Below are 1153433 nucleotides of genomic sequence, written 5' to 3' on the forward strand. Positions count from 1 at the left end.
AATGCATAGCTAATTCAAATTAGTTTGGGTTTTTTTCTCGGGTCTTTCTCGATGGAAACTTTATTCCTCCCATAACAGTCTTCACATTAAAATTTTCTTCCTGAAGTTTATTCAGCTCCTGTTGTATGTATGTTACCCAAACTGCTATTGTGCACATCCTCTAAGATCTGAGGCAGCCAAAAGTGGTTTCCTGTCCAATTAAATTTAGTATTTTGCCTATACGTCTCAAGTGAAAGATTGAAGCTATGTGTAAAAATTAGTCATAAGTACCATGTTCTAGTTTGTTCATCAGTGGATGGCACAGCCTTTCCTTTATCCTACTCATCCAAAGTTAATCAAAAAGAAAATGTTTAAATTAGGCTGGGTTTCAAAATGAATAATGTATACATTTTTTTCTGGCAGAAAATATGGAATAGTGAAAATCTAACCCTTTTTCTAGCCTGAACAAAAGTGAAAGGTAATCCAATCAAATGAATAGAAATGACACAGAGGAGCATTACACTCATATTAGAGATGCTTTGAATCTTGTTATTCATGCTCTGTTGTTGGCAGACGGCTTAATGTATTAAAACAGGCAAGAGAGCTTTGCAGGCCGTATGGCTTCATAGGAGTCCAAATGGAGACGGTTCAGGCAGTAGCTCATTGTAGTTTGGGGACTGACTGAGAGAAGAAAATGACTCTGTGTCACACTGAATTAGCAAAGTACCAGTGCAATGCATAGACAAAGCTTAATGACAAACATTGTGCTGGCAGACTGAACGCTGGCTAACTTGTACAAAGCGTACAATACCTTTCCATTCTTTGGACTACATACTGTATAGGAGACATACATCTTTTTAACAAAGTCAGGCAGACTCAAAAAGAAGACAATAGTTACAAAAGCAAGGGGTATTGAAAGAGAGGAGAAAATTTGTTGTTGGGCTATTCCACTCACATTGTGGATTTCATATATAGTGGTCCAAACTTCTGCTCTGATGTACTTCCTGGATTTCTGTGTCAATGTATAAAAAAATAATTTCTACATCTCTGTCCATAAGATAATAACAGATTATGTTACTGAGCCCTTTTAGAAAGCTTTTGGCTGTTTCTCAATGCCAGCCATATTTTGGACCGGAGCGTATGGGAAAAACAAGTCCCCCCCACCCCTTTCCCCCGCTCATTTACGGAAAATTAATTCTCCTTCTTGCAGTCAGCCTGCTTTAATCATATTCAACAGTGGGGTCCTCTTCTTCAGAGTTCAAGCAAATTAATAGAGTTGGGGTCTCAAATTCTTTTCCTACGGCCTCGCCTTGATGCCGCCAGTGGAAAAATGTTCCTAATAGACTTGCTTCCCCAGTCTGCTGTGGCCACTTTTTGCTTCATGTTGTACGAAGTAGGCTTAAACCAGCTGGGGATTCCCGGCACAGAATTCCCCCATGGAGGTGGAATCTTCATGGGCATTGAGCGAGGGGACACAGTGTAGCTGCCTCCTACACCCGCTGCCCACCCCCACTCACCATAAGGGGAAGAATGGGGTATATCAGAGGTGGGGCTAGAGGGTTATTGGGGATGGGAGCAGGGGTAGCAGAGCTGAGCTGTACAATGCCTGACTCTCTGATGGGCTGAGGTACTTTACAGCAGCAGTGCCAACACCAAAAGTTAGTGCCTGGGCCTGGGCCAGGCAGTTGGAGTCAATATCTTGTGACCACCACCACTCTGTCTGGATTTAAAGGAGAATGAGGGCCAATAGTTCTCTTAAAAATGCATATCAAGGGCTGGAGGCAGTGTATACTCCATCGTGATGATTATTTCAGCTAACTAGCCAGATTCTGAGATACATCATCTACCAGAATAAGGCCTGATGTGTCAGTCTGTTCTCCAGAGTATTGAATCAAGAAATTGTAGAAATGTAGGGCTGGAAGGGACCTCAAGAAGTCATCTAATCTGTCCCCCAGTGCAGAGACAGGACCAAGTATAACTGGGCCATCACTGTCTTGTTTGTCTAACCCCTTCTTAAAGCCTCCAGTGATGAGGATTCCACAACACCTCTTCCAGTGCTTAACTAACCTTATAGATAGAGAGCTTTTCTTAATATCTAACCTGAATCTCCCATGCTGCAGATTAATCCAATTACTTCTTTTCCTACCTGAAGAACAATTGATGACAACCTCTTTAAAACAGCTTTTAACATATTTGAAGACTGTTATTAGGTTCCTCCACCCCTCAGACTTCTTTTCTCAAGAATAACATGCTCAGTGTTTTTAAACTTTCCTCATAGGTCGTGTTTTCTAAGCCTTTTACTATTTTTGTTGCTCTCATCTGGATTCTTTTCAATTTGTCCACATGATTTTTTAAAGTGTGGTGCCCAAAACTGGACCCAATACTCCAACAGAGGCCTTACTTATGACAAGTAGAGCAGAACAATTACTTCCTTTGTCTTATGCATGACATTCTTGTTAATACACTCCAGAATATTTGCCTTTTTTGCAACTGCATCACATTATTCGCTCATATACAATTTGTGATCCACTATAACTTTTTCAGCAGTCTACTGCCTAGTCAGTTATTCCCCATTTTTTGGTTGTGCTTTGTCCTCTTCACTTATCTTTATTGAATTTAATCTTGTTGATATAAATCAGACCAGTTCTCCAATTCATCAAGGTCGTTTTGAATTCTAATCCTGTTCTCTAGAGTGCTTGCAACCCCTCCCAGCTTGGCATCATTCGCACATTTTATCAGTGTACTTTCCACTCTATTGTCCAAGTCATTAATGAAAATACTGAATAGTACCAAACTCAAGAAACACCTCTGCAGGACCCCAGTAGATATACCCTCCAACTTTGATAGTGAAACTTTGATAACCACTCTTTCAGTCTGGTTTTTCAACCAGCTGTGTAGACCATATTTTCCTAGTTTGCTTATGAGAATGTCATGTGGGACTATTTCAACACGTACTGTTTCCCCCCTACCCATTAGGCCAGTAATCCTGTCAAGGAAGTTAATTAGATTGACAAATTATATTTGTTCTTGACAGATCCATGTTGACTATTATTTGCCACCCTATTATCCTCTAAGTTCTTATAAATTGATTGATTAATAATTTGCTCCAGTATCGTTCCAGGTATTGAAGCTGGTCTGAAATTTTCTCGGTCCAGTTTGTTCCTCTTTTTAGGATAGGTACTATGTTTGCCCTTCTTCAGTCCTGTGGGACCTCACCTGTCCTCCAGGACTCAGTTCTCAGAGATAATTGCTAATGGTTCAGAGATTGGTTCAGCTTGTTTTTAAGTACCCTACAGTGAATTTTGTGAGACATGGAGGAAGGCTACTAATGGAGTTGTTCAGGGATCGGTCTTGGGACAATTCTTATTCAATATTTTATTAAAAGCTTGGGACGAAAAGTAGGAGGGTGCCAGTGAAATTGATGATACAAAGTTGAGAGGCATCTTAAGTACAGAGGAGGATCAGAATATTATTCAGGAAGATCTGGATGACCCTGAAGACTGGAATTGCAGCAATGGGATGAAATTCAAAAGTATGAAATAGAAGGGCATGCATTTAGGTTCTAATAATAAGAATTTCTGCTGCAAGCTGGGGGCTGATCAGCTGGAAGCATCAGATGAGAGAGACCTAGATCTGTGGGTTGATTACAGGATGTCTATAAGCCACTAATGTGATGCAGCTATGAAGAAGGCAACTGCAATAGTAGGAAGCATTGGGTGAGGCATTTCCAGTAGAGATAGAGAAGTATCAATGCCATTGTACAAGGCAGTAGTAGGACCTCATTTGGAATACTTTTACAATTCTGCTCACCCACATTCAAGAAAGATGAATTCACACTGGAACAGGAGCAGAGAAGAGTAGCCGGATGATCAAGGGACTGGAGGGTGAACCTTACGAGAGTAGACTGGAAAAGCTTGTTGTGTTTAGTCTAGCAAAAAGAAGGCTGAGAGGAATATGATTGCTCTCTATACATACATTGGTGGGTGAAGGGGGAGAAATATCAGGGAGGGTGAAGAGCTGTTTAGGACAATGTTGGCAAAAGAACAAATGGATATAAACTGGCCACGAACAAATTCAGTCTGGAAATTAGAAGGTTTTTAAGCATCAGCGGGGTGAGTTTCTGGAACAACCTCCCAATGGGGGTGTGGAGGAAAACAACTTAGTTAGTTTCAAGAGAGAGCTGGACAAAATTCTGAGTGTAATTGTACGATGGAGTTGCTTATGATGGTAGGACGCAGGGCTCAGCAGCCCAGGGGCTTACTTCCAGGTTGTTTTATGTTACTAACAGCTCATGCTTCAGGTTTTCAGCCAGCCACCTGAGGGGTCAGGAAGGGATTCCTTTTCCCCCACCACACACAATGTATTCTAGGAGGGTTTTTTATCCCCTTCCTCTGGAACATCAGGGATGGCCATAGCTGGAGATGGGATGTTCGGCGGATAGAGCCAGGGCTCCGAAGTGGCACTGAGATTTCTCTCTCACACACACACGTGCCTGACTGGCTGGTTGTAGCTGACATGCACAGACTGATCGCCATATATGGAGTAGGAAAGGAATTTTCCCTCAGGTCAGACTGTCAGTGACCTTGGGTTCTTTTTGCCTTTTCTGTAGGAGGTGGATGTGGGTCACTTGACATAATTGTCTGGGTATATCTCACTTAATCATTCTCCTCCCCCCCCTCATTCCAGTGTCCTCAGGCTCTGCTGCATCTCAATGTAACAATATGAAAGTTCTAGCAGATGCTGGAGAGAACTGTTTGGAAGGGACACCTCTTATATAAGTGTATGGGAAGCCATAGGGTGAAGAAGGCATTTTGCAAGCATCCATAATGAAGCTGGAGTTTGTCAATTCACCTTGTGTCAGACTGAGACCTTATATTGCAGATGATCCAGACTCAACGAAGCATAAAACATTCGGCCCCTTCTATTCTCTGCTGTGGCACATAATAGTCTAATCTCCTGTGGGCTGTGATACTTTGATCTAATTTCTGTTGTTGGATTTATAGTACAGGTGCTGGGTGGTATTGGTGGCCTGTGATATACAGGAGGTCAATATATTGGGTGGTCCCTTCTGGCCTTAAACTCTATGACTATGACTTGAATACATATCATTTCACAAAATATTTTTCACCTGTTCTTTCCCTAGTCTGGCTTGTGTTTCTTTTCCCTTGTTGTTAATGTTACTTGGGTTAAGCATCTGGATGTAATTTACTTTTTTTGCTGAAGACAAGCAATATAGGGATTAAACATGTCAGTCTTCTTGATGTTGTCCGTAATTAGCTCTCCTTCCTTGCAACCTCAGAGACATTAGCAGATTTGATTGAGACAGACTGACCGTATGAATTCTGTGGGTTGTTGCCTCAGATGTATGGGGAGATGTCAGCAAACCTGTAAAGTGCTTGTAACCATTATGGCTTATTGCTAAAAGCAGCAAAGTCAGCAGCCTGTAAATTGGCCATTCAGCAGTCTCAGCTTGACCAAGGCAGGAGGGGAGGGAGTTTTGGGTACCACAGAAAGGGCAGCTTGACTCCGGGTCCTTCCTGATAAGAATTGTGTTGAAATTGCTGATACATACATTTTAGAAGAGTAGGATGTGCCCCAGGAATGCCTATTGGGGCCTCAAGGCTGCAAACTCTGGAAAAACCCACACCTGGTTAATCAATAATCAGAAGGAACCTCTTGCTTGACCATTGAAACTGCTTACTTAACAAATTTTCTTTAAGGGACATGTGATTCTATTACTTATGTGTAAATAAGGGGGCAAAGTTTGACGTAATTGGACTCTTCTGGACTCTCCCTCTGGAAACTTCTTGCAGTCCCCACCGGCAGACGGAAGATTTGGCTACTGAAAGCCTGCCGCTGCGTCACTCGAGAGCCACTCTCAGCTTCATTAATTATCAAGGGTTGGGGGTGTTTTACTAGCCTTTTGCGGATGTGTGTAAGTGCTTGAGACTAAGTAAAGTTTAGCTTTAAGTGAAAGCTCTCTTGTGTTGGTTGTCCTGTTTGTGCCAGCCATCTATCAGTCTGACGTCTGGGTCTCCCCTGATTTATTGCCTGACACCACCTCGCACAGAGTAAAAGTTACCAAGAGTTTTGGGTTGAAAGAACCCTGGGTAACACAGATGGCTCAAGTCTTTACACAGATATCGCACTATGATACAATCAGAGTGCCACCTAAAACGGAAATATTATTAGGCAGTATATATTTGTTCATGGCTTTCTTCTCCGTAAGTAGAAGCCAAGGTATATTATAACAAGGGGACTTCCAAACACCAAACTTTTGTTTTATGCTCAGCTTCTAGTGACAAATAAAGTCAAATGATTTGAATAATTGCTTAATCTTTGAATAGTTTTGATATTTAACTGTTTTGACATCTCCTTTTTTCTATGCCTTATCCATGCTTCTGCAACACCAATCATTGTCTTACCCTGCCCTCAGCCAAAGCGAATCCTTCCTCTTCTCCAGTCTTTCCCTAGTCAATCATCACTCCCCATATTGAACCCCAATTAACTCTCTCCCAGTAGATTTCGTGCTCTCTAATTCTTTGTGATCCCCCAGAATAAAAACTTCTTGTATTTGCTGATGAAATTCCATGACGGTGCATTTGTCCACTGAGGCTGAGACCCCTGACCAAAGGAAAGTGCTCTTTAAGGATTACTATAGAAATCCCTGCTATAGTAAAATCTTTTCTGAAACCTTATATGAAGCCTTAGGGGTAAAGATAAAGAGGGAAGGTGTACATTGCACCTTGGAGGTCCCTTGTCCTTAAATTATGGGACAGAGTGAAGTAGAATAGTCATTAGTTAACTAGTAAACCACTTGATATTGCATATCTCTACAATGTCACCTGTTGTTTACATCTCTAAAATAAACAGTCCAAGTCATTTTTAGTCCTTTATTTGATAAGCCTTCAGAAATCTCCTACTGTAGTAGCTCTTTTCTGAATTCAGCAATGTCCTTCTGAGAATGCAGTAACACAATAAACTAAACTAGAGACAAGATTCAGAGCACTGACAGAATCATTTATACAAGGCCACTTTGATATTTTCTGTGTTATTTTCTATCCCATTTATACTGCAACCTATTATCCTTCAGCTTGTCCTCCTTAAGTCTTCATCACCAGCCAGTGCTCCCTTCCTTGGCAAAAATACCATACATGATTCTGCCCTGGGGACAACCAGTTAGAAAACCACATTTTTTATTATCAGCCCCTTATCTTCACTAGTTCCTTGTTCAAAATCATTACCTGTCAATCCATGCCCTCCGCATAAAATCATTCTAAATCAATCAGTACTTCATGTAGATAAATCATGACTCCATTTCTGCACTCCTTACTCCAGCAAAACTTCTAGTAGATTCACTGGGAATTTTGCATGAGTAAGAAGCACCCCAAACCCTAAGTACCTTGTTCACACACACATTCTTACAGGTGTGCCAAGGGTTTTGAAAGAACGGAGTCTGTGCCCAGTTCTGGTTTTCCCTAGGGGAGGGCTTCCTGAATGTTGAAGAGGCTGTGTTGTTAGCTCTCCCACTTTGATTGTAGGGGTGAAAATGCTGAATTTTAACAAAGAGGAAATTTCTCCAAAATGTTCAGTAGTTATTGACATTAAGTAGATCTAAATTAAAACAAAAAAACAAAACAGAGACTTGTAAACTATCTGACTAAAATCCCTTCTCTCTGTTGCTCTGCTTTTGCTCTCTTGTCCATTATGAAGGCATCATTTCACTCATTTTCCCCTCATTGTCTTTGTATCATCTTGTGAGGACTAGTGTCTTATTATATTTGAAAATGGAAATAAATTATACATGAGTTCACCTTTTCTTGCTATTTTTTATATTTCAGAGAATTCAGTATTGATTAAAAGCGCTTTTTACTGTGAAGTGAGCTAGAAGCATATGTATTTTTGTAACTTATCAACAGGTGTATTTTTTTTTCATTTTACTTGACGTTAGGCAGGCAACACTAAAGATGCCCCAGTTATCCTAATAATTCCACTACCTAGCTTTAGAAAAAAATTAAAATTCAGCTTTCTCTCTTATATAGAAGTAATTCACACACATACATTCTGCTTTTTAAAGTGATTATTTATTTACATATATTTGAGTAAAAAATCTGGTTCCAAAACACCAGAAAAAAATGTTTAAAAATAATGATCATAGTTATGTTGCACTTTTCATCTGAGGATTTCAAAATGCTTTACCAAAGTTAATTACATAAATTTCACAAACCAATCGTGTGATATGTCGGTGTTGTTGTTTTATACTGAGACACACAAAGTCTCCATGACTTTCCCAATTTCACACATTTAGTTGGAATATTGAGGATGGATTTCAGTAATTCTGAACCCTATTCTAACCATGAGACAAACAGCCTTAATACACAGCTCTTATAAACAGTAAAATACTCCTGGAACATGTGTATAATATATAGAAAATGATCAATACATAAGTAATAATGTAGATCCTTCTATCACTTTAATCACTTGAAAATGTGCATACATACAAATATATTAAACAGTAACTAGGGAGATAGTTCAATAAACATGTCAGCTCTGCTTCTGCACTGTGATGGCCAGTGGAAAATCAATTTCTGCTTTGTAGATGCCAGGTACATCTTGAACAGGGAACTTGGTGATTCCCACTAAAGAGTGAAAAAAGTGAGAGAGATGTCAAGGGAAAATATATTTTTAGATGAAAAATCAATTTTATTCATTTCAATTCCTCATTTTATGAATTTCATTACATCCAGTTCCATTTTAAAAATCCACTCTCTCAAATATAGCCAGTAATTGGTAAATGAAAGTTCAACTGGATTTAATAATTCATTCAGCTGGCCCTTCAAATATTTCAAATTTTCTTCAATAAAATATAATAAAATTATGGAAGAAGATAGCATTAGTCTGGGTGAATTTAAACTCTTGTGTGAAAAGAATTTACTGAAGAAAAATTCATTCTCCATCTCTGTACATTACATAAACTCACATACTAAACTAATTCACTAAATACCCGTACCAGAACAAAGCAATTTACACTCATACAGTGCAATAGATACTTTTAGTCCAGGTGCTGATGATGATCAACTCCTCTGTCGGAATAACATACATCACAGCTCAACTTCGTACAGGGAGAATGCTACTGATTTCAGACATCAGACATGCCCCACAGCTTGGACATCACTAATTGTCTTGATTTTTACAATTGAATATATTGGAGCATTGGCTTTTTTGCAGTAGGTTTAATATGGCATTAATTCTTGACATTAACTATACTTTATCCTCCTAGTAATGAATTTTCATGCCTTTCACATTTGTAGTGGGATCTGTTCAGGGTGTTCTTTTGGAACACACAAACTCAAGATTGCTGCAAATGCTGGTTGCCCAGTGGGGTGGTCTATCCAGAGGAATTGTTGGTGGCCCACTGCACAAAGACAGGTTTTAAAATGCAGCTGTGCAGCAGAAGGCTGCAGAACTTCTCAGGGATAGATTGGGTTTTTAATAAGGGGGAGAGGAGCCTCACCTATGTAAATTCCCTGCCTCCTGCATGCTAAAAATACACGTGCCGGGTCTGGCACTCTTTTACATTATACCCTTCCCTCTGCAAGAACTCAGGCAATCTCTGGTATTTCTTAAAGCCCTACTGTCTGAAATAACCTTTCCACATAGCAGCCTGATGGTGAAGGGACTGAATACTTCCTGTTCTGTTTGTGTCAGGGGAAACATGGTAAAATTCTAATTCTGAGTCTACAAGGGGAAAGACTTCCTTGTATCCAGTCAAGTACACACAATCCTGGTAGGGAGTTTGCCTCTGAAGATCTGTGGAGGCATTGTCTTCTTCCGTCACTATTTTAGTGGGGTAAGATAGGTAGGCCCTCTTCATATCCTTTTCAGATGGCTGTTAGAGTCACTCCTTAAGTCATATAGCCCCTTTTGAATGACTTCCCTGGATGACTGAAAAGGAGGAAATGGAACTGTTCCCTCAACAACTCCATATGTTTCCTCCCCCTATTTTCATGATCCCAATTACCAACAGAATGGGCAGAATATACAGCTTTCCCCACCAACCATGGGACAGACTTTCATTGTCACAGCATATTTGAACCAATATTATGTAGCTGTTCTTCAGGGGTACTTGTCTGCAGCTGTACAGACCAAAAGGAATGAGAGGTGAATTATGCTTTAGATGCTTGTTATTTCACTCTTTTTTTCTGTAGTTCTGAGTAGATGCCTAATTTATTCTGAGATTTGGCTGACTGTCTTACATATTAAGAGGTATTATAATTCACGATTGGGGAGGCTAATTATGAGTTTCCATTTCTAAAGGAGATGACACATTTTTCCTATTCATTTTCTGAATTTATTTTATTTTACATGTGATTTGCCATCTGCTCCCACAGCAAAGAAGTGTAAAGATGAAAAATTTTAAAAAAGTATAATCAGGAAAATATTGTTTTTGATGATAAATCATATGATGTTTAATAAAATCAAGATGAGAAAAATCATCCTATTATGGGCCACTGCAATTCATCTGCTACCTAGGCAATCATAACTTGCTCTGTGTAAAATCAAACATCCTGATCTTGCAAACATTACACATGCTCTGTATTTGTTCTCTAGTGATTATTTTTTTGTTATTCCATCTTTCTACCCTTTGGATTGAGAGCTCTTTGGGGCAGGAATAATGTACAACACGCAGGAACCTAGAAAAGAGGTCAACAGACCTGCTTGGCCACATTTGTAAAAAGAAGGTAAAATTGAATTCCAATGACAGTGAGGAAAATGTTGAGAATTAGGTCTGGTGGAAGCATAAGTGGATAGTGGATTTGGAATTTATTTACTGGGACAGGTGGAGGTTCTGTTGGGAGGAGGAGTCTTGTACCAAACTGATGTGGTTGGGGGGACGAAGGCTCATCTGGCTTGATTGGAGGGAGAGAGAATTCTGACTAAAGAGTTCTAGGTAGGGCTCAGCTAAATATTGAATTTCTAAAAAGTGCTTCCAAATCTTTTAAGGTTTGACCATTACTTAAAGATGTTGGTAGAAGTCTGGTGTCACTTCCTATATTATGAAGCCTGGAAAATGTGAGTTACAAGTGATGCAGGAAGAAAACAGCTGTTTGACAGTAACCTGTCATCTTAGATCAGAAAGCTTCAGAATAAAGCCAGTATATCACAAAGAAATGTGGCACATAGGAGACTGCCCGTTGTTTTAGTGGGAGCTCTCTGTATGGCAGGTTTTAGGTGATTAGCAGTGTTCTAAAATTCCTCTTGGCTAGGGTGAGTAAAATATAATTTGCATTTTCATTATCTTCAATTAAGAAGGCAAAGGACAGATAAATAGCTTTCTGTCTGCGTTGGTAAACTTTCATAGCAATTTGGCAAGGCTGGTTCCAGGATTTCAACATTAATACAAGAAAAAATAATTAAATATTAAGAGTATAGCATAGTAGACATGCTTGTGGACAAGAATCCTAAAAGCACATTTTCCCAACATACTTATTCAACTGACTCAAATACAAGGAATGATCTGAAAGTCTTTGCACAGAATTATGCAGTGGAGACACACTGCCACACCACCAGCAAGTGTTCCACAGTCTAATAGTTTGAGAACCACTCCATTGCTCTTTCTGAAGGACGGCCAGACTAACCCTTTGAGTTTTCGCACACGCCTTCTTTTTGGGCCAATTTCCTCGTTTTATTTAGTCTAGTTTAGTATTATTAGAGATGACTTTCAGTACTGTCTACAAGAAATAGTTTAGCTTATTCCTGTATTATTTCATTTAGGAATGTGCCAATTTGCTACTAAATATTACATCTAAACAGTTTCCTTTAATAGTTGGGAATCTTTGTCATATAAAAGTTCAAACACTCTATGAAAAAATCCAATGGCCAGTTGAATTATTCTGAGGATGATAGCCTAAAAATATCACAGATGAATTGTTCATATCCTCCTTGACTTTCATATAATGCATCTGAAAAACTGCTTACTATACCTGTTCTGACTAATATTGAACTGATCTGAACTGATATTGAACTGATATTGGTTAAAGCAGATCACTAGTTTGACTCTCCGGAGGGATTTTTGAGATATATCAATGTTAAGGAATTAATTCATGTTGGAAGACATTCTAACTATGTAAGTGATAAGCATTATTTATTATTACTATTATTTATTATTCATTATATATTATGAAAGGCTGTTTTCCCCCAAATATAGATGTTGGTCACAGGATCTATATGTTGTTGATCCATTCCAAATTGTAAGGCATAGAAATGTCAGTGATTTGTTACATTTTGAAAAAAATCTAATCCACCTACTTCTAGAAGGATGCTCATCGGTTGTAGGTGCTTTGGTAGTGTTTGAACTGATTCTGGGCTCGAGAGGCCAGATTATTATTTCATTTTGCTTGGGGTAAATCTGGAATGACTCCAGTGGTGACAATGGAATTACTCCAGATTTCCATCCATGTAACTGAGGTTAGGAATCTGTCTTCAGGTCTGTATTTGTTGCTGTGGTGTATGTAACTTTGAAATGGTGGTGTAGGGGGGACTGATTCTTTACTGCTTTATACTTTGTGTAGTCATTTACATGTGCTACCACCAGCATGAGAGACTGGAGGATTCTGATTTGGTAGCAGATTTACACCTACTTTACACAGGTATAAAGGACTGCAAGGCAAAGATGATTCTGGTCCAGTATATTTAAAAGGGAGGGTGGGGGGGTGTGTGTGATTGCTGATCATGGTGAATATTGTTCACGAACCAGTACATATGAAATGTAAATACCCCCATTCTATTTCTACTTGAAGGTAATTCCTCTCAGATTTTGATAGTGCTCAAGAAGTAAGCACCATGGAGTTTACTCTTCCATCTTTTCATGTGTGTGCGCTCTCTTTTATTGCTTTCATATCTCTGTTGGAAATGTGTTTTACACTAACTGCATGAAAGCTCTGAATTGAAATTCACCAATACATTAGAACAACTCTATTTTGATTTTGTTTCCTCAACAGCCTTATTTTGCTATACATTTCATATACTCTCCTATCTTCATCAAATCAGAACCCTCCATATCCTTATTAATAGCCATATTACCTCTTGTAATTTTTATTTTTACCAGAAAACTACATCTTTTTTTTTTTAAACTCTCTCACACCACTTTGGTTTTTATGGAATGTCATCCTCATTACCAGAATTTTTATGTTACTCCCATATTCAAAGATATTAAAAAGATAACATGTTGGAATAACTTTAATTTACAGTTAAAGTGCAGCTCACGGAGCCTCCCTCCCATTCTCCACCTACCATACTTGGGTAGGGGAGACGCTCAGAGCTTCTGCCTTGCAGTGGGGTGCTGGGGTAGGGGCTTCTGCCCAGTGGGAAGGGAGTCTCGGGACTTCAGCCCTGTGGGGCATGCTTGCCAGGCTTGGGGCTTCAGCAGGAGCAGGGCTGAAACACAAGCCCCTGCAGGTGCGCCCCGGCTCTCGAATTTTTGAAGTTTGTTGTATTCAGCTCGGCAGGTCAGTAAGTTTGGCCACCCCCGACATAGTGAGAATTGTGAGGATTCCCTTCCTAACATAGTTTCCAGGAAACTCCGGAGACTTCCCTGGCTGAATACTGCCTTAGGCCATGGGGTCATGCTTGCGCCTCAGATTAGTGAAGAGCCACATGAAATGACAAACCCTTAATCTTACCTCACTTTTTTAGTGACTGAAATTCTGTGAATGCGAATAATGGTAGGAAGCATTTTGCTCCAAATTACAATTCTCTAGGGGTGCAACTGATGTCAGAGAGCAGCACTTAGACATCGAAACACCACCAATTGCAATTTCAAGTAAATATGGTGCAGAAATGGAAACCAGTGTTTTTAGGGACCCTGAGCACCTTCATTTCATGCTGAATTCATTGGCATTGTGGGTGCTCAGCACTTCTCTAAATCAACCCCCCTAAAAGTCTGGCCCTTTGTACATTTCATCACCCAGGACAGATATTGTTTATGAAGTTAGGCTTATTTTAGAAATGCAAAGTGCTTCACCTTACCAGAACTGCATTGTCACAAAAATCTTTTCATAGTGTGGTTCTATACTATTCCATTCCATATAGGTTATCATACAGTGCTCATCACCATAGTGTATGAGTACCTTCCGTTGAGCACATCCATCATTTGTGTTTTGTTGTTTCATCCTCTTTCCTGGGAGAAGCATGTGCAGTGGAGTGTCTTGTTTGGTAGGGTTTTGTTTGTTTTTAAATATGCATGTAACTGTGTATTTATATTAGAGGAGTAAGGTCAAAGAAATGTGCCTTGCACTTGTAGTAGAAGATGGCAAGGTTTGTCATGGTCCTTTGTTCTGGAAAAGTTAATTCCACAATCTTGGAGCAGCCCTTGAAAAAGTTCTCTCACCTGCACAGATTAGATTTATCTTTATTGTAGAGAGTTCTATTGTGCCAGAGGCACACATTAAAGTCGTATTTCAACATTTTAAAATAGTCTTACCTCAGTGCTAGCTCGCCCACCAGAATTTTTAACTACTTGTATCATTATTACTCCTAGGATCTCAAAGTGATTTTCAAATGTTAATCAATTTATCCTTACCACATCTGAAAGGTAAATATTGTTATCCCCTTTTTATAGATGGAGAAACTACGGTACAAATATTCAGAGACTTATCTAAAGAAACTCGGTAATCTAATATCAGAGCTTGGACAATGGAACTCAGAGCTCTGATCTCAGGCATATACTCAGATTATGCATCCTTAAAAATATATCTATTTTAATAATATAGATATTGTAATTAGTGTATTTATCTAGTTACCTTGATTCTTATTAAGATATACTGGGTGTCAGTTTTCTTGGGATCCTATGGAATGAAAGACTATTTTAAATTTAACAAACAGCCCATCATGGGTCAAACGAAAATATTTTTTAAATCTGCATCTTCTTTGGGCTTCTTCATCTCTATCCAAGTTTCAGCTTCTCCAAAACTGCATTATATGTACTATAAAAGGTAAATCCCTTTTACCAAATCAGAAAATGTGAGTTTATCAGACATCATATTAATTAACAGGCTGTGATGTGGGAAGGCGGGAGGGAGAGAGGAGTATCAGTAACATCCTGTCAAAATAAATCTTATTGTTATGGCAGGTGTCACCAGGTGTCACCATTACACATAGTCTTCAGAGTCTTATCCATAATGAGCAAATGTTTAGTTGTGGAGCGATATTCTGTGGTATTGCCAGTTTTGGTTATGCAAACTTCTGGGAAAAGGGAGCTGTGTGAGCAGCAGGAGAATTTGCTCTCTACTTTGGTCTCTAATTGAGACAGAATTGCATGGGAAGGGATCATTGGTGTTGGGCTAAGATTCCTGAAAGAAGATTGTCTGCATGCTGTTTGTGGCTATCTCTATTCCAGGACTGGTATGTATGTGTAAATAAAACAAGTTACATTTAGAATTATACTCACTCTGTATCACTGTGTTCTCCTCCACTGGGAAGCTGCCCCGTAATGCCCCAGAGATGTGCTACCACTCGGCAGAGGGGCAACAATATATTTAGGTAGAGTGGATACACTTAGCCCTCCATCTTGCAAACACTTATGCAGATGAACCACATTGTTAATGCAAGGTTTCTTATATCATAAGAGATGGAAATATTGCTTAAAACAGTGGTCCGTATGAAAGTAGAACAAAAGGTTGTAATTTTGAACGCTAAGAAACATTTGAAGTCTAGAAAACCTGCCTTCTGGTGAGAGAGAAAAGAAGCTCAATCTAGTTAGTTTATCCAAGAAAAGGCTGAGGGGATGATTACAGTCTATAAGTACTTACAAGGGAGAAGATTTCTGACCTAGAGGTCTCTTTAATCTAGCAGACCAAGATCTACAATATTCAATAGCTGGAAGATGAAGATAGACAAAAACAGACTGAAAATAAGGTGCAAATTTTTAATGGTGAGGGTTCTCAACCACTGGAATAACTTACCTAGGGATGTGATAAATTCTCCATCCTGTGGAGTCTTTGACTCAAGATATGATGTCTTTCTAACAAATCCTAAATAAACACTTTAGCTCAGCCCAAAGTTATGGGCTTGATGTAAGCATTACTGGGTGAAATTCTATGTCTTGTGTTATGCAGCAGGTCACACTAAATGATCATAATGCTATGTTCTGTCCTTAAGATCTCTGAAGATAAGACAAAAAGAAAACAAAAATTACATCTCAGTGGTTATAGATTAATTGGAAGCTGGGGCCTTCAGACTGATTGAGATTGCCCCTGGCACTTGAAGAGGTATGAGAAGGCAACAGAAGGGAGAGAAAGAGAGAGAGAGAGACAGACACACACACACACACACAGTCCCAATCCTTTCCTGAGCTTCCCTAGGGCCCGTGCAGCTGCACACTGTACCCTACTGAGGGCTGTACCTAAATGGCACAATCCAGTCCACTGTCATACTGTATGCAATCACCTGTTCCTCTGAGAGTCAGACTTTATGGAGGTGAATTAAAGATGTGCCTGTCTGCTTTTATGGATTTACAAGATTTTTTTAGGGTTCCATTAATGGCTATTTTACATATAGTATTGCATAATCATGCTAAAAGCAGGCAGATGGTCTTTTGATGCAGTAGCTAGTTATCTCCACTACAGTTTATTCCATAACTTTTGTGGGATTGGTGTGTTTAAAAGTATGCAGTGGACTTGGTAATGCTTTAAGTTTGAACGGCTGAATCAATTGCATGGTACTGCTGTAGCACTGCCTGTTCATTCAGAGTATTTATTTATATGGGTGGTAATTTTCATTATAATACAACAGGGGAAACCAGATCCTCAGCTGTTATCGATTTAAGATACATTGATATAAGGCACTCTTAGTCCATAATAAGGGGCTCCAGACAAAGGGGTTGTTCTGATTTAACTAAATCAGTTTCTAAACTGATTTGGTTAAACTGATACAAATCTCTTGGGTGAATAAGGCCTAGGCCACCCATTATTTAGCACATCTGTTTTTAGTATATTAAGTATGCATTAACTCAGGGTTTTGGTGTGCTGAGGGAATGCAATTTGGATTACAGTTTAAATTCAGAACATCAATATTAAAAACTCATCCACAGCAGGGACGTCTCAATCCTGCAGTCGTTTACTTACTACCACGTGCTCTGCTTACTGAAGTGAATAACCCCATTGACTTTTCATGAGACTTGTCACAGTGTTAAACCTTTGCAAGACTAGACCCTAAAGTTGGACCATTTCAAATTGGTCACAATTAACACCACTTGATAGACAGGAATAGTTAATGCAGTAGTTACTTAGATTATTTTAAGGTCAGGCTTGACAAAGCCCTGGGCTGGGATGATTTAGTTGGGGATTGGTCCTGCTTTGAGCAGGGGGTTGGACTAGATGAGCTCCTGAGGTCCCTTCCAACCCTGATATTCTATGAATGTTTCCATGAGTCTTTAGAATATCTCCACTTAATTTGTGTTTTACATAAACAATAGGCATTTTGGACGGGTATAAATATAAAAGCCTTTAAAAAGGTGATGAAACATTGATTAACAGATTAACAGGAGGAAAATAGAGGTAGTTGTTCAAACAGAAACTTCTAGGAAAAAGGGTTGTCTTCAAAGTTTCCACCCAAGTTTTTAAACAAATGCTCCAAACCTGGGGATTGGAATAATCAAAGGGATGTAATCATTTTTATTATGTGAGATGAGGCCAGCCAGAAATCAGTTTGGCCTCCATAATAGTCAAGACTGAATGAGAGGATTTTTTTCAAGTGCTTTGTTTGGCTTGTTCAGTGAAAAGCTGTGTTGAATTTTTGCTTTCTTCTGACTCAGGTTTTTAGGAAACACTGCTGCTTGACAGTCACAAAGGTGCACTACTTCACATTGGCCTTTTCAAGTATGAATACCCTAATCAAACTCTTCCCAGGTTTTAAAGCTTTATATATGAATATTTATTTATCTTGTAGTGTACACATTTTTTTTTAATTACAGGCTTTTTAGATTAGAGTTTGTCTCTAACGAGGTTGATAAGTAATGTGTTGGGTTTTTTTCATTTTTGCAAGGGGTTGCAAATGAGACTTTATTTTGCCAAGTTGATAGGTTATGTCAAAAGCAGAAAACTAAGGAGGAAATCAAAGTTATTACACCTTGATCACGGGCTAAGATTGGCCTATATTTTAATTCTTTATATTCTGTGATTTCAGTAGTACTAGAAATATACTAAAGTGGCTTTTCCCTACGTTTTTCCTACAGAAATCAAACTAATACATCATTTTTTCTATTAATATCACATTTACCTAAGACATATGACAGCTAATCCAAGGAGGTTCAAATGTGGATCAAGGTTTTCTGACATGTTTCAATATGAGGTGTGCAGCATGTGCACAATCAGTATGTAAAAGAAATGAGTTCCTACATGCTGTAAAACTTGCCCTAAGGACCATCCCCAATCGTGAAACCTTAGTCAGCAACTACCACTTAATTTAGCCTCCAGGCTTCCAGCAGTTTTCTGCTTGGATTGACTTTTAGTTGAACGTCATCTCTACTAGGCAACCATGTTTTGCCAGGCTCGGGAGTGGTTACTTGAGACAGGCTGTTATATAAATATTCCAGCACCCTGGCCCTGATTCAGCAAAGTGTGTAAGCACTTGCTCTGCTTTAAGTGCATCCTTAAATCCATCCCTATTCAGCAAGGCGCTTAGGTATGTGCTTAATTAACTATAATGATTACAGCACAGGCAGACCCATGAAAGTTCTTGTCTATGAAAATCATGGTTTCAGCTCGTCATCAGACAATGCAGCATGAGACATCATGTCATTCTTTTCAGGAAGGTAATGGATGTTATCACGCGTCCGACCAAGTGGTCATCATTGTTGGTTCAGACACCAACCCATTTTTTTATTGTATGAAAAAAACCCAAATTTACTCATCCTCGTTATTGCAGCCAAGATTTAGAAATATATTTTCCCCTCAAAGCATAAACCAACATTTGAATGGTATAGTGTGTCACACATCTGGTGTGAGGGTGATTTGTAATATTTACAGAGACAAACTATAGTCAACTGTCTAAAAATATAGGAAGCAAAACCAAGTGGAAAATCTAATAACCAGGCACAGTGACTGGATTACATGAAAACCGTACTGGTGTTTTGCACATTGCCTAACAGTTATCTGGTTTCAGTCAGTTTATATAATAATCTAATATCTACTAACGCTGTTAATGAAGTTTTTTGGATGATATTTTTAAAAGTAAGTAATATAAAAACATACTATGATTTCTGCCCATAAGAGAGAAATTGTAATTAAACCATATTGTACTGGGTCCAATCTTGGTGGTTCAGGCCCACCTCTACGTTATCAATGTAAATGCTTCCTTTCTTCAAACACAGGACAAAATAACCTTTGAGCTTTAAGCTCATGGATAGGAACTTTGTAGCAAAACTTGGTTAGCTCGCTTTCAATTTATCTTAGTTTTTGTAGGAAAATGCTCACTCTTTGGAGCCCTGGGAGGGCAGTTAGACATGAAGGGGTTAATAGGGCAGAGTCTGTGCAGCGGGAGCCAGTCATTGGTATGGATAGGAGAGGGTTAGCTAAAGAATATTGGTGTAGCAGGAGCTGGATGTGCTTGGATTAATAGATCATTAGTGCAGCTGTGCAGGCCATAACAGGGTTACTGTGAATGCATGCATTCTATGTGTGAGCATCTAGTTTAGCTGGACACAAGAGGGGACCAGAAGTGTATGTTGGCCTATGGCCCAGTGATGGGTTAATCCAGCCCTACCCATGATGTGTAACAGGCTGCGTGGAGATGTTGGTAAGGAGAGGACAGAGATAATAAGGTGCTCTGTGGGGAGGAGATGGAAGAGAGACAAGTGCAGGATGGGCCGAAGAGGGAAAAGTGACAGTTGTGAGCTGCTCCCTCACCCAAATTGCCAGGCTGCCATTTCTGCATGAAGCTGGTGCAGTTTTAATTCATTTCTTTGTGTAAAGATAAATTCAGGGCTGTTCAATAGTCCAGATAGAATGTTGGAGGGGTTATTTTACTTGGGAACACATTTCATCATCTGCATTACTTTGCTGCACATTTCTGTGATATTTCAGGAGACATTGAGAGGAATTATTTGTGTGTGTACTTTGTGTCATTTGTTGTTGGCTCTCAGCTTTGGTGCTCAGCTGTTGGTGATGTAGAAAATTAATTAACAGTATTTTCAGCCCAGGCATTATGATAATAACAGATTTGGGGATGTGCCATCACCATCCGCCTGGCTCAGTAGACCATACAATCAATTGGTACTTTCTCCTTTGAATAGCCACATCATTGGCCTTCATATTTCGTGTTTTGATATTTTAGCATTGGCCTTGCGATGGGCAAGGCATAGGGGGATACAGCTGACTTTCATGAACTGAGGCAATCTGTTTGAAATATAGCCGGAAGAAAGGGAAAGGAGGGAAAACTTTCTTTGGTGGGAGCAATCCCTATTACAGTGGCATTCTTTGTACCCTCTAGCAAACAGGAAGGAAGGAGTCAAATCAGTATTAGCCAGCCAGAGTGTGGGACCTTAAACCACAAATTCCTACCTATATTTGGTCTACCACTGGTGAAGAACTACAGTAGCTACCATATTATGTCCAGGAGGAATGTGGTCCTCCAGCACCCTCTCAAAACCAGAGCCATAACACCAAGATAGAAGGGACAGATATACAAAGACTTGAAATGAGACCTTGTGCAGCAGAGGCTTTGTTAGGGGATCTAATTGAAGAGAGGAAGAATTTGCTTCACATTTAAATTTCCTCAAAGTCCATGGAGCATTTGCAAATCAGAATTTGGATTTGGGCCCCTTCCCACCACAAACCGGAGCCGGGTTTTACGTAACAGCAATATTGATTATTTTACAATGCAGTGTCCAAAGCAGGCTTGGAGGTACTATACCAACCAAATAGCAAGACACCCTTTCCTGAGCAGCTTACAAGCTGAAATTAGACAAAGCACATTAAGGGAGTAACACGTTGAGGGGGAAGAGCTACAATTACAATAGGTGGCAATTCGCTTTGGCTATACACAGTACATAAAATTTTCTATCAAAGACATTGTTCCATATGTTAATGGCTAGAATTATAGGGCCAGACCATCAGCAGGTTTAAATATGTACTCCACTGAAGTCAAAGAGGGGTATATGCTTTACAGCAGCCAATGATCTGGCCCCAGAGTTTTTTGTGAGGAGCATGCTGTAGTGAAATGGATGATTACGAGAGGTTAAAAAATATGGAGTGAAGAGAAATGGAGAGGGACAGGGAGGCAGAGATGCAGTGAAGCTATTTGGGTGGGAGGAAAGGAGTTGGACAAGATGAGGTTCATGATCAATACATGCAAATGAGGCTGAAAGTAGTGTGGGGAGGGGATCACAGGCTCATAGGGGGCCACCCTGGAAGTGTTCAGGGCCCAGTAGGGGAGAGCCCAGCTGAGCAGAGGAAGTCTTACTGGGGTCCAAATCAAATGTTGTTGCTGTGTTTTAATTATGTTAGAAGAATGGGCTAAACTAGCCCTATAGGAATAGCCTAGTATTGCTTGTCAAACCAAAATTTCAGTCCTCGAATCACTTCATATACTCATAGAAATGTAGGCCTGGAAGGGACCTTGATAGGTCACCTAGTCCAGTCTCCTGCCCTGAGGCAGGACTAAGTATTATCCTCACTTTGCCTTGTGGCAATCCTGAAAGGAGTTTACAGACTAGCACACGTTGTAATAATTTTTGCCTGCAGTGTTGGAGCTAGAATCCCAGTCTCTCTCTTGACAGTAAAGGACAAACTGACTGATGGGATTCAGTTGTGTTTAAAAATGTAGGAGGTTGTGAAAGCGAATACGTTCCAAATGTATGGGACTTCAGCGGCTGTTGTGTAAATAGGCAGCCTGCTGTGGCAGCTAGAATCTTAACATTTGAATATTTACTGCCTGGATCATATATTCAAGCCCTACTGCACTCCCGCTCATTCTCTTCCCCCCACCCCCGGAGGCATGCCTTTAGTTTAAAGTGCTTTTAAATATGTAATTGTATGGTGTGAAGTTTGTTACTGAATATGAAAGCATGGTATAAAAATCACAAAAAATTAGGTTAGCAGCAGCAGAGGTGGGGCCTGATCCTGCATTGCTTGGGCAATTCTGAATAATGGCCACGAGAGTTCTGCAAAGAACGCAGGATCAGGCCTTTAGGGCTTCTAATAGAAATTAATAGAGGTAATGGAAAACACTGTATATTAATTGATTTGAGATGGCTACAAGGTGCTATGGAAGTCTCCAGCATTGCAGCTCAACCATTGCTGTAAAAATTCCAGGGACAATTTATACTCTAGGAGGAATGGTCTGGAATCAGGAACTCTTTCATGACAGAGACAATATAGGGTTACACTACGGCTAATCCTTATGTGGGCTCCCAGGTGAGGGAAGAAAGGGAGTAAAGAACTCCTCTTTCCATTGCTTCCCTGAGTTGTGTGAGGTCTACCCAGAACTCCCTCCAGAGCCGTCAGAGGAGTGTCGACCTGATACTGAAAATCTTCCTCAAAGACATGTGGTCCCACAAATTGGCTGAGGAGGGGTAGAGAATAGGCCGAGTCATGGCTATTTCTTTGTCCCCTCATCTGTGCACCAGCAAGCAGAGCAGGCCAGCTATGTAAAGGGGAGTATGCTGCACCTCTGAAAGAGGGGAGGCAGTTTACTTCCCCCCAGCAGGGATTTCCAGGTAACAGTTTGCCTCTCTGAGACAAGCTGCCTTCAGTGTGGCCACTTGAGTGGTGCAGTGCCACACCCACTTCCCACCCTACCTCAGTGCTGGAGGGGCACAGTCTACCCACAGACTCTGAGCCACAGGGATATTTTCAGCTGTGTAAAATCATGTCTCACCTTCTGTTACATGACTGATACCAAAAGGGCAAATGCCCTCTCACAGTGTAGGCCAGATTGACAGAGGTACATAAGACGCCAGAAGAGGTGTGGTCCATGTATGACAGGGCACCTCTGAAATCTCCTACCTATTTAAAGTCAATCATTTTTGCCAATGGAGAAAAAAAATAGACATTTCGAAGCCTATAAATTAGAGATTATTAAAAAATGCACAAGTCATGCAATTTGTCTCCTGCAAATGTGGGAGGGCCCTTTACAAGAACATTTTCTAGCAAGCTGGAGTCTGGAATAGAACTCAGATCTTTGGAGGCCCAGTCCACAAGGCCATCTTTCCTCTGTTAATTTCTCTGCTGTAGAAATTCAGAGACTTTTTAAATAGCAAAAGTATACATACATTTTCGGTCAGTTTATGTTTTGGTACACTTAGACGAGAACACTTCTTGGGGCTAAGATTAGCATTGTACCCATCACAAAAGTTTATGTATTCAAAAATCACTTCAGTTCTTCTAGCCCCCTCCCAAGATCCACACACTCTTCATCAGTCAGTCAAATTTTGTTACTTTCACAAATAAAATGTTGCTTTAAAAAATAACACATGAAAACAAAGTATGAACCATTTTATATCCTGTAAGGGAGCAACAAAGACGTAGGTCATCTGGACATTTTCTATTTGATTTTTTTAATTAATATGTAATCACTTTACCAGTGTTCTCTTAAATCACACTTTATTGGACAATTTCCGAAGAAGATTACATTTTTATTATAGTAGTTTTATTCTATTGTACAGCAGCACCATGACGGCTTTAATGGGTAACAGCTATTATAGAGCTAAAGGGTGGCATATAAATAAAACTATTGTTGTCGTCATAATTGGGGCGTAATATATACTTGGATCTATTCACAATGACTTTTCCATGTTAATGGGTGAAGAATGCTAAGAAGCATGGGATTTAGGCTCTTAAATCGGGAGTTGCAACAGCAAACGCAGCACCGCCTAAGCACCTTTAAAATCTGGGCCCAAGGGCTTTTTCCCATGTAATTGTAATAGGATGTTATTCAATGAGGGCTTGGGAGGAAAAAAAAGTCATTTTAACCCTATGGCTTCTCCACAGCCATCCCTTTGTCTTACTTGTTTTACTCATACCTAACCAAAAAACCATTAAATAGAATCAACATTTGCTAAAAATTGGAGTTATATGCTTTTCTTACTATAAGGTTAAATTGCCATATCGCAGATATCACTGTGAGGACACTATTGGCAAGTGCAAACTTTTTATTGGCAGCCCCTGTGTCTGGACTTGGCGCTATTAAGCAGTGTCTATTACCTAGGAAGATTATACTTAGCAAAATTATACATAGATTCCAAGGCCAGCATGGACCATTAAGACATCTAGTCTGACCTCCTGTGTAACATAGGCCATAGAACTTCCCCAAAACAATTCCTAGAGCAGATCTTTTAGAAAAACATCTCATCTTGATTAAAAAATTGTCCGTGATGGAGATTCTACCACAAGCCTTAGTAAATTGTTGCAATGGTTAATTACCCTCACTGTCAAAAACGTATGCCTTATTTCCAGTCTGGTAGAGGACCAAGGGAACATGTAGCTCACAGATACAGTTAGGCATTAACTTATTAAAATACAGGTACAGCTATGGCAGGCATAATGTTTATTTGGTTTTCAAAACTACTAGAACTGTCGGATCAGGATATAGAGGAGATCCCGCTTCTCCTTCACGCTGTAACCTGGGAGTCACTGTTGCAAAGGGGACAGGAAGGATCATACTATTCTCAGGGTAGTTTGTTTGCTGTCTGTAACTTTGCATAGTTAATAGGAGTGCCAAACCATTTACCTCAAATGACAGGGAATATGATCAATACAGTATCCTTCCGTGATTCTCTGGTGAACCATGTATTCTTTCTTGCTTTTCTGTAAACTGGATGTAAAGAGACTCCTGACACCACAGTGTGGTGTGCAGTGTTGTTGTAGCCATGTTGGGTTCTAGGATATTAGAGACAAGGTGGGAGAGGAAATATCGTTTAGTGGATCAGTTTCTGTTGGGGCGAGAGACAAGTGTCCCGCTCACACAGAGCTCTTCTTCCAGAGTCTCCACTGAGTACTGTTAGGGTCCTGAACTGAGGAGATTTTTTAAAATTAGACATTAGGATTTTGTTATATGAAACATTATGTACTTGTGTTGCTCTTTCTTTAAGGAAACTAGTTTTGATGAGGTATTGCAGACAAATATAAAGTCTATGCTACCAGAACACATTCTCATGGGGTGGAGCGGGGCTGATCAATAGACAGTGTCTTAATGTCATATTAATGTTCACCTTTTGCACCAGTGAGTTTTTTTGTATATGAAGAAAACAAAACAAATGATAACAAACCTAAGTGTTAGACTTTAATTTATCTAGCTACTGGCCCCCACAACCATATGTACAGCCAAGACGATATTTTAAACTGTAAGGTTGTGCACCAAGGTTAAGTACAAGCCTCCAGTAATGAAAGGAGGTGTGACAGCATGGAATTTTACTGTTCACAGCTGATAAAGACTTCAAATAATTTCTAAAGCTTATTTAAACCTCATAAAACATTGTTGGATAAACACACCTTTCTTAAATTCTACAATAGCGGACCCAGACAAAGTAGCTAGAACAAGAAGACATTTAAAAGAGCTACAGAAATTTTAAACTGACATAGGATACCAGCACAGGGACAAATAATTGGCACCTTTCCCAACTCAGGCTTGTCTTCACTGCAAGAGTTAGTGTAAGTTACTGCACTCAAGCTAGCCTGGCTTGCATGAAAGTGACCACCACTGTGAAACAGCACTTGAGTGATACGTAGTGAAACTCGCCTGCACATCCCCTTTGCATTAATAGCTGGTGGTTCAGAAACATTCCAGTTCCCGCACCCACCCACCTAGCTCAGGTTTAAAGTACCACTTTCTTCCAGCTTGAATTTTTTGTTTGTGGACAGGAGTCAGATTAGTGACACACCCGAGTTATACCTTGAGCCCTATACTACAAACTTATGTTGGTATAACTACATTTTTTTGTCTCTGAAATCACTGTTTCACTTCTACCTCTTTTGCTCTTCCTATGCCCTGATCTATACCACAAACGTTTGGCAGTATAACTGTGGATTTTACACATCCCTGAGCGACGTAGTTATACCAAACTAATCCCTGGTGTAGACAGCACTAGGTTGGGAGAGCGTCTCCCAGCAGTGTAGGTACTCCACCTCCCTGAGAGGCAGTAGCTATGTTGATAGGAGAAGCCCTCCTGCCTACACTGGTGGTTAGATCGGTATAACTACATTGCTCAGGGGTTGACTTTTCCACATCCGTGAGCAATGTAGTGACACCAACATAAGTTTGTAGGGTAGACCAAGCCCTAAGACGAGTAAAAGAGGTAGAGGGAAAACTGATTTCGAGACAAAGAACGCAGAGGAATTGTGTTTATTAGCAATGGCTCACTGTGTTTAGGGAGGAATGAAATCATTGGGAAAATTTACAGAGTAAAGTATTACGCGGCCTAAGCAGGCAGACTGTGGCTTTTTCTAATTAAAAATATTAAACACTGAAGGAAACCATGACAACACCTGTGAAGACTGAAACAGGCAAATTATTTGTTAAAGAAAAATATCACTGGATTCACAGAACTGGATTATGCACGCTTCCTTTTGTACCATGTGCTTAAAAAATGAAAAATTCCATCTACGTCGTATAGTCTGTATTATTTCATTGAATTTTAAAAGAAAGCTGTTTGAGTAATGACAGAGCTTGTTTGTTAACTGCTTCACTTATTCAACAATAGGCACAGGTCAGATGGAAAGCATCAGAGACCCTGAGCTGTGCAAGCCCTGGAAAGCTGCAGATGTTGGCTCTATGACAGTTCAGCTTTCAAAGGAAATGATGACCTGCTATTTAGTGGCACCAAACAAAAACCAAAGCCATCCAAACACAATGGCTGGGTGTTCTGAGTGATGACAAAACTGATGCGCTGAGCTAACAAATAATAGTCACAAATGTATGTGGGGGTGTGGGAGAAACACCACCTCTTCTGATTGCTGGTTGGTTAAGAGTGAGGCCTTCTGTCACATTAAAAAAAAAAATTGAATCTTACTGTGCCGGTCCTTCACAGTGACTGGAGGTGATAAACCTTTGCCCATATTCCCCCCCATCCCACACATTTTTTTAAACTTTGAGACTGACTTCTCATTTTCCAGCCAGGAAGAAAGTGATGTCTATTGGGCTAGGTCTTATATAAAACTTTTCTTTGGCTGGTTAATATTCTGTAAGCAGAGGAAGGACATGCCCCTGATCTTGGTGGATGCACTGAGCATACATTTAATTTTTGATGATTTGTACATCTTTAAATATGTAAACTACAGCTGGGATATGTTAATGTTGCTTCTTGTCAGTATTATATGTTATTTCACTGAAGGATTTCCACTGCACCTTGCTGACACTGGTGAGATAGAAAAGAAGATGCAGTAGTAGCCTGAGATTTGAGAGGCCGGGTTTCAGTTCCTTGCTGTGTCACTCTTGCTAGATGTTTGTGTACAGTGCTTAGCACAATGGGCCCCAAGTCTTGTTTGGGCCATCTAGGTACCTCCTGTAATATACATATAATATATTTACAGCAAGCTAAATGGGTCAGAGCTTGCCTTCTGAATTTCTGCAGGGGTGCCCCAAAAGTAAGCTTTGACATTTGGATTCAGAAGATCTGAATCAAAATACCCTGGGCTGCGGTTTGGTTCCAGATATACTGTAATTTGCTATATTTTCACACAGATTTCAACTTGTATCAAATGATTTACAGAAATATTCAGCCAATGTCCGTTTTATCATCGTATGTCTTCTTTCAGAGGCCATCAGTGTTATTTTATAATAGCGGTGTCAGATATAGATAACTGATGTTATAAAAGAATGGAGAATACAAATGCAGGCAGAGTTGTTAAGCAATGAGATGGTGGTTTAATAATAGTCACTCTGTGGAACTGTAACTTACATCAAATAAAGCACATAGATTAAAAACTCATCTCTTTTTGGTACTTGCAGTCTATAAATATACCTGCCAATCTTTTCTCCATGATGCTCTTCTTATTAAGCATGTGTGGGCACACTGCCTGTGTATTTTAAAAGTAAAGCATACCAGCAAACATGGACTTAGACACTATGGTGGACGAAAATAAGCAGTGAAAACATACTCTTTTCTTAAAACTCCTTTTCTTCAAATATTCTTGGATTGGTAGGGTTGCAAGAGCATAGAAAGGGCCAGATGGTGAATGGCTACAATGCAGGTATGCAAATTGGGAGGACATGAGGGGTTTTTTTTTGGTCTCCCTTCCCACACTCCAGAGGTATCATCCAGCATTTCAAGTACAAGGACTGATCCCTGCTAGTGTTTCTGCAGGCTCTAGTTACTGCAAATGGGTGGAGGGAGGAGAAGCAACAGTGCACTTTCCTAACGGGTGGTGGTGTGGCAGTCCTTTTGGCTTTTGAGGCACAGTGCCTTGCAGAGCTTCTGCTAGAGCCTCCAACATGAGCTGGGGTTGTAGGTACAATCTGGCCCTAAGGTTTCAACATCTGTTTTCACTAACAATAAGAGTGTTTTTAATCTGAAGCTAAGTTGCCAGGTTTCCCATTAGAACTTTTTTTTTTTTGTAAACTCACTTTCATGCTACCATCTCAGGCCATGCTTTTAATTTCAGTGTGGTATGTAGTTGTGAGAGCGATATGTATAAAGTGACTCAACATCTGTTCTACATGTGACTAGTACTGGAGACTTTAATCAGGACACACAAAATCTGAGAAATCCTCTTTGGGGTGTGCCACATGCTTTTTATTATTAATGTGATTCCTGAAGTCATGATTAATTACAAACATCTGATACCAAAGTGACCCATAACAAATGCATGCCTCAAAGAGCCTAAAGGCTTTATTGAAAGGACAATGCGGATGACTCTGTGACACCCCCCGCCCCCCGGTGGTAGATGCACAAACTTAACCTTGTACAGTTCTGCTCTCAGGGGCTGGAAGAGAACCTGAAATACCAGTTGGAGGTTTGAGTTCCAAAATGCAAAACTCCACAAAGAATGTCCAATACAGCTGACCCCCTTCTCGCTAGAACTACAAGGAATGGCAGGTGCCCATTCACCTTGCTAAGTGCTATGGGCTGCTCTCCACACCATTAAATGCTTTGAGGGGGTGAAGAGGCAAGCTTGTGCCAGCCTCCCCATACCTCTTTCATCTCTGTAGCCACCTGGGCCCAGATTCTCAAAGATATTTAGCCACCTTCCTCATGTGAGTTAGGCACCTAAATACCTTTGAGAATCTGGGCCTAAGTAACTAATCTGAGAGACAACAAACCTCATTATCCCTAGTAACTGTTTGCTAGAGTACTAATGGGGGTGCTTAGCAAACACCCTTGGGGTTATGATGTGTCATGACCCTGAGCTTAGTTACAAGATGGCTTCAGAAGGTGGGGGGAATATTTTCCCTGACCATCCTCCCCTATGGGGGAAAGGAACTGGCTCATCCTGTTCTCTGTAACATTTTAATAAAGTGTGGATAGGCAGCAGACATAGTGTTTGGCTTCCGGAAAAATCTGCTTGAGGAAGAAGCAGCGATCTTATTCATCATGAAGGTGTGGAATGAGAGGGGATTCCTAGGCAGACACTAACACACAGCGACGGGAGGAGGTGGACCACCAATCCTTTTAGCCAAAGGTGTTTTAGCTAAGTACTGATGCCTAGGACATAGGGTGAGGCATGTGGATGACTGGGCAGGAAGGGAAGCTCCTGGCTATGTAGCTGTATGACTCACTTCAGCTCATGGTCACAAATTCATTGTGAACATAGGCTAAGATTTGCATTTGCTTGAAAATAGTTTATTTCACTCAATGTTTTATAGGAATAAGGTGATAATTTTAACAATTAACACCATTTTTAGCTTCATGGCATACTTTGAAATAAAGTAATTTAGCAAGCTGGCTACAACTAATTTAGTTGTGCTGTTTGGTGCCATGGACACGTAGTTTAATCCACTGCAGTTATCTTGCAAAGACTGGTTTCAGAGGAACAGCTGTGTTAGTCTGTATTCGCAAAAAGAAAAGGAGTACTTGTGGCACCAGTTAGTCTCTAAGGTGCCACAAGTACTCCTTTTCTTCTTGCAAAGACTGATATTTATAGGGTACTTCCTGAACATTTACACCTCTCCTTGATGTCAGGACCAGTCATATGTTTCTTTGTATCATTTTTACCATTATTTCTTTTCTTTCTTTTAACAAAATAATCTAAAATAATTTTGTTATTACCTGATTTATTAGGACTTACGAAGATGAGTGACAATCATAGAGCAGGCCAGGAAGCAGAATGTGGATTAATATAAAAGTTTCAAAGAGCTCTTTAAATTTTAGAGTTATTACTATTGCTATAGTTTCATTACAATCAGCTCTATTTTATATTATATTATTACAACCCCCATTGTTACAATCCACCTTTTGTTCTGTCAAATATTTTAAAACTTTTATTCCATTTTTGTTTATACCTAATGTTTATGAAGAAAAATCTTTTAAAATGTCTTTCAATTTAGATAAGTGAATGGGCTAGATCCCTATGTGGTGTAACTCAGTACATTTCCTTTGATTTAGGCCAGCTAAGGAGATGGCCCAATATATCCTACCCATAGAAGCCTGTATGTCATAAAGCGCTCTGAATATAAAACTGTCAGGCCACATTCATCTTTGGTGTAACCCCCACTGTAGTCAAGAGAGTTACACCAGTGATGAAGTTGACTACTTGTGCCTTGCCTTTCAATTACATGAAGGCTAACTCTTGTTATAACACAGCATCCTAACCTATCATTCAAAATGCTCAGCTGCAAAAAAAAAAGGCATTGTAAAGAGTGAGCAATAACATAAGATGATTTTTAAAAGGTTATTTTAAATGGTATACTATTAACTAATCAAATCTGCATTTTAAATATCTGTTTTTAAAGATGAAATACGCTACCGCTAATGTTAAACATACAAAAAGAAGAGCATTTCCAAACATTAGCATACTTCTAGAATTAAACAAGTGGAAAAATAAAGATGCCATATGAGCAGTTGCAAGGTATGAAATGTGCACAGTGGCAGAATAGTAATTTTAGATTATTGCTCTTCCTCTAAATTCACTCATAGCTTGAACAGGATGGATTCTTTTCTTAGCAGAACCTTTTCTGACAGCTGCATAGATTTCCTCTGGCTTCTCTCTTTTAATCAGGGGCTTCTTTTCTGGAGCCTTCATCCTCCACATCACAACAGCATGTCGTGGGCCAGTAGGACTTTGAATTCTGATGATCTTAGTGGAGGCAATATAGGACATCTTCACTGTCTGCACCACAGCATTCATTAAGTTTTTGGCAGCCTGAATTAGTGAAGTGACACTATCCAACTGTAATGAGAAACATTGCTGTTAGCCTAGAAAATCAGTCTGGCTTTAATCACAATTTACACAGGAATAAACAACATTTAAAAAATAAGACTAACATAGTATAACCTGATTTCTTTGTTTCTGCCAGGAATGTTTGGTCATTGTATTCATGTTGTTCCACTACTCAGATTTTACAGCTATAAAGTAATTTGGGATGCTGGAATATAAATGTCTGTGTAAAAATGTTTCTTTTTTAACATGAATTCATGATGGCTGTCTGCAATGTATCATTGCATTTAATATTGATGGTAAGGAGACTACCTTACAGAAGACCAATGAAAGTGCTACATGTTGGTTCCTTACAAACCAGCACTAGACAAAATTCTCCAGTTGTTCCCACGGTATTTCAATGTCTCCCTTGCATGCTCCAGAGAAATGTAGGAATATTGTGACAAGTAAATGTATTCCACAGGAGTATGGTATCTTTTTTTATTTTTTTTAGGATTTTCAAAGGAGACTAAGAGTTAGGTGCACAACTCCCGTTGAAATTCAAAGGGAAATGCATGCCTAATTCCATGAGGTTTATTTAAGAGAGAAAGGCATCATGGTCTGTATAGGAAATAGAAAAGGACTAAGGAGACCTAAGTTCTATTTCCAGCTATGAAGTGTGTCCTTGGGGAAGTCATTTCACTCTTCTAACTCGGCGCCAGATTGGATGTTTTTCTAAAAAATATGCTCTAGTTCAAACATGAATTATTTGGGGGAAGTTCTATGGCCTTGTTCTGCGGGCGGTCAGACTAGATGAGCAGACTCGTCCCTTCATTCTGATATTACTTTCTGAAAATCCCAGCGAAAACAGGTAGAATGTACAGTATAACCCTTATCTTGTTGGCATATGTTGTTAACTCCCTGTATTTAAAGAACTTCTGCCATCCTCATGCAAATTTTAAAGTAAAGGAATCTTTGATGAATACTTGTGGGCACGATAATATAATTATTAAAAATTTGCTAATTAGGACAATCATGTCAGTGCTAACTAGCACATGTACGTGGCTGAGAAGTCCTAGGCTGTGTTGTGTTGCATTGCAGTTGCAAGTCAGGAAAGTTGTTACAGGCCAAACTGGGGGGGACGACACACGTTTCTTGCTCTCTACCTTTTCCCCTGCAGAGCCAACACAGACCCAAGGTCTGTGAAAAACAGGGTGTGCAGAATTCCCTAGTGACCATGGTTGGGCCTTCCATAGCAGATCAGGGCACTTGAGGAGTTGTCCCAACATTCATAAAATACTGGACCAGGAGACATGTCACCTGGTTAGGTGATATGTTTACAATTTCATTTCTTTTTATATGGGAAATAGTTTATAACAGAGCCAGCTAACAGCTGGACAATACCATATTTCATTTTGAGTGTGGTCCCCTTGCTGGTGTTAAAATTCTTTAGTATTTATTTCCCTTTAGTATTTTATTACAGAAAGATTCTTTCTGCCTTCAACTTAAGCTGTCTTTGCTGTTGTCATATTGAAACAGCGCCTTGGTAGGGGATACATATACTGTATAAATCAGATCAGTGACTTGAATGAGTAGCTTTTATCTTCAAGGAAGGAGCCACCATGTTCATATTTAATTGTAAGGCTGACAATTTCAATTTGGAACGGCATCTCCATTTTGAATAACCTAAAGTAAAACTTGCTTTCATTTTTTACCCTCCAATTTACCTGCGTACTTATTATTTTTTAAGTTTGGTTGCTAGTGAGGCAGCATGGCATATTGTGACAGACTCGTTATTGCAGAAACATTTAAGGAATAGAACATTTAACAATGTCCTAGTCAGATTGCCAAAATGGGAATAGCTTGAGTTTGAAAGTAATGCATAACAAGCTGCAAAGGGAAATATTTTATATTTTTCTTCATGACATATTGTGATAGAGGTTGATAGGATGGAGTTTGTTTCAGATTTTTCTTGTGCGTATGTTAGTGATGAGAAAACCTAATAAGGTCTATATAAGAATTTAAAAAAATACACACACACTTGAATGCACATCCTTTCTTCCTGATCAGACACATTTTTCTCCCTTCTCAAACTCCAAATAAAATCTCACCCATGGGGACATTCACCTTTAGTGTGGTCTCTGGTCTGAAGTTCTGTCTGGCTGCTCTATTAAAATTCCTTCAGCAGCAAGGCTTTCCTTGGTCCTTTTGAAATTTGGAGATTTGCCAACATGGATTTTAGCAAACGTAGGAGCCTCCAATCCCTCTCTCCCACGTTTATAGAGGAGAGTGTGTGTGTGTGTATAGGGCTTCGTAACCAAACCTGAATAATGGCTGGGTTCATTTGGGAAATGAATGAACACCTGAATCAGCTGAGCAAGCCCTATAATCACTAATTCATGATTTCTCTGTTTAAAAAAAAGTTTTTCTTCGCATGCTTGTTCATGTCAGCTCCAATCAGGTATGTGCACATGCACACTAGCCGGAAGATTTTTCCCGAGCAGCAACCATAGGATCAGCCTGGGTGCTCCTGGAGTCGTGCCTTCATGGCGCCCATATATAGCCCTGCTGACCCGCCACCCCTCAGTTCCTTCTTATCTCCAGTGACAGTAGCTGGAACTTCCCTTGCTCTTGCTCCGGCAAGTGATTTAGCAGTTCGATTTCTGTTGTCCGCACCGTGTTTATTCAGATTGTGTAGTTTAGTATAGTTAGTTAGTCAGTTGTAAGTTTCATTTAAAGGGGTTTTCCCCCATTTCTCTCCCTTATTTGTTGCCTCTGGGGTATGCCGCGATTCCCAGGCTTCAAGACTTGCAAGGACTGCGCGAAGCGCATGCCAAAAAGTGACCCTCCCACAGCTCTTGTTTACAGTATCTGGGTGAGGGTCACCAAAAAGACCGCTGTAAAATCTGTTGGGAACTCCCAACAAGAACCCTGAAAGAGACAGAGCTGTGGCTTAAAATTCTCTTCATGGAGGTAGCTGCAGTCAGACACTGGTGACTGCAGTCAGACACTGGTGCCGGGGATCCCACCATCAGCATGTCTTCTTCAGCGCGGAGCACGCCAGTGCCCTCTTCAAGAGACCAGGTGCCAAAGAAAGACACAGCCCAAGGACTCCAGGCACCATCATGGAGCATCTCGGGGACACTCCATCCTTTGGCACCGGTCCCAATTGCCAGTGCAGAAGAAGAAGAGGATCGAAAGGGGCTGATCCCCTTTGTCTAGATCCAGACACCAGCCATCAGTGGCATCACAGTCAGGCCACGGCTCTGAGACTTGGAGCGCCAAACCCTTCGGAGAGCCTGCTGCTTCCTTCCACTCCTGAAGCGTTTGAGGCAGCACAGGACCTGCTCAGACTCACAGTGCCATTCTCGCCCCGAGACAGGAGAAGGCATCAGCACTGCAGGCTCCATCCCACACTGTGCTGTTAAAGGCAAAGCCGGCTATGATGTCACGCCGCTCATCGCCTCGGCAACCACAGATGCCAGGGCCTCCATCCAGGGAGCACAGTCAGTCCCTGGGCTCCCGATGCTCCATGTTGAGAGGTGCAGCGCTGCCCTGGTCCTCATATTCCAAGTCGAACTCATACCGCTTTGACTATAGCAGGAGCAGAAGATCAAACTCAAGGCAGCATAGGAGGTCCCGGCTGATGCAGTGGGCCCCTCAATGGCAGAACCCAGCTCAGTGGCCAAGGGGGGTTGGATGGTTTAAGGGTTCTGAGGGGAACAGTCAGGGGGCGGGAAGTGGGAGGGATGGATGGGGCGGGGGCCAGGCTGTTTGGAGAGGCACAGCCTTCCCTTTCCAGTCCTCCATACAGTTTTGCAACCCCAGTGTGGCCCACCCCTGATCTATACACTCACCCACAATCTTACTCTCCGGTGTTGGACGCTGCTAACCAGTGAGAGAGACAAGGTTTCCAGGGCCCTTCCCCCAAGAATAGGGATGCAAAAAAACTGGACCTATTCGGTCAGAAGCTATACACCACAGGAGGACTGCAACTCCAAATTTCCAACCACCAGGCCGTCATCATCAGGAAAGCCTATAATACCTGTTCAGTGGTGGCTAAGTTTACGGAGTTACTTCCCTCGGACTTCCGGGCTGAATTCTCGGCTTTGGTCAAGGAGGGGAGAGTGATCTCCAGGGCATCTCTGCAAGCAGCACTTGATGGGGCAGACACTGCCACTAGAGTCATGGCCATGGGTGTAGCCATGAGAAGGGGCTTGTGGCTCCAGGTCTCCCCTTTGAGGTCCAACAGACCATACAGGACCTGCCTTTCAAGGGTGAAACTCTGTTTTCAGAAAAGACAGACAAAAGGCTAAACAGCCTGAAGAACTCCAGAGCCCCTTCAGGTCCTTGGGCCTCTACACACCTTCCACTCAGCGGAGACACTTCTGGCCGCAGCCCACTCAGAGGTTCAGTCAGCAGAATCGCCAAGATGGCTACAGAAGGCAGAACAGAAACGGCAGAAGAAGGTCACGTCAACATTCTGGCCAGAGCTTGGCACAATCGAAGCCTGCCTTTTGAAGGCCTGGTCAAGGACGGTGTACCACACCTGGAGATGGATCCACCCCACCTTACCTTCTTATCCTGACTCTCTCCTTTCTACCATGCATGGTCCCTTATTACCTCAGACTGATGGGTGCTCCGCTCGGTAGAGAGGGGATACCCCATCCAATTCTGTGCCCTCCCACCCTTCTACTCCCCTTGCCCATTCCTCTTCAGGGACCCTTCTCACGAGCAACTCCTTATCCAGGAGGCGCAATCACCCCTATCTTTAAGGGCAGCGTAGGAGGTTCCTCAGGAGCCAAGGGGAATTTATTCCTGGTATTTCCTAATACCAAAAGTCAAAGGCGGCCTCAGGCCCACCCTGGACCTGCGGGAAATCAACACGCTTATAAAGTAACTCAAGTTCCACATGGTCTCTCTGGCCTCCCCCATTGGATCCAGCAGACCGGTATGCCGCCCTCGACTTGAAGGATGCATACTTTCAGATCACTCAGCCCCACAGGAAGTACCTCAGGTTCATGGTGAACAACACCCACTACCAATTCACAGTTCTCCCATTCGGCCTGTCAGCAGCACCTCGGGTTTTCACCAAGTGCATGGCAGTCATCGCTGCGTTTCTGCACAGGCACCAGGTTCAGGCGTTTCCTTACCTCGATGACTGGCTGATCAAATGGAGGCTCAGGTCAAGTTTATCAGAGCCACCTTCATCAACCTGAGTCTCCTTTTAAATGAAGCAAAGTCCCCTCTGTCCCCCATCCAGAGGATAGTGTTTATAGGGGCAGTATTGGACTTGACCCAGGCCAGGATATATCCCCTGCAAGAGAGGTTTCAGGCCCTGACTGATACCATTCAAGGTCCCGAAGATGGTTTCGATTGTCCCAAGCTCTGGTCAGAAGGTTGATGTGACCTTCTTCTGCCGTTTCTGTTCTGCCTTCTGTAGCCATCTTGGCGGTTCTGCTGACTGGGTGGGCTGCGGCCAGAAGTGTCTCCGCTGAGTGGAAGGCATGTAGAGAATTGTGTTCAAGAAACTAAACTTTCATATTTAAAATAAAACAAAACTGAGATTTCTAGCCCTGCTAAACTTTTAAATGTAAACTGAGTATAAAATACAGTAGTGACTTCCTGAGTCTGCAGACAGCTTGTATCAGCAGCTCAGAGACATGCATCCCACTGCACTGTAAACTCTAGGATCCAAAGATTACAGGTTAAGGGTCAACTCCTCAGCTGGTACATTGGCACAGCATCATTGGCTTCAAGAATTTTGTACACAAATACAAATACCAGAACCTGTGCACCTCCCTGGTGAAGAAGCTAAATATTTAAACTACTATTAAGCCTGTTTAAATTAGTTGCTTTGGTGCATTTGTCACAGCTTAGGGAGACAGAAATCTCCATTGCATTTACTCTGCCATTGGCACCTCAGCACAGGCAACTTAATTTTAGCAGGTTTACTAATATGTCCCTTTAGGATATCAGTGTTATTTGCAGCATCCTAGTGTCAATACTTTGGCTCAGTTTCCCTGAGGCACCTCACACCAATCTGGAAAATATGGAGTCTGAAAACAAAATTAATCATTTTTATCAATTGAACTTCAATGTCATGGAGAGATTTTTTTTAGGGGAGGCTTTATCTAATAAAAGTCAGGCCACAAATTTTACTTCATGCAGTTTGTCTATAGACACAGTAGCTTTTTTTAAAAAAAATATTGTTTAGTGCCCAGAACATGATACAATTTGGTGTAAATGTATTGTTCTACTATGAATGTACTATAATGTACTCAAGACCCATTTTCACTTCGATGCTTTTATCTCTCCCAAATAGAGTCTTCAAGGTCTCATTACATATCAGGGAAAACTGATGAAATGAGACTTGGCATAAACGGAAAATTGATAAAATATTTATTCATCATGCATTCAAGTTCATTTTATTTAGAGACGTAGCTGCACCCTCTTCAGTCTTTTGCAAGTGGATTCTAAAAATTACATATATATTTGTGTGTGTATATGCAAAGGTTGAAATTAGTCTTCACCTGAATACTGGTTTTGTTATTCCTTGTATTAAACACACACCACGTATCATTTTTATATTCCAGTCTCAAAGTATAAATCAGAATACACAAAAAATCATGGAAGGATTTAGGAAGAGCATTGTTTATATTGAAGTCAACAGTGTAAACCTTTACTTTGCTGGTAAGCAATTATCAGTAGTTTGTTTTGGTTACATTGGGACTAGAGATAGGAAAATGATTATTTGATTGCATGGACTTCACACTTAGGTGAAGTAGGGCCAGGTCTGAGGATTAGAGCTAGGAAAATATTTTTGGCTGAAACCTTTGTTTGCTCCCAAAAATGCAGATTCAGATTGACCAAACTATTACGCATATTTGTGTCAATTTCACCAAATTCTTTCAGTCAAAGCCTTCCACCACCCCACAAAAAACCATCAGTGTTTCATGTCAACAATTTTGAAATTAAATGTTTTATTTTTCAGTTTGAAATTACTTTGTTTTGAAATTTAGTTTGATTATATTTTATTTTTGTAAAAGGTTTTAAAAGCTCAAACAAAATGAAATATTCCCTTGTAGGGATGCCAGTAGAAAGTAACACATGCAGACACACATATATACCCCCTGAATTTGTTCAACATTGACCCACTGACCAGTATACTTCAAGCTCACTGAAATGAAACTACTCCCCCCTCATGCACAGACTTCAAGTCCAACAATCAGGTATCAATCCGTATTAAATCTATGATCATATGCACATTATGTTAACAACAAGGAAAGAATTCAGGAACTTTTGTCTAAAAAGCACATGACATCTGCTGTAAACGTCAAAAACCTTTGCAAGTTTGTGCTATTTTGTACACGTGGGATTTATTTTTATTTGGTAAGGAAAGATTTTGAGGAGTTCTGATAACTATCCACCATGTTATAATTTCATTCTCCAAACACAGACACACCCAAGTTCCTCATGAGGATTCGGACTATGCTGTAGATTCACGCTCTGGCTTGCTATGTAGTAACATCCTCTTTAGCCATGGCCTAAGAAATACTGTTAGGGTTCCCTCCCCACTTTGAACTTTAGGGTACAGATGTGGGGACCCGCATGAAAGACGCCCTAATCTTATTTTTACCAGCTTAGGTTAACTTTCCCAAGGCACAAATTTCGCCTTGTCCTTGAACAGTATGCTGCCACCACCAAGTGATTTAGACAAAGAATAGGGAAAGGACCACTTAGAGTTCCTATTTCCCCAAAATATCCCCCCAAGCCCTTACATTCCTTTTCCCGGGCAAGGCTTGAGAATAAACAAGATGAGCACAAACGAGCCTGGGATTTTTAAGACCCAATCAGATTCTTAAAAAAAACAGAACTTTATTAGAAGAACAAAAAAAGATAAGAGAACTCTGTAAGATCAGAATGGAAGATAATCTTACAGGCAGTCAGATTCAAAACATAGAGAATCCCTCTAGGCAAAACCTTAAGTTACAAAAAGACACAAAACCAGGAATACACATTTCCTCCAGCACAGCAAAAACAAAGAAAACCTAACTAGCTAGATGACTTACTAACTTTACAGGAGTTGGAGAGCTTGCATTCTTGATCTGTTGTGATCAAGCTTGTGATACCAGCAAAGGTATCACACAGACAGACAACCCCCCCCCCCCCAGATTTGAAAGTATCTTGTCTCCTCATTGGTCATTTTGGGCCAGGTGCCAGCCAGGTTACTTGAGCTTCTTAACCCTTTACAGGTAAAAGGACTTTACCTCTGGCCAGGAGGGATTTTATACCACTGTATACAGAAAGGTGGTTACCCTTCCCTTTATATTTATGGCAACTGTATATAGTTTTCTGTAGAGAACACTGAAAATATTATGTGCACGTATTACTAGATTATGTTCCTCTTCTTCAAATTGGAAACCTTTATTTTGTTTAATCTTTAATAAAATACATTTTGGGGTTTCGTTTGCCTTGTGAATGGGAATATGCTTCTAATTTTGCAGACAGCTAAAATCTCATTTTTGCTGCAAAGCTTAAGTGTATAAGATTTCTGAATTCCTGTTGTGGTTTGACTGGAACCCTATTTGTTCATAGAGGTAGAAACTAAGAATAGTGAATCAAAAAATCTACTCTTTACTTACTATTTAAAACCTTTCAGAATAAAGGTCAATTGCTATTAATATTGTACAAAAATACAACCACTGGTTCAGTTACAGTGAATACATTGACAGAGGCTATTTTGCTGTGACACACTATCCTAATGAGATTATTTTTTGATAACTAACTTTGGAAGTAATATGAATTCTATGTTGTTATATACAGCACCGAGCACCAGGCTATTTTTAAACTTAAGCTAAAGAAGTATTTAAGTTGTGCTTTCACTTTAACCTTTGCTTTTCAAAAAAAATTGTCCATGTATGTTTGCTGTTGTCAATTGTCCTTTGGGGGTACTGTGGCAAAGGAAGTCATTGATTGATTATGTTTAAAGAGATAAGGTGGGTGAGGTAATATTAACCACAATCTGTAACCCACTAACCACCCTTTTTTGTCCTACAACTACAGGATGTTAACGGGCCACTTCACCTGGAGTTGTCCCTTAGAGTACTACTTACGCTAAACTATCGGTTCAATCATATATTTAGCTGTGACATTCTCAATATGTTTCCAAGACCTGAAGAAGAGCGCTGTGTAGCTTAAAAGCTTGTCTTTCTCTCACCAACAGAAGTTGGTCCAATAAAAGATATTACCTCACCCACCTTGTCTCTAATATCCCGAGACCAACATGGCTACAACAACACTGCAAACAAAAGGGTTTGATTCTGTACCTGTTCAAGTCAATGGGATCCTAAATTCAACGAGAAGATTGGCAGGGAGTGGAGGAGGTTTACAGAAATAATATCTGGTCCTGTTCAACATTTATATGCAACCATTAGGTGAACCGGTCAGCTGACATGGACTCAAATGCCTGCAGTATGAAAACGATACACAGCTCTATCTGTTCTTCCCCACATACAACCACAACAGCCCAGCGCTTGGAAGAGATCAGGACAGAAGAGATGCCGGTAGGCAGAGGCAAGCATTTGGAAGAATTTGCAACCACAGTGCAGTCTCCTTTGATTGAAGGTGAACATCTACAAATGGTCAATTCAGTCCATAGTTTAGGAATACTCTTGGATTCCTCGCTGAAGTTGGGGGGGGGGTCTTATATAGCAAGATTCATGATAATACTTTCTACCATACCTAGCTGATTAGGAGACTCCACCTCATTAAGACTCAGGCCTCAATCATGCATCGCCTCTTGGCTGTACACTTGGCCATGCAACCTTCAGCACTTAGGAAACTCCAGCTAGTACAGAATGCTGGAGCACATCTCACAGGCTTACACATAAAACCCATCCACCACTCTGTATGTTGGCTTCCCATAGAATTTTGAATTGAGTTCACGGTCAAAGTGCTGCATGGGCCAGGCCCAGGATATTTAAAGCTCCAGAATGCAGACTGTGGTCAACAAATATGCTCCTCTGGCACAAAAGAACTCTCAGTAATAAGAGTAAATCTGATCTGTGTGAGACACAGAACTTTCTCTGGGGGCATTCTGAAACTGTGAAATGAATGCCCACAAGAACTAAAGACCATCACAAACTTCCCTCTTGGGGGGTGGAAACACCATGTGACAGATGTGTGGTCATGTCCCATAATGCACTACTAGAAGGCACGCAGATACTATGGTGATGAGTTGTGGTATAAATACCTATATATAACAATAGACAAGCTCAATTTTTCATAATTATTATTAATGGTATCCAGGGTTGTGTGAAACATGATAAAGCCATTTTAAAAGCATGACAAAAAAGACATCTGCTACTTATTCAAAGAAACTCAGCTGAGGGGCTCCAATGACCGGGGAATATGTTGAAGGGAAAGGCAATAAATATGGAGCCAACAATCAGTATATTACTCAACACCTTGGTAAACAAACTTTTTTTTTTTTTTTTGGCCAGTGGGGGAAAGATGGATTGAGACTAGAGTCAAGGGAAGAGCAAGATCCACACCTTAGGTTCCACCACAGAAAGAGGTCTGAGCACTCGTAGATTTAATTTAAGAGAGATTCCTAAACTGCAAGTGATGGCTGAGCACAAATTCCTAACAGGATGAGAGACAAGGTGGGTGAGGTGATATCTTCTATTGGACCAAAGCTATTAGCTCACCCACTTTAATATTTTTCAATACCCATTTTACATGCTTAATTACCACTTTGTCTCAAATGAAAAGTTGCTTCAGAGCATAATCCTACAGGGATGTAAATGAAGGACTAAATATTGACTCAATCAGTGTGTTTCTTTAAATACATGAAATCAGAATCGAAGTGTACAAGAGAACATTATAATCTGTTTTTCTATCAAAGCCATTACTGTGGTATCTGAAGCATCTATGGCAGGCTGCACAGTAGAATGAAAAGTGCTGCAGAGCAGAGAAAGGAAGTGAGGAATAAGCAGAAGCTGTCCACATAAGTGAGACTGTTGAGAAGCTGCACATGTTTAAAATTGGCCTAAAGTCACGACTCTCTAAATCGAGAACAGCAGTAAAACGGAATGACACCTGGAGTCTCCAGAAGTGCCCTCAGCCAAGCCTATCAATTAAACCTACACTGGTACTATGGCATGGTTTTATATTTTATTTTACATATGAACCTTGCAAGATATGCTGAACACAGTATTGTAGCTGTGCTGGTCCCAGGATATTAGAGAGACAACAGAAGTTGGTCCCACTGTGTCTCTCTAAAAGTAGGCTGACGCAAAATTAGGTCAACATAAGCCACCTGGAATTGATCTAGTTGTGCATCTGTCTACACTCAATTTTTTCTCCTGCCAATGTAAGTGCCCTGTTATAGGGGCACAATAACACCACCACCCCAAAGCGGTATTGAGCCACAGTTGATGTACTGAGGTCAACACAACATGCATGCAGGTAGACACTATGTTACTTATATCAACCCTAACTGTCCTCCAGCCCAACACTGATTGCGCTGATTGGACTTGTCATAGAACCTGGAAGTTCCTACCTCTTCAAGCCCAGCAAATTTTTGAAATACCTTTTCCTGATTGTCCAGCTTGGTGAGCGCATTTAGCAGTTCCCCATTGTTGTGCACAATTGCCCAGATGACCAGTCAGGCTACACATGCCAGATGCACACCAGCCTGGAGTAGACAGGAAATATTGGATCTCCTGGGCTGTGGGGAGAAGCAGGTATGAACAGATTGCAGGGGAGATGCAGGAGCATAACAGGGACCAGCATCAGGGCCATGTGAAAGCGAAGGAACTATGTCAGACATCTCAGAAGGCCAGGGAGGCCAACAGTTAACCTGGTGTTGAGCCACAGACCTGCTGCTTTTACTAAGAGACCCCACCAGCACCCCACACACCACCACAGATACTTCAGTGAAGCACAAGCCACAGGCCCCTGGCCTGAACAGTGAGGACCAGGGTGACGTGGGGGACATTAAACCAGGGATAAGCTATGCCAGAACCTGTTTCAGACTTCATTGCTGTCCAGTCAGTCCCAGCAGTCGAGCATGAGTGAACCCAATGCAGGAGACGGATCTTCAGGTAAGTGTGTAAATTTATTTCCCATTACAGTGCAAGAAGAAGTAGCAATACAACTAAAAGAGCTAGCATTTTTATTTGCTTTTCATTCCCTGTAGACTTAGACTAGGTGCAGTGGCGGGCATGCAGACCAGTTTGTTTATGTACCCAGGGCTGTCCCTTGAAGCCTTCTGAGAGATCTCAATGAAACTTGCAAGGAGGTGCTCTGCGATCCACTCCCAAGGGTTTCTGTGGATGGCAGCCTTCCATAGGACACTTTCCAGTGCCAGTCAATGATAACTTCAGCAGGCACCATGGCAGACTAGAAGCATATAGGCCTTCAGGAAGCAGCTGTGCTCTCTCTGCGATTGTTACCCTCAGGAGTGAGAGATCACCATCGCCTGTGGAAAATGGTGCCAGTATTCAGTACCAAACAATTTCTCTCACCCTGGTGGGCCATATTTACCATGACTGGTGCTGAGAGTGGCACCATGCATGAGCAATCCCAAGCAGAAATGCCAATGAGCATGTATTGTTTAAAACTTTAGGGGAGCTTTTCTAATAGCCTTTGTGTTTGGCTGTTCAAATGCAGCAGACAGCTGCTCACCCCAGCAGCAACTTTTCCCCTTTTGCTTCTCAGATATTATGCTGGACACAGCAGACAGCCATAACCATTGGGATATTTTTTCCACAGAGATCCAATCCTGTGAGTAAACAATGCCAGCATTCCTTCAATCTGCCAAACACATATCCAACTGTCATTCTGCACCTGGTAGCTAATCTTTCCTTGGTGCTGTTGAGGTGGCCAGTGTGTGACTTCATGAGCCAGAGGCAGGCTGGGTCCTCCAGGGGTCACTATTGGCATTTCAACATCACCAATGACAAACTACGGGTCAGGAAAGAAAGTTCCTGCTTGTAGCTTTCTGGACAGTCCTGTGTTCTTAGAGATGCAAGCATCGTGCACCTTCCCTGAACAGCCAACAATGATGTTGGTGAGGCATCCCCAGTGATCCCCTAATGCTTGCATAACCATAGAAAATAGCCCTTTCTGTTGCTGTACTCTGTGGAAAGGTGATCTGGTGCCATCTATCACTCCACTGCAGTTCAGGAACCTCGTTGCTGCAAATCCATCCACTCTCTCCTCCACAGAGTCATAGCTCTGCACAGCATGAGACCATTAATGGCGCTGCACACTTGCATAATAACAGCCCCCAGAACAGATTTTCCAATGCCAGAATGATTTCCCACTGACTGGTAGCTACCTGGTGTCGCAAGTTCAGCTCTCTTTTTAATGTCCTTGTGTAACCCACACACCTTCTGGGTGTGGTGTTCTGTCCCATCTAGTGGCACCAAGACCACTTAAAAAGAGAGCTAAAATGAGTCTGCTCTACAGTCTGCGCTACAGTTAACAGCCTGCTGGCTTTTAGCTCCTGTGGTAGAGGCTCATACACTAAGCTCCAGAGGTCCCAGGTTCGATCCCACCCACCGACGACTGGGATCTGTTGGCATTATGCTTGCACTGGAGGGCTGGGATGAGGTTGGCACACAGATCTGGTAATGTGGCCTTGCACATCCAAAAATTCTACAGACAGTGCTCATCATCCCAAACCTGCATTATGATGCAATCCCACAAGTCAGTGCTCATGTCTCAGGCCCAGAAATGGTGCTCCACCATCTGAAGCTGCTCAGTGAATGCCACCACCAACTTTAAATTGGTTCTCACTATGTCCCACAGCAATCTGTCGTGCAAAAAATCAGCATGGTTGACATGGATTTGGTTCTGCTTACAGCTGTCCAAATACCAGAGGATTGCGCGTCCTCTGATTGCAATGATTAGGACAACAGTGTAGAGCAGTGCAGGCTCCATGCTTCTGGGTGAACAGTGAGGAGTGCCATATGGGTTCATGGGATTTCTAAAAAAGGCACAAACATGATGGGATATAGAAGACATTATGGGATGGAGACAGTTGCATGCTGGAAAGTTGAGCCCTTGCTCCCAGTCACCCACGAGTCACTCATTTCTGCCCCACCATTCATTGCCAAAAACTTCCCAAAAATCAGCACACTGGACGGTGGTGGGTTGCACACTCAGATACCTACTCATGGTGGACAACACTGTGCATCGACACAAGCACTCCTGGTGAGCATATACAGCTCCAGTGCAAGGAGCCAAGTATACACATGCACAAATGATATACTATTTGGTAGTGGCTTTATGCTGACGTAATGTGCATCAACCAAAGTTTGTAGCGTAGACATGGCCACAGGAATGTTGGATATGGAGGGGAAGCCCGCGGCATAGGAGAGACCACCTCAAAATACTTACTTGCTCTTTTTTGTTCTGCTGTAAGATGTGCTAGTGAGAGTAATGTACATCTGTCTGTGTTCTCAGATGCCTGAGTAAGTAAGTAATCAAGTATTGATGATACTCTAACATATGAAAGGAATGATGCCAGAACTCCACCACGCTCACCAGCACCTCCTCAGACATAGTATTGCCATAAACTAATATAATCCAACTGTTAGTCTGGTAGGTAAACTGAGGTGTCCTTAGATAAATTATGGAGTGTTGCTGACCATGTCTTCTTTTCCACTTCTCATTCTTAAACAGATTAGCTAGTTCTCAGATGGAAAAAAAATCAAAATAAATAACCCCACTCCAAATAGAGGTCTGACCCCAAAAATGGAGAACAGACAGACTTTCTATCAGGTCTGCTAGGAATTTGGACACTGATGATGATTTTATGTGGAAGGTGCACAGATACTATAGTGATGGGTGGCACTCTAAAACCTTTAGATAAAAGGGCCAAATCCACTAGCCTTAGTGGTTGGGCTGGAAATGGGAAGATGGCTGCAGAGAGTACATCAACCAACAGGCTGAGGTAGCCCTTCACACCCTTCATAGCTTTCACTGCAGGGCATAGAGGCAGAGGATTCATATAGTAGTGGAACTACTGTCCCCACTCCCACAGTTTGTCTCTATGATACTCCCAAATGCAACTTTGGAAGGAAGAAGGACTTTGCTGAGGGGCTGCTCCACCTTGCATGTTTCTCCACCCAGTTCTTTGGCCTCCACCTTGTACAGTAAAACCCTAGCAATTCTAATACCAGGAGGCCCACTTGCAGAGGCAGGATTTGCTTACATTTTTTTTTAACCACTATTAAAAAAAACCCCAGTGCAGTAGCTCAGTTATTTTTTGAACAGTCATTGATTTTGTCTCCCTCTCAATTTATTAACAGCCCTGCTTGCTTTAGAGCCTTCCCCATCTGATGTATTTCAAGTTCTCATATTCCCCTCAAGATGAAATGAGTCCCTGCAGTCACTTTTAAACACTGGATCCAAAGAGTCTCCAGTTACACATACATTGGAATGACTCAAATAAGACAGCAAAGTGGATTTGGTGCTCCGTTTTTACTTGAAAATGATAGTTGAGCACAGCCTGTTTCAAATGCTCTCTCTACCCCAACAATAATAATTGGGGAGGAAATGACAATGGGAAAAATTATTAAGTTTTAAGCTGACACACCACCTGTGCTGTGCCAGGGCATTTTGTACTTTTATACTCTCACAACAGTAAGGACTAGCGATAACCATTAAGTACTGATAAGTATATAGTCCCTTAGGACCAGATCATAAGCCCCTTGAAGAGACTGGAAGTCTTTCCATTGACTTCAGTGAGTTTTGGATCAGGACTTTATTTTGTCAATTTCTCAGGGCCAGGGCTGCTTTTCTTTGTTTTTTGTACAGAGCCAAACACATCTGCGTTTAACAAAATACTTCATGAGTATTTGCAGGGATTTAATCCTTTAGTAGAATAGCAGCTAGGATTTCACTGCCCCTCGCCCTGATGCAGCAAAGCAGGTAGGCACATGCCCTTACTGGCTAGGGATAGATTTATGCATGTAATTAAGTGCTTTGCTGAACCAGGGCTTCTGGGATGTAATACAGCTGCATTCAAATGAACAGGAACAGGATTGAACCTGTTTTTTTCTCTTGGATTCATGAGTTACATTGGGTTTGTTTTTAATATAATTTTTGTTGTTTATTTTGCATTTTAGAATGTTGAGGAAGAACAGCAAGTGGCAATAGAAGGATACCCAATAAATATAGTATTACTTAATATCACTTGATATTTATATTACAACTGTGGGGGGTGGGGGAACTTTCCCGATGAGAGCACCCAGTGAAATGATGGGTAGAGGAGACAAGACCAGAAAAATTAAACAAAAATGCAGAGTTCTATCTTTCAAAGACAGTATTGCTTTGCAAATTGTCACAAATCTATCACTGACCGCAGTATTCAGAACTGCAAATTATGTATTAATTGTGATGTGGCTTAAAGCAACATTTTTTAAAAAAGAAAGAAAGAATGAAAAATAAAACACAGTTTCATTAATTTACAACCTAATTAAAATCCAACATTGCTTTCAAATAAAAAAACTACCACGACATGCAGGATTACATTTCTGCAGTCTCCAAAGATTGAAATATGGTCATCAAATTCTCATCCAATATGACCTTCAACATAAACTACAAAAACTGATCCAATTTAAGGCTTGTCTAAGCAGACAAGAATTCATGTAACCTCTAGTTAAATTATAAAACAAATAAAAACAGCTCAGAGGTCCAGATTTAAAAAACAAAATACTTCAGTCCCTGAAAATTTAACCAGTGCTTTCATGAAGACCACAGAGAAAATCATTGTTGCATTCTAGTAATTATTGGTTGTATACCTTTGTAGTTACGTTCTAATATTTATTTGTTTATATACCTTCAAGCATATGTGAGCATGGAGATATCAGAAAGGAATAAGTATTACTCAGATTAATCATTTCTTTGGGGCAGGGACCACTTTTGTTATGTGTTTGTACAGCACTGCGCACAGGTCCATGACAGATCCCTCCTGCTCTTAGGCACTACCTCAGCACAAATAATAATAGCACAATGAAAAAGGTTGTTTCTTCACTGATGGAATAATTTGAATACTCAGGGTCAGACTATTCTGCTAGGTGAGTTACTCTCTTGCAAGAGGACAGAAAATTCTACTAATTGGTGCTCAAAATCATAGCAATGGCTAATTTGTAGTTATCTACCCTAACCTGATGTCCCCAGGCTAATGCAGATCCAGAAATCTAATTAAGCACCAACTTCCCTTGTTCTCAGGGTTTGGTTTTTTTTTTTACTCTCTTACTCTCACATTGCAACAGCCTGACTAGAACCTCCCCAACCAATTCCTTATGAGCTGGGAAAAACAGCTCCCAAATCAAAAAGTGAAAATATAGAGAGAGATATCCATGGGATGAGAAAGATGCAGCATTGAGTGAACACACATTACCTCAAAATGGGTCTGATTTTCTAAACCAATTTTAGATCAGGGTCTCTCTATTTAAGTTAACTTAGTTACTTCAGTGTAACAGAATGAAGAATCAGGCCAATTGATATCTTTAAAGACACCAGGCCTGATTCTCCACTGCCTTGTATCATCTGTGATATTACACAGTTGTACAACGTGGGTGTAAAATGTTTTCTTTCTGATTTGATAGTATCTTTTACTCACTTTGCTTGGGTATAAATGACAACACAAGATATAAACCAGTGGGAAATAAAATAAGGACCTCAGGACTATGAGACGACATTTCACAAATGCTACAAATTCACTCCAAAATTTAAAATCTATAGTTGTATCTAGCACAGAAAGTATCTTCTGGACTCCTTTTACTTACAGCAGACATGATGAACTCTCCACCGAGATTCTGAATTTCTGCTTTAACTTGACTGCAGATTTTGAGCTGGTGACAATAGAGCTTGATCTGTTCCAGGTAAGCCAATACATCTTGTTTACATGATTGGTCTGGACACTACACATGAAAAAGAATAATGAATAAAACACTTTCTACAAATTCTTAATCACTTCAATTTTCAATTATTAAAGCTTAAGATTTAATCTTTTCTAAACTCTCAGCTCTCCAGCAGAGCATGTTAATGTCCAAACTAGTGAATGTATTTCAAACGTGCATTCAAAATTTAGACCCAGACTTTTATCACATTCATGTTCCCTTTAGGAATGTTCATTGTAATTGCTCTCTAATGTAGTCTTGCTCTCACTGCTCTAAAGTTTGGTTATTTGCTAATTTTGTGAACCTTTTTAAACTCTGCAAACAAAGAGGTGCACAGTAATCCCAAACTTCATTGCATTCACCCATCCTTAATTCAAGACTACTGGAATTGCCTTAGCCATAGTTCTAGCTGAGTAGCTTTCACTAGTGCATGAAATTATTTATTCCTTCAGCACCTAAGAAGCTCTGCATTCATTTTTGCAGTATTACTTACCATTTACTGTGCAAGTTACATGGACTAATAACAATGGAAACCCACATTAATAGATGGTTATACTATAAGTGACTCTAGGTTATGGGCTTTATCCTGATGCCACTCAAGGCAATGACAAAATTCCCATTGACATTGCTGGGAGAAGGAGTAGGTCATAGTTGTGAACAATATCTCATGGTAAATTCTCGGGTTTTTATGGTGATGCTCATACTTTCTATGAAATCTTCTCTTTACTCATGACTTCAGAGGAGTGATGGAGTATACTTTGTGGGAAATCTCTCTCTGATGAAACAGACTATTCACATATGTCAAGGTTCCTTCCCCACTCTGAACTCTAGGGTACAGATGTGGGGACCTGCATGAAAACCCCCTAAGCTTATTTTTACCAGCTTAGGTTAAAACTTCCCCAAGGGACAAACCATTTTACCTTTTGCCCTTGGATTTTATTGCTGCCACCACCAAGCGTCTAACAAATATATATAACAGGGAAAGAGCCCGCTTGGAAACGTCTTCCCCCCCTAAATCCTCCCAAACCCTACACCCCCTTTCCTGGGGAAGGCTTGATAAAAATCCTCACCAATTTGCATAGGTGAACACAGACCCAAACCCTTGGATCTCAAGAACAATGAAAAAGCAATCAGGTTCTTAAAAGAAGAATTTTAATAGAAGAAAAAAAGTAAAAGAATCACCTCTGTAAAATCAGGATGGTAAATACCTTACAGGGTAATCAGATTCAAAACATAGAGAATCCCTCTAGACAAAACCTTAAGTTACAAAAAGACACAAAAACAGAAGTATACATTCCATTCAGCACAGCTTATTTTATCAGCCATTTAAACAAAACAGAATCTAACGCATATCTAGCTAGATTACTTACTAAGTTCTAAGACTCCATTCCTTTTCTGTTCCCGGCAAAAGCATCACACAGACAGAGAGAGCCTTTGTTTCTCCCCCCTCCAGCTTTGAAAGTATCTTGTCTCCTCATTGGTCATTTTGGTCAGGTGCCAGCGAGGTTATCCTAGCTTCTTAACCCTTTACAGGTGAAAGGGTTTTTCCTCTGGCCAGGAGGGATTTAAAGGTATTTACCCTTCCCTTTATATTTATGACAACATAGTATCGGATTCTCATTTACACTAAGGCTACTATTCACTGCTATGGCAGTGTGAAGGGGTTATTGAATCCCGATACACTGCCGGAGCAGTATGAAGTAGCCTTATTGTAAAGGCCAATACAGTCTTTGAGAGATTTGTTTGTAGTTTTTTTTTTTTTACTGTAGATACCATGAAAATATAGTCAGTTTCCTTTGATGGAACAGTGTGTCAATACTAGTATTTTTTTTAAAAAAAGATACACTTCAACCAATTGTGGTAGGCCTGACCTTTTGCTGTTCATGGTATTCTTACTGTTAGAAAATACTGGTGATGTCAGTATCAATAGAACATAAAGGCCCATCCAAGTTTCTGCTGTTGAAGAGAAATGACTCCAGTGTGTCTTCCACAATGATGCATGTTATACACAAAGATCCTTTGATATAAAATCCACAATAGGTAACACTATGAAGGAGCATCAGACTGCTTAATTCATGAGATACCTCGGGGAAAACCCTGGTCCTTCTAAAATCACTGGTACTTTTCCCAGTGAGGCCAGGATTCACTCCACAGGGTTACAGAGCAGAATTTAAAATTCTATTTATGAATTAAAAAACTGCATGTTTGAGATTTAGAAAAAGAAAGCCAGGAACAATCACAAGTTAAAAAAGTGAATCACTGGCTTGTAAACCTGAGAGATTCAGCACTTCCTCCTAGATCTGGGGGAAAAAAAAGAAAAAGCAAATTTGGTACTGCTTTTTGGCCTCAATGCACATTGTAATTAATGAGTTTAACACTGCTATCACAGTACAATGTAGCCAGCTTGTGTAAACATTGTTTATTTCTTTAATTGCAGTTCCATAAAATCTGTCCTTCCAGTCATAAACAGCTGTAAGCATCAGGACTAACTGTATGGATATGAAATATTTTGACTGGAACCATCTATTCAGTCCTCTACAGTTTTTTGTAAAATGACCTGTGATATTTATTTCCACTTGGGCAGATCCCAGAGATGGGCAGATAGGACTTCAGTGTAATCTCTCATTGACTTCAAAGAGCAGTAAAATTGATCATATAAGTCTCCAGTGCAGAGGCAATGGTATTTAAAATCCAATGTATGTTTAAATAGGATGAACAGTGAGTGGCAAAATTTGCAGATGGCACCATATTATTAGGATAGGTAAAATTAGACAAGTATATTGTAAAGTCCAGAGACATAACGAAGCTAGAAAAATGGATAGCATGATATCAGTGTTGACCAATACACATTTGAAGGAATAATTTTAATTACTGATACACATTACTGAGTTCTAAAGTAACTGTAACCACTCTGAAAAAAGGCCTGGATCACTGTGGATAACTTAGCGGAAAGCTCTGCTAAGTGTGCCATGGAGGTCAAATAAAAAAAGGTTATAACATATAACAGGTTAGAAAATACTACTGAGAATATTATAATACCATTATATTATTTGTTAAGACTTCGCCTTGAGTGTTCTGCTTTGCTCACCCCATCTGAAAACAATATATCAAATAGAAAGGTTCCAGAGATAGGCAACATATATGATGAGAAGCATGGAAAACTTCCATATAAGGAAAGATTGGAAACATTAGGTCTGTTCAGTGAGAAGATGAAAAGTTATGGGTATGGTAGAGATCTATACAATAATGAATTTCATGGAGAAGGCCATTAACCTTTTCTCATAATAGAATTAAAAATGGAGTAGCCAGTGAAACAAAGGCAACACATCCAAACGTGACAAATATTTTCCACAACTCAAACCTGTGGAACTCATTACTAAACGATATGATTGAACCAAGAGCTCAATGGCATTCAAAAAATGATGAGACATTTATGTAGATAATCCAAGTTACATTAAACATGATAAAATGATACAAGGGATATAAACCCTCATGCTCAGGGATTAAGTAGCCAATTATTATTAACACATGTTAGAAAGCAAATTCCTTTCTGGGCAGGTTATTCCATTAGGGGTTTCCTACACATCCTTCTGAAGTATCTAGTACTGGCCACTATTACATACCAGACTAGATGGACCAATGGTCTGTTCTAGTATGGTAATTACTATGTTCCTAGCATTTATCGTCCCAGAGAACAACTGCTAGTTACCAGTTTAATTTCTCACACTGAGAAATAAGTTTCAGTTAGATATAGTGGCAAATTACAAATGGGTTGATTAGAGAGACAAGAATAACAGCTCTGTGTAGCTTGAAAGCTTGTCTCTTTCACCAGCAGAAGTTGGTCGAGTAAAATATATTACTTCACCCCCCTTGTCTCTCTAATATCTTGAGAACAACACGGCTACAACAACACTGCAAACAAAAGGGTTTGATTCTGTACCTATTCAAGTCAATGGAATCCTAAATTCAACCAGAAGATTGGCAGGGAGTGGAGGAGGTTTACAGAAATAATATCTGTGTAAGATCCTCCACATGGTTTGAGGATGCATTAGTTGTGAATACAGTGAAACCTATATTGAAAATCAAGGTGAAAAAGTAGTTCCATTAGCTGCTGGCAGAACGGTAACACAAAAGATCAATAAAAGTTATTCTGCAGGAAACTTTGACCATAAGTTTATTGGGTTTTGATTTTACTACTTTACCAAAGAAATAAATGTGACTTCCTTTGCACTTGAACTGAGGTTAGTGATGATTAATGCGATGTATCACAGTAGTAGTTTGCAGTATGTTCTCAGTAGATGTACATACATTCAAAATATTTGTTTAATGTAACATTTAACATTGCTGATTGTCTCTTATTTATCAGATAATCATTTTAAAGAATTTGTTGTTAATCTCATTTTTAGGACAGTTTGTTTATATGCATGTGTGACAGACCCAGACTAGTGGGGTACAGGAGTCTGGTCGAAGGCTTCGAGCAGGGGGTTGGACTAGATGACCTTCTGGGGTCCCTTCCAACCCTTATATTCTATGATTCTATGATTCTATGAAATATACTGGCCACTGGATGAATAGTTTTCTGTTCCCTGAGTGACCAGAGCAGGGGCTGCCCTAGAGCAATCAGGAACCTGCTAGAACCAATTAAGACAGGCACGTCAATTAAGACACCTGAAGCCAATTAAGAACTTACTAGATTCAATTATGGCAGGCAGGCTAATCAGGACACCTGGTTTAAAAAGGACCTCCCATCAGTTAGTGGGGGAGGGGATGCTGCTGGAGGACTGAAGAGTACAAGTGTGATCAGGCTTCAGGAGGAAGATCCTGCAGTGAGGATAAAGAAGGTGCTGGGGGAAGGCGATGGGGAAGTAGCCCAGGGAGTTGTAGCTGTCACACAGCTGACACATGGGACATTGTAGACAGCTGCTATCCACAGGGCCTTGGGCTGAAACCCAGTGTAGAGGGTGGGCCTGAGTTCCCCCCATCCCCCCAATTCCTGACTGGACACAGGAGGAGTTGACCTGGTCTGTGACAAACACCAGAAGGGAAGGTCTGATTTGGAAAAGGGATCTGGCCTGTCCCCGACCCACTAGGTGGGACACAGAGACTGCGGGGATTGTTCTCCGTTTCCCCCATGCTGGTCAGTGATGAGGTTTGCTGAGTGAATGGCAGGTTTGAGCCTCTAGCAGAAGCGGCCAAACTGAGGGCTGCCATGAACCTCTGAGGTGAGCAAATCCGCCAAAAAGTGCAGGACCCACTAAGGCAGAGGAGGAATTTTGTCACTGCGTGGCATATGTATCTTGATGAGGAGATTTCCTAACTATTAATATAATGTTTGGCCTTAATTCTTTGATTTCTAGAGCACAACAATTATTTAAATTTGAATTTTATATAGTATTGTGGGCATCTTCAACGACGACTTTAACCTCTAGCACATTCAATAAAAAAGAGATGTACTGGTTACTCTATGTTGCCATATGACTTTCAGGTCACAAATTAGACAAGTGATTTAGAACAATCTTATGTTAACTAAGTTTGCTAATTATTTCTTTGTGACTAATGTGTTTTTACATTGTTACTCTACTGAGTATGTTCAGAGTTGTTAACCCTGAAACATCTTAATAATAAAAATGGGTTGCAATGTGACTCAATTATGCCAATTGTACAGCACCGTCACATTTATTTAAAAAGAATAAGAGAAAAAGTGTAGTATTAAGTGAGGAACAGTACTACCAAAGGTATTGTTCAGATGGAGAACCTGTAAGATTCACTTAATGTAATTCATGGGAAATTTTTCCAGCTGAAAAACTACATGAACTAAAAGAGTTTCACAATTCTCAATTTTGATTCTCTGAAACTGCATGCAGCCTGAACCAAAATCATTCATTTGAAACTACTGTTCTTTATTAACTGCAAAAGGTCAAAGAGCTACAGCACTGATTCTTCATTACACAGCAATTGCTTATTTCAGCTTCTCTCTCACTTTTGAAGCTAGACAAAGGAAATAAACTAGGGGGTTTGGATACGGAAAACACTATCCTACATTACTGTTGTTCTCTTAACTGCAAAGGCAGTCAGACTAATATATTTGGGCTACAGGAGGATTGTGAATAGCAAAGTGATGTGGTCTAACTAAATGACAACAATAGATGTGATAACAAATAAAAGTGATTTAGTTATTCTCAGTTCAGGCTGCAGCTTTCTGAACTGCATAGGATGTGGTGAATAGAAACATAGTTGGGAGAAATATGTGCTCATAAATTCATGCTAATAACAATATTTTCAACAATTATTTAGTGTGCCAAAGGAGTAGACAGCATTTAGAGCTTTGTTGAAAAGAAAATAGGGAAAACAATTTAATGTTATTTAGAGCTTATTTTTGGTTCAACAGAGGAAAAATCCCTTCCATACACACCTTTTGTTTTGCAGTACATAATTTAATCCTAATTTAAGATCCAGTTTTAAGCTACATATAAAATGATAACATTGTAGGTGAAATTATAAGACAAGTAGTAAAATGGTGGAAAAGAAAGTTATTTCACTGAAGCTTAGTTTTCTGTTATTAAACATCTTGACTGAAAAATAGTTTACAAGTCTTGTCTTTGGATTTGATGTCACATTTTACTCTGCAACATATCTGTGACAGTCATTCTTAAACCCCAATGTACAATTGCTAAAGAGAATCTTGAGAGAAAAAAGGAACCATGCTCTAGCGTAGTGCAGATGGTGAAAGGATGTATATGCTGAAAGAACTTCTGTCAAGACCCGAAAGAGGGATGACTCCTCTACCTTCCCACTTAATTGTTTCTCTGAACACAAGTGCACAAACTAATAATGTATACCTTTTGAAGTGTTTACTTAACTGGAGTCTTGAGAATAATGTGGCATAGGACAAGAAAGATGAACAATCTGCTGCTGTTACATATGTTGTATAATCAGAGGTGAAAGTAAGCTGGTACGGTACTGGCAGAGGGCAGCTTCCCCAGGTCAGCAATTTAAAAGGGCCCTGAGCCCCCAGCCGGAGCCCATGGCCCTTTAAATCTCCGTCAGAGCCTCACGGCTCCCGTCTGCCACTATAGCTACTGCTACCATGAGGTTCCGGTGGTGATTTAAAGAGCCTGGGGCTCCTGGCCGCCACTATCACAGCCAGAGCCCCAGGCCCTTTAAATCACTGCCGGGACCCCGGGGTAGTGGTGGCGATTTAAAGGCCTGGGAATTTAAAGGCTCCGCCCCTTCCGGCTGAAGCCCTGCCCCTTCTGGTTAAGCCCTCTAAACCCCACCCCCCCAGCTCAAGACCCTGGTCCTGCATACCGGTAAGTCCTTTAAGTTACTTTCGCTGCTGCATATAAATAAATAAGAGCCATATGCTACACCATGAAGATACTCAAAACTGAGGGAAAGATGGGTAGTGTGTTAGAAAGTAGAAGAGCAGAGACTCTGGGCCATGTTTGCTTGGACATGTAAGACAGCCACAAAGTTGCTGCTTGATGGCCAGGATGGGGCGGTACTGAGAATCGAATGCCCCAGCTAGATAAGGACTAAGGACTGGCTCCTCCTGTGTGGTACGGTTGCATTACACTGCATTGCTTACTGGCACAATCTAGTCCTAAAGCCTGTTTCACTGGGGAAGATCACCTCAGTGAAGAGGTGGCACACAGCTAATGTAGGGTCTCTGCTTATTCACCTTCCATGCTGCCAGCTCAACAAGGAAAAGGGCACATGGCCTGGACACCTGTGAGCTATGCGGATGCTGGGATGCTTTTTTAAACTATCTGGGTCTGTTGTAATCCATCATAAATTAGAGCAACCCTCATGATGTTCTAACACATCACTTTGGGACAGTCTTGCACAGAGCAGTACCAGGATCAGGGGAATGTAATGGCAAGTTCTCCGTCACTTTTACACATATTTGCTCTGTGTAATTGAATTTTAGGATCTGGCCCTAAAACTTTCCACCAGACTGCCACGTAGTTTGACTCCAGTCCAAACTGCATGAATTCCCCTTTTTCAGCACTGTGCCCTGCAGAGGTGTCATAACAGACACCTGTCCTGGGCAGCCCACAGCACATAGTGGTGATTGCTAAAAGAAAGGGAAGCAAGGCTCGAAGACAGCACAGAGGAGCATCAGTCACATTCTATTTCTTAGAAACCACTGGTCTGAACATTCATGTTACATTCACCTAGTGTGATGTGAACCCTGTCTCGTTAGAATTAGAATGATATATATTCCCTGCGAGTACTCAAACCCCTAAGCACTATTCTTTAGACTAGCGGAGGGCAAAGCTTTGACTATACTGTAGAATATTTGTATAAAAGCCCATATGACTTCAATTGTTTTTGAAGACAATGGGGGGGTCTTCATAAATATGTTTTACCATGCAGCTAAAACTTTGCATTCTGTTTAGTTTAGCAACAGGAGTCGCACTTAGGTTTAGAGAACCAATACATACATTTGGGGGGGATTAAGGAAGGATCTAGAAAATCTGAGACCCAAAGATCCATGGGAGATGTGGTCAGTGCCAGAGAGTGAGGGAGAAAGAATAGGAAAGGCAGATCTAGACATGCTAGGTGTACTTTTGCAAAGTGACCTTTTAGTTGGCTGGATTGAATCTGGGGCTGATTTAATCTTAATACACCTCTGCACCAAACCTTAAATGAAATACCTGGTTAGCAATCTGTCGCGCCAGCACATCCATCCTGGATCCAGACTCTGAAATCATCTTTGCTGCGTTGATCACATCAGATGTATTCTTCAGTGGGCCTCTACCCCTTAAAATGAAACAAAGTTTATTTCATCATATAGCATATAGGAATATAGTTCCCATGAAAAATAGGGAGGGGAAAAAGCTTTAAATAAAACAACTCATTCAGAATTAAAATCAAACCTTATTAGAGGTTCAATCAACATGATTTAATTTATGCCCCACAATCCTGTACTTCATCGCTTCAGCTGGAAGAGGAAGCATTAGAATAGCGTCACACAATATTACTACTTTTGGCCTGGTCAAAACACAATGTATTAGAAAATTTCACCAACAAAATCACCCGAACTAAAACCTTGAGTATATGACATTTCCAACCCAAAGAGGTTGGATTACTTTCAGATAAACATACAAAAGGTGTGGACATTTAGCGAAACCTCAGAATTAGAAATGAGCAAGTACGTGAAAAAATCTGATCATTTTCTAAAATAAAAAAATTGAATTTTCTTTCCCTGTGTTCAAATCACTTTTGCATTCACTTTCCATGAGTATTCAAGTGACTGAGTTCAGTGGAATGGTTGCAAAAGCACTGAATTTTAGGTAAATTTTGAAACAGTAAATGTGGGCATTTGCTCTGGAAACTTAATTCTAAGAATTATGCTTATCCCAATAAGGAAACAGAAACAATATAATATGAAATATGCTCCAGTAAAAACTCACCAATACAGATCAAGTTTCAGATATCAAATACTTTTGGTACTTCAAAAATAATCTACAGACTGACAATTAAACTCACAGATGATTTGAAGAATGATTTCAAATTTGAGACCCTTAAGATGCATGACAGGAATTTGCAAGGAGACTGCATTTTGTTATTATTATTTTATTATAGTGCCTATGAGCACCAGGACCTCGTTCTATGATGTACTAAACAAACACAGAAGAAAAAAGATAATCCCTGCCCCAAAATTAGTTCTTACACATTATTTGGTCAGACATTTTGAGGGTTACTTTTCTGTGAAGAGAAGTGTAATTATAAAGGTTGTGTGAGTTGCGTTTTTAAACTATGTGACCTAAGTGCAAATTGTCCAAAAAAGACAAATTAGTAATAGCAGTAGTACTTAAAGCAGTTATTTGACACCCATCACCAGGATATCTGATCTTTATGTTATATCTCAGCATATTTAATATTGAAATATGGATGTTTCTTCAATTTAAAATAAACCTTATGTACTATTTCTTTATTCTTCACACAAATATCAAAATACACCATACAGAGTACCTAAGTGAAATGCACCTTATCAAAACAGACTTTGCTTTTCTACCAGTTTCATAGAAAGACATTTAATTTCATTGTTATCAAGCATCTATAGAGAACTTAAACATGTACAATGCTAGCTAGGCTTCTTAAAGGCAATGCATTAAATTTTAAAGTCTGCAACACTGGACAAAAGTTACCTTAATAATTGTACTTCAGAGTACAGATAATGGGAATAATATGCCATTTTGCTTAGAGGCACAGTTTTTAGTGTAATGAGCCAAATGAGCCAAACCATTACAGTAATTTTTTTCATTTAGCCTCCAACATACTCATGCAAAAATCATATGCAGTAAAAATACCTAAATAGTGATGATAATATACTGTGACATATAATGATTAATCTTTTACTTGTGTTGTTAATTAAATGCATTGTTTGGCAAAGAACTACTTATTGATCCTTGAACAGAAATCGTATTTTACAAACTACAATTCCTTATTATTCCAAACTATCAAGACAATATCTGAAGAAAGCTACAATTACATAGATTTTTGAATTATTTCCATTGTACTGCTGTACAGAAAGCAATTTTATTATGGAAAAACTATTTAGTGATTTGATTTAAGTTATAAATGAAAAAATGCTGTAATTCAAAGAAAAAACAGAAAACAAGCAAATATGATCCCTTATGTAAAAGTCCCAATAATTTAAACTTTACCTTCATCTTTTAACCTTTATTTGCCTTTCCTGAATTTTCCCTTTGTTTCATGTTTGCACAAGTGGCCATTAAAGGCTATTTCTCCCTCCCGCCCCAAGTTTAGTTTGCTCGTCATTATTTTAGTTATCGTAGGGAAACATGCAGGGGCCACAATCAGGGCCAGTTACTGGGGTCTGTACAAACACAGGAAATCATGGTGTCTCTCCTGAAGAGCTTACAAGCCAATATAAGCTGAAAGATAAAAACTGAATGTAACTAACAGTGGGCGAGGAGGGAGAGCGAGGATAACAGTAGTCAATGACTGTTTCTTCGGCCATGTCTATGTTACCACTTTATGCCGGCAAAATTTATGTCACTCAAGCGGTAGTGTGCTCAGCGCTATGTCAGTGGGAGAGCTTCTTCTGCCTCTCCTGCTGACATAGCTACTGCTGTTTGTTGGAGGTGGTTTAATTCTGTCAATGGGAGAGCTCTCTCCTGTCAGCATAGAGCAGCTACACGAGAGATCTTACAGTGGCGCAGCTGCATCGGTAGAGCTGTGCCCCTGTAAGCTCTATAGTGTAGACGTAGCCTCAGTTTTCTTTGGTAACTGCTCAGAATGTAAATCCACTGCCTCTCTGATCCTAAGGGAGATTGTGTGGAGAGGGGCAGCCATAGATGTATGAATTAGAAATTACCTTCTCTCTCTCTCATCTGTTCTCTCCTAGCATCTTGCTGTTGGGAATAAAGCAGTTCCACCCCAATAAGGCCTTCACTCACTTCTCTGTATCCTCTTACTACAAATGTGGTAGAGATATTTACCTTGACTGTACAAGTCAGCAGGGGAAAGGAAGCAGACGACTGTCCCACTGAGTAGCTAGTGGCAAGTGTTGATATTCCTCTGTACCAACATTCTCTAAGAACTGACATGTCACACTTCTGTGTATTGTGGAGGATGTTAGACATAGTCCATGACCCACAACTGGATTGCGAACCAAATGCTTAGGAATGGAATCCATGAATAAATAGTGACAATGCCAGAAGAAACCAGTGCAAATTGTAATGGGAGGGCACAAAATATTTCAGGCAGCTTTCTACATAGGGAAAAAATAGTTTATTCTACATCTTCTATCTTTGGGTAAATCAAACTTTTTAAAACATAAAATCAGGTTTCATTCCACTGGGAAAACTACATATAGTGGGCTCAGTTTCTGCCCTTTTGTTATCTCATCCATTAAACTCTTAAAAAATATTTGAGGTGTTACCCCTAATACATGAGGTCATCATGGTTTAAGGTGAACTTTTTAGTGTTATAGTGATTGGTGAAACACCCACCTTTTATGTACTCCAATGCACAGTACACTGCATTTTAATAAATGCACCTGTGCAGGTGCTGATTTGACTGGGCTCAAGATGATCTAATGCCAGAATAACTGACTCACAGTGCCACCCTCACCAATTAACTACTTGACACCAGTGAACCACAGTACCTAGGAAGGAAAAGACCTTTTAAATCATCTAATCCATTCCCCAGTAAGTGCAGGTCTCTAACAAGTTTTGAATTTACTAGGGTTTTGTCTGTCTAGTTTTAAAGGGTGACAAACCATTTCCCTTAGAAGATTGTGCCACGGGATAATAAATCTCACTGTCAGGAAGTTTTACCTGATATTTAGCCTACATTTTCTCTCTCAACTTCATTTCATTAGACCAAGTTCTTTTCTTATCCCTTGTACAAACTTAAATAAGGTTTGTCCTTTCTATGGCCAAATTCTGGAACCCTTATGCACTTTATGTTGACCTAGTGAATTCAGTGGGACTACTTGTGGAGAGAGGTACTATCCAAGGTGATAAGGATGGCAGAATCTGATCCTTAGCATTTACACACTTCAAGTATAAAAATCTGTTCTCATATTTTCTCTTATCTCTTAGCTCAACTATACATATTTAACTCTCAGGACCTGTTCCCAAAAACACTAATGCATTTGCATAACTTTACACAAATGAGACATCCCTTTAAAGCCAATGGGACTACTTGTTTGTGGAAATGTAAACCCACACATAATCTGTGCATAATGGGACTGTAATCTTCCTGTGGTGTAACAATATGAGGCCACTGCACAGTGCAAACAGATCCAAATTCCACTTCCTTTTTTGTTATTATATCATATAGACATATATGACCTCTGTATTCACACCTTTCATATTATTGCAATATTTGTATAAAATATGCCTTATGAGGTACCATTTGAATGCTAATACCATGCTAGTTATTAATATTGTAGAATCAATGAGTTAATGTTATATATGAGGTTATGAATTCCCTCTGTATGACATTACTGGAATATGTTTAAGACAAGACAGCCTAGGTCAGAGGTGGGCAAACTATGGCCCCGCGGGATGGCCCTTGAGTTCTCGGCTTGGGAGGCTAGCCCCCGGCCCCTCCCTGCTGTCCTCCCTTCCCCGCAGCCTCAGCTAGCCATGCCACCAGCGCTCTGGGCGACGGGGCTGCGAGCTCCTGCCGGGCAGCATGGCGGCATGGCTGGCTCCAGCCGGGCATGGTAAGAGAGCAGGGGGGTTGGATAAAGGGCAGGAGGTTCCGGGGGGAAGTCAGGGAACAGAGAGCGGGGAACAGGGGGGGGAAGAGGGGGCGGGTTGGATAGGCATGGAAGTCCCAGGGGGCCTGGCAGGGGTTGGGAGTGTGGATAGGGGTCGGGGCAGTCAGGGAGCAGGGGGGGTTGGATAGGGGGTGGGGTCCTGGGAGGGGCGGTTGGGGCAGGGGGTCCTGGGAGGGGGCGGTCAGGGAACAAGGAGCAGGGGGGGTTGGATGGGTGGGGGGCTCTGAGGGGGACAGTCAGGGGCGGGAAGTGGGAGGGGGTGGATAGGGGGCGAGAGCCAGGCTGTTTGGGGAGTCACAGCCTTTGCTACCCGGCTCTCCATATAGTTTTGGAACCCCGCTGTGGCCCTCAGGCCAAAAAGTTTGCCTATCCCTGGCCTAGGTGAAGGTGATAAACAGGTCTGTCCTACAGAAAAGAATGTGAGTTTACCTCAATATACACATTAGCAGTAAACAGAGCTATGGAGCTGAGCCAGCAGAGGTTATCCTGCACCTGACCTCCAGAGACAGAGAATTAACATGGCTCCTGCACCACACAGAACACTGAGTCCTCAGCAGGCCTTCCTGATTTGTAAGAGGGGAACAGAGAGAGAGAGAGAACATCTTTATCTTTCACCTTGGGAGACGGAAAAAAAAAACCCATGCAATTTAAGCTCTGTAATAGGTCCTGGCCAAGCTGGCCAGGAGACTGCGGGTGAGAGAAACCATCTCAAATAAAAGCTGTATCTTGCTATATTAAGTTTTAGACTAAGCTTGTAATAATCTCTATTGTTATTTGTTTTCACTTGTTATTACGTAACCCATGCTGTTTTGTTAATAAATTTGTTTCCTTTTGATTATAAATCACTAGCACTGTGCAAATTCAGTAAAGTGTGTGCTTCTAGAAAGCTAACGGGTTGGAGTGTTTCACTGTCTCTGTAAAGGCAGAGAACCTAACACTTTCTCTGGGAGGCACCGGTCCCTGCAGTAGGATGATTTTTGCAGTGAATTCGGGACTGGAAAGGTCCTAAAGTCAGCCTGGAAGAGGTAACCAGGTTGGGCAAAGCCCTGCTTGTGGGCTGCTGGAAAGCTATTCAGGTCAAAGCTCTGGACCACAGCTACACAGCCACAAGACATCCAGGGTTACAAGGCAGATGGTGACCAAACCCTCAGTGGCCTGGGTGAACCCAAAAATGTCACAGTCACCTGTCCAATTTGCTGGCTACTATCACCTCTAAGTCTCTTCTCACATTAGTGTTTTCCAGGTTTCTCCCTGGCATTTGGATTAGGCTTTTTCCCCCCCTAGGTGTTTTCCACGTGCAATCTCATTTTTCTATTTTCAATCTCTCTAGGTCCCTTTGCATATTTCTCTATCCTCAATTATCTTCAAAATAAGGTCAAAATGTTCCCCTTACCAACTTTATTATGGCATTTACTGCAATTTGCTCCTCCTAGTGATTTCATTGTTCACAGCCTTCCAGTTCCATTACACCACTGGGCCACCCTGCCTCACAGTGTCGGGGCAGGGTTAGAGGGCCAAGATGGTGGGGAGATGCTGCAGTTTAGGACTACACCACAACTTCACAGCCAACAATACACAGTGAATGTCTTATGCTGACTCCTGGCATGGAAAGGCTAACATTTCCTTTTCATTTTAAAAATATGTATAATACTTGTTCACTGTTTGTTGAAAGAAGAAATTACCCTCATAGGCCTGCAGAGATTTACACATTGATTTCAGTGGGACTGCTCAAAGTATGTCTAGTATATATGAGAAAATGTGGTGTAGACAAGAATAGATCTGGGTCCCCAACAACATTTCCGTGGGAGCTGTAGATTTGGTGAGTCACTGTTAACACAAATACAAGTTTCAAAACTAATATGAAGTTTTCTCTTAAGTAGCATAATTCACTCTGAACATCTTTCTGGGAATAGAATATATATGGATTTGGGTTTCCTTTGTTATTTCTTCCAAAGTTTTTGGAATGTCATCTAAAAGTTTACATATTTGTATCTGCAAATCACAAACTCAGTATTATGCATGAAAAGGAGCCATACAAAGTGGCATATAGAAGATCTCTGCTGAAACTTTTGCTTCTTAAAAATAAATTGAATTTCTTTTTTATGGCTATCACTGATGTAAAAGATATTGACCTAAAACATATGAGAAAATAGATAATGTTAACCCTATAAAATGTACTCAGAGAGGAGCCATGAAAATGTATTTTAGGCAGTTCTGAGCAGAAGGCATCCAACGACTTAACACTACTTTCCAAAAATTTTCTTGTCCACTTTCCTGAGGAATATAAGAAGTTTTGTTGACAGACAAATGAAATATCATTAGTGTCTTCATTACCATCATCCTTAGGATAAGAGTGGGTGAATAGATTTTAATGCCTGGGCTGGCACATTTTCATGACAATTATTCAAGGCTATGTTAGCAATAGAGCTGACCAGAAGATGACACTTCCATTTTGCAGCTTCTTTTGAGGTTACAGAATTTGCTTTCCATCACCTGGAGGAGGTGGCAGAGTGAACCTGATACACCATACCCCGGTGGTGAGGGCACTGGCCTGGGATGTAGGAGATCCAGTTTTAAGTCTGTCTGCTTGATTCAGAGTCATCTGGGATGAAAAAAAATTGGTTCAAATTCAGACAGAGAGGAGACCTGAATCTGGCTCACTTACATTGCAGACCAGCATGCTAATATTTCAACCAGCTGTAGTTAGCAATTTATTGTCCAGGTATTTTATCTATACCATTTAATATAGCAGCTCTTATATGCAAAGAGAGCCTTTCCCTTAACTAACACACTTTGGCTTCTTGAAGCTTTCTTGAAAAAGGCAAAACAAATTACATTTTGTTATAATAGTAACACCATTGGGGGCAGAGGGTGTTTTTAATCAGGCTGAGTCTCCAAAAGGCATTTAGGAGACCTCATCAAATCTATCCTATAAGATTTGTGGGATTTGTACAGGTAAGAGATTTTTTTGGGGGAAAAATACAACCAAAACCCCCAAGAAGTATGTTTAGCTTAAGGCAAGAAAATACTAAAAGACAAAAACATTCTGTCACCAGTGGGTGAACGCTTTTCATGAAGTGATCACTCTGTATCTGACCTTTCAGTCCTCATCCTCAAAGGAAGACTGCCTCAAAAGACAAGCCTGGGGCTTATATTCATTACTCCGGTAGACACTAAAAATCATGGACTGAACAAAGATACCGGATTTATGGCTTATTACAACAATCTGTAACCCACTAACCCCCTCTTTTTTGTCCTATTCATGGACCACTCTTCCTTGGATGGTCCCTTACAATATATGCTATCTACTTTTATGCTAAACAATCTTTTCCATCTTGCATTAGCTGTGAGGCTGGGAATACCTTTCCCAGACCTGAAGAAGAGCTCTGTGTGGCTTGAAAACTCATCTCTCCCACCAACAGAAGGTGGTCCAAAAAAAGATATTACTGCACCCACCTAGTCTCTTTAATATCCTGGGACCGACACAGCATATAAAAACAGCCAAGTAAGAGTTTTGATTTTTCCCTTTACACTAAATAGGCAAAAAAAGCCGAATTGACCTATTTATCTGTGTATGGAGAATTCTTCACACAGCTGTAATGTGACTGTGGGCAAAACAATATTAAAATAAAATACAATTTAACAAAAATCCATAACAATAATTAAATCCTTTAATACAACACTGTTTAGTTGATTGCGTATTGCCAAGTACTCTTAGTTAAAGCAATTTTCCTATCAGTGCTATTCTCTATCAATCAGTATAAATTCATATCACAAATGTCACTTTTCTTGTTTGCATAGTAAACACTAGCATTTTAATCTGTTTGAATAATCAAAGTGGTGCTTTCCGTGCCTTCTTGGTTGCAAAGATTTGAACGGCTTCCTGAAGGTCCACAGTCTGGGCCAGCTCATGCTCTATTGAGATGGTTGCAACGCCGACCAGCCACTCCTGTGTCATTGTGGAGCGTAGGTGTGTTTTTATTAACTTCAGCTTGGAGAAGCTGCATTCTCCACTGGCAACTGTTACAGGAAGTGTTAGAAGTATGCACAAAGCAACAAAAGCATTTAGAAAGAGGGTGGTCATCTTATTTGTGCACATATATTCCAGAACAGCCTTTGGAGTTGATCCTGCTGAAATATATCTTGAAAGCGCTTTCAGTTCTCACCTAAATCACTCACATCAATATTGCACATGCCATCATAAGTCAACGCTGTCTCTAGTGCTCTGCATTGCTGGTGTAGGTCTTCTTCAGGTATAGTGAGAGTTTTGGAATATCATACAACATCCCAAATATACTGCTGTGTTCCTTGAGCTGCATGAAACGTTCAACTGACTGTATTGCACAATCTAGCACCTAGTTAAAGAATTCAACTTTGAATTGTTGTTTGGGGTCTCTTATGGGATTATCCCGTGCCTCGTAATCAAAATGTCTTCTTCTTCGGTGACTCTTGTATTCTTGAATGGGTGGGAAAATAGCCTTGTCCAGTTGTTCCATTGCTCCAGATATATCAAGGTCAACACCTTGGAGTCTCTTGCTTACAACATTTATTTCAAACAGTATGTCATGCCACAACACTAAGCCACACAGAAATTTGAAGTTATGTATGTTTCTGGAGATTCCATTTCCCTCTGCCACTGTTCTCCCATGAACAGTTCCTGTCCTAGCACTATCCTCCATAATGGCAACTGTGGCATCATCTATCTTCCCCCTTTGGTGTTTGATAGGGTTTATCGCCTCCACTCGACTTTCCCATTTTGTGGCACTCAGTGGTTTCAGTGCCAGAGAGGATGTTCCCAGATGTTGCTTCAAAATTTGCCATCGATGAGTTGATGCCGAGAAAAATACATAGATGCTTTGAATTATATTAAAAAATTCAGCAGCCTCACTAGAAGCTGATGCTGCATCACTGACCACCAAGTTCAATGAATGAGAACTGCATGGGACAAAAAAAACCTCGAGGGTTTAACTCTCGCATCAGTGTCTGCACTCCTCTGTTCTTTCCTCTCACGTTGGCACCATTATCGTAACCCTGACCTCTCATGTCAGCTATGGCAATTCCCATATCTTCCAGCTTTTTAAGAAGCACATTGGTCATACCAGCTCCTGTAGTATCATCAATGTCAATAAATTCTAGAAAATGCTCTGACACTCACCGTTGTAGGGACATTTTCACTAGGTTCTGTTGTTGTTACAAAATGCACAATTAAAGTCATTTGTTCCATATGGCTGATGTCAGGTGTGCAGTCCAGAAGAACAGAGTAATATCTTGCTGACTTCAGATCTGCCAGAATCTTCTGTTTGACTTTTGTTGCCCATGACTGTATGATCTCATTTTGAATTGTTTTTCCAAGTGTGTACATTTCTTGGGTGGTGACTCTTCTTAGATGCTCCTAGAGTACAGCATCAAACTCAGCCATCAGCTCCACAATTTTAAGGAAGTTCCCATTGTTTGGCACATACAGCTGATCTGAAGCGCCATACAGTGCTAGGTTTTGGGTAGCAAGTATTCTCACAATGGCAATGAGCCTTTTCAGAACATTTTGCCAGTAAAGAGACTCTGATACAATCTTCTTGATGCTGATCATCTGTGGTGGCCTTTAACCTTAGCCTCATCTCAAGCTCTTTCCACCTATGGAATGCTCTCTGGTGATCTGTTGCCTTCTCATGCCAGATTTCTAGCCAGATTTTTCCAGTCCTTTGTTCCTGTGGAACCCAATGTGGTTGGAACATTAGACTGGAAGACTTTGCAATGAAAACAGCATGCAGCATTCTGGGTTTTTGAGTACATAAGCCATGGCCTCTCCACTTTGTGGAGAGTCCACAGTCCTGGATCATCTAGACTTAAGGAACTAAACTCAGCAGCAGCTGTTTCTTGCACCTCCACCACACTTTTCTCTGATCTACACTTTTCTTCAGGAATGTGCACGGTTACATGCATTTGAGATGGAGATATGGATGCTGCAGTAGCTGCCAGGTCACCTGCACTCTGACTAACTGGAAGATCAGCCATCTCCTCACTACTCACAGGTTCTTTGGGGCCAGAAGGCTCACCGTGAACATTCGTGTCTATGCATCTCAGGAGAGCTCCTTCCTGCTTAGATAGGAAAGCTTCCTTTGCTTGCTTTCTTTTTCTGAATGCCGCCCCAGAGGGGCGTTTTCTTCTTTCACTCATGACTGCTGTTCTGTGCCAGCTATAGTGGCTCTCAATACTCAGTTGAAGGGGACAAACAAGCAGATTGGTAGCAGGGCCTGAGTGAGGGAAGATATCAGCGTCTTAAGGGCCTAACTGGCTCCAATTCTTCAGTTGACTGCCTGTTCTTCTCAAGTGGGTTCAGGGAAGCAGCAGGACACAGGAAGCTCCCTGAGAAGCTACTGTTAATCAGTCCAGGCTCCTGGGGGCTGTTAGAGAGGTACATAAGAGGCTCCTCCTCCTCTCTCTCCCTGCAGCTCCTGCTGCTTTCTGTTATTTCTTCTCACCTTTTCTCCTGCCTGCCATGTCTCTTGTGCCCTCCTTCCTCCAGCCCAGTACTCCACCATCTCTGTGCATCTAGAGCAGAGAGAATATATATGCACCAGCAGCAGATACAATTTGGGTCCTAGTGGCGTCCACCCCCAAAGTCTGGCACCTGAGGCAGCTGCCTTAGTTCGCCTCATGGTAAGGCCCAGCCCTGTACCATAGGAGCCTCCTAGGAGCTATTACACTGGTGAGGATAACCAGTGTGCACTGGCCATGATCATTCTCACCTCTAGACTTCCCCTTCTGCCAGGAAGGGCAAGAGCCAGGTGGTATTCCCTTACACAAGGAAATACATTTTAAAACAGATTGGTGCTCCTTTTGTGCCACAAAGATAATTTAGCATTGGGTGTGACCTGGCTCCAAATGTTACAAGATTAAGTAAAGCGAACAACAAACTTTAGATACCTAGACCTGTGGTATCAGTCAGGGATGTTTATGTTTCAGTGGTATCTTCCTAAATAGTTCTAGAACAGGTAAATAGAACTTGTATTTACAACCAGTCCACAGAACTGAAGCTCTGAAGGCTGGAGCTCCTCCTTTCTGTTTTTGTTCCTCTCTATTTCTGATTTTTTAAAAATATTCTGAGGTGGCACCGAGCATTCTCTCTGATGTTTGGATGGCTGGTTCTTGCTCACATGCTGATTGCCACATGTGGGGCTGGGAAAGTATCCTCCCTCCCACCCCCAGGTCAGGTTGGCAGTGACCTTGGGGGGTTTTCACCTTCCTGATCAGAGTGTGGGTATGAGTCACTTGACAGGATTATCTGGGTATTTCTCACTTAATCATTTCCCTGTCACTGTGGGAGCCTTAGGCACTGGTGCACCTTGGTACCTCCTATTCTCTGCCAGTGCAGATTCTAATCTCCTGTGGGCTGTAATACTTTGGTCTAATTTCAATTGTTGGGCTTCGTATACAGGTGCTGGGAGGAGGTGGCAGCCTTTGATATACAGGAGGTCAGAACAGATGATCTGGTGGTCCCTTCCAGCCTTAAACTCTGTAACAATATTTTAAACAACAAATGTGCTGTACTTGGAGAAAGTAGTATTCAGCCTTGATTAAGACATTTTGAAGACAAGGTACTAGAAACAATTTAATTATATTTCAACCCAAAAGAACCACAGCCAAACAAGAAATCAAGTTATATTAACTAGATTTACTAATGTGACAAATCCACTTCAGAAAGTGATGGGAACAAGATGTAAATGATAAAGAAGATATCAGACAAAGAAATAGCCTCTAATGGATTTCATATCCTCTAATTCTTGGGCATAAGGGAAACCAAAGAGGTGGCAATTTCATAATCCAAAAGGAAACACGCACAAACCTGAGTCTGAGATCAGAGGTCTCTAAGGATTAATTCTTCTTAGAGAGGAAACTGGCAATCATGAACTAGAAGATGTGATATGAGGCTAACCACTTGATTCACTAATTGGATGAAAATAGTACAGATAAAGTTATATGCCCAAATAACTGTAATTCTACATTTATGGGCCAGACAGCTGATCTAGCATTTCTGAAATCATAACTTTGATTTATTTTGTATGAGACTAACCACAATCTTGCTAATCAGATGATTATAACAATTGCAAAAAAAGTCAGATTAATTATTTCAGTTTGCTTTTAAATGTGGCGTAGTTCATATAATAAAATCAGAGGTACCTTTCAGACAGACAATTAGATCCCTTTGCCAGTGATTGATTGTACTTAAAAACTGTCATGAAAGAAATGGTTGTCTAGCTAGATCAGGGTTAAAATTCATTAGCCAAAAAAAGGGGGAACGACTGGATCATCCCTGCTAAAATTGACCTGGGCATAGATGAAGACTTTGATTTTGTACTTCAACAAGTAACTACTTTTTATTGGAAAAATAGTCAACTCCTAAATTAAAACAACATAACTGATCTCATTATATATCTGATCTGTTAATTAGGTGGTCAATCAGTCTTGACTTTTATGCTTCCCTTACCACTGTGCACAATGTTCCCTCTAATATTTACATTCATGTGCGGAATGAATTTTGTTAAGTGCATCAATATGGAGATGATGTGTGGCGGGGGTGGAGCCGAGGGGGTCCGAATGTGGGATGGGCTGGGGCAGAGGGTTGGAATGTGTGTTGGGGGGGTGAGGGCTCTGGGGTGGGGCCAGGGATGAGGGGTTTAGGGTGCAGGACAGGGCTCATGGTTAGGGCAGAGGGTTGGGGTGCAGGGGGGTGAGGGCTCTGGCAGTTCAGGCTGCCCCTGGTCTGTGCCAGGGAGAGAGAATTCCCCCCAGTCCTCTCTCACCACAGCAGCTCTGGGGCTGGGGGAGAGGCACCTCTCCCTGCCTGCACAGCCCTTGATAGCCTGCTGCGCAGCTGCACAGCTTAGAGGGAACTCAGACTGTGCAGTGTGTAGGGAAGTGAAATCTGATGAAAAACTGTGATGGGTGGGAAACCATATGGATATGAAATGTGACAATGTGGAGTTTTCCCACTCCACTGTCACCTTTGCAAATATCCATAGGCCAATGGGTCATATTCCATGGTCTTTATTATTAGGGAAATCAGACTAGATCATCATCACACTATACCACTTTAAACGGGGAAATGAAAAGGACCCAGGGAGTTATAGACCAGACAGTCTAACTTCAATACCTGGAAAGATACTGGAACAAATTATTAAACAATAAATTTGTAAGCACCTAGACCAGAGGCTGGCAACCTTTCAGAAATGGTGTGCTGAGTCTTCATTTATTCACTCTAATTTAAAGGTTTCACGTGCCAGTAATACCTTCTAAAAATGTTAAAATGTATCTTTCTAGAAGTCTAATATATAACTAAACTATTATTGTAGGTAAAGTAAATAAGGTTTTTCAAATGTTTAAGAAGATTCATTTAAAATTAAATTAAAATACAGATCTTATCAGTTTAGTGTGATCCTTGCCCTTGCTTTTCCTTGCTGAGTTTTCCAGTGTCTGGCACATATTTGGATACTTTAAGCTGCACACAGGCTTCTAAGTGATCAGTTGTTAACCGGCTCCAGGAGGGACAGAGACACATTTCATGTGTGAAAATACTTGTTCACACAGGTATGTGGATCCAAATGCTGAAAGCATTCCAATGCAATTTTCTTCAGTTAAATTTCACTGGCAGGGACATCCAGCTGGTCAGAACAGAGTCCCCAGGATCTCTCTCGGTAGCTTCAAGTGCACTCCGCAGATCTCCAAATTTTGATGCCCACAATTCTGAGCTTTTTAACTGAATGAGCTGCATTTTGAAATCTTCAACACCCATCCACTGATATACAGACAAATCCAAGTCGCTTCCGTTGAACTTTTCAGGTTTAATTAGAAAAGAAAGCATTGGGCCAAATCACTTGAAATCTGTCAGAAAATTCTGATTCCAGTTCTTGCATGTACATTCTAATCTCAATGTCAAACTCAGTGTGCTGTTCTATGTGGCGGGATAATGATGTAAGCATCAAATCAGGACTTAAAAATATCCCAGTACAGTGGTGCTGGAACAATTTTTAAGGTGGGGGTGCTGAGCTGTGCCCCCTCTTGTCCCTGTCTGCACCCCTCACTGCCCCAGGCTGGGGCCAGTGGGCCACAGCTGGGGGTGGCTGCAGAGCCCTGGGCCGATGGCCAGGACCCCAGGCCAGCAGCGGAGCCCCCGAGACCGGTGGCCGGGACCTGGGCAGTGTGAGTGCCACTGAAAATCTGCTCGTGTGCCGCCTTCGGCACGCATGCCATAGGTTGCCTACCCCTGGCCTAGAGGATAATAAGCCAATAAGAAACTGTCAATATGGATTCATCAAGAACAAATCATGCCAAACCACGTGACTTACTCCTTTGGCAGGAAGAAAAGGAGTACTTGTGGCACCTTAGAGACTAACCAATTTGTTTGAGCATGAGCTTTCGTGAGCTACAGCTCACTTCATCGGATGCATACTGTGGAAACTGCAGAAGACATTATATACACACAGAGACCATGAAACAACACCTCCTCCCACCCCACTGTCCTGCTGGTAATAGCTTATCTAAAGTGATCATCAAGTTGGGCCATTTCCAGCACAAATCCAGGTTTTCTCACCCCCCCCCCACACACAAACTCACTCTCCTGCTGGTAATAGCCCATCCAAAGTGACCACTCTCTTCACAATGTGTATGATAATCAAGGTGGGCCATTTCCTGCACAAATCCAGGTTCTCTCACCCCCCTCCAAAAACCACACACACAAACTCACTCTCCTGCTGGTAATAGCTTATCCAAAGTGACCACTCTCCCTACAATGTGCATGATAATCAAGGTGGGCCATTTCCAGCACAAATCCAGGTTTTCTCACCCTCCCACCCCCATTCACACACAAACTCACTCTTCTGCTGGTAATAGCTCATCCAAACCTATCCTTTGGCAGGGTTACTGGCTATTGGATGGGAGCAAAACTGTAGATATGGTAGATCTTGATTTTAGTAAAGCTTCTGACACAGTCTCATAAGAAGACTGGGGAAAATGTGTTCTAAATTAAGTTACTATAGGTAGGTTCACAACTAAGAGTGTTATCAAAGGTTTGCCATCAAACTGGGAGGATGTAGTGGTGTCCCATAGGGGTCTGACTTGGGTCTGGTACTATTTAATATTTACATTAATGACTTGGATAATGGGGTGGAGAGAATGCTTATAAAATTTGTGTATGACACTGAGCCGTGAGGGATTTCAAGCACTTTGGAGGGCAAGATTAGATTTCAAAAGGACCTTGACAAATTGGAGAACTTGTCTGAAATAAACAAGATGTTATTCAGTACAGACAAGTGAAAAGAACTGCACTTAGGAAGGAAAAAAAATCAAATGCACAAATTTAAAATGGAGGATATCTGGCTAGGCATTAGTACTGCTGAAAAGGATCTGGGGTTATAGTGGATCAAAAATTGAATATGAGCCAACAATGAAATCCAGTTGTGAAAAAGTCTAACATCATTCTGGAGTGTATTAACAGAAATGTCATATGAAAGACATGGGAGGTAACTGTCCCACTTTACTCTGCACCGGTGATACCTGAGCTAGAGTATTGTGTCCAGTTTTGGGAGCCACACTTTAAGAAAGATATGGACAAACTGGAGTGAATCCAGAGGAGAGCAACAAAAAGTTTAGAAAATATGACCTATGAGGAAAATGTAGGAAACAACTGAGGAGGGGACGGGACATGATAATAGTCTTCAAATATGCTAAAGGCTGTTGCACAGAGGATGGTGATCAATTGCTCTCCATTTGCACAGAAGGTTGGACAAGAAGTAATTGGCTTAATCTGCAGCCAGAGAGATTTAAGGTTAGATATTAGGAAAAAAAACTTTCTAACTATAAGGATTGTTAAACTCTGAAAGAGACTTCCAAGGTTTGTTGTGAAATCCCAGTTATTGGAAGTTTTAAGACCAAATTAGACAAAAACCTGTCAGGGAGAGTACATGCAAATTTGGTCCTGCCTCAGCACATGGGGATGAACTACATGACATCTTGAGGTCACTTCCAGCCCCACATTTCTAAGATCATAATGATCACTTCTGAATTCAAAATCTGATATAGAAAAAGTGGCGAGGCTAATTCATAAGGGGTGGAGCTGCACTATGTAGAATGTTCTGTATGCACCATAAGTAGAAAACCACACAGAATAAGAAATTTAGTTAATGCTGTCAGTGCAGATGTAAGAGGCATAAACTGTGATTCCCCTGGGAATAGACTCAGAGTAGCTAAGGGTCATATTTTTTTTTTGTTTTTCTCTACAACCATAAGGGTTACAACTTTATTTATTTTAATGAAATCTGAGATACTTACCTAATCACATACCTTCGCAAGCTGGGACTTGAAGAAAAAAAACAGATATTGTGAGACACATGATAAAATAATGAGAATTGGGAAAACTATGTATTGATCTCATGGGCTAGGGTTACAACTGTGCCAGAAACAGAGCTTGGAGCTTTCTTGTTATTTTGTTCCTATTTTGTTTTTACACCACAGGGGATCTTATGGGCCTATGAATTTCTTGCTTCTCTCTCCTCTTTTTTCAAATAGTGTAACTACAGTCATAATATAAATATTTCACCCACCTCCATTATAATACTCCTTATTTACGTGTGTTTACCTCAGCCAAAGCATACACTCCAGAATGAGTCATAGCATGCAAGTTTTTACTCATCATAGGCTAAGGAGCTAACTCATGAAGTCAAAAGTAGTTTAGTACTTGGGCACGTCAGGAATGGCCTTTCATCTCATATGTTATTGCTGTAGTTGTGACCAGTGGGGGGAGGGGCAAAGAGGAAGTGTCCTAGAACTAAAAGCCCTTTGATTCAAAGAAGAAATCAATCACAGAGCATCTTCTGTGAAGGAACCTCAACTATGGACATCAGCCTTTTTATAACAGAATTTTATACTGAAAATCATTTATACAAATTCTGGGAACCCTTGATAGGTACTTTTAACTGTAAATAAATACATGAAATCCCTCTTTGTTTGAAGGTAATTGCACTCTCTCAAAATCATCCCGCTCAGTTCTAGTAATTCATGTATACATGTTTGTAAATAAAAATGCTATGAAATAAAAATGATTTTACTGAAAAATAGTTATGTAACTAGGCACTGGGAAGGCTGTATGTAGGCTGATGGGATATAGAAATACAAAAATATGACAGCTCAGAGCCTCCTTATAGTGCTCTGCAAATAATTCAGCAACAAGAACCAGTAGTTCTCAGAGCATTGTGACATTAAATTTGACTCTGCCTCATCACTGTAGGATTCACTGGTGCTACTTGTAGATTATTCCAAAACCGCTTTCCAATGTTTTATTTTCCTGACCAGTTCAATTGATAGCAAAACAACAGAACACACACACATGAAATAAAGAAAAATGTGCATTTCTTGGATGTTTCTTTGCCATCAATTCAACTGTGATCAGAGACTCCAAAACTGGTTAAGAAAAGCACCACAGAGACAGCATCAAAATGCAAAGAGACAAGGAAAGAATATATATTAATAAATGTAAAACCCAACATCCAGGAAGAAGAAATAAAAAACAGAGTTACAAAATGGAGGCAGTTGTAACCTAACAGCTACAACTATTACATTAAAGTTACTATATTTTCACTGTGAATTCTCTATTCTTCTAATAGAACTTTTCCATGTAATGAAGCGCTCTATTTGCCTCAGGGAGGGCATGCAATAGCAGGATTGGGAGGTTGGCAAAGTAAGGGGGTCCATAAGGGGCTGCCACCTTAAGAGGCCAGCTGTGACAAAGTTCCTCCTCTGCCTTGGTGAGTCCTGCACTTTTTTGGCGGATTTGTTCACCTCAGAGGTTCATGGCAGCCCTCAGTTTGGCCCCTTCTGCTAGAGGCTCAAACCTGCCATTCACTCAGCTAACCTCATCACTGGCCAGCATAGGGGAAACAGAACAATCCCTGCAGTTTCTGTGTCCCACCTAGTGGGTCAGTGACAGGCCTGATCCCTTTCCAGATTAGACCTTCCCTTCTGGTGTTTCTCACAGACCATAGAATCATAGAATCATAGAATCTCAGAGTTGGAAGGGACCTCAGGAGGTCATCTAGTCCAACCCCCTGCTCAAAGCAGGACCAATCCCCAATTTTTGCCCCAGATCCCAAATGGCCCCCTCAAGGATTGAACTCACAACCCTGGGTTTAGCAGGCCAATGCTCAAACCACTGAGCTATCCCTCCCCCCAGATCAACTCCTCCTGTGCCTGACCAGGGGTTGGAACGGATGGGGGGGAACCCAGGCCCACCCTCTACACTGGGTTCCAGCCCAGGGCCCTGTGGATAGCAGCTGTCTATAATGTTCCCTGTATCAGCTGTGTGACAGCTACAACTCCCTGGGCTACTTCCCCATCGCCTTCCCCCAGCACCTTCTTTATCCTCACTGCAGGATCTTCCTCCTGAAGCCTGATCACACTTGTACTCTTCAGTCCTCCAGCAGCATCCCCTCCCCCACTAACTGATGGGAGGTCCTTTTTAAACCAGGTGTCCTGATTAGCCTGCCTGCCATAATTGAATCTAGTAAGTTCTTAATTGGCTTCAGGTGTCTTAATTGACGTGCCTGTCTTAATTGGTTCTAGCAGGTTCCTGATTGCTCTAGGGCAGCCCCTGCTCTGGTCACTCAGGGAACAGAAAACTATTCATCCAGTGGCCAGTATATTTGCCTTCGACCAGACTCCTGTACCCCACTAGTCTGGGTCTGTCACACAGCCCACATTTTGAAAATGTTGAAAACCACTGCTGTACAGAAAAACAAGTGATCGGCTGTAGATGGAAAATGGAAGTAAACAAAATTAACTTTTCGGAAAGAGTTTAAATTTCAGTCAGTGGAGTCACTACGGGAATTTATCAGTGTACTTTCCTCCTAGATAAAAATGAATTTAGCAATTGTAATGTAGCAAAATCAAACAAACAAATTGCAGGATATGTAATGTAATTAACACATTTTGTAGCAGAAGAACAAGAACTTACAAAAATTTACATTTTGTGTCAGATATGTACCTAGAACATCTGTTATCTCATTGTGACAGGTGTTTATTAATATGGGTATCTAGTCATATTGCTAAGTTGCTAATGGCTCAGTAATTTATCTTCCAAATACTGTATGAGTCTGATTAAAACAATTATCAAAATATTTCAAAAGCATTATTCATTTGCGGATGTATTGCCCATGGGAAAATGCCTTGGCTCTGCACTATTTTATGTTTCAAAGACCAATATAGAAATGTATCATTTCAATGTTTGCAATGAAGCAAGCTTGGTTTAATAGATAACCTGTATCGTAGCATTATTTGGCCACAGAGAGAATGCAAGCATTCTCTAGTGTGGTTGTTAGAACACACATCTATGAGGTGGGAAACCCAGGATCCAGTCCCCGCTATACCAGTGGCTTTTTAAAAAACTCTGTGTCCACAGCGGAACAACTTCATCGGGGAAGACTGATTTGTAACAGGGGTTCTTTGAGATGTGCAGTCTATATCTGTATTCCACTAGGGGTATGCATGTACTCCAGGCACTTGAGACTGGAGGATTCTTTTAAGCAGTGCCCGTTGGTTCATGTCTGTGCCCCTTCCCTCCTTGTGCTCTGTACTAAGATTATAATGGGAGGGGTAGACTGACTGCCTCTCCAGTTCCTTCTCTACCATGAATCCAGCCATGATTCAAAGCAGATGGGAAGGAGGATGGGTCATGGAACACACATACAGTCAAAAAACTCCAGTTACAAAAAGGTAAGTAAGTTTCCTGTATTCTTAGAGTGCTAGTCCCTATGTGTATTCCACTGTAGGTGACTGGTGAGCAGTATTCAGAGAGGAGGTGGGTGCAAGGATTCAAATGGCATAGCTGCTTGTAGAATTGCAGCCCCAACGGATGTGTCAGAAGAAGAGTCTTGGACCAACGCCTAATGTCTTGTGAATGTGTGGAAAGAACTACACGTAGCTGACCTGCAAATGTCAAGCGGGGTACTTATTGAAGTGATGCCACTTAGATCCCTTCTGTAGTTGTAGAGTGAGCCTTAGCCCAAGTAGGGGAGGAAGATGTGCCAACTGATAACAGAAAAGGGTACTGCCAGAGATCCACCTAGAGATTCTCTGAGAGGATATAGCTTGACCTCAGACTTGTTCTGCTATGGCAACAAACAGTCTTGGTAATTTTCTGATCAGTTTCATTCTCTGCAGGAAAATTCCAGTACTCATCGCACTTTGAGGGAGGTGTGAGGCAAAAAACACAGGCAAATGAATTCATTGACTGTATTATGTGGAATTCTGAAACTATTTTAGGAGTGAATTTCAGATGTAGTTGTTGCGAGACTTTGTCCTTATGGAATATTATGTATGGTGGATCAGTTGTCAGGGCCCCAAGTTCACCTATCCTTCTGGCCAAGGTGATGGCAATGAAGAAGGCAAATAATCAAAAGGTTAGACATGGAACAGGTGGCTAACAGTTCAAGGGGTGACTTAGTGAGTGCTGAAAGCATTGAATTAAGGTCCCAGGAAGTGTTGGATTCTTTACTGTTGGAAAGTTTCGGATCCAACCTTTTAAAAACCTGGCTGTTAATGAGTAAGTAAAGATGGAGTACAAAAAACTGTAAGAACGGCCATTCTGGACCAGACCAATGGGCCATCTAATACTGTATCCTGTCTTCCAACAGGGGCCAATATCAGCTGCTTCAGAGAGAATGAACAGAAGAGGCAATCATCAAGTTATCATTCCCCTATAGGCCATTCCCAACTTCTGACAGTCAAAGGTTATTGACACCCAGACCATGGGGTGGCATCATGGGCTGTTTTAGCTAATAGCCATTGATGGACCTATCCTCCACGAGTAACCATCCAATGGTGGGTGACACGTGCTGACTGCATCCAGGTGAACCCCCAGTGAACTGAGAGATAGACCTGTCATCTTGAGAGTAAGAAGATACAATAGTCTAAAATAGTGGGAATATCCACTGTTTCAGGAGATATATGATTTTGCTTGGCCCAGACACAGAGATGTTTCCACTTGGCGAGGTAACATTTTCTGGTCCTTTCTGCTATTCAGAATGGTTTGCATGGCTTGAGAGCAGGAAGGTTCTAGACTTGATGTCCATCCAAATACTAAACTGTCAGATTAAGCACCTCAGGTTGGGATGCTTGACTCTGCCATTCTCTTTGGTAAAGAGATTCAGAAAGGACTGCATGGTGATTGGTGGACTGAATGACATTTGTAGGTAGCTTGGGAACCAGAAGTGTGTGGGCCATTTGTGGGCCATGGGGATGACTTGTACCCTCTTCTGTCAAATCTTCTAAAAAACATGAGATAGTAGCAGAATAGTAGAGAAGGCATAGCTCAAGGGATATGACCAAAGAAGTAGAAACCATCACCTCTGGAGTGCTTTCCTTGAGCTCCATGGGAGCAGTAAATGTTGCATTTTTTCTTTGTCTGGGAGGCAAACAGGTCCCAAGTAGGTCCCCATTGAAACTTCTGTTCACTACTGAATCGTGTAACTCCCACTTGTGATTGATGGTGAAATGTCTACTGAGGCTATATGCCTATGAATTCTGGGTTCCTGGAAAGTACACTGCCGATGTGGTTCTTGATACACCAGTTTCACAAGTTGACCACTTCTATGCACAGGGGCATGGATCCTGCTCCTCCCTGCTTGTTTACATAGAATACAGTTGTTTTATTGTCTGGCATTGGATGAGTTGTAGAGAGGCTTTGCAAGTCTCTCAGACTGCCCAGAATTCTAGAAGATTGATGTGTTTTCTGGTCTCTCAGGGCATCCAAGTGCCCTGCGCTGTGTAACTGTCCATGGGGGCTCCCCAGCCTATTGGGGAGGCATTCGTAATGATCCTCTTCTCAGATATGGAGGATAGGAAAGGAACCCACATACAGATTTGTCCAGAATCTTTCCAAAAAGTTAGTGAGGCCCTCAGCCTGGTGGGAATTGTCACTATAGTATTCATGCTTGGCTTCTTTGCCAAGCATGCAGGAAGCAAAGATGAAGTCTATCAGGTTGCTCATGGTGTGAAATCTTTCCATTGTGAGATAAGCTCTTGCCTTGATGGAGTCTAAGGTTGCATCTATAAATTTTATAGTCTGCATTGGTGTCAGAATAGACTTTCCAAATTCAGAGACTCTTAAGGTTAATAGAATATGAAGCAGCAACAAGGTTGATGCAAATTGTTCTTGACATGTTCTGCCAAGAAGAAGTCAATTGTCTAAAAAATGGTGAAACTGCTTTGTCTGAACTGTGCTGCTACTCCTTTGATGTAGATCCTAAATGTGGCCAAATGGAAGCACTCTGTATGAATACTAGTCAGGATTCACCATAAACCTTAGATGAATATTGATGTAAACTTATATCTTTCATATCAAGAGCTGTGAACTATGTGTTCTTTTCTAGGAATTGTATTATTGATGTCAGTGTAAACACCCAAAATGTTAGTTTGTGAATAAAAACAGTAACACAGGTGAAGAATGGGTCTCCACCCTCCCTTCTGGCTGTACTACTGAATTTCTCTTCCTACCCCACCCCCAAAACCCTCTTCCCCATCCTTCTTCATGGATTAGTCTCATAAGGAGATATTATACACACACACACACACACACATCTCCAGGGACTATTTATGAGAGCATTCACTGCTGTCCTGGTGAGACCCTGACAGAAGGTCCATGGGTCTGAATTCTCTCCTTCTTGAGTCAGACCTTGCAGCAAAAAGTGAACTCCTCGCTGTTTCTGGCTGGTGTCCAGAGCGTGTCCCCCAGCCTGGTTCATCATAGCCTTTTCCATGAGGGGCTTTTTAAGTTGCAACTCCCACACCTGTCACATCCAGCTATGGAAGGAGCAAGAAATACTACACCTGGTGGAGATATACACTTCCCTGAGGTAGTAAAGGCAGGTGGTTGTTACTGATGGAGAAGGAGCAGGGAGAGGAACCACCATTTTTAAAGCTCAGTGTTCTGGTCGTAGTCTGATTCCCATATCGGTATACAGGGGAGGGTCCCCTGGGGTGGAGAACACTAACTACACTCTTTAAACGATTCATACTAGGTATACTATATAGATAAAACTTCGAAAGATTCACAGGTTGAAGACAAGGCTGAAAAGAATGGAGACGATCCAGCCACGGGAGGTTCTGACTCAGGCCATCCACAGTAAGAAGGAACTGGAGAGGTGGTTGGTCTGCCCCACTCCTTATTCACTCAGTATGGAAAACAAGGAGGGCAGGGGTGCAGATGCAGGCCCGACCCATGGACACTACTTGCAAGAATCCTCCATCACAGGCACATGGGGTGCATGTGTACGCACAGTGGAATATACAGAGGGACCAACACTTGAAGAAGAACCAGGGATCTACCTCACTCCAAACGAATATTCTAACCAATGGACTAAAAATTATGAAGGAGGTCTTCTCCTTGTGCTCCCCCTCTCCCCATGTAAACTTGTCTATGGGGCCCAATCTTATAGGCAAGATCTGAGCATGCTTACCAAATGGGCCCACAGGTGAGTTAGGTGAAGGAACACCTAATTCTCCCAGTTTATGCATTGGTCTGGGGCTTAGGTATCCAGATGCCTAGCGTGGGACTGCAGTGCACGTGTGCACAGGCAGAAACACAGACAGCTAGGGAATATTTATTGCAAAAATTTAGGCACAGAGCGAGTTTAGGTATCTGTCCTACGGAGTACTGGGGCAGCTGAACTTGGCTTTTGTTAATTCAGTCAGGCCTGATTCTGGGATTTAGGCACCTAAAGTGGCAGTTAGGCACTTACGTCCTTTTGTGAATCAAGCCCATTGCATCTAGAAATTCTAGTACACTCCCACCATCCTTGTCCTGGGTAAGCCAACTCATCCACTCCTTTTGCTAATGTACAGCCAGTAGGATAAATATAATTATTGGCAGATTTGTTAGCAGATGGACATCAATGTTACAATTTTCCCATACCAGGTGGGCAATGGAGGAGGGAATCATTTTTCTGAAAATACCACTGGAAAAAAATCCAGTAAATAACTCCCCCAAACTCATGAATATTTTATGAAGTGAAATATAAAATATGCAGAGCATCACTCGGCTCTTGCAATTGATTCTTAGCGGGTGGACCTCTGTGCCTGCATGGAGTCAATTGCAGGGTCAATGCCTACGTGATTCATGTTATAAGCACATTTATTATTCAAAAACACAAAGACACTCACTGTCCAGAATGAAAATCATGCAGTTCTCTCAGTAACCACAAGAACACAACAATCAAATCTGCAGTGTAATAAGTAGTGATGTAGACCACTCTTCTGTTGGCCTTAGATACTGATACATTTTTACCAACTCATTTGTGTATTCAGCATCTAAGCTATTAATACATCTATTAAGAAGTATTGCCCAAACTGAATTTACTAAAAGCATGCTCCTGAGATGCTTAGCTGACTAATTTTGAAAATACACCTAAAATAGAATTCTGAATTCATCTGTCCTGCCTGGCTCACATAAGAACCAGACAGATTTTGCGTGCAGAGACTGCTCATTCCTATTCCCTGGTCCTTTAAAGAGGCAAGGAGGAAGCAGAACCATGCTCCTGCACTGTTCCACATAGTGGGAGTGGTGAGCAGGGAGATTTTGCCGTATCCCATAAAGAGACATAATAGTAGGTTTGCTCCCTCAGCTCACCGGGGAGTTCAGGGAACCAGAATACTTCCTGGCATTGCCCACTGGATAGTGATGCTTTATACCAGCAGTTCTCAAACTGTGGCTCAGGCCCCCCAAGTGGGTCTGGACCCTGTTTTAATGTGGCTTAGACTTGCTGGGGCCTGGGACTGAAACCAAAGCCAAGGACTTCAGTCCTGGGCAGCAAGGCTCAGGTTGGGCTTCAGCTTTGGTCACCCGGCCTGAGGCAGTGGGGCTTGGGCTTTGGTCCCCCCACCTGGGGCAGAAGGGCTTCGGTGGGTTCAGGATTTGGTCCTCCCTGCTGTGGTTGTGTAGTAATTTATATTGTCAGAAGGGGGTCACAGTGCAATGAAGTTTGAGAACCCCTGCTCTATGCCATTTTTGAACTCTGTGGCTAGGCCTGAGGGACATGAACTAGTTCACTGACAGCATGGAAACTGCAGTATCTCATATGGCATCACCAGTCTCAGTTTAAAGGTACCTGAGGCTCTCTGAAAGTGTTGTCTTGAAAACCAAATTCAATCTAAATCATCCAGCTGCTTTAGTTTGAAGTAAGACCATTGCAGAGCCGAGAGACTGGTGTTGCCATATTCAGTGACCTTCAGCAAATCTTTTGAGTAATATCAGTGAGAAGTTGTGTGTGTGTGTGTGTGTATATATATATATATATATATATATGCTGAAATTTACTTATGAATACGTCAAGGAGAAGTAATTTTAACCATAGGAAGTCTCAGTGGTAGCATTACTTAAATGGCTGTCTTTTAAAATTACACAGTTTAATATTTTAAAATGCTAGACAAACAGAAGAAAACTAACTTCAGATCACTGGAAAAAGAATACATAATACCAGCATGTAAAAAAACTGTTTTAGACAAGGTCTGAATTGTATCTACCTCAATGTTTCTGCCTCATTTTGTATACATGTATTTGACTTTTCAGTGCTTTGAAAAATAATCTAGTCAAATATATTGTCATTTACAATGTCTAAGTCGCACAGGAAAGCAGACATCCCTCCACCCACATTCCCCATCCCCCCTGCAGGTTTTTATTTTGTGAACTTCAATGTCACTCTGAACTATAAAATATTTATATGAACATAACACATATTTGAGAAGGGAATTTAAAACACTAAAAACATTGGGCTCCAATTTCAGTCTGTGAATGAAAACTCAGTATTGCTGACTGCAAGCATTCAAATATCATGAAATTTCCTTAACTTCATTAGATTTTTTTTAAAAATGGGTTCATCTTCTAGTTTTTGAGCCTGTAGGATTCACATTTTCAAACTTTTATCCACAGCCATGAAAACTAACAACTTATTTATTTTTTAAAACCAAAGGTAAGATTCTCTCACAGTAATGTGATTTCAGGAACTAAGGCTTTAAGTAGAACATGAAACATTTTAAGACTCACAGTAGAACTGCAAGAGCTGGCAGCAGTGAAAGCTTTAAATATTCTAAAAAGCTAAAAGAGAAGTAATGAAAATATCAAGGTTCTTATTGTGTTTATTAGGCAACAATAATAGAATTAGCTTGAAACCTATTGGAAAAGGTGAATTGAGTGGCATCATTAGTTATTTGTTAAGCGGAGTATGGCTACTGATTAGAAATCAGCTGTCTTTGGATGCTGAAAAGAGGGTATTGGGTGGAACTGTATAAGGCTTAGGGGGTTGTTTGTAGAATCTACAGACTTCTGTTTTATATGAAGCTGGTTAGCTCATTTTATAGTCTTCACACTGTTGAATTCACTACTGTCAAGAAACAGATTTCTCCAATCTTGAAACAGGAATTGGATCCAGAGAGAGGCTCTTCTGCTGCAGAATGCCCAGCAGGTGGAAGATTTCTTCCCATACATTTCTGCAGGAGCTCACCCAGTCACTGCTTAGCTGCAGAGATTGTGTACAGGATGTGGGCCTTTTATAGGACAATCTATTGTTTTAGGCTCTCTGCCTGCTGCCTCAGGATGACAATACTGAATCAGTTACATTCATTTCATGTTTGAAAGGTTTTCTTCACAACCATAATTGCTGGTTCCACAGAAACTGGTATGTAAGGCCCCCTTCACAGGGAAAGTTACTTACTTGCCATTAGCACCTGGATTTGTTTCTCTTCGCTATATTGAGATGAGAGAATAAGAAAAGAAGCTTGACACTGACTCTCTGGTGTAGAAGATACTTTGAAATTATCCTTTAGGAGTTGAGAATTAGAGAGCTATCCTTGGGGAATATTCCTGTTAAATATAAGATGCAAAAAAATGCAAGTTGCTGGGCTTGCAATATGCTATTTTTCTACATATTTTTCACCAGTACTAAACTACACTTTATTCTCAGCACTAGAATTACAGCTGCAGTCTGTTTCTTTGGCTGCAGGCTGGACTTACAATTGAAGGGAACTTTCAGAAATAAGTTACTGCTTTGTCAGGCCATACAGTACAGATAACTTGCTGTTCATTTAAGTTGTATAAATCCTTACGGCTGCTAGATCTAAGGTCAATGTTCTATTCCAGGTCTTGAGAATTTCCCTCTTTCCAAATTTATAACCCCACTTTATTGAGGAGGAAAAAAACAGCTTTTATGCCAGTTAAGCAATACCTGAAGGATACATATATTTTTATAATGAAGTCTTCACTGCCTGAGCATTTGTAGGGGCTGTGCTTTGGTTTAGGCTTGGTTTGAAAGGCAACTCTTCCGCATCTGGGACTGTCAATGCAACAGAAGGATTTAGTCAACTGAACACTGCGCAAGCTGACTCTGAAATGGAAACAGTGGAGGTGGACTCTGTAAGAACAAATGTATAAGCGGGAAGGATGGCCTTATGGTAAAAGCACCACTGTGGGACTCAAGTCATCTGGTTCAATTCCTGTCTCTGCTACAAGTTTCCTACGTGACCTTGGAGGCACAAAAAAAGACTAAATGATTTGGCCACTTCCCAGATGTAATATTTGCATAATAGTACTTCCTTTCTCCCACACTTTGTCTGTCTTATCTAATTTAATTGTAAACTCTTCTGGGCAAGGGCTGTCTCTTACTATGTGTTTGTACAGTGCCTAGAATAAGGGGGCCCAGTCTTGGTTGAGGCTTCTAATCACTAAGAGATACTACCTTATATCTGTGAGGTAGGTTTTTAATGACAGGATTTGTTTTTTTTCCACAGGACACTTTAATTCTATGTTGCCTATCTCACCAGTTTCAGAGGGAAAAAAAACATTGACCAATGATTATTCCTATAAATGATAGGTGTGATCTCAAATGTCAAGTGTAACAAAGTTGATGACCTCTAGTTCAAATAGTGCTGACTAACAGAATATTAGTGGTTAAAGATTTCTAGGATAATATATGTCTATGGAACTAATGAGACCCTCCACCTACCATAAACACTGGGGAGATCTTATTTGGATGGATCTCATCTGAGGGTGTGGTAGGGCAAGGGTGCCACTTTTGTTCATCAATCCTCCTAGAGGCCTACACTGGCCCTTCAGAGCTGTGGGCAACAGAGCAGCCAGTTTCCAGCCAAGAATTACTCTCAGAAATAATTTGATAAATTGTTCTGAACAATTGTTTTGGAAAAAAAAATTACAATGTATTTGAAGACCACATGAGAACAGAAGTAGTGAAATTCATCAAAAAATTATTTATTCTCTATTATTCACCCAGGTTTAACTATAATCAGAGATGTGATGCTGATAAACCAAGTGCCAGCTCTGGCCAAGACTGTAGGTGTTAGCTAAAACTGACAAATTCATGGCTAGAAACCCAACCAGCTCACCTGTATGTTAATTTTGTACAATATAGGTATTAGTCTTACAAGAATATATTTAGTATCTAGACTCTATGAAATGCTTGTAAATTGCTGCATGAATTAATCTCACCTGTAATGTTTGTTTTCCATGTTATAAGGAAATATATAAGTTTTGCTTTATAACTTTGAAAATGGTTGTTCTGAACTTGTGAACCCAGGCACCGGGAATTGTCCCCCACCACAGCCCATCCAGGAGGACTCTCAAAAATTAAGTGGGCCATCATAAGACAAAAGCTTTGTGAGTTGCTCCATTCACCTTGCAAAAGGCCTCCTCCAATCTGGCTGAATGATGGAAAAAGGACAAAAAAAATTTTGAAAAAAATGTTCATCTCTCACAGGGCTAGAGAAATTAAACTAAGGCAGAGATCCCTAGGTGTTACCCCGGAATCTGCCTGAAAGACATTTTGAACTGACAGATTACCACATCTCTATCATCTTTAGGAACCATAGATGGTAAATCATTTGTGTGTATATGTTTGCTTGCTTTAACCTGTAAATAGCTCCCATTCCTTTTTCCTAGTTAATAAAACTTTAGATAGTTTATTACAGGATTGGCAACAGGCATTGTCTTTGGTGTAAGACCTAGGGTGCCAACTGATCTGGGGGAAGTGACTTGTCTCTTGGGACTGGAAGCAACCATGAATATTTTGATATTTTTGGGGGTAAGTGACCATTTATCACTAAGTTGAGCTAGCCTAGGTGACAAGATAAACTGGAGAGTCTAAGGGGTTGATCTGTGACTCAGTGTTAAGACTGGTATAGTGATCCAGGAATTCACATTTGTTTCTGGCTTGGTGAAATCTAATTATAGAACATACCACCAGTTTAGGGTGTCTGCCCTGTTTCTGACAGTCTGTCCTGAGGTAGGCAATCACAGCCATGAGCCATTCCAGGCAGACTGACAAGAAGACTAATGCGGCCTTTAGAATTTCACTAACCTTTAAAACAAAATCTTTAAAGAGGATCTCCTGTAAACAGAGTGAACTGAAAGCCAAGAACTGCAATCATTTGCTCTGATGTACACTAAGCATTTGCAAACCTCCCGGGAATGTGAGAGACTATGAATCTTTGGCATTAGGGAAAAACTGAAGAAAAAAATGACTGACTCCTATTCACTCCTATTTGTAGGTACATGTGGAAAATGTTTACTGTATTAGTATTAAAACACATGTTTTTATCATCAGTTATCTATGACCAGCTTAATGAAGCAGTAATACTGATGACGGTCCATATGGCATTAATAAATGCATAAACAAGAAAACAAACAGTTTATGTTTGAGTAAAAAGCAAACTACTCATGAAAATGTCATCTATTTTCTGGTTAGCCAAGAGATTTGATTTTACAGCAGCAATGTTGTACTTAACAGATATCACAGGACCATCCATTACACAACACACCAAATACAGAAGACTTCTCAACCACTGAATTAAGAAGGCTTCTTTCACGGTGAACCACATGCTGCATCAGAGAAATAACTCATCCAATATGCAGAATAACAATTCACTTAGGAAAAGTCCAGACTGAGACTTCAGTTAGGAAAACTGTTTGGAAGATGAAACGTAATTCAGAATGAGTGAACAATGGTTTTCTTAGTTTAGACCTCAGGATATAGTGAAAAGAGTCACTCAAGGAATGAAGAGAAAGAACATTGGGAGTCACTGGAAAAAAGATGGAAGCTGCAGTAGGAGTGGGAAGATCCACAGGACTGCTCAAGAAGTTTCAGGGGAATGGACAGAAACTGGAAAGGGTGTGAGAGTCACCTGAAAATCACAGGGAGTTGCTGGGAAAAAGCATTTATATTAGAGATATAAGGGAGAGGCTAGAAAATATTTATTCAAAAGTTATATTTTGCATGACTTAAGTGGTCTCATAAACAATAGAGCAAATTAGTTTGGTCTGAGGTGATCTCTCTGGGTTGTCCAAGTTTTTGGACAAAGCATATGAGGGGAAAGGTTTTAAATTTATTTCCCCATGAACTTGGGCCGGCACTGAAACACAGAGAATGCTGGTTACATTAGGAAGGGGAAACAGTGTGGGACTATTCTAGTCAAACTGAAGGATCTGATCATGTCTGAAGATACTGCACTCTCTTTCTGACATTGAATCTACACAACCTCAACCCCACTAACTACATTCTCTTCCTTTGCCTGGACCCTTCCCATTCAGGTGCATTGGGGCACATGGAACCTCCCTGAAGCTGTCTGCACACAGGCTCCCCACATCCCCTCTCTCCCAACCATAGAGTGGAACTGTACTATGTTGCTGGATTCGGGGCCTTCTCTGTCCACAGGGGGATTTTCAAAAGCAACTGGGAATTTTGGTTCCCCCAGTTTTGGGTGCCCAACCAGTGATACCTTAAAAGGGTCTTATAATTGGGTGCCACTCTGTGTTGGGAAGAAAAGTCCCCCTTCCCCTTGAGATTAGAGTTGGATTGGATATTGTGTCTTTGCTGTGGGCACCATGCTAGTCGGGTGCGAGGACGGGATTTTTGGTGCTAGGAAGAGTTTTTTCCATAGCTGCCAGCTGGGCCCAGGCACTGCAGTTTTTTTGCCTCCCTCTCAGCAGCGCAGGGGACCCAATGGGTAAGTGAGGCTGTACAATTCGTTTTGTTGCTACTTTCAGGTGCCCGGTGGGGGGCGAGGTGGGGAGTCTGCTTTCCTGATAACTGGAAGCAGATGAGGAGAGAGGATCTCCTGGGGAATGGGGTTGAGGCTCCTAAAGTTGGGAACAGTGGGGAAATAACCTCTCTGACCCACCCTTTTAACCCTCTTGTGAAGGAAGGGTGAAGGGATCCCAGCAACAGTGCTAGGACCAGGTTAAGAGGGGAAGGGGACAGAGGCGGATGGCAGCCTTCAACCAGGTGGTACAGACTACAAAGGAAAGATGACTGCATTGCAAGCGTTATTGCTGGATAGTACCCAGATGTGTTACTTAGTAAAGTCAGCTAAGTCACATTCCTGGTGTCTTGTTTTTCTTCCTGACATGTCCTGGACAATGTAATCTAAGCATATGCTTAAGTGCTTTGCTGAATAGGTATGGTCTTAAACTTATGGCCAAGGATTTTGCTAACTTACTTTGGAGGGAAGAGTTACAAGAGGAAGCATTTTCCCTCTTCTTTAGTTTGTTTCTGTGGGAGGTATGGATTGGCCATTCTTATGAATCATGGCTTGAGCAAAATGAAAAATAGGTCTGGCACTGTGTCCTAAAAGTGGCAATGTTCAGGCCAATTCTGATTTCCTCAGACATGGAATTCCAGAGCTAAGGACATTCCACAAAGAATGCCCTGTCCCTAACTATTTTACCCTTGGACCCATTAACGATGATGCCTCTCTGATCAGAGCTGTCAAAGAGAGGTAGTCTCTAATACAGTTAGGTCATGGCTTATTAAGGCCTTTGAAGATTAGGTTCAAGACCTTGAAATGGATCCAGGGTCCAGCACTGGTGTAAAATATTCTTCACATTCTATCTTACATAATAGGCAGGCTGATAAGTAATAGATTGCTGCACCTGACTCACTAAGATGTGTCAGCAAAACAGCACTGCTTCTCTATGCAGACTACTACAACCTGATATCTTCTGCCATATTTGTTAATGTTTTCAATGATGCAGAAATATACTTAAATTTGATAAACCACCCTACTTAAGAAGATACAAGGGACTGCTCAGGTGAATGTGGCAACAGAGAATTTTAGATTGTGGGTAAGACAAATGAGAATCAGTTATGACACAAGGTTTTTTTTTTTTTTGTTCTTTGTTTTAAACACTTTGACCAGTTACGAATGTAAATTACTCAGAACACTGTATAATTAATTAAAAATAAAGATGTCAAACTGTAGATTCCATTTTTCATTGGTGAAAGAATCTATGGTAGTTAGAAAAAGCAAGGGATTATATCCACAAACCAGACAGATGCAAAGACCAATAACAATGTAGGTATTAATAAACACTTGTGTGTGTGTGTCGGTGTGTATTTAACAATAAAGAGTAAGACTTTTATAACTCAAGTGGCAAATAGGCCTTGCAAGCAAAAAATGATAACTCCACCAGTGAACTTCTTGGTGTTTTGGGGCAATTTATAATCCAATTATGCATTTTATTACAATTAATAGTCTCTCATAGTAGTACTAAAACTTAGGAAACTGTCAGATAAAAAGCTAAACCATAAAATTAATTTTGTTAGAACATGGCATCGTCCTCTCTGTGTCTGAAAAATCTTCTAGTATAGTTCATAAAAGAGGATATCACAAGTTACACATGCCTAGCTATCAATGTACAAGTTACAAATGTACAATAATTAAATTTTCTAGTATTGCAGCTGTATATTTGTTCTTTGAAATGTGTAAGTTATAAAGATCATAAGACTGTTCTTTTCTGCTAACTCAGAATGATTGTTTCTTCTCAGTGTTTTCAGATCAAAATGGCAATTTTTTTTAGAACACGCATCCCAGAGTCTTACATGATTCCTGAAATTCAAGAAGACAGGAAAATTGAAACTAAGTTTAAATCTGTAGAGTATACGATTAGGTCATTTAGTACAACTATGGGATGTTACTAGAGACAAACATTTTGATATTTTTGCCGTTATTCTCACAAGAAACTACTGTTTTTAATCTGATCTGCCTACACAAAGCTGAGCAATCTATGCAAAAATTATTGTAAAGCCATTACATTGGAAATACAATTTCCAGTTGACCATATTTACAAACTTTTTTGTGTTTATCATAAATATTCAAGTTTTACTAGCATGAATTCTTTAAAAAGGTAAGTTTTAATGCCAGTAATCAAATGCTCATATAAATGCTCATATGAGCATTTATATTCTAAATTGTTTAGCTCCATAAGAGACGAGTGAATTTCACATGGTAAACTGTGAATTTTACATATGAATATGCTATTTGCTCTATTGTTGGTTAATAACAAATCATCAACATCAGGAATGGAAATAATGCAATCTGATTTACAGAGCAGGCCTACTTTAATATTAAAGTTAGATTCATATTTAAAGAAAACCAGACGCCTGGCAACTCTAGTGTGATTTCTAAAGTGCACTAACATGCTGTGCTCTACCTTCCCCATATACAATCTGCTGGCACGCTCTAAAAGATACCTAGTTTGTGTAACCTTAGTCCTGCCTTGCAAACTAGATACTTCATAGGATCCTGCTACACTGCATGCTTCTTTCAGCAGTGTGTTGAGTATAGCTCCCCTGGCATGGATAGAAATAGCACTGTAGCCGGTGAGGCGTGGCTTAGGCAAGTAAAGACCCACCTAAAGGGTGCTCTCTTCTCTTCTTGCCCAGGCCATGCCTCTCTGTCTACACATTGCTATTTTTAGCATCCCCACGGCGGGAGCCCTTCCACCACCACAGTGCAAGACTCCAGCAGTGGAGAAAGGCTCTGCCAGCCCCTCATTGCTGGAGCCTTTCCCCACAGCAGGGAAAGACTCTGGCAGGGAGGAGCTGCTGGAGCCTTTCCCTGCTGCCTCCTCTCTGCCAGAGCCTTTCATTGACACATATAGCTACATACCTCAGCGTGGATGCAGCTTGCTTTTCACTGCAGTGTGTAGGTACACATACAGGTATACCAGTGGTATGTAGTGTACACACAGTTTATAGAGCATGCCAACAGGGCTGTATGGGGCAAGTAAAGCACCCCACATCAGAGAGTCTTTGATAAACCCAGGGTTGTGAGTTCAATCCTTGAGGGGACCATTTAGGGATCTGGGGGAAAAATTGGGGATTGGTCCTGCTTTGAGCAAGGGGGCTGGACTAGATGACCTCCTGAGGTCCCTTCAACCCTGATATCCTATGATTCAGAGTCTGACAAATTACAGTCTCTGGTGCACTTTGCTGCCTCAGAAACAAGCCCTTAGTCACAGACCTTCAACAAATAAGTGAGTAGGAAAAGGAAAGAGGTGGAAATAGGAAATGTTTGTTATTTTCTATAGGAAATATTCTGAAAGAAATACTGGTTGCTCCTTTACTGAGATGGAAGGCTTTTAAAAAAATCTTTTTAAAGTGCTTCCATGCATAATATATTGCTCTTTTTTTTTATGTATGCTATTTGTTCACCTGTATACGAACTATTACTCACACATGTCATTATAAGCAGTGTACTTACAATATATGGAAATAGCAAACTCCAAGGGGGTAATTACATAAAATGGAATACATTTTCCTGGCCTTAAATGTATAAACACATTTTCAGAAATGGAATATGCAGCTGTACTAATAATGAGAGACATTTTGTTTCGCAAGTTATACAACTAAGAGGCATTTTGTTTCATAAAAGAAATAGGATTGACGAGCGGCTTTGCACAGTACAGCAGTAAATTAGCAACAACAACATTGTGCAACGGATAATTAAGCATCACAATTTTAAAAGTGAAAAAAAAACATTCTGGACCAATTTTTTAGCAATGGCCTTATTTTCACAGGAGCAATAGAACATCCATATTTTTGCCCTGGCAGTGAAATCAGTGCAAATATAACTACTAAAGGATGGCAGGCTGAAATTCTAGTCTTATGTCTAAAATTTAAGATTTGATTTTTTTGCCCCCTTTTCTTTGTCACTCCATCTCCCAATGACTCCTCTTGAACAGACCTACCTGAAGTACTCTCCTTTTAAGACATTGTTTGCTAACATATCTGCAAGAATGCACCCTCTGTGAAGCTTGCATATGCTTCTTTATTACAGGTTACTCTTTCTGAGAGGTAGAGAAAAATACTTTATAGCCTGGTGATTAAGGCACTCATCTGGGTGGTAGAAGATGTGGATTTATATTTTCTCTCTGTCTGATTCAGCAGAGGGATTTGAATCCATATCTCCTCTACCTCCCAAGTGAACGGCTTAATCACCAGGCTATAGAGTCATTCTTGTTTTCTCTCTCTTTGCCTAATGAATATTTATACCACATGAAACAGCTTCAAAAGGAGAGATTGAGAGCAACCCACCCCAAATTAACCTATAGCCTGGTGACTATGGCGCTCACCTGGCTAAAGGAGATCTGAGTTTAAGCCTCTGCTCCAGAATTAGTATGACCAGATGTCCCTATTTTATGGGGACAGTCCCAATATTTGAGGCTTTTTCTTATATAGGCGCCTATAACACCCCCCCCCACCACCACCCCAATCCTATCCCATCCTGATTTCTCACACTTGCTGTCTGGTCACCCTATCCAGAATGGAGATTCAAACCTGGGTCTCCAGCACCCCAGGCAAGTTCCTGAACCACTGAGATACAGGGGGAAAGAGGCACATGTGGTTTTCTGACCCTGACCTAAAATATACAGGGGAGTCAAATTCATGAATAGCTTCAGGTTGACCAAAACTGCATATTTTGGTAAATAAACTATTCATCTGAAAAATTTCACCTAGCTTTAGTCACATTACAGTATTTAGAGACATCACAGTGTTTCCCAGTGTAGTGACCTTTTATATCACTTTTATATATTTTGTCATCGCAAAATGAGCAGCATGTAGGGGGAAGAAGCAGGCTGGATGTAAAAAGGAGAGCTAAGTACCCAAAAACATCATTATTAGTATAGTAAAGAAAACACTGAATAATATTAAGGATTTTTGACAAAATAATATTGTATAATAGTTTACTAGAGTTTCAACAAGAATTTTTAAAATAAAGGCTGGAGTAGAAATATTAAATGGGAAGGATGACAAGACCTGGCAGAAGCATAGATTATTATGTTTTATTTTATCAAGGGACTAAATTTGACCCATTAAAACTAAACTAAAAATGTACTATTTTTATTTGCAGTTATGTACTTGGAAAGAAATGGAAGGTGCACAAATACACAGAAAGGTTCTTTATTTCAAAATTGTAAAAACATAGCTGTGAATTCTCCACACTTCCAAGAGCAAAGAGGAAGAAGAAAGAATAGGAGAGAGGTTAAATGCATATTACATGTATATAAAATGTACAGACAAATACATATTATTTATATAAATACACATACACACACACACACACACATATATCCAAATTGTGGCTGGGCCAAGTGGGAAAGTTCAAGGAGGGAAATTTAACTTTCTCCAACGTGATTCCTTGCAAAGGGGCCAGACACAATCCCAACGCTTGTTCTCCCTTAATGCAAGGAGTGGTGGAACCTGTCAGAACAGAAGCATTAGACTCTCCAAAAGGTCTGGCTCATGGCTGCCCCCTCGTTCTACACTAGAGAAAATGGCAGAGAGGGTGTAATCCTGTGGTGGTATAGCTCTGCTCTAGCATGAGCTTCCCAGGGCCTCCAGAGCTCCTCACACTAAGTTAGCCAGAATACATATGAGGATTCCCAGTGCTGCATCCTCTGTGGGATGTGGCTAATAAACCATAACATAGCCCATAGATATCCATTTTTGATCTTCCTTCCTAAAAGATGTGAACACAACAGTCCAAAGAAAGGATCAGGAGTGAGGGAAGGGAGAGAAGAGGAATTTGTCCAACATCAGTGAGTTCTTGTTGTATTCTGAATTATGAAAAAGTTAATTGATATCCATTGGTGAAACTGAGGAGATTGCCACAGCCATAAAAGAGTTTTGTTTCATATGATGCAGTCTTTTTTTTTCCCAAAAAATTTTTACAAGGAAGCACAAGGGGCTGGGTAGCTGGGAAAAATGGAGAAAAAGTGCAGAATATAGAGGTTACTAACTGGATTTCGGAAAAAAGGTTTAATAATGGAATTTGGTTAAAGCAAACAGTACTGATGATAAGAAAGGTACACAAAAGAGCATGAGGGATTGAAAGATTGAGGAACGTAAAATGCAGATTCAAAACAAAACAAAGCCAACTTTAGAAATGAACTTACTGATAATAAGCCCCAACAGGTAACCTATGCAACCTAATATAACCACTGAGATTATATCCTTGAATAGTAAACTAGTCCTCTTATGAGTTAAATCCATGTGCTCATGGTAGTTATACATAGATTAGTCATATTCATCCATAGTAGTGTTGCTAAGGAAACAAAATAGGGTTGACTGCATTACTTTTTCTACAGCCGTTCACTCTACTGGTGCATGGCCATTTAACAGGCCTTGTTTATCTGCAAAAAGGCAAACATTTTATGAGATCATATTCATCATCCTTCTCACCTAACCTCCGCATTACGGCATGTCGCTTAGCTGTTGAGACCAAACCTACCTATTCACACATTTCAAGAGGAAATTTTGATTTACAATTCCTTATTGAGAGAGACAAGGGAGGTGCAGCAATATCTTTCATTAGACCGCCTTCTGTTGACGAGAGAGACAAAATTTCAGGCTAGACTGAGCTCTTCAGGTGCGGTAGAGGAGCTCTGTGTCGCTCAAAAACTTGTCTCTCTCACCAACAGAAGTTGGCCTAATAAAAGATATTACCTCATCCCCTCTGTCTCCCCAATATCCTGGCACCAACATGGTTACAACAATACTGTATACAAGACTGAGAGAGACAGATCATAATAAGCAATGGTTACAAAAACTGGGAAAGTAGGAAAAAAGACAGAACTCGGGTTACCAGAATAAGAGTACACAATCACTTTGGTTATTACTGTGTGCTGGCTCATGAGGGTTTCATTACTGAAGCATTCAGAACATAATAGAGCATTCATGGTAGGTACTGGCCAGTGCTTTACAGAGAGAGAACACTACTTGTGCTCCATAATATGGTGTCTATGGAGATCTATCATAAAACCTACCATTCTGGCTTCACTGTGCATGTCAAACTCACCTACATTGCTATAACTATACAGCCTTACAGATTTCTGAATATCTCAGCACCCCAACTGTCTGTGTTTTAAATTATTTTCCCCTGTATTACCTTGCATTTTCCAGGCTGTAACACATTTTGCTATTTTATTCAAATATTTATAATTATGTTAAATCCTTTTCTATTCTTTATCTGCTCTCATTAGTGTTAACAATCCTTTCCAATTTAGTATTGTCTGCACAGCTCTCATCCCAAGCAAATTATAGTTTATTTTTCAAGTATGATATTTTGAATTTGTTATTGTGGATCGAATGCTCTTCTAGAGCATATTACACACACTCTCTCTCTCTCACACACACACTTTCCTTTATCCATTAATTTCATTAAGTAGTCCTTTTATGCGTTAGATGTTTACAGATTTTTGCCAAATAAGATGGGTTTTACAGAAGTGATTTTAACAGAAATGAGACTAGAGGTAAGCGGCTACATCTGGATTAAGGTTAGGGCTGCGGTTAAGATTGGGCATAAAGATGAGCTAGGATTAGGAATTTGGGTTCGGATTAGACTAGGAATAAAATTAAGGTTTACATCTGGGCCAATGTTTGGGCTAGAGTTAGAGTTTGTGCAGAGTTTGTGGTCATGGTAAGAATTAGATTTAGGGTTACCCTAAGGACTATAGTTGCAGTAATGTCTAAGACTAGGATTCTTCAAGAGACAATCTCCCTAGGTTTACTTTTGAACAAACAACAGGCATTGCCTTTTTTTCCAGTCTTTTATACTGGGTCAACCTCAGTATTAACAGCATTTTATTAACAAATTTCAGTTGTCAAGAGTAAATGTGAGATGGGTCATATGGACAGGTTGCAGATATTTATATATCCTTTTAAATTGTTTGTTACATTATTTCAACTAGGAATCCCTACATATATCTTAAGCAAACCTATACACGCAGTTTTTATCTATTCAAATTGTGATGCGGTAAAATTCACCCACCATACTCACCAAACTAAATCAATGGGATTCATACAGTGAACAATGTGGAAGATGGAATCCACTCCTGACCCTCAGGCAGGGCAGGGAAGTGGGCAGCTCTGCAGCCCATCTACAGACACTATTGCAGACTCTGGCATGGAACAACTGCCATGGCACCTATGCAGGCCACATACAGAGGTTCACAGTTACTGGATTGGGTCCTCTAGGGCCCATCCACAAACCCCTCTTTCTTAGGGGTACATGCTCTGCATAGAGAGTGTCACATACACCTTGTACATGGCAGGCTGCAGGTCTGCTACTATCAGGTCAGGCTTCTGTATCAGAGATAGACTGAGTACAGAGCTTCTTTCTCAGAGAGATACTCCAGAGATGTCTTCTATAAGATCCTTTAATGTATTGCCAGGTAAGGCTGAGGTTAGTTTAAATAAGGTATGTTACACATCGCCACCTAGTGGCTGAATACTATAATACAGTTTCAGAGTAGCAGCCGTGTTAGGCTGTATCCGCAAAAAGAAAAGGAGGACTTGTGGCACCTTAGAGACTAACAAATTTATTTGAGCATAAGCTTTCGTGAGCTACAGCATGCATCCGATGAAGTGAGCTGTAGCTCAGGAAAGCTTATGCTTAAATAAATTTGTTAGTCTCTAAGGTGCCACAAGTCCTCCTTTTCATAATACAGTTTAGCATTCCATTGCATCTCCCCCTTTACACTCTACATTCCTACCATTTACAAAACATACACTATCACACGGTCTTTGAATTTCAGAACAGATCAGCCTGTTAAGGGTCTCTGAATCATACCGGTTTCCTAATTACATGATCTGAATGCATCATAACTTGGTCATCTGGCTGACCATTCGTTGCAATGACTCACTGTGATCAGTTTGGAATCTTTGAATTTTCTCCTTCTTCTGCATCTGCAACCTGTAGAGTTTGCTCTGTTGATTGTTGTTTCTGAGGAACAAACTGTAGATGTCTATGGTTTCTGCTGAACTCTCCACTGTTGGTCTCGATCATATATGATCTGGGCACTAAATTCTTGTTATGTACAACAGCTGAAGCTGTCAATCCTTTTTTTCCATCCTCTTTGGCACAAATACAGTCACCAGTTTCTAGACCTGGCAGTTCTCCAACGGAGTGATGTCTGTTGTACAGTGTTCATAAGCTTTTTTTGATTTTTTTATCCGATGTGGCTACTTTCTTCATATGTGGCTACTTTGGAGATAGGTTCCTTTCCAAAGTTGGAATAGCTGCTCTGAGTAGTCTTCCCACCAGGAGTTGTACTGGATTATATCCAGTAGCTGCTATCGGTGTTGATCTGTAGCTCAGAAGAGCAAGGAATGGATCTTCCTCTGGTAGAGTTTTCTTGGCTGTCTGTACAGCTCTCTCAGCCCTTCCATTCACTTGCAAGTAATGTGATTCTGCTAGTAATATGATCAAAAATCATATTTCATTCAGAATGACTCAAATTCTGCTGCAGTGATTTGTGGTCAATTTTCTACCCCCAGTTGTTCTGGAATACCAAAATAGGCAAAAGTGCACTTCAGTTTCTTGTTAAAATTGTGACGTTATGTCTTTCCAGTACATTGTTTCTACATACCTTCAAAAAAATAGTTCACTACGACCAGGTAATGAAGTCTTCTGAATTGGCATAAATCTGCAGTTGGTCTTCTCCAAGGTCTGTCTGATAGAGGTGTTGTTATTAAAGGTTCTTTGTGTTGGTCTGTTAGCTCTGCAGTATTCACATGCAGATACTTTATTGTTTATGTATTTGCTCATCCTGGCCACGATAACAGCTGGTTGGTCTCTTCAGGGCATTCTGTTAATCCTTGATTACCTTCATGGATAAGATTTAGGATTTCTCCTCTCATTTTCTTCAGAATTATGATGCAGTCACCTTTAATCATGATCCTCTTAGTTGTCCATCTACCAGACAGTAGTCTCTTGTCACTACCTCAATGTTCTTTATACACATAGCCCAGCTGACCCTAACATATCTGGGAGATGTTGTGTTCTTCCATTGAAGACCCATATGTTAAAATATTGTCCATGAAAACTACAACTCCATTTGTATTTCTTAACAACTCTGCCATCTTTCTTTGAAAAATTTCAAGTACACTGGTAATCCCAAAAGGTAATCTTCAACAGCAAAATTTCCCAAATAGTGACAAATATAGTCAGTTTAGCACTTTAAAGGAATTTTCCAAATGCACTCAAGGTATCCAGCTTGGAGAATACTGTAACTCCTTTCACTTTGGGGAGGAAGTCATCCAATGTTGGGAGGATACATTTTTCTCTCACAACTGCTTCATTAAGTCTTTTAGATCCATACAGATAAGTATTTTTTTCTATATTTCTTAGTAATTGGTCTCACTGGGGCATACCACGCTATTAGATCAGATATTTTCTCAATGATGCCAATCCTCTCTATTCTCTTTAATCCTGTACCTCTTCATGAAGTAACGGGATAGGAATCCTGCAAAGTGTATGTATACCATACGGTTCAACGTGGTCTCTCTGAAGGTTATTTATACTGGCTCTACTTTCAAAAGTTGAATATCACCAAATATTCCATTGTGTTCTTCCACTTTTTTCAGTAGGCTCATCATGACTGCAACACTGAGGCTGAGAAGAGTGTCGGTCTTTGATCACATACACTTTGTAAACATAGCTTTTGTCTTCATAATCGTGTCTATGTTAAACTGGCTCATGCAGTTCAGAATATCTCTAGGGATAATCATAGAATCATAGGATGAGAAGGGACCTCAAGAGGCCATCTAGTCTGGTCCCCTGCACTCATGACAGGACTGAGTATTATCTAGCCCATCCCTGACAGGTATTTGCCTAACCTGCTCTTAAAAATGTCCAATGATGGAGATTCCACAGTCTCTCCAGGCTGTGTCAAATTATTTCAGCTGTGGGGACAGGGGGGTAGAAGGTGATTGTAAGTCCCTTTGGAGATGACAGGTTGCAGAAACAGAAGGAAAGAAGTAGCAAAGGTTGCAAACAGACGGAACAAAGCAACAAAGGTTGCAGGATCGATCTCATCAACATGCCACTCTTCAATGCCCCCAGAGAACTAATGTTTTGATAGACCTACAGAACGGACAGACCAGAAGCAGTATTTTGCAAGATTTCGAATTGCTGCAAAACTTTATAAGGAAACTGAAGATATACTGGTATCCTCTTTAATTTATGCTATGGGGAAGCAGGCAGAGCAAACCTTTTACCTTTATTGAAGACAGTCACAAAGATGACTATGAAAGAGTTTTGGCTATGTTTGATGCATAATTTATAGCATTCCTCTGAGCACACAATCAGATGCTGGCCTCCCTTAATGCAGTGGAACTCTTGCATGTAGAGCCCCTGTGTCGCTTTCATTCATGGGTGAACTTTCCACGTGGCAAACTGGATTTAAACATTAAGGGTTGGGTCCCCCTAGCCATAGTAATCTTAACCTTGATCCTGCAGGGCTTCCCTTCCCACCTAAAAAGTGAGCCCTGTTTTACTATTATCCCAATCTGAATTCATTAAAAATCAGAGTGTAGTGTTCCCTACTAGCAATACCTCAGTCAAACATATATCCTTTTATTTCAGCAAAAAGAAACTTCTCTTCACACATTGATAAATATCTTCCTGACTGAAAGTCTGCTGGGGGGAAAAACGGATCTCATTTACTCTAAAGCTTTGAAAAGATCAATTAAAAAAAAGAGTAATTTTTCATGGGGCCTTTTTAGCCAACCAGAAGTGAAATTTGAATATTTTTTTCTAGAATGTTATTAAAACTATTGCAGTAGATAGGCCAATTTCTTACTATGTACGGAAAGACAACCAATAGAAGGAAGAAAGCACAATAATGACTGACCTAAATTATGAAATAATGTTCCCCTCAAAAATGAAAGCTATATTATTCCTAGGTTCTCTACAGTGGTTCTAATACACATGTAAAATGATAGGATACGAAAAAGAAACAAACAAAAGAACTTCTGGAGCTCTGTGTGTGTGTGTACACCCACACACCACACCCTTGTGTACACTCACTCTCTCCCCAGGGGGAACATTCTGCCTGCCGGAGGAGAAGCATGTATAACCCACTGGCGAGAATGTGTTATAGGTCTCCCTCTGTGCCGATCCACAGAGGATGCAAGTTGTTAAAGAGGACCCTAATTCAATCCCTGTTCTGTGGAGCCTGGCCATCACATGTACACACTGCTACACTTTTTCATTCCTCACATTTATACCAGTCCTCCCCAGATGTATGTCTGGTTGTGTGTGTGTGTGTGTGTGTATGTGTATCAATCACACACATGAGACTGCCATCCAGTGAGTAATATGCTGCATTTTGTAAAGGGGCATAGCAACAGGCTCACTGCCCCTGACTGTCAGGATCTGCCAGTAGACAAAATGTTTCTTCTGGAGTACATCTCCACACTTCTCCTAATGCAGGTATGTGCTTTAAAAGTACAATTCAACCCTACATCTGGGGACAAGAGAGTGAAAGAAAACAATTATAAAAAGGCATTGAAAAGTCCCTTACCAATTGTCATAACTTTGGAATGGTCAGAATTGTCTGGACTCAAGAAGTGAGTTATTTCCTTATTGGAAGAGAAATGAGTTGACATAGGACATAGAATCAGTAACGTATCCAAGCCTATTTATTTGCAACATATTCAGTTCCCTCAGAATATGGCTTTGAGAAAAAATATTACTTGAAAAAGCAGAGCACATCTGTGAATCAGAATCAAGGCATTGTTCTGAGAGCAAAGGACAGGTTCAGTGTAGCAGTGTTAAGGCCACACCTCCTTCCCTCTGGCAATGTCCCACATTCGGTGCCAGGTGTATGTCAGCTCTTAGTTATCCAAGATGCCTATTGTGGAGAGAGACCATGAGAGGGACAGAGAAAGGGAGAGAGAACGCCAAGAGCATTGGGCCTCGTGCAAAATTTGAGGCCTGAACCAAAGGCTATAAAACAAAGTCAGACCATGTATTAAAGCAAATGCTTACAAGTTCACTGACCAGTATATGAACACGGCAAAGTTGTTGCTAATGCACTAGGCACTAAATATTTACATAAATATATTCCAGCAAGTAGAATATACATCCCAATCTAGTACAAGATAAGATGATTTGACAAAATAATTAATAGGAATGTTTTGCCCAAGATATCAGCCCAAAGGGAGGTAACAAAGATGTCATGAAATACATAAGGTAGTGTATCAGTTGTGTATTCCAGTTGTTTGAGTCAGTCTATAGAGGTCAGGGTACCCTGCCTTAGCCCTTTGTGTGGCCAGAAACTACCACTGCTGACTGAGCCACTCCTTGCCAGGGGGCACTCACGTTAGCGTACCTGTAACCATGGAGCTAGGGTGCTAGGACTGTGCCTCGAGGGCAATAAACCTAGGAAAGTGCCTTTGTCACCAAACCGTGCCAGTGGTCTTTCTTTATGAGTAGCATCCAGGCCTGCTGAATTAACATGCTGCACTATCTACTAATAACATTGGTGCTCCAAGAGCAGAAGCACTGAGCATTACTGCATTACAGCATTACCGAGGCAACAGCCTTCCAGCTTCCAGCACTTAACCACACTGGGTGGTACTATCAAGGTCTGCTAAGCCAGCTATCTGTGCAGAGCTGAACAGAACACTGAAAGAACACATACACACAAACCCACTGACGCACCTCTTATGCAAAGGGAATCCCCAAGTAGCTGTATAAGCTTGATTTCCAGTTGCTTTGCACTGGCAGAGCGGGGCATATGAGCCAGATGGTAGTGGATCTGGCTCAATAACTGCAAATACCTAAATTGCTGTTAATTTGTTTGCTTGTGCTCAGACCTTTTTGGATATAAGAGGTGCATTGTGGGGTGTAGCATGTTTCTTAGTATTTCTGAGAGTCTCTGGAATACAAGTGATTTCTGATCTGGTGCTGTAGTTGTAGGGCCTGAGAATAAAGAAATACTATTTTTTCCACTAAAAATTTTGTTTCCAGTTACTGAACTGCCATCCTTTCAGATTTTAATGTTATCTTTCTGAGTTTTATGCTCCAACTCATTTTCAGTGGTAATGGTTTTTATGGGAATAAGCACCAAAAGAGCAAAATCTGATGATGTTGGACACGCAAGTGTGGCTCACACTGAAATCAATGAGAGCCACACAGAGAAACTGGGAAAAGATCAATCAAGATTAATGGAGCCTATTTCTAAATCCGTTAATTCATGTAGTTTGGTGAGAGAGATGCAGCATGAGAGTTTTTAATTGTGAAAGTGTATGACATATCTCCATCTTTACAGTACATCTTTTTATTTTATAGAAGTGTAATATATCATTATGCAAGATATGCTCATAAAATAAAGTTAAAAAGCATTGAGTTTCAGGAATTCCAAATTATGAAGAATTTGAGAACTGCTGGCATGAGGAAATATAGAAACTGTCTTTCCACAGGAACAAGCTTGGGGCCAGATCCTCAGCTGGTGTAAATTGGTTCAGCTTTGTTGACCCCAGTGAAACTAAATCAAGTTACATCAGGTAAGGATCTAGCCCCTGATGCCTTAAATTTTCCCCTTGCCTTACAGGAAAGGATTGTCTTTTTTTAAAGGAACCCAGTGGTATCTGATGGTATTCACCCCATATAGGGCATGAAGTTCCCAGGAGAAATGGTGGAACATTTGACATATCCACAAGTATTTTATTAATAAACACACATAACAAACAATGAACCTCCCCTTGATATCATTGTGCCTAATGAGCGTTAATATACATATAGTCAATGCAAGACAGAATAGAACTCTAAAACAGAGACTGTTTCATGTAGTAGTGTGACCAGTTACTAACAACACCAGAGAGAAATGCCTACCTTTAAAACTGTCTGCAGTATGGCAGAATGTTTTTATACTATATAATACAGCATAACATATACTGCAAAGAGCTAAGGTAACTCAATGTAAGTAATCAAAAGAAATGTGAAGTTAGATATGTATCAGTCCAAGTGTCTACTTTCTTGTCATTTGCAATGTACAGTACATGTTGTATGCATGTCTGCTGTGTACTGTATGTTTGACAGCATGCTATGGTACACGTTGCAAAAGACTAGAGAACTTAAATTACTTTAGGTCAGTTTATTCCTTTCACTGAAAGCAAGCAAGCAAGAAAGAAAAGAAGTTAAAATGCTAAGAGGATCAACTGAATCAACATCCCTGAGTGAAATGTGGGAAAAAATAAATCAAAATGAGGACAGAGATAGGCATCATGTTTTTTCTTTCAAGGATAAACAGAGTGCAAAACTTTGAACATCCCTTCTGGTGTTTCAGCTTTTCACATCTAATTCTTTAAACCTCCATTATATCAGCTTTGCCAATTAGTTTTATAAAGATTTTGTCACCTGCCATTGTAAACTCCTAGTATTTCTCATTTTACCAACGTGACAACTGCCCCTAACACTTATAAATATTGAAGATCATTTTCTGCATAATTACCTTGTGAAGTCTGTCATCTCCATCATAATCACACACATCCTCTTAGCCAAAACTATGATGTCATTGCTGGTGTCATCCCATATTTCAATCTCTGCATCAAGCTTCCTTTTGACTTTCTTGAAGTCAGCCACTTGCTCAGCTATCTTTTCTTTTTCAGCCTCTGGCAGCTGAGTCATCTTAGCCTGAAACATAAGATAATTTGATTTGCAAAATGCACGTCTGTTTCTAAGAGTAATTTCTTTTTGGCAAAATCACTGGACATTACTAAATATATGTTTTAAATATACATGGGCCCGAACCAACACCTCCAATCTGAACACCTTTCAATTTCATAACTGGGCCTTATCTCTAGAACAATATGAAGTGAAATTCTGAAATGTAATACTCCTGAATTTTGAGTAGATCCAAATCAAATTCATGCTTTGAAGTTCAAGTCCATCTCCAATACTCACCTTCTAACCAAAGATGACGCCTCTTATTTTTTAATGGTAATCATCAATTGTCTTTGGAACTTTTCTGCAGGGATTCTAACAATGGGAAAAGTCAACCTCCATTCTATGGTCAGTTCTCATCTCCATTAAGAAATTCATGATGAGAAGCATATCAGAATCGCCAGTCAGCTCAAATAACAAAACTCTGAGCGCAAGCTACATCTAAAAGGACTAAAATATTAATTATTGTACCTATGAGAATAATAGTAAAAAAAAACCCATCAAACCCACATATGCAAAACTCTGAAGATGCTGATGTCTTCTTGAATATGAAGGTGATCTGGGTGAATGCAGAAACAAATTGCTAATCATTCTTGTAAATAAAGCCCACTATTCTGCTTTGCCCTAGTTTGTGGCCCTTTTTACTCATTTTTTCTGCAAACTTTTACGCAAATGATTTTTTCTTTACCAGAATATTCAAACACAAAAGCATCCTGAATACCAACATATAGCGCCCTGCCAAATTCACAGCCATGAAAAACATGTCACAGATTGTGAAATCTGGTCTCCACCCATAAAATCTGGTCTTTTCTGTGCTTTTACCTTATACTATACAGATTTCACGGGGGGGGGGGAGGGGGCAAAGAGACCAGCGTTTCTCAAATTGGGGTTCCTGACCCAAAAGGGAGTTGCAGGGGGGTCGCAAAGTTATTTTAGGGGGGTCACGGTATTGCCACCCTTACTTCTGTGGTGCCTTGAGAGATGGATGACCAGAGAGCGTCGGCTATTGGCCAGGCACCCAGATCAGAAGGCAGCGCCCTGTCAGCAGCAGCACAGAAGTAACTGTGGCAATACCATGCCATGCCACCCTTGCTGCTGCCTTCAGAGCTAGACAGCCAGAGAGTGGCGACTTCTGACTGAGGGCCCAGCTCTGCAGGCAGCAGCGCAGAAGTAAAGGTGGCAACACCATACTGTGCCATCCTTATTTCTGCACTATTGCTGGCGGTGGCTCTGCCTTCGGAACTGGGCTTCCAGCCAGCAGCCACCGCTCTCCCCTGCCCAGCTCTGAAGGCAGCACCGCCGCCAGCAACAGCGCAGAAGTAAGGGTAGCAGTACCGCAAGCCCCCCCCCTCCCCCCCCCCATAACCTTGTGACTCCCCGCCCCACTTCCTTTTTGGGTCAGGATCCCTACAACTACAACACTGTGAAATTTAAGATTTAAATAGCTGAAATCATGAAATTTATGATTTTTTAAATCCTATGACCATGACATTAACCAAAATGGACCGTGAATTTGGTAGGGCGCTACTAATATATATCTATGATTGTATTCACACCAGAAATGCACTTGCAGCTATTTTGAAAGCTATTTGTGGTTCAAAGCTGGACAGGGCCCTGTAAAACTGAGTAGGAGGAAGCTCTACTGTTCAATTCTTCCCCCCCCCCCCATTTAACTGGTTCTGCCACCAGAATTTCTTCTCACTGAGAGAGAACGTGTGCACATGCTACCGTATGTATGTACTGTGCCCTGGAGTCAAGCAATGACAAGACAGGTCAGGAATACTCATCTGACCAAATTAACTATTTTTGCTCTTGTAGGCTTCGTTTCCATCCTTAGTTTTTGAAAGATGTGGGGACATCCTTTTATACAAAGCAAGGCCCAGCAACTCAAATCTAGAGCCCTGCAAGCAGCAAGAAAAGCAGAAACCACAGCATTGTCATCCTCGTCATACATTGCTACACAAACTAATCAGAAGCCACAAACCATATTACAGGATTCCCTCATAAACTTAGACCAGCGGCAGAAAAGTATCATCATCACAGAGAGCGGAAGTCATAGCTGCCAGTTGCTCCAGGAGCTCTTTTCTGCTTAGCTTCAGTCCCAGTGTGGTTTAGTAACTTAGGCAAGTATGTTGGTCTTTTCAACAGCAAAGTACAGAGGCTCAAGGGAATACAAAGCAATTTTCCACATGCAGCAAAAGAAATGAAGGATGAAGAAATGCATCGGAAAATGGAGATTCTCCCACCCACCCCTTTTGTCGATTATACATGCATACAGAGATGCAGATGAAAAGAATTGTAACATAATTAAGCTCAATAACAATAAAACAGTGGGTAAAGAGAAATAATTATGACATGCTGCCTGGCCCTAGTACCACTTGCCTACTATTGAGACCAATACTCATACTCTATCTCATCCATTATCTTTGTGGTCCTAACACTGGATGAATCCACTTGGAGCTTAGAGACAATGAGGACAAGCCAAAAGTCCTCCAGACTGTTCCAAAAGGAACACTCTCCACAATCTGATCTGCCACATCCTCCTCCGAGAGAAGTACAGTAGCAGGTTTGGATCAGGCCCCTGCAAATGCACACAGCCATCAAGCCAATAAACTTATGCTCCCATTTGTTAATGTCTCTATCTGCCTGAGGAGGTAAGCGGCAATGGCCTCTTTAAATCCTGGGTCCATGAACAAAAAAAAGCCAAAAGTATAATGTCCTTGAGTATGTATTCATCTGAGGCAACACACAGCACTTTTGAGGGCAGTTCTAGACCTTTGTTGTCGTTTGCCCGATCATACCATGCAGAGAGGTCACATTTTTCTCCAATAGAAAGATCAGTGGAATGCACTGGCTAATATTAGAGTCATCGCTGCTGATGAACTCAGGGCAACTGTCAAAGGCCCTCAGAATGTCACAATATTCTTATATGAAATAATGTTGTATGAGAGATGGAAAATATACCACAGTTGCCCATTTTTCAGAGTAGCAGCTGTGTTAGTCTGTATTCGCAAAAAGAAAAGGAGTACTTGTGACACCTTAGAGACCAACAAATTTACCTGAGCATAAGCTTTCGTGAGCTACAGCTCACTTCATCGGATGCAGTTGCCCTTGTTACCTCTGTAGCTAGAGAGCTTAGGCATTGAGACAATCAAATAAAAAATACACACAGAGAGCTGACTGCGCTGACGTGCAATTAGGATTGTGCAAGTACATACAAATTACTGAGTGTGAATGTGACAGGAGAAAAAATGGATAAAAAGCTGCGAGTGAATATGACTTATGTGTCTTTCTTCCGAAATCATGAAGGAGTCCAGTCTTTTAAAATAAGGGATACATATACACAGCAAAATGTAATCCTCTTTCTTGTTGAAAAGAGTAAAAGAAAAGGTTTAAATGTCCTAGAATTCTCCACACTGGCTTGCCACCTGCCATTTCTCTCTCTCTCTCTCCCTAAAATGCTCCCCCACCTTCATCTTAAGAACTGAGATCCAATAATTCATTTAGGCCCTTATCCTATTTAGAAAAATTAATTAATCCGATCAGGATTTTAAAAAAAAAAACAGACACTAGCATGTGACTTAGGTAACCAGATTAATGCCTTGAGCAGCAAATCATAAATATTGCATACTCAAATGAACAGTCTTGGGGCTCTGGCTGGGCAGAGGAATAACCATCATATACTTGATTGCAGGATGGGGCCAGAGTGAGTAGTTCACAAACAATCCATTTAGGGTTGCCAATTTTTGTTGGATGTTTTCCTGGAGGTTTCATCACATGACATCATCTTTAATTAAAGATTAATCTTTAATTCCTGGAGACTCCTGGACAAATCTGGAGTGTTAGCAACCCTAAATCCATTGGCTAGAAGTGTTCCAGACAAAGCATTTAATCAGATACAAACTGAGAATAAATATGTACAAATTACTGTGTGCTGACAATTTGAAAACAGAAAAGGGGGCTAAATGTTGTGAGGGAACCCAGCTGGCAGTTTTAGTCCAGTAGGGTTTATCTTGTAGGATGGGGAAGGTGTCGGGGTATGTTTTTATATCTGGGCCTTTGAGTCTGAACACAAGGGATCTATGTTGATTCCCCATGTTCCTGTATTTAACTTTTACAGTATGGAAAATTCTGAGCATTTTATATATTTAAATGGTGACTTAAATCTTTAAAGGTTTCTTTTGTTCCTGAAGGGATATTAAGGTATGTCCTACAGCCATCACCACACCCAGAAATATAGCGTAAACTCCTTTTAGAGAATTCTCTGGAAAAGGGATTCTTAGATTGCTTGAACTGCCCAATATCCTGTGAGAGAAAGACTGCCACTCCTATAGTTGTTTCATTAAAATAGATCTTGATTTGATTGCATTTGGTTGATTTCATTTTTAACATCTCCTGGTAACGCAGAGTGCTGGCAGTTAGAAGCTTTTAAGGGCTACCCCCCCCCCCCGCCCTTTATGAGCAAGATTGTCAGTTAGCAATCTGCCCCAAGTAACATTCAGCATGTAATTGAACGGGCCCAGGAGCACAGCAGGGAACTGACTGTAACTCAGAGTCACAATGTGACCCCAGGTTCCACCTTGCTTCACAGGGAAAATAACCTACCATGAGTCAGTATCAGAAGTAGATTACCTCCCCTGCCCTGCTGACTCAGCAATACTTGCTGGAGCATTAGGAAGAGGTAAAGCCAAGGACCCGTCCACTTCCCAGCTCCAGAAGGAGGGGGAAGTAGTGGCACTGTGCTATTCCCCCCACTCTTCCCCTGGGTTTCAAGCCAGTGCAAACATTCCAAATGTGTCCAGTGTCACCTGAAAATTAACATCTATGGAATTTGTTAAAAAATATGTAAGGTGAAAAGTTACCTTACTTATGGGGGACTCACAAAAATATTGAAAATGTGCTCCCCACACATATTATTCTAAAATACATTTTAAATAAAAAGTCATTAATCTGATAAATGATGAATATTGGCTGCAAGATCTGAAGTTTGTAGTACCAGAAAACCCCATAAACTGCTATGGATTGCGTCACGAAGTGATTTTTTTTTTCCTTATCAGAAAATACTGCATTTCATTTCCACCAGAAAATGCAGGACAACTTACATCAACTAAATAGGAATAATTTTAACGACTGCTGTCAGAATGAAGGAAACACAAATGCAGACATGGTTCAGTTACCAGTCAGATGAAAAGAAATCTACAGCTATGTTGAGTAAGTTATTTAAAATTGTGCAGATTAGTTTAGCTGGAACAGAAAGCAGGCTTCCTCCAATCTTGAATTCTGGTTATTCTATCCAACTTCAGTGAGTTTTATCCAACTTCAGTAAAAAATTGAATTCAGTACAAAATAGATACCACAGATGCAGACATTTAGAGAGTTCCTCAGTTTTAAAGCCACTGACTCAGACGCTTACATCCCAAACTGGCAATAGATATGGAAGGCAGCTACTATCGGTCTTTCTCACTAGCATAGATCCTTGCTGTTCATAAATCATAGAATCATAGAATATCAGGGTTGGAAGGGACCTCAGGAGGTCATCTAGTCCAACCCCCTGCTCAAAGCAGAACCAATCCCCAATTAAATCATCCCAGCCAGGGCTTTGTCAAGCCTGACCTTAAAAACTTCTAAGGAAGGAGATTCTACCACCTCCCTAGGTAACGCATTCCAGTGTTTCACCACCCTCCTAGTGAAAAAGTTCTTCCTAATATCCAACCTAAACCTCCCCCACTGCAACTTGAGACCATTACTCCTTGTCCTGTCCTCTTCTACCACTGAGAATAGTCTAGAACCATCCTCTCTGGAACCACCTCTCAGTTAGTTGAAAGCAGCTATCAAATCCCCCCTCATTCTTCTCTTCTGCAGACTAAACAATCCCAGTTCCCTCAGCCTCTCCTCATAAGTCATGTGTTCCAGACCCCTAATCATTTTTGTTGCCCTTCACTGGACTCTCTCCAATTTATCCACATCCTTCTTGTAGTGTGGGGCCCAAAACTGGACACAGTACTCCAGATGAGACCTCACCAATGTCAAATAGAGGGGGACGATCACGTCCCTCGATCTGCTCGCTATGCCCCTACTTATACATCCCAAAATGCCATTGGCCTTCTTGGCAACAAGGGCACACTGCTGACTCATATCCAGCTTCTCGTCCACTGTCACCCCTAGGTCCTTTTCCGCAGAACTGCTGCCTAGCCATTCGGTCCCTAGTCTGTAGCTGTGCATTGCGTTCTTCCGTCCTAAGTGCAGGACCTTGCACTTATCCTTATTGAACCTCATCAGATTTCTTTTGGCCCAATCCTCCAATTTGTCTAGGTTCCTCTGTATCCTATCCCTGCCCTCCAGCGTATCTACCACTCCTCCCAGTTTAATATCATCAGCAAATTTGCTGAGGGTGCAATCCACACCATCCTCCAGATCATTTATGAAGATATTGAACAAAACCGGCCCCAGGACTGACCCCTGGGGCACTCCACTTGACACCAGCTGCCAACTAGACATGGAGCAATTGATCACTACCCGTTGAGCCCGACAATCTAGCCAACTTTCTACCCACCTTATAGTGCATTCATCCAGCCCATACTTCTTTAACTTGCTGACAAGAATACTGTGGGAGACCGTGTCAAAAGCTTTGCTAAAGTCAAGAAACAATACATCCACTGCTTTCCCTTCATCCACAGAACCAGTAATCTCATCATAGAAGGCAATTAGATTAGTCAGGCATGACCTTCCCTTGGTGAATCCATGCTGACTGTTCCTGATCACTTTCCTCTCATGTAAGTGCTTCAGCATTGATTCTTTGAGGACCTGCTCCATGATTTTTCCGGGGACTGAGGTGAGGCTGACTGGCCTGTAGTTCCCAGGATCCTCCTTCCTCCCTTTTTTTAAAGATTTAAATCATATAATGTAGCCAGGCATTGGAGTTCTTGACCTCTCAGGGAGTCTCCCTGATGTCTATTCTATAGAATTGGAAACTCTTAACTACAAGTCAAAACAAAAATTTCTGTACTGTCAATTGAGCCAGTATTTTAAATGATAAATTGATTATCAAAGTGTCAATTGGAAATCATTTTTAAAATATACCATATTCAGACCAGAAATTAGATTATCTCCAAAAGATGGGGAAGTGGTACTCTCACCATGCTCTCACTTATAACACTTTGGTTTCTTAATTGTTTTATAAGTTTATGGACTCAGCCCAACACGCCAGGTCTACATTATCACAGCCAAAATGGGAAAATACTCCAGCCATTGGATACAGTATGCATGTTTATCAGGTATAAAAACCATTCCAAGATAAGGAAAGACTGTTGTATGAGTTACCCTTCCCTTCAGGATTAAAGTAACTCAAACACTGATTTTAAAGAGAACAATATGACTTCTGCAGGCTGGCTGGCCTTGATGTGAATAATTTTTGTACTGAATCAGCTGAAAACAGTGAAGGACCAAATAGTCCCATGCATACTGAGAACATCATTACCAAAATGATGTGTTGGATGCCTGCATGCCAAACCCATTACAAAATAATTTCTTTTACATTATTTCTGGGTAAGGTTTTTGCATAGGAATCAGATTCTTGAAAAAAATTACCCTGAAATTCTCTGTGAAATTATTACAGCCAGTCAAAAACTCAAATCAATGAGCTGGACACTCTGGCGTATGCAGGTCATTTTGCATTGCTCCACTGGCACAAAGCACTTTTAAGCATGAATTCAGCTATTAAAAGGGTAGATGAGACACACCATAGATGCTCCCGTGCTCCCTCCCGTGCCTGTGACCAGTACAGAGGGGCATATCCAGCCTAGTCCTGTTATGATCCCTGGCTGCCATAAAGGTTTCTCAGAACCATTGGAAGTCAGCGTAACTGGAGCAGCCTTTAGGTGACTGGACTAATGCCAGGATGACCCAAAGCTTGTGGATACAAAAGGCAGGCTTAAAGCCAATTTTGCATCACTTTCCTAAACTGTACCGAGCACTCCTTCAGCTGCAGCCGAGGATCGAACTCAATATCATCATAGGTTGAAAAAACAAGTGGTTCTTAGACTATTATAAAAATAATTAAAAGAAAAGAATATTGTCCTGGAGGTGTTACTGGAAAGCAAGCAGCAGGACAGGCACTCTACACAGATACCCTGAGGTCCAAGAATCCTTGCAGAACTTTGGCCTCCATGGTTCTGAGGTCATAGATCCCTTTCATCCCACTACTAACCTTCCCTTCTCTCAAAGTGAATGATGTGGTGTAGCTATTGCATAGTCACTCACATTTAAGTAATGGATCTATCTTCTAATAGGGTGACAGTTATTACAAAACTGTGGTTACACTGCAATTACAATATAATTACACTGTGGTTATTCTTGTTTATAACAAATTACCACTAATTCATATAACTGGAAGGTTAAGAAGGTGGCTGAATTACTTATATTATCCTTTTGGTTTTATAAGTAATTCATGTACTTTTGGAATCCACATACATGACGTAGATTTTATTTACACTGTGATTACTCTGTCACACAGTTAATTTTCCTAGTTATATGAATTACTAGCAATTATAGGTTTCATAAAGCATATCCATGGTGTAATTACAGGCACCAAATTAGAAAGTGTAACTGACAATTTTATGTAGTATTTTCAATGTTTGTTTTAAAATGTAAAAAAGCATGAAACTGACCAAATATACAGGCAGATCAAAATCGTGATAAGATCTTTGTAACTGAGGAACTTGGTGTTTGTTTGTGACTGGGGAGCTCTACTAACTGAAAATAATGCAAGAAATTAAATGGAAAGAAAGGAGAGCAAGGGGTAAAGAGGGAAAAGGGATCAAAAGCAGGAGAGTACTGTCCATTTGACATAGCAAATATGTAACTATCATATTTCTTATCTTCTATCAGCTGATGGAGAGGTCTAACACTCCCAGCCCACAGTTTTAATAATGTTTGAGTCTAGGAATGGAGAGCCATGTTTAGCAACCATAAAAAAGAGGAGATTTTAATAGGAGAACCATGAGGTATGATGTTTTGCTTGTGCATTCAGAGTAACGTTTTCCAAGTGGAATATGACAATTTATTCACTGGAACGAAGTGACCAAGGAAAATCATAAAATGCTATCCCGCTGACCTTGATTTTTCTTTAAGCTCTCTGATACTGCACTGAAAACATATGTAGCAACAAACCCAAAATTACATCCACAGCTTTTTAAGTGTGGTGTTGTCAAGGTTCCTCCCCTACTCTGAACTCTAGGGTACAGATGTGGGGACCGAAATGAAAACCTCCTAAGCTTACTTTTACCAGCTTAGGTTAAAACTTCCCCAAGGTAGAAATTAATTTTACCCTTTGTCTTTGGAATATCCACTGCCACCACCAAACTCTAACTGGGTTTACTGGGAAACGTAGTTTGGACATGTCTTACCCCCCAAAATCCTCCCAACCCTTGCACCCCACTTCCTGGGAAAGGTTTGGTAAAAATCCTCACCAATTTGCATAGGTGACCACAGACCCAAACCTTGGATCTGAGAACAATGAAAAAGCATTCAGTTTTCTTACAAGAAGACTTTTAATAGAAACAGAAGTAGACAGAAGTAAAGGAATCACCCCTGTAAAATCAGGATGGTAGAAACCTTACAGGGTAATTAGATTCAAAACATAGAGAATCCCTCTAGGCAAAACCTTAAGTTACAAAAAAGACACACAGACAGAAATAGTCATTCTATTCAGCACAATTCTTTTCTCAGCCATTTAAAGAAATCATAATCTAACACATACCTAGCTAGATTACTTACTAAAGTTCTAAGACTCCATTCCTGGTCAATCCCCAGCAAAAGCAGCATATAGACAGACACACAGACCCTTTGTTTCTCTCCCTCCTCGCAGCTTTTGAAAGTATCTTGTCTCCTCATTGGTCATTTTGGTCAGGTGCCAGCGAGGTTACCTTAAGCTTCTTAACCCTTTACAGGTGAGAGATTTTTCCTCTGGCCAGGAGGGATTTTAAAGGGGTTTACCCTTCCTTATATTTATGACAGGTGTGATTTTGCATCGAGATACAATGTAAAGGTAAATGTGAAATAACGATTTAAATTGAAAATCTGCTGTGATGAAAGTGCAGATTTATTTTGCCCAACAAATGAAAGCAAGTTTTTATTACTTCCATAGCAAGCACAAATAGTTGCAAACTTCTTCACTACAGTAAAAAGATAATGGTGTTAGGAAGTCGAGGGTGGTGATGGGGAACCATCTTGCTCACATTTTGGTTCTTTTACAAAAGAAAATATTTTTTTAAAATAAAACTCAGTTAAATATATTGGTTAGCCTGTTTTTCTGTGATATTTGGGTAACTTCAAAGAGGGTATTATTTGCTGACTTCTGAGAGGTTTAGCCTTATTGTTATCAACCTCATTAGTCATAATACTAGGGATGGGCAAACTGGCATATGACAAATAAAACTAGGCTTTCATTGAATCTGACCATCTTTAAGTTTCAGATCAGTTTGGTGTCATAGATTCACACATTGTATGACTACTTTCCAAAGCCATTGCTTTTCAGGACACAGCGTGTAATCTGTAATTTAATTCATGCAGATCAGAGGACAGCAATTCCATTTTGTGGCAACTTTTGAAGTTTCACAATTTGTTTTCACTCCTCTGTGGAAAAAAACCCAAACCTTTCAAATGTTTTCTCAAAAACATGTGTGTCCATAGCTTAGTGGTTAGGGTGTTGCCCTGGGATGTGGGAGATTCAAGTCCCTGGTCTCCCTGATTCAGAGCAGAGTTTTTTATCCCAGGTCATTCTAGATCATGCATAGCAGGATCTCCCATATCCCAGCCCAGTACCCTAGCCTCTCATCAATAGAGTCAGTCTCTCTCTCTCTCTGATGAAAATTCTGTAGAAAGTGGTTCATCTGTGCAAAACACTTCAGTAAAACCAAATATTTAGGCAAAAATGTTCTAACCAGCTCTAATTGTAAGTTACATTCTTTCTTCCTAGATGTATGACCATAAATTTGGCTGCATTCAAATGTATGTTTTTCAGATATGCACAGCTTACCAAGTACACAGGTATGTATTTGGTAAAGGTTACTAACACAGATATGTGTTTTGTATGCAAGACTCTAGTGAATATTTTTCTGAGCATAGTACACAGTGTGGCAAGGGATTGCTCTTATAACAGATAACAAAAGTCCTGTCCGCTATCTCTTAATTAAAAGTCTTATTTTTTCTAGTATGTGTACAGCCATAAGGTTTTTTGACAAAGAAGTACTACATAGAAATCTGAAGATTCAAGAATTCATAGAAGAAAGAGTACAGAGTGTATTTTCATCGGTTGTAACTAGAGTCAGAGGGGAGGGGTGGTTATTGACTGGGCACTAGGGGAACACAGAACATGGGTAGTTATGCTGGAAGAAAAATGGACAGAGCAGCACACAGCTTTTAATAAAGTTCCCCTTGTTCAACATAATGTGCAGTTAGCTTCACTCTTTGCTAATGAAACATGGTGGCAGAATCTGAGTTTTGAGTTCTTTTAAGTGCAGGAGCTGACAGCATGAGCAATGCAATTTGTTCTGTAGCCTCCCCAGTGGACTTTGCAGGCACAGTCTTAGCCCAGCAATGGACCTGGTAGAAGGAGGAGTTCGAGCTATACACAGACTTGGCCATACAGGAGAACAACAACAGCTGGAAAGTAAAACGGTATTTTTTACTTTACTGGAAACAAGGCACCACCTCACCACTGCCTCAATCCTCACAGCAGTCGTAGGAGACCTGGGGACCTATTGCCTCCCAAAGTGGAATAAAACTATGGAATGAAACATAGTTTTCATTACAGACCACTCCAAAGGGGAGGGGACAGACCCCTGAGACATACTGACTGCTACCTGTAATTCTGGGGACTTGACAGACTCCTTAATTTGGGACGAGGATACTCTGCAGCAGTTAGGATCACCACCTACAGGAGCAGCTGTTCCAGGAAGGTGATCTTGAATTAGACAGATGCTTAGACATGTGGCATGCAGCAGAAGCCTCAAGAGAAAGGATGAAAGTCACAAGAGGCACAACTCCCCCAGAATTATATCCAGTGAGACTACAGCAAAGGAGACAGGTGGTCAGGCTTCCATATCCACAGTAAGATGCATTTAATGTGGGAGCCAGCAAGAGCAGGAAAAGAAGAAGTGCCCCACACTTGGACAGCTTTACAAGGAATGTGGCAAGTTGAACCATTTCCCCTTTGTAAGCATGTTGAGTTTTCTGCTTCTTGCAATATCATCTTAAATATCTATTTTGGGGGTCTTTTTACAGTGACAGAATCTCTCTCAACATGTAATAATTAATTTCCTTTAAAACTCTGTGTCAAAAGTGTTTTGTGTGTTGGAACAAAACTGAATATTTTGACAGTCCCAGAAGATGGGTATGAAGATTGGTACATTCTGAATTCATTTTGCTGGTAATTACTGGAGTGTAAAAAAGTATCTGAATATTAGAGTATTAAAAAAATTGGTGGGGGAAGTATTTTTCCCGTCTCTTTTTAGCTTTCCCCACTTTTTCCATTGCAGAGGTAGACGGAATACAAATGGAGAGAAAGTAGCAGTTTTCCCACTTTTTAAAAAAAATCAAAATTTTTCATTTTGAAATTTCATAGAAAATGAAAAAGCCAAAAATGTCATCATTGACAAAATACTGTTTCTCAATAAAATAACTTAAAATTGAATTTTTTTTTGACCAGCCCTAATGAGTATATTCCACTGAAATTTGGTTTAAATGATGAGGGGAGGGGAAAGAAAAACAACCAATGTGAGAATAACAGAAAGTTTAAAATAAGTAACCATCACAGTATTTTAACCTGAACCTCCTTCATGTCCCTGTGTGTTCATGACATCGATTACGGATTACATTCTTGCACCACTTTACACATTACTTTTTAACTTAGCACACTCTGTTTATCTAATTTTAGCCATCTCCCTTATACTGCCCTGCTAATGTGATTCAGCCCTATCCTGGAGGAGACTTACTTCAGGAGTGAGAAGTTAGTTTAGCTTCCATGCCACCATTGCCCATTCTTTCAACTGCTGAGCTCACCAAGATGGATTCCAGTAAGTGACAACTTTTGTAGTATTTATGATGTAGGCAGGTATCCAGCCACAAAGAATCAGATTGAGGTCACCAAACTCATTTTGCACAGGAAACTGAACAGCTACCACATAATAGTACCCTTTAAAAATGCCAAGCCTGGGCGAGATTTTAAACCCGAAGATGAAAGGCTACATATCACATTGCTAATGCCCTGAGCCATCCAATAACTCCAGTCCCTTCCTTTACTGAAATTATGAGAACATATGAATTATGCAGGGAAATGTGATACTGCTGATGAATCATTGTTCTTGATAGGGATTATTGTGCTCTGTATTAAACATTAAAGCCACTATTAGCAGAAGTACTTAAAATTACAGAAGAAAGTTATTGGCACTATGCCCTGAATTCTTGTCATTATGCTTTCAAGATTCTGTGTTGCTTCTGGCAAAATTAAATTTATGACAGGTTTTTGGGTTTTTTTAATGACTTTTTTTACTTATGAAGATACCAAAATCTTCCCATTAACACAGTTAGGCCAAAAAAAAAAAAAAAAAAGCTCATCTAAATGAAAATAACAATGTATGTTTTATATAAAGAATGTTTTAGATAATTCTTTGTTACCTGAATATGAATAGTTGACATATTTAATGATAAATTGATTTCTATTGTTGCTATTGCTTTGTGTGTCAAAACGTGATGCAAGTACCTTTAGATTTTGTCATTGAATTACACAATGTTTTCTGTTGTTGTCGTCACCATCATCTCTGTTGCATTTGGTAAATGTTTAATGGAATTCTGGTCCAGGTTGGATTTTTTTAAGCTTTTTGTATGAATAAAAATCTTATAAATGCTTGTCTATTTTTCCTTTATTACAGTTACATAATAGTAATTTAAAAGATTAATACAAACTTTAATTTAAAAAGAATGTGTAAACCTTAAATAGGCACAATTCTTTACATTGAATGTAGATCTCACATGTGAAACAAGCTAACAAATAAAAAGTTTATGGATTTTCTCATTCACAATATTGCACACAATGCGTTAACTTTTCATTGGCTCCCAATGGCTGTGCAAACAAAACAAAGGACAAATTCATATAGAGAGACAGGTGGACTCTGGAGCACCCTATCTGAATGCATTCAAGAAGAAAGCAGTGTAAAAGAAACTCTGTGAGACTAAGAGTGGGCATGGAGTTACCTGAGAGAAAGCATAACTTTTGCTTCAGTCTTTTGTAAAATGATTTCTGTGTGCACTGAAACACTGCATTTTTGATGTGAATAAAATCACAATTTTTAAATTAAATTAGGTACTTTTATCTTCCCTAGCTTCTTCATAACAGATGTTTAAATATGAGTGTTCTCTTTGTCATTATATATATGACATAATTAGTCTCAGTATCTGATCATGATGGCATGCATTTCTTCCAAAAAAATGACTGCAAGGCACTGAGAATTTTCATTCAGATAACCATAGATCTATAAGAAGACAACTTTGTGCCTGGTGGACCAGATGCTCATGTGAAATGGACTGGCATAGTTCCATTGACTTCAGTGAAGCTGTACCAATCTACACCAGCTCAGGATCTGGCCCCATGTCTTTCATTCAAGGGTGTAAAATTGTTTTTACAAACATTTAATGGTTATTATTTTCTGTAATTTCTCAAAGATCTTAAAACATTTTACCAAGTTAAATTAAACCTCAGAAAAACCTGTTGAGGTACTTGTGAGTATTGCTCCACTCATTTCACAGATAGGTGAGCGAAGGGAAAGAGGAGTGCAATAACTTTCCAAAGGCCACATAACGAGTCTGTGACAGAGTCAGGAATATAATCCAGAAGTCAATACCCAGTCCCCTGCTCTCAACACTAAACTCCACTCTCTCCTCCTGGTTTCTGAAAGAGTTACAAATAATAACTAATACCATTTATAAGGTCTCCATATCTATCAAGGATGAGAAATGAAAGACACAATTTTGACCTTATTAGAGCTTTTTGCTGTAGTGATGTCTATCCCTACTCTGAATACTCTGCATCGTGCACTGTTTGCTAGTGAATATGCAGCTCAGTCACAGTGGCTGATGTATAGCAGATTTTTTCCTACCCTATTGATTAAATACAACATGATTAATAGAGAAGTGAAATAAGACAGGTAATTTCAAAGGGGCCTGCTTGCTGGTGGAAACACACAGACTGGCATGGAGGAATTTACATAAAATAAATCATTGCTCTCTTGAATGCACAAGTCAAGTCAGGACTGCTGTTATGCTCAAGGACAACTGATTTTGAGACTAATATGTACATATAAAACAAATTCTCAATGTGGAAATATCAGTCAGAAAGAGATCAAAGAGTAAGCAAAAGCTACTCTGAACTCATGTAATGGAGTCCTTATAACGCAATCACTGCACTGTAAACTGTCTTTTAAAGATACAGGTTAGAGATACAGTGTTTGCCAATAGTCTCTGGGTAGGTCTATATTGCAGTTATGGGATGTGATTGCAGCTCCAGTAGACAAACCTGAGCTAGGTTGCTTGGGTGGGCCCCAGAGCAGTGAAACCACAGGAGCCTGTGCATTAGCATGAGCTGTAAAAGCTCGCCTGGGCAATTTACTCATGAGCCTAGCCTGGGCTGGAGCATGAGCTGCTGCAGCTTCACTGCTCTGGGACCCGAGCTAGCTTTAATCTATGTCTACTCAAGTGGCAATCACAGCCTGCAATAGACATACCTTCTGATTTGTAGCTAGGATTAGATATTTGGTTGCTTCTTTCTTATACAGGTAAACATCATGTGTAAGGAGGGTCAATAAACAAAAGATTTTGTGTACTGGTCTTCTCCCCTCTCAGTTCACATTTTTTTCTCCACACCCTTAATTTAGAATAACTGAAGCTTGCTACACAATTTTTGTGACAGTCTTTGTTGTTCCACACTATAGTATAAAGTTTGATTTAATACCACTCCATGGGAGATGGCTTTTGCATTATTTGGGGCATTTGTTTTTAAAAAATGAAAGATATGCTGGAAGGAGTGTGGCAATTTTTCAGAAATTAATGACTAACCCTATAAAGAGACCTACTTCACACCTAGACTCTGTCGGGTCTGAGTGCAGTAACGCATCCCAAACCAATAAACCTCAACTATTTCTCGTATTTGTGACTTATTGACAACAACTGGACGTTTTTAAACATTTATTTAAAAATGCTTATGTCAAGATTTATGTTAGCCTGCGACCTTCAGGGACTGGTCTGAGGTATTTTGTTTGTTTGTTTTGTTAACAGACAAAACATGTGGATAGTATTTTAGAGAACGACCTTGCTTTCCTTAACTACAATAGAATTTTTTAGCTTGTAATAGGGAGGAAGTATGGTAAAAATTTCTAGGCATAATTTAGATTGAAAAGGGCAGCTGTTATATCTTACTTGCCAACTGTATTTATTGAGTAATAACTTTGTAGGAGATAATCTTTCACACAGTAGTTACATTTCTCACACTATGGTTTAAGAATCAATTGATAATTAATTATCGTGTAACTGAACCTGGGGAATTAAGCCATTTTGGTCCCGCAATGTTGCTTTCCAAAAAACAAGCAAAACCATACTATTTAGATGAAGGGCACCTTGTAGTGATTTGCCAAGGGCTACATAATATTGCATGCTGCTGCCCTGATAAAGGATTTGGTCAAACTGAAATTAGCCTTGGTCAGTTAAAAAGCAGAGATTGTTGAGGCTGAAGACCCTGGTGATGGGAGCTGAAGTCACTCCCTAGCGCCTTCGCACCAAACAGAAACTGAAGAGATTTTTAGATCCAGACAGAAAGTATGGCTCGGGGGTGTGCCCGGATGGAACGCCTACTCAAGTGTTATGAAAATTTGTGTTAAGGGGATGAGTTTTCTCTTGCTTCACCCCCCACCCCCCAAAAAAAAAGAAAAAAAGAAAAAAAAGAAAGGTTCAAGATCTTAAAATTTTACTAAAATGAAAATCAATATTTCAAGGGGAGTAAAATCACATTGAACAAACTGGCCAAAATTTTCATGTGTATTTTCCTGAAAAGCTTTTTCTCCAACTTTATCCAGTTCTCTCAATGAGACCTAGGCAAAATGGTACCATTTATTAGGCACTGGTATTCTACTTAGAAAGAAAAAATACATCCAATAACACTGCAATTCTTTTTTAAAAAGTGTCAGTTTAACTTTTTTCACCACAGGCCTAGTAAATACTTTCCTAGATTAACAATAGTTTTCTAATTTTTAAAGGTAGATTTGCAGTCAGTTATCCACTATACCTGAATTAATTCAAACAATTCCTAGTAAATTTGTATGACAACTATGATTATTAACTCTTTATGACTATATTGTGAAACACTTACAGTTGGACTACTTGTGAATGAGAGTAATCTAATCCTTAATTATCATGTTTAAGAGCTTGACTTGACCGCATGCTGCCCCAAAAGTTTATTTTTTAAATTTATTTTTAAAATTATTCATTTATAATTAAAGCTGGTCAAAAACAATGTATTAAAAATTTTGTGGAAAATGCAGTATTTTTTGTTTTGTTTTTTGTTTCATTCAAAATTTTCACTGATTTTTTATGTTTATAAAAAGGCTAAATATTTTTGATTATCAAAAACAAAAAAATAAAAACACTGCTGGAAAATGTAAATTTTCTTGTGAAATCCATTTTTAAATTAAGGAAAGGTTTCATAACTATTTTTACTAGATCTATTTATTATTTCTGTTATAATAGTATTATATTAGTTGTCGAAGAACTTACTCCTTCCTCAGGAAGTAATCCCATTATGCACACATTGGTGCAGCTAAGCCTCTAACCAAGTCCTTTTTGTGCTGCAGGGCTGTTTTTGTTCTATATAGAAGTCATATTTTGGATACAGTGCATCACAAACTTAAAGCACAAATAAAACCGGAATGCCAAAATACATGGTTAACCGAACCTTGGTTAGGCAAACTCAAAGATTATTAAACTTTAGCAAGTTGAATTCTACATAGGTATGTGTTTATGTGTAAGAAGTTGCCTGGCTGGTTTAAATCTTCAAAGGATATTTACAACTTAATCAGGTCTGTCTTTGTTACTTAAATACATATATATTTCAGTTCTAAGTCCCGTGCATATTTTCAAAAATGTATTAAGAGGGCAACAACATTCTGATGATTCACTTCCTGACATAAAATTGCTTCGCAGGAACAGCAATACAATAGGTTAGGGTTTTTTTGTTACCTTCTCCAAACTGCTTTTTATTAAACTAGTCTGATACATACCCTGTCAGTTTTCCCTTCAGTTTGAACACTGGTACGACTGTGTGCATCGTAGTCTTCTTCAAGGTCCGATATATCTTCCAATTCCTCTGGCGTCTAAGAGAAAAGTAGGACAAAAATGATGTTATTCCATTTTATAGTTAGCAACTGTAATATTAGAAAAGCTGTAGCTCACGAAAGCTCATGCTCAAATAAATTGGTTAGTCTCTAAGGTGCCACAAGTACTCCTTTTCTTTTTGCGAATACAGACTAACATGGCTGTTACTCTGAAACCTATCAAAAATATATTAAACCTGTCCTAAGTGTCCACTTAAAAGACCAACAGAGCTGTGCTATTAGTAAATGTTAAAAAAATAGTCTGAAAAAAATTGGATTATATCATAATAGCCATTTTATGGTCGTGGGTTCTATTTTGGAGAAGACATTTAGTAAACTGTCTGTGTTTACATGTATTCTAGTCTGGAATTATTGCTACTAGAAAGAATATATTACAGGGAACCCCTATATGATCAGAGATGGATGAGATTTAGCCAGCATTTTCATTAATAAAAAGTAAAAAATTTAATTTCTCTTCACTTCAAAGAAATATCTATGCCATCCACCCATTGCTACACAAGGAGGAGAGGAATTGCCATACTGGATCAGACCAGTGGCCCATCTAGCCCAGTAACCTGTCAGTAACAGTGTCCACATGAGGTACTTAAGAGGAAGGTAGACTATTGTGAAATAACTTGCCCAAAAAGGAAGTTTCTTCCTAACCCCCCCATCAATTAGTGCTTGGCTTATGCCCAGAAACATCAGGGTTTGTATCATTTATTTTTCTTTTAAAAAAAGTTATTATCCTATCTAATGTAACTCTGAATGTTCTCATTATCTAACTAAATGTCCAACCCCTTTTTGAATCCTATTGAACTTTTGGCCTCAGAGATACCAAGTGCCATGGGTTAATTATGCACTGTGACAAAGAGCATTTCTTTTTATCAGTTTTGAATTTGTTGTCTTTCAGTTTTATTGAATGTCTCCTAGTTACTGCATTATGAGAAAGAGCAAATAGGAGACCTCAATTTGCCATTTCTAGAGGATTCATTTTGTATATCGCTACAGATTCCCTCTTACTCATCTCACCTGTAGTCTAAATAGGCCCAATATTTTAAATTTCTTTTCACTGGGAAGCCTTTTCATGTATCTAAAAATTTTTGTTGCCTATATTTGAACTCCTGTATTTCTACCATATCCTTTTGTAGATGGAGTGGCCAGAACTGAACAGAATATTGCATGTAAGAGTGTAGCTTTGAGTGTGTATATGTGTATATATATATATAAAAATAACATTACCTTTTAATATTTTTTTAAACTATTGGTGGACCCTGAGAAGCAGTTTTTATAGCAGAGATATCCACAATGCACACCCAAGTCTTTTTCCTGAGTGAAAAAGAGTTCATTCTAGCTATGTTACACTCTTAATGGTCACGCTTGCACTAATATCTGAGTACCTCGCAAGCTTTAATTTATTTATCCTCTTAACACACCTGTGAGGTAGGGAAGTATGATTATTCCTATTTTACAGATGGGGAACTGGGGGCACAGACAGGCTAAGTGTCACAGAGGAAGTCTGTAACAGATCTGGAAACTGAACTCAAGTCTCCTGAGTGGCAGGCTAGCACCTCAACCACTGGACCAATCTTCCTCTCATTGTAGAGCCCACCAATGTATATAGGTAATTCAGATTCATCCCTCAGCCAGCAACCACTCAATGGGACAGTAACGCACAGCCCCTCTGTAATGCTGTCATAAATATAAAGGGAAGGGTAAACCCCTTTGAAATCCCTCCTGGCCAGGGGAAAGCTCCTCTCACCTGTAAAGGGTTAAGAAGCTAAAGGTAACCTCGCTGGCACCTGACCAAAATGACCAATGAGGAGACAAGATACTTTCAAAAGCTGGGAGGAGGGAGAGGAACAAAGGGTCTGTCTGTGTGCTGTTCTTGCCAGGGACAGAACAGGAATGGAGTCTTAGAACTTTTAGTAAGTAATCTAGCTAGGTATGTGTTAGATTATGGTTTCTTTAAATGGCTGAGAAAAGCATTGTGCTGAATAGAATAACTATTTCTGTCTGTGTATCTTTTTTGTAACTTAAGGTTTTGCCTAGAGGGGTTCTCTATGTTTTTGAATCTAATTACCCTGTAAGATATCTACCATCCTGATTTTACAGGGGGGATTTCTTTATTTCTATTTACTTCTATTTTTTATTAAAAGTCTTCTTGTAAAAACTGAATGCTTTTTCATTGTTCTCAGATCCAAGGGTTTGGGTCTGTGGTCACCTATGCAAATTGGTGAGGCTTTTTATCCAACATTTCCCAGGAAAGGGGGGGTGCAAGTGTTGGGAGGATTGTTCATTGTTCTTAAGATCCAAGGGTCTGGGTCTGTAGTCACCTAGGCAAATTGGTGAGGCTTTTTTACCAAACCTTGTCCAGGAAGTGGGGTGCAAGGTTTTGGGAAGTATTTTGGGGGGAAAGACGCGTCCAAACAGCTCTTCCCCAGTAACCAGTATTAGTTTGGTGGTGGTAGCGGCCATTCCAAGGATAACGGGTGTAATATTTTGTACCTTGGGGAAGTTTTGACCTAAGCTGGTAAAGATAAGCTTAGGGGGTTTTTTCATGCAGGTCCCCACATCTGTACCCTAGAGTTCAGAGTGGGGGAGGAACCTTGACATGGTGGCAGCGGTGGGATTAACCTGAAATCATTTGAGATCCAGTTGAGATTTTTTGAACTAGAAATACAGATTTTAAAAAGGAATTTTTTTTTTTCTTTGGAAAGAAAGTCCAGAAAGCAGCTTTGAAACTGAAAGCAGCTTGGTTTCTCTCTGCTTTGTGGCCAAGCAGAGACAAAAGGGGATTATCTTGTGAATTGCAGGGTTTTTTTGCCTGGAGGCAGGGTACTTAACTCCTGCAGGGAAATCTTCCAATCCAGAGGGTTTTTTTTCTTTTCTTCCTAAAAGTAAATAGGGGGTGTGTGTTCTACCCATTTGCTTTTTCTTTGGGCTGGGTAAGCAGGTTTCCAAGTAGTTGGAGGTTTTTTGCTTTAATTTGGGCCCAGAGCAGAGACAAGGGAATTGTCTTTTTCTGTAGGCTGACAATCACTATCAGAGAATAGGTATTCTATTGCAGCACAGCAAAATTTTACAGCCAAGTTTTGTTTGTTTATTTCTAAACCTCAGGTGTAAAGTTAGTTAAAAACAGAGAGGTTAGAATGACCAAATCCTCAGCTCAACTACAGCTGGAATTAGCCAAATTTCAGGCTGAGGAAAGACAAAGGGAACATGAAAGACAGATAGAACTCATGCGGCTGGAGAAGGAGGTACAGGAGGCTGCCCACAAGAGGGAAATGGAGGCAAGGAAGCATGTGGAGGAGGAGAAGGAAAAAGAGAGGAAGCATGTGGAGGAGGAGAAGGAAAAAGAGAGGAAGCATGTGGAGGAGGAGAAGGAAAAAGAGAGGAAGCATGTGGAGGAGGTGGAGAGGATAAAGGCCCAGCAGAATATACCAACAAACCCTAGCAATCCTTCTCCAGGTACCACTTCCCATGCCAGAAAGTTCCCCACCTACAAGGCAGGTGATGATACTGAGGCTTTCTTAGAAAACTTTGAAAGGGCCTGCCTTGGGTACAACATCTCTACTGACCAATACATGGTAGAGCTGAGGCCGCAGCTCAGTGGACCCTTAGCTGAGGTGGCAGCTGAAATGCCTAAAGAACACATGAACAAGTATGAACTGTTTAAATCCAAGGCGAGAGTCAGAATGGGGATAACACCCGAGCAGTCTCGTCGGAGGTTCAGAGCCCTAAGGTGGAAACCAGACATGTCATTTACCCGACATGCCTACCACATTGTGAAACATTGGGATGCCTGGATATCAGGAGCAAGTGTTGAATCTCCAGTAAATTTGCCCTTCCTAATGCAAATGGAACAATTCTTAGAGGGTGTTCCTGAGGAAATAGAAAGATACATCCTAGACGGGAAGCCCAAAACTGTAATCGAGGCAGGAGAGATTGGAGCCAGATGGGTGGAGGTGGCAGAGAAGAAGAAAACTGGTTGCAGTTGGAGTGGAGACCAGAAGGGACCACCCCAGACCACACCCTATTACCGGGGGCCGCCCAAAGCCCCACCTACCTCCCAAAGAACCCTCCAGACCCCTTATCGTCCCACCACCCCGTTCTCCAGCAACCCTCCTCGCCCCAGTGACCCATCAGCTGGACGATGTTTTAAATGTAACGAGCTGGGGCATGTAAAGGCCAACTGCCCCAAGAACCCCAACAGATTACAGTTCATTGCACCGGAATCACACCAGAGGTCCACAGGCCCAGATACCTCCCAGATACCCTTGGAGCGGAGGGAAACTGTGAGTGTGGGCGGGAAGAAGGTCACCGCGTGGAGGGACACCGGAGCACAAGTGTCAGCTATCCATGCTTCCTTAGTGGACCCCAATTTAATCAACCCAGAGATCCAAGTGACGATTCAACCCTTCAAGTCCAACTCTTTCAATTTGCCTACAGCCAAGTTGCCTGTCCAGTACAAGGGCTGGTCAGGAATGTGGACTTTTGCAGTCTATGATGATTATCCCATCCCCATGCTGTTGGGGGAAGACTTGGCCAATCATGTGAAGCAGGCCAAGAGGGTGGGAATGGTCACCCGCAGCCAGGCTAAACAAGCCGTGAGGCCTAGCTCTGTTCCGGAAACTTCTATCAGGACCCAGTCAGAGGTGATGGACCCGGACCCCAGGCCAATGTCTGCAACAGCAGTAGTGGATCCAGTCCCAGAGACCCAGACGGAACCAGTCCCAGAACCGGAACCAGCCGAACAACCAACACCAGACCCCGTGTCAGCACTGAATCCAGTACTTGCAACCTCAACAACAGAGGGCCCCACCGAACCTGAACTGGCAGCAGCCGATAACCCGACCCAAGAGGCTCAGCCGGAGCCTGAATCCCAACATAGTGCACCAGCGGAGAGCGGTTCACAGTCAACAGAAACAGCTCCATCCCCTATATCGCTTCCAGAGGGACCAAGCCTAGGTCCACAATCCCATGAGGAACTGATGTCTCCAGCATCAAGGGAACAGTTCCAGACCGAACAGGAAGCAGATGAAAGCCTCCAGAGAGCTTGGACGGCGGCACGGAGCAACCCACCGCCTCTCAGCTCTTCTAATCGATCCAGGTTTGTTATAGAAAGAGGACTTTTATACAAGGAAACTCTTTCTGGTGGACACCAGGAAGACTGGCATCCTCAGAGACAGTTGGTAGTTCCAACTAAATACCGGGCCAAGCTCTTGAGCTTAGCCCACGATCACCCTAGTGGCCATGCTGGGGTGAACAGGACCAAAGACCGTTTGGGTGGATCATTCCACTGGGAGGGAATGGGCAAGGATGTTTCTACCTATGTCCAGTCTTGTGAGGTGTGCCAAAGAGTGGGAAAACCCCAAGACCAGGTCAAAGCCCCTCTCCAGCCACTCCCCATCATTGAAGTTCCATTTCAGCGAGTAGCTGTGGATATTCTGGGTCCTTTTCCGAAAAAGACACCCAGAGGAAAGCAGTACATACTGACTTTCATGGATTTTGCCACCCGATGGCCGGAAGCAGTAGCTCTAAGCAACACCAGGGCTAAAAGTGTGTGCCAGGCACTAGCAGACATTTTTGCCAGGGTAGGTTGGCCCTCCGACATCCTCACAGATGCAGGGACTAATTTCCTGGCAGGAACTATGAAAAACCTTTGGGAAGCTCATGGGGTAAATCACTTGGTTGCCACTCCTTACCATCATCAAACAAATGGCATGGTGGAGAAGTTAAATGGAACTTTGGGGGCCATGATACGTAAATTCGTAAATGAGCACTCCAATGATTGGGACCTAGTGTTGCAGCAGTTGCTCTTTGCCTACAGAGCTGTACCACATCCCAGTTTAGGGTTTTCCCCATTTGAACTTGTATATGGCCGTGAGGTTAAGGGGCCATTGCAGTTGGTGAAGCAGCAATGGGAGGGATTTACACCTTCTCCAGGAACTAACATTCTGGACTTTGTAACCAACCTACAAAACACCCTCCGAACCTCTTTAGCCCTTGCTAGAGAAAACTTACAGGATGCTCAAAAAGAGCAAAAAGCCTGGTATGATAAACATGCCAGAGAGCGTTCCTTCAAAGTAGGAGACCAGGTCATGGTCTTAAGGGCGCTCCAGGCCCATAAAATGGAAGCATCGTGGGAAGGGCCATTCACGGTCCAGGAGCGCCTGGGAGCTGTTAGTTATCTCATAGCATTCCCCACCTCCAACCGAAAGCCTAAGGTGTACCATATTAATTCTCTAAAGCCCTTTTATTCCAGAGAATTAAAGGTTTGTCAGTTTACAGCCCAGGGAGGAGACGACGCTGAGTGGCCTGAAGGTGTTTACTACGAAGGGAAATGTGCTGGTGGTGTGGAAGAGGTGAACCTCTCCATGACCCTTGGGCGTATGCAGCGACAGCAGATCCAGGAGCTGTGCACTAGCTACGCGCCAACGTTCTCAGCCACCCCAGGACTGACTGAACGGGCATACCACTCCATTGACACAGGTAATGCTCACCCAATTAGGGTCCAACCTTACCGGGTGTCTCCTCAAGCTAAAACTGCTATAGAACGGGAGATCCAGGATATGTTACAGATGGGGGTAATCCGCCCCTCTGAAAGTGCATGGGCATCTCCAGTGGTTCTAGTTCCCAAACCAGATGGGGAAATACGTTTTTGCGTGGACTACCGTAAGCTAAATGCTGTAACTCGCCCAGACAACTATCCAATGCCATGCACAGATGAACTATTAGAGAAACTGGGACGGGCCCAGTTCATCTCTACCTTGGACTTAACCAAGGGGTACTGGCAGGTACCGCTAGACGAATCTGCCAAGGAAAGGTCAGCCTTCATCACACATCTCGGGCTGTATGAATTTAATGTACTCCCTTTCGGGCTGCGAAATGCACCCGCCACTTTCCAAAGACTTGTAGATGGTCTCCTAGCGGGATTAGGAGAATATGCAGTCGCCTACCTTGACGACGTGGCCATATTTTCGGATTCCTGGGCAGACCACCTGGAACATCTACAAAAAGTCCTTGAGCGCATAAGGGAGGCAGGACTAACTGTTAAGGCTAAGAAGTGTCAAATAGGCCTAAACAGAGTGACTTACCTTGGACACCAGGTGGGTCAAGGAACTATCAGCCCCCTACAGGCCAAAGTGGATGCTATCCAAAAGTGGCCTGTCCCAAAGTCAAAGAAACAGGTTCAATCCTTCTTAGGCTTGGCTGGTTATTACAGACGATTTGTACCGCACTACAGCCAAATCGCTGCCCCACTGACAGACCTAACCAAAAAGAAACAGCCAAATGCTGTTCAGTGGACCGGAAAGTGTCAGAAGGCCTTTAACAAGCTTAAAGCGACACTCATGTCTGACCCTGTACTAAGGGCCCCAGACTTTGACAAACCGTTCCTAGTAACCACAGATGCGTCCGAGCGTGGTGTGGGAGCAGTTTTAATGCAGAAAGGACCTGATCAAGAATTCCACCCTGTAGTGTTTCTCAGCAAAAAACTGTCTGAGAGGGAAAGCAACTGGTCAGTCACTGAAAAAGAATGTTACGCCATTGTCTACGCTCTGGAAAAGCTACGCCCATATGTTTGGGGACGGCGTTTCCACCTGCAAACCGACCATGCTGCACTGAAGTGGCTTCACACCGTCAAAGAAACTAACAAAAAACTTCTTCGGTGGAGTTTAGCTCTCCAAGATTTTGATTTCGACATCCAACACATCTCAGGAGCTTCTAACAAAGTGGCTGATGCACTCTCCCGTGAAAGTTTCCCAGAATCAACTGGTTAAAATCGTCCTTGAGATGTGGAAAATATTGTTAGTCTTTATGTACTTGGTAGTATATTTAGAGATGCATGTGTCGTATTAACTCTGTTTTCCTAGAGCTCCAGGAAGAAATCCCAGCCAGTGTTTCACCCTAGCTGAGATTTGGGGGGCGTGTCATAAATATAAAGGGAAGGGTAAACCCCTTTGAAATCCCTCCTGGCCAGGGGAAAGCTCCTCTCACCTGTAAAGGGTTAAGAAGCTAAAGGTAACCTCGCTGGCACCTGACCAAAATGACCAATGAGGAGACAAGATACTTTCAAAAGCTGGGAGGAGGGAGAGGAACAAAGGGTCTGTCTGTGTGCTGTTCTTGCCAGGGACAGAACAGGAATGGAGTCTTAGAACTTTTAGTAAGTAATCTAGCTAGGTATGTGTTAGATTATGGTTTCTTTAAATGGCTGAGAAAAGCATTGTGCTGAATAGAATAACTATTTCTGTCTGTGTATCTTTTTTGTAACTTAAGGTTTTGCCTAGAGGGGTTCTCTATGTTTTTGAATCTAATTACCCTGTAAGATATCTACCATCCTGATTTTACAGGGGGGATTTCTTTATTTCTATTTACTTCTATTTTTTATTAAAAGTCTTCTTGTAAAAACTGAATGCTTTTTCATTGTTCTCAGATCCAAGGGTTTGGGTCTGTGGTCACCTATGCAAATTGGTGAGGCTTTTTATCCAACATTTCCCAGGAAAGGGGGGGTGCAAGTGTTGGGAGGATTGTTCATTGTTCTTAAGATCCAAGGGTCTGGGTCTGTAGTCACCTAGGCAAATTGGTGAGGCTTTTTTACCAAACCTTGTCCAGGAAGTGGGGTGCAAGGTTTTGGGAAGTATTTTGGGGGGAAAGACGCGTCCAAACAGCTCTTCCCCAGTAACCAGTATTAGTTTGGTGGTGGTAGCGGCCATTCCAAGGATAACGGGTGTAATATTTTGTACCTTGGGGAAGTTTTGACCTAAGCTGGTAAAGATAAGCTTAGGGGGTTTTTTCATGCAGGTCCCCACATCTGTACCCTAGAGTTCAGAGTGGGGGAGGAACCTTGACAAATGCCAACAAACAGGTTCCGCAGGAGTTACGTGCAGTGAAGAGTAAGTTTAGACTGGGCTATTGGGTAACAAAGCATTTGCTTGCAGAATTATGTGGCTGCACAATTGCTTCTTCCCTGCCCCCTCAGTCGTACACTATGCAAGCACACTCTCCCCTGCCCTGGCTCCTTAAAATGTCACCTCAAAGACTTCCCAAATTGTCTGTAAAACATCAAGCTCTTTTGTACAAAGCAGGGAACTAGAAATCCTCCTCTTGTTCCGTGTGACTCTGCTTCTGTGCTAGTGTTGGAACTAAGGGTGCTGGGAATGCTGCTGCTGCACCCCAGGCTTGAAGTGGTTTCCATCTTTTACAGGGTTTACAGTTTGGTTCAATGGCTCTCAGCACCCCCATTATACAAATTGTTCCAGCACCACTGGCAGTTTACAGCTGTTGTATGTGCTGGGAAAGAATGTGATTTCCCTTCCCTCTCTCCTTTCTCAAAATGCCCCCCAAATTCTCTCCCTGTGTTCTCAATATCCTCACCCCTGAAAATACAGGGGATGCTCAGAACTAGAGTTCTGATTTGGGCCCATCTTTAGTGCAAAAACAGATTGTTCCTGCTCAGAGCTGTCATTTTGTAGAGTGATGTAAAAATCCCAAATTTGGAACTGATTTGGACACATCAGTTTCTGAGCAACAGTAATTACAATGCTCACCTCCACATGGTAGTAGCCATTTTATATATGTCCCAGATCCCTTAAACTCCCACTGTGGCTCTCTCTCTCTCCCTCCACTCAGTCTCCTGCTCTGAAGACCCCTACTTTTCTCCCTTTGTCCTTTTACTCAATCCTTTGTTTACTACCCAGGTAACTCAGGCCATGTGCATAAATCCTGAATTATACCCCAAATAATCCAGCAAATAAAACAATATGGATGTGGCTGCAGAAAAACTCTAAAAAACAAAAAAACAAACGATAAGTTTTGCTGTTTTATGGTACCAGTTCAAAGAAACCGTGTAAGCAAATAAAAACATGAAATTCATGTGATTGTGAAGTGTACAGGATTAGACATTGGCTGTGAAAATGAGCTGGAGAGCACTGTAATTATAGAAAAGAGATTTCTGTTGGTGCACTCCAATTTACATTAATAAAAACAGAGACTCTGGGACAATGCACATTATGTGCATATATCTGGGACATCCACATCTATGGACGATATATCCATTATGAATAGATTAATACAACTATAAGAGTACTTGCCTGAACTAACTCTATAGTTTCAGTCAGAAAGAAATATTGGTATTTTTTGTATGTATAGATCAAGCACTACCCTAAAATTTAATCTTTGTCAGATGCCCAAAATGAACTACACAAAGGAATGAATTTCATCCAATATACAAAATAATGTTTCTAGGAGATAAGTTACCTGGATCTAGTATAGAGTTTGATACCAGTAAATTGCAAGCTTTGGAAAACGTGTCCAGATATAATAATTAAACAATATTCACAGCCTCTATTATGTATGATCAACTGTTCAGGCAAATATGATTGTAAAGCCTACAACATTTAAGACTCTTCATTTGTAAAATAAATAAATAAAATATGAATGGTTACAGTGAGCCAGAACACTCGGAGGATTGGTAATATGTTGTGAAGTCTTTTAGCTTTAGGCCACAGGTTAGACTTCTGTATAAGTTAATAATAACTAAAAGTTGTTACCATCTAAAAGCTGTTTGACAGCCCACAGTGTGAACTAAGTCAGATTCTTAGTGGACATATCTCCGTTCAAGAAAAACCGCCAGCACTAGAATTAGAACTAATTGAGACCCTAGTAGGCAGTCTAGGTAGGGAGGCCAAGAATTGAAGAGCATAAAAAACAAACTACCATTTAGCTCCCCAAAATTACATTGGCTGGATCATAAAGACAGGCAGAAGTCAATCCTAGAGCTGTACGAATAACTGATTTTTTGGTTTGCTGGAAGTTCTGAAAAATTGAAAATAGTTCATTTTCAGTTGATTTGAAACTATATTTTTAATTTGTCTTTGGTGAGTCAAAATGTAAAAAAATAACGTTTTTCATTGAATGAAATGTTTCATTTTCATTTCAAGCTTTTACAAACTTTTTAAATAAAACTGAAGGAAATTTCAAAATGACAAGTTTCAAATGGAAAAATTAAAATGTTTCCATTTCAAAAATGTACAAACAATGGCTTTTTTATTTTTAATGGTTTTTTTTTCCAACCATAACAATGACAAAAAGTGGACATGAATTCAGAAAATGTTATGGTGGATCCAAATCTGCATTTTCTGCCAAAAAAAACCATTTGGCCGAAAATTTTTATCCAGATCAAGTCAGTCCTCATCTAGTTTTAAGGTTCATAACAACCAAACAGGGCTAGAAATAATTCTCCCATTCCAAAATTATGAGACTTGTGTTTCTTCTAGTAAAACACAAGATATTGGACCTTACATTTACTACATTAAGTATAGAAAGCTATTGTAAATAATTTTGAGATTTTTCTAAACATTAGTTATTTTTTTTTCTCCACCTCTGACGACTGTACAATTGGACTCATGGTAGAAAGGCAGCATGGCTTTATAAGTGAAAGAAATAAAAATGTACCTATAAAAATGTTTGAAAGTCAAACATTTCCCAAATAGTTTTTCTGTAAAATATATGGAAATAGCAGAATACTTGGTTGTGTGGTATAACGGTTTTACTGGCATGAACTTGAAATGGTCTCATTACTCACAAGCGAGCTATTTAGATCATCCCAAATGACTTTTAGTAAAGCCTTTAAAACACACCAAACCATCATGTATTCTCTACATGCCACACATTTTACAGAAAGACTATTTCAGAAATATTTGAGAGAGTTTTTCAAAATTTTATGGGTGCTATTTTTCATTTTTCTCTATAGCCAAACTTACTTAGTATCATAAGCCTAAGTGTAGAGGCCTTGGAGGGTGAAGGGTAGAGGAAATGACATTTATTTAAGAAATCTCTAAATAAAATATACCCTGAAAAAGGTTTTCTATATATTATAATATCACACTTCAGATCCATTCAGCACCTTGGGACACATGAGGACGTAGAAGCAAAAGACTGTAATCACTGAAAGGAGAAGGGAAGATTCCTAGCTTTCACAGATTTATAGATACTAAGGTCAGAAGGGACCATTATGATCATCTAGTCCGACTTCCTGCACAACGCAGTCCACAGAATCTCACCCACCCACTCCTGTGAAAAACCTCTCATCTATGTCTGAGCTACTGAAGTCTTCAAATTGTGGTTTAAAGACTTCAAGGAGCAGAGAATCCTCCAGCAAGTGACCCATGCCCCATGCTACAGAGGAAGGCAAAAAACCTCCAGGGCCTCTTCCAATCTGCCCTGGAGGAAAATTCCTTCCCAACACCAAATATGGCAATCAGCTAAATCCTGAGCATATGGGCAAGATTCACCAGCCAGATACCCAGGAAAAGAATTTTCTGTAGTAACTCAGATCCCACTCCATCTAACATCCCATCACAGGCCATTGGGCCTATTTACCATGAATAGTTAAAGATCAATTAATTACCAAAATCACGTTATCCCATCATACCATCTCCTCCATAAACTTATTGAGTTTAATCTTAAAGCCAGATAGGTATTTTGCTCCCACTTCTTCCCTTGGAAGGCTTTCCAAAACTTCACTCCTCTGATGGTTAGAAACCTTCATCTAATTTCAAGTCTAAACGTCCCAATGACCAGTTTATATCCATTTGTTCTTGTGTCCACATTGGTATTGAGCTTAAATAATTCCTCTCCCTCTCCAGTATTTATCCCTCGGATATATTTATAGAGAGCAATCACATCTCCCCTCAACCTTCTTTTAGTTCGGCTAAACAAGCCAAGCTCCTTGAGTCTCCTTTCATAAGACAGGTTTTCCATTCCTCGGATCATCCTAGTAGCCCTTCTCTGTACCTGTTCCAGTTTGAATTCATCCTTCTGAAACATGGGAGACCAGGACTGCACACAGTATTCCAGGTGAGATCTCACCAGTGCCTTGTATAACGGTACTAAAACTTCCTTATCTCTACTGGAAATACCTCGCCTGATGCTTCCCAAGACCGCATTAGCTTTTTTCACAGCCATATCACATTGGCAGCTCATAGTCATCCTATGATCAACCAATACTCCAAGGTCCTTCTCCTCCTCCGTTACTTCTAATTGATGTGTCCCCAGCTTATAACTAAAATTCTTGTTATTAATCCCTAAATGCATAACCTTACACTTCTCACTATTAAATTTCATCCTATTACTATTACTCCAGTTTACAAGGTCATCCAAATCTTCCTGTATGATTTCCTGGTCCTTCTCTAAATTGGCAATACCTCCCAGCTTTGTATCATCCGCAAACTTTATTAGCACACTCCCACTTTTTGTGCCGAGGTCAGTAATAAAAAGATTAAATAAGATTGGTCCCAGAACTGATCCCTGAGGAACTCCACTGGTAACCTCCCTCCAGCCTGACAGTTCACCTTTCAGTAGGACCCGCTGTAGTCTCCCTGTTAACCAATTCCTTATCCACCTTTCAATTTTCATATTGATCCCCATCTTCTCCAATTTAACTAATAATTCCCCATGTGCCACGGTATCAAATGCCTTACTGAAATCTAGGTAAATTAGATCCACTGCGTTTCCTCTGTCTAAAAGATCTGTTACTTTCTCAAAGAAGGAGATCAGGTTGGTTTGGCAAGATCTATCTTTTGTAAAACCATGTTGTATTTTGTCCCAATTACCATTGACCTCAATGTCCTTAACTACTTTCTCCTACAAAAAATTTTCCAAGACCGATAGTTATCCGGATCACTTTTTTTTCCTTTCTTAAAAATAGGAATTATGTTAGCAATTCTCCAACCATACGGTACAACCGCTGAGTTTACAGATTCATTAAAAATTCTTGCTAATGGGCTTGCAATTTCATGTGCCAATTCCTTTAATATTCTTGGATGAAGATTATCTGGGCCCCCCGATTTAGTCCCATTAAGCTGTTTGAGTTTCGCTTCTACCTCAGATATGGTAATATCTACCTCCATATCCTCATTCCCATTTGTCATGCTACCATTATCCCTAAGATCCTCTTTAGCCTTATTAAGACTGAGGCAAAGTATTTGTTTAGATATTGGGCCATGCCTAGATTACCCTTGACCTCCACTCCATCCTCAGTGTTTAGCAGTCCCACTTCTTTCTTTGTTTTCTTCTTATTTATATGGCTGTAGAACCTTTACAATTGGTTTTAATTCCCTTTGCAAGGTCCAACTCTACTTGACTTTTAGCCTGTCTCACTTTATCCCTACATGTTCTGACCTCAACAAGGTAGCTTTCCTTGCTGATCCCTCCCATCTTCCACTCCCTGTATGCTTTCTGCTTTTTCTTAATCACCTCTCTGAGATGCTTGCTCATCCAGCTTGGTCTACAACTCCTGCCTATGATTTTTTTCCCCTTTCTTGGGATGCAGGCTTCCGATAGCTTCTGCAGCTTTGATTTAAAATAATCCCAGGCCTCCTTCTACCTTTAGATCTATAAATTCTTCAGTCCAATCCACTTCCCTAACTAATTTCCTTAATTTTTGAAAGTCAGCCCTTTTGAAATCAAAAACCCTAGTTGCAGATTTATTTTTGTTAATCCTTCCGTTCAGTTTGGTCACTGATAGAATGATAGAAGCTTTGTAACTGGATCCAGCCTCAGGTTCTCTTGTGTGTCTGAGGAACACTGGATGACCCCACTAGCACTGGATTTTGTCCAGGAACCATATTTGTCCTGGCATAAATATCAGCCTTCAGGCTGATCTAATTTATTCTGTCAACAGACCCCAGCAGCCCTTCCAACAGCTGGGATCAGCTGGGCATAAAGATTCACTGGTCCGAGCTCCCTTTTTCATAGCCAAAGGACACACTGTAATAGCTCTGTGCCACTCAAAGATTATTCCTCTGCACAAGCCAGTTCCTCCAGTGTCCAGATCTGATGGGTTTAGGTCTACTTTGCACTGTAGGAGGGGGACCAAGCTGCATCAGTGTCCCAGAGGATCAGTGATTCAGTTTCTAGCAGGTTGTGAGTTATCAGAGCTTAAACTTGTCACTATTCCAGGGATGAATATCTTCCTCTTAGAAAAAGTCTCTGATTTTTGGGGAAAATTCTCTACACATGACAGAAATAGAAGGAAACATTTGTCTGGTAGCCCCCACCCCAATGCAATTTATTACATGGTTTTGTAATTTTTTCATATTGGTTTCACCACCAAATGTTTTGTCTATAACATACATGCACACATACCTACTCACACAAACACACAGTGTGTGCACACATGCATATACAGTCACGTATCTATATCTACAAGATGTGAGATCTGACCATAATCTGACACAGTAGAGCAGTGTTTCCCAAACTTGGGATGCCGCTTGTTCAGGGAAAGCCCCTGGCGGGCTGGGCCGGTTTGTTTACCTACTGCGTCCGCACATTCGGCAGATCGCAGCTCCCACTGGCTGCGATTCACTGCTCCAGGCCAATGGGGGCTACGGGAAGTGGCGGCTGGTACGACTCTTGGGCTTTCCCTTAACAAGCGGCGTTCCAAGTTTGGGAAACACTGCTCTACTGTATTCATTTGGATTTCTATGTAATAAAATTGGACCAAGTGTCTGAACTACATTGTCTGTCTATTTTGTTAGACTGTAAGGAACACAGAGGAGGGACCGGGTCTTCCTCTATGTTTTGGGCACATCAAAAAACAGGGATGGTGTTTAATAAACAACACACAATATTAACGTCCTTATTTCCAACAGTTGAAGTTATGTTTAGGCCATTTAGATGGTGTTGATTTCTCATAGGGAGGGAAATGGGAGATGTCTTCACAGCATTCTTTCCTAAGCCAAAAAATGTCAAGGAGATATATCAGTTTTGCCAAAGTTTTTGTGCGGGCTGGGGAAGAGAGAGAGAGAAAGACTCTTTTACACACAATAGCTTGTGGTTAGGGCACTAGTCTGGGGGAGACTTGGGTACAAGTCCCTTCTCCGCTGAGTCAGAGTGATCTGGAATGAACTGTTTATCAGGCAGATGGGCAGGGACTTGAACCTATGTGCTTGTTCACCTCCCAGACCAATTCCCTAACCATCAAGCCACACGCCTTTCCAAATTTGAAAAAACCTCAAGTTTCAATCCAAAAATGGACATTTTGACACTATTCCATTTTTGCAAAAAGTTTAAAAGGTTTTAGTTTTGTTCCAGTGCAGAAACAAATGTTCAAAATCTTGAAAGTTGCCACGAAATGGAATTGTCGTTCTCCATCAGCTCTACTCAACACCATTAGTCAGCAGCAACTTCTCTTTTTTCCCCAAGCCCATAAGGGGTCAATCAATGTAGTTAACAGCAGAAAAATTGCCCTTCTGTATTCAGTTCTGATTTATGTCACAAACTCTTGTTATGTCAAGACACAAAGTCCATCCCCAGCCAGGTGTCTAGATTTCCAACTGGAGTTTCCGTCTCGGGTTTATGTCCGGATAAAAGACAGTGCTCACAGCCACGTACCACGTGTCAAAAGAACTACTGCCTTTATTACAAGCAGTTGTATGACAATGAACATATGCAAGTATTCTGCCCAAGTATTTTTAGTAGTTTATTTTTTAGTATTTTAGTAATAGGTTTTAAGAGCAGCTTTAATCATGCACTCCGAGTCACCTGTGCCACATGAGATATTCTTGAGTAAGGAAATTCATAAGCATCACTATTTCCAATTTAAGAATTCCTACTTTTTTCTGTGAACAAAATGTTTGGAACAGTTTATAGGAAATGTATTTTCTGAGTTTACACCAATATTTTTCAATATAGAAAGAATAAGTTGCTATTACATTGAGCTAGTCAAACAGTGTTTCAGAAAATAATAAATTTTTCAACCAATTGTAATACCATTGTCATAAACATACAGCTAAGGGTATCATAAAATCCCTCCTTACCCGTAAAGGGTTAAGAAGCTCAGGTAACTTGGTTGGCACCTGACCAAAAGGACCAATAAGGGGAGAAGATACTTTCAAATCTGTGGGGGGAAGGTTTTTGCTTTGTTCTCTTTGTTGGTTCTCTCCGGATCAGCGAGGAATCAGGACAGGGAAAATACATCTCCCAGAGCCCTACTTGAACTTAGCATCTAGATTACAAAAATTGTAAGTAAAGCAAGGAAATGTGTTAGTTTATCTTTTGTTTTAGCTTGTGAATTTTTCCTGTGCTAGAGGGAGGTTTATCTCTGGTTTTTGTAACTTTTAAGTTTTGCCTAGAGGGAAATCCTCTGTGTTTTGAATCTGATTGTCCTGTAAAATTACCTTCCATCCTGATTTTACAGAGGTGCTTCTTTTACTTTTTGCCTTTATAATAAAGTTCTGTTTTTTAAGAATCTGATTGGGTTTTTAGTGTCCTACAAACCCAAGGATCTGGTTTGTGCCCACCTTGTTTATTTTTCAAGCCTCCCCAGGAAAGGGGGTGTAGGCTTTGGGGGATATTTTGTTGGAACAGGAACTCCAAGTGGTCCTTTCCCTGATTCTTTGTCTAAATCACTTGTTGGTGGCAGCATACCTCAGTCCAAGGACAAATAGAGATTTGTGCCTTGGGGAAGTTTTTAGCCTAAACTGGTAGAAATAAGTTTAGGGAGTCTTTCATGCGGGTCCCCACATCTGTACCCTAGAGTTCAGAGTTGGGAGAGAACACTGACAACCATCTTTAACTTTTTGGAGTTTAGAAATTGAAGGTTTAGGTAAATTATAAAAAAAAAACATTTACAGTTGTACAGCTCTCCTATAATATTTTACCCTCAGCAATCAGATTGAGAAACTGCTGAATTTTGACAGTTTATCTGTTAAAATTTTCCATCTATTCCATCAAAGATGCATCCAAAATATGTCCCTGTCTATTTAGGAGTATTATGACAGTATTACTGCTGAAGTGCTGCACAAGTAATAAGAATGCATTTTCCCTTCCAGACTTGAGTAGAATGAGATTACCATTGCATTCTCACTGTTTTTCCTCATGAGACATTTCACCCAGGCTGAAGGCTATAAATTATTATTATATTCATAGCCAAGTCCAGTACTGATGCATTTTACAACTTGCTGACATTATGCTCGCTCTAAGGTGCAACAGTAAGTCAGTCATACCTCACCCAGATGAATTGCGACCCTGAGCTAAGCTTTGGATTCGATTCTATGAAATGAAAGGCCCCTTCTGATGACATATCCCCTATATTTGATTTACTAGTAGCATCTTAGGTAAAATAATGAATACAAATATGTTTGACTTTAGAATTCAGATATATTTGCATACCTTTAGTATTTCCAGGTTATCTTTCTAAAAAACTGATAAATCTGCAACTTTGTTTATTTGGTTTTTAATCCAAGAATACAGAACGAAGAGTTTGGCTGCTTTTTAGCAGTGTTATTCAGGAATTCATTTTAATACACACAAAAAATCCAAACAATTGTCCATTCAGCTTTTTCCAAAAGCATCTATTAAGCCATCAGAACTGTAATAAGGGGCCACAACTAAAAAAAACCCACCAAAAATAAAAGACCAAAAAACCCCAAGGAAATTTAGAGTGAAGGTTAAATTTCAAGGTAGGCATTGTCTTAAATTTGCCATAATGTATAAACAAATAGACACTGTCAAGGTTCCTCCCCCACTCTGAACTCTAGGGTACACATGTGGGGACCTGCATGAAAAACCTCCTAAGCTTATCTTTACCAGCTTAGGTCAAAACTTCCCCAAGGTACAAAATATTCCACCCGTTGTCCTTGGATTGGCCGCTACCACCACCAAACTAATACTGGTTACTGGGGAAGAGCAGTTTGGACGCGTCTTTCCCCCCAAAATACTTCCCAAAACCTTGCACCCCACTTTCTGGACAAGGTTTGGTAAAAAGCCTCACCAATTTGCCTAGGTGACGACAGACCCAGACCCTTGTATCTTAAGAACAATGAACAATCCTCCCAACACTTGCACCCCCCCTTTCCTGGGAAATGTTGGATAAAAAGCCTCACCAATTTGCATAGGTGACCACAGACCCAAACCCTTGGATCTGAGAACAATGAACAAGCATTCAGTTTTCTTACAAGAAGACTTTTAATAAAAATAGAAGTAAATAGAAATAAAGAAATCCCCCCTGTAAAATCAGGATGGTAGATATCTTACAGGGTAATTAGATTCAAAAACATAGAGAACCCCTCTAGGCAAAACCTTAAGTTACAAAAAAGATACACAGACAGAAATAGTTATTCTATTCAGCACAATTCTTTTCTCAGCCATTTAAAGAAATCATAATCTAACACATACCTAGCTAGATTACTTACTAAAAGTTCTAAGACTCCATTCCTGGTCTATCCCCGGCAGAAACCAGCATATAGACAGACACACAGACCCTTTGTTTCTCTCCCTCCTCCCAGCTTTTGAAAGTATCTTGTCTCCTCATTGGTCATTTTGGTCAGGTGCCAGCGAGGTTACCTTTAGCTTCTTAACCCTTTACAGGTGAGAGGAGCTTTCCCCTGGCCAGGAGGGATTTCAAAGGGGTTTACCCTTCCCTTTATATTTATGACAGACACAATGGTGTAACTGAAGGAAGATATATCAGCCTAATATGTAGCTTTGAATTTAGCTATGACCCTCAACTTTAAGCCTTTTTTAAAATTTGTATGTGTGGTTTAATTTTTTCTGGTTTCTTGGTTTCTGCAACTGGAGTCAGAGGACTCGTGTTTCCCAGAAGGACTATTATTGAGGGGATACCAGGAAAACAGGGAATGCAGGGAGTTAGGCTGGAACCAACACAGTCACATGGACTATTACTTGTGAATAAACTTAAAGCTTAGCACAGCAAAAAAAAATTACAAACTTGGTATGCTGTATTAAAAAAAAATGCTCTGTCAATCTGTTTCTTCACTTCTTCAACTTAACCTGTGCTCAGGCTCTCTTTGCTAATCAAACACTCCTTTACAAGTAATTGTTTTTCAAAATAAATGTTAAAATATGGTAGAGTAACAGCTCATTAGGCATCATTGAGCAAGATTCTGATCCCAATTGAACCAGTGCAAATGTGGAGTAACTGCACTGCAATGAATAGGCTTACTCCACAGTTACTCTGATGTCATTAGAATCTGGTCCACTACATTCTACTTTGAAAACACCAATGCAAAGAGACTACTCTAATTTATTTGTTCTATTCTGGATATTTGGTTAAGGGACAGAGTTTAACACATTTAGTCATGTTATGCAGCATCTCACTCCACAAGAGATCCCATTAACCACAGCGGAACTACTCTTGGAGTAAGTTACTGTTCAGTGTGAGTTAATGGTGTCAGAATCTGGCCCTAGACAATCATGTAGGGAACACATATTTGACATATTACTTACCAGCCATTCTTGACTTGCAGCACCACATTTTAAACCTGAATTATATAAATACTTACTGCCAAGCACTGTGTTTATACATAGGTGTGGGAGAAGGAGGAAACACATAGACCATATTTGTCTAAAACTGCTTTAAAACATAGTGATAAAATGTTGGTGAACTACTTCTAATTTATTAAAAGTGGCTATGATAAAAGTCATGATAGATACACAGTGGCAAAATATTAACAGTTAAAGTCAGTTATAAACAGGAAAAGTTAATTTTCTTAGCCATAAAGAAGGGAGGATGATCAAATCCCTTTCACGACACCTCCAAGCAGTGACATCCCCAAGGCTGACAAAATGAAGCAAGAGGTGACAGCTGGAGAGAAAGGCCTGGAGGCAATCCATCACCCACTCTCTTCTAAGCTACGTGGATTTTGTTGGAGGCCTCCTCCTTGCTCCATTTTTCTCCTGTCCATGGGGCTTGTTGGGGCCTCCACTGCATAGAGGTAGTACTAACTCTACATGTCACTTTCCGGTTATTGCAAGAGTTGCGTAGAATTTTTTTTTTCTGCTGAAAATTTTGACTTTTGCTGAAAACCAAAAGTCTGCAACCCAATCTTTTTTGTCCAAAAATTGCTAAAAAACAAAAAATTTCAAGTTACTTGTTTTCTGATGAAAAAAATGAAAAATGTTCAAGGAAACAGATGTTCTGAAAACTTTTATTTAAATTGAAACCCCATTTTTCACTGAAACACATGTTGACAGAACATTTTTAAGTACCCCTAGTTATTCCTTATCAATAATGTACCTCCGCTGTGCCCCTCTTTGCTTCTACCAGCAACACACCATGACAGCTGAGAGACAAACATGTCCAGCTCCTCAAAGGAACCTGACTCCGACTGATTCCAATAGAAATTAGAGTTCCTGAATACCTTTAAAGATCTGGCCCTCAGTGCAAGTCTCCTTTTCCTCCCTGCTGTCTCTGTTTCTTCTCCAGCTGTATTGCACTGAGGGGTACAGCAGGGCCCAGGGAATTTATTAAAAGAAAGTGTGAGGGAAAGAAGAAGAGATGGAGCTCTGAGCAGATAGTTGGAGCTATCCTTCAGAGAAGGAATTGAGGAGGAAATTCTGCCTCTTTCCTGACCCAAATAACAGCGACATTAGGACAAATATATGAATGTCTGTCAGTATCAGTGACACACCTGGCGAATATGGGACTGCATCTAGCTGCCTACAGCTTTGCTATCCACATCTCTAAGCCTTAGAACTCTCCTATGGAACTACTAAACTGGATCAGAAGTGGCTCTCTCCTACACATCATTCAAAGTGCCCAGCAACTCTTTCAGAACCTCCTTCTATGCTACAAAGGACCTAGGAGTCCCTTTTCTTACACCAGCTATTTTTACTCGTTTTCAGCAATACCACTGACCACATTTTTCACTGTGTATAGTTTAGACACACAATTTACCATAAGAAAAAAAATCTACTATACATGATCAGCACATGAGTTTTAGAACTGTCACTTCACAAGCAGTTTCCTCAAGGGCAAGCCATAGCACTTCTCCTGATTCACAACTATTTCCATCCCAAGTTTGACCTTTAAGCACCAGTTCTTCATCAATGGCCTTCATTTGAACAGGCCAACTATACTATATATGTATATGTATATAAAAAAACCAGGAAAAGTGTATTTTCCCCCATCTCAATTTACTTTGCATTATTCTATAATTAAGTGGTTTTCTCTTTCATTTTTCAAAATAATTCGCCTTCGCTCACCACTTTTCCCTGGAAAAAGTTAACGGGTCAAGAGGGAGGGTAACAGCCAGGTTGGAGCACAGAATGGCCTTATGTTCAAGTCTTGAACCCTCTCCTGGATCTAATTCTGCTACAGGTAGAAAATCTATCCTAATCTGGTGCAGATTAATTTAAAAACTTTACAGCATTAATCTGCACTTTTTATATTAAATGGAAAAAAAATAGCCAGTGTGTCATTTTGTAAAAGAACAGCTTTGCAGCGTTTCACCTCCATCATCTACACTATACTGCATGTCTTCTTTGCTGGGCTGACATACTCTTGCTCCATCAAGTAGGAAGCTAATTTAGAAATATGATTCAGAATGAAAATGCTGTTTAGAAGTTTAACACTCATAGTGACAAACCAAATCAGTTGACTTTTAAATTTTTACCAGCAATTACATGAATGGAGAATACTACAGAAATTACAGTGTATTTTCTTTTTTATACTTGCTCCTCCCAAATCATTGCTGAAAAAAATGCAACCAGGCAAGTACCAACTAATTAGGTCCCCAGTTGTGGATTAAAAATGTGAATTCATGAAAAAAAAATCTCTTTGAGAAATATACAAACTACAAAACGTGTATGCATGTGCTTAATTTTATTCACATGAGTAATACTATTGACTTCAATTGAACTACTCATATGAGTAACAGTTAAGCACCTGTGTGCTTGCAGCATTGATGCTTTGATCATAACTGTGACTGAATTCTTGGTTTATAAAATATTTAAGTACCTGATCCTGCATTGCTTAGAGGCAATGGTCCATTGAATAAGGCCCTGTTCTGGACCTCAATAGACCTGGAATCTGTTCCCAGCTCTTGTCACTGATCTGCTGTGTGACTCTGGACAAGTCACTTTGCCTCTCTGTGCCTCTGTTTTCCCCTCCCTACCTTTGTCTGTCTTGTTTATTTAAAGCCTGATTGGCAGAATTGCTGAACACCCATAATTCCAATGGAAATGAATGGGAGCCGCAGTTGCCCATCATACTGAAAATCAAGCCCTTAAATTGTAAGTTCTTCAGAGCATTGTTATCTCTTACTATGTGCTTGCAACTCCTAGCATAATGATTTCCCTGAGATCAGATCAGGTTTTAAATTCCACCACTGGTGAGGCCTATTACTACACCCCAATGAAGAAATCAGCCTGATTTTTCAGTCCACATCTTCTATTTCCTCTCACACGTCAATCAATTCAGCATCCTTTAAATCATTAATAGAGAGCGATTCATTTGGAACGTTTTGGCTAGATGCAAAACAGAGAATTAAAAAAAACCCTCAATTTTTGCAAACATTGTTTGGCCTCTAGAAATCCTTTCCCCCCCCCCCATATGTTTTTACAAGCTCGCATCAAAAGAATTATATCTTTGGGTTATGTGTGATCAAATGATCTAACGCAGGTTGAAAATCTTGATTCCTCATGTGATGTGTTTTATGAAAGGGTAATTTGGACCACATTAGGGAAATTTATCTGAATATCCTTCTTAAAATGTGCTTATTTAGCAAAAATAAATGAGTTTGGTTCATCAGTGAAATGTCTTTTGAAGCATGGCCAGTCACTGACAAAAAGACTTTATTTTTCCTCACCAGTCTCAAATTCCTTGCTAGGCTTTAATTCTGGGTTGTCCATTTTAGCTGGTATAGATTCATTGTCCTTCATTAATACAATGATAATCTCCTCCAACTCTGACAAAGTATTCTCTACATCTTACTCAAAATTCAGTATGTTGACATTTTCCCAAAACAGCTTCAATTCTGTTATCTGTATTTAAAAAGACGATCCGCACTGAATCAAATTTTTCATCTAGTAAATCAGGACTCAGACATACCTTCCTTCTCTGTACAAAACAGATGCTTCATGGGGAGAGCTGGGTGGTGAAGGAAGCAAGATTCCATCCAGATATTTCCAAAGCCCAGAGCATGATTTGAAATCTCTTTTTGCACAGGTCCGTTTCTCTTTAAACATATTACTGTACTTTCTTACCAAGAAGGAATATGTCAGCAAACTCACAATTTCTAGGTAAGTTTAGTGCTCACCCTCACCCCTACCTATCAAAAAAGAGCAAACCACAGTCTGAAGGCCTGATAAACTCTCTACACCAAAAACACATCTTACAGGATATTTATCTATAAAGAGTAACATGTAAGGTGTCTAGAGAAAGCTCATAACTTGTCACGATTCATAATCATTGTGAGATGGATGTACGCTTAATATATATGGAATAATGTATTTATAATGAAAGTGTGATTTATGGAGTTGGAGTAGAAATTAGTCACTAGGAGGTAATGTGTCTGGGTGATGACCCATTCAAGCAAGATGGAGTTGTCACCCCTCCCTAGTAGTTGGCAAGGTTCTTCAAGGTTCTTTTGTCTACCCTTGCCACATCCCAGAGCAGTTAATGAAAAACCATCAAAGACAACTGTCAACAATCAAAACCATTGGAGGTGAAAAGGAATGTTATAGCAGGAAGGAGATTTCCCTGGCTATGAATAAAGACAAAAGACTGTTTTAGTATAACAGTGTAGGGAAAGGCACTCCATATCCATTCACTGAGTAAACTCCTTAAGGATTAGGGTACTTTCATGAACGTTTGGATCCTGATCGTTGTGAAACCAGCTAGTTCTGCAACAGATTGAGGCTTTGGGGTGAAAGCCTATTTTATTAGATAGGAAAAGGTAACTACTGATAAGTGTAGACCCAGGTTCACCTTTCATGATTTTGTTGTGTGTTGTAACCAGTTGTTTCCGTCACTTTCTCTCAATTCTAGTTAAGTCTTTATTCTTTCTTAAATAAACCTACTTTTGTTTTATTAAAAGTGCTCACAAGTGCTGTGTGGTTTACAGGCGTGGTGGTTTAAGGTAAAACTGATAAATTGGGGTACACTACACATTTGGGTTCAGATGATCTGGAATTTCTGTGACTAGCCAGTATGAGTTGATGGATATCACAGAGGAACGATTCAAAGGGACTCAGGGATTGGGGTGCACCTATAGTTCACTTGCAAATCAAAGTTAGGGTTGGCATAGCCCAGAAGAGAGTGCTTGAGTGGCTGAAAGGCTGGTGCTGTCAGGGAGCTGACCCCAGATACCACAAGAAAGACTCCCTTGTGGTGGAGATAGGGGTAACCCGGGCACAGTCCTGGGTGCCCCACAAACTGTTACAACGTACTTTTCTTCTAGTGAGTGCAATTTCCTTTAATTTTAGCTTTAATACCCGCAGTGCCACAACTGTGAGAACAGGTGTGTTCCTTTATAGGTATAATGGCCTGTAGAACAGTGGTTCTCAAAGCCGGTCCGCCACTTGTTCAGGAAAAGCCCCTGGCGTGCTGGACCGGTTTGTTTACCTGCCCTTCCCACAGCCCCCATTGGCTTGGAGCGGCAAACCGCGGCCAGTGGGAGCCGCAATCAGCCAAACCTGCGGATGCGGCAGGTAAACAAACCAGTCCGGTGCGCCAGGGGCTTTCCCTGAACAAGCGGCGGACCGGCTTTGAGAACCACTGCTGTAGAACACTGTACTAAATGCTCTGGCTGAGATTGTTCCAGTAGTTTATACTTTCTGAGCTACACATAAACAGGTTCAGGGACTATTTACTCCCTTGCACAACCAGTATTTTAGGGCCCAGTTCAGTAAAGCACATTCTTAAATTCCTTAAACACATGCTTAAGTGCTTTGCTGAATCAGGGTTTTAGGCTCTCCGAATGTTGTCTGGGTCTATAAAGAGAATACTATCATATTTCTGGTGGATATTCCTGAATTATTTTGAAAATCATGGGGGAGATAATCATCATCATCAGCAATGCTTAAAAACAAGTAGAATTTTATACAGCATATATTTTTACTTGACTACTGTAGCAGACCATGGGCTGCATTCAGCTTAAACCAGCAGAGGAATCTAAGAATAGAATTTCTGTTACTAGGATGCAGCAGCAGCAGTAGCTTCTCTTGTCCGCTGGGATGCAGTGCTGTCAAAAAAGTGGATTGTTTTGGCCAGCAGGGGGCATAGCCAAGAACACAAGGCAACGATCAGGGCAACTTCTGTTGCCTTGACTCCTATGTAGCCCCAATCACAATATAAGCTGCCCTCTCAAGGCAGAAAACCACCAAGGCAGGGCGATTAGCTGGCACAGGGAGGTGGATATTGTGCCTTTCTTTCTGCCACCATGGGTTAATTTAGCCCCACACTGATTCCTACATGTCTTTCACTAGTGCCCGTATAATGTTATTTAAATGCCAATCAGTCAGTTTTGACCTCTGGAACATTCATCATTTAATTAATCAAATTTTAAGCATATTTTGATGTTTGCAAGATAAAACACAAATCATATTATACCCTGCACTAAAACTGAATTAAAATTAAAACCATATAAAAACAACATTAGGCACCAGGAATCAGAAAAAAACGGACATAAAAATTAAGTTGTAAAAATAAGCCTACTCCTGCATTCCCAGTGTATCCTGCATACATCATCAATAAATAACCATTCTTAAAATAGGTGTGAGTTTGTGGGCCTCACACGAGAAGCAATGATATCTTAAACAGGAACAAGATACAAAGACTCATGGAATCTGCTACCACCTTGGGAATGGCTGGCTACTCTGTTACTTACTTTGTTTGTAAAGCTTGTGGACTCATGCCTCCCTCACCAACTTGCATATGATTCTGTCATGTCTTTCAAGGAGTTCCTGCAGAACATTCAGCTGTCCAAAAGTACTTTGGGCACCGATTGTGACAGTCTGACAACTCAATTGTATTTTCCCAGCTGGGTTGCTATTTACCAGTCTGATACCCTAATTTTGTAACTTTTACATAAGTGTCCCAACACCATGAAGGAAGAGCTTATTTCAGCACACAAACGCACAGTGTTTCAAGCCTCCGGGCTTCAAACCGGCTCTTTACCACAAGCCTCTTAAATAAATCCTTTTTAACATAGAGCAGACAAAATTAGCCAGGCAGTCACAAACTCCCCCACAACTATAACATTTTGTTCCATCTATATACAATCTAGTTAAATTATCAACAAGACGAGGTTTCCATGCATGGGTAACACCCACTGCTATCCTTCCCTCATAATCCTATCCTCAACTTTTTCTAATTATTGCTGAGGTACAGACCTCTCAGTTTTAGCACATGTTCTTCACACAAACTAACATTTGCTAATCCTGTATTACTTAGCCTTTTATTATAACTTTATAATTATAGACAGGAATATTTCACTCCTAATTTTTAATGATCAGGAGGGTCCAAGTCATTCAACATGAATCCACCCCCACTTTGTCATTCTGTAACCAATAATTATTTAACTGAGTACTCCATGTCAGCTGCCAGTTCAGGTGGAACTAAACACTCCATTAAGCCCATTACTGGGGAAACCAACATTCATGTCACAAATCCGTAACTTGGCTCTGACACAAGAGACTGATAAGCTTTTATTATCAGAGTAGATTTTCCACATAAAATAATATTTCAAACAGATGAAATCTTAAATTTTCCCATTACAGTCTTTGCTATTTCTGTATGTCAGAGGGACCTCGAGTGGTGAATCTAGCTTTAATAAAACAAAGTCAACCAAAGAAAAGCTTGATTGTTAATTAAAAGTGTTATTCATCCATCCCCAAACTGGAAAGCATATAACCAAAGTCTTTAAAAAAACACAACAGGTTTCACAGGTGGGGTTTCCATATGCAGTCTTTTCCCTGGTTTAGTCACAGCACACGAGGTTTAACTGCTCACAGTTCCAGTACTGTATACTGTTCTCAACTTCCTGGTCAGACTATTCTGATTTTAGTTCATAAGGTAGCAATTCTAGTTCATAAATTTCAGCCTTACCAGCACACATAAAGCTCCCATTTTTTTCATAATGAAAGAATAATGTACTACAATTATATTAATTTAGTTATACTTAAAAGAATGTACAAAAGTTACTATAATTACTGCGCAGCATCCGACGAAGTGGGTATTCACCCACGAAAGCTTATGCTCCAATACGCCTGTTAGTCTATAAGGTGCCCCAGGACTCTTTGCTGCTTTTATAATTACTGTACTTCAGAAAATTGATTCAATTTTATTTGTGAAATTTTTCACAAGCTCATTTTGGATGGTTTCAAATCCTGAAATTTCAGGAAACATGAAATGTCAAAGTTTCTTCCCTTCCCCTCCCATCGCCCTGACATATCAGCTTGGGTAATTCACTTCTGGGGTGCACTTTCTCCTTTGCAAAATTGTTCACTAAGTGCCATGCCAGACATCTTTGGAAGTCTGAGATGGTGAGTGAGAGGAGGAGTAGAGAGACCAAACACAAAAGTGTTATATGGAGAGAGAGAGAAAGAGAGAGCGCACGCAGACAAAAATAGACAAAAAGATAGAAGAATGAATAGCAGTGTGGTAAGCAGACAAGCATGATCCCTAGGATATTGTGACAATTTGGGGAATCTATCTATCTATCTATGTATAATTAATGAATCCTGTTGGAAAGTATGAATGGTCTGTATGTTTAAGTCCTTATGATTATCTTAACTGTATTCTTCCCTCATACTCCTTGTGGTAGGGAGATAAGGAGAGGTGTCTGAGTCTGTCTCTGAGTAGGACAGTCATTAAAGACTATCAACAACTAAACAGATCTTGCCTGAAGAGAATAATGGGATGGATGCATCCTAAGATAAACCAGTTTTCTTCAGCTAGTCTGCATAGAGGTAGGGTTTTAAGGAGTAGAAAATTCCCAGAAGGGGACAAAGATACAAGAGTATGTGTTTCATAAAAACACACACTGAGAAGCTGAGGAGGGACTCAGAGAGGGACAAAAAGGGCGGAGATTTTTTGAGCAAGATAGAACATTTTTGACTGCTGGGCCAATTGGAGCTGACAAACACTGACTGCAGGGGTCAGAGAGGGTCCCTGTGCTGGAGAAATGGAGTTGGGAGCTTGATTGAAATCATGAAAGGACACTGATCTAAATCGCAAAGAATGCTCAAGAGTGCTGAGGAAACTGAGGCAGGGAATGGTATACAGGTGTTTATTGTTTTTCCTGGATCTGTATAAGAACTCTTGAACTATCTAAAGTAAACAGTGATTATTTTAGAAATCTTTCTGCAAAATCTATATCTATTTGACTCCATTATCATGTGTCCCTGAAATGGTAAACCAGAGTGCCCACAAGATTAGAGCTGGTTGGAAATTTTCCAACTGAGTATAAGACCAGAAGTTGGACACAAGCTTCATAGACTGACTAATGCAATTTCTAGCATGATGGCAAGATATCTCAATAGAGGAGATCATGAAAGTCAGTAGCATACCACTGAAGCCAACTGAAGTCCTCATTCAGCAAGGTACTTAAGGATGCATCTAATTTTAAGCAGGTGAATAGTCCCACGGGCTTCCCTGAGACCTCACAATCTCAGTAGTCTTTCGCCAAAGGCAGCTTTAGAATACGGCCTGTGGGAGAGCAGAATAACTTATGCTCCTCTGGTAAAACAGGCATGAAACCTGATCTACCTTCTGACTCCCATAAGTCACACTGATCGGGCAATGTGGGTGAAGCTTGTGCCTACTGCCATTGTTATTCTGTGTGTAAACAGAGAACTTCACAGTCTTTAATTCTGTCACGAACACTGATTTTTTTTAAAATTTGAAACTAAGAAAATATCACTCTGCGGGACAGCAACAGGGATTTGTGCTACGAACTGGGTGAACCTGCATTTTGAATCAAACTATGTACAGTCTGAGAGACATCTTACAGTACTTTTAGTTATGTGGAATTGTGAAGGACACACTGGAGAAGCTCATCTGTAATTCAGTCAATCAAATGGTCAGTGCTGGTACTGATTCCATAGAAAATTGTATCTCCTGTATTTGTGTAGCTTAATACATGACATAGGTCAATGCAATGGCACTTACCAGAAAGAACGAGATAATTCAAGCCAATGAAATAGCAAGTTGAAGGAAGAATATAACATGAAACATCTGAAAACTTGACATGGACCATTTTGTGTGAGTTGTTTAAATACAATTAAACATAAATCGAATAGAAGCAATTATACATTATGTGACTTTGTAAGCATTGTTCTCTATCATTACTTTGTAAAAGCAAAAATAAATTGTTACACAAAATCAAGTAGCACATTGCTAGAGAACACATGCCATCAGCCTGAGAGTACTACTTCAATGACATTTTCCTTTTGAGGTATGCAAGTGTTCTTTTTCTACTAGGACCATAAATTTAAATACAAATTAGAGCTATATAGGAGTTACATTTAATTCTAATTAGATAATGAAAGTCCTGTCAAATAGATGCAAAACCAGGCAATAATCATTATGCTTGTTTTTCATTATTGTAGCATATTGTTAATTTCCTCTCAGAAATATTATTGCTTGAAATTACAGAATGGGATTTACAGTGCTTTAGGTAAAATAAAAATACATACTTTCTTATAGCTGGGAACAGAATAGAAAAATAACTGGTAATAAATTACTGATCCATATAGTAACCTCACTGTTGACAACTTGAAGAGTGATTGTGCAAACAGCATTTGCATTCATGCAAAAGAGTTTTTGTCAGATTTGAATGCAGATCAGAAACCCAGTAAAGTATGAAATAATTCAGTCACGCAGCACCTTAAGTAAAACATAGGTGTAATCATAGATTTGATTGAAAATCATCTTTTCTTACTTTTACAGAATTACCTGTATGCAAAACACAAATTCATTCAGCATTGTTATTAAAAGCTTATTCTGTATTTATTTAATGTCATACATAATCATATATTATAGCAAATTACATACAACAGATACCTGGATAACTTAAGTATCTTGGTCAAGCTGCACTGAATGAAGCAGGGGTACTGTGGAAAAAACAGTATATGTCCATTTAATTAAAGACTTTCTAATAATGCATATGCACAATGGGGCTAAATAAAGATTGCACAGGAACCTCAATTTTGGCATTTCCTAACTTTTTAGTGTTTGACTTTTGCAACCTTAATGTTCTTTTCATATAGGATTTTCTAAATGTAATTTAACTATAGACCGAGACAAGACGAACATGGAGGAGCAGCTTGGACAGAAGTGAAGTCAACTTAGAGTGAAAAGCAAAGTGGTTCTGGGGAGGGATTTAAGGGAGAAGAGTGAGGATGCATGCTGCATTAGAAAAGGGATCTGGTTCCAAATGCAGGGAAAAGCATGAAAAAATGCATGAAAATCAAAATGGTTGGAGAAGAAAAAAGAAATAGTGTGTGAAGAGTGGGCAAAGCACAATGGGGCAATATGAGGAACAAATGGAGATGGTGAAGATGGGAGGTGTGCTGAACTTTACAATAATGAGAAATTTGAACTTTATTTAGAAGTCTCCAGGGAGCCAGTGAAAGGGGTAGAGTGTATGGAGGGGCAAGGAACATAACCAGAGTGGAAGGGGAGGAAGATTATCTTAATGGCCAAACATGAATAGACAGAAGAAAGGGAAAATCAATGAAGAGGAGGCAGGAGGAATTAACAGTATTTCAAGGGAGAGATAGGTACGGCATGAACCAGAATTTTGGCATTGAGGATGGAGACTAGTTTAGAAATATTACAGAGTAAGAAGTAACAAGGTCTACTTAGTGTCTGGATGTAAGGACTGAAGGAAAGGGAGAGTCAAAGACAGCCTCAGGTGGAAGCTTATATAATGAGTTCTCAAAGATGATGGAGAAAGGAGAGAGTTAAGGGGAGTTAGGAGGAAAGCTGCGTTTAGTTTAACCATTTTTAGGTTAGCCATAATTTAAGGAAGCAGTGAGACTTCCATGAGCAAACATTAAAGGGAAGAAAAGATGTGAATCTGAGCAGAAGGGCATGGAAGGAGCAAGTGTTGAGATTCTACCCATCAGACTCCATTTCATTAAGAAAGTATGTTTCTTCCCAAGAATTTATAATGTATTTTGATTACTAAGATGTTTTCTGACTACATGAAGCATCACCTGCACTCGCACCAACTCATGTCTCCTCCCTGGTATTTGGGCTTCTCCCCTGTCCTGTAGCCACTTGCAAGACACCTTAATGGGAGAGGACAGTTCTGTCCATTGGACAGATCATGCATAGAAGTTAGGCCCTCAAAATCCTTACCCTTTTAGCACCTCTCTAGAGGCTGAAAGATTCTCTCCCTCTTCTGAGGCAATGTGTGTGAAATAACTCAATACAACAGTAATCTTCTTAGAATAGAATCAGAATATCAGGGTTGGAAGGGACCTCAGGAGGTCATCTAGTCCAACCCCCTGCTCAAAGCAGGACCAATCCCCAACTAAATCATCCCAGCCAGGGCTTTGTCAAGCCTGACCTTAAAAACTTCTAAGGAAGGAGATTCCACCACCTCCCTAGGTAACTCATTCCAGTGTTTCACCACCCCCCTAGGAAAAAGTTTTTCCTAATATCCAACCTAAACCTCCCCAACTGCAACTTGAGATCATTACTCCTTGTTCTGTCATCAGCTACCACTGAGAACAGTCTAGATCAATCCTCTTTGGAACCCCCTTTCAGGTAGCTGAAAGCAGCTATCAAATCCCCCCTCATTCTTCTCTTCTGCAGACTAAACAATCCCAGTTCCCTCAGCCTCTCCTCATAACTCATGTGTTCCAGTCTCCTAATCGTTTTTGTTGCCCTCCGCTGGACTCTTTCCAATTTTTCCACATCTTCCTGTAATGTGGGGCCCAAAACTGGACACAGTACTCCAGATGAGGCCTCACCAATGTCAAATAAAGGGGAAAGATCACGTCCCTCAATCTGCTGGCAATGCCGCTACATATACATCCCAAAATGCCATTGGCCTTCTTGGCAACAAGGGCACACTGTTGACTCAAAACAACTCACCGTTGTTCTTAAAAACAAAAACAAGAAAATGACAGTGAAACAAAAGAAATGGTTTATATAAGATATTTCATCTGAATGCTCTGCAAAGCCCAGTAGGATAGGTACCCATCAGGTACCAAGAAGAAAAGAAAATCTATACTCCTCTAAAAATCATCTCTATTATCTGATTGTTTTCTAATCAAACCTGACAGCCTTTCCCTGCTGTATCTTCCCTAGCCCTCACCCTATCTACTTATCAAGTCCCAGGTGATAGAGTTCATTAGTGTATCAGTGTGAGGATAAGTAGTATATCAAGACCCAAAACAGATTTGAACTAAAAGAGGATATCTTTTATTCTGGTACCTGTTCACCTACACAAATAATCTGCCTCCATCTGTAAAAACTGAGTTACTACATTGAATTCTTTCCCAGGTATATTGCCTGCATGCTCACGGTCTAACTGATCACCATATTTGGGGTCGGGAAGGAATTTTCCCCCGTGTCAGATTGGCAGAGAGCCTGGGGATTTTCGCCTTCCTCTGCAGCATGAGGCACGGGTCACTTGCAGGTTTAAACTAGTGTAAATTGTTGATTCTCTGTAACTTGAAGTCTTTAAACCATGATTTCAGGACTTCAGTAACACAGCCAGAGGTTGGGATCTATTACAGGAGTGGGTGAGTGAAGTTCTGTGGCCTGCAATGTGCAGGAGGTCAGACTAGATGATCATGGTGGCCTCTTCTGCCCTTAAAATCTATGAGTCTATGAACTTCCTCACTCTTCCCCCACCCCACACCCCACTGAAGCATGCTCAGGACAGTCTTAGGGTTTCTAACAGCTAACCTCACATTGGCCACCAAGAGGCAATAAGTATAACAAAAATACTTACAACATTCCACTCCTCCCCCTTTAAATTATTGGTAATAATTAACTTAAAAATATGATTATAGCAACAAAACAAAACATCCTAACTAAGAGGTTGGGGTAGACTACCCTAATCCTCAGGCCGTCACAGAAAATTATTCTGCCCTCTCGAGTTTGGGAAATCTTCTGGAACAGCTCATTGAAAACACCTGTGTCCCTTGATCAGCAGCAGATGCAGAAGAGCTTTTCTGATAAATGTCTCTGTAAGCTAAACTTCCAAGTCTGCTACAGAGTTGGTACAGGGTCCTAAGCAAGTCCGCTATTTCTGGATATAGCAACTGGGTGGACTAATGACTCCACAACACCTGCTACATCAACAGCCAATTGAGAGTTCTCTATGGATAACTCCTCATGGTACTATAGATTAACCTGATTGCGATGTCTATGAATGTGCCTCTCATCTGGTAACTCAATAACCCGAGAAAGTGGTCATATGAGTGTTACATTGCAATTTGATCACCAGTGAGGGCCAGTGAGGAAATTAAGATCATATACTGCATTACCTACATCTAAAGTTTGTGGTGATGCCTGTACATCATAATTTAACTTTTGTGCTGCCTGATTTTCCCTCTCTTTATCAGCTCCATCAGGGTGTAAAGAGTCCACATGAGTTCTTAGTTTCCTTACCATTAAGAGTTCTGCAGTTGACTTTCCTGTTGTGGCGTGTGGTGTTATGCAATATTGGAAAAGAAGCCTGGCTGGTTTGGCTTCTATGCTACTATATGCCACCTGCTTCATTCCTTCTTTTATGGCTTGCACAGCCCACTCCACAAGGCCATTTGAAGAAGGGTAAAGGTGGTATGTTACAGTTCTCATGTGTTTGATGCTGTTTTTTTCCTGAAACACAGGACCAGTGAACTGGGTACCCCTGTCACTCACCACTGTCTCAGGCAATCCATACATGGAAAATGTAAGGGCAGGGATAGGAGCCAGGGGCTGCTCGGGCCCCCTGCCCAATGCAAGTGGAGGGTCCTCCGCAGCTCTCCACAGCTGCCAGCGTGTCTCTCCTGACCGAGCTCTGGAGGGGAGAGGGTGCCTTGGAGCCTCAGTCTGCCCCCAGTGTAGAGCCCGGCAAATCCACAGATATCCACAGATAATTTTTGCGGATTGCGGATCAGATGCAGATACACATTTGTGTATCCACGCAGGGTTCTACAAACAGACCTTTCAGAGGTTTATGTCTGAATGTATAACCAAATACCTGCCATATAATTAAGAGTGGAACTTCTTTACCCCAAGAACACTAGTAGCCCTTCTTGTTGTAGTTGGGAATAATTTATCTTTCCTTACAGAACTGGTGACCTTGATGTGTAACTCAGATCCATCGGACATTCAGAGGACAAGTACCACTCCCAGCCTATATGGTGAGGCATCACAAATCAGAACTAGTTCTTTCTGGCTAACATAATAAACTTTCTTTGCTTCTGCAAATGCTATTTTTTGTTTTTGACCTCACTGGAATGTGATCTCTTTCTGTAACAGTTTGTGTAATGGGGCCGATACAGATACCATGTTGGATAAAAAATTACCATAATAATTTAGCAGGCCTAAAAGGGATTTCAATTTGAACATAAGAATGGCCATACTGGGTCAGACCAAAGGTACATCTAGCCCAGTATCCTGTCTTCCAACAGTGGCCAATGCCAAGTGCCCCAGAGAGAATTAATAGAACAGGTAATCATCAAGTGATCCATTCCCTGGCGCCCATTCCCAGCTACTGGCAAAAGCTGTCTTTGGACACTGACTTTGGTGGTGCTGTCTCAGTAATGGCCATACCTTCTCTACTGGATGTAAATCAGTCAGATCAATTTTGTGTCCAAGGTAAATTACTTCAGCTGCCTGAAAAATACACTTCTTCCTTTTATGACACATCTGTATCCGCCAATTTTTGCAGTACCCAGTCCAAGTTTTGAAAGTGTTTTTACTCAGATTCTCCTGTAATCAGGATATCATCAAGATATACACAGACATGTGTCATGCCTTGGAATAAATTGTCCATTGCCCTCTAAAAAATATCCAGAACAGCTGACACTACAAATTGGAGGCGTCTGTAACCAACCCCCGCCCTCCCCCCCCCCAAAAAAAAACAACCCACCACAGACTTTGGAAGTCTTGATCATTACATAGCATTTAGATCTATTATCCTGAAGGATTTGGAGGTGCGTATCACTTAAATAAATTTTTGTGAAAGTTTCAGTCCTGGGCAGAAGATACATATCTAACTTGGCTACAGGCTTGACAATGACCTTGTAGTCGATGAATATCCTCATTCCACCATCTGAGTTCAACACTGGAACAATAGAAGCAGCCTAGTCTGAGAACTGGACAAACTCAGTAATACCAGCAGCCTGTAATTAGTCCAGTTCTTGGTCTTCCTTATGGTGCATGGCATAGGGTATGGGCCTTGGCTTAAAGAAACATGGGTTAGCATCTGGATCCATGTAAATTCTGCCAGTGACCCTTTTCAGAGTACCAAGACCTTCCCTGAACAGTTCCGTTTTTCAAGAATTGCTTCTATCCTTAGTGTATAGACATGGTTCATATCTTCCCACTCAAGTTTTAATAGCTTTAACCAGTCTCACCCCATGAGACTGGGGCCATTCCCCTTCACTACTACTAAAGATAAAGCATAGCTTCTGGTACTGGTATCCCACCTCCATGTTGACTGTCTCTTTCACTGGAACTTATTCTCCTGCATCTCTGTGTAACACCACCTTTGCCACTGCCAACTGTGGCTACAACTGGTGATAAGTAGCCTCACTGATTATAGACAGAGAAGCTCTTGAATGAGTCTCCATTATTATTCTTTGTCCATTGCCACATTCCCTCGCAGTCAGTTCTCCTTTTGGCTTCTGCTAGTAATATTAAATGTAGTATATGAGTCCTCAGCTTCTGGCTGCTTTTCTTCCTCTGAAGTCTGGTGAGCCTCTTTCTTGTGACTCACACTTTCCCTTCCATATGTCTGTTTCTTTACAGCATGCATTTGAAAGATGATCTCACTTCCAGCAAACTCAGCACTCCATATCCTTGTATGGGCAGGAGATACGGACATGCTTCTCCCCCCATTTAAAGCAATTGTTGTGTTCTTAAGGAGGTACCTCTGTTTACTTCCTTATTTGCTTGGTGTGGAATGCTGGACAGTTTGTGTATGGTGCCTCGTATTCTTTGGCTGTCTACATGTTGCTTTGTGCTACCCTGTAAATACAAAGCATCATGTGCAGCTATTTCAATGTCTTGTGCTATTTCCAGAGGGTTTTTAAAAAACTAAAGTGGACTCACCAACAGTTGTATCTAAATTCTTTCATCACTGATACCACAGACAAGTCTAACCCATTGCATGGCATTTAATTTAACTCCAAAACAAAATATTTCTGGTACAAAACTGCAATGGACATTCCATATTGGTGGGAAAAAATTTTAAATGTAAAAGGTAGCGCAATCTCTGATGGCATGACGTTATGAGGGTGCGTGACAACTTTAACCAGGATTTGGCACTGGGTTTTTCAGGTGCCACCAAACGACTAATAAAGGGTATGTTTTTGCTGCACAGCTATAGCTCACGAAAGCTCATGCTCAAATAAATTGGTTAGTCTCTAAGGTGCCACAAGTACTCCTTTTCTTTTTGCGAATACAGACTAACACGGCTGTTCCTCTGAAACCAATAATTACAGATTACATCAATAGTTCCCCAAAGGAATCTTGATTAGGAGTAACATCTGAAATAAATGTCACATTCCCTCTCCCCCTCACCCCCCCAAAAAACCCTTCTATTATCCCCTCATTGCCTCACCTTTCTGTCTCCCTGTCCTGTATTTCACAGGCCATTTTGATTTCCCATCCTCAGACCACTCCTCACCAGTTCTGGTGATTGACTTTTTGATTTCCATGTTCATTGTTCCTGGCCATAGGAGTCAGATCATGCTGGATTTATCCAGTTTTTATACTAGTGGTCATAGAGGTAGCATAAATTTATCAGTTTTTCCTTGCTATGAACTATAAATTATTGACAGACCTTAGGCCCTCTTATGTCATATGAAGTTTTAGGGCCCGATCCTCAGTCCTTGTGTACTGGCTTGTCTCTATGGAGCAGTGCAATTTACACCAGCTGAGCACGTGGCCAATAGATTTTATATTTATCAGTTAACAGTGGTCTACTGCCCAAAACTGTGGTTAGAAATATTTAATTTGATAGTATTCCCTGTAAATCTTAAAGTTGATTTTCCCGCATTTCCTTGAAGATATATTTTTCTCCCCCAATTGCAAAGTAATTGTTCTATTTTCCTGTATAAAAACAAGGTATGTAAAGCCTTTTCAAGAAAAAAAACCTTATTTTCCTCTCAAATAGATTTTTGGAACTTTGTATGATGTTTTAAATTGTCTTAGATTAGGATTATACTTACCCTCCATTGCTCTGTTGTAAAATTTCAAACCACAATCTCTTCACTCCAATACATATATGAATATATTATATAAATAGGAACTGATTTGCAATTTGAGTCCATAAGAATCCTCTTGATATTTACAGTTTTTTGGGGTAGCATAGACAGCTCAGACTCAGAAAAAGATCAGAGACACCTGGTCCCCTCAAAAGCTATTTTGCCTGGTTTAATCCCATGATTGAGATAACAAGGGAACTGCTGCATTTTCTTCTATGTGACATTCTTATATTTTTCATCACATTATACTCTACTGCATTATTGTGTCCTGGGGTAACTAAAACTTTGAAAGACTCTGAATTCTGTTATACCATTGTTATTATTAAAGGTCTAGTGTCTATTTTACATGATTGAACCCCAAATCCTAAATAAGACTAATTTAGGCTAGGGTTACTACCTTATATAAACAAACTTCCCCTTCTTCCCTTTAACTACATAGTTTAATATACTTTTTTTAAAAAAATATATCCATTTAAACTGATATAATAATCAGACATATGTATTACAAAAATCAGCTAGGATCTTCAAAGAAGCATTACCTTAAACTCCTTGGAAAACCCCAGCCCTTATGTTTTACAGAAAATAATTCTCATGCTACATAAGAATCAGATATATGAAAGTGACTCTAAAAAGAGAAGGTAAATGAAATAAAGAGGTGAGAAGAAAAGGGGGAAAAAGGAGAGAGGGAAAGGTACAGAGGGTACAAATGTACAGTCCTTGTGTACATTTGTACCCTCTTTACATTTCCCTCTTTCCTTTTTCCCCCCTTTTCTTCTCCCCTCTTTATTTCATTTACCTGTACAACATGTACAACACAGTTATAGCTCCTATGCAGCATTTTAATTATTCTTCCGAGGACACTAACCATATTTATTCACTGAAAGCTAAACTCTGATTTACACAGGTTGCACAGCCCTAGATAGCAACTTCAATTTGCTCTTTCCTTTCCATTTCGGCAGGATGATATTTTTGACAATTAATGCTCTGAAGATTCTTTTTTTCTGGACAGTAGATAAATCCCTTAGTTCTCATCATATCCCAGAATAAATAGAAAAGGAGCACGAGGAATATCACAGACTAAAATCCAATTAAATAAGGTAATAACTACTTGCCAGAAATACTGAACTAACTGGCAAGCCTACAGCTCGGTCTGAGTAAACCATTCTATTCCCCCATTTTTCCAGTTCATTGTTCGTTTTCTAGAATGTAAAATATCAGAAGTTTTTTTGTTGTTGTTGACAAACCACAGCATAAAATGTAACATAGCTTTAATTACATCAGTGCAGAGCCATGTGTGAGTTTTTCTACTTACACAACAGCATAACAGATTGGAAGTATTTTCTGTTTTATAGAGGCACCAGAACAACTCCACACATAATGAAGAAATGCAACATCTGATAGGAGGATACTTTTATTAGGGAAAACCAATTCTTTCATTTGGCTGTTTTCTGTTAGCAGTTGGAAGGCCAAAGGGTGAGTCACCTTGATTCCGCTCAGTGGGGCTTCCTATGAATAACAAGAACACAACAAGGCAACCCTGTGGATGGAGAGGACGCAAGATGTGCGGCATGGCCTTATTAAAGCAGTGGAGTGGGCAAAGGAAAAAGTGTTGCTCCACCCATGGAAACGATGGCTTCTCTTGTTTACAAGAGATGTTTGCACTGGCACAGCTATAGCACCTGACGGCCTGTGACTGAGGAGATAGGGGCCTATTCCCAGGCTAGACAAGGCTTTAGGGACAAGTTGACCCCATTTTAAACAACAAACTACTGTAGTCCTAGAAAAAAGACTCCTATTGTTTTGTTCTGGATTGAAATTACATACAGAACTTCATTGCTGCTCTTTGTTTACTAAATGTTAATTAAACCTGACAGCTATCCTTTCATAAATCTAGTGTAAAGAGATATTAATTAATACCTGGCAAAGCAAGTCTTTGGCACCAGTGAAGCCTATGGCCACAGGGTTGTAGATTTATGGTGGTATCCCCAGACTGTTTTGAGGCTATGCCAGAGGGGATAGACCCACACATGGTGATAAGGCTAACATATGTGCAACCAGGACACGGTTATCTGTCTTTAGTTCATCTGTCCCTTATTAAACAACTTACACCCTGACTATATTATTATTATTATTTATATTACCTTAATGCTTAGGAGCTCTCTTCATGGACCAGTGCTGGGTACTGTACAAAAAGAACAGTGTGATGGGGTGAACTCACCCCGCACAGGATGTAGAAGCCGCCACGTCCCTACCAGGCATGTTCCAGGCGTAGCACCAATATGAGAGGGAGCAGTCCAGCTCAATCTGGGCTGACTGCTGGAGAGGAAAGACACTCCTTGCCGGCTCTGACCCAGGAGCAGTTGGAACCCCAGACCACAGAAGCCAGAGGCGCTGAGACCCAAGCGGATGTCCAGGCACCTGTGGATGCCCCAGTGAGATCTGAGCTACAGGGAGTTGCACCAGCTGAGGAACCCAGAGATCCCAAAGATGCACAGACCACCCCCATGAGTATCATGGTAGGGAGTAGACTGGGAGGCGGGATTAGCCACTGACCTCATGATACTCAGTGTGTTGTGGATGGATCCCTGCTGACTCAGTGGCAGGCCCCTTGCTACTGACAGGACCCTGGGCTGGGAGCCAGTGGAGCATGGAGGGTCCAGGTCCACCTACCCTGGCTGCTCTCCCTCCCCCTGTGGCAGCCTACACACCCCAACTGGCTGCTAGGCCATACAGCCCCGCCCTGGAGGACAACTCTATTGACTTGGGCTGTTAGACCCCCCCTACCCTACAGACACGGGGTATTTCTATTGAATCTGACTGATAGGCCACACTGCCTTACAAAACAGGGTAACTCTATGGACACTGGCTGCTAGGCCCCACTGCCCTATGAACCTCGGATATCTCTATGGGCTCTGGCTGCTAGACCTCACCGTCCTGCAAAGAAGGGTTACCCCACTGACATGGGTCATGAGACTCTACCACCCTGCGGATCAGGGCAACTCTATTGACTTTAGCCCCTAGGTCTCACTGTCTACAGACAGAGGGCAGCTCGAAGGATGGGGTGAACTCACCCTGCACTGGACGGGGTCTTCCCACCCCAGCACAAACAGAAAGACTGTCCCTGCCCCAAAGAGCATAAGCACAGCTCAGTAGCGAGAGAGGCAATATGCTTAGTGGAATAAACATGAGTGAGAGAGCAAAGAACTCAAGCTCTGTATCTGACATTGATTACTGTGACCCTGTTCAGTACACTTTCTGCTTTAGTTTCCTTGTCTTTGTCAGTGGGTTGACAGTTACTCATCTACCTCATAAACATGTTGTGGAAGTAACTAATGAGTTGATCTTTGTAATGTGCTATAGATGTATTAATGTTATCCTTAGGGACAGAGATTATCTTTTGAAACATTTTGAAGTGTTGAAAACACTATGCGTTCACCAGGAGAAGCAACCAGGCTCCACTTCTTCTGCAGCAGAGAAGGCTGGCAGCCAAAGGTTCCTATCCTCAGACTTTTGTCTAAAATCAGTCAGTAAAAATTGGGGGCCCCTCAGAGAACATTACTGCTGGTTATGTGCATAGTGACATGATCACAGTGGACAACAACTGGCTAAGCCTGTGGAGGTGGTATAACAGAAGATCCTAAATGTTTGCAGCCCCATTCTAGAGCACAAAGGCTGGCTGTTTGTCAACTACAGTGTGCCACAGAGATATGGTTTTTTGGGTGGTAACATGAAAGTAGACTTCATATTTTTCTCTATGTGGGTAAACCTTGTCCTATAATACTATGTATGTTCTTTGTAGTTATTCAATCTAATACACAGTATTACAAGGCTTTAATGATCACCACCAGGCATAAGGAAGCATTCTTTCCCCCTTTATTCAGAGTATTCTACAATTGGTTAGATACATTATAATGTCAAAGTACAGGCTAGTTTCTGGAGACAGGATAACAGACTAGGTGGACTTGATGAATCTGATTTAGAATATCATGTTAATATGACTACTGTAATTTCCTAATAACTACTCTATTTGCTATGCTGAGCAACAAGAGGGCCTCAAAAAAACTAATAGCTTAGTTACATCAAAGCAATGGTGCTCTAAAGATGTACTTTCAATGTAATCAATCCATTAGATGTTGTATAATACTCCCTTGCTATACACACACCTTATTTTACTGCTGATATATGGTGCCTTCATTAATACAGAATAATGACGCATCTCTTTTAAAGAACACAGTTCTCGGTTCCAGGGGCATTCAACTAATTAGAAGGATAGCAACTGGTTTGTCAACCACTGAAGAAATCATTTCAAGTAGCCAGCACTTAAAATTACAGTCTTCCTTTTATCATATCCTGTGGATTATATTTTTATTGTCCAAAGGGCTTGTTTCCATGGTTTCTTTTTCTTTTGAACCATTTTCCTTGCTATTACCTATCCTTCTTGATGCTCAGATCTGACTTTGTTAGCTCTATATTCCCACTTGCTCTGTGACTTAAAAGTATGCTTCAAAGGAAACTGCAGTAAAAAGTGGTCATCATGGGGTTAACAGGGTTACCCAGGTAGTAAGGGATGGAGCCATGCTGATCCCTTTACAAAAGAAATATTCAGCTTCCAAATCAGTAAATAGCATGAAAAAAGTACATAGGTGGCCATAACTGTTAAATAATAATTAAATACCCTTACACAGTGCATTAAAGCTTTTTAAAAGGTCTCCCTCTATAAAAAGAAATCCAAATTACTACTATCACTTAGAAAAATTATCTATTTAAACCTTCTTCTTTTCTCCTTGTTTTGCTGGTGGATCAGAGAAGACCCTTACGCTATCGGGATCAGATTCTGCTCTCAGTGTATAATCAAAATAATGCCCCTCGCTACCATGTTGTTGTTCCAGGTCTACACATAATCATATCACATAGTTAATTTCTTTTTCTAATATCATTATAGCTTCGAAGTATATTGTGTAAGCGTGGCGTCATTAATCTGTTATGTGATCTTACAATGTAGTTGTGCTAAAAGCAATATAAAGAGGCCTCTAACCCTCGTAATTATCCCCCAACAAATATACAGTGAGGCAGTCTATGTTTATATTGTATTTTTTAATTTATGGGATAGGTGCCCAGAGCTCTGGATGGGCACCTACAGATGTATTTTAAAATAATAAAAGATAAATAAACTAACTTGGATGCAGATGTCTAGGGAATGGGGGGAGATGGAGACATGGGATCCTAAATTTGTTAGGATCTCTTCTTGAAAAGTTTGGACCTTTTTAAAGAAAGAGTAACAACTGACCTTTATCCATACCACTGTGTTAGCTCTGAGAGCCCCATAGTATATACAGCTAAATGACTGTTGTCAAAAGTCACATTTCGAAAAGAAACAGATGGTGTCTGCATCAGAGAACATGCCTTCCACATTATAGTCAGTGTGGAGCTCAGATGGCACTTCGGTGAAAATCCTCACTCGGTCCTTTTGGACAGATGTCAAGGATCACTGAATTGGTAGCTAATTTTAGCTACCACAGGCAATAGGGAAGATGATCCTGTATTTGAGAAGGATGAACTTTTGTGTTGGGGTGATAACTAGGGTGACCAGGTGTCAGGTTTTCAACGAGAACACCCGGTCGAAAAGGGACCCTGGCGGCTCTGGCCAGCATCGCCGACCGGGACGTTGAAAGTCTGGTCGGCAGTGCTGCAGGTCTAAGGCAGGCTAGTCCCTATCTGTCCTGGCTGGCACTGCTCTGTGCCCTGGAAGCAGCCAGCAGGTCCGGCTCCTAGGCGGGGGGGCCACGGGGCGCCACGTGCTGCCCCCGCCCCAAGTGCCAGCTCCGCACTTCCATTGGCCAGGAACTGGTGCCTGTGGGCGAGAGCGGCGCTTGGAGCCTCCTTGCCTCCCCGCCTAGGACCCGGACCTGCTGACCGCTTCCAGGGCGAACTCAACGTCATTCCAGGACAGGCTGGCAGTCTGCCTTAGCCTCTCCGCTGCGCCGCTGACCGGGAGCCGCACGAGGTAAGCCCACGCCCCAACCCCAGCCCTGAGCCCCTCCAAACCCAGAGCAGCCCACTGCACCACAACCCCTCATACCCGGCCCCACCCCAGAGCTTGCACCTCCAGTCCAGAGCCTTCAGCCACCCTGCATCCTAACCCCCTGTCCCAGCCCAGAGCCCGCTCCCAAACCCTGAACCCCTCATCCGCAGCCCCAGCCCAGAGCCCTCACCCACTCTGCAGTATTATCCAATTTCCAAGTAAGTTGTACAAGTTTAAGTAGTACACAATGGTAAAGTGTATGAGCAGCTTTTTCTGTATACATTATGTTGGTTCAACTGTCTGATCTAGTAACCCCAGAGCTAAGAGACTTAGTGGTAAGCCATATAGTAATTTGCTGTTGCAAAGCCTTTAATTCACAGCCTTGCCTGATGCCTAAGGCTGTATAGCTTGGGCAGGGGACAATGCAGAGTTGCCAGAATGGATAACTGCCCTTTTATACTGTAATGGATACAGTACATAGTTGACTACTTCAGCATTGGTCAATGTATCAGCATTTGAGGTCATTCCCTGTTTTTGTCTATACAAATCCATATAGCTCTTTTTAGAAATAGTTTCCCATTAACAGACTCTCCAAACTAGTAACCTAAGAAGGCTGAGTTAAGATAACATTTTTGAACAGAGGAAAAAAATGAAAATGGATTTCAGAGTTTGTGCTGGTTGTAACCAGCTGTGTGTAAACAGCAAACAAAGGTGGGTGTATTATTTATAGTGTCTTTTATTTGTATGCACTGTGTGAAATAGTCTTCTTACATAAATGTGATAAAGAAATCAGCAGATTTTATAGTTCTATCCTTGACATTCTCCCAAATTGCTTCTTACAATTCTATTTTCACTGTGTTAATAATACAAACACTTAGAATATTTTTCCTTTTCTTTTAGCATTCATGAAATCTAGTGTATGTAGTGACAACTAGTTAACCCATGTTTAATTTTCCCATATGAGAGGACACCTTTTCTGAAGGTTTCAGCAGTAGTCAATCCTACCACACAGAAGAAGCAAATGTAAATCATAAATATTTATTAATCTGAATAAAAAACAATCTGCACACTGATTTTTTTTTTAACTAAATCTGATTGTGTTATTCTTTGGGATTATTTTTGGTAAGCAGCTTGTCACATTAAATTATTGTTCATTGCACAGTATAAATACAGTCTCCCTTATGAGTCCAATAAAGAGTAAAATGATCCCATCACAAACCAACACAGAGACAAGAGTGTGTGGGAGCAAGCAGCTGCCATAGTCATATGGAATGGAGAGACCAGTTTAGAGCACATATTACTTGCATTACATGGCATTGCATTAGTATGTAGGAACTTTAGTCATGGACCAGGACCCCATTGTGCTAGGCACTGTACAGACAAAGAACATACAGATAGTCCCTGCTCCAAAGAGCTTACATTCCAAGTATAAAACCAGAGACAATGGATAGATATATACAGATGGGGGAAGTATTAGGAAACAATGAGACAATATTGGTCACCATGATATAGACAGCAATGTCAGTGCATCAGCTGTCTAATTGTGATGAAGGTTTTTGTAGGCCTCATGGAAAAGGAGAGTTTTATGAAGGGATCTGAAGGAGGATAATGAGGTAACTCTGTATATGTATAGAAGGAGTTCCACTCAAGCATGAAGGGCATCAGGGAAGAAATCATGAAGGTGCTTGTGTGAAAATGTAAAAATTGGGTATTAGAGGCTGGCATCATGGGCTGATTGGAGGTGGGAGATGAAATCTCAATAATGAATCATGATATGTAGGGTGTGGATAGGTTGTGAAGGGCCTTGAAAGTGAGGGATGCAAAGAGAGGGATGATATGATCAAAGTGATAGGCTAGGAGAATGACTGTTGCAGCACTATTCAGCATGGATATGAGCAGGGCAAGCTTGCATTTGTCAAGACATGTCAAGGATGTTGCAGAAATTCAGGCGTGAGATGATGACTGCACAAGAGTTTTAACTGCATAGATGGATAGGAAAAATCAGATCTTTAGAGAGTTATGTAAAAAGGATCAGCAAGATTGAGATACAGCCTGGATGTGAGACTCAAGAGAGAGATCTGAGTTTAAGCTGATGCCCAGGTTACAGGCTCAAGTGACAGGCAGGATGGTGGTATTGTCCACAGTGATTGAAAAAAGAGGAGGCAGGGCAGTGTTTGGAGGCAGGAGAGAGGAGAATCAAGCTCAACATTGCTGAAACAGAGCTCTTAAATCCGATGGCTAGACATCCATGAGGTGACTGAGAAACACAAGCTGAGCTTTTAGTTTGGATGGAAGGAGACTGGTCTGGAGCAGAGATGCAGATCTATGAATTATCAGGATAGAGATGGTAGTTAAATTTGTGTCTGTGGATGAGACTATCCAGAGATAAGATGTACAGGGAGAAGAGAAGGGGATGAAAGACAGCAGCCTGCAGACCCAACCCCCCCTCCCCAATCCTTGAAAGTTGGAGTGAAGATGAGGAGGATCTTTATAAGGATATGCTGAAGGAGCAATTAGAAGAGAACCAGAAGAGGACAGTTGTGGAAGCCAAGGGAGGACAAGATTTCCAGAAGAGCATGACTGATGGTAAGAAAGGAATCTGACAAGCCAAGGAGGATTAGAACATAGTACTGGTTTTGAGCTTTGGCTAGGAAAAAATCATTAGAGACTTTGGTGACAGCCATTTCAGTGGAGTGTTAGGAGCCAAAGCTGGATTGGAGATGGTCTAGGATGGAATTGTAGGAGAGGAACTCCAGATAGTGAGTGTTGACAGCATGTTAATTAGTTTAAAGATGAAAGTGAGACGGAAGATGGGGCAGTGGTTGGAGAAGCAAGCGGGTTTAGTTTATTTTAGTATTGGAGACACTAAAGCATGCTTGTATTGTGAGAAGGACATACAGGAGAGTGAGATTAAGGAGAAGAGATAGATAGGCAATTGAGAGAAGGAAGGAAAGAGATCTGGAGATGGGATAGGGTCACTGAAGCAAGTGGAAGGGGTAGAGGAAGAGAGAAGATAATCTTCTGCTTCTATCACTAGGAAAAAGTTTAGAATTGTAGAAGGGAAAGAGAACACGAGCCTAGGGGAGGAGAAAGGTCATGTTGTATTTTGTCCAATTTTCCCTTTGACGAAAAAGATGAGTTATTATGAAGAAAGAGAAGTGGGGGCTGGTAGAGAGGAAGGTTTGAAGAATGAGTCAAAGGTGTGAAAAGGTGGCCTGGACTGAGGACATGGGATTCAGTTAAGTTGGAGAATAAGAATTGTTTTATCTAGGAAGACTGCAGAAGTGAAGGAGAAGAGAATGAATGTGTAGCAGATGAAGTCAGCTTGATCACAGGATTATTGCTATGCAGCATGTGATCAGAGTGGAGAAAAAGGATGATGAAGAGCCATGGCTGGGAGCTTGCAGTCTGTCCTTGTGATGAGGGACAGGGGGGAAACAGTAGAGGCTGGAGGAGAGATTCAACAAAAATATCAATGGAAGAAAGGCAGGGAGGAGAGAGTTGAGAGCAGATGAGAAATCTTCAGTGCTGATGGACTAGAGTGAAAAAGGTTGAGAGACAGGGCATGAGGGAGGGGATGGATGAGAGATTGTGAAAGAGACCAGTTGATTGTTGGAGAGAGAGAACTCAGCAGAAAGCAACGATCAAAGACCAAGTCATGTGAACAGCCCTTTTGGTAAGTGTGAGAGTTGAACCAGGGTTGCATGTCAAATGAAGACATCAATGCAAGAAAATGTGAAGCTAAGGGGTGAGTGACATTATAAAGGAGAGGATGACAGAGCCAGGAATCAAAATCAGAAAGGAAGCTTAATGGAGAGGAGTTGAAGGACAGTAGATAACATCATGTAGGTGGAGAAGGGGAAAAGTGAAATGCAGTGAATATAACTTATCTGTACATCCATATAAAATCATGTGAGAAAAAAAGTCTGCAATCCAGGTGGCTCCATAGCCCTCTTCCTTCCATGCTCTTGCACAGCTATTTCAACCAATGGACATTACTAAATCATGGTAGACCATGAGGAAACCAAGGCAGGGCCATGGAGTTGAGAACCTCCTCTAAAGGCTGGTAAAAGCAGCAGGTGAGCTGTCTGACAGTGTGGCTGGAAGTGGGGGAGGGTAGTGTTTTTAGTCTTCTTTTTTGGTAAACTGAATACAGAATTGATTAATAGAAGTGTATGATTACAATCCAGTCCGAATAAAAGTAGCATGTAGCTGCACTGCCCAGAAAAAGGGCAAGAACCAGAGCGTGACTCAGTCACTAAAGGCATACTTACAGCATGGGGCACTCTATTCTGGGAAACAGTGATTTGGGTGCTGTGGTGGATAATCTGCTGAGCATGAGCTCCCAGTGCGATGATATGGTCCAAGGGCCTAATGCAGTCCTTGGATCCACTGCTGGAATATTGTGTCCAGTTCTAGTGTTCACAGTTTAAGAAGGATGTTGATAAATTGCACAGGGTTTAAAGAGCCATGATTAAATTATTAGAAAACATGCTTTATAGTGACAGACTCAAGGAACTCAATCTATCAAAGAGAAGGTTACGGGGTTACGATCACAATTTGTAAATATCTATATGGGAAACAAATATTTGGAAGTGGGCTCTTCAAATCCAGCAGAAAAAAAGCATAACAATCCAATGGCTAGAAATTGGAGCTAGACAAACTCAGATGGGAAAAAAAGGTATACATTTTTAACAATGAGGGTAATTAACCATTAGACCAATTTACCAAGGGACCATGGTGGATTCTTCATCACTGGCCACTTTTAAATGATGACTGGATGTTCTTCTAAAAGATATGTTCTGGAACTATTTTAGTGGAGTTCACAGGAGGTCAGACTAGATGACATAAGAAATGCCTGGAATTGATCCTGCAAGGTGCTGAGTAGTCTGGCCCCAATCCAACAAAGCACTTAAGCACAAGAATATTCCCACTGAGTTCAGTGGGGGCTGGATACTCAGCACGTTGTAGCACTGCGCCCACTGTGAATAATGCAGTAAAATTTAGTGCTTGCAAACGCATGTGTAAAGATTTTATTTGACATTTGCATATATTTTAATTCAGTTATGTATTGATTCTGCAAAGATTTACCCATGTGCTCAATGTTATGCTCTGTACATAGTCCTCTTCAGTAAGACTACTCAAAGTGTATAAATTCAGCATATGTGTTTTTCCAGGATCAGGGCTCAAACTTCAGGCGGAAAAACCTACAAAACTAGGATTTCATAAAAGGATCTTCTCTGGTGAACTCTTAATGGAGACTGAAATTATTTCAACCAATTCAACCTGAAATTATTAAAAAAAAAAACAGAACAAAAAAAGCAAAGGGAAAATGTTTCTCAAAATGTAGCCTCCATAGAAATAATGCCCTGTGCTGAATGGAACATGTCACAGGATGGAAAGCAAGCACTGACTGAGGAAATGATGGAGCAAATTCAGTTAGCTGTAATATTTCCAGGACAAAAATTGACACAGTCAAAGTTGGAAAGACCAAACAATATGGAAATAATTCAATGGAGATAAACAGAAAGCACAACAAATAGTGACTGCATACAAAAACTATGGGTCTGATTCTGGAAATACCTCCGAATCAAACTGTGAACTACTTATTCCCACTGGTGAGCAGTTATTTATGTGAGTAGGCCCAATTAAGTCAATGGGACTGGACATATAAGTAGTTACTCTTCACTGGGAGTAAAGGGTTTGCAATCTGGCCCAATGTGAGTATGAAGCACATTCTCATATACTAAAGCATTCTTTAAGAAAAAGATAGATACCATTCTTGAGAGAAGGAGAGATACCAGATGTGCCCCAAGCAATAAAAGTCCCATGGATTCCAACTCCAAAGGCCCGTCAGCTCCTGGTGCTCCCTAACCTGCTTAGACTACATGTTGAAGATTACTCACTTTTTATAGGAAAAAAAATGACAACATGCCACTGAGTTCTAAGCTCAGCAACACAAGCCCAAAGAAATAGTCTGAAAGAGTTCTTAAAAATCTTTGTGAAAGACCAGGTCAACAACTTTTTCCCAAGCCAACCGTCAGGTAATATATAGGGGGAAAGGACTGATCTTCCAGGACCTGAAACTCTTATTTCCTTTGAAGTCTACAAAATAACATGACAATGGTCAGGCTGCTGATGTGCTGAGATCACTGGCTGTCATACTGACAAATATTGTTGCATTATTTCCTTGTACTTCCCATCTGTCTGTATCCATCTGTTTCCTCGTGTCTTCTACTTACATTGTAAGCTCTTTGGGTCCAGGACTGTCTTTTTGTTCTGTCTTTGTATAGCACTTAGCACAATACAGTCCTGATCCATGATTGGGGCTCCTATGTGCTACTGTAATAATATTTATTCATCACGGTATTTGCAACACATGTGCTTTCTTGAGATTAACAATAACTCATCCAAAAGTTCTGGAAGACAGGTTGTGAATATCAGCAAGAGCAAGGTTTATTTACAGAAATATTTGAATAGCTTTCTGCTGTTTTCATGCAGCAATAAAAATAGGGATAACACTACTTATTGACCCAAATGTATATTTAGCTTGTTAGGCCCTTTCCTACAATACAAGGAAAATGTGAAAATAAGTTCTAAATTTTTGTGAAATTCTGTGGAGATAGAATCAATGGATGAGGTATTTAATCACTACACTATGGTGAGATAAATGGACAGTATTAAAGCAGGAGAAAACTATTGACTGATGAAAATTCCATAATTTAGTTAATGTAAAAGTTACTCGGAAAAGGGGAAAGACAGATTAGTGCCTTTTTCGCTTCCTTATGTATAAAGGTCTGGAGGATTCAGATTTTAAAAAGGCAACTTTTTTTTTTTTTGCTTTAAAAATACCAGAAATGCAAAGTCTGGTCTCACCTGCTTTTGCTGGAGAACCAGCTAGGAGTCTCAGAAATGTGAAATGGGATCTCTTAACCCTGGAAGGATCAGAGTTGTTGAAGCTTTAATAAAAAGAGATTTTCTGTTATGCATTATCAAAAATCAAACAAAAATCCCCCACCAAAACCATTTTAAACAGTCTGAATAAAAATCACTTCCCCTCTCAATCAAATTTCATTAGCTTGGTACATGTGATGTCCTAATCCACTAGTTATCTATCTGTAGTGTCTGAAAGGAATGTGGAATTCCAAATGCACAAGAGAAGCAGAAGGAAAAAACTTTTCAAAGATCATAAAAAAAAGCAAAAATGTCAAGCAATTTTTTATTCCCCCTTTACAGGTCACCTTTAAGGCCAGACTAAGCAGAACATTAGAAAAAGTACTGTAGGGAACAATTCCGCACTTCAGATGTGACACACTAGATTACTTAAATCTTTTCTATTCATAATTTCTAGGATACTAAAAATACATTCTGATAGTAATAACATTAATGAACTAATTGCAACTATTCCCAACAAAATACTATAGGACAAAGACCTTTTGTATTTAATTCATTTTTTTGTCCTTTTAACAACCAACTTCTCACATTATATTCCTATGATGGATGACTAGTACTTTGCTGCGAATCAAAAACAGAAAACTGCTGAATTATTTTGACTTTAAAAATATATTGATTTTTAAATTAAAATAGAAGTTAAACAAAATAAATGAGATCTCTTTGTGGTGAGCTAGCACCCTTATTAATTTTAACCAGGCAAACAGAAAGGCTGCTTTTGAAAATGTGTCCCTCCACATCTGTATTTGTATTCTTAATCTTTTCTCCTTGATACCAGACCTCAGATCACTGAAACTACAATGGCATACTAAAATATTTTTTCTAAGTTTTCTTTATCCAAACTTTTTCCTCACATTTTGTTTTATTTTTCCCCAGCTTTAAATTTCAAAGGTTAGTTTCACATCAGCTGTTACCTACAACTGATAATACTTCAAAATACCCAAGATTAAAAGTAAAAATGGTTTACATTCACATGGAAAAATTATTGTACTCATTAAAAATAAATAAATTCTGACAGCTCTTTTACAGCATGGGGGGGTGGAGAACACTGACATTAATTATGGGACGTATCATGGTTTAAGATGCACACACCCATGCAGAGACTTAGAGGGGAGTAGGACTAGGTCCAGGTGCACATTGTTAAGCTTCCACTGAGGAGGTTGAGGCCTGGGAGTTTACTGACACATTGCAAGATATAAGTGATGATAATCTATAGATTACTACCTCCTAAAGCAACTGGGGGAGCAGGGAAAGGTGTCTTGCTAAAGCATGATTCCTTTCCTGCTTCTCTGTTGGCACTGTTACACACTGCCTCTTAGGTAGGGCAGAGTGCAGCAGGACAAGGGATGTTAGCTGTACATCTCTCATTGACTTTAATAGGAGATGTATGGCTAAAACAGCTCAGTGATCAGGATATGCTTTATGCTTCAGGAGGCTTAACAACATTGGCTGCTCTCAGGGAAATTTCCTATAGCACTCCTTAATTCTCATCTGCTGTTCATACCACATGTGAACTACTAAAACAGAATTGTATTGTCTTCTGGAAATCAGCTTTGGGTGCCACTTCACAATTTGTTCAAACTTCTAGACCAAATCTTTTTTCATGATCGAGTTCTCTTTTGAGGCATACGGTATCTGACTCAGTCGATGTTTGTGATATATCTGTGTAACCCCCCTTTCTTCTCTGGGTTACTCAGGAACAGGCAACACTCACCTGAGTGCCTGATGTTGACATTAAAGGAGATCCTGAGTATCCTAATGGTGATGTTGGATAGGTGGGAATCTTCTATCCACACCTCTGCTGCAGTCCCTTTACTCCTAAATGAAGTTAAAATTGGTGGTGCCTTCACCTGGCTGGCCCTTGTACACACTCAGTGGCATGCCTTGGGAACCTCCAGGAATAAGGCCCTTCAGGTAGTAATAATACGAATAATAACCTGTGGTATGGGTCTAACTCAAATACCAATTATAAATAATATACATCCAATATACTTACATTAGAGCTAACACTCATTTATTTAACAATTTAAGAAACCGGGTATAACAGACTAAGATTAAATGTCACTACTAATTTAAATCCACAGGGGCAGTTAAATAAAATCAATTAACAAACATAATATACTAATATAGTAATAAATTAAACTTATGCAACTGGCATTTACACTGCCACCATTCACCACACCCCGCAGTGTACACTCCTCTGGATTTCAGAGGCCTAGACACTTGCTTGCATGGGTGCGCTTGATGATCTGAAGCTGGAGACAGCTCTCCGTTGGCTGTGTGCACCAGTCCAGCCAAGGCAACAAGCCATACAACCCGTCTGAAATTGGAGTTGGCTCCACCAAATGTCAGCAGCTCTGAGGCCTGCTTTGATGGGAAGATCACTAACTCTCCTCAGACTCAGTCTCTCTGCTGTGCCCCTTCCCTTGCAAGTACTTTTCCAAACAATGGTGGGGGTTACTCACAGTTCCCTCACTGCAGGCCCACCTCAGTCAGTTCTAGGCACAGCAATAGTCTATGCTCTGACTTCAATGAAGCCATCAACAGCCTCTGAGGCTCCTTCCTCGATCAAAGCCCTGCAGGCTCTCAGCAGCAGCTTCTGGCTTCCTAGCAGCAGCTCCTGGCATGGGCAGAGCTCCACAGCAGCAATCACACTCCTTTTTCCAGTGCAGTCCATCACCTGCTCTCCCTGCATGAGGAAGTCTCTCCCTCTTTCCCCACGGCATCATGGGAGCTGTAGTCTCGGAGGCTAGATTGCTGCACACAAGGCTTTTCCCCTAGAACACTCCCAATAAAGTTCAGAGGACCCTCTAGTAAAGGGTCCCTACATCTGCTCTTGCTGGTAAGGAGATATAGCAACAATAATTTATATTTCTGGCTTTCTGTAATTGTGCTACTGTTTTTTAACAAGCAGGCTAGAAACTGTTCTTTAAAAGCAGTATATCTCCCCACTGCTGTTTCATGGGAAAGGATTCGATTTTTTCTTCTTCTCAATTGTATAATATTTGCTCTGTTCCTGTTTCAACTGGGATTTAAAATGCCAAATACCCCAGCTAGGCCATGATGAAAATGTATATCACTGTTCTGCAACCTACACAGTTCTCATTCATCTTAAAAGGGCTTCCCCTCCCATCCCCCCACCCCATCTGAAATTCTCCTTATAGAGGTTTTAGGGACATTTTATTGTGTGTTTTAAGAATAAATACAATACTGGATATAAAATTGGAGAAAATGCCTCTCTACAAAATATTTTTTCAATGTTAGTATTTTGCAAATATCATAAACTGTGGGATTTTGTTTTGGTTGTGTTTCATTTCATTAAAGTAGGTAGTAAAGAGTTACATGTGTGTGCTGGAAATATGTTCCTAAAATATGGTCAGACCAAGCAATCTGAGTAGAGCAGATAAACAGGTTTGTCCTAGACAAAGGAATGTAGATTCACCAGTCTGCCAGGGTCAAGCTTTGTAAACCAGAGACAAACAAGATAATCAAACCAACAAAAAGAGATAATTCACAAGAGGATGAAGAAGACAGTATGGAGGATGGGTGAGCTCCCAGAGGATTAGAGAAGGGCAAACATAGTACCTATCTTTAAAAAAGGGGAAAGGAGGACCTAGGGAATTACAGGGAAGTAAATTTAAGTCTGATATCCCAATAGATGGTCGAAAAAATATTAAACAAGAATTTCAAACCTGGAGGATAAGGTGATAAGTAATAGACAACATGGATTTGTCAAGAGCAAATCATGGAAAACCAATCTAACTTTTTTCGTTGAGGGTTACTGGCCTAGTTGATGGGGAAAAAGTAGATATGATGTTTCTGGTCTTTAGTAAGGTTTCTGACAGAGTCCTACATGACATTCTCATAAGCAAACTAGGGAAATATGGTCTAGACGAAACTATTATAAGAGGGTGGGTGCAGAGCTGGTTAAAAAACGATACTCATTCAAAAAGTAATTGTCAATGGTTCACTGTCATACTTGGAGGATGAGACAGAGGTCTGGCTTCGGTCCAATACTAGTCAAGATTTTCATTAAATGACTTGGATGGTGGAGTGGAGAGTATGCTTATAAAATTTGAGGATGATACCAAGCTTGGAAGGGTTGCAAGCATTTTGGAGGAAAGGATTAGAATTAAGAATTATCTTGATAAACTAGAGAATTGGTCTGGAATTGAAATATGACATTCAGTAAAGACAAGTGCAAAGAACTACATGTAGGAAGGAAAAGGCAAATGTACAAATACTAGGCAGCAGTACTGCAGAAAATAATTTGGAGATTATAATGGATTATAAATTAAATATGAGTGATCAGAGTGATGCTGCCACGAGAAAAGGCAAACGTAATTCTGGGATGTATTAGCAGAAGTATCCTATGTAAGACAAGGGAGGTAACTGCTCCACTCTAGATGGCATTGGTCAGGCCTTAAGCTGGAGACTGTGTCCAGTTTTGGGCACCAAGCTTTAGGAAAGCTGTGGACAAACTGGAAAGAGTCTAGAGAAGCACAACAAAAATAAGATGTTCAGAAACATGACTTACAAAGAAAGGTTGAATGAATCGGACATGTTTATTCTAGAGAAGAGAAGGATGTGGGGGGTGGGGACATTAGTCTTCAAATATGTAAAAGGCTGTTATAAAGACAAGACAATCAACTTAATCTGAAGCAGTGGAGATTCGGGTTAAACTAAAAAAAAACAAACCACAACTATCCTTATACTGTACTTAAAAAGTTTTTTTTTTAAGCACTGGAATAGACTTCCAAGGGAGGTTTTTGGATTCTCATCGTTAGACGTTTTAAGAACAGGTTAGACAAACACCTGTCAGGGTTGGTCTATGTATAATCAATCCTACCTTGACACAGAGGAATAAACTGGATTACTTCTTGAGATCTATTCCAACCCCACATTTTTATGATTCTATGGCAGTTAGTGTCCAGTGGAGGACACAATTTAATAAAGGTTTGTATAGACACATACCAATCCATCACACCTATCATTTGTTGTAAAAGTGGTACTCACTGCCTTAGTCCAGTATATAAGAGGTAGTATAATATGAAATCTCTCTTCACCCTCACCATCATAATAGAACATACAGAGACAACTAGCCATGAGACATAAAGGAAGACCAGTCAGAGGAGAAGCCATTAACCTATAAATGAATTCATTGTGATGTGTAGGGGAGAATGTATTGAAGACAGAAGTAAACAAAGTCACTCGGGCTGTGTCTGGTCCCTGCATGGGTTCACAAGGGACGAGTGCACAAGGAGCATATGTGAGGCATTGCTAGTACTGATGTTACTCTCCCAAAAGGGTGGGACTTCACCAGGACTCCTGGAGGCAGTTACCTAAATTCCCCCTCACAATGAGGTCCCTTAACACTTCTCCAGCACAACAAAGAGGGCTTAAATGGCCCTGACAGAATACCTCTGTCATGATGGGGTGAAAGTGTTCTGACTACTTCATTCCATCACCAAATGAGAAGAGAGCAACACAAAATCTAGACTGTTGTGCATACTGAAGGCACAATACCTTCAGAAGCTCATGCTCGGGCAAGAAAACTCTGCACCTCTCCTGCTAGGCACTGTGTCTTAATACTACGACAATTTAGAACATTCTAAGAATTTAAACAGTGATGAAACAAATAATCCAAACACATATGGGATAGATTGTCAGCTGGCGTAAATTGTCATAGCTCCATTGAAGTCAATAGCGATATGACAATTTATACCAGCTGAGGAACTACACCATATAATTTAATATAGAACACCGAAAACTGAAAAATAGAACATTACACATCCGATAAAATGTAATAATTATATTTCTGATGTAGCATTCTGTAAGCTTATTCAAAAATAAATCTATGCAAAGGTTAGTTTCAAATATATTCTGTAGGAGGTTTTTTTTTCATAGAGGATAGAATTCAGGCTTTGAGAGAAAGCCAAGCAACACAGCAGCCAAGGAAACAGAAAAAGAGAGACCAGCAATGCAAAAGCTTACACTAATCACTAACTGGAAAAAAAACAAATGGAAGTATTACATGGGGCTCAGAAAAATGACCTTAAGCTCTATGCCTTGCTAACCCAGTACTATAATAATAATTACAGAATGGAAGCTCTCTTTAATAGCTTTCAGAGTATAAAAGTTTCCAAGTAAACAGATTTCAGAGGAGCAGCCGTGTTAGGCTGTATCCACAAAAAGAAAAGGAGTACTTGTGGCACCTTAGAGACTAACAAATTTATTTGAGCGTAAGCTTTTGTGAGATACAGCTCACTTCATCAGATACATTCAGTGGAAAATACAGTGGGGAGATTTATATACACAGAGAACATGAAACAATGGGTGTTACCATACACACTGTAAGGAGAGTGATCACTTAAGATGAGCTAATACCAGCAGGAGAGCGGGGGACCGGGCTGGGAACCTTTTGTAGTGATAATCAATGTGGGCCATTTCCAGCAGTTGACAAGAACGTCTGAGGAACAGTGGGGGTGAGGGGGGCAGAATAAACATGGGGAAATAGTTTTACTTTGTGTAATGACCCATCCACTCCCAGTCTCTATTCAAGCCTAAGTTAATTGTATCCAGTTTGAAAATTAAATCCAATTCAGCAGTCTCTCGTTGGAGTCTGTTTTTGAAGTCTTTTTGATGTAATATTGTGACTTTTAGGTCTGTAATCGAGTGACCAGAGAGATTGAAGTGTTCTCCGACTGGTTTATGAATGTTATAATTCTTGACATCTGATTTGTGTCCATTTATTCATTTACGTAGAGACTGTCCAGTTTGACCAATGTACATGGCAGAGGGGCATTGCTGGCACATGATGGCATATATCACATTGGTAGATGTGCAGGTGAACGAGCCTCTGATAGTGTGGCTGATGTGATTAGGCCCTATGATGGTGTCTCCTGAATAGATATGTGGACACAGTTGGCAACGGGCTTTGTTGCAAGGATAGGTTTCTGGGTTAGTGGTTCTGTTGTGTGGTATGAGGTTGCTGGTGAGTATTTGCTTCAGGTTGGGGGGCTGTCTGTAAGCAAGGACTGGCCTATCTCCCAAGATCTGTGAGAGTGATGGGTCGTCCTTCAGGATAGGTTGTAGATCCTTGATGATGCATTGGAGAAGTTTTAGTTGGGGGCTGAAGGTGATGGCTAGTGGCGTTCTGTTATTTTCTTTGTTGGGCCTGTCCTGTAGTAGGTGACTTCTGGGTACTCTTCTGGCTCTGTCAGTCTGTTTCTTCACTTCAGCAGGTGGGTACTGTAGTTGTAAGAATGCTTGATAGAGATCTTGTAGGTGTTTGTCTCTGTCTGAGGGGTTGGAGCAAATGCGGTTGTATCGTAGAGGTTGGCTGTAGACAATGGATCGTGTGGTGTGATCTGGGTGAAAGCTGGAGGCATGTAGGTAGGAATAGCGGTCAGTAGGTTTCCGGTATAGGGTGGTGTTTATGTCACCATCGCTTATTAGCACCGTAGTGTCCAGGAAGTGGATCTCTTGTGTGGACTGGTCCAGGCTGAGGTTGATGGTGGGATGGAAATTGTTGAAATCATGGTGGAATTCTTCAAGGGCTTCTTTTCCATGGGTCCAGATGACAAAGATATCATCAATGTAGCGCAAGTAGAGTGGGGCATTAGGGGACGAGAGCTTGAGGAAGCGTTGTTCTAAGTCAGCCATAAAAATGTTGGCATACTGTGGGGCCATGCGGGTACCCATAGCAGTGCCGCTGGTTTGAAGGTATACATTGTCCCCATATGTGAAATAGTTATGGGTAAGGACAAAGTCACAAAGTTCAGCCACCAGGTTTGCCGTGACATTATCGGGGATACTGTTCCTGACGGCTTGTAGTCCATCTTTGTGTGGAATGCTGGTGTAGAGGGCTTCTACATCCATAGTGGCCAGGATGGTGTTTTCAGGAAGATCATCGATGGACTGTAGTTTCCTCAGGAAGTCAGTGGTGTCTCGAAGATAGCTGGGAGTGCTGGTAGCATAGGGCCTGAGGAGGGAGTCTACATGGCCAGACAATCCTGCTGTCAGGGTGCCAATGCCTGAGATGATGGGGCGTCCAGGATTTCCAGGTTTATGGATCTTGTGTAGCAGATAGAATACCCCTGGTCGGGGTTCCAGGGGTGTATCTGTGCGGATTTGTTCTTGTGCTTTTTCAGGGAGTTTCTTGAGCAAATGGTGTAGTTTCTTTTGGTAACCCTCTTTGGGATCAGATGGCTTGTAGAAAGTGGTGTTGGAGAACTGCCTAGCAGCCTCTTGTTCATATTCCAACCTATTCATGATGACGACAGCACCTCCTTTGTCAGCCTTTTTGATTATGATGTCAGAGTTGTTTCTGAGGCTGTCGATGGCATTGTGTTCTGCACGGCTGAGGTAAGGGGGCAAGTGATGCTGCTTTTCCACAATTTCAGCCTGTGCACGTCGGCGGAAGCATTCTATGTCGAAGTCCAGTCTGTTGTTTCAACCTTCAGGAGGAGTCCACCCAGAATCCTTCTTTTTGTAGTGTTGGTAGGAATGTCTCTGTGGATTAGTATGTTGTTCAGAGGTGTGTTGGAAATATTCCTTGAGTCGGAGACTGCTGAATTGGAATTAATTTGCAAACTGGATACAATTAACTTAGGCTTGAATAGAGACTGGGAGTGGATGGGTCATTACACAAAGTAAAACTATTTCCCCATGTTTATTCTGCCCCCCTCACCCCCACTGTTCCTCAGACGTTCTTGTCAACTGCTGGAAATGGCCCACATTGATTATCACTACAAAAGGTTTTCTTCCCCACCGCCCACCGCCTGCTCTCCTGCTGGTATTAGCTCATCTTAAGTGATCACTCTCCTTACAGTGTGTATGATAACACCCATTGTTTCATGTTTTCTGTGTATATAAATCTCCCCACTGTATTTTCCACTGAATGCATCTGATGAAGTGAGCTGTAGCTCACAAAAGCTTATGCTCAAATACATTTGTTAGTCTCTAAGGTGCCACAAGTACTCCTTTTCTTTTTACCAAGTAAACAGAGGTTATTTCTAGGCTTTGGCTGTAAATTTAAAGGACTCAAAATAATGGAAAAGTGTAAAGGGACAGACCAGCTCAGTAGCAGGAAGAAGTTTCTAGAATAAATGTGGCAGCTAGAGATGAAACCATTGTGTTTTTTTGTTGGGAACAATCCATCATACAAAAGCATCAAAGGGACAGTTTTAAGTGAGCAATACACAACACAGCAATATACTAGATCAGACCAAAATGAAGTAAATAACAGGTAGAAAAACTGACAGACAATCCTTAGCTTTACAAGGGAAGTAAACATCTTAAATGTTCTTACTAGAGTTGTCAATTACCCGCAGTTAACTCACGTGATTAACTTGAAAAAATTAATCGCGATTAATCGCACTGTTAAAAAATAAAATACCAATTGACATTTATTAAATATTTTGGGATGTTTTTCTATGTTTTCAAATATATTGATTTCTATTACAACACAGAATACAAAGTGTACAGTGCTCACTTTATATTATTTTATTACAAATATTTGTACTGTAAAAATGATAAAAGAAATAGTATTTTTCAATTAACCTCATACAAGTACTGTAGTGCAATCTTTTTATCCTGATAATGTAACTTACAAATGCATATTTTTTTGTTACATAACTGCTCTCAAAAACAAAACAATGTAAAACTTTAGAGCCTACAAGTCCACTCAGTCCTATTTCTTGTTCAGCCAATCTCTAAGACAAACAAGTTTGCTTACATTTAAAGGAGATGCTGCTGCCTGCTTCTTATTTACAATGTCACCTGAAAGTGAGAACAGCATTTGCATGGCACTTTTGTAGCTGGCGTTGCAAGATATTTACGTGCCAGATATGCTAAATATTCATATGCCCCTTCATGCTTCAGCCACCATTCCAGAGCACATGCTTCCATGCTGATGATGCTCGTTAAAAAATAATGCCTTAGTTAAATTTGTGACTGAACTCCTTGCGGGAGAACTGTATGTCTTCAGCTCTGTTACACATGCATTCTGCCATATATTTCATGTTATAGCAGTCTCAAGTGATGACCCAGCACATGTTCGTTTTAAGAACACTTTTACATCAGATCTGACAAAATGCAAAGAAGATACCAATATGAGATTTCTAAAAGTAGCTACAGGACTCAACCCAAGGTTTAAGAATCAGAAGTGCCTTCCAAAATCTGAGAGGGACCATGTGCGGAGCATACTTTCACAAGTCTTAAAAGAGCAACACTCAGATGCAGAAACTATAGAATCCGAACCACCGAAAAAGCAAATCAACCTTCTGCTGGTGGCATCTGACTCAGATGATGAAAATAAACATACATCGGTCTGCACTGCTTTGGATCATTATCGAGCAGAACCCATCATCAGCATGGATGCATTTCCTATGGAATGGTGGTTGAAGATGAGGGGACATATGAATCTTTAGCGCATCTGGCACATAAATTTGTGATGCTGGCTACAACAGTGCCATGCAAACTCATGTTCTCACTTTCAGGTGACATTGTAAACAAGAAGCAGGCAGCATTATCTCCTATAAATTGTAACCAAATTTGGTTGTCTGAGTGATTGGCTGAAGTAGGACTGAGTGTACTTGTAAACTCTAAAGTTTTACATTGTTTTATTTTTCAATGCAGTTATTTTTTGTACATAATTCTACATTTGTAAATTCAACTTTCATGATAAAGAGATTGCACTACAGTACTTGTATGAGGTGAATTGAAAAATACTATTTCTTTTATTTTTACAGTGCAAATATTTGTAATAAAAATAAATATAAAGGGAGCACTATACACTTTGTATTCTGTATTATAATTGAAACTAATATATTTGAAAACGTAGAAAACATCCAAAATATTTAAATAAATGGTATTCCATTATTGTTTAACAACGCAATTAATTTTTTGAAATCAGTTAACAGCCCTACTTCTTACCCAATTACCGGACTATATGCTTACATAATGTAAAGGCTGGCCAGTATTCCACTGTACTGAAATTAATTATAGAATCTCAGCAGATCCTCAGGTGGCATAATTTCATTGAAGTCAATGGATTTACATCACCAATTTACACCAGCTAAGGATTGGCCATCTGGGCTCAATCTCGACATATCAGGGCATCATCCAGTGCAATAATGTGTCATAACAACTTGATGTTATTAAAGAAGTGGAAAGCATTAAAGAATGTGCTTAGAATAGAGAATACCAATGGCAGGGATTTGATTTATAAATGTCACTCACCGAGCAAGCAATGTAGAGAGTGATAATACTGGTGAGAGAGAGAGAGAGAAAGCTACTACAAAGAGAGGTTACTCAATCTGTGCAGTAACTGTAGTTCTTAGAGATGTGTCCCCCTATGGCTGCTCCGTTTCTGGTGCACATGTGCCCTATGCGCCTGTGACTGGATATTTACATTAGGAGTTGTTAAGAGTATTAGTGTCAATGTAGGATCCAGGCCTGTAGTTTCACCTGAGATAGTACTTCAAGTTCTGCTTGCCTGTTTGGTTTTTGATATATGTACATTTTTACTAATATGTATGAACAAAGGGATTATTACTAAGGACAAAAACAGACACTGTAAATGTTGCTTTTGCCTAAGCCAGATGGGTTTGTTAGTATAATGAGAATAGATCCGTGTTAAAGTGTTACAGGGCAGGGTGGGAGTGTAATATATGAGTGCACACTTGAAGACTGCCTCAACTCCATATTTTAAGGCAAGGTCAAGCAACCAGTTGGGAGGGGCAAGAGGGAATTGGGGGGCGGGGGACGGTAAACTCTAAAAGACCAAAGAAATGCCTGCCCCTGACTGGAGCAAAACCGCACTCCTTACCCCTCCCATGGGGTACAAAAGGGGTGGGAATGAAGATCCCAGCCCTAAGGTCCCCCAAAACGAAATATGACCATAAGTTGTAAGGGGTGGGACTATGGGTGTGCATTTCAGGTATAATTATTCCTGCTGAGGATGAGGGAGTGGGAACACTGGAAAACAAGGCTCTGCGGTGTCACAGTTATGGAACACGGTTGCTGGAAACTAATGCCAATAAACACTGCATTGTCCACACCTCAGACTTCTGGTCTTCTGCTTTCTTTCTGTGTGACAAGAACCAAGGGGGAGGGTTTAGGGAAAGCCCTCTAACAAGCAGCTTCTGTTAGGCTTATGCATGCATTGCTGATATCCTCATGCCCTACACCAAGGCTATAGCAGGCTGCATAGGCAAATGCCCTCAGTTCCTTCTCCACTGCGTTTCAGAAAGGTAGTGGAGCACCAATAGGGGAACACAACTCAAAGAACTACATTTACTGCAGAGGGTGAGTAACCTCTCTCTTCTTCAAGTAGTGTCCCTATGGGTGCTCCACTTCAGGTGATTTCTCCCTCCTCCCTCTCCCCCCAAGCAGTATCCCCGTAAGGAGAAGGGAGTTTTGGCATTGAGTCCAGCACAGAGGAAAGAACTGCATTGTCAACAGCCTAATCAACTCTAGAGGCATCAGCTAAGGAATAGTGCCTGGAGAAGGTATGTATCAAAGACCATGCAGCAGCTCTGCAGATCTCAGATACTGGTATATTTTTAAGTAGAGCCATAAATGTATTTTGACCTTCTCAAGTGAGCTGACATGCCTGCAGGGGCTGGAATGCTGGCAACACTATAATGAGCTTTAGTATACCCCAATATCCATTTTGAAAGTCTTTGGGTAGAAGTAGCAGAGCCTTTAGTTCTGTCTGCAAACAAAACAGGCTAGGAGCATTACAAAATAATTTAGTCCTTGCCTTCCATCTTGATAATGCCCTCCTGACATCTACAATATGGACGGTGATCTCCAGGTTGGAATTATGTGGTTTTTGGAAAGAAAACTAGTAGGTAAGTTATCTGATTCAGAAGACACTTAAGGAAGAAACCTGGGGTGTGGTCATAAGGAAACATTGTCCTTGTAGAATACTGAGAAAGGAGGGTCTGCCATTAAGATCCGAATCTCTCCAACTCTGTGGGCTGATTTAATAGCCATTAAGAAGGCAGTTTTCAGTAAGGAGCAGATAGCCATCAGTGCAAAAGGAAATTTAATGAGACTTTTAATAACCAAATTAAGGTCCCAAACTGGGATGGGGACTTTTACCACTGGTAAGAGATTACCCAGACATTTCATGAACCTTACAGTTGTATGATGAGCAAACAGCAAAAACCCCGTAACAGTGGTAAGAAAAGCTGTTAAGGCAGCCAAATGAACCTTGAGAGAACTAAGTGATAGTCCCATTTTCTTTAGTTGCAGCAGGTATTCCAGAACAAGAGGAACCAAGGCAGGGGGCAGCATTCTGGAATTCACACCACTGACTAACTCATCTCCATCTTTGAAGGTAAGTATTTCTGGTAGAATCTTTTTACCATTTAATAGTATCTGTTGTACCTCTGCAGAATAGACCTACTCTAACCCTGTGAACAATTGAGAAGCCATGCCTGGAGGTTGGAATGCAGCAGTTGACTGGCCCCTTGGTTGGGGAGCTGAGGAGTTACTGAAAGATTTATCATTGGACAAAGAGACAGGCAAAACAGGTAAGGAAGCTATACCTGCCTTGATCACACCAGGGCTATTAGGATAACTCTGGTCTTATCCTGTCTGATTTTGTTTATGACTTTGAGAATCAGAGGCATCAAGGGAAATTAATAAAATAGCTTCTTTGGCCAGGTGAGGAAGAAAGGTCATAATTCCTTGAGACACCAAATTTCCCTTTGAACAGAATAGATGGCATTTTCTATTCATAGCTGTGGCAAAGAGGTCCACTTCTAAAAATCCCCACATCTGAAATAGGCTGACGAGAACCTGGGACTCTAACTCCCATTCATAGTCTTGGGGGAAAGACACCTGCTGAGAGCATTGGCTGTGACATTTTGCCTGCATGAGGGGATACATTGCTGAAATTCTTTTATACATCAGTTCCATAATTTTATTGCTTTGGTGCTGAGGGAAGGGGATCTTGTGCCTCTCTGCCAACTGATATAGAACATGCAGGCCACATTGTCTGTCATGACTTTAATAGACCTGCATTTGATGAGAGGCAGAAAATGAAGGGCAGACATTTCTGACTGCTCTGAGCTCCAACAGGGTGACATGGAGGGTGGATTCTTGGGATGACCATCTACCCTGTCCTGCTAGAGATTTGAGCATAGCACCCCTACCCCATCCTAACAGATGTGACTGTGGTTATGGTTACCACTGGCATTGGTTGGAGGAAGTTGACATCCACCCCTACATTGTGATGAACCTTCCATTGGCCTACTGACTGTCTGACTGGTTGAAGAACTGACACCTGTTTGTCTAGGCTGTGTGTTTGGTGAGTGAACTGATCTGAGCTAGCCAAGGAAACAGCAAAGGTATAATCTTGCATGTTCTCTCACAAAAGGGCAAGCCACCAGGTGACCTAGAAGTTGAATCCAGTTTTGACTGAAGTCTGGGGCATCCCTTGACTAGTTCTGACAAGGTCCAATAGCATGAGGAATCTGCCCATGGGAAGGAAGGGCCTGCGTGCCAAGGAATCCAGGGATGCCCTATAAATTATATGTTCTACATGGGAATCTGTGTGGATTTTCCCACGTTCAACTGAAGACTGAAGAGTCCAAGAACAGAGAAAATGCTTTCTGTGTGGTAGACAACATTTAGAGGCATGACTGACCTTTGAACAAACAATGTTGCGGTACAAGAATACTACAATCACCTGACAATGCTGGTGTGAGGGGGCAACGCTGCTACAGATTGCAGCCCTTGTCGGCGCCCCTCCATGCCTGCTTGAGGCTTGCAGTTGGAGGCAGCAATACCCAAACTACCCCCATGTTAAAAAGGAGGGGCATGCCCCCATCCCACCCAGTTATGGCACTAATGGCCCCCCCTTCTACAAAGGTTTTGGTGACCTTGCCCCGAGCGCTGCCCCTCCCTGGCTCCAGGCCCAGCGCTCGGGGACTAAAGGGGCCTTGAGCTGGCTGCGGGTGGTGGGGGAGACCACAGCACTCCCCTGATCATGGGATGCTGAGCAGTCACCATGCACAAGGCCATCCCTGCAACCCCAATAAAGTGATGATCCCCCATCCCCCATACCATGAAACCCTCATTTCTGCGCTGTCCAGCTCTGCAGGCAGCACCTCCATTAGCAGTAGCACAGAAGTAAGAAAGACAATACCATGACCCCCCTACAATAGCCTTGTGACACCCCCACAACCCTCTTTTGGGTCAGGACGCCCATGGTTATAACACTGGGTTTTCAGATGTAAATATCTGAAACCATGAAATTGACCATTTTTAAAATTCTAGGACTGTGAAATTGACCAAAATAGACCATTAATTTGGTAGGGCTCTAAATATGACCATTGAGGACCATGGGGGGGGGGTTAGCATTCAGGGTTGCTCCCACCAGGGTGATGAGGTCCCTGGACATCTCCCTGTCTCTTCGAGAAAGGGGGATTCACATATGGATACACAGGAAAACCCTGAACAGAGACTGATGATAATGAAACGAGGCCTCCATTGTCCTCTTCTTCCTCTAATGGGGGAAGCTATGAACAAAAAGGAAGGGGATGGTCCTGGAGTTGTATAAAAGAGTCAAGTAGTTCTTGGTAATGAGAGATGCTTGGTACCTTCCAGCAACAGAGCCACATGTACTGTTAGATTTTCCTGTCTATCTGGTACTGAAGGAGCCTTTTGCCTCTATGGTACTGAGCCTCAGTGATGAAGTTTGAGGCTGTTGATCTGGTTGCGGGAGTGAGCTCTTTTTGAGGTGAGTACCTTAAGAGGCAAATTGGGGGTCCTCTTCTTATGATCTTTAGAGGCGGTGTTTAAGACGTCTCCCTTTCTAGGAGACGGTTGCGCTAAAGTCAAAAAGGCACTAGCCCCCCCTCCCGGGACAGATACACTGGGAGTGGGGGGCAGTAGGTGTTCTCCTGGCTCCAAAGCAGGGCAAAGAGAGAGCTCTATCATTAAAAGTCACAGCTTGATTTCCTAGTTCTTCCATGACCTGGAGTTGAGGACTAAACAGAAGTTGCACTTCTGTGGGACGTGCCACTCTCCCAGGCAGCAAACATACTTACAGTGTGTCACTGACTGGGATAGGCTGGAAATCACAGGGGGGATTTCCACCAAGGAAATAACACAATCTTTCAATCATCAGTAATTAACTATTACTGCTAACTAACCTAAGTAGAATGTGTGCGTCTCAACTGCTGGCTGAGTTCAATGCGGACAAGCTAAGCTCCCTGTCAAAGCCAAGATGGTTGTGAGGGCACATTGCCCCACAGCCTGATATATAGCCTTGGTGAGGGGCATGAGGATATCAGCAGTGCATGCACAGACTGAATGGACAGACACTGCTAATGAAAATCTTGGATCAAAGGCACATGGGGCACATGCACACCTGTAGTGGAGCGCCCATAGGAGCATTACTTGAAGAACCATAATATCCAAATGAAATCAAATAAAATATATTTGTGACATTCTATACCTTGGGGGAGTGTCCTGTAACCCCCATATTCCTCATTTATATATAATTGTGATATTGCATAGAAAGCAGGCCATGTGATCTGCTGAAAGTCACTGTTCTATCAAAATATGTATGTCATTAATGCATATGAAATTATGAGAATTGTGTTGCATGGTTGTCACTAAAATATGCTGTGGGTTTGGGAGGTGCCCAGATACTAGCTCTCCAGAGACAATGACAAGGGAGGTAACCAACACACAGGTGGGTGCTCAATAGACATAACCAGCCACTGTCCAGCAAGGGAGTTACAATTCAATGACTCACCTGCAGAAGGCCACATGAGGGGAATTGCTCAACCTTGCCTAGGGACTCAGCAATGTCCACCAGACATGCCCAGACTTGTGTTCTACAAGCACATGGACTAAGGTTATAAAACAGAACACAGTAGCCACATGCTGGGCCTTTCTCCTGCCCCCGCCTATCTTGCAAGCAGTAAAGACACTCAGAAGACTGAAGACTCCAACAGAGGAGACTGGCCCAGGTTTAAGGGACAAACCCATATATTATAAACTACAACTATAAACTACAATATCCAGAAAAACTGCTTAATCTAGATGTTAACCCTATTAGACTGGGTGAGAGTTTAGCGTGCATGCTTATATTTCATTTTATTTTGGTAACTAACTCTGATTTTTTGCCTATCACTTAGATTTTAAGTGATTATATCTTTTGTAGTCAATAAATTTGTTTAACTGTTTATCATTATCAGTGAGTTGGCCTGAAGTGTTTGGTAAGGGTGTTGCTCAGGTTTGCAAAGCCTGGTGTATATCCACTTTTCATTGACAAAGTGGTGAATCAATTACTAAATTTGCACTGCTTGTCTTCAGTGCTGTGGCTATTTTTGGATATCTGATATTGGAACCTTTTTTTTTGTTTTGTCAAATCTGCAGTGAAAGTGTTCTTAAATCAAACAACATATGCTGGGTCGTCATCAGAGCTACAATAACACAAAATATGTGGCAGAATGTAGGAGAAACCATGGATCAGGAGACAATACAATATTCCAAGGAGTACAGCCATAAATGTAATTAAAGCATTTTTTTTAAAAAGCATCATCAGCATGGAAGCATGTCCTCTGGAATGGTGGTCGAAGCATGAAGAGGCATACAAATGTTTAGCATATCTGGCACGTAAATATCTTGCAACGCCAGCTACAAAAGTGCCATGCGAATGCTGTTCTCACTTTCAGGTGACATCCTTGGTGTCACTCCACTAAGTCAACTGAATTAGGGCATGTCTACACTTACCTCCAAAGCAATCGATCCAGCGGGGGTCGATTTATCGCATCTAGTGAAGATGCGATAAATCGACTGCCAAGTGCTCTCCCATCGACTCCGGTACTCCACCGGAGCGAGAAGCATAGGCGGAGTCGACGGGGGAGCGGCAGCAGTCGGCCTACCGTAGTGAAGACACTGCGATAAGTAGATCTAAGTATGTCAACTTCAGCTACGTTATTCACGTAACTGAAGTTGCGTAATTTAGATTGATTCCTCCCCCCCCACCAGTGTAGACCACGTCTTATAAACTAATGACAAGAGTAACTTAAGGCTAGTGAGCCATGTGCACCCTGGTTTAAAAGTACTGGTGAATACCTCCTATTTATGTTGTTCATGCAGCAGTGTCTGTCCTACTCCTCTGTGCTTTCCACACACTTTTGACTTTGTATTTCATATCACCTCTCTCCATTCTCGAGTACAGTCCCTGGCAGCATTCTCTCATCCAGATGGTATCTATGTCACTTTTGTAGATGTTCAAAATATTACATCTTTTGAGTTTCACATCAAACAAAATGGAGCACAGATAACAGGCCAGAATCTGCTCACCTTATTCACAAACAGTTCCATGATCCAAAACTCAACTCTCCGTTTTCACTTTGAACCCATATGCTGTTTTTGAAGAGCCAATGTCCCACTTCATATTCAAGTAAAATCTTAATTCCATATTATGTCTAATCAATAGTTTTAGGCACACTAAAAATAGCCTTAGAATAATGTATTTCAGCATTTGCATCAGCAAAACCAATGCTGTTATACCCAAAAAGAACAATGTGGACAAGTATTTATTTCCAGCAACTGAACAGATGCAGAGCAACTGTGTAACCCTAACAAACTCCTTTAATGATGCCAGATCAGTCCAAGATATATTTTGTTACTCAGAATTCCTTTCTTGACAATACTTAGATTTAAGAGAGTGTTGATCAAATGCACTAGCTAAATGGTCAGATCTACATAACAGAGCCAAAGCCGGTGAGTAGCAAATACAAATAAAATACATTTACAGTTGACTGATTGTATTATTTTAGTTTCATTCCATGTGGCACTGAAAGGTCTAAGAGGTAAAAAAAAATTGTGGTAAAGACCACATGACACATGAATGGACTATGTAACAATGAGCCACCTTGTCCTGACACCATAACACTTGAGGGCTCATTCTAGACTAGTATGGACACCCATTTCTCACCTATGCCTCATTTATAGACACCAACCACCATTTGTGGGTCATCTGAGCACCTTTGGACCAATTATCTCCAGATATTATCATCTCCTCCTCTGAGTTTAGCCTCTGGGCACCGGCCCATATTAGACATGTTGTGGAGCTGCAGTGTCCCAGAGGAGTTCCTGGAGTTCCCAAGCATGAAACAGGAGACTACCCAGTGACCCACTCCTAAAACTGGTGCAATATGCTCTCCTAATTGCCTACAGTTGCCTCTGTTGGCCAGCAGGAAATACAGAGTAGGGTTACATTCCAGCAGCCTACCAACTCAGCCAAACTTCACTCTGCCCTCTTGTTACACCATGAAAGGAAAACAAAACAAAAAAAAAACCCAGCCCTAAATCTTAATGTCAACTCCTACACCTTTAAACATCAATTTAATCTGAAACCACACACACACACTAAAATACGTCAATCATAGGTGCCTTAATTGCATTCTTTTACCATAACATGTTTGGATTTCTTTTAACCGTAACCTCATCTCTGGATTTCCTGGGTTTTGAGGTAATTACAACTTACTTCTTTGTAATGGTTTTTATCCTTACATTACTGATGCCCTCAACCTTAACTCCATTTTAACATAATTGTGTGTCTTGGAACTACTAATATTCATTATTAGTTATTATAGTTTACAGACATTTCAGATATAAATCATAGCTAGCCACCTATTATCAAATGCCAGAACTTTCAGCGTGTCTGTATAGTGCCATAAAGGGGCCACTTTTCTGGCTTTGTACTGTATCCTGAAAGCACTGAAATGATTAGAAGTCTGTTTCCATACTCCACCAAACTAATATCTGTTTTGACTGTTAGACTGGATCCCTTTCTAGAGTGATCAAGTATAGTACGAGTGTCAGGTGAACTTTTTTTGACTGAAAAAACAGATTCAGGTTGGCTGAAACATTTCATTAATCCGTGTCACTTCTGGTTAATTGTTTTGGTCAGAAAAAACACTTGGAAAAAAGTGTTAAAATAGTTCATTTTGATATTTTCCAAATAAAACATTTCAAATTTTTGGGCTAGATGTATGGGGGACTTAGCTCCCATTGATAAAAATGAGGAGGAGGAGGTGCTACTGGCACATATTCTGTCCCCCAATACTTAACAGCCCAGTGATTAGAGCACTCAGCTGAGATACAGGAGACCCAGATTCAAACCCTGTCCCCCCATAGTATAGTGCATTGCTGAACTACTATTTGACAATAAGCTTCTTTCCAGCGTTTTTGAGGCTATACCTGCACGGCTGGAGTGAGTGTTTTATACATCTGAAGTGAAGCTTTAACTTTGAAACACTGAGTTAATAATGGGATCTGGCAGGGTTTTGCAGATAAGAACTACTTTTTAAAATATTCTCTCTCTAATTACATGCTTGAAATGGTTCCTGTGGAGCTGATCTGCAGAGCTTCTGCTTTGATGTTGAAAGGAACTCTGAATTGGTGTCCTTGTTCATTTATATCTTCCAATTATATTTTGATCAACAATTCCTTCCCTCATTTTAGTACTGAAATCCCATGTAATCAGAAGCACGTTGTTCTTTGGCACAATATCAATGAGCTCCTACAGTTTGCTATAGAACACTCTAAATTTCCTCATGTTGGCTGCTATGGTTACTGCAGATGCTTGAATAAGTCAGATTTACTAAAGCTCCTTATAGGTAGACTGAAATAAGCCTGGCATTGAATGGACTGTCTCTCATTAGGAATGCAAACGCATCCTTACCCAAAATAAATGCCATGCTTTACTCTTGGTTTGGCAGCATACACCACTAAATGTTCCTTGGGGAGGGGGAAGTGTCGGCTGTCATTCCAGTGAACCTTTAAAAAGCTTCTCACATCACTCTTTGCATGGTGGAGCTCATGAAGTCGAAAAGTCCAGATGTCCTATTTCATGACAATCTTTTCTTGATCTCCTGAGCTTTTCTTAGGACTTTGTTATTGCTTGCTTACTGGTGACCACTCAAATGCAGTTGAGTCCACTGGTAGTGATGTCTATTTTTCATGTGCACGCACAGACACACTTTGTTATAAAAGGAATTTCATTATAAATGACAGATGTTGTAATAAAAGGACTACAAGTTTACCCTAATTGTGTGCTCAACTCTAAAAAGGGAGTAAATTCATAAGATGTCAGAATAACAAAAAATATCAATAGGAAAAGATGCTAGTGAGAGAGAGAGACAGGCCGAATTATTCCAAACAAAAAGGACTACTGATATAACTTCAGGGACTGTTTTACGATAATGCTTGGTAAACAACAAAAGTGTGGAACCAGAAATCAGAATTCATGTGCTGGAAATTAGACTGATTAGGAGACAAAAATAATGAGAGGATGGACTATTCTACCCAACACTTCGGGTGTTCTTAAAAAGAAAAGATGTTGGTGACGAATTAGCAGCTGTCCGCCAACAATGCCTGCAGTGAGCTTTACCATCCGGGCTGCTACCACCCTGGTCTCTTGCGACTACTCTTCTCTTCTTCATCCTACTCTTGAGAGTAGTCCTGCCCAGTCTGGGCCTGGACACAAATGACACTGTCACCTCCCGCAACTCCAGCTAAATCCCAAATATTACCTGAGATGTGAGATTTCATCTCCCTCCTTCTCTTCTTCTCTGTCTCTTCTTCCGTCCCTCACCTCATGTATTTTCTTTCCTAGCTCTCTCCTTTTGCCTTCTGTTTCATAAGAGTCAGGTTAGTCAGCCCAGACTGGATATTTTGCCACACTGCTGTGAGCCTCTGACTGGAGACTTAGGTGCTGGAACTAGGGGTGCTGCTGTAGCCCCTGGCTTGAAGCGGTTCCCATCGTAACAGGTTTTACAGTTCGGTTCAATGGCTCTTAGCACCTTCACCATAAAAACTGTTCCAGCACCCCTGACTGGAGAGGCAACTACAAGCAATGCCCTAAATAGCCCAATGCCAGTTCAAGTTTGCCAGGTTTTGGAGCGGCTGATAAGACCACTGCTGGAAAAACACAGGCCCAGCATGTGAGGTTGCAATTAAGTGAACATCAGAGACAAAAACTGCTTTATCTATCATTGTTCTTTTCTCGCCCTCTTTTTTGTGTCTTTGTCTTGTTTTGTCTTTTAGGAAACAAGATCAGACTTAACAGCAACTACAGCCACCCCAGCACATCTCAATTGTATCTTCTCCCCACCTCCAAAAAACGGACAGCTATTATCATTTAAGAGACATTACATAAGGGCCTTTTTCCTTCTAAAAACTCTCTCCAACGAAAGGGAACAAGGTTGTTAAAATGAAAGCTTTACTTAGTACTTGACATTTCAAATGTCTTAACTGTTTTTCCTTGGGTTTTTTGTATCTCTAATAAAAGGTTGAAAAGGATTTTTAATGGTGTTTGATATCATACTAAGCAGGCTGAGGACTCTAAACCTCGTTTAAAATGCTTTCATGATGGACAATTTCAGAGTAATGGTAACATCTTTGGCTCTTTTGGCCCATATATTCCATCCAAGTTAATGCAACAGCTACCTTCCAACAGACCTCACCTAAAAATGTCCACTTTGGCCCCATCACCACAAGTGGAGTTAATACAACCATTTCTTCACTTCCACGGTTCTGGTTCTGACCTTTTAGAATTATACTCGTGTCTATTCAAGTAACCCAGAATCAAAGCACCAGCATAGTCTGGAACTATGCAAATCTGGATCTGAACTTTGTGGCAATAGTACCTTATTTAGCTCTAAAGTCTTGTGAATGTTCCTTGGTGTCCCAATTCCTCAATGTTATTAATGAACAGTCAAGGTATGAATGAAGAGACTTACCCGAATCATCATGACTGAACATCTGATGTCATGAATTGTATCATAGACCTTCTTTGAGATGTCCACAAATTGACTGTCATCAAACTTATGCATTGTGTTCCTGATTAAACCCTCCAGTGCAATATTGACTTGAGTATCAAACTCTGGAATCACTGTAAAATTTAAAAAGTTATAATAAATGAAAAAATAAAGAGGGAATCAATTTGTGGAATGAAAACTTTTAAAAATAAAGTTAATACGTGAAAACAATAAAATGACCATCAATGGAAACAATTTTTGTCATTTGTGACTTTGGTGTTTGGGTGACGACAGAGAAGAGAAAGGAGATAGAGAGGGGAGGTGGAAGGAGGTAGTACAGAAATATAGGAAAGGAGAAGACAGAACACCATACCCCAATATTCATTTTTGCACAAAGCACACAGTACAGGCAAACACAAATTAATATCAAACTGACTTGAAGTGAAAAACATTTTAATTAGCTTGGACAAACTGAAAGTATTTCTATTCATTTCATAATATTTCATTTTAATTTTTCCAGTGAAAAACTCAACACATTTTGGCAAAACTGAATTTTCTCCACAGAAAATTTAAATTTTGCAAAAACTGCAATTTTCCATCAAAAACACATTTTTGATGGACAATTCCTGAGCAACTCTATACATAACCTAAGGAATGGGAGACATTCCAACTTTCTGATCCTTCTTCATTCTAGCATCTGAGCAAAACACTCGTTTGGTTGGCTGGTTTTTTGCTTATTCTTTTTCTGAAAATATATATCAATGGAAAGCCAAAGTCCACCTGGGTTACTGAGGTCTGGTCTACACTAGGAGCAGGGATCGATCTAAGTTACGCAACTTCAGCTACGTGAATAACGTAGCTGAAATCGATGTACTTAGCTCCACTCACCGCGGTGTCTTCACTGCGGTAGTCGACAGCTGACGCTCCCCCATCGACTCCGCCTGTGCATCTTGCTCCGGGGGAGTACTGGAGTTGACGGGAGAGCGCTTGGTGGTCAATTTATCGCGTCTAGACTAGAATACCTGTCAATCCTGCAGGTAACATAGACAAGCCCCCAGTGTGTGAAAAGCAACCACTTGAGAGCAACATTGCCTGTGTTTTAACTGCTAAATAATTTGAGGTATATAAGTCCTGAAGTATATGATCAGTCATGACATACCGTGTTGATTGGTAGTGTATATTACTCTGCCTCAGTAATGACTTCATGATCTAACCCCCAACCCCTCATTTTTCATGGGGCTTTCAAAATATGTTAATAGCTATAAAACAGATCTTCAAATCTGCACTTTAATTATAGCAGCCTTGCTGCTTCAGAGATCAATCATGTTCCCAGTGAAGATGATAACTGTTTCCTTATGGCCTGATTTTCAGAAGTAGTGAACACCTGTAGCTCCAAATAAAGTCAGTGGGAGTTGCAAGGCTTAGCCATACCTTAAAATCAGGTCCTTTGTCTACATTTTATAAGGGAATACCAATGACTTCTAAAAACAAGGATGTTCAGAACCTTTTATTCCTGAATTATTTTTAACCTACTGGAAGACTTTGTGTAAAGCATAAATTTCTTCAAATGAATTTTAAGTAAAAGATCAGACAGATTAATTACTCATACAACTTTTTAAGAAACCCTAATCTATACAAGCTATAGTAATGGTGAGTCAATCAGTGTAGCATTCTATGCAGTTTTTCAAGGTTCACATAATAGTGAGTGTGTGAGTGAGTGTGTGAGTGCTTTTAAAACATTGTTATTTCATGCTGTACTTAACTATAGAGTCAAGGATAGTAAGAAAAGATTATGTTTGACCCCTTGATAACAGTGGTAACTCAGCCATTCATAGAAAAGGCAGTCTTAATATTAATCAAATACATGAAAAAACCCTGTCAAACTGACTTTTCACCAAACTTTCTATACAGAGGAATGCCACTCCAAATAAATAAAAACTTTCCTTTCCCACTCCTCACCTTTCTCTGAAACTGACAGCAAGATATGAAGGTGGTTTTCACCAGTGATCAGATTTAATAGTTAACAGGGTGCTAAGCTTTAATTTAACACAACCTCAAACTTGTATTTTTAAAAAAGGAATCTAAATGGCTTGTCATAATTTAAGAACAGAAATTGATAGTTTCAGTTAGCCAAAGTTATACAAAGCTGCTTATGAGTTGGTAAATAAAATAATGGGAAGTAGGGTCGTTTTGAACTAGTCACCAGATACATTGATTATGTGAAGTTCAATACTCAGCTCAGTAACTCAGAACAGAGTAATCTAAAGGTAATGTAAAAGGTTTCAGAGAGCTCCAGGAATTTCTACAATGTTTTCAGGGGCCTGCCTGTGGCAGCATTCCCCTTAGTTACTATATCTGTATCTCCTTGACTGCAGCACCATGGAATCATTTAACTCCCCTTACCTCTGTCTGGTGCATTTTCAATGACTGATAACTGCCTACTACCCATAGCTCAGTTTCAGAAAGAACTTACCTACATTCCTCCAGCTTCCATCCAGGACACATCACACAATCCATTGTCTAAAGCCAAGCCCTAAGATACAACTGTATTTGTTCCAATCCCTCAGACAGAGACAAACACCTACAAGATCTTTATCAAGCATTTTTAAAACTACAGTACCCACCTGGGAAAGTGAGGAAACAGTTTGACAGAGCGAGATGGGTACCCAGAAGTCACCTACTACAGGACAGGCTCAAAAACGAAAATAACACAACACCACTGGCCATCACGTACAGCCCCCAGCTAAAACCGCTCAAGCACATCATCAATGATCTACAACCTATCCTGGAAAATGATCCCCCATGCTCACAGACCTTCGGGGGCAGGCCAGTCCTCGCTTACAGGCAACCCCCCTCAACCTGAAGCAAGTACTCACCAGCAACTACACACCACACCACAGAAACCAATCTCAGTAACAAACCCCGTTGCCTACTCTGGCCCCATATCTACTCTAGCGACACCATCAGAGGACCCAACATCAACAGCTACTCCATCAGGAGCTCATTCACCTGCACATCTACTAATGTGATCATAGAATCATAGAAGATTAGGGTTTGAAGGGACCACAGGAGGTCATCTAATCCAACCCCCTGCTCAAAGCAGGACCAATCCCCAACTAAATCAATATATATATATATATATATATATATATATATGCCATCATGTGCCAGCAATGCCCCTCTGCCATGTACCTTGGCCAAACTGGGAGTCTCTATGTAAAAGAATAAATTGACACAAATCAGACGTCAGGAATGGTAACATATAAAAGCCAATAGGAGAACACTTCTTTCTCCCTGGACATTCAATAACAGATTTAAAAGTAGCCATCCTTCAATAAAAATACTTCAAAAACAGACTTAAAAGAGAAACTGCAGATCTACAATTCATTTGCAAATTTAACATGACTAATTTGGGCTTGAATAGGGACTGGGAGTGGCTGACTCACTACAAAAGCAATTTTCTCTCTCTTGGTATTGACACCTCCTCATCAATTATTGGGAGTGGACCACATCCACCCTGACTGAATTGGCCTTGTCAACACTAGTTCTCTACTTGTAAGGTAACTCCCATCTCTTCATGTGCCAGTATATTTATGCCTGTATCTGTAATTTTCGCTCCATGCATCTGAAGAAGTGGGGTTTTTACCCACGAAAGCTTATGCCCAAATAAATCCGTTAGTCTTTAACGTGCCACTGGACTCCTCATTGTTTTTCTATATCTCAAATACATTTGAGCAAGGACCATGTAATAATGTCTGCTCCATTCCTTTTTTATTTAGCAGTCTAAAAACATGTCAATTCATACATCAATTACTCATTCATTTAGCTGCTATTCACTGAATATGCAAAAGATTTCCCTGTCTAAACAAACCAAATTGCTGAGGTTCCCAGTGACAGTTAAAAAATGGAATCCCAAATATTCTGTATTTTCAGTAAGACTGGAAGTAACAAAGAACAACAAGTGCTAAGTTATATCATGCAATAATGTTAAAATCTAAAAATCCAATGTTGGGACAGATTTTCCTATTTCAGTTTATAAATATACTATAAGATATGAATGAAGTGTATGACAAAAATAGCCAAGTTCATTTATCCATTTAGCCAATACAGTAGTAAACAAAAAGGGGCGAATGAGTATTTCACACTTGACTTCCTTAGACATAGTGCACCTGAAACCCAATCAGACACAACTGATGTCCCAGAAATAGTACCAAAATGCACCGTTAGTTAAACTACATTTTAAACAGGTTTCAGGCTGAAAAATTGCCAGTTGCAAAATTCCCAATTTAAAGCACAGGGCCAGAGAAGTGAAACCTCTAGACAAAAAATTATATTGGTTCCTCTGAAGTCAGCTAGGATGAAAACTGATGGAACTGAGCTAAAGTTGAGCCAAAGTTTTAAAAAAATAAGAGGGAAAAGCTAGACCCACCCCCAAGCAGGCTGATTTACAAAAATATTGAACACCCAGCAGCAACTAATGCAGTGTTATAACCCCCTTTCTGTCAAAATAAATCTTATAAGCATATGCTTTATAGCTTTCAAGGCTAGAAGGGGAGACTGTAACCATTTAGTCTGGCCTTCTGTCTATAAACACAAGCCACAGAACTTCCCCAAAATAATTTCTTTATGCACTAGAGCATAACCGATAAATTTGAGCCTTGTGAGATCTTTAACTAATAATGTGATGGGAGCATTCACAAATTATATAACAGTTGAGGAAACAGCACCATTTTGGTCAGATATATGGACTTTCTTCAGTGCAAGGTGAGTATGCCCAGCACAACCTCAACAGTTTAAGCCCTTAATGACCAAAGAGAGAGTGAAAATGACAAAGCCAGGTTCTTAGGTCTTTGTAATTTATCATCAACAAGCTAAATATCTAGAGAATAATTTCATAGTAAGTTAAATGCAATAGAATGTCCCATATATTGAATTTTGGAGCCATAAGTGGAAAAAAAATATTAACATGATAAATGGTATCTGGAGCATCAGGTTTCTGCATCACTAATGACATGGAGTACTTGTAGCACCTTAGAGACTAACCAATTTATTTGAGCATGAGTGAGCTGTAGCTCACAAAAGCTTATGCTCAAATAAATTGGTTAGTCTCTAAGGTGCTACAAGTACTCCTTTTCTTTTTGCGAATACAGACTAACACGGCTGTTACTCTGAAACTAATGACATGCAAACTCATTTACGAAACTACCATACCAAGCATATTCCTCAGGGTCTTTACCCTTTTAACATTAAGAGAGATGGAAGCAATATTACAGGAACTCAAGAATACCCTCTCTTCTAGAGATACAGAAAACATCTTAAACCAAAGTCCAAACAACAAATCCTGGAACTTTATAATAGTCACCCAAAATCAACTGGACCAGGGGTTTCAAATCTTTAAGAGGATATGATCCCTTATTTGGCGTAAATAAAGATAGCTTCCCTGATGTCTTAAAATAAATTTTGGTTAAGCATCCATTATTGTGCGTATTGTGAACTACTAGTTTCAGTTAAAGAATGATCTGATATTGAAATAAGTAAAATCACTGCACTTGAAGTAAACTCATTTAGAGGGTGGGTTGACAAAATTAATCTATGCTAGGGAGAGAATTACAAGCATAGATATCAAAATAAATTATAATAAAAAGGATGCCACAAAAGTACTGTATGAGTTAAAAGACAGTCCCAGAACAGGTTTCTCTATTAGTGGCTGTCCAAAAGTTTGTCGTCCCCCACAAATACAAAATGGCTTTTCCATTAAAAGGAAACTTTAGTTTAAAAAAAATCAATTTTCATTTAAAATGTTCAGATTTTTATCAGCAAAGTGAAAAAAAAATTCCTTCTACTTGACAAAATGCTGAAAAATTTCTAAAAAAATCACTGATTTTTTTGGGAGGGGGGTGTGATGGTGAGAAAGGAAATAATTTCTTTACTATCACTAGTAACTGTGTTATTACATCTACAGGCCCTCAGGCTACCATCTAATGCCTCTGATTAAAAATATTAAATTCAACTTTGAGTATAACATAGGCATGTGATAAAGCACATGACCTGCACAAATATAAACTGAAAAAAAGTTAATTATTGGGCAAGGCCAACTTCTGTTGGTTGAAGAGAGAAGCTTTAAAGCCACACAGAGCTCTTCTTTGGACCTCAAAAAAGTAACCAGAGTGTCACAGTTAAATACAAGTTGGGACAGATTGTTAAGCATGAGGGGTTAACATATTGTAAGAAACAACTTAAAATGACGTGGCCAATTAACAGGTAACAAATTGTTGTAATGAACCATAAGACCTGCATTTCTGTTAAGAACACAATTTTTAGAGTCTTGCAAAGTTATGGATCAAGAGAAGTTGGTCCAGTAAAAGTCCACCCACCTTGTCTATCTCATATCCTGGGACCAACAGGGCTGCACCACAACTACCAAACAAAATGACTATTAGAGGCATAAATATTGAAAGGAAAAGAATCAGAGCCCAAAGATTCAGACAAAACTGTAGGTGCCTTTTAAGTTCTGATATCACATAATGTTAAAAGGAATGGAAATGAGATACAAAATAAAATGGCCGTACTATATTGGCCATTTAAGGCTGACTGGTGAAGCAGCCACCTGGCTCATGCACTCTCTTTAATTTAGAATGTTCAAGATAATTTAAAATCTATTTCTTGTGCAAATGCAACCTTCAGATAAAGAGAATTTAAAAAGAACTCTTTTGTGCTTTAATAAATAATTATGGCTTTCATTCTCTGTTAAAGAGCCAGTCATTTGAGGGTACCATAGTCAAATGCTGTTGAAGCTAATTGGAAAAGGTTCTTAGAATATACAATTTCAAATGAAAACACTGAAAGCACCACATACGTTTTGAAGAGGACAGAATATAAACAGAATATACATCAAACAATATTCTTTAATGCAGGGGCACTGAAACATGGGAGGGATCAGGGGGCCATGGCTCCATCACTTTTTACTGGCTGTAAGGGCAAGTGACAGGGGGTGGGAGGCAGAGAGGAGCAAGTTGGTGCCGGGGGCTCAGGGAGAAGGGGTAGGGCCATGGTTTGGAAGCCCATGGCTCCCCACTTTTAGGGAGCTTTGGCAGCTCCTCTTTTAAGGGCTCTAAAAACTGTAGTCCCAGATTTCTAATTAATGTCGGTATGCTGAGTTCCTTATCTGATATTTAAATCTTCTGAATATCAGTTTTACTTTCAATGGAAAAAAAACCACTTCAGTATGACTATTCTTGCTATCTATAATGTTTCCATAACATGAATGAAGCCCAAGAGAAATCAATGCATACCCTATTCTAACTACATGTTTCCTAATGGAAAACTGAGATTGATCCAATTGCTGTGGCTATGAGAGAACATAAGAACAGCCATACTGGGTCAGACCAAAGGTCCATCTAGCCCAGTAGCCTGTGTTCTGACAATGGCCAATGTCAGCTGCCCCAGAGGAAATGAACAGAACAGGTAATCATAAAGTGATTCATTCCTTGTCGCTCATTCCCAGCTTCTGGCAAACAGAGGCTAGGGACACCATCCCTGCCCCTCCTGGCTAATAGCCATTGATGGACCTATCCTCCATGAATTTATATAGTTCTTTTTTGAACCCTGTTATAGTCTTGGCCTTCACAACATCCTCTGGTAAAGAGTTCCACAGGTTGACTGTGTGTTCTGTGAAGAAATACCTCATTTCGTTTGTTTTAAATCTGCTGCCTATTTACCTCATTTGGTGACCCCTAGTTCTTGTGTTATGAGGAGTAAACACTTCCTAATTTACTTTCTCCACACCAGTCATGATTTTATAGACACCCCCCTCTCCCCGTTATTCTTCTCTTTTCCAAGCTGAGAGCACCTTCGCATTGTCAGTATATTTTAATCTAGTGTAATTTTTAACAGCAGTATCTACTGTACTAAAGGTTCTGTTACTAATTTGCCATGAGTTTCAAAATATTGAGTTTTATATAAAATCAGGGATCTAAGGTTCAATTTTCTAAACCCAGTTGTAACATTTAATTATGATCCTTGATCATTAAGTCATTTTACATAACAGGAATCTTTCTCCTTACGATGAAAACTCAAGGTATTTTGAGCCAAGCAATAGATTTTAAATCTCAAATTTTTCCATATTCTTTTGCTTTTTAAAATATTTTGAAAAATGAGATTCTAATTTCTCACTCTCTGTTCACTATCCCTTCCAAACCTTTATTGACCTTTGAGGACATGATCCAAAAATCCACTCAAGTCACTGGAAGTCTTACACTGATTTCAATGGGCTTTGAATCAGGCTCCGATTGAGGTTGTATAGTCACCTGTACAGACACTCTTTTCTTAACCTATGTATTATATAATTTTAACATTAGCTTTATTAAATGCCATGTTATTTATAACTCCATAATCTGTATCTTCAAATACCAAGGTTCTATCTTTGTTGCTACTATTTCTTAGATTACATTTTTAAGAGAGGTCTCTGCTCATTGCTCTTTGTTTTTAAATAAAAACGTATCCCTTTAAAACTCTTTATCCCCATAATAAATGAAGATAATAAAGTATTTTCAAATTGTTCACTCAACTCAAGAATTTGATGAGGATGGTGCGGTGTGAGGGGGGCAAGGGAAGGAATTAACAAGTCTATTTTTCCACCTTGTCATCTGTATTAGACTAAGGAACCACTCAGTTCCAACCAAGAGATGACCAGTGCCCTCAGACTCTGCCTTTTGGCTATCCAGATATGCGTTTCAGGAGACACTCCAGATGTTCTTATCTAACTGTAATGGGTGGGTTCAATTTAATCCAATGTAATGGGGAAAGACAGGTCTCATGGGTACTGAGGCTTCTGCTTCGCCTCCTGAGGTAAATGCTCCAGACAGGCAGAAATGCAGCAGCACTATTTATTCTGAGAGCATGTGTAAGTTAAGGCTAGAAAGGTAAGGGAGATATCATTGGTAAAAGACTACGGAATCATAACTTCAGTGGCATCACGCTCTGCAGCATGGCGGGAAAGGGAATTCACTGTCTGCCCCTTCTCCTATCTTCAGGTCCTCTGATAGTATTATCAAAATTTTCACCAATGCTGTCAGAAATGGGTCAAGTTGGGTATCATGCAAAAGCGCTTTCTCCCATTTACACAGTGATACTAAACAAGACAAACCTAGAACAATTATGTAGGTAAAGCCAACAAAATGTTTAAAAATCAACTCTTTGCATACATGCATTTGCTTACTTGAAGGACTGATTTGGATGTGCATGGTATTTCACACATAGCTGGCAGGATCAGTCCATCCTCTAGGATCCACACATGCTAGATAGGGGATGGTAGTTTTGGATATACTTGATCATCCCAGAGCCAGTCCGTTGCTTGATAATTTGCAATCTTGATAGCAGGTATAAACGCACCCCAGGTCAGTGGCAATTTTTCCTGTGTTTGCTTTTTGGAAAACATCAACCAGCCTAGCTTTGCAAGTGTTAATGTTGGCCTTCAAATGGTAAACTCAGCATATGACTCCAGTGCATCTTTGACCTCCTAACTGCCTGTCTCAGCCATTCTGAGCACCTTCAAGGTGGGTCTTGGAGGATGGACTGTTCACACCAGTTATGTCTGAAATACCTACCTTGTATGGAGATAGGACCGTGGCGTACATAGGATCAGCATGACAAAGTGATGGAGTCCTATACAGAGATGGCACTGATGATGGCTTTGATGAATAAATGTTTTCAGTCTTACACGTCAAGGCTAACTTCTCTGGGATTAACCAAGGTAATTTTTTTTTAAATATAAGTAAGGCATTTCTATGTTAAGTATAATTAATTTTGTTTTATTTTTAAACATTTTCTTGAATATTTCTACATAATCGTTCCAGGTTTGTTGGGTTTGATACTATTGTGCTTGGGGAGAAAGGGCTTTTGAATGCTACCCAACTTGGTTAATTTGTGATGACATTGTATTATCAAACTTTCCGCCAACTGGTGGACCTGGAGCTGGGAGCCGGGGAGGGCATCAAGTCCGCCCACCACACTGCAGAGGGGGACACCACTGAAATTAGGATTCTGGAGATTTTAGAAATCAAATGACATGACCCTTATCTTTATATCACTCACTTGCCCGCAGAATGAGGTTTTACTACATTGTGCTCCCAGACTAATTGTTATCATTTATGGTATCTCAAAGAGCTCAATCTTCAAATAGTTCAATCTATTTAACTTAGCAAAGGTTAAGGCGTGACCTGATTACAGCTTAAGTAATAAGTATCTACATGAGGAATAAATATTTAATAATAGACTCTTCAATGTAGCAGAGAAAGGTATAATATGATCCAATGGCTGAAAGTAAGTTGAAGCTAGACAAACTCAGACTGGAAATAAGGTGTAAATGTTTAACGGCAAGTAATTAACCACTGGAACATTTTACCAAATTTTACCAATGGTCCTGGTGGATTCTCCATCACTGACATTTTTTTAAATGGATGCTTTTCAAAAAGGAAGCTCTAGGAATTATTTTGGGGCAGTTCTACAGCCTGTGTTATACAAGAGGTCTGATTAGACCAGAGGTGGGCAAACCTTTTGACTTGAGGGCCACATTGGGTTTCCAAAACTGTATGGAGGGCTGGTTAGGGGCGGCTGTGTCTTCCCAAACAGCCAGGTGTGGCCCTGCCCCTCGCCTCCTACCCAACCTCACTACTTCTTGCCCCCTGATGGCTCCCCCGGGACTCCTGCCCCAACCACCACCCCTGTTCCCTGTCCCATGATGACCCCCCTGGGACCCTGCCCCATCCAACTCCCCTGTTCCCCACCCTCTGACCCCCCAATCCCTGACCACACCCCCAAACTTCCCTGCCCTCTATACAACCCCCCCGCTCTCTGCCCCCTTACTGCGGTGTCTGGAGCACCAGTGGCTGGCGGCGCTACACCTGTGCCACCCAGAGCAGAGGGTCAGGTTGCAGCTCTGCAACTGTGCTGCCTGGCTGCCCAGAGTGTGGCACGGTGTGCTGAGGGAGAGGGCGAACAGCAGGGAAGAGGCTGGGGACTAGCCTCTTGGGGCAGGAGCTCAGGGGCCAGGCAGGAGGGTCCTGCGGGTCGGATGTGGCCCACGGGCCATAGTTTGCCCACCTGTGGACTAGACAATCACAATGGTTTCTTCTGGCCATGGGCTCTACTATTAATTGAATCTCAACTTTTATTATTCTTGTCTTTGTGCTTTCACTTTTCTCTGTTGATATCAGCATTTGGGGTTTGTTTGGTATATATTAAGATAGAATTTTAATTAGTATTTTTAATATCTGCCTCCACTCTGCACGTCAGTAAGATTGACTAGCACTACATTACTGTGGTACTTCCATTCTGGATAACACTTTCCATTACATTACCTCCTTTCAAGTTAGCTGAACTGTTGCAGCTTTCCAGTTCCACCAAAATATTAAAATGTTCATTTTTATTTCAAAAATATTAGTTACTCTTGGTTTATAATCTTGATTTTAGTTTTCCTTGGAGAATTACACTAGCTGTGATTTAAAAAATAAAAGGTCAGCATTTGTTAGTCTTTACATATAGAATGATAACTGAGATGCTACAGTTTTCCCTTTTGTCAGGGCAGAAAATAAGTCTGGTAATTGTGCACTACTAGTCTCCTTTGGGAAATGAATTTTATGAATGCATTCTGTGTATCATCTCATGGTATGTTAAAAGAATAGCCTCCAAAACTAAGAAATCGGCATTGGCCAGCTCATTGGATTTGAAATACAATGGGGGTATTCTGGCACAGACTTGAGCAGCGGGCTATTTATAATGGGGCAGGAGTCCCGAGGGAGCCATCAGGGGGCAAGAAGTAGTGAGGTTGGGTAGGAGGCGGGGGCAGGGCCACACCTGGCTGTTTGGGAAGACACAGCCGCCCCTAACCGGCCCTCCATACAGTTTTGGAAACCCAAATAGTTCATACACCTTCATTAGATGCATTTAAAAATAGACCAAAATAATTATAGAATTAGTGCAGAGGAAGACAACCATGGTATCTTATGCCATTCAGTTCAACCCTGTGCAAGCAGTACTTTCAAACCCTAATCTATGGTTTTTTTGTAACTAGGACACGCAATACAATAAATAAAAAAGGATTAAATAGTTCCTAAATTTTCTTACAGACACTTAATTTCAAGCTTGCTAATATTTATGTAATTAAATGTCACTTAACATTTTATCACACTATGATATCAAACAGCTTGTGAGGACTTACATAAGTAAGGACTAGAAGTTTTCTCATTTTGTGCCTTTGATATCTCTTCTACATCTTAAAATATTATTGTTCATATTTAATCACAGATTCTGTAATAACAAGTGTAACGGTTACCATCAGGAAGGCTGATTAATACTTTTTTTTTGTTTTTTTTAATTGAAGCTGTGAAGGCATAAAATACTTTGCTTCATCTTCATCTGCATTCTTAAACATGGAGCAGAGTGTGACATAAAAGATCACAAAACATCCTGTTGGGGTTTTTCCCCCATTCTTGATAATGTAGAAGAAAAAGAACTATAAATGATTTTTGTTGTATTAATTTAGCATCTCATGCTAAAGTTTCTGTGTATGGAAAGCTTAACCTAACAGAAACAATGAAACTGTGTACAAACAATCAAGGTCACTTGTACTCTTTCGCATGGCAGACAAATTATGCAGCAAGTTCCCCATAGTTATGCAGTAAGACCCAGCAGAGAGAAAGATCACTTTGTACCACCTCTTCCTATTGTTTGCTGCCAAAAACGTCTTCTCTCCTTTTCAGACATACACTAGCCCAACACAGATTATAAACCCTCTGCTCCCCAGACTGTTGTAACTTGTAGGAGATGTAAGATTCCATAATTCCCTAGTATATGTGTGGCAGCAGAAATTGCTTGTGGGGGTGGATGGTGGTAGTTCTCTTGACAGCAGGGCTGTGAAAGGGCTGATTCGCCCCCGCCCCCCAGGGGAAAACAACTCAGTGTTCCTCCCACCAGGTTTTATTAATGTTTATCTTCCCTCCCTTCCCTATTTTTAACTTTTTCCACTCTTAACATAACCTCTGAGAGTTTTTCTTCATACTAAAACCATCATGCTCTAGTTTCACTTTAAATTACAATTTATTCTAAAAAGTCGAGATGTGATGAGAATACCAAGGTTCTTACTATGCCTATTAGGAAGTAATTAGAAAACTACAGAACTACGAGGAAGCCTAGAGAAGATGGGGATGAGAAGAAATGACGATTGGTGAGAGACATAGCTGGCCCTCCTGATTATCACTACAAAAGCTTTTTTTCTTCTGCTGATAATAGCTCACCTTAATTGATCACTCTCGTTATAGTGTGTATGGCAACACCCATTTTTTCATGTTCTCTGTGTATATATATAAAAAACCCACTTTACTGGATGCATGCAGTGGAAAAATATATCTTCCTACTGTATTTTCCACTGCATGCATCCAATGAAGTGGGTTTTAGCCCACGGAAGCTTATGCTCAAATAAATTTGTTAGTCTCTAAGGTGCCACAAGTACTCCTTGTTCTTTTTATCCCAAATCTGTATTTTCAAATTTGTTACATCAAAATCATGCATAGTTTTGAAAGTAAATTCACAGAAGACAGGACATTAAATTCAAAATGTAAAATGTTGTAAGATTTACACTTCAGCCCAACGACTTCAGCATCTTTCAAATCAGTTTGGTCAAAATGTTGTAATTGGCAACATTCCAAAAAAGCATGTAAGTTGGTGATAGCGTTTTGATACACAAGGACTGATGCAAAACAGTGGTAAGCCTCAGTAGTTAGCACACTGAAGATTTGATTATTCTATTCTTGTGTTTTTACTTACAGATTTGTATGCATTTCATTTTAAACAATGACTGCCTTATTATGGTTGAGACATACACATGCTGAGAAGTGAATCACAGAGTATGCACTTTCATTTCAGTTCATAAAACCCTCTTGATATTTCTTTTTATTTTTCCCTTTTTAATGTCCTCCCAGACCCCCAAGAAATAAAGAAAACTTTTCCAGGTGGGGGAAATGATAACATCTCTTTCCTGAGAGTTGAGTCTCTAGGGTCCCCAGAAAGGGGGCTGCAACTGGGAACTCTTAATGTTAAACCTGAGTTCTATGTTTCATTCTATTCTTCAAGCTGCCAGCATTTTCTTTAGACTACTCTAGCCTCCTATGAACCAAGCCAAATAACTAGCCACTTATAAGGAGCAAAAGAGATTTATGCAGGAAGATAACAAAAGAAAGAATTATGCAGCCATTTGCACAGACCTATATCACCAAAAGACTGATCCAATCTCCACTGTAGTGAATAGAAGACTTTCCATTGACATCAATGGGAGCTGAATCAGATCTCTAGTACACATTCATACCTAGAATTCTGTCATGGGCGATATGTAGTTCAGGTAAGTACCATGAATCATTATAACTAAAATCAATTACCTTTCTTTTTGTAACTTTAAACTGATTATGCATTGTTATGTAACCCAGGAAAGGGCTTCACTCTTCTGATGATTGTTAGTGGGATCTTTGAACTTTATGGACAGTCCCTAAACTTTAAAATTGTGTAGCTGCAAGAATAGTCTTTCTATGGAGCAGCCATTTTATTTGATTCACCTGATTCACGGAGAGGATCTGTGAACAGAAAAGAAAACAGCTTCTCATTATGTTGGGGGAGAGGGGAAGAGAGAGAAAAGAAAAGGAAAGGCACAAGCTTGGAACCCAAAGAAACTCTGTGAAACTGGATTGTTTCTAATGAATATTGTGTTATGTCTTGCTTAAGCTAGGGAGCTAAGAATTAACTAGTGGAAAAAAATCCCTAAAGCAGCCAAACTCCTATACGCATTATCACATGTTGTTTATTGTTAATTGTATGTTTAATGTGGTAATTCCTATGAACACTTAAGGGCCAGTATATAAAGATGATTTGATGAGAGTTGAATCATTTTGTTATTTAAAAACAGATATAATGGTAATTGACCATTTTCAACAAAAAAAAATTTGAAATCATATTCAGAGAAATGAAGCTGAAAAAATATGTTAAGGACTTATGTGCCACGCATTATTCTAGCTGTGAAAATTGATTTGGAGGTCAAATATAATTATGCTATAAATACAAGATTGTTGTAGATTTACTGGAATCCTGAATACTTACTGCCACCCTGCACTGTACTGTACAGACTGGGTTTGTTTGGTGTTTAGGGGTTTTGTACCAGGACAGGAAAAAGAGAACACTGCCATCACCAAAGAATGGATCTCGTATCACTTATGCCCATGTGTTACTCCAGGAAGATTGGCTGATCTACCATAGAGACATTTGTCAGATATTACACTGCCCCAACCCTGACCTTTTGAGATAGGACTTTTGGGGCACAGAGACTTGATCTTTTTGCTCCAAATAGTTTGAACCCATTACACACATTTATATGATTATACATATAATCGTATGTAGTCCAGCAGGGGACTGGACTAGATGACTTCTCAAGGTCCCTTCCAGTTCTATGATTCTATGTAATGGGTTCAATGGCTTTAGCATGCAGTCAGGGATGAGGCTCTCTTTGTGCTAGGCACTATAGGAAAATAAAACAAAAATACAGTCCTTGTCCTAAGGAGTGTACAAATTAAGTATGACCTTATAGTCTGAGTACTAGAAGTTTGGATGAGGTTCTTATGTGAATGGAAAATGCTTTGAATAAAATCCGTATATCACTGGATGCTGAAATTCTAATATATTTCATTAAGAGCATCTGTGCAGTCATAGTGCCATTTAACATAACTGTGTATTTCCCCTTCCAACCTGTAACAGGAAAATAGCGGCAGGAAGTTCCAGTCTCACCTATTTCCAACTTAATCAAAGTAGAAAAGGTCAAAAGCTAAAAATATAGGATTCAAAACTGGATCAATCCAACCCATACAACCCTAGACTATTCCAAACACATAAATAGTTTATCCCATAGCAAATAAAGCCTGGGAAATTATGGGGAAAAATGATTTTTTAAAAATTATGAATAGTATAACATAATAAATGGTTTCAGAGTAACAGCCGTGTTAGTCTGTATTCGCAAAAAGAAAAGGAGTACTTGTGGCACCTTAGAGACTAACCAATTTATTTGAGCATAAGCTTTTGTGAGCTACAGCTCACTTCATCGGATGCATACTGTGGAAAGTGTAGAAGATCTTTTTATATTCACACAAAGCATGAAAAAATACCTCCTCCCACCCCACTCTCCTGCTGGTAATACCTTATCTAAAGTGATCACTCTCCTTACAATGTGTATGATAATCAAGTTGGGCCATTTCCAGCACAAATCCAGGGTTTAACAAGAACGTCTGAGGAAGGAGTGGTGGTTTGGAAAACAAGGGGAAATAGGTTACCTTGCATAATGACTTAGCCACTCCCAGTCTCTATTCAAGCCTAAGTTAATTGTATCCAATTTGCAAATGAATTCCAATTCAGCAGTCTCTCGCTGGAGTCTGGATTTGAAGTTTTTCTGTTGTAATATCGCTACTTTCATGTCTGTAATCGTGTGACCAGAGAGATTCAAGTGTTCTCCGACTGGTTTATGAATGTTATAATTCTTGACATCTGATTTGTGTCCATTTATTCTTTTGCGTAGAGAATGTCCAGTTTGACCAATGTACATGGCAGAGGGGCATTGCTGGCACATGATGGCATATATCACACTGGTGGATGTGCAGGTGAACGAGCCTCTGATAGTGTGGCTGATGTGATCAGGCCCTATGATGGTGTCTCCTGAATAGATATGTGGGCACAGTTGGCAATGGGCTTTGTTGCAAGGATAGGTTCCTGGGTTAGTGGTTCTGTTGTGTGGTATGTGGTTGCTGGTGAGTATTTGCTGCAGGTTGGGGGGCTGTCTGTAGGCAAGGACTGGCCTGTCTCCCAAGATTTGTGAGAGTGTTGGGTCATCCTTCAGGATAGGTTGTAGATCCTTAATAATGCGTTGGAGGGGTTTTAGTTGGGGGCTGAAGGTGACGGCTAGTGGCATTCTGTTATTTTCTTTGTTTGGCCTGTCCTGTAGTAGGTGACTTCTGGGAACTCTTCTGGCTCTATCAATCTGTTTCTTCACTTCCGCAGGTGGGTATTGTAGTTGTAAGAATGCTTGATAGAGATCTTGTAGGTGTTTGTCTCTGTCTGAGGGGTTGGAGCAAATGCGGTTGTATTGCAGAGCTTGGCTGTAGACAATGGATCGTGTGGTGTGGAGGCATGTAGGTAGGAATAGCGGTCAGCAGGTTTCTGGTATAGGGTGGTGTTTATGTGACCATCGTTTATTAGCACTGTAGTGTCCAGGAAGTGGATCTCTTGTGTGGACTGGACCAGGCTGAGGTTGATGGTGGGGTGGAAATTGTTGAAATCATGGTGGAATTCCTCAAGGGCTTCTTTTCCATGGGTCCAGATGATGAAGATGTCATCAATATAGCGCAAGTATAGTAGGGGCGTGAGGGGACGAGAGCTGAGGAAGTGTTGTTCTAAGTCAGCCATAAAAATGTTGGCATACTGTGGGGCCATGCGGGTACCCATAACAGTGCCGCTGATTTGAAGGTATACATTGTCCCCAAATGTGAAATAGTTATGGGTGAGGACAAAGTCACAAAGTTCAGCCACCAGTTTGCCGTGACATCATCGGGGATACTGTTCCTGATGACTTGTAGTCCATCTTTGTGTGGAATGTTGGTGTAGAGGGCTTCTACACCATATGCCATCATGTGCCAGCAATGCCCCTCTGCCATGTACATTGGTCAAACTGGACATTCTCTACGCAAAAGAATAAATGGACACAAATCAGATGTCAAGAATTATAACATTCATAAACCAGTCGGAGAACACTTCAATCTCTCTGGTCACACGATTACAGACATGAAAATAGCGATATTACAACAGAAAAACTTCAAATCCAGACTCCAGCGAGAGACTGCTGAATTGGAATTCATTTGCAAATTGGATACAAGTAACTTAGGTTTGAATAGAGACTGGGAGTGGCTAAGTCATTATGCAAGGTAACCTATTTCCCCTTGTTTTCCAACCCCCCCCTTCCTCAGACATTCTTGTTAAACCCTGGATTTGTGCTGGAAATGGCCCACCTTGGTTATCATACACATTGTAAGGAGAGTGGTCACTTTAGATAAGCTATTACCAGCAGGAGAGTGGGTTTGTGGGGGGGAGGGGGGGAGAAAACCTGGATTTGTGCTGGAAATGGCCCAACTTGATTATCATACACATTGTAAGGAGAGTGATCACTTTAGATAAGCTATTACCAGCAGGAGAGTGGGGTGGGGAGAGGTATTTTTTCATGCTTTGTGTGTATAAAAAGATCTTCTACACTTTCCACAGTATGTATCCGATGAAGTGAGCTGTAGCTCACGAAAGCTTATGCTCAAATAAATTGGTTAGTCTCTAAGGTGCCACAAGTACTCCTTTTCTTTATAATAAATGGTGTTAGTTTAGTTATGCCAGATCATCCCATGATTGAACCAACACTCAGACACTATTATTAACATATTTTGGGGATTCTCTGAATCAGTGATATAAAATGTAGAGGTTGTGAGAAAGTAATAACATTTGTAAACAAAAGCAAAAAAATCCTGCACAATTATCTCCTTTAGTTTATGTTTGAAAGATTACGTTTTTAGAGTCTTAGATGGGCTTGATTCAAAGCCTTTCCCTATCAATTTTAACCTTTAAAGAAGCACATAATATATGATGGTTCTGGAAAATTGCAAGATCTTTATTTGCATTTATAAGGATTCAAATGATAAAAACTCTTCTGAGTAACAGGAAAGAGGATTATTGGGTTGCCATAATCCAAGAAAGGATCTTCCTAAAATCTTTGCAGATTATCCTATCTAACAAACTCCTATTTAGGGCCTGACTCTGCTCTCAGACTACATCAGTAGCACTCCAGAGGAGCTCTATTGACTTTTTCCAGCTTTCTGTCAGTGTAGGTGAAAGCAGCATCTGGCCCTTCATAAAAGCCCAATATTTCAATTTCTTTGGATTTTTAGAAATTTCGTAGTAGGCGACATATGGCAAGCTTCTGCTTAGTTTTAAAACAAGAGGATGACGGAGCTGGTTAGTTACAAATGTAAATGTGAAACTAATAGCAAAATCTACACCTAAAAGGAACAAAACCATCAGTGGAGAAACAAAAACTCTCTGGATTTTGTTTCATGAAAAGTCACTCCACATTTTTTGTTTTATTTTAAGGCCAGATTCTCATACTCTTATTCAGAATGAGCGGCAATTTACACTGTGAGTGGACTCATGATTCGAAGAGTGTTGATACATTTAATCAGATTTATACTAAATCATAATGTTTGTTTTAAAAAGACAAAGAACTTAAGAAAAAATTTTGGGGCTAGATCCTCAGATGGTGTACATCAGCCTCACTTTACTGAAGTCAATAGATCTATCCCAGTTTATGCTAGCTGGGGATTTAGTTCCCTGGATTTAAATTAAATTGCCTTGACAAAATACACTGTCAACAATGGGGGTACCTGGAAAACATTTTGCATTATGTTTGTTTGGGGGGAAATTAGTTTTTGCCAGTGTAGTAAATGGCAGTTATTTGGGGCCAAGGATCATACTCTTCCATGCTGAATTTTATAGTAAATCGTTGGTTTAGATATGGATATGTTCTTTTCCTTTTATTTTTAATGTTTGCAGAGGATCATGTTATAATAATATTTGTCACACTGTAATAAGTCTATGCCTTTTTCAGGCAACTCAATGCAACAGATCTCAAAAAAACAGCTACCGTTAACATTGCTAACATGTTGCCTTTCTTTAAAAGCCGAGCCATGGGCCATCTAGGGAATTACACCCAGCATGACTCACTGTGGTTCAGCTGAAAATGAGAGTATCTAATTAAACAGACAAAACTGCGATGTTTGGATAAATGCGCCCTTCCAGGGTCAAACAATCTAAGTTTATGGAAGGAAAAGTGTGCCTCTCTAACCTGCTACAGGTCTCTGAAACTATTAATAAAAGATGAATGGAAACAAAACAGATTATTAAGAAAAATAAGTTGCCACAGGGTTAGGGGCCAAGGTTTGTCATGGATTAAAAAATTGTGATAGGAAAGAGATTTGTAGATAAAAGCATTTCCACTGAGCAGAAAGGAGTGCAGTGTTCCAGAGATCAGCAAGGGTGAAACCTGTTATTTAAAAAGATACTTTTATATTTAAGAATCACCTCAGAATTGAAAGGAGGTGGTATGCCCACTTCCCAGCTGTTCGTCTCAGCTTACATCCATGAGTGCAAATATGCTTCTGTTCACAGAAGCAGCAAGATGCCTGGATATTTAAATTAATATTGTGCTTAACATAGGAACCTTTTAGAAAAGGTAAATAAGATACAGAGGTGGTGGCAGTATTGTAATAAATGTGAGATTGTAATAAACATCAGATCGAGTTAGACACTTTGGGGAACTGGGCAGCACAAAGGTAAATAAGATTTAACTTGTCTGTGTTTAAGGTCATGTGTACTGACAAATATAGTCAAAACATCTCAGATATGTAGAGGAAAAAGATGCAGGAGTTTTCATGGATAGTTCAAATATGATGTGAAGCCAGCATACAGCAGCAATATGAAAAGCAAATAAATAGAATGATGGGGCGCATCTGAAAACATCATAAAAACAAAATATATACGGGCAGATTCTGTGACACTGTGTCTCCTGAGACGTAACACAGAAGCAACATGCCAGGTGGAAAGGAGATGGGGGTGGGGGAGCAGAGGCCTCAAGGTGACTTTAAGTCACCTTTGTGTCCTCTCACTTTTGGACTGCTGCATGAGAGAGTCTCTGGCACAAATCAGAGCCGCTACTTACAACAAACTAAAAATGGCTGTGTAATAGACCAGAAGCTCCACAGAGCTCTGAGCACCATGGACACTGCCTCCTCCGACCTGCCTTCCTCACAGATCTCTTACACTGTGGCCAGCAAGGAGGGTAGTATAGGGTTGATTATGCTGGCCCTATGCTCTTCCTGCACTGGGGAACTCTCCCCTGACCCATGATGGCTCCAGCAATATCACTATGTGTTGCCAAAGCTGCATATACATGACAGAGCAGATACCAGAACTGGCCCTGGAGTGTGTTACATAGATATAATGATCAGTGGTACTTTCTACTTTCATATTTAGTTTTAGTCATGCCATGTAAAGAAATATGTAGTAGGGCAGATTAAAAATGGCCCAGAGAAAGGATATGAAGGTTAAAGGTATGGTAGTACTTGAGCAGGATGGCAGCTTGAAAAACAGTAGTATTTAGCTTGAAAAGAGGGCACCTTTTGTTAGCAGGAAAAAAATTCCTGTCTCATTATCTATGTTATGCTAGAACTCTGTCTCTCATACATTTTGCTCTGTTGTTCATTCTGAACACAAATTTGAACATAAGCTAAATTGCAGCACTCTGAAGGTATTTGTAATCTCTCTTTCCTCACTCAGTCATCAAATAAGATTCAACTGAAGTTGTCCACACCAACCCATAGCAGTTTTACATTACTATAAGTAAATTAAAAGAAAATAGTTAGTTGACAAGTAAATCTTCATTCTGCATAGTTAAAGTCCCTGTTATGTTTTATGTATAACAAAATGTAGGTTTATGTTATGTTTATGTATAACATGTAGGTATGAAGACCTCTGGTTTTTATGCACAGCCCACCTTGTGGAAACTCACTCAGCCAGATATTCCTTCTGGGACTCTTGGGATATTTACACAATATGAGCAAGTAGTTCTTACATCCTTTAAAGGCTGCACTCTTCACTCACCCGACCCTGTGTTTATAGACCTACATAGACCAATTTATTTATATAGCTATTCCTGATGAACTCGGCATTGTGGTCTGATCTGTACTCACCCCATTCCACCCAGGATGGCTAGTACTTGGGTTGGCACTGTTTAACAAGTGGCACTCACCACCAGAGCACCCCTCATGCCAGGACACCATATTGCATGGGTTCTTTTACTCTAGCACCCCTACTGCATGTTCTGGTTCTGTAGCAGTCTGCACCTTCCATGGCCCAGTCCTTCTGCCAGATCACCTTTCAAGTTCATTCCCCTTCTAGGTACAGAAAAGGCCAAATAGAAATAAAGTCTAATGGCCTTTATGCCAGGCCTCTGGCCCCCCTCTGGGACTATTCAGTCTTTCCCTCTTTCAGTCCTGAGGCTTCTACTGTCCACTCTTGCTGGGGAAGGAACCCGGGCCCACCCTCTCCTCTGGCTTCCAGCCCAGGGACCTGGGATAGCCAGCTAAGGGCAGCTCCTTACAATCCCATGCCGCTTCCCTGAGTTGCTCCTACCTTATCCTTGTTCATCAGCATCTCTCACAGGGCTGTGGACTCCACTATACCCACTCTGGGGTTCTGTTTCTTTGTACAGCTTCTTTCTAGCCAGCTACTGAGGCGCTTCCTCCAGGCCCCACGCAGCCTCTAGCAGCAGACCTTCTCTGCCTGAGCTGCTGCCTTTTATGCTAGCTGTTGCTAATTGGCTGCTTAGTCGCAACTGGAAAAGTAATTGCTCCATCTTTTAACTCTTTCCTGGCTCTCACACTGTGGGGTCCGTGGGGTCCATCACACACCTCCCCCATTGAGTCCTGAATATTACAAAGCTGTCAAGCTAAGTAGCCATGTATTCTGCATGGGGTCACAAGACATTGTCCATTAGGCACTAAAAGGTTGCAGTGGCACCATGAAGTTCAAAGGGCCTGTCCCTAAATTTGAAGAGACCCCAAGCAGTGAAGCCACAGTGGCAGCACCAGTGCGGGGGAAGTAGCGGGTCTGAAAAGGACTCAACAGTCTCAGGTCGGGTTTGGGTTGGCTGTGCCTCGTTCAGGTCGGGGTCAGGCTTTAAAAATAGGCCTGAGCAGACCTCTTGCCTGCAGCTTCCATGGCCTCGCCCTCCAGCCAGGTCAGTTTTCAAGTTCAGTCTCCTTCCCGCGATATCAGAAAAGTCTAAGAAAGAAAAACCCTAATGGCCTTTATGCCAGGCCTTTGCCTCTGCCCCCCGGGGGCTATTCAGGCTTTCCCTCTTTTGGTCCCAAGGCTTGTACTGTCCCCTCTTGCTAGGGAAGGGGAAAGGACACAGGCCCACTCTTTCATCTGGCTTTCAGCCCAGGGACCATATGTTTGGCAGCTAAAGGAGATTGTTTACAATCCCATACTCCCATACTGGTTCCCTGAGCTGCTCTGACCATTTCCCAGTTTGTCAGCATCTACCACAGAGCTGGAGATCCGTCTCCTTGTGAGGCTTTTTCTTAGCCCATAATTGAGGACCTTTCTCAGGGCCACTCCTCCATGCCTGCAGCCCTTCTCTTCCTGAGCTTCAGCCTTTTACGCCAGCTGTTGCTAACTGGACCCTTAGGGTAGGTCTTCCCTGTAATTAGAAACTGCAGTTGGCCCGCATCAGCTAACTCAGCCTTGTGGGGCTCGGGCTAAGGGGCAGTTTAACGGCACTGTACACATTTGGGCTTGGGCTGGAGCTCAAGTTCTAGGACCCTGCGAGGTGGGAGGGTCCCAGAACTCGGGCTGCAGCTTGAGTCCAAATGTCTACACGGCAACTAAACAGCCCCTTAGCATGATCCCCAGGATCCCAAGTCAGCTGGCACAGACTAGAGCAGGTTGTCTAGTTGCAGTGTAGACATACCCTTTGTGGCAGCAGGAGGAGTCATTGGTCGGTCTATTAACTCTTTCATGCCTGTCAAAGTGTGAAGCCTATATACCCCAACACTCACAGACAAGGAGTGTTGCATCCAGGGAGTACAAGTACTATAATTGCAGCTGCTACCCTGAGTAGAGTTACAAAGTTAGAAAAGACTCTTTGCACCTTTCTGCCCATTGGCCCCAATTCAGGAAAACGTCGCTAAACTGTGGAGAACATGCTTTGAACTGTTTTCCTGAATAGGGATGGACTTAGGCATGTGCTTAAATGTTTTCTTCAAGCTGGACCTCAGCCTTCATCTATCCCCAAACACATAAACACTCATACAAGTAGTCCACATATTGCACTATATGAAACCTATCGAACCACCCACAAAACATGTTAATTCTCTCAAAATTAACTATAACTCTTCTGTGTAATCACAGTAGTGAAAGTACAAGATAACAGATCAGATGTTGGGGGAGTTTGTGCTTTTAGTTTTATTTTCCACTTTCAATAGCCTCAAATTTCACGAGAACAATAATGTTCCAATATGAAGGTAAGTGAAAGTTAAACAGCTTAGTCCAGACTATTACAGTGGCATTTTCAAAGGCAGTGAAGTCATGGAGCAGAGTTAGGCCAAGGCTAAATGCTTTTGAAAATCCCACAATACAATGTTAATTAGGTAGTTTACTTTACAGTAAGGCTTCAGTCCTCAATCCCAGTGAAGTCAGTGGCAAAACTCCTATTCCTTTCAAAAGGCACGTGAATGGGTCTTAAACATGCAGAGCCTTACTTTACCATAACACATCAGACCCCCATAAATGGCCCTGCTTTACATTTTTCATTATTCATCCATTTGTACTTGCAGTTTCTAATACTATTGTTTATTTCCAAAGGGGAAACATGGCATGTTCTTGATTACCATTTGCATACCAGGACATTCTTTATGAAGTTCATAAAAGACAAAGGCAACAGAATTTAAGAGCAAAAAACCCTGACTTTCATTTTTATTTGGATCCCAGAGAATTCATTTTGACACATCTGCCTGAAGCATATCTTTTGCAAATACAAAAATGGAAAACATTAAGTTCTCCTAAATAAGGTTTCCTACTGGAGGCTGAACTTCTTTGCAAAGCATGGCAAGAAATGAGGCCCGCTGTTCAGCACTATTAAGCAGTGAGTCTCTGCTCTCCTAAACATCAAACATACTGGGCACAGGAGCCAATACTATACTTTAAATGGAGTCTCGATTCTTTTCAGGTGGCTTCATCTTTTCCGGGACTAATTCATAACTGAACTGATTGTTGTTGTTGTTGTTAAAATATATCCAGATTCATTCCTTTGTAGAAGCTATAGGTGGCATAATATTGATTATGCTTGATCCTGCTCCCTTTTGCAGAGCAAGGTGCCAAAAGGCTCAGGAAAAAGATGGAGGCCCTATGGAGCACAGCCATCTTATTCTGGATAGTTAACTGCACCAACCTAATGGCAGTGGGAAATCCTTGCCTAGTATAGAGCCAGATATTGACTCTACAAAACCCCTCTTGGCTTAGGTGACTGTTACAGGTTGGTGCAATTTACAGCAGACCTGAGATTGCTCTAAATCAGCCTCAGAGCTGAACTGGCTCCTCGCTGTCCCCAAAATAGGGAAGATGTGGAAAAGGAAGGTGACATAAAGCTACTTTTTCACCCCAACCTTTAGGTGCCTGACTACAGTTCTGGAAAACCAGAGGACGGAGCCCTCGAAATAAAATATTTCCTCAATTGTAGAAGTAGGTCAGCTAGCTTTCAAGGTTACCCTCAGCCTTTTAAGCTCCAGACCATTAAGTTGAATATCCAGAAGGACAGGTCCTTTCTTCAAGAGATCCTCGTAAATAAAGATTCACCATGGACTAAAGACTGATGCTCTCAACAACTGAAAGAACCCAGGATGCCATAGTTTGTAAAGGATGGCTATGTTCTTCAAGCCTTCCCTTGCTAGAATGGGGAAGTTTGGAAAGGTGTGTGGACATGTGTTTGACCAAAGATAAGAGAAAACTACAGTTCTCCAGGGTTGACTCTTCCAGTGACTGGAGCAAGGCTGTTGAATTTAGTTGTTGCCCCGAGCAGCAACAAGATTATCTTGTGAAAGGAACTACATCTTTGATATATGAATGAATGTTTTTCAAATGATTCTGCAGGTAAAATAGCCCCACAACCATGGAACAAACTCCCACAGGAAATCAAAATGAGTCCAAATAGCATCACTGTTAGTGTGCCTCAAGGCATAGCTTTCTGAACTAACATTAACCCAATCAACTATGGCATAGGAGACCCAGCACAGAAAGAATCAACCACTTAGTGCTGAGAGGGGGATACCTGAAAGGCTCCCAACAGGGGAGAGCCAGGAAAGCCTACAACTGTCTCTGTAACAAAGGCAACAAAAAGGGATTCGGACTGAACCACTTCCTGCATACACGGGGAGTCTCAACTCCAAATTTCTTCAGACTTCTCCCTCCATCTGCTACATTGATTCTCAAGAGCTATTAGTTTTTTCTGGATTGGTGGTTGCTTTGATGTATGAAAAATGAGAATTAAAAATTACTTAAACTGCTTCATATACAGGTTTTGGTGAACACTGATTCCCTTGCTGGTGATGCTATTCAATGGATAAAAACATACATACAGTATAACCCAACTCTGGCTGATATCCACTGTAACTTTAAAAATATACAAATAACATATAAATCTGTTTTAGAGGGTTTGTTTGTTTGTTTGTTTACTTTCTACAGCTGTTTGAAGACCGTGAAAGAACCACCCAAGCTAGGATACCAGATAAAGATATCCTTGTTGCATTTTTTTTAATTCTGCTACAGGTATAAGGTTAAAGGTTGCTAAAGGTAGCAACCCAGAAATGGCAATACTCTTATCAATATAAGTGTGTGTTTGTACATCCAGGAAGCTTCAGCCACATTAAAAATATCAAATTACAATGAAGCACAATATGGAAAAAATATAATATCCTTTTGCTGTCTCTTTAGAGCTTCCAGATTTGGTACATATTCTCAATTAAACTTAAGAAAAGGTTCTATTCAAATCTCTCAAGGGATTTGTGCACACCCTGTAGATCTGCCAACAATAAGGTATTTATTACTCATGTCTGCCTATGGAGAACTACAAAATATCAACTTTGCAGCGCTAATGATCTATTTTAATGGATTTTAAAAGATTTTGTATCTTACTAAATGTGAATTTTGTTCACCTAATGCAATATAAACTTTGCATCTCGCATAGTAAAAGACGTGTTTCCCCTGAGCATTTTATACAATACCTTAAATAGTAAAATACTATTGTTACTACACAGGCCAGCAAAACACCATGGGTTTATCTCTATTTAGGTTAATTAAACACACTGTATTTTATCACCCATTCAAACAGGCAGCATTCTTTGCGGCAACAAGAGATGTAATATTTGCAATATGCCCATAGTCTCTGTACAATATTTAAGCCATATATTAAGTTTACAACATTATATGAGCTAAGCATAAGTTCTTGGCACTGTACTCACTATGCACTAAAATCATCTCGAATTAGTGAAACACTTTTCAAACCATAGCTTCTTGAACTTTTTTGAGACAAACCAACAAAACTCTTCCTTTTGCTAAACTTCAGTGTTGTATGATCAGTTGTCATATGTACATTCCTGGATGGACTATGGAAAGTATATTTGTGTCTGCCACATATTTATTCCCTCAAGGTGCTGAGCTACAGAGGATGCACCTTTAGCTCATTTGACATAAACCTTTGATTTTCGAGCTGAAAGTCATTACATATTATTGTCCTGTTTGATAGCCCTGAATGGCAAGTGGAATCTTGAAAATGACACTGACGAATTCCCTGAGCTGGTCATTTCCAGTATTTTAACATGCAGGTGGGATTTCCCTAGCCAAATGAACATCATTCAGCCAAGTAAGAATTTTTAATTAGTGGCATAAGACTGAAAGCTACTTCCCTGATTTTAGGTAAGTCGCTAATGATTTAGTCGCAGCCCGTGACCTGTACATGACTTATATTAAAAACACCCACGATTAATTCTTGGAGGGGTGCACTGGGGCCACTGTGGGGGGCTTCTGGAGGGAGTGTGCTGATGGAGGGGGGTGCGCCGAGGGCCAGCCCGGGAGTGGTTGAGCAAGGAAACTGGGACCTGCGAGGGAATAGAGGCTGGGAGTCGGTGGGGGCTGAGAAACAGGAGGCTGGCAGGGAAACAGTGAAATCTTCTGAGGCATTACAGGACTGAGGATACCCGGACTGGCCAGACAAGGAGACTGGGACAAGGAACCCAATGTTACGGGAAGCAGTGAGAAGGTAAACAGATTTGACCAGGAGCTGGGTTGTGGAGAGAATTGGGATTGGCTGTGCAGAGACTGGGACAAGGGGCCGGGTTAGGAGGGAGGCTGGGTCAGGGTGCTGGGGAGGAGTGAATACCATCTGGTCTTGGTGACTTATTACTGTTTAATGTATCAAGATGTTCCAAATCATCGCTACAGGCACCTCAATCTGGGTTAGTTAGTCTTTAGTGTGTAATATATATATATATAGTACTCCTTTAATTAAAAAGAATTATCATTAGAAGCAAAATCATTACTAGAGTTCTGATAGGAGTACTAAAACTCAACCACTTACAAATGAATGTTACCTAAGACAACTCAGTGGACATTTGTAGAGTTTGTGCTATTGAGGGCAAAAATAGACCAAAAAATAGACCCTGCAAACAAATTAAGACAAGTATCTGACACCGTCAAACTAATTCCGTTTAAAGACACCACCAGAGGATACTTAGAATCATAGAATATCAGGGTTGGAAGGGACCTCAGGAGGTCATCTAGTCCAACCCCCTGCTCAAAGCAGGACCAATCCCCAATTTTTTCCCCAGATCCCTAAATGGCCCCCTCAAGGATTGAACTCACAACCCTGGGTTTAGCAGACCAATGCTCAAACCACTGAGCTATCCCTCCCCCCCTTCTAGTGTATCATGAGTGGAATCCGTGGATACGCTAGATTTTTGATTTATAAGCATAGGTTTTAAGGTCCAATAGGCATAGGGAAGAAAAAATTTGGAATAATGCATATAATCAGTGAACACTGGAAGGCAACACCTTGCAAATAAATGCTCGGGTAATTAGGTTGGGAGATTTAATGGTAAATTGACAGCTATAATTTGCATTCATAATTAATCAAATCCTTTCCAAAAATACTCTTTGGTTTCATTTCTATTATAGTTAGAAGCTGTCATTAGAAATATTCATGGTTTTGTGTAAACAGTGATGTTCCAGGATGCACACTTGTTGCACATGTGCTGTTACAAATATGTTGGTGCAACAGCTATGAACATTTTTGTAATGAACCCAGGTGAAATTTACCTGTTCTCAGGCATACTTCTGAAACTTGGATATGCCCAAGTTTGTGAAGATGTTTGTGATCCTTTTAGGTAAAAGTAGGCTGAATTTCAGACTAATTCTCTCCCTCTTCATCTTCACAGGGCCAGGAAGGGATTTATTGTTTCAAGTAGAGACCATAGTAGATTCAGCAGTTTCATATACCTTCAGTTCCAAAACACAGTTTAGGCTGAGTGAAACTTTGGAGGAAATGTTGGGAATAGGAAAAACTCACAGGAGATGGCTATAAGTGAGCACAAAGATTAAATGACCCTTTCAGTCCCATAAATATGCCTCTTTTCATAAAGGGCCACATCACCCGCTTGCACAGAAATGTTCACATGGGCAGAGAGAGCAGAACATACAGTTAATCTTGCAGTCTTCTAAAAAGAGTCCCCTGAAAGGTTTTTGCTCACTTGGAGCTGGCTAAGGTGAGGTCTCACATCTCTTATGGAGCCTGGAAATCTAACTATGAGGGACCCCTTAGAATCTGCAGGAGTTGTAATGCCAGTGACCAGTTCCCCCTGAGCCTGAGTAACAGATCTGGTGAGGACTTAACAGGAGTAAGTACCAAAAGCAGCATTTATGCCAGCTAGAATATCCACTGGATGAACAGGGAATGGTAATGTTGTCTAGCAACTACTATACTCTTTCATCTTCACCCCCAAAACCCAGCAAAGCTACTTCCATGTCAAGCCTCAGAGGAAGTCATTTATTAGGTAGCAATGGGGACAGAGATGATGCCATAGATGTGGCATTCCTCTGTTATAGATGGGGAGGGTGAGTTGTGCCTACATAGCATCTGTCTATCTTAGCATCACAGGGCCAGATTTTCAAAAGAACTCAGGGCCACAGTTCCAAATGCTCGGCACCTACAATTGGGCCAGATTTTCAAAAGTGCTCAGTACCCAACAGCTCCCATTGTGATGGTAACAGACAGATTTTCACCCAACATGTTGAGCTCTTTGGAAAATCTGTCCACTTATTTTGGTTGCTACATGGAAATTGAGCCATTCTGAAAATCTGGTTTTGATTATAGGTGCTGGATTCTTTTAAAATCTGAAACTAAGTGAAATAGTGGAAGGGATACTCTTGCCCAATGTTCCCAGCATGCATTTAGCCCACAGAAGACAGATCCCACCCAAGCTGGGAAAACTTCGGAAACAACTTTAATTTTGAAAAAAAATTAGATGCTTTGTTTTCATGAGATACATGTTACAAATGGCAAAAACATAAAGAGACTGAATGGTCTCTGGTAAAACCTAAATTAGGAAAAAAGGTCATTCTAGTTTTTTAGTGCCATGTCCATTACAGTAAATAACTTGCAATAACTGAAATAACAATTTCATCAAGGAAAGGTATGTTTCATGGTAGACTGTTGACATTTAAAGGTAAGCAGGAGAAAAAATACGGTGTGATACACAAAATAAAACACTGAAATTCTTAATTATACTTAAATACCAGTGAAAACGCATCACTGTCAGCTGCAAAACAGATCTCTTCCAAATGGCGCCAGCCAAATATTGAGTATAAACTTAAGATGATTCAAGTAACACTAAATATAAGATCTACTTGTCAATTCTGTACATTTTCTACACCATCTGTGTTGCTGTATATTATCTCCCAAAGTTCATTGCTGTACCTTGTAATATTTATTAAGCAAAGGGAACGAGAAGTCTCCTTAAGGATCTGATGCACAGCACAGTGAAGTCATTCCATTGACTTCCACAGGCTTTGAATCAAGTGCTACATTACGAAGATTGAGAACTAATGTGCATAACAGAAACTTCTCGTAACTGAAATGTCAATATAGATGGACAAACTACAAAGGAAAGAGGGAGAACAGAAGGAAGAGGTGGATGAGCAGCTCTATATAGTAATGGTGTTTACGAAGCAAGGAAGTGAACATCTGAAGTCAGTGGAGAGCTATTAATTTGCTCAGAATTAAGCATGTGCTTGGTTGCTTTGCTGGGCTGGAGTGCTATAGAAACATGGGGACCTTCCTGTTATAAAGAAGATGGTGATCAATTGTTCTCCATGTCTGCTGAAGGTAGGACAAGAACCAATGGGCTTACTCTGCAGCAGGGGAGATTTAGGTGAGATATTAGGGAAAACATACTAACTATAAAGGTAATTTAGTTCTGGAATAGGCTTCCAAGGGACGTTGTAAAATCCCCATCCTTAAAGGTTTCTAAGAAGGGATGGTCTAGGTTTATTTGGTCCTGCCTTGGTGCAGAAGGATGGACTCTCAAGGTCCCTTTCAGTCCTATATGTCTATGATTCCATGCTTCTGTAGAGGGTAGGTCAAGTTTACCACTGAGTATGGGCTTTACAATATTGTTGATGGGTTGTTGTGGTTTTTTAAATTTTATTTCTGTGTAGTTGTTAGAAATGATTAGCTCACAAGATAAAACAAATACTTTCCATTTTTAGAGACCAAGGTCAGTGACAAGTGCTAAATGGTTACAATGAGAGGTCTGCCAATAGATCAGTTAAGTAATGCTAAGCAGGCATAAGTAGCAGAGAAAGACCTTTTTGAAAAGATACCAGATGAAGTTCAGAAAGAAAAGGGTAGAGTGAGGTCAGTAATCAAGGAGTTGTGAACGTTTCTGGAGAACTGTCCCTTCCCTTTGGGGTTGACTCTGATTTGCCCTGCTTAAAAGTAGGGCAGGGATGGAAGTGGCTCCCTGCTGATTTCATAGAGCATTGTCCTCTTGGTTAATTAATATTACAAAGTAGAATCACAATAATACAAGGACTTTCTGTAAATCAGACATTTTACACTAGAGGAGACCCAGAAAATCTACAGTACCCCATTGTTGAGTTATAATTTCAGTAGGACTTTTAGTTAAATTTTTATTCTCTTTCAGTCCAGCCATAATCAACATATCTTCAGAATTTCTGTAACATCCATTGCTGGAGTATCCACGCATGGAAAAAAGAACATTATATCTGCAAATTGATAATCTAAAGAAGACTGTATAGTGGATTGTGCTCTTCCAAGATTCTTGGAAGCTCTGCTTCAGTTTTATTTGGTTAGTTTATTGGTCATCTTGCCTAAAGTTATTGTGGCAAGTTTTAGCAGATAGGTGGGTCTTAAAGCACATTCTAATGAAGGTCAGACTTTGTCTAATTCTAATCACCTGTTAGCGTTTTTCACTGTCAAATTCCCTCAGCAACCTTATTGCCAATTCTTAAAGGCCTCATCCTGTTAACTGCATTGCCCCAAAGAAGCACAAATGTCTTGGTAGGTCATAGATGCGGAAACAAACTCTTAGATATTCCTAAGACTGAGACAAAAGCCTTGAATTGGCACTGGACGTTACTTGGAGCTAATGGAAGGCAGAGAGCATTGGAATGATGTGCTCAGAGTGGCTTATCTTGCTAAAGAGCCAGACTTGTCCTGCGCAATCGGGAGTCTCTGTGTTGTTGCTGCAAAAATGCTGTAGGGACATGAAAGAACTATGAATCACTGAGATTATCTTCAACTGAGAGGGGAGACAACTCCTAGCAAGCTGAAGATGGAAGGCATTTCTTGCCACTGTCACTATATGGTCATCCAAGTTTACTTATGACAGAAGCAGAACCTTAGAACTTCAAACCACTGTGACAAATGAGGGGCAGACCACCTTGAAACATTTCCCACTCCCCACCAGCATCTCTCTGGTCTGTCTTTTGTGAAATCTTTGTGAGGGTGCTTGTTGCATCACTTCGAAAGTAGATATAAAGCTGGATGTCATCAATGTATTGTGGCATCTCAACCACACTAAGTGCTCTCATAGATGACAGAAGAGAAGGGAGAACAGGATAGAGAGACTGTGTGAGTGAGGGTTAGTTTCCCCTCATCATTCTCTAGGTCCTTTTTGAGAGGAATGAAACAAAAAATTGTTCTTCATTTTCTCCAGCTCTGCCATATAAGGGGTTAGGTCATTAACACTTTCCAATCTATTGTGTTGAAAACTGTTAAAATTTTGAGTGAATAAGCTCTTACCCTCATACTTGGGCTCCTGTGTTCTTGTGTTTGGCACTAATTTAAATAGCCTTTTTGCAGAAGGTTTGCCATCATCTGCATCTTTTTAACTCCCTTCAGAATTTTATATTCACTGGTGAGTTTTTTTCTAAGCTACTATCTTCCAAAGAGTAGTGTCTCTAAGCTTTTTGAATGCTTAAAGATCCTTTAGTGGATGTGTGATGTCAGCTGCCTTTTGATACATAATATTTCCATAATATCCTTTCCAAAATGAGCAGGAAAGTGTACAGATTTCCAAATGTGCTTTCACTCATCCTGTATACAGAACAAAAATAATTTCCTCTGTCTTCTATTTTATACCTCAGGTTATATATCAGTGTTTTCTTTTATTTTATTACCGCTATTTAGCTCTGTGCCAAAGATTTGAGAGTTTTACTCTGTCCAGATACCTTTCTTGCTAGTACTGTGAACCACAGCTCTTCCTCTCACTTTTATTTACTTTTTATTCTAGTGTCTGTATATTTGTCTATATTCTGTTACACACTGTAGGGCATTTATTTTCTCTTATTTCTACTTTATACAAGTTATTCTTAACTGTATCACACTTTCTATGTACAGTGCTTCTCCATCCCAGTTTTGCAAAACCAAAACATTTTGTCATCACTCAAAATATTCCTTCTTTCAGGAGAGTCAGGTGTAAAGTGAACAAAATCAGTACTAACACTGTTACCACAAAGGGGGTGCTGCTATGTACAGACTTGCAGTTGTCATCTTCGGCACAGTGAACATTGATGCACATAAAGTGAATATTGATTTTTTTCCACCAGGTTTGTGAAAAAGGTGGTGGTGGTGGTGGGAAATCATTGTTTCTGCTTCCAAGTGCTGTGCAAAACTTCCCAGATCTACGCAGGGTACAGTCAGGGTTAAAATAAAGGGTAGTGGGGAAAGCATCTCTTGGCAGAGATGGGGGTTTCTCCAATTTTCTGAAACCTTCAAACAAACTTGGTCCAGACGACAGCTGAAGACTAAAGTTGTTTTTATTTTATCTAAATCAGTCTATCTATAACTGTCTCTAGGAATGCTAACATCCTAACAGAGCTTCTTTACAAAACTGACTGAAAATTAGAACCGGACTAATGCACATATGATTCTGACAGGTGTGTCTGGAGAGGAAAGAAACTATTGGCACCATCCCCTGAAAGAGTTGCCAGTAAAAGGCCAGATCTGGATCCTTTAGCATGATGGGTTGAGAGCTACAGGGGTTTCCCCCGCTAATCTAATCCTATGGACCCTTAGTCTACATATAATTTGCATATACACAGTTATTGGCCCCATCTCTCAGGAAGGACCACAAAATGGTAGGTGAATAGTCCAAGACCTGTAATCATGCTGTTCAGTCCGCTCTTTCCATAGATTTTGAAGTAAAAAGTAGTGAATATTTTTTTAAATTCTAATTCGCAGTAAATACTTGGCCAATTGGCCCTAGTACATTTACAGTAAGTATACTTTTACAGTCAAAATACCATATAATAAAATCCTTGTCTGCCTCAAACATCCACCCACCAGTAAATAACAATCCAAAGAATACTCTTCAAATCCTGCCCAAAAAATCTTCAACCTCCTATGAAGTGATTATATTAGTGGCATGCTAAGCCCAGCTTTGTTGCTAGGAAGGAACTCCTTCAGCGAAGGAAACTTCTCTACAAGAGGAGGAGAAACAGAGGGGGTGATTAAATGTAAGGGATGCTGATTGTGCTGTACACACTGTGCACAACACACTTCAAATGGTGACTAACTGCCAATAGACATAAAAGTGATTGTCAGTTAGATTTAGTTACTTTCACTTTTCTGCAGCCAGAACGGAAGGCTGAAAAAAGTTCCAGGATAGTCTTTTTAATGTGGGTCAGAATTTACAAAGCCTGGCCACAGTAGTAGCTGTGTCTAACCCCTGGTACAGAAAGAATGCTGTGTTTCTCAAAGGTTTTGATGTACCAGGCCTAAGAAAGAAAACAACTCACGTACAATGGATGAAGATTTGTAATATCAAATAAAAATGGCCTCTCTCCACAAACTATCAAGAGCAGAATCTCTGTAGGCTTTCCTAGGCACAAATGCTTTCATGGAAATAATTGCCAGCAAAGATTAATATGAGAGGACAACAAAAGCAAAATACAAGTAAACACAAGAACGGGTATGTTGCTGTTTAGAAGTCATTTGGACTACTGCTGTGAATCCTGTGAATGGGCTCTTGGAAAAATAAACATAGCCTTAAGAGCAAACTTTATAACAAACAATTCTGCGGAAAAATGGATACAGTACCAAAGGCCTAAAACATTTATCCCTGCATCTACCTTAATGTATCACATTAAATCAAACAGATTGATTGTACAGGGTGTATTGGAGTGCTTCAGCTCCTTCGTGCTATGTTTTTGTACTTTTGTATTTCAGATAAGTTCTCTCCACCAGCACTTTGGACACTTGCACAGCCCCAGAGAGGTATTTGCACTTCTTTATAAAAATACTAAAACTGTTAGCACTAAATATTGTTTAAAAAGTAAACACACACACTAAAGATGGTACAAGAAGCTCTGTGGATTTTGAATTGTTTTAAGAATTGTACAAAACTAGGTGTTTTATGTTTGTAAAACTGTATACAGTCACGAAATGGAGTGTGAATCTAAATTTTAAAAGTTTTTAATTATCCAATGAAAATATGAAGCCTCTAATAAAAACGTGTCTTAAGAACATAAGAATGGCCCTACTGGGTCAGACCAAAGGTCCATCTAGCCCAGTATCCTGTCTTCCAACAGTGGCCAGTGCCAGGTGCCCCAAAGGGAATGAACAGTCAACTGTAGATTCCAAAGCATCTTTTGAGTTCTTTGCAACTTACAGTGGACATTGGTTGAGTTTTGGACATTGCTCTGATAGGATGTGCTGCCACCAACTCAGAAAGGGTAGTGATAGGACTGAATGTAAAGATTCCTGACAGCCTCTAACAGAAGGATATTGGACTCCCTGGTTGCTAAACCCTTCCAAGGACTACAGAGAGGGAATGTTCTCCCAGATTTCCATCCAGTAGAACAAAATTAAAAGAGAGAGAGGATTGCTAGTATTTTATAAGGCTTTCTGTAGATCTACTCAAAGAGGTTTTAAATGAGTTCATAGAACCATAGAATATCAGGGTTGGAAGAGACCTCAGGAGGTCATCTAGTCCAACCCCCTGCTCAAAGCAGAATCAATCCCCAATTTTTGCCCCAGATCCCTAAATGGCCCCCTCAGGGATTGAACTCAAAACCCTGGGTTTAGCAGGCCAACACTCAAACCACTGAGCTATCCCTCCCCCTCTGTGGAGTGAAATGAGCCCATTGATTTTACTGTGAAATAGAATATCTACTCTCATAACAATAATTTGTATATTGTCCTACATACAAATGTGTTTCCTTGGCTAACACTGTAAATAGTGTTCCTGCTTTTTTTGTACACCTAGTATGTTAGCATAAAGTAATAAATATTTCTATTCACCTTACCCTTGTGTCTGATTATTCATAGTTATTCAGACAGTATTAATAACAGGGAAAAGATGGGCCTAACAGTGATCTGCCATCGGAAACATGCTTCATTTGCACTAGATATAGAGGAAGCAGAGAGATCACTACATTGCCCTGGGTAATTTATGCAAACTAAATTAGCAGCCAATGGCAGCATAAATACAAATAACTCTAAGTAAAAACCCACCTGGTTATTGGCTGGTTTTTGCTTGAAGGACCCCACAATGACAATGCTTATTGGGGCAAATTCTGAGTGATTTTGAGCACCTGCCATTTCCACTGAAGTCAAAGTGGGAAAACAACCTCTCAGGATTTCATATTTGTTCACTGAAGAATGTACAAATAATGATAACAATGAAAAATGTATGTTCCTTCTTTTCACTCTTACTGAATAATTTAGGGATATTGGATTCTGATGTTCAATATATTACAAAGAAATTCAGACTCATGACACTGTGCCCAATGTGCCTTGACACAAACCACATTTTCCAACAAAAAAGGCTGTTTTTCTTCCTGTCTGTCTTAGATACACCAATTTAGGGATATATTCCGTCACTGCAGTGCAACAGAACAGAAATCAGTGTCAGTTCCCACAGTGTTTAAACACTACCCATCCGCAAGGAGGAAGGGCTGAGATTGCACCAGAAAACAGACGGCTGTGCTTCTCTATAGCTCATTTATTCGGTTATTTGTCTTTGTTGTTTCATTTAAGAGGTAATGAGAAAGGTGTGTTGTTCTACAATTTCTTAGGCTTTCTCCTCATCAAAATGTCAGAGGGAAAAGAAAGGCTATGTTTATTTCAAGCTCTATACATCATCATACCCACTTTTTGCAACTTCTTGGGACCTCAGTCTACTCCTGTTCCCAATGTATGCAGCTCCAACTTGGACCTATTTGAGCTGACTGACTCTAAGAATGAGCTCATAAAAAATGCCCCTCATTTCTTGAATGTACACTAAGTGAATGTCAGTCAAGCTTAACACATTGAAGACTTGTTTAGGAAACTCTGCTGATGGATGTAGGCTTTAGACATCAACATTTATATAATTAAAGGTTATATTCTAAAGCAGTCTGCACTCACCAGAAAACTGGATAAGGGCAATTTGGTAAGAGGTTGGCTCTTGAAATCAAATCTAGTCAAAGAACACACAAGTCCTGGGAGTTCCTTTTTGATTTGGTGTCTTTTATAGAAGACAAAGGCTTTTCCGTTTAAAAGGTAGATATTAAGGATCCAGTTTACATCCAACAGACTTACAGTGTCCCAATGAAGTGATGATAGAAATAGGGGGAAGGAGGAAAGGCTGAACATTCAATTTACTTTCCCCTTATGAAACTTTGCTCACCACAACAGCATGTGATGGCCCCTTTGTCTGGCTGATTGGGACAAAAAATGCTGTTACCCTGTAAGGGCTCTCTCTGCAATTGATTGCAGAGGGGCAAGATTTACCTGGGCAGGGCAAGGAGGAACAGGAAGTTGCTGGACCAGGTTGGGGTAGGAAGGTACACTGCCCTTCCCAATGACTTTGGTAGGGTATTTATAACCCAGGCAGTTCCAGAGAAGCCCTATCTCACTAGGATCAGGCTGCCAATACTCCTCATCACATCCATGGAATCAGAGTAGAACTGGGCTTCTTTATGATCTGCTGTGCATGTTAAGCTAATTGCCCTCTTTCCCTGGAGGCTGGTAAGGATTTTTTTTCCTTGCTGCCAGATTGGCTGAGGCAGTGTAGGTTCTTTTACCTTCTCCACAGTGGGTCAGGGACCTGGTGGGGTGGGCAGAGAGGTTAAGTTAAAATGTAATGACTCAGTAATGTAAAACATGTAGCAGACATCCAGTGCAGGTACTCATTACAGAAGGGATATGGTGATCAGATAAAATGGATTAGAAGAGGATTTCGAGGAAAGCATCTATTAAGGAAGATGGGGAAGGGAGTTCAGGGCTCCTAGTATCTGCGACAGCGTGGAGCCAACCCCCACCCACTTCCATTTCAGTCCCCTTAACCCTTATATGAGGTGTTGGGCGGCAGAGTCCCAGCAATAGGCCCAGGTTGGAAAGTGAGAGGGCTGGCAGCAGCTCCCCAAACAGGTGGGAATGGTTAAGGAAATAATGATGACCTGCACTGTACACTATATTGCCAGGTACACCCAGATATTTTGGGTGAATAAAGCTGCAGCCTAATTAAACCACATCCATTGCCTCCTGCTTTTCTTCCAGCATGGCCGGACAAATTATGGAATTTTGTAAGCCTCAAAGGCACCATGTAGGGTAAAATACTTTGTACATTTGTTTTTCATCAATCTTAAATCAGCCTTTAAAGTAGATACTGTAGAAAGTGTTGTGCAACAAAGCAATTTAAATCCTTTTATCAATACGGTGGCTTCATCTTCTATTCTTTGACAGGCCCAGCTGAGGACCATATATAAAGGAATTAATAATATATTCTCTCCACTGGATGCACAGGGATCAGACTTTGCATAGCAAAGGAGAGGTGGATATTTAACCATAGTTAATATTCTCTTTTCATTTCATATAACCATAGATACAACGTGTGATCACAAAAGGGATTGTTCTTCTCTTTTTGAAAAACTTTCAACTTTCCTGTAACTAAAAGGTGCTCCTGCTACACTTGGAGCTCATATTGCTAAGAACTAAAAATATACTTGTTGCTAACACTAAGGGCTTCATTTATACTGCACACAGATTATAAAAGCAAACCGGGGATATCAATGACTTTGTCACGAATATGTTTAAGAAATACGAGGCAGCTGGCAGAACACGGCTAAAAATTGTTGCTTCACTCGTCACAAGCTGGCTAGATGGTGTCACTTGGATTTATATAAAAAATGGTGAAAAGGATTTCTGGTAGGCTAACAATATTTTTATAAAGATTCAATTTTTAAAGTTGTATGCTGTAATCACAAAAAGATACTGTGTTTGTTGAGAGGAGATAACAGAACCCAAGACAAAGTTGGTGTTAACTCATTAGATCATGGAGTTATTCTATTTTAAATCAGTAGCACAAACAGCGTATAACAGAAAAGTAATTAAATTGGTTTTAAATCCAGACTTACCAGTATTTGTCAGATATTGAACATTTTTCATCACTCCTCCAGTGTAAACCCCAGACTCATAACTATCCATTTCACCAGAGACAACATGAGCCACCCTTGCAGCACGCCCTCGGATGGCACCGGCTGCACGGTCTAAATCATCAGCAGCCTGTTCTCTCAGTGCAAGGATGCACTTGTTTACATCCTCCAGAATGTGGCCTTCTGTGAACAAAATAATAGCTACTTTTTAGATTTGATTCCTTTAGCTGTGATTCCACTCAGACAAAGTCCAACAATGAGTTCATACTTTCTTGCCAATTCGGAGATAGTGCACAACACTTACTTAGGCATAAGACTCCAGCTTTTCCTTCTCTTGTGACACCTGATACTTTTCATTTGATATGGTTAAAACTGTTCATTGACATTCCAGTAGTATTCCCCCTTTCAGCTGTATGTGCAATACGGTTCCATTTGCTGAGATAGCAATGCAGTAAGGAGTCAGGAATAGTTACAAAGGCCCAAATCTTCAAAGGCATTTAGGAGCCTAACTCCCATCGAAATAAATGGACATTAAGCATCTAAATACCATTGAGGGTCTGGACCTAAATGTCTAAAAACATGAAGGTGTCCTGTGTAAACATCTATGGCAAAGTGCTTTATAAAGAGATAAATTGTGTATCTATAAGAATTGCCATAACTGAATTAATCTTTTCCATGTTCATGGAAATAGGACCATCAGCTTTAAACAATATCTATGCTGATGACTTACAAAATTCTCTGCAGGCTAAGCATATCTGGCTATTTCTCCATATTTTCCTATATTGCTTGCTGGCAGCTCAAATATAACAATAATAAAACTGAACTCCCTATTTTGCCTTCCAAACTTTTTCCCCTTCCTACTTCCACTAATAGCCTAGGTGTCCATTTTTGATTCCTTCCTCTGCTTCTCCTTCCACATGCATGCTAGTACCAAAGCTTGCTATTTCATTCTCCACAAAATATCCAATCTATCAAGAAAAAAACCACAAAACCATTTTTGCACTTCCATGAGTTTGTCCCTGAGATCTCATCTCAATTGATCATCTCCATTTCCTGCTAGGTTAAATATGTTCGGTCTTCAAACAAGATAATGAGTCACCTTGGTTATAATCATGTCTTCTGTGATGAGACTGTGAAATGCTTATTTGGTTAGACACTTAGCAGATGCTTCTTTAACTACCAGATGTTTCCTTAACTCACTTCACAAAATGTTGACGGGTCCTCATGAATGTTAAATATCAACTATATGTGAAAGGTAGCAATTACCGTGCTGTATACTTATTTTTGTAGTGTTATGGAGTGATTATCCTATTTTATTGTGTCTACTTACCCTTTTTGTTATATGCTGATTTTGTATGTTTTGATTTTGTTTGAGCCTTTTACTGGGATGGTCGTCTTCACCCCCAAGCCATTATTTGGTTCAAACCTTAATGCCAAAGGAATTTTTTGACTTTCAAAGGGGCTGTGTATATTTCTGCACTGTATCCTCTATCTTTAGAAACCCGTCCCTAAGTATTTAATTCTTTGTGCCATGGATTCCAAGCTTCTTGGAAATGTATATATTATATAGAGGGATATATTATTATCTATACAGATGTGTAATCTAATACCTGATTACAGTGTGGGAAACAGCTACCCTCTTGACAGTTTCAATTTATATCATTAATTATGTTTATTGTACCAAGGTATATTTATGTTTTATAGACAACTTTTGATTCTAATCTAAAAATAATGATACAATTAGAGAAGGGGGTGACTTGCAAAGCTCTTCATACAGAAAAGTAAGATTTTTTCTTTTTTAATTCAAGGGCCTCAAAGCTCTCACCTGCCAATTAAGACACTGATTCAGCAAGGTGCTTAAGCATATGGCTAACTTTAAGCATGATAGTAGTCTCACTGACTCCAGTGGAAATACTCATGTGCATAAAGGTAAGTATGTGCTTAACTAATGTACTTAATTGGGGCATTGAAGAAATAGATGATTACTCATGATAGGAAAAATGTCTACTGGAAATAAATGGTTCTTAAAAGTCACAGGTAACATGTTTATTGACCTTCTACCCTAGAAGTTTCTTTCATATACATCTTGTTATTGAATTACCTCATTTCATACACAGACCTAAAATGAGCCTTGTTTCTCCGCTCAGATGTATTGTAAAATAACATCAGTAAGAGAGGATGTGAAGAAAACAGATTTTGGTAACACCATTAAGAGTGCCATCAAGAACAGATAGTCTCCTACACTACACAATAAAACCATCCAGTTCCTACACCCCGCATGCTAATACTGGATGTATGTTGTTGAACACTACATAAAGAATATGTCAGTATTCATTTAAACCTTGTATTATTACATGATTATAAAAAGGGAATCATGTCTATAGTCATTTAGAAACCCAAAAGAACATACCAGACAAAACCCACCAGTGTATAATCACAAAGCATTTAACTGAATACAATGCAGAAACTCCTCAAACATTAAGGACTGTCATAAATATAAAGGGAAGGGTAAACCCCTTTGAAATCCCTCCTGGCCAGGGGAAAGCTCCTCTCACCTGTAAAGGGTTAAGAAGCTAAAGGTAACCTCGCTGGCACCTGACCAAAATGACCAATGAGGAGACAAGATACTTTCAAAAGCTGGGAGGAGGGAGAGAAACAAAGGGTCTGTGTGTCTGTCTATAGTCTGTTTTTGTCGGGGATAGACCAGGAATGGAGTCTTAGAACTTTTAGTAAGTAATCTAGCTAGGTATGTGTTAGATTATGATTTCTTTAAATGGCTGAGAAAAGAATTGTGCTGAATAGAATAACTATTTCTGTCTGTGTATCTTTTTTGTAACTTAAGGTTTTGCCTAGAGGGGTTCTCTATGTTTTGGAATCTAATTACCCTGTAAGATATCTACCATCCTGATTTTACAGGGGGGATTTCTTTATTTCTATTTACTGCTATTTTTTATTAAAAGTCTTCTTGTAAAAACCTGAATGCTTTTTCATTGTTCTCAGATCCAAGGGTTTGGGTCTGTGGTCACCTATGCAAATTGGTGAGGCTTTTTACCAAACCTTGTCCAGGAAGTGGGGTGCAAGGTTTTGGGAAGTATTTTGGGGGGAAGGACGCGTCCAAACAGCTCTTCCCCAGTAACCAGTATTAGTTTGGTGGTGGTAGCGGCCATTCCAAGGATAACGGGTGTAATATTTTGTACCTTGGGGAAGTTTTGACCTAAGCTGGTAAAGATAAGCTTAGGAGGTTTTTCATGCAGGTCCCCACATCTGTACCCTAGAGTTCAGAGTGGGGGAGGAACCTTGACATGGTGGCACAGTGGTGGGATTAACCTGAAATCATTTTGAGATCCAGTTGAGATTTTTTGAACTAGAAATACAGATTTTAAAAAGGAATTTTTAGGAAGTCCAGAAAGCAGCTTTGAAACTGAAAGCAGCTTAGTTTCTCTCTGCTTTGTGGCCAAGCAGAGACAAAAGGCAAATTCACAATTATCTTGTGAATGGCAGGTTTTCTTTGCCTGGAGGCAGGGTACTTAACTCCTGCAGGGAAATTCACAGTCTTCCAACCCAGAGTTTTTTTTTTCTTTTCTTCCTAAAAGTAAATAGGGGGTGTGTGCTCTACCCATTTGCCTGGAGACAAAAGTGGCAGGGTTTTTTTTTTAGGATTTTGATTTTTTTTGTTTTACAAGGAGCACAGGTTTGAAAAGGAATTTTTTTTTTCCTTTGGGCTGCTGGTAAGCAGGTTTCCAAGTAGTTGGAGGTTTTTTGCTTTGATTTGGGCCCAGAGCAGAGACAAGGGAATTGTCTTTTTCTGTAGGCTGACAATCACTATCAGAGAATAGGTATTCTATTCCAGCACAGCAAAATTTTACAGCCAAGTTTTGTTTGTTTATTTCTAAACCATGGGTGTAAAGTTAGTTAAAAACAGAGAGGTTAGAATGACAAAATCCACGACTCGACAAAAGCTGGAATTAGCCAAATTTCAGGCTGAGGAAAAACAAAGGGAACATGAAAGACAGATAGAACTCATGCGGCTGAAAATGGAAGCAAGGGACAAAGAAATGGAAGCAAGGGCCAAAGAACTGGAGGAGAAGGAAAAAGAGAGGAAGCATGTGGAGGAGGTGGAGAAGATAAAGGCCCAGCAGAATATACCAACAAACCCTAGCAATCCTTCTCCAGGTACCACTTCCCATCCCAGAAAGTTCCCCACCTACAAGGCAGGTGATGATACTGAGGCCTTCTTAGAGAACTTCGAAAGGGCCTGCCTTGGGTACAACATCTCTACTGACCAATACATGGTAGAGCTGAGGCCGCAGCTCAGTGGACCCTTAGCTGAGGTGGCAGCTGAAATGCCTAAAGAACACATGAACAAGTATGAACTGTTTAAATCCAAGGCGAGAGTCAGAATGGGGATAACACCCGAGCAGTCTCGTCGGAGGTTCAGAGCCCTAAGGTGGAAACCAGACATGTCATTTACCCGACATGCCTACCACATTGTGAAACATTGGGATGCCTGGATATCAGGAGCAAGTGTTGAATCTCCAGTAAATTTGCCCTTCCTAATGCAAATGGAACAATTCTTAGAGGGTGTTCCTGAGGAAATAGAAAGATACATCCTAGATGGGAAACCCAAAACTGTAATCGAGGCAGGAGAGATTGGAGCCAGATGGGTGGAGGTGGCAGAGAAGAAGAAAACTGGTCGCAGTTGGAGCGGAGACCAGAAGGGACCACCCCAGACCACACCCTATTACCGGGGGCCGCCCAAAGCCCCACCTACCTCCCAAAGAGCCCTCCAGACCCCTTATCGTCCCACCACCCCGTTCTCCAGCAGCCCTCCTCGCCCCAGTGACCCGTCAGCTGGACGATGTTTTAAATGTAACGAGCTGGGGCATGTAAAGGCCAACTGCCCCAAGAACCCCAACAGATTACAGTTCATTGCACCGGAATCACACCAGAGGTCCACAGGCCCAGATACCTCCCAGATACCCTTGGAGCGGAGGGAAACTGTGAGTGTGGGCGGGAAGAAGGTCACCGCGTGGAGGGACACCGGAGCACAAGTGTCAGCTATCCATGCTTCCTTAGTGGACCCCAATTTAATCAACCCAGAGATCCAAGTGACGATTCAACCCTTCAAGTCCAACTCTTTCAATTTGCCTACAGCCAAGTTGCCTGTCCAGTACAAGGGCTGGTCAGGAATGTGGACTTTTGCAGTCTATGATGATTATCCCATCCCCATGCTGTTGGGGGAAGACTTGGCCAATCATGTGAAGCAGGCCAAGAGGGTGGGAATGGTCACCCGCAGCCAGGCTAAACAAGCCGTGAGGCCTAGCTCTGTTCCGGAAACTTCTATCAGGACCCAGTCAGAGGTGATGGACCCGGACCCCAGGCCAATGTCTGCAACAGCAGTAGTGGATCCAGTCCCAGAGACCCAGACGGAACCAGTCCTAGAACCGGAACCAACCGAACAACCAACACCAGACCCCGTGTCAGCACTGAATCCAGTACTTGCAACCTCAACACCAGAGGGCCCCACTGAACCTGAACTGGCAGCAACCGATAACCCTACACAAGAGGCTCAGCCGGAGCCTGAATCCCAACATAGTGCACCAGCGGAGAGCGGTTCACAGTCAACAGAAACAGCTCCATCCCCTATATCGCTTCCAGAGGGACCAAGCCTAGGTCCACAATCCAATGAGGGACTGATGTCTCCAGCATCAAGGGAACAGTTCCAGACCGAACAGGAAGCAGATGAAAGCCTCCAGAGAGCTTGGACGGCGGCACGGAGCAACCCACCGCCTCTCAGCTCTTCTAATCGATCCAGGTTTGTTATAGAAAGAGGACTTTTATACAAGGAAACTCTTTCTGGTGGACACCAGGAAGACTGGCATCCTCAGAGACAGTTGGTAGTTCCAACTAAATACCGGGCCAAGCTCTTGAGCTTAGCCCACGATCACCCTAGTGGCCATGCTGGGGTGAACAGGACCAAAGACCGTTTGGGTGGATCATTCCACTGGGAGGGAATGGGCAAGGATGTTTCTACCTATGTCCAGTCTTGTGAGGTGTGCCAAAGAGTGGGAAAACCCAAGACCAGGTCAAAGCCCCTCTCCAGCCACTCCCCATCATTGAAGTTCCATTTCAGCGAGTAGCTGTGGATATTCTGGGTCCTTTTCCGAAAAAGACACCCAGAGGAAAGCAGTACATACTGACTTTCATGGATTTTGCCACCCGATGGCCGGAAGCAGTAGCTCTAAGCAACACCAGGGCTAAAAGTGTGTGCCAGGCACTAGCAGACATTTTTGCCAGGGTAGGTTGGCCCTCCGACATCCTCACAGATGCAGGGACTAATTTCCTGGCAGGAACTATGAAAAACCTTTGGGAAGCTCATGGGGTAAATCACTTGGTTGCCACTCCTTACCATCATCAAACAAATGGCATGGTGGAGAAGTTTAATGGAACTTTGGGGGCCATGATACGTAAATTCGTAAATGAGCACTCCAATGATTGGGACCTAGTGTTGCAGCAGTTGCTCTTTGCCTACAGAGCTGTACCACATCCCAGTTTAGGGTTTTCCCCATTTGAACTTGTATATGGCCGTGAGGTTAAGGGGCCATTGCAGTTGGTGAAGCAGCAATGGGAGGGATTTACACCCTCTCCAGGAACTAACATTCTGGACTTCGTAACCAACCTACAAAACACCCTCCGAACCTCTTTAGCCCTTGCTAGAGAAAACTTACAGGATGCTCAAAAAGAGCAAAAAGCCTGGTATGATAAACATGCCAGAGAGCGTTCCTTCAAAGTAGGAGACCAGGTCATGGTCTTAAAGGCGCTCCAGGCCCATAAAATGGAAGCATCGTGGGAAGGGCCATTCATGGTCCAGGAGCACCTGGGAGCTGTTAATTATCTCATAGCATTCCCCACCTCCAACCGGAAGCCTAAGGTGTACCATATTAATTCTCTAAAGCCCTTTTATTCCAGAGAATTAAAGGTTTGTCAGTTTACAGCCCAGGGAGGAGATGATGCTGAGTGGCCTGAAGGTGTTTACTACGAAGGGAAATGTGCTGGTGGTGTGGAAGAGGTGAACCTCTCCATGACCCTTGGGCGTATGCAGCGACAGCAGATCCAGGAGCTGTGCACTAGCTACGCGCCAACGTTCTCAGCCACCCCAGGACTGACTGAACGGGCATACCACTCCATTGACACAGGTAATGCTCACCCAATTAGGGTCCAACCTTACCGGGTGTCTCCTCAAGCTAAAACTGCTATAGAACGGGAGATCCAGGATATGTTACAGATGGGGGTAATCCGCCCCTCTGAAAGTGCATGGGCATCTCCAGTGGTTCTAGTTCCCAAACCAGATGGGGAAATACGTTTTTGCGTGGACTACCGTAAGCTAAATGCTGTAACTCGCCCAGACAACTATCCAATGCCACGCACAGATGAACTATTAGAGAAACTGGGACGGGCCCAGTTCATCTCTACCTTGGACTTAACCAAGGGGTACTGGCAGGTACCGCTAGATGAATCTGCCAAGGAAAGGTCAGCCTTCATCACACATCTCGGGCTGTATGAATTTAATGTACTCCCTTTTGGGCTGCGAAATGCACCCGCCACTTTCCAAAGACTTGTAGATGGTCTCCTAGCGGGATTAGGAGAATATGCAGTCGCCTACCTTGACGATGTGGCCATATTTTCGGATTCCTGGGCAGACCACCTGGAACATCTACAAAAAGTCCTTGAGCACATAAGGGAGGCAGGACTAACTGTTAAGGCTAAGAAGTGTCAAATAGGCCTAAACAGAGTGACTTACCTTGGACACCAGGTGGGTCAAGGAACTATCAGCCCCCTACAGGCCAAAGTGGATGCTATCCAAAAGTGGCCTGTCCCAAAGTCAAAGAAACAGGTTCGATCCTTCTTAGGCTTGGCCGGTTATTACAGACGATTTGTACCACACTACAGCCAAATCGCTGCCCCACTAACAGACCTAACCAAAAAGAAACAGCCAAATGCTGTTCAGTGGACCGAAAAGTGTCAGAAGGCCTTTAACAAGCTTAAAGCGACACTCATGTCTGACCCTGTACTAAGGGCCCCAGACTTTGACAAACCGTTCCTAGTAACCACGGATGCGTCCGAACGTGGTGTGGGAGCAGTTTTAATGCAGAAAGGACCTGATCAAGAATTCCACCCTGTAGTGTTTCTCAGCAAAAAACTGTCTGAGAGGAAAGCAACTGGTCAGTCACTGAAAAAGAATGTTACGCCATTGTCTACGCTCTAGAAAAGCTACGCCCATATGTTTGGGGATGGCGTTTCCACCTGCAAACCGACCATGCTGCACTGAAGTGGCTTCACACCGTCAAGGAAACTAACAAAAAACTTCTTCGGTGGAGTTTAGCTCTCCAAGATTTTGATTTCGACATCCAACACATCTCAGGAGCTTCTAACAAAGTGGCTGATGCACTCTCCCGTGAAAGTTTCCCAGAATCAACTGGTTAAAATCGTCCTTGAGATGTGGAAAATATTGTTAGTCTTTATGTACTTGGTAGTATATTTAGAGATGCATGTGTCTTATTAACTCTGTTTTTCCTAGAGCTCCAGGAAGAAATCCCAGCCAGTGTTCCACCCTAGCTGAGATTTGGGGGGTGTGTCATAAATATAAAGGGAAGGGTAAACCCCTTTGAAATCCCTCCTGGCCAGGGGAAAGCTCCTCTCACCTGTAAAGGGTTAAGAAGCTAAAGGTAACCTCGCTGGCACCTGACCAAAATGACCAATGAGGAGACAAGATACTTTCAAAAGCTGGGAGGAGGGAGAGAAACAAAGGGTCTGTGTCTGTCTGTATGCTGGTCTTTGCCAGGGACAGAACAGGAATGGAGTCTTAGAACTTTTAGTAAGTAATCTAGCTAGGTATGTGTTAGATTATGATTTCTTTAAATGGCTGAGAAAAGAATTGTGCTGAATAGAATAACTATTTCTGTCTGTGTATCTTTTTTGTAACTTAAGGTTTTGCCTAGAGGGGTTCTCTATGTTTTGGAATCTAATTACCCTGTAAGATATCTACCATCCTGATTTTACAGGGGGGATTTCTTTATTTCTATTTACTTCTATTTTTTATTAAAAGTCTTCTTGTAAAAAACTGAATGCTTTTTCATTGTTCTCAGATCCAAGGGTTTGGGTCTGTGGTCACCTATGCAAATTGGTGAGGCTTTTTACCAAACCTTGTCCAGGAAGTGGGGTGCAAGGTTTTGGGAAGTATTTTGGGGGGAAGGACACGTCCAAACAGCTCTTCCCCAGTAACCAGTATTAGTTTGGTGGTGGTAGCGGCCATTCCAAGGATAACGGGTGTAATATTTTGTACCTTGGGGAAGTTTTGACCTAAGCTGGTAAAGATAAGCTTAGGAGGTTTTTCATGCAGGTCCCCACATCTGTACCCTAGAGTTCAGAGTGGGGGAGGAACCTTGACAAGGACCATCACAAACCTCACCACATTCCACTCCAAGTGCAAGCCACATTTCTTTGACCTTGCCTTCTCCTCTAATATAAACAAAAAGCAAATCTATATAATAAACATCCTACCAAAAGAAGACACTCCACTTCACACACTTCTCCGGGGAAAGGATGACAGAACACACACGTGACAGATGTCAGTCATGTCACTTAATGCAGTATGTTGATAACTGAGGTATAAGTACTTATGTAGAATAGAACAGAAACACAAAGAGGACCAGGGAATGTGAAAGGATGTCAATTCAAAAAAGAAAGCAAACTTAAATATAGAGGACAAAAAATACAATTAGAAAAACTGTCCTTCAGGATCATTAGATTACTAATCAATAATGTCAATTACATTTTACAACACAATAATTTCTGAAGAAAAAAGCATTAACAATTTAAACAGGACAAATATTTTCTTAGATATGCATTTTCAGAAGGTTCATTCTGTTGCCTGAGACATTAATTTCAACATTGCACATAGAAAACAATAATTTAAGTTTATATTTCTTTTGGTTTTACCTTAGGATGCACAAATAATTGATTGGACTGGCAGCTTCTACTTGACATTAATTTTCTCTCTCTCAAGCAAATGGTTTCAAGGTGTCAGCATTTAAAAAACACACACACAAAAGCTAAAAAATGAACAAAAAAATGTTTCTGAAAGTGAATGTCTATTAATTAGACATTTGGCAGATGGGAGGGATCAGTTTAATTGACGGTTGAAGGTTTTAGCTTACACTAGAATGGATCATCAACTGTCTGGGTAAGAGCTTTATAGCAATATTAAGCCTCCTAGGATATTTATAACCCCTGGGGGAAAACTGAAGGAATTTGCTCCCATTCATTTTAAACTAGGACTGTCAATTAATCACAGTTAACTCACGCAATTAACTCAAAAAAATTAATCATGATTAATTGCACTGTTAAACAAAAGAATACAAATAGAAATTTATTAAATATTTTTGAGGTTTTTCTACATTTTCAAATATATCTATTTTGGTTACAACACAGAATGACGTGTACAGTGCTCAGTTTATATTATTTTTATTACAAATATTTGCACTGTAAAATGATAAACAAAAAAATAGTAGTTTTCAATTCACCTCATTCAAGTACTGTAGTGCAATTTCTTTATCATGAAAGTGCAACTTACAAATTCATTTTTTTTGTTACATAACTGCACTCAAAAATAAAACAATGTAAAACTTTAGAGCCTACAAGTCCATTCAGTCCAACTTCTTGTTCAGCCATCACTTAAGAGAAACAAGTTTGTTTACATTTATGGGAGTTAATGCTGCCCACTTCTTAATTATAATGTCACCTGAAAGTGAGAACAGGCATTTGTATGGCACTGTTGTAGCTGGCATTGCAAGATATTTATGTTCCAGATGCGCTAAAGATTCATACGTCTCTTCATGCTTTGGCCATAGTTCCAGAGGACATGCTTCCATGCTGATGATGCTTGTTAAAAAAATAATGCATTAATTAAATTTGTGACTGAACTCCTTGTGGGGAGAATTGTATGTCTCCTGCTCTCTTTTACCCACATTCTGCCATATATTTAATGTTTTAGCTGTCTTGGATGATGACCTAGCACATGTTGTTAGTTTTAAGAACACTTTCACTGCAAATTTGACAAAATGCAATGAAGATACCAATGTGAGATTTCTGAAGATAGCTACAGAACTCAATCCAAGGTTTAAGAATCTGAAGTGCCTTCCAAAATCTGAGAGGGATGAGGTGTGCTGTATGCTTTCAGAAGTCTTACAAGAGCAACACTCTGACGCAGAAATTACAGAACCCAAGCCACCAAAAAAGAAAATCAATCTTCTGCTGGTGGCATCTGACTCAGTTGATGAAAATGAACATGCATCAGTACGCACTGCTTTGGATCGTTATCGAGCAGAACCCGTCATCAGCATGGACACATGTCCTCTGGAATGGTGGTTGAAGCATAAGGGACATATGAATCTTTGGTGCATCTGGCACGTAAATATCTTGTAATGCTGGCTACAACAGTGCCATACGAACACCTGTTCTCACTTTCAGGTGACATTGTAAACAAGAAGAGGGCAGCATTATCCTCTGCAAATGTAAACAAACTTGTTTGTCTGAGCAATTGGCTGAAAAAGAAGTAGGACCGAGTGGACTTGCAAGCTCTAAAGTTTTACATTGTTTTATTTTTGAATGCAGTTTTTTGTATATAATTCTACACTTGTAAGTTCAACTTTCATGATAAAGAGATTGCACTACAGTACTTGTATTAGGTGAACTGAAAAATACGATTTCTTTTGCTTTTTACAGTGCAAATATTTGTAATAAAAATATAAAGTGAGCACTGTACACTTTGTAGTCTGTGTTGTATTGAAATCAATATATTTGAAAATTTAGAAAACATCAAAAATATTTAAATAAATGGTATTCTATTATGTTTAATAGAGTGATTAATCATCACGATTAGTTTTTTTAATCGCTTGACGGCCCTATTTTAAACCACTTATAATAAATGTTGGAGGATCTGGGAGGTTAGCAGTTTGAACATCAACTTTTTGCCCTCATTTACACCTGTGGATTCCCAATGAAGTTAAAGGAATTGCATGGATGTAACTGAGAGCAATATTTGATCCTGTCTGTCCTGGTTAAAATAATCAACTTCAGTCTAAGATATTCAGACCCAGAACTTCAGCAGGTATAAACCGGTTTAGCTCCATTGAAGCTATGCCAGTGTATACCTGCTGAAGATCTGGTCCATCATGTCAGAACCTGAGCCAAAGTCTATTGAAGTCATTGGGAAGATTCCCAATTATTTCAATGGGCTTTGGATCAGGCCCGTACAGTCACAATTGTGGAAGAAGGAGAGATTAGTGCTTCAGATCTCAGCTTCATAGTTTATCATCTACCCAACTTAGGCAGACAGTACCTCACAACACTCCCATGTCCATTCATGAGTTATATAAAACTCTCAGCAGCCTGCATTGCACCAACATGTTATCTTTTCTTCCCATTAATACTCAATTAACAAAGCTCTATAGCACGGCCCTGTAGCTTACTCTCACCCTTAATATGACATTATTTGATCTGCTTTGCTCCTTATTTTATTTTTTTTTAAATGGACATATTTATCTGTGTCTTTTTTAAGTAAATTTTCCTACATTACTTCAATTTCAACAGGTGACCCACAATTTTAAATGCTGCTAAAGAAAAAGCATTCATACATAGACCAAATCTAACCACATCATTATCCCTGTTTGGTTTAGTAAGACACCACTAATCCATAATGGGAAATTGGTGTCCACACGATAATCCCCTCTCTTCGTGGCTGTATGCAGTGCGTTCCCTGGAAGAGATGTTCCATCTCCTAGCCAACTGAATGTAGAAACCAAATTTTATCCCCTGCTCGGAACTAAACTTGGAAAAGGCTTGCCACCAGATCCCTTCCAAAGCTGTAAAAACATATTGAGCATAAAGTAACACTGAACTGCACTGAATAGCAAACTCACTATTCTTTAACAGGCTACTTAAAACATAATCCTATGAGGGTTCTACCCTAAAGAATTCCTCCCCAGAAGGAACAAAAGAGCACCATGAGAGAAAGGAATGTTGCTTTCTTTGGGGGCAGTGACTGACTAGTACAAAAGCCAGGTGGCCATTCAGACAAAGGAAATTGCCAGATTCCTATTCTCAAACACAGTCAATGTCCACTAATCCTCACAAATAGGACCGTACCAGCACTTAAGAAGTATCTTGAGAAGGGAGCGAGAAAAAAGGAAAAAAAGATACTCTCCTGGCACTATATACAACAGAGGTAAGGATATTAATATAAGGGCAAAGGATGGGGAATAAACTGCATTTTACCCCCTCGCGACAAGAGATATCTGCTGAGGTCGATATATCTAATCTCCAGTGCCTACTGAAGTCTGTGTACCTTGGACAGGGAGTTGCTTTGCAGATTTCCTCATAAAATGAATAGGGTTGTTTGGCACAAGATGTCAAACTTAGCTTAGTAAATTGTGCTTCGATTTCCTCTGGAGGTCATAAACCTTTGGTTCTGATATACATGTTATAAGTCATCTGGTAATATGAGTTTTTGACACTTTCCTTTGACTACCGGATCATGCAGAATTATTGATCTTCTGAAACCCATGGTGTATTCATATAGGTTTGACATCTCATCTGGCATATAACTGGAAAAATATAGGGGAGCTAGCTGGAAAAAATGCTCCTTTATATGCTTTGACCTTGTCTTTTTCTTCATTTTTCCTGGGGCAGAATATCCATCATGGTCTCACAGAATTTGGGAGGAAAACTCCTTTCTTGATTCTTCTCTCCCCAATCCCCTGGCTAAGATATAGGGAATTTTCCTTCCTTAGCTCATACAGAACTGGAGAAGGAGAATTCTGCCTTTTCTGTTTCTTTGATTTGCTCGTTAGATTTTGAACAATGTGACAATATGGGGCAGCTGGGCCCTGAGGTCCCATTTCCATGAAAGGGTAACAGATAAAGTGTGTGCCCAGGAAGCGTGCCAGAGAGGCCAAAGAAAGAGACAGTCCTGGAGCCAACCCAGACCAAGGGAAGATTAAGTGCAAATGGGTGCAGCATGGTAGGATCCAAACCCAGCAGCCAGGTGAATGTCCTGCGGGTGAGCTTTACCAGCATTGTGACAAGGAATCTATTTGGAAAGCTGTTTGGGCGGGGATTCTACAGTGCAAAAGAAATAGCTGTCCTTCAGAGCATGGAGAGAGGCTTGTGCCACATGTTAAATACATCAAACAGCCAAGTTGATTGCTTGGCCTTTTTCAGCATGTTTGGCGTTTTGAGGAGCAGAGTTGCTTAGAGAGCTGGTAAATAAGTTAGGTAGGTAGGGTCTACAAACTAACAAGTTACATTCCCACTGACAGAAAAGTAAGGATTCAATTTTCCTTTCTACTTGATCTTCATAAAGGAAGGTCTGAAGATTGCAATTTTATTGCTTTTGGTGAGAAATGACTTAGTCTTGATCAGGCAAAATAAATCTGTTTTCTGCCCGCTCCCCTCCCCATAGCTAGGAAATGGAAAGCTTATAGTTGACGTACTTAATTTTGTATTCTAGAAACAAGATCTAGCTAAGAAATTGTCTGGGTTCACAAAAATATTTATAAAAAACTAGGAGAGTTTTAGGATTTATTAATTCTTTAGTCTAAAATGCAAAAAAAATCAGTTTTCTTACAAAATAGTTTATCTGAGTTATGGGTGGGACAATGGACATTAATGAGATATGGAGCCAGGGATATATAATGAGGTATAGAACTTTTAGTTTCATAATCAGTTGAAATCTGGTCCAAGTCTGTGGTGAGGAAAAAGCTGTTACAATCTGACAAGCTTTCCAGTTGTCTATGGGAAACAGTGGACTCACTCCAGTTCCTAATTAATATTTTAAAAACAATACACAGCAGACACCCTTGTTGATAATCTCAGGGGCAAGACCAGGGAATGAAGACTTGCTCGGTCCTTCAGGTCAGGGCTGAAGAGTATTTAGGAAGCTTGCATCACTTCTGCTTGTGCAATACTTTTTCTGTGGGTAAAGAGAGGGCTTCAGTCTGTTCAGCACTTCCAGGGATACCAAATTCACTTTGTAAATGGAAAGTCTATTTCCCTCTGCTACATTAGCAGTTTGTGACTGCAGATTTCTTTATATAATTTTTTAAATCTCTTTTACAATGTTAATAACGGTGCATACCCTATTATGTTAAATGCCAGCTATTTTAGAGATGTCAATAAAATATTGTCAGAGGATAATGGCCATCTGCCGCTCTTAGATAATTGCTCAGGTGAAGATGCTCATCCCATGGTAACATTCTATTAGAACAGCTTTATGTCTTCTATACCAAACAACAGACGTAAATGTGATAAGTCTGTCTGATGCAGTAAAATTTGTCCTCTATGCCTTTGTTGAACAGCAGGTAGCGGGTTTTTTGATCAGCAAAAGCGGGTTTGGGATAGAAACCTCACAGAAACTCCACACAAATACGATAAACTCTTACCTGTGATTAACTCATGATTTTTCTTGGTGGTAGAATTGATACACGTGCACCTTGCATAACATTTACATATGTATTCAAAGTTTCACATATGAATATTTTCACTCAAAGTGAAAATCTGTACATTACTCATTCTCTGGATCAGCTGTCCAGTGATCTGACTGGTTGGTTGATAATAAAAGATATGAAGGTTAAATACAATAGGGTGGCAAGGACTTAATATCTCTGTATAGTACAGATATGAAATTCACTGAGTATAAGGCTATGCTGTACAGAAAGCAACGAATACATAAATGAGTAAGATGTTACCATAATGCCAAAGATAGCAGGAAATTCAGAAACAAAATAAAGCAAAAACAAACACCTGATATGGGAAAAAAGAGATAATGAGCTAAAAGAGAACAATATTTGAAATTAGGACAATGAAGCTGAAAAGGCTTTAAGTGTGTGCAAAGAGTTGGCAGTCGCTAAGACAGAGAAACAGTTCAGATGTTCATACACAGCAGAGGCTGTTTAATACTTGGTTTGAGCTCCTAAAGAAAGGCAAGAGAAATCTTGAAGCAATGAGAAAAGACCAGCTGGCTCATCAAGTTATTCTCCTTTTAGTACTAAACATCCCCTGTCATGCCATCTACACAAACTATCTTGAACAAATTCAGTGTTATCATCTCAGCAATCTTGCCTGGAAGGCCATTCTTCGCATTTAAGCATCTCTGCATGAAAAACAGATTCACAACATCTGTTCTGATATTGTCTTACTTTAATTTTTGTTTTGTTGCTTTTTCCAATCATCTTTATTAGCCTGAACATAGTAATTTCACTGATCCTTATTTCACTGTCTATTTTTTTTAGATCAGAAGTCAATATAGCACAAGAACCAGGCAGACTGTAGATGGAGAGCATCTATTAGTTGATTAATCTTAAGAGTCAATAAAATAAATTATGGATGTGTTCCACGATACTTCACATGAATCAGTGGTGTGAATGGCAATCACTTAAAAATCAACATTTTTATCTATCTCATCATCAATATTTCCCTTTTATTTAATTTTAACAACATATCCTAGAGATTGAATGAGTGGACAGGCTGCTTATCATTCAACAAAAATGCATAAAGTATACGTTCACAAATTGGTACCTGTGTAAAATTATACCAATCACATACATAAGTTTCAATCTATAATGAAAAGATTCTTTCTTCCTTTCTTTTCCCTTTCATTTTGTTTCCTCCTTGGTCCTCTTTGATTGATGTATCTGCTGTGCTAGGCCTCCATTTACAAAAGGAGAAAGCAAATCCTGAACTGCACAATTGACTTTAATGTATTACTTCCTATATTAGGAATGCATACTCCATCAAAGTATTTATACTGTCTGACAGTGAGTGAAGGTTTACTTTTTTTAAAGGTGCCCATGCTATTAGTCCTGACTTTGTCATCCCCTTTCTTAGTTGCTTTGTATATATTTCTTTGGGACCCTGATTCTCCCCTGTGCAATCACATATTACATATTTATACAGATGACAGATTGTGAAGTACACTTACCATAACTGGTAAGGACCTGTATGTGGAAAACATCAAAGAGTGATTGTTGTGATTTTACAAGCATAAAAGTAAGGAAATTGAAGATTAGGGCTCACTTACATGCAATTACTTCAGTATATATATTTCTATATATAAAAAAAGTAAACTTACTGTTGGGCAAAAAATGTAGTTAACCTGGAATTAAGGTTTTCATTAAGACTGCATCTTCCATCCCACTTTTATATTCTAATCAAGAATATGGTAAATTCAATGGGTCTGTCCCTACATGCACTCGGATTCTATTAGAACTTCTCTGAAACAATGCTGGGGGCACCTCTGTGCTTGTTTCTCCTCTGCTGCATTTTAATTTCCAAATGACCCACAGACCCAATCACTATTTTAGCCGGTAGAGTACCATAGAGGGACAAAATTCATTTTTTTGATTTTTCAAAACACCACTTTTATGAAGCTAAATTCAGAAGATTTGCCAAGCTTATTGGTAATAAACATTTGGGCAGACAAGTCAGACTGAAAAAGTGCTTGCAGGCAAACAGAGCTCTCTTTCTCATGCCATTATTGACTATTAAAATTCTAATAAAGCATTATCTGAGCTTCATATGGTATATCAAAGTCACACTGGCTGATCATAATGATGTTTTCTACAAACAAGCCTGACTGCAAAAGTGCTGGTAGGCAAACAAAAGTAGGCTGCTATTCTCACAACTGTGTAAATGTTAATTTTCATGGGGGCTGTTCATTCGCTTTCCATTATTTTGAGGGAATCTGCAAACACTTACAAAGTATTTCAAACTCCAGCTGCTATTAAAATATGATTGATAAAATAGGGACATTCACAAACCATCCTGGCATATTTTTATGCAGATGGCAAAACAGACGGTGATTTTGGTTTGCCAGCCTTAGCCAGTCTTCTTTATTTGGTTTCTTTTATGAAAACCATGAAAAAAGATGATATGGCAAAATGAACAAGGGTGATGCAAATCTCGTTCCCATTTATCAGAACTGCCCTCTTCCCTTCACCAACAGTTCACAGAGAGTAGGCTGGCAGTTCAGATAAATGGTTCCAATAATGACACACTACTACTTAGATGTTTGGTAGGCTTGTAGTTCACACATCAGCCTGTATCATGGGAACTACAAAATAGCGCACAGGAATTCCCATGATGGAGGATCCTGCTCAGAATGGTGTTGCAGGCAAACAGAGTGGTACCCTGGGAGCACTTTCCACTGGTGCAATTTCCATATGTAAATAAGCCCTATGACTTGTACGAATATATTGTAAAAGAGGTGGTATTTGTCACCTGAGATGGCAGACTTTGAGATATTTAAAGTTATCATGTATGAACATGTTGTATGCCTTCTGAAATAGATCAAGACAAGGAGCCTGATCCTCAGCTGATGTAAATTGGTGTAGCTCCAATGAAATAAATTGAGATCCTCAGATTGACAGTAGTTGAAGATCTGGCCCATTATAATTTATGTACAGATTACCTATGCAAGATATTCATAGAATCATAGAATATCAGGGTTGGAAGGGACCTCTGGAGGTCATCTAGTTCAACCCCCTGCTCAAAGCAGGACCAATCCCCAACTAAATCATCCCAGCCAGGGCTTTGTCAAGCCTGACCTTAAAAACTTCTAAGGAAGGAGATTCCACCACCTCCCGAGGTAACGCATTCCAGTGTTTCACCACCCTCCTAGTGAAAAAGGTTTTCCTAATATCCAACCTAAACCTCCCCCACTGCAACTTGAGACCATTACACCTTGTTCTGTCATCTGCTACTACTGAGAACAGTCTAGAGCCATCCACTTTGGAACCCCCTTTCAGGTAGCTGAAAGCAGCTATCAAATCCCCCCTCATTCTTCTCTTCCGCAGACAAAACAATCCCAGTTCCCTCAGCCTCTCCTCATAACTCATTTGTTCCAGTCCCCAAATAATTTTTGTTGCCCTCCGCTGGACGCTTTCCAATTTTTCCACATCCTTCTTGTAGTGTGGGGCCCAAAACTGGACACAGTACTCCAGATGAGGCCTCACCAATGTCGAATAGATAGGAACGATCACGTCCCTCGATCTGCTGGCAATGCCCCTACTTATACATCCCAAAATGCCTTTGGCCTTCTTGGCAACGATGGCACACTGTTGACTCATTCCTCCAATTCCTACTTCCTCTTGCAGTAGGGGCACACTGGGATCACAAAGGTATATTGCAGCTGTTGGACTGAAGTACCTTCCAATTATTCTTTACCTTCTATACCTCCCATACAGCTATCCAGCACACAGCCTGCAACTCAGGTTGGACACTGAGTTCATGAATTTTGCCCTGGATGTTTTCTTCCAATATACTAAGGATCCTCAACTTGGTCAAGAATAATTGTATGTCCTATTCAGCTGCTGAAGATTCTGAAGAGTATACTGTTTAATAATAATTACAAAAATCTCATTAATGTCCCGTGGCTTGTTATTAAGTTCACCAGCAGGGAGCTTAATACAGAGTATTACATTCAGTGATGTGCTTTAGCACATACTGTATATCTGCTGTCTGCTCAAGTTGGGAAGGAAGAAGAGTTAACCATATGTGAATACTGGCACCTTGCTGGCTAAGTTTCATTTATATAAATGTATGCTAGAAAATGGATAACTACAGCAAATACACCAAAAGCAGCTGCCATTTAGACTTCAAGCTCCATAGCAAAGCATATAGGAGCCTGAAAATCTGCACTCTGTACCAAAGGACCAACTTTTTTTTAAATTATTTGTACCAATAACCAAAAGAGGTTTCTGTTACTATTAACTGTATTTATTCAAATAGCAATTTTTAAAGCACCTATATATGTAAGCAGGCCTTATTACAAAAGCTAATCAAACAAGTTATAAGATGCTCCACAGTAACATTAAAAACTACTGCTATGGCTGCATCTAGAAATACATCAGCAACCAAGCTTTTAGGAGATTAAAAAAAACAACGCAAAGCTAAATCAAATAAATGTCTCTTGCCTCATACTCTAAAGGCTGCCAGAACTGGGCTCTATCAGACTGATGAGGAACTGAATTCCAAATGCTGTGGTCCTCAAATAAGAGAGCTGTGCAGAGGAGAGCAAGTGCGAGTATGGCTATGTGAGTTGGGAATAACTTTGCTAGCTCCAAGTACAGATGTAGACCTAGTTTATGGGCAGGGCTCCTTGAGAGTCCAACAGATAGGTTCTGAGGGGATGGGCGGACTCAGCCTGTCTTTAGCTACACCTCTTTCCCAGTTAGCACTGTCCCTACTTTTTTATTTGTCTTGCCTTCCACCGCACACCAGCACAAGGAAAGTTGCCACTGAAAACTCCTCCATCTCCTCAGCAGACTTTTCACTTTGGGGCAACTCTGTTACAGTTCAAAATGGCATCACGCAATTTAAACCCTGTGTAAATGTAACCTAGTGGGGTTGATTCTCACTTCCGGTAAGGCACCTTTAAAATGTCACAGCGGTCTAACATGGCCTCAGAGTAAAAGAGAGTAAAGCTGAATGGTTTGGTTTTTTTTTATCTTCCCACTCTAACACTGTTCCTTCAGAAACAGTTAAACAATTATTTTTATATGCTTCTATTTAGATTTATTAGATTAATTTAGATATACGTATTGTCAGAAAGTATGCCATGGTATATTTCTAATGTAGTTATCGTCAAGCCAAAAAAATATGTTTTGAGTGGTGACATGATTTCCCCCTCACCCCCATCTATAGCTATGCTACAAGTGAGCCCATGATCAGCACTGTGTGTGGCATAATCATTTGAAAACTTGTCATATGGACTGAGGGGAAAATGTAATAATGTCAACCAGACCTTTGAACACGGAGGGAAAACTAATTATATAGATATTTATAGATAAGCAAGCCAGAAATCTGATTCATCTTGTTAGGCATCATCTGAGTACTTACAATATGTTGTGCAATTTGTTTTAAGTTACTTGAAATGTTCTGATTGCTATCTTAATGCTTGCGACGGTCCGAACTAATTTGAAACATGAGCCCAACCATGCACTAGAACTTAATGCCACAGATACTTACAGACTGATACTTGACCTTAAGATTTATTGCATATGGACATTATTAATCAAGTGTTATTTAATACAATGTAAGCTACAATTACTTAACAAGGTTAAAGAAAGAAGGGTGGGTGATCTGAGCTTTCCAAACAAGCCAGCTCAGATCCTTTAAACCCCTGACTAAATGTGAATTTTTCTATATCTGAAAGTAAATAGATTATATTAATACATGAATTTTATTTAAAATACATATTTTTGTGAATATTAATAGGGGACACCTTCCCACCTAGAGTCTTGAACTCAAAGATCATGCACCAAAAAAACCCAGCAGATGAGCCTTTGATTTCAGAAAAAAAATATGACATCCTGATTGAAGTTTGTGCAATACTTCAGTGACAACAACACACCCTTAACTATGGGATTTAGAGGAGATAATTCACTTCTGCAGAAAAAAGAAGGCTCTCTAAAGAGAGGGAAAAATCCATGAGTTTCTTCCACTGGAGAAACAGAATATGCTGATAAGATTTGCTGCTCATCCAAGAACCAGGAGGTTCAATCCCCCAATCAGTGAAGGCGCTGATGCACCCAGCTCACATGACTACACAGGCTCCAGAGCCTCCTGCATCCTTTGGTTCTCAGACCACATGGGATCACCTGACTGATTCTCTTTTCATGGAAACATATCTAAAGAGTGCCACACTGCCTGGGACTCCTACACAAGCAGTTTCCTCTGGAAAACACCTTCAAAGAGAGATTCCCCTGCATGGTTGGGTTCTGTGCAGAAACTAATAAAACCTGGGGCTGCATGATGTTTTTACACAAATTATGTGTTGGATCGAAGGGAGTCAGGTGGAATATGCACACATTCTTCCAGGTCCTCCACCTCTGCAGTGTCCTGGGGAGGAAAGAACGGTGCCGTAAAGACCATTATTTCCACTCCTACACTGTTCTGCACAGGCTAGTGAGATCTGTGGACAGAGGGTCCCGTCCACACACTGATCTGACCACATCAAGTAATTTAAAATAGTACATTGAACTAAGATTGAATTAGTTCAATGTACTATTTAATATACCAGAATTTAATATACCAGAATTTTGACATTCATATCACAAGCTTATTTTATACTTTTAAAGCCTCATTCTTTATTACTGGATCAGTGTAACAAGTCCACTTTTATCCTCCTATATGGGCTGATACAAAGCCCACGAAAGTCAATGGAAAGACGCTCTCTGACTTCAGTGAGCCTTGCATCAGGTGCCTAAATACTCTTATGCTTTCATTCAATAGACACCATCACAGTCTCTTGTAAGTGGTTACTAACTGAAATTAAAGATGGTACAGGTTTACCCACAATGACCCAGTTTAGCACAAACATGAGATTGTTCATATTGTTATGACAGATGTTTTAAATTGATACCATTAAAATGTAATATTTGCTGCTCTTCAGGGAATGCAGTACCCTGCTATCTCCTCTTTCAAAGAGCAAGAAACTAGAAAGAAAAGTAACTCGAGTTACTGCACGTAACGTTAGGGTGTTGAGTATTGAGCTGTTATTTTAATAGTGCTCATTATACCTACAGTATGTACTAGTTATATGACAGCAGATTAAGGTAGTTGATATAGTAACTATTCATTCAGTCAGCTGGAGGAGGAGGGGATGGGCTTTCATGCAAATTGATCAGATACATCTGAAGGACCACATTCATCAAACAACCTTATTCCTATCATAAAACCTTAGACAGCTGTTACCACTAGACACATTATACAGATGGAAAGACCCCCAAGTAACAATGCCTTAGAGAGAATCATGGGCATGTTGACATCTGCACAAAGCCATCTCCAATTTGTCACAGTTAATGCTGCTTAATCATGGTACAGAATGAACTTGGGATGAATGGCAAGAGAAGTGTTTCTGAGCATTAAAAAAGCTGTCACAGAAGTACCTGTTCTGAAATATTTTGAACCTAAGACCATGGTAAATGCAACCTCACATGGGTTGGTGTTTAGCAGGATGATCACTCACTAAATCACCAGTGAACTAAGCATTGTTCTCGCTCTCTGATCTCTGTTGCTGAGTTCCCCCTCTCTGATCATCACATGTGCTCTTCAAAATCGGCTATAAGTCCTCCCACCCACACGCGCTGTCAGATTGCCTTTCACAGTCAATACCCAGGCTATTCAGATCTCATTCGCTATCGATGTTCATCTAAGACAAGCCCATGGTGCTAGCTTCTACTCCCCACTTGTAATTTTTTTTTAAACACCTTTGTGCTTCTTCCTATGCTGTCCCACATGCTCAGGGTGTTCCTCCCGTAAATATCCACAAAGTTACCTTGTTATCCACCTTCAAATCCCTCTGCTAAACTCACCTTTGCCTTGATGACTACATAAAACTTGACAATGGTTAGGCTGCTAGTATGCAGAGACTGATGCCTATCATGCTGACCAATATTTTCTCATTGTTTACTTGTAATTTCTCATCTATCTGTAACCATCAGGTGTGTCTTGTCATATAATTGACTTGTAAGGCCTGTTGGGGTAGAGACCATTTTTTTGTTCTGTTTGTATAGTGCCTACCATACTGGGGTCCTGGGTCTACAACCAGAGCTCCTAGGTGCTATGTTAATAACAGCAACAGTAATTAATAAAACAAGAACTATTAAGTGCTTACTGAAAAAAAAACCAATCTCTATTGTTTTTGATTGCGAGTTTCACTCATTAATATGTTTGTGCCTAGAAATCAGACAAGGCTATAAAACTTTGAAAGCCATATTACATACCATTACATACAGGATAGCAGTGATGGAAGGGAAGGGGAGATCTAGTGGCTTTAGAAAAGAAATTTTTGAAGGAGAGATATGGGAAAATCTAGGTGGGAGTGAAAAATCTTGATTGGGAAATGCAAGTTCTCAGAGAATTGGGGAAAGATTTTTTTCTAAGGACAAATATAACTTTTATTTTAAAACTACACAAGAGATAGAAACAATTTATTATAGAACCGAGTAGTGATTCCATTTGTGTGTTCACTTAATTTGTCTTAAAGACATTTCCCAGAGTATCTAAGGGCTTGTCTACCTGGCACAGCAATGTACGCTAAAGGGATGTGATTTCTAAAGTGCACCAGCATGCTGTGTACTAACTTGTCCATGTAGACCCTGCTTGCATGCACTAGAAGTTCCCTAGTGCACATTAACATAGTGCTGTTTCAAACCGCTGTTTTGAAATTGCATTACATTAACACACATACAGGAGGAAACTTTCAGCTTGCACCAGCAGGGTCTGCCTGGGGCACTGAATGAGCAATTATGTCCCTGTGCTTTAGAAATCATACCCCTCTAATGTGTGTTGCTGTACCATGTAGACAAGCCCTAAAATTCTGTAGAATCCATGGAAAAGGAGGATTAAACCGGTTCTATAGAATTGGGGTAAAACTTTCAAAAGCACCTAAATGACTTGGGGAACTAAGTCTCATTGACTTTCAGTAGAACTTAAGCACTTTTGAAAAATTTACTGTTTGCCTCCACCCCAACAGAATTCCAGTGATCTTAACTTTAGCTCACCCCAAAAATGGCACCTTCCAGATATAGTTCTTACTATGCCTTGGACAAAATATGTGATAATCAGTCTTTAGAACATGCGATGATCAAAAACCTAGAACAAAGATCACATCATCAAACAACAGAGAATGTAACTGGAAATGATGGAGGATCCATTTACTCAAAATGTACAAAGTTTTCAATAACCTCAGTGTGACAATTCAACATTTCGGATGTCAATACTTTACAGCAATAAACAGAAGGTTTGTGTGGGATAAAGGTAAACTTAGGTCTAAAATGAGCGATGCATTTAGTATTAATGGTACACCGTTAAGCAGTACAGTCTGTTTCCAGATACTGATTTAGTGTGGTGAGGGACAGACGATACCTAGAGAATTAGAATCCTTCTTTTGGCAGGAACAAGTGGCACGGAAAGAGCTGCATAAGCCATGTTACCTACTCCCTATTCACATCCCATTTGACTGCTATCCAGAATCTGTCAGAAGTTCAAGTAAACAGGGTAACAAACAATTCTTCCTGCTGCCTACATCTTCTGGCAACTAATTAGTGGTGCAACAATTACTCAGAAGTAATCAAAACATATAAGCCACACCAGGTAAAAATAGGCAGTTGGTTATTTAGTAACTTATTCATTATTAAGTGCCAGAAAAATATTGTAAATTGTCATATTAGCTTTAACTTTGGTTAATCAACTTGTTTTTACCATGTATTGTGTTCTTGGTGCACGACTAACTTATTCTTGAAATCCTGTCATTTTGATATCATGGAATCTTTAAACTCTTACCAGACAACTGAAAATGAATGAATCAGCATCAGCATGACACAAAGTGGCTCTGACACAGAGGTAATTCTGTGGGCTGGATGTTTTCTATTAAAATCTATCCACAAGACCTGCCTGAAGATCTAGTAACAATACATTTATGATTGGGAGCTCAGTTTGGATCCTTAATTCAATCCTGAGCTAAGATTTTGGCATGCAAGTGAGTCAGCACACAGACCCTGAGAGAAAAGTTCACCTCAATTTCCTCAAACATAACCCCATTTTAACCAACAGAATGGCCCTGATGGGTCCCAGAGTGAGTAATGTCCATCTGACTTTGGTGGGAATGGTAGGTTAGCATGATTTAGGGTGAACCTCAAAGGTTTGCAATCCATATTCATCCAAATTTCAATGTTCCCAATTTTTTGCAAACCTTATAATTTATATTTTTTACACAGAGTTTGCAATTGTTGTTCATCTAATTCATGCTTATCCAAAGCTTATGTAAGTTCACAAAACTGCTTAGTCTGGAACTTCTTAAAAGGTTTCTAGAATTTCTGCTTTTGGAACTAACAAGGAACAACAAGGAACTGATTTTCTCGTTGTACTTTAGTATTTCCAGTTCCAGACCCTTCTGGAAAGATGGTCAGGGTTGGGAGGGGGAAGAGAAACAATTCTATGAACTTTTCAGAACCTTAGAAAACATTTGATTTGAGTTTGGTCTAAAAACGAAAGGTGGTTTCCGGGGAGGGAGGGGACCTTTCCCCCCTGAACCAGTTTGCCAAGCTCTAGTACAAAACTACGATATATCAATTGTGACAAAGCTCTGTCCTTGTCTCCGTGGGTCCCGCATTTCCTGGTGGATTTCGCTACCCTCAGAGGCTCACTGTGACCCTCCACGTAACCCTTCTCTCTCTAGAGACAAGGGTCACAGTCTACTGAGCCATTTTCATCATAAGCCAGCAGGGAAACTGAGGAGAAGCTATCCTCCCTTGCACAGTCTCTGTTGTCTCCCAGTCTCAGTGATTAATCGGGGGGGGGGGGGTTGCAAAGGGGGGAGCCTGGGTCCACCCTCTACTCCAGGCTCTAGCCCAGGGACCCTAATAGTATCAGCTATGGTAGCTGACCTTTTAGAAACATGACATGTACAATTCCCTGGGCTACTTCCCCACAGCAGCCTGCTACTTCCTCAAGCTCCACTTCACCTTAGCTCAGGGCCTCCTTCCTTGTGCCTGATATGGTGTGTGCTGCTCAGTCTCTCCAACAGCACAACTTCCTCCCACAGATCCTGACATGCACCCCCACCTGATTAACTGGGAGGCTTTCAACTAGCTTCAGCCAGCCCCTGATTGGCTTCAGGTGTCCCAATCAACCTAGTGTCCTCCCTGCCTTCTGGGAAGTTCTTAAATGGCCCCAGCTGTCTTAATTGACCTTGAGCAGCTGCCATTTAATTTATCCTGGTACCAGGGATTTGTTTAGCCTGGAGCTAATATATCTATCTCCCACTACTTTTCTATAGCCATCTGGCCTTGCCCCATCACATAACGTATTTCAAAGTAGTACAGTAGATGACGCGTATTAGCAACCCTCAGCTGCCGGAAAAAAGTTACTGTTATCCAGCAGTTACTGATAAACGGAAGGCAGATTTGCAAGGCAGCAACTAGGAAAGAAAGCACTGGGACACGCCTGCCCTGGCTGCAGCCCTGCAAACCTGCCTGCGGTTGCTTATACATAATACCAACTTGTAACGAAGAAATCTTCAGCCTTCCACACTCATGGCTCTCGAGGTGAACTGAAATCTTGAATGTTTAAAAGGATATGAAAGAATATTAATTGTATTGTCATTTTGTACCATGTCACTATGTGCTACCAGAGCCTAACAAAGGAAACAAAAATTGAAAATGATTTTTTTCACGTGTTGCTTTAGTTTAATAAATAATGTTAAGTAAAAGATTACAAATGCAATGCCTTTGGAAAACCTTTTCAATTACAGGAAAGGCTATGCATTTTGGCTCATATAAATTATAACCTTCAGTATAATGCAGCAACTACTACATTACCAAAGGGCATCCATCCAGCAAATCCCGATTCCAGCTAACACCATCATCTTAGCAAAATCATTCAGTGGCTCAGAGCCCGGCAACCTCTCTCTCTCTCTTTTTTTTTTAATATGCTACTTTAATAATATTAATTTGCTGTTTTAGATCTGGGAGTAGTTACATAAAATCCCCTTTGTAGTTTGTATATAAGAAACAGGACACAGCTGAAGTGAACAATGAAAAATTCCAAACCTAAACATATAATTTAATAATTGGTCTTATTTCATATGAGCAAAAATATTGATTTATACCAACAGACTGCTTAGAGGGAACTAATCAAAATTACTTGTTTCCAAATGATGTAAACTACATATTAGTCTAATCTTGAACTCAATCATTTTCTATACAGCTTTTGATTCATGGTAATGAACACACAAAAGTAAGTTGGCTCTGAATTGCTCCAGTGTCATTCCCAAGTAACTCAGTTGAAATCCATGGAGTTAATTGCACTGTTGTAATTAAACAGGATTTGGCCCAATATTTTTAAAATAATTATTGTAGCAGAAAAAATATTCATGATATAATTCAAAACAACATTTAAGTCTAATTTTATATTAAAGAAATAAGGACATGAAGAAAAATATTTAGAAAAACTGTATGTGGCTGTGTATCATGCATAAACCAAATAATTTAAAACAAAATCTCTTCAGGAAAGTCTCTCTTGCTCTGTACTTATTTTTCTGATGTTTTTGTTGCTTTTAAACATATTTGTGATCTGTGTTGAGCAGAAATGACAAATTTGTGGCCTATAGCCAATCTAATCTAACAAACTGATCTATGCCCTGAGAGTGCTGTCTAATTGTGAATGATGCTCTGGATCACTTTTATTCTTTTAGTCAGTGGCTCCCAACCAGTGGGTCATGATTCATTTTTGGGTCACTATCTAGTTCTAGCAGGATCACGAGCAGGTAGAAATTCTAAAAATACTTTAATGCAAAACAAAATGTTCATGAAAAATGTACTTTATCTGATTGCCACATCTACCCTCATGTTGTATGAAGAAAATACTGTCTAAAACCTCCTCACTTAGGGAATAATCATTTAAAGTGTGTGCACGCACACAAAAATACTTATACAATTGATTATACTTTGTCAACTTAAGTTTCTTTTAGAAATATAAAAAATATAAAAATAAAACAATGCTATTATTTTCCAAAGCAAAAAATTAAAGGCCAGCTTTTGATACCTTTATTTACATTACCAGTGGGACTCTTTGCTGAGTAAGGTAATATTTAACGGTATCAAGGAGAATCATGACCAGGCCTAAATTATTCCACACTAGAGTATGGGATAGGTCTCAAATCCAGAGCATATCCAAATCTCCCTATATTTGGCATTCCATATGTTGGCAGCAATTTAAAGCACAGCTGGTACGGATATTTATGGTTTTCTACCTGTGACTGTTATACGAAGGGTCAGCACAGTAGCAAGGTTATTGTGATTCTGTAAGGATGGAGTTCCAGGATCTGGGATATAAAGAGAGATGGGACAGCATTTGAAGTGTGTGTCCTAAAAAAACTCAGCTAAATTTAGAAATTACTTTGAGTGTATTGGAGTTGGACAATATACCATAGCTACGTGAAAAATTAAATGTCACAGTGAATATCCTAGATCAGCGGTTCCCAAACTTGTTCCGCCGCTTGTGCAGGGAAAGCCCCTGGTGGGCCGGGCTGGTTTGTTTATGTGCCGCGACCGCAGGTTTGGCCGATTGCGGCTACCAGTGGCCGCGGTTCGCTGCTCCAAGCCAATGGGAGCTGCTGGAAGAAGCGCGGGCCGAGGGACGTACTGGCCGCCGCTTCCAGCAACTCCCATTGGCCTAGAGCAGTGAACCGCGGCCACTGGGAGCCTTGATCAGCCGAAGCTGTGGACGCGGAAGGTAAACAAACCGGCCTGGCCCACCAGGGGCTTTTCCTGCACAAGCGGCGGAACAAGTTTGGGAACCACTGTCTTAGATGATACATTATAAGAAGCTCATTTTAAAGTATGTGATAGGGTAGAAAATGTCTGATGGACAGTGCATAGATACAGATTGACTGTTTCAAGAAACGAAGTATTCATTGTGTGTGTGTGTGTGTGTGTGTAGCTGACAACCTCTCTTGGTCAGCATATTGATACATTGAACAATAGGGGATCAGTTAACTGGTTCAACCACTGTTACTGCCATACCTCCCATTTTCCTCTAGTTTGTATGGATCAGAGCTATACAAGGAGAAATCAGATATGCTGCAGGCAATGTGTGTACCAGGGAGCTAGAGAAAACAGAAACAGCATTATAAAAAAAGAGCTGGATGAACCAAGGATCAGAAAGGGTAAGGCACTAGCAAGTATCTGGAGGAAGGGAATGGATGCACTTATGATAAAGGAGAGTAAAGTAATAGAGGGAGATGTATGAAGGAGGATTAGGGACTCTGTCCATGTCTGAGGGTGACACACTATATAGTAAAAAGAAAAGGAGTACTTGTGGCACCTTAGAGACTAACCAATTTATTTGAGCATGAGCTTTCGTGAGCTACAGCTCACGAAAGCTCATGCTCAAATAAATTGGTTAGTCTCTAAGGTGCCACAAGTACTCCTTTTCTTTTTGCGAATACAGACTAACACGGCTGTTCCTCTGAAACCTGACACTATATAGTGCTATTGTTTTTAAGAAGCTCAGCTACAGGGAGTAACCTAGAACTAAATGTTTCAAAGGACCTTTTTGAAAATAAGAACAGGGTGATGGAGAAACAAGGGTCTGAAAAGAAATGACAGTTTCTCACTTAAGAGATTGGATTCCTGTGTTTACTGAGTCAAAGCCGCTTATGTTAGTGACAGAAACATTGAGACTTTTTACTCCTGATAGCAGAGGACCTTAAATATCCTAAATCCTACACTGCCAATATTGCACCTGATCTGAAGGAACCCCTGATATTTCATTCCTGCACCCCTGAACCCTCCAACTCTGTCAAATCACTGCAGTCCTGGTCTGCAGTTTCATTTGCGGAAGTATGCAAATTAACTGGAGAGAGTGAGTGATGACTGGCAGAATTATCTCTGATGCCACAATACTCCCCTGCCTGCAGCACCAAATGGGCCCCGTGTGGAAATCTGACTTGTCCAGTGCTCTGGTTTTCTGATCATCACCAAAATCAATGGGATACTTCCCACTCATGTCCAAATTATTCCGTAAACCTTTGGAATGGATTGTACATAGTCTTCAAAAATTTCTGCATTACAGACAGAGAAATGCCATTCAGTTGAGCATGAAGCCTGATTTTGCTCAATCAATAATATCTCCAAACCTTCCAAACATTAGATCTATTAGACTGTGGAATAGTCTCCTAGGAGCAGTTGTGGAGGCCCTGTCACATGGGACATTTGGACCTAGCCTAGTCAAAGAAAAATATATATTGATTAGGGCTGTCAAGCGATTAAACAAATTCATAGAATCATAGAACATCAGAGTTGGAAGGGAACTCTGGAGGTCATCTAGTTCAACCCCCTGCCCAGAGCAGGACCAATCCCCAACTAAATCATCCTAGCCAGGACTTTGTCAAGCCTGACCTTAAAAACTTCTAAGGAAGGGGATTCCACCACCTCCCTAGGTAACGCATTCCAGTGTTTCACCACCCTCCTAGTGAAAACGTTTTTCCTAATATCCAACCTAAATCTCCCCCACTGCAACTTGAGACCATTACTCCTTGTCCTGTCATCTGCTATCACTGAGAATAGTCTAGATCCATCCTCTTTGGATCCACCTTTCAGGTAGTTAAAAGCAGCTATCAAATCCCCCCCATTCTTCTCTTCCGTAGACTAAACAATCCCAGTTCCGCCAGCCTCTCCTCATAAGTCATGTGTTCCCGATCCCTAATCATTTTTGTTGCCCTTTGCTGGACTCTCTCCAATTTTTCCACATCCTTCTTGTAGTGTGGGGCCCAAAACTGGACACAGTACTCCAGATGAGGCCTCACCAATGTCGAATAGAGGGGAACGATCACGTCCCTCGATCTGCTGGCAATGCCCCTACTTATACAGACCAAAATGCCATTGGACTTCTTGGCAACAAGGGCACACTGTTGACTCATATCCAGCTCCTCATCCACTGTCACCCCTAGATCCTTATCTGCAGAACTGCTGCCTAGCCATTCGGTCCCTACTCTGTAGTGGTGCATTGGATTCTTCCGTCCTAAGTGCAGGACTCTGCACTTGTCCTTGTTGAACATCATCAGATTTCTTTTGGCCCAATCCTCCAGTTTGTCTAGGTTCCTCTGTATCCTATCCTTACCTCCAGCATATCTACCACTCCTCCCAGTTTAGTGTCATCCGCAAACTTCTGAAAGTGCAATCCACACCATCCTCCAGATCATTAATGAAGATGTTGAACAAAACCGGCCCCAGGACTGACCCTTGGGGCACTCCGCTAGATACCGGCTGCCAACTAGACATGGAACCATTGATCACTACCCGTTGAGCCCGACAATCTAGCCAACTTTCTACCCACCTTGTAGCGTATCCATCCAGCCCATACTTCTTTAACTTGCTGACAAGAATACTGTGGGAGACCGTGTCAAAAGCTTTGCTAAAGTCAAGGAATAACACGTCCACTGCTTTCCCTTCATCCACAGAACCAGTTATCTCATCAGAGAAGGCAATTAGATTAGTCAGGCATGACTTGCCCTTGGTGAATCCATGCTGACTCTTCCTGATCACTTTCCTCTCCTCTAAGTGCTTCAGAATTGATTCCTTGGGGACCTGCTCCATGATTTTTCCGGGGACTGAGGTGAGGCTGACTGGCCTGTAGTTCCCAGGATCCTCCTTCTTCCCTTTTTTAAAGATTGGCACTACATTAGCCTTTTTCCAGTCTTCCGGGACTTCCCTGGATCGCCATGAGTTTTCAAAGGTAATGACCAATGGCTCTGCAATCACATCCGCCAATTCCTTTAGCACTCTCAGATGCAATGCATCCGGCCCCATGGACTTGTGCACGTCCAGCTTTTCTAAATAGTCCCGAACCACTTCTTTCTTCACAGAGGGCTGGCCATCTCCTCCCCATGCTGTGCTGCCCAGTGCAGTAGTTTGGGAGCTCACCTTGTTCGTGAAGACAGAGGCAAAAAAAGCATTGAGAACAGCAGCTTTTTCCACATCCTCTGTCACTAGGTTGCCTCCCTCATTCAGTAAGGGGCCCACACTTTCCTTGGCTTTCTTCTTGTTGCCAACATACCTGAAGAAACCCTTCTTGTTACTCTTAACATCTCTCGCTAGCTGCAACACCAGGTGTGATTTAGACTTCCTGATTTCACTCCTACATGCCCGAGCAATATTTTTATACTCATCCCTGGTCATTTGTCCAATCTTCCACTTCTTGTAAGCCTCTTTTTTGTGTTTAAGATCAGCAAGGATTTCACTGTTAAGCCAAGCTGGTCGCCTGCCATATTTAATCACAATTAATCATGCTGTTAACCAGAACAGAATACAATTTATTTAAATATTTTTGTATGTTTTCTACATTTTCAAATATATTGATTTCAATTACAACACAGAATACAAAGTGTACAGTGCTTACTTTATATTTATTTTTTATTACAAATATTTGCACTGTAAAAATGATAAACAAAAGAAATAGTATTTTTCAGTTCACCTCATACAAGTATTGTAGTGCAATCTCTTTACCGTAAAAGTGCAACTTACAAATGTAGATACTATTTTTGTTACATAACTGCACTCAAATCCAAAACAATGTAAAACTTTATAGCCTACAAGTCCACTCAGTCCTACTTCTTGTTCAGCCAATCGCTAAGACAAACAAGTTTGCACTAAAGATTGATAGAGCAGGAGACATACAATTTTCTTCCCAGAAGTTCAGTCACAAATGTTAATTAATGCATTATTTTTAATGAGCATCATTATCATGGAAGCATGTCCTCTGGCATGGTGGCCAAAGCATGAAGTGGCATACGAATGTTTAGATATCTGGCACGTATATACCTTGCAACACCATCTACAAAAGTGCGATGCAAACTCCTGTTCTCACTTTCTGGTGACATTGTAAATAAGAAGCGGGAAGCATTATCTCCCGTAAATGTAAACAAACTTGTTTGTCTTAGCAATTAGCTGAACAAGAAGTAGGACTGAATGGACTTGTAGGCTCTAAAGTTTTACATTGTTTTGGTTTTGAGTGCAGTTATGAAACAAAAATAGTACCTACATTTGTAAGTTGCACTTTCACGATAAAGAGATTGCACTACAATATTTGTATGAGGTGAACTGAAAAATACTATTTCTTTTATCATTTTCACAGTGCAAATATTTGTAATAAAAATAATATAAAGTAAGCACTGTGCACTTCATATTCTGTGTTGTAATTTAAATCAATATATTTGAAAATGTGGAAAAATATCCACAAATATTTAATACATTTCAATTGGTATTCTATTGTTCATCAGTGCGATTAAAGCTGTGATTAATCATGATTATTTTTTGAGTTAATCATGTGAATTAACTGGGATTAATCAATAGCCCTAATATTGATACATTAGGAAGGACAAATCCCACATTGGCAAGGAGTTGGGATATATGTATTAATAGGTGTTTTAATCTCTGATTTCTATGATTCTGTGAAAATCTGTCCCCCATTTAACTAATGAATATACTGCAGAATTCATCAGTTGCTCTCTTCCTTCCTTCCCATTAAAGGCCAGAATCTGACTGGGAATGAAGAGAAAACGGATCCTACCCCCACTTACCCACCCTCCATGCAAAGGTCAGCCATAATTATAGCTCCCTCCCAACACCCCCTTTGGAGGTACAAAGCAGATCTGTCTGGATATGCAAGGGAGACCACACTACCCATCCTAAGGGTTGGCGCAGTAAGCATGTTCCATCCCCATCCTGCCCCATGCCTGGAAGCTCAGGCAGAATGGGGCTGCTTGCAAAGAAGGGCTGTGCCTAACAGATACAAGTGAGCTCTACAATTGCTGGAAGGTGGGAGAGGAAGCAGATGCAATTTTGATGGGTGCTAGGAAGGGGACAAAGATCACTGAAAGGCAGAACAGAAGCAAGTTCTAAAGAGAGGCACTTATGTGCCACACAATCACATTACTGTAACACACCTTGCTTCTTTAGGATCATCAGGTGTATCCTCTAAGTATTTTGCAGTTTTAAATGTAGTATTTTGTATGTTAATCATATTTATCTGACTTCCTACACCACAGTGGACTATTAAAGAACGCCTCTTTGCTCTGATTGTGAGCTCTTAATAATAATCAAGGATTATATCTGTAGCACTGTTTTTTAAAAGGTACAGAGCCAAACTCTTTGCTGGTGTTAAATGGGACAACCCCACTGAGGTCACTGGAGAGCTGCAAATTTACACCAGCAGAGAATTTGGTCCATTCGCTCCTACTTTCCAGGGGGGCACTGTATCCCTTTGCAAATATAGCAAATGCCTTCTGAGTTACCTCTAGCTGCTCTCTCATGCTATCCTGTTTTCTACTGCTCTCAATTTTCTTAATACTTTCCATGTATTAAAAACTAGTTTTTATGGTATATGAGTTTCTAATATCAGACTATTTCTGATCTAAGATTGCTGTGTCTACTGACTTCCATTATGATTGGAAAAAACCCTCTAACCATCTACCTTTATTATAAGGGATATATTGCTAGGTGCTTACATGGAGGATTAGTAGGCTCTAGAGACAAATTTCAAGCCTGTTCCAAAGGAGAATTTTAGAAAACTATTAGCACTTTGTCGGCAGTTCAGCCTTTTACTTTGCTTCCATTTCAGCATCTTCTCAACTCCATTCAAGGGGAAAGGAACCTGACATTTTCCTAATTCTCATTTGTCAGTTGTTAGTCAGTCATACAGCACTCAGCAGTTATAGCAAGGTCAATGCTGAGTCATCCATTCTCCCCTTAGCAGTGCTATCTGATTCATGGCAACTCTTCAGTTAAAAGTTTATTCCCGTCCACCTACACCTGAGACAGTCTGCATGTCCGTTAGCCCTACCACAGAATTTCCTCAACAGTCCAGGCTGAATACATTTATTCATTCTGAACAGTCTCAACCCTCTCCCAGTCTAATTTCTATTAAGTGTAGACTTTGCAGTGTCACCTATAAAAAATGTTGTGTTGACATAAACTTTATTTTTCGCACGATATTGAAAGCAGCATATTGTCCATCAGTCTACAAGCTTCCACATCTCCAGGCTTGTTACTCTATATTTAGCAGTGGAGATGGTTTGGGCTGCAGGAGTTTTAATTAACAAACAAAAGAAAAATTAAAAGAAAGGGAATAAAGCATAAATAATAAGTTCTCAGGAGAAAAGCAAATGTATATTGCTGAGCGAAACTCACATGGGATTTTTTTTTCTTTTCTTCTTTTATATAAACTCACACCTTAGCGGATGTATGCAAATATAACTATCTACAATTTCACCCACTAGCGAGGGTGGCAGGGAACATATTACTGAGCCATGTGCTAACAGGATAATCAGAACGATGGATCTTAGACAACTTCTGCATATATTGAAGGACTACCTATAAAATAACGATACATACACACTTTGTGTTAGATTTAACAGGTATTGCTTTTTAACAAATTAAAATTTTTAGAGTTAGACATTCATGTTACACATACATTTATCATCCATCACAGACTGCACCCTTAATTCTGCCCCCTCAATCTAGCCTTGTCCACAAACCCCTCTACCAAACTAATAATAATAATAGTTGTGGACGGTAGCTAAAGCAGTGTGTTCTTTGCAAGGTGGTAGTTTGCTGCAGGTGATGATGGAAAGGTAACATCCCTAAAGGAGTAGAGTTATGCATAACATTTCTGACAAATGCCCCAAAACACAGAAATGAAAATTTAAGCCATTTACAATACACACCCTTCACTTCTACAGCCAAAAGCCCACACTTGACTCTCACGAAACCTACCATACTCTACAGCAGAGGTTCTAAACCTGACTGGGGGCACAGAATGTATTCTGGGGGTGGGGAGCGTGAGAAGCTTTGGCGGAGGGAAACATACTGAGCACATTTTACCCCCAGAAATGAATAACTAGCAAAGCTGATTCCTCCAGACCCATCAGGTCTTCAGATGGTGCTCTGCATTGACTCTAGAGGACACTGTGCATTTTGCCAGATTTCTGTTAAGCTTGCATAGAATTACACAAAGTCATTGCCGTATGTACGTTAATCCATTTGCATTTGCTACGACGCAGTGTGCACATTTGATTGTAAGCATGGACCGCAATTGCAGTTTTGCTCTTCTAACAATGGATTGTTGGCTCATTCATGCAACAGAAAAAATGGCTCCATTTGAATGTTTGAATTACTGTTTTTAATATTTAGTTAGAGTTGCATGTTGATTTTTTTAATCAATATTTGTATGTATGTGGCGGGGGCATAAACTGCTACACACACACAAAGAAGAGGGGCATGATCAAATCTGTTTGATAACCACTGCACTGCAATGTTAACTCTGCCCCTTTAGGGATGTTAGCCTTCCATCCCCACCTGTAGCAATCTACGACAAGGACCAAAATATAAAGAGGAGCCATGGTGTGTATGACCCTGAAGTGGAGAATAAAGAAATTGAATTTGATGCTGATGGCACGGGGAAGCCAGTAAAAGGATTAGAAAGGGTCTGGATGCGGCTACAGTGGAGGGTAAGGTAGATTTTTGACAGACTGAAACCCAGGGATGTGATGTGGGAGGCCAGAGAGGAGAAGGCTGCAACAGTTAAATTAATGAAGATCTAGGCAAGGATATTTACAGTGGAATGGATAATGGATGGATTTTGGAGAGGCATCCCTTAACACAAATGGCATATCACAGAACAACCTATTAAAGAAACTTCATTTTCAAGGAGACAGATGTTAAGAGACAGGCTTCTGCTCAGAAGTGAAAACAGTACTCTCAGAAAACAAAACAAAAGTTTCTGTTCCTGCAACAGAAGCCAAAAGACAATAACAGGTTTTGAGAAATGTTTAAAGCAGCTTATCTCCTCTGCAAGTTTAGATATATCGAGCAAGAAGTGTGCATTCTACACGTCTAAATCTGAATGAGACAACAAAAAAACAATCACAGGTCCTGCCAATCCTAGACACATTCAGCATTGCTAATGCTTGTTTTACTAAAAATACTGGTATAAGTTATGTTAAGCTATAGACTAGATCATTTAAAAATATGTTTTTTGTCTGTCTTTTGTTAAAAGATAGCAGCCGGGGTAGACTATTTTCTACATGACTGGAATTCTAATTTGAATTTTCTATATGTATAACAGTTTAGAGTCAGGAGAGGTGAATATATAACTATTAATGTAAGAAAGTTTTGACAATTTTTTTTCCCTCACATTCAAATGTTAACAACAACTACTTTGATTAAAGGATGTAAAATAACTAAAAAAAAAATCAACAATAGAAAATGAATACCCCCAGATGTGTTTCTGCCATACCCTCCCCAGTTTTGAATATATATAGCTCATAAAAAGAGAAAGCAATGGTAAAATAAGAAGGAAAAAGACAGAATACTTTACCAAAAAAAGAAGCCCACCAAAATTACAACCTACCAACAAAAACAAAATTACAACCTACAATTAAAACTAGTCTCTCCTGGGAATATATGCATCAGTTGCCTTAGTATATTCAATTTACTGATTTCATTCTAAAAAAAATCTCACATTACCATGATAAGTAGATGCATCTCTCTTTTACATTAATGTCATTGAGTTATAAAGATTAATACCCACATTTTCCTTGTGTAAATTAGCTAACCGAAACCAATAGCTTGCAATGGATTCTCTGTTATTTGAGAACTACAGCTATACCAGGGCTATGAACAATGTTATAATTATTTATAATATATGATAATCACAGTGACTTTTTAAAAATATAATTCATTAATTGCATTCTTTACTTTGCAAATAGCTTGTATCTATTTGAATTTACTTGGATTTGGATGTCCTCTTGGCTTGTTCATTAAACTCCTACATTTTTTAAGAGCTTCTGTTTTTTAAGGGGGCAATGGGGTTAGAGATGAATTAACACTGACGTAGTAAATTCACTTTAGTAATAAAAATAAAACAAGACAAATAGAAAAATTCTCCAAGTTTATGAACATAAGGAAACGGAAGAAGAAAGTCCAAAAAAGTCATAGAAAAAAAATGCCAATATTTAGTGGGTTTAGAAAAATATGGCTCATTCAGTAATCCCATTCTTCTTTAGTGCTTTACTAATATTTATAATTGTTTTTTAATAAATCAGTACCAAATTAGTTTCTTTTTTTATTTCCTGTGGGTACAAAACATTGATTCACTTTTCCTAGTTTCCTTTCTCACTCTGTCACAAGGTCAAGATACCGTCTTTATTCTGTGGACATCAACATATTTTTTTTAAAATAAAGGATTACATTCAGAATGAGAGCAAGTCGTTAATTTTGTTCTAAGTGTCATGTTTCATTTCAACTACCCCAGTTGTGGGGTAGGAAAGACTGATACCCACCAGAGCCCTAGGTTGGACATGGGGTGACCTCTGGTAAGCTTTTAGTATGTATGTAGGTTCTTTCATTGTTTTTATATGGCTTTCCCTGTAATGCTTTTACCTTAACAATAAATGCAATTTCCTTTGTAAAGGCTGGCTGGTAACTGCTGTGTATGGTTATAGCCCCTGGAGAGAGGTTAACCACAGGTGCTGGATTCCAGTCATACTTACTAAGGAAATCATCCGATGAAGTGAGCTGTAGCTCACGAAAGCTCATGCTCAAATAAATTGGTTAGTCTCTAAGGTGCCACAAGTACTCCTTTTCTTTTTGCAAAGACAGACTAACACGGCTGTTACTCTGAAACCTGGATTATTGAGATTCTTATGGAAGGACAAGACACAAAGTAAGTTATCTAATTTTAATGACGATACGGAGGAATACAGATTAAAATGTGACAATGATGATCCTTATTTTAGCTCACCTATGCCACTTTTGTTCCAAGCTTTCCTGGTCCCCTCAACCCACCACAGCAACTCCACCCAATTCCCTCTGCATGAGCTAATGATATTTGAGCATTAGAATTCAAGATTACACCCATGCTCTATGTTCTAAAGTTTTCTTACAAACAGATTTGAACTACAATTTTTCACCCTTGTTGAAAACAATATGGTGTCAGCTCTTATGTACTTAAGGGATACACTTGAACTGGTTTGCACTGAAAAAACAAAACAAAACACATGACATAATATTTTGCCCTATGTATTTAAGATGGAGTTTAATAATAATATATAAGACAATAGGAATCTTCCCAAATAAACAGCTGATATGGTCAGACAGAGGACTCTATTCAGCAAAGCACTGAAGCACAGGCTTAACTTTGACTTCAATGGGACGTAAGTGCATGTGCTTGTGGGCCTGATTATAAACATGTACTTATGGGCCTGATTATAAACTCCTCTGGGAGTTAGGTATCTAAATACCTTTACAAATCTGGGTCTAAGTGCCTTGATGAAAGTGGTACCTAAAGAAGCTGCTCTAAACATTGTTTACCATAACTATAAGAATTTTTGCAAAGTCACTGGAGAAATGTTTACTTACTTACGAGCCTATGCTTACATATCATTAGTAGTTAAGCTACAGTATCTGCTTTTACTTAGTGTGAAGAATTATGAATAATGCACCTGTGCTCAGCCAGATGGCATAATACACACTAAAAGAATAGAGCTTCTATTCTTTCAAAGCTAGTTTCCCAAAGATTTATGAAAGTTTTTTTCCTATTAATATAGCCATCTTTAACTTATGTTCTACTTGTCAAAATTTTTTGAAAGCTATTTGAAGCGTGCCATTTAAATTAGATATAAATATCTAATTAGGCCAAAAAAATGTTCAATAAATTCAAAAGGCAAATTTTAAATTTAAAAAGCAGATTTCACACCAGGAGATACAGAGTTGAACACTTTAACACATTAGAAAATGGACTCCGTTTTTCCTCACATTAACATGGATAGTGCTAGACATAAAGTTTTTGGGACCACTTCAGCAGAAAATCCCTACGTATTCCTGAGCTCTGTAAGCCATGGAAAGGCTCTGATGCTGGTTCCAGAACGGGCTGATCAATCCAGGTAACAATGCTGACCTTCTACAGAGGGCAAAATAATACCAGGCTGTACATGTCTATGCCAGGGAGATGAGAAGTTACTTGGAGGAGAATCGTTCATCAAATAAGCTACACGCTCTATTCTGCAATTATTTATGCTAGACCCAATCCTAAAACAATTGCTGAGATTGTGCCACCTGTGTGAGCAAGATAAGTAGTGCTGGCATGCTGCTAAGCAGGGCTACCCTTCTTTGTTCAGTACCCTACTTTGACCAAGCATAACTAGGTATTTACATTGAAGCACATTTCCCCATGTTCCAAAAGCCTCAGAGCCAGACTTACAAAGGTATTTAGGTGCCTAACGATCACAGACAGGTGCTTAGTGGGGTTTTAAAAAGTGTCTAAGTTAGGTTCCTGACTCCCATTGAAAAGCCCTCCCCTCCCAGAAGAACTATACAAATAATTTTTCACATACAGTGAAACTGGTAATTTTTGGTTTTTCACCAGATTTATTAAATTACAAAAATAAGAAACACCTTTGAGAAGATTTTACAGAAGTCAGAAGAAAATGTAATTTAATGAAACTTTTGCAAATTATGGTGATTTTGTAAAGTCAAACAAAATGTCACACTACAATTTTGCAAAATGAGTAATATTTCATTAATTCAATCATCAACAAATCCCACAAATTTTACCCAGTTTTGATTTGATAATAGGCTAATGAGTTATTAATAATTCAGTGGTCAAATGCAGATTGCAAATGTTTTGCTCCATGTCTGTAAAGGAGTAAAAACACTACAGCAAGAGCACAGAAGAGTATGTGACTCTAACAGCTTAAAACTGCAATGTCCTCTCATATTTTTCTAAGTCAATTTATTGTGGGTTTTGGTAAATAAGCTTTCTTGTATTAATAAACCAATATTATTGTTTCATAAGCTCTATCCAGCTCTAAATCCCCTCTGCACCTGTTAGCCTAGGAAGTCTGCTGCAATGCAAAGACATACAGGCTGTTCCAAAGTCCTCCTTCCTTGCAGCAAAGTCACAGCATGCTAGCACATGCTATGACCTCTTGAACAAAATCTTCCCGTCAGATAGAAGTGGCAATAAATTTTAAAAGATCATATGCCCTAGTTAAACATCATCTCTCTAGTTAAATTCTGAGTGAATTTAAGCCAAGAAGAAGAAGGGAGGAACATTGGGTTAAGTATTTCCCCTCCTACTGCAAAACAACAGGAGGGAGGTGGAGGCACGAAAGTCTCAGTAGTTTTATACAGGAGAGGTCACACACCTCTCACAGTCATCCTACAGCTATAATGATCAGTGGGAGAGATCCTTTCACCCAACACAAAGTTGCTGTTTTTTAAAAGAAACAAACCACCAGCTCAGTAATTTCTGCTATCCTTCCACCTTTAATGAAACCACATAGGAGTTTATATACCTATAGATTGAGGAACACTATTGCAGGTATTTATAAATGTAGTGCCCCCTCTCCACCCGGTTACCTTCTTTAATGCCAATCTGCTTACAGGTTTTGATGGGCAGGTCTGGGTTCTTCTGAATCCTGCCACCCACTCAGCAGGGTCTAGCTACTTTATTTTTCCCTATGAATTTATTTGGCGGTGCCTCCCGTCCCACACTTGCTCCTTCCTGGCAGGGTCACCAGGGCAGCATGAGAGGAAAATTCTAACCACAGGGTAATGTCCACTTACTTGCCAGATAGTTGGAAGCTCCCAAGAAATAACAAAAACACATACAATATATTCAACACAGTAACTGTATGGAACAGGAGACAAATGTAACATAACAGGGTAAAACACTATTCTTAGGCCCATGCTGATAATACCCATGACTTCCTCCAGGCACATGACTGATGTGGCAAATGTAAGATCAGTGTCCCGTTGGTACACGTACTTTGTTGGGGCCCTTGATGACCTATGACCATGATATCTTCTCTGCAGTGCTTTAGCAGTATGGCTGACTCGGTTCAGTACAACCCAAAAGACTCACAAGTGGGAGGAGGAGGTGGTAAGTCCCTCCACAGGTTTAATATGCAGCAGGTTATAAAATCCCCAAACCCCTACTCCCTGGCTTGAGGACACAGTTCAGGGAGTAGGGGGTCCCCAAAATAATTTCCCTGATTAACTAACTAAAAGATGGTGCACTCATAAACTCTATGAATGCTCCTCAGGTTCAGAGATAACTCTGGACTCCTCGGTCACTGCAGAGGGGCTGATCTCTGCTGGCAGGGATCCTCTTCAGGCAGGAGTCAGGCTGCTTCTGGTCCCAGGATTTCCCCTCACCACAAACGGGTGCAGGGTTCAAGGTGCAGATTACACAACTATACAGCACTAAAATCCAAACTGTATTCTCCTACCCCAGTATCCACACACACACACAGCAGGCAGTAGCCCTGGACTAGCAGCCAGAGCAGAGCTGACCATGTGATGACTGGTCTTACCTAGAGAGCTGGAGGGCTAACTCAGCCTGGCTGGATTTCTTGGGCAGGATTATACATAATTTTGAAAGAAAGAAAGAAAAAAAGAAAAAGACAGAAAGAACACATGCACTGGAATCCATGGCCTTCATCCTCAGGTCTGGCTTCCCTGATCCCCATGGCAACAAGAGGTTAGTTTTGGACCCCCATGTAGCTTTTTCTACACAATGCAAGGATTTTTCTACAGGGAGAATCACCAGCTGACCAAGTATGCTAGTTTTCCAACCCCTTTGTGTTGATGAAGGGGCCCAGTGGAGTAAGAATGTGGCCAGGGATCTGGCTCCATGCTCCTGCACAAACTTGAGACTGCTTACCATTGGCTAAGTCTAGCAACTGCAGGAGGTCATGAGCCATTTAAATGACCCTTCCTTAACTCAGGAACCACACTTACTTAGATCTAGCACCAGTGGAAATTCTAGCAGATTCCATTTTCTTTTTCCTGTGGTCTCTGTTCATTTCTACTCGAGGACAAGTAGCCCCAGGAATGAAGAGGTTTGTGTTCGGAAGTGGTTTTAAATGAACTAACTATAAATAATATTCTTCTGTAAGGGACAAATCGAGCCCGCACAACTACTAGTACTGGGGCTGTTATAGTTCTCTTGCATAAGTGTGTGTGAGCTGTTCAGGAACATGGACATGGAGCTCAGCTCTCCAGGAGCCTGTGTAGGAGCGCACAAGTGGTGGGTGAAGGCAGGATACAGGTGGGCAAGGAAACGTGAGAACAGAGCAAGATTAATCACTGCTAAATGGATCCAACTGGTCTCTCCAACTCTACCCTTTATCAGGGACACGTTACAGGGTATTCAGCCTTTGGGCTACAATAACCTCTATGAAGAACCTTGGCAACTGCACCACAGGGTTGAGGGTTTGGGGAGGAAGAGCTTGTCTTTGCATCTTCCCAGCTATTTGGACTCTGTGTTGGACTAATGATTTGATCCTAAAAGCTGGAAACTGTAGCTATTCCTCAGCATCTTTTTCAATTCCTAATATATTATCACAGTAAATTGCAATGGTCATTAAGCATCTTGCACAATTTAGGATACTGTATTTTTAGGCCCCAGTTCACAAAAAAAGATTTAGCAGGTTAGGTGCTTCGCTTCCATTAAATTTTCCATTTAAGTCAGTGAGCAGAATTTATATGCACTTTATTATAGAAACATAAAATGCACATATCAGCATGAAGATTTGCTTGCAGATATCAAAGTCTGGAATGTATTTCATTTTTTGCTGAACATATTCAATTATTTAGAAATATTTAAAGTGTCAGGGGGTTTCATTTCTCACAGTTATTTTCCAAGAACTTGTGGGAACTCTGAAAATACAGTTTCACTAAAGTGTTCTTTTCTTAGATCGCATAAATGCTGATATACTGTATCCTGGGGAATTCGTATTTCTCATTGCATAGAGATAGGACGTAGGATAACAGGCATTACTATTACAGAACGACCAACCTTTTCAGTGAAGTAAATGCATTTGCTATGTATGGAGCCTGAAAGTGAAATGCTGTACAGTACAGTCACACCTGGCTGTGCTGTGCTGTGCTTGGGTTTCCTTTATATCTATGGATCTGAAAGATTTCATTATCAGCTAGATATGTAATATGTGCTATATGATGAGGGATTATATAATTTATAAATACACACACACACACACACACACTCAATAAAATGGTTTCATGAACAGATAAGGATTAACTATCTAGCCACTTCTTTGTGGAACAACCAACTTGGAATAATCAGCTGCAGAATGGACTTTATTCTATGTGAAATACAGGAACTGTACACACATTATATGTGCAGAAAGTGATCACATCACCCAGGAAAAGCAAGGCTGGGATTAAAATATCCCATTTAAGGAAATGGTGAAAAAACAACAGCAGAAAGAATCAGAGCTCAGGGAAGGAATTTAGCTCAACAGCCCTAATTCAGCTGGGCATTTAAGCATATGCTTAAATCCATCCCTATTCCAGGACACATGCTTAAAGTTAAGCCTGTGCTGAAATGGAACTTAAACATCTTCTTCAAATTAGGGATGTGTTTAAATATTATCATGAATGATGATGGGTTGTTGATTCCAGGCATATGCGAGAGTTAATCTTCTAGATAGTCTCAAGTATAGCTGTTGTAGGAACCCAATATATCAATGTTTCCCTAGCTGCTGTGGATTTACCAGTATATCATTTTTCTTACCTTGGGGCCAGTCCATAACTTTTGTTTCGTATAGAATAATACACACAAATATAGTTTTAAAAAGTTGAAATGTTAGATAATGTTATTTTTACTGCATGAAATATACTGTGCAAGATCAACTAATGCATCCCAAATTTAAAAAAAACCCTCTGAACTCTAGTGCAATATCTTTTCTGTCAGGATCGATACAACATCATTTTTAATAAAAAAAATTATTCAAACAGGATACTGTCAAGGCATGTGGAACTTCATGTTACAGACCCAAGAACTTTAAGACAATTCATATTTTATCCCTTTTCTAAATTAAACTCCATAATGCCACTCGATGAGCCACTATGTGCCAATAGAGTGCTATGTTGATTAAAAAATTAGCTAATACTTAAAATAATGTATTTGTAAAGTAGAAGTGTCATAGAATTTCTGAAATAGGGCCATCTCCATGATTCTCTTCCATGGCACAATAGCAATGCAATGTGAACAGATACTGCTGCTGCTGGTGATTTCAAGGTGAAGATTACAAAAGCTGGAGATAGAGCACCATTCCTGAACTGTCCTACAAATTTACTATTGCTTGGTGGGGAAATGCCCCTGGTGACATCCTTAAAAAACACCCTATCCCCAAAGAGAAGCAACACAGGTAAAAATTCTCTCAATAAAATTATTTTGCCAGGAGAGTGGGGAACTTTCTGTCTCCAAGCACAAAATTAGGTCGGCTCCATCAATGTCCTAGTGCCAAGAAGAGTGCGGTTTACTCATGAGAATTCTACTTCCAGCAGGTTACAATTTCTATAGTGAATGTGTTGTTCCCAAAGGGATTAGGAACCTTTTTAAGGCAGTGGTTATCCAAGCTAACTCTCTTTATGACAGAGTGGATCTACCCATTCAATAAATAACCACTTACAATGATTTCAAACTACTGTAATTCCATTGACAACAGTGAAACTCCTCCTGCTTTACACTGCTGCATGATCCAAATTGGTCCCAATGACTGGCATGGGGCACTGTGGCTGCACTCACCAAGATAGTTTTAGGCTTGGCACAATGTGCACTAACAGTAAGAAAATAGTTACATTTTGCTCAGACATACTGGGTCAAATTATGCCTTTATGCTCTAGCAACTCTGTTGACTTAAATGGAGCTGCAGAGGTGTCAGAGGTGGAAGAATATGGCCCATAATATGTCAGAAATGAGATAACTAGTTTGTATCCTCTGTTTAGATGCTGAATACTCCTATTAATGCAATAAATACAGTTTATTAATATTGAATATGTCTTTAGTGAATACTATTTTAAAAGTACATTTTTCATGACCAGATATTTCTATACTGGAGATACAAAATGGAAATGTGGAACTAGTACAGTACCTCTAGTCATTTAGGAAGCATTTGAAATATATCTTAGCATGAATGTGAAGAGTGAAAAAGAGTGAAAAAGCTATACAAACAGTCTGGGGAAGCATATTATTTTAGTAGCTGTTTTCTTTGTATTTGTTTCTTTGACCAAACAGGTCTGCAGCCTAATTTACACATTTTGATAAGGGAACTCAAATTTGGGGGCCCAATTCATTGTTACTTTACACCTTGTGTAGTCATTTACATCAGTGCAAATGAGGTCAAAACAATTCCACTCCCATCAGGTAGCTTTGCACTGACCTTGTTCTGGTGTGCATGATTACACAAGGTACATGGCAATGGTAAATCAGACCCAGCAGTGCTCAGGCATCACAAAGCAAAAAGCAAATCTGGCTAAACACCCATGGGAAAATTCTCTTTCCAAAAGGGAATTTTCCGGTGACACAGAGATGTAGGAATAGCTCTTCCACTTCCTTCTCCCCTAGCATAGGGGTTGTGGCTACACTGTCTGGGTGCTAGAATCCCTGTGCCTGGCTGCTAGAACAACTTAGCTGGGCTTTTGGCATCCCATGTAAGATAAAGTAACTCAAACATTGCTCTATATTGAAATTATTGGACAAATTGATAACATGAACCAATACAGTTCTCTATAAAGGAAACGCTTAGGCCTGGTAATTTTTATTTAAGTAATGAGAACAACCAGTTAACTTGCATGAACACAGTATATCAAATCTTCCTAATAGTATTTTGTAAATCTGACATCAGGATGGTAGGCTCAAATTTACCCAGCTGTAATTAAAAGAATTTATCACCAACTGGAAACTTGTGGCTACTTGTTTTATACAAAAATCCAACAAGTGACTAAGCGCATGCCCGAAAAGACTGGCAAATTCCTTAAACACACCTCACTGAGAAACTGGTTGCCAAAACAAGGATTTGGCTCTAGGTCATGAGTACACTGGCATTACGATATACATTCTTTATACCTTGCTGTGGCTTTGGTTTTGTGTAAGTACTACATTTAGACCCTTCTGAGGTACACTACATTTTTATTTATTTATTTATTTATTTTAGTGAGGGCAAGGAAAGGGCTTGTTAGCTGAGTAAAGTATTTGGACATCCATTTTCCGTTGGCTTTTTAAACACCCACAAAAATAATTGTATTTAAGAACAGACTGTGCACTAATCAGCAATTTGTTTTTAAAAACGCGTAAGACATCCTGAGCCTATCTGAAAATGTTTCTGAATTCCAATAAGAAAATGTCTTTATAGTCACAAAACCTAGAAGATTACACTTCAAATGCCATATTGCATCTTGCCCAAGCATGGAATGAGAAGAAGGGTGCTGTGTTGAGACATAATACATGAAGGCTATAGAATCATAGAATATCAGGGTTGGAAGAGACCTTAGGAGGTCATCTAGTCCAACCCCGTCATAAATATAAAGGGAAGGGTAAACCCCTTTAAAATCCCTCATGGCCAGAGGAAAAATCCTCTCACCTGTAAAGGGTTAAGAAGCTAAAGGTAACCTCGCTGGCACCTGACCAAAATGACCAATGAGGAGACAAGACACTTTCAAAAGCTGGGAGGAGGGAGAGAAACAAAGGGTCTCTGTCTGTCGGTATGCTGCTTTTGCCAGGGATAGACCAGGAATGGAGTCTTAGAACTTTTAGTAAGTAATCTAGCTAGGTATGTGTTAGATTATGATTTCTTTAAATGGCTGAGAAAAGAATTGTGCTGAATAGAATGACTATTTCTGTCTGTGTGTCTTTTTTGTAACTTAAGGTTTTGCCTAGAAGGATTCTCTATGTTTTGAATCTAATTACCCTGTAAGGTATCTACCATCCTGATTTTACAGGGGGGATTTCTTTATTTCTATTTACTTCTATTTTTATTAAAAGTCTTCTTGTAAGAAAACTGAATGCTTGTTCATTGTTCTCAGATCCAAGGGTTTGGGTCTGTGGTCACCTATGCAAATTGGTGAGGCTTTTTATCCAACATTTCCCAGGAAAGGGGGGTGCAAGGGTTGGGAGGATTTTGGGGGGAAAGACGTGTCCAAACTACGTTTCCCAGTAAACCCAGTTAGAGTTTGATGGTGGCAGTGGATATTCCAAGGACAAAGGATAAAATTAATTTGTACCTTGGGGAAGTTTTAACCTAAGCTGGTAAAAGTAGGCTTAGGAGGTTTTCATGCAGGTCCCACATCTGTACCTTACAGTTCAGAGTGGGGGAGGAACCTTGACAAACCCCCTGTTCAAAGCAGGACCAATCCCCAACTAAATCATCCCAGCCAGGGCTTTGTCAACCCTGACCTTAAAAACTTCTAAGGAAGGAGATTCCACCACCTCCCTAGGTAACGCATTCCAGTGTTTCACCACCCTCCTAGTGAAAAAAGTTTTCCTAATATCCAACCTAAACCTCCCCCACTGCAACTTGAGACCATTACTCCTCGTTCTGTCATCTGCTACCACTGAGAACAGTCTAGATCCATCCTCTTTGGAACCCCCTTTCAGGTAGTTGAAAGCAGCTATCATATCCCCCCTCATTCTTCTCTTCCACAGACTAAACAATCCCAGTTCCCTCAGCCTCTCCTCACAAGTCATGTGTTCCAGTCCCCTAATCATTTTGGTTGCCCTCCGCTGGACTCTTTCCAGTTTTTCCACATCCTTCTTGTAGTGTGGGGCCCAAAACTGGACACAGTACTCCAGATGAGGCCTCACCAATGTCGAATAGAGGGGAACGATCATGTCCCTCGATCTGCTGGCAATGCCCCTACTTATACAGACCAAAATGCCATTGGCCTTCTTGGCAACAAGGGCACACTGCTGACTCATATCCAGCTTCTCGTCCACTGTAAGCCCTAGGTCCTTTTCTGCAGAACTGCTGCCTAGCCATTCGGCCCCTAGTCTGTAGAGGTGCATTGGATTCTTCCGTCCTAAGTGCAGGACTCTGCACTTGTCCTTGTTGAACATCATCAGATTTCTTTTGGCCCAATCCTCCAATTTGTCTAGGGCCCTCTGTATCCTATCCCTACCCTCCAGCGTATCTACCTCTCCTCCCAGTTTGCTTGCTGAGGGTGCAATCCCCACCATCCTCCAGATCATTTATGAAGATATTGAACAAAACCGGCCCCAGGACTGACCCTTGGGGCACTCCACTTGATACCGGCTGCCAACTAGACATGGAGCCATTGATCACTACTTGTTGAGGCCGACAATCTAGCCAACTTTCTATTCACCTTATAGTCCATTCATCCAGCCCATACTTCTTTAACTTGCTGACAAGAATACTGTGGGAGACCGTGTCAAAAGCTTTGCTAAAGTCAAGGAACAACACATCCACTGCTTTCCCCTCACAGAGCCAGTTATCTAGTCATAGAAGGCAATTAGATTAGTCGGACATGACTTGCCCTTGGTGAATCCATGCTGACTCTTCCTGATCACTTTCCTCTCCTCTAAGTGCTTCAGAATTGATTTCTTGAGGACCTGCTCCATGATTTTTCCAGGGACTGAGGTGAGGCTGACTGGCCTGTAGTTCCCAGGATCCTCCTTCTTCCCTTTTTTGAAGATGGGCACTACATTAGCTATTAAGAATATTAATTATAATCCTTACTCAGACTAATCTCCCACTGGTTTCCTGTTGGATTCTAGGGAAGTGAGAATATACTTAATTCCATTTTTTTAAAATGAAGAACAGGGAAGTTAAAATAAAAAAATCAGATTCTGAAAAATAATATACCTGATACAGCAAGAAAATCGTCAATGCTTGTAATGTCATCCACAGCTTCAGTAAGAACATGTATGCGATTCTCCCATGTGCTCTTATATATTTCCATGCTGTTTTTTACCACCTGGCTTTTTGGTCTGGCAGCAAGAGCTAAAGCTGCGTTAATAACCTGCAGAAAATAAAATTATATTCTTGACTTCATCTGAAATAACTAAAATGCATAACAGATTCTAAGGCAGTATTTCTGTTTTCTGAGCATTGAAGATATTCATCCTTTCATTATATTCAAAGGAGGAATACTTTTAAAATATTGTACATGTTAACCTTCCTGTTAACTGAATTAGAGTTCAGTTGTAATTTTAATTGAATAGGACTACAAAATATTCTTTAATTGGAGAATTCACGACATAAACAATTCTGTTTAGTAACATGAAATCTATTTTTGTCAGTATAAAATAGTTTCAAAATATTTTTATGTACAATCCCACTTTATTAGGTATGAATACGCTTTTACTACGTAATACATAATTAGAAAGATGTATAAGGTCACTGCAGTTTGGGGTTTATAAACCCTTAAGAGTAGCACCTATCATACTGTAAATTACTTTCACTGAAGGGATACTTTAACACCCTAAAGCTTTCAAGCATAGACATGGTATAGGGAGGTGTATACCAGTACAAGATATCATATTATCCCTGCTATGTATTCATCAAATGAAGAAAAAAAAAACAGAACATCAAACAAAAGACACTTGAAGAATTAAACAACAAAATAATTAATCATATCCTACATCTCAGTGTAATATCTAGTGCTGGCAAGGTAGATTAGGAGAAAAACATACAAATTAGAAAGAATTCACAACTCTGCTCCACTGTGATCGAGTGGTTATAGCTGAGCAGTTCCTGGTTCTAAATTCAGCTGAAATGCCTTCTCATTATATGATCTTAAGGAAGCCTCTTGACCTTATGCTGGAGTGTACCCAGGGGAGTAATAAAGAAAAATTGCACTAAAGCTGATAGACTCTTTCCCTGTTTTAAGTGTTTTAAAATATTTCTTCCCTAGACACAAAAAGCATATAAAATTTAAATTAAAAATACATAGTAAATGTATATCATCATCAACTTTTGCAGGAGGAGGGAAAAAACACACAGAATCCTGAACTTAGTTCCTGGCAAACAAAAAGTTTCTCATTTCACATGTACGTGAATTTCAGATGGAGTGTAGAAGAGTGTCTCACCGGCCAGCATGTCCTATCATGGCTGCGTGAGGCATAGCAGGCTTTCCTCATCTAGCAGCCCTGCAATGGTTTGCTTCTTGTTGTCTCTCAGCCCTCCAGCCATGTCAATTAAAGGCTTTGTCTGTTGTGAGATAGGCATGTGGTTCCTAGCTTCACAGAAACACGTATGTTAGCTTTCATCTGAGCTAAAAATTGTAACGTAGCCATGGTCGCACAGGCGGCAGTGGCAGGGACTAGCTGCCCCAAGTACATATCCGTGGGGTCCAGGCATGTTTGTACTCAGGGCAGCTAGCCTGTGCCACCACTCACCATTGCCTATGCTACCACAGCTGCATTACTGTTTTTAGCAGGCTAGCCATACCTCTCAACATTTCATATGGCTAAAGCAGAACATCCCCTACAGGGCTCCCCACTGCCCCCTCCCAACCAGCTCCCCCACATGGATGCTCACCACAGGTCTCCCTCATCCATGGATCTCCTCAGTTCTCCTTCCACCTGACTCCTAACAGGCCCTTCCATGAGAACACAAACTCCCAACCTCTTCTGTTCTAGGTCTCCCCCTTCCCAGATGAGCTCTCCCTCTTTTATACCATATCCTGACCCGTTCACACAGTATCCAATAACTTCAATTAAGTTACTGAATCAGGACCAGCTGGAGGATAGCTGCTTCATCACAGGCAAAGCTGAGCCTGACTTCCCTTGATGGACCAGCCAGCATGTGACAAGGAATACATTGGTTAAGGAATAAAATAGAAAACTATGCTATAATAGATGAACTATGAACAACTTTATTACTAATATATATGACCTACTGTACTAACCTACAGTACAGCAGTGCTACATTGTACATTAGGGAGGCAATCTTAAATAATACCCAATAAATGAATAAATATGTTAAAAGACCTGTTTCATTGTACATGAAGGAAAAGCAATCAAGAGGTCTCCATGCTATTCAAATTACTACTGAACCATTCTGTAGATTTCCAATAAAAATCTCCCTACCTTGACTTTTCACTAGTGTAAGTTAAATTCTACCAAAAATTGCTGAATATAAAAAAGGGACTCTTATTAATGTGAATTCACCCTCTCCCCTTGGTTTTTGGCTTACTAATTCCACAATTATATTACCTGTTTACAATATAATTTAAGCTCGTTGACACAGGGACATTTGCCTTTCTATATATCAGTGTAGCACCATCAACAGCTAACAAACAATACGTGTTTATTAAACTTTTCAAATTTAGAGAAACATAGTTATACAATTTTTAAAAGGGCAACTGATTTAACTCTGATGAAATGTAAGAACAATGTACTAAGGGAAAGAATGCCAAAAACCTGAGCAGTTACAGTACAAAAGTCTTCAGATCTGAACGTTTTTGTTTAAAAGCATCATGCCCTATGTTTTCAACAAAAAATATCTGCCAATAATTAATTGCTTGATTTCCAGTTAAGATGACATGGACTCTTCAGAGAAAAAAAAATACTTTACTGAAGCTAAACCTGGTGATTTTATTATTAAAGCAGCCCTTGAAATAATTACAAAAAATGTCATTTCCTTGCATGTAGTGCTGTACAGATTAGTCATTCAGCATGTAAAGAAAACTCTTGATTTCATGCAACTTTCTTTAAACAAAAACATTGACTTTAGAAATGATAGGTTGTTGTCACAACCTTCTCTGATGCCAAACAAGGACTGCCCAAGCCAGGTCCAGCTGGGTCCTTAGTTGACTTAAGCTTTTCCCTTTTGAACTATTAATTAATTTTGCACTAAAGACACGTCTAATCTCTTTCCATATTTAACATATCATTACAAAAAGTACTCTTCACAGTGAGTTATATGCTCATTTGATCCACACTGCTGATCCCCAGAATCTAGAGGTAAAGAGATTATGTGTTTAAGGGACTAACAATGGCTACTATTTCTACTAACATGATCCTATCCATAAAACAGGGCAGATTTTTTACATGTCATTCACATTTGAATTGTGAGAACCCCAAACCCAGCTCCCAACCCTCATTTTACTATCTGTATTATTGTGAGGAAATGCATTTCATTTAATTCTAAGTTAATGAAGTCTTTTTGTGGTGTTGTTTATATATAATATATATTAGAGCAGACATTCTCAAAATCTGGGTTCATGACCACCTTGCCCTTCTCATATGCCCAAATGGGAAGGGGGACACCTTGCAAGATCTCATCACATTTAGGAGGGAGGGCTTCTCAGTATTGAAAAGGTGAAGTACCATTTTTTTAGCACTAGCTAACTCCTAGAACAGTGCTAGAGGGGAAAGTGAGTAAGCTAGCTATAAAATTATCCACATTTAATATTTAGAATATAATAATGTCACAGAAATAACATTGGTAATTTAGATTAAAGGTTGCTCTAATGCATCTTTTCACATAATTGCAAACACTAAAAAAAGAAGTAAACCATCAGTCACATTCACAGCCAACATAATGCCAATCTCCACGCATAATGACAAAAATAATAAAGGAATCCTACAAAAAGTGGAAACAGACAAATTGCTAAGGATAAGTACAAAATAATAGCACAAGCAGTTAGGGACAAAATCAGAAGGACTAAGGCACATAAATGAGTTACATCTAATTAGAGATATAAAAGGCAATAAAGAAGAGGTTCTTTAAATACATTAAGAACAAGAGAAAGGTTCACTATTTAGTGGGGAAGGAGAGCTAATTATGGACCAACACCAAGGCTAAAGTGTTTAATGCTTACTTTGCCTCAGTCTTCATTTAAAAAGTCAGTTGTGACTAGATGCTTACACAATTTATATTAACAACAAAGTGGAAGGAATATAAGACAGAATAGGGAAAGAACAGGTTAAAGAATATTTAGATAATTTGCATGTATTCAAGGAGCAAGAGCCTGATGAAATTCAACCTATGGTACTTAAAAGAATTAGCTGAAGATATCTCAGAACCATTAGTGATTATCTTCAAAAAATCATGGTGACAGGGAAGGTCCCAGAAGGCTGAAGAAAGATAAACATAGTACCTGCCTTTAAAAAGAGGAACAAAGAGGACCTGGGGAATTATAGATCAGTCAGCCTCACTTTGATACCTGGAAAAATACTGGAACAAAGTATTAACCAATTTGTAAGCACCTAAAGCATAACATGGTGATAAACGATAGCCACCATAGATTTTTCAAGAAAAATCATGCCAAACCAACCTAATTTCCTTCTTTGACAGGTGTGACAAAGTTCCTGCTCTACCTTGGTGGGTCTTACGCTTATTGGCAGATTTGCTCTCCTTGGAGCATCACGGCAGCCCTCAGCTTGGCCGTTTTTTCTGAATTCACAGTCCAGGTCGACTCCTCCTGTGTCTGACCAGAAGTTGTGAGGATATGGGGGGAACCCGGGCCCGCCCTCTACTCCAGGTTCCAGCCCAGGGCCCTGTGGACTGCAGCTGTCTAGAGTGCCTCCTGGAACAGCTGTGTGACAGCTACAACTCCCTGGGCTACTTCCCCAGGGCCTCCTCCCAACACCTTCTTTATCCTCACCATAGGACCTTCCTCCTGGTGTCTCATAACGTTTGTACACCTCAGTCCTCCAAGAGTCTACGTTCTCACTCTCAGCTCCTAGTGCCTCTTGCTCCCAGCTCCTCACACGCACACCACAAACTGAAGCGAGCTCCTTTTTAAAACCCAGGTGCCCTGATCAGCCTGCCTTAATTGATTCTAGCAGCTTCTTGATTGGCTGCAGGTGTTCTAATCAGCCTGTCTTAATTGTCTCCAGAAGGTTCCTGATTGTTCTGGAACCTTCCCTGTTACCTTACCCAGGAAAAAGGGACCTACTTAGCCTGGGGCTAATATATCTGCTTTCTATTACTCTCCTGTAGCCGTCTGGCCTGACCCTGTCATACAGGGTTACTGAACTGAATGGGGGAAAGCAGTAGAGATTATATATCCTGCTTTTAATAAGTCTTTTGATACAGTCCTCCATGACATTCTCATAAGCAAACTAGGGAAACACAGTCTAAATTAAATTACTATAACATGGATACAAAACTGGTTGAAAGACCATACTTAAGGAGTAGTAACCAATGGTTCGCTGTCAAACCAGGACACGTTTAGAAAGGTCCCATAGGGGTCTGTCCTGAGTCTAGAACTATTCAAAATATTTTGTTTAATGTCCTGCATTATGGAGTAGAGAGCATGCTTATAAAATCTGCAGATTACACCAAACTGCAGATGATACCAAGATGAGCTTGCTAGCGCTTTGAAGAACAAGATTACAATTCAAAACAATCTTGACAAATTGGAGAAATTGAATGAAATCAACAAGAAGAAATTCAATAAAGAGAAATGTAAAATATATTTAGGAACAAAAAATCAAATGCACAAATAAAAATGGGGAATTAGTAGTATTGCTGAAAAGAATGTGGGGGTTATAGTGGATCACAGACTGAATGTGTGTCAACAAAGTGATGCAGTTGCCAAAAAAAAAAGAGGCTAACATAATTCTGGAGCGTATTAACAGGTGTATTGTATGTCAGACCCGGGAGGGACTTGTCCTGTTCTACTCGGCACTGAGAAGGTCTCAGCTGAAGTAACTTGTCCAGTTTTGGGCACCACACTTTAAGAAAGATATGGACAAACTGGAGAGAGCCTGGAAGAGAGCAAAGAAATGATAGAAGGTTTAGAAAACCTGACCTATAATGAAAGGTTAAAAAATTGGGCATGGTTAGTCTTGAGAAAAGAATCCTGAGAGGGGATGTGATAACATCTTTAAATATGTTAAGGGCTGTTATAAAGAGGACTCTGATCAATTGTTCTCCATATCCACTAAAGGCAGGACAAGAAGTAATCAGCTTAATCAGCAGCAAAGGAGATTTAGGTTAAATATTAGGATTTTTTTTTTTAACTTTAAGGAAAATGAAGTACTCGAATAGGCTTCCAAGGGAGGTTATGAAATCCCCATCATTGAAGGTTTTTAGGAACAAACACTTGTCAGGGATGGTCTTGTACTTGGCCCTGTGTCAGCTTGGGGACGATGGACTATAACACTTCTCATGATCCCTTCCAACCCAACATTTCTATGATTCTATAAGCCCACGACCATCACAACACTCAAGTATATACTGTCATCCCTGCATACAGTTTTAATTTGCAACATCAGATTTTAGTTAATGTAGGGTCTCATCCTTTATTAGTATTTTGATATTCCATTGCTACTAAGTCTTCTTAAATGAGTTCATGGGTATTCAGGTCGCAAAACATTTAAATCTCCATTATGATGCACAGGCTCTAGTGAAGGCACTGCACCACAGCCATTCCCCACCCCCCACAGTTAAGGTGGAACATTTATGGTTATTAGGATTCGTTTTTATAAAGATAAGTCTCAGCATTTCCATCAGTTATTGTATTACCTTTGGCACTAAACATGCACTTTAAGTAAATACTTCATGGTAGACATGACAGACACAGAATAGCACATTATCCTAACACCAGCCTTAACCATCTTCTATTTCCGCAGGAAATTAAATATGTTCCCTTGCCTGTATCTTTATTATGATTAAAAGATTTCTCTTCCTTAGGAGAAGCAGACTGATTCCTCTTGATACCTAATGTTATGTATTTTTTAAGGCTTAAGATCTACTAAAAGTGCTCTCAGAGAATAAAGTCTCTTAGATGTAGCATGGGTACTCTGGCCCATATGACATTTTCAATTATTTTATTAGAACATCTCTCAGCATCTGTGTCAAAAGACTTGTTTACTAAGTATATATGCTTGTTTGGAGTTACTTCAGCAGTCAGAATAAAGCACAGTTATTTGAAAAAGAACACCTTACTTTAAAGTTATAGATCACAACCCATAGCCTATGACTATAGCATGTGACTTAGAGGCAGACAGTTCTTTTACACAGGTTACTTCTTAACAGGGACAGGAAAATGCCAACATTTGCCCCCCGTCCCCCTCTTCCCCTGCAATGGAATTGGGAAGGATTTCCACACACTAAACTTGTATATCTAAGGTTATTCAGCCTCTGACTTAACCCATCTGGCTGCAGAGGCTGTACATATGATCTTGCCCATCTCTGTCTCCATAGAACCGAGAATTTACCAAGGGAAAACCTGATATATTAAAATGTATTTTTAAATCTTATAAAAAACTGAACATTGTTTTCTGTTATGTACCCTCATTATGGGGTTGGAACAAGATTAATGTCACAGTCTATTATTTCATTTGTGCAGTCCATACTGATGGGTATCATTGCTTATATGATTCATCCTACTGAACCCTAGGCAAACTTTTCATTAGTACATAATGCATTATGATAAGGATCAAAGACATTCAGTAAAAATCCCAAGCAAGAAAATAAAAACGAGGAATAGTACATATTATGAGCCATTTTATATTGAATCCCTATAAGATTGCCAAGATTATATGAAGAAACTGTACAATTTGGACAATGAAAGGATAATATCAGTATAGCCAAAACAATGGGGGACTGGAAGAGAATTGAAAAGTGTGGAGGGGAGTGGCAAATGAAGAAAAGTGCCCAATCAACCCCAGAGACGTATATATCACAAGCAGAGCCTCTTCCACCTGAGAAGGGAGAAGAGCAAAAGACTGACAAAGTCTGTGAGGGAGCTCACCATACAGACCAGATTTATTTGGGAAGCATGGTGATACTAGAATACTGGGTACTAAAGAAAACCACAAGAGAATAAAGTAATATAATACACCAATAAATGTTCCTGTGTACAGTGGGAATGTTACCTTTGGCATTTCCAAATAAATACCAGCCCCTTACTAGCACTTGTGTATGTCACACTTATTATAGGCAGGGCTATAGTAGCACATGCTATTATTAAGGCTGCGAGTCTGTCACGGAGGTCACGGATTCCACGACTTTCCATGACCTCCATGACTTCTGCAGCATCTGGTGCTGGCTCAGGAGCTACCTGAGCCGGGCAGCCCCTGGGTCAGCAGCAGCAGCAGTTTGGGTGTGTGGGAGGGGGCTCAGGGTTAGGGGCAGGAGGTTGGGGAGTGCAGGGGGGGGGCGCTTAGCATGCTGTTGGAGGATACCCAGATCCCACTGGCATGGCCCCCTGCAGCTCTTAGGCAACAGAGGGGAAGAGAGTCTCCGTGCCGCGCACTTCCTGGGCCTGCAGGCCCTGCCCCCGCAGCTCCCATTGGCTGAGGCAGCCGGCACTTGTGGTGGGAGCATTGGAGTCCCTGCCCTGGCCTCTGCCTCCACTGCCTAGGAGCTGTAGGGACACAGAGCTGGGTAGGAAGCTCCTGCCAGCCCTGCCAACCCCCTAGCCCCCAGTACCAGCTGGGGTCCCAGGTCACCTCCCCCAGCACCCACGGCACCCCTGGACCGCTCCCCCCCACCCCGAGCACCCATGGCCCCTGCCCAAGTTTTAGTCAGGGTGGTATTTTTAGTAAAAGTCATGGACAGGTCACGGGCCCATGAATTTTTGTTTACGGCCTGTGACCTGTCCATGACTTTTACTAAAAATACTCGTGACTAAAACATAGCCTTAGCTATTTTTAATGTTGCCCAACACTTCCCATAAGAAGACCCTGTTTTCAGTTGCTATTAATGTTGACAAACTTTCATTTTTTGTTCTGCAATTTTCCATGCCAGAGGTCTGCCTCGGGTTGATCTCTGGGGTGGAAATTTCAATCAAAACAATTCAGTTGTTTTTGAGAGCAAGGCTAGGGAAAATACATGTTGGCCACATTAAAAAAGTTTATTTAGTACTCCATGCTTTTGAGCAGGGACTTGAAATTTGTTAGTCGGATGGGCCTTCTGTCAGAGATATGCCTTTTTGCGACCCTGTGGAAATCTACCCAAATGTGGCCAAGTTTTAAGCCTCTGACAAGTCAGTTTCTACTTGCTCAATAGAGACTTTAGGTTTTAGGAGCTAAATTTCCCCAAAGACTGCACCTTATTGGGCATGCTCCAGCTTGGGGTTATGCAGGATTTCCCCTGCAACGGGATTTCTGTGCTGCTGTGGGCTGGTCTAGGTCTGAGTACCTGAACTGAGAGCAGGGAAATTTTCTCTCCAGCACTCTCAGTGACCTGGCCTCAGGGAATGTTGTGCAGAAAGCTGCATGATTCAAATGCACAGGGGATAAGAGTCAGAGCTAAGGGAAGCAAGGGAATTCAATTAGGATGAGCCTGGGTGACAATTAGGACAAGGAATCTGGGGGGCGGGGAACAGACTCATAGTTGTGGGTGGTGGGGGAGATTAAGCTAGGAGACTCAGACAGGGAGCCGGTGAGGGAAATGGAAGGAAGGGGCTAGTAGGTTGGGGAAGCCTGAGACTGGAAGAGGAGTGAGAAGAAGAATGAGTAGGATGGAGAGAAGGGGAGGCAGAACTGATGAGTAGCTGTGGTGTAGGAGAACTGGGACTGGCTGGGAAAATAGACTGGGAGAAGGAGCTGTGGAGGACATACTGAAATTAAACGGTGAGCCAAAGGAAGGAGACCTGGAGCCAGTGGGGATGGGGAATGTGAACAAGGAGGTGACAGGAGGCCAGGGTGGGGGATGGATAGTTGTATGAGAAGCTGGGAGGGAACTGGGAACAACTGGCCAAGGAGCTGGGCAGTGGGAGGGAACTGAAAATGGCTGGGGAAGGTGACAAAGTGGCACTAGTGAGTGATAGACTCGGATGAGGAGATAGGAGACTGGGGCTGGGATGAATTGCCTGATGAGTGGAGATTGGCACTGGATACGTGAAGAGAATGGGACTGGGACAAAGAGCCAGGAGTGGGGAACAGACAGGTCTGGGACTGGGACAGGCACAGGGTGGAGCAGACAGGGCAGAAGGGGCTATGCTTGTGGGGAATGAGCAATAGAGTCTGTTTATGCTAGTGTGCACTCCTCTCCGATGGGACCCAAGATTTCTGAGTGTCTCCATCCCTCTGCTATTACCAAATATTTGTGAAATCCACTGGCAAAGTGTCCTCTTGTGCTGGACCATACAGATGATGACCACGGCTATTGCTATCAATTATTCCATTAGCTCAAGTGGCAGAGGTCAGTGTAGTGGCATCAAAGGCACCAATCTTGCTGCTGACCAATGTGGGTGTTATGATGCCACAAGATGGAATTTCTGGGTTTTTTTTTTCAGATTATTCTTTTAATAATCTATTAAATTACATGTACAAAACTACATAAAACCTATTATTAAGGTTGCATAGCCAAGTGCTCAAAAGTCAGGCAGTGCTGAAATTAAGGTTGCCTGTGTAAATTAATTCAGCCCCCTTGTGTCTTTGCATTATGATACAGTTGTTTAATTACATAATCACATACTATAGAGTCATAGAGTTTAAGGCTGCAAGGGACTACCAGATAATCTAATCTGACCCCTGCACATCACATGCCCCCAGCACCTCCACACTAACCCAACAACTGAAATTAGACTAAAGTATTACACCGCACAGGAGACTGGACTATCGTGTGCCACAGAGAGAGAATAGGAGGGACTGACACACACCAGTGCCGAAGGCCCCACACAATGATAGGGAAATAATTAAATAAAATATATCCAGATAATCTGCAAGGTCACTGTCCTCCCGACCACACAATGGTGATCAATTAGACCCTGAGCATGTGAACAAGAACCAGCCAGCCAGGCACCTGAGAGACAATGCTTAGTGCCACCTCAGAGCTCTGGCCCAACCCCACCTAAAGTCCCATCTCCAGATGTGGCCTTTCCTGATGCTTCAGAGGAAGGAGACCAAAAAAAAAAAAAAAAAAACAACAACAACAACAAAACAACAACCCAGAATTCATTGGAAGGAGGAGGAAGATCCTTTCCTGATTCCTGGTGGTGACCACCTGAAATCCTGAAGCATGAGCTTTCAAGAACATAAGACATAAACCAGCAGTGAGCTCTAGAGCTGCTGAGATCCACCCAGTCATAAGCAACTTGTCATACAATTGCACTCATAAATTTGTGCAGCTCTTTCTTAAAATTAATTAAATTGTTTGCCCCCACAACTTCTACTCAGAGGTTGTTCCAGAACCTCACTCTTCTAATGCTTAGAAATCACCTTATTTCCAGCATGAATTTGTTCATGGCCAGTTTATATCCATTTGTTCTTGTACTAACATTGTCTTCTATCTTAAATAGCTTGTCATCTTTCCTGGTGTTTACCCCTCTCTCCCCCCCCAGCCTTAGCCTTCTTTTTGCTAAACTAAACAAGCCAAGCTCTTCCAGTCTCCTCTCATATGCCCTCCATTCCCCTGATCACCCTAGATGCTCTTCTCTGCATCTGTTCCAGTTTGAATTAATCTTTCTTGAACATGTATGACCAGAATTATACACAGTATTCCAAATGATGCCGTACCAGTGCCTCATACTGAGGTATTAATATTTCTCTATCTCTAATGGAAATGCCTCTCTTGACACATCCTAGGACATTTGTCTTTTTCACCACATTATGGCTCATAGTCATCCTGGAGTCAATCCATACACCCTAGTCTCTTCTCCTCTGCTGCTTCCAGCTGATGAGCGCCCAGGTTGCAGCAGAAATTCTTATTAGACATTGCACTATGTACAATTGAATTTCATCCCATTTTGTCACTCCAGTCTTGAAGGTCATCCAGATCTTTCTTTATAATATTCCAACTCTCTTCTGTATTGATAACACTTCCCAACTTTGTATCATCGCCAAATTTCATCAGCATACTCCTACTTTTTGCGCCAAGGTCATTAATAAAAATATTGAATAAGATTAGTCCAAAAACCAATCTTTGAGTAACTCCACTGGTAACCTCCCTCCAGTCTAATAATTCACCTTTCAGCACAACCCTTTGCCTTCCCCCCTTAGCCAGTTCCTTATCCACCTTGCAATTCTTGTACTGATCCCATCTTCCCTAATTTAACTATTAATTTTCAGTGTGGTAGTGTATTAAATACTTTACTGAAGTCCAAATTTATAAGATCTCATGCATTGCCCTTATCTAAAAAATGAGTTATTTTCTCAGAGATGGAAATCAGGTTGATTTTAACTTTGGTAAACCCATGATGTATTACATCCTCTTTAGCATTTACCTCTGTGAATTTAATACTTTTATTTATTTATTTATTTACAATTTTTTCAAAAGCCTCGCCTACTACTTAGGTCAGACTAACAGGTCTGTAATTGCCCAGATCACTATTTTCCCCTTTAAACACAGGTAAGACATTATGTTTTCATTCAGAGCACAGGATGGACCTGCTCTGGGGATGAATCAGGGTGGTGGAGTTCAAAAGGCTGTTGTATGTAGGATCCCTACCTCATTTGTTACAGAAGTTGGAAGCTGTGTATTGAATGGGGCAGGGGATTACAGAAAAATAAAGGATGGTCTTTTGGTTAAAGCAGTTGAATGCTGCCCTGGACAACTGAATTCTTTCCCTGTTGGTGCCAGAGAGTTCCTACGTGATATTGAGCAAGTCACTTAAACCAAACTTTTCATAGGGTTCACCAATGGTGTGTTCCTCATTTTCTGGGTGCTTGTTGTGAGACCCTGAGTTCTGATTTGAAGAAGTGCTGAACACACACACCTTCAGCTGAAGTTAATGGGAGCTGTTCTTTGGTGCTATATGTTGCCAAGTTCTTTGAAAATCCATTTCCTAGGCATTCAGCATCCAAAATTAGTGGATAATGTTGATCTTAATCTCTATGCCTCTGTTCCCCATCTATGAAATGAGGATAATACCATCCCACATCTTACTGGGGTGTTGTGAAGATTAATTCATTAATGTTTGTGAACTCTCATATACTACAGTGATGAGCACCATTCAAAAGCCCATGAGGAAATTAATACGCCTGCCCTCAGAGAAGGGATTGAGTAGTCTGCATGGCTTAGGGCCACACATTGAACAATGAGGAAAAAACAAAATATTGAATAGCTTCTCATTAAGTAGGAACCATCCATCATCCTAGGCACTGAATGATCCTGTGGGAAAACCAGTATGTGGTCATGTAATAAAGATTGTATCATACTGCAAACACACAAGGGTGACAATAAAGATGATATGGGCCACCTTAATTCTGGCATTTCGTAACTTTTGAGTGCTTGACTTTGTAACGTTAATAATGTTCTTTTAACATAGGTCATGTTTGTTTTGTTTTTGCATATATTTAACATTTATATTAAAAATGGCAGCATTCAAAGACCCCCCAATCAGGATGAGAGTTCTATTGTGACAGGAGCTGTATTGGAAAGCACAATCCCTGTATAGTACACTGGATGAGGGAAACTTATGTTTAAGTCTCTAGTTGTGCAGTGCCTACAAATAAATCATACTGCACATTGACCCAGAGAATTTGTCACAGAACTAAAAGTATACAAAATATCTGAAGCAAAAATATTGGACTCTTCCCTTAACAGATTTAGTTTCTTTCTAAACTATTTCCACTCTTGATCCATGAAACAGCTTTTGAAGTGCCAGACTGCCAAGGACTAGAAGCAGCTCATACAATAAGACTTTAACATTTGATTTTCCTTTAGCACACAATTCAGTGACCCATAAGAAAACAAAGTGAAAGAACAGGCTATATTATTCACCTAATATCTGTCATACAATCTGCCTTGAGCAATCCTGCTTCATTCCTCTGAAAATCCTGTTCAGAAACTATGTGTGCAATTTGGACAGTGGCACAACTGCTTAGCCTAGGAGTTGACTCTAAGGTTGTCTGATTATGCTCTTGGAAAAGGAATTCCACAGCTGCATCCCTGGAGGCATGTCCAGTACCTTAATGGGTATTTTGGCCTTGGATGCACAGTGAGGAGAGGACATAGCTGCTGTCATTTTGGTATCTGGACCAACCTCTGCTGACATTGTCAGTATATTTTATTTTTGTCTATGCCCAAAACAATGCATCTTCAGCTTTTATAATAAGTAATAGTAATAATAATAATAATAATAATAATAATACTGTCTTCACTCTTCCAATTTGTAGCTGTCTTTCCTTTGTTTTTGGCAGCAGTTGAACCTCAAATCTAATCTACAAATTGAGTTAGTTCTGCTTCTTACTTTTATGACACAAATATTTTAAATATAATACCTAACTTTTAATGCATTCTTTCATGTTGTCTCTTTCAATTCTACAGTTGTGGATTCTTTGTTTTTCCTTTTGACAAACAAAAGGGAATGTTTTTCTAAATGACACACCTAAAGTGATGCAATAACGGAAACAAGTCTACACAGGATGTACAGCCCATGTTATATAGCTTTAATATTGTGTACACATATAACAACTTTAGCATATCCAAACATACTGCTACCCAGGATATCCACAGACTTGTACAATGATCAAGTTATAGAATATGGGACACATGAAATGCAACCACATAAGAGATAGCCATCAGTTGGGGAGAGGTATATGAATACAATACACATTACCATTGCCACTCTGGGCTTGACATAGAGTTGTTACAAACTTTGCCCTTTTCCACCTCACCAAAACAATGGCCTGGATTTCTGCCTCCCACAGAAATCAGCATGGAAAGGAAATTTCTCCAGGATCCCCCGATAGCATTTCCATAAAATCATTCTATGTGGTTTGGCTCCTGCAGAACGTATAGGGGTTCTACCTTCAATTCCTCTGGATACTAGAGATCAACAGGACCCCTTGTGTCTTGGCAGCTGCTCTAGCACATCCTTGCTTGTAGGCAACTGCCAGGGTCTCATGATCCAGTGTCATTTACCAGAACCTCCAGCAAATTGTAATTTGCAAGCATGTAGGGAGCACTGGGCTGTATTACCTTATATGCACAGGTCCACACTGGGCTTGGAAGGGAATGATACATGTCTGCCCAGTCATTCCCATCTTGCCCTAGGCCTGCTTTTTCCTTACATTTGAATCCTGCAGCTATAGGGTTCTCTCAGACAGACGAAGCAGCACCATGTCAAAGCTATGTGCAGAGGGATGCAGATCAGAAGGATGATCAGTCCAAAAAAATGGAAAATGTGTAAGTTAATGAGGAAGAGTTGCTAATTTTTTGCTCCATTGGTTTTAAATATTGCAACAACTAGCAAGAGAGAGACCATTTTAGAGTGCTTTAGTTTGTATTTTTGCCCACTTCCACTTTCAGAAACTTGGAAAGAATTCCTGGAATAATTATGGAGGCATTGCTAAATTCTATACAATAGTTAAAGCCATGTTGAGATTTGCAGATAAAATAAGGTTAAAAGAGGGAAAAGCAGTGGTTCCCTGCTTTTGTTCTCCGGAAGGACCAGCTATGGATCACCAGGGACTCAGCCACAGCAGAACTCCTTGCACAGTCTAGAGATGTACAGCTCTTAAACTAAGTTTAGAGGCCACTAGAGATGGGCGATCCTTGTGCAAACCTTTCAAACAATTTTTGGAGAGGTTCACAAACTAGCTGGAGTTTTCAAACTATTTTTTTCCTTTTCAGTTTCAGTAAATTTTTCCCCACAAAGGATGATTCCATTCAAAAACTAACCAAGCAAGCAATTTCTAAGTAGAGGGAAGCCCCTGCTATGTGTCAAGGAGAAAAGAAACACCCCATAAAACAAGACTGATACAAATGGCTTCCCTATACACACTTGGCAAAATTCTGCAATGACTTACATGGGTTGTAAAAGTCACTTGTCAAGTACAACATGACAAGAAAAGAACTGTAAGTCATGAAAGTTATCTAATTTGTGCCAATCAAGGCAAGGTGTGAGGTGCAAAGTGAGTGTAAATTGATAAACATAAAGGGCTCGGCATTTCTTTTAATGGAAGTCCTTCAACTGAGCGCAGGGCTAAAATGCTCCACACCTGGGGAAGCACCAGAGGAAAATCTGCCTGAGCTCAATTCTTACTTTTCCATATCTCCACCATATAATTTTGCCCATTGCATTTATTTTTTCATTTGAGTTCTCTCTCTCTCCTCTTTCTGTTTTCTTTGTACTGGTTCTCTATATCTTTTCCCAACACTGCCCAATCTCCAACCCATTTTTTTATTTACTTTCCCTTGTTTTTTCTCTCTATCCTTCATTCCCCTAGCCCACAGTCTCTCCTAATAATATTTAAAATATTTAAATCAATGCACAATGTTCAAGTGAGCTTGTCATTAAGCAAAAAGAATTTGCCAATCTATGGTGCCAAGTAGGAAAAACATTCTATTGTGTCTTCTCCATTTAATTATTAAATGCTGGGCAATAGTTTCTTCTTCTTTTTAAGTGCTGATTTGGTGCATTTGGAAGAGTTATGTTCTAAAAATCTTAAGCATACTACACATTGATCACATGTGAATTTCCTCTTATGGTTATATTCTAACTGAATTTCAAAATTGTGTCAAGGTTCCTCCCCCACTCTGAACTCTAGGGTACAGATGTGGGGACCTGCATGAAAAACCTCCTAAGCTTATCTTTACCAGCTTAGGTCAAAACTTCCCCAAGGTACAAAATATTCCACCCGTCGTCCTTGGATTGGCCGCTACCACCACCAAACTAATACTGGTTACTGGGGAAGAGCTGTTTGGACGCGTCTTTCCCCCCAAAATACTTCCCAAAACCTTGCACCCCACTTCCTGGACAAGGTTTGGTAAAAAGCCTCACCAATTTGCCTAGGTGACTACAGACCCAGACCCTTGGATCTTAAGAACAATGAACAATCCTCCCAACACTTGCACCCCCCCTTTCCTGGGAAATGTTGGATAAAAAGCCTCACCAATTTGCATAGGTGACCACAGACCCAAACCCTTGGATCTGAGAACAATGAAAAAGCATTCAGTTTTCTTACAAGAAGACTTTTAATAAAAATAGAAGTAAATAGAAATGAAGAAATCCCCCCTGTAAAATCAGGATGGTAGATATCTTACAGGGTAATTAGATTCAAAAACATAGAGAACCCCTCTAGGCAAAACCTTAAGTTAGAAAAAAGATACACAGACAGAAATAGTTATTCTATTCAGCACAAATCTTTTCTCAGCCATTTAAAGAAATCATAATCTAACACATACCTAGCTAGATTACTTACTAAAAGTTCTAAGACTCCATTCCTGGTCTATCCCCGACAAAAACAGACTATAGACAGACACACAGACCCTTTGTTTCTCTCCCTCCTCCCAGCTTTTGAAAGTATCTTGTCTCCTCATTGGTCATTTTGGTCAGGTGCCAGCGAGGTTACCTTTAGCTTCTTAACCCTTTACAGGTGAGAGGAGCTTTCCCCTGGCCAGGAGGGATTTCAAAGGGGTTTACCCTTCCCTTTATATTTATGACAGTTATATTCTAACTGAATTTCAAAATTATCACTGGCAATGGCACCCATGAATATCAAAAATCACATCAGTCAAATTGTTTTGAAAGAAAAATAATTAGTGATTCTAGCATATAAGTCTCAAAAACTAGGGGTTTTTTTAGGAAGATGGAGCCCAGAAATTAGCATGAATGGATATAAAGTTACACTATGAGTCCTAAAAACTTAACCAAGAAACTGAAGAAAATTCCCAGGCAATCTCTGTACATGCTGGAAGATCTCCCTTCCCCCACCCCTCTCCCCCCGCCATCCCATAAGAGATCTGTACTTCCTGCCACTGTTGAAATTAAGTCTAAATCTTGCTGCCAGAATGTGTGATCAGGAGACCTTTGGCGGTTAAGATGAAGGAATAATCCTCTTTAGGCAACACAGATGCAGCAAATCTATTCTGCTGTTGCTACTCCAGCTTCAGGGCTAGAATAGCTTCTCTGGCATTGAAGGGGGATAAGTGTGTTTGTTCTGTATAAGCGTGCTTAGTCTGTATAGTAACATATCCAAAAATCCTGACATTGGGCTCTGACTATAAATTCCTACGGTGCAAGGGTGCACAGAAAGTCCCCATGCAGCTGAGCTCTGTGGATTTGCAAGGTCTGCAAATCCTGCTCCCCACCATCAGGGCAGTAATGCATTCATTCTACAATGGGTGAACCTTAGACCAGGAGGGGCACGATGTATTCCTAAGAGCAGAGAATGCTTAGGAAAGTAACATAGATATGGACATTACATGATAAACTCCATATTCCTGTTCAACATTTGATCTTTTAGCATCGGATAGGTTGTTCATTTTGAAGAAGCAGAAGAGGGAGGGGAGCAGAAACAAGTCTGTTTACTAAGCAATTTTAGAATTTCTTACTTACAGTGCATGTTGTAATTTCCATAGGACCAAATAATGTCTACAGTGGTCAGATCACAGACTGGCATTCTGCACAGCATATACGAGAGGTGCTCACTAGTTTCCAGTTACTCCCTGATGTTTTAATAAATACCAAGGACACAAGATATCAACATCTTCAGGACAATGGAAATATTATTGCTCCATTTCCTTTCATATACTAATCATACAGTAGTTTTTTCTCTCCCCCAACTCCCTTTTCCATTGAGCCTCCATAAGTTAAGATTTAGCAGCACTCATCATTTGTCATGCTTAAGTCAGTATCATGTGATCAATTTTCCAAGCCAGGGACTCAGTGCTCCATCTCAATAATTCTTAGGTTACATTGATACAGTTTTCATTCACTATGCTGACCAACCACTTAAGTTATAAAATGTGTCTGTCAAGAGGGAAACACTGTAAATGTCACTTCAGTGCAAACACTTTTGTCCAAGCCTCCAATAAATTATTATTCTGAGAGTCAAATTCTATTTCCATTTGTGTCCAGGAGGGCCTTTTCCTCTTGCTATCCTTTTTTCCCCTTTGTGCCTTCCTTGTTTGGTAGATTTCTTCACCAGAGTCTGACAGGCTCTGTCAGAAATAATGACTGGACCTACCACAACATGTCTCAATATATAGTGATAAAGTGAAATTTCTAGCAAATCAAATATAATAAAAATGTGAATTGGTTTGGAAAGTTTGATCAAAATTTGTTAAGCTATGTGGTTATAATTTTATTTAACAAGTGAATTTAGGACTCAAGACAGACACCAGGTTCACATCCCTGAAGGATGAAGTCCTCAGATCTTCACTAAAGAAAAAGTACAGCCCAGGCAGCAGGAGGGCTGGCTTTCCCATCGCTGCCCCACATTTTTGTCTCAACTCTCTCCAGGGATCACTATGATAGATTCAAAGGCACAGATTTTTAGGCCAAATGGGACCATTATGATCACATAGTCTGAGCTTCTGAATAACACAAGCCATAGAATTTCACCCAGTAATTCTTTTATGAAGCGTAATTACTTGACATTGCACTAGGTCACATCTTTCAAAGAGACATACAATCTTGATTTAAAGTTTTCAGGTGATGGAGAATTCACTACATCCCCCAGGGAAAATTATTCAAATGGTTAGTTACACTTGCCATTAAAAATATGAGCCTTACTTCCAGTTTGAATTTGTCTAGTTTCAACAAGTTTGTTTGACAAGATCTATTTTCCATATAATAATGTTGATTGCCATTAATGAAATTGCCACCATTGAGCTGTTGATTGGTTGAGTCTAATATCAGCCATTACATTATTTTCCCTGGGAACTATGTCAAGCTAACAGGCCCATAAATTACACAGATCATCCTGTTTACACTTTTAAAATGTTGACTAGACATTAGCCCTCAAACTGTCTCACTATCCAAGATAAATTAGCAGCAGAGATCCAGCAAGGTCCTTTGCATGGATGTGTTAGTAGTTTTAATTCCATGGTCATTCAAGTCTTGGCCTCTCCACTAAGATTGTCAACAAAAGGAACTATTTAGTGTCATTCACAGTGACAGTTGCTGTGTTGTGCACATTCAGTGGAAAATACAGTGGGGAGATTTATATACATAGAGAACATGAAACAATGGGTGTTACCATACACACTGTAAGGAGAGGGATCAGGTAAGGTGAGCTATTACTAGCAGCAGAGCCGGGGGGGGGGGACCTTTTGTAGTGACTACAAAAGGTCTTTTCCCCCATTCTCCTACTGATAATAGCTCACCGTAAGTGATCCCCCTCATTACAGTGTGTATGGTAACACCCATTGTTTCACGTTCTCTGTGTATATAAACCTCCTCACTGTATTTTCCACTGAATGCATCTGATGAAGTGAGCTGTAGCTCACGAAAGCTTATGCTCAAATAAATTGGTTAGTCTCTAAGGTGCCACAAGTCCTCCTTTTCTTTTTGCGAATACAGTTAAAGGATTTTGAAAATACGATGAGACACATGTATGGTACATTAATATTCTGAAGTTTAACACAATTCATAAATGGGTAGGATATCCACATATACACAAGTAAGCACTATGACAGGGTCATGCCAGATGGCTTCAGGAGAGTGATAGAAGGTAGATATATTAGCTGCAGATTAAGCAGGTCCGTTTTCCCTGAGTAAGATAATGGGCTGTTCGAGAACAATCAGGAAGTTTCTGGAACCAATTAAGGCAGGCTAATTAGGACAGCTGGAGCCAATTAAGAAGCTACCACAATCAATTAGGACAGGCAGGCTAATCAGGGCATCTGGTTTTAAAAAGGACCTCACTTCAGTTAGTGAGGAGCTGGGAGCAAGAGGCGCAAGAAGCTGAGAGTGAGTAGGCGTACTGCTGGAGGACTGCAAAGTACAAGCATTACCAGAATCGGGGGAAGGTCCTGTGTTGAGGATAAAGAAGGTGTTGCAAGAAGGCCATGGGGAAGTAGCCCACAGAGTTGTAGCTGTCATGCAGCTGTTACAAGAGACACTGTAGACAGTTGCAATCCACGGGGCCCTGGGCTGGAACCTGGAGTAGAGGGTGGGCCCAGGTTCCCCCCATCCCCCTCAACTCTGCATTTGAGACAAGAGGAGGTGACTTGGACTGTGGGTCCCACCAGAGGGGAAGGTCCCTGACCTATCCCCCAACCCACTAGGTGGGTCAGCAGAGAGTGTGGGGATTGTTCTCCTCCCTTTTCCCATGCTGGCCAGTGATGAGGTTAGCTGAGTGAATGGCAGGTTTGAGCCACTTGCAAAAGTGGCCAAACTGAGGGCTGCCGTGAATCTCTGAGGTGAGCAAATCCGCGAATAAGTGCAGGATCCACCGAGGCAGAGGAGGAACTTTGTCACAGCACATATACTGAAGAATGTAAAAATCACATATTTAATTAGATACACCTGCATGTATTTTTTAAAAATTCTGATCATCATGGGACACTGGCATATTTAAATGTGAAATCAGAAAAGTAAATAGATATATGATCATGCAAATAAATGGAGGTAACTTTTTAAAAAAAAAATCCCCTAAAAAAAAATTGGTGCAAAAATTATTACTTAGTGACTTTGTATATTTGCATTAAACTGAAAACTACATGGCTAGATATCAGACTCTTAGAGCCACAGGCCTGGCTGGGCTAAGACTACCAGCCTTTGTCCTCTCCATCTCACTCCAACTGCCATATATGGCATAAATTGAACTTTCGTAGGAGTAGCCCCAGAGGAGCTGAATGGTAGTGGAGATACAGGGCCACGGGGGGAGGGAGTTGCAGGGCCACATGGTGATGGGGGAGGAGGTGCAGAGTTACATAGGGACAGGGGAGAGGCTGGTGGGGGCACAGAGACACATGAAAAAAGGGGAGTGTCTGGGAGGAGGTACAGAGTCACATGGGGACAGCAGGAGGGGTGCACAGCCATATGGGGATGAGGGGAGTGGGTGTCTGAGGGGGGTGGAGGGACACATGGACAGGGGGTGCAAGGACACATGGGGGTGCAGAAACACATGGGGACAGAGACAGATGTGCCTGACTGAACAGAGAGGCTAGGGGTCAGCCAGGGTCTGCATGGGGAAAGCTCCCTAACAATCCCTTCCTGCTCCCCCCCAAAAGACCTGTTCCATACTTTTCCTACCCATACCTAACAACCCTCTAAGTTCACACCCAGGCGCCTTCCCAGCAAATTAAATCCCTCCCCCTTAGCTCCTCTGTTATCTCTGACTCCCCCAAAACTTTACACTGATTCAGAGGGGCACGGGAAATACAGTTTTGTATTGTAGTTTGAATGAATTATTACTCAGAATTCTGTATTAATATGACTAGTAAGGAATCTATTTGTCAAAAAACATTTCCTGAATCTTTTTTGTTATCTGTATTGTTACAGACATACTTGCTAAGAGGTATTTTGACATACATGTCAAAAAATAATTGAAACTAGTGTGATTATATTGTGTTATTTTGACAAATAAAATATGCAAAATTTTTAATTTTTTGGCATAGAATTCCCCCTGAAGTAACTATGTAGACAAAACAATGAGTAGTCCGGTGGCACCTTGAAGACTAACAGATTTATTTGGGCATAAGCTTTCATGGGTAAAAACCCCACTTCTTCCGTTGCATTGAGTGAAAATTACAGATACAGGCATAGATATACTGTCACATGAAGAGGAGGGAGTTACCTTACAAGTGGGAAAAGGATGGTACAGAGGAAAAAGCACAGTAAACTATCTAAACTCCTATATGCCACAGGAGGCTACAAAAGTTGCCTTAACTCACCCAACAATATTGTTAATCTATCCAACCACACACTTAGCTAGGCAGAGGAGTCTGTCCTATCTTGGGGACTCTCTTTCTGCTCCCCCACCCCCATGCACATGATACAGTTCTGTGGTGATCTGGAAGCCTACTTTCACCATGTCCAACTCAAGGAATACTTTCAACACACCACTTAACAGCACACTGACCCACAGGAACCCTCCTACTAACACTACAAGAAGAAGAATTCTGCATGGACTCCTCCCGATGGTCAAAATGGCAGACTGGACTTCTATACAGAGTGCTTATGTAGACGTGCACAGGCTGAAATTGTGAACAAACAGCATCACTTGCCCCATAACCTCAGCTGTACAGAACACAACGCCATTCACAGCCTCAGAAACAACTCTGACATTATAATCAAAGGGGCTGACAAAGAAGGTGTTGTAGTCATCATGAACAGGTCATATTATGAACAGGAGGCTGCCAGTTAACTCTCCAACGCCACATTCTACATTCCACTATCCTCCGATGCCACTGAGGAGTACAAAAAGAAACTACACTATCTACTCAACAAACTCCCTGCTACTACACGGGAACAAATCTACACAGACACACCCCTAGAGCCTTGACCAGGGGTATTCTATCTGCTACCCAACATCCATATACCTGGACGCCCCATCATCTCAGGCATTGGCACTCTTACAGCAAGATTATCTGGCTATTTGGACTCTCTCCTCAGACCCTATGCTATCAGCACTCCTACCTGTGTTCGGGACACCACCGACTTCCTGAGGAAACTACAATGCATTGGTGATCTTCCTGAAAACACCATCCTGGCCACAATGGATGTAGAAGCTCTTTACACCAATATTCCACATGAGGATGGACTACAAGCGTTCAGGAACAGTATCCCTGATGAGGCCACAGCACACCTGGTGGCTGAGCTTGGTAATTTTGTCCTCACCCACAAGTCAGCAGCACAGCTATGGGTACTTGCATGGCCCCACAGTATGCCCACATTTTTATGGCAAACTTAGAACAATGCTTCCTCAGCTCTTGTTCAAACTTAGAACAATGCTTCCTCAGCCCCTAGAACCTCTCCTCTACTTGTGCTACATTGATGACATCTTCATTATGTGGACCCATGGGAAGGAGGCCCTTGAAGAATTCCACCTGGATTTCAACAATTTCCATCCCACCATCAACTGGTCCAGGCCACACAAGAGATCCACTTCCTGGACACTACAGTGCAAATAAGTGGCGGTCACATAAACACCACCCTACACAGGAAATCTGCTGACCGCTGTTCTTACCTATATGCCTCCAGATTCCATCCAGGACACATCACACGATCCATTGTCTACAGTCAAGCCCTAAGATACAACCTCATTTGCTCCATTCCCTCAGACAGAGACAAACACTTACAAGATCTTTATCAAGCATTCTTAAAACTACAATACCCACCTGGGAAAGTGAGGAAACAGACTGACAGAGCGAGATGGGTACCCACAAGTCACCTACTACAGGACAGGCCCGACAAGGAAAACAACACACCACCACTGGCCATCATGTACAGCCCCCAGATAAAAACTCTCTGGCATATCATCAATGGTCTTCAACCTATCCTGGAAAACGATCCCTCACTCTCACAGACCTTGGAAGGCAAGCCAGTCCTCACTTACAGACAGCCCCCGCAACCTGAAGCAAATACTCACCAGCAACTACACACCACACCACAGAAACACTAACCCAGGAACCAATCCCTGTAACAAACCCCGTTGCCTACTCTGTCCCCATATCTACTCTAGTGACACCATCAGAGGGCCCAACCACATCAGCCACACCATCAGGAGCTCAGTCACCTGCACATCTACTAATGTGATATATGCCATCATGTGCCAACAATACCCCTCTGCCATGTACATTGGCCAAACTGGACAGTCTCTATGTAAAAGAATAAATCGACACAAATTAGACATCAGGAATGGTAAAACACAAAAGCTAATAGGAGAACACTTCAGTCTCCCTGGATATTTAATCACAGATTTAAAAGTAGCCATCCTTCAAAAAAAAAACTTCATAAACAGACTTCAAAGAGAAACTTCAGAGCTACAGTTCATTTGCAAATTTAACACCATTCATTTGGGATTGAACAGGAACTGGGAGTGGCTGGCTCACTACAAAAGCAATTTCCCCTTTCTTGGTATTGACACCTCCTCATCAATTATTGGGAGTGGACCACATCCACCCTGACTGAATTGGCCTTGTGATCACTGGTTCTCCACTTGTAAGGTAACTCCCTCCTCTTCATGTGACAGTATATTTATGCCTGTATCTGTAATTTTCACTCCATGCATCTGAAGAAGTGGGTTTTTACCCACAAAAGCTTATGCCCAAATCAATCTGTTAGTCTTTATGGTGCCACCAAACTCCTCATTGTTTTTGTGGATACAGACTAACACGGCTACCCCTCTGATACTTGACACTATGTAGACCAGTCCGCAGAAAAAGATATGCAATTCAGTTACTGCCATCATGTGTGCAGAGCTGGGGTGTCTTTTGAAGGAAGCTTAAATAATCATACAAAAAGACCTACCTATCTAATACTAAGATAGATAGATAAACAGATAGCAAACAGTAACTTATATTTGAACCAGGCTTAGCAGCAGCTCAGCCAAGGGACACTCCTTTTTGGCTCACCTGGCAGAGCTGCTCCTGCTGCTTTCTACAGACACAATGATCCCAGTTCAAGTTGATGTTGCAGCAATGTGCGGGATGCACGCACAGCAAGTTCAGTTACCAAATGGGGACTCTGCACATCAGCAGTTGGCAGACATAATAGCCGGAGATGTAGCAATTTAAAAAGACTGCTTCAGTTCTTAAAGTGTGTAAATGCCAGCAAATCTGGCAGTCTAATTTATGTGCTGAGCTAGCACATCTAAAATCTTTAATACATAATAGGAAAATACGGACCCCAACAATTCTACCAACCATTTTCCCCTTATTAAATTATGATTAGCGTTGTATACTTAACTTGTATATATAGATAAGAGATTTTATTAGAAAGTCATACCTGTCATTCCTTAATAATTAACATGCATGATGCAGGAGGTTTAGTGTGTGATCTTTTTACCTCTGGAGTCCATGGTGCAAATATTTTCTTAAAGTCAAAATAAATGTGTTGATTTTATATTAGCCCCAGTTTATTCACATAATGTGACTAAAGCCCATTCTGGGTTTTGTTTTTTCTTGGATCTCACTACAAACAGGGTTTGTCGAGGTCAGTCCTTAGAGGGGAAACCTAAATCCTACACAAAGTGATGCTGACCATTCAGAAGATGGCTTTCTTCACATTGTGAACATGGAGAATTATTCTGGAGTAGCTATTCCTGATTAACTCCCATGTGTGTGGGATTAACTATCCATGTGTGGATACTCTTATTCTGCTTTCAAGTCACACCCTATTTTAATCTAGATTAATTTTCATGTGTAGACAAAATCAGTATTAAACTAATAAACCAGTACGGTTTAAGGAAAGGAACTGTACTGCTTGGGACAATGCTTTCTCAACGAGATATAAAATCAAAGTCCAAACCACTTGTGGTCTATTTCTTAATAGTAGAGGCATTAACCAAACTCTTCTGGCCACATCTCACCATAACTAATTACGTTCCATCTACTTAAATATTAACTCCAACACAGACCCCTTCTGTGACCTTGGACAAGTCACTTCCTCTCTCTACCTCACTTTCCGCATTTGTAAAATCTTATCTGATCCTCTCACTTATCTACTCCCCAGTACTGTTGTGAAGATTAACTAGATAATGTTTGTAAAGTGCTTTGAAAAAGAAAAGTTATTATATAAATACTAAGTCTTGATAAAGGGACACCATCAACTTGAAATCATATTTTTATCTGAAGATTGGGTACCTACTGGTGTTACAAATAACTATTGAAGAATACCACTGAAAGAGTAAGCATTTTTTCAGTGTTCACTTTGCCAGCACTTTCTGCAAAATTTTGTTTATGCTCACTTGAACTTTCCATCTTATTTATTAGGACGATGACATAACCCACACGCTGCACTGGGAAGCTCACATGTATGTTCTTCCCTAGGCTCTGCAAGAAAATATTTACCAGTAAAAGCAGCAACAAAGCTGAAACTGAAATGGGAAAGGTAACAGATGGTAAATAGGAGGATAAGTGGGAATATTTGGTGCTGTTGCTCTGCCCTCTGACCCTAGCAAACCTTCTAAACAACAGCAGAAGTGCAGAAAAATCCTTATGATTTTTAAAGAAACTTTAAAAAAAAATCAGGACATTCTATTTAAAGGGGGCTTTAAGCAAAAATCTATTTTTGTAATTAATCAATTTTTTTAAAATATCACATTGACCGTTTCCTTTTTAATTTTATTAATGTTTTTATTTGCATGCAATAGTCTTCATTTTTTGCCCTGAACTCTTATGTACAGCTAAACAGCAGTGAAATTCCACTGCATTTCAAAAGTGCGTGAAGCAATTCCTATATACTTATCTCTGAACCATTAGCAATCTTGGCAACATTGCCAACTGTCTTTGACAACTCATGGAGAATGGGTGAGGACAACAGAAGGGCAAATGTAGTACCGATCTTTAAAATGGGAAACAAAATAGACCTGGGGAATTATAGACCGGTCAGCCTAAGTTCGATACCTGGAAAGATATTGGAAAAAAATACTAAAGAAATCAAATGGAAGCACCTAAAGGCTAATAGGGTGAAAAGCAAGAGCCAACATAGATTTCTCAAGAACAAATCATGCCAGACCAACCTAATTTTCTTCTTTGACAGGGTGACTGGCCTAGTGTGGAAGCAGTAGACATGATAATCTTGATTTTAGTAAGGATTTTGACACAGTCCCACATGACATTCTCAAAAGTAAACTGGGGAAATGTAACCTACATGAAATTACTATAAAGTGGGAGCTCAACTAGTTGAAAAACCATACTCAAAGATTAGTTATTAATAGTTCACAGTACAACTGGGGTGACGTATATAGTGGGGATTTGCAGGGGTCTGTCCTGGGTCTGGTGCTATTCGATATTTTCATCAAATGTCTTGGATAATGGAGTGGAGAGTAAAAAATCTGCAGATGACACCAAGCGGGAAGGGTTTGCAAACACTTTGAAGAACAGGATTAGAATTCAAAAGTACCTTGATAATTTGGAGAATTGGTTTGAAATCAACAAGATGCAATTCAATAAAGACAATTGCAAAGTATTACATTTAAGAAAGAAAAATTAAATGTGCAAATACAAAATAGGGAATTAACTGTCTATGCAGTAGTACTGAGAAAAGGATCTGAGGGTTTAAGTGGATGACAAATTGCATATGAGCCAACAAGTGATGGAGTTGCCAAAAAAACCTAATATCATTCTGGGGTGTATTAACAGGACTGTTGAATATACCCACTCATGGGAAGTAATTGTCCTGCTCTACTCAGCACTGTTGAGGCCTCAGCTGGAGTTGTGTGTCCAGTTCAGGGTACCAGACACTTTACAAAATATGTGGACAAATTGGAGAGCATCCAGAGGAGAGCCACAAAAATTATAAAAGATTTAGAAAACATGACCTATGAGAAAAGCTTTAAAAAAAAAAACTGGGCATGTTTTAGTCTTGAGAAAAGACGACTGAGGGCGGAATCTGATAACAGTCTTTAAATAAGTTAATAGCTGTTATAAAGACGATGGTAATCAATTGTTCTCCATGTCCACTGAAGGCAGAAAAGCAGTAAGGAAGAACTAGATCTGATATTAGAAAAAAAATTGTAACTCTAAGGATAGTTAAGCACTGGAATAGTTTACCAAGGAAAGCAGTGGAATCCCTGTCTTTGGAAGTTTTAAAGATCAGGTTAGAAAAACGTCTGTCAGGGACGGTGAAGGTTTAGTTGGTCCTACTTTAGTGCATGGGGGCTGGAACGGTCTCAAGGTCCCTTCTATCCTTATTTTTCTATGATTCTATGCTTAACAAAACTTAATTTTAAAAGTATCAAGGCTGTTTAACAGTGAAATCTACCCCAATGCAAATCTTTAGCTGCAAGGAAATGACAAGTTTTGGGACACCTTTTAACCAATACACTAATGCCTCCAACACCTTTGACGGAGGGACACACTACACACAACATAGTAATCTCCCTCATATTATAAATGAAAAACTTTAATCTCAGCAACATTAGAAAATATTCATGCCTAACTACATGCACAGGATAAGGATGAAGGGTGTTTTGCGGTCATAATTAAAGTTTTCCATTAAAAAATGTAAAAATTCTTGACACATTCATTGAATAAAATGTAAGCCCAATCAGAAATTCCAGCAATAAAACAGAAATGATGATACAGTGATCCTAAAATAGTAAATAAAACAGTTAAAAGATATTATGGAACAATATCCAGATCTGAAGGTGCTGTTTGAGATCAATTTCATGACACTTCTGTGAAAATATCTTGTAAAAGAAAAAAAGTAAAATTGAGTTAGAGACTCCAGTAAATATAGATTAAATAAACAAAGTGATTGAAGAATTTCCCTCAAATAAGAACTTCAGAAGCTGCTATGTGAGGTTTAAAAAAAATTAAATATAGATTTGCTGGCTTTGCTCTTACTAGTCACCTTTAATTACGTTTTGATGAAAGGTCAATTATCAGAGTACATGAACGTGATATATATAAACCTATTGCAAAATCCAGCAAAGACCCTCTTAATACACCCAGTTATAGGCAGATTTTCACTTCTTAATGTGATTGCAAGATATTGTGCAAGAGGCTTGCAAACAAATGACAAATATATAGGCATAATAATCACTCAAAAACAAATGAGTTTTTTTTTAAAAGCCAACAATATTAGAAATTTTATTGATCTGATCCTTCCACCTAGAAATGAACTGAAGCCATGCATGGCTTTATCTCTTAATGCCTAGAAAGTATTGATGGTGATGAGTGGAAATACATTTTTATTTATGAGTGGGAAAAAGTTTGTGTGTATTTTATTAAAATGATCCATACTCCACCTTAACACACTAGCATACATATTCCCATATTCTAATATTGCAAATCAGTTTAAATTCATGGGAGACACAAGGCAAGGTTTTCCCCTTTCACCATTGTTTATTCTAGTCAATCTTTTTTGCAGCTACAACACAAAATACCACAAATCCAGTGTAATAGGAGGTCAGAGCAAGGGTGAGAAAATTAATTTATGTTTAATTGGGTGTAACACACTTGGCCACACTAAGGCTGAGGAGAAGGGCTTGAGCAGTATTGAGTCTGGAAAGCCCTGCCACTCAGGCACCACTGAGCAGGTTCCTGGGGAAAAGACTAGTAAAAAGGAAGCTTCAGCAGCTCCATGCAAGAGGGGAAAGACAGGGGCCATTTTGAGGAGCAGTTGCTGCTTTTATTGAAACAACAAGGAGTCCGGTGGCACCTTAAAGACTAACAGATTTATTTGAGCATAAGCTTTCGTGGGTAAAATACCCTCTTCTTCAGATGCATGGAGTGAAAATTACAGATGCAGTCATAAATTTACTGACACATGAAGAGAAGGAAGTTACCTCACAAGTGCAGAACCAGTGCTGACAGGGCCAATTCGATCAGGGTGGATGCAGTCCACTCCCAGTAACAGATGAGGAGGTGTCAATTCCAGGAGAGGCAAAGCTGCTTCTGTAATGAGCCAGCCACTCCCAGTCCCTATTTTTTAAAATATCACATTGACCGTTTCCTTTTTAATTTTATTAACGTTTTTATTTGCATGCAGTAGTCTTCATTTTTTGCCCTGAACTCTTATGTACAGCTAAACAGCAGTGAAATTCCACTGCATTTCAAAAGTGCGTGAAGCAATTCCTATATACTTATCTCTGAACCATTAGCTACGCACGGCTCATGCGACACCTCCTGCTCTCGGACACCATCCAATGGTCCAGGGACATCTACATCGAACACATCACCGGCCACCGACAGCACCAGGAAGTGTGAGCCGGTACGACATCGTGCATCAACTATGGGAAAGGGACTGAGAGACTTTTCCCATTGGACCGTAGGAACTGGAACCATAAACTCGCTGAAAATTAAATCCCACCAAATGAGGGTAGATCCATCCCCATCATCATATCCACTTATTATACTCCACACCTGAACATAGCCATTATATGCATAACTTACCCCCATAACTCAATGTCTGTACTTTGACCCATTAAACTTTTACCCCCAATCGGGGAGACTGCAGATTATGTAATCCTTACTCCACCAGCTCCTAAACCGAATTTCACACCCCTTGATAATCTGTACCTTATTCCCTGATAACCAGAAACGTCTATGCCTAAACTCTGTACCGTTTTCTTTTTATTTCAACATTATCTTAATAAAATTATTAGATGTGTTTTGCCAGTATTGTTATACTTGCAAACTTCTAGGTTTAGAGTAAACCTAAAAGACAATTCCTGTCTGAAGGAATTTACAATCTCAGGTCCTGATCTTGAAAGTTCAGTATAGGCATTCCCCATTGCCTGCATGGAGCCCCCTTTATGTCAGTTAAAGTATTAGTATACTGAAATTACAGTGTGTAACAGATGCATGTAACTTAACCTTCTGTCGACAGGATTTTTTTCTAGTTACTTGTATCCAAGTATAACCTCAGTCTAATTACAGTGTATTATGTATATGATGTATAAAACTGAGAGGTACTAATACTAATGATACTTTTCAGAGTAACAGCCATGTTAGTCTGTATTCGCATTGTAGGGAGAGTGGTCACTTTGGATAAGCTATTACCAGCAGGAGAGTGAGTTTGTGTGTGTGGTTTTTGGAGGAGGGTGAGGGGGTGAGAGAACCTGGATTTGTGCAGAAAATGGCCCACCTTGATTATCATACACATTGTGAAGAGAGTGGTCACTTTGGATGGGCTATTACAAGCAGGAGAGTGAGTTTGTGGGGGGGGGGAGCGGAGGGTGAGAAAACCTGGATTTGTGCTGGAAATGGCCCAACTTGATGATCACTTTAGATAAGCTATTACCAGCAGGAGAGTGAGTTTGTGTGTGTATGGGGGTGGGGTGGGGGGGTGAGAAAACCTGGATTTGTGCTGGACATGGCCCACCTTGATTATCATGCACATTGTAGGGAGAGTGGTCACTTTGGATAAGCTATTACCAGCAGGAGAGTGAGTTTGTGTGTGTGGTTTTTGGAGGGGGGTGAGGGAGTGAGAGAACCTGGATTTGTGCAGGAAATGGCCCACCTTGATTATCATACACATTGTGAAGAGAGTGGTCACTTTGGATGGGCTATTACCAGCAGGAGAGTGAGTTTGTGTGTGTGGGGGCGGAGGGTGAGAAAACCTGGATTTGTGCTGGAAATGGCCCAACTTGATGATCACTTTAGATAAGCTATTACCAGCAGGACAGCGGGGTGGGAGGAGGTATTGTTTCATGGTCTCTGTGTGTATATAATGTCTTCTGCAGTTTCCACGGTATGCATCCGATGAAGTGAGCTGTAGCTCACGAAAGCTCATGCTCAAATAAATTGGTTAGTCTCTAAGGTGCCACAAGTACTCCTTTTCTTTTTACTAATGATACTAATGCTAAAACCATTCATTCATGCAGTTAACCATCCAGTCATATGAATAGTAAGAGGATGGATTTTTTTTTTAAAAAAATCAGGTTTTATTCAATTTTTTACAATCTAAATTAAATACTTTGTTTTTTAAATAAATCTATTTAAAATTAAATTTGAAACTATGGCAATATATGATGAGACCTAAACTTAATGTAATTTATTACAATCATTCACATTAAATACAAATATTAATATTAATCAGTACATGTTTATTGCTGAAGTTTTAAAAAGTGTCAAACCACTAAGCTGGTGGAAGTCACTAGCTATGCACCTGGAACCAATTTGTTAAGTGCTAAACCAGCTTTTGACAGCAGTAGCTTCTTCTGCAGGTGCAGAGAGAATATTTTCTTTCCATTTATTCCATTTCCATTTATTCAGCTACTTTAGTCAATGATTAGTTCATTCAAACTTAAGAAACGAATTTGGAGTTAAAAAAGTAGGAATGCTTGTTTTCCTCTTCCAATTTATAAATAGAAACTAAGTGTGAAAGGATGAGATCTACTAGTTCTAAAAACTTGAAGAACAAGGTTACCAAAAACAATCAGTTCAATTTACTATCTACTGATAATACTTCCTTTGTTTAATAAGTTACTTTAAATTTTTTTTAAAAAAATCAGGTTTTATTCAATTTTTTACAATCTAAATTAAATACTTTGTTTTTTAAATAAATCTATTTAAAATTAAATTTGAAACTATGGCAATATATGATGAGACCTAAACTTAATGTAATTTATTACAATCATTCACATGTTTTGATACTTTTCCCCTTATATATCCTTCACATTTAAGATAGTTTTATTTAACTAATAAAAAGAAAAGGAGTACTTGTGGCACCTTAGAGACTAACCAATTTATTTGAGCATGAGCTTTCGTGAGCTACAGCTTTCCACAGTATGCATCCAATGAAGTGAGCTGTAGCTCACGAAAGCTCATGCTCAAATAAATTGGTTAGTCTCTAAGGTGCCACAAGTACTCCTTTTCTTTTTGCAAATACAGACTAACACGGCTGTTACTCTGAAACTTAACTAATAAAGATGTTTTTGCATATTTTAATTGAATTCAATTTCTATCCCAATGGAGCTAGATAAATCACAAATAAAAAATTAATCACTTAGTAAATAATACATCATTCACCACTTTCTATTGAAATAGGAATAAATGTATATTTAGCTACATAATTGGTTAAATATATTTGTATATAGTGTACCACCCTGGTTAGCAAAAATAAGTACCAAATTCAGTATAAAAGCTATATATAGCTGCAAATCAACATGTTTTAATGGTTACTTATCTATGAGAATCAACTTTTCTTTAAGAAAATAACTAAAAATTACAAGTGCAAAATAAGATTCAAATTTATTATTTAAATCCAGGTTTCCTGCTTCCTGGATTAAATCATGATTAAAATTGGTTATTTCAATCACCTTGATTTAAATCAATCCATCCTGAGTAGTGACAATTACAGGTACTAAAAACTCACCACAGTATAGCTATGTTTTAATTGCATTGTAACTATAGTGCAGTTACAATCCCTGAATAAGGTATAATCTAAAAGCAAAGAGAGATCTAGTTTAATTTAGATCTTAAACTAGACCAGCAATAAAATGCTCAAACAAAATTCAGGCAAATGTGCTAGAAACAAATACAGTATACCTTGGGGGGCTAGAATACTGTAAGTGTAATGTAGTACTGTTATGCAAGATTAGTTTTTCCAGTAAAGATATCTAAATCTAGCCGTTTCCTCATATGTTTGTCAATGGGGTTTACAGCTATAAAACTGGCAGACTGTCTTCACCTTTTGATAATTCCCCAGTGATGCCATATCCCTTAAGATTGTGCTCATTGCTGATTTGAATATCATCATTATACTTTTCTAAGTGCTTTATGCGCACACTTATGGAGTATTCTATGAGGAAAAATATCAAGAAGTGAAGATAACAACGAGCTGTCAGACTGCTGAGAAAAGGACTAGTCACTAAATGGACATCCAGGAAGATTAAGGAGATTTAGGAGGGGTGGGAGAGTGGAGCTGCAAGATCATCATTAGTAAAAGCATCTGGAAAACAGAATGGGGCCAGGTTTCAGATTGGTAGCTATGTTAGTCTGTACCAGCAAAAACAACGAGGATTCCTTGTGGCACCTTAGAGGCTAACAAATTTATCTGGGCATAAGCTTTCATGGGCTAGAACCCACTTCATCAGGAGCACTCATTTTATGGAATACAATCCCATAGGGTAGGAAGGAGCCAGCTGCCAGTGGTAAATCTACCATTTAGGTCACTTGTCAGAAAAATTAGTATATAAAATCCAACTGAAATACATTCATCTTTATTCCAATTCTGTGCAGCACTTGGACCAGATTACAACGTTGCATTTTGATCTTCCAAAATAAATGTGCCTGAGGAGTCAATTATTCCAGTGCACTAGACTGTGCAGTGTGCTTTCCAGTGGAGGCGCGGTTGTGATAATTGGGCCTACAAATTTACTCTAATTGTGAGTTCAACTGTAAAAAGTGAATATAAATTCATGAGATGTCACAATTACCTATAGCAACAAATGTTGATGGGAAATGGTGCAAAAGTGAGACAGAAAAACTGCATTAATACAAACAAAATGGCCTACTGATATAATTCCAGGACTATGTTGAGATCATGCCTGGTAAACAAGACGAGTGTGGAACTGGAAATTAATTAACCAAAACTGGTGTGTTGGAAATTAGGCCTAATTGTTTAACAAAATATTGAGGGGAAGGTCTATTTCACCCATCAGTCCTCCTCAAAAAGAGATTTTGGGGAGAAAAAATATTGACTGGAATGAGCCTCACCTTCATGGCTGACACTCCCACCATTTCCTTTGACCCCAGACTATCTTTGTCTGAATCCTGAGAGACGTTCTGACCCGATGACACTGCCACCTCAACCAGCTCCAGCTAAATCCTGCATACTACCAAGGATGTGAGACTTTGTCTCTTCCCCCCACCCTAATGTACCTTTTTTCTTTCCTAACTTATTTCTCCTCTATCCTCCCTCTCCCCGATTTTTTTCTTCTGTTTAATGCTGTCTGACCAAGATTGCATATTTTGCAACATTGCTGTGAGCCTGTGATTAGGAAGAGGCATTATGGTGTCCTGTTCCTTCAAATGTTTGGTCACTCTGTGCTACCCCTATGCCAGTGAAAAGACTCAGTTTAGTTTTGGTTTTAGTTTTACTACCAGAACAATAAAATCTCCACAGCAGAGATGCTGTGCTTAAATCACTTCCCGCTGTGTGTATATCATTCTCTGTTGTGTCCAAACATAACATATTGGTGATGAGGAATTTATACTCCACATGTATCCTGTGCTTCCGCTGCTTGAAAAAAGAAGAAATATTATTTGCTTACTTTTTTTTTATAAAAAGGAAAAAAGTTCACCTAGTGGCACAAGATGGCAGACTGCTGTTTTTGCTGTAAAGGATAGTAAGAGCCAGCCAGCGAAAGAGGGGAGGGAGTTAACTAAAAATGTAATGAAGAAAGAGGCTGCTGTACTGCAAACAGAGCAGTGAGGGGAGAACAGCTATTTTTCTCAAGCAAGATAGGCAGACGGTCTATAACCTGTACTCAGGGTCTACCAACAGCAGAGGAAGCCCAAGGAGAGGGAAGATTCTGCAGTCTGCAATGTAAACACAGAGCTAGCAGAAGGAGATCAAGCACAAATATTGCACAGTTAAAAATAAAGCTTCTTTGTGGAAGAGAAAATATTCAGGAGGGGACAAAGTTAACAGGAGAGAAGTTAAATGGCAACTTTTGTGGGCAATATTGGTGAATTTGATGAAAACAACAAATCTTGGTGGTTTTCCTGAAACATTTTGAGCAATTTGTAGCTTGCAATTCCATTCCAGAGGGACAAACCTTGCTGACCAAGTTAGGTCCAAAGCCATATGGACTATTTCATGACCTATTATCTCTAACTGTGCCTGGAATACCTCGTATCCTGCAGTTACTGGAGCAACTTCAGGATAAGAGGTATTTTCTCCTACCCCATTGAGGATATCAGAACGATATCAGCTCCATCAGTGACACATGGAAGTGGAGAGTTGGTAATACAGTTCATTTCTCCTGTAAGGAAGTTGTCAGAGCATTGTCAGTTGGGACAAATATTAAGTGATACCTTGCATGACCGGTTTGTCTCTGGACTATTCAATGACCAGATAGGAAAGAATTTATGGACTGTATCAGTGCTTACATTCAGTAAGGCTACTGAAATAGCTATTGAAGAATTCTCTGCAATGTAGAGTGGACCAAGAAGTTCACCTCTTGAATCAGTGACACAGAGGATCACGGGAACATAAGGAACTTCTGTGCAGCCATTGTGCACAGACCACACATGCTGGAAAGGATTGCTGGGCATACTAGGTTATTCGGAGGAAGTGCCGGGAGAAAGGACACATTGCTGTGACTTGTCACACAGTTCAACGACCCACCACGCAATAACCACCCATCCAAGAAGACACCTGTAAAGACAGATGCTAAGAAATGACAGACACGGGGAATTCATAATGTCAAAAAAGACAACAGCTCTAGTGAGACTGATCAAGACCTAGTACTGCATGTGTTATCAGAAGCTGAAGCCAGAGATGGCATCTAGGTCACACCCTTGATTGAGGTAGTTCATAGAAGAATGAAACTTTATACTGAAGCTGCCATTTCACTGATTTCTGCATCTACATACCACCACACTTTATCACAAAGTTCATCTGGAAGAAACCTCCAAGGGTTTGAAGACTTGTACTGGAGAAAAGTTAGTCCCAAAAGGGACACTCCAGATGAAAGTTCAACTGGATGGACATACGTTCTTTCAATCATATACAAAGTTAAAATGTATGCACCATTATTTGGCAGAACTTGGCTTGAGAAGCTCAAGGTGAATTGGACCAAGAGCAAGTGAATCAAGACAGCACCTCAAAACCTTCAAGAAACACTGGACAGACACTCCAAAGATTTTGAAAAATAACTTGGACAGATGAGCAACATGTCAGTGAAACTCTCTGTTAAGTCTGACAGCCAGCTGAAATATTGCAAGCACAGAGTTGTGCTTTATGCTCAGAAGCCTCTGGTGGAAGCTTATTTAGACCATTTAGTAAACATTTGAATCTTGTCACAGGTTTCGAACAGATCATGGGCTATACCCATCATACCAGTGATCAAGAAGGATGGCTCCATCCAAATTTGTGGAAATTTCAAAGTGACACTGAATCCCGTTATATGTGCAGATTCATTACCTAGTACTGAAAATTTGTTTGCAACTCTTAGTGGAGGACAGTGTTTCAGTAAATTGAATTTGCTCAGTTTATACCTACAAATGGAGATTGAGCTGGCATCTCACAATCAGTATGCAAAAAGACTTATTTTGCTACAACAGGTTGCCTTTCAGTATCACATTGGCACCCTGCTGTGTTCCAGAAATCCATGGATGAAATTCTGAAGGGACTGAAGGGAGTTCAGAACTATTTGGACAACATTCTTTTTACAGGAAAGGATCAAGAGAATCATTTTTGAAATTTGGACGCTGTCTTGCAATGTTTGGAAGCCCTTGGACAGAGTACTTTGAGACAAATATGGGTTTTTCATGCCTTCAATTGAATGCCTTGGACAAGTAATTGATGCCACAGGCTTACAGAAATTGCAAGGGAAAGAGAAGGCAGTTTGTCAAGCATCTTCATCAAAGAACATTTCATAGCTACATTCATTCTTAGCGCTACTTTACCACTATGGTAAATTTCAAACCAATATGGCAACAGTATTGGCACATTTACATTAACTGTTACAAGCAAAGTAAAAATGGAAATGGACTAAACAGTGTGAATGTGCATTTGGGGAAGCAAAAAAAACCTACTGACCTCAGTCAACAATTTGATACCTCACTATGATCGCAACTTTTTTGACTTGTGATGTTTCACTATAGGAAGTGGATGCAGTTCTTTCTGACATTTTTCCTGATGGCAGAGAGAAACCAATTACCTTCATTTTAAAAACACTCATCACCACTGAATTGAACTATATATAAATAGAGCAAGAAGCTCTCAGCATTATATTCAGAATTCGGAAGTTCCAAACCTATCTGTATGGTAGACATCTTACCTTGTTGATGGATCATCACCCATTAATTTTAGGTTTTGGACTGAAACATGGAGTTTCAACATTAGCTGCTGCTTGGATGCGATAATGGGCATTCCTGTACTACTCAATTCCATAAAGGGACTCAACACTGCAATGCTGATGGACTGTCACTCCTGCCATGCCCAAGCTCCCATTAACCCAAAGTGTTATCTCAATTTGATGGATACCCATCACCAGCACATATATCAATGAAGGAACTTCTAAGGATGATGTCTCTCTCTTGTGTTGGGACAGGTACTATGTTGTATAATGTTGGATCATAAGAATCCCCAGTTCATATAGTTCATGTCACATTAATATGAATTATCTGTGGCTCAAGGTTGCAACTTATGGGGAATGCAAGTCATCATTCCAAATCACTTCAACCTCTGGTTTTGGATGCTCTTCATGAAGGTATTTTTGGCACTATACAGATGAAGGCCACCTCAAGTCATGTCTGGTAGCTGGGGTTGAACAAAGACATTGAGAGGACGGCAAAGTGCTGTACTATGTGTCAGCAAATTCAGCATGATCCTGGCCCGGCTCATCTACATGTTTGGTTATGGCCTCTAACTCCTTGGACATATATCCAAGTTGTATATTTGCCATACCATTAGAAGGTGTATATTTTGGTCATAGTCAATGCCCATTCAAATGGCCAGAAGTTTTTAGAATGACTTCTACTACAGCTACCAAGACTACTGGACATCTTTGTACCTTGTTTAGCCAATTTGGTTTTCCATTATAGTTGGTGAGTGTCAATGGATCTCAGTTCTATTCAGTAGGATTTCAGATGTTTCTAGCTTCAATGGAATTCATATCATATTCTCTGCTCCATACCATCCTGCTACAAACAGACTTTGTACAGACACTTAAACAGGTCTTAAGAGCTAACCAATCTATTTTGAGTCATCAGTAGAATTTGGAAAGTTTCTTTTTGGTCTACAGGAATAAACCACATGCTACTTTCACCTGCAACTCTTTTCTTGAAGCAATCTTTGCATACCTGCTGGGTCTGCTACATTCTGATGTTGTCTCACAGGTAGCCATATTCCAAGCTATGCAATTTGATTGACATGGAACCTGTCATTATTCTTTTCAAGTAGAAGACTTCGTGTGGACTTGTAACTACAGTTGTAGAGTAAAACGGGTACCTGGAGAACTTGTAAAATACATGGCGGTGGTTTTATTCATGGTGAAACTATCCAACGGTACTTGATGGAAATGGCATATGTATCGGTTGCAGCCTTGACAAGTACTGCAGTCCAGGGATGTTCCAGTAGGATTTTCTGTTCCTCTAATCAAACCTCATTCTGTTACAACTCCTAATTTTGATTACTTGGTGGTAGAAATGTGGGTATCAGATCCAGTTGATTCCTTATCAGTGGTTTTTCCTGTTGTGGAGGACACTGCCTCACCATCATCACCACATTATTCCAATAGAGGCAAAAGCCAGTGGTTGGCCTGAACTGGTAAATTGTTTAATGAGTTGCTATTCCAGGGCAACATTTATGAGTCTTGCAATTTATGAGTCTGCTGTAGTCAACCTACAACATTTAGTTGGATTATATACTGTTTTATGTTAGCCATTTAATGATAATGTATATATGTTTGGAAAGTATTTTAAAGGAGGATGGAGGAATGTGATGTCCTGTCACTTTAAATGTTTGGTTGCTCTGTACTGCCCCCTCCCAGTGAAAAGCCTCACTTTGGTTTTGTTTCAGTTTTGCTGCCAGAACAATAAAGTCTCCATGGCAGAGAGCTGTGCTTAAATCAGTTCCCTCTGTGTCCATCTCGTTCTCTGCTGGGTCCAAATATAAGAGGTAGCTAAAAGCAATGTTCTGAACAGCCTGGTGCTGGTACAAGTTTGCCAGGACTTGGAGTGGCTGATATGACAATGTGCTGTGTTTTTCCAGCAGTGAGGTTGAAGTGAGAGTCGATGCCAGAGACAAAAGTTGCATTTTCTATCTTTGCTGTTCTTTTCTCTCCCCTTGTGTGTGTCTGTCTTGTTGAGTCTTTGTAGGCAATGGGATTGCACCTTAGCATTAACAGCAGCAACAATAGCTCCAGCCCATTTCAACTAACTTCTTTTACCATTCCCGCCCCCCCACCCCCGGCAAAAGACTGTATTACCATCTTTTGTAACATCTACAAGACTATCAGACAAGGGGGTATTCCTTCTCAAAACTTTCTCCAGCTAAAGAGAAGGGGAACAAAGGATGTTGTTAAAATGTAAACCTTATTTAATACTTTACATTTAAAAATGCTTTACTGTTTTTCTGTACCTTTAATAAAAAGATGTAAAAGATTGTAATGGTATGCTTGCGATAATACTAAGCAATCTGAGATCTCTGTGTGCAGGAACCTTGTTGAACAGTAAATGGGTTACGCTGATATCTTTGGGCCCCTATAGTCCATCTAAATTAATACAACAGTGCCCAGAGTTCCAACCAAGCCAGTTTGTCAAGATTGTCATTGTAACATGCTGTTGGGGATACCTAGAGCTGTGAACCACCATGTTACCTCTCTGCCTCAGTAAAAGTGAAAGTTGCTGGTGATTAGATGGTGTGTCAGCTTACTGCCAGATCAGTAATTTTTTCTCACCAGCAAACTTCTCAAGGCTCTCCTGGCCCAGACCTCACCTAGCATGTAACAGTCAGTGAACTCCAGTCCCTGGGCTCCCCAGAAATGTTCCTCTACAATGCAGACTGTGCATTCACAGAAGATATTAACTTTGTTACTCTTTTATAGAATCAGGACCTCAGAGTTTATTAATTTAACAGAGTTAAATACACACTTCACTTCAAATACAGCATTGAGTTGATTATAGTAAAAATAAAACAAGTTTACTAACAAAAGACCACAGATTAAGTGATAAGAAAGAGAGATAAAGGTTGAGAGCGTTACAAGCAAATAAAAGTGAAAACACACATCTAAAACTATAAATAATAATGTCATGGCAAACCTGGTGGCTGACCTTTGTGACTTTGTCTTCACCCACAACTATTTCACATTTGGGAACAATATATACCTTCAAACCAGCGGCACTGCTATGGGTACCTGCATGGCCCCACAGTATGCCAACATTTTTATGGCTGACTTAGAACAACGCTTCCTCAGCTCTCGTCCCCTAACGCCCTTACTCTACTTGCGCTACATTGATGACATCTTCATCATCTGGACCCATGGAAAAGAAGCCCTTGAGGAATTCCACCGTGATTTCAACAATTTCCATCCCACCATCAACCTCAGCCTAGACCAATCCACACAAGCAGTCCATTTCCTGGACACTACTGTGCTAATAAGCGATGGTCATAACCACCACCCTATACCGGAAACCTATGGACCACTATACTTACCTACATGTCTCCAGCTTCCATCCAGGACACACCACACGATCCATGTCTACAGCCAAGCTCTAAGATACAACCACATTTGCTCCAATCCCTCAGACAGAGACAAACACCTACAAGATCTCTCTCAAGCATTCTTAAAACTACAATACCCACCTGCTGAAGTGAAGAAACAGATTGACAGAGCCAGAAGAGTACCCAGAAGTCACTTACTACAGGACAGGCCCAACAAAGAAAATAACAGAAAGCCACTAGCTGTCACCTTCAGCCCCCAACTAAAACCTCTCCAGCACATCATGAAAGATTTACAAACTATCCTGAAAAATGACCCATCACTCTCACAGATCTTGGGAGACAGACCAGTCCTCACTTACAGACAGCCCCCCAACCTGAAGCAAATACTCACCAGCAACCACACAACAAAACCACTAACCCAGGAACCTGTCCTTGCAACGAAGCTCAATGCCAACTCTGTCCACATATTTATTCAAGTGACACCATCATAGGACCTAATCACATTAGCCACTCCATCAGGGGCTTGTTCACCTGCACATTTACCAATGAGATACATACCAACATGTGCCAACAATGCCCCTCTGCCATGTACATTGGCTAAACCGGACAGTCTCTGCGCAAAAGAATAAATGGACCCAAATCTGACATCAGGAATCATAACATTCAAAAACTGGTAGGAGAACACTTCAACCTCTCTGGCCACTCAGTAAAAGATTTAAGGGTGGCAATTTTGCAACAGAAAAGCTTCAAAAACAGACTCCAATGAGAAACTGCTGAGCTTGAATTAATATGCAAACTAGATACCATTATCTTGGGTTTGAATAGGGACTGGGAGTGGCTGGGTCATTACACATATTGAATCTATTTCCCTATGTTAAGTATCCTCACATCTTCTTGTCAATTGTCTAAATGGGCCATCTTGATTATCACTACAAAAGTTTTTTTCCTCCTGCTGATAATAGCTCAATTTAATTAATTAGCCTCTTACAGTTTGTATGGCAACTTCCACCTTCTCTGTATGTATTGTGACAGGGTCAGGCCAGATGGCTACAGGAGCGTGATAGAAGGCAGATATATTAGCCCCAGTTTAAGTAGGTCCCTTTCCCCTGGGTAAGGTAACAGGGAAGGTTCCAGAACAATCAGGAACTTTCTGGAAACAATTAAGGCAGACAGGCTGATTAGAACACCTGCAGCCAATCAAGAAGATGCCAGAATCAATTAAGACAGGCAGGCTAATCAGGGCACCTGGGTTTAAAAAGGAGCTCACTTCAGTTTGTGATGTGCGTGCGAGGAGCTGGGAGCAAGAAGCTGAGAGTGAGAAGGCGTACAACTAGAAGACTGAGAAGTACAAGCATTATCAGACATCAGGAGGTCCTGTAGTGAGAATAAAGAAGGTGTTGGGAGGAGGCCATGGGGAAGTAGTCCAGGGAGTTGTAGCTGTCATGCAGCTGTTACAGGAGTCACTGTAGACAGCTGCAATCCACAGGGCCCTGGGCTGGAACCTGGAGTAGAGGGCGGGCCCAGGTTCCCCCCATCCCGCCAACTCCCTACTTGATACCGGAGTAGTTGACCTGGACTGTGGGTTCCACCAGAGGGGAAGGTCTCTGGCCTGTTCCCCGATCCACTAGGTGGATCAGCAGAGACTGCAGGGATTGTTCTTCTTCCTTTTCCCCATGCTGGCCAGTGATGAGGCTAACTGAGTGAACGGCAGATTTGAGCCACGAAAGTGGCCGAACTGAGGGCTACCGTGAACCTCTGAGGTGAGCAAATCCACGAATAAGCACAGGACCCACCAAGGCAGAGGAGGAACTTTGTCACAGTATCTCTCTCTCTCTCTCTCTCTCTCTCTTTATATATATATATATATATCTTCTTACTATATGTTCCATTCTGTGCATCCAATGAAGTGAGCTGTAGCACACGAAAGCTTATGCTCTAATAAATTTGTTAGTCTCTAAGGTGCAACAAGTACTCCTGTTCTTTTTATAAAACTTAAATCTAGCAAGATACAGTCTTTGTTCAAGATTATTTCTTTTACCACAATCTCCTTTTCCAGTTTTTTACTAGTCAGCCTGGCCAGGACCCATCACAGAGATCAAATCACTTGGTGCCTTTGTCTCCTAAGGTGAAGGATAAAATCAAATTTCTCTCTCTCTCTGTTCCTTATGTCACCAAAGAGATTGCTTTGTCTTACAAGTCAAGAAGGTCTCCTGGGGATTCAGCTGCTAGTGTTTCTCTGGGGTGCATGAGAACCTCTCTCTCTCTCTCTCAAGTTCAGGAACAAAATAACTTCCACTCATTTAGCTTGATAGCTTTGTTTACTGTTAATATGTACATTGAGGTAAATCCACATTCCTTTTTCTAGGACACACCTGTTTATCACCGTTGCCTAGCCTAGGCTTTCTGGTCTTAAACATATTCTAGCAACAACATACAGAGGGAATTAATAACTTCACCTATAAAATTAACATATGCATTTTACAACTATATTAATAACCAGTGAGTCATTAGCTTTCATGTGATACCTCACAAGGCATTTTTGTATAAATATTGAAGCAGTGCGTAACATGTGCATACAGAGTTTGCCTTGGATCATAGTCATATTAGTACTTCTCTGGATACCCCCATTGGTTTCAGCAGAATTAAAGTTTGGTTTTTTTTTTAATGTTGGTAGCCCTTATAGTTATGAAGATTGTGACACAGAGGCCCATTTAAAAAAAGAAAAGGAGTACTTGTGGCACCTTAGAGACTAACAAATTTATTGGAGCATAAGCTTTCGTGGTTCAATAGTCTGTGTCAGCAGCTCTTGTCAGCCCTGACACACTGTTGTCACAATCTGTATCTAAAAGATAACTTATAGGGTATCATTGGAAAACTAATAACTTATTGATCATTAATATTCTTGTAAGTGTATGGACAGAGTGTGCACAGAGAGTTCTGAATATGTGTTAAAATTATCTTCTTAAAATGTATTTGGAAAGCAATGTAAAGGCCACTCTGGAAAGAAATGTGTGTTTGCTTGTCATCAGGCAGAGACAATGAAGGAACATTTATATAGAAGTTAAACAAACCCATCAATCTAGAGAGTGAGGGAGATACTGTTTGAGGTTTGGACCCCCCACAAGAGGCAGAGTAATTGAATCAACTGGTTTTAGACAATAATACTGTATTATAAAAGTATCAAGTAAGGCCTTCTCTAAAAGCTAATGAGACACTGGTGCTTAATATAATTGTGAAATGTATGTATTAATACTATATGAGGAAATATGTTTATTCAATAAAATTATGCTTTAAAATCTGTGTCCAAACACAGGGATAAACAGGATTTCTCCCAGACAGGAGGGAAGGCATCTATCTAGATGTCTCCAATTAAATTAAGCAAGCTGTGACCAAAACCAATGGAAGTCCTATTTACATATGAATCAGCAAAGGGATGGGAAGTCCACAGGGAGAGAAGAACAGGAGGTCGGCCTGAGAACAAAAACAGTACTTTTGGGAATATATAAGGAGAGATCAAAAGCTTTTTTTTGGCATGCATCACTTGAAGGACTAAAGAGGCCAGAGCTCTTGAGATTGCAGAAAGATGGGCCCTTCCACCAAGGGGACTGAAGTCTCTGGAAATTGATTATAGGTCAGAAACCATAACCGTTTCTATCCTTTATTCCTTCTGCTTGGTATCAGTTAACCTATTACTTTTGTTTAATAAACTTCTTTTACTTTTTACTATAATCCAGTCCTTTGATTAAAATAGTGTTTGTTAACTCCAGAAAGGTGATAAGCTATTGATGTATTATTACTTTAAAGGGACTAGTGAACGTAATATCTTTTCCAAGTGTACCAGTATAGGGCTGGACATGTCAGGGCAGATGGGTTTAGGGAAATTCAGGACTAGGAGTAGGCTTGGGATCACTCCTGCATAAGGTAGGTAACTAGGTAATAGAGACTAAAATAGGGATGACGACCTGTTGTAGGCAGGCTGCTGTTGTCTGAATGCTGAACCAGAGCACTCAGACACTCAAAGGACTGTATGTTTGTCTGCTAGTTGTTGGTGTCCAGGCTGTGAGCCTCAGCAGCACAGCATTTAAGGCACCCAGGGTTACTCTGGTCTGGATCACCACAGAACACGACAAACATACTGTTACAAATGAGAACTGATGCAGTGCTGAGTCCTCAGATAGGGAGGATGAAACAAAAGCACTAAAGGTAAGTGCTAGTACTCCCAATATTTCCCACTCTTCAAAGCAGACAAATCAGCCAGGCTTTCCACATGTAACAATTTGGTGGTGTTAGGAGGAGTGGCTACATATCTGTTCCATGCCCAGATACTGGGCTGGCAGTGGGGAGAGGAAAATTGTCTGCATCCCTTCTCTCACCATTCTTCTTAGATATTCCATTCAAAGTCCTATTTACCCAAGATTTGCATAGCGAGTTCAGAATTTGGTACAAAGAGGCATGAATCTGGTATTAAGAGGTACTAAGTGTGATTTTTTTTATCAATGTGATTCTGAACCCTAATGATAACAGATACATTATTAAATTGAACAGCAGTGGAATAGTTGATGCTGTTTATCAGAAACATCCAAGTATTATGGTATTGTGGGTGGAGCTTTATTCCCACGACTTCTTCCCCCTGTCTGCCTGCCTTCTGACTTCTATGGATTCGAAAGTGGCATAAGAAGGGCTACAGGACAAAAGCCTGCACTTCACTGAACAGTATGGTGAGCACATGGGATTGACGGGCACTCTCAAATTTGTTCCAAATTAATAAGTCCTGAGGCAGTTATGAAGAATTTCAATGCCCAGTCTAAACCTTTGACCTGAAGGTGACACTGTCAGTTGGGAAGATGGTCAACACCAGAATCACTTCATTTTCCGTATCAGAAGTCAAAGTCTAGGGTGGTTGAGGAGTAAAGGGCCCAGACCACCGTGCTTCTAAGTATAAAGGATTATGATGGAATCTAGGAATTCATAGGAATCTGGGAATTATGGGCCAAATTCAATGCAACATCTTTCTCAGAGAGACGCTATCCATTTGCCTGTAGACAAAGGTATCAGTTTCTAGGCAGCAGTCTTCAGGCTGGCCAGAATGTTTTAGTAGATTAAAAAATGTGCAGTGTTTCTTAGGGCTGGTCTACACTGCTGCTTAAGTCGATGTAACTTACATCACTCAAGAGTGTGAAAAAGACATACCCCTGAGTGATTTAAGTTATAGCGATCTAAGCACTGTCCACACCGGTGCTAGGCTGGCAGGAGACGATGTCCCACCGACACAGCTTCTGCCTCTCGCAGAGGTGGAATAATTATGCGGAGGAAAGAGCGCTCTCCCATCAGCTTAGCACATCTTCACTGGATGTGCTACTGTGGTACAAGTGCATCGGTGCAGCTGCACTGATGTAGCACCTTACCATCCTGCCTTGCCCAATATCAGAATGAATTAATTTCCCTTACTCAAGAACTAACTTCCGTCAGACATTAGTGTCATCTAGTGCTCATTTAACAAGACCCTGAGTCTAATGGGCACAAATACATGCTGGCTTATAGACAGTGGGTCTCATTACTTCAGAAGGGGGGCTCCAAAAATGAGGGTGCAAAAAGCAACAATGGAGCAGAGGTCTCGAAGGTACTTTTGACTCTGTAGAAGAAGGAAGCTGTCAATTTGATTCTAAAGAGTGTGTAGTGGGTACCCAAACACACACAGTTTCTGTCCTTCTGGCTGGGCTGGGACTTGGCGGTGGGCAGAAACCAGCAGTTCTCTTGTCCTGAGATGAGTCTCTCTTTTCTTGGCCTGTCATTTTCCCTGAAGTCCTAAAAGGCAGTGCTCAGGGCCCTTAGTACTTTGGGTCAGCAGCAGGAAATGGGGCTTGCAAGATGAGCCAAGAGCTCTGTTTGTGCCCTTTGTTCTCCTCCCTGTCTCTTTCCCAAACTTCAATGCTGCCTCTCAACATCCCTTTTCTCCTCCTTCCCTTTGGCAAAAGTCATTGGCTTTGGCCTGGTTGAAAAAGGTCTCTTGGTGAGACCTAGTTATATTCTAAAGAGGTGAGTTCTCATTGTTATAGCAGTTTAGAGTCAAACACAGTGCTGCCATTTTGAGGGACATTTTTGATCTTGGATTCACTATTACAAGAGGTATTGCATTTATATGCCCCTTTGGCTCTGCAGGGGATGAGTTGGGCTCACTAACAAATGATAAAATGCAAGTAAATTCCTGAGCCCTGTAAGTAGAATTGTCTAAGATCAACCAGAGTACTTTCCTCCCTGGGAGCAAAGGCTTCTCCCATTGCCCAAACCCTTCCTTTTAAGGGACTATCTCCTTAACAAAGGCCATATGTCAGCCCCTTCCATGGGATTAACAACTTGGGTTTGGCAGGTACTTTCCCTCCTTTCCAAGGAAGCTTATTAACTCTTTCCTCTCCTGGTTGGTGTCAGGGTACATACACCATAATCACAAGTCCACTACTCAGAAACATATAACTTCTGTACGAGGACATTAAATGAATGAGTGGATCATTGCTTCTTGTATACGAAAAGCCTGCTTGACACACACCCCATTCAAAAACAACATGTAAATTATGTCCTCAGGTGAACTAGTGCCTGTCTTAACTGTATATGCAAAGGCTCTTCCTCTAAATGGCATAAATTGCTTAATTCTTCCCATTTGTTTAGAATATTTTCACATCTCTGGGAAACAACTGTTATGTTTGTTTTCATTTCAGGCAAATAGAAGCACATAAAATAAAAATGCAATCACAGTAAAATTCCCTAATTATATGCATTAGTCCTGAATAAAGCAAATGTCAAGGGCATAATTTGGCCATAATATAAATGATGATTGACTACCAGGGCTGACTACAGAATATAGCTTTAGGTAAAGCATCTGCCTCCAACTATTAACAGGAAAGGAGATGGAGAGGGTTCTGCTTGTAACTAACAACACTTATGGGCAAACTATAAGATCTAACAGTTAAATAATTGATACAAATTAGTTTTATCACTAATGCTACAATTATATTTGGTTTCATAAATACATGGGATAACATGGCTTCATAAAACATTGATGCACAATTTACTTGAACAAGCATAATATACTCCATAGCACATCCTTTGAGGGTCAGACATGGGAATCGGGGCTAAAATACCTGATTAGCACAGATATTTGGTAACTATACCAACACATTACCCAGGGGCAATGCCAATTACTTGACATCAGAAAGAGGCTGGATTGAATGTTTAAAATATGAGGAAATAACTTAGCAGCAGCAGCTGAGGTTTGGACTAAGTAATGTGCTATGCATCAGATTCAGTTTTAATGTCACAGAATGAAGGGGTGGGGAAAATATATACAAATATGTGAGACAGAGGTTGGAGAATTACTCATGCTTTCAATATCAATTGTTCTCTCTCTGGAAAAAGATTTAGGAATCAGATTGGACAAGCTCGGTGGAAACATCCTCTGAATGCACATAGGTGGTTTAAAAACAGATGTTAGGTTGCAGTAAGAAAGAGATTAAGAATAACACTGAAAGTATTATAATGCCATTATATAAACCACTGGTATTCCGTCAACTGGAATACTATGTTCTAATTCTGGTCAACACATCTCATAACAGGATATAGCGAAATTTTAAAAGGTCAGATGATGAGCAGTGAAAATGGTCAGTGGCCTGGAAAGAATGCCATTGAAGAGAGATTAATAAAAAGTAGGACTGTATAGTTTAGAAAGCAGGAGAAAAGATATGTGACATATACAATAATGAGTGATATAGAGAAGTGCAGGTGGGTGCTCCTATTTACTCTCTCATTCTGTATAAGAACAAGGGAACAAAATAAGCCTGAGTTCTAGTCCTCTAGTTCCAATGACTATTCAAGTATTTTTTACAAAGTCAAACACTTTCAACACTTGCACTTCCTTCTGTAAATAGCACTAAAAACATGAATTGAGTCCACTTGGATAGTGTTAAAGTAAGGGGAAATACATTGTCTGGCAGAACTAGTAAAAAGAATCTGTTACTCATATATTGAAGGATCTTCCCTGAAACCCACTGTACAGACTTGTCCACTGATGCACATATAGATCATGTACACACATAATTCACATTCTGAATTAAAGAGAAAAGGCCAATTCAATCCATACTGTATATTTATCTGCAGTCAAACTGATATAGGCACATTAGCATGGTATGTTATTGCTGGTAAAATTGTTTTTATTTCAACTTCATTAGTATTTTTTGGACTCACTGATATCCCAGCAGAGCATTCTGCACCATGTTTCATATATTTATAAATATAGAATTACATATAGGATATAGAGACAAAGATGACATGGACTCCAGTACAAGGTTGTGTACCTCTAGCGGAATATTCAGAACAATGTCATAAAAATGATGAATACAAAAGAGAGAATGATTTTTGAAATGGTGACAATTATATATATACCTTATGATTTATATGGAATAAATCTGAATATCAGACCCCTGAACATGAATCTGAATGTCAGATGTATGCATAACACTATCCAGAACCTAATTCGTTATGAGAACATCCCTCCCAGCAATCTGAGTCTGCCTGGGTGATAATTCTGCCCTTGAGACATGGATCAAGCCTTGCTGGCAGCACATATATTCTTCCCTTTTTAAACATCTGACTGGTTACAGAGGCTAATGCCAACTTAGCGTGACTACAGTAATCTCACACTTTAGTTTAAAATTCACTTTGCATTTTCCTAGCCAAAGTGGGAGAGGACTAAGATAAGTGGCATCATAAGAAATATACCTGAATTATTAGCAGTGACGTTCAAATTATAAATGGCTGGAGCATGGCAAATAAAAAGATTAGCTAGCTAAATTGCCAATAAGGTAATGGCTGGAAGTGAGAACTCATTCTGCCATACTATTTTTGAGCATCAATATAAATATGCATTTTCATCAGATTCAGAACATCTCTCAAGAATATAGCATTGCACATCAAATTCCAAGGAAATGAAAATCTGCTTGAAATAATGCTTTGCTTAAATAATGTTTAGGAGTTGGATCAAGCTTTTTTAGTTTGTACAGAATAAGTATAGTGTTCCAAGATCCTACTGATCAATGTTAATGCCCAATTGTCTAATAGATACAGGGATAGGGCACACTCCAAACTGGTGTTGCAATTGCACCTTCTGTTTGATAGCAACATTGTTATTTTGAGATCTTTTGTACACAATGCTACATTGTTCCTGACATTTGGTTTGGAACTTAGTATGGCAGAATGGACAAGACAGGAAGATTGCCCACTATACTCTGTGAGCCATGTAATATGTTTAATCACTGTACAAATACTATAATGTAATGTTATAGAAGCTGCTTTCAGATGTCATTATTCCTCATATGTCTCTTATGAAGTTTTAGAGTAACCTTTCCAATAAGAAAGCATGAAAACACAGCAAGGGTAATCATCTGCAGCCATGAATATGATGCACTTTTACGGCAATCATCTTAAGGCCCAGTTTTGAAAACTGGAGGTGGACATGCCTGCAAAACAAAACATATACACATATTTTTGTATGCACATATGCATATATAAATATCATATGCACTTGTATGCCTAATCACCTGAATTGTATGTGTGTAAATGTGGGTATTGTGCACATAAATGTGTGTTCATCCGGGTATGTTCATTTTTTGTGGGCACAGGTCAGACGCTTTTTTCAAATCTGGCACTAAATGATTAAGTCAGTCCAACAGAAACTCTGAAATATTCTAATTATGAGCTTTAACTAGGGATGATTTCCTACATACTTTCAAATTTTATTTCACATCTGCTGCAGAAAACTCTGGCATTATTCTCTCTCATTTCACACCTCTTTCACTTCCAGACATGCTACTGAGCATATAAACTGCACATGTAGGGTGAGGATACACATGCCCAGTCAACCACAGTAAATGGACAATTTAATTTTAAAGGACTGTTTTTAATGGATCCAGCGTTTGTAATAAGCCTAATACAGAGGCAGATCGAAGTAGAAAACTTGTCTCAACCTAGATCCAGGATTTTGGTTCAGTTCCAGCTTTAAGTAATATAACACGTATTGCTATATAGTTTACAGTTATACACTTAGTTTACAGCTATCCTTTACATTTTAAAAACAATGCATTAAATTTAGACAGTGCCCAAGGTGCCTTCTACTTTTCTAGATAGTGTGGGAAGGGCTGCACTGCAACCAGAGCCCCCAGTAACAATTCTGTGTAAATCAGATTAATTCCATCTTAGAGGTGCCTGGGTAGCGCACACTGACATAGCCACTACACTATTCCTTTAAGGGCCTCTGCACCTGGCCAGATCAGCTAGCTCACCCACACACCTTGAAGCAGTACATTCTATGCCCCCATACTCACTCAGTAGGTCTACACTGCATCTGGGAGTGAGCCTCTCAGCCTGGGCAGTCAAACTCGTGTAACCAGAGCTCACACTAGTGCTCTAAAAGTAGCTATGTAGATGCTGTGGCTCAGGCTGGAACTCGGGCTCTCAGGCCTTGGGACAGAGTGGAGCTTGAGACCCTCAGCAACATTTACACAGCTACTTTTAGCATGCTAAAAGCCCCAGTAACATAAATATGCCTAACCGTGCTGGGAGGCTCATTTCCAGACACTGTGGTTGGTCCCTGTGCCAGAGGAGTGCAGGAGGAGAGAAAGGCTTCTTGCACCTTTCCTGCTCTGCATATCCGCACAAGAGCCAGCTACATTTTGCCCTTAACTAACAAATCTCACAAACCCACATGAGGTAGGTAAATTGTTAGTGTTACAGATAAGGAAACTAAAACATAAAAGTTAAGGTAAACATTGTCAAAAGCAGCCTCTGATTTTGGATGCCTCCATGTTTGGGTGCCCGAGGTTAAGACATACAGAGTGATATCCTGACCCCACTGAAGTTAATGGGAGTTTTGCCATCAGCTTCAGTGGGGTCAGAATTTTACCCACTATGCCTAATTTTCAGAAGTGATGAGCACCTACAACTCCAGCTGAAGTCAATGGGGACTCCAAAATTGAGGCTCTCAAATTAAGAGACCACTTTTGAAAATGTTAGCATGAGTGACCTGCCCAAGACCAGGCAGCAAAGATGGGCTCATATTTTAGTAGTGCAGGGGTCCGTCTCTTGCTTTATCTAATAGAACACGCTTCCCGTCAATATACGCTATTTAAATTCCTTTCAGTGTAATTGCTACACCCATTCTCGGCTTTTTACTCCTGCCCATCTTTCCTCTTTTGAAAGCCATACAAAAATAAATCTCACAGGAGTCTTTCTATCATTTTGTTGTCATGCCCTGTTCCAAACTTTCCTATTGTATGGCCATCTTCCACTGTCAACTGAGCAGTTTTTGTATTACAAGTCTCTTAATAATTATGTTATGCTGTGTTATTTTCCCTTTCTAGCACTCTGCTCCAGAACTGTCCACAAATAAAAAAATAAAATTTTCCGTGAAAGTGGTAAATTTAGAAATGGGATGATAATTAATTGCTTGAAAAGGGAGAAGAAAAGATAAAGATTTACGCTTCCAGCAGAAAAGCTTTCAAAGTTTCTGTCACAAAAGAAGAGAAGGAAGAAGCTTAAATGGCACTAATAATATATCACTCATAAGGGAATGTCACGGTTAGGTATACCTGTGTACTCCCACTTTATGGATTGAAGGTCTGCTGAGGGGGTCAAAGGGGACAATTCAGTTGCAGCAGAATTGGTTGTACCTTCACTCAGGAAAGCTGGAGTCTCTAGTTTTGAAATGGGCAATAACTGATGGTTTTTGTGACTATCTTGACTATGCACATCTCTTTACAGTTTACAGTGATAACAACCCTCTAACCTATGTATTCACCTCTGCCAGGCTGAATGCCACAGCACATAGGTGAGTTGCAGAATTAGCTGACTTTAACTTCAAGTTAGATATCATCCAGGGAAATCTAAAATGGAGGCAGATGTTTGTACGGAATGCTCCTTGACATGGAAAAATATAGCACAGGATGCACAGAAGAAATAAGCAAAGATGTTGCTAATGCTGTCTTAGGGTATGTCTACACTATGAAATTAGGTCGAATTTATAGAAGTCGGTTTTGTAGAAAACGTTTTTATACAGTTGATTGTGTGTGTCCCCACACAAATGCTCTAAGTGCATGTAGTCGGCGGAGTGTGTCCACAGTATCGAGGCAACCGTCCACTTCTGGAGCGTTGCACTGTGGGTGGCTATCCCACAGTTCTCACAGTCTCCACTTCCCATTAGAATTCTGGGTAGAAATCCCAGTGCCTGATGGGGCTAAAACATTGTTGCGGGTGGTTCTGGGTACATATCGTCTGGCCCCAGTTCCCTCCCTCCCTCCGTGAATGCAAGGGCAGACAATCGTTTTGCACCCTTTTTCCTAAGTTACCTGTGCAGACGTCATACCACGGCAAGCATAGAGCCCGCTCAGCTCACTGTCACCGTACGTCTCCTGGGTGCTGGCAGACATGGTTTGAATGCCAGCAAACATACACTGCAATGCTTTGTTCTACAATGATTCCCGAGTACGTGCTACTGGCCTGGTGTGGTAAAGTGTCCTACCATGGTGGATGGAATAAGGCTGCCCTCCCCAGAAACCTTTTGCAAGGGCTTTGGGAGTACATCCAGGAGAGCCGCAAATTCCAGGGCAAATTAATCATTAAACATGCTTGCTTTTAAACCATGTATAGTATTTTAAAAGGTACACTCACCAGAGGCCCCTTCTCCATCTGGCGGGTCCATGAGGCAGCCTTGGGTGGGTTCAGGGGATACTGGCTCCAGGCCCAGGGTGAGAAACAGTTCCTGGCTGTCAGGAAAACTGGTTTCTCCGCTTGCTTGCTGTGAGCTATCTACAATTTCATCATCATCATCTTCCTCGTCCCCAAAACCTGATTCCGTGTTGCCTCCATCTCCATTGAAGGAGTCAAACAACATGGCTGGGGTAGTGGTGGCTGACCCCCCTAAAATGGCATGCAGCTATCATAGAAGCGGCATGTTTGGGGCTCTGACCCGGAGCGGCCGTTTGCCTCTCTGGTTTTCTGGTAGGTTTGCCTCAGCTCCTTAAGTTTCACGCGGCACTGCTTCGGGTCCCTGTTATGGCCTCTGTCCTTCATGCCCTGGGAGATTTTGACAAATGTTTTGGCATTTCGAAAACTGGAACGGAGTTCTGATAGCACGGATTCCTCTCCCCATACAGCGATCAGATCCCGTACCTCCCTTTCGGTCCATGCTGGAGCTCTTTTGTGATTCTGGGACTCCATCATGGTCACCTCTGCTGATGAGCTCTGCATGGTCACATCTGCTGATAAGCTCTGCACTCACCTGCAGCTTGCCATGCTGGCCGAACAGGAAATTGAAATTCAAAAGTTTGCAGGCCTTTTCCTGTCTACCTGGCCAGTGCATCTGAGTTGAGAGTGCTGTCCAGAGCGGTCACAATGGAGCACTCTGGGATAGCTCCTGGAGGCCAATACCGTCTAATTGCATCCACAATACCCCAAATTCGACCCAGCAAGGCCAATTTCAGCACTAATCCCCTTGTCGGAGGTGGAGTAAGGAAATCGATTTTAAGAGCCCTTTAAGTCAAAAAAAGGGCTTCGTTGTGTGGATGGGTGCAGGGTTAAATCGATTTAATGCTGCTAAATTCGACCTCAACTCCTAGTGTAGACCAGGGCTTATAGTCCTTGGATGTACAAAGAAAGGGCAAGGAACCTTGGTTAGCAGCATCGGTTGCATTTCGATACAGGTGGAATACGTTATCAGAAAACCTTTAAAAAAACACTGAAGGCAGGTATATCAAGAACTCTATGAAGAGCTGGGACATTCAGGAGCAGAGTGACTAATCAGTCTTGCAAGACATTGATTTTACTGGCCACAGATGAAGTGGAACATCAAATATTTTGTCATTAGAGTCCTTACATGTGTGACCCTAAGCATACCTGTATTCACTTTCTACACACTAATAACCTTTGTACAAAATATGCTTTGTGAGGTATCATCTGAAAACTAATAACTCATTGATTATTAATATTCTTGCATGTGTACCTATGCAGTGGTTATTGAGAGTTATGAATATATGCCGCAATTATAATGAAAATGTGTTCAAGCCAGGCATATTGGGGGAGGAGGAGAGGGTGTTTGTTAAACAGGTTTATCCTAAACAAATGTGTGTTTAACTCACTTTACATATAAGCAATAAACAGACCCACCAATTAACATGGGATGGAGGCAAACCTCATACTAACAAGTGTGGGAGAAGACAGCATATATCTAAATCAAATAGGAAAGAGAAGCTTGGTCTAGGTTTTACTTCTAAGAAGAATCTATTTAATAGATTTACTGGTCTATAAACACTGGGGTTGGGGTGGGTTTGAACCTCAAGTGACAAGCAACTGAATCAACTGATTGTATACAGTATTACTGTATTATGAAAGTGTACTGAGTGAGGTCCTTTATGAAAGCTAATGACACACTGGTGATAATATATACATTTCACAATGATATTGAACACTAAATGAGGAATTATGGATACTCATTGATTTTAGGCTGTACAGTTTGCCCAGACAGGAGGGAATGTCACAGCTATCTATCAACTATCTTCCAGCAGATCTAGGGATGTGATCTTTCCCCTCTATTCGACATTGGTGAGGCCTCATCTGGAGTACTGTGTCCAGTTTTGGGCCCCACACTACAAGAACGATGTGGATAAATTGGAGAGAGTCCAGCGAAGGGCAACAAAAATGATTAGGGGTCTGGAACACATGAGTTATGAGGAGAGGCTGAGGGAGCTGGGATTGTTTAGCCTGCAGAAGAGAAGAATAAGGGGGGATTTGATAGCTGCTTTCAATTACCTGAAAGGGGGTTCCAAAGAGGATGGATCTAGACTGTTCTCAGTGGTAGTAGATGACAGAACAAGGAGTAATGGTCTCAAGTTGCAGTGGGGGAGGTTTAGGTTGGATATTAGGAAAAACTTTTTCACTAGGAGGGTGGTGAAGCACTGGAATGCGTTACCTAGGGAGGTGGTGGAATCTCCTCCCTTTGAGGTTTTTAAGGTCAGGCTTGACAAAGCCCTGGCTGGGATGATTTATTTGGGGATTGGTCCTGCTTTGAGCAGGGGGTTGAACTTGATGACCTCCTGAGGTCCCTTCCAACCCTGATATTCTATGATTCTATGTAAATTAAGCATAGTGGAATCAGAAACAATGGAAACCCTGTTGACATAGAAATTATGTAGAAAGATAGGATGCCCACAGGAAGGGAAGAAGAGCATGAGGTTATCCTGCCTCTTGAACAAATTAATTGAACTCTAGAAGATATAAGCAAGGAGAGAAGCCACCTTTGGCATCCATCACTAGATAGACATAAGAGGCCAGAGCTCTTGAAATCTGAGAAAGACAGATCCTTCAACCACTGGGGGATTGAAGTCTCTGCAACAGAATACAGATGAGAAATCTGCTAAGATAAGAAGTGTTCATCATGACTAAGGGGCAGAGTTTGAAAATAATTTATTCAGAAGGTTACAGCACTACTGTAAAATTGAAACATCATGCACAATCCCATACCACCCACAGGACAGTGGGAAAGTAGAAAGGCTGAACCAAACTCTGCTGGCTATGCTGTGAACCCTGCCAAAATAACAACCCCTCCTCCCCCCCCCAAAAAAAACCCCAACACAACTGGAAGGAGTTTCTTAGTAAAATAATTATGTCTATACTGTACACAAAATGAGGTTACAGGGGTCTCACATTTCTATTTATTATATGGAAGAGAATGATTGTAGCCTAATTAATTATGAGAATTGCAAAATCTGCAGACATATCTTCACTCCTATGATGATCAACACCCCCCACAATACACTTCTGAAAATTCATGGATCCTATACATGCTTATCACATGTGGCATACTTCATCCAGTTTATCAAATGTCCCAATAACAGCTATGTGGGTGAAAACAGATAATCACTATTACTCTCAAATGAACTCATACAGAAAAATGATAAGAACACCATATCACCCATGACCAAACACTTTTCACAAAGTAATCACTCCATATCTGATCTTTCAATACTTGTCCTCAAAGGAAACCTGCACAACACCTTCAAAAGGTGAAGCTGGGAATTTAAATTCATAACTCTGCTTGACATCAAAAACCATGGCTCATTACAACAATTTGTAACACATCACACTGCCTGCTATCCTTAATTGCCCACTTCAAACCCTTTATGAATAACCATCTAACCCACAACTGCCTCCAACATGTTACCTCTTCTGCTTAACAATCTGCCCCAACTTGATTTTAGCAAAAACACCCTCCTTTCTCTCTCAGACCTGAAGAAGAGCTCTGTGTAGTTCTAAAATGTCTGTCTTCCACCAACAGAAGTTGGTTCAATAAAAGATATTACTTCACCTTCCTTGTCTCTCTCTCATATCCTGGGACCAACACAGTTACAACACTGCAAAAAAAAAAATTATTCTTGTCACAGTCACAGATTCTTCCCAGGCAGCTACCTACAGAATTGCTGGTTTAAAAAGGACCTCCCATCAGTTAGTGGTGTGTGTGCAAGGAACAGTGAGTGAGAAGATGTGCTGCTGGAGTACTGAGGAGTACAAGCATAATCAGGCTTCAGGAGGAAGATCCTGCAGTGAAGATAAAGAAGGTGCTGGGGGGATGCCATGGGTAAGTAGCCCAGGGAGTTATAGCTGTCACGCAGCTGATACAGGAGACGTAGACAGCTGCTATCCACAGGGCCCTGGGCTGGAACCCAGTGTAGAGGGCGGGCCCAGGTTCTCCCCATCCCCCCACCTCCTGATTGGACACGGGAGGTGTTGACCTGGTCTGTGAGCAACACCAGAAGGGAAGGTCTAATTTTGGAAAGGGATCTGACCTGTCCCCAACCCACTAGGTGGGACAACAGAGACTGTGGAGATTGTTCTCCGTTTCCCCCCATGCTAGTCAGTGATGAGGTTAGCTGAGTGAATGGCGGGTTTGAGCATGTAGCACAAGCGGCCAAACTGAGGGCTGCCGTGAACCTCTGAGGTGAACAAATCCGCCAAAAAGTGCAGGACCCACCAAGGCAGAGGAGGAACTTTGTCACAACCCTTTATTATACGGTAACTAATTTAATAATGTAGGAATATCTTTGGGAATTTAAGATGGCTATTCTGTTGCCGCAGAAACATTCTGCTTAATGTGAAATAAACTGGAGAGATGCAGTTTTCACCAACAGTACCAGGACTTGTGAAAGTGGAGATACCTAAAGATTCAATTGAGAAGGACAGTTATAAGTTTACAGAATTTGTAGATACTGTTAAGAAATAAAATGAATGGACTGTATGCTGCATATTGTTAATAGAAATGCTGAGATGACATTACTTTTATGAGCTGGAAGTGTAGCACTGACAGAGAATATCAGGGTTAGATTTACCTGTGCCCTCTCCCTTTAAGGATTGAAGGTTTGCTGAGGGAGGCAAAAGGGATAATTCTGGTTGCAGCAACAGAGGGGTATGCGCTTAGAAAGTACTGAGCAGCAATGGGGATTGTTCAAGCAGTGGGGTTTTTTTTAATATCAAGTTTAATAAAATTTAAGTTTTAAACTGTCCCTGGTCTGGGCATGTAACAGAAATAGCTCTATGCAATATACAACTGTAGTGTATGAACTCAAAACTTAAGTGGCTATTATCTTTTTAAGGTGGTCAGTCATTTCTTACGGTATATCTTGTCAACACCTGCACTAGTTGCAGGTGGGGTAAGCAAAAGAGAAGCTAAAGTGGAGCAGCCATAGCCGTGCTGCAGAAAATAAATGCACCAACATATATATTATTCAGGTTTTTTTTTAATTTAATATTCTAAATTTGAAATTTATTGAGGATTCTTTTCTAACATGACAGACCCTGAAAGATGAAAGTTAAGAAAGAAAACCTCAAGACATTTTTATTGTTAATTATTCTCTGTCTTCTAAAACTGTCATGAAACAGATAAACAGTTCTCAAGAGGTTTTTTGGGGATTCCAAGGTTAAGCAGTTTTAGGTAAGAATTCTACTTCATACTTTTATACTTTACTGAAAATCTAAGGCAAACGTAAGCAGTCAAATAAATAAGAAAAGACTTTTGAGTTATCAAGTCTATCAGAGTCATAAATTCATAAGTTCAAAGGCCTCCGGATATGTTTCAACGTCCCAGGGCGATAGAACACCCTGCCACAACAGATCATAATTGTTGCAATCTTACCACCTTTAGAACAAAATGTAAAATTCATCTCTTTTTCCAGGGGGCCAGACAAAAGCCTACTATACTAAGTCAACAGATTATGCTAGATGAAAAGGATGATAAAGAAGATTATTTCCGTGCATGTTCATGGATGGGAAGGAGAGAACAAAATCAACATTTTTTATATGCATTTTGCTGAATTTATGCGACTTACATAAGGCCCTGCAGCCTGTATCCTCAAAGGTATTTAGGTGCCTAACTCCAAATGATTTCCAAGGAAGTTGGGCACCTAAATGCCTTTGAAGATGTGAGACTCGGATACTACGGATGTGTGTGCAGGGCAGATAAGACAGACAAAATGCTCAGCTCTCTTGCCTTTTTCCTGAACCCAGATTCATGAATTTCTTTGCTTTAGCAATGACTGATGTGCTAGGGATCAAGGTGAGCTAGCTGACACCTCAACCCTGACAAGATGGGAGTGATGCTTTTTGATATAGTGAATGATTCTAGAGAAGGAGAGCAATTTCTGCACCAATTAGGAGACATGTGCTGCCTTGTGCCAAAATGCTTCTCTCAGGGTCTGTGAATGAGCTGAGCCCCCCACCACATCCTTGGAGTGTTCAATATCATTCCCTTTCTTGGGTGTGGCTTTATTGGTAATTCAGAAAGAGTAATACAACATAAACCTCAACCCAAGCTTCTCCTCTAAGCTTGGCTGTTTCTTGGGTTTACCTCCTATATCTCCTCTGACATTGCTCTCTCTAGCCCACAGAAACAGGCCAGCCCTTAAGGCAGTGCAGAAGTGAGTGTGCCAATCTCGCGACCCTGCTACAACACCTCTGTGATCCCGCCAAGACTCCCTTTTGGGTTGGGATGCCCATGGTTAAAACACAGTGAAATTTCAGATGTAAACATGTGAAAGCGTGAAACTGACTATTTTAAAAAATCCTGTGGCTGTGAATTTGACCAAAATGGGCCGTGAATTTGGTAAGGCCGTAATAATTTCCCATCATTCTTAGTTTTAGTACCAGAGCCAAGGACGATTCAATAGGAGAATCTTGCAATCCTATATACGGTCTCAGAGGGTCCCCATTAGATGATTACATTGGATTTATTACTGCTCTTGGAACACTAGATGTGGAAGCAGTGATGGATACTTAGTTTCTTATCTGTAACTGATCACAAGGGTTCAACCACTCCTCTCTTATATAGACCTTGCAATGCTATCCATGCTTTTGTCATCACCAGGTTAGAGTACTATAATATGTCTTATTAAGAATACACCTGAAGAGCACTCAGAAATTATAGCTGGCAAAAAAAGGAAGCTACATGCCTCCTGGATAAAGTAGCCTACAATGAGCCTGTAACATGAGTGCTTCAATCTCAACATTTGATTCCTTTTTACTTACACGTGCAGTTCAAACACTGAATAATATAGGACCCAATTACCCGAGAGACCACTTTTCACCCTGTAAAACTCTCCTGATAGGTGGGATTAACTGGCATATTTTTGCTATCAGATTTTAGAATAAAGCTCCGAGCTGAGTCTTCTGTTTTTCTGATAAACTTTCATTTGATTGTTTCCTCATCCTCCTATCCCACACCAACACCATTTGTCTACTTCAACTTATTTTCATGTCCTGTCAGACACCTAGACTGTAAACTCTCTGGGGCAGGGACTGTCTTTTGTCCTACTTCTCTGTTCAGTGCTATCACAATGGGACTAGTTGTGGGTTTTAAATCTTCTTTTTTAATTTAAACCAGGTAAATGCTATGATAATGAACACAATAAAAACTAATAAAACAAACAAAAGTACATAGACCTGTTTCCATTTTATACTTAGTCATGTTGTGTGCCAAATTCAAAGGATGAGTTATCCCAACATTAATCTCCCTGTCTGGCACTACTGATCATTCTCTCAAGAGCATGGGATTTGGATGTTGCATCTACTGCTAATGTTCTCTCCTTTTGTGTAGGATCTGTTCCTTGCAGCACTATGTACTTATATTAAATGATAAATTATATGACATTCATTATATTAATTATAAATTATATTTCAGTTATCACACAAAATTATATTAAATTAGTCTTGTAATTATCTTTATTGCATAGTGCCTAGAGGCCTCAGATAAGTCAAGCCACTATTGTGTTAGGCAATGTACAAACATATAATAAAGAACTGCTCCAAAGAGCTTAATATCTAAAAGACAAGATGTAATGGGTAGCTAAAAAAAACCCAAGTTCTGCTCTGGGCAGAGGGAGGAGGACAGAAGAACTAACAACGACAATAACAATAGGATGTTTTAAGCTCTGTTGTAACTTTTTGCTACAGTTCAGAGTCACGCCATCCCAGTGGGAACAGCAGGCATAGTTGTGCCTCAGGGAGCAGAGAGAATGTCTATCAGGAGTCTCTGAGCGGGTGTGCAGGATACATTCCTCTGACACAACTGGACAGTTCTGCTGGTTGGTGCACAGAGGCAGCAGTGCTTCTCTCCAGATCCCCCCTGCTCAGCTCACAAGATCACAGACTGTATTTGTGACTGTCTCCCACATAAAGGATGGGCTGCAAGAGATGAGGAAGATTCCCATGACCACCGTCACAGGAACCAACCATAATTTAGACCTAAGTTATTTGCCATAATTTATAAGCAAAGTCATGGATGTGGAGCATCCCTTGATAGTTATTCTCATGAGCTCAATAGTTATATGTTGTGGTTAGGTCTGAGGTAGTGAGGTAGGTTTAGGCAGATGTACAATGTTAAAATTGGTATTAAAGAGTTGCCTCCTGGGGGAAATACCCGCTTTTGGCTTTATATTGGCTCAGTGACTGAATAGCCCAGCAGGCCTGGAGAGAGCAGTCACAAAAGACAGTCTGGGAGCCCAAAGGCAGGAAATGGAAAGCAGACAACAGCCATCACTCTGGAGTTGCATGTTGTTTTTACATAGTGGTGTTTCTGGAAATGTAATAGGGGAACTAGCAGTCTGCAGATTGCTGCAGTACTAGCAAAGGAAATCATCTCATTAATGACTCTGATGGTAACCTCCCAAAACACAACTCTTTGGCACAGCCATCATTGCACTGTCAACTATATTTATTTTAACATTTGTAAAAATAAGGCTAACAGAAGTATCCAGGAGTTGTAAAATTCCCTCAGGCTACTGCACCTCGTGAAGTTAATGGCAAAATTCTCATTGACTTCATCAGTAGCATGAGCGTGTCTTGATAACATGCTAAAAAGCTGTACACAAACATATTTGGTTTTCTTATACCAAAATGTCATCCTTTCCATTTTAGAAGTATTATTATTATTATCATTAAGGTCATGGTATGTACTTTTAATTAATTTGTCTGTTGAAAGTCTGGAGACAATACTGAAGAAGAATGTTGATATTGTCAGAGATACTAACATCTGTTTTATCTCTTTTAAAGCAGATGGTTGGGAAATCACTTATTCCCCATTTTCCCCTCTATTACTTCTGCCCTTGTAAAAGACTGTGCTATGTGGAGAAAATTGTATTAGGCACACACACAAAAAAAGGTGTGATACCAGACACTTCAGCCAAGAGGATGAAACAATTGTGATTATTAAGATGACATTGGTGAACAGTTTTTATGATTGTCTAATAAAATACTCCCTCCATCCCCCACCCATTTTATGTATAAGGGAAGAGAACAAAACGGGTGACTTTCTGTGATATGAAAGTAAATATAACACATAGGAAATTGAGATTTTGTTAGCTGCAAAAATCCATAGCAGCATAAAAGATTTTTAAACTCTCTGTTATCTGAAAAATGCAATATATTAAGGGAACGATTTTGTAAATTGATTAGCTGACTCGAGTATTCTTTTTTTTTGTAAAGGAGTATTATGCAATTTCTTTAAATATACAGCATGCTTTTATAAACAAAATACACATGAAATTAATATATGTAAAACCAAAGAAGGAAAAACAATTCAAAGTAAAGTCAGGGCAAGGAATAAAGAAAAGATAAAAATCAAGAACAGGAAGTTAATAGGAAAAAAAGAACCTTTTTAATCAACAATCTTTGAAAAGGAATATTTATACAGTATTTACTTGTAAAGCCTGAGTGATGTATATAGAGAACATCTACTATACTGCAATAGTATAATGATTTTCATTTGGGATGGCCATACTATTTATAAGGCTATAGAGCAGTGGTGGGCAACCTGATAATCCGCTAGTGGGCCACAAGAAAGTTTGTTTACATTGACCGTCTGCAGGCACAACTGCCTGCAGCTCCCAGTGGCCGCGGTTCACCGTTCCTGGCCAATGGGAGCTGCGAGAAGAGGTGTGGGCTGCAGGGACGTATTGGCTGCCATTTCCTGCAGCTCCCATTGGCCAGGAATGGGGAACTGCGGCCACTGGGAGCTGCGGGCAGCCGTGCCTCTGGACGGTCAATGCAAACAAACTGTCTCATGGCCTGCCACCAGATTACCCTGACGGGCCGCGTGCAGCCCACAGGCCGCAGGTTGCCCATCACTGCTATAGAGAATAGATGATCCCTGCCTTCAGAGTTTACAATCCAAACAGACAAAGGATGTGGGATGGAATAAAATACATCAATAAATGCCTGGATGGAGTTTGGCAGCCATCTTACTAGGTTCAGAATTTTTGTTTTGGATTCTTTTTTAATACCCCCTTTCCCAACCACATCTCATCTGTCTTGTTGCCACAGGCTCCTAGCTCACTCCATTGCTACCTATTGTGTCCTTCCACCTGTACCTGCCAAACTCACATCACAGATTTAAGGATGAATGTGAGAAAGATAATAACAAAAAAGGCAAATGCAATGAAGCCCGTGTTACTAGGATAGAGCTACACCTGTACACCCAACTAGCACATGTATAAATAGCAGTGTAAATGGTGAGCCAAGGCTATATACTCTACATGACTCTCTACATACCCAAGCAGTACCTCCCATGTCTATATTGCTATTTGCAGCATTGCACTGTCCTGCTGCCAGAGCCTTTCCCACTGCAGTGAAAGGCTCCAGCAATGGGGAAAGGCTCTGGAAGGAGGTGAGACAGTGGGGAAAGACTCTAGCGGCACTCCCCTGCTAAAATCTTTCTTTGCTGCTGTGAAAGGCTCAGGCAAATCAGAACTGCCAGACCCTTTTCCTGCTGCCTCCCTGCACAAGAGCCTTTTACTACCATTTGTAGCTACACATACCCTACATACCACTGCTAGCGTAGACAAGGTCTTAGTGTTCAGAGGAAGGGAGGGCTGCAGGAGGGCAGAATCCTCATGATATAAAACCTGCCCCAAAATCACTGGCAGTTCCTGCCATTCTCCCTCACTGTGGACACCTCTACATGTTATATAGAGAGGGCGTGCTGTGGCATAAAGATATTATCAGCATGCATTTTGGATGATCATTTTAGTGACAAAGCCACAACTGAATTATGCTGGTCATCCCAAATGAGTGCAATAGAATCACAGAGTCTTAGAAATATAGGGCTGGAAGGGCCCTCAAAAGGTCATCTAGTCCAGCATTCTCCACTGAAGCAGGACAAAGAATACCTAGACCATCCCTGTTCTTAAATACCTCCAATGGTGGGGATTCCACAACCTTCCTTGGAAGACTATTCCAAAGCTTAACTATTTTTAAAGTTAGAAATAATACCTAACCTAAATCTCCCTTGCTGAAGCTTAAGCTGATCACTTCTTGTCCTATCTTCAGTGGACAGAACAACTCATTAGTGTCCACTTTATAATAGCCCTTAATGTATTTGAAGACTTATCAGATTCCCCCCCCCCCCAGTCTTATTTTCTCAAGACTAAACACACAGTTTTTTAAACCTTTCCTCATATGTTAGTTTTTCTAAACCTTTGATAATTTTAGTTCTCCTTTGGACTCTCTACAATTCATCTCTCTCTTTCCTAAAGTGAGGGACCCAAAACTGAATACAGTACTCCAGCTGATGCTTTGCCAGTGCTGAGTAGAGCAGGACAATTACCTCCTGTCTTACATACTACACTCTGGTTACTAGATCCTAGAGTGATAATTGTCTTTTTCACAACTGTATCATGTTGTTGGTTCATTTCAATTTGTGATCCATTATAACTCTCAGTTCCTTTTCAGCAGTAATACTGCCTAGCCAGTTATTCCCAATTTCGTATTTGTGCATTTAATTTTTCCTTTCAACATCAGTACTTTGCACTTGTCTTTACTGAATTTCATCTTACTGATTTCAGACCAAGTCTCCAATTTCTCAAGATCATTTTGAATTCTAATGCTGCCCTTCAAAGTGCTTGCAGCCCTCCCCCCTACCCCAGCTTGGTGTCATCTGCAAATTTTATGAGCATAATCTCTTCACCATTATCCAAGTCATTAATGAAAATATTTGTCTAGCACTGGATACAGAACAGATCCCTGCAGGACTCCAGTATATATGTCCCACCAGTTTGACAGTGAACCATTGATAACTATACTGCATACCATCTTTCAACCAGTTGTGCATCCATTTTATATTAATTTAATCTAGGCCATATTTCCTTAGTTTTCTTATGAGAGAATGTCACATGGGATTGCATCCAAAACCTTATTAAAATCAAGATGTATCACCATAAAATGTTTATATCATACAACACCATGATACAGTCCCATATGACACATACATTAGAGAAAAACAGTTTTTCAAATAGTTTAATGAGATTTTTTAGAAAGGTTATGTGACATATATATACCCTCACTGCTTGTAAAGCCTTAGCTACTATGGTTCTGATTCTTGGTTACACTAAGGCTCCTTTATGCCACTCTGGCAACTAAAAGGATTAACAAATTTACAGAGTCAGAAGATTCAGCTTATACAAAGCATGCTCTTTGGTGTTTTAATAGTCAACTAAAGTGAGGGACTAATGTCAACGATAGTTAAAGCATACAAGGTTCACAAACACAAAAAGAGAATGACATTAAGAAATGATAATTATATTGTCCAGGAACATGCCACTTATTCTGCTATTTTCATTAATATCAAAAGGTGAAAAAAGGAATGGCGTATATAAAAATAGGAACAGATGTAACTGTCAATGTGCTTATCAACAACATTGTTTACACAACCTGGAACCAAATACTAAGGGTCTCACTACTGACTGCATTTTAATATTGACTATTATAGAATTAAACTTGTTTTAGAAGAGTTATGGCCTTAAATTCAGAGACAGTATTCAATAGCATCTTCCTTTCCCAGTCAGGTACCACAAGAATTATGTCATCCAAAAAATGGCTTGAAATCATAGAAAGAGCTTTTGTAGCACAGCCGCTGACGACATTAACACCCTGGCCCCACTCCACTGCCAAACCCAAGTAGTTTTGCAATTTTCTAAAATCAAAAAGCAGTTTTGTGGTTTTAACTTACTCTTGTGCCTGCGCTTCTTTTGCTGTGATTAACGAGGCTCTGTCCAAGAATCTTCTGTGGTCCGAAGCAACCCTCTACCATTCATTTCAGTTCAGTTTGTAAAACTGTCATTTTATGTCCTCTGAATTCCACAAGGATTTTTTCTGTGTTCCTGCACTGAACTATTTGAAACAATAACCCTCTGTGTCTTGTCCTGTTCCAGGCCCCTCAACCTCTACCAGCTGCAGTACCTCCTCAGCTTGCTCACACTGCAGCAGGAGCTTAGGCCAAAATACCTCCATGGACTGATCAAAGAGGAAGCATTTCCCTGATTAACTTATAGCTCAGTTTCTGGAGAGCGCCAACAAGCAGATTCGAGTAACAAAGACAGAAGGACTTGTGGCTAGAGGAAAGGTATCCCGAAGTAGGAGGAAAGGCTCAAACTGGCTGCACAACTTGACCACAGGGTTTCAGCACAGGAGTAGGCACTTGCTTTGCAGTTCCTGAAACATGAATGGGAGCTAAGGGAGGAGGACTGAGCTCAGCAGAAACAGCTGTTTGAGCAGCTCATATCACGAATGACCACAAGATAGCAGCTCCTGCTGCATCACTCACACGGCCTGACTCCTCTGTATGCTACCCTGTGCTGCAGTCCAGAAGCAGCTTGGAAGACTCCATGGCTGGGTAGCAAATATAATTGTGCCCCAGGAGTGGGGAGACAACCTCACCCCCTGCAGCCCTACATATTGACCCCTCTCCTCTGTGGATGCCTCCACCCTCCTTCTAAAGTGCCAAGAACCTGGTAATTGGGGAGAGAAGAGAAAGGAGAAGGATGGAAAGGTGACGTGCCACAATAGGGGGTTTCTCTCGTGTACATGGTTTCACTGTTTGCACTTGTTCGCACACTTTCTGAAATATTTCAGTGTTGTCAAATTTTTTTCACACACAAAAAATCTGTCAAAAAAAAATTGCCCAGCTCTAGCCAGGACCCATCTTTCCCCTCTATTGATCAAGCTGCCATGATCCAAACACCTCCCATCTGCCTTTCTTACTTCTCCTTCTGATGGATGTACAGGTTTCTGAGTCGATTCAGATAATCTTTGAAAACTTTGGATGCTTATCCAAACCTTTTTCTGAGCCTTGGTTGGAAATGTCACAGGAAGAGGATTAACAAAGAGATTTCATGTATCTCCCATTTCCAATTAAGCCAGAATAGTTTATCTCACAGGATTTCAAGGCTTCTGGCCATGACTAGAATTGGAATCAAGAAATGCAGAGGCCAACAAAAAAAGGGGAAAAATAGTTAACGCAGTTGTTCTGAACCTGAAAAAATATTTAGGTCAAAGGGCTTACTGAAGACTCATAGTGGCTCTTATTAAATAATATTCTCTTTGCCCACATCTAATTCTGCTTGGACATACTTGAAATGTATTGTAAAAGTCTATCTAGTAGAGAGAGCTGCTATGGAGAAGTAAGACAGAAATTATATTCAATATACTGAGTTATCCATATATTGAATATTAATAAAATCAATAGATGGGGCAGGTTAGTGTGAAGACTGTGGAGAAAAAGGGTGCACTTACGGACATTGTTCAATTTTACTGTATCAATAAAAATAATTTAAAGCTTAGTGCAAATAGAAATATACTGCCAGTATTTAATTCCTCCTAACATGCAATCAAAAGGTCTGACACTGTAAGTAGTCCAGGTACAAAATTCCCATTGAACTCAATGGACATTCTACTATGGAGTACTTGCGAGACTACACAAAAAAAGACATTACAGACACTGACAGCACATTAGACAATCAACCCCAACACACTTTTCCCCCATAAACGTGAAGCCAAAATGTGATCTCAGTGCTTCATGTAGCATTTTACTTCAGCTGGGAGTCATTATGATTTCTATTAAACCTGTTCTACCTTCACTTTGTTGGTTCCATCTGAAATAAGCCATTAAGTTTATAGTCATAGAAATGCCACCCACCTGCCTCAATAGGTAGGGAAACTCGATAGGACTGGTTGTGAAAGGGGATAGTCCCAGCAGACAGTGAGGAACTAATTAGGAGACATTTCCTGAGAGGGATACCGGATAGATTCTTGGCCAGTTTCAGAGGGAAGGGTGCTCATTTGTCAGATTTCCGCAGCTCTATTCAAAACTGGCTCCCCAAGAGGAGTGCTAGGTTTTATTCCCCAGATCTAGGGATATAATCTGGAATGGGGGCCATGTGGAGCCTCTCAGCTCTGTTCTGGCAGCACCGCCCTACTGATTTGAAACTAGGAATGGAAATCTGACCTGACAGATGCTGCAGGTCTAACCAATCGCTCATTGGGGTGGGGATGAGGGCGGGGAGGGGGGGGGGCAGGAAGAAACTTTTTCCTCCCATAGGCCCAGGGAGTTTTTTGCCTTCAAGCCACAGTGTTTTAAGAAGGAATGTGCTTAGTATCTATCTGAGGCATGCCAATGTAAGGTTATTATTTTTAAGAAACAGGAATGGCCCTAGCAAAAATATTTGCCTTTCCAGTAAAAAAATACATTAAAGGTGTTCTTTACTGTTTGCATGTCCCAGTCCCCATTTTGAACTCCACATCGGGGACAGGGGAGTGGGAAGGGGGAGGAGAGTTGGAAGGGAGCCACGCCACTGGCATACAATTTGCCATTAGCAGATACACACTGCTAGCTGGAGCTTCTCATAACTTTTGCATTGGTTCATAGAGCTGAAATCCCTCCCATTACAGTATTAATGAACATTAATACGGATCCAGAAACTTACCAGGCTTAGGGGCAGCTTCAGTCTGGTATTTGTTTGCTGAAGGCTCCACAGTGGGCTCTTCCTTGGAGGGTGCATCAGCTCCTCTGAGTATGGACCCAGAATGTGCTGCTCCTGCCACAAAAACTGCTCTGGAACCAGTTTCAGCAACAGAGTAACTTCACTGTCCCCACTCGGTGCCTGCTGCTGGCTGTCATAAGCCCCCATGCTAGATTCTTGGGCCAGCAGGGCACCATCCCAACTGACCAGGTCATCCTTGGCTCCGTGCTGGGTGCAGTGCCCAGCACTGGTCAAACTCCTCATAAAACAGGCATGATTTTTTGCAAGTTGCCAGTGGTGCAGTTCTGGTTCCTGGTTCTCCAGTACTCACTCTTGAGTGGCTTAATCTGCTGCCTGCACTGGTCACGAGCACAATAAATTTGCAAAGCTGACAGCTTATTCACTATTTGCTAGCATGCGTGGTCATTCCTGATACTCTTACTAAAGTCCACACTTTTGCTGGCCTTGCACCAGAGCTTTTCCAAAATCAGGCTGTACTCCCATTAATCGTCTTCGGTTTCCATTGCAAACACAGAAGGTTCTCTGATGGTGTGTTTGCAGCTCAGTGGTCAGAAGACAACAGATGAGTTAATATTGACTTACTAAGCTGCTGCAGTATACCAAGGGTGGTTGCTTTCATTTTCAATACAGTAGGTTCAAGATTCTTAGGATAAAGAGGACAAAGGAAGTTGACAGATGGGATTGTGGGATACTTTTTGGAGGACTTCCAGGACCTGAATCAAGTGGGTTGCATCTATATTGCAAAGCAATGGGGCTTGAACCTTGGGAGAATGCCTGACCTGGGCTCAGACCCTGCAGCCACACATGGTCCTGGGACCCTGTGTTAGCGTGCCTTGGGTTAGCGTGCTTTGTATGTGGACAGAAGTAGGGTTAGGCTTGAGCCTGAATCAGAGCTCAGGTTTACATTGCAGTGTAGACATACCCTGAGATCAGACTTTGTGGCCCTCGCAGGCCAAGGTTTCTACCCTTCTGTACCCTTTGTCCCTCTTTTGGGGAGGAGGGTGCTAGGACTTAGAGTTAGGTGAGTTCTGGGGGGTAGGCTGAGCAGAGTCTACTCAGAATTACAGGTTACAGGGGAGGAGCCCTCTTACACTCACATTGGAACCTATTATTAAATGCCTGGTATAGCAAAGTATGGACAATGGGTGGGGAGCAGGCCTCTCCCTGTGTTAAAGTTTAATAAAATTGTGGCCTGCCGCTTAAATACATCCATGTGTCTGTCCTCATTTCGCCGCTGTGTCTGTATCAAGTGCTCTATGCCTTCTGTATTTTCAAGAAAAGTATCACATTTGACCACAACAGCTTCTAAGGCAAAGGGAATAAATCATTCTCTTTCCTTAGCTCATCCTAAGCCTGCTGACCACTCCAACTACACCCAACCAAACAAATTAATAAATCCATAGACCTCAGGGGTGATTTCACAAAAATCAGTTACTTGTGTAACTACCATTGACAGTAATAGGAATAATTGAAAGTCAATGGGAGCTAAGTGCCTAACCATAATTTGTGCCTTTGAAAATCCCCATTTATCCTTTGCTTTATAAATACCTAGAGGCAAAGCCCAGCCTGGAATATGTGGCTGTGATGTTAGAAAGGAGAATGGAGGTCTGAATGCTTCTCACAAGCAGTAGAATCCCTAGCTAGGACTCAGGAGAGTGTCAGGAGACTAAGAGGAAGCCAGCTTCCATATCAGGTAACATAGCATCAGTGGCAGCTAGGGCACATATCTTGGTTCTCAGCCAGCTACCCCGTACACTGAAATCTGCAGCATGTTTGCTGGTTGTGTGTGTGCATGTGCTTAGTCGGGTGTGTAGTTGTTCTTTTTCAAAAGTGAGCAGTAAGGTAACCCCTGCAGCATATCCTGCCCCATAAGTCTCTCTTCCCTCAATCCATTCAGGCCTCTTTGGGCAAGGGGGCTCTTGTAACAAATATGTATAATCCTGCTCCACACGTTCACCCTTGCATAGGTCCTTCATAGAAAACTAGGATTTCACCATTCATCTCTTACATAATTGTCCCTGGCTCTAATTTTTGCATGCACAGAATTGCCCAGTGCAGCCCAATACAAACAAACAATATTTCTCTTGGAATGATAAACTGTTCTCAATATGCTCAGCCTTTAGAGCCAATATTCATATTTGAACGTGAACACTGGCTCTGACCCAAAATCAGGCATGAATACAAATAGCAGTTTTTGTGTCCTGCCCCATTTAATATTGTTTTTCACTTTTTCTAAGATAATCATTTTTCTTTCCATGTTATCTATATTACACAGATAAGACCAATCTCTGGAAAAGGAAATTTTGTTTTGCTGTAAATGTGTTTTCTGCAAACTTTCTGCATTAGTTCATAAACCTGTTCTAGAAATATCCTGTCATCGGGTTCAAGTCAAAGAAAGAATGGACTGGTAGTAATAGCTTATATACATTTCTGGCAAGTCAAGGGATATAAACTTGTTTTTGTTTTACCAGGAAGGTGTTCCATGATTATTATTTAATTATTAGTATTTAAACTGTTAAAGATAACTTCACACTCAAAAGAGGTGAACTCCTTATATATCCTCCTAATACAGCTTTTCTCAATTTATCACCACATATCCAGAGAAAGGATAAGCTGACTAAAAGAATAAATTTACAGAAGCTATATTTACACGCATATGAACAAAATATCAAGTCTCTCTCTACTCCAGATTGGGGCGTTGGAATTAAGAAGCTGTGCTCTGATGGGGATGTTTAACAGAGCATCAACCATGGTAAAAGTCATAACTATATTAACCATATTGCCATGAAAAACAAAATGTTAGGAAAAAATATTAATTCAAACTTTCTTCCAGTTTTTCACTTTTTGCACATGGGCAGAGACTGAGAATATGGATGAGGAAGCAGGAGTCAGAAGGGAAAGAATGGGGATTTAATTGGAGCCAGCAGCCCTGCTCTTGGGCTCTATCAGTAGATCACACCGCTGAGGGTATGTCTACACTACAGTTAGACAGCCATAGCTAACCCATGCCTGCTGACTTGGGATCACAGAGCTTGGGCTAAGGGGTAGACATTCTGGCTCCAGCTGCAGCCCAAGTTGGATCCTAGAGTCCAAGCCTGAACATCTATACCACAGGTGAACAGCCCTTTAGCCTGAATCAGCTGGCATGGGCCAGCTGTGGGTTTTTAATTGCAGTGTAGACAAACCCTGAGAGCAACTCAGAGAAAAGGCGGAAGAACCACAAAGGCCTTAGAGAAGAGGATTTGACTCTCCCATAGAAGACAGGCTGGTTCTTCGTTCTCCTAAATTCTCGTGATTTTTCCTGTGCAACTCCTCTTAATGGACAATTATGCAGACCAGATCCCTTGTTTCATCTACCCGCGGGGCAGGGGCAGGGGCAGGCGCAGGGGCAGGGAAGGGGAGAGCAATAAGAAACCTCAAGAACCTAGAAGCAAAGGAACCCAACCTTTTCAACCCCACCCACTCCAACAGCTTAGTACTGCATATAGTACTGTTTTCTCTGGGAAATCCCAATCTTTTAACTTCTACATTTCCCCTATTTCTGAATAGTTTAGTTGCCATCTGTAAGAGGGTCCCAGTCTGTCCTAGAGCAACACCTGTAGAGAAACCCAAGAACCTTTGTAGTGAGAATCACTGTACACACAGTGTAAAATAGATGGATTAGGAAATGGATTAGGAAATTTTCTGCCAAATTTCTATCTCTGCAACATAAAAGGGGAGTATTTCCCACGTGTGCCAATGTCATGTTTTTCACTATATACAAGAAAAGTTACACGTGATTGCTATGTAGAAGCTTCATCAATATTGGATTTTTACTGAGCCTGCAAAGCGTCTGTAAAAGAATTATTTAGTACAAAACAAAACAACTAGTAACAAGAAAAGTATCTCTTTTTATTTGCAGCTACTATTTAATTATTTGCTATCTTAGTGATGACATTTATCTACATTAAACGTTCTTCAAAGAGATCCCCCACATTAAGTGTATGGAAGGCACATAATTCAGGAACTACTGTAATTATGTAAACAGCAATGCTATCTATCTGTTCTGGTGTAGATCCACAATGTATTTTTTATATGTGAGCAATATCAAGACATATGCTTATAGTCTCCATTTGAGTAACCGCATTGCTACCACAGTTCAGAATCACTCCTACTCATTGTAGCTGCAGTGCAGGACAGCCTATGTAATATGAGTCTATATCTATGAATTCTAATGATATGAATATTTTTCCTCTGAGGGTGGAAAATTCTATATCTATTTTTCCACAGTATAATGTTACTGTTCAAACCTGCAGCATTCTGGGGCCCCAAGGATTTTTTTAATTCAACCTTTTCAGATTTCAATTAAACTACCATGGTTCCCATCAAACAATTTAGCTTACACAAAGAAATGCCTACATGGCATAATGGTAAAAACAATCCACAGCTAATTTTGTCCCCCACAGGGATTCGAGCGTATAGGAGACATGCTGCATGCAGATCTCCTCCCTCCAGGTTCCATGGAGGCTGCAGGGATTCTCAGAGCATTCTTTCCCCCTTCGGAGGGTTTTTTCTGATAACAAATGATCTGGGCCATTATTAAAGCCCATGGACCTAATTGTGCTGCTCTTAGTCCTTACTCAGGTAAAATATCCATTGCTTTCACTAGGAATGTTGCTTTAGTAAGAGAAGAATAAATTCTGCAGTATTAATAAATTATTAATAATTAGTATTTGGCATATGTACATCTGTTTTATTTTATTTTATGTTGTTGTTTTAATTGGAAGTGCTCCACAATCATTAATAATTCATACTCAAAACACCAAGTGACCAAAGAGATTGAAGTGTTCTCCGACTGGTTTTTGAATGTTATAATTCTTGATCTCTGATTTGTGTCCATTTATTCTTTTACGTAGAGACTGTCCAGTCTGACCAATGTACATGGCAGAGGGGCATTGCTGGCACATGATGGCATATATCACATTGGTAGATGTGCAGGTGAACGAGCCTCTGATAGCGTGGCTGATGTGATTAGGCCCTATGATGGTGTCCCCTGAATGGATATGTGGACACAGTTGGCAACAGGCTTTGTTGCAAGGATAAATCTCTTTTGTCACTCAATAACAGACCTAAAAGTGGCAATTCTTCAACAAAAAGTCTTCAAAAACAGACTCCAATGAGAGACTGCTGAATTGGAATTAATTTGCAAACTGGATACAATTAATTTAGGCTTGAATAAAGACTGGGAGTGGATGTGCCATTACACAAAGTAAAACTATTTCCCCATGTTTATTCCCCGCCTGCTACTGTTCCTCACACGTTCTTGTCAACTGCTGGAAATGGCCCACCTTGATTATCACTACTAAAGCCCCCCACCCCCCCCCAGCTCTCCTGCTGGTAATAGCTCACCTTACCTGATCCCTCTTGTTACAGTGTGTATGGTAACACCCATTGTTCATGTCCTCTGTGCATATAAAATCTCCCCACCGTATTTTCCACTACATGCATCCGATGAAGTCAGCTGTAGCTCACGAAAGCTCATGCTCAAATAAATTTGTTAGTCTCTAAGGTGCCACAAGTACTCCTTTTCTTTTTGCGGATACAGACTAACACAGCTGATACTCTGAAACCTGAGAGAAGAACAGATCCCTTGATCTTGTAACAGGAAATACTGTTAATCTTTGGTCTTTAGTGGCCCATTTCAACTACAGTAATCTTTCAAACATGTTAAAAGAGAAGAACCTTAAAGGTGTTGCATCAGCTGTACTATTCTTTAAAGATCTAACCTTCTTGAATTAACAGACTCAAGGCTGATGCACTTCTATCCTATACATAGAAACCTGTATAGTTCTTTTAATAGAGGAAATATAATTTCTCAATTTTACTTTCAGTTTACTTCAACAGGATAATATACTCAAACTGAATCCTTCAAATATACTAAACGCATGTTTGGTCCTTTACATGAATATTCTTGGTGAAAATGTACTTGCTATTTTGCTGCTTGTCATTTATCCTCCCAAAAGAAAAGCCCAATAATTCTTGGGTGGAGACAATCAGCAGATCCCAAACCCATGTGCATTAAGAATAAAAAAATATCAAATTATATCAAAGTTACAAATAAAAATAAAAATATGCATTTGTTATAGCGGGCATAGAGAATCCCCAATTAGGCTTTGGGATTGGCATAGTTTATCCAACCTGGTTAATTTCTAGCAATATCTCTAGCAAAGTATGCTTTTCCAAATTATTTAATGCTGTCAGTCTATACAGTTTATTAGCTACTCTTTAGTTTCAATCTCTTACAAACAGTAAAAAGAGAATAATGGAATAGTTTCCCTTTGAATTACTGTTTTAGCCTGAATTTTTAGGAGTGAATGAGCCTATACATTGAGTTTATGCTAGATATGGGTTACACACAATGCCTTGTGATGGGAATTAATTGAAAAAGTCATACCTGTGGGCACAAAGTCTCTATGTGATTAGCTGCCATTTGGACAATTTTAATTCCATCTTCATTAGTTGATAGTGAACAAGCAAGATTAGCCACCTTAAAGAAAAAAGTATTTTAAGTATGCATTCATTTTCATAAAAATAAATTGCACAGAAATAAATATTGTGTTGCTAAACTTAAAGAAATCCATGCAAGAAGCCTTACTTTGATAAGTTAATTTGGCAAAGAACATTCTGGAACAATGACACTGTGACTATGGGAGAAAAGGGGTGGGGGGAAAAAGTAAGTAGAAACAAGAAGAAATCTTATGAACCTTTCCTGATTAGGGTCTGATGCACACTGGCAACGGAGTACTGGATTTTTCTCTAGAATGAGTGCCGGTGAGAACATTTGTCCCCAGTGCCATTGGGAAGCTTGAAATTGCATGAGGTTTTAGTTTTATTATTTCTTAGAGGCTTCTGTTTATGTTGCCATCCCATTTTTTCCTGCTTGCAGATTCCTAAACATTAAACAACATTACTCTTGATCTGGCATGGTGTGAATAGGTGGAGTAGTCTGTTTGACAGACACAGTGGACTAAGTTCTGTCTACACACAGTTTTTGTATTAATATAACTACTTCAGTGTGGGGAAGCACTAATTTTTACCAGAATAGTTATACCAGTAATTCCTAGTGCAGACATGGTTATATCAGTATAAAGGTGCCTTATACCAGTATAGTTTGTTTATTTTACTATTTGGCATAGGGCAAATGCAGCCCCCTCTTCCATGGGTGGTTCTCCAGAGGTTTGACTGCCCAAGAGGTGTGGTTGGATGTGAGAGAAGAAGGGGCACACCCGCTCCTGCTGTGCATGGCAGCACACAAAAGTGGTAAGTGGAGGCTAGGCATGGGGACAGATGGAGCTGCAGGATCTGCAACAGCATGGATCCTCCCATCCCCAGCCTCTAGACGTCACAAAAGCTCCCCACATCAGCTATTTCACCCATTAGGCTGCAGTTATCTCCACAAAATGGCTTTGTTTCATATGCATCTGTCCAACGTCCACCCTGGCTACTGGGGCCAGGGCCTGGGCTATGAAATGTGGCCTATGCAATGCTTTAAATACCCATAATAAATATGACCCTTTAGTATATAGCAGGGGTGGCCAACCTGTGGCTCCGGAGCCACATGTGGCTATTCAGAAGTTAATATGCAGCTCCTTGTATAGGCACCGACTCCGGGGCTGGAGCTACAGGCACCAACTTTCCAACGTGCCGGAGGGGTGCTCACTGCTCAACCCCTGGCTCTGCCCCCACTCCACCCCTTCCCGCCCCCTCCCCTGAGCCTCCTGCTTGCCATGAAATAGCTGAGTGCAAGGTGCAGGGAGGGAGCAGGAGGTGCTGATCAGTGAGGCTGCCAGTGGGTGGGGGGCGCTGGGAGCAGGGGGGAGTGGATTGGGGCTGCTGACTTATTACTGTGGCTCTTTGGCAATGTACATTGGTAAATTCTGGCTCCTTCTCAGGCTCAGGTTGGCCATCCCGATATATAGTAATATTTAACATTTACACAGTGCTTTACATATTGCAAATGATGTAAAAATATTAATTTCATCTTCATTTACCAACTTCCTGGGATATTATTTCTATAGAAGATGAGTAAATTAATCATGTTCTATTGCCACCGGCTATTATTATCCTAATTTTACAATTAGAAAAAATTAAACAAAAGTTAATTAATTTGTCCAAGGTCACATAAACAGCCTTGTCAGTCTAAGCATTCAAAAATCATCAGTAAGGCTTCCAGAATAATGAGATTGGTTTAAAAATCATGATTTTTTAAACATAATAATTGTTGGGTTCTTTTCATTTGCCTTTGGGTTTCTGAGTTTTTAAGGATCATGTTTTCAAGCTTCCTTCCACAATGAGATCTAGAAACTTAATATTTACAAAATGAAAGCTGAGACATTAAGAAAAACACCCAAAATCACAAGACCTGCAAATCACAGGAGTTGGCGACAATGCTAAGAGTTAATGTCGTAACTGGAGTTGCAATTCCTGCATTCCAGTCTCATCCTCAGTGTACTATACAGGGCTTCCATTTAGCTAAAATATTGTGTACATAATATACAATTGCTAAAAAGGTTTTATGAAAACATCATGGATAGTTCTTTAAACACATCTGCTCAATGTGCAGCTAGAGTCAAAAAAGCTAACAGAATGTTAGGAACCATTAGGAAAGAGATAGATAATAAAACAGAAAATATCATAATGCCACTATATAAATCCACAGTATGCCCATACCTTGAATACTGCAAGCAGTTATGGTTGCCCAATCTCAAAAAAGATATATTTCAACTGGAAAAAGTACAGAGACGGGCAACAGAAATGTTTAACATATGAAACAGCTTCCATATGAGGAGAGATTAAAAAAACTGGAACTGTTCATCTCAGAAAAAGAGATGACTAATGGGGGATATGATAGCAGTCTACAAAATAATGAATCATGAGAAGACAGTGCATAAGGAAGTGTTATTTACCCCTTGACATAACAAAAAAGCCAGGGGTCACCCAATTAAATTAATAGGCAGCAGATTTAAAACAAACAACAGGAAGTACTTCTTCACATGTTGCATAACCTGCGGAACTTGTTGTCAGTGGAAACTGTAAAGGCCAATAGTATAACTGGGTTTTTCCACTGAATGCATCCAATGAAGTGAGCTGTAGCTCACGAAAGCTTATGCTCAAATAAATTTGTTAGTCTCTAAGGTGCCACAAGTACTCCTTTTCTTTTTGGGCTAAAAAAAGAATTAGATAAGTTCATGGAGGATAGGTCCATCCATGGCTATTAGCCAAGATGGTCAGGGAAGCAACATTATACACTGAGTGTCCGTAAACCTCTGACTGCCAGAAACTGGGACTGGACAATGGGGGATGGATTGCCCTGTTTTGTTCATTCCATCTGAAGCATTTGGCCCAAGCCACTGCCAGAAAACAGGGTACTGGGCCTGATGAACCATTGGTCTGACTCACTATCACCATTCTTATGTTCTTAGGTATAGGTAGCATCATAAAAATTAGTAGATACTTCATTAATTCTAAAAAAGGGCTCACTTTAAAAAGTTGTTTTCCCTTGTTGGTTTGAAGTCAGGATTCCTTTGCAGTCGTGTTTGACAACTAATAAGTGTAATTATATACTGTTTTTAAAAATAATTGACTTTTTGTTTGCCACGCACATTGAACTGCCTATGTGGGTAATGTAACCACTTTTCAAGTATATTACATTCACTTGCTCTGCATTAATATACCATCACATGTAAAGAAACATTCAAAAAGGTTAAGTACAAAAATTATAGATCTTTTTGTAAAGCAATAAAAAAAAATACAATAAAAAACCAATGAGATTTTCCTTCAAATTAAAATAAATCATCTTAGCATCATTTCCACTCTGCTACATGGTCCTACGTGTTTCCAGTTTCATTTCATAGTCTACAGGAAAGTTAAGAAAACTATGTTCAATATAGGATCCATCATGATCACATGTCTGGTGGGGAAATCTTCACAGCTTTTAAAGCTGCAAGCCTCAATTCCCTGATACAGCCAAGGACTGCACAATGCGAGTCTGGATGGGAGATGGGAGGTGCAAAAGTATCTTCAAGTAAGTTTTTGCCCCCTTCCCCAATTTGTGGGGGGTCACTGATGTCCAGACATAAATTTGATCAGTCTGAAAGCTGACTCAATCTGTGCCAGTGGGCAGCAGCTACTATGGACCATAACAGCAGCTAAGAATCATTCAAGCACATGTTACCATGGCCATACTCATCTCACTATGCAAAAGGCCAGAAAGGAATGTCTGGCTTTCCTGTAGATGTCTCTGTGCTTCCTCTGGGCCCAAGGATGCTGATAAACATTCTTATAATTTGGTTTGAGAATGACCTCGAGAGCCAGAAAGATTCTCATTTATCTGGAATTCAGGTACCAACACATTTTAACATCATATTTGACACAGAATATTTTATGGTCATGTGCTTCCTCTGTTGGCTCTTCAGTCACAACAAACATTTCCCTTGAATTGGGCAAATTCATGACATCTTCCATAATGATGATAAAGCATAAATAAGGAATAAGGAAATAAACCACAAGGAACTATATAGGCTTGTGTTCCACTAGGAACAGAAAAATATGACTGTTTCGCATGTGGAAAAGGATAAAAATCACAGGACAAGAACATATTTTGTAAGAGTTTAAGGGGGTTTCACAGCCAAAGGTATTTAAAAACAATCAAGTACTAGAGAAAATAGTTGTGTTCCTTCAGAGATCAACTATTTTATTGCTTTACAACTTTTCTGCTGGGTAATTGTGATTCCTGTCAATGGAGCTATACCAAAGGTGAATTTTGCACTTCATCATTCATTTTGACTAACACTAAGAAATCTATTACATTTCTTTTTAGCAAAATGGGTAGAAATGTCTATGACTCATGCTAGGATAGCACAACTTCAGTCTGTACAAACAAGTAAAACTGCACTTTTACACTACAGCTTGCCAGTTTCTATTGAATGTGACTAGATTAACAGCAGCACTCCACCCTACGAGACAAGAAGTCAAGGATCTGGTGAATCTTCATCATTGTATACTAGCCTTAAACATTGACACACTGGCCCCCAGAGAGTCCATCCCTCCCTCCCCTTTGTCCACAGAGATCTCCTTGTTCTTTTGTGACACCCCATGCCACATGAAGAGACAGACTCCTAAGCCAATGGTAGAAAACAAAGGCTGGTAGAAAACAGGCAGATGGAAGTACCAAGAATTTATCCAAGCCTATGGTGAGGCTGTAATACAGGTCAGGAAAACCTTCCAATCAGCCTCTGTTGATGCTGTTAAATTTTGCTCCAAGAAGCTAAGCAGGGGGTGAACTATTTCATCCATCCTGAATGCCTATAGCTCACAGAAGAACTATGCACCAAGCATTGTGAAGAACTATCATCTTCCTTTCCACACACAAGCATGAAGGTTTCTCAAACAGCATGGATCCGCTCCTAATATACTCGCCAATAAATGCCTGCTTTCCCTGAGTTCGGTAACTTCTTCAGGAGAAGAAGAGAGAGAATTAATCATACATGACAGATATTAGTCATATCACTTCATGCTCTGCTGGAGGCATTCAGATACTAAGGTGATGTGGGTAGTATAAACACACAAACAGAATAGAATAGTGCAGTATTACCCATAGGTATAACCCGCTCCTTAAATCTGATTGATTTTTAGAAAACAAAGGAACTAAAAAACAATATTCTTCAATGTTCAGTCTCTGTGAACAAAATGATGCATTAATACATATTTGTTTTATATTTGCTACCTGAAATGAAGCTCCTTATGTGCACTTGAATCTGCTGTTTCATACGCACCACTGATTTAAAACCAAACTTCTATATTTCCTGCTTTTTTGTCACTTTATAATTCAATGAGCCACCAATTTCTCCATGCTAGAAATGGTTCAAAAAGGAGCAGAAAGAGCTATCTGTTTAAAATATATGCCAGTCAATGTGAAGCAATCTTACAGTGTGAGTGTGCAAAAGTCACACACACACACACACACACACACAACAAAATGAGCCTGTGACTGAGCATGCATGTCTACAATGGATGAGCAGGAAAAGAAACATGACACTGTTCTGTGATGTTCATCTGCCACATTAGTTTGCGGATGACTGAACTTTAAAGTCAATGCTACTTCCTTCACCAGTGTGGTCACCAAGCTCAGCAAGGCTTGGTGGGTAGCTGGCAGTTTTCAAGTTTTACGTTCACTTAAATTGCTGATTTGAGAGCTCTTGAACTGTTCCCAGTTCAGCTTTTTTAAACACCAAGCTCTGAGACTGCAATCCCATCACCCCCCACCCTTGACTCACCCTCTAACTAATACGTAATTAAACTACAAGTGTAAAACACATATTTTCAAGTTGTTCTCTTTGCAATAGCTAATCTATAAAAAACAAAATAAAACAAAAACAGAGTGGACATGGTGGATATGATTTTAATTAGAATAATGCCGTTCTTGCTGTTTTATGTGCTATCAACTATATAAAATGTAATAAAGAAATCAATAGTTTAAGCAGAACAATGAAACATGTACTGAATAAACAATAAAAAGAAAAGGAGTACTTGTGGCACCTTAGAGACTAACCAATTTATTTGAGCATTAGCTTTCGTGAGCTACAGCTCACTTCATTAGATGCATTCGATGAAGTGAGCTGTAGCTCACGAAAGCTTATGCTCAAATAAATTCGTTAGTCTCTAAAGTGCCACAAGTACTCCTTTTCTTTTTGCGGATACAGACTAACACGGCTGCTACTCTGAAACCTGAATAAACAATAGTAAACAATAATAAAATTTTTGTATTGTTTTGTACAAAGTGGATTGCTCTTAAGAACAAAAATCACTACATATTATACTATGACTGACTGAAAGATGGAAAAAAATCACACAATCAAAATCATAAATATATCGTAATCCTAATATCTGTGACTAAAGATTCATTAACTATATCATGAAAAAAGGGGGAAACAGTGTTTCCCCTTGTCTTCTGATTTAACGCTTTATACTTATTCACCCCAAAGTAATTCAGACTCGCCATACAGAGCGGGAATGGTATGTAATCACACATTGCCCCTATCCAGCCCATATAAGACTCTGGATAAAATTCTGGCTCCAGTGAAGTCACTGAGAGTTTTGCCATTGAATTCAATGGAAAGTCAGGCTTTTACCTTGTCAGGTACAGAAGCTCCAGAAGGCTGCTTATATTGACTTCACACTGGACTAGCATATCATAAGAAAGTCCACCTCATGCTCAAGGGCAGGGAAAAATCAAACTTAGTCATTGCACAGCAGGCAGAAACAGTACTGCTTGAAACAATGGGCAGCTTATGTAAATATGCTCCAAGTCCCTTAAGGAGCCCCCATTGTAAGGTGGGTTTTTTTTGGCTCTCTGCCACTAAACCTGTGCTGGGAGCATGAATTATGACAATCCTAATGATGCAGTAACTCTCTTTGTGTATGTCTACACTATGAGCTAGGGATGTGATTCCTAACTCAAGTAGACATTCTCATACTAGCTCTCATCTGAGCTATTATTATATTAAAAGAGAGTTTTGCAAATTACTTCAATAACACCAGGATTTAGCCCCACATAATTCCTTTCCCTCCTTACAGTTAAGATTCTGCAGATAATTGAAGGAGGTTATCAAGTAGGGGCATAGCGTATAAGTAGGGGCATACCGAGCAGATCGAGGGACATGATCGTTCCCCTCTATTCGACATTGGTGAGGCCTCATCTGGAGTACTGTGTCCAGTTTTGGGCCCCACACTTCAAGAAGGATGTGGATAAATTGGAGAGAGTCCAGCGAAGGGCAACAAAAATGATTAGGGGTCTGGAACACATGAGTTATGAGGAGAGGCTGAGGGAGCTGGGATTGTTTAGCCTGCAGAAGAGAAGAATGAGGGGGGATTTGATAGCTGCTTTCAACTACCTGAAAGGGGGTTCCAAAGAGGATGGCTCTAGACTGTTCTCAATGGTAGCAGATGACAGAACGAGGAGTAATGGTCTCAAGTTGCAGTGGGGGAGGTTTAGATTGGATATTAGGAAAAACTTTTTCACTAAGAGGGTGGTGAAACACTGGAATGCGTTACCTAGGGAGGTGGTAGAATCTCCTTCCTTAGAGGTTTTTAAGGTCAGGCTTGACAAAGCCCTGGCTGGGATGATTTAACTGGGAATTGGTCCTGCTTCGAGCAGGGGGTTGGACTAGATGACCTTCTGGGGTCCCTTCCAACCCTGATATTCTATGATTCTATGATTCTAAGTCCTCAGTTGTCTCTCAGACAAACTACACTTGCCACTTTTAAACTTTCCACATACAGTAAGAGAATCTGATAATTCTGATAATTTTTTGTTTATTTGAAACCAAGGACAAGGCAAAAGAAGCAAAGTATTTTCCATAAAAATTAACTCAATGTTTAATTAATTTGCTTTGATACTTTTATGTTTGCTTTCCACGAACATTCAAGGGATCAAGTGTTGTTCAAACAATTGAAATGAAACAAGAAGTCATTTTGACTTTGACTTATTGAAACGGACAAGTTCCCATAAAGCATTTTAATTTTGACAGAATGGTATTTTCCAGCAGAAAACTGTTAAAACATTTTCAACCAGTTGTAGCCCCAAAGACACTTACCTTCCAACTTGATATCATTGTTGCTTATCATAACCCTTTGTTTATGGTCCTTTGGCCAATTTTCAGTCCACATTTCATTATTCCTATCCAAGGAGATTTTAATTAAGTTTCCAAGTATGATTTGATGAGATAGCATCAAATGTTTTAGTAAAATCCATATATACTGCATCTACCGTACTCCCTTCATCCATTAATTTTGTAATTCTATCAAAAAAGCAATCAGGTTTGTCTGGAAAGATTTATTGTTAATAAATCCATTCTGCTTATATCTCATGGTTCCATTATCCTCTAGATATTTAGTTATTTTTTCTGTAAATATTTCTTCCATTTGTTTAGAGAAACAAATTAGACTTACAGGATGCTGACTGTCACCGTCACTTTTATTTCCCTCCCCCCCCCCCCACCTCAAGCACTACTGCTTGCTTTTTTTTATCATGCCTATACTTCCCAATTCTCCATGATTTTTCACCACCAATCATCAGTGGTACTGCAAATCAGATAACTAACTAATTCCTTTCATGCTTTCATGTCCTATGCTGCATGTCATCCAAATAGACAGATCTGAATATGGTCAAATGTTCCAAATATTCCACATGCCCACTATCATCAAAGAGAAGTTGAAACCACACAGAAATCTTTGAAATTTATTATATTTTGAAATAAATGTGCTTCTGGTCTGTGCCATTTTGCAGTAGAACAATTCTTCACTACTCCTCATACCCATACTTCATACATAAAAGAAGGTCATCTCTCAGCAAAGATCAAGGGCTAGATCTTGAGCTGATGTAAATCAGCATAGCTCCACTGACATCAGTGGAGCTATGCTACTAGTGTGTACCACGGTGTCAATGGAGTATACACGAGATGGAAATCTGGCCCTTAATTTCAGAAAGTTGCAGTGAGCTCTCATATTGTTAACATGCTCCAGCCTCTACCTTTCCTCTGAGAACACATAAATGCTTAAAATTCATGCTGCCATTTTCTCTGTATTGTGGAAATACAAGACCTCTCTCCACAGGGCAGGGAATAATATTAATAGAGAGAGACAATATTCTATTTGATTCATCTGCTTATGGTGTGCCTGTTTACCATGTGCCTAAAACTGCTGGGAACCATGCCAACATCTGGTATGTGTCTGGCATTTTTGTCCCCACTTCACCAAATACCTGCACTAAACCCTTGGAGACCCCTAAGCATAGCAATCATCTAGAAGGGCTTGTGTGTCTTCAAAGAGATGGAAAGGTGTCATTTCCCCCTTTCTGCTAATGTTGAGCCCTCTATACCATTTTTACTTTTTTGTCCATCACTGAACTATGCAGCAAAGAGGAGTGTCTGGCTTGCAGAGAATGTCAAGTTTGAAATTTAAATATGCTCTCAAATAAAAGATCACATCAGTCAGCAGCAAACTTATTTACTGTGTTTTCTTCAAAAACAGAATGATTTAAGATCGAGCTGCCATAACATAATTTCCAAGATAGACTATTAAGGTGAACTATTTATTCTGTGCCAAAGCCACACAGAATAACTCTGCTGACTAACTCGAACAAAGATCATTATGACTTTTTTTTTAAATAAAAACTCTAGACAACTTGTTATCAATTGTATTAAAATTTGCCTGATGTAGATTCAATAAACTGTTATTTTTACCCTTATAATGAAAACAAAAACAATACACTGTATTTCTAGGTGGGAGAAAGGAGGTAAGAAAATGTGATGTGCTCTAGCAGATGTAAAGGTGTCTGGCAAAACAGCAATATTCTGCATTGTTGCTCCAGAGATGAAAATGTTTTAAGATATAAGCTAGGGATATTATTACTTCTAAGGAGCAGGTTTTTCACTCCTTGTAGTTATTCAATAAACAGAGAAAACCTACAGCAGACCAGATGATATATCAATTTTGACTAGAGCCACAAAAATCAACAATGCTGGTCTCAGAGAATAGGTTTAATATTAGTAAGATTATGTTTCCCTATTCAGAGGCAGGAGCCATTTGAGGCTATAAAGTGAATTTACAAAGTATGTACATTTTGGTAATAAGTAGATAAACATATCTAATAAAAGTTAAAAAAAAACATGTATTTTAAATTTTACTTTGAGACCAACACTCACATTCTATTTGTTAGATATTGTTGGCACAAACTCCTAATATAGCCCAGTATGATTGCTATAGGAAAGTAGCATTTTCCTGCACATAAATATTAGGCTCCCACCTTTCGGAAACTTCACTGTGTTTTTTTCACAAGAAAATCAATCAGAAAATTACACTGCACATCGATTGACAGAAGCCGGTTGTGTCATCAAATGCAGCTGTATTTGAAACCCTGCCAAAAAGTTTGGTGTTTGGCACACCTCCCTCATTTCAATATGTTACAATGCACTTAACTTATCACTGTTGCTCAGTGTACTATAACTACAGTATAAGCTACTTACTATTGTGTACCACAGACATTCAAGCATGGTCTTTAAAAGAAATATTTTCAAATTCTATGAATTTGACTTCTGGTCAGTCATTTCTTAAAATGTATATGATAAACAAACCTACCTGAATTTTTAAAACCTAATATCATGAAGTCTGTCCTGTATATACATCCTGAAAACACAATATGCTGGATATACTGTCACTAACATCATATTTTGTTAATTTAACAAACCACTAACTCGATGACTGTGGCTTGGGAGGGAGCAAGACAGCTCCTCTCAGGGTCAGGGAACTACTGTTCTATGTGCTGTACAAAGAGTAAAAGATGGCCCATGACTTGAAGAGCTTACAATTCCCCAGGCTCTGTTTTCTGTGATGGCCAGCAGAGACTGACTTCAAAGCCCAAATACATCTGTACAGTGAAATACCATTGTTTAATATGGCTGGCATTGCAGCACCAAACCATTTGGGTTGAAAGGGAACTGTAGTCAATTATCTTGGCCACACAGTCTCAAACTGTGGGCTCTGGCTCACAGGGGTCAGATGGCTGCAGGAGAGCCAGTAAGTGGCAGACTTTCTGGTGAGTTTCCTGCATCAACTGTGCATGAAGACAGCTTGGGCTGCTCAAATAGGGGAGGGTAAATACAGCAGCAAAGTATTACTTTGTTTCTTGCAATGCCACAGGTATGAGGGATGGTTTGTGATTAATGCACAAGACTCGGACTCAGGAGATCTGGATTGCTGGTGCTGACATGGACTTTGTGTAACCTTAGACAAATCATTTATTAGCTCTAGTGGATCTGTTCCCTATCTGTAAAATGGAGATATTAATACCCTTTCTCCCATCGTTCATCTGCTTTTTTGATTTTGATCATAAATTATTTGTAGCAGAGACTCTCTCTTATTACATGTATGTACAGTACCTGATATAATAGGGCTCTGATTTCAGTTGGGACCTCCATGTGCTTCTGTAATACAAAAGCCTTTAAGAGTACTGTAAGAGTACACTGCAACTGGGGAGTGAGGTTTCAGCACATGTAACCCTACACTACGTAGCTTTGATCGCGCTAACTAGATAAAAATAGCAGTGAAGCTATGGCAGCACAAGTGGCAGCTTGGTCTAGCTGCTCAAGTATAAGCACAGCTGGGACTTTCAGTATGTACAAAGCACCTAACTCATGCTGCCAACCTTTGCTGCTGCAGTTTCACGGCTAGTTCAGCCATTCCCTCTGACTGTTGGTTGAGGAAATCCCATTGCATTCACTGTAGATTTACAGGCCACACATCACATCTGTGCTAGACCCAGGATTCGAATCTAGTTCTCCTGTGTCTACACCTGATAAAGACGACTATGCTCCCAAACCTAGTAACTGGATTTCTGCATTTAGTTCTCTAATGACAACTCTAGACTACAATCAGTACAAACCCAATAGTGAGTGATAAGCTTGTTACCACTTATCTATCATCTCCCAAAGCTTGTGCAACAGATTACATGCTATATGGAATCTGTGAAGCCTGCACAGTGTGACATCCAGATGGATGCAACTGCCTTACTATTCTTCCCGCTGCCTGTCAAAATTTATTTGCAGAAAACTGATACAGCTGATGCTCACACTGATGTAGAATTAATGCTCTGACAACTGATTTGTATATTTGTTGGTTATGAATTGAACTATATTTCTTACACATCTTCCCAAGTCAACAAATTAAAGTGACAGTAAACTGAAAGATTCTCATGACTGGCCTGGACAGTTTTGATGGAAGAATTAAGAGACTAATTTATTTTTTTTAATATTTGTAATTACTGTATTTTTCATACACCTAGAAGATAGGCACATTTTTCAAATCTGCATAAATGAAGGCAGTGGGCCACGTGCTGGGTATCCCTGTGATGTTAGTCAATATTATCCTTGTGTTATTGATGGGCAAACAGAGAGAGGTGAAGCAAGTTGACTGAAGGGTACTGTGAATTAGGCATTGGCCTATTAGATAACTTGGGCCAAGATTTTCAGATTTGGTTGTCTAAAGTTAGGCACCAACATATGTGACCTGATTTTTAGCAATACTCTGCACCCAAAAACAAATACAGAACTCAAAACAGCCTGACTATATTCTACACAAACAAGCCAAAACAATTCATGAAGGAAGAGATTAATCATGAGAAACTGTAATCCAAAAGGAATTTTGTCCAGAAGAGTTACGAACAGCTGAAAAAGGGACAAAAGGGGCTTATAATTTGCTTTTCAATCTTAACTACAGTGATCATCACAGCTCTGGCTATAAATCATATACACAAAACATGCTGTGTAGAGTGTACAGTTTTATCTACTGTAAATGCGGGTTTTCATTCCCAGGGCTCCAAATTGGTACACTACATGCAGTAATTTGAAAAACAATAAAGTTAGTCTCTGCATAGTCTTTGATTCTGTTTTTTTGTTACAGCTTATCGATGATGCATGTGTCTTCTATAATATGTTCATCATGTTCTTTTTGCTTCTATTTTTAAACAACTTTTATATACATAAGGATTTTTGTAAAGACAATATGTGATGATACATTTTATTCATATATTAAAAGGTCAAGGGAACCAGGAAAGTTACTAATAAATAATAATTCTCCATTTTTTTTTCTTTTTCTTTTTCTCTCTCTCTTTTTTTTTTAAAAGGAAAAGGCTGCATTGATGTATACAAAACTGCTATTCATCAATGCGTTATGTGTATTTATGAATACTATGTGCATTTTTACAGGGCTTAATAAAATTTATGTAGACAGGAATATTTGGTTTATAGTGGAAAACTATATTCCCTTGGATTGAAAAAACTGACCTCCAGTGGGCAATGAAATAATATTACAATGTTGCTTGTTTTTCAACTCATTTTCACAGTAAAACTCAACTTCATCCAAGATTTTATATATATATAAAGTACTGAGCCATTTTTAAGCCATTGCCAAAGCTCACACAGTTATTTCTGTATATAGCTGGTAAAATACTTTAGGATCTGTAAGCCTGAAAGTTATAATATCATTGCAATTTGTATTATAATTTGTTATTTTCATAAGCCTGAGGTTAGAAAAAAAATATTCAAAAGATATTGAACACAGATATTTACCCTCCCTCTCTAAAACTTTGGTTTCTGCCATCTGTTGGGATTCCCTCCGAGACCTTTTCCAGTTGGCTTATCAAATGCACCTCATCCAGTTCTGGGGGAACACTTTATCCAGGTCTCTGGAATCCAAGAAATCAATTCAACTCTGGACTCTGAGGTTTCTTTATTGGCATGCAGTCAAACTACACTTGAGCTGATCAGGCTCAAGCATAGGTGGACATAGGGCATATCACCAACCTACATAATCATTAATCAGCTTTCACAAATTTTACACTTTATATTATTGGTTAATACATCGTATCACACACTTGAAGATTGTCAACTGATTTTTGTAACCAATCCCCATCTAGATCATGAGCTGTTCAAGCACTGCACTACATGCTAGGTCAAAGCTGCAAGCTATCACACATTGCTTGCTAACCAACCAGCTCTTTTCTGCTAATTACATTTTTTACATATTTACAAGGTGACAAGACTACTGTAAATTCATTCTTTGTTTCACGTCCTTGCTCAGAAAAAGCCAACACCATCATTTCTGCAATTGACTCTTCCAGGGTGTTTTTAAGCCTGAAAAATTATTTTAACTCTTGAGAAGTATTGGATATCTCCCCACCCTTGCAAGATCCTCACCCTGTCCCTTTGCTTCCCCTTTATATTTTCCTGATGGAGAAGATCAAGTTCTCTCTCTTTTTGCAGGATGATATTAGTTATTCAGTATGCTATTAACATCATGTTCATTATTAATATGGTTAATGCTGCCTTACCTTGTGGAGGTTTACTTTTGTCCCTGTTCAGCTGTATCCATCTTGTTAACATGGTTAAACTCCTGAGGGTGTTATGTAACCTTGAAATGTTAACTGTAATTTTATTTGTCAAGGATGCTGAAGAGTTGAATCAGGCACTTAATTAATAAAGATTACTTGAATACCAGGGGTCAGATTCTGATCTTTGCTACATCAGTATAAATCTAGACTGACTCCACTTATGTCAGCTTCTGCAGCTTCTTTTGACTTTATTTTGAGCTGTGGGTGCTCAGCACCTCTGAAAATGAGACCAAAGTTGTCTCCTCAAATTGGACAATCAAACCTGGTGGAAACTGTTGAAAACTTGGGCATGAATCTACAATAAAAATGAAGTCGGAATGCAAAATACACCATAAGAATGTTGAAACCCTCAAAAACCTAATAGTCATAGGGTTGGAGAAAACAGACCTTCCATCTATAAGACAGTGGAATGCAGAGATAATGGCCAGGTAAGTCCTCAGGGAAAAGCCAGAATGAGCTCTCTTCTTTAGGTGAAGCAGGTAATCCAGAATACACTGAATGGGAGACTGAAGGGGAGGTATTTGTCTGGTGTGACCACCTAGAGAACTTCTTCTATTTCATGGGGCAAGTATGCCTGGTGGAGGGCTTGTTGCTATTTCAAAAGAATGGTTTGCACTCCACTAGAACAGATAGACTACTGAGGTGTTAACCACAGAGAATCCAAGCTGTTGGGGCGGGCTAAAAGTATTGGGATGCAGAGTCCGGCCATGGTCCTGTGAAATTATGTCCAGGATCTGAGGAAGAGTTATAGGATCTTGAATGAAAAGATTCAACAGGTCTGAGAACCAATTCTGATGAGACCAGTATGGTGCTATCACAATTAGAAGAGCTTGATCTTGTTTAAGTTTGCTCAACACTGCTGGCATCAAAGCAATTGCAGGGTGGTGGAGGGAGGGGAAGAGCATAAAGAAGTTTCTCGTTATAGGTTCATAGAAAGGTGTCTGACACAGACCCTGGACCCCTTGAACAGAAATGACGACACTTTCTGTTCTGTCGGGTGATGAACAGCTTCCCTTCTGGCATTCCCCAGATCTGAAAAATAGAAGTTTCTATGTTTCTGAGGGAGCATCACAATCTGTGCTGAATGATCTGCTGAGATGACCTGCTACACATTTCTGAGAACCAGGAATGTGAGATCCTTTAAACATAATCTCATTCCTCATGCAAACAGACCAGATATTTGTTTCTTCTTGGCAAAAAAGGGTCAACCAGGCATTTCCCTGTTTGTTTAGACAGAACATTGCAGCAGTATTCTCATCACTTGCACAGAACAACCTTGAGTCTGGGGAAGAAACACATGACAGCACATGTGGCTAGTTTGGAGCTCTCTGACATTGAGGGGCGGGAGGGCTCCTAATCTGACCAGAGACTCTGAGTTTGAAAGTCCCCTAAATGAGCTCTCCACCCAAGACAAGAAGCATCTATGACTAGGGTCACAGAGGGAAGAGTAGGAGGAAATGGAACTGAATTGCATATATTGGCAGGATCCCTCCACCAGTCCAGGGAAAACAAAACACTTGCAAGTACATGAGTCATCATATCCATCACATGACAACAGGGTTGATGGACAGAGTTCATCCACCTCTGCATGACTCTGAGATGAAGTCTGGCATACTGAGTCACATACGTACAAACTGTCATGTGACCTAGAAGTTTCAGTCAATTCCTCACTGTTGTAAGAGGATAAGTCTTGAAATCTTTGCACAGGTCAAATACCACTTTAAAGCTGACCTGAAATAAATATGCCCTCACCAAAGTTGAGTCAAGAACTGCTCCTATAAATTCGATCTTCTGTACATGGAGAAGAACTGACTTGTCCTTGTTGATCAAGAGGCCCATTGAATGAATAAAGGGACTGCATCTTCTCAGTGGATTCCTCTGCTTGCTCTCTGGACTGATAATGAACCAATCAATCACTCAGATTTGGATACACTTGGATCCCTGCCTTCCTGATATGTGCCAGCACCGCTACCATCCACTTCATGAAAACTCAGGTAGCTAATGACAGGCCAAAAGGGAGGACCATAAACTGAGAATGGACATCTGCTGTGACAAACCTGCACCCTTTCAGATGAGGGCAGCCAACCAACCATTGGAATGTAGGGAAGGAATAATAGTTGTGTATGGTTACTCTCACATCTATCTTTTTTATGCCTGTGTTGATGTTTCTCAATTGGTACAAGGCCTCCCTTGGACTTTGTAATGAGAAAAGAGCAGGAATAGAATTCCTTTCCCTAATGTTAAGTAGGTAGCTCCTTTAGAGCCCTGAACTGTAACAAAGACTGAACTTGTTGAATCAGTACAGTCTCGGGTGAGTGGTCTCAGAAAAGGGATAGGGAAGAGGAGGAGTGGAAAAGGAGGATCGAATTGAAATGCAGTGTATATCCCAATTCCACCATTATTAGAACATACCAGACTGTTGTAATGTGGGTCCATACCCTTCAGAAGTCGGACAACCAGATGTCAAAAAGAGGGCAAATTGAAGAGAGTGGTTTACTGGCCTCAGCTAAGGAGTCAAATAGACTGTTTTGATGTTGAAGAATGCTTGGAGGTGGCAGAAGGTGGAGGAGGAGGAGGAGATCTCTTCTTCTGAGACCAATGGTGTCTCCTGGACTGGTCCTGCTGTTATTAGATAAAAGGATACCTCAGCTGAACCTGAGGGTAAAACTGCTCTCTTAGGACCTGGGGTATAAATGTCCAATGATTTCAGGGTTTCTCTAGAATTTTTAAAAGAATGCAGAGCTTTGCTTATCTTGCCTGAAAATAAATTAGGGCCCCCAAACACCAAGTCCTCAATTGTCTGTTGGTTTTCGGAAGGCATGCCTAATAACGCAAGCCAAGAAGCACAACTAAGAGTCACTGCTATCATCATTCGAGCAGTTGAATCTGCCTCATCCAGTGTTGCCTGTAAAGATGAACATGCAACTAGATAGCCTTCATTTATAAGGGCCCTGAATTCTTCTCGACTGCAAATTTAGACATTTGTGTCCCTGTTAGAATAATCATAGTGAGCTAACAGAGCCTGATGGTCTGCAATCCTAAACCGTAAACCTGATGAATAAACCTCTCTCCTAAATAAATCCAGATTGCTGTGACTTTTTCTTTGGGAGTAGATTTAAAGCACCGTTGCCTCACCTTCTCATTCACAGCTGTTGCCACCAAAGAATCTAAGGCTGGAGGTGAATAAAAATATTCGTGTCCCTGAGAAGGAACCTAGTACCTCTTCTCTGTTCTTTATGCAATAGATATGAGAAGGAGTCTGCCAAAGAATTATGGTGGGCTCTTAGCCTCATTAATTAGCAGAGTCAACCTAGCAGGTCCAGTAGAATGAACAATATTCACCAGTATGTATGGATTATCCTGGACCAATTCAATCTGGGGACTCAGGGAGGTTGCAACCCTTTTCATTGGATCCTGGTACTTTTTGTAGTCACCCAAAAGAGGGGAAGACAATTCCAACACAGTAGCTTCATTTGGCAAAGATGAGGAAGTGTTGAGTAGAGTAGAGGTAGTAGAGTGCTATCTGCTTTGGTGCCTGTTGAACCTCCAAAGCAGGAGAACCAGAATCAGGTGGGACCAACTGTATTGGTTGCTGGGTCCTGGTGTCACTACTGAGAACAGTAATGGACAGAAAATAGCACATTGACAGAGATATAATAGTACAGTGCCCAAGGACAGAAGCCCTGGATATAGAGGAACCGGCCATGGGTTCCAAAAAGGCCATTGCTGAACTTAGTGCAGTACCAGAACCAAGCCCCACAGCAATCTCTCTCTAGATCTGCTCCTAAAGAAGTAGTGGAAGCAGTTTCTCAATTTGCATGACAAGTATTAAGGAGATGCACAGGACTGCCTATAATAGGATTCCTACCAGTAGGACCCCACTCCTGATTTAGAAGATGACTCAGCATTTGAATGCCAAGGTGGTCTAGTACCAGGTGGAGAAGCCACACACCAGAACCTGGACTGGCAAGAGGGAGATGGTACAGGAGGAATCATCCAAGGCTTTCCTGCTAAAGGGATGATAAGCTTGTATGGAAGTAGCACCAGACTCGGATGGTACAAACAGTCAGTCCCCAATGTCATCACATGAACAGGTACCAAGGCAAAGACTGAATAGGGCCTTATCTTGCATCAGTGATGAGTCCAATACCAACAGGCACAAAAGATCTCTGGTGGCTTCATACACCTCAGGCATCCTTGATGCTGATAATGTAGCATGCGATGCAGAGAAAGTTAATGTCATTAAAGGTCCAGGCAATGGAGCTCGGTCTTGACAGTACCATATGTGCACCAGATTTGATCACTCTACATTGCTAGAATGCAGTACCAGAAAGCGCCTCACAGGCGTTGCTCTAATCTCAGTACTGTCTTCATCTGGTGAGAAGCTAATGGACACCTAGAAGAAGAGGACTAGACCTTGAAGAAGAGGACTTCTTCTGTCCAGAAAAAGTTGAGGTGCTGGAATTCTGGTGCTTGCACAGTACCAGAGAAATGAAGGTTATTTACCTTTAACTGAACTTCTTCAAGGTGGACTCTCCATATTCCCACTCATGGGATGCTCTGACTGGTGCAGCTTGAATTGTAGAACTCTAGCTAGTAGTAGCCTTTGGAGTGCTTGCACAGCTCTGCCACAACTCCCCTCAGTGAACGTTGAGCATTCCAGGGAGAGGCTGTACAAGGGATATGGCATTCCAGCCACATCAGTTCCTCCTCCTGCGAGCCCATTGGTAAGTAAGACTCCAAGGGTAGTGAGGAAAAGGCAGGCCGGGAGTATGAATATGCACAGTCCATCCTGAAAAAACCTCTGTTACAGGTAAGTAACCTTCATTTTTCCTGAGTGTCCTCTGCATATTCCCACGCTTGATATAGATTAATAAACTGTACTCTGACCCAGGATGACGGAACCATGGAGTCTTAATTAAATAAGGACTGCTTTTCCAAATCTTAAAACAGATCTACATTCTAAATCTAAGGAACAGTGTTTAGTAAAGGTATGAACAGACCTTCATGTTGCTGCTCTACATAGCTGTGTTTGAGGAATGTGTCTAGAAAAAGCCATGGAGCCTGCCTTCAATCTAGTAGAACGTGTTATAATTCCTTGAGGAAGGAACAACCCTTTCAATTATTAAGCTTCATTAATACATGATAGACTGCATCTTGAAAGCATGTGCACAGAAACAGCTTTTCCCTTGTTCTTCCTTTCATAAGCACCAAACAATTTTGGGGACTGTCGACATTGTTTAGTCCTGTCTAAATAATGGGCTAACCTTCTTCTAACATCCAACATATGTAATTTAGCTTCTCCATCCTGAGTACGATATTTGGGAAAGAATGCCAGTAACATTATAGACTGGTTTATATAAAAATCAGAGACCATTTTTTGGAAAAAACCTAAGGTGTGTACTGTTATATCCTTGGGGGCAACAGTTTTAGGAAGAAATCTCTGGAGCTGTAAACCTTGAAAGCAGCCATTTATTGCCACACACTGAACTAACCAAAAACCAGCCAAAACTGGCTGGGCTATCCCCTAATAATCTAACACAGTTACCATAGCAACACAAGATTCTATCACCACGACAACCAAATACACTACCTATTCCTCCCCCCTTAATAAGAACATCCCCTAAATAAAACAAACACTAAACTAGAGAAGGAGGGTAGACTGCCTCTATTCCCAGCTAAACCCTGGGGATTATTTTGCTCCGTAACAGTGGGTTCGCCCTAGCTAAAGATCCAGCCATTGAGGCGGCCTCCTGTCTCTAGGTGGATTACAGCGGACTTCTGGTGTTGTTGCACCCTAAAGTTTCTTGGGCGTGGGCCTGACAATGGGCTCAAGGTTCATAGGGTGAATTGGTGAGGATGTGGTATCAGCTCGTGCAGGGCAGAGGGGTATCTCTGCCACCGGCAGTAATGGAGGGGAAAAGTCAGGAACAGGTGACTCTTGATTCGGTGTCTCGCTGGAAGTAGTGAAGTCAGGCAACTCAACTGAAGATGTGTCCTGAGGACTGGTATGACCTGGCAGCAGCTGATCTACACGTCACCGCCAGGTGAGATCCTCTGCAGTCCAGACTGTGTAGGCCTGTTTCTACACAGTGACGACACTGGCAGGGACCCATTTAGCTCCAGAAGTAGAATTTTGAGCCCAAACCGGCTGTCCCAGGCTAAAGCCTCAGTCTTTTGCTCTGGGTGCACGCCTGATGACTTGATCTTGCTGCTGACATTGCACAATTTGTCAGGGTTCAGAAGGTTTCAGCAGATCAAAGCAAGTGCGCAGTTGTCGGCCCATTATTAGAAAGGCTGGGGATGCCTTGGTCATAGCATGAGGTGTGTTTCTAGAGGACAGTAAGAAGGTATCCAGACGCTTTTGAATGGATAATTGTCCCCTTGCCGATTTCAAAGCTTGTTTCATTGTCTGCACAAATCTTTCAGCCAGTCCATTGGTGGATGGATGAAATGGTGCTGAAGTGATGTGGTGTATCCCATTTGCCTTCATAAAATTTTGAAACTCCTGAGAGACTAACTGCGGTCCATTGGTGCTCACAAGTTGTTCTGGCAGACCGAAATGACTAAAGAGTCCTCGTAGGTTTTGGATAGTACTCACTGCAGTAGTGGACTGCGTTACAGAGACTTCTGGCCATTTAGAATGGGCATCTATCACCATCAAGAACAAGCTTCCATCAAGGGGGCCAGTGAAGTCAACATGAATACGTTGCCATGGGTTTTCAGGCCAGTCCCATGGGTGCCCACTGGGGTGCATTCCTCACACCCTCACATGACATACAAGCTCTTACCTTCTCTTCAATAGCACTGTCCAATCCAGGCCACCAAAAATAGCTTCATGCAATTTCCTGCATGCACACTATTCCACAGTGACCGGAATGTAGCTGTTCTAACATCTGTGATTTCAGTGGTGGTGGGATAACGACACATCTCCCCCACAACAAACAACCACATTGGATCAATAACTCCGTCCTCCTGGACACGTAGGTAACAAGGTCGGGTGAGACTGGAGAGGTTTGTCAAGCATCACCAGGTCCATAACTTGGGACAATACTGGGTCAACTCGAGTTGCCTTCTTTACCTGAGTAGCAGTAATGGGTGTATTCTCTACCTGTTCAAAGTAAAAGATTTCCTTCTGGGCAATATCTTGACATTTGACTGGCAAAGGCAGCCTTGAGAGACCATCCGCATTGCCATTCAGAGTGGATTTCTGATATTGGATTTCATGTGTGTGCGCGGAAAGCAACAATGCCCGACTAGCAGCTAATGGGGGAATGCCTGTGTGGGGTCCAAAAATTGAAGTCAGGGGTTGATGGTCTGTGAGAAGAATAAACTTGCATCCAAACAGGTACTGATGAAACTTCCAAATTCCAAAAACGATTCCCAATGCCTCACGTTTGATTTGGGCATAGTTAGTTTCTGCTTTTCTTAGAGTGCGTGAAGCAAAAGCAATAGGTCTCTCTTCTCCTGAAGGCATAATGTGGGACACGACTGCTCCCACTCCATAAGGAGATGCATTGCAGGCCAACTGTAGGGGTAAGGAGGGATCAAAGTGCGTCAGAACTTTAGAATTTAGCAATGCATCCTTAGCTTTGTTAAATGCAACATCACAGGTCTCAGTCCATTTCCAGGCCTTGTTCTTTCCAAGGAGTTTGTGAAGTGGTTTTAGTAGTGTGACTAACTGTGAGATGAACTTTCCATAATAGTTCAATTGTCCTAGAAATGAGAGAACCTGGCTAACATTTTGAGGAGGGGGAGCCTCCACAATAGCCTTAACTTTTGCAGGGGCCGGTAGCATCAATGATGTGTCCCAAATATTCAACAGAGGGCTGGAAGAATTCATCCAGACTCTAGGCCATACCCTTTGCAGACTTGTAGGCCATACTCTTCCAGTCTTTGTAGGGTAGCCTCTAAATCCTTTAGGTGATCCTCCTCATTCCTTCCAGTGACCAGGATGTTATCCAGATAGCACTGGACTCCTGGCAAGCCACACAAGATCTGGTCCATAGCCCTCTGGAACAGGGCGGGAGCAGACGTTATTCCCAAGGGTAGGCGATTGTATCGATAAAGCCCCTTATGCATCACAATAGTCAACAGCTCTTGGAACTTTTCATCGACATGCATCTGTCAATACGCTTGACTCAGATCAATCTTACTGAATTTTTGTCCCCCAGCCAGGCCCGTGAAGAGGTCATCAAGGTGGGGAAGCGGGTATTGCTCTGCACACAACACTGGGTTGACAGTGACTTTAAAATCACCACAAATCCAGAGGGAGCCATCTTTCTTCACTATTCGAACAATAGGAGTTGTTCATGGGCTATGGGTAACTGGTATTAGGACTCCATTTGTGACCCGGCGCTCCAGGTCCACTTCAACCTTCAGCCAGATGGCATATGGCACAGTTCTGGCTTTCAGATATTTTGGTTGACTGTCAGGTTTAATGTTCAATGTCACAGTGATTCCCTTCATACCTCCCAGATCCTCTCCAAAAACAGCAGCATGTTTCCTTAGTATAGCGGGCAGACTGGTTTCTTCTTTAGACATTCGGTGCACTTCTGCCCAGTCCAGCTGGATCTTCCTAAGCCAAGACCTCTCACCACAAACAGTGGCAATTTAGCAGCCTGTCCATTGAGCTCCACCTTCACAACAGTAGTGCCCAACATGGGCACAGCTTCTCCCGTATATGTCTTCAGAACTGTTTTTGTTGCTTTAAGTGGAAGATGCTGTCGCTTTTCTTTATACACAGTCTCAGAGACCAGTGAGACGGCTGCACTGGTGTCCAGTTCCATGCGTATAGGTTTGCCCTCCAATAACAGAGTTAGCCAGCATTCATGTGAGCTCACTGCAAAAGACAAAACGTGGAGTGGCACTTCTTCTTGTGATGAGGTGTCTCCTTGGTCATCCTGGATATACCCTGGGTATGCAGATTTCCCTTTTTGGTCGGCCAGACCACAAGCCTCTTTTTGGCACAGTGTTAACACACCAGGTCCTTACACCAGCATTCTGATGCATGGTGACTCGGCTTACCACAGCGGTAAGATTCCTGACTCTGCAGTTTTGTGGGTAGGTTCTTGTGACACTTTATGCACCTTAGGGGATGCACCAATGTATTGCACCTCCTTTGTAGCCAGTTCCATGGAGACACTTAAGAATACTGGCACTTTCTTCTCTTCTGTAATGACATTTACAATAACAAAAATTTCAAAACGCTCAGTATATACATGCCATTGCACTATAGTCTCCTCAAAAGGTTCCAGTGGCCTTGTAAGTGTAGCCATGATTTTAGTTTCAGTTTTCACAGTCAGTGCAAACAAGCCAGTTCTCACCCCCTTCCAGCAGCAAAAAGGTGTGGGGGGGGTTGTACCTTAACTTCTACTTCCTTCTGTTGCTGGGTCAGCACAGGCATCCCATCCTCGTCACCACGTTGTTATATCCTTGGGGGCAATGGTTTTAGGAAGAAATCACCGGAGACACAGAGAGCTCTAAACCCTGAAAGCAGCCATTTATTGCCACACACTGAACTAACCAAAAACCAGCCAAAACTCGCTGGGCTATCCCCTAATAATCTAACTCAGTTACCATAGCAACACAAGATTCCATTACCACGACAATCAAATACACAACATATACGAAGAACTACTTTGCCTTTATGAAAAACAGTGAATGGTGAGCAGGCCATTAATGCATGCATCACTTATACGCCTTGCAGAAGTGAGTGCTATCAAACATGCTGTCTATATAGACAGATGAAATAGAGAACAACTCCCCAAAGGTTCAAAAGGAAGTTTCACCAATTATGATAGCACTAAATTCAGATCCCAAGACAGTATAGGGCATCTCACTGGAGGGTATACGTTATTAAGGCCTTTAAGAACCTCTTAACTATATCATTAGCAAAAACTAGGTTTGCCCTTCACAGGTACACGGTATGCTGATACGGTTGGGAGATTAATCTTCACTGAATATAGTGAAAAAAGTAGTAAATGAGCTGCTTTCTTAAGATACAACAAATATTCTAATATATAGTTAGTTTGGTGCTGTATATGGATCTATATCATACATAGAAATCCATAATGAAAATATTTTCCATTTATGACTATAACACTTCCATGTGGATTTTTTCCTCAAATGTAACAGTACTTTCTGCACCTCTAACAAACAACTTTTTTCTCGAAAAGAAAAGGAGTACTTGTGGCACCTTAGAGACTAACCAATTTATTTGAGCATGAGCTTTCGTGAGCTACAGCTCACTTCATCGGATGCATACCGTGGAAACTGCAGCAGACTTTATATATACACAGAGAATATGAAACAATACCTTCTCCCACCCCACTGTCCTGCTGGTAATAAATTGGTTAGTCTCTAAGGTGCCACAAGTACTCTTTTTCTTTTTGCGAATACAGACTAACACGGCTGTTACTCTGAAACCTGTCATTATGCAAGGCACTTTTTTTCTAACCTTCCTAACCTAACCTTCCTATTCCCCTGCTGTTACATTTGGTAACAGTCTGGTCCCAGTGGCAAAGGCTCCATTAGTCCTTGACAAGTGAATTAAGTCCAGATACCAATGCTGCCACTATTAAAACTACCCTAGCCTTGTCCGGTCTTACTTTGTTTACCACTCTCTGAATAAGGGAGATTCATTCGTTAAGCTCTGACCGCACTGTATTAGAAAGGCATCCTATACTGACTGCCCATCTGTGCCTGGTCTCAAGTAAAATTTCTGACACTTCTTGTTGCTGCTAGATGCAAAAAGATGTATTACTGGATTCCTCCATAAACTGAAGAGGTATGTTACTACTTGTCCTTCAGAGACCACTCCTGACATTTCGACCTGCCTAGATGATCTGCAAGTGCTTTGTTCCTCGTTTACCTGGATTGCTATTGGGTGAGCATCGTGAGCCATGCACCACTCCAAAGGATCTTTGCCTCCATACGTAATTGAAAGAAATAAGTCACCCTTGCTTATTCAGATAATTTAGCACTATCATATTGTCTGTTACCACCGGAACTACCCTGTTTGCTCAAGGCAGAAGCTACTTTAGACCCAGTCTGATTGCTCTCAGCTCTACTATATTGTTATTTAGGTTCTTTTCTTTTGGTGACCAATGAGCTCTGAGTAACAAATTGTTGTTCAGATGGGCTCCCCATCCCAGGGTAGATGTATCAGAAATAAGTATTACTGATAGCAGATGGAAATTGAAAAGTGTACCCCTCATTACATTTTGAGCATTTGTTCATCACCGTAGTGATGTTAATACCTGCTGTGGGATTACTGTTTTGCAATACATCCTGACCAAACCTGGTTTGTAATTTATCTTTAACCAGTGTTAAACATCTCTTGTCTGAAGCTGAGCATGTGGTGTTATGGACTTGCTTGATGCCAGAAGGTCAGCAGGTGGAGGGAAAAAAAAGAGAATTGGTGTAGTGGGGACTGGAGAAGGAGATATATAGCTGTTTTTATTTTTCTAAACCTCTCCTCTGGGAGAAAAGCTCTTGCCACTCTTGATTTGAATTCAGCCCCTATAGAAAGGATCCTGTGAGTTGAGTTTAGGAATGACTTTTTCAAATTTATTTGTAATCCCAGAATGGCAAATAAAGAATATATTTGTTTTACATGTAATATAATGCCTTCCCTGGACAGTGCTTTTATTAACCAGTCATCTAGGTATGGGTACACATACATCCCTTGCCTTGTTAGGTATTCTGCCACTCAGGCAGGCATTTTGTACACACGCTGTGTGCTGTGGACAATCCAAAAGGGAGAACCTGCTACTAAAAATGGTCCTCTCCTACCATGAAATGTAGATATTTCCAATGACACGGTCTTATTGAAATATGTGTCTTTTAAATCAAGAGCTGCAAACCAATTCTGAAGGGAAACAGAAGGGATTATAGAAGTTAGAAATAACATGCAGAAATCCAATTCCTTTTGTGGCAAAATGGCCGACGTTGGTATGGTGGGTCCTGCGTTTTCCTTGGTGGGGGATTAAGATGCCACCCCTTGCCCCTGCCTCAGCCAAGGGCCCCGCTAGTGAGCCACTAGCACCTCTCAACCCCTGCAGGTTTCCTACCTTCTTCCCCCTTGGGTAGGGTTACCCTCAGTCCTTGATGCTGGGGCAGGGTCTTCCTTCTTTCGGTTCTCTGGTTTTTCAAGTCTCAGCAACACACCTCCAAACTCCAGTCCTCTCTCCTTCCTCACATACACTGTCTGCCTGAAGCAGGAGGTTTTATTAGGTTCCTGAGAGGGTCTTCATTGACTACAGGTGCTCCAATTAACCTGTAGCAACCCTCCCTAGTCTACAGGGAACCACACCTTAATTAGCCTAGGGCTTATATATCTCCCCTCTACCACTCTCCCACTGCTCCCTAGCCCTGATGTATCACACTTTATATACTTATTTAATTTCCTTAAATCCAAAACATGGCAAAGGTTATCATCGTTTTTTGAAATTAGAAAATAACATGAGTAAAAACCCTCTCTCTCTGATTTCGCAGTACTATTTCTATTGCCTGACTGCACCAGAAAGCGAACCCCTTTCCTTAACAATTCAAGGTCAACTGGATCCCTGACAACCTGTGACCAGGGTTGAAAGAGGTAGATTGATAGTGAGGAAGGGTCCTGAACTGAATTGTTGAATGCATGCCATAACTTCCAGGATCCACCTGTTTGATGTTATTAGCTCCCATTGCTGATAAAAACAGGACAAATGGTCCCCATGTGTGGCTAAACAATGTCCAACTGGACTGGTTTGTAGCTCCATGTCCTCAGGTCAAATCTTGCAGGAATCACAGAAGACAAAGAAGTGGAAACTTTCCCTTTATTATTATGAGATTTAAATGACCTCTTTTGTTGTTGTTGAAGTTGGGGGGTGAGGTGTTGAGGATAGTAATAATAGTGCTTCTTTGATAATTATAAAGAATCAATTAAGAAGGTGGATATTGCCTTTGGTATCTAAACAGAGGAGCTGAATATGACCTCTCTGCTATATTAAAGAAACCTAAAGATCTAGCTGTAGATCTTACATTTTTTCATTTTATCTACACCTCATTAGTCTGTACACTAAACAGACCCTCTCCTTTAAAAGGAAGATATTCAGTCCTCACCTTTGTCTCGTGAGGAAGTCCTACTGAATTGAACCACACATATTTTTAGTGTGAGAACTGAAACTAGTGCCCTAAATGAAACATCTGAAGAGTCAAATGCTGCTCTCAACTGCTGCTAAGCAACATTCTGTCAAAGTAGCATTCACTAGTCTTTTATGTTCCTCTGGTAGGTCATTAAGAAACAAAGACATTTTTTCCCCATAGATGACACTGGCATCTAACCACGACAACTTTATAATTAGATATGTGCATTACTAATATAGCTGAAGAAAATATTTTTCTTCCAAATACATTCAGTCTCTTCCTCTCTTTATCAGATGCAATAGAATGGATTTTGGCATTTTTCAGTCTTTGAAGTGATGCCTCAGCAACCAGCCAATTAGAAGATGGACAGGTATGAAACATAGCAAGCTCTTCCTGAGGCAATTGTATAATTTTTCCACTTTTTTGATCCAGAAGGGGTCTTGGGGGGTAGAAATGGAGCAGAAATCCAGACTTCTTCCTGCCATCTGCTGACTCTTGGGGAAGCAGTTAGCTGAATTAGCTGTACCAAAACATCTTATATCTACTCAAAAGAAAAACCTGTCTCAGCTACTGATGGAAACAGAGATGAACACAATCAGTAGACCATTCCCTTAAATTCCCTTATATGTTATACTACTGTGCTGGTGTCAGTTACCGAATCTTAATCAATTTCCTTCATTGTCAGTTCCTTAGCTCTTGATTCATTGGTTGAAATTGATTCATCTGGATCCAGCACAACAGGATCCAAAGAGGAATGTCTCATGATCCTATCTCGAGGACCTGTATCCAAACCAACTTCCTTAAAGAGCGTGTGTCTAGATGAGACAGATTCATCTCACAGATTGGCTCTTTTCAAAGAGGCTGACACAGACCAGAGCTGCTCGGCACCATAGCTGAATCCTTTTGAATCAAGCTGGCTCTGGAAACAGACCTCCACCGGTGTGATCTTCTTCGTTGAACCCGAACTTTTCTCAAATCCTGTAGTACTGGGCACTAAGGAGGATCTATCCTTCATCTTGGCTGAATTGTTTGGCACCAAAGCAGAACTTTGAGATCCAGATGAGCTTTCCTTCCCAGGTAGTTTCATTGTCAGCACGTTCTGCAGTACAATTGCCTGAAGTCTGTTCTATCTTTTCTTCTTTGCTCATATTGTAAAAGTTGAGCAACCAGAGCATTTTGAGGAAGACCGTCCCTCTTCGAAACATGTCAAGCACCTGACACATGCCTCTGACACATGACATGAGATGCAACTTAAATCCAGGCTTTTTAGCTTTTCGTTCTAACATCTTAAGTAACTACTGTAACTAACTTAGAAAACAGTAATACACACTGCTAACAAATGCTAGTAACTAACTTCTTAACACGGATCTGGAAGAAACCTGTAGCAACCTTCTAAACGATTCAGCTGGTTGCAGCTGAAGTGTCATATCCCTTCGATTATTCCTGCAATGCCTGACATTTATTCAAGAGAGGAGTGGGGAAGGTGTATGGGTGCTCCAGCCGCTACTACTAGCTAGAATTCTACTATTCAGCCTGCACCAGTTGGAGTGTCCCATGAGGAGGAATATGCAAAAGACACTTGAAGGAGAATGGTGTCATCTCTAGAGCTCCATTAAGGAAATGGAATCTGCTAAGTACAGCAGTGCACTCAGGGAAGGAGTTGAGTCTGAATCTCCTTGGGTGGCTGGGTACCAACTAGGGGCACAAAGCTGCTTCCACCTGTATGTCTCTAAGTTGAACTTCCCTCAACTTCTTACTTCTGGTTTTAACCCTCCTCCCTACAAATGGGGAACTTATGCCTGACATGTTGTTCTCAAAAAACCCTATAAACAGTGAGGATCACTGACTGTCAGATTTGTTACACCCAGAACAATGCTTGAATCCTGGGGATTTAGGTATGCCCCGCTACTGAGCCAACAGCTTGAAAAAAAGCAAAGCAAAAAGAAAATAAATTCTCTAAAACAGTGGTTCCCAAACTTGCTCCACTGCTTGTGCAAGGAAAGCCCCTGGTGGGCCGGCCGGTTTGTTAACCTGCCGCACCCGCAGGTTCGGCCAATCGCGGCTCCCACTGGCCACGCTTCACTGTTCCAGGCCAATGGGAGCTGCTGGAAGTGGCGCGGACCGAGGGACATACTGGCCACCACTTCCAGCAGTTCCCATTGGCCTGGAGCAGCGAACCACGGCCACTGGGAGCTGCAATCGGCTGAACCTGCAGACGCGGCAGGCAAACAAATGTGCAGGGAAAACCCCTGGCGGACCGGCCGAAGTGGCAGAACAAGTTTGGGAACCACTGCTCCAAAAACAAATACCACTATCAATGCCACATCTATAACTATTCGAAACTAGCTACTTACAATAAAGATCTCTAGAGAAGATTTATAAAGAGAAATATGCAACAGTGATTGTCAAGGTTCCTTCCCCACTCTGAACTCTAGGGTACAGATGTGGGGACCTGCATGAAAAACCTCCTAAGCTTATCTTTACCAGCTTAGGTCAAAACTTCCTCAAGGTACAAAATATTCCACCCTTTGTCCTTGGATTGGCCGCTACCACCACCAAACAAATACTGGTTACTGGGGAAGAGCTGTTTGGACATGTCTTTCCCCCAAAAATACTTCCCAAAACCTTGCACCCCACTTTCTGGACAAGGTTTGGTAAAAAGCCTCACCAATTTGCCTAGGTGACTACAGACCCAGACCCTTGGATCTTAAGAACAATGAACAATCCTCCCAACACTTGCACCTCCCCTTTCCAGGGAAATGTTGGATAAAAAGCCTCACCAATTTGCATAGGTGACCACAGACCCAAACCCTTGGATCTGAGAACAATGAAAAAGCATTCAGTTTTCTTACAAGAAGACTTTTAATAGAAATGGAAGTAAATAGAAATAAAGAAATCCCCCCTGTAAAATCAGGATGGTAGATACCTTACAGGGTAATTAGATTCTAAACATAGAGAACCCCTCTAGGCAAAACCTTAAGTTACAGAAAAGATACACAGACAGAAATAGTTATTCTATTCAGCACAATTCTTTTCTCAGCTATTTAAAGAAATCATAATCTAACACATACCTAGCTAGATTATTTACTAAAAGTTCTAAGACTCCATTCCTGGGCTATCCCCGGCAGAAACCAGCATATAGACAGACACACAGACCCTTTGTTTCTCTCCCTCCTCCCAGCTTTTGAAAGTATCTTGTCTCCTCATTGGTCATTTTGGTCAGGTGCCAGTGAGGTTACCTTTAGCTTCTTAACCCTTTACAGGTAAGAGGATTTTTTTCTCTGGCCAGGAGGGATTTTAAAGGGGTTTACCCTTCCCTTTATATTTATGACAGTGATAATCTCACATGTGCTCACACTACAGACCATTGGTGGGGAGATGGAACTGAGGAGGGGCAGGTGGCTCCACCCCTTTATACTCTCAGCGAGCAGCATGAGTGTGTGAGGGCACATCTGATGCCCTGACAGGTACTGCTATGGAAAAAGTTCTCCAGCTCTGGTGCACTGGCAGGCAGACACCTACAGTGGAATGGACATTTGCAAGCACTCAAAGAAGAAACATGGCTTTCAAAATGAATGAGGGAACATCCCATTCCATCAATATAAAATGAACAACTGATTGTTTGATTCTTTATCTCAGAGTTTAACTTTTAACACAATAAATAGGATAGCAATAATCTATGACCACAACAGAAACTTTATTTTATGTTTAGAATAAGATCATTAATTAAAATACTTGCAAGAGAAAGAAAAGTGAAAACTCATAGCCAGGGTCGACAACAGAATAAAGAAGCCATGCATTAGAAATGTAGTTCATTGTTTCAACTGAATCAGTGGGCAGAGGAAACACTTTATATATCTATCCTTAGTATAATTTAATAAACATTTGTCACTTATGAAATTTATAGGGAAATAAATAGATTAGATTACTGTGTGCTCAAAATGGAGCAAATCGGTAAAATTTAGCCCTGGTTTAAACTGGCAGAACTCTTATTAACTTCAGTGAAAACTATGCTAATTTATTCCAGGACCAAATTTGTCACCAAGCATCTTCCAGATATAATTAAAAGGTATTGTCATCTCATATTAATCAATATGTTTGAAATTTTTCACTCTACAGCGTTTCTAATATCTCCTTAGATGTTGCAATAGAAATCCTCCAAATATCCATCTCTGTAAATATTTATCTTATCTTGTTGGCAAATTTCTTTTCTCACTGTTATTTAATTGCTAATTTATCATCTTGCATCTAACAATAAAGAAACAAATCCTACACACATAACTAATAACTATTAAAATAATCAAGCATTCAAGTCCTTTTTAAAAATCTAACAATAGTTTGATTGTCAAAAATAATCTTCCTTTTTTAACTGCCTAACTTCTAACAGCAAAGGCAGGAAACACTACACATGTATCAATAAATCTTCATTTATATCTACTTTATTATTTGTATATTTTGCTGTACATTATGACACACCCTAGATCTCTGTTTTACAGATTTTCTGCATTTCTATTAAACCAAACACAGCATGACTGCAATACACAATTTACTATATGTATTAGGAGTGGGCTTTTTTGCCAAACCATAAAGTACTGGATACCAGTTGTTCTAAGAATCATGGACAGTCCTCCTCATTTCTCTTGTCTGTAGCCCAGCTTTCTTGATTCAGAGCATAATATTGCAAGGTGCTGAACATTTCCTCTAAGATGTAAAGTGGAAGGCACAAGGTCTGTAGTTAGTAATTATCAGATAGGAGTACAGCTGGTTGGGAAATGGAATTTCCATTGTGTGGGACATGCCAACATGTCAAAATTTCCTTTCAACTCAAATCAGAACAAAGAGCTGAAATTTCAAAATTTACCAGAAAATGAAATTTTGGGAATATTTTATTTCAGAAACATTTAAATGACTATTTTGAAACACTTCATATTGAGGAGGTTGAAAATTTTCATTTTCACTTTAGCATTTCAACGTTTATATCTTAACATATATAACAAAGTCAAAATTATAAAGTTGAAATGACTCATTCCGGTAGAAATTTTGACAACACCAATACATTCCTGCAAAATTCATCAAATGAACATTTTCCAATAGGAAACTTCTGCCAGAAAGTTTTCAATCAGCAAACATCATCATCACCACTACACAATAGCAGCTTCCTTTAGAGCAGCTCTCTGATTTTTCACATAAAAGTGGAGGCAAATAGTTTATTGTTACTCTTGGCAGGATAATGGCTGATATTTTTCCAAAATAAATATTAGGGTACTACAGAATATTTATTCTTAGATTATACTAATTTTAATGTAAATGAGTTTGACAGGAGTATGGATATTTTGAAAGAGATCATTTTAATTATATGGGGCCAGATTATCAGATGAGGTCAATTCTGTTTATACAGTACTTAGACCTTAATCCCCTCTCTGTTACACAGAACACATCCATATTCTTACCAATGCATGCCCTTATGGGAAGGTAGGATCAAATCACTAATGTAAGTCAAAGTTAATGAGGCATTTGCTTTCTACAACCATTAGAGAGGATGCATGATCTAATAGATAAGGGTATTACATCAAGATTCAGGAGACCTAGGTTTAATCCTCAGCTCTGCCCCTGAATGGCTGTGACACCTTGGGCAAGTCACGTCACATCTCTATGCCTTTTCCTCTCTCCTCTCATTTTTTATCTGTCTTGTCTATTTATATTGAAATCTGGTCAGGGCAAGGAATGTCTCTTACTACAGTGCTTAAGTACAGCAGGGCCCTCATCTCTCTTCTAAGTGCTATCATCATACAAATAAATAATAATATACAAAACATTTTAGTAAGTTTACATTTATCATGAACAACATCACAATACTAAACCTACCATTTGGAAAAAAGAATAATAGTGTTAGTTTGCTTCAATGTGTTTTTGCATTTTAAAAGTAAGAGACTTTAAAATAAATGTTTGTATCTATGCTAAAATAATACCCTCTCAATAATCTTCTGGTAACTTTAATATAATTGGAAAAAAGTATAGTTTTATCATTTTGACATTGGGCAAACTGGTAATTAATATAGGCAGTGCTAAAAAAGGCAAAGACTGACATTTATAATGCTGCGAAGTGTAAGACCTTTCAGTTTAAATGGATATATAAGGTGCTTGACACCACCTTTTCATTTCAACTGACCCAGGAGAATTGTTCAAGAAAAGGAACTATAATGAGGTCTTAACAGCATCAGATAAATACACTATGGTTAAAACAAACAAAAATCCCATTTGGTTTGTCAGTCTTTTGCAAAGCGCATCAGCTATAAATATTAACATTCACAACCACTAGATACATGAGTTTACTTATCTCAGAAGAATTCTGCTTACTGAAACCAAAGAACAGTTGTGATATATAAAGTAAGATGTTTTTTTCCTAACTGCATTTTTGAAGTTATGTCAAATTTTATCCAAATTTCTCATTCTAAAAGCGTTATTTGAGTTTAAGTTGTGCCTACTGGTAAGAATAGCAGATTTTAAATTATTTGAAACAAGAAGAACACAATTAACTATTATTAATAGTATTCTTACTATTTTGGACATGCTAATTAGCGTGTGGCAGGCTGGGATGTGAACGCACAGTGCGCTCACCTGCCGTGCACTAACTTGCTACACGGTCCCTGCTACAGCACTAGGGAGTACGCTATGGAATATTTAGTGTGTGGTAGCAGCATTCACACAGTCAGCTAGTGCCTCTCAGGCTAGTGAGCTGTACATTCTCACCAGGGCTTGCTGCATACTAACTTGCCATGTAGACAAGTCCTTAAACAATAAGTTCTCTGAGGGAGGGACTGTGCCTTCCTGTATGTATGTACAGAATATTGCACATTCTGAGCAGTACTAGAAACTAGAGCTGGCTGAAATTTGGAATTTCTGGTTCATGTGAAATATCAGCATTTTGAAATTTCCCACAAACTGGGGATTCTGAAAAAATTCATAGGATTTCCGGAACAAATATCCCAATATCCTTGGCAGCTGCTCAGTGAGATTGACATAATTCATATCAGCATCACTCCTGTGGCCTCGGAAACCAACTACCCCAGGAACTGGGCAGCCCAGGTAGCCAGATGGCCAGGATGTCCGGCTCAGTGGCAAGGAGTCTGAAAGCCCTGAGAGCTTTAGCTCACGTTGGGGCTCTCAGGGATTCTAGGCTTCCTGCTGCAGTGCCAGAAGCCTAGAAACCTGAGAGCCATGGGTTGAGGCCAAGGCTTCCTGGGCTGCCATGCTTCCGGTTCCAGCAGCAGGAGGCCTGGAAGACTTGGGAGCCCTGGGACAGACTGCATGGTCGAGCAGTTGGCTCTGCAGATGGATCTCTGGAAGTCCTGGCTCTCCAACAACCTGTTAGACAATCTGACAGAGAACCAGGCAAGCTCCTGGTTTCAAATGGAAGCCTGCATGGCAGACGAGGTTCAGTCAGAACCTGCCTGTGATTTGGTGAAAATTTCATCAAACCTGAAGTGTTTTTGAAAAACATTTGGGGTTCAACAATGCAGTATTTTCCAATGAAACTTGTTTTTTTGTCAGAACATTTCCAACCAACAAGTTATAAATGATTATATGGAGGCCATTTAAATATATGAAAAGTACTTTCCATTCACCATTCCAAGGAACTGATCCTGCAAATACTGGCTACTGACTGTACTGCTTACTACTGTGAGCAGACTCATTGATTACATGCTGCTCAAGGTGGTAAGCACTACTCACAGCAATGTTTGTTGGATTAGGCCCAAAATCATATACAGTAAGACCCTATTCCTTACTATAATAATTATTGATATTGCACTAATACCTACTATGTCCTAGGTACTGCCCAAACATATTGTAATGGCTCTTCCCACACACACTGGCTGGGTTTGCAGGTTGGTGACATTTGAGAGAGAAAGGCTGGGGAATGGGAATTGAACTCAAGTGTTCTTGTGGTGGGTGGTGCTGTCTGTCTCCAGCTCCAGTGGTGCTGTGTCCTGCCTGCATTAAAGTTGGTTGGATTTTTAGAAAATATGTCACAGCTTGGCTGACTCAAATTCATGGCTGTCTGATGGGGACCAGATATTTAAATTTTGGTCTATCACAAATCATCATTACTATGTATCATTCATACAGAACCACAGATGTACATGGCACTTTAGAAGAGTTTACAGTCTAATTTAAGATGAGAACAATGGGCAGAGACAACACAGGGAAGGGTTAGATGAGAGTGAGTACAATATAATTATGTGGCCATGTGGAATGTTAATGCACACATCTAAATCAATTCTTATTTATCAAAGTAAAATTCATTTGAAAAATCTTGTTTTGTTTTCTACAGGTGAAAACAAACAAAAAAGGGTGATAGAAGCATAAAGGTATTCAGAGATGCACATTAAATTCATCATTAAAGTTCCGACACAAATAAAACAACTGATTATTTTGATCCACATCAGTTACTTAGAGTTTTTATATCATCATTACTTTTACACTAGCACCAGACTTTAGCTTCTAAAAGATTCAGTACAGGGGAAATGTATAGTACATTTAATTAAGTGTGTTAACTAAGTATCCTAAATATGATCCAATGTTTTCCAGTAAGACCAGAAAGGCTAAAGGACTTACTAAAACTTGAGTCCTGGTTTTGGCTTTTTTGTTTGTTTGTTGGGGGTTTTTTGGGGGGGGAAGAGAGAAGAGGGGAGTTGGAAAGAGAGAAGGAAAAAAAACTTTTATTGTATAAAATATGCTGAGCCAGGTTTTGATGAAAATTGACTATATGTGTATGACTCTGCCAAAAGGAATGTATTTATAGTACGAGCAACAAAAAAGGAACAATTACTTACCTTGGGATTCTGCTTCTTTGAACATACTATAATTTTCATCTTATAGAATTGGTTTCCTTAGATGAGACTGGTGGAACTCCCTTAGCACTTAAGTTTATTTTTACCTTTGAGGGCAGCAGAAGCAAGGTAAAATGTAAGCCAGGCCCCCTACTGGACACTGTGTGCCATCTCCTTCAGAGTATAAATGCCATGTTCTCTCTGGTTTCAGAGTAACAGCCATGTTAGTCTGTATTCGCAAAAAGAAAAGGAGTACTTGTGGCACCTTAGAGACTAACCAATTTATTTGAGCATAAGCTTTCGTGAGCTACAGCTCACTTCATCGGATGCATACTCTCTGTCCCTCTTCTTTTGGCTATGTATATGAACTTCCTGGAAGCTTAAAACTGAAACTGTATCTGTTTCCATACAGACAGTTTTTCTCTCCATCACCCATCCAAATATATTCATTTGTAGAATTGCTCAAGACTTTAGATTGTTGGCACTGATTCTTTAAATATACAAACAAGCTTTGAACGACAACCTATGGCTTTGGAAATGAGAAAGGCAAAATTGGGATCGAACAGCCTTAACAGTATCTTTTCATCTACCTACCTACACCAGCCCTGGAAAGTTCTACTCGCCCACTTACTCAGCAAATAATTTATTTTGTCCATGCCTAGACTCCAACTTAGAGCTCATTGGGAAACGATTTCAATTTTGTGAAAATTATGACATTTTTGGAAAAAAAATGGCCCAAATTAGGTTGAAAAGTCAAAAACATTGAAAGTTTCATAGCACTTAAATCCCTCAAGTTTATTTTGAAAACACCAATAGGTGTTTTTTTCCAAAATAAAATATGGTCTTTCATGTCCCCAGCTGCCCATCTGGTATGTCCCAGCAGAGCCCATGACTCTGGAAAACCTGATATAGCTGCTGAATGAAAATAATATGAGTCTTATTATTCTCATGGCTGCTCACCACTGAATAGTGCCATGAAACTAACCAGACTCTTGTTGTCAAGTTAACAGCCTGTTGGACAAGTTCCACAAGAAGTTCATAGAAACTGGAACATTGCTGTGAAACAGTTCCATTTTAACAAATCAGCAAATTCAGACAACAAGTAAGTTTCCATCAGAATTTTTCTGACCAAATCTAGCCAAGTTGCAAAGTTAAATAAAGGCAAAATTATCCATAATGGAGACACAGCTCCATGTTTCACAGTTCAGTCATTATTTTTTATTTTTGCAAATATTTTTTAGATTATTGGGTCCATGGGATATATTCTGGGACTGTCTCTGCTACATCACTAAAAGAAGGTTTTCACTCAAAGGTAGCTCTTGCCTCATGTCCAAAAGGCAGTCAGGTTTGGGCTTATCCTCATCTTCTAGGACCTTCTGATCAGCTGACAAGAACAGCCTTGGAAGAAAAGGTGTTTCCTACGCTATCCGGGTCTCAGTCTACTAAGGATTTCTAAGATGAATAAAATGAGCTTCAATTAATCAAGCACTCAATTTGCAAACACCTAGAAGATAATAAGATAAGTAACAGTCAGAATGGATTTGTCAAGAACAAATCATGTCAAACCAAACTGATAACTTTATTGACAGGATAACTAGCCTTGTGGATGGGGGGAAGCAGTGGATGTGGTTTATCTTGATTTTAGTTAGGCTTTTGATACAGTCTCGCATGACCTTCTCATAAACAAACTACGGAAATACAGCCTAGATGGTGTTACTGTTAGGTGGGTCCATAACTGCTTGGAAAACCATTCCCAGAGAATAGTTTTCAGTGGTTCACAGTCAAGCTGGAAGGGCAAAACGAGTGGGGTCCCACAGGATCAGTTCTGGTTCTGTTCAATATTTTCATCAGTGATTGAGATAATGCCACAGACAGTACACTTATAAAGTTTGTGGATGATACCAAGCTGGGAGGAGGTTACAAGTGCTTTGGAGGATAGGATTAAAATTCAAAATGATCTGGACAAATTGGAGAAATGGTCTGAAGTAAATAGGATGCAATTCAATAAAGGCAAAGTACTCCACTTAGGAAAGAACAAATCAGTTGTACACATACAAAAAGGGAAATGACTGCTTAGGAATGAGTACTGCAGAAAGAGATCGACAGGTCATAATGGATCACAAGCTAAATATGAATCAATAGTGTAACACTGTTGCAAAAAAAGCAAATACATCTGGGATGTATTAACAGGAATGTTGTAAGCAAAACATGAGAAGTAATTCTTCCTTTCTACACCATGCTGACTGGGCTTCAACTGGTGTACTGTGTCCAGTTCTGGGTACCACATTTTGGGAAAGATGTGGACAAATTGGAGAAAGTCCAGAGAAGAACAACATAAATGATTAAAGGTCTAGAAAACATGACCTATGAGGAAAGATTGAAAAAATTGGATTTGTTTAGTCTGGAGAAGAGAAGACTGTAGCAGGACATGATAATACTTTTCAAGTGCATAAAAGGTTGTTACAAAGAAGAGGGTGAAAAATTGTTCTTCTTAACCTCTGAGGATAGGGAAGTTTAGTTTAGAAATTAGGGAAAACTTCCCATCAGGGTAGTTAAGTACTGGAACAAATTGCCTTGGTAGGTTGTGGAATCTCCGTCACTGGAGGTTTTGAAGAACAGGTTACACCTGTCAGGGATGGTCTAGTTATTACATAGCCCTGTCTTGGGTGCAGGAGACTAAGCTACATGACCTACTGACAACCCTCCAGTCCTACACTTCTATGAATCTATGTATTGCATCTGGAATTAAATGAGAAGCCAATGGAGCACTTTCTTCAGTTTTTATGCTCTCTTCTGTCTTTACTACAGTACCTATTGTGACAGACCCAGATCAGTGGGGTACAGGAATCTGGTAGAAGGCAAATATACTGGCCACTGGATGGATAGTTTTCTGTTCCCTGAGTGACCAGAGCAGTGGCTACCCTAGAGCAATCAGGAACCTGTTAGAACCAATTAAGACAAGCAAGTCAATTAAGACACCTGGAACCAATTAAGAACTTACTAGAATCAATTATGACAGGCAGGCTAATCAGGACACCTGGTTTAAAAAGGACCTCAGATCAGTTAGTGGTGGGGTGCACAAGGAATGAGAAGGTGTGCAGCTGGAGGACTGAAGAGTACAAGTGTGATCAGACTTCAGGAGGAAGATCCTACAGTGAGGATAAAGAAGGTGCTGGGGGAAGGCGATGGGGAAGTAGCCCAGGGAGTTGTAGCTGTCATGCAGCTGATACAGGGGACATTGTAGACATCTGCTAACCACAGAACCCTAGGCTGGAACCTGGTGTAGAGGATGGGCCATCCCCCCATCCCCCAACTCCTGATCGGATACAGGCGGAGTTGACCTGCTCTGTGAGCAACACCAGAAGGAAAGGTCTAATTTGGAAAGGGATCTGGGCTGTCCCTGACCCACTAGGTGGGACACAGAGACTGCAGGGATTGTTCTCCGTTTCCCCCATGCTGGCCAGTGATGAGGTTTGCTGAGTGAACAGCAGGTTTGAGCCTGTAGCAGAAGTGGCCAAACTGAGGGCTGCCGGGAACCTCTGAGGCGAGCAAATCTGCCAAAAAGTGCAGGACCCACCAAGGCAGAGGAGGAACTTCGTCACACTATAAAGAAGTTGGCTGCTGCATACTGCACCAGGTGGAACTCCTCTATGACCTGTAATTTCATCTTCAGGGAAAGAGCACTGCAAAAATGTGTTGGGAGTGAATCATGGTGGTTAGGCCCTCACAAGGAGAAAGATTTTATTTTTCTTTCTAGACAAACAGGGAAGAAAGCAATTTTCATCACTGCTGCATTGTGATGAGTCCAGAAGTATATCATACTTTTTTTGTTTCTCATTAGACCCTCTATGGTTTGGGCTGACAAGTTCAGCAAGCAGAATAGCTCTGGACATCTGCACAGGGTCCTAGAACCTGACACTAGAGCTAGACTGCTGATAAACAGATGTAGAAAATTTTAAACCTTTTCCCTTTCTAGGCTACACAGGCCATGTATGAGGTGTAATTCCTAAAAGAAAATCAAGCAACTAAGATTTATGGATGGATATTTGGTCCTCAGTTGCAAAGGGTACACTCTGATCCTCATCTGGATGATTTAGTTGCCTGTGTCTCACTGCTATTTTTAAGAGTTTGGGGAATCCTGCTGTGCCAAGCAGTCCATCCGATATAAAATATAACACTTCTGATGCAAATACTTGACTGTTAGGGCTGAAAAATAACTTTTGACTTATTGAACCAATAGTTGAATCCTTTCCCATACAAAGGGCTTCCATCCCATCTGATCGCCAAGTTGAGAACCCCTGTATTAAGCTAATCAGAATTATTCCACTGCCTACCTTTATCATTGTCCCTCCTGCCCCTTCTCCAATTTGTTTGTTTTCTCCACCTGTTGCTGTCTAGTTACCTGCATAGAGTGTCAGCTTTCTGTGGCTGAGATGGTCTTTTGATGCATTTACAATGCTTAACACAATGGGCCCTGATCCCCAATCAGCCCCTCTAGACGCTACCGTAATAGAAATAATAAACAACAACATTCATGAGAGTGAAACTTGATTGCTCAAATAATTGTGGAAGGTAAATACAAAAGGGGCAAGACCATGGCTGAAGTGAATTCATTGTTAAATTCAGTGAAACAAATGCATAAAACTTTTAAAGTATATGCACAGCTCTGTTACTGTTATAAGTTCTCACATAAGATTAAGATGGACTTTTGGGGAAAGTACTTTCCTTGATGAAAAATCTTGTTAGAAAAGTTTAACAAAGTAGGGAAGATGAATAACCCAAAATACATAGTTACTGTTAATAAAGAGAGTATTTTAATCTTTAATATCCCAGTAGAACTTCAGAGTTTGCAACTTTTGAGTTATACTGAACATACTACAAACATTACATCACAACCTAATGGCCATGTAAAATCTAGAAAGATTCTTCCAGTGTCCTATTTCCTTCCACTGACTGAGATCCTCTCTTATGGTTTATAAAATCCTCATAGGTCATTCACCTGAATAGTTATTAAATGTGCTTAGTACTTAGTGTACTTAATGAACCCGATGATTTGTTAACTTTCCTAACCAAGTTTAAAAAAAAAACAGATTCACCATTAATTCAAGATAACATTGTCTGCTTGCCAATGGCTCATACCTGCCAGAGATGTTTCCTGTTAGCAAACTTCACCTTACAAAAAATCAATAACAATTTGAGATATTGTTCAAATTATCTGATATCACTATAATGCAATTTTAAAAAATACAGTACAAAGTAAGGTTGTTGAAAATTATTTCACATAGGGTGAAATTCACTCCTGCGCAACAGGCCAGCACAAGGACTATGCACCATTCATGTCCCACTTCAGTCCTGACAGAATTCAGTGCTGCATACACTTTGTGCAGACCCTCTACACAGTGGTGAATTTAATTCTTACTCAATAAAAGTAGTTAGAAATTAACGAACATTGGAAACAGAATCTTAAAATGTTTGATTGCTGGAAAGATTTATTGAAAATGAACGTGAAAGAGTGTTTTAAAGGTGACTTTTTTTATCTGGAACTGGCCTGCCCTGGAGAAAAGAGCAGAGGAGAAGATAAATGGCTGAAGTTAATTTCTGCTCAGTTATTCGACTGCTTCAATCAATGTCACTCTCATCAACTCAGCCAAAACCATCTCTGAAAGACAGACCAGAATTTGGCCCATGTTTTCTACTGCACTGAACTTTTTAACACTTAATAAAGGAGTCCAGTGAAAATGAAGATTGGTTTTCTCTTTAAAATATGAGTAAACTGTTCTCAATCATATATATTTTTTCTCAGTCTTATATATGCCACTTTTTTTAGTATGTGTTCTTGCAGTGTTTGGCTCTAAACATTTTTCAAACACCTGGGTATCTGAATAGTAATTTCTGCACTACACCCAATAACTCCCTTCTTTAGTTAAGGTTGCATTCCAATCCTAACCCCATTTTTGGTTTTGATAGGGACAGTGTCATTGTATTGAAAAGTGGCTGATGGATCACGTACAAGTTGTGACTTATTTTGCATAGAAGGTGCTCTGATTCTGCAGTGATGGCTGACAGTATAAAATTAGAAGCTATAAGGTAAAGAGACAGAAAGATGGATAATAAAAGCTAATGTACCATATTGAAGGATAGTTGTCTATTGAGGTACTATGGTGTCATAAAAATAAAGGGAAGGGTAACCACCTTTCTGTATACAGTGCTATAAAATCCCTCATGGCCAGAGGCAAAACCCCTTCACCTGTAAAGGGTTAAGAAGCTAAGATAACCTCGCTGGCACCTGACCAAAATGACCAATGAGGAGACAAGATACTTTCAAAGTTGGGGGGTGGAGGGAGAAACTAAGGGTCTGTCTGTCTGTCTGTCTGTGGGATGCTTTTGCTGGGAACAGATCAGGAATGCAGACTCAGAATTTCTGTAAAGTTAGTAAGTAATCTAGCTAGTAATGCGTTAGATTTCCTTTTGTTTAATGGCTGGTAAAATACGTTGTGCTGAATGGAATGTATATTCCTGTTTTTGTGTCTTTTTGTAACTTAAGGTTTTGCCTAGAGGGATTTTCTATGTTTTGAATTGGATTACCCTGTAAGGTATTTACCATCCTGATTTTACGGAGGTGATTCTTTTACCTTTTCTTTAATTAAAATTCCTCTTTTAAGAACTTGATTGATTTTTCATTGTTCTTAAGATCCAAGGGTTTGGGTCTGTGTTCACCTGTACAAATTGGTGAGGATTTTTATCAAGCCAGGAAAGAGGGTGTAGGGCTTGGGGGGATATTTGGGGGAAGATGTCTCCAAGTGGGCTCTTTCCCTGTTCTTTGTTTAACATGCTTGATGGTGGCAGCATAGGGTTCAAGGACAAGGCAAAATTTGTACCTTGGGGAAATTTTTAACCTAAGCTGGTAAGAAAAAGCTTAGAGGGTCTTTCATGGAGGTCCCCACATCTGTACCCTAGAGTTCAGAGTGGGGAAGGAACCTTGACATATAGGAATCAGTATCAGGAAAATGATGGAAGTAACATTGCTTGGGACACTAAAAACAACAGGACAAGATGCCATAGAACATACTATACAGAATCTGATAGATCTTAATCTTTAAATATCTGATTTTCTTGTCACAACAACAGCTAGGAAACAGCACAGACATACTCCCTTTTCTCTAATTATTCCTCCAATTCCACTCACACAAGTATATGTAGGAACATATATGTTGGCTCTGTGCCACCAGATTACCACCTTTGAACTGAGGCCATCCTCCCCTGAACAGCGACACTAGAATCTGCTTCTGGTGCAGCACAAAGTGGTTATACCCTCCTCAGGATTTGGCTTTATGGGGTTTACACCAGTGCTGCTCCACTGAGTAAAGAGGTGCACCTGATGTACACTAATGCAGGGGAAAGGTTAATCTGGCCTTCTGACTCATGCAGGACTTCAAAAGTCTGCAGCATGGCCCCCTGTGGTAAATGCATTGAAGCCTCTCCCATGGGTTAGTTCCTATATGAGAGGATCTTACAGATTATACTGTCTGCAAGTCGTGCCAGGAGAAACTCCAACACTCACATCAGAGCTCCTACGGATTACAATGCCTCCCTCAGAGCTCACTGAGGTCTGCAGACTCCACGCAGAGTTATTAAAATTTCTTCTAACACAACAACCTAATAATTAAGGGTCAGATGGAGGGAGGACACCAGGAATCTTGCTTTCCTCATGCAGCAGCTATTCACAATCTGTAGCCCATCCAAGGGAGGGAAGCACACACCGTGCATTCCTAAGGGATGGTAATTGCGCTGCCCCTTCTTGTCACAACTTTCAGAGGGAACAATCCCTCCTTGTCATGGTGAAGTGGTGCAGCACCGCTCTGGCTTCAAAACAAGCCTGTGCTACAAGGGCACAGTTTGGCCCTAAAGATTTGTGGGGAGATTTTACAAAAGCACAAAGAGCAGTTAAGCACTCAGACCCTATTGAAAGTTAATGGAAATTGGGCACCTCATGCCTATTTATTCTTGTTTGAAACTCTCCCCTCTTATAGACTCTAAATTGATAAGTGTATCTATACACAAACACTCAATGGAAAAAAAATATGCAAAATAATTTGTTTTATTGGTGTTGTTAAAATCAGGCTTAGGCTGGAAAACTGTCTTACATCTGTACTTACTGCAACCCTGTAACTCACTGCAAAATGTAAGAAAATATGAGACATGTACTGTCTAACAAAAAGTGAATGATAATAGATCTAAAAACAGACAACTGAGAGATAAGGAAGAGGCTGGTCGCGTCCGGTTATGGGATCAGATTCTCATTTCAAGTGCATCAATGTAAATCCAAAGTAATGTCACTGATTTCAATTAGGCTTTATGCCTACAGGTGTAACTAAGGTCAGATTCTGATCCACTGTCAGTGCATGGATCATAATGCAACTAAGATCACATTGAACCAAATCAATATTGTAAAACAGATACTGAAATTGCATTCAAGATTGTACGTAGGGATCCAGGCTCCAACTAATGTCTAATGATACAAGGACAATATAATGCTAACAAAGGCAATATTTGCTAACAGATATTTCAAAATGGTTCAATCTAATCAGTATTATTGTGAAAATTCAAAGTAAAAAAATAAACAAATGGGCAGGAGAAAAGTGTGGGCACATGTGAGAGGGTGTAGCAGTTGAACTGCTGCTTGTTTTTCTAACAGATAGGAAGGATTAGACATGGCTGTAGTTGGTAATGTTGCTAATCCTGAGAAAGGTTCTCTAGAAATAGAACAGAGACACTTGAAAGTAGAAGGCACTTCTCTGAGAGATAGCTGCAGCACACTTAAATGTTGCCCTTACTCAGAAAAACCCAGGGAAGGAGAAAGGTGCTCAACCCTCCTACCACCACCTTTGCAAGGTTCACTTTGCCCCTCGAGAGAGGGACTTTTACCATGGGTAGGAAGAGGACAGCTGTCCAAATCTGACCTCTTCCTACAAGTACATATGACTCACTCAGGAGCTGTGTTGCAATTTGCTGCTTCTTCTGCAGCTACACATGATGGACTGATTCACTGCTGCCTATCAGTGCAATGTGGGCATTAAATGCCACCAAATCAGAATGGTAGGTTTTTTTACACCCACTTTGCACTGGTGTAAATGACCAGACAAGTTGCCAGACAATAGTGAATGGAGCACTAGGATTAGTAGTCTTGGAGGGAGAGTAAATACTAAATAAGCAGCTTTAACCTGCCACACTGATTTCTCCTGCCTGTCTGCTGAATTTTCAGGGGAACATAACCTAGAGAGTGGTTGTGCTTCTCCTCCCCAATATGCCTCCAATCTAAAAGCTATGGAGCTTCATTTTCACACTATTCATTCTTACTAGATGCTTCTCAGGAGCATGTTGTCTATAACTCCTGCTCCCCTCCTTCACGTGTTTGCCTTTTGTGCCCAAACTCCCATTTATTTCCTGCCTTCAGCACTATGCAGGAGAAGGGAGCAGCTGGCACACAGATAGTGTAAATTAATCATGTCACATATAAAAGGTCATGGAAGTCAAATAAAGCAATGAAGACAAATTGGGAGAGGTCCAGGGCACAGGCAACTGCTCTAATATTCTCAACTGTTTTCAAGATTGTAGTTGAAATTGGGAGGAAAATATATACCAAACTGGATTTTAAGAGAGACATATGAATTACCAAATCAGCCTGTAGATTGTTATATCTTTACTCAGCACATATCCTGTTCAAGTAATAAACAGGGTGGTGTAAGACTGAGGCTCAAAGAGAACTGGATTTAAGTTTCATTTGAAGGAAGGAAATTGTATTCCTTTTTCAAAAAACTTCACATACAATCTTGACTTTAGATACACCCATATCATCAGGAAATACTATATATACACAATACAATATAAATACTATATTTATATTGCACTATAAGGTGGGTAGAAAGCTGGCTAGATTGTTGGGCTCAACGGGTAGTGATCAATGGCTCCATGTCTAGTTGGCAGCCGGTATCAAGTGGAGTGCCCCAAGGGTCGGTCCTGGGGCCGGTTTTGTTCAATATCTTCATAAATGATCTGGAGGTTGCTGTGGATTGCACTCTCAGCAAATTTGCGGATGATACTAAACTGGGAGGAGTGGTAGATACACTGGAGGGGAGGGATAGGATACAGAAGGACCTAGACAAATTGGAGGATTGGACCAAAAGAAATCTGATGAGGTTCAATAAGGATAAGTGCAGGGTCCTGCACTTAGGATGGAAGAATCCAATGCACCGCTACAGACTAGGGACCGAATGGCTAGGCAGCAGTTCTGCGGAAAAGGACCTAGGGGTGACAGTGGACGAGAAGCTGGATATGAGTCAGCAGTGTGCCCTTGTTGCCAAGAAGGCCAATGGCATTTTGGGATGTATAAGTAGGGGCATAGCGAGCAGATCGAGGGACGTGATCGTTCCCCTCTATTCGACATTGGTGAGGCCTCATCTGGAGTACTGTGTCCAGTTTTGGGCCCCACACTTCAAGAAGGATGTGGATAAATTGGAGAGAGTCCAGCGAAGGGCAACAAAAATGATTAGGGGTCTAGAACACATGACTTATGAGGAGAGGCTGAGGGAGCTGGGATTGTTTAGCCTGCAGAAGAGAAGAATGAGGGGGGATTTGATAGCTGCTTTCAACTACCTGAAAGGGGGTTCCAAAGAGGATGGCTCTAGACTGTTCTCAATGGTAGCAGATGACAGAACGAGGAGTAATGGTCTCAAGTTGCAGTGGGGGAGGTTTAGATTGGATATTAGGAAAAACTTTTTCACTAAGAGGGTGGTGAAACACTGGAATGCGTTACCTAGGGAGGTGGTAGAATCTCCTTCCTTAGAGGTTTTTAAGGTCAGGCTTGACAAAGCCCTGGCTGGGATGATTTAACTGGGAATTGGTCCTGCTTCGAGTGGGGGGTTGGACTAGATGACCTTCAGGGGTCCCTTCCAACCCTGATATTCTATGATTCTATGATTCTATGAAATGAGAGCAAGGTGTATGTGAGTCTACATATTAAACTGAATGTCCATAACATCAGGAGGTGTTCCAAAATGGATGCTACAGCAACTGGAATCCCGATCAACATCTGCACTCACTAATTAGTGCTGCGGATTCCGATAAAATTGGAGGTTTGGGTTTTATCAAAACCTGCTGCGTGTTGTTCAAATATTACAATATAAGATGTAGCTGTTTTGTGAGTGTAAATTATTCTATATGTGAGACAAACTGTATGAATCAGCTCTGATATCTGCCTAGTAGAAAGATGACAACTGACTGGTGATATCTAGCAGCCTCTGCCCTAATCTCGACAAATCTATAAACAGTGAGGAAAACTGTAAGAGACAGTGGGGGTAAAAGACAGGAAGCAGGACAATGCAGGAAAAGGAGATGACAGTTACATGAGGGAAGGAGGTAAGAAGAAACATTTAAAAATAAGTTAAAATTCCAAGAGGTAAATTTAAATTATTTTAAATGTATTAAAGGCAATTTAGGATGGAAAAAAAGGAGTTTAGTGTTTCCATTAAAGGTGACATACAAAGGCAAAGTACCCAAAGCTTTAACAATGTATACTGAATGCCCTCAATAACGAGGACTGGGAGCATACAGCACATCAGTTATTGTGGATTAACTCACCTTTTTAAACATTGGAATTTTTTCCCCAACATTTCATTTGTATTAAAAATGTCATCAATATTTTATGTCATTTCAATCGTTTTTTTTAAGGATGGGAGCATTCAGCCCATCTCAGTCAAGTTTCTGGAATTTGGCACTTCTTAGCAGATCACCTTTAATATGAAGCATATTGTACAGACTGTTAAATCACTGCACTTAGCCACAGCCCTACACCAACAATAGTGAGTAGCTTTACCATTCTGGAGGGAGCAGCTTTGGGTGGCATTGTTCTCCTGAGAGGTCCTGTAAAGCACAGCCACTGAGTAACTGCACAGCACAGTATGCACCAATACTCAGGCCTCACCCTGACTCTCAGCCATCTCTTTGCACACAGTAGTGCTAACATAAGTGCTAACCTTATGGATTCCTAGCAGTGCAAGGATCAAGACATGGCAATTTATTTTTTTCTTTTTAAAATAAATTGCAAATCATAACAATCAAGGTTATTTGCCACAAGCAAATTCTTTATTTCACTTTTTCATCAGTTCTCAAAATCTATGAGTGCTATTCTGGAAATTAAAAAAAGGAAACTTATTCAGAACAACTCCCTGGGGAACAGAACATTGATCATTACTATGAGGTGTGATATTACCTTTCATATACAATTATTGGAAGTGCCAGCTGTCTTTAGCTAAATTAAGCCCTTTTTAGAGACACAGAGATGATCATTACAACATATATGCATACTCTTTTCAGACTACACTAAAAAAATCTTTTGCAAAGAATCAATAGAACATACATTAATTATTATGGATTCACACCAGGTGAAATATGTCTCAGAGTTTTCAGTTCTATTGTAAAGACCTTTAATCTGTTCTTGCTTTGTTCTGTGACAACTCAAACATCCAGCAATTTTAACTGCAGGACATCTGAAGGTTTTTGCAACTGGAAGGACCAAAACTTACAACAGCAACTCCAGTCCTGCAGAGAATATAGATGTTCTACCTTTATGTCTATACGGTGAAATTTGTGTCTCTAAGTTTTTATACTGTGCTCATCAGAATTAACTGAATAAAGTGAGCATTTAAAAAAAAATGATAGGACATTGATATTGGACACAGAATGAGATGTCTCTGAGGACAAGAGACAACACCAATGCTGCTGAACCTTTCTTGCTTCTCACAGGGTGACCTATTTTCAGCAATTGCTCTGAGGAATTCTGTTGTGATAATTGAGCCTCCAAATTTACCTAATGGTGAGTTTCACTGTAAGAAGTACATAAGAGTCATAAGATGTCACATAACCATTAACAACAAAGGACTGATGGGAAAATGTATGAAAGGGAAACAAAAACTGAATTAGTCCAAACAAAAAGGCCTACGGATATAATTCAAGGACTGTCTTAAGATCATGTTTGGTAAACAAGGAAAGTGTGGAACCAGAAATCAGTGAACCAAAATTGGTGTGTCAGAAACCAGGTCTAATTGGTGGCCACAATAATGAGGGGGTGTGCTATTTGAAACACCATTCCCTTTGTGGGTCCTTAAAGAAAGAGGCTTTGCAAGACAAAAGAGTTATCTACCTTTCCATAACTATTGTTCTTCAAGATGTTTTGCACATGTCCATTCTACTGTGGGGGAGTAAATGCCTTGCATACAGTTGTCAGAGAACTACTTCTGTCAGTGGTACCTGTTGGGGCAGCTTGAGCACCCTCTACTGCCATGTGCTACTGAATGCCAGGATAAACGGGCAGAGCTGCTCTCTGACCCTCCCCAATTCCTTCCTAGACTTTGACAGAGAGGGGAAGGAAGGTGAGCTGTGAAATGGACATATGCAACACAGTTTGTAAGACAACAGTTACAGAAAGGCAGGTAGCCATTTTTTCTTCTTTGAGTGATTGCGCATGTCCATTCCGCTGTAGGTGACTCACAAGCAGATTAACATGGAGGCAGACAGGGAGTCTACCTGAACAGGGACTGTAGAACAACCCTTCCAAAACTGGCATCATCCCTGGACTAATGGGAAATGGCATAATTAGCAGCAAAAGAGTGCACTGATGATCATGTTGCTGCTTTGCAAATGTCTCAAATAGGTACTTGAGCTAGGAAATCTGCTGAAACTGCTTGTTCTCTAGTCGAATGAGCCAATTGTCTTGGGGGCAGTGTGTCATTAGCTAACTATTAGCATAAACGGATGCAAGAGGAAATCCAGGAGGAAATCCTCTGACTGGTAACTGGTTTGTCATAGGCGGTGAGCGAAGCTTCCCCTTTGGGAGGCTAGCCCCCTGCCCTGCTTCTTCCATCAAAAACCATGCCCCCACTCTCTGCTCTCAGTCCCCACTCACCGCCATGGCCCGCCTGGGGCAGAGGGGGCTGAGAGCTCGGTTCGGCGACTGAGAGCTCGAGCTCTCAGCCCTGGCCAGGACCACAGTGGAGCTCTTGGCCCTGGCTGGAGCTCTGAGACCAGATCCACTCCCCTATTCCACCCCTTCCACCCGCAGCCCTGCCCATGATGTCACCCCAATCCATCCCTGCTCTCACAACCCCACCCTTGTCCCACCCCATTGTGCCCCCACTCCACCTCTCCCCCCGCCCCACTGCAGCCCCAAGACCCGAAAAGCTCTGTGCTCCCACCACTGCTCTGGGACCATGGTGGGGGCGAGAGCTCCCCCAGTGCTGGGGCCATGGTAGGGGGAGATTTTCTCAGGGGCCCCAAATCCACCCCAAATCCCCCAGGAGTGTGAGGTTTGGGGAGGGTTAGCCTCCCCCAGCCTCCACTACATGCTGCTCATGTGATTTATCTTTCTCCCTGTCCACAATAGTGACAAATAAGTACATTGAGGATTTAAAGGGTCTGGTGTGGTCCAAGTATAAGACTAGTACTCTCCTCACATCCAACAAATGAAACGTCTGTTCATCCATATGCATGTGAGGATTCGGGGGAAATTGCCTGATTTATGTAGAAATTGGAAACCACCTTTGTCAAGAATTTTGGGTGTGGGGGTAGGTAAATTTATCCTTATGGAAAACTGTATGAGGAGAGTTCTGAAACCAAAGCTCTCAATTGACCCTCTCCTTGCTGAGGTTATCACAACCAGAAATACCACTTTCACAGACAGGTGGAATAGGGAGCAAGACACAAGAGGTTCAAAGGGAGGCCCCATTAACTTTGTTATCACAAAGCTGAGATCCCTTGGAGGAACAGGTTCTTGTACTGGAAGATACAATCTGTCCAATTCTTTTAGAAATGTAATAGTTAAGTGTGGAAAGTAGTGATCTACTGAAATCTGCTGAAATCACTGCCAAATGTACTTAATGTAACAATCAGGCCTTACTCTTTTAGGTGCAACAGAATCCAAACACGGTTAATAGAAGCCTGCACTGGAAAAACACTTTTCTGAGACCAGATAAAAAACATTTCTGTTTGGCTGGGTAAGCATGCCTAGCTGAAGGCTTTCTGCAATTCAGAAACATCTCCTGAAGGTTTTTTGAACAACTTCTAGTGATGCAGCCATGAAGCATCCATGAAGCCATGAAGCATGTCAAGTGAAGGGTGTAGGATGGAACGTAGCAGACAGCCACAGTCCCAAGAAATCACACTTGAATCTAATGGGAGAGGCAGAGGAGGCCTCAATAATGATACCGGGGATGTGAACCAGTGCTGTCAAGGCAATGCTGGTTCTATTAGTATGATGCAAACATGATCCAGTTTGGCCTTGAATAGGACTCTGGGTAGTAATGGGGTTGGAGGACAGGCATACAGCAGGGAGTTTGTCCATGATAGCAGAAAGTGTCCATCAAAGTCCCAGGTCAGCAACCCAGTTGTGAGCAGAACTGATGGTATTTTCTTTTGGCCTTTGTTGCAAACAGGACCACTTGGGAGTTCCCCAGAGCTGGAAGATGGGCCTCACCACATCCAGATATAATCCAGATTCTTAGTGAGGGGAGAAAGACCTGTTTAGGTGATCTGGGAGGTAGGCAGCTTTGAGGTAAAGGCAGTTGGATATACAGAACTCCTGCCACAGTTGGGATGAACATGTCATTCCCTGCCTGTTTACATAAACCAAAGTTGCCGTACTGTCCATACCCACTAGCAGACTTTTCCCCAGAATATGTGAAGGCTGGGTAAGCTAGATGGATAGAGCATAGTTCCCTGCTGTTTATATTAATCCTCAGATCCTGTGAGGACCACAACCTTTGAGTTGTAGGGTTCTGATGTGTGCCTCCCCAACCAAGGAATGAGACATCTATGACTAACATGAGTGTTGATAGCAGAGAAATGAAGGGAATTCTCACACAAACTTCTGACGGTCTGTCCACCAGCCCAAAGAGGAAAACATTACCTCTGGAATGTGAATCACTCTGTCTAGACAAAGATGACATGGGGCATACACTGATGCTAGCCATCCTTGAAGCCTCCTAAAGTGTCATCTGTCATGTTACACCATGTAGGTTCATGCTGCTATATGCCCCAGAAGTCTTAGGCAAGCATGCACTGTAGTAATGGGGTGTGTTTTTAGATCCAGTATCAAGTCTCAGAGCATCTGGAACCTTGACTGACGCAAGGTTGATGCAAGGTTGACCGCATCCAGAAGTGCTCTGACAAACTCAATTCCTTGCACAGGTTTTAGAATTGATTTGCCTCGACTGAGCGATAGACCCAGTAGACTGAAAGCCAACCATGCTGGACAGCACTTGAGAGCACGGCCACCAACCAGTCATCCAGGTAGGGGAACACATGGATTGCCAGTCTTCTCAGATGTGCAGCTACCAGTGCCATGCACTTTGTGAAAACGAGAGGGGCTGCTGATAAGGCAAATGGAAGTACTATGAATTGGTAATGTGTTCCATTTGCTATAAACCTGAGGAATTTGTGCCCAACTGCTCTGGATGGATCCTTTAAGCCAAGGGCAGCACACCAGTTGCCCTGTTCCAGGAAAGGAATGATGGAAGTTAGGGTAACCATGCAGAATTTCATTTTCTTCAGGTATTTGTTTAACTTTGTTAGAATTAAAAATAGCCTGAGATCAGCTTTTGCTTTGGGAATAAGGAAATAACTGGAATAAAAGCTTTCCCCTTGAAGAATATGGGAACTTCTTCTATTGCTCTCACTAGAAGGAGAGATTGAACCCCCACTGAAGAATGGTCTCATGCGAATGGTCCCTGAAGAGGGATGAAGAAGGAAGGATAGAAATAAATTGAAAGGAGTATCTCAGATCTACCACCTTTAGGACCCATCAATATGATGTGGGATAGATGATTGGCAAATGTATGGGTAGGAACAGATTTGTCCAAAAGTGCTGGTACACTGCTCGACAAGCCCATCAAAATGCATGTTTAGACTGGGCCACTGGTTGGGGGGTCGTGGTTGCCTCCTATAAATCCTCTCCCTATTTCTTGGAAGGTCTAGGGACTGAGGTATAAAGCTCTGATATCTGTGAGCCTTCTGGGGCTGGAATTGGCTCCTCATCACTGCCAGCATGTAAATTCCAAGGGACTTCAGTGTTGCCCTGTAATGTTTTATGCTTTGAAGCCTCTCGTCCATCTTTTCTGAAAAGATGGACAAGCCTGCAAATGGCAAATTCTGGATGCATCTCCTGCTCATCAGCTGCTGCCACCACCAAAGAGCCTGGGTGCAGGTGAGAGTAGAGGTGTTTGAAGCCTTCAGAAGGAACACAATATCTCCCGTCTGCCCATTTTGCCATAGGCAGGAGGGAAGACAGGGTCTGCCAAAGTGTTGTAACCAGTTCTAGGATTGCTTCATTAATCAGAAGCACCACAAAAGCTAAAATGTCCACTAGCTTGTGGGATTTCTCATAGACCTATTCAACTTGAATGTCTAAAACCAAACCCTTTTAAGCCTTTCTTCGTGAGCCTCAGAATCCGCTTACCAACTCTACAGCCTCATCTGATGATGAGGAAGACGATATACCAGGATGCTGAGGCAATCGATGGTCTGCCTCTTGCAAAGGAGGAGCTGTCTCAGCAACTTCCAGTTGCTCGATACCTGTACCGGTACCAGGTGTCTGAGAACATGGTCTGAGGTGCCAATGATCTCGGTGTATCCTCGAGGAAGTCAACTCAGATAGGTGAGGAACATTAACAATATACAATATCTAACTAACTAAGTACTAAACAAGAAACAGACTATATACAAGGAGTGAGAGAAATAAAGTTGTGATAGCAAGACTGGATGTGCTCCAACATTTGTCACTAGCAATAAGAACAAACTGAGGGAGATAGGGGTTGCTCCACCCTCTTTATACTGGCATGCAGTGACACATGGTGGTAGAGAACACTCAAGCTGCCCTGATGGGTACCACTGAGGGAAAAAGTTATCCAACAACTGTACATGAGGTACGTGCAGACCTACTGTGGAATGGACATGTGCGATCACTTGAAAAAGAAGTAGCAGCAGAACTGTCTACTGGAGCAGCCTTCACCATTATGGCTGCTACCCCCACACCATCTCCTGGGATGCTTGGCCTTTGTGATCCTGAGAGATGACCTGACTAGACAGAGCCAAAGAGAGGGATGCAGTTGATATCCCCATCTCTATTGGGTCCAGTTGAATCCCAAGTACTACCTAGGATAAAACAGAATTGGACTTTAACAGCAGTGGCAGCAAAAACAGCTCCTTCCATCTCAACTAACTTCTTTTCCCAAAAAGGACACACATTACCCTCTTTATTACCATCTAAGAGACTGTCAAGCCAGGCGTTGGGAAGAACGGTCCTTCTAAAAACTCTCTCCCAGTGAAAGGGAAAGAGAAGAAGAGATGTTGTTAAAATGAAAGCCTTATTTAATAATTTACATTTCAGATATTTTACCTAATTTTCCTTCTTTTCTTTATCTCAAATGAAAAGTTAAAAGGATTTTTAATTAAGTTTGCACCATGGTACTAAGCAGACTGAGGTCTCTGTATACAAAACCCCAGCCCTTGTTTAATACTGGATAGTGACTGGGTTATGTTAACACCTTTGCCCCATTTATTCCATTTAAATTAATAGAGTGGTTCTATCCAGAAATATTAATTTACAGAACAATTAATCATGGGCCTAGTGTGATCAGAACTTCGGATTCAATCTCTGTTCTGTTTTACCTGTGCCTCACACTGATGGTGTTTCAGATTACTGTACCACTCAAGGAAAATGACATTATCCATGTCAAGGTTCCTCCCCCACTCTGAACTCTAGGGTACAGATGTGGGGACCTGCATGAAAAACCTCCTAAGCTTATCTTTACCAGCTTAGGTCAAAACTTCCCCAAGGTACAAAATATTACACCCATTATCCTTGGAATGGCCGCTACCACCACCAAACTAATACTGGTCACTGGGGAAGAGCTGTTTGGACGCGTCTTTCCCCCCAAAATACTTCCCAAAACCTTGCACCCCACTTCCTGGACAAGGTTTGGTAAAAAGCCTCACCAATTTGCCTAGGTGACTACAGACCCAGACCCTTGGATCTTAAGAACAATGAACAATCCTCCCAACACTTGCACCCCCCCTTTCCTGGGAAATGTTGGATAAAAAGCCTCACCAATTTGCATAGGTGACCACAGACCCAAACCCTTGGATCTGAGAACAATGAAAAAGCATTCAGGTTTTTACAAGAAGACTTTTAATAAAAAATAGAAGTAAATAGAAATAAAGAAATCCCCCCTGTAAAATCAGGATGGTAGATATCTTACAGGGTAATTAGATTCAAAAACATAGAGAACCCCTCTAGGCAAAACCTTAAGTTACAAAAAAGATACACAGACAGAAATAGTTATTCTATTCAGCACAATTCTTTTCTCAGCCATTTAAAGAAATCATAATCTAACACATACCTAGCTAGATTACTTACTAAAAGTTCTAAGCCTCCATTCCTGTTCTGTCCCTGGCCAAGACGACTACAGACAGACACAGACCCTCTGTTTCTCTCCCTCCTCCCAGCTTTTGAAAGTATCTTGTCTCCTCATTGGTCATTTTGGTCAGGTGCCAGCGAGGTTACCTTTAGCTTCTTAACCCTTTACAGGTGAGAGGAGCTTTCCCCTAGCCAGGAGGGATTTCAAAGGGGTTTACCCTTCCCTTTATATTTATGACAATCCAAAAGGAAAAAAGTTGTTTTATCAACGAATATACAAATTTAAGGTATCAACTATTAATTATTTGGGGCCAGATTGTGGTCAAGCAGTTACTCATGAGCATCCCTAAAGGATTCACCAATGTGATTCACAATCTGATCTTTAGGAAAATAAATCTAAGATGGTAACAGTTGGAGCAGAATATAAGCTATAGGATGGCTTAGGTGAAGAAATAAATTGAATTTGGGGCCTAAATGTACAGGGAAATTTAAGTTGCTAGTGTGAGAAATTTCAGAGTAGCAGCCGTGTTAGTCTGTATTCGCAAAAAGAAAAGGAGTACTAGTGGCACCTTAGAGACGAACCAATTTATCTGAGCATAAGCTTTCGTGAGCTACAGCTCACTAGAAAGTTAGAGATAAGTTGGAGACTGACTGTTTTGGGAAAGTAAGAGTTAGCAAGGACATGACCCAGGGTTGTGTTACCATTATGTTTTGGTTATAACCGGTTTGAACAAGATTTGTAATAAGCATTTTTAAGAATTGTGAATATTTTGTTTAAAAGATATCTATATGGATAGTATGGGCTTTGGTGCAGATATGAATTTAAATAATGTAAAGAGCCAATGAGGAGGTAGCAGAAATATAATTATGGTAAATCGCAGCTTAATGTTAATTAGTATTGTAACTGATTGTAAAATGAGTAGCCTTGCTAAATAGCAGGAGAGCTCCAATTAACATCAAAGGGGTACTGTTAGGTTCCAGGACTATAAGGCTGTACTTCACTCAGTTGTCAGTGGATTGGTCACCCACTGATACCCTATTTCATCTTTAAGTGCAAGTATAATTGTAATATTGTGCAAGCGGTAATTGCATGCCTCTTTGCTTAACTAATCATTTCCCTTTTAAATAAAGTTTGGTTTTATCATTCAAAGTGTAATCAAGCAGTCCTCTACTAAATAATCTTTTTTGTAATCAACCTAGAGGCTCAAACTTGGAAACTAAGTTGGGTTTTATTGCACCCTTATCTTTAAGAATTTAATATTAATTGGAAACATTTTAACATGAAGGGAACAAAAGGTTACAAGGGAGAAGAGTAGAAAAAAAGTTTTTGAAAAAAGGAACAAAAAGAATATTTATTACATTGCCTTATCTCACACAGTTTCTTTGCAATTAGAGTGGTTTTCTAGCTGGTACTCTGAACAAATTCTGTCTTGAAGCACCAAACAGAGCCTACTGCCTGGAAAAGGAAACAATATCTCTTACCAAAGAAAACTACAAAAGAAAGTAACCAAAATCAGTGATTTTTTTTTTTTTTTTATGTCTAGGATTTGGCCCTCCATGCCACAAGGTACAGCATAGTCTTTCTAAGTCAATCAGACCCCCAGAAAAGCACTTGCTGGTCAGAGGAGAGAAGCGCTTATAACAGAAACTTGGAAAGAGGGTGCTTTTGAGCTAGTGTAATAAGAGGAATCAATACCTTGTTACCCAGGGGAAAAATACTACAGCAGTACTGTAAATGATCAACCAAGTCTGAGATTGATTTAGAGCATCCACACTGTTTCTCCATGAATTAGTTAGATGTGCTAAGCCATGTTAGTTGAACATGTGCTCCCCCTCCTCCACTTGAAACATTATTCTGCATTATGCATCGTTTTCAAACTGTGCTACCAATGTAAACACAAGGTGAAAAGCATTAGCGCTGAAAAGGCTTAACAGATCAGTAGATCCAAAAGGTCTATTTATTTACTGTTTTTTTAAATAAGTGGTTTCTTACTGGTATCTTTTTTTAAAGCTGTAGACATGTTCAGTAAGCCATTTATAACAACATGTTCAACCCTTAAAATAAATGCATTTGTAGCGTTGTAACTGATCCATAATTCATGATAATGAATTACATGCAGATATGGATGTAAGACTATTTAAACTATTTATCATGCATAATGGTAAAATGTTTAATTGTTCTGTTCTGCTGATACATTGCAAATTACAGTATTTATTCATCCATTTACTGTATCCTATCTGTAGAATATTTTGTAAATATCTAATTAATACTCTCAGTGTACAGAGCTTTGGACTAAAAGAAAAGGAGTACTTGTGGCACCTTAGAGACTAACCAATTTATTTGAGCATGAGCTTTCGTGAGCTACAGCTCACTTCATCGGATGCATACCGTGGAAACTGCAGCAGACTTTATATATACACAGAGAATATGAAACAATACCTCCTCCCACCCCACTGTCCTGCTGGTAATAGCTTATCTAAAGTGATCATCAGGTGGGCCATTTCCAGCACAAATCCAGGTTTTCTCACCCTCCACCCCCCCCACACACAAGTTCACTCTCCTGCTGGTGCTAGCCCATCCAAAGTGACAACTCTTTACATAATCAAGTCGGGCTATTTCCTGCACAAATCCAGGTTTTCTCACATCCCCCCCACCACCATACACACACAAACTCACTCTCCTGCTGGTAATAGTTCATCCAGCAGGAGAGTGAAGCACCTTGAACTCTGCTGATGACAAGCTCTATATAAGAGCTAGGTATTATTATGGTTATTATTTCTAAGCTACCCCTAAAAATGTTGCACTGCAGCCTTTAAGATAAAGCGTTAGCAGTTTCTCCTTGAACTTTATTAATTCTTCCTGCTGTTTTTTGGTTGAAGACATAGAAGATAAGGGTTATCTACTTCCTGCAGATACCATGGAAGAGACAGAGAGAGAGTGAGTAGCAGTTGCAGAATTTTTTTTCAAAGTGAGCATAAATTATATGAAATAAAATATAAAATATGTAACTGTCTCAGGAAGTCAATATTTAATCTTAATTTAGTTTAAAGGTTCATAAAATATTTTGATAAGGGTTCTTCCACTCACTTATTATGTATAATGTAATCACTGCACTAGGAAGGGTAAAAATGGCCATAAAGGAATACACTAAAACCATTTATAACCACTGCAAACAAAATTGACATATAAAATTCATTCAGGGCTCCAACATGCAAGATGTTGAGCACTCGGACACTAATTCAGCAAATCAATTAAGCAGGTGCTTAATTTAAGCATGTAAATCATCAAAGGGTGAAATCCTAGCCCCACTGACTTCAGAGGAGCCCAAATTTCATCCACTGGCTCCTGGCCCTAACCTTGAAAAACACTTAAGCAAGTGCTTAACTTTAAGGATGTGAATCAATAGGGCTACTCATATCCTTAAAGTTAAGGCACTTGTTTAAGTGATATGCTGGATCGGGGCCCAAGCGCTCAGCACCTTGCAAGATCAAATACTGAAATGTTGTAGGTCCATCAAGTGGCATGGAAAGTACAACTATATGTGAGTCTACTTGTAAACTGGGACAGTTTACATAGCAGAAGGGATGCTCTCAGCCTATAAGTACAGCAGTTTAATCCATTCTATGTATGTAATCATTAACAACTGGCTATGAGCTGTATGGATTGTTAATTCATTTTAAATGGAATTTAAGTCTGGCCTCATAGTAGTAGATCAACAGTTCATAAATGGTTGTGAACAACAAAATGAGAGGATTTGTATGTGTGTGGATTCAGCTCTAAATGATTAATTGAAACTTTTGCTTGGTGATGTATTATCCTCAGCCATTGCTTTAGAAATGAGACTTTGCAATGAATATACCATTGTCAGAGCTGGGTGAGTAAAGGAGAGTTGATTATTTCATAACTGAGGTTAGCTTACAAAAAGCAACAATTTTTTGCATATACAATATCTAACCATATAAATGTAATTCAACCCAATCTTCTCATTTTGAATTCTCTTAAACAGAGCAGTTATATTGCAAACATTAATCACACCTAATTGTTTAGCAATTCCTGCCTACAGCTTCCATTAGTGCAAAATTTTAGAAACTGTACTGTTTGTTCGGCATTTTGAATACGGGGATAACATTTGTTACACTAACATGATGATCTTCAAAATCAAAGTTTGAAATTTAATCTCCCAGAGAACAGTTTTCATGTTTAAATTCTTGTCATATATATTTTATAATAAAGCCTCTTGAAAGAGAGAATTACTTTTTAAAAGAAAGGAAACACTTAAATGTATATTCCTTCCCTCTCAGCCACCAACAGTTCTCCGGGAGAAAAACTTCAGACATCTCTCATTATTCAGTAATTAGTTGGCACTTCCTCACAATGAGGAATTCTAGGACACTCTTCCCCATGATGTGTTTTTCAGGACACTTCACCTGCTACTTTATTATTATTTTATTTATGCTTTGTATTACAGTAATACCCACAGATCCCAAATCACTATTGAGGGTCCATTTTGCTAGCTCTGTACAAACAGACAGTAAGAGATATCCTTCTGTGAATATCTGTGCAGAAATGAACAGCAGCATGAATATGTCTCAGCAATTTCAATGTATTCAAAGAATTCATACCATTAGATGTATGCCTTTAAAAGAGCACCACACTTAATGGGAAAAACATTAGAACAACAATTGTTTAGCAATTAGAAAATCATAGAAGTTTAGGGTTGGAAGAGACCTCAGGAGGCCATCCTCAAAGGAGGATTACTAGTAATAATAGAATTTCATTATGCAAACAAAAGCATTGGCTGAATATCAGAAAAAGATCCTAATTGTAAATTCTGTCAGACTGTGGAATAGTCTCCTAAGTGAAGCTGTGAAAGCCCAATATTTTGTGTTAGTTTAAAAAGATGGTCTCTTAAAAATATCCTTTAGGGGAAAAACATCAGGCAAATGAATACGCTATTTTATAAACAAACCTACATATGATACATACGATTTTTTATAAATAGATATTTTTGAGAGGCATAAGCCTTAATACATTTGCTTTGATGAGTTGTGGTTTTCTTGCTTCTTCAAGGTTGCTCTGACATATATTGGTCCGAAGGTCAGTCCCAGCACAAATCGCTTCTTAACCATGCCAGGTGCATAAACGGATAGATCCAACCATCTGGCCCATTATCTTTAGAGTCATCCTTATCATCACACTTCTCTAATAATAAAGCATGGTAAATTGGGAAAAGGAGAAAGAAGAAACTCACCCTCTAAAATACATTAAAGCCTGTTCATCATGACAATTGGTCTTGTCCTGATACTTTATTTCTCCAGTATCACAGGAAACATATAAATATAAGTGAACATATAGCAGTAATTTCTATGTCAAACACCCTTATATTATCATCATATGACAATATTAACAAATTGTACAAAGATGAAGAATCAATGTTCAACCAAGACAGTTTGCCTTTCTGAGATTGAACAACATAGAAAATGTCCTATCTGGTGACTGACATTTCTAGATGTTGAAATATATCCCTCAGACATACTGAGTCTGGCAAATCTTTTAGTTGTTTATCTTTTGTTCCTTTGCAATGCACTTATGCAATAAAGACAGTGATTAAGGAGATTAATGAAAATGTCACCATTTATAGCTTGAAGCTCAATTCAGTAATAGAAGAATTAGGCTTTGTTTGATGAATGACATCAAGGGGACAAAATTTGCATTTGGGGCTCAATCCTGCAAAATACTCTGCACTTGAGTCCTAATGCAGCAAATACTGTACTTAATTTTAAGCACCTGTGTAGTCCCTTTGAGTTCAGTGGGATTTCTCATGTGCTCAAAATTATGCATATGCTTAAGTGTTTTGCTGGCCTGAGACCAGGCTGATAAGCATCCTTGCAGGATTCAGCCTTTTCTAAGTAGCCTGTCAGCAGGATATAAATAAAACATGCAGGCACTTTCCAGAGTTACATATATGGATGGACAAATACCTTGTTTACAGTTTCAAGGCTGTTCATGAGTTCTAAAGTAGAATACTTAAAATAATGCTCATATAAGAAATAAGCAGTCATATGTTGTATATCACAATTATTTGGACATACTAATAGATTCAGTGTGAGAGAAGAACTCAGAAATGTTTTTATTGTTCACTAATATCTCATTGTTTCAGAAAAGCATTGTCATCTTCATACTCTGCAATTACAAAAATAATCTCAATTTTTCCAATGAAAGTATGCATAAAGTCATTCATGTCCATAAATATTCTATAAATCTGGACATATATTTATAACTCATAGGAACTATTTTGTCTTTTAATCTTTAGCACCACTTTCCTGCTAAAAATCCTGATGCAGGTGCATAATCTTCCTGGAAGCAACACATGAAAATTGTGGTCTCACCCATCATTTCTTGATTACTACAACATCGTTTTCTCTTAGACAAATGCAGTCTTGTCCTCTCGTATCCATCCAGAATGCTGCTGCAAAGATTTATTTTCCTAGCCTGTTGCTTTGATTATGTGACCCTTCTTTTTGTACCTTTGTACTGGCTCCCCCTTCTCGATCACATCAAAAATAAGATACTGATTTTCATTTTTAAGGCACTTCAAAACCTATCATCTCTCATTCACTATCAAGTTTTTGACTCCCACAGCCGATCAGCCCATGATGTCAGCCTCCATCACCCAGGTTATTAAATTTTCAAACAAGCACCTTCATGCTGTCTCCCATGCTGTCCCTCATGCTTTTAAACATCTGCAAAGCTACCTCATTATCCTCTTTAATTCCTATTCCTTAGAACTCCCCTTTCTTGTGATACCTACAAAATCTTGACAAAGGGAAGGCTGCTGGTGGGCCAAGACCACTGATTAATTTATAATGAAAGAGATGCTGGGCTCAAGTGATTAAGTTGCAGGGCTCAGGCAATTTTTTTTACATGCATAACTGATGCAGCAAGCCCAGAGGTGCTGGGGCTATGAACTGTCAATCCTAGAGGTGCCATGGCTCAGCCCTGGCACAAATTAAGCACTGGCTGAGACCGCTGCCTATCATGCTGTCTGATATGGTCTCACTGTTTTTTTTTTGTAAACCCCCCATCAGTCTGCATCCACCTGTTTCTTGTTTTATATGTAGGATTGTAAGGTTTCTGGAGAAGAGGCCATCTTGTTGTCCTGTGTTTGTACAGCGCCTAGCACAATGATGTCCTGGTCCATGACTAGGGCTCCAAGTCCTAGGGGCTATGGTAATACAAATAAATAAGTAAAATAATAAAAGCAAAACTATGATTCAAATAATAGGACAAACCAGGTAATATTAAGCCAAGAAACCACTGACAGTATCTACTGCATACCTATGGAGGTAATTATGCAAGAATGACAACTGAAGAACTCTTTTGTGGCTCAAAGGCTTGTCTCTGTCACCAACAGAAATTAGTCCAGTAAAAGATATTACCTCACCCACCTTGTCTCTCTGACTCGAAATATATCACATGTAAAACAGAAGACTAGCACCAATGAAAGTACCAACAACGACTCAAAAAGCCCCAGTCTCACATCTCATGCCTAAGGAGGAAGTTCCTCACAACCACTGAGCAGTTAGGAACTAAGAACTTGTGCTTGACAGGGTTAGCGTTCTTTTGTCTTTTTATCATGTCTTTGGGGAGGACAGTAAAAGATTTTACTAAAACCCTTTTCTGAGATCCATAAAGTTATTGCAATAATCTATCCGACTGTTTGCTGCACAGGTAGGGTGTGTGTGTGTGTGTGTTGTATTTGTTCATTTTTCAATATTATTTAATACAATGTACTGAACACAGATTCAATTGCTTTGCTCTGTATTATTATTTCACCTTCCTGGGGATTTGCAAACATTTTGATAAATACATTAAGCTAGAAAAACTTCATTTGTAGTTTCTGTATTCTTTGCCAAAACTGTATTATGGAGTTTTTAGCTGCATTAGCATTAATCTTCACCGAAGCATAACAGATATTCCTATGCCTCTTAAAGCAACACTGTAGTAAGGACCAGCCTGTCTACAGAAATTGCAGTGATTTAATGAAACTGGTTTCTAAATCAGTGTAGTGCAACCCCTTATATGAACACTCTTAAAACAGTTTAAGAGTAGCTAATTTTGATTTAGCTTAATTCAGTTACCTCTGTTTTAATCCTGCCCTTGATCTACTATGTAACCCTGGAAAAGTCACTTCACCTCTCTGTGCCTCTGTTCTAACCGCCCATCGTTAATCTGTCTTGCCTCTTTAGATAGCACAAGAGGATCTTGCTCTCAGCTGGAGCCTATAAGTGCTACCATAATCAGGGTCGGCTGTACCAAGTTTGCTGCCCCAAGCAGTCGCCGCTGAATTGCCGCCGCCGCAACAGTGATGGAGCTGCCACCAAGTTGTGTCCGCGAGACACGGGCGGCCGCCCCATTCTCAGTGCCACCCCAAGCACCTGCTTGGAAAGCTGGTGCCTGGAGCCGGCCCTGACCATAATACAGACAGACAACAACTCTCCTTTAATTCATTGTGATTCATGAATGCTCAGCACTCTTTAGCATTTGGCCCACTTTAGTTATCCATAATCCCTGGCTGTGGCTGTTAGTACTGTGTAGGAACGTACCAGGGTAGCAGTTTTTCATGGTGTATATTCATTTCTTTAGATTTAAAATAATAAAGATGCCTATGCAAGATTCTAGGTCACCTAACAGAATTAATCATGCAACAAATACAATTAAATTAAACTTCAGCAGCTTCAACTTCAACTTGTCTGGTTCGCCAACCAGCCACCTACCTCCTTTATCATCTAGAAAGCATACTCTCAGCCTTCTTCAGAAACCCACCTAACGGATGTCTTTTGAACCATGTCTGAAAAGTCACCAAAATCAGGCTGTTTCAGACGAAGGGAAAGAGCAAGCTCCAGAGTCTCAGAGTCCTCACAGAGAACACGCATCTCTTTTATAATGAGGGAGAGCCTGCTCGAGCACCCCTGCTGACAACAGCTGTGGCAGTATGGCACAGGGAGAGAGGCAATCCCTCAGGCTGCCTGGTACCACTCATCTAGGGCTTAACTTAAGGCTTAAACTCCACCCAGAGACCAATGGGCAGCCAGTGTAGATTCCAGAGCATCAGTGTCACGTGTGCCCCAAGGGAGGCCCTGTTTGGTAAGTGAGCTGTTGCATTATGCACCAGATTCAACCTCTGAATTGTTTAATGTGTAGCCCCACATAGAGTGCATTGCAATAATCTAATCCTGATGTGATGAAAACATGGATAACAGTGGCAAGGTCCTGAAAGGACCTGAAAGACAAAGTCAAAACGTCCTAGCCACACAGTGGATCAAAAGGTCACTGGGTCATTGCTGCAATATGATCATCCAACAATATCTGGGGATCTAAAAGCGCCCCTTAATAAATTACAAACACTATTAACCAATGGTGGTTAATGGAGACAAACCCTCTTAAAGGAATTATGTCCTCCAACTGTTTCCCCCATCCCTCTGTCACCTCATGCTTACCTGGGTTGAGCCTTAGTCAGCTTGCTTTCTTCCAGGCCCCAATCTCAGACATCAGCTGAACTGTATCATCTGAATCAGATGACAGACATACACAGTTGGGTGTCATCAACATATTGACAACACTAAATCCTAGGTCTCATTACTAAGCCTCCTAAGGGCCCTATATAAACATTGAACCAGAAGAGTGACAGAATGGTATCCTGTAGCACCCTGCACTTGAGAGGGTTTTGGGAAAACAGCAATTGCCCACTGAGATCTCTGAGAGGAAAGAATTAAGCCACTGAAGAACAGCCTCATGCACTCCAGCCAGGGTCTGTAGGTGAGTCAGCAACATCTCATGATCATCAATTTCAAAGGCAACTGATAGATCTCTCAAAGGTGGCTGATAAATCAACCAGCAGGGACAACTGGTCTTGATCCATTACAAGGGAGAGATCATTGACTAATGCAGTCTCTGTGATATAACCAGGTCTATGCTCAGACTGACAACTGTCAAGACAAACAGAAGTATCTAGATACTGAGAGAATTGTCTCACCACAACTGCCTCCACAATCTTACCCAAAAAGGGAAGATGCGATACTGGTGAATAATTAGCAAAACTGTGAGCATCCAGTGATGGCTTCTTGTAAAAAGACCACATGATTGCTTCCTTCAAAGCAATAGATAGCCAGCCCTCTCTAAGAGAGCCATTGACAAGCTCCACAAGTAAGGGATCCAGTACTTCTCCACTGGCCATGGATCCAAAGCACAGGTTGTGGGATGAAGTTCAAACACCTCTAGTTCATAATTCTGTTGCATGAATTATTTTGTTAATAGCTAGAAATTCACTCAAACTTTAAAAATAAGGGACCAACTAAGGATCAGTCACAAGATCTTTATAAAAAGAACAGGAGTACACGTGGCACCTTAGAGACTACAGCCCACTTATGCTCTAATAAATTTGTTAGTCTCTAAGGTGCCACAAGTACTCTTGTTCTTTTTGCGGATACAGACTAACACAGCTTCTACTCTGAAAGATCTTTATACATTTTCATGAAATAAAACTACTTTCAGATTCTGTCAGAGTTTCTTTTATGTATCCTGTTTCTTGTTGTTCTAGGAAGTGACAAAATATAACTATTTCTGTGTTCATTTTTATAACTTAGAGAATATTTTTCTTTATGTCTTCCAAATTGGTTAAGAAAGGATAAATTGTTGAAGGAAAATTCACTTCACAAAAAAGAATGGATAGCTGTCTTGGCTTTGACAACACTGAATCAAGATATGAGCCTTATTTTTCATAAAAACTGATCGGATAAAAATACTGAAACACAGTCAGGACTCGAACAGTAAGGGGAGGAATCCAAGAAGCAGACACTTGACCAGATACTCAAATTATGTAAATTGGATTGCTCAGCTGAAGCCACTGAAATGATGACATTTTACAATATCAGCTGAGGATCTGGCCCACTATATTTTAGTCTACTGAGAGGAAAAGAATAAGAGCTGCCACTGAAATGAATTTAAGTTCTGCCGTTGACTTCCCTGAAAGCAGGGCTGATCCCCAAGTGTGTTTAGCATGGAGCTGTACAGGATCCATTACCATTGGTGGGGTGGGGTGGGGGTAGGGGGGGAGGAAGATATGTCCTCATTTCAAAATTTGTTTTCATTTGTTCCAAATCAGAACAAAGACTTTTGACATTTCCTGCAAAAGGAAAATCACATCACAAACTGATATTATAGGTTTCCTGAAATTGTTCAATTATAATTTACATTTCTTATATCTATTTTTAAAGGAAAGAAAGAGCTTCTTAATGCTGAATCTAGGTATGCCTCTGATCATCAGAGATTGAATCTCCAAGTTGAATTAGAAAGGTCATTGGCCTATAAGAAGTTAATGCATTCCTTAATTTACAATATCACTAATGAGTCAATATAGCAGACAATTTGACTTAGCTCAATTAACATTCTATATTCAAAGCAAACTCAACTGAACACTCTCGTTCTAAAATCCTATTGTTCATATTTAAGAGGAACGTCCATGCTCAGACTAAAATGGAAACCATGTGAAAACATCCATTGATATTTTAATTATCTCTTCTAATTTCCATCTCAAATTTGCTGCTGGGTAACTGTGTACACAGCAGGAACCTTCACCTTCACAAGTCCAAATCTCTGTCTATTGTATTTATACATGCAATTATGTCTACTATTCAGAACTCTTCAGTCTCTTGACAATAGAAGCACTAAGATGCACTGAAGAGTAGGAGATGCTTTAATTAAACTACAGATATGGAAGAGAAAAAATTATAAGATATCAGATGTTCTCCAAAAAACCAAAACACTCATCACTCAGGGATTGAATAAATGATTAAAGATTGAGACCAGATCTTTCTGTTCTCCTTTATTGTGACTGGAGTGAATGTATGGCTGTTACATTTGATCTAAGCCAGGTGAAGAACCCACAGCCCAAATGGCACCTCAGGTTCTGCAGGAGCCAGTTCTATTACCTATGTGGCTCCTTCACACCACCAGAGGAGGGTATAGGGGTCCATAGCATAGGGCAGAATCTAGCTAAATGTTTTTCATAATCTTTATCTTGGAAAGCTTCTGACAAATAAGCCCAGTCTTGCATACCATTGTTCATATAAGTAGCCTTTCACTTGACTTTAATAGAAGTACTCACATAAGTAAGGACTACTCGTGTGAGCAAAGGTTTGTAAGGCTGGGCACGTGATTGGTAAAGTGTGCATTTTCTTTCAATGAACAATGAGAAAAGAACAGAAAATTGCTTTCTGTGAAATTTAGGTATTGGCGCTAATAGTAATAATAAAAGAAGACCCCTTTCCTAATATAGTTTCATTGAAACTAAAGGGGATATAAAAATAGTTGCTGCTGTGTCTCACTGTTGTTGCACCAGGAGAAGTAATTTATGCAGATCATTCCAGTCCATTTACACGAGAATCCGTACACTGTGTGCTTCAGATGGATTACATTTTGTGTAACTGAAAACTCGTAGGGCTCATAAAAATGTTCTTGTGCCCTTTGCAAGGTGGAAATCTTTATGGAAACCTCAACGAAAACATCTGCTCAGTGTGCAGCAGTGGTCAAATAACGAAACAAAATGCTAGGCTATATAAAAGGATGGGATAGAAAATATTACTGAAAATATTATATTTCTACTAAATAAACAGAAGGTACTCCCTCACCAAAGATACTATATTCCAGTTCTGCCTCTCCAGAAAAAGAAATATCAAACAAATAAGAGGTTCAGAGATGAGGGATGAAAATAATTACAGGAATGAAGAAACTTCCATTTGAGATGAGATTGAAAAAAAACTGGGACTGTTTAGTTTAGAGAATAAGAGACAAAAGATAGAGGCATACAAAATAATGAATGGAACAGAGAAAGTAAAGTGGGAGCTCCTATTTACAATGACCAGTTTCAGAGTAGCAGCCATGTTAGTCTGTATCCACAAAAAGAACAGGAGTACTTGTGGCACCTTAGAGACGAACAAATGTATTTGAGCATAAGCTTCCGTGGCCCACAGCCCACTTCATCGGATGCATATGCCATTAGGCAGGACATAATTTTAACAACTCAAACGACTTGTTAGAAGGGATCTAAGCCCTTGTTCTTCACAGTTTAAGTCAATCAGTATCTGATAGGAGTCAGGAAGAAGCTTTCCTTTTGGGAAGGGGCAGATCTTTGCACTTTCTGTGAAGTATCTTCATTTGTTCAGAGACAAGGTATTAGACTTGATGGACCCCGACAAATTCTATGCCTGTCTGAAATGGAAAAGAGTGTTGAACTATCATAATAAAGAATTTTAAGAATTAACTGAGAATTCCTGAAGTGACATACTTAGACTGATTACCCAACAACTGGATATCCAAAGTATGGAGTTGTCATAAATATAAAGGGAAGGGTAAACACCTTTAAAATCCCTCCTGGCCAGAGGAAAAATCCTTTCACCTGTGAAGGGTTAAGAAGCTAGGATAACCTCGCTGGCACCTGACCAAAATGACCAATGAGGAGACAAGATACTTTCAAAAGCTGGGAGGAGGCAGAAAAACAAAGGGTCTGTGTCTGTCTGTGTGATGCTTTTGCCGGGGACAGAACAGGAATGGAGTCTTACAACTTAGTAAATAATCTAGCTAGATATGCGTTAGATTATGATTTCTTTAAATGGCTGAGAAATTAAGCTGTGCTGAATAGAATGGATATTCCTGTCTGTGTGTCTTTTTGTAATTTAAGGTTTTGCCTAAAGGGATTTACCATCCTGATTTTACAGAGGTGATTCTTTTTTACTTCTATTAAAATCCTTCTTTTCAGAAACCAAATGCTTTTTCACTGATCTTAAGATCCAAAGGTTTGGGTCTGTGGTCACTTGTGCAAATTGGTGAGGATTTTTACCAAACCTTCCCCAGGAAGTGGGGTGCAAGGGTTGGGAGGATTTTGTGGGGAAAGACGTTTCCAAACAACGCTTTCCTAATAAAAATAAACCCAGATAAACGTTTGGTGGTGGCAGTGGAAGTCCAAGGGCAAAGGGTAAAATAGTTTGTACCCTGGGGAAGTTTTAACCTAAGCTGGTAAAAGTAAGCTTAGGAGGTTTTCATGCAGGTCCCCACATCTGTACCCTAGAGTTCAGAGTGGGGAAGGAACCTTGACAGGAGTGCTTAACTTTCTTTCCTCCTTGAGACCAAAGTGTGGTGTTATAGCCCAGTCAGAAGGGAATTGGGGAGGAGGGACTCTTCATTTTTGCTTTCCTTGTTGGAAAAAGCCTTGAAGAGCATCTAGTTCATCTCAGAATGGAACTGGCTACTGTATCAGGAAAACCTTGAGCCCACAGAAAATCAGGACTTTTCTGAATACCTCATGTATTCATGGGTGTTGTGAGGGAAATAAGGAGTGCAGTTTGGTGTTTATACATTTTAATTTTCTTTTTTTCTTAAGTGGGATTTATATTAACAGGCGCTAAGGCAGCTCTATCTCTGGGTTAAAGTGGCTGAGAGCAAGGTGAGCCTTCACCCAGTTAATCCATAACAGTTAGTTCCCCAAATTACTAAACAGTTAAGGGGCAATGAGACATGATGGTTGCAAAGAGGCCCAAAAACTTATTTTAAGAAATGCTCAGAGAATGTGGGAGTAGTATATGTGAGCAAGGGTCAATTACAGTTTTTTGGGCCATTTAACACATCCATGAACATATCAAGGCCTAACAAACTTAGAGCCATCTGAAAACTCAACCACTACCCCAAATGAGGGGACACCTGAGACACCTTCCATGAAGTCATCTCCTGTTTATCCCATGCATTTTACATTTTATATATATTTTTATATTTAACACACATGGCTTTCACTTACAACAGTAGATTTTGCAAGGCAACAGTGTGACTTTACATAGTGACATAAGGCCTAAAAGTCTGCCCAGTACAAAAGGTTTGAACCACATTAAATTTATCCAGAGCTATGGACCATCTAATTTGTCCTGAAGCTACAAAGATGGTCCCTGAGGCAAAGAAAGTGGGAATTCTCCCCTTTAAAGACCAAGGCTATGTGTGTGCTCGCTCAGTTCATCAAGATCTAAAGCAAAGGCCTGTCTTTCCTGGGCAGGCCATCTAGAGTTAAAAAAGAGCTGAAAGGCTAGGGGCATAGACTTTTTTATTTTTTTAATTTTGGAGGGGCTACACTTAAAAAAAAATACAATATAGCTGCTGAATATCATTTTAATGAGTAATTTTGTACCAGGACTATATTTGTCCTCTTTTAATAAAGTGAGTTAAACAAACTTCTATTGCAAACTCAATATTTCCTTTATTTAGTAATGCAAACCTCATGCTGCTCCATGGATCCCAAGGAAACAAAGCAGAAGTGTAAATGCTTTCTTTTAGTTTTGCCTCATGGGAGGGACACCTCTTTATGCAGTGTGTGCATATATGGAGGGTGTGTGTATGTATGTTTGTGGGGAAACAGCACCATTAATACTTCCCTAAAAATAAATCCGCCATCCCCAAGTCTGTCATCTAAGTAAATTCTATTGAGGTTAAAATGGTGTTAATCAAAAACTGTTGTTGTGAATTCTCCAGTAATCATTTCTGTTTTTAAGTCTTTGTAAATTCTGTGCTGTTGTGTGTTGTGGGGGCAAGGAGGGGAAGAGTAAGAAGAATAAAACAAACAATAGCTATGGCAACAGCTGAGAGATATCAGGAAGTGTTAAAGTGGATCAATAAAGGAACCACTCCAGTCCCTGTATTTCATTAAGACTCACCAAGCTGATTTCACCACCTGTCCTGGGTGGTCTCCCTTAGTCCAGGGTCCAAAACCTGAATGAACATTCATGTCTTTCATCAGCTAGGTTGAAGCTATTGTTGTGGCTGGAACATTATCTGGGGTTTTGAAAAAAGTTCCTCCTGTAATCTCATAAAGCAGGATTAACAAAAAGAAATCCAGTTCAACCTCATGGATTTGATTTGATTACCCGCTGTATTAATTTAATGATCAAAAACAACATTGTTAACCCATTGCTCTATTGATTCAATCACACTTGTGAGCTTGATTTCATTATTGCATTGTTCATTGTTAATTAATTTCATAAAATTATGGTAGGTTAGCTTCAGTGACATATTTGTTTAATTTTATATTTGTTTGCTTATTCTTTTTATTAAAAAATATACACCCCACAGAACTGGTTTATTCATTCACATTGCCACATGGACCAATAAATCCAAGAGCAAAAGAATTTAACCAAGGTACCTGAGAACCACTTGTCTATACATTAATATCTTTGTCCCTCACAGTGGTATAATTGTTAAAGCGCCAGCAGCAGTGGAATCCAGTATCGTGTTTCTGTCTTGTTGTTTCATAGGAGGGGGGAAAAGAGGCCCCAATCCTCCAAATTTCAGCTGAGTGAAGGAGCAAGTCAAATTGCTAGTGCCTCAAATAGCTGTAGTAGGAAGTCTACTTACTGAATCAAATACTTAGTTAGGCCACAGCCTGAACATCCCCATGAGGGAGGCTAGCAGGCCACTGAGTTTCTTCTGCTCAGGAAAAAAAAAAAGCAGCTTTACAGATGAATCAAGGCTGGGGGATATATATATATATATTTAACCTGTATCACCAAGCTCTAAATTGGAGACCCTGCAAATATAAGTGGTCTATCGTACTCACAATGGAGTCATGTCATAGACATATAATGTACATATCATTATTATATCTCATCAAGGGATGTGCAGTCCTCATTATACACCAGCTCAGCAGAACCATTCTGAAGCCAGACAGGGAAATGGCACACAGTCAGCCTCAGCACTTGGCTTGCAGAAGAGATTTACAGAGTCTGCATGCTCACAAAATGCATCATTTCCCACACTTGGAGACTGTTCGAACAGGGCGAATAACTGATTTTTCAGTTCGGGGGTGTCATAAATATAAAGGGAAGGGTAACCACTTTTCTGTATACAGCACTTTAAAATGCCTCATGGCCAGAGGCAAAACCCCTTCACCTGTAAAGGGTTAAGAAGCTAAGATGGCACCTGACCAAAATGACCAATGAGGAGACAAGATACTTTCAAAGCTGGAGGGGGGGAACAAAGGGTCTGTCTGTGTGATGCTTTTGCCGGGAACAGATCAGGAATGCTCTTCATAACTCCTCAAACTTCTGTTAAGTTAGTAAATTATCTAGCTAGAAATGCGTTAGATTTCCTTTTGTTTAATGGCTGGTAAAATGAGTTGTGCTGAATGGAATGTATATTCCTGTTTTTGTGTCTTTTTGTAACTTAAGGTTTTGCCTAGAGGGATTCTCTATGTTTTGAATCGGATTACCCTGTAAGGTATTTACCATCCTGATTTTACAGAGGTGATTCTTTTCCTTTTTCTTTAATTAAAATTCTTCTTTTAAGAACCTGGTTCCTTTTTATGTTCTTAAGATCCAAGGGTTTGGGTCTGTGTTCACCTGTACAAATTGGTGAGGATTTTTATCAAGCCTTCCCCAGGAAAGGGAGTGTAGGGCTTGGGTGGATATTTTGTGGGGGAAGACATCTCCAAGTGGGCTCTTTCCCTGTTCTTTGTTTAATATGCTTGGTGATGGTAGCATAGGGTTCAAGGACAAGGCAAAGTTTGTACCTTAGGGAAGTTTTTAACCTAAGCTGGTAAGAATAAACTTAGGCGGTCTTTCATGCAGGTCCCCACAGCTGTACCTTAGAGTTCAGAGTGGGGAAGGAACCTTGACAGAGGGCCATTCCAAACCATAAACAAAAAAATGGTTTGAGCTGAATCAAATCTGAAGGTTTTTAGTGAATTGAAAAAGTCCATTTTGGATCTATTCCAGAGTGGAGATTTGAACTTGGGGGTGGGAGGGCAGCAGCAGTACCACAACCATCTCCTCTTCTTCTGGCCATTTTCAGAATAGCCAAAACTACTCATGTCAAATTCAGAAATAATTTCAGGTTGACAGAAACTGCATTGCTCATTGATAAGCTATTTATCCAAAAAGTTTCACTGGCTCTAGTTAGGCTCTAGTAGAGAATACTACACTTTTCAATTGCAAAGCAAGGGCTAGACTGTATTTGGACTATGTGCAAAGTAGTAGGGTCAAATAAGAGCTCTTCTCCTTACAGCCTTTCTTTACAGGCTACCCAAATCTTGGGTCCAGTCATGCAGGTATAAGTGGGGCTACTCACCTGCTTACCCTCTCCTCACAGCAGGTAGGTAGGGAGGGGAATAGGTAGCCAATGTTCAGAGTAGCTGAAGCAACATAGGGTGAGGATCGTAATCTGCTATTGGTATAGGCAAGCAGCAAATTGCTATTCCACCGCAACCCAAGCAAGCAGGAAGCACAAGAATAATTATGACTCAGTGGGGTGTCTCTGAATTACAATGTCTCCTGGTGTTACTCCTGGAGAGGTGCCACTTACATACCACCCATTGACCAGGGCTGTGTCCCAAGTCAGAATCTATCCCAAAACTTCGGCAGTCAAAATGTGTGTAGTTAAAATAGCAACATATTTTGATGGTTGCCATTTTGTTAGTGAAAAGACCATACAAATTATTTTTAAAAAGCAACAAAACAGATTCTTTTTGCCTCCTGTGTCTTGTATTTTTAAGGAGGAAGGAAGAAATAAGCATTACAATATTGACAGTTACTCAGAATTTCAGCCCAGTTTCAGCTGTGGACAGCCAATTGAGGGCACTCAGTACTGTACATGGGCGGTGGGTGGGGGGTCAAATTGACACACTGGCAACACACACATATTTGAAGCGTAAATTTTTATCAGCACCCAAATGTGGATGTCATTGCTCTAGCTCACTCTTTCTGTGCAGAAAATTATTGAAATTTGGCAAAGGCAGGAATAATGTATCCACGAGGAAGTGTGGGAGTGATTGAGAAGAGCATAGCTCTCAGGATTTGGTTACACAGTCACCGCCTTGTTGGAGATACACAAATAGGCTTGCGCTAAAGTAGAGGGGATTGACATAAGAAAAAAACCCTCCTTTTTGAACTAATGAAATTTTCTGCCACTTTTCACTGAATTCCAAGGCCAGTATAGCCCTGGAGTTTTCTCAGCTTCAGTTATGTCAACTTAAATCAAACTTGTTCTGATGTAATTAATAATTACCTGATTCTAATAGTTGTAGTCAAAACCTTTAAAGTCAAGCACCTTATGCCAGGCTTCCAACTCCATATTTATGTATCTAAATAAGTGGCCTATTTTCAAAAGTGCTGAGCACACAGCACATCCCACTGAAGTTTTTAAAATTATGCCCTGGATTTCCATTTCTGGCATTTTGCATGCTCTTTCTGAACACTGAAAGAACTTACTTTTTCCAGCTAAAAACTCTTCTTGTGTTATTACATTTCTCTCACTGTTCCTTAGTAGATCAGTCTCTTTTCCTCTATGTACTTTCTTCCCCATGATATATTTTATTATATTCTTACTCATGCAATCCGGTGGGTCTTTTCTCCCTTTTATCTTATTCCTCTGTCATTTCATTTCTTTAGCTTGGACTATGCCTCCTGCTCATCTCAATACCCTTTTTTACTCAACATTTTCCCCATTTAACTTTAGTGAATATGTGTTGCAACTTTTAATAGCATTCTTTCCCTTTATTAACCCAGAACTACGTAAGATTATGGCTTCTACTGCTGAAGTTTTCAGCTGTCTAAGCCTCAGAGACTACAGGAAAGAGTCTCCCCATGGTTCTGGGCACTGCACACTGCTGTGACTGCATAGAGGGGCCACAGAGGTGACACAACTAGCCAAAGGAAATTCCCTGGTTCAGGAACAGCATAATGTCTATGCCTAAGCAGCCATGCTCTGCCCGTTGTCACAAGCCCTGACATAAGGGAAGACTAGGAGGGAGCAAATCTGGGATGGAAGGAGTGTAACATAGGGTGGTTCTTCCTCTGGGTTGAACATTCTCTCAACATTTTCTGCAGTGATTGAAACATCAATAAAACATTAGTTTCCCTAATGTTTTCCAATTTACCACATCTTCCAGATGCTGCTAGTGCCTCCTATAGCCTCAGACTTCCAAAAAACACTCTCATTTTTGACAAAGCTTTCATCAGGAAGGGATCTCAGGTCCATAAGAGAATTTCTAGTCAGAGGAAGAGAGAGTGCCCCACCCCAGAATAGTTAATAGCCTGGTGGTTAGGGTATTTGCCTGAGATGTGGGAGACCTAAATTAGGCAGAGCAGAGACTTGAATGTTGGTCTCCCCACTCCTAAGTGAGTGCCCTAACCACCCAGCTATTTTTGGCCTGATTCAGAGTAAAGACTTGAATCTGGGTCCTCCCTCAGGTGACTGCTCTATACACCATGCCATTGGCTGTACATGGGGTCTCATCTGGTTTTCATGAAAAACTTCAGAAAGGTCTCTGTTTCATCACTATGCACAATGGGAAAAGCTTTTTAAATTGCGAGCATTTTTGCAGGATGAGGAAACTCTCTCTCACCCAGCTCTAGTCACAAACCAAACCCAAGACTCAAGCTGGCAGCTAAAAGCTACTTATAGAATGGGCTGATTTGAACACCCCAAGTTTGGGAAAGGTTTAAATTAGGATCTGGATTTCAAACCCTCACATTAGGAACAGTTCAGATCTGGAGTTTTGTTTTTGCCCATTATTACAGACATGAGTTTGGTTCAGAGCCATCTCTCACAGTTACTGGGTGAGCCACCCCTTACATCTCTTTTTGGCCCTCTCAAGTGCACTCCTTTGGAGACAGGCTTCCCTACCATCCCCCAGTCAGAAACTGGGATGTGGGTGGTCAAACCTAGTGGTTGGAGTCAGGAGTCATGCTATTGGTTGGAGCAGGAGTTGGTAGCCAGAAATAGGAGCCCAGGATTCGAGGCAGAGTCAGAGGCCTGATAACAGAACCAAGCATCTAAGTCAAAGTCAGAAGCCAGGAACTGCAGCCAAGGGTCAAAGCCAGGAGTTACCTGGAGTGAAGCATGGCATGGGCAGGAACAAGGCAGGCGCAGAGCTATTGTAGATGTAGACAAATGCTTTGAGCAGCCATCAAACTGTTGGACTTAAGAGCTGGCCTGCTGACTCTTCTCACCAATCAGGCAGTGTAGCCAGACAGACAGACTACTATGGACTATCCTCCTCAGGTTGCCCAGAGAGTGGCTCTGCTGCAGACCCTGACCCTGACACACTCCCCTCTGAATGAGCCATCCAGGCCTATCACTCCTAGACTGGATCTCTGGGTCACAGCTCCCCTGATTACCAACCATGTAAATCTGACACTATTTGACACCTGTAAGCCCTTTACCTCCAGGGATGTATGACAGCAATTTCAAAACAAAATAGCACTGAATTGCCTAAAGGAACACAGCATCTAGGAAAATGGGTTAAAGCCACAAAGAAACCAAAACACATATTTCCTTGCCTAAACTGAACCTCTCTATACATAACTCAGGTAGGTCCAACTTATTCCCATTTCTGGGCTGGGAAAGCCAACCCACTTGCTGCAGTTCCTGTGTCAGTCAGTCTGCCAGAGTCTCATCTCAACAAACTGCTAATGACATCCCGCTCAGCTCCCTTCTTCCCAGAGCCAACATCTTTAAGGTTGAAGATCCCCATTGCTCTTTCTGCCTTGGGAAGAGTAAACCTTGCTAGCCTGGTGGAAGCCACATAGGGGTATTCCCCAACTAATGCTCCCTCCCTGGCTCCTTTAAGGAGTCTTATTTTTGCCATTATTTCACTTCCAGTTTACTTCACAGACCTTAACTGTGACTCTGGATTTAACTTCTTGCGGTCAGGCAAGATAGGATCACACAGGTAAACTGAGGTGCACCTGATATTTATAACAAACGATACATATAACTCCCTCATTTGCCCGCCACACAATCTATAACCAAATCCTATCCTAGGCAAACTACAATCATATAGTCCCTCAGGGTACATCTACACAGCAATAAAAGGTGTGTGGCAGGCCCCGTTCAGCTGACTCTGGCTTGCAGGGCTTGGGCTGCAGGGCTAAAAATTGCAGTGTACATGACCAGGCTTGTACTGGAGCCCGGGCTCTGAGCGCCTACAAAGCGGGAGGGCCTCAGAGCCTGGGCTCTATCGCAAGCCCAAACATCCACATTACATTTTTAGCCCCACAGACGAAGCCTTGTGAGCCTGAGTCAATTGACTTGGGCTCTGAGATTCGGTACTGTGGGGGTTTTATTGCAGCATAGACTTACCCTCAGTGATTCAGAGACTACTATGCTGGGACCAATGAGGGTGCAACAACATCTCACAGAAAGCGGAAAGTGGAGTTTATTCTTCAGCATGGAATAGGTTTTTTGTTGTGTTGCACCATGCCTAGTGCCACTACACAGGTTTTGGTGTGGTGGAGATAGTCAAGGGTGCAACCATATTAAAATGAAAATATTTCACTCAGCACGATTTTAACAAAAAATCTTTTTTTTTACTCCAAAAAGATATCCAAATCCCCAGGGTTGATTCAATGCAGTTTTGACAGATGAATTTCACTTCCATGAATGCTTTAAAATTGCCAGATTTAACCACTTCATAGGGTGTATGCAGTCAGATCTCAAGCACTAGACACTTTATTGGTACACTTTTATGCTAAATAGGCCAAAGACGTGGAATATATCTGATGTTTGAAGTGTAATCATCATATCTAATTTTTAGTTTCTCACTTAAAATTTTCTCCATAAAAATCAGTGGTCAATTTAAGGAACCTCTTAAAATACTTCTTTTAGTGTTCGGTTCATATTTACGTGATAATTATATAACAGCAATATGACCAATAAACCTATACTCAGTTATTGGAATGTTGTCCAGAGTATCATACAATCTTTCTGTAATATGGCTACTGTTTTATTACATATTAAACATAAAATGTTCTTTTTAACTGCTTACCTTCCAAACAATATATTATTTATATGGAACTATTACTTTAGTTACGATTTCATAGCCCAATCATGCACCAGTCATAAAATAAATTGGTCAGTGTTCCCCTTTGTTGCTGTATTTCATATGATCACGTTCTAAAATACCACAAATTTTATTTGTATTTCTTCATATGCAGATTCAAGGGAACAAACCAGGATATACTATTTTCTCCAGTGAGAGGCCACTGTAAGGGCCTGATCCTGCAAAGATAGACATGAGTAACTACCCTTCATGACTTCTAATCCGTAAGAGGTATTTGTTTGCTTGCTTTTGTAAACAATGAATTGTAAATAAGAAGAACAAAGTAAAGAAAGACAAAGAAGAAAATGAAGGTTCTCCTGCTGGTGACAGAATGATGCTAGTTACCCAGTTAGAAACAGGTTATTACATTCAAAGGGCTTCTGGATACAGTGCATGCCATTAATATCTTGTACCAGCTCAGCTAGAGGCTTCAGAGATTTAGACGTACTAGTTTTGACAAAGTCCTTTACTACAGCAAGGTGTAAATTATAGGTGTCTGTGTCCAAGTGGAGATGCAACCCCCAAGAGTGTGCAAGTGATGTCTGGACAGCTACCTTCCCTCTGGGGTTTCATTAGGGAAGTGAAGCTTCAAGGTAAATAAACAAATAAATCAATCAATCTGTGATTGGGACATAGGCTGCATGGGTACATTGCTGAAGCAACCTCCACTGGCTGAGATCCTATCTCCTATCTCCGACTGTCCTGTCCCCTTAGCTGGACTTTGCTGCCCAGTTTTGGTTCTTCTTGGCTTTGTGCAGGCCCTATGCCTGAGCAGGGATTGTGCGTACCTTGTTCCTCTGCAACCCCCTCCCCAGACAGACTTTTCACCACTGAGGTCCCTCCAACTGGAAGTATGCTGGTAGAAGATAGGGTTACCAAGGGCTGAATCTACCACATTATCTGTATCTTCTGCCAAACTACAGCAACAGTATCTCATATTATTATTCAGGAGCTGAATTACAAAACAAAAACTATGCTGTCAAGTGCAGGGAGGTGAAGTTTGGGTGAAGCAACCGGCAGTGGTCTTGTGAAATCAAGTTCAGACGATGTGGGAGCATGAGTGGAGATGCCACTGAGAGATCCAGAAGTATGTTGAACGAATGCTGGCGTGGCCAAGCCAGAGCCATCAGGATAACCCTCACCTTGTCCCGCTTGATCTTTAGGAGGACCTTGTGAACCAAGGGGAGTGATGGGCAGGCATACAGTAGGTGGTCTGCCCATGAGAGCAGGAAGGCATCAGCAAAGTAGTCCCTGCTGAGCCTGTGCAGTGAACAGAATTGATGGCATTTCCTGTTCTGTCTGGTGGCGAACAGAGGCCCCCCTGCTCCTGGAAGATGACATTTGTGACCTCTGGGTGAAGAGACCATATGTGGTGAGAGGATAAGGACCTGCTGAGGTGACCCAACAGTATGGTCTGGACTCTCGGGAGATGTGATGCCCCAAGTTGAATGGCGTGTTTCACGCAGGAGCCCCACAGCCGAGGCCTCTTGGCACAAGGCTGAAGATCGAGCTCCTCCCTGTTTGTTGATATGAAACATTGAGGCTTATTGTCCATCACTTTGTACCACTTTGGGGAAGGAACGTATTGTCCGACACTGGTACCACTTTGTCGAAGTCGAAGGAACACCTGGCAAGCCAAGTGTACTGCCCTAAGATCCCTGACATTGATATGCAGGGAGAGTTCTTCCTGGGACCAGTGGCCCTGAGTGCTGAGACTGTAAAGATGGGCTCCCCACCCCAGGTCTGATGCATCCAAAACCAACATTACCAATGGATATAGGGCGGCAAAGGGTATCTCTTTCATTACAGAGCCTAGATCTCTCCACCAAATCATCAAAACTAGGACAGGTGGCAGAATCTTGAGTCCAAGTGGCATCTACCCAGGGAGTAGACTGACACCAGTCACATCTGTAGGGGTCTGAGTTGTAGCCATGCATACTGCACCACATAGGTACATGCTGCCATGTGAACCAACGGTTTGAGGCAAACCTGGACGGTTGTAAGAGGGTGGGTTGTGACCTGGGAGATCAGGTCCAACATAGTTTGGAGTCTGGCCTCCAGTAAATAGGCCTTGGCCTGGGTGGGGTTGAGCACTGTCCCGATGAACTCTATTCTCTGAACTGGGACAAAAGTTGACATTTTCTCGTTTATTAACAGGCCCAACACCTGAAAGGTGGCCTGTACAATGCCAATGCTGTGCTGGACTTGAAGCTGTGAGTGGTCTTTGATCAGACAGTTGTCAAGGTACGGGAAGACTTGTATGCCTTGACGTCTGAGGAAGGGTGCAACCATTGCCATACACTTCATGAAAACCCGTGGGGTTGCTGATAGGCCAAAGGGAAGCACAGTGAAATGGTAGTGGCACTGACCCACCACAAAACTGAGGAATCTCCTGTGTCCATGGAAGATGGAGATGTGGAAATAAGCATCCTTCAAATCAAGTGTGGCTCCTGATGGAGGCCAGGGAGACCATCTAGATTCTCAGTTTTTGTAGATATTTTTGAGGCTACGCAGATCCATGATGGGCCCTAGACCTTCGGGATTAGGAAATATTGGTAGTAAAACCTCTTCCCACTCAAGCCTTGAGGAACCTCCTCCATGGCCCCCACACATAGGAGGGCTTGCACTTCCTGGATGAGAAGCTGCTCTTGAGAAGGGTCCCTGAAGAGGGATGGAAAAGGGGGTTGGGGGGGAGGGGTGGAAAAAACTGGAGGGTGGGACCGACTATTACAGTGCTGAGCATCCAACGTTCCAATGTTTTGTAAGACCACACTGGGCGGAAGGGTGACAGGTAGTCCAAAATCAAAAGGGGGATGGATCCAGAGTCCAGACTGGTATGCTGTCTTCGGGCATACCTTCAAAAGGCCTGCCTGGGCCCATCAGGGTTTATTCATAAGCCTGACTGGGAAGCCGAGGCTTACAATGTTTATAGTCCTTTCCCTTTCTTCTGTAGGGCTCCTGCCTGGCAGGTGCTAGGAATCTGGGAGACTGCTGAGGCCTAAAATGCTTCCTGGAGGCTGGGGGTATGTTAACGCCCAGGGTGTGACATCTGACCCTCAAATCTTTGAGGCCGTGCAGCTTGGAGTCCGTTTGTTCGGAGAACAGGGAGGTACCCTCGAAGGGAGGTCCTGGACAGACTGCTTCACTTTGTGAAAGAGGCTCAATGACTGGAGCCATGAACAGCGCCTCGTGGTCACCCCTGATGCCATCATTCTGGCTGCTGAGCAGGCCCCATCCAGAGTTGCCTGGAGGGAGATTCTGGCCACCGTCCTCCAGAATGGTCATGAACTCCTGCCTTGACTCCTGTGGCAGCGAGTCCTTAAATTTGGCCATTGAAATCATACCTCCTCAGCAGAGTCTGCTGGTTAGAGATACGTAACTGGAGGCTGCCCATCAAATAAACTTTTCATCCAAACAGGTCCAATCTCTTAGCCTCTTTATTTTTGGGGGTAGCATTTGACTGCCCCATCTGTCCCATTCATTTGCAGCTGACACCACCAGGGACTGGTGGGGGGAAGGGGGAATGTGAGTACAGGTACTCAAACCCACTGGCCTGTACACAGTACTACTTCTCCACCCTTTTTGAGGTGAGGGGCGGAGACAAAGGGGTGTGCCCAGTGCCCTGATAGGTCCCAGTACTGCCTCATTAACTGGCAGAGTCAATCTGGAGAGAGCCACTGCAGCCAGGATGTCAATTAGGCTGTGTGCAGACTCCTTCAGCTCTCCAGCTTCCAGACCCAAGTTTGCGTTTCAGGAGCTCTTGATGGGCCCTGAAGTCACCCAATGGGTTACTGAGGCCTGCGACCACCTCATCCAGGGATAATGAGGAAGAGGACAGTACCAGAAGAGGGACTGCCTCCTCTTCCTGGACCACTTCTGGGACCTCAGTAACGAGGTCAGTACTGGAGTTAGGGTCTGGTGCCGGGTGGGACAAAGCAGTGGCTCGCCTCTCAGACACCACCAAGTCTCAGCTATGTAAAGGGGGTGTCGGTACCAGGGGAAATCCCCACGGGTTCAAATACTGCCACTCTATTGGCCTGTGGCCCAGTGGCCAAGCACCGGCTGGGGAGCTGGTACCGAAAGTCCAATGCTTAGGTCAGGTACCAGTACTTCTTCGGCAGGGTGAAGGATTCTGGCTAAGACTCTAAGAAGGATGCTTCCCTCACAGACCATGGCGATGAAGTACCTGCTTCCACCTCCAGGCAATTCTGGGTAACCGGTGACTGACAACGGGTCAGAGACTGCTGTAATGAGACCATGGAGCAGTTTCCTCTGGATGGTGCTGTGATGGAGTTCACCGCCCCTTGATCCCTTCTATACCTGGTAGCCTTGGCAAACAGAGGGTCTTGGGGGTGGGGGGATCAGAAGGGACATCATGTCCTTTGCCTGAACATCATGCCCTCGAAAGCCTCTGGAGTTGAAGGAGCCTGCTCCCAGAAATCGGAGGTGGGTCCTGGACCACACACAGTGCTCTAGGTGGAGTTGCCAGACCAACAGTGGCTCTGGGGAGGACAAGTGGTCCAGCCACTCCCCACTTGTCCCTCTTCTGCACTGGAGAGCACCCTCTCTTGGTATGCTGTTTCTTATGCTTCTTCCTCAGCACTAGGGATGAAGAACAGTGCTGAGAGGAGCATGGTGTTGGTGGACTGTTTCACACAGAAACACAAGTGCTTGGCACCAATTCAGAGCAGCTCAGCTCTGAGGCTGGTCTGAGAGCTGCCTCCATGAGCAAGGCCTTCAGACGCATGTCTGTATCTTTTTGATTGTGTGGTCTGAAGCACCTGCAGATTTGACACTTCTCTTTAAAGTGAGTTTCCTGGAGACACTGTAGACAGCTAGAGTGCAGGTCAGTCACAGGCATGGGCTTGCCACAGGAGGCAGACTGCTTGAAGCCCAGGGACCAGGGCATGCCCAACCCCTGGTTGAAAGTCCCTCAATGACAGGGACCACTATTCACACTATATACACTAACTAAGAACTACATACACTAACTACAATACCTATACAACATACTACAGAGTCCAAACCACTGGGAAAGAAGCCTTCAAAGAGCAAGCAGGATTGGTCCAAGCAACCGTTACAGGCAATAGGAAGGAACTGAGAGGGTGCAGAGCCAGAGGCACTCCTCAGACCAGCGCATGCACATGCAGCTCCAGAGGGACCTAGAACCGGTCCTATGGACACCACTAAGGGAAAAATCTCCAGCAACTGTGAATGTGACACAAGCACACACCTAGCATGGAATGGACATGAGCAAGCACTTGAAGAAGGGACTTGGATTTTTTTACCAGTCAAAACATTACAGACATGCTGGAATCATAGATGATGTGATTTTTGCCAATAATTTTCCCTGGCAACAAGCATGAGAGTTAGGATTTTGGCACTGATTATTTTTAAATAAAATTACATTTGAAAGAAAGGGGGAAAAAGACAATTAAAAAAGAGAATTTCATTTACTTTTCAAAGCCATAAGAAAAAGCACCATTTATGCTTTAGCTTTGCAAGCCTTGACAGTGTTCTCATAAATTATGTACTTGCTGGATTTTGCAGGCAGGTGCATCTTCACATGTGTGAGAATGTGTGATTTTAAACAAGAATTTGAAAACTGATGCAAACAAAAATAACTCTTCAGGGACCACATAAATGGGCTTTGTGCAGAAGCCATCCCTGCAAAAGCCAGAATGCTTTTTACACAAGCTGCAGAGCACAAGAACCGCTCCTTCCTGGTCACTACTATAGTCCATTGGCTCTACTGGCACTCCCTTTCCAAGGGATTTTTGTAGTCAGTTAATCTGTACAGTCATGGACCCAGCGGCCACACCCCTGCCGACCGCGAGACCCTCTCCTCCTTACCTGGAGAAAGAAAATATAAAACTGCCAAAAGGAAAGCACTATTTGGTTTGTAGGCCTATATTTTCAAAACTTACTAGGGATTTTGGCTGTCTCAACCCTTGCGTGCCCAGCTCCAGACACCTTAAAGGGGGGCCTGATTTTCAGAGGCTGAGTGCTTTGCATTTTCTGAAAACCAGGCCACTCCAAGTTCTCTAGTTGAGTACCCAAAAATTAAAGAACCTAACGTCACTAGTTACTTTTGAAAATTTAGGTTAATCTTGTTGTCTGATCTTTAGATTATGTATCAATTATATTGATTACTTAAGAATCCCTATTTATGACTTTGAGGGTTGACAGGTTCTTGCCCCAGGATCAGGCCCAGTATTATTCAAATTATTATATAGTTGGGAACCCCGATGTGCACAGTTGCAACACTCACTCTATAGGAACTCTTTTATATTTACAAATATAGTTTATTAAAACATTTAGCACAGTCACAAACACCCCAACTCAGTAAGGTAGACGGAGATACTACAGAATGTACATTTGCACATCCATATACTCACACCATCCCTTGTAGAACTACCTGAAGTGTTAGCCATTGTCTTTCTCATCACCATCACCTTCCCCATCATCACCAGTCGTCATCATTCTGGCACTTCCTAAGGACTACATCTCTTTCTCCTCCTGCCCCTAGGCTGGGATGCCACTTTTATAATATGTTATGCTGACACTGCTATGCTAGATGCATATTCAGTAGGGGATTTTTCCCCTTTCCCTTATTTGTATTTCCTCACCTTACTAAATGTTGGAGTGGCTTTTTCCTATAGGTTAGTATATCAATGATCTTAACTTATTATCATATATAGCAATTCGTTACCATGGCCCTTTTGTGATTAGGTATCATATTTGTTATTTCTATCCTAACTGGTTATTTCAGTTCTTTCCAAGTTGTGGTATACCTATTAAGTTTAAAAGGATATGAACTTATGAAATCCCCTATGCCAACCTGCTTTAATGCATCCTCTATGTTAAAGGTCACAACCATATATGGACCTTATCACCATCTATCTAGCTGAAAGGTCCCAAACGTATGTATGCTAACCTTGCCTTAGCTCAACATACAGGATGTGGCCTGCAGGTCTCTTGTGTTACTGCCAACATATACTCTAATATAACCTATTATAATAAAACAAATAATCAAGCCCATAAGAAAATAAGAAACTTATAAGAAAAGATCTATATAGGCAAACAAACAGGTTAACCTTAGATGTATCTCATGTACCTGTTATGTACATCAGTTCATTGCCAGGACACTTCTGTGGTTGACTCATGTACCTGTGGTCAGAACTTCACCTTAAACTCTATTTTCAGCTCCCCAAATACTTGGGGTTTTCCATTGGACCGTTTATCTGTGCAAAGTTTATCTGTTCAAAGTGCATTGCCCTTAAGCTTTATGCTAACTTGCTGAAGCTAATGTTTTACTGGATACAGGCCTGTAGGTTTCTTGCATTACTGGTGAACATAATGCAAAGCAATAAATATAATAAAGGCAAGCTAGCCCACTGAGCTACAGTAGCAGGGGATATAACAAAGGCAACTAGCCCACTAGGCTACAATCTCTAGCTTTTAATTTTATTTTGTAACATATGTAAAGAAGGTTTCAGAGTAGCAGCCGTGTTAGTCTGTATTCGCAAAAAGAAAAGGAGTACTTGTGGCACCTTAGAGATGAACAAATGTATTTGAATATAAGCTTTCGTGAGCTACAGCTCACTTCATCGGATGTAAAGAAGACAGTCTAGTGAATTAGAGAATGGTACATCTAGCTTTACTTCCTAATTACAGGAGTACATGAAAAGAGATACAAATAAAATATCCCAATTCCTCTTTAGCCATGTCTTCTTTTTAATTATCTGCAGATCAGCCACGACTAATGATTTGGTTCTGAGACAAACCGTTTTACTGAATAATTTTTAGCCACACAGAAAAATCATTGATTTTTTTCCCCAAGTTTTACATCATTGACATTGGATAGAAAAGGAAAAAGCAGCAGCTTACCTATAACATGCATCTGAGATTATATTGCTTTGAGAACCCCAATTTGGGCATTTGTAGTGTTTTTAGTGTTTAAAGCCCCAGTGCTGCATACCCACAAGTAACTTTATCCATGTGAATAGTCCCTTTGAGTATAGTTACTCATGTACATAGTGTTTACAGGATTGGGTCTCAAGGTCCCAAACAATTCTATTCAGCACATTTACCAAGTAATAGAAGACAATGTTCTTACCTTTTATATATAAAATTATTCCACTCTGAATAAAATTAAAATTATTTTTGCATCTATTTGAGTATATTTTTAGGACCAAATCCTGTAAATTAGTACACACAGACAGATTCTTATATCTGCCCCAGGCTCCACACAACCATCTACCCACCATGGATCGGTTTTCCAGGAACATGGCTTTAAACTGTGGGTCAAGTAACAAGTCCTTGATCAGGAAGCTTGATTATACATTTCATATTATCCTGCATGTTAGACACATTAAGGGCGAAACAGTTCGCAAATAACTAACACTGACTTGTGGCTTCCAACAGTCCAGGTAGTAGAGTTCCAAAATATTTCAAGTTATTGTTTCTTATCCTATTAGCATCTGATCCTACTCCTTCTGAACTACTTTTTGGGAAGCCTCCCGTTGATTTAAAGAGGGAAGAAAATAACCCACTAGTTTCCATTGTCATGAAATCTTATATGAGGCCAAGATCACATAAATCCAGATCTTAGAGCTATGCAGGTAGTGAACAAAGAAAGCATATGTTGTTACTGAATTTAGTCACTGATGCATTTTGCTGAGTTACTGTGCGTAACTATGTTATCAAATCAGGTAAAAAAATGTAGTGCAGTATGAAGTCACTTATCACATATATTCAGTCCAGCTGCAGATCCATGAAACCTACCTCCACAAGCCTGCTGGTGTGTTCTTGAAATATAGCAGCATATTCCTTTATTTCCTTTTCTCTTCCATTTTTAGCAGCCTCAATGAGAACTAGAAGTGGAACAGTGGTATCCAAGAAGGAGTCTGAGACATGATCTATAATAGCTTTCCGAAGCTGAAAAATAAAGCATCATCTTCCCCTCAGCAGATTATATTATACTCTGTATTATAGACCACTACAGTAATTATAAAAACGATCATAGTTGAATAAGATCAATATACAGTAATTGCAATCTGAACTACAAATTATCAGTACTTCTATGAATTTCTTTGTATCCTATAAAAAGGGCAGTATACAAATGGAAATTATTGAAGCTACATGTCCATATCTTCTACATCATATATTTTCATAACCGTAAAATTACCCAGATGTTTTCTACCTTGTTTCAGGTCAAAAAATATATTTTGATTAGCTACATTGTATGTGGCATGGTAATTATACCAATGAGATCACTGATAAGAACATCTGATAATAGATTAATACAGCAAGGAGAATAATAAACAAATCTGATGTCCAATTTTCTCCATTTGCATGAATTGTTCTTCAACTTCCATCTTAAATTATTAAACAAGTGTAGCATTCCAGTACAAATTAGTTCTCTTAAATTAGATTTCCTATAATCTTATAACTGACCTTTGGGAAATTACTCAGAGGATATTTTCTAGGTTCTAAATCTAAATGAGTTCATTGTAATCATACACTCTAGGAAGTACACAAATCAAAGCATTACACGGAATATAATTAACATTATCAATTGTATTAAGTTCCCCAGTGCAAAATATGTACTTATTTGTTCTAGCCCATTTATCAGTACATATAAAAATGCTGATACTAATCTAGAAGACGCTGATTGTAACAGAAAATAAAAGCATCTTAAAAGTAATATTGAAGTGAAAAGGCACTAATTGGTTTGCTCCCAAAGGAAAATATTTTTATATATCATTTTAGTTCCAATGTCCCTCTGTGAAAAAGCTCAGTGCAGGTAAGCACTCCTACGGTTAGGCAGATATGAAAAAACAAAGCCTTTCTGATGTTACTCTCCCTTTATATGGGGAAATCTGTGCTTGCAAGGCAAGCTTTGGATACAGATTCTACTACTTAGACAAGTATTTTCCAATCTAAAGTCCTCATCAGATACCTAAAGTCAAAGAAAAGCATCCAATTGACTTCAATAGGCATTGAGTCAGACTCTGACATTCCTGAAAAACATTGTTCAAGCCATTTTTGGAACTTTTTGCAAATCTATTTTAAACTAGCTTATCACATAATATACATTATAAGATCCCAGATCAATGGGATGCTACACAGACATAATGTCTACACTGCACACTAAGCTCTGGTTCTCATTCAGGTTTTAGCCCAAGCCCCTCTTCCTTCCACATACAAATCAATCTGATCCAGGTCAGGAAGCACTCATGACTCAGGTCCTAGGACCCAGCTACAGGGAAGGATCAGACCCCAAGTCCTGCTGTGACTTGGCTAAGCCCTGTGTCATAAATATAAAGGGAAGGGTAACCACCTTTCTGTATACAGCGCTATAAAATCCCTTCTGGCCAGAGGCAAAATCCTTTCACCTGTAAAGGGTTAAGAAGCTAAGGTAACCCCGCTGGCACCTGACCCAAAATGGCCAATGAGGTGACAAAATTCTTTCAAATCTGGAGGTGGGGGGGAACAAAGGGTTTAGTCTGTCTTTGTGTGCTTTTGCTGGGAACAGATCAGGAATGTAAGCCTTACAACTCCTGTTAAGTTAATAAGTAATCTAGCTAGAAAATGTGTTAGATTTCCTTTTGTTTAATGGCTTGTAAAATAAGCTGTGCTGGAGGGAAAGTATATTCCTGTTTTTGTGTCTTTTTGTAACTTAAGGTTTTGCCTAGAGGGACTCTCTATGTTTTGAATCTGATTACCCTGTGAGGTATTTACCATCCTGATTTTACAGAGGTGATTCTTTTACCTTTTCTTTAATTAAAATTCTTCTTTTAAGAACCTGATTGCCTTTTCATTGTTCTTAAGATCCAAGGGTTTGGGTCTGTGTTCACCTGTACAAATTGGTGAGGATATTATTATCAAGCCTTCCCCAGGAAAGGCGGTGTAGGGCTTGTGGGGATATTTTGAGGGAAGACGTCTCCAAGTGGTCTTTTTCCCTGTTCTTTGTTTAAAACACTTGGTGGTAGCAGCATACTGTTCAAGACAAGGCAAAGTTTGACCTTGGGGAAGTTTTTAACCTAAGCTGGTAAGAATAAGCTTAGGGGGTCTTTCATGCAGGTCCCCACATCTGTACCCTAGAGTTCAGAGTGGGGAAGGAACCTTGACACCCTGTCATTCTGCAGCTTGAATGCAGATCAAGCAACAGACCCCAGTCAGAAGGACTGCCTAGTGCAGCATGGGCACGTTAGCATGGCTGTGAATCCTGGGTCTAGAAATTGTACACACAGGTTTACAATGCAGTGGAGCTGCTCAAGCATGTGCTTGGAAACACTGAGTCCACAAACCCAAGTTTCACAGACCCCTGATGTAGGATACATCTACTCTGCGTACTTCTTTTGGTGGCATGTAATGTACATACTCGGGTTACCCCCCAGCATGCGTACAAATAGCAGTGTAGCTGGCATGACACAGCTTAGGCGAGTAAAAACATGTCCAAAGGATCAGGATGGGGATGGGAGGTAATAAGCCCCTATATAAGACAAAGTCCCGAATGTCAGGACTGTCCCTATAAAATCAAGACATCTGGTCACCCTACACTGTCTCCCCATTGCCAGAGCTGCCTTCTGCTATTTGAAAAGAGTCCGGAAACGGGAAAGGTTTCTGATGGCTTTCCCCAGAAAGAATCTTGTAGCAGGGAGCTTCTGAAAACTTTCCCTACTGCTTCCCCCCATCAGAGCCTTTCACTGACACATACCACAGCGTGGATGCAGCCTGCTTTTCACTTCAATGTGTAGCTTCACACACACACGCTACACGCCACCACAATCAGTGTGTCATGTAGAGGTAGCCTTGATGTGCAGTGTCAACATACACATAGGGGTCCAGCTTAGCAGATCCCAATGCGGTATTAGAGTCTCCATTTGCACATTCAGCACCTACCTACATTGGTTTATATTCCAGTTTAACAACTCAGAAAGGGAGAGTAAGAGTTTCAACAACAAGAGCAAAATACATGTAGACCCCTATCCTGCAAAAACACATGCTTGACTTTAGTCATTTGGCTAGTGCCATTGAAGTCAGTGAAGTCATCTCTTTAAAATTAAGCATGTCTGTATGTCTTTGTAGGATTAGGGTCTAAGATATTGCTATTCCAATTAAATACACACCAATCTACTTCATTATTTTCTTTATGAAGGGAGAGATCCTGAACTTGCCAAATTTCATTACAATACTAACATAAAAAAGCCACAGCAGCACTGTACCCATGGATGCTGTTTCATTTTCTCTGACAGATTTGTTTTGGCTAAGGTAACGGCCAAATCAGGAAATGCCATCTAAAAATGTGTGTATTACTTAAATTTCCACTCATTTTACTGCATTTCACTTGCACTGAACTAATGTATTCACAGGACAACCTGATTCTGCACCTATTCAAGTCAAAGACAAATCTCCCACTGATTTCAGCAGGAGCAGGCCCTTTACAGCAGGCCCTTTGGAGCTTGTCAGATAATATTTTAATAGATGCACAGTTCATTCTATCATGTGATGCTGCACAAGAACACCATAAATGCCAAATTGCATACTAAGGCCTGCATAACACAGATACCTGCATCTGTACAGCGTTTCACCACAGTTCCATTTTAGAAACAGGTACTATAATAACCCCGTCAATGCATAACATATCTGTAGCATCCAGAAAGTTAAAGCCAGCTTTCTAATCAACACTTTATTTTATCTCCTGTTGCATAATTCTTCTCTTTAGCTGTTTATTGATTGATTGGCTTAATTAATCTTTCATATATGGAGATTTTAGTTCTTGCTATATTTTGGTTCTGAGGAACTCTCTATCCTGAAATTCAGCAAAATGAAAGTTACTTTTAAGAGAACAGAGCCACTGCCATGCCTTTTGTTGTGGTGTATAAAACTATGAAATATTGTTGCTGTGCTTTACTTTTGCTGAGTTATGTATGGTGCTTGGATTTTAGAAACATAGTTCTTATAGCAACGCAGAAAGAAAGGAAACAAAATAATGGAAAAACAAGGAAAGGGATAAAAAGGTGAAGAGAAGGGAAGGGGGAAAGACCGAAAGGCAAAGTCCAGAAAATTATTTTGTGGTGTCTAAAGCAGTATCAATTTCTCTTCAACATGATCATAGCAAGCAATTTTTTCTATACCTTAAGGGGTCTGTTTCTAACTCTTACCACCTATGAGGCAGAATCCCATGAACTACATTATAATATTGGCAGAAAGGCAAGCAGACAGACAAAGAAGAACAGGCACAATCATGGTGGTGATTGTTACTGGGACAGTAAATGTATCATATTATATAGTGAAAAGGAAAGATGTGGCAGATGCTATAAGCAGGAGGCAGAGGGGTGACTTCTGGCAAACTTTTTTATTGCTGTTGTTTACGGTGTAAGGTTTTCCCCCTTATGAAGTATTTGGTAACCGAAGCGTCACAGGAGGCAAAAATGAAGATATAGAAAAGTATAGTTTATAAAATCTGTGGGTATACTGTCCTCAGAAGGTAAAGAAGGAATCTCAGCATGTGTGTGTGATGCTGTTAGAACCAATGTTGTGATGAGTGTGGAAAACTGCTTTCTCACATGCAATGTTGGCAAAAGACCTGAAATAAACAGAGTAATTATTAGTGAGGAAATCTCTTTTCCCTGTTTCAAAAGGACATTGGCAATTAAATCTGCACTGTGTGCAGAAAAGCTATCAGTAGATAAGAGAAGGGGACAGACATGGGAACATCTGCCCTAAGATCCCTTCCAGAAAATAACTAAACAATAACCGTAGGCAAAACATCTGGGCAAAGCATAACAGATCATCCACAAGTACAATGGGAAAGAGCTGGGATGGGAGTATTAACACTGGCAATATTTCAAGATACATAGGAATCAGTATGCCATCATCCCTTCCTTTAAAACGTATACAGCTCTGCTAGTGAGGGAAGCACTGATCTAGGGTACACTGCACACAAATAACTAAATTATGAAAGTGCCATGAACATCTATGGCACCATACACATTTACAAATAATAATAAATAAAAGCCACAGGAAATATATTAAAATATTTTAACATGTTTAGAAATTCCTGGAATATACAATTCCAAAATGAGAGATACCCACTTTTGAATCCGTCCTTCCCTATTTTGTTTTTTCACTGAAGTTGGGCTTGTGGGATGGCTCATGATGTCCTACCAGCTAGCTGGTGACTGGACCAATGTGTCGATGATGGACATGTGTGCTGTATTCTACATCACCTCATTAAAGCTAGTTTCAAACATAACTTCACTGTGTTGCCTTCATAAAATTTTGTGTGAAGTTGAAGCACCAAAATGATGGAAGCTGTAGAACACTAGAATATTTCATTACTCATGGGACAGAGTACACTATGGCCCTGATCTTGCCAGTTGAGTCATGTGGACCGAAAACCAGCTACTGGAGAAGTCCTAATTCCATATTTCATTTGGTCTTGTAGACCCTGAAATATCTTATGAAAACTACAGAAACAAACCAGAAAGTAATTACTTTTATCCACTTCATAGGAGCATTGTGAGCCATAATTAATGTTTGTCAAGTGCTATAATTGAAAAAAATTATTAAAGCCACACATTGGCAGAGGTAGGAATAGAACTCAAGATTTCATGCCTTCCAGCTCAAGCCTTATTCCTCCACACAGTGTGGTCACAAGGTAGACAGCACCATTAACCTCCTCCTCAAGCAGTTCTTATGCAACTCATAAGTATTAATATTCAAGCAAAAATGGCTTTTCAAGATTTGTTTTGAGGGCTAAATTCAGACAGACGAGAATAAGATATGTGAAATTTCATCAATCCTGTACAAAATTTCATAAAATCACTCCAAATTTCCAAATGCCATAAGAAGCAAATTTCTGTAAAAATTATACATTTATATGCATATATATATATATATGCACCCAGATCCACTTCTGGGGCCTTATTCATAGTCTTGGACCTTTGGGGGGTTACATATTTCTAACAACATTATAAATGCTCTGGATGAGAATTCCTCTCTCTTTTTAAAATTATAATATCAAAAGCAGGATATCAAAAGCAGGAAAAATTGTATTTAGATAAATCTGCTTTCCCATCATTTTGTCCCCAAGTTCTTTACCTGTCTGCGAAGGTTTCTTGTCTTCTTGCACATATTATCTATTGCAATATTCAGGGCATTACTCCTCTCTTTCTTGTCAGCCTGAAACAAACATTATAGAAAACAAAACTGTTACGTATACAGGTTTCAGAGGAACAGCCGTGTTAGTCTGTATTCGCAAAAAGAAAAGGAGTACTTGTGGCACCTTAGAGACTAACCAATTTATTTGAGCATGAGCTTTCGTGAGCTACAGCTCACTTCATCAGATGTTTACCGTGGAAACTGCAGCAGAAGTGTGGTGCTCTTCATCAGATGTTCCACGGTAAACATCTGATGAAGTGAGCTGTAGCTCACGAAAGCTCATGCTCAAATAAATTGGTTAGTCTCTAAGGTGCCACAAGTACTCCTTTTCTTGTTACGTATACAGTGACTATTTAACATCTTTTAACAATTTCTCTCTCTCTGTGACCCCAATCCAGAAATGCACCTAAGCATGGATAACTAACTATGTGCTTAAATGGATAACTAACTATGTGCTTAAATGCGATTAAGGTCAATGGGACTTAAACATGTGCTTAAGTGTTTTGCTGAATAGAGATGGGTTTGCATGTGTGCAAACCACCAGCTTACATTTTCAAGCATCAACGGCTAGTGTCATATAGCATTCAATACGATGAATACACACTTTGCTTATATTAAGTGGAAAAAAGATTACATAGATATCATATTTTTTATACTTTGAACTGTTGTACTATTGCTTTTTCAATGTTGCGATACATTCCACATGACATTAGAAGCACAGCACCGAATGTCCACTTCATTATCACCACACCTATGTAAACATTTTGTTCTCTCATAGCAAGCAGTTTAAAAGGGCCAGACACACATGATACAGTTTGATAGCTTTTAAGTTGTTTTAATGTACAGTATTTTTAATAATTCTATAGAACTGCACTGGTGAGTTGTTAAACGTAAAAGATGTGCAGTGTAAATTCCATTTATGTAATCTGTGCAAATTAGAAACGCCTTTCATCTGACAGCACATAATGAAAAAATCATCGGAACATAGAAGATATGGAAAAAGCCTTGCGATACTTTAGAGGGTACTGTGGGTGTCAGCTTCACACTTTTAGTATAGCGGTATTCTCGTTTTTGTTCTTCAAACTATTGCTGCTAATGCAAAATGGTTGGGTTATTATTCACGTCTGAAATTAGTAGTTGATATTTTTACTGTCTTAGCCAACAGTTACTCTATATAATTTTACTCCTAGTTTATTTTGTCTAACAATTATGTCATATTATATATTTAAGACAACAGATACAGTATGTAAGGTTGCAAGTAGTCTTATGAAATTTATTTCTCTAAAGGAATTTGACGTAGTTTACCAATCAAAGTTGTATTGTTCTAGTCCAAAAGAAAGACACACATGTATTTTCCCTACTCAGTTACTTAAAGTGAGCTGTAGCTCACGAAAGCTTATGCTCTAATAAATTGGTTCTAAGGTGCTCCAAGTCCTCCTTTTCTTTTTGCGGATACAGACATGGCTGCTACTCTGAAACCTTAAAACATCATGAATACAGGTTTCCTACCATATGTGAAATATTTCAAGATACAGGGACAGACTCTGATTGATGTCAGTGGAGCTACACCAATGTATACCAGCTGAGATTCTGAACCATAGTATTAGCACATTAGCAACTCCATTTTATGTGGACCTAGTTGAAACTATCTCACTTTGAAAAATGTTGAAAAACTTAAAAAGAAGTTTGTTTCTCTATATTTATATAACCTGATTATAAATACACATATACTGCTGTATATGATATATATGATAATCCAACAGTGTATATACATACAAATAGATAAATTTTCTATTACAAAAGAAGATCTGCCAATAGAAAAAAAGCACAATGCTTAATCAGTTTGGTACAGAAGAATGGAAATGAGAGGAAGAAAGTTTAGGGAAGCCTATTAGGATCAAGTCCTACTACTTTAAATGTTGTCACTGGATGTTACAAATGCCTTGAAATAACGGTCATATTCTCCACTGATTGAAAGGAACAATTCTTTTCTCTTTCCAGTATAAATAATCTATATTAGGGCTGTCTTTGACATTTTTCATTATTTCCAGCTATTGCAGCAGCCTCACAATCAGAGTCTACAATCTTCATAAAGAGTGAATGATCAAAGGTAGCTACAATGCCATAGAAGTAATGTAACTAGATGCTCATATCAATACCTGTGTAGGTACAAAGAAAATAATGATTCCTGTACTGCATTTAGCAATGCCACAATCAGCCCTGGCAGCAAAATTAATCCTTTCCTAACTGCTAGTTAAAAAGAACCAATAAAAACATTTTGAATGGTATTTAACTCAGCACATAGCTATGCATTTGCCAACTAAAGGGTGCAATAGCACATCACCACATCCTTTAAAGATTTATATAGAGAGGTGATTTTTTTTTAAGGAGACAGAATCAATGTCAAGTATTGGGATTTCTGAACTTTTCCAGTAGGATGTAATGTCAGAGGTGGTGAGTAATGATGTAAACTGGCTCCTACGATCACCTAGTTCTCTGATGCAGCTACAGCTAAATATCCTCCTCCATCGAAGAGATGGCATAAAAATAGTACATCTAAAGAAAGTCCTTTCTTTGTGAATTTACTGTCATGGGCAATGTCTGTTAAGCTAAGATAACTCTACATAAATTACTCTTCACCTTGCTTACTGCAAGGCTAAACAAATTATAAAATGCAGCTTCTGATTAACTTTATTTAGGTAACATGCATGGATATGTTCAAACTAATAAATCATCTTTCTCCAGTAGAAGAAAATTCTATTACTGTTAGGATAAATCCTTTATTTAAAAGTGTGACTTCTCACCTTACATAGTATTTCAAAACTGGGTGCTAATACTATTACAGTATGTGGGAGACACAAAGGTGAGCATAGGAAAAGCCTTAAACATAAGGGCCCTTCTACAATGACGACTGCCCTTTAGCAACCCCAATTCATCCCCAGAGTAGGCACTTCCTAGGCACTAAATGAACCAGAGGTCCTATGTAAAAAAAAGGATCAGGTAATTAAAGGCTGTATCATAATGCATGTGTACAAAACCACCAAGCTAACCAAACATTGTATGGGCGATGTTCATTCTGACATTTTCTGAGTTGAAAGTACTTGACTTCACCGAACCATAAAAATGTAGGGCAGGAAGAGACCTCGAGGGGTCATCTAGTCCATTGCCTCTCACCTATGCAAGACCAAGAATACTTAGACCATCCCTAACAAATGTTTGTCTAAATCGTTGTTGAAGACAGGAATTCCACACTCTCCCTTGGTAACTTGTTCAAGTACATAACTATCCCTATAGTTAGGAAAAACTTTCTAATATCTAACCTAATCTTTCTAAAGACTGAGTTGAGTGCTTCTTGCCCTACCTTCAGTGGACATGGAGAACAACTGATCAAATATATTAAGGGCAGTTATAAAGAGGACAGTGAACACTTATCAGGTACCCCCTCACTCTTCTTTTCTCAAACCTAATCATACCCAAATTTTTTAACTTTTCTTCAGAAATCATGTTTTCTACTTTTTTTTTGCTTCCCCCAATTTAACAATGTTTCTTAAAATTTCTTACCTAAAACTGGACACAATACTCTAGCTGAGATATCACCAGTGCCAAGTAGAGTGGAACAATTCTCTCTTGTGTCATATCTGTGACACTCCTGTTAATAAACTCCAAAATACTAGCCTTTTCTGCAACTGAATCATGTTATTGATTTATATTAAATCTGTGACCCACTATATCTCCCAGTTCCTTTTCTGAAGTACTGCTGCCTAGCCAGTTATTCCCCATTATGCATTTGTGCATCTGATTTTTCATTACTAAGTATAAGTCTTTCTTGATTTCATCTTATTGATTTCTGAATAATTCTTCCTTTTGAATTCTAATCCTGTCCTCTAAAGTGCTTGCAATCCCTCCCAGCTTGCTGTCAGCAAAAAATTTACAAGCATACTCTCCACTCAATTACTGAAGTCCTTTTTAATAGTTAACTTTGTATTTCCTAATTTTGTATGTCTTAGTTTACTGATGAGAGCAGCCTTAACTAACATTAAATGAAGTTTTTGCTGGTGAATTTCCTTAGGGTTTTTTTGTTTTTTAATAGGCAGAATTTTTTTCCCTTAGGTGCTTAGCAAGAGCTCACCTGAGCATGGTGCAACATGGAGCAGGTTCACCAGAGGTTTACAAAATAACAAATTAACACTGAACTCAAAGTAGCTACTGGGCATTAAAGTTCTTAATATAAGCAATAGTTCTTTACAGAGATTGAAAGCAAATATTTTCAAGGTTAGGCCCCTGACCAGGCCAGATAACTTGATTAGTGCAATAAAGGCTTCATTCCCTATCCTAGCTTCACTCAAAATTTGCCCCTGATAGACGCAGCGAGCCATTTTTATCTGGCCTGGTCTCTGTCTGCTTCTGGCCTTTCTAGGTGCTGGAGGACCAGTTCTTGCAGGTTCTGCCTGCAGCTGATCACGGGAGGCCTCAGGAGGCAATACATAAAGTCTGAACTTGCTGCTTTTTCCTTCTAGCAGGATACCTTCCTGGGGGCGGGGCGGGACGAGGTGCAACAAGGCAGTGTCGTCTCTGATGGGGCAGCAAATGCCTGGTACACCATCATAGTGCTGTTTACAGATAAATGTTGTCTTCAAAGTACATTTTATTGCCATTGTTATCTTTGTGAAGCTCCGTATTTTACCACTCAATGCCATGTTGACCAATGTATTGAAAATATTTAAATTATAGTGTAGTCAAACAAAACATGTTTAATGAAACTTCAGTTTTACTGTAACTGGAAATGACTTTTTTGAAACTGTGTAACAGAAAATTGAGCTATAATTCAGCTATAATTCCTTGCTTTTTTGAAAAGGTAAATATTCACAAAGCCATAGCCTCAATTTTGTAAGAAGCAAACAAACAAATATAATTGAAAATGAGCTGGAATTTTCATGTAACCCTTTTTTAAAAAAGAAAACTAACGATTACCTTTAGCAAAGAAATGGTGTAAGTTACCACAGTACAAAGTCAGAAGCCATGCTGGCACATGATGGCATACATCACATTGGTAGATGTGCAGGTGAACGAGCCTCTGATAGTGTGGCTGATGTGACTAGGCCCTATGATGGTGTCCCCTGAATAGATATGTGGACACAGTTGACAACAAGCTTTGTTGCAAGGATAGGTTCCTGGGTTAGCGGTTCTGTTGTGTGGTGTGTGGTTGCTGGTGAGTATTTGCTTCAGGTTGGGGGGCTGTCTGTAAGCAAGGACTGGCCTGTCTCCCAAGATCTGTGAGAGTGATGGGTCATCCTTCAGGATAGGTTGTAGATCCTTGATGATGCGTTGGAGAGGTTTTAGTTGGGGGCTGAAGGTGATGGCTAGTGGCGTTCTGTTATTTTCTTTGTTGGGCCTGTCCTGTAGTATTCTCCTGGCTCTGTCAATCTGTTTCTTCACTTCAGCAGGTGGGTATTGTAGTTGTAAGTACGCTTGATAGAGATCTTGTAGGTGTTTGTCTCTGTCTGAGGGGTTGGAGCAAATGCGGTTGTATCGTAGAGCTTGGCTGGAGACAATGGATCGTGTGGTGTGGTCTGGATGAAAGCTGGAGGCATGTAGGTAAGTATAGCGGTCAGTAGGTTTCCGGTATAGGGTGGTGTTTATGTCACCATCACTTATTAGAACCATAGTGTCCAGCAAGTGGATCTCGTGTGGACTGGTCCAGGCTGAGGTTGATGGTGGGATGGAAACTGTTGAAATCATGGTGGAATTCTTCAAGGGCTTCTTTTCCATGGGTCCAGATGACAAAGATATCATCAGTGTAGCACAAGTAGAGTGGGGCATTAGGGGACGAGAGCTGAGGAAGCATTGTTCTAAGTCAGCCATAAAAATGTTGGCATACTGTGGGGCCATGCGGGTACCCATAGCAGTGCCACTGATTTGAAGGTATACATTGTCCCCAAATGTGAAATAGTTATGGGTGAGGACAAAGTCACAAAGTTCAGCCACCAGGTTTGCTGTGACATCATTGGGGATACTGTTCCTGATGGCTTGTAGTCCATCTTTGTGTGGAATGTTGGTGTAGAGAGCTTCTACATCCATAGTGGCCAGGATGGTGTTTTCAGGAAGATCACTGATGGATTGTAGTTTCCTCAGGAAGTCAGTGGTGTCTCGAAGATAGCTGGGAGTGCTGGTAGCGTAGGGCCTGAGGAGGGAGTCTACATGGCCAGACAATCCTGCTGTCAGGGTGCCAATGCCTGAGATGATGGGGTGTCCAGGATTTCCAGGTTTATGGATCTTGGGTAGCAGATAGAATACCCCGGGTCGGGGTTCCAGGGGTGTGTCTGTGCAGATTTGTCCTTGTGCTTTTCCAGAGAGTTTCTTGAGCAGATAGTGTAGTTTCTTTTGGTAACCCGCAGTGGGATCAGAGGATAATGGCTTGTAGAAAGTGGTGTTGGAGAGCTGCCTGTTCATATTCCGACCTATTCATGACGACGACAGCACCTCCTTTCTCAGCCTTTTCGATTATGATGTCAGAGTTATTTCTGAGGCTGTGGATGGCATTGTGTTCTGCATGGCTGAGGTTATGGGTAAAGTGATGTTGCTTTTCCACAATTTCAGCCCGTGCAATTCGGTGGAAGCACTCTATGTAGAAGTCCAGTCTGTTGTTTCGACCTTCAGGAGGAGTCCACCGAGAATCCTTCTTTTTGTAGTGTTGGTAGGAAGGTCTCTGTGGGTTAGTATGTTGTTCAGAGGGGTGTTGGAAATATTCCTTAAGTCGGAGACATCGAAAATAGGATTCTACGTCACCACAGAACTGTATCATGTTTGTGGGGGTGGAGGGGAAGAAGGAGAGGCCCCGAGATCGGAAAGATTCTTCTGCTGGGCTGAGAGTATAGTTGGATAGATTAACAATATTGCTGGGTGGGTTAAGGGAACCACTGTTGTGGCCCCTTGTGGCATGTAGTAGTTTAGATAGTTTAATGTCCTTTTTCTTTTGTAGAGAAGCAAAGTGTGTGTTGTAAATGGCTTGTCTAGTTTTTGTAAAGTCCAGCCATGAGGAAGTTTGTGTGGAAACTTGTTTTTTTATGAGTATCCAGTTTTGAGAGCTCATTATTAATCTTTCCCTGTTTGCTGTAGAGGATGTACGAATTTTTTCATGAAGTTGATAGATTTCCACTCCATATGGCTAAATTCAGTGCCTTGCATAATGACAGGTTTCAGAGTAGCAGCCGTGTTAGTCTGTATCCACAAAAAGAAAAGGAGTACCAACGCATCATCAAGGATCTACAACCTATCCTGAAGGATGATCCATCACTCTCACAGATCTTGGGAGACAGGCCAGTCCTTGCTTACATACAGCCCCCCAACCTGAAGCAAATACTCACCAGCAACCACACACCACACAACAGAACCACTAACCCAGGAACCTATCCTTGCAACAAAGCTTGTTGTCAACTGTGTCCACATATCTATTCAGGGGACACCATCATAGGGCCTAGTCGCATCAGCCACACTATCAGAGGCTCGTTCACCTGCACATCTACCAATGTGATATATGCCATCATGTGCCAGCAATGCCCCTCTGCCATGTACATTGGCCAAACTGGACAGTCTCTACGTAAAAGAATAAATGGACACAAATCAGATGTCAAGAATTATAACATTCAAAAACCAGTCGGAGAACACTTCATTCTCTTTGGTCACTCGATTACAGACCTAAAAGTGGCATGTCAAGGTTCCTCCCCCACTCTGAACTCTAGGGTACAGATGTGGGGACCTGCATGAAAAAACCCCCTAAGCTTATCTTTACCAGCTTAGGTCAAAACTTCCCCAAGGTACAAAATATTACACCCGTTATCCTTGGAATGGCCGCTACCACCACCAAACTAATACTGGTTACTGGGGAAGAGCTGTTTGGACGCGTCTTTCCCCCCAAAATACTTCCCAAAACCTTGCACCCCACTTCCTGGACAAGGTTTGGTAAAAAGCCTCACCAATTTGCCTAGGTGACTACAGACCCAGACCCTTGGATCTTAAGAACAATGAACAATCCTCCCAACACTTGCACCCCCCCTTTCCTGGGAAATGTTGGATAAAAAGCCTCACCAATTTGCATAGGTGACCACAGACCCAAACCCTTGGATCTGAGAACAATGAAAAGCATTCAGTTTTTACAAGAAGACTTTTAATAAAAAATAGAAGTAAATAGAAATAAAGAAATCCCCCCTGTAAAATCAGGATGGTAGATATCTTACAGGGTAATTAGATTCAAAAACATAGAGAACCCCTCTAGGCAAAACCTTAAGTTACAAAAAAGATGCACAGACAGAAATAGTTATTCTATTCAGCACAATGCTTTTCTCAGCCATTTAAAGGAATCATAATCTAACACATACCTAGCTAGATTACTTACTAAAAGTTCTAAGACTCCATTCCTGTTCTGTCTCTGGCAAGAGCAGCATACAGACAGACCCAGACCCTTTGTTCCTCTCCCTCCTCCCAGCTTTTGAAAGTATCTTGTCTCCTCATTGGTCATTTTGGTCAGGTGCCAGCGAGGTTACCTTTAGCTTCTTAACCCTTTACAGGTGAGAGGAGCTTTCCCCTGGCCAGGAGGGATTTCAAAGGGGTTTACCCTTCCCTTTATATTTATGACATGGCAATTCTTCCACAAAAAAACCTTCAAAAACAGACTCCAACGAGAGACTGCTGGATTGGAATTAATTTGCGAACTGGATACAATTAACTTAGGCTTGAATAAAGACCGGGAGCGGATGTGTCATTACACAAAGTAAAACTATTTCCCCTTGTTTATTTCCCCCCCTACTGTTCTTGTCAACTGCTGGAAATGGCCCACCTTGATTAACACTACAAAAGGTGTCTCCCCTCCCCGTCCCCCGCTCTCCTGCTGGTAATAGCTCACCTTTCCTGATCACTCTTGTTACAGTCTATATGGTAACACCCATTGTTTCATGTTCTCTGTGTATATAAAATCTCCTCACTGTATTTTCCACTGTATGTATCCAATGAAGTGAGCTGTAGCTCACAAAAGCTTATGCTCAAATAAATTTGTTTGTCTCTAAGGTGCCACAAGTCCTCCTTTTCTTTTCAAGTATGCAAAGGAACTGGAGGGGAAGGAGTGATGAGTGGTTCTCTCTGTCATCACAATGTTACTGCTCATGCAGAAGCAGGGGACAGAAAATGGACATTACATTGCAAAATTTAGGTTTTCCCAGTTTTCCCATCCATAAAAAGTTTTATTTAAGCATTTTGACTTAGTATCACATAAGAACTATGTGGCAGAAGCAGGGATGGGGTAGAGTAGCATCTTTTCTCTCCCTGCAATCCCCTGGCTCATTCCCTGAACACCTTCCAACTTCTGCAAGAAATGAGGCAGCAGTCCTAGAGACAATAGACTCTTTTACTACCCAGTCCTGATTCATCCCTGTGTACTGAATGAGAAAGGGTTCCTGTATAAAACATAATATGTAAGCATGTAATTAAAGGCTGTGTCATAATGTATAACAACAAGGAGGCTGAATTAAGGTTACATAGAATTAATATTCTCTCCTAATGGAACAACTGATAGCAATAGTAGGTTGGCAAAAGACATGGGGCATTTGAGCTTATCAAAGAGAAGATCACCAGAATTTTTTTTTAACATGAGCAAAACAACATATTTTCCCCTAGCCTTATTCTCAGAAATGGCTGAAACATTTTGCCTGAAATTTTTCACAAGCAGATACCGAACATTAAAAAAATCTGCCTAAATGGTTAGTTTGGCAACACTTGTGGCACCTGAAAATGGGGCTGCTAATGGGAAGTGTAGGTCAACCTTAATAATAGATGATGCTACCAGCCCCACCTATAATATTATAATTCACAATAAAGGCCAGCTCCTCTGCTGATGTAAACTGGCATAACCTCTATGATTTCAGTGGAGTTATGACAGTTTATACCTGCTGAGGATTTAGCCTTGAATAAGCATAAATGCTCCTTCTGTACTCAATTGTGGTAAAATATATATTTGATATAAAATCTGGAAAGACCCAAGCACAGCACTCCCCTGGATTCTTCAGTGGCTAAATGCCAAGAAGGTACCATGAGTGGAGGGTGATTATTAAGGTATTTCTGTATTGTTTTTCTACATTATTATTACTGTATTATGAACAGTGTTAGTGATAGCAGCAATTCTACAAGATTAATACTGCATTAAGTTAAAGAGAATTTAAACAAAGCTGTCATAAATATAAAGGGAAGGGTAAACCCCTTTGAAATCCCTCCTGGCCAGGGGAAAGCTCCTCTCACCTGTAAAGGGTTAGAAGCTAAAGGTAACCTCGCTGGCACCTGACCAAAATGACCAATGAGGAGACAAGATACTTTCAAAAGCTGGGAGGAGGGAGAGAAACAAAGGGTCTGTGTGTCTGTCTATATGCTGGTTTCTGCCGGGGATAGACCAGGAATGGAGTCTTAACTGTAACTTAAGGTTTTGCCTAGAGGGGTTCTCTATGTTTTTGAATCTAATTACCCTGTAAGATATCTACCATCCTGATTTTACAGGGGGGATTTCTTTATTTCTATTTACTTCTATTTTTTATTAAAAGTCTTCTTGTAAAAACCTGAATGCTTTTTCATTGTTCTCAGATCCAAGGGTTTGGGTCTGTGGTCACCTATGCAAATTGGTGAGGCTTTTTATCCAACATTTCCCAGGAAAGGGGGGGTGCAAGTGTTGGGAGGATTGTTCATTGTTCTTAAGATCCAAGGGTCTGGGTCTGTAGTCACCTAGGCAAATTGGTGAGGCTTTTTACCAAACCTTGTCCAGGAAGTGGGGTGCAAGGTTTTGGGAAGTATTTTGGGGGGAAAGACGCGTCCAAACAGCTCTTCCCCAGTAACCAGTATTAGTTTGGTGGTGGTAGCGGCCATTCCAAGGACAAAGGGTGAAATATTTTGTACCTTGGGGAAGTTTTGACCTAAGCTGGTAAAGATAAGCTTAGGAGGTTTTTCATGCAGGTCCCCACATCTGTACCCTAGAGTTCAGAGTGGGGGAGGAACCTTGACAAAAGCAAACTATTTTTTGAGATGAGGCTTTTAATTTAGTTTTGCTGATATTTCTGAAGTATTACAACAGTCACACTAATCTGCCTTCTGCCTTTCTTCTGAGCACTGGTGTGTTTTGCTCTTTAGGAGAGTAAAAAGAAGATTTAGCTCGAGTTGTTTTAGAAAAGCAATGATACAGCCTTTTCAAGTGTTGAGGTTAATAGATATCTGATAACTCTATAATAAGGATACAATTATCCACAAATATCATAACAGTGCACATGGCTGTAATTAATATTCACCATGCTAATCAATAAACAATACCCCTTTACGCTGTGATCAGGAATTCAGTTGCACCACAGAGTTGAGAAGTGCTCTCTCTAATGGACCTATAATAAATGAAATAGCTCTACTGGCCAAATCACATGGAACCAGAGGGTTTAGATGTGCAGTGTTGTTCAATTTTCAAACATACAGATACAGAATACATTGTCTATTTCAAATACAACTGAAAATGGTTCATCTTCACTGAGAAATATATATGTTCACAAATATACAACCATTCTTTTTCACAATGAATCTCACATATTCAAGAACAAATTAGATAAGACATGATCAGAAATGATTTGGTTAATAGCCTGCAGAGGACAAGGGAGCAAACTCAATTTGTTTCAGAACATGGGAGTTGAAACACAGAATGTTCTGACTGGTAGAACTGGAGGCTATTCACTTTAAATACAAGACTAAAATATTTTGGGTTTTGCCTAACTGACTCCTACAACAAATGTATTCCATGCATTAGTATAGCAATAACCTGTCTGTGAAATTCCACCCTCGCCATTTGACATAGCCCCAAGCTACAACGTTTGGATTAGGATCCAGGTTTCAAATACCAGAGGTGGTCAGAATTAGTTTTAGTTCAACCCACTGTAAAAATAACAGTCACTTATGAACTTCAGATCTGGGTTCATATTTAGGAAAATCCTGATGTGTGAGGATGTTCAGAAATGGGGTTTTGGTTCAGGGTCATCTTTGCCCAGTCTAATGTTTCTATGTTAGCCTAACATTTGTTAACCTAAGCTACGTCTACACTTAGGGCACCATGTAGGGTACGCACTCTGCACACCCCTGTAGCCCAGGTGTAAATAGCAATGTAGATAGTGAGCACTTCTTAACGGAGCAAAGATATGCCAAACATTATGGTATATACCCTGCATGGCTCTCTACATGCCCAAGCAGTACTTCCCACATCTACACTGCTATTTTTAGCAGTGCAATGTCCCTGCTGCCGGAAACTTTCCCCACTGATGGGAAGGGAGGGCAGCAGCAGGGAAAGGTTCTGGCAGCTCCCCGCTACTGGAGATTTTCCACACCACAGAGGAGCGTTTCTACATGGTAGGGAGCTACGCATATCCTATGCATCACTGCCAATGTAGACAAAGCTTTAGTGTATTGATCTTGCAATGTCCCGTGGCTAAGGGAGAGGCAGATCACTATAGTTTCAACCCCCATAAATCTCTCAGCTTAATGTAGGCCCAGAATACTCTCTCTTCACCACCGCCCCCAACCCCCCCCCCCCCCCCCACACACACACACACACCCGGAAAACTCCTGAAATGGGTTAGAAAAAGGAAAACTCAAAGGAACTTCTCAGATCATTTCCTCTGACTCCCTCCATAAGGGAGTAGGCAAGTCCTGTGCTTCTGCTTGCTGTCAGTACTATGTCAGATGCACAAGCAACCGGGAATAGATTCCATCGATGGCCTGAGCAAGAGGTGGCATTCCACGTGAAAGCAAGACCACCCTATTTTTCCTGACTTCAATTCATCCAAGCAAAATGCAGACAGACCTTAATTCAGTGAAATATTTAAAAACAGTCCTAAATTTAATGAGATTATTCACAAGATTAGGGATGTGCTTAAGCACCTTGCTAAATCAAGGTCAAGTTGTACCCAAAGCTTTCTCTTAACATGGCATGGAGACCTACATTCCAATTTTTTAAAAGCTGAGGCTAGATATTGAGCACATAAATTTGATTTTTTCGGGGACTGTACTGATACTGAACATTAATTGCAGAGCTTGTGAGAGACTTTATGAGCAAATGACTGGAGTGAAAATTTTCCCTCCCTACCAGCTACAGTATGACTATATGATAAATGTCTTTTGCTTTGTTTATAGTTTCAAAAGACAAAACTAAAGCAAACAAACCCCACTGTAAATAGAAGCTATATTTCATTAGATCAGTTCTCTATGGAAAGAAAACTACCTTTAAAAAATCTCAAGTAAAAATATGAACACCAATCAAAATATTAACTGTGATATGTTAATAGATATACACACTATAATTAAATAATTGACATTAGTTCAAGGAAGTAATCAAACTGGCAATATTATTTTCACCAATCATAGGACCTCCACAGATAACAGATCATTGACTGAGCAAGAACCAAGAAACACAATAAAACTGACATCACAGTCCTTGTAAAAATGGCTAAAAAAATACTTCCTATCCTTTCTTACAATTTAGCTTGAAACAAAGACCTATTATCATTTATTCCTTGATAAAACTTTATCCAAAGGCAGAACTGGTAAAAAGTTACAGTTTTCATACCGAATTATAAAAGAAGTGTGTGAAAACAACTGCCACTAGTTTAAAATTTTATGCAAGGTCACTAAATTTAAAGAGATTTTCCAAGTTCTGATAATTATGAAGATAATTGGGAAACTTCCATACATAAATTTATTGTACAAAGACTAAAAGAAAAAGATGGATTTACTTTCATATTTGGTTTATGGGAGCACTGTTGGTTGAAAGTAATGCACAAAAGCAAAGATGATAAACTGCAGTGCCTCGACTAAGAAACACCTACTTTGACGTGGGGGCGGAGTTTACCTATCACACACTGTTGTTTTTAATCTTTCTATATAATGAAATATTTGGTGTAATAGGGATGGACAACAGATTCATCAACTCAGGTGCTATGGTTTGCCCGTATCAAAGTTGCTGTTCTGATAGGACTTGAAATGCTTTGCTGGATCAGGGTCAGAGTCCATATACACCCATACTGCAGTCCTATGGGTTGCCACAAATATTTGCAACATAATGGACAGCCATCAGATATCCTCCGCAAACACATCCATTTCATCCACACCATAACAATTTTACATTCAACAAACACTTTGTTCAAACCGTGGGAACAGCCATGGGTACTACAATGGCTCTACAATATGCTAAACTCTTGATGGGTCACCTTAAAGAAGAATTTCTGGACATATGCACCACAAAACTAAGGATATACCTGAGATACATCAATTATATCTTCATCCTCTGGACAGATGAATTAAACTCCCTCAGATTTCCACCACAACTTCAATAACCAGCATCTGTCCACTAAACTCTGTCTGGAACACTCCCACACTAGCATCAACTTCCTGGACACCATGATCAGCTTCAATAATGGAACCCCACAGACAACCATATACAAGAAACCCATGGATCACACCTATCTTCAGAGATCCAGTAACCACATCAAACACACCAAGAAATCTGCTATTTACAGCCAGACACTCAGATACCTTAGGGTATGTCTACACTATGGAATAAGGTCGAATTTATAGAAGTCGGTTTTTTAGAAATTGGTTTTATATATTCAAGTGTGTGTGTCCCCACAGAAAATGCTCTAAGTGCATTAAGTGCATTAACTCGGCGGAGTGCTTCCACAGTATCGAGGCTAGAGTCGACTTCCGGAGCATTGCACTGTGGATAGCTATCCCACAGTTCCCGCAGTCTCCGCTGCCCATTGGAATTCTGGGTTGAGATCCCAATGCCTGATGGGGCTAAAACATTGTCGCGGGTGGTTCTGTGTACATATCGTCAGGCCCCCGTTCCCTCCCTCCCTCCATGAAAGCAAGGGCAGACAATCGTTTCGCTCCTTTTTTCCTGAATTACCTGTGCAGACGCCATACCACGGCAAGCATGGAGCCCACTCAGGTAACTGTCACCCTATGTCTCCTGGGTGCTGGCAGACGCGGTACGGCATTGCTACATAGTAGCAGCAACCCATTGCCTTCTGGCAGCAGACGGTGCAGTACGACTGGTAGCCGTCCTCGTCGTATCCGAGGTGCTCCTGGCCACGTCGGCTGGGAGCGCCTGGGCAGACATGGGCGCAGGGACTAAATTTGGAGTGACTTGACCAGCTCATTCTCTTTAGCCCTGCAGTCAGTCCTATTGAATCGTCTTATGGTGAGCAGGCAGGCGATACGGATTGCTAGCAGTCGTACTGTACCATCTTCTGCCGGGCAGGCAAGAGATGAGGATGGCATGCAGTCCTTCTGCACCGTCTGCTGCCAGCCAAAGATGTAAAAGATAGATGGAGTGGATCAAAACAAAAAATAGACCAGATTTGTTTTGTATTCATTTCCTTCCTCCCCTCCCCCGTCTAGGGGACTCATTCCTCTAGGTCACACTGCAGTCACTCACAGAGAAGGTGCAGCGAGGTAAATCTAGCCATGTATTAATCAGAGGCCAGGCTAACCTCCTTGTTCCAATAAGAACAATAACTTAGGTGCACCATTTCTTATTGGAACCCTCCGTGAAGTCCTGCCTGAAATACTCCTTGATGTAAAGCCACCCCCTTTGTTGATTTTAGCTCCCTGAAGCCAATCCTGTAAGCCATGTCCTCAGTCGCCCCTCCCTGCGTCAGAGTAAAGGCAAACAATCATGCATCTGACAGTGCTGTCCAGAGCAGTCACAATGGAGCACTCTGATGGGGCTAAAACATTGTCACGGGTGGTTCTGGGTACATATTGTCAGGCCCCCGTTCCCTCCCTCCCTCCGTGAAAGCAAGGGCAGACAATCGTTTCGCGCCCTTTTTCCTGAGTTACCTGTGCAGACGCCATACCACGGCAAGCATGGAGCCCACTCAGGTAACTGTCACCCTATGTCTCCTGGGTGCTGGCAGACGCGGTACGGCATTGCTACACAGTAGCAGCAACCCATTGCCTTCTGGAAGCAGACGGTACAGTACGACAGGTAGCTGTCCTCGTCATGTCCGAGGTGCTCCTGGCCACGTCGGCTGGGAGCGCCTGGGCAGACATGGGCGCAGGGACTAAATTTGGAGTGACTTGACCAGCTCATTCTCTTTAGTCCTGCAGTCAGTCCTATTGAACCGTCTTATGGTGAGCAGGCAGGCGATACGGATTGCTAGCAGTCCTATTGCATCATCTTCTGCTGAGCAGCCATGAGATGTGGATGGCATGTAGTCCTTCTGCACCGTCTGCTGCTAGCCAAAGATGTAAAAGATAGATGGAGTGGATCAAAACAAGAAATAGACCAGATTTGTTTTGTACTCATTTGCCTCCTCCCCTGTCTAGGGGACTCATTCCTCTAGGTCACACTGCAGTCACTCACAGAGAAGGTGCAGCGAGGTAAATCTAGCCATGTATCAATCAGAGGCCAGACTAACCTCCTTGTTCCAATAAGAACAAGAACTTAGGTGCACCATTTCTTATTGGAACCCTCCGTGAACTCCTGCCTGAAATACTCCTTGATGTAAAGACACCCCCTTTGTTGATTTTAGCTCCCTGAAGCCAACCCTGTAAGCCATGTTGTCAGTCGCCCCTCCTTCCGTCAGAGCAACGGCAGACAATCGTTCCGCGACTTTTTTCTGTGTGGACGCCATACCAAGGCAAGCATGGAGGCCACTCAGCTCACTTTGGCAATTAGGAGCACATTCAACACCACACGCATTATCCAGCAGTATATGCAGCACCAGAACCTGGCAAAGCGATACCAGGCGAGGAGGCGACGTCAGCGCGGTCACGTGAGTGATCAGGACATGGACACAGATTTCTCTGAAAGCATGGGCCCTGCCAATGCATGCATCATGGTGCTAATGGGGCAGGTTCATGCTGTGGAACGCCGATTCTGGGCTCAGGAAACAAGCACAGACTGGTGGGACCGCATAGTGTTGCAGGTCTGGGACAATTCCCAGTGGCTGCGAAACTTTCGCATGCGTAAGGGCACTTTCATGGAACTTTGTGATTTGCTTTCCCCTGCCCTGAAGCACATGAATACCAAGATGAGAGCAGTCCCCACAGTTGAGAAGCTAGTGGCGATAGCCCTGTGGAAGCTTGCAGCGCCAGACAGCTACCGGTCAGTTGGGAATCAATTTGGAGTGGGCAAATCTACTGTTGGGGCTGCTGTGATGCAAGTAGCCCACGCAATCAAAGATCTGCTGATATCAAGGGTAGTGACCCTGGGAAATGTGCAGGTCAGAGTGGATGGCTTTGCTGCAATGGGATTCCCTAACTGTGGTGGGGCCATAGACGGAACCCATATCCCTATCTTGGCACTGGAGCACCAAGCCGCCGAGTACATAAACCACAAGGGGTACTTTTCAATAGTGCTGCAAGCTCTGGTGGTTCACAAGGGACGTTTCACCAACATCAACGTGGGATGGCCGGGAAAGGTACATGACGCTCGCATCTTCAGGAACTCTGGTCTGTTTCAAAAGCTGCAGGAAGGGACTTTATTCCCAGACCAGAAAATAACTGTTGGGGATGTTGAAATGCCTATATGTATCCTTGGGGACCCAGCCTACCCCTTAATGCCATGGCTCATGAAGCCGTACACAGGCAGCCTGGACAGTAGTCAGGAGCTGTTCAACTACAGGCTGAGCAAGTGCAGAATGGTGGCAGAATGTGCATTTGGACGTTTAAAGGTGCGCTGGCGCAGTTTACTGACTCGCTTAGACCTCAGCGAAACCAATATTACCACTGTTATTACTGCTTGCTGTGTGCTCCACAATATCTGTGAGAGTAAGGGGGAGACGTTTATGGCTAGTGGGAGGTTGAGGCAAATCACCTGGCTGCTGGTTACGCGCAGCCAGACACCAGGGCAGTTAGAAGAGCACAGGAGGGCGTGGTACGCATCAGAGAAGCTTTGAAAACCAGTTTCATGACTGGCCAGGCTACGGTGTGAAAGTTCTGTTTGTTTCTTCTTGATGAAACCCCTGCCCCTTGGTTCACTCTACTTCCCTGTAAGCTAACCACCCTCCCCTCCTCCCTTCAATCACCGCTTGCAGAGGCAATAAAGTCATTGTTGCTTCACATTCATGCATTCTTTATTCATTCATCACACAAATAGGGGGATGACTAACAAGGTAGCCCAGGAGGGATGGTGGAGGAGGGAAGGAAAATGCCACAAAGCACTTTAAAAGTTTACAACTTTAACATTTATTGAATGACAGCCTTCTTTTTTGGGGGGCAATCCTCTGTGGTGGAGTGGCTGGTTGGCCGGAGGCCCCCCCACCGCGTTCTTGGGCATCTGGGTGTGGAGGCTATGGAACTTGGGGAGGAGGGCGGTTGGTTACACAGGGGCTGTAGTGGCAGTCTGTGCTCCAGCTGCCTTTGCTGCAGCTCAACCATACACTGGAGCATACTGGTTTGGTCCTCCAGCAGCCTCAGCATTGAATCCTGCCTCCTCTCATTATGCTGACGCCACATTTGAGCTTCAGCCCTGTCTTCAGCCTGCCACTTACTCTCTTCAGCCCGCCACCTCTCCTCCCGGTCATTTTGTGCTTTCCTGCACTCTGACATTATTTGCCTCCACGCATTCGTCTGTGCTCTGTCAGTGTGGGAGGACAGCATGAGCTCGGAGAACATTTCATCTCGAGTGCAGTTTTTTTTCTTTCTAATCTTCACTAGCCTCTGGGAAGGAGAAGATCCTGTGATCACTGAAACACATGCAGCTGGTGGACAAAAAAAAAGGGGACAGCGGTATTTAAAAAGACACATTTTATAAAACAGTGTCTACACTCTTTCAGGGTAAACCTTGTTGTTAACATTACATACATAGCACATGTGCTTTCGTTACAAGGTCACATTTTGCCTCCCCCCACCGCGTGGCTACCCCCTCAACCTTCCCCCCTCCCTGTGGCTAACAGCGGGGAACATTTCTGTTTAGCCACAGGCAAACAGCCCAGCAGGAATGGGCTCCTCTGAGTGTCACCTGAAGAAAAGCACTCTATTTCAACCAGGTGACCATGAATTATATCTCACTCTCCTGAGGATAACACAGAGAGATAAAGAACGGATGTTGTTTGAACGCCAGCAAACATACACTGCAATGCTTTGTTGTACAATGATTCCCGAGTACGTGTTACTGGCCTGGAGTGGTAAAGTGTCCTACCATGAAGGACGCAATAAGGCTGCCCTCCCCAGAAACCTTTTGCAAAGGCTTTGGGAGTACATCCAGGAGAGCCGCGAATGCCAGGGCAAAGTAATCCTTTCACATGCTTGCTTTTAAACCATGTATAGTATTTTAAAAGGTACACTCACCAGAGGTCCCTTCTCCGCCTGCTGGGTCCAGGAGGCAGCCTTGGGTGGGTTCGGAGGGTACTGGCTCCAGGTCCAGGATGAGAAACAGTTCCTGGCTGTCGGGAAAACCGGTTTCTCCGCTTGCTTGCTGTGAGCTATCTACAACCTCATCATCATCATCATCTTCTTCGTCCCCAAAACCTGCTTCTGTATTGCCTCCATCTCCATTGAAGGAGTCAAACAACACGGCTGGGGTAGTGGTGGCTGAACCCCCTAAAAATGGCATGCAGCTCATCATAGAAGCGGCATGTTTGGGGCTCTGACCCGGAGCGGCCATTTGCCTCTCTGGTTTTCTGGTAGGCTTGCCTCAGCTCCTTCAGTTTCACGTGGCACTGCTTCGGGTCCCTGTTATGGCCTCTGTCCTTCATGCCCTGGGAGATTTTGACAAAGGTTTTGGCATTTCAAAAACTGGAACGGAGTTCTGATAGCACGGATTCCTCTCCCCAAACAGCGATCAGATCCCGTACCTCCCGTTCGGTCCATGCTGGAGCTCTTTTACGATTCTGGGACTCCATTATGGTCACCTCTGCTGATGAGCTCTGCATGGTCACCTGCAGCTTGCCACGCTGGCCAAACAGGAAATGAGATTCAAAAGTTCGCGGTTCTTTTCCTGTCTACCTGGCCAGTGCATCTGAGTTGAGAGTGCTGTCCAGAGTGGTCACAATGGAGCACTCTGGGATAGCTCCCGGAGGCCAATACCATCGAATTGTGTCCACAGTACCCCAAATTCGACCCGGCAAGGCCGATTTAAGCGCTAATCCACTTGTCAGGGGTGGAGTAAGGAAATCGGTTTTAAGAGCCCTTTAAGTCGAAATAAAGGGCTTCATCGTGTGGACGGGTGCAGGTTTACATCCATTTAATGCTGCTAAATTCGACCTAAAGTCCTCGTGTAGACCAGGGCTTAGAATGTACCTCCGAGGATATATACCTTAACACACTCAAAACTGCCTTTACCAAATGAGGACACTCCAGAGAAGTAGACTGCATCATAGAACAGGCCACCCAAATACTCCAAGAGAACCTGCTTCAATATAGAAATAAAACCCCCTCTAACCACATACCCCTAGTTGTCACTTACCACCCCACACTGGAACCCATATGGGGTATCATCAAACAACTACAACTCATACTCAGTGGGACCCCATCCTGAAAGAAATCTTTCAGGAACCCCCTCTTCTGGCCTTCAGCAGTCCCCCATCCTCATCATCAGAAGCAAGCTCCACACAGACCAGGAGACACCAACTCAAAGCAGCACCAGACTCTGTCAGAACAGATGAAAAACCTGCAGGCCTATCTCCACTGCTACAAAGATCAACACTCCCCACAGCACACCTTTCAATATCCATGAGTCCTACACATACCAATCACAACATGGAGCATACCTCATGCAGTGCACGAAATGCCCCACCAACCACCAAGTGGGTGAAACCAGACACTCACACATGAAAATGATAAAAGACAAAGAAACTGTATCACCTGTAGGTGAATACTTTTCATAAAATTATCACTCCATATTCTGACCTCTCAGTCCTCATCCTCAAACAAAATTTGCACAACATTTTCAATAGGTGAGCTTAGGGACTTAAATTCATAACTTTGCTAGACACAAAGAATCATGGTCATAATAAAAACACTATTGTAATAAGCCATCATCCAATCTGTAACCTACTAATCTCCCTTTTTTGTCCTATGACTAGAGGGGTGTTAATGGGCCATTTTACCTCACCCACCATGTCTCTCTAATATCCTGGGACCAACACGGCTACAACACTGCATACAACTATGGGTTGGCAGCCATTTTATGACAATGATATCATGTTTTATAAGAGTGATATCTTTCTGATCTCAGAACAATAATAAGCAGCTCCACAATGGTCTGAAAATCTAAATGTAATTTCAGAATACTTGTACAAAGAAAAAGATGTGCACAGCAGATGCACATTTTTGGCTAGAAGGTACCTAGTTCCATGTGGCTGGCAAGAGAGATAGTGCAAGCCATCTCTCTGTTGAAGACAAACTCACCCATGGGCCCATAGCTCATTGGCAGGGCTCCCTGCAGACCTACTTGACTGGGGCACCACTGTCTAATCACTTTTACACCTCCCATCTTCATAATTTATGTGGTTTTATAGGTATAACATAAAGCTTCTATGAATTAGGATTGACTGGGGTTTAGGAACACTGAATACATGTCAGTCTGAATCCTGCAGAGGAGGAGGATGCTGGAACAAGGAAAGGAAGCAGTAGGCAGCATGAACTGCTGGCAGCCAATGAGGCCCTGAGAAGCCCACAGTCAAGAAAGTATAAACTGACAAGAAGGAGAGCCCCAGAGAAAGCTCACATAAAGGGCAGCATGAAGTGGCTGGGTGGAAATCACCTGGAGGAATCCCCCAGTTTGGGGCAGCAGCAGAAGCCAGGAGGGCAAGGGGGCCCTAGAGGAAGCCTTCAGACGGGAAGAGTATAATGGAGGATGGGAGATTAGAGGGAAGCAGTTCAGGGCCCAGAAGAAGCCCCAGTAAAGGTTAGCAGCATTTGGGAGGGGAGAAGCAACATTAAGCAGCAAGTAGGGTTAGGAGCACAGTTGCCAACTTTCATGTGGTAAATAAGCACCCCAAATTTCACATTAAGTCAAAAATCAAGCTAATCCCATTTCAAAACAAGGCCAAAACAAGCCAATCCCTAAGAACCCCAACACTCTAGGTGACTGGATCCCCCCGGTGTGCTATCTGGGACGGTGGTGGGCCCGCTGTGCACCCCTGGTTCTCTCCCCGCTTGCCAGGATCTGATAAAAAAAAAGGAGCAACAAGCCAAAAACAAGCCCAATTTCTGCATTTTTTTCATAGGTTTGGCATGTCTGGTTAGGAGGTGTCCTGTGAGAATTGCCAGTCAAGTCGAACAAAGAGCACAGGAGGGATAGGGATGCTCCTGAGGAAACGCACACTGGGGCAACAGGAAAGTTAAATGGTGGATGAGAAGGACAGGATACTGCTTCCCTCCACACCAACACACCCAACGAAACCAACCATCAAATATCCTTTCTAAACCACCACTTCCTATCTTGCCTGCCTCACGTCTCCCAGAGCTGGCTTCTGAAATAAGCCAGGAACAAATTACTACCCTGTAGCAGCAAGGGGGAAGCAGGGGGAAAATGGCGACTCAGAAGTGAGTCACGCTGCCTCTCATGGCTACTCCTGGAATGGTACAGTTCACATCCCATCTCTTGCTCAGAGCTGTGCCTAATGTCACAGCCAAGTTCTATGATAATGTCAATAGCATTATCAGCCACAATAACTTCATTTATAACAAATTCTACAACACAACAGGGGCTGGCGAGTGCAACTGGCAAAGAATAATAGAGTTTATGTCACTCAACAGTATGTCTGCTGATGTGCACCATCTGTGATATATTGCAGCTTTCACTTCTAACATCTCTGCCCTCCTCCCTGCTTTAGTAATGATGGTGTTCTGCTGCCCACTGTGCAAATGTTTCTCCCATGCCATTTCCTGGTTATTGTCCAAATGAGTTCTCAGAGCAGCTGTTTCCATGAGGATACCTTCCTCACCTCTGATACCTTTTCTTGACCAACAGTTGAATCCATTGTTAATATCCTTTCAATATAGGAAATGAAAATCCCTGTAACTAATGTTACTTGCTCCCTGTTCAGACTGCCTGCCATGTTCCACGTGAGCATGCTCCCACCTCCTTGTTCTCTGCAGTGTCACTACCAGGGGCAGTATTGGTACTGCACACAGATGCTTTCTACATTATCCCTTGCTGTTCCCCCTCTGAGACCCCTATTTCTGTTGCAGGGTTTTTATTTAATTTTTATGAGACTGTTAGACCCAAGCGTGTCTCCTCCAGCTCTTCGCTAACAAAGTCCACCATCTACCTCTTCACCTCCCAATCCAGCTGGCTCCCTCACCTGATTCTAGTCAAAGGAGGAAGAGTCTCCTTCAGTAGCCGTTTCTCCTTGTTGTCTTTTTTGTCTTGCGTTCAGCTGAGTAATTCCTCAGTTTCATCCGTGTCCCAACGGAAGAAACAAGGCTTTTCAAAACCGTTTGACACACAAGCAAAAGTAAAAGAATATGAAGTGATTTTCATTCATTATTCACAACCTTGTAGGAAGCATTTTCCTTCCATGTAATGCTGCAAAGCCCTCCCTGCTGTGATGGAGATTTTTTTCACTGTGAATGCAGAAACAAGGAACACATTTTACCTTTTCAGACTGCCCCTTTTACATCTCACAATGTTATAGACAACTTCTATAGTCATGAAGGTAAATCAGGTGTCTCTTGTTAAAGGTGAACTGCAAAATTAAACAACAAGTAAACCTGAACTTGACCCCTTTTCTGATTCTTGGTGAAGCCTAACATTGTTATTTTAAAGTCATTCTTAGCATCTTGGTTTTTTAAATTAGAAATTCAGGTCATGCCTACTCTGGAAGACTCTATGGACAACTGCAGAACTAGAAGGTTTATGGCATGAAAAAAAATAAGGCATTAGAAGCAGGGCCTGATCCAAAGCCCACTGAACTAAAAGGACATGGTCCCAACCACTTAAATGGGATTCAGATCGGGTCCAGATGGAAAGAGAAATTTAATTCAGAGTATTTACAATTCTCTGGTTGTTTTAAATTTGTTTAATTTTTGTTTACTTCTTACCTTTTTAACTAAAACATGTGAAAGAAAAACTGTCTCTGGCCCCCATCCTAGAAACATGTATGCACATGAGTAATTTCACAAGTGAGTAATCCCATTGAACTCAGTGGGACTACTCAGATGCATAAAGTTACACACATATGTAATTTTTTCCAGAATTAGGGTCTTTAGGCAACCTAACCCTTTTAAGAAAGGCCTGAGAAAGCTCCAAATGTACATCCTTTTTTTTTTTTTTTTTAGGATCCCTTCACAAAAATGTCGGGTTTTTGTACATCAAAAGCCTGCAAAACTAAACTCACCTAAAAGTATCCTTTAATTATTTTCTTATTTAATTTGGTTGACATAGCTACAGCAAAAGGGGAATAAATCATAAGTAAATCAAACTCCTTCATTTTTATCCATTATAATGCAGACTCAGACCTCACTCTAGCAAAGCTTAACAAACACAGACCTGATTCAAGAAAGACTTTCTAAAAACAGACCTGATGCAAGAAAGACTTTGAAAGGCAATTTCTGTGAAGAACAGGTGAGTATATTCACACACACACACACACACACACACACACACACATAGCCCATGGAGAGGAAATTCATGCCCAATTGAGTAAATAAGGACACTTCCATGTAGAACATTTTTCATTATATATTTCCCTGTTTGCTTCAGTTTGAGAATGCCATTTTTATTTCTTATTTTTGATATATAAAGATGCCTTCAAATTATAGGTGTTTTTTCATTAAAATGTTTCCTTCTGCTTTCCTCTCTCCCCCATTCTGCCCCCCACTTTTATATTATGTGGAATATTTCAGGCAGATTCTGAAGCAGTCTAAAAATCAACATAGAATCATAGAATATCAGGGTTGGAAGGGACCCCAGAAGGTCATCTAGTCCAACCCCCTGCTCAAAGCAGGACCAATTCCCAGTTAAATCATCCCAGCCAGGGCTTTGTCAAGCCTGACCTTAAAAACCTCTAAGGAAGGAGATTCTACCACCTCCCTAGGTAACGCATTCCAGTGTTTCACCACCCTCTTAGTGAAAAAGTTTTTCCTAATATCCAATCTAAACCTCCCCCACTGCAACTTGAGACCATTACTCCTCGTTCTGTCATCTGCTACCATTGAGAACAGTCTAGAGCCATCCTCTTTGGAACCCCCTTTCAGGTAGTTGAAAGCAGCTATCAAATCCCCCCTCATTCTTCTCTTCTGCAGGCTAAACAATCCCAGCTCCCTCAGCCTCTCCTCATAACTCATGTGTTCCAGTCCCCTAATCATTTTTGTTGCCCTTCGCTGGACTCTCTCCAATTTATCCACATCCTTCTTGAAGTGTGGGGCCCAAAACTGGACACAGTACTCCAGATGAGGCCTCACCAATGTCGAATAGAGGGGAACGATCACGTCCCTCGATCTGCTCGCTATGCCCCTTCTTATACATCCCAAAATGCCATTGGCCTTCTTGGCAACAAGGGCACACTGCTGACTCATATCCAGCTTCTCATCCACTGTCACCCCTAGGTCCTTTTCCGCAGAACTGCTGCCTAGCCATTCGGTCCCTAGTCTGTAGCTGTGCATTGGGTTCTTCCGTCCTAAGTGCAGGACCCTGCACTTATCCTTATTGAACCTCATCAGATTTCTTTTGGCCCAATCCTCCAATTTGTCTAGGTCTTTCTGTATCCTATCCCTCCCCTCCAGCGTATCTACCACTCCTCCCAGTTTAGTATCATCCTCTTCCATGTTCAGTTTGCGGGAGGGAAATATGCAGCCGAGGTTACTTAAATAGTGAGGTCACACAAAGTAAGTCCTCCAAGAAGGTTGTGGTGTTCTATAGCAAAGAGAGGAAAGTGATTGCCTCATATTTCTAATGTAAAAACTGAAGCCATAATAACTTCTTTGAAAAAAGTTGAGACAGCCTTTATGCCTCACAGAGGAACCATAAAGGGCAATAACATTTTCAATTTGCTTTGTAATTCAACTTTAAAATTATCTGAGGGACCAGCAGAAAGTCCTACCCACTGATGACATGAAGAAAAAAACATAACAAGAAATGTTATAGAAAAATATCCATAACATTAAACTGTCAAAAGCAAACATAGTACCTGATTTTTACTTACTTAGAGCCAAATTTCTAACTTCCTAGTACAAAAGTTTTGAATTGAATATCTACATTCACCAAAATAATTTTGGCGCTTTCACACCAATAAAATAGGCAGCTGGTTGGAAGAAAGCTCATCCTAAAAACACAGCAGCATAAGATTTTCCTGTGATGAACTATCATATAAATGGCTTCAAGACTATATGTTTATAGGGTAAACCAGAGTGAGGAAAAATTAAAACAAAACATTAAAATACTACAGTTTGCAATATGATTTAGCAAGAAACTGCTTCCCATACAGACTGATTGAGAGTTTTATCAATAAGCTAAATCAAAATGGAATTGTAAACAGGCAAGATTGTCCAGAGCTAAGTTACCATAACTCTTCCACTGGCTAAGGACACAATAGCCTGGTATAACTTCCAAAAGTATTTTCTGCAGCAACACAAACATGTATTTGTGTATTTTTTCAAGAAAACAGAAGAATTAACAGAAACCCTGAGTTATGGGTAGTTTAATGGATATATGCACCAGGTGAATGAATTCTTATACGTAATTTATAGCCCCATGAATATAAACTGTATCTATACAATATTATCATCTAAATAATATAAAATCAGTTAACTTTTTAAAATTATATTGTGTGATTAAAGGAATATTGCTCACATATGCAAATATAACATTTCTAATTCAATCTTCATTCCAGGAAACATTTTCCTCTAAGACCCACATGCTGGGGTAAAGAAAAGTATAACAAAATTTGTTAGATAAATATTATTAAATAATGTTAGAGAAGCAGATATATGTTATAAGAAAATGTAAAAGGGAACTTTTCTGCTTTCTCTATGCGTCTTGTTAACACAGATTTCAAAGGCTGTAAAAAGAATCAGAAAATTGGTTTGTGTCTTATCTACAGTGAATTCTTGGTCTGCAGAGACAACAGAGCAAAAAGAACCAGTCAATGTACCCATTAAAACCTTTATGCAAATGGATCTTTGTCCATCTAGTGGAAGAAAAGGGACACTGCCCCATTAAGGGCTCCCTTGCAACGGGGTCGGGGGAGAAGAAGGGGGAAAGCATTCAGGAATGGACAGGAAAGTCAGGATGCAGTTGAGGCCAGCTAATGTTTTCCACAAACTCAAGTGAACCAAGATCTTTGCACAGTTCTGTATATTTATCTGCATAAAGTATTGAAAAGGTTACACAATGCTGTTCACACAGAGTAACACCATATTGGAATACGATTTGTGCATCTAAGTTCCCATGAGTCACTTAAAATACACTCAGGTATCCAAATACAGGTTTTTAAATATTCAGACCTCAGTGTCTAAGCCACATGCTCTTCCAACTGGGCACTCAGAGGCTCATATATATACCAAATTCAGGTTCTCGTTTATTTTCTCTTTATATGCACTGTCCATATGGAGGCTAAAAGGCATGGGACTGTAATCTATTTTTTTTCAGAATTTCTCAAAGTAAATAAAAACACTTTGCCATGTGAATGAAACATTTCCAGAAATTCCTGAAGAAAATATTGATATTCTTAGACACCACAAGTGTAGTTTGTTGAAGGAGTCCAAGGTGTTATTTTATGAAACCAGTGGCTAACTGCTTTCAATACCCACATGTAATTAAAAATTAACTACTGTTAAATAGAAGGAATCTGTTTCACTACTGATAGTTTCTGCTAGTAGCATTTATGTGGGAAAAAAGGAGATTGATAAAAGAAGACTTGAATGATCCTTACACAGTGATTGCCAGAGAAGAGGCTGTCACATAACCATTTGTTTAACAGGCTGTACAGATTGATTTGGACAGGGTGAAACCTTAGCATTAGTCTGGATGTTGGCTTACACTCTCAGTATGAGTCTGAAGAACCTGAGCGTCTCTGCTGCAAAAAGAAAAAAAAGAAAAAGAAAAAGATAGCTGCTACATTTAACAAATTGTCCTAACCAACAGAGCAAGTGAGGTTGTATGTGATGGCCTGCAGTGAAGACAACTAAAATTACAATGTCCCCTACAGGATAGGGATTTGCAGAATTCTGCAAAGGATCAAAAAAGTCTGCTTTTCAGAGCATTGTCCTCTGCAGCACCTTGCAGGAATTCTCTGCGCTTTTCATCTATTTGTTTTCATAAGAGAAAAAAATATCTATGACAAAAATTCAAACTGATCAGTAACTCAGTAGACAGCATTCTTTGGGGACTTGCGTGGAAGGGCCAGATTTTTCAATGGAATTTCCCTTTCTGTAGAATTTTAAATTATAGCTTTAAAAAGACTATTTTATCAGGTAAGATTTAAAAGTTTTGTGTTTCATTTCTACTGAGATATTTACATTCCTAATTAATCAATAGACTCACCTGCTAGCAATTAACCTAAGCCAGCATATAACAACTGATTAGGAGGAGGGCGTAAAACAGGAGAAGAGAATTGCCTAATAGAGTTCAATTAAAAAGATGGGTCAGCAATTCAAAACAAGTTAAGAGTTGCACTATAGAAAGCTAGGAACAAAAGAAATATTCAGCAAAGGGCTTAAAAGGAAAATGTGCATGGTACAATTCTCATGTTAATGCATCGTTAGTAGTCAAAAAGTAAGTCTTTAACAGATAAGCAGCAGAAGGGATCAAATAAGAAGATAATAAATAGAGGAAGAGTTCTTGGTATTAGTATAAAGCTCAGGAAAGACTATCTTATAGATGCTTGGAAGGATTGTGGTTACTCTCCTGGTAAGACTTCTGAGGACTTAAGAAGGTCTTCCTCATGTTGTGTCCTCATACTGCTTCCTGCCACATCTGTACACATGACTGCATGATCATTGCACTTTCCCAGGTCACCGAAGAGCATTTGTACTCAAGTAGCTGGCATTGGGACCAACAATGTAGCCCTACTTGATCATCATGTCTCTAAACCAGCCAACTCCAGCGTGGAGTTGATTTAGGCAATGCCATATAGTCCAGACCTGATCTGCACCAGGTGGTAGGTGCTTGACTGGAAGGCTTCAGAGAGAGCAAATGGTGGGGGATGGCCTGTAAAAGTGTACTGGGCCTAGCAAATTTAAGGAACACAGAGGCAAGATCTCCAGGTAGACATGACCAGCAAAAGAAGAGCTAACATAAATGCTCATTAACACACAAGTTAAACTGAATGGTAATTTTCTAAAAGAACTTTGTAGTGATACCACTTGACTTGGTCTGTATACAAAGAAAGGGAAACTTAATGGTGTGTCTGTTAGCTTCATGGACATTAGATTATTTCAATAGCTCACGAAAGCTCATGCTCAAATAAATTGGTTAGTCTCTAAGATGCCACAAGTACTCCTTTTCTTTTTGCGAATACAGACTAACACGGCTGTTACTCTGAAACCTGACAAAAAAATAGATAATTTCAGACTAAGTTTTATTGAGGGATAATATATTTTAAAGGTTTCTTTGTAACATCCCAGAAATTAGACTGAGAATAATGTGAGAATAATCAGTGAACAACAGATGCTGGCTTGAAGAGAGGACCGTACTGTAGCTCAGGCAGTGTCATGTTAGGGCACCACAACCTTTCTTGCATTCTTGGCCCACTTGATGCTTTCAGATATATGTTGGTACACTGCTTCAAGTGGTGAGATGGACAAACAGCTGAATGCAGATGGCTAAGAAAACGTCTTGCCATCATAAGCAGCACTGGTGTAAGGCCATTGACATCAATGCAGGTGAAGGTTTCCCTTTGAAGTTTTCCACTCATTTGCTCATATTCAGTGATTTTTGCACAGACTGTTTCCAATCAATTCATTCTGTAAATATGTGTATTGTTGAATAGTTTTTTTAAGTTTTTAAAAGATGTTAAAGATGTAAACACACATTGTTTTCAGAAAATTAATATAAAAAGTCAAGTGGATAGAAGTTATACATATACATACATATTTTACCCCCCACCTTATCTCCCCACACATGACATTACAAGAATATTATTCAGGTTACAAAGTGAAAAATGCTCAAAATTTAGGAAATGCCACATGACACAGTTGCCCATGCAACTTTAATTCACTGCCCTTCTTCAGCCACCCTTTCTTCAGTTCACTGACTGAAACAGGGTGGGGGGAAAATGTAAACTGAAATCATAGAATTAAAGGCATACACACAAGGGAGTTGGATTAATATTCCATAGGCAACAACCTTAATTCTAGCATTGCCTAAATTTTGAATGCTAGATTTTGCAACCTTAATATTAATTTATTATAGGGATTTGTATATATTAGAGCACACATCAGATAAATTATATAATACACAGACTGAATTATCTGTCTATATAGGATACCTTACACTGAAAAAACAACAATGCTGAATGCTATCTCAGATGGAAATTTGAAAATAGGAAGTGCATAAAAGTGATGGACTAACCTTCTGACAAAATACCATATTTGAGAGCCATATGTTCAAGTTTTGCAAATTAAAAGCAGATGTGTATCTAAGCATCCTGTCTTGGTACAATTCACAGTGTAAAACTGAGAATGAGATTTTGAAATATGGGACAAGGTGATGATTACTAGATGAGCACATCTTACTTCTGCAGCAGTTTAAAGATACATATAAAACAAAAGAAAATGCCCAACATTGAATTACAAGTACAGGTGGTTGAAAAAACAAAAATATTTTAGGTAAGTTTTCTTTCACAACTTTTTCCCATTTTTCATCAAAAAAGTTTATTGACAAAATTTTCATACTAGCTGATTCCAAACAAAAAAAATGGAATAGAGATGGTTGAAATTGTTTTTGCATCCAGAAATACTCTTTTGGAAAATTATTTGTCAAATTTGAAATGTGAAAAATATCCAAAAGTGAAAACATTTTGTTTAGACTTTTTCATTTTGAAACATTTCATTTTGACTTTTCAATTCAAACCCATATTTTTATTTCATATTTGTCCAATTTAAAAAAAAGTGGGGGGGGGAACACTCAAAAGGCTGAATCAAAATGAAACTCAAAACAAAATTAGTTTAGACTCAACCATAAATGTTTCAATTGAGTTGAAACACACAAACAAACAAAAAACCCATTTGTTTCAAGTCAAGTCAAAATGTTTTGGTCAATTAAAACCAACATTTTTTGATTCATTGAAAACAAATTTAAAAAAAAAATTGTTTCAAATCCAGAATTTCATTCGGAGAAATTCATTGTTTGCTCAGCTCTAAAATGGACTCCGTTCAAAAACTAAAACTGAATCATTTAATAGTGAAACAAAATAGACAAAAAAAAATCTTCATTGTAAATGTAACATTGTTAATTTTACATAATCCTTGCTTCCAGTGTGGAAGGATTCCTCAAGGGAGCAGGATATGTATTGCATGACGAGAGAGGAATGGGAAGCAAAGTGGGACTCTGACAGTGCTTCAGCTTTTCCTCCATACCTCCAGACTGGCTGAGTGCTTCAGTTCATGTTCACAGTTCACGTTCTCCTAGTGAAATGCATGTTCACACCAGAGACAAGACTGTTCCCACTCCGGCTTCTAGAGCACTGACTGAGCTGGTGTCTCAGCCTAGCACCAATCAGCCCATGGAGAAGCTAGTCACTTCTTCCCCAGTGGAGGAAGGGGGGTGAAAAGGTGAATGTACTCTCAGAAGGGGAAAAAATCCCAATAGCCATAGTGTAGGCGAGAAGCCAAGATAAGGATAAACCCTCAGGTTCAGAAGAAATCATGTGGCCCTACACATTACCTCACACCTCAGGAGAGTCCTGTAATCAGGAGTGAGCAGACACCATGCAGGGATGCAGGTGGTTAAACAACACAAGGAGCCAACCAGACCCAGGGAGCAGTTGGAAGCATAGATACTGATAATGAGGATACGGATAGTAATAGTTGCAGCCCAGACTCAGATCCTGCATTGACTAAGAGATTGAAGGAAGCAGAGTTGGTGGAGCTCAGGACACTAAACCTCAGTAAAGACCAAATAGTTAAGCACAGAAACAAGCTGGGAAAATTTAAGAGAAGTGTTGTAAGAACAAGCTCTTATCAAAGTATGCCCTCCAGGATTTTGGGCATCAGGATAGGGAACGGTTGGACAACCCTGTGGAGAGTGCTGTCCCTTTACAGGATAGGATAGGTATGAGACAGGTCCAATAAGCTCAAACCCTCTTACAGGCACTGACAAAATCTAGACCCTGAGAAAAAGGTTAACTCAATCACTCTGGACTTCTCTGTTAATCACCGGAGGAACTTCCTTCACAGAGGGATGCCAGGATGGGGCTCCACCAGCAGGTAATACAGACAATATGGGCTAGATTCAGAGTAGTCATGGCATGCCATAACTACACCCAGACTTTGCAGAAGGGTCATCACCACCACCAAGATCAAAATGTTCAGAAAAGAGAGCTGATATCTTTACATACTCTCTGGGTAGCACAAATGGTCCAAATGCTGGGTTTTCCCCCTCAAGACTGGGTGTAAGCACTGTATATGACTGTGGACGAAGGACTGTGAGGTGCTCTACTCCTTGAATATAAGGTTGGGGCACACAATTTTAAGGCAAAAGTGAAACAAGTGTAACAAATAATGCACCCTGGACAGGCTGCATTTCTCTGCTTGCAAACCAAAAACAGTAGGAGGGGGAATCTCCCCACACCTTTAATGAAAAACTAGGATTTGCTTGGGATAGTAATGGTATGCCATCTGACCAGCCTCATCAGTTTGTTAGCTTGCTTGTCAGCAACTCTCCTGTTCCGACAATCCGGAACAGCGTAGAAATGTTTGTGAAACCAGACTCCGAAGTATTGACTTTGACCAATGCTTTAGCAAAGGCTCAGTGCCAGGAGGGCTGAGCTGAACCAGGAGAAATGAGGTAAGTGAAGACCTATTGCAGCTGCAGCATAAGTCACTATTCTGGTAGAAGGCCCAAAAGGAGAGAGGGAGCAGCAGCAAGAAAGGATCTATTCAAACCAAACTAAGGACAGGTTTCCTGGACGTGGCCTACAGAGGAGAAGTTGTAGTATATCACCCCAAACAACCACCTCAGAGAGACTATGGTGCTCCTAGGAGAGAATACGTATTTGTGTGTGAACAGCAGCAGCAGCAACTCAGCAGCCAAAGTCATTCCTTCAATGAGTTCCTGGCCCTACAACAAGACTTGTGCCAAATCGGAGAATAGCTAGATGCTTTGACCTCCAACCGCCTTCATCAGGAAGAAGTCAACTAAAAAAGGAGTAAAGCAGAAGCAGTGAAGTGAACTCTAGACAGTCCCAGCATAGCAGCCGTAGCTCCTACTGATTACTCATAGGAAGATATTGCAACATTAAACTACCAAGACATGGCCTTAGCCTTTGAGATTGAAGAGGAGGATGAATACCCTGAAGACTCAGGAGAGGATCAGGAAATGACGGTTAACGCTCCATACCATGTACTGTGTTCACTGAACACAGCTAAAAAGCAGTCTTTCCACTGTGTCAGCATTGGTAAGCGGCCACCACCTTAAGTTTTTTAGTTGACATAGGAGCTGCTGTCAGTGTCATTCATGATCCAGACCCAAAGACATAATTCTTGTCATCAGGGAAACCACTTGCTCTAGAGACATTGGCAAGTAACCCTGTGACATCTACCGTATCTTAACTAGTGCCAATAGAAATTGGGGACATCCATAAAATTCATAGCTTTGCATTGGTAAACTTACCTAAAAACAAAATTTACTGGGCTCAGACTTCTTGGTTCTAGTGACTGTATACTTGATTTAACTAACCACTTGTGTGTTACTCCCACAAAGATTTTAAGATGACAGACCCGTGATTATCCTGGACTCATATGGTGTTGCAGTGCTGCAGAAACCAGCTATTTACGATATGTCTGTCTTATACAGGAACCACCCTTCTAAAGAGGACCTAAGGCCTCTAGTGTAAGCAAACGTAGCAGCATTTACTAAACATAAAAGTGTGACTGCAGTAAATGGATACTGCAATTTGCACTGAAGGGAATGATCCTCCCCCCACAAAAACAGTACCCATTCCCCAGTGAAGAAAAGTCCTATTTTGCAGCTAACCATCTCCCTTTTAGAACAAATAATAGTTCAGGAATGCACCTCAGTGAACAATTCCCCAAGCTGGCCAGTCAAGAAACCAGATGGTTTGTGGCATCTAGCTACTAATTATCAATAACTTAACCAAGGTGCCCCACCATGTGTAGCCACAGTTGCAAGAATGCCAGATTTCCTTAAATCATTTAGCCCAGATTGAAAATTGTTCTCTACCCTTGATATTTCAAACGGATTTTGGAGTCCGCCCTTAGGGGAGAAACCCCAATATAAATTTGCATTTACATTCAAAGGGCAACAATTAATGTGGAACAGGTTCCCACCATGATTCCACAAAAGTCTCTCATATTCCACAGGCAAATGAAACAGAAGTTGTCTATCTCTTCTAACCCTTCTGCTTTGTTTGAGTATGTTGATGACATTTGTCTTGCTATTGCCACTCAAGAGAAACATCTTGTGAAACTGGCTGATTTCTTACAGCTGTTCCAAGGACAAGACTCAAGTTCAACCTAATCAAGGCACAACTATTAATGTAGAAAGTTTCCTTCCTTGGAATCACTCTGTCAAGTGAAAGCCAGATACCAGCACAGCAAAAGATAGAGCTGACAGAGATTGCTATTGCCAGCAAGAATTATCACCCATAGATCTTTCTAGGGCTCATTGATACCATAGAGATTGCATTCCTGAACATGCCTTGAGTAGCTGCCCCCCTGTACCAGCTTTTAAAGCAAGGGGTCTGTCATAAATATAAAGGGAAGGGTAACAACCTTCCTGTATAGGGTTAAGAAGCTAAGGTAACCTCGCTGGCACCTGACCCAAAATGACCAATAAGGGGACAAGATACTTTCAAATCTGGGTGGGGGGAGGCTTTTGTCTGTCTGTTGTGTGTGCTTGCTGGAGAGAGATCAAGAAAGCAAGCAATCCAACTCCATTAGAATTAGTAAGTACTAGCAAGGAAATGCATTAGTTTACTTTTGTTTTGGCTTGTGATTTTCTCTGTGCCGAGAGGAAGGTGTATTCCTGGTTTTATTTTTGTAACTTTAAAGTTTTTGCCAGAGGGAAATCCTCTGTGTTTTAAATCTGATTGCCCTGTGAGATTAGCTTCACTTCTAATTTCACAGAAGTGCTTCTTTTACCTTTTTTCTTTCTAATAAAGTTCTGTTTCTTTTAAGAGCCTGAGTGATTTCTCTATGGTCCTAAGACCCAGGGGTTTGTGTCTGCGATCACACTTGGTTAGGAAACTATTCTCAAGCCTCCCCAGGAAAGGGGGTGTAAGGGTTTGGGGTGATATTTTGGGGGAATATGAACTCCAAGTGGTCCTTTCCCTAATTCTTTGTTAAATCACTTGGTGGTGGCAGCGTACCCTCCAAGGGCAAAGAGTTTGTGCCTTGGGGAAGTTTTACCCTAAGCTGGTAGAAATAAGCTTAGGGGGTCTTTCATGCGGGTCCGAACTCTGTACCCTAGAGTTCAGAGTGGGGAGGGAACCCTGACAGGGTCCAATGGGAATGGGCAGAATACACTGATGCAGTGGCAACCCTTAAGTAATGCCACTGTATCTGTAATGACAGATAATGCCCCAGTGTTAGCTACCGCAGACCACACTAACACATACCATCTTCTAGAGATGGTCAGTCGCCTCTCAAGCATGCCACTTTGTTGTCATACATTAATAAATTGGCCTCTTGCTTTGCTGAGCCTCCCTATATTTGCAAGGTGAAAGCTCATTGTAAATGAGATGCTTTTCATTCTGAAAATCAAACAGCAAACCTGTTAGCCAAGAAAGGTGCTCACGGAGGCGTGGTCTGGACCTACACCACATGTTTGTGGCACAGCCAATCACCCACCCACAGTGTCCTCTGTTAAAGGAAGTCAGGAAAATTTACCCCTTGATATTCAGGCTTTACAAAGAGAAGATTAGCCTATACAAGAGCAATTGGACAATCAGAAATTCCCAGAGAAACAGAAAAAGGCTCAAAAGAAAGCATAGATAAATGGTTATCCATTGATTCATTGTTTAAGGCTTTTGAATCTAAGCTGAAGATGGTGAAAGGTATGTTAATGTATATTGGGCAGGACTTACCCTTATGGGTAGTACCATATCAAATTTAGAGGGAAATCATGAGGTTCCTTCTGGGGGACATCGGGGAACGGAGAAAATCTGCCATAGTGTTTCTAATTTCAGTTGGTTGGCCAACTACTAAGGAGGATGTTCAACGGCATTGTGGAAATTGATTGGTCTGTGCCCATGACAATCCACCCTCCAGGAAACTTAGTGCACGCCTCAGGCCACAATGGTATGCAGAATCACTGTCTGCTCTCCAAAGAGATTTTGTTGGACCACTTCCCTAGGAAAGGGAACAAACTTCTGTTGTTGTGGCTTTTCCAAGTGGATGGAGGCGTTTCCTTTTAAGGTAAATACTGATTCTGCCACAGCTAATGGGTCTCCCAGGAAAGACAGAATCTGATTGAGGCACCCATTTTACTGGTTGGGTTTTCCGAGAATGTTTGAAATTGTTAGGGATTCAACAAAAATTGCACATTCCTTACCATCCACAATCATCAGAGATAGTGGAAAGAACCAGTCAAACCATTACATTATTGCTAAGGAAACTGGTAGATGCTAAAGGTAAAAACTAGGATGGCCTGATGTCCACAATGATAATGGCCCTCTGAGCTATTCCTGCATCCTTGACTGATTAATCACCCTTTGAAGTGAAGGCAAGATGAGAAATGAGATTGCCTGAGCATGTGAACTGGCAAACCAGTGATTCTCAATTAGAAGGAACTGAACTGGACACCTATATGCAATCTCTGCATGCTCCCTTGCAAGATTTACATTGGTATGTGGCAGTTAAACTGGGAAAGGCCAGAAGAAAGTTTAAAACCTACTTTGATCAGAGACAGGAGGAAAGTAATTGGAAAGTTGATGATCTGGTTATGCTCCTACTGTGAGCAGCCCCAGAGCATAGTCTGTGTCACTGATGGCTATGATCCTATTGTACTATCAATAAAGCTTAGCTCCTCTGTGTATAAGATTTGTGTTCTGGTCAAGTGAAATACTGATAAGGTATATCATGCTACTCAGCTAAAACTGTAGCAGAAGGGCAATCTATTCCCACAGATATTGACTGATCCTGCTACAATCGGAAACACTGATCCCTGCTGGAATGCATCTGCTCCTTCCATGCCCTGTTAGTGTCCTGAACCTGTTGTGCAAGGAAAGTGATGTTTTCACCATTATAGACCTTCCCAGCAACTTGACCAAGGGTATAACTACATCTGATTTAGATCACGTGCTGCCTCCTGAATAATATGCTAAGACTTTTCTGTTAAGGACATGAACTTGCATTTATGGCTTGAGATACTAGTGGACTCCTTTGCTCCAGTGGTCACACGGACTAAATATCACAGGTCCAGAGTTCAGGGATGTCAAATTCAGCCTTAGACAAGGTCTGGTCAAATCAATCCCAGGTAGACAGAGATTAGAGAAAAGGAAACAAACGGTGGGGTTGTTTGTTTGTTTTAAATACAAAGCAACTAGATTTATTGTAGGCAGCACAGAACTGGATCTTTACATTGAGCTTTCCGGAAAGGGTAGGTGTCTTGTCCAGGGGTTTTATCAATACCTCAGATTCGTGTTCTTAAAAAGGCTTTGTTTGTGGAAGAGTTAAGAGAGACAGAATGCAGTTTGGCTGGGAACATGAGCACAAACCTGTTTTGTTGAAATTCAAAAGGTGATGCCACAGCTGTGTTCAATTTGTTGCTTTTTGCTGCTGATAACCATAATTATTCAAGCAATAATGGGAACTATGTGCAAAGTATAAATCAAAACAGGCTAGAAAGGAATATATTGAACCATTTCTCCACCAGTACAGAAAGTATGCACTCTTGAAATCCAAAACATTTCTTCATGGATCAGAGCCGCAACAGTATTTTACCACTCTTGATGTCCCTTGCGGTATTTATAGGGAACCACTGCTCTTTTAATATAGTTTTTACATTATATTTTGTTAGAAACCAAGATGTTCTCAAGCATGGGCAACATATGAACATTAAGCTTTTAACAAAATCTACCTACTGAAGAATCATCCTATATAATGGTATTCAAATATCTCCTTTGGAAGATAAATACATGTATATTCCTCCTGGAAATCAAGTTCAAATAAGAACAAGACGACAAAACTGAAAGCTCCATTACAATGCACCTTCAAAACGGGCTACGAAAGTTAAATATATCATAGGAAACTCTTTGTCGATAAAGCTAAAATGGTAAATGAGACTAAGTTTCTAAGTAGCACAAAGCAAGCACTTTGCTTTCATTTTCATATGTAATTGAAATACCAAAAACTAAAATAATCAGAGGCAATAAACGATATATGATGAGAACAAGGAAAGAAATAAAAACTAGGCTACTGGAGTCTGTGATTTAATAAAAAATGCTCAACACAGAGTATAGAAACTACAGCAATTATCAGTTCTTGCTAATATTTTAAATATATCCAAGACTTTTCCATGGGCGGGCTTAATACCAATAATGTCCCAGAAATTATAAAATATTGAATTAAAGAACTTCATTACTTAGGAACCAGTAACATCATCCACATAAAACTTGGCAAGAACAGATATAGCCAAAAAGTGAAGGTACCAGCCTTTTCTGGAGACTCAGACAGAAAATGAACACCTTTCTGCTTCAGGAATTAATGTAGAAATGGAAGACTGAGAGGTGAGAATCAACCAGACAGAGGGCAGAAACATTTTTAGGGAAGCCCAGAAGAACAACAAAGAGAATTTTCAGTTTTAAGCAGGTTTACTGTTGACATGCTCACGAGATGATGTTGCAGAGCTTTATTGCTCGGATACTGCCAAACTATCAGAAGAGGAATTGAGGCACAGGCACAAAACCTATTGGTCCAAATTTATCTCTGATGTTACATAAAGGGATAATTTAGCCCATTATGACTTTGGGAGACTAGGGCAAATCTTCTACTGACTGTCGGTCCAACTCTGCTCCCACTGATTTCACTGGTGCTGAATCAGACCTTTGGTCATTGTTCACTTGTATGTGCAATGATCTGCACTAAAAAAAAAAGTTGGGGAGTCAAATTGTAAATTAGAAAAGACTACTGAGCCAATTCTTTCTTAGGAGGAGGAGGAAAGCCAGATTTCAGCATGTGATACATTCATACCTTAGCATGGAAAATGCCATCTGTTTAGAATATTCAATTTCTGCTTATGTAAGCATTGATTCTGAAGCACATAACCAACTATACCAAGTTCTTTTTAAAGAAAATGAAATCTATTAAATTATTGTATCAAAAACAATTTATCCTCTAAAATAAATTCTCGTTAGGACATGTGTTGCAAAGTATTGCATGTAAGCATAGAATGCTCAGGCTTAAACTCTAAAAACTTGAGAGGCATTCATATAAAGGATGCCAGCAATCATCAGTGACCTCGTCAAGACCTTAACCTACATAGCAGTCAGTTTGAGTCATTCAGCATAGCTTTAATTCCACCCTACAAAATTCTCTTTAGTTTTTGGATGTATGCCAAAACAAAATTAAAGCATTTCCTATTCAATTCTGTGAACTAGAAGAACTCATTCACCTAAAGCTCAATGACTATGGGTTGATTCAATTGCCATTCAAGATCAGGGAGTTTTGTAAAATATGTTTCCTGTCAGCAGCCTGCAGTTAACTTCCCTTTCTGCCTAATGACTATAAAAATGTTATGCCATGAGAATTTAGACCTGCTTGGAAACTTTCAAAAATCCAATCTGCCACTTTCCAGTGGGCAGATTAAAAATGCTGTAAATTTTATTAAACTCTGCTACAGGATCAAAAGGTAAGTTATAAGAGTCCATTCCTCTCATTCCTTTGTGCATTTATGAAAAATCTAAAGCCTATGAAAGCTGAGCTACTTCATTCAAAAAGTTATCAAGAATCTCTATCATGTATCTCACAACATGTCTATTCAGTACTGTGGCACTCATCTGTTTCTTTGGCCTTCTCATAATACTAGTTATAATTCCTAGATAGATTACTATAAAGAATTCTCAAGACATACCATAGTTTTGAGCCTCTGCTTTCCTCTGCCCCAAACAATGCCCATCCCTCAGTATGTTCTTCCTATCTCCTGTAGATGTCTTTAGGGAAAGAGAGAATGCCTGTTTCAATCTCCAGTGTTTTCAGCAGGAATCTTTCTGGGGTATGTGTGGGGTATGTTCCAAACTCTCTCTGCTTGGGGCTTGACATGTGCTCTCTTGCCAACAATCTCTTCCTTTTTGTGCAGTGCCTAGCACCATGGAGCCATATTCTTGGTTGGTCCTTAGGCACTGCTGTAATAAACATGATTAACAATTAGTAGACCCTCCCACTGGGTTGCTAGATTCACTTATGTAATAACCCTGTTTGTTACTACAGCAGGGAAGGGAATTAGACTGTGACATTATAACCTGCTGCCTGTTTTGACAAATTATCTACCTGTAAGTTACTATCACTTCAAGAGGAGCTTCCTGAGAGGAGACTCCTTCAACAACGAGCTTCTGGAAGATTTTACATTAACACACACCAGGGCTAGCCTTACCATGAGGCGAACTGAGGTGGCCACCTCAGGTGCCAGACTTGGGGGGGGGGCACTGCTAGGACCCAGAGTGTAGAAAATTGTGTCTGCTGCCGGTGCATATGTATTCTCTCTGCTCTAGATGCACAGAGATGGTGGAGTGCTGAGCTAGAGGAAGGAGGGCACAAGAGACATAACAGGCAAGCAGGAGAAAAGGTGAGAGGGAATAACAGAAAGCAGCAGGAGCTGCAGGGAGAGAGAAGACGAGAAGCCTCTTATGTACCTCTCTAGCACCCTCAGGAGCCTGGACTAATTAACACCAGCTTCTCAGGGAGCTTCCTGTGTCCTGCTGCTTCCCTGAACCCACTTGAGGAGAACAGGCAGTCAACTGAAGTAGTAGGAGCCAGTTAGGCCCTTAAGAGGCTGATATCTTCCCTCACTCAGCCCCTGCTACCAGCCTGCTTATTTGTCCCCTTCAATTGAGTATTGAGAGCCACTATAGCTGGCACAGAACAGCAGTCATGAGTGAAAGAACAAAATGCCCCTCTGGGGCAGCATTCAGAAAAAGAAGAAAAGCTTCCTTTGCTTTTCTATCTAAGCAGGAAGGAGCTCTCCTGAGATACATAGACACAAATGTTCACAATGAGCCTTCCGGCCCCCGTGAGGATGTCAGTGGTGAGGAGATGCCTGATCTTCCAGTTTGTCGGAGTGCAGGTGACTTGGCAGTTACTGCAGCATCCATATCTCCATCTCAAATGGATGTAACCATGCACATTCCTGAAGAAAAATGTAGATCAGAGAAGAGTGTGGTGGAGGTGCAAGAAACAGCTGCTGCTAAGTTTAGTTCCTTAAGTCTAGATGATCCAGGACTGTGGACCCACTTGAGCAGTAGACTGAGCGACTTCCTTGTACTGCATGGGCCCCAGCAAGTAAAAAACTTCATGTTCCCTCAAGACAATGAAAATAGAAGTTTCCATCCAACACATTACTGGCATGAAATCTCCAGTGGTGATAAAGTGGAGAGGCCATGGCTTATGTACTCAAAAACCCAGAATGCTGCATACTGTTTTTGTTGCAAACTCTTCCAATGTAATGTTTCAGCCACATTGGGTTCTACAGGAACAAAGGACTGGAAAAATCTGGATAGAAATCTGGCATGCCATGAGAAGGCAGCAAATCACCAGAGAGCATTCCACAGGTGGAAAGAACTTGAGATGACACTAAGGTTAAAGGCCACCATAGATGATCAGCATCAAGAAAAGATTGCATCAGTCTCTTTACTGGCAAAACATTCGGAAAAGGCTCATTGCCATTGTGAGAATGCTTGCTACCCAAAACCTAGCACTGCGTGGTGCGTGGCACTTCAGATCAGCTGTATGTGCCAAACAATGGAAACTTCCTTAAAATTGTGGAGTTGATGGCTGAGTTTGATGCTGTACTCCAGGATCATCTAAGAAGAGTCACCACCCAAGAAATGTACACCCACCACTACCTTAGAAAAACAATTCAAAATGAGATCCTACAGTCACTGGCAACAGAAGTCCAACAGAAGATTGCGGCAGATCTGAAGTCAGCAAGATATTACTCTATTATTCTAGACTGCACACCTGACATCACCCGTATGGAACAAATTACTTTAATTGTGTGTTTTGTAACAACAACAGAACCTAGTGAAAATGTCCCTGCAATGGTGACTGTCAGAGAGCATTTTCTAGAATATATTGACATAGATGATACTACAGGAGCTGGTATGACAAATGTGCTTCTTAAAAAGCTGGAAGAGATGGGTATTGTAATAGCTGACATGAGAGGTCAGGGCTACAATAATGATGCCAACATGAGAGAGGAAAGAACATAGGAGTGCAGACACGGATCCGAGAATTAAACCCTCGAGCTTTTTTTGTCCCATGCTGTTCTCATTCATTGAACTTGGTGGTCAGTGATGCAGCATCAGCTTCTAGTGAGGCTGCTGAATTTTTTAATGTAATTCAAAGCATCTATGTATTTTTCTCTGCATCAACTCATCGATGGCAAATTTTGAAGCAACATCTGGGAACATCTTCTCTGACACTGAAACCACTGAGTGCTTCATGATGGGAAAGTCGAGTGGAGGCGATAAAGCCTATCAAACACCAAATTGGGAAGATAGATGATGCCATAGTTGCCATTATGGAGGATAATGCTAGGACAGGAACTGTTCGTGGGAGAACAGCGGCAGAGGGAAATGGAACCACCAGAAACATACATAACTTCAAATTTCTGTGTGGCTTAGTGTTGTGGCATGACATGCTGTTTGAAATAAATGTTGTAAGCAAGAGACTCCAAGGTATATATATCTGGAGCAATGGAACAACTGGACAAAGCAAAGTCATATCTACAGTCTTATTGGTCAGATGAGGGACTTCAAAAAGGTTCTGAAGAGTGCACAGAAATTGGCAGAGGAACTTCACATGGAAGCTATTTTCCCACCCATTCAAGAATACAAGAGTCACCGAAGAAGACGACATTTTGATTATGAGGCATGGGATAATCCCATAAGAGACCGCAAACAATTCAAAGTTGAATTCTTTAACCAGGTGCTAGATTGTGCAATACAGTCAGTTGAAGAATGTTTCATGCAGCTCAAGGAACACAACAGTATATTTGGGATGTTTTATGATATTCCAAAACTCCTCACTATACCTGAAGAAGACCTACACTAGCAATGCAGGGCACTAGAGACAGTGTTGACACATGATGACATGCGCAATATTGATGTGAGTGATTTAGGTGATGAACTGAAAGCCCTTTCAAGATACATTTCAGCAGGATCAACACCAAAGGCTGTTCTGGAATACATGACCACCCTCTTTCCAAATGCTTTTGTTGCTCTGCGCATACTTCTAACACTTCCTGTAACAGCTGCCAGTGGAGAACGCAGCTTCTCCAAGCTGAAGTTAATAAACACATCTACACTCCACAATGACACAGGAGAGGTTGGGTCGGCCTTGCAACCATCTCACTAGAGCAGGAGCTGGCCCAGACTGTGGATCTTCAGGAAGCAATTCAAATCTTTGCAACCAAGAAGGCATGGAAAGCACCACTTTGATTATTCAAACTGATAAAAATGCCAGTGTTTACTATTGCAGACAAGAAAAGTTACATTTGCTGTTCAGGTGTTTGAAAGTTAAGTGTTACTTAAAATTTTTGAACAAGGCATTTTAAGTTCTTAGTTCTCCTTTATTGGGGTAGGCAGCAGAGCAGTACCATGAGAGGAGTAGAATAGGAAGAAGGCAGAATTGAGACCTTTCAATGTTTTGGCCCAAGCGAGGGGATATGGGGGCATCATTTGAGCTCCCCGCCTCAGGTGCCAAAATGTTGTGGGCTGGCCCTGACACACACACACAGCAGAATTTTGCTATAGCTAAAATTATTGGTGAGAGAAATCCAGAAACTCCATTAGCTTTATACACTGACTGCATTTAAACTATACCTTTCTCCTCTTAAGATAGATGGTTCAGCTATATGTACTGGGAGAACAGCTAATGTTACTAAATTTTGCAATGTTATTGTTAGATTGAAGCATTTTAAAACTCTGGAAAGATATGGCAGTTCACATATTAGTAGGTGGAAATGTAAAATATTTATGTCGGTTTTCAAAACAAAGAAGGAAGGACAAGAGAAGTTATCCCAGAGACATAAAGCCAGAGGTGTCTAGCTCACTGACAGAGAGACAGAAAGCTACTGCAAATGCACACATGGACTGTTGGGATAAGAAGAGAGCTAGGTTGTGTGTTTGGCCCGTGACTGGGGCTCCTAAGTGCAATCACAATACACAATAAATAAGAATAACTTCAGATTATAACCACATTAAATACCAATGGGCCCTTAATTTTACAAACACACAGAATCACAAGTAACTTCACCTACCTAAGTAATCCCATTTAACTCACTTGCACATGCGTTTGCTGGATTGGTGCTAAAATTCAATCTCTTCAGGAAGAGATTGTGGTGGGTAAAGCTGCAGAGAAGGCTCTTCCTGACTAATATATGGAGTGAGAGTGATTTATGAAGTAAAGGCCCAACTGGAAATTAGAACCAAGGTATCACATCAACTTGGAGAGCCATACTCATGGATTCATCAGCACAAACAATACTTTATCTTCTTTCTCATCCTTTACAGAAGAGAGACAGCGCTAGGAGCTTTTTGAGTGCTTCAGAGGTTGTTTATCTGGGCTATACAAATGCATTATGTGGAAGTGTGTTGTGTTTGTACTGACAACAGTACATTATAGGTGTATGCAAATATACTTCTTTCTATTTCTACCTGATAGGGGATTGTTAAATAATTTATAAGTAGAAATGATAAAATTGCAGCCCAAATGAACATTATAAAAGCACTTCTAACCAAGGATTTGTAAAGTACACAAGCCACTGCAGCAACACGAGACTAGAGTGAAGGGAAGGAACCAAGAAGTCAGCGAATAGAAGTTGAGGCAAGTAGGGAATGCAGCAGGAAGTTTGCACTGGGGAGTAAATAAAATCACCGCTTCTGGTTAAACTATCTTATTGATCTGGTCTGCAAGGCCAGTATCCTCTCTGTATTCCAATCTCTCCTGAAAATCCAATTCTATCAGGACAACTATATGAATTACCAGTGAATATTATCAAGGTTGAAGGGTAAATGAGGATAGTTTATATAACTAATTAAAAGCAGCACTGTTATCAAAATATGACCATCCATCATCCTGGCACTTTACTATGTTGTTCCTATATGCTTTGTTTGCTAATCTTAAATTGTAAACTTTTGAGGGCAGGGACTGGTTCTTATATGTCTGAACAGGACCCAACACTTTGTGGACATTTCTGGAAACAGTAGTAGTAAGGACAATACTTAACAACAAGAGTGGAGGTCATGGAGCAGTGGAGCAATCTGTTCACACCCACCTTTGTTGCTCCTTAGTTAAGCTGTTCCATGTTGTTAGTTTTCCCATAGTGTTCCCCTTCAGTTCTGGGTAAAATGGGAGCAGCAATTATCTGGTCAGGAGAGGATGAAGGCTAGATACTTGGGACCTGGCAGACAAGCTTGCTATTTTAAGACCTTTTGAAAAGCACTTCTTACATAAAATATCAAATACATTAACAATTCAGTTATCAAAAGAGACACTATAAATGCTAGGATTACTTTGAGATAGGGTGACCAGATGTCCCGATTTTATAGGGATAGTCCTGGTATTTGGGGCTTAGTCTTATTTATATAGGTGCCTATTACCCACCACTCCCACCCCAATTTTTCAAACTTGCTGTCTGGTCACCCTACTTTGAGATGTTTTTATACCAACATCATTGTAATAATATTTCCACATAATTCTATTGTAAAAAGTATATCACAGGATAATGTTTGGGTTATCTTTATGCAAGTGCACATTTACTTGTTATTTAACTTGTATTACATGCTAGAAAGCTTGATAGGCCCATACCTGTGGGGGACAAGGTGGGGAGACTGAGTGCCAGGATTCTTTACCTCCCTGGAAGGCTGAGAGCCGCGAAAGCAGAGAGACAGAGTGATCAGCCTTGGTGGCTCTCCTAGAAAAAAGGTTTTTCAGTTTCACTTTCTGCTTTCTAGGTAGGCAGTCAGGAAGCTGTCATTGCGATTTTCCCAATGGAAAATCAAAAATTTCCAGCAAACTGTAAAAAATTTCTTGTGGAAAATTTTTATTTTGCATATGGGCATTTCTCACTGGAAAATTATTCCGATGAGAAATTTCTCACCAGTTGTACTCAGCACTTTAGCAGCATAGAAACCTCCTGAGTGCAAAGAGCAAGAGAAGGAAAGGACTTAAAATAAAATTACACAAAGTGGAAGAGCAGTAAAGTTGCCTAGGCATTTCAAAGACTATACAGCTAATCGAAACTATTCAGTTTCCCTTATAGATGTTAGATGGAAGAGAGATGTTAAAAGAGTGCTCTATAAAATACCGATGTCCGTATATATGTAAATAATTAGGGAATAGGTAAGGTAGCAGTGGGTGGTGCTCAAGAACATGCACAACTGTTGCTGAGTCTTGTACGCTCAATAAAAAGCTTCCTGTAGTTTAATGACTTCCTTTGTACAGCTCTTTACATCAACACCTAATAAGAAGATGATTCCAACTTGGACACAGCACAGAAACAGCCCTGCTAGTATTTTTGCTAATTCTTCTAGACCTCTCTGTCACTTTTGTTGCTGTTGAATTTATGGCACCAGTGACCTGGATAGATCTTGCAGGAATCAATGGGGCAGTGCTATACTGGATCTAATAATTTCTATCAAACAGAGCCCAGAGGCTTCTAGTGGACAATTGTTCCTCATCACCCCATCCCATAATTCCTGGTCTTCAACAAGGCTCATGTAATCTCTCTTCCTCTCCTTAACCTCAAAAGAGACTACTTGGAGAAATAATGACAACTCATGGGCCTCATGCCATAGATACAGCATGTGGATGATATTCAACTGTACAATTTCTCCACAATGAAACCATCACTTTCAAGCCATCAAGGGTTGAATAAGCATTTTCAAAAGTGACTAGGGATTTTAGGTGCCTCAATTTTTGAGTGCCCAACATTATGATTTTCAGAAAGTGCTGAGCACCCCCTCTAAAAAATCAAAACCCTTTAGGGTCTTGACAGGGGATGGATCACTCAATAATTGTCCTGTTCTGTTCATTCCCTCTGAAACACCCGGCACTGAACACCGTCAGAAGACAGGGCATTGGGCTAGATGGACCATTAGTCTGACCCAATATGGCCATTCTTAGTCCCAAATTGCACACCCAAAAACTGAAGCAACCAAAATTACTAATCACTCTTAGATGCTTTCTGAATCTCCAGAACATGAGTTTCGCCAATCAATTTTTATCATATTTGATATTTTCTGTTTAATTATTAGTATCTATTGAGGAGCTGTTGGCCTCTGTACATTATTGTGGGAAGGCAGTTAGAGTACGTTTGACAGTCAGGCTACAACATTAGTAGTACAGCATTAGAAACAGGGGTATAAAAGTTAAGAAACCTACAGGTGGGAGCTGAATAGGTGAACAGAAGTGAATGGAAAACAAATGCTTTGAAATTCTCAGTGCACACAACTACTGAACAATATAAAGTCACCCTCCATATAAAGAAGTGAAATGAAAGGCAGTAAATGTACTATCCAACGAACCTCAAAGGAATAAAATTTTTCAGCAATACTGTCCATCTAGACTAGAGTCCAAATGTCCCATAAAAAAGTATGTATAGCTAACTCTTCCATGATCATTCAAAACAGCAAAGAAGCTAGAATTGTAAGGCTCTCAGGGTTAAAGATAGATCCTATACCTCTGTCTCCACAGAATCGCTAGGAATTCTGCAAAATAAAAATGTCAATGACCTCTAAATGTTCAGGTTTGTAAGAAAGGAACAGGGAAAGGGCAAAGTAGGTGATTATTAGCTTTTTTTAGAAAACGTTACATAAATCCAGTGCTTGTGCAAGACTGATGGTGTTGTACACAAAGTCTTTTATTTAGTCAGAAAACATAGCCAAGTGGAAATGCAATCTTTCTAACATTGCCATGCCAGCGTCTGTGTATGAAGAGCCACCATGTCTAGGGGTGAAGGAGTAATTCAATCTCTGTCAATACCTGTTTACCTCTTGGCTTGTTTGTTGAAACTGCCAACCGTCTTAACTGGTGGAGTGCTTTTGTGATGCAAAGTATTTGTCTACTAGAAGCTGGACAGTGACAAACTCATGTCACAGTCACAAGGGTCACCAAACATTCACCCGTTTAGATCACATAATTACTATCAATTTCAGCCAGAGTTGAAGAACCAAGTTAGAAATGTGAAAATATCCAAGAAAATCATCAGCTTCCCATTTTGTGTCTTTTTTTTAATCACTCACTGGAAGCATGGTCTCATATTCTGATCACCTCAAACTTCATACATATGAGTTCATGTGCAACCACTTTGATATTATGCTCATTATTAGATAAATTCTCCTGAATATCCAGTTTCTGATATATAAAAGAGTTTAATTTAAACAATAGCCGTCTAGTTCTTTGCAGGACAGACATTTCATGTAAATAGCAAATAGTACAACCACAAGAAAGGCAAGATTAATCTCTATCATTTGTTAAGTGATGCTCCAAAAATTTCCTTTACAAAGTCAGATTTTGATCTCAGAATTTTGACACCCCACCCTTACCTCTAGACTGGAATTTATAATAGAAATAATTCTGATGAAAAATGACTTGAAATAGCCGCCCTCTCCTACTCCCCAGAAAAAAAGAGCAAATAGACCTGTGACACACATACTTGGCATGTGTATGCATTTCTTCCATATCCCAGGTGTACAGCTTTTTATGCACTCTCTTATGTATAGTGCTCACTAGTGTAACCCCTGCCTTTTGGAGTTTGCCAGCTACTGGAATTATGGACTGAGTCTCCAGGGGTATGTCTAGACAAAGCACGAAAGCAAGCCTCTCAGCAGCGGTCAACAGATTTGGGGTAGCAGGGCTTACAGTAGTGCTCTAAAAATAGCTTTGCAGATAGCACTTTGAAGTTGTGACTGAGGCAGGAGCTAAAGTCCACCCCAATCTGTAGGCTTCAGAGCACCAGCTCCAGCTCAAGCCACAGCTTAAAAGTGTAGCCCATAGGTATAGATAGGTAAGGCACAAGTATAAATTAGGACAGTAACACAACAAGCCTATAAGCTTCAAGGCCTGTAAAACAAGAGCTTAGTAAATTAATCAAAGCATAATGGCCCAAAAGGCCTTAGGCAATGTCTACACTATGGACCTTAGCGATGCAGCTATACCTCTGCAGCTGTGCCGCTTTAAGGTCTCCCATGTAGCTGTTCTATGCTGGTGGAAGAGAGCTCTCCCATTGGCATAATTAAACCACCCACAACGAGCAGTGGTAGCTATGTCGGTGGGAGAGCTGTTCACACTGGCCCTTTTGTCAGTGAAACTTATGTCTGTCACACCACCGATTGACACAAGTTTTCCCAATAAAAGTACTAGTGTAGATAGGGCCTTAATGTAAGCAGCTAACCAGGAGTAACCCTTGATCATAAGATATCAATCAGCATCTTGTAGTTACCTGTCAGAAGTCTAGTTATACTTGTTCATTACAGCATTCCATTTTGTGATATGAGCTTTAGATATTTTAAGTTAGGAACATCATCAGGTGTCCAACTACAAGAATGTCATGGTAACTAACTGACATATTTGCTAATGGGTGTGAGGTAAAAAGCCTAGTAACCTATGGAAGAAGGGCACTCCAACATTAATAGGGTGAGGAATTACGTATCAGGAAAGGGGAATGAAACCCCTGCTGAACGTACATTTGGCATAGTGGGCATCAGTGTAACACATTATAAAAGCTGTATCATGGCTTGCATGCCTTGGGTGATGCCAAGATGATGACCAATCGTGGTGGTGGGGATGAGGACAAGGAGGATGACTAACACTGTTTTTTTTCTGAAAGGAAGATCAAAGACTCAGGACATTTTGATCGTCTCATATATCTACTTTGTTGGGATGGAGCATTTGTGATTTTGTTAACTATGCTAATAAAAATATTACAAAGACAAATTATGTGAGCTGTAGCTCACGAAAGCTCATGCTCAAATAAATTGGTTAGTCTCTAAGGTGCCACAAGTACTCCTTTTCTTTATGTTCTTAAGTGTAATTGTCTCTTTCATGCACACCAGGATCCTCCTAATAACGAATATTTCTGGGTCTGATCATGAGGCAGAACCCTGCCAAACCACTGAATGCTAACTGTGAATTAATACAGAATCATAGATCATGAAACAGAATTTGTGCCCAAACAGAGACCCTGAGGGGTGTACAGAAGATCCCTGTCCTATGACCTTAAGCCCAGGGCAGGACTGGTCAAATCAAATGTGGCCTGTCAGCCAGAGCACAGTGGCTTTCACAACATTGCAGCTGTTTGAAATATGGTTCCTCTTTTTCTCATTTTTTATTCCCCTTTTCTGTTTCTCTTGTTTTTAATCTACAGTATTACTTTTATCTTGCCAGACAAAAGCACTGTCTACACAGCTATTTTAGAGTACAAGGCCTGCTCCCCTGAGTCTGTTGACTGGGAGGCTTGCTTCCATTGTCTGTAGGCACAACTTGGGAGGTCCTACCATCTAGCCTACAACAACAGCAGTTACCAGCACCATCTGATACCTGACCATTCCCCAGCATTCTTAGAGTCAGGGACTGCGACAGAATGGACTAGAGACTCCTGTTGAGCCAGTGGGGAGGCTTCTGAATGGGTTAATATGGACAAGAAGTTTGTTGCACCAATGATAAGGCAGGGCTGCTCAGCCCCTAAGTGGGAAGAGACAGCCTGACTCAGAGACAAAGACTAATTTTAGTTGCAGTTCTGAGCATTGAGTTTGGGAGCTGACAGAGAAATAGAACAGTCTCTGGGATTAACTCCCACTCCTCATTTCTTTGTTGGGGTTTGTGTTAACATATTTTTTAGTTTCTTGTATACCAGGTTTTATACTCCTTTCCAGCGGTGTAGCATTATTTATTTTCCCAAAACAGCACCCCTGTGTCCTGGTGAGAAGTCACCAGGAGTGAGGGCACCAAGCTTCACAAAAAATAGCCTAGATTCCAACCCATGCAAGGAGAAGGGAGAAGTACTACAAGTAGCAAGGACCAGGCAAGGAGGTTTGAGTTACCCCTTGGGACATAAGCTATACTAGATACCAAAGGACTAGCGGGGAGAGGTTCCTTAGAAATACCATAACACATGAAGTGGATAGATAAAATAATAATTTGTAAATTATATATAGACCATTTTACCCCACTAGAAATCAGAAGATTCTTTTGAGTCCTTAATTATCTCCTTATCCAATAGATAGAATATTTTAAAATATTAAAGTCAGAAAAATGCTCTAGCTAACAGCTGTCATTGATGTTCTTTAGACTATATAAGATATATAGACTGTATGTTGTGGTTACTTGAGTGACTCCCTAAAATACGTCTGTCTTATATATCTTCGAAGATAAACAGCAAAATTTAAGAAAATTATGGTTAAATTAATTACTAAGCAACTATATCCAGTGTGTTGGCTAATCATTAACTATTTGCTAACTACGTGCTTAAGGGCCTGAACCAAACCCCACTGAAGTCCATGGGATCCTTTCCGTGGTCTTTCAAAACATAGGCGCTTTATTGAATAGAGATGGGATTATTCATGGGATTAAATTTAAACCCATGTGTAAGCGCTTTGCTGAATCTGAGTCCATTTTACAAACAGCACCAGAATACTTTTGGTAAACATCTCTCTCTCATAGATATATCTATATATAGTCCTACTGTAAAACACTTCTCTCTCTATATATATATATACACACACACACACACACAGAGTCAATATTCAAAGTTATATTATAGTTGAGAATTTAAGTGCAAACAAAGCAAAAACAAAAAACCCCAAAGCCCCCATTCAGAAAAAAACTCAGCTAGCATTCTCATGGATTCTTATACATTGCTAAAACCACCTCCACATTATGTTGAACATGGTGTTACTTTTCAAAAGAGCACTTTTTTTGTAATTTTGAATCATTATTGTAAAAGAAAGAGCAATAGATTAAACAGAAAAAAACTGTATGACGTGTCGTAGCCGTGTTAGTCCCAGGACACTGGAGAGACAAGGTGGGTGAGGTAATATCTTCTATTGGATCAAGTTTTGTTGGTGAGAGTGACTAAAAAAACCAACAACCCTGAGCACTTTGATATTCAACAGATATCAACCAGGTTACCTGAAATACCCTCATTTTGAAGCTGGTGATCACCACTCACACGGAACTGAACACAAGCAATTAAAGGCCACTCTCTTGAGCCTAATTCCTAAGTAGGAACTCTCTCTTTTCAGATGTGAAACCACCTGACACAAAAGGGGTGGCAGTCTCTTGCTACATAACTGTCAGACCACTTCACATTACACAGGCAAGAATGAAATAAATGTGAGGGGTCTGGTTCTAAGTATAAGAAAGAGTATTTCAGCTGTGAGCTGAACATTACAAACAGGAAAATAAGCTCACGTACACAGAAAACCATCCAGCCTATGCTGGAAGAAGAGATACTCATGATTGTCTAACAAGATATAGCGAGGTAAACCTTTGCTGATAACATGAGAAGTTACTGCAGATAGCGCTACTGTGTTCTGCCTCTAGTTAGTATTTGAAAACAATAATACTTCATCAGACATCATGAGTCAACATCCAATGACATCAGTCACAACGTTTCATGGTGCTTTAAAAACGCAAACAAACAAAAAATACCAAATTACAGATTAAACACAGACAGGTAATAAAACAGACAAACTGAAAGATCTAGGATGGAGACTCAGGTAGACAACCTGAATCCCCCAAAACACAGGAGAATGATTCTGTCATATTGGATATATACGAGAGACAAGGTGGGTGAAGTAATATATTTTGTTGGTCCAACTTCTGTTGGTGAGAGAAACAAGCTTTCAAGCTTCCATGGAACTCTTAGAAACTCTCAGATGAGTTGTGTGGAAGCTCAAAAGCTTGTATCTCTCCCCAACAGAAGTTGGACCAATAAAAGATGTTACCTTAGCCACCTTGTCTCTCTAATATCCTGGGACCAACACAGAATATTTTATTGAATATGTTAGTAATTACTATCTCTGAACTTCAGTGGCTTTCTGATCACACAGCCACTTCTTATTCTCAAAACCATTCCCTTCCCCCTGTTTCTCAGGGGTGAAGAATCTGTTTTATAGTTCAATGGGTCTGACTTGCTGAATCATGGGTAAACCTCAGCTACCCTCTGTCCAACTCCTGAAAAGCATGACAGGGAGGGAACCCAACCCACACATTTTCAGTGTTGCTCTCAGGGAGTCATGAAACCTAGCTAGGATATGGATCAGAACAACCCTCTCATACTCCCTGGGTGCATTAATGTGGTGTCAAGGATACAGCCACTGGCTTTTTGCATAGTTTATGGTGATTATCAAACTGAAAAGTCAGGACAGTATAACTGTGGCACAGAAAGGCTCATTGCTTGAGGCCAAGGGGTTTGCTCACCAAAACAACTTGCAGAGGTTCATTATTATTATTATTATACCCTTCAAGCACCAGTGCTGGCACACAGGACACAAACTAGTCTCTTCCATCCCCCTTTGAATTAACTGCTCTTCCATTTGCTCCATGGTGTTGAGATCGACTGTTCTGCCCTCTTGCTAAGGGTTCTTCTTAAGGTTTCTCTTGGGCATCCTTGTTTCCCCACACCCGTTGGGTTTGAGGGGTTGTGACATGTGACAGAGTTCATTTGGGAATCTGAGTGTTGGCATCTGGCTTACATGCCCCAAATGTATCCTCCACTTTCTTCTAATTCTAATGGAGATGATCTACTGGTTAATTTTTCAGATCTCTTCATGGGTAATAGTGTCTCACCAGCCAATGCCCAGAATCTTTCATGGGCACTTATTTTCAAAGGCGTCTACTTTTCAATCTCATATCTTAATTCATCTCCAGTTTTCACAGCCATATGTTACACATTTGAGTGGAAAATTCTCCATTTTGTTTTGGTTCTTTGATTTCCATATGCTGCTGAGTTTAGTGAATGCTGTGGATACCTTTCCTATCCTTAATGTCACTTCTTGGCTAGTATGGTGCTGTTCAGGTAAATGAACTGTGCTACTTTCTTGATGTTTTTGCCTTCTAATATGAGGTTACTGCTTGGCATCTGGGTTTTAAGGCAGTATCGGGTTTACAATGGCTCCAGTGGCTCCAGGGAGCTGGGCCCATGCTTAGAAGGGGCTCCAGCCTGTTCTGCTTGCAGTGTGCCCCAAGACCCTGCTGAATCCCCGCGCCCACCACTTGCTCCTCTGGGCCTGCCCGCCAGCTGGCCGAGGGCTCCTCTCTACCCCATGGCCCCACCCCCTGCTCCTCTCTGCCCCCTGGCCAGACCCTAGTGCACCTCCGGCTCTGGGCAGTCTCTGCTTCCTACCACCTGTAGGGCACCGCCTGTCTCCCCGGAGCTGAGCCACCTGGGACAGGTGCAGAAGCCTGGCCAATCTCATCCAGCTGCGGGGGGTGGGGGAGTAGAGAGACAGTGTGGAGGGCTTGGCTGGGCCCTTCCAGGCAAGAGCATCTTGAGGGACCCCAGCCGGGGCAGGTCCTGGCCTGGCTGATCACGCCACTCCCAAGGGGACGGAGCGATTCCTGGCCCTGGGACCAGCCCTGGCTGCATTGACAGCTCAGCCTGGCAGACACAGTCGCTTCCCAGAAGGGCCAGTGAGTGCAACTGGGAGGCAGGGCTTGGGGAAGTGGGTCTGTAGTGAGTATGGGGGGGGGGTACTGGGCTGTGAAGGGGCGGGGAGGATCTGTGTGCGTTGGGGCACTAGGGAGTGGGGATTCTGTGTGCCATGCTGGACACTTGTGGTGGGGCTGTGGACAGGGGTGGCGTTGTGCAGGGCACTGTGCATTTGTGGGTGGGTCTGGGGGGGCTCTAGCCATAAAGTGTTGGCAGGGAGGGTGGGGGCTGTGTGGTGTGGCATAGGCCCACCCCCGAGAGGAAGGGACATGCTGGCAGCCCAGGGGTGGGTAGGCCACTGTGCGTCTGGCAACTACCGTTATGTAAATTGTGCCCTCGCATTGGGCTGAGCAGGGCTGCCCCTGCCATGCCATGCCCCATTGCCTCTGGCTGGCCCCTTGTTCCGGGGACTGACCTCCCTGCGCCATGCTCTATTGCCTCCATGGTGGCCCACAAATCTGTTTGGTGCTGGGCCCACAAAAGGTTAATCCATCCCTGTTTCAAGGGTGCTTGTTTTGGCACAATTAATTTTGAGCCTGCTTGGCTTACAGTCTTTATGAAGGTATCTGTCTTTATTCGTAGCTTTTCAGGGTTGCTGCTCCATACACTACCAGCAGCAACATCTGAGGGTCATGCTGCTTGGACAATACAGGAGTAAATACACCCCACCAAACATACAAGATGGGGAGAATATCAAGGGATGGAAAGGCACCTCAAATACTTACAGAGGAGATTCCAGGCCCAAGAGATAGTGAAGGTCAGGTTATAGGGAAACTGAAAGAGAATGGTAGAATGGAAGGGATCTCTAAGGCCTGGGAGAAAGAGTTCAGCTGGAGTCAGGGAGCAGACAGATGGTCCACTGAACTCTTGTGGATCTAAGCTGATGTTCACTGAGCTTCTAAAACTCCAAACCTATCCAAGATATATGGTATATTCAGGGTTCTCTTCTAACCTTTTTGCATAGTCCTGACTATGATCAACAATTCACATGGGCAGATATAAAGTCGTCAAAGTCTAGTAACTTTTGATCACTATCAACTTGATGACCCAAACAAGATCTGAACCAGTGACGCAGAGGTGAAAAGTCCTATCAGTCCTATTACTAACTAACACCCAGTACCCCAGCAGACAAAACTTTCTTTTAGCCCTGTGTTGTCTGTTTGAAAGCTGGTGCAGTTTTACTGTTTGGGGAAGGCAGGAGTTGGGAGCTGAGCAGGGAGTATGCATACCCTATGTAGACTGGAGTTCAGCTCCATCGTGGCTCCCTGCATACCAGAAAAAGAGGGCAGGGCATGTGTAGGCTAGGGATGGGGCCAGAAAATCATCCTGTCCTTCTTTCCTGAGGAGGTGCATGTTGATGCTATATAGGCTACTGTTGCATCGGGGCTGCAGTGGTGGCCACAGAGAGCCTCCAGTGCTGCTCTGTGGCCTACCAGGAATTATTCATTTTCTCCTCCAAATATCCCTGGTTTAGCTACTCACACAGAGCCCTAAGGAACAGATTTTCCCCTATGTGCACTAATAATGGAGATAAATAGATCATCCTCTTGAGCATTTATGTTTGATAAACATGATGTACTAAAATATTTAATATCCAGTTTGTACAGCAAATGTTTGCAGTTCTGAAATGTTTATGGCTATCCCAGCCTTTGTTAATACCTAAATAGAACAATTATATAATATAGCATTTCATATCATACAAAAGGCATACCCATGACACAATTCATATTTTGCTTAAAGTACTAACACAAATATCCGGTGATTACAAAGAAGTCTTTGGGCCAGATTGTGACTGGCTCTTGCATGAGTGTGCAAGAGAAGACGGTTCCAGGGAAAGGTGATGGATTCCCAGAAATACCTAAATAAAATATAAATATGGCACTTCAGCTTGTTCAGAGTGTCTACTGGAAAGCACAGGGCCTAATTCAGCAGTAACATACAACTGATGAGACTGCACTGGGTGGTATGTCAGCAGTGAATTTGGCCTAATGTGTGTTACGTGCAATGGAAAATATTTGTGGGGTCTGCTTGCAAAGTTGGAAGGGTTTTTTGAATCCCTTTTTAAAGATTTTTTAATTGTTTCAGCAGAAGGGATATAACAACAAGTGTGTTACACTTCACTATGATACAGTGTCTTTATTACAGCCAACTTTCTCAGCTTCTAGGCCACAGATGTTACAGTGTTCCATTTGTGCTTATTTATTTCTTATATTTGTTCCAATTCGGCCTCTGGTATTAATTTTAATACACAGTGTATTTTGACTTGTGCTTATAACTACGCCAATTTGGATGAAGGAGATGAGCCTTTGCAGTTTCCGCCCCCTCCCCCCCAATTATGCATCTGACCATTGAGAAGTTTTCCTTCTGCTTTGTTAAATGATTTGTACAGCACTGGGATTTATGCTTGTAGGCTTAGTTAATTGGGTACAGTGGTAGCACTTAGAAAGTTCATTCCCTTCTAAAAAATTCTACTGGCTTGAGAGATATTTCCCATAGTTAGAATGGAGAATAAAGCTAGACTAAATAAACTTTCTACATCCAACCATTGCACTCTAGATGGAGGTATAATATTACATTCAGAACTTCTGATTTGTTTTTGGATACTTTCAAACAACTTGTATCTAGTTTCCAGCCAGCTGGTGACATTTCAGGATTTATTTTTTGTTTTTATTTGTAATTAAAGAATTGATAGAAGAAAGGAAGTATCTGTGCAGGGATTCATGGTTTGCTATTTCTAATGTTACTGATTTACAGGACAGACACATCCTTGCCAAATTCTACCTCAATCTATTCTTTTATACTTTTGCTTAAGTGTATTGTTTTCCAACAATATTAATTAGCAATATTAAGTTAAATTATCTAAATAACTGTGAAGTATCCTTTTCTTGTTGTTTTTAAAGACAGTCTTGTTTAATAACAGATTGATCTATGGATCTGTGAAGGTGTGTAAACTCAAATGACGGAGAAAGACATATAGCCTGACACCACTGAAAGAAATCCCTCGAGTCAGTTTGGTCTCATTTGCAAATTAATGAGCCATGTTCTGCTATTCACTCTACTAGAGTTAGTCAAGATTTTGCCAGCATAGTTGACAGCAGAATTTAGCCTTTTAGCAGAATTTTGTCTTTAAGTATCAAGAATCTTTTTTCAACTTCATATATTCTATCTTCTAAGAACACTTCCCTTCTGAGAACAATTACAGGTTTGTGATCAACTGGCCATGTGCTGCAGTGGTGGCCACAGAGAGCCTCCAATGCTGCTAGGGTATACATGGAACTGTTTTAGCTGTTTAAATTTGTTTAGAATTATAGACAAAATAATTTGAATAGTTTCCTTACGCTCTCTTTGTAAAATCATGGAAAATGTGTCTTCTAGATGAAATAAGCTTAGCACAACTCCTACAAGTTTAGTTAGGGAGGGAGAGTCCCTTGCCTCTAACTTAGTAGGGCTGTTCACTTTTGGACATCAGTAGACCCAGGTTAAGTCTTGACTGTAGAAATGAGTAAGATATACTAAAAGTGGGTCCAAATAGTGAGTGGAAAACAATGTAAGAGCACAATCCTGCACTTACTGAAGTCAATGGTAATATTACCATTGACTTAAATGGTAGCAGAAATAGGAACCAACTGATTAAAAGAGATAATCAGAAACCCTTACCTTAAGATATCTTTGATAGAAATTTTTCAGGTGAAATTTTTCCGTTTTCCCACAGAAAGTCTTGAGCCAATTTAAAATGAAAACATTTGTTTCAAATTCGTATTTCCAAACAAAACAATTTTCATTTTGTTTAGACTTAAAAAAAAATTTTCTAGGTCAATGCAAGCATTCGGACCTGGAACATTTTGTTTTATTTAACTAATCTGAAAAGTTTTGTTTCGAATCAGTTAAAAAAATATTAAATTGCATTTCCTTTATGAGCACGTTACCTTATTGGAAATATAGTTCAGGCCCACATTGTCTTTTATGGCTGGGTTCCCTGGAGAACAATATATCCAACAATAGAATGCTTACCAAGCTACATTCTGAATCAGCGAAGTCTAACAACAGTCAGTGCATCAAGAAAGATGTAGGACAAGCAGAGAGCCTGATACCTCAATTCTCTCCCATGGGCCAGTATCCCCAACAGAACTGCATTTCAGGTCAATTCAACAAAATAAAACATCTTGAATTCAGGAATTGTCATAAATATAAAGGGAAGTGTAACCACCTTTCTGTATACAGTACTATAAAATCCCTCCTGGCCAGAGGCAAAATCCTTTCACCTGTAAAGGGTTAAGAAGCTAAGGTAACCTCACTGGCACGTGCCCAAAATGGCCAATGAGGGGACAAGATTCTTTCAAATCTGGGGGGGGGGGAAATCTTTTGGCTGTCTATCTATGTGGACCTTTGCCAGGAACAGATCAAGGATGCAAGCCTCCCAACTCCTGTAAAGTTAGTAAGTAACCTAGCTAGAAAAATGACAGGTTTCAGAGGAACAGCCGTGTTAGTCTGTATTCGCAAAAAGAAAAGGAGTACTTGTGGCACCTTAGAGACAAACCAATTTATTTGAGCATGAGCTTTCGTGAGCTACAGCTCACTTCATCAGATGTAGTGAGCTGTAGCTCACGAAAGCTCATGCTCAAATAAATTGGTTAGTCTCTAAGGTGCCACAAGTACTCCTTTTCTTCTAGCTAGAAAATGCATTAGATTTTCTTTTTTTTTTTTTTTTTTTTGGCTTGTGAAATTCGCTGTGCTGGAGGGAATGCATATTCCTGTTTTTGTGTCTTTTTGTAACTTAAAGTTTTGCCTAGAGGGATTCTCTATGTTTTGAATCTGATTACCCTGTAAGGTATTTACCATCCTGATTTTACAGAAGGGTTTGTTTTACCTTTTCTTTAAATAAAATTCTTCTTTTAAGAACCGGATTGATTTTTCATTGTTCTTAAGATCCAAGGGTTTGGGTCTGTGTTCACCTGTACCAGTTGGTGAAGATATTATTATCAAGCCTTCCCCAGGAAAGGGGGTGTAGGGCTTGGGGGGATATTTTGAGGGAAGACGTCTCCAAGTGGTCTCTTTCCCTGTTCTTTGTTTAAATCGCTCGGTGGTGGCAACCTATCAGGTTTTTAACCTAAGCTGGTTCCGAAGGCAAGAAAGAAATCTGTGCCTTGGCGAAGTTTTAACCCAAGCTGGTAAGAAATGTCACCCTTTCATCCCATTTCAGGACAAAAACAAAGTTGAAATGCCAGAATTTCTCTCACTTGTAAATTCCAGATTTCACATAGAAATGTCAAATGCAAACTAAAATTTTCAATTCAGCATTTTCAACAGATAAATTAACATACTTTTTGGAATTGATGTTTTCCCAGGAAAATTTTTGGTTTCAATAAGGAGCAGGGATGGGCAAACTACATGCAGTTTGATGCTTTTTATACCTCTCAAAACTGTGTTTTGGGTTCATAAAACTAGCTCCAAATTTGTGGACTTTTAGTCAACACTATAAAACCATGATATTAACCCTCTTCCTACATCCTTTGATTAGTTTTAAAAGGGCCAGCATTTCTAGATAAAGAGAACCTGTTCAATGTAATAGGCCAGCTCTATACCAGAAACTTTTGCCAGTATAATAATGTTGATTAGGGGTGTGATTTTATGACATTTTTATCCCATCAGAAGCCTTAGTGTAGACACAGTGAAACCAGGAAAAATTCTTTTGCTGCTATAGCTTATTTAGTTTGGAGAACTGGTATAAGCTATACCAACAAAAGCACTTTTTTGAAGGTATAAGCTATGTCTACACTAGGAAGGTTTGCCAGTATAGCATACTGGCAAACCTTTTCTAGTGTAAACTAGGCTTTATAGGCTAGACTAGCACAAATATATATAATAAACTGTATATGGTGTACACACACTTCTATTTTTCATCTCTCAGCTCCTTTGTTAGTTTGTATTCTGCTCAGGAAAACCTAAAACTTTTATACTTTGATTGCACTTTCAGCCCATATTTTGCACATGGGCTCAAAATTGCGCCAATTGAGTTCACCTACTGCAATAAACATGCTCTAAGTTTCAAAACCTTTTGTGTAGAATATTTCATTGCCTGCCCTGAAAATTCAGCTGTTGGAGCTCAGTCATCAGTTCCAGTCAAAGAGTGATACAGTTCAGGAGGGGTTTTTGCAAATGTAACTTTAAGCCACCTTTATGGCACCCTCCCCACTGATCCCAAGTCATTCAATGATGATCCCACCACACTCCATTTCCACCAACTATGTCCCCTGAATCAGCTGCATGGAGGATGGGGAACCATTATGAAAGCTCTGTGTTACATGACAATCTTCTGCTCAGAGAATAGCCTATCCTAACTGGATAATGCAGATATAGGATGCTTTGTGCCAGCGGAGTGGCACAAAACTGTCCTAACAGTGGAGAGGATCTGGTGCTTGGTATGCAAATCTCTTTGTATCAAACAATAAGACTCTCAGTACATTTTCCGCAAAGACCTGCCTCAATTCATTCCAAATTAGTAAAACACCACATTTCTCTGCACTATTAAGCTAATTTTGAATATAATTCAGAGCAAAAGCTGAGTATGACAAGTCACTCATGTACAACCCCTCACTTGAACATGTTAGAGAAGGGGATACACATTTATCTAGAAGGGCTGTAAAGATGGGGAAAGTCTGAATACATTTTACACTGATGGGTTTCAAAGACGCTACCTTTCATTTCACTACTCGCAGTGTAAAAACAAAATGGCACATCCCAGAAAAATAATCTCATAACAGCTGTATTCTTTCTTTGGATACAAATGTTCTAGGTACCCAATCCCAATAATATTGCCAATTGTGGCACTTTCTAAATGGAATCAGTGCCTGATTGCCTCTAGCGCAACCTCTCTCGTGCTGCTTCCAGTTGACCCCTGCATGGCTACGTAGATTCCCCTGCACCCCTTCTCACCATTCGACAGGTGCTGTGAAGAGCAAGCCCTTGCCCTCTGCTAAAATCCCAACAGGCAGAGCTATTGCTCCACTGTGTGCTCCTACGGGGACCCCACCACAGAACTTATAACTGAATACACCTAGTGCAGCATGGTCTCTGCACGCATCCCAAAATGACCTCTGTCTCTTACCATCATTTATTTGTATTACAGTAACTGCCTAGAAACCCCAGTGAGGGCTTGGGACCCCATTGTGCTAGGCACTGTACAGATACAGACACAAGAAAAGATGACCCTTTCCCAAAGTGTTTATCACTCCAGCACTACCTGGAGATAAATGTCTTAGTGTATCTTAGACTCCTTTGTCTGACAATTATTTTTTACTTTATTTCTCCTTTTTCTATTGCCTCTCACTATTGCCTCTTTTATTTAAAGTACTACAAGATACTTTTTGTACCTAGCAATAGAAAAAAAACCACATTCTTCCAGTTGAAGTATGCTCTCAAATCTGAATTTGTACATTGATAATAATTAGGTTGACTATAATACTAAGAACATGACGACATTGTTAAAATTAACATACAATGATTTATTACTTATTAAAGACAACCCAATTCATCATAACAACAGGGATGATGAAGACCTTGAACAACAAACAGTGGGGTTTTTTTTTTTTTACATATCCTTGGAAGGTATCAATGCTATATGCTAATCCCAGTCTCACATTGAACAATAATGTAACAACAGTGATGCTTACATAACTCACTTGAATTATTTTCTGGTTTTATTTAACCTATTGTATCACATATTTAATACATTACACAAAGTCTGATATGAAAGGGCTTCAGGGAAATTGTATAAACCATTGTGGGTAGTTCAAAACTCCAGATGGAAGGGAAAGCATGTAGTGTTTTGAAGGATGGATCATTTGTCCCTCTTAAAAAATGCATAGGATAAAGGAACAAAAATGTAGATAACCATATTGATTAAAAAGCAAAAATTATCCAGGAAATAGGGAAGTTAGTAAAAGCCCCAATCCATAAAAACACTTGAGCACATGTTTAACTTCAAGCATGGGATGGGTTCCACTGAAGTCAATGAGACAATTTATATACTTAAATTTAATCAGGTATTCAAATATTTTGCTAGTTTGGAGCCTATGTCTGTTCCTGTACTTCCTTTATTGATGCTTACAAAATTCTTGTTTTGAAGAGGTTATCACTTTTGCACATAGAAATTTTTTTTCATCAAAATCATCTAGATACAGTATTTGTTTTGGTATCTAAACTAGTACATGTATACATTTTTATTTTCTAGAGGGAATAAAACATTAATGTTGGTAAAGAGGGACTTCTTTAAAGGGTTTTGCTATTGATGGTATGAAAAGTAAAATGAGTTTTTATGTTGCTCAATAATTGTATCATGTTTTGTGTTAACAATATAATGCAAAAGGATAGGCTACAAAATCTAAAACGTGGTACAGGGAAATACTTTTTAAGTTACTATGAGCAATAAAAATTATTATAAAATACAGATAAATGTGTATATGGTTTTAAAATATCAGAATTATACTGTACTATTGCTGATTTTTTTCCCTTTTTCCTTCTTTAATGTTAATGCCAAAGAACAAAGTCTCTACTGCTTTGCAAGAAAAGTTTATCATTCCTGTTAAGTACATTTATTGCACTTTTAATGGGTACTAGGAGTAGATATGTCTAAGGAGGTCTCTAATGAGAAAAAACGGTTACCAGCCTTTCATATCTGTTGTTCGTCGAGATGTGTTGCTCCTGTCCATTCCATTCCAGGTGTGTGCGTGCCCACGTGCACAGTTGCCAGAGATTTCTGCCTTGGTAGTATCCACAGGGACAGCTGTGGTGCCCCCTGTAGTGGTGCTCCCAGGTGGCAGTATATCAGATTCCGCCAGCTCTGCCCCCTCTCAGTTTCTTCTTGCCAGCAACTCTGACAGCGGGGTAGGAGAGCAGGAAATGGAACGGACATGAGCCACACAGGTAATCGGTTTTTCCCCTTCGAGTGCTTGTTTGTGTCAATTCCATTTTAGGTGACTCACAAGCAGTATCCACGGAGGTGGGCTCGGAGTTCACAGCTTAGCAGCTTGCAGTACTGCCCTGCCAAAGCCAGCATCGTCCCAGTCCTGCTGTGTCAGTGCATAGTGGGACGTAAAGGTATGGACAGACGACCAGGTGGCTGCTCTGCAGATGTCCTGAATAGGCACATGGGCCAGAAAAGCTGCCAAGGAGGCCTATGCCCTGGTACAGTGGGCGGTGATGATCGCCGGAGGCGGCACTTTCACTTGGTCATAGCAGAAGTGAATGCAGGCCGTGATCCAAGAAGAAATTATTTGAGTGGATACGGGGCAACCTTTCGTCCTGTCGGCTGCTGCAATGAATAACTGAGTTGACTTATGGAACGACCTGGTTTTGTCAGTGAAGGCGGCCAAAGCCTTCTGGACATCCAAGGCATGTAGCCTATGCTCCACCTCTAATTTATGAGGCTTCGGGAAGAAGACCGGTAGGTAAATGTCCTGACTCAAATCAAACTGAGAGATGACCTTGGCAAGAAATGCCGGGTGCAGTCTGAGTTGGACCTTGTCCTTGTAGAAGACCGTGTACAGCGGTTCAGAGGTGAATGCCCGAATCTCGGGTACTTGGCAGGCTGACATCACTGCAACCAGGAACATGACCTTCCAAGAAAGGAGGAGGAAAGGGCATGAAGCCCATAGGTTCGAAGGGGGGGACCCGTGAGCTGCAACAGTACCAGATTCAACTCCCACAGCGGAACTGGATCCCTTATCTGTGGGTAGAGATGCTCTAGTCCCTTAAGGAATCTGGCCATGGTATCCTGAGCGAAAGCCAACTTGCCCTCCAATGGTGGGTGGAAGGCAAAGATGGGCCCTAGATGTACCTGACTGATGAAAGGAACAAGCCCTGGAGCTTGAGATGCAGGAAGTAGTCGAGAATAAGCTGCAGAGAAGCCCACTCAGGACGTACATCCTTGTCTGCGATCCAGCAGGTGAACTGCTTCCACTTTGCCAAGTAAGTTGCTCTGGTGGAGGGCTTCCTACTTCCCAGCAGGACACACTGGACATCAGCTGAGCACTGCTGTTTCTGTGCATTCAGCCATGCAGCAGCCAGGCCATCAGATGTAGCATCACTAGGTTTGGGTGCAGCAGACTGCTGTGGTTTTGGGACAACAGGTCCAATCTGAATGGTAGCTGGAACAGTGTCGCCACTGAGAGGTCCAGCAAAATGCCAACCGTTGCTGGCGCAACCATCCTGGAGCTATGAGGATGATTCTTGCCCTATCCTGTTTGATCTTTGCGAGGACCCTGGGTAACAACGGCAGAGGAGGGAAGGCATCCATCAGGGCCCCTGACCATGGGAGCAGACGGGTATCCAACAGGGATCCTCTGTCCATACCCCACAACTGAGCAGAAGACATGGCATTTCCTGTTCTGCCAGGATGCAAACAGGTCCACCTGGGGAGTTCCCCACCTGCGGATATGGGTATATCTGGACCCCTTGATGTCTCAGATACACAGCCACTGGTGCTATGCATTTTGTGAATACTTGTGGGGCTGATGAGAGACCGAAGGGCATAACTGGAAACTGGAAATGGCACCCGCCCAACGTAAAATGGAGGAAGCGCTGGTGCCCCGGGAAGAGGGAGACATGGAAGTATGCGTCCTTCAAATCAAGGGCAGCATACCAGTCTCCCAGATTCAGGTAGGGAATGATGGAGGCTAGGGAGACCATGCGGAACTTCAACTTCTTGAGAGACTTGTTGAAGTGATGTAGGTTTAAAATAGATCTGAGGCCCCCTTTTGCCTTTGGAATTAGTGTAGCAGAAGTAAAATCCTCTGCCTTCCATGTTTCGCAGGACTGTTTCCACTGCCCGCAGGTGTAGGTGGTTTTCAACTTCCTGAATGAGGAGCTACTCATGAGAGGGGTCCCTGAAGAGGGGTGGAGAAGAAGGGGTGGGAGGGACGGTCGACTGCAAACTATAGGGTGTAGCCTGAAGAGACCGTGTCTAGTACCCAACCCGGGATCAGGCTGACTGCAAAGGGTGGAGGCGATCAAGGAAAAGGAAGGGTGGATCCAGTGCATTGGCTGTGGCGCCGTCCTTGAGCGCACCCTCAAGCTGATTGTTTCTGGCCCCCTGACTCTTGGGAGGGTCAGGCTGCGCAGATGAGTGAGAGGTGGACAAGTAGCATTTGTTAGGCCCTTTGGCCTTGTCATTCCTCCTGTAGCAGCCAGATATGGGAGCTCACCTAAAATGGAATCGACATGAGCAAGCACTCAAAGAAGATGCTGTATGTTACTGTTTTACAAAAATATGAAAAGAAAACATGCATCAGTCTGCTCTGCTTTGGATCATTATTGAGCAGAACCCATCATAAGCATGGACGCATGTTCTCTAGAATGGTGATTGAAGCATGAAGGGACATATGAATCTTTAGCGCGTCTGGCACACAAATATTTGTGATGTCGGCTACAACAGTGCCATGCAAACACCTGTTCTCACTTTCAGATGACACTGTAAACAGCAAGTGGGCAGCATTATCTCCTGCAAACTGTAACCAAACTTGTTTTGTCTGAGCAATTAGCTGAACAAGAAGTAGGACTGAGTGGACTTGTAGACTAAGTTTTACATTGTTTTATTTTTGAATGCAGTTATTTTTGTCTATAATTTTACGTTATAATTTTACGTTTAAGTTGAACTTTCATTATAAACCAATTGCACTACAGGACTTGTATTAGGTGAATTGAAATATACTATTTTCTTTATCACTTTTACAGTGCAAATATTTGGAATGAAAAATAATAAAGTGAGTACTGTACACTTTGTATTCTGCGTTGTAATTGAAATCAATGTATTTGAAAATTACTGTTTAACAGCAGAATTAATTATGCAATTAATTTTTTAATCGCTTGACAGCCCTAGTTCCCAAGTTTGAATCTGCAGAAAACTGAACACCTTTGCCCCACCCCCCCCGCCCCATGGCCCTGCCTCTTCTGAGGCCCCACCCCTGTTCATTCCCTTCTCCATTTATCGCTCTCCCCAACCGTCACTCACTCATTCATTTTCACCAGGCTGGGACAGGGGGTTGGGATGTGGGAGGGCTCTGGTTGGGGGTGTGGGCTCTAGGTGCAGGAGGGGGCTGAGAGCTGGAGCAGAATGTTGGGGTGTAGGCTCCAGGAAGGAGTTTGGTTGTGGGAGGGGACTCCGTGCTAGGGCAGAGGGTTTCAGAGTAAAGGAGGGTGCTCAGGGCTAGGGCAGAGGGTTCAGGTGTGGGCTCTGGAGGGTAGTTTGGGTGCAGGGGGAGGCTCTGGGCTGGGGCAGGGGTGTGGGCTCCGGGCGGGACTTGGGTGTGGGAGGATGCTCAGGGCTGGGGGCGGCGCTTACCTCAGATGGCTCCCAGAAGCAGCCAGCATTACCCTCTGGTTCCTAAGTGCAGGGGTGCCCATAGGGGCTTTGCATGCTGCCCCTGCCTGCCGGTGCTGCTCCTGCAGCTCCCATTGGCCGTGGTTCCCGGCAACGGGAGCTGCAGAGCCAGCGCTCAGGGCAGGGGCAGCCTGCAGAGCCCCCATGGCCACCGCTGCACCTAGGAGATGGAGGGACATGCTGGCCACTTCCAGGAGCCGCACAGAGCCAGAGCAGGCAGGGAGCCTGCCTTAGCCCCACTGCACCACCAACCCAACTTTTAAATGGCCTGGTCAGCAGTGCTGACTGGAGCCGCCAGGGTCCCTTTTCGACTGGGTGTTCCTGTCAAAAACTTCATGCCTAGCAACCCTAGTGACATACATCCTCTTTAAAATATCTGAATTCTGCAGTCCCTTACGCTGTAAGCAAGTCCTGACTTCAAAACACCACAGCCCTGATCCATTTTGTCACCAGAATAATCACATTATGTCATACATGCTGTAGCTGAAATTTGCATTTGGTTTCCAATTCGTTTCAGTGCAAAAATGTGAGAGCAACATTTGTGCATCAAAAATCTATATTTTTCATGTGCAAATTGGCTAACTGAATGCCTAATTACATATACATATATGCATTTTGAAAACGCAAACATAGTTTTTGCACATGTAAATGGATGTGTATGTAAATTTGGCATGCCCACCTACTGGGAGGCCTAGTAAAGAAATAGACCTTAATTTTGCATAGATGCATGAATATTCATATGCCTTTCATTTCCAGAGATTACGATAAAGATAAAGGTGCATTAAAATAATGTCACGGTAACTTCTGACTTTTACTGGTTATCACTAACAGTTACCACACAGTGGTAGCTATATTTACCACAGTTGTCTCCTCGTGGCTACCAATGTATATTAAGAATGTAGCTCTTTCAAACACAGAGTATTAATACAGTTCTTATAGAAAGATGTTATTTGCCCCACCAAACACACTAGGATGAAACAATACTTGGATATTGAGACAAATTGACAATGGGATAGAAATTCAGAGTTAAGGATGAATTGTCTTCTGCCCACTTTAGGCATCCAGAGGTATGAATTTAATAGCTTTAATTGTTCTACCACACAACTGTGATGCTCCACTAATTATTTTTTTTTGTGAGAATTTTCTTTAAAACTAATTTTCGTGATCACATGCACAAATACTTTCATAATTATACCTTATTATGTAGTTAGGGTAAATACATGTAATCAAATAATTGCAAGGTGTAATTATTTTATGAAATGCAATGATGTAAACATTCTTAACAAGAATACATTGCACATTTGCTGCAGACACTTTCTAAATTTCTGCATCTCAGATCAACTGCTAGTAAAATCCCTGTAAATTTTATTTCTTATTTAAGGATGTGGTGTCTGCACCCTTGCTATGCATCTCTGGCAACAAGTATAAGGCAAGTAGAGGACACAAGTAAGTTTTGCAAACTCAGCTAATTCCATATTGGACCAAAAGCCTCATCACACTACCACCACAAAACCTGTGCACAATTTAACAAAATCAACCATAGCTTAGGCCCAGATAAATACTCTGCTGCTATGGAGACTACTTACTGGAGGTGAAACCTACTGGAGCTGAAAAAAATGTACAAGTCATAGTAAAGGATCAACTGAATATGAGATTCCCAGTGATATGAAAAGCGTTAGGTCCCTTAGCTCTATAAAAAGGGGAGTATCAATCAGGATTTAGCAAATGATATTATCTCTATGTCCAGCTCTGGTGTTCACACTTTAAAATGGATGATGAAAAGCTGTAGGAATCATTTGAAAAAGACATCAGACACTCACCTGCATGGCAAGCCCTGATTTCACCTCCTCTCCACCTCCCAATTTCTGGGGAGGCTAGCACGGTAAGGCATGCTAGCAGGAAGTAGTCCTACTCAGAAAACATGGACTGCAGATGTAACTAATGCCTGTGCGCAATGGGAAAAAATGGTTTGTTTTTTTATTTTTATTCTTTTTTTAACTTTCCCATCTTGCATACACTTATGCAGGCACAGACCTCAATTTGGCCCTCAAACATAATACTAAACAATGAGGCCAATTTTTTTCATAAATTACATTTTTGTAAAACATAACTGCCTTTCTATAGACAGCATGCAAGCATGGAATTTCCTACCATCACTATAGCACATTTAAGACTCTTTTCTAATGAAGTTTCCAGTCAGTGCTTTGGCTAGGAAGAGAAGAATACAATTAAATACCACAAACAGATGAAGGAAGAGATTCACATTCAGCCCCCTGAAAATGACTAAAGTGGAGCGCTGAAAGTGGGATGACTAAGCAGACAACCACAATTAACATCCAGTGGCCCACAAAGATTTAAGGAAAGCATCTCATCAAAACCACACAGACTGTTCAGATAACCTGACTTTATGTGAAGGAGTGTCAATAATATGCAAACCTACATATCTCCAACAGTTAATGCAAATTGAAAAATTTACTTATTTGATCTACGGTAACAAAGCATTAACTCAACATGAATCTCTACCAAGAGCAGAAAAGCTATAAACATTTGAGTTTTCACTTGAATTTATATTTAACAGCAATAATCACAACAAAACATTAACTTAATAGGAAAAGCAGCTCAACATCAGCTCTACTGTTCCTTCCAAACTGACCTCTGTATATTGTAGAAAGATACAGTTCAGAATAGAAATCCTGAAACATTAATATGAAGTTGTGCCAAATACATGGTGGAAATGTGAAGCTTAAACCTCCTTAATTAGCCTTTTAAATGCCCTGGAAATGCAGCATACCTTCAGGAAAGAGTATTTCCATGTGCACACAGATACATTGTAGAGTACAAATTATACTTCTCCACTGATTGCAACGTGTCACTTAAATACGAGCCATGAACATGCCAGGGGTGATGACTGTGAGTTAAGTTCAGGTCCCTTAGCCACCAGTAGGTATTTGGGTTTCATGGCACTGGTGACATTTTCTGTTCTTTTTTACTGAAACAAGAAATAAACCTTTTGATAGTGTGCCCTTATCAGAACTGGTACAATAAAGTAGCACAATAGCACCCACAGGCTGACTAGAAGGCCAAGAGTTAGTTTAGTTTAGTTTTGTTTGTTTATTTATCCTGCTTCAGAATCAACACATTTGAATCTCTCACAAATTGGGTTATATGTGAGGAAAATGAGGATACTTGCTTATAAAATACATGGTGATACTGAACATTTCTATCTCATTCCTCCTCTTTGAGTTGCAGAATCCAAACAAGACAACTATTGACTGATTTCTTTTGTGGGTTGTTAACAATACTTTGTAGTAACAGTGAGTTTCTTGCAATCTCAGGGGATGTATTTATTCATACATTATGAGATTTACAATTCAATGTCATTTCAGTTTTCATGCCATAAGTATAACAAATAAACTATGCTACATGACAAACATATTTTATGATTTTAATTAAGTTTTAGTTAAACCCAGCATCACATGTTGATTTTAACATTAGAGCCTCTTGTAGCTCCAAGCAAAGAATAATCTTTTTGCTAGGTTTGTGAGTTGCAGCTTTCTCCAAAAAAATTTCTAATTATTTTCACTTCAAGAAATCTCTACTGTGAGAGAAAATTTGCTTAAGGTCTGAGATTTTTACCACTACAAGTGTTGAAAGAAATAATTGTCACACACTCTTCAAAACAATGCTATTTTACAAGGTGTTGTGTCCATTGTGACTTACCTCTTGGGCACAGCTCTGAAGCCTTAAAATTCTATCTAGCCTACAGGGGATTCCTTACCCTGCAGAATGTATTTCATTAGATAATCTTGAAATCCTTTAAAGAGAGAGAGGCCTTTCCTTTCTGCAGAACAGGTAGAATTTTAAAGCTCCAAGACTCTGGTTTAATATTATTAAATTATTCCATATAAAGTCCATTATTTCTTACTTGACTATGTTAAATTTCATCTCTACAACATATCTTGCCCAACTCAGTGTTTATTCTCTTCCTTCTGTGTGTTTTACATTTAGACACTGCCATACACAGACATAAAATCCCCTAACCTACAGTGTGACGATGTTTTCTCTCTCCTCCGCCTGTCCTGACATGCACACCGATAATGTTGCAATTTCATCCTCAAGTTAATGAACCAGAAAGAGGGCTGAGTCTGGTCCACCAGCCTGATGGTGGGGATGGAATGGGATATGAGCTTAAGACAGAAGGGGTAGGATGAACCTGAGGCACGGGGAAGAGTGAGCAGGAGGAGAGGGATGTGGTGATTAAATATGTTTATTTTATTATATTTTATCATTTGCTTGCATTTAAAGAATAAAACCACCTATACAAAAAGCTCTAGATACCATAAAAACATACAGCTTAATCATGAGCACCCAGCAGCATTAGATACTCATGTACCAATAACAGATAAACGCAACTATCCAACAGCATCAAATAACCATATATAAGGAAGTAGTAAATAATAGGGGTTGGGAACTCCATACTCCCTGGATAGCTGGATCTGTGAATAGAGAGTTAGCCCTGGTCTACACTAGGACTTTAGGTCGAATTTAGCAGAGTTAAATCGATGTAAGCCTGCACCCGTCCACACAATGAAGCCCTTTATTTCGACTTAAAGGACTCTTAAAATCGATTTCCTTAATCCAACCCTGACAAGAGGATTAGCGCTTAAATCGGCCTTGTCGGCTCGAATTTGGGGTACTGTGGACACAATTCGATGGTATTGGCCTCCGGGAGCTATCCCAGAGTGCTCCATTGTGACCGCTCTGGACAGCACTCTCAACTCAGATGCACTGGCCAGGTAGACAGGAAAAGAACCACGAACCTTTGAATCTCATTTCCTGTTTGGCCAGCGTGGCAAGCTGCAGGTGACCATGGAGAGCTCATCAGCAGAGGTGTCCATGATGGAGTCCCAGAATTGCAAAAGAGCTCCAGCATGGACCGAACGGGGGGTACGGGATCTGATCGCTGTTTGGGGAGAGGAATCCGTGCTATCAGAACTCCGTTCCAGTTTTCGAAATGCCAAAACCTTTGTCAAAATCTCCCAGGGCATGAAGGACAGAGGCCATAACAGGGACCCGAAGCAGTGCCACGTGAAACTTAAGGAGCTGAGGCAAGCCTACCAGAAAACCAGAGAGGCAAACGGCCGCTCCGGGTCAGAGCCCCAAACATGCCGCTTCTATGATGAGCTGCATGCCATTTTAGGGGGTTCAGCCACCACTACCCCAGCCGTTATTTGACTCCTTCAATGGAGATGGAGGCAATACGGAAGCAGGTTTTAGGGACGAAGAAGATGAGGAGGAGGAGGAGGTTGTAGATAGCTCACAGCAAGCAAGCGGAGAAACCGGTTTTCCCGACAGCCAGGAACTGTTTCTCACCTTGGACCTGGAGTCAGTACCCCCTGAACTCACCCAAGGCTGCTTCCTGGACCCGTCAGGCAGAGAAGGGACCTCCAGTGAGTGTACCTTTTAAAATACTATACATGGTTTAAAAGCAAGCATGTGAAAGGATTACTTTGCCCTGGCATTCGCGGCTCTCCTGGATGTACTCCCAAAGCCTTTGCAAAAGGTTTCTGGGGAGGGCAGCCTTATTGCGTCCTTCATGGTAGGACACTTTACCACTCCAGGCCAGTAACACGTACTCGGGAATCATTGTACAACAAAGCATTGCAGTGTATGTTTGCTGGCGTTCAAACAACATCCGTTCTTTATCTCTCTGTGTTATCCTCAGGAGAGTGAGATATAATTCATGGTCACCTGGTTGAAATAGAGTGCTTTTCTTCAGGTGACACTCAGAGGAGCCCATTCCTGCTGGGCTGTTTGCCTGTGGCTAAACAGAAATGTTCCCCGCTGTTAGCCATGGGGAGGGGGGAGGCTTGAGCGGGTAGCCATGCGGTGGGGGGAGGCAAAATGCGACCTTGTAACGAAAGCCCATGTGCTATGTATGTAATGTTAACAGCAAGGTTTACCCTGAAAGAGTGTAGACACTGTTTTATAAAATGTGTCTTTTTAAATACCGCTGTCCCTTTTTTTTCTCCACCAGCTGCATGTGTTTCAATGATCACAGGATCTTCTCCTTCCCAGAGGCTAGTGAAGATTAGAAAGAAAAAAAAAACGCACTCGAGATGAAATGTTCTCCGAGCTCATGCTGTCCTCCCGCACTGACAGAGCACAGACAAATGCGTGGAGGCAAATAATGTCAGAGTGCAGGAAAGCACAAAATGACCGGGAGGAGAGGTGGCGGGCTGAAGAGAGTAAGTGGCGGGCTGAAGAGAGTAAGTGGTGGGCTGAAAACAGGGCTGAAGCTCAAATGTGGCGGCAGCGTGATGAGAGGAGGCAGGATTCAATGCTGAGGCTGCTGGAGGACCAAACCAGTATGCTCCAGTGTATGGTTGAGCTGCAGCAAAGGCAGCTGGAGCACAGACTGCCACTGCTGCCCCTCTGTAACCAACCGCCCTCCTCCCCAAGTTCCATAGCCTCCACACCCAGACGCCCAAGAACGCGGTGGGGGGGCAACCGGCCAACCAGCCACTCCGCCACAGAGGATTGCCCAAAAAAAAGAAGGCTGTCATTCAATAAATTTTAAAGTTGTAAATTTTTAAAGTGCTGTGTGGCATTTTCCTTCCCTCCTCCACCACCCCTCCTGGGCTACCTTGGTAGTCATCCCCCTATTTGTGTGATGAATGAATAAAGAATACATGAATGTGAAGCAACAATGACTTTATTGCCTCTGCAAGCGGTGATCAAAGTGAGGAGGGGAGGGTGGTTAGCTTACAGGGAAGTAGAGTGAACCAAGGGGAGGGGGGTTTCATCAAGGAGAAACAAACAGAACTTTCACACCGTAGCCTGGCCAGTCATGAAACTGGTTTTCAAAGCTTCTCTGATGCGTACCGCGCCCTCCTGTGCTCTTCTAACCGTCCTGGTGTCTGGCTGCGCGTAACCAGCAGCCAGGCGATTTGCCTCAACCTCCCACCCCGCCATAAACGTCTCCCCCTTACTCTCACAGATATTGTGGAGCACACAGCAAGCAGTAATAACAGTGGGAATATTGGTTTCGCTGAGGTCTAAGCGAGTCAGTAAACTGCGCCAGCGCGCCTTTAAACGTCCAAATGCACATTCTACCACCATTCTGCACTTGCTCAGCCTGTAGTTGAACAGCTCCTGACTACTGTCCAGGCTGCCTGTGTACGGCTTCATGAACCATGGTATTAAGGGGTAGGCTGGGTCCCCAAGGATATATATAGGCATTTCAACATCCCCAACAGTTATTTTCTGGTCTGGGAATAAAGTCCCTTCCTGTAGCTTTTGAAACAGACCAGAGTTCCTGAAGATGCGGAGCATCATGTACCTTTCCCGGCCATCCCACGTTGATGTTGGTGAAACGTCCCTTGTGATCCACCAGAGCTTGCAGCACTATTGAAAAGTACCCCTTGCGGTTTATGTACTCGGCGGCTTGGTGCTCCAGTGCCATGATAGGGATATGAGTTCCGTCTATGGCCCCACCACAGTTAGGGAATCCCATTGCAGCAAAGCCATCCACTCTGACCTGCACATTTCCCAGGGTCACTACCCTTGATATCAGCAGATCTTTGATTGCGTGGGCTACTTGCATCACAGCAGCCCCAACAGTAGATTTGCCCACTCCAAATTGATTCCCAACTGACCAGTAGCTGTCTGGCATTGCAAGCTTCCACAGGGCTACCGCCACTCGCTTCTCATCTGTGAGGGCTGCTCTCATCTTGGTATTCATGTGCTTCAGGGCAGGGGAAAGCAAGTCACAAAGTTCCATGAAAGTGCCCTTACGCATGTGAAAGTTTCGCAGCCACTGGGAATTGTCCCAGACCTGCAACACTATGCGGTCCCACCAGTCTGTGCTTGTTTCCCAAGCCCAGAATGGGCGTTCCACAGCATGAACCTGCCCCATTAGCACCATGATGCATGCATTGGCAGGGCCCATGCTTTCAGAGAAATCTGTGTCCATGTCCTGATCACTCACGTGACCGCGCTGACGTCGCCTCCTCGCCCGGTATCGCTTTGCCAGGTTCTGGTGCTGCATATACTGCTGGATAATGCGTGTGGTGTTGAATGTGCTCCTAATTGCCAAAGTGAGCTGAGCGGCCTCCATGCTTGCCTTGGTATGGCGTCCGCACAGAAAAAAGGCGCGGAATGATTGTCTGCCGTTGCTCTGACGGAGGGAGGGGCGACTGACGACATGGCTTATAGGGTTGGCTTCAGGGGGCTAAAATCAACAAAGGGGGTGGCTTTACATCAAGGAGTATTTCAGGCAGGACTTCATGGAGGGTTCCAATAAGAAATGGTGCACCTAAGTTATTGTTCTTATTGGAACAAGGAGGTTAGTCTGGCCTCTGATTGATACATGGCTAGATTTACCTTGATGCACCTTCTTTGTGAGTGACTACAGTGTGACCTAGAGGAATGAGTCCCCTAGACAGGGGAGGAGGGAAAGCAAATGAGTACAAAACAAATCTGGTCTATTTCTTGTTTTGATCCACTCCATCTATCTTTTACATCTTCAGTTGGCAGCAGACGGTGCAGAAGGACTGCATGCCATCCACATCTCAGGGCTGCTCGGCAGAAGATGGTACAGTACAACTGCTAGCCATCCTCATCTCTAGCCTGCCCGGCAGAAGATGGTACAGTATGACTGCTAGCAATCCGTATCGCCTGCCTGCTCACCATAAGACGGTTCAATAGGACTGACTGCAGGACTAAAGAGAATGAGCTGGTCAAGTCACTCCAAATTTAGTCCCTGCGCCCATGTCTGCCCAGGCGCTCCCAGCCGACGTGGCCAGGAGCACCTCGGACACGATGATGACAGCTACCAGTCGTATTGCACCGTCTGCTGCCAGAAGGCAATGGGTTGCTGCTACTGTGTAGCAATGCCGTACCGCGTCTGCCAGCACCCAGGAGACATACAGTGACGGTTACCTGAGCAGGCTCTATGCTTGCCGTGGTATGGCGTCTGCACAGGTAACTCAGGAAAAAAGGCGTGAAACGATTGTCTGCCCTTGCTTTCACGGAGGGAGGGAGGGAACGGGGGCCTGACGATATGTACACAGAACCACCCGTGACAATGTTTTAGCCCCATCAGGCATTGGGATCTCAACCCAGAATTCCAATGGGCAGCGGAGACTGCGGGAACTGTGGGATAGCTACCCACAGTGCAACGCTCCAGAAGTCGACTCTAGCCTCGGAGTGTGGAAGCACTCTGCCGAGTTAATGCGCTTAGAGCATTTTCTGTGGGGACACACACACTCGAATATATAAAACCGATTTCTAGAAAACCGACTTCTATAAATTCGACCTTATTCCATAGTGTAGACATACCCTTAGCAATAGCCATTCTGCTAAATATTTGACTGATCATAAGAACAATCTTGGATAATTTCTAGTCAAAGAATGTCAACTGTAGATTTAATTTTCATAAGGAAGCAGCTTGGTCTACGATACTGAACACATGACTGAAATCCAGGACACCATGTGTTCTGTTCTGAACTTTACTAGCATCTCCCTCTTTGACATTTGGCAAATAATTTCTCCTCTTCATGCCTTTGTTTCCCCAACTGTAAAAGCTGGTTAATGATACCAGATCACCAGTTGAGTGTGTTAATCACTTTGAAAACAAAAAGTTCTAATATCAATGCAAGCCATTATTATTATTATTATTACTATTATTAGTGTTGGTGAAACTGCTGTGCTTTGATGTATCTTTCTGTTGTGATACTGATAGGACATCATCTAACCAAGGATGACAATCATCCACAACTAAAAAGACCCCAGACGCAGTACTTTTAAACCATCAAGTTGTACATATATTCTATGTAAGGTATGAATGTATCACTATAAGCACCAACTTTGTGATTTTCTGGGGGGTGCTTGATGCCTCAGACCCTGCCCCCACTCCACCCCTTCCCCAAGGCCCCAACCCTGCCCTGCCTCTTCCTGTCCCCACTTCATCACTGCCCCACTTCTTCCTGCCCCATTCTATCCCTTTTCCCCAGTGCCTCCTGCATACTGCTGAACAGCTAATCGCTGTGGGTGGGAGGCATTGGGAGGGAGAGGGAGGAGCTGATCCACGGGGCTGCCGGTGCGTGCTGGACACCCACTACATTTTTCCCCATGAGTGCTCCAGCCCCGGAGCACCCACAGAGCCAGCGCCTATGTGTATCACTATTATTCCTTTTGTTTGCCATATTCACTTGCCACATCTTGTCTCAAACTAAATTATTAACTCTTTGGGGGCAGGGATGGTATCGTCTTATGTAATTATATAACATATATTGCAGCCAATCTAACCAATAGCTTATTAAATAAAGGGTCAAAGAAAATATGTATTTTAATTTAAAATGATTTAGCAAGCGTTGCAGACTGACAGTCCAGAACCATTTCTTCTTTGAATGCTTCCTGATCAATGGTCCTCAACTCAGAGAGCAAGCTGCTATTTGACATGAGAACACTTGACTTTCCATCACAATGCTAAATCATGATGACTGGTCTAACACTTGACATCTATCTGGTTGCAGGATTAAACCAGAGACTTCAACTTCAAAAAAAAAAAAAAAAAAAAAGCATGATACCAGACTGTTTCGATGCTGTTCCAATCCAAACTTCAGTAATAAACTTTTCTTTTGTAAAGTATACCACAAGGGTTCTACTTAACTGAGAGAATAAGTTATGTCAGAACAGGAATAGTCCAACAAACCCTATTTTACTGTGAAGGAAGAGCCTCACGTTATGCAAAAAGCCTCAAGCAGCAGTCAGTGAGTATTTGAGAATACCAAACAAACATCCATCTCAGTAACTACTAGTAATACGGATTAGAGGTGGTTATTAGCGCTCCCAGTATGTAAAATATAAAATAATCTCTTAGCAATTTTTGACTTGTTTAAATGACTCCTATTGAGACTGAAAGCAGAGTTCATAGCAATTAGGGTTTGGAATGCACTCAAACAACAGCAGCTCTCACTAGTACAATATATGGAAATGCCCTAGAATCCTTCATAATTAATCTATGTTAGATTTTATACCGTTATTCATCACCATAGCATCTGAGCACCTTCCACATAAAATTGGTAGCAACAGCAAAAGTCTCCAGTACACTTCAGGGAGTGTCTGTAATTTCTCCATTTATGGGGGTCAAAATAATCCTTGGGGTAGGATTTTTTAAATTTAATTTTTTTGGGAGGTGGGGAGAGAGAATAAAAGGGAAGTTTGAACCGCAAGTGTCACTTACGGTGAAAAGGTGGTCTCAAAAAGGAAGGTTTTGTAACAGTTCCTGAAGTTCATCACTCTCTGGATTCACCTGATCTCCTCTGAAAGATTATTGCATAGCCATATCCCTCAACAGTGAATGTTCTGTCCCTAGTTCTCAAGTTCTTTCTCCTGGGCTTAGTGGTCTTCATTGTTCTAGAGGAGCACAGCTGTTGCAGTGGTTCTTAGGTTGAAGTTCAGTCTTTGAGGTAGCTATGGCTTTATCCATTAATTTATTTGAAAGTTAGGTCAAAGGATTTAAACTGGCATTGGAAGCAGCCTGGAAGCCAATGGAGGTACTTGAGCATAGGTCTGATGTGCTCATGACAGCCTGAGCCATGCAGAAAGTGGGCAGCTGTGTTCTATGCCAGCTGGAGCCTGTGCATTGTCTTCACATTCAGCATCAGACACAGTGAGATACAGTAATCAAGACTGAGGTGACAAATGCATGAATTACCGTAGCCAGGTCCTTGTCTAGAAGAAAAAGATGACGTTTCCTAGCAAGTTAGAGTGAGAGAAGTCATTTTTGGAAACCAAGGCTATCTGGTCATCAAGCTTAGTGAGGAGTCAAACGGGACCCCAAGGCTCCCAACCCACTTTGGGGACTGTATAACTTAGTGGAGACCAGGTCTTGGCCAGTTCTTCAAAACATTTCCCCTTTCCAACCAGCATTGCTTCAGTCTTGCCTGGGTTCAGCATAAGCCATCTGCTCTTCATCAAAGAATTAATTTCCTGTAGGCATTCTGACATTTTAGTACCTGTGATTGTTGCATCAGTTAAGAATGAGACATAGCTGAGTGGCATCACCATACTTATCATTTAAGGCCATGGCATCTCACTATCTCTCCTAGTGGTCTGATGTAGATGTTGAAGAGAAGAGAGGATAACATGGATTCATACAGAACCCCATGCATGAGGTCTTTGGAGAGGAGGAACAGTTATCACCTACACTCTCCGAGTTCAGTTGTAGAGAAATGACAACTGCCACTGTAGTGCTGGGCCATCTACTCCTGCAACGTCATGAAGGTGGGTTAACAGTAACTTGTGACCCACTGTGTCAAAGGCTGAAGAGAGGCCTAGCAGTGTGAGCATGGAGATCTTATCTGTCACCATGGCCCTGGGGAGGTGATCTTTTAGTGCTACTAGAGCAGTCTCTGTGCTGTGCCCTGGTCTGAACTTTGATTGTGAAGCATCCAGGATGTTGTCTGATGTCACAGGTTGTTGAAGGTTGGTGGTTACTACTATTTCAGTACACCAGAGAGTAGCTGGAGAGGTCTTCAAGGTCAAGTGGTCGCTTCTTGAGGACTGGGTCAACTATTGCATTTTGAAGAAGTTTGGTAAATGTGCTTCTCTGAAGGACTGATCGACGATTTACATTAATGGTGGGGATAGTTGTTCTTCACTGGCTTTTATTAGCCAGGAGGGGACTGGATCTGTTTCAGGTTGTGACTAATATTTTTAGGACATCTTGAGCTTTGGGATGTGTGATTGGTCCCAACTCATGCCGGGGTATTAGAGTTAGTTCCATACATATTCTGTTGATTTTTATCAGTGAAGTTGACCGCTGTTCACAGTGATTGATGCTTGGGTCTGTGTTTTGCAGTCTAGATTTAGCTCGTTCAATACACAAACTAGCTCTGCTGCCTCAAGCTTAAGACTTGTTTTCCCTTCTTTGCTGCAGTGGTGTAGTGCTGATGGCAAAGGGATTCAGAATGCTTTTTGCACCACTGGCATTATAACCTTCTGCCTGTGTGCTTTATCTGTCATAGTTCATCTATGAACCAGGCCAATCTTCTTAGTCAGTGTGTGAGACTAAGGCATCATGGTGTTGTATCTGGATGGCTTGTTCTTCTAAGGCTAGCTGAAAACCTAGGGAGTTCAGAAGTCTTCACAAATGAGCCAGCTTTGCTGGTAGGAAGGAGGAAAAGCTTTGATTGCTGCCTCCATGGATGAAGTGGTGATCAGACAGGAGAGTGGTATGTTGGTGACATCTCTATTATCTAGTCCTAGGCAGAAAATAGGGTCATGTGTGTCCAGCTGGATGTACAGGTCCAGAGACTGTGAGAATATCCTGGTTTCCGTGTAGATCTTAAGATCAAGTGATAGTGTATCACTGAGACTGTCTATGTGCAAGCTGAATTCATCAAGGACAAGAAATCTGGATTCCAATATCATGGTAGGGAACAGCTCTGTAAGTTCCTCCCCAGAAATTATGGTTTCCATCTGTAGACCTGTATACCACAAGACCTGGGTTCTTCTTGCCCTTCACACCTCCTGGGTCAAATGGATGCGCTCTAATGTTATTATTTCTATACTGGAACATCTTCTGCATTTAAAGATGGAGGAGAATGGGACTGCTATTCAACTCCTACCTTCTTTTTCCAAGTGCAAACTGGAGTCTATCTTGGCTTGTGACTTTTACCATTCTGTGGGGACTGGCTTTGCTTGGATAGGGTAGGAGTGGTATTAAAATATGTCTCAGTCATGCACGCAAAACCAGATGCTTCATGAAAAGAGAGATCATGGATAGTGCAGGGTTTTTTTGTTTTGTTTTGATGACTTACCTTGTATTCAGCACAGGAGCTTCAGGCTGTTTTATTCTCCTCTGTTTCATGAGGTTACCAATCAACCCCCAACTTTAGGAAGTATCCTAGTGATGTTCTTGGAAGATGTCTCCTCAACCCAGTCATAGTGGCGATTTTGGAAGGTATGGAGTAATTGGGTTCCAGATACTTGGAAGTTGCTGGTGTCTGAGTTCTCCAGATCCACAGAGCTTGGCATCTGAGTTCAGAAGATTTGCATGATGGTCCTTAAATGGGCACAAATGAGAAAGGATGGTGTTGGAGGGGGTAAATTATGGTGGGGGGGCATTTCTTTTCTTCTCCTTTTACCCTCTTATTTGTCATCAGCAAGATGCACTTCACATTACTGTGAAGGCCGCTGTTGTAGGAGGACATGGACTTGAAAGGGCAAGTGACAGTAGGAGGATCTGATAGCCAGCAACATGGGGACTAGCCCTTTAAATTGTCTAGACGCTCAGGGAGGATGAGAGAAAGAATCATGCAAAATAAAGACAAAAAGAGAATTAGATATTATAAAATGGTAATGGAAAGTGTGTTTATTAAAGTGTCCGGATCCTGAGAATGTGTGGGAGAAATGACGGTCAAAACCTCTAGCTGAGAAGAAAGTTGGAACCAGGAAACCCTGCTGAGGGGAAATATGTAACCTGTAAGGGCCAGGACAAGAGAAAAGGTGACCAAGGGAAAGAAAATAATGGGGTTTTGACAAGGAAACAGAATGGGAAAGAGAAAGGAACATGAAATATTAAAAGACTCAGGTATGTTCAGATACATTTTGGAGTAGTACTGCAACTGTTGGCATAATTCAATCCAAAATTCCGAATTTATGAGGTCACTCATCAGATTCATTTTTTGGCAAATCTATAGACATAATGAATTTTTAAAAGGAGAACTTTTTTTAAATCAATTTTACCATTGACTAAATAAACAAATATCCCCATATACTCTCACACACTACAGCACACCAGAATTCTTCTTACTTTATGAACATCTTGGACTAAGTAACTAGACTTCAGCCTTCCATGACACTCACCAGTGTCCATTAGCAAATGTAATATTCTTTATATTCTGTTTTGTGAAATCTTATCCTGGTGTGAAGCTGTGCAGAAGCTTTATGAGAAGACTTACAGAGAGGTGGAGTTTGGCAGCAGATACCATTGAGTTCATGATAGCTGAGCTCCTCAAGAACCTAAATATATTTTGGCTTTTTCTTTACTGTATGCCTATGCCCCATGTTGCATCTAATTTGGCCACAAACTGCCATGCAACCAGAATGCTAGCCTTTTGCAGCATGTATGCTTTCTAAATCAGGCAAAATATAATCTCTCTTAAAACTCTAATTAAAAGTTGATCAGCTCACGGATTGGATTAGCCAGCTAGAAAAATAAACAGACACTTTGTAGCTCAGCATAGCATAGCATAGCACAAACTTCCCTTAAAAAATACCTTTGTGTGTATATATGAAACTCTGATAACCCCAAATATGACTTGTACACGTATATACTTAAATACCACAAATTTTCCACTCATTATTTCCTTATTTAGGCCTGGCTAAGGCAATCATGTTAATGCCCATAGGATGTGTCAAGGTTCCTCCCCCACTCTGAACGCTAGGGTACAGATGTGGGGACCCGCATGAAAACCTCCTAAGCTTATCTTTACCAGCTTAGGTCAAAACTTCCCCAAGGTACAAAATATTCCACCCTTTGTCCTTGGATTGGCCTCTACCACCACCAAACAAATACTGGTTAGTGGGGAAGAGCTGTTTGGAAACGTCTTTCCCCCCAAATACTTCCCAAAACCTTGCACCCCACTTCCTGGACAAGGTTTGCATAGGTGACCAATTTGTACCAATTTGCATAGGTGACCACAGACCCAAACCCTTGGATCTGAGAACAATGAAAAAGCATTCAGTTTTCTTATAAGAAGACTTTTAATAGAAATAGGAGTAAATAGAAGTAAAGAAATCCCCTCTGTAAAATCAGGATGGTAGATACCTTACAGGGTAATTAGATTCAAAACATAGAGAATCCCTCTAGGCAAAACCTTAAGTTACAAAAAAGATACACAGACAGAAATAGTTATTCTATTCAGCACAATTCTTTTCTCAGCCATTTAAAGAAATCATAATCTAACGCATACCTAGCTAGATTACTTACTAAAAGTTCTAAGACTCCATTCCTGTTCTGTCCCCGACAAAAGCAGCATATAGACAGACACAGACCCTTTATTTCTCTACCTCCTCCCAGCTTTTGAAAGTATCTTGTCTCCTCATTGGTCATTTTGGTCAGGTGCCAGCGAGGTTACCTTTAGCTTCTTAACCCTTTACAGGTGAGAGGAGTTTTCCTCTGGCCAGGAGGGATTTTAAAGGGGTTTACCCTTCCCTTTATATTTATGACAGGATGTGACACAGTAAATCATCTCACACACTCAACCCCAAACTGAAGTGTAAACAACAGACATAAGAATCCATCTTGCCCAAAAATGAGCCACGAGATATCAGTTTACTAGAAAGAAAAAAGATCTTAACTTTATTTCTGAGTCTCTATTCTCTCGATAATAAATCTTGTCAGTTTGTATTATGCATACATTCAGTAACTGATATGAAACAAGATATCTAATAAAATAGAGAATTCAGCTTCCCACAAGTGCAAGATAAACAAAAATAAATTACAGTATTGAATTACAGTACATACACAAAGCAGTTTTCCCTCAGCCAATCTCCAAGAGCAATAATCCCCTGAAACCGCTGAGGTGAGTAGCCCAACCCTACAAAATTGCAACAAACCACAACAGGTTATCATTAGAAGATTGCTACCATCTTGGCATATATTTGCTGAGTTTCAGTGAGATATTTAATCATACTAGAGCTGGCTAGGAATTTCTCAGCTTAAGGTTTTTCATTGGAAAATGCCCATTTTTTTAATCAACAATAAAACTTTTGTGGGAAACAATTTTTTTACTTGAAAATTTTTTGGAAAAAAATTTAACATGAACACTGACATTTTCTATTACAATTTTCCAGTACAAACAACTTCTCATTTTAAACTAAGCTAATTATTGTTTATATATATATATATATATATATAGTCAAAGTTGAAATGAAATGTTTCAGAATTATCAAAACATTTTACCAGCCCAAACCAAAAATTTTTTTGATTGTCCATGAAAGTTTGAGATTTTCGACTTTTTATCCTGCTACGTGATGGGAATTTATATATATACATATACACACACACACACACTATATATATATATATATATATATGTGTGTGTACACACACACACACACACACCACAATTTTCACAGGACACAAAAGTGGTTGCCCACCTAGCTCTAATAAACAAAATAGAAAATAGGATGTTACATAGGAACTCCTAGATATTAAAACACTTGATTTCTGTTAGGAGGAAGAAGAGATTCGCCTAACATTATTAGTAATGGATCATGTTCTCAGCTAATAGAAATCCATTGCTCCATTGAAATCAATGGAGAGTGATACTGATTTAGCAAGCAGCTAAATAGATGAGGTCCCTGCCCCAAAAGCTTATAAACTCAGGGAGCAATTCTTTAATCTCTATTTGTGTGAGCATTCAACACTCATGCAAGCAGTCAAGGAGTACTCATGAAAAGAGTTTTACAGTCTGGTACTCTTTTGGATAAAGAACTTTCAAAAAAGGCATGGTGAGTTGGTGTAAGAGGGTGTTGGGAGAGAGGTATGTAAATGCAAGGAGGGGAATGCTGCTCTTGTGGAAGGACATTTTCCCACTGGCAGTTGATCATCTTAGCTGATGACTTTCATGTGTTTTTTGCTGGTTTATTTTTTCAAAATAATTACTGTTAATTTAGAGCTCAATTATGACAAGACCTACACAGGTGCCCAAGATAAATGAGAAAGAGAGCAAGAAGCCTGCTCCCCACACACACCCCCTTGTATACACACTCTCATTGTACTTGTGTCCAGGGACCTGGACACAACTGCTATCTTTGCACTTTCTGAGTCTAGTGCTAGAGTCCCCCAGGGTGCGTGAGGCCCTGGCCGTTCCCAGAGAGATCAGCAAAGACAGGAGAGAGGAGGGAGATCCAGAGACTCTATGGAAGAATCCTGTGACACAAGGGAGGGGGGCCCACAAGACAGAAGAAATGTGTCTCATAGTCTCAAAAGGCAAAATGATTCATCCTTTCCCCTGAACTTCCCAAAGGAAGCTGAGAGAACCACTTTCAGAAAGCATGAGACTGGATGACTCTTTTTCTCTCTCTGGTGGCAAAGGAATAAAATTCCCTGCTAAGCTTGTAGTAGGAAGAGAAAAATTAAAAATACTTACTGGGCCAGTTTTAAGGATAAAAGGAGTTGGAAGCATAGAGTTTTCCCAACTGGTGGACATGATACCCATCTTTATGGCAAGGGTTTTAAAGCTTGTTATTTTATAAGACCTTAAAAGATACCCTGCCCTCCTTTCAGGGAAAGCATCCTTTTCATCGACACACAAAACCACAGCACTCTCCTCATTATGAGGAGTCCGGCCATGTTACAAGCTGAGATAAAAAGGAAATTTCAAAGGAGATAGCAGTAGGATAAGCTAACTTGCAATAAGTGAATATTCTGGAAGTGGAACTGGACATTGCCATCTTGGTGGGAGAATTAAAAATTCATCTAACTATTCTGTTAAGGATCCCACATAGAGAGTGAACAGAGGTGGCAAGTTGCCCAGCTACAAATTCACAGAATTTTTCAAGTAATATTTTCCAGGGAGACTTCAGGACTGGTGCTGCTCCTCACTGATTAGAATGGTTTTAATCAAATTCATCCTGCCAGAGAGTTACTCATGTGGGAGTAGGATGCTGCATCGTTCCTTACTTACATTTGTGTTTTCTGGGACTGAAAAACAGTTATGAACAGATTGGTAGGAGCTTATTTTTAGGTCTTCCTGAAATCATGATGGCACATTTATTTTTATTTTTTTGGCTTCTGATTTGGGAAGTTCAGCAAGTTAAAAACAAAATATTAAAAAAGGAAGTTTCCTAAATAGTCTCCTCACTTCATATAGCATATTTCTGATTACATATCTAACTAAACTTGCAGGCAACATTTTATATCGTGCGCTCATTTCTTTTAATAAAATGAGAGAAAGCCATTCAATTTGTAGGCATAATACGAAGCTTCACTCCTTCGCCTGGATCATGCTTAACTCCCGGCTATTGAAACAAGGGTCTGAGTCACAGAAAATACATTATGTTGAACAGTGCATCCAATTTTCACACATTTTAAAGCATCTTGAAAAATGGTAAGTGCTAGTTTTCCAAACACAATGCACGTTTTCATAACACACTGAATTCCTTTTCAGCTATGTGAATAGGAGGTTTGCAGTTTTTAGGAGTGTTTAACCTAAAATGGGAATTGAATCCATTCAAAACAAAAGTCACAAAGAGCTGATGATGTGTACATTGTGTTTGAACTATCTGATGAAAGGCTCTGAACATTAAATTTCTTTGGCAGCATTTATTATTGTGTCACTTATGCTTAAGTGGGACCAAGTATTCAGCAAAAAAGATTACAATATTATCTAGTTTCCCATGGTTTCTGTAAGTGCCTCTATATCCTCTAGTGCAATATTTTTTTTTGGACAATAATAGTCAGGAAATCACAAGAGACACCTCTTGCTTTCTACAACAAAGACTCCTAGATACAGATATTAAACCCATAGATACATTAGAAAACCCTTAAAATGATTTAACTAGCTGGAGTACGCAGTTGGAGCAGTGTGTCCAATTTCGGTCACCAATGTATAGAAAAGATATGGAGAAACAGGTAAGGATCCAAAGGCAAGTGACAAAGATGATCAAAGGGATGGAATGCAAGCTGTATGAGCAAAGGCTAAAAGAACTGGGTATGTTTAATTTCGAAGAGGAGATTGAGAGAAGACACGATAGCCATCTTCAAAATACTTGAAAGGCTGCCATAAAAAAAGATGAAGAAAAGCTGTGCTCTCTTGCCTGAGAGGGCAGGACAAGAAGCAATGGGTTCAAACTACAGCATAGCAGATTTAGATTAAGGCTATATCTACACTACAGCTTTTGTCGGCATAATTTATGTTGCTCAGGGGTGTAAATAAATCATCCCTGAGCAACGTAAGTTACACAGGCATAAGTGCCAGTGTGGAAAGCATTATAGCAGCAGGAGAGCTTCTCCCACCAACATAGCTACTGCAGCTCGTGGGGGCTGGAGTAGTTAGGCCAATGGGAGAGCTCTCTCCCCTTAGCTTACAGTGGGGATATTAGAGAGCTTACAGTGGCGCAGCTGCATCAATGCTGTAAACTCTCTAGTGTACCCTACGTTTCAGGAAAACTTTCCTAACTGTAAGAAGAGTAGGCCAATGGAACAGACTGCCTAGGGAGGTGGTGGAAACTCCTTCGCTGGAAGTTTTCAAAAGGAGGCTGGATAGCCATCTGTCTTGGATGTTCTAGACCCAACAAATTGGACAGCTTGCAGGAGGGTAGACTAGATGACCCTTGCAATGCCTTCTCACCCTATGATTCTAATATATAGATTAGATAGAGTACAACATTGCACTAGAAAACTTTCCCCAATAATGACGGACACCACTGTTACAAAGCTGTGATGAATCAGGGTGTTGATACTTTACTTCTATACTTATAGACTGCTCTTGCCTTCTGATATACACAGGATTGCTCACACTGCTCACTTCAATTTGCATGGATATATGAGAGGGCAAAATTGTAGGCCTAAAAAAGAAGTTGAGGATGGTGAATCATGAGGGCTTGTACTTCAAACTATTTAGCAAAAATGCATCCTTTAAATATATATATATATATTAACCACTGAGGATTCTTTCATGAAGAGTCAGTAAGTGGTGAAAATTTTATTATCTCTTTCTCCATCCTTGTGGAACACTAATCATGATTAATTGGACACAAAAGCTCACCTCATGTTGTCAAACTGTGTTTTATTTCAAAGTTAATTAAGATGTGAGCTGAAGCTAGAGTAATACAGGGTAACTCTTTAGCTTTAAATGCAGGTATTCTATACTATAAGCAAGGAGACTATTATTCAAGGTCCTTGCAGTAAAAACCAATAATCAGAAGTCATACTTAAAAAAAGATCACTCATCTGCCTAAATTCTCACAATCTATTAGAATTGCCTGGTGCCAGCCCACTAGGTTAATCAGCATCAATGGAAAAGTGTGCCAAGCAAAATCAGAGTATATAGAATTTACAGGGGCATTTTCTTAAATGCTCCAGGATACTCTCCTCACCAGGTAGTCTATTTGACATATTGCTACCACACATCTCTGCACACAAACTAACATGCTCTAATTCATGATAGTCTGACCCTGGAACATGGGAAACTTCAGTTCATATTGGTTTAATTAATAGTTATCACCTTTGCTGCAAAATAATAATGGAAAAGGAAAAGAACTGCAGCAAAGCAAGTTACTTTTTAACGTGTTTAGTTCAGACAAGTGGACCGTTACTGCTGATGATTAGGGTCCATCTTTCATACCAGATTATGATGAGTAGAAAAGGCCACTGAGACTGTCACATACAATAGTTCCTATCAGTCAGTGACAAGAAGCAATGCCCGTGGCACCAAGCAGATGATGACAAACCCAAATGATGGCAGAGGCTGTAAATACTAAAGATATTTCCCTCCCTGAACCATAATCTACATGAAAGGGGAAGTGCTGGTCTTTCTATTGCTGATACATTTTTTGTTGTTGTTTTTTCTGGAAACTGGCCTAAAGAAAAAAAACACTGCCTGGGTGGCAATGGGATGCACCACATCCAAGCCTGACTTTCAGAGCAAAGAGGTAGTAAGGCCAGTAAAAACAGGATTAAAAAAAAATAGATTAAGTACCTCCGTCTCCTCCACCCCCATCAACCATTGTGAAAAATAATAAAAACAAAAGCAAATGCTGTTGGTTTCACCTTGCACACCCACTAGGATTAATGATTTAGAGGCTAGTGCTGCTGTCACTGTTGGATCATTGAAGTCCTTTTTATGTCACTGAGTCAATTTGTGCTATTAATTTAGGCAGAGACTAAAATAACGGATTTTTGAAAAAAAGAAAACAGACAAACTTGCCAATGAAGAGTCCACCTCCAAAATGAAATTCTAAAAAAAAAAAAAAATGATTTACTGCACGATAATTTGTATTATAGTGCTTGGCTGTAAAAAATTGTACTAAATATATACATGAAAAAAAGTTTGGTATGAATTTTCCCCTTTCTGTCTTTTCCCTCCCTCCCTCCCTCTCCCTCTCCCTCTCTCTCTCAGGGCAGCATTTTTGCTACAAGATCAGTGTTTGAAGTTTACCAGCAATAAGTTCATTTTCACAAACACATGGTGCTACATATGTTTAGAGTCCAGCTGGACCACCAAGGAACCACCGCATCACCTGAGGCACTAAAGATCTTCCTGTTGAGTCAGTGATTGATGACCAGGCATGCAGGCCAGTAAAATGCTTTCTACAAATAAAATCACAGATGTGAATCAACTAGAGTGGGGTAAATTTTTTTAGCTGAAACTTTTTTCCCCCACCAAGAATGCAAATTTGGTCCAACAAAAACATTTTATAAATTTGTATCAAGTTCACCACATTATGTTGCCAAAAAAATTTTTTTTTTAACATTTTGATTCTTCATTCAAAACAACTTTTCATTTTGAAGCTTACTTCAATTGAACTTTAGAAGCCCAACAAAGAAGCAAAAAGTTTTGTAACGGATAAAAATTTTATTCAACTTTTTGACTCCCCAAAAATTTAGAAAAAAAATTTTGGGGGTTAACTTGAAAAAAATGTTCCCCCTCGATTTTTTGGTATGGCCGGTGAACCGAAAAAAAATCAGTTATTTGCAGAGCTCTGGAATTGACACTCAACTGAGGAGGCCACAACCAAATTCAAATTTTGTGACAAAAAGTAAATACCCTGAGCAACAGCTCTTACTGGTGACTTTTCCCAAAACTGGATACATTTTGTTTCCCCCAAATATGCAAAAGAAGTTATGGTGTTCTTTGAAATTAATGCCTTCTACTATAAAGAATGGTTGTAGATTAAATCAGTCTCTACCACATCTCTTTCACGTTACTGCCTGCACAGTGCGGTGGAGTATAAAGTATCTGGTCTTTGAATAAACACTTCTACAATAAATTTAATGAAACTAACACTTTTGAGCATCCAATGCTGAATGACAAATAACACAATATTTATGCTATCCAAGTTTGTTCAAGAACATCCATATAATTTCCCTTTAAGGATGATCTATAAAATAACTTCCAAGAGTCTTCCTTCATGCATGGATGTATCTGTTGAGTTAACATATGCTCACTTGACTTTAAATTATGTAGGAACAGACGTACATTGAAATTGCCATATCAGATCAGATCACTGGTCCATCTCTTCCATTTGCCTATTAGACCAGCCAGTACCAGATATTTCAGGGGGAAATTCAAAAAACAAAAACAAACAAACAAAAAACCCACAACACCCCCTTCAAAAAAAACCCCAAAACAACAAACACAAAAACAAAAAAAAAACAACTGGTAGTGGAAAATAATGCACTGACATGCCCATAGGATTTTTTTTTCTAATGCCCAACAGATATTCTCTGAAGCACAAGTCATATGCTTTAACTTTTGTTACCCTATCTAAATAACTCCTTATACATCTAGGGCTAGATTGAGGCTTTTAATCACATCATCTCAGAAGGGGAACACTCAGACTCAGTGACGAGGAGTGAGAAATCTGTTACATCAATTAGGATGGAGCAAATTGTTCTCCCATATATGCCCTGATCTTCAGGCCAATGCAAAGGTGGCAGGGGGAGAAACAGTCATCCTGCCTTATTCTCCACTCAACTTGACCCCCTTTTTGGCACCTTGTTTCTCAGAGAGAAGAGGAATAAACCGTTTTTGTGCTCCTGACAGTACACAGATTGCTACTGTATTTATTACTATGACATGAGGTTACATTATGTTATATGAAAGTTGATGGGAGTTAGACACCTAACTCACAAAGTTGATATTGTGAATCCCAGTAGGCACCTGTCTACATCTTTAAGCTGCTAAATACCTGTGTAAACTTGGCTCTTGGTGTCAATGATATTTTGTGGCAATGAGTTCCACATGTTGTGTAAAAACACTTGTGCGTGAACTGCCTTCAATTTTTATAGGATTTAAAGGAATCTACACCTTTATGCCACAGCTACTAACAGGAGTGTGAGAGCCACTGGAAAAAAAGGAGAGATTGTTTTAGTTACTGAACAGAAAGGATTAGGAAATGTGATGGCAGAGCTTCAAAAGTTAAGGCCACAGATAATGGTCATGACACCATTTACTGAAATAGACTATAGCAACAAAGTTATACAAATTCCAGTATTAACATGTGATTGATCTTTATGTGAACAAAGCATTCTTCCCTGATATCCTTTCTAATTATGCCAACTAAATTATGCCCATTTATCTGAAAATTTTAATGTGCCTCCCTATGTTTGTTTTTTTGCAACTTATAATTTACATTTTAATACTTTATACTGATATGACAAATTTGGCATTAAGATGGAAGTATTAAAGGTGAGAATAAAATGAAAAACTTCAAAAAATTTCTTCTGTCCATCCTCTTAATAGTGTGAGAGGAAGAATTGGAAGTGATAATTATAAAGCTCCCAATAGAAACGGCCAATTAAAAACTACTACGTCAGAGATTTGACTATTTTAGATTGTAACATGGCAAGACAATGTCATATGTTACTTCTTGTTTCCTTTAACTGGGTTCCGTATTTTACTTGTTTCCCTGTATACTGGATAAATAAGATGACATCAGTTTTAACAGACCAAAATAAATCTGCAAAGACTAAAGTTTTTATTTTTAAATGAATTAAACTGGGAGTCTGTTTTCATATAAGCCAATTAGCTATATTGTACTTTAGTTTAATCACATGGAATTAAACAGTTGAAAAACAATCTAGATAATTTTCTTGGATAGACATGACCTCAAAGGATGACAAGCTATAAGTCATTTAAATCACACTTAGTTTCTTCAAAGCTTGTTTACCACGTGTGTTAACAGGGAAAGGGCAGAAAGGGATGGCAGTATTGGATAGCTACTAAAGAAAGCTCTACACCAGCTTGTCTCTATTTTTTAACCAAAATGCTCTTCTATATCCTAAGCGGCTAATAAAACAGTGACACCTAAGGCTATGTTAAAAACAGTTGAGCTAATTAACTAACCATGGCTGTTGGTATAATTAAGATCCTCAGATCCTATTAAAAAAACACCAGCTACTATAACTAGAATATCTAGCAACCACTATTATAATTGGAAAAGGTTTGGTTGAATTATTGAAGACTACAGAAACTCAATAAAATTCACTTTGATGAGACAGAACAAATATTTTCTGCGGGAAAAAGCCAAAAAATAGCATAAGTTTGGAGCCAAGGAAGGAGGCGACTAACAAGGCAAATATAACATCTGAACAGATCATTTTAATGTTAGACACAGTGTGAATGAACATAATTATATGTCTCTTTACTGTGTTCATGTTTTTCTCTTTCAACTGCAAATCTACACAACTGTCATGTGTAGTTCAAGATACTATTAATTCTTTCTGTGGTAACAGAGTATTCTGCCCATCTGTGGGCTTTGTAAATGACATAACCTAACAGTTCGAAAGTACCAAAGCTCGAGGATGAGTATGGGTTTTAATATGGCCAGATTGGAGCGTTTTTGCTCTTTGTAGTTTTTAAGGAATAAATGGATACAAAGAGAAATTGAAACTGATTTTAAAATATTTAATAGGCTAAATGAAATCAAGATGTACTGCGCTCTTTAATTGCTTGCACCTGTATGTCTGTTTATGCTGAAGAGCAATTAAATGACTAAAAGACCCTGTAGATCAAACAAGTGGTTCGAAACTAGAAAAGATAATTGTTTCTACCTACTAATTTAGAGGCTAATTCAAATTAGTCCTGAGCACCTACAACTCCCATTGAAGTCAATGGGAGTTTCAGATATAGAACACCTCTCACGAATAGACTTAGGGACCAGTCCATCAGTTCTTACTCAGGCAAAACTCCTATAGAAGTAAAGAAATGAGAAAAGCTCACAGAATTTAGCCCTTGGTTTATCTGAAACCTTTCACTCTGTCCCAAACAATTAAATATCACTTTCCTTATGTGAAGAAGATAGATAGATATAAACATTTATTTCAAATCACCTATCTTAAATTCTGTACTGGTACAAGACACTAACATACAAGGCTAAAATATTATCATTGTATCATATAGCATGCCCCCCAAAGCACCCCAACATCTCCGAGTGGACTACCCCAGGAATCCACCTACCATAAAATACTGGCCTTCCCAAATCAATTATTTCAAATCCATCAAACCATCCACCAGGAAAAGCCCCAGGCAAAAGTGGAGACTTGCAGTTTGCATTTTCATTTATAACATGCTCACCACCAGGGCCTGAAGAACATCAAGGACACAATTTGTAAGGCAGTGGTGTGTGCAGTCTAGAGCATGGAACCGCTCATGAAAAACATCCTTCCACTAGCCACTTTCCTTTTACACTGGGAGCTTCTAGAGCACCGCTGCTGAAAGTGCTGATCACATGGCAAGAGATACCATACACATTGTTTATGGCTGTATATGTGAAAACCAACACCTTAAACCCCACCCATATACGAAACAGAAACCAGTGCCCTACTGACTACAGAGCACTGGTGTGACAAGCTCTCACCCACCATGCTCTGCTGCTGATACACATACTTCATCCGCAGAAATCTCACAGCAGCCTAGAGATGTATGCCCCTAAGAGAACTAACTGGAGGGAAGACTGATCTCATAGATGGCTACCACTAAGTTCTGAAGAACAAATGCAAAGAGTGTGCACTACATGAGCAACCAGACAGCAGGCACTCTTTCCAGCAAACACTACAGTGGACCCACACAAAGAGAGAGGCTGCAGACACAGTCGCAAGCATTCATTGTTGAGGCCCTGTACTTCTGCTGTTCAGATCCCTCTTTTAACTGAGATGCCGCATAACCAGTGAGAAAGTGTGCCATCACTAAACAACTGAAAAAAAAAAGGTTCCCCATCATCATTATGAGTAAGTCAACTGGGAATTTTGTATCTCCAAGTGAACATACCACCAGATGTAACAATTGAGGGAAGCTGCCAACCCTTAAGGCAACTTCAGTATCATAGTATAAGAAACCCAAGAGAAGTATCACAGTCCCCTACAAGCATGTAGGAGTCATGGTATGATCCTGGAAATCTAGTCATTGCATGTCATGAGCACAATCTTGGCATCACGTTCATTGAACGGGTATGCTTCCTATTCTTGTATGCAGCAGGGCACCACAGAGCCCTCTGTGTTCCATCCATAGTGCACACAATGAAGGAATGTTTGCAACTGCATAAATCCTTGCATCATGTTGGTGTTGTGTGCAACCGTGCATGGAGAACACAATGCCTTGTGTAGCCCTGCGTGGAATTGGGGAAATCCTGGGGGTATACAGAGGCCGTGACTGACTGATGTGGGTAGTGTCCCCAGTGTCCTCTGAAAGCACTCAAAGCCTAGGAGGCAAAATGCTGAGAGTGATTGGTACAGAAAGAGCATGGCTCCCCTCCTGCTTCTGGTCTCCCTTCAGCTCATCACAGAGCCGGTACCTCTGGATGATTTAACCCGCAGTGAGGGCAAGGAATATTAGCCATACAAAGGAAGCTCTTCTTTGGAGACTGAGCCTCCCTTGCCTAACACCTAAGTTTCCACATTATGTAAATACCCAGGTTCTGTTCAGGTACTGCACTGAAGTCTCACTTTGATGCCTCCATCCATTACCATCCTCTGTAGAATCCCCCATACACCTGCATCCTGCATGTGAATCCTGAACCTTCTCACCTCCTCCCTCTGCCTCACCTATATTCTATCCTAAACCACTGACCCTCCTCTACATTCCTTTTCCTCTTCCTCTCAGCCCTTGCCAAATCCTGTCTGTATCTCTCACTTTCCCATGATCAGATGTTTATGTTGGGAGTTTATAGCCTGTTTGGTGTACTTAACCAGTTCTAATCTTATCCTCAAAGAACAGCAGGTTCCTTTAATCAGTGCTGCCAAAAATGATGCACACATCTTATTAGACTTATCTACCTTTAAATGAACAGTGATCACATACTACAATACAATTTAGAACAAACTACAATTTCTAACCCTCTTGATTCCTGCCTTCCTTATTGCCAAACACCACCTCATAAACGACGTATTTAGCCACTTCATGAATCCAAAGAGAGTAATGTGAGGATATTTGTCAACCACAGTTCTGAACAGGTATGTGTGTTTAAAAAACAAGCAAGTGGTGATAGATACAGCAACTGTATCTCTGGATACAAAACTTCTAAATCCAGAATCCTACATTATTGGATTTGTGCAGTAAGAAATGAGGGTAGTGCAGTGGGAAAGGATCATTGTGGCTTTTCAGAAGGTGAAGTAACCTGTAGCCTGTAGACTTCTTAGCAGCCTTACAGAAGTAAAAACATTTTTTACCAAAAACTCATTCTGATCAAATGCTTCAACAAAAAAAGATCACCTCTTACACAGAGAACACTGAATGTGGAAGATGGGAAGCCCGTGATGGCACAGGCAAATATTTACTGTTATTTCGGTGAGCAAAATCCGATAACACTTGATTCCCTATGCTGATATAGTCCTGGAAATATTTGTAACTATCTTCATTTATCCTTCTTCCCCTCGTTTGTGGGCCTCACAAATCATTTACTCCATGTGCTGCCTTCCTACCTCTACTGCCAAATGTTGACAGAAAATGGTGGCAGCTGCTGCATGTCCCAGCTATTTTTAATGAGCCTGAAAAATTGCAAGGACTTCTCTTATTGTACTTCCTAAACTGCCCCAATTCCAAATCAGCTCTATGGGCGTTACACATACTGAGTTTCACAAAACAATATAAGGTACTTGATTCACCCCTTGGCTATGCCAGCTTCCGCTAGTGTAAACCAAGTTGCTGGGCCCCTGGTGATGGAACATCCTCCCTGAGGGGTGTTGCAGCCATGCAAGGTAACCACCTACCTTGCTCCACTAAGAAGCTGCAGCAAACCAGCGCTGCCCCAAAAGTGGCCTGGGCTGGCCCAGGCAGGAAGTGAAAATCCAGTGGTTGAAGTGTCTGGGAGGGCAGAGATGCTCGATCTGTCCATTTCCAGAGCTGAATGTATCTATTCCTGTTGGCTCAGAGACATGTTGGGGGCTACAGTTTGCATCTCCTTGTGTCACATCTAGACCCCATCATCTTTTATGGCAGCATTTACATTATCCAGCAAAAAAAAAAAAAAAGCACAAAAGAGCATATTCTATGGCAGTTTGTCCAACTTTGCTCTCAAGTTAGAAGTGATGGATTTGTTTCAGAGAAAGAATCAAAACAATAGAGGCAGTTCAGTTAAAAAAATCAATTATTCACCCAGCTCTACTCCTAACACATTTTAAAATGTGTCCGTCTTTGTCTATGCTAGGTGCTAAGTCAGGTTTAACAAGGTGCTGTGATGTTGCACTCCATACAATTTTATGAAAATATGCTAATAAGTGTGAATATAATGTAATTGGACTATGCTTCATGCAACAGGTCTCTTGTAAAGTATTACAAAGCTTATAATCTATTGAGTGTGGTCATCCTATCTGTATTAATGTATCATTCTTGTATCTGAAACTAGAAATATAACTCTTAGGTCCTACTGTAATTTTGCAAAGTGTCGGCCATTAATGGTGGTTTGGAATCTTTATGGTTCCCATCAACTGGGACAACTAACCGTAGATGGATCTGTTTACTTGCAAGCCTTCCTGTGAGTCAGGCTGGGAAGAATGAAGGCTTGGGGTCTCACAGGACATGTGACTATGTCACCCGGTATTAGAATCCATCTTAACCTGGGGCTTTTCCATTTAGAAGGAGGGGTGCGGACCCAAAGAGACAAAAGATTCCTACCTTGTGCCAAAGCTATATAAGGGAGTAGAACAGAACAAAGGGGGCTGCAGAAATCCCCTAGCTAGTTCTGTTCCACCTCCTTATATAGCTTTTCTGAGCTGGAACAAAGATTGTACCGGGGAAAGGATTGGGCCCAGACTAGAAGGAGGCTAGTCTGTCAAAGAAGCTTATTGGAACATCTCTGAGGGTGATATTTGCCTGCATTTAGTTTCCTACTGTATTAGGCTTAGACTTCTGTGTGTTATTTTATTTTGTTTGGTAATTTACTTTGTTCTGTCTGTTATTACTTGGAACCACTTAAAGTCTACTTTTTATATTTAATAAAAACACTTTTTACTTATTAATTAACCCAGAGTAAGTAAGTATTAATACCTTGGGGGCAAACAGCTGTGCATCTCTCTCTCTCTCAGTGTAAGCTTTATACAGGGTAAAATGGATTTATTTGGGGTTTGGACACCACTGAGAGCTGGGTATCTGAGTGCTGGAGATAGGGGCACTTCTTAAGTGGTTTTCAGTTAAGCCTGCAGCTTGTGGGGGATGTGGTTCAGACTTGGGTCTGTGTTTGTAACAGGCAAGTGTGTCTGACTCAAACAAGGCAAGGTACTGAAGTCCCAAGCTAGCAGGGAAAACAGGCTCAGAGGTAGTCCCAGCACATCAGGTGGCAGTCCCAAAGAGGTTTCTGTGACCCAACCCATTACAGGTGCTAAGTCAGGTTTAAGAAGGTGCTAGCACATTTGCTCACACACTTCATTTTCCCAATGTAGTCAAAGCCTAGAAGAAAAAGTTAGCTCTCAAAGAGTAGATGCATAGCTGTTAAGGCACAGTTCATGACTAGTGAGATATACCATCCTCCACAGCTTCTGTGGAATCACAATCTATGTCAAAAACAGAAGTCCTGAAATCCCTGAGAAAGTCACAGAAACAAACTGACTGAAACTTCCAGGGGCTTTGGGACATCTCAGGAGACACCTTCCTATCAGACAAAGAAAAGTGACAAATATTCCCTCTGAGCAGCAATACCCTGTTGGTGTGTGGCCCTCAAGATTTCTGCTACTTGCAGTCTCCTCTTGCTTGGAACTGTTGTTCCCAGTGGACCAGAATGGAAGATTGATTGACAAAATACAGTGAATAACTTACAATCCAGTATGAACAATATCAACATTCAGGAGCAACGTTGTGGAATATTAATGTATAAATAACATAAAATTAAATTCACAATGAATTTATTTAATTTTGAGTTAGTGTACTTATATGAAGACACTACTATACTTCAGCTACCCCAAAATTGCAATAATCCCTCTAACATATATGTCATCATTATTACAAAAGGGAGTTTATACATAAAAAGTGAAGAAAACCAGGGTGTAGAACAAGAGTCAACCAAAAAGTTTGGGTCCGATTCTTTTCTCACGGTTCTGTAAATTGGGAGGTAATTCCATTGACATCAGTTGCACCGTATACCGTTGTACAACCAGTATCAATGAGATGTGAAGCAGGCCAATCGTGTACAAATTCTCAGATACTTTCATAGCTAAGATATAGTCAGGACTTCAGTTAAAGCCTCTGATTTTCAAAAGTTTACAATTTGGCTGTAAAATGTTATGCTGAAACTTGGTATACAAGGTCTTGTGGTGGAAGTGATTTTGGTTGCACAATTTAAACAAAATCTGTTCAGCTGTCTGAAGACACGAATGCAAGTGAAGAAAAAGTGGTTATCCGATACTGGCACTTTTTCTGCTTGTATAATTCAAAAAAGATTCAGTTAAGAAAATTGAACTTGACAAGCAATTAACATCATGTTCCACACTTGCTCCGTTCAGCAATGCCTCATCACTATTTTCTACTTTATAAAGTAGAAATAACAGAATAACAGGATGGCAGGGCTCTTTTGTTTGCTCACCCTATTGGCAATCATTAGAATCATGAAAAAAGCTACTGAAGTTCTGCTTACTTTTGGTGGCTGAGTCTACTCCTTAGCTCAACCAGAGAGATGGGAGTGGTCCCTAGGCAGGAGGACAGAGCAGATCCTGGAGGAAAATCCTTGGGACAGCAAGCTCAGGAATAAAGCTCTGGTTGGGATTTATGCTGTATTAGTGGTTTTTGTTATTAGTTACTGATAAAGCCATGCCTAGTAAGGGGGAATGTTAGAAAACTACCTCAGGGTTTTCATGCTCTGTTTAGAACCACAATGTAAAATGTTAGAACATTCCCAGTGCACTGATCACATTTCATAATATGGTGTGTTTCAGAAGGAATTGTATTACATGAAGCTGTATGCTTTCATCTGACTGTAAATCACAAGAGGCCTCATTGTGACACAAGCCACAGCCCACAGTAAGGCACAAAGTGCAGAGCCACAGTACCCCAATAGATCACTGAAGGTATTCTGCCTCAAAGAGCTCAGAGTTCCCCAGCTACATTTGGGGGAATGCAATCAGCACCACCCCATTAAAGGATATGGTATACTCTTTTGCTCTGGCTACCTCTTGCAGAAGACTGAGCCATTGTTCCACCTACTCTCTACCACCTTTCAGACACATTCTTCATTGAGGGGGAGAATCTCAATAGCAGCCCCAGTGCTATAATTCCATCATACCCTGGCACTGAGCATGCAACGGGAAAGAGGAAGGCTCTGTTCCAACAGGTCACACAGGGAGTAGAGGCTCCTTAATCCCAGGCAGTGAGGAAGGGGAGGGATGGAGGATTCTTGGTCTCACACATAAATGTATTTATATCTTATATCTTAATTTTTATGTTCTTTAGATTGTACAGAAATAAAAAAAATCTATTCCTGGGTTTGTTAAATTAAGTTATACATGTTAAAAGTTCTTTAATTACAGTAAATACACATTAAAAACCTTCCTAAGCATGTCTTTACTTAATATGACAAAATCAGTGGGACCAGATTCCATGTTAAATCTATTTGGCTCGTTTGCTCACAGGACTATATTTTAAACACAAGCTAGATTTAGTTAAAATCAGTTAATACTGTGATAGCAAGTTATGAAATAAAATGAACCTGATATTTTTATCCCCAACTTCCTTTCCACTGTGATTTTTTTTAAAAAAAAGGCAAAAGGCAAAATGATAGCCTAAAAATATTTGTCATGATATAAATAGTCTATCCTATTAAAATGCTGGATTACAGGCACAGTAAGTAGTTGATGTAGTTAAAAAGTAGTGAGTTATTGTGAAAACCAAGTGTTTGTGTGTGTAAAAACTCTTTGACAGAATCAAAAGAGACAGAGGATTTGTAAGTTTCGGAATATTTTGTTAGTTCACACTGAAGCTGACCACTCCACTCCCATTTAGTTACCCAGAACAATCACATTTCCCAGCAGAGTTTACTCATTTGCAAGATAAAAGAAAGACATTTCTGCACATGCCCATAATATTCTTCACCACTGGGGGCAGCTATACATAAGACTGCATTCACTGAAACCAAAGCAACAGTCGGAGGAGCTTTCAGAATGACAGTATGCAGAAGTGAACAGAGCTTGTTCATTGTACAGTGTTATTCTGTTATTCTGTGCTCCAAAGCAGCTTCATAGCTGGATTGGGAGATAACTACAATAACTGCTGTACTATGGAATACGGAGGTGTGAATTCAGATAGCTAATTGTTGCTTTGAGGAATCTATCATGCTTTCACATAAAGAGAGATTTTAAAAGCCAGGTTTCTAACTGTAAAGATGCAAAACCGTAATATCCATGAAGATCCTATTACCTAGGAAGAATCTGACATTTTGCTGTGAATGGTGTGTTGGGATTTATTTATTCTTGGAGTGTTCTACATGGCTGGCAAAGAATAATGTTCCAAAATCAGTCCATCTCCCGAGGGGTCCAATTTTTCTTCCTGGGTGTCAGCAAGCCCTGACTCACAACAGTGCAGCTGACAGGGACTGTCATGCTTGTGGCACCCTAACCAAAAACAAAAGACCTAAGGACGACCTTTGAACAACACAAAGGATGGGTATGTTTTTCATTTTTTTAAATATACAGTTTGTAGCTTCTGCATAGACCCTGTTTTAATTGTTCTATAGACCTATCTTGATATGATTTAGGATCATAGTTTAAATAAATGTAATCAATAGACATTTTAACTATTTTACAATATTTATAAAGACATTTTTTAAATCTGAGTAAAAGAAAATAATGTGCAACGTAGCTGTCAAGCTAGAAATTTTTTAAATGATTTTTAAAAGAAAGAGTCTTAGCGTGATTTTTAAAATGACTGATCTTTTGGGGGGATAACTTTTCTAAGTTGTTTTTATTTCCAGGTTTCAATGTAATTAGGCTACTGAGCGGATCAGCTGTATCCCTGGTACTAGCCCCTACTGTATTACTGACAATGCTTTCTTCTGCTGAACGAGGATGCCCTAAGAGCTGTAGGTGTGAAGGAAAAATGGTATATTGTGAATCTCAGAAATTACAGGAGATACCCTTGACTATATCTGCTGGTTGTTTAGGTTTGTCCCTTCGCTATAACAGCCTCCAAAAACTAAAACATAATCAGTTTAAAGGTCTAAATCAGCTCACCTGGCTGTATCTAGACCATAACCACATCAGCAATATTGACGAAAATGCTTTCAATGGAATACGCAGACTAAAAGAGTTGATCCTGAGTTCCAACAGAATCGCCTTTTTTCTTAATAATACCTTCAGACCTGTGACAAATCTCCGTAACTTGGATCTGTCATACAATCAGCTGCAGTCTCTGGGATCTGAACAGTTCAGGGGCTTAAGGAAGCTGCTGAGTTTACATTTGCGATCCAATTCCCTAAGAACCATCCCTGTTCGAATATTCCAAGATTGTAGGAATCTTGAACTTCTGGACCTGGGTTACAATCGCATCCGAAGTTTAGCAAGGAATGTCTTTGCAGGCATGATCAGGCTGAAGGAGCTTCACCTGGAGCACAATCAGTTTTCTAAGCTCAACCTGGCACTTTTTCCAAGACTAGTCAGCCTTCAAAACCTTTATTTACAGTGGAATAAAATCAGTGTGATAGGACAAACTATGTCCTGGACCTGGAGCTCATTACAAAGGCTTGATTTATCTGGTAATGAAATAGAAGCTTTCAGTGGACCTAGTGTTTTTCAGTGTGTGCCCAATTTACAGCGCCTCAATCTGGATTCAAACAAGCTCACATTTATTGGTCAAGAAATTTTGGATTCTTGGATATCCCTCAATGATATCAGCCTTGCTGGGAATATATGGGAATGCAGCAGAAACATTTGCTCTCTGGTAAACTGGCTAAAAAGTTTTAAAGGGCTGAGGGAAAATACAATTATCTGTGCCAGCCCCAAAGAGCTGCAAGGGGTGAATGTTATTGATGCAGTGAAAAACTACAGCATCTGTGGCAAAAGTACTACAGAGAGGTTTGAATTAGCAAGAGCTCCCCCAAAGCCAACATTTAAACCAAAACTCACCAGGCCTAAACATGACAGCAAGCCTCCTCTGCCCCCAACTATCGGAACCACCGAATCCAGCTCAGAACTCGAGCATGACACAGAACACATCTCCTTTCATAAAATAATAGCAGGGAGTGTGGCCCTTTTTTTGTCTGTGCTTGTGATCCTGCTGGTAATCTATGTGTCATGGAAGCGTTACCCAGCCAGTATGAAGCAGCTGCAGCAACACTCTCTCATGCGAAGGCACAGGAAAAAAAAACGACAGTCACTGAAGCAAATGACTCCAACCACACAGGAATTTTATGTAGATTATAAACCTACCAACACTGAAACCAGTGAGATGTTGCTGAATGGAACGGGACCCTGCACGTATAACAAATCAGGCTCCAGGGAATGTGAGGTATGAACCGTTGAGATAAAAAAAGCTTTTAAAAGCTGGGAAATAGTGGTGCTTTATTGAACTCTAGTGACTATAAAGGGAACGTGGGGGGTTTTCACTCCTTTGGCACAGCACTTCCATGTCACTTTTTTGGTACATTCATAATACCGGTCATTTTACCCTCATACATAATCAACTCATTGAAATTTAAATACCACAAATAATATGAACCTTCAGCTCTATTGTACAGACCACCTACTGATTTCATTAAAATCTCACTTGTTTTCAAATAGAAAACTTCTTTCATAACTAATCCACCACATCTGCAGTGAGTGTGCCTCTGTTTGGGGAGAAAAATGACAACAATACAAAGAAAAATGTTTTGAAGTTCACTTTATGAATCAAAGACACATTGAATGAGCCAGGTACTATAGCTTCATATAAATTCTAGGAGTTGCTTGAGCTTAGAGATGGTGCAGGAACAGCCCTGAAAGAATGCTTGATTTTTGTGCCATGTAAAGCATGATCAAAAAGCCAATGCTAAGTAAAAGTTTCAGGAGACCAGTGTGTGTCACAGAAAGCTAAGGGGAGAGAAAAATCCAGGCTTAATAAAGAAAACAGAAAAGAATGTAGAATGCAGTTTACTGTACTATATGAAAATACAAAGAGTTTCTAGGGCTGATAACTACTAATAGAAATCTGTTCATGTGGCTGCATATAAAAGGTGCCAGTGTTTATCCCTTCTTACATCCAGTTGCCTTTCAGAAAGTAGTCAAAAGGCATTCATTAAACCAGGCGCAGAAATTCCTTATTGATGTAATTAGAGGAACTCAAATGTGCAGTAGCAAATGCAAGACCACTTCCTGCACACATTTGTTTGGGTGCTTATTAGAAATTCTCTTTTCAAGACTGTCAAAGACATTAATGTGGTTAATCAAACCATTAAATCTGTCATTTTTTTATTTGTGGTCTGTGCTCATTAGAGTATCTGGATGTGCTTTGCATACCACCCATGTTATAGCTAAATGAAGCTTCAAGTATTTAGAAAGCCAATCAGGGTACATTTTAGAAACACCACAGCAACTGGAAAGAGCTGATAATGAAAACTGGTTATTCTCTAACCAGAGGAAAAATGCATCTGAATGATCTTTAAAAAAAATGACAAATGATTTTTATCATCATAACCCTGCTGACATTACAAGAATTCATAGATATTAATTTTTAATGTGAACTCATTCATCAGTATGTTTCTGGACCAATCCAGATGGCTATTTGTAATCTGGATCACTGTCCCTCTCCCTCAAAGTCATTGACAAAACTGTATTGATTGCAAAATATACCATCACCCATATATTAAAATAAGTTATAACCCTAACATATTAGACAAAGGATCTTTTAAACTCTCTTCTTTCTCATTTTTCAAATACAACAGCATCATTAAAGAAGCTAATCAGTAATTTCATTATCTCTATTTTGTAACTTGATTTGGCTTAGTAAATTGCACGTCTTTGACCACTTGGGAGGGAATGTTTCTACAGCGCAGTTTCACTGCAGCAGATTAGAAAAAGCAAAATCTTTTAACAGGGTGTTCTTGTGGATTCTTTGCTTACTGGGGAAAAATAATCCAAACAAATCACCTTGAACTATGCTGGATATCATGAAACAAGGTCAGAACACATCATTTAAACAGCACTAATGCACTTAAGCTCATTTTAGTGTAGTAAAATTATTTTCCTTTTTAAGGTCTATAAACAGAAAATAATAGAGAGTGGATTATTCATAAAAAAACTGAACCATGTACCATGTAATTCTGGTACCATATGTTTACTGAGTGCAAAGAGTCTTCGATTCCAACATGATTAATAATGCAGGTGCTTGGTGCACTTTGAAGTGTACCGCTGAACATAATGTAATTTTTCCAACTTGTAGTTTTGAAATATATATAAAATGTCAGTAAAATGAACACATCTAAATCCATTAAAGAACTATATTTTCTACAAGCAAACCTTGCCTATGACTGAAATGAAGGATTAGGGTTTGCCAGAAAGACAGGATTAAAAGGCATGCACTTTTTGGCTTCACCAGTGCCTGAAATGGTGACTAACACTATATGCAGCCAAACAGAAAAAAATACATTTACCAAAAAATGAAAGGATAAAGAACGCTATTTTGGGGTGATTCATATACTTAGAAAAATCTATTTTATACAAACTAATCCAGGATCATTTCTATATAAAAATATTCAGTACATGTTCTAAGTAACTTTGTGTCCTCAGTGAAATATGATGTTAAATATGTTTAAAATATTTTATAAGGTTGACTTTAAAAATGTGTCAAGTTTTTTAATGCCTCAATCTGACCATATATGAAGAAAATACTAAATAGAAAACAATCTACAATCTCTTCCAGGGGAAAATACATATAAAAAAAAACTGCATTTTTTAAAATCCAGGTGTGTGTCGGTGTGAAAGAAAGACAGGCACAAAACTGAGGCCAACTATGGAGTCTCTTCAAATACCAGCCACTGAAACCATTATTACTAAATTCTTCAGCGTAGATGGTTAAGATAATAATGAAAATTCAACATGTTTATATTAAAGTATAGACATGATTAGAAAGGCAATTTAGTCAATTATTATATGAAAGATGCCTAATAGTTTATATTTACATTTTCACATATTTTCAGTGGTAAACACAGATGGATGGGTAATTATCACTACAGTTATTTGATAAAGAAACTGCTGGCTCACTGTGCAGAACATAAAGGCCTGTGCCAACAATCCCCAACTGAACAGCTTAAGAGGGCTGAGTTGAATAATGGTTATTAAATCCAGTTGTGGTGACTACGGGTTATAAAAAGGTTTACTCTAGCCTCAAACCATGTTATCTACAGATTAAAAATACCATGTTTGAATCTAGGTAGAGTCCTAGGTTGACCAAATCGTGTTACCATTTAGCTACACAATTTAACAACTGTGTTAAAACCACTCGTTTTGGCTGTCTATACCGCACAGTCCTGGTGTCGCAAATCCTAACCGTTTTGATTTCCAGTCCTACAGGGTAAATTCCACTGAACTACAGTAAGTTTTGGTTAAAAAGACTCTCCTTTCCTGAAAAATAGGTGGAGGTTTTTTAAGTTTTCAGGATCATACGGTCCTTCTCATGCTTCCTCAAATATGAGCAAATAACTCTGATCCTGGCCCACATTTTGCTTTACGAAGGGCAACTTTGTGCCACTCTGTCATAAAGCTACCTTAAACCGTGCAACTGGAGAATTTCTGTTATGCAGAGAAATCAACAGGTGTTGTACAGCAGCCATAGTCCCTTTTATGCCACCCCACCAGATTGCCAGTGTATAGGCATGACTGGAGGAAGTGGGTGCGGACAGGATACCCTTATGTGCCAGTGATCTCCAGGTACCCTTATTTACACCTTGGACTTGAGTAGTGTCAGGACACTCCAGAAATAGAGGAGCGCCAAGGTGGCTTGAAGCCAGTGATGCCTTCTCCTATTCCTCCTCCAAAAGACTGCTCCTTGGTCACAGATCGGAACCTGAGGCCCTTCATTCCAGATATAATCTGCTATATCCCTGGGTATGTCTACACTTAAAACACTACGGGGGAACAGCTGCACCTGCACCACTTCAATATAAAAAGAACAGGAGAACTTGTGTCACCTTAGAGACTAACACATTTATTAGAGCATAAACTTTCGTGGGCTACAGCCCACTTCATCGGATGCATAGAATGGAACATATAGTAAGAAGAAATATATATACATACAGATAAGTTGCCATGTGGAAGTTGCCATACAAACTGCTAGAGGCTAATTAGTTAAGATGAGCTATTAGCAGCAGGAGAAAAAAAACTTTTGTAGTGATAATCAAGATGGCCCATTTAGACAGTTGACAAGAAGGTGTGAGGATACTTAACATAGGGAAATAGATTCAAAATGTGTAATGATCGAGCCACTCCCAGTCTCTGTTCAAACCCAAGTTAATGGTATCTAGTTTGCATATTAATTCAAGCTCAGCAGTTTCTCATTGGAATCTGTTTTTGCAAAATTGCCATCCTTAAATCTTTTACTGAGTGGCCAGAGAGGTTGAAGTGTTCTTCTACTGGTTTTTGAATGTTATGATTCCTGATGTCAGATTTGTGTCTATTTATTCCTTTGTGTAGAGACTGTCCGGTTTGGCCAATGTACATGGCAGAGGGGCATTGCTGGCACATGATGGCATATATCACATTGGTAGATGTGCAGGTGAACGAGTCTCTGATGGCGTGGCTAATGTTATTAGGTCCTATGATGGTGTCACTTGAATAAATATGTGGACAGAGTTGGCATCAGCTTTGTTGCAAGGATAGGTTCCTGGGTTAGTGTTTTTGTTGTGTGGTGTGTGGTTGCTGGAGAGTATTTGCTTCAGGTTAGAGGGCTGTCTGTAAGCGAGGACTGGTCTGTCTTCCAAGATCTGTGAGAGTGAGGAATCATTTTTCAGGATAGGTTGTAAATCTTTCATGATGCACTGGAGAGGTTTTAGTTGGGGGCTGAAGGTTACAGCTAGTGGTGTTCTGTTATTTTCTTTGTTGGACCTGCCCTGTAGTTGGTGACTTCTGGGTACTCTTCTGTCAACTTCAATCTGTTTTTTCACTTCAGCAGGTGGGTATTGTAGTTTTAAGAATGCTTGATAGAGATCTTGTAGGTGTTTTTCTCTGTCTGAGGGATTGGAGCAAATGTGGTTGTATCTTAGAGCGTGGCTGTAGACAATGGATCGTGTGGTGTGTCCTGGATGGAAGCTGCAGGCATGTAGGTATATAGACACTATATACCTATATAGACACTACTTATGCCAACAAGAGGGATTCTCCTGTCAGCATAGGTACCCCCACTTTCCCAATTCTTCCATTGAGCTAGCACTGTCTACATGAGGATTTAGGTCAGTATAACTATGTTTCCGGGGGGTGGATTTTTCACACACCCGTGAGTCGTAGCTATATGAAGTAATCTCCTAGTGTAGGCCAGGCCCCTGTCTACTGTTTTTTTATTCTCTTTTGATCTGTATTTGTATTTTATATTTTTAAAAAGTGATATGAACAGAAGCAAGCACAAAATCAGCACCCCAGAAACCCTAAACAGAGCTGGTGAATAACTGATTTTTCAGTTCAGCCAGCAAACTGAAAAAATCAGGAGAAAATATTTGGTTTAGTTCCAAAAATGTTTAGATTTTCTCACAAATTTGAAAAGTCTATTTCAGGCCAGCAAAGTGTAAGAGAGTGAAAGTGGGAGCACATTTCCCCCTTTACAACCTTTAGCCCAGTGGTTAGGCACTTGCCAGGGATGTAGAACACCCAGGTTTCAATCTCCAGTCCGGAGCAAGACTTGAATTTAGATTCAAATCTTTTCTTTGCCTGATTCAGAGGAGTGATTTGAATCCACATCTCCTACCTCCTAGATAAGTTACTGAATTATCAGGCTGAAGAGGCATTCTCTCTCTCTTTGGCACACTGAACATTTAAGTATTTTTTTCAATGTGGAACAGTTTCAACAGGAGAGACTGAGCAGAACAGCCTATATTATAGCCTGGTAGTTAGGATGCTCACCTGGCAGGAGGGAGATCTGAGTTCAAGTTCCAGCTCCACTGAATATTTAAGTTTTTATACTCAGAAGTGGAACAGTTTCCAAAAATAGAGGCTGAGAGCAACTCATCCCAGCACAGCTTTTCACCTGGTGGTTAGGTCACCTACCTAGGAGGGAGGAGCTATGAGTTTAAGTGCCTGATCCAGAGCAGGAATTCAAACCTTGGTCTCCCACAACCCAGGCAAGGACTCTAAACATTGGGCTAAAGGTAATAAAGGAAGGGAGAGGCGGACACAGTTTCCTGGCTCTGTGACCTGGTGAAGTCCAATATAAAAATGTAATTTAAAAAAATGTACTGCATAACTTTCCTGAAAAGGCAATTGGATATTTTGACATAGTTTACTACATTCTAATGGTCTGCATAATAGTTAGCCACCCAACTCTAGATAAATATTCTTTCAGCTGAATTTGTGTGGAACCACAGTGACATCCAGTGGCTGATTAGATTAATCACAGGTGTCTCTCTATTTCAGTTCACACTCATGTTTTGGCTTTAAATTTGTCTTGTGCTATACATCATAATAGTAGAATACAGTTCCCTTCCAACTCTGTATTATGCTAAGTATTCAACTGCACTGCAATCACATTTATTTCACATTTCTGCATGAGTCTTAATCTAAATTAATTCAGTGAGTGAATGAAGAAAGTGGCAGCAGTATAAAAATGCTGGCAAGAAATGTGCAGGGCTGTAATTGTTATTACATCACTAGCAGCTAATGAAAGGTTCATATAATATAAGAAATACAAGGTGCAGGCAAGAATTAAATTATTATTATTATATATTTATAAAGCACTATTAACTAACATCAAGATATCATATAAAATAAACTCAAAACATAGAAGTACATTCAACATCAAGAAAGAAGAGAAATATTTTAAATGCAATTTTAAAATATTGAAACACTTGATCAGATATCAAAGGGGAGGACATTCAACCACCTTGAGGCCAAATTAGAAAAAGCCCAGTACCTGGAAAATGTACATGCTAGAGAAAGCACAACAAACCAATTATCTGACCAGGAGTGTAAAACCCATCCAGTAAGATAAACCTGAATTGAATTCACAAAAACTAACTTAAAGGTATGAGAGTGACAAGGTGGGTGAGGCAATACTTTCTTTTGTTAGAGCTCTGTGAGGCTTGAAAGCTTGTTTCTTCCATCAAGAGAAGTTGGTCTAATAAAAGAAAGTATTAACTCACCCACCTTGTCTCTCTGAAATCCTGGGGCCAACATGTCTACAACAACACTATTAACCAAGGGATTTAAGACTTATTCACTACACTAATGCTTTGCTTGTCAGTCAATGGATATCAAGTAGCTTTGAAATCATTAACTATTTAGCCTAACCAAACACTTACTAGCCCTAGCCAACACTGAACTGCAGCAATCTCTGGAGTGGAGAGCAGCAGTTGTTTAATAAAACTCATAGCAACTCTATCCAAAAAGTAGAAGTAGTTTTTTAACAAGTGGATCAAACAAGTGGCCTACTGAAGTCAATGAAAGGGTTTGACACTGACTTCAATGTGGCCCAATCTTTCACCCAGTGTGTCCAATTGAAACCGCAGGAAGAATGTAAGTAAACCGAATTCTGAAACAAATTATCTGAGGTTGAATTTAGCCAGGACACCAGTCTCACTACCTATACTGGAAAATACTACAAGCTCTTTAATTGCCAGATGGAGTCAATGGCTTTGACTTTCCACCTCATCTGAAAGATGGCAACTTTAGAGTACAGTGTCCCTTAATCTACTTGAATATTCATTTAACTATGACTCAGGAGGAACATAGAAAACTGTGATGACAAGTATGTACTCAGGTGTTTGTCTTCAGGTGTCCCATTACATTGGTGATTTCATGTCTTGATTTTTCTCCCATCTCACCTTGCAAGATTTGATGTTATCACAGAAAAAAATTATATGGGTAAAGATTTAAATTTTCTCATCAGGCTAACCGGTAGCCAATCTAACTGGTGGCATAATGGCATGACATGAGGACAATAGGGTGCAGAAAAGTTTCGTCACATGACTATTCCGAAGGGCTTATAAACAGGAAATACATGAATTAAAGATACTCTGGCAGTAGCTCTACAGAGAGATGACCAGCTGTGGACCAATATTTTAATTAACAGTGCAATTAGAAAATTTCACATCTTAGAAACTAGCACACCTTGTTAAAGCAATGAGCATGTAGCAGTCACCATTATTAAGTCAGCATTTTCTAACAGTTATGGCATATGGCAGCATTTCCTATATTTGTAATAGGTTATAACTGTGGTATAGTCAATACCATGGTGTGGCAACTGTTGGTAAATTTTTAATGGCTACTAGTGTAGGTGCCACCATGTAATATTAGTTGAAGAGGGGAGTGCTCAAGAGTGGGAATGTGTGAGTCCTGTAGTTATAGTAAAGGGTTGTGGGTACATGTCCCATTTCCCCAGTGGTTACACATATGCTAAAAGGGGGTAATTAAGTAAAAAGTGCTTAAGTTCTTACTCAGAGAAAAAAGATTTGTGCATTTCCAAAAATATTTATATATTTAGATTTTTTTAATATTCCCATCTAGTGCTCTGGGCATATATAAACCTTGGTACCAATCTTTTACCCATTTTTACCTTACATCTGCCTTCAGCGTGGATAAGAGTTATTTTCTGGAGATGTTACAGGTATCTGCATGGAAATCTGGGTATGAATTGATCTGTGAACAATTCAAACTTTTTGCGTTGACTATTTTGTTACCTCCCGCATAATGGTTTTTAGTACTTCTTGCATTGATGTCATGCTGCTAGTTATGATGAATCAGTGAGGATATAATATTATATATACCCAGCAGTGCTGAGTTTCAGAGGTATTAATTCTGCTGTTAATGTCAAAGTGGCAGGCTGTCAGCTACCGTGTATGGGTATGACAAGGATACTCCGTGAAAAGAGCTTTTGAAGTACTTCTGTGATTCTTCCTTAACCACCTATGCCACAATTAATGCTGGGTAAATCTCCCACTGACTTTCAGTTGGAGTTGAGCATCTAACTGCCCTTTGTGTCTAAAAATCTTCCCCGAAAAGTTTGAATTTGGTGGGTGTTTAAGCTCCTTCACAAGATGGGATTCTTTGCTCTGACAGTCTATATAAGGCCCATCTAAGCAAGGCTACCTTGCTGAAGGCTTTGGCAAGTCTATCAGAGGTGAGGGACAACAGTTATATCTCAGTGGAATAGATTCCAGAGTGGAAGTCTTCGCTGTATTAAGTGCTTAACATTACATTTCCAAAAAAAAAAAAAAATTAACGTAGATAAGAGCCTCTGCTTTTTCCCTGTCCCTTCACCTACTTCTTTGTACCACTCCTCCAAACTTCACTCAATCCCTCGCACTCCATTAATGTCCTGCTGGTTCCTGTACTTCCTTCATCCCACCCTCCATGCCCTGCCAGTGTTCTCTTCCCATGCATCCAATTCTTCCCCTAACCATTTCTAGGCTGAGCCAGAAATAGTTATGAATTCCAAGTAAATGTTCAGGACACCATGGCAAGGTCCTCATCTCCGTACAATCATAGTTCCATTGAAATCTATTTATACCAGCATTTCTGATTTTTACTAGTCTTCCTAGAAACTCTAAGAACATAAGAATGGCCAAACTGGGTCGGACCAATGGCCTATCTATCCCAGGTTCTTGTCTTCTAGTTTGGGATGAGATGCAGCAAAATTTCAGGAAAATTAGTTGCTTTTTGGTGGAGGAGGAAAGTGGTTGAAAATAGGATGTATAAAGAGTGGCTACTGATGATTCTCTCTATATATTTAAAGTAACTGAGCTTATTTGAGCCTTAGAAAAAAGTTTTATTGGGGCTTGGTTTGAGTGTTTGACAAAGGTTCAGAAGTTCTTATTTTAACCAAGCTAGTTAGTCCACTATTAATTGCTATCGTATCATACTCACCCAAAACATTTAGTGATTATTTGAGAACAGGTTTTTTCCTCTCTCTAAGGCGTATCAAGTTCAGTTTAATATTCCAGCATATTAGATTTTTACTGAAAATCACAGAATGTTACTCAGAGTATAATATCCTTCCACATCACAGTGTTCTAGAAATATAGTAATATATGAGTCACTAGGTTCTATTCTGCATTACCTTATACCAACCAGCTTCTTCTCATTCACACTATAGTATACTGAATACAAATACATACCACATATTAGCAATTCACCATTCACAGATTAGGGTCACATATTGCAGCTGTGATTCACACTGCAATATACTGTCTTCCAATTTCATAACACCAGAGAGATTCATAGTATACAGTACTGAGTAGGAACTGTGGAGCCAGTCCTTAATTGCCTCTACAGCTGTGATTAACTAGTTTCTTATTTTTTGTTATTTCTCTATTTGAATTCAGATTCAATATTAAGTGCAAGATCACACTTGACAGTTATTTCTAAGCTACAATGTCAACATTATACTGGGCATGCAGCAAAATCTACCTGGTAGTATTAATAATACTGTACATTGCTATTGCCACATAGTTTATTTGCCCTTGTTTAAAAAACACTTCCCCTTCACACATCTATGATTTTGGATAGTAAGTTTCTATCTACCTAAATCAAAATGACCACATAAAAATATGTTTTGTAATGAATAGCTATAAGAACATATGATAAAAGCATATGTGTTTCCTTTAAATAGAGTCCCACATTAAGGCTTTACAAATTCTAAATCTTCATTATTGGTTTAACGTTATCAACAACAGAATGTCAAAAATAAAAATCGAGCTGCTATAGGGGAGCAGTTAGCTCTGTGAAGCAGTATGCATTTGATATTTTCTAGTAAAGCTTTTTCCAAACATTCATTTTATAGCTTAAGGAAATCTAAACACAAATACAGTCTCTCAACATTCTGAATTTCTATAACTAATGTCATTGGTGAACATGAAGTTATTTTTAAATAATAAACTATTGCCCAGTTGACCAGAAGGTGGTGACTTTGTAGTGAGAAAGGTAACTGTGAACTGCATGTCCTTAAATCATCTGTAGCATAAACCAGCAGTATTCTGTTGGGGATGTGTTTATGAATGTTTTAATAAGAACACAATCACAGAAATCTCTCTGTTGTAAAATGGAAGCTGTCTTTTCTTCACCTACTACAATATATAAATCAGATGGTCCATTTACAATAGGAATAATCTTTTTATGGCAGTGTAAAACAATTTTAATAGTAGGTTGAATAATCAAACTTGAGACTATGTTTTATTTGGATTTTAATAGTATTTTGAATTAAAGCCACTCCATATCAGAAACTCTACATAAAAATCACTGGTTTCTTTCCCCAATCCCATAGAACTAGTGATTTGTATGGTTTGGTTTCATGTATAAACTGACATGGCAAATACTAAATTTAACAAAGCCAATTTCTTTTAAAGCCTCATCACACTAATTACATCCATCTAGTGTGTAAAATACATTTTGTCAGTAAAGAACAGAGGACTTCAATTAAATTTAAATCCTTATTGAGCACTATAACCTTAGTGGCTCCAAGTCATTTATGAGGTGGTAAAAGAAAATGCTCCCAGATACAGACTCTGTACTGAGAAATCATTACAAGTATTCATCATTTCCATTTAGTCCATATGCTTAAGAAATTAGCCTATATTCATTGCAATACCCTGTTTATCAAAAAAAGGAAGAAGATACAAAAATACAAGCTTCCCTAAATGTATAGAAAACACTTTCCAAGAGAGGCTGCCTTTCCCTATCCCCCAGGACTCCCAAAATATCTAACGTGGCATTCGGTCTGACTGCTAGCTGTCTGGTATGGTGGCGTTGATTAAAACTCAGACATCCACTGCATGGAGCTTACTGCAGCCTGCCATCAAGCAACATTATTTAAACATTTGTTTGAAGCTGAAGTCAGTCACAGCTGCTAAATTTGTGAAACACTCACTCCTCAGGCAGCCAGCAGACAGAAGGGCTCCAATGGGAAGCTATGCTAGTAGATACCCACAGGTAGCAAAACTCTGCCACAGAAGAACATGAGGTTCTTTATGTACATTTAGTTCTTTGAACTTGTACAGGAGAAGAGGCTTTAAGTAGAACAAAGGATGCTGTCAAAATTTGACTTAAAGGCAGCTGGGAAGAGTTCTACTCACCAGATCTGGACAAAAAAAAAATTCTTCCTTCGTCATCGTAACGATAGAGATAAGTGGTGGAACACGCTTGAGCTCATGCATTTTCACTATGATATTGAAAGGCTGCTCTAGGTTAGTTCATTAATAATATCCATGGAAGGATGTGAAAAAAGTAATAAGTGCAACCATGAGGGGAACATGTCATATTCCCACCAACAGTTTACTATCTAGTTCCTTTCAATGTGTCAGCAACAGGACTTCTTATTAATTTTCACTGCGGTTCTCCACCCCGAACAGATTTTTAATGCGGTCATGCCTGTGGAGAGAGCTGTGTTACGGTGGAAGAATTCCACAGTCCCAGGTTAGGTGAATCTACAAAGATTGTTCAGGTCAGGCATATTTTTACAATAGGGTAAAATGTTACCATTTGTTACTTTGTCAGGCTTTTCTGCCTCTTCATAATCTTCTTTTCTGTTTTAATGTTTTATATCTCAGAAATGAGAGAGACTCCAAAGGCTACAGATAGATGTCAGCTTCTCTGAAAGCCCTAGACCCCAATCCAGCAAAGATTCTTCTGTCTCCAAAGTTCCTTACTCCCAAACAAATGCACTTCCAATTGCAAAGGAGCTCCCAGACACAAATAAATGTTAGTTAATTGTGAAGCAAAGGACAGAATTCCTCATCTGACTATACCTCCAGAGCAAGAGTTACACGGGAAAGTGTATTCCAGCAATAGAGATTTTAATTTTCAGTAGGTAACAAGAAAGGAACATGGGGGAAAAAGAGATGGGAAAAAGATAAAGCAGAAAGGCAGGATGGAGGTTGCTCTGACTCTCCAAACTAGAAAAGAAATGGGTAAGGGTGGCCAGGTAGAAAGAAAATAAGAAACTCGATAGGCAAAAAGAAATGTTGGCTCCTCATTGCATGCATGCAACTTCTTTACCCCCATTTACCACTTAGACTCCTTAAATCAAAGGACCCGACTGTATTTCCGGTGGAACTGCACTGTAAGGAAGAGAGAATGAAGTATTGGGGACACAGATCCACTGCCTCATTACCACCTCACCCAGCCACAACCTCTGCGAGGGACGCAGTGCTGACAACAGCTCCAGCAAAAATGCAAAAATCCCTGCAGTACACGCTCATGGAGTGCAGTCTTAGGAGTGCTACAAGAGGGAACTCTCTTCATCTAGGGCAGCTATAATTTGGCCACAGCAACTTCTGTGTTAACTGTCAGACATTAACAGATGGTAGTTAAGGTGACACAGTTGAATATTTTTATTCATAAGGGACACAGGAGTTTGCCTGTATCTAAAAGTTTCATTGAGAAATGCAAGTTGGAAAAAAGGTCCTTTGGCTATAACCAAATTCAAGCACAGAAGCAAGCAAACTCTCAAGTGCATAACTGTTTCATGTTAACTATGGCTTGAATAGTTAATATAGTCAGAATGTTTAATTTCATTTATTGATCACTAATCATTACATCCATCCTCCCTGTAAAAGGACATATAAGTACCCTCACAAGCACCATGCTAACTGGCTCTAGATTGTATCTGTTAGTAGTGGCAAGCCCTGGCTTTGAGTGCCTGCGTGGGTGATGTGGCCATCTGGTCCACAGAGAAGAAAAGGGACCTACAGCCACCTCCCCCAGATAAATGAGTTGTCCTTTAGCTTAAGTGGTAGAGGCCTGTCCTTTAGTAGGTAAAAGATCCAGGGTTCTGCTCCCAGCTCTGTGTGCAAGTGATTTATATAGTACGTTGTCTCATTATGGCAGAATTTATATACACACTTCCTTCATTACTGGTTTCTGCCCTGCTCCATGACCCCTTTCCTAATATTAACTATCATACTGGTAACAAGGTCAATGTTATGCACCTTTTGGTTTCTGTCTTGGGCAATATCTTTTGTTTCTAGGCCAATATTATTGATATTGGTTAAAACCATTTAGTCCTATGTTATTTTTTAGTAATTTCTTTAAATGGAGAATTGATGTTGTAAGGTTGAAACCTTTGTTTATGGTTCTCAAGTAGAACTACACTGATTTTGTAATAAGAGACATGTGAGCTATAGTGAAACAACTGATTTCCTTAAAGCTAAAATCAAGCAATATTTCCAAAATCCACACCTTCGTTATGAAACCTGTACCAGCAAGCCAGACAAGTTTTACATGAAACATCATCATAATGTTCAAAGAAGAGTTCTGAACTATAAATCAATATCTAGGTTATTGCTGAGTTACTGGCCTTAGTTTAACAGTATTCTGATTAATTTAGAAGAAAGCATTTGATTTCCTAAAGCCACTCTGTATTTTGATAGTGCTGCCACTGTCAGGGTTTTGAAGCAGTCTCACATTTCAACCAAATTGATTTGTAATGTTAATGTCAATGATTTATTGTGGTACCACATGTATATTACAGCCAAGACGTCTTTACACTGGAAAAAGGCAGCAGATTTGCCTAAGGCTAATTTCATAGTACTTTAATTATTAAAAAAAATCTTCCATTTTTTCTATGTACTTGAAAAGGCTTGGGGGAATGGCAGCCTCAGAAAAAGAAGTCCTCTATTTATCGACAGGGTACTTTACAAGGCAGACAGCTATACTGCAGTGTATAGACAACATTTCTTCAGCTGATCTGGTTAATTAAAATGCATGGTTATAACAGGCTCTCTCAGAGTTACAGCTGAATAATCTGTGACTCCTTTTTCCTCAGTGCCATAATGCACTTTGGGTCTATTTAATAGGACTATTTCAAGACAGTTTAATCCAAGATTTATAACCTACATTCTGGGACAGGGATTCCTTCCTTTCCTGTAAGATTTCCAAATAAGAACAAGCATTTTGGTAAAAAGAAAAGGAGTACTTGTGGCACCTTAGAGACTAACAAATTTATTTGAGCATAAGCTTTCGTGAGCTACAGCTCACTTCATCGGATGCATTCAGTGGACTTTCCACTCCATACGACTAAATTCAGTGTCTTGCATAATGACAGGTTTCAGAGTAGCAGCCGTTAGTCTGTATTCGCAAAAAGAAAAGGAGTACTTGTGGCACCTTAGAGATGAACAAATTTATTTGAGCATAAGCTTTTTTGAGCTACAGCTCACTTCATCGGATGCATTCAGTGCAGCTGTAGCTCACGAAAGGTTATGCTCAAATAAATTTGTTCGTCTCTAAGGTGCCACAAGTACTCCTTTTCTTTTTGCGAATACAGACTAACACAGCTGCTACTCTGAAACCTGTCATTTTGGTAAAGAATCCCTTGAATATTTGTAACCTGTGCTGTTAGCTGTGCCCTCTTTTCAATACAATGAAATGAGTGAACCCCATTTTGTATCAGCACTGGAAATGGTGACTTGAGACCCTCCCTCCCAAACAAAACAAAACCAGCATATTAGGGGACTAACAAATTGTTTTTAGAATAAATCATTAAGTATACTTTTGCTGAAAGAATTCAGACAAGTCTGGGAGGAGAGATGAGAAGGGGGACAGCTGCAATTCTGATAGAAAATCTATTCCAGGCAGTAGATGCAGCAGAATTGAAAGTGCAGTGAAAATTCACATTTAATTTAGCATTTGCAAATATATCATGGTGATGTATGGCACCAACACAGATGGAGGAAGTATGGAGGAGATTTTTAAATGAGAATTTGCTTTGCAGGTCTGTGGGGATGAAATAGGATGTGAAACAGTCTAGAATAAAATGGTCTCAAATTTGGCATCCAAAAATGGTGGACAATTGAAAATCTAGCCTTTTCCTTTCCTGTTTCTCAGTTTAGCCATCTGTAAAATCTTTATAAGACCTGTACAGCTTATTCATTCAATATTTGTAAAGCATTTTGTGATCTTGGATTAAAGATGCTACATGGACCTGATCTTGATTTCAATAGGCTTGGATCAGTCCTTTGTATGTAAAATATGATATTTAGATCCCTGTGTAGTTTTGGAAAGGACATCTCAGCCTGGAATCAAGCCATTTATTTAATTTTTTGCACTGAGGTCTCCTGAGGATTCAGAAGTTTTTCTGATCCATAAAGCTGAAATTTTTCCTTTTATTAAGACATTTTCTTTTCTGTGGTTTCAGACCTACCTATATTCTTAGGCTGTGAAGGAGTCTGCTGGCCTCATAGGTAGGTTAGACAAACCTCAGAACTGCCCTAATTTATATTCAGCTGCCCAATAAGACCTGCTAAGATTACCTAAAATGCAGCAATGCTCCAGCCACACCCTCCTTTTCCTTCCTGGATTCACTCGGCTCATATCCTATGATGGGGATTGTCAGATGGTGGCTTGTGCTACTCAGCAAAACCCATGCACTAAGGGTATTCTACTGGGAGCAGGGGGGTAGATCCATTATCTTTACGTCCCCTTTATGAAAGCAGAGAAAAAAATCGGACAGTGAAGAAACATTTTTCCCTATCTCTAGCATGATTTTGATTTTCTTTAATGGAGAAGACCTTGTGCCCTTTGAGTTTTTCAGTAGGATCATTAGCTTTCTCAGGTTAACCACCAGCACAGACACAGGCTATTCTTTATGAAGTGCTGTTTTCCTTGACAGTAGTAATAACGAATATGGCAACAACAAGATAATAGCAACAGCCTTATGCTTTCCTAATTCCATTAACTTTCCAGAAATCAAGATTTTCAGAACCAAAGGGAGTGGAGCCAATAGCCATGTCAGTGACCATTAATCTTCCCTTTATTTACTTCCTTTTTAACGTTTGGGAGTTTAATTCCAATATTGTAGCCTACAGCCTGTGGAGTTGGAACTTCAATAAGATGCAGTTTAGGGCAAACAAACATGTGATGTTTTCAAATTGCAAAGACAGGATTGTAGTGGTGGATTCTGACTTGTGAGGCAATGAAAGGAAATCCTTGAATCCAGGCAGCTAATTGACACCTCTAGAGACCACACCCTTTCTCAGCCTGTACTTCTCTCCCCCAGGCCAAAGGCAAAAAATATGCTAAGGCATTCAACATATTTTCTAATATCTTTGAAGCAGTTTATCATTTTACTTGCCACCTGTCTACACAAGATGCTTCCTATCATGAAAATATTGTACATTTTTCTCATGGCCCAGTTTAGAGTAATTCTCCAAATGACCCAGAGAAGCAGTGATGCGGAGGCAATTATCTGATAAACTCTCAGGTTTTCAACTCCTTGTTAGCATTCTGGATGGCTTAAGGCGGGGATTTGGAATGCAATATTCAACTCTTTACCTTTAGGCCAATAACATGAATGCAGTGGAAATTTTTGGGGACTCTTGTTATAGGTTAGAAAATCTCTCACTCATTAATCGAAATTCTCCACCATTCATTCCATTCTGGTTATTTGATTAGATAGCAAATATTAACCAACAGTTCTTCAGAGGATAAATGTTCCATATAAGCCAAAAATGGACATGCCTGGAGCTTACCAGTGCTGTACACACAATGGGTGCTTTTGCAAATATGCTTACCACAAAGTCTGAGGGTATGTCTACACTACCTTCCGGATCAGCAGGCAGTGATCGATCCAGCAGGGGTCGATTTATTGCGTCTAGTCTAGATGCAATAAATCAATCCCCGAGTGCTCTCCCATCGACTCCTGTACTCCACCGCCACGAGAGGCGCAGGCGGAGTCGATGGGGGAGCAGCAGCGGTCGACTCACCGCAGTGAAGACACCACGGTAAGTCGATCTAAGTATGTCGACTTCAGCTACGTTATTCACGTAGCTGAAGTTGCATAATTTAGATTGATCCCCCCTCCACCGCAGTGTAGACCAGGGCTAAGATAGGTTTCTAAAAGTTCAGCCTTCTACATCATATTCATAAATTAATACTCTCAGAAAAGGAAACTTAGTGCTATCTTATCAATTTTACATAAAACTATCTTATGATGCAGTTTGAGAGGTTAAAATTCCCAGAAATTCAGGGCAGAGAAGCCAAGCAGTGGGGAAAAGTAGCTAAGCAGTACCATTTCCTCAAAAAAGAAACACCTCCAGACACAGCCACAATGAGCAAGCCTATCTGTACTGCAAGAGGGGCATGGTTACTGGGATGTGGTAAGGCTCATGTTACAGATGCTCAGTACACCATGTTCCCCTCTCAGTACAGTCTGCAGAATAAGTTACAGTGCTCTGAACAGCAATAACTGCTCCCCACCCCCTATGATCTTCACACACTTCGGAGATGGGACACGTGAATGGGAGACTGGAGAAGACTGAAAATGACAATATGGCAACTTTGCCAATGCTGCCAATGCTAGAGGCATATGTGAGGGAGTACACAGCATCAGAGGAGGACTCCGTGTATGGCTTAAGTTTTAGGGAGGCCTTGACGGGCAGCCTCACCGGATCACCAACTGACATGACAAACTGCGGCCACACACTCTCCTTCAGTCCCACAAGGATAATACAGTGGACTCAGGACTCTCAAATTTACAGAACTGTGGTGATCTGTGCTCTTGTTTCACACCAAAAGTGGAACATAGGACATGGCGATTTTCAAAAGAGGATGTTAACTGTCAGTAGTGGCACCAGGTCCTTAATATAGTATAATATGGTAAAACATAAGCAATTCCTCTCAGCGATGGGGTTTACAAACCACTCACTAAGGCAAAGGCAGGGGAAAGGCTGGAGCGGTACTGGGCCAGGAAAGTTCCACCCCTTAGGCACTGCTGAGCATGCTCCTGGAGAGAAGAGCGGTATTAAAAAAAAAAGTTCCAGCAGCTCAAGTAGGTGGGGAAAAAGGAAAGGAGGCATTTCTGGGAGAAGCACTATTCTGAGACAAGAGAAGGACCTCTTACTGAGGAGGTCATGGCTGCCAGTCTTCTCCTCCCTGGCCCCCAACCTTTGAGACTTCATTCCAGAGGAAGGGAGAACCATGGGTGGGGGCATCAGAGGGTTGCCTGCATCAGCCCTGAAACTCTGAAGGTCTGGAGCAAAGAACTATAATCAAACAGCAGCCAGAGCCAATACTGAGACATCATGTGGGGTAAGAAGTGGCCCAGGGAAAAGTGAAAAAGATGTGGGCCAAGCAGAGGACAGCCCGTGCTGTTACATGTTCAAGGCACTGGACTGGGACCTGGTAAAGTGGGAGGGCCTGGGTCTCTCTACCCACCCCAGATTCCCATATGCTGAGCCTTGGGATGGGCAGGACTAGAGGCTTCCTGATAAGGAAGCTGACCCAGCTAAACTCCATCCAGGGGTCCTGGACACATTGGGCAAAGAGACAGACTGGAGCAGCAGGTCCTGACCACTAGACCTACTGACTAAACCGGCAACCTTTCTATACCGTCTCTATTAAATTTCATTGGGTCACTTGTGATCCAGCATGTAGAAAACGGATGATGATTGTAAATAGAATGTGTAAAGGAAGATAACACTCCAGGGAAAAAAGGATTTCTCAGTGGGAGTCCCTTTTTATACGCTCCTCTCAAAATGCCTTGATTGATCAGAATACACTGATTGCCTTCTGCACCATGCAAGGCTGGTCAACCTATTTAGCAAAGAGGATGACTAGATAGAGTCTTTATTTTTCCTCTTACAAGATGCAGCTTTAAGGTCTCAGGCCATGTTGACCTATAGGTCAAGAAATGCTGATAATGCCCTCATAGCGTCCCAAGCCTCCAGAGAAGTATAAGTTTGGTGACCACTGTTCAGCATAAGGTGAGAGGGTAACTGTTTTTACACCTTCTCTCAGAAGTTTTCATGCTGACAGCCTTGAACATTTCATTTCTGTAAGGCTCTGGATTGTTGTCCTCACCCTAGCAAGTCCAGATGTGTGTCAGGAAAGGACACATGCAACATTATGACATAGGGAACAGCCCTGACCATGCCACTGCTAAGATAAGGAGAATTTAGGCTACTGGATTCTTCATGGACCCCCTGCTGCACGGTCTAGAAAGCCAGTGAAAGCCATTTTTTTTAAATAAAATTGAGTGACTCCTGCCCTGAGTCAAAACCAGATTTGTTTCTCTCCTGCTCTCCCTTATATTCTTTTGAAAAATGTTTAGCAGTAGATAAGGCCATAAAGACACAGCTTTGCTTTCCATTGCATTGTACTCTGAAAAAAAAACTACATATTCCTTTGCTTTGCTTGATGTAAGAAATAAAAGATGTCACTCCAGCAAGTAATTATTATTCTTATACAATTAGTTTCTGTATCAAAGAAAAAAGCTACTTGATTTTCCAGCAAATTCTAATTCAAAGTAATAGCTCATGAAGTCAGCTATTTATTAATTCTTTTAGACTTTTTTAATTAAGAATTTAACCTCCCCCGCCTCTTGCTACATAATAAAATAAAGTTGTTGTAATTAGAAATCAATTTCACTCCTCTAAATAATTTTAACAACAAAAACATTGTATCACCTTTCATTACAGAATTTCAAAGCACTTCACCAGGCTGGGTAATTAATTAATTATTATTTATAAAAGACTAAAAAGAGGCACCATGTGGTTAACTGGTTTGCTCATTGAGAGTCAATGGCAGAGCTGGACCAGAAACCAAGTCTCCTGACTTCCAGTCTCAAGCATGACCCACTGGAACATGCTGCCTCCTTTATTCAAAAAAAGTTATAGAATGATTTTATTTCAAAGTATTCCTCCCCTGGGCACATGACTGGTGCCTGGTTAATGTTTTCACATTAAGTGGTGATCTACACAAGTTATTACTACAACAGCAGCTTCATGGAACTTTCAGCTATCCCTTTCATTCTTCAGTGAGCTTTAGGATGAGCTCTCCCAACTGGATATGAATGTTTTGGGTTATTTTAATTGATTGTGAAATATCTGCTCATCTGTACAAGTATTTTCTAGTAGCAAAGACACTGTAGCTGCTCTGTTAGGGGCTGTGTGAGGTGCTGAGACAGCTCAAACTTGCAAGAGGCCAGGGAGGTGCACACCTGAATTTCTAACCGATGCTCCATTCTGGTGAAGCCTAAGAGGCCCAGACAGTAACTAATTCCTGCTCCTTCAACTATACTAAAGATAGCACCTTAGCCTCAGGCTCTCCACATCACCAGATCTGCTTAAGCACATTTTTCTCCATCTTATCAGATGGCTATTGTCTCCACTTACGCAGTAAACACATTTCCCCCTTTAAAACCTAGATCCCAAAACTCTAACTCACCCTTAACTCAGAACATTGCTGAAAAGTACCAAAAAAAATCATGCCACTTGTCTTTTGCATACAAAGTTGAAGTTGGGTGGGCGACATGAGTTAGACTGGTTGCTAGTGAGTCAAAAGCGATCACACAGCTGCAGAGAACTGGATGGATCATTTTCCTATGCATTTGCAAACATCTTGCATCTGGGGTTTTTTAAAAGATGTAGAACTTTGTCATTGTTTTGGGGTGTTATCTGACACTCCCCTCCCCACAAAAACAAAAACACTTTCAGCCTTAATATTTTACTCATCAAAGTTTTTTTGGGGGGAGGGGGTGTGTTTTTTTGCTTCTATGCTGGGGAATATATCTACACACACACACACACCATACGCAAAACTGATTTTATCTGAGAAAAGAAGGTAGAGACAAGGAGACATGGGAAGGGGAAGAAATAAGGATGCCTGGCCACCTTTAATTCATAATGAAATACTTTCATGTGTTTTATTTTTATTTTGTGGTTATTAGGATTATGTTGTGATGGGAATTGTATTTTTAAAAGTGTTGCTTCAAGATCTGGGGCCCACCAGCACATAAACTACTTTTCTTTAAGCAATGTTCCTAATCACCACAGAAAGCCTGTAGGCCTAAAAGCTTTTTTGATAGCTTGTCAAATATGATGCAAATTAAGGTGGTTTGAAGAGTTTCAGAGTAAACATATTGTTCTGACTGCAAGTCAGCAGAACATCACTGACTTGGACTGTTCTGTATTCTTTTCATTAGAGTAATGGAATAAAATTCCCACAATATCCAATACAGCAATTATGACCAGCATGTGTCACTAACCTATGTTTCTAATTATAGTATTAAAAGCCCTATACAACTTTGTGACTGATGAGCCTTTAATCTGAAGACTTATTATATCAAAGCAGACTGCAGACCGGAAGTGGATGCATGGATGATTGTTTTTACAACTGCAAATTCTGTTTTGGAGACTTATTCAGAAAAATTTCCGAAAATAGTTTCCTACTAAAATGACTGAGTGTAGATTTGTATGCAGCATTGTTGTAGCTGTGTCAGTCCTGGGATATTGGGGAGACATAGAGGATGAGGTAATATATTTTATTTTTACTACTGAAGTTGGTCCAATAAAAGATATTACCTCACCCACTTTGAGTCCAGAGTTCTTCTTTTACATCAACGTTTAGATTTAGGAAATGTTGACTCTGGGTTAATGTGTCAGCTTTATGTTTATGATGCTAGACTTAAAAAACAGTTGCAGTCTCCATTAAAAATACCTCTTTTGGGTTTCTAGCATTAGTCCTATCTGATACGATATTATAGACTTCAGAGATATTGTTCCCAAAAGCCTAGGTTTGCAATTAAAAAAAAAAAAAAAACCGCCGATTTTGATCCCAACGTATATGACTACACCAACAATGGGGTATTGAAACTGAACTGTGGTGCCTGTGACTGACTAATCCTGTCCAACCTACGAATCAGGCACACAAGTGAACAGGCTGATGAGATGAACAGGCTCCTACAATAAAAAGGCATAAATTACGTTAAACTAACATGCATTAAGGATATAGGGCCAAAATCTCTCCTGTAAAAATATAGGTTTCAGAGTAGCAGCCGTGTTAGTCTGTATTCGCAAAAAGAAAAGGAGTACTTGTGGCACCTTAGAGACTAACAAATTTATTTGAGCATAAGCTTTCATGAGCTACAGCTCACTTCATTGGATGCATTCAGTGGAAAATACAGTGGGGAGATTTATAAAGACAGAGAACATGAAACAATGGGTGTTACCATACACACTGTAACGAGAGTGATCACTTAAGGTGAGCTATTACCAGCAGGAGACGTGGGGGGGGACCTTTTGTAGTGATAATCAAGGTGGGCCATTTCCAGCAGTTAACAAGAACCTCTGAGGAACAGTGGAAGGTGGAGGGGGCGAAATAAACATGGGGAAATAGTTTTACTTTGTGTAATGACCCATCCACTCCCAGTCTCTATTCAAGCCTAAGTTAATTGTATCCAGTTTGCAAATTAATTCCAATTCAGCAGTCTCTCCTTGGAGTCTGTTTTTGAAGTTTTTTTTTGTTGGAGAATTGCCACTTTTAGGTCTGTAATCGAGTGACCAAAGAGACTGAAGTGTTCTCCAACTGGTTTTTGAATGTTATAATTCTTGACGTCTGATTTGTGTCCATTTATTCTTTTATTGTGTCCAGTTTGACCAATCTATGTGGCAGAGGGGCATTGCTGGCACATGATGGCATATATCACACTGGTAGATGCGCAAGTGAATGAGCCTCTGATAGTGTGTCTGATGTGATTAGGCCCAATGATGGTGTCCCCTGAATAGATAAGTGGACACAGTTGGGAATGGGCTTTGTTGCAAGGATAGGTTCCTGGGTTAGTGGTTCTGTTGCGTGATGTGTGGTTGCTGGTGAGTATTTGCTCGTGAATTACTGGTGGAGGGGATGGAGCTAGTGTTCTGCCCACTCCTCAACCATGCCCATCCTTTCCCCATAGAGATGCTCAGCAGTGCTGAGGCTGCTTCTGCCAACTCCTCTTGGGCTACTACTCATGTGAGTACCCCAAGCAAGAAAGTAGAGGGGCACTTTTACCCTTCTTCTGCCTTGCACAGGCATGTAAGGCAGTTCACATATTAGCTGCATATCTTACAGCCTTTCAGTACTTTATCTATTCCAACTTTGAAAATAACAAGCTCTAATTAAGCCTTGCCACTGTGATCTAGCCAAAAAAAAAAAGTTAATATAATAGTCCATGCTAATATTTCTTGTGAGACAAAAGAATAAGCTTCATAATCTGGAAAATATATTAGGGTTTAGCAATTGTACCCTATTTTTTATTTCACTATATTAAACACAAAAAATCTGCCAGCATAACTTCCAAACACATTGAACATTTTTGCAGTAATGCACGTCCCAAAGACGAACATTACTCCCATTTCATAAGCTTTCTACATGGAGATAGCTATAAGACCAGCTACTGTGTGGAGAATACAAGCTAAGTTTGACTAGTTTTCCAACCAGTTTAATTCGGAACCCTAAAATGAAATAGAAGTAGGTTCAACCTTGAAGAAGGCCCTAGTAGGCGTTGGTTAATGTTAATCAGTATTGTGGTCTTTCAGCTAACATAGAATATTCGTTGATACATCATTAATACTCAGAGGCAAGATGGTTATGTATTCGATACTGCAAAACAAAAAAAGTCAGCCAAGATACAGGATTGAATGCTGATAATGCGTACATCTTCCATGCTTTGAAAAATTATTTGCAGGAGGTTTTTTTTTTCTTTTTAAAGTAAAACTACCTTTTCCTTTTTCTCTGCATGGGTGACAGCATTCTTCTCTTGATCTACCATGTTAGCAAGTATCCTGCCTAAAATTGCTGAAATTCTACTGACTCTGTGACTCTTATTGACTCCACCAATAAGTGAGGTGGGAGTGGCTCACTTGGGAAAGGAAACTAGACTACTATGGTTGTAGAGAGAAAGCCTAGGGAAAAATCAAGCTCGGGGAAGAAGTTTAGGCTGAGGTGTATGTTGTATTGTTTTTGAATTACCAGTAATGTCAAACACCAGGAAAATGCAGAGTTTGGACACTCTGGGTACTCAACCCACTCACAGTAATGCTCCAAGAAACTAGCCAAATACCAAGCTTTGCACCCAGATGACATCCACATTTTTAAGCAATAATTAGGGTTGGAAAAATTCTGCAAAAAGTTTTCCAGAAAACAATAATTTTTTAAAATAAATTCAATACAGCCATTTTCACTCCCCTTTTATTGTTCACTTCCCACAAACTTGAGTGATTAGGTTTTACGGGCACTTCATAATCACATTTATAATTTTTAGTATATAGAATACATATAACCAATAATGCACACCCATCCAGTTTGGAAACAAGTTTTTCCACATGACTTATCTGACTAATCCAAATGAAAATACTGTTCCAATTTTGAATATCGAGCATCAAGTTGTCAGAGTGAACAACTCACAATCCATCAGCAAAGTTTAAAACAAAACACACAAAAAACCTCTCCAATAAAATGAGGAAATCATGCTCTACCTGTAAATATTCTATGATAAGAAAAAACAGTCTAGATTAACTGTATAAATGATGTATTGAAAACTATTTGCTCAGATATGCAATTAGCCAGGGCAGATGTAGCTCTTCTTTAAACAGATTTTAGCTGTTTACTAAAAAAAAATAAAAAAGCAAAAATGCTTAAGGGTCAGACTGTGACCTCCTTATTCGAATTGGTAAGCATTCATCACATGAATGGTTCCACTGAGTCACTGCTCACTAGTGTGTGTAAGGGATATCACCACAATCTGGGCTCGTACATTTAACCAATACATTGCATAATCCAGCAGTTTTTAGGCAAGCCAAACTCCCATTAAACTCACTGGGCATTTCCTCTGCACAATGAGGGCCTGAGTTATAGAACTCATCCAGTTTATTGGTATTAATATTTACGATTCCTTAGAGAATTAATATTACTATTACCGTAATAGAAACAAGAGCTAGTCACAAAACATCTCTCTCCCTCTCCCCAAGAGGAACAAACAAAATAATGTTCATTTATTCAAGATTTTCAGTAGAAAAATTGGCTTTTCATTAAAAAAATCAAAACCACAAAATTGAATTTTTGGTTTTCCAACTGAAAAAATTTTCTTCAATGAAAGCAGACACTTCCTGTGAAAAATTCTGTTTAATAAATAAGTTTTGATGGAACATTTTTGACCAGCTCTAACTGTATCTTTGTTTGATTCTGTGGTATATTATCTCTGAGAAATAAAAGTATAACCTACTGGTCAGCGTACGTTATGCAGCCCTTTCTCTGACTTGTTAGTACTCAAGTCAAGAGGCCTGACTTGAGTACTAACAGCTCAAGCTAGACTCTTTAGCTCAAGATAGACTCACTTTGAGATCTGGAGATTTCTGGTATTGGCCATAAGGTCAGCTACCATAAAAACATTGATATATGCTAAGTAATAAGATGTAAAGTTAATTCCATTTTTGTTAAACTATTCTAACATTTTAATGCTTCCTGTTTTTTAATGTATTAACTATAAACTTATACATTGCACCATTTTTGTTAAAAGAAAATAATTTAAGTGTTATCACCAAGCTTCACTTGTTATATAAGAGATTTAATGAAGCCAGTACTAGAACTGGTTAAAAGATGGTAACAATGTTTTGAGAAACATTTTGAAACTTTCACCAACAAACCCATACTTTGGAAATGTTTGGGGGTTTGAAACTGGTAATATTTTGTTTTTTAATCTCATTTTCTTGCCTTTCTCTTGCTTTTATCTTTTCTCTCTGCCACTCCCCACCCAAACTTTTTCCTTTTTAATTTTGTCACTGAAAAAGAGGTGATGGTGGGGAGGAGAGAAAAAACAAACAGACAGAGATGGGAGAAAAAGCTGATCAAGATTTCCCCCCAAAAAAGCCCCCAAAATTTTCTTCAAACATGTAGTTTTAGAGGAAAAAAGGGCCATTTTCATTTAAATAATTTTTGAACAAAAAAAATTCACCCAACTCTTATCAGTGCTTTTTTTTTTTGGCCTGTCCTGGTCATGACTATACAATATCTGAGTAAAAGAACAAAATTCCGAACCCTTAAAAAAAGATTCCTTTATGTAAACCTCATGGGTTATCATTTGTTTCTGAGCATCGATAATCATTTTCTACAGAGCTAGTTGGGTTCATGTAAACAGAATCCCCACTTGCAACTAAGGCTGGCCAGAGAAGAAAATCAGTTTTGCAAAACATTTAAATGTTTCAAAATTTGTTTTTGTTCTACACTGGAATGAAAATGAGACCTTTCAAAAAAAATTTCCATGGACACTCTCTATAGCCTGATTGTTAGTGCAGTGGCCTGAAGTGTTGGGAGACCAGGGTTAAAGTCCTTGCTCTGCCTGGTTGGGAGCAAGAGGGAGGGGTTTTGTTTTATTTTTATCCCAAATCACTCACTCAGACAGAGCAGAGATTTGAACCGAACTTTCTCACATTCCAGGTAGCGCCATAAGCAGGCAAATCTGGGTCATCTCCTGCCGTGATTTAGGCTCCACAACCTCAGCCTTACACGGAGACTCAGAAAACTCCACTTATTTATGCCTTGCAAGCACATTCTTTCTCCTACTACTGAAGTTGCTTATTCACAGCAATAGGCCCTACCACCATCTAGCCAAACAAGCCAGCCAAACTTTGTGCCCTTAAGAGGCTGCAAACAAGCACTCAGTAGTTCTACCTAATGCATAGTATGTGATAAGAGTCAGACTTGGTGCAAGGGGGAACCACTCAGTGGGGTATCTGGAGGAAAATTTGATTATGGGGTTTTATTAGTCAATTTGCAAAAAAAAGAGTTGTTTAACTAAGGTTTTTGATTTTTTAAAATGTTTCTGTTTTCCATTCCTTATTTCATTAGCTTAAATAAAGTAATCCAGGGTGGACTACCAACCTTGTTTTAATATCCACTTCTGTTTTATTGGCTCTTTAGTTTGTAAACACTGCTCCCATTAGTATTCATTACTCTGGGTTTCCCTATAAAGTTTCCTTGTGGCACTAAAGCCTTACACATGATTTATTCTGTTACTGGACTTATCGTCAGAGCATCCTCACAAGGTTCCAGTAAACCAATATCTCCAACTTAAAGTCTGATGACTACTGGCTGGAAGACCACATCCCTGCCCAGATGCAAATAGATGGAATTCCCATGAGGGAGGCTTGACAGTTAATCTGTATGGGGAATTAAAAAGAGATCAAAAGGACAACAATCCCAGTTTCTGAAATGGAGATGTAATAATGGAAAAATAAAGTAAAATTCTCCCTACAAATAGATTTGTCACTGGTATTCTTTTGTATAAGTGATGTACTTCATTTCACAACCTGCACAGAAAGCCAGTGTTGAGACCACCTTTGACTTTTATCAAGGTTACAGAATAGAGTGAATAGATCAAGGAACAGCATTTTACAAATTCTCTAATCTCTAATATGTATTTAGCCATTTGAGAGTCACTCTTTCCTGCTGTATTCCTGAGTTTTTGTTTTGTTTTTTAATAATGCCAACATCTAACTTTTGGTATATTTTTTCTATTTTTAAACTGGTGAAAATTTTTTGAAAAGATCAAGGTTTTGTGGGATTTGTGGATGACTCATAAAACAACAAGAGTCTTTGACACAGCAACAAACATACGCATTTAAAAATGATCTTTGAAAAATCTGGCTGTATATCTCAGACTCTTCTGGGACCTGATCCAAAGCTAATTAAAATCAATGGAAGTATCTATGTCAATGGAAGGTTTGTATAAAGATTGAGGGTAGAATCTGTTTTTTATACGGTAGCAGATAGTATTATTTATTAAGCATTTTATTTTCCCATGAAGCATCACTCAGTTGGAATCCCCGCCCCTGCAACACACACTTCAAGGAACTATTTCAGTTTCCCAAGATTACTTCTATGGGCATAAAACTCACTCATCTGAGTAAAAACCACAGAGTAGTAGATATCAGAAATCATTATGGCCCACATACTGAATGGCCCATACAAATGACAGAGAGACACTGTACAGAGCAGATATCACACAACTTTCTAACCATCTGGGACTCCAGTATTTGTTCAAGATTATCCCATGAGCATAGCATTAACAAGTCAGTGTATTTTCTCTCATCAGCTTTATAAAATTTTCTGAACATTTACCTTTTAATTTATAAGATGTGCCTATTTCAAACTCTAGTTTCATGTACATCATTTAAAAAATATGCCAATTAAAACACATCTGATTTTCCAGACTTTCTGAGCACCTGCAGGTTCCATTGTTTTAATGCTCAGCACTTCTGAAAAAAATCAAGATATTAACTCAAAAAGGGTCAAGCTAAAGAAAACCTCAAGAAAACACAGCTCCCCAACTGCAACAAAAAATTCAGTCGTCCATAATATGCTCTCAGGCAAAGGCCTGCATAGAAATATACTGGATACCTTGCAAATGCCCTGAAGGTCAATGGGGAAGGAAGTTCTAGAACCGAGGATCCCCAGTGAGAAAGCCCTGGCTCCAGCCCTACATGGTTCAGATCTGGGGACTATCAGCAAGTGTATCTCAGTTAATCTCATCTCTTGGGATGGAATGAAAGAATAGATGCTGTCTCAGAGATAACCAGGACTCAAACCACAAGGTTTATAAATCAAACACACCATTTTGAACAGCACTGGAAACAAATTGTAACCTAGTGCAAAATGCTCCTTTTTGAAAGCACTACTTAGTGCATGGGTGTCACAGTATATGTCCTAGACAACAATAATGACATCAGAAGAGACAATACAGCAAGGTGCTCACAGAAACTAGCTGGAAGCATCTGGACTAGACATTTCCCTTACAATTGTTCTGTCTTTCACCTTATATCTGTATACACTGTTGTAGTAGACATGTCGGTCCCAGGATATTAGAGAGAGAAGAGAAACAAGTTCTGTGTAAGCTTGAAAGCTTGTCTCTCTCACCTACAGAAGTTGGTCCAATAAAAAAATTACCACCTCACCCACCTTATACCTCTATCATATTAGCTACTTATAGCATTGTACACAACTCACCATCCTGGAATGCCCCAATCTGCAATGTGGCATTGCAGCATCTCTGCCTCAGCTTCCCCACCATGCTCTTTGGCCTACTCCAGTCATACATATGGCTTGGCCCTCCAGCCAAGCTGCTTTAGAGAGTTCAACCCATTCTGGGGGTAACAAAATCCTTTAGACAAAGTCCAAGAAAAGCAAAAAACAAAGGAATTTTCAGCCCAGGCTGATTCAGCATCCAACTCCCTTCCCTACAGCCTGACCTCAGCTGCAACAGTGTCTCAATACCCATCAACAGGTACCTGGGCTTTGATCAAACCTACAATCTGAGCCAAACCTACCCTCCTAAAAAGGCATCTGACCAAACAATAGTCTGCAGACAACTCCTGACCCTTAACCAGGCTTCTTGCCCCCTGCCCCCTCAGTTAAGAGCCATCGGTCTGCTCTCCTCCCTAGTCAGGATTTAACTGCTGGGCTTTTATCTTCTGCAGTCCAATACCCAGGGCAGGGTGAGGCTAACTTAGGCCTCCTGGCTCTTAAAGTGGCAGGCTGTCCTGCTACAAGGGTCTTAACCTCATAGATTCCAAGGCCAGACTGAATTAGATCCTCTGACTCTCAGTAGTTCCTCTACTTGCCCCTCCAATGCAAGAATTTTACTCCTCCAGCACAGCCACCAATTTGCATCCATGCACAAGAAGCCCCTTCCAGCTTTAGGTAGGAAAGAAAACCCAGCACATTAGTTGCATGTCACCACCACTGTTTGATTGCTGGCCATCATGGAATTGCACGTAGAGCTGAACCTAGAAGGAAAGCCTCTCACATTTCTTCTCCATATTCCCTCGAATTAACCAGACACTTGAAACAACAGAGCTGATCAAAGTGTCAGAGTCACACAGCCCTGTCTCGGCTGCTTACTCAGCGTCCCATGTTCCAGCTGCAGAACAGTCAAACAAACAATGCAGACAGACTGACCAAACGCTCGCCAAGTCCCACTACCTTCAAACAGAGAGTCCGCAACTATTCTCTTTTGACAATCTCTGTTCACAGCTCTCGAGTCAACCTACCAGTGATTGATCCTCATCATGAAACCCAGCACCATCATCATCAATCCAAGCAGAGGTCCAAAAATGGAGTGGACATGCAGACTGAGCCATCTTCTCCCGCTTAAAATTTTCCTCACAAGGATGAATTCTAAGACCTCATAGGTGACAGGCAATTTGACAAAGCTTACACATTAGCTGCCTAAGCCATAATTGTACAAGGGAGGACTATGGACTCTATTACCATCCACCTAGGACCTTTCAAGAACACTGACTGCACTTAAAATTATATCAGCACACCTTGGATTAAGGCTGCATGAAAAATTCATACTATTCATGACTTTCAGTTACTATATGTTTGTAGAGTACATAGCACAACAGAACACACAGAACAGTATTAATGTTACATAATACAAATGAAAATTCATGTTTTAAATAACATAACATTCACATGAGATAATTTTCCAATCTGCAAAATCAAGTGGAATTCAGTGCAGCATACAGATTAATGTAATTAATCATCACACCTCTCACAATCAGCCAAAACATGCTTCCTCAGTTTTCTTGAGGGAAAAAACAGCTGCATGCAGAAGCTTGTTCCATAAAATGGCATGTGAGAATGGACAAAAATATAGCTCTCGCTATAGTTATTCCTTCTTGGCTGACAGAAATATATTAATGGGTTTAAAGAACTAAAAAGGGAAAATTACAAAAAACTCCCCCAGAGCAGGTTTACTAACCACCACCACCACTTTTTTCTTTTTAGTTTCACAGTAGAGTACAAATTAGAGCCTCAGAAGATTAGTACTATAAAATGTTAACCTCCCTACGCCTAAAATGATGGATGATGCCTCTGAATTCCCATGGTGGAAGCCAGTGGGATTTTTTTTTTCAGCTACTGCAGAATTTTCTGAAGCTGCATGGGTTCTCCTTGAAATCTGCAAGTGCTTGGAACTTTTTAAGCTATCAGTACCCTATAAATTATAATTACTGAACAAGTTCTGTTCCTCAGATTGTTTTAAGAAACGAAGGTGCTACTAAATAATTATATTCTCTTCACTTTACTTAATTGTGTATGACCTTGTAAATGAAGGATTTTTGAAACATGCACCTGAATTTGCTATAGTTTAAGTTTACTAAGTGCACTAGTTTACTCTAAGTTGAGTAACTAGACCGTTTCCTTACCTACCGTACAGTGCAACTATAGTTAAACATCTACTACAACATTTTGTCACCCAAGTGTGACAGACAGTAGTTAAGAATATCTTAATGGCACAGTAATGGAAAAATATAACTTTTTAAATATCATTGAGTTAACAGAGGTAATAATAATGAGTTGTGCAGTGAAAAGTTCATTTCCTCCCACTTAAGGAAACAGACATTTTCCTGCTGTGAATATTCAACTGCTTCCACTATGAAATTCCTTTGCATGAAAATCACTTTGCAAGTAAACACTGTAAAAAAAAAAAAAAAACGGTGCACAGGACATAATTCAGAAAAATAATTCAAAGCAGTTGATTCTGCACAATCAAAGGTGAACCACATCAAAAAGGAGCTTCTGTGACAAAGAGTCTTCATATCCAGAGAAAACTACAGGTATTAAAAAGACTGAATGAAAACAATATGCTGCTTGTGGTACAATGTATATCACAGTTTAGCATCTGAGCTCTTTGCTGACTAAATACACCCCATGGAAGGCAATAGTTGATTATACTGTTGCAAATGGCTGAATATACAAAGGAGCAGACATGGTCACGGTTTCATTGGTTATGCTGTAAAACTGAATGTTACTATATTTTGACAATTATTAAGTAAATGAGTTCAAACTGTAACTTTTTCATTTTAAAAGAGAAAAATCTAAGTCATATACATTTGTGTCTAAATCCAGGGACAGGGACACTAGTTATTAAATGTCTGAGTCTTAGGGTTTCCACATGCACAGCTCTCTTTGATCTCCAGAAGAGAAATGCATGCAAAATGCACCTCGGGGACAACCTTCAAATGTGTTTTGGATTTCTAATGCAAGTGAGACTTTTGTGTATAAAGAAAAATAGTTCTCGTGTAATTTTAAAATAGTATTAATTTTATATAGTACAAATATACCATCCTAATAAGACATTACTTTCTTATCATAGTTAATTACAAACGTAATTGATGTAACACACAGAAATCCCACAACTGCACAATAAGTGAACACTAAACTTAATTGACTTCAGTAGGAATCTTGGATGGAGAAGAAATATAGCCCTAAGTACAGGTGAAGACCTACCAAAGGACAGTTAAACTTCAGACTAAGTAACGGATGGTCTCTAAGGTCTACACTGCAATAAAACACCCACAACTGGCCCATATCAGCTGACTCCGGCTTGCAGGGCTTGGACTGCATGGCTATAAAATTGCAGTGTAGCTATTTGGGCTCAGGCTGGAGCCTGGGCTCTCAGACCCCATGAAGGGGGAAGGATCCCAGCATCCAGGTTCCAGCCCAAGCCCAAATATCTACATTGCAATTTTACAGCCCCACAGCCCATGAGCTCAAGTCAGCTGACAGGGGCCAGGTGCGGGTGTTTTATTGCAGTGGACATATACCCTAAGTGTCTGAACCAACTCCCCCTAAAGTCAATGCAAGGGTTACTACAGCAGTTGCATGAAAGGAAGGAAGGATATTGTTTACCTACTGTTTTTGGCCCCCACCAAAAATGAGACCATCCATTTGTCTGTACAAATTTGTGGGTGGCAAATTCCAAGGCTACCTTTGAAAACTGGAGGCCAAAAGGGCCACAAATTTGATATCTTGAATGAAGGGGTCAAGTAAACTGTATGTGTAGGTGTAAACAAAAAACCGTATTTGAAAATTCTGCAGCTACCTACAAAAAGAATTGGGCATCCAAACAGATTGTGTACGTGCTATTATCTGCTAGAACCTCAGCTTGCTAGTTAGGCAACAAAACCAGCTTGTGTCCCTAGGTGATAAGATCCATGTACAGGGCAGGAAACTCTTGAGGTTCTATTTGCAGTTTTCTCTATATTATTTTCTGATGTGGGGTAGGGGTCACCTAATGCTCCTCCCTTACTGTCAGGGGACCGTGGGTCTTGAAACCTGGTCCACAGGGCACTTCAGAGCTAATAAGCTGCAACCTGCCACCCAGTGACTGCTAACTATCATCAGAATAGGAGCTGAACTCCAGCAGAGGACCCCAGTCCTGAAATCTGATTGGCAGAATACTGGGCATCCTGATTGGTTCACAACTTCTATATAAAACCAGCACAGGAACAGGAAGTTGTTCATGCAAGTGGGTTCTCCCTACTTTGGACTGTTTCCCCTGAGATATCTGCTCCTAGTGCTTGCTGCCAATCTGATAACCTGACAATGCCTGCCTCCTGACCTGAGTTTGCCCTCTGGCCTGTCTCAGACTCTGATCTTCTGGTATCAGACCCAGCCTCCCTCCTGATTCCCGACCACTAAGTCAGACTGCCCATGTCCCAGTCATAATACACACACACATGAAAATATGCATCCTTGGATGGATGTAAAGCCTTCTGTGGACCACATCAGTGAAGGAGAATCCTACTGCTAAAGTAGCTTAGTACAATTTCTATTCAGAACTGTGCATGGTTCCTGGATGTTAGGGGAGATCATAACCAAGCCAAAATATCTCCTTCAGAATAGAAAAGAAAACAGATAGATATAATTCATTTGAACTTTCAAACAGCCTTTGATAAAGTCCCTAACAATAGGCTATTATGGAAACTAAACAGTTATGAGTTGAGATGTTAGTGTATGATCATGGATTGGTTAATTTTCAACATGACAAAAGATTAACAGTTGGTATTCCACATAATGGTACTCTACAAATTCATAAAAGAAAAGTTTCAGATAGGAGACACAAAGGTCTAGCTCAGCCACTGAAGAAAACAGAAATATAATTTCTTAAGTCTTTCACCATGCCACAAGACAAGCTATTGAGGCTAGAGGACATGTTCCCAAATAGTCTTCCATGGCTATCTTTTCCATAGAGAAGACAGGTTCACTTAAGACAGCCAAATATTATATTTATAGTCATCTGCCTGAAATTGAGCCTCCTCATTTTACCCCAAACTAGTGAGTCGCTCCTTTGATTTCAATGTAATCTTCTCTCTGTAACTTGGGACTGATTCTCAGAAGAGCATTTTGTGAAACAGTTTATGAAAAGCTTTTATGTTGTATTTTACCACTTTTGGAAAACTCTGAGTGAATCCAAATATTTAGGTACTGGTGGATGAGCCTTATGTTACTACTTGCAAAACAGCGACCAACCTATTAGCGTGGTTAGAAACTTGTTGGTTTTCTCTGACAGGGAGTCCTGCATATGTTTTCTTCATGTATATTCCATGTATATTCTCTCCTTTGCATTTCACTGTGAGGTTTTGGGTTTCAATGAACCTCAAGTCAAGGAAAAACAATGAAAACTGCTGAGTGTTACTGGATTTCCTGTTGAATTTTGCATGGTTCAAATGTAAACACAGAAATTGGCTCAGGTTACTTTAAAGATTTGTAATCATTCTATGAAACTGGACTGAATTTTGCATTTGGGACAAAACCTGAAGCCAGGTTTCACATGACCTCAAGATGAACATTTTGTATAACTCTATGCCTACTTATTGATGCTGGTTGTATAACCTGAATAGTGATTTAAATCAATTAAAATACCCTTGCAAACAGCTCAAACAAAGATGGTGAAATCTGTCTCAAAAGTCTTCTCCTCACCTGTGGATACCAGTTGTGCATGCAACCACTTCAGTCTCTCTCTGGGACATCCAGTCCATGGTGTTGGATTGTGGAGGGGTGGGGGGAAATAGTACATAAGATGTAAAATATGATAGTTCTAAAAATGGGAAAGAAAACAAGGGTTGAGATTTCAGAACAATCTTGGGGATTTGGACACATTAAAATTAAGGACAATGGAGGATGTGTGTCTAAATCCTATAGACTGCTCTGAAAATCTCAGATTTTGCTTTAGAAATTCTGGCTAAGTGTTGATGTGGGATTTTTATTGATTTATTGGACTGAACAGGAGCTGTGCGGATTGTTTGGGAAGAGTGTTTTATCTCCTAAAGCTAAAAATTGGGTGTTTGCAAAGAAAAGTAGTGAAGGAATAAATAAAAAAGTCAAAGCAATCATGTTTAGCGCTTACATGTTATAACATTTTCCAAATGATGGACCATTTTCACTCTCCTGTGTACAGGTGTGGGTGAAAATAACAGCTCCCTCAATCTTTGGGGGCCAACTGCATTGGAGGAAAATATTTACTCCTGTGTGGGGCAGACGGCACACCACTACCCTTTCATGTAGGAACTCCACTGACCAGATAAAGGGAAGGGGAAATCCAGTTAGACATCCATAGAAGCCTTACCAAATGAGACTCCCTGAGATCCAGTGAATCAGTGCATTTTACATGCCTGGCCCTGCCTGCTGTTGGTACTGCATGGCTAGCTCCAAGCTCCCAAACTGAGTAGAGTTTGGACGATTGATGCTGTCGCAGCCTTTCAGCCTCCAGGCAGACTCGCTGTCACTGGGGGTCCACAGACTGGGTTCTGCCAGTTTCCACCAGCCAAATTCATGGGGCACATCTGGCCCATTAACTGATTCATCCTTATAACCCCGCTGTGAGGGAGGGGGGTATTATGCATAATTTTGAGATAGGGAAATGAAAGCACAGGCAGGCTCATGGCCAAACAGCAAGTCAGTGGTTTGGTCAGGACTAGGACACAGGTTTCCCACAGAAAATTCCTGAGCTACCCACCCCTCCTAAGCCTCTTTCCCCAGGCCCAGACACCAACACCTATTTTTCTGTAAATAGTTTCATTTTAAAAACTGTATTTATATTGTTTTGCAATATAACAGAGATAAGTATAGATCACCCCCTACTTCATATGAATTTTGATGAACCACACATCCATTAAACAGCAAAGTACAATTTATTTCATTCATGACAGCTGAGTTTGGTTACAACACAGCCTATGGCAGTTGGCCTGTGAGATGAGATTTCAAAATAAAGAATAAAGAGAGGAAGTGTGCAAGGAATTGAAAAGACAAGATTGCTGTTACAGCATTAGTGCCGATATACTGTCTGTGGAGGGTACAGGGCTGGAGTTTGCTGTGATACAGCAAAGTATCCGAGATAGAAAATTCAATTTTCTCTCTCCGATACTTTGCTGTATCACAACAAAATTTAAATAGAAAATTTAATTTTCTGTATCACAAGAAATTCCTACGTTGTATCCTTCTTAGACATTATATCAGAGCTAAAGTTATTACAGCAATATATTGTCTTTTCAATTCCTTCCACACTTCTTTGTTTTTCTCTATCTACAAGTCTGATCTTGAACTGCCATAGTCTGTGCTGCAACCAGACTCAGCTGTCGTACAATAAGGAAAAGAATGTAACAATGAAAAACTGGCCTTGGCCATTCCTATGTTTCTCAGCCACAGAGGCATGACAGTTTTTTTCTGGGTTATCAGCTAAACCTGAAGTAGAGGGCGTAGGCTACTACCACTTCAGCTGCTACAGGCACTCTGCCAAATGCTACTGGAAACAGCATCAATCAAAGGAATACCTCCTACAGAACAGTACAAAGTTTGTGCTGGCTCCTACTCTGGGAACAGAAGTTGATTAAGAACCAGTTAGGGCTGTCTGTAGTAGTTTATGGTACTAGGGATGAGCAAACCACTTCAGATAAAACAAATGGCAGAAACTCTAACTAAATAGCAGAGGCCTGAACCAAAATCCTAGATCTGACAAGCTCCCTGCACTTTGAAAATGTGCATACACTGAACAGCCTCTACCTGAAGGGCTTCTGTCCAGCTCTATCTGCAAATTAAAGCTGGCCCTTCTTTTTAGAAACCCCTGGGTAAGGCAGCTGACCTAATACAACCCATCCTCTTTTGAGGGTTCATCCATCCCTGAACACAGCTGACCCTACTAACACAAGTACATGCCCATGCACCAAAGGTGAAGATTGAAGCCCAGTACCAGAAAGGGATGTAGCTCAGTGGAGAAGGGGATGTAGCTCAGTGGTAGAGTGCATGCTTCACATGTATGTGGTCCCGGGTACAATCCCTGGCATCTCCAAATTGTTTGGGGGGAAGGGTAGCTCAGTGGTTTGAGCATTGGCCTGCTAAACCCAGGGTTGTGAGTTCAATCTTTGAGAGGGCCATTTAGGGATCTGGGGCAAAAATTGGGGATTGGTCCTGCTTTGAGCAGGGGGTTGGACTAGATGACCTCCTGAGGTCCCTTCCAACCCTGATATTCTATGATACCTATAAATTAGTTTTTTACCAATTATAAGAAGCCTACTTATTTCTGCAGGGAAAAGATGCATAAAGTATTTGAAATTTGACTCTTCACACTTCATTTGGAACACGTGTGGAAGGGCTGGCTGAGGGATGCTGACCCCCCCCGCAGCCCCGCCTCTTCTGTCCGAGGCCCCACCCCTTCGAGGGGCCCGAGCCGGCCCCCATACCAGTAAGTCTTCGGAGTTTCTTTCACCCCTGTCAGTAGGTCTCAAAGTGCTCTACAAAGCTCAGCAAGCATGATTTTAAAAAGTCTTCACACTGTTTCACAACTTTGATATTGCATTATATATTAACCAAGTTATGAATAAATCTGAACTCAAAATGGTGGTTGAGTCCAAATTTTACATGTCAAATTGCAGATGTCAGTGCTGGTAAAAAATGCATTCAGGCAATATTATTCATGTCATCCATGGGCAAAGTGTTCAGAAACCAGAACCATTAAGTCAATAGGGCAGGGGAGGATACATGACCTACAACCCTTCCTCTCCATTGAGCAATATACATTATAGTAATAAGCAGTATAGGAGAGATCTTGTCTACAATGCAAAATATGGGGTCAGATTTTTTTCTCTGATGTGATATTAGTGCAGGTGAAAGGTGCCAGATTCAGAGCTTTGGAATCTGAAGATCTTTGTATATCCAGAGATCAGGTAGGTGGTGGTTTCCCCACATCATCTTGCCAATGTGCCACAGACTGGCCACAAGAGTACCAACTACTGTCAATTGCTATGGTAATTTTTGTGATGATGTCAAGTATCTACTACAAAATGGATTCAAACCAAACTTATTTGTCAGAGGCTACCATACAGCAACCAGATGGTAATTTCTTTCAATCACTAGTGACCAGTGCTAGATTTCTACCGGCAAGAAGAGGTGGTCTTTTCTATATCCTATTATTTATCCTCTGAGACATCCAGCCCCAGAGTACTAGGTTTATTTTGGTTCTCTGCATGACTGTCCTGGTTGAAACTAGATTTAGAAAATACATTTTTCACTTTAAATTATAGTAGACAACTCTTCATTAATGTTTCTTCAATAGTACCACACTTAGTACTTGAATAAAAATATTAAAATGTTCTCTACCTATAATTATACAATATCACCCCCCATAATTTTTAAGGGATTTACCAGCTTGATGCTTCAAGATGCATACTGCAGGCACTATTTTGCTCCCCTCACTCATGCTGTCAGATAGTTCCAATAATTTTAATGGGATCACTTGCTAAAAAAAGATACTATCCGACATGAGAAAGGATGGCAGACTCAATCCCTCAATGAGATACTGTCTCATTCCAAACAGAATTATGTTTCCACTAACCACATGGTAATGGGTAATTTTCCTTTGACTTTTCCCCTATGCTAGCTTTTCAAGTGGATTTTAATTAACTCTGTTTTATTTATTAAAGCATATTTTGTTTAACTTTTCCCAAGAGCTCCAGTAAATAGCTGTGTGAAAGTTGCCTTTACTTATTGCTTCTCCCAGGATGCTCTTAACAGTGAAATCTCTACTCTCGGGATGCTGTAAATTTGAAGGGTAGGGGTTTGTTTTGTGCTGCGTGTATTCTTTAAGAAACAAAATGAAGTTCATGTTAAGAATGTTACTTTACTTCAGATGCTTCATTTTTAGAAGGATTTCTGGTGCTCGTGTTATAGCTTAGCATCTATTAATTCCGAAAAATTCCCCCAAATAGTTAGGGAGCTCTTAAGGATGTTACTGTGATTTACTGAAAGCTTTCTGGCCACCTCTTCCAACAGCAACAGTCATTAATTGTCATTAAAAAGTTTACTTTTGGAAATATGCCTAATGCTCCAAATAAATGTACAAAAGTTGTTTACAGGCACTGAAAAAGGAGCCCTTGAAGTCTGATAAGTACTTGTTTCCCCTCTTTGCAAACTATGCAACCAGTTGATACACTCTATCAATCACAGGTTCTAAAAAAGAGTACATTTGGATTGCAAATCATTGACTACTAACTGTGCTAACTGTGATGATAAATGGCAGTCATTTTCTTGAAGCTGAAGTAACACAGTTTTTAATCAACAAATATATCTAGTTAAGTGCAAAACCATGCATTCAGCTTTGTGGTTGTAAAATGAAAAGTAAATGTACTTTGCTACTTTTCTTACTTTAGGGATCAAACCAACTGTTCCAGCTTTTCTTGTTTGTTTAATTCACACTGATGTTTGTTTTGGCTGGGAACTGGCAGAGGAAAGATGGCTCATCTGGGAGTACATGTCCATAAAGTGGGAAAGAATCAGTAATGTGCCAAAACTGAGAGAAGAAGAAAACGGCAAGTGGGAATTGGGAAGAGGAGACAGATTTCAGGTCATTCCTATAGTGGAAAGGTAGAGGGAGGATTTAGGTGTTAGGGGAAGGATTGGCACTCTAGGGTAGAGACGCAGGAATCAGAATTTTAATACACTTGCCCTCACGTGCAATTAACTGAGAACCAAGATAATCATATCTTGCACATCAATAACGTCTTCCATAAAGTGCTTTACGAACATTGATGAATTAGTATTAGTCTCACAGCATCCCTGTGAGTTACAAAAGTATCATATCCAGTCTGCAAATGGGAAAACTGAGGCACAGAGAGGTTCAATGACTTGAGCACAGATTGCAACAAAGCCGAGACTCAAACCCAGATTATCTAACTTCACTTTCAATGCCCTAAGTTTACACTAGAAGAAGAGAATGTATGGACATTTTAAACTTGCTATTCTTTTAGTTCTTCTAAATCAGAAAGTCTACTCTATTTGACATTCCCCTCCCCTTAATATTGTATCTCACTTTCCTTTTTCTCCATTTTCATAACTGGCTAAAATATTTGATTTTTTTGGTCCCCTTTCTCATATGTCCCAGATAACTTTAATCTCTCAGTTCCCCTTCCATCTCACCAGTCACCTACAGAACACTTGGAACAACAGAGTTAATGCCCTGACAAAGGCATTATACCAAAGTGTTAGTTTGCAGAATTTAGATTTTTTAAAATGTTATTCACATCACAAACTACTACTTAATTCATTCAATATGGTCAGAAGTCTCTTAGAAGAGAACAAAATCTGGAATAGCAGAGTTTTCAAGCTCAGGATTGAGATGTACTAAGAACTCTGTCAGCAAGCTTACACTGTGTGTTTCTGTACCATGCCTGCCTGTTGATAATGCACTGCTTCTCACTTTCACAAATATGAAATTCATCTAATTACAATAAATTCAACCTGCTCATTTCCCTAGTTAACCACTTTTACTCACACTCTAAGTACTTTGATGGGATGCATAGCAAGTCACATCCTTCAAGTGTATGCACGTTTATTTTGTGCAGAATACGGACTAATTTCAAAAATCTTACATGTGTGATTCACCTGCAATGGCAAAATAAGGCTCTAAATCTTCACTTTTCCAAAGAATGGTTAACTACTGTAATTTGTCTATCATATTAGAATACAATATTTGAATTCCTATATAATCCTGAATATGCTCTTCAATATTTTCTGCATTTTATATCATATTATATGGTAACAAGAACACTACATATATTTATCCAAATGTGGCCTCTGTAGTGCCTTGCATTAGTTAGAATGATGTCCTTTGACTTCAATTTGGGTCTTCAATTTAAGCATTCCAGAACCCTGTTGAAATGTTAGGAGTTAATAAAGTGATCTCTTGTTTGTTGGCCGTTGTAACTTGTGTATCATACTGATAGCTCATACTTGCTGCAAACACTGGAAAATTTGTATAGAAAACAACATTTTTGCCTTTTATCTTTTATAAAAGTCACTCTGTAGTTGTGGGTAGAAGTAATGCATTATTTGGGCTTTGATTTAGATCAATATAGCAAAAGCTTTTTTTGTTTGTTTCTTATTTGCGAGATGCCAAAAAAAAAGTGGAAGGAAGGGGAGAGGAAAAGAGAAACTCCAAAGAATAAAGTTGCACCCAGAGAAGTTGCACTTTTAAGGCCTGATCCAAAGCCCATTAACGTTAGTGGAGACTCCCCACTTCATTTAGTGGGACTTGGGCCAGGTTCCTACAAAGCAAACTATTGCTTACACAGTTTTGGCATAGTAACATAAGTGTATGCAGAGTGACTTTTTTTTAAGCAATTACCAAAGAACTAAGTGACTGATTTGAGAGTTTGATTTGGATAAAGCACATTTAGAGAGACCATCATTTGGGCACATTTTTCACAAATAAATGAATTCGCTAGTGAAGTTCTAAGTAGCACCTGACAGTAGGTAAACACAGTTAGTTGGAGTTGTATCCTGAGCATAAATCCCCCCAATATCACCATTAGTTACACAACACAGAACCCAATATCACATTGACAATGGTTATAAATACAGAAGCACCCAAAAGGGTAATTGAGGTGCAGTCTGAACACAGTACAGGGAGCTCTTGCTGATTCGTTTTATAGCATTGGGCAAGTTACGTAATCTCTTTACTTCATTTGTAAAATGGGGATGGTAAAACTTAACTTTGAAGGGTAACATGAACATTAATTTGTATTTTTAGACTGGCTTGGAGACAGAAAGCACTATATAAAAGGGTAAGGATCATCATCATCAGAAATTTGGGGTAATTTCTTTTCTTCATATATATTATATAGATAGATAGATATAGATATAGATATATAGATATAGAATCTGAGAGAGAGAGAGAGAGAGAGAACTTAGTTAGGAGATTGATAGTAACTGGAAATTGCAGATAGATATTGCACGAGTCACTACCACTCTAAAAGATACAGTTCTTGCACAATGGCTTAGTATTGACACTAGCATATATTTAGCAGAAATGAGTTACAGGAATATTTGTGAGATGGGAACATTAGCATTAGATTATCTCTAGCTGACAAATGATGCAGCCATATCTTTGACACAACTAAACCGGATGCATCCATCTGTTATTTTTTATCCCATTTTGCCATTGCCAATATGTCTAACTGGGTAAAATGACCCAAGAAATTCAAACTGTGTTTCAGAGGAACAGCCGTGTTAGTCTGTATTCGCAAAAAGAAAAGGAGTACTTGTGGCACCTTAGAGACTAACCAATTTATTTGAGCATGAGCTTTCAGCTGTGGCTCACGAAAGCTCATGCTCAAATAAATTGGTTAGTCTCTAAGGTGCCACAAGTACTCCTTTTCAAACTGTGTTTGCGGCTCACCAACTCATCAGGCAGAGGAATTCACCAACAAACATACACAAACTAGAAGCAGGTACAAAAGGAGTGGCACTATCCCTAGTGCTTTTAAAGGATTCCCGGCCAGATCCTTAGCTGGTGTAAACCAACACAGTTCCATGGACTTCAGTTGAGTTTAGATGCTTCACAATAGTTGATGATGAGTTGTTCAAATTCTAAAGCACTGCTGGATGTTTTTTAAGGAGGAGCCAAACTAAAATTTAACTCATTGTAGGCTGACCTGCAAAAGATCTAAAATCTTGATCTCAGCAAGAAACAGTTGTATGCTGTTATCCAATGGCATGAGACTATGTTATCAAATTCCTTGCTCCAAATTCCCTTTGAGCTAAATTTGGAGGGTATCCTAAGCAATATAAAGCAATAGCAGCCAGCGTGGCCAAACTGCTGGTTTAGAAAGTCTACTTAGTCAAAAAGCAGTCTGCTTTAAATCAACTTTAGCTCTGTGGTATAACCTGCCATAACTTTTTAGGCAGAAGCCTTAGTTGGGGGATGTAGCATTCCAATGGCTAATCTGTAACTTACTTGATGATATAATTGGGACTCTGGACCAGTAAGAGTATATGTGCATTTTCAACCAATGCTATCAGGGCATCAGCTGTTTGGTTTTGACCATGTGAAAATGAAACGTTCTCTAGTCTTGTTTTGCAAGGACTACAGTAGAACCTCAGAGTTATGAGCACCAGAGTTACATATTTAACAGTCAACCACACACCTCATTTGGAACCTGAAGTACACAATCAGGCAGCAGCAAAGACAAAAAAAGAAAACAATTACAGTACAGTACTGTGTTATATGTAAACTACTAAAAAAGAAAGCGAAAGCAGCATTTTTCTTCTGCATAGTAAAGTTTCAAAGCTGCATTAAGTTAATGCTCAGTTGTAAACTTTTGAACGGACCACCATAACATTTTGTTCAGAATTACGGACAACCTCCATTCCTGTGGTGTTCGTAACTCTGAGGTTCTGCTGTATTTAGCAAGGACAGTATATGGCACTTTCCATATTACAACATAGGAAAACTAAAGCAGAGGTTAGGCCAACATTTTCAAAAATATGCACTATTTTTGGAAATCCAATTTGAGATGTTGGTCCTCATTATCAGAAATTTTGTCCACCCTTAGATCCCAGGGACATGAATTGGAGATACTGGTGCTCAGAACCTCTGAAAAATCAGTCCCTCAGTTTAAAGCACCCAAAAATTGCACATTGACTCATATGTTGGATTAGAACATAGGACCTCTTGGTGCCTAGGCCTGTATCTACACCACTAGAATACATCTCTCTCTGAACTCATTGTTACTGTTTCCGCATATAGGACAACAACAACATTTCATTTCAGTAAGTATTAACTGACTTTTACATCTGCAATATAATCAAGTAAAATAGAGTGGGAAAAATAAGTGTCAGGTTAGAAAGACCAGAGTTCATTTCAGTGAAGCAGGTAACCTTTAGTGTTGCAAAGTCTAATTAGCCAGAACTTAGTTATCTGGAATTCATTTCTGTCTCTCATTTTCAAAATTAATATAGAACCCAAATATCCGTTATCCAAAACATCCGTTTCATGAAACTTTCAGGTGTCCCTTGGAACCTTATTAAAACTGGAGTTCACTATTGTCAGCTCTCATGATTTTACCATGAGTTTCACAGTATGTGTTTAGAGTCATGTCAGTTATAGGCCAGTCAGCAGTCTTTTTTCCCCCCTTTGCTTTTTCTGAATTAAAAAAGAAAAAATGTCCTACTCCTCATGGTTGCAGAGAAAAGCTTGAAAACATGGCCTTGCTGCATACTAATGGCTCAAAAACCAAAAAGCAAATAAAGCCCCCAAAATAAAATATGTTTTTAAAATATTTTTATGATTTGAGGCCTGACTTATGATTTTTGAATGATTGGGGTTGTCATTAAAAATTGCCACCAAATATGGATATTACCCAACACCACAAAACTGATTGCAAACCAATTTCTGACTGCAGTATTTTAAGTAGCAGAATGACTTGAGAGTTGCAGATACCACAAGATCTCTGTTTAACTTTGCATATAGTTTTATCAGAGCTTGAGAAGCTGCTTCAAAAAAAAGTACAATGCAAGTATGTGCACAAAAGCTAAGCAAGTCAAATTGCCATCACTCTGAGTATTCAATATGGCACTGGGCAAAATCTTGAAATCTTTCCCCTGTACCTACTCAGTCCTTACTTATGCAAACTCTCATTGAAATAAATAATTTTTTTAACAATTAAGAACTTCAGAGTTTGGCCAGTTTGTTTGTGACAAACATTCTGATATAAAGGCTGTGTCAAGCCAACCAACTTGCTAATGGAAGCTTTCCCAGCCTACAACTGGCCTCTATTAACAGATTTTGAAATGAGTATTCTGCCAGTTCTAGAGTGATAGAAATGATGGTGCGTAACTCATCATACAGTTGGAATCGAACAGCTTGATCTTTGACACCACTGAACCATGTTTTCATAGAGAAAAGCGTCCTGTTACATTTAGGCTCTTTTATTCTTGACTTCAAATTTTCCTCAATCTTGTATTGTATGGTATATACTTGAGACAATGCACCATAAAAACGGAAGAAAGATAAAAGGCTTATTTAGATTTCATTCTTTCAGCAGCCTTCTAAAGCCAATTTTTAACAATGGCAGTAGGCTCAAGATCAGGAAGAATAATTTCTGAAAGCATTTCTGTTATGCACATGGATGTGGGAGTTAAAGTGGGAAGCTCTGTCTTTGATACAATTTTTCAATTTTACCTTAATTTTAACTTAGTATTTTTAGTGATGACATCAGAGAAGTAGTATATGAAACTGAAAAATAAATGAAACCAAACAAATGGCTGTAGATGGCTGAGAATGCTACTGAAAGGCCTTGTGGTTGAGGAAAACTTTATTAATGTTACTTGCTTCTTCATTAAAATTATGAGCAAACCTAAAATTATCATCAGCATTTTCTTTGACCTGTGCCAGTTTTTTTATTGGGGGGGGGAGGGAGAGAGAGAGAGAGAGAGAGAGAGCACGAGCACACGCGCAAAAGTCTATGAGCTAACCATTGGGATGCACACACACCACCAAGAATTCCAAACAGAGGAGGCTCACTTAATTCTCAAACCATCATACAGAAATGCAGGCATTTCATCCTGTAATGACAAACTTTTGTGGAAATCTTTTGTGAAGTGAAACCAGTGTATTTTTCACAACTCCTTATTGAGCTCCTCAAGACTCTCTTAAATTCCTTGACACACTTTTTCTCTCCGCTCTTTTGTCCTAGGCATAGTCTCAGATGACTTTGAAAAGAGTGTTAAAACTACTGTCTGATACCTTCTCTAACTCTGCTGATTCTTATTCTGCTATACAAACAGAGCCAGTTTCTCCTTTCTGACAGTCCAAATGTAGTGGTGATGACTATGGCTCTGAGTAACTTCAGTGCCAGTATGTTCCTCTGTGTTACAAAATCCAGCAGCAGAACTCAATAATCCACTGCAGTACCTCAGCCCCGATTGTGGCAGTCAGAAATAGCCTCTCTCCCCTAGATCGTAACTAAATTCACTCATCACTAGGCAACCCCTTGTGGATAGGCATGGCTGCCCTCAACAGCTCTCTTACTGGGCTAACACCTTCCGCTTAGTCTTTTGGTGGTTATTCTGACTGGGTCACTGTCTTCCAAACCTTTTGCCCACTCTGTGCCACTTCCTCAGCCAGTCTTCAGCTCAGCCTGCTGCTCCCTTGCTAGGCTCAACAACCCTTACAAGGGACTTGTACTCCCCCTTCCTAGGGGCCAGTAGAGGAACCTAGTCCCACCCCCTGTTTTGAAGAGCTAGATATGTTCCTTTACCTGTGCTGCAGTTTGTCTTGGGCCACTTCCTACCTACCTTCTCAAGTTCCCCACTGAGTCTCCCAGTCATTTCCTTGGGTAGTCAGGATCTCTCTCAGGCCTCCCGCCCTGAATGGCTTATCTTCTTCACTCTCCTGCCTGCAGCTTTCTTACCCACTTTGAATTTTTTCCCTTGCTAACTGAGAAGCCTTCTTGCTCCCTGCTGTCTCTGAAGGCACGGCTGCAGTCTCTTCCTACAGAAATCACCTGATTCCTTTCAGGTGGAGCCCATCCTGTAATCAGGGTAGGCTAGGCCCAGGCTCTCCAGCCCACAGGGCAAGCCACCCTGTTACACATATTTCTGCTCCTATGCCCCTTCTGTTTTCTCACAACCTATAGCTGTCTTGTTTCCAGCTACATCTGTATTTTGCTGAAGCAGGAAAGTGCCATTGTGTGTGTGCTACATTTTTGTAGTAGTATTTTGACAAGAATTTCCACCTTGCTTTCATAAACCTCTCAGTACAGACTTTTCTCTTCTAAAATCCACTGATTCCAACCATGAGTAGATTTTTGTGAACTATCTGAACTTTTTCATGATGTTTGACAGCATGTGCTATTTGGACATATGTATACTATGTTCGTCTGGATATTCATGTGCATGATTTGTATAGCTTTTCTTCTGACAGAGGCCTACAGGAATTGACTGTCACTAAAGCACACATGACAACCTATAGAGAGGTTGCATTAACTGTGCTCTTTTCCCCTGCAATGGATAAGAATATAGATCAGCTTAAAACTTTCAGTTTCAATGGGGATAGGGGACAGATTTACAAAGGCATTTAGACACTAAAGACGCAGATAGGATTTTCAGAACTGCCCATTCACCTAACTCATTTAGGGGCTTCTGTGACTCACACTAGACATCTGTTTGCATCTTTAGACACCCAAATACCTTTGTGAATCTGGCCCTAAGTGTTAAAAAAAAATGTAATACAGTGTTCAGTAGAAATGGGTTGTTGCCTACTTATGGAAAATTAATGCAAAAGGCCATCTGAATGTATTTTTTGTTTTGTTAAGAGCTGCAGCAAGATTGTATGACTAAGTTTTAGAATAATATAGGCTTAGCTTAATACATCATTGCAAACAGTCCACCATTTAATACACAAAAAATGTACCAAACTCATTTAAAGTAATTGTACCTTAAAATGTGGATTTGAAAGCTTCAGGTAGCACCAAAATGGTTTGCTATTGGAAGCACAGATTTGGTGCATAGGAAATGTGAATGTGAAATGTAGTCTTTATGAAACTGAAACATTGGTATTACTGAGTAATGCCAAGCAGGTCCTTTACAAACCTTCCTACAAAGCTCTGCAAAAACTCCTGACTTCTGATATTGCTGTTGTGGGTTTCCTGAGACTAGTGAATCTCAACTGTCTAATTCTTTGTGAATAAAGGCTATGAGAACTGATGAGATTTCTGTATACTGCAGGTTATTTTTCAGGGTAATAAGATATTAAGGAAGAAAGAAATTAAAGGAAATTTTGGGACAGATCCTCTAGTCGTGCCAGTCTGCATTTTAAATCATCATGATACTCACCCACAATTAGGGCTAGCAGGATGATGATCCAGTCCCTGGTGCAAGTTAAAGCATGCCACTCTGATTTACATCTGGATGACCACAATGAAGAGTAGGGACATCCCAGTAGTACCCATTTTCTCCAGAAAACACCCCCTGAACTGTATAGTTTCCACATGATGCCTCTACATCAGCTGAGGATTCCCCTATGAAGGAGTCCTAAGGGGGAAGGATCTTCCGGCTTTACGGCTAATTTGCACTACTGGGGAGCAACACAATGCAGCCATAGCATGGCCTATAAGCTGGTTTTCAATGTTAAAATCTTTTAAACATTTTAATTAAGCGAAAGATGAGTCTGACAGAAAGACCTTCTTAGTCTCTTAAATCCCCTAGATAATTCAATAACTCTACTTCCCAGTTGCAGACTTGATTTTTGAACAAGGAATGACACTCTACAGCTAATGATCATACCAGTAAAATAAAACTCCTAAAAAGCAAAATAAAACTCCTAAAAAGCCTTTCCAACCCATAAAAGATACTGCAGATTTGCTATATTCTGGTCTTTTTTACTCTAGAATAAACCCAGAGTAACTGAAGTCCATGGAGATACTCCAGAATTACATCATTTAACAGAGATCATAATCTGGCCCAGAGAGATAGTAAATTCAAAAAGACAAACTTTGGTTCCTTGGAGGAAATACTGGGTAAAGCACATCCTTTTTCTGGCCTTTGTGCAAAATTAGCAACATCTTCAATGATACCAAATTTATCTACTATGTTAAATTTTTAGCAGTGTTCTGTTTTGGGATCTCTAATAAGCATCCTTAATTAGAGCACCAGTCCCTCAGCTTTGCTTGCTACAACTGATCTTGCTTATTCTATACCTTTCCCTGCCTGATAATAAAAAACTATATAGCAGTGTTAATCAAAAGTCATTGAAGGTCACCTGATCAGCAGTATCTACTTTAGATCAAGGACTGCATTGTACTGATCACTGCTCTGCCAACTTTAATTCAATAGAGTCATTTTTCATGCTAACAGATTAAATTACTGTTTTTCACAATAGAATTTTTTAAAATTATTTTTTAAATTCATGTTTTACAGAATTTTCTCTTAAGAGTATCATAAATCATAATCAAAACACTGCAGTTTGGAAGCAACACTGTCTCTTGGATAAACCTAATCCAGATATAAATTGTTTACCCTTACAAAACTAGTGAATCCTTAGGGGGCAGATTCTCTGATTTTCTAAAGGAGTGCCATTTCCCACATGTCAGTGGAGTTTCCCCTCATTCATACTGGCAGGGAACTTGCCCCTAGGTGATTAATACCTTGCAGATTGGCCCATTTCAGAGAGTTTTTGTTGGGATAATCATAGGAACTTGTGGGGTTCCTGGCAAGATACTTGACTACAGTGATTTCAAACTAACTCTACCCTCATTCCCATCCTGCTCTCCCAACATGTTCCATGCTCCCTCTACTTCCACATTTCACCTTTCATACAAGACACAAAGCAGTAGGGCTCAGACATAGAGAGACAATGGCATTATGCCAGTGGAGGAAATGTTTCTGAGCAGGGAGTATGGACTAAGCAGAACAGGTAACTAAGGCAAGAACAATATTAAGCTCATCTTCCAGTAATCATCTGCTGACCAGATTTGATGTAGGAAGTTCAAAATGTCTTGTTTGAAGAGGGAGCAGAAGAAGGTGGAGGAGAGACCAAAGCTATTTATGCAGCACTAGTTCCTCAGTTTAGAACCCTGGGGATGATTACACCATGAACATGTCCTTCCTGCTAAGATCTAATTTTCTTTACTGTAGTTCCTCAGCATAAGCACCAGCTTTCTTTCTTAACAACTGTTCCACACCATTTCCTTTCTGAAACCGCAGAGAGCACAGGATATACCATTTGCTTTCTGTTGCCCTTACTGATGTGGGATATTGAGATAACCATGAAATGTTTAATCACCTCGCCAAAGCTCCTAAATGAAAGCAGACTTTCAGGACATGATCAGCTAGTAAGAGTTTGGTCTTGTAATGTAATGTTTTTCTCCTGTGCTTAACTGGTTGAATGTTTTAATTTACTAAAGGAGTACAGGGCATGTGGAGTTCTTACATAAGCCAGAAGATCCTACAGTTTGATCATGTAGCTCCCATTAAACTCATTTTAAATTAGCTCTTAATAAAAGCAGCTGTTATTTTTCTAATTTGCTTTCAGATTCTTAAATACTGTTATCCTAATCACAACTGAAGTATATTATTTCTCTGCTGTGAAAGCAATAAAGTTTATGGCACTATATGCAGAAATATTTTAGATTTTAATTATAGGGCTCATTTTGTCACCAAGCTGACCACATGCTTTGAAACAGATCTGCTCCTGCATTTACACACGTGTAGGAATGGACTCAGAATATGCTAAATGGGCACACCCAGCCATCTAAGATTAAATTAACAAAATACCCTCATATCATATTATTCCACTGTACTTCCCTATAGATGACTGAGAAGGCAAGGATCCAGTCTTGCAGTTTTCAGTCAAAACAGAATATCAGTTTGAATAAAATAAGAATCTGCTCCTATAAAGAAAACCTTCATTCATTTTTAGAGCTGGTTCTTTGTTGACTTCTAATTTCCATCCAGGACCAAGGCCAGAACCAGATGTTACAAACTACCCTGAGAATGACTTCTTACAATATTGCCATGAACCTCAGATAAAATTCAAGGACAAAGAAACCCAACAAGTGCCCCCCCAGCTAGTAAAGATCGGGAGTGAGCTTTTTGTCCTCTCCCTTAAAAAGGTAAAGAAGGGAGGGGTCCAGCTGAGTCCATGAACAGACAGAAAGAGGTGTAGTCCTAGCAGATCATCCCAGAATACGATTTAGGCCAGAAATTGTGTCAATCTTTTATGGTCCACAACCTATAAAATATCAAAAGAAATTGCAGCAGCAAAGGACTGTGAGAGTCACAGAGTTATTTTAATCCATTTTGTGGGTTGTTAATCAAAAAAGGTGAGCATGTGTGCACTTATTGGGTGGGGTGGGCTTGAGTGCTGCTAGAGTGAGAAGATTTTGTAAGGTGGGAACTGCTGCTCCTCTCAACCCTTCACCCAGCTCTCCATGTTTTGGACTTATCTGTGGGCTTTTGTCTCCTCCCCCTATCAAACCTAGTTTAAAGCCCGCCTCAATACGTTAGCTAGTCTGTGTCCAAAGATACTTCCTTCCCCTTCATCCATAGGTGAACCTCATCTGTGCTCAGCTGTCCTTCTTGGAACAGCATCCTATCCTAAGCAAGACAAGGCCCTCCTGGCGATTCCATCCACACAACTATGCATTCATCTCTGAGATGTCTCCCTCTCTTTGCCAGGCCCCCTACCTTTGACTGGAAGGACTGATGAGAGCATCACCTTCAACCCACAACTACTTCACTCCCAGAGCCCTGTAGTCACTTCTGACCTGCTCAGGAGCACACCCTGCAGGATCATTAGTGCCTACATGGATGAGCAACACTGGGTAGTAGAGGGATGGATACTCGGCAATCCTTCCATAATGTCTTGGATACAGCCCTGGCAGGCAGCACCTCCCAGGATGCCAGCTCAGGATGACAGATGGCTACCTTCATCCCCCTTAGAAGGAAGTAACCATCTGTCATCCCCCTTCATTTCCTCTTGGGAGTGATGGCCATGATCCTCCCAGCCATGGGGACATATGGCTTCTTCTCCACTACCTTTGAGGGTGAAATTCCTCATCTCTCATTGCCAGGGTAACATACTGGTTTTAGCATACTGGTGATGTCAAGGAATTATGATGTGATTGGAATAACAGAGACTTGGTGGGATAACTCACATGACTGGAGTACTGTCATGGATGGTTATAAACTGTTCAGGAAGGACAGGCAGGGCAGAAAAGGTGGAGGAGTAGCACTGTATGTAAGGGAGCAGTATGACTGCTCAGAGCTCCGGTACGAAACTGCAGAAAAACCTGAATGTCTCTGGATTAAGTTTAAAAGTGTGAGCAACAAGAGTGATGTAGTGGTGGGAGTCTGCTATAGACCACCAGACCAGGGGGATGAGGTGGATGAGGCTTTCTTCCGGCAGCTCGCGGAAGCTACTAGATCGCACGCCCTGGTTCTCATGGGAGACTTCAGTCACCCTAATATCTGCTGGGAGAGCAATACAGCGGTGCATAGACAATCCAGGAAGTTTTTGGAAAGCGTAGGGGACAATTTCCTGGTGCAAGTGCTAGAGGAGCCAACTGGGGGGAAGCTTTTCTTGACCTGCTGCTCACAAACCGGGAAGAATTAGTAGGGGAAGCAAAAGTGGATGGGAATCTGGGAGGCAGTGACCATGAGTTGGTTGAGTTCAGGATCCTGACACAGGGAAGAAAGGTAAGCAGCAGGATATGGACCCTGGACCTCAGGAAAGCAGACTTCGACTCCCTCAGGGAACGGATGGGTAGGATCCCCTGGGGGACTAACATGAAGGGGAAAGGAGTCCAGGAGAGCTGGCTGTATTTCAAGGAATCCCTGTTGAGGTTACAGGGACAAACCATCCCGATGTGTCAAAAGAATAGTAAATATGGCAGGCGACCAGCTTGGCTTTACGGTGAAATCCTAGCGGATCTTAAACATAAAAAAGAAGCTTACAAGAAGTGGAAGGTTGGACATATGACCAGGGAAGAGTATAAAAATATTGCTCGGGCATGTAGGAATGAAATCAGAAGGGCCAAATTGCACCTGGAGCTGCAGCTAGCGAGAGATGTTAAGAGTAACAAGAAGGGTTTCTTCAGGTATGTTGGCAACAAGAAGAAAGCCAAGGAAAGTGTGGGCCCCTTAATGAATGAGGGAGACAACCTAGTGACAGAGGATGTGGAAAAAGCTAATGTATTCAATGCTTTTTTTGCCTCTGTCTTCACTAACAAGGTCAGCTCCCAGACTGCTGCGCTGGGCATCACAACATGGGGAATAGATGGCCAGCCCTCTGTGGAGAAAGAGGTGGTTAGGGACTATTTAGAAAAACTGGACGTGCACAAGTCCATGGGGCCGGATGAGTTGCATCCGAGAGTGCTAAAGGAACTGGCGGCTGTGATTGCAGAGCCATTGGCCATTATCTTTGAAAACTCGTGGCGAACGGGGGAAGTTCCGGATGACTGGAAAAAGGCTAATGTATTGCCAATCTTTAAAAAAGGGAAGAAGGAGGATCCTGGGAACTACAGGCCAGTCAGCCTCACTTCAGTCCCCGGAAAAATCATGGAGCAGGTCCTCAAAGAATCAATCCTGAAGCACTTACATGAGAGGAAAGTGATCAGGAACAGTCAGCATGGATTCACCAAGGGAAGGTCATGCCTGACTAATCTAATCACTTTCTATGATGAGATTACTGGTTCTGTGGATGAAGGGAAAGCAGTGGATGTATTGTTTCTTGACTTTAGCAAAGATTTTGACACGGACTCCCACAGTATTCTTGTCAGCAAGTTAAAGAAGTACAGGCTGGATGAATGCACTATAAGGTGGGTAGAAAGCTGGCTAGATTGTCGGGCTCAACGGGTAGTGATCAATGGCTCCAAGTCTAGTTGGAAGCCGGTGTCAAGTGGAGTGCCCCAGGAGACGTCCTGGGGCCGGTTTTGTTCAATATCTTCATAAATGATCTGGAGGATGGTGTGGATTGCACTCTCAGGAAATTTGCAGATGATACTAAACTGGGAGGAGTGGTAGATACGCTGGCGGGCAGGGATAGGATACAGAGGGACCTAGACAAATTGGAGGATTGGGCCAAAAGAAATCTGATGAGGTTCAATAAGGATAAGTGCAGGGTCCTGCACTTAGGACGGAAGAACCCAATTCACAGCTACAGACTAGGGACCGAATGGCTCAGCAGCAGTTCTGCAGAAAAGGACCTAGAGGTGACAGTGGACGAGAAGCTGGATATGAGTCAGCAGTGTGCCCTTGTTGCCAAGAAGGCCAATGGCATTTTGGGATGTATAAGTAGGGGCATAGCGAGCAGATCGAGGGACGTGATCGTCCCCCTCTATTAGACATTGGTGAGGCCTCATCTGGAGTACTGTGTCCAGTTTTGGGCCCCACACTACAAGAAGGATGTGGATAAATTGGAAAGAGTCCAGCGAAGGGCAACAAAAATGATTAGGGGTCTGGAACACATGACTTATGAGGAGAGGCTGAGGGAACTGGGATTGTTTAGTCTGCAGAAGAGAAGAATCAGGCGGGATTTGATAGCTGCTTTCAACTACCTGAGAGGTGGTTCCAGAGAGGATGGTTCTAGACTATTCTCAGTGGTAGAAGAGGACAGGACAACGAGTAATGGTCTCAAGTTGCAGTGGGGGAGGTTTAGGTTGGATATTAGGAAAAACTTTTTCACTAGGAGGGTGGTGAAACACTGGAATGCGTTGCCTAGGGAGGTGGTGGAATCTCCTTCCTTAGAAGTTTTTAAGGTCAGGCTTGACAAAGCCCTGGCTGGGATGATTTAATAGGGGATTGGTCCTGCTTTTGAGCAGGGGGCTGGACTAGATGACCTCCTGAGGTCCCTTCCAACCCTGATATTCTATGATTCTATCATCTTTATGTACAGTGGGTTGGGAGTAGGGGTTGAGCTCTGCCTGCTGCCGGAAGTAACTAGCAACAGCTTCCTCCCTGAAAAGGAGCTGTTTCCTCCGTCCCCGGTGGTGCTATTGCAATTTTCTCCAGCTGAAGTGCTTCCTCAAACTTGGTGATCTCCATATACATATTTTCAATGAATTCCTCATGTGCATGTATGCTCCTCACCCTAGCCACCTCCTCTTGTAGTTCTCCCACTTGCTTCCTGTGAGATTCTACCAATAGACTCCTCTTGCACTGGATGGTCTCCCCAACTTGGCTTTCTGTAATGGGGAAATGAAGGCCACAGTCCATGCGTAGAGGCATCCATGGTCAGGTTCTCTGTCCGGACACAGGTGCAGGTGGAGGAGCCAGGAGTAGTGTTGTCACCAGTATGCAGCCTTTTCGAACCATGCTGATTTTGTTCTCTCTCCATCCTACACCCTCTCTCCATCCTACACCCTTGGTCGCTTAGTGCCTGGCTATTAAGCCCTTCTCTCCTAGCTCAGCCCTGCCACCTCGTTAACACACAGGGGCAGGGTGATCACAAGGATGATCAAGGATCATAGAACAGGAGGCTAGAACCTTGCTCATTCACACTCAGTTAATAGGCCTCCGACTCCAACTGCCACACAGTCCCTAAACACGCTATTCCCAACAGACCATGCTGTATGGAATGGAGACTCATGCCTTCCCCAACACCACTGCTAGGAGCCTTCAGGGAATCTCCCATCAAGAACAATAGAGTTTGGGGATTCTGAGTGGCTGCAAGCAGTTCTTGATCCAAGGTTCCCTGTTTATGAGACACAATTTGAAGAAAATGTCTGGGTCCAGCAAGGCCTCATTCCACAGACCTTTGCTCCTGGACAAGGCATCTCAATTCCCCAGAATGTGTTTGACAGTATATCATGCTCTGGGATAGCTTCCAGATTTTCTTAGCCAAATTGGGTATTCATACTGACCTAGTATGGTTGGGTAAGGCACTTTATCATTATGAGGCAGCACCTCTATGTATCTTGTTTATCAGAAACCTCCAGCTTCTGACACATGCTATAACCCATTTAGTTTTGTGGACAAAGGAGACTCCCCATACTGTCTTTAAGGCATCTGTCCCAGGATTTCAAGAGTGTGTTCCTTCACCACCATGAAGTCTAGTCATATAACCAGTGCTAAATAAACACCTGCTTTCTAATCAGTTACACATTTTCTTGCATCTACTAGAAGCCCCTGTGATAGATAATAAGTATCTTGCTTATAGAACAAGCAGAGCTCCTAGAAAACCCAGCAGTCTCGCTATATTCATCTAATGACAGGCTGTACAGACATTACCTCTTGATACATATTTGTTATGGATTCCCTCTTGGAGCAGGAATGCTTAAGGTCAGAGTTTTGGTTTCTGTAGAGAATTCCAGACAATCTAAACTGACAGAGGGTAGAAAAATCCATTGTAAACATTTACCAAACCCCCAAAGCCCTTAACAAATGTACTGCAGGTGAAATATGGAGCACCAGGAGTTCTTCTGACTGCATTGTTTCAGAAACTAAGTAGAAAATCTTTGTTATTGTCAGGGATCTTAAGAGAGAATGACTGTTCTTAATAATGAAAAATACTCTTGAGGCAATGCAGATGCTAAATACCATTACTCTCCAGTGGTACTACACATTCTAGGGGAATCTTAGAAATTTTTAGAAGCTTGAAAGTATGTGACTGCCAGGCAGGCTTTGCTTAGGCCAATTGTTTTTCTTTAATCCCTTTTAAGTCTTTCAGACAGTCCATGGGGAAAGGTGAGCACTACATTTAACAGTTCAGGATACTTACAATTTGGAATAGAATAGTAACACTTGAGGACTATGAATGTGGAGGTTATCCATTATCCTGGAATGTTTCTATTTTGTATCACTTCTAATATTTATGGATCTGGAGCTATAGTCAACTCTTACCAAGAGGAAGATACATCGCTGTCCACATTTAATTGTGAAATGTGGACTCCTGACATCTGATTGGAATCAAATAATTTTAGCAATAGGACACCCACATTTGACTAGACAGGGGAGATTTGAACACAAATCTACCCTCAATAGTATCCCCAAAGTCTTCCATAGCTAAATAGGTATATCAGTGTTCTGCAACCAAGTCATGATTGTATGTAAATAAGTCCCATAAGGCAAAATTTCTACCATCTCTTCCACAGTCTCTGAAAACTGGGTAAAACCACTAGGAAAACAGTCAGGAGGTCACACCTTCCATTCAGCCACACACTGATGAGTGTCAAGTGAAACTAAATAATCTGGCATTGGAAGGTAAAGCTTTTATATGCTGGAGTGGTCCATCTCATATACATAGCACATAGGCAATATTAGCTTAGTAATATGACACATTACCAGAGATATAAATACTCCTGTGTGGGTAACACCCTTCAAAATGTAAGGAACCTAAATATTTTAACCTGCCATTAATTTCATCTATGGTGAACTGTATTTAAGCAGTATAAACATTTCAGTATTTTTTATTTTCTTTTAAATATAAAGAGCAAAAAATAAGATACATTGTGAAACAGCACTTCGTAAGTATCTTCAGTAAAATTTGACACCACATCAGTAACATTTAAAAATATTTGTGCTTTACATCATATAAAAGATTCTTAACCTAATCATGGGTTTCCAAATCCTCACTTACGGGGTGTATTTGAATGAAGGGACACTGTTCTATTTTCTAACAGATTAAATCACTCTAGACCTTTTGTAATTAAATTAACGTATACTTGCCAGATAACATAGGTACATAGAAAATACAGGAGGTCATTTTTCATGTTGCCACAAGAGAAGTTACTTTTCTGCAATAATCTTCTTTTCAACACATTGCCACTGCAGCAACAGAAAACTTTTCCATATATCCATGATAGAAAATGCTTTTTTACAATCCTAATTTTATTTAATCAATTTTTTCCCATCAAAAAGTTTAATGCAGATATAAATGTAAGTCAATGGTTGTGCTGTTACAAAATTAAGAAAAAGTGATACAAATGGCAATGAAAGACAACAGAGACTACTTTACTAAGGTAGAATGATGTCAGAGCTAATCTATGTAGATGGCATTATAACAGTCAATGGGAATCTGAGTTTTGGGGGATGGCAGCAAGACAACAGCAACAGAATTTCATCGCTGTTCTATTAAGGCTATAGTACTGTGAACATTTAATTGGATTTGTTTGGCACCTAAGTCAATTACTCATGCATGATTGGCTGCTAACTGATCAAGCATAGACTCAGAGGCATTGATCATTCACTACCACCTTAACATTTAAAAAATAACTTTCAAAGAATACTAACTAGGTAAGAAGAGCAGCAAGAAGAAATGAGTTAATTTGATATGCTATTGCTATGGAAGAGTTCCCTAGCTCTGCACCAGTCAAAATTAGAGATTCGCCTGGACCAAACCAAATCAATATTGTGAGTATTCAAAATCTGAACTCATCTGAATTCATCCAGAGCTTAGTGACTGACTTTAAATGTTCTGAAACAAATCCATCTCCTCATCCACAACTTTGAGGGCTCTAAAAATCTGATATGGATCTAAATTTTGTAGTTCAAGCCTATCTCTAATCTTAAATAAATCAACAGTCATGTACACGAAAACCGCATTTTTTGGAGAGAGGTTTCTCTAATCATTCTTCACAAAATTTGAACATGAGCAAGATGTCCTGATTCTGCTATGATTCTGCAGGACTATTAGCAATCTGCCTTTTTCCAGCCAGCTGGAAGATTATTTTTGCAGGATATCGATATAGTTATCCATCATAATGCTTACTGCCTTGTACAAAACATCAGTAGCCAGGTTTTACTTAATTCTTATTTATGTTATAAGTCTTATTTGCCAAATCTGTTTTGTGGTATATGAAAAAAATGAAGTAAACTCTCTGCTCATTGCCAGGATAAGAAAATCAGGTTGGAAAACTATGATAGCCGATGAAGTGAGGTGTAGCTCACGAAAGCTTATGCTCTAATAAATTTGTTAGTCTCTAAGGTGCCACAAGTACTCCTTTTCTTTTTGCGGATACAGACTAACACGGCTGCAACTCTGAAACCTATGATATCAGACTGATCTTTCACAAGTGTTTTGTTGAACAGCACCCCAGTTACACTCAACATAACAATAGATAATCGCTTAGGTTCCGCTGATCTTTCAGAGCCTGTCAAGCCTGCGATGTATATCCCATAGTAGTGGATATGGACAAACTTTCTATTTTGCCATTTCACCTTTTTCATTATGTTTGACAGTATCATTTCAGATTAATAGCCTACAGCAATGGACAGGATAAATGGGAATTTGGAGAGACACATTACCCAGAAATATGTGATAAATGACACTGTTGGCACTCACTTCCCCCTCAAGAGACAACCCCAAACTCCTTTGATAGTTACTTGTAGACAATTCCTATTTTCTAAGTGATTTTTTTAAGACTTCAGCATTGGTTATTTATTTATTTTGGATTAGACTTTAGACACTTGATTTTGCGTGATTCAGAAACAGAGAAATGTAACTGCTGTAATGCTATGTGATGATGTATGTATGTACAGCAAATTATATAAATGAATACCAAATACTATATAGCTGTCATGTGGAATATATAACAAAAAATAAGGCTTTATTAGATGGCAGGGGACAGATGTTTGTAGTTAGAAAGGGGAAGTCTTCTGCAATATGAAAATTTTCTTGCTTCAAAAGCAATTATTTAAATATACATAATACACCATAGCTGTAGTTCTATTTGTACCTAGATCTGAGACAGTCAAAAATACACCTATGGCTCTATATCATAGGGGGTTGAGGGAAGTGGTTTTGTAGGTGCAAATATCTGCCATAGCTCACATTTATGGGTTTTGTTTAAGTTCCCTGATTTTTAACTCAAAATATAAGCTAAAATGGGAAAACAGAAATTCCCCTTAGTGGGTCTGATGATCTTAAATGGAACAAAAGAACAAATCAATATACAGCAAATAATGTCTTATGGAACAAAACTTCTATCTGGGCATTGGGCAGCTGCACAGGGGAGATGGAAGAAGGAATCCCTCCAGTCCATCCTCAGGCTGTAGAGACCTTATATGGATTCCCTACACCTCCCTCCCTCTCAAGGGGAAGATAGGGTGATCTCCAGTGTTTCAGTACCCTGGAGAGCCCAGTTTCATGCGGTGCAGAGGGTGTGCCCACTCAGGATCTGCTGCTTAAGGAGCTTTTACAGCCAGAGGCAGAGACAGAATTGTCTCCTAAGTATGAAACAATGTTTAATTATGTCCATTTTGCTGCAGCGGAAGCCAAGTTAAGCTTTGCTGGGACCTCTCCATTTTTATTCATGCAATCTCTCTCATCTAATTGCAACAATCATAATCCACTTTTCATTTACATGAAGTTCTCCTAATCAACTGAAGTCTATTACACAATTCATAGGTATAAAGAGTATGTGTTTATGTGGTGATAGGAGAAGTCTGAAAATGTACTGTGGCAAGGCATACCTTCTGCCTCGCTGAACTTAGCACTGCTTCCTCCTCTGGCAGGGACAAGGCCTAGGGTAAATCAGCCCCCCACTCTGGAGCATGTCTGTCTTCCCTCTTCGGGATTTGTTTCTCAGAGCCTTCCCGGTAGGCCTCGGGGCAGGCCTGAGGAGTGCTCCTCTGCCAAACAAAAGGAAAAAGTCTATACTGTACCAAAACAAAAGGGGAATACCTTTCCCTGGCCCCCTCACTGGGACAGGTGTTGTCCTATTGCTGGCCCCAGGGTGTCAGTCCTTCCTCTAAACAGGCACTGGGTTTTGGGTGTCTCCCCTATGTGTAAGTGGGGAATAGTCCCACTGCTGTGGGGAACTTTCCTGGCTTCTGCACTACCCCAGTGAAATGGGCTAGTGAAAGGATCTGAGTCCTCGCTCCCACTTCCTTTACCCAGTGGCCTCCCTGTCCTTGAGGACTCCCCTTCCACTCTCCTGTCTGGCAGAGTCCTCGTAACCCCAACAAGGCTGGGCCCAGGATTCCTGGGGGGCTCGACCCCCAGCCCTGCTGAGGTCACCTAGGACTGGGGCTAGGGTGTCCCCGCTCTGGGGTACTCTCTCTGCACTGGGCACTTCTCTGACCCACTGACCATTACATACAAGTTAAAGCAAATGCAAGTTATTTAATCAACAATTAATTTTAAAAAGAATCAGGAAAAATGGGAAAGATTAAAGGAAACACATCAACCCGCTCTGTGGCAGGGAACATCACAAACAGCGTCTCTGGAACGTCAGGGCAGTTCACAGTCTGTTCCTTGTAAGTCCCAGGCCTTCTTCTCAGGCCCTGGCTGTGATGCAGGGATGCTGTGGGTTGGACACTTGCTCTGGTGGTGGCCACACGCTCTCAGGCTCTAAGTGGTAGGACCCTTCTTCCCAGTGTCGCCCCCGCCCTGTCGGGGTTACGATCCAAACCTGGCCTGCAGAGCCTCTTGGCTGAGGCATCTCCCTGTGCTGGGCCCGCTGCCCAGGGTCCCCCTTGGTCTCCCCAGCTGCTCACCACACCAAGCTCCGGACTGCTCCACCAGTCTGTCTCAGCACTGCTGCTGCTCTGCCTCCAGCTCCCTGGGCTACTTCTTTGGCCCCTCTGCCTCTGGTTGCTACAGCTCTGCTCCCAGGACAGGTCTGCTCTGCAGGCAGCTTCTGTGACTCTGCTCCCAGCACTGACCTGCTTCGTGGGCTGCTTTTCTGACCCCTCTGGCTCTGGTTGCTGCAGCTCTCTTCCCAGGGCAAGTCTGCTTTCTCTGGGCTGTGCCTCTGGCTTTGGGGTGCAGCGCTGCTCCCAGGATAGGGTCTGCTCTCTCTGGATCTAGCACGACTCTGCTCCCCAGCTCAGCTCGGGCCCTTGCTGTCTCCTTAGCTCAGCCCCGCTCTGTCTGACCCAGGTAATTCCAGCTCACACGGAGGACGGGACCTCCCTGGCCTCCTGACTCCCTGATTAGCCTGCCCGCCCTGTCATTCAGACTGATCTGGAGCATTGGCCTCTCCCCATTGTTCCTGGGGACTATCAGTCTCAGGGTCCTGATTCCCCATTGATCCTTCCCCCTTTTTAGTACTGGGAACTAGCAACGAAAACACCCACACTGAATGTTAGTAAGGGGGCAACAGTCCCCTTACATATGGAGAGGAGCTCAGTCTCTCACACCCGAGAAGCTGATCTCCCTGTTGCCTCCAGCGTTGCAGCAGTTTGTCTCCCCTTCCCCACCAGGAGAGGTATTTTAACAGGTTTCAGGCAGCCCTTAATTGGACTCAGGTGTCCCTAATTGACCTGAAGTAACCCCTTCCCCACTTGTTGTCCTTTAGAATTCTAGGGCTAACATACCTATTTTCGCAGACCCTCCTGCAGCCGCCCGCCCTAACTTTGTCACAGTATGTGCTATATAAAAATAAAGCTAAATAGTGAAGCTAATGTGAAATTCTATATCCTCGCTCAATGTTTTGACAATTTATCTTATCATGCCTACTTTTTGCCTCATTCTGTTTCAGCAAATTGCATTACACTGCCCTAACTCACCAGCTGAAAGACAAAAGGTTTATTAATCAAACATATTGCCTACATAATTTCTAGGTAAAATATGTAAAATCCCAGTGTCAATGGTGCGTGACTTTTTACTGAAAAAGGTTTTCCTTGCTCCTTAATGACAGCATTTTTAAAATAAGCTTAAAAAATGAAAAAAGGCAAATCCCCTAACCTGAGGCTATTGTTTTTCTAAATATTAAAAGGTTACCTTTTCTTTGCCTTAAATGCCTTAACAAGAGCTGTCACTGCTGAATAAAATGCAATCATTCACTGTACTGTAGCATTAGTAATTATACCATATGTGAATGTGCATACAGTGGTTTCACAATATTTAAACCAGCACAGTTCAGCTACAGGATTACTAATGTCATAATGAATTCACATTCTAGCAGCTGTGGACTAGCGGAAGCCTGAAAAATAAAATCATTATGCTACTTTTTAATTAAGTTTTATTCAAGATTTTTAAATAATACATCCCATTCTACACACAAAGCTGTACAGACAGAACACAATTTGTAAGTGTACAAGCAAAGACTGAAAATGTAGACAGGAATTTTTAAGAGAGACTAAGGAAGTTGAGTGCCTAACTGGCAGTTGGCAATCTAATTCCCTTAGGCTACTTTGTAAGTCCCAACCTTAAATTTATATTTGGCAATGCATATCTGAACCTCCCCAACATACCCTACTTACTAGGGTAGCTAAGCACTGGAACAAATTGCCTAGGGAGGTTGTGGAATCTCCATCATTCGAGATTTTTAAGAGCAGGTTAGACAAACACCTGTCAGGGATGGTCTAGATAATACTTGTCCTGCCATGAGAGCAGGGGACTGGACTAGATGACCTCTTCAGGTTCCTTCTAGTCCTATGATTCTATCAGGAGCCAGCATTCATGGCTTCCTTGTATTTGTGGAGTCTGCCTAATATGTCCGCCGTTAGGTGGATTTAAACCATCAACTAAAATGCACTGATTGGGCCCTAATCCCACATGGAGCCATTGGAACCATTCTACCCCCTGACCACGACAGTCCTCATGTTCTTTTAGAACACAGGGGATCTGTGGAAAAGTTACTAGGGCAGGGTTAACTTTTTCAAATGATGTTTTACCCTAGCCCTGCTCCATCTCCACACAAAACACCATCCCAGTCAGGAAGGTTGGACAGGATAGTCCCATGGAGGCTCCTGAATTCTCTTTCTAAATGGCAATGGGTCCATGGAAGAGCCCTCCAAGCACAAATCAATGGGGGCACAATCTGGCCTAAGGTGATTACTGACAAAAAGAAGACCTGAAATTGGAGTTCTGAAAGCTGGAATTGTTTTTGTGATTGAGTCTAAATTTTTCGCAATGTGACTTTTTTGGTTTATAATAAAAAGTATCTCTATATTCAGTAGCTATATCTGAATCCTCAATTTAATTATAAAAAATATTTTGAATTAATTGGTCTTTTTGAAAAGACGTATTCTATGTTGTCTTGAACGTGTATTTCCCACTAAGTACAACCAGACATTCACACAGCCACTAAAATCTCCCATGCACTGTCTTGTGTCTTTTGTTTATCATCTAGCCCCAACTCCCCAGTTTCTACGAGGAGAAAATTTTGTTTTCAGTTATTTGCAATAAAGTTAAACTTTTAAGAATTTATTATTATGGCCTCCAGCAGTTTTTCACTTCACATCTTTTTCTTTTCAATATATCTACATATTACATTAAATAAATTCAAGCAACACTGAATCAGAGCAGATGACGAAAATTAATTATGTATAAAACACCATCTATCTGTTTGCCTCCATGCCTACATCCTGCATCTGCTGCCAAAAAAAAAAATTAGTACTGGATTTAGATCTGTCTTAATGGATAAAAATGGGGCATTTTCTATGTATTATTACCCACAAAAAGAACTACATTACAAGAACATTATTAATGTTGGAAAGTCAACTTCAAAAGTTAGGAAATGCTAGAATTAAGGTTGCCTGTGCACTTGCTTGTGGTCTGCTCCATTGGTACAGTTGGAGTGATGACCGGGCCAAGAGAAATTAACACTTCTACCTTTTTCAAAACTAAAAGGCTAAAAAGTAATTTCTCCTTTGTCATCTTGCACAGAGGATATAAATGTTCTTTGAGCAAGATGGCTTTAAGTGCTGTACATATCAGAACTGTCTACAACTGAACTTGAGTGAAATTAAGGTCATATTAGTTACTGAGCCATGTCCATCTCATATCTGTCCTTTTTGGTGGTCATTTCCTTTAACAAAATTTCATCCCTTGGAATTTTTGGGATACTTCTAACCCTGGACTGAACTTTAACATGCACTCTTGTGAAGTTCAGGAATCCCAGTTACAATTAATTGTAATCTCCCACAAAATTTTGGAAGAGGGGAAGGCTAGTCTACACTAGAAAACTTTGCCACTTTAACTATACCAGAATAGTTAAAAGGGCAAACTCCTCCCCCTGCCCCCAACACGTTGATGCAGTTATACCAGTATAAAAATGTTTGTACAGTTCAGGAAGTAGAATAAACTGAATAATAAGTCCATCCATACTAGGGCTTATGCTGATATAACTACACCTGAAAAAAATTGCACCCCTAACAGACACAGTTATAATTTTTCTAGTAGAGAACAGCCCTAAAACAGAGAACCTTGGAGATGCTAAGTACTCCAGTTCCCACTGAGATGAGAATTGCACATGCACCACCTCTTGGGATCAGGCCCATTCCCTATTATATCTGAAAAGATGCCCTGTGCCAAGTTTACTAGGAGACAGTTAGAGACCTAGGCTAGAAGCAAAAGGGACAGTGTATTTGTTTTATTTTTTCATTTTTTAATCAAATATTTGTTCTACTATGTAATTCACTTAAGAATGTTCGGTCCAAATCCTGCCTGACATCAGAGGGCACCAAATGCTATGAAACCAGCAATGGTTTTGCTGTGCAGAGTTTGGAGACCCTGTGTAGGGGATTGTGTAGCGACAGTCATCTATTCCCCAGATGCTCCTCTACCCCATTGTGCAAGGGAGTTGAGGTACGGTAAAGCTGGGCTAGACTAACCATTGCCCACAATGAGCAGGGTCATAGCACTGGCTGCAGAGCAACTAAGCTCCTGCTCTGCAGCCCTGAGATTAAAAGGGAAGAGTTTCTTTTCCTTCCATGCCTGCAGAACCCCTTTTTTGCCATTCCGAGTCAAGCTATAAGGGCGTGTGCGCATACACACAAGGGGTGGGAGTTGGGGGGAAATTTACTAATATTTGGCTCCTAGTAGATAGCTCTGGTAATTGTCAGATTTTTATATGAATAAGAAGCCAGCGCTCCATAAATAACATATTGTGCTACTATCTACAGTAAGCACCTGCTTTCCATAGCTAATTAATTATCACTAGAAATATTAACATTCAGAGGCAAATACATAAAAGCGCAATTTACACACATACAATAAAACATCTAGTAATATTTTTGGCAAATAATCCTGTATGTATAGGGAATACTCCTACAACGGCAGGGCAATTGCCTGGGTAACATGATAGATCTTTTTTCCACCTTTAACATCAATAGTTATACAATTAACCTGGTCTCATGTCCTGTCTTAACAATTAAAGAGTAATTTATCTATTTTTAATCATTTATTTTCATAAAAAAAAACTTTTCTTAGCTGGATTGGGCCTGTCATTTCCTTTTTTGGTTCAGTTTTATAAAAGGTAGCATGTTATAAAGACACTACAATGCTGTGTATACTTACTGCTTTCATTTTTAAAAAAAATTTTCTGGTAGGTTTTCAAATAAAGTGTGCAAGCCCTGGAAGGATATGTGCATTGATTGTCACTTTCTGCATATATTTTCAGCTAATTATGTTTGTCTACTCATTGCATGGCACATGTAACAGTTATCTACCAGGTTTCAGAGTAGCAGCCGTGTTAGTCTGTATTTGCAAAAAGAAAAGGAGTACTTGTGGCACCTTAGAGACTAACCAATTTATTTAAGCATAAGCTTTTGTGAGCTACAGCTCACTTCATCGGATGCATCTACCAGCAGCTCTAGACAATTTACAGTATTGCTGTTGAGTTCCTTCACAAGGAATAATCAGACAACTGGTAACCCCTTCCTTTGAATGTTCCTGGTTGCCTCATATTTCAGCACATATGGAAAAGGGCAAGGGCATTTTTAAAACAGGATCAATATATTTATAATATTTCTGAATGTTCATGGACCTCTTAGTAATAGTTTCACAGTACATCTCTCTGCGATTCATTTAGTTTTATCAGCTAATTATGGATAGATTGTTTTCTCAGAGAAATCCCAGGGAACCTGCTCTCAGGAAGGTGGCAACCCCCTCCTCTGAAAAGGATGATCTGTAGAAAACTTGGATGATATACTTTTCCCACTGAAGTCAACCAGTGATTTGTGTAGCGAGGAGGCATGGCCTCCCTCAGGGGCAGACATGGAAAGAACACCGCAAGCCACCTGGTGGACAGAACCAGGAGGGTCATGCATCACATGCTGGAGGCAGAGGGCCCGGACAGGAAAAGGAAGTATAAAAGGCCAGCCCAGCAGCTCAATTAGGAGTAGGGTGACCAGACGTCCTGATAAAATCAGAACTGTCCCAATATTTAGTTGTTTGTCCCGCGTCCCAACCGATGTACAGTCAGGACACCATTTGTCCTGATATTTTTCTTCGGCGGCTCTCCAGCTTTTTTTTTGTTTGTTTTTTTGCTTGGGGTGGCAAAAAACCTAGAGCCGGCCCTGGTGGAGGGGTGAGTCTGTGGTATTTTGTTCTTGTAATCTGGTCACCCGAGTTAGGAGGGAGCTGTTGAGGGAGACAGACTGTTCTTCCCCACTGCTGGAGCGGGATGCCAAGGAGAACCGCTGCTGCCTCAAGGACCAACCCAAGCTTCCGGAGTGCCCTGCCACTCCTGATGTTGAGAAGCTGCTACCACTACCCTTGGTGGTATATCTCAGGGAGATAGAGGATGACCCCTGGATGCGGGTACACCTGAGGGGGACAATAGGAAGCAGCCCAGGAGAGCCAAACTATTGTCTAGCTGTGGTGCCACCAGAAACATGGTCAGCATGTTGTGGGTGAATTCCCTGCTGACCCGTGGCACACCACTCTGCCACTGTTAGGGTCCTGGGCTCGCATGTGGTGGAGTTGGCTGGGCCTGCAACCCTCTACCCCTGCCACTCCACCCATGGGGTAGAAGAACTCCCCCTCCTTAGGCCAGGAGGTCTGTGCTCCTCAGTCACCCGTGCCAGAACCCCACAGATGGTGTTTGGGGCTACAGCTCTGCCTGACTGCAGGCCCAAGCCCTGACCGTTTACTGCCCTGCCCTGATTGAGGGCTGAGCTTATAACTTAGTACCGCTCTGTCTTGACCGCTGGCCAGAGCTCAGACTGTTTGCAGTCCCTCCTTGCTTGAAGGCTGGGGCCCGCTGAGTACCGCTAATTCCCCTTTCTTTGTTTTGAGTGTACTCTAGCAGACCAGACTGAGAAGAGATGTGGCCTCCTTCAGAGGCAGACACTGAGGGATGGCCACACCTGCTTACATTTAACTTTACATAAGTTTTCATACTTGGAAATTATTTGGCCACCATTTTTTACATAAAAATAGAACAATGATCTAAGGCACTGGACTGGGATTTAGGAGTTCTGGGCTCAGTTCCCAGCTGTACACAGACTTCCTGTGTGACCTTGAACAAGACACTTGATCTCTCTATGCCACAATTGGTTGTCTGTAAAACAGTAATAATACTAGTTTCTCTCATCTTTCTTCTACCTTGCCTACTTGAACTATGAACATTTTGAAAAGGACTGCCTTTTACTATGAGTCTGTACAGTGCCTTGCACTGTGAAGCCTAGATCTCAGTTGGGGCTTTGAAGCACTACCGCAAAATAAATAACCATTAAAATATAAATTTACTTTACTCAGCAATTATATGGGATCTCACCTGTTTGCCCTGAATGACTTTTAAAATATAGCTTTCTCAATTTTAGTTCGAACACAAAACATTTGTTTATGAAGGTTTTGGGTACTCTTCCATTCATATTTATTTTCCTATATTGCTGTAACTCTATCATAGAGACAGTCAGGCATGAGAATAAATGTAGTTTATGAAATAAGAATGTAACTTGTTTAATTTGTGTTAAGTAATTCATCTCTGGTGCATTTAACAACATAATTGTGTTAATACTAATACTGCTGCTCTACTCCACTGTGTCAAGAAGTACTGCATTTAAGACTGCATCAAAGTCACCTTTCCCCACAAATCTTTTAAACCCAAACCACCAGACAATTTAAAAAAGCTGTCAAAAGTGGGGACAGAACATATTTATCTTATTTTGTATAGTCTAATGGAATTAAAGAATTATACCACCTCAAATATATGCAAACTTTTAAGAAAGTTTAGTATCTTACTGAACATGTAGTAATATTAGAGGCATTCTTAAGAAGAGCTACAATGCTTTTTTCCCCTCCATCCATAAAAAAAGTCAATTCCTTGGTAACTGTTATTGAGTGCGAGGATTGAAGTAACATTTGATGGGAGGGAAAGAGATATTCTTATTACACGCCTGGAATAGGTTTACTCAATGGGGTATCATCATTATTATTTTGCTAATTACTATTAAATAGTATTTATGAGGTTTTGAAAGGAATATCATTGCAGAAGAAGGTATTGGTTTTTCAATTATTTCTATATTTAGTTTCAGAGTGGTAGCTGTGTTAGTCTGTATTCGCAAAAAGAAAAGGAGTACTTGTGGCACCTTAGAGACTAACAAATTTATCTGAGCATAAGCTTTCGTGAGCTACAGCTCACTTCATCGGATGCATCCGATGAAGTGAGCTGTAGCTCACAAAAGCTTATGCTCAGATAAATTTGTTAGTCTCTAAGGTGCCACAAGTACTCCTTTTCTACATTTAGTGTTTCAGGCCCACAAGAGTGCAATGAGCTCCACAGTAGCAGATTCCCGGACTTGTTCAGAGCCCTGTTTTAGTCAATGGAGTTCCATGCAGGCTCAGGGTTCTACCTACACAAGTTAATTTCATAATCAATTCCTTAATGTGGACCTACATACAGTAGGCTGGGTTCTGTTTGTCTGTGATTTTTTGTTTTGTTTTTTTGTACATCGTCCATGCATTGAACTGCATAATTTCCTTCATACCGTATTTGTTAGTGTTAAAAATTGCTGGAGAATTTTTTTTTGTAGTGAATAATCTCTGTATTGTAAAAGATCAGTTCTCATTACCTTCCTTTTCTCCTTTTTCATATATCCATTATCCATCTTCACCTCTGGTTTATACTTTTAAATATCTGCCACAATTTAATGTTTCCTCAAATTCAGACCTTCAGAAGCTAGAAGTTCTGAAAATGGCATTTAGAAGTAACCATGACCTGCACTTTTCTATCCCCAAATTTTCAATCAAGTTAGTTGACAAGCATTAAAAGCATTAATTCAAATGTAGATAAGTCAGCTATAAGTATTCATGGCCATACCTTGTAGTTGTTCTGTTCTGCTCTTAGCCCACCTTTCTTTTAAAAACATGTAACAGAACCTATTCAGCAATATATCAGAGTTTGTATTTTACAATGTTAAATCAAATTGGAGAAATACACAATAGATATAAAAAACAGTACATATACTTATTTATATTTCAAAGCTTTTTCTTATAAAGAAATTGACATTATAGATGAAGAAGGGGAACAGAAACATTTCTAACACATCTCCAGACAGCATCTCTTGGAACAGCTAAGTGACAGGGAAGACAATCTTTCTTTTACTCCAGGATTGGTGGTGTGTGTGTGTGTGTGTGTGTGTGTGTGTGTGTGTGTGTGTGTGTGTGTGTGTGTGTGTAAATAACTCACTTTGGAATGGCTAGAGGATACATTCTTTGATTCAGAAGGATAATATTTGCAAGAAGACCATACGTTTTTTTTTAAATTCCATCGTGGAGCAAGAAAGATTGATTTAATTAGTCTGGGGTTCTGGAACTACTCTATTTCTACTTTTCTTTTGATCCAGTTATAGGTGTTAATATGCAATAACTCCAGGCAGGCAAAATTGAAGCACAAGTTTCTTTGAACTTCAAACTAGCTTATTGGACCCTTTAAACTCAATTTTATCTATAACTCAGTAATAGTGGAGTTCTGCTCCCCACCCCTCCAAAAATACATTTCCATTAATATATGAATATCCTTTCATTACTTCAAATAACCTCCTGTGGAACTTCTATTCCCCTGGTCAAATGTGATCAACTATTTTAGGGAAGTTGTGAGACTGTTAAAGTAGTTTGGAGTTAACAATGTAACGAATCACAAACTTTTCTGTAGCCTGCTCTCCAATGAAGATTGCTTCCAAGTTAAAAAGAATTCATCACTATAATGATAATTTTATATGAAAAACTGGAAATGAATCACAAGTTTTCTATTATAGTCAGCATAATCCCTATAGAGGTATTTTAGAGAAAATCACACTACTTATCTATAAATTGCCCTATTAGAATGTGTTACGTGCTAGAGATGTGTGGGTAGCCAATCAATCCTTGGAGCAAACTGTCTGAAACAAGAGACAGACTTTAACAGTTCAGTTTCAACTAAAAGATTCAGTACTGGTGTTTAATATCCTAGTAGAAACTCTGGATAGAATCATAAAGCAGGTTACATTGATCCTGATGCAGCATAGATAACATAACATGCAGAACTACTGCAGGGAGGAAAATAGCTGCTGTAATGTGATATGATGCAAAAAAATGCATTTTGGTATATGGTCTTTTGACACATTCCCAACTCCACTGTCAAAAACAAAAGTAAGTTAGTGGATGGAGATGCCTAGTGAGTGGAAGCAGTGGCCCAACCAAATAAAAATTACCCTCTCTGATGTAAGAAAGGTATTGACTGGTGAGGCCCACAAACTGGACATAGCCTACTGGGGAGGAGTTGTGTGTGAGGCACCACAGGATTTGCTGATTCAGCAAATCCCTTAGGTAGCGTCTGAAGCAGTTTAAAGCTGGCTTTCCCCTGCAGAAGGTGAGAGTAGCGCTATCACCTGTCCTCATGAGGGCAATTCCTACTTAGGTGCAGATGTCCCGCAGACCCATGGGTGGAAATTGCACACATCCATGTGCCCACAGGCAATTCAGAACCACTATGTGTCTGTGCTTTCCACTAGTGTGTTATGTAGCCGTAATGGTGATGCTAACATTGTAATTCTACCTTATTTAATGTTTTTGAATTACCAGTTGTCCAAGATAAAAAAAAAAGCCTTCCCTCTTACTTATGATTTTAGCAAACTGTGTTTTCAAAAACACAGGACAAACTGATTTGGAAAAATGAAAACAAATCTGCAGACCAACAGCTACAAAGAAATTCCTCCTTTTGACTAAAACCACATGGAAGGAAAACACTTACATACAGCATATGTAGCTTGGGGGTGGGGGCCTGAGAAAGCATTTTCCACTCACTGGTCTGAGCCAGGGTCTAATCTTCTAACATCTAAAATCCATGGGTAAAATCACTTCAAACCATTCAGATCTTGTACTATATGTGAGCTGCCTCATCCGTTCTATAACATTCCTATACTAGCTCTACCCCAGTACTGGAAGCATAGAATCAGAAATGTAGGACTGGAAGAGACCTCAGTAAATAAATCTAATCCAGTCCCCATCACTGAGGCAGGACTAAGTATTATCTAGACCATTCTAGACAGGAGTTTGTCTACTTGTTCTTAAAAACCGCCAATGACTGCGATTCCACAACCTCCATAAGTAATTTGTTCCAGGGGTTAACTCCCTTACAGTTAGAAAGTTTTTCTTTTTTAATGTCTAATTTAATCTTCCTTGCTGCAATTTAAGACAATTATTTGTTGTCCTGTCCTCAGTGGATAAGGAGAACAATTTATCACCCTCCTCTTTATAACAACCTTTTACATACTTATATCCACCCCTCAGTGTTCACTTCTCAAGACTAAACAAGCTCAATTTTTTTTCAATCCTGCTTTAAGTTACATTATCTAGATTTTTAATCATTTTACATGCTCTCCTCTGGACTTTCTCCAAGTTGTCCAGATCTTTCCTGAAGTGTGGGGCCCAGAACTGAACACAATACTGCAAGTTGAGGCTTTATCAGTGCTGAGTAGAATGGAAGAATTACTTTGTGGCTTGCTTACAACACTTCTGCTAACATATCCTGGAATGATGTTCCCTTTTTTCCCCCAACACTTTTACATTGGTGACTCATATTTAGTTTGTAATCCACTATAACGCCCAGATCCTTTTCTGCAGTACTCCTTCCTAGGCAATCATTTCCCCTTTTGTATTTGGGCCATTGATTATTCCTTCCTCAGTGTAATACTTTGCATTTGTTCTTATCAATTTTCATCCTATTTTTTTCAGACCATTTCAAATTCTACTCCTGTCCTAAAAAATGTTTGCAACCCCTCCCAGCTTGCTATCATCCACAAACTTCATAAGTGTACTCTGTGCGATTATCCAAATCATTTATGAAGATATTGAATAAAACTGGTCCCAGGACAAATCTCTGCAGGATCCACTCGATATGCCCTTCCAGCTGGACCATCACCATTGAGGACTTCTCTCTGACTGTGGTTTTCAAACTCTCTTATTGCAGGTTCATCTAGGCTACATTTCTCATAAATTAACTAAAGAAGGTCATGTGAGACAGTATCAAAAGCCTTACTAAAGTTAAGATATATCACATCTACTGATTTTTCGCCCCCCCACACACACACATCTTCAAGGCTTGTTACCCTGTCAAAAAAGGATATTAGGTTGGTTTGACATGATTTGATTCTTCACAAATACATGTTAATTGCTATTTATCACCTTATTAGTTTCTAAGTGCTTACAATTTGATTATTTGCTCCATTATCTCTCCAGGTACTGACGTTAAGATGACAGGTCTATAATTCCCTGGGTTGTCTTTATTACCTTTTTATAGCTAGGTACTACATTTGCCCTATTCCAGTCCTCTGGGATATCTCCCATCCTCCTCGGTTCTCAGAGATAATTGCTAATGGCTCAGATCTCTTCATCCAGTTCCTTAAGTATTCCAGGATGTATTTCATCAGGCCCTGCAGACTTAAAGACAACTAACTTGTCTCCATAATTCTTATCTTGTTCTTTTTCTGTATTACCTCAGATCCTACCTTCATTTACATTAATGTTTATTGTTAGTCATCTGATCACTGCTAATCTTTTTGATGAAAACTGAAACAAAAAAGCATTTAACATCAAAGCCATTGCTGCATTTCCAGTTATTGTCTTTCCCTCCTCATTAAGTAATGGCCCTGTGTTGTCATCTTACTTGTAAACATGTTTATAAAAAAATTTCTTGTTACCATTTATGTTTCTAGCTAGTTGTATCTTGTGTCTTGGCCTTTCTAATTTTGTCCCTACATGCTTATGGGGTTTTTTATGTTCATCTGTCGTTATTTGACCTGGTTTCCAATTTGTATATTACCTTTTTTTAAGTTTCAGGTTGTTTAAGATCCTGTTGTTAATCCAGGGTGAATTTTTTATCATACTTTCTATCTTTCCCATGTATCGGGATAGTTCGCTCTTGTGCCATTAATGACGTCTCTTTAAAAAACTGCCATCTCTCAAGAACTCCTTTTCCCCTTATACTTGTTTTCCACTGGATCTTACCTAAAAATTCTGAATTCACTGAAGCCTGCCTTCTTGAAGTCCATTGTCTTTATTCTGCTGTTTTTCCTCTTACCATTCCTTAGAATTAAGATGCAAATGTAACTCATTGCCATAGGTCAACCAACACCACAATCCTCACAGAACACAACCAAAGTAAATGTTTCTCAATAGAGGAGCACCACCTAAATAGCTGCTTAATTCTCTGGAAGTATTGGAAAATACCCTCTGTATTACAGTATGTACATGCATATTTCTACAACTTATATGAATATTCTGGCTGATAGGGTGCATTTGTGAAGCACCCTGAGATATATCATAGACTTTAAGGTCAGAAGGGACCATTATGATAATCTAATCCGACCTCCTGCACATTGCTGGCCACAGAACCTCACCCACCAACTCCTGGAAGAGAGCCCTAACCTCTGGCTGAGATACTGAAGTCCTCAAATCATGATTTAAAGACTTCAAGTTACAGAGAATCCACCATTTACACTAAATCTGAAAATGACCCAGGCCCCATGCTGCAGAGGAAGGCAAAAAAAAACCCCAGGGTCTCTGCCAACTTGACCCAGGGGAAAATTCCTTCCCAAACCCAAATATGGTGTTAGACCCTGAGCATGTGGTGAAGATCTAGCAGTCAGATAGCTGGGAAAGAATTCTCTGCAATAAAACAGAGTCCTTCCCATCTAATGTCCCATCACTGGCCATTGGAGATATTTGCAGCTAGCAGTCACGGAGCGGTTACATGCCATTATAGGCAGTCTCATCATATAAACTAAATAAGTTTATCAAGCTCAGTCTTTAAGCCAGTTAGGTTTTTTTGCCCCCACTGTTCCCCTTGGAAGGTTATTCCAGAACTTTGCACCTCCTGATGGTTATGAACCTTTGTCTAATTCCAAGCCGTAACTTGTTGATGGTCAGTTTATATCCATTTGTTCTTGTGTACACATTGGAGCTTAACTAACTTAAATAACTCCTCTCCCTCCATGATATTTATCCTTCTGATGTATTTATAGAGAGCAATCACATCTCCACTCAGCCTTCATTTGGTTAGGCTAAGCAAGCCAAGTTCTTTGAGTCTCCTCATAAGGTAGATTTTCCATTCCTCAGATCATCCAAGTAACCCTTCTCTACACCAGTTCCAGTTTGAATTCATCTCTTAAACATGGAGACCAGAATTGCACACAGTATTCCAGATGAGGTCTCACCAGTGCCTTGTATAATCGTGCTAACACTTCCTTGTCTCTGCAGTAAATACCTCGCCTGATGCATCCTAGGACGGCATCAGCCTTTTTCACAGCCACATCACATTGATGGCTCATAGACATCCTGTGATCAACGAGAACAAAAGATTAGGTAAAGCTGAGCCAATAACTGATTTTTCAGTTCATTGGCAGTCCCCCCCCAAAAAAAAAATTCGATTCAACCTGAAGTAAACCGACACTCTTCAGAATGTTTGAACTGAAATAATCAGAAAGAGTTGTCATAGGTAAAATGAAACCTTTTTTGTTATTTCAGGTTTTAATAAAAACAAAGAAAATGAAGGGTTACATTCATAGAGGAGGTGGTTGAGGTGGCAATAGCCCCCATATGACCTTTAACCTAATGGATAGGACACTCATTTGTGATTATCGTTGTAGACTCAAGATCAAATCCATGCTTCAGAGTAGGGACTTGAACACTTCTCTCTCTCTCTCTCAGGTGAGTGCTCTACCACCAGGCTGTTTGGGTATTCTGAGGTGGGTATCAGTCTCTCGGGGGGAGGGATAGCTCAGTGGTTTGAGCATTGGCCTGCTAAACCCATGGTTGTGAGTTCAATCCTTGAGGGGGCTATTTAGGGATCTGGGGCAAAAATTGGGGATTGGTCCTGCTTTGAGCAGGGAGTTGAACTAGATGACCTCCTGAGGTCCCTTCCAACCCTGATATTCTATGATTCTCTCCTTTTTGGAGTTCTACTTTGTATAACTATTTAACAGGGACTGGAACCCCAGTTGGCCACCCCGCCCTGGAGTGCCCTAACCACTGGGCTATAGAGTCATTCTCTCACACTCTGTTGCTGGCCAAATGACTATTCCTGTATGTAAACAAAGTAGAACAGGTTCAACAGGAGAGACAAAGAACTTGAATGGGGGAAACCTGAATTCAAGTCCCTGTTCCAGAGCAGGGATTCAAACATGGGTCTCCTATATCTCAGGTGAGTGCCCTAACTACTGGACTAAAAGTAATTTGGGGGTGGACTACCACCTATTCCTCCAGTTTCGATGTATGAATCTAACCCAAAAATGTGAAACAAGACATTTCATTATGTCAAAGCAGTTTTGTTTTGACATTTCTGGAAAAAAATTCTCATTTCAATTGAAACAATTCACTGAAATTGAAATGAATTTGATGAATTCAGTCGACCCAAATCTAAGTTTTTCAGGTGTAAAGAAAGTTTCCCAGAAACGAAACACAGTACACATTTCTAATCACTGTGTTTCAGCCTGATTGTTCTGTAAGGGAAACAGGTCTCCCGCCCACACCCCTCCCATACATAGATACACACACTCGAGCACATGGCATTGGCAGGATTTTCAAAATGTGGAAACGGGATCTTTTTTGATTCAGAGGCAAAGGCTATTCTTGAAAAGGTTCTGTGAGAACTAGCCAAACACCACACCATATTAAACCATTCTAACTAAAAATATATAAAACAGGTATGTACAGCTAATGTTTGAACTTTCATCATATTCCATCATCTGCAGTACAGATGTTAAATGCTTTGATTTTATATTTCCTAACATGTTCTTTTTCATATTCAATCTTTTCCTACACATTTCTTGTCCAGTTAGCTGTTAACATATACTAATAGACTATACTCAGACAAAATTGTCCTTCAGCCACCCATTTCAGATTTCTAACCTTCTAGCAGAGTGACTAAACACTGTGTGCTGATTCCAACATTTCCTATTGCTATTTTATTTTTACACATTGTAGAATTTTAATTATTTCCACTGCTGTTGATTTCTTGTGCTCCTTTAACCTATTTAGAGTGCCCTCTGTTGTTCATCAGTTTTTTCCACACTTATTTTACAGTAATTTTATGTCATATAAATCACTTTGCAACATAACTAATTATATGGAATGTTACTTTGAAAACACACTAAAGTATAGTATTCATGACAAAATATTTCACGTTGACAGTAGTTCAGAATGAACAAGAATTTCAGGATCAGAGTTTTGTGGTTTTTAGTGAACAAAACTTTAAATCTTAATTCCTAAATATTTACTGATACAAGATAAAATAAAATTATGTTCTGAGACTGTGTTATAAATATAACAAACCAAAGCAGAGAGCAATATTATCCCAAATTATGGTTCTTTATAATAAATTAAAACCCATCCCACCGAATACAGCAAAGGTGACACTAAGATTCTAAGCATTACTTTTATCCAAACGGAGATTAATTTAGAACAGTTCATAAGTATGTGGTGTGACTCAGTGTATGTGTGTGAGACACACACACACACACACACACAGTGTGAAAGAGAGAAGGACCAGTGGGAGGGAGGAACATAGGGGACATGCAAATAGAGCCCTCCAAGTAGTGCTTAAATGGCACTTAAGTGGTGCATATGCCTTGTGCAGGCCCCCTCCAGAGATGTGTATTGCACTCTACTTGAGCTAAATTGATTAGTTTCATTGGTGGTGCTGCTTCTGAGCCCTGATAGGATGAATATAAAACAAATTTCAAACATGAATGCTCATCTCTACAAACAGTAAGTTCAGTTTCTGTGAATATTGGTGCATGAAGCTTTGAAATTGCGTTTCACCAACTTCCATGCCAGTAAAGCTTGAGAATTCAAGTGTATGTGGAAAGCAAACCAAAAAGGGTACTGAGTATGGTCAAAGCAAATTTATTTAAAGTGTATACATTTGTAGTGCCAGAGAGAAACATTCATCCAGCTGTAGCTGTAGGCTAGAGCCTGAAATGCATCCTTTTCAAAATTAAATGAAAAAATTATATATGTTAATACAACATTCTGGTTGAGATTCTTAAATACATAGATCAGAAAAGTGGAAATTATGGTTCCCAAAACAACTAACTATCATATTGCACATCTATATTATGGTCTGAAAGATGACACCATACACAGTAACACAAAATGCTGAACAGGTACAAAGGGGCAGAATTACAATTATGTGGGAAACTGTAACAGAGTGTACCTGCTCTTTAAGGGCCTGGTCCAGCACATTCCTGTTCCAAGTGCTAGATTTTTCTCTTTGCAGTCGAAGAGGGATCCCTGAGAATTGGCTGCTGGAACAGCAAGGAGTGTGTGGACAAGTTGCCATGGTGTAAGCAGCTGTCTTGTCCCAGAACAGGGAGAGACATGAGAGCAATAGCAAAGTCTGTTAGGACTAGCCAGGCAAAGAGACGGAGGTGTTTTCATGGAAAGAAGCCTGGGAAAAGCCATCGAGGAGACCAGGAGGCAGAGAGCAGAAAGTCCCTAGAGAGGGACAAGTTTTACTTGGTAAGATTTCTTGGAAGCCCTGGACCAGGAGGGATTAGACCTGTCCCAGTGGCTTTTGGACTTTTGTTCAGATGGATTCTCGTTTAAGCTGGAGAAGGATGCAGACTGGAGATCCTTCCAGAGAGTTCTGTAACCCAAGATACGAAACAAGGTGTGGTTTGAAGCCTTTGGCTTCCATTGGGACAATGAATAAGTCAGCAGATGACCTTTTGTTGATTTGACCAAAGTGCCAAAACAAATTAACATACAAGGAAGGAGGGAAAATTGAGTCTGAGGCTGCTCCTGATGGTGTCTCAGGTAAGCTGCTGTCACAGAATCACAATTTTGAGTTATTTGACCTTTCAATTCAATGTATCAGCCATAATGTTACACTAATGTACTTCCTTGCACTTAATTCACAGTTAATTATGAAAAAATATGAACATCTGACAAACTACAAAAACCCTATAAGTCTTTATAAAAGTTTCTTTTTTCTGAAGACACCTCTCACCTTTTCCAGCATACTTAAGTCTTGAATGTTGACAACTCAAAGCATCCTATCACCAGACTTTCCTAGTGCCCAGGACTAGCATTTCTAAATGATAAAGAACTGCTATTACCAGCTGGCTAGGGAGGTAATGCCCTGTTCTCCTTTACTCAGTGATCTTCCTGAAAAGTAGCAACATCAGATGTTCTTTTTATTATCTTATTACATCAGATGTTCTTTTTATCATTTTAAATGGTGTTTACAATTCTAACATATGATAGGAACTAGTTAACAGATGCTTCATAGTCAGATTGTTATGAACCCCTAAACTGTAGGGTTACTGGATTTAATATTATACCTACACTGCAACCAAGTGAAATATAACCAGTTGAAAATTACAAGCATAGACAGAAGCTGTATAGCAGAGTACCACATATTAGAAATCAGGTTCATGTAAATTCTGATTATGTACCTATTTTTTTCCTTTATAGCAAAGAGACGCTCAGTCTTATGCATACACTGTTTTAATATGATAACGTATTTCCCTTTTCCGTATATTAAGCATTGCTGCAATACAGAAGTGGCAGATTTCAACAAGGCCATTCCAATTTTCAGATATGCAGTTTGGATATAGTACAGTATGCTGTGACACTTGAGTAAGTTTTGATTTCTAAGAAATGACTTAGCCTGTGTTTACATAGAGCCAGATTGTGATGCCAAGTTGAAATCCACTGGATTATTCAAGGAGCAAGGTACTACTCAGCATAAGAGTATCACACACTGGTGCTCAAGATTGATGCATAATGCTCATCATTTAAAGGATTATCTGACACAAATCACTACACCTATAGAAATCCAAGTATTTAAAAGGTCAGTCCTGCCATGGATGAGATATGATGCCTAGTTTCAGAGCCACTGCATTAATCTACAGCAGTTGTGGGCAACCTGCGGCCCATGGGCCGCATGCAGCCTGTAAGGGTAATCCGCTGGCGGGTCACCAAACAGTTTGTTTACATTTGCACAGCTGCCTGCAGCTTCCAGTGGCCATGGTTTGCCATTCCCAGCCAATGGGAGCTGCAGGAAGCAGCGGTGGCCAGCACGTCCCTGCGGCCCACACCTCTTCCCACAGCTCCCATTGGCCAGGAACAGCAAACCGCAGCCAGTGGGAGCTGCGGCCAGCCGTGCAAATGTAAACAAATTGTCTGGCAGCCCGCCAGTGGATTACCCTTATGGGCCGCAGGTTGCCCACCACTAAGCTACAGTCTCTACTTAAACATTCAAGTGAATTTAGAGCTACTACTTTAGCAGCTAGAGTATTCTCAGTTTTCTCCAATTACTACAAGACATTGACAGTTACAAGGACATGTAAAAATTAACTAAAGACTATCAAGTTCAAACAAACTACATTCCACAATGCAAACAAGATCACTGTTAATAAAAATTCAATATTAGGGTTAAAGGCTGTATATTATGTCTTGCTGCTTAACAAAAAAAAAGTTAAATCCTTGTTTTCAAAGTGAAGTCTAAGAAGGGTGTTAACTCCCTGTTTCCTGGAAAGAAATTGCAACCCCCTGTTCATTTTTCACTGACTTAAACAAAATCAAAATAGGATATTTATTTAAAAATGTACACACACATGCACCAAAACAAAAGGTGTGAATTAAAACAGGTGCGTGTGTGTGTGTGTCTGTGTAGGGGCCTGATTCAAACCCTGCTGATGACCAAGACAAGAGTTGTTACCAAAGACTCACCACTGGATCCTTCTCAAGCATCTACTAAAAGACTATATATAGTGTTAATAACTGGGTGAATCCAAAAACACCTAAGCCCAGAAAATGGAGATCTAATGTTTTATGATAAGGCATCAAACTCCCCTCCTCTGCCCCCGCCCCATCATATTGGGATTACTGTACAGATATTCTGTCAAAGGTGATAGTGCTCCTTTTCTAACTTGAACACACCTCCATCAAAACTCAGGCTTACATTACATGGTAATGATATACTGAAAACCGGGCATCACAGTTGGCTATTGTCTGATTTGGGTCATGATGTATCTTAGTATGGCTGCACATTAGATTTATAATCATTATTTCTAAACTACTAGTTATAAGCATAGATTATGCAATGTCTAAGCACAAAGGAGCAGAGTTAAACCCTGTGTGAGCCACATTTACTTGTTTATGTGAGTTGAAATCAAAATGCTATGAAATGATGATGATGGTATTATTATTGTTTGTATGAGAGAGGAGCCCATTTGCTTGCCTCATAAGTTTCTGTAACACTGACTCCTACATTCAGAAAGTTAATAGTGGTTTATATTAAAAGTCTTCTAAAAAGTAGCTACTGTTTCACTTTGGCAGTTAATTGTCAAGGGTAAGTATCCTAGCTGTTTTGAACATATCTTCAAACAACAGATGACAAAGTAATATTAGCAAAACGTAAAGAAATTGTGTAACATTAGCTTTATTCTCTCTCAGCTCCATTGGTAGTCTATTTTTCCTTCCTCTTCAACCCAGGCTCCGGTCTAAGAAAAAAGGAGGCCAGAGGCCAACAGTATCAGTCTTTGAGACAGCCAGGACATTGACTAGAGGGCAATGGCACCAGAAGTGGCTTTTGCCATTTTGCCAACCAAAGTGCAAAACATTTTTGATGTCCTCACTCCCACACCTCCAGCCAAAAACAAGACACACCACACAGCCAGCCCTGCTTGCCTGCCTCCAGAACTACCTCCCCTCCCAGGGCCTTCAGGGGCTACTTTTTAGAGGCACATTTAGCCGGTTATTCTGGGGCTCACCTCTGGGTCTAAATGTGGCTCCCTTTACAGCAGTACATTGCATTACCACTGCAAGGGAGAACAGGTTCTGCTAAGTGTCTTTCTCTACCCCACCCTCACACCTCTCTTGAGATGCAAATAGAAATGCTCTGTTCTCTTTGGGTAAAAAGTAGCCACAAAAACAGCTTTCCCCTGAAACACATGAAGTTGATTATTACTCAGTTCAGTGTAGTCCTAACATTAGCACCATACTTAAAAAGAGAACCTTCGGTGATTTGGATGAAAAAGGGTTAACACTGGAAGGTGGTTGTTGTTGTTTTCTGTTAATACACATTCTGTCTGAAATGGCAGGACAAAGAGCAATGAAAAAGATGGACTGTCAGGAGCAGTAAGAAAGCCTTTTAATATAAGGAGCTGTATCCTCTCTGTCTTGTTACCAGACAATTTGCTTTTTAAGCAACCAACTGTTCCATTAGGTTTAGTTGGCCCTGATTGAGGGAAAACATTTAAGAAAATGAAAATTACTAATGTTCCAAGAATAAAATTGTGCATAAAATGGGAGACAAAATTCTACCCTATTCCCCCCAAATACGCTAGTGAGAGGTAGGGGGCACTTGGGGAGAGGAAACCTTTACTGAATGTATTTTAACTGCTGTAAGTAGTCAACACAGAACTGGTGTAATCCTGCCCAGGAAATATAATGACAAAGCTCTGGCACTCTCTATGGAACTTCATCCAAGTAATGGAGATCTTATAAGCAAGAGATTCACTTGCCTGACAGCATCTGTAGCTGAGTCACAAGTATATAGAGGAATTTGGGCCTGCTGAGAGATTCCTTACCAAGCAAATTAAAAGGCATCTATTTGAAAATCTAAAAGGATGCTGCACAGAACCCAGTATAATATGAAAGCGGGAAAGTGAAGGGCATCTTGACCAAAGAGAATAGTGTTAAGACTGGTGTATCAATATACTGCAATAAGCTTTTCAAAAACATAGCACTTATGAAAAACTGTTGATTGATAATATATATATATGACTCTCTAAATGGGACATTTTCCAATGAAGACATTAACAAAAAGGCAAAAGTTAGAATCTAGCATATTATAGTAGTGATAAAGACTTGTAAAAGTCAGAAAACCCAAAGTTGAGGTTCACAATTTGTATTCCTCTCAACAATTTGTGTTTTTCACAGCTCGATGAGCGGTGGCAGGACAAACTTAGCTTTTTCCCCCTAGGTCTGTCTGATTCACTTTTGTGTGTTTCAGTCATGATCCTGTTCTAGCAGCATTGCACGCTTCACTTGTCTTAGCTAACCTGCTGTTTCCTCACTTTCATTTACTTCTCCTAACAAGCTGCAAGAGTTAATGATCTTTTTGCAGTCATGAAGTTTCTTCATGGCCAAACTTGACTTTATTTCTAAGCTGTGAGCCTGGGAGCTGCTGAAAGGTATCAGTGAAGGAAGTACAGTAAATGCAGCAGAAATAGCAATCCAGAGTCTTTTCCTGTGTGCACTAAAAATATTATAGTCCCGAGACTACATACTCACTGCTGGGAAATGAAGAGATGATTAAAGCTGTGGCATGTATCGTTCCAGGGGCAGGGAAGAATAAAGAGGACAGATGCCCACCACTAATACCTAGTTTGCCTATATGTGAAGGCATCTAAATCTTTTGTTTGGTAAGATGCTCCAATACCTAGTTTGCCTATATGTGAAGACATCCAAATCTTTTGTTTGGTAAGATGCTCTTTTGACATGCTCTTCAACAATTGTCTTTGCATGGTGGGAGTTTGGCCAGTGACTTGTCCTTTTAATAGCTAGATTGAGACACAAATAATTCAGGTTTCTGTGGGTATCCTTTTCTTTTTTTGTTATGGTCATACAGCCCTGCCACTAATTTCCTTGCTGCAGAAATTGCAGCTTTTCCACCACTCTCTCCCAAATTGGCAAGATCTCTGAAGTCATAAGGTCCCTTTGCTTTGACAGATTTTTTTCCCCCAATACCAACAGGGTTGACACAGACTCACATACTCTTAATGAATGTACTGCAGGAAATATGGTGCGGAAATCAGGAGTATGTCACAGATTGCATGCCCAGGTATGAAGCAACACTTGTCAGTTGTGCTAGTAATGATGGCAGTTTCAATCCACATGTTATCTTTGTGTTCCGTTTTGGGAAAGAAATTAACAGCAAGGACCAAAACATCTGTATCAGATAAGCTAATTACTATGATTCCTTTGAAACCAAGAGACCCAAAAGTCATAGTGGCACATACAGCATGAGTACTGTATAAGTCTTGGGCTTCTTCAACATCTCTACTAGTGATGGACTTTGCTATTTCACAATTGGAAAAGCCTCCCATAAGGAGGAGTGTTTGTGAAGGGAGTGCTCTGACACCCTCAGGTGGATTTTGAGCCACATATTCACAGAGGAATTTTACAAGTGACTGCTTGTTGGATGCCACATTTAGAAACTTTTTCATGGAAAAACTGAGCTTATAAATGTCCCGTTACCATTCACAAGGTTAGAGGAATTACATCTGAGCAAATGTTTAGTTCCCAAGTAGAAACCTATTATCCAATCAATTTCTCTACCTTCATGGCAAAAAGTCATTCAAAAGGAACTCTATCATATGGCTTTGAGAGCCTGACTGATTTCAATATTAGCCAGATGAGCTTCTGGTTAGCTCAGCTGGGTGGTTCTCTTTTCATTTATCTTTAATGTATGGAACACACTATTGAACGGAATAGAAGAATAAAAAATAAACAGTTCTCAAAGAAGACCGGGGCGGGGGGGGACACAAGTCTACCATGTAGTAAAGTAATATAAAACATCTCATTTTGATCCCAATTTTTCAATAAAATTAGCAACATTTTCTTAAGTTCACCCTACATATTTACTTTGCTTTTATAAAACTGACACTTACAATTTCCAGTGAGTGTTTGTCAAGTTCTCAGCTCATTTGTTAAATTTTTCAAAAAATATTTAGCAGCATTATTTGTAAAAACAAATATTAAAAGTGAATGATATTTCTGTCAATATAGGATAAAATGTTCCTGTTGGGAATATAGGTTGATGTTTTCAAAGGAACACTAAAAGTGTCTATAAATCCTTTAGACTGCTTTGAAAACCTCAATCATAAATCTTACTTTGAGCATTTAGAAGCTCCACAAGGAATAGTTCGAACAAACAGTTTTTTAAACCAAAAGCAACTTTTCCGAGGGGATCCAAGGTATCAAGGGAAGCAATATGGGCATTCAATGTCTATCATACTGTAGGTACTATAGTAAACAGAAGAGTGATACACAGTGACTAATCAAGTAGAGGAAAAATCTATCCTTCCAGTGGCAAGAAGCAAAGTAAGAAAATGTGAACCCAAAATAAAGTGTTTGTGTATGCGTATGTGTGTTTGTAGAAATGGATTAGCACCCTTCTCTCAATTATTCCATGCAAAAAGAGCTAAAATTCAAATAAATGTCATTTATTTACTAACTGACTTTTTATGTTTATGGGTAATTCGTAGCTATATACTATAACTGTAACTTTACCAGAATTATGTAAATTTGTTATTAACAACTACTCAAACTAGATGAAAAATAACTCTGGAATAATATGAACCAACATAAATTAAAAATGTGTTGGTCAACCCCTACTCTGTATCCAAAAAACACCCCCACAAGAATCAGGGGCACCTGAGCCCTTTGTGTGAGGCACATTTCAAAATCCATTATTATTACAGTCTATATTGCCCAAGAAAGGGAAGCGGACATGGCTACAAAATTTGTAGGTAGAAAAGGTAGTGCTGTGTGATGATCTTGAATGGAATGTGTATTGAGTACTGGTTTGCTCATATGGCTGGATACAAAAAAGGAAGAACTGACAAAGTGATTATCTTTATTCTTCCCTGACAACTTACTTAACTCCTTAATTAGGCACAGTCACTAAGCACTGCATTAGTGCTACTAGTAACTCAGTCTGCTGTTGCTGGATTGCATCTGACTTGGATTCCTCAAACAAAGTGGGACAGTATTTTTTGAGAGCCCTGATCAACATCACAGGATTCTGTCCCTAATCTGAACACTGCCCCTTAATACTGTTCTCATGGCACTCAGTCAGAGCTAGTCAACAACTTTTCAACAGAACACTTCCATCTGAAAATGCCAGTTAATACATATCAAAACTTTCCATGGAAATCTATTTTGACAAAATTTCATTTAAAATAATTGAAAACGCATTTGTCTGATGATAGGCAAGTCACTGAAACCAAATATTTCACAGGTGGTCACTAATTGTGCATTCCTTAGTTCTGGATGCCCAATGTGAGGCCCTAGGATCTGATTTTCAGAAGTGCTGAGCACTCACAACTGCAACTGAAGACAATAGAAGGTGTGCTTTGAACATCTAATGTGCAATATAAGGCCATATATGTGACAGGCTTCCCCCCCTGATGTGCTGAGATACCACTGAGCCTGCCTGTCCCGCCAGCCTGGGCACCCTTTTTACCTGTCTTGCTGAGCCAGGCTATTAAGCCTCCTACAGCACACACACCGGCAGGGCCACACCCAACTGGAGAACAACACAGATACTGAGATCAGCTCTGGAAAGACTCAGCTTAAGGGACTTGCCCCAGCACTCAGGTGTCCACCTCCCTTGGAGTGCAGACCCAAAGGTATATTATGAAATCTGCCTCCTCGTTCAATGTGGAGGAAGGTATGCACAGCCTCTTAATCCCCCCCCCCCCCCAAGTTATGAATTGCACAAACTTGGCTATGTTATAAACAAGAAATAAGTTTATTAATTACAAAAGTTGAATGTTAAGTGAATGTAAGAGATTACAAATAGAACAAAGCAGATACTGAGCAAATAAAACAAAATACATAAGCTAAGCTCAATATACTTAAGAAACAGGTTACAAAATGTAATTTCTTAACCTAAATGTTATTTTAGGCAGGTTGCAAAGTTTCTATAGCTTAGAGTTCCAGTTATATTTCTTCTCAGTCTGGATCCATCTCATCCTGGACTCTCCCCTTGCCTGTCTTCAGGTGTCTTTTACAGTCTTTCTTCTTGGGCAGACAGGCCATGGAGTACAGTCCCATTTGCCTTCCTCCCCCTCCTTAAATAAGGTTTACATGAGGCGGGAATCCTTTGTTTTCCAAACTTGAATGCCCCTCCCCTTTTAATGGAAAGTTACAAGAAGCCCAAGATAATGTTTAGTATCTGGTGACAAGACCACCTGGCTTAGTAGTGTCCCCGTTACATCCCAGGAGAAAGAGAGATTAATATCTTCCCAGTCTTCTTGTTCCTTCCTAATGGCCCATCAAATCAAATGGCCTATTGTCTGGTGGCTGTCTTCCTAACACCCATCCAGTTGTAATGGTTGCATAGTTCATATTCCTAACTTTAGATACAGAAATAATACATGCATTCAAATTGGATAATCACATTCAGTAAATCATAACCTTTCCAATGATATCTTACATGAGCCATCTTGCATAAAGTACATCTCAGTTATGTCATATCCATATCATAGCCATATTTCCATGAAGAATATGGAGTGTAACATCACATACTCTGAAAAATCCTAGGTGTCCCAAACTGGGCACCCAAAATTAGTGGATACTTTTGACATTATCTCTTGCAGCCTCAGTTTGGCATCTGTGACATGGGGATATTAAAACTCCATTCATCTCAGAGTTAAAATAAATTAATTAAAGTTTGTGACACATGGTCAAACTGTACTGAAGAGCACCAGAGAAAAGCCCATGAGGAAATTAATAGTTCGGTCTTCAGAGTAATGTAATATAGAGTAAATAAGGTATGGGCCACAAATAAAACAATAAGGAAAAATACTGACTAGCTGCTCAGTAAGCGAGCACCATTCACCCTGTGCACTGAATAAGGCATGGGTTCTGTAGAAAAAAAATAGCATGCAAGTCTGTGACCATGTAATTCAAGACTGCATCATATTGCATAGATACAAAGGTGGTAAATTAAGTTAGCAGAGCCAACCTTCGTTCTGGCATTTCCTAACTTTTGTATACTTTAACTTTGTGACCTTGATAATGCTATTTTAACAAAGTTTTGTTTGTAATTTCCTACATTTTAAAAAAAAGCAAACTGGAAAACCAAATTCCATCATGGAGAATTATATTGACACCCACGTGGTTCATCAGGTTGGAACCTGTCAATCTACCACAAAGACCTCTGCCACTTGAGCTAACTGAATAACTGATCAAGAATAACAACCTACTTCTGCTATGTGGACTAGCACCAAGAATGGGATGGTACATTTTACTAGGGGATTTCACAGATATTTGCTGAAAGCAGAGAAATGGGGAGATTCAGGGATCTTGGGTTCCATTACAGGCTTTGGAAGGGAGCGTGCTTATAGTAAGCATGTACTGTTTTGCCTTTTCCCTCCAAGCTTGATCCCTTCTTCCACGTCCCCTCCCACCTGTCCCTGTCACAATCCTGTCTCTACCCCACCACAGGTTCCTTATGCAGTCTTTGTGGCCTCACTTCCACTGCCTCTTTGTCCCACTTTCTTTGCCCAGTCAGTCCCAGTTCTTCCTCTGTCCCCTACCTCCTTGTTAGACATGTCTCCCACCCTTCCACGTCCTTCCCCCATCCCAGTGGTTTCAAGGCCCAGACTCCTTGCCCAGCCAGTGCCAAACTCCTTCACCAGCTCCTGTTCTGAGCTCCCAAACTATTCCCCCACCCCTTCTTTGATTCTTCACCCTCCTGCATTTGAATCAAACAGCTTTCTCCTCCAGGCTGCCTGGTTACCAGCAGGACAGCCATTACCAGGAAAGTCCAGCTTTAGCCCTGGGCTGGAAGGAGTATGCTCACTTGCTCTGTGAGAATGGTTCCTGGATAGTCTAATCAGCACTGTGAGCTGTGAGAGGCTCGAGCATGCTCAGTGAGGATGAAATCTTTGGAGATTTTAGCTGTTAAGCACTAAGAAGTCTCACTGAGTGAGCACATGCCAACTGTGAATTTTCAAAGGGTTGTAACGTAGCCAAATTTGGGCATATTTTCACAGAGACGATGAAATGCAAATATCTGACACAAATTCCACCCCCTGCTAAATTTCAAGTCTCTCTTCCAAAGTATAGCGACTCTAGAACTTTCCAAAGAAAAGGTCAGCAGAATTTTTTTTAACATTGAAATATAAAGATTTGTTCCCTAGTATTGTTTTAGGAAATGGCTGAGCCATTTGGCTGAAATTTCCCCCAAAATAATCAGACTGAGGTAAACACCTGGCATGGAAAATATCAGCTCAAATGGTTAAAGCTTTAAAAAGTTATGAGCAACTGAATTTAGGGTCCTAAAATGGAAGTGTAGGGCAACATTAATAATAGCCTCAACCTCATGGTGCTTGATATCTTTTAGCAATATGTGGTTCTTGATTGGTTGAACTGGTCTTTATTTTGTTTGTTTGGTAACTCTGTGCTTTAGTAATATTCTGAGGAATAAAGGTTGAGCTGGTATTTGTTTTTCTCAGTTCAGATTTATCAGACCGGATGAGCATTTCAGGATTTTTATCATCTCTAAATGTGCCTTTTTGTTTTGGTTCCGTTACACTCCACGGGTTCCTGTGCTGCTGATTAAAGAGACAATCTGAAATTTATAGATTGTCAGAATTTATCAGGCACCATTTGATCAGAAGCACAGGAATTGTAGGAGATATGCATGTGATGGACAGACTGAGTAGTTATGATGCTAGAATCACTATATAATAAATAATTCCCAAATTGTCCTAAACTCACTGAATCATCAACTGATTTTTTGATAAAAGGGTATTAATAAAAACCACTGCCTTTTTGGAAGACATGCACTCAAACTAGCTAAAACATTTTCACTGAGGCTGCTGTATTGCAGACCTATTACTTTAAAAAAAAAACCAAGGCTAAAAGGAAAAGGAGTCGGAAGAGGGGAGGGAAGACAACATTTTTTTTAAAAGGATGCAAAAGAACTGCTTTGATGACTAAAAAAGAGGAAAGAAATTTTCCCATGCACGCACAGTTGAGTACAAGTTTCTCCCATAAACAATTTCTGGACATAATTTTGCTCTAACACATAGGAAGGCATCCTACCACAAGTGGCTTACATTAACATGTGCAATGCTGCTTGATCAAGGCTTGCTCTGCAGAACTCTCACAATATACAGTGAATTATGCATGGGGATGGAAAGTCTCAGAGCTCTAACTATATTAGCTGGGAGCCAGCAGCACCCAAAGATGTAAGAGGGATAGATTTGCTTTTTTCAAAAACAGGCTATATGTATCCTACATAGAGCCACTAAATGCTAGGAATTCACTTCTTGTGAGAAACACTTTTGTCAGAACCTCTAAGTCTCTATTCAAAATTCACTTATCTTTCTCATGACATCTGAACTCTAAACTCAAAGCAGAAAAATTCTCCTAATTAATTTCCACCCTAGAAGCAATGCTACTAGGTTGAGTTTCATAAGCGTTTTGACAAATGTGGTCTGAGTTCTGAGTGAACCTGAGTAGTCTGATTTGTAGTTTTCATTTTGGAAGCAAGACAAAGCCGGCAAGTTTTGGTGGATTTGGCTATGCATTTTGTTTTAAGTTTTTGGCTAATCCGCGACAAATTCAAAGCAAAACTAAAATGATGCAAACCTGCATAAACCAGGGGAGGAAAATATTTGCTTGAACCCCTGCATGTCAAAACTGATATGCTTAGCACAGCACTGCTTACCAAGCTATTTAATTAGTGCCTCCTCTTACTACTATATCACTTTCTGCTTTGAAATGTGTAAACACTATTTTATTATGATTACAAGCTGTTACATACCACAACTCTGATGCCCATGTTTTGCTTTCAAAACTGCATAGGATATTAGTATTCTGTTAAGGTTCCATTCCTTTTTTCTGCAGTGATTTTTCCTTTTAAGACTACAAATAATTATGTAGAGCTTATTCACCGCAAGTGCTAATGTAATTGTAATTACTTAACTCTGGAGAATTTTATGAAATTATACCATTAGGTATGAATAAAAAATGTTGCTTATGTGGTAAATTCCAAGAACTAAGTCTGTCATATCAAGTATTTTATGTGAATCTCCTTAATGTTTAAGTTTCATAGTATTTAAATAATCAGCCATTACCAGCTATTTTATTTTGTTTAAATTGTCCAGTCCTTATAAAACTGTCAGCAATTCCTGCTAAGATCTTTAATTTTGTTCAAAGAGCCTGGAAAGTGGTGATAATGTGACTAAAAACAAGGAGGAGTGCGTGGAATCCTATGCAACAGATACTAATATCTCAAACTAGCATACCAGGAGAACATTGCATGTGTGCAATGTAGTATACAGTGTGTATAAGTACAGGGCTTGCTGGAATAAACAATCCACTTGAGCTTTGTCAAATGTTCAGACCCCCAGGAACTGTCTGCCTACATATGACTTTACACATCTTCCAGCTAATTCAAAGATCCAGATGCAAAGCCCAGGACTTGGGGACATCATTTGGATTTGAGATGTACATTTTGAGGGACTTTGGGACCATAAACCAGCAAATGGATTACACTGATCTCAGTGTAGGTTTTTCATCTGACAGATATACCTGGATTAGTTATTAAAATAATATTACTGATACCGTAAACTGATACAAGTTTGAAAGTCACTTGGAACTCTTAAAAAAAGTATCATGTTTTTTCAGTACACTGTGTACCAGAGAATGCATTCAATGGACATAGATTATACAAAATGTGAAAGGGGAATTCCTTGTTTGACTATCTGCCCACTCCCCCAGTGGCTGGTTCATTATACACATTATAACATTTCTGTTCTTTAAAGTATTTACTACACACCTTACAAAACCAATTATAATTAGTAATTGTCAGGGCTGAATCCCTACTCTGTCACTCTGAGTGCAGAAAGTGGGGCCTGCAAGGATTCTAAAAATGAATACTTGCCACTCCAGGTTTGTATTAAACTCCCAAGGTTACAGCTTTTCTCTGACCTTGGCTTGGTAAAGGCTGCCATCAGCCAAATGCAAAAAAAACCACTGCCACCCCCTTGGACCCAAGAAGGAGCACTTTGGAATTCCTCCCTGTGGAATTCCTCCCTTAAGCCCTTTCACACACACACCGCCCGGGGAAGTGCTGAGAAAAAAAACAAAGGAAATTGGCTGTTGCCACCAGCTAATCAAACAGCATATTCACAAAGCTCTTAGGACACCAAAAATCCAACCCTGTTCTTAAAAAAGGTAAATTTTATTAAAAACAAAAAGAAAATAAATACATCTGGAATTTAGGTTTTTGCTAGATTTTAAAAGAGCAATTCCAAAAATCAAGCACCCAAAATAGCTTTCTTGGGGGTTCAGCTTAAAGGTTACAAGCAAACAAAAGCATCTGGTGTTAGCATATAGGCATCCACAAGCCAATAAGAAATAAAAGAAATAACCTTAATCACATCTTTTTAGACATTCCCTAATTTTACTTACATATCTGAGGCTCCAGATAAATAGGTTCGAGGTATGAATTGATAATCTATAATCATACCTGGCTTAACCACTCAGTTCTGTTATGTCAGCTAAGAAATGGCTGAGAAGCCTGTTCTTGATTGGACACCTAGGAAGCAGCACATAGTTAAAAAATAAGGGAGACAACTATAGTGTAGCCTCAATTTTTCTGAGCTCACATTTAATTCAAACTCTGAGTTATATGAAGATCAAATAAGACCTTTTGTCAAGGTTCCTTCCCCACTCTGAACTCTAGGGTACAGATGTGGGGACCTGCATGAAAACCTCCTAAGCTTACTTTTACCAGCTTAGGTTAAAACTTCCCCAAGGTACAAAGTATTTTACCCTTTGCCCCTGGACTTCCACTGCCACCACCAAACTTTATCTGGGTTCCTTAGCAAACGTAGTTTGGACACGTCTTTCCCCCCAAAATGCTCCCAACCCTTACACCCCACTTCCTGGGGAAGGTTTGGTAAAAATCCTCAGCAATTTGCACAGGTGACCACAGACCCAAACCCTTGGATCTTGAAAAAGCATTTAGTTTCCTTACAAGAAGACTTTTAATAGAAGTAAAAAAGAATCATCTCTGTAAAATCAGGATGGTAAATACCTTACAGGGTAATTAGATTCAAAACATAGAGAACCCCTCTAGGCAAAACCTTAAGTTACAAAAAAGACACACGGACAGGAATATTCATTCTATTCAGCACAGCTATTTTCTCAACCATTTAAAGAAATCATAATCTAACACCTACCTAGCTAGATTACTTACTAAATTCTAAGACTCCATTCCTGTTCTGTCCCTGGCAAAAGCATCACACAGACAGACACAGACCCTTTGTTTTTCTCCCTCCTCCCAGCTTTTGAAAGTATCTTGTCTCCTCATTGGTCATTTTGGTCAGGTGCCAGCGAGGTTACCTTTAGCTTCTTAACCCTTTACAGGTAAGAGGATTTTTCCTCTCACCAGGAGGGATTTTAAAGAGGCTTACCCTTCCCTTTATATTTATGACACCTTTAAAGCTTGACTTGATCTCATAGTTTGCTATACTGACTACTTTATATACTGACAGGTTTCAGAGTAACAGCCATGTTAGTCTGTATTCGCAAAAAGAAAAGGAGTACTTGTGGCACCTTAGAGACTAACCAATTTATTTGAGCATGAGCTTTCGTGAGCTACAGCTGTAAAATAAATAAATTGGTTAGTCTCTAAGGTGCCACAAGTATTCCTTTACTTTATATACTGGAATCCTTAAACTTTCAGGAGTTAAGAAAGTACTGTGTAATACATTTTCTCACACATACACAGCTATTCTCCTCAAGAGCTAAAAATCTGAAGGCCCCCAGACTCCCAAAACACTCCCATTTATACAAACTCTATATTAACCAAATTAATGTTATATTCCCCTGCTCCCACCCTCATTCCATCAATATAATCAAGGTTGTGTCAAACAGTTAACAGAGCCAGCCTTGGGATATGAAGCCAACATCTACAATCTACCCAACCGTTGGCATTTTTAAATATCAATGCTAAAAGTTAATTCTCAAAATATAAAACAGGTTACTATGGCTGAAATTTTCTCAGGAATTCCCACCACCAAAGAAAAGGGGCGGGGGGGTTTCCCATGGTCTCAGACACTGATGCCTGAAGCTAATCTTTGGTACCTAGAAAACAAGCTTTGGTCAATCCCTTTTGTTTTGGTTTCTACAGGGAGATGAATACAGACCAATTTAGGACTGGGGAGCTAGATTTTTATATGGTTTCTTTGCAAACCATTTAGTGTAGTCACAAAGAGAAAAGACAGTGGAGGAGATGAGTCAGCTACAGGCAGCCAGCACAAAGATGGTAAAGGAAGAGGGGACCCACGCCTCAGTTACCCTAAACACCAACATAGTTCAGGGACACAAAGTGGGTAGGGGGATGAACCAATGGGGGAATCCAGATGCCTCTAACCATAGAACACTGACTACACAGAGGAAAGGTGAAAGGAGGGAACATCGGGGATAAAAGAAGGGAACACACAGCTTATGCACCAGCTCAACAACAAAAGCATCCCAAGATGATGGGGCGAGTTAAACTTCAGTGATAGGACCATGGAGGCACCTCAGGCGGTCACTTGCAGAGAAGCGGACAGAAGAGAGATAATGGAATGTAAGGGAGAGCTAAAGGGACAGAGAGACAAGAATTATGGGACAATTATGGGAGAGGAACAGACAATTATGGGAGAGAAAAGAGTCAGACTGGCCAGAAAACAGGGAAAAATAAGAGAATAAGAATAATAAGAATAAGAATGATAGAGGCTTCTGAAAGAAAGGAAGAGGAAAGACAACAAAACAAAATAAAAAAGAGAATAGTTGGGAGACAAAGAAAAAGGGATAAATTGAAAGGGGGTGGAAGTAAGAGAAGATACTTATAATTGTGTTGCCAGTCTTGTGATTTTAATCATGAGTCTCATGATATTTGGTGTTTTTCCTTAAAACGCCAGCTCTTGGAACCCTAAGAAACTCAGCTTTCATTTTAAAAAGAGTAAGTTTCTAGCCCTCAAAGTTGCAAAGAAAAGCTTGAAAAATCTGATGAGTGTAACTTAAAAGCTCAGAAACCAGAAAGTGAAGGGGGGAAAAAAACCCAAATGTGATATTTTAAAAGTCTCCTATTTTGAAGCCAGTCTCCTGATTTTCAAGGGCCTGACTCATGATTTCTGAGTGCTTAGGGTTGGCAGTTCTGAAGCTTTTAGTTTAGTCAATGTTATTGAATTTTTATGCTCCTATTTTATTTCTCAGATGACATCTCATATCTATCTATGTACAAGAAAAAGCCATGAGAGGGCTCTTTATAGCACTTGTGATATTAACATTGCAGGCTATTTTGTCTTTTACATGAAAATAATTGGAGAAAAAGATAGACAATAACCTGAAATTTCTTAGAATATGCACAAGAGCTCCCAGTGGATAGGGACTTTCATTTGAAGAACTGTCCCTTGCAAAAATGATAAGTAACAGCAATTATATTCAGACCCCAGCACAATCTACAACTGAACAAAGGATGCTAGAGGTGGCTGGTGGCCTTTTATTTTAAATGTAAAATGAGCCTTAGTTTTAAGAGTCCCAAAATTGCAGTGGTGGAGGAAGAACTATGCCCAAAAAAGATCTCATTGGGCTAAACAAAAACTACTGTAAATATATTGTTATTATCACCGTTATTATTTGTATTGCAGCAGCACTTAGGAGCCCCAGTCATGAATAGGGTTACTTTGATCTGAATCTAATATTTATTCATCACATAAAAGTTTTAGTTCTGTTTGATTATTTTTTTCTAATCCTATAAAGTTCATGATTATCTTGTTAAAACCATATTTCCATAATTTGCTTTCAACAGATGTCAGAGTCTGGTATACAAATGACTAAAAAATGAAATGGCTAAAAAAGTTATTTCGTGTGAGATATGGATGTAATTTTGATAATTTAGGAAAATTGTTTAATTGGTTACTACATTTTCAACTACATATTCAAAAAATTAAGAGTAATTTGTTAGCAAAAACCATACATACCCTATACTAATCAGAGTACTCCCAAATTTAATCTAGATTGCTACTTCCTCCATGCTACAGAGATAACACGCTGCCCTTCATCATGGTGATTGAAATTTATTAACATCAGATTGGCCAGAACAGATAGAGCGTCTGCGTAGCAGCAAGAGTCTTCAGCTATTCTGGCAGATTCAGCCACAATTCCTCTAGAGACAATGCGTATTGCATACATTGAGGGGGTTCAAACTGTATTTCCTTCCTCAAAAGCTCCAGTCCCCTGGGCCATGGCTTCACTTTCACCCCTTCCCACCTCTCTTTGAGAAGGCAGTGTCACAGTCACAGAGCAAGTTGCACTTTAGATCCCTTTTTCTCTCTCTTGAGTGCACTTTTCAGGTGACAGACTTAGCTTCCTTATCCTCTCTCAGCGATGGAATGCCACGATCCAATTTTTGGCCTGGATCGCTGTGTTGCAGTTCCCCTACTATGACACCCCAATTGTACATGGCACCTGCAAGAAAACTTTTATTTGGGAGTGTGTGACTAGCAGCTCACTGAAGAGACTGAAAACAGTTCCATTAAAACAAACGTATTATTTATTCACCCAAAGACGCAAGTAGGGAAAAGGGATAAACGCATAAAGGCCTATTGGTCTGGTTCTTATGTATACTTTATTCTTTCCTTGGAAGTGTTGGGTAAGTTCCATTGAGCCCAGACATCCCCATTCCTGCACTGGGAGTGACACAGTCCCTGCAGCATTCTGTCTCTGAGCAGCAGCTAGAGATGACTCTCAACCCCATTCCCCCAAGACCAGAGACTTCAATTGTTTAGTATGCCCTTTGATCCAAGATTCAGGCCTGGGAAAAATAAACCTTGCTAGTCTTGTTATCAAGCAGGTGAGTATTCCCCAATTAATAGCTTCCCCAGTGTTTCCTCAAGTAGTCTTCAGAGGAACAGCCGTGTTAGTCTGTATTCGCAAAAAGAAAAGGAGTACTTGTGGCACCTTAGAGACTAACCAATTTATTTGAGCATGAGCTTTCGTGAGCTACAGCTCACTTCATCAGATGTTTACCGTGGAAACTGCAGCAGACTTTATATACACACAGAAATCATGAAATATTGTTTCATGATTTCTGTGTGTATATAAAGTCTGCTGCAGTTTCCACGGTAAACATCTGATGAAGTGAGCTGTAGCTCACGAAAGCTCATGCTCAAATAAATTGGTTAGTCTCTAAGGTGCCACAAGTACTCCTTTTCTTCAAGTAGTCTTGATACTTTCTCTGATGGTACCTTATCTCTGCCATTGTTTCATTTCTTATTTGTTTCCCACTAATAGCCTCCTTTAATTCCTTGCACTCAGGCAGGATAATATCAAGCATATAAATTGAAGTGCATAAAAAATAATGCAGATCACCACCACCACACTCATTCTCCACATCAGATCACCACTGGACTCTCCCAGTCTTTATGCTCCAAGAAGAAAGGCATTCTCCTTTCCTTGGCACATCTGTGCCTGTCCAGCCACAACCTGTCCTTATAAAGAGGATGAGGACAGATACAATAAGCTGTGTATGTGAATCCACTATTTAATGTTTTCAGAGAAACACAGTTGACAGGGAGAGAAAATATCTACTAGGTTCATCCCCTCACCAGAATAGTTCCTTGTACAGAAATATTTTAAATCAATATTCTGCCACAAGGGGGTTTTAACTTTTTCTCACCTCTTGGCCCTGAAACACCTTTTTTCTTCAGCCATGACCTCCAAACCTTCACTACTTCCTCTTATCACCCTGTTTCTAAGAATCCTGCCATTTCAGCTAAAAAAGAACAAAAATTCTATCATCTGCAAAACAATCATTTGTAAAATGCTCAATATCCGAATGCTGCAAATACTTATACATGTGCATAACTTTACTCACATGACTAAACCCATTGGCTTCAAAGGAATGTCTTAGATGAGTAAAGTTGCATGTGTGCAAGTTGTGCAAGTGTGGAGCCTAAGTCTATTTTGCCAAAATAAAGGGCAAAGGCCTCCACTCAGTTACAATAGCACAACTGAGTCAGCTGAGTTATTCCAATGTAAATTACTCCTGTGGGCATTCTGCACCAAAAAATTTAAAATTCTGCACCAAAAAATTCTGCGCAAAATATTTTACAATTCTGCAAAATTCTGCAAATTTTATTTGTCAAAATAAAACTACATAATCATGTCAGTTTCAATTACTGTGGTAATTTATTTCAAAGTACCTGTCAACAAGTATGTCTGTAACGATACAGACAAAAAAATTCCCCCAAGAGTAGAGTTTTAAAGAAACTCCTATGACAAACCAGTTCCTGTTTCTCTGCCTCCCCGCCCGCCCGAGCCCAACCAGGGGCCAGACACCCACAGCCCCTCCCACAAGGGCCCAGCCATGGCCCTCCTCCAGCCAATACATCCGCACCCCCCCAGAGCCCAGCCACAGCCCCCGCTTGCCCAGATACCCACATCCTGTCCCCCCAGAACCCATCTGTGGGCCCCCCATTGCCCAGATATCCATTCCCCATCCTCCCCAGAGCCCAGCCGTGACTCCCTTCAGCCCAGACACCCTCCCTCCTCTCCCCCCCCCCCCACCCCGAGCCCAGGGATCCAGAGAGAGAAACAGCCTGATGCTTGGTCTCAGGCTTGTACAGAGTTTTCTGAACACTGCCCTCTCCTTCCCCCAGGGCTGGGAACTACTGCTGTAAGGAACCCGCTAGCTCCCTCCCCCTCCCCCATCAGTGTCTTCTATATGTGAGCTGGGCTCTGCTGGGTCCAGCAGCCCCTAGTGGCGGTGAGAAGCATTGCAGCCCATTTCGGGGGAGCAGGGGGAGGAAATTCTGCAGGCACATTAATTTCTGCAAAATTCTGCATTGCGCAGTGATGCAGAATTCCCCCAGAAGAAGTAAATGATATCAGAATTTGGCCCAATACATATAAATTTGACAATTTTACATTTTAAGAATATAGTGTAATTTACACATTTGGATTGCTTATGCAGAGACAGTCCAAGGTCTATACACCACTTAAGTCCCTATTAAGCCCTCAAAATAGAGCTTATGTGGTGCACAGGCCTTCTGACATTTAGGGTCAATTTCACCCTTAATGACTTATAAATTCCCTAGTGCTATAGCATATATTCAGTAAACCTAATGATTGGGGCTATTTGCATTCAGATGGTTGTCTTCACAACCAGAAGGGTTAGGAACACTTTTTTAGTGTGAGCTTAGAGGGTTGGGGTCTTTTTTAATAAAAGTTTCACACGTCCCAAAAACAACTGTGATGTGCCTTTGGATTGCCACCCCATTGCTGATAACCTTTTTGAGAAAGTGCTGTCAGCTAATGAATACTCTTTTTAAATTATTTTATTCTATTCATGCTTGGCTTTTTCCTTTTAGGTACATATAGTAAACCAGCAAACATATAACTGATCTTGCTTCTTTTGGGGTTTTGGTACTTCATGTGACTAGTTGGCAGTTTTAATGTTAAAATTGCAGCAAAGCTGCTGGCATCTTAAAAATTCAAGGTTGAAGGTTGACAAAGTGAAAAATAAAGAGAAGCTCAGTGTCTAGACATGCATGCCACAAGCACTGTTGCTTTATTTAGTGTTTAACTGTGTTTGACATGACAATATCTTAGACATTTTGCGTATGTTCCTCCACATTATTCCTAAATATTGCAATTTTGAAAGAAGGTCACAACAATTCTTTTATAAAATCTACAGAAGAGATTAAACTTGGGTTCTCCTAATTCTCAAAAAGGCATAGAAAATACTCAGTTCTCCAGGGCTGACTCATATTTTTAGAACTGATTAGTACTCTATACATTGGTAGAAATTAATAGTAAATAAAACAAAAATGAACTCATTTTCAAACTGGACAGCAATTAAAGGCAAGTATCCAATCAAGGCAAATAAAGACAACAGTTGTTCCTGTCCCAAGAATGCCAAATTCTGTATGGGAGAAACAGAAGATCTTAGGGAAATCCCACCTCTCTCCACATTTTGAGAAGGGAGCAAACATGCAAGATTGAAAGTCTAGCAGCCATGCACCAAATCCTGAGAGGTAACAAGAATCTGCAACTCCTGTTCTCCTAAATTCAAATTTCAGGTGCTCAGCACCTCTCAGACTTTAGCACAATACATCCAGCTACACTTGTAGAACTCTCTGAGGTACACTGTGATGGAGTCACTGAGATAGCAAAGAATTTACATAGTTGAAAGCATAATTCAAGGTCATCAGCATACAGATTTGCTACCTTTTCAGATATAAAAAGACTGAATAGGGACTCTAAAAAAACCATAACTGGACTCAAGTTTGGGGGGTTGTGTTTTAGTGCAGATAGCTATACTTAATTTCCTGAACTATAATGTAGAGCTAACATTATTTCTTAGTGATTATGAAAATGAACTTCTCACTGAACTGAATCACAAAGAAAATGAATTTTCCTTTTTTTAAAAAAGAAAACAGAAAGTCACATTCACCATAGACAGACTATCACATTAAAGCCCCATTATACTAAAAATGATGTAATTAAAATGTTTACACTTCATTTTCACAAAATGGGAAATAGGCTGTCTTTTTAAAAAATTCTCTCCAATGAATACTGGGATAAACAGTCATTAACCAATATTTTCAGTCTTGGATGCCTAAAAATGAACCTAAAAGTTTGAAAAGCACAAGCCAATCTCTAGCTGAGGGGGTTCAGAAGAAGCTTCCCCTATGGGCTCTATATTTCATAATTGCCCACTTCAGGGTTTCTTGCATTTGGTACTGACCACTGTCAAAGACTGAGTATACTAGATTAGACGGATCATTGGCCTCAACCAGTATGAAAATTCCTATTGTCCTAAAATTAGGGAAAAGTTCCTCAATGAAAAATGGCCTCATTTTCCGAAGTACTAGGTAGTCACCCACAATGCTCATTGAAGTCAAAGGTGGTTGCAGGTATCCAGCACCTATGAAAATTCAGGGCACTTATGTAGGAGGCTGAATATGGATTTAGATGCCTTAATGTAGACACTGAATTTCAAAAATGTTGACTTTTAATTTTGAACGTAATTGCATACACTTCTTTCTAAAGAAAACATCTCCTACCATACATTGCTCAGAATCAGAGTACACTGCCACATGTGTTGATACAAAAGCTATATTTCGGGCTTACACAGTGGTAACTACATTCTCTGCATTACAAAGAGACAAAACATTTATGTTAAGCAGTGACCTGGCAGAGAAAATACTGTGTGTTACTACTTTATAAACTAATCAAGCAAGATCTAAAGCTGAATTTATGCAGTATCACTATAAGCACGAAGACAGAAGTAGGCACTGAAAGAGCACGCAAAGCATGACATTGGAAATTAAGTTCCCTCAGTATGAGCTTAAAATTCATCTGCTTCTCATATCGCCATTTCTGTTGCCGTAGAGACAAATTCTTGTCCCTACACATATTCCCAGCTCTGCATAGGGGAATTCTGTGGGGGTTCAAGAATTCTCCCACAGCCTGAAGATTTGCACTGTGATTGCAAAGTCACTGGCTATATCCCCAAAATCTCATTTTGCACTTACACAGATGGAGGCCCCTGGAACACAGTTTAGCACTCAGGTGGCACAAGGACCTATCCTCTACTAGATTTGCCCTCTCTCTTGCCCTTGTGGAGTGGGACCACCCCAGTTACAGTGCCCATGGGCCTTACATGACTGTAGAGAGTTGGGCCATATATACTCAGTATAAATGAGTGCTTGATTTCTACTTCCTTATCTGCCACTGTACCTGCAAATGCTGTTCTTATTCTAAGACGGAAGAGCACAGTAACCAAAGACTAATAAACTGGAGTTGAAAAATTACTAAACCCTAGCAGAGGATGTGCAACCCAGTGACACTATTTTAAAGCCCCTGGTTAACTGCATGGGAGAAAAATTAGAGCAACGTTAAAGTCTTTGGAGCAGTGGGAGAGAGAGACTTTGGAATTGGATGCAATAAATAGATATATCCAATAAAAGAGAAAAATGATGGGAACAAATAGCATACAAGCACACATTCACAAAAGACTATTCAAAACTCTTTACTCCTTTACTCAAGCCAAGCTGAGTGACAATCTAGTTTGTGCACACAAAATCCCATAGATCAAATTGGAAAAGTTTGCCTTCTGCATGGAAAACAATACCAATTCTTCTTCACAGCAAGCACTATAATTACAGTGTATTAAAGGATCATTCTTGCTATTGGATGGAAGCTACTTACAATCCTTGACAATTTAGTGTTGGTGTAGCCATGTCAGCTGCAGGATATTAGAGAGACAAGATGGGCAAAGTAAAATCTTTTATTGGACCAACTTCTGTTGGCAAGAGAGACAAGCTTTCCAGCTACACCAAGCTAAGGAAGATCTCTGTACAGCTCGAAAGTTGTCTCTGTCACCAACAGAAGTTGGCCCAATTAAAGGTACTACCTCACCCACCTTGTCAGTTCTTGAAAAGATATTAGTAACTGCTTGAACCAGTTGGAAATAATTCACTGTAAAACTGAAAATAAATGACAGCCTCTCTTTTCTTTTTAAAGGTACAACTAAAGCTGGGTGAAATTCATGAAAACATTTTTTAACAATGATGCAGAATTGTTCTCCAATTGATTCAGTGTAATTTGACTTATTCCACCTTTTGGAATTTTGACTTTAAAAAGTTGTAAATATAGAGATGTAGTTAAAAAGTAACATGAAACAATGTTCATTCTCCAAAAGCCGCAGGCCAAGATTTTCAAAGTTGATCAGTGATTTCTGGGTACCTCAATTATTAACACATTACAAGGGCTTGATTTTATGCTGAGCCACCTACCCTCTGAAAGTCAGACCCCTTTACAGTGTATAATACTGCATAGCCATAAACTGAGATGCTCAAAAGTAACTTTGTTTCAACACAGGCATAGGAGCCAGGAGGGTCTGAGTTTTATTTCCACTTCTGTCACTGGCTGGTCTTAATATTTTACATGTATGCAGAACTTTACAACTGTAATTAAGGCTTTAACCCTATAAGGAGTTCCACATATGCAAAGTCTGGCACCCACACAGATGCAGGATCAAGTCCCTCAAAAGGTTAACCTATTCTGGATCCAAAGTTCTGCAAAAGAAGGGTTATTTCGTATTCATACCGAACAGCATACTACAGGCCAAATTAACCACAGTAAAACAATAAGAGGTAATGCTTTTGGATTTTTACTGGAGTATTTGTTAAAAGGAACTCTCTCCCTCAGGACACAAAAGTAGCCACTAACTAGTGAATCCAGGAATTTACTAAATATTTATAGCCCAGCAGCACAGGAGTCTCATTTTCTGCTGGACTAGGTTCTTATTACATGTTTTCTTTTTATCTTATAGCAATGTGAAAAAATACCAGCAAGTTAGTTTCTCCTTTTCATTAGAATTCTACTGTTTGAATTTGAAACAAGCTCATTGAGGTATGGCAAGGAAAATTGTGGAAGGCAGAGAGAATGTTCATTGAAGATAATTTTAATAAACATATTATAGAAATATACCATTTAAATTTAAAATATTTCATTGTAGAATGTCAGAACTAGAGTCAAGTTTTATTACACGTTTTATTCATTAGGTAAGTACTTGAGAAAACTGAAAATCAGTCCCAATATTGTGTGCCTTATGACAGCTCCAAAAGTCTGACGTTCAAAAAACTGCCCTTTTTACTGTAGTTGTATTTGAGAAAGGTGCTGACTCTTAGGGCTTTTTTTGTGTATAATTTAACATAGTATGTGTGAATACTTGAACAGCAGTCAATAGCAGGAAGGTCAAGAAGCTGATATATATCACATACACTCAAAACACCATGAGCTCTGATACTTGTTGCACTCCAGCCTAATCCCACTCCTACCTTGTCTCTTAATATCCTTCTCACTTGGCTTGTGTCCTCTTCTCTGACACTTAGAACAGCCTCCTCCTCCTTGTGTGCCAACTATTCTCTTCCTCTAAATGCTTCCTTAAAAACCATCGTTCACAAAGCCTTCTCACACTGACCTCCTCACCTACATCATCTACTTCCTTTCCTGCTGAAACTACTGGCTGCCGCATTGTGTACACACACACTAATTCCCCCTCAGAATGGACCTATGGAAGACAGTGAAGAGGGAACAGCAGAGTGGCACAAATCCCAGTGAGGGTAGGGTGGGGTCTAAACTTGACAGAGGTTAGTAAAGGTGGAAACTGAGAGTTACAGATGCCAGTAATGGGATGGGCAAAGAGCACGGGGCATCTGAAGAGGCTAGTTCTCAGCAAGAGGCAATGAAGGGTGATAGATGTAAGATGGGGGGGCGCTGTTGGGACAATTGTTTACAGATGTGAAGTGGGGGGACTGAGCACTGGAGAAGTCTGAGGAGGTACTTCACAGCAAGGAGGCTTTAGGGGGGCAGAGGGTGGTCTGGGAGACAATTCTAAGCAAGAAAGCCTGGCCAGAAGGGCAGAGTGCAGTGGGAGGGGACTGGGGAAAGACAGTTCACAATGAGGGGTGAGAAGTAACTACAGTATATAGCGGACAGGGCAGGAGTTTATGACCCAGTGATGGTGGGTTGTGGGGAGGAAAAGAGTAGAGAGAGAGGGCAATGTGTGGCAAGATGTAGATGGGCAGACAGTTTCCAGCAGGACCCTGAGAGGCAGATGGAGAGAGTGTGTGGGGGAAGGTGAGAGTGAGAGACACAGATCATGAAGTGGGTGGAGAGAGGTGTAAAACGAAGGTCCATGTAGGTGGAGACATGGGTATATGAGGTGCTGAGTGAATGAGTGAGTCAGACAGGGAGGTTAGTGGGGAATGGGAGGGCTGAAAAAACAGGTAACTAGTGACAGAAATAGGTAGGAGTGGTCAGTGTGTGGTAAGAATAGGAAAGATCTGCAGAAATGATTCGCCAATATCTATATCCACAGATGCTGATATCTGTGGATATAATGCAGAGCTTTAGATATAAAATTTGGATTCGCATCCACCCATGATCCGCAAAAATGGTCCACAGATATCTGCATCCACCGATGCGAATATCTAGTGGAGTTTTGCAGGGCTTGCTTTAGATATAAAATTTGGATCTGCAGCCATCCACGATCCGCAGATGTGGATATCTGTGGGAATAAAGTGGATATTTGTGGATTTGCAGTGCTCTAAAGATCTGGGAATGTGAGAGGTGGTAGAAGATGTGGTTGAGCAGGGGAATTGGGGAGGAAGCAAAGAATTCAGAAATCACGTGAGGGTGACTGTGGTTGGCGAGATTGTTGCTTTGCTGTGAGGGGCAGGGCTTTTGGTGGTGAAGGGTGAAAGGGAGAAAGGTGAGTGAAGTTTCTTGGAGATAAAAAATGAGCAGTGAAAGATAGGATTTGAGAGGTTTCCCATTGGAAGTCAAAATTTGTCTTTCACATAGTAGGTCACAGACTGAAGTCAGGATGTTATGGGAAAAACATTAATGTAGATGGTTTGTAGAGGTTTCTAAAATGGATTCATTATACTTCTTTTTCTAATCTAGTATTTACCTTTTTAATAAACCCATCAGTTTGGTACCTAGGTCTTTATTTCTCCAAAGCCTGTTCCAATTTAGTCATGATAACCAAAGCAGACTGGTTTTACAGACAGGAGATGAAAAAAACCCACTTATTTTTAAAAAAAAAAACCTCTCTAGCACCTTTTTAAAATATGTTAAATATATGGCATAAACTAAAAAGCTGGTGGCATAGCATAAAGACTTTAATGGTGTTCATTTGGGACAAACATTCCTCACAAGTGTCATGAAAAATGCACTTAATTTCAATTCATGGATTAATCCTTCTCCCACTGAAGTCAATAGCAAAACTCCTATTGATTTCAATGCAAGGAAGATTGAGCACTATAATTTTGTTTATATAATAGTCACATAGACTCAGTCTTTAAGGCCAGAAGAGACCATCGTTATCATCTAGTCTGACCTCTGGGATATTGCAGGCCACAGAACCTCTTCCACCCACCCTTGCAGTAGAGCCATAACCTCTGGCTGAGATACTGAAGTCCTCAAATCATGCTTTAAAGACTTCAAGTTACAGAGAATCCACTATTTAAATTAGTTTAAACCTGCAAGTGACCCGTGCCCCATGCTGCATAAGAAAGTGAAAAAAACCCACGGGCGCTGCAAACCTGACAAAGGGGAAAATTCCTTCCCAACCATAGGCGCCGACTTCCACTGTTCCCAGTGGGTGCTTAACCCCACCCCCACCCCGTACCACCCTCACCTTGCCCCCATCCCACCCCTTCCCTAAAGTCCCCGCCCCCTTCCCACCCCCATTCCACCCCCTTCCCCCAAGTCCCCGCCCCTGCCCAGCCTCTTCTCCATCTCCTCCCCTGAGCATGCCACGTCCCCACTCTTCCCCCCTCCCTCCTGGAAAGTCCTAAGTGCCGCCAAACAGCTGTTTGGCAGCGGGAAGTGCTGGGAGGTAGGCAGAGGAGCAGGGACGTACCACACTCAGGGAGGGAGGAGGTGGGGGGGGAGGAAGGGAGCTTGGCTGCCGGTGGGAGCAGAGCACCCACTAATTTTTCCCCACGGGTGCTCCAGCCCCAGAGCACCCACGGAGTCAGCACCTCTGTTCCCGACCACAAATATGGTAATTAGTTAGAACCTGAGCATGTGGGCAAGACCCACCAGCCAGACAACGGAAAAAATTATCTGTAGTAATCCAAAGCCCTCCCGATCTAGTGTCCCATCACTGGCCATTGGAGATATTTGCTACTGCCAATATCTGCTGCTACTAGCAGTCGCAGATCAGTTACATACCATTGTAGGCAATCTTATCATACCGTCAACTCCTTAAACTTATAAAGCTCAGTCTTGAAGCCATTTGGGTTTTTTGCCCCCACTTCTCCCTTGGAAGGCAGTTCCAGAACTTCCCTCTTCTGATGGTTAGAAACCTTCATCCTGCATTTTTACATTTTCATCACTTTACTGTTGTGGTTCTGTTGCTTTTGATCTCTCTTCTCTTTCCCTTTTCCTTCCTTCACTCCACTTCCTCTCTTTTTTCATTGTATATCTTGACATACCTTTTCCTCTAAGACTTCAAAGTCTTCTCTCTACCTTTTTCCCTGTCATCTTTGTTTCCACATATTACATTCTCTCCCAGACCCCATGTTCTTACTTTCCACTCCTCATAATTTCTTCAACATACTCATTCCCCAAATACATATACACATATGTACGCATACACACACTCACTCACCCTAGTCTATTCTCACACACTTTGTATTCAGCCCTCACCACAATTTATATTCATTCACAAGAGAGAGAGACACCAACATAGGCCTTTATGGGGCCTGTGTGTGTTACTTGTATGTTCTTTCCCTCTCCTCTTTGAAGAGACCTCTGTTTCTCTTCTGCCCTCCTTTAAGCCACTCTTACTTTTACCTCTCCTCTATAGGTAGGCTGAAAGAACAGGGTAATTTATGTCGTAGTACTAACTAAGCAAATATATAGTGAGGTGAACAGCTGTGAAGCAGTGTGAATAGCCGTGAAAGCTAGTCATGTTGCGGATGCATATGGACTCCCAAAATCTGGATTAGGCCAGGAGCAGCAGAAAAGATTTCTGGTCATAATTCCTCATGCATGGTCTAAGGTCTATTAAGGGACCAGACGTGTAATTTTGTTTTTAATTTTTAGGCAACTTTGTATTTTCAGGCTCCATTGAAATCCAAACTCTGAGTGCAGAAATATTGCAATGACAGCTCTTTGGACAATATTTCTGATCAAGACTGAACAAAGTAGTTTTGAATTTTCAAAAGAATGTCTATTTTGCATCTTAGTCTTGGAAATATAAAATGTACTGATTCTCTAGCTCAGATCAGTGCTGGGTCTTAACATTCCTTACAGGAAAAGAGAATATTTTTGTTTTGTTTTACAGGAACTCAGTGTTATTCAATGAAATGCAGCCTGCAGGACAGGAGCTCCCCTAAATTGTAATTGGAATGTTAAGGCTTCAGAACTGTAAATTTAAGCAAAAAGAACAGGAGTACTTGTGGCACCTTAGAGACTAACAAATTTATTTGAGGATAAGCTTTTGTGGGCTTTAGCCCACTTCATCGGATGCATAGAATGGAACATATAGTAAGAAGATATTTATACATACAGAGAACATGAAAAGGTGGAAGTACCCATACCAACTGTAAGAGGATAATTAATTAAGAGGAGCTATTATCAGCAGGGGGGAAAAAAACTTTTGAAGTGATAATCAAGATGGCCCATTTTTTTTTTCTTTTTTCTTTAAATTAAATGTCCTGTAAATTTAAGATAAGCCTCTGCCATTTGGATGGTTACTTGATCTGAATCTAAACTCCAAAGAGTTTGAAGTTCACACTTCACTAGTAATGAAACAATCCAGTGGATTTTACTCCAGAATTGCTGTCAAGGGATGAAATATATCATCACAAAGGCTGCAGTATTTCTTATTTGAATTAATATCGTAGAAGAAACCGGTTGTTTAGAGAACAGAATATTTAGACACATAACAGAATCAGAAAAAGTAACAATCACGGGAAAGAAAATATGTAAAGCTATCATGACAGATATTTCTTGTGTCCAATAACCATGGAGTGTGAGCTGACATCTCTGCACCAGGACTGTAAATTGCAAAAGCCCAAGGTTACCAAACAAAGCAGAGTTAGCAGCAGTAATGGTGGTCTCTCCTGACCTGGTACAAATGAGTTGTGGGGTGAGATGGAGAGATCTGGAAGTCTCCTTACCCTGAGATTTTCATTAGACAGGGAAGGGGGGAGCAGTGCTATTGGACCAGCTATCCACCCACAAAGACCTGCGAGAGGGGGATAAAAGCCACCAGGGCCCCACTCAGAAGACATAAGTGGGGAAAGGATGGTGAGACCATTATTGTAAACAGCATGCCCTCTGATTACAGGGCAAAGAAAATTAAAATGTTTCTTCTCCCCTTTTTGTGTTCACTTTCATTCTAACGTTGCTAGTACCAATAAAATAAAATTGAATAAAACAATTTAATAAAACTGATTAAATACATCAGACAAATTTCATAAAACAACAGCACAGAATATGCATCAGGCCAGATATTCAGATTCACAGCTGTGGGTAAGATAGACAGCTTTATTCAGGTTAAGGGTACCACTTGCCAACTGCAAAAAAACTGTTCAAAAATGTACACTGGGCCTCAAGTATTATTTCCAACATATAGACACAGATTTTAATTATATAAACTGCATTATCCTGCACAGTTTTCATCTGTCTTGACAGATGTGTTGTTAAATTTCTCTGAATTAACAATTCCAACTGAAATATGGGTAATAGTGCATCTTGCATTGGACGCCAGATTGTATAATATTTTGTCTGGGTTCCAAATGGAGGTAGGAGTGTGGCTAGGCATAAGGAATTGAGGGCCATATGCTACCTTCTGCTTCTGTGAGAAAGAGGCAACTGAAATTTGACTAAATAGGCCCAAAGGGCAGAGAACAAGGGAGCGTCAGCACAGCCACATGGTTCTCCCTCCTCCTGGCCCCAAAGAAGCCTTTCCATGAATGTTCCTTGTTGAGTGGGCTGTGCATGTTAGGAGGGAGCAGGCTGCAGCTGGAGGCAGTGGGGCTGAGATGTCTGCTTTTTTCTGCATCATCCCTGTTTAACCTTACAGGGATTTTCAACAAATTCCTACAGGCCCTGTTAATGTTAAGATAGGTAGTCCCCCGAGCACTTATTTTTCAACTTGTCTTCTCCGTTCAGCACCCTGACATTTACCTGTGGGAGAGTCTGGGTCAGATGGTATAAATTGGTTAACTCCATTGGGCCTCTGTTTACATGAAGCCAATTTAGGGGCAAAACTTTCCCCCACTACTGCAAAATAAGCTAGGGTGCATGAATTTAAAGCACAATAGATCTTCCACACTCCCCTGTGGACATTTATTTTGCACTGAGTGGGTTGTCTTGTGTGGTTTTTTTGAGGGTTGTGTTTTTGGGATTGGGGTTTGGGTTTTTTTTGTAATTTAACAATCCATTTCCAAAAGTGGCTTAAAGCTAAATAGCACAAAGGCACACAAAGTATGTCTACATAGCAAACGCTGTGCATGGGCTGGACTACCCATGCTAGCTTGAATCCAGCTAACAACAGTGAGCGCAGATAGTACAAGCCCAGCATGGACCCTGGGTACTTACTCAGCTTGCTGGCCCGCTCTGAAGCCTGTACTGTGTTGTCTTCACTGCTATTGTTACCTATGCTAGCTGGATTCAAGCTCAAGCCCATGTACAGCTTTTACTGTGTAGACATACCCTGACTGCAGAATAAGAGTGTCCACATCACGAGCTAGTGTGGAATAATTATTCTTGGTGGCTATTTTTTTATGTAGACAAGCCCTGAGTAAGTCAATCAGAGAGCCTGCAGGGGCAGACAGTGAGAGGGGATCCTCTCCCTGAAACCATGGACTGTCAGTAAGCCAATCCACAGCTGCATCAAAGAGATTTGGCTTCCTCAGCCCTTATGCCCCTGCTGCCCTTCACAAAGTGGCAGATCCTCCAGCCCTGTCCCTACTTAATGCTGTACCAGGAGCCCCTGTAGAGCTATAATCCATGGCACATGGATATTCCTCACAACCTGCAGCGGCCTCTAGCACCTTACCTGTTTCCAGCAGAACCACAGCTCTTCTGCTGCGCTGAGAAACTGTTCCCAACCTCTGGAGAATGTGGTCAGGATTTGATGTTTAGTCCTTTCATTAAGGATTGTAAATGGCCTGATAATTCCATGCTATTTTCACCACTTCCAGGACCCATTAACAGCTCTAGTTATCTTGACCTAAGTGCTGCAATTTGCCAAGTGAATCACTTGGTGAGGAAGACGATGAATGTTGATGATATTAACATTTTGGTCACAGTATTTTAAAAGTAAGCACAGTACCTCTCAGGCTCACTGTTTGAGATGGGAGAGAAATTACACTTATTAAAGAGGCATAACATACTTCTCCCATGAACACACAGCTGGTCAGCAGACCACGGCAAGAACCATTACTTTGCCTACTCCCTATTCCATTGCTCTGAGGAATGTGATTGTAGCTGTCCTTAAGCAAGCTACACAAGGAGGTGTTGGGGCGTCATTTGTCCCTCCTTCGCCCTGCAGCGGCACATAAAATGGGGCATAATCCATCCTTAGAGTATTTATGATTAAAAGAAGAAATAGGTTGTTTACTGTTCAAGTGAAATGAACACTTGAAAATTTCAGTTAGATAGGCTAGACTTTGCAAACCAGATGCTATGAAAATATTATAGGAAATAGATTTTGAATTTTGAAAGAGAATGCTCAATATTTTAATTTGCGAACAAACACTAAATTTTGATGGAGAGGCTATAAAATGCTACTCAAGGGTCTCTTCTTCGCTCATCGCATTTGCTTCAAAATTCCCCAGTGCCTCTCAAGGTAAATTCAGTTCTATTATTTTAAGAAAAGCACAAAAAGCTTTATAGAATGTTCCACCAAGAATAAAAAGGTGGAGATGGCTGTTTGAAAGTAGAGGTGATTCATGCATTTTTACAAGTAAACAGATCTCAAATAAATTGGTTAGTCTCTAAGGTGCCACAAGTACTCCTTTTCTTTTTGCGAATACAGACTAACACAGCTGTTCCTCTGAAACCAACCACATACTATATACTATGGTGTCTTCATCCTTAATATGTATTTCAAATTAATCAGTGAGAAAATAAAAAGATACATCTACAAAAATACAACTTTGTAACGGGCTTTACTGTTAGCCTTCAAGCTGGTAGAGTGTGATCACATTTTCTCCTGAATATACCCATCTTCTAGAAGAAATGGTATCCTAAATATTTGGGTGTGCTTATGCTATACAGAACAAACAAGGCATATATGATTTACATTCTTGTTTTCCTGTTAATGTTGATTGCTAATCCTAATCCCAATATGTTTGTTCCAAAAAAATCTGTATGTGGGATGTTCAGCTTCCTTTTAACCATGAAGTAGTTACAACTTTTTTTCTAAATCTAATCATTATGCCACTTAATACTGAAAAGTATTATTAGGAATGGTTGAACAATTATGGTCCACTTCTAAAATCATTCACTTAGTGCCTATCTGATATTTTACATGACAGAAGGAATAACTCACTTCTGTCATATAACACATGGAAATAATTAAATTCTTGATTAAATTTAAACACGTGTTAGAGAATTTATAAAATGAAAATGTTTTCTAATCTTAATGTGTCATCAAGAGAAAAATTAAGATTTTTAAAGATAAAATGCAATTCATTTAAAAGGTCAAACACAGTAATTAAATATTCTGCCAGATTATGATGGATATTGGAAAGATCTGAATTTCAGTAAATTTCTTCCTTCAGAGTGGGATATATTAATCACATTTAGAGTTATAAAAAGAACTGTAGAATAATAAAACAAAACAAAAAAGTCCTTATACTAAATTCTAGATCTTAATCTTGCAACTGGATCTGTGCGGTGGAGGGATGCATCTCTGCCCATACTGAGGGGCTCCATCCACATGGAACCAGTAGCAGATTATTCTAGATGAACCTTCCTGAACTGTGAGGTAAATCAATAATCTATTGTTTAAAATATGCAAAATAAATGCATTAAATTATGTAGCAGTAAACAAATCTGCTGTGATATTTTCCATTTCTAGTGGATAAAACATGCACTTCTCCGGAGAGGAGCCCATTCAGATATCTCTAGAGCTATAGAATCTTGGTTCTTGACCAATTTTGTCTTAGTGCAAAGCAACTAGGCACCTTGATCGTTCAGGTATATATTTGGGGTGTGAAAGAATGTACTGAACTCCAGTTGAGGGCAGGGGATAAACCCTTTCAGAATCTGATGCTATAATTTGTGGTGTCATGGCTATTGAAGGGGCTCATAAGGAATTTAAGAAGGTGCATCTGATGAAGTGAGCTGTAGCTGACGAAAGCGTATGGTCTAATAAATTTGTTAGTCTCTAAGGTGCACAAGTACTCCTGTTCTTTTTAAGCAAGGAAGGATTCAGGCTGGGCGTTGAAATTTAGGGATCTGCAATGTGGGGCAGAGATTTGACCTCCTGACTCTCAGACTGTCAAAAAACAAAAAGGGAGGCAAGGTGACTCATACTACTACAAAAATGTGGGAAGTCTGAGATGCCCAGTCAAAGCAGTACAGAATGGGCTAGTGTCAAGGCTACTGGTGCCAGGCCACTCTTTCTTCATAGGGAAAGGGAGTTACCTCAGAAAAGGACATGTCAGTTCATGGCAATGTCAAAGAGCATGTATTGTTGAGGTTCCTCTGGTGAAATGGGATCCCATTTATTCAGAACTGGATTGGTTACATCCACAACTTTGTCTGAAATAGGAGCCCAACAGATTTTGTCTATCAGTTATAGCATCCAAATGCATAGAAGGGTATAGAGACCACTGTTGGGGAGGATAATTCAGTGGGTTATCTGTTAAACTCTTCCTATTTATCCCTTTCTTCGGGATCAAGCGAACAGGTAAAAAAGATATGGTGACTGGATGGGCGAGCATAATATTGTGCATTTGGTCCACAGGAAGTGGCCAATTCCTCTTGGAAACTCACTGCTGGGCATCATTGATGAGATAGCTCTGCACTGGCATGAACGGAGGGGCACACTACAGGGTAACAGGTCATGAGAACTGATGTTTGGATTTGTGAATATTGAGCCAAAAGGTGGGCAGTCAGTTTCCCTGGATGTTCACAGCTGAGCCTTGATGACAAGGTGAATTTTGTAAGGGGGATGACTTAATCATCAGGGAACCAAAAGATTTAGGGCAGATCCAGGACCTTTTCCCAGACATTGCTGTAAACTAATCTGAAATTCTGCTTTAAAGGGAACGGTGGGAGCCACCAGGCCACCACAGGTTGACAAGGCCAGATGAGTGAATCATTGGGAATGGGGAGGATCAGTAATTACCCTACCAAAACTACATTTAGTATCTGAGTTATTGAGGGATGTTGGGGTACACCTCTCTGACCAGGAAGCAGATATATTTTTGGCTGATGTTAAAGAGGGAATTGTTAATTATCTGGGAACTAGGCTGGGAGGAGGCAGCCAAGATATTTGGTGATGCCTCCTTATGACTGGTGTCCAATGCAGGTATTCATTCCATAGAGCATTCGGTTTCCTGATAAGTTTATTTCCACTTCTAGTTTAAGGGAACATATCCTCTAAAGAAGCTGGGGAATGGGATTGCTGTTCCAGTCATTAGGAGTCAGAAAGATACAACTCCCTTTCTCTAGCCCTTATATGAGTGAGGGCAGTGGAATCTCAACAACGGGCTGGAGACCAGCTGTTGGGGAAGTGGAGCGATAACAATCCTCTACCAGGTGGAAATGATGAAGGAAGGAATCATGACTTGCACTATACAAGTTATTGCTGGATGATTCCCAGATGAATTAAGTTACTCAAGATGTGGCCTAATTAAATCACATGCCTTGCATCTTGTCTTTCTGCCCATGGGTCCAGGACCATGTAATTTTCTACAGTGCAAAATAATTCAACAAATATTTACCCTCTGCTGACACAATTAGTGTTTGATTGAATTACATCTCACTTTTCCAAAAGGGTGATCTCTCCACATCAAGGATTACTTGACTCTCAAGATTACGATATGTGGGAGTTTACACTGTGGATTCATTACAGATTTATTCTAGTCCTCACATGGTAACTTCACTTGGCTGTCCCTTGGGTGCCCCAAGCTTCACAAATAAAATGAACCTTAAAAGAATGATGTCATGTTAAAGCTTACACACATATAATTTTTTTTAAAGATTTCTTTTCATGTGGGTGTAAAGTCCTCATGCTTTGAACTGGTTAGATATAGACACAAATTTAATTAGTGAGCATATAGTCTTTAGCTGGGGCACCCTTGATACCGCAAGGCACAGAGAAAAGACAGGGGAGTTAGGACTGAGTTGCAATTCAGCCCTTCAGGTAGACAGCTTAATAAATTCTTAGTGGAGTAGAGAAAGTTCATTGGATTAAATGTAATAAACAAGTAAAGAAAGGTTACTTACCTTACAGTAACTGGAGTTCTTCAAGACGTGTGATTCCCTATCTGCATTCCACTGTGGGAGTGTACATGCACTCCATACACCTAAGACTGGATATTTTTTTTACTAGCAGCACCTGTTGGCCCATGCTTGTGTCCTGAGCCTCCTTGATGCCAAACTGAGAGCATAAGGAGAGGCACAGACCTCTAATTCCTTCTCTAGCACAAATCACCTTAGGAAAAGATCTGAAGCAAAGCAAAGGAGGGTGGGTTATGGAATCACACATCTCAAAGAACTCCATTTACTGAAGGGAAGTAACCTTTCATTTTTCTTTGAGCAATGATCCACTGGACCCAAACAGTATTCATCCAAGTGGAGTGTGCGAGGAACAATGCTACCCCACAGACTGCAGGACTGCTGTAGAAGGCTATGTCCACAGAAGAGGCCCCTATGTAAAGTCTAGCAAAGGTGTAAAGTCTAGCAAACGTATGCACAGAACCCACTGTGCTGCTCCACAGATCTCCAGGCGAGGAAAACCCTGAAGAAAAGTCTGGCCAAGTGGACCCTGACACTTTGAGGTGAAGGAGTCTGCACGAGTTTATAGAAAAGGAGAATCTGAAATTCATTTAGAATGTCTTTGTGAGGAGATTGCTTCCCCCTCATCCATTCAGTGATAGAAACAAAGTCTTGGAGACTGAAGGGTCACGTCCTTTGCAGGTAGAAAGCTAAGATTCAACAGAGAATGGTAATGTGAGGTTAGGCTCGAAAACAGGCAGGTGTTTGACATGAACTATGTGGAATTGGGAGGGAACCTTCTGAATGAACTTGGGGTGTAACCTCAAAGAAACCTTATCCTTATGAAAGGCCATGAAGGGAGGGTCCATCATTCGGGCCTTGGGCTCACCCACTCTTCCGAAAGAGGTGATAGCACTCAGGAAGGCCACTAAGGAATGCTAGTGAAGCTGTGAACACTGAGGGGCTCTGTATCAGACCACGAGTGGTAGAAAGGACTTAGAGAGGTGGTCTGTGCCTTCCTTTATGCCCTTAGTTCAGAGCATGAGGCAGCATCAAAACTGCAAATAAAAATGTTCTGGTCTTAGGTGCATGTGCACCCCCAAAGTGGTATACACATAGAGACCATCACTCAAAGAACTAGAAGCTAAAACTTAGTACATAACCACAGAGTACAAAGCCCACATTATGTATGGACCTAGACTAGAACACCAATAGCAAATTAATCAGGTAGGGAGGACTAGCCCGTGCACAATGCAAAAAAGTACTGCTATTTACTTTATGGCCAAATGGTACATGTACACACTTGGTAGAAGCAGTTTGTGGCTCCCAGGGCCCAAGCATAGATGCTTAAAACCAGAGTTGCTGAAATAGTGCAGCAGAGAGAGAGAGATGAGATTATTTAGTGTGGCAGATATAGGGATACTATAGAGAAGGCCCACCTCAGAATTGGTGATTCTGAACCTCTAGTTAAGGGAGGTAGTCTCGTGATGGGAGGAAACAAAGATGCAATAGAGGTAATTCCCTTAGCTGGGTTCCACCTAACTGAACCAGAGAAGTCTGATCATTCCTTAAAGAACAGGAAGGGGATCAATTAAGCTAAGAGTTTAACAATGTTCACAAAAAAGGATTAGACATATATACGATAGTGAAGGCATCCACAGGTATATAGGCTAATTAGTATCACAGCACTGCACTAGTAATGAAAACCAAAAAGAGTGACACAGGAAGGATATGTTTTTCATTAAAATCTAAGAGACCATGAAGACATTTCTATTAGGATTCAATTCCATATTTATGTTTTGCACTTTAAGTTACCTGTCCTTTAGGGAACAGAGCATATGCAGAATTGCTTGAATTAATTAAGTTTTGTCTACATAAGGAGTACAAGCACGGGACAGTGACAGAGTATAAAAAAAAAGGGAAAAATCACTCTCCTCAATAGTAAGAATTACATCTGACTGGAGAATAAATACTGTAAATTGATAAATTAGTCTAATTTTACATGTTTTCCTAATGTCATCTAAATGTTGAGGAATCATTTAAGGACCATTCTCAATTCATTATTCCCAAAGTGGAAGTTAATAAAAAGACTAGGAGCTGAATTAGACCCTAAATCAGTGGCACTTAAGTATATTTTAAAATACTTTACTGAATCGGGGCTTGCATTCTGCAGTCAGCGCCAAGTTTTGACTCATGGTCCTCCTTACAAAAAGCCTAATGACTGCAGGATTTTATTTTAGCCCTACTTAAAAAAAATATGTATGGGATCAACCAAAACTTTTGAGCGATAGACAAAAATCATGTACCACAGGCCATAATAGATGAGTTGCATAAGATTTAAAACTATGCTTAAAAAGAGACTTTTTATTTTGATTCTTTGAATTTGGTAAAAAAAATCATTTTTAAGTGGTCAATTTTACTGCTCTGACACATTAACATGTTCTGAACCCTGTCCTCTTGTTGAAATTATTCTAAAATACAGCATCCCCAGTACATCAAGTTGTTACTGCAAGGGAGAAACATTCATGCTTTTTATTATTTCAACCATTTAATATTTGGAATGCTTTTAGAATTAAAAAAATTTAAAAATATCACACTCAGTCAATAGCAGTCATCATTAAATATAAGTCTCTGTGTTGGAATTGTCTTTATATTTAGTTCTATAAAGTTCCAGTCAAGCTTCAAAACAGGTTTATTTTGGAGCAGAAACAGAACAATAAAAGTGACAAATCTACAAGCTGTTCTCTGTGGCATACATAAAATGCAAGTTGATAGCTGACTAAATCTTTTTAAAAAAAATACTATACATGCATTACTCATATCAACCGTTTTACTATAATCATTTTTTGTATTTTTCATCCTTCAGATTTATATTATTAGCAAGAAAGAATTGCTAGTAGAAATGTTTATAATTAAGGTCTATATTCTCTTCATCTCTGGTTCTGAAATATATTTGTGATAACTATATATGACATTCTTTGAAATCCTCATGAAAATAGTCACAAAAAAAATTTAAATGACATCCTAATTTATATGAAATAAAGTGAGGGGAGGCTCCAACTGTAGGGGTAAAAATAATGAAATGCAGCTATTTCTTCAAACAGGCCTTTCACCTATGGAAACCTGCTAGATTCAAATCTATCCTTAAGTCATAAATAGTAATAAAGTGGTAACCTGTAGTAGATATTTATCCACTTTATAAAGTTGCTACCAAATCTGATGCAGTCTGGAAATGTCCACTAGTCACTTATTTGCAGTTGGGCAGCCAAGTAAATCCCACTTAAAATATTCCATGTCTTACCAATTTGGTAACGTCTCTTCCCCGTCCCCTATACATTTTTGGTGGTTTACATTTTGCATTTGCTAAATATATTATGAAAGTTTATTTGCCTTGATTTGCATCTTTAAGACACTTCTGTGGCTCCTCTGCCATACACAAAATTTCACAAACAAATCCCTAGGCCCAGCACCAGGCATCAAAGATGATACCAGTAAGGTTTGAAGAGCATTGGCAAAGGTGTGAGGGGAAGTTCTTATGGGAAGCACTATTCTTGGCGCTAGCCAATGTTTTTAGATATTCACTTTCATCATCATCAAATTCACATCACAAAAGTTAATTATGTCTTTTGCTAACTGTCTATTTTTCATATCTGTTTTTCCCCAGATACCTTTATCTATGAATGTGTCAACATTTCTCGCCTATGACCAACCCACAATAAGTTACTGTGGTGTGCATCATGAACTCCTTGCTCATAAGCCCTATGAATGTAATGCACAGGAAGAAACAATGGAAACACACCTAGAGACTGATCTGGATCTCAGCACAATAACAACAGCCGCAAGAATCAGTGAACACAGTCAGCAGCTAGCTTAACTGACTTCATTTGTAACAGAGGGCTGCAACCAACCTATGTAACTTGAAGGACAAAACAAGGAAGATGTTCTAAAATGGTTTCTGAAACCCCTGTTTAATTAAAAGAGAACCAAGAGTTATACATGAAGACATGAATTGTTTCAAGTCTACAATTTGTAATTAGCTAAGTTGTGCAGTATTTTTGACATAAAGCAGAGTATGACCCTTAAAGCAAATCTTTTTTCAAAACTCATCCTACCTACCTGTAAAAACTGTACAGATCTAATGTATTTTTTCATACTGTAAAGTTTCAATTACTGAGAACAGCTGGTATGTACAGTACCAGAACTGAATTACATCTCACTTTACAAATTTCAGTTTCTAAAGTTTTAAATTAACAAAAATTATTTCTTGTGTTATTCAGCTACTCAGTTTTGTAGGGACAGTTTTGTTACTGCTTTTGTGCCCAGAAAACTTTACTCTAAAATTCTGTGCTGTGCAGAACATGCACAATTTTTACCATGCTTACTGTGTAGAATTTTATCTACTTGTACCAGAAATAATACATTCACTAAAAGAAGGGTTTAATTGTTCAAACTTGTAAGAAGTTCTTCAATTACATAGACAAGTTTTTCTTATAAACGAAAACAAAAATCACAGAATTTTTAACAGTTCTTCTCAGACTTAACTGTTGCCTTGAATTAACAGCCTGTGAAAGTTAATTCTAAAGCAGTGAAATGTAACGATAAAGAGGGATATTTTAACAACACATTTCTGAATGACTCATTATTTTATTCCTTTGTATAGTACTGTATTAAAGAAAAAATGAACCATGGATAAAAAAAACACTGGAGACAAAGGCAGTAACCACAGCAACAAGGTTTCATACACTTACAAGATGCCGTGGTTAACTGACAAGGATACAGTTCTGTTAAGTTTTATTGTACTGCAGGATAAAATGGGTGGGTAGCCATAACAGTCAGCTGTCTCTTTACAAGATTTGCACTGAAAGAAATCATCCATCACCTCAGATGCATCTGATTTTTATTTTAAGGTTTCATTCCACATATTAGGATTCATTTTCAAAACTGTCTTGAGGATGAGCCATGCACACGAGCGCACACACAAAAATCAGAACTTTTCCTCTTGCCTCCCACATAGTATTTTGAAAACACAGTCAGAAGTTGACAAGCCAGTTTATTAGGGCCAAAACCTATTGCCATTGAAGTCAATTACCATTGACCTCAGTGGGATCAGGCCCACCATTATTTTTCCTTTCTGTGCAGAGCTATACTACTCTTAGCATTTTCTAATGGTTAAAATTATAAAAACTCAAAAGCAGAAAACATCCACTTTGTTAAAAAGATAAAATAATTTAGAACAAAAGGTAAAGATAAATAGCCCTTCAATGTTCTGATAGATCAAGTTATGAAAAAAAAACTTGAAATACAAAAAGATAAATCAAATTATAATATTTCTATGAGCCCATAATATGTCTACCATTTAATCTATGGATTGAAGAATTCTTCAGTCTCATTCTTCTGTTTTAAAGCTTCAAGGCTTCTATAAACACCATCCTGAGACAACATTTCTTACAATACACTCATGTGGTAATCATGAAAGATTACATAGTTTAGAAAAATAATATGCCATGCTGACAGTGAAAAATAGAAAAGGAACCCAAGAGCCTTCAAAGGGTTAAAACAAAAAAGTGTTTTGTACAGTAGTAGCAACTTTTTAAAAAATAAAGAGAAATTACATAACCACAAGTCTATTTTTGGATGTTTCGCCCAACATATTTTAGTGTGCCTTCACAAAATAAGATTTAAATTTAAAATTGCATTTCAAATTGTTTGTACAAAAGAATAAAGCAACTATTATAGGAAAAATACCTTTAGAATATTGTATACAACGGACTCTACATTCACTATCTTTTAAGTGTAAACAAAATGTCAAAATAGAGTACATTGTATCAACAATTTATTTAGCACTTCAGATTTTGTAACATTTTGCATAAATTATTTGGTATTCAAAACATTTTATTTGTCATGTTTAAGACTCATCTTAACCGTCATATTTTTTCAGTTTCTAATTTCTTTACTGCATTGACCTGGTGAGTTCCTGGATTTCTGATCATCATTCTCTATTTTGGAATTTTACTATGCAGAGTTTGAAAAATATATATTCAGCTAATTATAAAAGGGAACAAAAAACTTAGCTGCAGGCCTGAAATATTAAAATTATATTTGTGTGGAAACAAATTACTTCCCATTACTTCAGCATTGTGGTTTTAGGTTTCACATCCAGCTTTGTTCTGATGAATATGGATGGTTTAACTGGTTGGGGTAAAATAAGAACTGATCTTTTGAGGGGAATGGATGTTCAGTTACTAAACCCCTCTTACCCTTACTGCTACCTTCCATGAGCATTGTGACCACCTCTGGCCCATTTCCCCTTGAACTTTTATGGAACAAATGTGGGGCTCAGACTTGCTTATGCCATTTTGAAATTGCTGTATGTTCAGAGATGTGATGTGCTTCTGACTCTCAAAGTATGAGACAATATGAAAAGAAAACATGGAAGAGCCTATCACACATTTAGGGTGTGTATACGTGAAAATTTAGTTCATAGCAAATTGGGGTGTGAATCTACCCAGAACTAGTCTACTGAACTCTAATTGTCTATGTGGACCTTGTTGATGCACATTCACAGTTAGTTAATGCACTTTGATATGCTTTTACGCCCAGATGGTATCGTGGCAATAAGGAATGGGACAAATGTCAAGAATGGGGAAATCATATGAATGGAACAAGCTAAGATCAGAAAATATTTTGGGCCCTTTTATCTTCTGCCCTCAGGAATGGAATCATGACCCACTATTTCTGCAGTTCAACAGATTATGCCAGTTCTTAAAAATGCAAGTAACAAGATAAAGTTATTAAAGTAAACCCAACTATGAGGGGAAAAGACACAAAAACCCGATAAAAGATTTAAACTTAAAGAAAAAAAAACACTGAAGGAACCTGAAAATCCCTACTGGATTTAGATTTGGTAAATGGGATTTAGAAGTTGGTAAATGGTGACATTTCTACCCTTTTCCTAATACACATGCTGTTAGGGGGCTTATTCCTTCACCCACTTACTTCCCTGGTCCTTCTTGCATGAACAGAGAGCAACAATACCCGAAAGTCCAAAGGTGCAAACAATTCGATATTTATTGGGGTGAACTTCCAGCAAGCATGATTCCAGTTTCCTTCCTTAGTGTCCCCCTTCCCAGCTCTGACACCACAGAGCCTTACACCTGTGTCCCTATTCCCATTCCTGCCCTTAGCCAAACATGATTCCAATTTCCCCACCCCCATTCCCTGTTCCCATTTCCCCCACTCACCCCACACACCCACCCACTTCCTGATTGACTGCAGACTATATAGTAAAATTTGAGTTCTGCTTAGCTATACCTTAACCAATCATTTCCCTGAAATTTAACAAACTAATCCCAACATATTGTAACATGATTATGTAACCAATTATATCCCACCACCTTAATTAGTTTACACCCAGCAAAATTAATTATACAGCAGACAGGAACAATCACAGAACCAGACAGAGATTATACAGACAAACAATAGCAAAGTGAGAACTATAATGACAAAACAATACAGAAGTGAGGATTTCACATCCCAGCTATTGATAAGTGAGTTCTTGCCAGACAGGATGCTATCAAACTAAGTTTCCTTTTACATTTTCTAGGCACTTCCCTTTCTCTGGAGGCAATAGGCATTATCAGGATAGGATTGTATTCCTAACAGCCCAATAACACCTTATTTCAATGTGACTAGTTTGGAATGTGAGGATGTGACCGTTCGCTTCCCAGCTCTGTTGCTTAGCCAAAGGCCTTAGCCTAAGAACAGGGCCTCAGACTCTCACAGTAAGAGAAGGCTCTTACACCGGCAGACAGTTATTTTGATTCTTTCTTTTATACCTCTATAACTAGCCAAGTGATAAGAATACACCTAAATTCTTAGAGTATAGGCCTTTACAGACAGGCCTGAATATCTATATCCTAGCACATGCAATCTCATACAATCTTACGCTGTTCTTGGTGTTTACTTTAATTGTTAGCTATACCAACAACAAAACAAACCTCAGCCTAAGAATTCTGTTGAGCTTAACTGTTCTGACATTTGTTTCCTACAGGACCTCTCTTGTCTTGACCCCTGGTCATGTCTGCCTGAGAGCGGCTGAAACCCTTTATTCTTCCTGGGTAAAAGCTAATTGGACTCTCAGCTGATCTGACAAAGTAAATCAACAAAAATAATTTTGCACCTCTGTGCAGGGTTCTAGCATCTGGTATTAATGTAACTCAGAAGAGCAGCCCCAGTATTCCTAAAATCTGCTACCCTGTTACAAAGCTCAATGTACATTTTTTAAAACCAGTAAGACATTCAAAGCTAGGGGGCCACAATATAGTAATCCAGGAATCAGTAAGGAATTCAGGAACTACTACTGCATTCAAAGGGTGATAAACATATTGAATACATTAACAAGGAAAGCGACTGACTCAGAGAAAAGGAGTCGAAAAAATATCTAGGCTGTTTGAGAAGGGGACTGGTAAGGCTAACGAAAAACCAGGATGGTCACATTCTGGTACACTTTAAAGACACAAGTGTGAGACTGGACAGCTTTCCCAGTTCTTAAAACTTCCTACTTTATGTATGTGTACAATATGTATTTCACTACATTTAACCACACGTTTCAGCAGTGTACAACAAATGTAACACTTCATATAAAATTGACTGTACAGCACCTTAGATGGCTAAATATATTATTACATACTTACCAACAATCTTCCCATACTTCCCGGTACAGTAGGCTGGGAGGGAGGAAACCCTTATTTGGCATGTTTCGCTGTTGCGTGCCAGGTCTCACTGCAATAATTCCATCCCAATAATTCTCACTAGATCTTCTGTTCACCAGAGAGAGGAAATGCTGCCTTTGGACAATAACGTCAATTATCAGAGCCATTTTTACTTTTCCAAGGCACATAAGAAATACCCAGGTCATGCCAGTTCATTGGCAAAGTAACCTAAGAAAATGTAGTTATTTCAAGAATTACAAACTTGAGGGGGGCATCTCTCATGCATTGGCACATGTTGCACAGGCACATGACTGTGTTGATAATGACTGCCGAGAGAAAATAGATTTTATAAATTAACAGTTCTTCAGCTCAAGCCATAGCACTGTAGAATTTAGTGCTCCTTTAAATACTGGAGTGGGGTCCTGGATTTCTGAAGTTTTACTGAGTTGAATGTTCATTACAATTGCAGTCATCATACGACTTTCTGTGGCTGACCCCAAAAGAACTACTAGCTGTTCATTTGTGTTACTTAAATTAATTTAATGCACCATATTTAAATAAACAGAACAATGTACGTGTTATTTATTCCAACATACTAACTGTACACATCTTATTAATGTAAAACAGTCCAAAGGAGTTAGCAGCTAAGAACACTACTATCCAGACTCTAGGTTTCTCTGCCACTGATAATAAATATGCAGAAGAATCTAGAGGTAGTGATGTACTAAAGGTGGCTCTCAGGGGTTCTCCAGAGCTCCTTGTTATTATTTTGTTACAAAATCTAAGTGAAGGTAGGAAGGATTTCTCTCCCATTGATAGGTTTCAGAGTAACAGCCGTGTTAGTCTGTATTCGCAAAAAGAAAAGGAGTAGTTGTGGCACCTTAGAGACTAACCAATTTATTTGAGCATAAGCTTTCGTGAGCTACAGCTCACTTCTCACGAAAGCTTATGCTCAAATAAATTGGTTAGTCTCTAAGGTGCCACAAGTACTCCTTTTCTTTCTGCCATTGTTATAGTTCACTTCTTCCCTGAGATTTGCTAAATCATCTTTGTCAGATATGAATGGCCTCTGGAGTCTTGAAAAGACTTGTAAATGTTCTCTCTTTGGCATACACCAAATTGCCCAAGTGCAAAGTATTTTTTAAGTGTACCTAAGTTAGGATATTCCTGAACCCCTCTACAAGGACTTCTCTCTTTCAAAACACACGTATGCTTCTCCCAACACAAGCTGAACATTTCTGATATATTTTCAATAAACTCTGTGTATTTTTCAGGAACAAAGTACATCTCCAGCAAGTGCACTTACTATAAATTTGTTTGTTAAGTGGTGCTGGCTCCGTCCCTAATTCTAGTTCAGAAAAAGTGTTTTATTTAAAATAAATGAACAGATTTTATAGCAGAACAATATTTAAGTTACTTTTAATTGTTATATTTGATACCAAGCGACCACGTTTGCGGGCATGGAAGACTGATAAATTCAGAAAATTTGAATAAGGTATGGATCACAGTCCAAAATTTTAGATTTCATCCAAACTGAATCCAAACTCTGAACCACTACACTATGAGAATTCCCTTCTGAGATGTTTATAAATTTTAGTGCTCCACAAAACCAAAGCATTTACTTATCAGTTTTGTCAATCCCACTGCACCAATTAACATGAAAATAATCCCATTTGTCATCAAGTGCCGCCATATATTTTTTAACATACATTTTTAAAGGAATTTTTAATACTAGCCAATGCCAGAATGTGCAAGAACCTCCTCTCTCTCTCTCTACAGGCTTGACTGTTTGATCCATATTTAAGGAAGATTCTTGTTAAAATGCCTCAAAAAGTTTCTAACACTAAACTGAACTGACAGAGTTAATATAAAGTAACTCGGTCAAAGTCTTTTTTCCTGCTCTGGTTAATTATGGACTCTTATTGATTTTAAAGTTTCAGAATAAATCAACATTAACACCAGCAGAGTTCATGATTAATGTTATTTTAATGAATGCCAAAGGAATTACTGTACTTTAATGTTTTGCTACTCGAATGTTGCTGTGAATTTTTACATAAGCTGAAGCGCAGTGAGTACAACTGTCAAAATCCCATATGCAATGGTGCTTATAGTCTACTTCCTCAACATCAATTTTGTAGATAAATAAATCACTTCTAAAACCTGTCTCTTTAGATGTTAGCTACCATGGAGCACAGGCTGTGTGCCAGTAAATGAGCCTGCAACATTGAATTAATTATAACTAGTCCTATTACATTAAAGACCTAATACATTCATAATAATGGACACTTTCAAGTGTCACCAATTTAGATATTACATATGTAAGGGTAATAATTTACAAGTGAAAATTAATTAATATTACATTACCATGGAATTTCTGTGGATACACATTACATCCTTACTAATGTCAAATAACCTCAGTATGACTTACATTACAGCAATAAACAGCAAAGGAATTCAGGATGTTGAGTTATCCTATGCGAGTGATTTTTCCAAGCTTCAGCTATACAGTATCCACCTAATAACAGTTAAACACTTTTTATTCCAAAAGAAATAAATTCTTTATGGTTGATAGAATTCAACAACTACTCAATCTACAGTCTAATCACAAGATGATTGCACCAAGGAAATATATTTCAAAGTCAAATAGTTTAAGACTTTGGATATACTGATGCTGTGCTCCTTTGAGAAGGAAAAACTCTTCAATTAGAAAGAATATTCATTAATAACAAATTAAGTGTCACTCCAGCACTGTATACTTCAGTCATTTCAGTAGATTTATACCAAAGTATGTCATAAATGAGGCATGAAAAGCTATTAACTGAATCTTTCACAATGAATAGATTTTGTTGCCATCTTGTTCTTTCAATAGAGATAATGATCTGAGTTATTTCCTTAGTAATGATGATAATATAACCCCCTTTTTGCCCTATTGCATTTTGTTATTGATAGTTTTATTTTTATAGAACCAGGCTCAGATTTTTAAAGGTATTTATGCATTGCTGCACTCACCGTTGCAATGTTTAACTGACTTACCCCGATCTTCACTACAGAATTACTTTAGTATGACAACATCGCTCAGGGGTGTGCATAATGCACAGCCCTGAACAACACAGTTATACTGTCCTATGTGCCAGTGTAGACAGTGCTATGTCGGTCTTGTAGAGGAGGATTAACTGAGCCCCTGGGAGAAGCTCTCTCCCGTCATCTTAAAGCATCTTAATTAAAGCAGTACAGCAGTGCAGCTGCACCGATACACTGTTTTAAGTGTATACCTGCCTTTTGGAACAGATGTCTCATTTTCAAAAGGGATTTAGTCACTTAGGACCCTAAATCCCTGAGTGCCTAAATCCCTTTTGAAAATGAGACTTCTGCTCCTGAGTTAGGCATTGCAACAGTGAGTGCAACAACACATTGATTCCTTTAAATATTTAAGCTCCCTGTCTTTAAACTCCCACAGTTAGAACAAACCTTATTTGCAGCGTCCCTAAAAACAGTTCCTCTTTCCAGGAAAAGCAAAAATACAGCTGTTATTTTCAGACACAACAAAAACCATTTTTAAATGTGCAAATAAAATACCGGGATTTTTTTTCTGGTCTATCACTTTAATTTTATCAAGATGGCTTATATTTCTCCTCATTTTACTTTCAAAAAACTTGCCTCTTTCTCCCAGATCTCACTGTCAACTAAGAATGCTGGAGAGGAGACATTCACTCTGGGTTAACACAGCCAGAAAAATATATCAATTGATTTTCAATTGTCCATTTCCAAAGCAGAAAAGTTTTGTTCCCAAGTGAGCACACTATAGTTTATCTGACCCAGATTACAATTTCTTTGCGAGATCTACAAAAAAAAAAAAACAACCGACAACAACAAACAGTAAAATTATTAATTTTTGTACTTTTTTTTTTTAACAAGCAAGGCTGCAGGTAGTACTGCAGAAAAGAATGTGGGGTAATAGTGGATCACAAATTGAATGTGAGTCAACAAGATGATGCTGTTGTTAAAAAGGCAAATGTAATTCTGGAATGTATTAAAAGGCATATAATATATAATAGGTAAGACGCAGGAGGTAATTGCCCTGCTCTACTTAGCACTGCGGCGTCCTCAGCTGATATATAGGGGTCCAGTTTTGGGGCACCCCACTTTCAGGAAGAAAGTGAACAAATTGGAGAAAGTCCAGAGAAGAGCACCACAAATGATAAGAAAGAAAATGATATGGTAGAAAACATGATGTATGAGAAAAGGTTGAAAGAACTGTGCTTATTTAGTCCAGGGAAGAGAAGGCTGAGAGGGGAACATGATGAAGTCTGAAAATCTGTAAAAGGCTGTTATAAAGAGATTGTTGATTGATTGTTCTCCATGTCCACCGAGAACAGGACAAGAAGTGATTGGGTTGGTTTGCAGCCAGGGAGATTTAGATTAGATATTAGGATAAACTTTCTAACTATAAAGGATAGCTAAGCACTAGAAGATGCTACGTAGGGAGGTTGTGGAATCCCTATCACTTGAGGTTTTTAAGAACAGGTGAGACAAACACCTGTCAGGGATTGTCTAGATATACTTAAATCCTGCCTCAGAGTGAGGAAATGGACTAGATGACTAGTCAAGGTCCCTTCCAGCCTTACATTTTAATGATTCTAAAACCACCAAAAAGCAAAGTTTTCTGGTTTTCTGCTACTACAAACAGTAACGCACACCTTGTTCGCTTCTATTCACAAAGCCTTTAATACTACGGGGTGATTCCCAGCTGGTGCTAATTGTCTTGGCCCCCTTTGCAGCAAATAGTGCTAGGAGAATTTACATCAGCTGAGGATCTGGCCCAATACATTTATCAATATGTGACATCTAGCCTAACAAAAGTGTTATAGATAATTAAACCTGGAAACCTTTTATGATGTTTGGAGTGGAAGGCAAGAAAGATTGATATTTTGCAAGGTGTGGGATAGGTCTCTTCATAGGTTGGCGTAGATGTCAAATTCAGTACTTTGCAAGTCCTTTAAATCCTTGAAAAATTGTATGTTTAAAAAGTAATGTAGCATATAGTGAGTGAAACCTAGTGAGGCTTTACATTTTTGATATAACAGTGTTTAATGGTACCTTTTATTCAAAAGAAGCTTCTGAAAGTTCTGTCTGCTAAGAATGACTGGAATGGGAGCAACTTTCACATCAGTTTTTCTGACACTGCCCTATGTGTATATTTTAGGGCTGTCAAGCAATTTAAAAAAATTAATTGTGATTAATCGTGCGATTAAAAAATTTAATTACAAAAGATTAATCGCACTGTTAAACAATAATAGAATACCATTTATTTAAATATTTTTGGATGTTTTCTACATTTTCAAATATATTGATTTTAATTACAACACAGAATACAAAGTGTACAGTGCTCACTTAATATTTATTTTTGATTACTAATACTTGCACTGTAAAAAAAATAGTATTTTGCAATTCACCTAACACAAGTACTGTACTGCAATCTCTTTATCATGAAAGTTGATCTTAAATATGTAGCATTATGTACAAACTGCATTCAAAAGTAAAACAATGTAAAGCTTTAGAGCCTGCAAGTCCCCTCAGTCCTACTCGTGTTCAGCCAATCGCTCAGACAAACAAGTTTGTTTACTTGTGCAGGAGATAATGCTACCCGCTTCTTGTTTACAATGTCACCTGAAAGTGAGAACAGGTGTTCTCATGGCACGGTCGTAGCCGGCATTGCAAGATATTTACGTGCCAGATGTGCTAAAGATTCATATGTCCCTTGCTGCTTCAACCTCCATTCCAGGGCACATGCACCCATGCTGATAACGGGTTCTACTCGATAACAATCCAAAGCAGTGTTGACCGATGCATGTTCATTTTCACTATCCGAGACAGATGCCACCAGCAGAAGGTTGATTTTCTTTTTTAGTGGTTCAGGTTCTGTAGTCTCTGCATCGCAGTGTTGCTCTTTTAAGACTTCTGAAAGCATGCTCTACACCCCGTCCCGATCAGATTTTGGAAGGCACTTCAGATTCTTAAATCTTGGGTTGAAAGCTGTAGTTATCTTTAGAAATCTCACATTGGTCCCTTCTTTGTGTTTTGTCAAATCTGCTGTGAAAGTGTTCTTAAAATGAACCACATGTGCTGGGTCATCATCTGAGACTGCTATAACATGAAATATATGGCAGAATGTGGGCAAAACAGAGCAGGGGACACACAATTCTCCCCCAAGGAGTTCAGTCACAAATTTAATTAACACTTTTTTTAGTGAATGTCATCAGCATGGAAGCATGTCCTCTGGAATGGTGGCCGAAGCACAAAGGGGCAAACAAATGTTTAGCGTATCTGGCACATAAATACCTTGTAACGCAGGCTACAAAATTAGAAGCATTGCCAGCAGATCGAGAGAAGTGGTTATTCCCCTCTATTTGGCACTGGTGAGGCCACATATGGAGTCTTGTGTCCAGTTTTGGGCCCCCCACTACAGAAAGGATATGGACAAATTGGACAGAGTCCAGCAGAGGGCAATGAAAATTATTAGGGGGCTTGGGGCACATTACTTATGTGGAGAGGCTGAGGGAACTGGGCTTATTTAGTCTGCAGAAGAGAAGAATGAGGGGGGATTTGATAGCAGCCTTCAACTACCTGAAGGGGGGCTCCAAAGAGGATGGAGCTAGGCTGTTCTCAGTAGTGGCAGATGACAGAACAAGGAGCAATGGTCTCAAATTGCAGTAGGGGAGGTCTAGGTTGGATATTAGGAAAAACTATTTCACTAGGAGGGTGGTGAAGCACTGGAGTGGGTTACTTAGGGAGGTGGTGGAATCTCCATCCTTAGAGGTTTTTAAGGCCCAGCTTGACAAAGCCCTGGCTGGGATGATTTAGTTGGGGTTGGTCCTGTTTTGAGCAGGGGATTGAACTAGATGACCGCCTGAGGTCTCTTCCAAACCTAATCTTCTACGATTCTAAGAAGAGGGCAGCATTATCTCCTGTAAATGTAAACAAACTTGTTTGTCTTAGCGATTGGCTGAACAAGTAGGACAACTGAGTGGACTTGTAGGCTCTGAAGTTTTACATTGTTTTGTTTTTGTACACTTTTTGATTTCAGTTACAACACAGAATACAATATACATGAAAATGTAGAAAAACATCCAAAATATTTAGTAAATTTCAATTGGTATGCTATTGTTTAACAGTGCGATTAAAACTGTGATTAATCGCTATTAATGTGTTTAATCACAATTAATTTTTTTTTTAGTTTATTGCGTGAGTTAACTGCAATTAATTGACAGCCCTAGTATACAGCTAATTGTGGAAGGTGTTTTTATTTGTGGTGTTGCTTTTCATGAATGTGCTGGGGAAATATCAAAGAGAGGATAGCATAAGGATATGCAGCAGAAAATCCAGTTGCTCAGTTCTGACTTTGGAAATCAGAGAATTTTTTCAAAGGTGAAGAGGGCTCTGCAGAAGTTCTGAAAATTCCATCCAGCTTTCAGATTCTAACTTTAACTGAGTGCTCAATCCCTGGGAGTTTCAAAAATGCATCTATTACAGTCATAAATTTTATCCAGCTTCTCCTGTGCACACTTGCGCCAAACTGTTCCTCAATTGCTCTGGGCCTCAAGCGCTGATCTGGTTACCAATGGACAGTAGAAATAATCCATTCAGACCTAAGGAACACACAAAACAGAAGACGTGCCAGTATTGCTTGGATGGATATGAGTAGATCTAGCGAAAGGAATGAATGTGAATACTCCTGGCTGACTCAGTTAAGTAGATTTCCCTACTCCATGAATGCTTTGGACTTTGACTCCCCTTTTAGACAGCACAAGCAAAGACGCAACACACTGCAGCTGTAGAAAAATCCAGGAATATGTCAATAGATGGTCACACATATTCACCATGCTCACTGAGTGTGGGCACTTCCCGTTTCCACAGGCAGCACTGGAAGTTTGTAGGAGTATGTGAGCGCCTTCTAGTATGCCTAGCACTGAGAGAAAGTGGCAATTTCAGAATTCCTGCATTATCTCCAGTTGTGTGTGTCACAGCTCTGAGTAGGCTGCCCCTCCTGAAACCCTTTTCCAGTCCCCTTAGTGCACCCTTTTTCAAGTGGCAGGCCTGTGCCTCCATTTTCCTTCGGGGTGGGATCCCAACAGGCTTGGCACCTGCAACAGTTTTCCTCTGGGAGCTCGTGAACTGTAATAATGAGCAGTGACACAGAAGTAGCTTCTCCAAAATAAAGTTGGATTTATTTTGCCAGAAGACACACAGTACTTAGAGAAGTACATTTAAAGTAACCTACACACATATTGTCTTACACAGACAGAGCATTCACCTCAAGCCTCCTGGTAGACCTGACATAGTCCTGGTGCCTCACCATTCTCCCTGGTACCAAGTTACCGTTTGCTTGCTGCAGACCCCCAATTCTCAGTCAGCCTCCTAGTACACTGACCACTTTCCCCCATCCTCTCTGTCGAGCAGATCCTTTAACAGATCAGGGCCCTTTGATCTCCAGATTCTCTGCCTTGGAGAACAGCCCTGTCACCAAGGTGACAGCTGAGAAGTACCTCTTCACAGATATAAACCTTGCTATTACGTTTGAGGGGACATACCTTATGTAGCCCAATTGTTTTACCTGTCCTGCCTAGTTTCTTTAACAACTTGTTTTGAACAATGCAGTCAGGTAGGATAATATCACCAGATGCACTCAGGGTATAGAGTATTTCTAAAAATACTAATATTTCCCAGTTATCCACAGTTGTACTTCTGCCCATGAGGAAGGTTATGTAATCAGTTGCCCTCTTCACCATGGCATTTAGAAAGTCTTCTAACTGCCTTATGCCAGGAGTGTCTCTATAGTCCTCTAGAGCAGTGCTACTCAAAGTGGTGGTCGCCGGACCGGTGTCGGTCCGCAAGCCATCGGCTCCCGGTCTGCGCGCATGTTGGAAAAAAAATTTGCCAGTCCCCCGCATCAGATAGCTTGAGAAGCACTGATCTAGAGGAGCCCTGTGGGAAGTAAGCCTAGGCAGTGACCCTGACAAGGACTGGGAGAGTGCCTGTGTGTCACTCTCTCCTTGTCAACCCTCTGCTCGTCAGAGAAAAGTATGATGGCTTATGGGGTTGGCTTCTATTACTAGACTGCTGCACTCTGCAAAGTTGAGACATACTATCCTAACACATTTCATGGTGGGCTGCAGTAACTGGTGCAGCCTCCCCCACATGCACGTATTTAGAAACGCAAAACTCAAGATTCACTCCCTTCCATTATGCTTCCAGCAAGTCACCTGCCCCTCCTCTGGCTGTAAACAACTGCTTGGTCTCTTTGCATCTCAGGACTGCTTTCACTTGCTCTCTCCCGCTATGTACATACGTGCGTGCATGTGCGTGTGTAGTGGATAGAGCAATGAGTGAATGGTGCCTGAGTGGCTTCACCTGCTGTTTTCGCTGTGCCCTCAATGTGACTCAGAGGATTAACAAGCTGAACTGTAAATCTGAGCTGAGGCCCAGGGAGAGTGTGCATCAGGACCCCTGTGCCCACCTGAACTTTGGCAAATACCAGAATTAGTATCTGTGATAGGTGCCAGATTGACAGCCCTGGAGAGTGAGTTCCTCTGTTTACCCAAAGAGTAGGAAAAAACATGGGCAGTGACAATACAAGCGTCTCTGTATTTGTCTAAGGGTGTGCCTTAACCTTGGCCTGGTAGGGTCACGTGTAAGAGGGAAAGCAGTTCTGACACTTAGCACATTATTTCTTTGGAGACCATGCTGGAACTGCTAGTAAAAATACGAACTGAACTAATGTCAAATATCCTGGTGTTTTGGTGGTGTGGACAGTTCTCCTTTTAGAAGCTGAATTTAATCTATTGGCATATTATACATGGGTCATTAAAACGCAAACCGGTGGTCATGACTTCAAGCTGGACACTCTGCAATGAGATATTTATGTCTGAATGCTTACATCCATGCGGAGTCCAGTTAAAGTCAGTGGACTGCTATACAAGCATAAGGATCTAACTGTGCATCCCACTCCAGGATCATGCCATGGATTAGATTCAAACTGGCAACCTAGACATAAAACATTTCACATCCCACAGATTGTCAGGTGTGATTTCCATTCCTCAAACATATCCTCAAACGTTGGCCAATTGTATTAGTGTTCTCTCTTTTCTTCTCAGTCTCCTTCATAATTTGCCTCTGCACTTATTAAAGAAAGAACAGGAGTACTTGTGGCACCTTAGAGACTATCAAATTTATTTGAGCATAAGCTTTCGGGAGCTACAGTTTATGCCCAAATAAATTACTTAGTCTCTAAGGTGCCACAAGTACTCCTGTTCTTTTTGTGGATACAGACTAACACTGCTGCTACTCTGAAACTTATTGAAGACTTATTTTAATAAAAGGTTAATGGAAAAATTCTGAAATGATTTCCATATTCATTGGTATTTGGATTATTTTTCCAAAGATAGTTTTACAAATTTAGGTGTAAGTAATTTTTAGAGAGATTAGCCATGGGTCATAAAAAACTGTATTGAAACAGAATAAGAACTAGATAAGTTCTTGGAGGATAGGTCCATCAATGGCTATTAGCCAAGATGGATAGGGATGGTATCCCTAGCCTCTGTTTGCCAGAAGCTGGAAATGGATGACAGGGGATGGATCACTTGATGATATCCTGTTCATTTCTTCTAGGGCACCTGGCACTGGCCACTGGCAGAAGACAGGATACTGGGCTAGATGGACCTTTGGTCTGACCCAGTATGGCCGTTCTCATGTTAATACAAATCTGTTTTATTCATAAAACTATAAAATCAATATTCATGCACAGTTTCTCTCTGTGTTAGAATATAAACAATTGTTAAATTTATGAGCCTTACAGTGCAGACAGATTTACAATCTGAATTCTCTCTTAGAATGCAAATTCAAACTTTAGTAAAAGTATCCTAATGCCCCTTGGAGAGACAGGATGGGATGTGGAAAGCATATCTGAAGAAATTAAATAAATGAGCTTTCAATTCCTCGCTGACTTGACTACAAGTGAGAACCAGAAAGGATGCTGTTAACAGTTTGTCCAGCTATGTACACCAAATTCATAGTAAACCCATCCTGAATTAATATCCAACTCTTGTTGCATTAATGTGTGCTCATTAAAGCCTAAAAGATTATTGAAAACTGTGCACAATATTACAGGGCGCAATATATGCAATGACTTTCAATGTGCATTAATTGAATATAAAAAAACCCAAGAATTATATATAATTTATAAATATATTTTGATACTATACTACTAGTACTGGTAGGCTAGCTGTTAAATAATATCCAAGTACTGGAAAGAATCCAGAGAAGTGCAACGAGCATAATTATGTGAATACAGGATTCATCTTCCAAGCAAAAGCTTCATGGGCTTAAATGCTCTGATGAATAAGAAAAGATGACAGAAGTAATTTAATCATACTATACAACTACCTGAGGGACATATTAGCATCCAGTATGGAAGCACTTGAAACTGCAAGGACAAGTTATATTCTAAGCCATGGTTTGAAGCTAAAAGAGAAGACATTTAAGGTTATATATCAGGAAGACCTGTAAGGAAAGAAGACCAACTGAAATAGGGCACAAGAAGGATTAAAGATCTTTAAGTCTAGGGTGGGAAAAGACTTAACAGCAAACAACATCTAAGCATAAGAAAAGTCTTCTCCTGGTATAAAATTTCTATATTTAAATATACATTTCTTTTGAGTATAACTGTATTTTATTTCAGATTTTAAAACTTGTTTATTCCATTGTCTCTAGTACTGCCTAGTCTAGACAGTCTTATGTATATTTAGCAATGAAGATGACACACTATCAGAGATAAAGGTTTTTTAAAAAGTGATAGAACAACTGACATTACATGTAGAAATTATCCTAATAATTGACTGCAGAGATTTCTGAGAGGCCAAAGTAGCTGAGCTACTAACCAAATGATGTAACTTACCATTAAAAACAGCTGTTATTACTGAGGACTGAAAGGTGACTGATATTATACCTATTCAAGATGCTAAGAGTGGTTCTGGGAATTCTAGGTGAATGAGCGAAGACTCCAGGACAAATACAAGTGAAAAATCATTCACTATAGAACTATAAAGCATCTAGATTGTTATAATATAAATAAGAATATAGCCCATGGCTTGAAGTGGTTTTCATTATATACAGGGTTTATAGTTTGGTTCAATGGCCCTCAGCACCACGCTATAGAAATTGTTCCGGCACCCCTGCAGGCAGTGAGGGAACACAATGCCACTAACCATGAGCTGTCAAATACCCAGCTCTCCTGCATTTTTGTGGCCCACGTGGCACATTCAGATTTTACAGAATCTAAGCTTGCATTAAAAATAAAGTTTCTTTTTCTCTCTCCTGGTTGTGAAGGTAACCTTGAAAACAGAAAATGAGCATAACCAATGCAGTGTTTTTAAGATGCATATTGTGGGAGTACCTAGAGGGCAACTAGGTCAGGACTAGAGCTGGTAAAATTTTTCAGATGCTTTTTTCCACTAAAAATGCAGATTCAGCTCCATCAAAATATTTTGCTAATTTGTGTTGACTTCAGTGAAATATTTCAGCTGAAGCAAAAAAAGGTTTGGAAATGTTTAGGTGAACCATTTCAACAATATCAAAAACAGTGATTTTTTTGGGCTACATCCACACTGGATTCAAGGAAGAGGTCATGGTGATAGTCTCTTCTGTCCTATAAGCCAGTAGGTAGAGCACTCACCCACGATTAGGGAGACCCTGGTTTAAATCCCCACTCTGATGTGGGGCAGGAACTTGAACCCCGGACCCCCCATCTCCCAGATTAGCACCCTAATCATTGGACAGTAGCTTCTCTTTCTCTGGTCTAGTATCAATATTAAGTATTTTATACAGCTGATGTTGATTGAAAGAGTGAAGCCCATGAGGGAGTGGAAGATCTGAGAAATATTATGTTACTCAGTGTTCTTAACTAGGTTCAGGTTTGCGGATTATATTTTCAATATCATCTTTATATAGTTATGTTACCTTAAATTGGCTTTTTTTCCCCCTGTCTAAAAGTTTACTTGAAATGACTGAAACATTACTGAATAAGACAGCATTTCTGTGCCATCTGGAGGAGACAAATACTGGAGGAACTAGGAAAGAGAACTCGTAAAAGGACTATTCATCAGCCAGTCAGAAAAAACAGATTATATTTTGTGTGTGTACACCTCTTGCCAAGTGTCACTCTTTTGGCATAAAATTCATTTTCCCTTGCAGTCAACTCAGCTATACTAAAAAATCAGCAAGGCTTCAGGGAGAGAGCATTCATTCCAGCGGTAGTTCTTCAAGTTAGCACAGCATAGGCTTTTGCCTATGCTTTTTTGCGTCTGATACAGTATTGTCCTTTTCTCAGTCCTATATTCTGACTAAGAATACAAGTATCCATACTTTTATGAGTCAATTTTGCCTAATTGTTTTCAGATGTTATTAGCCTCCAATCATAATCCTGCTTGCTAAGGGAAGTTCTTGGAACTCTCTGTTTTAAGTATTATCTATCTCCTCTTTCTGAGCCCCTTACTCCTGCTACAATTCTCCTTCCAGGACAAAAACTAATGCAGTCAGGAGGAGACGCAGAGAAAGTGGGAAGGAGGTGCAGAATGCCTACTCACCTGTCTTCCATTTTGAATAGTCACAGCCTCAATATAACCGACTGCCTCACTGCTCTCAAAGCAACCATGAGGAGCGAGATCTTGTACTCATGTACTCATGAGGGGGAAATCAGAGGAACAAAAAAAGATAGACACAGAAAGGAACATGAGGATGGTGAGGCAAGACCAGAAAGTAACAGCATGTCTGTGAGGAGAGAGGGCCAGGATACAGCAAAGATTGGGACAGAGAGGAACAGCAGCAAAGAATAGGAAGAAAGTGAGCAAGAAATAATAGTTGGGAACAAGAGTTAGGAGACAAGTAGGACAGAGGGAAAAGAAATGAGGAGAGAAATAAACAGATCGATATGAATATGGAGAGTCAGGCAGAACCAGAAAAAGCTTGTGCACTTCACTGACTCACCTCCGCTCAGAGTGAGACTTGAGGAGTCACACAGAACTTGGCATCTATACAAAACACAGAGTATAATGCTTACAGAGCCTGGGGCTGTAGGAATTACATCCAGAGATGGACTAAGACTGTAAAAAGGAACCGAGGAAATGCTTAAGAAGATAGGGATTGTAATAGAATGCTAAACTATATTATACCATTTTGCCAGTAGATGGCGATGTGTGTAAAAATACCTTATTTAAACAAACCTCAGCCACACCTGGCAGAGCATTAAAGAATCTTAAATGACCAAGTCTGGTGTGTATGAACAAGCTCTGCAACCAATCCATATCTGGTACAGGAACATGACAGGTATTGGCCCAGCATAGGCTGAATTAAGTCCTTCTTTGGTTAGAGAGAATCAAAGGTTGATCCTTTTCTGAGACTGCTAACAGGAGTGTTGGCAACGAAGGGTGACAGCTAAAGGATGTCTGCATACGTCCTGGAACATTCTAATATAAAATCACTTGATCCGTAACTTGATCCTAGTTTTATTTTCAACTCTTTTGCAATCATTGAAGTTGAAGTTTAAGTTGCAGGAATTCTTGTGGACATTTCCTTTTTGTTAACAGAGAATGTCTGTACACTCCCAATAAAATTTAGCTAATTTCTCCTACCAGTTATTTCAAAGAGTTAATGGACAAGACAGTGTATAATGGTAAACCAGTGAATTTAGCCTTTCAAAAAAATCCTCACATGAGGCTATTAAGGAAACTTGTTAACTAAGAAGCAGAATTTTCTATTTTATCATGGATTAAAAGCTTGTTAACAGCTAGGAAACAAAGAACGGCACTAAAATAAAAGTTAACAGAAATATTCTGAAGCTGTGGAAACAGGTTAATAGGGGAATGCCCCAGGGATCAGTACTACCTGTGTTGTTCAATGAAACAACTGGACAGAGGGTAGCAAAATTAAATTACTTAAATTTGCCAAGAAGAGGAAGGATTGTGAAGAACTCCAAAGTACCTAACACAACTAGATAATTGGTCACTATGATGGCAGATTAAACTGAACACAGACAAGTGGAAAGTAATGAAAACTGGAAGGAACAACTTAAGCTACTCGTACACACTGATGGGTTCCAAATTAGTTGTAATCTTCAGGAAAAAGCTCTAGATGTCATTGTGAACAGCTTAATGAGCTGTCTGGCTCATCTGCAGTGGTGAGCAGAGGTGAATAAGATGTTCCACTACATCAGATTGGTAGTGTAATAATACAAAATATATTATACCACTATCTGAATTAATGGTACCTCCGCATCTTGCATTCAGTTTTGGTCATCTCAAAATTGGCACAATACTGTTGATGTGACAAAAAAGTCTTTTACTTCATGGCAATACTCTTAAACCTAAACAAGCCAAAAGATACATCCTTCACCTAAAAGCACCAAAAGGAAACATGCACTAGTTTCCTCCTGAAGTTCTTATAAAAACAATAGCTTTGGTATATGACATGCCTGATTTAACGATGATGAAGTAGATTTTGTGGACCAACTGGCTTTAACAGGGAAGGCCAGACCAGAATTCCTGTTTCTCCTTCTATATGGTGTTGGAACATGGGTTTAAGTTTCTTTTGTCTTGAGTGAGAATTTTCTGTCCTGCATGGTGAGTTCCAATACACGGAGAAAATAATAACTGAGCTATATGAAGACAGTTGAAGATGGGGAATATCAAGAATACAACTTTGCTACACTTTCTACATAGAAGAAGCAGTGAAACAAGAAATCAAAATTATATTTTACACTTTATACAAATCTTGAAGTGTATCTCTCAGAGAAACAGTTTGTGAGATATGAAGTGAGCTGTAGCTCATGAAAGCTTATGCTCAAATAAATTGGTTAGTCTCTAAGGTGCCACAAGTACTCCTTTTCTTTTTGCGAATACAGACTAACACGGCTGCTACTCTGAAACCTCCAATAATATATTACTCTTGAGTGTCATCAGTGTCCAAGAGGGGAACAAAATCCTGTTCAAGGTAAATTACAAGGGTGCTGACAAAATAATCCCAACACAATACCTTAGGACAGATCTTACGATACAAATGTTTAAATCAATAGGTATATATTTGTCCATTATGACAATGAAATTAATAATACGAGATTGACAAAAGTTTACAAGATGCTACATACATGTACTGTATCTAAGAATCAGAGCCTGCATTTTCTTAAATAAACTTAAGGTGAAAACCTGACCACACTGAAGTCAATGGGAGTTTTGTCACTGACTTCAATGAAGCCATGATTTCACCTTTAGTGTTCAAGTCAATGGGAATTTGACCCGAGTAAAAATGGCAAGATCAGGCAGCAACATTGTAAAAAAAGTGTATGTTATGCAGTAATATGAAAGAGATAGCACAATGGCCACTACCTTAACTTCCAAATACCTGAGCTAATTAAATAATGAAGTATTCATTTGAAATATTCTGAGATATTCCCTATAACAAATACTGTTTGGCAAGATGGAAAGTGTTTCCTTCTGATGTAGAAGGAACCAATTGACCAATGTCAAGAGACAGACTGGATGTACCATTATACTGCTCTGGTACAGTTTTATGTTCTGATAGTGTCCTCAGAACTCATTTTTTGATGATTCATTCTGAGAAGATTTTTTTGAATCTTTCCCAGAAAAATAAAATTCACAGTTCACAGAACACTTGATAATCAAGCATGTCACAGTAAGTTAAATTTTTCCTTCCAGTACTTTTACCAGCTTCAGGTTATTTTCTAGCTTGCCTTATCTGTCATTTTAGCAAAAGCAAACATGTATTGAATGAGAATCCATTACCAGCTGGTCAAGTGTAAACAGTCCATCAATCGCTTTTATTTCCTTAGCAGCATAAGCAATTTTAATTTTATCTCTGGAAAAAATCATGTTTAAAGCTGTGAAATACATCATCTTCATTCCATAGAATATTTTATTGTATTCTTCAATAATAAAATTCTGATTAATAGTATGGCTTTTTAGCGTCACTAGTTTATCAAAAAATATTTGTGATGTATAATGCAATTTCTCTTTAACAATAACTAATTATATAAAAATTATAACTTTACTAAACTTATTTAACCAGAATAAAGGAAAACAAACTGCAACCTGATTCAGGAGAAAAATATCTGATTCTTGAATAAGGCTGCAGAAAATATTTTTGAGGGGGCTGCCACAGAGTTGTAATGGTTTACTTTTTGCTGGAAATCAGTCCCATAATGACTATACACATCGGGGGGTTACATACATTATCTCAAAGGTCAACCAACCAATATAAAGAGATTTTTCTGCTTACTTGAACTATTATGTACAGGGTTTATAAACCAGAGAACAGGACAATGTGGGATGATCTCATCAATGGTATGGGAAGTCATCAAAACTCACCCATGACCATCTTCTATTGATATATGCTGTGCAGGAACATACTTTGACCTTCTGGCTTTATACATGTCTCTAATTTGGCCATACTTGTGCTGTAAAAGCTTGAAATATGTGTCATCTGCCTGATATTCTGCACTTTTGACATCTAAAGAGCAGTATCGTATAAGACCTTCTGGAAGTTTCATTGTGCTAATGCATTACAAATGTGGTCTAGGGCAGAGTAGCTTCTGAATGGGTTGCATCTCAGTCACACCACACTGCCGGTGTGACACTCCTAAAGTGTCAGTACCCAAGTCCATAACGTATTATCCCCAATCACTAGCAATCCCAGCCAACAACCAAAATACACTGCCTACCTGTTGCCAACCAAAATACACTGCTGTTTTGGTATGCTTTCATACACGACTACTTACAAGATTGTTGAATGACAAACTTATTTAGTGCACAGAGAGTACATAATTCTAAGTAGTTACACAAACTGCCTTAAGTGGTCATTCATACCTATATATCTGCTTATTTTGTATACCACGTTTAAAAAATGACATGGCGGAACAGGCTGGCAGAGTTTGCCTCAAACACCCTACTCTTTTAGTAGATGTTTCATCCTGCTTTAAAAGGGTTAGGTCCCTAGTTGCTCCCGTCAAATATAAAGTCATTTGAAGTTGTGTTCTCTCTAGAGAAAAAAGAACGGGGAGGGCGGGGGCTGAGCATTCCTCGTGAAGAAATCCTAGTAGCAGTTAAGTCATACTGAACTTTATGATATTGTTCATTTCTTCACATTGTGTGAACTTGGTTTCAGAGCAGGTTGGGAAATGCATCTTCTAATAGTAGCAGATATATTTATAGTACTGTACAAATTCAATTATTGGCCATTATAGTATAGTTATAGCCTTGTACAAGCAAATTTCAGTTGTCATGTTTCCCAAATTTAAAAACCTGAGATTATAAAATGTAATATTCCTACTTGGATTTTAAAAGAATGACACATTCAGATAAACCTTTCTAACCAAGTTATACATTCCATTGGCCAAAAATGTTCTACTGATATGATAGTTGGATCATTGTTAAGGATAGCTGTTTCATGTGGGCAGTATGCACAGAAGGAATTTAGACTTCTGGATTGCTACAAATCTGGTGGATTATGTTTTTATATTTGCTCACATTGCAGCATTATATTCAAATAGCAGGTTGTGTGAATCTCTGCCTTTTTTCCTGAATGGGGCCTTCCACAGATATTTGACAAAATCCTTGAGATATACAACATTTTATAAAGTGCAGAAAAAGTTATCTGTATGTAACTTATTTCAACAAAATGCATGGGCCTACGCTGTTATGTAACACCAAAATTCAAGTGATGGGCATTGTGATTGCTGAATGAATGAAACCTTAACTTAAATCTTTTAATTCTGCACTATTATAAAAAATAATTGTGGTGATAAGAAAGGACAAGAACAATATAATTGGAACACTGGCCTAATGAAGTTATCTGCAATGTGTTGTATGTATAATATCCTAACTTCATGCATTGAAATTGTATAGATCTAAAATTAGTGCCATATAAGTGTACACTTTTGACATCAATAGATTTTTTTTTCAGAGACAGAAAAGGCAGCCAAAGTATCATGAGCATGTGTAGTCTAGCCCCCAATCCAGATGACTATGTATAATTTGGAGAGACACAGCTTGAGTGTCACACAATGTAGACTATAGTTAATGAAGATGTACTTTTGTAGGTCTATGGATGATCACTCTGCATCCTGATGAACCAAGTTAAAGTGACACTCCATGATCTTTTGTGAAAAATATCTCACAATAAAAAAGCCTGACCTGATGGCAGCATTTTTGCTATAGGAGGGGATCCATGGTTCCAAAATTTTAAAAATGCATCTCCAAGTCCATAGCTTGGCAAGAGCCAACTAAAGATAGTTTTAAAAACTGACCTTGTGTGCAAATGTTAAGACAAATTCAAGTGGCTGACAAAGCACACACAGCCTATGGTGTGACATTTTACTCAAGATGAAGTGATGTTACATTTCTATTAGATACTATCTGCCAGGAAATTATTTGTTGTAGAAAACAAGCATGCACAATTTGGACACAGTTCTGTGAGATGCTAAGCACCCTCAATTCTCACAGACTTCAAAGGGAACAGAGGGCATTCAGCACACCACAGGTGCGCTCCGCTCCTTTCAGAATCAAGCATTTATAAAACTATCATCAAGTAAAGAATGACGGTGTCCTATGTCAAGTGGCCATAGTTTTTATCCTGTTTCTGATTTCCCCACAGGATTTTAAAAAGTCAAACATACGCAACACGCCTTGTCTGTTTGTGAAAAAAGTATAACTAAATTTTAAAAAGAATTAGATAAGTTCGTGGATAATAGGTCCATTAGTGGCAATGAGCCAAGATGGTCAGGGATACAACGCCATGCCCTGTGTATCCCTACACCTCTGACTGCCAGATGCTCAGACTGGACAACAAGGGATTGATCACTTGATAATTCTGTTCTGTTTATTCCCTCTGAAGCATCTGGTGCAGGCCACTGTTGGAAGACAGAATACTAAGCTAGATGAACCATTGGCCATACTGGGTCAGACCGTTCTTACGTGAATTCAAACATTTTTCAAGAGTTCACTGAAGCATTCAGGCAAATACTCATGCTTTCCTTTCTCCACACCAACCTTGCCCCATAACAACATTTAAAAATAATAAAAGGTTTACTTTTCCAATTTCTGCTTTGCTATGATTGTGGCAAAGTGGTGGTATTAAGTCAGGTGAAAATCAATATTAGCTATGTAATGTTTATTCCAGAATGTCCACCAGAAAATAAATAGTTGACCACAACACAATACATTTTATTCTTCAAGATAAAAACCTACTTGTGCTAGCTAGATTTAATGTATGAGGCACCATACACTTTAACACTAAAGGTAAGGGAAGGGCAACCAAAAGATAGGAAATATGGTTTTCCAAAAATACGGAGACTTATCCTGCAAGAATATTTCTTTGATAAGGACTTTCAGTCAAGTATACTTCTTATGTTAAACACAAGAACTCTTTTCGCTGCCTTCTGCTTTTCTTTTTCTTATGTTCTCATGCTGAGATGTACAGGTGATGCAATACTCAAGTGTACCTCTTGTATTGTCTAGGTAACAAAGACCACATCAAAATATCATTTCTAGAACTGAAAGTCATTTAGCAAAAAATAATACATCTAGAAATGAGAGATATGTCAGTACAGTGAATGGGTAGTGAGGCTGGTTTATAAACATTTGCAATGACCTGTACAAGTACTAAGAGTATCCCTGCCATTAGAGGGTCCCAAATCTCCCCCCTCAAAAAAAATACACACACACACTCACACACACACCAATGATGCTCCCAAATCTCTACAAGTGTACCAGGTACAAAGCACAAGAATAAAAAAGAGAAAATCACAAAACTTCATAATTATAAAGTGGTATAAAAGGCTGGCATTTGAAGCTTTAAGTTTATCCCGATAGTTAGGATCAAAGAAACCATTCAGTAACTCTGCGCATATCATAGACATATGATACAATGTAGGAGGCTCAGCAACTCCTAGAAACACATGCAGTGCAGCTGGAATCCTTAAAAAATTGAACCTGATCCAAAGTCCATTGAAGCCAATGAGAATATCAATGGGCTTTGGGTCAGGGTCAGGCCCAGACGCAGCAAGCACACAGCAAGTTCTACAGAAGCATGTGCACGTGACAATTTTCTAAAGTGTTGTAAGCAAGACACGAGACATAATTATTCTGCTCTATTCTGCGCTGATTAGGCCGCAACTGGAGTATTGTGTCCAGTTCTGGGTGCCACATTTCAGGGAAGATGTGGACAAAAATTGGAGAAAGTCCAGAGAAGAGCAACAAAAATGATAAAAGGTCTAGAAAACATGACCTATGAAGGAAGATGGAAAAAAATGGGTTTGTTTAGTCTGGAAAAGAGAAGACTGAAAGGGGACATGATAACAGTTTTCAAGTACATAAAAGGTTGTTACAAGGAGGAGGGAGAAAAATTGTTCTTCTTAACCTCTGAGGATAGGATGAGAAACAATGGGCTTAAATTGCAGCAAGGGAGGTTTAGATCGGACATAAGGAAAAACTTCCTGTCAGGTTGGTTAAGCACTGGAACAAATTGCCTAGGGAGGTTGTGGAATCTCCATCATTGGAGATTTTTAAGAGCAGGAATGGTCTAGCTAATACTTAGTCCCGCCATGAGTGCAGGGGACTGGACTAGATGACCTCTCGAGGTCCCTTCCACTCCTATGATTCTATGATAAAGCTATTAAAATGAAAGGTTATCAAAATATTTTAATGCTGGCAAAAACATCTATTTTTTCATTAACCCCATTCTTGGAAATGACTGCAACATTTTTGCTCTTTTTAAAAAGTTTGTTTATATATATTTTAAAAGGGCAAAAATGGTGCAATCAGGTGTATACACATGCATGTGTACATGCACACACATGCACACCTCTTTCTGAAGCAAAGACTGAGTCAGGGAAATTGCATCTCAAATGTTTAAGGTTTAACAAAGTTATAAGCAACTGGAAACAGGGAATTATAATGGAAAGTGCGAGGCAACCTTGACTTTATGGTAACTCTACACTACACTTATGATTAAATATATTAATCATACATAAAACATGGAAGCCTTAACCTTAACAATTATATTTATAGAAATAAAGTATATCAGTGAAAACTAACTATGTTCTGTTAGGTATTGTCAAGGTTCCTTCCCCACTCTGAACTCTAGGGTACAGATGTGGGGACCTGCATGAAAAACCTTATTTTTACCAGCTTAGGTTAAAACTTCCCCAAGGTACAAACTATTTTACCTTTTGCCCTTGGACTTTATTGCTGCCACCACCAAACATCTAACAAATATATAACAGGGAAAGAGCCCGCTTGGAAATGTCTTTCCCCCCAAAATCCTCTCAAACCCTACACTCTCTTTCCTGGGGAAAGCTTCATAAAAATCCTCACCAATTTGCATAGGTGAACACAGACCCAAACCCTTGGATCTTAAGAACAATGAAAAAGCAATCAGGTTCTTAAAAGAAGAATTTTAATTGAAGAAAAAAACTAAAAGAATCACCTCTGTAAAATCAGGATGGTAAATACCTTACAGGGTAATCAGATTCAAAACATAGAGAATCCCTCTAGGCAAAACCATAAGTTGTAAAAAGACACCAAAACAGGAATATACATTCCATTCCGCACAGCTATTTTATCAGCCATTTAAACAAAACAGAATCTAACGCATATCTAGCTAGATTACTTACTAAGTTCTAAGACTCCATTCCTGTTCTGTTCCCAGCAAAGGCATCACACAGACAGAGAGAGCCTTTGTTTCTCCCCCCTCCAGCTTTGAAAATATCTTGTCTACTCATTGGTCATTTTGGTCAGGTGCCAGTGAGGTTATCCTAGCTTCTTAACCCCTTACAGGTGAAAGGGTTTTTCCTCTGGCCAGGAGGGATTTTAAAGGTGTTTACCCTTCCCTTTATATTTATGACAGGTATATTTCTTGTTGACTATAATAGGATGTTAACCTGAAGATTTCCTGTTGAGCATTGTTAAAAATGCAAGTCTCTGAGTACTATAAATCCACAATTTTATCTTTTCTTTGAACTAAGAATGGAAAAAATGTTCCTTTGCCAGATATCCTTCATTATGCAATTGCTAATTATTCTTACAGAACAGCCATGTTTTAAAAATTAGATAGCTGCTAAATAACAGAAAATATAATTATGTATTAGGGGGTACAGCCTATAGTTAGGTAGCTGGGTTCTCCTTTCATTCCATCTTTGTATAAATTTGCATTAATTTTTTATTACTGGTAATGAAACAAGAGTGCTAAAAAGATTAGAATAATCTACAATATCAAGAATTGTTTCAGTAAATCCATAGTTAGAAAGATTTACTTAAATTAATGTAGTCCATTAAGGTCTCCAGCTGTCAGTTAAAACATTGTTTTCTCCCACTCCCTGTTTCACACACACATAGCAAGAAAATGTGCCAGTTGGCACCACAGGGTTAGAAACAACCACAGGAAGTAATTGTTGAGAATGAATAGCCTCATCTTTTTGCTATGTGTTTTGTTAAATCAGTACCAGCTACAAAATGAAGTGAGCTATAGCTCACGAAAGCTTATGCTCAAATAAATTGGTTAGTCTCTAAGGTGCCACAAGTACTCCTTTTCTTTTTGCGAATACAGACTGACACGGCTGCTGCTCTGAAACCTGTTTTTCTGCCTCTGGTAATTCTACATTGGTTAAAATAATATTTTATATGATTGAACCAAATGGTCAACAACAGTTAAACGGAAGTAGACTGGCACTTCAGGCAGGGAACAACTACATGAAATTATACCACAGGAGCAAGGGCTGAAAGAAAAGAGAACCAGCAAATGTTGTTTACAGATAGAGACGCTCCTGTGTTTTTGTTCATTAAGCTATTCTTTGTTGTTTGTTTGTTTGTTTTCTTTTAAAGAGACGTATGACAGAAATGCATATGATCCAGAAATGCATCCAGACACTCTGTCCTTCAAGGCTCTTAGAAGTGTCCATGAGCTTTGGAATTCACATCAGGAACTGTTTCTCCAGCAGTTGGGGCATAGGAACTCCAAGTTTTTAGTTCAGGCCCAGCTTTAGAATTTTGTGGACTGGAGAAAATATACAGTTATATGTTTGAGTGAGGGGAAGCTTCCAAAGAAAATCCCAAGTAATCACAAAATGAATACCAAACATAAAAGCTTCTAAAAACAGAAGATTTTACCTATTTGTTTGTAATATTATAATTTGGCATAGGATATATTCTTGGGAACATGTATTATTCATTAGCTAAATTAACAGAAAATTTACTATCCACATTTCACTAATCAGAACATATTTCAAATACACAACTAATTAAATCATGTGATTCATTTGTAAGTTATCTCTGTAAGTTAATAGAAATATTTTAATGAGCCATATGAAGTTACATTTTAAAAAAGAAGATGCCAATAAAACACATTCAAAGTCAACCTCACAGCCTTAAAAAACAGCTCAGACAAGTAGCTAACAAATTCATCATTTAAAAAAAAAATTCCTGAAGCATCAAAACTAATCAGCCTGAAACTATAGTACGTATAAACACACACACACAATGACTTATAGCTATTTGCTAGTGGAAAATCCATCAGAAATGACCACAAAAGCTATTTCACATAGAACTCTGATGTTTGTTTATTGCTGAAAGTGGGAGATAGTATCAGAGTTTCCAACTGGCCTTTATCAGCTAAAATTATTGGACAGCATGTGTCAAGAACAATCATATTCAGTCTTCTCAACTTATGACAGCAAATCTGTCTGGTTACTCATCAGGAATCCTTTTTATTTCAAACATGGGTACTTGCAAGATAAAGAATTAGCTCTGACACCCATACGTTAACTCTAGACATACATACAGACTGACCGACTCCACAGAGATCACCTTACCAACCATTTGTAAAATGGAACAAATAATTGTTAGTGTAAGCCATCGTCTTACAGCATTAACTGGTATAGTCAGAAAATGACATTTTGAGAGGCCATTTATAATAACTATTAATACAGTTATTATTAATATAATATTAATAGTTAATAATATAAGTTAGTACAGCTTCAATGTATTTGAATGGGTTGCTGAAACTGTTTTTGTTGCTGTTAGGTATTGCTGTAAAGATGTTGAGATCAAATTAGTACTCAAATATCAATTTTTATGTATCTGCTTTTCTTTTTAAATAATCTAACTGTTCTTCTCCTTGAAGATGGTACCGAAAAATGTAGGAGTTCCACCACATCACTTCTAACCATTGGTCTATCAGATTAAGTATTCTCACTCTTTGCAAGCATCTTGCAGTGCAAAAGCTTCAGGATAGCAAAGACCAGCATGGTTGTAGATCTCTTCTTGACCATTGATAAAAATGAGGTGATAGATCCTCCGGTGGTGTAAATTGGCATAGTACATTGACCTCAGAGGATCTGCCTCCAAGTTTCCATGCTAATGTTACTAGACCTATTAGCTGCCTCCCATACCATCTACAACAAAGGGCTGTTCACTCACCTGCAATACAAACATAATAGTGTGGCCTTGAAGTGGCTTCAAACTTCTCTCACAGAAATCCCGGAGGGTAGTTTTGGGCAACAGCTTTTCTGCTCCAGCGGCTCACTCATGAGTGTTCCTCAATATTTCGACCCCATCACCCCCTTCCGCGTCATGTGGGTAGGGGTAGCCTGATGAGATCTACATTGAAGAGTTTTCAATATCGTGACTACATTCAGTTTTCTTCATCTCCAGAGGATGCAGCTGAGTATTTTTTAAGTGTATGGCAATGATTGGAAAATGGATATAAGTGAGCTGCCTGAGGATCAATTCAGAGAAGACTGAATAGTTGGGAAATTGAGACATATAGTCAGAGGCTACAGGTTATTTCTACCCCCCAAAAGGTGTTTTTCTGTCATAATTCAAGCTGGGCAAAAAAATTTCGCTCAAAACTTTTTTCAGTGAAAAATGCAGATTTGGCACACCAAATCATTTATTGATCTGTGTTGAATTTAAAATTGATTTAGTTGAAAAATAAAACCTAAAAAAACGAGTTGTTTTGTTTCAATATATTGAAATGTTTTGTTTCAATATATTTAAAAGAAAAAAGTTCATTTTTTGTTCAAAAATTACCTTCAAAATTGTCTTTAATTGTATTGAAAACAAAACATTTTAAAATTATCAAAATAAAAACAAAACATTTTATTTGACCCAAAATGATTTAAAAAAAAGAAGAAGAAGAAGACACTTCACAATTCACCAGAATTTTGAAAAATTCTGGTTTTGGTTCGTTCCAAAAAACTTTTTTTTTTTTTTTGCATTTTTCAAAATAATCAGCAAAACAAAAAAAACCCCCTGTTATTTGCCCACCTACAGTCATGAGAAATTCCCAACTGCTATTAGACAGCAGGGACTATGACAGTGTTTTCTTCTACCTGAGTGTGGTAAGGAGACTAAAAGCATGTTTCTTGGATGCATACCTTTCTTCTGTTTTCTTTACCTTTATCGCGGCAAGATCAGACTATTGCAATATGACAGATATTAGAATATTATGACAGTTACTGCAACTGCCTTCGGTATCTCTGGGGACCACACTGTATGTGTCATTATAGGCCAAAGATTTATGCAAGTCCAGTGGGAAGGTTACCACAGCTCATTCATGAACTAAACATAGTGGGTGGTGATTTAGTTCTGGAGATTCTAACAGCTCCAGTGAAGTTCCCAGGAAACAAAAAAGGAGCTTTTGGTATAAGAAGAAGAGCATGAAGTGATTCAGGGTCTTCCTCTTGATTCAACAAATGAGCAGGACCTCGGGCTCTAAGGGAACCCCAACCCTTGGGGGAAGACTGGAAAGACTTTGGTCTACTAGGGCTCCATAAAGACTGATGGGCAATTTCAAGTATATGTGAATTTAAACCCATTTTTATTTTTTCTCTTTAATGTTTTTTTTCCTAAGAATCATATACTTTGCTTTGGAAGAGCTGTGTAGTCACTGTAAAAACACTGTTATTGTCCCAGGAGAAAAAACAATGAAGAGGCTGTCCTCTAGGCAGATTAGCTTGCTGGGGATATCAGTGTATGATAGGTAGGGTTGCCAGGTGTATCGTTGAAAAGGGACCCTGGCAGTTCTGGTCAGCACTGCCAACCTGGCCATTAAAAGTCAGGTCAGCAGTGCTGTAGGGCTAAGGCAAGCTAGTCCCGACCTGTCCTGGCACCACGCTGTGCCCCAGAAGCGGCCAGAAGGTCCAGCTCCTAGGCGGGGAGGCCATGGGGCTCCGCGCGTTGCCCACGTCCCAAGCACCGGCTCCGCACTCCCATTGGCCAGCAACCACAGCCCGCCTAGGAGCCAAACCTGCTGGCCGCTTCCGGAATGCAGTGTGGAGTCAGGACAGGTAGGGACTAGCTGCTGACCAGGAGCCACCCAAGGTAAGCCCATGCCCCAACTCCTGCCCCAGCCTTGAGCCCCACCCCCAAACCTGCACCTCAGGTGCCCCCTCCTGCACCTCAAAACCTCATCCCTAGCCCCACCCCAGAGAGTGCACCCCCAGCTGGAGCCCTCAGCCCCCCACACCTCAATCCCCTGCCCCAGCCCAGACCCCGCACCCCCTCCTTCACCCCAACCCCTGCTTCAACACACAACCCCCTCCCACACTCCAAATCCCTTGGCCACACACCCCAGCTGGAGCCCCCTCCTGCACCCCAAACCCCTCATCTCCAGCCCCCACCCCAGAGCCCTCACACCTTCCCACACCCCAACTCCATGCCCGAGCCCGGAGCCCCTTCCTATACCCTTAGCCCCTCATTTCTGGCCCCACCCCAGAGCCCGCACCCCTAGTTGCAGCCCTCACCTCCTCCCACACCCCAACCTCCTGCCCCAGTCCAGTGAAAGTGAGTGAGGGTGGGGGAGAGCGAGCCACCAAGGGAGGGGGGATGTAGCGAGCAGGGGCAGGGCCTCGCAGAAGGGGCGGGGCTAGGATGGTCGGTTTTGTGCTATTAGAAATTTGGCAACCCTAATGACAGGGAACTCTGTAGCCTTAAAAACCCTGGTCAGGAGAGGGAGAGACACAGGTCTCCGCCCAAGAGACCTTGGCTGGGAGTCTGAAATCTTAAGTGTCCAAGGACCCTGGAGGGAGAACACAGATGCAGTTACCCCTGAAACTGACAGTTTTACCTTAAGGACAATCCAGACACTCAACATGGTACAGAAGGCAGCATCCATTTGTAAAATGGTGATTCTGTACAAGTCTGACATCAGTGCTACAGAATCTGCATTGGCTACTTGTTCGTTTTCAGGTGTTTCAAATATTGTTTCTGACCTGCTACATTGAATAATGCCCTAAATGGCTTTCAGTAGTGGTTTCTTGTAGCGTGCTAAGTGATGTGTTTATCATCACATAAGAGAGAGCTACTGCTGGTAGGGCATTCTTGATGAGGTACCCTAGGCTGTGGAATTCATACTCACTCATGATCTGAAACCATCCAGTTTTGTTGACCTTCAGGGATGTTACAATGTTCACCTATTTGAGCATGTATTTGGGAAAGTAGGTGGTGGCAGTGGGAGAGGAGGGTGAAGAGAGGCTATGGATATTTATTTGGGGATTAAGGTTTTTCAGGAGCAGATGTGGGGATATTTTGGTTTTGTGCATTTCATTCTTTTGTGTGGGGAAAAGTTGTTGATTTTCTACTGTTGTTTAGGTCTTAGTTTGCTTTTAGTTGTAATTTTCTGTCAATAGTCCCCAAAGCCTGGGATAAGTGTTCTTTCTACTTTTATATATAAATGTGAAAAAGTATCAAACACAGTAAATATCTTATCTAACCTGAAACAGAAAGGGAAATTTAGAGAGAGAGACAGATAGACCGACAGATGGACAGCCACAAACAGAAGGTATGTCTATGGTATGGAGACAAGCTCCAGTGTTAAGCTTACAAGCAGTTATTAGAAATGGCAAATTAATATGAGAAAATTGGCTACAATCTATGAAGTCCTTAAAAACAGAAATAGGAAAAAATCAATTAAAATGAATGCACTATTGACATTACATTCTAGATTTTTTTAAAGTCATTTATTGACATTAATTTTGTATGAACTGTGGAAAAAATCCTTGTGGATTAAAAAGCAAACTAGATGTTTAGTCAAGGAACACTTCTAATATTTATTTGTGACATTTGGTTGTCATAGAATTTATTCTACCTGGCAGAGACAGAAAACACCACTTCATTGAAGGGTTACTGGAAAAAAATAGTGTTTAGGTGCCTAATACATTTCAAGCACTGTTAGGTATACCAGATACAAATTATTGACTATTGTACTGAATCAGCTTCTCTAAATCCATGAGCTGCCCATCACCCTACATTATTTCAATGTGATCCTCAAGTAAGCATCCGATTAATGCTGAAGTGAGTTGGCTCAGAACTAATAAATGAAGAACAGGGCTTAAGAAGAGAAAATCTTTAATTATCTTTCTCCAGCTCATGTGCTTAGCTCCCAGATTATTGCAAGTCTAGAAAGCTAAATAAACCAAGTAAATTTAGCTGCAGATTGTTTTTCAACTCTAAATCTACTAATGAATTTCAGGGTTCAACTTCTGTCTTAACATACTAAATAAATTATTTTCCTGAACATTTCATAACAAAAATACACATTAAAGCTAAATCTCTGATAAAAATGACAATGCAATAATAATTCTCAGTTCCACTAATTTTGTATATGAAATGTAAGACAATCCACTGCAAGATTATTTAAAGTCAAACCAAATAGCGCTGCACCAATATCTGACACCACTGTAAAACCACACAACTTCTGTATAAATGCCAATACAAAATGCTATCTAGCGATGCTAGTTTTTTGGGGACAGTTACCTATGATACCATGGCAACAAAGCAAAAAAGCATAAATAAAAACATGAGCTAATTCTCACCATCCACCACACACTTACAGTCGTATAGCTTACACTTCCATTTATCTGACCCTTGAATGAGTCTAGGAACAACACTTTTGTTTGGAGGAGAGACAGTGTTGAGGGAACACAAATCAAAAGAGATAATTTGACTTTTCTACACTATAACATGTCTGTTTCTAGAGCATGAGAACACAAACCACAATTGCAATCTTTGTTTGCAGACTCTCCTCTAATGAGACTGTCACAACACTAACATAGAAATCTTTATCATCTTGGATTAAATTCAGTAAGAGAAGTCGCTCAGTAGTTTAAGTCCCGAGTTGTAACCAGTAGCTTGAAATGTTTAATATTCCAAAAGGTTTCACATCAAATGGGTAACTCTGAGAAGGACAAAGCTGGAACAAAGTTACATTCAAATTATGAAATGCCATGCATACCTATTGCACTATATAAGTCATAAATCCTTCACTATAAAGAAATTCTGAGAGTCAAAGGTGCAAGCACTACTACTGAGTCAACCATCTCATAATAATGCCATTGTGCTTGAAGGATCACCTAACTGAAATTTTTTTAAATCCATTTTACTTATTTTACAAGATCAACAAATGGTTCACAGCTCTACAGCTGTAGCTAGGACAATATGGAAGAATGTTTCTCCCCCCTTCCGAACACCCACAAAAAATGGCACTGGCCAAATGCATTGCTCCCTTTTTGGACACCATCCTCAACTGCTGGCTGTAAAATATAACAGAAATGCAAGTTGTTGATTTCATATATTATTAGAACAAAATGACTGGAAGGTTTGTTCTACAATAAGCTTTGATTTATAAAACAAATGCGAATTTGGTTCAATGTGATTTCTCTTTATTATTGGAATCATCTTTTCCTTTTTGGCAGAGATTTTGATATTTCATTCTCCATTTCTGATATGGCAGTGTGGATTTCTTAACTTATTTCTTCTCACATGATTTTAACCATAGGCCATTTACCAGCAGACAAGTGGCTCCTGGAAGTAGGGCTCCAAATAGCTAACATATAGGACAATTCAAAGGTGGAGTGTGGGAGTATTCTCTCAAACATGCAGCACTTGAGAGAAAGACAACATGTTCCTTTATGTGAAATAGGCATCAACCAAACTTTCAATTAGGATCAGATTCCACAGGATGTCCACTCCCACCGAATGAGGGTAAGTTGCATTAGCGATGCTGGGAGCCAGAATCGGTCCAGAAAGACTTGGCTTAGGCTCGTTGCCCAGATGGTCTTTGACTCTGGGGAAATTAGGCAGATCTCCTCAACAAATTTATTTTTAAAAGAAAGTGGGAGCAGCCAGTAAGGACAAATCAAACAGTCTTCTTTTCACAGTCATTAGGACTTTTGGATCTTGGTTTTCTTTGGTTATAATTCAATAAGGTTGTGACCTTTCAGTTATTTCATACTGGAGTAATCACTGGCGTACGCACTTGACAATGAGATACATATCATATAATAGCTCAATGTAGCAGTTAAATAGTTGGACACCATAATATATAACTTCATACAGCTGCAGTGATCTTTGATTGTACCGTAAGTGACTGATACAGATTTCTTTTTACCCTAGAATAAAGCCACACTGATAGCATGCTAAACACAGCAACACAAAGACATTCACAAAAGTGCAGATCTCTGTTAATACACTCAGAGTCTCTAATTGATCAGCTGAATTACTAGTTATGCAGAGACTGGGAGTCATTCAATTACATAGATAATTTCAGTAGCAGTCATAATCAAACATGATTTTGGAGAAAAACCAATAGATCTGGGCTCCCTAAGCAAATAGTTTCAGGATTGAAAAAAAAATGGGCAAGGGATACACGGGCTTCACATATTACAGACAGCAATTAATGTAGACAGCAGTGAAATGAGGACACACATATGTATGGAATTAAATGGCAGGCCACAACTTTTATTAAACTTTAACTCAGGGGAGGTGTGCTACATGCCCACCACCCATATTCTCTTATTCCAGACATTTAATTGGTTCCAGTGGGGAAGTTGCAGGGCTCCTTACCATATAACCTGTAACTCAGGGTAGGATCTCCTCAGAGAGAGCAGAAGGATAGGGGATGCCACAAGGTCTGACCTCGGTCCACGAAGGCCACAAGGTCTCAGCCTATCCCACGAGCCCAAGGCCCATCACAAAAATCCCAGGCCTCTTACCTTTGGGGACAGTTAGTTTTATTCTCTTAACCCATTGGAAACTGGCTGCAAGTTGAGACAAATAAACTCCTCAAACAGGTACCTCAGTTAAGTACTAAACACATTCCTACTTAACCCATTGTGGCTTGAAGGTGCTGCAAGGAAGGTGAAAAGCTCTCTGGCCATCTGCCAGTTGGCCCATGGGAGAAAAGATTCCTTTCCATCCCCCAAATAGGCAACTGGCTAGACCCGCAGCATCTGTCAGGCCAGATTCCTATTCCTAGTTTGGAGGGGTAGCATAGGCTGCTGGAAGTGAACCAAACTAGGCTCCACATGGCCCCTGCACTGGGTTAAATCCTGGGAGTTGGGGAATCAGTACCCCTCTTCTCCAGCCGGTCAATGGGTGCCAGAGACTCCCGGGGGGGGGGGGGGAGAGGGAGAAGCTATTTAGTGTCCCTTAGCACAGTGGCTTTCAACCCTTCCAAACTACTGTACCACTTTCAGGAGTCTGATTTGTTTTGTGTACCCCCAAGTTTCACTTTATTTAAAAACTACTTGCTCACAAAATCTGACATAAAAATACAAGTGTCACAGCACACTATTACTGAAAAATTGCTTACTTTCTCATTTTTACCATATAATTTTAAAATAAATCAACAGGAATACAAATATTGTACTTACATTTCAGTGTATAGCATATAGAGCAGTATAAACAAGTCATTGCCTGTATGAAATTTTAGTTTGTACTGACTTTGCTAGTTCTTTTTATGTAGCCTGTTGTAAAACTAGTCAAATATCTAGATGAGTTGATGTACCTTCTGAAAGACATCTGCATACCCCCAGGGGTATGTGTACTGCCTTAGTGAGTGTCTCCCTCCCTTGCTGCTGGGACTGTCCCTTTTCACCACTGGCCCCATCAAGTTCTCCCCACCAGTTGAGGCAGGTGAGTGGTATTTACTAACCTCTGCCAGCAATAAGACACGTTTGTATCTGAGACAATAGTAAAATTTGTACTATGGAGCATCTGTGATATCTCAGATGCCAGTTGGTGGTGACAGTGAGCTCCTGCAAGGGCAACATTTTATGCACATCACCATTGCAGCTTTGCATAGAGGAGAAAACAAACGCATACTACTTGCGTACAAGCAGTGAAATAAAAAGGGTGTTTGTTAAATACCCAGGAAAACTTGTCCATTGAGGAAAAATAAACCCCAAATATATTTGAGCAGATTAAAGACCAGTGTTTATACATAAGAACATTTGTTTCCCCTACCACCACCAATCACCCTCCCTCCCTCCCCCACAAAACCAATGCAGCATAAGGAATGGTGAACGTTCCGTCTCCTGAATAGCCCAAATTCTGTGTGAGCCTATGAATGGGTTGATGTGTTTGCTCAGTGTGCTTTTAAGCCAGTACAGCAGGAAAAAGCAGCCTGTCTGATTCTAGTGCTGTACACATGGGGAATAATAAAACGATTCAGAAAATTGCTGAACATATATTCTAGCAGGTGTCAGTCCAAATCAATATATACTGGACTGCATTGCTCCATAACATCTGAGTCTTAAAATCCTCCCAGTGTGGTGGGGAGGAAAGATAACACAAACAGATACTTCCTGTTTTAATTAACAGGGGGAAAAAGTCCTGATATCAGAATACTGACAGTTGTGAAGTGAAACTATAATATCCAGAGCTTGCCAGTCTTGATTCTAATGAATCCAACCAGTCTGTCTGATCACATTTTAATGTTACTGCCTCTCCCAGGAAAAGTGCTCTAGAATATGGCTGTAAAACCATAAAACAGAAGAAGATTAAAGGAGTCTTTAGAGAGATGCAGGATGTAAACATTATTGTGAAGAATTATACTAGATATAAAACAGCTACAGATCTTTTCCATCTCTAGTACAATTATTAAGTTTGCTTAATATTTGATTCATGCAATACTACATCTGTCATAAGAGATTAATTTTTTTTTCCTTATTTTGAGTTTATAGAGTTCCAATCATTTTCACATTCAAGCTATCTTAAAGGTAAAGCCAGCCCATTTCTATAGCAAGTATAACATATGAATTAATAAAGGATAATACCCCCAAAAGATGCAAGTGTATATAGTAGATAAGCTCAAATATTAGATTCATTGCACCACTATGATTACAATCCAAAATGGTCTCTCCTCTCTACCCAGGGAAGTGGTAAAACTTCCTTCAGCAAGAAATCATAAAGCACAGATATTATGAAACCTGAAGTGTCTATACGTTCCTCAGCTCTAATGGTAAGAGTGGCAATAAAATACCTCACAAAATGTTATCAATCACTGGAAGTATGGATATAAATACAAAAAGTAGCCTCTGTGCAGAGATAGAGGGCCACTTCCTGAGCTAAGGCTGAGGAGTGCTCCACACAGCTCAGGAGAGTCTTCCAATTCACAAGTCAGAACACAACAAAAGCATGATCAGCCTAAAAATCATGATTTTTCTTTTAAAATAAATTGTGTCTGTTTTGTTTTTGAACTCCATCTCCCCAGCCCTGGTTTGTATCCAACAATCCCACGTTGAAAACAGAACCCTACATACATACAAGATCAGCACACAAATACGCAGGCCCCAACTCCCCTGCACACCCGCACTCTAATTCTCTCACACCCTGGCCCTCCATATCACTGCAGACTCTCCACTGCATGCCTGCTCCTTGACTCCCCTTCCTCTACTCCCCACACCCTATTCCACCCCTAGCCGGATCCAACAGCCACACTCTCCTCTTCTAAAACCCTGAAACTGAGTCCAGCTTCCAAAGAGCAGGCAAGATTGTTTGTATGGGCTGTTAAACACACTCTCCTTGCTGTGGTGGTGGAGGGATGAGGCTACTACCACCAAGCTCAGGATGGGCTGGCCCTGCTATTCTTGCCTGCTCCAGGGCTCTGCCCTGCTCAGAGTGCACAGGAATACTCGGCTACTGCTGAGACCTATGGCACAAGCAGTACACCAACCTCTAATGGCTGAGGGGGAACTGTAGGCTACTCACTCAAAACTTATTGTGTTGCCTACAGTTTGAGAGATCACAGCATCCCCCAGAATTGCGATACACCACCACCTCAAATGTTAGCAACATTGGGGTGGCTTCAGATCCTCTGCATGTTCCCATGATCCTAAGGGTTGTCCTGGTATTGGCAATTTAAACCTCAGATTAATTTAGGCTTTTGGAAAAAATCCTCTCCAAATTTAGAAATCATTTTAAATATATAGATATTTCCCATCAACTCAGTGGCTCCCATCACTCTACCTAGCAACCCAATACCTCCCCATCACAATTACCCAGGCATTCAACATCAAGAAAAAACCTGTGAAGAAAGAGAGGCCTTTCAAGATGCTCCAAAAGTCAATAAAAATTACAAAGGGACAGACACACAATATTCTGACCAAGAACAGATGCCCAATGATCCAACAGGCATAAGGAGTTGAGAAGCTAACAAGACCCATAACTTGGCAAACTAGGTGTACTCCCCTAATCAAGACATCAGATATTATACCTCTAGTGGTTTATTCCAATCTACTGTACACAACATTATTTCCTTCATGCCTAGATAAAGTATTAGCCAAAACACCTGTCTCAGGTAGGCTGAGGGAAAATTACTCAAATGCACCATCCCAGTTTAATGAAGAGACACACAAACCTGGGTGTCACCTTCATAATGAAGACAGTGTAACCCACAATGCTCCACTAAAACCAACACGGATGCTTGATCTTCATTCACCACTATTATCACTATTGACCAAAAGCACAAGTGCTGTCTCTGTACCATAACTGGGGCTAAAACAAGACTGACAGATCAAGGAAATCTTAGGCTTCTTGATACAGTTGTGTCAATAACTTTCCATTGCAAAAAGAGATTAGAGACAGGCTGATAGTTTGACATTAACATAAATTAAGTGATTGAGTCTTAAAGTAGGCTTAACAATTGCTTATGTAACCACACTGATGTCATATGACACTCAGGATATGTCTACACAGCAATTAAACACCCAGAGCTTACCTGGGTCAGCTGAATCTGGTTCAGGTTGCAGGGCTGGGAGGATCCAAGAGTCCAGGGTCCCAAAGTTCAGGCTGCAGCCCGACCCAAAATGTCTACACCACAATTTTACAGACCCACAGCCCAAGCCCCGAAAGTCCAAGTTAGCTGACACAGGGCAGTGGTGGGTGTTTAACAGCTGTGTAGACATACCCTCAGTCCCCATTTCGTGGTGGCCCTGCTATAGCTATGGCTAACAGACCCCACTGCAGCAGACTTATCAACCTCTATCTCTGGCCAAGCCATGACAAGAGGGAGACAGAGTGCCACAATAAGCGACTTACATTTCCTTAAGAGAAACCTGCCCCTTTCCTTACCCCAAAAGTCCTCCAAAAATGGAACCAATATTTCCTCTCTGGACTTCACCAGTCAAGCAGAATATAGGCACAAATTAATATCTCTTTTTACTATATTTCCATGATAGCTGCTGGCTCAATTTCTAAATTTAAACAGCATCATCTTTATTCCTGAGTCAATTACGTTGTTTTAACTCTTTCATTCCCTCAAGGCAAGTAAACAACCTCCAAAAGCAAAACTAGATAAAATGAAAACAATCTCAGTACAAACAAATAAGCAATCAAAGTAGAATTAGTCTTTTCTGAACTCCCTAACTAGGAATTGGTAGTAATTAAGCACAGAAACTATAGGTGACAATTTGCAAAAATAGGAGCATGAAGTTAGTCTCTTAAATGGATTTATGGCATAATTTCCAGAAGTACTGACCACCAAGTAGCTGTTAATAATGTCTAGGGAAGTTGCTGAGCACTCAGAACTTCTGAAAATCAGGGCATAAACACCTGGATCCAGAAAGGGACTTAGGTGTTGCAATGAAAGAGGAGGAGGAAACTTCCCCTCATACCTTGTAGTCCACTGTAAGGGAACTCACTCAGTATATGGGAGACATCAGTTTAATTGCCCCATCTGCCTAATGAGGAGAAGGGATTTGAACAGGGTTTTCCACCTCTCAGGTGAGTAAACTAGCCACCAGACTATGGTACATTCTGATGTTGAAGCTGTTGCAATTTGTATAAATATTTATTTATATTTATTTAGATTTATTTATTTTAATTTATTTATTTAAATATTATTTATCTAATATTTATTTAGACCAGAGAGTGAAAATTGCCCTAACCATTGGACTAGAGAGTCATCACCTGAGAAGTGGAAAACTCCTATTCAAACCCTTCTCATCAGGCAGAGGGGGAAATTGACCTAGGATTGCCCTAATAAATACCCTAATCACTGGGCTATAGGTTATAAAGGAGTCTTCCTCTGTCCCCAACTCCAACCCTCTGGCCGTTTCGTATGGGGTTAAGCATAGGCAGAGCACACCTACCCAATTGGGCCCCACAGATTAGACAGATAGGCAGGGCAACACCTATTTTCACCTGGTTTGACAATTGCACTGGGGCATAGGCACCAACTCCATGGGTACTGCAGAGCTGCAGCACTCTTGGAGAAAATATGGTGGGTGCTGAGCACCTACCGGCAGCCAGCTCCCACCCTCCCCCACAGCGCCTCTCAGTGGCCCCACCAATCAGCACCTCCCACTCCCTCCCAGTTATTGCAGTGAACTAATATAGCATAGTCTCCATGAAAAATGCAGCCTATCCCAGCCATTGCACCAATTTAGATTAGTATAGTTTTCCCATGTACTTAACAAGAAGAAATCATTGTGGTAACTTTTGGTACCTGTTGGCATATTTTGACTTTCAAATAGTAACGACTATGATACATGACATAGGGTTAACATGATCCAAATTGTGCTTTCATTTTAGCAGTTCTGACACTGGTGACACTTTAAGATCACACACAGATCAACTGAAATTGATGTTCAAATCAAAATAAAAAAAAATTATGTGCACAGCCAAGAAGAGAGGGTTACTACTCACCTTGAGCAGTAACTGAGGTTCTTTGAGATGTGTCCCCCTGTGGGTGCTCCACTTTAGGTGTTGAGCGCCCCTGTGCTTGTAATCAGAGATTTGTGGTAGCAGTTCCTGGTTGGGTCACACATGCGTAGTCCCAAGATGCTCTGCAATCAATTCCCCCACCCCCCTCACCCCCACCCCGTTCCTTCTCTACTGCAAAGCAAAGTGAGAAACTCCTAAGTAGAGGCGAGGAGGGAGGGTAGTGGAGCACCCACAGGGACACACATCTTGAAGAACCTCAGTTACTGCACAAGGTGAGTAACGCTCTCTTCTTCTTCTCCCTGTGGGTGCTCCACTCTAGGTGACTTCAGAGCAGTGCCCTCCAATGGAAGGAAGGGGCTTCGGAGTTGAAGTCGTGGCATAGGATAATATGGTAAGTCCGAATAATGCATCAGATGTTTCATGCTGCTCTAATGTGTAGTGCTACTTAAACGCATGGGCAGAGGCCCAGGTCGCAGTTCTACATATGTCCGTAATGGGAAGACTGTTCAGGAAAGCTATCGAAGTTGACATTGCCCTGCTGAAATGTGTACAAATCCACATAAGGAGTTGCAGATTCTGTTGCTGGTAACACAGTTTGATGCATTCTGAATTCCATTTGGAGAACCTCTGTTTGGATATAGCATTTCCCTTTGATTGTTCTGTGATTGAAATGAATAATTCTCGTCTATCCTTATGTGGCTTAGGATAAAATGCTGGTAAGTAGATGGCTTGGTTGAGGTGGAATGAGGAGGCGACCTTAGGTAAAAACTTGAAATGCAATCAGAATGATTTTATCTTTGGAAAATATTGTATAGGTTGGATCAAGCCGATTGTCTTGCAGATGTAATGGCGACTAGACAGGCCATCTTCATTGACAGGTGGAGCAGTGAGCAAGTGGCTAATGGTTCGAACAAATGTCTGGTGATGCCGCGGATAACTAAGTTGAGGTCCCAAGGTGGAATGGGAGTGCAGATTTTGGGGTAAAAGTTGTTGAGGCCTTTCAGAAAACGTCTGGTGCTAGGGTGTGCAAAAAATTGACGTGCCATCTATCTTCTGGTGGAAAGCTACTATGGCTGAGATATGTACCTGATTGAGCTAATAGAGAGGTCTGATCTCTTAAATTCAAGCAGGTAATCCAGAATCAGAGGTAAGGGTGCAGATACCGATGTGGTCTGCTTCCTGTGACACCAGGAATCAAAACGTCTCCATTTGTGTAAGTATGTGTGGCGGGTAGTTGGTCTGCTACTATTTAATAAAATGCCCTGTCCTTCTTTGGAGCATGTCATTTCAGGTCCCTAGAGCCATGAAGCAACCATTCTTTGAGGCAGAATGTCTCCAAGTTTGGGTGCAGGGTTTGTCCTGAGTCCTGGGACAGGAGATGAGGTAGGAGAGGTCTGCACACTGACATTCTGGGAATGTAGGGGAACCATGTTTGACGAGGCCATGTGGGGGGCTATCAGTATTACTGTGGCCTTGTCCTCTTTGATCTTGTGAAGCACTTGTGCCCTTCGAGAAAGTGCCTCCATCCTCCCGTTTTTTTCTTTGTGAGGAATTAGTTTGAATAGAAACCTGTCCCTCTGTATTTTTATTACTGCTCCTAGATGGATGAGGTGGGTTACCTCCTGATGCAGTAGATCTTCCTGAGAGGGGTCCCTGAAGAGGGACGGAGAGGGAGGATTGGAAGTAAAAGGGATGGAGTATCCAACTTTGATTATCTCCAGCATCCATCTGTCTGTAGTGATAGATTGCCAGACTGAGTAGTAGGGGGTTAAACAGTCTCCGAATGGCTGGGAGATGGTAGGAGTTCTTGGTGCTGGGAGATGTGGGGGTCTCAGGGCCTCAACCAACATCTCAAACTTGCTGCCTGGTGGACGGTTGATGAGATGTGGTAGACTGATTTGACAGTTGTCGTCTCCTTGGCGGCTGTTGTTTCCGGGTTTGTGGCTCAGATTGCCTGTGTCTCTGTGCATATGATGTGGAGACTCTTCCAGTCTTCGTCATATGGTGTGTTTCTGAGATATGATTGTCTGCCTTTTCCACTAACAGCATCCACTACCAGGGAATTTGGTCTGGGATGTAAAAAAAGAAACTCTATTTCCGTTGCAAGGACATAATATTTCCAGTCAGACCTCTTGCAGGTTGGAGCAATTGTTGCAGGGGTCTGCCAGATGTGTTTGACAGGTTCCATGATTGCATCATTCATGGGTAAAGTGATTTTAGATTATGCTGATGTTTGCAGGATGTCAACGAGCTTATGTTGTGTCTCCTGCACTTCCTCCAGTGAGATGTCAAGGGAATCTGCAACTTTCCTATAGAAATATTGGAAATGTCTAAAGTCATCCCCCACATTGTGAGCAGGGGGCATGATGGTGTTGTCTCGGGATGATGAAGAAAAATGAGTTGTTGGTTCAACATCCTGATCAGAGATTTATTTGGTCTCCCATCATCTCTTCAGGGGGCTCAGATGGCCCCAGTACCAATGGCACAGGTGACTGCTGTGTACACTCCCTGAGTGGGCTAGGAGGTTTGAGATGGGTGTGTGGGATATGCCACCCATGGGCCCAATACTGCCACTGTGGAGGGAAGGGCATAAGTGCCATCCATTGGTGCCCGTACCACTGCTGTTCTTTGGCCCCTGTATAGTACCCTTTGTGTGGCAGGGCTGGTTTGATCATTTAGTGGGCGGGGGAAAAGTGGTGCAAGGGTATGTCTCTCACTCGTCCCCATCCTCGTCATCGCTCAAAAAAGGGGGAGCAGATGGCGGTGGAGTGGTGGGGCAGCTCGGTACCGATGGTGGTGTGGTGATCTCAGTGCCGAGAATGGGAGAGTCAGGTGTCGAGGACACCATGAGGTTTCTGGGAAGGAAGAATTGTTGTGGTGCCGACAGCCTCGGTGCCGTTGATGTGATAATGGTGGGTACCAGCTGCTGTGGAGCTGTTGTCTGTATGGGTGCACCTGTCAATTGTACTATGCTGACAGGAGGTGGCAGCATAGGCTGCAATTGTTTTGATGTGCCCAGTGTAGTGTCAGGATGGCTCCGCTGGTGCCAAGGCATGGGGTTTCTATTTCCCCTTGGTGCCTGCATTGGGGCAGTCTTTAGCTCTCATGCTACCCACAATACCGGAAGGTCCCGCTATCTTGGCAGGAGCCTGTTGGTACCAACAAGGTCTCTCAGTTTGGGGAACACCGACCGCGTACGCTTCTTAGCCACCTTTTTAGCTCGTGGTCTGTCACATGAGTCACAGACAAAGAAGAGCCCCTGTCAGAGGCTGCAGTCGGTGAACTGTGTCCCGGGGATGTTCATGCTTCTGGTTCAGACGCCGGCCAGAGAGACTTCTCAATGAGCAGCAGTTTAGGCTGCAAGTCTCTGGCTTTCCTGATGTGGGCTGTCAGTTTGTGACAATGAAGGCACTTTTGAGGCACATGTGGCTCGCCTAAGCAGCAAACACACTGAGCGTGCCCGTCCAACACTGGGATTGATAGCCTACATGTGAGGCAACGTTTGAAGCCCAGAGAACCAGGCATGCCCCTGAGGGGAAATCCAGGAGTAACAGTTCAACGAAAACCTATTTCTAGTCGGGAAACAAGGTTTTTGGATTTTTGTTTTTTTTAAATAAATGGGGACAAGGAAATGAAAGGAGTTAACTGTATAACAAAACTAGAACTAACAAGGGTATACTATGCTAACTAAGCTCTGAGGTGCTGCTGAATGCTCCTACTCGTAGCCAAGGGCGACAGAGAAGGAACTGAGGGGGTGTTGGTGACACAGCACCAGTTAACCGCCTGAGGCGGCGCGAGACGGGGACTGTGCATGTGAGACCCAACCAGGCACTGCTACTACAAATCTCCAATGAAAAACACAGGTGCGCTCAATACCTAAAGTGGAGCACCCACAGGGACATCACTCAAAGGAGAATAGAAAGTTTTAACAGAATATATAAAAATTGGGCATTTTTATAGAAATAGACCCATTAAGGTGAAATAGCGTCAATGATAGATGCAAAGTATGGATTAGTTCTAAGAAATGGAATATAATGGCATCAGAACAAGACAAATGAATGCAGCTTTCCAAATTCTGCAATCAAAATAAAAAGACAACATCTTGCAAGAAAGTAAAGGGATTTCAATTTGAATATTGGGAAATAAAGGTAAGTACAATAGATTGAAAGATGTGTGTCTTTCATTCTAATCAGTTAATTAATTTCCCCACCTGCAGCAGAACTGCCTCTGCCTTTTTTTTTTTGAAGTTGTGATTAAACTGTACAAAATTATTCCCTTCTTGTGGAAAAATATAGGCATTACTTCTGTAGGATTACAATGCTAAACAAGATGTCGTTTTTACAATACAATTCTGCAGCAAACTTTACAGAAATAAGCCCCTATCCAGCAATGATATCTGCAATGGCAGATCCTTCTGCCATAAAGCCCTACTGAAATCAAAGTATCAGAAATCAGTGGGGCTCTGCACAGGCACACAAGTCTCTTCACCCAGAGCTCCTTGCCACACTTGCATTTTACTGTGTGAGAACAGACAAAAGGGACCATAATAATTTGAATAAGAGGCTTCTTCTATCATCACATCCAGTAACAACAACAGGCCTCAACATAATTTCTGCAATAATGTTGAAAAGAATAATAAAACACTGACAGAATTTTTCTTATATTTTTATATTTAAACAACTCACTGAAGAATTATCTACAATAAATCACAAATGCACTCTAAGCTGTTTTAAGAGGGATCACAAATGTTTTAAGATTACTTTAAATCTTTTGTGCATGTAACAATGATTACAGTTCAAATTGAGCTTAAGTAAGAAATATTGTATTTCTTACTCATGTTCAGAAAGTATTGCCAGAGAGGCTTTCAATTCATTGTAGATTCAAACAAATTAATGCTGACGGTGAAAAGAATCAGAACTAAAAGTATCTTTATAGATTTCAAGCCTGAAATACAAAGTTGAGTTCACAGACATTAATTTAAGATTGCTGTAGATTTTCTCTAACTATAATAAATGACTAGAGGAAGAGATCAGCAGGTATAATCTCTGTGAGACTAATACACACCTGGGAATACAAAGATTTTCTTAAAGTTCTCTACTTTATTATCCTGAGCTTAAACACACACACATACACACTACAGAATGGCCTTGAATATGTCGACTAGCAGTACCTACAAAAAAGAAAAGAATTTCAGCTCCCATAAGGAGAAACAAATAGCTGTATTACACAATTATCCCCTCAATGGACTGTGTCAGATGCATCATCTCAAATGCATCTCTTATCATCTTAGATAAGATCAGTGTGTCTACTGAAAATGATGATTATGTTTCCAGAAGAAACCCATGATGTTAATACACTGTCCCCATATTAATGATATCTGTCCTACCAACTTTATTTTTTGTGTCTGGCAGTGCACTTAGCTATGTGTCAAACTAGTTACTTAGAACTAAAAATCATTTTTTAAAAAAAAGTTATAAAAACTATCACTTTTTCAAAGATTTATCACAGACACATTATAAAGCATGCCAGGCAATCAGATTTCTGGATTTACTCAAAATTCCATGCCCTACAATTTTGCATTTAGAGGATCTCACCTTGTACAGCTTGTTCTTCTTATACTGATCGGTTATGACTGCCTGAATGTTTATGTTAAGAATATATGGAAATGGATTACTCAGAATTTAACACAATATAAAACAAGACTTCATAAAATTTGCTGCTTATTGTAGAAATAAGTATAAAATCCCAGAATCCCAGTCCTCAAATTCTAAGAGACAATCAGGAAGTAAAATTATAAAGAAAGTCCCCAGCATTCAAAGAAACTTAGTATCTCTGAGACACCTACCGCACAGATAAAGTAACTTACATATCCCTCAGTTTGTGATATAGGATATTTCACAGTTTGCCTAGGACAGGATAAATCTTGCTCATTTTGAAGATGAATAGTTGGCTTTCCCTTAGCGTACCGATGGAGCTGAGCTACACTGATTTTTCATTTCAGTGGCTAAACCAAAAAAATCTCAGGGGGGAAAAATTGTTTCAGGACAACCCGAAACAGGATTTTTTTTGTTTTATTTTATTCATTTTGTTTCATTGTCAAGTGTTTTTTTACTCTCTCTCTCTCTCTCTCTCTCTCTCTCTCTCTCTCTCTCTCTCCTTTGTTTTAAATGCATAGGGGTAAACTTCTATACAAAATGTCATTTCAAAATGGAAAGTCAAACATTGTGTTTAGAAAACATCAATTTGGGAAGGGGGAGGAAGTGCAGGCCAACTAGTCACTGAACTAACCCTATTTCACGAGTAGTTTCAGTCTACCTGAAACTGCATTTTTTGGTGAATAAACTATTCATCCAAAAAAATTTATCCAGCTTTGTGTACCACATACATGTATGAGAACTACTACTTTTGGCACTTTAATAAATACATAAGTAGCCTGAATTATTGAAACTACAGTAAAAGGTCAAAAGGCACCGGTGATTACCAGACTAGTTATACATAATGCATGGCAATGTAGAAAATGTGCTTTGAAGCACACACAAAAAACAAAAGGAAAGAACTGGTCACTTACATTATTCATGTATTCAGACAGAAGATCTTGGAGAGCTTGGCGGATGGCGTTGCACTCTGTGATTATTTGTTCTCGATGAAAGTCACGTGTGCAGGAAGAGTCAGCTAACAGTGCTGCCCCACTGATAATCCCTTCCAAACGTTTCTCTAGTGATGGCCTTATTTTTTCTTCATTTATTGTAAGTGGATCCAATATGATTAAACTCTAGAAAAAAATTAGAAAAAATGTCCATGATTTGGTCTTCTCTTGCCTGGCTAAGTGTAATATTCTATTTTCCAGTCTTCCCTCTTACCACTTCTTTGCCATTCAAGTATATCCAAAATAATGATGCTCAAGGCATCTTCCCTTTCCACCACTCTAACTATACCTACCTTGCCCTCAATATTTTCATTGACATCAAAATTCAAGATCTTCATCCTCACCTTTTGGATCATAAAATCACTCCCACTCCTACATTACTGCTATTGTTTCCTCCCCTCAAATAGCATTTCACCCTATTCTAGGTACTTATATGACCCCAATCCCTGTGATGTTTGAGCACATCACACACAATACTTAACGTTTTTATCTAAACCTCTGTGAGGTAAGGAAGTGCTAAAATCCCCATTTTACAAACGGGAAGCTGAGGCACAGAGAGACTAACTGACTTGCCCAAGGCCACATCAGAAGTCTGTAGTGGAGCAGGGTAGTGAATCCAGCCTCTTGAGTCTCATGCCAAGCCCTAATCACTAGATCATCCTTCCTCTGGGAGTTTTGCCACTGACTTAAATGGAGCAGGATTTCACCCTTTGTCTACCTAACTCCTCTCTCCCTTCAATTCCTTCCCTGAAACACCTTTCAGTAGGGCCATAAGTCTTCCACTTCCTTCCCCTCCCCTTTCCTGAACTGTTCCTCCACATGATGTGTTTGTCTTGTCTACTTTAGATTGTAAACTCTCAAAAGCTAGAAATTGCCTGTGTACATTTATAGTACTATAAAACAATGCTATTATTTAATACTTAGTATCCTTCTACAATATGTTTTGCCTGGGCACAAGATTTTATATTAGTGGATTTTTTTTCATTTCAAAGCCTGGGGATATTCAAAACCTCCCACGACTGAGCTCTCAGAGATCTGGGTCTCCTCTGAATATAAAAAAGAAGCCAGCAGAGCTTGCCCACAGCTGAAAGATGCCATCTTGGATCATGTGAATGGGTTCTGCTGATATTAGAACACAATACTAACTACTGACGTAATGTATCTGGATTTTAGTAATGCTTTTGACATAAGCAAAGTGGAAAATGTGTTCTAGATAAGCTGGATTCACAACTTGTTGAAAGACCATATTTAAAGAGTAGTTACCAATGGTTTGCTGTCAAAGGGGGGGAGGGGAGAAGAGTGCCTGGGGGGTCCTGAGGGGTTAGTCTGGGTTCAATACTATTCAATATTTTCATTAATGACTTGGAAAATTGAGTAGAGAGTATGCTCATAAAATGTGCAGATAATACCAAGCAGGGAGGGTTTGCTAGCACTTTGGAAGACAGTATTAGAATTCAAAATGACTTTGACAAACTGGATATTTGATCTGAAATCACCAAGATGAAATCCAATAAAGACAAGAGCAAACTACTATTTTTAGGAAGGAAAAAAGTCAAATGCACAACTACAAAATGTGGAATAAATGGCTAGGCAGTAGTATTGCTGAAAAGGATCTTGGGGTTTTAGTGGATCAGAAATTGAATGAGAATCAAAAAATATGATGCAGTTGCAAAAAAAGGTAATATCACTCTGAGGCATATTAATAGGAACATTGAATGCAAGACACAGGAGGTAGTCCTGCTCCACTCAGCCCTGGTGAGGCATCGGCTGGAGTACTATGTCCAGTTCTGGACACCACACTTTAGGAAAGATGTGGAGAAATTGGAGAGAGAGGCCAGAGGAGAGCAACAGAAATACATAACAGATTTAGAAAAACCTGATTTATGAGGAAAGGTTAAAAAACCTGGCACGTTTAGCCTGGAGAAAAGATAAGTCTTCAAATATGTTAAGGGCTGTTATAAAGAGGACTGTGATCAATTGTTCTCCATGTCCAATGAAGGTAAGACAAGAAGTAACGGGCAAGGCAGATTTAGGTTTGATATTATGAAAAGCTTTCTAACTATAAAGATAGTTAAGCACTGGAACGGGCTTCCAAGATTGATCGCAGAATCCCCTTCATTTGATATTTTTAAGAACAGGTTAGACAACCACCTGTCAGGGATAGCCTAGTAGACTTGTTCTGCCTTGGTGCTAGGGGTCAACTAGAGGACCTCTCAAGGTCCATTCCAGCCCTACATTTCTGTGATTCTGTGGGGCCAAAAAAGCAGCATTGCCACTTCAAGAGGCTGAATGGGCAAGCTGCAAAATATTAGCCTGTATTATTATTCCTTATTTTTGTTCAACATTAGTCTTTTGGGGATGCTGGTAGCCTCTTACCATCTAAGGCTAAACTGAGTACCATGTTTAAAACAAAAGAACTACTATAAAAAAACTAAAAAGAGTACAGTAGAAGCTGAAGCCAAAGTAAGTAAAATTGGTCTCCCTCCCAAATCAAGGAAATTAAGTCCAGACCCCTACTAAGAGCTTGAGCTCCTTAATCAAATTTGGTGTTTGAAAAGGGAAGTCATTACCTGTACTTATCCAACATGAGTAGTCCACTTTTTACAGACTTTTAAAGGTGGCCTATAAAAAGGGAAAGATAATTGGGCTTCTTTTGGTATTTAACAAAGTCATGGAAGATTGTCATTTTTTCTGCTTATGTTTTACATTAGAAATTCATGTCCTGTCTTGACTGGAGAATTCTAAGAGTGGAGAAATAGTGACATGGTGGCATCAGAAGATATAAGTGTGAACTACTGAGACGAGACAGGTGTTTAGTCAGTCATTTTAAAACTCATTAACACCTAACTTCAATAACTAATGAATGATTTAGAGAAAGAAAGTCTGATACCGATTCTCTTATTCATTGAAAACATAGGAATGCTGAGTTACTTTTAGAAAGCTAGGAGATCCTCTAGCAAAACCAGGGAAAACTAGACTTAATTTTCTAAATATTTATAAGCGGGGAGGAGAGCAAGAAAACAACATTAGGTCCTCTTTATGCAACTTTTAAAAGAGTACCAGTATAATATTTTTAAAAACTGTTTTGCAGATCTCCTTAAATACAAATGTATTTTTCATCTAAACTGGAATTCTGACCAGTCTAGGTCTTCCGCTTCTCACTGCACTAAAGTGACCATGGACCTGACATTTCCCACAGCACAGAAATAGTGTAATATTCCAAATATGCTTAAAGCACTAAAGCTCAAGCTCAAATATCATGCTCTAGTATGCTCAAGTTGCTCGAGAACTCTCATGGACTTGTGCCAATTCAGCTTTATCCTTACTATTCATTAGCAGATATGAAATTTACCGAGCATGACCCCTCTATAACCTCAATACATAAAACAACTTGTATAAAACAGGTAGTGCTTTCTGCAAGTCCTACAGGCTGCACTTTTCAGGGCCATGGTATGTAGTTTATGTTCTGCTCGCCACCTGGAAATGAGAGCACATCACCCCAAGTCCTCAAATCCTCATTGGTGTCCTGTTCATTTCAAGGGTGCTAGGTTGCACAGATCAGGACCAGAGTAGGGTGTGTACACAGAGGCAGATCAAAGCTAACTGGCACTCTTGTATATTTGAGCAACAGAGGAGCTCTTTTCCTCACCTCTCCCTCCCATGATATCATCACAGAAGCTTCAAAAATTTCAGAGAACCATTATCCCCCAAACACAGATACACACACAGAGATCGAAATTCTGAATGTTGATTTTAATTTTTGGAAAGACTATCAATATTAGACTATCAATATTTGCAACAGTCAAGGTGAAGACCACATATTCAAAACTGTCAAAAAAGTGATTACTGCTATTGTATAGTTTCTGAGAATAGAGCCTAGAAAGTTACAACGTCTGAAGTTAGATTTAACAATTTGTTTCAGTAGGAGACAGGATACAATGATGAATGGTATGATTTCAGTAGGTTTTATATGCATCCAATAGAGGCTGTTCAGTTAACTTGGAAAGTGCCAACTATGTAACTTTAGTTGGTTTTTAAAATCAGTGTCCTTCTGTTTAAACATACATACATAATATGGTCAGAAGCGCGCGTACACATATGTGGTAAGGAATAAGACGCAATATTCTATGATGAGGGAAAACCAATGTTGTGCATCCAATGGCCAAAAATATTCCTAATGAGCTAATTTTCTTCTCATATTTTAATCCTCACTGCAGCCCTTAATTATTTCCTAATTAAAAGAGAAAACAGAACTAAAGGTGCTTTCTTTCTTGAGGGCTAAATTTTTAAAAAATGTATTCATCCTTCCCTGAACTAGGAAAGGCTATTCCCAAAGCCTTAAAAAAATCAGGTTTCACACCGAGAGTTTCAGTATCTGGCCTGGTTCAGTCTCAGCACATGAGGTTTAATTCATCTAGCGTCCACATCGAGTGTGCCTGTAGCTTTCAGCATTTAAATGGTCTGGATAACAATTCTAGTACGCTGTTCTCAACTTCACAGTCTGACCATCTTGGTTTGAGCTGATAAATTAACAGTTCTAATTCACAGACTTCAGCCTTATTAGCACATAAGGCTCCCACTCTTTCAGAACCACCTGATTTAACAAACTCAGGAAAGCTGTTTTTATATGTTTCAGAGTAACAGCCGTGTTAGTCTGTATTCGCAAAAAGAAAAGGAGTACTTGTGGCACCTTAGAGACTAACCAATTTATTTGAGCATAAGCTTTTGAAAAGCTTATGCTCACGAAAGCTTATGCTCAAATAAATTGGTTAGTCTCTAAGGTGCCACAAGTACTCCTTTTCTTTTTGTTTTTGTATGGCCTTTCTATTGTCCTGACTGGACCAGACTCTACTTTCCTCACCAAGCCTCACCTGGTTTTTCAGAGTTAAATCAAGACAATTAGTTTCTACTTATCCTGGCTAATTGTTATGGCAATTTCAACTAATGACCAGGTATCAGTACTCCACACCTCTGGAACTCATTTAATTCCCAAAGAAAATGAAAAGGAACTAGATCAGGAAAATGCTGCAACATAACCAGACAAAGGTGGGGGAAGAGAACAAAGTACTACATTTGTATCCATTTACTCACTCAGTCATACCTGAATGAACACAAGAGTTTTATAACCTACAGAAACTTCTTCAAGAGCAAAAAACCTCCCCTAACTTCACAAAAGCCCCAGACCACTCTAGCACACAGTCTGAATTGCCAGTCAGCATCTTTGCTGCAATCCAAAGTGGGAATGCAGCACAACACATTGGCAGTAGACCAAGACAGCAAAGTGGAATGCTAAAACCCATGAGGATTCTGATCTTGAAAATAACCTCTTTAAATCCCAGCTTTGGTCGCAAAAATTTCAACTATGGAAAAGTACAGAGCCCTGCAAAAAAATTTCACAAGAACATACATCTTGGGGAACATGCAGAGGCTTGACGCATCCATGGGAATGCCCAGTACCTCTGATCTACTCTCTGCATTTTCTCCCACGGCTTTTAACAATTTGCTGCTTGCTCTTGTGCCAAGCTCTCCCAACTCCAATGTAGTAGTGGAGGTTTACAGTTTGGAATATGTATAAAATATTAATGTTGTCAGCATTATTCTATGAAGGGAAATTCCTTCAGCTTTAGAAAGAAATTATACCATGAACAAGAGCATACATACAAAATGGGAAATGACTGTTTAGGAAGGAGTACTGCAGAAAGGGATCTGGAGATCACAGTGGATGAAAACAAGCAAAATATGACTCAACAATGTAACACTGTGGCAAAAAAAAAAGGAAACATAATTCTTGGATGTATTAGCAGGAGTGGCATACACAAGACACGAGAAGTAATTCTTCCACTCTACTCCGCACTGATTAGGCCTCAACTGGAGTACCATGTCCAGTTCTGGGCACCATATTTCAGGAAAGTTGTGGACAAATTGGAGAAAGTCCAGAGGAGAACAACAAAAATTATTCAAGGTCTAGAAAACATGACCTGTGAGGGAAGTTCGAAAAGAATATGTTTGTTTAGTCAGGAGAAGAGAAGACTGAGGGTGGACATAATAACAATTTTCAAGTACATGAAAGGTTGTTACAAGGAAGAGGGAGAACAATTGTTATCCTTGATCTCTGGGGATAGGACAAGAAGCAATGGGCTTAAATTGCAGCAAGGGCTGTTAAGGTTGGACATCAGGAAAACGTACTGTCAGGGTGGTTAAGCACTGGCATAAATTGCCTAGGGAAGTTGTGGAATCTCCATTATTGGAGATTTTTAAGAGCAGGTTAGACAAACACCTGACAGGGATGGTCTAGATAATGCTTAGTCCTGCCTTGAGGGCAGAGGACTGGACTAGAAGACCTCTCAAGGTCCCTTCCAGTCCTATGATTCTATGATTCACCAAAATCAGCTATATTTAATGCAGTGACAGCAGTTAAGTATCATTCTACTTTTGAGAAAATCGAGGAAATGTACTATAACTAATTGAATTTATATGGTAAGAAGTGTCATGAGGGACCCTAGAATGCAGAGGAAACTAACCTTTCAGCAGTTACACTACAGACCGTGTGAATGAAAAATTTAAAAAGCAGAAGTGAGATCTGTGTTTTTCTGCATCACAGATGTTTAATCACTGCCTTATCTTACTCTGATTGCTTATGTAGGCATTGCCTACCACAGCATGAGAGAGAAAAGAAAAAACATATACTTTAATAACTAGCAGACTAATAAGGGTTTTGCAAATTGCATACACAATTAGTAAATAATGTTTAAGTATTTACTGATTTATTAACATATAGAGGTAATTCACTTATAACAAATAGTTGATTTCCAACTAATATATACTGAAACATTCAATTGTGAAATACAATTTTGCTAGGGCAACATTTGCACTACCATTTGAATAATTCAGAGAACCCTACCTTCATTAGTCTGGGAACCTTCCTTCCAGGTTGGGAAACACTGCTTTTGCCCCTCTTAGGAAGTGAGACTAGGAGAAGCCTATACCTCCCCTCTACAAGGGTTTGGCAGATTTGTGGAATCCAACACTCCTCTCTTATTTTCTAAGTGAGTTAAGTATTAGAGAATCAGGAAGACTGACTAGCCCTGGAACACAGTGACCTACAGTGAAAGTGAGAAAAAGGTCTGGTGCCTTTAAATAACAAAGCTATTCTCCCTTCCCATGGTGGTATAGCTAGCAAATAGGAAGACCTCTGGCCTGCAAACTATTGATGAAGTGATCTACAGTAAGGGGGAGAGTAAGCAACCTTGAATGCAGGGGACTTTGTGTGGACAGTGGGAAGAAAAGGTTTAGTGGCTCCTTCAAGTCAGCCAAACTACTTGTTGGGACCTTCTTTTGGTAGATGTCCAGTGCAGGTACTCATTCCACAGAAGATTCGGATCCCTGATAAACCAGAATTGCAACCCCTAAGGAAGCATGATTGTGGCTCCCTATGTCAGGGAGATAAGTTCCCCCATCCCAGCTCCCCTTATCCCTCAAACAAGGGGAGGGCAGTGGGACCCCAGCAACTGGCTGGAACTGGAAGGGGAGGGCTGAAGGCAGCCTTCCGAAATAGGTGGAAACAACTGAGGAACACCTAGACCTGCACTGTACAACTTGTTACCTAGTATTACCCAGCTGAGTTAATAAAGCTGCAGCCTAATTAAACCATATCCCTCGTGTCTTGTCTTTCTTACTGCATGGCTGGGACAATGGGGTGCCTTTAAATAACAAAGCTTTCCCCTCTTCCCATACAGATACAGAAAGCAAATAGGAAGACTTCTGGCCTGCAAACTATTAAGCTAGTTATTTGATGGGTGAAGCTCTGTTTGTATTATGTACTGTATTGCTTTTTTGGAGGGTGAACTTAATCTGCCTTTTTGTTATTTTAGATTCTCTCTAATATGAATAATTGCACTGGCACTTTATTTTTCTTTTCCACAATAGTGTCAAGTCTCCTGGACTATTCTCAGTGGATGCCCCAGATTCCTCAATACTGCATCTGCTCTTTACAATGGAATGGGCACATGGGGCTGAAATCGTGACTCGACTAAAATCAATGGAAAAACTCCCATTGACTTCACTGAGCCAGAATTTCACCCTGAGACTTCAGTCACGGCCTCCGATATTGTCTAGAAAATTTTGCAACAGAACTAAATCAAGAACTCTCCAACTAAATGTTGAACAGTCGAACTGTTCCAAATTTTGTAATAAATCATTAAGTCCTCTGAACAGATAGCTACCTTACTTGCCATGAAGACACTAAAGAACTTTAAGCAAGTGGAAACTCATAAACCTTTCTACTTCTTGCCAACCATCATGAACTGGGTCAAATCTGGGGGTTTGATTATGTCACATGTCAAATGGAAAATAGTAAATATTGCAACTAGCAAAAGCTGTATGTTCATGTACATGGTGTGACAGGATCAGGCCAGATGGCTACAGGAGAGTGACAGAAGGCAGATATATTAGCCCCAGGTTAAGTAGGTCCCTTTTCCCAGGGTAAGGTAACAGGGAAGGTTCCAGAACAATCAAGAACTTTCTGGAAACAATTAAGGCAGACAGGCTGATTAGAACACCTGCAGCCAATCAAGAAGCTGCTAGAATCAATTAAGGCAGGCTAATCAGGACACCTGGGTTTTAAAAAGGAGCTCACTTCAGTTTGTGGTGCGTGCAAGGAGCTGGGAGCAAGCAGCTGAGAGTGAGAAGGCGTACTAGTGGAAGACTGAGAAGTACAAGCATTATCAGACATCAGGAGGAAGGTCCTGTGGTGAGAATAAAGAAGGTATTGGGAGGAGGCCCTGGGAAAGTAGCCCAGGAGTTGTAGCTGTCACATAGTTGTTACAGGAGCCACTGTAGACAGCTGCAATCCACAGGGCCCTGGGCTGGAACCCGGAGTAGAGGGCAGGCCTGGGTTCCCCCATCCCTCCATCCCCCAACTCCCTACTTGATACCGGAGGAGTTGACCTGGACTGTGGGTTCCACAGAGGGGAAGGTCTCTGGCCTGTTCCCTGATCCACTAGGTGGATCAGCAGAGACTGCGGGGATTGTTGTTCTTCCTTTCCCCATGCTGGCTAGTGATGAGGCTAACTGAGTGAACGGCAGATTTGAGCCATGAAAGTGGCCAAACTGAGGGCTGCCGTGAACCTCTGAGGCAAGAAAATTCGCCAATAAGCACAGGACCCACCAAGGCAGACGAGGAACTTTGTCCAAATGGGTAAAAAAGTGTATATGATATGTGGATATGTGGGGCAGAGGATGATTACTTTTCAGAAGCCAGAGGAGACTGCCCCACATTAGCTAGTACTATTTTTGATGAGAAAACTTCACAATCCTATTAACAATTTGCCAGTCAGATGGAGTTATTCTTGTCAATAAGAGTAATCAGTAATAATTTACTAGTTCTGGTCTGAGTTTTCAGTCTGTTACTTTCTCTCTGTGAAATGAAACTGCTGTGATCCCCACCAATGTACAGGTGCTGGCTCATAAATACAGCCACAATCAATTGTTGATGATGATCTATCTGCAAAACTAGCATATGCCAGTTCACTAGATTATGATACATTTGGAGAAGGATGCAGGTGAAAGTACTTGCTGGTGAGGAATTTCTCCAAAATCTTTTTTCATGTTCTCTTCTTTTGTTTCTGTCCTTTTGCTCTTTGGCTCTATTGAGAGGTAAATACTATATTATCACTATAACTTGATATAGTAATTTTAAAGTAGCACAGCTGGGTGCAGTAAGCACCGAAATAACAGTTCAGAGATACTATAGCATATTGGTCTACTTAATATATCAATCTCTAAATTTACAAAAACATATTTCCTTGAAAGTTAATAAGTCTAAACTAACTTTTGATAAAAGTTACTGCTTACCAAAAGAGCTGTAAAGAGGTACTGTATAAAATTAACCTTTAAATACAGAATCCAGAAATGTGGTCAAAACAAAGAAGCTGTAGAGTATCCTAAGTATTCAAAGCGTTTATTCAGCTAAGTGCAAATATTCTATGGCTCTTCTAAGCATGGATAACAGTCAGCACCACAATAGCCAAAAGATGACAAAAAGTCAAAAATAGAAACTAATCTCGTTGAGTGCTGCAGTTTCCTTATATTGTTTGTGCATGTAAATGTACAATTCCACATAGGCCTCAAGCAGGCAAAGGTGTTTAAACTGGAGAAGTACTTTTGTATTTATGAAAAAAGGTAGTGTGATACAGTCAAGGGAGGTCTAGTTAATTCTTTGCATAAAGAGCTTATGACATGGCACTTCTGACAATACTGCCTCTATGCTATTTGATCATTTTCTTAATTATAATAAGTAATGTTGTAAATATTTTTCAAACTTCAGTGCCTAAAACAAAGCACTTAAATAAAAGTGACCTGATTTTCAGGAGTAATAACCACCCACATCTCCTATTGTCTTTAAGGAATGTTGGGTACCCACTGTGACAGATCATACAATCACACACAATGTATTTAGGGACCATATTGTATTATGCTTGTGAATGATTTATGTATGATTGTGTTCTACTCCATGCAGGAGGGGTTACCACAGCTCCCACAGGAATTAAACATGCTGGGAGGTGATTAAACTCAATCACTGAAACTAAACAGCTCCAGAGCGGTACCACCCCATAGAGTGGTGTGCAGATACTGGTTCCAGGTGTTTGCCTGCCAACTGCAATATCTCAACTCCTACAACATCATGATACCTAAATGGGCTTCAGACCTGGGATGGCTTGACACAGAGAAAACATTGCTACTGCTGCCGTTGCTACTTTCTCCAGTGCCCTGACAGAGGCTAAGCTGCAGAATGACCTGGCAACGTGCTCAGAGAGTAAACCAATAGGGCCAAATGCTCATAGAGAAGCAACTTGAAAGTATGTGGGAAACAGAAGGGATTCCTTCTCATAGAAGACCTCTTAAATCCGGTTATGTAACAATATCTAAACGACCTGATGATCCGTATCATACATGAATGAATGGCTACAACATTCACTTATAAATCAAGAATTTATACATTGGGCAATAACAAACAAAAGAAGTGACTCACTCAAAGGGATTCTGGTTGTGGTTTTAATTCTTCCAATAATTTAATCAGATATATTTGCTCTCTTCAACAGCGTAGAGGGGCTCAAAAGAACAGGAAATATTCCCAGTCAGGTGTAAGACAAAGGATACATAATGGACTGTTTTTTCCTTGATCAATTCAGAGGTAGTGGCAGGTAGAAGAGTCAACATAAATGAACCAGAACCTACAAAAGTAGACAGATTGAGCAGCTACAGTACAGATTTGCTAATGTGTCTCGCCTGAATGTCTTTTTCTGCTACTGAATTAATGCAGTGAGCAGTAAGCAAAACAAGTTTCAAAAGAAAATGAGTATTTAAATTGGATGGCTAGGCCCAAATTCCCTGCTTCATTGAGCTTCTGCTCCATGCAAAAGAAAGATTGGCACAATGTGAAAGCTGGCTACAGCATCCTGAGGTTCAGAGCAGATTTGTGCCATCCTGAGCCCTGGTGTACATTCAAGCTGCCTTTGGGCTTCTCTAATTTTTGACACCTGGGTGTGGTCTCATGCCAGTTGCACTGCACTCTGGCCACACCCTACATGCTGAGGCCAAGTGGGGGCTGACAAGGCTGGCTCAGGAAACAGACATAGTGGCTCTGCAACAGCTGTGAGCTCCCCTACACTCTGGTGATGCAAAGGCCCTGAGAATGCATCAAAGAATCTGGCCCTGCATGTTATTTTAATACAGTTTTCAACATGTAATTATTAGGAATGTCAATTAATCGCAGTTATCTCTCACGATTAACTCAGAAAAATTAATTGCGATTAATTGCACTTACAGCAATAGAATACCAATTTCAATTTATTAAATATGTTTGGATGTTCTTCTACATTTTCAATATTGATATCAATTACAACACAGAATACAAAATGTACAGTGCTCACTTTATATTATTTTTATTACAAATATATGCACTGTAAAAATGATAAACAAAAGTAATAGTATTTTTCAGTTCACTTCATACAAGTACTGAAGTGCAATCTCTTCATCGTGAAAGTGTAACTTACAAATGCAGATTTTTTTTTGGTTACATAACTGCACTCAAAAACAAAACAATGTAAAACTTTAGAGCCTACAAGTCCACTCAGTCCTACTTCTTATTCTGCCAATCGCTAAGACAAACAAGATTGTTTACATTGACGGGAGATACTGCTTCTTACTTACAATGTCACCTGAAAGTGAGAATAGGTGTTCGCATGGCACTCTTGCAGCCGGTTTTGCAAGGTATTTACATGCCAGATATGCTAAACATTTGTATGCCCCTTCATGCTTCAGCCACAATTCCAGAGGACGTGCTTCCATACTGATGATGGTCATTAAAAAAAGAATGTGTCAATTAAATTTGTGACTGAACTCCTTGTGGTGGGGGGGGGTGTATGTCTCCTGCTCTGTTTTACCCACATTCTGCATATATTTCATGTTATAGCAGTCTCAGATGATGACCCAGCACATGTTCGTTTTAAGAACACTTTCACAGCAGATTTGACAAAACGCAAAGAAGGTACCAAAGTGAGATTTCTAAAAATAGCTATAGCACTTAACCCAAGGTTTAAGAATCTGAAGTGTGGTCGAAAATCTGAGAGGGATGAGGTGTGGTGCATGCTTTTAAGTGTCTTAAAAGAGCAACACTCTGATGCAGAAACTACAGAACCTGAACCACCAAAAAAGAAAATCAACCATCTGCTGGTAGCATCTGACTCAGATAATGAAAATGAACATGATTTGGTCCGCACTGCTTTGGATCGTTATCAAGTAGAACCTGTCATCAGCATGGACGCATGTCCTCTGGAATGGTTGTTGAAGCATGAAGGGACATATGAATTTTTAGCGCATCTGGCATGCAAATATCTTGCAACGCCAGCCACAACAGTGCCATGCGAATGCTTATTCTCACTTTCAGGTGACATTATAAACAAGAAACAGGCAGCATTATCTCCTGCAAATTGTAACCAACCTTGTTTGTCGGAGTTTTTGGCTGACCAAGATGTAGGACTGAGTGGACTTGTAGGCTCTAAAATTTTACATTGTTTTATTTTTAAATGCAGGGCTTTTTGTACATAATTCTACATTTGGAAGTTCAATTTTCATGATAAAGAGATTGCACTACAGTACTTGTATGAGTTGAACTGAAAAATACTTTTTTTGGTTTTTTTACAGTGCAAATATTTATAATCAAAATAAATATAAAGTGAGCATTGTACATTTTGTATTCTGTGTTGTAACTGAAATAAATATATTTGAAAATGTAGTAAACATCCAAAAATATTTAAAATAAATAGTATTCTATTGTTGTTTAACAGCATAATTAATCGCGTGATTAATCACGATTCATTTTTTGATCGATGAATTTAATTGCTTGACAGCCCTAGTAATTATAAGAACCAAACATTACTAGTCTATGTTTAATTATGAATGTCATAGAAGTTCTATGGAGTTTATTGTGGAATTCTTGATGCACAAGGATTTAGGAGGTAAAATGTTCTAATTCTACCTGTGTTTTGCTCAACTAAATCTCTGTTTACTTTCAGATTGCCAGTTGCATGTAATGGTGAAAGATATTGCAAAACTCCTGGATAGTACTTGTTGAGTAAACTCCTTGATACATTTCCACATGATAAAGATTTAATGAGATTTTGCTATTTACTACATCAATTTATTTCACAGCACTGTATTTGCAAGAGCAAGACAGAGCAAAGGTTACTTTGGGTCCTTGCCATACTCAACCCTAAAATTTGTAAAATCCTTAAAAATGGTAAATTCTCAATAGATTTTGCTTTATCTAGCTCATACAGCCTCAGCTCCCATTTGTGATCAGTAAAAAAATATACAAATAAATGAAAAAAATATATTTAACAGTAGTTTGAGCTTCTATGTTCTTATATTTCTAACTAAAAATAAATTCAATAAAAAGGAGGATTTCTGATCTTGTAATAATTACCATTGTTCTCTATGTTTTAAAAAGCAACAAATGTAGTAACAGTAAAACTGAAAAATACAAAAATGATATAGATTTCACATAGTCAATATAGATTGTGTGAGGTCAGAAAAAATCATCCCTCTTGCAAATTTCTATCTATTAGTTAACGTGCTAAAACATAATTAAAAATTCAATGAAGGTGTATTTGATGTTTCTGTTAATGGTTAGTAAATTTCTACACTAGTAGTTGCATCCATGGACTTCAACAGATTTCTCTCATATTTGCATGTATAGCCTGTCTTCACTAGAGAATTTTAGGGGGGGGAAACATTACCATCAACGATATAACACTGGTCTTCCTGAATCAGTGTTAGCAACAATGGGTGCCCAGTGTAGGCAAACAACTGGTAATTTCGAGTATTTTTAGCACTAAATCAGTTATACCTAATGAAGAACAGATTAATTTAGCATGGTCCAGCCAAATAAACCTCATCTACATTAGGACTTTCACTAGTATTAGCAGCTCACCTAAGATTACATCTACATGATGAGCTAAGGGTGTGATTCCATTGCTCATATATGTATACTCGTGTTAGCTCAATGAGAACTCCCCCAAGTATGTGTATACGAGCAGGGGAATCACATCACTAGCTCATAGTATAGATGTAGCTTAATAGTAATACTGGTGGGAATATTTTTTTAAATTTCCCCAGTATAGAAAAGGCTAAAGGGAGAGCAATTAGTTCCAAGACATACTGCATAGTTCAATGGCACCCAGTGACATCATTAGCCAGATCATTCTATTGCCCCAACTGTTAAAGCCATTCTCTTATATTATGCAGCATCTGTCTAATGTGTGCTCACCAGACCAGCAGAACTCAGACGTACAGTGGTGCTGGGATACTTCAGTGTTAGACAGGAAGGGTCTGTCACCCATTCAGCAGTCATCCCTATCTCCTGATAACAAAATAACACAGAACAGTGTTCTTGTCATTCTGGCAGCAGAGTTAGAGCCAAACTGTGCAAGGTGGAGCACTCCTGCTAACATTATGGGAATTGAGGGCACCTTGCAGGATCAGGCCCATAATGCAGAACTAGTGACTCTTTACTAGAGGGAAAGTGTGTGCAGAGAGTAAATTCAAGCACCAGAAGGAATACTAACAACAATTATTACTATTATAACTAGCTCTTATATAGCATTTTCATCCGTAGATCTCAAAGCACTTTACAAAGGAGGTCAGTATCATCATGCCCAATTTGGGTATACTGAGGCACAAGGAGGAGAAGTGACTTGTCCAGTGTCAAGCAGCAGACCAGTGGCCGAGCTGGAACTGGAACTCTGGTCACCTAAGGCGTCAGATAGATCAGGTCAGAGACAGGCATGCAAAGGGAAAACCTCACTCAGATGATTAAGACTTGTTTGGGAGAAGAGAAAGACGTGACTTTCCTCAAACATATTCTTAACTGCTGAAAACAGAAACACATTTTTTGTCTAATCATATGAGTCACATTATGTCTGTTCATTAAACAGTTTGCAGTGTCGCTGTAGCTGTGTTGGTCCCAGGATGATCTGAAGAAGAGCTCTGTGCAGCTCAAAAGCATGTCTCTTTCACCAACAGAAGTTAAAAGATATTAATTTAACCACTTTGTTCATTAAATGAAAATGACAGAAAAAGAGCATAATTCAAATTCTAAACTTCAATTATGTGACTCATATATGACAGCATTAGGGCAGAATCTTTTATTCCAACACACCAACTGAAATCCAGCCCAGGCCAGTGATCACCCAAAATTGTTTTCACCTGATAAATGGTTAGTGGCATTTATAAAATGGGCTTTGTCATAAATATAAAGGGAAGGGTAACAACCTTTATGTATGTAGTATGTAGTAATATAAAATCCCTCTTGGCCAGAGGTACAGAATCACTTACCTGTAAGGGGTTAATCAGATCAATTAACCTAGTTGGCCCCTGACCAGAAAGACCAATGGGGAAAGGAGATACTTTCAAATCTGGGGGGATTTGAGAGAGACCAAGAGACAAAGAGAGAGACCAAGCAGGTAATCCAGCTCCTACTGAAATGATACATCTAAAATTACAGAAATTGTAAGTAATAGCAAGGAAATGCATTTGATTATCTTTTCTTTTAGCTTGTGAATTTTCCCTATGCCAAGAGGGAGGTTTATTCATGTTTTTGTAACTTTGAAGTTGAGCCTAGAGGTGGATCCTCTGTGTTTTAAATCTTTTTATTACCCTGTAAAATTACCTTCCATCCTGATTTTACAGAGGTGCTTCTTTTACTTTTTTTTTTATAATAAAGTTCTTCTTTTACGAACCTGATTGGTTTTTAGTGTCCAAAACCCAAGGGTCTGGTCTGCGCTCACCTTGTTAACCTATTGGTTGGTATATTATTCTCAAGCCTCCCCAGGAAAGGTGGTGAAGGGACTTGGGGAGATATTTTGGGGAAATAGGAACTCCAAGTGGTCCTTTTCCTGAATCTTTGTCTAACTCACTTGGTGGTGGCACCAATACCGTCCAAGGACAAGGGAAGGATTTGTGCCTTGGGGAATTTTTTAACCTAAGCTGGAAGAAATAAGCTTAGGAGGTCTTTCATGCAGATCCTCACATCTGTACCCCAGAGTTCAGAGTCGGGAGGGAACCCTGACAGGCTTATTCCAGTTTCTGTCCTATGTGTGCACCCCTTCCATCAGCAACTCAATAAGAACTAATTAGCACCCTTTTTGGCAATATTAGAGAATCCAAAAACTGAACAGGCTTGTAGACCTAACCACCACCTCATCTGGAGGAAGAGGTCCCACCAAGGTCAGGGTTGATGCACCTTATGAGAAAGCTTGTATTAATACTGTCCACACTGAATAAACTGAACTTCAGTTTCTAAAGCTTTCAGTGTCACTTTAGCAAGCACTACCTTCATTTAAAATAAATGTGTACATTGCATTGGTACATGTTTACATATTTACCTACCTCAAGCTCATCAAGTGCACTTCCTAGCATAGCTGAATGAGTCGTAGGATGAACCTTTTGATTTCTAATTCCTTGAGAAGCATTAGAAATGACATTGAGAGCGCTCTGTATTTCATCGCAAATTGAGTCCTTGCTGGCTATAAGGGATGCAACATCTGAATGTTCCAAACAAGCTGAACAAATTGAATGTAGAAGAGACGAATTTTCCTTCAGAGAAGCACGTGCTGCTGCAATTTCATCTCGTTGATTGCTAGATTTCAAATCCTGCCAGCAAAAGAACAGTTTTTAAAGCACACTAAAATTGACAAGTAATGTAGAACCAAATTATTCCATTCTGCACTATATTTGCTAAAGGAAACAGTGACTTAAATTTCAACAAAGATTGATTTACTATAGCTTTCTTTTGCAGCACTTTATTACTTATTTTTAAAATAACTTAGATGAAAGCAGAAATTAAATTGAGGGAAAGGAAGAGGAACGGGGCGGGGGGGGGGAAATGGGATTTTTAGAATAGTTGAAGCCCCTGCTTCCAGCCTCGGTTCCTTCAAACTGTGGGCAGAAGAGAGAAGTGAAAGGCACAAGAATGAGTATGAAAATGAGAAGGGAGTTGCTGACAGCCTGAAAGTCAATTGAAGTCAATAAGGACCTGTCACAGGGTGGCTGGCCCCATAACTGAAGGAGGTCCAGTGTCCCTGTGCCAGAACAAGTGCTCCCAGTTGGGCTAATTTAGGGGATGGGGCTGCACCTGGAGCTATAAAGGGTCAAAGAGAGACCGAGTGAGAGACAAACCCACAGAACACAAAAAAAGCAGGACCCTCAGACTCCTCTGGGAGGGGAGGCAGCAAAAGCCTGAGATGTAAAACGAGAGCTGAGGAACTGTTTAAGTTTGGACAATAAAACTGCCTACAAAAGACTTTGGGGCAGCAGTGAGTCCTTGGCAAGCTGAGGAGAAGCCCTTCCATTGGCATTGAATCTAAACACATTATAAAAAAAATGCAGTAGGCACTTCTTTCGCCATCAGCTGATGGCTGGAAAATGGCACTTTCAATACTGAATAAACAGGGCCCTTCTTCCAGCCCATATTTTTGTGGAGGACTGGGGGACCACCAAACCAGATCTTGCTTCCTCAGGATAATTTGGAAGACTCAAGGGCAAAGCAACACAGAGGGAGCCTTAAACAGAAGCAGATCACTGCTTCCCTCATTGATCATTTGCTTAGGATAAATTGAACTATTGCGTAATATGTCTTTTTAATCATCAATAAGCTGTTGTATAAATGAAATCCCACATTACAGAGCTGGGTTCTTTCATACAACACAATCCCACCCTCACATTGCGCTGCACCTTGTTGAGGTCTTAGCAAGGTGTCTAGTGACTATGCAGCCAAGAATGTTATTTAATTTTTTTATATACAAATAAATAAAACAATCATTATGAAAAGGATTGGAAAGCAAAGGCTCTGACTCTGTAGGTATCCAATAAAGTTACTAATGGCTTGTCTACACTTACTGGGGGATCGATGAGAGGTGATTGATGCATCGGCGTTCAATTTAGCAGGTCTAGCGAAGACCTGCTAAATCGACCATGGAATCGCTCTCCCACCTGATCAAGAAGAGTAGGGGGAGTTGACGGGAGAGCATCTCCTGTCAACATCGTGTAGTGTGGACCCCGTGGTAAGTAGGTCTAAGCTACGTCAATTTGAGTTACGCTATTCACATAACTCAAATTGCATAGCTTAGATCAAATTTCCCCTGTGGTGTAGACAAGGTCCAAGTTCAAATAGTTCATGATTTTATGTTTCCCTATAACCACATGCCCAAAATTGTATGTCATTGCAGAATTCTCTTGATTTATGCTATAGAGGGTCAGAGAGCCTGGAGTCAATGTTAAGTCAATCCAACACTCCAGTTAGCTGGATTTTTACTACTCCTAAGTATTTCTCACTTTGGGTGAATTGAATCATGCCCTTGTATCAAGCCAAATCCTTAAGTCCTTCTCATGGCAAAATTCAAGATTTGTGCCTCAGTAAGGACTCCAGGATTTAAGTAGGTATGACAAGTGAAATCAAAAACCATAAAAAGGCAATCATGCTTAACAATAAGCTCAACACTTGGCATGTTATATAAATACATATAGCCCCTCTACTTTTCATGTCAAACTCAGTAAGCAGGCACCTTATATTTGACTCGGGGCAGTACACCAGCTCTCTGAGGAAGCTCCACCTTTTGAAACTAAACATCCAAGAACATGAAGCTCTGTGGATAGTACAGATATTTTTAGGGTTTCTAATGAGCTGTGTTATCACAGCAACCTATATGCAGGTTTATTCAGAAATGCTCCAAGTTTCTAGATATTCATCCATTCCACAATTAAATTATTTGATCTTCAGTTATAGCCTCTATCAGCCTGTTCCATATCCCAATTATTCTCTGAACTAAAAATCTCTTCTCAACATCCACTCTCCATAGGTGGGATGCATGCAGGGACCTGGGCATTGCAATGCTCAGTTTTGTGGCACCTAGAAAATCTCAGGAAAACACTGATCCACAAAGCCTGAGTTAGGTTCGTAGTCTCCTGATGCAATGAAAGGGGAGAGACAGATGCATACGAATACAGTCCACAAAGCCACAGACTAGGAGTGGAAGCCTAAGCTAGCCAATAGGAGACACTGACCAGAATGAGTGTATTGTAAACTCTATTCCTCTCTCAGATATAGATACCTAAGTCTGGGCTACATGAAAGCACTTTGCTCTGCTAGTGATCCACAAACTGGGGGAAGATCAGTGCTCAGCTGCCTAAGTTGCATGCAAGATCTGAAACAAACCAACTGTGGGACCTTCCTTAAACCTTTAGCGTATTAGATAAGGTACTCACCCAGAATGTGGAAGACCCCAATTCAAGTCCCCACAAAAGATCTGAAGAGGGATCTGCTACATCTCAGCTGAGTGCCCTAAACATTAGACTATTGAATCATTCTCTTTCTCTGGCCCAATTAATATGTAAGTATCTCATTGTTTAATTAAAGTGGAAAAACTTCAATAGAGGAGATTGAGAGAGCCCCATGTCAGAATATTCCATAGCCTAGTAGCCATGGCACTCACCTGAGAGGTTGCAGATCCCCATTCAAATCCCTTCTCCCCTGGATGAGAGGGGGACTTGAAATAGGGGTCTCCCACATCCTGACTGAGCATAAAGGTTATAAGAGAGGTCCTTCTCCCTCTGATGATTTTGTGTGAACTTGCCTGAGCAGTTCAATTCAGTAGGCATGCTCAGGGGCCACATACTGGAATCAACCCCATACACACATGACTTAGGCCGCCAAACGTGAATTGCTCTGAGGCTTAGGCATCAAGACACCTATCATGAGCAATAGTGCACATGCTCAGGAAGGAGATATGTCCCTGGGCACCCACATGGCCAGAAGCTGACAGAGTTTAGGCACCTACAGGTTAGGACGCAGACGAGCGAGAGTTTTATGGATCACAGTGATACCTAAACACAGGTCTTAGGTGCCCCCAAAATGGTACATAGGCACATAGTTGGTTTTCTTTTGTTGACTAATATATGCTGGTTAGCAAGTGCGTGCACGCACACACACACACACACACACACACACACACACACTCATTAAGCATCAATAACATTAAGCACAAATATGGTAACAATGATATAGCCTAAACTGGCCTATTACTATAATCCTGTTCACTTATGTTAAGTAACCCATGACACCTTACATTTATGGAAGTAAGCATTTGGCACAAGCAGACAGGAAACTTGTCAAAATCAAGACACTTTCATTCCGTGTCTTAGTACAACCTAGGGAAGTACCTTCATGGAATGCTAGTATGAACAGAACAAGGAGTTAGGGAACTGGGCCAAACTGATGGGTTGGATTTTAGTGACATGGAAAGAGATGTGTAACTTGTAAAATCATCATATAAATAAAGTAGTAAAATTTGCAAATGAATTTGGATACTGTTTTAAAAGTCAACATTTTTAATAGCTTATTCCAAAGTCACCTGCAGCTATCTTTAAAGAATCACTGAATACTCACATCTCTCTGAACTAGGCAAGACCAGATTACAACATGACCTTTAGAGTCTGGAAGATAGAGCCTTTCAATTAAAATACAAACCATTACAAAACCTACCTGTTCCTTGTCAGCATCCCACTCCTTAAACTTTTTCAGGTTTCAGGGGACATTTGCTGCTCTACTTTTGGAACACAATGTTTTTCCTGATGATTTTGCATACTTAAGACTTAACCTACCTACTATGAAGAATCTCTCCTCTCTCCCAAGTTCTTCATTGACTTCTAGAATAAGGTGCAGATATTATACCCAAGTACCAACCACACATTTAAACCCATCTAATATAGAGAGGCCACATCCACACAAGCAGTTGTAAAAGTGCGAGAAACAATGTTCAAACAAAGATATGGCTATGACATTGTTTGCTTTTACAAATGGACTATAACCCTGATACTGAAAACAAACCCACTTAAGTAAATCTTTACTACTATGAAGAATCCCAATGAAGTCAAACAAAATTTTAGCAGATCTGTTTGCAGTAACAGAACCAATAACCCAACTATATTCAGAAACTAGAGGTAGGACCAAATCTTCAAAGGTAGTTAGGCACCTAAAGAGGCAAACAAATACTTAAGTGAGACTTTCAGACACAGGTTAGACATCTAAATCCCATTGTTTTCCCCTGCTGATACACTTTTAATAATCTCAATAAGCACTTACATGCCTCTTTAGGTACCTAAATCATCTTTAAAAAATCCACCCCTATCCCTACTTTCTCAATACTGTTTCTGTGTGGCTGTTTTTTCAAAAGCCTTCCTGTCCACACTGGTCAGTGAAACAGTGTTAAACTCATGCTAAGCAGAATTGCATTAGGAAACTTTACATCGTAGTTTTTGGGTGAGCCCTGCATGGCAACACAACATTCCTGCTCCTAGTGCGGACAGGGCAACATGAGGTTGGGTAAAGGAAGTGAGAGAGATTCCCTTGGTTTAAAAACAGTTAAAAATACTGTTTGAAGCCTTTACAAAATGAAGAGCAAAAATATTTAGGAGATCAAACAGGATTTTCTCACTTAATTATTTTCCTCTCTTTTTTGGCAGGAGAAGAGAGCCTCTGGACTTCATTGTCACTGAATGACAGCAGAAGGGCATTTCCTGTGACGTGAAGCCAACACTTTTATCATAGAGACTAGCTGTCTTCTCCGATAGTGCCGTATGGCAGGAAGCTAGAATTTTAAAATTTAAAGCAACAAGGAGGGGCGCTCCTGCTTTCCCCACATCTGACTAAGTGGGAATGAAATAGTTAGCTCACAGAAGTCTCTCTGTATCTTTTCAGATCTTAAAGCAGTTTATAAACATAGTTGAAAGTTAGTAATCAGGTATCTTAAAGATTACTTTGGCAAACCTCCAAGTGTTTTCATTTAATTTATCTCCCACTAAAATAGAAAAATGCAGAATATTAAATATTCTGGAAGTTTAATTCAGTCAATTATCAGATTAGGATATAAAAGGAAAGTAGATGCCATATCTGGATTTTTATCCATAGCAAATGCATCAAAGCAGCATAACATCACTGGTGCTCAAACTGAGCCAGCTTGCAGCAAAATTCCACACCTTAGCCACCCTCTCAAGGCTTGTCTTCACTAGGAGAAGGGGGGAAAGTATTTTAAATGTGTTTAGTCAGCTAATTTATGTTAACTAAAATGTATTAAAAGGCAAGTGTAGTTTTAACACACATTAGCCAGGGTGAAATGAGGGTTTATGTTAACCAGCTTATATGTGTTAAAACTACAACTTGCATTTTGTACCCTAGAATTTGAACACACACTAGTTAACATGCTACCTAACATGTTAAAAACACAACCTTTTTTCCTACTGTAGACATACTGTCATATACCAACACAGTTACAGAGGGAGCAGGTGTATCACAAGGAATCACAAAACCCCTGCTTCACCCAGCAGAAGAAAGGTCCTTAAACTCAAAAACCCATTGTGACCTTGAGCAGCTGCAGAAGAAATTGTCATTGGTTGAAGATCAGGAGCAAAGGAAAGAGCTCTGAAGCAATGTGGGAGGGAGGGAAGGGGGTAGACTGAGATACACAGAAAAACTAGATGAATTCATCAAAAGGAAGAAAAGCAGAATAAAGGGTGAGGCAGTGAGATCTGGTAGACAGAGCGCTGGACTTGGACTAAAGAGACATGGGCTTTAGTCTCAGTTCTGCTATTACTTGTTGGTGATGTCATAAATATAAAGGGAAGGGTAAACACCTTTAAAATCCTTCCTGGCCAGAGGAAAAACCCTTTCACCTGTAAAGGGTTAAGAAGCTAGGATAACCTCGCTGGCACCTGACCAAAATGACCAATGAGGAGACAAGATATTTTCCAAGCGGGCTGTTTCCCAGTTATATATCTGTTAGACGCTTGGTGGTGGCAGCAATAAAGTCCAAGGGCAAAAGGTAAAATAGTTTGTACCTTGGGGAAGTTTTAACCTAAGCTGGTAAAAATAAGCTTAGGCGGTTTTCATGCAGGTCCCCACATCTGTACCCTAGAGTTCACCAGCTTGATAGGTGATTTTGGGTAAGTCACTTCACCTCTCTGTAACTCATGTTCCCATCTGAAAAATGTGGATGAAAGTGCTTTCAAATCTACTGATAAAACGTGCTGTATAAAGGCTAGGTATTCAAATTAATACAATTTTCTCTTTTAAGATGGTGTGAAACTTCAAGAGAAAAATGGCAAGAACAATAGGAATGAATAATAAAAATAATGATACTCAAATACAAGTGTTAGGAGCCTTAGAAATAAAAAGAGATATTAAACAAGGCTCCAACTCCTTTTATATTCTGACTGCAACTAACTGACTCTATCTGCTTTTAAGACTCATCAATAATTCATTATTAATGTGCACCCACATGCAGCTCCTGATATCAGGATGATCTGCATCCTTATCCAGGGTCCTAGAGCCTCCAAACCTTTTCTACCCTTCCCTAACTAATGCACTGCCCAGGGCTTCCTTTTTAACATCTTGGCACAATCAATGCAGAACCTACTGCCCAAATTTCCACATCGTTGCAGTAAGACATTTCTAAGTTTTATAAAAGGCCGGGCATTTTATGACATTATATTGTTAGCCCTATCTACTTTTGTCAACATTTCAGTGTTTAAATCTTAACTCGGTTTGGATTTCTGGGACATTGAAGGGCTGGAATTAGTAACGAGTTGCTCAGAATCTGTAGTCAGCTCTGCATTTGGACCTTTCAGTGTTAAGTTTACATACTCGAGCAGGGGTTCTCAAACTGGGGGTCGGGACCCCTCAGGGGGTCGCGAGGTTATTACATGGGGTGTCGCGAGCTGTCAACCTCCACCCCAAGCCCCGCTTTGCCTCCAGCATTTATAATGGTGTTAAATATATAAACAAGTGTTTTTCATTTATAAGGGGGGTCACACTCAGAGGCTTGCTATGTGAAAGGAGTCACCAGTACAATAGTTTGAGAACCACTGTACTAGAGAGACTCGTAGGTAATATATTTTATTGCACCAACTTCTGTTGATGAGAGAGAGAAGCTGGCAAGTTTACACAGAACTCTTCTTCAGGTCTGGCAAATGTACCCAGAGTGTCACAGCTAAATACAAGGTGGAGCAGATTGTTTAGCACAAGTAGTTAACACATATTTCAAGGGACCATTCAAGGTAAAGTGGCCCATGAATGCCTCTCCATTCATCGGGGGTAAAAGGGGAAAAAGCTAGAATAGTGGGGTTTCGTGGGTTATAAATTGTTGTAATAAATAAATCCAGTGTCTCTATTCAGTCCATGTCTCTCTCCAACAGAAGTTGGGCCAATAAAAGATGTTACCTCACCCACCTTGTCTCTCTAATATCCTGGGACCAATACAGCTACAACACTGTATACAAGTTGACATGTGTAATTTAAACACCATGTTATCTTTTAAGCCAAATATAGCATTTGTTTCAGTAAAAAAGAGAATCCAGTCTTCATTGTCAGAAATCACTCATATATTAATCATTGATATGTCAGAACTGTCAAGTTAATGTCCACCATTGAAAGTAGAGGTCTGAACTTGACATAATCGTGTGGTGACCAAGACTGTTTAGAATCCATTGTAAGACTAAATATGAAAACAACCAATCATGGCAACAGATTGACAGAAACGGGAACACTTGTGTGTACACCTCACAGAGTGATGGAAAGCAAAGCTGCATCAGTCACAGCAGAACGTGGAAGTATACGATTGGTCCTTGAAAAAATGAATGACAAATGGCTACACTCATACAGAAACACCGGCAGTGTAGGTGCCAGACGAGGAAGTTTTTAACACCAACTGTTATTTTAATGCTTTTACAACAATTTATTATTTCTCTATGATCTAATCATCCTTCTGAGATCCATACAGAGGGTCCTTTACAGGCCTCTATGTCACTGTCCCCCTCATAGCATCTTGTAGAAGGTATTCCTAGGCACACCAAACAACAACAGGGCTGGCTGAGAAGGGATTTACCAGGTACAGGGTCTTGGTGCACACTGTTCCCTCCTTCTTCCTTTAGCTCCCAGCGAATACTTGCAAAAGTTTGTACAGCTTGAGGCTTCCCTGTAGCCCCACTTCACCAAGAGAGCCCCTCTTTAAAGAGCAGAGTCAGTCACAGAAGAATAGCAGGGGACCAAAGACGGTACAGATCAGACCTGAGGACTCCATGAAGATGGCCTGTAATAAGGCACTTTGTAGCCTCTTTGGTGGAAGTAGGAGGTTTGGCCTCCATAGCAGGAGGGAAAACTTCACCCTGACACCTCCTGAGGGAAGAATCTGGAAGAAATTCCAATGATGGCAGTTTAAATGTTAACTTTTTTAACTGTTTCACTGGTATCACTTCAGCAGAAGCAACCAGCTAATATGTTAATCCAGAATGAAAGGATTCACTTAAATGAATGTTCAACAGCACATTTTAAGATACAAAAACTTAAGAACTGTATCACACAATTCATTTTTAAAGGAGGGGAAGAAAGATGACAAAGTGGATAATCTCTGTGAGGAGATAGGGAATAGAAAGAACAGGTGGGGGAACGGGAAAATCTCAAGGGATGAGATATAGAAAGATTGTGAGGAATGGATCTCTGTTGGATATGAAGGATCTCAAAGAGATCAAGAGAATTTTTCCACAGATCAGAAGCCAAACTTCCCCTGACACCTCTAGAACTTCTGTAAATTATATTGATCTAAATCCAGAGACAGTAGTCTTTACATTTGTCCCCTCTAGGCACAGACCCACCACCACAGACACAGGAAACCTGGTTCAAATCCAGTTCATTTCATCCATGAAATGAATAAAAAAACCCACAACAAGAAATGTCTGCCTTTGTTTCTGAGCTGGATTTATCAAATTGTCAACTAATGCAACTGTTCCACTGGACAGGAGCTTGTGGACTTTGCAGAGGAGTGGGGGAAAGCTCTATTTTTGGTGCATCTACAGCAACTTCAAGAATAGGCCAAACACTACCAATAAATTTCCTGTGGACTTTAATCTCGTGGATAGATTTGTTTTCTATTTCTAAGTTATTGCATTAACCTTCTGTTGTGATTGTATTTTTGATTGAAATGGACCAAAATAAAAATAACATCCAAGCTCCTCTGAACTTTGGGCTTGTGTGTACCTATATTTGGATCCAAACATTGCAAGTGACCCCCATAATTATATGAAGCCAAAACCAGACCACAGATCCAAACAATCCCAAAGTTTAAAGTGTTCTAAATCAGGATCCTGAGTCAAAAGATTTCATCTCTAATTTACACCATATCTTTTCTCACTGCGTCCATTTCAAAAACTGACTTATCTTATCTTATCTTAATCATCAAAATATTTCAATTATTTTGGCTCCTGGAAAGTTCCCATACTGCTCCAGGAATGCGGTATAATAGAAACATATAAACTTAAGACACATGATAATGATTAAAAAGTGATTGGAACTCTAAAATTCAAGCAGCCTGTTTGCTGGCTTATACAAAAATGTAAGTGTATGCACAATTTCAAAAAGATTAGATTTACTGGTAGCCTTCTGTTGTCAGTTTGTTACATTTTGAAGACAAATGTATAAATTGCATATCTCAAGTATTATCATGATTTTCCAAATTCAGTGTTATCACGAATAAGGGCCTGGATCCAATCTTGTCCCATTGAAATCAATGGTGACACTTCTATTGACTGTAATATGACCAAAATTTCATCCTGTGAGTAGTACCATTGTAGTCAATGGCCTACTCCTAGTATACAAGTCTTTGCCTGTACAGTGCCTTATTTTCAGTGCTTGATGTCAGAGCAATAGCCCATATCAGCCAACAAGATCCGTCCTGTAGAAATAGCTGTACCAGTATTATTTTTTCTAATATTTTAATGAGTCACTACCACAACCATTAAAAAGCATTTTCGTAGTCAGTTAGAATGATTCATAATTCAACTGCTGAAAGTTATGAGTGAGGAGCGTTTTCTACATTGGGTAAAATAATAGCTGCCACTAGCAGCCTCACAAAGTAGTGATCTAACACCCTGGACCTTGAAAAATACAAAGACAAAGTCTGAGGCTTTTGAAATCTGGTGCTATTTCCAAATAAATATAAAACAGAAGAACAATTGGCTAGAACAGGAACTGTTTAGAACACATACATACAGGCATGTAAAGAATAATTTTTCTGTTCCATATCAAGATAACCTGGAGATTAACTGTACATTAGAGCTGGTAAAATTTTTCAACCAAAACCCTATTTTGATAAGAAATGCACATTCAGCTGGATCAAAACATTTTGCAAATTCATGTCAATTTCACCAATTTTTTCCATTAAAAAAAAGGGGGGGGTTAAAAAAATCCCCCAAAAAATGAAATGTTTTGTTTTGACTTTTCTTAATTCAAAACAACTTTGTTTCAATTTTTCCTTCCACTTTATTTTTAATATTTAATATTTACTCATATTGTTCACCGCCAAATTAATTTTTCTAACTTTTTGATTCACCAAAAGTCTTCAAAAATTTCCTCTTTGAATCAACCCAAAACACTTAATTTCTAATGAAAATTAAAAATTAAGAAATTCTAATGAATTTCTAATGAATCAAAAAAATCAGTTATTTGCACAGCTGGTATGGTATGGTATGGTATGCAAGAGAATAAGCCAACCGAGCAAAACATTAAAACAAACAAATGGAGAGGGGAAAAAAGTGGATGGACAAAGGGAAAGGTAAGGGCCACGCAGGACAACAAAGCATCTCTAAGAACAAATTTAACAACAGTAATGGCACTCTATACTTGGCTAGCATCATAGAAAGCTGTCGCGTTTAAAGGCTATTTTGCTTTAGTCTTCACTAAAAAGGTTAATGAAGAACAGATACTCAACTCAATTAATATTAACAAAAAGGGGAAGGAATGAAAGCCAAATTAGGGAAAGAACAGGCAAAGGAATATTTAGATAAACTAGATGTATTCAAGTTGTCAGGGCCTGATGAAATTCATCCTTGGATACTTAAGGAACTAGCTGAGGAAATCTAGGAACCATTAGCAATTATCTTCAAGAACTCATGGAGGGTGGGTGAAGTCCCACATGACTGCAGATGGGCAAACATAGTACCTATCTTTAAAAAGGGGAACAAAGAGGAGACAGAGAATTATAGACCAGTCAGCCTAACTTCAATACCTGGAAAGATACTGAAACAAATTATTAAACAATTTATAAGCACCTGGAGGGTAACAGGGTTATAAGGAATAGCCAGCATGGATTTGTCATGGCAAACCAATCTAATTTCCTTCTTTGACAGGGTTACTGGCCTCGTCGATGGGGGTGAGGGGAGCAATAGATGTGAAATCTATTGAGATTAGTAAGGCTTTTCATGCTGTCCCACATGACATTCTCATAAGCAAACTAGGGAAATGTAGTCCAGATGGAGTTACTATAAGGTGGGTGCGTGCACAACTGATTGAAACTCCGTACTCAATTGTTTGCTGTCAAACTGGTAGGACATATTTATTGGGGTCCTGCAGGGGTCAGTCCTGGGTCCGATACTATTCATATTTTCATTAATGACTTGGATAATGGAGTGGAGAGTATGCTTACAAAATTTTCAGATGACACCAAGAGGGGAGGGGTTGCTAGCACTTTGGATAACAGCATTAGAATTCCAAATGACCTTGACAAACTAGAGAATTGGTCTGAATTAGATAAGATGAAATTCAATAAAGTCCAGGGAAGAGTACTTCACTTATGAAGGAAAAAAAATCAAATGCAAAACTACAAAATGGGGAATAACTGATGGTAGAACTGCTGAAAAGGATCTGAGGTTATAGTGGATCACAAACTGAATATGAGTCAACAAAGTGATGCAGCTGCGAAAAAGGCCAATATCATTATGGGCTGTATTAACAGGAGCGTTGTATGTAAGAGATGGGAGGTAACTGTCCCACTCTATTCAGCACTGGTGAGGCCGCAACTGGGGTAGTGTGTCCAGGTCTGGGCACCACACTTTAGGAAAGATGTGGACAAATTGGAGAGAGTCCAGAGGAGAGCAACAAAAATGATACAAGCTTTAGAAAATCCAACCAAAGAGGAAAGTTACAAAAACTGGGCATGTTTAGTCTGGAGAAAAGAAAATAGTTTTCACATATATTAAGGGCTATTATAAACAGGACTGTGATCAATTGTTCTTCATGGCCACTGAAAGTAAGACAAGTAGTAATGGACTTAAACTGCAGCAGGAGAGATTTAAAGTCAGATATTAGAAAAAGCTTTCTAACTATAAGGGTAATTAAGATCTGGAATAAGGTTCTAAGGGAGGTTGTGGAATCCCCATCACTGGAAGTTTTTAAACTCAGGTTGGACAAACACCTGACCGGGCTGCTCTAGATTTACCTGGTCCTGCCACAGCACAGAGGGCTGGATTTGATGACTTTGAGGTCCCTTCCAGCCCTATATTTCTATGATAAAGATCTCAAAACTTCATAGCACTTCTGAGATTATACAAATGGGGAAACTGAGGCACAGACAGTTTAAATAGCATACCTAGGTTTATACTCCAACTCTGTGGCAGAGCCAAGAAAGGCGAGAGGAAGATATGATAAAGTAGGACCAACTTCTGTTGATTCAAATGGGAATTTGAGGTCTGAAAGGAATGTAGGATTGGGAAAATTCTGTATGTCAAAGTCTTATAAAAACACAAAACTATAATATTTAGAATTGGATTTTATACAGTGCCTTTCATTTTTAGGTATGTCATAGGTATGAAAAGCACAAAATACCATCAGTAAATATGACATAAGTGGGCACTTGGATATCAGTGATTATAGCTGTTTGGGAATTTTTCAACAAAACTTATCAGAAAATGCTGATTCATCAAAACCAAAATAGTTTATGAGAAAGCGTTGGTTTAGACACATTTGTGGTTGGGAAAAAATTGAAAACAGTTTTTAAATTGTCCAAATGTCCAGGTTACACATTGTCTAAACAAAAACATTCAGTTTTTCAGGTCAAAATGACTTTATTTAGAAGTTTTAATTAATTTACAATTAAAAAGCCTAAAAAATAAAAAAAAGTCAACATCAAAACAAAAACATTTCAACTCACTTCATCTGATATTTTTTTCCCCAGATTTTCAGTTCACAAAAATTTAAGATTCACCTTTTTGTCCCAATTCAAGATAGGAAAATTTTAGAGATCTCAAAAATTCTCACTGAATGGGAAAACTATTTCATACCCATGGTGATAGGCCATTAGAAACACCTGAAATATATAGTCATGAATACCGATACATGATGATATGAGAGATCCTCAATGGTTTCCATTAATTTCCAAGTTGTCAGATGCCACTCTGATCGGCCTTTTGTTTTAGCACAGTTGCATCTTATCCTTCTTTTCATTGCATACACTTTGTGTTATATCCGATCTACAACAAGAGCTCAGCATCTTCTTTCTATAATAAATCGGGTCAGACTCACCCAGCTATCAGTTTCTCATGGTCCTGGACACAGATCCATTCAAGTTTTTTAGATAGCTTGGCTTCAACAATGTGAAATCATCAAGGATAAAGAGCTACATAGCTATCAGGCAGCCATTTCAAGAGCTATTCTGTTAGATAATACATATTTGAGACAGAGCCATCCCTTGGGTAGGGCAAACTGGAGTGACTGCCATGGGCCCCATGCTTTGTGGGGCCCATGGGCTTCAATAAAATCGGGTCTGTCCCAATATTTAGCTCTTTGTCCCACATCCCAACCGATGTACAATTGGGATGCCATTTGTCCCGATATTCAGGTGAGGAGGAGGGCAGGGAGGTGAGGCAGAAGGTGGGTAGGCGAGCGGGATGAGGAGGTGAACGGGGAGGTGAGCAGCAGGCAGGCATTCGAGAGGCGGGTGGAGGCAGGTGGGCGGGCGGACGGTGAGGAGGAGAATGGTGGGCAGGCAGGCGGGAGGGAAGCGAGCAGGGGAGGAGGCAGCAAGCGGAGGCCAGGTGGGCGGGTGTACTGGGCGGACGGCAAGGACACTAGCGGGGAGGCTGATTTGTCCCAGGCCCCGCACCCTCCGAGGGACACCCCTGATTTGAGAAATAGCTGTGCCCCCTTGCCTCTGGTTTTCTTGTCACATCATAATTACTATTATAACTACAATGTATGTAACTTGACATACACATTTTTTATACTTCCCAAATATTTCGTATAAGCATAGGTCCCATTTTTATATTAAAAACTTCAGTATGGTTAAATAAACTGAATCAAAGCTGCACTCTCTCTTTCAAGGATAGACACATGATCCTAAAAAAGTTGCAGGAGATATTAAATTTATGAAACATGAACATATGTACACAGATGACATACCTTAAAGGTGGCACACAAGCAAATTAAACTGAAATTGTAATTCATCAAAACAAGCTTACTAGCATTCCCAATTTGTTAATGTTCACAGAAGATTTTTGTCTTGGCTGTTCAGCCCATATTGCAAAATGAGCTGGTTTCAAATATTCACCAAAGAGAAACACTAAGAATGGCTCCCTTTTTTAATATATCAGTTTAATCTTTTTTAAAATGTTTTCTGAAAACCTTGCGAACATTTTCAGGATAGCAACTCAGAGGGAAAAAAAGGTCTTAAGCCCTTGAGCTCTGTACTGAATGTTAATGGATTTGTATATGATAGATTTAATACAGAACTGAGAATAAATGACTTTGAGCAGCTGCACTCTGGACCTATAAATCGCTCTGAGTACTACAAAATCCATACAGGGGAAGAACAGCTGTATAATTTACAGCATTAGTATTTCTCAAGAAAAACTGCAAATAAAGGAGTTGATTTCTTGGTTTTTAGACTACACATTCCTGCAAAAATTAGATATTATCCTTGCAAAGAACCTATTAGATAAGCACATTTATTCATCTTGCAGATTGCCACTTAAAATGTATCAGCCTCTTTAATTTTTATCATTTCAAGTGAAATCCAAAAAGCATAAATAGCAAGATTGTTTTAATAAACAAATGAAAAAATGTTTAAAGTTAATTAATTCTGATTTATTATGCATTACCATGGATATGCTCTAATAACGTCTGAAAAACAAAGCACTCTGATCAAATGACTTGCATAACACAGAGATGCATACAGAAAGGAGATATTTAAGGTAACAGGAAGGCAGAGGTTTGGAACTTTGGATTTCTCTCAAAACTCTTCCCCACCCATTAGTACAAGAGACAGGCACAAGGCACACATTTTTTACCCAGATCTGACATTGCTTAAAGTTTGAGAGGATTCTGGCTCTAAAGAATACATAGATAATACGAGCAGCATGAAAGTTTGAGCTAATAGACTGCAGAAATCTATAATGTTGCCAATAATTAAGAATGGGCTACATCTGTGCACCAATACACAAAAGAAGTGAAGGAATTTCATTAATTTTACATGAGTGAGGTAGCTTCTAATAAATGAAGGCGAGGGTTCTAAAGCTAGATGTCCATTCAATCGTTCAGTATGACTTCCTTGTGTAAACCTCAGCCAATGGAACTTAGCAGAGGTGAACAAAATTTGGAATTTCCATCCCATAGGAAATGCTAATATTTCAATATTTGGTTTTGGCCTGAAATTGGACAAAAAGTTGAAATTTTCCAATTTTATTGCAGAACTGAAATTCTAAAACCCCATTTCTATTCAGAAAAATCAAAACCTCTAGTTTCAACATTTTTGATCAAAATGAAACATTCTGACATACCAGAATGTTTAATTTTGTTTTGTTAAACATTAAACTGCATTTGCAGCTGGGTCCACATTGCATTGTGGGAGATGTAGTCCTCCAGGACTGTAGTATGTAGTCCTCATAGGAGACAATGGGGGCACAAATTATTACTCCCACAGGTCAATGCACTAGGGGAATGCCGTTTAGTGCAGGGGTGGGCAAACTTTTTGGCCCGAGAGCCACATCGGGGTTCTGAAACGGTATGGAGGGCCGGGTAGGGAACGCTGTGCCTCCCCAAACAGCCTGGCCCCTGCCCTCTATCCGCCCCCTCCCACTTCCCGCCCCCTGACTGCCCCCCTCAGAATTCCCCACCCATCCAACACCCCTGCTCCTTGTCCCCTGACCACCCCGACCCCTATCCACACCCCTGCCCCCTGACAGGCCCCCCGGGACCCCTGACCCATCCACACACACCCACTTCTTGTCCCCTGACCGTACCCTCTTGGGACCCCTGTCCCTAACTGCCCCCCCAGGACCCCACCCCCTCTCCAACCCCCCCTTCTCCCTGTCTCCTGACCGCACCCCTCCCAAACCTCCACCCATCCGACCACCCCCTGTCCCCTGACTGCCGCCCAGGACTTCCTGCCCCCTCTCTCCCGACCCCCTTACCATGCCACTCAGAGCGGCAGGACAGGCCTGTTGGAAAGCCTGGGAGGTGGGCAGGCGCAAGCCGCGCTGCTGGCGTGGCTGTGGGGGAGGCAGATAGTGGGGAAGGGGCTGGGGGCTAGCCTCCCTGGCCAGGAGCTCAGGGGCTGGACAGGACAGTCCCATGGGCAGGATGTGGCCAGCGGGCCGTAGTTTGCCCACCTCTGGTTTAGTGTTTTGGGGTTTAATGGATAAGAAATGCAATGTTTCAGGTTATTTCAATGAAATGAAAAATTTCACTTCAGGTCAAGCCAACTTAAAACAAAATATTTCATTTCAATTTTTCTGACTGAAAATCAAAAATGTTGTGGGGAAATTGAGATTTCCCACAGAACATGTAATTTTTCCAGAAGCCACACATTACGTCGGAAAATAATTCCAATGAAAATTCCCAACAACCTCTAGAATTTAGCTTTATTCCATTATCAAATAGCGTTTATGTGAGTTGTCCATATCATTCTGTAACACCAAAAAGTGAGACTGTCACCATCACTGCCTCATATTGCAGTAGCTGCTATGATTCACTGGATTTAATATAATCCTAAATCTTACATCAGGGGATACGGCAGGCAACCCCTCAAGGATAGCTGTGCTCAGTAAAAATGCTATCCATTACACAAATGTGATTCTTTATTAACTCAGTCATGGAAGCCAGTCTAACAGTTTGTAAAGCCACCGGGACACAACTGAATCCATGAAGGTTTTACCCTTTACTCCTCCCAGTCTCAGTCCATTAAGATATTATTAGCTTTGGGCTAGTCACAGTCTTAGCAAGAATCAAACACCTCTGGATTATCTTTTTGCTACCTACAATTTGCTCACTGCCTCAGGAAAGATCCAGAATGCCACCTGAGTTCTAGTTGCTTGCCACTTTTAGTGGCTTTTTTTTGCTCAAGCCTCCTCTATAAAACAGAAAATTCTGACACAACTTTAACTATGGCCTTGCCACTGTGTGACCACAATATTGTATACTAACAGGTTGTTAGGTTGCCTAACATTTTCCACTGTTATTGTTGCTTTCAGTTGCTTATGAAACTTTGACAACCTAACTGTTCAGGCTGAAATTTTTCCCTCCCAGGTATCTGCTTCAGGCTAATTTATTTTTAAAATTTCAGCAAAAATAGTTCAGCCATTTCCAAGAACAAGACAAGGGAGAAATATGTTAAATATTTCTTACAGCTATTTCATTGTGAAGTTCTAGCACTTCCATACTTTGGACAGGGGTGTAACATTTAGCAGTGTCGGAAATGTGCCTTTTGCCATCCTCGTGAAAATTCACCCTAATTTACCCAAGTTATCAAGCTGCTGAAAACTGCAATTTATATATGCCCCATAAAGACCTGTTAGAGGCTAGTAGTAGTATTCTCTGAAAATTCCATCAGCACTGCACCCACATAGCTCCTATAGGTTGATCAGATGGAACATGCCCCACCCCAGGGCTGCAGGAACTTAATAGGACTTTTCCTGCAACTAATGTTTCCAGTACCAGGGAAAACTATGACATCAGGCACCAGAATGGAGAGCAGGGTAACTCTCTCATGTGTTCTTCAAGCTCCCCATCCCATGACCAGGCCACTGTTTCCACAGGACTCCTTCCTTTTTCACTGCACAGAATAGACAGCACTCAGGGAATGAATCAATGTTCTGTAGTGAATGAGTCTGTACTTTGTTGCAGAAGTTGGAAGGTGTACAGTGAATGAGGCAGTCAATTAGAGGAAGAGAAAGGAAGGTTTGGTGGTTAAGGCAGCTGAATGCAATCTCATACAATCTCAGGGAAGAAATCTCATGCAATCTCAGGGAAGAAAGGTAAGCAGCACGATACGGACCCTGGACTTCAGGAAAGCAGACTTCGACTCCCTCAGGGAACGGATGGCCAGGATCCCCTGGGGGACTAACTTGAAGGGGAAAGGAGTCCAGGAGAGCTGGCTGTATTTCAAGGAATCCCTGTTGAGGTTACAGGGACAAACCATCCCGATGAGTCGAAAGAATAGTAAATATGGCAGGCGACCAGCTTGGCTTAATGGTGAAATCTTAGCGGATCTTAAACATAAAAAAGAAGCTTACAAGAAGTGGAAGGTTGGACATATGACCACGGAAGAGTATAAAAATATTGCTCGGGCATGTAGGAATGTTATCAGGAGGGCCAAATCGCACCTGGAGCTGCAGCTAGCCAGAGATGTCAAGAGTAACAAGAAGGGTTTCTTCAGGTATGTTGGCAACAAGAAGAAAGCCAAGGAATGTGTGGGCCCCTTACTGAATGAGGGAGGCAACCTAGTGACAGAGGATGTGGAAAAAGCTAATGTACTCAATGCTTTTTTTGCCTCTGTCTTCACTAATAAGGTCAGCTCCCAGACTGCTACGCTGGGCATCACAAAATGGGGAAGAGATGGCCAGCCCTCTGTGGAGATAGAGGTGGTTAGGGACTTTTTAGAAAAGCTGGACGTGCACAAGTCCATGGGGCTGGACGAGTTGCATCCGAGAGTGCTGAAGGAACTGGCGGCTGTGATTGCAGAGCCATTGGCCATTATCTTTGAAAACTCGTGGCGAACCGGGGAAGTCCCGGATGACTGGAAAAAGGCTAATGTAGTGCCAATCTTTAAAAAAGGGAAGAAGGAGGATCCTGGGAACTACAGGCCAGTCAGCCTCACTTCAGTCCCTGGAAAAATCATGGAGCAGGTCCTCAAAGAATCAATCCTGAAGCACTTGCATGAGAGGAAAGTGATCAGGAACAGCCAGCATGGATTCACCAAGGGAAGGTCATGCCTGACTAATCTAATCGCCTTCTATGATGAGATTACTGGTTCTGTGGATGAAGGGAAAGCAGTGGATGTATTGTTTCTTGACTTTAGCAAAGCTTTTGACACGGTCTCCCACAGTATTCTTGTCAGCAAGTTAAGGAAGTATGGGCTGGATGAATGCACTACAAGGTGGGTAGAAAGCTGGCTAGATTGTCGGGCTCAACGGGTAGTGATCAATGGCTCCATGTCTAGTTGGCAGCCGGTATCAAGTGGAGTGCCCCAAGGGTCGGTCCTGGGGCCGGTTTTGTTCAATATCTTCATAAATGATCTGGAGGATGGTGTGGATTGCACTCTCAGCAAATTTGCGGATGATACTAAACTGGGAGGAGTGGTAGATACGCTGGAGGGGAGGGATAGGATACAGAAGGACCTAGACAAATTGGAGGATTGGGCCAAAAGAAATCTGATGAGGTTCAATAAGGATAAGTGCAGGGTCCTGAACTTAGGACGGAAGAACCCAATGCACAGCTACAGACAAGGGACCGAATGGCTAGGCAGCAGTTCTGCGGAAAAGGACCTAGGGGTGACAGTGGACGAGAAGCTGGATATGAGTCAGCAGTGTGCCCTTGTTGCCAAGAAGGCCAATGGCATTTTGGGATGTATAAGTAGGGGCATAGCGAGCAGATCGAGGGACGTGATCGTTCCCCTCTATTCGACATTGGTGAGGCCTCATCTGGAGTACTGTGTCCAGTTTTGGGCCCCACACTTCAAGAAGGATGTGGATAAATTGGAGAGAGTCCAGCGAAGGGCAACAAAAATGATTAGGGGTCTGGAACACATGAGTTATGAGGAGAGGCTGAGGGAGCTGGGATTGTTTAGCCTGCAGAAGAGAAGAATGAGGGGGGATTTGATAGCTGTTTTCAACTACCTGAAAGGGGGTTCCAAAGAGGATGGCTCTAGACTGTTCTCAATGGTATCAGATGACAGAACGAGGAGTAATGGTCTCAAGCTGCAGTGGGGGAGGTTTAGATTGGATATTAGGAAAAACTTTTTCACTATGAGGGTGGTGAAACACTGGAATGCATTACCTAGGGAGGTGGTAGAATCTCCTTCCTTAGAGGTTTTTAAGGTCAGGCTTGACAAAGCCCTGGCTGGGATGATTTAACTGGGAATTGGTCCTGCTTTGAGCAGGGGGTTGGACTAGATGACCTTCTGGGGTCCCTTCCAACCCTTATATTCTATGATTCTATGATTCTATGATAGATAAAGTATTGGTTGATCACAGGATGACTATGAAACGCCAATGTGATATGCCCATGAAAAAAAGCTAATGCGGTCTTGGGATGCATCAGGCAAGGTATTTCCAGTAGAGATAAGGAGGTGTTAGACCCATTATACAAGGCACTGGTGAGACCTCATCTCTATAACAGCCGTGTTAGTCTGTCTTTGCAAAAAGAAAAGGAGTACTTGTGGCACCTTAGAGACTAACCAATTATGGTCTCTGTTTGTATATAATGTCTACTGCAGTTTCCACGGTATGCATCCGATGAAGTGAGCTGTAGCTCACGAAAGCTCATGCTCAAATAAATTGGTTAGTCTTTAAGGTGCCACAAGTACTCCTTTTCTTTTGGCAATTAATTGATCTTTGACTATTAGCAGTAAATATGTCCCATCCCTATGATGGGATGTTAGATGGGGTGGGATCTGAGTTACTACAGAGAATTCTTTCCTGGGTGTCTGGCTGGTGAGTCTTGCCCACATGCTCAGGGTTTAACTCATCGCCATATTTGGGGTCAGGAAGGAATTTTCCTCCAGGGCAGATTGGCAGAGGCACTGGGGGTTTTTCATCTTCCTCTGCAGTGTGGGGCACGGGTCACTTGCTGGAGGATTCTCTGCACCCTGAAGTCTTTAACCATGATTTGAGGACTTGAATAGCTCAGGCATAGGTTAGGGGTTTATTACAGAATGGGTGGGTGAGATTCTGTGGCCTGCATTCTGCAGGAGGTCAGACTAGACAATCATAATGGTCCCTTTTGACCTTAAAGTCCACCAGTTTTTGAGACAGGTATTTTAGGAAAGTTTTAGAGTGTTTAAAATGTTCATCAGACTATTTTTCATATTCTTCCATGTGTAAATCCATATGCATTAGTAACCATGAGTCAAACTGTATTTTAGATTTAGTCCCAGGCAGAGGGATTAGTAGGAGGAGGACACATGAATCGGTCAAAAGGAGCATGAAATGTGTTTATCACATGACCCTGCAATTTATCAAATAAATGTCAACTCCATGTATGTGGCATGTGTATATAAAAATCCACAATTACTCTTATTATGCAGAAGCTTCTCTTTACAGGTGCTTAGTAAAGTACAGCATTATCCCTTTCCTCTCTGTGTATTTTTCACTTCCATTTTCCACACAAGCCTGCAGGCTTGAACACATCAATGAAAGCACATGGTCATAGTTTCAGTTGGTAATCATGAACACTAAATAAGGGTTTGATCCACAGGCCACTGAAGTTAAGGGAAAGACTCCCATAGAGGTAGGTCTCTGGATCAGGCCCTATATGCCAAATATTGTGATCAGCTTAACATTAAAAACAGCCTTCTTTTACATTCCAGTATTTAACCTTATTTTTAAGCAAATATCTATTTTGGCATTTCTCTCATTGGTGGGTTATTTATTGTCTAAGTCATTTAAATGTAGCAAACTGTAAACCCTGTATATAATGGAAACCACTTCAAGCCAGTGGTTGCGGCAGCACCCCAAGCTTCACCACTTCCAGCACCTATGCAAGTCCTTCAATTTCCTTTTGAAGCATATTCACCAACTCGATGATATCAAAGTATGAGGGCTTTTTATTTACACTTCTGAGTGAGTAATGTAGTTTGCCTGCTTGCTGAGACTAGAAGAAGTCAAAAAAATACTGTAAATTGTATTCTTTGTTCAGACTAAGCTGCCCCGCCATCAGCATGCTTTATAATTTGCAGGCTTTTAAATAACATTTCCAAAAGATGGAGAAGAGAAGATTTTTTGCATTGGAAAAGTTTATCTGGCATGAAAATAATCTTTCATGTCTTCTGGATTGCTCCTGTCATATATCTGATATAACACAAAAGTTTTTGTCATGGGATAATACCTCACTATTAAAATGATAAATCACACTGGATGACTATCTAATCAATTTACTTCTTAGTTTAAGATTTGAATATCACTTTTGCAAAATGAACCAAATTTTTCAAAATTGTAATCCTTCAGAGACCTCATCTTCAAAGCTAAAAGGCATAAACAGTTTTTTGAAAGAGGAACAAATCTTTTGTGTTTTGTTGAACCAGCAGAATTTTAAACCGTGTGAAAAAAAGTGTTCCTGATCAGAAAAAAGAAATCACTTGCAGTTTCTAACATAAACATCTATTTCTTGTCAAACAAACATGGGATATGCTTGCAATTTGCAAGGGACAGTATTCAAATTGTTCAAAACTTGGTTTTCTTTCAATTGTCATGTGCAAACTATCCAGATGCAATATTAATTTTGTCTTAAGAATAGCAACAACAGTACTTCATTCTTTTCCTGATGTTGAAATCTTATTATTTTATTACAGGTTTGCCTAAGGGCCAACTAAGAACAGAGCTGCATTGTGCTGTACAAACATCAGAGAGAGAATCCCCCCTCCAGAAAGTTTACAATCTAGACAAGGAGGCAATGGTAGGAGAAAGTGATATAACAGCAAAGTGAACAATGCAATGACTCTAAATATCATGTTAGTTCCACAACCTTTTTTTGCTTTTGTTTTGTTCTTTAAAATCATTTCACTATGGACACGCTTAAAGGGAATTAACTAGCTAGAAAGAGAAGGAAAAGAAGAGGGAAGAAGGAAGCAGGAGGTGTTCATTTCTGCAAGATAAAATAGCAAATACTTTTGATATTTTGTGTGAGATCTTGAGATGTGTAAGATATTAACCTAATGACACTAATTTAGTGTTATACAATAAAAAAAAGCAATTTTAAAGGCTATTTGTAAGTGAGGAGAGTAGCCCATGGAAATTATACTTGCCACTGGTAAATTAAAGGAAACATTCAGCATCAACTAATCTAAAAAGCAAATCCTGTCCCATTACATTTTTCCTCCTTCCCTAGGAAAAGAGGGTCTTCATAAAAAGTGCAATGGTACCGCTGGTAGTGGACAGAGGAGGAAGACTGGACTTACTTGCTATGGAGAACAGCTCAAAGGGGCACACCCCAGCACACATCTTTGGGGCGTTAAGCCAGAAGAGCAGCAGGGGCATTAGTGGATCCAATTAACCAATCATTACCCTTGGAGAAAGAGTGGGAAGGCACAGAAGTCACATGGGATTTTTCAGCCCACCTGCTGCACTGGTGGCCATGGAATGTCAGTGAAGCCATTCCCTCAGTGGGTGAGGGAAATTGATGGGCTGGCAGTGAAAGGGGAACAGTCCCAGTGGCAAGGGGGGAGACACTCACCTTGGGACAATAGGTAGCTCCTCCCCGAGTCTCTGGTACCAATTGGCCAGGATTCTCCAGCTTCCAGGATTTAGCCCAGCACTGGGGGCCACATGGAGCCTCTTTCAGCTCTGTTCCCACAGCCCACCCTACCCACCTGAACTAGAAATGGGAACCTGGCCTGACAGATGCGGTAGGTCTAGGCAACTTCCTTTTTAGGGGGTCAGGAAGGAATTTTTTCTCCCATGGGCCCTGGAGGGAGTTTTTTGCCTTCCTCACAGCACCTGAAAGCCACAGTGGGTTAAGTAGGAATGCACATGGTACCTAACTGAGATAGTGGCATAGTGTTTATGTGTTTTAACATGCAGCTGGTTTCCAGTGCGGTTAAGAGAATAAAATGAACTGTTCCCAGAGGTAAAAGACCTGGGATTTTGGTGATGGGCCTTGAGCTCATATGATAGGGTGAGATCTTGTGGCCTTTGTGGGCCTAGGTCAGACCTTCTGGACCTGGCAGGCTGAGGTCCCCATCCTGTTGTACCCTCTGTCCCCCTTGTGTTAGAAGGGTGGTAGGACTCAGAGATAGCTATGTTCTGGTGTGCAGGCTGAGGAGAGCCTACCCCAAGTTATGGGTTATATGGTAAGGAGCCTGTAACCCCTACACTGGAATCAATTAAATGCCTAGTATTGGAGAGTGAGTGATGGGCAGGTAGTGCTCCTTACTTGGGTTAAAAGTTTAATGAAAGTTGGGGCCTGCCACTTAATTCCACATATGTGTCTGTCCTCATTTTGCAGCTGTATGCACATCAAAAGATTTATTTTAATGATTTTCAGGATCATGCAGATATCCCTCATTCTGTGCAATTATTCAAACCCCTGACAGACATGTGGCATCTTCTGGTTGATCACTATCACCAGCTTTTTCATCCTTTATAAACTGTCTGACGTAGACAAAGCAATTTGTCCTCACTAAGGATTAATGGGATGCCAAGTTCTATGTTTTAAAACAGAGTCACTGATGAATGATCTCAGCACAGAATAGTGTCTGAAACTCAAAAGTTTTGAAATTTTGTTAAACTCACACAAAAGATTCAGACTGAGTGGTGAAAGTCATTAAGTAGTGCCTGAGTTCACTGCTGCTGCAGATTTTTAATGCCAAAAGTGAGAAAAAGAAGCTTCCAAAAATCCTAAAGACACAATGGTCTAACCCTTACTGAAGGAAAGCTATTCAATAACAATCTTGATAAACAGACTATTACTTCCTGAAAGAGAGAGAGAGAGAATGAATCAAGAAAGCAATGATGGACTAACCTGACTTTCTCCAGTATACAAGATTCCTTACATTCAGGCTTGTATACACCAAGGAGATGGAGTACTTGTGGCACCTTAGAGACTAACAAATTTATTTGAGCATAAGCTTTCATGAGCTACAGCTCACTTCATCAGATGCATTCAGTGGAAAATACAGTGGGGAGATTTATATACACAGAGAACATGAAACATTGGGTGTTACCATACACACTGTAACGATGATGATCAGGTAAGGTGAGCTATTACCAGCAGGAGAGCCGAGGGGGCGAGAGGGGACCTTTTGAGGTGATAATCAAGGTGGACCATTTCCAGCAGTTGACAAGCACGTCTGAGGAACAGTGGGGTGGGGTGGGGGGGAATAAACATGGGGAAATAGTTTTACTTTGTGTAATGACCCATCCACTCCCAGTCTTTATTCAAGCCTAAGTTAATTGTATCCAGTTTGCAATTTAATTCCAATTCAGCAGTCTCTCATTGGAGTCTGTTTCTGAAGTTTTTTTGTTGAAGTATTGCCACTTTTAGGTCTGTAATCGATTGACCAAAGAGATTGAAGTGTTCTCTGACTGGTTTTTGAATGTTATAATTCTTGACGTCTGATTTGTGTCCATTTATTCTTTTACCAACCAATCCTGGGGAAACTGGAGAAGATGCTTCCACTTTTAGCCCGCAAGATGCAACCTATGTGAGAAACATGTTCCTTCTGAAAAACTGAACACAAATGTTACCATTTATAGGATACGTTGAACAATCCTCTTTTTTTCAGCCCTTCTCCAAAGAGAATCTCAATATTCTGGATGACCACCACTTGGATTTGTTCCATTGTTAAGCAAGTATTTAATGTGCCATATGCAGTATACGCCCAGTACTATGGTGATGTGTGCCTTAAAAATTCCTAAAAATCAGTACTGCTAATGACAGACTGTATCCAGACAGCTGTGTGTCAAAATAATCTATTTATAGGTTAATCCGGTTACATGAGCAAATAGATGTAAACCACCATTTACACAGGGTCCTCTATAAAACCAGCTGTCTTCGAATTCCACATTTTAAATGAAGGAAAGAACTGACGGAATCTTTCCAACTGGTATAACTTAAAAATGACCACTCTTCTGTATGAATGTGTAGAAATTCTCATACATGGATTATAACATCTAGCTAACAAGGATTAAAGAAATTGAATTCTTAGGATGAAAGATATTTCCTGAGTGTTTGCTCCTTCCCCTGCCTGCAGTACAGAAAGCCTCGCTAAGATATCCAATCCATTTTCCTCATTATTAACTTCATAGCTTCTATAAACAACCAAGCAAACATGGCTGCTTGATAACATGATTCAAAAATATTGAACTAAAGCCTCACAAATCACAGCAAAAGCAAACCACTCTAGCAAAATTATAGGATGGTAAATTTTTTTATTTAAGGTATCTCCTGACATTTTTAGTGCATATGCCACAGAGTCAGAATCTTTTGCATTAGTAAAAAAAACAAAAAAAGTTGAGATCCATATATCCTGAAAGATAACAATGTTGTTCAACCTTTATTTACATTATATACAGCCATAAAATATTTAGTTACAACTTCATGTACAACTCTGATACAGTCAATTTTAAAACACCTACAAGGAAGTACAGCAATTGGTAATTAAATTATCATTAAAAGTAACTGAATAAGGAAAATGCCAACAATAGCATTCTGTAGGGTTTTCCCTCACCACCACCTACCCACCTTTTTTCATATTTCTCTCTTTTGAAAAGTCCATGGCACCACTAACTTACATATCAACCAAGAGATGCAGGAAAATTACTTTAAAGACAATTCTAATGCCACTCTCCAAAAGATATTGTTTGATCAGCTTCTACTCTGACAGTTCAGCATTATTGAACATATTAGAGAAAAGTAAATTTTAAAATCCAAGTCCCTTGTATCAGTACTGAATTAGCCACTTATGAAAGAAGCTTATTCACATTCCATGTTAAACTGAAAATCCACTGTAAAATTCTAATGATGCCCACCAAGTATTTTTTTTAGACATGCAGAGACAATTTATATTGTTTCCAGTTTTAGTAAGCTTTATCTTTCACTTACTGGGAAACTAGTTAATTCTTATAACAACTTTTTATGTGATTGTTTTGTGAATGGAACTAGATAACTAACCTGAGAAACACAAGTCCTCTATCCACACGAATGGCATAACTATTGGGAAAGCTATTGTTACCCTGAGCCATTAATATGACTCCTTCTACATGTAATTGCTCTAGTGATAAGGTAGCCAAGTTTCCATGACAATATAGGGACCCAACCTGTGAGGTGCTGCGTATACAACCTCCATGGAAGTCAGCATCGCACCCAGGCCCTGATTCAACAAAGTACTTAAGCATATATCTAACTTTACGCATGAGTAATGCCATTGTCTTCAATGGGACTAATCACAAGCCCAAGATTTTAATACTTACCCTCAATGCTGATAATGTCAATTAGTAAAAATTGTGGTATGGACTCTTGTCCATTAAGAAACAGACATATTATTTCCCATTGGACAGTTAGGAGCTGTCAGATGTTAATAACTCTGATCATTAACAATGTGTTTCAGATTTTAGCCTGCAGTCTTGAAATGAAGGCTCTATACACTCTTATAATTTCCCCAAGTCATATAGTATCTCAAATAGTATATCTTAAAAATCTTAGGTCCTAGCAAGTCTTCCTATTCAGTAATGAATTAATTCCACCACTTAAAATGAGTACAGTTAGCAAAATTTGCTAGGTTAATATTAAACTTACTTTAGAACCTATTTAAAATTTAGCTTTTAATCTGATACTAGAGCTTTCAGATGCAAAAACTGCACAGCACCACTCGCCAGAATATCTCCTGTGAGCACAGGTAACAATTTAATGCCTTGCCTTTCTAGTGCTCAGTCTAGCGAGGTGCTCAGGATCCTAAATTCTCACTGAAATCAATGGGAGCTGAGGACACTCAGCACTAGAGCTGGGTGAAAATTTTTAGTGAAAACCTTTTTCAGCAAAAAAGCAGATTGGGTGACATCAAAATGCGTTGGGAATTTGTGTCATTTTTGCCAAATTGTTTTGGTACACTTAAAAATCCCCCCCAGAATTAAAAAGGTTTCATTTTAATGTTTTGGAAATCAGACATTCCAATTTTACAGTTCAAAACAACTTTTTGTTTCAAAATTACCCTTATTTTTAAAGGATTTAAAATAGTTTAAAAGCTTAAAATCAAACCAACACATTTTGTTCTATCCAAAATTAAGTTTTTTGGACTTTTCAGAATTGACAGCAAAGCAAAAATCCCATTATTCACACAGCTCTATTCAATATCTTAGAGAAGATGCTTGGCACCTTACCGGATCCAGGCTCTAATTGCTAGAATGTCAAAAACAGCCTTAGACTCACAACACAATATATAACTGGAGCCCTGCACAGATACAAAATTTGTATCTGCATCTGACCCGCAAAAATGATCCGTGGATATAAAGTGGGTATCTGCACATTTGCATGGCTCTATATACACACAGTCTAGTGACTACAACTAACTCTCTAATATTTCAAGTTAATAAAACTACATAAAACTTTCCCCCACCTTACCCAATAGTGGATGAAATTGAGAATTTGTTTTGGGGGTACTGATTAGTGAAACTACTATGGAGAGCACTTGTTTGTGTATACACCATCTCCAATTCTCTAAATCCTGTGGCTGTGGTTCAAAGAGTGCTGCTGTTCTTCATTTGCTCTTTAATTATTTTAAAGATCATTGCTGAAAAAATAAATATGCTATTGCTACTCACATCATTCCAGTGTATTTTTATGAAATTCTATGCACCATCAATTCATAATGCCCTACTGAGCAATTTTAAATTTCAAGCAAAGAAATCCAGCATCCAGAGGTACTTCTATAGAGGTGATGTTAAAAACTAGACCTGTAGAACTAACTCAGAACAAAATTTATACAAACAAATTTTGCCTCTTTAATTCATGAACTGCATGATCAGATCACAATATTCAGATTGAATAATCAAAATTTGCCAAATTGTTTCTACAAAAATTATTGCTCTGGAGCTTTAATCAGATTATCAGACTGAAACGGAGACAGGGTAGACATATTTGAGGAGAGGAGTGCCTCTTCTACGTAACGTGTCTGTGCAATGAGGTGCTTCATGAAAAATAATTGTTGGTGACTGAAATGTAAAGAATCTTTGTATGATGGAGTGGAATTTGAACTTTTGGTGCTAGAGATAAATTTTCCCTCACTGGATCACCTCATCTCAAAGGCATAAGTAGAATCAGGAGGCATATTTTTTTAAAAGAATAGGTTATCTTTGAAAATGAATACGTCCACACTTTAGTTATACGAATAAAGGACTAAATTATAGCTTTGCCACAAGCCCTATGTATGGGACAGTGCATTGTTGTGCTAGCCCAGGAGCAGCTGGGAAGCAAATTATGACCCAAAGTCACAATCTGGCTCCTTGTTTCCCCACTGCTCTTGGAGAGGCATAGCGAATACATCAAATAAAATTCTTAGAAGTACCAAAGTCCCATTGAACATAACTCAGTTAGATAATTTGTAAATTTTACCCTCTAACTCCATCTGAGCAACTCCTCAGCCACCTGCACAGGAGAGGTAGCATAGATTCCTTACTACACCGAATGAGCCTGCAAGATGGACCACAATATGGCTCCACTAGCCTAAATGGACAAAGATTTCATGTCAAATATAGACTCCGGGCAGTATGGTGATTGACATAAAAGTACAGGCATAATGGCACTGCCAATTTTTATGCTGCTCCTACCCTGTAACTAAACAGATTTAAGTTCAAGGAATTTCCAGCCAGCACCTTTCATAAGTAACTAATTAAATGTTAGAAAGAAAATAAATTCAATAATAATGCAAAATTTGTTTGACAGCTAGATGGTGGGTTACATATTGAATGTAGGTTTCAGAGTAACAGCCGTGTTAGACTGTATCCGCAAAAAGAAAAGGAGGACTTGTGGCACCTTAGAGACTAACAAATTTATTTGAGCATAAGCTTTTGTGAGCTACAGCTTACTTCATCAGATGCATTCACTGGAAAATACGGTGGGGAAATTTATATACACAGAGAACATGAAATAATGTGTGTTACCATACACACTGTAACGAGAGTGATCAGGTAAGGTGAGCTATTACCAGCAGGAGGGGGGGGAACCTTTTGAGGTGATAATCAAGGTGGGCCATTTCCAGCAGTTGACAAGAACATCTGAGGAACAGTGGGGAGGGGGGGAATAAACATGGGGAAATAGTTTTACTTTGTGTAATGATCCATCCACTCCCAATCTCTATTCAAGTCTAAGTTAATTGTATCCAGTTTGCAAATTAATTTCAATTCAACAGTCTCTCGTTGGAGTCTGTTTTTGAAGTTTTTTTGTTGAAGAATTGCCACTTTTAGGTCTGTAATCGAGTGACCAAAGAGACTGAAGTGTTCTCCAGCTGGTTTTTGAATGTTCGCAAAAAGAAAAGGAGTACTTGTGGCACCTTAGAGACTAACCAATTTATTTGAGCATGAGCTTTCGTGAGCTACAGCTGATGAAGTGAGCTGTAGCTCACGAAAGCTCATGCTCAAATAAATTGGTTAGTCTCTAAGGTGCCACAAGTACTCCTTTTCTTTTTGCGAATACAGACTAACACGGCTGTTCTTCTGAAACCTGTCTTTTTGAATGTTATAATTCTTGACGTCTGATTTGTGTCCATTGATTCTTTTACGTAGAGACTGTCCAGTTTGGCCAATGTACATGGCAGAGGGGCACTGCTGGCACATGATGGCATATATCACATTGGTAGATGTGCAGGTGAACGAGCCTCTGATAGTGTGGCTGATGTGATTAGGCCCTATGATGGTGTCCCCTGCATAGATATGTGGACACAGTTGGCAATGGGCTTTGTTGCAAGGACAGGTTCCTGGGTTAGTGGTTCTGTTGTGTGGTTGCTGGTGAGTATTTGCTTCAGGTTGGGGGGAGCTATCTGTAAGCAAGGACTGGCCTGTCTCCCAAGATCTGTGAGGGCGATGGGTTGTCCTTCAGGATAGGTTGTAGATCCTTGATGATGCTTTGGAGAGGTTTTAGTTGGGCGCTGAAGGTGATGGCTAGTGGCGTTCTGTTATTTTCTTTGTTGGGCCTGTCCTGTAGTAGGTAACTTCTGGGTACTCTTCTGGCTCTTTCAATTTGTTTCTTCACTTCAGCAGGGGGTAATGTAGTTGTAAGAACGCTTGATAGAGATTTTGTAGGTGTTTGTCTCTGTCTGAGGGGTTGGAGCAAATGCGGTTGTATTGTAGAGCTTGGCTGTAGACAATGGATCGTGTGGTGTGGTCTGGATAAAAGCTGGAGGCATGTAGGTAGCAATAGCAGTCAGTAGGTTTCCGGTATAGGTTGGTGTTTATGTCACCATCGCTTATTAGCACCATAGTGTCCAGGAAGTGGATCTCTTGTGTGGACTGGTCCAGGCTGAGGTTGATGGTGGGGTGGAAATTGTTTGAAATCATAGTGGAATTCTTCAAGGGCTTCTTTTCCATGGATCCAGATGATGAAGATGTCATCAATGTAGCACAAATAGAGTAGGGGCATTAGGGAACGAGAGCTGAGGAAGTGTTGTTCTAAGTCAGCCATAAAAATGTTGGCATACTGTGGGGCCATGCAGGTACCCATAGCAGTGCCGCTGATTTGAAGGTATACATTATCCCCAAATGTGAAATAGTTATGGGTGAGGACAAAGTCACAAAGTTCAGCCACCAGGTTTGCCGTGACATCATCGGGGATACTGTTCCTGATGGCTTGTAGTCCATCTTTGTGTGGAATGTTGGGGTAGAGGGCTTCTACATCCATAGTGGCCAGGATGGTGTTTTCAGAAAGATCACCGATGGATTGTAGTTTCCTCAGGAAGTCAGTGGTGTCTCGAAGATAGCTGGGAGTGCTGGGAGTGTAGGGCCTGAGGAGGGAATCTACATGGCCAGACAACCCTGCTGTCAGGGTGCCAATGCCTGAGATGATGGGGTGTCCAGGATTTCCAGGTTTATGGATCTTGGATAGCAGATAGAATACCCCTGGTCGGGGTTCCAGGGGTGTGTCTGTGCAGATTTGTTCTTGTGCTTTTTCAGGAAGTTTCTTGAGCAAATGGTGTAGTTTCTTTTGGTAACCCTCAGTGGGATGAGAAGGTAATGGCTTGTAGAAAGTGGTGTTGGAGAGCTGCCTAGCAGCCTCTTGTTCATATTCCGACCTATTCATGGTGACGACAGCACCTCCTTTTTCAACCTTTTTGATTATGATGTCAGAGTTGTTTCTGAGACGTGGATGGCATTGTGTTCTGCACGGCTGAGGTTATGGGGCAAGTGATGCTGCTTTTTCACAATTTCAACCCGTGCATGTCAGCGGAAGCACTCTTTGTAGAAGTCCAGTCTGTTGTTTCGACCTTCAAGAGGAGTCCACCCAGAATCCTTCTTTTTGTAGTGTTGGTAGGAAGGTCTCTGTGGGTTAGTAAGTTGTTCAGAGGTGTGTTGGAAATATTCCTTGAATCGGAGACATCGAAAATAGGATTCTAGGTCATCACAGTACTGTATCATGTTCGTGTGGGTGGAGGGGCAGAAGGAGAGGCCCTGAGATAGGACAGATTCTTCTGCTGGGCTAAGTGTATAGTTGGATAGATGAACAATATTGCTGGGTGGGTTAAGGGAACCACTGTTGTGGCCCCTTGTGGCATGTAGTAGTTTAGATAGCTTAGTGTCCTTTTTCTTTTGTAGAGAAGCAAAGTGTGTGTTGTAAATGGCTTGTCTAGTTTTTGTTAGTGAATGTAGGACTCTAAAAAGAAAAAAGTGTCATATAACATAACACAGATTCTCAACTTCTTATTGCCAAGGGGTAAGTAGGCTTCAAATGTACTATGAAAGTCTAGCGTGGGTTTTAATTCCTTTTTGGTCTTAGAATTTCTTCTATGTAACCCAGTAGAGTTCAGCAGTATTCGCCTCTGCAGCTCACTTGTTAATCTTTAAATTGACTTCAGAGAGATGCTCAATGCACTCACAAAACTCAGAGTCTTAAGTTTTATCACACCACTTAGACAAACACAAAGCATCATTACATAGTTCCCTACCATGTCTATATATGAATGTAGTTCCCTATGGGTGGTGATGATGATGATGATATACTGAATGAACTGAGCATTGTCATAGTGAATGGTGACGCTAATGCACAAGAAAGGACTCAAAGGCAGATATGTACTAAAAGCAAGTCAACTAATAATTGTATTAAACTAAATAAATTATAATAAACAATAAAATATTAAAATCTTACATTTGCAAAGCATCTTTCAGCCAGACAGAACCTCAAGTATTTTACCAACTATACACAAGAAGCAATCCATCCATCACAGAGATGTATCCAATGCAGCTTCTGTTTAACACAGTGTAACAATATAGAGCAGTTTAGGCCAGCAAGTGATGACTGACTTATGCAAATAAAACTACAGGGGATATTTTGTCACAATATAATGACAATTTAAAATGTATGGGGTCACCACAGTTACCCACCCTGAAAAAGTCCTACAGGATCATTCATAACCACAAGTAGCTGGGACCTCAGTCCTACATCTTATCCAAAAGATGCCCTTTTAGCAACATAGTGTCCCCTAACACGTTGCTAGGACATCAATTCAATACAGATCCAGGAAGAAGCATGTCAAACACTAGATCTTCCTCGGTGGTCTCCAGTTCTATCTACATACAGACCTAGCCTGATCTCACTTAGCTCATAGAGCTGATGTAATCAAAAGGTGCTACACCTTTTGCCTGGTTAAATATAAGATGAAAGTGTTGTTGAGGGTTTGTATTATACACTATAAAATAAGAAAATTAAATTGATAATATTCCACATTAGCCCATTAGACTAGTGTACAGCCACGCATGAATCCTGACAGGTCATTGAATATTAGTTTTATAGTTATGTATCTTCAACTAGAGTTTTAGAGAGAAAATTCATATCCATATTCTGTCAGAGTCTGTACTATCTATAGGATCCTTATAAATTGCAAGAACTCTGTAATTAATGCTACCCTGAGTGAAAGTGGTAGAGAACCACTTCCTGGCAATGACTAACCATATGCAGGGATTTAAATTCATTCATCAACATAAACATTAATTAATAAATCTTAAAGGTTTTATAGAACTCAACAGGAATCCCATCTAACAGTAGTTTTCCCTGATTAAAATAAGATTTTGCCTTTCCCTCCATCTTGTCTTCCTCCATTTTAATTTCCTCATTTAAGAGATCTTTATCTGGTTGCTTGATTCTCCTTGTGAGGGAGCTGGCAATTATTAAAAGAACACTTCAATTTTTCCTAAATATCATGTTTTCAAAGCCTTGTTATTCTCTTCTTGCAAGCATGTAACAATTACCATTTACATACTGCTGTTATTGGTTTCGTAGGTCTTTGTCTTTTTAAATAGGCCAAGCCAGTAATTGCTTGGAAATCTCTCTCTGCACTGGACATTTAAATCACATTAAATGGCTTAAAATTTAGCCAGTCAGTACAAGTACTCTAAATCTAGATTGCCCCTCCTGCAGAAATATCCATAGACTAAGAGTTGATGCACTAGGAAATTCTATGCTGATACTGCAGACCCCTCAAACACCATATCAGCAGAGTCCACCAGGAGCAATATCTTGAAGAGAGACTGGTCTCAAGGTCCTCCCTTTCGTGGTGCCCAGACCATGTGGAAGGAAGATTACCATGAAACTTCAGCATGGAAGTTTCGAAATGGAACTACAACTCTCTCTTTTGTTTTCCCTCCCCTCCCGCAAGAGGAATCCACTGGTTCAGCTCCTCCCACTCATGTTCTAATGCTTGGGGATGCTCTAGCACTAGGCTCTCTACTTTAAGTAATTTAACTGTGTCTATCTTAGGTCCAATAGGAAAGTTGTGTGTATTCTTCAGACATAGCATGTGACACTTTAAAGGGTACATCATGCTGAAAGGTTTCAGAGTAGCAGCCGTGTTAGTCTATATCCGCAAAAAGAACAGGAGGACTTGTGGCACCTTAGAGACTAACAATGTATTTGAGCGTAAGCTTTCGTGAGCTACAGCTCACTTCATCAGATGCATGCAGTGGAAAATAGAGTAGGGAGATTTTCTATACACAGAGAACATGAAATAATGGGTGTTACCATACACACTGTAATGAGAGTGATCAGGTAAGGTGAGCTATTACCAGCAGGAGAGGGAGAAAAAGAAAAAGAAAGAAAAAAAAACCTTTTGTAGTGATAATCAAGGTGGGCCATTTCCAGCAGTTGACAAGAATGTGTGAGGAACAGTGGGGGTGAGGGGGGGAATAAACATTGGGAAATAGTTTTACTTTGTGTAATGACACATCCACTCCCAGTCTTTATTCAAGCCTGATTTAATGGTGTCCAGTTTGCAAATTAATTCCAATTTAGCAGTCTCTCGTTGGAGTCTGTTTTTGAAGTGTTTTTGTCATAATATTGCCACTTTTAGGTCTGTAATCGAGGGACCAGAGAGACTGAAGTGTTCTCTGACTGGTTTTTGAATGTTACAAGTCTTGACCTCTGATTTCTGTCTATTTATCCTGAAAGAATGTTATGCTTCCTGAGTCTCATATCTACCACAAAGTTGTATTGCACCTTGTTAGAGGGCTTATTCCTTCACCCACTTATTTCCCTGGTCCTTCTCGCATGAACAGAGAGCAACAATACCCGAAGTCCAAAGGTGCAAACAATTCGATGTTTATTGGGATGAACTTCCAGCAAGCATGATTCCAGTTTCCTTCCTTAGTGTCCCCTTTCCCAGCTCTGACACCACAGAGCCTTACACCTGTGTCCCTGTTCCCATTCCTGCCCTTAGCCAAACATGATTCCAATTTCCCCACCCCCATTCCCTGTTCCCATTTTCCCCACCCACCCACTTCCTGATTGACTGCAAACTATATAGTAAAACTTGAGTTCTGCTTAGCTATACCTTAACCAATCATCTCCCTGAAATTTAACTAACCTATCCTAACATATAGTAACATGATTATGTAACCAATTATATCCCACCACCTTAACTAGTTTACACCCAGCAAAATTAATTATACAGCAGACAGGAACAATCACAGAACCAGACAGAGATTATACAGACAAACAATATCAAAGGGGGAACTATAATGACAAAACAATACAGAAGTGAGGATTTCACATCCCAGCTATTGATAAGTGAGTTCTTGCCAGACAGGATGCTATCAAACTAAGTTTCCTTTTACATTTTCTAGGCACTTCCCTTTCTCTGGAGGCAATAGGCATTATCAGGACAGGATTGTATTCCTAACAGCCCAATAACACCTTATTTCAATGTGACTAGTTTGGAATGTGAGGATGTGACCGTTCCCTTCCCAGTTTATGGCTGCCTCTGTTGCTTAGCCAAAGGCCTTAGCCTAAGAACAGGGCCTCAGACTGTCACAGTAAGAGAAGGCTCTTACACCGGCAGAAAGTGATTTTGATTCTTTCTTTTATACCTCTAAAACTAGCCAAGTGTTAAGAATATACCTAAATTCTTAGAGAATAGGCCTTTACAGACAGGCCTGAATATCTATATCCTAACACGCCTTCTGTCTATCTCAGAACTTCACATGACTGCTGTGATATGAGGAAGGAAATAAGGGTAGTGAAATGAAAACATTTAACCAATATATTTGTCTTCTAAAAGTTTCAACAAGTCCTAGTGACAATATAAAAGTAACTGACTTTCCAAAAGGAGGTATGTACAGAGGAGTAATGCAGTGTTTGTGTTGGTTTATTTGTGTGCAGACCTTTATATTTATTAGCTAATGTATTATCCTTCACAATGTCTGTTTATTGGAAGCTGGGGATATATTTTTACATTAAGGATTTATCCAGAATTCTGCTCAGTGAAGAAGTAAAGCCTTCTACACAAATAACTAGCTAAGAATTAAATGCTTTTCTTGTATGTATTATGAATCAGAACTATTTATGAATTCTGTGCTAAATATCAAACTTGTCTTGTGTCCAAAAGAAAAACATACAGATAAAACAAACTCCCACCCTCAGGTACATGTCAGTTACTTTGTACGAATCTTCCAACCTCAAGGTCTCATATCACGGTCAGTATTCATTAGTCTGAAGGCTGTCTTCATAGTCTGTCAAAACCGGGGCCAACACATAATTTTTTTTTAATAGGCATGGACAGTCCCTGCTCAGGTTTCATCATAAATTTTCAACTCTATCTGCTCCACTTTTAGGACATGCAAAAACATGACAAGAAGTTTGTGTATATGAAAGCACATTCTGAGGCAACCGAAACCAACAAATCTAGCCTTGATTAAAACAACCGTTTTGTACTTCAGCCCTCCTTTTCATACAATATTTATTGTTGATGCAAATCACTCTGTGCTATGTTGACTCAGACAGATCCAGGTGATCAACATCACAGAGTAGTCTGTTCAAGTCAAAGCCTGTCAGTTGCTGAAAGTTGCCATTTTTAAATGAAGAGAAGGGCTTTGGTTGTAGTGTTTTAACACTTTCACCTTACTTGCATTCTGCTCTATCCACTATCCTTACTAATCAAAAACCAGTGAAAAATCTTGAAACCAAAAAACCAGCCAATCAAAACTGAAGGGTGAAGAGTATTACTCCAGAAACACTGTTTTCATGATTTACACAGTTAAAAAGAATAAAGCTCCTGACTGCATCTCCATATGTCCCCTAAACACTAGCTGCTGCTGAGCAGAATTGGTCAGTTATAATTAATGCAATTCCAAAATATTGGACCAAAAAGTGTTGTAGAAACAACATTTAGAGACTCTGGGTGAAAATCTGGCCCCACTGAAGCCAATTGGAGTTTTGTCATTGACTTCAATGAAACCAGGATTTCATTCTCTGTTCTAGCTGACAGAAGAGAATTATAAAGACAAAATGCCTTGTGGTCTCCAGGATTTCTTACTTGAAAGAAAGACAAAGATTATTTTTATTCCGCTTAGGTTGTAGAAAAGAATTTACCAGTATGAGCTATCCCTCCACATTCAAGGAAGGAAGGTAGTAATTCTTGCAGCTTTTAGGAAGAGTGAAACAATGATCACCTGCATGGCTTTTGTCAAAACATAATCGCTGAAATATATATAGGGGACTGTTCCTATATATTGACCAGCATGTCAATAACTTAACTAAAACATACAAAGAGTGACAAATAGTCAAGCATCTGACCTAATGTGTGCTGGGAATGTGAAGTCCTCAGAGAAACACTCACTTTGGTCATACTGTCTGGCCTCTCAAGAGACTCACTAAAGAAAGCTGAAAAAGTTTACTATACGTCAGAATTGTTGGAGTGTACTTAAAATATCTTCTCCTTTTTGACAATGTTATCTTCCCAATATATATTAAATAGAAGTCAGTAAATAGGAAAAAATATTCAAATATTTTATTTGGAAAAAATCATGAAGTTCATGGAGTAAATTATTCAGCAAACGTATTTATCAATTCAGATAGTTTTATAAAAACTAAGAGAATAATATAAAAAAATCCACTGAAGAAAGGAAAAATATTCAATATATATATTCAGGAACTTTAAGAAATTGGAGTGCTGAAAATTTATATTATGATTTACCATAAAGGGCTAGTAGTCATGACTGAAATACAGGAACTGAAGGGTATGTGCAGTTCAGGAAAGACAGAAATAAAGGTAAAGGTAATGAAGTAACATTGTATTTTAATAAGGAGGAAAGAAACTAGAAGTGATGGAGTGGATAAAACAGTCTGGCTGGATCTAAATCACTTTGGGGAAGAAAGCTGCCAGAGGCTCCCCTAGGACAGTGTTTGGGATATGCTACAGACCCCGATGATCCTCTTTGGATATGCATAGAGACCTCTAATGTCTTAATGAAATAAATATTACTGGGAATTGTGTAATTATGGGAGACTTTAACTTTGCAGATATAGATTGGAGTGCAAGTGTTACTAATAACGTAGAGCCCAGATTTTCCTGGATGTGATAGCTGATAGATTTCTTCACCAATAGTCACTGAACCAACAAGGTGAAATGCCATTTTAGATTTGGTATTGGTGAGTAGTGAGGACCTTATAGAAAAACTGGCTATAGGGGACAACCTTGATTCGAGTCATCATGAGCTAATTCAGTTTAAACTAAATGGAAGAGAATACAAAAACTGATTTCAAAAGGGCAAAACTTAAAAAAATTAAGGGAATTAGGGAAGTGGACTGAACTAAAGAACTCAGGGATCTGAATGCAGAGGAAGCTTGGAATTACTTTAAGTCAAAATAGTCTAAGCATCGCAAGCAAGGGGGAAAATTCATAGGGAAGGACTGCAGACCAAGCTGGATGAGTAAGTATCTGAATCAGGTGGTTAAGAGAAAGCAGAAAGCCCACAAGGAATGGAAGATGGGATTGATCCGCAAGGAAAGCTAACCTTGGAGGTCAGACAGTGTATGGGAAAAGTGAGAACTGCCAAAAGCGAAGCAGAGTTGGACCTTGCAAAGGAAGTTAAAATCAGTAGTAAAAAGGTTCTATAGCCATATAAATAAAAAGAAAACAAGGAAAGAAGAAGTGGGATCACTATGCACTAAGGATGGGGTGGAGATTAAAGATTATCTAGGCATGGCCCAAGACCAAATACTTCGTGTTCATTTTTAAATAAGCGTAACGAGGAGCTTGGGGTAGTGACAGGGTAGCTAGTGGAAGTGAGGATACAGAAGCAGACATTACCACATTCAATATGGAAGTCAAACTCAAACAGATTAATGGGATCAAATCAGGGTGTTGAGATGATCTCCATCCAAGAATATTAAAGAAACTGGCACATGAAATTGCAAGCCCAAAACAAGGATTTTAAATGAATCTCTAAACTCAGGGGGTCATACCCTGTGACCGGAGAATTGCTAATATAGTATCTATTTTTAAGAAAGGAGAAAAAGTGATCTGGGAACCTGCAGTTTGTTTGTCCTGAATTGTATGCAAAGTCTTGGAACAAATTTTGAAAGCGAAAGTAGTTAAGGACATAGAGGCAAACAGCAACTGGGATAAAATAAAACATTGTTTTACAAAAAGAAGACCAACCTGATCTTTTCTTTGAGAAGATAACTGATTTGTTAGACATAGGAAATGCAGTAGATCTGATCTATCTGGGATTCCAGTAAGGTATTTGCTACAGTCCCACATGGGAAATTATTAGTCTTGTTGGAGAAGATGGGGATTAATATGAGAATGAAAAGGAACTGGTTACAGGGGTCATACTACAAGGGTCATACTGAAAGGTGAACAGTCACTGAAGGGAGATTAGTAGTAGAGCTCTTCAGGGATCAGTCTTGGGAGCAATCATATTTAAAGTTATTAATGACTTTGGCAAAAAAGAGAGTGTGTGCTAATAAAATCTGTGTATGACATGAAGTTGGGAGGTATTGTCAATATCTAGGAAGACCAGAATATCATACAAGAAGATCTGGATGACCTTGAAAACTGGAGTAATAAAATGGAATGAAATTTAATAGTGCAAACTGCAAGGCCATGCACTTAGAGACTAACAACAAGAATTTTTGCTATAAACTGGGGGCTTATCAGTTGAAAGCGACAGAGTAGAAAGTCCTGGGTATATTGGTCACTGGGTTACTGTGAGCTATCAATGTGATGTGACTGTGAAAAAGGCTAATGCAATCTTAGGATACATCAGGCGAGGTATTTCCAGCAGAGATAGGTAGTACCATTATACAAGGCACTGGAAGGAATACTGTGTACAATTCTGGTCTCTCATGTTTAAAGAAAGATTAATTCAAACTGGAACAGATGCAGAGAAGGACTATTAGGATGATGAGAGGAATGGTAAATCTACCTTACAAGTGGAGACTCAAGGAGCTTGGCTTATTTAGCCTAAGCTAACAAAGGCCAAGGGGAGATATGATTGCTCTCTATAAATATATAAGAGGGACAAACACCAGAGAGGGGGAGGAGTTATTTAAGTTAAGCATCAACGTGGACACAAGAACAAATGGATACAAACTGGCCATCAACAAGTTTAGGCTTGAAATTAGACAAAGGTTTCTAACCATCAGAGGAGTGAAGTTCTGGAAATGCCTTCCAAGGGGAACAGCGGGGGCAAAAACCTAACTGGCTTTAAGACTGAGCTTGATAAATTTATTGAGGGGTGGTATGGTGAGACTGGCTACAACAGCATGTAACCAATCTGCAACTCTTAGTAGCAAATATCCCCAAGAGTTGGTGATGGGATATTAGATGGGGAGGGTTCTGAATTACTACAGAGAATTCTTTCCCAGTGTCTGGCTGTTGAGTCTTGCCAAATGCTCAGGGCATGGAAGCAATGTGCCATAGCATGGTTCGACCTGGCTAATGCTTTTGGATCGCGTTGTGTCGCAGGTGCCAGGCTCTGGAATGGGGCTTGCAGCTACACAGGACATGGGGTAGTGTCTCATTGGCATAGCTGCACTCCCTGCATCATTTGTCCCGATTGCAGTTGAGCCAGGCCCTGTGGTTGAAACTCCAGCTGGCAAATCGGGTGAAGCTTCCCCCGCAGGGAGGAAGTGATTTCTGCCATCCCATTTGCACGTCACCTCAAACGTCTTGGCCTGGTCCGGCTTCTGTTTCAGATTTTCCATGTACTGGCAGCGGATGGCATCCTTCAGGGTCCTCTCCAGCATGGTTCCAGCTCTGAGAGTGATGATTGTGTGTTCTGCATATTTGGGATCAGGAATGAATTTTCAGCTGGCAGAGGAATCATTCGGTCACCTGTAGTGAGTATTTTAGAGGGCATTCAACCTGAAAGACCAAGATAGACTGATGTCCAGTCACAATATAAAATCTATGAATGTATTAATAAGTTGTGAAAGGTATAACAGTGAGTTCAGATTTAAAATACATAAAATGTAGGTGCACACCTCCATGGCCTAAATTTTTTTGATGGATCTAACACCTAGTGACTGGAAAACCCCTCTTGGCACCTGATTATCAGTTTGCACTATATTTCACTGTTCACCTTTATAAACAGTTATTTGTAGACGGGCACCTAGGAAAATATTTTGTTATTTTAATACTTGTTAATAAATTGGTTTGATTGTACAATACTTTGGCATGTGAATGCTTGGGGAAAACAGAATCAGGAAGTTATATCCAAAGTTTTCAGTAAAGAATCAAACTTTTATATTCAGATGAAACCATCAGCAAATAAACAAAATGTCAACAAAAAGCCAACTGTACAATCCCCCATCATAGCTTTACATTTCCTTGTCCACCACACAAGGCATTCTTTATTTTCCTTGCTCTCCTGGATTCAGACCCAGACCCAGCGATGACAGGTGCACTTTCTACATTGTTGGGGTTTTTTTTTTTGGCAGCCCTGTCTTCAGCCCACTCTAAGCAAAATGCTCACCCTTATCCTTACAGGTCTTCAGCCTGTCAAATTCATACTCCACCAGCATCCTGCAACTGCTAAAATGTTTAATTAAACCTTCTGCCAGGTGCTCTGTGGTCAGAATACAATAAGATCCACTGCAGAAGAGAATAGCGTGGTCCCTTAAAGTAGCAGTGGGCAGGGATACCCTATTGATAACCATGTAATTTGGAGGGAATAAGTTCCCTGCTCATCCAAACTGATCAGATCTCCTCAGCACCCTGTCATCATGTACCTTGTTGATACAGCCTATGTTGGTGTTCATGAATCTGCCTTTGTGGTCAACCAGAGTCTTCAGGACAATCAAGTATCCTTTCCAGTTGGTATATTCATGTGCTCCTTCAGCCAGAAAACTACAAGAATGCACATGAGCACTGTCAATGGCCCCAGCACAATCTGGGAATCCCATTCTCTCAAAGTCAGCTCTTATGTCCACCCCTGTGAGTAAATCACAGTATTATTTGCCTCACATCCTCCACAGCATTGACAGTTGGCTTGCCAACAACAAACCATTTAGCCACAGTCCTACGGCAGCCTGGGGTAGAAAACTTCCAGATAGCAACAGGACGCTGTTTCTGGACTGGTGTGGCCTCCCTCATTTGAGTGTCCTGGAGCTGAAGGGTTAGGGCAAGCTCTTGATATAGTTCCATGAAGGTTTGCTCCATGGAAGTTCTGGAGGCATTGCTGGTCACCCTAAGTCTGCATGACAATGTGATTCCACCATCTGTCCAAGTTGTCTTGCATAAGAAGCACCAGCCTACATGTGGCAAATCCACAGGGAACATAGTATGCAAGAGTTGTCTCCAGGCTACCATCGATTAATTCCCATCCAAGGCCCCATTGCCACCTTCCGGTCAGAAACTGCTGCTTAAATGCCACCCACAACCTTCTCTCAGTATCCTGCTGCAATAAACAGTTCAGTCACAAGCAAGAACAGCTGATCCAGCTGTACTGGATCCACTGACTGGCAGCAGCTGGATCAGACAGGAATGTGCAGCTTGCAGAGTGAGATGTGCTTCAACTAAATGTATTGTCTGGCTAAGACATTTCTGCACAAGGGCCCAGAAACAACAGACATCTTCTCCCACAATATATCATTAACGAATTCCTAGTGTGGCTCAAGTTAGCAAGATGCTAAGAACTCTGGGATATGTCCCCAGATATCTTAGTGCCAAACACATGTAACTACAGCACCCATAGGTATACAGGTCTGAAGTGTGTGCAGCTCTGCAGCATGGATGCTCAAAGGTGCATTTGGCAAGCATGTGCACTCTGCAGTGTAGACATGCCCTTAGAGTCAGCAACACCTCACTGAGACGAATGAGGCAGATCACTCCAAAGCTATTCTTTAAGACATCATTACATCTGTAATGCTTGATTTACATTTTCAAGCTTTTCTATTGCATCCATGAGAGCTAGAGATTTTTTTTTAAATAACCACTAGTCTGACTATCACATGACTCCAAGAGCTGGGGAACAAGGCAGAGGCCTACAGTACTTATACCCTAATCCAGGCCTGCTTTTGACAATAAAGCACTTTACATTAACTCACAGCATCTTCACAATATCCACATGAAGTAGGCAAGTAATATTTTTATTCCCATTTAACAAACAGGAAAAAATAGACACTGAGATGTAAAGTGACTTACCAAAGGCCATGAGAGCTGAACTAAAATTCAGGAGTTCCTAGTCCCTGTGCTCAGACTCAGTCTGTCTACCAATAATTTAAAGTTACTGATCAAAGATTCCAGTTAAGAAGAGGAAGTTACTACAGTTTGTAGGAGCTCAAACAACAATCAAAACAATTTATCACTGAAACATTACAGAACATCAGATATGACAATTTGCAAGCATTCACTAGAGCAGGATTCATGCTGTCACAACATGCTGGGCATGCTTTTAGTCTGTATTGCTTAGGAGAATTTTAATAAACAACAGTTCATTCTGAATATGACTTTAACTGCCTCTGTGGACATGGAGAAAAAAAAACATGTTTTCTTTGTTCACCTTGGGAAACGTATATCTGAAGTTTAGTATATTTGTGTATTCATTGTTGAATTCAGTATCTTATTTTTATTCTTAAATATATATTTAATATTAGGAATAAAGTGTTTATTAATTCACCTTGATTGATTGCTTTAGGTTACTTCACAAATGCAGCCATCATAATTGTATGAGTACTCTAAATTCTGACATCTGTGCTGCAGTTAGGGTAATACTGCTAAGCAAACAAATTCAGTACTTCATTTGTTCCTACTCCCCGAAGGTTATCAGTTTACAAAAATATGCTTTCTGGTCTGAGTGTGTCTCTCTCTCAAATACAGGGTATAGTTTTCAACAGATCAAAGGTCAAAGTTAAATCTAATGTGTATTTTTATAACTTTGTGTTCCTCAGCAAAGATAGGACACAATGACTGCATAAGCTTGGTACCACCAGCAACTCTACACTCCCCAAACTTGGCAAGAAGGGGCATGGAAGCAAACCAGCTGTGGCCCCATGCTGCAGAGGGAAAGGGAAGTGCATGCTGCATCCAATTATAAGGTAGTGCAGGGCCAGTGTCCCCAGTGTTCTTGAAGGCATTGTGCCTGCCATAGATATTGTCATCTCTTTCATATAAATGTAGTCAGTTTAATATATGGGTCCTGCTAAGATTCCCTCTAACCTGCCAGAACTCCTAAGCTCAGTCGTGTACATAGTGGCCATGGAGGACGGAATTCAGTTACCTTTCTGGGGGAGTGAAAGCAGAAAAACTAAAGATGATGTTTAACAGGACCACCCAGAATTATTAAGTTGAGCGCAGTTCTGACCACTAAGCTGCTCAGCACCATCCTGGAACAATCCCTGCACATAAAGGTAAGAAAACTATCTACTGACTCATCACCTCTTGCAGCACCCTAGTTTTCCTGCAAGGTCTCTATGGCAGACTCTGCAAACCCCGCAGCAAAAAAGGGGTTAAAAAGGGCAGGTTTGGGCTCAGGAAGTCCTTCCCCACCACATCTGCAAGCCATGCCTTGGAGAAGCCCTAAAAATAAAATAAAAGGGGACTCTGTTCAGAAGGCCCCAGCCTGGAGAGGAGGACAGACCTCTCTTCCTCATCTCCCAGAGAGGAGCATGACAGAGAGCCAAGCTACCTTAGGTGACCGTGAACACAGAGTAATAGGACAGATGGCTAGAGAATCTGGGTAGGACAGAGAAGCTGAAACTAAAATTTATAGAAATAAAGAGCAGCTCCTTTTCCTTTTTAGTTTCTTTTCTCAAGCCTAGACGGTTGGGTGGGCTTAAGAGCTTGAGCCATAATGTCCATGCTGCTATTTTTAGCACACTAGCTTGAGTCTGTGTACAAGGGCTGGAAGGCTCACTCCCAGCTGCAGTGTAGACATACCCTGTCAAGGTTCCTCCCCCACTCTGAACTCTAGGTACAGATGTGGGGACCTGCATGAAAACCTCCTAAGCTTACTTTTACCAGCTTAGGTTAAAACTTCCCCAAGGTACAAATTAATTTTATCCTTTGTCCTTGGAATATCCACTGCCACCACCAAACTCTAACTGGGTTTACTGGGAAATGTAGTTTGGACACGTCTTTCCCCCCAAAATCCTCCCAATCCTTGCACCCCACTTCCTGGGAAAGGTTTGGTAAAAATCCTCACTAATTTGCATAGGTGACCACAGACCCAAACCCTTGGATCTGAGAACAATGAAAAAGCATTCAGTTTTCTTACAAGAAGACTTTTAATAGAAATAGAAGTAAATAGAGGTAAAGGAATCACCCCTGTAAAATCAGGATGGTAGATACCTTACAGGGTAATTAGATTCAAAACATAGAGAATCCCTGTAGGCAAAACCTTAAGTTACAAAAAACACACACAGACAGAAATAGTCATTCTATTCAGCACAATTCTTTTCTCAGCCATTTAAAGAAATCATAATCTAACACATACCTAGCTAGATTACTTACTAAAGTTCTAAGACTCCATTCCTGGTCTATCCCCGGCAAAAGCAGCATATAGACAGACACAGACCCTTTGTTTTTCTCCCTCCTCCCAGCTTTTGAAAGTATCTTGTCTCCTCATTGGTCATTTTGGTCAGGTGCCAGCGAGATTACCTTTAGCTTCTTAACCCTTTACAGGTGAGAGGATTTTTCCTCTGGCCAGGAGGGATTTTAAAGGGATTTACACTTCCCTTTATATTTATGACATACCCTAAGACTTTAATAGGTCTAGTTTTTAACAGATTTATATAACAGATGCTCTTCAAGTGCGGTAAGTGCTATAATTAACAGCAGCAGTACACACAACAAGAAATCCAGTTACTGAATGTTAACGTCTCTGAAATACAGTGTGTTTGTGATGAAGCAGCTGTACTGCTAGGCTTTGCAAGGCTGCTGCCTAGCTCTCCAGATAGGATACAAGGGTTAATAACTGGTTTTAACTCCAGGATATAAATCTCACTGAAGTCAGCATTAAACACAGAGAGCCTCTAAACTGATTGTGTAGTAACCCTTAAACATGGTTATTAGAAGCACAACTAACTAGTCTGGATTTTTTTTCTTGTCTCCTCTGAATAGTTCTAACCATGGCATTTGAAGTATTTTGCAAAGAAAAAATGTATAAAGAAATTCATAAATGTTCGACACAGGCTCTATATAGAATTGTTCATCGTGACTTTCAAATAAACAGAATTGATTCTGAGTTATATAGAGGTTTATGCTTTTCCCAGATTCATACACAGTAAGGCCCAAAGCTTCAAAACAGAGGTATTTAGGTGACTGATGCTAAGTACCTATTTAGACATCTAAATAAAAGTAGACTGATCGTCAGAGCTACTTAGTAAGCACGGCTCCACTGGAAGTCAATGGGAGATGCTGATCTTTTTGGCTGAAGTACAGTACATTTTCTCTACATGACTGTAAAACCAAAGTTGCCTTGTATTTTTGTATATTATTGTATCTCTCCAACATCTTTGCAAATATCCAACTTGACTTTTGAGCTGTGTATTTTGCAACCTGAATTAACTTATTTCTAATTTAATAAAAAATGGAACCCCAGTAGAGATAGCACACATTTATTTTTGACAAATACACTAGAACTCTTTATTTGCTGCAGATATACAAGCTTTGGAATGAAGAAGACCCTCTATAGCAATATCTCATGGATTTACTCCACAATCTAATTCAAATTCAACAAGTAAGTGCTGCTTATGAAGCATTACAGCATTGGATCTGGAAGATGGAACTGAATACAAGCAGTGGCATGCATATTAACAGGAATCAGAAGAAACTCATACAAAATTACATTAGAAATAAGTACCAGCTCTCCATCATTCCAATACCAGCTTTCAAAGAGGTACTGTAAAGTTATAAAGAGACCAGATTAATGGAGTTCCATCTTGTTAAAAGGAATCTTTCAAATTATTATGAAGAATCTCTGATGTTTATAAAATGTTACATAACCAAGAATTAGATGAAATTACCTCTTTGATGAAAAAGGCAAATTAAGTTCTGATATGGGAAACTTTTCTTTAAGTCTGTTGCCTTCAGTCAAGGCATCTAATACAGCACAAAAAAATTGGACCAAGCATTAGTCATATGTAAGATAATGACATCAAATAAGACCTCTGTTATAAGTATTTGGCCAAGTTTGTATAGTTACGTCAACTGACCAACCAAAAAAGACAGATTCCACTGTTACCTCATCCACTTTGAGAACCACACTCTCAATATTACACAAATGTCTTGCTAGCAGATGAGTAGAGCCTCTAGTGTTGAGCATTGTACTGAACTATCAAACACTCCTTACTGGGCACAAATCCCACTGAAATCAACAGGAGTGTCATCCAAGAGAGGAGAAACCCAAATATGGGAATAACCTATCTTTAGGAGCAATTCTGGATCCTGTCAGTTGTCAGAGACCAGGGGTGAAATCCTTCCTCCATTGGAGTCAACAGGAGTTTTCCCACTGACTTCATTGGGGCTCAGATTTCACCCCAGTTATTTAGCTTACTATATATGCTGAAAGGTGCTATTGTATTATTCTTTAAGATATTCCTGAGTAGCAGTATTGACTGCCTCTGAGAAGCCCTTTGTACTGTCTGACAATGTAGTAAGCGCTCTGTTAGGAATCCACAGCAGGAAGAGACTGGATTTGAGGGTATGGGGGAAGAGAGGGCAGAAAGCTGCAATAATGATTTGGGGCGGGGGGGTAGGTATTACCATTGATACCTAGTATAGGACCACAGACAAAAAAAATCAGTTTGTCTTGATTTATAATAGCAATCAGTATATCTGAAATACAACTGCTAGAGCAGCTTTGCAATAAAGTTGTGTAAAAAGAAAGATAATTGTGAGGATAGAATGTATTTGTCAAATACATCTTATGAAACAAAAAGAACATGTTCATAAAAATGATGAATTTTAAATAGATTTGCACAGCTATTACATTTGTCCCTCAAAATATACTGTAGTTTGTGGTTTTTGTTGTGTTAAAGAGGTTCCTTCACTAATGCTTCACTTACTTGTACTTGATAAGCAACTCTTCCTGCTACTAGACCTCATAATATTATGCCCTTCTGTATGCAACAAGTTTAGAATAGGGTTTTTTTTCTTAACCCACCCCACTATTTACCTGTATGCACTTACTAGCCTTTTGTCACCAGTAAGATTAAGGAGACTGCGCTGAAGATTGGAAAGCAGCAAACACAACCATGTTTAGGAAATTATCAAGAAACAAAGAAGACTTACTATTCTATAGATACTATAGACTCACTGACTTAACATCAGTTTTGGGGAAGAATCCATTCTAGGATATCTAGAGGACACACCTGGAAAAGTGTTTGATTAAGTACAGCTAGCATGGATTCAGGAAGAGGAGGTCATGGTTAATCTGCTAGAGTTCTTTGATAATGTTATTGCCCTGGTAGATAAGGGACCTTCGCAGAATGTCGAGCTTTAAAAATGTGGTTCAGTACAAATACACTAAAAGCAATATTCTCTTCAGAACTGTGCAGAATCGCACTATTAATGGTGTAAATTTAAGATTCCTGAACTTTCACTAAGATAAAAACAAATACTCTCATTACCATCTGAGCACCAAAAAATGCAGTTTCCTCCCTGGCACATTCCCCTAATCTGCCTAGAATTTCTGATCTTTAGTCCCAAAGATACCAAAAACAAAGACAGCCAACAAAAAGTTATTTGCCTTTTAACTGTCAGCACATGAACAATACAAATAGTAATGCATGTGTACACCCAGAACCTCCAATGTGTTCTGGGTTCATATCTGCTCCAAAGACTAAAGCGATGAAAGGGAAAAGCTTAAGATAGTTTGCAGAGCATTCATCATATGCAGACAGCCTCTCCACCACAACCTCCACACTCGCCCAAACCTGAAATTACCAACAAAGAAGGTGTGCACCGAGCTACCCTATTCACTGTTGATCTCCTTTGGAAGTCAGCAGTCAAGGGACACTCAATGAATTTAAAAAAATTTACATTTCTAGAAGACATCTTTGTTCTCTCCTCTATCCTTCTAATAGGCCATCCTGTCAGTGATCAGCTTTAGGTTCCAGTGTCTGGAGTCATTGTCCCTCACTTATACCTTCCAGAGTTACTTTGATCCACCCCCTGTGACCTATATGTATCCTCTGAGGAAGAGATGACAGTTTCTTGTGAAATGCCAAATGTGTCCCCAAAATCCCTTCAGGGTTGTACTCACTGCTTTTCATAAACAATGGTTTCCCTATACAACTTGAGAGGCATATACACAAAATATTGACTCCCTGAATAATTCCAATTTTTATTTACATGTAGGCACCCCTTCCAAAGGTTTTCTGCCCTTTGTCCCACCCTAAATACCACCATTTTATGCAAGTTAATGGTCTTAATTGAAGGTGTCAAATTGAAACAAGTTTGTTTTTAAAGACAGATTTTATCATTCCTTAACATTAATTCTACTTGGTATCAAATATGCACAGATAAAAGTTCTGCCACAGTGTGGCAGATCATTTTTCATTATTGGTGATGCATAAAAGGGGAAAGAACCAAGTTTCACTGAGATCAGTAGGAGTCTGGAGGCATGTTGGTGGTGATGGGGAAAACTCTTTTTTACTTGTACTCAAAGAACATCTGATACATAAACCTTTGAGACAACATACCTGCAGAACCCCAAAGTAAGAACATAAGAATGGACATACTGATTCAGACAAATGGTCCTTCTAGCGCAGTATTCTGTCTTCCAACAGTGGCCGGTGCCAGATACTTCAGAGGAAATGAAAAGAATGGTTGAATTATTGAGTGATCCATCCCCCTGTCATCCAGTCACAGCTTCTGGCAGTCAGAGGCTTAGGGACACCCAGAGCATGGGGTTGTCTCTCTAACCATCTTGGCTAATAGCCACTGATGGACCTATTCTCCATGATATTATCTAATTCTTTTTTGAACCTAGTTATACTTTTGGCCTTCACAACATCTTCTGGCAATAAGTTCCACAGGTTGACTGTACATTGTAGAAGCAGTAATTCCTTATGTTTGTTTTAAACCTGCTGCCCATTAATTTATTTAGTGACCCCTGGTTCTTGTGTCATGTGAAGGAGTAAATAACATTTCTTTGTTCACTTTCTCCCCACCATTCATGATTTTAAAGACCTCGATCATATCCCCACCCCCATCCAGTCATCTTTTTTCTAATCTCAGCAGTCCCCGTCTTTTTAATCTTTCCTCACACAGAAGCTGTTCCATAACCCCATCATTTTGGTTGCTCTTCTCTGTATTTTTTGCCACTCTAATACAGCTTTTCTGAGATGGCATGACCAAAGCTGTACACACTATGCACGGTGTGGGTATACCATGGATTGATATAGTGGCATTATGAAATTCTGTCCTATTACCTATCCCTTTCCTAATGGCTCCTAATATTGTTAGCTCTTTTGACTCCTGCTGTACTTTGATCAGATATTTTCAGAAAATTACCCACAATGACTCTTTCTTCAGTGGTAACAGCTAATTTAGACTCCATCATTTTGTATGTATAGTTGGGATTATGTTTTCTGATGTGCATTACTTTGCACTTCTCTACTTCTCAACTCCTCTGCCATTTGCAAGTGCTTTGTAGGATAGGATTAAAATTCAAAATGATCTGGACAAACTGGAGAAATGGTCTGAAGTAAATGGAATGAAATTCAATAAGAACAAATACAAAATATTCCATTTAGGAAGGAACAATCAGTTGCACACATACAACATGGGAAATGACTGCCTAGGAAGGAGTACTGCCGAAAGAGATCTGGGGGTCAGTGGACCATAAGCAAAATATGAGTCAACAGTGTAACACTCTTGCAAAAAAAGCAAACATCATTCTGGGATGTATTAGCACAAATGTTGTAAGCAAGACACAAGAAGTAATTCTTCCACTCTACTCCATGCTGATTAGGCCTCAGCTGGAGTACTGTGTCCAGTTCTGGGTGCCACATTTCAGGAACAATGTGGACAAATTAGAGAAAGTCCAGAGAAGAACAACCAAAACGATTAAAGATCTAGAAAACATCACCTATGAGGGAAGATTGAAAGAACTGGGTTTGTTTAGCCTGGAAAAGAAAAGACTGAGAGGGGATATGATAACAGTTTTCAAGTACACAAAAGGTTGTTACAAGGAGGAGGGAGAACAATTGTTCTTCTTAACCTCTGAAGATAGGACAAGAAGCAATAGGCTTAAATTGCAGCAAGGGATGTTTAGGTTGGACATTAGGAAAAACTTCCTAACTGTCAGGGTGGTTAAGCACTGAAATAAATTGCTTCGGAAGGTGGTGTAATCTCCATCATTGGAGATTTTTAAAGAGGAGGTTAGACAAACACCTGTCAGGAATGGTCTAGATAATACTTAGTCCTGCCATGAGCACAGGGGATTGGATCAGATGATCTCTTGAGGTCCCTTCCAGACCTATGATTTTGTTGCCCAGTCACCCAATTTTAGGAGATCCTTTTGTATCCCTTCACAGTCAGCTTTTGACTTAATTATCATGAATAATTTTGTATCATCTGCTAACTTTGCCACCTCATTGTTTACCCTTTTTCCAGATCATTTATGAATATGTTGAAAGTACAAAGCACTGGGGGACCCTTCTATTTACCACTCTCCTCTGTGAAAACTGACCATTTATTCCTACCGTTTCCTACGCTTTAACCAGTTACTGATTCAGGTGAGAACCTTCTCTCTTATCCCGTGATTGCTTACGAGCTTTTGATAAGGGACCTTGTCAAAGTCTTTCTGAAAGTCCAAGGAGACTATGTCCACTGTCACCCTTGTCCTTGTTGACACCCTCAAGGAAATCTCACAGATTGCTGTCTATCTCTGTCTGACTCTTCCTCAACATATTGTGCTCATCTGTGTGTCCAATAATTCTGTTTTTTTACTATAGTTTCTATAAATTTGCCTGGTACTGAAGTCAGGCTTACCAACCGCTAGAGCTTTTTTTTTTTTAAATCAGCATAATATTAGCTATCCTCCAATCATATGGTACAGAAGCTGTTTTAAGGAATAGGTTACATTCCACAGGTAGCAGTTCTCCAATTTCATTTTGGAGTTCCTTCAGAACTCTTGGCTGAATATAATTTGATTCTGGTCACTTATTACTGTTTAATTTATCAATTTGTTCCAAAATCTCCCCTATTGACTCCTCAGTCTGGGACAGTTCCTCAGATCTGACACCTAAAAAGAATGGCTCTGGTGTAGGAATCTCCCTCACATCCTCTGCATTGAAAACTGATGCTAAATGAATTTTTTGCTTCTTTACAATGGTCTTTTCTTCCTTGAATGCTCCTTTAGCACTTGGATCATCCAGTGGCCCCACTGATTGTTTGACAGGCTTCCTGCTTCTGATGTACTTAAAAACATGTTCCGATGTTAGTTTCTATGTCTTTTGCTAGTTGCTCTTCAAATTCTTTTTTGGCCTGCCTAATTAAACTTTTACATTTGACTTATCAGAGATATACTTCTTTCTATTTTTGAAGGATGCCTTTTTGTCCCTAATGACCTCTGAAGGGTGATCCCTCACTCTCACAGACCTTGGGAGACAGGCCAGTCCTCGCTTACAGACAGCCCCCCAACCTGAAGCAAATACTCACCAGCAACCACACAACAAAAACACTAACCAAGGAACCAATCCCTGCAACAAACCCTGTTGCCAACTCTGTCCTAACCACACCAGCCACACCATCAGGGGCTCGTTCACCTGCACATCTACTAATGTGATATATGCCATCATGTGCCAGCAATGTCCTTCTGCCACGTACATGGGCTAAACCAGACAGTCTCTACGCAAAAGAATAAATGGACACAAATCAGACATCAAGAATTGTAACATTCAGAAACCAGTAAGAGAGCACTTCAATCTCCCTGGACACTCAATAACAGAATAAAGTGGCAATTCTTCAACAAAAAAATCTTCAAAAACAGACTCCAACGAGAAACTGCAGAACTGGAATTAATTTGCAAACTGCACACCATCAAATTAAGCCTGAATAAAGACTGGGAGTGGATGGGTCACTACAAAAAGTAATTTTCCCTCTGCTGATACTCGCACCTTGTCAACTGTTGGAAATGGGAGATGTCCACCTTGATTGAATTTGCCTCGTTAGCACTGACCCCCCACTTGGTAAGGCAACTCCGATCTTTTCATGTGCTGTATTATATATACCGCTTACTGTATTTTGCACTCCATGCATCTGATGAAGTGGGTTTTAGCCCACAAAAGCTTATGACCAAATAAATGTGTTAGTCTCTAAGGTGCCACAAGGACCCCTCGTTGTTTTTTGCTCTTTTACTCTGTTGTTCATTCATGGTGTCATTTTTTGGTTTTCTTGCTGGTTTTTTTTTTTTTTTTTATTTGGGCTATATATTTAGCTTGAGCCTCTAGTGTGGTGTTTTTAAAAAATTTCCATGCAGCTTGCAGGCATTTCATTCTTGAGACTGTTCTTTTTAATCTTCATTTAACTAGCTTCCTCATTTTTATATAGTTCCCTTTTCTGAAGTTTAAAGCTACTGTGGTGGGTTTCTTTGGCATTTTGCCTCTTACAAGGATGTTATATTTAATTACATTATGGTTGCTATTACTGAGCAGTTCAGCTATATTTATCTCTTAGACAAGATTCTATGCGCCACTTAGGATTAAACCAAGAATTGCCTCTCCCCTTGTGGATTCCAGGTCTAGCTACTCAACAAAACAGTCATTAATGGTGTCTAGATATTTTCTCTGCATTCCATCCTGAGGTGACACAAACCCAGTCAATATGGGGAGAGCTGAAATCCCCATTTTTTGGTTTTCTGTTTTTGTAGCCTCTCCTATCTCCTTGAGCATTTCACAATCACCATCACCATCTTGGTCAGTGGTATATTCCTACTGCTATACTTTTGTTATTCAAGCATGGAATTTCTATCCATAAAGATTCTATGGTACAGTTTGATTCAAGATTTTTACTATATTTGACTCTATGCTTTCACATATAGTGCCACTCCCCCACCAGCCAGCATAACCAAATGGGGGAGTGGCACTATATGTGAAAGCACAGAGTCAAATATAGTAAAAATCTTGAATCAAACTATACCATAGAATCTTTATGGATACCAGGGTACAAAATATATAGGAATGACAATGGTCCATTGGATTATCATTGTTGCACCAAGTTCCTGTGATCTTCCTGTTATATCAATCTCCTCATTTAATACCAGTCACTAAAGTTCACCCATCTTAGTATTTATATTTAGACATCTAGTATTTGTACACAAACACTTATAAAATGATGTAAATTGTATGGGACTCTTTTTTGTTTGGCTGTTTCTCTTCAGTTCCCACCTGTACTTTATCAACTTATCCTCTCCTCTTTACTAGGATATGGAGTATCCCTTTAATAAATCCCTCCTTAAAGGGTATCTCTGTCTGAACCCTGTGCTCCTCCATACCTGTCGGCTTTCCCCCAGCCCTTTATCTAAAAAACTCCTCTATGACCTTTTCAATTTTACATGCCAGCAATCTGGTTCCATTTTGGTTTAGGTGGAGCCCATCTTTCCTGTATAGGCACCTCCTTTCTCAAGGTTCCTCAGTTCCTAATAAACCTAAATCCCTCCTCCAAGCACCATTGTCTCATCCACACATGGAGACCCTGCAGTCCTGCCTGTCTAATTGGCCCTGCACATGGAAGGATTTCAGAGAATGCTAAGGTAACTTTACAACTGAAGGAAAACAAGGTTGAAGTGGGTCTTTTTGTAATACTAAGCTGGCTAAAACAGAGCCCCAGTTGATTACTTATGTGAGCAATGGCTGCATGAACAAACCAGTAACAACCTGTAGCATTCCACAAATTTAGGAGAAAAGTCCTTCCTATTTTGTTAAATTATTCTGTGATTTCTATTATATATAAATGTATATCATTTAAATTTCTGTAAATTGTTCAACTTGACAAATCTGATTTACTCTTATACATATCTCCCCGATGCATTGTAATTCAGTATTAACAAGATCCCTATTATAAAAGAATAATACATTTCTTTCAGTTTTACTAATGAATTTTGCAGAATGAAGACAAATATTGATTTGCACAACCTTCCTGCTGCTCTGTACACCTGCTGAGTGCCTTATGCTCAACTCCTGCTGCCCAGAGCACCTACTTATAATTTGCCTTCAAAATGCAATATTCCTTCACATTTTGATTTCCCCCATGATTCCTTTAAAAATATTTACAATGCCAGCTAATGAAAAAGTAGCGGGCATAGAAAAGTGATTGTATGTTTATTTTAAGGTTTATGGTGACTCAAAAGCGTTCTCAGTTTGTCCCCAAGACCGCCTGCTCTTCTCAGTGATCAGCACAGGACTTTGGGGAATTAGGGTTTCATTGAAACAACTTACTGCGCAAATGAAAAGAATAAATGCTATGAAGTTTTGTGTCCCTTTCCATGGAGGTTTCCTGAAATAACAATTGTGATGCCAATTCACCGTATTATATCCACTGAAACTTGAAAAATATCCTCTAAAAGTTTTTTTAAAAATTGCTTACAGGATGTTTATTACCTGCTTAATATTCAAACCAAACTCTGTTGGACATTACCAGAATTATAATAAATAAAATGGAACACAAATAGGGTTACCAGGTGTCCATTTTTCAACTGGAATGCCTAATCAAAATGGGACCCTAGCGGCTTCGGTCAGCACTGCTGACTGGACTGTTAAAAGTCTGGTTGGCGTGGGGCTGGCAGGCTCCCTACCTGGCTCCAGGCAGCTCCACAGAAGTGGCAACATGTCCCTCAGCTCCCAGGGAGCTCTGTCTACTGCCCTGGCCCCACCCCAAGTGCCGGCTCTGCAGCTCCCATTGGCCAGGAACCACGGCCAATGGGAGCTGCTGGGTAGACACCTGCAGGTGGAGGCAGCGCGCGGAGCCACCTGCCCATGTCTCCGCCTAAGAGCCGAGGGACATGTCACCACTTGTGGGGAGATGCCCAAGGTAAGCGCCACCCAGGGCCCGCACCCCAAAACCCTTCCCACACCCCAACCCCCTACCCCAGTCCTGAGCCTTCTCCCACACCAAAACTCCCTCCTGTACCTGGACCCCCCCCCCGCATCCCAACCCCAAGCTCCCCCACGCACAAACTCCCTCCCAGAGCCAACACCCCAAACCCCCTCCCACACCCCAACCCCTACCCTTTAGCCCCCTCCTGCATCCAAACTCCCTCCTGTAGCCTGCACCCTGAACACCCTCCTGCGTGCCAACCCCCTGCCCCAGCTGAAAACCTCCTCCTGCACTCTGAACCCCTCAGCCACAGCCCAGAGCCCCTCCTGTACCTCAAACTTCCAAGCCCCACCCAGAGCCCACACCCCCAGCCAGTTCCCTCACTCCCCGTACCCCAACCCCGATCTCCCTCCTGCACCCTGAACCCCTCATTTCTGACCCCACCCCAGAGCCTGCATCCACAGCCCAGAGCCAGTACCTCTGACACACCCCAACCCCCTGCCTCAGTCAAGAGCCCCCTCCCACACACCAAACCCCTCAGCCCCAGCCACGAGCTTCCTCCTGCACCCTAAACCCCTCATCCCCAGCCCCACCCCAAAGCCTGCACTCCAAGCCCAGAGCCATACCCCCCACACCCAACCCCCTCCTCAGCCCAAAGTCCCTTCCCACACTCTGAACCCCTCACCCCCACCTCCCAGCCCGAAGCCCCCTCTTGTTCCCCAAACCCCTCATCCCTGGCCCCACCCAAGAGCCCGCATCCCCCAGCCAACACCCTCAAACACCCACACTCCAACCCCCTGCAAATGAGCAAGTGAGTGAGTGTGGGGGAAAGCAAGTGACAGGAGGGTGGAGTGAGCAAGGGTGGAGCCTCAGAGAAGGGGTAGGGAAGCGGGCGGAGAAGGATGTTTGGTTTTGTGAAATTAGAAAGTTGGAAACCCTAGACACAAAGTCACTTGACCAGAGACTTCCTTGTTCATGCCATTCCAGACAAAAACCGTGAGTGTCCCATATGGAAAAGCTTCAATAACTGAAAGCTGCCTTAAAACACAGGTTAAAGCTGAAGTATTTTTCAGTGGATAGCTGTTAAGATCAGGGCTTTGGAGCTGTGCTCCGGCTCCGCTCCAGCTCCACACAAAAACCTGCAGCTCCACTGCTCCAGAGCTGCTCTGCGCTCCAGCTCCAGGCTCCGCTCCAAAGCCCTGATTAAGATAAAACGTTTTTCCAGAATTCATCATGGAAAAAAAGAGAAGATGATCTTAAGAAAAAGCAATAGAACCAAAAAGCTAAAATATCTAATTTAACAATCAAAGGTTTGTAACAGAAACTCAAGGAACCAAATGTATTTATTTCAAACATTTTAGCAGCATAGTGATATACGTTACATTAAATCCAATAGCCAACATGTACAGAATGTGGCAATAAGTGAACTAAATACCAAACTTATACAAATATTATTGCTAACATGTCTTTAGAGAGAGAACATGCAGCACAATGGATGCTCTCTCTCCCCCAACAGGAGAGACCTTTGTAATTTCCACAAGTGTCCCACAGCTATAGTAGGCAAGGTCAAAATAACAAAGGGACTATGTACCTAAGAATACATACTGTAGTCAGATGTTTCGACTAATTTTTAGATCCTAACACAAATATTAGCCAAATGCAAGCATATCTACACACCCCCAAGCAAGTCTGGAAAAATCAAATGTGGCCTAGGCTCTCCAGAAAATGTAAAACTTTTCACCATTCCTACCTTGCATCCAATTCTTGCTCAGTACATTGAGGATACTGTGGAAGGCCTGGCTGAATGCAAAGTAAGAAAAAGAGGTGTTCCCTACAGCAACATAGTGTCATTAGCTTAGACTTGCAAAGTACATTAGGCTACCCTGAAAAGACAGTCCATTGATAGAAAGTGTCTTCGGGCCTGATCTGCAAACCCTGGTAAGTAGTACCATTAAAGTCAGTGAGACTACTTACCTGTAAGTATTTGCAAGCCTAGCTTTTCATTATTATAGTTTATTATTGAGTGCTGGTCACCATGGTATCTGGGTACACTTTACTGTTTTAATTAGAAGCAGCTGACATTGCGCAAATAACATTCCCCATCCCAAAAATCCTTATTAACATGAGTAGCCCTAATTAAATCAATGGGACTAACTAACATGAATAGTTGTAGCAGGGCTGAACACCCAAGAAGCACATATGAGAATGATAATTGTGGTTTAAAAACAGGGAGTGTCAAAATAGCGCCAGTTGGCAGCCTCCTATCAGTTGTCTGATCTGTGTGTCCTGTGCATTTGCCTGTTGCACAGGAGAAATGAACCTATGTCAGCCTGTGACCCTTAGAACTTTTTGCCACTCTGACCCATACTTGCTTGAGTCCTAATTTAGAAATTAAGGTTGGAGTGGCATAGGAAGAACGGAAAGGTATTTTCCTTTTATAAAAGAGTACTTTTGTTTTATTTTAAAGTGATATTACTTTTGTGCTAAGAAAACACTTGTTTCTACTATCTCGTTATTTTTATAGGATCATTATTTTTCTTAAAAGATCCTACAGTGTACTACTAAATCTACATATACAAGCTCATGCTAGAAAATAAGTGTGTGTGCTGTACTGTTATACTTCTAGTAGAGTCTTATTCCCACAAAAAGAATGAAAGTGTACCTGACAAAAGTTTGTTGTAAGTGGCTTTTATTATTATTGCATATCTGGAAGTCTCTTTCGTTCTTTAAAAGGAATATAATAGGCAGAAAAGAGCCGATCAACTGAAAAACTATCATAATATAAATCAAATCATTCTGTAATATTTTGATCTATATGCCCAAGCACATCAAGTTCCATGATTTAATGTACATCCTCCCTTATTCACTGTTTCTGAAAAGAGAGGCTACAACTTTTTAATATATAAACTGGATTTTAGGCACGGCAGTGAATTGGCATTAAAGTTTTGGGAAATTATGTTTTAATTGGTGGCTTTTTCTTGTGAATCAAGAGGGTGTGGACTCTAATCAGGAAGAGAAGACAAACAGTCTTGGAAAAAGCCAGATAACCTCGAAGACAGGTTTCAGTTAGATAAGGGGTTATCCACTATAAGAAAATAGGTCTTTGGAGGGGAATATAAGATCTAAGCCTATAATCACAGCCTATGATTCATAGGATGAAGTTAAAGTCTTCCAAAGTAAATCATTTGAAATAGCAGGTCTTTCAAGATTACACCAAGGAGAAACAGAAAAGAATTAGGGAAGAAACAAGAGAGTTTGATTAGATGCAGTAACTCAAAGAATTGTACAAGAATCAAATTTAATAGGCATTGCATGAAGTAGTGAGCATCAGGCATGCAACAAAGGATGACATATTTATAGGCATATTCCTGTTCCCCCAAGGTTTAAATCTGAGGACTCAGATTTAAATGTATATAAAGCATTTCATAGGGGAAGAGGCAATAATAAAAGCTATAGTAATCTTGCATTAGTAAATATTTCAGTATGAACTGATTAATTCACAACTAATAACTTTCATATCAGAGAGTAAAACTGATCCATAATTAAGTAAGTAAATCTACATATAATGGAGAATATTAAATTTAGTAATAATAAACGTTTATATTATGGTAGCATCCAAAGATGTTCCAATATGACTCTTGATGCCAGTACACAGAATGGCAAAGAAGGAATTACATCTTCATGCTGATCTTATCACCTAAAAAGTCATTCCTTAAATTAGCTTAACTGGACATTCAAAGTCAAGTCATTAAGTAAAGTGCTTGATTCTCCACTACTTTGATCTTACATAGTTTACACCTTACATAGTTTTCAGAGTAACAGCCGTGTTAGTCTGTATTCGCAAAAAGAAAAGGAGTACTTGTGGCACCTTAGAGACTAACCAATTTATTTGAGCATAAGCTTTCTTGAGCTACAGCTCACTGAGCTGTAGCTCACGAAAGCTTATGCTCAAATAAATTGGTTAGTCACTAAGGTGCCACAAGTACTCCTTTTCTTTTCACCTTACATAGTATGGATCTCCCTCATTTCTGACCCCACCCCAGAGCCTGTATCCACAGCCGGGAGCCAGTACCCCCTCTCACACCCCAACCCCCTGCCTCAGTCCAGAGCCCCCCCCACACACCAAACCCCTTGGCCCCAGCCACAAGCCTCCTCCTGCACCCTAAACCCCTCATCCCCAGCCCCACCCCAGAGCCCGCACCCCAAGCCCATACCCCCTCCCACACCCCAACCCCCGCCTCAGCCCAGAGCCCCTTCCCACACTCTGAACCCCTCACCCCCACCTCCCAGCCCGAAGGCCCCTCCTGCTCCCCAAACCCCTCATCCCTGGCCCCGCCCAGAGCCAGGGTATAATATGCCACTAAATCATGGTAGTGTTTTATATTCATTCAACACTAGAATAACTGACAACATAAGATCAAGATAGAAAAGGATCAGGCCTTTTTCCTACAGCTGGTTTGCATGCAATTTCATTGGCTATATGTGGAAGACTGCTCAGATGATGGATTACTTGGACTAAACTGCCATAACCACGTACTCAAACTTCTACCTGCAAAAATCAACACAAATCTCCCAGTACAATTCCCTCGCAGACACAAATCAATGCAGTCAGTATACACAATAAAGCCAAAATACACATAGCTCCTCACTGCACACCTCTCATTTGCCACCCACACAAATCCATACAACTCTCCCGGCACAGCACAACCCATTTACAAATCAACATGACCACCTACACAGAAAGATCATAATACATCCCCAAATATCACTCTGAAGCCTAAAATGTCTTCTTCAGTCCATGTGAAGCAATAGAAATATCTACAAGCATGGTTTTTTTTCTTTAGAATATCACCATGTTAAATCACTACTAGCATTCGCAGTGTGTTACCATTCAATTTTTAAGTTCTCAGCCATTTTTGGCTTTTCCATGAGTTTACAAATTGCACCTGTGTGACAGCATGGACTTTCAGCTCCTGTTAAAGTATAAATATGCTTGTACCAGTACAGCTTATGCAGGTTCCCTCCAACTGGAAGAAGATACACCAGAATAAGCACACTTATAATGGTATATCTACACTAGGGCTTTTACAGGGCCTAGCTATATTAGTTTTTTGTTTTGTTTTTAATTCATACGCCTAAGCTACATAGCTATTGCTGGTAAAACTTTTAATTGTAGACCAGGCCTTATACTGGCAAAGGAGTTCTTTTGCCAATATAGTTTATATTAGTTCCCCAAACAAAATAAGCTATACTGGCAAAAGGACTTTTTTGCCAGGACAACTGCATCTACAGTACGGCTTTTGCTGGCATAGCTATGTCAGTTAAGGTTGTGATTTTCTTCACACTCCTATCCTGTGGAGAATGAGATAAATATTGATATTAGTTCAATAAATATGAGATGCAACTCAGTTTACCTGTGTGACATTATCCTGCCTGACGTATAGAGTTAAATCAAAGGAGGCCGTAAAGGGGAATTGGACAGGAAATAAAACAATGGCAGAGAAAGCCAAGGGTCCATGGGTATTTCCCACTTAATAGCTCCCCACTTGACTCCCCAAGGACCCTGGGCTTTCTCTGCCACTGTTTTATTTACTGTCCAATTCCCCTTTACGGCCTCCTTTGATTTAACTCTATACATCAGGCAGGATAATGTCACACAGGTAAACTGAGTTACATCTCATATTTATTGGCTGGCAGAGTTTATTGTTCCCAGGCTGAACCTAGAAACAAAAGGTATGTTAAAACCTTAAAAAGTCTAGCCTCTGCAGGAATGGGAGTGGAGGTTGGGCCAGCTGTCAGAAGTGGCTGGAAATGAGTCTCTAACAGAGACATGCACACACTGCATGCTGTAGTACTGCAGTCTGCTTCTTCCAACCCAGAGATGGAGGTAATTAGGCTGAATGGAACATACTAAAGCTGGCAAGGAAAGATTAAAGTATATGTAAGGGGAAATATGTATTAAGCTTTTATTATTTTTATTGTTTGCTCTGCACACTATATATACCTTTATGTGAAGGAATAAATAATGCTTTGTGCAACAGATGTGAAACCTCTGAAGCATGAACACTTCAAACAAAATTACAATATCGAGTTATGCCACATTACAGACATATGCAATATCTTTGTGATTATTGTATCAACTGTACACATTTTAAATGTATCTGCAAGCTAGGGATTGTATTCTGGCTCCATGAGAGAGGGTTACAAAGCTTCCTGCCAGAAATAAAATCCTTGGGGAGGAAATTATTGCAAGTCCCTGGGCAGCTAAACAGCTCTGGATAATACCCCCCCCCCCCCCCGGTAAGTTACATATACTAGTTCTGACTGGGTTCAAGAGGCCCAGCAAACAATTTAGCAAGAATAGTATAAAGAATCAGCCTTAACTGACTCAGAGGGACACTCACTCAGTCCTTGAACTGGCATAAGACTTTAATCAAGAGGGCAGAACTCTGCTGGCAGAGTTTGAAGAACTTGGTAACTTACCACGGTTGCCACATGGAAGACAGGAGACATCTAAAAAGCTTAACATATGTATAGCCTGCTTATTATATGCTTTCTCTGTAATGTTTTATTCTAAATAAATGTACTGTGCTTTGTGAAAGCTGGCTGCTCACTGGCAAAAGCGGTCATAGCCCCTGGGAGATAGCACGACTGCAAGTGCTGAACTAAAGTCAGCCCTGCTGGGATAGGCACAGTGAATTAAAAAAAGAATTGCAGCCTAAATCCTCAGTCCAGAGGGAGGAACTATAGATTCCCACTCATGGAGAGACAATGGGTACAGACCTAAGAAGGGCCATGAAGAGGTCAGAGGTGCAGTTAATCCCAGAACTGTGACACTTTGTTTTCAAGAAGCTGTTTTTGAGTCGCTTTAATCCATTACTGTCACAGGCTCCTGGAAGAAGAAGCTTACAGATGCCAACCTCAGTTGGGCCTGTCAGGGTAACACAGTTGGGAAGGGTAGGGGAGGGGGAGGGCTGCAACCTAGAGATCCCATTTTAGAGTGGCTGGACCGCAGGGTTCCACCCACAGAGAGATGCAGGAAGCCAGGCCTGTCATCTTAGGGGTGCACACAAGGAAGACTAAAAGGAGCCTAAAATGCAGCTCGCCCTGTAATTGTGACATAACTGACACAGCTATGCCAGTAAAATGTAAGCCTAGACCAGGCCTTAAAATAAGCTGCAACATCATTTCCACAATTTGCTAGATTTAAAATTTTGCTGAAAAACCTGTTTAGCCCAAGATTCCTATTCCATCTCCTTGCTTGTGGAAACTATATAAAACCCTTACTGTAAATGATTCCCCAAAGCAGATGATGGGATGCCTTCATGATTCATTTTTCTGTTACTAATGCGGTAGCAGCACTCATTTTCTCACCTTATAACAGGATTACGCAGAATGAGCATGCTACGAAACCATTTTTTATGTTTTAAATTAGGAAATTAAGGTTTTCTCCACAGCATGGAAAAATTGTCAGCTATGTCATAATCAATTACTCCGTAGCATAGAACCCTGTGTTTGTGTTCATTCACAAACATTTCAAAAAGAAAAGGAGGACTTGTGGCACCTTAGAGACTAACAAATTTATTTGAGCATAAGCTTTCGTGAGCTACAGCTCACTTCATCGGATGCATTCAGTGGAAAATACAGTGGGGAGATTTATATACACAGAGAACATGAAACGATGGGTGTTACCATACACGCTGTAAGGAGAGTGATCTGGTAAGATGAGCTATTACCAGCAGGAGAGCGGGGGCGGGGGAAACCTTTTGTAGTGATAATCAAGGTGGGCCATTTCCAGCAGTTGACAAGAAAGTCTGAGGAACAGTGGAGGGGGGAGGGGGGAATAAACATGGGGAAATAGTTTTACTTTGTGTAATGATCTAAAAGTGGCAATTCTTCAACAAAAAAAACTTCAAAAACAGCCTGCAACGAGAGACTGCTGAATTGGAATTAATTTGCAAACTGGATACAATTAACAAAGGCTTGAATAGAGACTGGGAGCTGATGGGTCATTACATGAAATAAAACTATTTCCCCATGTTTATTCCCCCCCCCACACACACACACACACTGTTCCTCAGATAAAAAGAAAAGGAGTACTTGTGGCACCTTAGAGACTAACGAATTTATTTGAGCATGAGCTGTAGCTCACGAAAGCTCATGCTCAAATAAATTCGTTAGTCTCTAAGGTGCCACAAGTACTCCTTTTCTTTTTGCGAATACAGACTAACACGGCTGTTCCTCTGAAACCTGTTCCTCAGATGTTCTTGTCAACTGCTGGAAATGGCTCACCTTGATTATCACCACAAAAGGTTCCCCTTCTCCTCCCCCCCCCCACTCTCCTGCTGGTAATAGCTCATTTTACCTGATCACTCTCATTACAGTGTGTATGGTAACACCCATTGTTTCATGTTCTCTGTGTATATAAATCTCCCCACTGTATTTTCCACTGAATGCATCCGATGAAGTGAGCTGTAGCTCACGAAAGCTTATGCTCAAATAAATTTGTTAGTCTCTAAGGTGCCACAAGTCCTCCTTTTCTTTTTGCGGATACAGACTAACACGGCTGCTCCTCTGAAACCAAACATTTCAAAGTCTCTCCCCACCTCTTAGAGAAGATATATTATTAAATATAAAGTCTCTCTGATGAATCATGAAAACTGCATTACTTTTGTAAGATAAATTATAGTACATTTAATAGATATTAATAACTATCTAGATAGCTCTCAAGTAAATATACAAGAGTCTATTTCTTTTCCTTTCTAGCCAATAGGAGAAATACCTTGATTGGTATGTTTTTTATTGACTTGTGTGAGCCTGTCGTGTGTAGTAATTATTAGGCAAATGTTCAGTCAAAGAAATTAGTTCTACATTTAGGTCTGAAAGTTGCTAGTTCTCTGGTCATTCTTATCCATTGTGGGAGTAAGTTACATAGTCTAGGTCCAACTCCTGTGAATGTTCTGAGTTTCTTGCCCTCACAAGCTTTACTACACTGATCAACAGCTGTCATTGGAGCTCATGGTCACATGGAAAAGTGATCTCCCAGGTAGTTATGGCCAATCGCATGTAGGGCTTTGACTATCAGGACAGGGATCTTGAATTATACTCTAAATTCAACAAAGATGACAAGCTTCTGCCAACTTTGGTGTGGAAACAACTCTCCCATACTCAGCAAAACTGTAGGTTAGACATTTTGGAAAAGTATTCATCTTCTTGGACAACAGCAAAACAACTGTTAAATAAGATTAAAGCTGCTTCACACAAGATAACAATATGTCTAACTGAACAAAGGAAACAGTGCAACTAGACAGCCACAGGGGTGATATAATCTGTATTGCACCAGTAGGAACTTTTTCCCATGATGAGTTGCAATAATCACGGTCATGAAAGCATAAATCAGATCACAGTTTTCCATCAGTTGCAGACTGAAGTGAGCAGGACTTGAATTAGACAATGTAAAATTATGACTTTTCAAAGTAAAGTTGACATTAAGTAGGTATCTAGTCCCTTAGATGGACACATCAACAGCAAACAAATAAGCAATCAGCTAGACTTTTCATGGTTAGATCCCAGCTGGAAAAACTCAGTGTAGGACCATATTTTCTAGGTCTCCAAACGTAGGCCATTGGGCTTGCTGTCCAGATACCATCCTACTCGTTCAGAACAATTTCTGAAAAAACTAGCATCCATACTTCAATGGCAACAATAAATGCCAGGTTATACTAACTGCTCAGGTCAGATTGAGAAAAATGATGAGCATCAGAGAGAGTAACGTAGAGATGCAGAGTCTCAGCTAGATTTTTAAGTTTAAAACTGCCAGTAGTAAAAATAAACAATGCCACAACATGCTATTCTGCTTGGCAATGGTAGAAAACTAGCAATTTGTTGCTAATGTATGACTCACTGGGTTTCTGGAGGGAACAAGAGTCTGTCCTCCCCGAGCCCATTTCAGCGCACAGGTGTAGATTCTCAGGTTCTTCCAGCTGAACAACTAGGAGGATCAGATTTACATTGAAAGAGACTACAGAATTCCTACTACAAAGTTTAGTAAGACTTTTACTGATGCAAATGCAAGAACTGTAACTCTTCACCTCTGGATTGAGGGGCAGACACGGAATTTTAGTAGTAGCCAAAACTCTAACTTTTCATAAGAATGCCATTCACCATGGTATCAGAATACCTTCTATGACAAATAAATAGAAAACAAATGTTTATTATATAATATAATATGCTCTTATATAACAGTTTTCATGCATGGCTCTCAAAGCACTCCCCAATGAAGGGTAAGCTTCCTAGTTATTTCTTCCTTTCAGAAAGCCCAAAACTCAGGCCAGGAGAAAATATTTCTTTCCAATCAAACAAGCTTTTGCAGAGTTTGGTACGGAAACAACTCTCCCATACTCAGCAAAACTCTGTGTTAGACATATTGGAAAAGTATTCATCTTCTTGGACAACTGCAAAACAACTGTTAAATAAGATTAAAGCTGCTTCCACACAAGATAACAATATGTCTAACTGATCACTGATTCTACCAAGCTATTGAATTTTAAAGCATTTGATCTGCTGGTGTTGCACAATATAAAAGGAATGAATGTACAAGGCTCAAGGGGAAGTTTTTTCATACGTAAGAAAGCTCTTACTATATTTTTCATTTCCCTCCTCCAGATCACTTGAAACTATCATAAACAAGACATATTCTATCCAAGTATTTGGCTCCCTTTACCAGTAAAGTAATTATGCAATAGTTTTATATTCTCCTTTAATGTCTTTATCTTTTTAGGGGGAAATGATAGTCTCTGTACAATGTATGTGAAAAAATAAAGTAAAAGATCCAAATCTGCAAAAACATACATGCTTAACTTCACCCCTGTGAGTTATCACATTGAAGTTAGTGTTTGTAGGACCAGAGGCAAGGTGATTTTTGAAAAAGAAATTTAAGAGCACTTGTAGAAAATGGAGATTTTGAAAGCTGAAAAAGTTTTATTTTTGTTATGATATTTAAAAGCATTTTCCAGCAAAATAGTTGCCATGCATTTAAGCAAGGTTGCGGTGTGTTTTAAAGTTTGGAAATTCTGCACCCCAAACTATTGTTCAGACTTTATATCTTTAGAATGTATACAAATTATAAGTTTATAAACTTGGTAAAAAGTTTATAATTTAGAGCATCTGTTTTTTTTAAACTTTAACTGGTTGTATTTTATTACTAGCTAATGGCATATGCTACTTTTTAAAAAAAGAATTTAGGTAGGACTAGGGATCATAATTAAGCACATCTCACATTGAAGGGTAAGCCTGCCATGGGCCCTGTGGACATCAGGGCTTTTAACTTAGAAATTCAAAGCACATAAACCTTGTCTATGCTAGGAAACTTTACAAAAATCCTTCCCATTAATGCTACCACTGGCTCAGCTGAACCCATATCGGCAGCAACAGTGGAAGCCCTAGTGTAGTGCTTGGGGAGAATCCATTCTATGATCCATGCTAGTCTTTTAGAGTACAAGTACAGCAGCCAGGTCACATTAATCCATTCCAGGTTTGGGTTTTGACTAGAGAGAGTGCTGTTTAGCTATGGAGAAGCAGGGTGCTGTGTCCTGTGAGTTGCAAGGTTGAACAAGTGGCCTGTGGAATCTGACTTTAAAGCTATATATAGCATCTACGTGATTCATTCCAGAAGCTCCTAACCAGTTAGGACACAACATCTAGCACATATAAGGTTTCTGTAGCCAAATCTATTTTTCCCCACTACTTCATTTAAGCACCTTTCAGCAAAAGGAATGTAAGCTTCTGGAGCCTTTCATCTACCCTAGGGTGATCATCAGCAGTTAGCACTAGTAGACAATGTTTGTAAAATTCCCTAGTACCAGAGGGGCCTTAAAGGTACCAAACCTGGTTACAAGTAACATGGTTTTCTGCTAGTATAATCCACTCTTTGTATTAGTGCACTTTGGAAAAATCTGGGCCTTTCTCCCATGGCGCCTCAGCAAAAGATAGAGTGCCCGAAGGACATGCACACAAAGCTGTATCAGCAGCAGCACACGGGGCAATGCAAACTGAGACACTGAACTGCACAGAGACCTTGAAAGGAGGACGATTTCCACAACCCTCACTGGAGGAGCCTTTCTACGCTGCAAAAGACGTACAGCACTGATTATAAGATAACTGTAACAGCCTAGGCCCTCAGGCAGGGGCAAAACACTTCCAGCTGCCATGTGCCTTATAGACACAAAGTATGTTTAGAGCCAAACATGGCAGTAAAAAGTGGGTCTCAATATGATTAGAAGTTGCTTTGTGGACGTGGACTTTGTGTTTTATTAACCAAAATGATTTTTATTTGTGAAGACAAGGCCATTTTTATTTACTTGAGTATCCTTTGTTTTATTTGTCTCTGGGGCTCAAACAAGCTTACTTTTCACAGAATATCAGGGTTGGAAGGGACCTCAGGAGGTCATCTAGTCCAACCCCCTGCTCAAAGCAGGACCAATCCCCAATTTTTGCCCCAGACCCTAAATGGCCCCCTCAAGGATTGAGCTCACAACCCTGGGTTTAGCAGGCCAATGCTCAAACCACTGAGCTATTTCCCCACCCCGAAAATATAGCCACCCATTACAGGCTGCATGAACAGTACAGCCTGTAAGGGGTGGCTGTATTTTCCAGAAATCAGGACTGCTTGGCAAATCCAATTCCCTGAATTCAAAAAAAAACACCACCCCATAACCCTCAAATTTAACTTAGGAATGAAGGGACCTAGGGTCATATAAAATCCCTCCTCACAACTCCTGTTTCCTATTTGGGGGAAGAAGGCAGGAGTGCAAGTAGGGCGGTACCCTGTAATACACAGTACCAGCAAGAGATTTTTAAAGGCGAAGAACCCAGCTAGGGAGGGCATTCATTCTTTATATGGCTTTAACAGCACAATACATATGCTAACAAACTTAAACAGAGCCTTTGTTCAGGAGTCCTCAAGAGGAGAGAGGTGGGAGGGACGGAAGGTGTTTAAACAGTGTTTTTGATTCTGTTTCTCCCCATTGTCTGAATTATCCATGGCATTCATACTGCATCACATCAAGTCCAAATCATTAGGGGAATGCCTCTGTTTGCACTGACCAGAGGATATTTGGATTCTGATGTCAGGCTGCAGAACTGGGCTGACAGGAGTCAGGCATTGTCCCCACTGTAATTAAACATAGACTTCTTCTTTGCAGCCAAACTAGTCTAACATACATTTAGTTAACTGGAACTGGAGCAGCAAAACAAAGAAAACAAATGCCTCATTTTCCAGCTTTGTGGGTGAGAGAACTATAAATGAAGATTATAATGCTGGACACTGACGGCCTTAAGACAGCTGCCTCAGGAGTCTGCCAAGAACTTTGCTGAAAATATGTTCCCCACCTTAGCAACAGAGCTAAGACTTATCACACATCTGCCCACCTTTATTCGAATGAAGCTCCTTCTGATCTGATGGCTCAAGCACTGTCAATTTCATCCAGAACAATTTACAAACTTGGAGCCTAATCCTGTAATCCCTTAATCATTTGATCAATCCCATTGAAGACAATGGGACTATTTGCATGACTATGGACCACTTTTGTGGTAAGAGTTTCAGGAGTCTGTTCTGTTCCTATAAAGGAAGCTGAATCTCCCATGAAATGTAATGTTTGGACACAACACCATAGTGCAGTTTGGGATACAGTTCTACTTAAAATTTGTCTTTCAATAAGTCACAGATGCTGAAATGGCTCCTCACCCAACTCTCATATTCCATATAAACAGACTGAAATACTACATATTTGGGGGGAAAGTGAGTAGTTTAAGCATGTTGATGTTTATGTATACAAACATCCATTTCATCACTGTACTGGAAAATATGGCTGAACTTAATTTTCTATGGAATTTGAAGAAAGTTTAACAGCCCCAATTATTTTCTGTGTTAATCAGTGTGTACCTGAAAAAATTACATGCCTTCTAAGAGAAAAGAATCAGTCCACACTTACTGAAAAAAAAAAAAATCCTTCCAACTGGTGTTCAAAAGAGTGTTACAAGACACATACATTACCTCATTAGCAGGGGGTGGAGAGGATACCCTCCCACATTATGACCAGCAAAAAAAATAAATAATAATAATAAAATCTCAAAGAGGCAGAGGTTCACAGATTTGAAAGCCTAAAAACCTGTGTTATGCTTTAAACCACCTCCATACCAGGTTTATGAACATTAAAAAGTTAACTGCAAAGGAACACTGAAACCCATTTACCTGAATGTTTCCCAGCCAGTATGTCCTCAAGGTGCAGTCACACCTGAATATCTAAAAATTAACCTTGCCCTTTTAGGCTAAATGGAGTCATGTCACTGGCTCCATCTCTGTTGTACATAACAGATAACAAAACTCCAGTGGGTCATGGTGCTGGCAGATAGGGTCTCAGGTATGTGGTGTGATTTTTCAGAATCTCTTTTGGGAATACGCATGTACATGAAATAGCTGGTACTTATAATTATGCTATTTCTATGCATGTATATTCATCTTGGTATCTGAAGTTATGAATATTAGCTATGTTTACTACAAGTTTGCTCCTGTGGTAATGCCCACAAGGTACTTAGCCAGCACACGAAGGGACAAGTCAAGATAAATGGCCCATTAAGGAACATTTAGCTCACAATGGACCCTGGGAAATGCCTGTCTACACTTAATGGACTTTTTGTGAACGTTCTAACTAGAATATGGGTTGGGGTGATGGACATGTAACTTGCTCATAGGACTCCAAACACCATCTTTCACAGTGAGAACAGATTTCCCTTTACTTGGCACTTGGCAGAAGCTAAAAGGCCCTGGCCTGGAAACATCTCCATTTTGCCTCTTTCCTGCTCCAGCCTCTGGACTATGAACATATACAAATGGGAGCATTCTAACCAAGGGACTGAGGACTTTAAGGTAATCTGGAACCTTCATATTTCCTTGATTCTTTGCAGATGGACTTATGAGTTGGATATGGTACAGAGACTATTCTAGCCTCATTGATTGCTGATTTCTCCCTTGCAATGGACAAAGATCAGATGTCTGCTGACTTTCTCACATGAATCAGCAGCCTTTGACACCTGTGGTATAAGCAACATAGCCCTTGCTTGAGTGGTTTTGTTCTTTCCTCTGCAAATATCAAAGCCTGTTGCCATTGAACTCAATAGCAAAACTCCTTTTGATTTCAATGGGAACAGGATTTGGCCCCATGAGATCAGAGATTGTGATTTTGATCAATTGCTTATCTGTCCAGAGACAGTTCTCATGCATGTTCTGCCAGGTTGATTTTGACTGCCCCCTGTATGTCATGTTGAGGAAAATAATAAAACAGTTTGGGCTGTAGTTCTGTTAAGATGTACATGGCACACACAGTTCTATGCCTCTTTTCCTTCAAACCCAGATGGCGCAGCAACTTTGCTTTCCTAGTGCCTGGTGGAGAGCAATACTTAGATAAAGGCAAGCTGGCAGAAGCTTAGTTTGGACATAAGGGAGGCACTGATAGTGTGTTAAGGGAAAGTGGGGTGACTGCTTCCTATCCTTTTATTTAAGAAGTTTTCAATTTTGGGTGCTGCTGGATCCTCAATGACACCTGGAAGTACAGGTGGCACCAGGGGCCCAAAGCATCATTTTACAACTGCATCTGTTCAACAGATGCAGTTGTAAAATTTTAAGACAGTTAAGCTGGGCGTCGGAGGGGACAGGGAGAGCGTGGCGGACCCTGGGCTGGGAGGAGTCACATGGAGGGTCATGTGGGGAAGTCTTGTGTGCCCCCCTTGTGTCCATCCCATGAGTGCAGTACCAGCAAGAAATTATTTCTACTTGCACCACTGGAAGAAGGAACCAAGGTAGGAATGTTGTTTCATCCCAAAGGACCTCATGCTTCTTTGCCTGTCTCACAGTAAAGGGTTGTCCAAAAGAAAGATGTGCTTTCTAATTCCATCCCCTACAAAAGTCTTCTCGGGCTAACTGAATGCCTGTCTACTGATGCCATAGGCACCGACTTTCTGATTTCCTGGGGGGAGCTCCACCCCCACTCTGTCCCAGGTCCCGGCCCCACCCCTTCCCAAGGCCCCATCCCTGCCCCGCCTCTTCCCCTCCCCCCATTCTACCCCCTTCCCCAAGTGTGCCCCACCATAGACCACTGGTGCCTCCCCATAAAGGGGGAGGCACGATCTAAAGGGGAGATCACATGACTGGTCACATGTTGTTCCCCCGCCAACCCTCCGTGCCCAGTCCAGGCCACAGCACTTTCCCCACCGCACATTACCTGCAGGGGAGCACTCTGTCCTCCCACTGCATCTGGCCCTGTTGGCATGTTCAGCTGCTCTCCCTGGTGGGAGGGAGCTGCTTCTAATGCTGCCCCTTGCCACTTGCTGCTCTGCAGACTGGCAGCTGCCTAAGAGAACCTGGCTTCCGCTCCCTGCCCAGGCTTGGCTGCCAGGGACCGCAGCTGAGTGAGCCAGAAGCGTGCCCCTCTCCAATGTCAAATTTTAATAAAAAGTTGCAAAAGTCCAACCCTGTGTCTGTCCTCATTCACTTGCATGTCTGGCTCAAATAGGTTAACTGACTTGTCCTAAGGCTACAGAATCAGTGTCAGACTGAAGATGAAATTTCACAGACTCCGGAGATTATTCTCTCATATTAGATTTTGCATTAATGTGTTTTTAAAGTTCATAATTGTTATCTTCCATGATTGGAATTTCTTGTTTGCTGTCTTGAATCTGTATCAGACATTTTCTTTCGTTTGGTTTCAATTACATCCTTGGGATCTCATACTGCCTAACTACTGCTAACAAGGCACTTGCTCTGAAGGAAATTTGGTTCTTGCTGTCAATATAGCTAACGTAAGTTTCACATACTCTAAGCTTTTCAGCAAGCGCACTTCAGGCTAGTAGTGTTCACTCTTACACTATCAGCGTCCCAATCCTAGCCTTGTTCTTTAACTTGTTCTAATCGTTCTCCTCTCAACATCCATGATAAATACCATGACAGTGTAGTTCAATTTCTCAGTCTCTCATAAGATGAAGTGTAGTCCACTTCTGTTCTAAACAGTCTTTCCACTGACTTCAGTGGCAGTTGCATCAGGCCCTCCGACTGTGCCTAGCTTTCTATTATTAATATAAGTAGTGGAGAATACAGAATAAATTTGTAAGCATAAGTGATAGTTAAATGAAATATTAATTACTGTAAAAAGTGAAATGAAAAAGTGATGGAGGAATGCAAAGTAAAAATACTGTCACCTAATATATTTCACGTACATAATTTAAAATGGAGATATGGGTCTCGGCCCCAAACTTCCGATCTGGGGTCAGATATAATTGTGAAGTTCCAGGGATTTTGAATTAAGAATTTTGGGTTCAGGCCCTTGTCTTGCAAAAATGCTGCTATAAAATGTTCTGGTCAATCAAACTGGGGAAAATACATTTTTTGCCAGTTCCCTTGGCAAGAGACAGATGGCAAGTAGTTCACTGCTAGCACATGTTATTTCTGTCTATAAACAGATGATCACTTAGGAAGCTAGAGGAGATGTTACATGTAGACTGTTCTATTTACATATTGAAACAGGAATTTTTCAGATTTTGCTAGTATAGCTGCAGCAGGGATATATAGCAAACTACAGTGCTTACCTGTAATGTGTCAGGCATGAAATAACAAGCAGGAACACGAAAGCTCACAAAAGCTTATGCTCAAATAAATTTGTTAGTCTCTAAGGTGCCACAAGTCCTCCTTTTCTTTTTGCGGATACAGACTAACACGGCTGCTACTCTGAAACCATAAGTACTGTACATCAGCTGTGCACCCTCTTCATCTCTTTACGTAGAGGAAACAAACCAATCAATAATGAGAAAAATGTGACCCACAGAACATTGACAGTAAAGGGATAAAAGGTGAATTGTATAATGTTCGATAATGTTTTGTAGCATTCGTACTGTTTCTAAATTCCTGATAGCCAGTAAAGCATATATTTTACATCAGGCAACACTAATATGTAAAATACAGCACCTATTTGTATAGTTACAATCTGAGGCTACAGTAATTATTTCATTCTCTTCCTTTGCCTTCAAACCAGTAGTATACCCTCCCTCCCCAGCTGCATAGGTATTTCTAACCACAGTGTAAATAAATATTGCAGCAAATGAAAGGTAAACAGCTAAAGCATAAAATCCACACAACCTGCATATCACCATCACTCGGGAGTAGATGGCTCTGAAACATACCAGTGTACAAAATGTATCTGACCCTGATAGACAGCAATTACATTTGGATCATGCAGCATAAGAAAAATGATCTGCCTCTGGCTTTGAGCTGCTACTTGACATTATTTATGGCACACATACACATCAGGATTAAACAGATGCCTAAAACAAGGGGAAACAGAGATATTTAAACATACAGCAATCCCTACTGTCACTTAACTGACTCCATTTTCTATCATGGTAATTCACAGCCAAATAAGCAACCTAATTTTTCTGAAATGATCCCCTTCAGGATTATTTTTTAAATGCAAAGTCCTGGGCTTCTGAAATCCTGGGTTTATTCACTGCCTGCTTTCATCAAACTGGACTCCTATGACTACTAGGGGCCAGTGACTACTAGAAGTCCAGAATATCTATTCTCCTTACTGCTAACCTCAGAAAGTGGTTTCTAAGAAAGTGGCTTACTTCTTCCAGAACACTCATTGCGGGTTTATAATTGGAGATTCCACTCTTCCATGGTTAACCCCACCTGACTTCCCTTAGCTTCCAGAGCAAAGAACACAATAGGCATGGCAACAGATGGCCCTCTCCCTCTGCATATGGAAACCGGGAGCTCCAGCTCATCCTTTGGGTCTAGCTTGTGGCAAGTGAATGCTTAAGGGGAGGGACTGGCTCCTCTCTTGGCTGATGCTTTCACTAGCCAAACTGTTTCAGGGAAAGCTGGCTAAGGGGAACACCCTCTGTGGAGCTCAATGCTTCTGGTCAGCTGGGCTCCTCGGACTAAGAGAGGAAAAACAGGAGTTTTCTACTCAGAAGGGAGCAACGTAGAAGTTGCATCTCCTTCTGCTTTTAGAAGCCTACATCTGGCAGCCAACTCTCTTCTACGGGATACTGTCTGTCTGTGTTCAAGGCATATGCTATCAGGACCTGCAGTCATAGGTGCTGGAGCTAGGAGTGTGGGATAGGGGGTAGGGGCTGCTGCACCCCCTGGCTTGATGTGGTTTCCATCGTCTACAGGGTTTATAGTTTGGTTCAGGGGCTCTCAGCACCCCCACTATACAAATTGTTCCAACACTCCTACCTGTAGTTGGTTACCTGGCATATCAATCATGCCTTTTGGCCCCACAACAATTCTCTTTCCCACTAGTCAGTGCTAGGCTGAGTCTCATGTGCAAGCTAGGTAGACCAGTTCAGTTCCCCACCCTTTGCTTCTGGGCTGCTCTGTCTGCCTGAATTACTGGGAGCTGTGCATCTCAAGCCTCCAAAACGACAAGGAGACTACGCTTAAAAGTGCTTTCAGTGGAACGGCGGCAAAGAGTCCTCTGGCACTTTATAGACTAACAGACGTATTGGAGCATAAGCTTTCGTGGGTGAATACCCACTTCGTCAGATGCATGTATTCACCCACAAAAGTTTATGCTCCAATATGTCTATTAGTCTATAAGGTGCCACAGGACTCTTTGCTGCTTTTATGGATCCAGACTAACACAGCTACCCCTCTGATACTTCAGTGGAATGGTTTCCTTTCCTTAAAGGTTACCCACTTTTATATTGTGATCTTGTGGTTCTGCAGCCACACTTTCTATACTCAAGTCCATCTCTTGCTGAATTTTTTGTGTGTGGATGCTTTAACCTTGTAAAATTATCAGCTGAAGTGTTTATTTCTCTTTCTTTCAGCTTTCATGGTTTTTAACTAAACCAAGCACAACTGCATAAAATACTCATTCAGCACACAGCAGCTCAGTCCCTCTAATAAATCACTCACTGGTAGTCCCTGTCTAACACCAAGTCATTCCCAGCATTCTCTGATTATAACCCTAGGCAATAGGGTGTTCCACTCACTGCTAGAATAGCACCTCCTCTTGGTCATTCTGGGGAATAACTCACAAGGTCAGTATCCCCCATTCCCACAGTTGCATGCTATCCTTTGCCACTCTCCATCTGCAGCCCCTCTATCACTTCACAAGCAGCTGCTACCTCCTCCTCTTCCAGCCCTCCAGCCACTTCACTGTACATATTTTCACTTTCCAGCATACCAAAGTCTCCTTCAACAATCCTGGCAGTCTTCCCATTCACTGCCTCCTAGTGCCACTCTCCCTCAGTGGCTAGCAGGGGAACCCAGGCCCGCCTTCTACTTTGGATTTTGCCTCAGGAACCCTCTAGCCAGCAGTCAAAGTCTGTCCCCTTTTAGACCTTACTGCCTTTCCCTGAGCCTTCTCCTACTATCTAGCACTCCTCCCTCTCTAGGGCTTGCTTCCCTCCTTGCTACCCCCCTCCCAGAGAATAACTGTCACCTCCAAGCACTCATCCCAGGGACCAGCTGCAGACTTTCCCAGCTACCCCCTTCTGCTTCCAATTTCCTGTCTTTATACTCCCAGTCCCTTCCTCCTCAGGTGGGCTCTCTCATTCAGTCAGGGATTAGGTGGCCACCTGATTCCCTTCAGCTGTGCCTTGTTGGGTTAATTAGCCCCCCTCACTCTCCATTAACTCTTTCCAAGCAAGTATGAGGTGAACACCCCCTCACACCCTACAGAGTTAAACATGAGTAAAAAGTAAAATGAATTTCACCATTGTTGAATATGTAACCTTTGACTGGAAAAAGAACTACAAATAAGAAATGGCCTATTGTTCTGATAACAATGCCAATTTAGATCAGTCATTAAATCCTATTGATCAGAGAAAGCAGGTGAATGGCAGACGGATGGGATGGGTTTAAACTCCCACAGACTTTAAAGGGGATTTCTGCTGAGTAAGGACTGTAAGATTTGGCCCAATACTGTCTTACCGCCTTTAGAGGGAATGCAGGGAATGAGAAAAGCCCAAATGTGTGTGTGACAGGGATGGGGGGCTGCCCACACTTTGGTTCTGTGCTTAGCTATCAGCTGGGCAAAGGGCCATTTGACTGGCTGCCGGGTTTCCCCCCCACTTGCCTATTTAAACTAAACCCAGGCTTGTGCCTGTAGGCCTTGCACTCATCGGGGTAGGAGCTAAAGTCTTAGTGAACTGAGGTTCCTCCCCAGCCTTGTCATTCCACCTCCTGCCCTGAGGTGAGGAGGCAGAGGTTTTATATCTGAGCTGAGTCCATGGGGTAGACTGGGAAGGCTCTACCTCAGTAGTGGAGTCATAGAAATCATAGAATATCAGGGTTGGAAGGGACCTCAGGAGGTCATCTAGTCCAACCCCCTGCTCAAGGCAGGACCAATCCCCAGTTTTTGCCCCAGATCCCAAATGGCCCCCTCCAGGGTTGAACTCACAACCCTGGGTTTAGCAGGCCAATGCTCAAACCACTGAGCTATCCCTCCCCTGAAGGGAGCCAGAATATGCTGGAATGCCTTTTGGATACTACTGCCGCAATCATGCTCAGGCCGCTGCTTCCCTCCCGGTTGTGCCCTCCGCTACTGCTCCTCTTGCTGTTTCCGCCGCCTGTCAGCAACTGGTGCACATGGGATGTGCCTGCACACTGCAGTTGCTCAGTGCCTGCCCTGGAGTTTGTGCTGCCTGCAGTCTCCTGGCTGCTTCATCCTATTTTAGTTAAAGCAGCAGCGCATGTGGGGCAGTTCACATACTCCCAGTGGGGAGAGGCTGCTGCATCCAGGAGCCCTGAGGAGAAGCGGCAACAGAGTCTTTGGTGTTGGTACTTGAAGTCTATGGATGGAAAACTTGGTGGTGGACCTGGCTCCAGCTGTGGAGACAGGGATGAAAGAGCAGCCATTCTGGCTGGGCTGCTCTGGGCCCTAGAGTCATTGCTGACATGTGGGGATCCTCCCCAGCACCAGCTGCAGCCCCCTGCCAGCAGGGAGTCCAGAGACGTCCCCCTAGGCAGGGACCCTGGACGTGATGGCTGCAGTGTGCATCCAAGTGGCAACAGGGCAGCTCCAGTGCAAGCTGTTTATGTTGGTGACTGAGCCCCCATCTGAAGCCATTTGAATCTTCCTAGCCCCCATGCTAAGCCCCCAGCCCTCTCATTCCCCAATTGAGTCCCCATCCCCCTTAGCTCCCTTTGTCTTAAGGAACAAGTAAGGGGGAGAGGGATGGAGAAAGGGACAATCCAAGTACCAGCTGAGACCGAAGGACAGACCAGGTAGAGAGTGGGACAAACTGATGCAGAGAACTGGCAGGGCAGGGGCAAAAGAGCAGGAGGGCAGAGACAAACATGATCATGCAGGACAGAGAGGTGGCTGGGGCACACACCCGGTGGAGGCATTTGCTATTTACAGCCCTCAAGGGAGGAGGGGTGTCTCTGGGCAGGGGCTGAAATTGAAGGTCTGCTAACAGGAGCAAACAAGAGAAACTTCCCTGGGATTCCGGGTCCCACTGGGTTAACTCCGTGAGCAGATGTGGCCTGGACCAGACTGAGCTTGTTATCCACCTGTGCCCTGGCCCTTAACTCCCGCTATCACACCCTGTGCTAGACAGTGCTAGCCTGAGCGCATGGCAGCCCCAATGCTTTACTCTCTACTCTCCCCATTTCCCTCCTCCCCCCGCCCCGGCCTCATCCCTCGCTTTCTGCCCCCTTTAGTCTGCTTTGTATGCATCCGTGTAAATCAGGTTTTATTTCCTAAACTATGTAAGATGCATTTTATTATTTAAGTTCGTTTCCTAAAATAAATCTAAAAATTTTAGGGAATTGTGTGTTTCATTCTGCTGTGATAAACTGTCATTCCCCACTCAACTAGCTGTTGGCCTCAACCAATAAATTAATGAGGTGTTCAGCACCTAACGTGGCATCAATCTGGCCAGTCAAAAAATCTGATGGAACATGGAGATTAACTGTAGACTATCAGGGGTTAAACAGAACTGCCAAACGGGGAGCACCAGTAGTGGCTACTTACCCAGAATTGTTGGAGGTAGTAACCCCTGACATGAAGTGGTTCTCGGTCCTCGATGTGGCAAATGGCTTTTGGAGTTTACCGTTGAACCCAGAGTCTCAATACAGAACATCCTTTGTATTCCAGGGTATGCAATACTGCTGGAATGTTTTGCCTATGGGGTACTGTGATGCACCCACAATATTTCATACTGTAGTGAGAAATATGTTAGAGAAGGAGGGGCTGTTACAAACAGGAAGAATAGTCCAATATGTAGATGACATTTTAATAGTCAGTGAGACAGAGAAGGAACACGAAGTGTTAATGCGGCAGTTTCTGATTAGCTGCTAAGCATACCTCTTGAAACTTAATCCCTCTAAATCCCAGATTAAACAGAGAGAAGTGCAATATCTTGGAATTCAGCTCAGTACAGGGGGAAGATCTGTGGATAAGGAAAGAGTGAAATGTATCTTTAACCTCCTTATGTCAGTAGATACTAAATCTTTGCAGTCTTCTTTGGGGCTCACAAACTTCTGCAGAGAATTTATGGTTGGCTATGCAGAGAAGGCAGGTCCCCTGTATGAGGTACTTAAAAGACCACAGTGGACCTGGACAGAGGAGGCAACTAGTGCATGGGAAAGCCTGAAAAAAGGGTTAACGGAGGCACCTACCTTGGCTGCCCCTAACAACGAATTCCCCTTCATATTGTACCCCAGTGTTAAGAATTTCTGTATTGTTAGCATGCTTACACAGGATACTGGTGCTGGGGAGAGACTCGTTGCTTATTATAGCAGAGCATTAACAGGTCCAGAAAGCAAAATGGGAATTTGTGAGAAAACTGCTCTTGCAGCCTACTGGACACTCCAAAAAGCTCAGGCAATTATCAGAGCAAGCAAGGTGATTGTAAAGAGTCACCATGCGCTGGGAAAATTACTAAGTCAGGAAAATCTGTCCAAAGCACATGTGAGAGTAGATAAAACCATTCAATGGGTCTTTGCTCTCATGTCTGAGAATGTTCAATTAGTCCCACTAAAAGAACCTGAAATATCCGTACAGAGACTGACTATAAATGGTCGAGAACATGTTTGAGAACCCCAACAGGAATCTAGAGCACACCCTGTTTTTAAAGCAACCCCAATTGAACAGATGATTGGAAAAAACATTTGGTTTGTAGACGGTAGTTGGTATTACACCGAAGGAAAATGAGTCACCGGCTTCACAGGAGTCTGTTTAACTGAAAACCTCCGAAGAGTTAATTTCTTCCAGTACAAATTGAGCAAAGGAGGAACGCAGTCTGCAGAAGTGTCAGCGGTCTTAGAAGTTTTAGCTAGAATGAAGGACAAGCAAACTGACCTAATAATAGGAATAGATTCAGCTTATGTTTACAAAAGAACCACCATCTACCTACCATGGTGGAATAGTGTAGGCTTTACAGGAACTGACGGATCCGAAATTAAACACAAGACCTTATGGTAGCAAATAGAGCAATTGTGTGTATGGGGGTGGGGGGGTGAGAAAACCTGGATTTGTGCTGGAAATGGCCCACCTTGATTATCATGCACATTGTAGGGAGAGTGGTCACTTTGGATGAGCTATTACCAGCAGGATAGTGAGTTTGTGTGTGTGGTTTTTGGAGGGGGGTGAGGGGGTGAGAGAACCTGGATTTGTGCAGGAAATGGCCCACCTTGATTATCATGCACATTGTGTAGAGAGTTGTCACTTTGGATGGGCTATTACCAGCAGGAGAGTGAGTTTGTGTGGGGGGGGGGGTGGAGGGTGAGAAAACCTGGATTTGTGCTGGAAATGGCCCAACTTGATGATCACTTTAGATAAGCTATTACCAGCAGGACAGTGGGGTGGGAGGAGGTATTGTTTCATGATCTCTGTGTGTATATAAAGTCTGCTGCAGTTTCCACGGTATGCATCCGATGAAGTGAGCTGTAGCTCACGAAAGCTCATACTCAAATAAATTGGTTAGTCTCTAAGGTGCTACAAGTACTCCTTTTCTATTGGCAGGGCGGTATCAGAGGATTCGGATGGTTAAAATAAAAGCCTATAAGAGGACAGGGGACTTAGTGGTAACAGCATTGGGAGGCTCCAGCCTTGGTATGTCCATGTGGAACTCTGCAGACATTGAAAATCTTAACTTAAAAATAAACACCAGGGTGAGTGGAATAGGCAAAGCAGTTAAAACAGGAGGAGATATTAACAGTCTATTACTGGACCAGCATGCGATCACTATTGATAATATGCATTTGAGTGCTCAAGGGTTTAGTCACCTGAATGCTACCATTCTGTCCCTCATCAACAGCATACAAAATAATGATGTTTCATTGGGACGGCCTATAGCAGTAGAGTAATTGAGATAGTACAGCAAAGTTTGCTGCAGTTGCAACTTCAGAATTGGCCACGGATATTAGACTCCACAGCCATCTTAAACCAAATACAACAACAGGGCATAAACCATATGGTGCCTATCTTTTTACAATTTGCTAATTTGATAGGGTTCCAAGACTGGACCAAGAGGACAGTAAAAGTGTGTACCTCATGATGGTGGTCTCTAGATGGGTGCAAGAGCCAGTTAAGGTATATTACGCAAATAGTGTGGGGATGCTTGTAAACAAGACATATGTACAACATTACCCGACTGTGCGCCTAGTAACTGAAACTGGCTCGGAAATTAATCAAGCCTGTTGTGCAATACTTAATGGATGGTGGCTGTTTAAGTACTATGCCACAATTGGCATTAATGCCACAAGGAAAGGCTGGGCTCGACTGGTACAAAAGGAATTGGTTAATGAGGTAGTACGAATTCAGGACACAGCCTATGCTATAGGTTATCATAATTTTTCTATAAATGGCAATATTTGCCCCACAAGTGATGCTGGGTTCTGTGTGCCTGTTACGAGCATCATTCAGATAGGAGCCCGTGCCTTCTGGCCAACAAGCAAAGGTAATACTGTCATGGAAACAATCATTCCACATGAACGCTTACAAGATTTACTAATTGACTTGTTCCCCCCAGTGAAACTCTTGCAGTTGGATATAGATGAGTTGGTGGCAAGAACTAAAGAATCCCTAATACCAATATCTCAATTGATCCAGCAGCAAATGAATGAAATAGACAATGTACAAAGAGAGGTGGAAACACCCTGGTGGGCAATTCTAGAGGATGTGACTTTACATCCAGTGGTCCGAACCCTGAGCGTAATCCTAATGGGAATCCAGGCCCTAACAGTTGTTGTTCTCATGGGAATGTGCTATTATTACTTGGTACATCAAACTAAGAAAGCTAAGCTACAGTATCAAGTAAAGAAGGGGATGGAAATGGCGATCAACACTGCTGTAGTACAACCCAATAATCATTTTAAGGAGTAAGGCGTTGAGGCATGTATTTGTCAGTATGTACAACATATATTCATCCCTTAATAACCATCATATATATTCATTTATCAACAAACATACCTAGATATACATACATATATACACATGCATATATTCATTTACTTATATCGATATATTCAAATATCTATATACTTTGGACATCTGTTTCACCCTAACAAAGCCCTCAGTGTAAAATATCAGACAGGCCGTCTCATATCATTCAGTAAAGTCAACAGAATACTCGCACAGACCCCGCACCTCTAGTTACGTTCCCGGGCCTAACATTCCCAGCCCACTATAAGGGACTTAAAAGAATTGGATAATAAAATCTGTCTACCAGTTGTATGAGGGAATGTGCAGACTAAGGACAGACGGGGCATGAGTGTGTGGATGGTAAAGTGAGGTGACCAGCCCACTGGGTTATCTTCCGTCCATGCATTATGCTTTTCCAGGACGATGGGTAAACATCCTCCCCATAAAAAGACAAAAAGTGGGCGAATGTAGTAAGATGAGTCCCTGAAACATAAACCCTTGTATCAGAGGCCCAGTATGAGGCCTGCGGCCTGAACTAAAGTAATGGTCAAGACCTTGCTAACATAAAGCAAAAGTTATGTTGTGAGCCAGAGGCAGGCCCTGCTCACAGAAGTTGGCAAGAAGAAGGCTGCTAAAAGCACGTGTACACATATAAGCACTAATAAGATGAATGTGTGCCAGGGTGGCACCAGAACATCCCGGTACAAACACATCCCACAGAGATAACAAGGAACAAACAGACCCATTCTAAAGACAGGGTCAAAAGGAAATACGATGGATAGACTTGTTTGTTTGAACCAACCTGTACCAGGGGAGAGGCAGCACCCTAATGCGTAGAGGGGCTGTACCTCAATGCATCAGGAGTGATGCGTAACCTGTTTGTACCTGTGTATAAGAATGCATCCCTGAGTGGACGTCTTTGTCTGGCCTAGGGGGCAGTAGCAAATCCCGCCACTGACTGAGCCGGTCCATTGTGAGGGAGCACATATGTACTAGCAAAACTGCAGACATCTGATCTGGGGAGCTAGAGACTGTGTTTCATTTGACAATATATCTGTCTGGTTGCCTTCGTACCTTATCAAAGCCTGTGGTCATTGGGGGTTCTCTCGGGGTCTGCTGTGCCAGCAATCTGCAGAGCTGGGACAGCATACAGAAGGAACACGCGCATGCAGCCAACTGTTATCAACAGTGAACAGAGCAGAGCACCACACCAATGGAGTCTGACAACAATAGAAACTATGTCAAAAACTATTATCAGGAACATATAATTTTAGGGAAGTTTGTAATATTTTCCATAAATTTATCGGAATCCTGACATGTGAGTATATCAAACTACACTATCATTAGGGAACACCTAAGAACAGCCATACTGGGTCAAACCAAAGGTCCATCTAGCCCCATATCCTGTCTTCTGACAGTGGCCAATGCCAGGTTCCCCAAAGGGAATGAACAGAAGAGGTAATCAGCAAGCGATCCATCCACTGTCACCCATTCCCAGCTTCTGGCAAACAGAGGCTAGGGACACCATCGCTGCCCATCCTAGCTAATAGCCATTGATGGACCTATCCTCCATGAACTTATCGAGTTCTTTTTTGAACCCTGTTATAGCCTTGGCCTTCACAACAACCTCTAGCAAGGAGTTCCACAAGTTGACTGTGCCTTATGTGTAAAAAACACTTCCTTTTGTTTGTTTTAACCCTACTGCCTATTAATTTTATTTGGTGACCCCCTACTTCCTGTGTTATGAGAAGGAGTAAGTAACACTGCCTTATTTACTTTCTCCACACTAGTCATGATTTTATAGACCTTTATCATATCTCCCCTTAGTCATCTCTTTTCCAAGCTGAAAAGTCCCAGTCTTATTAATCTCTCCTCATATGGCCACAGTTCCATACCCTTAATCATTTTTGTTGCCCTTTACTGATCCTTTTCCAATTCCAATATATATATTTTTGAGATGGGGTGACCACATCTGCATGCAGTATTGAAGATGTGGGCGTATCATGGATTTATATAGAGGCAATATGATATTTTCTGTCTTACTATCTACCCCTTTCTTAATGATTCCCAACATTGTTTGCTTTTTTGAACCCCACCAGCACAACCTGTTCTATCCTTCCGATATATTTTGTTCCCTGATATTACTGTGTCCCATTGATTATCCTCATTCCACCAAGTTATTTCAACATCATTTAATATGAGGCACTCTAGCTCACCCATCTTATTATTTAAACCTGTTAAGAAGACAATCCATTTTGGTTTTATATAGTATTTTTCATACTTAAGGTATCTCTCACAGCACTTTTCTGTCTACTAGCAGTGCAGTGAATCTGCAGGCATATGCAACTCCTATAATGCTTACTTCTTATATAATGTTTTTCATCCACAGACAGCAAAGCACTTTGCAAAGGAAATTAAGTAGCATACATTTTCAACAGCTGTCTTATAGCCTTGGATGTTTCATTCTCTCACAATAAGAGACTGTATATTACCAGGGAGACCAGCATTATCCCTTTCTCCCCCACCCCCCAAAAAAGTGGCATGGGATTGGAGCTGGCCAGCAAAGTTAATTTCATTTCTGCAAAAGTTTTGCTGTTTAGGGGGGAAAAATCATCCCAAATCAGGACAAAAAGCCAGAATCTCCAAAAAAAATTGTGGAAGTGAAATTTAGAATATTTTGTTTCAGAAACACAAACATTCCTGCTGCCGAAATAAAACCAAAGCCTACTTTAATGTGTTGGAGTACCAGCAAAAGCAACTGAATATGAAGGCCCTAAAATTGAGACACCTCCTCAAAATGTATTTGCAGGAAAACTTCTAATGAAATTTCTTTGTAATTATTTACAAACAAAGCTAGATTGTGAATGAAAAACCCATGTTTAAAGAAATACTGACATTAAAGAATCATCATGTTTTCTATAATCTCTAATAGATTAAAAGGGTAGCACAGGATAACACACATATAATGACTTATAACATTGAAACATAAAATGAAGGACTGTGAAATGGTAAAATTAAAAGCTTTGTTATATTTTAATAATGTGCAATTTGTAATTATGTATCCACAATTAAAAAGGATGTTGATAAATTGAAGAGGGTTCAGAGAAGAGCCATGAGAATGAATACAGAATAGGAAAACATGCCTACATGAGTGAAAGGTGCCAGAAGCTCAATCTATTTAGCTTGAAAGAGAGACAATCTACATGAAGAACAAAACTTTGATAATGGGCTCTTCAGTCTAGTGAACAAAGGTATAACAAGATCCACTGGCTGGAAGCTGAAAGCTAGACAAATTCAGACTAGAAACAAGGTGCAAAATTTTAACTATACGGGTAATTAATTTCTGCTACAATTTACAAAGGGTTGTGGAGAACTCTCAACCACTGGCAATTTTTAAACTAAGATGGTATATTTTATTAGAGATATGCTCTAGTTCTAACAGGAAATAGTTCAGATAAGTCCTATAGTCAGTGTTATAAAGGAGGTCAGAGTAGATTATCACAATGGTCCATTATGGCCTTAGAATCTATAAATCATAGAATCATTGGACTGAAAGGGACCTCGAGAGGTCATCTAGTCCAGTCCCCTGCACTCATGGCAGGGCTAAGATTATCTAGACCATTCCAGACAGATGTTTGTCTAACCTCCTCTTAAAAATCTCCAATGATGGAAATTCCACAACCCCCCTAGGCAATTTATTCCAGTGTTTAACCACCCTGACAGTTAGGAAGTTTTTCCTAAAGTCCAACCTAAACCCCCCTTGCTGCAATTTAAGCCCATTGCTTCTTGTCCTATCCTCAGAGGTTAAGAACAATTCTTCTCCCACCTCCTTGTATCAACCTTTTATGTACTTGAAAACTTATGTCCCCTCTCAGTCTTCTCTTTTCCAGACTAAACAAACACAATTTTTTTTTCAATCTTCCCTCATAGGTCATGTTTTCTAGACCTTTAATCATTTTTGTTGCTCTTCTCTGGACTTTCTCCAATTTGTCCACATCTTTCCTGAAATGTGGCACCAGAACTGGACACAATACTTCAATTGAGGCCTAATCAGCACAGAGTAGAGCGGATGAATTACTTCTCATGTCTTGCTTACAACACTCCTGCTAATACCTCCCAGAATGATGTTCACTTTTTTTTGCAACAGTGTTACACTGTTAATTCATATTTAGCTTGTGATCCACTATGACCCCCAGATCTCTTTCCACAGTACTCCTTCCTAAGCAGTCATTTCCCATTTTGTATGTGTGCAAGTGATTGTTCCTTCCTAAATGGAGCACTTTGCATTTGTCCTTATTGAATTTCCTCCTATTTTCATAGAATCATAGAATATAAGGGTTGGAAGGGACCCCAGAAGGTCATCTAGTCCAACCCCCTGCTCGAAGCAGGACCAATTCCCAGTTAAATCATCCCAGCCAGGGCTTTGTCAAGCCTGACCTTAAAAACCTCTAAGGAAGGAGATTCTACCACCTCCCTAGGTAACGCATTCCAGTGTTTCACCACCCTCTTAGTGAAAAAGTTTTTCCTAATATCCAATCTAAACCTCCCCCACTGCAGCTTGAGACCATTACTCCTCGTTCTGTCATCTGATACCATTGAGAACAGTCTAGAGCCATCCTCTTTGGAACCCCCTTTCAGGTAGTTGAAAGCAGCTATCAAATCCCCCCTCATTCTTCTCTTCTGCAGGCTAAACAATCCCAGCTCCCTCAGCCTCTCCTCATAACTCATGTGTTCCAGACCCCTAATCATTTTTGTTGCCCTTCGCTGGACTCTCTCCAATTTATCCACATCCTTCTTGAAGTGTGGGGCCCAAAACTGGACACAGTACTCCAGATGAGGCCTCACCAATGTCGAATAGAGGGGAACGATCACGTCCCTCGATCTGCTCGCTATGCCCCTACTTATGCATCCCAAAATGCCATTGGCCTTCTTGGCAACAAGGGCACACTGCTGACTCATATCCAGCTTCTCGTCCACTGTCACCCCTAGGTCCTTTTCCGCAGAACTGCTGCCTAGCCATTCGGTCCCTAGTCTGTAGCTGTGCATTGGGTTCTTCCGTCCTAAGTGCAGGACCCTGCACTTATCCTTATTGAACCTCATCAGATTTCTTTTGGCCCAATCCTCCAATTTGTCTAGGTCCTTCTGTATCCTATCCCTCCCCTCCAGCGTATCTACCACTCCTCCCAGTTTAGTATCATCTGCAAATTTGCTGAGAGTGCAATCCACACCATCCTCCAGATCATTTATGAAGATATTGAACAAAACCGGCCCCAGGACCGACCCTTGGGGCACTCCACTTGATACCGGCTGCCAACTAGACATGGAGCCATTGATAACTACCCGTTGAGCCCGACAATCTAGCCAGCTTTCTACCCACCTTGTAGTGCATTCATCCAGCCCATACTTCCTTAACTTGCTGACAAGAATACTGTGGGAGACCGTGTCAAAAGCTTTGCTAAAGTCAAGAAACAATACATCCACTGCTTTCCCTTCATCCACAGAACCAGTAATCTCATCATAGAAGGCGATTAGATTAGTCAGGCATGACCTTCCCTTGGTGAATCCATGCTGGCTGTTCCTGATCACTTTCCTCTCATGCAAGTGCTTCAGGATTGATTCTTTGAGGACCTGCTCCATGATTTTTCCAGGGACTGAAGTGAGGCTGACTGGCCTGTAGTTCCCAGGATCCTCCTTCTTCCCTTTTTTAAAGATTGGCACTACATTAGCCTTTTTCCAGTCATCCGGGACTTCCCCGGTTCGCCACGAGTTTTCAAAGATAATGGCCAATGGCTCTGCAATCACAGCCGCCAGTTCCTTCAGCACTCTCGGATGCAACTCGTCCGGCCCCATGGACTTGTGCACGTCCAGCTTTTCTAAATAGTCCCTAACCACCTCTATCTCCACAGAGGGCTGTCCATCTCTTCCCCATTTTGTGATGCCCAGCGTAGCAGTCTGGGAGCTAACCTTGTTAGTGAAAACAGAGGCAAAAAAAGCATTGAGTACATTAGCTTTTTCCACATCCTCTGTCACTAGTTTGCCTCCCTCATTCAGTAAGGGGCCCACACATTCCTTGGCTTTCTTCTTGTTGCCAACATACCTGAAGAAACCCTTCTTGTTACTCTTGACATCTCTGGCTAGCTGCAGCTCCAGGTGCGATTTGGCCCTCCTGATAACATTCCTACATGCCCGAGCAATATTTTTATACTCTTCCGTGGTCATATGTCCAACCTTCCACTTCTTGTAAGCTTCTTTTTTATGTTTAAGATCCGCTAAGATTTCACCATTAAGCCAAGCTGGTCGCCTGCCATATTTACTATTCTTTCGACTCATCGGGATGGTTTGTCCCTGTAACCTCAACAGGGATTCCTTGAAATACAGTCAGCTCTCCTGGACTCCTTTCCCCTTCAAGTTAGTCCCCCAGGGGATCCTGGCCATCCGTTCCCTGAGGGAGTCAAAGTCTGCTTTCCTGAAGTCCAGGGTCCGTATCGTGCTGCTTACCTTTCTTCCCTGTGTCAGGATCCTGAACTCAACCAACTCATGGTCACTGCCTCCCAGATTCCCATCCACTTTTGCTTCTCCCACTAATTCTACCCGGTTTGTGAGCAGCAGGTCAAGAAAAGCGCCCCCCCTAGTTGGCTCCTCTAGCACTTGCGCCAGGAAATTGTCCCCTACGCTTTCCAAAAACTTCCTGGATTGTCTATGCACCGCTGTATTGCTCTCCCAGCAGATATCAGGAAAATATCAGGAAAATAGATATCAGATATCTATTTTCTTCAGACCATTTCTCCAGTTTGTCCAGATCATTTTGAATTTTAATCCTATCCTCCACAGCAGTTGCAACTCTCCCAGCTTGATATCGTCTGCAAACTTTATCAGTGTACTCTCTATACCATAAACTAAATCATTGATGAAGATATTGAACAGAACCAGACCAAACCTAATCCTTGCAGGACCCCACTCGTTATGCCCTTCCAGCATGACTGGGGCCCACTGATGACTACTCTCTGGGAATGGACTTCCAACCAGTTTTGCACCCACCTTATAGTAACTTCATCTAGGGTGCATTTCCCTAGTGTGTTTATGAGAAGGTCATGAGAGACAGTATCAAAAGCTTTAGAAAAGTCAAGATATGCCATGTCTACCACTTCCTCCCTATCCACAAGGCTTGTTACCCTGTCAAAGAAATTATATCAGGTTGGTTTGATACAATTTGTTCTTGACAAATCCATGCTGACTGTTACATTACCACCTTATTATCTTCTTATTATCAATTATTGACTGCTTAATTATTTGCTTCATTATCTTTCGGGGTACAGAAATTAAGCTGACTGGTCTGTAATTCCCCAGGTTGTCCTTATGTCCAGTCTTCTGGAATCTCTCCCGTTTTCCATGGCTTTTCAAAGATAATCGCTCATGGCTCAGATATCTCCTCAGTTCGCTCCTTGAGTAGTCTAGGATGCATTTCATCAGGCCCTGGTGACTTGAAGACATCTAATTTGTCTAAGTAATTTTGACTTGTTTCCCTATTTTAGCCTCTGATCCTACCTAATTTTCACTGGCATTCACTATGTTAGACATCCAATCATCACCAACCTCTTGGTGAAAATCAAAACAAAGTCATTAAGCACCTCTGCCATTTCCATATTTCCTGTTATTGTTTTTCCCCCCTCACTGAGTAGGCCTGTCACAATGACATCATTAACAAATACAGAAAATGCACATAAGCAAAACATCAAGTGAATAGATTTCAGGATTCCATTTATGAACATTCAGACTACTTCTGAAACTTTTCAGTCATCTATTCCCAGGGCCCAGGCATATTGCCATTTTAACAGCTGGTAAGGTAAATATGAAGATTACGCTATTTGTTACAAGTAGTTTCATACCTTCAGATGTTCATCTAACTACTGAAGTTAGTTTCATCAAGAAAAAAAATCAGTGGAATTCTCCAAATTCTTGTAAAACTGAAAAAACGTGCATTTGTTCCAGAACTTATCCTTTAAGTGGATGGCTGCAGTAAAAGTTTTATGTTAATGTTTTGATATTTAACTGGACTTCTTTCTCCATTACATTATTATGTATTGTGAAAAAAATTAATCCTGTTTTGCCACCTTCCTTTGGTAGTTAGCATAGTCTAAAAACACACAAGCACGAGCTTTCTTCCTCACTAATTAATTCATCCACACAAGTCAAAAGGCATGTGCCCATTCAGTCATCATGAAATGATTCAAATTTAAATAGTAACATTTGTTCAGAAGAATTGAAAAGTACTTTATAAATAACAATGCACACAAGAACTTTTCATTGGAATGTAGCACTTGGCAGTAGGATACAGTTCTATGTGACAGTTTAAGGCAGAACCCAAATTTGATTCTGGCAAAGATACCAAAGTTAACACCTCATTTTGTGCAAAGAGGGCCATGGGGTCTTCAATAATTATAAGTAGTCAGTTTTACATAAAATCTGAATGGAGAGAATGGTTTAGAGTGCATTAGAGCAGTGACTTTGAAATACCTGTCCTTTCTAGAACCACAAGTTTAAATCCCTGCAACGCTGACAACTTTCCATCCTCTCTCTCCCTCTCTCTTGCAGAGCAATATTCTTTAGCTGCAACTGTAGGTCAATAAGCCATTTCAAGGCCTCCTCTGTGATGTTGTAGCTATCGTACATTTCACCTTTGAATTCATATGTGGGGCACTGTATTATAAATGTTCAGATGTTCCCACCGCAGTCACACAAAGAGAAGTCTTTGATTTTCCACTTGTGCAGCAAGTAGCCACATCTTCCATGCTTTTTTTCAAATGGGGTTCAGCGTGGTCCAAAGTCTGCATGGCAAGTCAAAACCAGGAGGGCAGCTTGTTGGGTCAGTGATAAGGTGCTTGTTTGGAGCAGTGCAGGAGGTCCATAAATTTTGCCATCCCCTGGCCAAGTCCAAAGACATGAGGTGATCTCATGTGGTCCCCAGTGGTTTTCGCGATTTCATGAAAAATCCTTTCAACATATCTGAAATCATGCAATGTACTTTATTGCATGGGAATCTTTCTGCTGAGACCTGAAAAACTGATCTTGTTCAACATGGACAATAGAGATCCCACACCATTTTTCAAAGCAAGGTTTGACTTTGGCCAACAACAGAGGCAAATTTCCCCTCCAGAACTTTTGGGAAGGGTGTAATGTTCCAGTTGTCTGCCTTTCTCCAACACAGAATGTGTCTATATTTCAGGGTTTCGTGCATATCAGGTCCAACTCAGCATGCCCTGGTCCAGTACACAGGGCAATTTGTGTTTTTTTTAAACACGTGTGCTACTAAACATTCACATTCCACATGAACAAAAATAGAATGAAATAAGATGTGAAGTCAGCCAGAACATATTGGCGAGGAAAGCTCACATTCTCTACACCATGTCTGCCATTTAGAAAAGACCAGGATAATTTTAAGTTTATCACACTCCAGTCTTCATCATGATGCGCAGCATTCATATTCTGGAAAAGATAGTACTTCTGCTCCAAGCAGAAGTAACAGTCCTGTGCCACCCAGTTCAGAAAAAAACGCCATGACCCTGAAAATGAGGCATTATGAAAGGAATATGCTGCCACTGGTACTGCTATTGTGGCTGAATGAATCCAAACACCAACAAAGAACAAACAGAAAGTAATGGATGGTGCACATGAAATAGGATGGACTATGATTAAAATGATATTGGTTGAGGTAGCGTTGAAGAAGGCAAACCCTACAGGTTCTGTATTCACTTCTGTTGGACAAAAGGAGTTGGAGGAGTTGTCAGAGCTCCAAGAAAAACATCCATTCATTTGCTAATGTAATAAACTATAAGTTGCTGAAACAAATTGCCCCAGATAGTGAAAAGATGTTTAAAAGATTGTCAAGTACTGAATTTAGGAAATTGTTATGCTGTCAGAGATGTAGCTTTATCCACATAATTACTTGGTTATAAACCAACATCTTAGCATAGAGGAAACTGAGAAAAGCAAGTTCAATGTTGTTAAATACCAGCATTTACAAATGCTCAGGCATGTTACTGTAGTATATCAAATGCAGCATGTTAAGTGTTGTAAAGCAATGTGGTTTTGCTATACCATTACAGTTCTTACCGCAAGGAGCTGTTTCAGTTATTCATACATGGGTGAGGTGTAGATCATGGGCCATATTGAATGATGGTGTAAATCAGGGATGAGTTTGATTCCATGTATCAGTACCATTATAAAGCTTATTGCTTAAGCCTTCAGCCAAAATTCTCATCGGTAGCACAAATGGTACAGAAGGCAAATTACCTTGGCCATATATAGATATTGCTCTCCTTACATATGCCACACATCAAAACCTTGAACAGCAGTTCTTGGGAAAGGTTACACACATGTACACATAAGCCAAAACCCTCAAAGATGGTCAGCACAAAGCCACTCATTTGACCACTCAGTGAATCTGCTGGTGCATGCTAAATATGCAGGACAGTGATGCTGTTGTGAACTCGCTATCCCATTATTGGGTTGCCCTCTCCAGTATGGCCTGAAGAGAAAGGGCTGGGCTATGGGTCTTCTTATGAAGAGCAGCACCTAGCCAGTAAAGGACTTAATGTGATAACCTCTACTGATAATGGAAAGGAAGTGACACAACCAGAGAATACTGGGAATCACAAGGCTTGTCAGAACAAGGACCATGTGTGATCAGATAGAAGCCATATGCAGGACATGATGGGCAAAATGGCATGATGTGTGTTTGTAAGAGTCTGGGAGAGTTAGGATCATCAGGAGCAGCCCCGTAGGGCTCAGGGGAGTGGACATGAGCTGGCCCAACAGAAAAAGGCTGAAGCCAAATGAGAAGACAGCCATGACAAGGTAGCTAGCTTGGGAGATGCCAAAGGGGAGAGTGAGAAGCAGTTGCTGTGATTAGCAGAGCTGATGTTGGGAAAGAAAAGCTACCTGAGAAGCTAAGCCAACAGCAACTGACGAAGAGCAGAGAATAAGGCTGAGAGAGAAGCTCCACATACAAGTGGGCTCCTCTGCTATCACGCAGTAAAACTATAAGGATTTCGCTTCTAGGGCGAATTCAGGAGTGCTAAATGGTTTGGGACCTGGCTACCTGACAGGTCACCTCTTCCTATATCCTTCTGACACTGTCAAGACCAGTAGAGGTGTTCAAGCTGGAGTCTCCTCATTTATATTAGAGTGTGCTGCAAGCAGAGCTTTTTCCATGAGCGATGCTTGACATTGGGACTCACTCCCCGATGTTCTGCCAGAGCTCAGATTTGCTAGCAATGAGAGCATACTGCAAAGAGCATGCTCTTTTCCAGCCTTTCAGGGAGAGAATGGGATGAGGATTAAAGGGGTTTGGTGGATATTTTTATACACGTGCCACGCTTTTCCTTTTGTGTAATTATTGGAGGGAGCCTAGAGCACAGGATGAGAACATACAGAGATGTTCATAAAGAGCTCCTAGATCGCACGCCCTGGTTCTCATGGGCGACTTCAATCACCCTGATATCTGCTGGGAGAGCAACACAGCGGTGCACAGACAATCCAGGAAGTTTTTGGAAACTGTAGGGGACAATTTCCTGGTGAAAGTGCTGGAGGAACCAACTAGGGGCGGAGCTCTTCTTGACCTGCTGCTCACAAACCGGGAAGAATTAGTAGGGGAAGCAAAAGTGGATGGGAACCTGGGAGGCAGTGACCATGAGATGGTCGAGTTCGGGATCCTGACACAAGGAAGAAAGGAAAGCAGCAGAATACGGACCCTGGACTTCAGAAAAGCAGACTTTGACTCCCTCAGGGAACTGATGGGCAAGATCCCCTGGGAGAATAACATGAGGGGGAAGGGAGTCCAGGAGAGCTGGCTGTATTTTAAAGAATCCTTATTGAGGTTACAGGGACAAACCATCCTGATGTGTAGAAAGAATAGTAAATATGGCAGGTGACCAGCTTGGCTTAACAGTGAAATCCTTCCTGATGTTAAACACAAAAAGAGGCTTACAAGAAGTGGAAGATTGGACAAATGACCAGGGATGAGTATATAAATATTGCTCGGGCATGTAGGAATGGAATCAGGAAGGCTAAATCACACCTGGAGTTACAGCTAGCGAGGGATGTTAAGAGTAACAAGAAGGGTTTCTTCAGGTATGTTGGCAACAAGAAGAAAGTCAAGGAAAGTGTGGGCCCCTTACTAAATGAGGGAGGCAACCTAGTGACAGAGGATGTGGAAAAAGCTAATGTACTCAATGCTTTTTTTGCCTCTGTCTTCATGAACAAGGTCAGCTCCCAGACTACTGCACGGGGCAGCACAGCATGGGGAGGAGGTGACCAGCCCTCTGTGAAGGAAGAAGTGGTTTGGGACTATTTAGAAAAACTGGACGTGCACAAGTCCATGGGACCGGATGCGTTGCATCCGAGAGTGCTAAAGGAATTGGAGGATGTTATTGCAGAGCCATTGGCCATTATCTTTGAAAACTCATGGCGATCGGGGGAAGTCCCGGAAGATTGGAAAAAGGCTAATGTAGTGCCCATCTTTAAAAAAGGGAAGAAGGAGGATCCTGGGAACTACAGGCCGGTCAGCCTCACCTCAGTCCCCAGAAAAATCATGGAGCATGTCCTCAAGGAATCAATTCTGAAGCACTTAGACGAGAGGAAAGTGATCGGGAACAGTCAGCATGGATTCATCAAGGGAAAGTCATGCCTGACTAATCTAATTGCCTTCTATGATGAGATAACTGGTTCTGTGGATGAAGGGAAAGCAGTGGACGTGTTATTCCTCGACTTTAGCAAAGCTTTTGACACAGTCTCCCACAATATTCTTGTCAGCAAGTTAAAGAAGTATGGGCTGGATGGATGCACTACAAGGTGGGTAGAAAGTTGGCTAGATTGTCGGGCTCAACGGGTAGTGATCAATGGCTCCATGTCTAGTTGGCAGCCGGTATCTAGCGGAGTGCCCCTAGGGTCGGTCCTGGGGCTGGTTTTGTTCAAAATCTTCATTAATGATCTGGAGGATGGTGTGGATTGCACCCTCAGCAAGTTTGTGGATGACATAAACTGGAAGAAGTGGTAGATACGCTGGAGGGTAGGGATAGGATACAGAGGGACCTAGACAAATTGGAGGATTGGGCCAAAAGAAATCTGATGAGGTTCAACAAGGACAAGTGCAGAGTCCTGCACTTAGGACGGAAGAATCCAATGCACCGCTACAGACTAGTGACCGAATGGCTAGGCATCAGTTCTGCGGAAAAAGACCTAGGGGTGACAGTGGACGAGAAGCTGGATATGAGTCAACAGTGTGCCCTTGTTGCCAAGAAAGCCAATGGCATTTTGGGATGTATAAGTAGGGGCATTGCCAGCAGATCGAGGGACGTGATCGTTCCCCTCTATTCGACATTGGTGAGGCCTCATCTGGAGTGCTGTGTCCAGTTTTGGGCCCCACACTACAAGAAGGATGTGGAGAAATTGGAGAGAGTCCAGCGAAGGGCAACAAAAATGATTAGGGGACTGGAACACATGAGTTATGAGGAGAGCCTGAGGGAACTGGGATTGTTTAGTCTACACAAGAGAAGAATGAGGGGGGATTTGATAGCTGCTTTTAACTACCTGAAAGGTGGATCCAAAGAGGATGGATCTAGACTATTCTCAGTGATAGGAGATGACAGGACAAGGAGTAATGGTCTCAAGTTGCAGTGGGGGAGGTTTAGGTTGGATATTAGGAAAAACTTTTTTTCACTAGGAGGGTGGTGAAACACTGGAATGCGTTACCTAGGGAGGTGGTGGAATCTCCTTCCTTAGAAGTTTTTAAGGTCAGGCTTGACAAAGCCCTGGCTGGGATGATTTAGTTGGGATTGGTCCTGCTCTGGGCAGGGGGTTGGACTAGATGGCCTCCAGAGGTCCCTTCCAACTCTGTTATTCTATGATTCTATGAGATGTGTCATAAATCTAAATGAAATAAATGGTTTAGGATGTAAGGGTTCAGCACTCCAGTAGAGAGAATATACACTGGACAATTGTGTACAGTAACTCTCTTCAAGAACCTGGCAACACTGCTCTTTTATTAATTCTTATTATTTCTACCTTTGGCTAGTCTGCAGTCCTCTAAGCTTCCAACATAGCAGCTGTTTTCCACCAGGTGTTATCTCACAATACCTCCCCAAAATGAATCATCCTGCAGGAGGTGCTATTACTGTTTTATTCCCTGTTACTGTATCTCTCTCTTAGGCTAACCACTGTGGAAAAAAATCAAAAACAACCTGTCTGCATTCTGTACTAATCTATTCCTGCAACCTCATTCCTACACCCTGCAGTGCACTCCCTCTCTTACCACCACCTGCCAGTAACATGCATTTCTGTTAAATTCAGTTGAAAACAAGAGACTAAAATATGAAATCTCCAAGACTTGATATTTTTAATTTAATCTCCATGTGGTGAGCTTTCCCATTGAAAGACTGGCAGCTCAGAACATTGCTGCTGGGAAAACTTAAATCTCTTGATTTCCAATCTATTTGAATAGTTTGTTTGTTTTAAGTTCATGAAGATTTGTATTCGTTTTCTAGTTTGAAAGGAGAGAGCATGAGGCGAAAGAGGAAGTGAGCACACAGAGCGTTCCTTTTCCCCACAAGCACATCCATGCAGCAGGCAGCCTTAATACACCAATTTTCACTCCATAGGGCAAACATGCGGGGTCTGCTAGAGCTCCCAATAGCACTGCAAACCCCCAAAAGAGCACACATGGTTGAATAAAGGGCATGTGCAGCGGCCTACCATGCTCTGTTGCCCAACAGCTAGTACTGGAGCATGGTACTGGGGGAAATTCATGAAACATTCTCTTCAACGATAGCTATTGTCACTGCTGAGCGCACAGGAAGCACAGCACGGACGGAGTAGTGTAGAAGAGAAGGATGCAAAGGTAGTTTTAAAGCACATATGCATCCCAGATTACCAGCATAGTCCTCCAATGAAAATTACAGCAGCTCATCCATATCCTCTAATAGTCTACTCCACAACTCGCAGCAGGCGCACAGAGCACTCTGGCCATTCCCTTTATATCCCCACCATATCCCTTATAGTCCTATACCAGGTTTTGTGCAGGGGGGCATCACTGAGCCTCTTGTGCTGGGGATATCTTCTGGTGGCTGTTTCCATTTCATTTACACCACCAGTAAATGAAGTGACCAAAGACAGGGACAGAATTTAGCCCTATGGTTTCCTCTACCATGTGTTGAGTACTACAGTTGCTGACCCTTCCACCCATCCCCCAGTACTCCATTAGTGCATTGTCATAATTCAGCTTCCTCCTATCTTGAATGTCTGAATACTCAGATTTGGAGAAATTCTAATCCGAATTTGAATACAGCACTTTGAATCTATTAATTATGCAATTTAGATTCCACAGCATTTTTTGAGGAGGACATGTGTTAGGAGACATGAAAAAGCAATATGTAATAGCTGGGAACCAGGACAAGGGTAAAAAGAAAAGGAGTACTTGTGGCACCTTAGAGACTAACCAATTTATTTGAGCATGAGCTTTCGTGAGCTACAGCTCACTTCATCAGATGCATACCGTGCCCCCCCCCCCCAGATGTTCTGGTTTAACTGGGATTTAAACTTGGAGAGTGGTCAGTTTAGATGAGCTATTACCAGCAGGAGAGTGAGTTTGTGTGTGTATGGGGGTGGGGGGGATGTGAGAAAACCTGGATTTATGCAGGAAATAGCCCGACTTGATTATGTAAAGAGTTGTCACTTTGGATGGGCTAGCACCAGCAGGAGAGTGAATTTGTGTGGGGGGGTGGAGGGTGAGAAAACCTGGATTTGTGCTGGAAATGGCCCACCTGATGATCACTTTAGATAAGCTATTACCAGCAGGACAGTGGGGTGGGAGGAGGTATTGTTTCATATTCTCTGTGTATATATAAAGTCTGCTGCAGTTTCCACGGTATGCATCCGATGAAGTGAGCTGTAGCTCACGAAAGCTCATGCTCAAATAAATTGGTTAGTCTCTAAGGTGCCACAAGTACTCCTTTTCTTTTTGCGAATACAGACTAACACGGCTGTTACTCTGAAACCTGTCATAGGACAAGGGTAGAAAGACTTGCAGCTTAGTGACTTCTTTTGTTTTTGCAATTTTCTCTGTTGTGGCCCTGAAGCTTTGGCAATCGCAGACTGACAAGTGAAATTCTACCACAGGCAGCAGTCCTTCTGTGTTTGGTCTCTGAAAGCCGGGAACCTGTGCTCATGAATAGATCTGATTTTGCTGCAATATTTTTTAGACTAGTTAGAGTGATCAGAGCAAAAGTCATGATAAGATAAAATAAAATAAAAAAATCAGCAGTAACAGGCAGTGTTCTGTGTGTAACATCACCTTTTGTTTTCCATTTTCATCACAGATGGTGAAAGTACATGTACTCTAGTAACAGTGAATCATTTTGAACCTATGAATTGACCTGCCAGAATTGATCTTTGCAAACCCTGCCAAGCTCAACAAAGGATTTTTTTAAACTGTCTTTTATAAGTGATGGAGTCATTTGCCTCAGTACTGATACCCTGCTCCCTCTCAGCTTCCCATGTAGCCCATTGTTTAACGTTATAGCTCTCAATTAACTTTGCTCATCTGTTTATCAATACCTTTGCCTAACTAACTGTTCTCAAGCAAGATATCACAACTCATAAGTATTTTGTATTTTAGTTCCACTACTGCCACCTGAATTTATCAGAGAAGAATGGAAAAATACTTAAAAAACACACACCTACAGCTACTCCAGCTGTTCTTATTGTGATGGGTAGTTATTGCCAAATATCTGATTTATTGTTGTGTATTAACTCCTGAGGCTTCAGTTATTTTTATGAGTAAACTGTATTTCTGTACTTGGGCCAACAGTACCTAACAGTGATCTAGTGAACATGCCTAAATATGTACCTCTACCAGTGGAAATTTGGAATAGATACAGGAAATAAAGGCCCATCTCAAATGAGAATCATAATAAGATACGCAGGACTGCAAGTGAAAACTTAAGGGAATATCACTTAGTACAGTGGCTCTCAATCTTTCCATACTACTGTACCCCTTTCAGAAGTCTGATTTGTCTTGTGTACCCCAAGTTTCACTTCACTTAAAAACTACTTGCTTACACAATCAGACCTAAAAATACAGAAGTGTCTCAGCATGTTATTACTCAAAAATTGCTTACTTTCTCATTTTACCATATAGTTATAAAATAAATCAATTGGAATAAAAATATTGTACTTACATTTCAATGTATAGTATATAGAGCAGTATAAACAAATTATTGTCTGTATGAAATGTTAGTTCGTACTGACTTCGCTAGTGGTTTTTACATAGCCCTTTGTAAAACTAGGCAAATATCTAGATGAGCTGATGTACCCACTGGAAGAACTCTGTGTACCCTAAGGAGTACACATATCCCTGGTTGAGAACCACTGACTTAGTACACTGTACTGTTCCTCTGAATGTCTTGGGGAGAAAACCACACCAGCTGGATTCAAATGAGTTTAGGATTCAATGGTTTCGACTGGGTTAGTGAATGCCAGCATTCTAGTGGACTCCTGCGTGACCCAACCCTCACACAAACTAACATAGAAAAAACAGACACTTTTTGTAACTCTGACCCTCAAGGACATAAGAGCAAAGAGACACAGCTTGGCCAGAGGTTACACCATAAGACAAGTTGGCAGCAGCTGACCAAGACAACACATTTTTCAGCTCTTCCTCTTGCTTAATCAGTGAAATCTGCTACTAAGTTTCAAGTCTAGCTACATTTACATCCCAAACAAAACGAATATTAATTTTCTACCTTATAACAAACTTATATTGAAGGTACCTGGGATGGTGGTATAGATTATCAGTAAGGGCACAATCACTACTGGGTGCCTGAAGGATGCAGATTGCTGATTTTAAGGGAGGCAGAAACAAGTGTGAGGGAATATTTCAGCTGGGACAATCAAAGACAAGGGAGCTGCAAGTCCCATCCCTCAAAGGTGCTGTGAAAAAACTAACTGAAGTCAGGGTGGGTTTGGGACAGCCCAAACAACTGACAGGTGTGAGGCCTGGTGACACTCAAACTCAGAGGCCCTGCAGAAGGTGACTCCGACCAATGTGCTAAGTGTTACAGATGTTGAAAAATTAGATTATTTTAGGTGCTTTTGGCATTGTGTATAGCACAAAATCAGTCCTGGTGCCTGCCCAGAGGATCTTATCTAAAAGGAAGACAGAAAGCCACTGACTGCAGGGAGCCTGTCTGCTGGCAGGAATCCAGCCTCAAATGGTATGTCTATACAGGCCTGTGAAGCAAGCCTCCCATCCGGGTCAATAGGCTCAGGATAGCAGGGCTCACACTAGCACTCTCAAATAGCTGTATAGACAGCACTTTGAATTTGTGGCTTGGGCTGGAGCTTGGGATCTGAAGTTTACGGGTCAGGGCAGGCTTCAGAGCCCAGGGTCCAGCCTGAGCGTCAACTTCAAAGCACTGTCTACACAGCTATTTGAGAGTGCTAGTGAGAGTCCTGCTAGACCACGTCTGTCAACCCCAGGCTGGAAAGGTCACTCCAAAATGCTGTGTAGACATATCCAAAGATGTCTGGCACAAATACAAAAGGCCTAAGTCTATGGAGATGAGCTTTGCGCTATTATTTGTTGGCAATAGCCCCTATGTAATTTCTTATCTATTCCCAACTTTAAGAATTTGACAAATCCTGAACTACTTCTATTTTGGAGGGGGATAAAAGCCCAGAGAAGAAGTCAGTTACAGCAGAATCCCATTAATGATTGCAACTGGTTTGTCTCTGAAAGCTGAAATCTCATATATGATAGACGAAGCAAACTGAAGAGAGGAAAAAATAATCTGAAAGATATTGAGACAGTATTGTGATCAACACACCATACCTTTTACAACAAGCTTATCTTACTCGTAATACAGAGTTGTGTAGTGTTTCTGTTAATTTAAATCACAGTATTTCAACATACTTTGTTGCTTTAATTTCTGTACCTTTCTTTCTTTAAAAAAATAATACTTATCTGAACTGGAATGAACACCCTATTATTTTCAATCTCATTTAAAATTTAAGATTGCCCTGGGATAGGTTAGAGATATCTTGACACGGACAATAAACATTTTCTCCAACACACGCTGACTATTTAAAACAGAATACCCTTTGGTTGTTACATATATCATATAAAATTTCCATTGCTGGAATACTTTGTTTCTTTATCAGGTAGAATCAGTGTCATAAAAGATGACCTGCCTCCCCAAGCTATACTCTTTTAAACGCTCCCCAATGACCTCTCCTTTCATTTTAAGAGACATCAACTGGTTCCCAAGATTTAGTTGGAGTTGCAAAAACCCTTGTTTATGATTAACCCTATTGATGGCTACTAAACACAGAGGGTTTTGACCTTGCTCCGCTAGTTCCAGAAGACAGTCAGACAGCACTCAATTCACAACTAGAAGCTATATATTCCCTAAAAAGAAAACTCAGAAAATATATTATGCTATCATGGAATGCTACAGTTTAGCAAGGAAGAGAAAATATTCAAAGATACAGTGAACATTAGTGTAAGCTTTCGTTGCTTTAATAAAAATGGGAAATGGCATTTGCAAAATGTGTACATCATTATAAAAACAAACTGAAAGGGAAGGAAAAACTAGACTGTCTACCCTCCCAACTTCAGTCACAGCCACCCACATCTGTGGGCTCTCTCTCCGATTGTGGGGTTTCAGGAACTTCAAGTCTAATCTGGGTCTTCCACATCCCAGGAGAGGACCTTAACCACTGGACTAAAGATTATAAGGGAAGCCAGCATCCTTGTTATCTTCCTTTCCACCCCTAGCATTTTGTGAATCTATTTCACCTTCACTTTTGTCAAAAATGCCCAAAATCAAAATGGAAAAACTGGGGTCAGGTTGAAACAAAGCATTTTTTGTTTCAACCCAACTCTAATTTTTTTTTAATTAATCAGAAAACTTCTGTTTAGGTTCAACCCAAAATGTTTTTTTTTTCAATTTTTTAGAATTGCCGGAGAACTGAAAAATCCTGAGACTGTCTCCCCTTGCAAGGTCCCAGAGCCCAGAATCCAGCCTGAGCCCTAATGTCTAATGATCAGGGCCACCTACTCCTATAAGACTGAAGCACGATAATGTGGCATGGGATACATTCTAACCATCCCTTTCTTGCAGGGGCAGAAGGAGCAGTATTATGAGAAAGGAGCGTGTGTGAATAAGACGCCTCATCCAGGTTCAGTAGGAGATAATCCAACCCTGCTGCTTTTGTCTTCTCCTCTGTGCTGTTTCTTGCTCTCTGTTTACTATTTCCTTCATGACTCTCACCCCTCTCCTCACTCACTGAATCTCTTCTTCAATACCCTGCTTTCCCCCAACAGTCCATGCTAGTTCAACAGGTGTTCTTTGTTTCTTCCCCCATCCCCATACACTATAAGAATTTGTTCTGTTGACCTAATTTAGAATGGAAAGGCATTTATAAATATGTAGTTCCATATATTCTTTTGTTCTGAGTGTTTGTCAAGAAGGAAAAAAATGGCAAACAGGACAGATACAATGGCTTAGACTCATCTCCTTTCAGCTGATTTATTTCTGAGAACTAAGATCATTCTCAAGCACTCCTGAACACAGAATAATCATTTTAGTCTGGACTCAAAAAGGTTGTCATTTACATCAAAAGACAAGGGCACATTTCATAAGTTCCCATTGATCTGCAAAGTGAGAAGATGCCAAGTGCCCATGGCAGTCTATTGGTTAAATATAGACCAAGAGAAGCCTGTCGCTAATAAATTATTCCTCAGCAGTAGGACTAACTGCAATTAATGAAAATTACTACAGAGGGTTTCAAGAGATATAGATTATTTCTGCAATAGGAAAACAGCATAAATAAAGAAGATGGCTTTATATTACGTTTTTATTGTTTTTCTTTCCAGGGTGGCTGAGAGTTTTAAAGAATTTTTATTGTTACTGGGGACACTGAGGGAGGAGGAATTGCTTTGGAACCTTCTTGGCTGAGTTATTCTTTTAGACTTTCCTCAAAGATAGACGGTTTTCTATTTCACCAGAGCAGAATACTGTTCAGGGGGTAAAGTGCAGTTACAGCTAAAGATATTAAAGCAAACCAAAGGAAACCTGACTGTTCTTACAACAGAAGATAACTGTGCTAGAAGTCTACTAATACAACCAAGGGAAGACAATTCAAAAGTTTCCTATAGCCCCATTGTAAATTATTCAAAAGTAATAATCCTGTCATTTTAATGACACTTCATATAACTGTGTGCTGGTGGTGAACAAAACCAGCACTAAAAGTAAGATGTAAGCAATTTAGTTTTTAAACATTTCATTCACTGAAATGGCTCATTTATGATTCAATAGATGGTCAGAATTTATCCCTTTAGTTACACTGGTATAAAATCATAACATTAACTTCACTGAAACTACTCCAGATTTACACCAGCATAAGTGAGATCAGCATCTGGTGCAGAGCATCCAGCTATTCAGTCAGCAAAATCAAAAAGAAGGTGAAATGAGTTCTCCTTATCATAGCAATTCTCATAACTATACTCCCATGGACCACCAGCGGTCTACAGATCTCTTGAGGTGGATTTACAGGAACATCCAATGAAAAAGAAAATGGTACACATGACAGTCTCTTACAAAGTGGCCCAAAAGTGAACAGCTGGAGAATCAGTGTTGCATCTGTTATCCTTGATTGTTTTCTTAAAATGTTGTGTTCTCCACCTGCAATACTCTGTTACTAAGAGTCACATACAGGCAAGCCTTGCTTATCCAGAATACAGATTACTTGAATTAAGAAGTGTCTCACTAAAATCACAATTCTAATCTTCTGAAATACCAGTTTTCAAAATGTTATAACTCTCCACTAAGCCATTTAGGTAATGGAGGTTTTATCCACATATAGTACAATAAAGTCACACAGCACTTTACAAGAAAGGGTAAGACCTGTTCCCTGTGCTGAAGGGCTTATGACTTAAGGACCTGATCCTTCCCCCCACTGAAGTCATTGACAAACTCCCATTAATCTCAGTGGTGTAGGAACAGGCTCTAAGATAGAGAAGAAGAAAAACCAACACACAAAACACAGGACCTTTACCTCATTCAGTGAATACACTAGATTCACAAAAGAGCAGAATTAAGCAACACTGATAACCATAGATCTAGATTCCTCAATATTTGAGTGCTTGACTTTGCAGCCTAAGTAATTTTCTTTTTACTGTAGTAAATTACATACAAAAATTACTGAAGTACATGCGTCAGATTCTGTACAAAACAGTTTGTGCCCCAAGGAGCTTACAATTTAAGACAGAAAACATAACAGGAAAATTCTGATAAACCAAATGGATTAGAAGACATACCTGCAATACAGATAATCTCAATTCTGGCATTTCTTTGCCTGAGTACTTAACCATCAGTCTTAATGCTCTCAACATGGTTTTTCTACATAATATTTATATCACTTTGGTGTCATGTTTTGAAACCTTGTATTTTGGGGGTGAAAAAAATGGGTACAGTTTTCCTGTAACTATTTGATCACAGTATGCGTAACAGAATCTGAATGACTTGTCCAAAATGTGAAAAAAGGTTGTAACATTTTGTGGCTTGCATGCCAGTGAAGTGAAGAGCACATCAAACTTACTTTGTAGGTTTGACATGTCACCTGGGCCATGTCATACTATAAACCAACCATGGTAACAAGGCTCAACCTAGAGTAGGCTGACACAAGTGAAAAGCAAATGTGCATTATACTTTTCACTTCACAGATATGTATGCCAGAAGCCACAAAAATGCAGTAAACCCTATTGATTGGGCGGGAAGGGAGGAGACTAACCTTTTGATGACAGAAAATATTGTTTCATTGATGTATTTAGCTTTAACTAAGCAAGGTTTTTCATGGTCCTTCAGCCATTATATAAAAACATTAGCCCTGAAACTTACCCTATTTTATTAGCCTTTTTGAACATGTTAATTTTTTGTATTTGAATATAAAAACCAATTTGAGATGGCAGATTTGTTTACTCTGTGACTACTACTAAATGACAAAAAGCTATTTGGCTCTCTGGGTTTTTCTAAAGTTAAGATGCTGCTTTCAGCTAGGAGTCCAGACCATTTCTGTTGTCTGTCCTTTCTAGGTTCTTAGACCATCCCCATCACTATGGTGTCTGAGTTTGTCCATCCCCACCCAATCCTGCTTTCTCTTGCTGCTGCAGCCCCTTGAAACAGTGTTTCCTAAAATCCTGCTGTCTGAATTTAAATCTCCAAGTAAATCTGCTGCTACCAATCTGAGCTTAGACATCTTTAAAATTGATCTGGCTCAGTGGCAGAAAAAGAAAACAACTTTAAAAAACAAACCCTTCTTATCCTATGTATTTAGAGCAGAGGACAGATTTACATTTTAAATTTAAACTAGTCAGTGACCTCTAAGAAACATTAGGAGCGTGATGGAGCGTCCAACAAATTCAGCAGAGCGGGGGTGGGTTGTATTTTTAAAACTTTTCATTTCCAATATTACAGCCCATTAACTCATTGCTATTAAATAGGGCTGGACAAATGGTTCAAGTAGAAATCCAAATCCACCTGTACCAATCACATTAGAGTCCATCAAATCCAACCCAAACTTCAAATCCAACTCAGCACAGGGACAGGAAAGACAGGCATCCGTGGAGGCATCAGAAATAGGCCAGCCCTTTGCTCTACAGCTGCCCAAGTTTTCTTTTGTTTACAACCCCTCTACATGGGTGATATTAACAAAAAAAATGGTCTTAACAATCTTGCTGCTGCTTAGCCTAGATGATGAATGAGTCAGTGCAACACTGACTGCCTTAAACATGCAGTAACACAGCCCAGAAAATCTTCCCAAACAAATGGGAGCAAATGCTCCAGAGCCCTTTCCTCAGAAAGCAAGCAGACAGGAAAGGAAGCTAGATTTGGGGTCATCTACTTCTGATATCTGAACAGCACATTGTTAAAATGCTAAAACCAAAGGAAAACAGCATATTCTGGAGCAAATGACTTTCATTGCATGAACTGATCATGGAATAATTAGTCTTGAAGCCATTATGTGATGTTGCCTACAATTTATGACATTACAACGTACCTAACTGCAATATGAAGTACCTTACAAGTAGGTATCCAAAAGTGGGGGCTACTGCTTAAAGATAAAACTACATCTACAATCCTGCATTGAAATTTACCACCACAGACTTCTGAACCCGTGCATTCATCTTTACTAGATATTCTCGCTACTTTAAAAATCTGTCTCAAATACTAAAATAACGATCTGTGTAGCTACACTTTATTTCTGTTACATAAAAAAAAAAGCTGTCAAACAACATTCCATCTACCGCCAAACAGACTGTGTCCAATTTGTTATTTGCACTTCTGGACTCTTGATCTGTCTTGAATTTCATTGCCTAGTTATCCACTCATCATATTCCTTTGTACCTCCTAATCTGTGGGCTTGTATATAGTATTTTAAAACTGCATTTAAAAGAGAATTGACTTAATTACACTCATCTTCATAATTAAATACATACTAAAAATGCACTGTCATTTGTTTTTGCCAACATGCATTTACTCTGCTCATGTACACGGTGCCATTTTTCTCCAATTATACCATAGAGGGGAAAGTAGTATCTAGTTTCCTTTTAAAAACTGTTTGCTTTTCTCCTGAGTGTAGATGCAACTATGTTCTGTGGCAACTAAAGTTAGAAAAAGATATAACCATGGTTTTAAAGAAACTAAAAAAAGTATATTACATTTTTTTAAAAAATCACTTACCATTATGAAGTCAACATTCAAAGCTAAATTGCAGCCATTAACTCTAAACACAGGGGAGAAACGTTATCTTCTTCAAGTAACTGTTGGCCAAATGATGACATTGTAAAATGGCAAACAGTACAATAGACAAGTGGTAAAGCAATTGAAATAGGATAAATTGGTTATACTGTATTGGATCCCTCCTTCCACTGCTCTCCATGGCCAACATCCAGAATGGAGTTCACTGCTAGGAAAAATATTATATTTGTGCTACAGCCATTTTTTTCATTTTATTTTATTTCTCTCCTACCTGAATAAAAATTTAGCAGCTAGGAAATAACTGCCCTCATCAACATCAAGGGACTTGTTCTAATCAGTCATCACCATCATCATTTTCCCATTACGCCTCCTCCACTCCTGTCTGTTTCTGGCAAGTCTTTCAATGGTTCCCCATCTGTGCCCCAGGTTTTTCAGCTCGGCTTCCACAGCTCTTTGCCATGTTGTTTTTGGGCCGCCTCATTTTCACTTGCCTTCAAGTGTCCATCTCAATGTTATTCTGGTGATGGAATCAGTTTCCATCCAAAGGACATGACCGATCCATCTCCAGTGCCTCCTGGTAATGATGGTGCTCATATCTTTTTGGCTGCACTGTGTGAATAGGTCTTGCTTTGAGATTGGGCCAAAAGATACGGTAGATTTTTCTGAGGCAAGTTGTACGGAATGAAGACAGTTTGGACATGTCATACTTTCTTATTGCCCAGCATTTTGCACTAATAAGTAGTGTTGAAAGTACACAGCTCTGATAAATCTTGAGTTTGGTTTTGGTGCTGTATTTTGATGATTTCCAGACTGTATTTAAGCTCCTGAAGGTGTTCTTGGCTTTACTGATTCTGTTCCGGGTATCCTGGCTTGTTCCACCATCCTGGCTGATGATGCTGCCAAAGTACTGTATGTGAATGTTTCTACATTGGTGAGAACATGATCCTCTATCCGTACTGGTGATGGTGAGTACAGCTCTGCAAAGCAGTTCTCAAGAGCCTGACTATTTGAAGTTAGATTTTACCCTTGGTAAAAAGATTTTAGAAGTTAGATTTTACCCTTGGACAGCAGAGGATTCATTCTGAGGCCAACAAAGAGAGAAGAGTCTCCTTTCTCAGCCTCCTATTTTAAGGAATCCATGACATTTCCATGGTTCAGAAACTACAGAGGCATCTATTTTAATAATTTCGATTAAAAGCTTGAAGAAACAAAAGGCAATTTTATCTGTTCATTTTTCTCTTATGCAATGGAGTGAGCATAGAATAAGCAGTACTCAGGCGCCATTCACAACCCCATACTCCACCCACAATCCCAGATCAATCAATCAAAATGATGGGCAGTGAAATAAATAACAATGTTGTCATTTATAGTATCGCTGTTAAGCTTCAAAATAAGCGCTATATAGAGACAAATATGGCTGTTTTCCCTTTTTCAGAACTATTGTTTCAGGCTGCTTTTGTACACACAAGGACACATCAGGTCAACTCCCAGACTGGGTCATTACACAAAGTACAAACTATTTCCCCATGCTAATTTTTCCCCACTACTGTTACTCACACCTTCTTGTCAACTGTTTGAAATGGGCCCTCCTGATTATCACTACAAAAGGTTTGTTTTTGTTTTTTCTCTCTCCTGCTGATAATAGCCCACCTTAATTAATTGGTCTCGTTACAGTTGGTATGGCAACACCCATTTTTTCATGTTCTCTGTGTATATACATCTTCCTACTGTATTTTCCACTGCATGCCTCCAATGAAGTGGGTTTTAGCCCACGAAAGCTTATGCCCAAATAAATTTGTTCGTCTCTAAGGTGCCACAAGTACTCCTCATTTTTTTTCCTGATACAGACTAACATGGCTACCACTCTGAAACCTATACTCTCCCTGTATCCTTGCAGTAACTAGGGAGCCTATCTGGTCCCTGGTATATTTGAGAAGCCCCATCACTGCTCTGATTTATGCTTAGGTTACCGATGGTCCCCAGAGGTCATGGACATCTATAAATACTCAGCACAGCACAATCCAGCCATGCCCTCTTCCTCCCTCCTCCACATTTGCAACAAACTGATGCAGCTATGCCAATGCAGCGTTTTAAGTGTAGACCAGCCTAGATCTCCTACCTAGCTTCAAGTCATGCCCCTCCTGTTTGGGGGTGGGAGGTATTCCTCTCACTGACATCCACAACAGATGTCTTTACTGTTGGGCTGAAGAGCATAATCATCTGAGTCCTATTTGCAAGTCTTTGAAGAAGTGCATACAAAAAGACAAGAGACCAGACTGAAGCTTTTACTCAGGGGAAAATAAACCCAGGGGGGACATGTTGGCCTCTTAACCACAGAGCTGATACAGAGACTTCTTCATTCCTTATTCATCCTTCAAGCACTCCTGTCACCAGAGACAGGACATCAAGATCAAATGTAATTAAACCGAGATATGCGAAAAATAAATGTATATCTATCAGAGCAGTCAGGGACCCCTGCTGTCTGAGGACAGAGACCCTCACTCTAATTCAGTTCCATGGCACTGAGCCCTGTCTCCAGTGCTGGGCATGAGGAGGAGTCCATCAAAGAAGCCAATGGAGGAAAAAGTGGTACTGTAATTCTCAGTGCAACACCATAGCAAGAAGAGGGTATAGAGATCATTTTCTTCACCAATATGAGCTCAAGGACCTAAGGCTCAAAGGAGCATCTCTCTCATTCCACCTCAGCAACAGAGTGCTCAGGATGGTCTACTCCAGCACCTCTTTGTAGGTACAGTCAACATTAATAAAACCGTGCTCTGCCCTGGCATTTTCAGCCTCTGAGGAATCTTCAAATGCACAGGGAGACACCTGCAGCATCCTCAGCACAGATCTCTCTTCATAATAATTTTTCAGCACCAAGAGGTTTTTTTGCATCCTCACCAGTCCTCAGGGTCACTCCAGAACTCAACTCACCAATTCGGCAAGTTTCTCCAATTTTGGTGCCATCTAGATCTAGAAGAAGGTGCCATCTAGAAGAAGGAAGGGTTCCTGAGAGGAAAATTTCTCTGAGTCAGTGAGTCCCACTCAAATCCTTCAATCTGTTATTATGGTTCCCTCATGGGAGGTTTTCTCATCCAAAGACTCACATTCTTCTTCAGAATCTGACAAGTCCTTTACCAGAAAGAAAATTGTATCTTGGAAATAAAACATGACTAGGGAGGGATATGGGAAAGTACCTCAAATGTCTCCTTTCCATATAGTCTGCAACCATGGTCACATTGTTCCTCATGGTCACAATACCCATGAAATCAAGGACAAGTTCTCCCACAATATGGAGGATCTATTTGCAAATCACCTGTTACAAATTCTCATTGATCTTATCATTCTCCTCATCAAGTTCAAGAGTGAGAGGAAAAATAAATCTCAAGTGATGGAGAAATACCTGTTCATCAGGAGAATCCTTCTGATCCTCCACTTTGTTCTTCCTTGACTGACAAAATTAGTTCACATGTTACAATGACATCAGCTGATGATTTAATAACCTTTCAGAATTATTGAAGCACATGGCAAAAAAAGAAAAACCACTGGAAAAATCAATGGGAGACAGGCCAGGAAAAAAAGTGTATAAGCTGTTTGATATTCTGCAGCCAACATCCTAAAGCAGAGTTGCACTTCCTATTAATGAAGGGATATGGTATCCAGCTAAAAGGGACTACCCTTCCCTCAATTTTACTTACTTCAAAATGCGCTGATCATAAATACCAACTACCCTCCAAAGGTTTTGAGTATTTTTATATTTATCCAGCTCCACCTTTGTTGGTTCTTACTGCTGCCAGTGAGAAATCTAGAGAGATAAGGTGGGTGAGGTAATATCTTTTATTGGACCAATTTCTGTTGTTGAGAGAGACGAGCTTTAGAGCTCACACAGAGCTCTTCTTCAGATCTGGGAAACTAACTCAGAGGGCAGGTCTACACTTAAAACACTGCATCGGTGTAGCTGCACTGCTGCAGCACTTTAATAATATAATATAGCAAAAAATCTAAACACTCAGGGAAATCAACTCCCAAAGAGGAAGAACCCAAATGACTATCTTTTTGAGAAGCACATCTAATCATCAGTCCCTTTATAGGTCAGGATAGTGAATTATCAGGCCATGCTATCTACATATAATTACAGCAATGGGCTAGACTGTCAGATTTTTAAGAACAAGTTACCCTCAGAGTTCAGAGATAAGTCTAAATAAATCTGTGAAGAAGGCGGAAAGGACAACCAACTGCTAAAACCTCACTTCAAACTGCATTAGATGCTGCTGATTCAGATTTTCATTCAATGGCTACAGGTATTAAGGAGATACTCATCATTGTTATCAGCATCAGATTTAGAGAGAGAAAGATGGACAACCGCTGAAGGCTTATTTGACAATCAAAATTTTAGTACTAAGACTTATGAGTCTCTACATTCACTGAAAGGTTAGAGATCCATGCTCAGATCGTTGGGTTTATGTACTCCTACAATCAGGAAGACACAAATTTTGTCCTCAATCTTTATTCTCTAGATATAGACCAATCTTCCTCTTCTTCATCCTCTCATCACCAGAGACCTTCTGAGCAATTCAGAAATCTAGATATAAGAAAAATAAGTCAGTTCCCTGCCCTCTTCTGTAACTACATAGTCGGGTCAGACTCAGAGACATCAAATTTGGCAGGATGGTTGAGGATCTTGGATTAATCTACAGGATAGAGTAAATAGGTATAGATTTACCTGGGGAGAGCCTGCTGAGGCTTACATCTTGCCGGCTTCTCTAAGTAGTTACTACAACTCCTGAGTGAACTCATAGAAGGAAGGTAATATGGATGGGGGCTGTTCAGCTGTTGTGACCTGCACTGGATGTGCCATGTTTGTCTTTCTTCCACAGGATAGAAGCGACTTTGTTTGTACAAAGTGCAAGCTGGTCTCCATATTGGAAGAGAAGGTTCAAGGTCTGGAGCAACAGGTATCGACCCTGCGTTGCATAAGAGAAACTGAAGATTTCCTGGACAGACATCAGGATATGCTTCTACAGGCACAATGTTCTGAAGACTCAGAGCAGGCTGCGCAGCGGGGACAGGAGGACGGTGAAGAAATTTGGCAGCACGTGACCTCCAGAAGAAGAAAGGGGAGCGTCCATGTACCAGCAACGCAGATACAGGTTAGCAACCGTTTTCATGTTCTCTCCACAGGTACTAATGTGGAGAGTGGACTAGATGATACATCTGAGGGAAGGACACAGAAGGAGACTCCACTGATTGGAAGGCATGATATGCACTGTCCTAGGGTTGAGGGTTCCATGACCACCGCTCCCACGAGAAGGAGGTGGGTGGTGGTGGTCGGGGACTCCCTCCTCAGGGGGACTGAGTCATCTATCTGCCGCCCCGACCGGGAAAACCTAGAAGTCTGCTGCTTGCCAGGAGCTAGGATTCACGAAGTGACGGAGAGACTGCCGAGACTCATCAAGCCCTCGGATCGCTACCCCTTCCTGCTTCTCTACGTGGGCACCAATGATACTGCCAAGAATGACCTTGAGCGGATCACTGAGGACTACGTGGCTCTGGGAAGAAGGATAAAGGAGTTTGAGGCGGAAGTGGTCTTCTTGTCCATCCTCCCCGTAGAAGGAAAAGGCCTGGGTAGGACTGAGGGGTTATAGTGGACGAGAAGCTGGATATGAGTCAACAGTGTGCCCTTGTTGCCAAGAAGGCCAATGGCATTTTGGGATGTATAAGTAGGGACATTGCCAGCAGATCGAAGGACGTGATCGTTCCCCTCTATTCGACATTGGTGAGGCCTCATCTGGAGTACTGTGTCCAATTTTGGGCCCCACACTACAAGAAGGATGTGGAAAAACTGGAAAGAGTCCAGCCGAGGGCAACCAAAATGATTAGGGGACTGGAACACATGACTTATGAGGAGAGGCTGAGGGAACTGGGATTGTTTAGTTTGCAGAAGAGAAGAATGAGGGGGGGAGGTTGATAGCTGCTTTCAACTACCTGAAAGGGGGTTCCAAAGAGGATGGATCTAGACCATTCTCAGTGGTAGCTGATGACAGAACAAGGAGTAATGGTCTCAAGTTGCAGTGGGGGAGGTTTAGGTTGGATATTAGGAAAAACTTTTTTACTAGGAGGGTGGTGAAACACTGGAATGTGTTACCTAGGGAGGTGGTGGAATCTCCTTCCTTAGATATTTTCAAGGTCAGGCTTGACAAAGCCCTGGCTGGGATGATTTAGTTGGAGATTGGTCCTGCTTTGAGCAGGGGGTTGGACTAGATGACCTCCTGAGGTCCCTTCCAACCCTGATATTCTATGATTCTATGATTCTTCCCTTATTTCCAGGAGGTTTGGGTGGCAGTCTATACAGAACGATGGGTCTCTCAGGTCACCAGGGACAGTTATGCCATTTGATTTCAATCCCTGACTCCCACCCATCCCATCTTCCGACTTCTTCTTCGGGGACCATTCTCAGCAGATAAATAACTTAATCAAGTTGGAAGCAACAGAGTTACTACCCAGAGGCGCCGACTCCATGGATGCTCCGGGGTTGGAGCATGCACAGAAAAAAAAAGTAGTGATTGCTCAGCACCCACCAGATCAGCAGATCAGCACCTCCTACTGGCAATCCCACCGATCAGCTCCTCTCCATCCTCCCCAGCACCTCCCAGCTGATGCAATCAGCTGTTCAGCGGCGTGCAGGAGGCACTGAAGAAGAGGGGGAGGAGCAGGGATAGGAAGAGGTGGGGGAGGGGGCAGAACAGGACAGAAAGAGGCAGGGTACAGACGGAGTGGGAGCTGAAAGAGGCAGGGCAAGGGTGGAAAGAGGCGGCATGGGGTGGGAGAAAGAAGTGGAGTTGGGGCAGGCCTTGGGGTGGAGCAGGGGTAAAGCAACTCAGAGAGGAACTCAGGAAGTTGGTGCCTATGTTACTACCTCAGAGGTTTATCAGGAAAGGTTTCTATTCTCCTTATTTACTCATACTGAAGAAGAAAGGGGATTTGCACCCAATCCTAGATCTCAGGAATCTCAAATATTTTCAGCACACCAAATTCTATGGTAACTCCTACTTTAATTGTTCATGAACTAGACCCATGGTCTGGTTCATTATCCTCAACTTATGGGACACTTATTTTCATACTGTCTAGGACTGTTCATTATAATTATGTTTTATTCCTAATTTTAGTCCTTTGTGTTTCTTATTTTATTTTTATGTACCCTTGTGTATCATTACTTTTAGTAGAACATGTTTTGCTTTTGCAAAATCAATAAAAATACGAAATTAAAAACATCATTTACAGAAGGCTGTAAGAACAGAAGATATTTTTCAAATCTGAAAGGATCATCTGATCAAACAGGCCTACATTTTTAGGTTTACCTTCCAAGTTTTCAAACCTCTTGTTCTTCACCTTTTCCTGAAGCATACTTAAATATCTCCCTTAAAGAACTTATCACATACCTTGGAGATCAGAATGACCCCTCTCTAATAAATACGTATTTACTCAGATAACTACAGGCTCTTCAAAATAATTCTAATCCGTAAATACATAGTTTAACAATTAAAAAAACAGGTCTGACCAATCATCTGGATTCTGTACAGGGTGGTTTAAAAAAAAGTTTATTAATTCCCACTAGATCGGATTTGTGTGATTTCATAAGCAGAATAAAAGTCCCGAAGCTGCATCACAGTCTTACTGCATTCTCTCTACCTGTCAGCTCCACTCAGAGGTCAGCTGGGGAACAGAGGCATGGAGCCATGTCAGTAAGAGAAATGGACAGGACTGGAGGTCCCTACATAAAAATACAACAGCAGTCAGAGTTTGAAGTCTCATTGAATATAGTCCTTTCTCCCAGCCACAGAAATTCCTTCACCACACTGCAATCCAGCAGCAGAAGTGGGAGCAGGAGCACCTGTTATTCTACAAGGTTATTTCTATTTAGAATTCTACCTATAGGCTGGGAGCTACAGATGCTCAGCACCTTGAAAATCATGACTTTTTTGTGTTTAAATCCATCTGTGACGGAGTATACCAATCCCTGAGAGGCTCCTGTTGGAGGCCTCATGGCCCTGCCACACCCCACACCCCAAAAAGGCAGTGGAGAGGGTCATCCAAGCCAATAGGGGAAGTGCCCTGGGCACTGAGGCACTCCAGAGGGACAACTTAACCGTAGGGCTGTCGCTGAGAAGCCCAAAAGGGCAAAGACATTGTCTCCAGGGAGGGAGCCCTGGGGCTCTGCTCTATCCCAGAGCAAGTACAATATGAGAATGAGTGAGTGAGAGAGAGTGCCTAGGGGACATTCATGAGACGTGAGTGTACCCTGTTATCATAGGGATTTAGGAGCTTTTAGATACTCAAGTTTGAAAATTCTCGTCTAAGCATTTTGTTTTCTTAAAAATCTTTGCCTATTTGCATTTTTTTTTTATCATTGAGGGTTTGGGGGGAAGGATAAGGGTTTTAAACCCAAGACTATTTTCTCTTTTCTTCCATAAGCGTTAAGTGCTAAATACTATAAAAAACAGTCAAGCATCAAAATGTAGTGATAATGCCTTTGGACAACTGCACCCATAGCATAGTTCCAGGCATCCTTCAGCTTTGATCAGGAAACTGATCAGACCTGAGGGACATAAGACCCATCACACATGGTGCAGCACCATCAACAGGAGAAAAAGCTGTGCACGATACTGGAATAAGTCCTGTGCAACACAGCCCTCACCAAACTTTATGGAACACTGCAAGGTATCCTAGGTGAAGAGCTGATAGGCCATTTGAGAATGAGGTGGCCAAAGTCCAGTTTCTATATCAGCAAATACTAGAGGATCTAGAAGATGGCACTGAAGGTAACTAGAAATACATTCATAACTGAGCTACACAGTTACTAATTTCTTGTTCACTTTTAATTTGTTTGCACAGCAATTTTTCCCATTTTAGTTCAGTACAGAATTTGTTTCTCAACTGCAAAAGGCCAAGAACTTAAAGTTAAGGGTCTAGGTGGCCTTGGGAGATGTAGCTATTATAGTACATTTTTTCCTTCAGGAACATGGGTTTCTTTGGTGGAAAGGCTGCCAAACAAAAATATGTACAGTAGAATCTCAGAGTTATAAACACCAGAGTTACAAACTGACTGGTTAACCATACATCTAATTTGGAACCGCAAGTATGCAATCAGACAGCTGCAGAAACAAAAAAAAGTGCAAATATAGTACTGTGTTAAACAAACTACTAAAAATATAAAGGGAAAGTTTTAAAAAGATTTCACAAGGTAAGGAAACCATTTCTATGTTTGTTTCATTTAAATTAAGATGGTTAAAAGCAGCATTTTTCTTCTGCATAGTTAAGTTCCAAAACTGTATGAAGTCAATGTTCAGTTGTAAATTTTTTGAAAGAACAATCATAACTTTTTGTTCAGATTGATTAACATTTCAGAGTTATGAACAACCTCCATTCTCTGTATCTTTGTTTTACTACAAGTGGCCACTTTCCACTGCCATCAAGCAGGGCAATGGCAGGCCTGATTATATATCACCTTGAACTACACTTCTTCCATAGACGAATGAATAGAGGAGCTGCTTCTTCAAGAGTAGTGGGGTAAGTGCACACAAATTGCCACTGACCTATGAACTCTTCCTATAAAAATATACTTTTGTGAGTGTGAGGGGCAGAAATGAATGGAGTGGTTGCTGTCAGCTTTTATTATGAAGTTGGTTTCTTATTTGTTTTATTAAACTTTGTTCCCTACCATGGGCAGGTGTTAATCTCTGCTTGGAAACAGACATTTTCAGCTTCACTTAACTGTTTCCAATTAAAGTGAGAGAGATAAGAAGCTGAAGCCAAAGGAGTTGTTTCAAGTCAGAAGAGCATCTTCTACCTCTGGCTACAAAAAGCTGAGCACCCATCATTTTGCAACAGTGCCTGTGTACCCATTTGGTAGAGATGGGAAACCAAGACCCTATTAGGAAAATAAGCCAAGAAGAGCATCTCAATCCACTCCTGTATAGATCTACACAATAGATGGAAATAATGCAGAGTACAACATCCAACTCTTTTTTTAAGCTAGTTATACCAGCTGCTCCCATTGTTCTCTTTGGTAACATTCTCTGCATTAGCTACTCTTTTTCTGAGTACAATGACTTTAGCACCTGGCTCTTTCTTAGCTCAGAATGTTCCCTCTTCTCATGAAGAAAACAAGTAACTGCAAGGCTATCTTTTCTATTCCAATCGACATTTCGCCTGCTTGAATGAAATGTCTTTTCTTTATAAATCTTCTTTCTTTAAACAACTACTATCAACTCAGTTTAAGACCAGAATTTAGGTTTAAAAACAAAAGTGGCAATGGGTTAAAACGCCAATATAAATGGAAATTTTTACAATAAATTCAATGGAAATAGGATGAGTTTAAACAGCCATATGCGATGCTGTGAGCCCAAACAACAAAAAGCAAATGTGGCTGTTAATAAAAGTGAAACTAACCATCTAGTTTACTTTTCAATTTCATTCAATTTGGGTAATATATTTAAAATTCTCATTTTTAATAACATTTTGGTATTACTAGAAGTAAGCCATACATGAAGTTTTTGAACGCATTGTTTTGTCTCAAGAGTGTCTTGTTAAACTTTTATATAATTAATAGAACCCGGAAGTGGGCTAGACATTTCACAGAAGGCCTAGAAAGATGCAGTTCCTACTCAAGTGAGCTTTCAGTCTAAAGCCAGGTGTAACAGGGTGGTTTTCCCCAGGAGCTGGAGAGCCTGGGGCTAAGCCAACCTGATTCAGAATAAGCCCCATCTGTCGCCTGATCTCTTTTAAAAGGTTAATAGTATTTGTATTAATTGCCAATTGATCAGAAGGTTCTTGTCCCAGAATCAAGCTGCACAGAACTAAACCCAGTAAGTTCAATATCTTGCAGGGACCCTCGGGACCTATGGCAAGGACACTCACACTGAGAACAAAGTAAAGCCTTAGAGATCTTTATTAAAATAAGGAATAAAGCCAGAAATGCTCCAAGCCACAAAGAGCTAGGAATAATACAGTATTGGCGATATCTGTGGTATTCTTTGCATAAGCTCTTAGATTTGCATACTCACATGCCTCCCTGAGGACCTGGTGGTAAGAGACAAAGGACCAACCCTGCCTCTGGCATGCCAAATGAGTCTGATGGTCCAGGTTCCTCACTGCCCAACAATAGAGCTGAAGGGTCAAAATGGTGGAAAGCTAATAACAGAAAAGCCAAAATCTCCCTCTTCACAATGGTTTGCCTTATTATAGGGCCTGAGCACAATTATGAATATTCATGCTAATGTTCAGCCTTCCATGATCAAATCTAACTTCCTCACCCACATAATATTGAGGTGTACTTATTCTATATGTTAACATATTAATGCCATTTTAACTCACTATCATACCCATCACTTCTTGTTTAAGCCAGTTTATGGTTATAACTTCCATATTCCTGCATTTGCCACTTACTATTAAGTTCCAACTCCTGCCATTCAGCAAGCTAGTCCACGTTCTGAAAAATCTAAAGGTAACCGTTAGGCCATCTATCTGTGCCAAAGGTCACAGGCCTACGATACTTAACTACACTTATGCTAATTTATGTAAGCTAATGTGTTACAGGATACTGGCCTGTAGATTCCTTTTGTTACAGCTGAACACAATAAAGGCAAGCTAGCCCTATGAGCTACACATCTGAGATGAATAAGGCAACTCACAGTAAAGAACCGAAGGGGAGAGTTAGGCAGGATGCTCAGAGAAGTTGCAGTGGGAGCGCCATGCAGGAGAGACTAAAGAAAGCTCTCCAGGCAGGGAGGTCTGGGACTGCACATTAAGCCTGGATTCTGACTCAGATTTGAGCCCAAGCCCCACTTCTGTCCACACACAATTCAGTCTGACTTGGGTCGGCAAGCACTCATGACCCTGGCTTGATGACCCTGCTAGGGAGCTGGATCAGAGACTCTGATCTCACCCCTGGCATTCTGCAGCATGGATGCAGCTCAAGTTGCAGACCAGAGTCAGAAGGTTTGCATAGTGCAGTATGGACTGTTAGCATGGCTGTGAAACCTGGGTCCAGCAACTGTAAGCCAGCTTCACAATTCAATGTGAATGATCAAGCTGGGGCTTAGAGAGACCGAGTCCACAAGCCAGTGTCCCATACATACCCATAGGGACCCTGACTTAAACAGGGGAAGAGCAAAAAGTGCTCCAGACAGGGTGGCCTAGGAGAGACCCTGACTAACCAGGAAGTGACTGGGAGACCCAGAGGGGAACTTGAAAAAAACAGTAGGAAGTGACCCAGGGAAAACCATAGCAAAGGTAAAAGAGCAGACCCTAGCTGTTCAATACAGGTCTCTGGTCTGGAACTCAGAGTCAAGGGTAGGAGTGGGTTGCCATACCAGCCCCAAGAAAGAGGGCATATGAGCCCACGGTAAAGGTTGTCAAGCCCAGAATGGGGGCAGCAGGCTGAGATAAAGACTGGCTGAGGAAGAGCCCTCAAGAAGGTGGAAAGATTTTTGTTTCTGTTAAAGACATTTTTGGACTTTTAGTTTGGGGTGAACTAAAGATGGTGACCCAACTGAGGGGCTGAATTACCAGGCAGAGAAACTGCCACCGTGCCAGAGCAACTGTTGGCAGGGTCCACAAGACCAGCAAGAGAACTGTGATGCCAGGCCTGGCCACAAGGGAGCAGTGACTGGTGAATCAATTCTGCTGCACCCTGTTCCTATGAACACTTAATGAACAGTGGAATACTTCATATGCTTAGAAGTTAAGCTCATTAAATGGTTTTTTACTTTACATTACTCCTAATGGTGTAGAGTGCCTAAGGCATTGGATAGACTCTTCAGGGGCTGCTTAACTATGTAAGCAGTGTCAGGATGAGCTCCACCCTGACATCTGGTGGTGAGGTGTGGCAAGTTGTGGAAAAGAACTTCAGGGGCCGATCTCATTTGCATAGGCACACCCACCACGCCTAGAATGAGACCATAGCTGCCCAAATGGTCACTTTGGCTGCTGTGGGATCCCCAGTGTCTCTGTTATTGGGGCAGGAAGAATAAATTGTTATTACCCTGATTATGGGAACTGTGCTTGGAACTGTACGTGGCCTTTTGTTATGATGGAGGGATTCACCATCAACTAAGTAGCACTCGCTAGGCAAGGGTCATGGGTTCCAAAACTGTGTGAATAGAGAGAGGCTGGGGACAAGTATTAATACTTGGTGGCATGGGCCCCTTGGTGAGGGCCTTACATGCTAATTGCACTTCCTCCTCTCTCCACTGTAGAATATCAGAGCTAATTTTGATTTCATTAGAAGTCTAGTTATAGGCTGCTGAGCTCATTTTGGGCTGACAGTGCACCAGCACTGGGGCTCCCCTACTACAAGCTGAATTCACCTAAGAGCTGAACTCACTGAGTGTTGTGTTAAGTAGTGGGGGAGCCTGAAGATATATTGTGGAGCAGTTTGCGGGACGGCTGGAGTGCCTTGCGGACCGGCTGGTGAAGCAGTTCCACGTGGAGAAGTTTGTGGATGGCAGGAGCTGCTCGTGGGCCGTGGAGCTGAGCGAAGGAGTTCGTGGGGCGGCTGGCAGAGCGGAGCGCAGCTGAGCGAAGGAGTTTGTGGGGCGGCTGGCAGAGCGGAGCGCAGCTGAGCGAAGGAGTTCGTGGGGCGGCTGGCGGAGCGGAGCGCTGCTATGGAGCTATGGGGCGGTCAGCTTCAGATCATGTAAGGTGCCTCTTACTCCTGTCCCATTTCCACCCAGGTTGGGAGGTAAAGCTCCGCAGATAAACTTTCGAACTCTGGGGCTGCCCTGACCAGGGACAGAGACTTTTGGGGCATTGGACTTTTGGGACTTTGGGTGATTTGGGGTTGCTGGACTTAAGAACCAAAGGGAAAAGGGCATGCCCCAATTTGGTTGGGGCGGGTTTTTTTGCTCATGGGTTGTGTTATGAATCCTGTTGGTGGTGTTTCCCCAACATAATGCCACATTGTTTCTCTCTGTTATTAAAAGGCTTTTGCTACACTTAGACTATGTGCTTGCGAGAGGGGAAGTATTGCCTCTTGGAGGCGCCCAGCGGGGGTGGTATATATTTGTCCCAGGTCACTGGGTGGGGGCTCGAGCCGGTTTGCATTGTGTTATTGGAATGGATCCCCTAGATATTGAACCCGGCCCTTGTTGCTGCCAACTCTGACAGGCAGAAGGGTTACAACTATAAGCAAACTAGGCAGATGCAAATTTGGCCCAGCCACCCTATTCCTACCCATCCCCTGCTCATCCTGGAATGATGGAGGGGCAGCTGGGCCAAACCTGAGCAAGCTATGCTGCCACCTTACATTTGGGCCCCCCAACTTCTACCATAATGACCAAAATATATGAAGGCTCACCATACCCCGCCCCACCCACCCCTCCCCTCCCAGTTAAGCACCTCTGTTCTAGGACAGGGAAAGTACACTGAAGTTTTGCCTAGGGTGGCAGATTGAGTGGCCTCTGTGCATCTTTTTAATTATTTTTCAGATAAATAAAAGTTTTCACGAAATAGAATAATCACTATTTGGGGATTAGTCATAATGCAATAATGCCACTTATTATGTGGCATCTCAGCTTGACTTTTCCTTTCTGTAGCTGTACCAAAAGCAGACCTTTTAACAACCACTGTTTTAGACATGCTGAGCATTGTAGGGCAGTACCAGTTTATTCTGCATTTTTTTTCCATTCAAGACTCATTATTTCACCTTTCTGTAAATTAAAATCACATAATCCACTTCCAAGCATTTACATGTCTCACCACCACCAGCACCCCATTATTCCTATGTACTAAGTTCACTTAAGATTTACCATGCACTTGGTTCCATACTTTTGCAGACAGTTATGGCTGGAAAATTAAAATAGTAAGAAGATCAAGTAGTCACTTTGCCAAACCAATCTAAGCATGGGGTCTCATTACTTATGATTAAGTCTAGCTGGCCTCATTACAACGTCTCCAGAATCTCACAAATCACAATACTTTTGTTTAGGTCCCCTAATCCCTCTGACAGAGAGCCTGATCTCATTGTCCCTACTCTGGAAAACTCAATAGCCTTTTGAAGTCAACAACAATTTTCCCTTAGCACAGCTGCAGGAATGGGCATGAGAGTCCTGCTTTACCAAAGGCATTCTAAATTCTATTGCCTCCCTCCTTTGTACTGAATATTTCCTTCTTTCAATGTTCGTATCATCTGAAAAAATTGCACCACGTCTCCCTTTGTTTCATGTCAAGAAAACAAATTAATTCTAATACTGATCATTGTGGAACTGGCTCTCTACTAGTCACATCTGTCCATCTTTTACTGCTGCAACTGCTCTCTAATTTCAGTTACCAAGATACCTCTTTACCCCATGTGCAACTCAACCCCACAGGGTACTCACTGACTTCATCAATTTTCCATATCGTGGGCTGCTGTTGGATGCAAGGACAGCAAAATGTGGTGAAGAGGGTATTTTCCATCTGCAACTGGTACTGGAATTGCAACTGGTACTGGAATTGCAACATCTGGTTTCAAATGGGGTTCTTTCTATGCTTTTCTGTGCAGACAAAGGCACAGAATTAGAAAACGGTGGTGCTCTCTACCAGGGGTTACATCTTGGGTGTTATTCAAAAAGCTGAATGTCCAAAATGTGGCAGCCCATCTGTGAAGCTCCACCTTTTTGACTGGGCACAGGATGCCCTGGGGCCTCTGGGATTCACGTTGGAATTCAAGATGTAGGTTTTTACATATAAACTTAAAAGCCTAGACTGGTTTGGGCAGCGAGAGACTGCCTCTTTCCTTGTTCCATGCTGCCACAGTTGCAATCAGTGAAAGCAACTGAACCGGAGCTCCCTCATTACAGCATTCTCCATGAGGCCTCAACACTGCCACATATATCCCCACTAGTCTTTATCTGCAAGCATAGGGGAAGGAGACAGGATGAGGGGGATTTGTTAACTGCAATATAATGGAGTTATGGGATGGGAATGAGTTATGATGGTGTGGGTGGCATATTGAATTTTAGTAGTTCAGTGTAATTGCTGATTGTGTTTTAGATATTGGAAGGAAAGTCCAGCGTGTAGCTAGTAATCTCTATTTCATGTTAGCCTGTTATCAACCTCAGTTCTGCCAATGATGCCAGCTCTCACTGGGCATTAAAACACTGGTGTGCTTTCTGCCACTTGTGTGTGGAACAAACTGCCCCCTTTCCCCCTCAAAAAAAATCCATAAATCAATATTATTTATCCTCTTTCAAATCTTTCCTTAAAAAATTACCTCTGCCTAAGAAACACTGCCTTTTGTTGACAGCTAGGCAGGAAATGAACTATACTGTATACACAGTTTGTCTGTGCAAAAACATGCTCATCCCTTCTCCTCACCTGTTTGTTTCACCCATTTGCTCTGCTTTGTCATTAACCAAGGTTGTAAATTCTGTGTGCAAGGATGACTGTTTTACTACACATTTGTACAGTCCCAGGCATAGTGTGTAGCACTAGTTGAAAAAAATTGACTTTATGCTTTTTTCCCATTGAAAAATACTGTTTTGTCAAAACTGGAGCATTCCACAGAAATATATAGGTTTTGACAAACTTCCGAGCTAGGAGGGTTTCGCCTCAGGTTCATCATGGAATTTTGAGGGTGAGATGCTCACCCCAAAATAACTCACTTGGAAACTGGGAGAACCAGCATCAACTGCCTACTTCAAATCAGAGCAGGGAATTAAACTTGCATCTCACATCGCAGGTGACTGCCTAACCACTAAGCTATTGGCTTTTTTAAATATATCTCAAAACGTCTTTTTCAGTCCACATCAAAACTAAAACAGATTTTGAAATCTTAATTTCACAAAACAAATTTTTTTCTGGCCTTTTTAGGCATTATTGCAATACAGGTAAACATTATGTTTTAAAAATTGAAATAAGATATATATGCAGTACAATATCAGAAAAAGTAGCATTCATCAGTCTGTCCTATGATACTTGAAGAGGTTTTCCACTTTTGTAAATCATGCCATTTTAATATTACTTGTTCATCCGTTGTTGTTGTTGAATGCCTAACTGAGGATCTCATTTCCTTTCTGCTGTTTTAATCAAGTTTAGTTTCATTTAGCTTTCCTAGATACTTTCTTTAAATGTATTATCCATCCCTACCTTCCAGCGATTTTAAATGTAGCTGTTTAGAAATGGGCCTAAACTGGAACCATTTATAAAACCCCATAAATGTCAATGGTTCAGAAACAAACCCCAATTGAGCTTTTGCAAAACTACACCAAAATCCTTTCTCTCAGTTCATTGTCGTACCCCGCAACTCCCTCCCAAGTCATTTTCCTTCTATCAAATAGCAGCTGTGAGAAGGGGTTTAGTGTAACTGTGTGTGTCTCTCTCTCAACCCCAATTTCAGCACTACAGCTTCTCTCCAACCCAGCAAATAACCCGTTTCACATTTCTTCGCCATATTTCTTTTGCAAATCTGAGGCGAAAAAAATATTTTTTCCATGATTTCTTCTAACAATGACTCATTTCTGTCCTTTCTTGAAAGCTTGTACTAACATTTATGTTCCTTAGGTACAACTATATGAAAAAATGTGATCTTTATTTCTTAAAACCTCCTTTTTTAGTCATGCTGGTGGCTCAAAGGGAGGGCAGAATTTTGCTCAATTTCTCAGATACAAAATTATCACTTGCTTAGTGGAGATTTTCAAAGGCATAAAGGGCAGTGAGGTGCCTGACTGCCATTGACTTTCAAACTTGGACTTTTTTAAAAAACTTACTGCAGATGGAACATTATATATGAACTATGGAGAGCTAATACTATACCAAGAAGGGATCATGAGAAGTTAGATCCATGGAAATACAAAATTTTTATAACTCAGGCTATGTTTTCTTTACATAAGCTAGGTTCTATATGCCAGAAATATTAGACAGAAACAAAGAGTGGGATTTTCAAAGGAGTAAAAGGGAGTCAGGTACCAGGTGTGACAATTTGGAAATCTGTCTGTACAATTTATGAATATTGGTTGATATAATGGAGTTACTGTAAAATATTACTATGAAAAACTGCTGTATCAGAAATGCTTGTCTGTGTATCCATCACGGGTCAGCAGGCTGGTGTCATGTCCTAGAACAGGACAAAGAGAATGTACCTCAGATTAACGATGGTCCTTTGATCACAATAGCGTGCTAAAAAGCAGCTGCATCTTTGGAAACACAGTTTCATCTTAGCCTCTGGAAGGAGGGGAGAAGGTAAGAGCAGTGTAAATTTCCCAGGGACAGAACAAATACAGCCGGGTGATCAGGAGGTGTTTTAATAAAGCAACACACAGGAACAGGGGAATCAGACGAGAGAGAGAGTGAGAGAGAGAGAGGTCACAGAAGCTGGGAGACTCAATGACAGAAGGCATCCAGCATGTAACTGCCTGTGTGAGATAAAGGACACCCTGCCTGTCTGCCTAGACTCAGATGTCCCACCCCCACCCCCCCAGGACTCCCAAGGGAAGGTGAACACATATAGGGTTTGCTGTTTTATATTTTCTATGATTAAAAGAGCAACAGTGTGTTAGATTTGTGCATAGTGTCTCTGTGTTATATACTTCACAAATACTGCATGCCCCTGGAGAGAGCTGAACTGTAAACCAGAAGCTTCACACCTGTCAGAGATTGGGGAGAGGGTATGTTTAAGTTCAGGGGTGTCTGAAGGCTTGACATTGCACCCCCAGGAACTAGACAGCTGGTCAGCAGGTTCCAGGCCACAGTAGGCGGTGCCAGATAGAAGGTCTGCTCCCCAAGAGTGTGTTTAGGGCACCACAATTATGCAGTGGCGGGACTCCATTTCAGGTTCTTGAATACATTGGCCACAGAATTTCATACAGTGATTCCAGCATCTAGCCAATTAACTTGTGTTTGTATTAGTACATAACTTTTAGAAAGACATCCAGTCTTGATTTAAGGTACTACTTACTACAATTTCCAGTTTGAACTTTTTGGACTTCCAACTCCTAACCATTTGATCTTGTTATGCCTTTGTCTGCTAGATTAAAGAGTCCCCTAATATCAGGTATGTACTTCCCTTTATAGATACTTTTAAGTCTTAACCTTCTTTCAAGAAGCTGAAGAGATTGATCCCCTTAAATCTTATTGTAATGCCTGTTTTCCTGGTGACAAATTATTTTTGTATCTCTGCTTTGAATCATCTCCAATTTTTCAATATCCTCTTTAGAGTGTTGACCCCAGAAATGCACAATAATACTATCACCAAAGCCATATATAAACCAGTTGGGGGCTGAGTTCTTTTGAAAATTTGGTCCCAGTTCTAGGTGAAGAATCTTTTGATATCTGCCCCTCACCTGAATGCATCTGGAAAAAGCAGAGTGAAAAATGTCTGTTTATTCCCTTTAAACAAATAAATACTGGATCTCAAGACTAAGGTAAACTGTTCCTATTGTTTGAGTTTTGCATCATACCTTCAGTCTAAAATTAAGTATTTTAAAAAGTAAATTCACCTGTTTGCACATAAAACCATATGTAGCGCTGCACAACATGCACTTCTCTGGAACCAAGACAAAAATGAAGAACAATTTGACAGCATTGCTCCATCTTCTGGAAGTATTATTTCCCACAAAGTAAATACTGTGTGCTATAAATTATCTCCTGTAATAATTAATGCTTCAAGTTTTATCTGAAACTTTTTTTAAACCTTTCTTTGCATATGAATAGTCAGCACATGATATGAAGAATAAAAATTGCATATTTAAATAATTCATCATAAATTAAATCTTTCACTACATATAAATTAAAAGCTCTTTCCTGGCATATTAGCCTGAGGGCATACAATGAAAAATCCAACAAGTAACTTAACAACTATATCAGAGTGGTGTGATTTTATTTTATTTTTTTAAAAACATGTTTTAAAATTCTGTTGTCAGCTGTTATGTTACAGTATTACTGAAGATGTAAGATCAGAAACAAAACTTCCTTTGAATTTGAGCCAACAGTGCTACAGGCATGGTAAAGGCATTACTAATTTTAAGAACATCAACTGCAGCAATAATATTTCAATCTGACAAATACTAGGTACCACTGAATTTAATACATAATATTCATTTGTATTCGCATGTGACAAAATGATCTTGCACTATTATTGGCCAGTGCACCATTGGTAGGAACAGGGTCCATAAAAGAGAAAGGGTGAATGCTTACAAAAATTTTCCTGAGACATTCACGCTTATTCCACATTTAACACAGCATTTGGGAGACCATTCCTTCTCGTCAGGCTACACTGTAGGAAGGCAGCTAATGAACCTGAACTGCCTTCCTGCAGTCTCAAACCCAAATGTCTCTGCTGCAAAAAGCAACCTCATCCTCCTTCACTGAAATGATCAAAGAAGGTAGATTATCTGGCCACTATCGTGTCAGAGAAGAAAATTACACACATACCAGCTCCCTTGACAAAGCTCAGCCCTGACTGCAAAATTGGAGATTCTGAAAACACTGAGGGAAGGCTGAGCTAGCACATGCCAAAAGTTTTGTCTGTCTTAGTTATTGAAAGCCAAAGAGGAATTCCCAGGTCTACTGCTGACAGAGGTAATCAAGGACTCTTTAGAGAGGGCTACCCTGAAGTGGAAGACATTCTGACTGATTCTGAAGAAAATGTCACTTAGTGACCTTACCAGCCTGATCTTTATCTACCCTTGTGACCATTAGTAGTTTGGTCAACAGCAGTTTAAAAAGTCATAATGACATTACAAATGTGCTCTTAAAACAAGTTGTTTTTTTAGTATCTGTCCTAAAAACTTCAAAATCATTGTTTCCATTTCTGTACTGCAATTTCAGGTCTTCTCTAGTTTTCTCACTCCTAAGAAATAAGGACAGAAGCAGACAAAAAAATAGCAAATTTAAAAGAAAGATTCATCACTCTGACTATGAAAGTTCTTCTGTGTTGCTGTACCTCATGCAGATTAATTTCCATATTGTAGAGAACTTCTGGTTCGTTCCCCCAATAGATGGCAGTGAATCAGTATCTTACCAACAGGACTGGTTGTTTTACAGCACTGAGAGTGATATATAAACTGTTAGCTATTAGAAGTGGGCCTGAACTGGAAAACCAGATTCAAATATCACTTAAATGTGAAGAAGTTCAGATTCTGATCAGGTCTGAACTTGTGGGGTTTGGTCTGATTTCTAATGGCAGCCTCTTCCCAAATACACTATTCTATTTTCCAGGCAAAAAGCAATCAAAGTGTATCCTGTGGGTGTGAGATTAGACAGCTCTCACCCTGCAGGTTCTCCTGTAAATCCTACCAAGAATTATGTTATATTGGCTGATAGAAACAGGTTCAGCAGTAGCATAAGCAAAAAACAGAACTCAAATGTACAAATATGGACAAAATCTTTGATGTGCTGGGTAAAGGGAAGCAATGTACATCCTCACCCTTTATGCAATGTCTTCTTCGATTGAAAGGAGGAACACATTTTATGACTAATATCTTTAATAAGAGAAGTGGTTTTGGAGAAGGCAATTTAATGTAGAGATGAAAGATAGCAGGAAAGGATATTGAGGAAATGCTTGTGACCCAGACAGGGAGGCAAGCGTAACAAGATAGTCTCAAAATGTTTTGGAAATACAGACTAGTGAGACCAGAGACGGGGGTGGGGGGTAGGTTCCAGGAAATGCAAGAGTAAACCAGGGTCTGTGAATAGGAGAGAAGCAGAGAAACCAAATGCCAACCCAAGAAGAAATGAAATGTGTAACTAAAGAGTCTGCTAGGGAATGAGGGATTTATTATGTGACATTAAATGGAACTTTGCAAGGCAAAGAGTGAGAATTCAGAGTAAAGAGATAATTGCGATTAAAGTGCAGTTCTACTCTGAAGAGTGACTATAGAATTAGCACCATCTCACTCAGATATGCTCCCTGAGCCCTTACAGATGACATTTATTATGCTCAACGTAAATTATGAGATCAGATAAGAAACCCATTAGAAGCAGAAAAAGACACTATTCCTTACTAGAAACAGCACCTTCTAGCTATTGAGTGGCTTTATATCAAAGGGCACAAAATCTGTGTCCCATCTCACTAGAGCTGGTCAAAACTCAGGGTTTCCATCTCATGTGAGATTCTGACATTTTAAAGTTTTGTTTTCATTCTCAATTAGAAAAAAAAAATCAAAATTTTATTCTGGACAAATTGTGTTGTGGATTGTGTTCTCACTTTTTATATTTTTACATTATTTCATGACTTGTCAGTTGTGCATTTTATGCACTACTACTATTTTATGTCATTATGACATGTCAGTAGTAGTTGAAATATTTCTATTTATTTTTATTTTTAAATTCATTAAAGGTGGCAGGTACTGAATGAACATCTTTTCTAGATCAAGTGTGTTCTGTTTGTTGTGAAATGGAACAGTTCGACAATACTACTACTGCCATGTCATAAAATGTCAAATATAAAAATGAAAAAACTTAAATTTGAAACAAAATTTCAGAATTCCAAAGGCAAATTTTTCCCAACACACAGTTTGTTTTGAAATGTCTCTTTCATGGAAAATTATCAAAATCAATACAATTTTGTGAAAATTTCTGTTTTGTCAAATCAGGAAAACACCATCTATCATCATAGTGAAACACACCCAGGCAACTTGTTCCTTGCCTTGCCTAACACAAGAACAAGTTATTCATGTTTTCAGAAACAATAGCCTCTGAACCTTTTCCTAAAATTTAAACAAACAATCTAATCAATCAATTTTCTTATTTAAACGCCTGCTGTAACTGATTTTCCCTGAGACAAGTCAGGAAGTAAATTTGACAACACTGACACCTAATGGTAACATTAAAAGATCAGAACTAAAATAAAACCATGATCCCACTCCTTCAATATATTACCAAATATACAAAGCTCAGAAAAATAAAGATTTTAAAAGGCTGCAAAAATATGAACAAAACTACAGAAGCTAATATGAAAACTAAAGTTTCTAAAACAGTCATGCAAAGGGTGAAAATAGCTCTATAAACATTTTAACAATTGTCTTTGACCTTGATCCTGCAATCACTTGCACATGATTGATATAAAGCATGTGAGTAGTCCAATTTACGTCATACGGGATCTAATCTTGAAAATTATTTTTTTAAATTAAATTTTTTCAATTAAATTAAATTAATAATGTATTTTGAATTTAAAATACATTAACTGTTTATGTGGAGCAGTCATGTACATAAAGATTTGACACCATTAACTTCTACGGGTGCAGGTCAGAACTTAAATCACTTTATTATCAAACACAAACTTTACTATCCAGTATACAGCATTCATGTTTTCCATATGATAACAAATTATTGTTCTGTCTTAGCAAACAATTGTTTCTTTTGTATGGCAGGTGGTATATAAGATGACTTTGTGATGGAATAACTGCAGAAGGCTCTGAGGTGTTCCGTGGAACCCTGGAGTTTTCCGTAGCTTCCCTGTCAGAACCTTGCTTTCATGAGTAGTCACAGTGACTTTACCAAACTACCCTTATGACCCATTAATCTATATGCAATACTTACTGTGTTATAGTGGCACCTTGCACCCTTTGGATGCTTGATGCCCCTGCTAAATCGAAATCCAAAGCCACCTAATGCAAGGTCACTCATATTTAATATAAAACAGAGAACATATCAATTTGTCTCCCTGAATGATGGCGCACGTGATCTGCTACCCATTCTACCCAGAGATTCTGTGCCCTACCACTAAGTTTCCATATTCTTACCTGTTGACGTCTGTAGGCCAAATAATCTAGATTTTCCAGATCTTTCCCAAGCTTCTGGTAGGTTTTCTGTAGTTCAGATTTACTAGACACGTTTCGTAGAGACTCATATGTTCTTTGAAACTGTGATGGTACAAGAAACAATGTCATCATTCAGATAAATATTGTCTATATAGCTCCATTAGTTAGGTTTTTTTAAAAAACATACTAACTTTACGGGCTCTGTTATACTCTCAGATATGTAAGAATACATTGCCACAACTCTTAAAAAGTCTATGCTTTGAGCACTTGGATATAGGGAAATATGTAGAGTCCTGGATTTGAAGTTTATAGTTTGGAATTTCTTAAGACACAATTAGACATTGTCCCCAGTCCTAAAGTTCTGATCCTCATCTAAACTACCCCCAAAAACTGGGTGGTGTTCAGATCCAGGGTTGGAATTTTTTTCTCCTTTTTAAATAAAAAGAGCACATACGTGTTTCCTCATAGATCATGAATTCCCCCAACCCACCAAATATAAGCAGTTTCTTCCTCAGCACTCTCCCAGAAGACTCTTGGAGAATACTCATCTCTAACACATAGTAGTGTGGTAAGGATGAAAAAACACCTCTTATTATCTTGTAAGATGGTGCTGATTGAATCCACTCACGTGGCGCAGTTTGCAGGACTGAAGTTTAAGCTACTTGCATAAGGTCACATACTATGGGAAAACTACAGGAGTTCGGGATTGAACCTAGTTCTTGATTTACTGTGTAAGTATACTGACCACTTCTTTCCTATGCAGATGATTAACAATTGTATATCACAGTAGACATGTATGACCTGTCACAGAGACTAAAGATACAGACTCTGACTCCAGAGCTCACAAAATACTAGAGAGACATACCTGGTATGACTAAGAGGAGAACATGGGGGTGTGGGAACTTTACACAAAAAATAAGTCTCCTTGCTCAATTTGGTGTACACTGTATTACTTCCAACTTTAAAATAAGTTTTCCTGTACAATTTATTAATGTGTATAGTAAAGCAGTAACCACAGACCCTAATTGGGAGCAGAACCCTGTGTGCTAGCCGCTGTACAAACAAAGAAAGACATGGTCTGTCTATGAACAGCTTACAGTTTTAGACAAACTTTTTGGCTAAGGGTGTAGAAGATGGAGGGGACACATTCTAGTATACATTTTTTTTATTCATTATTTAAAATTCTGAAATTACACATAGCATTTTTCATTTATTGATTTCTAAGCACAAAGTGTCATTCCCGTTGCTTCAGGTGGGAGAACTGAGGGACAGAGAGGTGAAGTGACTTGACCAAGCCTACACAGGAAGTATTTAGATTTTTCTGTCACAGTAGGGGTGGGTTTTGAGGAGCAAATGGTTACATAGCCTACAAGATCAGGGAAGCTCATTGGTCCATCTTGTAGATCATACATTGTAGATAAGTGGCCTATCAAGACCCATATCCAGTCCCAACAATGGCTGATACCTCAGAGGAAAGTAAAAACCCTTTCATAGCCCACTGCACCAGTTATTTAATGTTGTACATAGGGGAAAATATTCCCCTCACAACCCTGGAGCTGAAATATGCTCTAGGATGTACACAAGATTTGAGGATGGACAGTCTTGCCATTAAGGCAGTGGACTGTAGACTACAAGACATGTGTTAGATTCCTGGCTCTGCCACAGCCTTTTTGTAATTTTCCGCAAGTCACTTCACCTCTTTCTTCAGCAGTTCACCATCTGTAAATATACTGAAACATTCCGTTATTATGGTGATGAACACCACAGGAGAGCCTATAAATACTAGTTTGTATCAAAGGAGTAGCAGTATCAGTGATCAAATGTACACCCCTTTAATAAACCCAAAGCAGCTCTGTATTCTGCAGCAAGCAGCCTTAAAGATTCATTGCATGCTACAAGTTTTATTTGTTTCATTTCTTGTATGTAAGTGAATACAGTGCTTGTAACATCTACACAATCTGCAGCACTGGAGAATGAAGCACTGTATTTAAATAGCTCAAAGTAAGAAATTGCCACTTGCAGGTTGGTTTTTTGGGGGCGAGAGGAGTTTGTTTTTTATTGTTGTGTTAAATAGTGTTTAGAAAGAAGTTCCCTCTACTGGCTTGATCTCTGTGACAACACTCACAACAGGTACCTCAGGGTATCTGTATATGATTGAGAGAAGACAGGGAGTGAGATGTACCCTGTTCCCTTGACACTTTTCTATCTCACATCCATTGTAAAAACTGCAATTGGGTGCCTCACCTCTGGCCTAGAATTCCTTGAACTTGCAACACTTTGCATTCATTAATTCACACTATAAGCATTAGAGCAGAACTTTAGCTCAGGTCAGGCTGAACAAGACTATCTACAATGATTTTTCCTATGTACAGGTAAGAAGCCATGAGTATTGCAGCTGCACCAGTTCAACAGGTACCTGAACACCAAACCACAACATAGTGCTCCACATATGGACGTTTCCCAAAAGCTTCCACTGACAGTAGCAAAGCTGAATAGTATGGGGAGGGGTCTTTCAAGAGTCTGGAATACACTAATGAAATGATCATAAGGTGTAGTCTTCGTATGGAGCAAAGAAACAGTTATCTAAAATGGTGTCAAGGCACTAGACCACAAAAATACAAGCAAAGCAACAAATCATTTCATGCAACAGAGTGTGGGACAATAGGCGCCTATATAATACAAAAACCCTGAATATCTGAACTGTCCCTATAAAATCAGGACATCTGGTCACCCTAAATGGGGAGGTCTCCTGTCATACCACTATCCCTGCAAGCCCGTGCACTATAATCTACATCATGCAGTGGCCCCACAGATTAATAATGCTAAAAGCCAAAAACCTCTCACTCCAGATCATCATATTAGGAGCCTCCTGTGTCTGGTAATGAGACTGCAGGGATCAGTGAATCACTGCTAGTGGAGGAAAAACCACATGTATAACTGATAGCTCTCCTCAGGAGGCTAAATATCCAAGAAATAGCCCCAAGAGGCTATAAAGTTGGCAGCGATATTCCACGAAAGTGGAAGAGACATCTTTCTCAAGAGGAGAGTGGAAGAAAAAACAGTGTTTTCCCTCAGAATAAAAATATACAAATAAGCTAACTATAAGCAAATTAACATAAGTTTGTCCTGTTTTCAGGAGGATGCAGTGAACTGGCTGTGACAAAGGTTATCATAATCATTTTTAAATCTACAAGGCACATACAATCTGCCTACATTTCTCAAGCTATCATGGTCTGGCCCCAGTCTTTCTTCTTCCAAGAAACTTTCACATGTATTGTTCTGAGATGGAGGAGGGGAAAAGAGTCCAGCCCCCACTCCCCACACTTTCTGTTAACTATTTAAATCATCAGAGGTAAGCAGAAATAAAACAGTTTTTAGATGCTCACTTTCCTCATTACTTCACCAAGATAGACACATCCCAGTCCCTAGAAGTTCAGGAGAAGTACCTTCATAGTTTCCTTTACCTAAAGACTTCCCTGTCTCTTTTCTCTCTGAAAGGAAACTTGCTATTTCTTTTTAAGCCTCTTGATTACATACAAGATGCAGCTGTCTTAAAGGAGTTAGGTTCAATAGCATCCAGCTGAGCATTCTCTGTTTCCCTGAGCTGAGGAAGAAACTCCCCTGGGTCCATGTGGCACCTGTAACACTCCTGAACCATTGTCTGGTTTGATGACACTTCTTATGAAGCAAGCTGGATTGAGAGGGTATCATGACAATGAGGGTCTTACTGCCTATCAGGTTTTACTGTCTATCAGGTTACCATAAATAACTGTATAGCACTTTTCAAAATACACAGGCTTCCCTTCTGATTGGGTCCATGAACAGTACTACGCTCCTTTTGTAATAAAAACCAAAATCAACGTTCATAAAACTTGAGCCAGAGTAAGAGGAAACAGCTGTTTTGGTAATAACACACAAAAAGTGGGTATCACATCATCTAAGAACCAAGCATCCATTGTCAAGATAGTAACAAATGAACACTGAATGTCTCCCAAGTAGGAAACAAGGTGGATGAACTTGTAACATGGGCCTTAGAATGAATGGGACAATTTTCAGAATCCCATTTTGGATAACATTAAGCAATTGGAACATCAAATGTGATTCTGGAACATATGATGGTCTAGGTGGTAAGCTAATTAGTAGGACAGTGTTGTCAATACTGTCTCTTCATATGCAGGACGTTGGAAATCTAGCATAGTGTGGGCATTATCTGAAAATGGAAGATATTTCTAAGTGATCTTGGACTGTGATTATGGTTCCATTTATCTGAAAACTTGATTTAAAGTTAGGGAATGGAGAATTTATTCTGTGGTTCAAGTTCTTTACCCCCAGCCTTTAATAATGACGGTCAAAAGTCTCTATGTATTTCAGCTTGCCTCCGCATTTTCTGTTAAAGTCTCTGTTTCGTTGACTATCATGGGAGCTTGGTTTGGCTGTTGCAAGAAAATTAATTCATAATATTGGCACTGGCAGAATATCAGTCATACAATGGGGAGTTTCTCTGTAGTTTCTTAAGAAACAGTTTAATTCTTCTTTTATGTAATGTTTTGTTCCAGCTACCATCAATAGCAACTTTTCCAGAATCCTCATAAAACAGTCTATTTTACCTCTGGTGAAGTTCAAGGTTGTTCAAATCTCAGGTTTTGGTTAATGCCCATCTCTAAGGTGAACCTGAGGTATTCTGGCATAAACCTTGACACAGTCCATATTGCTGAAGAATGGAGTTTTATGAATATCATACACAATTCTCTGTCCAGATTTAGCAGGACTCCCTTAGCAAAGATGGCAATCACAGTATGAGAAATCAGAATCAGCAGCAGCAGGAGGTCACCAAAATCCAAGAAGACTTCTAACAAAGATAGATCAGACAGTTTAAACAAAGGGGGCACAGTGTTTTCCAATGCTGCATCTAGAACAGACATGATTTGATGCAGTATTCCAGACTATTATGATAGCTTTGGCTGGGAATCACAATTTTTACTGAAGTAGCTGATTTGTCTTTATAAATCCCAATGTCCCAAGAGAGAATGAAATGCACATTTGCTTCAGCACCTTCAGTTGTTGTATAGGTAGCACATGCAGACTGTATGAACGTAACAACGGCCATACTGGGTCAGACCAAAGGTCCATCTAGCCCAGTATCATGTCTTCCGACACTGGCCTATGCCAGGTGCTCCAGAGGGAATGAACAGAATAGATAATCAAGTGATCCATCCCCTGTTGCCCATTTCCAGCTTCTGGCAAACCGAGGCTAGGGACACCATCCCTCCCCAACCTGGCTAATAGTCATTGATGGACCTATCCTCCATGAATTTATCTAGTTCTTTTTTTAACCCTGTTATAGTCTTGGTCTTCACAACATTCTCTGGCAAAGAGTTCCACAGGTTGACTGTGTGTTGTGTGAAGAAATACTTCCTTTTGTTTTTTTAAACCTGCTCTCTATTAAAAGGAAGATGTCTGAGAAGTAAACTGCAGTATTAAGTTTTCCAGGACTACATATCAATGCAGTGTCAAATTCATAGTTTCAACATCTTCAACACAAACTGGACTAGGTAGATGGAAGAAAGCATCATTTAACATGTATTGCAAAGTCTTATAATTGGTAACAGTATGCTGATGTCCATACAGGTAGAAATGGAAGTGCAGACTTCCCCAGATGACAGCAAGCATTTCTATTTCAATTTGTGAATGATATTTGACTAGTCAGAGTTTTTCTGGCATATGTCTGAAAATCAAGCTGAGTCATAACAGTGACACTTTCAATTAGGCTATAAGAAGCCCTTAATCTGTTGTAATTTTACATTCCTCATTCAGATTCAGGGCCAACTCTACAACAGAAGTAGAACAAATAGTCTGCCACTGCAGAGTATGGAGTAATGGTTCTTTTCCAGTTTGTCTAAGGAAGGAAAAAACCTGAGAGCCATTGCTGTTCTGAATATCAATATTATCACCCTTCATTATGCAAGGCAGAAAATACAGCACTGATCTATTTTATTTTACCTTGTTAAATACTTTTAAAAATATATGGCTGAATATGAGTTGAATTAAGGAAAAGAAGCAAATTTAATCTCCATTTTGAAAAAAGAAGGCAATTCATTCAAAAGTGCCTTAATGTTTTAATATGCACTGCTGCTTTAAAAGACTAAATTATACTAAATGTACTATTTTAAATCACTATGGGACAGGTTTGGGAGAACCATTAAAAAGCACTCTCAAATTCCAATTACTGAATACACACTTATGAAAAAACTATTGCTCTCATGATATTTTGCTGTAATGGAATGGACTTGGACCTGCCTCTATAGATTTTTATGGAGAATAGGTCACATAGTACCCTCAATCCAGGAAACATCAGATGATCTTGCGCTCAATGGATTGAAGACATGCATTTGATTATAAAGAGTACGCAATATGTTTTGTGAGCATTTATTCATTTCTGCTTCCCAAAGCAAAGGTGAGTTATTAAATGAAATTTGTCTGGATCATAATGATCTGTGCATGCCTGAGTTACAAATAACTGTTGAGCAGATGAAATAATACTGACTTCATTGTTATACTAGCAACTAATAATCTACTAGAACAAAATGAATTTCCAAGGCCATTTTACCAAACTAAAATTTGCCACCTAAGATTAGAATTCAGAAAATATTCCACAGAGAATGACTTTCACGTTATTGTCATTTACTCCCTGAATATGATGCTTTAGATTTACTTCAGTTTGAATGTTGCTGTAGCGGTGAATTAAAAGGTTGTAGAAACACAGTAATGACCATTTAACAACAAGGCATTTAGGAACACGTTTTGTGCTGTGTTTGTGCAGTCTGACACAATGGAGTCCCAATACCTGACTGGGGCTGCTAGGCACTTCAACAATAATAAATAAATAATAATTTGGTGAAAATACCTGCCCATTTTTGTTTACCTTAATCCCATCTTCAGGTTTCTCAAGTTCCTTTCTATCCCCTCCATCTTTAGAAATAACACTAGTTTCTCCAACTCAGTTATACTCTTCACTTCTAATATATTAAACAGCAACTTATTCCATATACCTATTATCCTTTGCATCAAATAGTTCTCTCTAAGCTCCTCATTATCTTTTTTTAGTTCAGAAATTCTCATTTTTTAATCCTTTACCGTTAAGACAAATATACTTCCATCAGTTTTATAAATCTTTAATTTAAAGTTTTGTTAAGTCACTTCCAAAATCTCTTCTTTCCTATTTAGAATAAGACCAGTTCCTTCACCCCTTTTTTCATATCTGGGCTGTGTAAACAGCTTGCATAGAACTTCACACATACGAATCTGAGATGGATGTGGTTCATTTTCTCTCTCTCACACACACACTCACACACACACACACACACACACACACACGAACGAAACCAGTGCACTCCCTTCCACTGGGCTCCTTGGCCCAGGCCTCCCCTTCTCCTTCCCCATAAGGAGTTAATGGGGTGCACCCTCCCAGCAGGGTCTTCTTGAGTGCAGCCTATTATGCTGCTTCCTCCACTTCTCATAAAGGTTTTTATTAGTATATAGGCTTGTTTGCCAGCCTGAGATAGAATTTTGGGTTTGACATTTTAATACTCTTATATCTTATACTAATATATGTAAAAAACAATGAACAAAGAGACTGTGTGTTGCATTTCCCACAACCAGACTGGGCTTTTAGTACAATGGGAAAAAATAAGGGATACAGCTAAAGTGTAACTGGGCATGGTGGGAATGTATAAGCACACACTTGAAGACTGCCTCAATTCCTTATCTCAAGGCAAGGTCAAACAACCAGTTGGGAGGGGCGAGAGAGGATTGTGAGGGGGAGGGGAGGTAAAACACTAAAAGACCAGAGAAATACCTGCCCCTGACTGGAGTACAACCTCACTCCTTGCCCCTCCCATGGGATACAAAAAAGGTGGGATGAAGAACCCAACTCACAACCCTACCAAACAGAACATGACCAAAGTTGTAAGGGGTGCAACTAGGGGAGTGTACTGAAGGTATATTTGGGCCTGCTAAGGAGGGGGAATGGGAGGTGGGAATGGGGAACCAGGGACATGGGATAAAGGCTCTGTAGTGTCAGAGCTCAGAAGGGGGACATGCGGTAAAGGCTCTGCAGCATCAGAGCTGGGAATGGAACACTGGGAAACAGAAGTAGTAAGATGCTCCTTCTTTAGTGACTCTCATATTATGGGCTGGGACAGAGATACTTCATAATCCCTATTGTGGTACTAAGGGAAACTTGTTCCCTAGCAATAGCTTATTAGAATAAAAGAATCATTAAATCATTTCACACTTCCTTGGGAATCCCCATGGTTTGTAAAGTCACCTTGCTGGGGGTTGGGGCATCTCTCATTGTCTGTAGGTGACACTGAAGGAGTAGTAGTGTATCCATTATTCTGCTGCAATAAAAGGTGGCCGTTTCACAAAGCCCTATTCCTAAGTAGTTGTTTAGTATGTGCATTACGTGTGTCATTTATGTTGCAGTAATTCTGCCACAAATTGTAGAGTGGAAAAATACACAGACCTATAAATACTGATGCTAGAAATACAAATAACCCATATCTGTCCCCTCTGTGGCATGCACAAACTTCAGAAGTAGTAGCAAGAATTTTTTCTGTTGGCTGATCTGTAAATAAAGATCTGCAAATCCAGATCGACTACAGTAAAGCAACCAAGGAACTAAAGCCTCTCTCAGCTACTCCTGTGCATCTCTCTAAAATGACCCACAATTTTTTAAGAGCCATCCCTCATTATGGGCTTGACCCAAAACTTGTGGAACTCAGTGGAAAGTCTACAATAGTGTTTCATGTGATTTGGATCAAGACTATGCTTACCTACATTCACATTTAATTTTTTATGTTACATTGCATCATATCAGGGCATCAAAACTGTAAGCACACATCACTAGGACAATACACCAGAATAGAATGGGATGACTATTGAATGGGAATGGGAATAGAATAGAATGGGAAGACTGCTGCGCTGGGCATCACAAAATGGGGAAGAGATGGCCAGCCCTCTGTGGAGATAGAGGTGGTTAGGGACTATTTAGAAAAGCTGGACGTGCACAAGTCCATGGGGCCGGACGAGTTGCATCCGAGAGTGCTGAAGGAATTGGCGGCTGTGATTGCAGAGCCATTGGCCATTATCTTTGAAAACTCGTGGCGAACGGGGGAAGTCCCGGATGACTGGAAAAAGGCTAATGTAGTGCCAATCTTTAAAAAAGGGAAGAAGGAGGATCCTGGGAACTATAGGCCAGTCAGCCTCACCTCAGTCCCTGGAAAAATCATGGAGCAGGTCCTCAAAGAATCAATCCTGAAGCACTTGCATGAGAGGAAAGTGATCAGGAACAGCCAGCATGGATTCACCAAGGGAAGGTCATGCCTGACTAATCTAATCGCCTTTTATGATGAGATTACTGGTTCTGTGGATGAAGGGAAAGCAGTGGATGTATTGTTTCTTGACTTTAGCAAAGCTTTTGACACGGTCTCCCACAGTATTCTTGTCAGCAAGTTAAGGAAGTATGGGCTGGATGAATGCATTATAAGGTGGATAGAAAGCTGGCTAGATTGTCGGGCTCAACGGGTGGTGATCAATGGCTCCATGTCTAGTTGGCAGCCAGTGTCAAGTGGAGTGCCCCAGGGGTCGGTCCTGGGGCCGGTTTTGTTCAATATCTTCATAAATGATCTGGAGGATGGTGTAGATTGCACTCTCAGCAAATTTGCGGATGATACTAAACTGGGAGGAGTGGTAGATACGCTGGAGGGGAGGGATAGGATACAGAGGGACCTAGACAAATTGGAGGATTGGGCCAAAAGAAATCTGATGAGGTTCAATAAGGATAAGTGCAGGTTCCTGCACTTAGGACGGAAGAATCCAATGCACCGCTACAGACTAGGGGCCGAATGGCTAGGCAGCAGTTCTGCGGAAAAGGACCTAGGGGTGACAGTGGATGAGAAGCTGGATATGAGTCAGCAGTGTACCCTTGTTGCCAAGAAGGCCAATGGCATTTTGGGATGTATAAGTAGGGGCATAGCGAGCAGATCGGGGGACGTGATCGTTCCCCTCTATTCGACATTGGTGAGGCCTCATCTGGAGTACTGTGTCCAGTTTTGGGCCCCACACTACAAGAAGGATGTGGAAAAATTGGAGAGAGTCCAGCGAAGGGCAACAAAAATGATTAAGGGTCTAGAACACATGACTTATGAGGAGAGGCTGAGGGAGCTGGGATTGTTTAGTCTGCAGAAGAGAAGAATGAGGGGGGATTTGATAGCTGCTTTCAACTACCTGAAAGGGGGTTCCAAAGAGGATGGCTCTAGACTGTTCTCAATGGTAGCAGATGACAGAACGAGGAGTAATGGTCTCAAGTTGCAGTGGGGGAGGTTTAGATTGGATATTAGGAAAAACTTTTTCACTATGAGGGTGGTGAAACACTGGAATGCATTACCTAGGGAGGAGGTAGAATCTCCTTCCTTAGAGGTTTTTAAGGTCAGGCTTGACAAAGCCCTGGCTGGGATGATTTAACTGGGAATTGGTCCTGCTTCAAGCAGGGGATTGGACTAGATGACCTTCTGGGGTCCCTTCCAACCCTGATATTCTATGATTCTATGATTCTATGACTAAGTGCCTGTTGAAGCATACCATCACATTCTACTCTGATCAGGACTGGCGCAAATAAAAAAAAATTAATACCAAAAAGCATGAAGCACAAGTCAACTGAGGTTACTCAAATATTCTCCCTTGGGTAACCAAATCATTTTTACACTGCTCAGAACACTTAAGGAGGCTTTGCAGGGAGGAGAAGCAGCAGATAATGATCTTCCCAAAGAAGCCTAGCTTCTCATGTAGCTTCTCATTTCCTACCACTTTTTTTCCTTTTTCTCGTATAGTTTTAAATCACTCTAAGTCAGTGCTTTATATATTACTGAGTCTACTGAGGAATGTGTGAAAGATATGTAAATTTAAATAGTAAATCTACAAACAAACAGGTCAAGGAGAAGAAATAAAATATGCTGGATCAGCAGGATCTGAAATATATTAGAGGAAAGATATGCTGGCGGGCTCTTTGAATAAAAGTTTTCTTACCTTCTTGCTTTTCTCCTCTGATCAATAAGTTCAAAGTCATTCCACCAGTCTATTCATTCACTTAATTAAACATATTGTGCATCACTTCTAAAGTGAATGAGGCTGAAAATGGACTGTTGAATCAAAGGACTAGATGCATGGGATTGACTTTAGTCTGACCATATTGTTCACAATCATGAAGAAGTTATATAGAAGGGTAGGAGATTTTGAATGCTGAAATAAGGGAAATAATGTTTGGGTGGTAGGTCAGAAAAGAGACATTTCAGTAAACATGGATTCCCTTACTATTGTTGATCAATTAAATAAATGAAGAAACTAAAGTGAAAAAATATCACCAATTGCTTCACTGGTAAAGCTTATTCATGTTTCATTTGTTCTATGTGAGACACCCACAGAAGGTTTACTTTAGAGAAACAGTTCTCTAAAGTTGGTAAATAATACAGTCCTTCCCTCATCACTGCTCAGCCAATGAAGTAATCTTTCTTGTGTTTCAATATCTGATTTTGTAGTCATTCATTATCATACTGAGTAACTTTAATGGATGGCGTTTCTGTGAAACCAATATAAACAATCCCTCCAGCTTCAAGAATGCTCCATTTCTTTTGCATGTGTATCCTTATTGTTTACACTGCTCCATGGTGCTAGCCTCCAAAAGCTTGCAAGATAAACAGATACCAATGACAAGGGGAAAGGGAAGGGATGCAGAGATACTACAAAAAACAAAGAGAGAGTGTGATGAAACCTAGCATGCATTTTGATAATTGCAAAATTTTTGCTCTGATTTTTTGTTTGTATTTATAGATTTGATATCTACTTTATTTGCTCATTTGGTCAATGAAAATAGTACCTGATTTTTAAACCAGCTGCTTCCATAAAGATTATTGCATGGTATCTGTAAACTAGTAGAATAAGCAACATTTTCAGTGACTCTCCTAAAAACCAAGGGCTCCAATTCAAATCTCACTGAATCGTTCCTTTGACTTCAAGTTGAGTTGGATCAGTCCCTAAAAGAACAGATTGTGGCTCTTGACACAGCCATATCTAACACTCAGATACAAGGGACAGGTCAATACAGTGGAGGGTCTTAGAGGCAGAGAATATGTCAGCATCTCTCAACCTGCTCTCTCCCCTGCTCTCTCCCCTGCCTGGACTGTGCGGTTTATGGAGACATAAATGTGATGTACTTTCCTTTCTCCTATCACTTTGTTTTGGGTAATGAATTTGGTCTAGACAGCGTATGTGGCATCACTGAATGTCATAAGGCTGCCGCTTCCACAATCAGCTGAAAGTAGTATCATGCCATCAGAATACAATCAGTCACAGAGTTTGTGCTGGTTTCAGAGGAACAGCCGTGTTAGTCTGTATTCGCAAAAAGAAAAGGAGTACTTGTGGCACCTTAGAGACTAACCAATTTATTTGAGCATGAGCTTTCGTGAGCTACAGCTCACTTCATCAGATGTATACCGTGGAAACTGCAGCAGACTTTATATACACACAGAGAATATGAAAGGAAGATGATGTCTGTCTGTATCTGTACAAGTTTTTTCATGCAGTTGATAGATTTCCACTCCATACGGCTAAATGCAGTGCCTTGCATAATGACAGGTTTCAGAGGAACAGCCGTGTTAGTCTGTATTCGCAAAAAGAAAAGGAGTACTTGTGGCACCTTAGAGACTAACCAATTTATTTGAGCATGAGCTTTCGTGAGCTACAGCTCACTTCATCAGATGTATACCGTGTTGAGAGCTTTCTTGGATGGAGTTTTCTATGCAACCAGAGAAGAGAAATGAAATTTCCTTCCCTTGCATTTTACATATGCAGTTCCAATAAAGCTGATCTCACTAAAATCTATTATTCTTTTGTCGCCTGCTTACTCATAATACTATACTGCAAACTCGATACTTTGTTATGCAGTACACATGTATTGCTTATTCCAGCTAAGCACTGAATGACATGTGAGACTATGAGAGGATTTCTCTGGCAATGAATCATATTGCTATTGTTTTTCTCTTTTGTGTGCCATAATTTTCTAATAAAATTGAATTTTAACAATCTAGATTGCTTTTCTGTCGTACAATGAGTGGAAACACGCTGCTTGCAGCATCCCACTTTTAGCAGAGAGAAACTGGCATTGAAATGTTCCATCAAATAGTGTGGAGTTCTACTGAGTGAGCGATACAATTAACTTTCAACATCTCTTCAATGTAGGCATTTTACAAATAATCCATAAGAATATATGGATTCCATGCAACATAATTCATATAATACAATAAATATGTAACTGGGAACAGATAAATACTATGCCAACTCCCTTTGATGATGCTGGCCTATTTTCTTTCATTTTTATACATACAACAAATCTTTTCCGGGGTCAGCATTTTCATTTCGTTCATTCTGTACTGAATGATATAACCTTTAAAATTAATTTTGGTTCAGTGATCAAACTCCTTGATTTTATTCTACGTAAAATTAAAAAGCTCAGAGCCATGGAAATGAAAGGCAAAGAACTTTTTCATCTCCTCTCAAATGATTAATGACAGTTATACAGCTCCGACCCTCATGAAGAAATAGGACAGTGTGTTAGAGCTATCTGTTTTAGAACAGGTTCAAAGAAAAACTTCTCAAGGCATATTTAAAAATTATTGTATTTCTAAGAGATATGCACTTGGAATATTTAAGATGATGCAGCAAAGACAAAGTTTGCTTTGCATGCTGCAGAAACCTTGTGGAAACTAAATGTGTTTTGCTGGACCAGGTCCACACTGAATAAAATTTGAATTTTCTAAAGCAGTTCTAACATATAATAATTAAATACTTTTTTTTTCCAAAGTCAGGACTCATTAAAGTTTTTTTATTATTATTATTGTATATGAACCTGTTCCAGGTTGGTGACAACCAAAAGCTGTTGTCACTTGATGGCTAATCAATGGCATGTGTTAAAACTACTTGGTAGTCTTAGCCCATTTCCTAATGAATAAGTGTCAATACAAAAAGGTACCATTATAACTGGTACCCTTGTTGGCTGACTCAGCAGACAGACAATATACTATCTCCCAGGAGAAAGCCAAGGAATATTAGTTAGGCATTGTGGGGAATCTGGATTGCAAGTTACTTTGTTCTGTGAGTTAATAATGCTGAAAACTGAATTCCTCTATCAATTTGGCAGCTTTCATGAAAATTACATTTAAATAAGGGGAAAAGATGACAATTTACTTTTTTGTACAGATTCAGTTTTTCCAAAAAATTCTTTGAGTCATTTTATGATTTTTCAATCATTGTTAGTTTTTTCTCCCCAGTGAAAATCATATTGTGACTCAGAGTTGTTTAAAAAAAAAATCTATACCCAAGAATACCACCAGATTTTAGTTATTACTTGTCTTAAGAGCACTAAAAGTGTTTAGGAAGGGTGCCTTTAAGATTATGAAAACATTTTCTTACATAAAAGTTTAGGGGAGCAGCAGGATACTGGCCCTCTAAGACCAGAGGGGTTCGTCAGAGAGGCCATTTATCCCATTCCACATGTCCAGGGAGGCAAACAAAGACAATAATTGGATGAGAGGAAGATGGTCCCGGGGAGCAATCAGTGTGTGGGAGAGGGAATGTACATGGCCATACCATACCATATACTTTAAAGGCCCCAGGAGCTTTGCTGAGTGGGTGGGGCAAGGCTCCCCTCTCTCCCAGATAGTGCAGACAAGTGCTTGGGATTATTAGATCCACCTGGAGAAGATCAAGAGACTATTAGGAACTAGGTAGGGGACTCAAAAGGAGACTCCAAGCCCAGTCAAGGAGGAGATGTGTAGGAGGAAGAACTCAGCAAGGAGGGCTTTGAAACCCCTAAACCTGACAGGAGACTTTACAGGCCAAGAAGACCAGGATTTGAAGCACAGGTCCTGGAAGGAGTGCTGAGAAACCCTAACATTAGTAGGGGGGGAAGCCAAAAGAGGATCTTTGGAGAGCCAGGTGGTATTAAATACATAAGACCCCAAAAAAAGATTCAGGTGTGTATAAGTTATTTTTGGAACCTCAAAGGGAAACTGAAACAGTGCCACCTTAGGCCACAAGGCTGCACCTGGGATGGCACCTGGGTACAAAGACTATTGATGAAAAGTATCAAGACAAGAAAAATTTTTAAAAATAGTATTATTAAGACCACTTTCAACACTCTAAACTGGCCAACTTTACACACATATATTATATGCTGTAGGATCATTGACTTTTCTATACCAGATCAAGCCAATGGTCCAGCTAGAATGTCTCCAACAACTGCCAATGCTGGATGCTTCAAAGGAAACATTAAAATCTCCATGATGCCTTTCACAGTGAAATACTATAGTCTGGAGAGACATTCCTTCCTGGTCTCATTTGAGGCCACATTCTGATTCTCTTGCTCCCACTGAGTAGTACCTTACTCCACATGTAGTCCCACTGAAGTCAATGGGTCTACCTGTGGAGTAAGGTGTGACACTGTATGGGTGGCCTTGAGGTCAGTCACACCCACCGCTGCAGAAGTCACTGAGGTCGTGGAAAGTTATTGAACCCATGACCTCCCTGATAGACACGGAGTCCTAAACATGAGCTACCAAAAGACACGCACTGAGCCAGGGGGAAGAAAAAAAAAAAAAGCTCCAGGAAAAGAATCTGAAAGAACTATATATGTAATTAGCCTACAAAATATATTTAAGCAACATGATATTGGTAACTGTTTAAGTATTGGAAGTCACAATGCAAAAACTGGGAGAAAAGCTCTTTACACAAGATACTAGTATTAAAACAGGTAGTAATGAAATTAATTGAAAGAATGAATCTAGCTTATCTAATAGGACAGCATCTTGACATTAAGATCAACAAAAGTGTGGAACAATTTGCCTAATGAGGCAATAACAGCACATTACTAAGCATCTTTAAGCAGATGTTAAACATAAGAAAACAGAATAAGTTTCTTTAACCTTGATGCAGGGGGCAAAAAATGATGATACAAGAGGCCCCCTCCAAAACTCATCATCTGATGATGAGTATTACTGAAGTACCTTATTCACTTGTTTAAAAAGGAAAGTTATTAAGCACTTTTTCCACTGTTCAGCCTTGAAGGATGGTCTAAATTGTAGAGGTGTTTTTTTTTTAAATCTTGAGTTACTTGATTGCCAGTCAGCTTGAGTTAGCTAACATATTGGCACATGCTAACTCAGCAAACAAGGTGTTCAGTTTTACTGCCACAAATATCAAGGAAAGTGAATTTCAAAGTCACATGTGTGACTAGTCACAAGACCTGAAGGCAAGGCCTGGTACCAACAGTGAAAGAAAAGGGAAAAGGTGGCTTATCCAGCCAGCTGGGGATTCCCCACTGTAGAGGAAGCCACGAATGCTATAAAGCCAACTCTGTACTACCAATCTCTTCTGGCCTTGGCAAAGTGCACGGCTGCAGTAGAGGAGGTACGGTCAGAGCACAAGTGCACTCTGGTAATATCTGGCTGCTGGAATGGTCCCTTGGGAGCTGTTTAAGCTGGGTGATCATTAGAGCAGCCCTGAGGCATCTCTAACTTGTGACACAGCCAAACAACCCCATAATAGGGCATGTGTGTGTATAAGTGGGCACCTTTGCCCAACCTCATTCCTTGCTACCTGAAAAATGCATGTTTAAATTGCACCTGGACTCATCCAGATAAGTTACATATTTTTGTTCCTATCTGACCATCATAATTATCAAAACAGCTCTGATTTCAAATGTATACCACCAACCTATGGTTCAAAAAGAACACCAGTAATGTATTAATTGAATACATTTCACCAAATAAATTCAGGGAAATAATCTCAAGATATTCTAGAAGAAGAATTTTTTCCTATTTAGCAGTAATCAATATACTGGAAGCAATGGCAGTTTTATAGTAACTTATAACGTTTCACATAATCAACTAGGGAATATAAAATAATTCAATTTAAAATGTCACCAGAGGGGGGTCTATATTTATTTCCTCTCAGTGGCTCCATATCAGATTTGTTCAGTTTACAGGATGTTTTTTTTCCTAACTGCCAACTTCACCTACTATCTGCATTGTGTTTAGTCTCATGTACTTTCACCAATAAGAGACTTTTCCATTGTAATTGGGTTGCAAATTCTGTTGGTGATGTATGATTAAGAGGAGAAGCCAGATCACTCTCCCACACCAGTCATTGTATTGGCTCTCAATGGTAGGAGGAGTAAAAAGTGATTACAAACTTTTTTGTGAAGAAATTAAACATCATTGACCTGATACACACATGAAAAAGTATGTTGCATCAGAAGGTGCGATTTGCAGTCACTTCTCTGACCACTCATACTGAATTAGTGCAGATTCTACTTACCACTGTTAAATGTTGCAATAAGTATGCCACGTCAATCATGTCTGCCAGAATCAGAAGTCTAGTGACAGCAGCCAGAAGGAAGCGTGCTGCTTGAACAACAGATTTCCTTTTAGGCAGATAACAGGGATCACTGGTAAATTCCCTTGCTGATACTCTTAAAGCTTCACCTGCAAAATAAATCCACAAATTCTCTTAGGGTACATTCCAAAGCTACAAATGTTAAGCAACATAATTTAACTGCATCAATTCTTTGGCATATTGAAAATGTTGTCAGTTGAACTGGCATGTTATTAATGCCTTACAAAGAGGACCATAGACCATTCTCTCAGCTAACCCAGATCATGCACAGGTGTTCTGTATGATGGGTGACACTTACCTGGCTTTGCAGTGCTGTGGAAGAGATGTTCCATGGAGATATTTTATATATGTATGAAATGAGGATCCCTCACAGAACACCATTGTAATCTAAGGGAAAGAGCACTGGAAACCAGAAGGCCATGAGTTCTAAGTTCATCTCTTCTACTCACTGCTGTTCACATTTGTGTACTTTGAAATCCTTACTGCTGATCAATGGCTCATACCCTGATCATCGGGGGGAAGAAAGTATCATATCACCCATAAATTAATGGAAAGATTCTAACAGATCTAGAAATTGAACCCACGTCTTAATTATGACAGACTGAATTTTCATACACTCAGGTAACACTGCCTCTCAGACAGAATGTGCCAGATTTATTTATTGTAACCACTGCTTTTGCCATTAGACCACACTCCCCTCCAAATAGCAGGAACAGAACCCAGGAATCTGGAAGGCCAACATTTTTCTGCTCTATAGAAAGTTATTGTATAATCCATGGGTAAAGTGTGGGTCACATTCTCCTCTAGGAGCTGGTCCACAGAGGATGAGACACCTTTAGTTTAAGTGGGAAAGATCTGTGCAGAGAATTTGAAGATCCAGACTTAAAATCCCACTATCAAACACATCTTTTATGTTTGCAAATGGTGGAATTTTTGTTTTTCTAGTTTTCTTCTTAAACAACTGTTATTTTAAATTGACACATGCATCAATCAAATCAAATGTGTGCAAACTACAAACTATATCATCTAGATAACCAAAACTATCATCTAACCTAATGCCAGTCATAACCCCCTCCATAACAGCAGCATCCACTGTGTACCAATCCGGATGTAATAGGTCAGCCTGCTCCTGGTTTAATTAGCCCTGCCCTACCATACCTCTGCTGGTTATAAGACTTAAAAAGGGAGGCATCCCAGCAATTTGGGGCTGGTGGTGGAGTAGAGCAGTTAAGCTGGAAATCAAAGCTAGTTCCCATGGCAGGTCCCTGGAACAAGGAGCCAAGGTCAAGGGAGGCAGACCTGGGGCTGGTGTTTCACAAAGAGAACAGGGAACTGAAGAGAAGCCCAGGAGGGGTGGAAGACCATTATGTTTTAGTGGAACCTGGACTTCCAGGAGGGAAAACCGGGGAAGTCAGTGACATGTTAAGAGTGAGGAGAATCTGTTCAACCTTTTAGATGTCTATACACATATCCAAGGAGTATGAGGTATAAAAGCAAGAACTGGAAGTATTAGTATACAAACTAAATTATTACTTAAATGGCATCACTGAGACTTGGTGAGATAAGTCTCCTGGTTGGAATATTGGTATAGAAGAAATAGCTTGTTTAGTTCAGGAAGAACAGGAAGTGGGGAAAGGGAGTTGATGTTGCATTGTACATCAAGAATATATACACTTGTTCTGAGGTCCAGAAAAAAAAGGCAAACCAGATGACAGTCTATGGGTGAAAGTAGGAGGTGTGTGGTACAGGGAGGGGACAAAGATGATATCACAGTAGGGGTCTACTATAGACCACCAAATCAGGAGGAGGTGGAGGATGAACAGGGGGATAGCACACAGGGAAGTCAGAGGAAAGAAGAAGCGAGCATTAATTCTTAGGGTGAGCGGGCAAGCTTGTTTCTGTGTGGTTTTTCTTTTAGCTTACTTAAAATTTAGAGTATGGTTGTGTGTGTTTGGCGACTGTGTGGAAATGGGATCCAGAGGCCTCCTAGCTGGCAGCTGAATGGGCACTAACAAGGCTTTAGCCTCCTGCACTTTGATCACCCTTCCCCTGGTGTTAACGAGGGGGCAGGGCTGACCCAAGAAAGAAGGGCTTAATACACAGGCACTAAGCAACCAAGGGGAGCTAGCAAACAAGAGTTTGAGAGGGAGGCTTTAGGAGAGAGAAAGTATAAAACTCAGCATGGTTCAAAAAGGCCACATAGCCAGTGACAACACTGCTCCTTGCTCCACTTCCTGTGCCTATGTCCAGACAGGGAACCCAACCATGGATGCCTTTTCCCAGGCCCTGCTGTGGATTTGCAGAGACTGTGGCCTTCATTTCCCTGTTGCATCCAGTGGGAAAGGTTCCGTCTGGTAGAATCACTCAGGAAGCAGGTGAGAGAGCTACAGGAAGAGGTGGCTAGGGTGAGGAGCATCCATGCACATGAGGAATTAACTGAAAATATGCATATGGAGATCTCCAAGGTTGAGGAAGAAATCCATCTGGAAAGGACTACAGTAGTTCCACCAGGGGAGGAGGAAACTGCTCCTTCACAGGGAGGAGGCTGGCTGCTGGTTACTTCCGGTAGCAGACACCACTCAATCCCTGCTCCCAAAACTGCTCCAAACTAAATGAGGGTCAGCAATATACTATTGTTGCAAAAAAAAAACCCCTAAACATCATTATGGGATGTATTAGCAGGAGTGTTGTAAGTAAGACATGAGACGTAATTTTTCCACTCTACTCAACACTGGTGAGTCCTCACCTGGGGTCTTTGGTCCAGTTTTTTGGCACCATGCTTTAGGAAAGACATGAACAAATTGGAGGCAGAGTCCAGAGAAGAGCAACAAAAGTGATAAACGGTTTAGAAAACCTGACCTATGAAAAAAAAGGTTAAAAACCTGGGCATGTTTTAGTATTGAGAAAAGAAAAGTGAGGGAGGACCTAATAACAGTCTTCAAAAACGTTAAGGACTGTTATAAAGAGGATGTGATCAATAGTTCTCCATGTCCACTGAAGATAGGATGAGAAGTAATGGGCTTAATATACAGCAAGGGAGATTTAAGTTAGAGTTTTTCCTAATATCTACCTATAAAGATAATAAAGCTCTGGAATACTCTTCCAAGTAAAGTTGTGGAATCCCCCTCATTGGAGTTTTTTAAGAATAGGTTGGACAGACACCTGTTAGGGATGGTCTAGATATACTTAGTCCTGCAACACTGAAGGGGGCTGGACCAAATGACCTCTCAGGGACCTTCTGGTGATTCTATAAGAATGAACTTGGAACTATTGTTGAAGGTGGTGTTTATTTTGGGACGTTGTGTACCCTGGGAGGGGACTGAACTTTTATGTGGCCTGGCCCTCCAGAAGACGCAGATGGAGGTGACCAATAGAAGGAGGTGACCAAGGGAAAGATGCAGCAGGTCCACATCCAGTCACAAGGGAACACAGTCCTGGGAATTGCTTCTGTGCACATGGGGCTTATTCTGGGGCAGAATGCTAGGACATCCTGCTCATGTAAAACCTTGTTTTGCTTAAGCTTTTGGACATATATGAAACCTTTCAAGAAAAAAAAGAAATTGGGGTTTTACTATACTACTAAAACAACACACTTATGAGCTACTGTGCATACAAACTGAACAGTGCAGCTTCAAGGAATAAAATCCCAGGATACAGGAAAATATCGGACTGGAGTGTGTTATTACATCAGACAATGGAAGTTTAATGCTTCCTCTGCTCAATATTAAGGCAGTAGGAGCTACCTTGTGCATTTAATGCACAACCCTGTGATAGGATGATGAGGCAGGGACCAAGTTGCTGTGAGAGTCCCAGCATGAATTTCAGGCAACTTGGCATATTGCAGAGAGCGTTTGCCACCTCTTTGCAGGGTAAAGCATATGTCTCCCACCATCCCTAATCATATCTAGTGGATGGGTTCATGGCCTTACCCTCACTCCCTATTCCCTTGAGGAAGGCTAGCATTGCAAGAACATAGGAAAGCATAGTGCTTATGCTCTCCAGCCTTTCAGACTCAGACACTATGATCTCATCTACAATGGCATTTTTCTTAAATTTCTCCCAATTTCCACTGCCATTAATGTAGCTCCACCAGTGGGAGCAACAATAAAAGCACTAAAATAAGTCCGTTACAGCTTTATCACTGTCATCCATACCCATTCTGAGCAGATTTGATAGCATAGTGGCAAAAGTTCCATCCATCAGTTTACACTAGCGCTTCCACCTTTGCTATCACAAGTTATTTTAGTAGTAGTGCAGCTCTTGGAGAATTTAAGAAAAATACCAACATAGAAACATCTAATCTCACACACTGTAGCTGAACTGGAAAATCCTTGCTGTGCAAGGTCAAAGGGTTACAACATTCTGCCCACTAAAATGCTCTACATCAGCAGATGCTAAAGCCAGATCTGAAACCCAGAATTAATAGTTTTGCTAGCTAAAAATCAAATGATACCATTAAAGATAAGTGTAGCCTATTCAGAGACTACAAATACTTGAAGGAAATTCTTGATGTGTCAAATGACTGGTTTTTTAAAGATGCCTTTAGAAATACTGGCTAGTCTTAAGTGTAAACAAGCTGTTAACTTTAAATATCTATGATCTTGTTCTATAATATGCCAAGAGTGCTAATAATATTCGTTTAACAATGAGAATACAAGAATCAGTGTCTGTTCCCTACTGCCATTTGGAATCCTAGGTAGAGGAGAATTTTTGAGATTCCTAGTGTTTAGAGTTATGTACTGCCTTCTTTCCTTATGCAAGAGGCTCACTGATATCTGGTAGGAAGATTCAGCTGGTCTACTAGTTCAGTGTATCCCAACTCACTAATGTCATTACCTGTATCTAAAAAGGTGTTATGTAAATTAACAGAAAACCAATAAACAGACATCATTGTTATTGTGTGGTGTAAATACAGAGGACAAATTCAAAATTATAAACCTATTGGAAATGATCAAAGTGCATATTCCAGTCAGGGCTAAAGTTACCCCATCCTAGACAAGGAATTTGGTTCTGCCACATGGAAGGTATTTCCAAGATACATTGAGACAATAGGAATACAATTTACAGAGAAAGTAAACAAGACCATCAAGTCAACAAGGGGAGGAAATAACCACTCAGCATCCCAGCAAAGGGAGGAAATTGCAGGAAACAGATGAATATGCATTTTAGCAAACACCAGCAGGCAAAGAAACCAGTAGACTATGTCGCTTTCCCCACACTTGAATAAAATTTACTCGGGGGAAGGGGTAATCTTCAAAAGAATCCATTTGAAAGATTCAGTGGACTATAAAAGAAAGGATGAAGACCCCCAGTTATCTTTCACCTCAGAAGACAAAGGAACCAAACAGTTTATGGAGATCCTGACCAGAGGGGTTGGTCAGCGTTCTTGCCGGAAGGTAGCATGATGAGAATCTTACCTTGAACCAAGAGTGTAGTTTTGTTAAGTCTTAGAGTACATCTACAGTACAAAATTATTTCAAAATTATTCTATTTGAATTTTTGGAAGCAATTTTATACATTCGGTCTTGTGTGTCCCCACTAAAGCACGTGAATTCAGCGGAGTGTGTCCACAGTACCAAGGCTAGCATCGAATGTCGGAGTGATGCACTGTGGGCAGCTATCCCACAGTTCCCGCAGTCCCCGCCGCCCATTCGAATTCTGGGTTAAGCTCCCAGTGCATGATGGGGCAAAAACATTCTAGCGGGTATTTCTGGGTGTGTGTCATCAGTCACTCCTCCCTCTGTTAAAACTACGGCAGACAATCGTTTCCGCCTTTTTGGCGTGCAGACGCCATACTGCTTTCAGCAGACAGTGCAGTATGGTGCACCGCTTCTCTCCTGGTACTATGAAACCACCTCACATTTCCTCTCATCTTTCTATGTAATCTCTATACGTATCTACTCTTTCTCTTCCTCATCGACTGCTTCTGCTGCCAACTCTGCTCGGCCATTGTGAACCGAGCAGCACAGCTTCTGCCACCAACTCTGCTCTCCCGCTCTTGCCATGCTACCAAGCTTCTTCATGTTGTCTGTCCTGGGCTCCTGCCACCTTGAAAGCTACAGAAGACAACCATTTCCTACCTTTTTTCGGCTATCGTGAACCGAACAGCACCTCTTCCCCTGCCACTCTGCTCTCCTACATTTCGTGCCCTTTTTCCAGGATTACCCGTGCAGGCGCCATAGCGCGGAACGCATGGAGCCCGCTCAGAGCTCCGCTGCAGTTTTGACCATTGTAAATACCTCACGCATTATCCAGTGGTATGTGCAGGACCTGCAAAACTGGGCAAGGAAGTGACGATAGCGCGATTACTATACTGAAGAGGACATGGACACAGACGTTCCTAGAAGCGCAGCATGTGGCAATTGGGAGATCATGATGGCATTGGGCCAGGTTCATGCCGTGGAACGCCAATTCTGGGCCCGGGAAACAAGCACAGACTGGTGGGACCGCATAGTGTTGCGGGTATGGGATGATTCCCAGTGGCTACGAAACTTGCGTATGCGTAGGGCCACTTTCATGGAACTTTGTGACTTGCTGTCCCCTGCCCTGAAGCGCAAAGACACCAAAATGAGAGCAGCCCTCACAGGTGAGAAGCAAGTGGCCATATCCCTGTGGAAGCTTGCAATGCCCGACAGCTACCAGTCAGTCGGGAATCAGTTTGGAGTGGGCAAATCTACTGTGGGGGCTGCTGTGCTGCAAGTAGCCAACGCAATCATTGACCAACTGCTATCAAGGGTAGTGACTTTGGGAAATATGCAGACCATTGTGGATGGCTTTAATGTGCTGGGGTTCCCTAACTGCAGCGAGGCGATAGACAGAACACATCCCTATCTTGGCCCCGGAACATCAGGGCAGCCAGTACGTAAACCGCAAGGGGTACTTTCCCATGGTGCTGCAAGCACTGGTGGATCACAAGGGATGTTTCACCGACATCAATGTGGGATGGACGGGAAAGGTGCATGACACTCGCATCTTCAGGAACTCTGGTCTGTTTGAACAGCTGCACGAAGGAACTTACTTTCAAGACCAGAAAATTACTGTTGGGGATGTTAAAATGACTATAGTTATCCTCAGGAACCCAGCCTACCCATTAACACCATAGCTCATGAAGCCGTACACAGACACCCTGGACAGTAGTAAGGAACAGTTCAACTATAGGCTGAGCAAGTGCAGAATAGTGGTAGAATGTGCTTTTAGATGTCTGAAAGTGCGCTGGTGCAGTTTACTGGCTCGGTTAGATTTCAGCACAACCAATATTCCAATTGTAACTGCTGCTTGTTGTGTGCTCCACAATATCTGCGAGAGTAAGGGGGAGACGTTTATGGTGGGGTGGGAGGTTGAGGCAACTCGCCTGGCAGCCAATTTCGCACAGCCAGACAACAGGGCTATTAGAAGAGTGCTATTAGAAGAGGGCGCGCTGCACATCATAGAAGCCTTGAAAGCCAGTTGCATGACTGTCCAGGGTACGGTGTGACAGTTGTGTTTGTTTCTCTTGAAGTTACCCGCCCCCTATGTATATAAAAGGAAATAAAGTCACAATTGTTTAAAAACTGTTCTTTATTATTTGTTGCCAACACATTGAGAGAAATCAGAAGGTAGACCAGGGGCGGGGGGGTAATTGGGTTAGGGGGCTGGAGGAGGAGGGAAGAAGAAGTCCAGAAACCAAATCAAAATTTCAGATATGCCAGCTTTCTTCTGCTTGTGCAGTCCTCTGGGGTTTAGTGTGTGGGTCCCCATAGCGACCCACCCTCTCCCCCCCCCCCCGTGTTCTTGGGTGTCTGGGTGAGGAGGCTATGGAACTTGGGGAGGAGGGAGGGCAATTATATAGGGGCTGCAGAAGCAGTCTGTGGTCTTGCTGCCTTTCCTGCATAGATCCACCATACAGCGGAGCATGTCAGTTTGCTTCCCCATGAGCTTGACCATAGCATCCTGCATGCTCTCATTGCGTGTGTCCCTCCTCTCTTTGTGTTCATTTAATGCTTTACGGGACTCCGCAATTGTTTGCCTCCACACATTCAGCTGGCCCTATCAGTGTGGAAGGACTGCATTAGCTCGGCGAACATGTTGTCGCGAGTTCGTTTTTTCCACCTTCTAATCTGGACCAGCCTCTGGGACGGAGTAGATAGGGGCCACGTTGAAACATTTGCACCTGCAGGAGGAGAAAAAATGGAGGGTAGTATTTTTAAAGATACATTTTAGAGAACAAAGGGGACACTCTTTCTCAGTGAAACAAGCAATTCATAGTACACCGCACATGTTCTTTCTGTACAAGGTTGCATTTTGCCTCTTATACTGAAGTGCCTTCCACTTTGGTGTGAGTAAGCCATCACATGCAGCCGGGCAACAGAATTCAGCTTGCAGGCAGCCATGGTAAACCCTAGGGGCATGCGGGGTTCTACTTCTTCCATATTCATTTCAATGCTTTCAAACTGCAGGGCCCCCTTTCCCATAGCAAGCAATGCCTGGGGGGTTGCCATATAAAAGGAGGGCCTGCAGGCTCTCTGGGATGATCGCTTCATACAACACCACCACCACCCCCACCCCACACCCACCACATGGGTCCGATGAGTCTCTGAGCAGGGATGAGCCCTTTAAACTAAACACGAACAGCCCAGCGCAGCTGGGTTTCCTCCCACACCCCACCACATGGTTCCAATCAGGCTCTCACTCACCAGCAGTGCCTTCTCCAGTGTCATGGTCCAGGAGCCCACCTTTGGAGTGGGGGGAGGCTGTTGCCTCCAGCGTTAAGACTAGTTCCTGGCAAGGGGTGGAAATGGATTCCCCACTTGCCGCCTGTGCACTGTCCTCCTCCTCCTCCTCTTCCTCATCCTCCTCACTCTGTGCAACTCCCCCCTTGCAGGTGTCTACAGACAGTGGTGGAGTAGTGGTGGCGTCACCCCCCATAATTGCATGCAGCTCACGGTAGAAGCAGCATGTATGGCGCTGTGACCCAGAGTGCCCATTTGGCTCTTTGGCTTTTTGGTACGCTTGCCTGAGCTCCTTGATTTTTGTACAACACTGCTCTGTGCCCCTGGAGTAGCCTCTTTCCATCATGGCCCTGGAGACTTTAGCATATGTATTTGCGTTTCTTTTTTTGGAACATAGTTCTGCCATAACAGATTCATCTCCCCAACATGCGATGAGATCCAGTACCTCCTGTTCAGACCATGCTGGAGCTCGTCTATGAATCCGGGACTGCGTGGTCTCTTGTGATGGTGGACTCTGCATGGTCGCCTGTGATGGTAGACTGTGCTGATGGTCACCTGTGCTTATGGTGACCAAACAGGAAATGAAATTCAAAAGTTCCTGGGGCTTTTACTGCCTACCTGGCTAGTGCAGCAGAGTTGAGAGTGTTGTTCAGAGCGGTTACAAGGGAGCATTCTGGGATAGCTCCCGGAGGCCAATAACGTTGAATTGCGTCCACAGTATCTGTAACCTGGAACTGCGATCTCGATTTTAGTGCTACTCCACTTGCCGAGGTGGAGTACAGAAATAGGATTAAAGAACCCTTTAAATCGAAAAAACCAGTTTGGTCGTGTGGACAGAATCAGTTTTATTTTGAATTAACTCAGCTAATTCTGAAATAACCACATACTGTAGACCAGGCCTTAGTCTCTAGAAAGCGTTTTTCACTTTATGTGCTTGTAACCATTTCTAACTCTATCTGCTATACTAAAACTCACTTCAGAGCTTATCTCCTTTAGTCAGTAAACTTGTTTTACTTTTGATCTAAACCAATCCAGTGCTGTGTTTGATTTAAAGTAAATGTTAACTCAGTCAATATGGCAAGCTGCTGAGTAATGTACCTTTAACAGAACAAATGAACCTTAATATCTCTCTGATAAGTCCGGGAGAGGGCTGAACATTGCAGAACACATGGTTTTGGGAAAATTCAGGACTGGGGTATGTTGGGGTCATCTTGCCAGGTGTAACTAAGGGGCCAGAGTGCGGCAATAGTGTAACAAGCAGGCTGTTGGAATCAGGATTGCCGAGTCAGAGTTGCTTAATACACAGGCACGCAGTACATGCTTGTATAGTCCCGACACAAGAGCTGCAGCAGAGTATTTTGAGGCACTCAAAGAGTTACAGGGCAGCCAGTAACAACTGGTCTGGAGCACACCCCAAAACATGATACATGCAATGGGGGCTCATTAGTGCATATAATAAAGAACTACAGCATATTTATAGAAATACAGGCTGTGTTCCCCCAATCTCTTACATAAATGAATAGTCCTTTCTCCTATCATCAGAATTAATGGTTTGAGTAAGCACTACTTATGTGAGTGAGGATTTGCAGGACTAAGTCCATATGGGATGCAATTCTACAAGAGGACAAAACTGCTGTTGACTTCACTAGAAGTTTCACCTGGGTAGGGCCTGAGCAAGAGCTACAGAAATGAGTCAAATATGTGCTAACATGCTCCATGCCAGCACTTAAAAAGGTACTGGACTGATTTTCAGAAGTGTTCAGCATCTAGCCAATAGGAGGTACAGGTAGGTACTCAGCATCTTTGAAAATCGCACACTATACTGTGCTCTTGAATTATACTATTTTGCTCTTGGATTAAAGGGTCAGAATTTCCTTGGCGTATATGTAAAGAGAAAAGTCACTAGGAATCATTTCTCTCCCTTTATTTCTGTACTTTATAAGCTGATATTTTAAGACAATTCATATTTCAATATATTATTCAATAATAATCTTAGCTTCAAAATATCTTTTCCAATTAGAAATACCTTGAAGATAATACATATGACATTACACAGAATTTGCCATCTCTTCTTTAACTACTATCATTAAAATGAAAACCTTTAGCATTTAAAAATAGGCAAAAAAATTCTTCACTTACGCACCAGTTCTGTAGAGAACAAGTGTTCATTAAAGTTGTATACTATAAACAGAAAGTGAAGCCTGCTTATAGTTAGGGCCCTACCAAATTCAGACTCCAGTTTGGTCAATTTCACAACCACAGGATTTTAAAAATCATATATTTCATGAATTCAGCTTTTTAAATCTGAAATTTCCCAGTCTTGTGATTGTAGGGGTCCTGGAGTTGGGGGGGGGGGGCACAAGGTTATTGTAGGAGGGGTTGCAGTACTGCTACTCTTACTTTTGTGCTGCTCAGGGCCGGCCCACAACATTTTGGCACCTCAGGTGGGGAGCTCAAATTACACCCCCATGCCCCTTTGCTTGGGCCAAAACGTTGAAAGGTCTCAATTCTGCCTTCTTCCTGTTCTACTCCTCTCATGGTACTGCTCTGCTACCTACCCCAATAAAGGAGAACTAATAACTTAAAATGCCTTGTTCAAAAATTTTAAGTAATACTTAACTTTCAAATACCTGAACAGCAAATGTAACTTTTCTTGTCTGCACAGTACACACTGGCATTTTTATCTGTTTGAATAATCAAAGTGGTGTTTTCCATGCCTTCTTGGTTGCAAAAGTTTGAACTGCTTCCTGAAGGTCCACAGTCTGGACCAGCTCCTGCTCTAGTGAGATGATTGCAAGGCCAACCAGCCTCTCCTGTGTCATTGTGGAGCATAGATGTGTTTTTATTAGTTGCCAGTGGAGAACGCAGCTTCTCCAAGCTGAAGTTGTTACAGGAAGTGTTGGAAGTATGCGCAGAGCAACAAAAGCATTTGGAAAGAGGGTGGTCATCTTATTTGTGCACATATATTCCAGAACAGCCTTTGGAGTTGATCCTGCTGAAATGTATCTTGAAAGGGCTTTCAGTTCATCACCTAAATCACTCACATCAATATTGCGCATGTCATCATGTCTCAACACTGTCTCTAGTGCCCTGCATTGCTGGTGTAGGTCTTCTTCAGGTATAGTGAGCAGTTTTGGAATATCATACAACATCCCAAATATACTGCTGTGTTCCTTGAGCTGTATGAAACATTCTTCAACTGACTGTATTGCACAATCTAGCACCGGGTTAAAGAATTCAACTTTGAATTGTTGTTTGGGGTCTCTTATGGGATTATCCCATGCCTCATAATCAAAATGTCTTCTTCTTCAGTGACTCTTGTATTCTTGAATGGGTGGGAAAATAGCTTCAGTGTGAAGTTCCCCTGCCAATTTCTGTGCACTCTTCAGAACATTTTGAAATCCCTCATCTGACCAGTAAGACTGCAGGTATGACTTTGCTTTCTCCCGTTGTTCCATTCCTCCAGATATATCAAGGTCAACACCTTGAAGTCTCTTGATTACAACATTTATTTCAAACAGCATGTCATGCCACAACATTAGCCACACAGAAATTTGAAGTTATGCATGTTTCTGGTGATTCCATTTCCCTCTGTCACTGTTCTCCGACGAACAGTTCCTGTCATAGCATTATCCTCCATAATGGCAACTATGGCATCATCTATCTTCCCAATTTCGTGTTTGATAGGCTTTATCACCTCCACTCGACTTTTCCACAGTGTGGCACTCAGTGGTTTCAGTATCAGAGAGGGTGTTCCCAGATGTTGCTTCAAAATTTGCCATCGATGAGTTGATGCAGAGAAAAAATACACAGATGCTTTGAATTACGTTAAAAAGTTCAGCAGCCTCACTAAAAGCAGATGCTGCATCACTGACCACCAAGTTCAATGAATGAGAACTACCTGGGACAAAAAAATATTGAGGGTTTAACTCTCAGATCCGTGTCTGCACTCCTCTGTTCTTTCCTCTCATGTTGGCACCATTATTGTAGCCCTGACCTCTCATGTCAGCTATCGCAATTCCCGTATCTTCCAGCTTTTTAAGAAGCACATTTGTCATACCAGCTCCTGAGGTATCATCAATGTCAATAAATTCTAGAGAATGCTCTCTGACAGTCTGAAGGGACATTTTCACTAGGTTCTGTTGTTGTTACAAAATGCACCATTAAAGTCATTTATTCCATTTATTCATGTCAGTAACTGTATTATCTCATTTTGAATTGTTTTTCCAAGGTAGTGGTGTATGTACATTTCTTGGGTGGTGACTCTTCTTAGATGATCCTGGAGTACAGCATCAAACTCAGCCATCACCACCACAATTTTAAGGAAGTTCCCATTGTTTGGCACATACAGCTGATCTGAAGTGCCACACAGTGCTAGGTTTTGAGTAGCAAGCATTCTCACAATGGCAATGAGCCTTTTCAGAACGTTTTACCAGTAAAGAGACTGATGCAATCTTCTCTTGATGCTGATCAGCTATGGTGGCCTTTAACCTTAGTGTCATCTCAAGTTCTTTCCACCTATGGAATGCTCTCTGGTGATTTGCTGCCTTCTCATGGCATGCCAGATTTCTAGCCACATTTTTCCAGTCCTTTGTTCCTGTAGAACCCAACGTAGCTGGAACATTACACTGGAAAAGTTTGCAACAAAAACAGTGTGCAGCATTCTGGGGTTTTTTAGTACGTAAGCCATGGCCTCTCCACTTTGTCACCACTGGGGATTTCACGCCAGTAATGTGCTGGATGGAAACTTCTATTTTCATTGTCTTGGGGGAACATGAAGTTTTTCACTTGCTGTGGCCCATGCAATACAAGGAAGTCCCTCAGGCTACTGCTCAAGTGGGTCCACAGACCTGGACCATCTAGGCTTAAGGAACTAAATTCAGCAGCAGCTGTTTCTTGCACTTCCACCACACTCTTCTCTGATCTACACTTTTCTTCAGGAATGTGCATGGTTACATCCATTTGAGATGGAGATATGGATGCTGCAGTAGCTGCAAGGTCACCTGCACTCTGACGAACTGGAAGATCAGCCATCTCCTCACCACTCACATCCTCACGGGGGCTGGAAAGCTCACTCTGAACATTTGTGTCTATGTATCTCAGGAGAGCTCCATCCTGCTTAGATAGAAAAGCTTCCTTTACTTTCTTTCTTTTTCTGAATGCTGCCCCAGAGGGGCGTTTTCTTCTTTCACTCGTGACTGCTGTTCTGTGCCAGCTATAGGGGCTCTCAACACTCAATTGAATGGGACAAATAAGCAGGCTGGTAGCAGGGCCTGAGTGAGGGAAGATATCAGCCTCTTAAGGGCCTAACTGGCTCCTACTACTTCAGTTGACTGCCTGTTCTCCTCAAGTGGGTTCAGGGAAGCAGCAGGAAACAGGAAGCTCCCTGAGAAGCTGGTATTAATCAGTCCAGGCTCCTAAGGGTGCTAGAGAGGTACACAAGAGGCTCTTCCTCCTCTCTCTCCCTGCAGCTCCTGCGGCTTTCTCTTATTCTCTCTCACCTTTTCTCCTGCCTGCCTGCTATGTCTCTTGTGCCCTCCTTCCTCCAGCACAGCACTCCACCATCTCTGTGCATCTAGAGCAGAGAGAATACATATGCACCAGCAGCAGACACAATTTTCTACACTCTGGGTCCTAGGGCTTCCCCCCGTCCCACCCCCGCAATGTCTGGCCCTGGCACTGCTGCAGGAGGAGGCTGCCTTTAGAGCTGGGTAGCTGGTCAGCAGTGGCTGCAGGCCGGGAGCCCAGCTCTAAAGGTAGAGCCACCACCAGCAGCAGTGCAGAAGAAAGGATGGTATTGCCAGCCTGCTGGTGGGGTATTCCCTTCAGAGCTGGGCGCTCAGCCAACCACCACCACTCTCCAGCCATCCAGCTCTGAAGGCAGAGCAGAAGTAAGGGTGCCAATACCATGAGCCCCCTAAAATAACCTTGCAACCCCCCTGTAATTCCCTTTTGGGTCAGGACCCCCAATTTGAGAAACACTGGTCTCCCCCATGAAATCAGTGTAGTGTAGGATGGCTTAGTGGGTGTTGGTCCTGCTTTGAGTAGGGGATTGGACAAGATGACCTCCTGAGGTCTCTTCCAACCCTAACAGTCTATGAAAAGCACACAAGTCCAGATTTCATGGTTGGAGACCCGATTTCCACAGTCTGTGATGCATTTTTCATGGCTGTGAATTTGATAGGGCCCTATTTACAGTTAATTCAGTTTAGTGAAATTTTAATTCTAGCGTGAAATTCAGTTCAGCATGAAATTCAGCCCTATGTACTGAACTAAAATCTTTCTATCTGTATAGAAATTTGTCTCATTTTAAAAATGTGTTCTCACTGTTCTCCAGTTACATATTTAACATACTTATTCAAATTTTTTAAAAAATCACACTAATTTCTGATGTGGTTTTGGTATCTGCAACCTCAAGAATTACTAGAGCAAAACATCCAGGGGTACCGTATTTTCAGATGGTATAAAGAATTACAGTAGAGCCTCAGAGTTACAAACACCAGAGTTATGAACTAACCAGTTAACCACACACCTCATTTGGAACTGGAAGTATGCAATCAGGCAGCAGCAGAAACAAACAAAAAAAGAGCAAATACAGTACAGTACTGTGTTAAACCTAAACTATGAAAAAAATATATAAAGGGAAAGCAGCATTTTTTTCTGCATTAGTAAAAATACCAGTAAATATACCAAAACCTGATTCACAAACACTGTTTTTCTCTTCTCTGAATGTGTGTATCACATGTCAGTGGTTCCTGTGTTAACTCTGCCTATTTTAAATGTGATACAATATACATATACTTCAAAGCTGTATCAAGTCAATGTTCAGTGTAAACTTTTGAAAGAACAACCATAATGTTTTGTTCAGAGTTATGAACAACCTCCTTTCCCAAGGTGTTCACAACTAAGGTTCTACTGTAAATCTGTACTTCTACCAGTTGGTGAAATACTGTATCACAGCTGTGCAAATCAAGTCAGAAAATCACGTGGGAATAAAAGTCAGAATGACTGACTGATTTTTAAATGTCTGCTTCTCATAATCTGTAAGCGATAGAAACACCTCTCCAGACCAGTAGTAATGCTTTCTGGACTGGTAATTGTTTCCAAGCATCAGATCTTAACCAATGATCAGAAAAAAGGAAGAGGCAGAAAACCTGTTCACATACACATTTATAGATGCATTCATTAGAACTGATTGCTGCAAAATATGGATGATAATAGTTAAACCCTAATTAGTTTTTTTATGATGTTTTAGTACAATAACTCTAGAAACTCAAGGTGAATTCATAAGGAAATACTATGCATTAAAATCCAAGTGCACTGTAAACTAAACCCTTCTCATTTCATTTCTCTTATGATTTCAGATAGAAAAAACCTTTTGAAATTCTGAGAATGAATAGTTTAAATGAATAATCTGACATACTGTCTCCATTTTATTTTCATTCTATTTAACTGCTGCCCATTCACCTTGCCAATTACTGATGCTGAATATATTAAGTTTGACATTATCTCTTTCAGGAGGTAAAATACAAGTTAACATTACATCTTTATGTGTTCATAATGTGTACACTATGTTAATTCATGCCATTACAACAGTCATAGTTTAACACATTTGCACAAATGCAGGAAACTAGTACATGCAGCATTTTAATACAATTGTAAAGTATAACAATACAGATTTATGGTCCAATTAAAATATAAAGTTTGAATTTTAAACAGCTACCCACCTGGGTCTCCAAGGATTCATCCCCAAGTGTGGGTGCAAACTACTAACAGAAATGAACATACATTCAGGGACTTTAAAAAAAATGTTTGAAGTGTTTATGTCATGGGGAAAAATAGTATGCTGTATAATTACTTGTTATACATTTAGTTGTGAGGATGGCAATGGACCAGATTCACTGATATGCTTTGTGCCACTCTAGCAAGACAAAGCAGCCATAAACTCAGCTTAACTCGTGGGTTAAATTAGGTTTACAGCTGCTTTATGTTACCAAAGCAGCCGAAGAGTAGCTGTGAATCTGGCCCATTATATTTAAGTAATGTATAAATGCTCTGTTAAATATTACACTGATATAAAGGAGAGGGAAGTCAGTACATTGGGTCTGGTTTTGCAGTGACTTACACCTCCCACACCAGGCAGTGACATGCGTCTCCCACACCTCTTTGAAAAGCTGTTATTGAGAGCTAATAGGTTTGGTGGAGCACAACAGAATTTAGGGAAAAGATAAAGGGGAGAGAAAAAAATTGATGTAGAGAAGAAAGTGGGAGAGAGAGAGAAAATAATTGGTTGGAAAGGGGGAAATAATTGTGTTTGGTGGAAGCGGATGTATGATTAGCCAAGGAGGAATGGTGAGTCAGTGGATTAATGACTGAGTGGCGGTAAGTGGTGATTGAGTGGGTCAGGGAATGAGTTATGGAGTTGTCAGTGTCTGAATGAGCTGACGTAGGGAGAAGGGGTGGTTGGATGTGGCAGGGCTCCCGGGGGGGGAGAGGGGGGGAGTCAGGAATGAGAGGAAGCGTTGGATGGGGCAGCAGGGGGAAGTCAGGGGCAGGGGTTCTGGGGCAGTCAGGGGACAGGGAGTGGGAGGGGTTGGATGGGGCAGGAGTCCCAGGGAGGGCCTCAGGGGGCGAGAAGCGGGGGATAGGGGGTGAGGACCAGGCCACGCCTGGCTGTTTGGGTAGGCACAGCCTCCCCTAACCGGCCCTCCATACAAATTTACAAAACCTGATGTGGCCCTCAGGCCAAAAAGTTTGCCCGCCCCTGGTGTAAGAGGACCATCAACACAATCTTTGTATAGGGTGACCAGACGTCCCGATAAAATGGGGACGGTCCCGATTTTTAGTTCTTTGTCCCACGTCCCGACCAATGCACAGTCGGGACGCCATTTGTCCCAATATTGTGGCTTTGGCCACTCCAGCAGGTTTGGTTTTGCTTTTGCTCCAGCAACTTGGCTCCAGCCACTTCTTTTTTTTTTTTTTTTTTTTTGCTTCCCCCATGTGTCCCAATATTTTGTTGGTTTCATCTGGTCACCCTATCTTTGTATCATATTGTTTCATGATGGCCCACTTAATTTTGATAATCTTTCTTGATGGATGGGAGAAGCCAGGGCTGACAGTTTCAGAACAGGCATTTTTACAGTTATAAAGTAAACCTTACATATTACCTTATAGCAAGGATACAGCCGTTACAAATAAGATTAATGCATTCAGCAACTGACAAGCATTTTATAGAGACTAATCACTTTAACACATCTGTGCGAGTCTAACACCTATCTTGAACAATACTAACACAGGTGAACTGGTTTGGTTTCCAGCTATGAATTTGTCAGTGCTCAGCTGATGCTTACAGCCTGGGCAAGAACTGGCACCTGGTCTGCCAGCATCACAAGCCACATGGACTTTTATTCATATTGAATCAAACCACTGACATGACAGTGAATGTATGAGTGCAGGCAAGTTCAAACGCACCTAAAATATGTTACAATAGCTTAAGTGGTGTAACCAGCATCCTAGAGGCATCCAGGAATAGTTCAAAGGGAGAGTTACTAGACCTAGATTGGGAGGGCCAAGAGGAATGGGTATAGAATGGAAGAGGAGCCAGAAAAAGAAGGTATGTGAGGCAAAGAAGGGAGATATGAGCAAGTAATACAAGTGGTAGGAAGAACACCACACACACACACACACACAGTGTTAAAAACTGTCCTAAAATGCAACAAGCAGCCAACAGCACCACACAATATCACCTCCCTCCTGCTTCACCATAATATGCCATAAAGATGGAGCAGCTGTCATTTCTCACTGCTTCCAATTGTCACCAACAATGAGAAACAGTGGAATGGTTGCCAGCACAGAGAGAAGGATGACAATACCAAGCTGCGTGTACACGTATGTGTGAACTTACATTACATGGATCAGTAACAGAACAACTAGTGGTAAAAACACAGTCCAGCCACAAGTAGTAGTAGCACCCTTACTAGTCCCTACCCTCGAGTAAGGATATCAAAAGAGCAACATGGAATGCCCCAGGAAACAAAGCAACCATGAGTCTACCACATTTTGCAATTCACAGATAACTGACAGATCCGCTTGCCACGGGCTGGCTGTTAGCCAATGGCAAGCAGCACTCTGTCTGTCTGTCTTCCTATAACAGTGCACAACAATGTCTGACTGCTTCCCAAGAGATCACATTAGGGTAGTGATCTAATACTCCTTCCTGCTTCAGGCAAGTCAGTCAAGACTAGAGGGGGTTTTCTTAGTTGTTTTAACCTATTTTCTTCTCTTTCTCCTCCATCTGTTCCTACTATTTCTCTCCTCTCTCTTCCTGTAGATGTATAGGTCTGCTCTGCAGCACCCCTGACTGGTCCTTGTTAGCTCAGCAGCACCTGTCCTCTGTTTCCTTTCTCCCCAGGCATTTTAACATACAACCAGGGACAGAGTCACATAATAAACCCCTTCTCAGGACTAGTTTATTAGCACATAGTAATTATAAAACTGTCTGTTCCCATCTTCCCAGTGGGACAGACACAGTCTCTCTCCAGGCAACCACAGTCCCTCTTCCCTCTGGTATCTTAAATTGTCCAGAACCAAAACATAAGCCTCATCCATCGTCCCTTTAGAGCCATAAGGATACTCAGAACCCTTTTCCTCCCTAACTTTCAGGCTGGCTCCTTGAAGGTTTACTAAACTGCTTCTTTTAGGAGCTACGCAGCTTTCTAGAAGGCCTTCAGCCCCTGATCAAGCTCCAGTGCCCTCCTTTTAATCAAACAGGTAATTAAGGTCAGGTGTAATGGCATCAGCTCTCACTTAAGGGCCAGTCACCCCATAACACACCCCTTTTGCTTTCTCTTTTCTTTGGGTCACAACCTATTTTTAAGTGCAGCTGTGGGGAAGCGAAGTTGAAGGCAGTGAATCTGTAGTTATTCTTCTCTCCACCCACAAGGAGTTCCAAACCTTTGGTCCGGTTGCTAAGGAAGTACTGTCACCCACTCATGAATTTCATACTTGATGTTGACAGCTTTATAGTTCTTGGGGAACATAGTTGTCAAAGGACCTCATCGTCTCAATGAGAGAGTTGCCCGCTGAGGTAAGCAGGGCCAGTTACATGGAAGTCTTTGAAGATTAGCACCAAGATCTTGAATTTGTCCTGGTATTCCCTGAGAAGACAGTGTAATGAGCAAAGCATCTGGCTGATGGGCTTTTTACAGCTGGTCTTTCAGGTAGGCGGATTGCTGCCATCTGTACTAAATGAAGCTATTTTATTTTATATTTTTACATCTGTAGGCATAGTGAAGTGTGGTAGTCCAACCTAGAGATTACAAAGGCATCACTGTGGGCAGTTCCATATCTAATATAGTCTTCTGGCTAATTTTGGATGGAGGAAAGCATGTTCGCTACTCTCATTCTGTGTGTCCAACAGCAGCAAGGTGTCTAACAATACACCTATGCTCCACTCCAGTGTGACAATCTGAGGCCTTTGATGGAGGGTGAGATACTAGTTGCTAGATCTTCAAAGTGTTTTCTCTTCCCACAAACATGTTCTATTTGCCCACATTTCAGGTTGAGCCAGTTAGACAATGGTGCAAAGGGAAAAGGATGGGGCTCCTCTGCATATTACTGGCATTTGATACCATGGTGTCTTAGTTTCCCACAGCAGCTACATGTAGAGGTTAAAAGGATGTATACACCAAATGTCTGCTGCCACTCATGCTTTCCAGCCCTGTTCAGACACCTGCTTGTTCTGTTGCATGGCAATTATTTAAATCCTTCACACTAGAAATCTCCACCTCCACTCTGCAAACTGCTGGTTGCCTAATGTGTAATCAGAACAGTCACTTACACCCTGCTGACACCTCCTGAGCCAAGTTCTTCATTACTTACCTGATCCAATGTCCACTAGAGTCACTGGCATCTTTTTTTCCATTGACTCCTATAGACTTTGGATCAGGCCTTGGCTGTATGAAAGGAGGGAAGAACAGAGGTGGCTTTAAGCTACATTTATGCCCTGTGAATTCTGACCTGAGTCGGGCTTCATATGAGTTCAGGGTCCACTAGTGCAGATCTCATTGCAGGAGCAGGGGGCCTAAGCTCTGTCTTATTTTGGAGGGTTTGGGGGGAATAAGAGTATAGTATAAATCATAAGCCACTGTCCCATTCCTTTAAGCAAATTTCTTTATGATATCATCTCCAGTATTTCCTATAACAATGAGTAATTTCTTTGAAATGCCTTTAAGTATGGTTTTCAGAGTAGCAGCCGTGTTAGTCTGTATTCGCAAAAAGAAAAGGAGTACTTGTGGCACCTTAGAGACTAACAAATTTATTTGTGTATAAGCTTTATTGAGCTACAGCTCACCTCATCGATGAAGTGAGCTGTAGCTCATGAAAGCTTATGCTCAAATAAATTTGTTAGTCTCTAAGGTGCAACAAGTACTCCTTTTCTTTTTAAGTACAGTGAAATTGTTTCCTTTTGTATTTTCTTTGATAAGACACATTGTGTAGGAAAATTCAAAATGTCAGATCCAGATTTTCTCATTTCTTTTCAAACAGTAACAGAAGTATGCTATAGTTATTTCTAAGTGATTATGTTATTTATGACAAAGCTTATCTAAGAACCCACTTGTGACATGATAGCAGCTAAACGCATTCGTCATCAACATGGCAATAGATGGAAATAACGTAGGCAACAGCTGTTGTCTTTCAGACCATATATAGTCTGTAAGTAATAGCAAGAAATACCAAACATTTTAGCTAGGGCTGAACAGCTCTGTTCGGAAAAAAATTATCACACATCCACAAGAGTCATTATCCTAGTGATAATTCTATTTTAAAAATAATTAAATATCAGCTCAAACCGAGTTTAAATTCAAACTGTAGTTTGATACTTACAATCTAAATTGTTAAAGAAAAAAAAGGAGTAGTTCAACGTATGCAAGTCAGTTTTTTTCTTGAACAATAATAGTCTCACAAAATCCTGTATGAGTCAGAAGATGCTGTTTGTAATGTGGAATATTTGAAATCTTGTGATGAGGCTCATGTTTAAAGTGCTTGCATTTGGCTATAGGAGATACACATTATTTTAAAATGTATTTTACAGGAGTGTCTTTTAACAGACTTCCTCCAAAAAACAACAACACTGCAGTTCTTTATGGCAGCTGTTAAACCAGGGGAACTCAGACCAGTCCATAGACCACTACTAGCCTACTAAACCATTTCTTGTGATTCATAAAACAAAACATTTGAAATCCAAAAGTAGGAAATGTGGGGTATTTTGGGGGAAATATTGTTCTTTAAAAGCAACTCTCTCAAAAAGCAGTTTACTCATGAAAGTTGGAGAATGTCTTGGTGAAGTGATCAACTACAGGTCCATAAATCTCAAGCTTAATCTTAAACCTATTCATGCAGTTTCATTGTGGCCAAAAGCAGTAGCCATTATCTGTTTCTACTGTCCAGGGAGCCAAAGAAGGTGAGTAACAAATTGCAGATAGTCCCTCAATAAAGAGATTTTATAATCTGTGGCCTCTCTTCTGATGGTTTCTTCCACTCCAAAAATAAAAAGTAATACCCTTGCTCCCTTGAAATAAATGGCAAAATGCAATTGATCATCATTTCAATGGGACCAATCAGCAAGAACACATCACGCCTCAGCCTCTATAGATACTAGGTTAGTCATTGAGTAGCACCAGATGTATCAGGTAAAATGGAAATACAACCTTCCAAATCTTCTCACTCCCCAAGAAAGGAAGACTAGAGACAGGGCAGTAACAGGAGCAAGCATCATCTTGAGAATAAGCCTATCACTTCTCTAAGAATGACCCTTGAAGCATTAATGAACTCCAAAGGTGAGTCCAGCACCTCTATGCTGGTCTTCGTCAGTCAAAAGAAACCAGGATCAGACTCATGTGTCACAATTCACAAATTCCTCAGCACTTACAGAACCTTATTGAGTGACATCAGCTGAAATGCAAGCAGATGAGAGACTGTATTTGTACCTTCTTGCTGTTGGTCTGCAAACAAGGGACAGATAAATTAGCTCAGTCCAAATCCAAGTTATCCAGATAATTTTAAAATTCCAGTACGATCACCAAATAGAAACTGAAGCTAGTTGCAGACACCTTATAATTTATGAAAAGGCACACAAATAAATTACTTGGCTGTTACCATAAAAAATGATGCCCAGAGAAAATTAAAAAGTGTATGCTGTGACATACATGATGTGCCCCCACCGACATAGCTTATCAGGATTTATGATGTACATCTTCCAAAGTCACTAAAGTAAATAACATAAGACATCTAACAGCAGCAGAATGTGACATGAATAATAGGCAATGAAGTTATGATCTAAGTGGCATACTACAAGTTAAACCCAATATACAGCTGCAAAGAACTAAAAATGTTTGCAATGTTAACAAACTGGCACATATTGTACTGTAGTTCGGCTCCTTAATATTAACTTGAACAGTTCAACAAATCCTTGGAGGACAAGTGCCTGTGAGCACTTAATTTGCCATTGTATAATGATAGATGATAACATTGAATTAACTTTCTTTTAAAATGTATGAGGTAATCTACTTTATGTATTTATTTTGTAGTCATCTCTGGTCTTGGCTCAGAGTCAATAAATAAATTCAAAGTCTGAAATATTTCTATATTATCTTTGTATAAAAGTCAATAAAACTACGTTTTCTTATCTTGTGTCACATGACTGGACTTGATGGATTAAAATTTTAAGAGTGCTCCATAATGAGTGATTTAAAAAAAAGGGGGGGGCCTCAGCTGAGTATGTGTGACAGTTAATAATATCTGACATTCATCCTTTCATGCCAAAAGTTCATAAACATTCCTCACAAGTTCTGAAATGCAGCCATTCCTCGAGTAGAAGGAGGCAAGTAACCAGTGACCGCTACTCTGCATAGTGGAGGCTTGGAAAGTATTGGCCAAGCATAATAAGGCAAATCCCCTATTCCTAGTCTTTCATGTCCACAAAGAGCAGATAAGACTGATTTTTAAATTTTCATCTAAAAGACTTAGGCCCTGATTCAGGAAAGCATCCCTATTCAAGGGCAAACACTTAAGCACATGCTTATAGTTCAACATACACTTAAGTCCCACTGAACTCAATGGGTGAAACCCGGGCTTTGTTGAAATCAATGGCAAAACTCCCCTTAATTTCAACAAGTCAGGATTTCACCTAGGGTGTTTATGAGCTTTTCTGAATTGGAGCCCATGGCTCCTCAGAAAAGGTCAAAGATGACCTTTTGGGAATAAAAAATTGTTATTCCAGAGGTAAAGTATCCCAAAGCTTGAAGCTTAGCACATTCAGGGTATGTCCACACTGCAGTCCGAGGAGTGATTGCAGCACAGGTAGACATGCCTACGCTAGCTTCACCCATGCTAGCATGACTAAAAATAGCAGTGTAGATGCAGCAGCCGAGGTTTTGGCATGGGCTACCAAGGTGCATGTGTACTTAGCGTTCACAGAATATCTGCACAGCCTGTTCCGAAGCTCATGCCACCACTTCTACACCGCTATTTTTAGCCATGATAGCATTGGGTGAAGCTAAGATAGGTACATCTATTGATGCTACAGTCACACGTTGGACTGCACTGTAGACATATCCTGGAGGGGAATGTCTTAGGGTATGTTAAGACTGTTTTAACTAGACCTATTTCTTTCTGCTTTTATATAGCTTGTTTGTAAATTGCCAGCTGTATGGCTATTGCAATAAGCATGGTGTGGCACTGATACGTTTGGTAATTATGTCTGTCTACAGGACTGTTTAGATCATAAGTTCAATGGCTATATAAATTACCTTTAACATATATTTGAAAAATATGTAAAGTGGAATAGAATAGCTTGTGAAATGTTCTCTCTAAAAATTAAATACGCAAATTAGCAGAACAGCTAACTGGAATGGAGAGACACTGGTATCAAAGTGGCTTTTAAGAAATTCATGCACACTAAAACAAAAAAAAAAAAACATGCTGTAGAGTTAGAGAATTGCTGCAATCAATAATGGACCTTATTCTGCCATGACTTATACTCTATGCAACCTTACAGAATTTAGTGGGGGTTATCTGAGAGATAACCCACAGAAGAATTTTATTCAGTATGTAGCAAAGGACAGAATATTAACTTGTATGACAACTTTTTATTTTTCTCTCTAAAGAGGTCAATGCTAAGTTACTGTCTGACTTCCAAATTACTTTTTAAAAATGTGCCAAATACTACTTTTATTTACACATAACATCACTAAGTTGCCCCTCTGCAAGTGAATAGAATTTGGCCCATCTTTTTTCACATTAGTGGGACCTACATGACCCTTTAGGGAGTTAAAACTCTACTGCACTGAGAGTCTATCAGTCTGGTCTTATGTACATGTTCAGTGTTATGGTTGAGCTCCTGACTGCTCTGTATCACTCTTCTTGGTCTCACTCCACAATGCAACCTAAAACTAACGTCTGAGTACGCAGACCTCAGTGAACTCTGTTCACCTATTTACCATAAAAATAACCCATTTTCCAATTAAATGTGAGCAACCCTAAATATTACACAAAATCAGATGTATGTGACTAGAGAGGTGCTAAACTCAACAGTGCATTGACATGAGGTTCAGTGCACATGAATGCAAAAACTAAAAACACCTCAGCTGAAACAGTCAAGATTTACTTGGTTTTATGTCAGAAACTATGCAAACCCGACAATTTTTGTATGGGATCCATTTAAATCTATAATTTTCCCTTAACACCTCTTCCCCTAGCCTCAGCAGGTAGAGAGAGAAAAAAACCAGAATCCTAAACCTCAGAAGAGCCAATGGGAAGAAGACTGCAGCGAGAGCCCCCTTTCCAGTCCTGAACTTTTCAGGGAATGTTTGACTGGTCAGGCTTTTCTATACTGGCTCATGAAAGGGACTGGGAAGTCCTTCCACCGCAAACCCACCAAGCAAACATCCTCATTCTTTAGCAGCAAGAGAAAAGAATACACAAACATCAGAGTGAGCCATATAATTATTTTCTTCCAAATAAGATAATGAGAAATTGGTTCCTTACATTCATCTCTGTTAATTTAACCAGATTCAGTCTGATCAAAGCATGACCATCTCTTACATTATTTTAAGCAAGCTGTAAGATCACATGTTCATTTCAATTAATTACAGAACCAAGAAAGGTAATGAGAGGAGAGACAACTGACAGCACAGCAAATACAGGAAACAGATCCTTCGAAACAAAAAGGTGCAACTGGTTCCTGAGAGATTTATATAGATGGATTCTTCACAGGTGGAATATGCATAACTTTCACAGAGGCGACACAAGTTAAACAAGTATTGTTTTGTTGTATAACACTTAGTGACAAAAATAGCAGAGGAGATTTTCCAAGGCACAAATGGCTGTTAGGCACACAATTCCCTCTGTGCCTTTGAAAATCCCAGCCAACAAAATGAATGAATGAATGGTGTCAGTTGGGTAAAACCTTGTTATGGGTTGAGTTAATATAGGTGCGAACTCACTCTTCAGTTAATGTAACTATAAGGATAAGCCCCTATCTGAAACAAAAAGGAGTATGAGAATCTGCCCTGAAGCTTTTGCTGAGTATTGTTGTGGGTGGGTGTAGATACAGGTGCCTAGGAATGCAGAACAGACAAAAATCTGGAAGAAACTGAGGGTACGTCTACACATAAAACCACTAAAACAGTGCAGCTGTGCCTCTGTAGCCCTTCAGTGAAGACACTACCTACGCCAATGGAGAATTCTCCCGTCAACATAGCACGGTCTACATCCGGGATTATGTTGATTTAACTGCATTGCTCAGGGGCATGAATACCGACCAAATAGTCTGTCTGTGTTTCTGGCCTAGTCTACACCTAGACAGCTGGAAGGAGCAGCTGAATGCATGGTGTTCACCCTGGAAGAAACCTGTGGAGAGGTTTTAGAGTCAGAGGTGTAGGCTGAAAAATATGCCCTTGATGCTGCAAGCAAAAGAATCTGTTTCTTGCTATTTGATTCCTTTTAATTCAGAGACACAGAACTTCATACATTCTTTGTAAATAAACAAAACTGCATCAAAGAAATACCTGGCTATCACCAATTTCTGCTCCCATCTGGAATACACCTAAGGCCCCAAACTGACTGTGGTCAATAAAAGGGGCAACATTACTGGTTTTGAGCAAATAAAATTTAATTTAAGCTCGAAACTAGGTGAAGGTTTCTAACCATCAGAGGAGTGAAATTCTGGAACAGCCTTCCAAGGGGAGCAGTGGGGGGCCAAAAAAAAAAACCTGGCTTAAAGACTCAGCTTGATAAGTTATGGATGAAATTGCCTACAATGGCATGTGGCCCATCGGTGACTGCCAGTAGCAAAAATCACCAATGGCCAGAGACGGGACACTAGATGGAGAAGGCTCCAAGCTACCTGGAAAAGAATTCTCTGTAGTATCTGCCTGGTGGGTCTTGCCCACATGGGTCTAACGTCAGGGTCTAACGGATTGCCATATTTGGGGTTGGGAAGGAATTTTCCCCTGGGTCACATTGGCAGAGACCATGGGTGAGTTTTGCCTTCCTCTGCAGCAGGACCAGCCCACAACATTTTGGCACCTGAGGCAGGGAGCTCAAATGACGCCCCTATGCCCCATCGCTTGGGCCAAAACTTTGAAAGGTCTCAGTTCTGCCTTCTTCCTGTTCTACTCCTCTCATGGTACTGCTCTGCTACCTACCCCAATAAAGGAGAACGAATAACTTAAAATGCCTTGTTCAAAAATTTTAAGTAACACTTAACTTTCAAACACCTGAACAGCAAATGTAACTTTTCTTGTCTGCACAGTACACACTGGCATTTTTATCTGTTTGAATAATCAAAGTGGTGTTTTCCATGCCTTCTTGGTTGCAAAAGTTTGAACTGCTTCCTGAAGGTCCACAGTCTGGACCAGCTCCCGCTCTAGTGAGATGATTGCAAGGCCAACCAGCCTCTCCTGTGTCATTGTGGAGCATAGATGTGTTTTTATTAGTTGCCAGTGGAGAACGCAGCTTCTCCAAGCTGAAGTTGTTACAGGAAGTGTTAGAAGTATGCGCAAAGCAACAAAAGCATTTGGAAAGAGGGTGGTCATCTTATTTGTGCACATATATTCCAGAACAGCCTTTGGAGTTGATCCTGCTGAAATGTATCTTGAAAGGGCTTTCAGTTCATCACCTAAATCACTCGCATCAATATTGCGCATGTCATCATGTCTCAACACTGTCTCTAGTGCCCTGCATTGCTGGTGTAGGTCTTCTTCAGGTATAGTGAGGAGTTTTGGAACATCCTACAACATCCCAAATATACTGCTGTGTTCCTTGAGCTGCATGAAACATTCTTCAAATGACTGTATTGCACAATCTAGCACCGGGTTAAAGAATTCAACTTTGAATTGTTGTTTGGAGTCTCTTATGGGATTATCCCGTGCCTCGTAATCAAAATGTCTTCTTCTTCGGTGACTCTTGTATTCTTGAACAGGTGGGAAAATAGCTTTGTCTAGTTGTTCCATTGCTCCAGATAGATCAAGGTCAACACCTTGGAGACTCTAGCTTATAACATTTATTTCAAACAGCATGTCATGCCACAACATAAGCCACACAGAAATTTGAAGTTATGTATGTTTCTGGTGATTCCATTTTCCTTTTCCACTGTTCTCCCATGAACAGTTCCTGTCATAGCATTATCTTCCATAATGGCAACTATGGCATCATCTATCTTCCCAATTTGGTGTTTGATAGGGTTTATTGCCTCCACTCAACTTTCCCATCATGTGGCACTCAGTGGTTTCAGTGCCAGAGAGGATGTTCCCAGATGCTGCTTCAAAATTTGCCATCGATGAGTTGATGCAGAGAAAAATACATAGATGCTTTGAATTATATTAAAAAATTCAGCAGCCTCACTAGAAGCTGATGCTGCATCACTGACCACCAAGTTCAATGAATGAGAACTGCCTGGGACAAAAAAATATTGAGGGTTTAACTCTCAGATCCGTGTCTGCACTCCTCTGTTCTTTCCTCTCATGTTGGCACCATTATTGTAGCCCTGACCTCTCATGTCAGCTTTCGCAATTCCCATATCTTCCAGCTTTTTAAGAAGCACATTTGTCATGCCAGCTCCTGTAGTATCATCAATGTCAATAAATCCTAGAAAATGCTCTGACAGTCACGATTGCAGGGACATTTTCATTAAGCTCTGTTGTTGTTACAAAATGCACCATTTAAAGTCTTTTGTTCCATACAGCTGATGTCAGGCGTGCAGTCCAGAATAATAGAGTAATATCTTTCTGACTTCAGATCTGCCACAATCTTCTGTTTGAATTTTGTTGCCAGTAACTGTATTATCTCATTTTGAATTGTTTTTCCAAAGTAGTGGTGTGTGTACATTTCTTGGGTGGTGACTCTTCTTAGATGATCCTGGAGTACAGCATCAAACTCAGCCATCACCACCACAATTTTAAGGAAGTTCCCATTGTTTGGCACATACAGCTGATCTGAAGTGCCACACAGTGCTAGGTTTTGAGTAGCAAGCATTCTCACAATGGCAATGAGCCTTTTCAGAACGTTTTACCAGTAAAGAGACTCTGATGCAATCTTCTCTTGATGTTGATCATCTATGGTGGCCTTTAACCTTAGTGTCATCTCAAGTTCTTTCCACCTATGGAATGCTCTCTGGTGATTTGCTGCCTTCTCATGGCATGCCAGATTTCTAGCCACATTTTTCCAGTCCTTTGTTCCTGTAGAACCCAATGTAGCTGGAACATTACACTGGAAAAGTTTGCAACAAAAACAGTGTGCAGCATTCTGGGGTTTTTTAGTACGTAAGCCATGGCCTCTCCACTTTGTCACCACTGGGGATTTCATGCCAGTAATGTGCTGGATGGAAACTTCTATTTTCATTGTCTTGGGGGAACATGAAGTTTTTCACTTGCTGTGGCCCATGCAATACAAGGAAGTCCCTCAGGCTACTGCTCAGGTGGGTCTACAGACCTGGATCATCTAGGCTTAAAGAACTAAATTCAGCAGCAGCTGTTTCTTGCTCTTCCACCACACTCTTCTCTGATCTACACTTTTCTTCAGGAATGTGCATGGTTACATCCATTTGAGATGGAGATATGGATGCTGCAGTAGCTGCAAGGTCACTTGCACTCTGATGAACTGGAAGATCAGCCATCTCCTCACCACTCACATCCTCACGGGGGCCAGAAAGCTCACCCTGAACATTTGTGTCTATGTATCTCAGGAGAGCTCCATCCTGCTTAGATAGAAAAGCTTCCTTTACTTTCTTTCTTTTTCTGGATGCTGCCCCAGAGGGGCGTTTTCTTCTTTCACTCGTGACTGCTGTTCTGTGCCAGCTATAGGGGCTCTCAACACTCAATTGAATGGGACAAATAAGCAGGCTGGTAGCAGGGCCTGAGTGAGGGAAGATATCAGCCTCTTAACTGCCTAACTGGCTACTACTACTTCAGTTGACTGCCTGTTCTCCTCAGGTGGGTTACGGGAAGCAGCAAGAAACAGGAAGCTCCCTGAGAAGCTGTTATTAATCAGTCCAGGCTCCTAAGGGTGCTAGAGAGGTACACAAGAGGCTCTTCCTCCTCTCTCCCTGCAGCTCCTGCTGCTTTCTCTTATTCTCTCTCACCTTTTCTCCTGCCTACCTGCTATGTCTCTTGTGCCCTCCTTCCTCCAGCACAGCACTCCATCTCTGTGCATCTAGAGCAGAGAGAATACATATGCACCAGTAGCAGACACAATTTTCTACACTTTGGGTCCTAATGGCGCCCCCCCTACAATCTGGCACCTGAGGTGGCCACCTCATTTCGCCTCATGGTAAGCTTCTCATGGTTCGCAGTATGGGGCACAAGTCACTTGCAGGTTTAAATTAGTATGAATGGTGAATTCTCTGTAACTTGAAACCTTTAAATCATTATTTGAGGTCTTCAGTGACTCAGCCAGAAGTAAGGAATCTATTTCAGGAGTGGGTGAGATTCTGTAGCCTGCAACCTGCAGGAGGTCAGACTAGAGGATCACAACGGTCCCTTCTCACCTTAAGTGTATTAAAGACTAATGACATCACATTAAGACTACAGAATCTCTATTAAACTATATAACATGTTTTTGAGTACAGAATTTGTAGAAATCGTTCATCCTTTTATACAAGATTAGATTTTTTTTTAAATTGACGTCTTCAATTCTGCAGTATCTACAAACAGCATCTACTGGATAATCTTCAACCTGGTGAGTGCTAAAGTCATCTCAGAACGACAAAACCAAAGAAGCAAGGACATTATTTCACCACAATGATATATGTTGTATTTTAAATAAACTTCAGTGAATGCGTTTTAGAGATAGACACACTAACAAAAATTATATGTATAAATGAATTCCTTAAGGCACCTGGTTTATTCACAGTGGGTACTGTACTTACTCTCTTTACGAACATCATTAAGTGCTGCATTAAGTTCCTCTTTAAATACAATGGCTTCCTTAGCAATTTTCTCCCCTTTCTCCAGTAGATTCCAAGTGGCTTTTTCCACCGAAGCTAGGAGGACACGGGATCTTTTGGAACATCCTTTTTTCTTATTAGAAGGGGTTTGTGGACAATTCACTAATGTGGTAACCTAAAATTTAAAAATAAATAAATGAGTGTCTTAAATTCTGCAGCCAATAGACTAATATTGCTTTTAGTTATTTAAAATTAACAATAAAATAATGGACACCCCTAGGAGTGAGCAATAAAATTGCAGGTACTTCAAAAACAGAGCCACATCCAACAAGATATTGTCAGACTGGACAATTTTTTATCATCTCAGTGTCTGACTTTTGAAATTCTCCCAGATATATTACCTTCATTTCATAGGGTTGAAAACAAAGCAGGTAGAATCCCATTGTTGCCACTCTGACCCATCATATTACCATTGCTCTAAAATTCTTACGCTGTTTCCTATAAAATGTCATAATGACATAAACATTTAAAAAGTGTATTTACAAAATCCTCAGTAACAGCATAACTCTCAGTTTCACTTCCATTGCTCCCACAATCCCTTTTGGCTACTCCCCCTACCATCACACAAGCAGGGACAGAAGGAGTGTCCCCAGTATGCAATGGGTGCAGACCCATCTCTCCAAATTCTTCCCCTAATGTGGGGCAGAATCAGGGGACAGAATTTAGCCCAGAAGAATTCAATGTTTTTGCAAATCATTTAAGATGTGCAGAATGTTTGTTGGGAATTTAGGTTAAAGCATAATCATCCAAACTGTTTTTAAATCATGCATTTTAACGAGCATAAGCAAGCTATTTTTATGTAGCTTCCCACTCTACATTCCTCATCTATTGAACACAACCTCCACACTCCATCATACATTTTTCTAACAAAGTATTTCCTGATGCATTGCAAAGGCTGTCACACTAATAGTGCATTTTAAAGAGATTTTTTTTTTAAAGGGGAAGTATCAGGGCCAGCTCTACCCCCCCAAGCAGCACGCCGAATTGCCGCCACTGCCTGAGCGGCGGAAGAGATAGAAGCTGTCGCCGATTTGCTGCCTAAGGCAGCTGAAGAGAGAGGCTGCCGCAAAATTGCCGCTGCTGCAGAAACGCCCTAACGGCGCACGGACTCCGCCCCTTGCAGATTGCCGCCCCAAACGCCTGCTTGGAACGCTGGTGCCTGGAGCCGGCCCTGGGAAGTATTGTCGATTTAACAACTATCAAAAGAAATTTTCATTAATGATGTTTTGAATTCTTTATTATTCTTCTAGTTTGTTATGCTGTGCCAGCAGGTCTTTAGTATAGTTTAAAATTCAAGTTCAACTCTAATCTCTGAGTTAAAGGAGTACATTTTATATGTATAGAATTACTTCATGTTTAATAAATGGCATTCCAGTCACCTGCAATCACCTTGTTTCTTTGTGCATTGGGGAATTGGCAACATGATTGCACAAGTAGAGCAAAAGGAGCATACACATATCCTATTCCAACAGGCAAACTCATGGAATTCAGGTTTTAGAATGGTAGCCGTGTTAGTCTGTATCAGCAAAAAGAACGAGTACTTGTGGCACCTTAGAGACTAACAAATTTATTTGAGCATAAGCTTTCGTGGGCTAAAGCCCACTTCATCAGATGCATGCAGTGGATATATATCTGCCTACTGTATTTTCCACTGCATGCATCTGATGAAGTGGGCTTTAGCCCACGAAAGCTTATGCCCAAATAAATTCGTTAGTTTCTAAGGTGCCACAAGTACTCCTCATTTGCCATGGAATTCAGGCCGCTATAGTGCTTGTTGTTTGATATGATGAAATATGTCAAAGGGTGCATAATAAAGATAACACCACCCAGCCGCCTCACTGGACAGGAAACTTGATTGGACAGCTGTATGGAAGGCGGATGCAGGGTGGGGAGAGTACATCCCCAGGAAGTAGGTACTGGCCCCTCCTTCTGCATAGATTCTGTGCCTCCGACTAGGCAGGCAAGGGGAGATGGAAGCTGATTGGCCCTTAGCTCCTCCCCCCAGGGCCGGCTCTAGGCACCAGCAAAACAAGCAGGTGCTTGGGGCGGCACATTTCTAGAGGCGGCATTCCGGCGCCAGCCATGGTGCCGGCCATGCTGCCCCTAGAAATGTGCCCCCGCCGCCCCAGCTCACCTCCGCTCCGCCTCCGCCTGCTCCCCTGAGCACGCCGCCGCCACTCTGCTTCTCCCCGCTCCCTCCCAGGTTTGCCACGCATGAAACAGCTGTTTTGCAGGGCAAGCCTGGGAGGGAGGCAGGAGAAGCTGAGCGGCGGTGGTGGAGCGGAGGTGAGCTGGGGCAGGGAGCGGTTCCTCTACCCCCCCCATTACTTCCTACGCTCCACCCCCACCCTCGCTCAGCCTGCTCCCCTGAACGCGCTGCCTCTCCCCCCCCCCGAGAGGGAGGGGGGAGAAGCGGAGCGGCAGCATGTTCAGGGGAGCAGAGGTGAGCTAGGGCAGGAGGTTGCAGGGGGGAGGAGCCACAGGAAGCAATGGGGGGAAATGCGGCACGCCCGGGGGAGGAGGCAGGGCCAGGGATTTGGGGAACAGGCGGAGTTGGGGCAGAGCCAGGGGCGGGGGCATGAAAAAAAGCAGGGGCAGCCAAAAAATGTTTTTCGCTTGGGACAGCAAAAATCCTAGACCCAGCCCTGCCTCCCCCTTCAGTAATTTAAACAATTTCCCAGGTCTTTGGAGCCTCTTGTTCCATTCATAAGTGCTGAAACTAGGAGTGCTGAAGGTGCTGCTGCACCCCCTGGCTTGAAGTGGTTTCCATTATATACAGGGGTTACAGTTTGGTTCAGTTGCTCTCCACACCTCCACAATACAAATTGTTCCAGCACCCATGGAACTTCCATTGCTGATGGCCCCCCTCCCTTTGCAGTATAGGAGCTGTGTTTTCAGGATGCTGTGTGTCTGACTGATTGCTTATTTGGGGTCAGGAAGGACTTTTTCCCATTAGGGCCAAACTTGCAGAGGCCTACTGTGTTTTGTCACCTTCCTGGCAGCATCTATGAGGCATAGCTCCATGATGAGGAATAAGACTTTAAAATACCATTAGTAACTCGTGGGATTGTTTAGCTTGTCATAGTTTAGAGACTAACCAATTTATTTGTTAGTCTCTAAGGTGCCACAAGTACTCCTTTTCTTTTTGCGAATACAGACTAACACGGCTGCTACTCTGAAACTTGTCATAGCTTGAGGCCAGTGTTCAGTGCGGATAAAGGTCATGCCCAGCGGTAAAGAGAGACCTGGTATTTCACTAGTGGGCCTTATGCCTATGGGAGGGAGTCCTGACATCTTCACAGACCTCTGGTACCCTTTGTTCCCCATGCAGGAAGGAGAATGAAACTATTCAGAAGAATGAACTGAATTCTAGAGGTAGGCCAGGGAGGGTCTACTCACAGTTATGGGTTATATGGTAGGAGTCTTCAATATAAAGCCCTGGTTGCAGGGCCGTCCTTACCCATACGCAAAGCATGCAGCTGCGTAGGGCACCAGGAACTAGTGGCTCCAGCCCCTGCTCCAGCTCTTCCCCATGGCCCTGCCCCTGCTCTGCCCACCCGCCTCCCCCAGGACTCACCAGCGGCATGGCTGAAGCCAGGTTGCTGCACTCCCGCTGCCAATGAGTGCAGGCCCAGCCCCGCCCCCACTCCCCTGAGCCCTGCAGCTGGGCTGGGCCTGCACTCACCAGTTGTGGGAGTGCAGGGACCCGGCCTCAGCCATGCTGCCGGTGAGTGCTGGGGGGTGGTTTCCCCCTGCCCCCAAGCCAGCCCCAGCCCCCCCCCCACCCCACGGAGGCCTGGGGCCCCACACACACCCAGAGGGGGGCTGCATAGGGGCCCAGAATTGCTAGGGACGGCCCTGCCTGGCTGGAATAATTTAGTTGGGGATTGGTCCTGCTTTGAGCTGGGGGTTGGACTAGATGACCTCCTAAGGTCCCTTCCAACCCTGATGTTCTATGATTCTGTGAACCCACTTTACTGATCCAGTCAAATGCCTAGTATGAGACAGTTGGGGGAGGCAGGGCAGAGGTATCTCCTTCCCATAGTTAAGCTAACAAAATTCCAACCTGCCACATAGACATAGGAATGAATTTGTTTCCCTTCAACTGCATATCCTGATGAAGACCCTCATCTGGTGGTATACAAGCTTTTATACAGAAGTTCACATGGTTTCGTGCCCTGCTGGATAAGTGCCTAACAGAGGGACTTTAACAGATCCTCAGGAAAGCATTTCCATAGTCAGTCCTTGAAACAAGGAAGTCTTGGCCCCTGCCTCATTCACATGGAATTTTGGGACAGAGAACAAAGACAAGCCGCCACCTGACCTCAGCTGTTTTGGAGAGTCATGCAGGAGACATGTCAAGCAAATACCTCAAGCCTAGATTATTAAAAAGAGTTTTCTTTTGACTTATGAGCACAACACTTAGTGAAAACTCTGGTTTTCAAAAGGCATTCAGTATATCTAGAGAAACAGAATTATACTTGCATCCGATGAAGTGAGCTGTAGCTCACGAAAGCTCATGCTCAAATAAATTGGTTAGTCTCTAAGGTGCCACAAGTACTCCTTTTTGCGAATACAGACTAACACGGCTGCTACTCTGAAACCAGAATTATACTACAGATTCAAACTTCATTCCTGGGATTCTCATGCTATGTACCTCCAGGCTGCAAATGTCAAGCAAGTGGTCTTTGCTTTTCATTTCCAGATTTAATCTAAAAGATTCTGGGTTAGGCCAGAGGCTGGCCTTTCTTGATTTAAGGGTCTGTGTGTGCCCAGCATGGGCTCTGAATGAGTTAATATGGACCTCAGAAGCCAAATCAACATATCAAACTGCATCTGCAGAGTGGGCCAGTAGGAACTGGGGAGCCTGTTAGTGTTCGAAAGAATAAAGCATTTGTTTTGAGCTGCCTAGCGGAAAGGGTCATACAGCTTGCCTATTCTTTCAAACATTAACGGTCCTTTCTGTAATTCAGATGTCTGGAAAAAACAAAGAAGTATTGCCCGTATAAGTAGTGGTTAATAGTGTTGTGCCTCTCTTAGGACAGGTCTGCACTACAGAATTACTTCGGTATAACCACGTTGCTCAGGGATATGAAAATTCCATACCCCGAGCAATGTAGTTATACTGATGTAAGCACTGGTGTAGGCAGCATTATGTCAGCAGGAGAGTTACTCTCACTGACATATCTACTGCCTCTTGTGGAGGTGGATTAACTCCAACGGGAGAGCACTCCTGTCAGCATAGAGCATCTCCATTAAAGCACTATAGCCGCATCAGTGCGAACTGTGCCAATGCCGTGTTTTAAGTGTAGACCTGCCCTTAGAGTGCACTTATTCTACACAGAACTAAAGACAACTCCCCTATTACTAATAGACTTCCATTGGCCCTTCCATCCAAAAGGAGGGACCCTAAGCTACAAATGTGTTGTGACAATCAGAGGCCAGACACCCCAAGGGGAGAACAGAAGGTTTAAACCCCCCCCCCAAAAAGCAGTTAAACCAACTGACTGCATACAATGTTATTGTACTAACAAATATATCAAGTGAGGTCTTTTGTGCAAGCTTGTAATGCTCTGAACTTGACCATTATGACATATGTATACAGATTGTCATTTTACATTTTGTGTATTTAGAAAACTGCTCAATCTGTGCTACAACTTCAGCTACACCTCACAGCAGGGTGGTGAGCAGTCAAGCAGAAAGGGGCACCTACCAAGCCAGCTGTTCACATCCAACTGGCTTCAGGTAACTATCCCCATTGTCCAGCCCAGGAAGAGACATTAATGGAAAGACACTGAGATAATTTGACATTGAAAAGAAGATTCCAGCTTCCAAGTTGGGGGGAATTTCCCACTTTGACTAACCACAAGTCACCAGGGACAAAGAGAAAAAAAATAAGTCTTTTAAAAGCAGGCTTGGAACTGAAGTTTAGCCGGAACCTGGGGGACAGTCTCAAAGTGGCAGGCTGTCTGTGAATGCTGAATGCCTCCTATAGCTGGGGGGTATGCTAGGAAAGACAATAAGTGACTTATTAGAAATATGAAAACTTAAGCCTGATGTTGCATCTTTATATTTATTTTCTGTGTAACTTGTGCTTCCCCTTAATTAAAAAAAACAAAACAAAGATGAAATGGTAAGTACGCTTTATTTTTATCCCAAGCAGATGTCTGGTGTGCAAACAGTGCAGAGCATGTGTGCCAAAGGGAGCTGATAACGGTGGTGCTGGTTTCATGCCTTCAGAGTTGACATACCAGAGGAGAACGGTCCAAGTGTCTTTCAGGAAAAGAATAAGCAGGCCTGAGAACCACAACACCAAATATACTTGACCCTTCCCTGTGCCCTACCCACCTATTCTTTTTCCCTCCATGCACATCCCCAATCTGCTGCCTCTTTAGTTGTAGTGAGACTGCTGTTCTCTGTCTGTTGAGCACTCTCCTGTGGGGGTGCCATGGGCAAGCTCTTTCCTGGGCCCAGCTGGAGAGATGCCTTTAGATAAATGCACAAGAGAGAAAACTCAACTGAGCTTCAACAAAACAACGAAACTGGCTATGCACCTAATGTTGTCAAAAGAACAAACTGAAAGAAGAGATTTTTTCCATTAAACTCCTGCAGTCACAGTAATCTTAAATACAACAAATCTTGAAACAATAATAGGTACAACACTTTCAGATGAAGACAGTTTACATGTTGATGGGATCTCTTTAAAGAAAGGCTACAGTAAAAGAAACAAAATAGACGAATTTGGCAAACATTCCCTCCAAACCCCCAGAGCCCAGTATTTTAAGTGGATTGTACACTCTCAATCCTCACATGCCTATAAGCAAAATAATAAGAGTACAATACTGGTTCAGTCTGATTGCTGACCATTTAGGTCAGCAACTACCTGAAATCAATGTTGCCTTTGGTGCTACATATATTATTCAACAAAGTTTATTATGAAGCCTACTTGGGTAGTTCACAAATGGCATGTCACAGAGTGCATCCCAGCTTTATGATTCAGTAATCTTTATAACCTAAAAAGCCTACACAAAATATTTCTTGTAGGCCATCAGCCTATTCAATCTGACAGTACAGTGCTTGTGAATTAGGCAAAAAATGCAACACTCATCAACTGAGCTTTTACCTATAAAAAGACACAAAGGTGCAGATATGATCTAGATTGGACCACTTTCACAGACTACATCTAGCATTGTGGCCCATCTTTTACAGATTATGCAATAAAGAGAAGTAAAAAAAAAATGCAACTCTGCATAAAACTAAGTGTCATTCCCTCCCCCCCCCCCCACCAGTAACATTGCCAAGCAGAGATGGGGGCGGGGGAAGTGAGGACAGCCAGCTTCATCAATATTACTGTACATGCTCAGTACAATCCAAGCAGCAAATCTGGGAGGAGCATGACCCTGCATTTCCCCCCACCACCCATGTATCACCTCTTGTGCCCAGTGCGGACTTTTTAAAGTGATTAAGTGCATATGCATATAGTTACAATAATACAAATGTAATTGCTGAGGAAAAGATTGTCTAATCCTTTGGAGGAATTTATTGCAGATAACTTTCACAGTTGCATCTATCACACACAGTAAATGGAATTGGAGGACTAAAATGTATCAGACTTGGCATCCATGCACAATTACCTCCTGATTTACCTACATGCTGGGGGAAAAGTTTTAGATTAAAGAGAAATCAAGGCTTAAAGTGAAGAATAAGAAAACTATTAAAAGAACAGGCTAAAGATTTATGAACAAATGAATCTGGAAGTCTGATAGTGACTTATGTCGCTGTCTGTTAGCGCACCTATTATATGTAAAGGCAATAAGTAACCTGGAACATTCTGCACTCAACACTTGAAGGAATATAACACAATGGAAGCTATACTAAGGAATAAATTCAGAGAGATTAACAAATATTTGCTATAGTGAAATAATAATGATTTTTCATAACTTTCTTTTAAGATTAATGTTGATCTGTAACCTGTAATGGAAGATACTAACTTCAGACAGAATCAAAGCCTTAGAATGTTTATTTTATTTATTCATTATTGGTGACCAAGAATAAATTAGCATTATTTTGAATTAGCCTTGTGGTCATACTCTGCATTGCCCTCAGAAACTACTTTTAGGGGAACTGCCAAAGGAAACTATTGTAGAGTCATCTAGAAAAAAAAAATATGTTTCTGTTCTGCTCAGGACCCACCTTCTACCTCCCTCATAACCTTTACCTTTATTCAGATACACACATCCACCACAAGTGAAGTCACTACATAAGATCTGCACAAAGAAATTCAACAGGTTGTTTCTATTTCAATCAACATTAGAGCATTTTTACTTCCAGGGACAAAGGTTTGGATCCTCCAAGAGACTGAGCAACCTCAACTGCCTTTGAAGACAAGTGACTCCTCAAAGGGCTGTAACACAAACATTTTTAAGTACCAGTGTAAAATAATCAGGGGTCAGCAATGTGTCCATGGTAAAAATGTTGAGGTCCGTGGTAATTTTTCAAGAAACATTGAATGACATAACCCCCACACACACAATGTCCATCACTAAGTATGGTAACTTTGTCAAGTATCCGTCACAGAACATGGTGGTGCCAACCCCTGAAAATAATTTTATTTGACAAGAGTATGAGGGCCTGATCCAAAGCCTGTTCACAGAGGCCACACATGGAGGGGCACACCGGGTCACGTGTGTCCGTCCTGTCCCCACCCCTCAGATTCACTGCTTGGCTTTTACTGAGAATGCTCAGTAACATCTGCTGATGCTGCTGCCCTCACTATCAACAGGCACAGGTCATCTCTGCCTGTTGAAGTCAATGGGGGAGGGGAGGGTCTTTTATTGAATTCAACAGGCTATAGATCAGGCCCTAAGGAAGGATCATGTTCTAACAGTCAGCAGGAGCAGAACAACAAGTGAACAGTATAGCGCTGTGACAAGAAGTTTGCTCTGCAGTAGTGACAAATTTTGAAAGAAAGTGATGTGCTGACATGGCTGTGCTACATATAACTGACAAGATGTATCATCAGGTAACCGCCTCTTGCGCACCCCCTCAGGGCAGCCCTGCCTCAGTTTCCCCCTTCATGGCGTTTCTTCGATAACTCTCAACCCTGTTGTCCTTTCACACCCCTTTTCAGGTTCTGGTTTATTAAATTAACAAACATTCAAGATGTCAAATCCATCCATCTACCTCATCATCAGGTCACTCTGAGGCCTTTCCTGCCTATAGTCTCACTCCTCAAGTCCCAGGTTTCCTCTTCTGGAGCCTACTCACTCCCAGCAACCTCTGTACTCCATTGTAGTCTCACTAGGAATCCCCCCTCTCTGTACCTGACTGCTGCTCTTCATAAGGGAATCAGCTGATCCCTGCTCAGGTGTGTCCCCTTAGTAACTAGGGTTGGCTGGCCTTAGCCCTCAAAGGGGCAAGCTACCTTGTTACAAAAAGCAAGTGCCGCTACAGCTGTGCATCAAGAAAAAAGGAAAGAGGATGTATTTCCTATTCCTAGCCTTATAAAGATAGTACAAGTGCCTTTAAAAAAAAAGTAGCCACATACAAAATCATTCTATTGGAATTCTGTCTAGGTTTTTTTCAACAGGTTTTTTCTATCGCATAGGTGTAAAATAGAAAAAGAAGTTTCTTGTTTACGTGTAAACTCAGCTGTATGTGATAAAGATTTTCTCTTTAAGTGGTGAACACTTTTGGAATAACCCTAGATTTTAGAGTGTGACTCTGCTTATACTTAACAGGCTCAATTTATAGATTTGCTGGAGTTTTGTTTAACCATTGGGTCTATGTTTCTGTTGTCAAAAAAAAAAAACCCTATCAATTTAAAATAATGATTGTACAATATACAATAATGAAATGGCAGGGATATTAGGGACGGTCAAACAAACAGAACATGGCACAGAATGTAAAGTCTTTTAGGTTCAGATAACTAGACTTATCTACAGATCTCAAGATCCTTCCTTTCCCCTCTGTCCATCAACTGCAACAGGCTCAATTTCTTCCTTCCATGTGACATTTTATACACTGGAGCTCTACTTGTGACCGCTCTCTCCCTTCTATATTTACATATTCATTGGGTAACACTGAATAAGGGTTTCAGTGGAACAGATTATATTAGGTACAATAAAGTGTCCTGCATTTGTGAGAATAGAGGAGGCTAAGTGAATTGGACTATTCCTGAGCCAGTATTGCGTATACACAGGTACAGAAGACTGAAATACAGTTTTCCCATCATTAGGTAGGAGTAAAATGAACCCTTCCCTTGTTTCTCTCCTCTTATGAACGTCCATGATATTTTTGCAGTGCTAAAATACCTGAATTATCAATGGTTCCAACAGCTTCTCCACTGTAAATGTCTGGATCTGAAGATCCTGAGGATCAATTTTCAATGTAACACTTGGCACTGCTGCTGACATGTCACCTGTATACAAAACAAAGATACAACAGTAAATAACAATAATTGGGACAGCAAGACTCATGCTGGTATAGACCGAGGTACTTGGATATGTGGAATGAGGATCAGGGCCTAGGCTACTACGGCACGTGTGTCAACATAATATTCCTAACAAATTGTAGAAAGAATGTTAACTGTTTAGCACCTAGAAAAGTGGTTCCCAAACTGGGGTTTGCACAATGTTACAGGGGAGTTGCCAGAAAAATTTCCCTAATGGCAGCCAGAGGAACCTGGGCATGGGAGGCAGCAGGTGGGACCCAGTTGCAGGGCAGACAGTCCAAACCCAGGAGCACTGAGCAGGCAGCCAAGCCCCAGTCAGTGAGCGGGCCGGCAGCCCGAACCCGCAGCAGTTGGGGCAGGCAGCCCGAGCCCTGCCCCTGTCAGTGAGGGGGCCGGTAGCCTGAGCCCTAGTGGTCAGCATCGGGTTGGCAGCCCAGGCCCCACAGAGCTGGGCAGTTGGGGCTGGCAGCCCAAGCCCTGGCGGTCAGCGGGGACCGGCAGCCCGAGCTCAGTGGAGCGCTGAGCGGGCAGCCCGAGCCACAGTCAACGGGGTCCAGCAGCCCGAGCCCTGCAGAGTGCAGAGCCGGAAGCCCAGACCCCGGTGCGGGTCAGCAGCCTGAACTCTGTGGTGGGCAAGGCTACAGCTAGGACCCCAGGCGCGCAGGTGGCAGCTTGGACCCCTGTCCTTGGCAAAGAGGGAAAGTTGGGCGGCATGAAGGGCAGATTGAGCAGGGGCCATGCTGAACATAGGGGGGTGGTCCAGGCTAAAAATCGTGGGGCACCCCCCTTGGGACGGCTCTGGTGGCAGAAGAAAAGGCGTTTGCATGCCAAACCAGCTGGAACGACATTGTAGCCAATGTAGCAGTGTTAAGGTGCCTCAGTAATTCGATACTAAGTCATTCTCTCTGGAGTGCTGTTTTGCTTCAGTGAGACGTGAGTGAATCTTCTCATTTTCTAATTTGTTGGTTGTTAGCATTCTCTGGGTTATTTTTATTAGAATTTTTGAACACAACTTCAATGGATAAGTGGCTGAAAAAGGAAGGTGTAAAGATGCAAGAATCAGCTAGTGTTTCCTCAAGTCCACACTGTGGAAAATCTTAGTCTAATGATCATGATGGTCCTGTGAAATCACTTACAAAGAAAAGAAAATATGACAATGATTATATAAAATATGGCTTTACATGCATTGGTGATCAAGAACATCCAAAACCACCATGCATAATTTGTGGTGATGTTCTAGCAAACAGCATCCCCAAACCTTCTCTACTTCAGCGCCATTTAGAAATTAGGCATCCTGCACAACTCAACTAGCCTGTTGATTTTTTCAAGAGAAAATTAGCTGAGAGGAAAAGTGAGATTACCAGTTTTATATCCAAAGCAAGTACTGATAATGAAAATGCATTTGAAGCATCATACCACATGAGAAAGCATCAAAAGCCCGTACCATAGCAGAGAGCTTGATTGGTCCATGTATTAAAAAAAAAAAAAAGATATAGTTCATTGCATACTTGGAGAAAAGGCTGCAAAAAGGATTGACATGATACCTTTGTCCAATAATACCTTGTCACGAAGAATTAATGACATGTCAAATAATGTAGAGACTACAATTGTACAGAGTGAAAAATAGTCCATATTATACTATACAGTTGGATGAATCAACTGATGTAGCTAATCTAGCTATTTTGCTACTGTTTGTACATTATGTGAATGAAGGTATGGTCAAAGACGACTTGTTTTGCCGACCACTGGAAGAACGTACAACTGGAAAAGATATCTTCAATCTGACTAATGCATATTTTCAAGTAAAGGAAATAGATTGGTCTCGTTGCCTAGGCATTTGCACTGATGGGGCCACATCAATGACAGGGAAGCATACTGGATTTGTAGCGCAAACAAAAAAGGTTCCATCAAAAGTCTCTTGGACTCATTGCAGTATCCATAGACAAGCCCTCGCAACAAAACGCATACCTGAGGGACTTACGGAAGTGCTGGACAATGCAGTGAAAATGGTAAATTTCATAAAATCACAGCAAACAAATTCCAGAATATTTCACGTACTTTGTGAAGAAATGGGTAGTATACACAATTGTCTGTTGACCCATACCAAAGTTAGATGGCTTTCATGGGGCAAAATCCCTGTGCGCTTGTTTGAGCTTAGAATGGAAATCCTAGGGGTTTTTTTCCCCCAACAGCCACTCTTTCCACCTTGCCAGCTGTATAGAAAATAATATCTGGCTCCAGAGCCTAGCTTATTTAGCAGATATTTTCTCAAGAATTAATGACCTACATTTAGCTCTTTAAGGTCTCAATATAACAGTTTTCAATGTGCAAGAGCGAGCTGAATCCATGATAAAGAAGTTGAAGTTCTGGGAAAGTTGTTTGGAAAATAGTCAAACTGAGTGTTTCAGTAATCTGCCAGAAAGTCATGAAGAACACAAACTTCAGTTGGATCAGTGCACTAAAACTAATATAATTGCACACCTTTGCACAACTTCAGGGAATACTTTCCAGCTATGTCAGGCAATAATGACTGGATTCGCAACCCTTTTGATAATACCACTTTCTCAACACAGATATTGAACACTGAGGAAAAAGAGAAATTGATTGAGATCTCCTGTGATTACAAACTGAAAAGGAGTTTCAGAAATCTGTCATTAATCAACTTTTGGCTGAGTTTAAGAAACGAGTACCCCCTTCTGGCAGAAAAAGCTACTACAGCTTTGTTCCTATTTTCAACAACATACTTATGCGAGAAAGCATTTTCCTCGTATGCATATGTGAAAACCAAATACAGAAACAGACTTGATGCCGAACCAAACCTTAGACTTTATCTTTCTCCAGTGGTTCTGGACTTCTAAGTGCTATGCAGAGCAAAGCAAGCACATCCATCGCACTGAGGAAATTTAAACTTAAATCCCTGGAAATACTCATTTTTACAAGGGGGTTCATGAGATTTCACAATTTAGTGAAAGGGGTTCGCAGTTTGTTAAAGTTTGGGAACCACTGACCTAGAAGATACATTAAACACACCTTTGCAAAGTATATTTAACCAGTAAAGGCTTCTAATACAGAAATAACCGATGATGGTCTTTTATAAACAGGACTTATTATAACTGCTGTATATTTCAATAGTAAAATACTGTGGTTATGCAGTCTAGGGTGACAATGCATCTCCTTGTGGTGAACCTAGCACTGATTTAATGTAAGACAGTAAACTCAGGGTTTCTAGTGAAAAAATGTGTTTAAGTTGCCTATAACAACATGTTAGTTGCTCATATTTCCCTCCCCGTGTAATGAAGAAAATATTAGCTTCAGTTGTGTTGATAATGATGATTGAAGAGTTAAGGTTAGAGGCACATTATGGTTGCACCATTCTCAGTAAAGGTTACATAAGTAGCAAGTCTACTGCTTAATTACTAGTCTATCACATTTGCAGCTAGTCGTGGGTTCTAGTATATTCAATTGTATAGGAGTAGAAGTCTTTACAATACTATTCCTGACTAAAGAAAACTTCCTACTTTTTTGTCTAGCACTTATAGCAAGAATTATAGACTATGAAATAAATTTAAGTATTTTGGTATTGCCCAAAAAATCCTGAGGCAGCCTTAAAACAAGAAAATTGGGTTATTTGATTTGAATGTTGCAACTCCATTATATGTAAAGATACAACACAGTATGCATCGTATAGGATTACCACCACACTTAAGGTCTGCTGTCAGGCCCCAGTTCAGGAAACCATTTGAGCACATGCTTAACTTTAAGCATATGTTTAAATCCCATTGATTTTAGTGTGACTTAAGCACATGCTTAAAACCAAATACATCTTTAAGTGCCCTCCCTGAGTATCCTAAAACAGGAGGTAATAACTGTGCCAAAGCCCATGTTATATAGGTTAAAGTTGCCTCTAAGAGAAACTGGGGAGGACATTAGTCCCCACTATAAAATGGAGAAGGCTACTTCTTGTGGGAGTTAATACCTGTCAAGACATCTGTTGACATGATCATGAGCACTAAAACATCAGCTGTCTCCCTTCCCCATTCCCATATTATTTTATTATTTATATTCACATAGCAATTGGGACCACTAGTCTTGGACCATGACCCTAGAGTGCTAAGCGCTGTACAAACATGGAACAAAAAAAAGTTGTCCCCACCCCATACAGCATACAATCGAAGCATGAAAGATTGTGCTACCTAAAATCTTCTGGCAACCCTATAGGGAACAAATATCAAAACCAGCCACATCTAAAAGGTATTGCTCTCCAGTAGGACAGAATAAAACACTCATCTTTCATCTTTATTAACTCAGCAAAAGCTCATGTGAATCTACATCTAGATTGACTTTAATAGGGCCTGGATGTAAATGAAAGTTTTACCACAGAGTCAAATGGGGCCAGGATTTCAGCCCTGGACTTTAAATTAGAAACAAAACTGGCTTTGGCATGACAGCCGTAAGAATCGCAAAAGCCAGAATTTCACATTAACGTTGTCCCGAGGACACCACTTTACCCAGTGTCTGTGTTAAAAAAAAACTATTAAATCTATTTCTTTATTTGCATCCTTATCACTATCAAAATTTATGCCATTGAAAAGATGGATCAATTCAATACAGAACAATAGGCAACAACCATTGCTGGAGGCCCTTTGTTAAAATAATTTGTAGTAGAATCAGGATATTCTTCTGTTCTGGTGCAACTCTTGTTGTTCCATTAAAGTTACATTGGCCCCCTAAATTTTTGGTTCATATCTGCTATTTGAAAATTTATGAGAATGAATGACAACTTTCAAAGACTACAAAAGCTGCACAAAGAGCAAACAATTTATTTCATCCATCCTCCCAGCTTTTGTAAAGTTTTCTTATCCCATTTTCATCTCAGTTTTTTCCATCTCCATAAACCTGAAATTGGCTATACTGTATATGCTGAAAAACAAGGTCATTTAGATGATCCTCATTTTTTTGCATAGTTATTCACTGTCAGTTAACTTAACACTTAGAAAATATTGAAAAAACTATTTTTTCTTCTAAACCAAGAACAATTCAGCAGGAAAGAAGTTATCTATAAGCTTCTCACCTATTCTCATATTCTCGGCATTTTCTAGTCTTCACTGTGACAAAGTAGACTCTCTGCATCTTCTGTCCAATGGAGGTAGCAAGGGAACATGATGGTTTAGTACAATGGTGCTGAACCTAAGTCATGAATGCTTGAAATAGCAGGATTCCAGTTCTGGTGGCACATCCCCAAATAGACTTCCATAGTCTGGGAGGGACTGATATACCTGCAGTTATGTAGCTATGAAATCAAGATGCCTTTCAATTTGGTAGTGAACCTTTATATTTCTAAGCACTCTCTCTGTACAGACATCAGAGAGACTTTTCAGAGTTCAGTTTAGACTACCAGAGGAGATACCTACTATGTACACCCTCACTGACTTCACTTTTGTTCTTTCTTGTTCTGCTGCTGTTAAATCTATAATAAGAGATCCCACTGACTGCAAAAATCTGTTTGCTCTTCATGTATTGAAAAAAAAATACCCAAGTGCATAATGCTCTGACCCCAGAGTGGATGTCCAATGTTAAAGATGGGGCTATCACAAGCCAAGGTGGAAGGAAGTACAGATACAACAAAAATCCACAAAGGTGCTGGCTGTCAACCTGTCACTTTATTTTGGGGCACTAATGCTCAGAAAAGGTTCCCCCATCACAATATAAATAAGAAATACAAAACTTCAAAACTTGCCTAGCATGCATGTAAGTTACACACTGCTGCTAAATTAGGGTTATTTCTGTCAACATTTGCAAGAAATTTAACAGTAACCTGGAAAAATAAATTTCCATTCAGACAGTCACACATCCATTTTGCATTAGGACATCTCATGCAAGCTCTAAATATTAATGCAAGGTCCTTTTTGACATATTGGTATGAAAGCTAATTCTAATATCAATGAGTTTATGGTTTCCAGAAACGTATTATCAGCTAGCCAGCCATGCATGTCCACTTCTGAATTAGATTCCACATCTGAACCTACATTTGATACCTATTTAATGCTTCTTAAGCTGCCACTCCATGATAAACAAACAAGATTGGCTTTGTATAGAAGTGGAGCCCTTGGTCCAGCCTGACCATTGAAGTCAATGGGTTCTTTCCACTGTCTGAGAAAACCAGATTCTTCTGCTGTTTTAGCATCACAGAATAGTAACAATTTCACACCCTTAAAAGGCCTGTTTTCTTCAACCTACTGAAATTCACCTTTTTTTTTTTAGGGGGGATGGCAGGGGGTACGTCATTGACCTGGCTTTCTGAAGTATCTAGCCAAAATGTCAACTGCATTTTCATTTTAAATTAAATGACCCAGTCCACTTATTATGCACAATGCCCCTGGGTTTTGCTTTGCAGCTTTGAATTTAGTTCCAAGGTTACTTTCCCAAAATTGGAAGTCCAACTTGAAGACCACCACAGCTGTTGCCAAGAAAGAATTCAGAATAAAATTAACACTGTCCATTTGCAAGTCTGCATATCAGTTGCAAGGGGAAGCACCTCATGCTTCTATTGTCAGTTTGAAGAAATCACTGGAAGATTTTTTGGTTTCTTTTCTCTTTAGACATACTCATGATTTAAGTTGTTCCTAGTGGAGTCACCTTAACTCAGTCAAAATGTGACAACACTCCTTAACTCCAAAAATACAAAAATAAAAAGCACTCACTCCTTGCCTGTTTGACAGCATGCTGCAGCCCCCTTCACACTTACTCTCCTATAACAAATACCCAAAGTGAAAGATGACTTCTTCATATTTTGCATATTCCTTGACAGGTTGGAGACTGTTGTAAACATCCTAATTTTATTATCCCACCACTTGTTCTCATCTTCTTGAAGATCAGTTTGATCCAAAACCTTGGTTCTGAACAGTCTTCTTAGGGCATGTTACAAACCAGACTCAAGTTTTGAAGCTGAGAACCATCTCTATTTGTTGTTGCAACCCCTTGCTACTACCAGTTTGTCTAATAAACAGACATACTTATTGACTGCTTAGAGTCAGATCAAATCCGTATTAAGGCAATGGTAGTCCTCCCACTGCCTTCAGCAAGCTCTAGGTCTGGACTTTATATTGTTAAAATTAGTGGGAAATGTGTGGCAAAATTCCCAGCACTGCTCTGAAAATCTCAATCATATATTCTAAACTACAATAAAACAACTGAACACTTTGACGTTTCTGGAAAGTAGTATTTTGTAGCATGCCTCTTTCTTACAAGAAGGAATTCCCCTAAAGGTGGCTTCGATAACTGCAAAATCTTAACAAGCTAGAACTAGGGTTGCCAATTTAGGTTGGACATGTTCCTGGAGGTTTCATCACATGACAATCTTTAATTAAAAAATAATTTTTAATTCCTGGAGACTCCAGGGCAATCCTGGAGGCTTGGCAACCCTATTTAGTACAGTTTTCACAGTATTACTTACAAGCTATTTTGAATCCTCAGCTGGGGTGACCCACAGAAGCATTCATAACATTCTATGTTTTCGCTATCATTTTTATGTTATTAATTATCAGTATTCTTGTGGATTAGAAACATATCAAGGCAATAAAGAGGAAAGTATAGAAGCAATCAGGGAAAATACTTAAGATATTTCTGATATTTGTAACTTCAGGAGAACCGTCTGTGCTTGTAGCTGGAGCTATATTGCCTCTTTGCTAATCAAACAACTTTCCCAGGTGTGAATTTCTTGAGAACCACTGGGATCACAGCCCATTGTTTAATAAAAACAAAATATCTACTCTAGTATAGCATGCCCTTTGGACACAGTAAGGCTCTAGGTTATAAGATACTTTGATGCAAGGCTGCTATAGTTTGGAACTTAGATATATTAATCTATACAGAAGTCAATTTCACCAGTGTATTGCAATATCTTAGAACACTAGACAGGACTTTCAGGTGTCATGGAGATAGAGTATTTCAGTCTCAATGGAACAAAAAACAATAACCTGCACTCATACACAACGGTATACTTTAAGCTAAGTGCTAATTTTTGTTGTGTCTTTTTATTACGAACTATGTCTAAACTGACAATGTTCAGCATTTCAATGAATAAAAGAATGGGGGGGGGGGATTGTAAATAAAGAAAAGTAAGAAAGTTTTCTGCAGCCTGAAGTAAAATTCAACTATAAAAATTATAATTGTTAAACAAACTCTAAGTACAATGGGTACTCTAAATTAAATAAAATAATGACAGAAAGTGGCTCCAAAAATACAGCTAACCTTTCTAATATATAATCATTAGAATTTTGTTTACTGCTAAAATCACTAATTGTACTTACAAGATAATAACATAACTCACCTATTCCAAAACAAACAGTCCACATTCAGGCACTAAAGCAACTGTCTAAACACCAGAAAAATTGCTTAGAACTTCAGTACAACTATCATGGCTCATGGTGCATCTGCAAGCTGATGGCCTGACAAGTGCTCTAGTGTATTTCAGGATGACTGACAGGGCACAGTGGCTGCTGGTGGGGGTAGGGCATCCTTAAAGCTACATACTAAAGTAGAAATATGTCAGATATAATTAAAAACAGAACAGTGCCTTTCTAATTTATTTTGAACAACGAAAGGATATGGAATATATTTTTGCCATGACTTCTGGTGTATATCCTGAATCACTATTCTTTCTTTTTCCATACAGTCTGGTTATATGACCACCTCTGTCTCAATGCCATGACTCAGACTTTCAAACTGGACAGCAAAGGAATTCATAAAGATATTAACACATTTGTAGGCTCAATTATTTTTCCCTTTCTCTGTCATATGGCATCCCATGGGATGCATCTGGTTCATAAAATATACTTGCCTTATGCCTACTTTTATAAAGAAAGAGACTCTACAAGGAAACACTACTGAGCTTAAATCTTATACCAGTTTCACCAACAGCAAAGTAATCTGGCTGGGATGCATTCTTAATGACTATCATGTGCTTTCCTTTTTAAACCTTGAGATTGTTCTCCTGAATGGATCTTTATTTCCTAGAATTTGTACCCTGAACTGATGTTCATCTTCTAACACCTGGCTAGCCATTCTCAGCTCAGAAATGAATGAGATTTAGTAGCAGACATCACAGTTCCATCCATCAGACACCAGAGGTTGCTTGCTGAAAGCATTATACTTGCTAAATGTCATTCCTGTAAATATAGGAGATTCCTACGGGCTATAGTCCTCTAAAGAAAGGAAAACAAGAGACTGGGGAAAAGCACATGAAACATCGGATCCCTCAAAAAGATGAAGCCTGGCAGGGACATATTTAATAAGATATGTTTTATTTTACTAATTAGCTCTTAATTTTAAGATTTTTATATATAGCATCATCCACTGATGTCAGCACAGCTTTGGGAACAACATTTGTTAGTCCTTCTGCTACACAATCAGCACAGCAAACAAGTCGTATTTTAGAGAAGCCAAAAAAATAACTTCAGTGGAACTATACCTATTTACACCACACAAGGATTGGTCCATTTAACATTGTCTGTTCAATCTGCTATCTTGCCTATACCAATGGCCAATATCAGATATTTCAGGGGAAGGTGAAAAACTCCATATTCCATCTAGCCAATTAATCAATGCCATACATAAAAAGTATTACATCCAAAAAGCATTACATTCGGTTACTCCTTGTCATTAGCAAGAGTTGCCTTCTAGTCAGATGGGCTATCTCAAAGAGAGCACAACAAAATGTGTGTCAGAGGCTTGAGGAAGGTCTCAATGCAGATACCAGTTAATAAAAAAAATATTGTCTTATGTCAAAATCTAATAGTGTATAATCACACTGTTAATGGAATGATAGTATTTTAAAAGTTCCACCAACCCTACCAACAAGCTTGCAGTGATGCACCCACGGTTACTGTACATTGCACCATAACAAGATACAAATCGCATACCAAAAAAAGTAAAAAACCTAACAAAACTAAGGGGCGGGGCGAAATAAGGTATCTACACAAAGGGTGAAATCCTGGCTCCACTGAAGTCAGTCAGTGAAATTTTTGCTTACTAGCATTTTACATGTTCAAAGAACAGCTCCAGCTGACTTCAGTTGCAGTTGTGAGTACTCAGCACCCCTGCAAATGTAGTCCTAGATGTCTTATACGGTTACCCAGAAAATGAGAATCACATAATTAGTGGTCAGCTATGAAAAATGGGGTTTAGATGCATCATACAGGAACTCTGGGACAGAGACAGGAATAGAATGCTACCCCGGAGAATTTAATTCAACTGCCTTAACTATTCGTAGATTCCAAGGCCTGAAGAGACAATTATGATAGTCTAGGTTGTCCTCCTGTATAACACATGCCAGAGAACCCCCCCAAAATAATTCCTCAACCATATCTTTTAGAAAAAAACAATCATGATTTTAAAATGGTTAGTGATGAAGAATCCATCTTAGTAAATTGCCCTCACTGGCAAAAAATTATGCCTTTTATCCAGTCTGCATTTCTCTATCTTCAACTTCTAGCCATTGGATGGTGTTAGACCTTTCTCTGCTACATTGAAAAGCCCATTATTAAATATTTGTTCCCCACATAGGCACTTAGACTAATCAAGTCATCCCTTAACTTTCTCATTGTTAAGCTCCTTGAGGCTATTTGGCTTAAACTATCACTATAAGGTATGTTTTCTAATCCTTTAATAGTTCTTGTGACTCTTCTCTGAAAACTCTCTAATTTATCAACATCCTTCTTGAATTGTTGGCAGACAGTATTCCAGCAGTGGTTGAACCAGTGCAAAATACAGAAGTAAAATAACCTCTGTATTCCTACTCAAAATTTGCCTATTTATGTATGCAGGAATAGATTAGCTCTTTTGGCCACAGCATAAATTTGGGAGCTTATTTTCATCTGATTATTCACCATGATCCCCAAATCTTTTTCAAAGTGCCCACTTCCCAGGATAGGATCCCCCACTCTGCAAATATGGGCTACATTCTTTGTTCCTAGAGATGGACATTTACCCATATTGAAAGTCATATTCGTTCCTTGCACCCAATTTACCAAGCTTATCAGCTCACTCTGTATCAGGGACCTGTCCTCTTCATTATTCACCACTCCCCCAATTTTGGGGTCATCCGTGATGATGTTCTGTTTTCTTTCGGATCACTGATAAAAATGTTAAATAATCTAGGGCACAAAACTGATCCCTGAAGGATTCCGCTGGAAACACATCTACTCAGTAAAAATTCCCTGTTTACAATTATATTTGAGACCTATCAGTGAGCCTGTTTTTAATCCATTTAATGTGTGCCATGTTAATTTTATATCATTCTAGAAAAAAGTCTAAATTTATTATGTCAGTACTATTACATTCATCAACCAAATTTATAAACTCAGCAAATTATAAGTTAGACAGGATCAGTTTTCCATAAGCCCATATTGATTTGTATTAGTTATATTATCTTCTAATTCTTCATTAATTGAGTCCCATATCAGCCTCTCCATTATCTTGCCCAGGATAGATATCAAGCCTATAATTACCTGGGTCATCCTGTTTACCATTTCTAAAAATTGGCATATTAGTTTTCTTCCAGTCTTCTGGAACTTCCCCACTACTGCAAAACTTACTGGAGCGGGAAAAAAACCAAACATTAATAGTCCAGCAAGTTCCTCAGCCAGCTCTTTTAGAACTCTTGGATGCAAGTTGTCAACCTGCTAATTTTAAAATGTCTAACTTTAGTAGCTGTTGTTTAACATCCTTCAGAGACACTAGCAGAATGGAAAGAGTGTTACTATCATAATGAGATGAGACTATATAATTATTTCCCCCCCTCCAAAAAAACCAAATATTTATTGAACACTTCTGCCTTTTCTGCATTATTGATAATTCTACCATTTACATCTAGTAGTGGATCAATATCATTGTCAGGATTCTTCTGGTTCCTAATATATTTTAAAACTCCTTATTGTCCTTATCACTGTTGGCCATAGATTTCTCCTTGTGTCCCTTTGCTTCCTTTATCAATTTTCTATAAATTGTAATTTCTGATTTAATATTAAATTACTATCAACTTCCTCTTTCTTCTATTTGTTATATAGTTCTTACTCAGCCTGTAATGTCCCAAATTTTACTGAGTTGATCAAAAAGAAATGTTCACAAGAACTCAATTTGAAATCATCATATTCCTTGGTTTATTGAGCTATCAAATTTCATTGAGTTACAGTCTTATAGCCTAGTAGCAGCTCCCTCAGTTGGGAATTATGGTGAAGGGTGAGTCTGCAAGCCACAAAAATATATTACCTACTTTTGAGTTTTCATGTTGTGGACATGAATGTATTCTCATTTCTGACCTTTAGCCAAGTATTGCTGACTTCTGATGGTAATAAGCATTTCAAGGAGAATGAAGCCCCACCTTTCATTTCAATATACATTCTTCTGCATGCATCCAAGTAATATGTTCAACTTCGGGTTTAACTTTCACATACTCCTATACCTATTTCAAAGCTTCTCTATTACATCATTTCTAATAAAGTAAGCTAATGTCACCTTTTCCCTTAGGCAAACTGTGTCAATACATTGCATGCCAAGATGCAGGAATTAACAGTGAGTTGTGAAATCCAGTCTGTGTTGTATTTATTACTACACGATGATAATCCTACAGTCTACCCAGTTATAGAGTTTTTGGCTTTGAGCTTGTCTATCAGTTTCTGAGCAGCAACCAAGAGCATTCCCAATGAGCCCAAAGAGTACATCGTGATCCTGATGCGGAAATCCTTACTCAGGCAAGCCTTCCCCTGAAGTATAACCATAAGAATCTGTGATCTTGGTTCTGCCACAGTTACACTGATATTACAAGCATAACTGCATTGAAGTCAATAGAGTTATGCTGGATATATACCAATGTATCTAAGAGATGCTTTAATAGTTGTATTCATAATGTTTTCCCCAGACACACAGATTATGGTCTAGGAACTTTTTAAACCAGAACTGAGCAAATAACTGATTTTTCAATTCAGTGGCCAAACCAAAAAAAAAAAAAAATCCCCAAAAAATGTGTTGTGTCAATCCAAAACCAAAATTTCAGTTTTTCCCCCTCAAACAAAACAAAATTATTTTGAGTCAAACAAAACATTGCTTAATCGAAAAAAAAAAAGTTGATGGTTTTATTCCTGGATTTTTTTTCAAATCCTTTGATGGTTTTTTTTTTAAATCTAACTAAACTTTGAACTGAAACATTTTGAAATTAAACATAAAAACAAAATGGTTCCATTTTAAAATTTTGTTTTTTCTTTTTTAAGCCAAAGCTATTTTCAAATTGTCAGTCCAAAATTGTAATGTTTGGCAAATAAGATATTTGTATAAAATAAGTTCACCCAGCTCTACTTTTCAGTCGCAATATTTGAGCTGTTTAAGTAACCTTTGCCTCGAAGAAAGAAGTATGGAGTGACATGGGGACAATACGCATTCAAGAAGCGGTATGCATTGGCTCCTTTTGTACTCATGAAGTCTTTCACTTTCAAAGACTCTCATTGAAATGAACCGGCCTGTTATTTTTCACTACATGTATTAGGTTTGGGTACTGATCAAATGCTCCACACTTTCTTGGGTGCTAGGTGGTTTTTGGATGGCTGGTTGTACTGTGCTGGTGACAGTATGCAGAGGATGTTTGCATCCAAGCCTCCCTTTTTATTTTTATTTTTTAAAGATAAGTGTTCTGATCTTTAACAAGGACTAGAGAGAATGCTTAAAGGAAGTTCAAGTTGACCTTGTACTAAACATAGCTTATTCTTCACCTCAACAAAAATCACATGACATGTGTTTGCTACAGTAACATACGATGTAACATTAACTTGAAACTCAGAGGAGGAAGGAGTCTTTAAACATTCTTTTTATGAAATTATCACCACACATCTTTTTATTATGGTTGCTAGCTTTTACACTGTGATGTTATTCCCAGTTTAGTAAACATATCTTCATCGTAATCCATTGTAATGAATTAAAAAATCACGTTTTTCATTCTCCTTGTACAGCTGCTATTCTTCACAATAGATTTCCTTGTGTTTCACATTCATGGGCTACAGTAGGCTATTTCTTTGTCAAGTGCCAGTTTTGCATGATCTAGCATCAGATTGATCTAGTCTTTAAAGGTTTACACTTTGACCACTGCATTTACCAGAGTTCCAAGTAATTTAACTATTAAACATTCCCACTGCACACACACTAAACCAAAACCAAGGAGTTCTAGGTGAGCACTTGTTAATTTTAAATTTTTGACTGGGCTGTACAGGAGGAGGAGGAGGAAGAAGTGGTTTCAATACACCTCACCCATTTGCACCCTTCACAGAAATTGGGCACGGTTCTCTTAAAAGACATGGGCACTTCCCCTGGCAAGTGCTCCCAGGGTGATAGCTACCTAAAATGAGAAGGGGAGGGGCAGAGTAAAAGCAGAGCCATAATCCACAATAACCAATCAGCACAACTAATTGGGTGAAATGGGAAGGGTGCATGCTGAACCCCTGGAAAGGGTGGCAGTGCGCTTGTGATTTCAGGATCCTCCAAGACAAGTTCTGGCTGGGTCTGGCAGAATTCTCCCTAGGGCTCCTAGTGCAGCATGGCCCTTCAGCTCCTCTTTCAACCCAGGCAATGGCTTCAAAAAGCCTTCCTGTTTTGAGCCACGTTGTGTTTTCTTTAGATACAATAGCACTTCTTGTTTCTTCTCTTTGTTGAATTAACATGATCACTGTGCTATATTGAAAATGTTATCAAAATAACAAGCTATCACTTTACATTATAAGTGTTTTTCTGGTCCTGCTTGCAGGCTAGTGGGTTCTGCGGGGAGTGTGTGATCTGGGTCTTCAGCAGTCAGTCCGCAAAGACCCAGTCTGAAGTAAGGGTGGATTGAGTTGCCTAACTGCTTTAGGGAACTCTCTGCTTTGTCTCTCTATCTTTTTGGTCCTGGAGTCTAAGAAATAAAGGAGCATTACCTTACAGAAAGAGTATTTTATGTTTTTATCTAGCTTCTGTTTGTATGCAGTGAACGTAAATCACCACTTCCAAATCCTGCCACATATATTTAAATAAATGATTGCTGATCATTGTTGCTTTCCATAGGAGTTGGATTGGGCCCTCACTAATTAATTGGGTGACAAAAGGAGCATTCAGATCTGCCATTTCACACTTCTTCCTCTAAAAATCTAAATAAATTAAGAATATCCAAAGTGCCCAATCCCTTCAGAGATTTTTCCTTCCCTAAAGGGGCATCTACAGGCACAATTCTTCACTGTTGTAAGAGTTTGTGGCTTACACCAAGGGTGAATTTGGCACTCCAATCTTTTAAAAAATACCCAAAATAGAATAAGAAAAATATTCCAGTGCACACAACACTTGAACTAGAATCCATTCTAGAGAACTTTCTTAATGTGTACAAATAATGCAGGTGTTTTCTGAAGTGTGCAGATTGGCTTTTAATAGTCTGCTCTTATTACTATTTTGGAAACAGCGCCTTCTATATTTAAATATCTAAAGTATAAATTATCTTATAAAAACTACCTTGTGCAATGATTCAATATTTTAAATCCTATTTTAAACTCACTAATTTACATTTACATAAGCCTCCCCTGTGCTGGAAGCAACTTCCAGCAAAGTATCAATAAGGGCAGCCTTACTAAAGAACAGCATTCATACAATATCTTATCTTCCCTTGTACAATATTGTGATATGCTTTTTATAGCTGGAAAATATATGACTGCATTGCACAACCCTGGCTAGTGGCTTCAAGTGACAAGATTATGGTGATTTCTTGTATCTGTGGAACCAGCATGAAAATGCATGTTTACAAGTAAGAAACATACTTTTTAGGAAGTTTGAAAAAAATTCATCTTATTTTTCCACTGACATTTGAGGGGAGACTATTCAATTAAGCACCTGTAATTCAATTCACAACTCAATATACTTTCAGTATAAACAAAATTCCCTTCATTCTACTTCAGTCTTACCTTTCAAATCAAGAAGCCAACTCTAACAAGACGACTAAGAGTTCCAGGAAACTACTCTCTGACAAAGTCTTCTTGCAGAGTTCTGATTCCAGATCCACTGAAAAGGACTAGCTTCTTTGGTTGCCTGTCAATCACAAAGATTAGGAAAGGAAATAGAAGGGGAGAACAATGGAAAAATATAGGAAAGGGGAGGGTGATATCCATCTGGTACCGCCTTCTGTACTGAGAGTTACTGACTTCACTGACAACTTGTTACTGAAAATACCTCTTTGAAAAAGCCCAGGCTAGTTCCTGTAAAACCTGCGAACACTGTCGATAAGCTTTTAGAGTAGTGGCCGTGTTAGTCTGTATCCGCAAAAAGAAAAGGAGTACTTGTGGCACCTTAGAAACTAACAAATTTATTTGAGTATAAGCTTTCGTGAGCTACAGCTAACTTCATCGGATGCATGCAGTGGAAAATACAGTGCTTTTACAGTCTCATTCAAAGCCCACTGAAGTCAATGGAAAAACTCCCATTGATGTTAGTGGGGTTTGGATTGGGACTTTAAGGAAGATCCTTAGAATCAGTTTTCCCTCTTCTATTTTCAAACAGCTGATCTGCACATAAATACACAAATTAAAGTCACAGGAACCACATAGCATGAGAGATCAAAGAAAAAGAGCAAAAGTGATAGGTAGGAGACCCATAACAGACATTGTAATTGAAACTCATGTCACATATTGCAGCAATGTGCAGACTAAAATTTCATCCAGATCAGGCCCTGTAATATATATCGTCCACATGCCAGACAACTCCAATAATACCTACATACGATGACAAACTCCAAAGTGGGAGATGTACACAGAAGGGCTGTTAGGAATTAAATTATAAAAGTTTAATTTGCTTTATTAAATTTTGTTTATACAACCAAATTTCAGTTTATTAATTTTTTTTGTTTTCCCTGTTTTGCCCCTCTGATTCTGTGCCTTCCTCTTGTAATCCACCTTTCTGTTCCCTCCTGCAACTCCTTCACCTTCTTGGTCCTATTCTCTTTCTTGCTGGATTCCTTCCTCTTTCTTTCCACCCCATTTATCTATCTGTCCCCTTGAGAATATGAAACAGCAGCACGTAGTCACTCCAGGAGTCAAAGATCCTACTTTTTGAATATTAGCCTTCCTACTTCATGTGCTTTAATGGTAAGTACATTTCGATGCAGTGTGATTATTTAACAGCTATTCTATTATAGGTAAGGCACAGTCTGATCCACTTAAAATGCACTTCTAATTAAGACAATTCTGAAGTTGCCTTGTTAAGCCCATACTGCAGCTCCCTGGGATACTGGCACATTAGAGTTGGGACTTCGGAAATCTCCATCTTCAAATTAGATAGGAACTGTTGTCATTCAAGAAGAATGTTTAATTCTAGGCCAGTCTTGGAGATACTCTGGCCATGGAGGAATGGTTTGTTCAGTGTAAGCACATAGATAAAACCTTTTACTGAGTTCTAATCCAGTCACAGATGAGCACTCACACAGCAAGAGAGAGGTATCTTTGTAATGCAATTCAAAACATTTCCCATTTATGGCATTGCATGATAGTTGTAATTGTAGGACACTGAGCCTAATTGCAAAGAATCTGAAATTCAGCAGAATTCTAATTAGTTAAGTTCCCATTGATTTCAATGGAGCAGGCCTTATATTTTGCTGATATGCTCAACATTTATCCCTTAATGAGTCTTACATATACAAATCAACTCTTAGTGATATAAGGCTAGAGCTAGCCTTAGTGTCATTCCCTCAGGAAACAATCAACCAATGGGAATTTGTTTTCATGATAAAACACTTGTAATTTTATTCCATGATGGAGAGTGAAGGAGTTAGGGGTTTTTTGTGATCAGAAATTGAACTATTTACATATGAAATCATACTTACTGGTGAATGAACTCAATGAACTCAACAAGGGTGGACCTATGTGACCACCAGGGATCTATCTTCCTGGAGTTCATTGCAAGATCAGGGCCTTAGTTTGTTTGATGCACCACATGAGGAAAAGATTTGAGAGCCAAAAAATGACTTTGCATATTGAAAGAATATCTGCAGTGATTTCTCCCGAAAAACTTCAAGTAGTATTTATAGGAACTTATCATATTTTTGTGGATGAACTAATTTACTGAGAGAAAGCAAAGCTGATGATTCATTAGATTATGATTTTATTCATAACTCATTCCTCTCAGAATTGGTGAGGCTCAGGGCTGAGAGATAAATAATGTTTGTTTTTCACTCTCGTCTAGCTCTTGAGGAAATGGCACAAATGATGCTTCTCCATGCAGAAAATTTCTGGGCCTTGAAACATTTTGTTAGCATAGTACTATATTAGTTCCTTGCTGTGTGATTTCATACTAAATTCTGTTAATTTGTTAATTGTTTAAGTGTCTTACTTTCGATGCGAAGTTTTATTAATGACTTCAAAGACAGTTTTTAAGTAAGAAGCAAAGAAAATGCAGTCTGTTTTCCTGCACACTAAATCTTCAAGGCTGGCACGCACAACGTCCCCGAATCCACAGGCCACTGAGCCGGGGAGCCATGGCCTGATCTCTTTATGGCAGGGCCAAACCTAAGTGGCGCTATGACCCTGCATACCAAACTGATTACTCATTCAAAATTGGGGGGGTGGGCTGGTGTAGGAATTTATAGGCAGGGGAGAGGGAGTGGTCAGGCTGCTGAGGAAGGGAAGAGTGCCTGAGAGGAGAAGAGGCATGTTAGGCAGGGATGTATGGCAAAAATATGCTCCCACACACTTGAAATAGTGCTCCGCAGCCCCTGCCTAAGCACTCCTTTCTTTAAAACTAAAGAAATAAAAACTACAAATCTTTAAAGTTGTTTCATAGCTATTTTTGAAAAAAATTACTACAGCTTACAAGATGACCCCATGACTTTAATGTGCACACAGCATTTGAGGGGGAGGGGGACGACACAGGAGGGAGAACGCATTCCTTTTTGTATGCTTTTTTCTGTTGTCTGAATAGTCTAATCCGGGGAATGAAAAAAAAATATCTTAATAATTCAAACCATGAAGTATTTAATAAGAAGATCTTCCCCTAAAGTGGCTGGTTGACAGATGATATGAACATCCAAAGTTTCACAGGTAATTACAAGATAGCAACACAAACTCAGAAATTTGTCAGTTCTCTCAGTTATCATGAAAACATGCTGTACAATTAATGTCCTAAAAGCTTTTTAAAACTCTATGGACTAATGTGAACTATTGTACTTTTTCACCGTGACAACCTTCCAAATTTTCATGACAGCCTTCCTGTCACCTTGGCCAATCCTACTTAATGTATATTCTCTGTTCACTATTTTTAACCCCTTATCTCATGACTTTAAACTTCTCTAAATTTAAACTCATGACTCATGCTCCAAACCTCTCTCTTGTACATCTCTCTGGATGGATTTGAGTGTTTTCACTACATTATTTACTGGTCAATCCAATTTGGTGCTATCCAAAAGAAATCCAAATTTCAGCATTGCCAATCCTTGAAAATTTATTGACTTACAATAGTTTGTATTTTTCTGACAGCTCCTGCTCCTGGAATTATGTGAAAATTTCAACTTTCTTTTTAAAAATTGTAAGTTTCTTCTAGCACTCATAGTTGTGAAGAAAAGCTTGAAAATATAAGACCAAAAAGCTCCAATGGGAAGGTAGAAAGAAGTGAATATATATATACACACATATACATACACACACACTTAATCTCATGAGTTTTAACCAGTAGCATGATATGGGGAGTTGGGGCTTAACTCAAATTTTTTTGAAAATTTGGGGCTGGCCATACTGGCATTTTCTTCCATCAGCTTTTGGGATAATTCTCATTGACTTTAGAGACACTTCTGCACACAAGCTACTGGCAGGATAGGACCCTTAGAAACCCTGGATACTATCCTGCCAAAGAGTTGCGTGCAGAAGTACTGCTATCTTTAGACTCTCTTTTAAAGTCTTTATGTGCAGTGAAACACATACTGGTTCCAAAACTGATTCTTGAATACTCTGCTCCTTGTCTGTAACAGTTGCAGGATATTTTTAGTTATCTTATCAGTTCTCTAGCCATTCATTTTGGGTTATTTCCCCACCCACCTCCCATATTTAGTACGGAAGTAGGTTAAAATTTATTTATTTATTTATGGTGGCTTTTAAAGTCCAATGTTGAAAACCAACCATGTGTGCATAAAGCTAACCAAACAATTTCAGCAGATTTCCACCGTTGGCTCCTAAACACAACAAAGTGTCATAAAAATTTAATAGACTCAAAGTGTTTGCATGGACTTGCATTTAAAATTTATTTGGTTTAATTTTATACATTTATGTTATATTGAAGGGAAGCAGTGGTTGTTAATATCTCGGCTTCTAAACAGTTAAGTGGAATTGGTATCACAAGCAAATTAACTCTACAAAGCTTTGTAACAATGATGTTACTCTTTTTGCTAAAACAGGGTTCAGCAAGGGAAAGCAATACACCTTCTCATAGAAGATTATCATAATCTATTTTAGCAGGTAAACATATTTAATATAAAATATTAGTAATGCACCTCAATAAAAATAAATGTCTATATAACAATAGCAAAAGTATAGCTTGTGTTATAAAAGACTTGGTCCCTATTACATTGTAAACACATTAATTTAATCTATGTATTAAATCAGGGTTACTGAAAGCAAAAAGAAATGTAAAAAAACTTTATTATGTTAACTAACTAGCTGTTTAAGGTTGCATCCTACGGACCAAATACACCAGAAAATATCACACCACTAAAACATCAGTATACAGTGAAGGAACCCACATGCATCAATGAAACAGACAAAAATGAAGTCCTTTATTCATAAGGGAATGGTCAAATACATCTCAAACCTACTATATACGGACAATTAACCTGGCAATCAGCTAAAAACTACTATCAGTTAATTTAAACTTAGCTACTATTTAAAAGCAACTGTATCATTGCTGTACTGTTGTATGATTGCTGTACCTCATTTACAATGTGCGTAACATTGCTAAATGGTTTAACCAACAGATGTTAAAAAAAAAAAACACCACAACCACACCAACAAATGAATGGTAGCAAACAACATGAAGGCAAGGGAAAGTAGGGAAAAAAATTGTTACACAGTAGTTACAGATTGGGTAAACAAATTCCCTGTTAGCATCAGTCATAATTTCATAGATTCATAGATATTAAGCTCAGAAGAGACCATTATGATCATCTAGTCTGACCTCCTGCACAATGCAGGCCACAGAATCTCACCCACCCACTCCTGCGAAAAACCTCTCACCTATGTCTGAGCTATTGAAGTCCTCAAATCGTGGTTTAAAGACTTCAAGACTTTGAGTCAGTGACACTGTATACTAAGTGAGGCACGTGTTATTTAAAACAATCTTGTCCAGTGTCTAAGTACCAACACTAAATGCTAACACAACAATATTTAATAAATTGGTTACTGTCCATTCAGTAAGTTATCTGGAAGACCTCATCCATCAGAAACAATGAATCTATGTCAACTACTGGTGTATCACAGAGCAATGCAACCAATGGAAGAGAGAAGCTAGCCATTCCTTTTTCCTACCCAGCAAAGCTTACCAGAGGGTGACAACTGGCATTAAGGGTAACCTATCATATGGATGGATAATATTGGGTAATAACTAATTACAAAACATTTATATATAAAGGCCTCATTTCTAATGTCAATACTCCAAATTTCTGTTTTACTTCTCGTATACCTAGCACTGTGGGAGGCACTTATAATAATGCCTATCCCAGTATTTCAAAACTCTCAGCCTTCTACCGATAATAATACAGGTGGCAACTGTAATTGTCCTAATAGGAATGTGTTGCTATCTGCAACACTAAAGTAAAAGGGCCAAACTATAACACCAAACTGGAAAAGGATTATTACACTTGAATATAAGGTGGTGTCGTATGTACATACAGATATAACCATTTACACTACAAATATATATAGTGTAGTGTAGAATATATATCTCATATTCATATGTATGGATTATCTGGGAATGCCCCCAAGGCTCAATCATAAAACTACATTCCTCAAAGTCCCAGGCCTAACATTCCCAAGCCGACCATAAGGGAATAACAACAATTGGAAAATAAAGTCTGTCCATCAGTCATACGAGGGAATGTGCAGACTAAGGGACAGATGGGGCGTGAATGTATGCATGGAAAAGTGAGGTGGCCAAATAACAGCGTTTAGCCCACTGGGTCCTCTCCAGTCCATGCATTATGCTTTTCCGGGACGATGGTAAACATCCTTGCCATAAAAAGACAATAAGTGGGGGATTGTAGTAGAAAGAGATTCTAACATATAAGCCCTTGTATCAGAGGCCTGATATGACGCCTGAGCTAAAGTAGTGGGCAGGCTTTGCAGATATAAAGCAAAGTTAGCAAGAGCCAGGCTGTGAGCAAACATCAGGCTCTGCCTGCTTGCAAATTCACAGCATCTGGCAAGAACAGGGCTGATATTGCAAAAAACACACATTACTAAGTGCTAGGCACAGAGTACTCACACAAACACATTCCAGAAGAGTGGTACTAGAACATCCTTATATCAAGGATGGTACAAAAACATTCCCCAAAGATAACAGGAACACACACTGACCCCTCCTAAGGCTAAGGTCAGGATGACAGTGTGATGAATAGAAATGTAGAAGGTGATGGGTGGTAACCAGCTACGTCAAAGGGTGTCAACTAACCAGGTCAGAGAAGCAATATGTAACTTGTTGTATAATATGTAACTTGATGTATAAAATGGAGTCTCAGAGGGAGGGTCTTTGGCCAGCTTAGGGGGCAGTTGCCACTGACTGAGCTGCATCCACTGTCAGGGGCATACATGTCTTAGTATCCTCATAGAGTCAGCCAGGTGCTATTACCATGCTTTGTTGACAATAAACCTAGCTGGGTGCCTTCATACCTTAACAGATTTTGAGGTCATTGGGCAGTTTACTTGAGGTCTGCTGTGCCAACTGTCTTCACAGGGCTGGGACAGCACAGAGAGCACACATACACTCAGCCGAACATCTAACAAGACTAATAACAAAGCAGAAGCACAGATGCTTTGAAATCTAAAAGGAATTGTGTAATCTTATAAACATAGTGCCAAGAATTGCAATTTCTGAGCCGCTTTTTTCCCCCCAAAATGAGCTTGTCTTACAGAAAGTCAACTACACATGGCTCCAAGCAAAGAGAAGACACAAACTTCAAGAGTGGACATCTTTCCCTCTCTGGAACTCAGGCTGGATTCTTCAGGTCCAAGACATTGCACTCTTTAGAATTTTCATCTAGAATATTTTTCTTTAAAAGAAAGTGGAATTTATAGCTAGGCATGACCCATGATCTCTCAGAGCAGAGGTGTAAAAATTCATGGAGATCTCCCTGCCTCCAAGAGGAACAAAGTATTCAAAGAAAGATCCATTCCTGCACTACCATATTCCTCCAAATCTGCTATATATATATCTAATCCAAAGTGAGAAGTCAAACATCAGCAATGTAGCCTTGTAAATACAAACATTTAGCATAACTGTGGCTAGGCCTAGATTATGAGCTACGGGTGTGATTCCCAGTTTACATACGTATGCTCATGGCAGCTTTTGAAAGCTAGCACAAGTATAAATAATAGCGTAGCCATCGTAACACAGGCAGCATATCCATGGGGTTCGTGCATGTTTGTACTCAAATGGCTAAGCTATGCTGCTGCTGCCCTTACTATCACAATTATACTATTTGTACTTGTTAGCACTCATCAAGCTAGTGCAAGTATGTATACGCAAACTAAGAATCACACCCCTAGCTCATAGCATAGGAATAGTTGTCCCTTGCCCTTTCATAGCCTAGGAAGGTTGTGCTGCATCATGTCTCAGGTTCCCCTTTTAAGACAACAACTGACCAATCTCTCCTGTTGTACTGGAGCCTGCATCCTCCTCTTCCCCATACATGGGATGCTGGGTTCCTCAGCAGCCCAGGGAATTATCAACCACATCAAATTAGTCATTAGCCCTTGGTTCTGATCCCCATTTACTGTCCAAATGACCACACACATTCACAAAAACAAACCAAAACTTCCAGCCACTATTTTTCAGGTCTTCCTACATGCAGGGATAGAGGATGTCTTACTTAGAGACTACTGCAGAAAACTATCCCTTCCTAAGCTTCTCCCTGCAGTTCTCCCCAGCCTCCTCAATTGTGCCACTTACTGGCTTTTACAATTACTTCTCCCTTCCCAGCTGGGTCTGATAACTGACCAAGGCTGGCTAGCCTCAGGGTCTGGCCCTTAAAGGGGTAGATCACCTTGTTTCATTAGCTATGGCCTCTAATTGTCTGCATCAATTAGCAAACACAAAATCTACAAAAAATAGCACAAAATAAAAATCCGCACACTGGCAGCAGTAAATGCCCAGTTGCCTGATTTGCGCACACACAAACTTTGCACAATTTGCGTGTAGACAAGTTTTGTGGGTACAAAAGCTGGGTTCGAGACTAAGTGAAATTTGGCCCAGAGAGACCTATCGTAGATCTCAATGTAGGAGCTAGGTGGCATTATTTATTTCTTTACTTGCCTATGATGCTGTGGTATCTCATAGAAATTACAGTTTGGGTGTCTCATGACCCCATTCTTCCTATGGGCCAGGCTTCTTTGCTGGACCCGTCTTCCATGGACTAGATGGACCACTCGTCTGATCCAGTGTAACAATTCCGATGTTCCTGTGTTGATAGTAGTTGTCAAAATAGCCAACAAAAGCATCCATTTGGTGAAATGCAAGTTATTAAACTGTTAAGTAGGTAATCGGTTCTGCATTATTCCACAAACTCTAGCAAATTTCTATCAGAATGGAGAAGTGTGATGCTGAAGAAATCTCAAATGCAAATGTTTGCAGTATTGTATTATGTGTGGCTGCCAGATTTTCTGAAAATTCTGGTTCTGTGTTTTTTCCTAAGAAAAAAAGAACAGGATCAATGCAATTTTATGGTTGGCATTTGAAGGACACAAAAGGCTCTGACACCCCACCCCAAATAAAGAAAAACCAAAGGGACTCTGCATACATGGAAGTATTGGCCCACAAAGATCCTTTTACAGGATGGGGACAATAACAAAATCAGAAATTCAATGTATATGTTTCTTGGGCATATATTTTATTTTCTTCTATATGGTAAGTATTATGCCTTAATCTATATTTCAGTGCAGCAGATATACAGTGGAACCTAGGTCTAACTGATGTCCCTAGCATGAGCTATTTCTCTGGCACTTCCATTTTCATTTGGCCTCTAATTCACACACTCAAGTTTTAGATTTTGCATGCCCATCTACTAGCATACAACATAGGTATTTGCATAATCAGTTACCTAATTTGTGCTTTTAAATTCCCATGAAGGCATAAAAATTTCAGTAAGTATGTGTATAAACAGCTACAAGTGTAAATTTAGAGGCCACTTTTTGAGAAGTTGGCAGAAACTGGTAAAATTGAACAAACACCCATTATTTAGGAGGCAAGGCCTTAATCCAGCAAAGCACTTAAACATAACTAAAATTTAGTGGGTCTATTCACTTGCTTAAAGTTAAGCATGTGTTAAGTGTTTTTTTATGGATTGTAGTGGATAAAACTATCCTATATTATGCCTGTATTAATTCAGGAATACACTTTAATATGCCGGTTCCAAGAAACTGATAATAGAACTAAAGTCTGTTTTTTCCCCTCAAAGAATGTGTGCTTTGAAATTAACTTTTCCAAATAGAAATACATACATGTTTTAAAGAAAGGTCCTTTATTAAGTACATGTGGTGGAACACTTTATGGGCCATATTTTCAAATAGCAAATCACAATACAATATACAACGCATCCCTCTGTTTGTGTATGCAGGTCCCATGGCTGCATGCACAAATGGATATTTCAGCACCTAAACAGTCATTTAGCAGCACGAAACAACTGGTACCCAGCTACTCGTACATTTTTGTCCACAAAAGTCAGGCGTCCTTGTTTTAAAATTTTGCCCTAAGACTTAACTATGTTAATTTAGTGTTTGTTTAGTAATGTAGATTGCATATACAGATGGCTTCAGCCTCCAGTGCAGTCGAAGAATACATATGACAGTCAGTCCATAGCATCAGAAGCTTTATACACACTAGCCTACCAAGAAACCAAATCTTTGAACACCAGGGACCAACTCTCAAGGTAAAGAGTAATTTAGTCTACATGCTCTCTCAGTTTTTGGCTTTTCTCGAGACTTCTTGCAAAAGTTCAGTTGGCATTCATGATGATGAGGTCTTTTTAAATGGTGAATCCCTGTTTACTAGAAACTGAACTGAGGCACCAACTCATTTCACAGAAGCTGCCCAGCAACCAACCAAATGCAATAATTTAAACTTGTGAAAGGCTCCATATGTCACTGAAATCCCTGAGCCACCTTATCCTACACTTCTTGGCATCGTATGGTTTTGGTTGATGCCCAGGATAAACATAAAATATTCACAAAAATTGCAGCTATCCACCTTAGAGAAAGAACATCACAAAAAGTTTACATCCCAAGAGATATTATGTCAAGGATGAACAGGTTTAATTAGAGATGTAGCTTTGAGAACCTATTGGTATTCTCTCTTCATTTCTGAATGGGGGTGGGGAGAGGAAGAGAGAGAGAGGCAGAGGGAGGGAGGGAGGAAGATGCCAGAGCAGAGACCTGAGATTGAGTAATAGAGACATTAAAATATCTAGAAGTGTTATCCCCCGCCTCTCCCCCACCCCCCAAAAAAAATCACTCTCTTCCTTTGCCCCTATAAAACATCTATAAAAATTCATTAAATGGCTTTTTGGTCTAATATATTGAGATTCCACTTTAACATTTGTAGTATCACTGCACAATTAGATCAATTCATGTCATGTTTTAAGTGCTTTGGTTGATTAAATTGATCCAAAAACATTCTCTGGGGTTTTATCTACTACAAATACCATTACAGGCACATTTTTAGTAATAGGACTTGATGTTCTAAATGCAGAGTCCAGTAAATAAATCTGAACAAATAAAAACATTCCTCACCTTTGGAAACCCTTGATCTGGAATTTTAGTATGAGTGCTTTTTAGCAAGGGCAAAGGGAATTAGGGCAGCATGGTATCCTATTTAGCAAAGGACTAGATAGGAGCCACAAAACACAACAAGTTAAATTACGGGAAGTGCCAGAGCATGCCTACTGGTGAACAGTGCAAGGAAACACTGCAGCGGAGTGGAGAAATTTTTTTTTTTAAAGAATATATAGAACTTTTTTAAAAAAAGAAATTTTGGACCATTCCAAAGTACAGTATGATGAAATACAAAACATTTGGGTGTTAACCACTCTGTTGGCTACTTAATCATGAAGCATTCTCATGGGTTTTTCATGCTAAATTAGTAACTTCCACAGTCAACAAGCGTTCACATCGCACTCCCCCTCAGTACCTGGCCCAAGCCAGGGAAGCTAACGATCCAAACAGTGGACCAAGTTCAGTGATGAATCCTGGTCATTTGCCACCTGAGGCACATTGCACATATGCCAAGAAGATTATAAATGAAGAATAATAGCCTTTCATTTTATTAGGCAATCATAACTCATGGCCCCTAAATGCCTTAATAAAAAACCCCTAAAAATAAAGATTATTGAAAGATAAACCCTTGAAAGAGAAAAGTATACAATGTAGCAAACAAAAACATTGCACCCCAAAGCAAGGCACTTCTAACCCACCACCCTTAGCCATAAATAATCCCCATCACCCCTAGACAAAATAAAAATGAAATGAATATATCTTTAGTCTTCCTCAGAATTTGACAGATGAAAACTCTTCTCTTTTGAGAAGGAGGAAAAACTGCAGGCCTTCAGCAGAGATCTGCCTGCCATCCTATCAAGGTTATAAGGGTCACTGAATAGTTACACCTCCTCAAATCTCAAGTGCCATGATTGATGAAAGCAACAAATGGTCTGTTAGAAAAATTGGTTAGTCTCTAAGGTGCCACAAGTACTCCTTTCCATTTGCCAATAGTTACTTGTGGTATCTCAGATATCTCTGTGTGGTAACTCCCTATACTGTATTTAGAATACATTGAAGCCAACATTTTCAAATATGGATGCATATTGCTGACAACTAACTCCATATTTACACACTTAAATAAACATGGCCTAATTTTCAGGCTTGCTCAGCAAGGTACAAACTACTAACAGATGGAGATTATGAAGAAGCTTCCCATATGGGCAGGTTACTCCGTAATCATACAGCACTGCTGAAATCAAGCCACTTTTATTTCAAAGTCCCTAAAGTCTGAATTTAGGTGCCCTATTTTAAGCACCCCCGTTTGAAAGTGTTGGCCAAAGCAAAACAAAAAACACCACTACATGAGCCACAGAAATGGCAGGTGGAATGTTCTTACAGAAACATTTAAAGCATTCAATGATTTTATACATTATCTTTCCACCAATAAACTGCAAATCAAGGTCTAGCATGGTACAGCAATAGTCCATTGCAATGTGTGTGAGGTTCATTAATTCCTCATTCAGCCCTTACACTCTTCAAGGGAGATGTGGAATTTAGTACTGAATACTCAAAGTTCCATATCAGTGCAGCATTATTTGTTACACCAGCATCACTGTAAATACTTGTTAATTTAGCAGATAAAATTGTTTATTGCAAATATTATAAAGGTTTGATGTATTAATAACTGTTGTTAATAATGGTGTCTTTATGAAAACCAAACATTCAGAGAGGAATAAGGCTGCAACTATTTCATTATTAAAATGGTCAGAGATGTCTGAATTGCAATAAAGGGCATGGTGTATACTTGTGGGTTGGGATAGGCATAGCAAATTAATCTTTAGCTTCAAATCCAAAGATGAGACACAAGACAATAGGAAGTGTTATCACAATAGGGCCCAATTCTGTGTTTCTCAATCGGGCAAAATTCTTACTGAAGTCTAAGGAAATTTTGCCTGCACAATCTTAGGCCCTGAGAATTGTATCATTAGTGCTAAAGCATACACAAACATAATAATTAGAATGAAAATGTATCTTTCATAATGGTTGGTTATAATTAATCATCTCACAGAGGCATTCAAGCAAGGACATTGAAATTACATTTTCTCCTTACTTGCATAAGTTATGAAATAATAAATGGAAATGGAAAAAAATCTATTAGCTAGCCATTATTTATTCAACTCTCCTGCTTACACAGGATTTCTCTCTCCAATATTAGTCCAGTGCCCAGTTCTGTTTGGTTATAAATAAATCAAGGAATAGAACATTAGCATTTTCCTTGGGAGACTATTCGAAATTCAGGTAGACTTACCCATTGGAAAATTATTCCCCATATTCAGCCTAAATTGTCCTTTGCTCATTTTCATCCTGTTGATTCTAGTTATAATCCATTGAACTACTCCAAACTTCTCTTCCTCATTTGTGCTACCCTGAAAAAACGATTACATTTCTAAAACAAATATATTAAAAAAGCATTTGCAGCTCTTGACTTCAGCATCTGAAACTTTTTAAGTGTCTCATGATCCTACCTAAAGGCTGCCAGCTGTCATCTTTATTCCCAGTTAAAAAGACAACCAAAACCCAGATGTTGTAGTGGCAAAAACAAGATAAAGGATATTAAAATTACAGACAATTTTCATGGTGCTGTGTTAAGTGCATTAAGTGCTGTTAATAAACTGACCAACAAATACTGTCATCATACTGAAGTGAATATGTAACACTAGTGAAATTCAGACTACTAGTTAGCCTCTAAAAATCCCAAACTACCTTGGACCAGATTTTTTGCAACCTCCCTCCCCCATGCATCATCTCGACACCAAAGATTAGCTAGATTAACTTTAAGATTTTACAGCACAAGTAAATTCTAGGGCAGATGGAAGGATATATTCATTCAAGGGCCCTCACCTGTAAAACTCACTCTCTGATAGTCATCAGAAATACACTAATAGGTTTTAAGCTGTGTATGCGCCAGCAGAGTTTTAATTAAGGCTAGTATTAGAGGCGTTAAATGATTTTTAGAGGTCATTGAAGAGTTCCTTAGCTGCTAGCACGGCAACTACTCAACAGCAGAATGTGACATCACTGCACATTTTTAGCTGAGACTTTTATTAGAAGGTTTTAATTGAATGTTATGCCGCAGTTAGGTAGCAGGTTTTTTTCTTAGCAATGTAGGAGCAGCACAGCCACATACTAGACTTCAATAGTATTCTGTAGATAATATTACTCCTCCCTACTCCTCTTACTATCCCAGAATGCTGGCTCCATATCCACAAAGATCACTGTGTGAAATAAGGGCTTAGTACTGTACTTTTTGCAATGTAATACTTCCTCCCATGCCATGTTTTATCTACAATTTTTTGAAGACACACTAGAGGGCACTCAAGCATTGTACAAATAATTGAATTTGTTTGAGCTACATATCCTAGGCTGATTTTAAAAACATAATGTGGTCTGGTAGCCCTGTTTACCAACTTGGGGAAAAAACAGCCAGCCATGCCCAACTCTGATTTACTCTTCTACACTGGTTCTTATATTGTTCTCCCACAAAAATGGGCAAATAATAAAATGGAAAAGTGACAAAAAAAAGTTATAGTCCTAAATTGGACTGATACTATAGGGTCCTCTATCCCCCAGTAGGGTCACAGCCTTCCCACTACCTCGGTAGTATCACAAGACCTACCTGCTCTGTGAAAGATCCTTCCTTCCTTTCTCTCTCCTCCCCGCCGCCCATATGCCTGGGAGCTCCTTTACATCTTCCAGCAGGGAAACAGAGCCAGTCATTAGCTGCTGCTTAGCTAGATCAGCTGACTCCCAGCATGTGCCTGCTGGACCTCTCCTTAGGCCAGGGCTTTCTGCTCCCTGGCAATGCAGGCAATCCTACTACACATAACTTGTTTATTACTGGTGAAATGAGACAGTTTGTGACAGTGTCGCCAATTCCCATGATTTTTGCCACAAGATTTAACAATATTTGGTGTGTGTCTTAAAGCCCCAGCTCCTGGATTCATGTGAATTCATGATAATTTCAGCTTTCATTTAAAAAAAAGAAAATTTCTAGCTCTCTGTGTTGTGTAGATAACCTTGAAAACATAAATCAAGTGCTCCCTAAAGGATCAAAAACCAGAATATAATTAAAAAGAACCCAAAATGTTGGGGGTGTGGTTTTGATTTCATTTTTAAAACAATTTGTGGACATCTGACTCATGATTTTTGAATGCTTGGGGTTGTTAATACTGTTTACTCTGCTCTTTACAGGAGACTCATTCCAACAATGACTTTTGTAGACAGGGGGGTAAGATACAGAGGGACACTGTCACCTATAAGAACTGCATATTATAAACAAGTTTTATTACTTTTGCTACTAATACTAGTTTGGCTAATCTGAGCAGTTTTAAAACTCCAATATGCTCTTCACTATGTAGTATTTATTTGTTGCATTTCTCACAGCTTGAACAATCAGTTAAATCAGTTTCACTTTTGTTTATAGCCCATTTCACTTTCACGTTTCCAGTGGAACAATAGTTAGGTAGCAATATTTGGGTTGCAAACACTGGATGGAAAGTTTTGTTTTAAAGGCATGGGTTCCATTGAAATTAAAAATATTATAGAAATCCTTCTATTGTATTGGTTTTACATTTTGTAAACATTTATTTTTACAAAAAAATAGTAATGTACTTCTTTGGAATCTGTGTTATGAACTCCCTGGGTCTCATTTCCAAAAAAAGATTCAAAAGGTTGGTTGGTGTTTCTGTCTTAGAATCATCATTCTGTTTTAGAATCATAGAACTGGAAGGGACCTCGAGAGGTCATCTAGTCCAGTCCCCTGCGCTCAAGGCAGGACTAAGTATTATCTAGACTATCCCTGACAGGTGTTTGTCCTACCTGCTCTTAAAAATCCCCAATGATGGAGATTCCACAACCTCCCTAGGCAATTTATTTCAGTGCTTAACCACTCTGACAGTTAGGAAGTTTTTCCTAATGTCCAACCTAAACTACTGTAGCGGAGTCAAGACTCAATGGCATGGCACCTCCTGCTGGTCATTTTGGGAATTAGCTCCTGTGCAGCCCAGAGCGCCCTCTGCTGGCCGCTGTCTTACCTGCCTTAGGGTCCCCGTGTCCCTCCTGTACCCTCCGGGCCCTCGTGTCACTCATGTGCCCCTTACCCTAGGGTTCTGCCCCCTGCAGGACTCCCACACGCTGGGTCTCCCCTCCAGGGGAACCCCCAATCCTCTATCCCCACCATGCCTCAGTGGCTGCTGCCAGTCATCATCTAGTCCCCTCTCACAGGGGCAAACTTCAGTCCATAATAGCCACTCATCGTTGGCAAGAGTTTTGGACCAGCTGCCTCTACCTATCCCCAGGCTGCCCCTCTGCAGCCCCAGTACCTTCTTAGGCCTTAACCCCAGCCTCAGCCTGGGAAGTTGCCAGGCTGCAGTTCCATTGCCCTTCCCGAGCACTGCTCAGCCTTAGATACCCTTGCTCCTTCAGGCAGGACAGAGCGAGAGAGAGAGAGAGAGAGAGAGAGAGAGAGAGAGAGAGAGACTCTGACCCAGCTCCGCCCTCAGCCCTTTTATCAGGGCCCGCTGTGGCCTAATTGGCAACGTGGCCACAGCTGCAGCGACACCCAATCAGCCCACCTTTTTCAGGAGCTAGGCAACTGCCCCGCTACAACCACCCTTACTGCAATTTAAGCACATTTCTTCTTGTCCGAACCTCAGAGGTTCAGAAGAACACTTTTTCTCCCTCCTCCTTGAAATAACCTTTTATGTACTTGAAAACTGTTATCATGTCCCCTCTCAGTCTTCTCTTCTCCAGACTAAACAAACCCAATTTTTTGATCTTCCTCCATAGGTCATGTTTTCTAGACCTTTAATCGTTTTTGTTGCTCTTCTCTGGACTTTCTCCAATTTGTCCACATCTTTCTTGAAAAATGTGGCACCCAGAAACAGACTCAATACTCCAGTTGAGGCCTAATAAGTGCGGAGTAGAGCGGAAGAATTACTTCTCATGTCTTGTGTCATAAATATAAAGGAAAGGGTAAACCCCTTTAAAATCCCTCCTGGCCAGAGGAAAAATCCTCTCACCTGTAAAGGGTTAAGAAGCTAAAGGTAACCTCGCTGGCACCTGACCAAAATGACCAATGAGGAGACAAGATACTTTCAAAAACTGGGAGGAGGGAGAGAAATAAGGGGTCTGTGTGTCTGTTGGTATGCTGCTTTGCCAGGGATAGACCAGGAATGGAGTCTTAGAACTTTTAGTAAGTAATCTAGCTAGGTATGCATTAGATTATGATTTCTTTAAATGGCTGAGAAAATAATTGTGCTGAATAGAATGACTATTTCTGTCTGTGTGTCTTTTTTGTAACTTAAGGTTTTGCCTAGAGGGATTCTCTATGTTTTGAATCTAATTACCCTGTAAGGTACCTGCCATCCTGATTTTACAGGGGTGATTCCTTTACTCCTATTTACTTCTATTTCTATTAAAAGTCTTCTTGTAAGAAAACTGAATGCTTTTTCATTGTTCTCAGATCCAAGGGTTTGGGTCTGTGGTCACCTATGCAAATTGGTGAGGATTTTTACCAAACCTTTCCCAGGAAGTGGGGTGCAAGGGTTGGGAGGATTTTGGGGGGAAAGATGTGTCCAAACTACATTTCCCAGTCAACCCAGTTAGAGTTTGGTGGTGGCAGTGGTCATTCCAAGGACAAAGGATAAAATTAATTTGTACCTTGGGGAAGTTTTAACTTAAGCTGGTAAAAGAAAGCTTAGGAGGTTTTCATGCAGGTCCCCACATCTGTACCCTAGAGTTCAGAGTGGGGGAGGAACCTTGACATCTTGCTTACAATACTCCTGCTAATACATCCCAGAATGATGTTTGCTTTTTTTGCAACAGCGTTACACTGTTGACTCATATTTAGCATGTGATCTACTATGACCCCCAGATCCCTTTCCACAGTACACCTTCCTAGGCAGTCATTTCCCATTTTGTGTGTCTGCAACTGATTGTGCCTTCCTAAATGGAGTACTTTTCATTTGTCCTTATTGAATTTCATCCTATTTACTTCAGACCATTTCTCCAGTTTGTCCACAATCTTTTTGAATTTTAATCCTATCCTCCAAAGCACTTGCAACCCCTCCCAGCTTGGTATTGTCTGCAAACTTTATAATTGTACTCTCTATGCCATTATCTAGATCATTGATGAAGATATTGAACAGAACTGGACCCAGAACCGATCTCTGCGGGACCCCACATGTTATGTCCTTCTAGCATGACTGTGAACCACTGATAACTACTCTCTGGGAATGATTTTTCCAACCAGTTATGCAGTCACCTTATAATAGCTCCATCTAGGTTGTATTTCCATAGTTTGTTTATGAGAAGTTCATGCGAGACAGTATCAAAAGCCTTACTTATTATCGTCTAGGTGTTTGCAAATTGATTGCTTAATTATTTGCTTCATTATCTTTCCGGGTACAGAAGTTAAGCTGACTGGTCTGTAATTCCCAAGGGTGTCCTTATTTCCCTTTTTATAGATGGGCACTATATTTGGTCTTTTCCAGTTTTCTGGAATCTCTCCTGTCTTCCATGACTTTTCAAAGATAATCGCTGATTGCTCAGATATCTCCTTAGTCAGCTCCTTGAGTATTCCAGGATGCATTTCATCTGGCCCTGGTGATTTGAAGACATCTAATTTGTCTAAGGCCTGGTCTACACTGTGGAGGGGATCGATCTAAGTTACGCAACTTCAGCTATGTGAATAACGTAGCTGAAGTTGACGTACTTAGATTGACTTCCAGTGGTGTCTTCACTGCAGTGAGTTGACTGCTGCAGCTCCCCCATCGACTGTCCCCCTGGATTGATCGCTGCCCGCCGATCCAGCGGGTAGTGAACATGTACCCTAAGTAATTTTTGACTTGTTCTTTCTCTATTTTAGACTCTGATCCTACCTCATTTTCATTGGCATTCACTATGTTAGACATCCAATCGCCACCAACCTTCTTGGTGAAAACCGAAACAAAGAAGTCATTAAGCACCTCTATCATTTCCACATTTTCTGATATTGTCTTTCTCCACTCATTAACAGTCCTACTCTGTCCTTGTTCTTCCTCTTGCTTCTAATGTATTTGTAGAATGTTTTCTTGTTTCCTTTTGTGTCCCTAGCTAGTTTGATCTTGTTTTGGCCTTGGCTTTTCTAATTTTGTCCCTACATACTGTGTTATTTGTTTATATTCATCCTTTGTAATTTGACTGAGTTTCTCACATATCTTAGGCCAGGTGGCATGTTCTCATTACATGTACGATCTGATGTCATCCATTGGGGTTATTGTCATCCAACTGGAACATGATGTGGTATAAAAATGCTATTGACATAAAAGCAGCTTATTTGTTAACTGGACTTGAAATAGGTGGGTTTTTTTTATAAAATTTTGTTTGCTCTTCTGAAACATCTGTTTCAGCACATTTAAAAGCCTCCCAGAGTATAAAATGTTAATCTGGATGTTACTTTTCTCTGCTATAGTTTGTAAGGAATCCTGCTAAAGAATGAAAGTTCCCTAAATTCAAATCTAAAGGTGAATCTTTATACATTGTCAAAATTATGTAACATTGAGACTCTTCTAGTTTCCAGCTACTCATGGGCAAGACCAGCACCAACTTAAATATTTAATTAAAAATATATTCAATATTATTTATTTAATATTTCAACCATATAAGTTAGATCTTCCTGGGCTGCCCTACTATCATGTCTGCTGTGTACTGAATTACCATCCACGCTTCTAGACTCAAGTTTAGGTTCTTGGATATTAATTTTATCTGATATGCAGAATGAAATATAATACTTTTGCACTCCTTGGGTTTTAGTACTGCCACAAAAGAGGAAAGAATGACCAATCATGGTTAGTGCATATATGTTGTACCTCAGGATTTGCTTCATTTTTGTAGTTTAGTCAATTGATCTACCTGGAAACATCCAACTCAATACCACATGTTACTTGTCTTCCTGTTCCGAAGGTTTATGGTAATTAGTGTGTATGTGCAGCCCTGCTCTGGTTGAAAATAAACCAGTTTTGTTGAATACAAATAGAAGTAGTAGGCCACAGTAACCACTTCAGGCAGAGTTTTTACAGGCAGGGAATGCCAGAAGGAACAGGTAGCCCCCACTACCTACTTTATTTTCCCCCTCAATCAAGTTGACTTTTGTGACAGTTTGGGGAACGTCTGTGTCAACTTATGAATTTCTTTTTGTTTATGAATAGCATTTATGATTGTAACCTTCAATGAGGATTAGAACTTCCCTTTTGTAGCAGAAACAGCCTATCTCTGGGTGGCTGAAACATGGCCATCAAGAGGCCATCAACACTGGTGAGACAATGGAGTTGCTCTTACAAGAACCATTGATTCATAATGACTCTCTGCCCAGCAACCAGCAGGGAGCTTGGAGCATGAAAAATCCCTACAAGAAGAAGAGGAACGGAAAAGGTGTCAGAACCTGCTTTTAAAAGTGATATGTTCTCTAAACAAGTGTGCCAGCCATCACCATAAATAGAAGATACTGCTGGAGGAGTGAGGGCAAACGGGGCTTTGTCTTCCCACAATGATACTGACCAAAACCCAGGGACTCTCAGCAGTGGTGAGGATTCTGAGGTGGGGATCATTCATGCATTTATTGTTTTGCATAGGTCTGTAACTCTTCTGTATTGTCTAAGAATAAAGCATGTGTGTGCATAAGATGTTTGTTCAAAAAGCCTATGTTCACATGGTTCCTGAGGGGTTAAACTGCAAGGGAATGCGAAAAGCAACTGGAGAGTCTTGGGAAGTCTCTGCACTTTCCTTGGGGTCTAGGAAAGTTGGACTGCAGGGTCCCATGTTCCAAGGACTGGTTTCAGACTGAGAGTCTGCACCACAGGAATGTGCCTTAAGGGCCCAGAGCTAGACAATGTCTGAACTCTGCCCAGACCCAGCTGGCTTGGAACCACATGGGATCAAAAAGTTGGGTCTGATTAACACAAGCTGGTGACTATCCACCACGGGTCTCAGCCAGGTCTGTGACATCTCATTCTCAACCCTCTCTTCCGTCCACATAAATGAAAATAATTTCTGATTGAGACCATATTGTAACTATCTTGTTCTGAATGTTGTTTGATGTTGTCTACACTTCCAATGGTTCCTGAATGTGACTTTTTTGTAATATAAATGTTCAAAAGATTTGAAACATGTGTCTTGGCACAGAGATCAAATATAAAATATAAGACCCAAAACATGGTTTTATAATGTGGTAATGATGGCAATTAACTTCATTCTTGAACTGCATGAACCCTGCTATTCCAATGTGGGCTCTCCCTAGAGCAGAGACCAAATAGCGTGCAGTGCTTTGGTGATCTGGGTATTTGTCTATTCGGAACTACAGTAGAAGCTCAGAGTTATGAACACCTCGGGAATGGAGGCTGTTCATAACTCTAAAATGTTCATAACTCTGAACAAGATGTTATGGTTGTTCTTTCAAAAGTTGACAACTGAACATTGACTTAATACAGCTTTGAAACTTTACTACACAGAAGAAAAATGCTGCTTTTAACCATCTTAATTTAAATGAAACAAGCACAGAAACAGTTTCCTTATCTTGTCAAATCTTGTTTTTTAAACTTTCCCTTAATTTTTTTAGTAGTTTATGTTTAACACCGTACTCTAAGTGCCCCCCCTTTTTTTTTTTTAATTTGGTCTCTGCTGCTGCCCGATTGCGAACTTCTGATTCCAAATGAGATGTGTGGTTGACTGGTCAGTTCATAACGCTGGTGTTCATAACTCTGAGATTCTACTGTAGAATTATATAATCAGAATAATTTTCATTTGTAATGAAAGCCAAGTAAAAATAGTAAGAAAATGTAGTGGTTTCTGATAATTTCTTGCATTTGTTCCTTATACAGCTTTTTTAAAAAAAGCTCTTGCAGTAGAAGAATAAAATGTAGCAATCTACAGAATGGTTAATCACTTTTAATATCTTTAGACAGCTTAGATATTAAACTTGAGCTAAGCTACTGTACATCTCATTACTAGGGAAATGACCATGCCTTAGACAAGCATTCTAAAAAGCACTTTGTACACCAAGGCAAACCTATATTAAAATATGATCTTTCCTGTCATAAAATATTGTAAGAAAATTCTATCTAGATTTCTCCACCATGTCTAGCTTTGTAGTATGAGTGCTTCTTTAATCATAGTAAAAATGCACAAAAATATTTGTTTTCACATCCAAAAAATACGACCATTTGATTTAAACTATTAAATGAAATAATTTAGTAGGATTTTAAAAGTTATGGATATATGAAACATTTAATTACGCTGAAGACACAATCTGAATCCCAGTGAAGTAAATGGGAGTTCTGCCTTTTTTTTTCAATGGGAACAAGAGCATGGAATCAAGAGAACAGTGTAGACCATATTGATGAAAGGGAAAGCAAACTTTATATACTTCATGTGGATGAAAAAGGACTTTTCTTCACACACAATCTTCTATAGTTGGCAAAATATGAAGTTTTATTAATCTTATCAGTTATATTTTTCAATTAAAATGAATTCTTACAAATAACATGCAAGAATCATCAGATGGCCACATAATTTGGATACGTCTGTGTTGCACAAACCTACAAGTCATTAAGTAATCTCAATTGTCAAGAGAGTTTGCTTTATCAGCAGACCCTCCATTGCCTTTTGGGTTTAGGATGTTATTACATGGGCCAGAGCTTTAATTCCTAGCCACACAACACAGGTTCTTCTTGCTTTGAATAATAAAATCAGCGCTTTGTTTTAAGGTATCTAATAGAAAGTCTTTTATGCCTGTGGGTTTTAAACAATAAGTTTCTTCTCTTCAGAGAAAACAAACTTAAAAGCAGATCCCTTACATGAGGAAGCAAACAGCTTAGCTCCATGTTCTTAGAAAAATTAAACAAAGTTGGTTCCTTACTTCAGAGAGTAAATAGTTCTTCTTGGATCCTAGCTGTAGAAACCAAGTCCTTTTCCTGTTCATAGCTGAGAAGTTATTTATTTCCTCATTAGCAGATGTGGTCTAACTGTGTGTATCCCTCTTCCTTAACAAGCTCCATCTGGATGGCCTTGGTAACTCCAGGCAGTTTTTTTCAGGATGGGGCTGGTTCTCTAACTTGTTCCTCATGCAGGGTTTCTGCTCCGTCTTTTCCAGGTTGAGCATGTTGTAGATACAAACCCTCACATAAGAATTTGATATAATAATAATTTTTCCCTTTTTCTAATATATGTAAAACAATTAGCAATGAATAATGTGGATTTATAAAGAATCCTGCCAGACACATTATTATGACAGACTTACAAAGATACCCAGAAAGCAGAAGCTGTAGTAAATATGGATTTTAGTAAAGGTAATCTAAAGCACCTTGGATATGAGCATGTGCACGTGGAAGGAAAAACTGGCTGAAGAACTAAACAAAGACTATGATAAATGGCAAAGTATCAAGCTGTATGAAATTCCTAGTGGAGTACTGCCAAAGACCTCTATTAACTCCATTCTTATGAAATATCTTCATTAATTATCCACAACTGAGAGTAAACAGCACAGTAATGAATTCTTCAAAAAATACTAAATTGGAAGAAATTGTGAATACCAATGAAGACAACAAAATAAGACGAAAGGACATACTGTAGAGAGAGAAGAAACATGGGCAGAAGGAAAAATGAGATCCAACCCCATAAAATGCTAATACATCTGGGGAAAAATAACCAGACACATACAATAAATGTCCACATCATTCCCAATCCCTCATATCACTGCTCTAAGGAGATAACTGAAGTTTCCTCTGCCACATGATGTCCCATGCAATTAAGAGTCCATAGCCATTTTTCAAAAAGTTAGGCCTTGTCTACACTATTGGGGGAGAGCAATCTAAGTTACACAACTTCAACTACGTGAATAACGTAGCTGAAGTCGATGTACTTAAATCTACTTACCACAGGGTCCACACTATGCTATGTCGACTGGAGGCGCTCTTGCATTGACTCCCCTTGTGCTTCTCGTTCAGGTGGAGTACAGGAGTCAACGGGAGAGAGATCTGTGGTCGATTTAGCAGGTGTTCGCTAGACCTGCTAAATAGACTGCCAATGCATCCATCGCCATGTCTCAATCGTGCAGTAAGTGTAGACAAGCCCTTAGTAACCCATTTAGGGCCCAATCCTGCTCCCACTTAAATAAATGACAAAACTCACATTTACTTCAATAATGCAGGATTGGATTCTAAGGGCATAACATAGATTCAAAAACATACTCCAACTGCCTTACTCACACTAATGATTGAGGGACATCAGAATAATTACTCTAAACATGTTATTTGACAATTTAAAATAAAAAATGTCAAAAACAAAAGCTTAATAAATATTTCATTTCTGAAATACCTTAAAATGAATTTTAATTGTAATAGTTTAAATTATATTAAAAGGATATGTGCATTTTAATGTCTCTCTTCCTTTTTAGTTCATTTTCTCCCTCCATTCAAGGTTCCAGAGAACCTTCTTAAAGACTATGTTTATTAGGATACTTTAATGGCTTTATTAATCCACTAATATTTTTGTTGCTGAGGAGAGTGTGAGATCATTCAAAAGACCTCTTGACAGATAGTTCTTAGGAATGAGAAAAAACGATAACTTATCAGCACTACTTTAGTGGCAGTTGAAGAAGCAGGAAAAATGTATAGGAACAACTGGGAAGGAAGATAAGATTAAATTCCACCATCTCATAGTATATATCTCGTAGTAAATATAAACATGCCAGACAAGGTGAAAGCAAAAAAAAATTTATTACCCACTGCAAGGTATGTACAAGGCCAAGTAAATTTATCATATCAACTGTATTATAAAAGGGATTAAATCAATATTCATGGATCTAAAAATGTCAAGAGTGTGTTAATTCACATTTAGTAGTCATGTAATAGCTGAGATGATTTTATTGCTAGAAAAAAATTAAGAATCAGAAAATAATTAAGGCAGAGCCATTGCAAAAATGAGTACATCTCCAAACAGACGTGTAGCTTATATATTTGGATCTATTACTTGCCATGTCTTAACCTTGATAAATCCACTTAGAAATAGGTTTCAGAGGAACAGCCGTGTTAGTCTGTATTCGCAAAAAGAAAAGGAGTACTTGTGGCACCTTAGAGACTAACCAATTTATTTGAGCATGAGCTTTCGTGAGCTACAGCTCACTTCATCAGATGTTTACCGTGGAAACTGCAGCAGACTTTATATACACACAGAGAATATGAAACAATACCTCCTCCCACCCCACTGTCCTGCTGGTAATAGCTTATCTAAAGTGATCAACAGGTGGGCCATTTCCAGCACAAACCCAGGTTTTCTCACCCTCCACCCCCCCACACAAATTCACTCTCCTGCTGGTGCTAGCCCATCCAAAGTGACAACTCTTTACATAGTCAAGTCGGGCTATTTCCTGCATAGATCCAGGTTTTCTCACATCCCCCCCACCCCCATACACACACAAACTCACTCTCCTGCTGGTAATAGCTCATCTAAACTGACCACTCTCCAAGTTTAAATCCAAGTTAAACCAGAACATCTGGGGGGGAGGGGTAGGAAAAAACAAGAGGAAACAGGCTACCTTGCATAATGACTTAGCCACTCCCAGTCTCTATTTAAGCCTAAATTAATAGTATCCAATTTGCAAATGAATTCCAATTCAGCAGTTTCTCGCTGGAGTCTGGATTTGAAGTTTCTTTGTTTTAAGATAGCGACCTTCATGTCTGTGATTGCGTGACCAGAGAGATTGAAGTGTTCTCCGACTGGTTTATGAATGTTATAATTCTTGACATCTGATTTGTGTCCATTTATTCTTTTACGTAGAGACTGTCCAGTTTGACCAATGTACATGGCAGAGGGGCATTGCTGGCACATGATGGCATATATCACATTGGTGGATGTGCAGGTGAACGAGCCTCTGATAGTGTGGCTGATGTTATTAGGCCCTGTGATGGTGTCCCCTGAATAGATATGTGGGCACAATTGGCAACGGGCTTTGTTGCAAGGATAAGTTCCTGGGTTAGCGGTTCTGTTGTGTGGTATGTGGTTGTTGGTGAGTATTTGCTTCAGGTTGCGGGGCTGTCTGTAGGCAAGGACTGGCCTGTCTCCCAAGACTTGTGAGAGTGTTGGGTCATCCTTTAGGATAGGTTGTAGATCCTTAATAATGCGTTGGAGGGGTTTTAGTTGGGGGCTGAAGGTGACCGCTAGTGGCGTTCTGTTATTTTCTTTGTTAGGCCTGTCCTGTAGTAGGTAATCTTCTGGCTCTATCAATCTGTTTCTTTACTTCTGCAGGTGGGTATTGTAGTTGTAAGAAAGCTTGACAGAGATCTTGTAGGTGTTTGTCTCTGTCTGAGGGGTTGGAGCAAATGCGGTTGTATCGCAAAGCTTGGCTGTAGACGATGGATCGTGTGGTGTGGTCAGGGTGAAAGCTGGAGGCATGCAGGTAGGAATAGCGGTCAGTAGGTTTCCGGTATAGGGTGGTGTTTATGTGGCCATTGTTTATTAGCACTGTAGTGTCCAGGAAGTGGATCTCTTGTGTGGACTGGACCAGGCTGAGGTTGGTGGTGGGATGGAAATTGTTGAAATCATGGTGGAATTCCTCAAGGGCTTCTTTTCCATGGGTCCAGATGATGAAGATGTCATCAATATAGCGCAAGTAGAGTAGGGGCTTTAGGGGACGAGAGCTGAGGAAGCGTTGTTCTAAATCAGCCATAAAAATGTTGGCATACTGTGGGGCCATGCGGGTACCCATAGCAGTGCCGCTGATCTGAAGGTATACATTGTCCCCAAATGTGAAATAGTTATGGGTAAGGACAAAGTCACAAAGTTCAGCCACCAGGTTAGCCGTGACATTATCGGGGATAGTGTTCTTGACGGCTTGTAGTCCATCTTTGTGTGGAATGTTGGTGTAGAGGGCTTCTACATCCATAGTGGCCAGGATGGTGTTATCAGGAAGATCACCGATGGATTGAAGTTTCCTCAGGAAGTCAGTGGTGTCTCGAAGGTAGCTGGGAGTGCTGGTAGCGTAGGGCCTGAGGAGGGAGTCTACATAGCCAGACAATCCTGCTGTCAGGGTGCCAATGCCTGAGATGATGGGGCGCCCAGGATTTCCAGGTTTATGGATCTTGGGTAGTAGATAGAATATCCCAGGTCGGGGTTCCAGGGGTGTGTCTGTGCAGATTTGATCTTGTGCTTTTTCAGGAAGTTTCTTGAGCAAATGCTGTAGTTGCTTTTGGTAACTCTCAGTGGGATCATAGGGTAATGGCTTGTAGAAACTCGTGTTGGAGAGCTGCCGAGCAGCCTCTTGTTCATATTCCGACCTATTCATGATGACAACAGCACCTCCTTTGTCAGCCTTTTTGATTATGATGTCAGAGTTGTTTCTGAGGCTGTGGATGGCATTGCGTTCCGCATGGCTGAGGTTATGGGGCAAGTGATGCTGCTTTTCCACAATTTCAGCCCGTGCACGTCGGCGGAAGCACTCTATGTAGAAGTCCAGTCTGCTGTTTCGACCTTCAGGAGGAGTCCATCTAGAATCCCTCTTTCTGTAGTGTTGGCAGGGAGACCTCTGTGGATTAGTATGTTGTTCAGAGGTATTTTGGAAATATTCCTTGAGACGGAGACGTCGAAAATAGGATTCTAGGTCACCACAGAACTGTATCATGTTCGTGGGGGTGGAGGGGCAGAAGGAGAGGCCCCGAGATAGAACAGCTGCTTCTGCTGGGCTGAGAGTATAGTTGGATAGGTTAACAATATTGCTAGGTGGGGTGAGGGAACCAAGGGGCTGTGGCCCCTTGTAGCATGTAGTAGTTTAGAAAGTTTAGTGTCTTTTTTCTTTTGTAGAGAAGCAAAGTGTGCGTTGTAAATGGCTTGTCTAGTTTTAGTAAAATCCAGCCACGAGGAAGTTTGTGTGGAAGCGCTTATTATTCTTAAATTGGCTAAAACTCTAATATTCAGACAAAATTTACTTGGGTTACTATGCAAAGGAACAGCGTTACCTGTGCCATTTATATTTTCAATAGTTAAAACATATAGACCTATAAACACAGAATACCATAGCATAAAATACAAATCCTGTTTTACATGTAGTGAAATAAGTATTTAAATCACAAGATTCTTTACTTTGTTGCCTGGATGTCTATTGACAGACAGTACTGGGAATGATTCTTGTGCTAATTGAACATTTTAATGAAAATAAAAACAAAACAAAAAAAATATTTTCACAAAACCCATTAGACACATCCTGATTTACAATTACTACATGGTCACCTATGTAAGATGTTGTGTGATTGTGGGTGGGTAGTTAAACAACAATTGTGGTGGGTGGGGGCAAATTGTTATCTGTGATGGTGTACTATAGTTATGGCAGGGGTTTTGTGACACACGATGTTCGTTGTAGCAAGGAGTGCAGTTTAGTAACTGTGATGTAGTCTTAGGAATGCTGCAATAATAAAATAAAATAAAATAATAATAAATAATAATCATAATACCTAGCTACCTCTTATAAAGGGTCTTTCATCAGTACAACTCAAAGCAATTTCCGAAGGTCAGTATATTTAGGTTGCAGGTGGTTGTGGTGAGGAAAGTATAGTTGTGAGAGGGGATGCCGTGAGTGTTGTAGTTGTCATGACAGCAGAAGGTGTAGTAGTAAGGGGATTTACCTCGTAAAGATGGGGGTCTGTATGGTAGAGAAGTGCAGCAGTATATAGCTGTGGTGTGAGAAAGGTGTCAGGGAAGGAGAAAGGTCTGGGTAAGGGACTGTTGTGGTTTTGTATTACGGAGCAAATGTATATGTGAGGAGGATGTGCTGCCCTGGTCCTGTGTGTGGGCCTATGGTTGTGGGAGGCAGTTGTGGTTGTATGGGGGTTGGGAGTTGTGAGAATGGTGGCTCTGGGGAGCAGTAATTTTGTAGTTGGAAAGGGTAGCGTGAAGGAGTTGATGGGGGGTGTCAAGACCGTGTGGGGGATGAAGTTGTATGAAGGTTGTTAAGTGTTCCTAGGGGACAAGAGGCTATGATGGGTGTAGTTGTGTTGGTGGGAGAGTGAGCTGTGATAGGTGTAGCAGTGCTAGAAGCTCTGGGGGTGACCTATGCTGTGGGAGAGAGGCTATGGGGGTGTAGTTATGTTGGGGAACATGGTCTGTGATAGATGTAGTGTTGTGGGGTGTAGTTGTGATGAGGCAAAGGAACTGTAAGGGTGTAGCAGTGTGTGGGGTTAGTGTTGAGGGAGAGGAGCTGTGACAGGTGTAGTGCTGGGGGCTGTAGATGGGCTAAAGGAGAGGGGCTGTGGGGTGTGGCTGCGCTGAGGCAAAGGGGCTCTGACAGGTGTAGCAGTGTGTGCGGTTAGTGTTGAGGGACAGGAGCTGTGACAGGTGTAGTGCTGGGGGCTGTAGATGGGCTAAGGGAGAGGGGCTGTGGGGTGTGGCTGCGCTGAGGCAAAGGGGCTGTGACAGGTGTAGTGCTGGGGGCTGTAGATGGGCTAAGGGAGAGGGGCTGTGGGTGGTGGCTGCGCTGAGGCAAAGGGGCTGTGACAGGTGTAGTGCTGGGGGCTGTAGATGGGCTAAAGGAGAGGGGCTGTGGGGTGTGGCTGTGCTGAGGCAAAGGGGCTGTGACAGGTGTAGTGCTGGGGGCTGTAGATGGGCTAAGGGAGAGGGGCTGTGGCTGCGCTGAGGTAAAGGGGCTGTGACAAGTGTAGTGCTGGGGGCTGTAGATGGGCTAAGGGAGAGGGGCTGTGGGGTGTTGCTGTGCTGAGGCAAAGGGGCTGTGACAGGTGTAGTGCTGGGGGCTGTAGATGGGCTAAGGGAGAGGGGCTTTGGGGTGTGGCTGTGCTGAGGCAAAGGGGCTGTGACAGGTGTAGTGCTGGGGGCTGTAGATGGGCTAAGGGAGAGGGGCTGTGGGGTGTGACTGCGCTGAGGCAAAGGGGCTGTGACAGGTGTAGTGCTGGGGGCTGTAGATGGGCTAAGGGAGAGGGGCTGTGGGGTGTGGCTGCGCTGAGGCAAAGGGGCTGTGACAGGTGTAGTGCTGGGGGCTGTAGATGGGCTAAGGGAGAGGGGCTGTGGGTGGTGGCTGCGCTGAGGCAAAGGGGCTGTGACAGGTGTAGTGCTGGGGGCTGTAGATGGGCTAAAGGAGAGGGGCTGTGGGGTGTGGCTGTGCTGAGGCAAAGGGGCTGTGACAGGTGTAGTGCTGGGGGCTGTAGATGGGCTAAGGGAGAGGGGCTGTGGCTGCGCTGAGGTAAAGAGGCTGTGACAGGTGTAGTGCTGGGGGCTGTAGATGGGCTAAGGGAGAGGGGCTGTGGGGTGTGGCTGCCCTGAGGCAAAGGGGCTGTGACAGGTGTAGTGCTGGGGGCTGTAGATGGGCTATGGGAGAGGGGCTGTGGGTGGTGGCTGTGCTGAGGCAAAGGGGCTGTGACAGGTGTAGTGCTGGGGGCTGTAGATGGGTTAAGGGAGAGGGGCTGTGGGGTGTGGCTGTGCTGAGGCAAAGGGGCTGTGACAGGTGTAGTGCTGGGGGCTGTAGATGGGCTAAGGGAGAGGGGCTGTGGGGTGTGGCTGCGCTGAGGCAAAGGGGCTGTGACAGGTGTAGTGCTGGGGGCTGTAGATGGGCTAAGGGAGAGGGGCTGTGGGTGGTGGCTGCGCTGAGGCAAAGGGGCTGTGACAGGTGTAGTGCTGGGGGCTGTAGATGGGCTAAAGGAGAGGGGCTGTGGGGTGTGGCTGTGCTGAGGCAAAGGGGCTGTGACAGGTGTAGTGCTGGGGGCTGTAGATGGGCTAAGGGAGAGGGGCTGTGGCTGCGCTGAGGTAAAGAGGCTGTGACAGGTGTAGTGCTGGGGGCTGTAGATGGGCTAAGGGAGAGGGGCTGTGGGGTGTGGCTGCGCTGAGGCAAAGGGGCTGTGACAGGTGTAGTGCTGGGGGCTGTAGATGGGCTAAGGGAGAGGGGCTGTGGGTGGTGGCTGCGCTGAGGCAAAGGGGCTGTGACAGGTGTAGTGCTGGGGGCTGTAGATGGGCTAAAGGAGAGGGGCTGTGGGGTGTGGCTGTGCTGAGGCAAAGGGGCTGTGACAGGTGTAGTGCTGGGGGCTGTAGATGGGCTAAGGGAGAGGGGCTGTGGCTGCGCTGAGGTAAAGAGGCTGTGACAGGTGTAGTGCTGGGGGCTGTAGATGGGCTAAGGGAGAGGGGCTGTGGGGTGTGGCTGCCCTGAGGCAAAGGGGCTGTGACAGGTGTAGTGCTGGGGGCTGTAGATGGGCTATGGGAGAGGGGCTGTGGGTGGTGGCTGTGCTGAGGCAAAGGGGCTGTGACAGGTGTAGTGCTGGGGGCTGTAGATGGGTTAAGGGAGAGGGGCTGTGGGGTGTGGCTGTGCTGAGGCAAAGGGGCTGTGACAGGTGTAGTGCTGGGGGCTGTAGATGGGCTAAGGGAGAGGGGCTGTGGGGTGTGGCTGCGCTGAGGCAAAGGGGCTGTGACAGGTGTAGTGCTGGGGGCTGTAGATGGGCTAAGGGAGAGGGGCTGTGGGTGGTGGCTGCGCTGAGGCAAAGGGGCTGTGACAGGTGTAGTGCTGGGGGCTGTAGATGGGCTAAAGGAGAGGGGCTGTGGGGTGTGGCTGTGCTGAGGCAAAGGGGCTGTGACAGGTGTAGTGCTGGGGGCTGTAGATGGGCTAAGGGAGAGGGGCTGTGGCTGCGCTGAGGTAAAGAGGCTGTGACAGGTGTAGTGCTGGGGGCTGTAGATGGGCTAAGGGAGAGGGGCTGTGGGGTGTGGCTGCGCTGAGGCAAAGGGGCTGTGACAGGTGTAGTGCTGGGGGCTGTAGATGGGCTAAGGGAGAGGGGCTGTGGGTGGTGGCTGCGCTGAGGCAAAGGGGCTGTGACAGGTGTAGTGCTGGGGGCTGTAGATGGGCTAAAGGAGAGGGGCTGTGGGGTGTGGCTGTGCTGAGGCAAAGGGGCTGTGACAGGTGTAGTGCTGGGGGCTGTAGATGGGCTAAGGGAGAGGGGCTGTGGCTGCGCTGAGGTAAAGAGGCTGTGACAGGTGTAGTGCTGGGGGCTGTAGATGGGCTAAGGGAGAGGGGCTGTGGGGTGTGGCTGCCCTGAGGCAAAGGGGCTGTGACAGGTGTAGTGCTGGGGGCTGTAGATGGGCTATGGGAGAGGGGCTGTGGGTGGTGGCTGTGCTGAGGCAAAGGGGCTGTGACAGGTGTAGTGCTGGGGGCTGTAGATGGGTTAAGGGAGAGGGGCTGTGGGGTGTGGCTGTGCTGAGGCAAAGGGGCTGTGACAGGTGTAGTGCTGGGGGCTGTAGATGGGCTAAGGGAGAGGGGCTGTGGGGTGTGGCTGCGCTGAGGCAAAGGGGCTGTGACAGGTGTAGTGCTGGGGGCTGTAGATGGGCTAAGGGAGAGGGGCTGTGGGTGGTGGCTGCGCTGAGGCAAAGGGGCTGTGACAGGTGTAGTGCTGGGGGCTGTAGATGGGCTAAAGGAGAGGGGCTGTGGGGTGTGGCTGTGCTGAGGCAAAGGGGCTGTGACAGGTGTAGTGCTGGGGGCTGTAGATTGGCTAAGGGAGAGGGGCTGTGGCTGCGCTGAGGTAAAGAGGCTGTGACAGGTGTAGTGCTGGGGGCTGTAGATGGGCTAAGGGAGAGGGGCTGTGGGGTGTGGCTGCCCTGAGGCAAAGGGGCTGTGACAGGTGTAGTGCTGGGGGCTGTAGATGGGCTAAGGGAGAGGGGCTGTGGGGTGTGGCTGTGCTGAGGCAAAGGGGCTGTGACAGGTGTAGTGCTGGGGGCTGTAGATGGGCTAAGGGAGCGGGGCTGTGGGGTGTGGCTGCCCTGAGGCAAAGGGGCTGTGACAGGTGTAGTGCTGGGGGCTGTAGATGGGCTAAGGGCGAGGGGCTGTGGGGTGTGGCTGCGCTGAGGCAAAGGGGCTGTGACAGGTGTAGTGCTGGGGGCTGTAGATGGGCTAAGGGAGCGGGGCTGTGGGGTGTGGCTGCCCTGAGGCAAAGGGGCTGTGACAGGTGTAGTGCTGGGGGCTGTAGATGGGCTAAGGGCGAGGGGCTGTGGGGTGTGGCTGCCCTGAGGCAAAGGGGCTGTGACAGGTGTAGTGCTGGGGGCTGTAGATGGGCTAAGGGAGAGGGGCTGTGGGGTGTGTGTGGCTGTGTGGAGGGAGAAGGGCGGTGAGCGATGGTAGCCGTGCTCGGGGCTGAGGGCGGAGTTGGTGTGGGGGCTGACGCTGGGGGAGTGCTCCTGCGACAGGGGTGCGTAGGGAGGCTGTTGGGGGCAGCCGGGCAGGCGGTTGTGTCTGTGTCAGACTCTCTAGTAACAGCTCCGAGGCCATCCGCGCCTGTCTCGTTGCCTCTGCTGCAGCAGGCGGCTAGCGGGCGGCTTTCGCCTTTGCCACTCCTCTTTGCCCGGCTCTTCCTCGGCAGCGTCCCCCCCTCCTCTGGCCATGGCCCCCGCTCCCGCAGCCTGCCGCGGAGCAACTGTACCCAGCTCTCTCCCCGCGCGGGGCCGGCAGGGAAGCACGAGAAGAAACAGTCCTCGGCTGCTGTGTCTCCAACTCTCGGCGGAGGCGGCTCCGGGGCCGCCCGCTCCCCTTGGGCTGTGGGAAGGCGGTGCGGAGCGTCTCTCATTGGTCAGTGGCCCCACGAGATACGGAAGGAGGAAGCCCCAGGCAAAGCTCTTATTGGTAAAGGATCCTACCGGCGCACTCTGTTCTCAACAGCAGCGATGGCCGAGTGGTTAAGGCGTTGGACTTGAAATCCAATGGGGTCTCCCCGCGCAGGTTCGAACCCTGCTCGCTGCGAAATGAAAGGGATGAACTTTTTCTTTTCATTTAAAACCCCTTTCCCATAGCCGAATAGGATTTTGTATCGACAGGTAAGTGGCTACAGGATCGCTACTCAGATGTTAGCACTGCCCCAACTCCTTCGCCCGCCTGCTGCCCTGAATTTAGGGGTCTACAAATATTAAAATGAAGTAAACAATTAAGCAAGCAATGGAAGGAAGCTGAAATACTGCCCCAGACGGAGAGGAAGGGTACCATCATGCCAGGTGCTAAGTATGAACTGGTCACTACTTGGCTACCTTGATTACCAGGGATATAAACCAGGGGTGGGCAAACTTTTTGGCCCTCGGGCCACCTCTGTGTGGGGAAATTGTATGCAGGGCCATGAAGATTGGGCTGGGGCAGGGGGTTGGGGTGCAGGAGGGAGTGCGGGGTGTGGGAGGGGTGTGATGTGCAGGAAGGGGCTCAGGGCAGAGGGCTGGGGCTCAGTGCAGCAGAGGGCTAAAGGCAGCAGGTTGGGGTGCGGGGTGCAGGCTCCAGGCCAGCGCCACTTACCTCGAGCAGCTCTGGGGTGGCAGCAGTGCACAGTGGGGCTAGGCGCACACTGCTCCCAGAAGTGGCCAGCATGTCTAGCAGTGGCTCCTGGGGATGGGGTGGGGTGGGGCGGGCAGATCCGCCGCGTACTGCCCTCGCCTGCGGGTACCACCCCCGAAGCTCTCATTAGCCATGGTTCCCCGTTCCCAGCCAATAGGAGCTGCAGGGGAAGTGCCTGCAGACAAGGTCAGCACACAGAGCCCTCTGCCCCCACCCCAGCCCCAGGGGCCACAGGGATGTCATGCGAGCCACTTCCAGGAGCGTCGCGGGGCCAGGGCAGGCAGGGAGTCTGCCTTAGCCCCGCTGCACGAGGGGGCTGGCAATCCCACGGGCTGCACTGAAAGCCCTGACAGGCTGGATCTGGCCCAATGCCCGTAGTTTGCCCTCCCTGATATAAATGCTCGGATACAGTAGATGGGGGTGATAGAGCACTAGAGCTGGACAGGAAACCTGTGGGGATACTGCATTTTCCAAGTTTTTCAAAATGCAGTTCTGCTGAAATCCAAATGCTTTGCAAACACCCTTGAATTTGGCCAAAATTTCATCTTGGAGGGAAAAAAAATGACACAGTAGTGGTGTCTCCATTCTCTGGAGCACACACCCAGCTATCAGCGCTCAGCTTGAGTTTACCAACCTGTTGATATTTGTGTAACAAACACTGAGATTCTTCAAGTTGTTTAAAGTCATCAAAGGAAGAAATACATTTGAGACTCAGAGACAGACAAAGGATTTAAAACATCCTTTATTTGAATTCTGCACAGAGGTTTGGTCTACACTAATTACATCAGTGGCTACAGGAGAATGCTGCTTCCACCTAAGTGGACACCTACGGACATAACTCCACCTCCATAAGAAGTGTAGCGCTAATGTTGCTGTAATTAAAGTGATGCCGTGTCCATGTAGACACTGCATTACTTACATTGACTGTTGGGGTCATTCTTCTCATTTTCAGGGCAGCTTCTGTCTCAGAGCAGCAGAGGGCTCACAGCTGGAGCCATGACACTGACAAGAAAGTCAATTTCACTCCTGGTAGGCTAGGTGCTGTGAAATTGAGCCTGCCCTGGGCTCAGAGCTTGGGCTGTCACCCAGGATGGGTAGGGAGCACCCACTGTCAGCTCTATGTGGCTGACAGTGCCCCACACTCAGCTGTAGGTTCCCCACAATGCCCCGTTTAAGTTGGTACAAGTGCTCCTGGTGAAGACACACCACCGGCAGCAGGGTTGTGGGGACACCAACAGCTGATTGAATTACTGTGGTGGCTGTAGGTCAACCTAAATTAAGTTGACCTAATTTTGTAGTGTAAACAAGTCCTGACTATAGTGTCTCTTTCACTATAGAGGAGAGGTGGGCAAACTACAACCTGTGGGCCACATCCGGCCCGCAGGAACTGCCTGGCCCCTGAGCTCCTGGTCTGGGAGGCTAGCCCCCAGCCCCTCCCCCGCAGTTTCTCCTCTTCCGGAGCCACGCTGCCACACGGGCAGCACTCTGGGCGGCAGGGCTGCCAATCATGCAGGGCAGCATGGCAGTGTGTCTGGCTCCAGCCGGGCGGCACGGCTGCCAGACATGCTGCTCTGAGCTGCATACGAAGGGGGCTGGGGCTGGGGGGTTGGATAAGGGGCAGGAGGTCCCGGGGGGCAGCCAGGGGACAGGGAGTGGTTGGATAGGGCAGAGGTTCTGGGGGTGGGGGTCAGAGGACAGGGAACGGGGGGGTTGGATAGGTGTGGGAGTCCTGAGGGGCCTAACAGGGGTCAGGGGTGTGGATGGGGTCGGGGCAGTCAGGGGACAGGGAGTGGATGGTGGGGAGGTGTCCCGGGAGGGGGCAGTCAGGGGACAAGGAGCAGGGGGGGTTGGATGGGTCAGGGGTTCTAAGGGGGGCAGTCAGTGGGCGGAAAGTGGGAGGGGCAGATAGGGGGCGGGAGCCAGGCTGTTGGGGAGGCACAGCCTTTCCTACCCAGCCCTCCATACAGTTTTGGAACCCCGATGTGGCCCTCGGGCCAAAAAGTTTGCCCACCCCCGGTCTTGCAGATTGCAATCCTGATTCTCTGTTGACTTACTCCTTCTGTAGTCATTAACATGTTGTTGATGTGGTGATAAATGACTACACAAGGTGTAAGGCAGTGGAAAATCAGGCCCAGGAATGTCAGGAAGCAGTGAAGGGAGGAGGACTCAGCCAGCTGGTCACCACTGCAGTAGCCAAGAGACACACCTCCATGAAGTGAGAGGGGAAAACAGAGCAGCTAGTCTGGTCCATGTCAACACAGAAGAGGTAACGGACAAGGAAGAAGAGGAAATGGGCTAAATTTATGCCACTCCTGTTACAGATGAGACTCTTAATGGCTCTGATGACACAGATAGTATCGATGCTGAGAAGCAATAATAATACCCAACACACAACTAACTGATGCATATCACAGCATCTGAAAGACTGAAACTTTTATTATGAGTCATTTTATCATTTGCTATGTCATTGCATCAGCTTTATAACATCTTCACTCACTGCATCCCCAGCAATCTTGGTTTCTTCTCATTTATGGATATGAAAGTGGAAGGTAACAGTGTTTGACTTCAGGAAATTAAAGCTTCTCAATAACCGTATTAGTCATCAGTGCCACTTTCTACTATTATTGAACCTGTAGCTATCGTCATATTCTGAGAACAAAATAAGCAAACAGGAAACAATTGTGCTCAACCTTCAATTTTACTGAGACTGGAATTTTTAATGACATTATTTGCATTCAGCTTTAATCTGTTCATCAGGTGACATTTTTTAACTATTAATTTGCCATTTATATCTAAAAAGCTCTGGGACTATCAGCATGTTCCCAGTTTCATATAAGTTTTTTCATTTGTGCCAGGATTACAGAGCTACAATGTGAATGGTATTAATGGTATTTTATTTTGCATAACACAAAAATAACTCCACAGTTGTATTGCAACTATTGGCCAAAGAATTATCTGATACAATAATCATAATATTTAGGTAAGGTTTCCTTGGCAGCTGCTAACCACATGGTAACTGAGCTAGTGATAGCATAGTTTCCCTGTACAAGCACAGAGACAGGAGACATCTTTGTCTCTGTTGATCTGGGTTAACCTACCCTGAAGCTCCCAAATATTCATGGGTTTTAGGGAGGCTTCACACTTTCTCTTCTGCATGGCCCCCCTCAAATCTCTCCCATTTGAAGAGATGGTAGGCAGGAAACTTCAGGGGATGATCTGGATCCAAGAAATTAAAAGAACAGTCAATATTTATGTATATATTCTGCAGTAACTTAACTTTGCTGCTGTAAAGTTAGCTGGCCACCCAAGAAACAAAACGCCTTCAAGCCACAAATCCATTTTAGCACAATCATTATATCCTATATGTAGGTTATACAGTGTTAAAAATTTGTAACATTGCCCAAAGAATCAAAGTGTTTCATGTTAATTGTTGCTCATGTTAAAACTTAATGAGCCTGATTTTCCACTATCTCATTTAGTCACTAACACCAGTGCAAAACATTACCAAGTCGGAACTCTCCAATTATTTACACTTGTTTTGCACGCACTGTGCATAGGTCTGAATGACTACACAATGTGCAAGGCAGTGGAGTATCAGGCCCAAAATATCTAATTTAGAAATATACACAGCTGTATTTAAAATTCATTGTCATTCAGGTTTGGGAGATTATTTTTTAATACCATGAGTTCTTCATCCTGCAAGAAATATATACGCACAATACATTCTTATATGTTTAATGCGGACAGAAAAGCCATCTGATTGTATACTAAAGAAGAACACAGGAAACTGATATAAAACACTGGACCACTTTATGCATATAATTGTTACTTATGCTAATACTGAATAAAGATAGTGGCTGGCCCTCAAAATTCTTCCACCTAAAATACTTATACAAAGTGTGATAACAGATCAGTATTACAAAGCCACATAACTGAACATTCAAATAATGGTGAACAGGCACAAGATACAAACAAGTTTTAACCATGGACAAAAAATACTGCACTGTTGAGCAGACAATTCCATGCTGTCATGTGTCTTGGGCTCGCACTTTATATTTCGTAGTTTCTGAACTTCCTCAGAAGCTCTGAAGGGGCATCACCTGACCAGCGGAAACGCAAGTGCAAGCAATTTGAATCTAAAAATCCCATGAAAAAAGAAAAAAAGGGAGAGGAAATGAATTATTACAAAGAAACATTTAAAACTGATTAGGCTAAAGTAGTTATAGTGTTGTTGTAGCTGTGTCAGTAGCAGGATATCAGAGAGAAAATGTGTGCGAGGTAGTATCTTTTATTGGACTCTCTCTCGCCAACAGAAATTGGTCCAATAAAAGATATTACCTCACCCACTTTGGCTAAAGTAGGTCTTGATTATTGTGACTGAAATATAAGTCAAATGTAGGTCTTTAGCATGAAGTTTCAATCCTTGGTCGGGATGGAGAGGGAGGAGGAGAGAGAGAACGTCTGAACAAAGGTGTCATCTGAACAAAAACTATTAACAAACTGATCAAATATGGGCAACATTCATTCTCTCTGAAGCACCTAGCACTGGCCACGGTCAGAAGACAGGTTTCAGAGCAGCAGCCGCGTTAGTCTGTATCCGCAAAAAAAAAAGGAGGATTTGAGGCACCTTAGAGACTAACAAATTTATTTGAGCATAAGCTTTCATGAGCTACAGCTCACTTCATCGGATGCATTCAGTGGAAAATACAGTGGGGAGATTTATATACACAGAGAACATGAAACAATGGACGTTACCATACACACTGTAAGGAGAGTGATCAAAATCCAGGACACGAGTGGTATAAAACTGGGCCCTAATTGAGATAGCTAGTTAAATTAAGAGCCTACAGCTATTGGAATCCTTAGTATTGCAATTTGCACCTCTCAGGCCCTGATTTTCAAAACTGTACATATGCAGTTACTTGAATGTGAAGTCATCTTAGTTATACTCTATGCATACAAGTGGCCAACTGCATGAGCGATCACATTAATTGTACTCACAGTTCTGAAAATCATGTTCTCTGTCTAATATTCTTACATGTGCACAGCAAGTAATAAGACATATGCAAATGTACAGGAAACTAAGGAAATGGGAATTATTGAAAAAATTATGTAGTCACCCATTTCTTATCCAGTTTATCCTTTAAGGACCAATCCTGAATATCATACTCAAGCAAATCTTCCACTTAATTAGATGGGAGTTTTCCATGACTAAAAAGTTCAGTAAAAATGCCTAAACACTGAAATCTGTCACATCACTGTTCCACTTACTTGGAGAGTCTGGACTCTTTGGTGATTGTGGCTTCTCACCAGAAGTCTCAGCATCATCTTGTTCCCTTCTCTCATCTGACAATCCATCTTTACTGTTTTCAGCCTGTTGGGCCCAAGTGTCATTAGTTATGTTGTTGCTATTATTTAGCTCAGGTGCTTCCAGCATTGGCTCTTTTTTACTTCTGACAGCCCAGTGCATTGACTAAATAAATCAAAAAATAACAAATGGACAAATCTAAGTTGTACATTAAATTTTAAACATAACATAGGCTAGTTTTCTACTTTAAAGGAGTCAGTGTGCAGTTACTCAGGTTTATTCTTTTTAACTAACAGAAGTATGCTCTAGGACAGGGGTTCTCAACCTTTTCCTTTCGGAGCCTCCCCCCCCGCCCCCAACATGCTATAAAAACTCCATGGCCCACCTGTGCCACAATAACTGGTTTTCTGCATATAAAAGTCAGGGCCAGTGTTAGTGGGTAGCAAGCAGGACAATTGCCTGGGGCCCCATGCCACAGGGCCCCCCAGGAAGCTACATTGCTCAAGCTTCAGCTTCATCCCTGGGTGGCAGGGCTCAGGGCCCCAGGATTCACACTCATGTGGTGGGGTTTTGGGTTTCTACCCTGGGTCCCAGCAAGTTTAATGCTGGCCCTGCTTGGCAGACCCCCTGAAACCTGCTCTCGGCCCCCCTCCCCGCCCCACAGGGGACCCCGAACCCCTGGTTGAGAACCACTACTCTAGAATGCTTTCTGGAAATTACAGATCATTAGGAAAATGAAATTGAATTTTGGAATTAACAGTTGAGTAGTTTGGGTGATGTTCATCTATAGTTAAATTTGGATGGGGATAAAGGAGGACAAGTGGAGATGCAGCAAATAATTCTAAGGTATTAATATATTTTGCCCACCATCTGCTCAATAAAATTTTCAAGAGCACCTATGAGATTTAGAAGCTTATTTCCATTTTCAAAAGTCACACAGGCATTTCAGAGCTTAGCCACTTTTGAAAATGGGACTTAAGCATTTCTGGAAGTGTTACCTAGGTCTAACTCCCACTGCAGTCAATGGAAATACTCCTATTGACTTTAACTGGAACTGAATCAAGCTTGGAGGGACTGATCCTCCAATCCTTATGTATGGTGCTTTATAGGCAAATTATCTCAGACATTTTTTCACATTTGTTTGCAGGACAATTTGTTTGCTCACCTCTAGTAGGGCCCAATTGTGCATGGTACTGTATATTCTCAATTCACATTCATTTTAATTGAATTGAGGGTGATCATGATATTGCACGATTGGGACCTAGTAGATGTATGCAAAAAAAAATTTCCCACCAGCAAAATTAGTGGAAAAATCCTGAGAACATCTGTTTGCAAAGCACCAAGCATATCAACAGCTTTATATACATATATTCATTCAAGCATACATAATTTTTTAAAAAAGTGTAGGTTTTCCTCAACTTACAAGGAAAACTTAAAGATAGTCTTTCATGGATACAGTTTTCTTTCCAGAGGTTGGGGCAGAGGGGGTGTCTGCACAAGACCTTTCAAGGAAAATGGTGATATTTTGCTCTCTGCTTCGTTAAAAAAAGAGAAAAAGCAGCCGCACCAGGTGAAATCCTAGATCCACTGAAGTCAATGGCAAATTTTCCTCCTCTTGGTGGATCTAAATCCTGGTTTTCTTCTGGCCCTTTCAGACACTCCACCAAGTCTCTGATGGATGAATAAAGTAACTTGTACTGTTGCTGAGCCAACTGGTCTTCCTAGGATGGAGCTGAATTACAATTACTGTGGGGGGGTGAAAACCTTTTGTAGTGATAATCAAGGTGGGCCATTTCTAGCAGTTGACAAGAACGGGACGTTCCTGAAGGTGTTCCTGGCTTTATTGATTTTGTTCTGGATGTCCTGGCTTGTTCCACTGTCCTGGCTGATGGTGCTGTCCAAGTATGTGAATGTTTCTGCATTAGTGAGAACTTAATCCTCTATCCATACTGGTGACGGTGATATTAAAGGTCATGATATATGTCTTATTGTGGTTGATTTTCAGTCCACTTTGCTAGCTGAAAGTGTTGAGTCGAGTTGTTTTTTCTTGTATATGGTGTTGGGTATGTGATAGGAGAGCGACATCATCTGCAAAGTCCAAGTCTTCAAGGGATGCCTTTTGGCATGTCTTCTGTTGTACACCACATTACCTAGTCGATGGCAATGTTGAAGAGGGTTGCAGACATGACACACTCCTGATGTACTCCTGTTTTGACTTCAAAACTGAGCTCACTTGTGATCAACACTGCATGTAAAGTTGAAATAGAAGCTTTTGATGACACTGATTATAGGAAAAGGAATTCTATATGCCGGCAGAATGTACCATAGTCTGGTCCTGAAATGCTATCAAAAGCCTTCTCAAAGTCTATGAAATTTATGTAAAGTTGCCACTGCCATTCTAAGCACTGTTCTATTATGCTTTGTAGAGTGAAGATCTGGTCTGTGGATCTGCGCCCTTTCTGAAAACCAGCTTGCTCTTTTCTGAGAATGCTATCAGCTGCCTCTGATATACGCTGAACTATGATCTTACACAATACTTTGCTTGGCACAGATAAAAGTGTGATACCACGCCAGTTATTACAATCACTGAGAGTTCCTTTCTTTGGTATCTTCACTATAACTCCATTGGTCCACTCATCTGGCACTTTTCCCCTTTTCCAGACTGATGTAAGTAGAGGGACCAGGACAGATGCTGCTAATTCTGACATTTAGAGGCTTGTAAATTATGCTGGAAAGATCTCCCTCACTGTATTACTCCATGTTATTCGAAGTTACACACTGATCATAAAAACAATGTTTAAAAAGCTTCACTCACTGTACAAAAATAAATTTGCATGTACACCTATACTAATGTAATTGTGTGTTATGTAATCATAAATGAATGCCATCTACTGCTACTATAAACCACTATATTTCTACCTGTTTTCCTAGCTTGCATTCCAGGAAGATGGTTTAAAAAAATCACGAATAGCTACATATAATTAGCCGGAAATAAAGTTTGTGGAAAAAACATCTAAGGTGCCTGAACACAATAAATTAATACCTCTGATACCTGGCAGTCACATCAAAGACAAAATATCAAAACTTCTAAATAGTGTGGTTTGCTCAGACATAATTAGCATCTTCCAGATTATTTATCTTCATAAAGTATATCTTCTCAAAATGAATTGCTGTACTCAGTGTTCAGGGCAGTGGTGACATCAACAGAATTAATACACAGCAATGACTCACTCATTTTCACAAGCATCAATAAAAATATAAATCAACAGAAGTTGATATAGACTAGAAAGTAAACAAAAATCTGTTCTGAAAAATAAAGAAATGACCAGAAAGGATCATTTGTTTATGAACTAGAAAAATATTTATGTAAATATCATTTATCATGATTATTTATTAGGTCAGAATCTATCAACTGTTAGGAAAAACAACTGGTTATATTAGAGATATACAGGTATTTCCAGTTTGTCATATTAAATCCTCACAGCCAACAGGAAAAAAACATAACAACTTCAGATACTATGGGATTACATTTTTTGTTGGTATGCTGGTTACATCAAAAATCTATTCAATATTCTCATTAAAGAAATTACTGAAGATTTATTTTCCTAGGATGAAATCCTGGCCCCACTGAAGTCAATGACAGTATGCCATTGACTTTAATGAGGCCAGGATTTCACTCCCAGTAATCATTCTAAAAACTAACTTAAAATATACCACGAGTCTTTTATCATAGTACATTCCTTTGGTTAACCTAGATCATATAGCCACTTTCAATCCCAAGTAAATTATTTTTAAATGACTGAAGTTTTTTGAAATGTTGAGAAAGTTGCTATGGGACTAACAGAAATACAAGATAAAACCTATATTGTCCCTGAGAACAAAAAAAAACTATCAGAGATTTGTCACGTATGTGTTCATAACTGTCTATATCAGCTGACTGCCTTCCAGTTTGTGGCATTTGTTTTTTTTATGAATTCAGGGGTATTTTTCTGCACTCTTGTTACATATTGCTATGCAGCAATTTTGGGGGAGTATTTCTGGTCACACAGCAGCACCGTTTCTAATTAGTGTCCTTTCCTCCATCAGATCAACACTGGGAAACTGATTAAAAAACAATAGAAGGCTGATATAATGAACAGTCCTTAATCTCTGACCCATCCTGTCTTGCCCATGGGAGAATTTCCCTTCCCATAGACCTACCTAATCTCCTAATGCTAATGTATACCCAGGAAATTTAGGTAAACAAAAAACAACCGTTTTTATGGAGTTGCTCAGAGCCTCCCACTGCTGGAATGGAATGGTAATTTTGCTTCGTCGCCAGTAATCATAACAAGCTCGACTCTCTTCGTTAGTAAGAATCTCCTTAGCCTGCTGTAGCTTCTGAAAATTCTCCACTAAAACACAAACCAAAAGGATGTTACATCAAATACTTATTTTTAAATAAATTAATTCCTCTGTGGAACAGGAATGACCAATAAGTAGCTATGTAACAGCAATACAGGTTGGGGCAGAAAAAGAGAATAAAAGAGTGATGAAGGGATGTGGCAGTTCTGCTCACTGCTTTGAGGAAGTCTTAGCTGACTCAACAGTAACACCTTTAGTGGACAATTGATGCCCTCTTTCAGATGAACAATTCAATGCAAATGTCAAAATGTGGAGCCTTTTTGTCTCTTGGTTTAGAAGCTTTATACACTTGAGGGCTATCAAAATTATGTGGTATTCAAAGCAAAACACATGAGGTGTCACCCCATTTAAAAACCAACATTGCAATAGCATGACAGCATTTCACACGGAACACAGTATGATCCAAAGCAGCAAGGAAGTTAGAGCAGAACATACCACCAAGGGACAGTAAGAAGGAAGCATAATTACATTATATGAGCAGCAAGCAGAAGAATCTTAACATAGCATAGTACAGATTAGCTAACGGCATTGCTTAACCTCACAAATTTTGTGGGTATAATAAGATATTAACTTAAATTCCAGATTGTGTGAATAAGATCTCCCATTTCTCTTGCAGGAGTAAAAATTCTTTAGAAAATGGTTGTTAAGGATGCAGCTGTGTGTTACTATTTGTGTAAAGGTTACAAATTTACATTTTATCTATGAGTCACCCTTATTAGAGTGGCTTACTATTATTATTCATAGTAGAGTCTTCTTTTGAAATATGCTGAACTCAAACACTAACCAAAGCTGATAAGCATAAATCAAACAACACACAGGATTTTTTTTTCTTAATTCTGTTTCTTTTTTCCGGTGTGACCAGTTTTGGGGGGATAAAAAGCAGTCTCGTTTGATAATTATTTTTAATACGTGGAATTGAAATGAATCAGACAAATTAAATGTTTACTCTACTGTGAAAATGTAAGGCATTTAGTAGACTGTTCAAGTAAATGAAGCATAAACTGTTTGCTCTTAATACACAAGACTGCTCCACTATTTGGGTCTTGGGCTCCCTTTTTTAAAAGTGATTTATTTTTACTTCAATTTAACACTAAAAATTACAAGCAATGGACCAGATTTGAATCTCACTTATGCCCCTGCCTCCTCACTGAAGTCAATGGGGTAGCCTCAGTTTATTTACAGAAGAATTTGGTCCTGTTATCCAGTTGCTCTTTCAAGTATGTTTAAATATATTTTGGAAAGTAGGATTTAAGATCATTTTGTAAAAGGTGGACTCTTCAACAGATTTTGGAGGGATCCGTCTCTGGCTCTCTCAAAATGAAGAATCACACTCCATTTTATTTTTTATTCCCCCATCAATTTGATGGGGGCCTTGACTCATTTCAGAAAGCCAAAAAGAGCTAAGTGCAACTTAATACCACTCTCAAGACATCTGAAGGTGTCAGTGGACAGTGAATACTCTTTCATCCTCTTGGGTGTAGTGCCTCTACTATTCCGGGAGAAGGGTGCAAGCAAGAATCCCGAACTTTAATCTCCTGTGTGGTTGCTACCACACTATGTTTGTCAGTGTGCCTCCAATTAAACTGAGAGAAAATTTGTATAGGCATTTTTGTGCATTAACTGAAATGGAACATTTGATTTAGTTATTCTGCAATAATACTTTCAAAGGGCTTTAAGAACTCAGTAGTCTATAGCTGAGAATATTTTAAACTGGGAGAAGAGGTCCTGCTTCTGCTCCCCTTCCTCATATGGGCTGGAATTTTCAAAGGGGCCTAAGGGAGTGGGAATTTCAAAAGGATTTGGGTGCCTAATTTCCTTAAACCACTCTGAAAATCCCAGTCATCATGTAGTCCCTCACTCTAAGAATAGTCCCACTGATTTCAATATGAGTAGCAGAAGGCAGAATCAGCCTCAAAGTTTTTGGGTGGAGTATCAGAAATGTGCATCACAGAGCACTGTCTTGTTATAACTGGTTTAATACAAACATGTCCAATATTAAGTGTTGCACTCTGTCATCAAATTAATCTTTGTTTTGGGAGTTTTTCCATGTACTATAATTTCCATGATCTGGGCCTATGGTGTTTGTACACACAGATGCACTAGTTCAGTGTTCAACAACAAATCAACACATTTGGTGATACATGGAAACTTAATGAAGAGTAGGGAATGATCACCTTTAATATACTGTTTATCTTATTTTTTTCTGTGCATTTTGTATAGACATAAAGAAGGCCAGAGTAAGTATTCAGATTGTTTGTGGTCATTGATGACAGTGACCCTGTTGGCTATGGATAGATAAATCTGTCTCAGAGTATCCGTTTTTTCCTCAAGGCACTGCTATGGGGGCAAGGTTAAGATTACACCTCTGCCCCGATGTAACACTACCCAATATAACATGAATTTGGATATAACGTGGTAAAGCAGCGCTCCGGGACGGCGGGGCTGCACGCTCCGGTGGATCAAAGCAAGTTCAATATAACGCGGTTTCACCTATAACGCGGTAAGATTTTTTGACTCCCGAGGACAGCGTTATATCAGGGTAGAGGTGTATTTGCGTGACTGACAGCATTTCCACAATTTCTGATGTTCGTTGTTGGTCTGCGGAGAGCTGGCCTGTCACATGGTGCTGGGTCCTCCTTATTTCCAGCTGCTAACTTACATTAAAAGAAGCTAAAATACATTAAATATTTTCCTAATGTTACTTTTCATGTGAGCAATTATTGTAGTTAACCCAAATATGTCATTTGATTCCCACTTGGAGAGGAGATAGTGCATGCAATCATGCATGGGAGGGGATGTGGTCCACAAGACAATCTCTGGTTTAAAATGTGCATCATCCTATAAAAAATTTGACAACTCCTGGACTAGATAATCTAACAATTGTCTTCATGTTCTAATATCCATGATTATGTAAGCATTACAGCAAAATATTAAGGCTTGACATTTATGAGAGTACATTCCATATCTGTAAAAATTATAGAATATTAAAATGGGAAACAGTATTTACTGATGGCTTTTAGGCTGCATTCAATGCCTTAATTATAATTTAAGACAATAGATTGTTTTTAAATAGGAAAGACTACATACCAGCTTTAGGGTTTCCAGGATGTTTGTCAGGGTGACACTCAAGGGCTTTAATCTTAAACTCTGCAAGAATTTGTTCAACCTAAATAGAATATCAACATTTAAAATACATAAATACATACACACATACAAAGGTTTTGGAGATTGGGCTTTTGGGCGGGGGGAAACTGGGAGGAGGGGTGTTAGCTCCCTTGATTTTACAAGATCCTGTATAATCAAAATATATAACAAGAACCATCTGACAGCTGTGTCGCTAATTTAATTTTGTTCTCTGTACTCCCGTCTTTACCCTTTTCTTCATGAACATATATTTTTCCATAGCTGTACGCTTTGGTTTTCAGAAAACTATAAGTAAAGGTTCACACTTGCAAGACTTGTGGGGAGGTGGATTAACTATGCTGACAGGAGAATTCATTAAAGTGCTACAGCAGCGCAGCTATATCGGTGCAGCTGTGCCAATGCAGCATTTTAATGATAGTTCAACTCTTAAGAAACAGGCTGACTAACGATTCATTCAGCAACAAACTGGAATTGGGGACCAATTTAAGGCTTTTAGCGCATCCTCAACTGTGCTCCAGGCAGCTAAAACATGCTAGACCAGTGAAACTCAAACTCTGATAACATCTTGTAGCAAGTTACTATTTAACCATATATATATTCTGAGTAATTATATATATATATATATATATATATATATATATATATATTACTAATTACTCAGTTTGGCAGTTTGTGAAAATCCCTAGCCCACCCCTTCATTCCCTTTAACAACTGAGAATTATTGAGAATTAAGAATTATGTGATTTTATTTTAAAGCAAAGTATTGTGTCATTCAACTAGTCAGTCCAATTTCACTGAGCAAGTTGCCTGAAAAACAACACACAGCTATGGTGCTTTTACAGATTTTACACTTTGCATTGTTGCACTCTATTACTCTTTGTAGGTATACACATTAGTATGGTGTCTTCAGTTTTTAAATCTAATAAATTATGAATTTTAAAAAAACCAGCAATTACATACAGATTGTTGGAACTAGGTATTCAGCAGAGAGACTAGTTACCAATACATCTCTAAAAACTATTTATATGCAGGGATTTTAAATGACACTGTTTACAGTAACATTACTTTTTGAAAATGTAATCTCATTACTTTTCAGACCTAAATATAACATGAATTATTAATATAAAAAAATAAGATAATAAAAATAAGCTAAGGAAAAATATCAAGATATAGAAAGAGAGTAATAGATTTTACCAAGTAAGGAGTCTGGGACTCCTCTAAACTGAAATAACACTTCCTGATGTAGGAGGCTATAGATTTGACCATCCCTCTCTCTCAAACCTGCAGATTCATGAGATGCAAGGGGCTTCTTGATGGAAGCTCTTTGCTGCACTGCCCTGTCATGCCTCTGCCCCCTTCAGTTCCTCCACTCCCTTGAGGATTGATACTGCAAAGGGCTGAGTACGCTGGGCCTGATCCAGCAAAGCACATAGTCAACTTTAACTACATGAGCAATTCCACTGAAATGAATGGAACTACTCATGTGCTCAAGTGCTTTGCTAAATTGGAATCAGAGTACTCAGCATCTTTCAGGATCAAGGCCCAAGCTGGGATCTGCAGGAGTAGGCTTGCCACTGTACATGCATGAAAGAGAAAGCACAGGAGCCTATATTGCTATAAATATTTAAACCATATTTTCAATAAGTTTTCATTAGGTGACAATTTTATTATACAAATTATATTTTAAATCTTGAAAATATTGCCATGTTTTAAAAATACAAAAAAATATGTTTTTCCTATAGGTATGTAACAGTGGTACTGAAAAGCATCACAATCTCACATATACAAGTCATACTCACAGGGCAACAGTAAACAAAGAGTATTGGTTGCTTCTCTGAATAAATAATATGTAACAGATTACTTTTCAGAACCAGTAAGCAGTTATTACAACACATTATTTTTCACTTCAAAGTAACTTTAAAAAGGGTTTACAGTATGTGCTTGAAATATGCATCTCTTCCTAAGACTATAAAACAGAATTAATGCATTAACTTTTTTCATCTGTTAAAAAAAAAAGCTGGAAAAAAGCTAAAATAAAAAAAATTAGTACTGCCACCTGCTGGGATGTATTAAAATTCCTCTCAAAAAATACTTAAACTTGTTTTCAATAATAGATTAAGAATTCTATATTTTTCTGATTATATTTACAAATGTATTTAGGTGCATATCAAGGACTTTTGTCTATATTAGTGATAACACATTGGTAGAATATTTAATTACATTTGCAGAACAAAGCATTTAACCCATATATATTAACAATTGTAGCAGAAATATTAGAAAGCAAAAACCCAGTATTACTTCAATTGACACAGAAGCTAGTTTTAAAATTTTAGCATGTTCCTGAATGTACATAATTAGAAAATGTAATTTAGGACAACTTTAGGAAGTAGAGGAACTCTTGTTTTAGTTACAATCATCCAACAGCTTTTGAGATAGATTTTATCCTAAGGTATGAGATGACATGCAACTGCTACCAAAGTGAGTGTAGAAAACTAGCATTTGAACATCAGTATTTTGGGATAGGACAGGAGGGGCTAGGGTGGGGTTTGTTTGTTTTAAACACATTCATATTTTTCTCCCAAGCAATGGCTATATATTTCCAAAAGTGATATATGATTATCTTAGAAACTGAATATCATTACCAATTACTGACAAAGAGGAGAACATTTTCACCTTTCTTATACTAGTTGCACTGACAATACTTATCTGCTGCCACCTTTTAAGAACATCAATATATTGTGTAACAGCCTACAATTAATATTTTACAAGTGTTTCAAAGTGCATTCTGACATCACAATGGAACTAACTTAATAAACAAAATATTATTTACATTAAAAATAAGCTATTCAAGATGTTAAAATACAGCTTGTATTATAGAGCATCTTTACTATGAACTATATTCTAAACGCTTAATTGTGTCAAAGAAATCAGTTACTGAGATTAATAGAGGAAGAGAAATTCAAAGGTATTATGTAGGTAAGAGAGCAGGTACATGTTGCATTTCAAATAATCATACATTCACAGATAAACATTAACTTCAAACTCCCCTTGAAAACATACAAACCCAAAACAAACTATCATTAACATGGCAAAGAAAACAGAATTATCGTTTTACCGTGGATAGTTCATCACATCCTAGCAAGATGTAATAATCTTCCATATCATCCAGATTGCAGTTCAAAATTGCATCCATTTGGACTAGTCAAACAGCTTTTTTCCCCAACAGCTGATGCGCACCAAGAGGAAAGTATAAACTATCAATAGAAAGCTTATAGGATTGTTTAAATGTAGCTCAGGGAAAACTGCTTTTTGCAGTCTGGTTTAGGGCTCCCTACAGCGCTTTTTAATACACTGAGATGTCATTTGAGATTCCTGAATTCTCTGTTTGTCATTGGTTCTTTACAGGAGGACTGTAACATTGCACAACCCTGGTGTCTGCAATGTTCTCTGGGATTTGTAGTTTTCAAGGTAATTTAAATATTATTCAACTGTATGATCTGCCTCTTCAGACTGAAAAGCATTCAGGATACCAAATAAAATCTCACTATCATTTTAGGCCTGGATCATGCTATGATTTATGCATAGGCTTAATTTTAAGCAGGAGTACTTCTACTGATTTCAGTGAGACTATGTACATGCTTAAGTGTTTTGCTGGAGTGGGCCCTAAATCTCCTAAAACAAATTTTTCTTCTGCTATAAATTGTAAATTTTGCCTCAATTTTAGCAAGGCAAAAACATGCATCAAGCATGGAAAACCATAGCAATTACTTTAAATTATGATCACAGGATTGCTAACTTTCTCAGAATGAAATCCCAGACCCACTGAATTCATTAAGAGTTTTGCCACTGACTTCAGTAGGGCCAGGATTTCATCTTGATATTTCTCAGAACACACAGGCTAGAAAAATTAATTAACTACCATCGCATTCACAGTTTTAGGCTTTTTTGTGTCAATTCTGTATTCCATAATGTTAAGACTCTTTGAAGACAATATGAAGTACTCACTCTTTGATTATGGTGACTGTTGGGACTTTCTGATTTCTCAAGAGTGAGTAATAAAGAGATTCTTGGTGGAGATCTTTAAACCTCTAATTGAGAATATCTTGCAAGTTGTGTTTCTTGGGAGTTAAATGCATATACTTTTCTTTTAATCCATTTTACTGTCAAGTGTTATTAAATTCTTCAGGTTTAAAATATGATTAATGATCAAGGCCTCCATCTGACAAAGACTCACAGATATGTGCCCAACTTTATACATGTAATAATAACTTTATACATGTAATGTAAAATTAAGCATGTCATAGAATCATAGATTATTAGGGTTGGAAGAGACCTCAGGATAGGGTGACCAGACAGCAAGTGTGAAAAATCAGGACAGGGTGGGGGAGTAATAGGAGCCTATATAAGAAAAAGACCCAAAAATCAGGACTGTCCCTATAAAATTGGGACATCTGGTCACCTTACCTCGGAAGGTCATCTAGTCCAACCCCCTGCTCAAAGCTGGACCAACCCCAACTAAATCATCCAAGCTGGGCCTTAGAAACCTCTAGAGATGGAGATTCCACCACCTCCCTAGGTAACCCATTCCAGTACCTCACCATCTGCTACTGAAATACTGTAGTTTTTCTTTATATCCAACCTAGACCTCGCCCACTGCAACTTGAGACCATTGCTCCTTGTTCTGTCATCTGCCACCACTGAGATCAGCCTAGCTCCATCCTCTTTGGAACCCCCCTTCAGATAGTTGAAGGCTGTTATCAAATCCCCCCTCACTCTTCTCTTCTGCAGACTAAATAACCCCAGTTCCCTCAGCCTCTCCTCATAAGTCATGTGCCCCAGCCCCCTAATCATTTTCATTGACCTCCACTGGACTCTCTATATAAGCATGAGTCTTTGCAAGATTGGGTGAACTAAGAACCTCATTTTTCTTTTTTTGTTTCATTTGTCCCTTTTTCTGTAAGAACTTTGTATCCCAAGATGTTTAATGGCATTAAATATTGCTTTTAAAACACACAATTGCTGTGAAATAAATTAATGTAGTCATTATTTTATGTACTTTGTTTTTGCATATGGTTCCTTAGTAGGCTTAGCAGCCCATGCTAGAAATGTAAATATAAATGTCTAGGTAGAGGATGGCAAAGGATCCAGAGGCAGATTTAGTGTTGTTTATGAAACCTTAACTATGATTTCTGCCCTTGCGAATGGTATTTTATAACTATAGAAGTAAAATTGTCATACTATAAATTAATAGATGTTCTTCTACAACCATAACTTACTAAAGGTGGTTTTATTGTTAGAGTTTCCTGAGTTTTTTATTGTATATTCAGAAAGTTTATTAGGATAGGGAATTGTAGATATGGTATAGAGAGAAGGAAATATTAATTCAGTTACAACACAACATTAATTTCAAATCATGAATCAATACTGAAAACATTTGAGTGTGTTAAAATCACAAATATGGCTCCTCAGGAGAAGTCTGAAAACTCTATCTGCTTTGTTTTTTGTTTTTTTAAAAATAGTTGGAAGAAATCAACAGTTCTGAAAAATTGCTTCCCAGTTCCCAAATGAAGGATGTAGAGCAGGGGTTCTCAACCTTTTTCTTTCTGAGGCACTCCAACATACTATAAAAACTCCATGGCCCACCTGTGCCACAAGAACTGTTTTTCTGAATATAAAAAGCAGGGCTGGCATTAAGGGGTAGCAAGCAGGGCAATTGCCCAGGGCCCTATGCCACAGTGGGCCCTGCATAGCTAAGCTGCTCAGGCTTCAGCTTCAGGCCCTGGTGGTGGGGCTCGGAGAAGTGGAGCTGTGCCTTTCTGTCCTGGGCCCCAGTGGGTCAAGTGCTGGCACTGCTTGGCGGACCCCCTGAAACCTGCTCACCACCCGTCAGGGGGCCTCAGACCCCTGGTTGAGAACTGCTGATGTAGAGAACCAAACAGTAATAATAAAGAAAAGGCTCTCTTGGTGAAAATCTTTAGTAAATGTTTAAATATGGAATGCTGCACACATTAGTAATTATTGAGGACTAACTGTGCAATCTGTGAGGGGCAATGCATAGGTGCAGTAGCGCCCGGAAACCATCATGCCACAGAAAAAGCACCCTCTCTCTCAAGTTTCCACTGTGAACAGTAATTTACAGCATCTCTTTATAAACCTGTAGCATACTTCCCACCATCATACTGACCAACAACATATTCAAATTAATTTAAAGGAGAGTTGTGGTAATACTCAATTTACTAATAAAGCCTAAAGAGAAGCTGATTAGGGGCTGCAGAGAGCCATGTAAGATGGGGGGCTATAGATTTTCCCCCTACACCTGACCCTCCTCCTTCCCTCTCAGGCACTCCCTCCCCATTTAGCATGATCATCGCAGTGGCCCATAAGCCCCTACACCCATCCCCTTCAAATCTAAGTGAGGTTGCAACTAGGTGCACAGGGTCACAGCGCCACTCAGGTTTGGTTTGGCTTGGCCTGGCCAAAAGTACCCAGTAGCTTTATGCTGGAGATAACATTTATTGGTTGTAAACAGCAATCTCCCTGACATAATGGGAGACTTGATCAACATGCCCATCCTGTGACCTGTCAGTTCTGCTGGTCAGCACATTGGGGTCAGGAGACAGCTATGACTCTACCTACTCCTGCCTGACTCACTTCTACCTTAGGGGATGTCTGCTTCTGATGCGCAGCTTCCACCTGCTCTGAGTTTCCTTATATAACTACTCATTTTGCAGCCATGTATGGGGGTGGGGGAAAATTCTTACTCTCACCCTCTCCCCGTATGGCTACATTAGAGATAGGTATAATCTACCCCTTTAAGATAGTTCATCCTAACATATTAACACACATACATATAGGTGGAAATATCCCACTCAGGATAAGTAGTATCTTACTCGACAAGTAGTCCCAGATTTCAGTAGGGCTACTCCTGGAGTAAGGTACTACTCAACATAAGTAAGGATGGCAGAATCTGTCCCAAGGATAATGAATACAAAGGATATGAAAGAGGAAAATATTGTTAAGATGTACACAGTGTTATCTGAAAGAGAAACAACACAGACCAGGAAATGGCAAGATCTAAATGAAGTTTTGCCATTCAGTTACAAAATGTTACCTACAAATCTGTTTACACTGTTTACACTTCTAAATAAGTGTACATATTTAGCACAGATGACGAAGTCTCATATTTGTAATTCTGTACTCACCACTTACGAACAGAATGTTATCTCCAATATTGTTTACACAGTATTACTTATACGTGAATTAACAGGGTCCAATCCTGGTTCCAGTGAATGCAATGGGAGTTTTGCCATGATTTAGCCTTTCATGCACAAACAAGAAAATCTAGTATGTGTAATTCTGTACTTTGTAGTTTCCAAATAGTTTATTTCCATTCATTTACCAAATAAGACTCGTGAACTGAGCCTGTCTCAGGAAATACTGAACTTCAGTGGCTATTTTTCTTAAAGAAGGATCAGCGGAGGAGGAGAAGGACTGGAATCTTTAACTGTGGATATATTTAAAACAAACCAAAAAAACCCAAAACAAGGCACAAGAAGTGTGATATGAAAGAATTTTTAATGTCATGCACTGTACTTGCTAGCTTTAATTTTGTATTGCCTTTATTTACATATTTTCTCTGTGTTTTGGTTGCCCTCATATGGTAGAGAACTTCCACAGTAACTGTATGAAGTTTGATCACTTCCACTGACTTTAGGTCGAAGTGTGTTTACAAAATATAGCCCAGATTCAGGAAAGGCTATCTATTCAGGATAGTATTTAAGCACATGCTTCAAGTTAGTGATGTCCTGAATAGGGATGGATTTAAGTACATTCTTTCCTGAATCAGAACCAACGATTTCTGTAGGACTACTCACACACAAATACTTAACTTTACACAGAAGGACTGTGACCTAAATTTGGATTTAGGAACCTAATTTTTTGCATGTAGCCTTAGAACCTAAGTGTCCTTGAATATGTCAGACACTTGTTCCACTCAAACACTAAGGTCTTGTCTTACACACAAATATGCTCCAAAATAACTGCTCTAGTTTTAATTCTTTTAAAATATACTAGACAAGCCTTGTACAGCTATTTTCCCCCTTATTATTTCAACTAAATTTAAATATGACTAAAACAAAATAGGAGTCTCTTAATCCAAAATAAGAGTGTCCACACACAAGCATGCACCAAAATAAAAAGGTATGAATTAAAATAGATTTAGTTATTTCGGTACATGTAACAAGTCCTTAGTCAAGGGAATGTAAAATTTTGGAAAGGACCCATTTCTCAGTTTTCTGAAAAATGACAGGGGGAAAAAAATCTTTAGAGCATGAGAAACCCTTTTTCTTTCTAAGACAACTCAAATGACCAATTGGAATTCTACCTGAGTTACACCCAGAAAGGTCACTTTTCAGGCTAAGGAGGAACAGGAGAAATTTTGGCTTAAAGTTTATTTTTTTAAAACTGATCTTTAACAACACCTGAAAACAAAAGGCCAGATTCTAGGTGCCCAACCCGGGAGTTGTAATTGTCTTATTTAGTAAAAATTAATGTTTACGTTAACATAGATATTCTATTAATAGCTTGTGATATTAGGCAGTAATATATATGCATGCATGTGTGTACATATTTTAAACAAACTCTATTTCTGTTTACAATCACAAAGATTAACTATATCAACCTTCACCGCCTAGATTTAGCCATTTACATGAAGACTACTATGGGCCAATACCAGAATGGAGGGAGCCAGGCTGCTGGAAAAATGCAATGCTGCGTCTTTAAAAATTCAGGAGTTGATTTTTCAAAAGCAAACACTGTTTGCATCGTATCAGTCTTCAGCTCATTTCACAAACAGCTAAACAAACTGGAAGATGACGTCAAGCCACTGATTTGATCACCATTTGCTGACTCCTCTGTACAGGTTTTGGTTTTATATAGATTAACATTTGCAGAAGGAAAATACAAAGAAGAAATACTTTAACATTTCAGAATATATATAATACATTTTAAAGTAACAAATCAACAGCAATAGCGTTTTTTTAAGGTGCCCTTCACAGTGGTATCTCTGTTGTGCCCAAGCATTGTGCAACAATTAAAGATAGCACTGACTGTGTTTTCAATTACAATATTCTCACAGCCTCTGTTCTATTTCAACTGTGATTAACCAAACCCCAGCTGTCCAAATTTTACAAGTGTGCCCCAAACCCAAAATTTTGTTTTTCCAAAATTCTGATTATCTGAATTTCAGATATTCTGAACACAGGGCATCTGTCTATGGAAATATATAAACAAAAATACACATGCACAATGCAATTTGAATCTGTGCATGCTTACCCTCATAGTCTAAGAACTGAAGAGGCTTTCACCTGTAGAGACAAGAACAAAGTTAACATAGACACAATATCATGTATCCACACAAATATACAGTGTAAAGTCTGTTATAATTTAATTTATAAATATTTGCATTGCGGAAGAACAAAGAGATTCCAGTAAGGGATCGGGTCTCCAGTATGCTAGGTCTGTAAACACATCTTGAAAAAAAAAAAAAAGTTCCTAATCCAAAAAGCCTTCAAACTAAGGCTCTGATTCAGAGAAGTGTTTCTATTCAGGAAGGGCACTAAAGCACATGCTTAACTTAAACGTATGCTTAAAGTCACACTGTAGTGAAGCTAACTATAAGAGCTTTCCTGAATTAAAATGACTTAAGCACATGCTACAGTGCTTTCCTGAATTGGTGCCTAAGCAAAGATGGAAAAATAATTTTGCTACTGAACATCCAACGGTCGTTCACAACCTAGTACTAGGAGCAATCCTCCTATGTACAGCTATCCAAAAAAAAAAAAAAAGACATCAGATCATGAAAACTCAAAACACCAGCTTCTGTAACCAATGTAGGGTAGCAACCAAGTAGTGCAATGCAATAGTGTATGTATTTTTGCATAATGGTAGGAACCAGGGTAAAGTGGCACATATCACCAGAACAAATCCCTACTCTTACAAAATAAATTATGAGCTCTTTAATGTGTGACATCTCCATTGTTAAGTTCTGGTCTGCAAAATTCACACAGAAAACTGCAGGGAACTCAGTTTATATATCCTATTGATGCAGGTCTGAGACATCAGATATTTGAAGATCTAATATTTTAGACCACTAAGCGTCTCCTTATGTAGAAACAAAGATCCACTAGATGATCATAATCATCCCTTCTGACCTTAGTATCTATGAATCTATGAATCCACTAATATTCTAAGTAACTTTTCTCTCATGTTCTTCTTCTATCTGCTTCCCACTCTCTCTCTCGCACCAGAAAATGTCAATTAGTAGTATCACCTCCAAGATTGGGCTGCATTATGGTAGACACCATACCAACATAGTAAGAAACAGTTCCTGCCCTGAGGAACTCAATCTAAATAGACAAGGCAGACAAAGAGTGGCCAGGGAGACGAACAAAGTGGTGAAATAGTTTGCCCAAGGTCACAGAACAGGTTGGCGGCAAAGCTGGGAATAGAATCCAGGTATCTTGAGTCCCAGTCCAGTGTCCTAGCTTCTCGCCTACAATTATTGGCATCAGAATCTTAATGGGACCCAACAGCTGGACAATGTAGTATGAACTTAGGATCATGAACATAGACATTCTGGTTGCTAACTTGCCCTTGTTAGAAAAAGTTGGCTTGTAAAACGCAAACAAGAAGTAGAGGTAAAAATGTCATTTCCCTGTTGTTCCCCCTACACTGCTTTGAATTCAGATAGCAGGATTTTGCACAGAATCCAATAAGTAAGATAAAAAGGACGTGGGTTTAGTTAGGACAGAACAGCTATTTAATAACATTCATGTCCCTAGGTGATATGGGAGTAAAATTGAAGTAAATCTGTTGTCTATGTTGCTGTCAGCATTTATTATTTGTATTATCACAGCGTCTAGGAGCCCTAGTCAAGGACCAAGTCCCCACTGTGCTAGGCACTGTACAAACTGCTCTTGGGGGAATTCTGCATCAAAAAATTAATAATTCTGCATAATTCTGCATATTTTATTTGTCAACATAACACAATATAATCACACCAGTTTCAATTATTTTGATCATTTATTTCAAAATACCTATCGGCAAGTATGTCTAACAATACAGACAACAAAAAAGATTCAGAAAATGTTTTTTAACGAATAGATTCCTTACTAGAAATATTAATACAGAACTTTGAGTAATAATTCATTTAAACTACAATACAGAACCATATTTCCCGCACCCTCCAAAAGCAGTGCAAAGGCTGGGGGGAGGTCAGGAGTAATGAAGCAGCTGAGGGAGAGGGAAATAATTGCTGGGAAGGAGCCTGGGTGTGAACTTGGAGGGTTGTTGGGTATGGGGGGGAAGTGTGGAACAGGTTTTGGGGGGAGGGACTGCTAGGGAGCTTCCCCCATGCAGACCCTTGCTGATCCCTAGCCTCTCCCATTCAGTCAGGCACATGTGTCCCTCCATCCCCACTCAGACACCTATTCCCCCCCATCCCCATGTGTCCTTGCACCCCCTGTCCATATGTGTCCCTCCACCTCCACTCAGACACCCACTCTCCCATACTCATGTGGCCCTGCACCCCCTCTCCTTATGCATCTCTGTGCCCAAACTCAGCCAGCCCCCGTCCCTATGTGTCTCTGCACCTCCTCCCCCATCACCATGTGGCCCCACATCTCCCTGCCCCCTGTGGCCTTATGCCTCCAGTCCTATTTAGCCCCTGCCCTAGTCTGTCCTCCCTCACTAGCCCTTATGAACCCCTGTCTGACCCCCCCAGCAGCCCCATAACCCCTGTCTCCTGACCTGGCCCAACAGGCACTGTGAAAAAGGCAGGCTCTTTCTCTTCCCTAGCTGACTGGGAACTGCTGCTGTGTTCTAGTGCCACAGCACCCTCTGGTGGACAAAAGGCAGAACTGCGGCAACTTTTCAGCAGCAGCTTTTTTCTGCACAAAAATTAAAAATGTGCAGCTCATTAATTATGTACGCATAACACTTCAGGGGGAAAAATTAGTGGGTGCTCTGCACCCACTGGCAGCCAAGCTCCGTGCCCCCCTGCCTCGCCTCACCTCACCTTCTCCCCCGCCTCCTCCCAGCACACCGAGTCTCTGCTCCTCCCTTCCAGCCCTTGCCACTGCCAAACAGCTGTAGCAAGTGCCAGGAGGGAGCGGGAACATGGCGCTCTCAAGGGAAGAGGCAGGGAAGAGGCGGGGCTGGGGCAGGGATTTGGGCAAGGAGTCAAATACGGTCAAGGAAGGGGCAGGGACTTTGGGGAAGGGGTTGGAATGGTGGCAGGAGGGGGCGCAGTTGGGGCAGGGACTTTGGGGAAGGGGTTGGAATGAGGGCGGGAGGGGGCAGGGCAAGGGTGGAGTTGGGGTGGGGCCAGGGAAGAGGGGGGGGGGTTGAGCACCCACCAGTGCCAGAAGAAGCTGGCTCTTATGCTAAGCACTTTAGTAAAGACCACCTAACCCCCCCGGTGGTTGCATAACCGACAGAAGAATTATTCTATCAACCTAGCTACTGCTGCTCAGGAAGGTGGATTACCTACATCAATAGAAAACCTCTTTCCATCAACCTAGGAATTGTCTACACTATGGGCATTATAGCTATGCTATGCCACATAATGTAGACACGCCCAACGTAAACCAATAGCAATATCTGTTACTATTTGGAGATGGCCATTCCACTGCCTTATGAGCAGTGTAACATTTAATAGTGTTGCCAGCTCATGATTTTATAACAAGACTCATAATACTTGGTCATCTCCTGCAAGTATATTGCGAGAATCTTAACTTTCATTTAAAAAAAAAAATTAAGTGAATTTCTAGCCCTAAAGAATGCAGAGAAAGGGTTGAAAACATGAGGCTCAAAAGCAAAAGGCAAATTAAAATTTAATAAATTTGGGCTTTTTTAAAGTCTCATTTTTAAGCCATTTCAGATTTTTGAATACTTGTGGTTGGCAGTAATGTGTAATATCTCCATTTCTCTCTTCCCATCTCCAACCTGGCTGCTCAGACAGGAGTGATTTCCTTTTTCTCCTACTCTGATGGGATTAAAAAACAAACAAACAGGAATCCCAGTGATTTTAGGCTTGTCTACACAAACTGGTTCCAATTTAATTAAAGGTGTGTTTTTAAACTGATTTAGTTAAACCTGTGCAAGTTTTCACATGCATACATACTTCTTTCTATTTAACAGTGGCTTATCTGGGGTTTAGTTTAAATCATGCAAAACACAGATTAAGTTAAACAGAACTATTCATCTGAACTAAGCATCTAAAATATAAACTTCCATTGATTTAACTAAATTAGTTTTAACACGCACCATTCGTTAAAATGGTACAGCCCTCCTCACCGGAGCTGAGATCTTTGGGTTGCTCCTTGTCCTTCCAAGGAACACAACCCAGCCCCTCTAACCTACTATATGTGTGACCCTTTCCTCTTTCCATGTAATCCCACCCGTACATTTAGCTACTGCCCCGTCCATGCCCTTATTGCACGGCCTCCTTCCTCAAGCCCCGCGCCCTTCACGAAACCACAGCGCCTCAGCTGCTCACCCCTCCAATGGCCCCACCTCAGACCCGCCCGCGTCCGCTCCCCTCACATAACGCCTTGCACGCGCAACGGCCAAGGCTTGTGGGTGGCTGGGAGGTAGGTCACGTGAGGGGGAGAACCGGGGAGGGCATCTACTTGGTGCGCTAGGCCCGAGTACAGGGTCACGTGACGGCGGCACCCCCCCCCCCCCCCGCTTTCCCTCACGTGACCCGGTTTGTTGTTGTTGCGGCCTCCGCGGAGAGGGTGTCCGCGTGGGCGGTGGCGAGGTCACGTGCAGGGTTTAAATCTCTCCCTGGAGGGAGGGGGGGTCGGGAAAGGGGCGCTGTTGCGCCGGACTGGGGGAGGCGGCGGTTGCTGCTCCAAGATGGCGGATGAGGAGACTCTGCTCCTCCAACCGCGTAGCGGCCTCTGCGCTGCTGCTGAGAGTGCCGAGCCCCTACCTAAGCGCCAGCGCCTGGACTCGGAAGGCGGTGGCGGGCGGGGCTCGGGGAAGGGCCCAGGCCCAGAACGAGGAGATGGGACGGCGCCCACCTCGGGCTCCGCGGCTGGGGCGGCGGCGAGGCTGCAGGCGGAGGTAGCGGCGGCGGCGGACTGGAGTGGCGCGGAGAACGGGGCCGGGCTGCGGGGCCTGCCCCGCGAGGAGCCGCCCCCGCAGCAGCAGGAGGAGGGGGCGGAGACGGCGCCCAGTGGAGACGCGGTGGAGACGGCCATTGGCTGCAGACGGTCGCAGTGCTCACACGGGGCGGCCGACGCGGCTGCCCTGCATCCCGGTGAGGATCCTTGGCCTGCCCTCGCAGTGGGGAGCGGTACCCTTCCTGCCCCCTCCCGTTGCCTGGGGCAGTGCTGTCCCCGCCCTCAATCGCTGCGTACGGCCAGGCGGGCCTACCCTAGCGCTGCCTGCTCACTGGGGAGGCGGGGACGCTTCGAGCCTCCTCTGCTTTTGTGTGACACTAGTCAGCGATATCCGCACCCCCCACACACGCACCTGGGGGGGACGAGCAACCTGCCCACGCCATCTGCCACGCCGATTCGGGGCCGGGGGCGTAATTAGCCGTCTTCCCCCGGCCTGGAGAGGTGCAGTTAATCTCCAGCCTCTCCTAGCCTCCAAGTGTAACACAGCCTGGGCTTGCTGAGAAGCAAATGAATTCCTCAACCGCCACTGAATCACCTGCTAAACACAGGTGTTGGGTGGCGGGAAGGTCAAGCGTCATGAACTCCCTCCGTGATTGGAGGTATAGAGAGGAGCCAGCCATGCTTAGCATCCTATCCTTTTGCATTGCTTATTCAGTTGTATAATTGCTACCAAACAGCTGTACCTTATAAAGGATAGTGGTGCTAAGTTCTTGCTCACTAACCCTTCCAAATCTTTTTGGGTGCGTGCTCAATGGGCTCTTGCCCAGTTTCACCTCTTTGCACATATATGCTTGCCAAATGCCCTTTGAGTGTGCTTATTGTTACATGCTGATCCCCAGATGTGGATATTGAACTTAAATGGACATTTTGCACATGCTTTTTACATGGTTAAGTGCATGTGCTAAGCATGTGTATTATTACACAAACATTTTCTGCTCCATTCTTGTTCATCTACTTAGGCTTGTAGATGTAGAAAAGTGGTGTAGTTGGCCTCTGGTTTGTACTCCTGTGTGAAAGGGTCCCCTACAATGTGTGGGGATTGTGAAAGATTCTTTTTTTCAACTTCTATAATTTTTATGGGCTATACAACAAACAAAGCTCAATAGACTTACAAATTACTACATTGCTTGTGGACCTGTTAAACAATATACACCTCTACCCTGATATAATATGACCCGATATAACACGAATTTGGATATAACGCGGTAAAGCAGTGCTCTGGGGGGGCTGTGAGCTCCGGTGGATCAAAGCAAGTTTGATATAACGTGATTTCGCCTATAATGCAGTAAGTTTGTTTTTTTTTTTGGCTCCCGAGGACAGCGCTATATCGAGGTAGAGGTGTATATCAAACTTACTAGTAATTCTCAGCATATATATATATATACACACACACACACACATACTCATTCATAAGCTGAATATTTTTGGTAAAAGTGACCCATCAAAAAGCAGGGGTCAGCTTATAAACCGGTCTAAAATTTGATGATTTTAAACTCTGTGAAATCATTCAATTGAATATCTAATACACTGTTGTTTTGTTTACCTGGAGCGTTCGCAAGCACCATTTCCCACAGCTCCCATTGGCTGGGAACAGCGAACCACAGCCACAGGGAGCTGAGTAGCTCCGTGCCTGTGAATGCTCCAGGTAAACAAAACGTCCCGACCCGCCAGCAGCTTACCCTGATGGCCTGGGAGCCAAAGTTTGCCAACCCCTGAAATAAAGGGTTGGCTTATGAAAGGGTCATGCAGTTTTTACTATTTTTACCTATCCATCTTGGGGGGGGGGGTTGGCTTATAAACGAATGGGCAAATGAACAAGTATATACGGTAATTTCTAAGCTACTTATTGCTAGACAATTTTTCAAGTATTGTGTATAGTATGCATCCATTACTAACAATTTCAGTTTACCCTCTTAAGTTCACATCATAACTTTCTCAGTTTTATTTCCTGGACTTCTAAAAGGAGACTGATTCAAGTATTGTTGTAAACAAATTTCTTAGTAGCACCGTCTTTAGTTATTAGAAGTGAAAGTTTTAAAAATTCAGTTTTCTTGTCACTATTTTTATTTTGTTTCCTTTTTGTATTTGGCTTACTTTCAATAACTTCTGTTTCATATGAGATGTTATCCATTGAGCATGTGCCATGCCAGCTCTTTCTGTAATTACCCCCAGTGCTGAGAGCTATGGCTGAGAATCGATGATTAAATAAGCATACATACCTTTCTGGAAACTGCCCTGCTTGAGTAATCCCCTGACTATGCAAGGGGAGCATAGTTAAACAGTTGTTTAAACTGTCTATAATGAGAAGCATTGTTGAGGGTCTACAGAGGGTCCAAACTGTTAACAATGTAGGACCTGATCCTTCGAACACTTCATTAACTTTATTCATGTGAAACGTCTCCTTGAAATTAATCTGCCCCTTGGTGGACATTAAGGAATGTGTACTAAAGCCTACATCTTGTGTACGCTAATGTGTACCAACTATCAATTCTGTTTTTGTTTCTTTATGAGATTTATACTCTGATTTATGTATAAAGATTTCAGGTGAGAGTGGAAACTGTCCAAACACATAAGAAAAGACACTGTGAGGGGAGATATTACAAAATAGCACTCATATGTTTTAAAACTTTTACAAGTTAGAATTTGAAATTTGTCTCTTCTCCCATTCCTTGTTCCTATTCACAACAGAGCTTTAAAGTAATCTGTCAGGGAGGATGGGGTTAGAGTTTTTACTACTTTTTTATCCTGTATAAAGGGTACCTGCTGTGTTTTCTGCTTGTGTGTGTTGGGGTTTTTTTAACATAAGAAAATGAGGATTTATCTAGTTTGAAAGAATATAGCCTTATCCAGAATAGGATAATGAAACTGAAAAGTTTTTGGTTTTTCTTTTTTTAAGGAACGGGTAGTGAGGACTGAGTTCCACTTATCTCCCCTTGTTCTTCAACGTAATAACCAGACCTGTTAGATCTGGTCTTCCCCTGGTTTTGTTGGAGATCTGAGGTTCTAACGTATTTGGAAAGTCTAGCTGCCCCCTTAGGTTTTAACTCAACCCAGATAGCACTATTAAAGTCAGCATACCTTGTCTTCACTGAACTGTTCTTACATGTTTGCTAAAGCATTCTGACATACTTTTAAATCCTAGTCTAGATAAGGACAGTTTGTGAACTAATGCAATGTTGACCTCCTAGGATTCAGGAAAACAACAAAAGTTGAGCAGTTGAAGTGGGAGTTGAGAGGAAGGGATTTTTAGTAAGAGTGTTCTAAAACGCCACATCTTTGTTTTTGGTGTGTGGGATTGTGTGTTTTTCGTTTGGTTGGGTTTTTTTACTTTTTTTGAGAGTGAGAATTAACACCTATGTATCTTCTGTGATTAACGTTTATTTAAAAAAAAAACTGTATTAGATTCACAACCCACCACCACCCCATGGAGATCTGAAATTTAACAAAATAAATCCTCTGAAATATCCAGTAAAATTAGGGAGGAGCAAACTTGATATTTAAGCTTTTTTAAAAAAGAAAAAGAAAGGGGGGGGGAAAAAGCAAGTGGGAACTTGTCCCCGCACCTCTTTTTCTAACTTGCAAAACCTCTCAACTTCTCCATAAAAGGCCAGATTAAAAAAAATCCTTTTGCAGGTCATCTCTAAAGCTATAGTAACATTTTAGCCTCTTTATAATGATGTTGTGATTCAAAAATAATACTACTTTGTTATACTATCTTGCAGATGACATCCTTTTTAGTGATGAAATCGTAGCCAATGGTTTCCATTCCTGTGATAGTGATGAAGATGACGGAGCCTCACATGCAAGCTCTAGTGACTGGACTCCAAGACCACGTATAGGTAGAAGTTTATATAATGTATCATTTCCAAGATTCTTTACTTTTAACTGTTACTTAATATCTGACCTTTTAATACTGATTATCCTCTTCCTGTTGCAAGAGTCCACTAGGCTATTTTGACACTACCGTATTACTACTTTTCTGGAGATTACAGTTGTGGGAAGTAAATTGTATCAAGTCTGGATGGTTAAAGGTGAACAGAAGAAATTCCTTCACCTTCTTACTATAAAGCAACTAAAATATATTATTTGGCATCTTTCAAACATCACACCACTATATAAAAATATCATGCACTTCACCAAATTTAACATGGCACAAAATGTTAGATTTATTGCCAAATCCTGTCTACCAGCACTTCCAAATCAAGATTCTAGTACTTCTTATTTCCTGAAAGCATGGTCCAAAATGTTGGAAGCATTATACAGAATGAGAGTTCTTAAAAGGAAACATACTTTGGGAATTAAGTTTCTAATATGTGATTTTTGCAGTCTTCAAGCATAATAGGAGATGGGATCTTATGTCAACATAAGTCCTGCCCTGGCAAATCTGCCTGGTAGGTTTTTCTAGATAACTCACTAAGAGTGTATCTATCTTTAGTGAACAAACGGCACCACTACATCGGAGTCTAATAGTCTGTTATATAGATAAGGGCTGTTGATGAAAAGGGTCTTAATTGGGTTAGTAAGATAAAGTAGTAACAGTCAGCTAAAATGTCTAAAGAATTTTCTTTGATTCAGAATGTTAAGTTAGATTTTATATACTTTGTTTGTTTTTCTATAATAGGTCCCTACACTTTTGTTCAACAACATCTCATGATAGGCACAGACCCACGGACAATTCTGAAGGATTTGCTACCAGAAACAATTCCTCCTCCTGAACTGGATGATATGACTCTGTGGCAGATTGTTATAAACATTCTTTCAGAACCACCAAAAAGGAAAAAACGAAAAGATATTAATACTATTGAGGATGCTGTGAAACTTTTACAAGAGTGCAAAAAAATAATTGTCTTGACTGGAGCTGGGGTATGTACATCTAAAATATGTTAGTGTGAAAATAAATGAATAACTACGTAGGTCCCGATCCAACAATTTACAGCAGGCTGCGTCCATGCAGAGCCACCCTGAAGTCAGTGGTGCTCTGAATGGATGCAGCAGTCCACCTGGACACTATAAATCGCAGGATCAGGGCCTAACCTTAGAATTGATCAGAAATTTAATTTTACAGATCTTGTATATGGGAGAAATAAAATTAGCTTGATATTGTTATGCCTTAGCTTAGACAACTGTATCCTAACTTGTCTAGCATCTAAAGGCAAGATGTAATTTTTTTTTATCCCTAGGTAACCTGTTCCACAATACTAATTTTCTATCCCCATCTTTGTGTTTGCTGAAATAGATTCTGAGATTTTTCTGTCTAATTACTTTGGGCCTGATATAACTTCCATTGGACGAAAAACTACTGTTAACTTAGATGAGAGTTGGACTGAGCTTTCTTTGATAGAACATTGTATCTGGTCATTCGGTTGCACTCTTAGAAGTAATCAAACACAGTACATATTGCTACAGTCAAAAGTTCTTACATTTGTCTTTCTGCATACCAACCATGTCATGGCACAGAAGTCAAGGAATAGTTGCTTGCTTTGTTTCATTCCTGTTGTAACGTGACTGGCTCAAGAGAGAACAGATGTGATAGATTGTTACTTCTTCACCCCTAAAATGGAGTGTGATAAGAAGTAAGAGATGAGCAATTTGAGACAAACCATTGTGCCCATAAGAGAAGGATACAGCCCTGGTACTGCCTAGTTTCATTCATTCTGTAATTGCTGTTAAGCCTTTAAATTGAAAACATTTGGCTAGAGAAATCATGGTTATATTTATTAAAGTAATAGCATACATAATATCTTAATTTGGTGCTCAAAAGGTGGGGGGGCTTTTTTGGATGGTGGTGGTTTTGTTTTTTTAAACCTTACTTTATTTACGCTAGGCAAATAAATGTTATGTTAATAAGCTGATCTGCTACTATACTTTTAAAAATGTATAAGGATGACTTTTCTTGTTTACAACTACTATGGGAGATCAGTGAATTTCATTTTAGGAAACCAAATTTAGTGTTCTTGTTTTAGGTGTTTGGGTACTCATATTTACTAAATTTTTAATGCAGTACTAAAAATATATATAAACAGTGTTCTGTTAAACTACTGGTCCCTGACATGTAGCTTGCTGTACAGGTGTTTGTGACCTCAAAGCTAAATTAATGTTCCCCCTCCCTTTTCCTGCATATTCATGGAGAAACTTTACATTGCTCTGTCAAAAAGTCTATCAAAGTAGACATGGGTTATTCAAATTGCCTTTGTTCTCATTCTTTGGTATTAAAAGTTGATAGCACACACAAGTTTAGTTCTCAAATATAGCATATGCTAGCAAGCCATCATATCCAAATATGCAGTTGATTTCAGGCTACAAATTGTAAACCTGTATTTCAGGTGTCTGTTTCTTGTGGAATACCTGACTTTCGATCAAGAGATGGCATCTATGCACGCCTTGCAGTAGATTTCCCAGACCTTCCAGATCCTCAAGCAATGTTTGATATAGAATACTTCAGAAAGGATCCAAGACCATTTTTTAAGTTTGCAAAGGTACTGTGTTCCAATTGCTTTTATTATTTTGGACAGTAAAGATATGCCTCCGTCAGACAGAAGATAGTTCTGCCTTCACTTTCTCTTCATGAACGAGGACAACTCCTAAAGCTACTGAATTTAACTTTAATGAGGAATGGCCTTAGTCATCAGCAATGAAGTGAAACTAACTAAGGCCATCCCTCATTAAGATAAAGTAAAAAGCAAGTATTACAGAGTTAACAAATTTCACTCTTCTCAGTATTACCTATCTCATCCTAGGTAAAGCCATATGTTCTCTTCAATAGGAGTATTTATAATTAAAAAAATACTTTGTTTGTTGTTTTGCAATGGGGATGCTAACACAACCTTTCTAATTTGGGCTCTCATTTCAGGGAAGGTATTGGAAAATGTTTGCCAAGGATGTGATGATCTAGGTGGCATGATGTTCCATTATCAAGTAATGGCACAGAAATTCTTAGTAGATGTTGTTGTCTTCTGAAGAGAAACAAGGAGCATGAGGGACTCTTGGCAGCACATGAGTGTAATGAACATGTATTCAGAGACCTGTTTGACATGCTTATTACACCTGGCAACTTAACAAGTTCATAGCATGCATTCAGACTCAACCAGGGGACATAAAATCCGGTGGGGGAGGAAGTCTTCATACACTGGCAGAGTTGTTTGTTTGGGTTTTTTATATAGCTCCTTCTGCATGCATAAAGATGTCTTAAAGAATTTAAACAGTACAAACTGTATATAGGGATTACTTCTGTCACGTATTGGATGGGATGCAGTAGCTTTTTAGAACAATGCCAGTGAAGCTAAATAGCCTCCCTTTTTCCTAAAACTATCTAATTGAGATAATATGAAAACTCAGATGCAGAAGCAAAATGCAATTATATCCAATTTGGAATTTCCTCAGAACATTAACTATTCCATCAAAAACAAAATGAAATACTATGGGACCTCTAGAGGAGTGGTAAGAACCTTGGAAACATAGCACCATCGCTAACATGGTGCATCTCACTCACTAAAGCACTGTTTAGTACTAACTCAGAGGTTGGGGAAGAAACATCGCATCCTGCAGCATCTTGGTTTTCCTGAAGTCTCCCATCCAAATACTAATCCAATCATGTGCTTTAAATACCCAGAGCTCACTGATTCCTTCAGTATCTACAAAATTCACCTCTGCCCCACTGCTAAAATCCTTGTCTGTGCATCTCTCAGAACAATTACTGTAATTTTCCCCCTTTTTTTCTTCATTGCCTCTTTACCTCCAGTCTGCTCAATATTTTGGTAGCAAAATAATCACTCCCTACTCCTGCCACACTTTTGCCTGTGTCAGCCTTTTTTTCCCTTTTCTTCACTCTATCCATGGGCTTTCTATATTCTGTCATTAGGGCCTTGTATGGTCTTCCACCAACCTACATTTCTGGTCTTACTGTGCTCCACTCACCCTATTTTTTCCTATATTCATCCTAATACAATCACGCCTAGTTTTCTTGCTTTTCTACCTTCTCTATCTCCTTCTGCCTATTGGCTTTGTGCCTTTTATATCATTCTGCTTCTGTTTCTCTCTCCTCATATCACTTCTTTAAAATCATCTCAAACATTTATTCCTTTTTTCTCATTAATAATCTCAACATGCTCCTTTCCCCTAAACTGTTTGTCTGTATTTTATTTTATTTGGATTATAAATATTTGGGGGCAGGGGATCTCATCTAAGCTTGTAAAGAGCGATGTGAATTAACTGCACTAGATAAACGTTTAATAGCAGCTATCGTAGCCTGATCATAATCTGTGATGTAACTTAAGGTCATCAGTACCCACTGCTGCAATTTAGATGCAGATGCCCTTTCTGATGGGTATCCACTTTATGAATTGCTTTCCCTGCTTACTGATTTGCCTCTGGTATGTAACCTTCCATACCAAAGGTAGAACTGGCATAGGGAGAAGTTAATTTAGCGGTTTACTGACATATTTACAGAACTTCCGGTTTTCTGTTTAAACTAATTTCTTTTAGTAAAAATCTGAAATTATGGTCAGTGTTTACCATGAAATATATCTTCCTTATTTTTTTGAGGGAAAAGACTGTCTTCTCTAGTGTATATGGGGAGTTTCCAGTGGACATCGTTTGATTAAAATAACTTTAAATGTTTATATAGCTGTGTTACTAATAACACTTTAGCCTATTAAAACTGGACACATTTAAAAAAATCTGTTTAATTGGTACTGCTGTTTTTATTCATATTTCATTCAGCTTGGAGAATTAAAATAGTCAAGACAAAAACCTTTCAATAAAATTTAAATGTAGAATACAAACTACCTGGCAGGGTCTGTTTGGTGGTGGTTTTTGTTTTTTTTTTGTCTTATCAAACTTATGTAAGAATAAAAACAATTATGGTGACAAATCAACTATCAGTGAAAACGTACTTGTAGATGTAGATCTCTTTTGTATAGTTTTCAGTACCACAGTACAAAATCTTAGAATGAGACTTCAGACACTAGGAATGAAAAGGAAAATCTAAAAAGCATAGAATCTTAGGACTGGAAGGGACCGCAAGAGGTTTAGTCCAGTCCCTTGCTCTCATGGCAGGACTAAGTATTATCTAGATCATCCCTGACAGGTGTTTGTCTAATCTGCTCTTAAAAATCTCCAATGATGGAGATTCCACAACCCCTCTAGGCAATTTATTCCAGGGCTTAACCATCCTGACAATTAGGAAGTTAACCTCCCTTGCTGCAATTTAAGCCCACTGCTTCTTGTCCTATCCTCAGAGGTTAAGAAGAACAATTCTTCTCCCTCCTCCTTCTTGTAACAACCTTTTATGAACTTGAAAACTGTTATGTCCCCCTCTCTTTTTCCAGACTAAACAAACCCAATTTTTTTCAATCTTCCCTCCATAGGTCGTATTTTCTAAACCTTTAATCATTTTTGTTGCTCTTCTTTGGACTCTCTCTCCAGTTTGTTCAGTGAATTTCCACTGAATGCATCCGATGAAGTGAGCTGTAGCTCACGAAAGCTTATGCTCAAATAAATTTGTTAGTCTCTAAGGTGCCACAAGTATTCCTTTTTTCTTTTTGCGGATACAGACTAACGTGGCTGCTACTCTGAAACCTTAAACAATCTGATAACCTTAATGGTAGCATTTGTGGTAGTAAATGTTATGTGACATTTCAAAAGTCATGTTTTCCCTTGTTCATAATTTTTCAAAAAAACAAATCCACCCCATATCTCCTTTTGGTCTGTATCAGAAACTAGTATTCCTGATTTTAGCAGAAACCTGGGAGTGGTGAACAATGGTCAAAATGCAGCAATTGAAATAAGGGTTGAATTTGAAAGAAATAGGACCATGGGAAGGGAATAATAACAATAACTAGTTGATTGACTGGCACTGATATTTTGTTCTCTAAATAAGGAGTTTCTGTACTTGCAATGGTTTATTGTATATCTTTCTGTATGATGCTGGATCACGAACTGAAAATGTTGCTCTAGCATTTATTTACACATCCTAATGTAATTCTCAATTCTGCAGGAAATATATCCTGGACAGTTCCAACCATCTCTCTGTCATAAGTTCATAGCTTTGATGGACAAAGAAGGAAAACTACTTCGCAACTATACTCAGAACATAGACACACTGGAACAGGTTGCAGGAATCCAAAGGATAATTCAATGTCATGGTCAGTGAAACTTTAAAACTACTGCATTTTTCTAGATAATGTACACTCAGATGATATAATACAAGTAATCTCTGCCCTGTAATGACTCCATGCTGTAATGCCCATATGATTATGTTAAAGCCATTTTAGTGTTTGTAGTCCCATATTAAATTAAACTGATTTTTATAGAAGCTAAGGTGGCTTTTTGTTTTGTTTCTTTGTTTTTTTTGGCGGGGGGGGGGGGCATTTCTTCATTGTGACACTACAGGGCAAAGTTAAAGTTGTGAGAAAAGAGCTGAATGATATGATTAACTTGTCGGTTATATTGTTCAAGCTAGGCTTGCAGTACAGTGGCTAAATCAGTATTAAAAATACAAAGAAAAATACACAAGGCCATCATAAGAGGTTATAAACAAGAACAACAAAATGGTGAACCATAAAACTGATAGTGTGTCCTGTGTGGTTTCCCTAAATGGTAAGAGTCATATGGTCTTTTCTAGCATGGATGGTTCCACATCTTAAAATCTTGAACTAAAAAAAATCAAGTTACTAGAAGGCATAATTCTGAAAAACAGAACCAAATGTCTGGAAGAAAAATGAAAAATCTCTAATTTCGAGTTGTAGCCAGTACCATTTTATATTCTGTTTCATAAGATGTATACAATTTTTTATTTTAATTTGAACCCTGGACTATTGGCTAAGGGGGGGAAAAGAAGCCTATATGCATATTTGTTTTTATTATATTTTTTAATCTGTTGGTAAATTTTAACTACCCCTTTTTCCCCTGTTAAGCCCCAAAAAGCTGAATGAAAACTTTTTGGGACAAAAAACATTGGGGAAACTGTAGGGATTTTTCACTTACCAGTTAAACCCAGATTTGAATTTTGCAGATGGCTAACTGTTTTTGAGGAAGGTATACATCAACTTTAAAGAAAAAATACAGTAACTTTTCATTTGTTTTAAATAGATTAAATCTTTAATATTAATCTCCTTTTTACTGTTTTTATATTATTTTGCACTTAAATATTTGACTAAAACCAACTGGTAAATCATTTTATACTTGTGCCATAGGTTGTAGAAGTGAATAAACTAATATCCAGTTTAGATTTTGGAAAAGAGGAAGCCTGTTTCTTTTCTACCTATTCACTGTACACTATCACACCCAACAAAACGGGGATGGGGGGAAAAGGCCATGTACAGATTCTAACTTCAGAGGTTGGATTCACCCAAGCTGCCACATGGAGATTTAAATTGCATCTCTCTGCATTAACGTGGCCCTCTGTTTCTCATTGGAGAGTCACTTCTAGGAAGGGCAGCTGCTACATCTGCTGCCTGCCTTCCCTTTGGATTTCTGCTTGATCTAAGGAGGGAGCAGCTGTAAATTGCTGTCAGGATCTCTGCTAAAGGAAGTTAAGTTGGTGTGTATTCCTTACCTCACTTCCCTCAGCAGGAGAGAAAAGAAAGCAGTCTTTTGGCACCATAACCTTCATCTCTATCTTCTCAGCAGAATTTTTGCTCACAGGGGCTTCTAACACATTGTGTGTGTGTGTGTGTGTGTGTGTTGGTAGAAGAATCTGAATCCACTTTAGATGTCAGATGGAAAAAATGATGTTTCTCTGGATGTGCTTTTCTGTCTTGTTACCTCCTGTACTTACTGGTACTGTTTCTTTGTGAAAGATTACTGACAGAATAAGTCAGACAACTTCAACTTTGCATTTTTTTTTTAAAACACTGTCCATATTCACTTGTTTAGTTCAATATATTTTCAGTTTTTTTAAATAAAGGAACAACTGAATTTATAATAAAGCCTGTGAGCCTGTTTACTCTTTCTTGAGGTCATACATGAATTAGTTTCCAGATTTTGGTCTTTCTCCCATTCTGAGACAGTGGGTCTATGCCTCTCTTCCAATAGAATTGGCAGTTCAGACTTCTCCATAAGGCTTCTGTCCTCCAGCCAGATAGACTTAGCTAGTGCAAACAGAATAACAATTCAGTACAATATATTGCAGTCTGAACTTCTAAAGCTAAATTTTGGAGGAGCAGGGACCAAGAACTTCCCCCAACTCTTCTCTTCTCTAAGGGGCAGAAATTTCAAGGGCATTGTTCCTCTGATGCTCCCTGACAAACTTTTGCCTGTACTTGTTCTGCCCTCCCTTCTTATGGTGGGTCAAGGAAAACAGTTGCAGAAAGGTGCTCTGCCTTCATCAAGATTCTCAAGAACCATGAGGTGTGCCACAGTAGGTCCCATTTCCCAGACCCGTGCTCTGCTGGAGGAAGGGGCTGAGAATCTGGATGACTTCCTGGGATCTGTGCTTTTCCCCTCACCAATACTACTCTAAGCACCTCTGCTAGGGCAGCTCTCTTCAGCTGTCAGGATTCAGTAAACTGAAAACCATATTTGCCAATAAAAAAAACTTCAGGAGTATGTCCAAAAATCCCCCTGATTCCGTAGACCAAGCTCTAAAGGGAAATGTTTCAGGTTCTTAACTGAGTCACTTGGCAAGGAGTCTGGCATCCTTTCTATTCTTGTCCTATCCAAGAGCAAGATTTTGGTTCTCCTGGATTTTACATTAACTCCAGCACTCCTCCTCTCATAATAAACAGCAGAAATGCAAGTGCAAACATTCAGCTTTCCTCTCTTCTTACTCCCAAGAAGACCAAAACATTATATAAGAGGACACATTGTTATACCAATAAAATAAAAACCAGCAGGATCTTATTAAAGGGAAAAAGGCAAAATACCACATTTATTGTGAATACAGAAAGAATCATAGTAAACAGTTAGTTATAGTTATAACATTCCATTCAATCTCATATTTATTCACACATTCATTCATTCATACAAAATCACACACACACACACACAGGTTCTGCAAGGTTGTTATCATAGTTACCAGCCTTAGAGTTGCTCATGCCAAGCCACTGGCCAGGTGGCCTGGACATGAGGAGGGAGCAGGGCCTTGTCAGATGCTCATCCGATGCTCCTGGAAGTTGGTTTGCAGAATCAGACCCCAAAGTTCTCACTTTTTAGAGTCTATTTTTATAGGAATTTCTTCCTATGCCAGTCTATGGGAATTGCTTCATCATGCTGAATCAATGAGCAGATAGCACATTCCTGACGGCTCCAAGATGTTATCTTGTTCTTTGGTTCTCCCATTCTTGAGGCTGTTGGGCGGATTCCAGTCTGCCCTCCGGGGGGGGGGGGGGGCTCCTCTGGTTATTTCCACTTGACGCCTTCTTCAGCCGATGGACACTGGATTCTTAGGCTGGCACCTTCCTGATCATTCAGTTATTATCAACACCAAGCATCCATCCACATACATCCTCTATCTCTATTTTAATCACAATTGTTAATACAACAAAAGGGCGGGGAGTCTCTGGGTGCTGTTTCTGTTGTTAGAGTATTGTTTTGAGTCTCTCTCTCTGTGAATTGCTTTGAGAACAGACTCTGTCTTAGAATGTACTAACACAATTAGCAGCTTGCAAGTTTCACACATAGAGGGAGAGAAACAGTACCAAAAACCAAGAGACCTCTTAATTAGTAATACCTGGAATTTAAACTATGGGGAATCAAACTAATTTGTGATTTTAATACAGAACTTCTTTAATATGATCCAACAACATGACCACCATTCCTCCAAAGGAAATATTACAGCTGATATCCAGGGAACTAGGTCACAGTGAAGTGGATCTTATTGCACCCAGTCAACACAAAGGGAAGGGAACTAGAACAGGGAAGCAGACTAAAGATCACTATATGCCTTTTTCCCCTCCCACTGCATCCTCCTTGCACTATGAAGAGTGATTCAGAAAATGGAGGCAGCAGTAATAATTACTGTCCACCTCCAACTGGCCAAGAAGACTGTGGTAGTTGGACATAATATAGTTGGCACACTGCTACTTCATCTTCCAAGAAAACAGGATCTTCTGTCCCAGAAACCACTACTGGAGCCTGACAGCCTAGCTAAGTTCAAAACAATATGGGATACTTGTTCAAAGTAATAAGCTCTCCTACACTCATTTAAGCTTTCCACCCTTTTGACCTATGGAAGAGTTTAGAGAAAGTTTTCATAGTAGTGTCAAAGTAAAAACATTAGTGTCACAAAACTAAGCATTTTACTTCTTCAGAACTTCTTACAAGAAGGTCTAGACTTGGTCCTAAAACATCTTGCAACCCAGTGTTGTAAACATTGGTTCACAAAAGTCTGGTAGATTAGCTAAGTTCCTAAACCACCATGCCAAATCAGCAGTTAGGTATATCTGCCCTTCTGTATTAAGCTCTTGCAACCCATACATTTGAACCTATGGAATCCAATTCCCTGTATTTGCTCTTCATAAAGACAAGCTTGCAGGCCACAATTAGGATGACAAGAAGAGTCTCAGAAATCTCTTGAATGAAGTAAGACTCATAATCAAAGCTGATTTCTGTGAGTTGTAAAAGGAAGAGTTATTCTTCCCTCATTTTACCCAAAGTGTCAACAGCTATAGGAAAAAGCATGGTATGTGCTAAATGTGTGAAGAGTAGTAGAAATATACTTTAGTAGAATTTATCAATGAAGTTGAACATTGGCTTGTATCTTCAACTGGTGTAAATTGATGTAGCTCCAACAAAGTCAATGGAGCCACGACAGTTTACACTAGCCGAGGTTCTGGGCCACAAGTAAGGGTGGCAATACCACAGCTGCCCTACAATAACCTTGCAACCCCCCATAACCTCCTTTTGGGTTGGGATCCCCACTTTGAGAAATGTTAGTCTCCCCTGTGAAATCTGTATAGTATAGGGTAAAAGTATACAAAAGACCAGATTTCATGGTCTGTGACATGTTTTTTCACAGTCGTGAATTTGATAGGACCCTACTTACAACTACTACTTTGGGGGGAAATTGAACACTTTATTCTGGTCTCTCTCTCTCCTTGCTAACTTTTACTGACTGCTTGCTGCATAATAAGTATTTCTGACTAGAAAAAAGGGAGAATCAAAATGGAAAACTAGTTTCCTGATTACTTTTCAGTAACTAATCCTTGTGCACATACCTTAGTTTGCACCACAAGAAATTCTCCAGCTATCTATATGAAGGTATCCTTCAGGTTTCCTTTATATAGCTAGCTCTGCTTTAAAAAAAGTAGTAGAGTAAGTTATATTCTAATCTACTAAAAAAATAGTTTTTTCCCCTAACGCTTTAGAAATACTCACCTGACACAAGAGTGGAAGGGGCATGACATGACCAAGCCTGAACTGCTCTTGGTATTTATAGGAAGAGAGGCATAGCCCAAATGCCTCAAATGGAGGGTTTCTCTCAGAAAATATATTACCAAATAAGTGTTTCCATCTTTCAGTTCAGTTAACTGACTTTTTTTTGAGACATTTGTTCCACATGTAAGTCATCATGTGAGACCATATAATATTTTTGTCAAACTGTCACTATTGTATAGTTTAACACACACCGCCTTCATCCATATATATATATATATATATATATATTTTTTTTTTTTTTCAGGTTCCTTTGCAACAGCTTCCTGCCTCATCTGTAAATACAAAGTTGACTGTGAAGCTGTTCGAGGAGACATTTTTAATCAGGTAAAAAAAAACACCTTAATTGGTCACAGTCTTTCAAGAAGTTATTACAGAAACATCCCCAATTACTTCAAGGACAACTGTCAGCTTCTGCTTTTTAAATATATGTATTAAACGTGCACTAGAAATGTTTCATTAAATTCAAAACACTTACATTTATATTTCAAGATTTTCCTGCAGCACTTGCAATCCAAATACTATTATATGGGAACCGGATACATTTCTAATTAATTTCACTATCTAGTTTCACTGTATAATTAGTTGAACAGAATACAAATGGTTAAAATAAAGTGGATTTAACACTGTCTTGGTTTTATTAATGTAAGATGATGATGATAGTAATGCAGGTAAGGAACTCTTCAAATATTTTTAACCTGAGTGTTCCTTTAAATGTTCCAAGGAAGTTTTGTTCAGTCTGGGTAAAATTTGATAAACAGCACACGACATATGTAAGTAAAGCTGATAAAATTATAAAGCTGTTCTTGCATCCTTTGTTAAAAAGATGGGGAATCAAATGGGCCCTTTGACACACATTTTCAAAGGCTTGTTTGAAGCTATTGTCATATCTCTCTAGCCCTCTGTGTTGTGTGACATGCTCCAGATTTAGGCCAAGTAGTTCCTACTACTCTTCCTAATGTAGAGCAATAGTGTATTGGACAGACCCTACCCCCAGCCCCCCTCTTTATTCCCTCCCCTTCAAGGAGCAGAGGGGTTTCTAAGAAGGTGCTTAGCTGGCCAGGAGGATCTGGGAAGGGAAGAGAACTTGTTTACACAAGTGGAGTCCTAGCCTAGGAGATGGGTCTCTGCCTGTCTAGTTAGAGGCCACTTCTCAGATGGTTCTGCCACAAATGCTTAGTGTATCCACAATTAGTCTTAATTTCTCATTTAAAAAAGCAAGGACTATAAACATTGAAACTCAGTCTCAAATATAATGATATAAGAGGAAGAAGGTTATTTGACAAATAGGAGGTTTACTGTAAAGTTTAAATTGAAAAATAGAACTACAGTTGAGATGTGACAGGCCTTTTTGAGGTGACTGCAGCACTGAGGGTTATTTGTAATATTTGAAGTGTGCAATAATGCCCATGAATAAAGTGTGATTTGTATTGCTATTAGGATGTTCTATATAAGCACTATTTCTCCTGCCTGGGTACCTGTTGCTCCCTCAGCTCTGAATCAGTGGGTTTTCAACTCCAAATCTGACATCACTGAGGCTTCTCATGGCTTCGTTTGTTTGATTGTTAGTTGCCAGCTCTCCCTCTGCTGACACACTTGGATCACTGCACTGATGCCCAGAGCCTCGTCTTCTGCCTTTGTACCAGAAAAACAGAGACTTTTCTTTGGGCTCTCCCTATTCTATCCAGTCAGGATTAATATTATTTTAGTTATTGCCTCCACTTCCTCTCCCTGCAACGTCTCCTTGTATTCTAGCAGTAGTTCTGGTAGATAGTGTCCTAGAAAACTTTAGGGAAGACACACATTTTCTTTGCTAGGAAATTTTACAGCATGTTTAGAAGTGCAGTGCCTAGCAGTAAGGTCAAAAGCGCTTCTCTTTCTGGCTCACCTCCATGCTCTTGCAGTTCCTTCTATTTGCAGCAGTGCTGTAAAACTACTTGGAGCCACTTAGGACTATCTTCCTGTGGCAGGACCTGACTTTTTAAATAATCCCAGACAGTTGGTGGGTGTGTGTTTTCTATTGCAGTTTAATGTGTCCACTGCTGAACGTGGCTTCCAAGAGCAAAGAATAGGTCAATCGGAGGAAAAGAAAATGCCCAAAAATTGGTTTTACCCCCTCCCGTTCTTCAAACTGCTCCAATAGCAAGCTTCTTCCTAGGGAGGAACGATCTCTCCAGTCCCCAATCCTGTCTGGTTCTGTATCTTAGTTCTCCACTGCCCCCCCCCAAATGTTTATTTTAGGGGCTAGTTAATGGCTCCCTCCACAGGAGGAAACTCTCACCTAGCTCAGAAACCCCAGGTGGTTCTCTGCTTCAGCACCCCCTTTGCCTCTAACAAGGACTTCCCTCCCCATTCCTTCAGATAAATAGCTTTCAGTCCTAGGAGACTGTTTCCACTCTTCTTTTCCCTTCTTTCCAACTTCCTACTAGATAAAAAATTGGAGTTTGCCAGTTTCCTCGGTCCTTTAATTCTTAACAAATTTTGACTATTTTTTTTAGCCTTGCTCCTTCTCCAACCAGATTTCATTCTAAATCAAAGGGGGATGTTTGGATAGGAAATGAAAATTCCAGACAGCTTATCAGCAGAGACCTCCTTTTAACCTATGATAGACAGCATTGTAAAAATCTCTTAATTTTGCTGCTTTACTTCATTCTTCTGCCTTTGCTTCTCTGCCTCTCCTAAAACAGCTAGAGTGTTGTCGTCCACCTTTAACATCACCAGTGGCACTGTGTTCTTTGCTGTCCAGTATCCATGACCACCTATCTAGGTAAGAGGAAGAAGGAGCTGTAGACCTGGAATGAACTCTTGAGGAAGAAGATATAGTTTTCTCTTCAACTTTTCCTGAGGACATCATTTCTGTTTTACTTCTAATTACTTCAGGCCATTTCAAGAGTTACTAGGACATGTGGCAGAGGTTCTAGAATTAGAAATAAGTCCAGAAAAAGATGCACCAACTTTTGGACATACTTAAAAAAAGGAATTTTTCTTTTCTCTCCTATCCCTGGTCCATTAGTAATGTCAGTGGCCAGTAAAAAGCTCCAAGTCAGGATGGACCTTCCTTCCCAATAGCAAGGATGCCAGCAGGAATAATTTTGGGGGGATGGGGTGATGGAGAAGTTTACTCTGAGGTACCCTGAGAATTTGAGTGACCAACTATCTATTCTAGCTATAGAATCATCAAATATCAGGGTTGGAAGGGACCTCAAGAGATCATCTAATCCAACCCCCTGCTCAAAGCAGGACCAATCCCCAATTTTTGCCCCGATCCCTAAATGGCCCCCTCAAGGATTGAACTCACAACCCTGGGTTTAGCAGGCCAATGCTCAAACCACTGAGCTATCCCTCCCCTTAAAGTCCCCTTTAACTTCTCAATATCAAATATCAGCTTTTGAAACAGATGCTCCCCCTTAACAATCATCTTCCTGAGAATTAGTGGAGAAGCTCATAACAGAAAGATGTATAACACTGAAGCATAGCTACTTATGTTTCAGACACTTTGGACTGGATAGTGGCATCAGCTGTTTCACTGAGAGAATATATTTGTCACAAGTCATTGAGCCTTTTGTCTGAGATTCAGGCCCATGAGAATGGGTTTTTTAGCCTTAAGATGAATGAGACCTGGAGAGAATGAAGGATACCATTACTTGGTCTCTGGGACTCCTTAATCTAGATTAAAAGAAGGAATGCCTCCATGTCTTTTTCCTTCTTATACAAAAAAGACTTTACCTTACACATCCTTAAGTTTCCAACCGCAGTTCCAGAGAGCTGTTGTTGGCATCAACAGAAGGAGTCAGAGCAATGTAAAACTCTTCAGGCAGAGAGCAGCTAAATGCTCTGTCGTCATCTTTATCAGCAGTTCATCAGATCTGAAGTTTTCTGTGAGAGCCCAGAGCAAGTTTCAACTTCATCCTCCTCCTCTGTCCCCTTTGGGGAGCACTTGGTTAATTTCCCTTTGGCTTGGGATACTAGAGACCATTTAGTCTGGATGTGTGATCCAACCTCACTCCATACCATCTTGCAGCCCTCATGCCATCTCACTTCTCTGGGATCCCTCCTCTGAGAATCTGTTCAGAGCAGAAGTGGATTCCTTGTGTAAAGACTGGAATTGCAGAGAGAGCGCCTCAATACAAAGGGGAAAAAAATCTATTTTTGGTTTTTCAGAGATGGCTTTTGTCCTATTGTGGACCTCCAGAAACCAGCCAGCTTAATCAGAAAATTCAAGTTCCACATACTGACACCAGCTTCCATTATTTCTGCCTCTCACCCACAGTACTAGTTCTCTACTTAAAAGATGTCTTTTTTCCATAGAGCTTTCAGATTGGCTCTCAAAGTTTTTGGCTTAAAAGTCTGCAGATGCTGCCTGGAGATCTCTTCACACTTTTATGCAGCACTAGTCTCTTGATCTGCCATTGAGATCTAATGCTTGCTATGGGAGGGCAGTTCTGAGTCTGTTTAATGAGAACACCTCAGCCCTCCTTCCTAAGAGTTGTACTGCATGCAAGACTACAAATGGGAACCTGCAGCGGCCACCTCAAAGAGAGATTATTCAGCAGTAAGTAGTTTTTTTGAGAGTGTTGTCTCTGTATATTCACACTCCTCACCCTCCTTCCCCTCTTTTCCTAAATTCAAGTCTTAGCACTCCGTAGTTTAGCAGAAAGAACTGAGGCAGTTAAGGGTGCATCAACTTTCTATAAAGTCCATTCCAAACATTCAGAGCTGTGAGAGAGGATACTTGTGCATCCTTAACAGGCACTGCTTTCCAGAAGGCTCCCAAAGCTCAGTGGCTGCAGTGGAGTGGACATTACACAAGTGTAGATATGGAGACAACACTCTCAGAGAACTAGTTTCCAGTGAGCTGCATTTTTCTGTCCTGTGCAGGAGTTGAAAATTTATTAAGGGAGTCTACCCTGGTGTCAAAATGCAAAGTTTATCATTCCTGTACTATTATGCAGGATGTGGTTAACTGGCTATCTGCTAGAGTTCAGTGGTGCTATATGCATGTAATTTGTAAAATCTTCAGGATGAAAGGTTATATAAACGTAAAACTATTACAGTACACACTTTGATTGGGAAGGCTACTTTATACTGGGACATCTTCCAGGAATTGGCAGTTAATAACTCTTGTTTAGTCAGAACAATATTAGAATAAATTCTGCTTGATGGTAATGTATTTAGCTAGTACTGGGTAGTAGTAGACTAAGCCCATGTTTGATAAGTGTGAAATTAAGATCTGGACTTCAGTAAAGAAGTCGCCAAATAAAGGTTATATTTTCTTGGGTACTTCCTACCCAACCAGTACTGCCCTGTCACTCACATGCTACTGTGTGTGCAGAGCAGCAGAGTTTGGGATGCACAAGAGGTCTGCATAGAGCAGAAAAACAGACTGAGTAGACTGCATAACTTACTGAAGCTACTTTTAATACCTTTCACAATATACATTTTGACAATGAAGAACTGTTCAAACTTGAGATTCTCGTTAAAAAGTTGGATCCATGATTATTAATGAAATATTTTAAAATGCAGAAAGAAAAGGAGTACTTGTGGCACCTTAGAGACTAACAAATTTATTTGAGCATAAGCTTTCGTGAGCTGCAGCTCATTTCATCGGATGCATTCAGTAGAAATGCATCCCCCCCCCCGCCCCCGCTGGTAATAGCTCATCTTACCTGATCACTCTCCTTACAGTGTGTATGGTAACACCCATTGTTTCATGTTCTCTGTGTATATAAATCTCCCCACTGTATTTTCCACTGAATGCATCCGATGAAGTGAGCTGTAGCTCACGAAAGCTTATGCTCAAATAAATTTGTAAGTCTCTAAGGTGCCACAAGTCCTCCTTTTCTTTTTGCGGATACAGACTAACACGGCTGCTACTCTGAAACCTTTAAAATGCAGGTTGTTCCAAGATGTCCCAGATGTCCACCTGATGAACCACTTGCCATCATGAAGCCAGAAATAGTGTTCTTTGGAGAAAACTTACCTGAGCAGTTCCATAGGGCCATGAAGTATGACAAAGATGAAGTTGATCTCCTTATTGTTATTGGGTCTTCACTGAAAGTAAGACCAGTAGCACTGATTCCAAGTAAGTGGCTATTGCTAATAATTTCGGGGAATAACAAAGAAAGCATTCTGATGCAAAAGTTTCTGGTGAAGACAAATTTAAAAATGTAAGATAATGCACACCATCTAGCTTCTGTTCCACACAATCCCAACAAATGTTTGAGATCTTCCTTGGTTTTGGTTCAGTGTGGAAGCTGGACTGATTATCTTGTTCTTTCTAATTCAAGCATATAATTAAGGAAAGTTTCCTATACAAATCTGATAAGAGGGACAAAACAAATCTAAATTTTTTTTTTAAACAAGTGACGAGGAATGTATCAAAGCAACAAAAATCTAAAATATTAAATTTCTTCACAAAAATACTTCATGGGTGGTTTGTCTGACTTCATTATACGTTTTAGTTCGCCATCTCTGCTTTTCACAGATTTTCCTCTCCCCTTGCACTTGGATAATAAATAAAATTTATAATCTCTCAGATGTTTGATAGGGAGTGCTGGCTTGACAAAAAAAAAAAGACAATATTTTGTCAAGGTCCGCTTTAAATGTAATCTTTATTTTCAAGCCTTTGTTTTTAAGCACTGTGCAAAACTAGGCAATGTGTATGGTGGTTGTTTAGAAGTTTTAGTATCCTTGAGTTCCCCAGAACTGGTGTGTAAAACTGTTTGTGCTAGTGTAGACTGGACAAAACTAGCCCCCTCACTGTTTCAGAAAGTACTGAAAATCATTGTCAGCAATGGTTTATTTGCCTGGTGTACACTGGGTTTACCAATACTGTCTGTTCGTTTGTACAAATTTGTGAAGATACTAACGCCTTATCAAGTTAAAAAATGTTAGTTTGGAACAATTGCTGGTCAGTTGTTCATGGTTATAGTGTCTGTTTTTGTTTTATCTGTGGGCCTTCTTTCCTCCATAGGTAAGTTGTCATTTAGGCTGAATGGGGAGCATGAAATTATGACCATAGAGTAAAGCTTTGCCTCACAGATCATTTCTCTCCTTACTTCATCCTTGGATAAAGTTGGATGTCTTTAGTCAGCTATCTGAAGAACCAAAGATGGGTCAGCAAGTTTTTTGTTCCAAATATGAAAAGGCAGGCAGGTTAAGCAATCCTTTGCATGCAATGTGGTTTGCAGTCTCAGAACGTTTCTGTTGCTCTAGTTAAAGGGATATCATTAACTGAAAGTCACAATTCTTTCTGAAAATTTTTGCATTGTTTCAAGTAATTCATAAATTATTGTAACTTTTCTAAGAGATTAGAGAAGTCTCTTTTCTATTTGTTTACTTGGATCATTTGACAGTAACTTTTTTCACTGTAATCAGTTTCTTCTGTTTGCATAGGTTTTTTACATAGTAACAGAGTAGAGGAACACTTGTTTAAAAAATAAAAGGAAATTACTATAAAGCCACAAAATTGTTGGTAGACTAACGGCAGGTATAACAACTGAAATTACTGTTTTTTAATTGACTAGATTTTAAGTTAATTGTTTACTTCTCAAACTTCTTTGTTTTAGTCTCTCATTAGTGGGCATATAGAGAGAACTTGGAGAACTCCAACTAACAAACTTTTGTTTTATCAGTAATGTTAGTGCATTCTATCTGCTGTTAAAGAATTTTACCTTTACCAGAAATATAAGTATTTTTAAAGTTTTGTGGTGACTGATCTTTTCTGTGTGTAGGTTCCATCCCCCATGAAGTGCCTCAGATCTTAATTAATAGGGAACCTTTGCCTCATCTACACTTTGATGTGGAACTTCTTGGAGACTGTGATGTCATTATTAATGAATTATGTCAAAGGCTAGGTGGTGAATATACAAAACTTTGCTATAACTCAGTAAAACTTTCAGAAATAACAGAAAAACCTTCACGAATGCACAAGGAACTTGAAATGCATTCAGCTGAGTTACCACCTACCCCTTTAAAAATTTCTGAAGACTCTAGTTCACCAAACAGAATTACACCACCAGATCCTTTAGTGGTACCTTCAGTTGGATGCTCTCAGAGTAAGGCAGAAAATTCTGATCCTGCCTCAGAATCTAAAGGGAATTGCATGGAGGATAAATTGCAAGAAGCACAAGCATGCTCAGAAAACTCTGAAAGTATTACTGGCCAGTTAATCAACTCAGAACATATGAAGGATAATAGATGTAACAAGGAGGAAAATAAAGAGAAAAATGAAATAACTTCATCTGTTGAAACATTGAGGAAATGTTTGGCAAACAAATTTGCAAAAGAACAAATTAGCAAGCGGCTTGATGGTAAGTGTAAACTCACAATCAACCATCTTGATTTTCATATGTAGGATATGAGACCTTAAGTATTTTAAAGCAGTAAAATGTTCTTAATTTGTTTGAGGCAGTAGAGAACGTTGTTTCAGGAGACACTTCAGTAATATATGAAGTAAAGTCTATTTTAGAGAAGCAAGCAGGAAGTAGTCTATGTGCAGTGACAATGAAAAATGCACGATTTGACTAGAGCCATGGGAAGAATCTGAAGAGAAACTGAAGAATCCTTTCTCTTTTTCCTACATGAAATAAACAACTAAGTTATTAAAGCATACTGTGGGGGGGAAAAGAAAGATTCAGGGAGTTGGAGATGATCAAAAGCCAAAGCTTTTAATTGCTCTGCCAAAGTTACTTTTGGTGAAGCATTAATTTGTTAATCTTTTCACACACTAAATTTTAAAAACATTGAACAGAAGTTTTATTTACATTTCAGTATAATGGCTATATTGCAGTATTTTGGGTGACAAAAGCATCATATTGAGTGAGAAGCAAATCTCGTGACATTTAATTTCACAAACTGTCACTGTAATTACACGCAGTAATAGTGATGCTGTGAGATATTAATACCAGCACTTCATCCTACTCATTTTTAGTTGTAATAGTTTGAAGAAACTTTGGAGTTTCTGCAAATCTCTATGGTAATTCTGTTGCATAGCCCGTTGAATGTTCTGGTGACATGAAATACATAGAAATTACCATTTCACTGTTACAAAATGAATTGGCATTGACAAGCTTTTAGATGGTCAATTCTCCGCAGCAAAGACTGTGTCTTTCTCTATTTGTACAGCACCCAGTATAATGTCCAGATTTGTGCTATTGTAATATTTAATAGTGCATAAGAGTCTAGGAGAACATTTCTAGAGCTGGGAAAGACAAGTGCTTGCTGTAAGAAAGTAATGAAAAGAGCTGGGCTATAAACACACTGCCATTCTTTTGCTTGTTTTTAAACTATGCAGTATAGTATGCATACATGATGTTTTACCTCCATTAAAACCAACACTTCTTATTTTAAAGAGTTTAGAATCTAATCATTGCTTCTCAGAGTGAAGAAAAGGTACTCCAGTGAGTCGATATGGAAGTGGTGGTCAGTATACCAAAGCAAGAGAACTGATGAAATTAACACGCTCTACCAGAATATGAAACTTCAGTTGGATTAAAACAGATTAGATAGAAAGCTGGCAAACAAGATGTCTGAAACATAAAGTACACATCATTTAAGAAATTTCCTAAATATGCCTATCTTCTCTGAATGAAGAGAAGAGATTTAGGGGATAGTCATGAATAATTTGTAAGAAAGCATATGGTGCTGCTTCAATAAAAGTGAACAAAATGCATTGGTGCACTAAAAGGAATAGACTTCAAGAACAGAGGCATTGAAATGAAAGCGTAGTAAGTTTAGAATGTAACATTAAATATATAAATATTTTTCATTATCTGTAGAATTCATTACTGCAAGTGTGTGAGATTGTTGGGTTGTTTTTTTTTTAAAGAACTGGGTAATCATGAATATTAATGTTGAAAGCCTTGAAAACCAATACTGTTATGGATAACTCAGCCTCATGCTTTAGGGCTGAAATTGATCACAAGTGGAAATCAGGAAAGCATTATCCCTTTCTTGTACAGTAATGCATAATTTGTATTTAACAAGTATATGTTATGGGAAGACTGAGGAAAGGAATGCCTTGCTTTCCTATGCTGTATCTGGTATTTGTCACTACTAGATGCAGGATACTGGACTATAATGGTCTTATAACTTGTTCCTGTTAGATTTCTGCATAATATTGCACATTTGGAAATAGGTTTTGTGGTTAGAAAGATTGCACTGCATCAAAATTTATTTTTACTTAACAATTAAGTAGATTACTCTTAATTGATTAAATGTATTTCCAGGTACTCAATACTTATTTTTACCACCAAATCGCTACATTTTCCATGGGGCTGAGGTATACTCAGACTCTGAAGACGATGTCCTATCATCTAGTTCTTGTGGGAGTAGTAGTGATAGTGGTTCTTGTCATAGTCCAAGCTTAGATGTAGAAGATGAAAGTGAGATTGAAGAATTCTATAATGGCATGGAGGAGGAGGATGCTCCAGAGAGAGAAGAGGAGACTGGATTTGGGGAAGATGGAGTGGTTCAAGATGCAGTTGGTGAACCAGCTTATATAAATGAAGCTGCAGGAATTGATCGTCCATCAAACAAATTGTAAAGTAATCATTGACTGGTTACAGGAACTTTTCCACCAGCTTTAGCATGTTGAAATGAATGTTTACTTCTGAACTTAAAGCAAGGAAACCATAAGGATGTAATGTTCATAAACAACTAAAACAGATTTTCATGCAGTTTTTTAAAACTTTTTTCAATAAAATTTTGTAACTGCATTCAACACTAATTGTTTTATTTTAAAAAAGGTACTAAGAGTATCTTTAAGTAATTGTCACTATGTTCACTTTTATTAAGTTTATTTGTGTGATCAGGCATCTGTGTGTGTATATATACATGCACACATACAGTATTTTTGCTTAATGAATATCATATATTATTTTTAAGCAGTTTTGAAAAAGCCATTGGAATGTTAAACTAATAAAAAGGGAACAGCTAATCTAGACCAAAGAATGGTATTTTTACGCCTCATGGCTTATAACAGTTTGGTTTATTTATAACCTCTTTGTGCTTCTGCTAATTCTTTCATTCTTTTATAATCTGTCATTAAACACTGGCATTTTTCAAGACTTTCTGTGGCAGCTACTTTTTGCTTTGTTACTTTGAATATTTGAGACCGTGTCAGTAGATAGTTAAAAATAAAACAAGACAGAGAGCACTTGAAAATGTTTTTGCCTTTCTGAGACTTATATAAAGTGCTCTGAAGAGCATCATGCTTAATTAGCATTTTTGAAGGATGACTGATATTTCCTGTGGACATGAAGCGTTGTCTATATTGGCTCATAAAACTATAACAAGACAATAAGAAATGCTATGAAAATATTTGTTTCTATTTAAAGAAACAAATTGGATTCTCTAACTGCAGAAGTTTTTCAAGTTCTTGTATAAAAGGTCTATCAGTGTAGTACAGCTTGCATAAATCCTTTCTGATAAACTGCCAAGCTGTTAAAATGCAAACTATTATGAATTTGTAAATCTTACTTCTAGGAGAATGTAAGGAGGGGAAGATCTTTTCCCAAATACCTGAGTGCTTATCATTTGAACTAGTTTCTCCCTTTTCTGTTACACAAAAAGTTGGCAATTAGCTGCTTACACTTCTAAAGTAGTTGGTAAAATGCAGTGTAACCATAACTCAACTAGAAAGCGTGCCTCTTTGAGGTTCTGTCTCCTGTCTGGAGAATGATACCTTATTACCTACTAGTTCAGTGTTTTTGTACTAGAAAGCAAATCAGCTACTGAAATTGGCTCCTACAGTGTATCTTCAAATGCTAGGTTGCCTTAAAACTGGATGTCATACTTTTTTCAACTGTAGATTTGTTTCCATGCTTTTAGAATTAAATATTTTGCAAAATTGCACAGTATAGTAGCAAGTGAAGCATTTGTTTTCTATAAACCACTTTCTTGCAACACTGACCCAAAAGAACTCTACAGCTGTAGATTATTCATACTTTGCTTTAATATTTATTACATTTTGGAATATGTATAGTAGCTGTTTAAACATAAAATCAGTTAAGTAATTCAGAGACTTTCAAATGTATTAAGAATGGCCTTCCGTGTTCATCTAAAAAATGTTGGCATGTTGTCTCATGGTCCAAATTTTATGTCAGATTTTATTTGGCTACATTAAAGAATGCAGTATGTTTAATTTTCACTTGCATGTCACAATGTATTAGTTTGTGTTATAGGAGATATTTTAAATTGAAAGATTTTGTTTTAAATTATTTTTACAGTGAGGATTGTTTTCTGCTCTTTTATATTGTATATAGTGTCTTTTATGTAATCTACTGGCATATGTTTTGTAGAAGACTGTTTAAAATGACTGGTTCTCTTCCTGCAACTTTTGAAATACAAACCAGTGTTTTATACTCGTACACTCTCTGTTCTAAAGTCTATTAAAATTGTCATTTGACTTTGTCCCTGTTAAGAATTTGTGTACAGAGCTTTAACGTATCTTATAAAAGTTCTAAATTTGTCAACTGATGTCATATGAAATATTTACAAGTGCAGGCTGTGAAACATATTTATTGTGGCTCTTTTTCTCCCTTACTGTTTATTTCAGTGAATGTGAAAAGATAGCTAAGTGCTGGCGCAAGAGCTTCTCTGTGTAGGAGAGATACAGTTGTGACAAAGAATTTTTTTCCCCTTACCCATTGAGTGGCCCCTTGGAAAAGAACGCAGGAGTGGATATTGAATAGCCTACTGTCAATTTCCATGAAATCTTTAACCTCTTAAACAGTAAAGACAGCTGTTACTGTTGTACCAATAAAAAAAAACCAGCAGGATCTTATTAAAGGGAAAAAGGCAAAATACCACATTTATTGTGAATACAGAAAGAATCATAGTAAGCAGTTAGTTATAGTTATAACATTCCATTCAATCTCATATTTATTCACACATTCATTCATACAAACACACACACACACACACACAGGTTCTGCAAGATTGTTATCATAGTTACCAGCCTTAGAGTTGCTCATGCCAAGCCACTGGCCAGGTGGCCTGGACATGAGGAGGGAGCAGGGCCTTGTCAGATGCTCATCTGATGCTCCTGGAAGTTGGTTTGCAGAATCAGACCCTAAAGTTCTCACTTTTTAGAGTCTATTTTTATAGGAATTTCTTCCTATGCCAGTCTATGGGAATTGCTTCATCATGCTGTTGCTGAATCAATCAGCAGATAGCACATTCCTGACGGCTCCAAGATGTTATCTTGTTCTTTGGTTCTCCCATTCTTGAGGCTGTTGGGTGGATTCCAGTCTGCCCTCCGGGGGGTCCTCTGGTTATTTCCACTTGATGCCTTCTTCAGCCGATGGACACTGGATTCTTAGGCTGGCACCTCCCTGATCATTCAGTTATTATGCACACCAAGCATCCATCCACATACATCCTCTATCTCTATTTTAATCACAATTGTTAATACAACAAACGGGCGGGGAGTCTCTGGGTGCTGTTTCTGTTGTTAGAGTATTGTTTTGAGTCTCTCTCTCTGTGAATTGCTTTGAGAACAGACTCTGTCTTAGAATGTACTAACACTGTTAGCAGCTTGCAAGTTTCACACATAGAGGGAGAGAAACAGTACCAAAAACCAAGAGACCTCTTAATTAGTAATACCCTGGAATTTGAACTATGGGGAATCAAACTCATTTGTGATTTTAATACAGAACTTCTTTAATATGATCCAACATAATCTGTGGTAGCTTTTTGTCAGATAGAACCATCCTCCCTGTGCCTTATTTCACATACAGCAAACTATGAAAATGTTTAGTTGAAGGTGGGCAGCAATAAATGCACACCTACATTAGCAGACATCTGTTTTGGTCACTACATTCAGCACAGTACCCAAGACCAGCTTTTTGCAAAGTAACTGCTCTACAGGAATGTAACTGTGTGTAGAATAGCAATCTAGCCAATTAGAAGTTAGCAATAACTCACCCCAGATTTATGATATTGGGTGGTTTGTTTTTTAAGTTAGGGAATGGTAAGATCCAGTGTTTTACTCTTCCTTTAAAGGGCTTTTTTACTTCTGTATACCCCAAGGCAGGTGTTAACATATTGGATGAAGTGTGACTGCATGTAACCTCTTACTATTTTGTCCAAGTCCTTGTGTGGGACTTGCTATCCTGAGACCAAATAAAAGAAGACAGTGGTAAGAAAATCAAATACAGAGGCACATTGTTCTTCAAAAGTACTGTAAAGTCTGAGCATTTAAACTGACAAGCCTGAATTGACTGTGACTGGCTAAGGGCTTCTATCTGAATTCAGAGCCTTTCATTTCATGACTAGCATTCCACTCTACCTTCATGACGATTGTCTACACTAGCAAATTACAGTGTATTACCAGAACACAGCCCTGTTTACTCTTATTTGAAGTGAACAGTCTTTGTGTTATTCTTAAACTAAGGCTTGCACTTTCTGGAGGGTGGGAAAAGCATAAGCAGCAGTTGGAAAATTAGGATGCTGAATAAGCGTCATTGGTTTATGCTGAATGCTCTTGTGATCTCAGGTGGAAATTGGCAGATGGGGAATTTGAACTCCTTGATTCCTCCATCCTATGAAATATAGTCTGAAAATTGATGCCAAGTGCATGTATATATTATATTGGTAAATAACAGCTTGTGGGGGGAGTGGAGGGAAGGGAATGTTCTTCCCTGAGCCATCCTATTCTATCTGTGAACTTAATTATGGCATCCTGAAATTATACAACCACCATTTATTGCAAACCAGATTAAATTAATAACATTAATCTGAAAGCGTAGCAATAAAAGCATAAGAAGGCACTGAGATTTTTACACATCAATCATACAATTATGAAAGTGCTTTACAGATGAGAGTGAGAACTAATAATAGATATGGGGGAAAATTAAGTTAGAGCTGTCATATCTGTTTTTATCTCTGACTCAGTAGCAAATGCTGCTTCTGCTACTTAATGGCTCTGTTCCAGCAATATTTTGGCAGAAGCTGAGTCTCAAAACAAATCATACCCTCTCCCTCCATTTTGCACACTACTTTTCTATAGCATGTGACTACATTATTAAACATTTTTATCAATGGAATTAAGTTCACATATTTTAGCTAGAGTTACAGGACAAATTTCCAGGAAAAAAATATTGATTCTCATAGTTCTTCATGTTTGCCGAGTGATCAGCATTCTAATGACTCTAATGTCTAGAAATCCAAAAGATATTGCTGATTGTCATTTACTGTTCTCTACCATTTTAAGATTTAAAAGTCACTCTTTGAAGAGCTAACTATTTTCCAAATCCACTTTAAGGACCTTCCTTATCTTTTCACAACATGCAAATGAAAAACAGAGTACTTATCTATACATTTGTAACTTTTAGCAACAATTTAAACTCTTAAATTTAACTCAGCCATTACCCATTGTCTGTCTATTAGGAGTTTATATGAACCCTATAACAACTTAGATTGGGTCCTTAATGTGTATATCCAGGCAAATTAAAACAGAGTTTCTGATCTCCAGCTTCTTCTATATGCATGTCAGTTACTTTAACCTTTGGGCTGTTAATGTGACCTAACTCAGCCTGACATCTCTATCAACCTATTTCCCTCTTCTTTTTTATTTTTAAGATCTTCGTGCAGTTTTTCTTGCCCAATGCCTTGACTTCCCCTACTCTAACCCTCACCTTTATATCCATTCCACTGAAACAGCCCTCACTAAGTGCTTGTCTACACAACACCCAACTTTTTGCTGTACATCAGATAACATGCCACACGGAAGCCTCAGCACTAGGGCTGGTGTGTCCTCTGTAAGTACATGTGGTGTGCCTATGGACTGACGGCATGGCATTCTTAGAGGATATCCCATGGGCCTTTGGTGCTGAGTGTGCATTATGGGATGCATAGTAGATGCCAGGCTAGTTCAAATTTTTAAAAATGCCATGATTCAGCTGTCTTCATCCTTTACTTCCTTTATGGTTGGGCTAGTGCCATTTTTGAATTGTTGTTGGCCAGCATGGACCCAACTGCTCCATGACATTGCTGTCAACCTCAAATATATAGAGGCTGCTTGGCATGTATTTCAGCACGTAAAGCCAGATGAGTTTGACTTTGGACTTCACCATCTGCACAAGTGAGCAGATGATATGGTGGCAGCAGCAGCTCCTTTAGTATCAGGAGGGTCTTCAGTAGCAGTGGAATTGGGATGTGGATGAGGAAGAAGATGATCCCAAGCAATTCATAGTAGAGGACCAGTTCCTGAAGCATCTTCACAGCATGCAGTGCCATATCTGGGTTTGGAAAACCAGCATGGATTGGTGGGAAAAGATCATTCTGCAGAGTTGGGATGACTACCTGCGATGAGCTGAACTAACCCGGGAGCTGCAGAAGCAGTATACTGACATACGGTGCCCCATACTCAAGAACAAGCTGATTGCAACTGTCATCCAGAAGCTATCCACTCCTGAATGCAGTTGATCTGTATGAACCAATTTGGTGTGGTGAAATCAGCTTTGGGACCATTGTCATGCAGGTGTGTGATGCCATGGAAAAGGTACTGTTGCACTGGGTTAGAACATAAGAATGACCATACTGGGCCAGACCACTGGTCCATCTAGCCAAGTATCATGTCTTCTGACAGTGGCAAATGCCAGTTGCTTAAGAGGGAATGAACAGAAGAGGCAACCATCGAGTGATCCATCCCATCATGCACTCCCAGCTTCTGGCAATCAGAGGCTAGGGACACCCAGCTCATGGGGTTACAAACCTAACCATCTTGATGAATAGCCATTGATTCTTCCATGAACTTATCTAGTTCATTTTTGAACCCTCTTATAGTTTTGGCCTTCACAACATAGCCTGGCAATGAGTTCCACAAGTTGACTGTGCACTGTGTGAAGATGTACTTCCTTTTGTTTGTTTTAAATCTACTGCCTATTAATTGGGTGACTTCTGGTTCTTATGTTATGTGAAGGGGTAAGTAACGCTTCCTTATTCACTTTCTCCACACCAGTCACAATTTTAAAGTTACAAAGTTTGGTAATGCTCAGGAGGTTATTGATGGCTTTGCACATAGGGGATTCCCAAACTGTATCGAAGCAATTGATGGGACCCATGCATACTATTTGCCCCTCCCCCCACCATTAGGGCTTAGAATTCATAAACAAGCGGGCATATTTCTCCATGGTGCTCCAAAGGCTTGGTTAAATTCTGGGTGGTCAGGAAGGTTCCACAATGCTAGGATCTTTCAGAACTCAGCTCTATTTAAATTAACAGAGAAAGGACTGTTTATTCCTGGAAACACTATGGACGTTGATGGTGTGGTCATTGCTCTTAGGGGACCCAGCTTACCCTCTGCTTCCCTGACTAATGAACTATTCACAGGCCTCTTGAACAGAAGGAAGGACCAGTTTGACTACAACCTCAGTAGTTGCAGGAACTACTAGGACCGTGAACAGTGCATTTGGTTATTTGAAAGGTAGACGGCACTCTGGAACAGGTTGGACACAGCAGAAAAAAACATGCCAAAGATTATACCAGCATGTTGTATTTTCCACAGTGTTTGTAAGAGTAAGGAGGAAAGCAGTGGGTGTGAGCTAAAGTGCAAAGATTTGCTCAGCAGTTTGAACAGCCAGCAAGGCATCCAATACAAAATGCAAACAGCTGGGGCAATATTGTCAGTGGTGCCTGTTCTTATTTTGACAGGTTTCAGAGGAACAGCCGTGTTAGTCTGTATTCGCAAAAAGAAAAGGAGTACTTGTGGCACCTTAGAGACTAACCAATTTATTTGAGCATGAGCTTTCGTGAGCTACAGCTCACTTGCTGTAGCTCAAGAAAGCTCATGCTCAAATAAATTGGTTAGTCTCTAAGGTGCCACAAGTACTCCTTTTTTTTTGTTCTTATTTTGAGTTTCAGGCCTGAAATTGTGCAGTTGGACATCTAGCTGTTAACCCCTGGAGGGAGGTGGAAGTATTTTGTGTAGTTCAGTGTTGTTTATGGTGGGTGGAAGTACAATGTTGTGGCAATTCCTATTGTACCTTGTGTCTTTGCCAACATGTTTGTAAAACCTTATGAATTAGTGCAAATATTATTTTAGGTGTAAAATTAACTGACTCCTTATGAATGAATTTTAATTTTTTTTTAATTATTAACCAACCTATTATGTTACAAACAGATGAAATGCAAAGTAATGCATATTGGAAAACACAATCCCAACTATACATATAAAATGATGGGATCTAAATTATCTGTTAGCACTCAAGAAAGAGATCTTGGAGTCATGGATAGTTCTCTGAAAAATCCGCTCAATGTAAAAGGGCAGTCAAAAAAGCAAACAGAATGTTGGGAAATATTAAGAAAGGGATAGATAATAAGACAGAAAAAAGACAGTTACCTTTTCCATAACTGGTGTTCTTCGAGATGTGTTGCTCATGTCTGGAGGGTCATGTGGGAGTCTTTCAGGCCATGCAGTTTTATGTCCGTCTGTTCCACAAAAAGAGACTTGCCATCAAACGGGAGGTCCTGCAAGGAACTCTGTGCCTCACTGGACAGCCCAGACAGCAGGAGCCACAACGCCCTTCTCATGGACACCATGGAGGCTGCCTTCTGTGGCACCGGCAGAGCAGGCTGTCTGGCCTGACCCATCGATGGACGACTGTGAAGGGAGGCCGGGCTGACATACGACCTGCTGCTGTCCCCAGACCGGGAGAAGTGGCGGCACCAGGAGCAGTGCCCACCACAAGAGTGTGATCCTGACGTGGAGGAATGATACCGCCTGTAGTAGCTGCTCTGCGATTGGCTCCAGCGGGCGGATCCATGACAGGAGGCAATGGCGATTGACGCCCAGGGCTGTGGGAGCAGTGCCGTGGCAGGGTCCTGGAGCAAGACGACGAACAGGAATGGCGTCAACGTTTGTGTCGCGACTGGCTACTATAGCCCCTCTGAGACGAGGACCTTCAGCGTCATCTGCCTCAGTCCCGTCGGTGTCCGCTCCTCGAGGTGGAGCAGTGCCTGAAGTCTCTGTCAGTCGGAACCCAGCCAGACAACCTGGTGGGGGTCGACGGCGACCTGCATGGACTACACATGGGATGGTTGCTGAGCGGCGAACGGCATTGGGAATATTCCCACGACCGATACCAAGTCGAGGTGAATGCAGAGATCCCAGCGGCAGCTTGCCTCTGGACTGTGGGGCCAACATTAGCAGTGCTGGAACCGGCATGCACATAACTTCCTGGGCCACTTGCAGGGCCTCTGGCATGCAGGGCATCTGGACATCCAGGGAAGCCTGCTCCAAATGGGCCGGGCTACTCTACTCGACCTGAGTCAGAGGCCTAGAGGCCGATGGGGACCGAGGACTGCCCAACGTGGGTCTAGCCTCTCCATCAGTCTTGCTCTGGTGCCGCAGTGGAGAAGGCCTCCTCTTAGCCTTCTTGGCATGCCCCGCGGATGGGGAGCGATGCCAACTGGTAGATGGCACTGGGGGGTCACTGCACACCAACATCGTGGTACCCGGTGCCAATTTGGAGCAGTGCGCTGAGTTGGGGTCAACGCCGACTCAATCAGGATGGCCTGGAGCCTAATGTCTCTCTCTCTCTCTCTCAGTCCGAGGCTTGAACAATTTGCAAATCTTGCAGCAATCGCTGAGATGGGTTTCACCCAAACAGTGTAAACAGTCCACGTGTAGACGAATTACTGGCATCGGTCGCCTACAAGTGTCGCTTGACTTAAAACCCGGGGCGCGGGTCATGCCCCGGCCCAGGCGCACTAACTAATCTAAACTAAAACTAATCAAACTATTAACTACAGGTACCATACTCTGAACGAACAAGAGTTCTGGGGAAGAGCTGCAGCAAAGCTGGAGTAGATCAACTTGGAAGCACTTTCACTGGCGGCAAGAAGGAACTGAAGTTGGGGGGAGCGCGCAGTGCCCTTTATACCGTGCCAGGGAGGCGCCACTCCAGGGGTTGCTAGGGGTGCTCCCCTACTGGTACTGTTATGGGAAAAACTTCTGACATCGGTGCATGTGGTGAGCACGCATGCCTATTGTGGAATACACATGAGCAATCACTTGAAGAATATCATCATATTGCCTCTATATAAATCCATGGTATGCCCACATCTTGAATACTGCATGCAGATCTGGTCGCCCCATCTCAAAAAAGATATACTGGAATTGGAAAATGTTCAGAAAAGGGCAAAAATTATTAGAGGGTGTGGAATGGCTTCTGTATGAGGAGCAATTAATAAGACTAGGACTTTTCAGCTTGGAAAAAAAACAACTAAGGGGGGATATTATAGAGGTCTATAAAATCATGACTGCTGCGAAGAGAGTAAATAAGTGTTATTTACTTCTCATAACACAAACACTAGGAGGTCACCAAATGAAATGAATAGGCAGCAGGCTTAAAACAAACAAAAGGACACATTTTTTCACACAATGCATAGTCAACCCGTGGAACGCCTTGCCAGGGGATGTTGTGAAGGCCAAGACTATAACAGGGTTCAAAAAGGAACTAGATAAATTCATAGAGGATAGGTCCATCAATGGCTATTATAGATTTCATAGATATTAAGGTCAGAAGGGACCATTATGATCATCTAGTCTGACCTCCTGCACAACGCAGGCCACAGAATCTCACCCACCCACTCCTGCGAAAAACTTCTCACCTATGTCTGAGCTATTGAAGTCCTGAAATCGTGGTTTAAAGACTTCAAGGAGCAGAGAATCCTCCAGCAAGTGACCCGTGCCCCATGCTACAGAGGAAGGCGAAAAACCTCCAGGGACTCTTCCAATCTGCCCTGGAGGAAAATTCCTTCCAGACCCCAAATATGGCGATCAGCTAAACCCTGAGCACATAGGCAAGATTCACCAGCCAGATACCCAGGAAAGAATTCTCTGTAGTAACTCAGATCCCACCCCATCTAACATCCCATCACAGGCCATTGAGCCTATTTACCATGAATATTTAAAGATCAATTAATTGTCAAAATCATGTTATCCCATCATACCATCTCCTCCATAAAATTATCGAGTTTAATCTTAAAGCCAGATAGGTCTTTTGCCCCCACTGCTTCCCTTGGAAGGCTATTCCAAAACTTCACTCCTGATGATTAGAAACCTTCGTCTAATTTCAGGTCTGAACTTCCCAATGACCAGTTTATATCCATTTGTTCTTATGTCCACATTGGTACTGAGCTTAAATAATTCCTCTCCCTCTCCGGTATTTATCCCTCTGATATATTTATAGAGAGCAATCATATCTCCCCTCAACCTTCTTTTAGTTAGGCTAAACAAGCCAAGCTCCTTGAGTCTCCTTTCATAAGACAGGTTTTCCATTCCTCGGATCATCCTAGTAGCCCTTCTCTGTACCTGTTCGTTTGAATTCATCCTTCTTAAACATGGGAGACCAGAACTGCTCACAGTATACCAGGTGAGGTCTCACCAGAGCCTTGTATAATGGTACTAAAACCTCCTTATCTCTACTGGAAATACCTCGCCTGATGCATACGAAGACCACATTAGCTTTCCAGAGATGGTGTCCCTAGCCTGTTTGCCAGAAGCTGGGAATGGGCAAGAGAGGATGGATCACTTGATGATTACCTGTTCTGTTCATTCCCTCTGGGACAGCTGGCATTGGCCACTGTCGGAAGACAGGATACTGGGCTAGATGGACATTTGGTCTGACCCAGTATGGCCATTCTTATGTTCTTCCACTGAAATGATATACTAAAAAAGAACCAATCTTGTCTAATTACAAAGAACACTTTCATCAAACCAGCAGTGAAAAAACAACAACAACAAAATGTAACAGTGCCGTGCAGGGCACAATGCAAGTGAGTTGTTGGGCTTAAAGTCACAGGCAAGTATACATCTTGGCTTTTTCTCTTCTGTTTTGTGGAACTTCGGACATGGAGTGCCAGAATGGTAGAGGGATCAAAAGACTGCTGGGGTCCCAAGTGCCATAGTTCTTGGTGTCCTAGGCTGGGGTCTAGGAAGGGAATGTCCTCTGGGAGCAGTGGTGCAAGAGTGGGGTGGGGGGTGTTTGTTTACAGTAGTCTGTGCTGCATAACATGGCTGGATGCTGGTCTGCAGTACTGCATTGCTGGTAACATGCACTGCAACAGGGCCTTTTGGCTTTGCGTTGCCTCTGCATCTTCTTGTCTTTCTCCATTCTGCCTTTGGCCATGGCAACATTTTCTCTAGCACCTGCCATGCTGTCCTTTGCCACTGCAATGATCTCCCTGGAAAGCTCCTTATCAGTTTCCCTCCCTGTCTTCAGTTATTGCTTCCACCTCTCCACTTTTGCTTCTTCTTTTTTTTTCGGACTCTGTAATGATGTCTGCAAACATTTTATCACAAGTTTTCCCATTTTCTCCCCCTCACATTTGTCAGCTGCTCAGCCTTACTCCTCAGTATCTGGCCAGTGCAGTGCCATAGCTGTGGGGTTATTATTATTTATTTTTAAAGGCAAGTAGTTGTTATTTGTTTATATTCTAAGAAGGCTGTAATAGCATTCTTTTTTCATGCATTTCTGGCTTTTCCATTCTGAGATTCCTCCCAGACTTGGGGGAATCTCAGAGACAGTAAGTGATGTGTGCACTGGGATTTTTGTCTATGCCGTACATGCTGTGTGGTTTTGCCATTGTGACTTGGAGGCTGGGGTGGGAATTATCTTCATCATCTGGATTTGCATTACCTTGGAGCTGCTTATATGGTATAGGAGGGGTTATCAGGTGAATCTGGGGGTGAGCTTAACAGTACTCTACATCCCCTGTAGGCTGTCCTGACTCTGGATGATGATACATTGAGGTGGGTGACTAGCAGTCTGTGACTGGCCTTATTCAAAAAAAACATTCCAGCAAGATACACTGTGAAATGATTCACCAAGATGGTTGGTTCCCCCTCCCCCGCAAAGTGGAAGGGAGTCATGAACTATACTGGAGGGAAAGGCTGTGTGGCTTTTCCTCATAATCTCCTAACAAAAACGAAGCAATTTCTTAGCCTTAAATTTTGCTTTCTCTCCCCCGCAGACATGTTGAAAGTGCAGAGAAAAATAGATAGGGTCCTGCGATGATTACTTGAAGCATTCACTGATACCAGTCTGTAAGGATGCATGTTCCAGGGCATTTACAGAAGAGCTGTACTCTTTGTGGCTTTACAAGCATGCAATGTCCATGTCTACCTCATGTAAAATGAGAACACCAATCAAACTTCTTTTCCTGTAATCACTTTCTGCATAAACGTTACATTTCACACAAAATAATGTTTTCCTTATTTGAATCTCTTATGGGAGCGGGTGAGGTAGAGACTGCCATTGTGTCATGCTGGCCGCCATATTGAGGTGGTGAACACATTTTATTTTTGGTTGTGTATGGTTTTGGTGCGAGTTTTTTTGGGGGGGGGCAAGAGGCACATCCACCAGGGACAACAGCTGAGGGAAGGGGGAAAAAATAGATACATGGACATGTCCCTTTCTCAGCATGGGCCTGAGAACAGTTGGTAGTTGGGGCTTTAGCATAAGACGAAACCATTTGTCCAGCCAGAGCAGCCATCACTTTGGAAAGGGGTACCACTGTGGGAGGAAGAGAGGTGGGAGAATGGACAGCATGGGCCGAGGGACGGACATGGACATTCATCTGCAATGGCTGCAGCCATGGGGCACCCGGAACAGAAGCTAGCATGATAGTATAGCATTATAATAATAATTAATTGTAACCCTTCTGCCAGGCCAAGTTGATAGCAGCAAGGGCCGGGTTCAGTACACAGGGGTTCCCTCTCATCAAAGCAAATGCAAAACTGGCTCGAGCCCCCACCCAGTGACCTGGGAAAATCTTACACACCCCTTGGGCGCCTCAAAGAGGCAATACTTCCCCTCTCGCAAGCACAGTCTCGGTATAGCAGAGAATCTTTAACAACATGAGGTAAACGACATCAGCATTAAATTGGGGAAACACCACAACTAGTGTTCTTTAACCAAACCATGAGCAAAGACCCACCCCAGCAAATTGGGCCACATCCTTTCCCTCGGGTTCTTGAGTCCCAGAACCCAAACATCTCTTGAGTCCAGCAATCCACAAATCACCCAAAGTTCAAAAAGTCCAGCCCCAGAGTTCAAAAGTTCGTCTGCAGAGTGTTGCTCCCCAGTCTGGCTAAAACGTGCCTGTGTGTGGGGGGAAAGAGGTAAGGGGCACCTTACGTGTTCTGAAGCTGACTGCCCCACAGGGCTCCGCTCTGCACAGCTCACCGTCTCACGAACACTTCACTCCGCTGTCTCACGAACAGCTCCGCTCCGCACAGCTCGCCTCGCCGTCTCACAAACACTCCACCAGCCTATCCACGAACAGCACCACTGCACACTAGTTCTTCCGGCTCCCCACTACTTGACACAGTGCTCAGTGATTTCAGCTCATAGTAGTGGGAGCCTTAGTGCTGGTGCACCATAAGGCCAAAGTGAATTCAGCACAGTACCTGTAGCAAGATTCTTAATAGACCCAAAATTAGCTCTGACATTCCACAGTGGAGAGAGACAGAGGTACAATTGGTGTTTCAGGCCCTCACAAAGGGGCCCACACCACCAGGTACAAATACCTGTCTCAAGCCTCTCTCAATTCACAGGGTTTTGGAACCCATGTCCCTTGCCTAGCGAGTGCTACTTAGTTGATGGTGAGTCCCTCCATCATAACAAAAGGCCAAGTACAGTTCCAAGCACAGTTCCCATAATCAGGGTAATAACAATTTATTCTTCCCCCCCAATAACAGAGACACTGGGGATCCCACAACAGCCAAAGTGACCATTTGGGCAGTTATGGCCTCATGCTAGGCGGGGTGGGTGTGCCTATGCAAATGAGATCAGCCCCTGAAGTTCTTTTCCACAACTTGCCACACCTCACCACCAGATGTCAGGGTGGAGCTCATCCTGACTCTGCTTACATAATAATAAAACTTAATAGTAAAATAATTTTAAAAATTAAAATGTACGTGTCAAGGTTCCCTCCATAGGATCAGCCTCCTCCATCCTGTTTTGGGTTGCTGCCTGGGAATCAAAGTTAGTTGCTGCAGGGCAGGAATCAGTCTTCAGCCTGGCTGGCAGCAGGGTCCTGAGTCCCAACAGATCAGACTTTCCAGAGAGATCTCTTCACTGGCCTCCTATTGCTCATGAGTCTTGCTGGTCATCCTTGGGGAGGAGGGGTGTGTGGAGTGAGATTGCAGGCAGCAGCTTCCACACTCTGCCTGGGGTAGGTGGTCCAGTAGTTTGATAAAATCCTGTCCAGTTCCTCTAAAAATTGGCAGGTTACCTGTCCCCTGCTAGATGTTTTCCTCCTGTCCCTCATTTTAACATAGGTGCTCCTGAGTGGTTTGCTTTTTATCCAGCACCATTTGGTGTATCAGTCATGGACCATAGCAGACATCAGCCTATCAATAACTACAAAATGGTCTTTACTGTAGTGGCTGGCCACAAAAGATTCCTGCCCCAACAACTCTCCCCAGAAGGCAGTGAGACCCAGGGTCTCGGTGAGACTTCAAGCTGCTGCTCAAAGCACATTATAAGGCTTCTGAAGTATTGCAGGTATTGTGATTAAACAGGAATCCAGGACCAAATAGACAAAATCTGACTATGCACCAGCGTATAAATGGGGGAGAGGATAGCCAGGGATAATTTGGCCCCAGAGCAGGAGAGGAGGCACAGGTAAACAGACAAGTCAGTAACGGTCACCCGCAAAGCAGTGTAGGACAGCCAGTGGAAGACTGCCAAAGTAGTTCTTAGCAACATTGTGTGCCCGCAAACAACAGAGTCACTTTGAAACAAAAGTTTGCACTTGAAACGAGACTCCAGAGTTTGCGATAAATGCAGAGTTAGTACACTACAGTGAGTTACGCTGTGTATATGAAAGCATTTTCAAAGTGGATTAATGTGAAAAGTTGCAATTAAAGCAATCTTGTAGACAAGTCCTAAGTCACCCTAACCTCTTCCTTTCAGAGTGTAAGGGTATATTCTCCATCATTCTCAATCTTTCATCTACTGTTGACATCAGCTACCTACTTCTTGAGTCTAGCACTGGGCAAAATGTTTTTGTTGAAAAACTCTTTGTAAAAAAAAAAATTGGCTTTAAAATCCAAATGGAAATTTTTTAAATTTTAAAATTCTCCAAGTTTGTGGATGAAATACCAGAAAATCAAAAAAGTTTTGTTAAAAAATGTTGGCTTTCCTGTTTCAAAAAATCTGAAAGAGTTAGTGAAAAATTTTCAAATACTGGATATTTTTGGGGAAGAGGATTCAATTTTCTACTGAAAAACTGGAATAAATTGTGCAAAATTTTTGGCCAGCTCATCTTGACACGACTTGGACTGCTAGATCTCTGTCCTTTCCTGAGTCATCATCTGTCTTGCTATGTGATCCCTCAGCATTATATTCATTATTTCCTCCCCTCTTTTGGTACTCCCCAGGGCTTTTCCCTTGTTGGCCTCTTTCCCACTTATGATATTATCTGCTTCTCTAACCTTCAAGTACCTTTATATGAATACTCTTCTCCTCTGACCTCTCCCATTTAGTCCATGTGCACAGTTTCTTATCTCTCTCTGATAGCTCCTCCTAAATATGGTGCCATTTTCTTTCCCAATAAACACAGCAAAAACAACCCAGCATTTCTTTCCTCTCCCCTCCCCCTACCCAGCTTCCACCATTGCTACCCTGTGGAGGAGCTGCATCAATGCTAGCCCAAAGTTGAAGAACTGCTAAAAATTCTCACAATTCTCAGTGACTATTTCTTTTTAAAAAAATTTCTTTACAGCTATACATGTTATTGGTAATAAACACTAATGAGAGTTCTACTTCTGTTGGCACTTCTCTTTGAAATTAACTGTAATCCCAAAAGTTTATATTTTGGTAGTTGTAATGTTCTGTTAAAAACTCATCTCTGAATCCATAAGGACATTATCCTCAAATGGAGCTTCTTACATACAGCAAATCAGATAAAATATTTTTTGCCAAAGTTACCATATTAGCCAATGGCTACCTCATGAAGGAAGAGACATCAAGGACAGGAACGGCATCCACAACATTTACTAAACTTAACAAATGGAAATCAATGATATCCAGCATCAGAACAAAACAGAATTTTCAACTCCAAGATAGCTGTATGTTAACACTGAAACTATGAGAGCTGGAGATCTACCAAAACATCAGACAGAAAACCAGAAACCTTCATAAATAAGTGCCTACAAAAGATTCTAGGCATTGGTTGGAAAACCTTCATCACCAACAAAGAGAGCCAAGAAATAATCAACCAGCAGCTCATTGCCAGAATCAGAAGGAAGCCCTGGGGCATGTATTTTGGATGCCAACACAGACTCCCATATGAAGCTTCAAGTGGAAACAAACTGATGCGAGCAAATGAGGGTGCCCAAGAGAAACCTTAAGAACCACCCTTACCATGGGGAGCAGAGCAGTCGATCTCTACACCTTAAAGCGGATGGAAGCAGCAGCAGCAAAGAGGAAACTAATTTCTGCCCAGTGCACCAACATTGGCCCAGGAAAGATGTAACATCAAATTAAGTTACCAAACTTGAGATACATCATACCAAACAAAACTGTGCATGAATTGTAGTGTTAGAATCAGCTACCCATCAGAATTCGCTATCTTGCTCAAGCAATCTGAAGTCCCTACCCTGGCATTTTTAGATCCTGTTTTGCAACCAGAGAAAGCTTGCAGCCAGCGTGGAGAAGATCATGCATTACAATTAATCCACCCAGTGTAGCTATGCACATTGAACCCAAAACACTATCAATCACTGGGGCCTTGTCCAGAAAACGTTTAGCCCACACCCCACACATGTAACCCATATGCTTATACTGCAGTTGTGTTTTTTTTTTTTTTTTTCATAAGTCCAAAGAAAGGGACAGAAGAATTGGGGAGGAGAAATTGATTTCGGTTAGGATGCTGTGGCCCAGATCCTCAAAGGTCTTTAGGCTCCTACCTTCTATGGAAGTTCCTGGGGTGGGAGGCGCGGGTTATGGGTAGCTAAAGTAAACTGGGGGGGGGGAGAGGGAGGGAAGAGGTAGCTCATTCTAGCGGAGGAATAGCCCATCCCTCAGAATAAGCTACCCCAGGAGAAAGTTGGGAGTAGCTACTTCGACAGGGAAGCAAAGACTGATTTGCCGAGTCCAGCCAGCAATTTATTATTTAAAGGTGAGTTTTGCCAGAGGGAAAGTACGTAGAAATTGCTCTTCCTGCCCCCAAACAACGCGGTTCTAAACCGCAGTAACTTTCCCCAGCTGTCATTTGCCCGACAGACAGCAAGCACCCCGTGCTGCTTACTTCCCTCCAGGGCAGCCAGCTCCCTGTGGACCCCGTCCCCACCCCGGACGCCTCAGCCCCCCGTCCCCGCACACGCCGCGCCGTCTCCTACCGCCCCCACGCCGCGACCTGCCGCGGGAAGCCCTCCCTCGCCCTGCCCGGGTTGGCTGCCGGGGCTGAGCGCCTCCAGCCCCTCCCGCGGGCTGGCCGGGAATGTCAGCGCGGTGAGCGCTGGGCAGCTGCCGGACTCTGACCTTGCACCGGAGAAGGCACCATGGCGTCCCGGCTGCTGCTCCGCGTCCTCCGGCGCGCCCTGCCCGGCGGCGGGCGGACCGCGGCCCCCGCCAGAGCCATGAGCGTCGGGGGTGCGTACAGGGGGGGGCGTGTGAGGGCTGGTAGGGGACAGGCGGGACAGGTGCGTGGGGGCGCGTGGGGGCTGGGAGGGGGCAGGCGGGACAGGTGCGTGGGGGCGTGTGGGGGCTGGGAGGGGGCAGGCGGGACAGGTGCATGGGGGCGTGTGGGGGCTGGTAGGGGACAGGCGGGACAGGTGCGTGGGGGCCTGTGAGGGCTGGTAGGGGACAGGCGGGACAGGTGCGTGGGGACCTGTGAGGGCTGGTAGGGGACAGGCGGGACAGGTGCGTGGGGGCCTGTGAGGGCTGGTAGGGGACAGGCGGGACAGGTGCGTGGGGGCGTGTGGGGGCTGGGAGGGGGCAGGCGGGACAGGTGCATGGGGGCGTGTGGGGGCTGGTAGGGGACAGGCGGGACAGGTGCGTGGGGGCCTGTGAGGGCTGGTAGGGGACAGGCGGGACAGGTGCGTGGGGACCTGTGAGGGCTGGTAGGGGACAGGCGGGACAGGTGCGTGGGGGCGTGTGGGGGCTGGTAGGGGACAGGCGGGACAGGTGCGTGGGGACCTGTGAGGGCTGGTAGGGGGCAGGCGGGACAGGTGCGTGGGGGCCTGTGAGGGCTGGTAGGGGACAGGCGGGACAGGTGCGTGGGGGCGTGTGAGGGCTGGGAGGGGACAGGCGGGACAGGTGCATGGGGGCGTGTGGGGGCTGGGAGGGGACAGGCGGGACAGGTGCGTGGGGGCGTGTGGGGGCTGGGAGGGGACAGGCGGGACAGGTGCGTGGGGTCTGTGAGGACTGGTAGGGGACAGGCGGGACAGGTGCGTGGGGGCCTGTGAGGGCTGGTAGGGGACAGGCGGGACAGGTGCGTGGGGGCCTGTGAGGGCTGGTAGGGGACAGGCGGGACAGGTGCGTGGGGGCCTGTGAGGGCTGGTAGGGGACAGGCGGGACAGGTGCGTGGGGACCTGTGAGGGCTGGTAGGGGACAGGCGGGACAGGTGCGTGGGGGCGTGTGGGGGCTGGTAGGGGGCAGGCGGGACAGGTGCGTGGGGGCCTGTGAGGGCTGGTAGGGGACAGGCGGGACAGGTGCGTGGGGGCGTGTGAGGGCTGGGAGGGGACAGGCGGGACAGGTGCGTGGGGGCGTGTGGGGGCTGGGAGGGGACAGGCGGGACAGGTGCGTGGGGGCGTGTGGGGGCTGGGAGGGGACAGGCGGGACAGGTGCATGGGGTCTGTGAGGACTGGTAGGGGACAGGCGGGACAGGTGCGTGGGGGCCTGTGAGGGCTGGTAGGGGACAGGCGGGACAGGTGCGTGGGGGCCTGTGAGGGCTGGTAGGGGACAGGCGGGACAGGTGCGTGGGGGCCTGTGAGGGCTGGGAGGGGACAGGCGGGACAGGTGCGTGGGGGCGTGTGAGGGCTGGGAGGGGACAGGCAGGACAGGTGCATGGGGCGTGTGAGGGCTGGGAGGGGACAGGCGGGACAGGTGCGTGGGGGCCTGTGAGGGCTGGTAGGGGACAGGCGGGACAGGTGCATGGGGGCCTGTGAGGGCTGGTAGGGGACAGGCGGGACAGGTGCATGGGGGCGTGTGAGGCCTGGGAGGGGACAGGCGGGACAGGTGCATGGGGCGTGTGAGGGCTGGGAGGGGACAGGCTGGACAGGTGCATGGGGGCGTGTGAGGGCTGGTAGGGGACAGGCGGGACAGGTGCGTGGGGGCGTGTGGGGGCTGGTAGGGGACAGGCGGGACAGGTGCGTGGGGGCGTGTGAGGGCTGGTAGGGGACAGGCGGGACAGGTGCTGGGGGCGTGTGAGGGCTGGGAGGGGACAGGCGGGACAGGTGCGTGGGGGCGTGTGGGGGCTGGTAGGGGACAGGCGGGACAGGTGCGTGGGGGCGTGTGGGGGCTGGGAGGGGACAGGCGGGACAGGTGCGTGGGGTCTGTGAGGGCTGGTAGGGGACAGGCGGGACAGGTGCGTGGGGGCCTGTGAGGGCTGGTAGGGGACAGGCGGGACAGGTGCGTGGGGGCCTGTGAGGGCTGGTAGGGGACAGGCGGGACAGGTGCATGGGGCATGTGAGGGCTGGTAAGGGGCGGGGGGACAGGTGCACGGGGGCGTGTGAGGGCTGGGAGGTGACAGGCAGGACAGGTGCATGGGGGCGTGTGGGGGCTGGTATGGGACAGGCGGGACAGGTGCGTGGGGGCCTGTGAGGGCTGTAGGGGACAGGCAGGACAGGTGCATGGGGGTGTGTGAGGGCTGTAGGGGGCAGTGGGATAGGTGCATGGGGGCTTGTGAGGGCTGGAAGGTGCAGGGGGATAGGTGCACGGGGGCATGTGAGGGCTGGTAGGGGGCAGGCGGGACAGGTGCATGGGGGCCTGTGAGGGCTGGGGGGATAGGTGCATGGGGGTCTGTGAGGGCTGGAAGGGGCGGGGGATAGGTGCATGGGGCTTGTGAGGGCTGGTAGGGGACAGGCAGGACAGGTGCAATTGGTCTGTGAGGGCTGGTAGGGGACAGGCAGGACAGGTGCATGGGGGCCTGTGAGGGCTGGAAGGGGGCGGGGGAAATAGGTGCATGGGAGTGTGTGAGGGCTGGTAGGGGGCGGGGGAAATAGGTGCATGGGAGTGTGTGAGGGCTGGTAGGGGGCGGGGGGATAGGTGCACGGGGGCCTGTGAGGGCTGGAAATGGGCGGGGGAATACGTGCATGGGGGCCTGTGAGGGTTGGTACGGTGGGCAATATAAGTGCATAGGGGCATGTGAGGGCTGGTAGGGGTTATAGGAGTGGGCCAGGCGGAATGAGGGCAGGGGAGTGATGGCTGGGAATGAGAAGTGAGTGCAGGTAATCAAGAGATTAGAAGCTGGGGGCAAGGGATAAGGTGTCAGCCCCTTAGGGGTGTGTAGAGGGTGAACAATCTTGGCAAAACAGAAATTCCTCCACCGCAGTTCTAGCCAATTAGTCTGTGGTGCTGAATCTAAGTTGGAACTGAAATAAATCTTTTCATCCAGTGCTTTAGGGATGTGACTTTATGTTTATTTGCCATTCAGCCAAGCCACAGGAGCCCTGAAAGCCCTTCATTCACACACAAGTGACATTGAGCTCAATGGTGCCTCGTGGCGGAGTCAGAGCTCATTGTGGTGCCATCAAAGGAGAAAGGTTCAAATCCAGTTACTGATTTATAAACTGTCACACAGACGATTTAAGCTGGAAAATGGGCTAAAACTATAAAGCAAACAAAACAAATCAAAACAAAAACCAACAGACATGCTCTCTGGGAACATGTCTTCATTTGGGATTTTGCACTGATGTAGTTGGGGCAAAAATCCTTAATGTAGATAAACCTTAATTAAATTAGGAGACAGAGTGAAAATGGAAATATATCAGTGGAATTTTCCGACTTTTAGGACTCTTTGATGCACATAGGAAGCCAAATTGTTGATACTGCACCAATGTGATGGAAGAACAAGAATCCTGCTTAAACTTTGTGTATGTGGCTGCTTTTACTAATGATTAACAAACAGGGGTAGGATGCTTTCAACAAGAGGCCCTTTACTCTGGAACTCTCTCTTGGTCCAACAAAGACTAAAGCTCCAATCCTGCAAGCTGCTCCCTTAGGTGTGCCCTTAGGCTTGTCTTGAGTCACACTAACTACACACAGTGTAAAATTAATTTTTGATGGGACTACACACAGGTGCAGGAGTCTGCCTGCATAAATCAGCTTGTAGATCTGGAAGCCTTAGTTGTTGACCTCTAAAGTGCTGTGCAAGATTCATCTATTCATATGGGATTTTCACAGGGGGATATTGGGAGGAATTTAAAGGTTTGGAATTTTTCTAGAGGGCAGAGGGAGAAGGTGAGTGTTTTAGTGACCAATTTGTAACTGTGTTGTTTTCAGTTTTTGTAAAAGAACAATACTTCAGTGTAGGAGGATAGTTCATTAGCAGATGGTGTGGAATGTATATGTATAAATTGGTGGATGACACCAAACTGGAAGGGATTTCAAGCACTTTGGAGAACAGTATTAGATTTCAAAATGATCTTAATAAATTGGAAAACTGGTCTGAAATTAATATGATAAATTCAATACAGACAAGTGCAGCATACTGCTCTTAGGAGAAAAAAATCAAATGCACAAATACAAAATGGGAACTAATTGGATCAGCAGCAGTACTGCAGAAAAGGATCTGGGGGTTATAATGGATTACAAATTGAACATGAGTCAACAATACAATACTGTTGTGAAAAAGTCAAATGTCATTCTGGGCTGCATTGACAGGTGGGTTATATGTAAAACACAGTAGGTAATGGTTCTACTGTACTCAGCACTGGTGAGAGACCTCAGCTAGATTACTCTTGTCCAGTTTTGGGTGTCACTCTTCACAAAAGATGTGGATAAATTGGAGTGTCCAGAGAAAAGCAACACAAATTATTAGAGGATTAGAAAACATGACCTATGAAGTATAGTTGAAAGAATTGGGCATGTTTAATGTAAAGAGAAGGAAAAAGGAAATAACTCTTTATAACAGCCCTTAATGTATTTGAAGATGACAACGATCAGTTGTTCTCCATGTCCACAATGAAGTAATCAGCTTAATTTGCAGCAAGCAAGATTTAGGTTAGATATTAGGAAAAACTTTCTAACTATAAGGATAGTTAAGCACTAGAACAGGGAGGTTTTTAAGAAGACATTAGACAAGCATCTGTCAAGAATGGCCTAGGTATACTTAATTCTGCCTCTACCTAGGAAGATGAATCTTGAAGTCACTTTCAGCCCTATCCTTCTGTAATTGTATGATTGACCAGCTGTGGTGGTGGTTTCTATTAGATGTGCAGTTGTCCACTAGGGATGAGACTGGTGCTACCTTAAATGTTAACTTTTGGACACTATCAGCCAAGGCTGAAACTTCCATTTTTCGTCACCTGTTCTAATGAAAAAGTAAGTGTCTGAACTGGTGCATGGTCTCATTTGTGGAAGCAGTCATTGTGAGGGGATTCTATATGGCAAAGGCTGTAGCCTGGACTGCCCTGATTTGATCACTTTGAACTATCCCTTTGTTATACCAGAAGAGGCCCCAGGCAATGTGAAAAGAACCAATGTCCAAAGAACAGTCAGATGGAGTGGTTGTAAATAGTACAATATCTAACATCTAATGTGGGGGCCAGATTATCCCAAATCTACCTCTGACAGGGTTCTCATACTACTGATCACTACTGGAGACAGGTTTCAGAGTCCAATTTGCAAATGAATTCCAATTCAACAGTCTCTCGCTGGAGTCTGGTTTTGAAGTTTTTTTGTTGTAATATTGCAACTTTCATGTTTGTAATCGCGTGACCAGAGAGATTGAAATGTTCTCCGACTGGTTTATGAATGTTATAAATTGGAATTCATTTGCAAACTGGATACAATTAACTTAGGCTTGAATAGAGACTGGGAGTGGCTAAGTCATTATGCAAGGTAACCTATTTCCCCTTGTTTTTTCCTACCCCCCCCCCCCAGACGTTCTTGTTAAACTCTGGATTTCTGCTGGAAATGGCCCAACTTGATTACCATACACATTGTAAGGAGAGTAATCACTTTAGATAAGCTATTACCAGCAGGAGAGTGGGGTGGGGGGAGGTATTTTTTCATGCTTTGTGTGTATAAAAAGATCTTCTACACTTTCCACAGTATGCATCCGATGAAGTGAGCTGTAGCTCATGAAAGCTTATGCTCAAATAAATTGGTTAGTCTCTAAGGTGCCACAAGTACTGGAGACAGGATACAGGACTAGATGGACCTCTGTCTGATCCGTATGGTAATTCCTATGTAATGTCTTATTTCAATCAAAAATGCTTTGCAACTAAAAAATTGAATGGACATTTATTTATGGTGCTGTCCAGGACATGGGTTTAATGGTTTGCTTCAATCATTAGCTGAATCTGAATTTTAGATAAATATATAGAATACTTTTGTATTTTATTCCTATTTAGGTATTCCCAGTGATGAGGAACAGGCAACTGGACTTGAACGGAAAACTCTAGAGGCTATGAAAAAAGGACAGGTAAGTTTAATATTGAATAATTAATATTCAGACAAAATAAAAAGCATCACGTTAGAGCTAAGGTTGTAAATATATCAGTAACTTGAAGGAGGGAAATGCAGAATAGAATATGTTAATTAAAAACAAACCGAAGTCTGTAAGGCAAGATATTCAAAGTTAAGAATACACAAACTCACACCCTGTAAGTATGAAAACATTTGGGAAATGCAGAAGTAAGGTCCCTTAAACCTTAACTTTGCATTCTTACCTCCTTACAGGGAGGCTGTGAAGCATAATTAAATATACATTTGAGATTCTTGTATGAAAAGTTCAATAAAACTACAAAGTACCATTTTCTGTTGAGGAGAGCCTAAGGCCCTGATTCTGCAACTGGATCCCTTTGGGCCACCACACATCCACATGGAGGACTCTGTGTTGGTCAATGATCCACACATGCAGCTCCAGTTGCAGGATTGGGACCTAAGTGAACTATCTGGCTGTGATGTGCTACGTTGGATTAGATATGAGACTAGGTGTTACACCTGTGTTTCAAACCGAGATTGATCACTGACTCCTTATGTTGCCTTGGACAATTTCCTTAACTCTCACTATGTCTGTTTTATGGTCTGTAATATTTGCCTCTCATAGGGATGTTTGAGGCAACATCAATGTTTTAAAGCACTTCCTGGATCCCAATAGGATGAAGGTTGTTTTATAGAAAATAAGAATTTATAAAGCCACTGTGTGTGGCAGAGTAGCAAATAAAACTTAGAAGTTCCTTGCTCCTACCCCTCCATGCAATTCACTGGACCACACTGCCTCTCCATTATTTCCTCTGTATTTCTGTAAAGGTCTCCTTCTCTCCCACAAGGCCTAACTGACTTAATTTTTCAGTGATTCTTAGAGTCCTTTAGGAAGTTTGCATCTAGTTAGTGGACATAGTAAGACTTGTAAAGAATGCACAAACTGTTTTTAAGACCTGCACCGGTGCAGAGCAGGACTGGGCCCTAAATAATAAGCCTCACCCTTCACACTATTTGAAGACGGACCAACAGAACAAGACAAACCGAGTTTCTAGAGTAAGCTGGTTTTAATGTGTGATGAGCCAAAACACCCTCACAGAAGTAAAAGTTACAAAACTGTTTACAAAAAGGAGAAAATTCTTTTGAAAACTCTCTCAAATATTTTTTCATTTCTCTCAGGTTTCTCAGAATATTTCTATTTTAGCATAATATTGCACATGAAAGTTCAGGCAGATTAGCCTTTATTGGATGTCGGGAGGGGGAATCAAAATAATCATGTATTGGAGTACTGCGTTCAACCCTGACTAGGGAGAGACTAATGTGCCTTCATGAAAAGGCACTATAAATAGCACATAGCACCCCTGTGCTTTAGGCAGCTAGTATGCTGTCATGAGTTCAGCACGTATTTTTAGTGGCACAAAAGCTGCCACTAATTGTTGATACTCTAAACTGATTCTTGCAGGTGAACTGACACCCTGTACAATAACTTTGGCAGATTAACTCTCTCCCACTTGACAAATCGGTATCTAACCCAATAAGATTTGACATTCCTCATCTACCCTTCTGTTAGTTTCATGTACCTGTATGCTGGTATTCTAAAGATGATCTATCTGTGTTCGGCTGACAGAACAGCAGCAATTTAATTACCTTTATTTTATATATGTGACACAATCTTTGATACTACTGGTTAACCATGTTCTTGGTCTAGTAACTAAGATCCAGGTTTTGTTCTTCTCTCAAGGATCCATATAGCATACTCAAACCCAAGGGATATGCAGGAACTAGAGAGGATCCTCATATTGTTCCATCCATCAACAAGAAGAGGCTAGTAGGCTGTATCTGTATGTATCAGAACAACCTGGTGTATGTTTTTAGTTCACATACTATCTAAAGCTATAAAACATGAATTGTTTTATAGTAGGTTTTTGTTTTAATACATCTACATTAATACTTCCAAAAAGTTCTCTCAAAATTGATCCTCTCTTTTCTCTATAGGTATTCAGTCATATCTGCCTATTTTAGTAACAAAAATACATTTTCATTTTTTCATGCTTTTGCTAACATGGTAGAGTGAATATAGTTAAGAGTGGCCTGGCTTCTATTCTTTGTGTATCAAAGAAGTTCTGATTTCGGGATTGGTTAACACCTTTGCAATCACCTTGAAGGAAAGAGGGTTGTACAAGTACCACTGAGCACACCATCTAAAAACAATACGGGTTGTGTGTAAGATAAGGCATAATTTGGACTTTAGAATGTATGTATCATCGCCAGGGAGAAATCATGTTGAGTTAGTGGTTTGGAGCATATTTACTTAGAAGTTGAGAGATGACAACCTGAAATGTCATTTTTAGTTATAAAAGAGCACTTATTTGGGGCTAGTTATCCATAAGGAGAATCAAAGCACTGGCATTAACAACCAGTGTGTTTTACGCATTAAACTGAGTTGAGGCTGGAAAACCAGTAAGTGAAGAGTAGAACTCACTGCAAATAATATGGGGGCGGTAGTTGCAATATGATACTAGCAAAGGAATTTCCATAGTTAAGGGAAGTTGCTCGCTTGGCTTGGAACTTCATAGCTGCTGTAGTGCATATGCAGGGATGAAGATGTCTACCACTACCAGACACAAACCAGTAAGGGTATATTGTAATGATCAGCTTTCAAAGAAATTAGTATAATTAGTGTCTGAGGCATGACTGAATGAAAATCAAGATACCCTATTCTATTTCCATTAGTTATAAAAATGGTCCCACTTTGAATAGTGGTTAGGATCTCAAAAAATGATAGAAATCATGGTGGTTGTTACTGAACAGTATCTGCTTTTAAGGAATCAGTAAAAGTAAGACAACAGAAGTATCATGAGACCATTCTAGGGCTACAACTGCACTATTTGAGTTCTCTGGTGCCAGCCCCGTGCAAGATTGAGCATTTTAAGGTGTATGTAAGTTTTCCCAAAAGCTCGGTTTCCCCCCCCCCCCCCCCAGGAGAGTGATCATCATGCACTTATTCAGCCACAAGTAAGCCATCATGTTCATCGCTTGTTGTTTCACCCTCTCCCCCCCCCCCCCCCAATATCCAATACATGGCACATTAAAATATAGACTAACAGTGATGGAAATTGCCACTAACATCAGAAAAGGAACGATGAGACAGAGATGCTCATTTTCTATGTTGATTCTATTATTGAACCCTTCACTGAAACTTTAGGATGCCCACTAGGTTAAGAATTCTAGCCCACAGGGCACTGTAGAATGCACAATGCTTTCATTGCACATGTGACAAAAGACTTGAATCTGACAAATCAAAAGAGGCATGAACATTTAATTTTGCTTTGCTTTTCTCACACCAGGTGAGGAGGACAACTCTGCTGTCATTTGGTTCTGGTTGCATGCAGGAGAAAGCCAGCGTTGCCCATCATGTGGTGCTCACTACAAGCTCGTCCATCATGATGTCCCACATTGAAAATCTGTGTTATTAAACTGACCCAAAGTGGATTTCACTGTGTCTAAACTGCACAATATGATGTGCACTTAAATCTGCATGCAAAATATTTACTACCTTCATATTTGGTTTCTATTGGATTTCATTTAAAAACGCCAATCTTGTTTTACCCTCAGTTAATTAAAATTAAATGCACAACATTGTAGAAATGTGTGTCATAAGTTATCATCCTTCATAAAACAGAGGATAAATCAGAGTAGAGTTTAGGAAGAAGTGTTCTAACAGTACTGGTTAATAAATGTGGGCTGGTTTTCTTTCTCCCCTTTCCAATAAATTTCTAGTCTTATGACTAAAGCCCTACCAAATTCATAGCCATGAAAAACACATCATGGACTATGAAAAATCTGGTCTCCCCTGTGAAATCTGGTCTGGTGTACTTTTTACCCTATACTATATCTGCTCAGCTCTGAAGGCAGCAAAGTAAGAGTGGCAATACCACAACCCCCCCTACAATAGCCTTGTTACCCCGTGTTGGGTCAGGCTCCCCACTTTGAGAAATGCTGAGTCTTAAGGACTGTGTTTATATTTTGTTGTTTTTAAAATACATATTCATGGCTTGTTACAACACCATGAAATTTAACCTTTAAATATCTGAAACCTTGCAATTCAAGTTTTTAAAAGTGCTACAATTGTGAAATTTACAAAAATGGACTGAATTTGGTAGGGCCCTACTTATGACTTCATTTTTGTTGGTTTCTTGACTCTCACATGGTGGGAGTATGCCTGCCAACAGTAGTATGTGAAGAAAGTTAGAGGTCACACCTGAGCTATAAGCATGTACATGTATTACAATCATATACCACCAGGAGATGGTTATAGCCTTAATTACATTTGCCCTGTGTTGTGCTGAATTATGTCAATACAACAGCCACAGCCAGAATGGTCTCAATATTCTAACTAGTCTTTTGCTTAATGAAGTTACATTCTGATTAAAGAAATATGCATGATATGTGCATCCATACATATGAACACGTACATGAAGCAACAAACTGTTTCATTCAAGTATTTTATTTTAGCTTTGTTTTCACTGCATTTTAAAAATCTAAAAAAAAATAAATATTTGTTTCACAGCTGAAAGTCACATATGTATCAATAAGACGTAAGTATGCTGGAACTTAACCAGTCCAGGAAAGTCAAATCTGAAAACGTGCCATTAAGCACAGTCATCTCAGAGTACTTATATTAAAATTCAAAAGAAGTTCCAAAAAGGGTTAAAAGGGTATTTCAAATGCATTTTAGCTGGAAGAAGGTGACCATAAACTACACACTCAACATTTAAAAATAAAATATTTGAACTCTTGATAGCAACTGTCTTACTCCTCCTTTGTTTTTAACCTATGATTGCGGAGGTTGGATTCCCAATGCTAAATTAATCCCTCATAATTTTATCAAATTATACCATCAGTAATAAGATTAAATTACCTCTTGAGTCTTCTCATCCATCTTAACAGAAGCCAAATTTGCAGTTTTGCACCAGCACAAATAAGTGATTGCACCACAGAAATTGGACTGTACATCATAAAGGGCAGCGTCATTTCAACCATCATTGTTTTCATTAAGTTTTCAAAAAGAAACAAACCAAAAAAAACCCCACCACTGGAAAAATACATCTCCAGAATCACACTTCTTTTGTTAAAAGCCATAGAATAAGCTCAAGTTTAATTACACGCAATAGAAACCATACTGCTATCAGAACTGAAACTATTCTATTACAAAGCTTTATTTACAAAATGAAAAATAATCAAAGGGGACTATCATAATAGGAAAGTGTTTTCACCTCTGTGATTGAAAAAAATTAAGCAAGTCTTTCATGCACTCATACGCTAAATTGTTTTTATAACATGTGAAATGCTGAAATTCACCTTAGTGAAACTTGAGTCTCATTCACAGTCTCATTTTTATTTTAAGATGACAAAAACATGGTTCTATACAAGCTGTGTATTAACAGTTCATTTTTATAAGGACTTTTTGGCTTCCATGAATATTCATATCACTGAACATTTTGTAAATAACCAGTTGTTACATTGTCAACTTGTCCACTGAATTTACCACCACAAGAAAGACAGAAAGAATTAGTTTAATGCTCCCACATTAAACAACTACAATATCTCATTTCTAAAGTTATACTAAACTGAAGCCTTCATTGTGATCTATTGCCTGGATCAGCTTAGATTTTAGGGTTTCTTTGTCTGTGTATTTTGGAAGATCAAGAAGATTGAAGCAAGTGTGAGATACTGGAAGATACCCTTCTCCACCTCCTGTTGGCTGGATGACTAGTTTAAGACACTTCATTCCAAGAATAGGAATACGATCACTGCCTGTTAAAAACACTGCCAAGAAAAACAGAAGAATGAAAGCTGGAGAAAGAGTAGCTACTCTGTTTCACAATGATAGTTTAATGCAATATTACACTTCTAAATCAGTATTTTCATTTTTCAATTCTTTTATTACGTGGCTAGTTTTTTACATTAAGCATGATTTTTAATTAAAAATAGTAAATGAATGCTGCTTTGTACATATAAACTCTGATTAATGTACGTCTTATTCTGTTTATATTGTCAAATGTGTGTCAAATAGAACAAAGTCCCTCTTATGCCAAGGTTTACTTATTTAGAGAGCAGTGAGTACACATCATTTTTGTGGACACTATCATATTTGCAGGTAACTAAGTAACCAGGTACTAATCTGTTCAATATCAATTACATGGGTCTGCCCTGGATTTGAAATGACTGCATGAGCCATTACCAACAACTCTGTTTCTGACTAAGGGAATTTCGTACACAATTGTCCTCCTTTTATATGTTCCTGCAGCCCAGCATCTCCCACAATTCTGCTATGCCTGGGCTATTCCACTCCTGTGCACTTCCAGCGGTGGTTTAAAGCTGCAGCACAGCCCTTGCTGCCCACACTCCCTTTTCTCCAGCTTGCTGCCAGATTGACTGCTTCTGCAGAGGCAGCCAATCACAGTTCTCTTTGCTCCTGGCCTTTCCTTTGTCTCTATTTTTGGGTAGTAGTGAGCAGCATTCTTTGTTTTCTACTCCTCTCAGTCCGGGTAGTCAGCAATTCAGTGGCTGAGCTCCTCTGCCCACTTTCAGGAATGGCACAGTAGCCACACAAGCACACAGATAAGCCTAAATAAGGCTGCCTCACAGATAGAGCACTAACAGACTGCATGGAGGGTGAATTATGCCCTCGCTTCTCAGCCAGCTGATTCTACCACCATGACACAGCGCTTTGAGTTGGACAGACATGTTAGGACCCATTTGCCCCCCAAAAAGCTGCAACTCCACTACAGAAAAGCCTGACAGAGGGAGATTGAGCAGAACTTGGAGAGGCTCTAAGGTTGAGGAAAATTTCATTCAGCAAGGGGCTGAGTCCTGGAGCAATTCAAGACCACAAGGGTAAGTTCGTAGGAGGGCACCAAGTTCACCACAAAGTCCTGAAATTGGTTCCAAATGATCTGGGGAAAGAAGCAGGGCTCATAATCAGTACCCCTCCCCCCCGATCCTCCTTGCAGTGAATCCCCATCCCCCAGCCTGGGAAAGTGGGAATTTACAGGCGAGGACTTCAAGGGCGAATTTTACACAGGGTTCAGGCCCTGTACAAGGCTTGCCATGTGGCCACACCAGTAAAGTGTATGAATCTTTTTTAAATGAAATCCAAAAAGAACAAAAAGGGTAAGAAAAAGCCCAAAAGATGTTAGTCCTCCAATTCAGACTCATACTTTACCGAGGAAGGAAAGCCACCAGACTGATTCTGAGCAGAACAGACAAAATGCAGCATAGACTTTTTCCCGAGGACTCTGAAACGAAGTGCATAAAGGTTGTATCAACTATGCACATCCAAACTGAGCAGTCCCTTGAGGACAAGCCACAGAGCACATGACTTCCTGCTAAATCCTCTCCAGAGGCAGCAATTCTGCACCATTCTTTGAGAGGGTCATCAGGGAGAAGTGGGAAGGCTCCTGAAACGGGCAAGCACGTTAACAGGCACACTCTCAGATTCTACAAGCTCCAGGAGCCAAAATGTCATAACTGATGTGCTTAAGGTCAATGCTGCAGTAGCATCTCTAGCTTATATAATTATTCCATCCAAAGGATACTTCTTTCCCAAGGAGCCAATGGATAAGGTGAAAGTTACTCACAGAAGGGACTTTGATGCTTCCTCACCAACTTTCAGAGTATTTCTGACAGCCAATTGGTTTCCTTAAGTTACAATGTCATCGGGCTGGGAGAATAACATGAGGGGGAAAGGAGTGCAGGAGAGCTGGCTGTATTTTAAAGAATCCTTATTGAGGTTACAGGGACAAACCATCCCGATGTGTAGAAAGAATAGTAAATATGGCAGGCGACCAGCTTGGCTTAACAGTGAAATCCTTGCTGATCTTAAACACAAAAAAGAAGCTTACAAGAAGTGGAAGATTGGACAAATGACCAGGGAAGAGTATAAAAATATTGCTCGGGCATGCAGGAGTGAAATCAGGAAAGCCAAATCACACCTGGAGTTGCAGCTAGTGAGAGATGTTAAGAGTAACAAGAAGGGTTTCTTCAGGTATGTTAGCAACAAGAAGAAAGTCAAGGAAAGTGTTGGCCCCTTACTGAATGAGGCAGGCAACCTAGTGACAGAGGATGTGGAAAAAGCTAATGTACTCAATGCTTTTTTTGCCTCTGTCTTCACAAACCAGGTCAGCTCCCATACTACTGCATGGGGCAGCACAGCATGGGGAGGAGGTGACCAGCCCTCTGTGGAGAAAGAAGTGGTTCGGGACGATTTAGAAAAGCTGGACGAGCACAAGTCCATGGGGCCGCTGCATCCGAGAGTGCAAAAGGAGTTGGCGGATGTGATTGCAGAGCCATTGGCCATTATCTTTGAAAACTCATGGCGATCGGGTGAAGTCCCGGATGACTGGAAAAAGGCTAATGTAGTGCCCATCTTTAAAAAAGGGAAGGAGGAGGATCCTGGGAACTACAGGCCAGTCAGCCTCACCTCAGTCCCTGGAAAAAATCATGGAGCAGGTCCTCAAGGAATCAATTCTGAAGCACTTAGAGGAGAGGAAAGTGATCAGGAAGAGTCAGCATGGATTCACCAAGGGCAAGTCATGCCTGACTAATCTAAATGCCTTCTACGACGAGATAACTGGCTCTGTGGATGAGGGGAAAGCAGTGGACGTGTTGTTCCTTGACTTTAGCAAATCTTTTGACATGGTCTCCCACAGTAGTCTTGTCAGCAAGTTAAAGAAGTATGGGCTGGATGAATGGACGATAAGGTGGATAGAAAGTTGACTAGATTATCAGGCTCAACGGGTAGTGATCAATGGCTCCATGTCTAGTTGGCAGCCGGTATCAAGTGGAGTGCCCCAAGGGTTGGTCCTCACACCGGTTTTGTTCAATATCTTCATTAATGATCTGGAGGATGGTGTGGATTGCACCCTCAGCAAGTTTGCAGATGACACTAAACTGGGAGGAGAGGTAGATACGCTGGAGGGTAGGGAGAGGATACAGAGGGCCCTAGACAAATTAGAGGATTGGGCCAAAAGAAATCTGATGAGGTTCAACAAGGACAAATGCAGAGTCCTGCACTTAGGACGGAAGAATCCCATGCACTGCTACAGACTAGGGACCAAATGGCTCGGCAGCAGTTCTGCAGAAAAGGACCTAGGGGTTACAGTGGACGAGAAACTGGATATGAGTCAACAGTGTGCCCTTGTTGCCAAGAAGGCCAATGGCATTTTGGGATTATATGTAGGGGCATTGCCAGCAGATCGAGGGACGTGATCATTCTCCTCTATTCGACATTGGTGAGGCCTCATCTGGAGTACTGTGTCCAGTTTTGGGCCCCACACTACAAGAAGGATGTGGAAAAATTGGAAAGAGTCCAGCGGAGGGCAACAAAAATGATTAGGGGACTGGAACACATGACTTATGAGGAGAGGCTGAGGGAACTGGGATTGTTTAGTCTGCGGAAGAGAAGAATGAGGGGGGATTTGATAGCTGCTTTCAACTACCTGAAAGGGGGTTCCAAAGAGGGTGGATCTAGACTGTTCTCAGTGGTAGCTGATGATGGAACAAGGAGTAATGGTCTCAAGTTGCAGTGGGGGAGGTTTAGGTTGGATATTAGGAAAAACTTTTTCACTAGGAGGATGGTGAAATACTGGAATGCGTTACCTAGGGCGGTGGTGGAATCTCCTTCCTTAGAAGTTTTTAAGGTCAGGCTTGACAAAGCCCTGGCTGGGACGATTTAGTTGGGGATTGGTCCTGCTTTGAGCAGAAGGTTGGACTAGATGACCTCCTGAAGTCCCTTCCAACCCTGATATTCTATGATTCTATGACCTGAAAGCCCTTAAGATCAGAAACCAAACTTACTAAGTCTATACTTAAGAAAATCTCTTAAGCAACAGCATTAATGGCAGATGCGTTAATGGATACTATGAGGTTTTCTGCCAGGATCGTGGCAGCTAGCTCCACTGCCAGGAGACACACATGGCTTTGTCTCTTGAAAGTAGACACTTCAAACATTTCCCGTGCTCTTCTACATTCACAATATCTCTCTTCTTCAGAGAAAAACTGGATAAGACAGTGACTGAAAATGTGACTAAAACCGAATAGTCCTTCCCTACTCAACTTAGTATTCCAAGAAGGGACTCCAAACCACTACAAACCCCAGATACGCTCCTTTTATCCATCTTCCTCATGGAGGTTTCAGAGAAAACCAGATACAGATACGTCAAGGGAAAACCTTGGAACCAAGGAACAAGACGAAAATCTAGAGGAGCTCCTGCAACCTTCAAAAGCCCTTTACGACAACAAGCAAATGTGCCTCCACCCAGACCTGAGCAGCAGGATTTTCCATTTTCCAGATAAATGGTTTGTTTTAATCACAGAAAGGTAAGTGTGTTCCAGGAATACCCTCTTGAGCAAAGGGCTCCACCCCATCCCTTCTTCATCCAACCTCCCGCAACCCTGCAAAAGTGCAAGCTGGTCCAGAACAAGATCTCCCAACTTCTGGCCATACAGCAATAGGAGAAGTTTCCACAGGAGAGCATTGATTAGGGTTTTACTCCACCTTTGTCATTGCTCAGAAGTACACACTAGAGGAGTCAAGGCCATCCTCAACTTCAAAAGGCTCAACAAACAAATAAGGAAAATTAAGTTCCAGATGGAAACTAACTAACTGATAGCTACATCCCTGTGTCAGGGCACTTCCTAACCTCAATCTATTTGGCAGATGCATTCCTTCACATTCCGGTGTGCCCCTGCAGGCTTCTGAGATTTGCTGCTTATATCACGAATCACTATTAGTACCTAACACTTCCAATCGGTGTCTTATCAGCCCCCATGGTATTTATGATGATGCTGGTGGTGACCATAGCCAGAGTCAGGTCCCAGGGTATTCACCTGTACCCTCTTTTTGATGACTCCTTAATCAGAGCCCCATCCCAGACGGTAGCGCACAGTACCACATTTCAGACTCTGGATCTCCTGCAAGCACACGAATTCATAATAAACATGAAGTAAAGTTCCTTGAACCCCTTAACAAGAATAATTCATCTGGGTGTGGAAATAGATACTTCAACAGCACAGCTGTACCAATCAGTAAACAGATTCCAGAAGATTCAGAATCGGATATCCACACTGGCCAAGTGAAAGAGCTCACCTACTGTTCCCTGCCCTCAGCTACTGGGCCTCCTGGTCTCATGCATAGGAGTTACCCACTGGCAAAAATCACACATCAGGTGCCTTCACACTTTTCTTCTGAAAACATGGGACTACACCCCCAAACTCAGGCAACTTCACTTACATGTCCAAAACAGGTCCTCAACTCCCTGATATGGTGGAAAGTCTGGGGAAACATCCTCAAGGTTCTTTCCATATGCTTTCAAGACCCGTAGGTTCTCACCACTGATGCCTGCATGAAGGGATGGGGAGTACATCTGTGACCTAGAAGGGTATGAGGCATCTGAAACCACAGACAAATGAACTACAGCATCTATCTCTTGGAACTCAGGGCAGCCAAACTAACTCTTCCAAGATTCAAGAGCCACGTGGATGGAAATCATGTCCCCAGGCTGACAACAGCTGCATATATAAAACAACCAAGGAGGGACAAGGACTGCAGCTCTACATGCAGAAGTGGTGGAGAAAATGGAATGGGCAGAAATGACTCTCCTCTCCCTAAAGGCAATCCACATACAAGGGGAACTGAACCAAAAGGCAGACTGGCTCAGCCAGCACAATGTCAGCAACTCAAAATTGTGCCTAAAACCAGGAAATCTTCAACCTGATCTCACAGGACATTCAGTTTAATCAGTTGATCTGTTGGCTAATCACAAGAATACAAAGCGGCCAAAATACTTCACCAGGGAAGCAGACCCTAAGTCTAGGAGGACAGGTTTCAGAGTAACAGCCGTGTTAGTCTGTATTCGCAAAAAGAAAAGCAGTACTTGTGGCACCTTAGAGACTAACCAATTTATTTGAGCATGAGCTTTCGTGAGCTACAGCTCACTTCATCGGATGCATACCGTGGAAACTGCAGCAGACATTATATACACACAGAGATCATGAAACAATACCTCCTCCCACCCCACTCTCCTGCTGGTAATAGCTTATCTAAAGTGATCATCAAGTTGGGCCATTTCCAGCACAAATCCAGGTTCTCTCACCCTCCACCCCCCCACACACAGGAGAGTGAGTTTGTGTATGTATGGGGTTGGGGGGGTGAGAGAGCCTGGATTTGTGCTGGAAATGGCCCACCTTGATTATCATGCACATTGTAGGGAGAGTGGTCACTTTGGATGAGCTATTACCAGCAGGACAGTGAGTTTGTGTGTGTGGTTTTTGGAGGGGGGTGAGAGAACCTCGATTTGTGCAGGAAATGGCCCACCTTGATTATCATGCACATTGTGAAGAGAGTTGTCACTTTGGGTGGGCTATCACCAGCAGGAGAGTGAGTGTGTGTGTGGGGGGGGGTGGAGGGTGAGAGAACCTGGATTTGTGCTGGAAATGACCCAACTTGATGATCACTTTAGATAAGCTATTACCAGCAGGAGAGTGGGGTGGGAGGAGGTATTGTTTCATGATCTCTGTGTGTATATAATGTCTGCTGCAGTTTCCACGGTATGCATCCGATGAAGTGAGCTGTAGCTCACGAAAGCTCATGCTCAAATAAATTGGTTAGTCTCTAAGGTGCCACAAGTACTGCTTTTCTTTCTAGGAGGACAGATGCTCTGTCACACAGATGGCCACAGGCCCTGCTATATGCTTTCCCACCCTTTCCTCTCACAGGGAAAATGATCCAAACATAAGGTCAGAGGATGTAAAGGTGATAAGTGTTAACTCCCACACTGGCCAGGGATACCCTGGTTCTCTAACCTAACAGAACTACAGCTGGAACCTCCACCGCAACTACCATTCTTTACCAAGGACCATTCTTCCATCCAGACCAGACCATCTTCATCTAACAGCCTGGCTATTGAAAAGGGAAGTATTAGCCATACTCAGCCTATCTTACAAAGTGATAGGGACTTCACTCTCTTCTAGGAGAACTTCCACTCTAAAAGCCTACCCATCCATCTGGAGTAAATTCAGCCTTTCGTTGTCAAGAGCACAGAGCAAACTCACAGCATCCCAGGATTCAATTTATTCTAGACTTCCTTCAAGAAGGAATGATAAAGGAACTTCAGCCAAGCATCATTATGTGCCAGGTGTAGGCCTCAGTATTTTACTGTTCGCAGGATATTCAGGCTCCCTGGTCAAGAACCCTCAGGTATCCAGGTTCCTCAGAGCAGTCATATTGGCCAAACCAGCAGTCAAACTCATCTTTTCTGAATAGGATCTATTCCGGGTGTTGACAGCCCTAACTACTCATCCTTTTGGACTTGATTTCTGCATAACCATTTTACCTCTCCCTCAAAACCTATTTTCTGGTGGCTATCACAACTGCCTGACAAGTTTCAGAATGGGCACCTTATCTGTGCATGAAACTTACTGCATGTTTCATGATAAGGTGGTGCTAAGGATTCAGAAATGGTCTTGCCAAAGGTAAACTCTCTTTTCCATGCCTTGCAGGGAAATGTCCCTCCCATTATGTCTGAAGCCACAGTACCTAACTGAGAAGCTGTGGCACACTTTAAATGTCAGAAAAGCATTGAAAATTTACATCAAGCATACAGAACCCACAAGGAAGTCAGGCGTTCTGCTTATCTCCTTCCATCCAGAGTCTCAAGGATTCAGTCTCCAAGCTCTCCTTGCTAGATGGATCAAACTACATATTGATGAGACATACAAGGCAGCCAATGTTCCTGTCCCAGAAAGAATCAAGGTGCACTCCACAAGACCAATCGCAACCTTGTGAGCCGAAAGAGCACATGCTTCCATCACAGAGATCTCCAAAGCAGCAACATGGTCACTGGTTAACATCTTTATCAGATGTTGTAGACTGGACTTAACCTTCTGAAGAGGCCTCCTTTGGCAGGAAGGTGCTGGAGGCAGTGTTCCAGTAATAATCTTGCCGCTTGAGCAATGCTGTAAAAAGGGAGGGGCTTCCCCCCGCTCATTCCTTTTGTTTGTTTTCTTACCCTCCCCTACCCTTGCATAGCAGAACTGCGGAAGATTCTGGGCTGCAGAATGGAAAGTTTCTTATCCAGTAAGTTTCTTTCTGCTAGCTATGTCTCCCGCACAATTCTACCCATCCTGGATTGCTCATCAGCTGATGATCAACATTTTATTTGTATACATTACCTTATAAGCAAGGTCTTCTGTGTGTCGTTACTTGGTTGACATTGGAATTATTGTCACTATTTTCCACAAGTTTTTACCCAGCTTTAGAAAGAATCATCTGGCAGCAGCCAGAGAAAGGGTCAGAACAAGCTGTGCTGCAGCTTTGAACCACCTCCAAAACTGCACACCGGAGGGAAATAGCTAACACGTAGCAAAACTGTGGTAGATACTACAAGCAGAAAGGAAATTATTGGATAGGTTTTCCATTATTCGCATATAGCTACAATCTTTTAGCGTTTACAATCAAGTGATATCAAATTATATTTCCACCTAAGAAAAAAGTAAGTCTTGGAGATAATGAAAAGGAGCCTATTCCGGGATGTACAAAATTCCTAGATTTATTGGACAAATGAGATTGGGGATTTCAGCCGTTTGAGATTATTTTAAGTTCACTGACTGCCATGAACAATAATCCAGCCACCTCAGATTTCCCCAAGAACCTGTTCAAGAAGTTGAGCACTGCAACATATTATGAAGAGCAACAAACCTGGACTATTATAGATCATTAAGTGAATGGGGAAATCAACAAGGGCTTTTTTGAAAAATGTCCTGCTGAGAGCTCCGCTACAAAACCACAGGTGCTCCAGAGCGAGCACTTCAACTGGTCACAGCTGTAGCAATACTGCATGAGGAGAGAGAAGTGTGTAAACAGTTCTATTGGAATGTGCTTGATTTTTTTCTGTAAAGTAACCTGAAATTTCTTCACTGGGGAGGTACTTGCATCAGCAAAGCAATGAGAACAGTCTGAATTAACCAGGCTATCCACCACCCAAAATAAAACCACTTATCAAGACTTGGTGAATCCAGTGGTGAATGCCATGGCCTACATATTAAAATAAATAAATAAATACCAAAGTGCATGGCAGTGCTGCTCTACCCTGTTGGCCACTATGAAGTGATTAAAGGGTCATTCAAATAAGGAAATCCAGAACAAGCTACACGATTATCATTGTCTACCATCCACTCACCAACTAATGAAGTACAATAGATTGGTTGCCGTTGGTGACTACCCAACAACTAACCAAACGTGACCACAGCCATCCAAATACCAACCCAGAGCCCCACAACTCAACCCTTTTGTGACCTTACAAGACTCACACACAAAGTTATTGACAAAAACTCCCATGATGCATTCACCTTAAAAAGTAGGTAGATATAATTATTAGTTATTAAAATTAGGTATAATTTGTTTTGTCCCCTTCTAGAAAACCATCAAGCTACAGTAATCCTACTAGGTTTCCTATGTCCATAGACTAGTTTCAAATACTTACACAGAAACTGCTTTTTCTTTTCCAGTGGTAATTCGTGAAAAACATCCCAAAAGATTTTAATTGTAGGATGGTCTGCCCAATATTCTCCTTTATATTCTGTGTTCTGAAGTGACCAAAACATGTGAGTATTAGTCAAATTCACAAAATATCAGGACACTCTGAATATGTAAATACTGTATGTAGAAAGAGACAACACATTGCTACTGAGTTATTCAAAACTACAAATGTCATTGTTCTATATGCATTTTTATTTTTTTCACCAAAGTTTACTTTTTTATGTTTTTACCTCTAAAGATAATGTTTTTTCCCTACACTGGATACCAGTTAACATCCTACCACGAAAATGATTCTAACACCAGTAAATTCTAATCAGGGTATTTACACTCTGCCTATATAAATGCCTCTTGCACTTTCAGTTGAATATATTATTATTTATTGACTGTACACAGTAACATTGTTTAATCACCACCGCATTTCAGTAGTGGATGTACAGTGACTCAAAGGACTTTGGGATCCTTCTGAAAGTTAAGAAATTTCTTGTGTGCATTTACTGAAAAATCCTAGCTTCTAAACAAAAATCCTAAAGCCTTCCCAATAAAGTATACATCTACTACACTGAACACTAAAACTGGGTGTCTTTTTCTATTACTTTATCCAATATAAGCAGGATTTGTAGCATCACATGAGAAGTCTATGAAATATAGGTGTATTACTACTTGTTAACATCTACTGTTCTCAGCCATGGTACACAGAGTTCAGGAATAGGCACCTCTTCATCACCAAAAAACACAAAATGAACTAGGAGACCTAGCGGAAGGTTCTATATTAGAGCTATTGTTTTTAATACTACAAAACTACTGTCCCCATTCATTAATGGCATGGATTAGTATTTGTGGATTTATAGGGAGAGACTTGAAAGAAAAGAAAATGAATGGCACTGGAATAGGAAGAAAATTCCACACAGCAGGGTTCTTGTGATACCAAACACAAATGGAACTTGTGTAATGTCCAGAAGATGTTTTAAGGATTTATAGTCCAAAAAACAAAATGGACCTTTTTTCAGTTTAAAATGTTTATCCAGGTGTTTTATAAGTTCCTTTCTGCCTGCATGACTTCATAAGGCAACACACAAAAGTAATTCAGAATATATAACTTGTTTTGGACTACACAACCTTGTCATCACACCCATGCACTAAAATATATTTGGCCACTTGTTGACTAATGCATTGCATATTATAATAAGGAAAATTCCTATTTTGTGTTTGTGTGTCTAGATAATAAGGGGCACTATAAAAAAAAACCCAACAACAGAACTCACATCTAGGTCACCTGCCAGTAAATGGAGCTCTGTGATGGTTTTTGGAGTAGATGGAACTATCATTCAAACAAGAGATGTGTGAAACCACCAGAGACCCTTAAACTTAAATTCTTTGAACACAAAAGTTCATGTATTAAACATATTTTTTGTTAACTTTTTCCCCTTAAAAATTTAATATATATGGTTCTCTCTCAGTTCTCCGCAACGTTTGTCCAAGAGATTTTAGAGAGATCAGATATGAAACATTAAGGGTGAGGATGAATCTGTAGAAATTAAAGAGACTCCATTTACTGTTAGCAAAATTCTGTTACCTCATCTTTAGGGAAACTGGAAAGCTTAACTTCAGCATAGGAATGTGGGGGCAGGAAGTGCTGGAGAGGCAATACCATCAAGTGTTTTGCTTTTGCATTTTAAATGTATACCAATTTAACGTACTCTAACTAAACTAGCACTCACCTTCTCCAGTTCTTTCCAATCATAATTTGTGTTCCCAATCACCATCGCCTGCAGCTCACTGGGCTGGAAGAGCTGAAGAACTTTACCACCACACACCTTATGAAAGCCTGCATGGAATGCATCAAATAAGGAAGCCACTGATTTACTGAAGATATAATCCACATAGGCATCTACAAATTCTTGCCTGTAGAGTGAAGACAAAAGCAAACACATTTTAAAAAACTGAAGATATTTAAGCACCATTCTTCTATAAATAAATCAATGGTCAACTTAGCACAAAATACTAATTTTTAAGATACTGTTTTCTGCCTATGGTCTTTGCTATGGCCACAATGAAGATCCTTTGACCATGAGCAGAGCATGAATTCAATTCTTCCCAAAACTGAGAGAGTATGGACTGGACAAAGAACATTAAATAATGAATTTCAGACAACTTGAGCCTTTTAATTATTTGTACCCTCCACAATGAATTGGCTCTTCAGGAGACTTGCACTGCCTCTTAAAATGCTGATTCACAGTATAGTGGTCTGAAACTAATTATTCAAGTCACTGTTGTTCCTTTACTAAAAAGGATTATTTTCAGTTTTAGGGAGTGATTGTGTATGCTCAGTGTTGGAAGACAAATTCATAACTCTCATGGACATCTTACGTTCTGTATAGTGTCTGGGTCAGACAGAAAGGGTTAATTACGGTTAGGGAAAATAGTTTGACTAAGAACTACTCCTTGTTACTAACGAGCATGAACATTTCAGGCAAGATACTTGAAATGTTTGCACTCAAGTACACATGGCAAAAACCCAATAACTTACTAGTTTACTTTTGACCGAGAATATTTTTACACCAGTCTAGTCAGCATTAAGTGGTTCAATCATGCTGCCATTATTTCTGTTAGCAGATTACCAATACATTTTCTTCAGGGAAATCCATAGTATTTTTATGTTTTATCAGGGTCATCATTTATCTCAGAAAGATCATTTGAATGCACCTTGCAAACAGCCTGGCATTTGTTTGGGTGGTTGCCATGCAAATTTTTACAATGCTACCTTTTGCTAGGTAATGTTGCTGCAATATTCACAATATTATTAAGATTGTAATTGAGATTGCCATACAAAGGAAAATAAAGGGTGCTAAATGATAGAGGACTGAAAAAAAACTCTTAAAACACTGTCAGTGTCAGATGATAATCAGTACTAACAATTATTGATAAGGCACACACCTTCCCAGTACACTTCAGGCAGTACCTGAATCTCTTGGCATGCTTCCAATTCATGTAAATATACAACAATTAAGCAGGAAAACAAAAAAAGTGAATAGACATCTTCATGAAACAACAGGTACTTCCTTAACAATGAAATCCCACAAATACTGGCAGCACCATAGTGATCCTTTACTATCAGCCAAGAATTTAAAGAAAAAAAGAAAAAAAAGAAGGAGGCTACTCACCTGTAACTGGAGATTTTTTCAAAATGTGTGGTCTCTATCTGTATTCTACACATGGGTATACAAGCACATGCATCTCAGACCAGAAAATCTTGAAAATAATGTCTGTTGGTCTGTGCCTGCACCCTGGATCTCCTTGTGCTCGATACCAGTGGTACAAGGGGAGGTGCAGAGCAACTACCTCTCCAGTTCCTTCTCTACTACAAATCCAGTAGTGTCTGAAGCAGAGGGGAAGGAAGGCAAGTAGTGGTATATGGATCTGGACCACACATCTCAAAGAACCTCTAGTGACAGGTGAGAATGCTGGTCCCTATGAGTATTTCACAGGTGGGTGACTGGCAAGCAGTAGTCAAATAGGAAGGGAGGTATGAGGATGCAGGAGTACAGATGCCTGTAACACTGCAATTCCAGAGGCTGCATCAGCAGAAGAGGCTTGTAGCAACGCATAATACTTCTTGAAAGTGCAGATGGAATTCCAGGTTGCTCCCTTACAAATGTCTAGCAGAGGGACTTCTTAAAGAAATGCTACTGAGGTTGTCTGTGCTCTAGTGGAAAGGGCCCTCAACCCATCTGGAGGAGGGAGATGCACCAACTGACAGCAGAGGATACAGCCAGAAATTCACTTAAAGAGTCTCTGCGCAGATATCGCTTGTCCTCATGCTCACTCTGCTACAGCAACAAATAATCTAGGTTATTTTCTAAATGATTTCGCTCTTTGCAGGTAGAATGCCAATGCTCATCTGATGTCGAGAGAACCAAGTCTCCTCTACTTGCTGGAGGCATGAGGCAAAGAATACCAGTAAAGCAAATCAACTGGTTTATGCAGACCTTGGAAGTTACCTACAGGATGAATTTGGGAGGAGGCAAAGGGATACCTTCTCTTTATGAAATGTATGTGTATGGCAGGTAGACCATGAGGGCCTCCAGCTCCCCTTTTCTCCTGGCCAATGTAATGGTCTTCCGGAAGGCACCCTTCATAGAAGATGGGACATCAAGAACATGGCCATCGGTTTGAAAGATGGCCTGTTAAGTGTTGAAAGTATGAGAGTAAGATCCCACTATGGGGCTGGCTTCACTACTGGTGGGGAAATCCTAGTCAGACTCTTTAGGAATTTGGTTGTTACTGGGTGAGTAAAAATAGAAGAGTCATCTACTGGCAGATGGAATGTACTGATTACTTCTAGCCGGATTCACAGCAAGCTAACGGAAAGATTTGTCTTGACAGTGACAACACAGTCTAAAATAGAAGCAAGACCTGCTGGCCCTGATTATAATTGGTTCTGTTGCATCCAGAGAGAGAGGGGGGGGGGGAGGGACACCTCTATTTGGTTCGATAACATTTTCTGCTGTGATTATGAATAGTTTGAATGAATGCTCTAAGTCTGACACCCATCCAAATATCAAGCTATGAGGTCAAGAGAGTCCAGGATGGGATATCTGATACTGTTGTTCTCCTGAGTCAGCAGGCACAGAAAGGACTAAATACTATAGGCTCAAGCAGCAATCTGCCCAGCCAACCATATTTTCCCTGTCCTCACAACCTCAGTTCAGCTATAAGCACGTCATGGTCTCAAGGAACATGTTCTCTGCTCCACCTGTCCATGAAAAGGAAGCAAAAACAGGAGCATGCAAAAAAGAAAAACTAAAGCAAAATGAAAATACACAAAAAAGCCAAGGGGAAAAAAGAACAAATAAAAATATGCGCGAGGGGAAGGAGCGAGAGAGAATGGACAGGGGGCAAAAAAAAATTGCTGGTAACTAAGTCAGGCCCCTCAACAAAGGGAAAAGTGGTGCCATCGCCATCTGCCAATACACTGAAAGGAGTGGAATGGGAATTAATAAAAAAAAGTTTGTTTTAAAGAGAAGTAATAGAATCCATCACTTCAATGACAAAAATCTCTGCCTGAGAATGTTACAAGATCCTTACCATCAGACTCATTCAACTTTTCTGCAAAGGGAAAAGATGTCCCCAGAATTACCTTTCCCAAATTGGGGGAGGCTAAAAGACTGCATAAAAAAGGAGGCTATGATTGCTACTCAGCAAATTCTAATTATACTCAAGTTCCTTGCAGATCAGTGCAGTTTTGTTTACGTTAACCATTTAGCAGTCTATGACCATTATTAAGAGAGATGAGTTGTCTTCCCTAGGGAGGTGTATTTAGCAAACAACCTAACCTTATAAAATGAAGAGAATTGTCTAAATGGGCCCTACATAGTTTTCAAGTTAAAAATTTGAGTTGAAACAACATACTTCAAATAGCAACTAATAAATTACGGAAAGAATTATGTTCTCAGCAGCTGGAAGAATTAATCACATTAAATAAAAGCTTCCCCCCCCACCAAATATGCTAATTTCTGGATCAGAGCAAGTTATGTTTAGCAGTCTAGATATACCTTTCTGAAACAGGCTAAAATTGAAGCACTACCTGACCACTACACCTGCACCATTATAATTCATTTACCTATTTTGTTTGACCACAGGAATGTCAGCACCTTTGGGAACCAGCTCTTTTACTTCTGTTGTTCCAAAATTTTCCACAGTTATCTGTTTAAAAGTAAAATGCAGAGTACACTTAATCTACTGTTCCAAAAGACCATTTCCCTCAGCACAGGGCAGGTCTACACTACCGCCTAAGTCGATCTAACTTATGTTGCTCAGGGGTGCAAAAAAGCACCCTCTCCCCGAAAGACGCAAGTTTGTGCTGCTCACACAGGTGATATATTGGCAGGAGATCTCCCACTGATGTAGCTTACGCTTCTTGACGAGGTGGAGTAATTATGCCAACGGGAGAGCACTCTCCTGTCAGCATAGCATGCCTTCACCAGATACCCTACAGAGGCGCAGCTGCACCAATGTAGTGCTGTAGTGTAGACTTGCCCTCAGCCCTGGGCAGTGGTTCACAATCAGCTTAACATTAAAATACAAACTGAATGCAAACTTCTAATAGGAGAGCAGCTAGTGGTTTTGGTAACATATATTCTGCTAGAGGCAATCATAATGGATAGTTAAAGCTACACATAAAATACTTTAAAAAAATTCAAAAGCTTACTGTAAAGTTGAGACAAAATGTCTCCTCTATGTCATCTTCTGGGTAGTCCAGTAACTGCTGCATACTTCTGCAAAACAATGAATTTAGTCTTCATCTTGATGCATTGAAAAATTAACATGTGTTGAGTAAGTGTTCTCAGTATTTTGTCAGTCCTATATCTTTCTACAGCAGTGGTTCCCAAACTTGTTTCACCGCTTGTGCAGGGAAAGCCCCTGGTGGACCCGGCTGGTTTGTTTACCCGCAGACGCGGCAGGTAAACAAACCGGCCCGGCCCGCCAGGGGCTTTCCCTGCACAAATGGCGGAACAAATTTGGGAATCACTGGTCTACAGTCATCTTCTTTGGATTTCTCACTTAGATGACGAGCATTCCAAAGTGCAAAGTTAAGAAACCCTCCACTGATTCATGTTTCATTTCAGTTGTAATGCAGCACAAAGTTTATTGAACATTTTCTTGTTTTTCCTTCATTTCTGGCGGCCTAAATTGCTTCCAATTGTCTACTTTAGAAGCAAGGTGAAAGGGTTCTTATTTTGGAGTTGGAAAGGAGCAAGAGGGCTCACAGAATGAGAAAAGAGGCAGGGTACTGAGAGAAACAGAATGATAGCAGCCTGATCCTTCATCTCAGTACCTGAAATATGTGTTTATGGGTCAAAAAACAGTAGTGTAAATCCAAACTCAACTTTTAGCCTAACTGTATTATTCTAGTTAGAGCTTTTTGTCTATTTATTGAGATATTATTTATTCAATTCCTTGTACATTACAGGAAGCTACATCGTGCATTTAATAAGAAAGATGATACACTGGTTATCTTGTCATTCTATTTATAATCAGCTCACCTGCCAACATCAGGCATTAACTCTTTTAAGTCATCTAGGGAAGGCTTCTTATTCAACAGCTTCTTGTACAAAGCCAAGGGGAAATGAAGGTCTACAATAGTAAAATTATATATTGCAAGCCCACAGACAACACCAATCAAATGGAACAAGTCACTGTCTTCAAAGGTCTATGATGAACAGAAAATACAAGAGTTAAGAGTTAACATTTGTCAACTTAAACATTTGTCAACTTAAAAAAAGAAAAACTGTTCAGATTTTTAATAGGTTTATATTCTATTTCATTTACATTTCCTATAAATAAAAATATAATCTTATTTCATAGATATTGTTAAAACAGGTAACTTTTTAAACCAGTCGAGAAAGACTGAAATCCAAGGAGAAAAAACGGTTACCTAAACTTTTGTAACTGTTCAAGGTGTGTTGCTCATGTCCATTCCATTCTAGGTGTGTACGTGCCCACACGTACACGTGTACGTACGTTGTTGGGAGACTTCTGCCTTAGCGGTATCTGTAAGGCTGGCTGTGGCGCCTCCTTGAGTGCCATGTTCTGCATCGGTATATCAGGCACCACCGGCCCTATGCCCTCTCAGTTCCTTCTTCCCGGCAACTCCAAGAGGGGCAGGAGGGCAGGTAATGGAATGGACATGAGCAACTTGTTTGTTTCACTCAGCACTTATTGAGCTTCTGGGGGATTCTTGCAGTGTCAAATGTGTTGAAGTGTTCCAATAGAACGGTGCTTTTAATGGACTGAAATTTGATTAGTCAATCCTTTGAAAATTAGGGTCATGATATAAAATTTCCACTTAAAAATATAAGCCACGTCCATTATTGACCTCTCTAGACCTACTATCAAAAGGCAATTACCCTAATGTTTTGATTGCGGTGTGACTGGATTTCAACTTCTATATCCAAAAACAGAGGCAACAAACTGGTGAAAACTTGAAAATTTGGGCTTTAGTGACTTGCTCACACACTTCGTTAACAACAGAGCAGGAACACAAGCCAGGTCTCTCGACTTCACTGTCTACATAAGCTCCATACACAAGGCTACATAAGGGAAAGGAATTTGTCAGACATGATGTTGCCTACTTTTCTCTGCTATCCTGCTTTATGGAGTTTCAGCTATTTGTACCACCTTATTTTTCCTGGCATTTTTGGGTTCTGTACTTGTCAGGATTATGAGAGAATTAGTGGGGAATGGCAGAATCTTAGCACAACGTGTGATGAAGGGGGGAGGTTTTTAACCCAATGGTAAGAGGAGTGAATCTCCTTTGTGGCCATTTTATTCAGCTTCTCTAGAAATATTTCCTTAGAAATCTAGTGCAGTCCACTATGAGTCAAAAGAGGATTCATTCACTGCACAGTAAAGCATACCTTGTCAGAGAACCAGATGAGCCTGGACTCTTCATAGTACCTAAACATTCCATATTTGGGATCAAGCAACTCTCTCATGATGAGCAAGAAAAATTCTTTGCGAACACCTCCTGCATCAACAGCTTCTTCCCCTACAAAAATAACCTGAAATGGGCACTTCAGTTAGCACAGAATATAAAAAGGATATGCAAAACAAATTACATTTAATCTAAAAATATACTGAATTTTTTTTAAAGTATAATAGCTACTCACATAAAAATTATGATCTGATTTAATGTTAGATTAAGGGAATTTAAGCAGTATAAAATGGCTATACCTTGAGTGGTTTCTTGTAATCTACATTCTTCGTTTTCCTTAGGACTTCCATAGCATCTCCTACAATATTGTCTCTGCGCACCACTAATATTAGACAAGGATTGACAGATTCAAATACAGGGAGAAAAATAGATGAGAAATTCTGTCTGTGAGCCTGGTCAACAGCCATCTGGGAAAAACCAAGTAAAAGCCTTAGTAATAGTAATAATGACGACAACTAACACTGCGTGCATGAAAAAGCCAAAATTTAAGAGCTTCTATCAATGTATTTATTTAGCATACATACCTGGGAGCCACAATTTTAGGTTTAGCACACTTTACATCCCTTTAACCTCACCAAATATGCTTCCTTGTAGCACCAAGAAATTCAACAGTGCTGTTCAACAGTTCCGTAAGGGTTAAATTACTGTTTTTAAACAATTAAAAACTTTTGCATAACAGAAAAAGCCAAACACACACTACAACCCATCCAAGGTCTATTGAAAACAACTGGCAAATGGAGGTTGAGGAGGTAAATATTAATCTGGCATAAATATGCATTAAGAAGTGGTTTCACAGAGTAAAATTTGTTCATATTTTTCTCGTAGCTGTTTTGTTTACAGTTTTATTTTCTTCCACTGTCTAACAATCTTTTCATTTGCTTTCCTTCTCCTCAACATGAAAAATCATATTAAACAAAATACTGTCATGAGTATTCTGATTATGGCACAGAGTTCCTAAAAGCTTGCCAAATATCTACTAAAAGAGATCATTAACATAAGCTATTCTGTAAATGGACACAGACATAGGATGAACATTTTCCTTGAATTTCCATTTATTTTTCTGTTCACATAACAATTGTGGATTTTTTGAGTATCAGTGGTGAATACAAGCTTTGACAACACATTCAAAATTGTATTTATTAACTTATTGTGATTACAGGCATTAGTATTTTTCAGCAGGAGTGCATCTTCAGCTTCAAGACATAGGCTCTTATCACTGTAAGCAGGCAATATGAAAATGGGCATGGGGAGGATGGGGAGCAGTTCAAGTAGTCAGAGAGTTTGGAACTATTAATTCAGTCATTTGCTTTTATTTTTCTTTCACTCACTCTGTCCCCTTTATACATGTGATTTTCATAATTCATGACTCCTTTACAACAGCTGTGCAGGTATGTATTATACAGAATACCAATTGTTGAACAATTTTTCATCACATCACACGTTTCAGTGTTGTTCAGATAGAAATAAGGACTTCCAATGCTTAACTGATATGGTTAGGTGAACATAACTCATGCTTAGAAATAAAAGGACACAATATAGGGTACGTTTTACAAACCATTATATTTATGAATTAGCTTTATCCATATTATTGCAAAACTGAAATAACTAAAAATAGCAAGTATGTAATTTGATGGCAGCAAATAGGGAAAGAACCAATGATGATCAATATTAAAAAATGAAATCTCCATATTGCAACAATTTTTCCAGATTTAGAAATTCAGTCCCACCTTTCCACAAAAAATACATTTAAAACTATTTCCAAGCCTTGGCTCTCCCATTGCATTGCAGATGTAGGTAAGACCATACCTATTACAGTTTGAGATAAGCAATCAGTTGGTTGGTAAAAAAGTGCCACTTAACTACTGAAAAGGAGAGAAGTTGCTACAAAAGAGAATTTACACAGATTACCAAATAATACAATTTCAACCAGGTTCAAAACATTAAAAAGGGGGAGAAAAGTAAACTACCCCAAATTTATATCATGCAAATTACTTGTACAAAAGTAGGAAGAAAAAAAACTAGATCTCAAAATAGTTGATAGATTTTAGTCCTTTTTGGGTATTTTAAAAAAAACTCACCTGCATTTGTAAGACAGCGTCTGTTTGCAAGAGTGTAGTCTTTGCCTGTGCATCGAACACAAAAGGGTATGTGCAAATTGTAACTGGATTTTCTGTTAGCTAGAACCAAAAAGTAAAATATTAGTGCACAGAGTTATCATATCGTACTTAAAAAGCGTGGTTATAGTCAGAAAAAAATAGGACTGTAAACATGGTTCTCTCTCAATCAATATATCTGCTTTATTGACAAAAGATTTTACTGGTCAGTGCAGGGCCAATACCGCTGTGAGAAAGGGAGTGGATTTTTGAATTCTCTTATGTTTCATCAACAAAACAGTTAGATCATTTCTAAATCTTTATTATTGATATAGGTATGAGGTTAGAAGATATTTTGGTTACAGATCCTAACTTTGAGCTTGCACTGCTTACAGTTTTAAAAGTGTTTTAGGCCTTGTCTACACTACAGAGTTTTGTCAATGCAAGTTATCCCGACATACAGCCACCGCTTTAATTAAACCACTGTTGCATGTCCACACTATGCTCCTTCTGTCAGCAGAGTGCATCCACAATAGCAGCTCTTGCATCAACAAAGAGCAGTGCACAGTGGGTAGCTATCCCACTGTGCAGCTTGCTGCAGGGTGCTTTGGGAAGGGTTTGCAATGCCTCATGGAGCAGGTACAGCATCAAATTATGCAGGTTTCTCAATCTCATCATTCCAGGAGCATTCTACTAGATTGCCAGCCCCTCTTCAACTGAAGTAAGGGGGGGGGGGGAGTGTGTGTGACAGGGAGTGTGGGGGGTATGAGAAAGAGAGAGGCTGCATGTTGGAAGAGTGTGTGAGAGGAGGAGTGTGTATGTGAGAGAGACAGAGCATGTGCTGAGGAAGTGTGTGTGTTGGGGGAGGGTGAATGTGTCAGCATCCTGTCTCTAAGTTCAGACAGCAGCTGAAAGCAATGAATCCTGAGGCAGGGGGAATGGGACATCCTCAATATCAGACCCTGCCTCCCTGCGTCTCTTCCCCCACCCCCAAGCAGCAGCCTGCCCTGCCTGCATGCTGCGTTCCTAGTGCTAAGAAGAGCAGGATTCAGAGTTAACGTTTTGATTCTGTGATTCCCTCAGAGAACTCCCCCAGCCTCCTCTCCCCACAGGTCAAGATGATCCCCCACCTCCGCTGTAGTCCAGGCAGGACTGCATTCGCTGTGGAAGCTGGCATGCTCAGCTGGGCTGTAGCTATGTGAGCTCTCCACGCTGAAGAATTTCAATACTTCCAAAGGCTTTGAAAGGGGAGGAGTGCATGCCTGTGTAGCGGGATACAGGGTAGTGGAGTTCAAAACAGTGAGCAGAGGTCACCGTGGGCATCGTGGGATACCTCCTGGAGGCCAGTTATGGCAACATAAGGAACACAGTGACTAGACTGACGTTTTGTTGCTCTAACTTTGCTGCAAAAAGCTCTATGCTTCTCGTTGAGGTGATTTTATTTTGTCGGCAAAATGGGAGTGTTTTGTTGCCAAAAGTAGCATTGTAGAGTGTACACCTCCATTGATTTGTCGACAAAAGCTGCCTTTTGCCAACAAAACTGTGTAGTATAGACAAGGCCTTATATTTACACTCCATCAATGACTTCTATATCCAACCTGATTAGTTAATATAGAACAATTTTCTGAAGACATTTTTCTGACTATACCCACACAAATTGTAAAGTCTTACTTACATCTAATACTCTAAAATTAATCCTTGACAGAAATAGATCTTAATCAAAATTTCTGATTTCCTTACACTCTGAAAAGGAAGCCAGATTACAACCAATCTTACCTCAGTTAATCCATGGTTGATGTCCTATGACAGCAATGCACAAAGGTAGCAATAATTAAGAGTAAAAAGCAGCATTAGTGTCTGCATTAATTATTCTTCTCTGAACCAGCAAAAATATTTAGCTATAGTATTTTTAAAAACTGAATGATTAGAGAAGCAAATAAAAACATAAAAATTTTGCATTTAGAATTAATCCACAGACTATAACCAGACACTTAATTACTACATCTAGGGCAGAGGTGGGAAAACTACGGCCCCTCCGGCCCACGGGACTGTCCTGCCTGGCCCTTGAGCTCCTGGCCCGGGAGGCTAGTCCCTGGCTCCTCCCCCCTCCCCCGCTGCGAGCTCCTGCCAGGCAGCACGGCAGGCTCTAGCCTAAAAGGAGGCAGAGAATGGGAGTGGGGGAGGGGGGTCAGTCAGGGGACAGGAAGCAGGGGGCAGCTGGATGGGGCAGAGATTCTGCGGGGTGGGGGGAAGTGGGGGGCAGGGGGGGTTGGATAGGCGTGGGAGCCCCTGGGTGCCTGTCAGGGGGCAGGGGTGTGGATAGGGGTCGGGGAAGTCAGGGGGCAGGGAGCAGGAGGGGTTGGATTGGGGGGGTGGGGGGTCCAGAGATGGGGTGGTCAGGGGACAAGGAGCGGGGGGGTTGGATGGGTCGGGGGTTCTGAAGGGGGCAGTCGGGGGACAGGGACCAAGGGTGGTGGTTAGGGGCGGGGTGTCCCAGGAGGAGGCGACCAGAGGACAAGTAGAAGCAGGGGTTGGATGAGTTGGGGGTTCTGAGAGGGGCAGTCAGGGGGCGGGGGCAAGGCTGTTTGGGAGGGCACAGCCTTCCCTACCCAGCCCTCCATACAGTTTGGCAACCTCGATGTGACCCTCGGGCCAAAAAGTTTGCCCACCCCTGATCTAGGGTCTTTAAAAAGCGGTGCTACAATAAAGTTTTCTTGGATGGACGGCACTAAAATAATAAATGCTAAGTTATGGGAAACGTATTATAAATGTTATATTAACAGTAGTATTATCAATTTTTAAAATCCTGGAATTCTACATATAATGCTCACTTGCTCACTAAGTCTTTATGTAAAAAGCAAGCTTTTTGCTTCTTCCCTTTTTTCAAGTTGTTATACCATATTATATGTTAAATGCAACAAAGCATTAGTACAACATGTTTTGATTTTCAAGGTGCAAAAGCCACTTAGAGCATGAGTTGAGATAAATCATCATTTGTTTCCATAATCTGTAGCTATTTTATTGTACACAAAGATTAAGAGGGAATGTGCAACTTTTTGGATGGACTTGGAGGGGAATTTAGTGATAGAAGAGGCATATGTTACTGGAACACAAATTCTCTCTTTCCTGCATGTTTCTCTGTCACCCTCTGTTGAACGCAAAGGCAGACATTTCCCAAGGGTAGAAAATGGAAATTAAATTTAAATAGCACCAAAAAGTTTTAAAAAAACAGTACTATAAAGAAAAATCTCAAGGGACCAGGATATCTGAATAAGACAGTTACCTTTTCTGTAACTGGTATTCTTTGAGATGTGTTGCTCATGTCTATTCCACAATAGGTGTGCGTGCTTGCCACGTACACCGGTGCTGGAAGTTTTTCCCCAGAGCAGTACCCGGAGGGGAGCGCACCCCAGCGACCCCTGGAGTGGCACCTCCATGGCGTGATATAAGGGGAGCTGTGTGCTCCCCCCACCCTCAGTTCCTTCTTGCCAGACAACTGACACAGGTGATGGAGGGCAGGATGTGGAATAGACATGAGCAACAAATCTCGAAGAACACCAGTTATGGAAAATGTAACTGTCTTTTCTTCTTCGAGTGACTGCTCATGTGTATTCCACAATAGGTGATTCCAAGCTATATCTGTTGGAGATGGGTAGGAGTTCACAAGTTCTCAGGGTAGAGGACAGCCCTGCCGAACATGACGTCATCCCTGGTTTGGGAGACGATCACATAGTACGAGGTGAACATGTGAACCGAAGACCACGTGGCGGCCCTACAAATGTCCTGGATGGGGACATGGGCCAAGAAGGCAGCTGACGAGGCCACCTTCACAATCGGAGGCGGGGGGGGATACCCGCCAGATCATAACAGGTGCAGATGCACGAAGTGATCCAGTTGGAAAGCTGCTAAGTGGAGATCGACCAACCCCCCATGTGCTCAGCCCAGGCGATGAACAGTTGAATGGCTTGGTCTGCTCAAAGTAGAAAGCCAGACCCCGTCACACATGGAGCGTGTGGAGATGGCACTCCTCACTGAATGTGTGGCGCTTGGAGCAGAGGACCGGCAGAAAAATGTCCTGACCCATGTGATAGGAGGAGATCACCTTCGGGAGGAATGCAGCATGTGGAAGGAGCTGGACCTTGTCCTAATGAAACACCGTGTATGGGGGCTTGGAGGTAAGGGTCCTGAGCTCCAACACCCGCCTGGCTGATGTGATCGCAACCAGGAAGGCCACCTTCCACGAGAGGTGGGACCAGGTGCACGTGGCTAGTGGCTCAAACAGGGGCCCTGTAAGACAGGTCAACACCAGGTTCAGGTCCCACTGCAGGACCAGGGGCCTGGCAAACGGGAACAGGTGGTCCAATCCCTTGAGGAACCGGCCAGTCATAGCACGGGAGAATACCGTGTGACCCTGCACTGGTGGATGGAAAGCCAATATGGCCGCCAGGTGCACCTTGACTGACGAGGGCACTAGGCCCTGGGCTATAAGTTGGAGAAGGTAGTCCGGGATAAGCTGGATGGGGGCAGCCACTGGGGAGACACCCCACTCAGCCGCCCATCTGGAGAACCGGATGCCAAGTAGGAGCGGCGCATGGAGGGCTACCTGCCTTCTAGGAGGACGCGCTGGACCCCTTCTGAGCGCGTCCTCTGCTCCCTACCTTACTATTAAGCAGCCATGTCGTGACATGGAGAGCCGCTATGTTGGGGTGGAGGAGGCAGCCCCAGTCCTGGGAGAGCAGGTCCGGGTGGAATGGCAACCGCCAGGTCCTTGAGGGTCCCGTACCAATGTTGCCTGGGCCATGCTGGGGCAATCAGGAGGACCCAGGCCTTGTCCATCTTTACCTTTTCCAGGACCTTGCTGATCAGTGAGAACTGGGATGGGGGGGGAAATCCGAGGGCTCCTCTATCTCCTCTGCCTGGAGGTGGAGGCTTGATGCCACCCTTTTTAGGAGTTCCTAGTGGGCCCTAAAGTCCTCCTGCGGGACTGAAGGGAGCAGGGCACAGGGCCATAATTGCCTCATCCAGGGAGTGCAAGGTGGCCGGTGCGGTACTTTGGGTGTCCGCCGGCACCGAAGCGTCCACCACTTGGATGGTCTCCGGGCACAGTGCCGGGGATGTACGTCCCACCAACTCCTTCCTCGCAGGTCTGGAGAGGGAGGCCAATGGTGTCTCTGAGGCTCTGGCTACCGAGCGAGCCCCCCACCAGGGCTGCGTCAGGGGCCACAGTGCCCACTGGGCCAGCCACAGGGCCCGGAACCACTGCACTTGCTGCAGCCCCGGCGGGCCAGGTTACTCGGCCCATCTGGCTGGCCCACGGAGGGACGACTTCGAGCGGAAGCCAGGATGACCAACGACCTGCCGCTGTCCCGGGAGTGATGCTGACCACAATCTCGAAGTAGAGGATCGGTCCTGTCAGTAGCAGCTGCTCTGCGATCGGCTCCAATGGCGGACCCGCGACAGCGAGATGCCGGCGATTGATGCCTGGGGCTGTGGATGCGATGCCTTGGCGGGGTCTTGGAGCGGGATTCTGAGAGGGAACGGCATTGATGTCCATGCCGTGACCGGCTCCAGTAACCCCTCCGAGACAAGGGCCTCTGTCTACGTCTGCCTCGGTCCCATCAGTACTCACTCCTTGAAGTGGAGTGGTGCCAAGAGTCTCAGTCGGATAGCACCCAACCAGACAGCTTGGTGGGAGTCGAGGGCGATCCACATGGACTTTGCCCTGAACAGTCACTGGGCAGCGAATGGCATCGGGAATGTTCCCTGGACCGAGAGTGGTACCGAGCCAGGGGCGACTGCGGAGATCCCAGCGGTGGCTTGCCCCTGGAGCGAGGGACCGACATCGGCGGCGCTCCTGGTACCGGCATGGACAGGACGTCCCAGGCTGCCTGCAGGGCCTCCAGCATGGAGGGCATCCGGACAGGCCTCGTCCGAAGCGGCTGGGCTACTCTGCTCTATGTGACTCGGAGGCCTAGAGGCCGGAGGGGATCGAGGACTGCCCGACATAGGTCTAGCCTCTCCCCGGGTTTACCTCGGTGCCGCTGCGAAGAAGGTGTCATTTTTGCCTTTTGTGCCCCGTGGATGGGGAGTGGTGCCAACTGGTCTGAAGCTGCTGGGCTATTCCGCTTTACGTGAGTTGGAGGCCTAGAGGCCGGAGGGGATCAAGGACTGCCTGAAATGGGTCTAGCCTCTGCCCCGGATTTTCCTCGGTGCTGCTGCGAAGAAAGCATCATTTTTGCCTTCTTGTGCCCTGTGGACAGGGAGCGGTGCTGACTGGTCGAAGGCTCTGGAAGGTCGCCGCACACCGATACCGCGGTGCCGGCTCGGAGTGGTACGCCAGAGTCAGAGTCTGCGCCAGCTCCATCAGAATGGTCCAGAGCCTTATGTCTTTTTCCCCTCTTGGTCCGAGGTTTGAACGACTTGCAAATCTTGCAACTATCGCAGATATGGGTTTCTCCCAAACAGCATAAACAGTCTGTGTGCAGGTCACTCCTTGGCACAGATTGCCTACAAGTGTCACATGACTTAAAACCCAGGGCATGCCCCAACCCAGGCGCTCAAACTAACTGAGCAGCTAACTAACTAGAGGTACTAACACTGAACGAACAAGCAGTTCTGGGGATGAGCTACAGCAAAGCTGGAGCAGAGTAGTTCCGATGCACCTTCACTGGCGGAAAGAAGGAACTGAGGGTGGGGGAAGCGCGCAGCTCCAGGGGTCGCTGGGGAAAAGCTTCCGGCACCGGTACATGTGGCGAGCACGCACACCTATTGTGGAATACACATGAGCAATCACTCGAAGAACCCCCACTTATAAAAGTTAATGGCCAAAATGAGAACTACAAAGGTGTTTATTTAACACACATACTCCACACATACATACACCTTACCTTCTCTGAAACACTAGCTGACCTAGAAGTTCACCAAATATAATGTATGTGAAAGTGCACATTTATGGAGCTTTTTGTACACATGGCACCTGTTATTTTTTCCCTAAATCACTCAGACTACAGTAAAGTCCTTTAAATAAAATCTCAACTGTTTTTAAAACAACTCTTTATATTAGTATTTTATTATTAGACTGTAATAGTCTTTTTCCAATTCATGTGTACCTCATGGTTGAAGGCTGGCATTGGCAAAGCTCTTCCAGTGACTTGGAACAGAGCCCAAGCAGTTGACAAGCTGTGTTTCCCAAATAGAAGCTATGATACGATATGCTATTTGTGTTCATAGAACATTTCATTTGGTCTCAAGTGAACCACCAGAAGGTATTTTTAAGACAACACACACTTCCATTGCTAGAAGAGTAAAAAAAACAACTGTACTAATGAATTCTGGAAGACCTCTAAAACTTTCAATTAAAGTCTAGCAAAAGAATATTACAATCAGATTTTAGCCAAGAAGAACTGAAGCAAACAAGACATTGTACATATAAAAAGTTTTATCCCCAGAGTTAGCTTATTAATCAAAGTAGATCCCAGAGCTAGAATAGTGACTGGAGGGAAAGTGGTTCCAGATGAAGGACTGTGTTAAAGTTCATCCAGTAAGTGACTGAATTGGTCTACCAGAGCTTGCCAGGTAAGTAGCTCAACAGACTAACTCAAATGACTCGTGCAATCAATCAACCAATAAATAAATAAAAATTCCTCTTGAAACAAGACTCTAGAATCAGGTCCCCTAAAGTTTAGGGAAAGAAAAAGGACAAAGATGTCCATCGTGTTATGGACCAACTGACAATCCCCACCCCACCCTCACCCCACCCCCCAAAAAAAAAACAACAAAACAATCATGACACATAATGGCTCCCCTCTCCACTGAAATTCATATTCAAAATCTCAACAATGAATGTGCCTATAGAGTACCCAACAAGTGTTTTCAACTTTTCATAGAGCATTTGTGCCCAGAAACCAATGAAAGCAATAGCGGCAAAAAATATCAATCCCGTAAATCTAACAAGCAAGCCATCATAAAAGCATGAGATCCTCCTATGCTGAGGCTAACAAGAGTTTGATCAGGAAACCTCTGTAGATCCAAAAATAAAGAACATATTCACCAATGAAGAGGTTTCATCTGAATTGGACAAAAGGGTGAAAAAATGCACCTGCAATGAGATCTAGAATACAGATATACATATTGGGTGAAGAGACTAAGATAGGAACACTCTCTTCTGATAAATAAAAAACAGGTCCCAAAAAGTTGAGATTGTACAGAAAGAAGAAGAGATTTTATCAACTTTTGACAAAACCTTTACAGTGGGAAAAATCTTTACTGTATTTCCTTCTTCACCATTGAAGTTCTTCAGCTACCAGTAAGAGAAATCATTTTCCAGGTGTCAGTACTGAAACTTTTCCCTCAAAGTACCTTAAAAGAATGACACAGGAATGGAAGAACAGTCAGGGAGGATGACCTGAAATGGATTCAGCCCATCCATCAATAAGCCAGACTTTGGACACTCAGCTAAAAAAAAAGCCCCTGTTATTATTTGTATTACCGTAGTGTGTAGGAGCCATAGTCATAAACTGGGACCCCACTCTGTCAGGCATTGTACCCTGGGGAACTCCCTACCATTAATGCATATGCTGAAAATAGCACTAAGTGAATAAGAGCCACATTAGAAGTGCTGACAGAACAATTCCTCCCATTGAAAGGGCCATCAAGAATTTCTTTGGTATGAAGCTCAGTGCTAAAGAATTGTTTTAATTTGGACCATGTCCAAAGAATGAAGGTTAGCATTTTCCATAAGCAAAAAAGATAAAAGATATGTCTCCCTCACTTACTGGTTCAATATGTCAAGTAAGAACAAAACTCACTTCCTTGGAACACATCTTCACCTCAAGCAGTTTGTACAAAAATGTGATCTGTGATGGATGAAATATGGTATTTCTCAGAGTTTCAATTGGCATTTTTTTCAAACTTCACCAAGGAACTGAGCAAACAATCATGCCCCAAAGTTTTAACAAGAGAAGTAACAATTATAAAGAACTCAGACTTACAGTTTCAGGTTCGACAGTCAGATAATAAAAAAACATATACACGGTAAGGGAAGGTTTTAATAAATTCACAGATTTTTAAGACCAGAAAGGACAGTTAGATCATCCAGTGTGATCTCTGGCATAGTACAAGCCACAGACTTTCACTCAATAACCCCTATAACGAGCCCAATAATTCGTGTTGGATTAAAGCAGGTCATCCAGAAAAAAAATCCAATTCTGAAGGCTTCAAATGATGAAGAATACATCACTTCCCTTGGTAGTTTGTTCCAAAAGTTAATCACCTTCATAATCCGTATCTTATTTCTAATTTGAATTTGTCTGGCTTTAAATTTACATACAATGGTTCTTGCTGTCTTTCCCCACTAGGTTAAAGAATCTGTTAGTATCTGGTATTTTGTCTTTGGTGAAGGTACTTATACATTATAATCAAGTCATCTCTCACTATTCTCTCTGATTGTCTAAATCTTTTGAGTTCATTAAGTCTTAACTGCAAGGCATTTTTTCCCAGCCCTCAAATAATTTTTATGGTTTTTATGCACCCTCTCTAATTTTGCAATATTATACTTAAAAATACAGATACCTGAACTAGATGTCTGCCTCCCCAATGCTATATACAGAGGTCAAGTCATCTCCATATTCCTCATCACTACCCTCCTGTTCACACATCCAAGGACTGCATTAGCCCCTTTTGACAGTGTTGCACTGGGAGCTCATGTTCAGTTGGTTGTCCACTATCATTAATCATTTTTAGAGTCACTGATTTCCAGGATTCAGTTCCCTATTCTGCAGGTATGGCCTGTATTCTTTGTTCCAAGATGACTTTGTCTTTGACTATTAAAGCACATTTTGTTTGTTTGAATAGGTCCAATTTACCAAGTGATCCAGACCACTCTGGTGTGACTGCCTGGTCTTCCTTATTATTTACCACTCCATCAATCTTTGTTGCATCCACAAAATTTTAAATCAGATTATTAATGAAAATGTTGAATAATATCAGGCCTAGTACAGATCCCTGTGGAACTCCATTCAAAATACTACGTTGGTTTTTCATTAACAACTACCTTTTGAGATGTGTTTGTATATTTGCTTGTGTATCTGACTTTGAAAGTCCTTGTGGCAGATGAGGCACTAGACCAGTAAGGGCTCTTTCTATACTAAAAATTTCATTAACATGAAATTGAACAACCTTAATTTTATTCCTTATTAACACAGTCACCGTTCAGCCACCATGATTTTTGAAGGCATTTTACAAAGAACAAGCAATACCCAAAGACTAGAGGGAAGCTAGAGCCATATTTTAAAAGGGAATGCAAGGAAACAGGAAACTCACCATTCCATATGCCTGCTGCTGGATCCAGTTGATGTAGTCATTTCTGATGTCTATCAAGTCTTGTATTTCATGAATGTAAAATTTGTCATACTGTATAATTTGTCCTCCTCTCTCATTTACCTGAAGAAAAGTATGATTGTTTACTTTTCATTATTTTTATTTTTCATTATTACTTGCCACAAAAAGTTTGCTCTAATGTTTACCATAACAAGTCTTTTTTTTTTTAAACAAACAATTTAAGCTACGTCAGTCTAACTGAACTTAGATACCTTACCAAACAAAAAGTAGGAAAGAGCTTTTCCTTCCCAACAGAGTAAACATTAAAGGTGTCCAATGCCCACAAGACCAGAAGAAAGGATATATGGGAGGTTGAAATGCAGATTATTCAGAAATCCCATGAAATTGCAAGAAAAATGGAACAACGATAGCTGCAGCATATAGTTACATACTGTACAGTGCTGTCATTTTAAAATTACTGCAGACTTAAGAGCGAATGAAGCATTGTGAGATCCACTAGAAAACACATTCTGCATGGCCATCTCATATTTGCTCATTTAAAAGTTCAAGGATCTCTTTTTTTAGCTGCAGTCTTAAAATAACTGCACATCAATTTATAGTCTCAATTTTATTATGGTAAATGAAAGTTTGAGTCTTCTAATGTATTTTACTGTATTCTCTAAAATATAATTACTCCATTTAATTTGTGTTTCCATGAAAACTGATAACTGTCCTAGCCAATGAGAGCATGCTCGCCAAACTAAAATTTGGTATTCCAGTGATTTAGACATCCAGAAGGCATTGCTAACAAGAAAACTATATAGTGTCAATCCATAGAAGAATTCTAAATCAGAGCACTTTCACTCCTTCACGGATTACAAAATAAAAGGGACTTAATTAACACTGCACAACAGTTGACAAAATAAGCAATTTGGAAACAACAATTAGCTTAAAACAGCTCAGGACATACCCTATGTAAAACTTCCAGAACTTTGAGAGAAGTGTGTAGAAAACTGGTAAAGATTCTTCTTTCAGAATTGGGGATACCAATCTTGTATAATTTTAGGAGATGGACCACAACATCCTTGTACAGCTCCACTATCTTGAGGAACAATGGAGGTTCAAGTATAGACCACCAGTTTTCTGTCAATAAAGAGCGAGCATATAAACGTAAAACTTACAATCACAACTGTCAGTATTATATGGCCCTTCTTCCTAAAAATTATACCTCCCAGAGATTGAAAGCTATAAAGAGATTATGGTGGAGAAATAGGAACAAAGTTTTCATTTCTACTGAAATGAACTGGTGTAGAAAAACTGTTTAGAATGGGAAATGGTTATCTACCTTTCCGTAACTGTTATTCTTCAAGATGTATAGGCTCACGCCTCCTGCACAGACGCTGGAGATTTTTTTTCCCCCCTCAGCATTACCCATTGGGGTGGCTTAAGCATGCTCTGTTGACACATGCCACTACATGCTGGTACAGTAGATCCTTGCTATAATGCCCTTGGCAATCGCGAACCTTGGGCTATAACAAACATCCCACCTCCAGCCTTGCTGGTTGTGGTGGGGAACTGACAGCTTCTCCAGTCCCAGAGCTGCCGGGGGTGTGTGGGGGGTGTGTGTGCGTGGGGGAGAGATGACAGCTCCTCTGGCCCCAGGGCCGCAGCTGGGGGGCAGAGAGCTGGTAAAACTAATACTGAGAGGCTGAGCAAGTCCCTTGCAGCTGCATATCCCTCTCGGTTCCTCAACTGTCTGTCAAGGGACAGCCCCGACAGGCCTGGCATCAGCTTAGGAGGTAATGAATCCCTTTTAGATGGCGAGGCTTCTGAAGCAGCTCTCTCTGCCACACGCTTAGCAGAGTCCTTGACTCTGTCTTGCCTTGGTACCAAGGTTGGTGGGCAAGATGCTGAGCCCGAGGAAGGTCTGTGTCTCTTCTTTGGCACCGGTGATCGTGATCGAGAAGCCAAAGATATTTTTGATGGAGCACTCCGTACTGACACTGAAGTATTTGGGGTGCTCTCCCCATGTGATGATTCCAAAGGGAGTCTCAGTGCTGCTTTCATAAGCAAGCACTTATACCTTGCTGTTCTGTTGTTTTTTGACCAGGATCTGAAGCCCTTGTCGCTAATGTGGGCCTCACCCAAGCACTTAAAGCAGGTTAGATGGTGAATCACTAACCAACATAGGCTTTGAACAAGTCCCACAGAACTTAGACCTCGGGGAGCAAGGCATCTTTCTGATACTGAGCCTGGTTCTAAAAAAAGGACAAACAGTCCAAAAGGACGCCAAAAACCCCTGAAACATAACACTAATTTAGCTAAGAAAACAAAAATCTAAGAACTAACAATAACTGCATCTATCTATGAGAGGGAAGGCACTTGAGTTAGCAAAACCAAGATGGCTCCAATAACGGTCACAGGCGGTAAGAAGGAACTGAGGGGAGTTGAGGTGGTTCCGCCCTCTTATACGAGCACGCAATGGCATGTGGTGACAGAGGGCACTCAAGTCACCCCAACAGGTACTGCTGCGGGGAAAAAAACTCTGACATCTGTGTACAAGACACACACATACCTACAGTGGAATGGACAGGTGCAATCGCTTGAAGAAATTACAGATACTTGGCTTAAAAATAGGGACATTGGGACATTATGCTGAAATGTTCTAGGGTTTTTTTAATCCAGGAATTTTGAAAAAAATAGAAGTTATTGGCAAATATGGATGCTAGTATCTATTGCACTGGGGCAACTTTGAAGGGAAATTAAGAGGCAGCAAGGTAAGCAGATTGAATAGGCAGACAAAGGGGATTCCAAAAGAGCTGCATGTTTGTCAGTATGCAGCTATGTATGGAGACAGAAAAATGTCAGGGGAGAGGAGCTATAGAGCTCTCCCTAAAGCACTGCCCCCTTCTATGGAAACAGTTGTAACATGATGGGAGTGCAGCAAACCTTTGAAGGACCAAGCTGTACCTAGCACAACACTTTGTTAAGTCTTTAATTAGAACTTTCCTTCATTATAAATTAACTCTGCACAATCAAACAGCTACCTAAATGCAAGACACTAACAGAATCAGTTCTGTTATAAACAGAGGAAATAAAATATAAGATAAAATTCAAATGTAAATTAAAGCCAGAAAATCTGTGGGGAAAAACGTGTCAAACAGCTATTCAATGGGAAAATATAGTGAAAGCTGCACTGTCTAAAAAGATTTTAAAAAGAAAAGGAGTACTTGTGGCACCTTAGAGACTAACCAATTTATCTGAGCAGAAGCTGTAGCTCACAAAAGCTTATGCTCAAATAATTTGGTTAGTCTCTAAGGTGCCACAAGTACTCCTTTTCTTTTTGCGAATACAGACTAACACGGCTGTTACTCTAAAAAGATCTTGAAGCAATAAAGACAGCTAACAGGATATGAAATTGTAATGCAACAGGGTAAGAAAGCGAGAGTGGTTTTAGCCTGAAAATGAACAGACATCCTGGCTCAGAATAGGGAGGCAACATCCCTCTGTGCGGCCTGGTGAGACCTATTGAAGAAAATGGTAAAATGCTTTGTCAAGGTAAATCAAAGATGTGAATTCAATGTCTGTTCTTTAACAATCCTGGAAACTGCCTACAGGATGCTGCTTGGCAAGAGAGGTGAGCTATGACTCTTCTAGCATGACAGCAGTGTAACCATATGATTTCTTGGAAAAACAACCGCCTCTCTCTACCCACATTCTTTGAAGAGTGAAGATGAGTGAAAACACACCTGATTACGCAGAGTTAAATTTTACTTATAATCATGAGTATGAAGAGGACATAGAAAATGTAAACGCTAATTATATCAGTCTAACAACAGGAGCACAACAAAACCCTCTAAATCCTTTAAAGAAATCCATGAACTACAGAGATTCTCACTCTCAAAAGGAATCAGACTGAAGACAATGATAACCGATCCATGTTATGGACTGGCAAGTAGCTCACCCAGACATTAAGGAAGATATACGCTTTCCTACCCAATTAGGAACATACCGCTCGGTGATGGAGTAATAGAGAAGAAGAGAAAGAACTAGATTCCTCACTCTTTCTTTGAGTGATTCCACAGAACTATACAGAGAGAAATTTTTGCAGATCCTATGAATTCATTTCTGTAATTTCCATATTCTAGCTGAAAATCAGTAGTGAAAGAGTTTCAACATAGAAGATTTAAAAAAAATTCTTACCAAGTACTTTCAGTGGAGCTTTTTCTAGATTTACAACAGCTGTTCCAAAAGGAATAGCTAATGTTGTAAAATTGTTCACATCACTCATCAGTGGGCATTCTGGTAGAGTGAGATACAGCCTTAGGGCTTCAACATCAGGTAAGGAAGTAGTCAATTTAGGAATAAGGTTCTTCTCCAAACTAGCTGCAACCTACAACATTGCATAGAAGTAAAGTCAGTTTATATTAAAACAAAAAATGAATAAGCAAACATCTGAAGATATAAACACAAAGTTAATGAAAGGGCTTCATCCAAATATGATACTAGCAGATGTGCAGTGCAGAATAGTAATTTGAAAATAGTATTACTGCATGTATGTGCGTAAGCACAACAGTGAAGCTATTCACTTCATGTACCAATGTTTACCTCAGATAAAAACAGTAACTATTCCACAGCAAAACCTTCACAGTTAAAACACTTTAAAGTGTGCTTTGTGGAAAGATGAAAGTTACAGTGCAGATAATATACAATACTTAACACAAACCACAGTAATTTAGAAAAAACAGACCTAGATTATTATACACATTATAATGTTCTATTATCTATGTACGTATTATAGTATTAAAACAGAAAAGGAATTAAAATCACAGACATTTAGACACAGAAAATGTACGGTGTAGTTTACTGCTGCCACTACAAAATGTTTTTACAAACTCCTCATTAACTTAGAACTGGTGTATAAAGGTTACTTTTTTATACTAAAGAACCAGACCAAGGTGTAACACTACAGAATTTATGAATCCGTGTAACTAGATCTAAGGAAGATTTGCAGGACAAACCTGTTGTGATATACGAGGATAGTCAGGACTTATAAGTTTGTGAAATAGTAGTCTAGCAGCGTTCATATCAACCCCCGAGAATCGAGCACTAGTTCTATAGTGATCATCATTGCTGAAGTGGGGGGGGAAAAAAAAAAAGTAAGAATTTTGCATTCACCTCCTATCCCCACCTCACCCTCTCCTCCCCACCCCAAGTTTATTGAAGCAGAAATAAAAATATCTTGAAATCTAAAATTTACAAGACTATCCACTCACCTGACAGCTAAAAAACTCCCGTTTAGGCAGCCAGCTGAAGAAAATGTTCCATCTATTTCACTAAAAAACATTCATAAGAAACATTAAATTTACATATCAAATGAAAGTTTGTGTTTACTATAAATTGTTATATATACTCCAGTGACACTTCACATAATATCTAATCATGCCTATCTGCAATTTCAATAAATGAAACTGGATAAGACAAAATGCTAATTTGAGATAGTCAAAACAAAACAATTTTCATTGGACAGCTTTGTGTATAGGAACTGACAAACAGCAGACCCCAAGTTCTCAATGTTTCTCAAAGAAAAATAAGCCTGTATAAAATTGGTACTTTTCTACAGGAAAATACTTCTGAATTCAGGCAATCACTTTTATATAGTGCTTTTTAGGCAGCTTCTTTAGTGGACCTTAAATGCTAATAGATGTCTAATAGCACTGGCAAAAAGATATCTGCTCTATGAAAACTGATAATGGGCCCTGGCTTTATCCACAACCAAAACACAAATTAGTTAGTGGTACAAGATCCCCTCTTATAAGCAGCCTGTCATTTTATTACATATTATAGATACACGTTTCAGACTAGCAAAGTGAATGTGTGAAGATAAAATTCACTTACAACCTTCTCCTAGATGCATACTGTTAGATGTGAAGTTTGTGAATATCAACATTTTTGCTAATTTACAAAGTATGAATTTGTTCAGAGGGCTAAAAAAGTCAACGAACATCAATGAATAGCTAGTATCATTCACTAAAAAAAGTGTTAAAAGTGGGAAACTACATGCACACTATCTCACGCAACGAATAACTACAGAATATACTGCACATATACAATAATAAATCCACAGAACTCTGCATTAATAAGCTTGAGGAAATAATATTTTAGTTGCTTGGATCTCTCTTTATTTTATACTGTAACTATAGGTATTTCAGTCCAATAGGGAAGGGCTATCTACACTCAGAAATAAACATGGTCAGCCTGGCCTACCAGGGAACAGGGAAATTCCCTGAAACTCAGGGAAGCTCAACTGAAAAAAAAAATCTGTGTTCTAGCTGAGAGGTCTGTCTCTTTAGAACTATCAAAGGGGCAGGTTTCTCACTTGCTTTGTCCCACCAGGAGCAGCCCCTGTAGGATCCTCATTCAAAAGTCAGTGACTATTTTTTGATGATCTCACTTCTGAATCACGTGCGAGAGTATATTGCAGACCCAGACAACCAACACTGCTCAACACTCTAATCTGATGCTGACAACAGAAGAGTACTTTGTATTACAGGCAGCATTTATAGATGAATGTCTTTTGTCCCAACTCATTTATTAGTTATGAATGGCAGCAAACTTGACATTCACAAAAAACTTACAAAAACAGTTTTACATTATGTATGGAGGTAGCTGGTAGCATATGGCCTGGTTCACCCTTCTCTTCCTTCCCTTTGAGATTCTCAGTTCACTCTCCCTCAAAAGCCTGACCTGTTCGTCACCTGTGTTATTGAGGCCGTTACTTTGATGGCCAACTTTCTATCAATACTCCCACGCAAGTCATCTCTCCTGATGTCAAATTCCCAATACTTTACTGTTCTTTAAAGGTCTGTATAAGAAGTGATAACAAGTGATCAAGGTAGATCTCAACCAGCTGTACTGAGGTAAAAGGAGTTAACATGGATCTAAACCCAACCAAAGTGGGACATGACCCCATTTTAATAGAGTCGCCAGGGCTAGCTTAGACCTGTTGGGCCCGGGGCCGAAGCGTGAGCCTCTCTGCCCGGGGCCGAAGCTGAAGCCTGAGGGCTTCAGCCTGGGATGGTGGGGCTCAGGTTGCAGCCCCCCTGCCTGGGGCTGAAGTCCTTGGACTTCTGCTTTTTTCCCCCCTAGCTAAGGCAGTGGAACTAAGGCTTTGGCCGCCCCAACCAGGGCAGTGGAGCTCAGGCGGGCTCAGGCTTCAGTCCCCCCTCCTGGGGTCATGTAGTAATTTTTGTTGTCAGAAGGGGGTCGCAGTGCAATGAAGTTTGAGGACCCCGATCTAAACAAGGGAAAAGATCACGGTTACCTAACCACAATCACTTTTCCCAGCCTAGACAACCCATAGAAACCTGAGTCCCTATGCACACCTTACCCCACTAATATCTTATAATCCCTACCTTGAGTCCACATTTTGTATTTTGAATGTTTGTAATTACTTTTTTTTTAGCTGCTTCAACAGGAAGGAAGTAGAACTACTATAAGGCTTTAAATTGCATTACAAGCAGCATAGTCAAGAGTAAAGCTCTGATGTGTACAGCAAAGACAGTAATTAAAACATTGTGCAAAAAACTTTCATAACTGTGTATATGTATTATAATTCAGTTTAGTTTTCAAAGATATTTTTCTCCACAATTTAATTTGTTCTTACTCAGCTATCTCCACAGGAAGCCTTCCAGATGGACAAGTCAGCAATTTCTGAATAAATACTTCATTCACAGTCCAGATCTGCTTTGAAGAGTCAGGACATCTGAAGTCATCTGGTGGCATCATGTTCTAAATTTAGAAGAGGCATGTCAGCAGAATAATTTTCTCATTTATCAGTCTTACTAAGGAAAACGACCCCCTAAAATGTAATTGGCAAAACTCTTTATTCATACATTCATGTTCCATGAGAATATTACCGTAGTGAAATACCATGTTAGAGGACAGAAACCAGATTATACAACTTTCATTTGAATAAAATATATTTCGTGTTAGGTCTTTTAGCTTTAGCTGGGAAATACATTTTTGAATGTTGACTGCAATTGACATCTAAGTTACACTGTAATATCCATTCAAATCATACAAAATATGTTACTGAATAGCATAAAGAATAACAGCAGGTTTTCAGAGTAATATACAAGATAAATGCAAGTGAAAACCAATGAGTTTTTTCAATTTGCTTAATACAAACTGATTAATTTCAAATGAATAACTAACTATGCAAGACTAGATGATATTACTTGCTGTGAAATAAATATTTCTTAAATGTTTTAATACTGAGAGTCATTTCTTGAGGAAGATATCCTCTTATGGGCACCTCCCCTTCCAACGCTGATTACACATCCCACCCCTCCCAACGCTGATTTTACACTTACACACACACACACACACTCTGAGGGTGGGGGGGATTGCCTCCCTCTGCATCAGGGATGGCCACAGATGGAGAGGGGACGTTAGATAGGGAGAACCAGGGCTCTGAGGTAACACTGAGCATTCTCTCTCTGGTGCTTGGGTGGCTGGTTCTTGCTCATGCATTCAAGATCTAACTGATCACTATATGTGGGGTCAGGAAGTGTCCCCCAGATCAGACTGGCAGTAAACTTGGGGGTTTTTTCACTGTCCTCTGAAGCATGTGGGTGCAGGTCACTTGCTGGGATTATCGGGGCAATATCTCACTTAAACACTGACTTGCCATTGCAAGGGCCTCAGATTTGGTGCACCTCCGTCCCTACTAGTCTCTGCCTGTGGCATATAATAGTCTTGTCTCCTCTGGGTTGTAATACTTCGGTCTAATTTCAGTTGTTGGGTTAATTTGCAGGTGGTGGCCTGCGATATACAGGAGATAAGACTAGATGACATTAAAACACTAAGACTATGAACTACAGTGCTTGGTAACATGACAAAAAGTAATATCTGGACAGGAAGAAGGAGGCAAGATGAAAATAAACTCACTTTAGTACAAAAATATATATTTGTCAAGTTCTCTCTCTACCTCATTTGCTGTCCCCCTTCCTCTCCCACTTAGTGCTGGATTTTACATTTACTACTACTAAATCCCTTTTATTGTCTGCAGTCCTCACCATTTCAATCACCACAGGTCACTGCAATTTATTTTTGGCTTACTGTGATTAGCACCCATTTTGGTATCATGAGCAAATCTGATCATGGGTAAATTTAAGAAACAGTTCAAAAAGCTTTCCACTCCTGAGCAGTAACTCAAATACTCACAAGGGAGTGCTCTTCTTAACAGATTAATACATGCTCAACCGAAACTCCCTAGGATAGTGGGATTATTTCATTTTTCATTACATGCTTCCCCACTGCAGTGAAATGAACTCTGCAGAAAACCTGGAAGCATTCTATTAACTTCCTTACACACAAGATATGCACTAAGAAGAAAAGGGAGGCAGGACAACATTTTAAACACTGTTGGCTTCTTGAGGCTGAAAATTCACTACAAGGAAAACCCAGGGCAAACTCCATAGAACTTGACCTAACCTATACTAAATATCCACTCCCCTAAGAGTCTCCCAGATGCAATCTCAAACCAGATACTAGCAGAATGGCTTGCTAAATTGCTGTGCTACCATTGGTTCCTTCAGTGGAGTAATTCATATTTCCAGCTGCTCCCAGCCTCCAATGGGAACTGAAGATGCAGATAACGTTAGTCACCACATTCAGTAGTTATTTTGACTAACCTCCTCCCCAATCCAAATGCTATGCAGAACTTCCCTCAAACACTATGTGAAAGGAGACTGTAGTGAGAGTAGAGCTTGACTTCCCGTCTGACCAACTCCATTTTTGCCTGATAAACAGTGGCTCCTACTCCTTAGGGTTGCCACCCATCCATGTTTTACCCAGACAGTCCAGTTTTTGGCTTCTGTTTTCCTGGTGCCAGGATTGCCAGGTAACATGAAAGTATGGTCAAAAAGTGGACGTGGCAGTGTCCAGTCAGATGTACTGAGCAAACACCAAAAGTCCAGTTACTGTGGGGTAGAGGGAGGTGCCGGGTCATTAACCTGTGCCAGCCCCTGCTCAGCCAGGGCTGCCTCATACACGCAGGCAGGCTCCTTGTCAGGCTGCAGCAGCTCCCACCGCAGCCCTGGAGCAGAGGGAGCCCAGCTGAGGGGGGGGGGGGAAATCCAGCAAGCAATGGGGGAGTTGAGGGGGAGGGGCCTTGGGGGAAGAGGCAGAGCATGGGGCAGCGCCTTGAGGTTCCAGTTATCAACAATTAGAAACATGGCAACCCTACTACTCCTGCTCCCATCAAACCTCACACCTATAACTTTTAACACTCTCAACTCTTAAGGGCATTGCCTCAACTCCTGTTATAATTGCTCATACTGAAACCTTCTCATTCTCTGTGCAAGGTCTGTGTCAGGGAAAAGGGACATAGACAGGTGGTGTGCAAGAAGGGCACTGTTTTAAAGGAAGAAGGTTGGAGGCAACAAGAGGGAGCACAAAAAGGGGAGAGGAGAAATTTAAATTAAAAAAGGAAAATTAAGAAAAAATTGTGAAACTAATGACACATAAAAAGCAACACGATTTAGTTGAAATTTGGTATGTTGTCATTCCTTTATCCTATCCTGTGTCCATTTTATCTATTTAGATTGTAAGCTCTTAAGGACAGGGAACTACCTTTATTCTATATCTGAGAGGGTACTAACACACTTTTGGATGCCTGATAAATAATATACTAAAAAATAAGTTTTTGCTTCCCTCCAAGCCACAGAGTTAATCATGCACAGTATCTGTGTGCCTGCACATAGGAAACAGGACAAAATGAGACAAGTAGAGTATTTTCTGTAAAGTTGCTTTCTGCTAAAAACCAGGAATAGTGCCTTATATGCTTATGCAGGTGAATTCCTGCTTATTTGAAAAATGCTTGAAATAATGCATAATGTAACAACAAAGTGTTAAACTGTTAAGAGTACTAAAGTAGCGCCCTGCTTACAGCACCTAAAGTTTTATGGATACGTGAATTTATTATAGAGCAAAATAAAGATAGAGAATGGTCCCTCATGCATCAGTAATCCCCAGTTAACCTCATCTAATTCTTGTCAAAATGTACTTAAAAACTTATTTTGGCAGTTTATTGGAACTGATATTAATATGTTACCTACAAAAAACAATAACTCCGCACTGCAACTATATAAATACCAAAGACATCTGAGCATTTTTACATATAAATTTTTTGTTTCTTTTCCAGTTCTATTTAAAATACTGAGTAAGCTACATTGCTTCAGTTTTAAAATATTTTGAAATATTCTTCCCAGGTGCTGAAGGCAAAACAACAAATAAGAAAAATCACAAAGACTTGTTAAAATTCATGCTGGAACTAACTTCTTCTACTGCTTCACTCCAGAATTCCAAAAATACTACAATATTCATAGTCTTAATCACAAAAAAGTAATATGCAAGTTTTGTTCAATTTTGTGGCCAAGGTCTGGAGTATGGCATTTTAAATTGGATTGCTGGGCAACTATTGTTTTGAACTAATCGAACTGTACAAAAAATTAAGGTTTTAGGCAAGACCCTGTGTATATTTAGACAATGTAGATCTGTACATGAATACATCATTGTCTTTTTTTAAAATTGCTATATAACTATGCTTGTAATCTAAGCTTTCATTTAAGAATAATTACATTTTTAGCCTTTATGGTTGTGAAGAAAAACTTCAGAATCTTAAGTAAAAGTAAGCCAATGCAGTTTTGTCTGCCTGAGTTGACAGACAGCCTGTAACAGTAAATCCAGGGAACATATGAATGGCCCGCATTCATCTAAGTCAGGGTGTTGTTATTTCTATAATACCCAGAGAACTGTGCTAGCCACTTCACAATCATTTAAGAAGGAAGGTCTGAGGCCCAAAGAGCTCACAGTTTAAGCAGAAGAAAAACTGATTGTGAACTGAGGCAACAAGCAAGCAAAATAACTGAGGTAATGTTTTATGCAGTGCAGTTGTAGCTATGTTGGTCCCAGGAGATTAGAGAGACAAGATGGGTGAGATAATACCTCTTATTGGACCAACTTCTGTTGGTGAGAGACAAAAGCTTTCCAGCTACACACAGCTCTTCTTCAGTTCTGGGAAAGATACTCCCAGCATCACGACAAAACCCAAGGTGGAACAGACTGTTTAGCACACGCAGTTAGCACATGCTGTGAGGGACTAACACCTCTGCAGTCATAGGACAAAAAGAGGAGGGTAAGGGGGTCTCAAACTGCTGATGTCACAGTGTCTAAGACTGTACTGAAATCTAATAATGACAATTTAAAATGTCAGCAACAAACTATTTGGCTACTAATCACTGTAGCAGAAACGACAAGCTAAACATCCTTATCCATCACTGCTGGACGGAATACCAGGTACTGGGGCAAGGAACAATAGGGCAGTTAGCTGCTGGTAAGAGTTGCTGAGAAGTGGCAAAAACCAAGTAGTTCAAACCCCACTCATGTCTGAGCCTGCCTGAAAGGGAAAGAGGACATGCATCCCATTACCAAAAGCTTCAAGTGCATTTTAGGTGCCAAAAAAACAACAACTGGCTTTTCACTTTCCTGAGCGTCCAAAATCCCAACTGTGAACTAATCCAGCCACGAAAGCCTCCAGATTCCCCCTACAACCTGTACTATGCAGTTATGCATTTTCAATACTAAAACCAACAGCAGGTCAAAAATAGGAAAAAAAAATTGGGGCAGGAGTCAGGGAAGATAAGCATAAAATAAACTCAACTTACATTCAACACACAACATATTATACTGATTGCGCTGTTCTGGACCAAGACCAAGTGCTAGGATAGGAAGAAGATATGGGAGGCAGAGGTACATAAATCTAAGGTTCCTGTCGTATAATTTAGGTCTAAAATGCCACATAGGACAGAGCCTTGGTTACAGGCTTTGAATCTGATTCACGGTATTTTAATTTATTACCTGTGGATTAAAGTAGTGTGCAAAACTTTGATCCCCACCAGAGAAAAGTCTCTTTACACAATAATATTCTTCACTGTCTGCAATGAAAATAAAATTTAGTTAATTCCATCTCTTAGTTTGAAAATGGCATATCACATTGCAATTGACAAAATGACTGCTTGTCTATTAATCAAGCAATCAAGAAGGGTCTCTCTGCAGGAACACTATGTTATCACCCCTGCTCAAAGCTGGTCTACACAACACAGTGCTTAAAATAGCAGCAGCCACAGAAACCTTGGTCTACACTACACTCACTGTTGTTATGCCCAAAGGAGCTAAATGAGTGGCATCATCTGTAAGATTTTAGCAAACCTTTCTAGTGCAGAAAAGGTTTTAGGGAGCTGGAAATGTTTTTCTCTGATATAAAGACCAATATCCCAATGTTCTAAGGAAGAGAGATTTTGACGGAAGAGAAGCTGCACTGGGAAATCATAGCTGGCTATCTCCAGAAGCTCAAACAATGCAGAAATAGTCGAAAGAGTTAACATGTAGTGTCACACATTTACCTGTGCTTGGCAGGCACTGCCCACTATAAGGAATCCAGTTTCCTTTTACTGTGAAGGGACTTTTCCTATTACTTGTTGATCCTGTTCCTAACTGTCCATTACCTCCAAGACCAAAGGAGTAAATTCTTCCAGATGATGGAACAAATGCAGAGGTGTGCTGCCTATGGCAGAGATACAAAATTTAAAATAAATTATGCAAGCATCGTAACATGCTATGTGCAGGTCAAAATAGGACGGTTAACAGTATATTTAATGTCCTTCAGCATGTTACCAGAAACCATGCGTTCCAGGCAGCGAAATAAAAGGACCTTCCTGGAACATTAGGGGACAGAACAGCCACGTGGAGCCTGCCATCACTTCCCACCCAAAGCCTGACCTGGAGGGTGGTCTTGGACATTTAAAATTTAAAGTTTCTGCCAGATTGGTGCAATTCTTTTTCCTCTCAGCCCTAAATTCATGGTAGGGGAGGGGACAGCATGGGATAAACAGCCATGAATTAATGTAGACTGTTAACAGGGAATGGTCCAGTCACGGTCACCATGGATAGACAGAATGGTAACTGAGAACAGTTTATATTTAAAAAAAAACAAAGCATCCCTATCACCAGCACGATCATTTTGCTCCTATGTGTATCTTTTTTCCATTCTTTGTCCTTTTAGATTACCAAATCTTTGGGACAAGGACAATATCTTCAGCTGTGTCTGGGAAGCATCTACATTTTGGGTGCTATTACAATCTGAACAATGATAAATATCCTCCCTGGCTTGAACTAGGAGTACACACAGATATATGTTGGACACCCACTTCCCTGAAGCCATCATCTTGTACTTTTTTTTTTTAAATAAATAAAAAATGTGTTTCTAGCCCTTGTGTTACACTCAGTAAGGCATGTACACATCTTAATTGTTCGGGATTTGGGGTTTGTTTGTTTGTTTTTAAATGCTTGTTAGATCCTGTTTATTGCCTTCACTTAACATGCAAGGACCAAAATCAGGGAGGCAGGGATGGACACAGGTTAAAAATAAAGGATTATTGCAGTTGTTCTGTGTAGACAGTCATACATGTTGGTGGTACAATTTTCTTTAATTTTTTATTTAATACTGTTTAAGATAACACATTTAAGTACTTCAAGTCTAACAATTTTGTCCTCACCCCTTACCTGTAAGGGTCAGAGTTCAGATACTTTACTAAGCGTCCAGTTGTATAGTGTACAAAATATATCTGCCATTCATAGCTCTAGTACAGAATGGATCTTACCTCCCACAAGCGATCTGTGTGACAATGCTTCCCATAAGTTCAAAAACTTTCCTTGGGTTTATCTCATGGCTGGTAGAATTATGACCCAACTGTCCATAGCCTCCAGCTCCAAATGTAAAAACCCCACCTTCCTAAACACATATATTTGGATTAAAATTAGAATACATTTAACAGTAAGACAATCATCTATTGTACAGAACTCCTTTCTTGGTTTATATAATTTTAACAAGATAGTGGAAGAGAAAAATAAGGGTACTCATCGATACAAGGATTACAAGTTAATTCCATTTATGAAAAATGTAGTACACCTATCATATATTACATCATTGTTAAATAATGTTCTTGAAATTTCCACAGTATTACACAATAATTCTGCCATTAACTTGTGGCATTAATAGGATACTAAACCTTGTTTTTCCTCTTTTCCACAGATGAACTACAGTTGCACATAAAAACTCAAAAAAACCCAGGAAAACCTTAAAACTTAATTCATAAATATATTTCACAATAATTTCCAAATAGGAAGCTGCCCTCCTCAAAGAAATGATGCAGAGTATGATTGAAAGCATTAGCCTCATCATTTGAGAGCACAGGATATCAAAGAGTTTCAACACGGTTGTAAGGCAAGTTCAATTATTTTAAAAAATTGTTTTTGATTAATTTAATAGGAAATTAACCAAAAACCGTAACAGAAGAATGTTAATCGAAATGTTTTTAGAAGTTACGCAACTTACCTTACAATAACTGTGAAAATTTCCATATTCAAATGCTTTCAAATTGCAAAGCTGATTCTTTCAATTCTACTCTGCACCAGACTGGATCTCTGCTGGAAATCGTCATTAAAATGGCAGCATCCGCTAAGAAAAACAGCCCCATTCACTGAATTAGAATAAACAGTGCCAGGTACTTCTAAATTCTGGAAGGGCTTTTAAAATACTCACATACAACCAGTTACTCCACACACAGTAATATATTAAGACACTAATTTTGCAATGTACAACACGCAGAGGAACTGCTGGGCTTGAAGGAGCTACAGAAAAATCGTGTTAATTTTACTGTAAATACTAAAACTAACAGATCTAAATCCATTCACTTTAATTAAAGTGATAGTGTCAACTTAAACGTCTTGTAAATCTGATTTAACTATTTTACTAGTAAAGCCTTAGTAAAAGGAAAAAAGTTTAAAATATAGTTTACTGATCACTACTTTACAAGTACTCCTCGTTCTTTTTGCTGATACAGACTAACACGGCCACCACTCTGAAACATGTACTTTGTTTATATTATGCATGTCTCAACTTGGACGATAAGTATCAGTGAAATCAGTTTCAATTTCAGGATTATAGGGGTGCAAATATTTGGTTCACACACACTGCAGGGTAATATTTGTTCATAAATAATTGCTTCTATTGGACATCTTTTCCTATAATTACGGAGAGATTTCTATTATTTGAACGTTTTCTATACACTAATTTATACAAAATACAAGAGAGACTACAATAAATAACGCACTTAAATATATCAACTGAAGGGTAAGTGTCAGTTGTGGTTCAGCTATTCACCTCTGTTTAGGATTGAGCTACAATGACATAAAACTAATAACTCCTCAAATAAAGCGTGTTTCCTTCATGAGAGGGTTGAAGCTATTGGTAAAACCCTGAAGGAAGCTCATACTCTAACTGCTTGCACTCTACCCCTGCGGATAACTTTGGACAATTTCCACTATTGCTAATTACTTACTATTTACAAATAATACTGCTGCTAAACTACAATAAAATCTACCAACTGTACAATCCAATTTGGAACTAACCTTGTCAGTGAAAAATTTTATGACAAATGCAGTAAAAGTAAAACCATCCAGCTCAGAAGTTTATGTTGGTATTTAGAACAGTACACACCAAAGCTCAACTATCACAGAGTTTAAATAATGCCATAAGTGATGTCGTGGTCACAAAGTGTTTTTAATAATGTAAAATCTTGCAAATTCATCTTTAGTAAAGCTGACACACACACTTAGACTGAAGCCTGGTCTACACTTACAAGTTAGGCTGTATGGCACTCGGGAGCGTGTAAAACCTCTTCCATCATTGTAGGAAGCATCTACACTATGGTGCTACAGCAGCATAGCTGCAGGACCAAAGCTGTTCCACTGTAGTGCCTATACTATAAACATGGTTTATGTAACTTATGAAGAATGTGGGTCTTTATTTAAATGTTTAACCTTTCTTCTACTATTTTCATGATTTCACAGGCCATATTTTATCCAACTTTTAAGAAATAGAAATATTGCATTTCGAGACTTTAAAAGAGCACTGTTCACTACTACATGAAGTGACTAAATTAACAAATCAGATGATACTTTAAGTACTGTACCTTTGTAAGAGCAGCAGTATGATCTTCTCCACAACAGATGTGAATAATTTTCTGAGATCTTAGGGACTTCAGCAGATTAGGAACATACCTGTCTGAAAGTTTTAATAAAAAGTTGGTCACATTATGTCAGTACATTTAACGTGTTTGGAAAAAGAAGTTGCATCAACGAGCTCTGTCTCCAGATTTAACTTTCAACATTAGTGATCGTTTAGCCCAAATGTATTAATCTATAGGATTCAAAAATTACAAGAACACAAAATACAGGGCATTAAGTGAGAGGTAACTTAGAAAAATTGTATTAAAAAATTCATCCTGAATTTTGATAAGCAAAGGATTATACTCTTTAAAATTAAAGGCACTGGCTCATGAACATTATCCCACAAATCATGAAATACAATGCAGTACATTAGACCTAAGGTGGACAATGCAGGAGAGACTATCCTATGTATATGTTTTAGATGATGAAAACTGTTTTGTCTTTGCTTTTTTAAAAAGTAAAGTGTACAGAGATAAATTACATTGAATTTGTACACTCCAGGAGTTAAAAAAAAATGTTTATACACAGCAGATGAAATATTGTTATAGCAACAGACCATGTTAGAGTTCATGTTCGTTTTAGAGACAGAAGTTATATCTGCAGGGAAATTAACAGAATCAAACAGCATTGTCATCTAGTTGCAAAAGTGAAAATTTGTAAACTTTAACATTTCTTTAGTATTGTTAATGTACACTGACAATTGTATAACTTTATTTAAAAATAATTTTCTGTACATTAAAAATGTACGCTTTATCAGTGCCTGATAAAAATGGGGTAATGTGGATTCTAAAGAGCATCTACAAAGACTATGAAATTTGAAAACAATGTGATTTTTCATTTTCCACCAGACTGATTAACTGTGAAAACATGGCCATTAAAACCAGTTTAATTTTTTCTAATTTTCTCATTAAAAAAAGGACAACCATATTTATAACAATTACTTCAGAAATAAGTTTCAGTTGTATTGCATTTTTATTGAGAAATTTTAGATAATTATACATTTTCCCCATTCTCCACCTAACATGGAACCAATACACATCATCATTTCCATAACTAACTGCCTCATTAACCAATTCCCAGCACAATCAGATGAAATCAGAACAAAATGTCTGAGATGAAATTTGGTAATTCATAAATTCTGCATCTGTAGATTAATTTACACACTATAATTAGCACTAACTTGTCTATATGCATATATATGCCACGATACATGCATAACTACAAGCCCTGAAACTTGGGGGCAGTGGGGGGGGGGAACCTACTAGTCCAAAACTGTTTGGCAAATCCCATTAAGAGGAAAGGGACATTAATTTTTCCTCATAACATAGTTTGTTTTTGAATTACTACTAAACAGACCAAACAAAGGAAATATTTTATAATCAATACAGTCCCCAAAAAGAGTCACTGAAGGACAGAAGACAAGGCAAATATATAATGAAAAAGATACGTTAAATTTGTCTGTGTACACTATTATCTAATAGACTTTATGGGTTAAAATCAGTCTCAGAAAATGTGAACATTTATCACAAAGGTAGATTGTTCAAGTTCTAAGTAACTGAACAAGAATGATTCCTTTTAAGTTAACTTAAAAGAGCAAAGGAAAGGTTGAAAAGAAAAGAATGAGAGCTCAAAGTAGATGATTTTTCATTCATAAATTGAAAGTGAAAGGGACTCAGCAGAATTACAGGACAACTTTGTCAGTGAGAGCTTTTACCATGAAGCAATAAGACAATATCTTTTCTATTTTCTCTTTTATATGTAACTATGACTACAGCTCAATGAGCAGTATCTGACAGGACTGTCTGGATGATCCTGTCCAATTTCCAGGGACCCAGTTATACCTGACCTCATTCTGGAGTGGGCAAAAGAAAGACAGGTTACACACTTTAGTCCCACTTGATAAAAGCTAAGCACAAATGCAAATGTTGCAGTCAGGGCCTTACTTGCTAATTTACAATACATCCTTAGTCTGTCAAGAGGGAAGTTGTCCTAGGTTTTGAGTTACAAACTCAATCCCAGGGTGCCCAGGCAATGGTGAATGTAAAACCAGACACTGACTTGACAGGCTGTTTATATAACTCTGCTAGTCAATGATGCTGACAAGAATTCCAATTTGAAGATTATTCCAAGACACTGAGTACAAGGCAGAGCCACAATAAAGACTTCCAGTGCGAAATATTTTGAAGTAACAACTACTCACCATTTTCATCATTAAGACCAAGTTGACCAAATTTGTTGCGTCCCCATCCAAAAATGGCTCCGGAAAGAGTTAGTACAAAACTATGTGCTCCTCCTGCTGCAATTTGTGCAAAAGGGATTCCCAGTAAAGATTTAATCAGTTGAGGTGAAGTCTGCTTTTTAAATTCATAACCTATACCCAGTTGACCATATTTATTCTGTCCCCAGGAATAAACTTCACTTCCTGTTAAAGAGAAAAAGATTTAAGATGAAGTAGGATCAACATACTTTAAAAACATAATTTAAAAGTGTGTTCAATCCCTTTAACAAAAGGAACAAATTCATGACCTTTCAAAAATTAAACAGCTAGACTATTTTGTACAGGGAATTCAAATAATTTCAGTAGTTCAGAGATTTTTATTGATTTGCTCTTTCAAACTCAAAACTGATTATAATTTGAGACTGAAGTCAAACCCAGATGTCAGACCAATTTGAAAATAATATTTAAATCAATTCAAAAACTTCAAGGCTGCACTTAACTTTTTCACATCAGCAGCACCAGCTAATTATTACTCTTACCAATTAAGATGGAAATGGAACAGTACGTGCTTCCATCACTTATTAAAAATGCCACTGAAATTAACACAAATATTGATGTAATTAGTCTTGAATAAATTTAATAATTTTGCTACTGAAATGATTATTTACAGCATGAACAACCATTCTGTAACTTACTCTACTATCCACAATAGGTGGCACCTACTGGATAGTTTAAGAAAAGAATTATGAAGTTTTGAAGCCTTTTCAGTAAATGTTACAATGTTTCAAATTTTATCCAGTTACTCAGAGAGATCACTACTTCACACTTTTATTGGCTTTAGTTAGAAATACTTATCTATACACAATTGTAAAAATAGCAGCCTTGTCCACTACAGTAAGGAAGTTTTACAAAAATTATTCACTATTAACATTTTTTCAACTCCTCCCATGTCAGCAACACTGCAAAGCCCTACAATGAATGGGCCATTGGCTTTTTAAGCATAGGCATTGATTAGACCTGCTCTGAGCAGACTTAGATGACACCGTTAAAGATACTAGAGGCCCATCTACACTATGACTCCCAATGTTGCTAACACTGGTGGACCTGAGTCAGCACTAGTAATGGTCATACATTTTTTAAAAATTTCCCTAATGTAGACAAAGCTAACACGGCAGTTGTGTTGAGCTCTTTTTTAAAATTAAGTATTCTGTAAGAATAATAGCCCTTTGTAGGTATACAACTTTTTATTTTTGCTGTGCCTGTCAGAAATTGACTCTCAAATTGCATATAGCAAAAACCAAATGTACTTGTCCCAAATTATTAAATTCAATATATACCAAACAAAAAAAATTCAACAACTGTTATAAAGGTTTGGTTCATATAAGCTGACTATGTAGGATGTGAAGAACAATGATGGAGGCAAGTAAAGAATGGAGAAGATTTAACACATTGTGGTATATAAACTTCCTCCATACCATGGAAAGAAGCATATGTCTAAGGATACTACCAATTGCGCAACAAGAACTGCCCTTACATAAATTTGCAGATACACACTAACCCAACATAAGGTGTGCTCCAGACCAGCGAGGGGTTGTCACTGGCTGCCCTGTAACCCTGACTGCTCCTGTAGCTCTCTAGCTTGTATGCTGGCTGGAAGCGCAGAGAGAGAAAGAAAGAGAGAGAGTGTGTGCGCGCGCGCGAGAAGCGGCTCTGGCTCAGCAATCCTGATTCCAACAGCCTGTGTGTTATACCACTGCCACACTCTGGCCTCCACCAGCCTTGTTTATACCTGGCAAGATGACCCCAACATCCCTCATCCAGAATTTTTCCAAAACCATGTTCTCTGCAGTGTCCAGCCCTCTCCTGGACCCTTCAGAGAGAGATTAAGGTTCATTTGTTCTTTTAAAGATATAATACGCGGCAGCTTGCCACATTGACTAGAGTTAACATTCACCTTAAATCAAACATAGCACTGGGTTGGTTTAGATTAAAAGTAAAACAAGACTACTGACAAAAGGAGATAGGATTTGAAGTGAGTTCTAGACTAGCTGATAGAGTTAGAAATGGTTACAAGCAAATAAAGTGAAAAACGCTTTCTAGAGACTAAGACTTAACAAAACTATAGTATTGGTTCAAGGTAAGATTCTCAACACTCTACCTTCCAGCAAGATAGCTGACCAACCCCTCCAGTCAGGATCTCCCATAAAGGCCAAAGTGCTCAGTTCCTTTGTCTTCTAAAAGATAACTTGGGGTTCTTCTCCCTCCCCCCTTTTTTTTTAATAGTCCAGTAAACCTTTGAAATGGATTCCTTTGAACATTACCCCCAAAGTAAAATTCATTCAAGCTGTAAAGAAGGCAACCTGGAGTCTGGTGGTGAAGGAAGTTCCCTGCTCGTTTCTTCCCCCACCACTCCCAGGGTTTACTAAAATGCAAACTGAGCTGTTTCCTGCAACCTTCTCCCCCTGCTGTGATGCTGAGTGATTATCTCCTCCCCTGGTTGGCTTGATGGTCCTGTTTTACCTTCTATGTAATTTGTATTCCCATTGTCTCTTGATATTCCTTGGAAATATCTTCCAGGTGGCAGAACCACTTTGTCTGGGGTGGGGTAACTTTAGCCCTGCCTAGCAGACACACTTTGATAACATAATTTCCTATATGTTTGTAATTTTGAATGTTTCCTCCATACATACACCATGCAACAATATTAATGATCAGTATGTTATTAACTTTCTATTGATATCTTACATGACACCTTCCGATATAGGTTATGACATTCGTGAGTTGTGATATACTGAATTGGTCATGCCAGTTGACACTTATTACCAGAATCAGTCAGCCCGTTGCCCTCTTGCATTGGGATGCTGTTTGGGTCACAACGTGTGGGAGTATGCTTCCCAGTGTGGGCAGACAGACATGCATACCTCTACCTGAATTAATGCACTAAAAATAGTAGTCTGGCTGCAGCAAGACAGGCAGCAGCTCAGGTTGGCCACTCGAATGACACCCACCCAACCCCTTGGGTATATACTTGGGTGGCTGGCCTAAGCTGCTGCCTGTGTTGCTTTGGACACACTGTTGTTTTTAGTGCCCTAGCTCGAGCAGAGCTGGCACACATCTGCCTACTTGTGCTGATGAGCACATTCCCAACTGCTGTGTACCCATACCCTAAATCAGCTGTAAACTGATGTAAGTGGGACCACACAGGCATTTGCACCAGTTTTTAAACAAATTTAGTCAAACCAGTTCAATGTCTGTATTTATGCCAGGCCTAGTCTGATATTTCCCATCTTCTCAGACACTAGGTCCACCTGCCTAATTTCACTCCATCCCTACTCTGGCCTACGCAAACCTGCAGCACCTAAAGTGAACTCCAGAAAGACTCCTTCCATTGAACACAGTGCAGTCTAGCCAGCTCAGGCCACCACTGTCTCCTGTCCCAGGAAATGCCCAGTGAATTTAGAGCAATTAGCCAAAATCCCCTGCTGCTGAGGCACATATAAAAGTGTGGAGGAGGTTCAGGGCTTGAAATGTTCCATTGAAGACCATGACTGACGGCGCCTGTTTGGGAATCATACAGGAATATCACTTTGGGATGCACTGTGGCCTAGACCCAAGCCTAACCCTATAATGCATCCTTCCCCAAGACATCTCTAACTAATGTCATTTGGTGCTGCTTCCATGTTGCCTGCCTTGAAGGGGGAATTGTTTGCATCCAGAACTCTACTTCTAGTACAAGACTCCCCCTCCTTCTCATACCTAGAGACACACTAGGCACTATGCAACGTATTACCAATCTGCACTGAATTTAACTCCCTAAAGGTTATGGAGTTCAACTTTCAACATTAATCTGATCAGAGACAACTGAATGTGTTGTCTGTGACAAAGTGACAGCCAATGTTTGGTCTTAATATTTTGGCTGTTCCAATACTCAAGTGAAAATATTCAGAAATTAGATGCTTTCTTGCTCAACAGTACTTATGTGTAATCCCCTGTAATTATCTTACATGTAACTAGAACTGCAGATAACTTGCTGTATCTATTTGTTAAACTTAGTGTTCAAAGCCTAGATGAAGCAATTGTGTTCAACCAAGCAGCTGGTACTGTAAGATATTCTTTTACACTTTGTCCTGTCAGAAAAAAATATGTCCATTTATAAGTAGTAGCCAGAAATCAGTACCCTTGCCTCCTGAATCAGCCATTCAGTGGAGCAGTACATTTAACACTGTTATATTTCACAATAAATAGCTAGAAAACTAAAGGAATTTTTCCACTAGTGAAAGTGGAACTACATATTTGAAACCAGGTACTACATTTTCATGGTCAAGACTGAATTACAATACTTGAATGGATATGTGACTAAAATAATAAATCTTATAATGTTTGAAAGCACATTTATCCTAAAGCGCATAAAATATATGTTGACTTGAATTAACTAACTATCTTCGTGGGTAGAAGTAAGTTCAAAGACAAGCAAATATGCAAGGGTGAATAAAGAATTTGAACATCCTCTCTACAACTCTGCAGTTCTAAACCACTATTTTGCAGAAGACAACTCAATATGCTTTTAAAAAAGCTATCACTTACGTGATCCCTATTCTGGAAGGTAATAGACTTGAAAAGGAAATAATTGTGCTCCGTAATGCCACAAAGAAATCATATGTACCTTAGCAAGAATAAGTGAATTTTGGTCAGACATGAAACAAGGCTATGCTGCTCTAACTCTAAGTTAATGGTCTGCCCCAGGAAGAGGTATAGATAATGAACACTGACTTTGTGCTTTTCATAATAAGAAGTTTTTTGGGGGGGACAAGTGTAGCATTAAAAGAAAAAGAAAAAAAAACCTAGAAATGCATCTACCAAAAAACAAAAAAACCTGCTGTAACTAGTGACATTCTGTAACACTGAATAGATAGGCACTGGAAGGTGAAATTTTCATTCTCTGTGAGTTCCACAAATGTCTGCTTAAATCCATTAGTCAGAGATCTTGTGAAAGTTAAAAATTGGGAGTCCTAATTTTCAGAAATGAACAAGTGCATACACATTTGCATATTTAATTTTCACAAGCAAAAACAGGTGCAAAAAAGTCTACTTTTTAAATATCAGGCTGAGTTTCAGTGGATACTGTATATTGTATGAACTAGGGCTGTCAATTAATCGCAGTTAACTCACAAAAATTAATCATGATTAATCGCACTTATAACAATAGAATACTAATTGAAATTTATTAAATATTTTTGGATGTTTTCCTACATTTTCAATATTGATTTCAATTATAACACAGAATACAAAGTGCACAGTCCTCACTTTCTATTATTTTTTATTACAAATATATGTACTGTAATAATGATAAACAAAAGAAGTAGTATTTTTCAATTCACCTCATACAAGTACTAAAGTACAATCTCTTTATTGTGAAAGTGCAACTTACAAATGCAGATTTTTTTTTACATAACTGCACTCAAAAACGAAACAGTGTAAAACTTTAGAGCTTACAAGTCCACTCAGTCCTACTTCTTATTCTGCCAGTCGCTAAGACAAACAAGTTTGTTTACGTTGATAAGAGATACTACTGCCTGCTTCTTATTTACATCACCTGAAAGTGAGAACAGGCGTTCGCATGGCACTTTTGTAGCTGGCGTTGCAAGGTATGCCAGATATGCTAAACATTTGTATGCCCCTTCATGCTTCAGCCACCATTCCAGAGGACATCCTTCCATGCCAATGATGCTTGTTTAAAAAAAAAAAAAAAAAAGTGTCAATTAAATTTGTGACTGTACTCCTTGGGGTGGGGGAGGGGGGAAGACTGTATGTCTCCTGCTCTGTTCTACCCACATTCTACGTATATTTCATGTTATAGCAGTCTCATGTGACCCAGCACATGTTCATTTTAAGAACACTTCCACAGCAGATTTGACAAAACGCAAAGAATGTACTGATGTGAGATTTCTAAAAATAGCTACAGCATTCAACCCAAGGTTTAAGACTCTGAAGTGCCGTCCAAAATCTGAGAAGGATGAGGTGTGGAGCATGCTTTTAGAAGTCTTAAAAGAGCAACACTCTGATGCAGAAGCTACAGAACACAAACCACCAAAAAAGAAAAATCAACCTTCTGCTGGTGGCATCTGACTCAGATGATGAAAATGAACATGTGTCAGTCTGCACTGCTTTGGATTGTTATTGAACAGAACCCATCATCAGCATGGAAGAATGTCCTCTGGAATGGTGGTTGAAGCATGAAGGGACATTTGAATCTTTCGCATATCTGGCATGTAAATACCTTGCAACGCCGGCTACAGAAGTGCAATGCGAACACCTGTTCTCACTTTCAGGTGACACTGTAACCAAGAAGCAGGCAGTATTATCTCCTGCAAATTGTAACCAACCTTGTTTGTCTTCATCTGTAAGTTCAACTTTCATGATAAAGAGATTGCACTACAGTACTTGTATGAGATGAATTGAAAAATAATTTGTGTGTTTTACAGTGCAAATATCTGTAATAAAAATATAAAGTAAGCACTGTACACTTTGCATTCTGTGTAGTAATTGAAATTAATATATTTGAAAATGTAGTAAACATCCACAAATATTTAAAATAAATGGTATTCTATTGTTTAACAGTGCGATTAATGGCACGATTAATTTTTTTAATCGCTTAACAGCCCTAGTATGAACCAATCAGCTAATGACCAGGCACTTTACAATCATCACTAACAAAGGTGGCAAGACTCAGTTCAGGACAACTGAAAAAATGACGAGAACATGAATGGCCTATTGAAATCAATGGGACTACTCATACACATGACATTATGCAGATCCATAAAAGTCTGCAGGATTAGGGCCATAATTAACATTGTAAAATGCTCTCATTCATTAAGATCAAGTGACAAATTGGATTTTCACATTTTGATTTCCAGAATACTCTCAAGGAACATCAGTAAAACAATTATGTATTTTGGAGACTTGTCATACATTTCATTATTTTCTTTTAAACCTATTTCAATTAAAGAGTAGCAGAGAACAATAATCCTAGGGCTATCAGGATACAGCTATGTTTTTATAATAAATATCAAGTAAAAAATTCAGAATTTTATTTAAAAAAAAAAGAAGTTTTACATAGCTAAGGCAATAGACAGTGGAACTTGGAAAAGTGTCAAAGGCACCGTGGAGATATATTTTAAAATGTGGTTCCTTCTTAAAAATATTCTGTAAAAAACCTTTTGAATTATGTAATAGTAATACTGCAGAACAACTTTACTTACCTTTTGAGAGTGCAAGTGAGTGATAGTAGCCACAGGCAACTTGCATTATTTGGATATCTGATAAGCTTTTGATATTTCTATGGGATTAAAATGGAGAAGGAATTAGACCACCAGATCTTGGCACTACGAAAGAGTACAACATCTGAAGGAGGAAATGCAAGTTAAACCTTTCCACAAAAGTAGAGCTAAACCTACTTTAAATATTATAAAACATATTTTAATTTAATTTGTAAATTACAAAATATTAATCCAAAACTCTGGATAGCTGGAACCCAAAGAAGTTTGTTACTGAGTTTTATTAATAAATCAGCAATTTCTCTACAGAATTAGGACTTTTGTTTGGTGTTTTCTTGTTTCAGAGTCACTAGGATGTCATCCACCTGAAGATCTAACATTGAACGGGAGATGCAAAAGGAGACTAGCCTCCTAGATCTAACAAAAGCTTTAAAATGTGTTATTCTTCACCATGGTAATGCAACTTTTTGGCCAAATAATTCCAATGGGTTTACAAGGATCAGATTGATTTTCCTTATGCCACATACATTTGAACGTGAGGGTTAAATTCTCACTCCATTGCAGTCAATGGGAGTTTTGAAACTGCACTCAGTGGGGCCAAAATTTCACGCTAGGAATATAACAAGTTTACGTGAGCTGTTTGACTTGACAAGCTTACTCAAAAGCCTGTAAGTGTATATAAAGATGCATGAAATCAGTCATTGCATTTTGTTTTAAACTAATGCTGTGACTGTGACGTTGGCAGACCAGGTGTCAGCCCATGCCAAGACCTCTATGCCTCAACTGAGCACAGACCAGCATATAGTTGGAAACCAGTCTGGCTCACCTGTGTGTTAGTATTGTTACCATATACGTTAAGTTGATAAGAATGTGTTCAGACTTGATGAAAGGTTTGTACGACGCTGCATGTAGTAATCTCAGTTAGAACATCTGCACCTCCTGTTATAAGTTTATAGTAAGTGTTTGCATTGTAATCCTCTGTAATTATATGAGCCCTGGTCTACACTACAAACTTATGTCATTATAACTACGTTGCTCAGGGGTGTGGAAAATCCATACTCCTGAGCAACATAGTTATACCAACCTAATTCCCAGTGCAGACAGAGCTATGTTGACAGGAGGACTTCTCCAGTTGACATAACTACTACCAGAGGTGGAGTATCTACTCCAACAGGAAACGCTCTCCCATTGGCATAGGCAGCATCTTCACTAAACGCTATATTGGCCCCTGGAGTGCTGTCAGTGTAAACAAGCCCTCAGTCACCAAACACAAAAGGAGCCTTACTTAATGTAAAATGCTGGCTTCCTACAGAAAGTGTTACGTCCTACCCACCAAGGAGGCCCACTGAAACCAAACGAGCCACTGTGAAACGTCAAAGAACAATTACTTGTTTAATTGCATTCCTCCCCTCACCCATGAAGAGAGCCATGTTCGTGAACTCATCCCATCAGCTTGAACTCTGGGGCAAAAGGAATAAAAATACCCCACAAGAAGAAACTGTATCTCTCTGCTGCTTGGACTTTGAGCGGGCAAGATTTCTGAGCATACATCAGAGATCCCCAGCTGCTTAGGCTGGGTTGGCCCTAAAGGACATATAGAGATTGCATATACAGCAGCTTCTGTCACCTTTTGAAACCTAAGGCTAACTCATTAGTATGTGTATGTTTATCTTCTTTAACCATGTAAATAACTAAATTTGTTTTTCTTAGTTAATAAATCTTCAGTTCATTTATAATAGGACTGGCTACCAGCGTTGTCTTTGTTGTAAGTTCTGAAGTGGAATTAACGTGGGATACTTGGCTGGTGAAATCTAAGTACAGAATTTACAGCCAGCTTGGGGTTTGTGCCCTGCTTCTTAACAGTCTGTCCTGAAGTTGGTACTCACACGCTTGAGCCACACTAGACAGCTTAACAGTGATGATTAAGAATCCAATCCAGCAAATACATACACGTGTTTAGCTTTACCACCATGATTTCAACGTTCCATTGATTTAAATAAAACTACTCATGGTAGTAAAGTTGAAGCATGTGCTGGAATGGAACATAAGGTGGTATACCAAAAATATTGTTTAAGTTAATAAGGACTGTTAAACATCTACCAAGTGTGCCTATTAGCAAGAACCCACTGAGTGACTGGGCAGAATGTAATAAAAATTATTATCATGTTCCACAGCTGTAAAGTAACCTTCTATACTTCACAGAATTACTTGACAAATATTTTAATTATGGAATGGTTTGAGCAGTTTCACTTACACATGTATTTCAATGTAACAAGTTTACTTTAAAAAAAAAATACACAAATTTTACTTTGATCACTTTTTTATTTACCTGGGTATTCGGATACATTCCTCTGTTCCAGGCAAGCCTAGCTGTCCATCATTAGCAAGGCCCCAAGCATACACTTGGCCCTTGTCATTTAATGCTAGTGTGTGGGCTTCTCCACATGAAACAGACACAATATTTTGGGCATCCAGGGCACCAACATGTTCTAAAAAAGTGAGAGAGGAAAGAAATTATGTTCTAATATATTACAGTTAAACAAAAAATTTCCATTCCTGCCATTGTATACTAAGATATTAAATGAAATATCATGGAAAATTAGACCAAAACCATGCCAAAATACCTTTAGAAATGACATAATCCCAACAAGAGCAAGTTAAATCTCACCCCATTATTATCCCATATAAGAAGTGACCAGGATTAAAATATTGGTACAATACGAGGGCACTCTATCAACTGTAATACACAGAAAATGCAGGATAACAGTAATGGTTCTCTTCTAATCTCATTCATGAAAATGACTACACAGACTCAATTAACATTAAGGTGATTATTACTGAATGATTAAATGTATAACCATTCTAGAAGAGGAAAACATTCCACTATGCACTATTTATCATCATCATTAAGAAGTCCTTCAATAGCAAGGCACAATAAGGCCACCATCCGCAATGGACTCCACATGGGTGGTCTTCTGCATGCATGCACAGAAGAATCAGGGCCTAAAAGCTAAATTTGATGCACAGATACACACAGCAGACCTCTGAAAGACATGTAGTGAATTAAGGACATAAGACTCCATTGTTAACCTCTTGTTTGTCAGTACTCTGTGTGTGCATATCTTCAGCTATGTTTGCCTGTACTCAATGTGTGCACTTGTGCTGGTCAAATAAGCTACATCCCCATGCACTCAATAGCAAAACTTGAGAAACTGGGCAGTTGAGCAAAATTATAAACATATATATTTATCTGAAGATGTGGTTTTCATAAACTGGGAATTAGTTATAGACTGAGAAAGAATGTACTGGGACATAAGCTAATGCAACAACTGAATAGGAGACGACTGCTGAATGGTTTCAGGGCCAAACTCTGGGAGGTGATAGGACAGAGAACCTATTAGAATCAAAGCTATGTTTTCAAAGGTCATTTACTATACGTTAAATTTTTTTAAATTTTATTTTGAAATTTCAATTATAATAGTTGATTGGGTTCAAGCATTAATAATCCAAAAGCTGCAGCACTGTACTACTGGCACGAGAACCATAAAGTGAAATTGAGTTGTCCTTTAATTTTCAAAGCAAAATGAAGAACAAAAAAAGTAAAACAGCACAAACCAGTAAGACTAAATGATATTTTTAAAAACTGTTCATGCTTTAATAATTTATGGTAGTATTAGTAGTAGTACAGGTAAGGTACATGTTTTACGATAGATCTCTCAACATCCCTTAAAAGGAGAAGACTCAAGGAAAACCGTAAGAGTCAGAAAAGGAATCCAAGGTAGTAAAAACTGCTTTTGACAGCATTTGTGGTATTAAAAAACAACTATTTTCCTCCTCTTTAACTTCTTGTGTTCAGAAACCTCCAGAAATTTTTATTTCAACTTCAACAATGTTATGGGGGAATATCAGAGTCCTGTCATTAACACCAAAATTTTCATAAGTCTCCATGAATCATGTGCCCATTTTCAGACAGTTTATGCTCAATTTTCTAAAGTGTTGAGTTAAATAAAAGCTATGAATCCTCAGTACCTCTGAAAAATCAGGTGCAAGATGTCAAATTAGGCACCCCAATATTGAAGCACACAAAATTATTGAACATCTGAAGTGTAGTTTTCTAACATGTTATGTTTTTCTTAAAGCCCCAGATCCTGTAGTCCTTTGACTCTCAACTTTCATTTTTTACAACATACTTTCTATGCCCCATGGCTATTGGGAAAAGTCTGAGAACATGACTTGAGTTTAAAGATTCAGAAGCCAGAAGGCTAATAAAAAAAAACACCCAACAACTTTGGCTTAAAAATTTATTTTTAAGCCAAACATAATTTCTGAACACGAGGTTGGCAACTGAGTGACTGCAGCAGTTACAGAATTCTTATAGATAAGTTAACAGTTGGCAAGCATACAGAAGTACACAGAAGCCCTTTAGTGAAAGCAAACAGGAAATCCACTCTCTTTTGCCCTCCCCTCACACACATGGCAATCTACAGAACATAAAAATAACTTGAACAGTAAGTGTAGCTCTACTCTAAGCATTCCCTGTACCGCCAAATAAGAGGCAGACCAATATGTCACGTATCTGGTCATTTTATAAATAAGTCAAATGGGGGGGAAGAAGATAAAAAGAAAATAGGAGCTCAGGAAGAAAAATGTTGCCACACAGAAATAGCTTGTAAATTTCATGCTCACGCTTGCTCCGAATTTAAAAGTTCAGTTTGGTGAGAAGATTAAACCCACTAGTAATCACAAAAAAAAGACAGTCAATAAAGGGAAGGCTTTTATTCTGATAACCCCAGACAAATCCAGGAGCTTGCAGCTCTAAATGCTAAAGCGTTGCAGAAATGAACGAACAATTTGCAGCCATTATGCTGTCAAACTCTCCTGCTGGTCTCGTGTCCCAGCTTCACTACCACTGAAGGCAAAATGAACTAGTTATTTGGGTGTAAGTAATTATTTCTGAGAAAGAGTCCTCTGATCTTCCCGAAGCTCACAGCAGCACCCATCCCCACATAAGGAAAGATTATGGTACAAAAAGACAGAACTGAAGAATATCAATTAATCTATTTAAAGCCCTCCTAAATCCTTGAAGGATGAAACACTTTTGGAGATCATGCAACTACTACACAGCTGTGTCTTACCATGAACCACTTGAGCAGGAGACGCTGCTACCCACACTACATGGCTTTTCCTTTACATAGCACACAGCTGGGAACCACTGAGATAGCAATAAATGCTAGTATTCAGGACCTGTAAGTATTTCTATTATAAATACTAACAACAAGAGGAGATTATAACTTGGCTTTAAGGCTTCAGACCACATAAAATTTCAGACCAACTTCTTTTAATACTTCAAAACACAAACAACTTGATACACTCTTCATACTCTTAGAAATTTGGTACATTTAAGTTATTTAAAAAATTAGGAACAGCTTGCTTTCAAACCCTCTCTCAGCTCCAACAGGTGCTTGTTAAACAGAGCCTCACAAATTCACTTTTCTTCATAGGAGGAAAATATCATGCAGCAGCCCCTAAGATAGATACATTTGGGTGCCTAAAGCAATCCACTACAGCTCTTAAAAACAGAATTTTTGCACCAGTGCATTGTCTTTTAAGTTTGGTTTATTTTCAAATTAAATTGACAAAGATACGGAAAGTTCAGTGAATAACTACTGTGCACACAAGTCATAGTTAAAGCATGAACACTATATTTTACAAGAATCTATATGTATATACCTCATAATAGAATGTACGTCATATAATCTAGTTATACAACCTCTCATTTACAAACTATTGTCAGTGATCTATGGATTGATAAAAATATAAGAATGGCCATACTGGGTCAGACCAATGATCCATCTAGCCCAGTACCCTGTCTTCCGACAGTGGCCAATGGCAGGTGCTTCAGAGGGAATGAACAGAACAGGTAATCATCCAGCAATCCATCCATTCCCAACTTCTGGCAAATAGAGGCTAGGAACACTTCAGAGCATGGTTTTTCACCTCTGACTAATAGCCATTGATGGACCTATCCTCCATGAACTTAGTTCTTTTTTGAACGCTGTTATAGTCTTGGCCTTCACATCCTCTGGCAAAGAATTCCACAGTTTGACAGTGTGTTGTTTTTGTTTGTTTTAAACCTGCTGCCTATCAATTTCACTTGCTGACCCCTAGTTTGTGTGTTATGAGGAGGAGTAAATAACACTTCCTTATTTATTTTTTTTCCACATGATTTTAATAGACCTCTATCATATCCCCCTTAAGTCGTCTTTTTTCCAAGCTGAAAAGTCCCAGTCTTATTCATTGCTCCTCATATGGAAGCTGTTCCATACCCCTTAACAATTTTTGTTGCCCTTTTCTGAACTTTTTCCAATATATCTTTTTTGAGATGAGGTGACCAGATCTGTATGCAGTATTCAAGATGTGAGCATACCACGGATTTATTTAGAGGCAATATGATATTTTCTGTCTTATTATCTATCCCTTTCCTGATGATTCCCAGCATTCTGTTAGCATTTTTGACTGCCACTGCACACTGAGTGGATGTTTTCACAAGAACTATCAACAATGACTCCAAGATCTCTTTCTTGAGTGGTAACAGCTAATTTAGAGCCCATCATTTTATATGTATAGTTGGGATTATATTTTCCAATGTGCATTACTTTGCATTGATCAACATTGAATTTCATCTGCCATATTGTTGCCCAGTCATCCAGTTTTGAGAGATTGCTTTGTAACTCTTTTGCCCTCTGCTTTGGGCTTAACTATCTTGAGTAGTTTTGTATCATCTGAAAATTTTGCCACCACACTGTTTACCCCCTTTCTCCAGATCATTTATGAATATGTTGAACAGTACTGGTCCCAGTACAGACTCCTGGGGGACACAACTATTTATCTCTCTCCATTCTGAGCACTAACAATTTATTCCTACCCTTTGTTTCCTATCTTTTAGCCAGTTACTGATCCATGAGAGGACCTTCCCTCTTATCCCATGATAACATAATAGGGTTTAAATAAAGGCATGAACATCCTCAGATGAAACAGTGATGGGTGTCACAGAAAGTCACACAAAACACACGAATATTTTAAAGCAGCATAGGGGTTCCAACAAGCCACATTTTTTTTAAATTCTACAATTTAAAAGTCGGTCACGGTATAGAAACTTCCTTTTGTATTAATTCTAATCATATTAAAAGACAATTGTCACATTTTGCTGTTTGCGTACAAAGGTAATAAAGGCCCCAGCTCAGTTAATTATTTTTCCAAGATAACAAAAATGTCTATTGGAAGCATGCTATTTACAGTTGTAGTCTTCAAAATGGTCTTCAAATTGTGTCATTTACTGGACAAGATAAACATATTCAGATCTTAATAGCTATTTAAATTTACAAAAGTCAGATCCTGCTAACTTAATTAACATGCACGTTCACGCCAGCAAATGCTTGCTCACAATTAGAGAGGCATGTGTTAAAATTACAATGAAGCTTAAGTTAATCAGTTTAATATCAACTTACCAATTTTTTTTTAAATAAAAAATTAGCTTTTTAAAACGAAGTAAATATCAACCATCTAGAATGCAACTTAGGAAGCAGCCCTTTAGAACTAAGTTCTAAATAAAGACGCTAACCAATAAATGGACCTAAATCTATTTGAAAATCAAATAACCATCTGAGAAAGTTTTTTTTAATCTCTTGTTGTTACAAGTAACTTCCAAAATTACTATAACTTGACAGAGATTGGAACAAAATACTTTTTTCTATCCAGTTTGTTTACCTATTGCATTTGACAGCTTTTTATGCTTAGTCAATTTTACTGTATGGCAATAGAATGAAGACATCACTTACATGTACTACTCTAGAGAGAGCTCACGTGTTTACTCCTCCACAATCCCTGCAAGAGGGTGTTTGCCAGTAACAGAAGCAGCAAAGCTGGTATGAAAATGCAGAAATAATAAGCAGGGGAGGAGGAAGGAGTGAGCCTGAATTTGTTTGGCATTGTGACTTTTTAGGCTTACCTAGAAGACCCTTCCTAACATCAGTATGGAAGCTGAAAGCTCCAAAAAAAAAAAAAAAAAAAAAAAATAGAGAGGACACACTATTCAGAGTACGCTTTCAGAAATTTTATTTTTTCTGATTATTTTAAACGAAAACAAGAGAGTGTTGCTTTAAACAAACTACCTTCCCATCACAATGATTAGTTAGAAAATAAAAAGCTATTTGTCTCCTAAATAATTGCGTGTTTACAGACTGTCAGACAAACTATCATTTTTGCCACAGACCCAGTAACCCAGCTGCTCACAGTGGAGGTGGGTGTGTGTGTGTGTGTGAAAATCATGTAGAGATGTTCCTTAACTTGTGGGAGGCAGATTCCCTTTCCCCTCCCCCCATCTTGATATCCACTGTGAGAAGCTGGGTTACTGGGACTGTGGCAAAAATGATGGTTTGTCCAACAATCTGTTAACATGCAATTATTTAGGAGGCAAATAGCTTTTATTACATGCATGTCAATGAAATGACTGAAGGATTCATACAGTTGCAGATACAGTGGTTCCACACTGGGGCACAGATAGCTGTGCTGGGTCCCACGAACATGCCTGCCTCAAGGAAGACCACATTGGTTCTGCTGTACTCTATGATTTCTTCAGCTATCAAAGAGAGGAGCGATTTAACTCTTACTGACTCATCTCAGAATTCAATGGCCTGTCCAGGCTGTTTCCCACTTGAAGGCTTATCATTTAGGACACCTTTCGAACTTACATGAAAGAAGATCTAATTAAACATTACACCAATCTTCAGATGTTGCTCTGTGTTTGCTGTTTGAACTATACTGAAGAACAGCACCACCACCACCTTTGCCTCCAACAATTGAAACTGTGATGTGTTGTTGGGTTTCTTTGAGTGTGGGGAAGTAGTGTGGGAAGTGTTGCATGTTATGTATATTTGGACCTTAACCTAATACAATTAAAAAAAAAAAAAAAGAATGAAGCCCAACCAATGGAAGTACAGTGAATTACACTAAAATTAATTCCTGAAAGGATTCAGATCAAACATTTTTCACTTTCAAACATATAACTAAGGTTCTTCTATGGACACCATCAACATACTTTGAGAATTTGCCAATGGTGCTTAGGCACTCTACAGTATAAAATAATTTAAGTTGAGAACAGCAACAAATCAGAAACATAAAATAGGAAACTATTCAAACGAGGGGATTTTAGGTATTCAGGACTATTCGTGGAGGAAGACACTGAAAATTATTATGGTTTGTCATGTAACTGGCAAATTATAATGCTACGATGAGAGCCCTGTGCAGATACACAATTTATATCCACAGATACAAGCATAGCTACAGGGCTCTAGTGACAACAAGCCAGACCAGCAGGGCCATGGTCAGCGACTGGGGCAGAAACTACAGTGGCGAAAGCAGCAGCATGTTGGGCCATTCATCAAAGGAGCCAGTGCCCAGCCCAGGCAGCTCCTCCCGTGTGGCTGTGCCACCCTCAGCCCTGCCCACTGGAACTGCCCGGCTGCAGTTCCTGGCTTGGTCACTGGCCGTGGCCATGCTGGTCTCCCTCATTGCTGCTAGAGCCCTGCAACTCTGCGGCTATAAATTGTGTATCCATGCAGGCTGTAGCCATGATCCACTGATCTGCGAGATAATTATTTAGTGTTCGCAATTATCTATATATTAAATGAAATTAATTTTTATAATGGTATAGTTCCACAAGGTAATCTCGCTAATATGTTATCTGGGTAAATATACTGTAAATGAATACTTAAATAACTGAAGAACTATAAACCAGTGATTACATGTGGTGTGAAACTGTAAAAAGCAGGGTTCTACAGGGTCAGTCTTGAATCTAATATTTAGTGTGCCCTGCCTAGAGGAAAGAGTATAGCTTGCATGTATCAACAATATCAGCAAACACAAAGGAGGAACGGCAAGCATTGTGAAACAGAATTAAAAACTACAAGATACAGAGTTGTTAGAGAAACAGAAGTCAACAGAAAATGGTTTAGTTATAATAAATTAAAGGTTTTTCATTTAGAGAATGTTACAGAAAGATCTAAGCATGACAGACAACTGGAACTTAGCCAGGCAAAATGATGCATCTAAAAAACAACAAAAATCAAGCACTAAAGGTTACACTGGGATGTACAAACTAAGGTCTTTAACCTAAAAATTGTTCTCTCAGAGGGGACCCCCACGTTCACATGCAGACTCTTTGACGGGGACAGAGGTCCACCTATGTAGAGCAATTTGCAGGATTGAGGCCTAGGGTTCTGTGGCCTGAAATGTGCAGGAGTCAGACTAGATGATCATGATGGTCCCTTCTGGCCTTAAAGACTATGAGTCTATCACATGGCAACATGACACAGGTAATTATATATTTTAAAATAATCTATTGAAATTATAACATTTACTAGATTTGTACAATCTAGAGAAGAAAGGCTATGAACTGACATGATAACCGTATGTACCTATATACAACCAATAAAGTCACTTCAGGTACAATAATAGCCTGAAATTAAAAAAAGAAAAATTAAGCTAAGTGGTAAGATGTCATTTTTATAAAATGCTATCAATTAGGCTGGGTTGGGTAATTGTATAGCTTCATAGGATTTAATATGCTTACTACTTTCTACACAATGAAACAGAAGTACAAAAATCAAAACCATAAAAAGAAAATCTTTAAAGTCGCAATTCTGCAAATACGCATGTGCTTGGGACTACTCACACTCAGAAAGATAGGCACATGTAAATATATTTACAGATCTGAGGCCTAAATGTGGTAACTAAAGTTAAAAACCAACACCCACACAAAATCCACTCTTCATTACTTTTAACTTACCTGGTCTCTTTCTGGATTTTTCATGCCCTAATTGTCCTAGATCATTACATCCACATGTATACACAGTCCCATCATCCAGGACAAAAACAGTGTGTCTGAGTCCACATCCTACATCTCCGACCTTTTTATTTAGGAAAAAGTCACTTTTTCTGGGTTCTAATACAATCTCTTCATCAATTCCACCCAATCCAAGCTGTCCAAAGGATGCATTTCCCCAGCACAACATGGTTCCAGTTGTCTTGATGAGTAAGATCTTGCAACTTCACTGTTCAAAATGTTCCTTCTGTGACAGTGTTCAGGGGAAAAAAAATAAAGTACTGTTATAAAGAATACTTAAAGCAACACCATACATTCAAAAATATGTAAACAAATATTTGTTTTTTCTGTAGTAAAATCTTTGATAACTGAAACTGAAACACTTTTAAGAGTCCAACTTACTTGTCACTATTTAAGCTCTTTGTTAACTTTCTGCATTACTCTCAACTTGGAGACAGATAATTTCACTATCATTTTCACTTTTACTATCAGGATCCAAGCGTTGCAGTATTTAGATTTCAGTCACCACACCGGAACATTTATTGGTTTAAAGATAACTATTTCCTTTGGTATTTTCTTGAAAATTTATAAAGGTTTCTAACATTTTTCTAGTCTTCAGTTTTATAAGAGACTATTTTGGGCTACATTTAAATTGCCAATGCACTTTAAAAACTTAAAAGATGTTCTATCAACTTGTATAACTGATAATACAAACTGATATGCCAATAATTATAATATTTACCAAGTACAAGTCTCTTGACACTTGACATTTTAATCAGACCCTAGACCATGATCCTGCACTCTGATCCAGGTAGATGGACTGCTCCATTCCAGTGCACTTTTCTGCAGCTTCACACAACACAACTGTCCATGGAGGCAAATCACAATGTGAACTGGGGCCCAAGGAGGGCAACCCCTTCTTTGAATTCACCTTGTTAAGTTACATCCATGGACACAAACTCATCCATCCCTGCTCCCTGATGCCTGGATCCCATTTTTAAGTTTGTACTGACAGACTACAGCTAGATTTTGAGAAGACACAATGGAACATTTCTCTTCTTTTTGGTTTCTAATTTTGTGTGAAATACTTGTGATTTAAAAACAAAAAAAAAAAAAACACCAAAAAAACAAAGAACTGATTTCACAGGAAGAGGAATTTCCCCATATTTTCAAAACAGAACCTAAAAATATTCTTGATGAAAAATTACTGCAATTGTTCATTAATTAACACTGTAATCAAAATAGCATGACTGAAGAAGGGAATATTCAATATAAATGTATCATAAATATAGTACATTTAAACAATACTACATCTTGAAAGATCCTCATGTGCTTTACAAACTATATAAATACAACATCACACACAGAGTTACTGTCGCCAACTACCACATTGAGGGCTGCATAATAGTGAAAGGAGCGAAATTATGGGCAAGGATAACAGAGCAAACCATTTCTTTTACCAAAAGTCAGCGTGTAAAAGACAGTACATCGACTTTCATGGTCTCACTGTAAACAGTCCAAATGCAGTAACCTTTGTGGAACTCAATTCATCTGTCTCAGAAGGTTAAAGCATAACCAGATAGAGATAAAATAACGAGGAGTCCTCGTGGCACCTTAGAGACTAACAAATTTATTTGGGCATAAACTTTCGTGGGCTAGAACCCACTTCATCAGATGCATGGAGTGGAAAATACAGGAGCAGGTATAAATACACGAAAAGATGGGAGTTGCCTTACCGAGTGTGAGGTCAGTCTAATGAGACAATTCAATTAACAGCATTTATTCTTTTGCTTAGAGACTGTCTGGTTTGGACAGTGTATATGGCAGAGGGTTATGCAAAAGAATAAATGGACACAAATCTGACTTCAGGAATTATAACATTCAAAAACCAGTAGGAGAATACTTCAATCTCCCTGGTCACTCAATAACAGACCTAAAAGTGGCAATTCTTCAACAAAAAACTTCAAAAACAGACTCCAACATGAAAATGCAGAACTGGAATTAATTTGCAAACTGGACACCATCAAATTAGGCCTGAAAAAAGACTGGGAGTGGTTGGGCTATTACAAAACCTAAACTTAATTTCCCCTATACTAGTTTCCCCCTAATGTTACTCACACCTTCTTGTCAACTGTTTAAAATGGGCCACTCTCATTACCACTACAAAAGTTATTTTTTCTCCCATGGTATTCTGCTGTTAATTGAATTGTGTCATTAGACTGACCTCACACTTAGTAAGGCAACTCCCATCTTTTCATGTATTTATTCCTGCTCCTGTATTTTCCACTCCATGCATCTGATGAAGTAGGTTCTAGCCCACGAAAGCTTATGCCCAAATAAATTTGTTAGTCTCTAAGGTGCCACAAGGACCCCTTATTGTTTTTGCTGATACAGACAAACAGCTACCATTCTGAAACCTATCAGACAGAGATAGGTTACTCTATGGGAAAAGTAATTATTATCCTACCACATTCAGAAGAGGATGGTCAAAATGATGTTGGCTTGACTTGGGACATAGTTATAGCTCCATCACAGATCCACATACATGACTGCCATACAAGTTTCAACCTGTAACACAGAAGAATAGAAGAGATCTACAATTGTAGTGATCCAAGGTTTCCACAATCAAGTACTCTTCACAGCTGATGGGAAAGGGGGGGAAAAAAAATCCATAAATTAACTTTTTAGCAGAACAGACTGCAGAACAATCAAATCTAAAAACATTAATTTAATGGAAAAAGGAATTCTAATATTTTCACTTAACTAGAAATTTAATTTAAACCCTAACTTCATTATTCTGCAGGAAAATATTTAAGAAATTTGGAGATTTTCAGTACCGAACAGTAGTGTTCTGCACTTCTGTTATGGTTCCAGCCAAGGATCTGAAAGACATTTTATTTTCTAGCAAGTAATCATGAATCTCCGTGCATTTTATTTTCAAGTCTGAGTCACTATTTATTGAGACGCCCACTAAAAACAGTGTGATACTGACAAGGAACAAATGGGAGAGATGAGGGAAGCAACCTCCTACTTTTTTAGGACAAGAAACAATGAGGGGGCCAAAGGAAGGGGCTGGAAAGTTCCAGTATGCTTTAGTGATTTATGTTTACTTGCTGTACACACAGTGAAAAGCTCTGAAAAACTATGCCATAAACCTAGCGGTTTCAAAGGCTACAGTATAGACTATAATTCTCCATTATTATTATTATTATTGTTGGCAACGTTCTGCATTCAAGGAAACACTGCCAAATTCTGAATCCCATTTTCAAACATCCCATGCAGAATAAATAATATTTAACATTTATCGTATACAGTACCTTTCAGCCTGAAAGATCCCAGGCTGCTTTACACTCAACGGATCAATGAAATGCACCTTTGCTGTAGATAAAACTCGGTGCACGCAAATTTTGGCCCGCTGATACCAACTCCTACTTGCCAAACAGCACCCCGGGATCTTATAATGCTCGAACAGAGAAGTCTGGATCTTTCGGGTCTGTTCAAAACCACCCACCCATACAAACTGCGCCGCACCTCACGCCCCCACTCGCAGCACAAGGGAAGGAGCGGAACGCCAGCCACCGCCGGGGAGCGGGCCGCGGGCAGGGAAGCCGCGCTGGAGCATGGTCCCGCAAGCAGACAGAGGCAAGGGTTTAGAGCAATTTGGGGCGGCGAGTGAAGCTGGCTGGGCCCCGCCCACGGGCCGTACTGGGCCAGGCGCCGGCCGCGCAGAGCTCAGAAGGGGCGGGTGGCCGTCCCGCTCTGTGCGTGCCGCAGGGCAGGGCGCCGGTCCCACTGCGCTGTAACTACCGCCCCTGGGGCACCGCAGGGCTCGGCCGCCGCCACCGCAGGGCTCGGCCCCTGCCCCTCCCGCCGGGGCCGGCACTGGGCCCACACCCCAGCCCGGCGCCCGACCCTCACAGAGCGGAGCCCGGTCCCAACCGCCAGGCCGGCCCGGCCCCGCCCCGCCCCGCAGCGCCCCCTCGCCCCGGCGGCAGCGCCAGGCCCCGGCTAACGAGCCTCACGCCCCGGTGGAACTCACCGAAGGGCCGGGGAGAGCCCCGAGAGAGGGGATCCTGCTCCGGCCAGGCAGCGAGGAGGGAGCACCAGGAAGAAGTGACAGGCCTCTAGCACCGCGGGTCCGGCTAGGCTTCCGCACTGCGCAGGCGCCGCGCCCCGCGTGTGCAGGCGGGATCTGCTCCTGCTTCCCGCCCCCAGTCAGCGGGGCGAGCAGGGAGAGACTCTGCTTAGACCGGCCTCGCCGCTTCCACTCGGGGCAAGGACTCCCTCTCCCCCTCAGCTTCCGGTGCCAGGCCCAGCCCCGCACAGAAAGAGCGACCCCGGAGCGGAGTTTGCAGCGTTGGCCTTTTGAATAAATAGCTGCTGGTAAAGTGAGCAAACTGTATCCGAAAATCATCGAGCCGCTCCCCCGGAGGGAGCCCCCCAGCACCTCAGGGACTGCCTCTTCCGCGAGCCCCCGATACTCACTTGCACTGGGCGCTGTCAGTATCCGGCTGTCAAACGATTTTACCTTCGAACAACGGTTTGTTCATCAAAAAGAAAAGGAGGACTTGTGGCACCTTAGAGACTAACCAATTTATTTGAGCATGAGCTTTCGTGAGCTACAGCTCACTTCATCGGATGCATACTGTAGAAAATATGGAAGATGTTTTTATACACACAAACCATGAAAAAATGGGTGTTAATCACTACAAGTGCTGGAAATGGCCCACCTTGATTATCATACACATTGTAAGGAGAGTGATCACTTTATATAAGCTATTACCAGCAGGAGAGTGGGGTGGGGGGAGAGAAAACCTTTTGTAGTGATAAACACCCATTTTTTCATGGTTTGTGTGTATAAAAACATCTGTATTTTCCACAGTATGCATCCGATGAAGTGAGCTGTAGTTCACGAAAGCTTATGCTCAAATAAATTGGTTAGTCTCTAAGGTGCCACAAGTACTCCTTTTCTTTTTGCGAATACAGACTAACACGGCTGTTACTCTGAAACCGTTTGTTCATCGTGTTCAGGCTCAGTGAAAGTGGACAAGGGGAGGTAGAAGACGGGATCCTGGTGAATGTCCCAGACCTGGGATTGCTCCATGTTCAAGATACACTATCCAGTGTCAACTGATTGTCATGATTAGAGAGAAACGTGTAGTCAGGGTGACGTAAAATCGCCCTGTGTCAAGACTTATTTAAAGATGCTATTGAGGTAGATAACAGTAGAAGCGCATGAAAATAAACAGCATCAGATGTACTACACTATATCCTATGATTTTCAAAGTATGTGTCAACATGGAAGCAAATACTCACTGGACTCAAATGAACTTTGCCCCATGACACTAGATGCTCTAAAGAAAAGGTTGAAATTGCCCAGATTACAGAGGAAAATAACTGATATAGTTAGATAACCATATAACTATCAATATTAAGTAATGCTGTGTTATTTGGCTTATATTAAATTAAAATTAACTTATTGTCAATTTCCTGTACTGTTGTTTGGGAGAGAAGCAGCAGAAACATCACAGAGGTTCATAGAAAAGGCAGCAAGGGAGCCCTAGACACAACAAAAGAAGGCCTGGAAATGAAGCCTTGTGAGAAAGCAAGGATAGGGAACTTTGGGGCAGAATGCTGTTTGGAAAGAGGCTTGGAGCTGTGAGTAAAGAAACTGCACCCTGTTTGATTCATACTGTGTTCTGGGAAACAGGACTTTGTGTACTTTCTTTATAAATAAACAGGATTACGTACAAGAAATATCTATCATCAGTTTCTCCTCCTAATAGAAACAATCTGCAAGCCCCTGAATATTGGCTAGCCACTCATGCCCAGAGGTGTAATACCGGTGGAAATCATTAGAAATCAGGCTTTTCTGATTTTCACCAAAATCAGTAGTGTTCTTTAATCTTTCCTGTGAGTTGGGCTGAGCGAGGGGCCTGGCCACAGTGGGAGCAAGGACCTGGCTGGGTGTACAATTTGGCCTACATAAGAAATGAAGTACGTTTGTGGTCCTCTAGTATAAATATTAAAATGAATCCATCCCCTGAATCACAGTGTATTGGTAGCACTATAGCTTTCAGCAATTTCTTCAAAGATCCATTAAGCCAGGCTGCAATATGTAGTGTCAGATCCTTTCAGGCTTGCCAGTTGCAGCTCAGCATTTTACAAAGCCAGCTATAATTTGCTGCCCTAGATGGGATCCCCCACAGTGAGTATCATATAAAGGTCTGTGGTGCAGGTAAGGAAACCCTTTCTACTTCCCTTGACCTAGGAGGTCAAGATCATGTTAAATATTAAAAATAATTAGTAATCTATTTAATAATCCTCAGATAAATATCTATCTTGTACATAATTTAACTCTCTGGTTTTGAAAGATGATGCAACACATTTTTCCAATAGGTTATACAATCTGTGAACATGTATGTATAAATATACAGGTGTTAAATTAGCCTAAAGAGAATTCCTCTATTGTCCCCTGCATGCAATAGGAAGAGAATTACAAGAATAACATTAAGAAAAGACAACAGGTCAGACTAATTTCATACCAATATCTATTTTGGTATGCAAAATCTATTACAAATCAATCAGACAATTTACTCTTTGAGTTGAGGTGATGATCCACCATCGGCTATGATGGGCCATGACCATGTCTCAACAGTTCTCAGATATCTCAGAGCACGCAACAGGGGTCACCATGGTAAACACCTCCCCCCAGTGCATTTGGTCTATGGAGAAGTTCTAGAATGAGAGTATGACAATGCTTTGGTTGTCCAATGAGTTCTGTTTGTTTTACTATCTGATAATCAACCACAAAACATAAAGCCCTAGGCTTATGTCATTAATATGCTAAAAGAAGTAAAGTGAGATGGAGACACTTTCACAGGCACTTTCACAGGCATCAATGTCTTAAAGTTAAATAATAGATTTCTTAAATGGTTTGCATATACAAGGTTTGTGCATTTAAAAGAGTCCTTGGAAATGGACAAAAGGTCTTTCAAGTGCACCCAATATGCATCCATGCAAATTAGGAGAATAAAAACAGGGGAAAAATTAAACAAGTTTGTTTAATGATCTTAAACAAATATATTGTGACCTGAAAATACATTTATAATTGTAAACTGATTTCTAAACTGGGGGATGAAGTTAATGTGAATGAATTACTTTTAATGCCTGGGCACACAAACCCTCTGGGAACTATAAAAGGAGAGTGTCTTCAGTTATATAGGGAAATATAATGGGATTTGTCACTGGATTTAAGGCTTGTCTATGGCCCAAAGAAGTTGCATCAGGTTAACTAAAGGTGTCATGTTGCACCAGTTTAGTTAAACAGTGCCACTTTGTGTATAAACACTCATCAATTTAAACATGACTTACAGCAGTTTAGCTTGCCCCTGTTATTTAAACTGATGTAAAAGTGTTCATACACATACGTGATCCTAACAGCCCCCTTATGACAGTTGGCAAAGGGCACACTCAACACACTGTTGTCAGAATATTTTGCCGAATAGTGTCTTGTAAAGTATCATATGACAACTGGTGACACACTCGTCATGAATATCATTGCATGATGTATGTACGGGTTATTTTTTAGACTCATGTGTGCTGGAAATATGTTGTTAAAATATATATTGGAGCCAGTAGATAAACTAGCCTGCCTTAGACAAAGAAATGTGGATTTTACCTATCTGCCTGGCTTGATTACAGGCAGAGAACAATGAAAGTACATTTACATATGAGGTAAATAAAGCAATCAAACTAACAAGTGGCAGAGGAAACAGTATCAGGGCTCAGGGCTCATGGCTGAGCACATGGGGGGGGGGGTGTCTTCCTGGCTCTTGAGACAAAAACAATGGACTTCAGGAAGTATAAGGGGAGCAAAAATTCATTCTAGTTATCTGTCACTTTGGGGGAAAGGAGACAGAACCTTCTGATTCTGTGAACATTGGATCTTCCTGCTGCAAGAACTGGCAATGCTGGTATCTTAATGTCAGTGAGAAAGCTGTTTAGGAAAAGACTGTGGCTGCTAAAGTTAAGGCTTGGAGACTAGAAAGTATGTTTTGTTTGTAACTATAAGTGTCCTTTTCTCTTGCTTAATATTTAAATTATGTTCTTTATTAATAAACTTATTCTTAATTTCACAGTAAACCATCTCAGTGTTGTTATACTGAATTAAAGTGAGAGTCCTCAACTACACTAACAGGCTATCTCTTTGGAGGCAGCAAACTTAATAATTTCTGTGAGTGTCCAGTCAGAGGGATGTCTCTGGAGAACTGGGGTTCATTAATTGTTACCAGCAAGGCAAGGTTAAAATTGGCAGACTCTCAAGGAGTTTGCTGGCAAGGCCAACAGGACTGGTGTGGCAGGGAGTGACACACAGTTGAAGCCCCAGCAAAGATCACTTTTCCTGAGGCAGAAAGGTAACACTTATGGTTCTGGGTACACTGAGGAGAGTACCACAACACAGTTGCACCAGTTTCATGAAACTGGTTCAATATCACACCTTTAGTTAAACCAGTGCAACTGTGTGTGTGGACAAGGCCTGAGAGACTTTTGGGGACATGAAAATCTGACTGGAGAACAGGCACACCTTCCTGGGATACTGAAAAGACAGTTGACTTTATAAATGTCAGGCTTTAGTTTTCAGCCTGTGTGATCGATATCACAATTAACTAAACCAAGAGGCTGTTTAACTACACTTTAAGCAATGTTTGCCTAGTTATGTTTATATTCTGGTTAACCTTTATTTTGTGATGTTATCTATACTGGCTGTATACACTGTTGGTGAGCATAAGCAGTGTTAGGAGCCCTGGAGAAGAAACCTGAGCTCTGAAGACAAAAGAGGCTGTCAGGAAAGAAAATGTCCCAAGCACCAGTTCATGGGAAAGGGATAGCAATCTCTTCCCCATAAGGTTCTGTGAAAAAGATTATTGTGGTCTGTATGAGCACAAGGAGATCCTAAAGACCTAAGGGATGTGAGGCCAGATTACAGGGAATCTGATGACAGCGAAAAATACTGGAGTTGATCTGAGCCAACAAAGATTGGACTTGGCCTTCAGTTTGGGGAATGAGATATAGAGAAGGTGGACTGGACATCAGTGAACCCCTTTGCGTCTGTGTAATTTCCCCAACAGGCAAGAACTGATTTATAGATCTGCTGTCTGAGTAATTGGTAGAAGGTCTATGGTACTGAAATACCAATTTACATAAATCTATTTTATGATATATCTTACCTAGTGAATATATTACTTGTAATTAAAAGTATAAAGTTGGGCATATAGTCTAATTTGAGCCACCCTAGGGACACACAATCAAAAAAGTGAAAGAGGGATCCAGGCAACCCATTTTGTACTTATGAGATAACGGAAGTGTGTGTTGATGGAATCATAGTTATTCAGGAAAGTCTATCAGACAATATGTGTTATGAACCCACCCAGTACTTGTAGGAGGTATCAGTGGTAGGGAAGATGAGGAATAAATGCTCAAAAATTGTCTGGATTTGGCAAATGTGTTATGTTAGTCAGTCACAATGCAATTAACCAGCTCAGTAAATGCATTCCATGGAAATATTCTGTATTCTGTCTTTGAGCCAATTGACTGCAAAGAGATCTAAAAACCTACCGTGGAAACAAATGCTGCTACCATAATTGTACATTATTATGTTGTCATATTTCCAAATCAGCAATCATAAATTAATCCTAATAAAAATAAATTCTCAAGGGCTGTATCACACTCTATTTCCACAGGTGGAGGGGACTCAGCTCTAATGCATCTCCCCTCAGGTGCAGAAGTGGGAATAGACTCAGCTTTATGCATTTTCCCCTTTCTCATGATCCATGGAAGTCTCTCTACAGAACTATAAAGGTAGGTAGAAGGTCAGGCCAAGACCGCAGAAATGGAAGTAGAAGGTAAAATTAGATTTTTTCACATCATAAGTTATCATTAATTTCCATTTGTCTGAGCTACTACGCAGTAGCAGGAGGTAGCGTGTAAGCCAGGGGCGGGCAAACTTTTTGGCCCGAGGGCCACATCTGGGTATGGAAATTGTATGGCGGGCCATGAATGCTCACGAAATTGGGGGTTGGGGTGCAGGAGGGTTACGGGTACAGGCACTGGGGTGGGGCTGGAGAATAAGGGGTTTGGAGGGCGGGAGGGGGATCAGGGCTGGGATAGGAGGTTGGGGCATGAGAGTGGGTCGGGGGGCAGGCTCCGGGCAGTGCTTACCTCAAGCAGCTCCCAGAAACAGAGGCATGTCCCCACTCTGGCTCCTATGCAGAGGTGCAGCCAGGCGTCTCTGCACATTGCCCTGTCCATAGGCGCCGCCCCTGCAGCTCCCATTGGCTGTGGTACCTAGCCAATGGGAGCTGCGGGGGCTGCGCTTGGGGCGGGGGCAGCATGAGGAGCTCCCTGGCTGCCCCTCCATGAAGGAGCCGGGGAGGGAACAAGCCACGGCTTCCGGGAGCTGTGAGGAGTGGGGCAAGACCCCGACCCCGCTTCCTGGATGGAGCACTGGAGTGGGGCAAGCCCCAGACCCTGCTTCCCAGCAGGAACCTGGAGGGCCGGATGTGGTCCCCGGGCCGTAGTTTGCCCACCCCTGGTGTAAACTCTGGGCTTCCATGGATCTCCAGAGAGCTCTAGGATCTGGGGAGAGCCATAGATTTAGGAGGCTCAGTCCACAGTCAGTTCCAAAAGGGCAGAATTATACCCTGTTAATGGGATTACTTGGAGAAAATTCTGCAAGTGGAAATAGACAGAGTGTTTTTTATACCTAAGTTGTTTTTTCTCACATTTAAGGGACAATTTGGCCTCCAGTTAATCACATAGCTCTGAGCTTGCAAATTTAGTTTGAGAGTGCTAAAAATAATCTTCTGTTATACTAAACAGATATATCAACTGCATTTTCAGTGGAAGCAACAAAGTGTTCAGGTGATATATTGTTACTGAGCATAAATACTCCTTGTTTTTGTAGGATTTGCTTGGTAAACTCCATGGAACTGATGGTCTCTTCCTCTTATGTAGGCAGATGGAAGAAAAACCCACTGCAACTAAGATTAGGGGCATAGAATGAGGGAACAGTGTCTCTAAAGCAAATTTTCTTTCCCAGAAGTCTGAAAAATCTCTCGTTAGCAGGTCTATGCTTCAGGGCTCTGTGAGTAAGGCCAGCATACAGGTACACTTTACAGCAGCCTTTCTCAAACTATTGGGGAAGACTCCACTGGTGGGATTTGACAAAGCCCTGGCTGGGATGATTTAACTGGGAATTGGTCCTGCTTCGAGCAGGGGGTTGGACTAGATGACCTTCTGGGGTCCCTTCCAACCCTTATATTCTATGATTCTATGATTCTATGATTTGACACTTTTGTTTTGCTTTTTTATGTAAGGTCTAAAAAAATAAGAAAACAGAAAATATAAATCAGTGTATGGTCTTTTCTCGTCAATATTCTTGTTCCAGCCCCAACTAAAATCTCCCTCATGCATCCAGCCAGGCAGGGACTTAGCAGGTTTTCTCTAGCAGTGAGGGTTCCTCTGGTTTTAGTATTGAGGGTTAAAACTAAAAAGATGCAGTTCATTTGTAAAGAAAATTATATATTGACAAATTTGATTAAGGCCACAATGATTTAGCACTTTCATTGTGACAATGATATAGGTGTCTCATTTTAAAAAAAGTGTGACTGATTCACATTTACCATTCTCAGTATTCTAAAACTGGAAGTATTTACTCAGATGAAATATATATATTTTGTCTATTCATCATGTTCTCATTTTCTGTATTGCTGGTTTTAGTCAAGTTTCTTTTGCTTCAGTACAATATCTGAGAGCACCAGAATATTAAATGTAAAGAATCACAATGTGAAGTAGATTTTAAATATTAACACTCACATGTAATATGACCTCTGACCAGTGTGTGGTGATGTATACATGTATTTGAAGATAACGGATCATATTATTACCGTTGGTATAATTCCTGAAAGGAAAAATATTTCCCTGTAATTTGCTTAAATGTGCTGAAAAAGGAGGAGTTGGGTATGAAAATACATTAACTAATTTATCCCAAAATGTCACATCTCTTTTTCAATACATGTAATTGTTCATTAAACAGAAATTATAATTTAATGCTGGTATATCCCACAATTTCCATGTAATGTGCCATCAGGAAATATGAGTAAGTAATGATTCGGAGGTAGATTTAAACAAAATCAAAATCAAAGCAATATTTTGAGTTTGTTTCACTTGTTATCTTGGGAGATTTTCCTTTCTTGGGCCTTACAGTTCAACACTTCTTGCTCAATGGAAATTTTGCATGAGTAATAAGCAGTTGGACTCAATACAACCCTATATTATTAGCCCTTTCAGAGGCATTCTTCCACAACCTCTTTGTCAAATTTCACTTTTGCAAGCAGAGGAGATTAAAAGCCCTAAGAGCCTTTGCTGGAAGACAAGTAGCATCATACCCTCTTTTCTTCAGGTCTTGTGGAAGCCCATTTGTTGGGCTGGGAACCATACATGGTAAGAGGCTAGGGGATATGCACTCTCTCCCCTGCAGGAAATCCTTGGTTAGTGGATTTATTGTATTCTACAGTGTGGAGTCACTCTGCATTATGGAACCTCTCAGAAGGGTGGTTCAAGGATGGTGCTTCAATAGGCAGGAGAACCTTTAGCAGCATGGTTTTTACACAACCATTGATGCTGCAAAGCTTGAGGGAGCCAGGTAGAGCCAGATGGGAGCTTGTAGGTACCCGCCTCTGAGCCCATGGCCCTGCCCTCTGATATATCTCTAGGATGACTGGACCAACACTGTTGTTTACTGCACAGAGGGCAAATTCACCTCCCCCCATAGGAGCAATCTGGTGGAAATTGCAATGGGAATCTCACAGAATTTTCTGTCCTCTGTGTGAGTTTTCCTCAATGGAGAACAACTGGGGCCTCTAGATCTGTTTAACCAGCTCTGAATGACATTTTTTACACAAATGTAGTGCCCATCTTTAAAAAAGGGAAGAAGGAGGATCCTGGGAACTACATGCCAGTCAGCCTCACCTGAGTCCCTGGAAAAATCATGGAGCAGGTCCTCAAAGAATCAATTCTGAAGCACTTAGAGAAGAGGAAAGTGATCAGGAACAGTCAGCATGGATTCACCAAGGGCAAGTCATGCCTGACTAATCTAATTGCCTTCTTTGATTTGCCTTCTTTGCTCTGTGGATGAGGGGAAAGCGGTGGACATGTTGTTCCTTGACTTTAGCAAAGCTTTTGACACGGTCTCCCACAATATTCTTGCCAGCAAGTTAAAGAAGTATGGGCTGGATGAATGGACTATAAGGTGGAAAGTTGGCTAGATTGTCGGGCTCAACGGGTAGTGATCAATGGCTCCAAGTCTAGTTGGCAGCCAGTATCAAGTGGAGTGCCCCAAGGGTTGGTCCTCGGGCCGGTTTTGTTCAATATCTTCATAAATGATCTGGAGGATGGTGTGGATTGCACCCTCAGCAAATTTGCAGATGACACTATACTGGGAGGAGAGGTAGATACACTGGAGGGTAGGGATAGGATACAGAGGGCCCTAGACAAATTAGAGGATTGGGCCAAAAGAAATCTGATGAGGTTCAACAAGGACAAATGCAGAGTCCTGCACTTAGGATGGAAGAATCCCATGCACCGCTACAGACTAGGGACCGAATGGCTTGGCAGCAGTTCTGCAGAAAAGGACCTAGGAGTTACAGTGGACGAGAAGCTGGATATGACTCAGCAGTGTGCTCTTGTTGCCAAGAAGGCCAATGGCATTTTGGGATGAATATGTAGGGGCATTGCCAGCAGATCGAGGGATGTATCGTTCCCTTCTATTCGACATTGGTGAGGCCTCATCTGGAGTACTGTGTTCGGTT

The 1153433-nt window shown here is 40.7% G+C and overlaps 6 protein-coding genes and 2 non-coding genes across 26 annotated transcripts; 5 read left to right on the top strand and 3 right to left on the bottom strand.

The window, feature by feature from the left end:
• Nucleotides 1–8041: 8041 nt before the first annotated feature.
• On the bottom strand, nucleotides 8042–954343 carry CTNNA3 (catenin alpha 3). 11 transcript variants are annotated; one of them, XM_075130833.1, is made up of 18 exons: nucleotides 946477–946576; nucleotides 938008–938114; nucleotides 927617–927809; nucleotides 896405–896571; nucleotides 878960–879079; nucleotides 746616–746879; nucleotides 729591–729794; nucleotides 458220–458300; nucleotides 451893–452045; nucleotides 364216–364308; nucleotides 287658–287814; nucleotides 237329–237529; nucleotides 197663–197814; nucleotides 123617–123709; nucleotides 105085–105266; nucleotides 57850–57955; nucleotides 49076–49210; nucleotides 8042–8618 (listed from the first exon to the last, which is right to left on the bottom strand). In XM_075130833.1, exons 1-18 carry the CDS (start codon nucleotides 946499–946501, stop codon nucleotides 8499–8501), a joined length of 2553 nt encoding a protein of 850 aa, XP_074986934.1. In that variant the 5' UTR covers nucleotides 946502–946576; the 3' UTR covers nucleotides 8042–8498. The 11 variants fall into 11 exon arrangements, with proteins under 11 accessions (XP_074986934.1, XP_074986937.1, XP_074986932.1 ...); XM_075130836.1 differs by lacking the exon at nucleotides 8042–8618 and adding an exon at nucleotides 16069–16141 and having other exon boundaries at nucleotides 946477–946575; XM_075130831.1 differs by lacking the exons at nucleotides 8042–8618; nucleotides 946477–946576 and adding exons at nucleotides 28684–31298; nucleotides 954110–954343.
• LRRTM3 (leucine rich repeat transmembrane neuronal 3) lies at nucleotides 558948–681867 on the top strand. 2 transcript variants are annotated; one of them, XM_075130841.1, is made up of 3 exons: nucleotides 558948–559485; nucleotides 559793–561324; nucleotides 679916–681867. In XM_075130841.1, the coding sequence occupies exons 1-3, from the start codon at nucleotides 559482–559484 to the stop codon at nucleotides 680123–680125; spliced, it is 1746 nt and encodes a 581-aa protein (XP_074986942.1). In that variant the 5' UTR covers nucleotides 558948–559481; the 3' UTR covers nucleotides 680126–681867. The 2 variants fall into 2 exon arrangements, with proteins under 2 accessions (XP_074986942.1, XP_074986943.1); XM_075130842.1 differs by lacking the exon at nucleotides 679916–681867 and adding an exon at nucleotides 582985–584646.
• On the top strand, nucleotides 598798–598869 carry TRNAV-CAC (transfer RNA valine (anticodon CAC)). The gene has a single exon. It is a non-coding gene; the product is annotated as a tRNA-Val (tRNA).
• Nucleotides 954344–987859: 33516 nt separating the features above from the next.
• On the top strand, nucleotides 987860–987941 carry TRNAS-UGA (transfer RNA serine (anticodon UGA)). Its single transcript has one exon. It is a non-coding gene; the product is annotated as a tRNA-Ser (tRNA).
• A 3255-nt stretch (nucleotides 987942–991196) lies between these two features.
• On the bottom strand, nucleotides 991197–1016039 carry DNAJC12 (DnaJ heat shock protein family (Hsp40) member C12). Of its 3 annotated transcripts, XM_075130847.1 has the most exons (6): nucleotides 1015918–1016039; nucleotides 1010707–1010740; nucleotides 1001317–1001395; nucleotides 998080–998219; nucleotides 993789–993990; nucleotides 991197–992653 (listed from the first exon to the last, which is right to left on the bottom strand). In XM_075130847.1, exons 2-6 carry the CDS (start codon nucleotides 1010710–1010712, stop codon nucleotides 992568–992570), a joined length of 513 nt encoding a protein of 170 aa, XP_074986948.1. In that variant the 5' UTR covers nucleotides 1010713–1010740; nucleotides 1015918–1016039; the 3' UTR covers nucleotides 991197–992567. The 3 variants fall into 3 exon arrangements, with proteins under 3 accessions (XP_074986948.1, XP_074986949.1, XP_074986947.1); XM_075130848.1 differs by lacking the exons at nucleotides 1010707–1010740; nucleotides 1015918–1016039 and adding an exon at nucleotides 1004489–1004763 and having other exon boundaries at nucleotides 993789–993891; XM_075130846.1 differs by lacking the exons at nucleotides 1010707–1010740; nucleotides 1015918–1016039 and adding an exon at nucleotides 1004489–1004757.
• Nucleotides 1015152–1043348, top strand: SIRT1 (sirtuin 1). 2 transcript variants are annotated; one of them, XM_075130845.1, is made up of 9 exons: nucleotides 1015152–1015699; nucleotides 1019285–1019401; nucleotides 1020184–1020425; nucleotides 1021886–1022038; nucleotides 1025557–1025704; nucleotides 1031182–1031261; nucleotides 1036830–1037016; nucleotides 1038668–1039246; nucleotides 1040316–1041154. In XM_075130845.1, the coding sequence occupies exons 1-9, from the start codon at nucleotides 1015294–1015296 to the stop codon at nucleotides 1040318–1040320; spliced, it is 1917 nt and encodes a 638-aa protein (XP_074986946.1). In that variant the 5' UTR covers nucleotides 1015152–1015293; the 3' UTR covers nucleotides 1040321–1041154. The 2 variants fall into 2 exon arrangements, with proteins under 2 accessions (XP_074986946.1, XP_074986945.1); XM_075130844.1 differs by lacking the exon at nucleotides 1040316–1041154 and adding an exon at nucleotides 1041164–1043348 and having other exon boundaries at nucleotides 1015157–1015699.
• A 16009-nt stretch (nucleotides 1043349–1059357) lies between these two features.
• On the top strand, nucleotides 1059358–1069195 carry LOC142072789 (cytochrome c oxidase subunit 5B, mitochondrial-like). Its single transcript, XM_075130854.1, has 4 exons — nucleotides 1059358–1059547; nucleotides 1065475–1065545; nucleotides 1067289–1067388; nucleotides 1068895–1069195. The coding sequence occupies exons 1-4, from the start codon at nucleotides 1059457–1059459 to the stop codon at nucleotides 1069005–1069007; spliced, it is 375 nt and encodes a 124-aa protein (XP_074986955.1). The 5' UTR covers nucleotides 1059358–1059456; the 3' UTR covers nucleotides 1069008–1069195.
• Nucleotides 1069196–1070036: 841 nt separating this feature from the next.
• On the bottom strand, nucleotides 1070037–1143818 carry HERC4 (HECT and RLD domain containing E3 ubiquitin protein ligase 4). 5 transcript variants are annotated; one of them, XM_075130849.1, is made up of 26 exons: nucleotides 1143602–1143818; nucleotides 1142030–1142130; nucleotides 1139527–1139809; nucleotides 1131010–1131169; nucleotides 1128666–1128742; nucleotides 1121389–1121610; nucleotides 1119152–1119243; nucleotides 1116779–1116909; nucleotides 1115522–1115682; nucleotides 1114977–1115053; nucleotides 1109719–1109843; nucleotides 1107329–1107388; nucleotides 1107074–1107185; nucleotides 1106256–1106445; nucleotides 1103023–1103195; nucleotides 1102056–1102175; nucleotides 1093512–1093535; nucleotides 1091721–1091819; nucleotides 1089882–1090049; nucleotides 1089566–1089709; nucleotides 1088192–1088358; nucleotides 1087357–1087423; nucleotides 1086769–1086851; nucleotides 1082867–1083050; nucleotides 1081093–1081195; nucleotides 1070037–1071376 (listed from the first exon to the last, which is right to left on the bottom strand). In XM_075130849.1, the coding sequence occupies exons 3-26, from the start codon at nucleotides 1139750–1139752 to the stop codon at nucleotides 1071168–1071170; spliced, it is 3174 nt and encodes a 1057-aa protein (XP_074986950.1). In that variant the 5' UTR covers nucleotides 1139753–1139809; nucleotides 1142030–1142130; nucleotides 1143602–1143818; the 3' UTR covers nucleotides 1070037–1071167. The 5 variants fall into 5 exon arrangements, with proteins under 5 accessions (XP_074986950.1, XP_074986953.1, XP_074986951.1 ...); XM_075130852.1 differs by lacking the exon at nucleotides 1143602–1143818 and adding an exon at nucleotides 1143094–1143329; XM_075130850.1 differs by lacking the exon at nucleotides 1143602–1143818 and adding an exon at nucleotides 1142880–1143084.
• Between the last annotated feature and the right edge of the window lie 9615 nt (nucleotides 1143819–1153433).

Source organism: Caretta caretta, chromosome 7 (assembly GCF_965140235.1).
Source record: "Caretta caretta isolate rCarCar2 chromosome 7, rCarCar1.hap1, whole genome shotgun sequence".
NCBI lineage: Eukaryota > Metazoa > Chordata > Testudines > Cheloniidae > Caretta > Caretta caretta.

What these genes read in the sequence shown, in the direction of transcription:
- HERC4 (XM_075130849.1), bottom strand. Translation starts at nt 1,139,752, where the DNA reads ATGTTGTGCTGGGGAAATGCATCCTTTGGACAGCTTGGATTGGGTGGA. An exon ending in CTCACTTGCACTCTCAAAAG is followed by an intron (nt 1,121,611 to 1,128,665) that starts GTAAGTAAAGTT and finishes TCTCTTTAACAG; the next exon opens with GAAGTGAAGTTTATTCCTGG. An exon ending in TCAACCATGGATTAACTGAG is followed by an intron (nt 1,091,820 to 1,093,511) that starts GTAAGATTGGTT and finishes TTTTGGTTCTAG; the next exon opens with CTAACAGAAAATCCAGTTAC.
- CTNNA3 (XM_075130830.1), bottom strand. Translation starts at nt 946,501, where the DNA reads ATGTGGACTGTTTGTTTTGGAATAG. An exon ending in CAAGAAACCTTCGCAGACAG is followed by an intron (nt 452,046 to 458,219) that starts GTAAAGAACTTG and finishes TTTATTTTTCAG; the next exon opens with CTTCGGAAAGCTATTATAGA. An exon ending in GAGATGACAGACTTCACAAG is followed by an intron (nt 57,956 to 105,084) that starts GTAATTATGCAG and finishes TTTCATTTTAAG; the next exon opens with GGGTAGAGGCCCACTGAAGA.
- SIRT1 (XM_075130844.1), top strand. Translation starts at nt 1,015,294, where the DNA reads ATGGCGGATGAGGAGACTCTGCTCCTCCAACCGCGTAGCGGCCTCTGC. An exon ending in CGCGGCTGCCCTGCATCCCG is followed by an intron (nt 1,015,700 to 1,019,284) that starts GTGAGGATCCTT and finishes ACTATCTTGCAG; the next exon opens with ATGACATCCTTTTTAGTGAT. An exon ending in GACTCCAAGACCACGTATAG is followed by an intron (nt 1,019,402 to 1,020,183) that starts GTAGAAGTTTAT and finishes TTTCTATAATAG; the next exon opens with GTCCCTACACTTTTGTTCAA.
- DNAJC12 (XM_075130846.1), bottom strand. Translation starts at nt 1,004,566, where the DNA reads ATGGATGCAATTTTGAACTGCAATCTGGATGATATGGAAGATTATTAC. An exon ending in TGAGCAACTCCATAAAAACG is followed by an intron (nt 993,991 to 998,079) that starts GTTGTTTTTTGT and finishes TGATTTATTTAG; the next exon opens with TCAATGCACTGGGCTGTCAG. An exon ending in AAAGAGTCCAGACTCTCCAA is followed by an intron (nt 992,654 to 993,788) that starts GTAAGTGGAACA and finishes TGGGATTTTTAG; the next exon opens with ATTCAAATTGCTTGCACTTG.
- LOC142072789 (XM_075130854.1), top strand. Translation starts at nt 1,059,457, where the DNA reads ATGGCGTCCCGGCTGCTGCTCCGCGTCCTCCGGCGCGCCCTGCCCGGC. An exon ending in AGGCTATGAAAAAAGGACAG is followed by an intron (nt 1,065,546 to 1,067,288) that starts GTAAGTTTAATA and finishes TCTTCTCTCAAG; the next exon opens with GATCCATATAGCATACTCAA. An exon ending in GAGGCTAGTAGGCTGTATCT is followed by an intron (nt 1,067,389 to 1,068,894) that starts GTATGTATCAGA and finishes TTCTCACACCAG; the next exon opens with GTGAGGAGGACAACTCTGCT.
- LRRTM3 (XM_075130841.1), top strand. An exon ending in CAGGCTCCAGGGAATGTGAG is followed by an intron (nt 561,325 to 679,915) that starts GTATGAACCGTT and finishes GTTTTTCCCCAG; the next exon opens with ATACCTTTATCTATGAATGT.